Source organism: Globicephala melas, chromosome 2 (genome assembly GCF_963455315.2).
Source record: "Globicephala melas chromosome 2, mGloMel1.2, whole genome shotgun sequence".
Classification (NCBI taxonomy): domain Eukaryota; kingdom Metazoa; phylum Chordata; class Mammalia; order Artiodactyla; family Delphinidae; genus Globicephala; species Globicephala melas.
The window spans coordinates 4,897,501-5,969,000 of record NC_083315.2 but is presented as its reverse complement, the minus strand read 5'-3'; the positions used below and the strand labels follow the sequence as shown (position 1 = coordinate 5,969,000).

General features: G+C 41.4%; 7 protein-coding genes and 2 long non-coding RNA genes across 18 annotated transcripts in view; 3 read left to right on the top strand and 6 right to left on the bottom strand.

The window, feature by feature from the left end:
• The window catches only part of LOC132594501 (uncharacterized), a 204,645-nt gene extending 15,238 nt beyond the window's left edge, over positions 1 to 189,407 (bottom strand). Inside the window, exons 1-3 of the long non-coding RNA XR_009560677.1 lie at positions 189,286 to 189,407; positions 172,108 to 172,339; positions 171,697 to 171,799 (exon numbers count right to left, since the gene is read on the bottom strand). This is a non-coding gene — a long non-coding RNA (uncharacterized lncRNA). The remainder of the gene's footprint in view (positions 1 to 171,696; positions 171,800 to 172,107; positions 172,340 to 189,285) is intronic.
• Positions 189,408 to 229,658: 40,251 nt separating this feature from the next.
• On the top strand, positions 229,659 to 258,426 carry PTER (phosphotriesterase related). The gene is given in 7 exon segments (XM_030832402.2): positions 229,659 to 229,997; positions 230,000 to 230,092; positions 231,561 to 231,806; positions 231,808 to 231,827; positions 251,743 to 251,847; positions 251,849 to 251,875; positions 258,216 to 258,426. Coding segments are annotated over 7 exon segments (1,041 nt in total).
• On the bottom strand, positions 251,009 to 526,256 carry RSU1 (Ras suppressor protein 1). Of its 5 annotated transcripts, none has more exons than XM_060292257.2 (9): positions 526,096 to 526,256; positions 525,740 to 525,851; positions 503,549 to 503,599; positions 484,112 to 484,232; positions 475,336 to 475,454; positions 473,390 to 473,472; positions 473,006 to 473,120; positions 422,666 to 422,798; positions 251,009 to 251,094 (listed from the first exon to the last, which is right to left on the bottom strand). In XM_060292257.2, coding segments are annotated over exons 2-9 (732 nt in total). In that variant the 5' UTR covers positions 525,849 to 525,851; positions 526,096 to 526,256; the 3' UTR covers positions 251,009 to 251,093. The 5 variants fall into 5 exon arrangements, with proteins under 5 accessions (XP_060148240.1, XP_030688257.1, XP_030688256.1 ...); XM_030832397.2 differs by lacking the exon at positions 251,009 to 251,094 and adding an exon at positions 332,123 to 332,672 and having other exon boundaries at positions 526,092 to 526,256; XM_030832396.2 differs by lacking the exon at positions 251,009 to 251,094 and adding an exon at positions 332,123 to 332,672.
• Positions 259,165 to 268,388, bottom strand: C1QL3 (complement C1q like 3). The gene is made up of 2 exons (XM_030832401.2): positions 267,788 to 268,388; positions 259,165 to 261,832 (listed from the first exon to the last, which is right to left on the bottom strand). Exons 1-2 carry the CDS (start codon positions 268,373 to 268,375, stop codon positions 261,653 to 261,655), a joined length of 768 nt encoding a protein of 255 aa, XP_030688261.1. The 5' UTR covers positions 268,376 to 268,388; the 3' UTR covers positions 259,165 to 261,652.
• A 5,097-nt stretch (positions 526,257 to 531,353) lies between the features above and the next one.
• On the bottom strand, positions 531,354 to 803,077 carry CUBN (cubilin). Its single transcript, XM_060292217.1, has 68 exons — positions 803,000 to 803,077; positions 796,018 to 796,298; positions 795,490 to 795,619; positions 793,779 to 793,874; positions 793,191 to 793,229; positions 790,579 to 790,680; positions 789,827 to 789,930; positions 783,475 to 783,601; positions 782,358 to 782,520; positions 779,898 to 780,029; positions 778,628 to 778,723; positions 776,414 to 776,532; positions 775,793 to 775,979; positions 774,554 to 774,666; positions 771,771 to 772,005; positions 767,580 to 767,761; positions 764,584 to 764,746; positions 763,340 to 763,527; positions 750,095 to 750,239; positions 749,689 to 749,867; positions 746,283 to 746,448; positions 745,715 to 745,931; positions 742,820 to 742,950; positions 733,252 to 733,444; positions 731,567 to 731,727; positions 730,960 to 731,141; positions 730,053 to 730,209; positions 726,947 to 727,134; positions 705,880 to 706,030; positions 683,650 to 683,831; positions 678,809 to 678,983; positions 677,209 to 677,378; positions 656,772 to 656,931; positions 654,409 to 654,522; positions 652,576 to 652,686; positions 651,058 to 651,186; positions 649,934 to 650,066; positions 633,411 to 633,616; positions 631,992 to 632,176; positions 630,158 to 630,350; positions 624,536 to 624,733; positions 621,309 to 621,455; positions 618,640 to 618,830; positions 618,295 to 618,478; positions 613,789 to 613,963; positions 612,418 to 612,596; positions 611,052 to 611,261; positions 610,261 to 610,401; positions 609,406 to 609,587; positions 606,378 to 606,549; positions 605,028 to 605,234; positions 603,101 to 603,250; positions 601,155 to 601,276; positions 600,383 to 600,608; positions 598,676 to 598,863; positions 593,028 to 593,184; positions 591,466 to 591,615; positions 579,057 to 579,257; positions 576,295 to 576,424; positions 572,527 to 572,744; positions 554,421 to 554,629; positions 544,225 to 544,387; positions 543,656 to 543,861; positions 542,140 to 542,287; positions 541,046 to 541,227; positions 537,520 to 537,685; positions 535,566 to 535,801; positions 531,354 to 531,842 (listed from the first exon to the last, which is right to left on the bottom strand). Exons 2-68 carry the CDS (start codon positions 796,128 to 796,130, stop codon positions 531,735 to 531,737), a joined length of 10,863 nt encoding a protein of 3,620 aa, XP_060148200.1. The 5' UTR covers positions 796,131 to 796,298; positions 803,000 to 803,077; the 3' UTR covers positions 531,354 to 531,734.
• Positions 711,594 to 727,263, top strand: LOC115840009 (uncharacterized). The gene is made up of 4 exons (XR_004034323.2): positions 711,594 to 711,725; positions 713,000 to 713,052; positions 713,923 to 714,105; positions 726,619 to 727,263. It is a non-coding gene; the product is annotated as an uncharacterized lncRNA (long non-coding RNA).
• A 6,429-nt stretch (positions 803,078 to 809,506) lies between the features above and the next one.
• TRDMT1 (tRNA aspartic acid methyltransferase 1) lies at positions 809,507 to 873,552 on the bottom strand. Of its 6 annotated transcripts, none has more exons than XM_060292189.2 (11): positions 873,422 to 873,552; positions 840,786 to 840,895; positions 831,201 to 831,277; positions 828,743 to 828,814; positions 828,092 to 828,157; positions 827,273 to 827,342; positions 826,706 to 826,789; positions 824,947 to 825,305; positions 822,282 to 822,339; positions 821,103 to 821,232; positions 809,507 to 812,753 (listed from the first exon to the last, which is right to left on the bottom strand). In XM_060292189.2, exons 1-11 carry the CDS (start codon positions 873,483 to 873,485, stop codon positions 812,692 to 812,694), a joined length of 1,152 nt encoding a protein of 383 aa, XP_060148172.1. In that variant the 5' UTR covers positions 873,486 to 873,552; the 3' UTR covers positions 809,507 to 812,691. The 6 variants fall into 6 exon arrangements, with proteins under 6 accessions (XP_060148172.1, XP_030688249.1, XP_030688248.1 ...); XM_030832389.3 differs by lacking the exon at positions 809,507 to 812,753 and adding an exon at positions 813,653 to 820,564; XM_030832388.2 differs by lacking the exon at positions 809,507 to 812,753 and adding an exon at positions 813,653 to 814,164.
• Positions 873,553 to 899,326: 25,774 nt separating this feature from the next.
• On the top strand, positions 899,327 to 906,995 carry VIM (vimentin). The gene is made up of 9 exons (XM_030832387.3): positions 899,327 to 900,025; positions 900,662 to 900,722; positions 903,094 to 903,189; positions 903,278 to 903,439; positions 903,962 to 904,087; positions 904,454 to 904,674; positions 905,144 to 905,187; positions 905,731 to 905,816; positions 906,634 to 906,995. Exons 1-9 carry the CDS (start codon positions 899,463 to 899,465, stop codon positions 906,673 to 906,675), a joined length of 1,401 nt encoding a protein of 466 aa, XP_030688247.1. The 5' UTR covers positions 899,327 to 899,462; the 3' UTR covers positions 906,676 to 906,995.
• A 59,512-nt stretch (positions 906,996 to 966,507) lies between these two features.
• ST8SIA6 (ST8 alpha-N-acetyl-neuraminide alpha-2,8-sialyltransferase 6) overlaps positions 966,508 to 1,071,500 on the bottom strand; it is a 135,793-nt gene continuing 30,800 nt past the window's right edge. The window contains exons 3-8 of the mRNA XM_030832384.2: positions 1,025,783 to 1,025,872; positions 1,001,210 to 1,001,296; positions 974,638 to 974,782; positions 970,678 to 970,790; positions 968,183 to 968,275; positions 966,508 to 966,976 (exon numbers count right to left, since the gene is read on the bottom strand). Of these exons, the coding sequence (XP_030688244.2) occupies positions 966,508 to 966,976; positions 968,183 to 968,275; positions 970,678 to 970,790; positions 974,638 to 974,782; positions 1,001,210 to 1,001,296; positions 1,025,783 to 1,025,872 (997 nt within the window). The remainder of the gene's footprint in view (positions 966,977 to 968,182; positions 968,276 to 970,677; positions 970,791 to 974,637; positions 974,783 to 1,001,209; positions 1,001,297 to 1,025,782; positions 1,025,873 to 1,071,500) is intronic.

Here is a 1,071,500-nt window from a genome sequence, read left to right as displayed (position 1 = left end):
GCAATAAAATTAATTATTAGGGAAATAGAGTAAGGAGCAATCTAAAACCAGTAGAGAGCAGGAGATAAAAAATACAATTCCTGCATTAAAAAAATAAGGAAAAAGGCAGGAAACAGCAGATTGAATACTACTGAAACAAAGTTGTAAATTAGATAACAAGTGATAGAATTCCTTCCAAAAGTCAGCAGAAAGGGATAAAAACAGCAAATGATGAAAATATTTAAATCATCACAATAAAAGGTGATCTAAATATACCATATAGTAACCATTCTGATGAAGAGAAATGGCAAATGGAGACAAAACACTTATCAAAGAAATTACAAAATAAAGTGTAACTTCTGATCAAGATTGTGCAGTAATTTTATGCTATGTGCACTCCCCCTGCAAACACCAATGACAAAGCATTACGAGAGAAAACCAAAAAGATATAGGTGGAACTGAAAAAGCTAGATAAATATCAAAATGAACACTAAATGGAGTAGAACTATGAAGTGGTAAGTAGGTTCTAGGTGGAAGTTGAGAGCTCAGCTCCTGAAGAGTAAAGGGAAACAAACGTACTCCATTTGAGAAGGAGAACATTCATTCTTTCAATCCATATTTATTGAACTGGCACTGTTGATATAATTGGGGATACAGCAATGAACCAAACAAACCCCTCTTTACTGGAGCTTACATTCTAGTGAGAAGACAGGCTCACTACAGGAAGTCTCAGGCTGAGTGCAATTTACCAGCTGCCCAGTGCACATGGGGGATTTTATGACTAACTGATAGGACTCATAGGCAGAGGGAAGAAAAAGTGAATGGGTTGGCTCACTATGTGACACAAGCCAAAGATGGACAGTACCTGCTCTGAAGGCACTGAAGCTGTTGTCTTAAGAGAGTGATGTGTTGAGAGAACAGCAAGGTGTCATTTTGGAGACAATACGCCGTTAAGAGGGGTACCATTCTCCAGGATGCAGTATATACTCTAAATCAATGGTTACTGTATGATTCTATATCCCCAGTAGGTAGAAAACATGGGTCAAGAAACAAAGGGGGGCTTCCCTGGTGGCGCACTGGTTGAGAGTCCGCCTGCCAAAGCAGGGGACACAGGTTCGTGCCCCGGTCCGGGAAGATCCCACATGCCGCGGAGCGGCTGGGCCCGTGAGCCATGGCCGCTGAGCCTGCGCGTCTGGAGCCTGTGCTCCGCAACTGGAGGGGCCGCAACAGTGAGAGGCCCGCGAACCGCAAAAAAAAAGAAACAAAGGGATAGAAGGAGAAGTAATTTAGGGTAGCATAACTTCCAGTGACCCACTTGAGAATTTGGGCTCTCTGTCCATACAACTCTGGCCTCTGCAGATGTTGTGGAACAGATTCCCAAAGGGAAGCCCTGCTTTTCATAGGAGTGACAGCAAGAATCTCACTGAGCTTTAAACTACAGCAGCTACCTGGGAACTTTGGGATTCTCATGCCAGGACATAATGTCAAGAAGAGAATTCAAAATCTTGGCAGCTGTAACTGACTGGGATCATCAGAAGATCCCTGATAAAATAAAGAAAAGGGTCTAAACACATCAGTAACAACAGTAACATAAATGGTTCAATTAATCTGCTTAAAGACAAAGATTTTCGGGCTTCCCTGGTGGCGCAGTGGTTGAGAGTCCGCCTGCCGATGCAGGGGACACGGCTTCGTGCCCCGGTCCAGGAAGATCCCACATGCCACGGAGCGGCTGGGCCCGTGAGCCATGGCCGTTGAGCCTGTGCGTCCAGAGCCTGTGCTCCGCAACGGGAGAGGCCACAACAGTGAGAGGCCCGCGTACCACAAAAAAAAAAAAAAAAAAGACAGATATTCAGGATAGATTTAAAAGCAAAAAAGTTATCTGCTGTCCTAAAGAGACTAAAAGAAAACTACAACCAAAAGTTTAAATAAATAAAAATTGGTAAGACAGGGCAATCACTCCTGATAGTTCAATGGTTAAAATCTTCTCAAAATATATTCCACCCGGAAAACACCAAAATGTCAAAAAAAATTCTGACAATGATATTTAAAGTTGCAGTGTGGCATTCTCAACAATGTAAGAAAAAAATAACCCAAGGATTAAAAAAATGAAATCCTTGATCATTAAACCAGAATGATAAAGGAAACCAATAATACTCTAGGAGCAAACGTCAAAATACAATTTAATAAATTCAGGGATGAACGTCCAATGAAATGGGAGATGTGGCATTGAACACTTGCAGGGAAGGTACCTGAACTTGAGACTTCTACATAAAGCTAGGAACGCTGGATGAAAGGGTTTCCCCTCCTTTCATTCAAGTAAGTTGGGCTAGGGAAAAAATTCTTTATAAGGAAAACAAGAAAATCTGTCTCTGACATACCTCCAAAGGCAAGAGGGAAGTTTCTTCTGAGAAGCTATAACCATTGGCTGCTCTCACATGGAGCTGGATTCACATTTACACTTCCAACAAGTCTCCTTAACTGCATCCCAGATCAATGTACAAAACTATTTATAGGAATGCAAAATATCAACTCCTAACAAAATAAAAATCTCAATGTTTGCATCCAATTAAATATTATCAAGTATGAAAGAGTCAAGAAATTATGACCTGCCATGAGAAAAATTAATAAATAGAAACCAACCCAGAACTGATGCAGATGTTAGAATTTTCTACAAGGACATTAAAATATAATTATATTTCATATGTTCAAAGAAGAGAAGAGGCATAATAAATAACATTGGAGATACAAAAATAGACATATACATAGAGCAGAGGTGATAGAGATAAGAACATATAATGAAAAACATTATGTGAAAAATGTGAAAAGTTAGACAAATTCCTAAATAAAATATGACTTCTTAAAGTGGAATCAAGAAGAAACAGAATACTTTTTGTCCAGTGTATCACAGCGGTTAAATATGCAGACTCTGGACAAGATTACCTGAGTTCAAACCCTGGTTCTATTACTTGCATCTGTGTGACCTTGGACAAGTCACTTAAGATTACTGTGACTTGTATTTTAATCCTAAAATGTGGGTAGTGAATAGTACCTACCTCATAGAGTTATTCTGAAAGGTTAAATGAGTCTGTATCAGTTAAGTATATAGAAGAGTGTCTAGCACATAGTAAGAACTATGTAAGCACTACCTCCTTAATAATATTACTCTTGAAGGTCATCATGCCTGCTGCAAGGAACTACACTTCTTGGTACAAAACCTAGAGAAACTCTCACAGAAGACATGTGAATGAATATTCATTGCAGCATGATTTATATTTGTGGACATTTGGAAACTACCTAAATGTCCATCAACATAAAAATGGATAAATTAATTGTGATATATTTACATAACAGAATGAGGCAGCACAATAAAATGAACCAAAGAAAGCTGCAGCTACCACCATAGCAAAGTCTCGAAAGCATAACGTAGACTGCAAAATGTAAGATTTAGAAATATAGATACAATATGATTCCATAGCATTTTAAAATGAAAAGATGCAAAGTAATATGTTTTTTGAATTCATGTATATAACAGTATAGAGAAATGTGTAAGAAAGATGGACACAAAAATTAGAAAAGTGTTTACATGTAGGTTTAAAAGGAGAATTGGGGTAGTGGAAGGTTGCTCAAGAAGTTTCAACTACAGCTATAAAATTTAGTTTATTAGAAATTATTGTGGCATATGTGGCAGACTAATATGATTTACTAAAACTGAGTGGTAAATATAGGGACATGCATTATAAAGATTTTATTCACTCTTCCATGTATTTTAAATATTTCATAATAAAAAGAACTTTCTGACTGGAAGAAACACATGACTATTAAAATTGAAAGAGGTCAACAATTACTAACAAAATTTTTGAAATGAGACAAACATCTAGACATACCTTGATAAAATTTTTGAATTTCAAGGATAAAAATTATTAAAACCATTTAGGAAGGAAAAAAGATATTTACCAAGGCAAAATATTTTAGCAGACCACAAACTTCTTTGTACCACTAAACAACAAAAGTCACAGGGCAAAGTCTACATAGTTTTGAAGGGAACCGAGTACGAGAATTTCATGGTCAAGTCGGTGATTATATATGAAGGCAAAAAAGATATTCTTGGCCACTGAAGAACCTAGAAATTATACCAACCATGAACTCTTCCTGAAATACCTAGTGAACTAAATTTCAGCTGACCAAGAGCTCAATCCAAATAAAAAACTTATAAGTCATGGTATAAAAGAATTGAAGATGAAAAATGTAACCTGTAAAATGTAGAGGTACATCCAAATAATTGTGGATAAGTTTTAATACAATGTCAGTAATAAAATTTGACAACTAGATTTATATTCCAAAAATTCAATAGCATTATATATATAAACTCACAGTTTAAATCAATAAGAAGTATAAAAATGGAAAGAGAGAGAAGGAAATGTTTGGAACAGATAAGATTTACAGAAGATTTCTTATCAGAAACCATGCAAGTGAGAAGAAAGTGGAGTGAAATACTAGAAGTCTTAAAAGAGAAAAAAAGTAGAATTCTAGTGAAAGTATCCTTCAAAAGTGAAGGAGAATAAATAGTCCTAAAATTTGTGTGAAATCACAAAAGTCCCTAAATAGCCAGAACAATCTTGAGAAATAAGAGCAAAGCTGGAGACTTCATGTGCTCTGGTTTCAAACTACACTACGAAGCTACAGTAGTTAAAACAATATGGGCCATTCATACTCACAGCCGGTCGGTGCTTGGTTGTCGGGTTTTGTGCACTATTGGATCAAAAGGGTGACGGCGCCGCTAGGATGAAGCTCATGAGATTTTTGATGAAATTGGGTCACAAAATTGTAACCACTGAATTAAAGACTAGAACACAGGTCCATGGAACAATCACAGGTGTAGATGTAAGCATGACTACACATCTGAAAGCTGTGAAAATGACCCTGAAGAACAGAGAACCTGTACAGCTGGAAACACTGAGTATTTGCAGAAATAACATTCAGTATTTTATTCTGCCAGACAGCTTACCTCTAGATACACTTCTCGTGGATGTTGAACCAAAGGTGAAGTCTAAGAAAAGGGAAGCTGTTGCAGGAAGAGACCGAGGAAGAGGCCAAGGCAGAGGAAGAGGTGGTCCTAGGTGATAATATCTCTCAAGACTACCATTTCAAAGTAGTTTTGTTTGTTTATGACAGACGAAGAAGAAGAAGACGTGGCAGAGGAAGACTACATGGCTAAGTTAGAAGATGGTGGAGTCCTAAGCAAATTGTGTCTCTCAAGATTACGATTTCAAAGTGATCAATGCCCTGGCTGCTTTTTGTACAGGCTTTGTTTGTTTGTGGCAGTTTTTAATAAACATAAATGTAGGACAGAGTTGTCTATGGACTATATCATATTAAGTTTTAATAGTTCATATATATATTCATGATACAAACACAGTAAGAGCTAAGCATTACTACCAGGCAGTCCCAGAATAATTTCAGTCTTAGATCAGGCTTTTAATTTTTTGAACAAAATATTTCTTTTATGAATATATGTAGAATATACACCTTTTTACTTCACATGTACTGACTACGCGTTTTATTGTTTTACCTTGACTCCATTCTGTGGAACCTTCCTACAAGTGAAATAAGTTATTTCTGGTACTTCAGAAACTAAAGTCCTGTGGAATGAGGTGTAAAATTGATTCTCCTTTCCTGAGTTCTATTCCATGGAGACTTAGGTTCTTAGTAAAAGGGGATGATCATCTGAATTAAGGAGTCATGGATTTTGTCATCATCGTTAATGGTTCTTTTGGTTTTATTTTACTTTATTTTTTGGCCACGCCACAGGGCATGTGGGATCCTAGTTCCCCGACTAGGGATTGAACCCACACCCCCTGCATTTGAATTGAGGCATCTGCACCACTGGACTGCCAGGCAAGTCCCTGTTTTACATTTTTAATAGGTTCTTAATAGAATATAGCGGGGTTTTTTTGTTTTTTAATTTATTTTATTTTTGGCTGCGTTGGGTCTTCGTTGCTGTGCGTGGGCTTTCTCTAGTTGCAGCAAGCAGGGGCTACTCTTTGTTGTGGTGAGTGGGCTTCTCACTGCGGTGGCTTCTCTTGTTGCAGAGCACGGGCTCTAGGCGCACGGGCTTCAGTAGTTGTGGCACATGGGCTCAGTAGTTGTGGTTCACGGGCTCTAGAGCTCAGGCTCAGTAGTTGTGGCACATGGGCTTGGTTGCTCCACGGCATGTGGGATCTTCCTGGACCAGGGCTCGAACCCATGTCCCTTGCATTGGCAGGCGGATTCTTAATCAAATACTTTTACAAGTAGTCCTTTAAGAACAAAAGGAAGAAGACCTACTTCTTTGCCAAAAACTGGATTCTTTCTGATCATTAATAAGGATTGTTTTAATTGGTTAGATTTAGAGAGAAATATTTCTCAGTATATAGTTTCTTATAAAGCTTACTACTCTTTGTTTATATACTAAGGAAAAAAACCTAACTGAGGATTGAACTAGATCTGTATTTTCATTTAATCATGTATGTGGGTTTCTTTCTTTCTTTGTTTAACGAGAAGGAAATGTTCTGCAAAGATTGTTATCGAAAAAGGAAGTTTAGGCCTTGGAGGGAAGTTAATGTAAATTGAGATAGCAAGAGCATTTGTGTGTGGTGTGTGTATATGTGTATTGCATTCTTTTCCATCCTTTGTTGGAGCTCCTATTAATTGAACGCAAGCACAAGGAAAGAGAACACAGTGATGCGTCAAGGTGGAGAGGTTTGAAGGGGACAAACAGAAAAGCCTAAGTAGTGAGTAAACAAACATAAGTTGACGCCTACCCTCCTGGAGCTTATAGGCTAAAAGGGAAACAGAGTCAGATATACACTGATACTTAATTGCAAATTGTGAATACTCTGATAAAGAATACTTTGTATTATCTGGTCTGTTTTAAAAGCAGTGGAGGCTCCTATCGATTTTAAGTCAAGTGCCACTAACAAACGATGTTTAACCGTGCCTCGGGGTCTTAGTTCTCTGACCATGGGTTGAACCTGTGCCCTCTGCAGTGAGGGCATGGAGTCCTAACCACTGGACCACCAGGGAAGTCCCTTAACTGTGTCTTATTTTGTGAATTTTAATGTCTAGAAGTTTGTGTGAAACCAGTCTAGCAACACAGTTTAAGTGTAAGGCTAAACCCTAGTGGGTACTAGACTGAGTTTGTCAGCTTTAATAATAACCAGCTATTTATCAGCTAAAGTGAATTTACTTGAGAAGAGCCAGAAGAATTGCAATTTGGCAAATACAGACTATGGCAGGCCATAGGCAAATCCAGAGAACCAGGAAGGGGAGCTTGCTTTTATAGGGCATGTGGGTAGGGACCTAGGGAGGGGCAATAACAAGCAGAGTCCTTTTCAGGAAGAGGCTTCTCATTGGTTGGGTGACTACAGTTTCTGATTGGCTGGGCTGCCCTTGGGAAGAGAGACATTTTCTTTCTGCTGGATAGCAAAGTAGGCATCGCCTTCCTGTCCAGGGGTAGGGCTGTGTCTCTTCCTGTTTGAAGTAATTGGGTTTGCAGTGAAGCTGGCCTGTTGGACAGCAGAACTTTCCTTATTGTATTGTTCCCTCTGGTTTTCCAGGGGAGGCTTCACCAGGTGTGTGGTATTGTAAGAAGCAGTAATGCCTTCTGTTTTTATGTTTTTTGGTGGTTTTTCTTCTTTTTTTTTTTTTTTCTGGCTGCACCACTCAGCTTGTGAGATATTAGTTCCCCAACCAGGGATCGAACCCAGGTCCTCAGCAGTGAAAGCATGAAGTCCTAACCACTGGACCACCAGGGAATTCCCAATCTGATATATCTTTTAAAGCTTAAGATTTTATTTGTGAAATTTGGGGATTTGTTTAAAGAAATTTATTGTGAGTTTAAATAGAAAACTGTAAATGAAATAATAGAGAAATTATATTTCACGTTTTAATCTACTATAATTAGATTGGTTAAGCAAGGATGGCTTAGTATTTTGAAATGTACTAATATGCGCAGCAGTCAAAAGACACATGATCTTCTATAATAGATATCAGAATAACATTTAATAACACAACACTCATTCCTGAAAACCTAAAATGGACTTTCCTCATCATGTTAAGGAAGAATTTTCTATCTTAAACCAACAGCAGACATTTCTAGAGACATTCAAAATAAAACAACAAAAGAATATAAAAACAAACAAAAAACCCAATATGGTACTGGCATACAACCAGACACAAAGATCAACGGAACAGAATCGAGAGTCCATAAATAAACCCGATTAATTTATAACAGAGGAGCCAAGAATATACAATAAAGGAAGGACAGTCTCTTCAACATACGGTGTTGGGAAAACTACACAGTCCCATGCAAAATAATGAAATTGGACAACTATCTTACACCATACACAAAAAACTAACTCAAAGACATGAATATAAGACCAGAATCTATAAAACTCCTAGAAGAAAATATAGGCAGTAAGCTCCTTGACATAGGTTTTGGCAATGATTTTTAAAAATCTGACACCAAAAGCAACAAAAGCAAAAATCAAAAACTGGGACTACATTAAACTAAAATGCTTCTGTACGGCAAAGGAAACCATCAACAAAATGAAAAGGCAACCTAATGAATGGGAGAAAATATTTGCAAATCATATATCTGATAAGGGGTAATATCCAAAATATGCAAAATGTACAAAACATACAACTCAATAAGAAAAGGAAAAAAACAATCTGAATAAAGATTGTATAGTAGGGACTTACCTGGTGCCACAGTGGTTAAGAATCCGCCTGCCAATGCAGGGGCCACAATTTCGAGCCCTGGTCCAGGGAGATCCCACATGCCATGGGGCAACTAAGCCCATGCACCACAACTACTGAGCCTGAGCTCTAAAGCCCGCAAGTCACAACTACTGAGGCCATGTGCCACAACTACTGAAGTCTGCACGCCTAGAACCCGTGTTCCACAACAAGAGAAGCCACCACAATTAGAAGCCCGTGCACTGCAACAAAGAGTAGCCCCTGCTCACCACAATGAAGAACCACCGCAGCCATAAATAAATAAACAAATAAATAAAGATTAAAAAAAAAGATTGTATAGTAGATGTGAATAGACATTTTTCCAAAGAAAACATAGATGGCCAACAGGTACATTAAAAAAAGAAGTGTTCAACATCGTTAATCACAAGGAAAATGCAAATCAAACCACAATGAGATATCACTCCATACCTGTTAGAATGGTTATTATCAAAAAGACAAGAAATAACCAGTATTGGCAGGGATGTGGAGAAAAGGGAACCCTTGTGCATTGCTGGTGGGAATGTAAACTGGTACAACCATTATGAAAAAAGTATGGAGGTTCCCCCCCAAATTAAAAATAGAACATATGATTCAGCTATTACACTTCTGGGTATTCATCTCAAGAAAATGAAAATACCAATATGAAAAGATATATGCACTCCCATGTGTGCTGCAACATTATTGGCAATAACCAAGATAAGAAAACAACCTAAGTGTCTATCAATGGATGAATGGATAAAAATGTGATACACACACACACACACACACACACAGAACATACACACTGAAAATATTTTTCAGCCATAAAAAAGAATTGCATCTTGCCATTTGTAACAACATGGATGGAATTTGAGGACACTATGCTAAGTAAAGTAAATCACAACAAGAAAGACAAATACCATATGACCATTCTTATATGTGGAAGCAAGAAAAGAAAGAAAGAGAGGAAGAAGGGAAGGAAGGAAGGAAGGGAGGAAGGAAGGAAGGAAGGAAGGAAGGAGGGACGGAAGGGAGGGAGAAAGAAAGGAAGGAGGGATGGAAGGGAGGGAGAAAGGAAGGAAGGAAGGGAGAAAGGAAGGAGGGAGGGAAGGAAGGAAAGGAGGAAGGGAGGGAGGGAGGAAGAAAAACACCAAGCTCATAGATACAGAGAACAATTTGATGGCAGAGAGTGGGGCATAGCAGAAATGGGTGAACTTGTTTTTTTAGTTTAAATAAATTAACTTTTCAAACAATGAAAAATGGGGAATTCATCACCATCAGGCCTGCCTTGAAAGAAATCAGAAAGCATTTTCTTCACGTAGAAGGAAAATTATATATACCACAAATTTGGATATACATAAGAAATGAGCATCAGAGAAGGAATAAAGGTAAAGTAAAATTTTGACTTTTCTTACTATTAATTGATATAAAAGATAACTGTTTAAAGTAGTAATGGTAATTACGTATTGGGTTATTATAGCATAGTGATAAGTGGAACGAATGACAACCATGTCATAAGAAACAGGAGAGTGGAATTAGGAATGCTCTATTATAAGGTATCTGCACTACATTTGAAACAGAACAGTGTCATTTGAAAGTGATCTAACATTGGTTAAAATTAAATATTGATATTTTTTAAATCTAGGGAAACCATTAAAAACAAAGTATGATTGATATGCTCAAAAAGGAGATAAAATATGATCATATAAAAAGCTCCTACAGGGCTTCCCTGGTGGCGCAGTGGTTGAGAGTCCGCCTGCCGATGCAGGGGACACAGGTTCGTGCCCCAGTCCGGGAAGATCCCACATGTCGCGGAGCGGTTGGGCCCATGAGCCATGGCCGCTGAGCCTGCGCGTCCGGAGCCTGTGCTCCGCAATGGGAGAGGCCACAGCAGTGAGAGGCCTGCGTACGGCCAAAAAAAAAAAAAAAAAAAGCATCAAAATATATGAAACAAAAACTGATAGAAGTGAAAGAAGAAATAGACATACTTAGTATTACAGTTGCAGACTTCAAAATCTCCTGTCAGTAACTGAGAGATTAAATAGGGAGAAAATCAATGAGGATATAGTTGACCTGAACAACACTATCAACCAACGTGGACTAAATGAAAATTTTAGAATACTCCTTTCAAAAAAGGCAATCTGACTTATTGTGGTGACCATTCTGCTCTATATACAAATATCAAATCATTATGTTGGACACCTGAAACAAACAATGTCATATGTCAGTTATATCACAAGGTAAATAAATAAAGAGTAAGCAAACTAAAAAAAGAAAAAAGCTGAATGAACATTCTTCTCAAATTTACATGTAACTATCACAAAGACAGACTACATTCTAGGCCAGAGAACGCACTTTACCAAATTTAAAAAATAGAAATTATACAAATGATGTTCTCAGATCACAGTGGAATTAAACTAGAAATCCATAATGGAAAATAACTGGAAAATCCCCCAAATATTTGGAAATTAAAGAACACACCTCAAAATAACACATGGATCAAAGAAGTCTTGAAAGTAATTTAAGTATCTTGAACTAAATAGAAATTAAATGCAAATTACCAAATTTGTGGGATTAGCAAAAGCAGTGCTTAGAAGAAAATGTACAGCATTAAATGCATATGTTTAAAAAGAAGAACAACCTAAAATCAATAACCTAAACTTCCACCTTGGGAAACTAGAGAAAGAAAAGCAATCTGAACATAAAGCAAACTGAATAAAAGTAGTAATGAAAATTAGAGCATAAAGCAATGAAACTGAAAAAGGGAAAACAATAGATACACTCAATAAAACTAAAACCTGGTTCATTGAAATGATCAATAAAATTGATAAAATTCTAGCTAGGCTAACAGACAAAGAAAGAGAATAGGTAAATTAGAATTGAAAGAGGGGCCATGACTACTGATCCCATGGACATTAGAAGGATAACAGAGAAAAGTATGAAAAAAACTCAATGCCCACAAATTCGATAATTTAGATGAAATGGACCAATTTCTTGAGAGATGCAAACTTCCAAAACATACAAGGAGAAAGAGATAATCTGAATATCCCTATACCTATTAAAGAAATTGAATCAATAATGCATAACCTTCAAAAAAATAAAGGACCAGGCCCAAACGGATTCACTGGTGAATTCTACCAAATATTTATGTAAGAAATTATACCACTTCTCCATGATATTTTCAGGAAAAACAGAAGCAGAAGAAACAGTTCTTAACCTATTCTATGAGGCTAGCATTTCCCTAATACCAAAACCAGACAAAAACATCTGACAAGAAAGGAAAACTACAAACCAATATCTCTCATGAACATGGACACAAAAATTCTCACAAAATATTAGCAAATAGAATCCAACACTGTATAAAAAGAATTATAGACCATGGCCAAGTGTGGTTTATTCTTGGTATGCAAGGCTAGCTCAATTAAGTCAATCAATGTAACCCACCACATCAACAGACTAAACAAGAAAAATTATACGATGTCAATTGACACAGAAAAAGCATGTGACAAAATCCAATACCCATTCACAATAAAAATTCTCAGCAAACTAGGAATACAGAGGAACTTCCTCAACTTGATAGAGAACATCTAAAAAAATTGAACAGCTGACATCAAACCTAAAGGTAAGATGGCCTCCTCTCACCACTCCTATTCAGCACTGTACTAGAAGCCCTATCTAATTCAATAAAGCATAAGATATACACAGATTGGGAAGGAATAAATAAAATGATCTCTGGTCACAGATAACATAATTGTTTATACAAAAAATCCAAAGAATCAACAATGAAAAAAAAATCTCCTGGAATTAATAAGTGATTACAACGAGGGTTCAGGATACAAGGTTAATATACAAAATTCAGTGGCTTTCCTATATACCTGCAACAATTAATTGGAATTTGAAATAAAAACACAGTACCATTTATAGTAGTCCCCCAAATGAAATATTTAGGTACAAATCTAACAAAATACATACAAGATCGATAAGCAGGAAACTGTAAAACTCTGAAGAGATAAAATAATCTAAACAAATAGATGATTTTGTTTTCAGATCGAAAGAAACAGTATTGTAAACATGTCTGTTTTTCCCAACTTGATTTATAAATTCAACTTTATCCCCATTAGGAGGCTCATTTGTAGACATCAACAAATTAATTCTAAAGTACACTTGGAATGTCGAGGACTTAGAATAGCCAACGTAATACTTAAGAAGAATGAAGCTGGAAGACTCACAATACTTGATTTCAAGATTATTACAAGTTTGTAAGTCAGTCATCAATACAGTGTTGTATTGGTGAAAGAATATATATACAGATACTTACAACAGAATAAAGAGTCCATAAACAGACTCACACAAACACAGTCAGCTGAATTTTGAAAAATGATCAAAGGAATAATCTTCTCAACAAAGATACTAGAACAACTGAATGTCCATATGCAAAAAAACAAAAAAAAAAAAGAATCTTATACCTTACATATAATTAACTCAAAATGGATCATACACCTAAAGTAAAATGCCAAACTGTGAAACCTCTGGAAGAGAACATGGCAGAAAATCTACATGACATTAGAGTTGGTAATAAATGTTTAAATATAACACCAATGGCATTTGTAAAAGAAAAACAATTAATGGATACCAGATATTGGAAGCCAGGCTTCTCACTGTTGCAGTAGGAAGTTACAGATAAGCAAGGGGACTAGGCTAGAATGATCCATGTGATGATGGATTAGAGACATCAGTATGAACTCAGGTTTAACTTAATACAGACACAGATGGTTGCATACAGAAATATTTTTAGATATGTGTACAAACATAGCTTAGTACACATACACACATATTTCCTTGCTCTGTCAGCTGAGAAGTAAGAATACCCAGCAACAATGAGCACACCTAGCAGGCATTTCTTAGTTTCTAAATACCAGTCTCCAGTAAAAGGAACCAGGGCTCCTTGGGGAAATGGCTGATTCTAGGACTTACCCTGGAGCATTTTGTAGCACCAAAAAGTAACGAAATGCTTTAAAAAAAAATTGCACATACAACAATATGATGGAGGTATCCCAAGAGCTAACTGAAAGCATTCCCAATGGCCAAAGCTGGAACAATTCAGAAAAAAATATTAGTATTGGATTATAACCCAAAATATAAAATAAATATCTATGTATCCATACTGATATAAGTGATTAAATAAGTAAGTAAATAAGAGATAATAGACAAATCACCAGTGGAGAAGAGTCCAAAATAAATCATGTACCTACTTCACATCTAAGGAGGTACAACATTCCCATTCCTAAAGCGTGGCCTGTGCATAGTGCCTTCCCTCCAGAGTATAGTACAGAAAGGGGAAAATAAGAGAGTTAACTTTACAGTGGAAAAACTAGATCAACCCTATTTGAAGCCAGGTGCTCAAGGTTAACCTCAAAAGTGATAAGTCATAATGACAGTATGTATTCTTGATATGATGTGATGAGAATGGCATTCTACTTCCGGGTGACCTTCTTCCCCAAAACACATGACTCCAGCCTAATCCTGAGAAAAACATCAGACAAATCCCAACTGAAGGACCTCCTACAGAATACCAGTACTTCTAAAAACTGTGAAGGGCATCAAACACAAGGAAAGTCAGAGAAACTGTCACAGCCAAGAGAAGCCTAAAGAATTATGTCTAATAGATAGCATGCAAAACCCTAGATGGGATTCTAGAACAAAAAATGGACGTTAGGAAAAAACTGAGGAAATCTGAATAAAGTATGGGCTTTAGTTTACTTAATAATAATGTATCAATATTGATTCATTAACTGTAGCAAATGTATCATACTAATGTATGATGTTAGTAGTAGAGAAGACTTGGTACCAGATAAATGGAAAGTCTCTGCACTATCTGAAATAATTCTGTAAATCTAAAATTATTCCAAAATTAAATGTTTATTTTAAAAAATGTAAAAATACATAAATTTTCTTTCAATAATACAAGTGTGTTTTTTTTGTTTGTTGGTTGGTTGGTTTGCTTTTGGTTTTTTTTGTTGTTGTTGTTTTTTGCGGTACGTGGGCCTCTCACTGTTGTGGCCTCAGCTGTTGTGGAGCACAGGCTCCGGACGCGCAGGCTCAGCGGCCATGGCTCACGGGCCCAGCCGCTCCGCGGCATGTGGGATCTTCCCGGACCGGGGCACGAACCCGTGTCCCCTGCAACGGCAGGCGGACTCTCAACCACTGCGCCACCAAGGAAGCCCCTGTTTTTGTTTTTAACATTAGGTCCTTGTTGGTTATCTATTTTAAATATAGCTGTGTGTGTGTGTGTTGCTTTTAAAAAGACTGGTAACACCCAGTCTAGGTGAAGAACACCTTGCTGGTGGAAATGTAAAATGATACAATCACTTGACACAGTGATTCTAATGTTTGCGTCTTTTTCCAGGAATGATGAAAACATATGACTACAAAAGGGCTTATACAAGAATGTTCACAGCAGCTCTATTCATGGTAGCCAGAAGTTGAAAACAGTCAAATATCCATCAACAGGAGCATGAATAAACAGGTTGTGGTATCTTCATACAGCAGGAGGTATTTAGCATTAAAAGGGAGGGAACTATTTATATCCTCAACCACAGGGATGACTCTCAAGACACACATTGAGCAAAAGACGCAAGACACAAAAGAGGACGCAGTGTAGGATGCCATTTACGTGGAGTTCCAGAACACGCAAAAGAAGTCTATAGTGAAATGATTCAGGAAAGTTTTGTCTCCAAGTGAGAAGGAGTTGACTGGAAAAGGCCCAAGGGGAATTTCCTGGGTGATGGAAATTCTCTGTATCTTAATAGGGTTACAGGCTACCCGAGTACATACATTTGTCAAAATTCATTGACTTGAACACCTAAGATTTGTACATTTCACTGAATGTAAATTTTACCTTTGGAAGGAACTGTCAACAAAGAAAAAGCAATGTCAATATACCCATTTTTGTTCAGTCCTTTCAATAATTACCCTCAAACTACGTTTTGATTATCTCACTAATGTCATTTGCTTCCAAATATGTTGCAGGTCAAAAGAATAATTTAAAATTCAATAATTAGCATTTTTGAGTGTTTACTCTGAGTCACCACTATAGCAAAACACCTAAGAAATAAAATTTATGACCCCACTTTACAGATAAGTAAATTAGGGCTCAGTAAGAAAAGTGACTTGTTCAAAATTAGTCAGCAAGGAGAGAGCTAAATTCCCCCTTGACTACCAGTATCTTCGGAGCTTGCTCTTAACCACGTAGGGGTAGAGAAATAGAAGTCGGGGACAATAATGTACTTGAACAGTGAATTCAGCTCTTAGTTTTCAGGAATCCAGGGCAAAAGGGACATGAAGGTTAGATGTGTTGTTTTAATGACTGATATCAGGAATTATACCAGCTCAACAGAAGAAGAAGGCATTTTCCTGACACTAAAACCAAAGAAGAATGTATAACTTAGCCCCTGTGTAAGAGCCATGGAAGAATACCATGCAAAATGTATTAAGTAAATGGCAGTTGTATAGAACATGCACATGAGTTCTTAACCTGACACTTTCTCATCCTGATGTTTCAAAAAACTGAGAATCTGCTACAGGTGCCTCACTAACAACCTTAACTTTGATGTGGGCTTCCTAGGAGCTCAGTTCCAACGTGTGGATTTCACTTATTGTAGCCTGCAGGGGTCAGCCTATTAGCAGCCATGCTAACTGAACTATCTGTTGCCAGTTCAATCTGATCTGCTACTTAGGAAAATAAACATCTTGGTTTATCCATGACATGTGTTCTCAAGAAGTGCTTTGCTTAGCACCCAGCTGTATATCTGAATAAAATAGAGAAGAGAAATTTCCATAGACAAATGTTTTGGCTAACTGTCTCTTTTGGCATTTCAACTGAAACCTTCTCTTGAAAAAATATAGCTGCCATTTGAACCAAGATTTCTTTAGTTTATTCCATTTCCAATTAGTGGCTCAGTTTTGCATTGGCATTTCTGTTTTAGCAGCTGCAGTGGAATCACTGGGCCAAATGCTGCCTCTCTCTTTTGCCTACATGCCACTTTTACTGAGGTACACAGGCAGAGCACAAGTACCAGGGGGCAAATCTACCCCCAAATAGCTCCTGTCCTATTCACTAATGCCTCAGTGAGACAATGACAACAGGAGGAATCTGAAGAACATAGATAACCCTGCTTATGGCTCAAGTGGAAGGTGTCACCTACAAGCAAAAGTATTTTTTAAAGCGATCACACATTTGCAATTAGAGGAGAAAAATATTCTTTCTCCACTCCCAGCATTGGGAAATCACATTCCATAACAGTTATATTATAAGTAAATTTGAAGATTCCCTTTTAGAACCTAATGTTGAATCTATTTAGTAAGCATCTTTGAACTAGCGACTCAGCACTGTGCTGGTCCTGCAGGTATAAATCAAAAGCAGAAGTTATTCTTTCTCCTTCTGCAGTGATGCTAGAAATACTGGCAATGACTAGATTTTGAAAAAGAAATGGAGTCAAAGCCTAAAGGGTAATGGGCATGGCTCTAGCCCAAGGGCATAAGGTTTTATTCTGTCCCTCAAATGCCTTTCTCTATCATTTGAGAGTTTGAGGTTCATTTCAGAGGGTTCCGTTAATGATTCCAGAATGCCTCTCCTCTAATCTTGGGTGGGGGTGGGTGCTTGTCCCTTCCGCCCTTAGGATGTGACAGTACATAAACACCTCCAGTGTGTAACTTCAGCTCTCCACTGCCCTATCTGCTGTGGTATGCCACTAGCCATGTGTAGCTTAAGTAAAATTTAAACATTTTAAGTTTCAGTTCCTTAATCGTACTAGCCGCATTTCAAATTCTTTGATGGCAGGGGATAGAACATTTCCACCATCACTGGAAATTTTATTGGACAACTCTACTCCACCTAAGAGAAAAGGCACCTGAAGACCTACAGCAGACAATTCTGGTGTTGTTGAATTCAAGATTCTCTCATTCTAGAAGACCTAGACAGAATGGCCATCATTAAAAAGTCTACAAGTAACGAATGCTGGAGAGGGTGTGGAGAAAAAGGAACCCTCCTACACTGTTGGTGGGAATGTAAGTTGCTGCAGCCACTGTGGAACAGTGTGGAGGTTCCTCAGAAAACTAAAAATAGAATTACCATATGATCCAGCAATCCCACCCCTGGGCATATATCCAGACAAAATTACAATTCAAAAAGATACATACAGCCCTATGTTCACAGCAGCACTATTCACAATAGCCAAGACATGGAAACAAACTAAATGTCCATCAACAGATGAATGGATAAAGAAGATGTGGTGTATATATATATATATATATATATATATATATAAAATGGAATACTACTCAGTCATAAAAAGAATAAAAATTTTCCATTTGTAGCAACATGGATGCAACTAGATATTATCATGCTAAATGAAGTCAGAAAGAGAAAGACAAATACCATATTATATCACTTATGTGTGAAATTTAAAATATGACACAAATGAACCTATCTACGAAACAGAAACAGAATCACAGACATAGAGAATAGCCTGGTGGATGCCAAGGGGGAGGGGGGTGGGAGACGGATGAATTGGGAGTTTGGGATAAGCAGATGCAACCTGTATATATAGAATGGATAAACAACAAGGACCTGCTCTATAGCACAGGGAGCTATATGCAATATCCTGTGATAAACCATAGTGGAAATGAATATGAAAAAGAATGTATATATATAGATGTATAACTGAGTCACTGCTGTACAGCAATAACTAACACAACATTGTAAATCAGCTATACTTCAATTTAAAAAAATAAAAAAGAAGAAGATCTTGATACATGATAGAGATTTTTGGTCTGACTGCAAAATCACTGATGCTCAGTTGGGGTAGGTACCCCAACAGTATCAACATGATCGTATGTACCATCATGTTTAAAAGAAGAACGCTGAAAACTTGAATCTTGACCTCAGGAAGCTTACAGCTCAAGACACTTCTCTGCCTCTTGCCTGTCTTCTCCACTCTCTTTGCCCATGTATCTCTCTTTCCCACCCTCCCTCTTTCTCCAATTACCTTTTCCCCTTGCCTCTTCATCAATGAAAGAACTCCACGCTCATTTATACCCCCCGTAAGTAAATGATTCAATCTGAAAAGACTTGTTGCTAGGTTTGAAGACAAAAGTTCGGACACAGTAAGTCCGCTCCTGAATGACTTCTTTGCATATCGTTATAAAAATGTTTCTATTTCCTTTCTGGGAACTAATGGCATCCACCAAGATCCAGTGAAATCTTTGAGTCTGCTGCAACATCTTGCCAGGTTGATGAACTGGTAACTGTCCAAGCTTTTCAAAACGCTATTGTGATGTCAAGACAGCTGCAAGACTGTTTCTGGAAAGCCTAATTACAGTGGCTGGGGGATGAGCTTGAAAGGATAAAATGCTGTTCCTGAGTAAGATAAGCAAGTGGAACTTTACAAATGTACACTCCTGTCCTCCCCGTCTCCTCTGTTGCCAACAGGCAGCCAAAAAGCCAGCAGGGTTCTTTCAAAGGCTGTCTTTCCATGAGGACTTCAGTGGCATTGGCACCGAAAGGTGAGACAGAAGGGCGTGCAAAATGGGGCTGAACGCCATGTTGGAACCACGTTTATTATACTGAGAACATACTTGTTGCTATGCTAATGGGACAGGATTATATTTCTCTACTTAAAATTTTCCAGCACAAATGAGGCCGTGTAGTGGGGCTGTTACATCATGCAGCTTTCTGAAAGGGCTGGCGGCTTCTCTCCATTTACACCTCCTCCTCTTGCACATGGCCCCTTTCCTGGTGAGAAGATGCTTCTGCTTTTTACAAAGTGGTTTCATTTGCTTGGAAAACATTATGAGACTCGATCAGGATGTATAATAGCCAGATTTCTCAGGACTTCTTAAAGATAAAGATGTCTTGGCCATATTCCAAACACGTCCATCCATCCCTCTACCTCTTACTACCCCATAGCTGCTCCACCAACACCAGAAAAGGAAAGGAAAAAAAAAAAACTGCACTGTTCCACTGAAAAGAAGCATCAGAGTTGAAAGGTCTGGTTTAGGCCTTTTTTCCCCTCCAAAGTTAAGCTGCGTTCCACTGTGTGAAGAAAATGACAGCAAAGGAAGACAAAGCTGGAGAAAATAGAGAAAGAAGAGTCTTGTTTTGGGGAAGTTAATCATTTACTGAAGATAAAGTTTAAAATAAATGATGAACATTAATTGCTTGATACAAAGAACTCAAAATCAACACATATACCTTTGTGACTCTAAAATCCATCCACTTTTCTTAAGGATTACCACTATCCTAACCTAAGCTAGCATCTGCTCACAACTGGATTCTAGAGTTTTCTTCACAGTGGGTTAACTGGTCCTGGACTGGTCCAACTCTGCTTCAATTAATGAATTCATCTTCCTCTCTGCAGGCAAAGTCACATTTTAAATTTTGCTTAAATCTCTTCAATAGTCTATATTGCTTTTAAGATAAAAACCTTCCTTGACACAATTTATAGGTTCTATAAATTCCAGCCCCTCCCTACCTTTCTGAGAAGGTTCAGCTCATACCACCATCCTGGGCTTTCTCAGCCCTGGTCTCTCAGTCTCTCTTAAACATCATACTCCATCCCAGTTTCAAGATATTTGTACGTGCCTGTCTCCTCTGCCTGGAATCCCTTTTCTTTCTCTCTTCACCAGTTCAACTCTAATTCAGTATTTATATCTCAGTACAATCGATATTTCACCAGAGAGGCTTCCCTAACCTACCCAGGCAAAAACCCTCTTGTATATTGTTTTATTTGTATCCTGACCTCACCTTCCTAATTGTTATCAAGATTTTGTTTGCATATTCATTGTGTGAATATTCAATCAATGCTTTTTCCCCCAGTAGCTTCATAAGGTCAAAGAATATGTCTTTCTTGTTTACAATTATATTCTTAGGGTCCACCTAGCACCTGGCACTTTGCAGCACCTCGGAAACACTTGAGGAAGTATGAAAGATAAGGAAAGAAGGGAGGGAGGGAGGGAGGGACCTGCCCAGACATAACACAATCTATTCCCTGAATGCATAAGACCCAGCCCATGACTCTATAATAAGTCCTCCGTAAATAACTGTTGCTTTATTGAAAGCAGTCAGCAAAGATTAATTGTCAGAGTCAAGTGGTGAGCAGAGTAGGAAAAGCTTTCTTGGGTACAGCAAAGGGCATGTCTAGGAGGACTGAAGGATACCTGAGAAATTTATTCGTGGCTGGATGTGGCTTTCCTTCATCTGGTGGATTTTAGTGAGATAAGCCAGACTCAACGTGTTCTAAGACACATGGCAGTAAGACCTTTCATTTGAGGAAACAGACCCTGCTGAACTTGCTTTCATCAGACATGAGAAGTAAAAGGATGGACTACACAGCCTCCACCAAGCTCCCAGGGCTCCAAATAAATGATGCAAATGCTACCAGTGAACTTATTGAAGGACCAGTTGGAGAGTGTGAAAAAATACACCTTCCCCAAATTAGACAAAACATGATACTGACTCTACTGCTATTTTCCCAAATAGAGGAAAATTTAGCTCACCAAATAAGGTAACTGGTATATGAAAGAGCCCAACACTTTGGTATATTATTATATGGTATTTATTTCATCAGTGTTCAATCTAGTGCATGTTATGCAGTGGTATTTGCTGAACTGAAACGATGGCAGCTTCCAGAACATTAACGTAAGGTGAGCCTGGATCTCCATTTGAAACAGTGTCCACTTTGCAGCACTCAAAGTGCTGTATTTTGGGAGGCATGCTCCAGTGTATAGTCCCTCGGAGGCTGTAGTGACTCTGGGATCCTAATAAGATGGATGTTACCTTGCTCTGGCTAGATGCTGTCCTGAATGTTACATTTTTGCATTGTCAAGTTGTTTCTAAAGTGTATGAGCTCTCCAAAGATCAATAAAGTCTTAACTCACAATACTAAATCTATTATTAATCTTCCTTATTGCAGTCCGTGGCTAAGGCAAACCAAAAAAAATGGAAATTTTTATTTAACAAAATTAGTGGCTGTAGGTTCCATTTAAATTTTAGCATTGAGATAAACCACAAACATGGATTTAATGAATTATTTGGTAAGCAAACCTGTCTAAGTTACAAAGGACTCGTGTATTATATTCTCAAATTTTATTTAGCAATTTTATAAAAACATGTGAGAAAAATAAAGAGATGTTCAAATTTATTTACATCATTCTTAAGTGGTTAATTATAGTATAAACACCATGATTTCGTACACCGAAATAGAATAAAAGTCCTTAGAGACATGTTTAATCATTTGGATCTACTAGCACAGTGTCTATTCATTCATTTTTAGTCCATTAGAGTGTAAATTAGATTTGATTTGCTTGCTGTGATTGGCTTAATTGCCCCAGTTACAGCTGAAGTACAAATAAAATTGTAATAAATTGAACAGATGTTTAACCTACTCTACCAAGATCTTTAATAGTCAATTCCAATTGCAATTTACATTCAGCAATTTAACAAGACCCTTAGGAAACGTATTTGATTATTAAAACAAGCTGTTTGTTTCTGTGTGTAATGGAAACAAGACCACTGTGTCACGTGCTTAGGTCTGGGGCGATTTTTTGTGTATTTAACCTTGCTTCTCTCTTTTTAGGGAAACAAACACACACACACACACACACACACACACACACACACACACACTGAATGCATGGCTAAAGAAGTTAGCTGGCCAGCTTAAAAAAAATGGACATCATATTCAAAATGAGGATAGAAGGGAAATGTCCCAGAATTATGAAATATTTTATAAATAAACAAACAAATCCTATTACATTTTCCACAAGCATCTTCACCAAGAGCCTTTTTTATAGCCAATGGAAACTCTCATCTTAATTAAATCAATTAGAGAACAACCAGTTCCATCATTCAGATTCTAAATGTCTTTTACCCACAGCCCATTTGGAAATAAAAAATATTCTTACAAAGCATGCATGACATTGCACTGTCTTCTAGAATCTTTTCACTTTAATGGGGCTGTTAAGATACTGCATAACTTTTGTGTGATTTGTTTCTAAGAATGCTTGGCAGAAACTGGCACATTACAGCACTTATATTTCCTCAGGAAGGAATTTAAGATGGATTTTATGTCTAGTTCCATAAATTTATAATGTGAACCTCCAGATTCCCAGTTATAATATACTGAGACATGTTTAGGTAACAGGAAAGTTAGCTTACTAAAAAGATAAGCTTGTACTATGGTTGTAGAATCACAGAATTGAAAACCAGATAAACATTAAGAATCAGCTAGGGCTTCCCTGGTGGCATGGTGGTTGAGAATTCGCCTGCCAATGCAGGAGACACAGGTTCGAGCCCTGGTCCGGGGAGATCCCACATGCCGCCAAGCAACTAAGCCCGCGAGCCACAACTACTGAAACCGTGTGCCACAACTACTGAGCCCATGTGCCACAGCTACTGAAGCCTGCACACCTGGAGCCCGTGCTCCGCAACAAGAGAAGCCACCACAATGAGAAGCCCACACACCACAACCAAGAGTAGTGCCTGCTCGCCACAACTAGAGAAAGCCCGTGTGCAGCAACGAAGACCCAATACAGCCAAAAATAAATAAATAAATATATTAAAAAAAAAAGAATCAGCTAATCCTGGAGCCAAAACTCAAATGCCTACAAGGAATCAGGGACATAGCCTAAATAAGTGGGGACCATGATGAATTGGAGAGCACCCATCTGCTTTAAAGGGAGAGACCCACTTAGCTCCAGGCAATCATTGCCATTATAGAATGTAGGCCAGGAATGAGAGATTCTGAGTTTTCCTGAAAATCTCAGAATCCAGATTTTTGTATAAAAGCAAACAAACAAAAACTCTCTTGATTTAAAAAATGTTTGCACCTACTTCAAAAAAATTAGTATTTTTCATATTAAACAGCAAAAACAAATGAATCAAGTACATCTCCAGTTTATAAACTGCTGTTTACTCACTGATCTATCCAATCCCAACATTTGACAGTTGACAAGACTAAGTCGCCAATAATTCAAGTGACCATTATACCTTAGTGGTAAAACCATAAACTAAAACCCCTATCTCCAGAAAGTGAAAATCACTCACTTTGGGTTCAAGTCCCAATTATGGCCCAATGTAAGTATACAACCTTACGCAAATTAATTTCTCTAATCCTCTGTTTCCCAATTAGTAAAACATAAATAGTAATAGCATCTATATCACAAGCTTGTTGAGGGGATAATGTGTGGTAATCTGTAAACAGTCCTTAGCAGAATGCCTAGTACCTGATAAATGTTCAATAAATAGTACTTATGATCATTTTCATCAGCCTTATCATTTAGATCTTTCTGAACAAAAAGGAAATAATCTTAATAATAAATCCTAACCTTACTGATAGGACATTTTATTAAAAATATATTTCAGACCAGAAACCATAAAACTTTTAGAAGAAAACAGGAGAAAAAAGCCCCTTGACATGGGTCTTGACAATGATTTTTTGGATATTACACCCAAAGCACAAGCAACAAAATAAAAAATAAACAAGTGGGACTATATCAGACTCAAACACTTCTGCACAGCAAAGGAGATCATCAACAAAATGAAAAGGCAAGCTACCGAACAGAAGAAAATAATTGCAAATCTGACAAAGGGTTAATATCCAAAATATATAAAGATCTCATACAGCTCAATAACAAAAAAAATTAAATTAAACTTGGGCAGAGGACCTGAATAGACATTTTTCCAAAGAAGATATATGAATGGCAAAATGGTGCTCAACATCAATAACTATAAAGGAAATGCAAATCAAAACAAAAATGAGATATCACTTCATGCCTGTTAGAATGGCTATTATTAAAAAGACGCAATAAAAAAATGTCAGCAAGGATGTGAAGAAAAGGCAACACTTGTATACTGTTGGTGGGAATGTAAATTGGTGCAGCCACTATGGAAAACAGTATGGAGGTTCCTCAAAAAATGAAAAATAGACCTACCATATGATCCAGCAATTGCACCTTTGGGAATATATCTGAAGGAAATGAAAACACTATGTCAAAGAGATATCTGCACCCCCTTGTTCAGAGCAGCATTATTCACAATAGCCAAGCTACGGAAGCACCCTTAGTGTTCATCAACAGAGGAAGGGATAAAGAAGATGTAGTTTATATACACACAATAGAAGACTGTTCAGCTACTTAAGAAAAGAAGGAAATCTTGCCATTTGCGACAACATGGATGGACCTTGAGGGCATTATGGTATCATCTGTGGTTACCAGAGGTAGGGGGTAAGGCTGGGAAAGGGAAATAGATGAAGGGGGTCAAAAGGTACAAACTTCCAGTTATAAGTAACCGCTGGGGATATAATATACAACATGAAGACTATCGTTAACACTTCTCTGTGGCTTATTTGATAGTTGTTAAGAGAGTAGATCCTAAGAGTTCTCATCACAAGGACAAAAACATTTTTTTCTTTATTTTTGTATCTATAGTAAATGATGGATATAACTAAACTTATTGTGGTAATCCTTTTATAACATATGTAAGTTAAATCAGGATGCTGTACACCTTAAATGTATACAGTGCTGTATGTCAATTGTATCTCAGTGAAACTGGGAAAAAGTACATCTTAAACTGTTACGACAGGTTATACTGAGGAAATGCCTCCATGGTCTCCAGTGTAGAGTCAGAAGTTAAAGAAGAGTGATAGGAAAAGAGATAAAGGGAAAAAAGAGGCCCAGGAGTAAAGAGCACTATAGTCACAGAAGACTCTCTTAAGAACCTCACTTCCGGTAAATTAGGGGGCCTTGACTAAACAATGTCTCCCCCTCCTCTGACCCTCAACGTCTCTGGAATAGACAATAGGAAGGACTACTAATCCAAGGGGAAAATGTGTTGTTTCTTTTTTAAGTGGGTGTTTGCGTCCACCATTAGGAGGCAAAGTGAAAAATAAAACACAAATAAAAACTTTTAAGCCAACTGTTCATTTGGAAACTGCTTCATTCAATCATGTCCTTTCGTTCCATCTGAGTTCATTGTGACATAACCCTCACTCAATCTGCCTTTTTTATGCAGGACTATTTTCTACTATGTAAATATGACACACCATCTCTTGTCATGTACAACCTACATGAAACCCAGAAGTTACTTCCTAGTTATACCATTCCAGTTAAAGAAAAAACTAAGTGTTTACAACTGGAATATCAAGTATGATCCTTTATTATTTTCCAAATGGTCAAAAAATCGGGAGCTTGAGTAACTGTGAACCAAACTCGCAAAAAGAGAAAAATTAAGAGGATACTGGGGTTTTACACAGTGAAATTCTCCCTGTTAAATATTCCTCTGAGCATAAATTGTTAAATCCATAGTTAAAATGGATTAAAATTGTGTACAAAATCTGTGGGAGCTTCAAAGAGAATTTGATGTTCTCTCGTTAAAAAGGAATTATTTCTAAAAACTGCAGCACTTTTGCAAATACCATTCTAAACTTTTTAAAGAAAATATTTTCTACGAGTTTTGAAAGTAATTCTTTTTGTTGGGTTTCACAGTATAGTAAAATGAACCAACAACATCATGTGAACAATGACACTTGGGATTAGATTTGGGGCATTATGTGTGATGGGTAACATCAAAGGAAGTTCTGTTGACTTGCATTAATAAGGAAGCATACATTCTCCTGGTATTCCGTAAAGAACAGTCAAAACATAAAGCAACAGGATTAAATCACATGCTGAGCAAACAAGTCACAAATTCATGGAATTTTTCTTAGCCCCCACATAAAAACTCCGTTAGATAAAACTTGAATTATGAATACTGTAGTTATTTTCCAGTATCAGGGGGTGAAATTCTGGTGAAATAGCTGAACTGGACTCTTCTTGGAAAAATGTGTTGGGCATCTCATCATACCTAAAATTCCCTGCTAGTGAAAATATTGCCAAGTACCATCTAACTGTGCACAGTATTTTTTTTTTTGGGGGGGGGGTACGCGGGCCTCTCACTGTTGTGGCCTCTCCCGTCGCGGAGCACAGGCTCCGGACGCGCAGGCTCAGCGGCCATGGCTCACAGGCCTAGCCGCTCCGCGGCATGTGGGATCTTCCAGGACCGGGGCACGAACCCGTGTCCCCTGCATCGGCAGGCGGACTCTCAACCACTGCGCCACCAGGGAAGCCCTGTGCACGGTATTTTTTGGCACCTTTTGATGGCAGAATACCCCATGTAGGATGACAGATCCAGAAAATGTGAGTGTTTTTCTGTTAATAAAAGGACTCCACAAGGTATACTGTTGGGATTCAGGGCAAAACAGTCTAACGCCTCCATATCTTCCCTTAGTTTCCACCAAAGTAGCTGAAGAATCCATATCAAAGAAACCCACTGTTCTTCTCAGGGTTCCAGTAACCAAATATATACCGAGAAACCATTAATACGTCCTTTTTAAAGGGTTCTCAACCTTTCTGTCGCAATGGAAATCTCATTTAATCTATTTCCATTCCTCTCCTCTGGACACTTTGCTTTCTACTGCAACTCCTGGAAATCTGGGAACTCAAGAGTGACAGAAAACAGTTTGCCTTTGTGGCTAAGGAGCCCATTTGAAGAGTCCCAGGTATCCTTGACCTTGACACTGAGATACTGCATCCCTGCTACTCTGGAGGCCCATCCAGATAGTCAAGCCAAGTTGCAACCTGTGTAGTTTTTTAAGACAAAATCTTCCAAGCCTAGAGTTCAATGAAAAAGCCATCATACCTGGAGCCATCACCTATTCATCAGAAAAGCATCCTAAACGTTCAGTTCCTCACAAATGAAGCAGTTGTTTACAGACTACTCCAAACTCAGGAGAGTAACAAAAATCTGAAGGAAGTGTTGGTCAGCAAGAATTCCTGAGGCATCTTAGAATGGAAACCTGTAGAAATCCGTGCGTGTATTTGTATGTGGAAGTACATAAGCATTCACACGATAGAGCAGGCAGGGTGGCTGGGTCTAGCATTTATTCCTTAGTTAATGTGGGCATGCACTGTTACCACATTAATAATGATGAATCTGCCACACAGAAAGAGAATAGGCTTTAAGACTAATGAGAAAGTTGTATTTGTTTCCTACTGCAGCTGTAACAAGTGACCTCAAATTTAGTGGCTTAGGGTTTCCCTGGTGGCGCAGTGGTTGAGAGTCTGCCTGCCGATGCAGGAGACACGGGTTTGTGCCCCGGTCCGGGAAGATCCGCAGAGCGGCTGGGCCTGTGAGCCATGGCCGCTGAGCCTGCGCGTCCGGAGCCTGTGCTCCGCAACGGGAGAGGCCACAACAGTGAGAGGCCCGCGTACCGAAAAAAAAAAAATTTACTGGCTTAAAACAACACAAACTGGGGAGATTAGGAGAGAAAGGCGGGTGGGGCCCTCTGGGAGGAGTGGGAGAGGAGTAGGGGGCGAGTGCCCTGCCCACTCAGGCACGGGGAACCTGCTGAGCTCCCAGGCCGGTCCCCTGCCCTCCAAGTCCCCACTCCCACCACCCCCCCATTGCATTGGTCCTGGGGGCGTAGGAGGGAGGCCGGGGAGATCAGGAGAGGCAGGTGGGAGGGGCTCTCCCAGACCAGAGGAGAGGAGGGCGCTTGCCCTGCCCACTTGAGCCCAGGAAGCCTGCTGGGCTCCCAGGTGAGGTCCCCTGCCCTCTGAGACCAGGGGTGGGGGGCATGCCTGGGCCCCTCTACAGCCAAGGCCTTCCCCCCCCTTTTTTTTTCTTTTCTCTCCTCTCCTTTTTTCTACTGTGGTACTGATGTACCTTCCAGTTGTTGATTCATGTGTATTTTTATTTTTACATTCTAAAATATCTGTTAGTTTCCTACTCTAATTTTATTTTTTACTTTGTTACTGTTCTTTTTTTTTTTTTTTTTTTTTTGCCACTCCATACAGCTTGTGGGATCTTGCTCCACGAGCCCAGGGTCAGGCTGAAGCTCCAGCAGTGGGAGCTCCAAATCCAAACCACTGGACTAACAGCAAACCTCAGACCTCAGGGAATATTCATCAGAGCGAGGTCTCATGGAGTTCCTCATCTCAGCACCAAGACCCAGCTATACCCAATAGCTTACAAACTCCAGTGTCGGAGGCCTCAGGCCAAACAACCAGTAAAACAGGAACACAATCCCACTCATAAAAAATAAAAATAAAAAAGAGACGGCAAAATAATATGTCACAGGTGAAGCAGCAAGGTAAAAACCTACAATACCAAATAAATGAAGGGGAAATAGGCAATCTACCTAAAAAAGAATTCAGAGTAATGATAGTAAAGATGATCCAGAATCTCGGAAGTAGAATGGAACCACGAATTAAGAAAATACAAGAAATGTTTAACAAAGATCTAGAAGAACTAAAGAACAAACAAACAGAGATGAAAAACACAATAACTGAAATGAAAAATACACTAGAAGGAACCAATAACAATAACGGAGGCAGAAGAACGCATAGGTGAGCTGGAAGACAAAATGGTGGAAATAACTGCCAAGGATCAGAATAAAGAAAAAAGAATGAAAAGAACTGAAGACAGTCTCAGAGACCTCTGGGAAAACACTAAATGCACCAACATTTGAATTATAGGGGTCCCAGAAGAAGAAGAGAAAATGAAAGGGTCTGAGAAAATATTAGAGAGGATTATAGTGGAAAACTTCCTTAACATGGGAAAGGAAATAGTCACCCAAGTCCAGGAAGCACAGAGAGTCCCATACAGGATAAAACCTAGGAAATACACACCAAGACACATATTAATCAAACTAACAAAAATTAAATTCAAAGAAAAAATATTAAAAGCAGCAAGGGAAAAACAAAAAATAATATACAAAGGAATCCCCATAAGGTTATCAGCTGAGTTTTCAGCAGAAACTCTGCAGGCCAGAAGGGAGTGGCAGGCTATACTTAAAATGATAAAAGAGAAAACCTACAACCAAGATTACCCAGCAAAGATCTCATTCAGATTTGACAGAGAAGTCAAAAGCTTTTCAGACAAGCAAAAGCTAAGAGAATTCAGCACCACCAAACCAGCTTTACAACAAATGCTAAAGAAACTTCTCTAAGCAGGAAACACAAAAAAAGAAAAAGACCCACAAAAACAAATCCAAAACAATTAAGAAAATGGTAATAGGAACATACATATTGATAATAACCTTGAAAGTAAATGGATTAAATGCCCCAACCAAAAGACACAGACTGGCTGAATGGATACAAAAACAAGATCCATATATATGCTGTCTACAAGAGACCCACTTCAGACCTAGGGACACATACATACTGAAAGTGAAAGGATGGGAAAAGATATTCCATGCAAATGGAAACTAAAAAAAAGCTGGAGTAGCAATACTTGTATCAGATAAAATAGACTTTAAAATAAAGACTGTTACAAGAGATAAGGAGGGACACTACATAATGATCAAAGGATCAATCCAAGAAAAAGATATAACAATTATAAATGTTTATGCACCCAACATAGGAGAACTTCAATACATAAGGCAAATGCTAGCAACCATGAAAGGAGAAATCGACAGTAACACAATAAGAGTAGGGGACTTTAACACTCCACTTACACCAATGGACAGATCATCCAAACAGAAAATAAATAAGGAAACACAAGCTTTCAATGACACAGACCAGATAGATCTAACTGATATTTATAGAACATTCCACCCAAAAGTGGCAGAATACACATTCTTCTCAAGTCCACACGGAACATTCTCCAGGATGGATTGCATCTTGGGTCACAAATCAAGACTCAGAAAATTTAAGAAAATTGAAATTGTATCAAGCAACTTTTCCGACCACAATGCTATGAGATTGGAAATCAAATATAGGAAAAAAACTGTAAAAAACAAAATACGTGGAGGCTAAACAGTGCATTACTAAATAGCCAAGCGATCACTGAAGAAATCAAAGAAGAAATTTTAAAATGCATAGAAAAAAATGACAACAAAAACACAACCCAAAACCTATGGGATGCAACAAAAGCAGTTCTAAGAGGGAAGTTTATAGCAATTCAATCTAACCTCAAGAAAAATCTCAAATAAACAATCTAACCCTACACTTAAAACAACTAGAGAAAGAAGAACAAAGAAAACCCAAAGTCAGTAGAAGGAAAGAAACCATAAAGATCAGAGCAGAAATAAATGAAATAGAAACGAAGAAAACAATAGCAAAGATCAATAAAACTAAAAGCAGGTTCTTCAAGAAGATAAACAAAATTCATAAACCCTTAGCCAGACTCATCAAGAAAAAAAGGGAGAGGACACAAATCAATAAAATTAGAAATGAAAAAGGCAAAATCACAACTGACACTGCAGAAATACAAAGGATTATAAGAGACTACTATAAACAGCTACATGCCAATAAAAGGGACAACCATGAAGAAATGGACAAATTCTTGGAAAGGTATGATTTTCCAAGACTGAACCAAGAAGAATTAGAAAATATAAACAGACCTATCACAAGTAATGAAATTGAAACCGTAATTAAAAATCTTCCAACAAACAAAAGTCCAGGACCAGATGGCTTCACAGGCGAACTCGATCAAACATTTAGAGAAGAGCTAACACTGATCCTTCTCAAACTCTTCCAAAAATTTGCAGAAGGAGAAACACTCCCAAATTCATTCTATGAAGCCACCATCACCCTGATGCCCAAACCAGAAAAAGATCTCACAAAAAAAGAAAATTATAGACCAATATCACTGATGAACATAGATGCAAAAATCCTGAACAAAATACTAGCAAACAAAATCCAACAGCACATTAAAGGGATCAAACAACATGATCAAGTGGGATTTATCCCAGGATGCAAGGATTCTTCAATATATGCAAATCAATCAATGTGATACACCACATTAACAAATTAAGGAATAAAAACCATATGATCATCTCAATAGATGCAGGAAAAGCTTTCAACAAAATTCAACACCAATTTATGATAAAAAACTCTCCAGAAAATGGGCACAGAGGGAATCTACTTCAACATAATAAAGGTCATACATGACAAGCCCACAGGAAGCATCATACTCAATGGTGAAAAACTGAAAGCATTTCCACTAAGATCAGGAACAAAACAAGGATGGCCACTCTCGCCACTCTTATTCAACATAGTTTTGGGAGTCCTAGCCACAGCAATCAGAGAAGAAAAAGAAATAAAAGGAATACAAATTGAAAAAGAAGTGAAACAGTCACTGTTTGTCAATGACATGATACTATACATAGAAAATCCTAAAGATGCCACCAGAAAACTCCTAGAACTAATCAATGAATTTGGTAAAGTAGAAGGATACAAAATTAATGCACAGAAATCTCTTGCATTCCTATATACCAACAACAAAAAATCAGAAAGAGAAATTAGGGAAACACTCTCATTTACCATTGCAACAAAAAGAATAAAATATGTAGGAATAAACCTGCCTAAGGAGGCAAAAGACTTGTACTCAGAAAACTATAAAACACTGATGAAAGACATCAAAGATGGCATAAACAGATGGAGAAATATACCATGTTCTTGGGTTGGAAGAATCAATGCTGGGAAAATGACTATACTACCCAAAGCAATCTAGATTCAATGCAATCCCTATCAAACTACCACTGGCTTTTTTCACAGAATTAGAACAAAAAAATCGTACAATTCACATGGAAACACAAAAGACCCCGAATAGTCAAAATCTTGAGAAAGAAAAACGGAGTTGGAGGAATCAGGCTCCCTGACATCAAACTATACCACAAAGCTACAGTAATCAAGACAGTATGGTACTGGCACAAAAACAGAAATATAGATCAATGGCACAGGACAGAATGCCCAGAGATAAACCCATGCACATATGGGCACCTAATTTATGACAAAGGAGGCAAGAACTTACAATGGAGAAAAGACAGCCTCTTCAATAAGTAGTGCTGGGAAAACTGAACAGCTAAATGTAAAACAATGAAATTATAATACTACCTAACACCATACAAAAAAATAAATTCCAAATGGATTCAAGACTTACATGTAAGACCAGAGACTATAAAACTCTTGGAGGAAAACATAGGAAAAACACTCTTTGACATAAACCACAGCAAGATCTTTTTTGACCCACCTCCTAGAGAAAGGGAAATAAAAACAAAAATAAACAAATCAGACTTAATTAAACTTAAAAGCTTTTGCAGAGCAAAGGAAACCATTAATAAGACAAAAAGACAGCCCTCAGAATGGGAGAAAATATTTGCAAATGAAACAGAAGACAAAGGATTACTCACAAAATATACAAACAGCTCACGGTACTCAATATCAAAAAAGCAAACAATCCAGTTAAAAAATGGGCAGAAGACCTAAATAGACATTTCACTAACGAAGGCATACAGACGGCCAAGAAGCATATGAAAAGGTGCTCAACATCACTAATTATTAGAGAAATGCAAATCAAAATTACAATAATGTATCACCTTATGCCAGTCAGAATGGCCATTATCAAAAAATCTAGAAACAATAAATGCTGGAAAGGGTGTGGAGAAAAGGGAAGCCTCCTGCACTGTTGGTGGGAATGTAAACTGATACAGCCACTATGGAGAACAGTATGGAGGTTCCTTAAAAAACTAAAACTAGAACTACCATATGACCCAGCAATCCCACTAATGGGAATATACCCTTAGAAAACCATAATTCAAAAAGAGTCATGTACCACAATGTTCATTGCAGCTCTATTTACAATAGCCAGGACATGGAAGCAACCTAAGTGTCCATCGACAGATGAATGGATAAAGAAGATGGGGCACACATACACAATGGAATATTACTCAGCCGTAAAAAGAAACGAAATTGAGTTATTTGTAGTGAGGTGGATGGACCTAGAGTCTGTCATACAGAGTGAAGTAAGTCAGGAAGAGAAAAACAAATACCCTATGCTAACACATATATATGGAATCTAAAAAAAAAAAAAGGTACTGATGAACCTAGTGGCAGTTCAGGAAGAAAGATGTAGACATAGAGAGTGGAGTTGAGGACACGGGGAGGGCGAAGCTTGGATGAAGTGAGAGTAGCATCGACATATATACACTACCGAATGTAAGATAGTTGACTGGTGGGAAGCAGCCGCATAGCACAGGGAGATCAGTGCTTTGCGATGACCTAGAGGGGTGGGATAGGGAGGGTGGGAGGGAGGCTCAAGAGGGAGGGCATATGGGGACACGTGTATGTCTATGGCTGATTGGCTCTGTTGCACAACAGAAACACAGTATTGTGAAGTAATTATACTCCAATAAAGATCTATTTTTTAAAAACCCACAAATTTATTATCTTTTAGTTCTACAGGTGAAAGTCTCACTGTGTTGAAGTCAAGGTGTCAACATGGCTGAATTCCTTCTGAAGTCTGTAGGGATCTTACTGACTGAATTGTTCCCCTGAAAATTATGTTGAAGTCCCAACACCCCCATCCCCAGGTGCCCATATTCGGAGATACTGCCTCTAAGGAGGTAACTAAGGTTAAATAAGTCACCAGGGTGGGGTCCCCGTCTGATAGGTCTGGTGACCTTATAACAAGAGGAAGAGGCACCAAAGAGCTTTCCCTCCACACACATGCAATGGAAAGGCCATGTGAGGACAAAGTGAGAAAGCTGCCGCCTACTAGCCATGAAGAGAGACCTCATCAGAAACAACCCCTGCCATCGCCTTGATCTTGGTCGTGTAGGCTCCAGAACGGTGAGAAATATTCTTTTGTTTCAGCCGCCGGCCTGCAGTATTGTTATGGCAGCCTGAGCAGACTAATACAAGCAGAGAATACATTTCCTTCCATTTTCCAGCATCTAGAGGCTGCCTGCATTCTTGTCTCATGGCCTCTTCCATCATTTTCAAAGCCAACAGCACAGCATCTTCGAATCTCTCTCCCTGAATCTGACAATACTTCAAGAACCCCTTGTGATCCCATTGGATCCCACTGGGCCCCCCCAAATAATCCAGGATGATCTATCCTTTTCAGGATCCTTAACCTAATCACATCTGCAATGTCTCTTTTTCTGCAGAAAGTAAAATAGTCACATATGGAGAAGGTTAGGAGAAGGACATCTTTAAGGATTCCATGATTCTGCCTACCACTATGTGGCAATACACAAAACCATCAACTCTGCCAGTCAGAAGTCTTCGCTCTGGTACAGCTTCCTGATTAGTGAAAGCAAGAATGGCTCTGAAGCCATTTTATAGAGAAGACAATGGAATGATTGTAAATCCGAGACCAGTTCACTTCAGGCTGAACTGGAGGCGAGGATCAAGATAAACAACTTCTTCAGGATATAAACTGAAAGAGGCACGAGTGTTGCCCAGCCCTCAGAAGACTAGGTGGCGTCCACAGTGGGTTCATCCATCCACAGCCTTGCTGAAGTGAAAGGGGAGCTTCTTAAAAAACAGATCTTCTATATACATAGGACCTTCCATATTGAGAGTGAGGTAACTTAGTATGTCCTGCCCCTTTAGTACCTGGCTTGGGCTATAACCCAGTCAGTACAAAACCAGTGTCTTTTTGTTTCCAAAAAACACTGCTTCACAACGCGTTTGAAGGCACATGAGCCAGGGTGTCTGCTCCTTTGGGGGTTAAATACAATTCTTCTATAGTCTAGATAATTGTATTTCCTGTAATATTTCTCCTGAGGTCCTATATTCTAATTCAATTGTATATTTTTTATATTCTCCTTTGAGCCAGTCTATTTTTCTGCATCTCTTTTCATTATAAATAGCACAAAATAGGAACTGTAATATGCTGTCATTCTTCTAGTGAAATTATTTCACTGAATTTTTTTCACTGAGAATTTTTTCTATCAGAATGATGAACCTGTAATAATTTATCACATCCAGGCCCTCTTTTTTCCAACCTACATATCTGCTTACTCGAGACAGAGATGAACTCAATGGCCATGCAATAAAAGCGTGTAAAGTCTGAACTATGACACTGAGCCTCCTGCAAAATGCCCCGCCCTTCTGCATCATGGTTGAGTATGGTTAGCTTCCAAATAGCCAAAAACTATATAACGGTTCTTAATGAATTCCATCATTAGTACAGTCTATAGATTCAGATGGAGAGCTGAGGCTCTTTGAGAGGAAACTAGTCTTGACAGATCGGACTTTAAAAATCACGTGAAGAGGACATAGAGAACAGACCTGTGGTTGCCAAAGGGAGGGGCTTGGGGGAGGGATCGAGTGGGAGGTTGGAGTTAGCAGATGTAAGCTGTTAAACAGAGAACGGATAAACAACAAGGTCCTACTGTATAGTTCCGGGAATTATATTCACTATCCTATGATAAACCATAATGGAAAAGAATTTTTTAAAAAGAGTGAATATATTTTATATATATATATATATACATACTATATATATCTGATCACTTTGCTGTACAGCAGAAATTAACACAACATTGTAAATCAACTATACTTCAATTAAAGAAAGGATTAAGTGATTACATATGCAAAAAATCATGTGAAGAACTTTAGAAATGATATTTCTGATGATTCTATACTATGGAAAAACTTTCTAGCATACATTTAGAGAAAAACAACTCTGCACAAAATAAAATGGAGCCATGAGACAGTTAATAACAATTCAAAATAGATTTCTTTCATCTGTTTACCTAGATTTTCTTCATTTTAAATTTCATTTTATGTGTTTTGCTAGAGAAATTATGTTTCCAGAGATTTTTTCTCAAATACATCAATTCTGAATTTTAAAAAGATTTCAGACACATTTCCTCATATTTTCCTCATAGTTTATGTATCTGTTTGCTGTCTAACAACTTTATTGTGATATAAATCACAGACGTACAGTCACTCATTTAAGAGTACAATTCAATGGTCTAAGTCTATTCACAAAATTGTGCAGCCATCATCACAATTAACTTTAGAGGATTTTGCCACTCCCAGAAGAAACACCATACCATCAGCAGTCACTCCTCACTTCTCCCCAATCCCTCAAGCCCTAGGCAACCACTAACCTATTTTCTGTCTATAGATTTGACCGTTGTGTACATTTTCTATAAATGCAGTCATACAATATGTGGTCTTTTATGACTGGTTTATTTCACTTAGCATAATGTTCTTCAGTGCTGTAGGATATATTAGTACTTCATCCCTTTTTATAGCTAACTAATACAGTTGACCTTTGAGCAACACAGTGTTAATCCAAGTATAACTTATAGTCAACCCTGCACATCTACGTTTCCTCTGCATCAGTGGGTTCAACCACACATCCTGTAGTAATGTAGTATTTACTATTGAAAAATATCTGCATATAAGTGGACCCATGCAGTTCAAACCCACATTTTTCAAGGGTCAACTGTATTCCATTCTATGGATATGCCATGTTTCATTTATTTATTCATCAGTAGATGGACATTTGAGTTTATTTCTACTTTTGAGCTATTATGAATAATGCTTATATGAATGTTCATGTAGAAGTTTTCAACGTGGACATAAGCTTTCATTTCTTTTGGCTATATAACTTGGAGTGAAATTGCTGGGTTATATAGTAACTTTATGTTTAACCTTTCAATGAACTGTCAGACTGTTTTCAAAAGCGTCTGCATCATTTTACATACCCATCAGTGATGTACAGAGGTTCCACTTTCTCACAAACACTTATTATCTTTTTGACTATAGCTATCCTGGTATCTCATTGTGGCTGTGATTTACATTTGCCTAATGGCTAATGATGTGCATTTTCCCCATGTGTTTACTGACCATATCCATTCAGATTCTTTGCCTCTTTTTAAAATGAGGTTGTCTGGTTATTGTCGTGAGATTTTTTATATATTCTAGATACAAGGCCCTTATTAGATTTATAACTTACAAATATTTTCTTCCATTCCGTGCGTTGTTCTTTCAATTTTATGATGCTGTCCTTTAAAGCACAAAAGCTTTCAATTTTGACGAAGTCAAATTTATATTGTTTTCTTTTGTTCTTGTGCTTTTGGTTCACATTGAAGAAAACATTGCCTAATCCAAGGTCGTGAAGATATATGACTATTTTAATTTTTATAGTTTTAGCTATTGTACTTTAGTATCTGATCCATTTGTAATTAATTTTTGTATATGGAATGAGGTAGACCATACCAACTTCATTCTTTTACATGAAAATATCCAGTTATCCCAGCACCATTTGCTGAAAAGACTATTCTTCTTCCCATTGAATTTGTCCTGACACCCTTCTTAAAAATCAATTGATTGCAGGGACTTCCCTGGTGGCACAGTGGTTAAGAACCCACCTACCAATGCAGGGGACACGGGTTTGAGCCCTGGTCCGGGAAGATCCCACATGCCGTAGAGCAACTAAGCCCATGTGCCACAACAACTTAGCCTGAGCTCTAGAGCCCACAAGCCACAACTACTGAGCCCGCGCGCCACAACTACTGAAGCCCACGCGCCTAGGGCCCATGCTCCGCAGCAAGAGAAGCCACCGTAATGAGAAGCCCACACACCACAACGAAGAGTAGCCCCTGCACACAGCAATGAAGACCCAGTACAACCTAAAATAAATAAATAAATTTATTTTTAAAAATCGATTGATTGTAAACCTGAGAGTTTATTTCTTGACTCAATTCTATTCCATCGATCTCTATGTCTATCCTTATGCCATAGTTAGTGTTTATTAAAAAGTATCTCTTCCACAGAAATTATATTTCATGGAAAGATTAAGTATTTTAAACTAAAAACAACACCAAAACAAAACCAGCCAGAATGTTCATCACAATTCCTACGCTACTGAGAAGTAAATGGCTTGGAAATGATAAGTGACTGTATATTGAAAACAATATTGAAACTAAGGCAAGAAACAAAGCCAGTAAATGCTACATCTAGGCTATATGATCTCAAGATAGTGAGCTATTGCCTACAGGTGAGGTATTTTTAGCTGATTACCATTGCAAATTGCTCTTATTAAAATCAGGGCTTATAGTAACTTCAGTAAAAACATTAAAACAAATACAAAATCTAAATTCAAATACATAGGGAAGAGTAAAAATTCAAGGGCATATTGTACTCCAAGAATCAGTCAAAACCACTAACAGTTATTATGATCCAGCCACTTTACTTGCGTTGCTACATTTAATCCTCATGAAAACCTCATGACTCAGGTAAAGGGAATTACCCAATTTATAGGCGATAAGAGTGAAGGTAGAAGTTAAATAGTTTCTCAGCATCACCGAGGTAGTTAGTGGACAAGTTGGGATTTGAGCCTGGATTAGTGGAAACTCAGGAGAATTGATAACCAGCACTCTTGTTTCTCAAGCCTAGCTATCCAAGGGTTACAACATTTTTCAACTAAGGATTGAAAACTCCCAAACATTTAACAATGAATTCCTACTGTTATTTTAATCTAATCATCATATCACATTGTTCTTAGTCATCATAATCATTGCTTGCAGCAAATTAGCTAAGATTTCAAAACTATGAAATCTAGGTTCAATAATGATTCAAGAGCTTCTGGATTGGTAGTTATCTGACAGCCCATCTAATCCAGCCCTTGGTTTTATACATGTAGGAACTGAGACTCGGGGATTAAATGACTTGTTCAAAAGCTCAGTACGCTGCTTAGTGGTGAATTCCAGCATAGATTTCAAATATTACACTTTTTCCAACGACTGCTTCCACTGTACTTAGCATGTGTTATCAACTGCTGTTTGATACAACTCTGAGTCACATATTTTAGAATCTAAACCCTTCCAGGCTGTGCTTTCTCTTGAACTTCTTTGACCTCAGAGCAGTTACCACAGACACTGATGTGAACACTTGCTCACTGCACCCTGGCGTTGGATGACCTTCTCCAACCATCTCGGCTCCCAAGCCATTCTCTTCACCACTCAGAGAGGCAGCCTTTATCTTCTACTCTTTCTCCAAATTATCATTATTTAACCCTACCTACTTCCTGTGGCTTGTATGCTAAATAGGTCTTTGGAGTCTTCTGTTTCACTTATGTACCCCTTTGGCCAAAACACAAAAGAAACACACTATTAAAGATGATTCACTGGGTCTTCCCTGGTGGTCCAGGGGTAAGAATCCGCCTTTCAATGCAGGGGACCCGCGTTCGATCCCTGGTTGGAGAACTAAGATCCCACATGCCACAGGGCAACTAAGCCCGCGCCACAACTACTGAGCTTCCACACAAATAGAGAGCCCATATGCCACAAACTACAGAGCCCATGCCCCCTGGTGGCCCAGCGCCACAACTAGAGAGAAGCCTGCACGCCACATCAAAGAGCCCACGTACCGCAACTAAGACCCGACGCAACCAAATAAATAAAATAAATAAATAATAAAAACAAGGTGATTCACTGAGTAGCCATCATACTTCTTACATTTACAATGAAATATATAAAGTCTCTACATACATGCCTTTAGTTCTGAAGCTCAGAGCTAATTTTTTAAGGTTTATTTAATAAATGCTAAAATTGCTCCTTTAGCAACATGTTTTGTCTTTTGGAGATTCTCTATTCAGTTTTTGGTAGGCAAAAAAAAAAAATCTTGCTTAAGAGTCTAGGTTTTTATGCCTATTAATGATATAAATAAGTTTAGAACCTAACCTAAAGGCTATCAAAAAACACTTCACAGTATTGCTTTATCAATTCACAAAGACAGAAAAAAACCCTCCTAACTCCTCATTATTTCTACCTCTTGTAAACAACATAATAGTTAATTGTTTTGTAATCATCAACTTTTCTGTGCAGCAATTATTTAATTAAGTCACTTTTGTAGCAGAGTTAAAACACAGGGCATAAAGCTAGGTAGTAATTCCCATTTTCAGCTGTCTTTTCAAACTTGCTCACTTTACAATCTTCTGCACGCCAGGTGATATCACTTTAAAGGAGGCAAGCATTTTATTAAAGTGAGATTCCTACACATGGGGAGCGACACGGAAAGCTGTGATCTGAAACGGCAGTTGGTTTACCTACCATTTGATCGCAAAATTTCTATGCCATCTGTGGGAAGCCACACAGGCAAATGTGTCACCACATCTAATAATGAAAAGGAAAAACAGACAGAACGTGCTGGAGAAACAGACTGCTTTAATTACCCCCTCACAATGCTCCTCGAGAACTGGGAAGAAAATCATTGTGCACGGAAGTTATTTATATTGATACAAAGAAGGTAACCAGGGCTGAAGTTTTTTTTTTTTTAAATATCAGGGTAAATGCCCTTTTATTTCCAGCCTGTCCAGTTGAGAGCAGAAAACAGATGTATGGTACAAGTTGAGGCAGAAATCTTGTCAAAAACAGACTTGGTAGGAAAATAACTAGTATGGTTATAGTTTATAGTCCACTACTGTTATGGTGATATCTCAAAGTTAATATGCTTTCAATTAGAATATAACCTTACTGTGGTTCTACAGTGGGAACACAGGAAGAGGCTGGAGGTACGTGAACAGCTCCAAGACACAGGGACTTCACTTGACCAACATCTATTGGCAAAATAGTCATTGGTGCCTGACAATTACCTTTCTTCTTTCAAGCTAGACCAGTGACCCATGTTGTAACTGTTCACAATCTCCCTAACACAGGTGTTCTCAGAAACATATGAGTGTCAAAGTTCTTTGCTGTACACCTGAAACTAACACAACATTGTTAATCAACTATAATCCAATATAAAATAAAAATTAAAAAAAATTGTAGCTCACTTAAAAAAAAGGAAATTGGGACATTGGGATTGACATATATACACTAATATGTATCAAATAGATAACTAATAAGAACACGCTGTATAAAAAATAAATTAAATTAAACAAAAAGAAAATAAACAAAGGTAAGAAAAGAAAAAAAGAGGAATAGTACGAGTTGTGTCCTGGGCAGGTAAAAAAGATGGGAAAGACCCGGTGACTCATTTGACCCTCATCCATGTAACTACGATGACATAAGATCATTATAATCACTTTTCTCCATTCACTCTGAGATTGGTACCAGCTCTATACTTTGCCAAATCAAAAAAGAACCACTCCATTTCCGCTCACTTTGTATTCAATTTTTGTTCATTTACCATTTTATTTCTGTTCATGTTTACCCCAGCTGTCTTGGTACCTTGAGTAACTACCACTCCACCTGCCACTGGTCCAGTAACTTCTACAGTCGTCAATGGGCAAATCTTCTCACGACCACATCTCTAACTGACATTGGGACTGTAGCGTGGAAGTGAACAGGGAAGAGGAAACAGGAGATCAAAGAGTGGCTACTGAATGGTCTCTAGACACAGTGACAGATATGCTAAGACATCAGGCTTACAGCAAAGCTATTATAACATGGCCCCGTATCTGTGTGCCCTGGGAATTCATTCTCATACTAACTTGTGTTGACCTCACTCTGAAACTTTACCACTGATTCATTTGGTAAACACTTCTGAGTACCAACTATGACCTAAGTTCTAGCAGCACTAAGGAAACAAAGAAAAAAATTAATGAATAAACATCATTGACCATGAAAACTCACAACCTATTTAAAGAGACTCAAACATCACCACACCATCATTTTAATTTTAAGATTACACAACAGATTCACATCTCTCTCAGATCCTTTGAGTATTTCCATTTTGACTAAAGGTCTACATGGAGCCCAGGATGTGAAACAACTTTCTCAAAGTACCTAAACTAGCTTCAGGCTAAGTAAGACAGAGAAAGACAAATATCATATGATATCGCTTATATGTGGAATCTAAAAAACTATGATACAAATGAACTTATTTACAAAAGAGAAACACTCACAGACTTAGAGGATGAACTTATGGTTACCAGGGGGAAAGGATGAGGGGGCAAGGGATAGATTGGGACTTTGGGATTGACATGTACACACTACTGTATTTAAAATAGATAACCAACAAGGACCTACTGTAGAGCACGGGGGACTCAGCTCAATATATATTCTGTAATAACCTCAATGGGAAAAGAATTTGAAAAAGAATGGATATTGGTATGGGTATAACTGAATCACTTCACTGTACACCTGTAACTAACACATCATTGTTAATCAATTATACTCTAGTATAAAACAAAAGCTTTTAAAAAACTAAAAAAAAAACAACAGCACTTTTTTCAGCGTTTTTCTCATTTCATACACTTTGAGTAATACGTAACATGCAAACCTGCACAAAAATGACTAAATGTGAAGCATATGTAAAGATATTAAAAATGGCAAATGATATATACATGTATTTGAGTAGAAAATCTTTTCTTCTAGACTGGTACATTTTTAAAATTTTTATTATAAAGTTATAATTCTTTTTTTCAAAAATGTTTACTGAGCACCTGCCAAAGGCACTGTCTAGGCACCATAGATAGAGCAGCGTGTACGGCAGACAAGACCCTTGTCTTCTGGAGCTTACATTGTAGTGAGGGAGATGGATGAGAAACACAAAGTTTTGGAAAAGCAAAATCGATAGTATGTAAGAAAGAGAAAACTGCTAAAGAGAAACCAAACCACAGAAGAAAGGTAAAGGGAGAGATGATAAGGGATGTCTTGCAATTTGAAACTGAGTGGCCAGGAAAAGCCTTACTGCACATGTGACTTCTAAGTAAAAGCCTGAATGGTACCATGAATTATGTCGCTATCTGGAGAAAGAGCGTTAATAATATTCAAATTAAGTACAGATCAATTTTGACTTGTTTTCCATTTAATACATGCTGCAAATATTTCATTTAAACTTCATAAGCAAAAACAATCTGTCAACATATAACATGAATTATGACATGTTTGGTTCGAGAATTAAATACATATTAAAATGTAATATAAAGCCTAACTGTACGTTTAAGACTGTTTTAAAAGGCAAAAACTGTTTCCAGGATCTGATACTCAGTAATTTTGCATTTTTTGTGCTTTTAAAAAATAAATCAACAGGTTTCACTCCTAGTTGCAAGTACATTTCTGTAAATACCATATTGTGAGTGGGGAGAGTCTTAATTCCCCAAAAGTAAAAAATGAAATTGGAAATAATCATCAGTATGCCTTCTTTTTAACATTTGATTCTGAAGTATCGGTTTTATCTTGAAGTCCAGCCTAAGACATTCGATCACGTGAGTGGGATTAATGGATCTTACGAAGTTCATGTTGAAGTGAATTTGTAGACGTAGCATCATTTGTATCTTATTAATTTACTGAATTTCAAAACCAGATTTCCTTGTATCGCATAGAATTTATCATGCCTGTTATAGAGTTAAACTAAGTAACATATGACCTATAATAACAAAAACACACACTTTAGGGCTGTATAAGGGCCACTGGCACAAGATGGGTAGTAGAGTTTGGCTGAAAAATAAAACATTCGAATTACTGACTCTAGGTCATGGTTACTGTTCTTCAATAACGGCCTTGCATGATCATCGCTCCACACTTGGAAACTCTCCAACAAATCGGTCTTAAAGGGAAGAAAAGGCTTTGATCATCACTTTACTGCTTGATAGCTTAAATAATTATTTCACTGCTGAATGGACACCGTTACTCTCTTGAACAGCGTGAGCCACCTGTAGTGCTTTGGGAAAACTCAAGCTGGGAAATACCGCAATGCAGCCCCTTGATCGCAAAGCAAGAGCTATAACTTAAAAGGAGGACGGAGCTCAACGGAGGCAGAGAGGAAGGACCCATACTCAGGGGGAGGCCTTCCAAGAACACTTCATCTGAAAGACAAGTAGGAAATAGGCAGTGTAAGAGGAAAGAGCTTCCACACCAAGGTACAGAGTTTTAGGGAACGGCCAGTGGTTCAACATGATGAGTCCTGACCTGAGTCAGAGGGAGCAGCAGAAGTTGAGGGAAGAAATGGCAGCTCATGCAAATAAGTTCTGACTCTACGCTTAAGTGGTGGGGAGCCATCAAAGGCTTTTATAATGGAGATAAAGTATTTTGATTGGTGTATTTGGAAAAATCATTGGTGCTATGGGGAGGGTAAAGAACAGATACCAATAATACCTTGTTTTCATTGACACCTATGTAATATGAATTGCAAAGTTTAAGGAGATCCAGAAAAGCTTTGCACAAGTAATGCCGTCTTCCTTTTCTCCTACCCTCTTATAAATTCCACTTGGATGAAAGCACTGTCTTCATGCATTCTCGGTTAAAAAATCACTTAGCTCACCAAAATGGGATGCTAAGAGTTACCAGTCTTCAATATTTTTGTCTATTATATTATTTTTCTCCTGCACTAAAGAGAAGCAAGTGAAGTAGACAGGAGGGGCAGTTTTCAGAGGCTCGGTGGTGAGTAGCCTATCCGAGGTGAAGGATTGGTCTTTTATAATCAGGAGAGAACAAGTGGTCCAGAATTTCTGGAGGTACTAGACCTCCAGGAAAAAAAAAAAGCGGGAAAATCAGGAAGACAGGAAATGGAGGCTGGTCATGGTAAAGTGGAACGAGTAGAAGGTATGAGAGTTTAGAACTCTGAGTTCTAGTTATGACTACCATTGGTGTCAGGAACTATGAAGATTCTGAGACTTCACACGTGAGCTGAAAGTTAACCTGTCACAGCTGCAAGGATGCTGGCAGAAGACACGAGATTCCTGGGTCAGAGACAAAGGACAATGTTTTACCAACAGCAATAGCTAAAGTATCATCACTGTCTTGCCTTAGTTCTCTGACTCCCAGTTCCTGTAGGGCCACACAGAAAGGGCCAGGTGACACTTGTATATGCAGTTGGTTGAGTTGTGGGAGAGGAACGCTAAGCCTAGCAAACTCTAGTCTTTTATAATGGGCAGCAAATTGACCAACCTTTGCTCTGGAAGGAGCATCACCTCTGTCTCCTAATACAGTTCACTCTCTTTGAAACGATGGTCCAGAACAAAAAAGACTCTGCCTTCAAGACATGCAGAAATGCTAGAAATCCATGGAGAACTGTCTCCCAATAGTAGCTAACACTGGGTTCTTGGTCAGGTTATCTGTCTTTACTGTGCTTGTTTCCTTGTGGATAAAAGGGAGAGATCATTACCCAACTCCTAGGATAGTCTGAAATAAAATATTCCAAATTCAAAAAGAGCCAAAATCATGAGCGCTTAACTTTTTATATGATGTTAGAGCATTTTCTGATAGTCCTGCTGGAGATATAATTTTGTTGTTACCATATACTGCATTAATAACCCACAACTGATGAAAACACAGGTAATTCCAATCCAGTAAGATTAGAGGTTAATCTCTGAAATTAATGAGGTGTAGAAAGTTAATTAATTGTATATCTAATGTAGCAGTTGTACTTATACATTCCTTTTCTGTCTTTACTAATCCCTGTTCCTAAAACATTCTTTGCCTGCTCATTTGTTTTCTTACTGGTTGCCTCATTAGGGAATTTTAAAATTTTACAGAGGCTAACAAATTTGTTTTAAAAGTTTGTAAGTTTCTCATGGGGATTAAATGAAATAATATATATAAACTGTCTGAATGTATCCAGAGCATATGAGGTGTTCAATAAATATTAGTTCTTTCCTACCATAGGAACATTCTATGATTTGAGGCTACTGAAAATAAATTATGCCAACTTGATCATTTTGTAATTAAAACTACAAAGTCATATTGTTTCCTAATAGTTTTCAAATAATGACCATTTTCACTGGTTACCACATATTTTCAGAATCAATATAATTTTGATTGTAACTACTCATGAAAAAATGGTATTTAAATGCCCCCATTAGCTAAAACACGTTTGTAGCTAGAGCATTACTTTTACTTATCTTCCTCTTCATGTGTCCTTTTCAGCTGGTTTCTCTCTCCCCCGAGTCAGTCCATCACTTTTGTTTCAGGAATGGTGAGGGAGAAGATGTAAAAGGAACAGAGGGGTTCTTTTCCAGTTGTCTATTTAGAGGAAGCCTTGGTACAAAGGGCACTGAGCTTATTTCAGATGACCCCGAAATACTTAAGCGGGCATGTCAAAAAAGGTGAGGATGAAGTTTGCTAAGTTCTTTGTTTCCTGTGTGGGATGGGCATTAGGGTGAAAGTCTGGGAAACTCTTATGGAGCCCACCACGCTCAGGGACAGCTAACCCCCAGCAGAGGCTTTGGGGTGGGCAGGATGAGCTGGAGGCCAAATAACAGATGGGGCAGTGACTCAACGGAGTCTTCAAACCCTATGAAGGACAAGGGGAGGCTGAGTCATCAGAGAGGGTTTTCTCAAGTCCTCAGACTCTGAAATACCATATGCCTGCACTGTGAGTTCATCCACCAAAGACTTCAATAACAGATAAACGGGTTACCTAAGATCAGAACTGGACTGCAGGGGAGCTAAGTTCACACCAGCTACCACAGCTACCCAGCCCTCCCAATTCCACAGAGCCTTGTGGTCCCTGCCTCATACTCTTTTTTTTTTTTTTTTTTTTTTTTTTTTGTGGTACGCGGGCCTCTCACTGTTGTGGCCTCTCCCGTTGCGGAGCACAGGCTCCGGACGCACAGGCTCAGCGGCCATGGCTCACGGGCCCAGCCGCTCCGTGGCATGTGGGATCTTCCCGGACCGGGACACGAACCCGTGTCCCCTGCATCGGCAGGCGGACTCTCAACCACTGCGCCACCAGGGAAGCCCTGCCTTATACTCTTGACTGCCATCTTAGAAAAGAGCAAGGAGAACATAAGGGCATCTGAAACACTGAATGGCTGTCCAAAGAATCAAGTTAAACCTAAAAAAACAGATACATTTGCAACAACATAGAAGGACCAAGAGATTATCACACTAAGTGAAGTCAGACAGAGAAAGACAAATAGCATATGATATCGCTTATATGTGGAACCGAAAAAAATGGTACAAATGAACTTATTTACAAAACAGAAATAGAGTCACAGATGTAGAAAACAAACTTATGGTTACCAAAGGGAAAAGTTGGGGGGGTAGGGAAAGATTAGGAGATTAGGATTAACACATACACACTACTATATATAAAATAGATAACCAATAAGGACCTACTGTATAGCACAGGGAACTCTACTCAATATTCTGTAATACCTATATGGGAAAAGAATCTAAAAAAGAACAGATATATGTGTATGTATAACTGAATCACTTTGTACACCTGAAACTAAAACTATACTCCAATAAAAATTTTAAAAAATAAACAGATAAAATTATTTTATCTTTGTTTTATATTAGACTAGGCTGCTTTGTGGGTTTTGTTTTCTCCTCTACCCAACCAGGTAAACACTTGATGAGAAAAATCAGCGTGAGTAGGGCTTCCCTGGTGGTGCAGTGGTTGGGAGTCCACCTGCCGATGCAGGGGATACGGGTTCGTGCCCCAGTCCGGGAAGATCCCACATGCCGCGGAGCGGCTGGGCCCGTGAGCCATGGCCGCTGAGCCTGTGCGTCCGGAGCCTGTGCTCCGCAACGGTAGAGGCCACAACAGTGAGAGGCCTGCGTACCGCCAAAAAAAAAAAAAAAAAAAAATCAGTGTGAGTAAACTTGTGACCCTGCCACCTACTTTTCTGAGCTGTTCAAACACTTTCCACTATTACTGGGGGCGGAAACAGTTTGAGAAGGCTCACAGCAACTGAACAGCAATCTTGAGTTTTGCTTTTTTTAGGATTTCAAACTCTAGTATTGTGTTATTTTTTCCCCTAAAACATCAGCCATAGTAGCTTGAGAGTGCAAATTATAAAACGAAATGAAAAGGTCTATGAGTAGCTGTACAAATTGCTCATTAAAGCTGATCACTTTTTTTTTTAAATACCAGTTAAGCTTCATAGACTAAAGAAGAACCCAGCTGAAGATCTACAAGTGATGTTGTCCACAACCTGAATAATCTGGTAAGTAAAGCCTTCACCTGTCAGCTCCTAGCACCAACCTCATCCAAATCAGATAAGTAAAACCTGGGTCTGACTCATGAGTGATGCAAAGCATGGCTCTTGGGGAAATGGCAAGGTTCATAGTGATTTACCACCTGGCCATTGGAAAACTTGATTCTCAGGTAAAATAAGCAGAAGCTCTAGGAAAGGCATAAACACGTCATGTAAATAGGGGAGCAGTCGGGGAAGAGCTGAGATCAAATACAATTTTCTCATAAGGTGTGCCACTTTATTTTGGTGCACTGAGAGGCAGTCTGTTGTGACAGTCAAGGGCACAGGTTCGAAGCTAGGCTGCTTGGTCTTAAATCCTGCTCTGCCCTTTACCGACCTTCACAAAGTCATTCAACCTGACAGTACCTGTATTTTCTCATTTGTAAACGGTGATAATAATAGTATTAACTTCACTGGTTGTTGAGAATTAAGTGCTCAGGTGGGTCAGGTTCTTAGAAGAGTGCCTAGGATGCAGCACTTTGGGAGTCTTAGCTGTTATTATCACGGTTGCTAGTAATATTATTACAATGACACCACCACGAGTGTGAGACACAGGTGATAGGTTGCAGAGTGGAATGACCACGACCCCTGCCCGCTGAGAGTTTGCGGCCTAACAACTCGAGTAGATCTGACTGAACAGCCTTTGGTGTTTTCCAGTTAACAGATCAATAGGTTGTAATATGGCTATGAATTGCATTTTAAATGCAAACTGCAACATACCTTGAGAAAATTAAGAACTACTAGGTGGTTTTCAGACTGGTTTTTGAGAAGCCCTGTGTTTTTCAATTAATTAATTTGTTTGTTTTCATTTTTGGCTGCGTTGGGTCTTTGTTGCCGCGCATGGGCTTTCTCCAGTTGAGGCAAGTGGGGGGCTATTCTTTGTTGCGGTGCACAGGCCTCACATTGTCGTGGCTTCTCTTGTTGCAGAGCATGGGCTCTAGGCGCCTGGGCTTCAGTAGTTGTGGCACATGGGCTCAGTAGTTGTGCTGCACGGGCTCAGTAGTTTCTCCCCAGCATGTGGGATCCTCCCGGGCCAGGGATTGAACCCATGTTCCCTGCATTGGCAGGCGGATTCTTAACCACTGCGCCACCAAGGAAGCCCAGCCCTGGGTTTTGAGTAGTGATTCTTCTAAGTGGGGGAAGGAAGAGGGGTTAGAGAAAGAGGATACAGGAAGAAGACAGTGGAGCTTAGTATACCTTTTCAAAGCTTAGCAATCAACAAAAAAGATGTTTGAGGGCTTCCCTGGTGGCGCAGTGGTTGAGAGTCCGCCTGCCGATGCAGGGAACACGGGTTCGTGTCCCGGTCTGGGGAGATCCCACATGCCGCAGAGCGGCTGGGCCTGTGAGCCATGGCCGCTGAGCCTGTGAGTCCGGAGCCTGTGCTCCACAACGGGAGAGGCCACAACAGTGAGAGGCCCGCGTACCGCAAAAAAAAAAAAAAAAAAAAAAAAAAAAAAAAGATGTTTGAGAAAACAGCTCACATATGTAACTGCGTCCAAAGTGCTTGGAAAGCTGAGTATCTTAAACAGGTTAAGAATTTCCCTTTCACTCTTGCTGTTAACACCATTAATTAACCAACCACTTGGATCTCTAGCAAACCATTTAGATCCTAAGAGTAAAAAGTTCAAACTGACCCTTCTCCATATTATTACAAATTCCTGAGGTCTACTTTACTTATACTTGATGCAACAGCAGTGACTTCAAAATACATCTTCTCAGAGCTAGATTGTGATATTCTATCTTTCCATAAAAATCAAGTAGTGGTCATCTCCACCTGATTCACAGAAAGAAAAAGAAATGGACCAAACTTGTGGATAGAAAGTTCTCACTTGAGTTTTTCTTTCATAAACTTTCTTCAGTGGTTGGCGCTTATTACCACTACTGATGGCAGGTGGGAACAATTAAATCAATAAATAAGTAGTAAAAGAAAGTTAATGAAAACCCTGGAAAAGGACCAGGTTCAACTTGTTATTTCATAGGCACTCAAGCAACGATTTTACAGGGCACACATGTTCTGTTGTTCTATTTTTGTTCTCGGTCCTCTCAGCAGAGCTGCATGCCTCGGGATTTCTTGGAGTCCCACACCCCTTGACTTTCAGCTCAGACATCTGAACGAGTCTGAAACCACCAAAGTATAAGCTCCTCATGCTTTAATACAATCGAACAGAGAACCTGTGTTTCCACGCCCAAGAGCTCTCCTGCCAACTTCGCAGGCTATTTGAGAAGCAGCAGGGTGATACGCAACCATGAACATCAGCTGCGCTATTTGTGGCCTGTGGACACTCATCCACTGTGAACAGGGCTGAGAACACTGTATCCCAGAACACTGCATCCTTGGTCCCAAAACACAGTGGGAGCATTTGGAAAAGCATAGGATACCTCGAATTCCATGGAGCCCGTCCCCACCTTCCCGACACCCTTTCAATTATTAGGAAGGATTTACCAAAGTCATAGGAGTGATGAGCAGACCACGGCACCTCAAGCAAGAAGGCTTGCCTTCCGGCTCTGCCTTGTGACCTTGGTGAAATTATGAAATCATATTCAGTGAAACGCGAGAGGGAGTTGACACCGATGTCTTTCCCAAACGTACTGTAGAGGAATTTGGGAAAGAAAAAGGAAACTACGTTTAGACTAAAACTCTCCAGCCCAAACAGCCTGTGACAACAAAACAAGATTATACCTCCTAATTTTCAGAAATTTGCCCACCTTAGAAGGCTGCGAAGCTCTCTGGATCCTTAGCCAGGCATCGTCCTCTTGTGCACCCAGGAACCTCAAGGCTCTTCAGTTTTGCTGTCTCTTGCTGTTGGCTTGTGAGACTGTCACCCCCACCCCGGACAGCTGCTGGCCACGAGGGACGCAGCCACACAACCAAGACCAAGTTCGAGCTTTCGCCAAGACCTTGTGATAAGCAGGGAAAAACTCGAGAGTAACTTGAGAACCAGCTAGTCAAAGAGCATGCAAACCCAAACTGCCCTTGGGTGCTATATGGATGGCGCTCATTGGTTCCAGCTGTTCTGATTTTCTCTCTGTATCTTCCTAACTTCTCCTTAATTGAGAGCTAGGAGGGCCTCTTAAAGTGCCAGTGTATGACTTATGTCTCAGAAGTTCCAGAAACTGAAAACCTTGAATGTAAATACCGTGAGGACAGAATAAATGGGATACAGTATACGGAAAAAAATGCATTTTGAGTATGTTACAGAGAGAGACAGAGACAAAGAGAGAAAGAGAGAGAGAGATTGAGATTGAGGATAATGGGCCTGTACCTATTCCAAAACGTATCCTGCACGTAATATGTTTTGAACATCCGGGAAACCTGAGAGATGTCCACAGGCCTGCTCAGCCTTCTCATACATTTCTGACCTTGAGTAGTCTTTCGAAGGTCACAGCTGGGGAAATGTAGATTCTGCAGTCTGAAGGTGCCAGGATTCTCTGCTCTGGGTCTCAAACCCAAAGCCAATTTGCATTAAGCTACAAGGTCTGCGGCTTGCGCTTCAGAGAACGATATGGGAATAAGGAAAGATTTCTACTGTGTTGGTTTCATCCTCAGCACTTGTGTGTCTTATAATTTTGAACTTTTTTCTTGTTCACTGTCTGCCTCACTCCCATGGGACTATAAGTTCTGCGAGGACAGAAAACACAACTCTTTTGCTTATTAATTTATACCCAGAAATGAGGCCTAGCACATAGCTGGCACTCAAAAAAAAGTCACTAAAATGATTGACTCAAGGATCTGGGGAGTAGGAAACAGAAAGAAAAATGCATATAGCTAGTAAGTAACAGGGCAGTGAACAAAACATCTGGTGGACGGGCCAGCACAGGGCAGACCCCCATTCTGTGACAGTTGCTCCCCAGTAACGGGGTAACGCCAGATGCATGGGGGCAAGAGAACTTGGGTCTGAGGAACAATTGGGAATTAGAGAATTTTCTAGCTGAAAGGGCTAGGAGATAAGCTTAGTTATTTCGGGGTGCTCCCAAAGCCAGGTAACTACCAACTTAGAGGAGAACCCAGTCTTCCTAACTCCTGGTTTTAAGTGTCATATTCTCTGAAGTAATGGCTTCAAACAGAGAGACGTGAATGTTAAGATAATGTCCATCAACAGAGGAATGGATAAAGAAGATGTGGTACATATATACAACGGAATGTTACTCAGCCCTAAAAAAGAATGAAATCATGCCATTTGCAACCACATGGATGGACCTAGAGATGATCATACTAAGTGAAGTAAGTCAGACAGAGAAAGACAAATATCATATGATATCGCTTATATGCAGAATCTACAACAAAAGGGTACAAATAAACTTATCTATTGATACAAAACAGAAATAGAGTTACGGATGTAGAAAATAAACTTATGGTTACCAGGGGGTAAGGGAGGAAAGGGATAAATTGAAAGATTGGGGCTGACATATACACAGATACTATATAAAATAGATAGCTAATAAGGACCTACTGTATAGCACAGGGAATTCTCTTCAGTACTCTGTAGTGATCTATTTGGGAAAAAAGTCTAAAAAACAGTGGGTATGTGTATATGTATAAGAGATTCACTTTGCTGTACAGCAGAAACTAACACAACATTGTACATCAACTATACGCCAATAAAAATGATTAAAAAAATAAGAAAAAAGATGGGCTGAAGGTCCTGGCAACTGACCCACCAGCCTTCTTGTAGCTCCCTAAATACATACGGTGGCCTCCTGGTCCAAAGGCTCGATTTAAAGGATGAGAAGAGGCAAAATTCCCAGAGTTGATCTCTGAGCCGAACAAAGGCGAGAGATGGGGGAAGGTACTGTCAGGGTGGGGTGCGATGTTGGCGGGTTGGCAGGGAGGAGGGTGGGGGAAGGTTCTGGGCTTTGGGAAAAAGCATCCACAGAGAGGGAGGGCTGAGCTATGTTGCTACAGTGGCAGCTGGGGAGCGTGGGAGGTGTGGAAAGAGATCACAGAGGGGGAGCTGCAGGAACGGCAGTGAGAAGCCTGAGTGCCCCTGACCTCCAAGTCTTGACTACACAGCACAGTGGTCGTCCCTGGGAGGCCCTGGGGCCTTCAGCCAGTCCCTGGTCAAGGGTTCCTGGCACCTTGGACCCTGGACCCAGGACCCTGGGGTCCTGCGTTTACTCCTGCCTTCTCCCCAGTCCCAAGCCACTCCTCTCAGGGACCTTTCACCCCACTTCATCAGAAGAATAACTCAAGCATCTGTTCACATTATTTAATTTTTAACTGCAAAAGTTTAAAGGCTTCGCACCCACTGCTGCTTCTAATCTAACAGTTGCTGCTTAACCTAAAGTCAGAAAACTCTGCAATGAGAAGCACAGAACTTCCCTTAGGTTTTAAAAAAATAAATAAAGATCTGACACAAAGTCTGTAAAATATAAGGGTGTGCAAAGAGGACATTTCCACAGACTTTGCTTATACTTGCCCTGTGACAGAATGATCCTGTTAATCTAACCTTTAAGCTACAATTTCTACTTGCGATTCTGTGGTTATCCTTAGGTTACAGATGAGCTGTTTTTGTTCACGTGGCTGTATCCTATGGCCTTTGCTCTATTTTGTAAACTGTATCGGTACGATCTCTAATAGCATCTCGGATTTATCTGGCAATCTTCTTCAGAAGAACCTCAGGATGCTTTTCACATATGCCATTCTTTTATTCCTTTAGGACTTTCATTGAAAAGATTCTTAGAGGCGGACATAAAATAAGAAATCCATTCTTTTCCTTCAGGAGAGCGCTATTAAGAGTTGCCTATTTCAGTGAAATTCTCTTCACATTTACACATCCTCTTCTTACCTTTCACGTTTGTGATTTTTCTCTCCACCCACTGTTCTAAGCTTATTTTCTCGTGGGACAGTGTCACGTGGCCCCCTGGATTTCACTGTCACCCCTTTGCCAGGCTCTCATTCTTTTCCTTCGCCTGAGCAACAGATGGTGGAGATTTCATCAAGTATTCTTTGTTTTTTGTTTGTTTGTTTGTTTTTCTCCCTTACTTTCTAAAAACCAAAACGTGAAAATGTAATTCCAAAGTGAAATTCTGGACTAATTTTCAGCGCTATGCACTGAGAGTCAGCTGGTTCAACATCTGAAACGTCCCAACTTATTTCAGAAAAGGGAACATTGTAACTTCAGCAGGGATGGCACATAGCTGCTTAGCGTAATCTTTAAAATCAGACTTCAAACGCTTTGATGAGTCAAATGTTGTGCTACGTGGATTCTCATCTACAAATACTTAATGGGAATCCAGGCTCTGTGTAGCGAATAACCTAGTTAATAACAGGTTTTGGGGCTTTGCTTGCTGCAAAGAGTTTATCATCTAGTCATCTACATCCAACCTCTATGGGAGTCCTATCACTTTCTTCTTAATAAGTTTACTTGCATCCATCCTTTGCATTAATTTAGCAAAAAAACATTTGTTAGCGCCTACTGTATGCGATGGCAGTGCTAAAGTCTGGTAATATGGTGGTGATCAAAACCATCCAGTCTTTCTGTTTCCACATAGGGACTAATCCTCTAGTCACACTTTCAAATCTAAAACTATACACTGAGAGAAGCATTCAAACGGCAAAGAGATAGGGCTTGCTATTTGAGATCGTGAAACAAGGGGACAAGACCTGAAATAGGAGCAGCTGGGAATCAGAGAAAGTGTCACTAAAGAATAACACTGGACTGTAATCACTATGCCGTGCATTACATCTCCAGAACTTGTCTTTTAGTTGCAAGTCTGTACCCCAATTCCCCAACCCCTGAGCTCCTGGCAATCACCTTTCTATTCTCTTTTGTAGATTCCACATGTAAGAGATATCACACAATATTTCTCTGTCTGGCTTATCTCACTAAGCATAATACCCTCAAAGTCCATCTATTTTGTTGCAAATAGCAGGGTTTCTTCCTTTCTCATGGCTGAATAGTAATATTCATATATTGTGTGTATATATATAAGTATATCTCAAATATTTATGCATTATCCATTTACAGACATTTAGCTTGTTTCCATATCTTGGCTATAGTGAATAATGCTGCAATAAACATGGGAGTGAAGATATATTTTGATACCCTGTTTTCATTTCCTTTGTATATATATACATACCCTGAAGTGGGACTGTGGGATCATATTGTAGTTATATTTTATTTTTATGAAGAAACTTAGTCCTGGTTTCCACAGTGGCTTCACCAATTTACATTCCAACCGATGGTGCATGAGGATTCCCTTTTCTCCACACCCTCACCAACACTTGTTATTGCTTGTCTTTTTTTTTTTTTTTTTTTTGCGGTACGCGGGCCTCTCACTGCTGTGGCCTCTCCCATTGCGGAGCACAGGCTCTGGACGCACAGGCCCAGCGGCCATGGCTCACGAGCCCAGCCACTCCGTGGCATGTGGGATCCTCCCGGACTGGGGCACGAACCCGTGTCCCCTGCATCGGCAGGCGGACTCTCAATCACTGCGCCACCAGGGAAGCCCTGCTTGTCTTCTTAATGATAGCCATTCTGACAGACGTGAGGTGACATCTCATTGTGGTTTCGATTTGTACTTCCTGGACGATTAGTAATGTTGAGCATTTTTTTACATACCTATTGACCATTTGTATGTCTTCTTTGCAAAAATGTCTATTCAAAATTTCTAGGAGACTAGGTCTTAAATGTTCTCACTGCAAAAAAAAGAAATGGTAACTATGTGACGTGATAGAAGTGTTCGCTAAAGCTATGATGGCAATCATATTACAATAAATAAATATATCAAATCAACACATTGTAAACCTTAAACTTACATCATGTTATATGTAATTATATCTCAATTAAAAAAGAAAGAATACCTCTTGACCTGAAATCTGTAGAATGGGAAGACTTTAAATAGGAGATAGTAAGGGAGGGCAGAGGAGACCTATAGAATAGCTTACACTTAAGTCCATGGTGTTAAGAGAAGGACTATGACATTTTTGAAGATAAGGCGAAAAAGCCAGTTTGTCTAGACATGGAGAATAAGATGATCAAGTCTGAAGGGCCAATCCACAGAGGCACTGGAGAAGTTTTTTTAGTTGCTGGGAATTGGGATTCAGGTGTTTATATTGACGGTGGTAGGTTTTTTATTGGCAGGGTCAGGTTTCTATTTTGGAAACACTGGCTGCAGTGTGGAGAGGAATAGCAGGGTGGTCTAAAATAGATGAGTTGGGATCTGTTAGAAATCTATTAAAAATCTAGGAGAGTGAGAAAAGTCACATAATTAGGATGATTGAAGTTGAGATAGAAAAAAATGGATTACATTTAGAAATATGTAGGAGGTGAAATTGAGAGATTGGTAATGATTGGATTTGAGAGTAAGAGAAGGAAACGTCAAAGATAGCACTTAAGTCTTCAGCCTTCATAATTAAACAGTGGTCCCAGATTAGGGAAATGGGAATGTCCAAAATTTGTTTTTGTTTGAAGATTTTGAATGTCTGTGTTTTTGAGAGAACTAATAGTAGATATAGAACTGGAAATTGGATAAGACGGTCTACAGTTCATACAAGCCAGGATGGAGATATACATTTGGGAGTCATCAGCATATCGTCTGTTCTTGTTGCTATTCCCCAGGAGAGAGAACTTAAGAAGAAGAGAAGATAAACTAAGACATAACATTGAGAAAAAAACAAATATTTAGAAATACAAGAAAATCTTTTTTTTAAGTGCTGAAAGGGACCATGTGAAGAGTCAGGAGAAAATGAGAAGGATGTGGTTTCATGGAAGCCAGGGTAAGAGAATTTTTCAAGAATAATGGAGTCCCTTACCTCACATCACGCACAAAAACTAACTCAAAATAGATCAAAGACCCAAATGTAAAAGCTAAAACTATAAACCTCTTAGAAGAAAACATAGGAGTAAATCTTTGTTACCTTGAATTAGGCAATAATTTCTAGATATCACATCAAAAGCATAAGCAAAAAATACATAAATTGGACATCATCAAAATTTAAAACTTCTCTGCTTCAGAGGACAACATCCAGAAAGTGAAAAGACAACCCACAGATGGGAGAAATGTTTCTGCACGTCATATGTTTATAAGGAACTTATATCCAGAATATATAATTCCTATAACTCGATAATGAAAACATAAAAAACAATTAAAATGTGGACAATCTGAACATACACTTCTTCAAAGAGGTTTTACAAATGACCAATGAGCACAAAAAAGATGCTTTTACTTTAGTCATCAGGGAAATGTAAATCTAAACCAAAATGAAGTACCACTTCATATCCACTAGGATGGCTAGAATCAAGCAGTCAGATGGGGAGTTCCCTGGTGACCTAGTGCTTAGAATTCCAGGCTTTCACTGCCATGGCCTGGTTTCAGTCCTTGGTCAGGGAACTGAGATCCCACAAGCCGCACAGCAAAGCAAACAAACAAAAAACAACCCCCCTAACCCCACACACAAAAGAAGTCAGATAAGAATGCATGTGGTGGGAATGTAAAATGGTACAGCCCCTTTGGAAAACATTCTACAGGTCCTCAAATGGTTAAACCGAGTTATCATACGGGTCAACAATTTCACTCCTAGATATATACTGAAAAGAAATTAAAAATATGTCTACACAAAACTTGTCAGCAAATGTTCATAGCAGAATTAGTAATAATAGCCAAAAAGTGGAAACAACTATCCATCAACTGATGAATGGACAAATAAGATGTGGTATATCCGTGCAATGGAATATTGTTCAACAATATAAAGAAATGAAGTACTGATACATGCTGTTACATGTACGAACCTTGAAAACATTATGCTAAGTGAAAGAAGCCAGCCACAAAGGACCACATATTGTGCGATTCTATTTACATGAAATGACCATAGGCAAATCCACAGGGACAGAAAGTAGGTTGGTGATTGCCTAGGACTATAAGTTTGGGGAGAAGTGGGGAGTGATTGATAAAGGGTATGTTCTAACATTGATTGTAGTGATGTTGGCAAAACTCTGTGAAAGCCATTGAATTTTATATTTTAAATGAGCTAATTGCATAGTATGTGAATTATATATATATATATCAGTAAATCTGCTATTTAATGAAAGAATCATGGAATCATCAAGAAACTTAAAGTTTGCTGAGAAGGCCAGTAGATAAACATTGAAAACTGCCCACTGAATTTCAGGCACAGGCATCATATATGACAAGCCCACAGCTAACATCACATTTGATGGTGGAAAGCTGAAAGCGTTTCCTCTAAGGTTAGGATCAAGACAAGGATGCTCACAATTGACACTCCTATTCAACGTAGTACTGGAAGTCCTAGTCAGAGCAATTAGGGGAAAAAAAGAAATAAAAGGCATCCAAATCAGAATGGAAGAAGTTAAATTGTCTCTATTTGCAGGTGACATGAACTAATATAGAAAATCTGAAAGACTCCACCAAAAACCTGTTGGAATCAATACGCAATTTCAGTATAGTTACAGGATACAAAAATCAATACACAAAAATCAGTTGTGTTTCTATCTGCAAACAGCAAACTACCTGAAAACTAAAATAACAATTCCATTTACAAAACCATCAAAATGAATAAAATATTTAGGAGTAAATTTAACCAAGGAGATGAAAGATCTGTACATGGAAAACTGTAGGACATTCATGATAGAAATTAAAGACACAAATAAATGGAAAGATATTCCATGTTCATAGATTGGAAGAATTAATACTGTTAAAATAGCCATACAACCCAAAGCAATCTACAGATTCAATGCCATCCCTATCAAAATTCCAATGGCACTTTTCACAAAAATAGAACAAACAATCCTAAAATTTGTACAGAATTACAAAAGACCCCAAATAGCCAAAGCAACCTTGAACAAGAAGAACAAAGCTGGAGGCATCACACTTCCTGATTTCAAAATACATTGCAAACCACAGTAATCTAAACAGTATAGTTATGGCAATAAAAACAGATATGTAGGCATGTGGAATAAAATAGACAGCCCAGATATATACCCACCATCTATGGTCAACTAATCTTTGACAATGGTTCCAAAAATACACAATGTGGAAATGATAGTCTCTTCAATAAATGGTGTTTGGAAAATATCCACACGCAGAAGAATGAAATTGGACCTTTATCTCATACCATAGTTTAAAATCAACTCAAAATTGACTGAAGACTTAAACATAAGAACTAAAACTATAAAACTACTAGAAGACAACAAAGATAAACATTCTCTTGACATTGATTTTTTTGGGTAGGACCCCAAAACACAAACAATGAAAGCAAAAATAGACAATAGGACAGCACCAAACTGAAAACCTTCTGCACAGCAAAGGAAACCATCAAAAAAATGAAATACAACCTACTGAATGGGAGAAAATAATTGAAAATCATATATCTGATGAGGGGCTAATATCAAAAATATCTAAGGAACTCAACTCAGTAATAACAACAAAAATGGGAAAAAGACCTGCATATATATTTCTCTAAAGAAGACATTGAAAAGGTGTTTAATATCACTAATCATCAGGGAAATGCAAATCAAAACCACAATGAAATATCACCACACACCTTTCAGAATGGCTGAAAAGCCATTATCAAAAAGATGAAAGAATGGCTGAAAAGCCATGATCAAAAAGATAAAAGATAACAAGTATTGGTGAGGATGTGGAGAAAAGGAACACTTGCACACTGTTCATGGGAATGTAAACTGGTGCAGCATATGGAAAAGAGTATAAAGGTTCCTAAAAATATTAAAAATAGAAGTATTGGGCTTCCCTGGTGGCGCAGTGGTTGAGAGTCCGCCTGCCAATGCAGGGGACGCGGGTTCGTGCCCTGGTCCGGGAAGATCCCACATGCCGCGGAGCGGCTGCGCCCGTGACCCATGGCCGCTGGGCCTGCGCGTTCGGGGACTGTGCTCCGCAATGGGAGAGGCCACAACAGTGAGAGGCCTGCGTACCGCAAAAAAAAAAAAAAAAAAAAAAAAAAAAAATAGAAGTATCATTCCATCCAATAATCCTACTTCTGGGTATATACCCAAAGGAAATGATACCAGCATCTTGAAGAGATATCCGCACTCCCATTTCATTGCAGCACTATTCACAATAGCAAAGATGGAAACAACCTAAGTGTCCATTGACAGATGAATAAAGAAAATGTGATATATATATATATAATATATATATATATAATATATATATAGTATATAAAATTCAGCCTTAAAAAAGAAGGAAACCCTGCCATAGAAGCAGCATGGATGACCCTGGAGGATATTATGCTAAGTGTAGTAAGCCAGACACAGAAAAACAAATATTACATGATCTCATTTATTTGTGGAACCTAAAAACGTCAAAGTCATAAATGCAGAGTAAAGTGACGGTTGCCAGGGGCTGATGGGTGGGGAAATGGGGTGATGTTGGCTTAAGGATATAAAGTTTGTTATGCAGATTGAATAAATTCTGGACATCTAATGTACGGCATGGTGACTATAGTTAATAAATCTGTACTATATACTTGAAATTTGCTAAGGGAATTGTTCTTAAGTGTTCTTACCACAAAAACAGAAGTGTAACTATGTGAGGTGACACATATGTAAATTAGCTTGATTGTGGTGATCATTTCACAATGTATACATATAGCAAAACATCATGTTGTACATCTTAAACATATAAAAGTTTTAATTGTCAATTATACCTCATTATAGCTGGGGAGAAAAGGAATATAACTGGTCCTACCTTTCTAGAGCAAGGCTTTCCAAATAGCAGGCACTCAATAATTATGGCTCTAATCATTGAATGTTTATATGCCAAATATAGTTTTAAGCATATTACATGTATTAATCCATTTAATAAAAATATCAAAGATTCTTTAAACTTAGATATTAAAAAAACTAAATTCTTATTCAATGCAAATATCATTGCCACATGAATGATCAAAGAAAATGAGCATATATCTACTATTGATATAATAATTTTTCTTATCAAAATAAATTCATAAAATGTTGTTACCTCAGCATCAGAATAAAAACAAAAAAAATATTAAAATTCTATCGATCTTGAAAACCTCAATGCATACCCAGAGTTAACAGGCCTCAATTTAAAAGCACAGCAGATATACAATTCTGTTGTTTCCTTTATCTATTGCTGTGTAGCAAACACTTCAAGATCTGTGGCTTAAAATGACTACCATTCATTCGTTCACAACTCTCCAGCTCAGGTGTTTGGATTACCATCACCTGGTTGGCTTTCTTTTTTTTTAACATCTTTATTGGAGTATAATTGCTTTACAATGGTCTGTTAGTTTCTGCTGTATAACAAAGTGAATCAGCTATACATATACATATATCACCATATCTCCTCCCTCTTGCATCTCCCTCCCACCCTCCCTATCCCACGCCTCTAGGTGGTCACAAAGCACCAAGCTGATCTCCCTGTGCTATGCGGTTGCTTCCCACTAGCTATCTATTTTACCTTTGGTAGTGTATATATGTCCATGCCACTCTCTCACTTCATACCAGCTCACCCTTCCCCCTCTCCGTGTCCTCAAGTACATTCTCTACGTCTGTGTCTTTATGCCTGTCCTGCCCCGAGGTTCTTCATGACCTTTTTTTTTTTTTTTTTTTTAGTTTCCATATATATGTATTAGCATACAGTATTTGTTTTTCTCCTTCTGACTTACTTCACTCTGTATGAAAGACTCCTGGTCTATCCACCTCACTGCAAACAACTCAATTTCATTTCTTTTTATGGCTGAGTAATATTCCATTGTATATATGTGCCACATCTTTATCCATTCATTTGTCGATGGACACATAGGTTGCTTCCATGTCCTGGCTATTGTAAATAGAGCTGCAATGAACATTGTGGTACATGACTCTTTTTGAATTACGGTATTCTCAGGGCATATGCCCAGTAGTGGGATTGCTGGGTCATATGGTAGTTCTATTTGTAGTTTTTTAAGGAACCTCCATACTGTTCTCCATAGTGGCTGTATCAGTTTGCATTCCCACCAACAGTGCAAGAGGGTTCCCTTTTCTCCACACCCTCTCCAGCACTTATTGTTTGTAGAGATTCTGATGATGGCCATTCTGACCAGCGTACGGTGATAACTCATTGTAGTTTTCATTTGCATTTCTCGAACGATTAGTGATTTTGAGCACTATTTCATTCATTTTTGGCAATCTGCATATCTTCTTAGAAAAAATGTCTATTTAGGTCTTCTGCCCATTTTTGGATTGAGTTGGTTGATTTTTTGTCAGTTGCTTTGTCAGTTGCTTCATTTGCAAATATTTTCTCCCATTTTGAGGGTTGTCTTTTCATCTTGTTTATGGTTTGCTTTGCTTTGCCAAACGTTTTACGTTTCATTAGGTCCCATTAGTTTATTTTTGTTTTTATTTCCCTTTCTCGAGGAGGTGGGTCAAAAAGGATCTTACTGTGATTTATGTCATAGAGTGTTCTTCCTATGTTTTCCTTTAAGAGTTTTATAGTATCCAGTCTTACATTTAGGTCTTTAATCCATTTTGAGTTTATTTTTGTGTATGGTGTCAGGGAGTGTTCTAATTTCATTCTTTTACATGTAGCTGTCCAGTTTTCCCAGCATCACTTATTGAAGAGGCTGTCTTTTCTCCATTGTATATTCTTGCCTCCTTTATCAAAAATAAGGTGACCATAGGTGCATGGGTTTATCTCAGGGCTTTCTATCATGTTCCATTGATCTATATATCTGTTTTTGTGCCAGTACCATACTGTCTTGATTATTGTAGCTTTGTAGTATAGTCTCAAGTCAGGGTGCTTCCTTCCTCCAGCTCCATTTTTCTTTCTCAAGATGGCTTTGGCTATTCGGGGTCTTTTGTGTTTCCATACAAATTGTGAAATTTTTTGTCCTACTTGTGTGAAAAATGCCATTGGTAGTTTAATAAGGATGACATCGAATCTGTAGATTGCTTTGGGTAGTATAGTCATTTTCCCAATGTTTGATGCTTCAACTCCAAGAACACGGTATATCTCTCCATCTGTTTGTATCATCTTTAATTTCTTTCATCAGTGTCTTATAGCTTTCTGCATACAGGTCTTTTGTCTCCTTAGGTAGGTTTATTCCTAGGTATTTTATTCTTTTTGTTGCAATGGGAAATGTGAGTGTTTCCTTAATTTGTCTTTCAGATTCTTCACCATTAGTGTACAGAAATGTAAGAAATTTCTGTGCATAGATTTTGTATCCTGCTACTTTACCAAATTCATTGATTAGCTCTAGTAGTTCTCTGGTAGAGTCTTTAGGATACTCTATGTAGAGTATCATGTCATCTGCAAACAGTGACATCTTTACTTCTTCCTTTCTGATTTGGATTCCCTTTATTTCTTTTTCCTCTCTGACTGCTGTGGCTAAAACTTCCAAAACTATGTTAAATAAGAGTGTGCGAGTGGGCAACCTTGTCTGGTTCCTGATTTAAGTGGAAATGGTTTCAGTTTATCATCATTGAGAATGATATTGGCTGTGTGTTTGTCATATATGGCCTTTATTATGTTGAGGTAAGTTCCCTCTATGCCTACTTTCTGGAGGGTTTTTATCATAAATGGGTGTTGAATTTTGTCGAAAGCTTTTTCTGCATCTATTGAGATGCTCATATGTTTTTATCCTTCAATTTGTTAATATTGTTTATCACATTGATTGATTTACATATATTGAAGAATCCTTGCATTCCTGGGATAAACCCCCCTTGATCATGGTGTATGATCCTTTTAATGTGCTGTTGGATTCTGTTTGCTAGTATTTTGTTGAGCATATTTGCATGTATGGTCATAAGTGATACTGGCCTGTAGTTTTCTTTCTTTGTGACATCTTTGTCTGTTTTTGGTATCAGGGTGATGGTGGCCTTGTAGAATGAGTTTGAGAGTGTTCCTCCCTCTGCTGTATTTTGGAAGAGTTTGAGAAGGATAGGTGTTAGCTCTTCTCTAAATGTTTGATAGAATTTGCCTGTGAAGCCATCTGGTCCTTGGCTTTTGTTTGTTGGAAGACTTTTAATCAGAATATCAATTTCAGTGCTTGTGATTGGTCTGTTCATATTTTCTGTTTCTTCCTGGTTCAGTCTTGGCAGGTTGTGCTTTTCTAAGAATTTTTCCATTTCTTCCCGGTTGTCCATTTTATTGGCATATAGTTGCTTGTAGTAATCTCTCATGATCCTGTATATTTCTGCAGTGTCAGTTGTAACTTCCCATTTTTCATTTCTGATTCTATTGATTTGAGTCTTCTCCCTTTTTTTCTTTAAGAGTCTGGCTAATGGTTTATCAATTTTGTTTATCTTCTCAAAGAACCAGATTTAATTTTATTGATCTTTGCTATTGTTTCATTAATTTCTTTTTCATTTATTTCTGATCTAATCTTTATGATTTCTTTCCTTCTGCTAACTTTGGGGTTTTTTTGTTCTTCTTTCTCTAATTGCTTTAGGGCTAAGGTCAGATTGTTTATTTGAGATGTTTCTTATTTCTTGAGGTAGGATTGTATTGCTATAAACTTCCCTCTTAGAACTGCTTTTGCTGCATCCCATAGGTTTTGGGTCATCATGTTTTCATTGTCATTTTTTTCTAGGTATTTTTTGATTTCCTCTTTGATTTCTTCAGTGATCTCTTGGTTAGTAAGTACTGTATTGCTTAGCCTCCACCTGTTTTTATTTTTTACAGATTTTTTCCTGTAATTGATATCTAGTCTCATAGCGTTGTGGTCAGAGAAGATACTTGATATGATTTCAATTTTCTTAAATTTACCAAGGCTTGATTTGTGACCCAAGATATGATCTATCCTAGACAATGTTCCATAAGCACTTGAGAAGAAAGTGTATTCTTTTGTTTTTTGATGAAATATCCTATAAATATCGATTAAGTCCATCTTGTTTAATGTATCATTTAAAACTTGTGTTTCCTTATTTATTTTCATTTTGGATGATCTGTGCATTGGTGAAAGTGGGGTGTTAAAGTCCCCTACTATGATTGTGTTACTGTTGATTTCCCCTTTTATGGCTGTTAGCGTTTGCCTTATGTACTGAGCTGCTCTTATGTTGGGTGCATAAGTGTTTACAACTGTTATATCTTCTTCTTGGATTGATCCCTTGATCATTATGTAGTGTCCTTCTTTGTCTCTTGCAATAGTCTTTATTTTAAGGTCTATTTTTTTTATATGAGAATTTCTACTCCAGCTTTCTTTTGATTTCCATTTGCATGGAATATCTTTTTCAATCCCTTCACTTTCAGTCTGTATGTGTCCCTAGGTCTGAAGTGAGTCTCTTGTAGAAAGCACATATAAGGGTCTTGTTTTTGTATCCATTCAGCCAGTCTATGTCTTTTGGTTGGAGCCTTTAATCCATTTACATTTAAGGTAATTATTGATAAGTATGTTCCTATTACCATTTACTTAATTGTTTGGTTTGTTATTATAGGTCTCTTCCTTCTCTTGTGTTTCTTGCCTAGAGAAGTTCCTTTAGCCTTTGTTGCAAAGCTGGTTTGGTGGTGCTGAATTCTCACTTTTGCTTGCCTGTAAAGGTTTTAATTTCTCCGTCAAATCTGAATGAGATCCTTGCTGGGTAGAGTAATCTTGGGTGTAGGTTTTCCCATTTCATCACTTTAAATATGTCCTGCCACTCCTTTCTGGCTTACAGAGTTTCTGCTGAAAGATCAGCTGTTAACCTTATGGGGATTCCCTTGTATGTTATTTGTTGTTTTTCCCTTGTTACTTTTAATATTTTTTCTTTGTATTTAATTTTTGAGAGTTTGATTAATATGTGTCTTGGCATCTTTCTCCTTGGATTTATCCTGTATGAAACTCTGAGCTTTATGGACTTGCTTAACTCTTTCCTTTCCCATATTAGGGAAGTTTTCAACTGTAATCTCTTCAAATATTTTCTCAATCCCTTTCTTTTTCTTTTCTTGTTCTGGGACCCCTATAATTCGAATGTTGCTGCATTTAATGTTGTCCCAGAGATCTCTGAGACTGTCCTCAATTCTTTTCATTCTTTTTTGGTTGGCTTTTCTGGTAGTGTTACCTTAGGTCATTTATGAGGCCGCAGTCACCTGGTACCATGTGACTAGATAAGGCTGGACAGTCTAAGAACCTCATTTATGTTGTCTGGTCATTGGTTCTTGCTGTTGGCTAGGAGCCTGTGTTCTCTTCCACGTGGCCTTTCTTCTTCTAACAGGCCAGACCAGACTTCCTTACATGGGCATGATCAGGCAATGGTTCCAAGAGGTTGAGGATGGGAACTACAAAACCCGTTGTTCTGGAACTCTCATAATGTCACTCCTGCCACATTCTGCTGGCCACTGCAAGTCAAACATCCAGCCCAGGTTCTAGGAGAGGGGAAACAGACTGCACCCTTCATGGGAAGAATAGCGTAGGCACAGTGCAAAGAAGTCCGCATTCAGAATGGAGGGGTTATGGCACCCATCTTCACAAGCAATCTGTCAGAGCTGAGTTGGACTTCTCTATCAAGCTGTTGGATTTGATCTGCAATTACCACCCTGGGCAGTCTAGGGTTGGTCCAAGTCATGTTTTCTCAGTAACTTTCTCATATAGCCTTGTTTCTTTTCTTCAGAGCTGCTTTCTCAGTTTGAATTTATAGACTGGAAAGTATGATTATTAGGTGACTATCTGTCCTCCCTGGGAACACAGACGGGTTGTTTGTTTTTATTCACTATTGTATTACCAGCACTTCGAACCGTGCGTGTAACTTAACAGCCACTCAATAAATTTTGTTGAATTATTGAATAAATGAATGAATAGTGTCAAAGTGATGACAGAGGTAATACGTCAGCTGTATCTTGAAGGATAAATTTGATTGCACTAGGCAGAGAAGAGTCAGATGAGTATATTAATTCATATGAAAGAATCAATATGCATAACACTAAATGGCTTTCAATATAAATTCCAAAGTCCTTTAAAAATGATAATAGAGTATAATTATTTAAATACATTAATATAATATGCTAGAACTAACAGAGAGTTAAAATAGACAAAACTAAGTAACCTCTTAAAAGAGAAAATTATAAAGCATTAATGATAATTGCATACATAGGAAAAATATTAACAATATACTATAATACAATATATAATATATAAAATGAACAGCTGAAATATAAATTTTTAAATTTTGACAATATGTCAAAAGGAAATCTATCATACAAAGAAATAGGAATTAAAATTATTCTATTAAAATATGTATTACAGAAAATATCTTTAGAAAATACATAAAAATCAGCAGAAGTTATACCATCCCATTTCAAGACATCTGTAACAGCTATGTAAAAACCATCAGTGATAGCAAGTAGCCAGGCAGAAACACTGTTTCATAATTAGTTTGTATGTAAAATAGAAAATATTCCAGGATAGGATATAAAGAAATACAAATAAACAAATGCACATACTTTCTTTTAAAGAAACTCTTATGAGGATTCTACCCAAATAATTTCAAAGAGAAAATCCTAATAATATTAAGGATATCTTAAGTCACAAAATATACTGTCATGCTGGAACTCAGGAATAGAGCTACCAATATATCTATGGGGATATTTTCATCCTGAGGGGGAGATATATTAAACAAAGAAAAATACATGTGACAATTTTATTTAAATCTGGAAACCTGTATACAGCCTAATGGAAAATAAAAGTTTAGATTAATGGCACAGAAAGAAATAATACTCTTAAAGGTATGTAAAAAAATTTTTTTTCATTCCTTCCTGCTAGAATAAGAAAGATCAGAGAACTCCTGTAAGCAGCACCTTGAAAATGATGACATACACACCTGTATGTGTTCTAAGTTAATTAGAAGAGAAGAACCAGAAGCAGATCCATCTTTAACATTTGTGGGACCCAGGGAAAAATTAAATATGGAGGTCCTCATATAATATGTGGAAACACTTAAAAGTTACAAATCATGATAAACTTTTAGATACGTTATTTCTATTCATTTCCTTTACAAAGTTTCCATTTTGATTCTGGGATTCCTGAGAAGTGAACATCAGAACATGGCCTACCTGTGGTCTGTATCCCTGATTTGCCACTGCCAGCTCCATCTGGCACCATGGAGACCTCAAGTCCATGCATGAAAGTGCCTGAGCTCAAATGACCCACAGTTCCATCCACGTTCTCTCAAAGGACTCTCCCTTGGCTATCCTTTGGGCCTGGGAGCACACCAACAACAAGACGGACCTGGGAAGAAGCCTGCATAGTTTCTGGTATCAGCCATGGGGTAGATCAGACAGAGAACTTAACCCAACCCAAAAGAACGGCTGTGCAGGCTCAGAGTGAACACCTGTCCCCTTACCCCAACCCTGGCTCCATGGACTTCCTCCCCTCACTGGAAGGGTATCACCACAGGAGGGCCAGAGCAGGGTACTGTCTTACCTAAACTAAGGTAGAACTAAGCAAAAGAAAAGCTGGACCATCAATAAACACTGTGGCATCATGCAGAGAATGTTCTAGATCCTCACTACATCCATTAGGGGTGTTTTTCACTATTTAAACTTAATTTAAGGTCTTAGACATTCTGATGTTTAAAGTTTTAATATGGAAAATATCTGGTGATCTTATCCAATTGAAAAATATTTATTAAGGCCTGCTGTAGGCAGAAGATGATGCTACTTGCTGGAAGTGAGTCTAAAGGACTGGCCATGACTTCTGCTTCAAGGAGCATACAATCTGGCACAGAGACTGTCACGTATGTTCAATTAACTATAATACAGTGTGATAAGAGCAAAAGAAGGCATAATATAGGGATACTACATGATGTCCCACCACTTGAATGCAACTTCTGCTAGGTCAGAAATTATATTTCTTTTGTTTACTGCTTTATATACCAGCACCTATACTAATGTTTGTCCAAAGAAGGTCATCAATAAATATGTGTTGTGGGGTGGTGGTGCTGGAATGAACTGGGAGATTGGGATCGACATATATACACCAATATGTAACTAACAAGAACCTACTGTATAAAAAATAAAATAAAGTTCAAAAATAAATAAATATTTGTTGAATGAAGGAAGGAAGGGGAAATAGCAAATACTGGGCATTAGCTATGTATCAGGAACTTACATAAATCGCAGTGGCTATGAAAGGGCTACTATTATCTCTATTTGGCAGGTGAGGAAAAGGTGACATCAAGAAGTAACTTCCCTCTGAGAGAGAGGCATGGACATATATACACCACCAAATGTAAAACAGATAGCTAGTGAGAAGCAGTGGCATAGCACAGGGAGATCAGCTCGGGGCTTTGTGACCACCTAGAGAGGTGGGATAGGGAGGGTGGGAGGGAGACGCAAGAGGGAGGGGATATGGGGATGTATGTATACGTATAGCTGATTCACTTTGTTATACAGCAGAAACTAACACAACATTGTAAAGCAGTTATACTCCAATATAGATGTTAAAAAAAAAAAGTAACTTCTCTCATTTAAAAATGACTGATAAGTGGCAGAGATCAATCTAGAACCCAGATATGACCTCAAAGCTCATGCTCGGGCTTCCCTGGTGGCGCAGTGGTTGAGAGTCCGCCTGCCGATGCAGCAGACACGGGTTCGTGTCCCGGTCCGGGAAGATCCCACATGCCGCGGAGCGGCTGGGCCCGTGAGCCATAGCCGCTGAGCCTGCACGTCTGGAGCCTGTGCTCCGCAACGGGAGAGGCCACAGCAGTGAGAGGCCCGCGTACCGCAAAAAAAAAAAGAAAGAAAGAAAGGAAACCTCATGCTCTCCACACCTCCACATCCCCATCAGACCCAGTGCTCTCTTTCTATAATAAATATTTTTAAATATCTTCTTTACTGTCCTGCTATGAAATAGACAGTGAATATATATTTGCATAAATAAGTTCAGAAAAATCAATTCATTGTCCTCATTATAAAATAAAGAAGAAATAAATGGAATGTAAATTAGGATAAAATAATACATAAATATTTACAATTGTTCTATCTTCTTCTTGGATTGATCCCTTGATCATTATGTTGTGTCCTTCTTTGTCTCTTGTAATAGTCTTTACTTTAAAGTCTATTTTGTCTGGTATGAGAATTGCTACTCCAGCTTTCTTCTGATTTCCATTTGCATGGAATATCTTTTTCAACCCCCTCACTTTCAGTCTGCATGTGTCCCTAGGTCTGAAGTGGGTCTCTTGTAGACAGCATATATGTGGGTCTTGTTTTTGTTTCCATTCAGCCAGACTATGTCTTTTGGTTGGAGTCTTTAAAGCATTTACATTTAAGGTAATTATTGATATGTATGTTCCTATTACCATTTATTTAATTGTTTGGTTTGTTATTATAGGTCTTTTCCTTCTATTGTGTTTCCTGCCTAGAAAAGTTCCTTTAGCATTTGTTGTAAAGCTGGTTTGCTGGTGCTGAATTCTCTTAGCTTTTGCTTGTCTGTAAAGGTTTTGATTTCTCTGTCAAATCTGAATGAGATCCTTGCTGGGTAGAGTAATCTTGGTTGTAGGTTTTTCCCTTTCATCACTTTAAATATGTCCTGCCACTGCCTTCTGGCCTGCAGAGTTTCTGCTGAAAGATCAGCTGTTAACGTTATGGGGATTCCCTTGTATGTTACTTGTTTTTTTTCCCTTGCTGCTTTTAATATTTTTCCTTTGTATTTAATTTTTGAGAGTTTGATTAATATGTGTCCTGGCATCTTTCTCCTTGGATTTATCCTGTATGGGACTCTCTGCACCTCCTGGACTTGATTGACTATTTCCTTTCCCATGTTAGGGACGTTTATGATCATCTCAATAGATGCAGAAAAAGCTTTTGACAAAATTCAACGTCCATTTATGATAAAAACCCTCCAGAAAGTAGGCATAGAGGGAACTTACCTCAACATAATAAAGGCCATATATGACAAACCCACAGCCAACATCATTCTCAATGGTGAAAAACTGAAACCATTTCCACTAACATCAGGAACAAGACAAGGTTGTCCACTCTCACCACTATTATTCAACATAGTTTTGGAAGTTTTAGCCACATAATCAGAGAAGAAAAAGAAATAAAAGGAATCCAAATGGAAAAGAAGAAGTAAAGCTGTCACTGTTTGCAGATGACATGGTACTATACATAGAGGATCCTAAAGATGCTACCAGAAAACTACTAGAGCTAATCAATGAATTTGGTAAAGTAGCAGGATACAAAATTAATGCACAGAAATCTCTTGCATTCCTATACACTACTGATGAAAAATCTGAAAGAGAAATTATGGAAACACTGCCATTTACCACTGCAACAAAAAGAATAAAATACCTAGGAATAAACCTACCTAAGGAGACAAAAGACCCATATGCAGAACACTATAAGACACTGATGAAAGAATTTAAAGATGATGCAAACAGATGGAGAGATATACCATGTTCTTGAATTGGAAGAATCAATATTGTGAAAATGACTACACTACCCAAAGCAATCTACAGATTCAATGCAATCCCTATCAAACTACCACTGGCATTTTTCACAGAACTAGAACAAAAAATTTCACAATTTGTATGGAAACACAGAAGACCCTGAATAGCCAAAACAATCTTGAGAAAGAAAAATGGAGCTGGAGGCATCAGGTGCCCTGATTTCAGACTATACTACAAAGCTACAGTAAGCAAGACAGTATGGTACTGGCACAAACACAGAAATATAGATCAATGGAACATGATAGAAAGCCCTGAGATAAACCCATGCACACATGGTCACCTTATTTTTGATAAAGGAGGCAAGAATATACAATGGAGAAAAGACAGCCTCTTCAATAAGTGGTGATAGGAAAACTGGACAGCTACATGTAAAAGAATGAAATTAGAACACTCCCTAACACCATACAAAAAATAAACTCAAGGTGTATTAAAGACCTAAATGTAAGGCCAGACACTATAAAAGCCTTAGAGGAAAACGTAGGCAGAGCACTCCATGGCATAAATCACAGCAAGATCCTTTTGACCCACCTCCTAGAGAAATGGAAATAAAAACAAAAATAAACAAATGGGACCTAATGAAACTTAAAAGCTTTTTTTTTTTAAGCCTTCAGAAAACATTTTTTAATGATAAATACAACAATTTTTTGGGGGGAAAACAAGACTTGAAAAAATATGTAATGTTGAACAAAAAAACACTATATATATATATATATATATATAATGATCATTTATTGAGCACTTGTCATGTGCCATGCCATTTTGTTTTCAATTTTTGAATTTTATTTTATTTTTTTATACAGCAAGTTCTTATTAGTTATCCATTTTATACACATCAGCGTATACATGTCAATCCCAATCTCCCAGTTCATCACACCACCACCACCCCCTGCCACTTTCCCCCCTTGGTGTCCAGGAAACTTAAAAGCTTTTGCACAGCAAAGGAAAACATAAACAAGATGAAAAGACAGCCCTCAGAATGGGAGGAAATATTTGCAAATGAAGAAGCTGACAAAAGATTAATCTCCAAAATTTATAAGCAGCTCATGCAGCTCAATATCAAAGAAACAAACAACCCAATCCGAACATGGGCAGAAGACCTACATAGACATTTCTCCAAAGAAGATATACAGATTGCCAACAAACACATGAATGGATGCTCAACATCACTAATCATTAGAGAAATGCAAATCAAAACTACAATGAGGTATCACCTCACACCAGTCAGAATGGCCATCATCAAAAAATCTAGAAACAATAAATGCTGGAGAGTGTGTGGAGAAAAGGGAACCATCTTGCACTGCTGGTGAGAATGTAAACTGATACAGCCACTATGGAGAACAGTATGGCGGTTCCTTAAAAACTAAAAATAGAACTACCATACGACCCAGCAATCCCACTATTGGCATATACCCTGAGAAAACCATAATTCAAAGAGTCATGTACCACAATGTTCACTGCAGCTCTATTTACAATTGCCAGGACATGGAAGCAACCTAAGTGTCCATCGAGAGATGAATGGATAAAGAAGATGGGGCACATATACACAATGGAATATTACTCAGCCATAAAAAGAAATGAAATTGAGTTATCTGTAGTGAGGTGGATGGACCTATAGTCTGTCATACAGAGTGAAATAAGTCAGAAAGAGAAAAATTAATACCGTATGCTAACACATATATATGGAATCTAAGAAAAAAAATGGTTCTGAAGAACCTAGTGGCAGGACAGGAATAAAGACACGGATGTAAAGAATGGACTTGAGGACACGGGGAGGGGGAAGGGTAAGCTGGGACGAAATGAGAGAGTGGCATGGACATATATACACTACCAAATGTAAAATAGATAGCTAGTGGGAAGCAGCCACATAGCACAGGGAGATCAGCTCGGTGCTTTGTGACCACCCAGAGGGGTGGGATAGGGTGGGTGGGAGACACAAGTGGGAGGAGATATGGAGATATATGTATATGTATAGCTGATTCACTTTGTTATAAAGCAGAAACTAATACACCAGTTTAAAGCAATTTTACTCCAATAAAGATGTTAAAAAATAATAATAAATCAGAATCTTAAACTAAGAAAATAAAAAATACATACATAAATGCTCAAGTATGGCTACAGCAGAGACATGGTGATACAGACACTTGCCCCCATGCACAGACTCTCTATGACTGTGAAAACCATTAGCACATAAGGAGAGAGGCGACAGATATTGGGGCTCAAACATTGCAAGTGGTGCTACCATTGATTCTTGGCAACATTCCAAATAAAACAATATGCAGTCTTCTCTCAGTTAATATGGTAGCTGAACTCTTGGAAAAGTCAATTTAAAATATGTAAAGAATCTTAAAAAAAAAAAACAGAGTGGTTACATGTATACTTATAACCGATTCACTTTGCTGTACACCTGAAATTAACAAAACATTGTAAATCAACTATACTCCAATAAAGAAATTTTTTTAATGTGTAAAAATATTGGGCACAGAATACTTTATTCTATAGAACAAGCTCCCACCCACTAAATGCCAGAACTACTTGCTCTCATTCAACAAAGTCACAAATTTCCAAAATACCACACAGAGCACCACCGCCCAAGGACCCCACCTCCTTACTCGTCCTCAGTAAAGAGCTATGAAACTCCAAGGAGAAAACTGCAATTCGACCTTGCCCAGTCTGGGCTTTGGAAGTCAGCAAAGGCTTCCCAATGAAGGCAAAATGTGAGCTGGGGCTTGTCAACTGTGGACTTCTCCATACTAAGTCCCTGGGAGCACTTTTCCAAAGAAAGACTGCAGGAAAAGGCTCAGACAGACCTTCTCTGCACCCAACCCCGTTGATCAGAACTAGAATAGTGTACTAGGCTCCAGGCTACTGTCAAATTCGTGTGGAGAAAATGTAATTATTGACTTGAATAAATTTCATTGACCTCAACAGGAACTAGGGAAGTCAAATTCTTACACCAGACCTCTACCAGGTTTTTAGCAAGTTATTCCATATACACCAGGTGTGGTTTTTTTGAAGTCTCCTTATAATACCATTCAGTGATATAGTTGGTCAGTAACATGTTGAGCTCCAAGCATATTAGGCTACAGATTTAAAAGAGGAAATATGACTGATGATCCAAGTGGTTTTTCACTATGAGCTGGATTCTGTCTCTCTCATATTTCTGGAACACAATTTCATTCGTCTAATACCTTGGCATATCTTAATCATGACGCTATGCTTAATCAATGTCTCTGTTTGATCGGAAGTCTCGTCTACTGTATTGAATCAACATAGCCCTGCATTTGTGCCTGCATGTGTTGGAGATGCTGTTCAAGCATCTGTCCAAAAGCACACTTAGCTTCATTTCCTTCTTGGGGGAATCTTATAATTTTTCTTATTGTAGAGTTTTTAAGAGGCCCTAATTGTTTATATTTTTTGTTGTGAACGACTCCCTTGGAGCTGTTAACAAATGACTCATAATAAGTTGGACTAGATGATCTGTAAAATTTCCTTCCCATTCCAACACTCTATGAGGTTATAAGTGGTACATTAATTTCCCTAATTTCTAGAGAACTCCAGTATCACAGGCAGATACGGAAAACATAAAGTGGTTCTTGGTGAACCATCACATACTTGCATAATTTGAATACAAGGTGCACTGAGAAGCATTAAAGGGACAAAGGGACTGCTCCAGTGCTGAGGTTATTAGACTTGGGTGGTGTTTGAAAAGATTTCACAGAGTAGGATTATCTTTTAAAAGTCTGGAGCAGGAAGAATACCATGTATTGACAAAGAGGCTTAAGGAAGTTCTACCGAGAAAGTGGAATAATTGAAAAGAGGGAAAGACAGCACAAAACAAAGATGTGTGAGAGGTGAAGTTACAGAGTTCTGTGGTGGACATTGGCAACTAAACTCCAAAAGTAATGTGTTTTCGTCCAGGTAATTTTAAATGTAGAAAAAAAGTAAAACACTTCAGATTGTTGGCAAGGACCCCAAAATGGACCAGTTGCCACTAGACCCATCTAAGAGCCTACAGCTGTCACCTTCAGAGGATCTGGACGATGCACTATTACAAGAGGATGCTGATGATGGAGGAGAGGGACCACTGTTCACAATGTCGCCGTTTTCAATTTTCATGAAACATATATACTGAGCTGGGTTACTCTGATTTTTGTTCTTGTTACTGGAAAATAGAACTAGTTTTACCTTTTTTATCTTAATACATATATACTGCTATATATATATATATATATATATTTTTTTTTTTTTTTGCTGGTTTCATAGAACTATCTACCCTCATTCCTGAAATGTTCATTTTTACCAGATCTTTCATTCCAAAGCAAATGAATACTGAAAATTCACATCTGTTCTTTTAATTAGGGTATTCCTCTCTAGTCCATTTTGCCAGTTTTCACTGGATTTCTATATTGTCTTCATTTCTAGTGGCATTTCCAATTTCCTTTTTCCTATGTACATCTTCTGTCCTGTATATTTCTCTGAGAGTTCCTTAAATGAACATGGGCTCAATCTGTTTCTTACTTTGTCACTCACCTAAAACAGTCTCCTTTTCCACTCCTTCATTATTCTTACAAGCATTCAGTGTGGGGAGGTACATAGTGTTGCTGATCCCATTGGCTACTTCAGGATCGGTCCCACCTCTTCTCCATTCTTCTGTGTCACACTACGCTGCTCATGGATTTTTCATCTCATTTGGGTTTATTTTGTTGATTCCTTTTCAAGACCTTATTTTTTATTTTTACGCGGTACGCGGGCCTCTCACTGTTGTGGCCTCTCCCATTGCGGAGCACAGGCTCTGGACGCGCAGGCTCAGCGGCCATGGCTCACGGGCCCAGCCACTCCGCGGCATGTGGGATCTTCCCGGACCGGGGCACGAACCCGTGTCCCCTGCATCGGCAGGCAGACTCTCAACCACTGCACCACCAGAGAAGCCCTCAACACCTTTTTGCTGTTATCCTTCCACCCCCACAAATACATACACACACACACACACACACACGCGCGCGCACACATACAGAGCCACCACCACCTCTGTGTTCCCCTTTGCCATTCCCTTTGTCACTCAGCATATTTGCATCCTAGCATCAAATACGTAAGTCCTCCATGCTCACTGCAATTCTCTAACTTTCTTCTCTCCTCCTGCCCTCTAATCCAAACCCATGCCATTTTACACGTATCCATTCTCACCTCCTTCTCCTGTCAGGAAAATGTTTCAGTAATGTTCATAAGAACAGACTGTTTATTTACCACTTCAGTGAAAACAAAACCCCCCAAACCACAGTTGAAATCTGAAGACCCAGAATCGACTAGAACCTACTTCTTCATTTAACAAATGTGTGTTGAGTATAGCACTGAACTAACTCCATCTTTGAGAAAAAAAGAACTATCAGATTTGACACCTACCCTCAAGGAACTCTTGCTTCTTTAGAAATCATAAAATCACAAACTAAATGTGATCGCTCCAATGTGTCTGAAATGGGGAAGGGGGGCTTTACCAGCTGAGAGGTCTGAGATTTCTGTCTAATTTGTCCTTTGAATGTTTAAATAGGACAGAGGGGGCTTCTCTGGGCAACTGAGAATTTTCATTAAAGATGCAAACGTATCATGGATCCCTACATGAAGCTGCTGCAGACTGAAAAGGAAGGAAATAAAATATATCCAAGTAGGATGCTATGGAGAGAGAATGTAGCTTTTAGAAAAAAAAAAAAAAAACCAAAACACTAGAACCCAAAGCATACCAGAGAGCTGTAGAAGAGAGAGTAACATACCCAGAATGTACTGACTTAGGACAAAACAGAAGGCTCAGGAATTGCAGGTGAAGAGGCTTTGAATAACCCTTTTTGGTGAAATCAGAGCAGCTGGGCGAACTTCCTTGACCACGGTACATGTACACAATAGAATATTATTCAGCCATAAAAAAGAATGAGATCTTGTCCTTTGCAACAACATGAATGGACCTTGAGGGCATTATGCTAAGTGAAATAAGTCACACAGAGAAAGACAAATACCATATGATCTCTCTTACATGTGGAATCTAAAATGCAAAAACAAAATAAAACAGAACAAAAAGTCAGGCTCATACACACAGAGAAGAGATTGGTAGTTGCCACAGGCAGTGGGTGAGGGAAATGGGTGGGAAAAAAATTGTTGACATGTCCTTGACTCTTATGTTTGTACAGTAATAATTTTAACATATGTGATGTGAAAGATTATTCATGGGATAAAACTCCTCTGTGCTTCAGAAGAATTCTCAATAGGACTCATTTGTTTGAACATAGTTACTCTTCATACCTCACATGGAAACCAGGCAAAACTGAAAACTGGTATAAAAAGGGAATTTCTAGCAAAACACAGAACAAATCTTACAAAGACTAAGTTTTCTCTTCCAGAATTCCCATAGCTCTGGATCTCTCCCACTTCTTTTTTTTTTTCCTGTTACTGAAAAATTTGCCTCAATACAGAATCAGCTATAAGATCTTTCAGGAAGATTCTCACAATTAGAAACAATCTGCGAGCAGAAGTACTACTCTGTTTACAGTCTTCCACTGTAATTGAGAAAATAGAAAAAAATGGAATCAACAAACAGAATCTGTGATATCAAAAAATTAGAACATCTCACTGAGATGAAAAGAAAAAAATACATTTAAAGATTTATGATTTGGAAGCAAACAGCATTTGATGTGTCCCTTCAAGAAAAAATAAGTAATGACCATAAAATACAAGATAACATACACAATGGTAATACAATAGTAAAAGGGAGGGGGAAAGTGCTTGTGAAGCAGGAAGAAATTAAAAGGAAGCAGGATGAAATAAGGAAAGAATGTGACATGAAGGACAAGCTTGAGTTACAGAGCCAGAACTCAGCAAAAAACACTGAATTCTATGACTGAATCAATATCACACCTGAACTTATTATGACTTCAGAATAAGCTTTAATATCTGGTTGAGTTACTCATTTTTCAATATTCTTTTTTTAATTTATTTTTATCTTTTAAAATTAATTTTTATTGGAATATAGTTGCTTTACAATGTTGTGTTAGTTTCTACTGCACAGTAAAATGAATCAGACATACATATACATATATCCCCTCCTTTTTGGATTTCCTTCCCATTCAGGTCACCACAGTGCATGAAGTAGAGTTCTTTTTTTAAAACTTAAAAATATTTTTGTATTTTTTTCTTTTGATAAAATGTTTTAAGATCTGACAAATAAAAACACTGCTGTAATTTTACACATACAAAATATTATTATATTTGAAGAGAATTTATATTTTTACTTGCAACTTGGTATGTATTTCGATTTAAGCCTTATTTTTTTTTGTTCACTGACTGAATTGTGTAACTTTTTTCATGTCGGTCTGACACATTTTAATTAAATATATTCCTCTGTACTGCAGTTTTTTACCTTTTATTTAGGACCCTAAAGCAAAACTCTCTTAAAGGTGAAACACTAAAGCTATTCATGTTAATGTCAGGATGACCTTCTCATCTTTATAGTGCACTCTGTGTACTACAAAGATGCACAAAGTGCGCTATAAAGATGATGTTTAGTTGATTAACTAATAAACTAAACTATAGTTTAGTGTATTGAACTGAGTTCCATAAAGCAGTGTAAAAACATATTTAAAATAAGAAAATCAATTTATAATGATGAGCAGAGTCTTAGAATTCTACCTTCAAAAAAATCAAAATTTTATCTCAGTTTCTTCCATAAGGACTTTAGGTTTTACTATACAGCATCTCAGGATTAGAAGTGAGTAACGTGAAATTGTACCTGTGACCTGCAGCAGTTACATGGAGTGGCTTTTCTGGAAATTGCCCACCCTTGAATAATGCTTTTCTGTGCACTTTAAGCAAGCAGTGTGCTAGTCTAACAGGAGGCATGGGTGGCCAACAGGGAAGGACAGAGACTGGGAGAAATGGACCAGGAACACACAGCAGAGGTCCCCAGTTAATTAGAAATAGAGCCTGGATTCAAACCTATGTCCCCAACTTCCATCATGGAGTTTTTTCAGCTACACCTTTGAAGTCAAGTTTAGAGAATGGTTGGATATGAAGTCTGGGAAGAAAGAAGAATCAAAGATGACTCTAAGACTTGAAACTGGAAAAAGGATGGTACTGCTGTCATAATTACGAGCACCAGGAGGTAGTCCTTACTAGAGTTCCCTGGTGAGAAGGTTTAGCTTTCACTCAGATCTTAGAGAAGGGGCTTGTCTGTGCCTGGGACAAGCTATTCTCAGAAAGCCAAGCTGGCTTAAAAGCTTACATATCAGAGTGCAGGGATTGTTGGAATGCTGGGGAGCAAGCCTGTGCAGATATTAGGGAGCCCAAAGGCAAAACAATCCACAGGAATGATTAGCCTGCTCTGTAACGAGCAAAGTCTGTGAAAGAATCAGAAAGAAAGGGGCTGCTGAGAACATTATGGTATATGTATAATATATAACAAGAATGGTTCTGTGTAATTTCTGGGACATAAAGCAATAGTTTGGGAATTTTTGTACCAGTAAATAAGTGTATTGCTATTAAAATATACTTTTGGATCATCAGCAGAAATCAACGATTGTCATGGCACAAGTAACATGTCTCATCTCAATGACTGAGATGATCAACAGGCACGATGTGATCCCATAAGGGCAGGCAGATAAGAACCGAAGTGGTTTGAACACCTATGAGGCCCTTTCCCATCAATTTGTGAAGTCACTACTAAATTACTCTAAATTCTCCAGCAAAAAGTGGTTCAAAGCATAAGTGAGAAGGAAAGTTGGGTTGGGGGGGGGGACAAGGTATTTATAAGGGAGTAATTAGAAGTTAGTTTGGAGGGTAGTTATTTGAGATATATTCAAAGTATCTATATTAGATGTGTGTTCTAACCCCCCCCAAAAAAAGTCCTTGAATTTCTGAAAAGTCCTTGCATCTCTGTGCAATTCAAGGACTCAGAAAGCAGAAAAGTTCCCTAGACTCTAGGTAACCAGTAAAACTGTTAGCAGCAACTGCACAAGTAAAGTGTCTGTGGTGGGTCCAAGCTGGGCTGCCTCAGTGCCCAGAGACTTGAACAAAATGCCTCTACTGCCCGGTGGAAAGTGCTTGATCCTCTCTATGGAATTACACTGACCCCCTCTGTAAGAAGAAAAATGGCAGCAGTGAACAGAACTGTGCATCACTGAGGATATGATCAGGAATATATATGGAAACCAGTTACAAAGACTTCTGGCAACTTTCAAAATTCAGGAGAAACAATGAGGGTCAGCCTTTCTGAGTAATTAAAAATACCTATGAATCAGACAGCACAAATGTCAGCATTTTTCTATGTTGCATTGCTTTGAATCTCTTTGAATTAGTATCATTCAGATGTATTCAGGGAACAGAAAACCTTCACAGCCAATAAAATTGGTAAAAAGATTTTAGAAATCACTGTACACCTTTCTTTTGCGCCCTTCAAAAAAAAGACATATTCCAATATCTGATTCCAGTGATTGTAATCTGTGGCAAAAATAAATAAATAAAATTATGTTAAAATAAGATAGTGAAGAAACAAAAATTTCATGAAAGGTTTTTCTTACACTTTGAAACTAGCTAGTCCCCAATATGCAGGGTGTACATCATGGTCCTACAGAAAGGGTGCTTGTCACAATATTTTATAGTAGGCTTTTTAAAGATGGAAACCTACATAAGCACCTGTATTTAAGGATACAAGACAAAAACATGATTTCAACCGTGGGGGAATCTTTCTAAATTATTCTGAACAAAATTGCTCACCAACTTATACTGCCACGTGGTTTTCTTGGAGCAGTCAAGACATTTGGTCACTCATGTGCCTTTGCACATCATAGTACCACATAGAAGAATTTAGCTGATTGGGTCTTTTGAAAGTTATGGTAAAAATAAATATGATTCAAATGAAACAGTTTGGTGGACAGGGCTCTGTGGAAATAGCCATTAGGGTGGTGATCATGAGATTCAAAATTAAATCAGAGAATTCCTTGTAGTCCAGTGGTTAGGACTCTGCCCTTCCACTGCAGAGGGCCTGGGTTCAATCCCTGGTTGGGGAACTAAGATCCTGCAAGGCATGTGATATAGCCAAAAATTTTTTTTTTAATTTTTTAAATGTTTTTAAATTAAAAAATAAAAACAGGGCTTCCCTGGTGGCGCAGAGGTTGAGAGTCCGCCTGTCGATGCAGGGGACACGGGCTCTTGCCCCAGTCCGGGAAGATCCCACATGCCGCGGAGCGGCTGGGCCCGTGAGCCATGGCCACTGAGCCTGCGCGTCCAGAGCCTGTGCTCCGCAACAGGAGAGGCCATAACAGTGAGAGTCCCGCGTACCGCAAAAAAACCCAAAACAAAATAAAATAAAAACAAAAATGGCGTACTAATATCCTTGGTCTAAAAAAAAATTGAGTTCAGTTCAGGAGACATTTGCTAGTTTTATATGTAATGATTTAGAGGTGTTCTAAATTTGGGGAGATAGAATGAGACATGTTTCTTTCTGTCAAAGTCTTCACAGACTAGAGGTAAAGCCAAGACTATAACTCCGTAACAAAGGTATATGTCACAGTGCCATAGACATGAAATCCTCCAAAGAAAATTCCCAGTGACCAGGGAACCTCTGGGCAGAAGACCTCCAGAGGAGGTAGCATTTGAAGAAGTCCCTTGATGGAAAGGGATGGGAGAGAGAGCAAAGAGAACAGAAAATGTGTGTACTTGGAAAGGCAGGGAATCAAATGGGATGGACACTGACGGGCCACGTGGGAAATAAGTCTGAGAAGAGCATTTGGGGCTGATTGTGTAGGGCTATTAAGCTCTAAGCCGAGGGCCGGCCCTTTGTTCTGTGGGCAACAAGGGGACAGCACAGGCTTTCTAGAGGAAGAGCAATGTGATTAGATCTGTATTTCAGGCCAAGCATGCAGGCGGCCATATGTGGGGTGGACAGCAGCCAGGAGTGACTGCCTCAGGAGGCCAGTTCCAGAAATTGCTACAAGATTCCAGGTAAGAGGATATGAGAGCAGTGGGAACAGTAAGTGGGGTATGGCCAGAGGGAAATGAAATGAGGCAAGGGGTAGAGAGTCAGGTGACAAGCTAGAAACAACAGGACTTGGAGACCCTGTTGCTATAGGGATAAGAGGAAGGTGTGGAAGTGAAGATGCCCGAATTTATTCTCTTTACTTCTTATTTGGAAGCGATTTCAGACTTATAGAAAAGTTGTAAAAAAAAAAATAGTATAAAGAATTTCCGGGCTTCCCTGGTGGCGCAGTGGTTGGGAGTCCGCCTGCCGATGCAGGGGACACGGGTTCGTGCCCCAGTCGGGGAGGATCCCACATGCCGCGGAGCAGCTGGGCCCGTGAGCCATGGCCGCTGAGCCTGCGCGTCTGGAGCCTGTGCTCCACAACGGGAGAGGCCACAACAGTGAGAGGCCGCGTACAGCAAAAAAAAAAAAAAAAAAAAAAGAATTCCTAAGTCCCCTCACCCAGAATTCCCAAATGCTGCATTTTTATCATTCTCTCTCTCCCTCTTTATTTCCTTACACATATCATTTTTTTCTGGAAAAAAAAAAAAATTCCTGACCTCCAAATACCAAAGATGATGAAGTTCTGAGCTTTCTGGTATTGCAAAACTTGTGACAAAAAGTAATCTAGAGTGTGAATATGAAAAAGGAGAGGCAGGGTGTGTTGGGAGCCACACAATGCAAAGAGACTAGGAAGGAACACAAAAATGTCCTGCAAACCTTTTCCTAATGTTTATCTCACCAGTAGGTGTTCCTCTTCTGATTAGAAAGGTTACCCTTTTCTAGCAAGTGTACAACTCTGAAAGGGTCACAGGCAGAGCAGAGACTGGGATGAAGGAGCACTCACTTCCCCAGCTGGTTCAGCCAAATGCATACTGGTGACCAGATACTGCAGCAGATCAAACTAGACATTAACCTAGATATTACTCCCTCCCCCTACTCTGAATCTTTCATTCATTCATTCACTCAACAAGTAGTAAGGGCTTAATATGTCAGACACTTTTCTACATACTGGAAATTCAACAGTGAGCAAAACTAAGTCCCATGCTTTAATGAAACTTATGTGCGTACTGGGGAGAAAAAGACAATAAACAAACAAATATGCATCATGAGATGATAAGGTTTATGAAGAACAGCTGAGCAAGGTTAAAAGGTAAAGAGTGTCAGTCCAGGTTTAGGGAGCTACCTTAGATTAGGAGGTCAGGAAGGGCTTCTCTGATAAAGTGGTATCTGAGCAGAGACCAACTGAAAAGTGGGAGTGAGCCATGGAGATACCTGTATAAGGAGAGCGTTTCCAAGAGAAGGACAAGAGAGAATAAAGGTACTGAACTGGGAGCATGGTTAGTGGCCTGGGCAATGCCAAGGAGACTTCTATTAAATTGGATATAAACTTAAAGCAACTATCAAAACACAAAAACAAAGAATTCTAGTTAATAAGCCAACAGAGGATATTAAATGGAAACATAAAAAATGCTCAAATCCAAAGAAGGGAGAATAAGAGGAAAAGAGGAACCAAGGGACATGGCACAGATAGACAGCAAATACAGTATCCCCTGCTTTTCACAATTTCAATTTATGCCACTTCACTTTTCAAAGCCCTATGATAGTATCTGTTTTTGCTAGCCAAAAGAAATCCAAAGAGGATTTTCACTTTTATGAAAAAAGATAATCGCTTCCTTGCTTCACACTATTTTGGCTTACAAAAGTTTTCACAGGAATGCTCTACTTTTGGATTGTGGGGAAAACCTGCAGTGAGATAAAAAGCTCAAACATAATCATATCAGTAATCACATTAAATATAAATGGTCTAAACACTGGATTAAAAGGCAGAGATAGTTATAGTGGACAAACCCCAACAATGGTCTGCCTATAAAAAACACATTTTAAATAAAAAGACACAAATTGATTAAAAGCAAACGAGTGAAAAAAAACATAGTCTGAAATCTAATAAAAAGAAAGCTGAACTGGCTACATTAATATCAGACAAAGTAGGTTCCAGAAGAAAGATTATTTTGCAGGATAAAGAAGGTCATTTCATAAAGAGTAAAGAATAAGGGATCAGTACATCAAGAGGACATAGTAATCCTGACTTAAACCCCTAATAAGAGAGCTTTAAAATCCATGAAGCAAAGACTGATAGAACTGCAGGAATAAATACAGAGATCCACAGTATCATCAGATATTTTACTACCTCTCTCACAATAACTGTTGGAACAAGTATAAGTTGGACAAGAATACAGTAGAGTTGGACAAAATCAACTAAGTTCACCTAATTGACATTTAGAGAATTCTCTACACGAAAACAGTGAAAACCACATTCTTCTCAATTACACATAGAACATTTACCTACGCTGGATATACACCTCATTTGCATTACTTGCAAGAGCATTCAATGATCAACATGGTATCCTTCCCACTCTGGCCCACAATGAGCCATCTGCCTTCTAACGTCTTCTTTTCTTTTTAGTTCCATGGATAAAAACAAACATAAGCATAAAGTTTCTATTCTGCTAAGAAAAATCCATGGGCCAGACCATAAACTAAAGCTCAGTCCACCCATCTTATTCTCCTGGTCTACTTGTTTGGTTAGCCAACAAAACATGGCTCACTTTGCTTCTCCACTCTAAAGTATTCTGTTCACCCTTAAATCAACTCCAAGTCAAACTTTGAGTTTGCACCACATTGCTATGCTTGAAGAATTTTTAATATTCACTACCATGGGGTTGCAATAGACACCACTCATTTGAAATAATCATATTTAACACCATTAAGTTAATGAAAATGCCATCTAGTTGTAGGGCTCCCAGATTTAGCAAATGAAAGCACAGAACAGAAGCCCAATTAAATTTGAATTTCAGATAAACAACAAGTAATTTTTTAGTGTAGGCATGTCCCAAATTTTGCATGGGGTACATGTATTTTAGATCACCTGGAAACATCAGTTCAGGAGCACATGGTAAAATCTTGTAGTGAAGGATTAGAAGGCCATAGTGCCTATATGTAGTGGGAAGTGAATAACTATGGGATCCCAAGCAAAACAAAAACAGAAGAGAGTGACCACAAGAAGCACAGAATCTGTGCAACCAAGATCTGATACAGGAATAATCTCTCTGACTTCCCCCAAGAGGTGGCTGTTTGGGGAGCATGAACACTGGTACAATGAGCCAGAGTGCAGCCCATGAAGCCTACACGCTACTGTGCCATATCTGTCTGGAATCTTTCTTCTGCTTCTACGTGTGGTAATTAAAATAATGCAGCTACTGCTATTTTTATGGCTGTATATTGCTCTGACTTTCAAAATGAAAGCTTTAATCTATAATCGCATACCAAGGCTCTTGAGTAAAGGATACAGTCTTTATTCATAAAGCCCTTCCCTCAAGTAACCGCTCTGCATGGGTTAGATTAAGCGAGAGAGGGAAAAGGAGGGGGACGAAGGAGGAGGAAGCAAGAGAGGAAATATGAATAAAATTGCTTTTGCTAATAATGAACTTTTAGTTATACGAGGCAAGGAAAATGGATATGCTTTAAGAATTCCTCAGGGCTATGGCAATCCTTATTTCTACATTTGCAACCTCTAATTTGAGCTCTTTCTTATAAAAAGAATAAAGCCATACAGTCTTAGAATAGCAGTAGGCTAATATAGCTTTGAGCACAGTACACTGACTGCAACAACCAATCCTGTTGAAAACAGAGACATCAAAACATCAATGGGGGCTTCCCTGGTGGCGCAGTGGTTAAGAATCCACCTGCCAATGCAGGGGACGTGGGTTCAAGCCCTGGTCCGGGAAGATGCTGCGGAGCAACTAAGCCCGTGTGCCACAACTACTGAGCCTGCGCTCTTGAGTCCACAAGCCACAACTACTGAGCCCATGTGCCACAACTACTGAGCCTGCGCTCTAGAGCCCGTAAGCCACAACTACTGAGCCCGTGAGCCACAACTGCTGAGCCCACGTGCCTGGAGCCCGTGCTCCGCAACAAGAGAAGCCACTGCAACGAGAAGCCCGTGCACCACAACGAAGAGTAGCCCCCGCTAGCCGAAACTAGAGAAAGCCCACGCGCAGCAACAAAGACCCAACGCAGCCAAAAATAAAATAAATAAAATTTTAAAAACCCCAAAAGACATCAGTGGATCCCTATCTTCAGACAAGACTATTCCTATCTTGCTCAGCCCAAAGAGAATTGATTCTAATTTGGGGGGCGGGACAGGAGAAATTCTTAGGGGAATGAGACTACACATCTTCTTTGCTAAATTATTTTAGTCTTTCCTGCCAAAATAAGCAGGATGTTCTTCCCCATAACTGACCCCAATAACTCCTATTGTAGTTCAGGTTGACATCCTTTGAGATCTATTAATATGGTCCATGGAGAAAAAGAAGAGCTAGTTACTCTCTTATGGACAGTCCTCATTCGGGCACTGAAAAATCCTGACTAAATAACTCCATCAGCCTTCTCCCAGATTTAATCATTTCAGGTCTTGTAACCTTTATTAATCAGCCCTATTTTTCAAGCCTTTGTTCATTTTTCATCATTAGTTACACCGTTGCATAAAGATCAGGGCATAAACCCTTTGAAAGAGTGAAAAACTCAAATAATTCATTCCAACAAATGAAATGCTAATGCTGTTGCTATGCAGCAGCGCTGGGTTCATTAGATGCCTTTGCTAGTTGTACCATCTGCAGTTCTCCTCCTTTTATCCCACCAGCTTTGGAACATTTTAAAGGGTGGAATGTGTCATAACCCATTTATTGTGACTAAATACCACATCACATCTCTGTTTTCTATAAGACAAAACAAAGCTTGTCGCAATTGGACTAATAGCTCTTAATGAGGATTATGTTCTTTACGATTTTTTAAAACATTCTTCTAAGAGACACATTTTCAATTGAGTAACTGTTTAATTAATGACTATAAAGCAATTTGGTGATACACGAATAGCATTTAGCACACATTCTAAATAATCATGACTGCTATTCTGGGCCAAATGCACTGAATTTCCATGGTAAGAGGCATGTCAATAAAATAATTTCTGGTAAGCTTCATCAAGACTCTGGGAAAACCTGTAACATACAGCAAACAGGTAAGTTTGCCCTTTCACACTCTTATTATCCACCTATGTGTTCTCTACTCACCTCCTGAACTGTGCCCTCCAACCCATAATAGGCACTCAGAGTTTTCCTGCCCCTTCTGGGTGTCAGGACTCCTCCAACTGCACCATCCGTCTCCACCCTATCACCACCCCATGACTGATACTGTCTGCTCTGGGACAGCGACTCAGATATTTGCCAAAATCTACCTTTCCTATAATCTTTTCCCCAAAGGCTCTTCCCTGCCAGGTGTTGAATAACTAGTCCAATAAATTCACCTGCTCCAATGACTTTTAAATTCTTTAGGTGAAAATACTATAATCTGAGAGAGTAATTTTTTTGTTTTTGTTTTTTAAAGGTTTTCTATAATTATTTCAATAAAATATTTTCCTGGAAGACATCTTTCCCAGAAACATTTTAGCATTCTATCACACAACTGATGACTGTTTTGAGGGATCCAGATCAACGTTCATTCAGAGCAAAGATTCTTTATGAATAATAAGTAATATAAATAAAAAATGACCATTTCAATTTTTTCTATTTCCATTCATTTTGCCAAGCCACTTATTCAATAGCTACCTAAAGTTTATAACTAGGCATTTGCTCAAACTTCTCCACCTGATAAGGTGACTAAGTTCTGTCAAAACTTTCCCCGGTGGTATATGCCCAAAGAAATGGTACTGGTCCATCTTATCCAGTTAAATCAAAATTTCCCTTTAAACTTAGGGCTTTATAACTGATGGCTTCCAAATTGTATGTTTAGCAAATATAAAAGAATCCCTCTTCAGTGGTCTGCTGGAGCAGGCTGGCATCAACTGGTAACAGGTGATTGTAAGCACCTCTGAGAGAGTAATTTAATGGTGTGGGGGTATCCTTTGACCATTCAAAGGAATATTGGGCGCTAGGTTTTTAAAAACTCGTCTCATGAATCCACAAATTTATCCTCATTTCCATCTTTTCCATAGCTTCCTCACACACTATAGGTATTACCTTAGCACTGTCCAGAGTGACCCTACATATGGATAGGTAAATTTCCTCTTCCTTCAGTTGAATGTACTGTATTATTTATTCATTAACATTGAAGTCACAGCCAACACACTTTAACTCATGCCTTAACAAAGCTATCTAACACACCTATTTTCTTGGTAAGGTACATCACAGCCTTCTTGCACATAGGAACACGAGGCAACACTTCAGCATTATGTTTAGGGCCATTTTAAACAGCAAAACACACAACAAAAAATGCACAAAAACATGATAAAACTTGCCTCCAAACAGACCACCAAAAGGACACTTGCTTATTTTATGAGAGCTGAAACAGGAAGGTAGAGTATTGCCTTGCCCAGCCTCAGCTAAGAGGAAGAGGCACATTGGGCAACTCACATTATTTGCAGTTCTACAACCTCAAAGCCTCACAAGCGTTGATTTGGGGGGTAATATGCATCAAAAATAACAAAATGTTTAGGTATAATTTTAACTAAGTAGGTGAAAGATCTGTACACCAAAAACTATGAAACATTGATGGGATAAATTAAAGTAGACACAAATATATGGAAAGGTATTCAGTGTGCATGGAATAAAAGATTTAATATTGTTAAAACGTCCATACTGCCCAAAGTGATCTACAGAGCCAAGGTAATTCCTATCAAAATTCCAAGGGCATTTTTCACAGAAATAGAAAAATCAATCCTCAAGTAATCTTGACCAAGAAGAACAAAACTGAAGGCATTATATTTCCTGATTCAAATTATATTAGAAAGCTATAGAAATCAAAACAATATGGTACTGGCATACAAACAGACATAAAGACAGATGGAACAGAAATAGAGAGCCCAGAATTAAACCTATGCATATTTGGTCAACTAATTTTTGACAAGAGTGCCAAGAATGCACAATGAGGAAAGGATAATGTCTTCATCAAATGGTACTGGGAAAACTGGATATCCACATGAAAAGAATGAAATGGACCCTTATCTTACACTATATACAAAAATCAACCCAAAATGGATCAAAGACTTAAAACCTGAAACCATGAAACTTCTAAAATAAAACATAGGGGTAAAGCTCTTTGATACTGGTCTTGACAATGATTTTTTTGGATATGTCACAAAAAGCACAGGAGACAAAAGCAAAAAAAAAAAAAAATTGGGATTACATCAAACTAAAAAGCTTCTGTACACCAAAGGAAACAATCAACAAAATGAACAGGTAACCCATGGAATGGAAGAACTATTTGCAAACCATATATCTGATAAGAGGTTAATATCCAAACCACACAAGGAACTCATGAAACTCAACGCAAAAGACATATAAATAATCTGATTTTAAAATGGACAAAAGACCTGAATAGACATTTCTCCAAAGAATACATAAAAAGGCCAAGAAGTATACAAAAAGGTGCTCAATATCAGTAATCATCAGGGAAATGTAAATCAAAACCATAATAAGGTGTCAAGATGTTAAGATGGCCATTATTTTTTAAAAACACAAGAGATGACAAGTGTTGGCAAGGATATAGGGAAAAGGAAACTCTTAGACACTATTGGTAGAAATGTAAATTGGTACAGCCATTATGGAAAATAGTATGCAGTTGTCTCAATAATTTAAAAATAGAAATATCGTATGGTCCAGCAACCTCACTTCTGGATATATATCCAAAGGAATTGAAAGCAGGGTCTTGAAGAGATATCTACACTCCCATGTTCTTTGCAGCATTATTCACAATAGCCAAGATACGGAAACAACCTAAGGGTCCATCAGTGGATGAATAAAGAAGATGCAGTATATATATGAAATAGAATATTATTCAGTCATGAGAAAGAAAGGAATATTGCCACCTTCAAAAACATGGGTGAATGTGGAGGGCATTATTTTAAGTGAAATAAACCAGACAGAAATAATGTATGATCTCACTTATATACGGAATCTAAAACAGAGACTCATAGAAGCAGAGGGTAGAATCAGGGGTTACCAGGGGCTGGGGCAAACGAGCAATGGGGAGGTGAAGGTTGAAGGGTAGGAAGTTTCAGTTATACAAGTTCTGGAGATCTACCATACAGCACAGTGCCTATAGTTAACAATGTTGTACTGTATACTTAAAGTTGCTAAGAGGGTAGATCTTACGTTAAGTGTTCTTACAAAACAACAATACTAAAGAGGGCAGGAGGAAACTTTGGGAGGTGATAGATATGATAGATACCTTGATGGTCTCGATGGTAGTGATGATATCACAGGTGTATACTCATCTCCAAACTCATCTAGATGTATACATTAAATACGGACAGCTTTTCATATGTTAATCATACCTCAAAAATGGTTTAAAAAAGAAATACCTTTAGTGAATAAATGAGTTTGGAAATTCAGAACCCATGAATAATGAGGACTGACTGCATTATCTTCATTGAATGGATGAAGAAACAGAGGTAGACAGGGTAAGTAATTTGCTTAACTTTCTGGATCCAAATCTTATGTATAAACTATTATGTCACAGCATTTTCCATATGACTTTTGCACTTTCCTATTGAGTGATATCTTTTGTCTGGTCTTGGTAAAAAGTGAAAACAAACATTGGATATCTCCAATTTATGTACCATGGAACACTGATTTCTTCACTTAGAGATGCATTCTATGCCCATCCTTCTCTACATGACAGAGGAAATCTGTCTTCTGATGAATCTAAACTGCTAAAATTCAGAATTGGTATTGAAATGAATTAGAGGGTTTGGAGTCACAACTTTGGTTTTTAAATCAGCTCCTCTCTATACTAGCTGTGTGACCCAAACACTCTCATTATCCTCTGTAAAACAGTAATTGTAATGCTAATTTCATAGGACTATCCTCAGAATTAAATGAGATAATATAAGGAATCTAGCTCATAGCAAGTGCTTGAAAATTAGCATGTATACTCTTCAGTATTTACTTTTTTGGAAGCTCCCAGAACCTGTTCTATAAAAGGACTTTTTTTTTTTACATCTTTATTGGAGTATAATTGCTTTACAATGGTGTGTTAGTTTCTGCTTTATAACAAAGTGAATCAGTTATACATATACATATGTTCCCATATTTCTTCCCTCTTACATCTCCCTCCCTCCCACACTCCCTATCCCACCCCTCTAGGTGGTCACAAAGCACCGAGCTGATCTTCCTGTGCTATGCGGCTGCTTCCCACTAGCTATCTATTTTACGTTTGGTAGTGGATATATGTCCATGCCACTCTGACTTTGTCACAGCTTCCCCTTTCCCTTCCCCATATCCTCAAATACATTCTCTAGTAGGTCTGTGTCTTTATTTCTGTCTTCCCCCTAGGTTCTTCATGACCTTTTTTTCCCCCTTAGATTCCATATATATGTGTTAGCATATGGTATTTGTTTTTCTCTTTCTGACTTACTTCACTCTGTATGACAGACTCTAGGTCCATCCACCTCACTACAAATATCTCAATTTCGTTTCTTTTTATGGCTGAGTAATATTCCATTGTATATATGTGCCACATCTTCTTTATCTATTCATCCAATGATGGGCACTTAGGTTGCTTCCATCTCTGGGCTATTGTAAATAGAGCTGCAATGAACATTTTGGTACATGACTCTTTTTGAATTATGGTTTTCTCAGGGTATATGCCCAGTAGTGGGATTGCTGGGTCATATGGTAGTTCTATTTGTAGTTTTTTAAGGAACCTCCATACTGTTCTCCATAGTGGCTGTACCAATTCACATTCCCACCAGCAGTGCAAGAGTGTTCCCTTTCACTTGGATTCCGCACACAGGTTCTTAAAAATCAAAAGCAGAAACAACTGTCCATGACTATAAGAACAGCCACACTGCCTTGCCCTGCAAAAATCTAGAGCTCAATTCTAGCTGTCAAGGGTAATATAGATGTGATACGTATATAGTGGCTCAAAGGTGGAGATTCCAATATTCCATCATCAAACACAGCTTGAAAATGAACCCAACCCCACTTAGGATTAAAGCTAAGTCTGCCGTGAAAAGTTGTTTCCAAACTTCCACCTCTTTAAAAAACGCTTGTGTTTTGATTTTCAATTCTAGTTCAGAAATCACTCCATCTGCTCTGACCAATCAGAATGCACAAGAAGCACTGAATTTAGTTTATTTATATATATAATACCAGAGGATGTGTTAATGTAAAAATGAAATAAGGTTCGAAATAATGCAAGGGAAAAGATGGAAAGATTTCATGAATACTTCTCTAAACCCAGAGGGTTTGGGGGAGATGAGAGACTCAAGGACCTTGAAAAGAAGGGTAACAATAGCCTCTTAACGTGATGCCTAAGAAATTTTTACTTCTTGGCAGGCAAGGTTAAAAATAACAACAATTATGCTGGTTTAAAGTACGAACCAACTAGACAAGGAAAGATACCCACATTGGCTGCTTTACCCACATCTTCTGCATAATAGAAAGATCATAAGGAGTAAGACGTGGATTTGAACTGCCACTCCTTTATTTATTATGTGACATAGGCAAGTTATTTGATCTCACTGAGCCCAAGGTTTTATTTATAAAACTGGTGGGAATAATATCAGTTGCACAGCATTGTTGCAAAGGTTAAAATTAGAGGGACTTCCCTGGCAGTTCAGTGGTTAGAACTCCATGCTTCCACTGCAGGGGTCTCAGGTTCAATCCCTGGTTGGGAAACTAATATTCTGCAAGCTTCACAGCATGGCCAAAAAGAAAAAATTAGAACATACGTGTGATACTGAGTGATGTAAGTCAGAGAAGGACAAATAACGTATGACACTGCTTATATGTGGAATCTAAAAAAAATGGTACAAATGAACTTATCTACAAAACAGAAATAGAGTCACAGGTGTAGAAAACAATCTTATGTTGACTAAGGGGGGAAGGGGGGAGGGGGAAGTTGGGAGATTGGGACAGACACATATACACTACTATATATAAAACAGATAATTAATAAGGACCTCCTGTATAGCACAGGGAACTCTACTCAAAACTCTGTAATGACCTATATGGGAAAAGAATCTAAAAAAACAGTGGGTATGTGAATATGTATAACTGATTCACTTTGCTTTACTCGTGAAATTAACACAAAATTGTAAATCAACTATACGCCAAAAAATTTTTTTTAAAAACAGAAATTTACATGTGAAATTTCCCACCACAGAGGTCTTAATAAATCTTAATTGTGTTCTTTCTAAAATGAAGAATTGTTGACTGTCAATATACATTTGAAAAAGATCTACAATAACAAACCAAAAAGAATTAAGAAATGGTAATAGGAACATACATATCAATAATTACCTTAAAGGTAAATGGGTTAAGTGCTTCAACCAAAAGATATAGATTGGCTGAACAGATACAAAATCAAGACCCATATATACGCTGTCTACAAGAGACCAACTTAAGACCTAGGGACACATACTGACTGAAAGTAAGGGGAGGGAAAAAGATATTCCAAGCAAATGGAATTCAAAAGAAAGCTGGAGTAGCAATTCTCACATCAAAAAAAATAGACTTTAAAATAAACACTACTACAAGAGACAAAGAAGGACACTACATAATGATCAAGGGATCAATCTGAGAAGAAGATATAGCAATTGTAAATATTTATGCACCCAACATAGGAGCACCTCAATACATAAGGCAAATGCTGACAGCCATAAAAGGGGAAACCAACAGTAACATAATCATAGGAGGGGACTTAAACATCCCACTTTCACCAATGGACAGATCATCCAAAATGAGAATAAATAAGAAAACACAAGCTTTAAAAGATACATTAAAAAAGATGGACTCAATTGATATTTATAGGACATTCAATCCAAAAAAAAAAAACAAAATGAACTTTCTTCTCAAGTGCTCATGGAACATTCTCCAGGATAGATCATAACTTGGGTCACAAATCAAGCCTTGGTAAATGTGGAAAACTGAAACCATATCAAGTATCTTTTCCAACCACAATGCTATGAGACTAGATATCAATTACAGGGGGGAAAAAAACTGTAAAAAATACAAACACATGGAACCTAGACAATACATTACTAAAAAACCAAGAGATCACTGAAGAAATCAAAGAGGAAATTTTTTAAAAACCTAGAAACAAATGACAGTGAAAACACGACAACCCAAAACCTATGGGATGCAGCAAAAGCAGCTCTAAGAGGGAAGTTTATAGCAATATAATCCTACCTCAAGAAACAAGAAACATCTCAAATAAACAACCTAACCTTACATCTAAAGCAATTAGAGACAGGAGAACAAAAAAACCCCAAAGTTAGCAGAAGAAAAGAAATCATAAAGATCAGATCAGAAATAAATGAAAAAGAAATGAAGGAAAGAACAGCAAAGATCAATAAAACTAAAAGCTGGTTCTTTGAGAAGATAAAATTGATAAACCATTAGCCAGACTCATCAAGAAAAAAGAGAGAAGACTCAAAAGAATGGAACTAGAAATGAAAAAGGAGAAGTAACAACTGACACTGCAGAGATACAAAGGATGATGAGAGATTACTACAAGCAACTATATGACAATAAAAAGGACAACTTGGAAGAAATGGAAAACTTCTTAGAAAAGCACAACCTTCTCAGATGGAACCAGGAAGAAACAGAAAATATAAACACACCAATCACAAGCACTGAAATTGAGACTGTGATTAAATATCTTCCAACAAACAAAAGCCCAGGACCAGATGGCTTCACAGGTGAATTCTATCAAACACTTAGGGAAGAGCTAACACCTATTCTTCTCAAATTCTTCCAAAATACAGCAGAGGGAGGAACACTCCCTAACTCATTCTACGAGGCCACTATCCCCCTGATACCAAAACCAGATAAAGATGTCACAAAGAAAATGGCAGGCCAATATCAGTGAACATAGATGCAAAAATGCTCAACAAAATACTAGCAAACAGAATCCAACAGCACATTAAAAGGATAATACACTATGATAAAGGGGGGTTTAATCCCAGGAATGCAAGAATTCTTCATTATACGCAAATCAATCAATGTGATAAACCATATTAACAAATTGAAGGATAACAACCGTATGATCATCTCAATAGATGCAGAAAAAGCTATTGACAAAAGCTATCGACCCTCCAGAAAGCAGGCATAGAGGGGACTTACCTCAACATAATAGAGGCCATATATGACAAACCCACAGCCAACATCATTCTCAATGGTGAAAAACTGAAAACATTTCCTCTAAGATCAGGAGCTGCCCCAAGGCAACCTACATGCAGAGGCAGGGCCAAATCCAAAGCTGAACCCCAGGAGCTGTGCGAACAAAGAAGAGAAAGGGAAATCTCTCCAGCAGCCTCAGGAGCAGCAGATTAAATCCCCACAATCAACGTGATATACCTGCATCTGTGGAATACCTGAATAGACAACGAATCATCCCAAAATTGAGGAGGTGGACTTTGGGAACAACTGTAGACTTGGGGTTTGCTTTCTGCAAATAATTTGTTTCTGGTTTTATGTTTACCTTAGTTTAGTATTTAGAGTTTATTATCACTGGTAGATTTGTTAATTGATTTGGTTGCTCTCTTCCTTTTTTTAAATATATAGATATATATATATCTTTTTCCTTTTCCTCTTTTTGTGAGTGTGTATGTTTATGCTTCTTTGTGTGATTTTGTCTGTATAGCTTTGTTTTTACCATCTGTCCTAGGGTTCTGTCTCTCCGTTTTTTTTGGTTGTTTGTTTTCTTAGTATACTTTTTAGTGCTTCTCTTATCATTGGTGGATATGTTTTTTGGTTTGGTTGCTCTCTTCTTTCTCTCTTTTTTTATTACTTTTTAATTTTTAATAATTTTTTTTTATTTTTTATTTTAATAACTTCATTATTTTTCATTTTCTTTCTTTCTTTCTTTTTTTCTCCCTTTTCCTCTGAGCCGAGTAGCTGAGAGAGTCTTCGTGCTCCTGTGAGTGTGAGGCCTGTGCCTCTGATGTGGGAGAGCTGAGTTCAGGACATTGGTACACCAGAGATCTCATGGCTCCACATATATCACATGGCAAAAGCTCTCCCAGAGATCTCCATCTCCACACTAAGACCCAGCTCCACTCAACGACCAGCAAGCTACAGTGCTGGACACTCTATGCCAAACAACTAGCAAGACAGGAATACAACCCAACCCATTAGCAGAGAGGCTGCTTAAAATCATACTAAGTTCACAGACACCCCAAAACATACCACCACATGTGGTCCTGCCCACCAAAAAGTCAAGATCTAGACTCATCCACCAGAACACAGACACCAGTCACCTCCACCAGGAAGCCTACACAACCCACAGAACCAACCTCAGCCACTGGGGGCAGACACCAAAAACAATGGGAAATATGAACCTGCCATCTGTGATAAGGAGACCTTAGTTAAGCAAAATGAGAAGACAGAGAAACACCCAGCAGATGAGTAAGCAAGGCAAAACCCACCAGACCAAACAAATGAAGAGGATATAGGCAGTCTAGCTGAAAAAGAATTCAGAGTAATGATAGTAAAGTTGATCCAAAATCGGGAAACGGAGAAAATACGAGAAACGTTTAGCAAGGACTTAGAAGAACTAAAGAGCAAAAAAACAATGATGAACAACACAATAAATGAAATTTAAAATTCTCTAGAAGGAATCAATAGCAGAATAACTGAGGCAGAAGAACGGATAAGTGACCTGGAAGATAAAATACTGGAAATAACTACCACAGAGCAGAATAAAGAAAAAAGAATGAAAAGAATTGAGAACAGTCTCAGAGACCTCTGGGACAACATTAAACACACCAACATTTGAATTATAGGGGTTCCAGAAGATGAAGAGAAAAAGAAAGGGACTGAGAAAATATGTGAAGAGATTATAGTTGAAAACGTCCCTAATATGGGAAAGGAAATAGTCAATCAAGTCCAGGAAGCACAGAGAGTCCCATACAGGATAAATCCAGGAGAAACACACCAAGACACATATTAATCAAACTATCAAAAATTAAATACAATGAAAAAATATTAAAAGCAGCAAGGGAAAAACAACAAATAACACACAAGGGAATCCCCATTAGGTTAACAGCTGATCCTTCAGCAGAAACTCTGCAAGACAGAAGGGAGTGGCAGGACATATTTAAAGTGATGAAAGGGAAAAACCTACAACCAAGATTACTCTACCCAGCAAGGATCTCATTCAGACTCGATGGAGAAATTAAAACATTTACAGACAAGCAAAAGTTAAGAGAATTCAGCACCACCAAACCAGCTTTACAACAAATGCTAAAGGAAATTCTCTAGGCAGGAAACACAAGAGAAGCAAAAGAACTACAATAACAAACCCAAAACAATTAAGAAAATGGTAATAGGAACATACATATGGATAACCACGATAAATGTAAATGGATTAAATGCTCCAACCAAAAGACACAGACTGGCTGAATGGATATAAAAACAAGACCCAGGGCTTCCCTGGTGGCGCAGTGGTTGAGAGTCTGCCTGCTGATGCAGGGGACACGGGTTCATGCCCCAGTCCAGAAAGATCCCACATGCCGCAGAGCGGCTAGGCCCGTGAGCCATGGCCACTGAGCCTGCACACGTACCAGAAAAAAAAAATAAAAAAACACAAGACCCATATATATGGTTTCTACGAGAGACCCACTTCAGATCTAGGGACACATACAGACTGAAAGTCAGAAGATGGAAAAAGATATTCCATGCAAATGGAAATCATAAGAAAGATGGGGCTTCCTTGGTGGCACAGTGGTTGAGAGTCCACCTGCCGATGCAGGGGACACGGGTTCGTGCCCCTGTTCGGGAAGATCCCACGTGCCGCGGAGCGACTGGGCCTGTGAGCCATGGCTGCTGGGCCTGCGCGTCCGGAGCCTGTGCTCTGCAATGGGAGAGGCCACAACAGTGAGAGGCCCACGTACTGCAAAAAAAAAAAAAAAAAAAAAGAAAGATGGAGTAGGAATTCTGCTGTCAGACAAAATAGACTTTAAAATAAAGACGGTTACAAGAGACAAAGAAGGACACTACATAATGATCAAGGGATCAATCCAAGAAGAAGTTACAACAATTGTAAGTACATAAGGCAAATGTTAACAGCCATAAAAGGGGAAATCAAGAGTAACACACTCATAGTAGGGGACGTTAACACCCCACTTTCACCAATGCACAGATCACCCAAAATGAAAATAAGGAAACACAAGCTTTAAATGATACATTAAAAAAGATGGGTTTAATTGATATTTATAGGACATTCCAACAAAAAACAACAGAATACACTTTCTTCTCAAGAACTCGTGGAACATTGTCTAGGATAGATCATATCTTGGGTCACAAAGCAAGCCTTGGTAAATGTAAGAAAATTGAAATTGTATCAATTATGTTTTCTGACCACAATGCTATGAGACTAGATATCAATTACAGGAAAAAAAAACTGTAAAAACTACAAACACATGGAACCTAGACAATACACTACTAAATAAGCAACAGGTCACTGAAGATATCAAGGCGGAAATCCAAAAATACCTAGAAACAAATGACAATGAAAACACGACAACCCAAAATTTACAGGATGCAACAAAAGCAGTTCTAAGGGGGAAGTTTATAGCAATACAATCCTACCTCAAGCAACAGGAAACATCTGAAATAAACAACCTTACCTTACACCTAAAGCAATTAGAGACAGAAGAAAAAAGAAAACCCAAAGTTAGCAGAAAGAAAGAAATCATAAAGATCAGATCAAAATAAACGAAAAAAAATGAAGGAAACAATAACAAAGATCAATAAAACTAAAAGCTGGTTTCTTGAGGAGTTAAACAAAATTGATAAACCATTAGCCAGACCCGTCAAGAAAAAAAGGGAGAAGACTCAAATCAACAGAATTAGAACTGAAAAAGGAGAAGTAACAACTGATACTGCAGAAACACAAAGGATCATGAGAGATCACTACAAGCAATTATATGACAATAAAATGGACATCAGTGAAGAAATGGAACCTTCTGAGACTGAACCAGGAAGAAATAGAAAATATGAACAGACCAATCACAAGTACCGAAATTTAGATTGTGATTAAAAATCTTCCAACAAACAAAAGCCCAGGACCAGATGGCTTCACAGGCGAATCCTATCAAACATTTAGAGAAGAGCTAATACCTATCCTTCTCAAACTCTCCCAAAATATAGCAGAGGGAGGAACACTCCCAAACTCATTCTACGAGGTCACCATCACCCTAATACTAAAACCAGACAAAGAGGTCACAAAGAAAGAAAACTACAGGCCAATATCTCTGATGAGCATAGATGCAAAAATGCTCAACAAAATACTAGCAAACAGAATCCAACAGCACATTAAAAGGATCATACACCACGGTCAAAGGGGGTTTATCCCAGGAAAGCAAGGATTCTTCAATATATGCAAATCAATCAATGTGATAAACCATATTAACAAATTGAAGGAGAAAACCATATGATTACCTCAATAAACGCAGAAAAAGCTTTTGACAAAATTCAACACCCATTTATGATAAAAACCCTCCAGAAAGTAGGCATGGAGGGAACTTACCTCAACATCATGGAGGCTATATATGACAAACCCACAGCCAACACTGTTCTCAATGGTGCAAAACTGAAAACATTTCCTCTAAGATCAGGAGCAAGACAAGGTTGCTCCTCTCACCACTATTATTCAACATAGTTTTGGAAGTTTTAGCCACAGCCATCAGAGAAGAAAAAGAAATGAAAGGAATCCAAATCAGAAAAGAAGTAAAGCTGTCACTGTTTGCAATGACATGATACTATACATAGAGTATCCTAAAGACTCTACCAGTTTGAGAGTCTTCCGGCCGATGCCAGGGACACGGGTTCGTGCCCCAGTCCGGGAAGATCTCACATGCCACGGAGCAGCTAGGCCCATGAGCCGTGGCTGCTGAGCCTGCGCTTCCGGAGCCTGCGCTCCACAATGGGAGAGGCCACAACAGTGAGAGGCCCGCGATCCACAAAGAAAAAAAAAAAAAAAAAGACTCTACCAGAAAACTACTAGAGCTAATTAATGAATTTTGTAAAGTAGTAGGATACAAAATTAATGCACAGAAATCTCTTGCATTCCTATACACTACTGATGAAAAAACTGAAAGACAAATTAAGGAAACAGTCCCATTTACCACTGCAACAAAAAGAATAAAATACCTAGGAATAAACCTACCTAAGGAGACAAAAGACCTGTATGCAAAAAACTATAAGACACTGATGAAAGAAATTAAAGATGATACTAACAGATGGAGAGATATACCATGTTCTTGGAGAGATATACCATGCTCTTCGATTGGAAGAGTCAACATTGTGAAAATGACTAAAGCAATGTACAGATAATATGCAATCCCTATCAAACTACCAATAGCATTTTTCACAGAACTAGAATAAGAAATTTCACAATTTGTATGGAAACACAAAAGACCCTGAATATCCAAAGCAATCTTGAGAAAGAAAAACAGAGCTGGAGGAATCAGGCTCCCGGTCTTCAGACTATACTACAAAGCTATAGTAATCAAGACAGTATGTACTGGCACAAAAACAGAAATATAGATCAATGGAACAGGATAGAAAGCCCAGAGATAAGCCCACACACACATGGTCACCTTCTTTTGGATAGAGGAGGCAAGAATATACAATGGAGAAAAGACAGCCTCTTCAATAAGTGATGCTGGGAAAACTGGACAGCTACATGTAAAAGAATGAAATTAGAACATTCCCTGACACCATACTCAAAAATAAACACAAAATGGATTAAAGACCTAAATGTAAGGCCGGATACTCTAAAACTCATAGAGGAAAACATAGGAAGAACACTCTTTGACATAAATCACAGTAAGATCCTTTTTGACCCACCTCCTAGAGAAATGGAAATAAAAACAAAAATAAACAAATGGGACATAATGAAACTTAAAATCTTTTGCACAGCAAAGGAAAACATAAACAACATGAAAAGACAACCCTCAGAATGGGAGAAAATATTTGCCAATGAAGCAACTGACAAAGGATTAATCTCCAAATTTACAAGCAGCTCATGCAGCTCAATATCAAAAAAACAAACAACCCAATCCAAAAATGGGCAGAAGACCTAAATAGACATTTCTCCAAAGAAGATATACAGATTGCCAACAAACACATGAAAGGATGCTCAGCATCACTAATCATTAGAGAAATGCAAATCAAAACTACAGTGAGGTATCACCTCACACCAGTCAGAATGGCCATCATCAAAAAATCTACAAACATTACATGCTGGAAAGGGTGTGGAGAAAAGATAACCCTCTTGCACTGTTGGTGGGAATGTAAAGTGATACAGCCATTATGGAGAACAGTATGGAGGTTCCTTAAAAAACTAAAAATAGAACTACCATGTGACACAGCAATCCCACTACTGGGCATATACCCTGAGAAAACCATAATTCAAAAAGAGTCATGTACCACAATGTTCATTGCAGCTCTATTTACAATAGCCAGGACATGGAAGCAACCTAAGTGTCCATCGAGTGATGAATGGATAAAGAAGACATGGCACATATATACAATGGAATATTACTCAGCCATAAAAGAAAACGAAATTGATTTATTTGTAGTGAGGTGGATGGACCTAGAGACTGTCATACAGAGTGAAGTAAGTCAGAAAGAGAAAAACAAATACCGTATGCTAATACATATATATATGGAATCTGAAAAAAAATGGTTCTGAAAATCCTGGGGGCAGGACAGGCATAAAAATACAGACGTAGATAATGGACTTGAGGACACAGGGAGGGGGAAGGGTAAGCTGGGTCGAAGTGAGAGAGTGGCATGGACATATATACACTACCAAGTGTAAAACAGATAGCTATTGGGAAGCATTCGCATAGCACAGGGAGATCAGCTAGGTGCTCTGTGACCCCCTAGAGGGATGGGATAGGGAAGGCGACGCAAGAGGGAGGAGATATGGGGATATATGTATATCTGATTCAGTTTGTTATAAAGCAGAGAGTAACACACCATTGTAGAGCAATTATACTCCAATAAAGATGTTAAAAAAGAAAAAAAAAAACAACGATGTAATCAGGTAAAAAAAAAAAAAAATCTTTGGTGAAATCACCCAGGCAGTGATCATTTGACCTCAAGTTTCCAATTAGCATCGTGCAGGGGAAACATAACCTACAACTAGTACACAACACAATATTGACCTGTTCTGGGAAAATAAGTCCAGGACTAGACTGATATGAGACACTGAATGGTCCAGGTTATGAATGAATCTCATCCAGAGGTGAACCAAATTTTGCTGAAATATTTTAGTAAATATTTTAGACTTTCTGGGCCACACAGGTCTCAGCTGCAGCTACTCAACTCTGCATTTGTAGTGTGAAGGAACCCATAGACAATTCATAAATTAATAGTGTGGTAGTGTCTCAATAAACCTGTATTTACAAAAACAGGCAATGAGCCAAATTTGGCCTGTGCTGTGTAATTTGTCCATCCCTGAGTTTGGCCATTCTTCCAATACTTTTTTAACAGAAGGAGAAAAAAATAGACAATGATGGTTACTAAGTATCCTGAGCTAGGATACTTGAGATTAGTTATCTCATCTATTCCTCATGGCAGTCTGTAAAGTATATAGTATTATCCCATTTCATGGATGAATTAAGTAAACTTCGAACTCTCTTAAGTGGCTTGATAAGACCACATAAGCAGCAAGTCATAAACCTTTGATTTCAAGGTGACTTCAAAACTCATTCTTCCTTCACTAAAATGCACCATCTGCATTTTGCTGTCTACTGAACCTTTGTTGTGAGATATGTAAATTGTGCAAGTTTAAAGGTTTCTTTTATCAGTCAAGAGAGGCCTGGCTGTGCTGTGGTCATAACTCAGTCATCCCAAGTAATTGCCACTGTGGGCTATGAAAGGATGTTGAGACCTTCAGGCCAGGCAGTCATATTTTGGTGTGATTCTGAGTGTTTAGTCATTTTCCAGAAAGATCAGAGAGAGTAGGCTGGGTGAAGATAGGGTGGTTCTCACTTATTCTATATGTTCATTGCAGGTCAGCAGAGGCCCTGCTTTACATTGTCCTCACTCTGAGACCCAGATGGAGGGAGACCCCACCCACTGGAGTATCACTGGGATCTGTGCCAGGGGGATGGGAATAAAGCAGATGATGTGTACATTGTATAGGTGTCTTCCCAGACTCAGTACAATTACTTCCGCTCACTCTTCATTGGCGAAAGTAAGTCAGATGGTTTTTATCTGACTTCAAGGGGACATGTAGCCTGCTATGTCCCAGGATGAAGAAAACTATAAGTATTAATGTAAGTGAACAGCACTGATGACTACCAAGATTTTAGTAGCAAAATTAAGATTTTTGCTAAGTAGATTAAATGTCAAAAGTTTTTATATCTGAAACTATGCCAATGTGTGTGGGAGAAAGCGGAGGTCCAAACGCCTTCAGAACATATTAATGTTAATATCACCTTATGTGTTAATTACAGAAACTCTTTTCTGGCTCATTTACTCCATTGTGTATTTGGATTCCGAGTACCTTCTCCAAACATTTTGCAGTGGGAAATGAAAGCATCCTACAAAGTATCGCAATATTATTTAATATCTTGTGGATTCTCAAATCAAGGTTTACAGAAAATTTAGGAACGCTAGAAGTCACACTTAATATGACAATAAATATTGTCAATTTTTCTACATGGAAAACAGCATGAAAATAATACAGCCAATTTGGAAACTAATGACAATTAGAAAATTGGAATATGGGTAAACTTGTCTCTTTATATATATTTGATACAAATTCTGTCCTCGATGACCCTTGTACAATTTTCACCATCAGAACTGGGTCCTTTGTTACTATGTGTAAATGTACCTGATGCTATAGGACCTCAACCCCAAGGACATGAGTGACCGCTAGACAACTAGAGAGTAATTTGCAAGGACTCTAAAGCCATGACCCTTTCTGACTGGCTGCCACCCAAAGGGGACTGTTTGCATATTATGAGACATGGCTGCATCACAACCATGGCCACTGGATGGCTAAAGGCTTCCAAGGCTTCAGGGCTCAGGCTGATCTCTGCCCCTTCTCTCTGGTGTCTCTTAACACTTAGGAGGGGATGGTCGGGGATATTGAAGACAACAGGGCTTCTTGCCTCCAACCAGAAGCTGAAAAGGAAAGGGCTACATTCTGGGGTTCATGTTTTAGCATGATGGTGTTACATGCACTAATGTCACATTCCCACCTCTTGAGTTTCTCTTTGTACAGGTCAGTAATGCTGAAGGGATCCAGTGTATTCAATGGGAAAACGTCTGCAATGATTCCAAGTTGAGTCTATCCGCCTCCCCCTACTGTGGCACAGTATATACCACGGTAGATGTGGACCCAGGGTGTTGGTCAGAAATTGTGGAATCTTTTAAAATCAATGGTACTTTTGACTAAGGAGTTGTCTAGTTTTTTAGGAAGGTTAAATATCTTCTAGTCAGTTTAAGAATCCTAGTAAATGAGTTAAGCTTATGGCCTTGGACATACTCTTGATCCTTAGGCAATTTCACCATCTGTCTTTTATTTTCTGTCAATGTAGTAGAGAAAAGTCCATGGAAATCTGTCTTACTGTAACATTAAAAGCTAAATAAACAAATTTTAGTTAATTTTCTGTTGTTTCTTGGCCAAAAAAATCATAATCCCGAAAATCATAGCACCATAAGAAATGCCATGTTGGGTCAGACAGACCAGTGGTGCAGCCAGACAGCATCTTATCCTTGCCTGTGATTCTAACCAATATTTTTTTGAGGAGAGTGTAGGGTAATCACCCTTATTAAGTCAATCTCACACGTACCGACATTGGTATGCAGGCCTCTCACTGTTGTGGCCTCTCCAGCTGCGGAGCACAGGCTCCGGACGTGCAGGCTCAGAGGCCATGGCTCACGGGCCCAGCCACTCCGTGGCATGTGGGATCTTCCCGGACTGGGGCACGAACCCGTGTCCCCTGCATCGGCAGGCGGACTCCCAACCACTGCGCCACCAGGGAAGCCCCCGTACTGACATTTTTTTTAACGTAAGAAGGTTTCATTAGTATCTACTTCTGAAATCACTTTATGGATACATAAAAGTGGAAAAAGCTTTATCTGAATACTCCTGAATGGGACTTCCCTGGCGGTCCACTGGTTAAGACTCCGTGCTTCCACTGCGGGGTATGTGTGTAGGGGCACGGGTTTGATCCCTGGCTGGGGAACTAAGATCCCACATGCCGCATGGCATGGTTGAAAACTAACTAAATATAAATAAAAATATTAAATTCTCCTGAAATATTTTTTCATTTTATCATAAGTCATTATCTTTTACAAGATAAAACTTATTTGACCTCTAATACTCTTGGAAAAAGGAAGAAGGGTCTTTTGAGTTGGGAAGTCAATATTGTATTTTCTCTAGGTTCATGTCTCTCCCTTCTCCCCCTGGTCTGTGCCCTGGGGTCTGACCTTTATAAACTACATCAACTAACCTTGCTTACATTCTGACTTCTATTAGGTTTTAGCCAATGGTAGGCACTGAAAGGAAATCAGAGTGTAGGATGAGAAAAAAGTCGAGGGATTTATTTCCCTTGCTCCCTCTCTCTGTGGTCTGAGGTTGGCATAGGCTCTATTTCTCTATCAAAGACCACAGCTCCTGCTGGACAGCCCTCTCTGCAGCATCAGATCTCACTGAGTTCCAGCAGCTGCTCCCACATCTCCCCTCTTCAGTCCCCGGCTAAACTTCCCTCTGTTACTTGTCCCTTGGTGCTTCATCAACCCTGCTTTGTTACTCTTAACAATAACCTTTTTCAAACAGTCGCTTTCATTAGCTCTCTTCAACGGCCGTTTTCAAATGAGCCATCTGTTCCCTGCTAGGTTCCTGACTGATACAGGATGCTTTGTACCTTTTGTCTGGATGCTCTGTTGCTTCTGGTGGTTTCAGAGAGACTGAGTGACTCTCATGGAGCTAGAATGGCCTTATATTCTAAGGACTGATTTTGTTGAGTTCCACAAAGAATTTGCTGGTGGGAACAATTGATAGGGTTTTTTTCTCCTCTGTACCTTTAGAAGAAACATATATAGTACCTTCCTAGATGCCAAAGAGGAAGTTGAACTGAATATACCTGTGGCCAGTGTATTAGTTTCCTATGGCTGCTGTAACAAACTACCACAAACTTAAGTGACTTAAAACAACATGAATCTATCACAAAACAGAAACAGACACACTGGTGGTTGCCAAGGGGGAGTTGGGGAGGGAGAGGGATGGACTGGGAGTTTGGGGTTGGTAAAGGCAAACTATTACATTTATTTATTTGTTTGTTTTTATTTAAAATTTTTTTTAATTAAAAAAAATTTTTTTTATTGCACTTCACTTTATTGCACTTTGCAGATACTGTGGAGTTTTTAAAACATCTTTATTGGAGTATAATTGTTTACAATGGTGTGTTAGTTTCTGCTTTATAACAAAGTGAATCAGCTATACATATACACATATCCCCATATCTCCTCCCTCTTGCGTCTCCCTCCCACCCTCCCTATCCCACCCCCAGGTGGTCACAAAGCACCGAGCTGATCTCCCTGTTCTAGGCGGCTGCTTCTCACTGGCTATCTGTTCTACATTTGGCGCTGTATATATGTCCATGCAACTCTCTCACTTCACCCAGCTTACCCTTCACCCTCCCCGTGTCCTCAAGTCCATTCTCTACGTCTGTGTCTTTATGCCTGTCCTGCCCCCAGGTTCTTCAGAACCATTTTTTTTTCCAGATTCCATATATATATATATGTGTTAGCATATGGTATTTGTGTTTCTCTTTCTGACTTACTTCACTCTGTATGACAGACTCTAGGTCCACCCACCTCACTACAAACAACTCAGTTTCATTTCTTTTTATGGCTGAGTAATATTCCACTGTATATATGTGCCATATTTTCTTTATCCATTCATCTGTCGATGGACACACAGGTTGCTACCATGTCTTCGCTATTGTAAATAGAGCTGCAATGAACATTGTGGTACATGACTATTTTTGAATTCTGATTTTCTCAGGGCATATGCCCAGTAGTGGGATTGCTGGGTCATATGGTAGTTCTGTTTTTAGTTTTTTTAGTTCTATTTTTAGTTCTCCATAGTGGCTGTATCAATTTACATTCCCACCAACGGTGCAAGACGGTTATCTTTTCTCCACACCCTCTCCAGCATCTATTGTTTGTAGATTTTTTGATGATGGCCATTCTGACCAGTGTGAGGCGATACCTCATTGTAGTTTTGATTCGCATTTCTCTAATGATTAGTGATGTTGAGCATCCTTTCATGCGCTTGTTGCCAATCTGTATATCTTCTTTGAAGAAATGTCTATGTAGGTCTTCTGCCCGTTTTTGGATTGGGTTGTTTTCTGATATTGAGCGGCATGAGCTGCTTGTAAATTCTGGAGATTAATCTTTGTCAGTTGCTTCATTTGCAAATATTTTATCCCATTCTGAGGGTTGTCTTTTCATGTTGTTTATGGTTTCCTTTGCTGTGCAAAAGCTTTTAACTTTCATTAGGTCCCATTTGTTTATTTTTGTTTTTATTTCCCTTTTTCTTGAAGCTGGATCAAAAGGGATCTTACTGTAATTTATGTCAAAGAGTGTTCTTCCCATGTTTTCCTCTAGGAGTTTCATAGTGTCCGATCTTACATTTAGGTCTTTAATCCATTTTGAGTTTATTTTTGTGTATGGTGTTAGGGAGTGTCCTCATTTCATTCTTTTACATGTAGCTGTCCAGTTTCCCCAGCACCACTTATTGAAGAGGCTGTCTTTTCTCCATTCTATATTCTTGTATCCTTTACCCAAAATATGGTGACCATGTGTGCATGGGTTTATCTCTGGGCTTTCTAGCCTGTTCCATTGATCTATATTTTTGTTTCTGTGCCAGTACCATACTGTCTTGATTACTGTGGCTTTGTAGTATAGTCTGAAGTCCAGGGGCCTGATTCTTCCAGCTCTGTTTTTCTCTCTCAAGATTGCTTTGGGTATTCAGGGTCTTTTGTGTTTCCAGACAAATTGTGAAATTTTTTGTTCTAGTTCTGTGAAAAATGCCATTGGTAGTTTAATACGGATTGCATTGAAACTGCGGACTGCTTTGGGTAGTATAGTCATTTTCACAATGTTGTTTCTTACAACCAAGATAATAGTATATCTCTCCATCTGTTAGTATCATCTTTAATTTCTTTCATCAGTGTCTTATAGCTTACTGCATACAGGTCTTTTGTCTCCTAGGTAGGTTTATTCCTAGGTATTTTATTCTTTTTGTTGCAATGGTAAATGGGAGTGTTTCCTTAATTTCTCTTTCAGATTCTTCATCAGTAGTGTATAGGAATGCAAAAGATTTCTGTGCATTAATTTTGTATCCTGCTACTTTACCAAATTCATTGATTAGCTCTAGTAGTTTTCTGGTAGCATCTTTAGGATTCTCTTTGTATAGTACCATGTCATCTGCAAACAGTGACAGCTTTACTTCTTCTTTTCCAATTTGGATTCCTTTTATTTCTTTTTCTTCTCTGATTGCTGTGGCTAAAACTTCCAAAACTATGTTGAATAAGAGTGGTGAGAGGGGTCAACCTTGTCTTGTTCCTGATCTTAGAGGAAATGGTTTCAGTTTTTCACCATTGAGAACGATGTTAGCTGTGGGTTTGTCATATATGGCCTTTATTATGTTGAGGTAAGTTCCCTCCATGCCTACTTTCTGGAGGGTTTTTATCATTAATGGGTGTAGAATTTTGTCAAAAGCTTTCTCTGCATCTATTGAGATGACCATATGTTTTTATCCTTCAATTTGTTACTACGTTTTATCACATGGATTGATTTGTATATACTGAAGAATCCTTGCATTCCTGAGATAAACCCCCCTTGATCATGGTGTATGATCCTTTTAATGTGCTGTTGGATTCTGTTTGCTAGTATTTTGTTGAGCATTTTTGCATCTATGTTCATCAGTGATATTGGCCTATAGTTTTCTTTCTTTGTGACATCTTTGTATGGTTTTGATACCTGGATGATGGTGGCCTCATAGAGTGAGTTTGGGAGTGTTCCTCCCTCTGCTATATTTTGGGAGAGATTGCAAAGGATAAGTGTTAGCTCTTCTCTAAATGTTTGATAGAATTCGCCTGTGAAGCCATCTGGTCCTTGGCTTTTGTTTGTTGGAAGATTTTTAATCAGAATCTCAATTTCAGTGCTTGTGATTGGTCTGTTTATATTTTCTGTTTCTTCTTGGTTCAGTCTCAGAAGGTTGTGCTTTTCTAAGAATTTGTCCATTTCTTCCAGGTTGTCCATTTTATTGGCATAGAGTTGCTTGTAGTAATCTCTAATGATCCTTGGTATTTCTGCAGTGTCAGTTGTTATTTCTCCTTTTTCATTTCTAATTCTATTGATTTGAGTCTTCTCCTTTTCTTTCTTGAGTCTGGCTAATGGTTTATTAATTATGTTTATCATCTCAAAGAACCAGCTTTTAGTTTTATTGATCTTTGCTACTGTTTCCTTCATTTCTTTTTCATTTATTTCTGATCTGATCTTTATGATTTCTTTCCTTCTGCTAACTTTGGGGTTTTTTGTTCTCCTTTCTCTAATCGCTTTAGGTATAAGTTTAGGTTGTTTATTTGAGATGTTTCTTGTTTCTTGAGGTAGGATTGTATTGTTATAAACTTCCCTATTAGAACTGCTTTTGCTGCACCCCATATGTTTTGGGTTGTCGTGTTTTCAGTGTCATTTGTTTCTAGGTAGTTTTTTATTTCCTCCTTGATTTCTTCAGTGATCTCTTGGTTATTTAGTAGTATATTGTCTAGGTTCCATGTGTTTGTATTTTTTCCATTTTTTTTTTCTGTAATTGATATCCAGTCTCATAGCATTGTGGTCGGAAAAGATACTTGATATGATTTCAATTTTCTTAAATTTACCAAGGTTTGATTTGTGACCCAAGATATGATCTATCCTGGAGAATGTTTCATGAGCACTTGAGAAGAAAGTGTATTCTGTTGTTTTTGGATGGAATGTCCTATAAATATCAATTGAGTCCAACTTGTTTAATTTAAAGCCTGTGTTTCCTTACTTATTTTGATTTTGTTTGATCCATCCATTGGTGAAAGTGAGGTGTTAAAGTCCCCTACTATGATTATATTACTGCTGATTTCCCCTCTTATGGCTGTTAGCATTTGTCTTATGTATTGAGATGCTTCTCTGTTGGGGGCGTAAGTATTTACAATTGTTATATCTTTTTCTTGGATTGATCCCTTGATCATTACATAGTGTCCTTCTTTGTCTCTTGTGATAGTCTTCATTTTAAAGTCTAATTTGTCTGACAGGAGAATTGCTACTCCAGCTTTCTTTTGATTTCCATTTGCATGGAATATCTTTTTCCATCCCCTCACTTTCAGTCTGTATGTGTCCCTAGGTCTGAAGTGGGTCTCTTGTAGACAGCATATATATGGGTCTTGTTTTTGTATCCATTCAGCATGTCTGTGTCTTTGGGTTGGAGCATTTAATCCATTTACTTTAAGGTAATTATTGATATGTATGTTCCTATTCCCATTTTCTTAATTGTTTTGGGTTTGTTTTTGTAGGTCTTTTCCTTCTCTTGTGTTTCCTGCCTAGAAAAGTTCCTTTAGCATTTGTTGTAAAGCTGGTTTGGTGGTGCTGAATTTTCTTAGCTTTTGCTTGTCTGTAAAGGTTTTAATTTCTATGTCAAATCTGAATGAGATCCTTGCTGGGTAGAGTAACCTTGGTTGTAAATTTTTCCCCGTCATCACTTTAAATATGTCCTGCCACTCCCTTCTGGCTTGCAGAGTTTCTGCTGAAAGATCAGCTGTTAACTTTATGGAGATTCCCTTGTATGTTATTTGTTGTTTTTCCCTTGCTGCTTTTAATATTTTTTCTTTGTATTTAATTTTTGATAGTTTGATTAATGTGTGTCTTGGTGTGTTTCTCCTTGGATTTTTCCTGTATGGGACTCTCTGCGCTTCCTGGACTTGATTGACTATTTCCTTTCCCATATGAGGGAAGTTTTCAACTATAGTCTCTTCAAATATTTTCTCAGTCCCTTTCTTTTTCTCTTCTTCTTCTGGGACCCCTACAATTCGAATGTTGGTGCATTTAATGGTGTCCTAGAGGTCTCTGAAACTGTCCTTAATTCTTTTCATTCTTTTTTCTTTATTCTGCTCTGTGGTAGTTATTTCCAGTATTTTATGTTCCAGGTCACTTATGTGTTCTTGTGCCTCAGTTATTCTGCTATTAAAGCCTTCTAGAGAAATTTTAATTTCATTTACTGTGTTGTTCATCACTGTTTGTTTGCTCTTTAGTTCTTCTAGGTCCTTGTTAAACGTTTCTTGTATTTTCTCCATTCTATTTCCAAGATTTTGGATCATCTTTACTATCATTATTCTGAATTCTTTTCCAGGTAGACAGTCTAAATTTCCTCTTTATTTGTTTGGTCTGGTGGGCTTTTGCCTGGCTTCTTCATCTGCTGTGTGTTTCTCTGTCTTCTCATTTTGCTTGACTTACTGCGTTTGGGGTCTTTTTTTCACAGGCTGTAGGTTCATAATTCTCATTGTTTTTGGTGTCTGCCCCCAGTGGCTAAGGTTGGTTCAGTGGGTTGTGTAGGCTTTCTGTTGGAGGTGACTGGTGCCTGTGTTCTGGTGGATGAGGCTGGATCTTGTTTTTCTGTTCATCATGACTGCATCTGGAGGTGTGTTTTGGAGTGTCTGCAACCTTATTATCATTTTAGGCACCCTCTCTGCTAATGAGTGGGGTTTTGTTCCTGTCTTGCTAGTTGTTTTGCAGAGATCTCACGTGCCGTGGGGCTACTGAGCCCACATGCCACATGTGGCCCACATGCCACAACTATTGAGCCTGTGTGCCTCAACTAAGACCTGAGGCAGCCAAAAAATTAAACAAGTAAAGCAGATGACATGAAAAGTTGACTTTTGCACAAAGGAAAAATGAACTCCTTCTCAACCATTTCTGAGCCTTCCTCCATGTCTCCCGAATCAGGGACCTCCACGAACTAAGACCTTCCACCACAAGTGCTCTACTTTTAAGTGCTTGAGAAATCATTCCACTGCTTCCTACACTACACCGGGAAGCAATCCCTTCCACCCCCTCTGCCAGCAAATGTCTTCTGAGTGTCTATGATATTCCAGGATTTGTTCTACACTCTTTGGAAACTCCAGTAAACAAAACTGACAAAAATCCCTGGCTCCATGAGGCATGCATTCTGGGATGAGGAAATAAATAGCAAACATTATAAGTAAGTCTAATTACATAGTATATTAGAAGTTGATAAGTGCTGTGGAATAAAGTAGAGGAGGGTCAAGAGGATTTACGAGAGCAGGCTGGGGGCTGTGGTTTGACATTTTCAATGGGCTTGTTAGAATAGAGCTCATAGAGAAGACAATATCTCAGCAAGGACTCGAGAGAGGTGGAGAAGCTCACCAAGTGAGAAGCAGGGAAAAGGGTACTCCAGGCAGAGGGAACAGCAAGTGCAAAGGATGGAGGGCAGTGACTTCCCTGGCCGCCCAGTGGTTAGGACTCAGCACTTCTACTGCAGGGGGGCAGGGGTTCCATCCCCGGTCGGGGACCTAAGGCCCCACAAGACTCTCAGCCAAAAAGACATACTTCCTACCCTCCAGGAGTTCACAGCTTGGGGGAAAACATGCAAATTTAATTTTTTACAAAGAGGCCTGTTCCAGGAACAGCAGAAAGGCCAGCTGTGGCAGAACAGAATGAGCAAGGGTGAGAAAGGTCAGAGATGCATTCACAAAGGCAATGGGGAGGGGCGGACTGGGTCAATCTTTCACTCTGAGGGAAATGGGGAATTCATGGAGAGTTCTGAGCAGAGGCGTGAGGTCATCTAAGACCATAACGTGTTTGGATTCTGGATGTGTTTTGAAGGTAGAGCCAACAGAATCTCTTGTTGGGTCAGATACAGGGTGTGAGAGAAAGATGAGTTGAAGACGACACCAAGGTTTTGTCTTGAACACGGGAGGGATGGAGTTCGCATCACCTGGACAGGGCAAACTGTGGGCAAAGAGGTTCGTTGAACAATATCAGGCCTGATGCTTTTACTCTGAGGCTGTGTTTCTACACATTCGTATTTCCAGTGCCAAATACAGTGCCTACTATGTTGGGAGAAAATACACACTGAGCTGAGTGGACAAATGAGTGAATGGATGATTAAATACAAACCCCACGGGGCAGGCAACCTGAGGTCTTGCTGTTTCCTCAGGTTCTACCCAGGAAGCATTGGGCAAAATCTCTCTTCAGAGTCCCAAAAACTATCTGAATTTCTTTCATCCATGTCATACCCATCCAGGAATTTTCAGTCCAGCACAGGGATAGAGTAATGTCCTCATTCTCAGAGACACCTATCCCAACTCTCTTGCTTCTTCTCCAACTATCTTCTTCCATCCTACAGTCCAGATAATCTTGCTCTGTTTCCAGGAATAAGAAGAACTGCCTAATTGTGTATTTTTCCAAACCAAAAGATTTTATGCTTGGTTTTCAGCTTCTAAAATACTCTTATTCTCTGATCTAAATTCTCTGAGTTTAGATCAGCTGATTCAAATGTGGCAAGATGCTATTTTAATTTATTAACCAGTGGCATACCACTGGTTGAATCAGGAGATTCAACCAGTAAGAGGAGAGGTGCAAAGGAATGCCAGGAATGAAACACTCCAGTTAATATATCAAATATTATGCTGCTACTTTTTGATTGTTTTGATGAAACAGATTTGTCCCAGGAGTAGGCTCTTTTCTACATCATCATCTTATAATTATTATCAGCTTGCCAGCTGATCCAGAGTAAATTAGTCTGATGATATTTAAGTAAAACCAGATTCGGTCCATGAAATTATGCAAGCTGTAACAATGTTGACACTGGTCACACTGTGCAAGCTAATAATTAGACATTGTCTATGTCATTTTCTGAACTTTCCAAGAGAACACTAAACAGTAAGGCATTTGTTAATGGTAGAACATTTCCAGGGGAAAATGGCTCATAGGAGAATTGAGGGGGAAAGGATCAACAGTACACAGTGATGAGAATGAAATGTGAAAGGGTTTTTGAGGAAAGAGCAGAGAAATGGATATTTCAACAACAAGACAGAGCATCCTCTACCTTTGAATTATGCCAGTGTTAATACCCTAATTAATTTTTTTATAGGTTAACCTCCATCTCTTGTTTGTGAAGATGTCAACTCCCTGTGAGCTCATTAAATAACAGCAGATTCTTTAACTCAGGAGGGAGAGTTCCTGGAACCCTTAAAATTTCTCAAATTCATAAAGTCCATCATCATCTATCACCTTCCTGATACAATGTAGTTTCATATAACAGCAAAATAATATGCAAATGATCCAACTCTCACTTGATCAGCTTCTGTCCTGGCTGAAACACTTACTGAATCCATTTCACGAATCTTGCTTTTTCTAATTTTCATGACGAACATATGGCTGGCTTGTTTATATCATAGATCCTAGTCACCAATGAATTTAACATTCCACTCTTTATCCAAAAGGTCTATTTTCTGGCTAAGAACTAATACTTTTTTAGTCTCCCTCACTTACCTCATCATTCTAGAAGTTGTCTTCCGTTCAGGCATCATTTATCTATTTTCTGGCAGAAGAAAAAATTTTTCATACACACACAAGATCATAAGTTGAGCCTGCCGCACCCCCAAATGCATGCATCCTAGGCTGCACGTTGGCTTCTGACCAAATTAGTCTCTAAGAGACTGAGTCCTGTTCACCAGCCTCTAGGATTCAAAGTAATCTCTCAGCAAAATCACAAATTATTTAATGTCATGAACTGCCATGACACCTGCAAAACGACAACTACAAATGTTAAATTCACGAAGACAAAGGTTCTACTCTAGTTTCCTTAGAAAAATAGCACAACGTATTTGAAGTGAGTTTATGCAAAATCATATTAACATAGGCTGAATTTGAAGAGCTCTTTCGTTCATTGAACAAAAATGTAAGATAATCCCCTAGGTATTATGAATCACGCAGAGATGATTCTCCCATGGCCCCTGCCCCCAAAGAGCATATAGTCTGCCTCGAAATTTTACCATTCATTCGACAAGTGTTTCTTAAGCTGTGCTAACCACTCTCATAGGTCTTGGGCACAAGTGAACAGATAGGCAATGTCCTTGATCTACTGTGGGGAGACAAAAAAAATAAACAAATACGATAGTAGGTAGTGATACTGGCTACAATAAAAATGTAGCAGGGCACTGTGATTAAAAAACAACTGGAGAAGTTTATTTATTTATTTATGGCTGCATTGGGCCTTCGTTGCTGCATGCGGGCTTTCTCTAGTTGCGGCGAGTGGTGGCTACTCTTTGTTGTGGTGCACGGGCTTCTCATCGCAGTGGTTTCTCTTGTTGCAGAGCATGGGCTCTAGGCGCACGGGCTGCAGTAGTTGTGGTGCAGGGGCTCAGTAGTTGTGGCTCACGGGCTCTAGAGCGCAGGCTCAGTAGTTGTGGCGCATGGGCTTAGTTGCTCCGCGGCATGTGGGACCTTCCCGGACCAGGGCTCAAACCCGTGTTCCCTGCATTGGCAGGCAGATTCTTAACCACTGCATCATCAGGGAAGCCCCTGGAGAAGCTTCTTGAAATGAAATCAGAGATCAGGCAAACTGTGGGCTGTGCCAAGTCCTGTCTGCCGTCTTGTTTTTATATGACCCATGAGCTAAAAATGTTTTTTACAGCTTTAAATGTAAAAAAGATCATTAGCTTTCCATGAAAACAGTTGCTCAAAGTGCTCAAGATACTGCCTCTTAGCCTGCATAAGCCTAAATTCTTCACTATCTGGCTCTTTACCAGAAAAATTTGCAGACCCCTGGATTGGGTGACCAGGAGAGGACTTTCTGTGAAGGAGATGCTCAAACTGAGAAGTGAATGGCAAGAAAGAGTCAGCAGTGGAGCGATGTGGGAAGAAAAACCTGTGTATCTTATGGTAGAAATGGGATTGACGTATCCCAAGAGGAAAAGGAAAGCATGGTAGCTGGAGGGTAAACAGGAGAAGAGTTCATATTTAAAAGGGGGGGTGGGGCTTCCCTGGTGGTGCAGTGGTTGAGAATCCGCCTGCCAATGCAGGGGACACGGGTTCAAGCCCTGGTCCAGGAAGATCCCACACGGCCCGGAGCAACTAAGCCCGTGCGCCACAACTACTGAGCCGGAGCCCTAGAGCCCATGCTCCGCAACAAGAGGAGCCACCGCAATGAGAAGCCCGTGCACTGCAAAGAAGAGTAGCCCCCGCTCGCCACAACTAGAGAAAAGCCCGTGCACAGCAGTGAGGACCCAATGCAGCCATAAATAAATAAATAAATTTTAAAAATAAATAAATAACTAATAAAAGGGTGTGTTGTGGGGGGGAGCTAAACAATGCAAACCAGGCGTGGGTGAGATGAGATAATTCAATTCAAAGTACACAAGGTAGCAAATGGCTACACAGAACTTCATCATGTTGATGTTTCCTAATGTACTTCAACAGTCTTCAATGAATGGTACTTGAGCTGTCTCCAGATTTTCTAACTTACAGACAAAGCCTCTATAAAACCCCCAGCTAGGTATCTCGACAAACTTTTGGAAGTAAATCATTAGGTCAAATTCCTGATGGTGGGTCAAATACTATGGATATTTTTGATAGTAAAAGTGGGTATTACGGAAGATTGGGAGGAGGGAAAGCAGAGGACATTTGACTTAAAAATGATGCAAGTAAAGGCTAGGAGTAAGAACCTCATTGGCATGCATGGGGAAGAGTGCCAACCCTGGGTCAGCTGGAGACGAGAAAGTGTTATTTAATTCGGAATAGGAGTAAGACAGGTAACATCGGTTTATAGAAAATGAAGAAAGTCCTATCCATGGACCCAATTCAGATGGAGTAGGGTGGATGACCATGGTGTTTTCATATTCCTTGTTTCCGCCACTGATCTGAGATCAAGAGGGAAGAAGCAGTCATTGCTCGTTTGGATCATCTGGTGCTTTTCTTAAGACGTCATCAGAAGATGTAGACTATGATAGTAGTCGTTGGGGGGAGGGAATGGAAACTGTTCTGAGTAGAAGACCAAGTGGAAACTGCTAATATTGGTTATGTGAAACTTAAATGATGACCCGCCTTGACTCCTCATTCCTCTGTCAACTTCAACACTTTAACACCCATGTATGGCGTCTCTGTTGTGACACAGAACTGATAGTTCCAAAGGTAGGGGGAAAATACATAAACTGAGCTGTTGCCCTTGGGCTTACAATCTAGTCAGTTTCTCCAGGAAGAGTTAGTGACCTCCTTCTTGGTGGGGTCTCAGCCCATTTGCACCCCTCTGTTCCAGCACTTCTCACACACATTATAGAACTAATTGTTCGGAAGGTCACCCCCTCCGCGAGTATCAAGAGGGTGGTAATTCTGTCTTATACATATTGTATCCCTGGTGCCAAGCTTGGTTACTGCTATGTACAAGGTGGAAGGTACATACGGAATGAATACATGGACAAGCAAATGATCAGATATGATCCCACGATCACCGTACAGATGCCATAGAGAAGATACACACACATTCACTCATTTCCTGTCAATCTCTGGCCTTTAGGTGGCACTAAAATAACCTGTCAACTCAGTTAATCCTATGGGGGCCAGGGTGGGAGGTGGGAAAATCAGTTAATCAAACTTTTCCAAGTTGATCAGTACCTCTATTTAAACTGCTCTTCTAGTTTCTCCACTAGATAAATCTCTCTGGGCTTCAGTTTCTCAACCTGCGAAGCCACAGGAGCAGACGTTTTGGAGCCAGCCTCATTGCTTACTTCAGGCCGCTTTCTCTGCACCTCATGTATTAAGTAAAATGAGGATAAAAACAGCAGCCTCAAGAACTGTGGTCCAGATCAAAGGAGACTATAATTAACACAGAACCCAGAACAAAGGAGATGTTGAATATATATTTAGTACATATGATTTACATACCCGACATGTATGCCCTTGTCCTTTTCTTAACTAGATTAGAAGCTCCTTGAAGGCAGAGCCCACGTATTACCATTTTGTATCCTATCTCGATTCTTAGCCCATGAAAGATGGTAGGTATTTGGTAAATATTTGCTGCATGGTTAGAAGAAAGGACTTAAAAAGCTAAAGATTGCATTTGGACATTTCTTTTAGAAAATAAAATTTAGCATCGTTTAATCATAGAACTAACATATCATCATTGTACACAATTTTAAAAATACAGATAACTATACAGAAGAGAATTAAAATTACTCATGATCCCAAATCAAGAAATAGAATATCTGAAAATGTTTTAGTCTATTTACTTCCAGTCTTGTTTTTTTCCTGTACATTTTATGTATGTATATTTTTTCTTAAAAAAAAAAAGAAAGAAAAAGACTCGTATTCTCCCTATTGGCTTGTTAACTTGATTTTACTTCTCTGCTTTGCATTATACTATAAGTATTTTCAAATGGCTCTGTGTTTCAAAAACATGATTTTTAGTGGTGGAATAATATTCCCATGTACCATACATTCTTTACTGTTTTCAACTGTTGGACATTTGTGCTACTTCTAATTTTTCACTATTTTAAGTAAGGCTAAGATGACTAACCTCATACATATTTTACCACATTTCTGATTATTCTGTGACATTTATGCATTCCTGGGAGGCCATCTACCATAGTGGCAAAAAAATTCTAGATTCTGAAGATACCCGACCCTAAGTTAAAAGTTGCGCTTTACTACTAACTACAGCTATGTGTCCTTAGGCAGTTGACCGTTCTGAGCCTCAAAAACGTGTAAAAGGAGAGGACATTTCTGTGTAAGTATATTTATGAGTTTACAAATGTGTGATATAATGAAATAAATACCAGGACACCTGTTTCCTAGTACAGCTGAAATAGAAAGAAGTAAGCATTCCAGGGGCTTTAGACATTTTCTTCAATGTGACAACTGTTGATATGTTCAGGTAGATGAGGAAAAGTGAGCAACAAGTGGTGCTTCGTCGAATGCTGTTAATTGAGTGATTTTGCTAATTAACATACTACATCCTAACAGTGAATGGATAGAGACGTTAATTGTCCTCTTCATTACAAAGGTGGCGTTAATGCCAAGGATTTGAAACAAACAGCACTTAACTCCCTGAACCCTGGATGAAGAGGGAGATGGATGTTTGCTTTTGATCGTTCTGGTCTTTTCATGATCTGAATCAATAAGTATGCTTTATAACTTGGAGTCATGGTTCTAATTAGTTCTCCTGGCCCTGGATTACAAAGGACCAAAATACAAATTTTGGTCAAATCATATAAATCAAATCATATTTGCAAATTCCAACATGCTTCCTGGACTCATGCCATCTCAATAAAATAGTTTAAATGCCACCTGCTTGTTAAAAATGTTTTTCCCTATGACAAAATATTTATACCAGCAAATTCAAATTACATTTGAAAGGAAAGGAAAATGTATTTTTAAGCTATGAATATTTTACATGATGCTACTATAACTAATGGGGTATATGATAAATAAGTTCATAACGAAATAGAGAAAATATATCTGTATACGTCAAGAACTTTGAAACAAAAATTAATAGGAGAACGTGGTGATTTTGAAAGGACAGTGTAGGTGGCATGTCTAATCCAGAAAAACATTATTCAGAAGAATAATCACCCACAAAAATCCCTGCCTTGCCAAGGTACAAAAATCAAAACACAGCAAAATGAACATTGGCCCTGAGTTTTGCCCAAACATCTAACAACCACGCAAAATTAAAGAGAACTTTTTATTCCAAAATTGTAAACTCTTTTAGAGGAAACAGAGGAGTCTATACAATGGGTTGGCTTAGCTGGAAATCTTTCAATTGGTTATTTGGTGTGCTGTAGTGATTGCCCCACTAGACCCTAAACCTCATGGTTAGCTGCCTCACCTCTGTAGTTGCAGCATCTGGAATGGAATAGGTGCTCAGTACTTATATGCTGCACGAATGAAGGAGTGAATGAATGCATGCATGAATGAGTTGGTGTGTGTGTCCCCTCCCACTCCTGGGTAAGTCAGTGAGAAGATAACTTCTATTTCCTGTCTCTATTTTTTTTTTTTTTTCCCCTTTGGGCCATGCTGCATGGCTTGTGGGATCTTAGTTCCCCAACCAGGGATCGAACCAGGGCCATGGCACTGAAAGCGCCGAGTCCTAACCACTGGACCACCAGGGAATTCCCTATTTCCTGTCTCTTGAAGGCTGCAAATTTTGATTCCTTTTTTTCTGAAATGGCCTCTTGAGTTTGCCCTCATACTACCCCACTTTGTAATGAGCTTGTCATCTGCTTCTGAATTGGGAGTCATAAAGGGCATCAAAAAGACAGATCAGCATCTGGTGAACTTTCAAAAATAAATAATATTGGGTATTAGCATAGCACACTGTCGTGTAGTACTTGATAAAAATCACAATATTATATTATATGTAAATATACACATATCTAATTGAACATACATAATCTAGCCACTCAGTGATTTAGACAATTAATATCTCATGCTTGTTTGGTATCCAAAGTGAAAACTCTATGTTCCTGTGGGATCCTGAAGACTTAGGGATTACTGGATGCTGCCTCTTCCCCAGATGAGAGATTTTTTCCATAAGCAGGCGGTACCATATTACGTACGTTCTTTGCAAAAAGATTATGACCATACACTCAGACAGAAACACCAACATGGAATATTTTGGGACACTGGGGCAGGGGAGTCTGACAGGATGTAGACTGTACATACTGTTGCAACGTTGTAGGGACCACACTTAGTTAAGTGGGCTAGGGCAGTGCCATGGATAACACAGTGTGCCTGCACTTGCTGTCCCGTTCATTAAGAATAGGGAGCCATCCAGACACTTGGGTGGAACAAGAGAATAATCAAACGTTTTAAGAATTCTTCAAAATGCAGAATGGAGCAGTGGCAAAAGAGGCAGAAAGCTGGAAGATTTAGTAGCGGAGCGACAATTTTTTAACTCACATCATGACTCATGTATGAGAAAATATACTTCTAAATTTGATCTTTATTTGATTTGCCCTTTCTCCTGCACCCACAGGTTAGCAGAGAAAAGAAAACCTAAACGCCTAATCTGGTTTAAACTTATTCCTAGCCAATCATCTAAACAGTTCTTACACCTATTGCTCACTATCTCTTGGACAATGGCACTCAGTCTTTGAGATGGTCTGCCCCACCCTGCTTTTCTAAGATGATGTGCCTGTGTATGAAGAAGAAGGGTGACCTATGTGTCCCCAAGGCGTTGGGGAGGAGGGGCTTTGTGTTGGTTCTTAGGTGGGTACCGGCTGCATCCACAGGGCTGAAGTCTTCTATTTGTAGGTCACCTGCCCAGCTAAATTGCAGCTCAGGTCTGCCTTTCATGTGCCTTGTGATCTGATCTCTTTTGGTCTGCTGAAAACTCAGAAAGACACACCAGCTGACTTGGTGTCATTTCAGACGAGCTACAGATTTCTGAATGTCAGTCGCACCACCTACAAATTTATTTGCCCAGTGATCTGCCCCTAACCTCTGCTCAGCCCCTTCTTCCTGCTGTGGTGGACCAAGTAGCATGCTATGGCTTTCTCACCAGGGTTTGAACAAGGCTGAAACTGAGAATAGCTATGGAAGGACTCTAAAAATACATGAGAACACTAAACTTCACATCCTCCCTCTTTTTGATATGTCATGCCACCTAGTTTAATTTGTTGCTCTCCAGATTGGCCCAAAGCTGCCTCAGCCTGCACCTGTCAGAAACCAAACGAGAGAAGAAAGTATTTGGATCTCAATTATTTTTTTAATGGGGAAACTTATAAAGCTTGATTGAGTGACATTAAAGAAGACTGAATAAATGGCATAGCATACCATATTCATGGATTGGAAAGCATTATCGTAAAGATATTAGTTGTGGCCAAACTGGTTCAAAAACGGTTTATAAAATGAAATAAAAATCCAGATACAGCAGATTTTGTGAAACTTGACAAGCATTTTGAAAATTAAACCATCAATAAGATACTGTCACAACCACCAGATTAGCTAAAATTAAATTGTCTGACAACCTCTGAAACAACATTAAAGGCACCCACATTCGCATTTTAGGGGTCCCAGAAGGAGAAGAGAGAGAGAAAGTACCTGAGAAAATATTTGAAGAGATAATAGCTGAAAACCTCCCTAACATGGGAAAGGAAACAGTCACCCAAGTCCAGGACGAGCAGAGAGTCCCACGCAGAATAAATGCAAGGAGGAACATGCCAAGTAATCAAACTGACAAAAATTAAAGACAAACAGAAAATATTAAAAGCAACAAGGGAAAAGCAACAAATAACATACAAGGGAATTCCATAAGGTTATCAGCCCATTTTTCAGCAGAAACTCTCCAGACCAGAAGGGAGGGGCACGACATATTTAAAGTGATGAAAGGGAAGAACCTACAACCAAGAATAGCCTACCCAGCAAGGCTCTCATTCAGATTCAATGGAGAAATTAAAATGTCTGACAATAATAAGTGTTGGAGAGGGCATGGAGGAATGGGGTCTCTCATGGCCCACTGGTGGCAGTGTTAATTTGCACAACCACTTGGGAAACTGTCTTTGTGCCATCTACTAATGCTAGATAAATAAGTATTGTGGGTTGGCTGGTGTCCCTGAAAAAGATATGCCCAAGTCCTAACCCTCAGTATCTGTGAATGTGATCTTATTTGAAATTAGGGTCTTCTCAGGAGTAATCAAGTTAAAATGAGGTCAGACAGGATTAGAGGAGGCCCTAATCAAGTAACCAGTATCTTTATAAGAGGAAGAAGAATGAGATTTGGAGATAGAGATGCAGAGACACGGGCACACAGGGATGAAGGACAGCTGAAGACAGAGGCAGAGACTGGAGTTATGCTGCCTAAGTCAAGGAATGTAAACACCAGAAACAATGAAAAGGCAAGGTAGGAGTCTTCCCTAGTGCTTTCAGAAGGGGCATGGCCCTGCTGACACTTGTATTTCAGACTTTGAGCCCTCAGACTGTCAGAGATAAATTTCTGTTGTTTTAAGTCCCCCAATTTGTGGCACTTTGCTACAGCAGTCCTAAGAAGCTAGCATAATTCACATATCCTATGACCCCACAATTCCACGCTGTGTAGAATATACTGATGCATATATGCCAGGATACATTTAAAATAATATTCATTGCACATTCTTCATAATAGCAACAAACTGGAAATAACCTAAATATTCATCAACAATAAATGGATAAACTAATGTCATTCATTCATTCAACATGATGCATGGAGTGCTTACCATGTAGTAAGCACTGTTCTAAGCCCCTGCAGAATTTATATTTCAGTAGCAGGAGAGAAACCATAATTTATATGGATCGAATTATACACTATGGTACAAATTGATCAAAGTTATAGAAATATAAACGTAGAACCAGTTGATGGTGATTGGAAATGCCAGGTTAGTGCAAATTTCACTATTAGATGGTCAGCTGTTATCAACTGAATGTCATCCCTCCAAAGTTCATATGTTGAAGTCCTAACCCCCAGTACCTCAGAATGTGACAGTATTTGGAGATATGGCCTTTAAAGAGGGAGGTTAAAATGAAACTATCCTGACTGGTGCGCTTATAAGACTAGACTAGGACATACAGAGAGAGACACCAGGGACATACAACCCCAGGACGTGCACACACAGAGAAAAGACTCTAGGAGGACATAAGAAGAAGGTGGACATCCATAAGTCAAGAAGAAAGCAAACCTGCAGACACCTTGATCTTGGACTTCTAGCCTCTAGAACTGTGAGCAAATACATTTCCGTTGTTAAAGTCACCCAGTCTGTGGTATTTCATTATGGCAGCCCGAGCAAACTAATACATCAGGTTAAACTTTACTAAGAAGATGAGATTTGCATGAATACTTGAAGGAAAGTCCAGGGAAAGAACGTTTGAAGCAGAGGAAATAGTCATAACAAAGAACCATGAGTCAGGCGCTTGCCTCACATATTTGACAAACAGCAAGTAAAGCAGGTGTGTGAGGAGAGTTTGAACACGGGAATAGGAGTGGGGCGTTAGAAAGAGTTGAGGAGGGCTTCTCTGGTGTCGCAGTGGTTAAGAACCTGCCCGCCAATGCAGGGGACACGGGTTTGAGCCCTGGTCCAGGAAGATCCCATATGCCACAGAGCAACTAAGCCTGTGAGCCACAACTGCTGAGCCTACTCTCTAGAGCCCGTGAGCCACAACTACTGAGGCCGTGTGCCACAACTACTGAAGCCCGTGTGCCTAGAGCCCATGCTCTGCAACGAAAGAAGCCACCACAATGAGAAGCCCACGCACCACAACGAAGAGTGGCCCCCGCTCGCCGCAACTAGAGAAAGCCCGCGCGCAGTTACAAAGACACAACAGAGCCAAAAATAAATAAATAAATTTAAAAATAATAATAAAAATTAAAAACATTTAAAAAAAGAAAAAGAAAGAGTTGAGGAACTGGAGTAACAAGCGGCAGTCAAGTAGGGCTTAGAATACTATTATGAGGACTTTGGCTTTTGCTCTGCCTGAGATGGGTAGCCATTTCGGGAAGATACAGAGGAATGAGATACTTCATAAACCACCAACGGCTATGCAAATTGCTACAACTATTTTGATCTGATTTAGGTTTTAAAAGGATCATTCTGTTTTTTCTTCCTTCCTTTCTTCCTGAACAACTCAGTCCAAAAGCCATGAGGTAGCACAAAGCAGGGTAGACATCCATGCCAGCAGAGAAGAGGGATGGGGCCGTGGTAACCCAGGATGGGAGTCAGAGCCCAGGTGAGGTGAAGAGGGCATCCACGTAGAAAACCTGCTCAGCACAGGGTGTCCAAGACCAAGCAGGTTAAGGAGGGCTGGCCTGACTGGGGATATTGGAGCCCGAGCAGGATGAGGAAATGGAGAGGGCCACCAGCCACACGGTTGAACCAATATGAAGAATCAAAGTCTGAGGGTGGTCCACTGTGGGGAACCAGAGCCCACGCTGGGTGAGTAGAGCATCTGGGTGTGTAAGGCACATAGTACAGCCCGGAAAGTGCTATTACAGCCCAAGTTGGGAGAGGAGGGTGTCCATGCAAGGGAGTGGCTGGTGGTACAGATGGAAACGTGGTTACAAATAGTGAAATGTATTAGAGATAACTGTAGCCATGTTTCTCATGGTTACAGAAGGGAGTTATGAAAGGGAGAAAATTAGAACAAACCCTATGGTGTTGGAAGCCAGTTGGTAAAAACCCTTGGTTTCCAATATATATAGTTATAAAAATAAAGGCACACCTCATTTTACTGTGTCTTGCTATACTGTGCTTCACAGATACTCTTTTTTTTTTCTTTTTTTAATATATTGGAGGTTTGTGGCAACCGTGCATGGAACAAGCCTTCCAGCACCATTTTCCCAACAGCATTTGTTCACTTTGTGTCTCTGTGTCACATTTCGGTAAGTCTCACAATATTTCAAACTTTCCCATTATTTTTACATTTGTTACGCTGATGTGTGATCAGTGATCTCTGATGTTACTACTGCAAAAAAATTACAACTCGCTGAAGGCTCAGGGGATGGTTAGCATTTCTTAGCAATAAAGTATTTTTAATTGTTACATACATTGCTTTTTTTAGACACAATGCTATTGGACATTTAATAGGCTGCAGTATAGTGTAAACATAACTTTTAAATGTACTGGGAAACCAAAAAAATTCATGTGACTCACTTTAGTGCAATATTCACTTTACTGCAGTAGTCTGGAACTAAACCTGCAATATATCTGAGGTATGCCTATAATCTAAATGTGGATTTGCATGTGTATACACACACACACACACACACACACACAAACACACACACACACACTCCCTAACTCTGCCAACTGAGAGGTCTGGGAACAGTGACACTCCAATAGCAATGTGCACTCCTAGGTCCCAGATCATGTCTTCTAAATATTATATTTCAGCATAAGGAACTAGGGCTCTTTGGATAAATGACTGATTCCAAAGTTGGTACAGGGAATGTATAAGATGAATCTAAAATATCTTCTTCTACTAGAAAGCACAGAAGGATGAAAAGAATGACATGTTAAAAGGACACAGAAGCTAACTTGAAGGGGTTCTCACTAACCGAATATGGGCCATTTGAGCATTACAATGAGTAATAATAGGAACCAATTATAACTCAGTCATAAAATAGAAAATTATACATACAGATATAAATATGGAAAGTTTGATGATAAATGAGATACTGACACAGTTTGTATTACTCCCCCCTGCAAAATTCTTATTAATTACAAACAGAAAAAGAGTGCACACTTCCAGTGGCTGGTATCACGTATCATCTGAGAGAACACAGCACCATTTCTATGACATCCTCGACCGAGATGTATAGTCTGAATCTAATCATGAGGAACCATCAGACACTCCAAATCAGGGGACATTCTAGAAAATCACTGCCTGTAATCTTCAAGCATGTCAACACTATACGAGTCAAAGACAGAGAAATTTTTTACACTGAAGGAACCTAAAAAAGACCTGATAACTAAACACAACATTTGATTCTGCACAGAATCCTTTTGCTATAAAGAACATTATTAGGATAATTGACAAAACCTGAATGAGGTCTGAGGACTGGACGGTAGTAATACATTAACTCTAGTGGTGGTGTTACGGTCACTTAGGAGAGTGTCCTTGTTTGTAGGAAATACTTGCTAACGTACTAGGGAAAATTGGGACATAAGGACAGCAACATACTCTCAAATGCTTCAGGAAAATAAACGTTCTTTGCACGGCTCTTAAACTTTTCTGTGAGTTTGTTATTGTTTCAAAATTTAAAAATTAATAAAAATTCAAACCAAGAACTCAAACAAATACTTATACACAAATGTTCACACAGCACTACTTACAACAGCCAAAAGGTGGAAACAAACCAAATGCCAACAATAGAAAAATGGGTAAATAAAAGTGGTATATACAAAGAGTGCGATATTATTCAGCCATAAAAAGGAACGAAGTACTGACAGATGCTACACAGTGGATGAACCTTGCAAACATTAGGATAAGTGAAAGAAACAGTCACTGAAGGTCACATATCATATGATGTCACTTATATGAAATATCCAGAATAAGTAAATCCATAAAGACAGAAAGCAATTGATGGTTTCCAGGGGGTGAAGGGAAGGGGGAATAGAGAGTGACTGCCTAATGGGTATGGGGTTTTCTTTGGGGATGGTAAAAATGTTTGGGAACTTAATAGAGGTGGCAGTTACAGAATATTGTGCATGTACTAAATAGTACCGAATTATACACATAAAAATGATTATGTTAATTTCATCCCAATTAAAAATATATATACATCAGTAAGCCTCTCATTCTTGAAAGAAAAAAAGGGGGCGGACAATTCCTGCTGCTATATGGAAAGAATTCGGTAGAGTGCGTATAAGTGTAGAATTCAGTTAGAACTCTACTGCACAAAGCCAGTTCAAGCTCCTGGTTTATTGGACCAGGGTGGTAGCAACGGAGGTGGTAACAGGTAGTTGGATTCTGAATGTATTTTGATGGCAGAGCCACAGGAATTCGTTAGGGATCGCATGTGAGGTGTGAAAAAGAGAATGGAATCACTAATAACTCCAAGAATTTTGGACTTAGCAACTGCAAGAATATTGGTGCCTTCAATAGTATGGAAAGGCTGAATAATTTGTTTAGTTTGGGTCAGGTTGAGTTTAAGATGATTATAAGATAACTGAGTAGAGATTTGAATAGACATTTGGATATACAAGTCTAGAATCTGAGACAGAAATTTGGGCGGCCGATCAAAGATTTGAAAGTTGTTAGTGAAGTGAGATACAAAACTGTTATGCAGGATGAGAACATCGGGGAAGTAAATACAGATGCAGAAAAAAAGAGGGACATGGACTGAGCCCTGAGACATGTCCACATTAAGTAGCATGACAGCTGTTCCCCAAAAGGTACTGAAGAGTATTAACCAGTGAGGAGGAGTATTAACCAGTGGAAAACCATGAGCGTATCTGCCCTGGAAGCTATACGAAGAAAAGATATCCAGGAGGAATGTGTGATAATTTCTGTAAAACCCTTTTGATATCTCACATAAGAAGACAGAGTTTTGGAGCTACATTATTAAATGCAAACCCACTTAAGGTTGTTATTTTTTATGAAATTACCATTTTATCGTTTTGAAATGTCCTTTATTTTTGATAAGACTCCTTGTCTTGAAATATACTGTCTGATATAATACAGCCACAACAGCTCTTTTATAATAAGTGTTTGCAGAGCATAACTTTTTAAATCCTTTTACTTTCACTCTATCAGTGTCCTTGTATTTAGAGTGAGTCTCTTATCAACAACACATATTTGGATCTTGTTTTATTATTCAGACTAACAGAATTGGACAAAGGAGTATTTATTCCTTTTGCACTTACTGTAATTACTGATATAGTTTGTTTTAAGTCTACTTCCTTGCTATCTGTGCTCTAATTGTTCCTTTGTTCAAGAGTGTCTGCCTTCTTTTAGATTAAACAAAAATTTTATTTTTTCATTTTATTTTTTCTTCTTAGCTATATATTTCTGTATTTTGTTCAATGGTTTCTCTTGACATTACATGCATACTTAACTTTTTCAGTTTACCATGAATTATTATTTTGTTACTTCACGTACAAGAACCTTATAGACTATAAGTTCACTAAACCCTCCTGCCTTTTGTGCTACTTTTATTGTGTATTTTACTTTTAGGTACGTTATAAAGTATATAAACAGTCAATAGAAAATATTCAAAATACTATAAAATTACTGCTTATGATATTTTTCATTCATTCCTATAGGTCTATGCTTCAATTTGGGAATATTTCTCTATTAGCTTGAATTTGTTTTGTTCCTGTCTTATTTCTTATAGTATTAGATCATCTGGCAAAAAATTCTCTCAGCTTATGTTCATCTGAAAACATCTTTATGTTACCTTCATTTTGAAGTTTACTTTTGCTGGGTATAGAATTCTAGGTAGGCATATTTTTTACCAAGTAATCTGAAGATGTCATGCCATTGTGTTCTGACTTCTACTGTTTTTGACAAGTCAATCTCATTCTTGTACCTCTGAATATAATGTGTCTTTTCTCCTCCGGCTTCTTTTAAGATTTTCTCTTTTTCTTTGCTTTTCAGCAATTTGACTATGATGTGCCGGTGTGTAGCTTTCCTTGTACTTACCCAGACTGGAGTTTGATGAGCTTCTTGAATCTGTGGGTTGACATTTATCATCAATTTTAGAACATTTTCAGCCATTCTCTCTCTCTTCTCCCTCAAGTATTAGACCATCTTTTATCATCCCTCATGTCTCCAATGCTATTTTCTTCTCCATTCCTTTTTCACCCTCTGTTTCAGTTTAGATCATTTCTATTTATCTACAAGTTTATTGGTCCTTTCTTTTGCTGTGTCCAATCTGCCATTAAGCCCATTCAATGAATTTCTAACTTCAGATATTGCATTTTTCAATCCTAGGATGTCAGTTTGCTTCTTGAATAGCATTTTCATTGTTCTTTTAAAATTCTCCAGCTTTTCATTGAGTTTCCCAACTTTTCCTGTATCTTCCTTAAAATAATTAGAATTGCTGAAGTCTTTAATCTGCTCATTCCAACATCTGGGTCATCTATGGGTCAGTTTCTCTGAACTATCCTTCCTGTTGGTTATTTTCTCATGATTGCTTGCATGTTTCATACTGTGTTTACTGTATGTCAGATCTCTGATTAAAGAACTGTAGACATTGGAGTAAGTAGTATTTTCCCCCAGGGAGAGGACACACCCTTTTCTTCTGGCAACTAGGGCGGGTGACTAATTACTGTGATCCAATCAGGAATTGCACCAGGTTGAGGCTGGGTTGCCCCATCAGTTAGTTTTGGTCACTTCTTGATTTCAAAAGGCTTGAAGGCAAGATCTGCTCTGTGTATACTGTTCTCTCTGCTTTCCAGCTCCACCTTCCGCTTACCCTATCTCCTTGTATTCAGCAAAATTCTAGGGTGACTATGGAAGGATAAACAGGAATGAATTGGAGGCTGCTCCACATTCCAATTTATCACCAGATGGTTTCAAGTTCTGCTGGTATCTCTTTACCCTAGGAAATCTTTCTTCCTACGGCAGACCTAATAATTGTCCTAACCATGTCCAGACAGGACAATTTGCCCCTAGGATGAAACTGGCTACCAGTCTTTGCTCACTTAGGAAAGGCTTGCCCTTCTCTGGAATGTAGTTCCTTTATATTTCTGTTTTTCCATAGCACTATACTAGCTTTAAAATATATGTAGATTTTATGGTTATCCACTTTATTAGGGCAGGAGTGATGGTCCGTCATGAACTTTTTCGTCCCAGCTAGAAGATAAATTTTTGACCCACATCTTTTCTTTTTTTTTTAAGACACTTGTGGGGTTGTTTTTGTTTTTGTTTTTATTTTTGGCTACATCGGTCTTTGTTGCTGTGCGCAGGCTTTCTTTAGTTGCGGTGAGCGGGGGCTACTCTTCGTTGCAGTGTGCGGGCTTCTCATTGCGGTGGCTTCTCTTGTGGAGCACAGGCTCTAGGTGCGCTGGCTTCTGTAGTTGTGGCTTACGAGTTCTAGAGCGCAGGCTCAGTAATTGTGGCGCATGGGCTTACTTGCTCCGCAGCATGTGGGATCTTCCCGGACCAGGGCTTGAACCCGTGTTCCTTGCATTGGCAGGCGGGTTCTTAACCACTGCGCCACCAGAGAAGCACCCATATCTTCTTATTTAACTCTTTTCCCTATCCCTTCCAATTTCCTTCCCCAAACCCAGGAATCAAGGGGGTTTTTATACACCTCCTCCTTTCGAATTACAAATAATTAGCTAAGTATTCATCACAATTATTGGCATTTACTATATATTTTGAGGGTCCTCTATGACCTAAATCCCTGGTTTAGCAATTAATATGTCAAAATGTAGGGAGACTTGTGCCAAAAGAATTTGTTAAATTCCTTTTCAACTAAATAGATAGGCTTACAAGGGAATTATCTTGGCTGTAAAGATCTATCTTGAATGTCAAAAGCTGACATTATTTCTGTACAGGTAAAAATCCTAATTCTTCTCTCCACCGCCACCCACAAGAGGGATGTTTCTAACCAATCAGGGCCAAGTTCATGGACTTGAGAAAGCAATATAGACTAGATTACGTATTTCTAAATTATTAGCTCTGCACTAGAACTTTATCTAGGGTAGTAACAATGAGGATTATTTTAAAAAGGAGAGCAAATACAAAAGCCTGCTTTTGTGGCAGATTTTTTTAGGAGAGTGAAAACTCACTTTATTTCCTCTTTTTTAAAAAAATTAATTTTTGTTTGCAGTTGTACTTAGTTGAATCGTGTCTCCCCCCAAAATTCATGTCCATCAGGAAGCTCAGAATGTGATCGTTTTAAGAAAGAGATTCTAGATGTAACCAAGTTAAGATGAAGTCATACTGGATTAGGGTGAGCTCTAAATCCAGTGACTAGTATAGATTTGAAGATACTCAGAGATGCACAGCAGAACATAGGGAAGAAAGCTGTGTAAAGAAGGCAGAGACTGGAGTGATGCGCATACAAGCCAAGGGATGCCAACTAAGTTCAGGGAAGCCCCAGAAGCTAGAAGAGAGACACGGAACGGATTCTCCCTCAGCGGCCCCAGAAGGCACTAGCCCTTCCAACACCTTGATTTCGGTCTTCTGCCCTCTAGAACTGGAAAAGAATACATTACTGTTGTTTTAAGCCACCTAGTTTTTCATAATGTGTTCAGGTAGCCCCAGGAAACGAATACGGTATTTAGTTCTCTCCTTTAACACAACCCAATGGAAGAAAAGCAAGAAAATTGGTCTCTGTTCTTTTCTTTATCTCTCTGATATTGATAATGACTTACAGTATGGAGAAAAGATGTTTTGTTTGTGTATTTATCACATGTACCTGTAAAGAATAATTTCTAAGTGTGAACACATAAATAATAAAAAGTCAAAGGTGATACCAAAGTGCTTTGGCTGAAAGAATGGTAACGACAAGAAAATGTTCCAGGGACTTTCCTGGTGGCTCAGTGGTTAAGAATCTGCCTGCCAATGCAGGGGACACGGGTTCGAGTCCTGGTTCGAGAAGATCCCACATGCTGTGAAGCAGCTAAGCCCATGTGCCACAACTGCTGAGCCTGCGCTCTAGAGCCCACAAGCCACAACTACTGAACCCGGCATGCCACAGCTACTGAAGCCTGTGCACCTAGAGCCTGTGCTCCGCAACAATAGAAGCCACCATAATGAGAAGCCCACGCACCACAACAAAGAGTAGCCCCCGCTCGCTGCAACTAGAGAAAGCCCGCACACAGCAACGAAGACCCAATGTAGTCAAAAAAAAAAAAAAAGAGAGAGAAAAAGAAAAAAGTAAATGTTCCAAAATATTAGGTAAAGGAGATTGTTTGACAGGGAGATTAGCAGGTTGGCGAATGCATCAAACTTGAGAGAGCAACGTGAAGTGAAGAAATTATGCGTGTATTTAGAAGTAATATGAATCTAAATTACTACTAATTACAATGATACCATTTATTAAGAACTGTACAGCACTCCGCTAATTGCTTGACATCATCTGATATAAAACAACCCTATGCAATAGATATTATGATCCCAATATTCAAATGAGAAAAACTGAAGCTCTGAAAGTTTAACACGATGCATGTCACACAGGCAAGTGGCAAAACAAACATTTGAATTCCAAGTCCACAGAATCGAAAAATCTCTGCTCTAATTTCTAGTTCAAAGCTTCTATTCTCCACTATTTCATTTCAAGGGGAGAAAAAAGAAATCTAGAGCATTGGTTTAGATAGAAATTTAGGATTCCTCTAATTTTTTTTTTTTTTTTCTTTGCTGTACGCAGGCCTCTCGCTGTTGTGGCCTCTCCCGTTACGGAGCACAGGCTCCGGACGCGCAGGCTCAGCGGCCATGGCTCACGGGCCCAGCTGCCCTGCGGCATGTGGGATCTTCCCGGACCGAGGCACGAACCCATGTCCCCTGCATCGGCAGGCAGACCCTCAACCACTGCACCACCAGGGAAGCCCAGGATTCCTCTAATTTTGTTTGGAGAAAATTATAAATGACTTATATGATTCTTCCCTAATTCTTTCCTGAAGCAATATTTGACTTGATACTTGCTTTTCAACTTCTAGTTCTCTTACAGAAATAGGAAACTTTACTTATTATGAAGGATACCCAGAGTGCTTGGTGGGTACATTCTTACCGATAGAGAAGCAGAGTGAAACTTCTTTGGGCAAGTTAAGTGAGTAATGATAAAGTGACAAAATCAAACATTTATACTCATATCTTTTCATCAGAGAAAAGTTTTTGTGAGAAAAAAACTGCAATACTACAAGGCAAGGAAAGACTAATTAAAATTCTTCGTTGTGAAGCAGCAATTTCTGAAAACACATTATTTTGGAAATCAGATAGTCTCACTAGCAGATTTTCTTATTTGGCCTGAAAAGGAGAAAAAAAAAAGTGGAGCTAGAAGAAGGGCTTCTTTGGATTCCTTTAAAAACTCTTATCTTTTTTAAAGGAGAAATACCCATTAAAGTTGTACAAATTACAAAGTGCAATTATATTTCCTTCCACTGAGCGTGAGGCCTCCTTAAGTCTGCTGAGGATTTCCCCCAGATGGCCATCATCCCTGATGGTGCATCCCAAGTCCTGCCAGTTCACTGATTTAGAGCCTCAATCGACCAGACATTGAAATCTGCCACCACCCAGCTCTGACAAAGGGAGATAAATAGCCGGGTGTAGTCAGTAAGCTGACGAGTCCGTTGCCAACATCTCCTCATTTCTTGAGTGGTATCACAGCACGTTTAACAGGAGAGATGGCTGGAAACGGATCCCCAAGGCACTCACTGAGAATGAGTCCTGCAGACCAGCATTTCCACTGCCAAGTGTTATGATGTCCAATTATTTCTGGCACTTTCTCCGGAGCTGCTACTGCCATGATGCTCAGGCAATTAAGCAATGCTAGTGGCACGAAGTCCTACCATTCTTTTTGTGTTTAAATAGATGACAGAACTGATTGTCTGAGGTCACGGGTAAGGTCCGTACTCACCAATCACTCCACAAATACTCAATGGTGTTTGTGATGAAGCCAAGTAAGGAACAAATTGAAGAAGTCTGTTTGTCTAATGCTTTGCTTACACTTTGAGACAGACTTCTAATGCAACCCTTCTCCCCAGAAGCACAGAATGACAAATACAGCTCCAGACAATGAAAATGATAGTGAATCTACAGTTAGCTTAAAAATAATTAATTAAAAAAGGTAATATCAGGGGCTTCCCTGGTGGCGCAGTGGTTGAGAGTCCGCCTGCCGATGCAGGGGACACGGGTTCGTGCCCCGGTCCGGGAGGATCCCACATGCCGCGGAGCGGCTGGGCCCGTGAGCCATGGCCGCTGAGCCTGTGCGTCCGGAGCCTGTGCTCCGCAACGGGAGAGGCCGCAACAGTGAGAGGCCCGCATACCACACACACACAAAAAGATAATATCAAGGCCCCTTTTTTGTTGGTTTTTGCTATTTGCCATTTGGGTCATTGGAAGCTGCTAATCAAAACTTTACTTCATTTGTTGAATTCTTATCTGCTCATTTGACTTTTATTGCCACTGAAGTAAAAGCGGTTTCAACAACAGTCCACAATTGATCTGCTTTCCAGTTATTTATATTTCAAAGAGTTCACTTCACTGTAAGAGCAGAGAGCGGCCATGTCAAGTGATACGTCAAAATGTATGGCGGATTATTACTTCCTATTAAATGAATTTTCATGTGTCCATGAGTTAGTTAACAACTGTAAGTGAAAGGTTTCGGATTAAGAAATGCACATTTAAAAAAACAGTATCTTCCTATGACTACAGCACCACTCACTTTTGTTGGGTTTTATCTAGAATAAAATTTCCTCCATATTGGTCACTGAGGTGCTTTCAGCCACATGAGACAACGCACAAGTCAGAATGGCGTGAACAATAAGGACATTTATCACAATGATTAAAGTCCAAAGACCTTTCGCAGAGTTGGTTAACTCAGCAGCTTGACGATACTGTCAAACACCCAGTCTTTTCCTTTCTAGGGTAACCACCTTGTCCTGATGTGACTGTCACATTTCCTGGTTTGGGGATTTAAAGTCCAAAGTCATGGAAACACCCTTGGTCCGGACAACTGGGATGACTGGTTCCCTCTTAAGCCTTCCATCCTTAGAGTGTTAGCTTCAGCCCTCAGGCTGTGCTCTTGTTGCTAAAAATGATTCCATCAGCTCAGGTTCTCCTCATTCAAACACATTCAGAGACAGAACTGGTTATTACTCTTTCTGTGACTCCATATCAGAGCAAATGAACTGTCCTAGAACCTGTCAACAGACTTCCCCAACATCCCATCGGACGGGACTGTATGACACCCCCTTTCCCCAACCAGTCATTGGTGAAGGAAATGGCATTGGCATGACAGGCTTAACCTAACCTAGATTCAGCCACCCGGGGCTGGGAAGTCGTCCTCCCTAAGCACAGTCATGAGGAGAACAATGAAGAAAGGTACCGGGTGCTGATGTATGGGTAGTGTCTGTGTAGCAGACATTGTTGGATGCCTGTGGGTTTTATTTTGTAGCGTGTGCTTGCCTCCCTGTTCCTATAGATTCCTTGGGGAATAGGGGATCTCTTCCCCATTCACATTTCAGGATGTTGGGGGAGGGAAGCAGTGGGACCTTCCCAGGTGATGGCGATTCCTCCTCTCCTCTCTGCACCGTGGTTGAAAGCCACACAATACAAGATAGATTTCCATAACTTCAGACAAGTGGTGATAGTATTTCTAGAGTTTCTACCCTCCAGGAAACTCCGACTCCAGCTTTACAGACCTGAGGTTCTTTACAAATAAAAACCCGTTTGTTTCCTTACATTGCACCTACCTACCATCAAGGGCTGGAAATGTCACCCTTAACATGGTGCCTGAGGAGGGAGCAATGTGGGTGGGGGGGTGGAATAGGGACCGGTCTTTCACATGATCTAGTGTTCATCTGGGAAGCTACCTTGCTGTTTGTATCACAGAAAGCTAGTCAATAAAAGGCTGACTAGTAGAACCACCAATTTATGTATAAAATATCCCTCAATTGGAGAGAATGTTCTGCCTTGTGTTCCAGAGCCAACAAGACTCATTTCAGATTCATTTTCTATTTTTTTTTCTCAGAGTGTCAATAGCCAAAACATTGGGTTTAAGCTTCAATGCTCTTTCGCTGCAGCATTTCAAAGATAGACTGAAGTAGCTTCTAAGTTACAGGTTAAAAAAAAAAAAAATCTAACCAAAGGTGTCAAACATTAAAACTAAGCCCTTTTTTCTGCCTAAACTGGTAGGTATCTTTGTGAAACTTATAAATGACTGAAGTAACACCTTCAATATTTTCAATGAACTGAAATACGATGACCCTGTTAGGCGCTCTTTCAGAGTGTCTGTGCTGAGGACTTTTATCCGCACTCACACTCCTCCACAGAGGTCCTTCTAAGCTACGTCTGCCAGATCACATCAACCATTGTGGATGTCCTCTGCAAATACAAATATTTGTAAAATATTCTCAGAGTGGGTGGGCACACGGTTCGCTGATAGTTTCGAATAATTAAAGGGGCTCCATGTGCAAATGTCAAAATAGAAAAAATGTGGCAGAAAATGGGGCGAAGTGACAATACAAATGGCCAGGCTTCCCCATTATCACTCGCTGTACATCTCACAAGACAGCTGATTCCCCACTCTGTATGGGTTCCAGCAGCCAGTGATTTATTGGGTAATTCAGCATTTGCCAGTATGTCTTGTGCTAATTAAATGCATCGCACTCTATTCAGAAATGTCACAATTGATTTGTCTTCTGCAAGCACTGACTTTATTTCAATCTTCTGAAAAAGATTTTATGAGGCCCAGATAACTTATCCTGGCACATTCATTTCCCAGGGTGGCTTCCACATGTGAGGGCAGTAAGAGAGGAAACCCTCAGTGAACATTCGATACAAATGCCTTTGCAGACATCTTATTTATCTGTTACGTGCCATGTGTCTGAGAAACGGCCTAGGTATAGCAAAATTACAAACCGCTCCATTAGCCTATAAAAGCATTTAAACATGACAGAAGTTAATGTAAAATGATACTGGCAGATCTCATTGGATGATATTAGATCAATCCAAAAACATGTACTTTGAAAGTGTGTTATTTATTACGAGGTGTTTACTTATTCACAAACTGATTTTGACTGAATTCAGCTATTAACTAACTTGCGTACAAGAGGAAATCACATAATGTCATTTCAGGGGCAGGGAGAGGAGAGGAGAAAAATGCAGCATAGTGAAGTTTTTAGGAGACAACACATCTTACACTCCTGTAGAATAACAAAGGTCACGATAGACTACTAGCCGTTATTTAATGCCGGGTAGGTTTCCCCCATGGAACTCCCCGCTCTGAACCCACCTACACACTCCACGTTCAGTGTCTTCATAAATGTTGAGCCATAGGAAAAATATTCAACTTAGTCCAGAGGAAATAAAAGTTCAGCACCAAATAGCCACTGCTCATGAATGGATCACCCAGGTCACAGAAAGAGAAGGAAGACCATATATGTCCTATTGGAAAAGAGCAATTACTGCATCTACATGTCAGGAAAAGATGACTCAAAGAAGAAACACAATGAACTCTTCAACAGGGAAATTGAGAGGGCATTGTTTTCTGGAAATTAGTGACTCACTAGCTTGTCTTTTCCATTTTTCTCCTTGTTTATATTAACATTTGGGTCTGAGTCCCTGACAATAGTAATAATATCAGTTTTCAGAGTCTACTTGGTCTTCTAGTCAAGACGTACTTTTCCTTTCAAACTAAATGTAATGCTAATCATAAGGGCAGAGCTCTTTGTGCGGTTTAAGTTCAGGCTCTTTATGGGGTCCTATTGAAATGGCCATTGCTCTATCTACTTTAGGGCAAGTCAAAGTCTCTGAGAGTCTAATTAATTTACTCAGTGGTCTTTAGAATCAGCCATTTTACCCTGTTTCTAAAATAGTGCCATCAATGGCTTCCCTGGTGGTGCAGTGGTTAAGAATCCGCCTGCCAATGCAGGGGACACAGGTTCGAGCCCTGGTCCAGGAAGATCCCACATGCCGCGGAGCAACTAACCCCGTGTGCCACAACTACTGAGCCTGTGCTCTAGAGCCTGCAAGCCACAACTACTGAGCCCACATGCCACAATTACTGAAGCCTGCATGCCTAGAGCCTGTGCTCCACAACAAGAGAAGCCACCACAATGAGAAGCCTGCACACTGCAACAAAGAGTAGTCCCCGCTCGCCGCAACTAGAGAAAGCCTGCACACAGCAACAAAGACCCAACGTAGCCATCAATCAATCAATCAATCAATCAGTCTCCATGGCATTCAGCTTGTGAATAGCTGAAGTAAATCGGCAAATGAGTACAGAAAGTTCTTCAGCAAAAACACAAAAGGAATGTATAAGGTAACACCGTACCAACTAATTTCTTATGCCTTTAAACTTTAAGATATACTATTATTTTCTCTGAACAGGAAACTGAGATGCAAATTAGTTGTGACCCTACTTAAAAGTATACAAAGAGCTGTAAAAGGCAGAACTGAAACTCAAAAACAGCCTCTATCTGCAAGTTGAAACTGTGCTGTAGGGCACTATGTGAACAAAATCAAAACATTATCAGGAAAGATGGATCAACCCACTTCTAGATCATTTGGTTCCACAGCCTATCTTCTTAAACGCAGAAGTATACTTGCCATGGCATGCTGTCCAGATCTCCCCTTCGGGATGGAGACCTTCATTCCCTGGCTGCCTGAAATCTCAGTGACTGAGTTCTTAGCCCAGCCCCTGTCCAGGAGCCATCAGTCCAAGGTCACATGTCCTTCCAGACGGCAGCCAATACCATAAGACTGGGAGGAGTATAAAATCTTTACCCCTTGCCTCAAGGTAAGATGACTCTGAAGACCATCTCAGTTTTAGAAGTCCCTGTGGGAATCACTCAGGTCTCTGTCATAACTGCATTGTATTGATAATCTGACTTTCCCATTGTTCCAATTTGACTTCTCTCACTCCCTTACGGGTATGGCTCTGAATAAAATTTTTGCAATCTCACCTCCATCTCAGAGCCTGCTTACTAGGGAATGTGACCTCTGACAATAAACATCAGATTGATCCCAAAAGTCATGAAGAATTTCACATTTTGAGCACGTAAGAACTAACTATGGAGATATAGGTTTTCTGAAGATCATTTTTTACCAATTCTTACTCCCTATTTTGGTCACAGAGTTCACACTTATTTTATTTGTTCTAAAATTAGGTGCAATCACTACCTGAGTTGGAGGTTCACAGTAAATAAAACAACTCAGATGGATTGTAAGAGACTGACAGTTTAGACATACGTCTTAGGGCATTACCCATAAAAAAAAAAAAGCATGAAAACTGAAAGTGGTTTTAATCAGCTTATAAATGTTATAAAATGTGAATTGAATAAATATTTTTGTTTGTTTGCTTTTACTCAGGACACCATAAAAAGAGTTTTCTTGAAGTTTGGGGGAAATATGCAAATAAATGTAAGAAAGTATCAAATTAAATTATCCGGGCTTCCCTGGTGGCACAGTGGTTGAGAGTCCGCCTGCCGATGCAGGGTACACGGGTTCGTGCCCCGGTCCAGGAAGATCTCACATGCCGCGGAGCAGCTAGGCCCATGAGCCATGGCCGCTGAGCCTGCGCATCCAGAGCCTGTGCTCCGCAACAGGGGAGGCCACAACAGTGAGAGGCCCACGTACCGCATAAAAAAAAAAAAAAAATTATCCAAGACAGAAAATAAAAGTAGGTTCTTGAAACAATTAATGATCTGCAAATAACAAATCTGTAAAAAGTGACTGAAAGGTAATTACCTAAATAAGTTCTAAAAAAGCATTTGTGAAAATTCAGTACCCATTCACGACAACAAAGAAACACTTTAAAAGTAAGAATAGAAGGGACTTCTCTGATCTGATAAAGAATGTCTCCCCAAAATCCATATTTAATTGTGAAATATTCAAAGCTTTCCCCAAACTGAGAAAAAGGCAAGGTGGCCTGTTAATAATACTATTGAAAATCATATAGTTTTAGCCAGTGTAATAAGACAAGAAAAAATAAAGCCTCAGGGCTTCCCTGTTGGTGCAGTGGTTAAGAATCTGCCTGCCAATGCAGGGGACATGTGTTCGAGCCCTGGTCTGGGAAGATCTCACATGCTGCAGAGCAACTAAGCCCATGCATCACAACTACTGAGCCTGTGCTCTAGAGCCCGCGAGCCACAACTACTGAAGCCTGCGCGCCTAGAGCCCACGCTCCGCAACAAGAGAAGCCACCTCAGTGAGAAGCCCGGGCACCACAATGAAGAGTAGCACCCACTCGCCACAACTAGAGAAAGCCCGCACTCACCAATGAAGACCCAATGCAGCAATAAATAAATAACTAAATTTATAAAAAATAAAAATAAAATAAAGCCTAAGAATTAGAAAGCAAGAAATAAGTGTTTGTTATTTGAAACTGATATCTTCATATACAAAGTGCAAAAGAAGATAAAACTATTAGAATTAATAAGTTTAGCAAGATAATTGGTTCCAAGGTCAGCATATAAAAGTCAATTGTGTTTCTAAAGACCAGCAACAAATAAAATATTGAATTTAAAAAATTATACCGGGCTTCCCTGGTGGCGCAGTGGTTGAGAATCTGCCTGCTAATGCAGGGGACACGGGTTCAAGCCCTGGTCTGGGAGGATCCCACATGCCGTGGAGCAACTAGGCCCATGAGCCACAACTACTGAGCCTGCGCGTTTGGAGCCTGTGCTCCGCAACAAGAGAGGCCGCGATAGTGAGAGGCCCGCACACCGCGATGAAGAGTGGCCCCCGCTTGCCACAACTAGAGAAAGCCCTCACACAGAAATGAAGACCCAACACAGCATAAATAAATTAATAAACTCCTACCCCCAACATCTTAAAAGAAAAAAAATTATACCACTTACAATACCACTAGCAAACGTAAGTTGGAGATGAACCTAAGAAAGGCTATGCGAGATTTCTACTTGCATAGACTACAAGACATCATAGGAAGAAATTTAACAAGATTTAAATAGATGGATACATATGTTATATTTATGAATTATAAAATCAATATTATAAAGATGTCATTAATAAAGATAGACATATATCTGCCCTATGATCCAGCAATCCCACTCTTATTTCCTCAAAAGAAATGAAACCAAATATCCACAAAAAGATATCCAATAATGTTCATACCAACTTTATTCATAAGAGTCAAAAACTGGAAATAACTCAAATGCACATTAATGGACATTTAATGGCTATGGATATCCAGAATGGATTAACAAGTTGTGGCATGCTTATATATTGGAATACTGCTTAGCAATAAAAAGAGAACAGACCACCGACAGACACAACAATGTGGATGCATTTCAAAAACATTACGATAACTGGAGAAACAGACACAAGAGAGTACATATTGCATATTGCCATTTATATAAAACTCCAGAACATGCAAAACACATCTGTAGTGGTAGAAAGCAGGTCAGTTTTTGCCTGAGGCTGGGGTAGAGAAGAGACAGACTAGAAAGAGACGCTGAGAACGTTTTGGTGTGATCGAAATATTCTTTAACTTGATTGTTAGGGTGATTACACAGGTATATATATATATATATATATTTCAAAACTCAAACTGTACACTTAAAATGGGTGCAATAAATTTCAAAAGTCAAGATTTAAAAAAGAAAATCACTAGCTACAAGGATAAACAGAATGAAAACTCATTCTAAATAAACTCAGTGTATTCATAAGATACACAGCAATGTGCTATCTCCAGGAACAAAGAGATCCTGGAAATTTTAGATGGATATTTTAAACTCCTTATCAGGATTACAGCAACAAAAAGGGATGATACGCTCAAATTAGATAATTTAAGAAAAGCTTAATTTAAATTTTATTTTTTATTAAAGAAAATAATTTATTGAAAAGACATGGGCAGAGTATAGGAAAACTACAAGAGAAAGTGCAGTACCCCGGAAGGTTATCACCTTAAGACCTAAAGGGACAAGGAAGGAAGTGGTTATCAGTACATAAGAGACAATCCTATGCAGAGTTAGGCTTTGATAGGACCTTCAGGAAGGAGGTCTCCAGCTAGAAACAACCTGCAGGGAAGGGCGAGGGGGAACAAATACCCAGACTCACCATCATCCTTCCCTCTGTCTCCTGCTAGGGCCCCCTTTGCTGAACACACCTGGAAGCCGGAAGGCAAGGACGCTCAGTAATGTTGTTTGTACGGATCAGTCTCTTGGATACGAAGCAGAGTGGAAAAGACTGAAGTATAAGTGTGGAGAGGCCAGTGGAATACAGCATAACTTCCAACTCCCCCAATCCTCTCACTGCCCCCCACTTTTTATTTGGTAGGTCAACAGTGGGCCCAGGAATCTGAATTTTTAAAATCTGTACAGGTAATCCTGATGACCAGTAAGTGATTAGATCACTGCATGAAACTACCTCTCTGCGCTGATCATCAACAGGTAAAACTTTTAATATGGACACAAACACAAATTTTATGAGATGCTATTTGTAATTACTTTTTAATACTTATACATAGGTTCCATTCACCTAAGAATGTAAAAAAGCATTGAATATTTTAATACATGATTTCTGGGAGTCTAAGGAAGCCAATACCGCAGGCAAAAGGTACTTCAGTGACTATTAGAGAACTAAGTATTGCCCCTATGACACCTGGAACAGTGGAATTGGGCTTCCTCCTCTCTGGGAGTTAAGGAACTTACTACCTTAGTCTTTACCCTTGAAGATTCCCAGAGAGGAGCCCTGATGGTCACAAGAAATCAGCAAGGTCAAGGAACCCAACTGTTTAACAAATAAGATGACAGTCATCACTCATGGGCAGGGGCATCTCCCCATAAAGGGAGCGGCTGTTGGGTTGAAGCGATGGGTTAATCTCAGTGATACTTTATCTTATTTTTGCAGAAGGAAGGGGGAGAATAAACAACTCACTTCCCAGAGCTGTTCAATTGCTCCCTTCTTTATTTGGAGCCTTTTCATAGAAGGAGAGAATTGAAGGAGGAGGAGAGAAAGGTACTTGCTCTCAGGTGCTAGGCTAAAAAGCTCAACATTTTTCCCTAGTGGCAAGTCACAGGGCCTACACTAGGACTCTCCAGATTAATTTCAGTGACAAAATAGAGTAAGATGAGAAAAATTCAGCAAACTTCAACATCAACACAGACACAGTCACAGAATTTTTTTTTGTAGTACAAGAAGCTGTGTTTTTAGTTTGAAAGTACTTAAAAGAAAATTATAATATAAATTCTGTAAAGAATGCACTTTGAATGTACTTTTATCCTGAAATCACGTAATAACCGTATGATGCATACCTCATATGAGAAGACAGTTACTAATGCTTCTACAATGCTTCCTTTCTCATTTAAATACCACAGTAAGTAGGTGCATAACATTTTTGTTTAGGAAGAGTACATAAGTATGTTCATCCCCAAAATGACACAAAATGTAAGCATGATTTTGGGTAAAATGACATTTAAATGTTTCTAATTTTTCCCACAATAAGACATCAATTCCACTTTTTTTTTTTTTAGAAGAGTGGGTGTTATTAATTCCACCCTCTAATTCCTCTTTGTTCTCTAGATCAGTATTTGACACAGTTCTACTAAAAAGGATCTGTTTCTATAGTCAAGGGCTGCAAGACAGAGAGGGCAGCTATGGGAGTTTCTGAGATCAAGGAACCTAAATATGGGACCGTAATGAACTGACACAGACAGATGCATGGGTCAGCTTCTATGCGGTCAGTATAGAGAAAGCAATTTCTGTCATGTGACCATAAAGGATGTGTCCATGAAGTCATCTCTAGAACTCAGGTGGGGAATGAAAGTAATCATTTCCCTGTGGATGTTCTCCTCTGGTTCAGTGTAGACCTGCCCTTAACATTTGTAAGACAGAAGGTTAAGATGACAAATACAGACATATATTTGTTGAAACATTTACATGTGAAAAACAGGCTAAAAACTGAAAAACATATGTTCTACCGCCTTAAAAAATATACCTTCATAATGACGGAGTAGAAAAATGTACAGAAAGCTGTGGCTTTTATAACACTGCAAATCAATAAAACAGCAAATGACTAAATTTAATTATTTTCTGTATAAGTCAGGATATTTTGCTGATGCACCAGTAAGTCATAAGATAAAGACACATAACTCATAAATTAATTTCATGAAGTTTATTTTTCATACTTTCCTTTCCACAAAATCAATAATTATGTTGTCATAATGAAGATACGTTCATAATTTTTATTCAAGTGTCAGTAATCACCTAAAGAAGTATTTACAGTAGTGATTTTAAGTGACAAATTTTGACTATATTTTCATCCAAAATGTAAATTAATGTATATGTAAAAAATCCCCTAGGGCTTCCCTGGTGGCGCAGTGGCTGGGAGTCCGCCTGCCGATGCAGGGGACACGGGTTCGTGCCCCGGTCCGGGAGGATCCCACGTGCCGGGGAGCGGCTGGGCCCGTGAGCCATGGCCGCTGGGCCTGCGCACCCGGAGCCTGTGCTCCGCGACGGGAGAGGCCGCAGCAGTGAGGGGCCCGCGTACGTCAAAAAGAAAAAAAAAAATCCCCAACCATTTTATATACTTTTTAAAAGATATTTTTCTATAATAGAGTTATTAAAGGGATAATACAAATTACATTTAATGTTTATCAAAATTTTTATTTGATCAATTTCAGTTGCTTCATATAACTAAAATTTTTAAGCAAAATTAAACATGCGTTTATTTTTTGAAAATTTAATTAAATATCATCAAATATACTTATAGAAAGAAAACTATTTGTAATTCTAGGGTTCAATGTTCAGCTAATTGCCGATGTAAAGCACTGATACCATGCGTCACACACCTAGACCTACACAGTGACAAATTTAAGAGTGGTATGAACTATTTAATGTCACAAAATGTTCCTCTGACAACTCCTGCAGCTATTGTCAATACTGCAAAACTGTGAGCACTTCCGTAACCATGGATTGGAAAAGGAAGGGAAAAACTGAAACCAAGCAGGACCCTGTGGGGCTCCTGGGCACGGAAGTCTTTCAAACAGTTGCTCATCAGGGAAGGGAGGGGATGCAGGGACAAGGGAGGAGAAGCCAAGAAACAACTGTGCAGCCTTGGGGCAGGGTCCTGGTTCCGCCTCAAGGGATACACATCACAATATCTTTAAGCTTTCTGCAGAACTAAAACCTGCACCAAATGGAAGATGTTCCAGAGACCAGGTCACAGTTTGATAACCTCAAAGCTCATCAGACCACCACCTGAGGCCAGATTAAAGGAGTGCAGGCCCTGCCCACACCCTGATCCTTCAGCAACCTGCCCTTGAACCACTGTTATAAAACTCCTCACCATATCCTCCCGGGTTGGGACACAGTTTTTCAGGGCACGAGGCCTCTGTGGCCCCCTTTGTCTGGCAAAGCAATAAAGCTGTTCTTTTCTACTTCACCCCAAACTCTGTCTCCAAGATGTGATTCAGCACCGGAGCACAGAGGCCGAGTTTTCGGTATCAAAACTGGACTGTAGGTTCTACTGGGAAATTCACTTGTTATACAAAACTCTATTGGATTCAAGCCATCTTAATTGATTTTATTTATTTTTATTTTTGACTGCGTTGGGGCTTCGTTGCTGCGCACAGGCTTTCTCTAGTTGCGGCAAGCGGGGGCTACTCTTCGTTGCTGGGTGCAGGCTTCTCATTGCGGTGGCTTCTCTTGTCGCGGAGCACAGGCTCTAGGCGCGCGGGCTTCAGTAGTTGTGGCTCGCGGGCTCTAGAGTGCAGGCTCAGTAGTTGTGGCACACGGGCTTAGTTGCTCCGCCGCATGTGGGATCTTCCTGGGCCAGGGCTTGAAGCTGTGTCCCCTTCATTGGCAGGCGGATTCCTAACCACTCTTCTGCCAGGGAAGCCCTCAAGCCATCTTAGAGGAAAGGTTTGTTAATCTGTCTTCCCCTTAATTAAATGCCTCCACTATTCAAAGCCCATTCCTAGCCCCCAGCTCTTTCTCCCACCCACTCCAGAGTCCGCAAACCTTCAAGGCATTCAGGTACAATCACTTGTGCTTCAAAGGCAGAGCAGGAAACCTGGATAAAGCTTCCCTGGGACCTGAAGGGTGCTGGTCACCACCACAGAGGTTTGGGATTATGTGTGTAGCTGTGCTGGTGCCGAGCACCAGCATTTATCTGTGGCAGGTCTTTGTGATTATTTGGGGCCCCCTAAAGCTCAGGGCTGGGATTTAGACTAGAGGACCCCACCCCCATGAAAAAAGTTAAACTGATTTGTTTCACTAAATTCACAACTTTTTTTTTTTTTTGCGGTACGCGGGCCTCTCACTGTTGTGGCCTCTCCCGTTGCGGAGCACAGGCTCCGGACGCTCAGGCTCAGCGGCCATGGCTCACGGGCCCAGCCGCTCCGCGGCACGTGGGATCTCCCCGGACCGGGGCACAAACCAGTGTACCCGGCATCGGCAGGCGGACTCTCAACCACTGCGCCACCAGGGAAGCCCCACAAGTTATTTTTGTATGAATAGATCAGAGGTTGGAGAAACATGGGAGCTGGGTGAAGGCTAACCCAGCAGGAAAGGTGGAGCCTGTGAGAAACTAGAAAGGTCAGGACTACCTAAAGGCATTCAAATTCAAAAGTAATTCATAAACACTGAAGATTTATTGTAAAGTGTACTCAGTACACACACACATACACACGTATCGTAACGATGTGAGGTGACAGATGTGTAATTAACTGATTGTGGTAAGCATTTCACAATGTATACATTTTTAAATCATCACATTGTGCACCTTAAAAACATCACATTGTACATCCTAAATATATATACTTTTTATCTGTCAATCATCCCTCAATAAAGCTAGAAAAACAAAACTCCTGGCCAAATTTGGCCAGGCTTGAAACCGCTGTGACCCATCCTATGAGACTTTTACCGAATTATACAAAATAATTTGTTCTACAACAACAAATATGTATGTTCCAGACGCAGTGCTTATAGGTGCTACTCAGGAAATAACTTCCAGCCCCCACCCAGTCCCAACCGAAAAACGCAATTCAAGCAAACCCTGATGCTTGAATGTCGAGATCAGTGTTTTCTTCTCTAATTCAACAGATCTCTTATATGTATCACTCTCTCACTCACACACACACACACACACACACACACACACACACACACAGAGACACTCTCACTCTTTTCTGGAATTAATTATATATACATGTAAATTTATAACTTGTATATATATAATTAATTCCAGAGGGGGAAAAAAAAACAGTAGATGTTTTCAGTCATTTGGTATATTTGAGTTTTCAAGAGCATTACCCAGAGGCTATTACTTCTCTCAGCCACTGTCCCTAAAATTCAGGAAGGTTACTATCAGGTGGGCAATAATGCCCGGCTTATGACCCCATATTCCAAACAGCTTAACAGAGCAAATATAAGATATTTTTGAATTTCAACTACCCTACAGTTCAGCTTACATAGTAGAATGCACTATTAATATTATTTATTATTTAGGCAAAAATTTAAATTAAAAAATATGCTTTTGGACTGTTACCAAGTTCTGCTTATATTTCCAGATGTGGGGGAAAATTCCTTTTCTAATTTATTTTAAAACTTCTTTATTCAAGGCTGACCAAGATTTAGCTTAGGTTAAATTGCACTTAGAGTTGATGAAAATGGTGCTTCTCCTAGAGCTCAGGACTGAGTTGTACCTGTTGTTTTTCCTCTACCTGTGGGAAGGTCTTGAGTCACACCCTAATGAGCATTCTAAACAATCAAGTGGCTTTTATCCAGATTTTACACATCAACAAAAGCAGGGAGTGAATAATAACCGGCCCCCAAAATGAAATATTTAGTAATGCTAGGTGCCAAGCATACTGCTAAAACGCCCTCCTTATTTATTTCCCAGAACCACACTGCAGAGCCTATGAGGATTGCTATTATCATCTCTATTTCACAAATGAAGAGAAGACCAGAGTATTTAATTCAACTGCCCAAGGTCACACAGCAAGTAAGTGGCTTAACCAAGACTCCAGTCCATGTCTGCTAGATTTCACAGCTCAATCTTCCCATCTTTCCCCATACCCCATTTCTTTTTCTTTTTTTTCTTTTTTGCTTGCTGGACATACCTGAGCCTCCCATTTTCTATTCAAAGTTTCCCTCCATTAACTCCATTTCTATTTCAACTCTTTATCCATTCAAATTATTTTTTTGTAATTTTAAATTTGACTACAATGTTTAAACCTATATGTTAAAACTAATATAGCTTCATCTCTGATATAGATTGCTTTAAGGAAAAAAAAAAGATAATGAACACTTTCTACATCCTAACATTTTCAGAATACATCAATGGAAATTAACAAGGAATTTAAACAGAGGTATAAACATATTTCTCCACAGGGAAGAACTCATAACAATAGTTCATATCCTAAGAGGGCCAAGGAATGGCTTGAAAGATTAATGGAATTAACTTTAAAAAGCGATGAAATTTTCATAAAGTGGAGATTCTCATTAGGTATAAAGCAAACTTAAATATGATTTAATGAATTATTAGAAGTGAAACTTCAGGGCTATCTAAAACTGCCCTTAGTCCAAAGAATCCTTTGCAAATAAACAGAAAAATACATTGAAAGAAAAAAATCTTACTGAGGAGTAGAAGGGTCCAAGACCACAGTAAACTAATTTTACTAAATTGTTGATCCATTTTTTGACCTGTATATTACTTTCTGCAGTGTGACACAACCAGTGGTTTAACCCAGACCAAATGGTTGACCTTTACTTGAAAAGTAAATAATCATCTACGAGAGTTCTTGATTCAGAGATGACTCACTGGTGTCCGCTGTCCACGAGCACTGTCCTATATGGACGGACACCTGCTTCATGATTAACCTCTGCTATGGGCTCAGGTGACTTGGACATTGAGCAAATGATTAATGAGTGAAGAATGTTTTTTCCCCTGCTACTTAGAGTGTCTGCACCAAGACGGAACGCTATGGCAACCAGAATATAGAGAAGTGATGGAAGGATGTTGCCGAGTGATGACAAAAGCATTTTGCAGGAAGTACTGAAGCTATGGTAAAATGAATATGAAACAGAAATGAAGCCTTGGGAAGGAAAAAATAAGTAGAGAATAAAGGAGAGGGAAAACTCAAGAAAGCCAGACCTTTAGGAGGAAGACTAAAACTTTACAGACGTGAGACAAAATGGGAAAAATTTCTGGGTAACATGGAGTAAGTAATAGCAATAGAACCTACAACTCAAAGAGTTTTTAGGCCATCAACTAAAATTAGGTAATTTTTCAATCACATTCGAGCAGGTGTGATTCGTTAATCACAAATGTCTTAAACCATCACCAATCATCTTCCAGAAGCATCTAGTAAATGCCAATCGTGCAAGACTAGGGAGGTCCTGTTTGGGTTTTTTTGCAAGAAAATTTCACATTCTTAGTTTTTACCTAGTATGTCACTTTGGTGCACATTAAGTGCACAATAGTTTGCTAGTTTTTGGGTTAGGCTGGCAAACATGATCATGTATAAGAACACAGAATAGGAAAAATATTAGAAATGGTCCGAAATATGTCACTGAGTAGTTATTCAAATGAATGCATCTTGGCCACGTGAATTTAGGCCATATATAATCAAGATGGCATCAAACAGCCACTGAGTTTAAGGTGAAAGAGTGAGCTCAGTTCTCATCTCTGGGAGGCCTAAAGAGAGAAGGAGGATATTCAAGAGCATTTCTAGTGACAAATGAAAGACACAGCTCAGTGTCTGGGGGAGGGGGACCAAGGAGGGAGGAGGGGCTCTAGGCAGAGCCTCAGCCAGCTTAAGTAGGTGTGTGAATGACCGACCCCCTATGTATGCCTGTGCCTGAGATGAGTGAAAGCCACGCATGGGCCAAGGTATAGAAAGATATCAGGGAAGATGGAGGTAAGACTGAGATGACTGCAAAAATGCACACTGAGGAGAAAGAACGCTTTGCCACGGTAGGTTAGAATAGTCTGGAATGTGATACCCTTCTTCCTTGCTGGCAATCTTATTTTCTTTTGCATCGAAATCCCAGTGCGGGGGCAGGTCACGGGGGAAACATTTGAACATAAAAGTCAGCATGGTTAGAACTATGTAAGACTAGCCCAATCCACATTGCATTTGGAAAATCTGAACAGAAAAGAACAGCAACCAATGTTAACCAAGGAGGGCATTTGGTTGAAGCCAAAAGAATTTAATATTAGTTTCACCCCCTCCTCTTTTTTTTTTTTTTTTTTTGTGGTACGCAGGCCTCTCACTGTTGTGGTGTCTTCAGCTGCGGAGCACAGGCTCCGGACGCGCAGACTCAGCGGCCATGGCTCACGGGCCCAGCCGCTCCGTGGCACGTGGGATCTTCCCAGACCGGGGCACCAACCCATGTCCCCTGCATCGGCAGGCGGACTCTCAACGACCGCGCCACCAGGGAAGCCCATCCCCTCCTCTTATATGACCACTCAGGGCAAGTCACTGACAACTTCTCCTGCAGGGTCCCTATGTACAGCATAGAACAGCATGCACCTAACAGCAGAGAAATTAATCAACCAATCAAGCCTCTCAATCCACCTAAACTCTCATCAACAGCTTAAGTATCCTCCCTGATATCACTGCTTGAAGATTGTTGTAGGAGCTGACAGAGGGCCGTGGCACTCAAACCCACAGTGGTCTTTCTGGTATCAGAGCAGGGTTGATTAGGTAATGTCTGCAAAGATAAGGGCCAGATTCCTAAGGTCCGGAATGATCCTTATGAATGGTTCATTCCCTACAGCAGAATCTCAGCCAGAACTGAAGGAGGGAGGGAATAGGCTCCCCAGCTGGGCTGATGTCCAGTAATTGGTCTCTAAGAAGCAACAATTACTTTTCAGGTGTCCTCTCAATGAAGCCTAAATACATGCTGCACTCTCAAAATTTCCCAACTATTCGTTATCTGCAAATCCATTACTTGCAAAGAGCTTCTAGCTTTTGTCCTAAAACACTGAGATTCACCTCCTTCCTGCTGAATATCTCAAAAGGCAGGAAAAGGACAATGGAGCAGAATGTGACTAACCCATCCGTCAGGCCACTTCTGTGACTATTTCTGCAGACCCTTTGTCCCCTCTCAGTCAGTATTAACTATATAGTCCAATTAAACCTAGCGCTGGTGGTCCACAGGGATTCCTTTCATACAAAAATGCAATTCGCTCCCAGATTCTCAGCATTACCTAATGGCCTGCATAGAAGCAGTTGGATGGTCTCTGGCCAGTTCCCCGGGGACAAATTGATCACCATGGCAATAATCAGAAGCTCTCACCCTGTAGAGGGGCAAGGTAATATCCACAGCGCCATGGAGGAAGCATATCTGATTATCTCAGAAGGGCTGCCTCCTTGGACTAGGCTGCTACCGCCGATTAAACTGCGCGCGCACACACACACACACACACACACACACACACACACACACACACACACACACACACACACACACACACACACACACACACACACACACACACACACACACACACACACACACACACACACACGGCTAGTGCCAGAATGTGGAAGCAGGCATATGGTTGGAAACTGAGTGGGGGAAACACGAACTTCTGATGCAGCCCAGCTGCCTCTGCTCAGGTGGTCTGGGTCAGCTCTCTGTGAACAGGACCCGCTCAGCCCCAGTAAAGAGCACTGACGGATACTTGCAGAAATACAACTGGACTGAATCCGGAAACCACTTCACCAGCAATACAGTAGGAGGAGGAGAAAAATTCAGGAAACGTGATCCCATGAAAACATTTGAGAAAGTAACGTGAGCCTGCACCCAAACCCTATGATAATTATAAACTGTTTGATTTTACAATTCTTTTGGAGAGCCTACAACTATTAAAGGAGGAACTGGATCTAATTTCGATATTTTTTCCTGCTATATTGCTTTCAGCTAGATTTGCATCTTTTGTTGGAGACATCCTCTGAAAAGAATGTCATTAAAATACAGACGAGAGATGTGTAAAAGAAAATACATACTTGTATTGTGTAACCTCTATAGTAACAAATGCCCAGTGGGCCAAACAAGACCAAAAATCTAGTTTCCTACATTTGTGTGAAGTTGGCATGTTCGCACTGCACAGAGCTAGGGTGAAATTGATCCAGGGAGAAGTTAGCGTATGCATCCTCATTACTACCTATTGTAAAGGCACATACACACTTTTCCTTATTACTCTGTGCATTCGAAGGCTTTCGAAACATGCATTCACAACCCTTACCTTCCTTTAGTGTTGAGAACCATCTAGGGACAGTTCACTGTAGATGATCAAGGGAGGGAAGTATCTTCTAAGCCCTCGTGCAAATTTCCCACCTTTGTGAGGTCAGAGGCTGACATCTAGCCCCACATGACAGGAAAGATGTGGGCTAGTAGTCAGACTGCTTCTCAGGGGGGCTGCCTGCAGTCACTTCTGGGTAGAAAGCTGGGCCCTTACAGGACTTTAATGAGCTTGCTGAAAATCGCACTGAACCCAAACACAGAATGATTTCACAATTAGAAGTTGGGATTTTCTAGTCTCTTACTTTTCTGTCACATTTTTGTACTGGGTGTTAATAGGTCCTTCAAACTCTTTCTAACTAACCCCTTACATAGACTGCAATTAAGGAATTTCAATGATGCTATACCATATAGGATAAATCATATTTCAGATCTGTGAAATATCATCTTTTCATTATCAAGAAACCACTATCTTGTGTTAAACTAATTTGTGTTAAAATAAATGTGGATTTGACACGGCATTTTGTACAAAGTTTCTTTAAACTGCTGCCATTTAAAATAAATAGCAGCCTCTTCTTTGCTGATAGTAGTAAAGATTTAACCTATTAATCTCTGTCTCTTTCCTCAATCAGTGAAGAAGTTGAGATTTGTGTGTCTTATCCCATGGATTCGTGGTGACGATTATATACTTGGCATGTAATATTTTCTCAAAAAATAAGTTACCCATCTCTCCCATTTATGAACCATCTTTTTGTCAAGACTTTATGTTGTGGGACTTCCCTGGTGGTCCAGTGGTTAAGACTCTGCACTTCCAATGCAGGGGGCATGGGTTCGATCCCTGGTCAGGGAACTAAGACCCCGCATGCCATGCAGCGTGGCCGAAAAAAAAAAAAAGACCCTATGTTAAACATCCTTAAATAATAAAGTTCCGCTTTCATTCTATTTGCTATTTCATGAAAACAATATGCAAAAAAGAGTAGATTTTAAATCCTCAGACCCATAATTTAGTGAATCTTTGGGAAATTGATTAGAGGGAGTGAGGCAGAACATACCCATCTGTAAACCTCATCACAGATATCTCTCTCTTCCAAATCAACTAAATGTCCTTTCTCACTTCAAATGTCTTCATTCTCCTATTGCCCTCAAATCAGGGTGTGCAAAGACATCCTAAAACAAGATGCCACCAAAACCAAGAGCAGCTGGGAGCCACGGGTGCATTTCATTTGAAGAGGTCTGCTGTTACTTAGGGGAGTGTAAACTTTGGAGTGAGGCAGAGGTGGGTTCAAATCCCAGTTCTACCACATTTGGCTGTTTGATTGCCGGCAAGGGGTCCAAACTTGCTAAGTCTCAGTTTTCTCAATTGTGCTATGGGTGATATCCATCATCTCTAAATGTTATCAAAGACCCAGGTGGATTTGCCGCGGAGCTAGTGAAGCTTAACTTCCAGGACTGCTCGCTTGCATGGATGTCTTCAAGGCCCTCTACCTAATACTGTCTTTCTACTTTTTATTCCTTTTCTTAAACAAAGCTTCTCAACGTGTGTAAGCATCAGGTGCCACAAATCCTGGACCTACCCTTGCATGATGATTAAACAGGAAAATAAACTTAAGGTATTGGTCCACAGCAACTGTCCAACAAATGGCATTATTGTCATCAGACTCACAGGCCAAATGATTAGATCTGGTATTAAGCTGATGCACAGAAGGCTACCACCTAATTGTACTGCTTACAGATTACACAAAGTCTAACTCTAATAACCTAAAAGGGAAAAGAATTTGAAAAAGAACAGATATACGTATATGTACAACTGAATCACTTTGCTGTACATCTGAAACTAACACAGCACTGTTAATCAACTGGACTCCAGTATAAACTAAAAATCAAATAAAAAGAGTCCATCAATTTTAAAGAACATTCGCTGATTCAAGAGTCATTTACCAAACATCTACTGTGTACCAGGCTTTGGTACAAGAAAAGCAAATTAAAAATAAAACTGAAAAATAAAGTTTAACTCATCCTAAAATACACCACACCAAGCTTGGTGAGATGCTAGAACCAAGCTCTAGTGACACATTTGGATTCAGCATTAATATTAAAGGTGTACCATACTTGGGTACATTAGGAAGTAAGGCTTCAAGTTAACTCATCACAGGATAGGTCGACTTAAATGTTGAGGAAACAAACGTAAAAGCCTCGAGCAAACGATGCCCAGGGTTCTAGGGGGAGGGCTCGTGATGCAGACTGTGGGGACCTGATGTTTTGGAGGCTCGCTCATGTTGCAGCAAGCATCAGTTCTTCATCAGGCTTCTGCCTTTTTGACAAGCTACCCCACCCAGGCGATTCTGAACTCCAGTTAGTTTGACAACACCTGCTTACTGATTAAACATGAAATAAACAGCGGATCAGGTATTTTTCAGGATTCCGTATATGTTCCTGCCTCTGGCTCAGAAGAAAACCAATTTTCTACCGACAGTATGGCCCTTCCCTTCCACAGCAAGAGGCCAGTGGTTTGTACATTTTCTCTCCTGATGGTTTAGCACAATTGCCGATAAAGGGCATGGCATTCGGACATACATCACGATTCCAGCAGGATCGGGGATCTCTTTATATACTTGTGGATAAGGTGGTTTCATGTTAGCTGAAATACAGATCTACTGCCCAGAGGGACAGAATCCTCCTGAAGATGGTGGATTAAGAGCCACAAATGCCTGAAACAAAGTTTCTAGTGGAAGGACAGAATGCTTGCTCTCTGGTTTTGTCCCGTTTCAAACTTGTTATCAATAACACATGGAAACCTAAGAAGGATGCTTACAAATATACAGGTAGTGCAAAATAAGGAAGGAATAAATGCCTGGAAAAGAATAATGCTCAAGCTACAAAGCAATCCGAACAGGCTGGAATTAGAACCAAAACCAAATACGACCATGGAATGGATGCAAGCATGAGGGAAAAGAAAAGAAAACCAGGACTGTCTCAGGAGGGTATTATTGATACAAGTTTTGTCTGAGTCCACAGTAAAATGCTGTGAGTTTAATGCTGTTGATGCTACTCTTATATGTGCATATATTTCCACTTTTTGGAAGAAAATAGTTCTACTCTATTCTGTGCTGATCAAACTATGTTTTTTTTGGAACAGATTCATTTCTGGGCATAACACTTTAAGAGGAGAAATCCTCAAATTACCAGGCAGCCAAAAGGGGATTGCTCGGATGGTGAGGAGTCTAGAAACTAATGGATACTCCATATGCTAGCTTGAGGGGTAAAAAAGGCTTGTCTTTCTTCAAATAACGGATCGTCTGTAGACTTACTCTGTCACTGCTGGGCAAAATCACGGCTATGTGATGGCTGTACAAAGGCGTGTTAAGTTAACTACAGGAATATACAATGAAACGGTTAAATATCTCCCCAAAATGCAATGGAGAATCCAGTATGGAAGTGAGCTCCCCGTTGTGAAGGTAATCAAGCACAGAGTAAACAGTGACCCAGCCAGAATTACTACAACGTGCTTTCTCTCACTTGATATTGTTCAGAGAGGAGGGTGGATAAATCCGAGATGCTTTCAGCTCCACAGAGAAGTTTCTATTATTTGCTTCATCTCAGCTAGCTCAGAGTTTGGGCTGCAAGTTGAAGCTGGAGAAGGTGCAGAAAACAAGGAGCAGCAAAAAACAAAACCCAAAAAGGGCATATAGACATTCAGTAAATATGTCCGGAGCACATACCAAGTGCCATGCCCTGTTCCAGGCAATGGGGACACAGAAGGAAAAACAAAATCCCAACCCCAATCCCTGCCCCCATAGAGCTTATATTCTATTACGAGACATTTACGAGAGGTGGTTTGGTGATTCCCCCCTGCTGTGAGAACACAGAATAAAGTAAAAAGGGCTGTGGGGACTGAAAGGGAAGCATGACTGTGCACAGGGCATTACCTGAATGAATACTTCTCAGTCTAAATAAATCCCAAGATTCCTTATCAATGAAATCTATCCCATATTAAGATTTCATTGGCTTCTCTGAAGCACTGCAGTCTATTCATTCAAAAAGGGCACATGTGCTGCCCCTACTCCCCTTTTAAAGATCCCCAAATGACCATCTGACTCTATCAATATTGACTTCTTTGGAGGAGGTCACCACCTACCAGATGTTACATCCATTATGTCAAGTGAGTTCCCCCTGACATATTGACGATTTCATTCTTCTTGTCTTTTGGCCAGAACCTCCCTTCTACTGAACGTATTCTTGGTTCTATCAGTGTGTACATCTTTGATGTTCCCAACACTATACTGAATCACCAGCTGCCTAACTCCTGTAGCTGCTGTTATCTCTGGCTCAGTGATCTTCTTGAACCTTGACTCCATTTGCCTTGCTTTAGGAGGACTTTGAACACATTTGCAAATCCCAATTCCAAGACTGCTTCCGTTTACACACGTATCTTCTAAGGCAGCGTCTCTCTTCATGACCCCCAGGCATCGTTGGCAGTGAATGAATTTAGCCCTCACGGTCTCACATAACCAGGGTAAGCCTCTACTTTCTCTCTGCTTTTATGGCTGGTTTCTGCTCAATTCTGCTCACCTTCAGGAATACAGATGTTGGGATCTGGAGGTCAGCCGTGAGGGTGTTTGCGTTAACCTCAGCAAACCACGATGCGCTGATCTCCAGTCTCCTAGTGCACTCCTATTTCTCTCCCTGGAATTAGATGCTCAGCTCTCTGCCAGGGGACCTCTTCCCAGACAGTCTCTGATTTGAACTATCTGAGGGGCTGTTATGGGAGAGTAACAACCCACATAGCTCATGCTACGTGCTCCACTCCCGGGGAACAATGCTGCGTCCTTGCCAACCAATCAAACCGATACCTCAATCATAGAAGATTCATGTCTCTTTGCTTATATCCTCGAAGGGGGAAAAATAGCTAATGTGATTCTCTCCTTCCTAAAGGCTTCTATGCAGTAAGTGGCTGGGATTAAATTATATAATCACATCATCTGTCTGTTCAAAAGCCTGTCACTCTTTTGCTGCATTTGCCAACTTGTCCCTTTAGCAGAGGGGCTCGATACTGTGAGCAGTGGGAAAGGGAGCATTATGATGTCGAGTCATATCATTCTAAATACCATCAAGGCCATAAAATGGGAAGTCAGTGATAAATAATTTATATTTATCAGAATGACTGAACCTTATTACAAGTTCAGCAATATGATATCCTCCCAGACAGCACAGACGTGGATGGAGAAAGAGATCAGAATTTCAATAGTTGGCCAGGGTTGCACTGAATTCTTGTTTAAAGCCCTACGAACCTGGTGTGAACCTGATTGATCTTTTTGTTTTTGTTTTTGTTTTGCGGTACACGGGCCTCTCACTGTTGTGGCCTCTCCCGTCGCGGAGCACAGGCTCCGGACGCGCAGGCTCAGCGGTCATGGCTCACGGGCCCAGCCGCTCCGTGGCATGTGGGATCTTCCCGGACCAGGGCATGAACCCGTGTCCCATGCATCGGCAGGCGGACTCTCAACCACTGCGCCACCAGGGAAGCCCCTGATTGATCTTTTTTTCACTAGTCCCTAGAAAAGAGGGTGCTAGTCTTTTTTTTTTTTTTTAATAAGTTTATTTATTTTTGGCTGCTTTGGGTCTTCGTTGCTGCCCGCGGGCTTTCTCTAGTTGCGGCGAGCGGGGGCTACTCTTTGTTGCCGTGCGCAGGCTTCTCATTGCGGTGGCTTCTCTTGTTGCGGAGCATGGGCTCTAGGTGCGCGAGCTTCACTAGTTGTGGCTCAAGGGCTTAGTTGCTCCGTGGCATGTGTGATCTTCCTGGACCAGGGCTCGAACCCGTGTTCCCTGCCTTGGCAGGCAGATTCGGGTGCTAGTCTTATACCAAGGAAGTAAGCAAGTCGAAAAAAGAAATCCAATTCAACAAGATGATTTGGAAAAGATAAGACACTATGGCAGTAAGTAAAAAGGCTAAGATGCCATAGTTGTTTCCATTCTTTTCTTCATTCCAAGTTTACCTTTATTCTTAATTCATTTCTTTATTCATTCATTCAGTTTCTTAAATGCCCAGAGTGTGTAAGATACTGTATTAAGAATTGTGGAAGAGGCAACAATGAAGAATAGATATGCTTCTCACCTTCAAGTACTTTACACTCAAATACAACACACTGGAATAAACCTTGGAAAGCAGAACTCCACCTGTATAAAGAAGAAGTGAGCATATGTCCGAGCTCAACACTAATACATTATCTTTTTCTTCATCCTTCTATCTTGATGGTATCTGCCTAATTCAGAGCTGTTCCCCCTTGAAAAGTTTTCTCCTGGGACCAGGTCCCTGGTTTGAAAAGCAAAAGTTCAAATCCACTTTCATTTCCTAAACAGGATACTCAGAGCAAAGTCATTTCTCAAATGATCAATTAAACTTTGTTTAACACATTTTTTCTGACAGAAAAAATCACTGATCAGGAAGGCCTATCTCTCTGAAAACACTAATCTCTACACACACAACTGCAACTCAAGACTACCTTTTTCTTGGTGGGATATACCTCATGTATGAGCAGTTATTTTTAGTAAATACCTCATGGTGTGCTTGATTAAAAATACCAATCCCTGGAAATATAAATTGATATAGCCACTACGGAGAACAGTATGGAGGTTCCTCAAAAAACTAAAAACAGAGCTACCATACAACCCAGCAATCCCACTACTGGGCATATACCAAGAAAACCAGAATTCAGAAAGAGTCATGTACCACTGTGTTCACTGCAGTTCTATTTACAATAACCAGGACATGGAAGCAACCCAAGTGTCCATCGACAGATGAATGGATAAAGATGTGGCACATATATACAATGGAATATTACTCAGCCATAAAAAGAAATGAAATTGAGTTATTTGTAGCGAGGTGGATAGACCTAGAGACTGTCATACAGAGTGAAGTAAGTCAGAAAGAGAAAAACAAATACCGTATGCTAACACATATATACGGAATCTAAAAAAAAAAAGTTTCTGAAGAACCTAGGGGCAGCACAGGAATAAAGATGCAGACGTAGAAAATGGACTTGAGGACATGGGGAGGGGGAAGGGTAAGTTGTGACAAAGTGAGAGAGCGGCATGTACATATATACACTACCAAATGTAAAATCGATAGCTAGCGGGGAAGCAGCCGCATAGCACAGGGAAATCAGCTCCGTGCTCTGTGACCAACTAGAGGGGTGGGATAGGGATGGTGGGAGGGAGATGCAAGAGAGAAGAGCTATGGGGATATATGTATAGCTGATTCACTTTGTTATACAGCAGAAACTAACACACCAGTTTAAAGCAATTATACTCCAATAAACATGTTCCAAAAAAAAAAACAAAAACCAATCCCTTTTCGCCTTTTCTGCTTGGAGTAATAGTAGCAGTTCAGCTGTATGAATCTCCTCCCCACCTGGCATCTGGCTATCTTTTCTTTTAGGGAAGGCTCCCAGACTTTATTTTCTGGTCCAAAAGCGTTTATTAAATAAACTAACACTAACAATCAGAATACATTTTTTTGCAACTCTTCTCCAAATCCCTGCTGCTGCAAGCTACACTTGAGAGACGACCAAGGTGGGAAACCCAAGGGACACAGAGGCAGACTCTAGCTACCAATGAGCAGAGGTCCTGGATTAGTCCCCCGTTCCAGTCACCACAGCGGCTTACGAATGTATTGTCTTCTCCTCCGTACACGTCCCACCCCATTCTCTCCGTAGCCCTGCTTCAGCAGAACCTCCATGTTGAATTAGCAGGTGAACTGTTAAATTCTCAAAGCTGCGCAAAATGCATCCAGCTCTTTTGTGCCTCTGAGTCTGCTCCTGCGCTGCTTGGCCTTTCCTTCCCTCGCCCTCTTGTGCCTCCAGAATACGAACGTGTCCTTTAAACCCAGATGAGAAACCAGCTCCCCAGGATCCACTCTACAGCCTCTCCAACCGCAGAGGAATGAACCCTTCCCTCCTGCTGATTTTCGATTGCTGCTAACGCAAATTACCACAAACGGAGTGACTCATGACAACCCAAACTTATCATCTTACCGTTCTGAAGGTCAGAAGTCCTAAAACCCAAGCTGTCAGCGGGACTGTATTCCTTCTGGAGGCCGTCGGGGAGAATTCACTTCCTTGCTTTTTCCATCTTCTAGAGGCTGCCTGCACTTCCTGGCTCGTAGCCCCTCCCCCAAACGCTCTGCTCTCTGCTTCCCTCACAGCTCCCTCCCTTCACCAACTCTCAACACTCCTGATTCTTATTAGGACCTTTCTGATTACATGCGGCCCACCTGGATAATCCAGGCTGCTCTCCCCAGCTCAAGAGCCTTAATTTTTTTTTTTAATTGAAGTATAGTTGATTTATAATGTTGTGCCTGGGAGTGTGGCATTAGCAGATGCAAACTAGTATGTATAGGATGGATAAACGACAAGGTCCTACTGTAGAGCACAGGGAACTATATTCAATATCCTGTGATAAACCGTAATGGAAAAGATCCTTAATTTAATCATATCTACAAAGATTCTTTTGCATGTAAGTAACGTATCCACATGCTCTGGGGATTAGGACATAGATATTTTGGGGGGGCAGTTACTCTGCCTACAGCCCCTCCTTTTGAAGCCCCACTCTGCTCTTCCAAATGTCCACATTAGCTGCATTATATTCCAGTGCATTTTGTTTACAAAAGTCACCCTAACAGTCTTCTAGAAGGTACTTTGGGCCTTTACGTTGTTCCTCCAGTGCCTACAATTTTGCTTATTACTTAGCAGTCAATAAATCGAATTGAATGTTTGTGGAAAAGAAACTCAGGGGGAAAAAAAAAGTAAGGATGATTTAACTGCAAGGCTATTATTTGACAAAAAAATATAATAAATGAATTTTTGCATCAACGAGGATGACAAAGCAAATGGTTGGAAAAACACAATCAGTTCAGCTTTCTGGCATAAGGTCTCATAGATAATCACAGAACAACAAAACCCCACAGGTGTAGATCAGGGGCCGGCAAACTACAGCTCGTGGCCACCTGTTTTGTAAGTGAAGTTTTATTGGAACGCAGCTGTGTCCATTTGACATACTGGCTGACATACTGCTTTTGTGAGTCAATGGCAGCTGTTGAGAAGTTGCTACAGAGACTATATGCCCTACAAGCCTAAAATATTTAGTGTTTGGCCCTTTATATAAAATGTTTGCTGACTTCTGATCTAGATAATGAGAGAGATTGAATTAGAATTTTGTTCCAGGCAGGCTGGAGTAAGCATTTTGAAAGCCAGATTCACCTATTCAACTTCCATGGCACGTGAATACCCAACTATTTAGCTGGGCTCTCTTACCGATTAGATTAGAAGGCTGACATACTAATCCAGTCATGAAATTATAAAGCTGGTCAGTTGATATATTTTGAATGTTAACGATAGCCGAGATAAGGCAGCAGCATCTCCAATTTCTTATCCACTGATCAAACTTCAAATTTCCTAACTCCATCCTTATAAATGTGGATCAGATTGTCTTACCAATGCTTAACAATGGCACCCTCAGAAAATTATTTCAACATTTAAGATGCATCGTTTCTACCTCCTACTTGCCTCTTTTGAACGCATGTATAGGCAACAGGCAGAAATAGCCATCCAGTTCTCTTTGATAAAAATCAACCTGTTTGTAAGAGAAAACAGAATGAGGATGAGAAGAAAAGTCAGGAAGTTAAAAAATTTTTTTTTCTAAAATATTACCTTTTAACAAAGATGGCTTTGTAGTTTTAAACAAACAAGCAAACAAATCAGCAAGTCACTATTTGTGGTATTTGCATGAAGTTAGAACTTTTCATATATTTGGTCTGAGAGAAAATATTTATTGGTCATTTTTGCCGTATCACTTTAAATAATACCCCTTTAATTAAAAAAAATTAAGATTGAACGTCAGCAGCCACTATTATAAAACTACTAACATTTAACCTAGTTTCTCATTCTCAGGAATTGGAATTAAGAGCCTTGAGTCATAATTCCAGTTCTGCCATTAACCTGCCATGTGAACTACAGGTCACAAACATTTCCATGGCCTCAACTTCCCCACGTGTAAAATCATTGTAACAATATCTTCCTCACCTAATTCACGGCACTGCTGTCATAAAACGAGGTAATGTTGGTGAATTTGTGCAAACGCTATACAAATGAAAGATATTATTATTATCTGATTATTGCCTTAACATCTTCCCAAATTGTCTCTGGTATTAAAAATGTTATGGTCATAAACATCCATAACAGTGCTCCGTAGTTGACAAAGAAATATTTCTTCTTGTGAATTTCATAGTTTAGATTTTATTTTGATGTAATAAAACGAGCATAATTAACTTTTATTGTGTGCATTATTTGTGGGAACGTTTTAACACGTTAAGTATAGCCATTTATCTCAGCACCACACAAGGATTACCAAAATGAGAAGTGCTTTCTTTAAAAATGGGGTGGGGCTTCCCTGGTGGCGCAGTGGTTGGGAGTCCGCCTGCCGATGCGGGGGACACGGGTTCGTGCCCCGGTCCGGGAGGATCCCACGTGCCGCGGAGCGGCTGGGCCTGTGAGCCACGGCCGCTGGGCCTGCGCGTCCGGAGCCTGTGCTCCGCAACGGGAGAGGCCACAACAGTGAGAGGCCCGCGTACCGCAAAAAAAAAAAAAAAAAAAAAAGGGGGGGGTGATTTCATTTGGAGATTTGAGTTTGGTTTTATTGCTGAGATTAATAAGATGTTGTTGAAAATGAAACTGTTTTCTTTCCAGCACTTCATATTTTTGCTTGGTTAAAGAAACAGCAGTAATATGATTATATGTCAGTAATTAAATATCTTTGCAGAACAGTATCTTGATAGCATATATTTAGAACACAGCCATACCAAAAACATTCAATTACATAGATACAGCTTTAATATTTAACAGCTTGTTTCTTAACGACCATCCTTCTGGTGAGCTGATGTTGACTATGTATAAAGGAAAGCAAGCAGCTTAGTGTCAAATTAAGGGAAGTGGAATATATTATAATGGTGCTTTTTATGTTTTGCTATTCTCACGTTCAGCCAAGTATAATGTTTTTATTTAATAGGTTTAACTATCGATTCATCTCTCTTATTTTTAGCAACAGGGGCCTTCAGTTTTCTCTAGACACAATGAAGGTTTATCCAGGGACCAAAGTAGGGAAAAAAAGGTCATTTAACTTAAGCATCATGGGGAAATAAACATGTGTAAGACAAAGAATAGGCATTTCCAATAAAATTCCCGGAAAACAACACGCTGAAACCACTGGAAAGGCATCTCAGGAAGTAGAGAAGAAAGCTACCTCATACTCGTTCTTAGAGATGGGAATAGCAGAGAAGCCAGGCTCCTGTTAGGAGCCCCTGTGTTTCCCTTTTACCTAATGATAAACGTGAATTTGTAAATAAATGGAACTATCCCTAATTTATTTATTTATTTTTTTATATTTTTTGATACTTTTTTTTTTAATAGTGTTTATTTATTTTTACTTGTGGACAGTTTTGCTTTATTTATTTATTTATGGCTGTGTTGGGTCTTCGTTTCCATGCGAGGGCTTTCTCTAGTTGTGGCAAGCGGGGGCCACTCTTCATCGCGGTGCGCGGGCTTCTCACTATCGCGGCCTCTCTTGTTGCGGAGCACAGGCTCCAGACGCGCAGGCTCAGTAATTGTGGCTCACGGGCCCAGTTGCTCCACGGCATGTGGGATCTTCCCAGACCAGGGCTTGAACCCGTGTCCGCTGCATTGGCAGGCAGATTCTCAACCACTGCACCACCAGGGAAGCCCTCCCTAATTTATTAATGGTGTACTTTGTTTTAGAAAGGAACCCAGCGTTTTCCCTAAATTTTGACTTTGATTCCAGTTTCACGACTCCTTACTGTAAGTCAGGGCTCAGCTCTTTCTACTAAAAACTAAGGAACTAGGCACGGACTCTAAGAGGTAGAGTAGAGATGCAGACGTAGAGGATGGACTTGAGATGCAGACTCAGATGCAGATTGACCTTCAACAACCCCAGAGAGTAAGGACGTGGCTCAGACTGTTTCCAGGTCCCCATAGCGATAATGACCAGGATGGTTCGGGGCGCAAGATGTCCATCAAACACTGACTCACGTCTCTGGTTGGGCAGAAGAAGCCAGTCTGCCAGTAGACACAACTGAGTCTGAAGTTAAACCACGGGGGTTAAAGTTCGGTGCCACCACTTACTCCGTGTGTGATCCGGGGCAAGCTGCTTAACTGTCCAAATCGCAGTCTCTTAGCTGTGCAACGAGAGCTACTAATGGTACCTACTTTCTGCAAATGTCAGGATGTTTAAGCCAGGTATGCAATTAGTGCTCAGTAAATATTAGAAGAACAAGGGTGAAACACTGCTAGAGAAACATCAAGCAAAGGGGAAACAGTACATGGCAAGAGAGTGCCTGTTTGGATTAGAACAAGTCTTTGGTGGGGAAGCCAGGGAGAGGGGGATGTAGACACAGGTGACTTTTACAGTAGTTGTTAGGAAGAGCACAGGAGACACCTCACCAGCAGGCTCTGGCTCCTTCGTGTCGACGACAGTTTCCTGGGGTTACCCGGGAATCAGAAGGTTTTGACTTAAGTGTCTTGTACTTCCTCTTGACCTTAACATATTGTGCACTGCTGCAGGCCTTTTGAACTTAACTATGATGGCAATAACAACGGGTGTAAATCTGGAGCAGACCACATCCTTTGCACGTGAACCATTGGACACAGTCCTCATTCCTCTGGTTATTAGTGAGCACTTGATAACTATCTGTTGAAGAGCTGATCTTCCTGGTAGTCCTGATGCCCAAAGCTCAGCTTCTCTGTACACGGGTGCTGAACTGAATCTCGGAGACGGAGTTTTGGTGAAGTGGAAAAGGAGAGCTTTATTACTTTGCCAGGCAAAGGGGGACACAGCGGCTCCTGCCTCGAAAAACTGTATGTGTCCCAACTTGGGGAGGATAGTGAGAAGTTTTATAGTCACGGTTCAAAGAGGCCGTGATCAGCTCGTGGACATTCTTCTGACAGGTTGGTGGGGAGTTAAGTGGGAGTCGGCATCATGAACCTTCAGGTTCCAGCCGGTCTGGGGTCTACATGCTTGTGGGCAGCACACAGTTAACTTCTCCCACCTGGAGGGGGTTTCAGTCTCTGCAAAACAGCTCAAAGATATTGTTGTGTGTATCCCTTGATGGGGAACCAGGACCCTGCCCCGAGGCTGCACTATTGTTTCTCTTAACTGTTTCTCCCTGGTCTCAAATCCCCTCCCTTCCCTAATTAACAACTGCGTGAATCTGCCCCGTTGGAACCCAGGGAAGGTCACGGAGGCTGAATGAAGGCTATTTGCTATAATCAAAGAAATGGGGGACACAGAAAGGCTTTGTGCCCAGGAGCCCCACAAGGCCCTGCTCGGTATCAGTTCTGTCGCTGTTCCGCTCTGTTATCTGTAGAGCCTCAAGTACCTTGTACGGAGGTGGCGGTGGTCAGAGGGTTGGCTGGCGTTCTTTCTAGCAAATGAGGGCGCTGAGCTCCCCCCCCGACTCCGTGCGAGGTCTGCTTTGTGGAGGCAGCAGCTCGTCAGAGGGAAAATGGGCAACGCCAACGAGAACTGCTTCGCTCTGTCCTTCTGCTCTATTCTCCATGCAAGATCGTAATCAATATCCTTTACAGTGAATGGCTTATCAAGGGCTGAAATGGGGAGACAAAGATACTTTCTTTCTGATTCATCTCTCAAGTACTCCAGCAGAGGGGATTCTGATAAAGAAGAGCAGTAAACATTCTCGTCAAACACTGCTCTCCTCCAGTCTGTCAGGAAGGGAATGAAAACGCTGCCATAGAAGCAATATTTCTATGAAATCCTCCCTGATTATTTCCACCAGGGTCTGCCCAGCTTCAAAGCCACACTATTTAAAATGAAAAGAAGAGAGGGCATTGCTATGAATAATGGTAACACGTAGAGGGAAAAGCACGGGAGAATAAGGCAGAGAGATAGCATTAAAATGCCTTTTCATATTCGACACAGAAGAAACCTTATCTTCCAACAACAACAAAAAGTCGGATGAATATGTAAGCTGCTAATACTTCGCTACGTCTGAGATTCCATCTTGGAGTGAAAAGGAATGATTTCATTGTGGCGTCCTGAAAAGAAACGTACAGAGCATGAAGAGGAAGTGTCCACTTAAAGACTGGACAGTGTTGATGATATCACATTCTGAGAAACTGTCTCCTGCCACCAGCTATAATAGCATCTCAGATTTCTACAGGGTTTCACACAGATAGAAAAGGTGGGAGTGGATTGTAGCTGAAGCCCCCCCCCCTTTTTTTTTTGGTGTTCTATTACCTCTGGTTTCAAAACAATGGAAAGAGTGAGGATGTTCTCTCCATCACAGACAAAGCCGAGGGCTGTTTCTAAGTTAGAGGTTACTTCAAAGTCATTAGAGTCAAAGGACTTTGAGGGAAGAGAGATCACTAAAGAATTGCAACTATTGCATAACAGCGAATCAGCTATCAACCCAGCAGAAATGAACAAGGTGAAGAGGGCTTCATTCATTTTGAAATAACTGAAATCAGACTCACTGGAAATAATTATGTGAAAACAGTTGGCTCCACAAAGAAAAACCAGGGTACTGAAATAGGCCGGTGAAGCAATATCTTGCACTCAGACCTTCAAATCACCCTAGCCCAGGTTTCTCACTATTGACATTTGGGGCCCGACAATTCTTTGTTGTGGAGTCTGCCCTGTGCCCTGTGGGAGGTTTAGCTGCATCCCTGGCCTCTACCCAGTAAATGCCAGTAGGAACCCCCTTCCCAGGGTCTCCGGACATTCACCAAGGCAGGGGAGGGAGGCAAGGCAAATCACTCCAGTAGAGAACCACAGCCTTAAACCCAGTCTTTTTTTTCATTGACCCATAGTCTGCTGTCCACTCAGATACCCCAGAAGACTCATCTGACATCATCACCAACTTCTCAAACATCACAGGCCTCACTTAAACATGTGCCAACCCATCCTAACCTTAGTGCATCAGCCTTTATTTCCATTTAGATGGTCCTTGAGCAGACCGCTTTGCTTTCTTAGGCACTGGGCTGACAACTCCACCAAACCGTTTTAAGGCCTCTAAAGGCACTTGTTGCAAAGTTGCTGAGTCCTGGATTCAAATCCTGCCTCTGCCACGTGGAAGCTGTGAGACCTTCAGGCAAGTCATTTTCTTTTCTGGGGCTTGGCACTCTCTCTCCCCGTCTCTCTCTCCATATATATATGCATGTATACTCAGAATAAAATTATATTTACCCTATAGCAATGTTGCTGATTAAATGACATTATATGCAAAGCCCCCATCAGTATCTGGATGTACTTATTTTACGATAGCTTACAAAGTTGGAAATACATTGCTTAAACATAAAGAAACAATTTGAGGGACTTCCCTGGTGGTCCAGTGGTTAAGACTCCATGCTCCCAATGCAGCGGGCCGGGGTTCAATCCCTCGTCAGGGAACTAAGATCTCACATGCCGCAACTAAGAGCCCGCATGCCACAACTAAGAGCCCACATGCTGCAACTAAGACCCGGCACAGCCAAACAAATAAAAAATAAAAGAAACAATTTGAGGGTAACAACAGGAGGCCAGTTGGAGCTGACATAGTATTTGATCAACTAGCACAAGAATGAACATTAGCAGTCTTGGAAATGAATGAGTGGTCAGAATGATAGGCAGGAACTCAGGTGGGTAGAGGTCACCTGGGCATTTGCAAGCAGCTTAATGATTATGATGGTCAGGGCCAGGAAATATCAAATTATGGCGTACAAAGATGGAAATGAAAAGAGCTGGTGTTGAGAGAAAACTACGTGTGCCTAAAATAGACACAAGTGAACCAAGGGATAGATTGGTGATCAATCCTTTCTTTCTTTTTTTTTTTTTTTTGCTTCCTTGTGTTTCACTAACCAACTATTTTCATTTCTAGCTAATTTGGAAGCTGTCGCCTATTTGTAAAAGAATTCCCTATTTCCTTTAGATTAATTTTTACCTGCTCAATGTTTCTCTGATTGCTTCATCACATCAAAATCAAAACATATTATTAATGAAATATGACATTTCTATAGCACCTGCTTTTCAAATACATGCAAAAACAAGTGCCTGAAAATGTCTTACTTGCCTATAAATTCATTCTAAACTATATTTTTAAAGGGAAGGTAAGTTTTAAAAACCCAATGAGTTTAAAGAATTAGATTTCAAAAAAATAATACAAACTGCATTGCACTGTAAAACTCATTCATAGAGTGGATTTCTTTATGTCCTGAATAGTACACTAACAATAATTAGGTAAGTTTGAAGATAAATGCATTCACAATCTTCCCTTTAAGTCCAATATTAGTATAGAATTTCACTGTTGCTTAATTAGAAGCTGAGCTGGTAGCCAATATATCATTTTATGTAACAATAGTCATGAGAGAAATTATTGTATAGGAATAAAATAATAAAGCAGTAGCTGACAACTGCATTTTTCTATCAGATGCATTCCTAATAGCTCTATACAATCACTATTAGACCAAGCCCCAGCTAGAAGCGTCGGGAAAATTAAAACAGACAGGCACCTCTTTAAGGCACTTGGTACAATTTAGTTTGACTTAATAGGGTCTGTTTCAGGGAGTCTGAATAGAAGTATAAGCAATTCCACCAAAATTTTCAGACCTTATTTGTGTTAGAAATGTCAGCTGCTTTTGACCATGTTGATCATGGGGTCCTTTAATTTGACTTGCACATAAGATTGGGTTCCTACCAGGTATTATCTTGTTTCTCTACACACTTTAATGTTTCTCCACTTTCATTTCAGTCTAAACAAATGCACATCTGGCAATAACCCACGGAATAACAAGGTTCCTCAAGTCATTATTCTGTGGACATCTTTTCAGGCATGTATTTTCAGTCACTATGTATGTCTTTCTCTGTATCCATTTTTAGGTGTCATGTATGTTATCTCTGTTATATCCAGTTTTATCACTGTATTTTCAAACAACTGCAAAAGAAATCTTGTCTCTATAAAAATTACAAATGGAGACAACTTATTTTCCATCTTAATAGAAAAGAAATCCTATAAATTTTACTATCAAATGCTGCCTCTGTTTTATATGTTTAGAACAGAGATGAATTTCACTTTTATTGCATTGTCTATTCCATTTTTGAAAGAGTTTAGGGTGCATATCCCGACTGTGAAACTTTCCATAGCAACGAGATATAAGAAAGGAAACGGCTTTCTTTTGCATTTTCTAGGCTAAATGGCTGTGAGCTACTTTGATTTTGGCCTTTGAAACGCATTCCTGCAAACATTCACAGATAGGACAAACCCCAAAATTTATTGTGTGTGTGTCTAAATCAACTGAGTCAATTATTTTCATTTTCAAACTATATTTTAATTATGACTAGTGTTAGGGACTGAATTTCAAGGAATTAAAATTATTTTACTATGTACTCACATGAGATAAGAGACTATTTTCTTTGTATATAATCTGGGGGATAGAGAAATGAAACAGGATTAAGGAAGCTCATCTCTCTCTCCCTCTCAATCTCCCTCCCCATCCCCAGGCGCATGCACACAGGCGCGCGCGCACACACACACACACACACGCACACACCTACATGACCCCCAGGATCTGAATCATGCTGGGATTTGGTGGGTGAAGGAGGGAGTGTGGTCGAGTGTGCGTATGTCAGGGAACATAATGGTCATTGTTGATGGTGTTTAAATTTGGGGGGAAGTTCACAGTTCTAAAATCTCAGACCTCAGGACTTCCCTGGAGGTCCAGCAGTTAAGACTTTGCCTTCCAATGCAGGGAGTGCAGGTTCGATCCCTGGTCAGGGAGCTAAGATCCCACATGCCTCGTGGCCAAAAACCAGAACATAAAACAGAAGCAATATTGTAACAAATTCAATAAAGACTTTAAAAATGGTCCACATCAAAAAAAAGAAATCTTAAGAAAAAATAAATAAAATCTTAGACCTCACTGTTGTTGTGTTGTTTTCCCTCCCTCACTAGACGTTTTGTCGTCTATGAGCTGAGAAGCCTCGCCAACTGCAGTAAGGGTCTAATGACTTATTAAGCATTTTCTAAAGCCTGAAAAGTCACCCATCTACTAGCAGTAGCCTCCCGGGTCCAACAGTGCGGCCAAGAAATCCAGATTCAACATTCACACAACCTGGTGCTCTTTTGCAAAATAGTTCTCGCAAAGCAGTGCCTGGAAAATGATATTTAAAAACGAGTAATTGCATGATCAAGGAAATGGGGAAGAGTAAGCCCTAATTTTCAATATTTGTGAATAAAGGGAATTTGTGTTATTCAAATGTAAGGAGCTAATAATACCTCTAGAGGGTGATGCTTGAGAAATCTGGCACCAAAGTTCTCTGTTTGCAGAAAGGCATAACTCACGCAATCCACGTTTATACAGTCCTTGTTTAGCAAAGGTACCTATTACATATTTGTTGATGTTTTCTCACCTTGTGTTGTTGATGCTGTTTTGTTTTTATATGAAGAACTCCCAAAGCACAAGGTTCTGTTTCATGTTTCTCGTGAAATATCTATTTACTTAAACATGAAAGTCTGTTAAGAAATAAAGAACATGGAAACACACACAATAGAGAAGAAAAATTTACTCTGAATCAAAATATGCATGTTCTCAACTTAGTGTTAATTGTTCGTATTAAAAACTGAATGGATACAAAAATTTAATTAACAATATGTGCATAAGGTACAGTGAATGACAATAACATTGACCACCACGTGCCCACCACCCAAGATAAGGAATAGAATGTTTTTGGCACCTCTGAGGGCCTCTGTGCATCACTCCATGACGTCATACCGCTCCTCCCTAGAGGAAACCACTACCCTGAATTTTGGTTTATCCTTACCTTGTTTTGGCACATATGTTGATACTCTCAAACAGTGGGTGCTTTAGTCGCAAATGTTCTGAGTTGATATAAATGGAATCGCTGTCTGAATTCTTCTGCAACTTGATCTTTTTCACTCAATATTATTTTCTGAGATGCATCCAATTTGATGTGTGCAGTGATATTTTATTCTTTTTCACTGATATATAGTACAGTTACATTATTTTAAAAACCACACGAGATGGAAAATTGGCTGTAAAAAGAAAAATGCATCTTCAGTACTTGTTGTTTGAGAGAACTTCTAGCTTTATTTCCATTTCAGCCTTTGACTCAACTTTATACTTCCCCTGGAGAAAAAGAATGATATATTATTTCTTAGTGCACACAGAGAAGTTAGAGATTATTTTGCTCAATTCTCTCACTTTATGTATGAACTGCCTGAACCCTAGGTAGCTGAAGGGACCCTTGCAAGATTACAGAACACTTAGGTCTTTGGGCATCTAACCTCAGCCTATATTTCATATCTCTTCAAAAGAAAAAAGAACTTACCCTCTGCCATTCTCTTGTACCTTCTCTTTTCTTCAGGAATAATTCATCAAGATACTAAAAGAGGGGTTGTGTCTAGACTCATTTCAAAGTGACCGTAGGTCCCGATTTTCAGAAAAAATACGATGATTTTTCTACACTTGGCTAATATTCACCGTGTGGGAACTGGTAGGAGGCAAAGCCTACTTGACACCACAGGAGCCCCAAATACCAAATATTCACTTTCACCACTTCCCTTGCAGTCAGGCATTGCTACACATAGGTGTCCTTGATCTGTCAATACCTAAACTCTTGACGTTGAATTGGGAGCAAATGACTTAAATCCTTTGTTGTCAGTGGCAACAACATCTAATTTTCAGAAGTAATAATGGCAGATTAGGCCCTCCCTGGTGGCACAGTGGTTGAGAGTATGCCTGCCGATACAGGGGACACGGGCTCGTGCTCCGGTCTGGGAAGATCCCACATGTTGCAGAGAGGCTGGGCCCGTGAGCCATGGCCGCTGGGCCTGCGCGTCCAGAGCCTGTGCTCCGCAGCAGGAGAGGCCACAACAGTGAGAGGCCCGCGTACCGCAAAAAATAATAAAATAAATAAAATAATAACGGTAGATTAGAGCTACATATATACAAAGGTAAGAGAAACATGAGTTAATACTGCAAAAATTTCCTCAGCTGCCAGGTAAAACTACAGCAAGTTCCACATTAATTCATGGGTATCTTTAGGGCCACAAATTAGAACAAGAAGAGAAGCAGGAAAAAGGATGTTCAGCATTGCTGAGAAATGTTATTTCCCGATGCAACACTATATTGCCCTGATAGTATCTGAGAAGGCTTGGACATGTTAATTTCTCTCTTCTTGTACCTAAGTGCTTTGGCTGCCGGAATTGTCCCTGTGCTCTGAAGCAGTGTCTGTCTCTCATGCTGGCAGGGACGCCACCCACAAACATTTATCAGGAATGCCTGCCTTTTGTTTCAAGGATGTAGAGCAAGAGATGCGAAGTGCTTTCGCAGGGCCTGAACAGTGTTAGTGTCAAGAATGGGTGTCAAGAAAAGACACTAACAGTGTTAGTGTCTTAGCATCAAGAATGGATAGAACAGATGTGAAGAAAAGACACTCAACATCACTAATTATTAGAGAAATGAAAACCAAAACTACAATGAGGGGCTTCCCTGGCAGTGCAGTGGTTAAGATTCTGCCTGCCAATGCAGGGGACATGGGTTCGAGCCCTGGTCCGGGAAGATCCCACATGCCGTGGAGTAACTAAGCCTGTGCGCCACAACTACTGAGCCTGCGCTCTAGAGCCTGCAAGCCACAACTACTGAGCCCACGTGCCACAATTACTGAAGAGTGCGTGCGTAGAGCCCATGCTCTGCAACAAGAGAAGCCACTGCTGTGAGAAGCCCGCACACCACAACGATGTGTAGCCCCCGCTCACCGCAACTAGAGAAACCCCAAGTGCAGCAATGAAGACCCAACGCAGCCAAAAATAAATAAATAAAATAAATAAATTTATTTTTTAAAAAACTACAATGAGGCACTACCTCACACCGATTAGAATGGCCTTCATCAAAAAATCTACAGACAATAAATGCTGGGGAGAGTGTGGAGAAAAGGGAACCCTCCTACACTGTTGGTGGGAATGTAAATTGGTGTAGGCACTATGGAAACCAGTATGGAGTTTCCTTAAAAAACTAAAAATAGAGCTACCATATGATCCATCAATCCCATTCCTGGGCATATACCTGGAGAAAATCATAATTTGAAAAGATACATGCACCCCAATGTTCACTGCAGCACTATTTACAATAGCCAGGACATGGAAGCAAACTAAGTGTCCATCGACAGAGGAATGGATAAAGAAGATGTGGTACATATATACAATGGAATATTACTCAGCCATAAAAAAGAACAAAATAATGTCATTTGCAGCAACATGGCTGGACGTAGAGATTGTCATACTGAGTGAAGTGAGACAGATAAAGACAAATATCATATGATATCACTTATATGTGGAATCTTAAAAAATGGTACAAATGAACTTATTAAGAAACAGAAATAGAGTCACAGATGTAGAAAAAAAACCTTATGGTTACCAGGGTGGGGGGAAGGGAGGAGGGATAAAATGGGAGATTGGGATTGACATATACACCCTACTGTATATAAAAGAGATAACTAATAAGGACCTACTGTATAGCACAGGGAACTCTACTGAATAATATGTAATGACCTATATGGGAAAAGAATCTATAAAAGAGTGGATATATGTGTATGTATAACTGATTCACTTTGCTGTACAGCAGAAACTAACACAACATTGTAAACCAACTATACTCCAATAAAAATTATTATTATTATTTATTTATTTATTTATTTTGGCGGTACGCGGGCCTCTCACTGCTGTGGCCTCTCCCGTTGTGGAGCACAGGGTCCGGACGCACAGGCTCAGTGGCCATGGCTCACGGGCCCAGCTGCTCCGCGGCATGTGGGATCTTCCCAGACCGGGGCACGAACCCATGTCCCCTGCATCGGCAGGTGGACCCTCAACCACTGCGCCACCAGGGAAGCCCAAAAATTATTTTTAAAAAAGAACGATGTTTACAGTTATGGGTCCTGCACTGCCAGCCCTGAGCACCAGACCCCACATGTCAGGGATGCCTGGATGTTCTTTAACGTGTGTGTGTGTGCGCGCACGTGCGTGTGTGTGTGTGTGTGTGCATGCGTATGTGAGTGCAGGAAGTGGGGCCCTTTGAAGGGCAGGACCTGGTGCAGGGGCTCCTCTGGCTTGGATCGCAGGCGACACTATCCGTGACAGTGTTGAGAGCATGACGGCTGCTCTATAAAAGGCCATTTGCCTGAGGAGAAGAGTGACCATGACGTTCTTCCCAGACTGCTTCTGTGGTCCTGCTCATTGCTTAGTCTCCCTTTACTCCTTATTTACGGGCTTGTCCCCCACCTTCCTGACAATCCTTGTTGTTGGATATCCATTCATACACATGGACACTTTACTACCTAAATCCACCAGGGTTTTGCACAGGTTCTGTAACATCTCAATATTCCATTGATACGACAGGCACTTTTGAATTTGCTAGATCACAAAATCCAAGTGACTGCAGGTTAGATCAGCTAGATCAGCTAGAAAGTTTCTTTCCTTTTCCTTCCAGGTAAATAGGTGTGGAGAAAGAAAATCTCCCTGGAAGTTTTCTGTGTTTCCATAGCCTTTTAAGACTCTTCAGGGGATTTTGATACGTAGCCATTTGTCTAGTTAATTGCCCTGATTTGAAAGAGTACTCTATTTTCTTATCTTCCCAGGTGGACCAAATATAATAGTTACAGCTCTTGAGTAGGTCTCTAGGCTAAGTCAAAGGTGTCTTGAAGACAGGAGTGCTAGCTCCCTAGATATTTGCATTTCAAAGAGGAATGGCCCCCAAGAGGCACATGAAAAGATGCCCAACATCATTAATTACTAGAGAAATGCAAATCAAAACTACAATGAGGTACCATCTCACACCAGTCAGAATCGCCATATTAAAAAGTCTGCAAATAACAAATGCTGGAGAGGGAATGAAGAAAAGGGAACCTTCCTACACTGTTGATGGGAATTTAAGTTGGTGTAGCCACTGTGGAAAACAGTATGGAGGTTCCTCAAAAAACTAAAAATAGAATTACCATATGATCCAGCAATCCCACTCCTGGGCATATATCCAGACAAAGCTATAATTCAAAAAGATACACGCACCCCGATGTTCATAGCAGCATTATTCATGATAGCCACGACATGAAAACAACCTAAATGTCCATCGACAGATGAATGGATAAAGAAGATGTGGTACATATATACAACGGACTACTACTCAGCCATAAAAAAGAACGAAATAATGCCATTTGTAGCAACATGATGCAACTACTAATTATCATACTAAGTAAGTCAGAAAGAGAAAGACAAATACCATATGACATCACGTACATGTGGAATCTAAAATATGACACAAATGAACCTACCTATGAAACAGAAACAGAAGCATGGACATAGAGAACAGACTGGTGGTTGCCAAAGGGGAGGGGTATGAGGGAGGGATGGAGTGGGAGATTGGGGTCAGCAGATGTAAGCATTTATATAGAGAATGGATTAATAGCAAGGTCCTACTGTATAGCACAGAGAACTATATTCAATATCCTATGATAAACCATAATGGGAAAGAATATACAAAAAAGAATATATACATATATGTATAACTGAGTCACTTTGCTGTATGGCAGTAATTAACACAACATTGTAAATCAATTATACTTCAATAAAAAAAAAAGGAATGGCCCCTGGAACTTAGAGAGTTCTCAAGGTCACAAAAGCAGGGACACCCAGGCTATCAGGCTTCTGGAGAGATTTATGTCCATAGTGGGACGAGGGACCTGACACTCATCACATCACCTCAGGGGTAAGACTGTTCCAAGAAGAATGGATGAACTTACTATTTACTATGAGGTATTTAATATGAAATCCCTCTCTGATCCAGAACACCAGTGTGCATATTCAGGGTAAATTTGATGACAATGAATATTAACAACCATGAGATATAGGCAGGGTCGGTCAAGTGCATTTTCAGACCCCTACGTCAAAATAATAAGGAGTGGGGTTGGTGGTGAAGGGTAGGAGGAGCGGGGGTCGTGGTTTATTTATTTTGGCCGCGCCCTGCAGCTTGCGGGATCTTAGTTCCCTGACCAGGGACTGAACCCAGGTCCTCGGCAGTGAAAGCACTGAGTCCTAGCCACTGGACCGCCAGGGAATTCTGGGCATCGTGATTTTTAATCAGGAACATTCTTGAACCTTATCCCAAATCAACTGAATCAGAATCTCTCGGTATGGGACCCTAAAATCTGCATTTCAATCAATACCCACCCCCCTTCCCAGTGATTCCTTTGCCTCCAAAATGCAAAGGGAAAACATTTATATGAAGACAGTGGCTCCAACCTGAGATCTAGGACACTTGGAATTCTCTGGGTCCCTTTCTGCAAGTCCATGAGGCCAAAACTCTTCTGATAAAAATACTCTGATGCTATTTGCCTTTTTCTCTCTTATTCTCTTACAGGCCTACAGTGGAGCTTTTCAGAGACCACATGCTGTGTGATGACTTTGCTGCTCTGACAGCTCACGGAAAGTGTATTAGGCACTCTTGTGTCCTAAAAAAATTCCCAGTTTGAACTTCTAATATGATAAATGTTGAGAGAGATAACCGACATAAATAAAGGCAATTTGGAGTCCTCAATAAGGTTTAAGAATGTAAAGGAATGTAAGGAATCCAAGACAAATAAACAAATCCTACACTTGTAAGCTGTGTAGGACCTAGAGGTTCATCCCATCCAGCAGGCATTTGCACTCTGAGATTAGCTTAAACCCGTGAGCCTTTAATTCGTAAATATACTGGGGAAACACTTTGTAGATTAGAACTGTTTAATGCCAGTGGGGTACAGGCATACTGCATTTTATTGCAGTTCACAGATATTACATTTTTTACAAATTGAAAGTTTGTAGGAACGCTGAAAGTCTATCAGTGTCATTTTTCCAACAGTATTATTATTTTTAAAACATTTTTATTAGAGTATAATTGCTTTACAGTGTTGTATTAGTTTCTGTTGTACAACAAAGTGAATCAGCTATATGCATACATATATCCCCATATTCCCTCCCTCTTGTGTCCCCCTCCCCACCCTATCCCACCCCTCTAGGTGGTCACAAAGCACCGAGCTGATCTCCCTGTGCTATGTGGCTGCTTCCCACTAGCTATCTGTTTTACATTTGGTGGTGTATATATGTCCATGCCACTCTCTCACTTTGTCCCAGCTTACCCTTCCCCTCCCCGTGTCCTCAAGTCCATTCTCTATGTCTGCGTCTTTACTCCTGTCCTGCCTCTAGGTTCATCAGAACCTTTTTTTTTTTAGATTCCATATATATGAGTTAGCATACGGTATTTGTTTTTCTCTTTCTGACTTACTCCACTCTGTATAGCAGACTCTAGGTCCATCCACCTCACTACAAATAACTCAATTTCGTTTCTTTTTATGGCTGAGTAATATTCCACTGAGATTAATCTCCAAAATATACAAGCAGCTCATACAGCTCAATATCAAAAAAACAAACAACCCAATCCAAAAATGGGCAGAAGACCTAAATAGATATTTCTCCAAAGAAGATACACAGATTGCCAACAAACACATGAAAGGATGCTCAACATCACTAATCATTAGAGAAATGCAAATCAAAACTACAGTGAGGTATCACCTCACACTGGTCAGAACAGTATTATTTTTTAACTGAGGTAAGTACATTGTTTTCTTTAGACATAATGCTATTGTATACTTAATAGACAACAGTATAGTGTAAAGATAACTTTTTTATGCACTAGGAAACCAAGAAATTTGTGTGACCTGCTTATTGCAATATTGACTTTATTGTGACAGTCTGGAACCAAACCCACAATATCCCCAATGTCTGCCTGTGCTCCGTCACCCCTTCACTTTCTATCGTCGAACAAAAGGATTAAAAACTCCGTACTCCTTTTCTGAAAGGTCACTACTTGCCTGGATTAGACTGAATGTTCACCAAAACTCATTGTGGTCAGTTTCAACGTGTTTGGTAATTTTTAGCAACAAGCAACCACTAATAACTTCTGTTTAACTCCACGTTAAGCAGAAAACCTTTATATTTCAATCCTTATTAGACCACCTTTCCAAAATGCAGTCATTTCTTTCCTTAGAAGGTAAACAAAATATTGTTTAGTTTGTTCTTATTAATCCAGGGTCTGCCAGTGTTTTAGGACATGCATTTAGAATTCCAGTTCTTTTTTTTTTTTTGGCCACACTGCAAGGCTTGTGGGATCTTAGTTCCCTGACCAGGGATTGAACCCACGCCCTGGCAGTGAAAGCATCTAACCACTGGACCTAATTGGACCATCAGGGAGTTCCCAGAACTCCAATTCTTATGCTGGAACATGACTGCAGAAGGCACAGATGAGTTGGTGGTGTACCGGAATGGAGCCATGGTTTTGGTCTGCTACGTTTTTCTAAATAGAATAGCTTTGCTCTCTTACAATTTTCCCCTAAAAGCAACTTGAATTAGAATAATACCAACTTGATCTACTTTGTATTTTTCTATTATAAGATACTTTCACATCATTATAATCCAAAAAAACTTACTATATGCTCAGAATATATTCCCATCTACAGAGGGGTAAAGCGAGAATCAGTGGAGTTCATTAAAGCTTTTAGTTAGCTGAGTTCCGTGTATTTTTAAATTTAAATTTAGTTTTTAAAAACTACGTTTTAAAAAGTAAGCTCTTTCTCTAATCTACTTTTATTTGTAACACTTGAAATTTCTGAGCTATATATATATATATATATATATATATTTTTTTTTTTTTTCCCCATATGCGGGCCTCTCACTGTTGTGGCCTCTCCCGTTGCGGAGCACAGGCTCCAGACACGCAGGCTCAGCGGCCATAGCCTATGGGCCCAGCCACTCCGCGGCATGTGGGATCCTCCCGGACCGGGGCACGAACCTGTGTCCCCTGCATCGGCAGGCGGACTCTCAACCACTGCGCCACCAGGGAAGCCCTGAGCAATATTTTTTAAAAATATCATGCGAAACGCTAAGGAAATACAAACAAATATACTTTTCCATTGATTTAGGACAGATACTAAGATTCTAATGTGTATCTTTTTCTCTAATTCTGTTTTTAATTCGTATTGCTTTTGGTTTGCTTTTGAAGGACAATATCTTTCTCCCCAAATTCTCAAGTAATGTTCAAGAAAAGTACTATCTGATGGTGAATGTACCTTTCTTCAGTAAATTATTACAGGATTATTCTTTTTATAAGACAGTGCATGCTACTTACTTTTCAATAGATATTATACATCCTACAGTAGTTTAAACTGAAAAGCATTTATGCTTCTATTAATGTTCCTCTTTCCAACTCCTTTCCAAATTAACTTACAGAAGAAAGAATTTACTGACACCATCTGAAGCAAGGTTCCGATTCACCAGGTAACACTAATCCCTTAGGTAAAGAGTTCGAGGGTTCTCCAAACAGATGGGGGAATAAACATGGATCCTAAGTGAACAATGCCTCTGTTACTACAGGAGAGATACGTGACTTCCTTCACACAGCCTCTCCATCTTAACACCAAATAATGAAAGAAACCGTTCCAAACAAAAGCAAGCCATTTCACCTACATGTAGACTTGGACAGTTAAGCTTTGAAATGGCAACTTGATTCCTAGACACTACCACATTCCCCCTGTACACTACCACAGTCCCTCTATATACCAACATACCCTATGTACTACCACAGTCCCCCTATACACTACCACAGTTCCCCTATACATTACCACAGTCCCCCTATATACCGACATACTCACCCTATCTACTACCACAGTCCCCTATACACTACCACAGTCCCCCTATATACCACCATACTCACCGTATACACTACCACAGTCCCCCATACACTACCACAGTCCCCTATATACTACCACAGTCCCCTATACACTACCACAGTCCCCCTATATACCACCATACTCACCGTATACACTACCACAGTCCCCCATACACTACCACAGTCCCCTATATACTACCACAGTCCCCTGTACACTACCACAGTCCCTCTATATACCAACATACCCTATGTACTACCACAGTCCCCCTATACATTACCACAGTCCCCCTATATACCGACAGACTCACCCTATATACTACCACAGTCCCCTATACACTACCAACCACAGTCCCCTATACACTACCACAGTCCCCCTATATACCACCATACTCACCGTATACACTACCACAGTCCCCCTACACTTGCCAATGTGCAGCAAGGAAAATATATTACATACCCCAGTTTTCTAGATCACAGCAATGACTGCTGCTCCTACAGAGTCTGAGCTGGTGAGAGTTCTATGCTCAAAGGAAGAATCCTTGATATCACAGATTCCTTTATCCAAATGAACGGAAATGGTCACCGTTTGGCACAGGGAAACCAATGAAGCCTTTCTTTGTGGCTACACATTCCACCCAGTCCCATGTCTTGGATGTGCTGCTGCAGAGGGCTCTGAAAATCTGGGATGATGCAAAGGACACGTAAATGATTTGTCTGAATAGACTTAACACCAGAATGGGTCATCTATTACAGTAAACTGGATAAGAAAACCCACTACTTACAGGTAGAGAAGACAGCAATTCACACAGTGCGAGTTTAGAAGTATTGAAAGACTAATTCCAAAACACTTACCCAAGGTGCCACCATGGTATCTGAAATTTACACCATCAGAAAAATCACTACTTTGGGTTAAGGAGGTGTATCTCTAAGTGTGCTCTCCACGGAGCATTAATAGGTGTTATAGTAAGAAAAAAATATACACAAAGACTTATATGTTCATTAATATTCATAAATGTGGGTAAATTTCAGGTTTAAATAAATAGCTGCCTTTATTGTCTAACTTAACCATGCTTGGAGAAACCACATAGTGTTCTGAATCTCCAATAATGCGACATAAATAAGTAGTATTTTCCAAACTTGATTGACCATGGGACATGTTTTTTTTTTTTTTTTTTTACAGTTTATCTTATTAGACTGCTTTTTTTGTCTCAGATTAGAAAATGCAACTTTCCCAGATGACCCCTAATAGCACGCAAATGTCCTAACTAGATGGACAACTTATGAAGCCATATCGTTCATGAATATTTGAGCCTGGATTTTTTCTTCTATCAAAATAATTAGCTGCAGAGAACAGAAACTTGCAGTGACAAGAGATTTACGTCTTGGTGTGACTGAAAAAGAATGGGTGATACCTAGAGGGCGCTGGAAGCAGGGGAGGAGTACTGGTGGGCAGGTAAACTCAGGTGCAGAGCTACCCAGTAAGAACTACTCCAAATCCCAGAGAGAGCAAAGAATGCATTAAGTGGAGTTCAGAGAGCATGAGTGAGAATCACCAAACAGACTAAAATAGAAGTGAACAGGGAAAGCAGTGGGCGGCATTAAAGGCAATTTTGGTTCATGGAAATCTTTTGCCTAAGACTACCCTTACCAGGAAAGAAAAATTTCACTATTTCTTATTTCCAGAGGCAGCCAGCTATTAGAGCTCTCCCTGCCTGTAAGCCCTCCGAATGTAATCCTTTCTGCTTTCATCCATAAATGAGTATAATTACAGTGTGCAAAAGAGAGGAGACCTTCAGGAATACAAAGTTAATGCCTAACATTCAATACACTTCGACTTCTCCAAGGCTCTGAAGTTCAACACCACCCATATTTGAACTCCCCCCTTCTACGGAAAATGGGTTAAGTTACTATTTTAAAACCATTCCTCAAAACCACACAATTTTAGATTCTGTATTTAGAATTTTCTCCTATAACAAGAGTCAAAGATTCACCTCCTAGGGGAAGCACCTATCTTCATTCCCCGTGGGATATTAGTTTCTACTGTAAAGTGAAGTTCTGTTCAAGACTCTGAATTAATATGTTAGCACCATTCTAACTTTAAATTTCTCAAATATTTGAAACGATGAGGGACTCGCTTGAGCCTAAAAGCCACTTTTCTATATTGCCTCTCATTATAACTGAAGATAGTTCAAAAGGCGGTGGTGATGGAGGTTTCATTTGGGAAACGTGCCTAACACGTTAACATCATATTCAACGAACACATGATATCTGTTGGGACTGTTACTTTGAACCGGATCCTTTTCCTGCTGAAGGAAAACTGTGTTCTGACATAGCAAGCATTTATTATTTCTTCCACCTACTTAATGTCATGTTTTCCACCTTAACACTCACAGTCAATGAAATATTTTCATGTGAGCTTTCTACTGCCTGTCAAAAGGTGTCATCTGCCTTTATATGATGTGCTAAGATATTTGTACCTTATCAACTGTTAATTAGCATAACAGCCTGCAACTTTTTTTTTTTTTTTTTTTTAAATTCAGTGCAGTTCTGGGTGCCTCAGCTTAGGTTAAAAGTGCCGGCTGACAGAACTACTCTCCTTTCACACTTACTACAGGTTCTCTGGATGCTGACAGAAACATTTTTTTTTTTATGGTGATAAGTCAGGCTGTCCTGTTATCTAAAAGAGGAAAGAAGACAGGCAAAAAAGTTAGGGAAATGAACATTGCCATAACTTCACCCAGGCCAGCAGCAAAGTAATAGTCCCATCTCTGAGGGGTCTAAGTGATATCTTATTCCCACACGATTTATTTTAAAATATTCAATTCGCTTGATGTTAAAAAAAAAAAGTATGTTGTTTGCTATTACTATAATAAATGATGTGACGAAGAGTAGCTTGTCCTTTTATATAAGTCCCTGATTGATCTCAAATCCTGTCTTTTCCACTTTTATTCCTCTTCGCCTATCTCCCACTGATTAGAATAATCCAATAACGCTGGTTTAGGACCACAAGTCTCTGCAAAACCACAGGCACCGCTCAGGGCTGGTGCACCTTCAAGGTCACGTGTGATCAGTGAAGAGCCAGCCTAGGGTTTCATGCAATCTATGGGCAAGAAACAACTCCAGAACAAGGCAAAGGAGTTCTAGGCAACCTTTGAGGAATTTTACGGCACAGAGGAAATTTTTTATTCTCAGTAGCACTTGGCCGCTTTTGCACAAAGCATGACATAAACGACTGTCTTAGGGCAGGCACACAGAAACCACCAGCATCTCCATTCTGAAAGCTTTGCCAGTGGCATCACTGGAACATGGTTTCCAGAGCACACAATCAAAGGCACATAGAAATGTACCAACATGTTACAAAATAAGACAACCAACATTACTTTCAGGCCATTGATACCAAAATACTGCTCCAATCAAAATAAAGAAACAAGTTCATTAGCATCGTTGCCTTTTTCTTTTTTTTTACACAAAAAGCGAAGCCAGCACTTGCCTCCAGGGTCTTCTCTTCCCCATTCCCACTCCATTCCTGACAAAGTCACAAACTTTCTCATCTCATATCACCATTGGGTCCGAACCTCTGGTTACCAGGTTTCTTTCTGTTGAATGACCTAGATTAGGATGTTCAGTTGGGAGAGCCCAAGCAGTATGAAGATGGAACACCGACCATCTGTGCTCTTCCTCGGGTGCCGTGGCATTAACCGGGTTCCAGTGTGACCTGCAGTGGATCCGAAGTCTCTCCTGGCGCCCCTCCAGCCTCAGGCTCTCCAGAGCTACCCCTGCCCTAATTCTGGCAGGCGAGCTGATGAAGCCAGAATTGCTCTTATCAACTTCTTATTCTCTCTGCACAACTTTCTCACCCTACACCACGCCTATAAAAAGGGAGTCTTTGTGAGAAGGACTGTGTATGCACTCACCAGGAAAAGCTTGGGATCTCTGATTTAAAGAGCAGTGGAGTACATCATTACCCTCATCCCAAATCCCCCAAATACAAAACAGTCCTTCTTGCAAATACCTGTTTTGTGACTCTGTTGCGCCTCCGTACGCTCAGGCTCTGAACGTTATAGAATTTTGAGTGTTAACGTTAAAATAGTCTTCTCAATATGTAACGATTGTGGACATTATTCCTTGGGGAATTATAATTCTTGTAAGACCGAGACCAAGTCAAGCTCATTAATTGGTTATGGAATTTAGCAGACTATGTGTTTAAATCTTCTGTTGAGGGATTTTTAAAGTCACGTCTGCGTTATTTTCCTCGTCTGTGAGAAGTAAGAACCATCATTAGCTAACTTTAGAAAAACAAGGAATATTTGGGCAAAACTGTGTTAAGAAATATGGCATTTGCTGTCACTCTGTGACTCTGATTTTTTAACAGTAATATTTTTCCTACTCTTTGGAATCCTACATCCAGGAGATGGTGATGGTGGGTGTGCCTGAAATACTGGGTGTCTCTAAGGATAGACAGGGAATAATTAGCATAAATTCAGGAGCGTGGCTGCCCTGCGATGGGGGTGAGAGGTAAAGAGACCATAGAAGAGGGTGCAAGGGGCATCTACAGTATCGGTAATGCCGGGTGGTGGGTTCACAGATGTTTATTTTATTACTAGGCTTTTTACCTTCCATAATATTTATTGAATGTATTCTTCTGTGTCAATTAAAACTACCATGTGCCTGATATTCAAATAGCACTGCCTGTTAATGTTTCCACACAACAATGCACCTTATGTTAAAAAAGATAGTTCTTTATTAAAATGACCATACCATCCTCACATCCTATTACCACGTAAACACCAGAATAATGAAATGCTGTATTTTAAGGAACGTTAAGAAAAAGAATGCCAGCTTCTAAAATAGAAGTTTTCCGACTACATCTGTTACTATTAACACATATTCTAACCTTAATCTCGCACACATGCCGTGATTACGGGGTGCTTTCTGACTCACTCTGCTTCTCTCAAGTTAAAACCTTCCTCGGGGACTTCAAACTCTTGGAGTTAAAAGCCCTTTTGAGTTTGCATCTTTCTCAGCAGTCGGTGATGTTTTAAAAAATCCCAGTGAATGTCCTTTGCCTCCCTCCAGAAGGAGAGGGGTGGATACCAGGTTGTTTTTAAGATCTTCTTCTGGCTCTAAACATCTCTGATTCTGTGACAGTCAAGGAGTGTTCGCTTTCTTTTCCAGCTTCTCTGTTCTCAAAGTATCGCTTCCTTCCCCATACAATCGAAGAAAAAGAAGACTGCTTGGAATTAGGAATTACTTTACTCCCTGACTTCTCACTGCTTTACTCTCCAGTGTGACTAACCAGCAGAAGACCCCCTACGCCCTCCCACCCCCTACACTCTCCCCTACAAACACGCACACACACACACGCACACACAGTAAACTCAGAGCCTGGACTCACAGACTCTCCAGCTCACATTTAACACTGCTTCTACTGACCTGCGCCCCATACTCTTTCCCTTGTCTGAATGACAAGAACTAACATTCCTTGATCCCTCTGCTATGCCTTGTGCTAAGAAGCTGACTCGGATTACCGGGTAGTGAGTTCTTAGCCTTTGGGTTTTGGAGTCAGCGAGTCCTAGATTTGAATCTCAGCTTAGCCCTTTATTAGCTATGACACCTTGAGCAAAAAGATGTCACATCTCTGAGCCTCAGTTTCCACATCTGCAAAATGGGGATTATGCAAGTAAAAATCTTACAAATGTTTACAAAGCGCTACTAGAATAGAGACTGGCACACAGATTGTCGATAAATGACAGTTATTTCTACAACTATTATTCGCCTTACTGCCAGCGCTGCTACGCTGACCGTTATTTCTAGGTTTTTGCTCCTTGGCGTCTTGCCCAAGGCTCTGATACTGGATTTTCCTGCCTCCCGCCTGGGTTTTGAATCCCTTCTCCTGACCCTTTGCTTCCTGGGCTTCTGTCTGATGCTCCTTACATGGGTGGTCTCTTAGAGCACTGCACCCTGAGGCCCACCTACCCTCTCATCTGAAGACACACTATTTACTTCATTCTATTTCCTGTTTCTTCTTTTCCCCTTTTTCCAGTTCCACTGAGATCTAATTGACATACAGCACGGGAGACGTTTAAGGTGTACAGCGTAATGATCTGACCTACATGCATCATGAAATGATGATCACAGAAAGTTTAGTGAACACGCATCGTCTCACATAGATACAAAATTTAAAGAAATTTAAAAAATAGTTTTTCCTTGTAAATAACTCTTAGGATTTACTCTCTTGACGATGTTCACATACAACATACAGCAGCGTTAACTACGTTAATCGTGTTGTACATTGCGCCCCTAGTACTTATTTATTTTATAGCTGGAAGTCTGTGCCTCTCGACCCCCTCCATCTAATTCCTCCCCACCTCTGGGGATCCCAAGTCTGATCTCTTTTTCTGAGTTTGTTTGTTCTTGAAGTCTAACTGACCTACACCACTACTTCTCTATACTTCAACCATAATTACCTCTCCTGTCTAGCAAACCTCCCAGTCTTATTCTGAAGACTCCAGGTAAGACACCTTCATATAGGGTATCACTTAATCCACATACAAACCCTATGAAGACACAAGGTCTCTGCCATCTTCAACACATAAACTCTACCTCTGGTCCTAAGACAGCTTCTTCAACTCCCATCTTCTCCCAGTGGGATGGGGCACAAATGAAATCTGCTAATTCACATGGCCTTTCTTAACTGCAAGAGAGGCGGTGAAGTCTAACCTTTTTTATTTAAATTTTATTTAGTTAGTTTTTTGTTTATTTATTTTTGGCTGTGTGGGGTCTTTGTTGCTGCACACGGGCTTTCTCTAGTTGCAGCGAGCGGGGGCTACTCTTTGTTATGGTACGTGGGCTTCTCCTTGCGGTGGTTTCTCTTGTTGCAGAGCACGGGCTCTAGGCTCGCAGGCTTCAGTAGTTGTGGAACACGGGCTCAGTAGTTGTGGCTCGCGGGCTCTAGAGCGCAGGCTCAGTAGTTGTGGCGCACGGGCTTAGTTGTTCCTCAGCATGAGGGATCTTCCCAGACCAAGGCTCGAACCCGTGTCCCCTGCATTGGCAGGCGGATTCTTAACCACTGTGCCACCAGGGAAGTCCAGTGAAGTGTAATCTTTAATTGGGTGGCCATAAACCCTGCTAAATTATTAGCATGAAAGAAAAGGAGAACGGATCTTAAGAACAACCAGCAAGCTGCCCAAGGAAGGTAATTGTGTTTTCATTTTATATGAGGACACCGTGGCTCAGGGAAATGAAGAGGTCCCAGGAATTGCAATCAGGTTTATCAGACTCCAGAGCTACCGCTGAAGGTACTGTTTAGTTCTACCTGGTTCCCTGTGTTCACAGAGAATGGAGCTGCCTCCAGCACATTCTGTCTGGAGATTCGTTCCAACAGAAGGCCCTGATTTCCCCCCTTATTCTAGCTAGAAGATGGAAGCAAACTCTTCTCTTCAGTTATTTTAGCCACAACATGATTTTTACATACCCTAGTATATTGTTACTTCTCTTAACAATATTTACTAAGCAATACACAATTTTGCCAAGTACTCATAGGAAAGAGTTCTTTAGCGCAAGGTTGCACAGGCTGTGTTCCTTACATAGCACAAAATATTTAAAACCAGTATTTAAACAAGGTTTCTAGAAAGCAATTTTAACTAACTCTGTGGCAAAAAAACTACAGACACACAAAATTTTAAAAGATCCTGAAATAAAAACACAGAAATTATTCATATTACTTAAAGGGGAAAAAAAATGTCGAGTTATTTGAATTAAACATTCAAGTCATCCTTTTAATGTTTGCTTCAAACCCACATTGTTCTGTTTTTCAACACTGAGAAAACTACCATTTGGCGTTCTTCACAGACACACATGCCTGGACTTAGAGTTAATGAAGAGCTTCCGTGCTGAGGTTTTTTTTTTTTTTTGAGCTGGGGGAGTGGGGTTTAATATCATTCTGTTTCTCTCAAGGCTGTATTTGATATTAGAGATCAATAATCACATTATCCTGTGCTGATAGATGCCTCTAACACAAATAATTCTCTAAAGGATTTGGAAACCATCATGGAAGGCATTTCATATTAGTTATTAATGGCTGGCTAAATGAGGGTGCTTTTCAATTTGCATATGGAATCTCCTCACCCTCTTACCAGGACAAATACTACATTAATCAGGGTGGGCTATCTGCTTAAGAAATAAACCCATCTCAGTGGCTTAAGACATCAAAAGGACACTTTTCACTCACATTTCCTCATAGTTAAGGGTGGTAGGAGGGCTCTGCTTCACATGGCCATTCAGATACAGCCCCCTTCTCGCCTGGGGCTCCACTCTGCAGGTTCCAGAAATTCTCTCCATCCTGCCCATGAGTGGAGAAAGAGTGGAGGATGTTGGGTAGGTGGGAGGTTTTTGAGAGGCCAGTTCTAGAAGGCATACCATATCCTATTGGCTGGCACTCAGTGGCAGGACCACATCTAACTGCAAGGGAGCTTGGGAAATGTAGTGTAGTGACGTGTCCAGCAGGTAGAGGATTAGAAGGAAATGGGTTTAGGGAGCACCTAACCACCAAACATCACTGAGTCTCTGTCACAAATACCGAAAGAAATTGCTAGGCCAGGAAAAAGAAAAAAACCCAACCTCCCTCCCACCAAAAAAAAAAAAAAAAAACCTAAAGAAACCCCCAGGCAGTTCACTTTAAAAGTTTTATTTTTTTAATTAATGATGATACAATTAAAAATGATGACCTTTTATTTATATTAGCAAAGCTAGTGAGAGTAACAGGTGTTCTAAATTCAAGTCAACGTTTAGAAGCTATTTACAAAAGCAGCTGTCTGAAATCAAGTCTTTTTCTGTTGTGGTAAGATATTCACAACATAAAATTTACCATTTTAACCATTTTTAAGTGTACGGTTCAGCGGCATTAAGTACGCTCACATTGTTGAGCAACTATTACCACTATCCATCGCCACAATTTTTACATCTTCCCAGGTTGAAACTCCGTTCCCATCGAACACTGACTCCCCATTCCCCTTTCCTCAGCCCCTGGTAACCACTATTCTACTTCCTGTCTCTATGAATTACACTAGTCTAGGCGCCTCGTATAAGTGAAATCATACAATATTTGTCCTTTTCTGTCCAGCTTACTTCACTTAGCATAATGTCTTCAGGTTCATCCAAGTTGTAGCACTGTCAGAATTTCATTCCTTTTCAAGGCTGAATGATCTTCTATTGTACGTATAGACCATATTTTGTTTATCCACTCATCAGTGAACATGTGGATTGTTTCCACCTTTTGGCTATTGTGAATAAGGCTGCTATGAACACAGGTGTACAAATATCTGTTCGGTTTTTTGCTTTCACTTCTTCTGGATCTATACCCAGAAGTGGGTTTGCTGGATCATTTGCTAACACTATCTTTTGAGGACCTGATCTACTGTTTTCCACAGGGGCTGTAAAGTCATAATAGTTTTTGGAGACAAATTTGTGATTGGCTTCTACAAATGGTTGTAATGACTCCTTTGTAAAGGTATGGTCCCTATTAAAAAGTTCCCTGGATTGGGGGGGGGGTTACGTGTTTTCAATTTAGCTCTTTAAGAACTAGAATATTTTAATTTCACTTTTCCTTTTGCCACTAAGTAATAAAATACATTGAATAGTTAGTTGTATTCTCTGGGAGGTATAAAGAATAGGAAGTTGATGCAAAAATGTGTGATGAAAGCTCTGTCCCATCTCTAACGTGACACTGGTATCTAACAGATGTCCCAGAAATGATGGGACTAGTTTATCACACCATGACTAAAAATTAATCTGAGAAAATCTCTGTAGCACTGTAAACTTTAACTTCCAATTAACAGTTAAAACCTGACAGCAACACCATTTAAGACTTGATATCATCAGCTGTGTTCTTCCCCTGCTGCCCCTCGGACAAGCATCTGGATAACTTTATATTTTGTCTTCTCCAGATTTTTTTCTATAGTTCATTTCTGCATAAGTATTTAAAAAATTAACTAGGGTGATGAAAACCTGAGTGCCTTCCGGGAGTTTAACCCAAACAGCAAGGGGTACTGGATGTTTGGGTTTGATTTTATTCTCTCTGCCAATTTAGTGTTTCTGAGTACAGGTACTGTCAAAATTCAAAGATACTATGAAAATGAAAAGCAGGTACTGTGGAAATGAGAGTGCATTTGAACTAAACCCTTAACAGGGAGATTGATTTGGAAACCTTTGGTTCCTTAGTAATATGATTTTTAACTCAACTATTTCATCACAGAGAGATGATGGTACGGTAATATTCTAGGTTTCAAAAAATATCTGCAAGTTAAGCTCTTCCAGGAAGAAAGGCTGGAAAATGACACTGGGTACAAGGTTTGTTGGCAGATTATTATATTTGACGGCAGGACATCATAAAAGATGTCTTTTACCTCTTCGTGTCTGCCTGTCATCAGGGCTAGTAGATTTCGGGGCCAGTTCTGAAGCATGTTTATTTTAATTATTTTTATTTATTTTTTTAAGTTTTTGGCCTCACTGCCCAGCATGTGGGAATCTCAGTTCCCCGACCAGGGATCGAACCTGTGCCCCCTGCATTGGAAGTGCAGAGTCTTAACCACTGGACCGCCAGGGAAGTCCCTATTTTAATTATTTTTAAATAGGATAGCATTTGGTGCTTAACCAACAGGAGTGCTTACATCACGTATGATGTGAAATGGAATTATAGTCTATACTCAAATGCCATACACTATCAAGGTTTTTCAATGTTGTACCTTGAATTTGCATGGATTTCTCTCCCTGTGTTTGAACACACGTATTCACAATAGTTTGATAAAGTTCCTGAAATAAAACTCCTACCTATTAATTTGACGTTTCCTTGAAGCTACTTCTTTCGAAGAGAAATAAAATCTAGAGTAGCTTCTCTTTGACACTATCTTTTTAAGGTGTAAAGCCCTAGAAAGAAGAGGCTGCGTGTGAAATCCATCACAAATCTTGCACAATGGGTGTAATGTGGACAGTGGAGAATTTAGTAACTTCCATAAAGGAAAACTGAAGTCTTTTTTTTTTTTTTGCGGTACGCGGGCCTCTCACTGTTGTGGCCCCTCCCATTGCGGAGCACAGGCTCCAGACACGCAGGCTCAGCGGCCATGGCTCACGGGCCCAGCTGCTCCACAGCATGTGGGATCTTCCCGGACCGGGGCACGAACCCATGTCCCCTGCATCGGCAGGCGGACTCTCAACCACTGCACCACCAGGAAAGCCCAGAAGTCATTTTTTAACATGAATCTTGTGTATAATTTCATGTCTGGCAGCATGGACTAGTAAAATACATAACATTGTAAATAACGGACTTTTAGGCCTCACCTTAACAACCACTGTCAGGTACACATTTATATGGCTTCAGGGTTGCCGTACAGGCAATCAAAGTGGCAGGCAGCCCTGAAATCACTTTAGAAGCTTCCCTTGACCCATCCATTCATTATACAATCTCCGTATGAGCCCCAGCCACTCTTAGGAATATTCAACTGTCCCAATACTCATGCCCCTGGAGTTCTTAACCTGTACACTTATTCTTGTCTCTCCCACTCCTGGGTGCTATTTTTATCTCCTTCCCTGTTCTTAGGATTAAAGCAGCCACCATCTTTAAGGACCACTGCTTTCCCAGTATTTTCTCCCTGCCTATCCCTTACCGACCAACTTCTCATACTTTTACCCTCCTTGTAAAACAAAAACAACCCCCCCCCCCCGTTATTTCCTTTTCTCCTCTTTTTCTCACTTAAATATATTAATGTATTTCCTGGCATCCTATGGAAGTTCCCTGCTCTCTGCTAGGAGGGCAGGTGCTATGACATCACCAAACTGGGTTCTAGCCCCGGCCTTGCACAAGGCACTTCTCTGTTTTCTTATCTGTAATCAGAGGAGAAATTGATCCTAACACATATAGATTGTTCTAAACATTAAGATAACAGAGGCAGGTATCTAGAGCAGCAGAGGAGGCCTCAGGAAACATCTTCTATTATTTTTATTACTCTTCTTAAATGACTTCCTTTCAAATGACACCTGGAGGTTCTTCCCATCTGACTACTCAACTTTGTTCTCAGAATTCAGGATAACATTAATTCAATACACTTAAACACTTAAATTCTGTCCTGCGGCAACGGCTCCTAGCACCGTGTTTCCTAGGCTGACTCACGGGTATTCAAATAGGCTATTTGTCACGTGAATTGCTGGGGCCTGTGCTTATAGTATAGACTCTAATTTTAAAGATGAGAAGCCTCAGGCCCAAGAGTATGAAACAATGAGGCACTAAACTGACGCCAAATATTGTGAATTTACTAAGTGCCACCTAACTGTACACCTTAATACGTATAAAATGGTAAATGTTACGCGTATTTTACCACAATTAAAAAAAAATCATCTGGGAGGGAAAAAAAAAAGGCATAAACCGAGAGTTGCCTGTATTCAGGATGGTGACCCAAATCCTGTTCGTGCCACCGAATTGCCTGCGCACGCCCTCTGACTTGTTATCCCCGAAGGAAACTAAAATAGCTGCTAAAGCCTCCACGTTGCAGGCTTTTCCACGGAGAACTGAGATCTGGGGAAAAGGCAGCGGCTTCCGTCCTCCCTGGGGGTATCCAGCCCCTAGTCCTTTTGACTCAGCCGCACTCGAAAGAGAAGAGAAACCTCTCCTGGCAGGATATTTGGCGGCTACCTACAACAGACCTGCGCCCAGGGAGTGGGTTCTCAGCCCAGCCGCTGAGCGGATCCTGAGGCTACACGCCTTCTGCCCGCTCAAGTGTAGGGCCAGGCTGCCGGAGCCTGGAGCTCAGACAGCCCGGAGGCGGGCGGGGCGGGGCGGGGCAGGGGCAGGGGAAGGGGCCCGATGGGCGTGGCCTAGGGCCGAAGGCGGAGCCTGGCAGGAACCTTCTGGGCGTGGCCGAATCTAGAGGGATCCGACTGGCGCCTGGCTAGCGCGGCCTAAGGAAGGGGTGGGGCGTGGCCGGGGCCCGTGGGATGTGGCCCTGGGGCCCTAGGGCGCGGAGAACACTAGACCGAAAGGTGAAGTGGGCGGAGACTGGGGAGATGTCAAAGGCCCAGTTCCTGCGGAGGGTCCCCGGGGAGAAGGCGGCGCGCAACGAGTGGAGGGGAGGAGCCCGGGAGCCGGAGCGGGCGCGGGAGCTGTGGGCCCGGTAGGAAGAATGGGGTCGCTGCCGAGCTGGGCGCGTTAACTCCTGCAGGGACCCCGGCGGAGGTCCGCCCTGGGAAGGAGTCTTAAAGCAGTCCCTAAGGCTTTGGCTTGTTGCTGCCTTTCTCCTGGCGCTCGGGGGGAGTTGCAAAGACGGGGATCGTGGGGCTGCGAGGCCTGGGAGGTTGGCCTGGGCTTGCAGCTGGCTGGTTGCCCAGAGGTCTAAGTCCTGCAAAGGCTGACTTGAAGCCCGAGGCTCAGAGTCCGGCGCGGGGCGAGGCCCGAGGGCCCCGCGTGGCTCGAGCTCAGGGTTGCTCGACAGAAATGCTCCGGGGTCGTCGTTGGGCCGCTGTGCTGGGATGACGGGTCGGGGGTGGCACCTACTCCACGCTTGTTCTCCTCTAATAAGCTTTGAAATCATACCTCTAAGCCTTGGGCCTCAGCTTTCGCCTTGATTTTACCGTCATGGTCCTTCTATCGTAAAGATTCCAAATACACTTGGGTGCGGATATGATCATGGTATTTACAGCCACGATGTGACATTTGTGAAGACACCTCAGGTGCAGTGACACCTGGGGCGGGGGCTGCGTTTAGAGAACTAACTCCTTGGTTGGACATACGAGTTTATTCGTCTTTAAATCACCTCTCCAGTGGAGGAAACTGGAGATAGGAAGCATTGACTCCTATCCTAAAGGATCGTCACATTCACTGTCATACAGAATGAACGTCAGTAAGAAAAGAGCCCTAAGACTTAGGACTTGGCCGGTTACATTTTATTTTACATGGGCAGTAGGAGTGTACAGCCATTATCCTGAAGGTCTGATGTAATTCCAGAAATAACCAACCCCCTCTCAAAAAGAAACAGTGCACAGGGCAAAGAGAAAGCGATCAACTTGCTGACTGCTGATAATAAGATAGCAACTTAATTTTAAAGAGGATAATTTGAACAAAGAACTCAGAGTGCTACTTTGTGAAATTCTGTATTCATTCGTGGAGACTAGATGTTGCTTTATTGTTATAAAAGTGACTAAAATGTATGCAATGTAGATTTCTGGAATAGAATAGCAAAATACGTTTTATTTCCATTCCTTGATCTTAGAATCATAATAGAAAGCCCCAAGCCTATATTTTTTGACAGTTAGTAAAAGCTAATCGCCAGGGGTCTTCTCTGAGCTCTGTACATGATAATACTAACTTAAGACAGTTTGCAGTGTGCATAGTTAAATTTTGACCCAGACAGGAGCAAAGAGCAACAGGTCATTTAGAGTCTTGAAAGGTCTGTGCCAGTGTACTTGCTGCCTTCTCAGCCGGGGGCTTGGCCCTGAGATCCCTGGGATTATAGTAGGTAGAGGACCCCTATGTAAGGCTTGCAGAGGTTGCTCTCAGAATTAAGCCTGAAGACAAAATAATGAACTACAGAGAATGGGAGGAGCTACTGAAAATAGAATGGAAAATATCCATTCTTGCTTCCATATGCTTTAAAGTGTTACTATCTGAGGAATCTTTCATCCTTCTCAAACATCTTAAATACCCCAGTGAACCATACAGTAACATTGCTGAGAAGCCCTTAAGCTGTGTTCTGCTCTATGAACTTCATTGTTAATAGGAAAACCTGAGATGGTTGTTGAATATGTTTTTCACATGCCAAACATGACCTCGTTCTTCTGTACTCAGTGGTTCATGTTTTTCTAAAAAAAAGTTTCATTTTAAAAAGCCTTCTCATTCATAGACGTCTCTCCCTCACTTAAATAAAAAAAGGAAGAAGAAAAATAAAATATCTGCTCCCACCTAGTCACCTGGCTCCCACCTCTGTCCCCTTCCAATGAGGCATGGCCATGTGACTTTCTCTGGTCAATGAAATTTAAGTGGAGTGCCCTGTGTCACTTCCAGGTGGAAGCTTTAAAAGCCAATGAGAGGTGCACCCCACTCTCTTTCCCTCTGCCAGGGTGACCACCAATTTTCTAGGTAGTGGTGTTCTGTTGGCCTGGGTCATGGAATGAAGACGATCAGAAGAGCCCCCATCACTCTGTGTTAGACACATAGTGTAAGCCAGAAATCAGCCTCTGTTGTGTTTGGACCCCAGGATTTGGGGACTTGTTTGTTAAAGCAACATAACCTAGCCTATCCTGACTAAGACACTCAGGGTCTGAGCCACGCGTCTCCAAGAATTACTGGTCTCCTTGGGAGCCTAAAAGAGGGAGGATGCTATAAGAAGTGTGCTGTTGTGACCACTGTCCCTCTTACTGTGTGGACTTGTTTCCAGAATGCTCTGGAACATCGTGATTTTAATCAAATGTGGAAAAAATGGCATTTAGATGTTTAATTCTATTCTGTAAGGGCAGCCAGTATTAAAGTGTAAAGTACATAAAGTTTCAATGTCCATAAGGGATAGGAATTAAGGTTCTCATTTTCATTTTGAAAAACATTATCTATCTGTCTGTCTGTCTGCCTGTCTACCTATATTTAAAATTTTCCAACTTCCCTGGTGGTGCAGTGGTTAAGAATCTGCCTGCCAATGCAGGGGACACGGGCTCGAGCCCTGGTCCCAGAAGATCCCACATGCCGCGGAGCAACTAAGCTTGTGCGCCACAACTACTGAGCCTGCGCTCTAGAGCCCGTGAGCCACCAATACTGAGCCCATGTGCCACAACTACTGAAGCCCGCATGCCTAGAGCCTGTGCTCTGCAACAAGAGAAGCCACCGTGATGAGAAGCCCGTGCACCGCATCGAAGAGTAGCCCCTGCTCGTCGCAACTAGAGAAAGCCTGCGCGCAGCAATGAAGACCCAATGCAGCCAAAAATAAATAAAATTTAAAAAATAAAACAAAATTTTTAGCATCCTTCCAAGTTTTCCAATATAAAGGAATGTTTATGGATTCATTGTTAAGACACACAATTCTTTCCAGATGTAGTTATATCGGTGGATGCATTTCAGAAATTACTTTGTCATAAAGGGACACTTGAAATGAATCATCCAAACTTACCATTGACTAATATCTAATTTTTTTTGAAAGCAGCTTCGAAGGGTAATTTAAGTATGATTTCTTGGCTTCCTTATTTTGGATCTAAGAGGATCAGACCTAGGTTTTGCTCCACATCCTGGAAGCAGTGTGTTCCCTCTTTTCCTCTGACTTAAACAAAAGTGAAGCAGGAGCATTTAGCTCAGGGCAGAGCCATGCTGCATTCTTAGGGTTGTTGGCTATAAATCCACTCTCCCTAGAGGTTAACAATCAAAGTTCTCCCCCTCTCACTCAGACGAGTGATATGATGATGATAAATTGCTTGGACATGACTGCCCCGAGCTCTGGTGTGATGAATTATGTTGTTCAGGGCACGACCAAAGATTCTCCATTGTCTGTCGACAACATTGAATGTTGGCAGTTTTCATAAGTAGCTTTCTGCCAATTTTGGTCTCTGCTTTGCATATGAAATTCTCTGTTTTCACAGGTCATGGTTCTTAATTCTTAATCATCTCTGTCTTCCCCTGAATTCACTTAGCTCATCAACCTTTTGTTTTTTCCTGTTCCTCCTCACGAAAAGGCTGAGCTGTTCTCACAGTTGCGTTCAGTAAACATTGAGTCTTTCTTCACGGAAACTGTTAAAATAATAATTATTAGTCCTTTCCACTAAATCCAGAGTAATAACAGCTTATCTTGCAATGGCTTAATTGGGTAATTATTTAGTGTTTGAAAGCACTTTGAAAAGACTATTGGTAAATATTATGAATTTAATGCTCTGTTGTATAATTGAAAGTCCACTGCAACCACAAAATCCTTAGTATTATTGTGTACCAACAAAGGTGTGTTTCTTAATATTGCTTACTATTTTCAAAACTGTATATGTATTGATTTTTGAAATATTTAAAGTATTTTCATACACTCTCAAAGTTATCAGGTTTATACTGTCACATTTCTAGGTCTTATGTCCTACATTCCTTATGTCTCTGAAAGGTTAGATGTCATTAGTCTTGGACTCTAAAAGTTTGGAGGAAATATAAAGTGGATTCCCCAGTTCAGGGGTATTTCACATCATACAGCTGCCACATCTGTTGTGTGTGGTATCTGCTTACCTTTTCAGCAAGCTTTCCTATTAAGCCCTGACAAATCACTGCAATAATCATTTATTTACTCAGAGTCCATACACTGAGCTGTCACCTCATTGGCATCAACATTTGTCAAAAAGGATTAGATTATATTGCATATGCCCAGCCAGACCCTTCGACAGATTTTCTACTCGCTTTATAGACCCAGAGCCCCCTGGTTTAATTAAAGGTCACTTCCGTGGCTTGGACTACACAACCTCTATTACTGACTGTATTAGTTTGCTAGGGCCGCATAACGAAATATCACAGGCTGGGTGACTTAAACACCAGAAATTGATTTTTTTCATCATTCTGGAGGCTAGAAGTCCAAGATCAAGGTGTTGGTAGATTTTGTTTCTTTTGAAGCCTCTCTTTTTGGCTTGCTGATGACCTCCTTCTCCCTGCATCCTCATGTGGTCTTCTCTCTGTGTCCTAATCTTTTCTTATAACTACACAAAATAGTCATGTTAGATTCGGACCTGCCCTAACAAACCCATTTTAATATAATTACCTCTTTAAAGACCCTATCTCCAAATACTGTCACATTCTGAGATACTGAGGGTTAGGACATCAACATAAGAATGTTTGAAGGGGGTACAATTCAGCCCATCATACTAGCCTACAATAATAATGGCCTCTAGAAACTATCATTTTGGGAGAGTTTTTTTTTTTAATCAAATTTGAGCAATCAAGTGATAACTACAAATCTTCTGGAAGGTCTACTCAGTTCAGGAACTTCTTAACATTACTTGGAGGCGAGTTTTATGCTTATGACTTAAAAGATTGAACTAACTAGATTAAAATCAAAGCAACATTATTAAATGAATTCTATTGGGTTGGCCAAAAAGTTCATTCGGGTTTGGCCGAAAGATGTCATTGACAAGCCCGAACGAACTTTTTGGCCAACCCAAATATAAGGTTTATTAGGCTGTTAACCATAAAATGCACGTAAGCGAGTTTACCTTGCTGTCTGAACTATAATCATCCAAATATTTATGATGACAACTCACAAATGTTTCTTACCTAAAATCAAAAAAGTGCCATGACTAGTCTGCATACTTATGCCATCAAAAAGGGCAACAGGATATAAAATACACTCTGGTCCTATCGCACATCTTCTCCCGAGAGGGTGATATCTTGTGCTCCTGCTGTTCGACGTGTTCTGAATTCCTGCCTCAATATTATCAACTGAAAATGTCTATGAAAGCCAAAGAGTCTCTGAAGGAAGATGATGAGCCCAAGAGGAAGCTAGATAAGCTCTTAAATTTGCAGAAATATTGGGAACGTGAAAGCCTCAAAGACCTCAGTGTGACCTGCCCGTATCTACCATGCAGACTAGAATTGATTCTGGAAAACTTTACAATATTCAGCTTTGGAATAGAATCGTAGTCTTTTTTTTTTTTAACATCTTTATTGGAATATAGTTGCTTTACAATGATGTGTTATAGTTTCTGCTGTATAACAAAGTGAATCAGCTATATGTATACATATATCCCCATATCCCCTCCCTCTTGAGTCTCCGTCCCCATCTCCCTATCGCACCCCTCTAGGGGGTCACAAATCACTGAGCTGATCTCCCTGTGCTGTGCAGCTGCTTCCCATATCCACCTCAATACAAATAACTTAATTTTGTTTCTTTTTATGGCTGAGTAATATTCCATTGTATATATGTGCCACATCTTCTTTATCCATTCATCTGTAGATGGACACTTAGGTTTCTTCCATGTCCTGGCTATTGTAAATAGTGCTGCAATGAACACTGGGGTACATGACTTTTTTTTTTTTAATATCTTTATTGGAGTATAATTGCTCTATAATGGTGTGTTAGTTTCTGCTTTATAACAAAGTGAATCAGCTATACATATAAATATGTCCCCATATCTCCTCCCTCTTGCGTCTCCCTCCCACCCTCCCTATCCCACCCCTCTAGGTGGTCAAAAAGCACCAAGCAGATCTCCCTGTGCTATGCAGCTGCTTCCCACCAACTATCTATTTTACATTTGGTAGTGTATATATGTCCATACCACTCTCTCTCACTTCATCTCAGCTTACCCTTCCTCCCACCATGTACTCATGTCCATTCTCTACGTCTGCGTCTTTATTCCTGTCCTGCCCCTAGGTTCTTCAGAACCTTTTTTTTTTTTTTTTTAGATTCCATATACATGTGTTAGCATACGGTATTTGTTTTTCTCTTTCTGACTTACTTCACTCTGTATGACAGTCTCTAGGTCCATCCACCTCACTACAAATAACTCAGTTTTGTTTCTTTTTATGGCTGAGTAATATTCCATTGTATATATGTGCCACATCTTCTTTATCCATTCATCTGTCGATGGACACTTAGGTTGCTTCCATGTCCTGGCTATTGTAAATAGAGCTGCAATGAACATTGTGGTGCATGACTCTTTTTGAATTATGGTTTCCTCAGGGTATATGCCCAGTAGTGGGACTGCTGGGTCATATGGTAGTTCTATTTTTAGTTTTTTAAGGAACCTCCATACTGTTCTCCATAGTGGCTGTATCAATTTCCATTCCCACCAACCGTGCAAGAGGGTTCCCTTTTCTCCACACCCTCTCCAGCATTTGTTGTTTGTAGATTTTTTGATGATGGCCATTCTGACTGGTGTGAGGTGATACCTCATTATAGTTTTGATTTGCATTTCTCTAATAAATAGTGATGTTGAGCATCCTTTCATGTGTTTGTTGGCCATCTGTATATCTTCTTTGAAGAAATGTCTATTTAGGTCTTCTGCCCACTTTTGGATTGGGTTGTTTGTTTTTTTGATATTGAGCTGCACGAGCTGCTTGTAGATTAATCCGTTGTCAGTTGCTTCATTTGCAAATATTTTCTCCCATTCTGAGGGTTGTTTTTTCATCTTGTTTACAGTTTCCTTTGCTGTGCAAAAGTTTTTCAGTTTCATTCGGTCCCATTTGTTTATTTTTGTTTTTATTTTATTTTCTCTAGGAGGTGGGTCAAAAAGGATCTTGCTGTGATTTATGTCATAGAGTGTTCTGCCTATGTTTTCCTCTAAGAGTTTGATAGTGTCTGGCTTTACATTTAGGTCTTTAATCCATTTTGAGTTTATTTTTGTGTATGGCATTAAGGAGTGTTCTAATTTCATTCTTCTACATGTAGCTGTCCAGTTTTCCTAGCACCACTTATTAAAGAGGCTGTCTTTTCTCCATTGTATATTCTTGCCTCCTTTATCAAAGATAAGGTGACCATATGTGCATGGGTTTATCTCTGGGCTTTCTATCCTCTTCCATTGATCTATATTCCTATTTTTGTGCCAGTACATACTGTCTTGATTACTGTAGCTTTGAAGTACAGTCTGAAGTAGCCTTTTTTAAAAATTATTTTTTAAAATGTCTTTTTCAGTAAACTGAGAGCCAGAAATCCTTAGAGGATTGTTACGTGGGTTTATAAGAGTATGTTCATAATATATGGGATAATTGGCTGATGGCTTGGAATGAGCTGCGAAATATTTTTCCCTTCAAAAACTGTTTTTAGTTGGAATTATTGTGGAAGCTGGGTGATGGATACATAGGGGTTCAGTATACTACTCTCGACATTTGTGAACATTTTTAAAATGTCCATATTAAAAAATTTAAATAAAAGAATTGATTTTTACAAAAAGAACTGAATTATATATACAATTAGACAAATATAATTATGTAATATAATTATATAAATATATATAAAATTCATTTCTTCTTTATATATATAATTATATATATACTTCTGTGATGCAAAATTTGATACCATCAAATTTTCAGGGACAGGTTAAATGTGAATAGTAAGCAAATAAATTTGCATGCATATGTAAGAGAATTCACATGTAAGTAGGATGTGGTTTTTCACTCCCAGTCACTCCACAGAAAAGTATTGTTGAAACCTTTCTCTGGGAAAGGCTACAAGGGTGTCTTTGCTATTTTTAACCTAGGTTATTTGACATGATTTTATTTATTGCTCCCTGGTCTACGGCACATCTTATCATTTCATGAGTCAGTGCTCTTCTGCGAGTTATAGAGTTTCCCAGGCTGAGGTTTCTCCAAGTTCAGTCTTTATTTATTTATTTAATTTATTTATTTTTGGACGCTTTGGGTCTTCACTGTTGCACGTGGGCTTTCTCTAGTTGTGGCGAGCAGGGGCTACTCTTCATTGCAGTGCGTGGGCTTCTCATTGCGGTGGCTTCTCTTGTTGTGGCTCACGGGCTCTAGAGCACAGGCTCAGTAGTTGTGGCGTACGGGCTTAGTTGCTTCATGGCATGTAGCATCTTCCTGGACCGGGGCTCGAACCCATGTTCCCTGCATCGGCAGGTGGATTCTTAACCACTGTGCCACCAGGGAAGTCCCCAGTCTTTAACTTTAGAGACTTTCCATTTGTCACTGCACAAATCCATTTAACGCAGGAATTCCAGAAGAGACCACTGGCTTCCAAAGCAAATCTAAGGCCTTACATTGATTCCCCTCTGCTTCTGTTGCTTTGAACTTGCCCCCTTATCATCCAGAAAAGAACAAATTCCAAGGGTTCCTGTTTCTCCTGTGGAACTAAATATTTCGGAGCAGCTGAGTGCATAAGTAGCAAAGATTCTGCTGTTTTAAATAAGACTGAGACCTTGACCTTACAGCCATATTTGACCTGTTAGGCGTCCAGGGAGAGAGAAGGTTCCGGCAAATCCAGTTGCAGTGCTCCTTTTTGACTTTCTTCATTCCTCCCAGGCACTGTCTTTTCACTTTTTTGTCTATCAGGATATTTCAGTAGATAAATTAAAATATTTCAGGCTAAGAGATGCAAGTTTAAAATGGTCTCTGTGAAGATTCCATATAGTTCTATATATTCTTGTCCATTGAATGTCATTTGGTTGTTAGATTTAAGATATGTAAAAGAATATATATAGTTTCTAGCATTAGGGATACTTCATGGGCCTTTGCTATTACTTATTCTTGCTACAGTGAGGTCAAAAACCATTAGTTTTGAAATTCCTTTGCTTTCTAATAGACCAAGTCAGAATTGCAAAAGATTTTTTTTTAATGTGGAGTTTTCAAAATGCATTATGTAGGGATACTGTGTTTTTTTGTGAACCTGTTTCTACTTATGTTTATTTTTGTGTTAGTAATACCTTGGCTAAAATAAGTTTTCATTAGTTATTCCTATATAATGTGGTGACTTTACAACATTGGCACTAAAGGAGAGTTCATTATATTTTGTTTCTCTAAAAAGAATGATGTATTAAACTTTAGAGTTTTACTCTATAAAAATTTGAAAGCTTACTAAGTAGTTGTACTATGTCTGACCACACTGTCTCAATCCCTATTCTTTTACACCATATAATATCATATTTATATTTTTAAACCAACATCCTTTAAAATAATGTCAACAATTATAGGGTCAGTAAAAAGGTCTGAGAGTTAAAATTGGATAATAGCTTTCTTTGCCTAATTAGAAGTCAAGATTATATTTCTGATGAGTTGGGGGATGTTATCCCCAGAACAGGAGTTAGTTCCTTAATAGGCCAGAAAAAATAAATTGTTACAAGACATTGCAGAGATGTTAAATGCCTTTTAGTTTTCATAAACTCAATGTAATATTCATCAGAGTGGATGAATAAATTTATCATTCATTAGTATTCCTCAAATTTGTCAAATTTGATTCATTCTCGTATCACCTTTAAGGGTGTTTGCTATGCCTATGTACTACCTTCACTACTAATTGCTTAATATATTTTTTTAAACCAACTCACTGTTTTCCTTCAGCCTCGTCCTAAGCAAAAATATCCATGAAATCACAGGCTTGCAACGTTTACTACTTTTTTTCTAAGACACATTAAAATAAATAGTTGTTTAAAACTTTTTAAATGCCCATATATCACCTAAAATCAGTGTGAACACCAGTGGACTATATATCACACCTTCTGAAAACACTGACACAAAAAAAACCAGATCGACTTTTTCTACTTACCTCACTGACCACTAAAAAATAAAATAGTTCTTGGTTGTAAAGCTAGCACAGACTCATTTTCAGAATAGTTTCTGTACTTGTACTGTGATGATTAGAAACTGTGAAAACACTAGAAAATGTATATACATATGTATGTATGTGTATCTAAGTACACATATACACAGGTAATGTGTCATTTCAGCTTTTATTTAGGAAAGAGGCAAAAGTTTTCAGTTGCTTAGACAATCAGCATCATGTATTTGAGGGCTAATCACCACCATTATTTTATACTAGTGCCTCCACTTTGCTTTTAGTCATAAGCAGTATAAAGGTGATCACAGAAAAGTAATAATCCGGGTAGTGAAATATTTTTCATTCATCTGCTAGTAATAATTTGAAGTTAATAGTAAACACTGTAAGGGACTTCCCTGCTGGTCTAGTGGTTAAGACTCCACGCTCCCAATGCAGGAGGCCGGGGTTCGATCCCTGGTCAGGGAGCTAGATCCCACATGCACGCCGCAACTAGGAGTCTGCCTGCCGCAACAAAAGATCCTGCGTGCTGCAACTAAGACGCGGCTGCAGCCAAATAAATAAATATTTTAAAAAGATAGTAAATACTGTAATGTGGTTTGTTAAGGATGGTTTGCCTTGATGGGAGATCAGAATAGAATTAGAAAGGTATCAATAGTTTTTACATTCCTTGTATAGCAATGTTGTGCCTGATTTTCTACTACGCGTATATCCCCATTTGTTTAATGTCTAAACTCCTGGGAGTGGCTGCAAAACCAGTTTAGAGGTCATTTGACGCCTCTTCCCATAGAATCAGAGAAGTTGTATCTGGAAAGAACGTTACAAATCACCTTGCTTGTTAATTCCTTTGTTTTATTAATGAGAAAACAGGCCCACAGACTAAGTGATTTACCCAAAGACACACTCTGAGCATATCAACTTTTTTTTTTTTTTGGGTAACGTTTAAGTAGTTGGTAAACTTGTAGCTTTTCCTCCTTTTGGGGAAATAGTGATATTTTCATAAAGTAGGATGTTGTCCCATCTGTGTGCATTCTTCCATTTTTAAAACAGTAACTTAACATTAATTTTTGGCGGCACTTAAGGTATTTTATAGCTTCTAGCTTTTTTTTTTGGTACGCGGGCCTCTCACTGTTGTGGCCTCTCCCGTTGCGGAGCACAGGCTCCGGACGCGCAGGCTCAGCGGCCATGGCTCACGAGCCCAGCCGCTCCGCGGCATGTGGGATCTTCCCAGTCCGGGGCACGAACCTGCATCCCCTGCATCCGCAGGCGGACTCTCAACCACTCAAAAAGCTAGGAAGCCCTAGCTTTTTTTTAAATTGAAGTCTAGCTGATTTACAACGTCGTGTTAATTTCTGCTGTACAGCAAAGTGACTCAGTTATACAGATAGATACATTCTTTTTCATATCCTTTTCCATGATGGTGTATCCCAGGATATTGAATACAATTCCCTGTGCTCTACAGTAGGACCTTGTTGTTCATCCATCCTATAGATACTAGTTTGCATCTGCTCATCCCACACTCCCAGTCCATCACCCCGCTGCACCCCCTCCCCCTTGGCAACCACAAGTCCGTTCTCTATGTCTGTGAGTGTGTTTCTGCTTCGTAGAAATGTTCATTTTTGTCATATTTTAGATTCCACATATAAGTGATATATAGCTTCTAACTTTTGTTTCTATCAAATGAAAGATTAACCTATTGCATATTATCAGGAACGATATCTGTTGCCTTCAGTACATTGGAACAAGAGAGGGAAACTGATATATTTTTAAGCAGCGTCAAGGTCTATTTTCCGTAGTAAATAAAACTTCTGTTCTTACAGTTAGTGCTCTTGGATTCAAACCTCCCTGAGTTCTTGATTTTTAATCTATGTTTAATAACAACAAAATAATAGAAAACTCATCATCAGATGTAATAAAAGTAAGTTTTGATATGAATTCATAATGAAAAATGTATGAAGTGAGTTACTGTGAAGAATAGGGCTAAGAAGTGGAAGTTTAATTTCATGTGACGCCCAAGCAAGAACTCGCGTTAGAGTAGGGTAGCAAGGGCCATAGCATTTACTTATGAAATTAAAAATCACTTCTAAAGGAGGAACAGCTAATTTTGTTTATGTAATAAGTTTCTGTCGCTCCACAGCTTGTCGGCAAAAGCATCTTTGAGCACTTAGAAAGCACATCTGTATCCGCGCTGTGTTCCAATTAAAAAAGTGTTATTAGTTCTTTTTGGAAACTGAGCCACGGCGTAGTTCTGAGATCTCCCAGGCACACATAATTCGAGAAAGGGAAAATTAGTGACCATTACCCGCTGAATGCCGTGATTTGCCATCACCAAGAAGGCAGGCAAGTCTTAATAACACAAGAGACATTTGCCAGTTGGTAATTCCTCTGCCGTGAATGCTACCGGAGAGTCCATATTCCAGATCTGCTCCCTGTGGCTTCAGACCTACAGCAGCTCTGAAGCCTGTGCCTTCTCTCCAGTCACGTTGACTTCTCATCCATAAACGTTTCTAGAACGCCCGCCATGGGTCAGTCACGATGCTAAATGCTGGCTGTGACGCGGTTCTCACTTAACACTGAGCAGACAGGAGGCTTCCTTGAGAGTTAGGATAATCCGTTTGCAGTTCTCCTGCGGTGTCTCTAGAGAGTATCAGAGGATTAGAGGGCTCTCCAATGATCACAGCGCCTGACCAGGCTCTGCAGCGTGTGCCATTTGTCACTGACACAACATACTCACTTTACACCACGGCTTCAAACCAAGGAGAGTGTCGGGGGCTGGGCGGTGCTCTTCTGAGCCTTACTCTCACGCTTGCAGAGAGCATCTCCACTCATTCCTCTCTCAGTGATAAAGACCAAGGTGCATGGACATATATACACTGCATATGTATATGTATAACTGATACACTTTGTTATGCAGCAGAAACTAACACACCATTGTAAAGCAATTATACTCCAATAAAGATGTTAAAAGAAAAAAAAAGAGACCAAGGTGCAGCTTCCATGCTCTGCTCAGATCCGAGCAGAGGAGAGGTTTCCTGCCCACAACCTGTTTTTGCTTCGTCCCTGTGTGGGACTCTGGCTGTGTCCCCTACTAGTGTCTTTGGTGGCCTTCCTTCTTCCCAGCGTTAGTGACTACAAAGATGCCAGGCAGACTCTTATGAATGCTGTTAACCTGGACTCCATTCCTGCCATACAGTCTTTGTTTGGCCCTTTATTAACTGGCAAACATTTTCTTTTCAGGAGCACCTTGTTCGCTTGCTGTCATAGCTATGTAACGCCAGTTACTTCAAAATTTAGCATAAGAGTATCAATTGCGTTTTACTTACATGTTGCATATAATTTGCCGTAAACCTGACTAAATGATAACCTCCTTAAAGACAAGGACCACGTCTGCTTTTCCTTTCTACACCACAGAGAGGGAACTGACCTCCTTTATTACTGTTGTATGAGTCCTAAACAAACAAAAAGAAAAACAAACCACAACAAAAACCTTACATCTTGTGAAAGGACATCTCTTCCATTAAGAGTCGCAAGGCAAACCTTACTGCACGATGCACTGACCTTTTGAGAAGTGCAACGTTTTACTGCTGAGCATCACTTTTTTAAAAAAATATTTTTTAAGCTTTCCTATTACAACACCATGGCTCCATCACAATTAATCTTACATGGTAATGCAGTGACAATGAGATGATTTCTCTGGAGAATCTATGCTAATACTATTAAAATGCTCTTACAATGTCAAAATGATTGCAGTGGAAGCATGTGGGGACAGTGCTTATGTGATTATGATATTCTAGGGATGGGTGATTACCATAGGAAACTACTAATTCAACTCTGCAGGGACTTGCATGATGAAGCCATTATAACATGAGATTATAATGACACAATAACTTGGATGTACATTAATGATGTGAAAACTAAAAGCTAATTTGAAGGCAAGTAGTGTTTCCGTTAAATTGTAATTAAACACTGAAAGCAATGCTTGTTTAAATTTAAGACAGAGACGTACAATCCAGAAATGAAAATGGTGGGAAAGAAGGCATGCTTACGAGTGGTTAGAACCATTTACAACTCTGTCCTTTGGTACTTACTTGGGGTGAAAGCTCCCCTCAAAGTGGCCTCCCCAGACCTTCTCCTCCTCTGCTGGTCCCCTAAAGTAACCAAAAACTGCATCAGGACACAAGAACCCTGGACCCAACTCCCATTTCTATCACTGCCATCACTTAGCATTTTAAGTGTTCTGGTTTCATTTTTGAAGTGGGCATGATAGTACATTACCTCCCTCAAAACTAGAGACTAAAGCAATTTTTCTTCCATTAAAAGTAATCTTTTTAAATATATGACAAAATTATGTTCAAAATCCAACAAAACAGATAAGCACAGAGGAGAAAAAGAAAAAACAACTAAAAAAAAATTTTACCCCTCAAGATGGACTCTATTAGCATCCCTGGGTATTTTCCTTTTTTTTCAGACTATTTCCTATGCATAGGGTACACATTGTTTTCCATTAAAACTTTGTATTATACAGTAATAAGTACTATATTATACAGTAATAAGTAAAATCTACTTATTAATTCTCCCCCTCCCTCCAAGTTGCAAGATCTTTCTTTTTTTTTCTAACATCTTTTAGTTTTATTTTTAACAAGCTTTTAGTTTTACTGATCTTTGCTATTGTTTCCTTCATTTCTTTTTCATTTATTTCTGATCTGATCTTTATGATTTCTTTTCTTCTGCTAACTTTGGGGGTTTTTTGTTCTTCTTTCTCTAATTGCTTCAGGTGTAATGTTAGGTTGTTTATTTGAGATGTTTCTTGTTTCTTGAGGTAGAATTGTACTGCTGTAAACTTCCCTCTTAGAACTGCTTTTGCTGCATCCCATAGGTTTTGGGTCGTCATGTTTTCATTGTCATTTGTTTCTAGGTATTTTTTGATTTCCTCTTTGATTTACTCAGTGATCTCTTGGTTATTTAGTAACGTATTGTTTAGCCTCCACATGTTTGTATTTTTTACAGTTTTTTCCCTGTAATTGATATCTAGTCTCATAGTGTTGTGGTCGGAAAAGATACTTGATATGATTTCAATTTTCTTAAATTTACCAAGGCTTGATTTGTGACCCAGGATATGATCTATCCTGGAGAATGTCCGTGAGCACTTGAGAAGAAAGTGTATTCTGTTGTTTTTGGATGGAGTGTCCTATAAATATCAATTAAGTCCATCTTGTTTAATGTATCATTTAAAGCTTGGGTTTCCTTATTTATTTTCATTTTGGATGATCTGTCCATTGGTGAAAGTGGGGTGTTAAAGTCCCCTACTGTGAATGTGTTACTGTCAATTTCCCCTTTTATGGCTGTTAGCAGTTGCCTTATGTACTGAGGTGCTCCTGTGTTGGGTGCATAAATATTTACAATTGTTATATATTCTTCTTGGATTGATCCCTTGATCATTATGTAGTGTCCTTCTTTGTCTCTTCTAATAGTCTTTATTTTAAAGTCTAATTTTGTCTGATATGAGAATTGCTACTCCAGCTTTCTTTTGACTTCCATTTGCATGGAATATCGTTTTCCATCCCCTCACTTTTAGTCTGTATGTGTCCCTAGGTCTGAAGTGGGTCTCCTGTAGACAGCATATATATGGGTCTTGTTTTTGTATCCATTCAGCCAGTCTATGTCTTTTGGTTGGAGCCTTTAATCCATTTACATTTAAGGTAATTATTGATATGTATGTTCCTATTACCATTTTCTTAATTGTTTTGCATTTGTTTTTGTTAAGTCTTCTTCTCTTGTGTTTCCTGCCTAGAGAAGTTCCTTTAGCATTTGTTGTAAAGCTGGTTTGGTGGTGCTGAATTCTTAGCTTTTGCTTGTCTGTAAAGGTTTTAATTTCTCCGTCGAATTTGAATGAGATCCTTGCTGGGTAGAGTAATTTTGGTTGTAGGTTTTTCCCTTTCATCACTTTAAATATGTCCATCGAGTCCCTTCTGGCTTGCAGAATTTCTACTGAAAGATCAGCTGTTAACCTTATGGGGTTAACAGGCGGTTCTCTGAATCCCCTCTTCTCGTGCACCCCAAAACAATGGTCTCTCGCCTCTTAGGCAGTTCCAAACTTTTTCCCGGACTCCCGGGCTAGCCATGGCGCACCAACCCCCTGCAGGCTGTGTTCACGCCGCCAACCCCAGTCTTCTTCCTGCGCTCCGACCGAAGCCCGAGCCTCAGCTCCCAGCCCCGCCCGCCCCGGCGGGTGAGCAGACGAGCCTCTTGGGCTGGTGAGTGGCGGTCGGCACCGACCCTCTGTGCCGGAATCTCTCCGCTTTGCCCTCCTCACCCCTGTGGCTGCGCTCTCCTCCGCGGCTCTGAAGCTTCCCCCCTCCACCACCCACAGTCTCCGCCCGCGAAGGGGCTCCTAGTGTGTGGAAACCTTTCCTCCTTCACGGCTCCCTCCCACTGGTGCAGGTCCCGTCCCTATTCTTTTGTCTCTGTTTTTCCTTTTTTCTTTTGCCCTACCCAGGTACGTGGGGACTTTCTTGCCTTTTGGGAGGTCTGAGGTCTTCTGCCAGCATTAGGTAGGTGCTCTGTAGGAGTTGTTGCATATGTAGATGTATTTTTGATGTATCTGTGGGGAGGAAGGTGATCTCCACGTTTTACCCCTCCGCCATCTTGAAGGTGCCCCCCTGCAAGATCTATTTCTTATCCCAGAGAATCCAGTTGATAAGTTTTTGTTTTTTAAGGTCAGCTCAAGCTGGATGATTTTACATGTCACCCAGGAAACTATATTGTGTCATCAGGGAATAGTATTTGGCGGGGTTTATGCTCTGCACATGTTACAGGATGGTTCCACAGTGTTAACACTACAAAGGCTTCATTAACACTTCTGTCTGTTTAGTAACGAGTAGGGCATTTGATAAGTCATAGAGTGCTAGTTTGTTCTTGATTGATAATTACTATATGGCTTAGGTCAACATAAAGACAGATTATGGAAAACTAGGAAAGTTTAGGAGCTGCTGAACTTGTTAGATAAACCCCTGCATTAGCTTGTTCGCATGGCATAAGGACATGCAATAGCTAATATACACTCCCTCCTAATAGTGACTCAAAGTGGTTATTACTGTTTGGTTTAAATATAATTAAGATGAGTTTTTTGTTATTTAGTTCACACTTAGAGATTCTGTATGCTTTGTCATTATTTTTATTACCACTTCTTGCGACAACCAATGTAGGTAGATACATTTAAATTACTCCAGTCCTTTTTTTTTTTTTCCAGTTCTTTTTTTAATATTTAGGAAAAGGGAAGCAGAGTGCACTTAAATGGCTTGCTTCATGCCATGCAGTCTACAATGGAGTTGGGATTTGATTTTCTGGTCCTGGATAATTGTAGCTTCTTCCTTAGGCCAATGAGTGATGTTCCCTCTGAATACTGTTCCCATATAAATGGACACCAGGATAACTTAACGTGGTGTTTATAGCAAATATCTACGTGGTTAAATAAAGTGAGCACTGGACCAACAAGTTGGGAGACTGCGTTCTGGTCTAGGTTATCTGGCCTTCAAAAAGTAAGGATTCAGTTTTTGCATCTAAAAATGAAGTCTTTGTATTAAGTGAGCTCTGTAGTCCCTTCCAGCTCAAAACGCATATATGTGGAACCTAGAAAAATGGTACAGATGAACCGGTCTGCAGGGGAGAAATTGAGACACAGATGTAGAGAACAAACATATGGACACCAAGGGGGGAAAACCGTGGTGGGGTGGGGATGGTGGTGTGCTGAATTGGGCGATTGGGTTTGACGTGTATGCACTGATGTGTATAAAATTGATGACTAATAAGTACCTGCTGTATAAAAAAATAAAATAAAATTCAAAAACAATATATACATATATCCACTCTTTTTTAGATTCTTTGCCCATATAGGCCATTACAGAGTACTGAGTAGAGTTGACTGTGCTATACAGTAGGTCTTTATTTTCTTAAAAAAAAAAATCTGCAAACAAATAGTATTTAACATTAATTGAAACTTCCATATTTTAATTACAAATGTGCATTTTAATATTAATAAAAAAATTTATTTTACCTGCTTCAAAACCATTAACCTAAATTCAAAACCATTCCTTATTTAGATGTATCTAATAATTTGACATGTTCCAGCAGACTTGTAATTTGAGTTAAAATGTTTTTTTTATTTAGGAAATTGATGAAAATTATTAAAGTTGCAGATATAAATCTAATCCAAAGAAGAGATTAAAATTATAGTGCTTTGGTATACCCATACTTGTTAAAGTACAGTTAGAACTACAGTGAAAGGAAACTTCTGCTTTCATAATTGTACAAGTACATAGATAAATACTGTGTTGAATAGTATTCCAAATATACGACTTTCTGTGAATTCTTACGAAGCAAGTAACAGCAGTGACTGAAGTACCAAATTAAAATATAATGTGAGACAACCTTTCTAAATCTTTTAGGGTACCTTATTTTTATGAGGAAAATAAATAAGCATTACATTCCCTTTATATTTAAATACATATATATGACTAGGGACTGGTTAATTAAAAATTTGTTAGTTGGCTATAGGGAATTTTCCTAATTTTGTGCGGCTTTTTATCTTGAGAATTTAGAATTCCTTTAGAGTATTTTTTTTCTGCCATCTCAAAGACTGGGAGAGAGTGATTATTGCTCTATGACACATGTATTTATTACAGACTTGCCCTTGGTGCCTCTGCCGGAAATCAGTTTTCAGGAGTAGAAATAAGCTGTTTGTTACTTTATTTTTAGTACATCAAATACCTGTCTTTCCCCAAAAGAGGTTTCTGTGTCAGGTGCCACAGTCTCTTAGGACGAGGCAAAATTTGTTGCCTTGCCTTCTTTCCTAGACCCATCAGTAAAAATTATCTCTAAAGCAATTTTTCTCAAACTTGAGGAGGCACAAATTCTCAACAAAAATGTCTGATTTTGTGTTTTCATTTTTATGATAATCTAAACAATTGTAAGCATAGTCCGGATCATTATAAGCATCTTACAACCAAATATTGCCATAAAATTTCATTATTTGTATCCCCATTTGTTTTTCAGACTTCAATGATAAGAAATTATTACCTAAAACCAAGACAGCATCTATCTTTTTTTCTGATTTTTTTCTCCCCCAAACTGGGATCTCTGTTTCTCTGGGAGCCATGCCTGTATTTTGTAGGATGTCAGGAGGTGCTAAGATTGAGACAGTGGTACCACAGTCTGGTTAAAATGGTTTGGGCCCTTTAATTTCCTTCCTAAGAAGTAGATTTGGTTTATAAACTAGATCATGTATGATAACTGCATGTCTGTTTCTTTTTCAGAGTCTCACTTTAGAATCTATACCACTATCCTAAGTATAGAACCAAGAGTCAGGAGTTACCGTTTTCTAGTCTTCTTTTTTCCTAGCTCTTGCAGTTTGTACCGTGTCTTTAACACAATCAACCCCCTTAAGACTGGTACCCACTCATCTCTCTGTTGCTGTGGGAAGGACACGGATACAGGGAAGGCAGCTGTGAGACATCTCAGCCAAGCTCCTGATAAACCAGCCAATGAGAGCTAAGAGATTACATATCATGACACATTGGGATTCTCATCCTGTGTTCTTTGGCAAGAAAAGGGGGATGTCTATTTTCTTTGGTGTGCATTTAGGTGTTCATTAATAAGTGCAGGTTGACTATATGGGAAAAGCATCTAAGAAAGAGTGGATACATGTATATGTATAACCGACTCACTTTGCTGTACAGCAGAAACTATCACGACATTGTAAATCTACTCCAATACATAAATAAATAAATAAAAAAGAAAAAAAAAGTACTGGCTGAATCTCAAAGGAGAAACCTCAGAGATCTTATACTATTTTTAAAGGCCTCCCAAGGGATGCTTACAGAGCCTAGAACAGTGTATTCTGCCTTCAGTGAAAATGGAAGATCCTTGTCTGAATAAACCCTACTTCCTCATTGGTGAAATGAGAACAATAATAGTAATAGCAGATTTCATCTAAAAGTATGTCCCATGGTCCAAAGTCTAGTTGGGTACTTTTCGGTGACTCACATTCACTGGTCCCTTGCTTATCTCACCAGGACATTAGGAGATTTAATTAAAGTGTAAAGAGCGTCCTGAGCTCTTCAGAGAAACACACGATGTTATTATTGTAGATCACACTTTTGATATTCCATAATCTCTTGAAAGTAATGAAACCAGCAATATAGAGAGCTGGGGCTTCAATGCAGTTAGAGTTTTATGAAGACACATTCATACCGTGTGATGTTCATAGTGGTCATCATTGTGGGGTTTGAGAGTTCAATTACTGTGAACTTTCTAATTGTTCTAAATATTTTGATTTCATTTTTCCCCTCAATAAGTAACATGTTTGAGAGATCAACGAGTATTCAAGTCATGCTATGTTCAGTCAACATTTAAGACTTTCCAATTGTGTTTTCAAACTACGATTGGGAAAAGTACTTTACACAGCTATCATTTTAACACTTCTGTAAGTGAGAGGGGGAAAAAAAGAGAATTCCCATCCAGGATTCCTTTCCCCTGAAACGTACTCCTGCTCTTAAAATCCCTGAGGAACAATGAAAATTCGCTTTTGTTTCCTAACTCATCCTAGCCTCCAGTCTCCAGCATTCAGCCTATACTCACACTGCCCATTTAATTATCATCCTAATACAGGTCTCATCCTTTGGGGCCAGCCCATGCGTCAGTATTTTCTACTACAGACCTGCCATGCAATCCATGCATGAGCCTCTAAAGACTGCTTACAAACCCCAAAACATTGCTCATTGCTCATGCCACCCGAATGCCTCCTTGCGAAAATCCTCTTAATGTTCTGCAGCATTGCCTAAATGTCACCTCCTCCAGGAAGCCCTCACAGCCCCTCCAGTACTGATGAATGTTGTCAAGACAATACTCCCCAGAGCACTTGCTTTGTAATTCTTTTCGAACATTTACTGCACTCTGCTTTATATCATAGCTGTCCCACCAATACACAGAAAATATCAGTTTGACATTGGAAGCTCACCCTATGTCAGGCACTTGTGTTGGAACGCTTCAGCTTCCTAAGGCAGGAGTGCTCCTTTTTCATCTTTGTTTACCATAGTATCCTTCTCCAAAGGAGATCAGCAGATCCTCAGCAAACGTTTGTAACACCAAATTGAAATGTACTCAGGTGAAATCTGTGGACGCCTGGGAGGCAGCCTCCCTTATGTTGCCTTCCTATGCTCTGAGAATTCAAGGACCAAGTTATCCCCTCAAACCTACAAATCAAAGTTACTTTTCTTAGTATTTCGAAAATTATAACAGTAGCTGGTCACAAGCCTAGAACGAGGCCACAATGCCAATGAGAACATCAGATTGCTTCCGGCTGAAATTACGTTCCATCAGTGTGGAATTGAAGGGTGGATGGAACTCAAGCTGTTCATTGGTTGAACAGACACTTTTTGAGCATCTGCTTCTTGCCCATAACTAATTTAGCTCAGAGGTGGTACCTACTTCTGCGTGTGTGGGAAGTAGTGTTCAAAGCAAAAGTAGTTATATGTATAAATCCTCTTCCTCAAGCATGGGTGGCATTTCTCATATAGGCATCTGGGTAGAAAACAGATCATGTTTTGGAAGTCTCTAGAACAAGACAAGGAGGGCTACAATCAGGTGAAGAGTCCTCTGGCTCTCCTTGACCTTTTTCTGCAGGAGAACTGGCAGGCCTACCATTTTTTACACCAAACAGGCTAAATGTGACAATCTAAAAGCACATACATGGTACTGATTCTTTTTAAGCTTAGCTAATTCGGCTAAGCAGGATAGTGAAAGTCAAGACTTTTCGAAGACAGTCTACTGTGTGGTCTTCAAAATAAATAACCTGAGATGATTTTGCGGGAAATGCCTTTTAGATAGTAGCTACTCGTGCAGTAGAAAGGCTTTCTGGGATTCCAGGAAAGTTATTTTGAAATTAAACTCTCTTAAAAAGAAATTGGGGGGATGGTCTATACATTTAAAAAATTAGCTGTAAGAGTCATTATCCAGTTTTACTCCTTATAAAGGAACGGTTACTGCTGTGAATCACCTGCAGTAATTTTACTGAGTGTTTTTAGTTTCTGGATTTATATTTGGTGTCTACGAATTCAGGTAGGAACTTCCTTGAAGATGAAATCACTTGACATTGTTTCTATATGCTCAAGAGTCTTGCTCTTATTTCGTAAGGGAAAGTTTTTTTTGTTTTGTTTTGTTTTTTAAAGAGCATATGTGGGCTTCCCTGGTGGCGCAGTGGTTGAGAGTCCGCCTGCCGATGCAGGGGACATGGGTTCGTGCCCCGGTCCGGGAAGATCCCACATGCCATGGAGCGGCTGGGCCCGTGAGCCATGGCCGCGGAGCCTGCGCGTCCGGAGCCTGTGCTCCACAACGGGAGAGGCCATAACCGTGAGAGGCCTGCGTACCGCAAAAAAAAAAAAAACAAAAAACAAAAAGAGCATATGTATTCCCATGTAGTACTGTGTTGGGTGCAGAAGGATAAGCTACAATGGCCTGTTTACTATCTTCTGAGAGTTTAGAGTGCAAAGATACAGGAAAGTTGAAAAAACAAACATGGCCTCAAAATCCATAACCCCAAAACTTTTGGGAAAACAGTTTTCCATGCTTTTAAATAAGTTTTAGTGGTTTTGATTTAGGGAAATAACGTGATGTACCATAAATGGGACATGCTATGATCTTAGAATTATTTATTGTTAGATGCATATGAATAAATATTCCAGTAAAAAAATTTTTAGCCTTTTCTAACAACCATGAACCTGTTCTTCTTTTCTGGTCCTGGTTCTACTTCCGTTTACAATTTCCTTGCTTTGGCTTTAATATTTGTTTGCTTTATGTGTCTTTTGTGTAAGTTACCTCAAATCCTTCGCTGAATAGGGCTGGATTCAAACAAGCAAGCATATAGCTCTTAATTAAGGACTGCTATGTGCCAGGCACTGCCAGGGGCTGAGGACTGAGAGCCAGGACATGGGCTCTGCCCTCAAGGAGCTCAAAGTCTGATGGACAGACATTAACACAAGATGTGAGTTTCAAGGGTAAACTCAGACTATGAGAGCACCTAGAGTGGGCATCTTATCCAGAATGCTTGAGCAACAAGGAGGAACATCATGAAAACCTTCCAGTTAGAAATGATGCCAAGGAACTTCCCTGGCGATGCAGTGGTAAAGCATCCTCCTTCCAATGCGGGGGAACGCGGGTTCGACCCCTGGTCAGGGAACTAAGGTTCCACACGCCGCGGGGCAACTAAGCCTGCGCGCCACAACTACTGAGCTCGTGCGCCTCAAGTAGAGCCCGTGTGCCGCAAACTACAGAACCCACGTGCCCTGGAGCCTGCGCGCCACAACTAGAGAAGAGAACACCTGCATGGCACAACTAGAGAGAAGCCCGTGCGCCGCAACGAAAGATCCTGCATGCCTCAACAAAAGTCCTGCATGCTGCAACTAAGACCCAAGGCAGCCAAAAATAAATTTTAAAAATTTTAAGAGACTTAAAAAAAAAAGGTTGTTATTTTCAGCATTTCAAGGTCCTTTTTTTAAAAAGAAAAGAAAGAAATGATGCCAAAGCCTCATCCTGAAGGCCTAGTACAAGTTAGCCAGGACAGGAAAAGGCTTGAGGAAGTAGAGTGGGAGTAGCTGGGATTTGTCAGCTCAGAAAAAAAGAGGCAGAAACACAGTCAGAGACTTGAGACAGGTGCAAGCATGTTGAGTATCTCCCATAGGCTCTACCTGCCAAGCACAGGATCTTACACTTAAGGGATGCTCAAGAAATATTGATGGAATCTATGATAACTGGCTTTTTTTTAAAAGGATGGAGAAGCTGGATGTGAAAGGGTTAATTTGTGGAGGTTTCTGCAGAGAGGCGGATGGGGCTATGGCAGAAGGTACCTGAAGTGCATTGTGACAAGGGGGGAGGGGCGGGCAAGGAGAATGTACTTAGGACCAAGTCTCAGGTGCCCTCAGGACCACGCAAGCTTGAAAATAGAGAAAGCTTCTAAGGAAATGACACTGAGTTGAGAATTTAGCCACAAAATCAGTGGGGGAGAAAACAACACAAACTTTAGAGTCTGTAGGAAGATCGTGAGTGGAAGAGTCTGGTATTTTTGAGTAACTGAAAGGCCAGGGAGGAGAGGGGTCAGGGAGAAAGGGTAGAGTGGAGTGAAATGATTGGAGAAGGAACCAGATCACGCCATGCTTTATAGCTTATGCCAAGTATGTATCCCAAGGGCAATGGGAAACTTCCAGGGGATTTTGAAGGAGGGACAGAAATGATCAAATCTATGTTTTATCAGGATCCCTAGTCTATGGAGAACAAGTTGGAGGGGGACCCAGTGGATAGATAACTATGTTTATTTCATCTTTTTGTTTTTCTGCTAACCTGTCAAAGGCTGTTAACCTTCCTTGAAAAAAGATTATTTTATGGTTTTGTCCTTATATGGTTTATCTTTACTTAAAATTTATATTGTTTGATCCCTCTTTTTCACTTATAAATAAATGATGACCCATACTGCATCATTTCTGACGTTTCCTATGAAATGACTCATTGACTATGCCCCCATCTGCATCCCTAACCACACACAGGAGTGTATTGCATAGTGGGATTTGTGGTCCTTGAGTGGCTTGACTGTGATAACATTTATTCAGGCTGCTGAAGCTTTTCCAAAATTCTCGTTGGGCTCCAGGATTTCAACGAGAGTCAAGTTCAATCCATGAAGGGCTCGGTCAAAGAGCCTGAATGTAATCAAAGCGAACCACAGCCACTGCAACGGCATGTAATTTGATCAGAAGTATTTGCACATGAACAATATCAAATCTCAGGCTCGACTGGCAATTAGCAATTCTGTGATAATAAAGAAGAAGCTGAAATAGCTCTTGAGTTAATAAATCTTTGTGTGTCTTAGCTGAGGATTCAAAATCTATATTCTATGAAATAATGCCATTTGCAGCAACATGGATGGACCCAGAGATTATCATACTGAGTGAAGTAAGTCAGACAGAGAAAGAGAAATACCATATGATATGACTTATACGTGGAATCTAAAATATGACACAGATGAACAAATGAACTTACCTACGAAACAAACAGACTCACAGACATAGAGACTTGTGGTTGCCAAGAGGGAGGGGGAAAGGGGGAGGGATGGACTGGGAGTTTAGGATCAGCAAATGCAAACTATTATATATAGAATGGATAAACAACAAGGTCCTACTGTAGAGCACCTGGAACTATAGTCAATATCCTGTAATAAACCATAATGGAAAAAATATGAAAAAGAATATACATATATATGTATAACTGAATCACCTTGCTGTACACCAGGAACTACTACAACATTGTAAATCAACTATACTTCAATAAAAATAAATACATAAATAAACCAAAATCTATACCCTATTATTTTACAGGTGACAATAGCATAGGCATACGATAGTATAGGTTTACACTGGTAAGATTGACCTTTTCTCATTTTACTCCCTTTTAATGATATAAGTGAAACAGATATACATTTAAAAACTGGAACATAACATTACATTGTAATGAAGAAAAAAATTATCTATCTTTACTATTGCCCAAGATACACAATACACTTTAAGTTCTACTCCCATGTAGCCATATACACTCACCATAAATTTACAGTTTTGTATTTTCTTTCACATGTTATGAGAGCATTTTCTTCTATCCCTAAATAGTTTTTGAAACTCTAACTTGAATGTTTGCATAATGTTCCATCACAGAGGGAAACATTCCTGTATTACTGGATATTTTGGTCACTATTCTAAATAATGCCAAAAAGAAAACTTCGGGCATAAATATTTTTTACAGGTATCTAAATATTTCCTGAAGACAGATCCCCAGCAGCACTATAACATTTAAAAACTCTAGCTACATATTGCTAAACTGCTTTTCAGAAAAGTTGGGCAAGTTGGCACTTTGCTAGGGTTACGTATAGGAGAGCCATATGTCACCATGTTCACTATGCTATTACTCATCTCTCACAAGCCAGACAGTGAATGAGCCATCTGTGTTTTAACCATCTCCCAACTCATACTTTCTACTGGATTCCCAAAAATGTGCCCACTTCTGCTAACTTTTAGGACTCAGTTGCCATTTAGAATGGAAAGCTTTTTTTTTTTTTAATGTGAAGCTAGATTTCTATCTATGACAAATTCCAAATGGTTAGCTGTGTTTCAAGTGTAAGTTAAGTTCCTTAAATGTGGTATACATTTTAAGTACTTTTATTATTAAGCATTGTTCACACAAAATTGAAACCAAGCTCCCCTCTCTGCCACCGTGTTTTAGAGCTTACCCGGCGGCAGCAATTCCAAATAAGTATCTTATTTGATATTTGGACAGTTTTCCATTATGTTGTATCCATTGGCAATTATTTTATTTTATTTTTTTTTTTCGGTACGGGAGCCTCTCACTGTTGTGGCCTCTCCCGTTGCGGAGCACAGGCTCCGGACGCGCAGGCTCAGCGGCTATGGCTCACGGGCCCAGCCGCTCCGCGGCATGTGGGATCTTCCCGGACCGGGGCACGAACCCGCGTCCCCTGCATCGGCAGGCGGACTCTCAACCACTGCGCCACCAGGGAAGCCCCGGCAATTATTTTTAAAAAATACATCATGCTCGAGGTTTAGTCTGTAGGCTGGAGAATTTTATATGTGTAGCCACTTCTGTCTTCATTTCTCACTAAGAAGGCATAATTTAAACTAGACTGTCACATTTGTTTGTATATAAAAGAAAAAGTAACTATTTGTGGGATAATCCATTGGGATTTGGAGTACAGTTGTACATATTATGTGCCCTTTCTACTTGCAAACTTCAACAAAAAGGGGGGGATTTTAATCTTATTGGAATGATAGAGTTATAGTAAATTTTCCTTTATTCATTTTAGGATGAAACTTTTTGCTGTTTCACTCATTAGGGCATAAACAGATGACTCTATTTAGTTCAGTCCAGTTTCACAGGTGCAAACCAAATGCTAGATACTATGTAAGTATAGCGGAGAAAAGAGAGATTTCCCCATTTCCCCTCCTATACACACACACACACACACACACACACACACACACACATACACAGAGCACCTAGTCAAATGGAGACAAATCCCTTAATAGATCAATTCAGTACAATGTGACATTTGCTGGGATATACTTTTAAATTTCACTCTATGATATACTCACTATGAGTGACCGTCCCCACCATTAAGAGGTTTAGATAAACCAAATCTATGCACTAATGAAATGACCATTCAAAAACTAGTTCCCGTTTTAGCATTCCTGTTTCCTTAATCCTAATTTCTGTTCCTGCTTAGCATCTGAGTATCTTTTTCTTCAACTCTGCTGACTGCTGTAAACAGTCATCAGTATCAAGGGATATGATGCAAATAGACTGCAAAGTAAAACTGAAAATTAAAAAAAAAAAAGATGCAGTTTGTCATGATTTGAGAAAAGTGATATTGGAGAAATGCTATAATGTATACAAACCCAAAATAAGGATGTGACAGAATTAGACCTTTAACAACCCAAGAGGAGAAATTAACATGGATTAGTGCTTCAAAAGAGAATACGCAGCATAAAACTGGTTAATAGGGGACCTGGGTAAAAAAAAAACGATAAAGTCTTCAGAAATATTTTGGCAAAAATAACCTTTTTCGTAACTGGGGTGTGAAAGTCAAGTAAAGGATGTCATATCACCTAATTTCATCAGAAAAATTATACATTCAGTTAATTTTTTAAAATCCAACATTCAATTAATTTTTTGTTCCAACCATTACGGCACACTGATAATTATGACTTATTTTACAGTATTTTATTTTTCTAATTTGAAATTTTAATCAAGTCCTTTAAATATGACCCACTATTCAGCTTTGGTCAATGTACATTTTGATTACCCGCTGCTGTGTAGCAAACCATCCCCCAAACCACAGGTTTCACGTAACAGCCATTTTATTATCTCCCATAATCATAATCCTGTGGGTTGGCCAGACTCTGCTAGGTTAGCTGTAGCTAGGCCTGCAGTCATGGGGGATCTTGGCTGGGTTCAGATGTTCAAGATGACTTACTTGTCTGGTACCTTCCCAGGGACGGCCACAAGGCGGAGCTCAGTGGGGTGACTCGGGAGCCTCTCCCACTATCCACGTAGTCCTAGGGTCCCTCCTTCTCCACATGAGAGGGTAGCCAGACTTCTTACATTGCAGCTCAAGGTTCCCCAAAACACAAAAGCAGAAGCTACTTCCAAAAATTTGGTTCCCCAACTGACATAGCATCACCACTGGTTAAAGCCAGTCACAGGCTAGCTCAGTCTGGAAAGAGGCTGCTGCCCCAGGACAGGAATATTGGAAAGCACAGTTCACTGAAAGCCAGCTATGGAAAGCAGCTAATACACTGTTGGAAGTCCCTTCATTTAAAAAGGCATTTCCAGTACCAGTTCTCTGTGGATAATGAAGGCCTCCTGTAGCTGTAGTCACTTCAGTGGGTCATTTCCAAAAGTCCAGTGAGTTGCGATGTCAATTGAAACAGTCAATCTGCTTCTAAAAACCATGGGCCTCAAGTGAAGGAATTCCTTTCTAAGCAAATTAGAGCCTCAGTTTGATTCATCAACTCCAACCCCTTATTGTTCGTTTTTTTTAGAGAACAAGTTTAGGTTCATCTGCCTAAGGATACTCAGCAAATATTTGGAAAAGAATTCAAAGTTTGGCAAATAATAATAATTCAGGACATGTATCTGGGGCTTTGTAATTTAGGTAACGCTTTTAGGTACTATCTTATTTGCTTTTCGTTTCAAATCTAAAGCAGTAGATCAGGCAGATCTATTGCAGTTTTCAAGTGAGAAAATCAACTCAACTCACTGTAAGCTTTAAAAATTTCCACAATTACACAGGTAGGAAACATTGGAGCCAGAACTTCAAGTTCAGGGTTCTTTCAAACCATCCGTCCCTCCTAGCCTCTTGGAGAGTTCTCTTTTAAGCTTAGAAGTAGCTGAAAGTGAAATTCATTCATTCATTCTCTCTTTCTCTGTCTCTCTCTCCATGTATGTAAGTATTCACATGTATATAAAATGTACATTTTTTTTTTTTTTTTTTTTGGCTGCGTGGTTTGCAGGATCTTACTTCCCTGACCAGGGAGTGAACCCGGGCCCACGGCAGTGAAAGCAGCAAGTCCTAACCTCTGGACCAGCAGGGAACTCCCTAAAATATACATTTTAAAAAACATTCTTAAAGTACAGCCTTTATTCATAGTTAATAAGTGAAATTGATATTTAATGGATGAAATTCATTCTCTCTTATTATATGTATGTATGCATATCTATATAAAATACACATTTTAAAAACTGTTCTTAAAGTACAACCTTCATTGATAATGATTTCTAGAAAGTCAATAATACCCATTTCAAGTTAAAGGCTATCATAGAAGCATGGATGTCATCCAGAAGTCATCTGGTCAACCCCTTCATTTCACAGATGGGAAAATAGCCTCAGAGTGTTAAGTTATTTGCCCAAAGTCACACAGCTGTTTAGAGGAAAAGCCAAGAGCTTTGACTCTGACCGGACCATTCTTCCAACTAAACCAGGCCACCTCAAGAATAGCCTCCCAAATGAATCTGTGTGAGGAATATAGATATTTTGTGGACAAGACATTAATTTGATTTGCCAAGAATTAAAATTAGCACAAAATTTAAGATCCTTAATGACTAAATACAGTTAAGGACCAGCTGTGCAATTTGCTCAAAATATTGTTGTTTCCAGGAGACAACCTATTGCTAGGAATCCATGGAAGAAAAAAAAAACCAAAAAAAACGCCCTCTATAATAAGCTGAGAACTAACTTCACCTCAGAGAGTTCTTTACGAAGAAAAAGAAGTTTTAATTATTGTATCCAGTAACTTGGTGTATGTTTCTCTTCCAGGACTGCATGTTAGCAAAATCAAAAAGTCTCATCAAACATCCTCAAAGCACTGAGTATGGAACCTTCTCCTGAGAATAAGAAGGGCTAAGATGAGCTAAGATCTTAGCTTTTCAAATGAAGAAAAACACGAAGGTCCGTTCAGTTCTGCAGACAGCAGCATTCTGCCAACATTGCACAACGATTACTTATGTTACTATGATAAGTAGTAAGCAATATTGTATTTTGACCTCCATAGAAAGAAATGTTGTTTTTTCCCCCTCTCTTTTACCCCTACACCCACATCCTTCCTCTCTTTCTTTTATTGAGGAGAAAATATTTACCGTTTGTTGACTGAACAGGTAATGGATTCAAGAAGCCAGCAGTACAATTTACCAAAGTTACAGTGTGTATGACTTGAAGGGTTGACTAGTTAGCACATGGTTGACTAAATTAAAGAGTCAACGAAGTCACAAGCTCCATCCCTTCAGTGAAGAGCCCGGTGTAATTTCAGAGTTTAATAAACACTTGAATGACTTGACCTAGCGGTTTAGATGAACCGTTCTCATCAAGGAGCACAGGATGGGGAAGCGCCGAGCTGAGCCAGAGGAGGGGGGGGCATCTTTCCCAAGCACACCTGCCTGTGACCGCATTTTTCTAGGAATGTCACTTCCTGTGTACATCTCTGCCACCATCTTCATATTTGTTGTTTGAGATTTGGAAATATCCCGAGTTTGTCTCTCTTACTTCCTTAGTCAAATAGCAAACAAAAAACAAAAAAAAACAAAAAAACTTGGGGATGAAACCCGCCATTTTCCTCTGAATTCCAGATACAAGTTGCTCATTTGTATCTCTGAGTAGTTTTGTTTTATGTATGTCACAGTTTGAAGAGCTTGCTGGGTCCCCATATTGTTCTGTGTACTGAGGTGGCTGGATTTCTTTCTCTTTATTCAGACATGGCTATTGATCTCTGGACAGTGTTTAATATGAAAAGTTATAAATCTCCACGCAGGAGAACCACTTAGCCAGAAATATTTGGGCAAGTGGACATGTGGGGACGTGTGTGAGGAGAAATTCCTCGTGTCACTGTTGTTGGGCCACCGGATGGATGCTGTTGGAGAGAAGGCATGTCAAAGGCTTGAACCTGCACATGACGGAAGTAGTCAAACCAGCTTCCAAAAGTATTATGCGGTGTTTAAAATATTTTAGTCACAAATCGAATGTCAGCTTTAAGTGCAGCGTTTATGGAGTACTGGCTGCTCCGTATGATGTAACCCATAAAAAAATACAAGTGCCCACACATTTCCATGAGACAGCACTTTTCTCTAAGGAGCCCATTTATTTGGGGGATACTACTTTTATAGCACCAGCAAGGCCAGTGAGAAACTTCCATCTGTTGTACTTCTTTCTGCTTCTGCTGTCTCACCATCTCCACTGGCGTCAAGCTCAGACTAAGCCACCACTGGATTCTGTCCAGATTCTAGCAACACCCCGCTGGTCTCTGCAGGCACACTGGCCCCGCTTCTGTCCATTCTCCGCACAGTTGCCAGGTTATTCGGATCATATCTTCTCCTGCATAAAACTCTGAAATGCTTTCCCATTTTTTTAATCCGTCAGGGTTTGATTAGGGAAAGGAAACAACTATAAGTGAAATGGACCAAGGGATGTATTACAGAGCTTAGAACTGACACAGCTGTTGAACAAGTGAACTGAAAATCAGTTCATCCAACATCAACTTGCCAATTTCACCATTGCTTCTAAAATTATAAATTGTGTATCTCCAATCTGGTCTAGGACCTGGTACAGCGGATGTAGGGGCAGGAAGAGGGCTTATGTCTGTGAAATTGGACAGTATATTGCTGTTAAAGAAATTCCACACATTCATATGTTAAATATTCAGAGGTTCAGAAGTCCTACTCTCTGCAATATGAGATATAATTGAAATGGATCTCCACCCTAGGTAGACAGAAAAAACTCTTAAGAGTAATGGCTAGGGTGCAACAGCTGTGGCACAATTTCAGTGAAATGAAACTAAAATTGCTCCCAAACTACCTACTCACCACCCAACTCCAGTAATTTAGCCAATTTGCTAAACTTTTTTTTTTTTTTTTTTTTTTTGCGGTACACGGGCCTCTCACTGTTGTGGCCTCTCCCGTTGCGGAGCACAGGCTCCTGACGCGCAGGCCCAGCGGCCATGGCTCACGGGCCCAGCCGCTCTGCAGCATGTGGGATCCTCCCGAACTGGGACACGAACCCGCGTCCCCTGCATCAGCAGGCGGACTCTCAACCACTGCGCCACTAGGGAAGCCCTGCTATACATTTTATAAAAGTTCATTTATGCATATGTTTTCCAAAAAGACCAATCCTGCATATTGTCTCTGGTTGCCAGCCCAGTGGTATAGTAGTGCTGTTCTCTGATTCTGTTCCTCTTTTTTTTCCTTTAAATTTCTATGTTCTTTTTTTTTTTTAAATTCCATACCCATTGGAATTGGAAGAGTTGTTTCCTCTGGTCAGGCTGTCATAGTAATTGAAGATTGTCCTCAGTCTCTCTGACTGCTCAGATTTCATACCTGAAGTACAACAAAGCTTGTGGCCGATGTGTTCATAGCTCTGGCTAACCCTTTTCCCGCTACCTTCTGTGCAGGTGTATACAGTGTGGCAGCTTGCCACAGATGCTCTGTAAAATGCCTGAAGCCTCCTTTTTGCATGGGGTGGGGGGTCACTCCTGTTTGCACAGTTGTGCACTGCAGCTTTCACTGCCCACTTACCGTCTGTATTCTGTGCACTCTCTCTACGGAGGAGGGCCATTAACAGCCCCTTGCCTGCTGGCTGAGAAGAGAACAAGTTCCAGGGTGAATATAGACCCAAAAGGGCTCCCTCACTGCAGAGGAACTAGGAGATCTACCTGCATATTTTAATCCACTAAAAGATACATTCTAGCATACAGTGGTGTTGGCTATAGTTCTTTAATCGTTTATCTTTTAAGTGTGGGTTACATTGTATGTGATCACAGAAAGCACCAACTAGCTGTGCCTGAGAGTGTTAGAGGAATTTCCCAGAGGAGATGACATTTCCTAGGTGATGTTTTTTTCACGAAGACTCGCAGCTTGTGAGTTTGAAACTTACCAACATTGCTCTTTCAAATCTATATCAATTAAATACGCAGTGTGGTGCTTTTCTAGTAAAAGTGATAGTGTTTCGTCAGTTTATCCAAGTTTCTGGCCCCTGGCAATTCTCTAGGAACATATCGGTGAGGCCATCAGCCAGAAGGAGGGAAAGAACAAATGAACCCATATGGGATATTGAGTCTATTATTAACGGTACTTTGATTTCAGAACTAGCTACAGTAACAAGGAATAAGGCATCGAACAGTGAGTCCCTAGACATCATCAGTGGAAAATATTGCTGTCTGTAGTGACTGGTAGCTACAGACTGATTCTCTAAATAGATACGATCTTCTTCTGCTGTGCCCGCCACGTGAAGTATTTAGCTTTTGGAAGCCTGGCTTGCAGACGAGCACTCTCAGACAAAAATGAATGGCCATGCTAGCCACAAGTCCTAAAGTTCTCTGCCAAACAGTCTAAATCAATCATGTATGCATTGCACGCTAGTATATATCAAACACCTGCATTCCAGATCATTATAGTGGCTTGATGTAAATGGGCCCCGTAACTCAGTATTCCTCTTTCTCCACCCTTGATTTATTTTCACCTTGTCTTATGTATGCGCTACACCCATTACAGACTTGTGCTATACCCATTGCTTTTCTAGTCAACCACTTCCTCTAGAAAGAAATAACCCAGGACGTATATAATAGTTTCCAGAAGGAGCGTAACAAAGCTACTATTTTCTTGAAGGTGTGTGCTGGGTGCCAGACACTTTTACAGGTCTTTTTACCTGTGCTATGTAATTTAATTCCCATGGCAGCCTATGAAATGTGCATTGTTGTTCTAATTTACAGATGGGAAAACTGATTCTCAGAAAGTCACAGAAGGCCATCAGAGGGATGTGCCTCCCCCATCAAAGGGGGAAAATGGTCACAGAATGTCTTTTAAAGGAACAACGTGAAAGAACAAATATTTAATGAAATATCTAAAAGAGGTAAATTCATAGGGACAGAAAGTAAATTGGTAGTTACCAGAGCCTTGGGGAAAGAGAGAATGGAGAATCATTGCTTAATGTTTACAGAGTTTCTGTCTGGAGTGATGAAAAAAGTTTTGGAAACAGATACTGGTGATGGTTGCATAACATTGTGAATGTAATTAATGCCACTGAATTGTACATTTAAAAATTGTTAAAATGGCAAATTGTAAGCTATATATATCTTACCACAATTAAAAAGAGGGGAGAGGAGGAAAAAAGAAAAAGGAACAATGTGAGAGCTTCGAAGGACACTGTTTTACTCAGTTCCCAGCAGACCGTTTTCCACCGTCCGTCTGGGTGTGTCTGGTTGGTGCTCCAGTGGGACACTGTCTCTGGCTGTGGTTTTGCCCCTGACTATGTACCTTCACCACTTTCAGGATCGTCTTTTTTCTTCCCAAGCCAAATCCCTTCATTTAGGAAATGAAAAGCATTGGAATCGGGTCCTTGCTGTCACCGATAGAAACTTGGTACACACTTACCTTGTGTCACAATTGAAAGTAAACAGAGGATAAACAGAGAGGTATTTGCTCTTTTTAGAGACAACAGACTTCAGTTTCAGTAACTCAGAGTCGCTCATTACGCCTAAGAATTTTTGCTTTTCAGTATTTTTGAAGTGTATTTCTGAGGTGCCCCCTAGGCAAAATAAAACATCTAGAATGGAGAGTTTGTTTTTCTTTTTCATTATTCAACCTAGATGTAGTCCCTCCAGCTGTTTTGGGGGGAATAATCTGTGAAATCGTCGTAGTCAGAGATTTTGTCGTATTTCTCTTTATCTATCCAATTTCTACATGGCGGACCTTCAAGAGAAATTGGTTCACGTGGATAGTGAATGAGTCATGGAATGATCAGTAGCTTCAGTAAATTTAATTTAGCCGAAAAATGACAAATGAAACAGTTCTGATACGTGGCTGCTTTTGAGACAAGTTATTGATTATGAAGTTTTGTTTTTTTTTAAACGGAGATTATTTTTGAATTATCCAAGGCAGCATAGCTATGACTAATGAGGTAAAATGAAGCAAAAGAAAAATGTGAACTGAATACCAAGAGATACTTCCAGTAGATTGGGATTAAATTAGGCAGAGGAGTCCCAGTGGAAGCGGTTGGGGGACATTTAACGCCACGCATGTCACTTAGAGCCGCAGTGAACTTAAGCAATTTACAAGCAGCAGACTCTGACTTTGGCAGGATGATAAGTGAGATCGTATCTCTAGTCTCATTGATTCTCTCTCTTATACCGGTATACGTTCACAGCTTCACATCCCCTATGGACAGAATTTATGTGTGTGTTAAATTTTCTGATTACGGTTTTCTTTTTTCCGGAAAACACTCTTTTTAGAACATCTCCTGGTCCCATCAGAAATGTCTTCCTTAAGTGGGAAAGTCCAAACTGTTCTGAGCCTTGTGGGGCCAAGCAAACTGGGCTGCACCCTGACCCACGAACACTTGACAATGACTTTTGACTGCTCTTACTACCCACCTCCTCTGTGCCGTGAAGTGATCTCCAATGAACCTATTACAATGAAAAATTTATTTTGGATCCAGAAAAACCCTTATTCCCATAGAGAGAATCTGCAGTTGAATCAGGAGACAGAAGGCATCAAGGAAGAACTGTTGGATTTTAAAGCCCAAGGTGGAGGAGCTTTGGTGGAAAACACAGCCGCTGGGATCAGCTGAGATGTGCAGACCTTGAAGCGGATTTTGCAGAAGAGACTGGCGTCCACATCACATCCGGAACTGGGTTTTATGTGGATGTAACTCGCTCTTCAGAGACCAGAGCCATGTCAGTGGAGCAGGTCAAAAGCCCTAATTTCTTGGACAATATTTGCGTGTAAATTCAGAATCATCAGAACTTCAGACCGTGGGTTATCCCCACGTGTCATCTACATTTGGAAATGTCACTGGCTCAGAGGCACGCTGTAGAAGTTTGCTAGCTAGCAAAGGCATCTGTCAATGGGACCTAAATTAGGAACATTTCACTTCATAAAGAAAAAGCATCCAGGAAGGAGATCTTAATGCACTGGTCACCGGAAGACCCAATGGGTTAATACTTAGATTCATGTATATCATCGTGCGCAGTAGCGGTGGCACAGTCTGTGTGTAAACCTCAGTGTTCCATTAGAAGCTTCAGTTATGCAACCTCAATTTTCTTTCTGGATTTTATAATAACCAGCAATAAAAATTCACTGTCGGGTGAAACCTGGCAGGCAGAGACTTGGCACAGTTGCGAATATGTTTCCTTCTCCTTTTACAAACCAGGAGGGGTAGAAGAAAATCCATTTTCCTGTTTTTGTCATAATAGGATCTTAAGCAAGAATGGGCAGAAGGAAAAGTAAATCTTTCAGGGGCAAAAAGAAAGGATAAGCCATGAAGCCGTTTTGTATGTGTGTGTGCTCTCCTTCTCTATATACGTAGGATATACATTTAGATGTGTGTTTACACATATATGTATATATTTATATGTATCTTCCATTGCCTGTTTCATAGGCATAGAACGTCAGCTGCAGTCTTTGCAAAGAGTCAGTTAATCTTTAAAATACTTAATATTTCAAAATTTTATCTGCATTTTTTTTCCTCAGGCCTTTCCCTTTTACACATTTATATGATTTGAAGACTATGCTGATATCAGGGATTACACATTCTTCTAACCACTCAATATAAGTATTATTGTGTGTGCTGTGAATTTGCTTTGCTATATAGGATAAAGGACAGAATGAATAAGAGAAAATTAAAGAATTACTTGCTACAGTTGACATAGATTCAGAGGCAGTCTTTTTACATTCTGGGTGCCCCTTAGGTTAAAATACAGATTTTTATCTCAATGAACGAATGTACAATGAATGTATTACTCATTAAGTCACTTTTTCCCCTACAGCCTCCTAAAGCCATGAATTTCTTGGTAAATAATCACAGTAAGTTTTATGGACTCGTTGATTTAGAGTAACTTGTTTTTCTGATTTAAAAAATTTTTTAATTTTATATTGGAGTAGAGTTGATTAACAATATTGTGTTCGTTTCAGGTGTACAGCAAAGTGATTCAGTTATACATATACATTTATCGATTCTTTTTCAAATTCTTTTACGGTAACTTGTTGAATTTGAGATTTGGTCAGTAAAATGCCTTTCTCATTGACCAATACTAACTGAATGAATGTTGGATACATTTTTAAAAGGATGAGTGACTGAATGACTAAATTCATTCACATACTGTGGTGACTCTATGTTGATAAAATCCAATCTATCAATTTTCATTCTCTTCCTTAGCTTACTGATGTCCTTGTTAATGAAATTCTCCATGGAGCTGATGGAACCAGTATCAAGTGTGGCGTTATTGGGGAAACTGGTTGCTCCTGGCCTCTGACTGAGAGTGAAAGAAAGGTTCTACAGGCAACAGCTCACGCTCAGGCTCAGCTTGGCTGTCCTGTTATTATTCACCCGGGAAGGAATCGAAGTGCACCATTTCAGATTATCCGAGTGCTGCAAGAGGCTGGAGCAGACACCTCCAAAACAAGTTATGTCACACCTTGATAGGTAAGCAGACCATCTACCAATTAGTGCAAACCATCGCAAGATTCATGAATGATCAAATAAATAAAATCATCAGATCAATAAAGCACTAGAAAAAAACTACGAACTACTTGGAAGATAGTATTTATAAAGTTTTACCATAGACGTTAATAAAAATCACCAATGCCATTTTTGTGTCCCTACCCCGTGTCAGTATCCTAGGTATTTTGCACAAGGCATTTCTTTTAATTTACTTAATCCTTCATAATGCTTCACAGTTGGTGTCCCCACTTTGTCTCAGGGTATGATGTCACAGTTGGTGCTAATTCCACGTGCTCAGTGTTTGCCAGTAGTTAAGAGTGATAAATTTATCTGCAAATATAAAGGGAAGGGGAATTGAATGGCTTTCACCCTGAGAATAAACACACACATAGAAGTGTTGAGGTGTGTGTTGTGACTGGTGGTTTGAATCATCTTAATTTTGGAAAATGCACGGCAAAAAAAATAATAGTAATATGTATATTATTTGTTTGGCGGTATTATATCTTAGTTTCCTATGGCTTCTGTAACAAATTATAAGAACTGGGAGGCCTCAAACAATAGAAATGTACTCTCTGACAGCTCTGGAGGCCAGAAGTCTGGAATCAAGGTGTTGGCAGGGCTGCGCTTCCTCCAGGGATCTACAGGAGGAGGGTCCCTTGCCTCTTCTAGTGTCTGGTTGTTCCAGGCTTTCCTTGGCTTGTAGCCTAACTTCAATCTCTGCTGTCTTCACATGGCCGCCTTCTGCTCGTCTGTGTCTCCTCTTTTGCTTCTTATGAGGACCCTTGTCATTAGATTTAGTGCCCACCCAGATCATCCGGAATGATCTCATCTCAAGATCCTTAACGCAATTATGTCTGCAAAGACCCTTTTTCCAAATAGGGTCACTTTCAGAGATTCAGAGTGCTGAAACATGGACATGTCTTTCTGAGGTCCACCACTCAAGCCCCTCATATTGTATTAGACCCGTAGGGCTCAGCAAAATAACTGACTATATAAATAGACGTTGGCTGCAGTTATTTGTATGAAGAAGCCTAACAATGCTGCAGAGGCTAGACATCGGCCTTTACGTTGAATTGATGAAAGAATTAACACAGTACCGATGAGACTGATAATACGTTACAATTAATTCTATCTTGCAAAGTGGAATACAGCCCTGTTAGCAGACTGATCAATCCTGATCATCAGACCCGACAGTCTGTTATTTAATAAATGAATGCTCCTACAGAACGTATTGGTAAAACATATTATAATTGTGGCAGAACAGAGAAGCCAGTGTTAACGGGGAACCTGAGGGACCTCAAGGTAAAGGCAGTTGTCCTGGCAGCTGGGCTGCTGTTGAGATCAATACTTGGCTATCTTCAGGAATCTTCTGGTTGTACTGATAAAACAGAGGGATGTTTCTGGATACTGGTCACAGAGGTAGTGCATCGCAGTGTGAAGAATAGAATCTTTGGACCCAGAGACAGGTGCTTTTAATCTTGCCTCTACCATTTGCTATGCAATCTTGGGTAGCTTCATTTGAATTTAAAATAATGTATTTGATAATATACTTTGTATGATATGGAATATATGTAGCACCTGTAATCAATAAGGATGATTTTTGATTCTTTTTAAACAGTGTGAAGTATATCAGGCATACAAAAGAGTATAGATAATATATATTTAAAATTTTTTTAAATATTTATTAAGTTCTTGAAAACATTGCATTCTGCTGTTATTATATAAATCCTCTCTATATGCCCCTTAGACTACAGTTGTTAATCATGGTGTTCAAATATTCTATATTCCTACTGATTTTTTGACTGCTTGATCTATTGGTTACTATGAGAAGTATGTTAAAATCTCTCATGGTGGATTTTTAGTTTCTGATTGTACATATTTCAGTTTTTGCTTCATATATTTTGAAGCTATGTTATCACATGCATACAAATTATTATATCTTCCTGATGAATTGAAACTTATATCAACATATATGGAGCTGTTTTATCTTGCAATGTAAGTACTAGTGTTTTATTTTATTTTTTTATTTTTTAAATAAATTTATTCCATTTATTTTTGGCTGCGTTGGGTCTTCATTGCTGCACGTGAGCTTTCTCTAGTTGAGGTGAGCGGGGGCTACTCTTTGTTGAGGTGCGTGGGCTTCTCATTGTGGTGGCTTCTCTTGTTGTGGAGCACGGGCTCTAGGCACGCGGGCTTCAGTAGTTGTGGCACGTGGGCTCAGTAGTTGTGGCACACAGGCTCAGAAGTTGTGGCTCACGGGCTCTAGAGCGCAGGCTCAGTAGCTGTGGCACACAGGCTTAGTTGCTCCATGGCATGTGGGATCTTCTCGGACCAGGGCTCAAACCCGTGTCCCCTGCATTGGCAGGTGCATTCTTAACCACTGCGCCAGCAGGGAAGCCCAGTACTAGTGTTTTAAAAGCTGTTTTATCTGATGTTAATGTGACTGTACCAGTCTTTTTGTGTTTGTCTTTATAATTTACATGTGTCTTGTATAAAAAGCATATGGCTGGGTTTGGAGTTTTACCCATTCTCTTTTTTTATATGCTAAATTCAGTTTATTTGCATTGACTATGTTTACTGATATGCTTATTTCATTTTTTTTGTCATCGTTATCGTTAAAATTTCTTGATTTCTTTTTATTGGTTTTTTTTTTTTTTCCACCTCCATATTCTATTTATCCTCTTTACTTCTTTGGAAGGTATGTGTACGATTTATATCCTATTAGTAGTTATAGTAGAAAATTTAACATGTATATTTAACACATCAAATTTAAACATTTTAGAATATAGTAAACAGGGCTTCCCTGGTGGCGCAGTGGTTGAGAGTCCGCCTGCCGATGCAGGGGACACGGGTTCGTGCCCCGGTCTGGGAAGATTCCACATGCCGCGGAGCGGCTGGGCCCGTGAGCCATGGCTGCTGAGCCTGCGTGTCCAGGGCCTGTGCTCCGCAACGGGAGAGGCCACAACAGTGAGAGGCCCGTGTTACCGCAAAAAAAAAAAAAAAAAAAAAAAGTAAACAATTTTACCTTCCTTCCTTCCTAGTAATACAAGAACTTTAGAAACTTCAGTTACTCACCATCTAAGTCTTAGGCTATATTTTCCAGGATGTGGGGTCTACCTGATTTTTTTTTTTTTTTTTTTGGTCACACTGCACGGCTTGTGGGATCCTAGTTCCCCGACTGGGGACCGAACCCAGGCCCTTGGCAGTGAAAGCGTGGAGTCCTAACCACTGGACCACCAGGGAATTCCCTACTTGATTTTTTTTAATCCCAGTGATAAGAGATTATTTTATTATTAAAAAACATGGTTAATGTAGATTTAGATGAACTTTTTTGCTTTTTTTCTTGGCTTATCATTTCCTCTCACATCTCAGACCTTTATCCTTAAAGAATTACTTATTTCCTGAGGTACATCATTTGAAGTTCCTTTACTGAGGGTCTGTTTTGGTAATAAATGCTTAGATTTCATGTGTCTGCAAATGCATTTATTCCTTCATTCATAAGAGATCATTTAATATAATAGATAATTTATAATAGTGAATTAGAATAGATAATTCTATTTAAAAGTTATTCTCTCCAAGCCCTTTCCATTTTTATCTGACATGTATTATTGCTGTTATATCAGCTCAAAGTAATTGTGCTTCCTTTGAAGTAACCTGTCTTTTTTTTTTCTGATGACTTGTAGCATCTTTTTCTCTGGTATTCTGTATGTTCCCTATCTCAGTGTGAATTTCCTTTTTATTTTGTATGCTTTGGAATTTTGGAAATTTGGTATTTTTCATTGTTTCTGGAAAATCTCAGCCATTGTCTCTTCAAATATTGCTTCACCCATATTTCCAGATTATTTACATTGTAAACTATAAGTTGATATAGGTAGGATCTTAATACCTGCACTTCATACTTCCATCCGTTTGCATCTTTGAGCTGTAATTTCTTCAGTTCCATCTTCCTATTTACTCCTTCTCTCTCCAGTGGAATCAATCTGCTGCTTAGTCTATCAATTTGGTCTATAATATTAAGAACTATAGTTTTTATTTTTTCTTCTGTAAGTTCTATTTGGTTACTTTTCAAATCTCCTTGGTTAATTTTGATAATTTCTTTTTCCTTCAACACGCTTTCAGCTTCATCTTTAAAAATAACATTAAGCATACAATGTTAACCTTGCACTTAATAAATCTAATTCCCACTGTCTTTTTATTCTGAGTGTATAGTTTGTTGGTTCTTCTGGCCCTCATTCATTATTTCCTTGTAAAATATTACTGTGATCGTAGATTCCTTGGGAATTATTACAAATCCTGGGTGGGAGGGTCTTTTCCTGGCCTTTTGTTTGTTTGCTATGTTTGTTTCTTATAGGCAGTCAGGGGGCATTACCAACCTGAGACTACTTTAAATTTTTAAAAATTAAAAGACAATTTTTACTGTGGTAAAATACACATAACATAAAATTTACCATCTTAGCCATTTTGAAATGTCAAGTTTGGTTGTGTTCAGTACATTCACGTTGTTGGGCAACTGATATCTAGAACTCTCTTCATTTGCACAACTGAAACTCTATAGCCACTGAACATCAACTCCCCATCCCCCCACCCCTGGCCCACGGCAACCGCCATTCGATTGTCTGTCTCTACGAATGTGACGACAGGTACGTCATAAAAGTGGAATCATACCGTATTTATCTTTCTGTGACTGTTTAAGCATTTGAGGGTTTTAGAACCACACAGGTGCTATGAATTCTGGCCCCTAAACTCAGTCAGTGCAGGTTTGTGGTTAGAGATTCTCATGGAAGACTTTTTTCCCAACTGCCTCCCCTCCACCAGAAGACAAGACTGAGGAAGACATATAATCTCCAAAGACTCCTTCTGTGGGCCAGATTTGCACTGAGTCCACCCACATGGGTGTTGTTCTGGGTGAGAGGAGTACTCCCTTCATGTGCTGGCAGAGGCTATGTCTCTGATTTATTTCTATTCAGCCCCAGTTCTTTCTCACTTCGTCCTTTAAAACCCCCCAGGCATCAAAAAAACAAACAACCCAATTACAAAATGGGCAGAAGGCCTGAACAGACATTTTTCCAAAGAAGACATACAGATGGTCATGAAAAGATGCTCAGTATCGTTAATCATCAGGAAAATGCAAATTAAAACCACAATGAGATCTCACCTCACACCTGTCAGAATGGCCACCATCAAAAAGAACACAAATAACAAATTCTGGTGAGGGTGTGGAGAAAAGGGATCCCTTGTGCGCTGTTGGCAGGAGTGTAAGTCGGTTCAGTCATGTGGAAAACAGTACGGAGGTTTCTCAAAAAACTAAAAATAGAACTAGTATATGACCCAGCAATTTCACTCCTAGATACATATCCAAAAAAGCCAAAAACACTGATTCAAAAAGATACATGCACCGCAATGTTCACAGCAGCATCATTTACAATTGCCGAGATACGGAAGCAACCTAAGTGCCCATCAACAGGTAAATGGATAAAGAAGATGTGATGTCCAGACCTACTAGAGAATGGACTTGAGGACACAGGGAGGGGGAAGGGGAAGCCGGGACAAAGCGAGAGAGTTGCATGGACATATATACACTACCAAATGTAAAATAGATAGCTAGTGGGAAGCAGCCGCATGGCACAGGGAGATCAGCTCGGTGCTTTGTGACCACCTAGAGGGGTGGGATAGGGAGGGTGGGAGGGAGACGCAAGAGGGAGGAGATATGGGGACATATGTATATGTATAACTGATTCACTTTGTTATAAAGCAGAAAGTAACACACCATTGTAAAGCGATTATACTCCAATAAAGATGTAAAAAAAAAATTAAAAATTAGAAAAAAAGAAGGTGTGATGTCTATAAACAATGGAATACTACTCAACTGTAAAAAAGAATGAAATTTTGCCATTTGCAACAACATGAATAGATTTGGAGGGTATTATGCTAATGAAATAGACAGAGAAAGACAAATACTGTATGATATCAGTTATATGTGGAACCTAAAAAATACAGCAAACTAGTGAATATAACAAAAGAGGAAAGAGACTCACAGATACAGAGAACAAACTAGTGGTTACCAGTGAGGAGAGGGAGCGGGGAGGGGCAAGATAGCAGAAGGGGATTAAGAGGTACAAACTACTATGTATAAAATAAATAAACCACAAGGATATATTGTACAACATAGGGAATATAGTCAATATTTTATAATAACTAAAAATGGAATATAAGCTTTAAAAATTGTGAATCACTATGCTGTATACCAGAAACTTACATAATATTGTATACCAATTGTCCCTCAATAAAAAAAAAAAACCATGCAAACGGCTGCTCTAGGTCACCCCTTACTCCTTATTTTCTCTGCTCTCTCTTTTGTTTCTGCCCCCTGAACAAGTCCTTTGCTTTCCTACCAGCTTAGCCAGGCATTTAAAAATATGATATTTTGTCCCCTTTCATTTTATTCATTATTTTACATGTACTACGCTGGCAAGGTATCCTGTGAACGTTTAGCCTGCCCTACTGCTTGAACTGGCTCATACTAATTCTTAAAGAAGAATCTTTCTAACTCTATTTGTTTATACTTAGACATGTAGGTAAGTGAGAAAATGAGGGCTGGCATTAATAGAACATAACCTTTCATTGAAAATTGTGAAATAAACGTTAACTTCTACAACAGTAGGACTTCCTTGTTCATAAAATCAAACTCTATGTGTGTGTGTGTGTGTGTGTGTGTATGTTTACTCCTCGCTCATAAAATCAAACAACATGTATAGGTACATAAAATGTATATACACATATGTATATGTATTTTCTTTTAAACAATAAAGCTACAGTATCTGAGATTCGTTGGCTGCCATTTCAATGCCTCCTTTTAAAATGGCCCAGGATGGAATGGAGAGCTTGAACTGACATCAGACAAACTCAGAGCATCCTAGAAAATCCTGAGACCAATTCAGGGTTCCAGGCCTGAAATACTATACCTAGAAGTATGAACATTTCAGAGGACAGGCAACTGGGGAAAATGGCCTTAGAAAAAGGAGTGCATTTGGAAAAACAAACCAAATAAAGTAACAGAAAAAAAAAATTCAGGGAGGCAGAGGCAGGCAACTTTAGCTTTTTGATGTGAGTGTTCACAGCAAGACAGTTGCCAGGCTGGCGTTTGACTAGGTCAGCCTTTCACAGACTCTCTGAGGTCTGCTGGGCTGCATACACAATCTGACCTGTACTGAAAGGGCAAGGACTTCAGCTTCTATAATGGGGACAAATCACAAAAGAACATGTATTTCATGCAACAAAATGCACATACAACACACAAAAAGAAGAGCATGCTGAAAACAAGGCCTCCCGGAAAACAACAGGAATTTTTAGGCTTGAAAGAGAAGGTTCTGAACCCACAGGCTGCTGTGACTGTGGGTAGCAAGGTAAGATGCTGGCTCTGTCCTGCAACTCTTTTTAGGACACTGGGCTTTCTAGCCGGACTGCCGCTCAGCCTTGACTACCTGTAAAACTGTTCATTCATCCCCCTAAAGGTAGGATTTCTGTCATTTGAGAATACAAAATAAAATATCTCCAGGTGTCCACAATCCATCGATGCAATTAAATTTTTTTAAAGTTTTTCTAATCTTTTTTTTTTAATTTAATTATTTGGTTGCACCGGGTCTTAGTTGTGACAGGTGGGCTCCTTAGTTGCGCCTCCAGGGCTCCTTAGTTGCGGCACGCAGGCTCCTTAGTTGTGGCATGTGAACTCTCAGTTGCGGCGTGCATGTGGGGTCTGGTTTCCTGACCAGGGATTGAACCCAGGCCCCCTGCATTGGGAGCATGGAGTCTTATCCACTGCGCCACCAGGGAAGTACCAACAATTCAATATTTTTAAAGATATATAAATCTTCACTAGCATTCATAATAAGGCATTTTACCTTAAAATACATGCACACACACATAAAACAACAACAACAAAACTGCTATGTGCCTATCCAAAAGAAGCAGTTGAGACCCTGAGAGAGAAGAGTTAAGGAATGGCCAGCACCTTAGGACACCTCTGAACCACACTGTTGTCATGTGACCACTTGTGACCTGCTTCAGGTCATTTGCCTGGAGAGCACAGCCTGACAAGATAAATCTGCTTCTGTGTCTGGGCCCCTCCCCTAACCATCTGTTCTCTTTAAGAAATACAGGCCTGTGGAAGTGCCTGTGGACTGCGGTGGATGTAACCCTGGGGAACATTGTAGGGGGCTGCCCTTGACAGTTACAGCCGCCCAAAGTCAACATTTGTCGAAAAATAACACCAGCACTTATGTGTTCCCGTTTGGGCTTTTAATCCACAAAGGCTTTATGTGTTTTAATCACGTATTAAAACTTGACTACCTGTTAAAACTCTAGCCACATTTCCAGGTGGCATGTGATCACAGCACCGCCTCTGCCCCTGGTTTGATACAGGGTATATGGGATTGAAGAAGATAACCCATGGAGAGTCTTTTTGCCATCCGCCTCCAAGGAATTTTCTCTGCAATGTACTATAGAGTAGCTGTAGGTATTTTTATGACAGCAACATTCTGTCATCACCAAGGCAAGCTGGGTAGAGCAACATGGCTGGAAGGCATTTGGGGACTAACTATTCACTGATCAAACTCGGAGCCACTGGGACGGCCAAAGACAGGTGCTACGCCTCAATCTTTCTTCTACTTACCGATTTAACAAACCAAAGGGCTTTCATGGAAATCCAGGGCCTAGAGTTTGATTAGAGGCACAATGATAATTAAGTGCAGGAACAGAGCACATCTCTCTCTTTGAAAATTTCTCCCTGTGGAAGGGAGAGGAATTTGACCCAAGGGTTTCTGAAAGAGGAGAAGGCAGATTGCAGTGGATGGGCTCTTTACCCCTGATTATTCAGGCCAAATTCGTCCACCTCCTTAAAGGACACAATTTAGATACATTTGTTTTCATGCTCTTAATTAGATTAAGTGAGTGAGTGGAAAATCACTTCATTTATTCATTCATTCAACAAATATTTGTTAAGTGCCTAATTACCATATACCTGACACTAGGATGTAGCAGGGGACAAGACCCATTTTCTGCCTTCAGCATGCTTACTTCATTATAATAATGGTGACTTAATCTTAAGGGTGTCTTTGTAAAGGCACCAAAAAATAATCATCTGGTATCCTTTGAACTGTACAGTTTTAACTCCTGTGAATACTAGTGAATGAATGTGAAACCATCCAAAAACAATTCCAGGCAAAAGTCTGGCAAACTTAAAAGTGACCAAAATATTTTTATATATTTAAATAGCGTGGAGGTACTTTTTTTTTTTTAAAAAAAGAACAATTGGAATGTTTTGCGCATGAAATGGTTTATAACACTTAGAATCCTCTGCATACGGTGCTGTATTTCTTAATAGTTATTGTTAGGATCTTGGGTATGCATGCATTACATGCAAAATGCACAGTGTGTGGTGAGAGGAATGAGTACGTCTTGTAGAGTATATACTTTGTACATGTTATATATAGTAAAGACAGCTTACTTAGTCATATCAGTTCAGATCCAACTACGGAGCGAGAAATTAAAGACATTAATTCAGGCAACAAAGTAGGGGCCTGATAAGCACATGAGAATTGTTAAGAGAAAATATTTACTAGTAACAGTGCCCTTTTCTCATTTCCTAATATCCACTGACATTTCTTCTGTTACCCGTATGGCATGAGACAGGAAAATGTAAGAAAAACGAGATGTTTTTAAACATACAATCATGGCTACTGGCATAGAATTAGGTATGACGGTAGCTAAAGTTTACATAAAAGTCTACACTGCAACCCACAGAATGGGAGAAAATATTTGCAAATGAATCGACAGACAAGGGATTAATTTACAAAATATACAAACAGCTCATGATCAATATCAAAAACCCAACCCAATCAAATATCAAAAAAACCCAATCAAACAATGGGTGAAAGATCTAAACAGACATTTCTTCAAAGAAGACATACAGGTAGCCAAGAGGCACATGAAAAGATGCTCAACGTCACTAATTATTAGAGAAATGCAAATCAAAACTACAATGAGGTATCACCTCACAATGGTCAGAATGGCCATCATCAAAAAAGCTACAAACAACAAATGCTGGAGAGGGTGTGGAGAAAAGGGAACCCTCTTGCGCTGTTGGTGGGAATGGAAATTGATACAACCGTTATGCAGAACAGCATGGACGTTCCTTAAAAAACTAAAAATAGAGCTACCATATGATCCAGCAATCCCACTCCTGGGCATATATCCAGAGAAAATCATAATTCGAAAAGATACATGCACTCCAATGTTCAATGCAGCACTATTCACAATAGCCAGGACACAGAAGCAACCTAAATGCCCATCGACAGAAGAATGGATAAAGAAGATGTGGTACATATATACAATGGAATAGTACTCAGCCATAGAAAGAATGAAATAATGCCACTTGTCGCAACATGGATGGACCTAGAGACCGTCATACTGAGTGAAGTAAGTCAGACAGAGAAAGACAAATACCATATGATATCACTTATATGTGGAATCTAAAACAATGGTACAAATGAACTTATTTACAAAACAGAAATAGAGTCACAAATGTGAAAAACAAACTTGTGGTTATGGGGGGAAGGGGGAGAGGGATAAATTGGGGTTGACATATACACACTACTGTATATAAAACAGATAACTAATAAGGACCTACTGTATAGCACAGGGAACTCTACTCAGTGCTCTATAATGACCTATATGGGAAAAGAGTCTAAAAACGAGTGGATATATGTATATGTATAACTGATTCACTTCGCTGTATGGCAGAAACTAACACAACATTGTAAATCAATTATACTCCAATAAAAATTTTTTTTTTAAAGTCTACATTGGTTTGTAGAGAGCACTCAGTGACAAAGAAACACAAACCTTGAACACATTTCTGTGTGATGTCGTGTGGTGACATTGGCCACAGCTATTCTTTCATGAATGCAGTGCCTATTCTATGTCTGCCTGGGACAATGGAGAAAGGGAGTGCTGGGGTCACTGTGTCTGATTCTATTTCTGACACCAGCACTTACTTGCTAAGTGACCGTCAGCAAGTCATTTAAGCCTCCAGTTTTTTGCTCATCTGTCAAAAGGCATTAAGAAAAATTATTTTTTAACCCTTAATGTGTTAGGCAAATGTCCCCGATTATCGTTTATCATGGTTTTCCTTTCATTGCAAAACTTATTTTAAAAGAAATAGAAAATCCAGGCAAATACTGGACAAACTGAAATGGAGCAAAACTACTTAATATACCTAAAAGTGCCGAATAAAATACAATTAAGTTATGCTGGTAATTGGTATGTGTTGAGTATCCTAAATCGCACTCTTTAACAAACACGCTTGGGCGAATCAGCCCAATGTCAAGAGCAAACGAAGGCACTAGTCCTGTATTCTCTCTGATACATTATACCCACCAAAAGCTTCCACAAGTAATTTTTTTCTTCTAGAGACATTTTTCATGACTCTGACACCATTCCCGTGAAATGTGACATTATAACAAAAAGGATTGCCACGTCTATGAGATTTATCTTCACTCTCCTCAATACCATCATTCCTTGAACTGTGTATCGCTTACATGAAAAACGCAACCTCTTTTGTGCTCTGTGGTAGCTGGAAAGTTCATATGGTAAAAAGCTCTTCCTAGGGTGGATAAACTGTGAAATCCATTTTAAAATGAGGTTTTAATTACATTTCGCAATTCAGAGCCAACTTCTGGTTTTGGTGTAATTTAAACAAGAGTTTTTTTCTCTTGCAGCCATCTGTTCCTCTTCCTCAAGCCTACACTTATGTCATAATATTGAAAATGTGACGTCATTCCCTCCTATGACATCATTAAACATGTCTGTACGATAAAGACCCAAGAAGAGAACTGAATCACGTGGGAGGAAGACGCCTGTTCAAATATAGATGAGGAATATGTAAAATAAATACATTGCAATCGGAATTATTTTTCTATTGCTTTTCATTCCCAGTTACTCCTTACAGATGAAAAGACTGTTCCATACAAGTAATGCTTTATCACCAAAAAATCCTCTAAAAAAGACAAAAGAATCTTTAAGATACCTACATATATGGGAATAAACTAGTATATTAATGTGAATGCACCATCTGAATTGACGGCTTTGAGTGTGTTTGAAACCAGAGTTCCTGGTAAATATTTAATTGAAATAATAAATTATACTTTCTAGCCATAGACGATGTTTAGGCCGTACATTAAAAACTTACTTCGTTCTATTCAGTTTCTATTTTTGACATTAAAAAATAAATTAATTGAAATTCATCAATTAAGAATTTTTCAGATTTTGTAGGTAAGTTGCAACTGCCGTTAATGGTACAGAAATATACGTAGTGTCTTAAAATTATATTAACGTTGAATTTATTAGGTTATAGTAATTTATACATTAATTTCTTTTAAACATTGTATTACAACTATTTTAAAAGTTATTTTAGGTTGTTACATCAACAATTCTAGGTGAGTTTAATAATTCTTTTAAGTGGTTGTTGAAGAACTCTCATAAAATTATAAAGAATCCCACATGACACTATCTGTACAAATACTCATTGGTTTTAAATTAAGAAATTCAGTGAAGAGGGAGACAGGACTTTTTTGGAGTTCTTTTGTGGTAAACAATTTTTATAATAATCAGTCATTGAAATTAAACATTGTTTTAAATAAATCGGTTATATATAAGCATCTCCTTAGTATCGTATTTTTAAGTTAAAAAAATTTTTTCAATTACTTGGTCGAGTTCATAAGTTTTGGCACTGAAGATATTCTGTGCTTCTGTATGTGTCAGGCCCTGAGCTAGTCCAGTCTCAAAATACAGCGACACTCACAGCGCTTACCCTCCAGGCCCTGGAATTCACAGACTGGAGGAGCTGATGAATTCCAACAGTCACTGCACAGTATAATGGAAAGTGCACTAGCCTAGGAGTTCCTGGAATTCCTGGGTTCTTGATCACTTAAAAGACCCAAGCTTTAGTTTCTTCATTTCTGCAATCGTGTTCATATGCAGCATCAGTATTTCACCAGTTCATTATGAGTTTCAGAACCTGCCCTTTCCATGCTCGTGGTAGCATTTAATGATGCCAACATCTAATGAACTGCCCGTGGCAGGCCCTTGATTCTCCTTCTACACTTCTGTCACTATGGAGACCGTGTCCCACCGCTTACTCTTCCTTCTTGCCCTATTCTGGTCAATGACAGTATTATTCGCCCAGATGTTAGTCTAAAGTCCCCTCCCCTCTGCAGCCCCACATGTTAAAACCTGTCTACCACACTAAGATCTCCAAATATAGCCCCTCTGATCTATTCCTCTGTTGTTCACTTAATTCAGGTCCTCATTGTCGCCTGAACTACTGTAATAGTCTCCAAACAGGAACCACCCCCTTAGCTTTGCTCCCTAATCTAGCCTCCAAATTGCCATCATTTGGATCTTTGCAAACACACATCTGATTACATCCCCCACCCCGAATTACGATCCTTCAGTGGTTCTGTGTCACCTTCAGCACAAAATCCAAACATCTTGGTCATCTGGTCCCCACCCATCTCTCCACCTCATCTCCCACCCTCTCTAGTGCATAGGCAGAATCTGGGCTAAAGCCACACTGCCCGTGACTTTGAGTAACTTATTTCCAACCTAGTCCGTCTGGTGGAAATACCCTATTCTCTGCTCTACTAGGCAGAGTCTTTCTTCAATATACAACTCATCAGAGATTTTGTTCTCTATGAAGCTTTTCCTGGATGAGCCAAGCAGTGTTTGATATCTCCTACTTTGTGTCAACCCAGTTCCTAGTAGTACTTTCTTAGACTTGGTAAGGTCTGAAAAGCCATTCTGTGTTTCCATGTCTCTTTTCCCTAACAGACACTGATCTTCTTGAAGGATGAGACCCTGTATTATTTGTCTTTTTTTCCCCAGCTCATACTTCGTAGTAAGTAGATGATCAACAATTTCTTATTAGATGGATGGGTGGGTGGGTGGGTGGATGGATGGATGGATGGATGGATGGATAGAAGCGTCTCCCCTCATGCACTTTAGCTCTGATAAATTACAGCCTTATCTTCTAGAAATGACAAGCTCTTTTACCTCTCAATAGGTGTTCTCCTGGATCATCCATCCGTCACCGGACACTTAAACCCCACCAACCTACATCTAAATAGTTTTCTTCAAGACTCAACTCAAAGGAGTCACCTCTTTCATTATTCTTTCATAATACTTTGTATGTATTTGTACTATAAAAAGCTTTCAACACATTTAATTGTAATTATTAATTTAGATATCTATCTCCTTCCCTAGACTTTCAGTTCTTTGAGACAGCAGCTTAAATTTCTTATTCATAGGAGTATCCCAGCACAAAGGCTAGCACGGGGTAGGTGATAGCACAAGACAGTAAATGTTGGCTGTATTAATTCATGAAGGTGTGCTTGAATGTATGAGATGAAATCATGTATTTGTGAGTATCTTGAAACTATAAAAACCCAAGACAAATGTTAGGTAATGTCATCATCTTGATAACACCACGTGTTATATCCTTTCCTCTGCTTCTTAGTTCTCGCTTCCCAGAGAGCGCAAAGCTCCTTGTCTAAATTATCTCTTCACACAGACTTCCTTGTTCCCACTCAGAGTGCATTTTGACATTAAACTACACCCCTCAGCTCTTGGGTCAGATCTAGAATATAAAGAGGTTTGAAAAACAGAACCAACTGTCTTGCGTTTTAATACTGGCCTTAAAACATGTATGTACGTGATAACAATATTCTGAAAATGAAGATAGCCAAATGGCATCAGAGAACCATTTTCTTAGTCAATAGCAATATATTTGTCATAAATATAAGCCCGTTCCTTACATAGAGAGAATCTGTTTACTGGTTGAAGAGCAAAAGTGTCAAACATGCAACAAAAGAAATGATATAGTATGAATAACAAGAACAAATACTTGATTCGAGCACCTCATCTTCCTCTTGGGAAATCTCAGGACATTTTACAAATGACATTGCAATCAACTTCATTCACCTGGAAGAAGGGACTTTCTCCAGTGTGAAATGCAGTAGCTCTTCTGCATCTCAGAGTCACCTCATTGACTATTTAGGGCAAGAGGTGAAAGATATATACCTTAAAGGCTGGGGAAGACTGGAATAAGAGAGAATATAATTATTCATGCATATAGAATATGGAATGAGGAAAACTGGCTGCGGTTGACACCTTCGCTCTTATAAGAAGTGCTATGAGATCATGGAGGGGCAGGACCTCCGTTTAATCCTCTTCTGACAGACGTCAGGCAGAGTACATTTTCCCCTGGTACCATTTTGACATCTGGGGTCAATCCTTTCTCCAAGTGAAAAAAAATTCACATGCATAAATGCAACTTCAGTAGCACCTTGACAATCCCTGGAAGTCATCCAGCTGAATGTCACTTTAATGTAGTTAAGTCACCTTGTTAGACATTCACGGTGCAAGGTGAGATGCTTTTGTGATGGGGTGTTTTTCTCCATAGGTAAGTGCTGACGTAAGGAATGGAGCAGCTGAGGCGGGTGAATGCTGTCATCACAAAAGGGGCAGCAGGGTCTAAGAACATGGCTTCTGAAGATGAACGCAGTTTGCATTTATTCACCACCTCCTCCTTTGGGAAGTTGAGACTTACAAGCTTTTCTGAGACTTAGTTTCCTCATCTATAAAATGGGGATGATCATACTTTTCTCATGTCGTTTTTGTAAAGATTAAATGAGAAAGGGCTGTTTATTTTGCCTGAGGATTATTGTTTTATTTTCTTGCTTCACCTACTTCTCCATCCTACCGCCTCATGAATATCTAATACCAAACTCATTTTATTTTCAGGGCTGTCTTCTGAAAAGTATGTCTGATCATTGACCTACTTTTCCCCATGGATTTTATACTATGTTTCCTCCTTCAATAGGGAGAATTTAAGTGCACTCATATCTTAGTTGCCTTCACACTAATGTTCAGTTATCTAGGGTGTGTCACATCATCAAATGTCACTAATAATAATAATATGTATGTATGTATGTACATACCTGTATGTATGTGTACATATGTATGTATGTATGTATGTGTGTATATTTATCCTGGCTTTCTAATGACAGCAAATTTGTCTGCCTCCTTTTTAAACAGCATTCTCCTGATGGTCAAAATCAGCTTAGGGGCTTCCCTGGTGGCGCGGTGGCTGGGAGTCCGCTTGCCGATGCAGGGGACGGGGGTTTGTGTCCCGGTCCGGGAGGATACCACGTGCCGTGGAGCGGCTGGGCCCGTGAGCCATGGACAATGGGCCTGCGCCTCCGGAGCCTGTGCTCTGCAGCGGGAGGGGCCGCGGCGGTGAGAGGCCCGCGTACCACAAAAAAAAAAAAATCAGCTTAATTGCTTCTTTTCTGAAATTTTCTCGCCTACATATGACTGTGAAATTTTTAAGAGTGTTTTACAGAGGGACCATTTCCCTCAAAGACACACTCCTTTCTACGTGCTGTTCTACAGGGTAAGAATTCCCAGGGATTACCTTTGAAACTTCCACGTGTAGATGAATCTTACTGAACATGTTCGTCTTCCTCTAGAAAGTGATCCCTGCCTATGGTACCATTCTTCCGATAACATTTCCAATACAGGCAGGATTTATATATAATTGACATCTGGAGATCTAGATGCCTACGTTCCCCAGCCCTCTCTGAGATGAGGTTTTTGGAAGACCACATCCATGAAGATCACCTAGGGCCTCGTGGGCCACTGTTAAGGCCCTGGCTTTTTCTCGGAGGGAAATGGGGAGCTATTGGTGGGTTGTGAGCGGAGGAGAGACCTGATCTGACTTAGGTGTGTAGATAGATTTTGGTTGCTGTATTGGAATAGACTGTAACAGAGGAAAGGTAGAGAAGTAGGGAGAGTACTTGGGAATCTATTGCAGGGATCCTGCAAGAGAAGATGGTGTTTTGGACCAGGAGGGTAGCAGGGGAGGTGGTGACGTATTTGGATTCTGGTCCTATTTTGAAAGTCAAACCAAAAGTCTATCTTGATGGGCTAGATGTAGAGTGACTCAGAGGAAGAAAGAGGACAAAGCTCCAGGATTTTTGGCCTGAGCACTGGATGGATGGAGTTGCCATCAACTTAGTTGGAGCAGCTGGTTTGGGGCAGGACATGAGGGGTTTAGTTCAAGGCATGTTAAGCTTGAGTTGCCTATTAGACAACCAAGTAGAGACGGCAAGCAATTAGGCATGCAGGTCTGAACTTCAGGAGAGAGGACCTCATTATAGAAGACCCTTAATATGTGCCACTTAGTATTTGTAAGAGGCTTAGAGCAACATAAGGCTCCTAGTAAGAAAGTAAGCAATGGTCACAATGAACATAGTTCCTTTTCCTCCTCTGACCATATTATTAGAAATAACCAAAATACCTGTAATGGTCAAATCCTGTCTATTATATGTCGTTATGCTTTGAGCTACTGATTGAAGACCTCCACAAACTAAGCCTTTCTTACTTTTTCAGATAACTTCCATTTTTCAAGTGCAGTTTTTGAGGTTACTGCGGGGAGGGAACTACATTTCAAAATAAAAATTAAAACACACAGTGTGCACACAAAGTCAACGTAATTCTGGAAAATGTCCTTTGAGGATAAAATATGTAGCACTGGGACTTCCCTGGTGGCACAGTGGTTAAGAAGCACCTGCCAATGCAGGGGACACGGGTTCGATCCCTGGTCCGGGAAGATCCCACATGCCGCGGAGCAACTAAGCCCGTGCGCCACAACTACTGAGCCTGCGCTCTAGAGCCCACGAGCCACAACTACTGAAGCCCGCGCACCCTAGAGCCCGTGCTCTGCAACAAAGAGAAGCCACCGCAATAAGAAGCCCGCGCACCTCAACGAAGAGTAGCCCCCCCCTCGCCACAACTAGAGAAAGCCCGCGCGCAGCAGCGAAGACCCAACACAGACAAAAATAATAAAAAATTTTAGAAAAGGAAAAAAATACTAAACTTATCTCTTCCCCCTTATGTTATTTTAATTGTGTATATTTCATTTTTAAGCATGGTTCTTTGGGGAAAACAGAATATGTTTACTATAGTAAAACACATATTCTTTTAGCCTAGTAATTTTGGAAGCAAAAATGGTCTCCATGGTAAGAAGATAGAAAAGGAGTGGTATTAATAGAAGGTAGCACAGAGCTAATGTGCATTTTATAGCATAAAGGAAAGACGTTTTTAGCCTCCCTGCCTTAAACAACATCGTGAACTCTAAGTTACGCTAAACGGGTGAACAGAATAAAAACGAGCCAGCTACGATATGATGGCTGAGTGAAGGTCAAGACCAACTCTCCGGCAGCAGCCCAGGACAGCAGAGCCCTCTCACACTCGGACACAGAGGCTTAATTGGTCCTCCTAGGGTTTGGAAGAGAGGCTTTGAAAATACTTCTGACCCCTTAGAAGCAGATTTATAGACATACAATAGTGCTTTAATCCTTGCATCCTGGCATTGCCAAAGTAATAGGATATCAGAATGGATAAAACCCTAATAAGACAAGGATTATCTGACGTTGCAACTCTTCTCCAAGCCCATCTTGGATCCCAAACAATCACTTCCTTCCTCTAGGTCCTTAACTCCCTTCATACAATGTTTAATGAGGTGTATTTTTTCCTTCACATTTTTTCCATATTGCCTCCTGGTAGGATTTTTTCTTTCTTTCTTTCCTATTTCTCTCTGTGCTTGAATCTCTACGATGGCATTTTGGGAGTTAATTTTAGGCCTCCTTTTTACTTGTTAGAGTCTCAATTTCTTGAGATAATCTACTCGTTCCAGACTCAACTCTTCTGTCTGTAGCCTGCACTCATCCTATATTTTTCTCCTTTTCCCATTCATTTACACAGTCTTACAAAGAGTGATATTTTTACTATGATCTCTACTGAAGTGAGAAGATAGCCGTAAAATTATCATAAAATAATAAATTCTGTTTAAAAAATAAACACACCAGAACATAAATATCTGTAGGAGTATTGCCCCTCCTTTTTCTAAAAAAAATCGCAATGATATTCACATATGCTTTGGAATTAATTTTAGAACAGATCCTCACAAGAAAATCGCCCTGTTACCTTACCTTGGCTTCCTGTTTTATCCAGATCAGTATTACTCACCTAATTCTCCAATCCTGATGCCAAATTTCCTCTGATAGTTTCCACAGTTCACAGCAGTCCCACTAAGGATTTTCAAAGGAATACGGAGCATATCCTGAAGACAATTCTGAAAAAGAATTACAAAATTGTTTTGGAGATGGCAGCATAATTAAAATGTCTACAGTTCCCAAGTCCTTGAGATGGGAAAACTCCCTTTTGGATGGGAATTTTCCCTAATTTCTGATAACAAATTGAACTATTTTATAGTCACATCATAAAAGCCAACTTAAAAGTTCTTTTACTTGATTTCAACTACATTCCAGTACATGGTGTGCTTAAAACTTTGAATCTGTCTATGTGAAAAATATGCTCTTGTTTTTTTGTTTGTTTTTGGCCACACCACGTGGCATGTGGGATCTTAGCTCCCCGACCCACCAGGGATCAAATTGGCGTCCCTGCATTTGGAAGCTTGGAGTCTTAACCCCCGGGCCACCAGGGAAGTACCTGGAAAATATGCTCTTAAGAGTTACAATATGGGGCTTCCCTGGTGGCGCAGTGGTTGGGAGTCCGCCTGCCGATGCAGGGGACACGGGTTCGTGCCCCGGTCTGGGAAGATCCCACATGCCGCGGAGCGGCTGGGCCCGTGAGCCATGGCCGCTGAGCCTGCGCGTCCGGAGCCGGTGCTCCGCAACGGGAGAGGCCACAACAGTGAGGGGCCCGCGTACCGCACACAAACAAACAAAGAGTAACAATATGTCTGTCTTATTGTCTCTAGGACTCTCCTTGACAAGAGGGAACTACTGGAGTTGGCTCAACTTGGCTGTTACTTGGAATATGATCTCTTTGGTTCTGAACTTTTCCATTATCAGTTCAACCCGGATGCCCAATGATAATAAAAGAATTGAAAGGTAAACATGATGAAATCTCTCATGGTCTTTCCTTTCACCATCTCTTTTGGATTTTCTTATCTGGGTGGGTATTAGCAAAGATTCAGAAAACAGTAAGCAGGCAGAACCAGGGACTTGCAGAGAAAAATATACCAATGCTGTTTCAGGAAGGCAAATCTCTATATATTATTTTGAGGAGAAACTGAATCAGCCTAAGTAGGCAGAAGCTTCGCAAAGCCTTAGTTCAGTGCAGATGGGCAGCTGATAAGAAATACAGACAAAATCTCTGCTCTGACAATAAAAGAACAAAAGACATTTCCCTCTTTTTTACTCTTAACGAAGTAAGCTGTTTCTTTCTCAGGTTGACCACACCAGAGGTCCTAACCTCCTATAATTAATTTTTGAAATGCTTTACTTAAAATATTCACTAAAGAGGTGACTGCAACGTACAGGCTATAAGTATAATGTCTAAAGGTCAAACATTACATAAAATCCAACCTCTCAAAATTTTCCAATATTTTGGGGGTGAAAGCAAATAATTGTACAAGTCATTCTCTGCAACCGAGTGGAAAATTTCCGGAGTCAAGGCTGGATGCTACCTGGTTTGTCTTTGTTACATGGTGATATGAAGACTGAATGCACCAAGTTAGGGAATGTGGGAGGAGAAATAGATTTGGGATTGACAGGATGACTTTATCTTGGGAATATCGTGTTGCTATCTGGTGGGGCCCTGGGATAAGGGTGTGAAGCTCAGGACAGAGACTTGGACATAAATCTAGACATTGTTGGCTTGCATGTGACAGTTGGAAGCGTGGGAATGAATGAGATCACTCAGAGAAGAGAATGAGGACAGAGCTCTGGTGACCACCAACACTTAAGGGATGAACTCAGGAACAGACCCTCAGAGACAGGTTGAGAAATTTTCAAAGCGTTAAGAATATCAGAGAAATGCATTTTTATTAAAGTTGTTGGAGAAGGATACTTAAAGCAGAAGGGTTTGAACTCTTTTAATATGTGGCAGATATCAAGTGAGATAAAGACTGAAAAGTATCCATTGGATTTCACAATCAGGAAGTTGTTTGGTTTTTTTTTTAATTTTATTTTTGGCTGTGTTGGGTCTTCATTGCTGCACACGGTCTTTCTCTAGTTGCTGCAAGCGGGGGCTGCTCTTTGTTGTGGTGCGCGGGCTTCTCCTTGCGGTGGCTTCTCTTGTTGCGAAGCACAGGCTCTAGGCATGCAGGCTTCAGTAGTTGTGGCTCGTGGGCTCTAGAGCGTAGGCTCAGTAGTTGTGGCACACGGGCTTAGTTGCTTGGTGGCACGTGGGATCTTCCTGGACCAGGGCTCGAACCCGTGTCCCCTGCATTGGCAGATGGATTCTTAACCACTGCGCCACCAGGGAAGCCCAGGAAGTCTTTATTTCAGTCAATAAGTGCAGTCTTGGCAGAAAAGGCTTGAGGAACGAGTAGAAGGGGACGAAGAGGACAGAGGCTACACTTTCAAGAAGCTTGATAGTAAAGGGAAGCAGGGCTGGAGCGCTGGAGCTAGAAGTCCAGACAGGACCAAAGGAAGGTTTTGTTAGGAGACAGAGAGAATGAATCCAGGGAAGTGGTGCCTAATCTACAGGGTCATTATAGAATTTATATGAAATAAAATATGCGGTTTTTAGCTGAGTGTCTGGGGTAGACTATGGAAGTGGTCCGTCAATGTTAACCGAAAAAAAATCTGGACAGGTAAGAGATACAGAGGAAGGCTCTTAAGGAGACAAAGAGATGGAATCTGGGCAGCAAATAGGAAGTTGGTTGAAAGGAGGTATACTGTCTCCATGGAAACGAAAGCAGGTGCGGCAGGTAATGGAGTGAGTGCAGAACGGTGTTTTGGTGAGAGGAACAGGAAACTGAGGACAGATGGTCCCGTGTGATCTCTAGGGCGCCTGTGAAGGAGACATGGTCATCTCCTGAGAAGGAAGGAATGGATTCAGGGCAGGACCTTGTAGAGGAGGATAAAGGCTGGGAGTGGATGGTGAATGAATGAGAGATACTGTTGTGTGGAAGACCCAGTGGAGGCCAGAGATCATGACTGCATGACTGTCCACTGGCACCAATGTCCATGATTTGGTGATTATTTTCCTAAAAAATGTTTTGTGTTTTGGTAGTAGGACCAAAGAAATTTTGTGAATAGAAGTAGAAGATGGAGACAGAGAGCTTGAGGGTTGGGATTCTGTCTGAAAAACATGGTTGATATTGGGGGGACCACGGAGGGGTTGAGATGAGGGTCACGAGGTCCAAGCTGGAGGGAAGAAAGTGTAGAGAGAGATGGAGAGATGTCCAGGAATAACATGGCAGGGGAAAATCCCTGGATGCTTGAAGCAAATGGGTGAATACAGATAGTGGAAGAAGGTGAGCGAAAAAGTAGAAGGATGGAACTCCTGGTCAGAGTGGGGAAAGGAAGGTTGAGTGGAAGTAGTTCTCCATGGCGACACGGAGCAGAACAGGGTTCTGACTGTAGAAAACTGGTTGGAATGGGAGTAAAAGCCAAACTGGAGCAGAGAAGTGATGTCCAGAAACTGTGGGGCTCAAGCAGCAGGAGTTGAACACATGTACATTGGGTTTGATGGGGAGGTCTTGAGCCAGCGGCCACAGCTCGGACAGCCTTAGGGTCTTTCCCCCGGGAAGTCTATCTTTACATGTATGCCTTCTACTGTCCCTGTGTACTGGCAGACCTCCTTGCTGAGCTTATTAACAGTAAAATAGGCTTCAAGTTTAATATCATCAGACAGAGTTGATTGACATTACAGTAGTTTTGTATATAAATATGGAGACACTCAGCTCTACACGAGCAAACTGCTTTGACTGTTCTGACCAGAATCCCTAGGGCTTTTTTTTGTTTTTTTACTACTCAAACCAGTTCTTTGATAAACAGATTTATTGGTTTGTTTGTTTTGTTTTATGATTTTAATTTCCTTGCCCAGGAGTACCACTCAATACAGGCAAACAGGTTTCCTAAGAGTCCTACTAGCTTGGACCATACTCAGAGGTGAATATTCTCTGGAATTTAAAATGGGGTGCTGTGTAGACCTTCCTCATCTTTCATGACCTCAGAACCATGATTTCCTGATGAATGCCCTCAACACACGTTTTACAATTCATCTTGGAAATAGGAAGTTTGCTCCCAGGACCTGCTTTGTTTCTCTAAGCCCGTTTATGGCAGTGAGCTTTATCTTCTCCACCCCTATGCTTTCCATGACACTCCTAGACCTGAAATAAAAGAGGGAATCTGCAGAGGGAGGTCTATGGGGATATGAGCTTTCACTGAGCTAAATGTAAACATTCTAGATGTACGGAAATACATCAAAAAGTATATATATGTGCATGTGTGTTTGTGTATGTCTATGTATCTGTGTATGTACGCATCCTTAATCTTTGTAAATTAAAACCATGCATTAAGTGCCTGGACTCGAGTGCAGCTCACGGTAATTACTAAATGACGTTTGGGTTGTGTGTGTATCCCCTTGTCCCTACCTCCTGGGCGCCTGATTTTCATCATTCATCAGCAGTCCTTCTCTGAGCCGCAGTAATCTCAAAGCTTTGAAGTGCAAGAACAGAGAAGCATGCTTCTGCCTACCTCTGGTTTTCAGCACCAGAAATTCTGTGTCTAACACCTGTTTTCAATCTTATGTTCCATTTCTCAATCTTATTATATCTCTGCCTTTTCACACATTGTAGTCTCTCTCTAATATTTGTTTGCAAAACACTAACTCATTTGTATTGCTATAATTACTGTGATTTTTTGTCTTCTCCTCTGTATTGGTTCCTTCCTTCTGGCGGTCTCTCTCTAAATACTGTTCTTCTACACAATGGCGCAGCATATGAGACGATCTCTTATTTTAGGAGTGACCAGGCAGTTTTCCTGAGAGTCAGGATATAATTATGTGTCTAGAGCCAGAACATTCTCTTTCTCATGAGATAACTGGTCTCCAGATTCTTGACTTAATGAGTTCTAAGGGTTCCCATTTTGAAATGAGTATCTTTCCACACTACTGCGCAATTCAGTGGCTTTGTGCTTCAGGATATGACACAGGCTTCTTACAGGAATTTGTTTACACAAATGTGCCTCTGTAGTAATAAGATATCTCTTTTTCTCAGACAAGGAAAAGAGACAAAAATGTTGAGAAATGCTCAGAAAATACACCGGGGAAAGTGTACCTTAAAATTTCCTGTAAGGTGATACTCCTTTTCAGTTGCGGATCAAGGTTTGTCACACTACGTTTCAGCACTGTGCATGCATCTGTCAAATCTTTCTCTCTTTTCATAAACGATCATATAACGGCCTTAAATAATTCCCTTAAAGAGAGTTCGTTCCACAAGTAACTTCAGATCAGGACTTTTGGACATTATACAAATCTCAGAGAGGCAGGTAATGCCCTGTCCCTATAGAGGGGTAGGTAGGCATACAGGGAATTCAGAGGTAGGGGATTAAGAGGTATAAACTATTATGTATGAAATAAGCTCCAAGGATATATTGTATAACACAGGGAATATAGCCAATATTTTATAATAACTATAAATGGAGTATAACCTTTAAAACTTGTGAATCACTATACTGTACATCTGTAACATATACTATTGTACATCAACTATACTTCAATAAAAAGAAAGAAAGAAAGAAGCAAATAATGGTGGTGGCACAGCTAGCACTCTAAGTATTCTTAGGACACACATGAGGTACGTGTGATGTGAATGCAGATTTCTAGACAAAACACCCGGGTTGGCTCTTTTCTGGCATTCCTTTGGCCTGCAAACATAAGATCTAATCTTTAAGTATAATTTCTTTTAAAATGTATGTTCTCAGAGGGCAAGGCTTTGTGCTCGAGTTTTTTGATGCAGTGGCCCACATTTTGCTTGCTGTAGTAGTTATTAAATATGACTCATGCACTAGAATGCCGAGAAATGCTACTGAAACAAAAAAGATACCTTTCAAATAATTAGCCCTTGGCGGAAGGCGCTACCCATCCATCTAGATCCATTTGGAAATCTAGGGATCGACAAGACAGGACAGAAAATGCCAGAGAACAGCCATGGTCTCCAAGCTGCATCTCCTGCCATCAGAGACCCATGGAAGTCACGGCAGACACTGCCCAGGGTCCAGACCTATACAGATGGTGGCTGTCAGAGGTGACCGACTCACATTACAGATTACAGCACTTAACAAAGCCAAGAGGATTAGATGTTTAGACAATAGGCAGGAAGCCATTCTGTAGTCAACTGACTATAAATTTAAAGGAACAGCTCATTATTTATAGCAATCTTAATGAAATGGAAGGAAGAAAGAGTAAATTTTTATTGGCCAATTTAATCCAATGCTCCCAGACTACTACTAAGTCAAAATTCCCATCGGCTTCAAAAGGATTAGCGCAGAGGGACCGTAACTGACCTTTTAAAAATGACTAGCAATCTAAAATATGACACAAATGAACCTATCTACGAAACGGAAACAGACTCACAGACATAGAGAACAGACTTGTGGTTGCCAAGGGGGTGGCGGGTGGGGGAGGGATGGATTGGGAGTTTGGGTTTAGCAGATGCAAACTATTACACAGAGAATGGATAAACAACAAGGTCCTACTGTCTAGCACAGGGAACTATATTCAATACCCTGTGATAAACCATAATGGAAAAGAATATGAAAAAGAATATATATATATGTATAATGGGGTCACTTTGCTGTACAGCAGAAATTAACATAACACTGTAAACCAACTATACTTCAATAATAGTTAAAAATAATTTTTAACTTGATAGTTAAAAATAACTATCAAGCTCATCATATGCCCTTCATTTTCAAACCAACTGATTTTACTCTCAGAATGTTCTACTTGTACAAGGATTCCTTTTGTTTCCCTATTTTAATCACAAACAGTCGTTGATTTTATTTGCTAGGAGAAAAAGGAGAGACAGAGAGAATGAAATCTGAAAAATGGGTCGACTAAGCGAGGCATTTTAGAATGGAGAGCTGGGTACAAATCCAGAATAAAGTTATTTAATAAAATGCTAAAGTGGCCACTTATGCAAACTGGCGCATCCTGTTAGAAGCTGTGTCTAATGCAGGACTGCCAGGCATCGTCATAAATATCACAAGCTGGGGATTTCTGTGTGCAGGGAATAAGGATCATGTTCCTACTAGGGTGCGGTAATATCTTTGTCATCACCACACAATATTTATTAAGGGTCTCCCAGGACACGTGCCGCAAGGGAAGACGGTATCTTTATGACAACACAATAGGTTTATGAGTAAAAAGTTTAAGGCACCCTGAAAACTGTAAACGTGAGACCGATGCCATATAATGAGTTAACATTTTTCACAGGGTACGTCTTCTGGTGGATGAGGGCTATGAAGGTCGGATTCTGATGGCACATGACATACACACGAAGCATCGGCTGACGAAATACGGAGGTCACGGCCATTCTCATATACCTACCAACACTGTTCCTAAAATGTTGTTTAGAGGCATAACTGAGGCTGCACTTGATAAGATACTGATAGAGAACCCCAAGCAATGGCTAACTTTCAAATAGGACGGTTGTTCTGAATTCATACCTTGAGTATAAAGCTTGCAGGGAACAGACTGGGATTTCAAACCCACTGTGAGATATTAATCAGAGCTACATTGGACTGACAGAGCATTTCCTTTTTAGGAGAATTAGAAGACTTCCGCCTTCTCAGAAACTGGCTATTACATCTGTACGTTTAGGGAGTTACTGAGCCTAATTAAGCCCTATTGTTTTTCCTTAACAAAATAAAGACAAAAGTACCCATATCCAAACAACGATTTACAGTCTACATCCCCTTAGTGGAGTTTTGCTTCCTTTTGTTTTGTTTTCTTAATCTGTCACCAGCACTGCATGAGAAAATTTAAAGTGTTTCTAGTTAAATTACCCCTTTCTGGAGCAATCTAATGTTTCCTGTAATATTGATGATTCTACTAATTATCCTGCTGTCCTTTAATTAATGCTTAATGAATGATATGGCAGGACAAAATAGCTTCTGCAGCAAGGGGAGTTAAATTTTGAGACCGTTTTTTCAAAAGATACTGTAATATAATTACCAACTCACAATGGTAAAAATATTGTGGAAGCTTAATTATATGCTGTTCACCTATCTATATATACTGATAATACATCAGTTTTGTTGCCTGTGGCTTTCTGGTATCCAGTTTTCCTATAAATTTTGTTGTGTTTTGAAAAATTTGTACAAGGGGACATGAACACATGACATAGTACTCAATTAGAAAAATTCAATCATAAAAGTCAAAATATATTACATAATATAGTTTAATGAATCATTACATTTATGGTAACAAAGGCCACAATTTAATTAATAATATAGAATGCAAAAAAAAAAAGAGAAATGTTTGCCTTATGTATATTCTCTTTATTTCCTTTACCTTTATATTTGTCTTTCCTTGGGCCTGAACAGAGAAAATAACGCTTACTTATCTGAAGAAAATGTCAGATCTATTAGAAGTGACAGTCTGATTCTAGAGCCAACTCTTTAAAAGACACCCAGCCCTGATGTTTTGTGTAAATAAAGCCTTTTTAAAACTCTCAGTTGACCTGTTCTGCTGTTTATAAGCTAATCTTTTGGTTGAATCCTTTGCTATGATTTGTTACCTAAAAAAAAATCTCCAAACCCCTACTGCTAATTCCTCTTTGATAAATACATATTGTTAAATGGAAATAAAATCCACTGCAATTCCTTTATGAGTTATCTTACATATTAGAAAGGCCAAATAGAATTAGCCATTATTCTTGATAAACGGGCTTACATGTTTTTAATCATATAAATCATGAGAGTTACTCAGACCAAGGCATTTAAACCAAGCAAACAGCACATTCAGATGGGAACACCAGGCATAACTCTTTTGGAAAGTTGAGGTTGGCTAAATAAAAGATATTTCCATGGATCAACGATGATCAAGCTTTCTGTGTATTAGAACAGAAAGTATCCAAGAGGAATGAGCCAAACAGAACAAACTAATTCCTTTAAATGAAAAAAATGCAAATGTCCTTCGCCAGTAAAACAGGCAGATTTTTCAATCTCTGTTTTTGAAATCTACTTCTCAAAGAGTCTTCAAAGGCACCTGAGAGTGGAACAGATTTTTCATTGTAATAGTGGAAGCTGTCTGATAGTTAGGACGTATCAACATGCATTTTAAATCTTTTTCTTAGATTAAAGAGATGGCTTTTGGCAGTGTACTTTAACCGGAGAGGAAGGATTTGCACTACTCTCAAAATCTACTTTACTGTCAGCTTCGGTCCACCTGAGAAAAAAGAAAAACGTTGCTCATTCAAATGCATATATTTCATAAACACTGCAAAGGACAGCTACTTCATCTCTGCAGTCCTAACAGTAACAGTCGGCCACAGAACGCAGTGAAAGTATTGATTGGCATATGGTAATAAAGAAGCCACAGACCTAATTTACAGACACATGATTTCCGGGGCATTTTAACCTAATAAAATTTAATTTTCTGGATAATTCTTAGAAGTCATCTAAATTATTTTGCTACTTCATATATTTTTGTCTTCCAAAATATATTTCAATCCAAGATAAGTCAAATAACTTATACACGTTTGTGTGTGTGCCTACACGTACACTTCTTTAAATTAAATTTTTGGGGCTATACAGCCATTGTGCCTATGGTCTGAAGCCATACATACATTTCATCTAACATATATATATGTACACATACATATATATATGTAGCAGGTTATTTGTATAAAATATATACACTTTATTGTCGTATTGGTTATATGTGAAATTGTTCACGTTGAAATAACCTCAGGCCATGACTTGTTGTAACTATTTGAAGGCCTTACTTAGTGTCCCCTTGGTGACGCATGCACCAGCGCAAATTAAACCTATATGCGTTGGGTTACGAATAATCTTTTGTTCCAAAGAAGGCAAAAGCCTCAGTCTGATTTAACACTAAAGAATAAATTTCTCTGACTTTCCAAGTAAACCTAAATGCATTCTATTGACAAACTGGACACAGGGGGATTTTTCTAAATACCATACGTAACTACACGTTTACACACTTAGAGGGTAATCCTATGATACAAGTTCAATCTCTACTTTTAAAGACTATCACCCGAAAAGAGAGGAAAGAAGATTCCTAAGAAAAAGAATGTGAAACATGATCACAGGCTTGGGAATTCCCTCAAATCCAGAAAATTCCAGGTTAAGGCTTAAAGTTGAATCATTCCCAGGTCTAGCTCTAAAGTTAACAGGAGTACAAGGCAGACAATTTCTTTGGGGACAAAGCAGCATTATGTCAATGAGACCTCCTCCTGCAGGGTAAAAATCATTCTTCCCTACACTATGAATGGACCCCGAGTATCATAATAAGCAGGTAAACTCACAAGAACCAAAGCTGACATATGGATAAGAGCAGCAAGATCACAGTACACCAAAGTATCATATATATGGAAGAAATAATTCAGTGTCTTAGATTTTTCTATAAAAATTTGTGATCTATATAGGACTTCATTCACATCGACACGAACAATAGGAATATTTGCTTTGGCGGTAGTGATCAACATCTGCTTATCTTGCTTTTAATATTTTTTTTTACATAATGTTTCTGAGTATACAGATGTGAGTCAGGTAGCATTTGAATTCCCCACATACACACAGCTGAGGCGCCCCGCATCCGGCATCCCCTGGGGTCCTCGATTCACTGACGTTAGCCACACGAATCCAGTGTCCAAACTCAGAGTAATAAGCTTAGTTTTTGCATGATCAGTCAGCATAGATAATAAATCCCGAAAATGTGCTGTATTTGTTGTTGTTTCCTCCGTGGGCTTTCCCACCATCTAATTTGATGTAGACTTCGTCTCCTGGCTCCAAATGAAGAACCACACTATTGCTCGCATAGTCGTAATTCTGATCGGCGTCTTGGGCGATCGCGCTAGCACGCACCTGTGTGAAACAGACAAGAATTAGAATTTGTAAGAGAGAATTCTCAGGCTTTCTTTTTTTAAAAACTATCTTTATTGGAGTATAATTGCTTTACAATGGTGTGTTAGTTTCTGCTTTATAACAAAGTGAATCAGCTATACGTATACATATATCCCCATATCTCTTCCCTCTTGCGTCTCCCTCCCTCCCACCCTCCCTATCCCACCCCTCTAGGTGGTCACAAAGCTCAGGCTTTCTTTTCTTTCTTTCTTTCTTTCTTTTTTTTTTTTTTTTTGTCATTCACACAGCATCATAAGCAGACTGGCTGCCATGGCACTGAATTTAGCACAGCCAAGTCCACCTTGGCCTTGGGGCTTTATGAGGATATCTTTGTAACAGTTTCGACTATGTTATTGGAAAGGAGAAAATAGTGCTTTCGTGAAGGTGATTCTAACAGTCTTTGTTTTTCTTTTTACTATATGTGGTAAGCAATGCATACCACTCTATTCTCTTCCTAAATCATGACTTTTTCTAATTCCTTGTGACTCTGTGCCCAATCACTTCTTGAAATGGCCACTTTTTTGCATTTTAATGAAAGCCAAGCAGCGATATCCTAACCAGCTGTTTGAGCGCAGAAGTTCAATCCAAATTTCTGTTGGTCCCCATGATTATTAGAAAATTGAGATCCACAGTACGTACAGACTCAAAGAAATCCCGCTCCTGTAACTCTACTATACAGGAAGCAAAAAAGAAAAATCATTTTGATTTTGGGCTTTCGAAATCTAATTCAAGGAAAAGCCCCTGTACCCAAAGCTTAACTCAATGAAACATCTTTGGTTTCAAAGTCTTCAGAGTTCTTTTTTCTATTTGTGCCTTTTTATCACTTAATTGTGATGTGTGTACGTAAATGAGCTATTTAATTTCAACACATCTACAAGTTATAGAAGGAACTACATTTCCATAATTTGAAGTCTCTAAAATTTCTAAATTCTTTTGAATGATCTCATTGAATACCCTTTCATATTGAGGTGGTTCTAAACGTGTGGTTTGCTTTGAGGATGGAGGTTGGCTTCTAATCCACTCAGGTTGAGCCCGTGATCTCATTAGTGCGCTGACAGACATCTGCAAACAGTCCAATTGCCCACCCATCATATCAAGTAATATGGACATTCTGTCACATCCTCAACTCCAATTAGCCTTCATATCCGTTTAGCTCTATTTTGATTCTGACTTTCAATAGGCAGACGTGTACTTGATTTATTTCAGTAAAACATCTACTTTGTGGCTTGTTTCTCTTCCACTGTAATGGTATTTCTCCGAACAACACAGCAAGTGATTTAGTGGTTTTGTAAACCTGCACTACGTAATAATGCATGACTTGGGGTGCAGTATGTGAGATTTTATCACTTGGCAAAATGAGAGAAATGAGACATCAAAATTTAAATGATTGGTTTTCAAATTAAATTTTCATGTGGTACGTTCTCACATTAATGCTGAAATGTTAAAAAAGGAGAAGACTCTTTGACACTGCTGAACTTGTAAAGTAATTTGAGTAGTATTTAAAAAATTTATTCCTGGCTATCATATAGCAAAAGGAGAAAAGGGCTTAAAAGATTCAGAATTTCTTAACATTGTGCTGACACTCATAAAATGAAAGCAAAATATAATTACGCTCACAAGCACTGACTTAAATGTATACACCGACTTGGTGAGTTGATCTGTTTTGACCATTAAGTAATAATACAATTTAATGTCATAATATTTCCTAGGAATTAATCACTCGTGTATAGGAGTTGGATGCTTTGATTCATTAATTTCATCTAGTCATTAGTTCCCAGGGAAAAAAAAAATCTACAAGGAGAAAGAACCGTACTCTTAGGACCTGATTTTTTTTTTAATGTGTGGATTTTTAATGGGTGAGCAAAATTAAAATATAAAATACTAATTAGCTATATTAGTAATCTATTAACTAATTATCAATCTATGATATACTTACGCTTTAACACTGTTTTCTACATGAGGGCATTTGGGAACTGGGGTTCATTAAAATCACTTGATTTAGAGACAACAGTCTTAAATATATATATATATATATATATACACACACACACATATATATATACGTATATATATATATAAAATGCAATTTTTATCCCGCGGGATATAACCACGAGCCCACAAAATTGTTAGCATTTTTATTCCGTAGGTGTTACCACAAAACCCTGCAAATGCATTACTATGATCCCACAGACTGGAAGGTTACCCTTATGGTTTTCACTTCCTTTGTTGGATAAAGCCAGTGTGATTGCTTTTTAATGAAAGTGATTCTCTAAGATTTGAACCATAAGACTCTCCCAATTAAAATACCTGCCATACGCCAGAGTACCTTGCGTGATTTTAGCATGCCTGCTCACCTGATCCCACTCTAAAGGTACAATGGGACCTGAAATTTCAAGCTGTAGTATCCAGCCCAGTAACTTCCAACAATTCTTCCTTTAAGCCATCAGACTATTGAGGAAAGTAATGCGTCCACCCTGGAGGCTATTTTCAGGTTCCTGAATGTACACAGACTTCAGCCTTTTCTCTGACGATATGATGCATCCGTTCCTTAGCCCGATATACCCATTTCTACCTAAATGTACTCTAATACCTTTCCATCTCGTAAGTTAACTATTTAGATTCTGCTGATCTTTGGTGCACGTTTCACAGCCCCTAAAAAGATAATTCATTTGACATTTCATTAATCTTGCTAATAAATGAGTAACAGCCCGCAAACTGTCTTGTTTCCAATATATGTCATGTTCAATGGTGCCATAACTAATAAATTCTTAGAGTAAAAACTAGTCTTTAATTATTTTATAGTTCTAACCTTAAGTCAGTTTTACTTTTTATTAGACTGGCTTATTAGAGTGGTATTACAGTGATTGGATTCAAATAGCAATATTTTTTTATTCAGGTTTCCTGCTAAATGTATACAAACATTTAAAAAAATATTTCCAGTCTCTATGGAAAGCTATCTGAGTCCAACTTTTGCCTTTAATATGCACTGTCATGGGCTTTTTAGACATGGTAAGATTAAATTTAGGTTGATGGTTTTCTGGGGAATCTGAGAACCGTGGTCCTTTTAGTGCTGTGTTTGTGAGAATGTAATAGGCTATGCGGCCTTAGCGTTATCTTATTAGGGAGGGTTTGTCATTAGAGACAATCTTTATGGTAACATTTGCTAATTTAATTAATCGCTACTGATGCTCTCATAATTTCATTCTCATTGTACTTCTGTGGAATCATAAACAAAAGGTTAAGTGGCGCATCAGGTTAATTTACTGGCCTTTGATGTTTCCATCTGTGATCCTGCATTCAAACACAAAGCATAAATAAAATGGTTCTCATGTGGTTATCGTCCAGAGGCATTCCTCTATCCTAGAGTGAACTGCATTTTTAGTTTAATTTTTCTGTGCTTCCCAAATCCACTTAATCCATAGAACATTACGCTGACATGGATCTCTGAGTTTCTGTTTTATGAAAACAAATTAGGTCAGCTCAGAGGGGGGAACTGCCTGCCAACTAAGAAGTGATCAGACAAGAGCAAAATTGAAAATCAAGGAAAAACTCTTTCTTTAATATTAATTAAAAAAGGATTTGTAAAGATTTCTCATCTGCAACGCCTGCAGACCAGACTTTACGAAACAGTTCTATTCTAGATATAGAATTCCTTAACAGTAATATTGCAATAACCATTTTGCAAAACAGTCTGTGCTGAACTAGAAAATATATCGTTTTCTACTATATTTGTTTTTCTGAATAACTTGTTGCTCACCTTTTGTAGAAGTATCAGCTTAATATGCCAATGCAAAGCATGAGACATTTTAAGGTCAGCTGTTGTGCCTTTTTTTTTTTTCTTCCCCCTCCATCCTCATAGAATGTACATGCTAGGATGATACAAAGACGCATGCTACACTCCAAACAATGAAAAAATTTTTAAAAAACCAAAATGCACACAGAAAACGTATATGGAATGGTTTCCTTGGAATCTTTACCTGGGCCTCAGCATCAACATTTAAACTAATTGAAATGTACTGTTCCCTAGCTTTTCATGCAGTTGCAATTTCCACATACTTAAAGAAGTGTGCTTTTATACACTGATAAAACTTGAATCTTATTCTATTTGAATTAATACCTCTGAAAACAATCTCTCCAGCCTGACAGTATCTGCCAGACGTAACCTTTGAGTCAGAAGACAGCCAATTTGTAAATAAATGGGTGCCTCATCACTGCCTGCTGAGGGGCTGTTCACAAGTCATTTTGTTAGGGTGACACAATAGCTCTATTTTGGTACAGTGCGTCATGGCCTTTCTAGCCATTTACCTATAACCGTCCCACTGCTCTGTGAATAATTTTTATTTACCTTAATATTATTTTCGTGTATAAGAACTATAATAAACAACCCTGTCAGTGCCTCCTGGTGGCCATTTTTCCTCTTTTTGTTCTATGTGACCTTAGGGTCCCTTAAGCTACTTACTTCTGAATTCCTTTAGAAGTGAGGGGTGGTAGGTAGCGGGAGGGACAGGATATTTTGTCCTTCCTCTTATACGTTTAGGGTATTTGTCTTTCACTTTGGAAGAATTCTGACACTGTGAATTAGGACTTTGGAATAAATTCTGCTTTTAATGTTGCTAATAGAAACCTGGGTTACAGCTAGAAAGGTCTGAATTCGAGGGAGAAGTGACCTGAAGCCGGAGAGTCCTTGTAAAATCACAGCTGGCCACGGCAGGGTGGGGGGGGGCACTCCCTGGACCACCCAATAAGCAAAGTTGAAGCCCAGGCATTCAACCCAGACTGCAGGCTGCAAGGTCTCCCCCAGCGGCTGCTGATTCAGCGCCTGCAGAGGGTCTGATTACACTTTGAGGTAATTACAAATATTATTTTTCTCCCCCGATGAAGAGGTGGGACACACTTTGGTTTTGCAATGACCGCGAATTTCTCAAGCAAACGGGGAAGTGGCCCCAGCATAACGCTGCAGACCAGTGGCCCTTGTGGCAGCGCCGGTCATCTCGGCTCAGGAGAGCAGGTCCTCTGGCCGAGGGCTGATCTGAGGCTATTTCACAGCCAAGGCCAAGGCCACTGCCGCCTGTGAGCAAAAGGCTGGGTTGGAAAGACCCTCACGCAGGCGCCCTGGGGCTCGCTGGCAGTGAGGCCCAGAGCCCCGGGGCTGGGCTCTTCCGCCCGGCCTCCCGACCACCTGCCCGTGCGCCCTCCGCCTCCCGCCAGTGGAGTTTGGGTTCTGTGTCTGCGAGCGTGCTTTACGGCACAAACCCAGAGTCTCAACTTTTCCTTTTGTTAGCAGCACTCATTACATCTCCCCCTTCTTCAGCTGAAATCTAAAGCAGAGTTTTTGCATCTCGAATCTGACTATCTGTGAGTTCCCCGGGTCTGGGACGCCGCAGGGACCTTGCGACCGCCGGCGCCGTGGTTCTGCCTCGGCCTTGGACGCGCCCGGCTCGGACTCACTCCGCGCCCCTTCTTTCTCCCTTGGGCCCCGGTCTTTCTCCCCCGGGTTTGTCACCCTGACACGCCCACTCCTGGCTCCCCCAGCCCTCCCATCCCCGCCAGGGCCTGACAGTGACCCCGCACGGCTGAGAACCCCGCAGCCGGGGGTCGCGCGCTGCTCCGGGACTCCCCGCGGTGCACAAACTGTCCCGGGGACCGAACCCCGGCTTCCACCCCTCGGGGGTCGCGCGCACCAAGTGCCGGTCCCGGGCTCGGGAACCACAGTCTCCAGGCCGCCGGGCGCTCTTTGGCGTACGACCCCAGCCTTCCCGGGGTAGAACGGCGTTGCCCCTCGCTCTCGGCTCCCGGGAGCGGGGCTGCCGCGCCCTTCCTCCGCGGGCTCCCACCCCCGTGCCCGGGGTCTCCTCCCTCTCGCCTGCACCTTCCCGCGCTCCCTCCCCGCCCTCCCCGCCGCCTGCCCGCGCTCACCTGGTTGTTTTTGCAGAGATCGGCCCACATGCTGGTGCCATCCCCTCCGCGCATCAGGACGTGGTAGGTGAAGAAGTAGATGCCCGGGATGGAGCAGGTGAACTTGCCCGTGGTGGGATCGTAGTGGTTACCGAGGTTGGTGACCACGTCGTCGAACTTGAGCACCTCGTAGCCTTCGTGCTGCCGCTTGAGGCCGGCGTAGAAGGCGATCTTGGGCACCGTGCTGTAGGTGGCGGCGCTGATGGCCCCGGCCGCGTTCAGGCCGGGCGCCCCGGGAGGGCCCGGCAGGCCTTGGCGGCCGGGCTCGCCCTTCTCGCCCGGCGGGCCCGCGGGGCCCGGCGGCCCGGGCTCACCGGGGGGCCCCCGCGGGCCCGCCTTCCCGGGCCTGCCTGCCTCGCCTTTGGGGCCCTGGATGAAGGTGGGCAGGGACTGCATGAGGCCGCGGTCGGGCGTGGCGGCCGTGCTGGGCGCCTTGGTGCCCCCGTAAGGGTCGCAGACCATGCGGCAGGTGCCCAGCATCTCGTAGTGCGCCGACGTGCCGGCCGAGCTCACCAGCACCGGGATGAGAACGACCAGCAGAAGCACCATCACCACCCCCAGCGCCCCGGCGGCGATCAGGCGCCTCCTGCTGCCCACCAGCCGGCTCAGCGCGGGGCGATCCTCTTGTCTGCTTTTGGACAAAATTTTGAAGGTTGGGCGGGGACCTCCTCAGAGCCGAAAACAGCCCCCTGCGAACCCCGAGTCCCCTGGGCGGGCGCGCGCGCCGGCCGCTCCTCGCCTGCTCTCGCTCCCCCCCAGCCGAGGCTGCGGCTGGGGAGGGAGCTCGGACGCCCGGCGACTTGCGCGCAAGTCCCCGAGCAGGGGGTGGGGTGCGCGGGGCGCCCTCTCGCCGCCCGCGAGCCCCTTCGCACCTGTGGCTGCCGCCGGCGCCGGCGCGGCCCCCGGGAGGGCAGAGCCGCCGCAGCCCCTCGCGCTCGCCGGGGCCGCTCACACTTTTCCGCCGCCGCCCGCGATCGACTTTGCCGGTTTTGCCGACTGCGCCAGTTCGCACCAACTTTCCGTCTGAAGTTGCCTTTTTCTGCCTCCTCTTCTTTCGCTCGCTGGGATCGCCCTCCTCCTGCCTTTTTTGTTTTTGTTTTCTTCTTTTCCTCCTCGGCAACCACCAGAACTCTAATAGATGCGCATCCCCCAAACCCCGCGCCGGGCGTGCGAGCTCAGGCCAGGCGCCCCCCGGGGGCGCGGAGCGGCGGCGCTGGGCACCGGCGGCTCGGGGAGGCTCCGGGCTGGAGCGGAGGGGCGGGCGGGCAGCGGCGAGCGCCTCACCGCCGGGAGCGGAGCGAGAGAGAGACTGAACGCAGAATTCTGCCTGGGTACCACCTGCCAGGAGAAGAGGAGGCTGACAAACGCGCGCCGGAGCAATTTATAGGCACCCAAGGCGCAGAGGAAGGGGAGCCGCTTTGGCATCTCATTGCGGCATCTGCTCTTCTCATCCCACTCAAAGGGAGTTTGGCATTACTCTGACAATGTGGGATTTTTCCCCCCCTCGGCCTCTCTTCTCCCCCCACCCTCTGCACATGGATGAACAGTGAGATTCTGAATACTCCCTTGCTGAGCCCAGCCGATGGCGGCGCTCTCGCTGGACAGATGGGGGTGGGGAGTGAGACAGACGTGCTGTAGCCTTCAGCACTCAAGAGTCACACCTAAGTCCCCTGTTTCCCCACTGCCTGCAGCCCCAGTCGGAGGGTGCAGTTGAAGGTTGAAAGGAGGGTGGCTGGGTCGACAGCATTTCTCTAATGGCTCACCCACCATCAGCGTTTCAGGTGTTTGTTCAAAATGCCACTTTTAACATAAGGAGAGCCCTCTAGAATTTTCCAGATGGTAGATGTGATTTTTTTTTTTTTTAACCTTATGGTTTTCCTCACCAGCCTTCCAAAATGAAATAAGATGTTTCCCAGAGAACAGTAAGGTGTGTTGAAGAGACAAAGGCCGCTTCTCAATGATTTAAATGAACGTGCCCACCGCATCAAAGCGGGGAAGGGCTGCTTCTTTCTACTAACGCTGCAGATGGTGGGTGTATACATACGAACACTTATTTACAGGCTTACAATTCTAGCAGCCTTTCAGGAGATTCAGCCACTGACCTAAGCTGCATTCACTTAAAGGTGCCACAGGCGTGAGAAATAGGCACTTGTCAAGATGCCTTCAAAAGTCTTCAGATAAAGCAAGCAGCTTCCACCAAAGTACTGAGCAAGATATTTTCCTAAGGTATAGAAAGAGTCCTGTAAGTTTCGGAGCATATCTCCCGCGTGTGTCTTGGGGGAGGGGGAACAGAAGCAAAGTATGAGAGAGGAGAGCTCCCATCTGCCGTGGCAAACAGGAGAAGGAACAGGCTGGATTTATAATATTAACGGAAAGCCCCCGGAGTAGCCGTGAGGCAAGGTATCCCACCAACAAATATATAAGACACACAAGAAGGGCTTTAAATAAACAAGTAGGATTGATTCGTACATCATACTTCTGCATATTCAGGAGCAACGGATGTCACTCAAATGTGGGTGACATTTGCTTGTCAATACGGGGATGATGGCTGGGAAGATGGTGACTTATTACACACCAGGGCGAGAATTGAAATGAGAAGCAGAAACAAATAAGACTACACAGTAAGCAAACAATAACATCCCCGGCGCCGATCAGGGGCCTGTGGTCTGGTCCGTGGGCTCCACAGCACGGACGGACGTCCCCTCCGCTCAGCCTTCGGCCTACACCCCTTATCCCCAACCCACCAGTTCAGTTCTTTCTTTCCTCCTTCTCTGTTTCAGAACAAAATAAGGTCAAATGAGGAGGCAGAAGGAAACAAAGATTCATTGATTCTTCTAAGAGAAATGTCAGCAGCTCATCAGGTCTTTCCTGGGAGAATCACCACTGAGGCGTCGGGCTGTGAGGCCCAGCCCAGCCCTGGTCTCCCCCGTCTCCATTCTCCCTCTCTCTGGATGCTGACACAGGCCCTGCTCCTGCTACTGGGACACAGTCCTTCTCACTTCTCAAACCTTTAACTTTTATTTGAGGGGGGTGCTTTTATAAACATGTGTCTTTACCTTGAGCATAATGACACGTATATTTCACACTATTTTTGTTCACACGAGCTGCATCCTTTTCATGTGTTTAAGCAGCAAACACATAATAAGTTCTCTCCTGGCTACAACGCCTGTTTTCCTAAAATCTCTTCCGGGTTGCTTCTCAAAGTCACCTTTCTTTAGGGGGGTACAAAATGGTAACACATGGTGTCAGCAGTGGAGGGTAATATATTAATGAAACAGGCTCTTCCCTGATACACCAAATGATCAAATGTCATAAGACTTCCCTATTGCTAAGGAGAGTTGACTGGGGATAAAAGGAAAGGTGTTTTAAAGGTAGAATTGTATAAATAAATTCTCATCAAAACCCTCAAGATACATGGACGAAGCCTCAGCTCATAAAGGAACCCATCAAGGCTGAAAGAGTTGAGTTAGAACGGACCCTGGAAAGCAAGTCTCTACCTGCTCGCTTGGCAGATGGTGAGACTGAGACCCACAAGCCTCGAGTAGAATCAGGGTCATCCCATGCGCTTGCTGGTACACCTTCCTCTACAACACAGTATCAGTACACCGCAGCCCAGCCCAGCCCAAGACCTGCGGTACTGTTCCTAGTAATTCAGGCTTTCCTCCTTCTACTTTCTCTAATGCCAAAGCAGAGCTTGATTTTTCCAAGTGAGGGCTCTAACATCTCAAAGTTCTGCTGAGATTTGGCCTTGGTGCTCAATCATCATCCTTCACAGTGAGGACACCATCCCCCATGTCACATGGCTGACCCTCGTCTTTCCATCGAGTGCACACACCTCAACAGTGCATGGACATTTGGCTTTTTAGTGAAGGAAGTTTAAAGGATCCGTCTCCTTCCTTTCCTCTAGAAATGTCCCACCAAGTATTTGTATTCTGGGAGAAACTTCCTTTGTTCCCCCAAGATTTTCAGGGACGCCTGGGCTGTAGATGAACTCATGGCTGGTTCCTGCCACTTTTCACTGCTTGAATTTCCCAGAAGGTTCTTTGGAAAGTTACTCACGCTTCAGCCCTTACTCTGACAGTTTGAATAAACCATCTGATATGGCATATTACTCATCATCTTTATATGTATATAATAATAGAAAATGTGTCAATTAAAAAAATATTTGGTTCTTTTCAGTCCTCATCAGAGGACCAAGTTTTTTCTCACAGTCGATATTAGCTTTGGAAGCAGGCCCTGGAATCTAATTTTCACAGGACTTCCCAGTCATTTCTCAAGAAAACACCAGGCTCCATCTTCCCATTCCTTCTGCCCCTGGGCCTTTGGGACCATTAAATAATAAAGTCAAATACAGAAACCCAGGGGTTTCCCTGGGTTTCCCGCAGTGGTTAAGAATCCGCCTGCCAACACAGGGGACACGGGTTGGAGCCCTGGTCCGGGAAGATCCCACATGCTGCGGAGCAGCTAAGCCCGTGCACCACAACTACTGAGCCTGTGCTCTAGAGCCTGCGAGCCACAACTACTGAAGCCCGCGTGCTGCAACTACTGAAGCCTGTGCGCCTAGAGCCCGTGCTCCACAACAAGAGAAGCCACCGCAATGAGAAGCCCGCGCACCACAACGAAGAGTAGCCCCCACTCACTGCAACTAGAGAAAGCCCGCGCGCAGCAACAAAGACCCAACAAAGCCAAAAATAAATAAATAAAAATAAATAAATTTAATTAAAAAAAAAAAACAGAAACGCATGATCTGGGTTGAGTGATGCCCCTGTGATTTTCACCTCTCCCACATCATTTCTGTCTCTTTCGCAGAACTGAGCAGATCCTAAACACACGACTTCCACACAGACGAGCGTGGCCACCCATTAATCTTTATTGAGCACCCACTGGCAGCATAGCCCTACACCGGGCTCTTCCAAGGCAAACAAATATTTAGTCATGAGAATGATTTCCAAATCCAGCAGCACTTCAACAGAAATAGCATTTCTTATAACAGGAAAAAAAACAATGAATTCACAGACCCAAGGGCTATCTAAAGAAATAGATATTAAGAACGTAAAAAAAAAAAAAAATGGGGGCCGGATCAGCTATCTTTAATTTCTGGGTCTCAAAATTGTATTTCAGGACACACACTCGTTTGACTGAAGAATTGGAGGTTTCCAGCCATACAGGGTCTGCTTGGAGTTATGTAGGGAAGCTTTGGAATCAGAGGAGTCTTAACTTGAATCTTAGCTTCCACATTTAGTAGCTGGGGAAGTTACTTGTAAACTTCCTGAGGCTTAATTTCCTTTTCTGTGAAATACCTAAATCAGGATTGTTGCGAAGACTGAGTTAATGCATATAATTACAATGATACTCAATGCCCAAGAAAAGCCCAGTAAATGTCCGCTTTCATCTTAGTATACTGTAGGTCTACTGAGTAGTGTGTGTATGTCTATGAACTTGATGGTAGAACACAAGGCTCTCAAGGAAGTTAAAGCAAAGAGTCAGGCTTGAAACAAATGACATCTAATGGGCAGTAAGTATTACAGACTTAGACAGAACGAGAAAGCACACAGAAGTTCTCCAGGAGAGCAGCCTTCTGTGTTCTAAAACAAGGCAAGACGCAACTCAAAATAAAGATCACTTTACCCTTCTCCAAAGGAAGAAAACGTTTCATAGCCAGGTTATTTGAATTCACGGCAGTCTGCTAGACCAAGGTTTTAGACTTAGAACCTAGTAGGGAAGCATTAGAACGTGCTTTTTGTCCTCTGGAAAGTTCTCCAAATCCCAAGTGGCAAGTGTATTTAAAAATCACTGAGGTAGTTATTCAGGACCTGAGCCTCTGGGGGACGACTCTCAACAAAGCAAACATACCGGAGAGGGCGGCTTTGTACAGGCAGCCAGAAGAGCGATCACACTGCTGGGGACCTAAGTCATAAACATACTCAGGAGAGAATTCTCAACACAAAACTCTCCACTGAAGATGGTGAGCTGCACAGCTAGCTTGGCAGATCTACTGTCAGAAAATGGGAGGTAACCAGCACATGACGTAAGACTCCGTTACAATGTACGGCTTCAACTTGGTCTCCAATTCTTGCTATATCATTCCATAGAAGGATGAAATCTCTAGTATGGATATGATATTTTCGACTTGCCATGGGTCAAATATTATGGTCCCTATGACTCTACTTAATGTAGAATTGAAATGTTACAAAGAATGAGATCTAAGAGATCAGCGAGTCCTCCTAAGCTATGCTCAGGACAACTCAGTCATACAAGGTAGATGAATGAACTCAAGAAACTAATAGCACTTATTTACAAAACAGAAACAGACTTACAGATACTGAAAACAAACTTACGGTTACCAAAGGGGAAACGTGGAGGGGGGAGGGATAAATTAGGAGCTTGGGATGAACGTTCACACACTATTATATATAAGATAGATAACCAACAAGGACCTACTGTAGAGCACAGGGAACTCTACTCAGTATTCTGTGATAGCCTATATGAGAAAAGAATCTGAAACAGAATGAATCTATGTATACGTATAACTGAATCACTTTGCCGTACACCTGAAACTAACAGAACATTGTAAATCAACTAGACTCCAGTAAAATTTTTAAGAAAAAAACTAAAAGTGGCTGCAGTTAGACTGCGGGGAACTTTCCAGCAGAAGATACATCCTAGGGACACAGCTCAGAAGCTGTGCGCCAGACAGATGAACTGGTCAGGCAGTGATGAGAATTGAGGCAGTCTTGCTGTTTTGTTTTAAAAAATCTACAGTATCACGCCTTCTGAGAGGAGAGGTTACAGAGAGCTTCGGATGGAACCAGACCCTGCGGAGAGCAGCCAGTATTCCAGAAACGAGCTCTAAGAGTAATTAGGCTGCAGGGGGCGTGATCATCAAGTGAGGCTGCACTTGGGCCCACTCCCCCCTGCTACGCCTCCCAGGGCAACTGACCTTCAAATATGAACAATGTGTCCTATGAAGAAATACTGTGTCCCTTGGGTATCTGTATGTGAACGGACGGACGTATCAGCTTTTCCTTAATGCAGGCAATCTCTTGGGAATAGTTTTAAACGGTGTAAAAATAGAATTTCAAACCGTAATCCTAAAAATAAATTGTGAAGGTAGTTTAGATTTGTAATAAGCTGGAAGGAAGAAAAACCAAAATTAACCTATCGGAGGTAGCTGCGTGTTCAATATAAGTAGGTGAATACGCCAATATTTCCCATTGAAAGAACCTGTAATGATTCATAATGCAATTAATTACTTTATCTTTAGCTCTGGAAAGTGGAAAAAGTCAGCAAAAGTCGATCCTACTTAGACCAGGGTTTTGTGATTTTCTTTTTCCTGTATCCACAAAGGCTCTCTGGTTTCACTCAGGCCCTTCTGACACACACCAGCAGGCAGGCAGATTCTGAGTGTGATGTTAATCATTCTGGGTGTGTCGGCTGTTTATTGCCCACTGCTGCCTTGTTGGGACCATTCCAGAAAGCCAGCAACTTCACAGAGGTGGGAACACAGACAAGATTGTTCATTTTACTACCAATGGCTGCTTTTGTGAATTTCTGGTAAATTTTCGTGGCGGAAAATTTTAAATTAGTGGCTGAATTAGAGGGATTAACTGAAAATGTCTATTATCCAATAGATGCCATTATGTATTTATATTTCTCTCTATATAAAATCGCAATTATATATATTAAATATGGCACATTTATTATATTATCGTAATACAGGTACATATATATACATAATACATATATGTATATATATGATTTATATATCAATATATTTGTGTGTATGTAAATATATATATATACATATATATATGATTTTTTTACATTTACTCTTTTTTTTTTTGTGGTACGCGGGCCCCTCACTGCTGTGGCCTCTCTCGTTGCGGAGCACAGGCTCCGGATGCGCAGGCTCAGCGGCCACGGCTCACGGGCCCAGCCGCTCTGAGGCATGTGGGATCTTCCCGGACCGGGGCACGAACCCGTGTCCCCTGCATCGGCAGGTGGACTCTCAACCACTGCGCCACCAGGGAAGCCCTACATTTACTCTTAAGGAATTGTTTTCGTGGGTGGGCAGAAGGTCTTCATGGTCAGATAATGAGAGCTAGCTATGGACCACCCATGGTGGTTTCTCTTTGTTGAAAGCCCCAGAACGTGACCTTGACACCCCGGGACACATGACCACTGGTTGGACCTTGTATTACACAGACCACTGGCTGGACCTTGTATTACACAGACCACTGGTTGGACCTCTTTACCCATTTCCCTCAGGGTTGAAGGAGGCATCCACATGGTCCTTTTTTACAAAGGCCTTGGGCAGAAAAGAGAAGAAGAAAAAAGTAGGAGCTGATTAGAAGGAATTTTAGGACAAGTGTGGTCTTTCAGAGAAAATCATGCATTGGGTCTAAGCTACATGATTAACTTTTTCCTCAGAAATTCAGAGCAAGCTCAGAAGGGGCTGATCTAATGTTTTATCTGGCGTTTGATGGTACTAGTTAGAATGAAGTCTCTGGATAAGCCGCTTCTATTATCTTCTCATTAACGTGTTCCATTTAATTCAATTTAATCTAATTGAAAACAGGCCAGAAGAGAGCCGGACTCGGCTGTCCCCTTCCTACGCCTCCAGCCTCTCCCACCTGCAAAGTGCTTCACGCGCAGCACCTGCAGGCACCTTCCTTCAGCACCTTCCGCGGACCCCACTGCAGGGCCACCTCTGTCCTCCCAATGGCTCCACCACCCACCTCCCCTCCTGCCACGACATCATTCTCCCAAGCTCCGTGAGTTTCCTTCTTCTTACAGCACTGATCTCATCCTGCTTTGCCAAAGGCCCGTGTCCTTTCTCCTGCGACTGCGAGAAAGTCCAGGTCTTTCATCTTCGGCCTCCCACCCCTCCCCTCCCCCTACCCACATGCACCACAGACACGTTGACTAGGGGCTAAATACATGTTTGTTGATGTGAATTGCTGAATTGGGAATCAGCAGCAGGGTCTGCAAAAGAACTTTCTAAGACTGAGGAAATCTGGAGGTACCAAACACGCCTGGACTGGAAATGAGACATTTCCAAGGACTGAACATTCTTTAAACTGCCCAAAATGTTAGATTAAGAACGAGATTAGTATCCATTATTAAAAAAAAAAGAAACGACAGAACTGAGAAATAATCTGTACAAGAATTGGGATTCGAAACTCATTAGGGCCTTAGATGTCAGACCTAATATGTGTTTTCTCTGCAGGAAGTGATAATGGTGGACTCACTGATACCTAGCACCAGTCCCAATAGTTTAAAAACACTATTAGGTTTGTTTAACCGTCGTATTTTCAAAACACTTTATAACATGTGTATGGTGGGAGCAAAAATTCTCCTGTGATTACCGAAGGGGAACATGCATTCCCCAGGGATTTCTGTCTGAGAGCATGGCCATATGAATCACCTATGCTAAATCCTCCAGGGTATCTTTTTTTTTTTTTGCGGTACGCGGGCCTCTCACTGCTGTGGCCTCTCCCGTTGCGGAGCACAGGCTCCGGACGCGCAGGCTCAGCGGCCACGGCTCACGGGCCCAACCGCTCTGCGGCATGTGGGATCTTCCCAGACCGGGGCACGAACCTGCGTCCCCTGCATCGGCAGGCAGACTCTCAACCACTGCGCCACCAGGGAAGCCCCTCCAGTGTATCTTTTACGGGGTTCATCCCCTCCTTTCTTTAAGATGTGTTGAAACATTTTCTGCCTGTACCCTGTTTGCTGTCAACAAATAGAGACATACAAAAGAACAAAATAATGCCATTTGCAGCAAGCTGGATGGACCTAGAGATGGTCAATCTGAATGAAGGAAGTCAGACAGAGACAAATCATATGATATCGCTTATATGCGGCATCTAAAAAAATGGTACAAATGAACTTATTTACAAAACAGACATAGGCTCAACGGACGTAGAAAACAAACTTACAGTTACCGGGGGGGAAAAAGCAGGGGGAATAAATTGGGAGATTGGGATTGACATATACACACTACTATATATAAAATAGATAGGTAATAAGGACCCACTGTATAGCACAGTACTCAATACTCCGTAATGGCCTATCCACAGGGAAAAGAATCTAAAAACGAGTGGATATGTGGATAGGTGTACCTGATTCACTTTGCTGTACAGCAGAAACTAACACAACAATGTAAGTCCACTACACTACGATAAAATTTTTTTAAAAAGAGACAATATATTTCTTCTAAAATACAGATGATCATATCAATTCTTTTAAACTTCAACTGTTTCCAAAGAAGTATTTGAAGTTTCTGACAAGGAAAAAAAAAGACATAAAATAGTTCCTTTACAATAAAAATATGAGAACTAGAGCTATGTGATTGAAAGAAGGGCTAGGCAAGGGAGAAAAAAATTGCAGCAGAAGTATTACATCCAGGACAGTAGCTGCTCTATAGAAAATCAAATACTTCTGTGTTCCCCAATAGCCAAGGCAAAAAGGGAAACACCATGAGTTACCTTTAGCTCATCATTTGTTAAAAGAAACATCAGTCTTTCAGGAGAAAGAGAATGTTTCCTCTCACAGAATTCTAAGAAGAGTTTATCAAGAAGGGGGTATGAACTAATATGAGAGATAACAGTCAAGGTGGTTGAAGAACTATTCCCCAAACAGGAACTAAAGTAGCCCAAATCTTATTCAGCTTACTAGAACATCTTGAAATTCATTCAAAGAAAGCTGACATATTGAATAAGAGGCAAGTACTGCTCCCAGAAAACACGTCATTAGCAAGAACAGAATGAATGGGAGAAAGAGCAGAGCGTGGAGTTTCAACCAAAAGAGGTGACGACTTATTTTCAAATAAAAATCAAAAGTGCAGTAAACGTTATCCCCGGAGTGACAAAACTCAGCGAAAACAAACGCAAATAAATTCTACGTTTCTGTTTCCTTTTAGTGTGTCATTTGAAAAGATCAGTCAAATGTGATTAGCTTCAGAAAAAAAAAAAAGTTAAACCATTTGGCAGAGTTGTTCCCAAGTCATGACTACAATATTTTGACCTGTGAATTATGACAGATATAAAAGTGTTACTCGTATTATAAAAACAACGTTGAGCAGACAGGAATTTGACTGAATCACACGTAAACCTCCAATTCTGTAAATAGAAAACGATTGCATATACTATTTGATAATGATATTCATGAACACCAGGAACTACCCATATAAAAAATTAACAACTGTATGCACTCGTGAACTGCAAACACTCATCTACTTGCCGCAGATGAAAAAATCACTTTTCTCCCTTCACATTCAACTGGTCATTTATACGTAAGCGTATTTATTTCAATCCCAACAACTCCTTAATTTAGCCTAGAGTAAGCCACCGGATGTTTACTCACAATCTCTAAAATATGGACAAGTGTATGCAAGGTAAAAGCATGCCAGTACTCCTGAGACAGCCAATGAATTTTCTGAAGATTTTTGAGCATGCAGTATAGTGTGAATTTTAATGATTTTCAGCTCCTCTTAGAGCCACACACAAATATAGAAATATGTATCGGGCAATGCAAATGAACTTGAAATGGGTTCAGTGGATGGTAAAGCCAGCCCTGTGCTGAGTGCTTTAATACCCGGGGTTCAGAAACCACTCGGAAGGCAACATTCTCCCATCAAAAAAAGATAAAAGGCAAAAGGCAAACTGCTCTTACAAAGCAATAAACACTATGTAATACAAAGGGGGAGAGTAAATACTCTTCCACAACACAAAAGGGAATGGCGCCAGGGAGATAAAAATGACAGAATAAATACAGGTGGTTTAAACTAGTAAAGGAGAGTCTGAACAAGAGAGAAAAATCACTTGCTGGCTTTCTTTCTTGGAGGGCTTTACAAACCAAGCTTTCTTCAAATAACTCAAGTTTCAAATATGGCAGCACGGTTAAGTTCCGCGTTTACCTTTCGTCGTGGTCATGGAAAGCTTTGAAGCAACGGGAGCGTTTCCAAAGAACTGGGAACCCTTGGGAAAAGACAATTACGGTATTTATCAGTGCAACTGGAAATAAGGAATAGAGAGGAGTCAGGAACGGTGGCGATTCGCCATACAGGTGTCTGTTATTTCCTTTACCGAGTCAAAATTCGTTGATGCGCTTGGCACTCTGCCCTCGTGATAAACTGTGGTCCCTCACATTCATCAGGGACTTGACAGCTGGGCGTGGGGAACTCCAGATTAAAATCTCCCCTGTTTTGTTGGCCAGGAGATTCATTTTTGCTGTCATCAACTCCATATACTCCTCCCTTTGTTTGCTGATTATTAATTTTGGACTCATTAGTGATTTAATTTTTCAACTACAAACGCAATTATTGTAATGATTCATTCGTGTAACGTTTTTTAATTTCAAGTAGGAGAGAATTCAATCTCAACTGAGTTCTTCAAAATGAAGGGGCCTCTTTATGGTAGAAAGCATATTTTAAAGGGGTTTGAAATCTTTGTGTGGAATTTAGCTTCAATGATAGAGTTCAGCGTTGCAGGATGGTTGGGGGATATATATACGATGACTTAAATAAAACATACAGGATTCAAGTCGGAAAACTCTTTTGGAGTAAACTATTCATGAAAATGGAAAATTACAGGATTTTTCTCACTCACATAAAATGTTGGGCTTTGGCAAGATGTCATTACAGCTGATCTTGGCAACGTGAGCTAGTGAAAGTAGATGAGATGGTTGCTTTGGAAGGGAGAGCCTTTGCTTTGAAGGCTGTTTGTTTTGTATGATTTTTCATACTGGTGAAGCCAAAAAAGGATAAAAGTATTTCTTCAGGTTGGTGAAGTAAGAGACCAAGAATCCAGTGAAACCTGCCTCCTTTCAGTTCTCTCACATTACCCAGTTTTGTACAGACGAGTCTGTATTAAGGGACTAGATGTATTTTTAACAAAAGATATCCTATTCCCTTTTATATCTCCCATAGCATCCACACCAGCACCTGGGTACCAAGCGAGTCTTCGATAATTGTTTGTCGAAACAGGTAAAGAGAACCATCTTATTTGCTGGTTGTGACTTACTGAAAGATCAAAGCATATACAAGGCTTACTATGCAACGGAAGGTTCTGAATCAACAACTAAAGAGATACGTTTATCCAGAGGACTGGACCCTGATTGGGGTGGTGGTCCCACTCACGCTGACTCCTTGTTCCCTGAGATCAAGGGGAAGAAACCAGGGTGGACATCATGTGACCATGTTTTTCCTTAAGGAGCCCTCTCTTTACCACCCATGTCTGGCTGAGCAGAACCTTGTCTCAAAATTGGCCACGGAAATGCTTCTCTTTCCTGATTTTTGAGACGTGGAATAGAAAGACGTGGAACTTGACAGCACGACTGAAGAAAGGCCCACAAAGGCCTCTTGCAAAACTTGTTAGAGCTGCTCTTGGTTCTTTTACCTGTCCTACTAATCCTGTGGGATATTTTATATCTTCCAAGAAGGCGCACCACCACCTTCCTATCCCTCTACTCTTCTTTTTTTTTTTTTTTTTAACTTATTCTACCTCAAGTGGGATTATTTTGCTCACAATGGAGAGTCATAACACACGCAACCTGGTTGGGGCTTTAAGGGAGGGTTAAGCTCTCTTCTGTACCAGCACTGCTCCAATAGAGCTTACTGTGATGATAGGAATGTTTGATCTACGTGCTGTCACGTGCGGCTACTGAGCATCTGAAATGTGGCTGGTGCAACAAAAAAACGGAATTTTTTCATTTCATTGAATTTTAATTAAGTTGAAATAACCACAGGTGACTAGTGCCTGTGGACTGGATGGGTCGGTATGATGAGAATGTTAGGAATCCTTTTTCTCTATTTAAGGACAGAACAAGTGAAATGGATTTAATTGAAGCAAGGAGGCTACACGTGGGCTGTGAGCCAAACCTGAGAAAAAGATGATCCAAGAAGGTCCCTGGAACTCTCAGGCATACTCAGAAGTGGCCCCCAGAATAGAATGGTGGATCAGCTGGGCTACTGTAACCAAGTACCACAGACTGGGTGGCTTAAACAACAGACGTTCATTGTCTCCCAGTTCTGGAGGCTGGAAGTCCAAGACCGAGGTGTCAGCGGGGTTGGTTTTTTCTCAGGCCTCTCTCCTTGGCTTGTAGACGGCCGTCTTCTCCCTGTGTCTCCACGTGGTCTTCCCTCTGTGTGTGACTATGCCCTAATCTCCTTTATAGGATACCAGTCACACTGGATTAGGGCCCACCCATATGGTCTTATTTTATGTTATTTAGCCCTTTAAAGGCTCTATCTCCAAATATGGTCACATTCTGAGACACTAAGGATTAGGGCTTGGACATATGGATTTTGTGGGGGACGCAATTCAGTCCATAACTAATGGTCTAGTGCGGATATGCCTAAAAGACAAAGGAACATTGAGAATTCCAATTGTTAGCAAAGCTGGGGAACTGCCGTCCCTTGAGACTGGAGACCTATTCAGCATTTCCAATCCAAGCGTGGCTGCATTTTCTTCATTTTAATTGCAGCAGCAGATGAACTACAGACATGGGCATAGCTTGACTCTAGGTTACCATTTCCAGGGAGTTTAATGAGTACGACTTCTTTCAAGTAACTATGAGATTTGAATGTCAATTGTGACTCAGTTGATTCTTCTTTAGAAACCATCTCTAATTTTGATTTTTTCTTCCCCCAATTGCTATCAAAAGCAGGTCTTGATGATCACATACCAGGACCCTCCTCATAGCTTCCTGCACGATCTCCTGGCCTTCAGCTTGCTCGGTTCTTGTTCACTGTATGTACCGAGCTTAGATTTTTCTTCCCAAGAGACACCGTTCATTGTTCCTCCCATTTCTTGGAACCTTCAAAGGACTCTCTCTCAGCTTAGCTGTCTCAAGATAAATCCTAAATTCCTAACTTCATGCTAAGTCCATGCTTATGACTTTAATTCCTATTGCTACCAAACCAAACCAAACCAAACCCCTCTTGTGAATCCCCGCAGATCAATCTCCTCAGCTTTCCCCTCACGTATCTCACACACGTTTCCAAGCCCAAGTCCTTGCTTCCATTACTTCATCTGGAATATCTCCAAAGGCCCCAGGTCTCAAGAGACTTATCATTCATTAAAAGAAAACTTGTCAGACAGAGAAAGACAAACACGACATGACATCGCTTATATGCAGAATCTAAAAAAATGGTACAAATGAACTTATTTACAAAACAGAAATAGAGTCACAGATGTAGAAAACAAACTTATAGTTATGGGGGGTGGAAGGCGAAGGGGGAGGGATAAATTGGGAGATTAGGATTCACATATACACACTTCTATATACAAGACAGATAACCAACAAGGACCTACTGTATAGCACAGGGAACTCTACTCAGTACTCTGTAATGACCTATACGGGAAAAGACTTGAAAAAAGAGTCGATATATGTATATGTATAACTAACTCACTTTACTGTATACCTGAAACTAACACAACATTGTAAATCAACTATATTCCAATACAATTTTTTTTACAAAAGGAGAGAAAACTTGTATTCAAATTTTACTTCCTTAGAAATGTTTTCCCTGACCATTCCGTCTACAATGATGTTCCGTCCACTGGCATCCTATCATGCTCCTTTGTTTTTCATTACTGGCTGAATTATGTCCCCCCTCAAAAATTCCTGTGTTGAAGTCTTAACCCCCAGTACCTCCAGATGTGGCTGTATTTGGACACTGGGTCTTTACAGATGTGCTAAAGTTAAAATGAGGTCATTAATGTGGGCCCTAATCCAATGTGACAGGTGCCCTTATAGGAGGAAATCAGGACACAGACACACACAGAGGAAAGACTAAGTGAAGACACAGGGAGAAGATGGCCATTAACAAGCCAAGGGGAGAAGGCCTGAAACAAATTCTCCCCTCATGCCTCTCAGAAGAAACCACCCCTGCAGACACCTTGATTGCAGACTTCCAGCCTCCAGAGCTGTCAGAAAATTCATTTCTGTTGTTGAAGCCACCCAGTCCATAATACTTTGTAATGGCGGCACTAACAATACAGGTGTGCACATTACTACCTACTGTTTTGGATCTGTTTCCCTCTACTGGAAAGTCAAGTTCATAAGGGCAGAAGCTTAAATTTTGTTCACTGCTGTATCTTCATTATCTAGAGCCTAGGGCCTGCCATATAGTAGGTGTTCACATAAATGAAGTTTGGAACTCCATTCTATATGCCCAGCTACACCATCTCTGCCTAATTCTGGGGAAGTCCATTGGCTGGCAGATAAAAACGATATCTCCCCAAAACCTAGCCTTTATTGGTAATAAAGGTAGTACTTCAGTCTCTGTTTTCGTTATATTATTTCTCAGTTGGTCTTGAACTTGGGCAGGGAGGAGGGGGTTTAGTACCCTCACTCCCTAACATTCTGTAGCATCTTACAAGTGCAGGTACTCAATGAATATTTTACCCCTACACATGTTTAGTCCTCTTTACATGTCTCCTGACAACTTCCATACACGTATATTTTGATTCCCGGCTAGATTCCCAGCTTCTAGAGGGCAGGGATTGTTCTCAGTACCTGCAAGTCTGCCCTCTTATAGTAGCAGCTCAATAAATCTTCAATGACTGAATGACCAATATACACGTGTTGTGGAACCCTGGGGGAGTATTAGTCTGGCTCCCAACGACTCCCCTTCTCTGAGGATTTTCTCACTTCCCTACCTACCTCTCATCCCTCCCTCACAATGTACAGAGCACGGAGGTGGAAGGAGGCGAGTTTGTACCGTGAGTCTCTGCCCTGTTCCCCTCGGCCACAGATACTGGACCAGAGATGGACACTGTGCCGCTGAGATGACTTCTCTCAGGAATCTGGATTGAGACCGAGAGACTCATGCTGGTCTCTTGCAGCTGCTAGACTTATTTTTGTCCATTTAGATAACAGAAAGAGGGCAACTGGTGCCCACCTTGTGACACAGAGAAGGAAAGGCAGTTTGCAGAGAAAGCTAAGGCGTAGGCAGCCAGGCAGAGAGGAAGGGAGACAGGGAGCCTTCTGGAACCAGATTCCGTTTTCTGCCCATCATTTCCAGGAGACTCCCCTGTGTCTCTGTTACCAACTCCCCCCTCCCCTGCCCCATCTTGGCTTAAATTGTTTTGTTTCTGTTGTTTGCAAAACAAAGCAAAACACACAAGGATAAAACGAAACAAACAAAAAACAAAACCATTGACGCATTCACCCCGTGATGGTTTTTTGAGATGTAGGGGTAATTCCCTTCAGAGAATGAGGCATAAAAGTCCCTGAGCCCCTTCCTGTACCTCTTAAATCATCCATTAAAGCCCATTTACTTCCAGGTAATTGAGGAGCTGCTGCCATGCATCAGCTCATGTACAGTGTTGGACAGTATTGCTTTGCAATTCTTTCCGAATAGAAGAAGGTACACCTGTGCTCCAAAGTCTACCAGGAACACTCTATGTTTTTACATCTATCTTTTTCTAAATTGCCTCATAAATTCTTGCTGTTCTCAGGATCACCTTTCTCAACTATACCAGCTGAGATCAACTCAGGTGGTTACCCTAACAGTTCCAAGATGTTAAATCTGAAATGCTAAACAAAGATCTTTATGGGAAGAAGGGCATTTAGTTATTTATTTATTTTCTCCATGTGTTTCCAGCTACACTGTTCAAGAGAAAAAGGTTGGGGGGCGGGAAAATCCTTGTGTATGAAATTAAATCCAGATCGGACTGAAAGGACAAAATTGTTGGAATCATCTTCAAGGACTCCCACCCATCTTCATTTGTATCTTTTTTTTTTTTTTTTGCGGTACGTGGGCCTCTCACTGTTGTGGCCTCTCCCGTTGCGGAGCACGCTCCGGATGCCCAGGCTCAGCGGCCATGGCTCACAGGCCCAGCCGCTCCGCAGCATGTGGGATCTTCCCAGACCGGGGCATGAACCCGTGTCCCCTGCATCGGCAGGCGGACTCTCAACCACTGCGCCACCAGGGAAGCCCCATTTGAATCTTATTGATAACCAGTTAGGAGGCTGCTGGAATAGATCAGGTCAGATGGAGGCTTGGACCAGGAGGTCTCAGGATGATAAGGAGTCAGCGAGGGATCAGTGAGAACTGAACCCGGGGGCCAAAAGGGAAGGAACAGAGCATAGACACAAGAATAGAATGAACCGGGCAAGGATAAATTCTGTGAAGAAGATAAAAGCAGGGAGGTGGGACAGTGCCCTGTGGGCTACCTTAGACGTAGTCTCGGAGGACCTCTCTCAGGAGATGATAGATAAACTGAGACCGGGAAAATATGGGGAGAAAAAAAATTAATCCAGGCTCAGGAGACAACTAGCAAAACACCCTCCCTTGTGAACAAGACTGACAGGCTTGAGAACCGCAAGGAAGGTCAGTATGGCTGGAACAGAGGGAAAGGAGGGAAAGAAGGTGGGGGGAAGGGGCAGCACCCCAAGATCTCTGGTAATTCAAAGGGTCTTTTTCTTGGCTGATTATATAGGATTTGTCTTTTTTAAAAAAATTGATATTTTTAAGAGCAGTTTTAGGTGTACAGAAAATTAGAGTAGAAAGTACAGAGTTGCTATATACCCCATCTGTCCTCCATACATGGTTTTCCCTTTTATTAATATCCTTGCATTCGTGTGGCGCAATTGTTACAACTGATAAACCAATACCGATACATTATTATTAACTGGTCTGCAGTTTACATTAGGATTCACTGTTTCATTAAAGGGGTCTTAGCACAGGCAGGGGGATGGGACTGACATGATCTGATTTACAATTCCGAAAGACTCAGGTTCACAAAAGTGTTGTTACTGGTCCTACTGTTTCTCTCCCCAAGATTCATATGCTGAAGTCCTAACTCCCAGTGCCTCAGAATGTGACTGTATTTGGAAATCGGCTCTTCATAGAGATAATTAAAGTAAAATGAGGTCACTGGAGTGGGCTTTAATGCAATGTAACTAGTGTCCTTACAAGAGGAAGAGATGAGGACACAGACACAGAGGGAAGACCATGTGAAGACACAGGGAGAAGACGGCCGTCTACAAGCCAAGGAGAGAGGCCTCTTCCTGCCCACATCTGATCTTGGACTTCCAGCCTCCAGAACTATGAGACGATAGATTGCTGTTGTTTAAGCCCCCAGTCTGTGGTAATTCGTTATGGCAGCCCTAACAAAGCCATACAGCGGTAAAGACCTGCTATAAGAAAATCTACCTGATTTCGTTCAACCAAGTATCTTCCAACATTTAAAATCAGAGGACGCCCTTTCTACTACAGGCTACTGACCCTCCACAGACTGGCAGTTTGTATGTCACACTTTGGGATGCCCTGAACTAGAATATAAGCCCCACGAGGGAAGGGACTTTGTTCTTGTCACTGCTCTATCCCCAGCACCTGAAATAATGTCTGGAATTCAGTAAATATTTGTTGAGTAAGTGAACTACACCTGTGGCTTTTGGCTGTTCCATGTATGTCTACCTCCTGTCCATTTTCTACTCCCGGTCCCTTTACAAATCTCGGTACCACTTGTCCGCAGGTGAACAGTGAGAATCACCTCATAACTTTCCTTTATTTTTTATGAACAATTCACAGGGAATGGAGGTCAACACCAACCAAAAACAGTCCTATCTCGGTGCCTGTATCTTCCACAGTTTTGAAAAATGTCACATTCTCCCTGAGGTTTCCTTTTCATCGAAATTTTATAATTTTTCTACTTTTATTTTCTCCAATGTTATTTTTTTTAAAAAACAACAGCTAAATAAAAGGAACAGCCATAAGCAAACAGATATTCACTTTTTCTCACCATTCCAAGCATCTATAGGGGCAGCTGGTTCACTAGGTGGTATGTGCCAGGGACCTACATTCTCTGGAGAACTGTTCAATTGTCTGTAGAGGGCAGAAGGGTTCTACCTACAGAAATCAAGTCTACATAGTACCACGTGAAAGTGAAGAGCGGTCCTCTTTGTTCTATTTGGGTTTAAGCGTATATTTATGAGATATTTAAGAATAACAATAATATCTGTCCTAGGGATTAAACTAGGCTATTTATAATAGTCTGCAGTAGTAGTATCTGTCGTAGTACCTCTCATACTAGGATTATTCTGAAAGAAGGAACTAAGGCTCACTTTAGCAACGGAAGCAAAAGGGCATATATTATAAAAACATCCATGCGCGAGAGCAAAACCCATCAGGAAGTAAGACGCCTTCTAAGACTGGCTTGATTTTCTAGTGTCTATGTTGTCTCTTAAGTATCCCTTCTTGTTTTCCTTATTCTGTGTGTGTGGGCTCAGTTCTCCTCTAGGTCCTAACTGATCATTCTTTTGTGTGTTCTCAGACTCTGGAAGGACCTGGTCTTCTTTGCTTAGTTCATTACTATAGTAACTTTGGGCAGAGTCCTTTGTATGAGGCCATCTCCGGTCATCGGACCCTCTCACAGAGACTCTGGGGCTGCCGGTGGACCACGTGCACACCACTGGTCCAGTCAGAGCCCACTCTTCCATAAGGAGTCATTGGAGAGCCTGTGACCATGACAGGTATGTCGGGTTGCTTTGCTTTTGCATTCCATTCACGTGAATCTCAGTTGCCACCGAAGTTCTACTTTAAGGCTCACGGTCTGAAACGGTATAAAAGCGTTTGGCCATCGCTTAAGATAACAATGATGATCTCTTTATTGGCTATTTTCATATCTACTAACTGTATTTCATTTACTTTGCAAATTGTATATTTGCACATGAGCTAGTATATGTAAAACCCAATCTTGTGTAAAATCTTCAGATGTATCTTGAGCACAACATCTTGATAGCAATTTTTCAATATTTACCTTAACTTGTAAACTAAAGCCTGACAGCAAATATAAAACGTGACAGCAAATACATGGTTAAAACGTTGTCAGGTACACGATGTTTAAGAAACTGACATTGAAAACTGATGTCTCTATTTCCCTTGCCACCTGGGTGAGAGCGTGAAATTGGCTCATGTGATCTGAGGAAAATGGAAAGTTTCCAGCAGCAGTAAGTTTAACTCCCTGCACCTCCAAGCCCTTTTGACTGAAGAAGGATGAATTTGTCGCTACACCTCAGACAAATGTCCTCGTCCCAATTCCTTGGCTTCATCTGAAGGTAGACAAGGAGGAAAGAGTCTGTCTCCTGAAAAACAAATTCTGAAGGTTCCAAAAGTCATCTTAAAGAACCTAATTTATTTTCCAGCAACTTCTTAAAAACCCAAGGGCTACATGGATCTCAGTAAAAAAAGATGTACAAGCCAAAGCATTGGGATAAAAAAATTATCAAAATATTTAGCCATTAAGGGACTTCCCTGGTGGCGCAGCGGTTAAGAATCCGCCTGCCAATGCAGGGGACACGGGTTCGAGCCCTGGTCCAGGAAGATCCCACATGCCACGGAGCAACTAAGCCCACGCACCACAACTACTGAGCCTGTGCTCTGGAGCCCACGAGCCACAACTACTGAGCCCATGTGCCGCAACTACTGAAGCCCACGCACCGCAACGAAGAGTGGCCCCCGCTCGCCACAACTTGAGAAAGCCCACGCGCAGCAATGAAGACCCAACGCAGACAAAAATAAATAAATAAAAACAAATTACTTAAAAAAAAATTTAGCCATTAAGAAAACCCATACAGATAGTATTTTATAGATGTACAAACATCTTACATAAAATCTTCCTGCTTATTGGAAAAGAGCGAGCTGCCAAACCTGAGAAATGGCAGCTTCCACCAAATGCGTGAACAGGGAGAAAAGCTGGTTTGCTTCTCACTGTCTTTGGGAATCCTGTTTTCACTGGGAAAAGACTGCCCCGTTTTTCTTTTCACTACACACTTAGCAGCTCTGCAGCCAGATTTCTTTCAGAGGAAGGAGGAGGAAAATTGGTGAGAAGCAAAGTACGAGCTTTCCAGCCATGTGGCTGGCACCATGCTTTTTAAAATGGGTCATATCGCTTCGTATTTCCCAAGAACCCCAAAGCATTTAAAAAGGAAGATAAAGACAGAGATAAAGCTTTTTTTCCCTCCCCCAAAGGATAACAATAACAAATAGCTGTTTTACATTTTATCTTGAACTTTGACAGTTGAACTTTGATCTTGGATGTCCACCTTAAATTTTTTTAAAAAACACATGGTATACAAACTAGGAATCACGTTTTTTCCTCCTTTCTCTTCTGCTCAGCCTGGATCCCTCTGGCAAAGCATTTTTCTCTTTTCTATTGGCTTGGGTGACAGCATATGCCATCTACGAGGCTTCCTCCCTATTTCCTGGTTGTCAGAAGCCCGTGCTGGTGGACTGCATCTTCAAGCATCAGTGTTGTATTAAGGGACAGGGTTGTCGACGGCAAAAAGGAGGCTCCCTCTGCTGGCTGTTTCTCCCTCTGCAGAAACAAATGTCTGAATATCCATTTAGAGGCCGGATTCTTTCATCCCCCTGCCCAGCCAGGAAAGTCTTTCCCACAATGGAGGTAAGGTGAGCCCATGAACGTGAGACCTTGGACAGCCCAACAGGCAAATGCTGGAGTTGACTTCTCTGAGGATGCTCTCTGAGGTTTTACATGCAAAACCTGGGCTTCTGGACAGAGTTAAATTATAAGATTTATAACTCTGAAAGGGACAGATGGCAGACCTACCCTGAAATAGCTTTTCTGGAAGAGTGACACACGGTAAATTGCATTAATTGTAATAATTGCTTTTTATGCCTTGATAAAAACTGGCAAAGACCTTCAAACGTTTTCTAATCATGGCAAATTAGCACAGCTCCCCGGAGCAGTGACAGAGCGAAAGCGCTATGGCTTTGGCTTCAGCTTAGAAGCTACAGGATTAAAAAGAGCATAGGAAACACTGACTCTGGAAAGAGATGCACAGTTGAGGTCCCGGATATGCACAAGCTAGAGAAGTATCTAGTCCCAATGGGGGCCAGATTGTAGGTATTTCTTGTAGGTACATATTTGGTTAATTTCACAGTCATGGTCCACAAGGATTTAGAAAAGCTCCTCCCTTACTATACACTGTGGGTGAAGGTTATGTTGGTGTCACAACTTCCTTCCTTTCAAACCCAACAGAATAGAGGAGGGCAAGCTTTCCTACAACATTTCTATATTTTTCTTTTGTTAAAAAACTACGTAACACACGGAGAATTTCTATTATTTAACAAAAGGTTTCCAGTTGTTCCTTTTCTCTTTCTTCTGTGAAGGCTTTTATGTCTTTGCTTTATTGCCCCTCCTTTAAGTACACTGAGTTAAACTTTGGCTTTGTGCGTGGAATCAGTCTACAACTTTGGGTATTTTCTCTGATTTTAAGTCTCCAGGAATATTTATGTTTTTTTTCCCCTTCATTTACTCTTTCAACAAATGCAAGAAACCTTTACGGAGAAAGCACTAGGTTTCAGGCACTCTAACAATGAGAGGCATTTGAATGGCATGTGAGATACAAAGATGACTTATAGGTGAACGTTTTTTGTTGCAGACACTATTCAGAGCACTTTTGTAATATCTCGTTTAATCCTCATGGCAACCCTGTGAGATTATTATTATTATTATAATCCCTGTTCTACCCATGAGAAACCTGAGGATCCAGACAGACGAAGTAATTTTCTCAAGATCACACGTTTAGTGGCAGAGCTAAAACTTAAAATCAGGCAGTCCATCTCCAGAGCCCCAAGGTCTGTACCTTGAAGGACTAAGACAAAGATGACGTGGGTGAGCAAACGGGTAAATAAGCAAACAATTTCCATCCAAGATGGCAAGGACCCTGCTCTATATATGCAAATGTTTTAGGGCAGGGCCAAAGGCCAGATAATGAATATTTAAGCTTTGAATATTTATACAGTCCCTGTTAGCAATAACTCAACTCTAACACAGTAGCAAGGAAGCAGCCATTGATAATTCATAAACAAATGAGGTGGCTGTGTTCCAATAAAACTTTATTTATAAAAAAATAGGTGACAGGCTGAATTTGACCCACAGGACTGTAGTTTGCCAACCTCTGTGCTCTGTGTTAGGGGATTACAAGGAATCAGGCACCGACTCCTCTGTCTACAGGTCAGAGGTGGACATTTGAATTAAGTCTTGGCTATCGGGCAATGACAGAGAATGGCATTCGAAGAGGACAGAAACATATTTGAGCAACGGGGGCATCTGATAGAAAATGGATATTTGGGAAAGATGTGAAATTGTGAGTGTCAAGAGACGTATACGAGGATGGCAGAGAAGCAGCTTGGAAAGAAGGATTTGTGCCTATGGTAACAAAAAGTTTATTGTGAAATAACCGCTTTCTAAGTGTGTTTTATTTATTTTGTGACGGGCTTTGGCTCTCCTGGGTGAAGAACTTGCTTCTATTCCCCTGATACAACTTTGATATTTTCCATCTTAATCTGTAGCATGGAAAACGTCTTCATTTGTAATTTTATCAGCAAAACAGGAAGAAAAAATATCACGGAGGGTCTACGTAGATAAACATTGTCACACGGTGTCACAGAACACACGGTGTTCTGGAGATGCTGGACTTAAACATTCTGGGAGAATCCTCAGATAGACGATGAGGACAAATTTTTGTCTTTTGTAAAACCCCGTGGGTGTAGTTCCGCCATTAGTCGAGATGGATGTTTCAATGTTGAGACGTGAGAAATCACTGAAACACCAACGGCAGAACAAGAGAGCTGCAGGGAAACAAAGTTGATTCCGTTCCTTTTCCTGGGCTGTAAGTCAACTCAAGTTGCTTCTGACAACTTGCTGATGAACGATGACTTGTCATGTTCACAGACACTTGTCCAAGTTAATAAGTTTATTAGAATTACTCCATAGGTCTGAAAGCTGTTGAGGATGATGCTGGATTCTCAGCTCTAAAATCAAATGATCTTCCCAGGTGTGTATCTGGGACAGCTTCTCACGATAGTTGAGTCCCTCTATGGGAGAAAAAAGTGGAGGCTGGAAGATAGATCAGTTTCCCTTGAAACATGGGTATGTCCTCTCTATGCAATCTGGGCATTCCCTTGATTTTAAGATTCCCCATCTGGAAAAATAAAGTTTCAAATGAAGCACTGAGTTAATTAGATAATATTCCTAAGTCGGGTGCCAGGCCAAGATGCAAGTTTTCTCAAAAGAGAAAACCAAAAATTGTTACATGATTCTTAAGCCCCTACCCACATCTAAGGAATGAAAGGGTGGAAAAGAGAGCTATTGGGCTGCTTTAAACTCCACTTCACCACACCCCCCCAAGGGAGCAGGGGGGCGAGACTGTGCCCTGCACTTCAAGCCTAGTGGGGCTCCATCCAGAACTCCACGGTTAGAATGACATGGTGGGGCTCAGTGGACCTGAATCCGATTCCTCCCCCTGAAGGGTGGAAAGCAGGCTGGCTGGTTGAAGAAAGGGTGGCTGAGCTGAGGATCGCCCTGCCTGTGAGAATCTCTGAGAGCAAAGGATCTACCAGCGTCTCTTGTAACTGGAGAAGGGTCATGTGGGGGGGGAGCTGACAAGAGATGGTCTTAATCTAGTCTAAGATGGCCAGATAGCCGGCGAAGGGACTTCAGCACAGAGAGGCTGGAGATGAGTCCAGACTCACAGAGGTTGAGGAAAGAGCCATTAGGGACCAGTGGGAAGAGAGGTTCATCCTCCTTCATTAAGGAACCTGTAGGTGGGACAGTCCTGAAGATGTCTCCACAGAAGCATTCACAAGAGGGAGAAAGTGTTCAACCTCTGTCAGGCCCAGAAAGCATGAAGCCGACGTCTGACAGCCCCAGACACAGGAGGACATTCCTGCCCGCCTTCCACCCTCACCCTGTGGGCCTCTCTCCCCTCTGCTCCAATGGTGGCGGTCTCAGAACCTGCCCTTGGCAACACGGGGAAGAGAAGATGAGCAAAGTAAGGAAACAGAGCAAAGAATTTTCCCACCATCTTCCCCAACGGCAGCTTCCAAGCTCCACTGGGCCCAAGTTGGGAGAAGGAAGAGAAGCATCAACTTTGATCAGTTTGAAAAGTACTGACTCTCACTCACAACCGGACCTTCTCATACCCTACACTGCCTTGGTGTGTTGACTTCAGAACGATCAGGGAAGTTACCAGGTCTGCTAACATGTTCACCCAAGGTAAGCAATTCAGGAGTCTCACTAAGGAAACTGAAGTGACAGGGAAATAAAGTTGCTTTGATTTTGCATTTGTGCTGGTCCTGGGCTTGGCTTCCCCCAGATCCATTTTTTTGCCCCCTTCCCACTCTGTTTATTATCTCAGGGCTGTGGTAGCAGAATTCTAGAGTGGCCCCCAAATTTCTAACTGCCGGTATATATGCTCTGCACAAGGTCCTCCCCTTGAATGGGGGCAGGATTTGTGAAAGTAAGGGACAGTCGCCTCCCTGATTAGACCACGTGGTATAAGACTCTGCCTTAGCAGAGCGGAGAGGGAAGAAGGCTGCCATGTCGTGAGAGGGCCAGGGAGCTAGGATCTGAGTACGACCTCTAGGGGCCTCTCTAGACCCCACAGCCAGCAAGGAAATTCAGTCCTACAACCACAAGGAGATTACTTCTGTCAACAAGCTGAACAAGCATGGAAGAGAACCAGAGCTTCGCGTAAGACCACAGCCCTGGCCAACACCATGATTTCAACGTGTGAGCCCATGAGTAGAAGACCCTCCTAACCTATGCCTGTTCTGTTGCCCAGGGAAAGTATGGAATGATGAATATGTGTTGTTTGAAGCCTCTAGCTTTGTGGTAATCTGCTACACAGGGACGGAAAATTAATACAAGAGATTTGATTCTGAGAGGCCACTGTCCCAGGTTCCCACATCAGCTGAGATCTAGCTGGGTTCAGCCAGTGACAGGTGCTGCTGAGAGATGGAAGCGCCGAGGGGGAAGAAACCAGGGTGCGTTCCCTGTCCCTCTGCCATGGATGCACTCTGAGATAGTCGTTGTGTTTCCTTGGTGGCTCCAGCTGCCAACAGGTGACTTGTCGGGTAAGAACTGTCTTCCCCCACCCATTCCACCCCCTTCTTTCTTTTCCCTTCTAATGCTTAGAGATATCAGAAACTGCTACCAGAAGAGCGGTAGAAAAAACAAAGGCGGGGGAATAGAGCAAAATCTCATCACACTTTTCCCTGACTGCAGACTCCGGGAATTCCACCTCCCCTACTGTCCCTCTCGCTCCCTGAGGTTGCCAATTTCTCACTCATCTCACCCCCTACCCCGTGGTTTAGCTTCTCCGCCATTCCACACTTGGGTAACCCACTCCCTGCATTAAAGTCCCTCTTTTTAAAAAACTCAAATGGTTTGATTCCTGGTGAGACCCTGACTGATAAAACATCCCATGAGTCATGTGTGTCTGCCTACTTAGCTACCTACTCATGCATGTGTATAGGTATATATATATATATTATCTGTGTGTATACATATATATGAATACACACATATACATATGAAATTTTTTTAGTAAAAGAATGAGCCAAAGCAGATTCAATGGACCATCACCACTTCCAGAATGCTTTCACGTTGGTTAATAAACTTCCTAAAAAAGCACATTTGCTTGCATTTAGTAAAATGACATGTTGAGAGCTTTCACTGACAGCTTTTTGATCTAACTGGGAACGCGCGGTCTAGCCTTGCGGTCTAATTTGTGACATCACACATCTTTGGGTGTCCTTAGTCTTCTGTACCAGAAGCTGAGCCAGTTAAAGGGACTACGAAGAAAAAGTCTACCTCCTCTTCCTCCCCCACCAGCCTCTCATGGCTCCGATATGGACTGACATCGCTGGGCTCAATTCACAAAGCCCAGACTTAGCAAGCCCTGGAAGCAAGGTGCGGTCCCCAGGGTGTCCTGGTCATCCAACAACGTAGTTCACCCATAATCAAATAAGACATTTCAGAAACCCGCTCATTTTTGGTCATGCCGGCAAATTCTGCTATAAAGTGTAGACACTTTCTCAAAGAGGTGACTTCCTAGACTTTTACAAAATTTCAACTTTCCTGCCCCTTTTATGGCATGCTATTGATGGCTTAAATTCACACACACAAAAAAACGTTAAGAGGAAGGGACGCTCGCACAGATGTAGAAAACAAACTTATGGTTACCAAGGGGGAAAGGGCAGAAGAGGGATAAATTGGGAGATTGGGATGGACATATATACACTACTGTATATAAAATAGATAACTAATAAGACCTACTGGATAGCACAGGGAACTCTACTCAATACTCTGTAATGACCTATATGGGAATAGAATCTAAAAAAGAGTGGATACACGTACAACTGATTCACATTGCTGTACCGCAGAAACTAACACAACACTGTACATCAACTATACTCCAATAAAAAATAATTTTAAAAAAAGAGGAAGAAACACTTAGGTGCAAAGGCTCAAAAACCCAACAAAAGTGACGCTGCTGCACCATCCCTTTATTTAACATTTGTGTCTGCATTAGAGCCCGTGGGGGCTTCCCTGGTGGCGCAGTGGTTGAGAGTCCGCCTGCTGATGCAGGAGACGCGGGTTCGTGCCCCGGTCCGGGAGGATCCCACATGCCGTGGAGCGGCTGGGCCCGTGAGCCATGGCCGCTGAGCCTGCGCGTCCGGAGCCTGTGCTCCGCAACGGGAGAGGCCGCAACAGTGAGAGGCCCACGTACCGCAAAAAAAAAAAAAAAAAGAGCCAGTGGGCGGCTGGACTGTGGATTAGGGCTCCATATGGGCTCTCCATCTCTCACAGAGGTAAAGCTGTAATATAAATGCTGACTCAATCACGGGACGTAGTCAGATGTCTCACCCATCAGCAGTCAGCGTTAGCATTAGGCAGACAGAGAAGGGGAGAACGATTCACTGGGATCTAACGTATAATGGAGGATCAGTACAGCCACCCCCTGATATGCAAGCTTTATCTTTTTTTTAATTATTTTTATTTTTTAATTTTTTGGTCACGCCTCGTGGCATGTGGGACCTTAGCTCCCCAACCAGGGATCGAACCTGCACCCCCTGCAGTGGAAGCGCGGGGTCTTAACCACTGGACCGCCAGGGAAGTCCCTGCAAGCTTTGTTTTATACTGGCTGGCTACTCAGTGTTGCTGCAGAGACTCATGAACACTATTGCATCAATTGGTTTTGCCATTCCCCACCTCGGGCCACGATGATGGAGACGCCCACATGAGAAGATGGTTGGTTACAAATCAACAGGCAACACAGAGCATTCACCTTTCTGACCTTTGATTTTCACGATGCTGGGTATGGAAACAACAAGAATGGATTCAAAAGTGAGGCGACTGTTTGTAGAGAATGCTTTTGTTGACTTCTGATGAATTCTTGTACCTGTAGACAAGCTATGGCCCCAAATGACAAATGAGCAGAGTTCTGACATGAATGTTAGTTGATCTTTTCGTTTATGTTAATGAGTAAGAAAAAACTGAAATGACGAAGAAGACATACGTTGGAATTTCACTCGTTTATCAGTGACATAAGTGACTTCTTTGCTGAATCAGGTAATCATTTTTGAATATGAGAATACTACCTCCATTTTTTGTGCTATTCACAGTGTAGTAGCTGCAAATATAACAAACTCTTAAGTTCCATCTGCATGGTTAACATTTTCTCCATCACTTAATCTTAAGTGCAGAAAACCAAGAGAACAATAAGTCAAGCTCAGATTGGTTGTGCTTGCCAGTTTCTGTGGTGTAAATCTTAGCATGTGATCCTCAAATGTTAATCCCTTAACTGGAAGCTTGATGAGGGCAAGACAGAACCTTATCCGCTATGCTAAATGCTGCACCCCCAGGACTTTGTACAGTTCATGGTGCCTGGTAGATGCTCAAAAGATACTTATTGAAAGAATGAGTAAGCCCTCTCCATGTACCTTATTCTGAAATAAATAGAAAATAGAAGCTCTTCACCTTTGGGGAGCTGTCTCATAAAAAGTCCTTGCTCTACAGAGTTTCCTGTTACTTTTTATTCCCAATTTGTGACTGAGGTCTGGCAATCTCAATAGAGGCCTAAAGGTGCCTTCTAACACCTTTCCCTTCCTTGGTCAAGCACAAGGATGGTGGAAGGGAAAAAGTGATCAGAAAATCGAAACTACATTTCTGCTACTTAGTTCAGTACAAATTCCTGATTGAACAAAGACTTGTGTAACGAGGGAGAGATTAGCAATTCATTCTAAACTTGACTTCTTCCTCCTCATATTTTTATCAGTTACAGTTTTTCTTTCCCCCTTTACCATCTTCATCCTGCTCCTAAGTGAATACTGCCTCCTCCAGATCTTTTCCTAAATATCACTGTGATGATATAGTTTTCCTTGGCCAATACATTTCAGCACCCCTTATCTCAGATCACCATAAGCTCTACCTCTTTCTTTCTTTTTCTCTGCAATGCTCTACATACTATATTTTTTATATATAAATTATCTACATAAAAATTTATATATATATTTTTTTTTTTCCTCTACAATGCTCTAAATACTATATACATTGACTCCTCATTTTCTGCCTCTCCCCTCCCCCAACATAATGTAAGTTCCATGAGGGTAGGGATTTTTAAATTTTTTTAGTCTCTTTTACTTACTGCTATATTTCCAGCTCCTCAAACAATAAATATTTGTTAACTACAATAAAAGAACAAACATACTGAGCACCTATTCTGAGCCATAAAAACTGTGCTAGGAGATACGTCACCACTACCATAAGGCAGACATGAATTTTACCCTTACGATTTACATTGTCTAGGCGGACCACTAAACGAAAATCACACACTTGGTTAATTTTAATTTCATTAACTACATTGAATTTAAAGGAAAAGTACAAGGGTATTAACCTCATCTTAAAGTCATGGAAGACCTCACTTAAAAGACACTGAGTTTTAGGCTGAGAACTAAGGGAAGGCAGGCAGACACAAGCAATGACCAAGAACAGCGACGGAAAGCTATGACCAAGCACACAAGAACTCAGGGCGCACATGCCATCAGCCCTTTCAGATCAAAGTTGCTTGCTAACAGGACCCAGCCAGTAATAAATTAATAAAAGTGAAAACTTTAGGACTTAGCCATAAAAAAGAACAAAATAATGCCATGTGCAGTGACATGGATGGACCTAGAGACTGTCATACTGACTGAAGGAAGTCAGACAAAGACAAGTATCATATGAGATCACTTATACATAGAATCTAAAAAAAAGCTACAAATGAACTTATTTACAAAACAGAAATAGAGTCACAGATGTAGAAAACAAACTTATGGTTACCAAAGGGGGAACATGGGGTGAGGGAAGGGATAAATCAGAAGCTTGGGGTCTAAAAGAGAGTGGATACATGTATGTGTATAACTGAATCACTGTGGTGTACACCTGAAACTAACACAACATTGTATATCAACTAAACTCCAATAAAAATTAATAATAATAAAAAAACTAGGGAGCCATGGTGGAAGAATTAACCATGAGAATTGAATCTATTTAGATAAAGGACTAAGAATATATATAGTGGGGATTATGGCTACAGGCCAGAACAAAAATTTTATAAACCGTGACAACATAAAAAATACGAATATAACCACAAAAATAGGAAGAGGAGTGAGAAATCACAGGAGAAAGGATAAGTGCTAATTTCCTCATCTTTTGTAGGAAGGAGTCAGAAGATTCTGTTAAAATCAAAATATGTTGTTTAAATAATTATAACAAGTTGCTTGTTTTCTTGAGTTTTGAGTTGTCTTTCTAGATCCTGGACAGAAGTCCTTTATCAGATATGTGCTTTGCAAATACCTTCTCCTCATCTGTAGCTTTTCTTTTCAGTCTCTTAACATGTCTTTTGAAGAGCAGAAGTTTTACATTGTGATGAAGTCCAATTTATCTTTGTAATAGCCTCAAGTTGGAAACAACCCTACTGCCTATCACAGGCAGTGATAAACAAACTGCAGTATGTACATACGATGGAATAATAGGCAGTAATAAAAAGTAATACACTACTGATGTACACAGCAACACAGATGAATCTCAAAATAATTATGCAGAGTGAAAGAAGCCAGACAAAATCAGAATACATACTGTATGATTCCATTTATATAAAACTCTGGAAAATTCAAACCATGACAGAAAGCATACCGTTTTGACTGGGTAAGGAAGTCAGAGAGAGGCAAAAGGAAGGGGCTTGCAAAGGGGCGTGATGAAACGTTGGGGGTGAAGAACATTTTCACTATCATGAGTGTGGTCATGGTTTGATGGGTGTGCATACAGGCAAAACTTACCAAATGGTACATTTTAAGTATGTGCGGTTTCTCATCTGTCAATTATACCTCAATAGAGCTGTTTCAAAGCAGCACGATTCTATTGCTATTTTGTGCTTTTATTAACTTTAGAAAGGTTTTCTAGGAAGTAATATTCCTTATGGGGAAGAAGCCTGTATCTGAAGTTTTGCTCTTCTTTCAGCTTCCTTTTTATGTTTTTAGAAATTCAAATAAATGTAAAAGTCTCAACTTAAAATACTACGGATAATATAATCCCATTTTAATAAAGTTTTAAGACTCTATGCTGTCATTCATGTAAAAAAATACACGAAGTACATTTTATTTGTGTATATGTATGTATATGTATGATATAATATTATAGCATATATTATAATATATAATATATAGCATACATTATATAATATGCTATATATTATATATAATGTATTATGTTATATATAATACATATTATGTGTATATGATACATGTTTTATAACATAATTACATATTATAACATACCTATTATACACATGTATGTGTATATATGAACATATATAGAGACGTATAAAATATGTATTTGTATATATGTGTATATATATAAACAAGGTTTTCAATAATGTTAAAAGTGAGTAGGTTAGTGGTAGGTTAATTTTTTAAATTATATTTTGAACTTCTCTGTATTGCTTGAGTTTATTTCAAGCATGTACGCTTTTTTGTAAAGACACAGAGTTATTACGAAGATGAAGGAGGGTGAGGAGAAGGGTAGGAGGAGGGCCAACTGGATGGAGGTGGGGAGAAACTCTGACACACAGTGGAGAATTCCAGGGAACAGCCTGCAGTAGGAAGGGCTTAGCCTGGAAAGAAAGAAACAAACAAACAAAAACAATGGGACATGAGGGAGTAGCCAGAGATGAGCTGAGGACCAGAGATCGTGATTATATAGGACACTGCCGGCCGCTTTAAGGTTGAGCACTTTATCCAAGTTTGAAGCAGAGAAATACAATGAGATTTCTATAATAAAAAGACCACTCCTCGAAAAGTAAAAAAAATTAAAAATAAAAATAAAATTAAAAGGGAGGACAGAGTTTAAAAAAAGAATCACTCCTTTAAAAATTGACCCCGGTGGCTGCTGTGTTACAGAGGCTTAGTGATAGGAATATAATCATTGTGAGTAAACTTAATTTAAAACATAAGTCACAACAAAACCAAAAAGACTACTATATATAAAAGATAACTAATAAGGACCTAGTGTAGAGCACAGGCAACTCTACTCAATACTCTGTAACGGCCTGTATGGGAGAAGAATCTAAAAAAGAGTGAATATAGGTATAACTGATTCACTCTGCTGTGCAGCAGAAGCTAACACAACACTGTAAATTGACTACACTCCAATAAAAATTATTACTCCAATAAAAAAACCAAAAACCCAAAAAGAACATATCAGCGCTTTCATCTGCAACAAGGTGAATTTCTGCCCCTCCCCCTACTTGATTCATCTATGCAGTCAGCATTTCCGCCCTTTGGAAATCGGGCTTTGGTTCGTTATAAAAGATGAGTTCTTCCTTTTAGACAGGCAGAGAGAGAGAGGCAGGGAGGGAGGGAGTGGGGAAGGAAGGAAGGAGCAGAAGACAGAGAGGGAGAGAAAGAGGAAGAAAGACCTGCAAAAGTAAGCAGAACTGAAGGAAGCACATATGGAGCTGAAGCCGGAAGAAAAGAGAGAGGGAGAGGAAAAAGAAAGAAGAAAAGGGAAGAAGGAAGGGAGGGAGGGTGGGGAAAGACAAGAAACAAAACAAGATGAAAAGCATCAATACCAGCAGACAGGCGTGGATCCCTTCAGGCCTGGCCGGCTGTAATTATTTAGCTCAATGGGCTGAGGCACCAGGTGATGGCCCCCGAAGGGCTTGGATTAGACCCATCACTGTGGCCAATTAGCTTCACCCCCTTTTCTGCTCTGCCTCAGCCACTTTTCACCACCTCAGGTCATGTACTTCAGTTTTTCAGCTTTTCACACCTCAGATAATTCTTCTATAAAATGGGAGCAGCAATATTTTTTTTTTTCTGCCTTGAAGATTGCTTAAAAAATTTTGCATAACTTACTTGATGGAAGCCAGAATGTCAATATTTAAAATAGAATTCTCAATTCAGAGCTAACGTTTTTGCTTTTCCCACTTTGTCAATAAACAAAGGTTCACTAAGGGTCTACTTTTGTGTTCAAAATGCTCTATTCAAAGTTCAAAGTGGTGAAGGAGAACAAGCAGGTATTAAAAAGAGTCCCTTTTCATCAAAATTCACAACTTCTGGTCTTCAAATGACAATGTTAAGAAAATGAAAAGGCAAGCCACAGACTGGAGAAAATATCTATATCTAAAAATATAAAGTATAAAAATACAAAATATAAAAAACTTTTACAAGATGAACAACCCCATTTTAAAAAATAAGCTAAAGATATGAATAGACACTTCACAAGTGGAGATATATGCATGGCCAGTAAGCATATGAAATGATGCTCAACATCATTAGTCATCACCCACAATGAGATTTCACTACATACCCATTAGAATGACCAAAATTAAACAGACTTGACAATACCAAGTGTTGGCAAATATATAGAACAACTGGTGGTGGGAGTATAAAATTGTTCAACCCCTTTTGAAAACAGTTTGACAGTTTCTTATAAAGTTAAATATACACCTACTAGGCATGCAGCACATACTACTACTGCATATTTACCCAAGAGAAATAAAAACATATGTTCACACAAAGACTTATTCATGAACGTATAAAGCAGCTTCATTTATCATAGCCAAAAAGTGGAAACAAACCAAATGTCCATCATCAAGTGTATGGAGAATGGATACACACATATGCTAACTTCATAGACTAGAATAATAACAAGCCAAAAAAAAATGAATGGATTAATGATATATGCAACAATGTAGACGAATTTCAAGAGCATTATGCTGAAAGAAGTCAGACTCAGAATACCATACTCTATAAGATTTGATTTATATGAAATTCTAGAAAACACAAATCCAGTCTATAGTGACAGAAAATAGTTTAGCAGTTGCCTAGGGCTGAGGAGGAGTGCGGGATGACTGGAAAGAGATAACAGAGAATTTTTAGGGCGATGAAAATGTCTCAGACCTTGATGAGACTGTATACGTTTGTCAAAACTTATTGAAATGTATTCTTAAAATGGGTGCATTTTATTATATATAAAGCACACCTCTAAAAATTGATTTAACTTTCTAAAAAATAAAAAATAAAGTAAGAATCTCTATATCAAAGGGCTTGCAGTCTAAGAAGCATTGCGTCGGGCTTCCCTGGAGGCGAAGTGGTTAAGAATCTGCCTGCCAATGCAGGGGACACAGGTTCGAGCCCTGGTCCGGGAAGATCCCACATGCCACGGAGCAACTAAGCCCGCGCACCACAGCTACTGAGCCTGCGCTCTAGAGCCCGCAAGCCACAACTACTGAGCCCACGTGCCACAACTACTGAAGCCCGCATGCCTAGAGCCCGTGCTCCGCAACAAGAGAAGCCACCGCAGTGAGAAGCCCACGCACCGCAACAAAGAGGAGCCCCCACTCGCCGCAACTAGAGAAAGTCCGCACGCAGCAACGAAGACCCAAGGCAGCCAAAAATAAATAAATTTACTAAAATAAAAAAAGAAGCATTGCATCCTTAGGGTACTTTATTCCAAATTATATCAATTTGAGGAGGGGGAGAATTTTCTAGTAGGGGATCTTAAAGCCTGTTCTAATATTAACATACTTTCTATACTAATGTAACCATCAATCATATCTCAATCTATAAAGTGACAAAGATGCTAAAGTAAATCAAGCAGGATACCAACCCCTCTACTGACATCTTGACTATCCTTTATAATGTCATCTGCCTTCAAACAAATCAAATGTTGTCCTAAGAGGTACCATTCATAATATTTGCGCTATCAGTTTTACATTTACTGTGCGTACTGGTTAATAGCAAGGTTTTTGAAGCTTCAGACACTTAAGTGACATTTGAAAAATATCTGAGATGAAAAATATAGTAGATGAATAATTTCCTTAATCAGTATAATCTCCAAGAAATTGATTATCATGGTTTATAACTGGTTCATGGGAATATCTTTAAAGTCTTAGACTACTGTCAAAATAAATGTGTTACAAATGATCATTTATATTATAAAAAGAGAATTAATAATAAAAAGCTACTTTTTCATCTCCCTTCTACTCAAATTATTTCCAATTACTGTCACTCATTCTTTTGTGGAATTTCTTGCCATTACCTTTTCATGACAAGTTTGAGCTCTAGTGTATCCACAGGGAACAAGAATTGTTTCGCTACTGCAGAGTGTGTTGGTTACAGCAAAATAACAGACTTCAGTTAGCCAAGAATGACGACATTCCCTTGCTGCCTTAATCCTTGTGGAATGTTCCTGGTCTGGCTCATCCTAAACGTGCTGATTATAAATAACCCTGTCAACCAACATGTGGTGGAAAGATTCCCTTTGGACCCAAGATACAACAGGTTGCAGTCCTGAGGACCTCCTTTTCCCTGTTGTTTTTATTTGCAGCAATTAGGGAAACTCAATGATAAGGATGAATTGAAATTCTTCTAGAATTAACGATGGCCGAGACCCCACTTGATGTAGAAAGCAGGATTTCTGTTCTGGCATTTACCTCCTGGCATTTCTTCTTGGACCATATTCAGTAAAAGAATTCATTCTTACTTGATTCACATCCATCCCTTCCTTAAAAATGAACCAACATGGGGCTTCCCTGGTGCTGCAGTGGTTGAGAGTCCGCCTGCCGGTGCAGGGGACACGGGTTCGTGCCCCGGTCCGGGAAGATCCCACATGCTGTGGAGCGGCTGGGCCCGTGAGCCATGGCCACTGAGGTTGCGCGTCCGGAGCCTGTGCTCCACAACGGGAGACGCCACAACAGTGAGACGCCCGCGTATCGCAACAACAACAAAAAGAACCAACAAGTACTAGGCACTGTAGAAAGAGTTTTAACTTAATCCTCTGAACCTCTCTACAAAGTAGTCTCTATTGCTATTTTTCCATTTTGCAGAAAAGAAAACTGAGACTCAGCGCAGTTATGTAATTTCCCCAAGGGCACACAACTAACAATCAGAAGAGGTAGGAATCAAGTGTAATCTGACTGACTCCAAAGTCACCAAGGCATTCTGCTTTCTTATTGGGAAACTCAGCGCCTGCTTAATGAGACATCAATAGCTTATTGAGACATCAAGGATGGTCTCACCGCATTCAACAGGAGAGAGATTCTGTACAGAGAATAAGCAATAGGCTCTTACTAAATCTAAAAGTTATTCTGGGGGACTTCCCTGGCGGTCCAGTGGTTAAGACTGCACTCCCAATGCAGGGGACGCGGGTTCAATCCCTGGTCAGGGAACTAAGATTTCACATGCAGTGTGGCCAAAAAATAAAAAAATTAAAATAAAAAAACAAAAGTCAATCTGGTATATAATTTTGACCTTGCAATATATTGCAAAGCTATTGACATAAGAATATCGGTTATATATGTTCATCCTCTACCAAAACTCTACTAATTTTTAATAAGGTTGACCAATAAATTCATTTCTAAGAGCCAATTAGCAAATATTTTGGAGGGGAGATCGGCAGCATCTAATAAAGTTTGGATTGCGCATGGTTTGGACCCAGCATTTCCACTTTCAGGATCCGTCTTGCAGTAAACTTGCACAAGTATCAAAACACAAATAGTCAAAAACATTCTTTGCAAACATTCTTACAGGAGCAAAATTTGAAACAACCCAAGGAGCATCACTGAAGAATGGTTTAAAAAGTTTTGCTACATTTTAAAAATAACCTTACTACGTAGATTTCAAAGAAAGAGGGAGATTTACACGATATGGGAAGTTATCCAAAAAATATTTGGTGGAAACATAGGTTGCACAACAATGTGTATTATTGTTTGCAAAAAGAAAAAGATGTATGAAAAATCTGGAAGGATACATGTTAACTGTTAACAGTGGTTATCCCTGTGGTAAAATAGTGATGAGATAAGGAGGAGAGGAAACTTTCGCCATCTTAGGTACTCCTAGATGTTTGCAATGAGAATGTGTCTCTGTGTTTACATAAAAGCAAAGTATTTGAATTTCCATTGCTCTTTACTTTTTACAATATATTCATATAGATGTATACATATTCATTAAAAAATACATGTAAATACATCAAAATGTAACAATGATTATCTCTGGATGGTGGGACTAAGATTTCTTTTTAGCTTTCTGTTGCCTAGATCTTTATATTTTATAACTTTCCTTAATGAATATGTATTACTTTTATAATCATCACAAATTATGTGACTCCCTGGAGAAACATCCTTCTCTCTGGAATTTGGCTCTATTTAGCCATCCCCAAAGGGACAGACTGTAGGAATAGGATGTTCTTTTAACTCATTAGGCAAAACAACACATTCTCAACCTAAAACATTTGGCTTGACCAAGCACAATGGAGTGTTTGGTTTTCTGAATATACACAGGCATATTCTTATGTCTCAGATGACTCGGGCGTATTTGTTTGGGAACGTGCTCATCCAATCAGTCAACACAGACTTCGTGGGCTTTTGTTTTGCTCAGTAGGCAAGGTGCTGTGGGGAGAATACAAGAACGAGACACGGTCCTCTCCTTCAGGGTGAAGGTTAGGATCTAACTGAGCAGAGAAATATACATTCATGGAACATGAGACAACACCCAACGTGACATCTGAAGGGTTAAAGTATTTGTTACCAATGAAAGAGCATTATAGGCACTAAGCAGAGTCAGAAGAAAGAAGAGGGTTGGACAGAGTTCATGGCATCGTGGCCCTCTTGCCTCATCTGAAACAGGAGATGCACCAGCCTTAGGGGGATAATTGAAGTTACTCAGCAGAGTTGGGATTAACTCCTGTTTCTCGTACCCATTCTACTAGGCTAGATTTTCTTAATTTCGGCCCTACTGATACTTTGTCGTGAAAGGCTGTCCCAACCATTGCAGAACAGTTAGCAGCATCCCTGGTCCCTACCTGCTACATGCAAGTAATACTCCCCCGCCCGGCTGTAACAATCAAAAATGTCACTGCCAAGAATCACCTTCAGTTGAGAACACTGTACTACACCAGGCTGACTTTTGATAGATTATGAGAAAAGAGGGAAGAATTAAGATGGTAAAGGAGGTAAAACACACTATCCACATGGCGGCACGGGGAGGAAACCAGCCAGTCTGAGGGAACCAACGTTTATTAGTGAATGGTGGAAAATACAGTCACATAGGCAAAGTAGGACAAGACTCTAGAAATACAGATGTACTGAGACATAAAAGGAAATATGAGGCCATTGTGAGGTCTGAATAAGGAAATGTCATGGTGAAATAATGTTTTAGGGAGACTGGCTTTGTGCAACATAAGGAAAGGTTTTATGGGGGTCTGACTGGATTCAGGGAAACAAGTTGGGAAGAAATATCAATAACAGACTCATTGGCAGCTAAGAGAGTGGAAGGGGTGGTGACAATGGGAACAGAAAGAAGTGATAAGAGATTAGATATACTTTATAGGAAACATGGACTGGACGGGGCTTGATATGGGAGGGGAAGGAGAAAAATGAACGAAAGAAGAGAGTCTCAGATCCTGGGTGCCCACAAGGATGGGGTAAAAAAACTGACAGGAATGGAAATGTCAAGAAAGGAAGCCAATTTTCATTCATAGGTGATCACGGGTTTCTTCATATACACGTTGAATTTGAGGTCACAATGAGATACCCAAAGAGTAATGACCACCAGGCAATTAGAGCTAAAGACCAGAGTGGTTTAAGAGAATCATTCCACGTTTACCAGTCCCAGGAGTAGAGATATGACCTCAAAATGGTGAGGCCAAGTTTGTGGATGGCTTTTGAGTTTGCGAATCTCTCTTCCCCTTCACAAACACAGCTTGTATAAAGAATTTGACCTCACAAACTTAAAAACGAAACCAAAACACCTATGTGGTCCAGACCACAGGTACAAAGTGTCTCCAGTTCTATTAATTCCTTATTGAGCCATTCCCTCCTGAAAAGCATATAAGATACAGGTTGAGAAGATTATTTCTCTGAGGAGTTCATTTTATGTTTTCAGATATCATCACCATCCAGGGGAATTTATTTATTGCCAAATTAAACTCGAGCTCTATCAGGTACCACACAAAGATAACAGCACAGATGTAGTCCCTGACTTCTAGATTCATACTTCTACAAACAGGTAAAGCATTTACAGATAGAATAAAAAATTCTAAACAGTGCACATCATGTACAAGTTGAAAGTATGGGGGAAGAAAGTCGTACTGGGGAGACAATTCCATAATCACACAAAATGGCACTGAGGGCAAAGCAATGTGAAAATGAGGGAGGGGGTCAAGGGATCCCCCTCCCCCTCACTGAATCACTGAATGACCTTTAGCAAATCAGTTCAGTTCGTGGGGTTTGCATCTCTCCATCTGTTAAATGCCACTGATATTATCTGTTTGAGGATACACTCATCTATTTACTTATCCAACAAACACTGACTTTTACCTCCATATGCTGGTCTCTGTGGGTGGATGGAGAAATGTAAAACTGAGAGCACCATAACCCTTACCTTTGGAGGAAGTTGGCAAAAAAACAAAACAAAATACAACCTTAATCGGAGGGAACTGTATCTGCTAGGATGCTCTTGATTGTAAGTAACAAAAGATCCAACAAAATGTGGCTTACATGATAAAGATATTATGATCTCACATCAAAAAAAGTCTTAGGATAGAAGATCCTAGGGTTGATTAATTCAGTGGCCCCATGTTGCCATGAAAGACCCAGGTATTTTCTGTCTTTCTGACATCCTCAGTTTGTTGGCTTCATGGATATAGATGGCTGCCATAGCTCCAGCTATCACATCCTGAGGCAACCACAGGTTGAGACTGCGAGGATTAAGAGAAGTAATGCATATATAAAGCATAGGTCCTGGCACATAGAAATGGCTCAACGGATATTAGTTTTTATTACTTTGTGACATTATGTGATACTATTTGGCTCCAGAGAAACTGTTTGTATTAGTTTGCTAGAGCTTCTATAACAAAGTATCACACACTGGGTGGCTTACACAACAGAAATGTATTGTGTCACAGTTCTGAAGGCTAGCAGTCCAGAATCAAGGTGTCAGCAGGACTGGTTCCTTCTGAGGGCTGTGAAGTAAGGATCTGTTCTAACCTCTCTTCTTGGCTTGCAGATGGCTGTCTTCTCCTTCTGTTTCTTCACATTATCTTCTCTCTCCTTATCGTTTTCTCTTCAGTGGTGTTCTTTTTATAAGGACACCAGTCATAGTGGATCAGGGGCTCGTTCTATTCCAGTATGACCTCTTCTTAACTAATTGTATCTATAATGACCCTATTTCCAAACAAGTTCACATTCTGAGGTGGTGGAGGTTAGGACTTCAACATACAAATTTTGGGGTGGAGACAAATTTCAACCCATAACATTGCTCATAAGTGTGCTTTAGTGCGAACATCTTTATTTTAACAATGCTTTTTAAAGGACCTAACCAGAGATAGAAAATAGGCGGGGAAATAAGACCTTGGCCAAGTGTTCATGCACTAGATCTCCCTTCTAGGTTGCAAATTCCGTTTTTCTGACTGTGGGCTGATTTATGATGCACTTGGCGGTGAAAGCCTTCGTGGGGAATTTTGCATATACTGAGCTCTTTATGTAATAGTGTTGTCTTCTCCAGGCTTTATTTCCTTTACTCTTTCCACCTCCAACTTCATCTCATTAGTTTCCTTGCTCTTTTTAAGAAAAGCCAAAAGTTCCTATTGCATTCATTTGCATTTCTTCCCAATATGGGGGAGAAAACCAATGGCCAAGAGTCTACCAGAATATATTCTTATTTGCTGCCGTCCTTCTCCTCTGGTAGAGACTGTACCTGGAATTTGGCCATGATTTATGTAGACCACAGAGTAAAACAAAGCATAATACTTTTTTACCAAGTTACACGTTCTCCTGGGTGCAGGAAGAGTTTGTAAGCTACTAAAAGTTGAGTGAGCGCCCTGGGCTGCTCAAGGGAAACACCAAGACCATCTGGACAGTCTCCCTTCTTTCACCTGGGGCCACAGTCACTCTGTCCTGGGCCTGGAGGGAAGTTGGATGGAGGAGAGTGCTGGGTTTCATTTCTGGAAAGACAGGGAAGCTGAGAGGGGACCTAGTAGGGACTCTCCCTCCTGTTCCTCAGCAGGACTGCAGGCTTCTTTGTTTTGACAAGCTGAGAAGCAGTCTGCCATCAGCGCCCTCACCCAGCTCCTGTCTCCCTCCCACTTCCCTCATCTTTCCTTTCCACTGGATCTACTAGTGTTGGGGAACTAGAGCTTTTTAATTTTGCAAACCTGGACCTTCCATCCCAGAGCTGCTGCCACTCCTGCACCCTGGCACGTTCCCTGCACCCACTCGGTGAGATGGAGACATGGCATATGCCCTGCCATTCAATTAAAATGATCAGGTTTGTTCACTGTGATTACTCGCAGATGTCTTATTCAGCTGTAGGTACGATTTTTAATTTCAAGTCAAGCTTTCTGAAAAACCAAATTAAAGACTCTTCCTTTCTCTTTTTAATGCTTACCATTAATATTTTTTTAAGGAGAAATGAAAAAAGTTTTAGCATCTCCAACAGTGTGTTCCATGAGTTTCCTGGTGGGAGGTGATAAAGGCATTTTTTTAACTGACTAAAAATGGTTAGCCACAACACCATGAAAATATCTCAGAATGTTTTAAAATGAAAAAAAAATTTTCTGTGACATGGAAATAGCAATTTAGAGGGGGGTCCAGGGGTTACCAGCAGTTCTGAATGGCTGATTTTAGCTGTCTCTGGACCTCCCTCATGATTTCCACACCAATTTCCATCTACTTCAAAAAAGCAAGCCACCTGAGATACAGAGGGGGGAAAGTATGGGATCATTTGTTATTTTGGACACAGATGATTCCAACGGAGGGAGGACATTAAAATGTTTCAAGAAACACAGCCTTTGAAAGACAGCAACAGATTCACATCTATAACAGACTCTTCCGTAATATAAACACCTCCATCGAGCACAGAACCCTTTTGTGACTCTGTAGGCTTCAGATCCCACCCCCTAGGAACCTTTTTAACTCGTGGAATTTAGCTATAGCCTCTACTGATGCTTAACAACTTGCGCCATATACAGATCTAAGCATAAAATGATGATGGACAACACCACCCTAAAAACTTCCACCATTTTAAACTTTGCTGTCAAAAAGAGGATAGAAGTACACTGCAGTGCTACATACTCCTGGAGGAGGACTAATACCACGCTTATAAAGTGCCGTGTGTCCCTTAACAAGAGGATTTCAGTTGCGATGGCTGGAAACTGACACTAATTTACCCTTATTTGCATGTCCAAAATGGAGGTGTGATGAAGACCTAATTATTATTTATTGTTACTTTGAATAATACTAAATGAAAATACAAATCCCATCATTCCAGGTGTTAATGACCGCAATTATTTTACTGTTATGCAGATTTTTTCTGCATAACATCTTTCTGCTACCTTTTTTTCCCCCCTTCAATCTTATTCTAGTAGTTCTAAGGCTTTTGATGTCCAAGAACCAGCCTACTCAAGGGCCCTCACTTGAACATGTTCTAGACACTTATTTATTCTGATCACTCCTTGTTTTTTGTTTACTCGGCCTCCTTCTTACTTAGGGTGCGCTGCCTAGGGCTTGTAACCGTCTCTCAGAGGAGATGGAGGGTGCTAAGGGCTGGAAGAGAGAGCAAAGGAGGCAAAGCTATGGAAAGACGCTTCTGCGTATTTCAGCTGGGTTGGACGTTTAAGCCATCTTACCTAGAGATTGTCATACTGAGTGAAGGAAGTCAGGCAGAGAAAGACAAATACATCGCTTATACGTGGCATCTAAAAAAAGGGTACGAATGAACTTATTTACAAAACAGAAATAGAGTCACAGATGTAGAAAACAAACTTATGGTCACTGGGAGAATGAGGAGTGGGAGGGGATAAATTGGGAGATTGGGATGGACATAGACACACTATTATATGTACAATAGATAGCTAATAAGGACCTACCATATAGCACAGGGAACTCTACTCAACACTCTGTAATGACCTATATGGGAAAAGAATCTAAAAAAGAGTGGATATATGTATACGTATTTAAGTGAATCACTTTGCTGTACACCTGAAACTAACACAACATCATAAATCAACTATACTCCAGTAAAATTAAAAAAAAAAAAAATTTAAGCCATCTTGGAACAGTGAAACAGAGCAGTGAACTGACATACGCAAACCTACTATTTAACGTTATCATATTATGCTGGGATTATTTAAATGTACGTGAAACACACACCAAGATCCAGGCACATTTCCGAAGTCAGGTAAAAAGAGAGATGGTTCCTTTCCTTTACCTTTTACCTCTTTGCTACTTTGGGAGGGGAATCTAGTCCTGACACGAACATATTGGCCCAGAGAGACCTGCTGACAGTTTAGGTTTCTGTTAAATTCGGCTAGATGGATTTTTTTACTCAAATATAGTTCTTCAAAACATGGATGAAACCACCAGTTCCATTTCACTAGCACTTGATCATACTTGATCTTTCTCTAGGTTTTTCCAACGATGCTCATCTTTGGAAGTGTTTCTGCTCTGTTTTTCTCAAATAACTGGTGAAGAGTATTTGTTTTGGCTCTTTGGGGCTGTGTTTCCCCCGACTCCAAACAAAACTCTGGGATTATCCACATAAACATCCTGTTACATCTCATTACAGCTATAGGTGGGAGCTTTGCCATGTGGCCTTTGAGCCACATCTGTGACTTGATTTGGGTGGTCTGGCCCCACATGTGGTCGTGGAGCTGAGGGCTTTGAACTATGGTAGAGTCACTGTGATGCCATGTTCTCAGCCTTCTGATGAAGCCTTTGGTGACTACAAGCACCCCCTGGACATCAGATCTCCTCAACCACTCAACTCCTCCTGGAAGAGACAGAAGATACGGGTGTTGTCATTCTCATTTTTCAAAAGAGCGAAGTGAGACGCATTGACGTATGAGGATGATGCAAGTTTCAAGGACAGACCACGTTGGCCTACATTTTGTTGGTTCGTTTCTATTCTCTCCTTTAGCGTTCTATGAAAGGATCCCTGGATCGTGTCTGGACATCCGGATTCTTGTCCTGATCGTGCCACTACTTTGCTGTGAGACTTGAATTTCTGGGATCACTTGACTTCTCTGGGCTTCAGTTTTCTTATCTGCCAAATGCTGACGTTGGATGAGATGGTCTCCAAAGACCTTGCCTGAATGACCCCTCCGAGGTTCCCTGGCATCTTGCTTTCATACCTCAATCTTTAAGGGGAGGAGGAATGTGGATTAGATGGCAATATTTTATTTCCCAAAGCTTTGATTAAACAAAATTGGCTGAATAGGGAGCTTACATCTCTCTACTCCTTTCTCCGTATGTAACGGCATAAGTTGCTAACTGTATGCAAGGAAGCATTCCTTGGGAAAATGTAAATGTGGTTAGAACTCCCTTATAATGCACACATATGACCGCCACTTTATAAAGCGGATGACCTCTGCTCTCTTGCAGTCAGAAATTATCAAGAAAAAAACCAGAGAGCTGCTGGGAGGGCTGTGTTTAGTGCTTTTGAAGAGTAAAATGGCAAAATAAAAGTTATAACAGAAATATTCATTGACTTAGTGTGACGATTTGGTGCTGAGTCTTATGCTGGTGCCTTTATATAGCCCTGAGTTTATGACAGTTCGCTAAATGACGGTGCAATGGGGAACTTAATTTGTGCTCATTGCTCTTCATGGTGAAATGAAGCTTATTACCTTTTTGAAAAGTTAGTGGTCAAAACAAATAACCAGATTAAATACCACCCTCTCAGTTTTTGGTGTCCTTCAGAGACTTTTGCAGAATGGATACTCCATTGCCGCGGAAGTGAATGGCCGCCATCTTGCTACCTGAGGTAGGTAAAATAAATATTGTACTGTTATCCTGGCATCCACGCAGCCTAGTAACCTGACAAAGCTCATTACCCGGGTGCTTCTGCACCAAGGGAGTCTGGTACCTGTATTCTCCTCTCCTCCAAAGTGGTCTCCTAAATATCTACATCACATCATATACATTCTCTTCTTCAAATACTTCGGTGGAATCCCTTTGGGCTCTTGAGGAAATCCAAATTCCATAAACGGCTGAGAAAGCCCTGTTTGTTTACTGCTGTGTTTCTAGTGCTGGGACGGTACCGGGCATGAAGTAGGCACTTGATCGCTTGTTGCATGAATGAAAATCCTGCGTCATCTGGCCCCTGCTCACCCCACCTATCTCTTCATCTTCCCCGGCCACTCTGGCCGCTTCCAAGTTCAAGAAATGGCATTCCAAGCTCCTGTTCTGCTCCAGGCTTCAGCATGAGTTGTTTCCTTCTTCTTAGCTAGTGAATTCTATCTTCCTTCAGGTAAACCACCATCCCGTCAGGTGTTCAATGATGCCCCAATCTTATTTTGTCCCTCATATTATTCTTTCTTACAGTACCAAATTCTTCTCTTTCAGAGGATTACCAATTTTGTAATTATATAATTATTTGTGTGAATATTAGGTCATAGATGGTTTCTCCCTTTAGACTATTAAGTTCCACAGCGGCAGTGACTGTGTCTGCTCTGTTTAAAACTGTACGCTTCACAATTAGTACAGTGTCTGTAAGTAATGAGTGCCCAATAGATATTTTAAACATGTTTTAGAAAAACCAACGGCATGCTAAAATTAAATTTTTATTTATTTATTCCAAATACTCAATACATGTAGATAAAAAAGGTAGACGGTGAAGAGTAGGTCCCCAGTTTCCATCACCTGAAGCAACTTTTGCTGTTACTTATACGTCCTTCCAGAGAGAATCTCTGGGAATCAACACATCTTTCAGATATGGCCAATAAATGTTCTTTGATGAATGAATTAATGAATCACTTCCATCATCACGAACCCACTGTGAGACTTTTCATTCGGTGTATAAAACCATATAAAGTAAGCCTTACCTAAGCAACAAAGAAAAAGTAATATAATTTAGCCAGCTCCAAAAAAAACCTTGTCATAGTGATTCTGTCTTTGCTTATCGCTCTGGATCAGAAGATAAGCATGAGTACAGAATGTCACCCAATGCCCATAAAGAGACAAGATTTCTTTAATGAGGCAACCAAAAAGATTTCCTTTCCTCCAAAGAGAGAATTCCATTTTCAGCCTTTTCTGCAGCAACAGAAGCCACCTGATGAAACAGGAATCATTCGGGTTCTTAACTGGAGAACCTGATGCACAGCCGGAGACGGGGAAAGGCATCTCCGTAGGCAATCCTGGCACTCACAGCCCAGGCTGATATGCTGGCTCCTAAGCTGTTGGCCGCGTGTAGTTCTGGGCTCGCCAACACGGGACAAAAGCCGCAGACGGCGCTGGTCTGCTCTCTTCTGATCAGCGGGGCAATCGCTGCTGGCCGTGCATTATGTTCTCTGGTCCTCACTGGCATCGCCCAGGAAGCAGCCCGGGGTTGTTCTGAGCTGGTTATAGATGCCTGTGTTCATTTCCTAGAGCTGCTGTAACAAAGTCCTGCCAACTTAAACCAAGAGAACTATATTCTCTCACAGTTCTGGATGTGAGAAGTGTACAGTCAAGGTGTCAGCAGGGCTATGTTCCCTCTGAGGGCTCCAGGGAAGGACCCTTCCTTGCCTCTTCCAGCTTTTGATGTTGCCAGCACCCCTGGGTACCCCTTGGCTTGTAGCTGCAATACTCCAATCTTGGCCTCCGTTGTCACATACCCTCCCCCACGTGTCCCTCTGCCATCACATGGCTTTATTTTATTTATTTTTGGCTGCATTGGGTCTTCGCTTCTGTGCACGGGCTTTCTCTAGTTGCAGCGAGCGGGGGCTACTCTTGGTTGCGGTGCGCAGGTTTCTCATTGCAGTGGCTTCTCTTGTTGCAGAGCACGGGTTCTAGGCGCACGGGCTTCAGTAGTTGTGGCACGTCGGCTCAGTAGCTGTGGCTTGCGGGCTCTAGAGCACAGGCTCAGTAGTTGTGGCGCACGGGCTTAGTTGCTCCGTGGCATGTGGGGTCTTCCCGGACCAGGGCTCGAACCCGTGTCCCCTGCATTGGCAGGTGGATTCTTAACCACTGCGCCACCAGGGAAGTCCCACATGGCTTTCTTATAAGGCCACCAGTCAGTGGATTTAGGGCACACCTAATCCAGTATGACTTCATTTTAACTTAAATAATTACATCTGCAAAGACTCTCTTTCCAAATAAGGTCACATTCTGAAGTTCCAAGGTAGATGTGAATCTTGGCAGGGGGGACACTATTCAACCCAGCCTGGTACCCGAGGCAGGCAGATGACCAGTGTGCAAGAACAGCCAAAGCCTGCGCCCATGTGAACACCTGCATCAACGAGGACGGTTCCCTCCGACTGCAGTTTCTTCCTGGTTCACGGGAACTTAGGCATCTTCACGTGTGTACTCCACACACCTGCCATTTAGACCATCTCTCTCTCGTCCCGTTTGTTTTTAGGGCAGGTGTGATTTTGATTGCCTTACATCCAAATCCTTTCTGTCGTTGATCCTAACAAAACAGCAACGGCAAAGCTCCAGCCCACACTGGAGCTGCTAAATGGTGAGACAATCTCGGAGCCCGGACCTAGCGTTCAAAAGGGGGTCTCTTCCCTAACGGAAACTTTGGTTTCGTAGTTGCATTGTTTAAGAAATGGCTCTTTGTTAAAATCCTGGTTGCACAGTGACAATTACAGCAGCCCACACGAGCAGCCAGACCACCCGCCTGGAGTGGCAGGGATATTTTAGGTAGCACATCGGGGGAGTTATGAATGGATCAGGCTTCTTTCCCTGCTTTCAGCTGTCAGCCAGCAATCAGTGGAAGCTGCTTTCCTCCTGAGGCAGGAAGGAGCCAGTTTTGCTGACAACATCTGTACACAGAAAATGCCAATCTCAGAGCGGGCCGGGCAGCCAAAGCAACAAGAAGACGGTGCCTCCAGAGACCAAGTTGGTCCTGTGATTGTGGAAACTCAGATACTTTCCGGGGTGCAAGAGCAGAATACTTTTTTAAAAAATATATATATATATATTTATTTATTTTTGGCTGCGTTGGGTCTTTGTTGCTGCGTGCAGGCTTTCTCTAGTTGTGGTGAGCAGGGGCTACTCTTCGTTGCGGTGTACGGGCTTCTCAATACGGTGGCTTCTCCCGTTGCCGAGCATGGGCTCTAGGCGTGCGGGCTTCAGTAGTTGTGGCACGCGGGCTCAGTAGTTGTGGCTCGTGGGCTCTAGAGCACAGGCTCAGTAGTTGTGGCATGCAGGCTCAGTAGTTGTGGCTCGCGGGCTTAGTTGCTCCGCGGCATGTGGGATCTTCCCGGACCAGGGCTCAAACACGTGTCCCCTGCATTGGCAGGCGGATTCTTAACCACTGCGCAACCAGGGAAGCCCAAGAGCAGAATTCTTGACCTCAGGGAACTGTGTGTACTGTCACCTGTGTGACCAATGGCTTGTTTGCTTCTCACATGACACACACGTCACATGGGCTGACACACCCTGTAAGTAGCAGGTGATGGGCCATTTTCCTAAGTAAACACTAACATTTCTGATAACACTACCTTCTCACCCAATCCTGTTTACTTAGTTCACACCCAATTCCTAAGCGTGCAAACTTAGAGGTACTGCCTGATTCTTCAGAAAGTCTCCAAACATCCCATTAGGAGACCTGGGCTCTCCACTTAGAAAGTGAGTATAAATGATTAGGTAAAATAGTAACAAGACGCTAGAAATGTCCAGTGGAAACAGCATTTATTCACCCAGCAATATTCAGGGGGCGATACACTCTAGGCACTCTGCCCAGAAGGATACCAGGGTATCAGGGTGAATAAGATGGGGTTTCTCTTTGGTCTGTGATCTACTCAAACCAAAGTCACAGGTGGCCTGCATCTGCCCGGCCGGAACTGCTTGCAAATGAAACCTGAAGCCACCTGCTTCAGGAAGGCACCTGCCCTTTGTTGGGTGGGGCATGGGAGAGAATCCCCTTGGGAGTAAAATATTCCCTTGATGGGCTAGTGTGTGAAGGGCTGCATTTCTGGACAAGACAGGAAAAGGGCAGAGCTGTTCTCAGGAGTGGGGTCTACCTGCTTCGGTCAATACATCACTTGGCCATCAGAGAGATGCTGTCACCTTACCAAGCATGGGGAACAGAGACAGACAGTCGACACCAACGGCCCAGCATGTACAGAAGTGGGATGACGCTTCACTAACCTGGCTGTCATCACGCACGGACTTAAATGTGTCAATAAAAGGAGGATTTCAAGAGATCGAAAGCAGAAACTTCAATTTAAGAGACAGAGGGAAGGGAAACCGCTGCCTTTTGGAGAGACTAAGAAAGTGTTGCTTGACGGCAGAGCGGCAATCTGGGACCGAGGAAAGGACATTTGCTCTAGAACCAAGAGAACCTTCTTTTACATCCTAGCTCTGCCACTCGCTAGCTCTGGGCCCTTAGGAAAGCTCCTTAATCTGAGGTCAAATGTCCTGTACAATGAAGACAACCACAGAGTAAGAGTGAAAGAAGGCATAACTGAAGTATCTGAGATATGGACGTCCCTCAATAAGCGCTACTAGTAATATACAATGAATTAAGGACAAAGTTAGGCAATGTCAAATTACCACATTCTGTGATGTATGAAATGAGCATGTGGTGAGAGGTAATATCACAATGTATTTACATGCAGTGTTAATAGAACCCTGACTTATTTCTAAAATGCATAGGATCTCCTCAGGTTACTGATGGGAAGATCAATGACATATATATATATATATATATACACACACACACACATACACACACATATGTATATTCGTATGTGTGTATATATGTACATATATATACATACAGATATGTGATTATATGATTAATCCTGTACACATGATTAATGTGTAGTAAATGGAGGATGACCTTACGATCATATTCTAGATGGGGAGCTCTACACATGAATGATTAATGCCTGATTTGAGGTTAGAGAGTGTCCAGGTAGAACAGAGACCAGTAGTACTTTAGCTGCCGTCCTTAAACATCATTTCCCAGAGAAGTATATTTTGGTAAAGATCCTTTTCAAATTGACTCACATTGACCAGAGCATTTTGGATTTTCCTCCTGGGCCCTTCCTCTGGACTCATAACAGGTCAATGGAGGCACAGGGCCCTTCAAGTTCAAGCTGCTACAGAAGAAATCAATGCACCATTCTAAGTCCTGGAGATAGAACAGTTAATGGGAAATCAGCCGACTTTTTCTATGAAGGGCCAGATAGCAGCTATGTTTGGCTTTGTGGGCCAAACTAGGCGACAGTCTCTGTCACAACCAGCCAGCCTGGCTGTGGCAGCACGAACACAGCCAGAGACACCAAGTAAATGAACTTGAGTGGCTGTGTTCCAGGAAGACTTTATTTACGAAAAAAGGCATGGACCACACCTGGCCTATGGCCCACATTTTGCTGACTCTTTTCCTCACGGAGCCTACATTCTAGGGATGATGGAACCTACATTCTGGGGGTAGGACACAGGCAATAAACAAAATAAACTGCAGCTTAAAACAGGTTGAGCAGAGTAGGCCTTACTGTGAAAGTGATTTTTGAACAAAGACTTGAAGTTGGTGAGGGAATTATACGTGGGAGAAGAACATTCTAGGAAAAGGACGGAATGCGCAGAAGCCCTGAAGTAGGGAGAACCTGAGGGCCAGGCTGGCTGGGGTAGATCAGGTGAGAAAAGGAGGAGAGGTGGGGGGGGGAGGGCAGAGCGCACACGACCGTGGAGGCCACGGTAACTGTGACTTTTACTCGGAGTGAAAGGAGACGCCAGCAGGAGACGGCAAGCAGAAGTGGGTTCTGAGGGCTGTGTTAAAAGGATCGTCTGTTGTTTTTTTAAAGAGTTTTCTTTGAGGTGGACCATTTCTAAAGCCTTTATTGAATTTGTTACAGGACTGCTTCTGTTTTATGTTTTGGTTTTTTTGGCCATGAGGCATGTGGGATCTTAGCTCCCCGACCAGGGATCAGACCTGCACCCCCTGCATTTGAAGGCGAAGTCTTAACCACTGGACCGCCAGGGAAGTCCCAAAAGGATCACTGTTGGACACAGATTGTTAAGAGAGCAAGAGGGACAGCAGGCAGCCCGACTGGAGGCGGCTGCAGTAACCCAGGTGAGAAGCGAGGGTGGCCGGAAGATGGTATAAAGTCGGCAATTCTGATGATATTTTGAAGGTAGAGCTTAGAAGATTTTCTCAAGGTCCATGCAGGATAGTACAACTAGGAAGTTTTGTTAGAAACTTCCCTGTTAGAAACTTAACTTTGCAATGAGCAAGTATTTAGTACATAGTGTATGAGAGTAAGTAAAGTAAAAACATAGCAAGTTAGAGTCAACTTTGGCTTTATATTTCCAGCAACTGATATTTGAACCACGATTGAGACAACTCACTTGCTTCTGGATTCGTATGATTTTCGTTCTGTATCTATTTCAACTTACCACAGTGAGGATTCACTGTGCTAAATGGTTTACAAGTAGTTTCTAGCGCTACCGGACGAAACTGACGTGACTTCAGGCTAGCCGCTCGATCCTATGGAGAACGTATCCCAACGTGGGTTCCACAGACTACAAGCGTGGTACCGTGGTTAGTGGAAAAGGGATTCTGTGGGCAGATGCCCCTGCATACCACAGCACCTTCTCAGAGATTCCAAATGCACACTAAAATGGCAAAGCGTCTGTGATCTTGAAGCAAAAGAACCCCAACAAACAAACAAACACCAGGAAATTCCCTGGCGGTCCAGTGGTTAGGACTCCGTGCTTCCACTGCAGGGGGCACAGGTTCGATCCCTGGTCGGGGAACTAAGATCCAACAAGCCATGTGGCGTTGCCAAAAAAAAAAGTGTACAAGTCACTGGCATTAAAAAAAAAAAAAAAAACCCAAAAAACAACCGACCAACCAACAAAAAAACCCAAAAGAACAACAACTCTTTAACCTGAACATCCCTCCCAAGCCCAACTTTTTCCACTTGATTCCACCTTGCCTACTTGCTTCTACCTTAACTGAAAAGACAACCAATACACTCATGATTAACAGAACATTTAACTTCTAGTAAAGGAAGAGAAACATGTCTCTGCTAGGTCTAAGAACCATTAGACAACGAATTCGTACATAATCCTGGCCTGCCTAGCTCACAAGGCAATGGCAAGGACTGAACGCAACTATCTATACAGAAGTATTTTGCACATGACCTCTGAAGTATCCAGCACATGGGCGCGATCAGTCCTTTACAGAAAGTTAAGTCCAAGGAGAGATGCCTCAAACAAGGAATGAAAAAGATCACGGGGGCTTCCCTGATGGCGCAATGGTTAAGAATCCACCTGACAATGCAGGGGACATGGGTTCGAGCCCTGGTCCGGGAAGATCCCACATGCCGTGGAGCAACTAAGCCCGTGCACCACAACTACTGAGCCTGCGCTCTAGAGCCCAAGAGCCACAACTACTGAAGCCCATGTGCTTAGAGGCCGTGCTCCACAACAAGAGAAGCCACCACAGTGAGAAGCCCGCGCACCACAAGGAAGAGTAGCCCCCGCTCGCTGCAACTAGAGAAAGCCCGTGCGCAGCAACGAACACCCAACACAGCCTAAATAAATAAATAAATTTATTTATTTATTTAAAAAAAAGCTCATGGGTTCCTGCATAGGCTTAGAGCCTGGAGGGTATCCTCAGCAACAGCCAGTCTCACCATTGCGCTAAAATGTTAGGTTATCTTTGTTGTAAAGGTACCTTTTTGAAGAGGGCGATGTCACCCAGATGATGACGTAGGTTGTTCCCAACTTCATCCACCTCACGGGAGGAACTAAAAGCTATTCATGGACACGATGCCACTGAGAAAATTCTAGAAAATGGGGGTAAGGTTGAAGCACCCCCTTCATCACAGAGACCAAGACAGACTGCATGAGAAGGATAAGGGGGGCAGCTACACGCTGACCACGGTGTCCCTCCCCCAGGCCAGCACGACACCACACAAAGAGGTCTTCCCTGAGCCTACGGTTCTCCAGCGAGAAAAGAGAGTTGGGGGGACATCAGCTCTCCCTGCACTGTAGGTCACTTCCTGGGGGTTCCCACTCTGGTCTTACCTCATGGAGAACTCAGGGGAATCTGCAGGGCTCCACCACTGGGAATGTGACTGTGATCGAGCAAGGGGAGGGGCTTCCAACAACCAGCACTTGGATCTTGGCAAACGAAGCTCCTACCTGCAGAGCCCAAGCACTAGTACGAACCTGTGGTTTTGCTCATCTGCAGAACCAAGGTGGGCGCACGGCGTGACCAGGGGACTCGGCAGGGGGCCAGTCTGCCTCATTCAGGTCCTCAAATGACGAGTTTTACAGGCCGTACAGCCTGGCTGGCCCATGTGCAGGCAGGGAGCTGAATCACAGTCCCCCCGCCTTGTGGAGAGTGTCATCTGGCCCCATCTGGCCAGAAGGGCTAGGGACAACTCCTGGAAGCTGTATGACTCAGTGGCACTTGAGCCCAGAGAAGGACAGGCAGAACCAATAGTTTGCAGAATCAAGCCAGTGGCTCTGTTCGGCCAGGGAACTTGGGGTGCGGGTTGGCTTGAGTTAAGACAGCAAATGAACAGCTTTACTGGCTAAAGAGCTGCTTCTCTTGCGGTGCCCAGTCAGCGGATCTCATCTGTAGCCCCTTCTTTGCTGAATAGAGTCTTCAGCCTGTCTCACCAGGGAAGTTGACCAGAACACACAGGAAGCTGTGCAGCCCATTCAACAGCCCTGCTTCTACTGATACCTGAGCAGCGAGCGCCGCCTGTGGCTCCCTCCATCTGCGGAGCAAACCTGGTAGCCTCACCGACCAGGCTATTCAGTGTACACTCTGGCTTCATCTGGGCCCCCAAACAATGAGCCGTACAGACTCTGGGTCCCATCCTGCTGTGCAGCCAGGGCAGGGGAACTATTCATAATTCATAGCCCTGCCTACTGCTGAGTACAGGACCCAATCCAGACCAACGAGTAAGCCTGACCAGAGACTCCAGGCTCCCAGGGACCCCCTCCTATGGCTTAACGTGAGCAGGAAAACAAGTCAGCAATTCTATCCATCTGTTCTCAACCAGTGTCACACGCCCCCTGTCCCTATCTCCAGAGCTTCAGCAGCTGCCTCGTACCAAAAAAGACCGTAATAGCAGGCCCCACCTGTCCAAGGATAGTACGAGAAGACACACCCAGAAGCCCAAACTGAGCTGACGGGTGAAGATCTTCCCCTGCCAAAGCAAACCCATAAAGTCTAGAAGAGGAGCCGGATTACTCAAATGCATAGACGCCAGTGTAAGGAGTCAAGGATCACAAAAAAAGGAGGTAGATATGACACCACCAAAGGAAACTAATAAAGCTCTAATGACGGACCCTCTGTGAACAGTCAAAGAATTCAGAATAATCCGCTGAAAGAAGTTTAGTGAACTGCAAGAACACTCAGACAGCTGAACAGAACTAAGAATACAATGCATGAACAAAATGAGAAGCTCAAAAAAGAAATAGAAACCGTCAGAAAAACCTGAACAGAACTCCTAGGGTTGAAAGATACAACGCCTGAACTGAAGGAGTCAACAGAAAGTTTCAAAACCAGACTTAACCATGCGGAAGAAAGAATCAATGACCTAGAAGACAGGACATTTGAAATTATCCAGTCAGAGGAGCAAAAAGAAAAAAGAATGAAAAAGAGTGAAGAAAGCCTACAAGACTTACGGGACACAATCAAAAGAAACAATATACACATTACGGGAATTCCAAGAAGACAAGAGAAAGAGAAAGGGACAGCAAGTGTATTTAAAGCAACAGTGGCTGAAAACATGCCAAACCTGGGGAAAGAAATGAACATTCAGATCCATGAGACCTAACTCCAAACAGACTGCATCCAAGTAAGGTTACATCAAAATACATTATAGTTAAACTGTCAAAAGTCAAAAACAAATTAAATAATTCTGAAAGCAGCAAGAGAAAAGAGAAAAGTTCCATACAAGGAAACCCATATAAGACCATTGGTAGATGTCTCAATGGAAAATTTTCTGTTTCTGGAGAACAGAAGAGAATGGAATAATATAAATCAAAATAATGAAATTTAAAAAAACCTGTCAACCAAGAATTCTATACCTGGTGAAGCTGTCCTTCACAAATGAAGGAAGGATAAAGACTCCCAAACAAAAGCTGAGGGAGTTCATCACCACTAGACCTACTTCACAAGAAATGCTAAAGGGAGTCTTTGAGAGGAAGTAAAACGGTGCTAATTAATTAACATCATAAAAATTTAAGACGATAGCATAAAACTCACAGGTAACGGTAAATGTACCAAAGTTCAATTGTGTAATATGAAAGTGGTGGTGAATAGTTCACTCACAAGCCTTGTTTAAAACTTAGGAAGCAAATGCAGTAAAAATAAACATAACTACCATAATCTGTTACTGGATACACAATCCAAAAATATGTAAACTGTAACATCAATAACCTAAAATGTGAAGGAGAGGAGAAGTAAAAGTATAAAGTTTAGGAATGCTATAAAAGTTAATTTGTTATCAGTTTAAAATAGTGTTATAAGCTTAAAATATTTTATGTAAGCCTCATGGTAACCAAAAGGCGAAAAAAAAAAAACCCCTGTGGTAATTACGAAAATGAACATGATAAAGATGTCAAAGCATATTCACACCAAAAGACATCAAAACACACACACACACACACACACACACACACAACAGACAGCAGGAGAAGCAGCAAGCAGCAATGGATCTACAAAACAGCTGAAAAACAATGAACAAAACAGGAATAATGAGTCCTGACTTATCAATAATTACTTTAAAAGTAAACTGATTAAATTCTTTAATCAAAAGACATAGAATGAATAGATTAAAAAAATACACTGCACACAAGAGATTCACTTTAGCCTTAATGACACACATAGATTGAGAGTAAAGGGATAGAAAAAGATATTTCATGCAGATGGTAACACACACACAAAACCATGGGTAGCTACACTTACACAAAATAGACGTTAAACTAAAAACGGTAAAAAGAGACAAAGCAGGCTATTATATAATGATGGGGGGGGTCAATCCCTCAAGACTACATGATAATTGTAAATATTTAGGCACCCAACATCAGAGCAACTACAAATATAAAGCAAAAACAGAACTGAAAAGAGAAATAAACAGCAATACAATAATAGCTGGGGACTTTAATATGGCACTCCCAACAATGGAGAGATGAGACTCAATAAGGAAACAGTGAATTTGAACAAACTATGGACTAAATGGACCTAGAAATACAGAGACCATCCTATCCAACAACAGCAGAATACAGATTCTTCCCAAGGGTACATGGAACATTTTCTAGAATAGACCATATGTTAGGCCACAAAACAAGTGTTAACAAATTCAGAAAGACTGAATCCATACCAAGTATCTTTGATCACAATGAAACTAGAAATCAATAACAGGTGGAAAACTGGAAAACTCATTAACACATGGAAATTAAACAACACTCTCCTGAACAACTAATGGATCAAAGAAGAAATTAAAGAGAAAATTTTAAAAAGTATCTTGAGACAAATGAAAATGGAAACACCGCACGCCAAAACTTATGGAATGCAGCAAACGCAGTCTAACCAGGTGGCTCCCAGCAATAATCGTCTACATTAAGAAACAAGAAAGATCTCAAGTAAACAATCTAACCCTATGCCTCACGGAACTAGAAGAAGAAAAACAAACTGAAACCAAAGTTAGCAAAAGGAAGGAAATAATAAAGATTAGAGCAGAAATAAATGAAACAGAGAGGAGGGAAACAATAATTTACGAAACTAAGAGTTGGTTCTTTGAAAACATAAACAAAATTGACAAACCTTTAGCTAGGCTAACTTAGGAAATAAGAGAGGACCCAAATCAAAATAATTATAAATAAAAGATGAGACATTACAATGGATATCACAGAAACAGAAAATATGAACAGAATTGGTCGTCCTCGAATATCTGTGGGGAATTCATTCCAGGACCCCACACAGATACTAAATCCTCAGATGCTCTAGTCCCTTATATCAAATGGCAGAGTATTTGCATATAACTTACGCAGCCTTCCCATATACTTTAAATCATCTCAAGAGTACGTATAATACCTAATACAATGTAAATACTATGTAGATAGTTGTAAATGCAATTTAAATGCTTTGTAAACAGTTGTTGCCATGTGGCAGATTCAAGTTTTGCTTTTTGGGGCTTTCTGGAATTTAAAAAAATATAGTTTTGCTCCACGGCTGGGTGAATCCATAGATGTGGAGCTCACAGATAGGGAGGGCTGACTGTCCTAGTAAGGAGATTGAATCAGTAATCAAAAACCTCCCAACAAAGAAAAGCCCAGGACTAGATGACTTCACTGGTGAATTCTGCCAAACAATTAAACAAGAATTCACACCATGTTGTATATATATGCACAATGGAATGTTACTGAACCATGAAAATAATGAAATTCTGCCATTTGCAACAACATGGATGGGCCTGGAGGGTGTTATGCTCAGTGAAATAAGTTGGACAGAGAAAGATAAATACTGCACGTTATTACTTACATGTGGTATCTAAAAAATAAAATGAATGAATATAACAAAATAGAAACAGACTCACAGATATAGAGAACAAACTGGTGGTTACCAGTGGCAAGAGGGAAGGTGGGAGGGGCAAAGGAGGGGTAGGTGATTAAGAGATACAAGCTACTATGTATCAAATAAATAAGCAACAAGGGTATATTCTTCACAGTGAATATAGCCAATATTTTATAATAATTTTAAATGGAGTATAAGCTATAAAAATACTGAGTCACTATGTTGTAAAGTACTGTAAATCAACTATACTTACTGATAATAAAAAGAATTAACACCAATCTTCTTCAAACTCTTCCAAAAAATCCAAGAGAAGGGAACATTCCCAAACTCATTTTATGAGGCCACCATTACCCTGATACCAAAGCCTGAAAAGGACACTACAAGAAAAGGAAACTGCAGGCCAATATCCCTGCTGAATATAGATGTAAATATTCTCAATAAAATATTAGCAAACTGCATTTAGCAGCACACTGAAAGGATCATTCACCATGATCAAATGGGATTCATTTCTGACATGCAAGAATGGTTCAACATACACAAATCAATAAATGTCATATATGACACTAATAGTCTGAAAGAAAAAAATCAGATGATCCAACTCAACAGATGCAGAAAAAACATCTGACAAAATTCAACATCCATTCATGATAAAAACTCTTAAAAAGTTAGGTACAGAAGGAACAAATCTCAGCATAATAAAGACCATATATGACAAACCCACAGCTAACGTCATACTCAACCGTAAAAGGTTGAAAGATTTTTCTCAAAGATCAAATACAAGACACGGGTGCCCAGTGTCACCACATGTATTCAAAATAATACAGGAAGTCTCAGCCAGAGCAATCAGGCAAGAAAAAGAAACAAAGGCATCATAACTGTAAAGGAACAAATGGAATTGTCTCTTTGTAGATGACAGGATTTTATATAGAGAAAATCCTCAAGACTCCACAAAAACTGTTAGATCTAATCAATGAATTCTATAAAGCTGCAGGATACAAAATTAACATACAAAACTCAGTAGAGGGCTTCCCTGGTGGCGCAGTGGTTAAGAATCCACCTGCCAATGCAGGGGACACAGGTTCGAGCCCTGGTCCAGGAAGATCCCACATGCCGCGGAGCAACTAAGCCTGTGCGCCACAACTACTGAGCCTGCGCTCTAGAGCCCACAAGCCACAACTACTGGAGCCCGTGAGCCACAACTACTGAAGCCCACGCGCCTAGAGCCCATGCTCCACAAGAGAAGCCACCGTAAGGAGAAGCCCGTGCACTGCAACAAAGAGTAGCCCCCGCTTGCCACAACTAGAGAAAGCCCGTGCGCAGCAACAAAGACCTAACACAGCCAAAAATAAATAAATAAATATTTTTAAAAATCAGTAAAATTTCTATATAATAATAATGGATTATCTGAATAAGAAGTAAAGGAAATAATCCCATTTACAACAGCATCAAAAACAATAAAATACTTAGGCATAAGTTTCACTAAGGAAGTGAAAGATCTCTACACTGAAAACAAGACATTGATAAAGGTAATTGAGGAACACAAAAAAATATGGAAAGGTATCCTGTGTTAATGGGCTGGAAGAATTAATGTTAAAATGTCCATACTACTCAAAGTCATACATAGATTAAAAGCAATCTATATCAAGATTCCAATGACATTTTTTTTTTTTACAGAGGTAGAGAAACAATCATAAAGTTTACATGGAACCACGAAAGACTCCAAATAGCCAAAGCAATCCTGAGAAAGAACAAAGCAGGAGGCATCATATTTCCTGATTTCAACCTTTATTATAAAGCTACAATAATTAAACCAGTATGGTACTAGCATGAGAACAGACACATTGAACAATGGAAGTGAATCAAGAGTCCAGAAAGAAACCCATGCATATACAGTCAACTAAAATTTGACAAGGGAGCCAAGAATACTCAGTGGAGAAAAGACAGTCTCTTCAATGAATGGTGCTGGGAAAACTAACATTCATGTGTAAAATAATGAAGTGATATAAGCTCTAACTTATACCACTGACCAAATTTAACTCAAAATGTATAAACTTACATATAAGACCAGAAACTCTAAAACTTTGGGGAGAAAACACAGGAAAATAGCTCTATGACATAGGTCTTGGCAATAATTTTTTAGATATAACAACTAAAGCATCAAGCAACAAAATAAACAAGTTGCACTAAATCAAAACTAAAAAGCTTCTGCACAGCAAAGGAAACCGTCAACAAAATGAAGACAACCTATGGAACGGGCAAAAAAAATCGCAAACCATATACCTGATAAGGGCTTAACATCCAAAAGATATAAATAACTCATACAACCCAATAGCAACAAATAATCCAATTAAACAACTGGCAAAACACCTGAATAGATATTTTCCCAAGGATACATGAATGGCCAACCGTACACGAAAATATGCTCAATATCAGCAGGGAAATGCAAATCAAAACCACAATCGGTGGGCTTCCCTGGTGGCGCAGTGGTTGAGAGTCCGCCTGCCGATGCAGGGGACACGGGTTCGTGCCCCAGTCCGGGAGGATCCCACGTGCCGCAGAGCGGCTGGCCCCGTGAGCCATGGCTGCTGAGCCTGCGCGTCCGGAGCCTGTGCTCCACAACGGAGAGGCCACAACAGTGAGAGGCCCGCGTACCGCGCAAAAAAAAACAAAACAAAAAACCCCACAATCAGCACACATTGGTTAGAATGGCTATCATCAAAAAGACAAGGGAAAAACTGCTGGCGAGGATGTGGAGAAAAGGGAACCCTTGTGCACTGTCTGCGGGACTGTAAATTGGTACAGCTACTATGGAGAACACTAGGGAGGTTCCACAAAAATTAAAGCTGGAACTACCATATGATCCAGCAATTCCACTTCTGGGAATATATCCAAAAGATGAAAACACTATGTTAAAGAGATATCTGCACCCTCACATTCACAGCAGCATTAGTCATGGCAGCCAAGACATAGAAACAACGTCGAAGGATGACTGGATAAAGAAATTGTGTTATATTTATATAAATGGAATATTATTCAGCCATAAAAAGAGGGAAATCCTGCCGTTTGTGGCAACATGGACGGACCTTGAGGACATTACGCAAAGCGAGTTAAGGCAGACAGAGAAAGACAAATACTGTATGATCACTTACTTGTGGAATCTAAAAAACAAAATGATAGGAAAAGAGATCAGATTTGCAGTTACCAGAGGCACGGAGTGGGGCTGGAGGAACTGGATGATGGTGGTCAAAAGATATAACCTGCCAGTTATAACTAAGTACTGAGGATATCACGTAACACTGCTGTACTGCATATTTAAAAGTTGTTAAGAGGATGGATGCTAAGAGGTCTCATCACAAGAAAACACACTTTCTTTTTTCTTTTTTGGGGGTACTAATACGAGATGATGGATGTTAACTAAACTTACCATGGTCATCACTTCACAACATGCTTAAGTCATTTATAATGTATACCTTCAAGTTATACAGTGTTTGTCAATTATATCACAATAAGACTGGGAGAAAAAAAGTGCTACCTTTTGAAAAGTAGATATTTTGTAAATCCAGTTATCAAGTAACCAAAAAGACTGTATGAAAAGACGTGAAAACACACTTTGGTGACAAAAGAAAAGCAGAAAACCCCCTTGAGATTTTACATTACGCCTTGCACTTACATATATGATATTTTCTGGACTGCATAATATACCAATTCTGTTTTGAAAAGATATACATTTAATATTTTCTGATTATAAAAATATACATGCTGATTACAGAGAATTTAAAGTACAGAATAAGTATAAAAAGGAATTTAAAAATTTTTAACCTACCATACAGAAATAATTTATCAGCCATAAAATCCAAGTCCATTTCCATTTTTCTGTGTATACATATTATAAACACAATTTCCTTCTTCCACAATTGGGACCACTCATATAGTTTTTTAAGTGTGACTTTTTTTTACTTAACTGGATATGATTATCTCCCTTTGCCCCTAGATATCGTTCAATAATTTTTAATGTCTTCATAAAAGTTTATCATGTGGATACACCGTTAACCCTCCTTTCCCATCTTAAAGTTTTGCTAGTTATCATTAAATTCCTACCACCTTTCTGGAGAGAAATTTAATATTCCCAATAGCAGCGTATAAGAATGTTTATCTCGTATTACTCCCTCTAGCACTTAACACGAGCTTAAAAAATATATGCACATTTCTTATTGTTACAGCTGTCTTACTTTTGCTTTGATTTATATCTTTCTGGCTACTAGTAAGGCTGGACTTTTTTTTTTCCCATGGTTCTTGGGGATATTTCCTCCCGGTGAATTTTCGTGCATTGCCCATATGTCTATCTAGAGTGTTCATCTTTTAAAAAAAATTATTCAAAAGACTATATTGTGGTAGTTTTACTAAGGCTTTGTTGCTAGTTTAATTTTAGATGAAGTCTTTCCAATCACCAATAGTGGAGGTATTGTTCTTCCTCCTGTTAATTTCACAAGCTAAAAAAAATTTAACAAAAGTCAGGCTGAGGCAAAGATTGCAGCTAGAAAAATTACATCAACGAAATCCCCAAACAGGTGATGGCACCTGGGAATTCTTCTTCCCATGGTGAATGTTTTATCAGGAAGTTATCCAGAAACAAGAAGTATAGACCTTCAGTAGTGATTTCTGTGATTCGAACGCATCCATTTCCTAAGTAACTCAGGATTTTTGGCTGTGTTTTGATTCTGGTTTTTTCTCTGTTCCAGTGGTCTTGGTCTCAGGGTTTCAGCTGTGAGATGGAGAAAAGAAGATGCAGGGGTAGACACAGACGATCCACCTGAGACAATGTTACATCTTCACACACCTTTTAAGACATTCCAGGGTTGGCAGTCCCTTTAGCGCAAACATTCTGCTTGGATGTGTTTCCACTGACATACACATTACTGTAGATAAGAGCAAAGCTGCCTACCACAGAGGTAAACAATTACTTGTTTAATGATTCTGCCGCTGCAGTTTCTACACTGGGTGTGGTATAGAGTGTGCACATTTACACAACTTCTTTGGCATCATCACAGTCACTTAGGAGGATGCTCTGATATGAGCAGATTTTCTGCAGTGACAAGAAACACACTTGAGTATTTTTCTCTCTCTGTTTCACAGCTCTTGTCGACCAGCCACTGGCAGAAGTCACCATTCCTTCAGCTAAGCAATGCTGCTTTCCAAAATCTTTTGGCAAAATCTCCAAGAGATTTGTTTTTCTGCTCCTTCCTAATTTAGAAACAGTCCTCAAAGGAAAAAAAAAAAAACTGACAAATCGATGTGAGAAGAAACTAACTCTGATTTAATGCTGCATTTCTTTCATGGAAAGTTTCAGAGTTTATCATCGACAACCAATAAAAGTAGATAAGATCATTTTGGGGAGAAAAGTAAACAAAAATGGGTATACCCAAGATCAGATTTTTTTTTATTCAAGAAGCAACATGTGACACGAAGTCAAGATTTTATTAAAATCATTTGGAAGTTGACATAAAATCTCGGCGGTGAAGGAAAACTGTTAATAAAGCAAAAATAATGAGTTCTGTGAATAAACAGTGTTAACTGTAGCATTTAAATGATTACATGATTTTAATTATTCTTTTCATAATAAGCAACTCTGTGAACATCTATTCAAGGAGCTGAAAGCTGTGTCTCATATGGAATTTGCAGCTGAACTAAGCCTGCCTTTGGCAATTTCAAGGAAACAAATGGAAATGGTTTGAAGAACTTATGAAAAATCTACCACCTACCAAAAGAATTTAAAAGGTAAGGTGGTAAGCGCTAGAAAGAGAAAAAGCAAAACAAACACACACAGTATTCATTTGTGAGATAGAAAAAGAGAGAACCGAAGTAATAAGGAGAGAAGCCATCAGGAGTCCAGCCCATGCCAACCCTTATTTGTTCTTGGCTGTCAGGGGTTTCCGGCTGATCTTTTTCGATTTGTCATTATTTTTCTTCGGCGGTTCTGGGTTTGCCTGCATGTGTCTGCCGTAGAGGCTGAAAAGAGAGAGGAGGGGACACCGTGAGATCTACCTTGTGAACACAAGATATGCTTCTATGGCAGCGTTTTCATCAACAGATTCATCTCTAGGAATATTCAGGAAGCCAAAGAACACCACAAGGTCATTTCTGTTTTCTCTGGGTCATATGCTGGATTTAAGAACTATAAACTGTCTTACACACACACACACACACATTCTCTCTCTCTCTCCCCACCATGCCATGAAGTCCAATTCTGGACAAGTCTCTTGGAATCCTACACTCCCTGGGCTAGGTGTGAAATCAGCAAAGGAAGAGAGAGCCAGGACTAGGGGGACCATGACGCCTAGCCTGGCCGATCCGGACTGCAGCTCCACGGGCCACGAGTGCTGAAGTCGACAGTGACAGAAATTGGGCCGAACTGAAAAGATGGAGTGTCCACTTAGTGCAAAGGGAACAGCATTCCGGCCCGAGAACCCCAGGGCCGGGTGACGTGACAGAGAGCGATGGTGTCTGAGCCCTCGCTAGCTGCTCACCCGTGACGGATGGCGCTGGGATGGCGACCACCCATCAATGCCATGTTAATAAGTGCCGCTGATTAAATGTTGACAAAGTAGCCTACGATTACAGCCATGGCATCCCTCGCAGAGCAGAGTGAGCTCCGCGGCTGAGGGGCTGGAACCCAACAGCAGGTAGTAATTAATCAGTAATTTATGAGTACCTCTGATTAAACGAAATTAAAAGCCACCCTAAGATAAATACAGCTCAACCCTAACTCCCCTTATTGATATAACTGTGCCGCTGAGAGAGGCAGGTGGGTGTCTCAGTGCTTCCAGAGGGAAGGCAGTGTCTGACCCCACTTGGTGCAACTGCCTTATGCTAACTGAACAGGGCGGACACAAAGACTGACCTTCCTGTACAAGGTGTCCCGTGTTCTAGGATCCACGCAGGGAATCGACACCCTCTCCTGCACTGGGCATATACTGATGCTCTTGATGACACCGACGCTGTGGTTGACAGGCCGAGGGAGGGACCTGGTGCTCGGAGCTGTCCAATTGACTGGACGCTTAGGGAAAGCTGGACACTGGGTTTTGACAGGTCAGACGTAGTCTATCTTCTCCAGAGGCTTCCAAGCATCTCCTCAGAAGCAGTAACAAGCAGCATCTACCGACAGTGGTCACGAAGATGGGTTTCTGCTCCCAAGGAGTTTAGAATGCAGGACGTGGCAGCAGACAGAGCTACGAGCTGAAGAATGTTAAGTCCAGCCAGGTGCTAGGAACGTTCTCCGGGTAAAGGGGAGGGTGAAGGAGGTACCACATGTCCTAGATGGGTCATATCAGCACTTGCAAGTCAGCGTTCAAAGTCTGTAGAAGTTCCCTTAGAGGACTTCTGGCTAATTGAATGGAGACGCAGGCCCAGTCCTCCCCGGCACCCCTGAGCAGAAACATCTTCCTCCCCAGGAGAACCTGCCACCCAGGAAAACGGAGCTTCAAACCAACACAGGACCCCCTCTCCTAGACTTTAAAAAGAGCGGCTGGTTCTGTGCCCTGGACACCTGGGGTTCCTGGATCCAGGGAAAGAAACATTGGTTTAGGCAGAAAGGAAGGTTCAGCCAGTCCGGCTTCACCACTGTTGCCACTCCAACCCCCAATGATGTCCCTGTCCTAATACCCCCGGAACTCGTTATTGTCACCTTACAGGGCAAAGGGGACTCTGCAGAGGTGAGACTAAGGATCCTGAGACAGGAAGAATACCTTGCATTACGTGGGAGGCTCCAACCCGTGCACCCCTTCCCCTGCCCCTCCAGCGTGTCTCCCAGATACGCCAACAGGGAGAGGAAACCCTGAGCCAAAGTGGAGCTGGCCCTTACATTCCTCACCTTTATCAACACACCCTCTGAGACAAGCGTATCCTCTCGTGGCGTCTGCCCGTCTCCGCCTAGGATGCCGCTTTCCTCCAGAGCAGGGGCTTAGCGCTCCAGTGGGATGTGCTCCAAGCTCCGCCCGCCTGGCACGAAGCCAAGGTCTGACTACCCTGTTCTGTGCATTCACACGGGCACCTATGGTCTCAGAACCTGCTCCCATGGTACTGCTTCCTTACAGCTTCACGTGTCTCTCCTCTATTTTCCAAACTCTTATCCCCATAAAGGAAAGAAGTATACACAGTTTTACTCGCAGACAGCATCAGATGTTAAGGATTACAAAAATCTGCAGAAACACAACTCCTTCGCTCACGAATTTGGAAACCCGGCAAGACTCAGGTGCTGGGAAAGTGATATCAAAAGAAATAAAGGGGTCAGAGGAGGGAGAAGAGACGAAAGACGTGATGCAGGCCTGCTGGGGACCACATCCTGAACACGCAGGCACGGAAGCCTTCCCAGAGAGGGTGGCAGTGTCGCGGGGCCCTGACGGCGGTAATCCAGCAGTCATTTCAGAAGGCGGTGCAACAGCTGCTCGGGACTCTGCAAGGCTCCTCTTTTCAGGAAGGAACTGGAATGTTCCAACGTTTCAACGCCTGCCTTTTCGGACTCAAACCCCACTGCGTGCCCGGCCTTCCTGGGGCTACACAGCAAGCCACTCGCTACAAAGGGCCGGACGGGAGATAGCAGTCCTGAACTTGATGCTTAAAATCCTCGTTTTGCCACTTTACGAACCGTTCGTTCTGGGCAAATGATTAGCAAGCCTCACCCCACCGTGCCTCAGTTTCTTCATCTGTTAAAAAATGATGCGTTTTCTCACAGGGTGGCCATGGCGGTGAAATGAGCCTGGCACCAGGACAGGACTATCGGACGTGGCCCACGAGGGCTTGTGGAAAAACAAGACTGACGTGGGGTTATAGTCAGAGTGATTAAAAGAAGATAATTATATGATTACTTTACTTCTCTAGGGCTTTTTCCTCTGAAAAAGAATACGGTATTTTTTTATCGACGCCAAATCCCCAAGCATCTCTGGAAGAAAGGTTCGAATCCTCTTTGAAGAAGGCACCTAAGGCAGAGCTAAATGCATTGCCCCACTTCTTCTGTGAGTCACCAGCAAAGCCGGGATGACTGTGCCCTGCGCTGCGGGACGCTTTCCCTCCTCCAGCTGTGTGGCCGGCACTTGACTCTCATCTGTAGATTGGATACATGAGCGGCCATTCCTACCTGGAGACGTGGCTCTGGAAGAGCAGTAAGGACAAGCATCTCAGGGTCCCCAGTCTTGGGTTCCACCAGCTATTAGCCACGGGGCCTCCAGGCAATTAAGTAAGTGTAGCAGGCAGAATAATGGCCCCCCAAAATGTCCACATCCTAAATCCCTGAAACCTGTGACTATGTTACCTTATATTGCAAAAGGGACTTTGCAGAGCTGGTTAAGTTAAGGATCTTGCAATGGAGAGATTATTCTGGATTATCTGGGTGGGCCCAAAGTAATCCCAAGGGTCCTTTTAAGAGGGGGGCTGGAAGGCCAGAGTCAGAGATCTGAACAGGCTCAGCTGCCGGCTTTGACGTGGAGAAAGGAATGCAGGCAGACTCTAGACCCTAGGAAGGCAAGGAAACGCGTTCTCCCCTGGAGCCTCTGGAAGGGCAAAACCCTGCTGACGCCTAAATTGCAGGCTTCGACACCCGGGACTGTAACATAGTACACTGGTTATGGTTTGGGCCTCTAATATCATGGTAATTTGTTATCACAACATTGTCAATTGGCTATACCCCAATATAAAATGTTAAAAAAAAAACAAAAACCGATCACAGTCATTTGTTAACAGTAGCAATAGGGAACCGATACAGTAAGTGAGCCTCTCTGGGGCTGTCTGTGAGGAGTTTGCTTAATTTCAGCAGGGGAAAAAAAAAAAAATTCTGGGGTAATAATTCACTGAAAAGAAGGAAAAGTTAAAAACTAAGTTGCAGAGAGGGCGCAAAGGAGTGTCCCCAAGGAAAAAACGGGTGCTGTTTCCACTAGAGGGAGAGGAAATGGGCAGGCCAACTCTCCCCTCTCTGCCACAATGAGACAGGAAGGGACTGGCTCTCTCCATACTCTGAAGCTAAGAGTCATGGCCCATGCTTGAGATGTCCCCAGGATTTAATTCATAGAGGTGACAGGGAGGAGACGGAGAGGTCTGTGCCTTTGAAAGCGTTTTGTTACATGCAGCTGTGTGCAGGGCCACACGGGGAAGCACAAGGGCTGGTTAGGAGACAGAGGCGCTCAGGAGAGCAAAGCCCAGAGCCTTTATAGTGGTTTCACAAAAAGGAAGGGGTGAGGCAGGGTACGAGTGAGTTTAGAAGTGAATGATGTGATTAAAATTTCAGAGCCCAGGGCTAAAGAGGTGATCTCTAGTTATCCAGTACCTGGCTCTGGGTCATGGGGAATACTGGCTTGGTGCATGTGAGTCAGAGAAAAGAGGTAGTTAGGATAGGGGTTCGGGGTTGGTTGGCTTGGATACGAAAAGATGCGCTAACAGATGAGTTGTTTGCTCCTCTAGGGATGAGCTAGCTTGGGAGTCTCCCCAGGCAGCAAGACCCCCAAGATGCCAAAGCATCATAAGATAGAGAAAGTGGAAAACAGGACAGATCAATACAGCCCACAGCCTTTAGGAACTATTGTATGCATTTGGTTGGATAGATCAATACAGTCCACAGCCTTTAGGATGGATTTCCGTCCCTGTGATCACCCATACTCTCCTCTCATGACGTACCTTCCACCTTTTCGACCTTGGAAGAGTCCCAACTACCCTCCAGACCGTGGCACAAGGTGCTTTCTGGATGAGCACATCCCCTCAGTGCTCTGCTCAGACAGTACCCATCCCGCCCTACAGGAGCCCTGGCGTCCTGCACAGGGGATTCTGGAGAACAGACCTGGGGCTTCACTCTCCTCTGCATTCCTGCACCCTGTCTGCCCCAAAGGACATGTGACATTGAGAAGGTGACTAACTTCTGTCACAGTCTGATGTCCTCCTCTGCAAAATGATGGACACTGCTACCTTGCAGGGCTTGTGGAGGGAGAGTAATCAGACATGGACAAGGTCCTGTGTGCGCAGGCTCAGAGCAGGGGTTTCAGAGCAAGTGTTCCAGGGCAGCAGCTGCTCCTTCAGCCCCTCACGAAGGCCCGCGGCTCAGGCGATGCTGGCCAGTTCCGCCTGCTTCTCAGACCCTGGCTCTGCGCATGCACAGAGCACAGCTGGGATCGACTTTGCCCCCATGAGCCTGTGGGGAGATCCTTTCTCGGGGAGGTTTCTGGTGGGCACTGAAATCTGACCATGCCGGCTTGAGAGCACTGACAGAGGAACCCGGCTCACGGTCACTGATAGGCCACAGCCGCTGGTGGGTCAAGTGATCCACTCAGTATATGGAGGGAAGCTGTGGCACAGGGTCTTGGAAAATCTTCTGTCCCCTGAAATCTGAGGTCTATAGAGGATAACTGGGAGATGTTCGAGGAGGGCAGAAAAATGAACAGAGAACCATCTAAAGTGACAGGACAGGATCAATTACGCTCAGGTGCCTGATGAACAGGCTTCTGTTGCTGAAGGGATTCCTCCAAGGTGAGATACCTGCAGATGCTCTGTGCTGTGGGAGAGGAAAGAGGCACCATCACTCGGCTCACAAGGGCTCTCGTTCTCGTCCCTGTGGGAGCGGGCCCTGCCCTGAGCTGCCATCTGCAGAATCCCAGCCAAAGACCAGCTCTGGAGAAATCATCATGAAATGATGCCACGGACGGCAGAGGTCACCAGACTGGTCATTTGAGAGGCATCCTATCCAAGCTGCCTGTGCACTGGCCCCCTGAAACTCCACGCAACTCAACACCCTGCCTGATGACACCTGAGATGGTACAGCAAACAATTCCAGCCCACCAGAATCAGAGCGAATTTCTCAACAAACACTATATTGACTAGTATGATATGTACGCTTTTCTACTGCTGATAGGTGCATTTTATTTAATACGGCCATCTGCATTTTGGGAAAAAAAAATCCATTTGAGTCTTACTGTTTCTGTTGGATCCAAGGGTCTCTTGCAGACCTTCACACCTCTTCATGGCTGCAGTAATGAAGACCACTGGGGACCATGGCTTTCCTTCTTCAAAAACCTCCTCCCTTGGCTCCAATGCACTATCTTGGTACTTATTCTTTCTCCAAACAATTCTGCAGCCCTTGTGGGTTTTGCTTTTAGCTCTCTCTATCCTCTTCCCTAGAAAGAGCATCTGATTTTGTAGCTTCCGTGATCATCTCTGAATAGGAGCCCTCCAAGTCACCACCATCTTCAACCCCTGCTATGCCTAATTCCCACTAGGACATTTCGCTATTGTAGCCAACCAAATGCATGCAATAGTTCCCTAGCCCAGTTCCTCAGGTCTGTCCCTCTGAAGTCTCCAGACCTCCAGGATCAACAAGATGAAGTCTTTTTGGCACCTGCCTCTTTCTTCAGTCTCAGCCCGGGGCCAGGGTAGGATCTGAGCTCCAAGCAAAGCTGTATGTGCATTTTTCAGCAGGAGGCGAACACAGCTTTCATCAGCTTCTCAAAAGGTTTGTGACTCAGTGGATTAACAAGCTGCTTTACGGTACTTGCTCTTTTTTCCATCATCTTATGATTTTATTCATTCTTTTTCTTCTACCCTAAAATAGGCCTATACCACATGGCCATTAGATTATTATAACAGGTCCCTTCTTGGTCTTTTTTTTTTTTTTTTCCTCCGGCCGCACCGTGTGGCTTGGGGGATTGTGGGATCTCACTTCCCCAACCAGGGATCGAACACCGGGCCCGGCAGTGACAGTGCCAAGTGCCAACCACTGGAATGCCAGGGAATTCCCTCTTCTTGGTCTCCTTGATACCGATTCCTTCCTTCCTCCAATGCGTCCTACACGTGACTGACGGAATTCTCTCTCCTCGGTTTACGCATGGAAAACAGCGTCCGCTACCCACTGGATCAGAGAGCACCCACAGAACATGCCGTGTAACGCCTAACTAACCCACCTTCATCTCCCCCTGTTCGCTCACCATCCAAGCGCAGAAAGGCTGGTCTGGAGGAAGGCCGCGTGGACTGTAGGAAACGTGGGCAGAGTGTGAGTTTTGCCACCTATTAGCTAAGTAAACTTAGAGTCCCATAGCTTTCCAGAACCTCTGTTATCTTCACTGGAAAACGGTCATATCTGTATACCGTCTACCTTGCAGGCGATCTGCGAAATTTTTTAACACTAAATCAATCTAAGGCCTGGGATTAGTCTTTCCCGTCAGCCAGGATCCCTCCGGTCTCTGTGTTTTGCTGGTCTGTGTTGCTACTGCCTGAAACGCCTAGCCTCCACCCTCTCTGTAGCTCAGATCGCAGCCACATCTTTCGGCCTTTCACAGCTCTCTCTGCCCTGCCGCCCGCCCCGGTCCAATTTCCGCCTTCGCCAAATACTAGAGGGTTTATTGGGATTTCGTCATTAAGTTCTTCATAAGATACAAAGTGATTTCTGCTCTCGGCTGTTATTTCCAAGTACCAGTAGAGCACCTGGATCAGGGCACCTGGTGAATAGTAACCATGCAATCAGCGTTCACTGTCACAACAAGCCAAGGTAGTTGGATTTATCTTATTATCTTATTATCTTTGCAAATGAAGGAACTGAGGCTTAGCAAAAGGTCTGGATCAAACCCAGGCAACAGCTCCAAAGTTCAAACTCTTTAGGCTCGAAGTTATCTTGTCTCCCATCTTTCTGGATTTCTCAGTTCCGTCCTCTTCAACAGCCTACCATTTTCCTGAGGGCGGGGACTTGCGGACTTCACTTCTTTTGTATTCTACATACTCAAGGCAGCTGCTGGAAACACATTGTGTGCTATGTAAATATTATGTTTCAGAATGCCAGGTATATGAGAGGTGCAATATGCTGTTCTTAAGTCATTTGCTCATGTCATATGCCTCCCTCCTGTTGTTTTGGGTGTTTCCATGGAAAGTCCTTATACAGACCAAGAAAAGAACCAATTTGAAAAATCTAAGTATATGGCCGGTGACAATAACGGAGAGAAATCACTTTGTGTCTAATCTGTAATCTTATGGTAGGATGCTAAATTTAAAATCTCCTCAAATGAATCTGTGGACAAAGTGTGAAGCCTAGATTATTAGTAAGCATTTGCAGTATCTTTATTTATCCCATCTAGCAGCTTCTGAGGGGCTGGTGACAGAACCTTAGCACATAAATTGCTGAGTCTTAAAGAAAAAAAAAAAAAAAGAACAGTTACCATATTCCCATGAGCAGTCTCATTAATTCAAAAGGCAGTGATTTTTTGAGATCAGACCTCCAAGAGGTGGTTCCGTGAAATTCACTAACACCAGGATGTGTCTTTTACATTCGCCTCCATTATAACCGTCACCGTTCTCTGTCCCCAACACACAGTGTTAAGAAGAAATTATCCACATACATGTGGTAAACAGCATCTGTATAGACAGTCAAAAGGAATCTGTAGCTGGCTTAGGACAGATACTAAGCTATACAAAAATGTAAGGCAGATTTTAAAAATACCCCATACGTTCTAGACTCGCTCTCTGCCCCACGGAGGGGAGAAAGCAGGATTCTGGCAGAGCAAAACTAACAATCTCATGCACAAAAGATGCTCATTAAACTTCATCATCCTGTCTACTCTAATGATGCTTTTACTTAATAAAAATTCCCCGAGCAGGAGCAAGGATATTAGGCAAGGTCTTCGGTTATGTATCAGAGGTCTGAGCTGTCACCAGCAAGCACGCAGTTCAGGGGGTACGCTCCCTGGGGAAGGAGCAAATACAGCTTTCACAGAATACATGCAGAGAAAAATCAATGACTGCAACTCGCTTCCCTGCTTAAGCATTTAAGAGAATAGGTAATCCTTTTAAATTAAACTGCAAAGTGCTAAATGTTGCAATTTACAGAATAAACTAAAAAGCAAAGGAAACAAGAGGAAGGGCATTGGTAAGTTTTCTAAACAAGCTACTTCCTTAACAGACTTCAGACATGGAGTATTGGGGAATATTTTTTATGACAAGAATTATTTTGGGATATAGTATGTGTGGAGATTGAAAAAGAGACATCCAAACACGTATGTGTCTATGTGTTTGTAGCATACACACAGATATACAAACCTACTTATAGAGACGAGGAAGGGAGAAAATATTTCTATATGTGCATTTAATCCCTCCAAAAATTATTCCTAAGAAAACACAATGATTAAAATTCACTAACTTGAATCTGGCTCTCACAAGCTGAACAGTAATTATCTAATGGATTCGTTAACATGGACAGCTGGATGTTAATACTGCAGAAATCACAAATTATTGCTTTTGTCCATTTCATACAACCCACTTTAAATTTCATATCCTGCCAATACGGACTTGGCTGGAGAGACAGGACGGTCAGGGCGAGAGTGCAGCACCACCCGAAAACCTGAATTTAAAGACAGTAAGATCGCCCTCCAGGTGTTAAATGATAGCATCAACACAAAATGAACCAAAGCAGAAACATGGGAAGTTGCCCCAAATAACGCCAGCACAACTCAGGCCAGCCGGACTCGGCTGGAAGCCAAGCTGGAGACCCTGCCCATCAGAAGAGCGTGGTTTTGATCAGCGACTCGAACAGTGGGGTAGATGCCAGCAGTGGGCACCTATGCACTACCCAGAGAAAGGCGGTGAGGACCCAGCTGGGAGTTCTGTGGACGCCCCGATAGGACGACGTCTCTAAGTGGAAGCAGAGAAAATAAACGTGACGCCACCACAACCCTTCAAAGGCTGGCCCGCTCCGGCACGGTCCAGCCGCCGGCCAGTTCTCTCCGTTCTTCGGCCACTACCCTCCATGTTCCCAGTCCCCAGCACATAGACAAACAAATCAGGCCCCTGCCCACTTCTGAGGTTTGTACTTGCTCCTCCCTCTGCCTGAACGTTCTTCTCCAGGTCTCCCTGAGGTAGGCACTCTTCCTATCCCCATTTCACAGGTGAGGGAATGGACAGAGACAGCTTCAATATCTTGGATGTGAATGGCTATGCTGTCCCAACTTTGGTGTCGAAACAACTCAGTCTCAAACCTCTCCCTTTACTCTCGGTGCGGAAACTGGTTCATACATGAGCCTGTAGCCAACCTGCGCCAACCAGAGAAAGACCTAGGACCTCAGCGCACACTGCTGGGAAGAAAAGTCCTTTCTTTTCTGTTTCAGTTGAATTGGGAGCCCAGGTCTGCTGCCAGCCATGGTGAGCTCTGTGAAGAGAGCCTGCCTGGAACACAAACCAGCAGACGAAGCAGAACTGAAAGGTGGAGAGAAATGGAGTCCAGTGACATTGAGCCCTTGATCATGCCATGCCTGAAGTCTACTGTACTGCTGGATTATTAGAAGCATAAAATAAATCATCTCCATTCCTCTTACGCTTCCTGTTTCTTGCAATCCAAGGAATGCTGAGTCCTGACTGATGCATCACTCTGGTCTACTTCAAACGTCAGTTCCTAACAGAGGTCTTTTTTGCCCACATTCTCTCTCTTTAACCACATTCACTTCCTTCCCACCCACAGTCACATAAAATTATTTTGATTACTTGTTGTTTGCCACCTCCCTGAATGGAAGATGAACTCCGAGAGAGCAGGAACCTTGTCTGTCTTCTTGAGTATCCTCTCCGACCGGCATGCCGTGGGCACATGATGAACGTTTGTTGACTGACTGAATGAAAACATACATCACTGTACTTACTAGAATGTACTGAAATATCCAACTACGCAAGTATCCTCCCAGCTAGATCATTAGCGCCTCTGAAGCAGGGACTGTCTTAATCCTTTTGTTCCTCCAGTGCCTGCCACACACGAGTCACCTAATAAACATTTACTGGTGGACTGAAAGAGTGTCTTAGCCAAGGAACATGTCCTGATTCATTCCTCAATTCCGTACTCATCAAGCGATGACAGACATGCTTCCCATTTAGAGCTGTCCACTGGAAAAAAATGTGAAGGCCAAGGCAAGTCTTCTACTCTTTAGGGGCAGTTATCCTCTGTTACAAAATTCTGGTCCTACATCAGTTTCTTATGTGTTTTCCCCAGTTTCTGCAGGGGTTTTGAGGCTGAAAGGGTGAGCAGTAAATGCATCATGGTGCCAGCTTGGGAGCCCAGTCCGTTTGCCTCCTGGGGAGATTCTCTTTCAAAGTACTGTGTGACCAGGGGTTGCCATTAAACTCCTCTACAGTACAGTGGGTTTTACTGAATATTAACCATCGTTTGATATTAGTAATAACTAGCTGAACACAGGAACAGCCTACGAGAGAGAATTAAGTTAAAATGAACATTATAAAAACACTGGGGTTTTCTTCCTTTCCTTTGGACAAATTAAACATCAGAATGGATTTTTATTATGGAAAGATAGGTGTTTTCCTGGCCACACGTGGTTCCTTGAGGAAAGGCTCAGCGTTAACGACCTTTTAAGTTATTAAGCTAGTGATCATAATAGCCAAACTCAGGTAGCACACCCTATACAACAGCATTTCCACGGGAAGCTTCTGTGGCGTTTTCTGTATGTGCTCATTTGAGTCTGAACAAAAGACACCATGCAGGGGTGCACATCTGTCCTGTGGTTCTAGATATAAATGATGTTACAAATACAGAGCCAGTGTCACAGAACTGGAATACTAGTCTCAACAGGGAAGCCTCTTCTTTGTCTTTCTTTTGTTTTTCAGATGCGGACAGATGGTAAGAGCATATCTAGAGGTATTATTACTCGTCCTCTTCCTCTTCCTCTTTGTGGCTATTAATTTGGACTCCCTGCTCCCGGGGCCATCTTCCCCTCTCAGTTTCTCTCAGCCCAGGTGACTGGATGATGTGACCATGGCAGGTGACTCACGGTCAGGCCGATGGAAAGCGAGACGGCTCTTTAGGTGCTAGCCTACAGATTGCAGAGTGCGTGGCAGATAGCACTGAATCAGGATGCAGAGGGCTTTGGAACTAATCCGTTGACTGGGTAATCTGTGTCTCCCTGGACAGGCAATGTATGCTGCCACCCACCCCCTACCTCGCTCCCTGAATGGACACCCAATCAGAAGGCACAAGAACCTGTTTAGATCAAACACCACGAGCAATGGCTTCAACCTGGTCACAGTTGGGCATCTGAATGGAACCTGCACGCTTTACATATGAAACTTGTATAGCACTTCGCTTAAATGAACTCATTTACCCTTAAGCAAAATCATGTTAAATGAAACCTCACATCTCCAAGGTTCCTCCTACGTTTGGGTTAGATTGCAGCATGACGCCTGAGATTCTAGACAGCGCTGTACGACTTGCCTCTCGTCCCTGTCCGTGGATTTTCTGTGAGGTTAAGTTCTACTTCCACAGCAAAGAGATTTAAAAAAAAATAACCTTAGGAATCAAAACCAGAAAACATCCACCTACCTACGGGTGGACGCATCCACGCGGCGCTTCAGCCCTGAGGCTCTCGCCAGGTGGACCTCAGGAAGCAGCACCTACAAGTCAATTCTAGTCATTGCCTTTTGCTGTTTCCCCAGCAAAGCCGAATTCCCTCACCTAAGCTGGGCTCTCTCTCAAGTGCCAAACCCCACCATCCCTGGAACACGGCATATCCAGTTGATCTGTGCTTTCCCTCCATTCCTGATTGCAATATGTAAACTACTGACTAGCAGTAAGGAGAGGCTGGCAGTAGAGGAGGAGCCAGGCTTTTGCGTGCAAAGAAACAAAGTGGTACTTGGGAATAAGCCCAACAACTGTCAAGAAAATAATGGAGAAAAACATCTAGGAGAGCTCAAGAGTACAAGGGCCTACGGATCCCAATCTTCCTTTAGTTTCACTTTCATGTTTCTGAGTTTTGGGGAAAAACATATTCCAAAAAGGAATGGAGGATTAAAAAAAAATACCTTTGGGACTTCCATGGTGGCGCAGTGGTTAAGAATCCACCTGCCAATGCGGGGGACACAGGTTCAAGCCCTGGTCCGGGAAGATCCCACATGCCGCGGAGCGGCTGAGCCCATGTGCCACAACTACTGAGCCTGCGTTCTAGAGCCCGTGAGCGGCAACTACTGAGCCCGCGTGCCTAGAGCCTGTGCTCCGCAACAAGAGAAGCCACCGCAATGAGAGGTCCGCGCACCGCAGGGAAGAGCAGCCCCTGCTCGCCGCAACTAGAGAAAGCCCGCGCGCAGCAACGAAGACTCAACGCAGCCAAAAATTTAAAAAATAAAATAAAATAGATTAAAAAAAATTAGCCCTGATATACTCAGCAGATTTAATATATCTCATCTAGTTCCTCCTAGTTTTTTTTTGTTGTTGTTAAATCAGATTCTTAAGAGTGTCAGAGAAATTTATGGTTTTCAAGTGCCAAAAGGTTAAAACTTAAGATGTCTGTGGTTTCCGCTTGAATGTTAAAGACGATCTACTGGAGGATTCCGTGCATCAGCTCTGAATCTGAGTGGGCATCCCGGGAATCTGAGGGGAGGAGAGGACTCTCTCTTGGGCTCCAGCTTCAGCTTCTGATGCCCCCAACGGGTCTTGCAGACTCAGAGCAAAGCTGGGGCCGTGGGTGGAGAGAGAAGAGCTTGTCACAACAGGCCTTTTCATCCAAGAATCGCAAGCCTTCCCTTTACGAGTCTCACCCGCGCAACACTCCTGGAAGGCGTTAGCCCTAAACACAGACGGCGGAAGTGAGGCAGAAGCAGAAGCGTGAGGTAGAGATGCCAGAGGCCCGGGGTTTCTGTGCGATCCCGCCTGAGGCTGCTCTTCTGCCTCCGTTTCCGGTACAGGCAGGCCTCGTCGCATCCCACTTCGCAAAAGCTGCCTTTTTTTACAGATGGAAGGGTTGCGGCAACGCTGCATCCAGCAAGTTAATCGGGGCCAGCGGTATAACTATTTAATGAAGGAAGGGACACTATTTTAGCCATAAGGCGATTGCACACTTTATAATGTCAACGTGACTTTTATACGCACTGGGAAACCAGAAATGTCGTGGGCCTCGTTTTATCGCGATACTTGCTCTATTGCCGGGGAGTGCGGCGCGCGGTCTGGAACGGAACACACAGTATCTACATCAAGAGGCTGTGGTCACGATGTGGCCACGTGATGACACTTGGGTGAAAAATCACAAAGGGAACGTGTGCACAACCGTTATGTCCAATATTCACAAACCATGTTCTGTAACAAATGACTCAAACTGACCTGTCTTCTCATGGAAAAATATGTCCCTCCAACCCCCACCTCCACCGCCCCCCGGACAGCTATTAACCAAGAAGATTTCTGTCCAACATATTTTGCCTGGAATGGTAAAACAAGCCCCTCTTAGTCAGTCCACTGAATACCTGCAGCAGGTTCATTTCTCCTCTCATAAATATTTCAGGAAGCTTTTCTTAAAGTTTTATTTTTAAACACATATTAGTCCTTCCACTTGGTAGAGACGTATTCTCTACTTTCACATATGTATAGTTCTGTCCAAAATAGGAGATCCACCAAGTTAACTTTAAACTTTCTAGTAGCCACGTTAAAAAAGTGAAAAGAAATAGATGAAATCAATTTTAGTAATATATTTAATTTAAACCCAACAGATCCAAAATACCATTTCAATGTGTAATCCATATCAACGTGATGAATGGTCTATCTTATCCTTAATCTAAAGATAAATGATTTAATATCATAAATTTAATGATTTTTTTTTTCTACTAAGTGTCTTTGAAATCTGGTGAGTATTTGAAAACTCTGATAGCACATCCCAATCAGACAGGCTGTAATTCAAGGGCTCAAGAGTTGTTAGCCGGCTTCCCTGGTGGCGCAGTTGTTGAGAATCTGCCTGCCAGTGCAGGGGACACGGGTTTGAGCCCTGGTCTGGGAAGATCCCACATGCCGCGGAGCAACTATGCCCGTGAGCCACAACTACTGAGCCTGCGCGTCTGGAGTTTGTGCTGTGTAACAAGAGAGGCCGCGACAGTGAGAGGCCCGTGCACCGCAATGAAGAGTGGCCCCCGCTCACTGCAACTAGAGAAAGCCCTCGCACAGAAACAAAGACCTGACACAGCCAAAAATAAATAAATTAATTAATTAATTTGTAAAAATAAGAGTTGTTAGCAGTTAGCATGTTGCACAACACAGATAGAGACCATTTGAAAATGGTGAAATCGAGCGTGGTGAAGTCGAGCGATCTTGTACTTAGATGAAAGGCATTTTGAAAGCTGATGGACCCTTTCTTGGCACATGGTTACTTTTAATGCTTTAGAAAAAGGATGGATATATATTTATATATACATTTTATATATGTATATATTTTATATATGTGTAAAACATATATACTTACATATGTATATAAAATTATGTAATATTTTTAAAAAGTAATCCCACTTACCTAGAGAGTCTTCCAATATGTTTAACTGTTTGTAGTAGTTCTGAATATGAGCCTGGAAAGGTCTTCAGGCCAACACATATAACTCCTGAAGCCCATGAACTTGGTTGGAGAAAAGTATAGTCAGTCCCTCCTTCCCCAAAGCAAGGAAACCTAAAAACAACTTTTTGTTTGTTTGTTTGTTTGCGGTACGCGGGCCTCTCACTGCTGTGGCCTCTCCCGTTGCGGAGCACAGGCTCCGGACGCACAGGCTCATCGGCCATGGCTCACGGGCCCAGCCGCTCCGCGGCACGTGGGATCTTCTCGGACTGGGGCACGAACCCGTGTCCCCTGCATCGGCAGGCGGACTCCCAACCACTGCGCCACCAGGGAAGTCCCCTAAAAACAACTTTAAGAGCCAAAGAAGCTCCGCTGGCAGCCGGCCAGAGGGCACCACCCAGGCTGGGGCTCAGCAGAAGCAGCTCTAGACCACGTGCACTCACGAGTTTTGTCACATTCCAGGCAAGCCAGGCGTCCTCGCCCAGCGGTGCGCCTTTCAAAGTAGCAAACACTAAATCCAGGCTCAGGCACTTCACCCTGCTCCATCCCCGCCCCCCCCTCCATGGAGGTCTACAGAAGCTCGCTGCAGGTGGCCACGAGGGGGGAACAGCACAGTCAGGCTTTTATAAAGGAGAAGACAACGTGTGTACGAGAGACAGGGGACAAATATTAAACCTGCTGCCACATCAGGGCTGTTATTACTTTCTCCATTCCTCGTCAAGGTATTTTTCCCCCCAAACTCAGAAAAAGTCAACGGAAAACGAAAGAATGGGTGGGATCCAAAGGCTTGTCTGCTTTTGCGCTCCCACAGGTGTTGTCATGATCCTTTTGACGGCTGTTGACTTGTTCTCAAATACCAGTGCTCCGTTCCCTGCAATGACACAGCCTCTCACCTGCTACCCCTTTTGAGTTCCCTTGCTCTGCTCGTATCTCTCAGGTCACAGGGCTGCCACCTTTGCCTCTGGCTAACGCTCTAATGGGGACACTTTACAGAGCTGACTTTGAAACTGCCCACAAGGAGCAAGGCTGGTATGACTCTTGAGTACTGGCTGAATGAAAGGATTCTGGGCAGACTTCTCAGCTGTGCAGTCTGGGATACTTACGCTAAGCCTCAGTTTTTCAATCTGTAAAGTGGAAATTATAATCGGACCTACACTGCTTACAACTGTGAGCAATGAATGGGGAAAGCACGTAAGAAGCCTATCACTGCGTCTGGCCACACATTAAACATGAACTTTTTTTTTCATTACAACCACTGTTAAGAGAAGTTAGGTCACCTTTGCAGGATCTCATAACAAATGGGAAAGGAAAGGTCCAAGCCTTGATTTGTCCAATTTCAAAATCCAGCCTGGAGAGAGAGAGAGAGAGAGAGAGAGACAGACAGACAGACAGACAGACAGACAGACAGACAGATTCTCTATGCTCAGCACCTGCAAGGAAGTTAAAATGTCTGGCAGACTATTAGACCTGGTTCTGAGGTTCGTCTATGATAAGTGGCAGCTGGGTAACCTTGGAGAACTTAACCTCTCTGAGCATGCTTTCTCACCCGGAAAATGGGATGGATAGTAATAACAGTACATACCTCATAGGGTCATTAGGAGGATGAAATAAGATAAAGCGCTTAGCAGGTACCAAACACATGCTTATTCAACACGGCTTTTACACACAATGAGCTCTGAACTGGGCTTGTCCATTCCAAACTCGGCTGAAGCCACAGAGTTACAAAATGCCTTATGGCTGTGTGCCCTAAGTTTTGCACAAAACACAGTTTCTTTCCAAAGAGTTCTTCTCTTTTCCTTTTTCTTTTTTTTAAAACATCTTTGTTGGAGTATAACTGCTTTACAATGTTGCATTAGTTTCTGCTGTATAACAAGGTGAATCAGCTATACGTATACATATATCCCCATAACCCCTCCCTCTTGCGTTATTTTCTTAAATGTTATCATTTGTATAATGGAGAAAAACTGCAAATGTCAGAGAACATAAGGTGAGGACCTTGGCTATAAAACTACCAACAAGTTTAGTCACTTTCTGAGCCTGGTCTTCACTGAATTGATCATATAACCACATTCGTCAATGACAAAGATGATCATGGAGGGTCTTCCTGCAGGAAGGTTCCACCTCTTTTGCTCTGTCCAGGGTTCTGAATGGGCGGCTCACCAGCACCATTAGGAAAAATGAATGCATACTGGTACTGAATACGCCTCCGGTCCTCCTCTTGCTTCAGCCCTCCCGTTCACAGGCTAAGCTCTTCTGGAGTCTATTCAGAGGGGAACCACATTACGTAAGACTCAATAATCTTTATGGTAACTCTGCAGTGAAAGTGTCATTTGTTGTAATGAACACTGATCATAAGTTAAGCTCTGAGCTATTCTCTCCATTGTTTTTCATTATACTGTCCCTCGCTCTGTTATATTTCAGGAGTACTGAGGGAATTCATCCAACTATGTTTGCTAGTCAGCTTTTCGTTACTCAGATTAGATTCTGCTAAGATGCAATGGAGCGATTTGCAAACACACTGATACTTAAGGAAATGCATCAGACGCTGGTTATGTGCTCTCCCCCTGCTCCTGGCAACCCCCCGCTCCTCTTGGTTACGTGTCCCTTGAATTTGGCATTTTTCTCTCTATTTATTTTCCACTCAATCTACAGCACTGTTCTCCGCGCCCCAGTCTGAGAGAGTATTAACAACGTGTTTCTGGATATTTTTTTTCCTTCAGCGATGACTCTTTGTTCAATTCGACAACCAGAATTTCCACAATCATCATCACCTCTCATACAGCTCTCACTGGCAAACACCACTCTGCTTACGTCACAATCGTTCCCTCCTCCGGCTGCTTTAAAGTGCACTCACTCCAAAAGGCACACTAGTGGAGGGGAAGCTGGAATTTTTCCAATTTTGAAAAGCCCAATATGAAAAATTCATTTTGCATTTCGTATATTAAGCTTGAGAGTGGAATTTCCATACGCCTCTGTGCTCCGTGCTCTTGGAATGGCTTATAAGTAGGTTGTGAGTCCTTGGAGAGACCACGTCACTGCCGTGTCTCAGAAGTCACAGCACAAAGGCTCAGAGACCACGTGGGTTGGCCTCTGGTCATGAACGCTTGCCGGCTTTCCCACTTTTACTGAGTATGAGGCTTCAGCGCATCCCCATCTGATACTGGGCATTGTTACATTTCCTTAGACCATTAGATTTGATCCTGTTTGCCATGATGCCAGAGGATAATTAGAATACTAAATATAAGGAAATGGTACCTGCAAGCCCCGAAGATCTGGGCTTGCCACCCTGGGTGTCTTTTTAAGGGCAGATTGGCTGAGAACGCTCCCTTTTCAGGGAACTCTCTAGCTCAATGAACTGGATAGTATGCAGACAGCTGTGCCACTGTGATGCCCTATTCTCTGTTACTGTACTTTTCTCCTGACACACACCAGAGAAAAGCTGAGAAGAAACTTTTATTAAAATGTCTACAGCTATTGAAAAACAACAGTAAAAGAAATACTTTTCCAGATATGACACTGTTGTTTCTGGTAACTGCAGAAGACTTGGTGGATATGAAGATCACATATTACTATAAACATACATAAAACAGGGTCATATTTCTTGGGCATTTTGTAATTGTGGGGAGGGTGGGCATAGAATCAGGCCAGAAAATAAGAGTTCAAAATATGGGTAAGGAGGGTGATTGCTTTAAAGTTGAGATGAGCCGTAGGCACTGTAACAGTATGAACAAGAAGGACAAAATTGGTAAACAGAGCTCCCCTGTGCTTCAGGGAAATAATCATGCAGAGTAATTAACCAAACTCTCAATTTCAAATTAGGTGTAACACATGTAAAGACTAAAGAGGCAAGAGGCCTGAGAAAACGTTAGTAGATATTAAACCAAGAAACTGCTAGCATTTGACAAGAACCCAAAGCCAAACGAAAGCTCACTTAAATAGATTCACACCACGTTCCAGAGGAATCGCTAAGGAGTCCGTCACCACACAGAACCACAGAGGCGGGGACTGTTAATCTGTCTGAGACTCATCTTACTCATATATAAAATGGGCTTTTGCCCTGTCATCTAACAAAGTGGTTATGAGGATTCAATGTCAGGTACTTCACACCTGAAAATGACTCCTCTGGAACAAAGGCTCACAGTCGTTACCCAAACGCTCCACTCAAAGTGCATCTGCCTAGTATGAAGTACTAACACAACATTGTAAACCCGTTATACTTCAATTTTTAAAAATGGATTAAAAAACGAATGGAAAGACATCTATGAAGGATGTTTACATAGGAAGAGTATCATCTGAAATAACACTCATATAAAGAATGATCTGCGGCTTCCCTGGTGTTGCAGTGGTTAAGAATCCACCTGCCAATGCAGTGGAGGCGGGTTCGAGCCCTGGTCTGGGAAGATCCCACATGCCGCGGAGCAAATAAGCCCGTGCGCCACAACTACTGAGCCTGCGCTCTAGAGCCCGCGAGCCACAACTACTGAGCTCACGTGCCACAACTACTGAAGCCTGCACGCCTACAGTCCGTGCTCTGCAACAAGAGAAGCCACCGCAATGAGAAGCCCGTGCACCGCAACGAAGAGTAGCCCCCGCTCAACGCAACTAGAGAAAGCCTGTGCACAGCAACAAAGACCCAATGCAGCCAAAACTAAATAAATAAATTTTTAAAAAAAAGAATGATCTCCATGTCCTATTGGCAAGCAAGTATCTACTTAGCTTCTGTCACAGTGCACCATGTTTTCACTTCAGTCCTGTCAATCTGGTTCCAGTTATGAGTCAAGAAATTGATGGTGACGCAGTCTGCTATCAAGAATAACATGGGTAAGGCTGAATCTCATCCCAGAGGCATCTGCATTTAACAAACAAGCTATCAAAGCAACCTCCTCAAAACAGAGGAAGCAGACCCACGGCCTGCTTTCGTTAGTACCTATGATTTTGGCTGGGTGCCCCAAGGAGGTATCCTGGGCACGTCCTTCCTTCAACAAGAGGTGTTAGGCCAGCCTTCTGCCCAAAGACACAGCAAATCAACTCTGAAAGACTGCTGACGCCAGACATATGGCTACTTACTTGTACATGTGCAGAACATGGACATTTCTTAGATAGAACTGTAGAGAAAGAGGAACTCTGGCAGTAATCCAAACTATATCTTCTTTCATTTTTTAACTTCTATATTTCCTTTTGAAAAGAAATATATTACAACCCATTTGGAAATTCCGAAGTGGGTTAAAAAGAAAACTGCCGAAGTCTCCTACTTAACCATAACTTCCACGAGTATTTGGGTAAATTTCTTTCAAGTTTTCATCCAGAATATTTGTTAAACAGCAATAATCACAGTTCATAATTTTATAATTAGGTTTATAATTTTAATCAAGTTATGGCATCAGTTCACATAATTGTAAACACAATTACTGACGGGCTATCTATAAACCTGTGCTGTGGTTCATAATTAATGCGAACATTTCTTTGGGACACGAGTGTGGCTTTGGGGAAGCCATTTAACCTATCTAAGCTTCAGTTTTTCTCAATGAAAAAAAAAAGGGATAAGTAATATTAACCAGCATCATTAGACTTTTGTGAAAGTTAGGAGATAATACATTGAAAGGAAGTGGTATCTGACAGAAATGTAAGCCTCCGTTGATGTAAACGGTGGGTAACACACAACACCATTTCTCACTGGATTGTCTTGAAAAGAAGCGTATCTGCATACAACCTAGAAATCCACGAGGAGGGTAGGGAAGTTCCAGTCTTTCATTTACCAAGCAGAGTCCTTGGGGAACTGAGCATCAGTGGGGAAAGCCAACTCTCCAGTGAAGGGATTCAGTGTGCCTCAAGCAGGGCTCGGGAGCGGCCGCCGGCCACTTCCGTTTGGGAGGTAGAGGAGTTTTAGGCATAGGCATAAAAATGCTGAAACACAGTCTCAAAACCTGCAGCCTATTTTAAATAAGCACACTTGACAAAGTTAACAATTTAAGACAGTCACAATGACAGGGAAGGCAACACAATGACTTAACATATAACACAGTGGTCCTCGACCAGGCACAGTTCTGCCCTCCCCCAGGGGCCATTTGGCTATATCTAGAAACACCTTCGGTTGTCACACCTGGGGGTGTGCTACCGGCATCTAGTGGTTAGAGACCAGGACGCTACTAAACATCCTACAACACACAGGACGGGCTCCAACAACAGAAAGTCATCTGGTCCCAAAAGTATCCATCCTACTGAGGTTGAAAAACCATGGTGTAAACAGCTCACAAGTAAAATGAAACCTTACTGAATATTAAAGCCAGGGAGATATGGGTCTGTTCGCCTCACCCCACCTAAGGCTCCCGATATCACATCTCCCCCAAGGGGTGTCTCCCACAGGTGCTCTGTGAAATGACTACAGGTGCGGATGCCAACTTCAAATTGTAGCTACCATGTATTTTTTTCATTGCGAATGATGTCAATTTATCGTTTAGAATATGTTAGACGGGCTCTTTTAAAGAGAAATTTTAGAATGTGAATCGATTTAAAGAAAAATATTAAACCTTGTAACAACATAGGTGCTATCTGGATACGGCAAAATCACTCCTCCAGAGGAGTGTTTCTGTACTTATTTTGTTTTTTGTAGAGATATCACACTCCTAGGAAGCCACTGAACAGATTCAATTAGACGCTGAGGATGACATTAGGTTAGTAAAATTCTCCAAGTTACAAAATGAAAAGAAAAGCACAGATCCACTCGTTCTAAGGTTTCTTTTTCCCGGAAGGAACTCTGCTTGTAGTAATACCCAGGGATTTCACAACCACGGCATTCCAAAGATGGGAACTGATCAGAACTGTATCTAAAGCAGCAGGTAGGGCTCTAGAAAATGCTCAGCGAAAAAGCTTCTTAGTTGGGAAAAATATCAAGATTTACTGAAAAAAGTTGTTTATAAACTAAGGCTAGGGAGGGTTTACACCAATTCACGCAGGTGCAAGAAGAAGAAAACTTAGCACTCCACTGGAATCGATGTGTAAAGACAGACTTCAACGGCAGAGTCGGCAGAGAGAAAAAGCACATCAAACAGCTCCCTAGGATGAGTCTAAATCTAAGAGAATAAGTCTTTGTGCATGACCATGACTCAGCTCAAAGGTAAGGATTCTTGACCCAGAGCTCTCCCGGGATCGTTTGAAGGAAAAAGTAACTATATTTAAGAAAGTCTGATAGCCAAGACATGGAAGCAACCTAAATGTCCATCGACAGATGAATGGATAAAGAAGATGTGGTACATATAGACAATGGAATATTACTCAGCCGTTAGAAAGAATGAAATAGTGTCATTTTCAGCAACAGGGGTGGATCCAGAGATTGTCATACTAAGTGAAGTACGCCAGACAGAGAAAGACAAACATCATATGATATTGCTTATATGTGGAATCTTAAAAAAAAATTGAACAAATGAACTTATATACAAAACAGAAAGAGATCCACAGACACAGAAAACAAACATGGTTACCAAAGGGGAAAGGGGGAGGGATAAATTAGGAGTTTGGGATTAACCTATACACACAACTATATATAAAACAGGTAACCAACAAGGACCTACTGTATAGCACACGGAACTCTACTCAGTATTTTGCAATAACCTATAAGGGAAAAGAATCTGAAAAAAAATTAGCTTTGTATACATGCGTAACTGAATCACTTTGCTGTATACCTGAAACTAACACAACACTGTAAATCGACTATACTTCAATTCAAAAAAGAAAGTCCGTGAAGGACATGGTGGGCTGCAGATTTCTGCACTCAGAGCCCCTTGCACAAGAAGAACCACAGCCCTCTTCTAGGTGATTTAACACAACTGTCCACCTACAGATACAACTCAGCACTCTTGAGTTTCTGGGTGTGAAATGAAGAGAGGATTGCAAAATGAACTACAATTCGAGTTTAGGTTTAAAAAAAAAACTGCAAAAATTAAGTCTCTATCAGGCAAAGTCAAAACAAAGTACGTTAGAACTTAATCTTCACTTAATCCTTCTTCAGTTGCTAGTGATTCAAGAAACTACAATTCAATGGATATTAACACCTCAGTGTTGAGACTGAGAATGTGAAAACGCGGACAGAGTTTTTGAGGTGCTTCATACTAAGCCCCTTGTTGTAAGTGCAACTCGTGCCAGGAATACACAGCCCACTGAGCTCCTGCTTCAGCCACTCCCTGCACCTCCAGCTCAGGGAACCAGGTCCCTGCAGGAGGCCATGCTCAAGTGTGTGGGGAACCGTGAGCAATGCCAACAGAATCACTACGCAGTTGGCAGTTCCCTGGCGGTCCAGTGGTTAGGACGCGGCGCTTTCACTGCCGAGGGCCAGGGTTCAGTCCCTGGTTGGGGAACTAAGATCCTGCAAGCTGCACAGTGAAGCCAAAAAAAAAAAAAAAAATCACCATGCAGCCGCTGGTGGGAGACTGGGCACTGGAGAGCTGAAGCGGTCATGCCAGCATGATGCCCTTACTTCCTTTTCCTCCACCTCTGTGGGCCACCCATCACCCATCACCCATCAGAAACCTTGTCCCTCCTCTTCAAAGCCCAGCTGTAGTCATCCCAACTATTTCTGCCCACGATCGTCACTCCTTCCTCTGAACTCCAGCTTCCCAGTCTGCTGGGTGGTCCTCAACCTTCTATCCACCCCGCCACAGCTGGGGATACGATACCCTCCCATCACTCACGCTGGCTGGTTCCCTCGACCCTGGCAGAGGGAGGGCGCCTGTGTAGTTTCAAAAAGGTCCCTCCCCCGGCAATGCCATGCCCCCTTTATGCCGCCAGTACTCCCCAGAGCCTGCCTTTACTTCACCGTCCCGAAATGTTGGGTCTCTGGGTTGGTGTGCATGCTTCAACTAGGTAGAAGTCCTGAAGGCAAAGACAGCATCTTATAAATCTCTGTCCGCAGAGCCTGGTCCCGTACACACAGAGTATACTTAATACCTAATTGCTCATGGGCTGATTGATTAAATCGGCTCAGACTTAACTCCCTTCCCACGTTGGTAAGAAGAAATATACCAGGAAACTGAAGGATACAGCTGGCTTCCTAATTAATATTAGTCACTTGCCAGCTCTTAATTAAGAACTCTCACAGACCCACCTTTCTGCCATGCCAAGTAGGCATCACCTTCATTAGTACTGGAGAGCCGTAACCACAACTGCATTTTTCTGCTCTTTTTTCTCTGCCCTACCAGATGGGAACACTGGCTGCACACTGTTTATTAATACAAGAAACAAAGGCAAATGCAGCAGCTTGGGGGAAATTCAGGCAGAACGAGTCTGTGGTACTCCTTTTGGACCAGCTTTACATAGAAACTGGAGGAAGCCTTCTCTCGTAATCTGCTTCTGAGAGGACGTGGACCAGATGTGACGTAGGAGGTGGGCTCTCCCGCCCAGTCACCACCTATGGACAGCTTCTGTCCCCTGGGGGTCCAGTGGGTCCGCACCAAGCTCACCCGCTCTCCTGATGCCCTGAGACGCAACAGTCAAAGCTTGCCTATCTGTGCCTCCTGTACTCACGGGATGGGTGGGGTGTGAACTCTTTAAAGTGGAAAAGACCTTAAAAGAGAAGAGTTAATGTGCCCTTGAAGATGGTCACACAGTCCTTGGGGGCAGTGAAGTACTCCCGTGAGACTAGAGGCCCCTGTGTGTACTGATGGGGAAGCACGTGGTCTTTTCCAGCTCTGGGCATGAGCATCAGTGAAGCGCTGGTGAGGGGTCCCTTGTTTGAGGCCCTGAAGTGGGCATCACCGAGTGACTCACATACGCCCACGTGGTGGTAAAACAGTGTCTGCTTCACTCTCCAAAGTGTCCCCTTTTGGACTTCCCTGGTGATCCACTGGTTAAGACTCTGAGCTTCCACTGCAGGGGGCACGGGTTCAATCCCTGGTCAGGGAACTAAGATCCCACACGCCGCACAGTGCAGCCGAAAAAAATGAAGAAGTGTCTCCTCTTTTGGCCAATAAATTATTTGGTCACCTTACTTCTCAGGTAATGAGAAGGCTGAAGGCAATCAGGAAGAGGTGGGAGAATGGTCTCGATAGGTTACACATACTTCCTCGTCCTCCGGGCCCCTTCGGGCTTGTGGGAGGGGAAACAAGAGCTCGCCGCCCTTGAAGTCAACACGAATGTGAAACCCCGTCTTGTTCCTCATAGGCTGGTGACCTTGGGGCTCAGACTCAAGCCTCTTGATTTGTGACAAGGGAATAAAACCAACTACACTGCAGGGCTGTTGTGGACCTCAGATAACACGTGCAAAGCATCTGGACACAGGAGAGGGCGAGCCATGGGTTTTCAATACACTTCAACAGACCCTCCTCCTTTTGACGTCATAATTCTAAGGACCATAATCTCCACACCTGCTCTCACGTGGCGATGCTGGCCTGTCTCCATGCGCTGGGGAAGATGGAGCAGTGGGTTAAATGCAGGATTCTGGAGTCAGACCGTACAGTCTGAATCTCACCTCCGCTACTTCCTGGCCACCTGCCTTTGGGAAAACTACTGAAGCTTCAAGTTGGCCCCTGTGAGAGAGGGTGGCGGAACCACAGTCCCCTTGCCTTGTGGGGTAGCAGTGATCCCCTGTGGACTTTATGGAACTCCGTGAGGGTGTCTGTGGTTGTCCTAATGACTGGGGGGCTCTACTGGCATTGACTGGATGAAGGTTTGGGAAGCCAGGTGTCTGTCAAGAAGCAGGCTAGACCTGCAGCATTAGGAGTCGCCTCGCAGGCTACACGACCTCTTGTGTCCAGCAGACATTTGTGGAGGTGGAAAGAAACCCTTTACGTATGAACACAAAGTATTTTCTGCCCAGTATCACTGTACGCGGGTGAGTCCAGCAAGGCATTTTCTGTGCAAATCGAGGTGGGAATGTATTTTTGTGTGTGTTTTGGAGCTTTACTAAGAATTGTTCACCATCTCGGAAAATCACGTCACCAACATGGAGACCACTTATAGCATGTGAGTAGCGAGCGCATCCCCATCTCCACGGGTCTGCAGTTAGAGCTGTCAAATTCACGGAGAGAATTTCCAGGCACAGGTGCAAACATCGACTATTACTTCTTCTCGCCCAGTTTACCCAGGAGCAGGCAGTATACGGTGAATGCCCTCAATAAGAAGTCGTATTCCTTTTATTTCTCCATTTTGTTATAGTTGGGGAATTACAATGACTTCTTGAATTACCTGTGGAGGAGGTTATGTTATTGATAAAATCCATTTCAGGATTTCAGTGGCGTTGACAAGACATTGGTTCCATCAAGGATTTGAGAGGTTTGAGAAACTGTCCATTCTCACAGGTCGCTGGGAAGATAAATGAGGTAACTGGAAACAGTACAGGACTCAGAGCCCAGTGTGTAGTAGCCGCTGAAGAAATGTTAGTTATGATAAGTAGCACTGATAGCACCAGTGACCACCCTTTCCCCCCTCTCGTTGCTTGAGTAACCGCTGGTATAAAGTGCAATCCACTGTCTGGTTTTCCAGATACTTTATCCAGAGGTGAGGCAGGCAACAGTCAAGGGCATTCTTCTCTGCATCAGAGGGAGGCTAATAAGCTATGGCAGGATGCCCAGAAGGGAGAGAGATTTTTCCCGATAGCTCTGACGCTCACAGAGTACACTTCATTAGCCTGTCTATTACAAACCACTTAAGACACATATTTATTGACAGCAATCTGCCAATTGATTAAACATCTCAATATATGAAGCGGACTCTGCATTAATTAGCAGTTTGGAGAACACGATCCTCGAAGTGAAGATGGATGTTTCTGGAAATCCCTGCCGCACTTCCACTTGCTTTAACCTTCTGTGAAATATCAACACATGATCCAATCAAAGAGTCAGCCGTCGTCTTCTTTTAGTCAGAAACCATTATGTACACACACATATTAACACACTTACACCCTAACATTTCACAGCATATCCGAACAGCCTCAGAGTCCGTTTATGTTTTGCACCTAATGCTGCATTTTTTTCAAAATAAAATCCTTAAAACTTCACTGAACACACAATATAACTTCCTCTACATGAGCTAAGATTAGAATAAACTGAGGGCAAAGAAATGTTACGTTTTTTACTCTCTGTTCTATAAAATTTTGTGCATTTAAGGAACAGCTGCAGGAGACAGGCAGAAAAGGCGTTTGTTCCTGCACACTGTGTTTTTGTTCTTAACGACAATTATGAGTGATTATTTTATATGACACGTATGACTTTTCACTTTGGAGCTGTTTTATGAGAAATGTGAACTTTTAAGGTGAAAAAACAAAGGTGCCAGGAGCCCTGCAGTTACTTCAAAAGGAGAACCTTGAGAAGTTTGGTTTATAACTAAGCTTTCGTCTTCTCTCTTTTTATTAATTCTTAGTCTTTACTAATTGGACTTGATTGATGGAACTTCCAAACAATCTGGAATGATTTTTTCCAAAGGAAAAAACCCATTTCTTCCTCAACTACATAAAAAGCAAGGTCCACGGAAAGAGTTTTTCACTTTTCCAGTCTCTCTTGTGTTCAGGTCCTTTTCATTCCTCCCAACTGTCACGTTCTTCAGCACCTTATGTATATATCGGATTGGTCAAAAAGTTCGTTTGGGTTTTTCCAGAACATCCTACAGAAAAACTCGAATGAACTTTCTGGCCAACCCAATATACACACACATATATATATATGTATGTATGTCCAATATACATATATATATAGATATATAGATATAGATATATAGATATATGTATGTACGTATGTATATATATTTCTCAAATGCTTCACTCTTGCCCACGACACCATGAAGGTTGCTATCATGACTCAATATGCTAGTGTTTTTTCTCTGTTAAGCAGCCCAGGGATCATTTGGGGGCCCACTGACCATGCAGAGCTCCCAAACTTCAGTGCTCATAGGAGTCGCCCAGTAACCTGTGCATGTGCAAAATCTGCTTCAGTGGGTCCGGGGTGGGGCCCAAGATTCTGCATTTCTGACCAGTTACCAGGTGATGCCAATGCCGCTGGCCAGGAGGCAATACTTGAATATCAGGAGGCCAGAGGATCATGTCACTTTAATCAGTGAAGCGTTATAACTAGACCCACTGGCATGAAAATGATCTGGGAACATGGCAGTCTCTTTGCATAGGCAAACAAAATACTCAATAATGGGAAATAAAAAGAAGGGCTCCGTGAGTACCTGTTTTCAAAGTGATCACATGAATAGTTTCAAACCTATTCCACCCACCATGCACTCACTGACTGCTGAGCCTTCCCTGTGGGACAGGCGTTGTGGCTACAAACGTAATGAGAATATTAGTCTAGTGAGTCTTTGAATCATATAGAAGATCTAGGTTCAATTCAAATCCCATCTTAACATTCAGGCTGTGTGAACTTGAAGAGTTGCTTAATCTCTGAGTCCTGGCACCCTCATCTGCACATCAGGGACAGTATGTACATCATACACATGTACAAGGGTAATAACAGAACCTCCCTCCTAAGGTTGTGGTGAAGGTCAAATGAGATCACGTCTGTTAATCTGGACACACTGTCATTACTCAATAAATGGCGGTTGTTATTACTGAGACATGGCCTCTGACCTCAGATGATGATATTTTTGAAACGCATCTTGTCCTAACGGAAAAAAGAAGTTCGGTTGGGTTTTCTTCCCCATTTTGGTAACAAAATCATTGGGTTAAACCTTAAAACTTCTGGGTTGTTACCCATTAAAGCAAAAAAGCATAGATTTTAAAAGTTAGGATGACCTAAACTCACTTTGTTTAAGCATCCTGTTTCACAGATGAGAAACTGGGGCTTGGCTGGGGCATGTGAGTGGGCCAAGGTGACAGGGGTGACCAGTGGCAGAAGCACACTCAAAACCTACTCGAAGCCCCGGTCCAGGCTCTTTTCAGGTTGACTGCATCACTCCCTGTAACGTCACCCAGAAGGTCTCAAGCTAAATTGACAGCATCCAGAGATACCCCCCGATGAAACTGCTGATGTTAGAGTGTGGTTTTCTAATATTCAAAAACTAGGGGGTGTAAAGTTCTAATTCTTGTGTCCACTTAAAAAAGGGACACACCCGCCCAGCTGGTAAAAACAGCTCTTGGGCTGTATGAACTTGGCTCCTATGTGCTTTGCCTCCAAGGAAGCTGCTGGTGGGAGAGGTCCTAATGCCCCCCCCTCACCTCCGTTGCTGGAATGCACTGCTGGCAACTGAACCGTGAGGCTGGGGCCCAAGTTTCCTTCCTGGTGATGATGGGTCTGGTTCCCAGCATTCTCTAACGCTCAGCAAGTTTCTGTGAACCAGTTAACGAGTGAAAGAGAGTGTGAATAAAGAAACACGAAAACTCCTGAACAAATCCAGGTGTTCGTGCTATGGGCTTAGTACCTACCCTCCTCACCTCTTCCAACTGAGCTGAATGGCCAGCCTCTCCCTCTGCCAGGCGGAGTTCTGCTCTGCACAGCTCCTGGTGAGCGCAGAACTGGGACAGACTGGAGGCTCTGAGTCTCTTTAAACACTGAGGGCTTTCCTCCCTGGCTCATGAGAGGGAGAACAGAGGTCCCTGAACTGCTGCACGGTAAGAACTAAAATTATCAAGAAAACACCGGAAAAGGCAAAGAGAAATGAGACTTAGGAAGTATACTTCCCTTAAACTTCCCATTCGTCTTCGCTTGCATTTGTGCCTTAGAAGCAAGAAAATGTATCAGGAAATCCAGCCCAAAGTGCAACTAGAGAAAAACGGCAGGGACTTTAAAACTGCCTTTATAACAGAACTGGGTCCTGAACCACACCCTGTTCTTCCATGGAACGAGGCAGTTGATTTTTATGCATCTGTCTTTGCATCTGTGTCGATTTTCCCCTGAGCAAGGAAGCTGTGCTAAGAGTAGTTCATGAGTGGGGACTCACCGCACTGCTGCAAGCCCAGGTAAAACCCGAAGTTAAGTTTATGTTTCTGCCAGATAGTCTTATCTGATGACTAGTGGCTGAGGTGCAACATTAACTAGACAAAAACGTTTAAAAAACTGTATTTTATATCAGCCACCTAATTTAACAAGACATTATGAATCACTTAACTTTCCCGGAGGGAAAAAACCTATTTAAACAAGCCCTGCAATTCCCCAAAAGTATTTATGAGTGCCCACTGTTTGCTTATTTATTAAAGATTATTCTAGAACACATGCTGGAACACTGCCTGCATCAGATCGTAAGCCTTGCTAAAGAAAGCCTGCCCATGCACATACCTACGTGAAATTAGTTTCCTAGTCTTATTTTCTTTGCTTTTCTGCTTTCCCCATTAATACTGGATCCCCTTCCTACTTTTCTGATGACCTCCCAATAGATTATCACCCCTTCCAAGGATCAAGGGTCTGTTGGCCTCCTCCTTGCTTGTCCCCCATGACAGTCAGAGACAGCATCAACCTCCTTGCATCACACAGCTCCAGAAAGCACCCACCTGCCTTCCTCTCGACACCTCATTAAGGTAACCATTGATGGGAAAGTGAAATGATACCCAGAGCCAGTATGAGACAGGCTGACACCCAAGCTGTCCCTTTGTGAGCTGGGCAACTTTGTTCACAACACGACCCCACACCGCAGGGGCCTTTCATGATTCTTTCTCCAATGGTCAGATCCACTTAATTGAAAATAATTCTTCCCAGGTGGAACCCCCTAGAAAGATTTCACAAACCTAGTGCACAGCGTGAGGTCACATCGGATAATCAGACTTTGACCTTCTGGGAACACCTCCCCAAATGTCCCCTCAGATCTAATCATTGCCAGTTTTTGAAACTGATATATCCACACTCAAACCACTCTGGACCAGAAAGTAACAATTAATTAACCATTTTTCAATCTCTTTCCCCATAACCAGGTTGAGTAGCTTCAGCTCAGGTCACAGTGAACTCCATCAAAGTTTCCTGGCCTAATCTGCATTGCTTTCAGTTGTTCCAAAAAAAAAAAAAAATTTTTTTTTTCATATTTCACGGTTTTTCATTTTTACCACCCCAACACACATCAACAGATTTGGGTTTAAGGGCTGCAAAGGTACCAATCATAATTAGCATCCAGCTGTCTGCCGGCAAACCAGTTCTGATAATTAATTCGGCCATCACAGAGGAAACTGTCATGTTCCACGGGAGAAAATCAGAAGACAAGCCTTTTGCATGGAGCTGCAATGCCATCACCGGTGGGAGATGGTTCAGAGCACGTCCCCGGAGGGAAGAATTCAGAGCAATGAGATGACTGAAGCCCAGGGCACAGCAGTGCCAGGTCCCGCGAGCTCGCAGGGGGCCCGCTCACCCTTCAGAGAGACTCCTTGCCCAGTACAGCCCGCCATCAGGACCTCGGCCCTGTGTTTCCGGGAGCCTCCCAATTAAAGGAAAGTAGAGGGAGGTGATTTTTTACTGTCAATAAATAGCACTACCAAAGAAGGATCTCTAGAACACCTCCCAACTCCAAATGGTCCACCACTACTTCACCAACAGCTCACGAATTTTAGTTTGGCCATTTTCATTTGAAAGTCACGCAACGATCATGCTTACAAGCCGGAAAAGAAGAACAGAAATTCACCTGGTAGGGCATCTCCGAATCCCACAGTCCTTTGTTTACATGGCTGGGGCAAGACCGTGTATTATTTCACCGAGTTACATTCACTGTGGGCCTGGTACCCCCTCCTTGCCCCTACGTTCATGCCCCTGCAGAATGTGCGCTCCGGTACCCCCCATGCAGCACAGACAGTCCAGCCCTGAGTGGGTACCCCACCCCAGACATGTCTACTCCCTCCATTTCCAAGTGTGGACTGGCTTGAGTCGAAGGAGCGGGGGAAGTGGGAGCCTGAACTGACACCCGTGGCAGGTGTGACAGGGCGTGTGCATCTGGAAGGCGTCCAAGGAAGCACCAGAGCTAATCTAATTAGCTGTTGCCTTGACTGACAAGCGTCTCCTCTCAGCACGGGGTCCACCCCTCAAAGGGTGGGAGGGAAATTATGCAACGCTTATGTCTGTTATATGACCAGCACATATCAAAACTTGCCTCGACATGGCTTTTGCCTTCTCAAGACAATGTGAAAAAGAAAAAACACTCACCTGATTTCCTTGCAAAAATGTTTTCTTTCGTTCCCCCCTACTATACAAACCAACGAAACAAAACCCTCACCATTTCATAAATGATACACCAGACTTAGAACTCTATGTCAACTACGGAAAACAAATTGCTTCCTGAAACTCGATGAATGAACTATTGAAAGCAAAGCTTTGTAAAACTCTTTGATCCTGAGGGCTCACTCTTCTCTTTTAATTGGAGGTTAAGCTATATACCTCCTTGGTGTATTACGAATAAGTTGGACGTATCTTTAAAAGGCTGGGAGGATTTTAAAAAATAAGTCCCTACACAGGATTCCAAGACATCAACCACTCTGTGAGCAAAGTTACAGATTAAAGCAAGCGAACTGTACTGCCACCAGCATCCTGTGACAACCACACGCCCAACGAGTGATTCTCAATGAATTCTTTCTAAGGCAGACTGCTTGGTTCTACTCTAACTCGCCTGAAAGAACCCTGAAGACAAATATAAACGCGGAAGCTCTTCTGCTTTCGAAACTGCCGTTCCCGAATCTTCGTAGATACAAACAAAGCTGTGTGCCAGAACAGAGACGTGTCAACTGTGCCACCACCGGATGGTGCCACTGGTTGGTTGCAACTACTGCTTCCTTTAGACCAGAGTTTTTTCATCCCAGGGCAAAGGCAGTCAGAGCAGACAGTTCTTTGTTGTTGGGGGGGGGGGGGGTGTCCTGCAGACGGCAGGAGGTTTAGCAGCACCCCTGGCCTCCGCCCATTAGATGCCAGGGGCAGGCAGCCCCACCTCACACGTGGCGACCAAAATGTCTCACGACAGTGCCAAGTGTCCTTGGCCGATCAAGACTGCCCTACCTGAGAATCGCTGCTTTAGAACAATAAATAATGGACTTTCGGACAGCTACGAAGACTAGAAGCCCAATGTGACGAGCAAATCATCGTTACAGATCAATGCAGAGGTCCATCAGGGCCATTCAGGACACGATGGTCTCCAGCTAAGGAAAAGACTGCTTATTGGTGCTTCTTCAGATCACCCAGAAAGGACAGAAATAAAATACCTGTGGTGCCTGTAAGCCATCCCTGCCCGGGGAGAGAAAAAGAGCCGCCACCGCATGCTAGTTGTGAGTTTGCTTTTGTTTTCAGATTCTTTCCTCGAGTCCTGGAGGTTACTGGGCACTGGCTTGGTGAAGTGGTCCCTGAGGGAATGGCGTGAAAAGCACGTGTGTTTTACAGTGAACGTGCTGCGGTAGTCCCAGGTCCCTGTAGGTGCCCAGGTGGAGGGCAGGTGACCGTCAGTCAGGCCAGGGATGCTGTGAAGGGACCCCGCATGGGACAAGCGTTTGGGCTACCTGACCTCTAACGTTCAACTCCAAGATGCCATGCGCCTATGAAAGCCTTTCACTGCTCAGACCCCCCTCAGGGTCCCTTCGGAGAAAGCTGTGAGAAGCAAAGGCATTCGTCCCGCCCTACGTGGGTCAGGATCTCACAACCCCAGGACCCCTAGGGGTGACGGGCACCAACTGGACGTCTCTACCTTCCCCACCAATCACAGATGAGTCAAGGTTCCCCACCTGGTTCGGAGCTATCTCCAACTGGTTTTCCCCTCCCGACTCCTAATTCTCAGTAACCCGAAAGACAAATTACAGAAGAGTGTGATCTCACGCTGGTGTTCAATCTGTCTTTTCTAGCATCCTCTATTTATCACACGGATTCAACCCAGTGGACCGTGGCCCCTCTGTCTTTGCCCAAGTGTACCCTTCCCCATGCAGTGCTGAAGTATGGGGACAGGCAGCCAGGAAGTCAGATGGAGATTTGCACCAACATACATTTATGTCCATTTACAGACAAGATCTATTGCAAGACGGCAATGGGGCTATGGCTCCTGTGGTTGGAAGGAAACTGGGAAGTTTTCTCTGCTCTCGGCAGGGGGGAGCCCAGGTGAACAGAACACTCGCCTAGTGGTTTTGCCAAAGTAACAGAGGCTGGTGTTTCTTCACTCTAGTTTCAAAGCACGCCGCAGCAATCCAAACAGTGGATTTGTAAGCAGTTTTTTTCTTAAACCACCCAACTGCATCTCCGAGAATTTGTTCTGATTAAAACAGAAATGGGAGCGATTCATAGATATACAACTTTTTATATTAAATTTTGAGCAGAATCCTGTACCACCTTACAGCGTTTTCCTTTAAAGAGTATGTGATTTTCACACCCATCTATGTGCCTCACAAAAGCCTCATCCTTTTGCCTCTGCACCTTATGTTCTAGATTTTCTTCCCGTGTCCAGTACATTAAATACTCCTCAGCTCCCACGGAATAAAAATTTGCAGAGATGTGCCTTTCTGTCTGTTTATTACCATGTAGTTGAATTTCACCAAACCTCACAGAATGTGGGACTGGAAGGGGCCTTGTAGATTACCTAGTTCACTTCCTCCATGTAGCTTCTGGGGAAATTGGGTCCGCAGAAGTTCAATGACATTCCTGAAATTAATAACTGAGACTCTGAATTTCTATTACCTTGCACTTCCCATTAATTACAGCTTCTTTGCCGCCCAAAAGGTGAAGCCTTTGCCTGGTTACTTTAGCAGAACCACTTAGAAAACTGGCAGCTTCTTACAAAGTTAAATAGATGTATGTATCTATTCTACGACCCAGTGATTCTGCTTCTAGGAATTTACCCAGGGGAAATGAAGACGTATGTCCATAAAATGACTTGCACAGGAGTGTTCGCAGCAGCTGCATTCCTAACAGCCCCAAATTGGAAATGACATTAACGTCCAGCCATACATTTTCAAATAAATGGTGGTATATTTCTACAATTGAATAGTGGTTATTTTTGCAGATACCCTGGGCAAGCTTTCCTGATACAAAAAGAAGAAAGAGAAGAAAGTTCTGGGACTGCCCTAGCGGGCGAGTGATTAAGACTCCGCGCTTCCACTGCAGGGGGCTCGGCTTTGATCCCTGGTTGGGGAACTAAGATCCTGCACGCCGTGCGGTGCAGCCAAAAAACTTTTTAAAGTTTAAAAATTCAGGGCTTCCCTGGTGTCGCAGTGGTTGAGAGTCCGCCTGCCGATGCGGGGGACACGGGTTCGTGTCCCGGTCCGGGAGGATCCCACATGCCGCGGAGCGGCTGGGCCCGTGAGCCATGGCCGCTGAGCCTGCGCGTCCGGAGCCTGTTCTCCACAACGGGAGAGGCCGCAGCAGTGAGAGGCCTGCGTACCGCAAAAAAAAAAGAAAAAAAGAAAACAAAGAAACATCCCTCTAATACTGTAATACTTCCTTCCACCCCCTTAAATGATAACCTTGATCCCTATTTTGCTGAGAAAATTCAAACACTCCAAAGAGAAGCTCCATCCAGTCCCAACACAGGTTCAACAACCTCCCCGCTGCTCGTACCACACTCTCTGCCTTCTCTCCTGCCGCCGCTTCTGGAGGAAGTGCCCGGACCCCCAGCCAAGGCGGATCCCTCCCCTCCACTCCAGACCCCAGTCTGTTTTACCTACACCAGGACATTACTGGCAATTGCCCCTCTCTTCTACCTCATCCAATTTCCCCACCCTACTAGTCATTCACATCATCATAAAACATGCTGTACTACCGCCCATCTTAAAAACACCAGCTCTTTTTTTTTATTGAAACATAGTTGATTTACAATATTGTGCTAATTTCTGCTGTCCAGCAAACTGACTCAGTTATACAGATATACACTTTTTAAAAAAAATATTCTTTCCCATTATGGTTTATTCCAGGAGATTGGATATCGTTCCCTGTGCTCTACAGTAGGACCTTGTTGTTGACCCATTCTAAATGTAGGAGTTTGCATCTGTCAACCCCAAACTCCCAATCCATCCCTCTCCCTGCCCCCCCCTCCTTGGCAACCACAAGTCTGTCCTCCATGTCTGTGAGTTTGTCTCTGAAAAACACCAGCTCTTAACCCAACAGCCTCCTCCAGCTTTGCCCATCTCCTTGCCTTTACTTGGAGCAAACTCTCAGAAGATTTCTCTCTGGTGAACCCATTCCAGGCTAAGCTGTCAATTACAACCTCACTTCAGCACCAAGGCAAGCTCTTGGCTTTGATAAGACCTCCACCATGTTAACTCCACAGGCCAACCTCGATCTTATATTACTCCAGTTATCAACGGCAACTGGCAAAGCCGATCATGTCCACCATCTTTTTTTTTAAAATATATAAATTTATTTTATTTACTTTATTTTTGGCTGTGCTGGGTCTTCGTTGCTGCGTGCGGGCTTTCCCTAGTTGCGGTGAGCGGGGGCTACTCTTGGTAGCGGCGCGCGGGCTTCTCATTGCAGTGGCTTCTCTTGTTGCAGAGCACGGGCTCTAGGGCGTGCAGGCTCCATAGTTGTGGCACGTGGGCTCAGCAGTTGTGGCTCGCGGGCTCTAGAGCGCAGGCTCAGTAGTTGTGGCGCACGGGCTTAGTTGCTCCGCGGCATGTGGGATCTTCCCAGACCAGGGCTCGAACCCGTGTCCCCTGTATTGGCAGGCGGGTTCTTAGCCAGTGCAACACCAGGGAAGCCCACGTCCACCGTCTTGAGACAGTTAATTCAGGAGGTTTCTGAACCACCTCTCAGTTCACCCCATGACTGGCAGCTCCTTCTCAGTCTCCCGTGTTGGTTTTTCCTCCTCGTAATGACTGTTAAAACACTGGGAGCCTTGGGGCTCAGGCTCTGGACCTCTTTGCTCTTTACACTCACGCCCTGGATACACATGACTAGCAGTCATTCTATACACAGCTTGTGTCTCCAGCCAAGAGCCCCGTCCTGCCTCCTGGAGAGCCGTCTGCCCGATGAACACCCTCCTGCTGAGTGGGGAGAGAGGTGGGCTCCTGGGCCGGGCGGCTGGTGCTCGCCAAGTGGAGTGACCCTGAAGCTCTGTTCTCACCCAGACACTCCAGGGACAGAGCCAGTGGCAGGAGCTGAGCTCTGCTGGAGTCAAGAGATGAGACGACCACTCCTGGGGTCAAGGAAACCTCCCCAGCAGCACATGCACAGGAAGGCTCCTTGGGGGTCACAAAGGGAGGGGCACCACCCCATAATCAGTGTGGACACACCCCCATAGGCTTCTGCGGTGGGATCCATCTTAGCAAAAAGTTGCGCACGCATGTTGGGGAGGGCCCTAGGGCAGGGCAGGTGTGCAAAAAGAAACCAGATAATTGGCCAAAGGTAAACAAAGACCCGGAAGGACTGTCCTATGGAAGTGATTCAAATCACCTGGTTACTGAGCTCCTCATTAGGGAGGACGCCCACACCCTTTCTCTCTGGGTGTGTACTTCTGCCTTGCTTCTGACTTAAATAAAGAAACTAACTGCTTCTCTGTGTGCTCTCCCACTTAGTGTCCTGTGTCTCTAATAGTAAACTTTGTACCTGTTTTACAGTTTTTGCCTCTTTGAAACATTCTTGCTTTCAAATGGGGGAAAGAGCCAGGGCCACTCTGCTTCTAGCCTCTAGCCCCTGGTGGACCAGCGGCTAGGATTCCTGGTTTTTATCCAGGCTACCCAGGTCCAATTCCTGGGCAGGGAACTAAATCTCTCTTCAGGACCGCCCACGGCTGTCTCCCCGAGATCACCCTTGGCTGCCCGAGGGCAGCTTCCCCCTTTACCATCCCCACGCTGCCCCCTCTCTCAGGTGTTCCACCTCCAGGGGTCCCCGTTTTGCACTTGCCAACTTCATTCTTCCAGGTGCTCAGCTATGAGGCCACGTCACCTCTGACTTCTTTCCTTCTCTCCATCCCACATCCGATTCACCGGCAAGTTCTATCAGCCTTTCCCTGCCTTCAAATAAATAACCAGCGAGCTAGTACTTCTCATCATTGCTGCCGCTGCCCAGCACCGTCTCCTCCTGCTTTGGTTACTGAAAATGCCTCTGAGTTGTCTTCTGGGCTCCCCTTTCACCTCCTGGTAGCAGTGATTCTTCTAAAAGATTGACCAGATCCTGTAGCTCTTCTGCTTAAAACACACCAGTGGCTTCCAGTGTCATTGAGAATATATACTCGATATACAGTGTCATTGAGAATATATACTCGATATATACACATGATGGAGTGAGAGTAAAAAGGCAAATGATGACTTGATGTTAGCATACGATCAGTTTTGACCTTGCAAACTCCTTTAAAGGGTCTTGAGGACCCCCAGATGGGGTCCCTGGGCTACCATTTTAAGACCTGCTGCTGGTAAGTGGATGGTTTTCTAACTTTTTGGTAGCAGGAATGTGTTCTCAAATAATATCTTTTACCAAGCTCCAATGTATAGACAGATAGAGCTGTTTGGGTTAAAGTGTATCTGTGCTGGGAGCCCTGAATTCCTTTTCTCTCTCATTCCTTGAGAATAAGGACCAAACTCTTGTTCTTGTCACATTCTTTGACCTCACAGTGGCCTCCCTGCTGTGCCGAGAGCCTGCTTCTCCCTGGGCGGGTCCCCCTGTCCGGAGCCCTTTTCCCTTCAATTTCGGCCCATCCTTCAGGTCTCTGGGGCCACCTGCACACCCTCCACCCCCTCCCTCTTATCACCATCTAAATTCGTCCCCATCCTTTTGTTCACTGATGGTCTCTCCGCACCAGAATACAAACTTCACGAGGACACGGATTGTATTTTATTCCCTGTTGGACCCAGGGCAAGTAACAGACACTATAAATAGGGGTTGAGGGACTTAGTGAATAATAAAAAGAAGATCATGCTTTGTCTTGAGTGGAACATGTTCCTTTGACTTCCTGCAGCGAAGGTATTATTGATAAGTTACATTATCCGCACGTGCTGAGACCATGAGCTCAGACCACCCGGAAGAGCTCTATGCTCTCCACGTCACCCTAAGACAGTCAACAGCACCGAAGGAAACCATGAAGAAATTCAATTTGCCTCCACACAACATCAAAATCGCATTTATGGTACGCAAAGTTACTTCTTAATTCAATAAACATTGATGGATATACAACTGTGAGCATGAACTAGCTAAAGAGGAAAAATCAGGCAGCTGGCGCCAGAAGGCATCTTGTAGGGCAGGCTGTCCACGTAACTGCATAGTGGGGAACTTGCCGTGAACTTCACTCCCCTCCGCCCACTTTTTTTGTTAATTTTAATTTTATTGGAGTCTAGTTGATTTACCATGTTGTGTTAGTTTCAGGTGGACAGCACAGTGATTCAGTTATACATATATTCATTCTTTTTTAGAGTCTTTTCTCATATAGGTTATCCCAGAATACTGAGTAGAGTTCCCTGTGCTCTACAGTAGGTCCTTGTTGTTTATGTGTCTTATATACAGCAGTGTGTGTATGTTCACCCCAAGCGCCTTATTTATCCCTCCCCCATTTCCCCTTTGATAACCATAAATTTGTCCCTCCCCCCAAGTTTTTTAAAAGTTTAGACCAATCTAGAAAAGCTGAATGTGGAAAACAGAGGGACCATACAAATAATTATAGGTCTGCATTAATATAAAGAAAAGTCATTCTAGGCGTTACTCATAACCAACAGTGCACATTTGTAAGACGGCATAAACACAACTGGTGAAACCACTTAAGATGAACGCTCAGATCAGCCGTAGAGTAATGATCATTTTTTGCAATTAGTAACAGACCCTCAATCAAAGAAGAGATTTTCCCAGCATAAAGGAAAGTGGGGTAGGAAGAATAAAGGATGCAAAGAGCAGTATTCAGATCACTAGAAACTGAACAATGAAAGAATAAGCCACGTCATTTCTTTGACCCTCTATTTACAATAAGACCAAAAAAGAAAATAACCATTATCTGTTACATGTTTATGGTATTTTATGGCTTGAAAAATCACAGGAATGTACATTATTTCTTCTTCCACCCTGAGAAAATTTGTGTCATGGACAGAACAGTGTAACTACACACTTTTATAGGTTTTAGGTATGTTCATTTGTCTATTTTACAGAGAAAGAAACTGGAGGGTAAGACACTCTTCCAAAGAGGGTTCTCTGGTCAATGAAGTTTGGGAAATGCTGCACCCTGTATGGCCTGGCTCTACACCAGAGATGAACACTTGCGTATCACAGAACAGTTTTCCCAAGGTTTCTCAAGCTTGTCTGAACATAAAACACTCTTTTTTGGCTTAGAGCCTATTAATATCTTTGCATGTCACACAGATCCTTCTAGCCTGAAGCTTCTCCAACATCACTTCCTGACCTCAAAAGACTTTCCAAAACTGAAGCCCCAGTGGGTTTATGCTTTAACATGAAATCTTTATAAAAATGACAAGTATAAACTAGACCCGTGCCTGGTGTAAAGTGGATTCAATCACTGAGTGTGAGTTTCCTGGCTTCTCCGAAAGGACAGGGGCCCAGGGTGTTCTCAGGGGAGCCCTGGGCGAGATTAGTTTTGGATGGGATGAAAACGGCTTTCTCTGAAACAGCAACGGATGCCCAAGGGTGAGGATGCCCAGGAGCTTCGCAAAACCTGAGATGAAGTAGGACACACATGCCATTAAAATACACACGGCTCAATGTAGTCTGGATAACAGCTTGTGACGTGCTCCACAGCCTGGTGGGATTGTGGGTGGGGGCGTGGGTTAGATAAGAGAATGCTACAATAGAGCATGAATTCAAATCGCTGACAGTTTTCACAACTGAAAGAATAGATGTAGACACCTCGCGGGATGATTCGTGCTTATTAAATACGTGTGAAGTTATTGTGATTCATAAATGACTCTGTGAAACCCAGACGTGGCCTCCGCAGACATAACAGGATGCAGTGTAAAATGACCTCATTATTAAAAGTCTCCTTAGATGCAAAATGATCTTGGACAGATACTCGGATGCGACCCTGAAGGACTCTGTTCCTCTTGATGAGTGCTAATGTTTGGGGTAAATTATTTCTTCGGCATTACGCAAATGGAAGTTCTGAACTCATTACGTATAAATTATTAAGTTACGAACACCACTGCTAATAAAACTGTGGCTACAGTAAGAAATGTGATTAAAATCACACGTGACTGTGACCTATTAAACAATAATGTATTAATTCATAAAGCTGTATGCAGCTTATCCAGTTACTGTAATTAAAATATGCTTCATCGCTAATTGCCGTACCCACCCTTAAATTTCCCCGAAACGGTTTGCAAATGATGGCTGAACGGCGGCTCTTGCAATTATAAGTCTTCGAATGCTGGTAACTAATACAAAAACCCTTGTAATAAAAACACTTGAGAGACTTCCCTGGTGGCGCAGTGGTTAAGAATCCGCCTGCCAATGCAGGGGATGTGGGTTCAAGCCCTGGTCCGGGAAGATCCCACATGCCGCGGAGCAGCTAAGCCCGTGCGCCACAACTACTGAGCCTGTGCTCTAGAGCCCACGAGCCACAACTACTGAGCCTGCACTCTAGAGCCCATGAGCCACTACTGAGCCCGTGTGCTTAGAGCCCGTGCTCCGCAACAAGAGAAGCACTGCAATGAGAAGCCCACGCACCGCAGTGAAGAGTAGCCCCCGCTTGCCGCAACTAGAGAAAGCCCGCATGCAACAATGAAGACCCAATGCAGCCAAAAATAAATAAATAAATGTATAAAAAATAAACAGATAAAGAACACTTGATCTCTGTCCTAATGCAACCCTACTGATTAGTCATAGATTTATAGCTGGCAAATATTTTGGTAAAATTAATGTGTGTTTAAAGGCAGAAGAAAAATCCATGTGCAGAAATCGAAGGGAATAACAATGTTTCCCATATTTCTGCCAGATATTGACTGATACCGCAAAAAGATCCTTGATATGTCATTTGCTGACGGATGAGCGCAGGGTGAAGACTCAAGCATGGAATTTTATTGCTGGAGACATTTCTATCTGTAGCCAAATCACCAGGGAAACACTTTGTCCAACAACTTCATTCTGCAGGGGCATTTGGTGACAATACTGGCACCCTAAGAATTCGTTCAGGTTTTTCCTATTGCGTCTACCCGTCTGTGCCTGGAAATATTTACAGCGATACTGCAATAGATGCAGACACGCGGTTGAGTGCCTAGAAGCCACCTCGCCAGCTCACGTTTTATCTCACTGGCGAGTTCAAAATAAGCGCTCTCAAGCTGTATGCTTTTCATACAAATGAGACGCTATATTTTAGGAAGGGTTCATATCAACCTCCCGCTTCATATGAATAGGAACTGATCTAGCATAGGACACCTGCAAAATTAGGGACCCAAGTTTCTTTACGAGCGCCCAACTTTTCTGCCTGAGTTGAACCAGGAAGTTAGGAAAATCATGAGAAAGGGAGAGAGGACCGGGGGGTAAAGAGAGAGAGAGAGAGGGAAGGGGGAGAGGAAAGAGAACGAGAGGTGTGGGGGGAAGGGAGGGGAATGAGGAGCGAGGGGCGGGGGAGGGGCAAAACACACGGCTTGTTCGATTCTGGCCATCTTGAATTGTTTTATTTATCCATCTATCTACCTACCTACCTACCTGCCTATCCATCTATCCACCTACCTATTTATTTACTTTCTTACTTTATACTGGGGTATCGGTGATTAGCAATGTTGTGTTAAGTTTCAGGTGTACGGCACAGTGACTCAGTTACGCGCGCGCGCACGCGCACACACACACACACACACACACACACACACCCCTTCAATTTCAGACCTTTTGCATCTATTCCGCATCTGCGTGGGAACACAAGCCCTGAAACCACCCTTGACACGTCACTAGCCCTCGCGCCCAGTCATCCCAGCAGCACTGCCAAGTTCTCAGCCCTGAGTAACCTTCTCAACCTCGGCATCAATCCCCTGGTCCAGGCTACCATGTCTCTCACCCGGGCCCCCGACGGCCCCGCCGCGTGTCTCTCTGCTTCGACTGGCTCCTTTCCCCCGTTCTACACGTGGAACCTGAAGCAATCTTTTCCCAAAGCAATTCTGATCACACCACTGCCCTTTCACACTTGGCATTTCCCTTTGCTCTGGGATAAAAATCCTCAAGGTGGGGCTTCCCTGGTGGCGCAGTGGTTGAGAGTCAGCCTGCTGATGCAGGGGACGTGGGTTCGTGCCCCGGTCTGGGAGACCGCGGAGAGGCTGGGCCCATGAGCCATGGCCACTGAGCCTGTGCATCCACAGCCTGTGCTCCGCAGCGGGAGAGGCCACAGCAGTGAGAGGCCCGCATAAAAATCCTCAAGGTGGGCTAGCAGGTAGCACGAGGCAGCCCCCCTCCCAGCACTCTGACTTCACCCGGGACCCCTCTCCTGGCTCCAAGCACAGTCAATTTCTCCAGTGGGCTGTGCTCTCTGAGGCCACAGGGGTTTTGCACGTGTGGCTTTCTCTGCCAGGAACATCCTTCCAGGACTCCACTTACCCTTCACCCTCCTCGTCCATTCACCTGGTGGGTGCTGCTGTTCAGCTGTCACGTGTCCTGGTACAAACTCGGACAGCACAGTGTGCGCTTCCTTTTCCCACACTCACGACTGGGTGTGGTACGCCTCTGTTGACAAGCCCACGTGATCAGGGTGTGACTCCCCTACTGCACTGTGCAGGTCATGTGCACAGGGGACACGGCTAACTTCAGGCACCTCTGAATCCCTTAGCCGATGGCCCATCACGAATGTAAAACAGGTGCTCCAGCAGTGCAGAGGCAGGAACGGAGCTCAACAAGGGGTCCTCTCCCTGCGTTAATACTAGGCAGAAAGACGTCTCATGTCCTTCCCACTTCAGCACCACACAAGTCAGGGCTCTGCAGAGCTACACAAGGAGGCACTTCACAGGACAAACTTCCACCTACTGATTGTTTATCCTATCAGATAGAATTTAAAAAGGTCACACACACACACACACACACACACACACACACACACACACACAGTCCTAAACATGGCAGTGGTGGTTGCACATCTGTATTAGAATAATCAGAGTGAGGACTTGGGTGTGCCGATGAGTGGACCTGGTTCTCAAGGCAGAGACCACTAACATGCCCCCCATGGCAGAGGGCCAGGGGGTCCCCAGCCCAGCAGAGGGGCTTCCTGTAAGCTGACTGCCTCTACAAATCCCACAAGAGTCCTAGGTGATTCCTTTCAGCTCTAACGGCCTAAGACGCAGCTCTCTTATAAACTTGGCATTCTTGTTTCCCACAATGGAGCCCACACGTCCTGCTCTTGATTTTTCGTGGACAGGGAAACAGGGATGGAACTGATCTTGGACAGCAGGCTGGCTGGAGTCTAATTCTGTCTTCCTCTGTCACCTAACACATTACCTGGTGATAGAGAAGAACATTACTATATTCACTTTCTCTGATAAGGTTACTGAGAAGCAATCAGATGGGACTGGCAAAGTCCGGCAGGTAGGGGACAAGGGGAAGAAGCAAGGGACAAGGACATAGATGGTCTGGAAAACCCAGGCCTGAATAATCCAGAGGAGCTGTAAGATAGCAAAGCACTGCTCTGAGAAGATGCACAGAGGGCATCTTAAAGGTAAAACTGCCCAAAGACAGCCTTCGACTGTGGGCTCTGGTGAGCGATAGAAACCTACCACCAGCTATAGAATCTGGGTCTCTAACTTTCTTCCATCATAGATTTTTCAGACTGTCTGCTGTGTGCTGAGCCAATCTCCTCTGACTTAAATTTTCTGGCCATTAATTATATCCAGAATGGCACGTTTTCATATGGTAAATAAACAAAGAAACATCATTCTTGGCTTTGGAGGAATATCAGTGTAATGTAAGACCATTATTCTTGAAACCCAAGCTGTAACGTTCTTTTCTCTTCATGCAGATATTCTCTTAAAGGACCCTGAAATAATTTATTATGTAAAAGCACTAATCTTAAACCTATTTCCAAAAGACTGATCACCATACAGAACAAAACCCTTGCGGATTCTCCATTTTGAATTTATATATGACTCCTTGCTAGGGTTCAGATTTCAAATGTTTATGCTTTTCTGTGCTTTTGAAAAGTCAGGTTTACTGGGATATAAGTTATGCACAGTAGAATCCCATGCTTGTTCTTTAAACAATAAGCCCAAAGAAAAATGTATCGGTACTTTAAAATCAAAACACTAATTCTAAGAGATGAAATGGTAAAAAGAACTTTTTGATCAGTGCATGCGTTCAATGCTTAATTTACTCAGGAGACCAAAAAAAGTGATGAGTATTTTCATTATGAAGGGATTTATACAACGGGATGGCTATACAGAGATACAACCATGGAGGATCATTAAGAATCAAGATAGAGTGTGAGAAGTGAGTCCAATAATGCCTGACCATGTGGATCATATAGATTTGTCTGGACAATGTCAAACACATAACAGTGATTTATAGGAAAGGATAACAGGTGTGATCTGTTACTGAGAAGAGAAATACCACGATTGCCTTAAAAATGATGGCTACCTATTACTTCAGAGTAGATTTCTAGTGGACACTTGAAGTACCCTCAGGATGTGAATAAAGCTCATTCATTAAAGAATTCATTAAATAAGTTAGCTTAGTACTTTATGGACCGAAGTTGCATGTATGATAAAAAATGAATGACTAAAAAATATATTAAATGAATTCTATATTATATAAAACACTAGGCTAGAAGCAAGTATACGGTGAACCCTTGTTACCTCACTCCACCTCCTTCCAAGAATTATAACAAACTTCTGTATCAGGGTTCATTCCCACCCAAATAACATAAACGTGATCAATATGTAAAATGATCCACAGTTACTCATCTTCGGACAACCTGTATTAACCATGTGACTCTGGAAAAGTTACCTAACTTCTCTGTGCCTCAGCTTCCAAATCTAGTAACAGAGATAATAAGAGCACGTGCCTTCCACGGCTGTCCGTAGGCTAACCTAGAAAACACAAGCATAGCTCTCTCCTTCCACCCCCAGCAGTGCCTGGTACAGCCCAGCCCTCAATAAATATAAGCTACGGTGATTATTATCGACAGCTTACCACTACACACCTGGATGCAGGTGACTGACAAATTATACAGGAAGTTCATGCTTTCAGAGTGAGTTATCACCACGACCAAAATGTTTCTGGATAGTCTGAGGGATCTGAATTTAAACACTCCTTCTTCCCCCTAAGAAGATTTAACCACAAAGACAGTAATTGTAGGCACCATGATTGGTGTGTCCCATGTGCCAGGGGCTCTGCCCTGTGCTTTCCATACAGTCTCTTATTTATCCCTCACAGCAGCCTTGGGATGCAAGTAGATGTACTTTTTTTTACATGTTACAAAAGAGATGTAAGAGAAGTTAAAGGACGACTCAAGGTCATACACCTAAAAAATGGTGCTAAAATCAAAACCAGACTCTCTGTGTCTCCGAGTGGAATTAACTGTCACTCGGAGTGCAAAGTTCCAATGTGTGCGTGCTGCGTGGGTCTGCCGAAAGAAGAGAAGGAGAAGGAATATTTACTGCAGAGTGATATTCATAGCACTAGGAATGAAAGTTTTCCCAGTGCAATTAATAAAAGTGATTTTTAAAGCAAAAAATACATGTTACGATATGTTAAATCCATTCAAGAAACCACTGGTACAAATAACTGAGCTTTAATTATTTCGTGGCATTCCAGCAATTCCTCCAGCACATCAGAAAACCCTTTGCTCCTGATCTAATCTTACCTATAGAAAAATAAGATCAAAGACACTGGGGGGACAATTTTAATAGCTCTGATTTGCCAGTACCCTTTTTTTAGGAGTAAAAACAAATCAGTACTGTTGGAAAGGTTCCAGAAGTTTCAAGATACAAAGCTATTTTTCCTTAAGGCATCAAGCAAGCGTCACAACCAATGAGAAAAAATTCGTTTTATATGGCTTTGGAGAATATCACGTACAGGCTGGAAATTCAGTGCAGGCAGACCTCGTTTTAGTGCACTGTCCTGTATTGCTCGTGGCAGATACTGGATTTTTTTACAAACAGAAAGACTGTGGTCACCCCTCATTGTCAGATGATGGTTAGCGTTTTGTAGCAATAAAAAAATTTTAAATTAAGTTATGCACAGTTTTTAAGACAAAAGGTACTATACACTTAATAGACTACAGTATAGTATAAACATAACTTTTGGGCTTCCCTGGTGGCGCAGTGGCTGAGAGTCCGCCTGCCGATGCAGGGGACACGGGTTCGTGCCCCGGTCCGGGAAGATCCCACATGCCGCGGAGCGGCTGGGCCCGTGAGCCATGGCCGCTGAGCCTGCGCGTCCGGAGCCTGTGCTCCGCAACGGGAGAGGCCACAAGAGTGAGAGGCCCGCGTACCACAAACAAAACAAAACAAAACAAAAACATAACTTTTATTTTCACTGGGAGATCAAAAAACTGGTGGGACTCACTTTACTGTGATAGTCACTTTACTGTGGTGGTCTGGAACCGAACCTGCAATATCTCCAAGGTGTGCCTGTAAATATAAGTAAGGACCTGAGCCAGTCAAGGATGCTGAAAGTCACTTCTCCCGGACACCTTTTAGAGACCACCTTGGAGAGTCTTTGAGAGGCAGAATCGCTCTAGGTGAGATTTAGCACAGAAAGTGGTTTTATGTGCCTGCTTCACAGAAGCTGATCTTTTCCTCCAAAATCATCATAAAAGCTATCAGAAAAAGAAAGAATACTGAAAACAAACAAACAAAACCACCTGAAAGTCCAAATGGCACTGTGTTTTCTGAAAGAAAAAAAATGTTCACGTATGCCAAGGACCTAGGGAAGTCATTTCATATGTCCTAAATTAAAGATTACAAATCACATTTTTTTCCAAAAGGAATTTTTTTCCCCCAGGTATCAACCTGGCACTAAAAGCGATTCTCATGTGCGTTCCAAAGCAACAACAATAACAACAACAAAATATGTTAAACCCTGGCCTAAACCATCTGAACTGTCAAGAACGAAGACCCACAGTGCCCAGTGATCGCTTTTAGAACAGTCAGGAGCCAAGTCTTTCCATCCTTATATCCCCCTTCTTGGTTCAATGCCTAAGACATAATTGTTCACAGAGAAAACGATACCACCTCCGTGACTTTGTTCCCCTGATCCATCCCCTTCTCTCTAGCAATCCTGAACCCTTCCTCCCTTACAATCCCAATGTTCTTTGCCCAAAGACTGTGCTTCCTATACGTGTGATCATGTTTTTTTTTTCCTTCCTTCTACTCTGTAGGTCACTGAGGCAGGGCCCAAAGATCTTTCCAGCTTCAGGGCTCAGTATAGACACGGCACGTGTTAGTAGATACTTCTGGGTCCTAGTTTCATCAGGGTCCACGGTAGTGACCATCGATCTGTAAGATGCTGTAACTAACAATATTAAAGCAGGAGATTAAGCACACGAAAGGAGCATCACAGCCATCAGGGAAATGCAAATCCATACCACAGTGAGATGGTATTTCACACCCGCTAGGACGGCTATCATCAGACAGACAGATAACAACATGCGCTGAGCAGGACGTGGAGACGCTGAGATCCTCAGATGCTGCTGATGGGAATAAAATAGGGTGCAGGAGCTTTGGAGGACAGTCTGGCAGTTCCTCAAATGGTTAAAAGCAATTCTACTCCTAGGTATATACCCAAGAGAATGGAAACTGTGTCTGCACAAAAACGTGCACACTAGTGTTCACAGCAGCATTATTCAGAGCCCAAAAAGTGGAAACAACATAAACACCTATCAACTGATGAATGGGTAAATAAAATGGGGTTTAAGCATACAATGGGATAGTGTTTAGCCATAAAAAGAAATGAATTACTAATAACATGGTATACAACATGGACCTTGAAAACATTATGCTGAAGTGAAAGAAGTCAGCCACAAAGGACCACGTACTATATGATTCCATTTATACCAAATGTCCAGAGCAGGCAAATGTCTAGAGACATAAAGAAGATTAGTGGTTGCCTGGGCTGAGGAAAGGGGTGAGGATGATGCTAAGAGGTGTGAGTTTTCTTTTTGGGGTAGTGAAAACGTTCTACAATTGTTTGTGATGATGGATGCCATCACCATGAATATACTACAAGTCACAGACTTGTACAGTCTGAGCGGGTGGATTGTAGGGTGGGTGAATTTTATCTCAATAAAGCCATTAAAAAACCCTACCAATACATGGGATCCCTGGACTATTCTTTGACCTGCACATAAGGAGGAACTGGAATGGTCAGTCCACTATGTGCTTATATCAGAATGAAGTCTCTCTGAATCACTTTTTTCTTTAGTCCCTCGAAGACTGATCATTTTGGGGAAACTAAGGCAGTTTAAAGACCATCAAATCAATCAAGGTCAGCTACTCTGATGTCTCAGATGCTCACTAATTTGCTGACTTTCTGGCTATACTGCTTATTACTTTTCTCCCTCCTACTGCCCATGAAGATATGTCAAAGCTTGTTACGAGCCTCCAACTTAGAGACACTTATAGGAGTCGAAGATGAAATCTCCAATTAGTCAAGTTTCTAATTTGTCTGAGGAAGCAAGAAAGAAATAGTACTGCAGCAAGGCGAGTTATCCAGATGGCTAAAACAAACAAAATTTTTTTTCTTTCTTTTTTTTTTTTTGTGAAATGAAGTAGGAAATTCAATGATGTGCTCTCATACCTAAAAGTGATGGCTTACAAAGAATTACATGTATTTGGAATATACACAGAAGATTTAGAACAAGTTTCTATAATTCATAGTCTATTGCTGAGAAGCAAGATACTGTTTTTTAATTGCTAGTTTTGTTTAACTATTTAAAAATGGGAAACAGTGGGGTGAAAAATGTTAAATTTGCCCAAGTCACTAAGTATAAAAGCGGGTTGAGAGTCCGCCTGCCGACGCAGGGGACACGGGTTCGTGCCCCGGTCCGGGAAGATCCCACATGCCGCGGAGCGGCTGGGCCCGTGAGCCATGGCCGCTGAGCCTGCGGGTCCGGAGCCTGTGCTCCGCAACAGGAGAGGCCACAACAGTGAGAGGCCCGCGAACCGCAAAAAAAAAAAAAAAAAAAAAAAGAGCACTAGTTATGGCAGATGACTTTTAGCTTTATTTACAAAGAAAGACTTTTCTATTGTATATTCATTTTCCTCTTTCCACTAAATATCCTTTAAAATAAGATTCTGCTCTGAGACTTTTAAATAGTTAAGGGAAATCCCCTTAAACATTTCTTCAAAAAATACCATGAGAACCTCATGAACTTGCTTAATCAAAGATTTAAACAATCTCATCTTTATCTGAACCATCCATGTAGCTTTAACTTAAAAAGGTTTTCACTCAAATTTATTCATAAACAAGACAAATACCCTACCAAAATTACAGATTACAATTGGCCCCTGTGAATCACAAAGACAGAATATTCAGCATGTGTAAAAACTGGGAATTAAATTACGCTCCTTCTTGGAGATATCCATCTTATTTCTTCAATATCCAAACAACTGGGATAACTGATGTATCCAAATCAATTAACAAAATTAAAAAGGATGAAAAAGAAAAAGCGCATTCAAAGGAGAGAATCTTATCAGTACTTAAAAACAAATACTGTCCCTGAAAGAACCCTCGACATAGCTTTGTAAATCCTGAGAGGTACTTAAAATCAGAGCTAATAAAAGAAGAAAAACTAAACAAAACTTTTAACTTTCCTCCATGGGAGAGGCACAAAAATAAAGAAAACTAAATCAAAGGCTTTGTAAGCACTATCTTGCAAATCAGGATAGGGAAAAATGCCAAACAGAATGATCATCTCCTGTCTTCCCTATGAAGTTCTTTACAGGCAAGTGAGCTTTGCTGTGGGGCAGATGAACTGAATTCAGTATGAAAATCCTCTACAGGAAAAAATGCAACTACTCTCTTCACAAATCATTAATATTTGACTCACATCCCAAGTTCACTGAAAATCATTCCTTAATCTTGATTGAGATAACATTTTAAGAGACATAAGCACATTTCCTGGAAAAAACAAACAAACCCTTTCACACACAGTGGTAAAGTAAATTCCCAACTCAAAACCTTTTAGAGGATTTAACACTATTTTAGGTCTTCTGTTTAAAAAACCAAACAAGACACACCCTTGCAATTTTAAACTCTTCAAATTCCACTCTCTCCAAAGGATGAATCAGGACCAGGCACTTCTCATCACGGAATAACACACTTGCAGAGCGCTTTGCAAAATTACACATATGCAATTATCTCATTAATTTTAACAATAATTAATTTGCTCCTTCCCTCAGGCTCCATCCATAATAGTGGAGTAACATGAATACAAAACTAAATTAAAACGTGCAGGCATGGCCATTCTGTAAAAGCAAAGACCATCTCTTTAGCTCATTGTGGTTATTTTTCAAATTCCCTATATTTGCAGATACGTCGTAAGGCTGACAGGGATACAAGCAAGCTCATAGCTTCATTAATCGCCTTTGTGTTACAGTACAGGTTTAAATGAAGACTGCATAGTAGCACCGCTAAGCAGGATTTCTTTTTTAACATCTTTATTGGAGTATAATTGCTTTACAATGGTGTGTTAGTTTCTGCTTTATAACAAAGTGAATCAGCTATACATATACATATATCCCCATATCCCCTCCCTCTTGCATCACTAAGCAGGATTTTAACAACACTTTTCTTCCTACTCAAAACACTGCTGACCTATTGTCAATATTTATCAAACAGGGCACGTAGCTGGTGCTTGCTAAGTATTTATTACTGTTACTGATAAAGATAATGATAAGGATATCTTTTGAGAAGAGGCTCTTACAAGAAGACAGGTACATTAAAGAAAGGCACAAGGGCAAGAACAGACTTTAACAATAAGGGGTCCTGAAAAACTTATGTTTTTAATCTGAAAAGAGAGCAGTGAATTTTTCGTAACATATATTTCATTCATGCTTTTAATATTTATAACTGACACATACAATTTACTAACAAAAATGTGGACTATGGAATTTATTTAGATATGATTTACTCTGATCATCTTTATTAGATAAATTAATTTTTTACTGTCACATATCCAAGACAATCTTCTGCACATGAATTTTTACTACGAAATAGTTTAAAAATTTAAACACTATATGCATTAAAGTTTTTATACTGAGCTATCATGTTTCATGTATTTATAAAACTTTTCAAGCTTATGTCAAGCAACGCATATATGATTGAATCAGTGATCTGAAGTAATCTCTTTATTCTTTTCTTTCTAGGTTAAAGGTGTTCTGTGTTTAACGATGAAACATTCATTTATTTTGCCAACTTTTCATCTAAAATTTATTCAAGGAAGAGTCAGTTCAAATTTACATTATTTGCAGGGAAAATGCCAAACACTCACCCTTCAAGATTATGTTTTTTTACCTTCCTTTAGCATAAGCGCATAAATTCTCAGTGTCACTGCTGCTCAGTTTCCCTGCTATTTTTATTTTCTACTGACAGAATATTCAAAGCTGACGAATGTTGTAGAAGAGACACAGTTATTAAAAGCTTCAATTTACAGCAAATAGTGACAGTTTGCTTTTTCTGCTCGTAAAGTAACATCGAAGAGGTGTAAATACACAGGGAAGGTGGAACAAACATACTTCAGATACTTTTTTAAACAGTTCCACTAAGCAATGCTCCTTTGAAATATTACTCCAAAGATATTAGGTTCAGGTATCACAGAATAAAAACAATGATGGCTGGCAACTTTCAACAGTACTTTAAAAACTTTACTTATGGGTATCTTCTACCTGTAAGGAAAGCTTTTAAAAAGTCACAGAGAGTCGACTTAAAACAGAAGATGGAGAGTTGCAAAGTAACCAAGAATCACCTATTTGCAAGAGGGGAAAAAAAAAATAAGGAGAAAATGAGCAAAATATTTCCATGGCACAAGGACGGCGGGCGTGCCATTGAGCTGAATTTCCTACCGTTGACAATAACCCAGACTTTTACTACATTTGACTCAATTTTTTGAGGGGGAGAAAGCATTTATGTACATAAACACTACAGAAATTCTGAGCGATGGCTGGAGTCAGACAATGTAAGCTAAATTTCAGAGACAACAGTAAAGCGTGTCTGATACGGAACCCTTAAATAACCTTTTTTGTGAGACTGGCTCACAGTGGTGCCAAACCATAAAATATATTGCCAGTAGCACTTAGAAATGGGAAGAGAGACATGAGAAGAAGAAAAAAGAAAAACCCACAGGAGAGTTCATATAGAAAAAGCAAGCAAAGTTTCTCCAGTTCAAAAAGCATGTCGTCAGCAAAAGGATCTAATTCAGAAATGCTGCTCTGAAGCTCTGGAAGGACCCTGACAACATGAAGAGCTGATTCACACACCCTCAGGCAAGAAAACCAAATAAGAATCTGGAGAACGGAACCATATCCAAAAGTAGAGGAGCTTTTGCCAAACTTTGCCGGGTGATGGGAATGTTCTGTATCTTGACTGGGGAGCAGGTTACATGGATATATAATCATTTGTCAAAACTCAGGGAACTAAGAAGACTCAGGGTCTGTGCATTACATGTAAGTTACTACAACGGAAACAGTCATAACTGTGTGCCAAGCCTATGCTCGTTTTAAGGTATTAGATGCAAAATTGAGTCTTCTGTTAATAATTTTTAAGAAACTTTTCTTAATAGAAAAATATAAAAGGGAGAGCTAAGGAAATCTAGGGAGAAAATAGGAAAGGAGCGGAGAAACAAACCATTGAACTTTGAGTCACCACTGGAAAAAAAAATATCTTTCCAAAGCCTCAAAGAGTATTCCTGGGGGAAGTGAAAAAAAGGAAGGAATAACGCCTCATATTTGCATAGCTCTTGACATATATTATCTACATTTGATAAACAAGCTATTTGTGTTAGAGTTGGCTCTTCACAATACCCCCATTTTAAAGTTGATGAAATATACAAAGTTTCGTGATGTGCCCAAGGATACACAATTAGGAGACAGCCAGGATGCAAACAGATCTCTAAGACTCCCACACACAATTCATCTCATAAAACTATACTCCATGTGCATCTTGTGTGTGTGGTGTACGAAACATAAAAAGTAAAGCCCCTGTTAGCTTCGTACACTAGTGATGGGGCTGCCTGCCTTGCCTCCACCCTGCACGGATGAGTATCAATGTGATGGAAACTAACTAATAAGCACGTGCACTAAAACAACCAAGAATTTATTCATTCATTCATTGGTTTAAAAATCTGCAACAAGGTACACCTGGGTAGGCAAGTTTATATCGGCTAAATTCTCACGACAGGGCTCTTTGACTAGAAATAGAGTACAATTTTATTATCTTAGTACAATTTTCATTATGATTTGGTTGAAGTTAGTTGTACTTGATTTCAGAAGAGCAGGAAAAAGGTAAGGCCAGACGCAAGACTGCATTTTCTGTGCATTAATTACTGGGATGTGCTTTTTGAAAAATCTGATAAAAAGTGCAGGAGAATGGTACTCTCAAAGGGGTTTCATAGAAGTTCATGGAGGCCTAAATGTGACACCAGAGCTAATGGTTGCCTTGGGTGGTCCTGGAAGCTGTACTCTCACTTCGACCCCTGGATTCCTGAACACATAAGCAAGATTCTGTATAAAAGTGCCTTTTTTGGGCTTCCCTAGTGACGCAGTGGTTAAGAATCCACCTGCCAATGCAGGGGATACGGGTTCAAGCCCTGGTCTGGCAAGATCCCACATGCTGCGGAGCAACTAAGCCCGTGCGCCACAACTACTGAACCTGCGCTCTAGAGCCCGCGAGCCACAACTACTGAGCCCACGTGCCACAACTACTGAAGCCTGCGCGCCTAGAGCCCGTGCTCCACTCCGCAACAAGAGAAGCCACTGCAATGAGAAGCCTGCACACAGCAACAAAGACCCAATGCAGCCAAAAAAAAAAAAAAAAAAAGTGCCTTTTTTTCCAGAAACACTCCAGTAACTCCAACTGCCTAGCCTAAGAGGGTCACCGTGACCTCGAAGCACAAATGGTTTGCCATACTGGGCTCACTGGGCTTACTCCCAACTTAGACAGACAGACAGACAGACCACACACACACACAAATGAAGGAAATGAGTTAGCGTGCATGTTAAAACCATAAATCACTGAAACAACTCACGTGTACCTTTTCCTTCCTAAACAGAAAAATGCATTTTGCATTATTCAATAAGATATGCAAAGTGCAATCGAATGCCTAGTCAGTGGATATTTAAGGATTTAACAGAGGTGTGAACCATCTGTTTCAATTCAATTCTGACGATCCTTCAAATTTTCTCTCAAATGAAATTTGTATCTTCTTCCACAATGAGAAATGGAAGACCAGAAATGGGCAATAAATGCCAAACCAGAGCGAAGATATAACCGCCACCAAAAAAATACAGGACAGGAGAGTGTGGCGCTTCAGGGTGTGCGCTCAGAACCCACAGACGAGCCCACCATGTGAGAAAACTACTATTAATGATTAAGGCGTATCCTTCAAAGCGTTGTAGACCACAGGTATACAGTCTGCTTTTTAAACTTATAATATGTTGTGAAAATTCTCCAAAGTCATTAGTCTACAACTTTCAATGGCTGTTTAGCATTCGATCATATGGCTGCATGACTATTGACTCAATCATATATCTGTTATTTCCAATCGTTGCTATTATCAATGAAGTCAACTTTTTGTTTGCTTACTTGTTAAGAGGATTATTACTTCATATACGACATAAAGTGAACACTAGCTAAAGAATTCCATTTCCTTTAAGGTTTTAGCCAGTGGCTGTAGGGTGGGGTCTTTATGAAATCAATGCGTCTGAACAAGTCATTTCTTGGTAACTTCAGGCTTCCTTCCCATCATGAATCCTTGGGCAACCAAGTGCAAAGCATACGCCCAATCAGGCTTGAATTAACAGAGTTTAAAACTGGAGTGAGTTACCTGACCTCAACAACTGCTTTATCGTGTACTTACATCGACACTACATAATACAAAAAGGAAAGTAGCTTTAACCAAAGCCAGAAATTTCACTCTGGGTTTTTAAGAAAATTTTTTGGAAATATGTTGTTTAATACAAGGAAAACGTCCTTATTTCTTGTGCTATTGAATCAATGAAATGAGCAATCAGCACAAACACAATGAGACAGACATCTTAGTAGCTGTGAATAATGTTTTCCAGCACCATACAATCAGAAAAAAAAAAGCACACAGATAAATAATGTTTCAAGGAAAAAACACCCTTCACTTTACATCCTGGAAATATGCAAATACAATACAGCTTCATACACTTGGAAAACAGGTTCTTTACTCTGCAGAGATCTTTCTGTCCGTGTAACAAGCTGAAAACAAAATTTGAGTGACAAGTGCACACACTTAGCTGATGAGGAACACGGAACCCAGAAGTAACCACATTCATCTCTCATTGAGGCTATGTGACTTCCAGGCAGAAATACTGATTCAGACCTGGTCTCCTGCCACAAAGCTGGCCGTGGATTCAAATCTGAGCCGGGAAGTCTCTCCCCCGAATGGTAACTTTTAGCACTTCCTTCAGCTTATCGGGCTAATCAATGAACTATCTCAACTATCTAGTTTAATTCAAGCATTACGAATTTTTCGTAAACAGTCCGTTGGAGAATAAGAGTATGGACGTGCACCTCACTAGAGACTGAGAAAATTAGGCAACGTCATCCACATAGTTATTCTAGGTTAGGTTTTTAGCTTTGTGGGGTTTTCCCCCACATTTTAAAATAACATCATACATCTTTCATACTCAACAAAAAGAACAATCCTAGGTTAGATTTTATTCTTCTAACTTAGACTTTTGTGTTTGCTTGCATCAAAGGAGGGCTCAGGAAATTCTATTTTCCCGTTCCCACAATCTTCTTCAGCTGTCCTGAAGTCATCCCTACAGACGGCTCTCGTATCGTGGTCATCAAGTTCTGTAATCTTTCCCCACTATGACAAGGTGCGACCTGATCTTCTAAGATAAACTGGTGCTTATTAAGAAAAACAGAGTAACGTTTTTGTTAAATTTCTTTTCCCCTTATGTTTGATACAGTGCAGGAAAAGTTAGACTCTACTATTCTGCCTGGGTCTTTGAATGGAATGAGATTCTAAGAACTTGAGAATCCCCGTGGCCCTGCATCCCTACCCACAAACAGTACTGTTCCAAATTTTAATTTGGCCAACGTGGTAGATATAAAATGGTATCACTGTGCTTTTAATTTGCAGTTCCCTGATTACTAACGAAGTTTAGCATTTTTCACATTTATTAACCATTCACGTTTTCTTTTCTTTGAAATGTTTATTCATCCCTTTTACCTATTTTTACTTTATCACATAATTGCTTTGTCTGTTTTAGATACTAATCCATCAGCGATACGCGCTGCAGATAACTTCTCCCAGTTGTGACTTGTCTTCCCAGTTTGTTAATGGTATCCTTTGGATAAATCCCTCCCCATTTTTTGTTTTTTTTTTTTGCATTCTGCATTGCTTTCGTTTTATGAAAAAGCTAATTTCAAATCTACATTAAACTAAGCTGAATACAAAGTCTTAATGAAGGAGGCCTGGTGGTCTCGTTTACCAAAACACATGACCACTGTCCTCTGGCCTTAAACCTTCAGGAAGGTCCTTTCAAACAGCTTCGTGTTCTCATGTTTTGCCACCAGAGCTCAGGAACAAGACTCTTGTGTCCACATCCACGTCGTACGATGTTCTTCAGCTACCACAGCATCGAGCCTCTTCAGCATCAGGTCATTCTTTAGTGAAGACAGCACTTCCACAAATTCTCCACCCCCTGGCTTTGGCCTGGGTCTGAAATTTTCAGCCTCATCTCCATTAACAGTTACTCTCACGATGTGTGTGCCCGTTTGACAAGCCTGGATCTATCCATACAGCTGTAGAACATTCAGCAACACCATCTTTATAGCCATTTTATGCCTCCAGTTCCCAAGGAGCTTGGAGTCATAAAGATATTCTCTTATTTGTCTTTCTTTGTTTCTTCCTTTTTCTTTGGGGGGGGGGGTAGTTCATTGGACGCTTTATAGTTTTCATTTCCTTTTAAAGCTTTCTGTTTGTGATTTAAAGATCCAAATATTTAACCTATGTGGAATTAATTTTCTACATATGTCACAATCTGGTTTCATTTTTTTCTCCATATGTATAATCTTGTATCATTTATGGAATAGCTTATCCCCCCCCATTGATCTGCAACACTCCTCTTGTTATAAATGGAGTTTGCACATGTGCGTGGGACTGTGTGTGGGCTTTCTATCTTGTTGCGTTGGCCTCTTTGTCTACAGCTACACTAAGACCCTAATACCACACTGTCTTAATTACTGTAGCTTTATAGCAGACCTTGGTCTCTATAAGGCAAGACACCCCCTTCTCTCCTACTCTGATTCTTCCTCAGGAAGGACTTGGTTATTTTGGACCCTTCGCTCTTCTGAACAGCTGTAGAACTAGCTCGTCAATTTGAATTCACTTTTCCCTCTGGTTGCCTTTAATGTTTCCTCTTTGTCTTCGGTATCCTACAGTTCTACCACGATAAGTCTTAATATGTATTTATTTCTGTTGCTTGGTATACAGTGCGTTCTCTCGAGCGCAGGATTCCAATCTTTCAACACTTCTGGAAAATTCTGTCTTTATACCTTAAACAAATTGACTCTCCACTATGGGGAAATAATTCTCCACAGGACGCTCATGTTTTGTGAGCAGAGGCACTGACAGCTTTGGTTCTGGGATGACTTTTCTAAGATGTCTGCATAGTGAACAACCTTAAAAGATAAAGTCGCCCCCTAGAGCAGAGGATAGGTTTGTTTACTGGCCTGGAGAGTAAAGATGTTGTCTCTCTCCTGGGCAAAGAGCAGATGTGGTTCCAGTCTGTTTTAAAATAAAAGAGTGGGGTTCCTAAGCTCGGGTGTCTTTGGATGTGACCCTGTCTTTGGATGGGATTTGGGGAGCAGGTTCTTGACATCCCCCGTTTTCAGTGTTTTAATATTCTGGAATTCCAAATTGATATATGTGAGATCTTTCTGTCCTATCACTCCTACGTCTTACTCCCTCCACTAGTTTTCAACTCCTTTGTCTGTTTCACCTTGGGTAATTTCTTCATGATCTTCCTGTCTGCTAATTCTCTCTTCAGCTGTGTGTAATCCTCCTTTAAGCTGCGATGATTGTATTTTTTCTTTCTTCTAATTCTACTGGGCTCTTTTTCAAATCCTGCTGATCATTTCTGATGGTATCTTATTCCTTGCTCAGCTTTTTTTCTTTATATATCTCGCATGCATTTGTTTCACATGCAGTTTTCAGCGCCCTAGTGTCGTGAGGCACAGGCGGATCTAAACCTGTTTGTTTATTGTTTCCGTTGACTCTTGTGTTTTGGCTTATGCCATTTCCTGTTCGGTAATTTCTGGATTGCTTTGTTGAGGGCTGGCTATGTTTTATGATAACCTCATATAAGCTGCGTCTGTAGGAATTCTCAGGGAACCGGACTGCTAATGCTTTCCTCCAGAGACGGTTTATGCTTATCTCTACCAAGTGCCAGAGGGTTCCGCTGATCTGGAAACGTGTTACTTAAGTGTTTTAGGTTGAGGTTTCCATGACCCTGTAAGAATTATAAATTTCCACCCCAGACTCATCCAAAATTAAGTTTATAGTAGCAAATTCTTGGGGGAGATGATGATTACAATCATTACTGGTTTTCCTTAGAGTAAGAGCAGAGACAGAGAGATTTCCTCATCTGTTCCCTTTCCTGGTGAGCTAATTTTTTTTCAGCTCTGACTTTCAGCAAAGGTGTAGCCTCTGTGAGTGTTCCGGCTTTGAGAGAGTGTTTCACGTCTGGCCCTCCAGCTGTACCTAGATGCCAGGCCCAATCATCTCTTCTTTCCCATGGTACCTAAGCTGTTGAATTCCTTATACAGGCATTGGCACTGGGGCAGTCCTGGTCTCTTTTCCACACTCCTTTGGTTTCAAATTACTGTCCGGACTTTTTGCCCCTTGGAGAATCTCCCCTACTCTCTTACAAGTTCATCAGTTCATCTAAAAAATATGCTTCTCTGATTTATTTTGCACCTAGTCTTGCATGGTGAGACGGCTTTCAGAATATCTGGTTTCCTCCCATAAACTATCATTTCTACATTTTCTTTTTTGCCCACACCCCCCCAAGATGGGCATCTTTTCCCTTGTGCAAGTGCCTTTTAGAGATGGTTAAAATTAGTTGACCCTACAAGTAGTCAGAAGAGATTTTGAAATAACAGCCTTTCTGTATATTATAAAATTTACACCAAAAGCAGTCTGCGACACCCATATAGCTGGTATAATCCAATACATTTCTCAGGCTGACATTCCCATTTTTATGAGTGTAAGAAAAAGCATTTCACTGACCACTTCACCCCATGTGCCCATGGGGTCTACAGGTAGCACTTCTCTTTGTGAAACATGGGTGAATTATTTGAATGAATTTCTGGTGAAACAAAAGACTGGCAATCCTTGTGAACCAATATTTATTTAAGAGGTATCATAAAATTACTACTACATACTTGAAAGAGAAGTTTCCTTTTATTTTTGTTAAATATATAATGTAGCTTCTTACCGATCCCAAGGAGACTTCTCTCTGCACACTTTTCCGAATAAAATCACACTGCCGTTTTTGGACCATCCTTCATGTATACATTCTAGCCTGTCTTAACTCTTAATAGACTCTCAAATGTCTTACTTTTGGCAAATTTTAGTCACAGCTTTAGAAGTATATTTTTGGTGACCTGAAACACATTTCAAAAAACAAAATCTCCGAGTACAGGAAAGACGAATCCATAAGTGAAAATGCTGTTGAAATTCTGTGTCTTTAAAACCAAGAGAGCTCTCAGACTTCAGTTAGACATTCTCTGATAGTTTCAGATGCTAATGCAGAAAGACTTATTTTAACTTAAAAAAAGGGAACCGTTTTTTCCTGCCATTTTAACATTAAAAGACAAAATAATCAAAGAAATCAGGCAAAAGATGACTGTTCTGTGAAGTTAAAGATTACATTTGACTGTAATCCATGACTAAGACCTCAGCTGTAGCGAAAAGCGTATTTGCTCAGCATAAAAACCGAGTATAAAGGAGCTAGAAATAATGATGTAAAGAAAAGCGCATTCATGTTTCTCGGACTGCTGTTTTCACATCCCATGGCCTCTATACATTTAAATGGCTTCAGGCAGATCTGCATGTGCCCGGCCAGCCTGGCAGATATGTTCACTCTTGTGCTGAAAAACTGATTCAGGAAGGCCCATTCAACGTCATCCTGTTCTAAACAAGGGGCGCTCGGTGTTCATGGACACCAGGGGGAAGAATCATTTTTAAGACTCTAGCTCATTCTCCCCTTTTTTACACCCTGAGTCAGAGGAGTCCTTATCCTGGAAAGATGAAGGGATTGAAAATGAAGATGGATTACTATTTGAGGCTGTACTTTGCTTATTTGGGAATCTCTGTTCTTCAATGGAAAGAGCTGCATCCACACTCTCTGAACACTTCCTCCTAATGCTCTTGCTAATGGGGTAAAAATACTCTTCAATTAAGCCTCAGCGCTGCCCGGTGGTACCGTCTGCTCTCCCACGGTGCAGCACGGAGGCTGGTGGACAATCGCCACTCCCTGCGTCGTCCTGAGCCTAGGTCACCCATTGGTCTTTCTTAGTTTCACGTGTGGTCGCCATGAAAACACAGAAGAAGGACTGCCCTCGGCACACCCCACGAACTGGTGTGATGACAATCTTTTCACTTTAACCACAAATACGAACTGCGGCCAAGCCCTAAGGGAAGCTCCTAAGCCCACGCTGGGATGTGATGGAGGGGAAATCGCTTCTTTTCATTTTCTCCTTTGGTGAAAGGCTGGCCCCGGAGCTGGGGTAGTTAGTACCGCTGAGGAAGAGAGGGTCTGGGTGGCGGTAGGGCCGTTCTGGGGAGGTGATGGGAAATGGGGCACTTTCAAAGGAGAGCAGCCCAATTACGAGTCACTCTGGGAATCATGAGAGGGCCTGGGGTTAAATACGCCTCTGAAAACACTGTTTACAGTACAAACACGGACCTTTCCTTTATTGAGAGTTTTATGGAACTCACTGAAATCTACGGCTCAGAAGCGTTTAATGCATCCCCTTTAACTCATGACTCTGTTTTATAAGGGAGAAAGGCTTCATTTTACTATTAGAAGTTTATGAGCTCTCAAGGGAAAGTCTGGAAAACTCGGCGGACGTTCCCTTTTCTGGATCCTCCCCACGGCTACAGCCACCACCCCGCGGAGGCGCACAGAGCCGCCCATGTTCACTGAGGATGGAGCTGGCTCCGGGACAGTCAGTCATTTTCTGCATGACTCTTAGGGGCATGCAAAGATACTTCTAGAGGATTAATAATCGCGAGGATACCAAACCAAGAGGAGCAAGGAAGTGTTATATACTAGAGATCACATACTTAGTTCCTAAAACAATGACCATGTCCAGGAGGGATTCAATGAATGCTTCCTCTGCTGATAAGCCAGTGCTTTAAAACAGTTGGAGCACTAAACTGAGCTAGGCAACAAGAGTGAGAGCCAGCTGTCCTGCCTGGGTCACCCTGGGGAGTCACTTCACCTTTTGGAGGGGCATTTTCCACCCATGCACAGAGAGAGGGAATTAAACTAGATCATCTGAAGTGTCTTTGAACTATATTATAATTAACAATCTAGATTTAAAAGTTTCATCTACTCTTTCTTATCATCATCTAACTTCTACCAGTTTAGAGATACGTTACTGGAGATAAACATCTCTTTGACATATATTCTCTCTAAAACCCTAGCCCCCATTTTCTGTGGCATTCCAGGACATACTATTGTTATAACGCTTACAGCACCTGATATCTATTCAGCACTTACTATGTGCCTGATCCGGTTCTAGGCACTCTATACGCCTTATCTGATAGAACCTTCTTTAACAACCCTACAAAGTAGACATTATTATCATTCAATTTTACAGATGAGATCAGTGATGCTCAAAAAGTTAAATACAATCAATAATAAGTGGTAGACTCAGGGGATGAACTGAACTCACCTTCTCAGCCACACTGTTACCATGGCCACAGCAACATGTTAAATACTCAACAAGTAGCCCCTAACCACACACAGTTCTCCAGAAACTCCACATGACGACTGTGACCTGGGACTGTTCTACTATTCCAAAGAATTCACATCTTGTCCAAATTTTTAGGTAACTGGAATACTTTGATACCTAAATATTAATATTATAATAACTTTTCATACTGAATAAAGATTTTTGCCTAAAATTTATTCCCCAAAGGAAAAAAAATCCTGCAAATTTCTGTAGAGATGGATGATTTCTTCTAACCTACGTGAAAGATCACATCAGGCAAAATGGAAATGATGAAATACGTATTTAGGAGATGCTGATACTGAAAATATTCCATGGGTCACTCTAAAATTTAGACAAATTTCTATTATAGTTCCATGATAAAATGGACAAGATAATATATTGGATCAAGAAACAAGAACTCAACAGTTCATCTAGGCAGCGACACAGTTATGAATAATTTTAATAAATATGCAAAGCTAGTATTCGGCCACATAGAACAGCTAGTCAGCTGTGAACCTGAAATATATTTGTAGACTATAATGTGTCTGTCCTCGGAATTAAATAATTAATCGTCACTTTCATGAATACCACGATTTTTGATTCTAGGGTACCTGCCTTTCGTCTTGTGCTTTTTTTAAGATTAATTTTGATCTCTTCACCATTTTATCTGTGACTCTTTTATAGATTAATTTTATAGCTCCATTTTTATTCTGCGGCTAGGTTCTGCATAGTAGAATACATTGCTGATCACTTGCCATGGGCCTCTCTATACCCTAGAGATAACACTGCTGAACAGACTTCAAGGACATGATTGGAAATAATAAATCCTATCTGCAGCCCAGCAAATACAGACAGGAAGACACGGAATACATGCAGAAACAAAGGCATCTAAATGACCAAAGAATAGCTAATGAAGTGCATACTCAGCTGCTGTAACTGAACAGGGACATGGCAGCTACTTACTGTAGCCTCAACTAGTGGTCCGTGCTTGGGAGTCTGGTTCAGGAAGTTATGGGTTAACTACCACAGTATCCTAAAGACTCCGGATCTCTCTCGGTCTCCTGGAGGAAACCAACACTTACCAAGAATGAAACTCACATGCTAGCTGCCTACCTAGTCAGGAAATCAGCTCTGGAATGCAATATATTTTCCAAGACTTTTCTAACTACTTTCATTATAGATAGAAAAAGAAGACAAGAATAGAAGTGAAGAGCACTAAACACTTGAGTTCAGATCCTGTCTCGCGGTCTTAAGTTACCTCTAAGGCTGTTTATTTTGATTATAGCTCCGTAGTTAGAGTGCTTACCAAGTGATATGAACCAGTGAGCACTTTTGGAGCACTTTCTCACTTAGTTCTTTTAACATTGCAATTGTATTACAGCGTGGTGCAATTACAACAATTAACACTATTAAATGGATCATTATTAACTCCATTTCACATATTGAAAAAGATATGTAAAGCCTGCTCGTCGGGAGGTACTTCAGAGCTAAGCAAAAGTGGTGAATCAAAAGGTACTGATCTGAGCTCTCCTGAAGGCTACGATCTAATAGGAAAAAATGTATCACATAATCACACAAATAAATGTAACATTAACAAGAACAGTAAGTGCTCAGAGATGTACGAGGTATCCTGATAACAGATAACTGGTAGAATAATGTGGTGAGCTGTGAGCTCAGACTTTGCAGTGAGACTGCCAAGGTTTGAATTCTGAATCTACCGTGGATCAGCTGTAACCCTGGGCAAGTTATTTAATCCCCCTTGGAGCAGTTTCTCCTTCCATAAAAAATGGAGATAAACAGTACTTATTTCATAGGGTTGCTACAGTGATTCCGTAAGTGTTCAATAAACAGTTGTGGTTATTTTCTGCTATTATAATGATTTGACCTTGATGATGGGGGCAATGGTCAGGGTAGATTCCTGAGAGAAAGTGATAAATGACCTAAAATCAGGCAATAGAAGAGGACAGGTGTGGGACAGGAGCAATGTTTCAGGCAGAGGTAAAAATACGTGAAAAGATTTGATGAGCGACCTATGGTATTATGGTATTATCTAGCTAGGTTATCTTAGATCATTTAATCACTTTGGGATTCAATTTCTTCATCTGAAAACTAAGGAGGGAAATCAGATTATCTCTCTGGTTTCATGATTTTTATAAATTCCATCAAATCTGAACACAATAAAACATTTGAAATGGACTTTAATTGAACATGTGTGACTCCTTTCCCTGGTTCTAAATGCAGCCAAAAGGTCCTCAGATGTAAATTTTAAGAACATCCCCATTGTATCTCCTTTCTAGCCCCCTTGCTCTGAGCTCCCTTATTATTAATGTTCCTACATCTGTAAATAAAAGGAATCACACTGCAGTGACCTCGTTTTCTATCTTTGAAGGTGGTTTCCACTTTTCCAACGGTAACGTCAATTTCCTGCTCCAGGAGTAGCATGCATGGACATGATTCCAGGCGGCTATGTCCTATCAAAGGGTCTGCTGTGTACAAATATGGCTGGAAACACGTTTAAATTTACTAAACTGCTGATATAACATCATATCTCTTTATGGCCGTGAGAGATATCAGTTCGCTGCCAGGCAGTGGGTTTTTCCATCCACACTGCTGTGTACTGCTTTCTGCAGGAGTTCAAGCCTCACTACTTCATCCTAGTCTGTTAGACAGATTTGCAAATTTCAGCTGCTTAAGGTGAGCACTGGTACACACTTCAGAGTATGTGGTGCTCGTTCAATCAGAGCTTATTTTCAAAACCAGATGTTAGACCAGGGTTACTCCAGAGTCTGGCTCATAATCCTGTAGCCCTTAATACGTAACCAAGGCCAAAGGGGTTCAGAGCATTTATTTATTTATATATTTATTTAACATCTTTATTGGAGTGTAATTGCTTTACGATGCTGTGTTAGTTTCTGCTGTGTAACAGCGTGAATCAGTTATACATATACGTATCAGAGCATTTAAATGACGAACTCATGATAATGTGCCCACCCAGACGGCGGAGCTGTGATTCAAACCCAAGTTTACCTCACTCGAAAAAGCCCATGCAAGTTCTCTTTTTAGTGTCTTCTTAAAATTAAAGAACCTTCCTTCCTTCCTCCCTCCCCGCCTCCCTTTCTTCCTTTCTCTTTTCCTTTTCTTCTTTCCTTCCTCCCTCCCTCCCTCCCTCCCTCTCTCCCTCCCTTTCTTTCTTCCTTTTCAAATCACTACACTGCTTTCCATCCATTTGTCATTAACTAACATTCTGGAACTTCCAAGAGCTGTCGATCTTCCAAGAGCTGTCGATCTTCCAAGAGCTGTCGATCTTACAGGGTTTGACACACTGCTTTACTCACCCCAGGGAAAGCTGACGTCTACTCCTCAACTCATCAAAGCGAAGGCACCCTCCGTCTAACAGCGACACTGTATTCATAAGAGCAGCCATTTCCTCATCTTCTCTTCCTCAGTCTTGCTTGTACACCAGCAGTCAGAGCAAGGCAAAAGGGCTGGTGTTTAACAGCACCCAGTATTATTAGCTCACAGACTGACTGAGAGAGGTCCTTAGAAAGTATACCCTGATCACAAAAGGTTTCTAAATCAAAATGTTAAAATATAAACCTAAGGCCCAGATGGAGCAGCTCCTACTGAGGCCTATGTATTACACGTCAAGTCAGTGGATTGTTTTCTCAAGCTGACCAGGTGGACACTTGCTTCCCATTGCTCATGCTGGCGCCCAGTTAAGGAAGAAAATGTTGATCTATTTTAAATTATAGAGGAGAGCACAGGGACTAGCAGATTTGGCTTGGCACCTGAAAGGAGAGGAAAGAGAGCTCATTCAATGTTCCCCTTGCTCACTACACAGCTGTACACGCCAAGCACTCTTTCTTATTCCATTGTAAAATTCAAAATATAGGCACTCAACCTCTGACAGACAAATTCCTTACATCAGCTAGCAATGCACAAAAACAGACATAAATTGATAAGCTGATATCCTACCTCTTCAAAGCAAACACGTCCAGCATCTAGAATAATCTGTCGCGGCAAAGTCTTGGGCTGTGCGCCAACGTGGAGTTGACAGGCTGGTGACCGGACAGAGCAGGGGGCCCAGAGAAGACTCAGCCACAAGGAAGATGAACTTTTCCCTCCAGACTAAATTGGCCTCCTGTATTCTAGCCCATAAAACCCCTTCCTTAGTAGATATCTCTCCACTGAGGGGTATCCAGAAACCTCCAAACTCATCTTTCATGGCCTCCTGCCCTGTCTCCTCCTTTTCTTTCAGTGTTCCATTGGTCAGCACCATGGATAGCTCTGCAGGAACCGTTGGCTCCAATTAGGACCGAAATGAAAGAATCTTTTATAGCTTGGGGAAAACACGTGGCGTGGAGGGAATGGAATCTGAGCTGTTTTTATTTTCTTTTTTTTTAAGGTCAAGTAATGTGATAATGACTTTATAGGCACTATCCTCACAACACTATGATACTGGCACTCATAAGTCTTCTATTATATTTAAAATACTTTCAACTTTATTTGGGAATATTTTACCCATACACTAAGGTCAAGAGAATAATGGAAGTCCCCATACTAGGAGTATGTAGACATACTAGGAGTATGTCTTCTTCCATTCATTTTCACTTCTCTCTGCCCCCTCCCCACTGCTCGACTAGATGCTTTTGAAGCAAATCCCAGAAATTATACTAGTTCATCCATAAACATTTAAGTATATAACCACAAACTATTATCACGTAAAATATTAACGATTCCTTAATATCATCAAATATCTAGTATTTAAATTGCCTGACAATCTCAAAAAAATTTTTACACCTGTTTGTTTCAATGAGATTTTTAAAAAACATGTTGGAGATGTTTTAATACACTGTATTAATACACTGTTATTATTCTTATTGATAGTCAAACTGTTACATTTTTGGCCAATGAGTACCTCTAAGCTGGCATCCTGGGTTCTTCTGACACAGTCTTTGACAGTTTCCTTCCCTTCGGGATGGACAAGATCCTTCAGGACCTGGAATTAGCCATTTTTCTAAGGATTCCAGAGATGTTTTAGTGGGAAATGGTATTTAAAGAAAAAGATCCAGGAGCTTAAGCTACTATGTTGGTCTTTTTTTTTCTAGGCCTATTTGGGGAACTGAAAACAAAAAAACTTTTTTTTTTTTTTTAAGTAAAAAAAAAAAATTACATCATGAGGTCTCACTATATTTCCAAACTCAAATTTAGGACTCTAAGACTTAATTACCTTCTCTCATTTTGTATCTCCTTTCTCTCTGGGTGAAAATCCTAGTTCCAAATGACGTAAACATAATTAATATAATTATTTATGTAATTATAAAAAACATGAGGGAACTACACTAAGGCACATTAAAATCAAATTGCTCAAAACCAGCGATAAAGAGAAAATCTTAAAAGCAGCCAAGGTGGGGAAAGGGTTACAAACAGAAGAACGAAGATAAAGATACAGCAGATTTCTTGTCAGATACAACGCAAGGGAGAAGATAGTAGAACAAAATCTTTAAAGTATCAGACGACGTAACTAAGATTCTATACCCAGTGAAAATATCTTTCAAAAATGAAGGTGAAATAAAGTTTTGCAGATATATAAAATCTGAAAGAATTTATACATGACAGATCTAAAAGATAAGAAAAGTTAAAGGAAGCCCTTTAGGCAGAAGGAAAATTATACTAGACAGAAATATAGATTTACACAAACGAATGAAGAGCACTAAAAACAGTGAATTGTAACTAACATACCTTATTTTTTAATCATATCTGTATAACAGATATTTCACTGTTAAAAATAATAAAAATATAATGTGGAGTTTATAATATTAGAAGTAAAATGTATGACAACAAAAGCATGAAGCCTGGGAGATGAGAAATTAAAGTTCATTATTTTAAGGTTCCTATAATATATGTGAAGTGGTATAATGTCACTGTGAAACATCACAGCAGTAAACTATAAGTCCTAAAGTGTACACTAAAATTAAAGAATAAAAGATTATAGCTAATAGGGCTTCCCTGACAGCACAGTGGTTAAGAATCCGCCTGCCAATGCAGGGGACACAGTTCGAGTCCTGGTCTGGTAAGATCCCACATGCCACGGAGCAACTAAGCCCGTGCACCACAACTACTGAGCCTGCACTCTAGAGCCCGCGAGCCACAACTACTGAGCCCACATGCCACAACTACTGAGCCTACGCTCTAGAGCCTGTGAGCTACAACTACTGAGCCTGCATGCCTAAAGCCTGTGCTCCCAACAAGAGAAGCCACCACAATGAGAAGCCTGCGCACCACAACCGAGAGTAGCCCCCACTCACCGCAACTAGAGAAAGCCTGCACGCAGCAGTGAAGACCCAACACAGCCAAAAAAACCAAAAAAGATTATAGCTAATAAGCCAACAAAGGAGATAAAATAATGTAAAATATACACAGTTCAAAAGACACAAAAGAAGTGGGGTGTGGGGAATGAAACAAATAGGAAAAAAAAAAGGGAAGTGTTTCAAACTTACCTATATAACTAATCACATTAAGTCTAATTGGTCAAAATACCTGAATTAAAAGACAAGGACTGTCAAAGGAGATGAAAAAGCAAGAACTATATGCTGTCTACAAGAACTTCACTTTAAATATAGAGATAGAAACAGGTTAAAAGGCAAAGAATGTCAAATTATATACTATTCTAACACTACTCAAAATAAAGATGAGGTGGCTATAATGATATCTGACTAAGTGGATTTCTGGCCAAAGAATATAACTAGAGTTAAAGAAATTCATTACATAATGAGAAAAGGGTCAATCCATCAAGAGGACATAAACAACTCAAACATTTATAAATCTCGTTACAGAGCTTCAAGATATATGAAGTAAAAACTAACAGAATTGAAGAGAAATAAACAAAACCATAATTACAGTCTAAGATTTCAATACTCCTGTCTCAACAACTGATAGAACAATTAGACAGAAAAATCAGTAAGGATATAAAAGACTTAAACAACACAGTCAACCAACATTGTACAGAAACAACTGGGTATGCATACGCAAATATATGAACTTTGATCCACACCTCATACCATATACAAAGATTAGCTCAAAACACATTGTAGGGCTTCCCTGGTGGCGCAGTGGTTGAGAGTCTGCCTGCCGATGCAGGGGACACAGGTTCGTGCCCCGGTCTGGGAAGATCCCACATGCCGCGGAGCGGCTGGGCCCGTGAGCCATGGCCGCTGAGCCTGTGCGTCTGGAGCCTGTGCTCCGCAACGGGAGAGGGCACAACAGTGAGAGGCCCACGTACGGGAAAAAAAAAAAAAAGAAAAAAAACACATTGTAGACCTAAATGTAAAACCTAAAATTATAAAGTTTGGACTGAAGAAAAGGAGAAAACCTTGTGAATGTGCATGAGGCAAAGCATACTCAGCTGTGACACCAAAAGTACAATCCATAAAAGAACAAATCAATAAACTGAACTCAACAAAATTTAACAGCTTTATTCTTCAAAAGACACTGCCAGGAGAATGAAAAGACAAACCACAGAAAGGGAGAAAAGCTTTGCTAAGCATACATCTGGTAAAGGATTTATATCTAGAACATACAGAGAACCTCAAAACAATAATAAGAAAAACTATTCCATTTACGAAAATGGATAGATTTGAACAAAAATTTCACTACGTAAGATACAGGAATCGCAAAAGCTCAACATCATTATTCATCAGATAAATGCAATTTAAAAGCATACAGAGAACCTACTAGAAAAAATAAAATTGAAAAAACTGACCATATCAAGTGCTGACAAGGATGTGAAAGAGCTGGAACTCTCAGACACTGCTGGTTGGTATATAAAATGATGCCGCCACGCTGAAAACGGTTCGGCAGGAACTGAAGAAAGTAAGTCTACACCTACCATATGGTCCACCCATTCCACTCCTAGGGATTTACAGTGACAGAACATGTCCCGTCAAAGACCTGTACACAAAAGCTGATGGAAACTTTATTTTTAGTAACCCCAAACTGGAAACAACCCCCATGTCCATCAACAGTCCACTTGAGAAACGAATTGTGGCATATCCACTCAATGGATTCCTACTCAGAAATAAAAGAAATGAATCGCTGACACACGCAACCACCAGGATACTCAAGGTAATTACGCTGAATGAAAGGAGTTTGATGCTTTCTTCTAAAAAAGAGTACACACTATATGTTAACGCTCTACAAAATGCAAACGAATGTACAGCAAGAAGCTGGGGATTGGGGGAAAGGCGGAGAGGGGCAGGAGGGAGGGATATGGTTTACACAGGAACACAAGAAAACTTTGGGCTCACGATCTTGATCATGGTGACTATTTTACAAGTATACACATGTCAAAAAATGCATCAAACTGCATATTTTAAATATTTAGTTTACTGTATAGCAATTGATCTTCAATAAAGATGTTAAATTAAAAAGAAAAATCTGACTCAATGCCACGAAACTAGCAAAAGGGAAGAGTGGGATTCGAACCCAGGCAGCCTATGTCCAGAGCCGGTTCCCACACCTACAGGTCCACACTGTGGAGGGGAATCCCACGTGTCTCCTGGAGCTAGCTTATCCTCCTGCTTGATGTTAGGTGGCTAAGCCCCACTCTGGCTGTGCTCACTCCCAGGTAAACTCCCTGGGGCATTTCACAATTGATTTACTTTTCCTTTGAGGGTTTTCAGAAGCCCTCTGACCCCAGAGATATGCCTCTCCTGAGTCTTCAAGTTCTGCCGGCACAAGCATGCCCTCCAGGACCCGGCAAGGCTCTGAGACCAGAAGCTGGATGACACTAGCTATGGCCTGACCACCCCTGCACCCTCTGGTCTCTTTTGTAAAGGAGGAGGCTAGGCTGATTTTCAGAAGCAGAAATTTTGGCATCATGTAAACAGAGCAGCAATCATTCTCCCTCCCTCTCTCCCTCTCTCTTTCTGCACATAATTAAAACTAATCCCCACGGGCTTCCCTGGTGGCGCAGTGGTTAAGAATCCACCTGACAATGCAGGAGACACGGGTTCGAGCCTTGGTCTGGGAAGATCCCACATGCCACAGAGCAACTAAGTCCGTGCGCCACAACTGCTGAGCCTGCGCTCTAGAGCCCGCGAGCCACAACTACTGAAGCCCGCGTGCCTAGAGCCTGTGCTCCACAGCAAGAGAAGCCACCGCAATGAGAAGCGCGCACACCGCAGCGAAGAGTAGCCCCTGCTCGCCACAACTAGAGAAAGCCCGCACGCAGCAACGAAGACCCAATGCAGCCAAAAATAAATTAAAAAAAAAACACTAATCCTCACAATTTCCACATCTTAGGAAAAATACTTAAAATGTCATCTTTTGTCATTAACACTTAGTTAACAATGAACACTTCACTAGGAGGATTTTGTTAGAAATAGAGAACATTAATACAACCTGTGAGAAAATTTAATTTCACATTTGGAAGTGGTGTACTGACCACACGGGGTCCTCCTGTGTGTAGATGGGGGCCAGTATTTCCTCAAGCACATCCCACTTCTCCACATCAGTCCTCCTCACCTGTGTTGGGTGTCTCCTGAGCCCAACAGGTCCAACTGCACCTCAAAATGCCACAGGCGGGGAGATAAGTAATGACACACAACCTGCTACAGGTGAGGGTTCCTTCTCAACGCAGCTGATCAGGAGTCCTCTGGTTCCTCACGTCTGAGTGATGTCAGAGGGATTCCTTCGGGCCTTTCAGAGACCAGGTTCAGAGACCAGGTTCTGAATTGTTTTTCTGACTTGCCAACAAAACATATTTTGAAGGCTGGGCAGAGGAGCTGCTTCCTATCCTCTCCCCTCCCCCCAGCTGTTTATTTTTAAGTAATTACTAGAGTTCAAAGTCTGCCAAGTCACCTTCTATAGTCACACCATCCTGATGGAGGACAGAGCCACACCCGCATCCTAAGGTAAAGCAGTCAGTATCCAGGTCCTACACACAGAGGTGTCCGAGGATGGAGGCCTGGCTGATGGCAAAACCAACACCAAAACCAGGCTGATGGGCTAAGTCCAGGGCAAATAGCAGCTTGCAGCTTCGGTATTTTTTCGCCTATGACCTCCTACACGTCCATGTGGGAAGTTCCTTTCACAGCCTAACTAAAAAGAGCTGCTAGTGGGGTGGGGAAGAGCCGGCTGGGGAAGGCTGCAGCCTTGGCAACGTCACAGAAACTGCTTTGGTGATGCAAGAGGCTCTAATAACATCATGAAATCGAAGCACCGCAGACGCAAGAAGAAAAGGGAAAGACGGAAAATGCGTAACGGACGTGCGACACACGGTTTAAAGAAAATCCCCTCCAGCATAAGTGTCTGAACCGCAGGCTAAGATGTACAGCTGAAAGAATAGCAACTCCCAGTCACCCCGTGTTTTCAGGGCTGACCAGGTGCCAGCCACTGTCTGAGGCTCCTGGGGACACAGAGGTGCTCTCAACAAAGTCCCTGCTCTTGGGGGGGACCTCCATTCTAGAAGGAGGCAGATCAAATAAAGTTAGGGGCAGGGAGGGAGGTGAGGCTTGTTTTAGGTAGAGTGGTATGGAAAGTGCTTCACTGACAATGTGCTGAACTTAAATGACACGAAGGGGCAAGCCGAAGGCCATTGAGAAACTGCATATAAGGGCAGAGCTATTCGTGTTAAAAGACAAATGTCAGTGCCTAAGAAAATAAAGAGGGAACGGACGAAACATCAAAAGGCTGCCCAGGGAGACGTCGTTTTATTGCGCTTTGCTTTACTGCCCTTCACATATGCACTTTTTACAAATGGAAGGTCTGTGGCAGCCCTGCATCGAGCGAGTCTATTGGTACCATTTTCCCAATAGCATTTGCTCGTTTCATGTCTCTGGGTCACACTTTGCTAATTCTCACACTATTTCAAGCTTTTCCATCATTATCATACTTGTTACGGGGCTCTGTGATCAGCGATCTCTGGTGTTACCACTACAACTCGCTGAAGGCTCAGGTGATGGTTAGCATTTTTGAGCAGTAGAGTATTTTTTAATTAAGGTATGTACTTTAATTCTTTAGCAACAGCAACAATGCTATTGCACACTTAATAGACTACAGTAGAGTGTAAACATAACTTCTACGTACGCTAGGAAACCAAAAATTCGTGACTCACTTTATTGGGATATTTGCTTTACTGCAGTGGTCTGGAACTGAACCTGCAATATCTCCGAGCTGGGCCTGCATTGGTATGTTTTCCCTACTTCACTGTTATTGCCTCTTAATCGAATGAGATTCTATCTAGATATCAGGTGATCTACATCTTTATATTACTGAGTGGCCCACACACTTGGTTTCTTCAGTACAAAACCTGGAAAGAGGTTGTGATTTTTCTTTTCAGGTGCTCTAGGGACACTGACAAGATTTCCTGAACTTACACACTTAGCAGTTAATTCCAAACACTTGAGTCGAGGACACACAAATGTGGGATCACTAACCACGTAAACACATGAATGATTTTGTATGTACAGCTCGGCAACACAAACAGTGAAACAGGTAAATGGGAAACAACTACCTGGCTCTTTGAATCCAGGTAACGGTTCTGCTTCGCCGCTATAGTGGCTGTCAGACCTCACGCCACCCTACCTTACCTTTGGTGCTTATTTGGAAAACATGAATTGCTGGGCCTCAGATTTTGGACTCCAATGCTATTTTCCACTTAAAGGAACCAGGACTCCGTGGAGAAGACTCAATTCTTTGTTGGGGCAAAGAAATTAAAACCTGGGACTGGACCAAAACTAGTAAGAAACAAAGACACGAAGAGAGGACGCAGAAAGCTTGGGAGGGATTGTACCACCAATCCGATCTCAGTCACTGGTACAAGATGAGCTGAGAAAGGCCCAGAGTCCATAAGATGCCCAAAGAGATAAATAGTATAAAGTATGGTTGAGAGAGGTCACAGCCTTGAAGACGCACTAACTGAAGACCAAGTGCAAAACAACATAAACGTACAGCCTTCAGTGGATGAACACACACCCACGCAGCCAGAAGGGTGGCTGGCAGGAACGCACATTTGTATGTCATTCTGGAATCACCCACATAAGGGGACGAACTCAGAATCAGAGTTGATTCAGGAAGGCTGGCTTTCAGGGACTGAATAGCTGGTAAAAAGAGACACCACTTCAGGACCTCGAAGGGGATAACGGGATGGGGACATGGTTTTACAGGAGGCTGATTTGATTCAAGAACCAGAAAAGTTGAATGACTGCGAACATACCCTTAAGCCTCATGCACTGACTTCCCTTTGAGAACTTCAGCATAAACTCAGCATTTCCTTACCTTCTTCCTTGATGCTACCCAAGAGCAACAAGGTGAATATAAGACAGTGTTCTTCTTATTTTTCTTTAATTTGTATTTTATATTGGAGCATTGCTGATGGACAATGCTGTGCTGGTTTCGGGTGTACAGCCAAGGGATCCAGTTATACACATACATGTATCTATTCTTTTCAAATTCTTTTTTTACATTTAGGTTATTACAGTATATTGAGCAGAGTTCCCCGAGCTATACAGTAGGTCCTTGTTGGTTATCTATTGTAAATATAGCCGTGTGTACAGGTCAATGGAGTTTCATTTCTAGCTCTATGACTCAGGTAAACTATTGGCCATTTTACCTAACCTGAGGCTCTTCCTTCTCTCATCTGAAAGCAAGGCGAACACCTACATCTCATGGGATCATGAGATCACGGGAGATGAAGCCTGCAAGGAACCCACCAGGTCCTGGAACACGGCAGGAAGTCAATGAATGTCAATTCTCTCTCCTTAGCGTAACTGAGACGACTTCTGTCACTACTCACTGCTCCACCTGGATGTTAGTGCGTGCGTATAAGAAAAATGAGGGATACTGGAAGTATCTGACTCTATCGTGCATCTGAATTTTTCTAGAAAAAGCTGGCAAGATTCTTAGTATTTCAACCACAGTAAAGCCAAAACTCATCTTGTATGATACATTCTTGAAGGAGCATCTTCCCCACATGCCATCATTTCTTTTCTCACCATGTTCCACTATAAAATTTGAAAAGAATCTTTTTACTCAATCGGCTTGATGACCAGTACCTTTCTTGTTGCCCTGTCTTGTTGATTACACTTGTGAAGATGAAGCAGAGTCTGGCCTCAGAAAACTTAAAATTATGTAGTTTCGAGATTTTAAGTATTTTTCTTTTTTGGGGGGGTTGCCTCTTTGTGGGTGTCAAAAGACAGAACCACACCAAAGAACAGGAGAAGGAAGGATTTATTACTTGCAGCAAGTAAGGAGAACAGCAGCAATCTTCCCAAAGCAGTGGCTCCCGGAACAACAAAATCTGAGAGGTGTTAAGTATTTCTAAAACAAAAACTTTTAGTGACAAGATTTACATTCCTTAGGAATTATCTGGAATTTAGTACCAAAACAAATTTGCTAGTTGCAAGACATTCTATTAAAAGATCACCACTCACACAGTTTCTATTGAGAATGCATGAGAACAGATTAAAAATGCTCCTGATCTCACGTAAACAGTCTGAAACACACACGTCATCTCTGCTTACAGCCAAAAGCATTAAACAAGAGAGAAGAATTAAAACAAAAAGCCCATGTTTCATATATTATGAAAACCTGAGGCCCAGTCTCTTCCTCTAACATAATCAGTTCTTCCAACATCCATTCTTCCATATGTCAAGCCCTCAAGATCTCAAAAATATAGAAAAGCTTACCTTTCAATCACTTAAAACCTTAGGTGGGAAAATGCTCCTACCTAAAGAAACTCAATGAAGAAGTACGTCTTGTTTGTTTATTTTCCTCTTTCTCTTTTGCTACGTCTTTGCGAATGACCCCCTTTTCCCATGTCCTGTTGGGTTCTGCAGGAAGGCTGGACTGTTACCGATCCTTCCGAGGGTGCAGGACAGGCTGACATCATCCAAGAGGAGTTATACACAAGGCACGATTTCACAGTGCTTCAGCCAGGAAGAGGAAGGGTGGTTGTGTGGAGTGAGAACCCTTCTCTCGAGCTCACATTTAGAGAGTCCCTTTCCAAGACTCAGGACACATTTTGAGAGGTGATGTCACCTTGAAGGTTTTGAGGGTACCTGGTTAGAGAGAGACTGATCAGAAGGGATGATTCCACTTAATCTAAATAAACAAGTGGAAAGGGGACGTACAGTAGACAAAACCAATTACACAGCTACGTGCTTTGTGGCTTCATCCTTCTTAACTTCACGGGCTCTCTAGTTAACTTTGTTGTTGTTGTGTGTGGCGTGTGTGGGATCCTAGCTCCCTGACCAGGGATGGAACCCACGCCCCCTGCAGTGGAAGCACAGAGTCTTAACCACTGGACCGCCAGGAAGTCCCTTTTTTTTTCTATAGGTTAAATTTTTTTAAATAACCTATTCAACAGTGAATACATGTACAAAATGGAACATTTGATACATACCAAAGGGTGAAAAATGAAAAGAACGTACCCTCCCTCCTTGCTTTCCCCCCCTCAGAATAACCACATGTACCGGTTTACTCTGTCCTCCTCAGCTACATTCCAGACGTTCACAAACACAATCACATACTCCACACGCCCCGGAAAACACTCCCTTGATGGACAAAGAGAAGGCACAGACCCATGGATTCATAGAGAGGAAGGTCTCCTTTTCAAACATAATTCCTTTATCTGTGAAGTTAAGGAACTGTTTCATTTCCAACATGAGAGACGTGTGGGCAAAAGATCCCACATGCCGTGGAGCAACTAAGTCCGTGAACCACAACTACTGAGCCTGTGCTCTAGAGCCCACGTGCCACAACTACTGAAGCCCGCGCGCCACAACTACTGAGCCTGTGCTCTAGAGCCCACGTGCCACAACTACTGAAGCCCGCGCGCCTAGAACCCGTGCTCCGCAACAAGAGAAGCCACCACAACGAAAAGCCCGCGCACCGCAACGAAGGGTAGCCCCCGCTCGCCGCAACTAGAGGAAGTTCGTGCGCAGCAATGAAAACCCAATGCAGCCAAAAATAACTAACTAAATAAATAAATTTATAAACAAAAAAGAGAGAGAGAGATCAACACAAACGAAGAAAGAATCTTGCCTTAATATTACAGGCTGAGGATGCATTTTAATGTCTCCAGTCTTGTTTACCCTGTACCAGCAGAAGCTGAGAACGACAGCATGGTTTCTTCTGGACTCCAGAATGGTTTTTTCTTTCAGAAATCAGGGCAACCTGTCGGAGGCTCCTCTGCATGAGATGACGGCTCATTCATACAGGACACTGAGGGTGCCGTGTGCATAGCTCAGAAATGAGGGAATCTTCAGTATTGCTTCCCAAAAGATTAGTCTCTTAAAGGGAGAGAAAACATGCACTTTTATCCCCTCCCCCCAAATCTACGAGATATTCACTGAAATAAATACTGAGTTATAAAATGCTGAATAGCACATATAATGAGCTTAGCATAATACCTGTCACGTGGTAAACAGTCATTGCTTATTATTATTGTTGTTGTTGTTATTATTACTACTACTACTACTATTAAAATTGCTGCTAAGGTAAAAGACTCAGAAGGAAGACAGTAAAAGGGACCTAGAGTAAATGGGCAGTAGGGAAACACTTGACAAAAAGGTCTCTGAGGAAGCAATACTGAACATGATACTTGAAGAATAATTGGGCATTCAGTATGTCAATACAAGGACAGAACATTCCAGGCAGAGAAAACCACACTTATGGAGAGCTGAGGTAGGAAGCAGGCTGTATCTTTAATGGGAAGTAACCCGGCCTTGTCGTTCTGGGTTCGTTCCCAGTGGATCTCTTCCAGGGCTCCCCAGTGTCAGCTCAGCTCTGATCTGGGTCACTGCCATGATCCTCCTGTCCCAGAGCATAGTGAGATTCTGGGACACTCAGGACAGGGCTAGAGGGACAGAAAAACTCCCCTCCAAGCAGCTCATCTTACGCGACGAAGACCCAAGTCTTTCATTATATCATCAGAATCATTGTATCTTCAAAGACACTGCCAGGAACAGAGTAGACATAGCCTGTGCCTCACAGTTGCCAGGTGGGTGCACACGGAGCCCATCCCCAAGCAAGGCAATTGTCTACTGCTATTTCCGCATGCCATTTCAGTGTTCAAGTTTAGCCATTTTGTCCCAAAGGAAAGGACTGAGGCTTGATAAGTCTTAACTCTGGATGACAGCTGTGATGAAATTCGGAAGAAAACATAGACACCGTTTTAAAAGAAATGCTATGAGCTTAGCATTGGAACATGATTTTCCTACCTTCCGTACCTTGAGTGTTCTGTCTTACAGTTAGACCAAACACAGTATTCTACTGGAGCAAAACAAAGAAAAAAGGTTTTACCTCAGAAGATAAGTATCACCCTGCTGGGTCTTTGCATGAAATTATGAGTAAGCTCGCAGATACTGGCTGTAAATATTAACACACAAGCAACAAAAAGCACAGTCTTAAACGATCCTTTACATGCCACTTTCTCTACCCTATTAAGATGCTCGTTGTTTCTGTGATTTATCTGATAATAAATTTTTGATGACTGGTAGGTCTCATAAAATTGCTCTGGTGCTGGCTACACTGATTAATAAGTCTGAAGGATCGAAAGTGTCAGGAATTCATGTGTACGAATAAGTTACTGCCAAATATATATTAGGTATTCCATAAAATATAGAATAAAAAGGTGGATCTCGTAATTTTATCTTGTATCTATTTTCCTGTAACCATTTATATTCAGGGCCATCATCATCTTCCGTGGCCTTTACAAAAAAAAATCAATGAGGGAAATCCACGTGGGGGGCAAATTCAAGAACTAAACTAAATCTGAAAAAAATAATGAATTGGTATAGACAATAAAACATGTTTCCCAGAGAAACAAAGGTTTTTTCCCCCAAACCTTTAAGGTAGGTTTTTGTTTGGGGTGGATTTTTTTTTTCTCCTGCCCTCTAGACTTTTACTTTTAAATCTTAAATGATACTGCAGGCCTCAGGCACGACAGGCAATGAGCGGGTGAAGGACCAGTGGAAAAGTGTTCAAAAACTCCTGTGTTAGCTAACAGGCTTCTGAATGTATCACTCTGGTCCACAGAGAAGGCTGGAGAAGGTAGCAAGGAGATGCTGTGTCAGCTACTGCAGCCTTAAAACAAAGCTGGTGTCTCTTTGGACTTTAAAATTGTTCCTATGCAGCTTATTTTATTTTTGTTTCATCAAATAAACAAGAGGGGTTTTCCATGGAAAAAAAAAACAAAACAAAAAAACATGTTTCCCAGAAAAACAGAGGATTCAGGATTAGAAATCGGTGCTGAGACGACCCTTAGAGATGACCTAGTTTGAACCTCTTGCTTTTAAGATGGGGAAGCTGAGAGTAAGCAATGATGAGGTCCTTTGCCATTGAGAGAACTGGGGCTGGGAACCACCTCTAAGGCCGGCGCTCTAAGGACAGACTTTGTTTTCCCCGTTCCTCACGGCTCCCGGCAGAGCCCACGACTGAGTCTCTACGCCACGGTGCGTCGTGTGAAACCACTCTCCATCTCTGATGTCTGTCTGCACGCTGGGGAAGCAAACCAGCTTTAGTTACACGAGAAGAGAATTCAGTGCCCCGTTCTTGGTAGTCTCCGTCTCACCCAGTAAGACTCCAGAGATCTCCTGAGACAAGCTTGGAAAATGGAAGAAAAGTCCTAAGGGCTCCAGATGTGGTGACTGGAACCCCAAGATGGAACAGGAAATTCCTGACTCCGCACCTTACAGGGCAAGACATGGAGAGCTATGATGTAGGTCCACAAAGTCAGAGACGGAAGATTCCACACCTACTAGTGGGGGTCGCAGTGCAAGAAGCTGCCAGGTGGCACAAAGGTCCCCCATGCTGCATCTTCCGGCCATAAGACTCTTGTGAAAGAAACACGACGGGTCCAATGGTGGGTGCTCTATGGAACTCTCCCTTCTTCAATTCTCTAGCTGACTACAAAGCAGGAGATTTTGCAAGGTGCCTTTCACTCCCAGGGGATCTTCCAATTCTAACCAGCTTCTGTTTTAACATAGTCCGCTCTTAAGGGATGATTAGAAATTAAAAACACTGACGCATCTGCCGAGAAAAGAGCCTAACCTTTGTGTCCCTAAAACGGAACAATGGTGAATGTGCACTTTTTGAAGGAGCCTTTAAGTCTGAAAGCTAAACGCGCAAGAAAGACATGGTGGAGGGGCTGCGGAGAGGTGGATTAAACCTTCCAGAGTAATTTCAACACATCTACGAATAAACAGAATTTGCCCCCCAGGTTGCGGGAGGCTATGGGAGAAGAGAGGAAAGACGGGGTGATCTGAGTGCACTGGGGTAACAACAGTGCTAGGGGCTGAATTTTCCCCAAAAAAATTCATGTTGAAGTTCTCACCCTTGGTAACTCAGAATGTGACCGTATCTGAAAGGTACTAGGGTCTTAGTGGGGTAATCAAATTAAAGTGAGGTCATCAGGGTGGGCCCTAATCCAACATGACTGGTGTCCTTATAGAAAGGGGAAATTTGGACACAGAAACAGACACTTCCAGGGATGATAATGTAAAGACACAGGGAGAAGACGGCCATCTGTAATCCACGGAGAAAGTCCTGGAAGAGATGCTTCCCCGACAGCCCTCGGAAAAAACCAACCTCTCTCACACCTTGATCTTGGAGTTCTAGAACTGTCAGATAATAAATTTCTGCGGGGTGGCTTAAAAAACCTAAATTAGGTAGCAGCAAGGGAAAAAAAAAAGCAGGGCGTTTATTTAGTAACCTTGCTAAGTAAAGTAACCAAAACCTCAATAATAATTTATTTATTTTCTAAACAAACACTAATTGGATGGAGAAAAAAAAGTATGTACATTGTGAAGGTGATAAAACTGTATGGGTTCCAAATGAGACTATTTAAAAATTAACTATGATAGTGGAAAACAGTATTTTCTTGACCCCAAACTTTTTACAACGTGCGTCTTAAAAAATACATATGAGATGATATACAAACACAACGGAACAAAATCTGGAGAGTTATTTCCTTAACGGTTGACGAACAAATTGGGCATCAATAAAGGCCAGTGGACACAAAACTCACATTTACCCTTTCTATCTAATAAAGCTGACTAAAATGCTCTTCATAAGATTATGCCTTCTAAACACATTCTAAATGCATTCTAAGACATTATAGGAGAACGTTTTATTGCCAAAAATTACAAAAAACAAAAAACAAAACCTCCAACAATGCCTGACCAGAACACGAGACCAGAGCTCAATAAAATGACAGCACGTAATAGAACAAGATATTACCGTGTAGAGAACAGAAACCAGACACTTTCGTTTGATTATAAAGTACCACTTACTAATTTCTCTCTCAAATAGAAACAGCAGAGGCAGGCAATAACTCATCTTAGCTGGACAGAAAGCATCCAGCATTGAACTTGAACACTGCTGGGAGTTAACAAAGGTTATCAATATGTAGGGCGGACCATGTCTTTGAGTAGGTCAATATTCAACAGTTCGATATGATTATTTCAAGTGAGTATCAGCTAAAAATGGAACTCAAAATAGCTCTTTCGGAAGAGGAAGTAACCTGACACATTTCTTTTCCGGAGTGTAGATGGAGTCTAGACTACGTCTGTTTTCCTTCTGTCAAGAGGGACCAATTATCTATATTCCATCTACCTTAAATGGATACTGTAATGTATCGTGCATTACATGATGTACAACACAGGCTGAATGCACGCTTCAGAGTCGACATACAAGGAAAGAGGAGATAAACAGCGGGGGGAAGAGAGACATGACTGTCTTGCTCTTTAAAATCACATGTACAAACCTCTTGTAGGGAGAGGTTCAGAGTAAACAACACTCTTCTCCCTTTGACGGCGCAGCTGTGATCTTTCCCATTTGCCCATCTAAATTTATTTGCAACTCTTTAGTTTAGTACAAGGCCTACTTTTATTTTTAAATAAATTTATTTATTCATTTATTTATTTTTGGCTGTCTTGGGTCTTCGTCACTGCACACAGGCTTTCTCTAGTTGCGGTGAGCAGGGGCTACTCTTCGTTGAGGTGTGCACGCTTCTCACTGCGGTGGCTTCTCTTGTGGAGCACGGGCTCTAGGTGCGCGGGCTTCAGTAGTTGCGGCACGTAGGCTCAGCAGTTGTGGCTTGCAGGCTCTAGAGCGCAGGCTCAGTAGTTGTGGCACACGGGCTTAGCTGCTCCGTGGCATGTGGGATCTTCCCGGACCAGGGCTCGAACCTGTGTCCCCTGCATTGGCAGGTGGATTTTTAACCACTGGGCCACCAGGGAAGCCCTATTCGCAACTCTTTAATGATACCTGCCCTAGTCATGGAATAAAATGCAGAAAGACTGACAGAGTTCCAGCTCACTGGTCAAACCTGATCTCACAGAGCTCACCCAGCACAGCGTGGCTGAGGCGTGACCGCACTGGAGGACCAGAGAATGAATGTGCCTATGTGAGGTAGCCTTTCCCAAGTCTGCATTTGCATCTAAGGCACGTCAGAGTGAAAGACGTTCCAGAATACGTGTAAGATGGGGTTTCCTAGAGGCCTTCAGGAATCCCAGCTTAGCCTCCTGAAGCTGGTTTTCAATCCCTGACAGAGTTTACCTTTGACCTTTATAGGTTTAGGGGGTGCAAGTTCCCTACTGCCACCCTCCCGGACTCCAGGTACACTGGAAATGTCAAATGGGAAGCACCGCCCACTTAAAAAACTGATCTGTTTTGAATGGGCTAACAAATTATAGGAAAGTAAAGCTTTAAAAGGCATGTAAAAACTTTACGTATTGACGAAAGGATGAACACGCACTAAGAAAAAGGAAAAATACTGATGACCTCTGAAGTCCAGCTGAATAACAGTGCTAAGCAAGTAAAAAGCGGAAAAGAAAAACTCCTTTTAACTGTAAATTACATTAAGCAATCTACCAAAAAATTTGGAAGAGAGAACTGTTATGCACTCTTCCTCAAACAGTCTGCCTTCCTCTTGTTCCCTTAAGAGGGGAAGGATTAATTTACCAGGGCAGTTAATGTCTCCTGGCCACACAAAGAAAACAGGTGAGGGACCAAGTCAAAGATCAACGCTGTTATTATGTCCCATGGTGACTTACATCTATTCAGTGGAATTAACATTCGTCAACCCCTTACGCTGGTAACATACTATCTGGAGAAAAAGGAATGCTATGTAAGTTTTATCATTTAAAGTGAACATGAAATGAGGGGTATGACACAGTACTAGCTGATATACAACATATTTTATGGGTTTCCCTTTTCTCTTTGATATTTCATAGCAAGGTTCGTTAAATGCAGCACATGTGTATGCAAACAGGTGCAGAGATGTCAAAAGTGTGAATCATATTTTGTATTATGGAGGAAACGTGAGAATACATTTATTAACTTAAAGAAAGAACCGCAATATACACATGTAGCATCTATAAAGGAAATATAAATTAGCAGGAGCACAGTACACAGTCAATTTTTAAAAATAAAAGCAATCTTTATGTCAAAAGCTTTAGGAAAAATTGGTTCTTCTTTTTCATGTCTACTATAAAGAAATACTGTGTTTCTCTGGCTTACCTGGAGCTATTTTCGGATACAGTAATGAAAGAGGAAAGTCTCTGTCATCTTGCCCACCTACTGTCACTATGTAAAAAATTCACTAACTGCTAGCAAGGTCCGGGCACATTAACCTGGCTCCTCCAGCCTTCTGTGATATTTATAAAGCCATGCTCGTTCTGTGCATCCAGTTATACTTCACCAGAAAGATAAGGTTTAAGGAGTTTCGTTAGACAGGATTTCCTTCTGCAAAGGGCTGTCTTCAATAAATGGGATCACTTATGAAGTTGGAAATTCTTTAGCCTTTTGGTAGACCAGATATATCTGTTACTTAAGGATCTTCTGAGTCAGCAGCCACTAGGGGATATCGTAGTTATTTAATAAAGCCCATGTATGCCCATTCCAGCCTCTCATAGGTTTGCCCATACTGCAGAAAACAAGAAAACATCACTTCATTTTAATTCTACGAGTAAAACAGCCTGAGAAACCGTATGCAGCAGAATCAAAGCACTTTCCTCCTCACAAGCCAGCTCGACAGGATGATTTATTTTGCTAGACTTCCAGGCAGGAAAAATTGCTAGCATTTTTCCCATCAGTGCTCACCACTCACCCAACACTGCTTAGTTAAAATGTTTCTGTTAAGTAATATTAATAATAGTAGGAACATCTTCATTTAAGACTAAAACACGAGACAGAAAAGCAAGTGAGTGTGGCACCTTTCTCTGGTGTGCAAAGAAAGTCACAAGACAGGAGAAATGATGGGGGAGCCCCTTTTGAGTCATGCCAGGCTGGAGATGAGGCTTTAGGGCTGCCATGCCTTACAAATTGCAGCCTTCATGAGGAAGCCTGTTTTCCAAACGTCGCTTTCAACTGACACATTTTCAGCTTAACATTTGTCAAACCTCTTCTTTTGTTAAGAGTTAACGTGTCAGTTTTTAAAATGGCTTGCGGTTTCTATCCACCTTCCTTGATGGAAATGTGAAAAGTGCGAGTTACTCCCTTTCACAAAGCATCTTGTCAAGGATCCTGACTCCAATCCGACTTCTCCCGGGGACAAAAAAAAAAAAAATCTGCCTTCTGGAAACTTAACAAGTGGTGACTATCCCATCATAATTCTGCCTAGAAGAAGTTACTCAACAACAGCCCGAAAATGCTAACGCACCTGTAGGGTTTGATCCTCAACACCAGACGGAGCAAATTATTATTATTATTATTACTTTAAATTAATTTATTTACTTATTTATTTTTGGCTGCATGGGCTCTTCGTTTCTGTGCGAGGGCTTTCTCCGGTTGCGGCGAGCAGGGGCCACTGTTCATCGCGGTGCGCGGGCTTCTCACTATCGCAGCGTCTCTTGTTGCGGAGCACAGGCTCCGGACGCGCAGGCTCAGTGGCCATGGCTCACGGGCCCAGTTGCTCCGCGGCATGTGGGATCTTCCCAGACCGGGGCTCGAACCCGTGTCCCCTGCGTCGGCAGGCGGACTCTCAACCACTGCACCACCAGGGAAGCCCGGAGCAAATTATTTTAACAGAGGGAATAAGTGACAATGAGCGGGCAAAGCGATGACACCAGCCAATATGTTCCCTTTGCTGAAAGTACCATAAATGAACAAAGAGCAACCTCCATCTGAGGAATGATGAGGATGTGATGAATGCCCCGAATGTACTCAAAAGAACAATCTCCTGAAGAATCGCACCTTGGCATCCTCCCAGCCACACCTGCCCACATCCCCTCCTGCTTCATCCTCATCAGCTTAAATCACTGCCAAGTATTTTAATTCTTCCTGAACACCGGCTTCCCTGTTTTGTTTCAAACATCCACGTCTCCTCCTGGAGTCCGTTAGAGTCTGGAAATCAGATCATCCATCTTTCCTGCCTGTCGCTGCTCGAGACTTGGAAGGCCTCTCAGGATGTGCTTAGCACAGGAAGGTCACCTTGAACTTCAACCATGGACATGAAGGGATATAAAATGCGCTGGTGAGTTCTCAATGCTCTCATTTAGGTAATGGGTCGATTGGTTAAAAAGAAAAAAGAGGAAGGAGACTCACTGGTATTTTAAGTGCCAGAATAAAAATTTAAAATATGCTTTTATGGGCTTCCCTGGCGGCGCAGTGGTTAAGAGTCGGCCTGCCAATGCAGGGGACATGGGTTCGAGCCCTGGTCGGGGAAGATTCCACATGCTGCGGAGCAACTAAGCCCGTGTGCCACAGCTACTGGGCCTGCACTCTAGAACCCGTGAGCCATAACTACTGAGCCTGTGTGCCACAACTACTGAAGCCCGTGCGCCTGGAGCCCGTGCTCCACAACAAGAGAAGCCACTGCAATGAGAAGCCCACGCACAGCAACGAAGACCCATCGCAGCCAAAAATAAACAAATAAATAAATATCTAAAAACTAACTAAATAAAAATATGCTTTTATGACAGGCTAAAGATCAATATTAAAAAAAGCATTTTTTCATTGTTAGGGATGTATGTGACATATAAAAAGAAACAAGGAAGTGAAGATTAGAAACCACAGGTTTCAGAATAAAGGATCTAAGACTAAGGTACTGATTGAGACACTGGCCTTGTTTAAAAAAATACAGGTGTAACGAATAAATTGCCTCCTTGCAAGTCCTCACATGTACAGCTTTACAAAAGTAGCCAAATATCTGCTAATTAGAGGGTTTTATTCAGAGAGTTGAGAAGGGTACTAAAAGTCCTCTAATTATGGAGGGGCTGCTTAAAAAAATGAAAGAATTAAGTTGGGTTCTAGTTACATGAGGATATACTAACATATACCTATTCGTGTAAAAGAGGACCTTAAATTTAAAACGTCAGTGAAACATACTGGTGGCATTTTTGTACAAGCATCTTTCTAAAAGGCGAAGAGCTTGAGGCAGTGTCTTACTTAGTTCACAGTCCATGTTTCTGCTGGTATGTTTGATCAAGGAATGAAGGTAACTACTTCACTGGGAGAACAGGAGGGCAGAAAGCTGGGATACAGGAAGTGGTTCACATTCTTCTCTTTCCCAAGGAGGAGAGAAGCGGAAAACTCTAAGGGAATTCACTTTAAGGAGGTCCCTGCCCCCAGGAGTTTAATGTCAAGTGCATTCTCCCAGCAGAGGCTCACACAGACTCTTCTAAAAGCAGCGAACAGAGTACTGATTGGTCCCCCTAGAAAGGGGACAATGGCTCTCCCATGCTTGTTTAAGCTTTCTAATGTTGATTTAACTGGACAAAAGATAATTCTCCACGAGGAAAACAAACACATAAAAAATAAGCTAATAGGTAAACCGCTTACTCTGATCCTTAAATATAAGATGCTAATAAGATAGACAAGAATATATACATCAAATATGTCACAGATTAAAATGTCACAGATTCCCTTTCAAATAACTTACCAATAAACTCAACCAATGCAACACACCACTCACTCATCCAGAATCCCAACGATGTTCAAATAAACGGAACTAGTTTGTAACAGCATATAATGGTGATTAATAGCCTAATGACTCAAAGGTAAGACGAAATCCACATTCACAATGTCATCTTTTCAAATGAAATTACAATTAGAAGCACTTTCATACACAATGTATTCTAATTCTCTGTAAATTCTAAATTCGTGAATGGTAAATTAAAAAAACTGTTAACCAGAAAAAACAACAGAGTATTCCCCCCAATTCTAGAATAACAGGACCTTATTTATTTTTCTGTAGGTATCCTATACAATGGTGTTCTAAAACCATACCCTACAAACCAAGCCCTACATAATCCTCCATCTACTAACGAAAAATTAGAGCCTTAACTAAAGCCAATGCTAGCAACGATTAACAATTTAAGAGAAACCGAATGAACAATAAACGATTCATTTGCAACTATATTTTCACACATTTTTATAATTAAACAAATTTTCAAGGCTGAGCTATGTTCATTCTTTTTTAAAAAAACTATGTATCTATAATAATTGCACATATCTATGTAGTTCATGAAACAATAACACACAGCCTATACATCTCTCATTTTACTCTTAAGGTGAGTCTTATGACATGTGATAAATGTTAAGGTATCAAAAAAAAATGTTAAGGTATCATCTTCGAAGAAATCTAAACCATGCTTTACGCTGCATTCGCATATGAGGATACGCCATCATTTTGGCAATTTGAGTCTATTTCCCCTGAACACCATTCTTCTTTCACAGCTCATCTTCTCTGTGATTCTGTCAGATGGAAATATACCATAAGGAGTCCCAGATGTGTAACCAGGAGCATGGCATACGGGGACATGTGCTACCAGAGCCACAGCTGGCCATTCAGAGGCAAGGACTCTGCCCCGTCAGTTAAGTCTGACCTGCTGTCCCAACACAGATTCCGAGACAGCTGTGCTGAGTTTGTGGGGGGAGCGTATTTCTGATACCAAAAAACGGGAGACTCCAAACTGAATGTAACTTTTAATGATCTCCTAGGTCTTCTCTAAGAGTTGGGATATTAAATTCTCAAAAGTTGGTACCAGACACAGGAACAGATTAAACCTGACTACGAATTGTTTCAAGTCATTTGCATTTGCTTAAAACTAGCAGTGACGGGATTTTGGTGTTAGGGGTCACTGAAGCATTGAGAGAAATGCTCACTTCAATTTGGGGCTGGGGAGTGGATGAGGGAGAAATAATGACAGAAGATTAACAGTAACAACAGAGTAGGTGGGGGGTGGTAGAATTCCTTCCAACCCGGACAAACTAAGGAAGAAAGAGGTGGGAATAGTTTGGTTTTAAGGCTGGGTCCGCACAGGTGCCCTTGACCAGAGGGGAGGACTTGAGAGATTTTGATGCTACGACTTAAGCTAGCTGATTCCTCCTGCTTGTCTTCTGCCTTATCTCTTCTCTTAGAGAGATTATTATCTCACTAGAGTAAAAGTTTCTGAAGAATAGGATGATGTCTTCTTAGTATTCCCTACTGATTTTATAAATAAACCACTTAACAATTTTGTTCATAACATTTGTTATTCTTTACATTCAAAGGAGAAAAAAGTATGTTCTGATCTTCGTGTATTTGGTGAATCTCCTTAGTGCCATGCATAGTCAGCCAATTTAATACCTTAAGAGATTTCTAAACAAAATTGGTATAAATTCCCTTTGAAAATATCAATTAAAAATAATCTATAAATAACAGAGACAATTACATGTGGTTATTAATAAAATTTTAAAATGCTCTGAGCTCGGTGCCGCCAATGACAAGATCACACGATAGGTTTTTAAAAACGGCATAATTACTGTAAAACCAAACTATTTCAGAAAATCATAGTCTACTTACTATTTGTACGTCTCAGAGCGGATGTATTCAAAAACATGGGACACACCAAGCTGGAATTGGTCAGCAATGGGGGTAACCCAGGGGTTGTTCTCTGCTTTGAATATCTGCTTCTGACCAGTTAAATCCAAGTTTCCTAAAAAGAAGGAGGGGGGAAAAAGAAAAGGTGAAGGTCATCCAACCAACAGAAATCAAATCTAAGAAGTAATTCCTGCTCAGTAATCATAGCACAACCTTAAGCATTTTTTGAGTCATTTAATTTCTTTTAAAAAGTTTTACCAAAAGTCATCACTGATATACATGCCATGTCAGCGATTGTACACTGGCCCAAGAAATTAAGAAGGAAGGGAGGGAGGGAGGGAGGGAGGGAGGGAGGGAGGGAGGGAGGGAGGAGAGAGGGAGTAAAGATGTAAGAAGGAAGTAAACTTGGAATTCTTGCAAATGAAGCATTTGCTTCATTTTTCCAAGTATTTGCTACAGAAACGACAATGGCCCTCCAAGATCGAGAGAACCATTAATAGCAGAACCTCCCCAAATTCCATCTTGACAGTGTGCATCACCACTTGTCCAATCTGATCTAAACCTGACCCATGCGGAACCTAGAAAAACGGTACAGATGAACCGGTTTGCAGGGCAGAAATAGACAACGATGTAGAGAACAAACGTATGGACACCAAGGCGGGAAAGTGGCGGGGGGGGTGGTGGTGGTGGTGGTGTGATGAATTGGGAGATTGGGATTGACGTGTATACACTGATATGTATAAAATAGATAACTAATAAGAACCTGCTGTATAAAAAAATAAATAAAATTAAATTCAAAAGATAAAATAAAATAAACCTGAACCAATCACCACCACTTTTCATCAAAGCAGGACACGAGTGAAGAAAGATAAGAATACTGCCCAAGTAGAATGATTATCGCCTCATTCGGGTACTATAAACACACCTCGGAATCAGCACTAAATGAGTCTCATCAACATGGTGAGGGTAAAAACGCACACACCTACAGCCCTTACCAGTTGACAAATTACCTGTAAAAAGCATTTCCACCTTTGATTCTCCAACAATCCCTAAGGTCAGTAATTGACATCGCTTTATAGACAAAGAAATGGAAACTTGGGGGGAAATTAAGTAATATGTCCAAGATCAGAAAATGTCAGAGTAGGGATTGGAATCTAAGGCTTCTGACTCCAAATCTCTTATTTTTCCTACAATGCTTGGTGAAGCTATCAGGTTACATGTCAACCTAGATCAACCAAGGATGAGTTAATGGAGGCAGCCAGCATCTGGGTACCACCTGTTGATGGACGGGTCAGTCATCTCTCTCTCTGTTTTTCTGTTTGGTATATTTAAACATGGAAAAGGCAGCGTGAGAAAGAGCTTCCTAGAACCTGCTTGCCTAAGAAAGACACAGGGACAGATGTGACACAGCAGAGCCGTATGTGCTTTACTTGGCAGACTCACCGAAATCCTTTCCCTTAAAGTCCTACGGAGGAAGTCCATTTGCAGACCCCTGGTCTACAGTCCAAGGCTTTTTGAGCAAAGACACCAAGCAATTTATTCTTCCCAGGACACAACCAAAGTGCCATATCTGTCCTGTTCTCAGGCTCTACGGCCAATATTGTCATAAGTGATAACTTCAGGATAAGGAAAACATATTCTAGGATGCAAGCATCGCACAAAGCCCATCAACTTCCTAGCTAATCCGAGCTTTGGGAATGAAAAGAAAATGTTTACCAGGATGACGTAGCATTTCTTAAAACAAAAGAATCAATACCTTGAATCCGTCTTCTTTTTGTTACACAGGCGGAACTTGTTTTATCATGCTTCACTTTACTGTGGTTCGCAGATACTGCATTTTGTATAAAGCGAAGGTCTGTGGCAACCCGATGTCCAACAAGCCTGCCGGTATCATTTTTCCAACATCATTTGCTTACTTTGTGTCTCTGTGTCACATTTTCGTAATTCTTGCGATATCCATTTTATTATTATTATATATGTTATAGTGATCTGTGGTCAGTGATCTTTGATGTCACTACTACAAGTCACTGAAGGCTCAGATGATGGTTAGCATTTTTTAGCAATAAATTATTTTTTAATTAAAGTATGTACATTGTCATTTTAGATATAACGCTATTGCACATTTAACAGACTACAGTATAGTGTAAACATAATTTTTATAGGTACTGGGAAACCAACAAGCTTGCGTGAATGCCTTTATTGTGATATTTGCTTTATTGCGGTGGTCTGGAATCCAAACTACAATATCTCTGAGGTGTGCCTCTATGAACTTGCAACTATTCAGAATAATGGAGAAAGAAAAGACCAATATAAAAGTGATTACCATTTCATGAAATGCTTTTAAAGATAGCAGATATTACTAAATATTGAGAGCAAGTAATTCATCATGATCTTTCCAAAGCTACTTAGAATCTGCTGGTGTTAAGTACGAAAATAAGCAGATACATTTCTCTCCAAGATTATCAATATTGTCAGTTTCCTCATCTTAATGGTTAAACATCATTAGTCAGATATTAAATCACTTGAGAAATTAATGAGCTTTATTCTCTCAACCATGAGTCAGAAAATTGCTTGGGGTAAATGGAAATCCAAACATCGCACATATTCGGTTTAGCTGAGTATCCTACCAGGGTGTAACCTTGTTGGCAATGGGCTGCCATTTAGATATTTTGTTTTTATCTTTACTTGGAGAAAGGAAGGGGTTTTCAGCTTCCCGAGAATCAAACTGATCGCTTGGTTAAATTTCACTATAATTCTCATTTCCTCTATGTCCTGTCGTCCACATCATTCTCTCATTACTTCTTGTCCTATTTCCACATTTCCTAAAAATGAATGTAATAGAAATTCCTAGAAAAAGTCTTCTATTTAAAACAAGTCTGTATTTCTGAAGTGTCCTGTTTTAAACACAGAGTGTGTTATGATGCCCACTATTCTTAGGAAGCATGGTCATCGAGGGGAATGGCTGAGCTACCAGGTGACAGTAACCACGGGGTAAGCAATTCACTAAAAAGTTGGAGGCGGAGGCACTAGAGGTAAAAGCATGTCTCTTAAAACATTCACCTCTTAGACAACCTACGCTTACACAGTATCATCTTCCAGCCTCCAGGCCCTGCCCACTGACATCAGCATGGAATCAACTACGAAAAGAAATAATCCATGAGACCTTTGGAAAAAAGATATGTTTTCAAAAAAAAAGCCCTGGAAAGCATATCCAATTCCTAAGCAAAGGGGATCTCCCTGATAAAGGCGATTCTGCTCTAAACACCTTTCCTCTTCATCCCCCAACAAATTGGTTATTCTAATGAAAAATCCGGTCTACATTTCCAGTGGGTAGAGTTGTATCTGTTGAACACGCTTCCAGGACTCCCTGTCATTCACATATTACCACGAATTTACTCAACTGGATTGTTTTCCTTTTAACCTCTGGTTCAGATGGGTATCACAGGAATATATATATATATATATTTTTTTAACTCTGGGGAGGAAGGGTGGGAAGGGGAGGGGAGGTGGCTATCTTGGGAGCACAGAGGATTTCTCAGCACGTTGTATTTTCAGGGCTCTGGGTCAATATGAGAGCAACGTGGACCAGGGAAAGGGTCTAGGAAGGACCTCAAGGATGAGCCTCAGCTATTCCAGGGTTGCCTGGACGACCCGCTCTTCTTTCCCAGGCTGCATCGCCAGCTTCCTCCCACCCAGGTCCAAGCTTTGCCCACTACTCCAAAAGTACCGACATTATGAGCAGGTTTTAATGGACTATCCTTGAGATCTACATACAGGTGCAGAGAGGAAGAGCCTGCATGCTCTCACCAACAGCCCACAAACCCACGTTAGAATGTACACGGCCTCTTGCTCACTCAGTAACAGCCTCTGACTAAGCCGGCAGGCTTGTTAGCGGTCATCCTCTGAGAATAACGCGCTCAACTTCGATGCTCCCCGCTTGCCACACGTGCAGGACAGACCTGGGGGAATGGTGTCAAGAAAGGTCAGCTATGTTCCCTGGGCCGTCTCGTCTGAAGCCTCTAACCCCCCGGGGATCTGTCAATGCCTAGCAACGTCTCTATTTCAGCACCGTCCATGGAGACAGCAGAGGCAGAGGGGAAGGCTGGTGCCGGCTGCTAACTGGAGCACGCAGCAAACGCAGGATGGGAGCTGGACACGTTCCCTTCGGGGCAAAGGGTCTTCAACTGATGTCTGGAAGTTGGGGTACGCACAAAGGACCAGAGGCTCTTCACGAGCAATTTCATTTCTATCACTTCCCCCTCATCTGTACATCCCAGCTGAGGGAGGGGAGGGTGGAGAGAGGAGTTACCCTCCCCTCCCCCACTTATTTACTTTACTATCAAACAACCCTAAGCCAGAGTTAGTATTAGACAGACTTCAGATTCACAGCTGCTTCACAGAATACCAGAACTGGGAAGCCTAACAGAAAAGAACGATGGCGGGGGCAGGAAGCAAACAGTAGCTTTGTGGTTGATGCTGTGCAGTTTTTTTGTTTTTTTTTTTTTAACAAAGCACCATGAAACCCATGCTTAATGCCCACAGCACACCTTAACGCAGGCAACTATTACAGATGGCAGAGGTGGAAACCTCACAAGCCAAACCCAGCGCCAACTCTTCCTAGCTACAAGCAGGCTCGGGGGGACAGGATGTGCTGATTTTGTTTTCTGAGCGCATGTCACTGGTGGAGGACACAGTACCTGCTTCTGTGCAGCTGTGGCCCTGCCAGTCGGCTCTGTGTCTCTGGCTCTCTCACCTCGCTCTGAAGGCTGGCAATTTCAGAAGAGGGCTAAGATAACGCGTGGAGCTCGGCCATTATCCCGTGGGAAAAGCTGACACCTGTCCCTGCGATGGGCTGAGCAACAAGTTACTCTGGCCTCAGCTGAGCCCCTCCGTCAGCTGTCCGAGGTGGGTTCCCTTTCCGGTAATAACATGCAGGAAGCATCTCAGCCCGTCAGTCAGGCTGCAGGAGCCCTAACTTGCCGCACGCTTCGCTGGCTCTAGTTAGGAGCCCTCGCCCACCTCCTTGATTAGAAGCCTGAACGGGCGCTCTGGTGCCGTTCTAACAAGGATCAGACGGCAGGATTAAGCACTGTGACAAGGAGGATCTAATAAGCTAGAAAGCGGAGCATCCGCGGACACGCTGGCTGACTCCCCGACACAGATTCCCTCCACTCCCTCTCCACTGGGGAGGCCCGGGCCACACGGGGAGCCAGCCTGCGCCGTGATTAGTGGTGACCCTCTGGCCGGCGCTGCCCTGAAGATCATTTGTCACTCAGAGGCTGCTTCTGCAATTGCAAACTGGATTTTCCATTTTATTACCTGCAAAAGGACCATGTATGCTTCTTTCAAGAGCCTCGAGTACAGCTGCTTTGCCGTGCAACTGTTATTTTGTAAAGGCTACAATCGTGCAAAACTGTCCTTCTCCTCGCTAGTTATACATGTGATGGGATGCAACAGGCATTGTGGCCCCATTAAGAAGCAGGCACTGGTTTTCACGTATGGAAATTGGTTGTTTTCATAATCACACTGATGATAAGAATTCTTCCCGAGTACTCAAAACCCAGAACCATGTAACATCATTTATCAGATATTAAGCAATTGAGGCGATCTGGGCAAATTTTTCACGTCATCAAAGCATCGTTCCCTCCCTCCCGAATTCCAAAATACCACAGAATGCTTTTTAAATTAATTCACCCTAAAACCCAGGCTCTCTCACTCAGGAAAATCTAAGGCTATAGTCTAACAAGGTAAAACTAGCAAACCATGGTTGATGGGGTAGTCTATCATCAGTATACTGGATTTGCCCAAACCCAAGGAATTGATTCACTGTGGAAGGGGTCTAGATGGGACATTATGACAGCTGAAAGATCGCCTCTGCTCTGCAGTGAATCTGTACACAGAAGCTCACCACAAATGACTCCAACGCAAAATAAAAGCTACCTCTAGGGCCGCTCCAGATAGAAAGCGATATCCTGCACGTAAACCTCTAAGATTTTATTACTATGGAAGAGGCTACCAATTATAGAAGCGCATGATTAGAGATGACAGCTGGAGATGGAAGGTTTCCACCTTGTTCTCTTCTTTAGCAACATACTTCACTGAATGGAAAATGATCATAAAGCTTATAAAATGATGCTTATATTGTAATAATAAATGTTTGCTGTAGTAAAACACTGGAAACAACCAGAATGTTCACCAATAGGTGAGAAGCAGAATAATGGATGCTACAGCCACCCAACGAAATGTTTCCAGTTATTAAAATGAATGACATAGACTTGTATGTTTTGACCTAGAAAGAGATCTACACTCTAATTCTTAAAAATTAAGGGTGTACTAAGTTTGCTACGATTTCATTATTGAAAAATTACACAAGAAAGAAATCCCAGATTATGTATATGAGGAAATGTTTACATGAAAAAAAGAGAAGAGTAGGATACGTATCAAATTGTTAATACTGGTTTCCTCAAAGAGGGGAACGCAAGGTGGGAAAGGGATTTGAACCAGCAGAATAAAGGGTAAACCGTTAATTTTCTTTTTCGAGAATTCCATGTGATTACAAGTACGGATTCTTTTTATAATTAAATAAGAATAAGGTGCCTGGAAAGGGAATCATCAGAAACAATTCAAAATACACGATGGGCGCTAATTAGTACAAAGGCAGTGGCTTTTATCTAAAACAGCATCATCCTACTGCAGGGAGCAGCACGCTTTATAGATGATGATCTGCTAAACCCTAACTGGATGGAGAAGCGGGGGTCTGAGGCTGCTGCTTTTTCTGTGCATCATCGATGCAATCAAAGCAAGCTGGGATGTCTCCTGACAGCTCTCAAATTTATTCTGCGGGGAATTCGAGGCCACACTGTCATTCTGGCAATTGTCTGCTTAGCCTTCTGGCGACACATTTTTAAAACACGCCTTTTGTTCACTTAATACATACAAAGCGTTGCTGCTGTGTGAAACATACTAAAACTGTTACTCTTCTGATCTCGTCGAGGGAAGAGCACAATTTAAATGAAAAAGATTTTTTCTGAGAAAGCCAAACACCCTGTCAAATGGCTCCAACGGAAGTGCATCTGATTTATGTGTGTCGGTGTGAACGAGTCCAGAAGCCCTTCTAACCCACGAAGAAAAGGATCATTTTACAGTTTCCCCTTGCTGCCCTTCTTGGCCACTTGATATCTGTGTTCCAGGATAAGATGGAATAGAAGGGTCTCTCAGTCACGTGTAAACAGGATTACCCAGCAACAGAGCAGGGGGCCTCCCCAGTGCACACCACCATCGCTGCTTTACCCTGCAAGTCCCTTTCCATGGCTGCACCATAAATAATTCACGTTGTAAACCTGGCATTGGCGTAGGGTTTCCCCATCGTTCTTCTAAATGTGGGAGGTAATCTCATTTTTGCTTGCCAGATTTCCATGTTATTGTTGATGCAACGTCAGGCAGTACAGACAAAAGCCCAGTGGATCTGGCCAGAAGACCTGGCTCCAGATGCCACGTACCATTCACTGGCTGTGTGACCAAAGGACTTTAGGGAAATCCTTGTGTTTTCTGAGCTTCAGTTTTCTCATCTGCCAAGTGGGGAGAATAGGACAGATTGATAGGATTGTGGACAGGGGCCCAAACGTGGACAAAGTGGTTCTCTACATTGGAAAGCACGACATAAATATAAAATACTCTTTTCAAAAAAAAATAAATTAAAAAAATAAATAAATAAAATACTCTTTTCACGATTATGTTAAATGAAATCTGCAAAGGAGAGAAAAACGTATACTGGAAAAGAGTTTCCCTAAAACAGAGGTTCGCTCAGGGGATTCACAATCTCCTGAAATGGAATGCAAAAGCAATCTACATTTGCATGGTGGCGCTCTTCCGGAGAGAGGGCCCCCAGGTTCATAAGCGTCTCAGAGGTCTGTGATCAAAAGTAGGGCCAAGATAAAATTGAGGAGGCCTGATTTCATTTCCTAGAAGACTGAAGATTTCTAAATGGTGGCAGTCTGCAGCACCCCGCAGGGGTCGGTGCCCGGAGTGCACTGGGTCATTCAGCGTCCCCCTAAACCTCATCGTCCTTCCATTCAAGTTCCCCAGGTCAAGGACAACCTTCTGACTGCCTGGGAAGTTGGAAATGTCAGCACCCAGGGAGCCCCGGTTACCCTGGAGACTCCCCAGGAGACGTCCCTGTATAATACAACATAAACTAAAATAAACGGATGTTCAAAGAGTAAGTTCCAGCAATCACAACTTCTCATAGGATCAATAACAGTATCACATCCTTTGGTAATCCATTTCAAGTACAGATGTGGGAGAATTCCCTAGGGAAACTGTACACCAACAGGTATCCTCCAAGCTCGTACTGTGAAATCTCATTTTATGAAGAGCCACAGGATGTGAGTGGGGGGAAGAACTGATCTCAAAAGAAGTCAGAACATATGTGGAATCTAGAAAAATGGTACAGATGAACTTATTCGCAGAGCAGAAATAGAGACACAGACGTAGAGAACAAACTTATGGATACCAAGGCGGGAAGAGGGGATAGGATGAATTGGGAGATTGGGATTGACATATATACGCTACTGATACTATGTATAAAATAGATAACTCATGAGAACCTACTGTATAGCACAGGGACCTCTACTCAATGCTCTGTGGTGACCGAAATGGGAAGGAAATCTAAAAACATAGGGGATATATGTATACGTATAACTGATTCACTTTGCTGTATAGCAGAAACTAACACAACACTGTAAAGCAACTCTACTCCGATAAAAATTAATTTAAAAAAATTAAAAGAAGTCAGCACATTTGGCTTCAACTCTTAGGTCTCTCATTAACTAGTTATATACCCTTGAACAGGTCACTGAAGCACTCCTGACCTTGGCTTCCTGATCTGTGAAATAATGGTATCAGAATTGGGGCTTCCCTGGTGGCGCAGTGGTTGAGAGTCCACCTGCCGATGCAGGGGACGCGGGTTCGTGCCCCAGTCTGGGAAGATCCCACATGCCGCAGAGCGGCTGGGCCCGTGAGCCATGGCCGCTGAGCCTGCAGGTCCGGAGCCTGTGCTTCGCAACGGGAGAGGCCACAGCAGTGAGAGGCCCGCGTACCGCCAAAAAAAAAAAAAAAAAAAACTGATAAGTTCTAAGATCTCTTCCCAGTGTCAAACTCAATTAACTTTTTTCAAATAAATTTATTTATTTAATTTATTTATTTATGGCTGTGTTAGATCTTCATTGTTACACTCAGACTTTCTCTAGTTACGGCGAGCAGGGTCTACTCTTCCTTGTGATGCACGGGCTTCTCATTGCGGTGGCTTCTCTAGTTGCGGAGCACGGGCTCTAGGCGCTCAGGCTTCAGTAGTTGTGGCACGCAGGCTCAGTAGTTGTGGCTCGCGGGCTCTCGAGAGCAGGCTCAGTAGTTGTGGCGCACGGGCTTAGTTGCTCTGCGGCATGTGGGATCTTCCCGGACCAGGGCTTGAACCCATCTCCCCTGCACTGGCAGGCAGATTCTTAAACACTGCGCCACCAGGGAAGTCCCACAATTAATTTTTTTTTTAATTCTGCAAGATTCAGAAAATATTTGTATTTATATGAAATGATGGATGTTAACTAAACATATTGTGATAATTATTTATGATACATGTAAGTCAAATCATTATGCTGCACATCTCATACAGTGCTGTATGTCAGTTACATCTCAATAAAGTTAGAAAAAAAGAAAAAATAAAGGTATCACAAACCAGCCTTCACCATAGCTATTAAAGTTGAACGAATACAGGATATCCTCCGTAACGATAAAACATTATTTCCACTAATTTAGCACTTACTTCACATTCGATCTCAGGTCTCTTCCACCATTCCCTCTCTAGCAAGATTTAATATGAAGTGTTTCTGAATTGTCTTGCGATACTACAGACAAAAGCAATTCGTTGTTCTCTTCCTAGAAGGCCTTCTAGCCCTTCTCAATCCCTACAGCCCTAGGTACCCAGGATCACCATGACACCCATGTTGCCCAGAAGGCTTGTTCCACAGCACACATGAGAAGAGTTCCAATACCCTCTCAAGAAAACTTGTAGAGTCAGTGTGAGGTGAAGGGCAGGCAATATGGGAAGAGCAAAACTTTGAAATCAACCTTAGCATCTAAGAGACAAGTTCTAAGACAGCATCTACCATTGATGTTTCTGAGTACAAAAGTGTAGGCCAAGACAAAGACTAGGAGATGTCGACTGATATCTTACTGACTTACAGTTCATAAAGCATTCTTCTATCAAACTTGACACCCACTCAAAAGGACTAATTCCTTAAGTTGCTTTGGGGAATGCACACTTTCCCTAACCGGTAAGAGTACAGACTGGTACCTCTTTTCTGAAAGATGACTGGACAATATACAGTAAGAGCTAAAACAAAGCTCATACTGTATGGCCCAGTAATTCCACCCTTGCAATAAATTTATGCTAAGGATACAATCATAGATATTCATAGTGATTTACGAATACAAATTTTCACTTCTGCTGCTGTGTTCCTCCAGAACATCTGGAAACAACTCAAAGGGCTAAGGGGTTGGTTAATAAATTATGAGACACTCAGAATGGTATCATATGTAGTCATATGGTTAAAAATGTTTTCAAATAAAATTCAATGACGGGGGGTAATGGTCATGACATAATATTGAAGGTGGAAATGTAGACTATAAAACCCACATAGTACAATATGATCCTATGTTTTTTTAAAAAGTATATATACATATGCATAGGAAAAAGACTAGAAGAACATACACATTGTATATATACACACATACATAGAGAAAAGACTAGAAGGAAATAAAATTTTAACAGTGGTTATTTCCGGAAGGTAGGATCATGAAAGTCACCCTTTACTGTGTTTCCCATATATTCTAAAGCAGTGACTCTCAAACTTGAATGGGCATCAATATTTCCTGGAGGCCTTGGGAAAACCTCCAGAGTTTTTGGTTTAGGAAGACCTAGATGAGACCCGAAGTTTACACTTCTAACAAGTTCTTAGGGTATGATGATGTCTGGTCCAGGGACCACACTTAGAAAAGTCCCTGTTTATTTGTAACAATCGAAAAGCATTTAAGCAATTAAATGTTTTTAAAAGTTTAAATAAAACAGCCCCGGGACTTCCCTGGTGGTCCAGTGGTTAAGACTTGGTACTCCCAATGCAGGGGGCACGGGTTTGATCCCTGGTCGGGGAACTAAGATTCCGCATGCCACACATCACAGCCAAAAAAAAACACAAAAAAGTAAAAAAAAAAAACAAATAAAGCAGCCCCCAAATAGTAAATCTATTTAGAGTACTGACAAAGAAATCTGAATTTTCAGATACTATTACCAGTTCTATTAAGGATGTAAAAAAAAACACCTCCATAGAGTAGTGAATGCTTCCTATTATTACCATCTTCATCATCATAATGGTAACAGCTATCAACTGCTGAGCACGTATTATGCACCAGGTGTTGCTTCAAGAGCCCTGCATATATTATTTCAAGGAGTCACAACACTTGTGCATGGAAAAGTATCACTATTATCTCATTTAAAAAGGAAGAAACAACTAACATTCAGGGAGGTTGAGTCCCGCGTTCAAGGTTGCATGAGTGTAAATGGCAGAGCTGGGAGTCAAAGACCAGCTTATCTGACTCTTTCAAAGCTCTTGGTCTTCTGCGTACAGGACACTGAAAACATTTTCCTCTTCCTGCAAAAAGGCACTGAGGTATTGTTGGAAGAGTCAACCATTTGACATGGTTTAAAGAACACTGGGGAGGCATAAACAAAATACATCCCTTACCTCTCTCACAGGGCCCCTTTCATCAGAACCATGATCTAGAATCACTACTGTTACCTCTAGGAATTTTCTTTCTAAATTAAAATACCCTGGCGGAGTAACGTATTAGGGTGATACACTGTCATTAGTATGACAGAGTGAATATTTTTAACAGGCTGCATGAACATAGGGCATGCACTTCCTTATTCAAGAGTCAAAACACAAAGTCAAGGGATTCTTTTTTTTGTTGCTTCAATTGATACCTTATAGTATAGTAAAGTGATTCAGTTATACATGTATCTACTCTTTTTTATCTTTTTTTTTTTTGTGGTACGCAGGCCTTTCACTGCTGTGGCCTCTCCTGTTGCGGAGCACAGGCTCCGGACGCGCAGGCTCAGCGGCCATGGCTCACGGGCCCAGCCGCTCCGCGGCATGTGGGATCCTCCCGGACCAGGGCACGAACCCGCGTCCCCTGCATCAGCAGGCGGACTCTCAACCACCGTGCCACCAGGGAAGCCCTATCTACTCTTTTTTAGATTCTATTCCCATATAGGTCATTACAGAGTACTGAGTAGAGTTCCCTGTGCTATCCAGTAGGTCCTTATTAGTTATCTATTATATATATAGTAGTGTGTATATGTCAATCCCAATCTCCCAATTTATCCCTCCCCTCTCTCTTTCCCCCCTGGTAACCATAAGTTTATTTCCTACATCTGTGACTCTATTTCTGTTTTGTAAATAAGTTCATTTGTACCATTTTTTTAGATTCCACATATAAGCGATATCATGTATTTCTTTTTTAAAAAGAATAAAATCTCGTGTCATTATGCATTGAACAAATCATTGTTTTTAAAATAATAACATTAAGTCAGAATTGTTCAGGAAAATCACTATGTGATGATGAGAACTGAAATTATCCTGGGGAAATTTTGATCAGAGAAAAAGGCCGAATAGGTTTGAACCTGGGTGGGGCATCCCAGGCAAGGCAGCAGGAGCAGATTAAAGGTGGTGCGTGCCAGGGCCGGGGTCTGGATGTTGGTATATTTCAATTGATCTTTATTATCCGAAATGGAAACGTCTATATATTGCAGAGAAGCAGCCATGACTCATCTTCTACAACTGTCAGGGCTGATTCAAAGCACTTCTGAGTGCCTCACGTGTCTCCAATGGTTTCAAAAGGCTGCCTTCTGGGGAAGGTGGGTAGGGGTGGGAGGGAAGGAGATTTATACCCCCTTCACTCCCATCCCCCGCCACCCCCCGGACACCACCATAACTGCACCAAGTGAAGACACAGGCCGACGCGGCCAGCGGAGCTGAGACGCCTCCCTTTTCACCCAACATCTGGAACCGTACTTGGAGATTCCGTGTGTACAAATACGCTAACTAACATTCTAACACAAAGAATCTGACCTCGATCTAGACGCACATACAACTGGAGAGCCCATTAAGGGAAGTTTGCAGGGCATGAGGGGTTTGTGGAGATGAAGTCTTAAACGTATCCAGATTTGTAACAAATTTTAATTTCCAAATTATGTAAAAAGTGGAAATGACTTCTTAGATAACTTGGCAGGAGATTAAAGGTCAAATACAGGCAGATTCAATCAGTACAGATATGATCACATAGTCTTAATAATAATCACCTTAATAACCTTCCCAAATGGCAACAACTTAGCTTTTTAATGCTTAACCTCAAAAACAGTTGCTTAAAAAGCAAAGCAATTTTTCAGCCAATAGGACTAATGCTGAAGTTTAAATGTCATTGTAATACATTCCTAGGCACCTGCTCATATGGAATTATGAAACAAAATTAACTTTATTTTTTATTTATATATAAATACCCTCGAATCCAATTTTATTGAAGGTTAAGTAAGGGATCAACCTACTATACAGAACCTAAACTTAAGTTATATGTAAAAACGGCCTGTTTCGGCTTTGCTCCTCACTCTAGAGCTTATATTTTTATTGCTTTGGTGCCGTGTGTTACGCTCTCAGCGGAGGCTGGAGATGGTAAGAGTGCAGGTATTGTGCCATATAAAATATGTACTAAGATAATTAAGAATTGTGAGTGACACGAATGCTAAGTCTACATGAATAAAACTGCAACAACTGTCACTTAATTTCCAGCGAATTCAAAATTATTCATGCTGAAAAAAAAGCCGAATGTGTTTCAGGTTACGTATTAACAATCCACTTTAATGCGTTTTGGGGAAACTTACTTTCCCTTAAGTTTAACAACTATAGCTCAGAAGTAAGATGCAATGGAAGGAAAATCACAACTGTGTGAAAACAGTACTTCCATGTGTGTAAATACACGTGCATGCACATATACACACATTCATCTACTTCAGGACTTAAGAAATATGATAAAAGCAAAAACTACATATTACAGCAGAAAAGACGTAGTAGAAAATAAAGAAGAAAAAAATTGATGTTTCTACTTCTATAACTATTTACTTTTTTTCAGTATAAGTGATAAAAGGCAAATAAGTATCCCAAACTACTATAAACAAGAGTACTATCTAGTCTAGTATTAGTGCATAGTCAAGCCCAGGCCACAGACGTAACCTAGTATGTTTAAAAATTTTAACATTAAGCTCTAAGAAAAACCAAAGCAAAATAACTATATAACTCAAGGGATAGAAGTCTACCGCACCTCCCAAGGATCTACTTAGACAATTTACAAGTCTTCATGTGTGAAAAAGCATTAACTATAAATAACAGTGAGAAAACGGAGTTTTTCCACAATTTGGGATTTGGGTGAGGACGATTACATCATGAATTGGTTTCCAGTATTTTTGGAAAGCCAACTGTCTTGGGTTAAAAATATGAAATACTGTCACAGTTAAACAATAAAAAAGGAAAGGACGTACTATAATACTCTGACTCAAGGGAAAAAAACAATCCACAAATACAAAGTCGCTTTCAACATGTGAAGCTGTTTCAGAGACTCAATTTATTTACAAAAAAATAGAGCTCAAATTAGCCAACCCAGGAATTGGTACTTCTAAACAACTCCTCTGATTGTTACTGGTTTACGCAGTGTTATCGATCCCAAGATTCCAGGTGGCTGTCAAATTTCAGAGTAGCCTGATATTCCTTATCATTATCATAGTAACTTACCAGAAAAAAAGAGAAATAGAATTAATGTATTTTCAAAGGCAAGAGTTGCTTTAAAGACTAAATGACACCCTTATGGAGTAAACAAATTTATATGTGACTTTTTATACATTACTCACACTTATCATTTTATTTAATCTTCATGATCTGGAGATCTAAAGAAATGTTCACAAGGGTAAAATAGTTTTGTTTGGTCATAATTTGACGTCAGCACATAAGAACAAATGGTGTCCTATTGCTTAATCAAGAGCCAGGTCCCCCTAGCTGACAACGTAAATGTGAAACACTAAATGGTGACATACAGCATAAACATACTAGGCTCACATAACGGTCAGAACCATGGCCTCATTTTTCAAACCACTGTACTTTAGAAACAGTATCATGCAAAATCATTTACAGGACATCTAGATGCACCTCCCATCAGACAGTTTGTGACTTACTTGCAATGATCCAAACATACTATGGCCTTTCTTGCTTCTGCACCTACATAAATGCCCTCTCCCCTGTGCTTCCTGATAAAATGTAACGCATTCAATGTCACCTCTTCAGAGAAGCCTGCCCGGATTTCTCCACTGAAAGTCAATCCCTGTGACTTTTGACTAACTCAGCACGTATTTGTTTGTTTGACAGTACTTATTACATTTTATAATTATTTCCTTTGCTGTGCTTTTTTCCCTGTGGTCTGTTTCTCCAACTCCATTGTAAGCTCCATGGACACAGGGGCCATAACAGTCTTGATCTGAGTGATGCCTGGCACCAGTTCAAACGCCCATTCTTGAAGTCCTTTCCAAGCTCCTCCTGTAGACCTGACTGCTATGTCTACACTTCCATTACATAACCGAACTGGAATTAGAACCAAATTGCTTCCATCTCCGCATCCCTCATTAAATAAGATGGGAATTTCGTCTTGCTCATTTGTCTTTCTCAGGTATCTTGTACACCGTACAGGATAGGGGTGTCCTTCTCAACGAGGATGAGATTTGATCCCTTGAAGGGTGTCTATCATATGACCTAAAGGAAAAGGGCTTTAAAAACAACTGAACACTTGTTTGCCTACGTCTCATCCAGCTCCCACCACAGATACTGATATGTCTCCCTTTGCTTCCTCAGGTGACAGTAGTGACCCACACATTAAAGGTGTGAGTGAGCTGGCTGTGGAACCAGCTGCCCGGAAGGGGAGAGAGCGAAGGCTGAAAGCAGGGCAGGGTGAACTGGCAGCCTTAGTGTTTACTTTCAGGATGCACTGTTCAGAAAAAGAAAGCAAAAACGTTTGGCTTAAGTGATAAACTAATAACTTAAAATGGAGAAGATGCTTCTTTTCGCACGTATGGACCACAGACTAGCCTAGATGCTTTATGCATACGATCTCAAAGGAACCTGCAAACTGGGAAGGTGCCTGACAGTTAAGGGAAATGACGTTCAGAGAGGATTCCTCCCTTTCCCAAAGGCCACAGAGCCAGCAAACGGTAGTGCTGGGATTCAAACCAAGGTCTGCTCCTTCCTACTTGCCACAGTCAACGGTAAGAAAGGACCAGTCTGTCTGCCCATTCTCTTTCCTTCTCCCAATTCTTCCCCATTCTTCATCCCTCCCCTCCCTTCCCTTTTACAGAAAAAAGGACAGTGACAATGGCAAATGTACTCTGATGTGTGTTGGGATCAGGGCGACCGGCTGATTATGCCTAAAAGAGCACATAACCACGATAATAATACAAAACATATAGTTTATCTTATAAAATATCTTGCCCACACACCTCCAGATAGCAAACTGGCTTTTAGAAGCTATTTTATACATTACTGCATTGGTCTGCTGGGGCTGCCATAATCAACTACCACAGACTGGGCGGCCTGCACAACAGAAACTGATTTTCTCCCCGTTCTAGAAGCTGGACGTCTAAGATCAAGGCATCAGCAGATCTGTTTTTTCCTGAGGCCTCTCTCCTTGGCTTGTAGACGGCCACCTTCTCACTGCGTCCTCACATGGTCTTTCCTCCTTGGAGTGCAACCCTGGTGTCTCTCTGCGTCCAAATTTCCTCTTCTTATAAGGACACCAGTCAAATTAGATTAGGGCCCCTCCTAAGGGGCCCTAATCACCTCTTTAAAGGCCCTATCTCCAAACAAAGTCACACTCTAAGGTGCTGGGTGTTAAGGCTTCAAAACATGAATTTTTAGGGGGGACCGAATTCAGCCCAAAGCAGCCACTATCTCCATTTTCTTAATAGTCGAGTAACTGGAATAGCACAAAGTCGGCCCTACATATCTGGTTCTGATTAATCATAAATTAAACATGTACAGAAGGGCCAAACAGACAAAATTACAGACAACAGAGGTTAAAGGAAATTCAGCTCTCTCAAGAGCACATTACTTTGACGTAACTCAAACTACTGTATACTTATATAGAATATTATACGACTTATCGTATTCATTGACATAATCTGAGTTAGGGGAATAAAGGGCATGGCAGTCTGACTCTATCATTCTTCTTTGTGTTTTCCACTACGGGTACCACTTTGGTAGATCAGAAAGAGAAGGAGATAGTCAGACAGAAAGGTTAAATTTCTCTGTAGTTATACAATATCCCGTATTCTTTCATCCTTTAAATAGTTTCTCAAAAACGCTGGTGTCACTTGAAATCTTCAAACTGTGCATACTCTTTAAGGAAGGGCCTCTCCTTTGTTAGGGCTCAGTCTTCAGGGGGCTCCACGTTGGCACCAAATTACACACCGTAGAACAAAGAGCCCCTCCCTACGGTTCAAGGGTGCCGAGAAGCAGGGGTTCTGATGGCAGCTTTCAGATGCTTTTTTTTTTTTTTTTTGCGGTATGCGGGCCTCTCATTGTTGTGGCCTCTCCCGTTGCAGAGTACAGGCTCCAGACACGCAGGCTCAGCGGCCATGGCCCACGGGCCCAGCAGCTCCGCAGCATGTGGGATCCTCCTGGACCGGGGCACGAACCCATGTCCCCTTCATCGGCAGGAGGACTCCCAACCACTGCGCCACCAGGGAAGCCCTTCAGATGCTTTTTGATGACAAATGATAATATTAAGCTCCTACTCAAAGGCAGCCTACAATAATTCTCCATTCCCTGATATTAAAATCCTGTCAGGGAACATAAAGCTAGCCTCATACCATCATGTACCCCCCTCTGATTAAAGCACTCTTCTGTGACAACCAGCCTCAAAGAAGCAAAGGTGGCAGATGTCAGGGCTAAAGCAGAATGGAAGTGAGACAAACCTGAAAAAAAGATGGACACAGGAGGGTGGAGACACAGTGCTGGAGGGCGCAGGTGCACAAGGCAGAATGAGATGCACCAAAAGGAAGCAGAAATTTGATCTGCTGTTCTCCCGTCACAGTACATCTGCCCTATCGGCCTTAGATTTTATATATTTATTTATTTTTTATTTTTTATTTATTTTTGGCTGCATTGGGTCTTCATTGCTGCGTGTGGGCTTTCTCTAGTTGCGGCGAGCAGGGGTTACTCTTCGTTGCAGCGCGTGGGCTTATTGTGGTGGCTTCTCTTGTGGTGGAGCACGGGCTCTAGGTTCACAGGCTTCAGTAGTTGTGGTTCACGGGCTCCACAGCTGTGGCTCACGGGCTCTAGAGTGCAGGCTCAGAAGTTGTGGCACGCGGGCTCAGTAGTTGTGGCTCACAGGCTCAGCAGTTGTGGTTCGCGAGCTCAGCAGTTGTGGCTTGCAGGCTCTAGAACGCAGGCTCAGTAGTTGTGGCACACTGGGTTAGTTGCTCTGCGGCATGTGGGATCTTCCCGGACCAGGGCTCGAACCCGTGTCCCCTGCGTTGGCAGGCAGATTCTTGGTCACTGCACCACCAGGGAAGCCCCGGCCTCAGATTTTAAAAGTACTTACTCCTAAAGTAACTGTTGAGACATCCAGCTAAACAGGATGGAATGGAAGCATTTCCGTGTACTCCCCTTCCTTAAAATCCACTGGGAGAAGGGAGAGAATGATTTCTTAAGTGAAACATACCCCCATCTCATACCACAAACTCTGATGAAGGGCAGCTGAATTCAGGGAAATTTAATCCCAAAAGAGGGGAACACTGGTAGTTGACACAGAGGTCCTTAGAACTTAAATGTGATCACAGATGTTTTTAACAGTCCTAAAAGCCCCATCAAGCGAGCCTTCGTTGAAGCGCTAATATCTAAGTGTGAGGGTTTGCTGGGAGCAAAGGGGGAGCAGTGAGTATCCCCAGGGAAACTCGTTCCACAGCAAACGACAAGAGGAGCCGAAGAGCGAACACCTTTACTATGTGAGCGAGGACGTGAGAAGAATGAGGGAGAGGATGCACTGAGGCCACATCAGCCCCCGGAGAGCCTCTAATTCCACTGCTGGACCTGAATGGGGAAGACCTGAAAAGGGAGAGGGATCTTGCTTAAGCAAATACATAGCTCAAATGAGAAATCGAGCTGTTGCTAGATAATTCATATCATGGGAACAATAAAAATGAATGAAATACAGCTACATGCAACTATATGGATAAATCTCATAACATAACGGCAAGTGAAAGAAGCCGGAATGCATACTGAATAACTCTAATTATACAACATTCAAAATCAGTGACACTAAGTAATAACACTAGAAGTACAGACACTGGTTACCTCGGGGGCAGAAAGCCTAGGGATTGATTGGAAGGAGGGCTAAGGGGGAACTCTGACTCTGGTGGTCTTCTATTCCCTGACCTGTGAGTTTTTGCAGGGTGATAATTAACTGAGCTATAAGTCTATGTTGTATGAACTTTTTGTGTGTTATGCTTTAATAAATACATTGGGGAGAGAGAGAGAGAGAGAGAGAGAGAGGGAGGGAGGGAGGGAGGGAGGGAGGGAGGATAAATAAGCAATCCTATAGGCATCTTAGCAGAAAAAAAAAATCACCCAGTAAGTGGAAAGATCAGGCTGGCCTCTGATATCTCTCTAGCAACATTCAATGTCAACAATGTCTACAAAGTGCTCGTAAAAGGAAAGGTTATTCAAGACTTTTACACCCAAACAAATTATCTATCAAACAAGAAAGAGCAGACATTCTCAAGAAGGCAAGAACTCAGGACATAAAGGCGGCTTTTAGAAAAACAGCTACTTGACAATTAAATCCAGGTAATTAAGCAAAAACCAAGAAGCCATCAACCTACTTTGAAAAATACAGTTTAAAAATATAGTTACTGGGAGTTCCCTGGTGGCATAGTGGTTAGGATTCTGGGCTTTCACTGCCGTGGCCCGGGTTCAATCCCTGGTCAGGGAACTGAAATCCCGCAAGGTGCACAGCATGGCCAAAACACAAAACAAACAAAAAATATATATAGTTACATATATTCATATATAAAAAATATATATATATGATATATATAATGTACATCTGTGTATAAGACACCTCGCTGCTGCCCATAATTTTAATTTTTACTTAGAGTGATCTTTTAGGAATTAATACCTTAAATTTCTTTGTCTCAAATAGTAAAACTTCCATAATTTCTTCACTTGATTTTCCTTTCTTAGATTCAAATAAAATTTAACACTTTAAAAAATATTATGTTCTTTAGTTATCAATATAATTGCCTTTCTACTTCCTGACCCACTCTTCTGTCTGTATCAGAGACATATCGTGAATGATAGTCACTGAACCATAATAATTGTTATTTCAAGTTGGTGAGGTTTTGAGTGAATTTTTGATCTTTCTAAATGTTTCAGTTAAGATAACGAACATAAATTACTGTATAAAAGCAACACAGTATTTTTTTTTCCAAAGTGAATTAGTTGGGGCCAGAAAAAGTAGACCCTTCCTTTTGTTCACCAACCTCCTTACCCCGCCAAAAAAAACCCTGCAAAATTTAATGTACCTAAAGCATAGACCCCATTCTCTATGATCTGTACCCACTGGGTGAAGAGAGCCACAGGGTTCAAGGAAGATGAGGTGCCTTGCCAACAAAACAGATAAAACAGGATCCCCCAAGAGGAAAGAAACTACATGTGATATAACTGCTCTACAAACAAGATGACACACTCTGATGATTAAACTTGTTTTCCTGTTATCAAACCAACACTCTGAACTCCAGATCATTTTCCCTAACAACTTGCCTGGAGTTAACGAGGGTAGAGTTTCCAGCAACTAATTAACGCACATCCCTTCCAGCACAAGCTGTCAGCCGGTGATTTCCGCCGAGATGGCCACCAGTGAAGGAGCAGGTTGCCACCCTCTCAACTGCGGTGACACACAGCCACTGCCTTGAGACTCAGCTCACCTGGGTGGGCAGGTAAAGATGTTCTACCTGGCTGCATCTTTTGTAATAATGACACTGAATAGGTAACTGGAATGGAGACAAATGATGCAAACCCTCCCAGAGCATCCAATTCAATTTCCATGTTAAACAAAAACAAACTCTCCCTATTCTAAGTACACGTTTCCGGCAAACTCAAGATCACAACGAAGACCAATTAAAATTCAAACAGAAGCTCGTAAGAATTTGACAGCTCATTTTCCTTAGATACGGCAGAAGGCTGTTCAATGGTGGATCACGGCTACAAACATCTAAAGTATTACTGATCAGGCAGGGTGATCGTGGAGCTGGAACTCCAAAGTTTGAATCTCTCAAATACGCTAAGTGTCTAACTCAGGGCACTGTGTTGGGCACCGGTTTCAGGAGACTCTTAAGGAGAACTTTCTGCCTTTTCACTCCAGATCCATACCGTGCACGGGCCCCTGAAACTTCCAGTGGTGCGATGAGTAAACATTAACAGTAAAGTGATAAAAATAAGAAAGAAATTAAAACAGTATTCAAGACACCACTAGCCAAACGGCGTCGTGCTAATGACTTCTACTTTTAGATGACAAGTCGTGCTATTTAAACAACCAGATTTCACTGCAGACATCCTTCAGGAACAGGTACCAAGGCAACCACGCCGATGCCAGGCTGTGGGGAGCTGTGGAGGACCGGAGGAGGAAAAGCACACTTGATATACTGATAAGGATCCAGAACACCACCACAAACTTAAAAAAATCATCTGAAGAGAAGCTGAAAACTGGACTTCATTCAACATCCATCTGGCATCTCGGAAAAAGAAATAACTCAGGACTCCTTGTCTTTACAAAAGTTGATATTTCAAAACCGCAAGTAAGGAAGATTCTCATCCTCTGAATGAGATTACTTTAAGAGATTTGCGGTTGACATTTTAGTGATATTTCTGGACATGCCATCTTGGGTTGATTACTGAGGTATATGGAACATTAAACTAGTCCTTCCCCTAACGAAGTCCAGTTAGGGCAGCTAAGCTAAAAGCATGACATCGTTGCTGTCAAAGTACGTCACCAGAGAGTCCCATTTCAAAATAGTTTTTGTGTCAAAAGCTATTCATCATAATATCAATATATAGAATGAGGGAGGCAAGCCATACAAACTTCATGTCTCCCCCAAATGAATAATGAAAACGAAATCATGCAGACACCTACACCCTACATCAAATGTAGCCCCAAATCCCAGTAGAATTAGGATCCTGACCGGCCAGCTGGCACGATTCTGGAGGATGAGAGGTGAAATGAATGATTTTCACGAATGTAACTGCATGATAAAGCTCATGTGTCCGTCACTATGTGTGATAAGGATGAGTAATGGCCCCCAAATATAGTCAATGTCTCAATCCTCGGAACCTGTGAATGTCAGCTTATGTGGCAAAAAAGGACTTTGCAGAGGTGATTAAGGAACCTGAGGTGGGGGAGTATCTGGCCAGGCCTGATGTCATTACAGTGGTCCTTCTGTGAGGAGGAACCAGTGTGAGAGAAGGCAGAGATGACGGAAGCAGAGGTGGATGGGACACATTTTGAACACGGAGGACCACAGACAAGCACTAGAAACTGAAAAAAGGCAAGGAAACTGGATTCTCCCTGAAAGTGTCCTTAAGGAGCCAACTCTGCCCTCACCTTGATTTTAACACAGTGGAAGTGATTTGAGACGTCCGACCTCCAGAGAGTAAGTGAATAAACTGGTGTGTTGAGGCACTCTGCGACAGCACCGACAGGAAATCAACACACTATGCAGAGATACTCTGGCGAACTACACTGGCCCTTTGAAGCTATTCACAATGTCACCTTCTTCCACTTAGTAAACCTTTCAAGGCCTCAATGTACTTACTGTTCATAAAATGTCTATGAAAGTTGTTACCTCCTGTTACAAACTGTAATACAGCATGTGTTTAGCTTCGCACAGAAAGTCTGCAAATTAAATATGTTTATACATTCTTACAGAAGCTATAAAACATATTAGCAACAGTTCAAAAACAAATATTTACACTTCTATATCAGACCCATAAAATGGACATTCCTTTTTTTGTAACACCTTTATTGGAGTATAAATGCTTTACAACGGTGTGTTCGTTTCTGCTTTATAACAAAGTGAATCAGCTATACATATACATATATCCCCATATCTCCTCCCTCTTGCATCTCCCTCCCACCCTCCCTATCCCATCCCTCTAGGTGGTCACAAAGCACCGAGCTGATCTCGCTGTGCTATGCAGCTGCTTCCCACTAGCTATCTATTTTACGTTTGGTAGTGTATATATGTCCAGGCCACTCTCTCACTTCATCCCCGCTTCCCCTTCCCCTTCCCCATGGCCTCAAGTCCATTCTCTACGTCTGTGTCTTTATTCCTGTCCTGCCCCTAGGTTCTTCAGAACCTTTTTTTTTTTTGGATTCCACATATATGTGTTAACATACGGTATTAGTTTTTCTCTTTCTGACTTACTTCACTCTGTATGACAGACTCTAGGTCCATCCACCTCCCTACAAATAACTCAATTTCATTTCTTTTTATGGCTGAGTAATATTCCATTGTATATATGTGCCACATCTTCTTTATCCATTCATCTGTCGATGGACACTTAGGTTGCTTCCATGTCCTGGCTATTGTAAATAGTGCTGCAGTGAACATTGGGGTACATGACTCTTTTTGAATTATGGTTTTCTCAGGGTATATGCCCAGTAGTGGGACTGCTGGGTCACATGGTAGTTCTACTTTTACAAGGAACCTCTACACTGTTTTCCATAGTGGTTGCATCAATTTACATTCCGACCAACAGCACAAGAGGATTCCCTTTTCTCCGCACCCTCTCCAGCATTTATTGTTTCTAGATTTTTTGATGACGGCCATTCTGACCAGTGTGAGGTGATACCTCATTGTAGTTTTGATTTGCATTTCTCTAATGATTAGTGGTGTTGAGCATTCTTTCATGTGTTTGTTGGCAATCTGTGTATCTTCTTTGGAGAAATGTCTATTTAGGTCTTCTGCCCATTTTTGGATTGGGTCATTTGGTTTTTTTCATACTGAGCTGCTTGTCAATTCTGGAGATTAATTCTTTGTCAGATGCTTCGCTTGTAAATATTTTCTCCCATTCTAAGGGTTGTCATTTTGTCTTCTATATGGTTTCCTTTGTTGTGCAAAAACTTTTAAGTTTCATTAGGTCACACTTATTTTTGTTTTTATTTCCATTTCTCTAGGAGGTGGGTCAAAAAGGATCTTGCTGTGATTTATGTCATAGTGTTCTGCCTATGTTTTCCTCTAAGAGTTTTATAGTGTCTGGCCTTACATTGAGGTCTTTAATCCATTTTGAGTTTATTTTTGTGTATGGTGTTAGGGAGTGTTCTAATTTCATTCTTTTACATGTAGCTGTCCAGTTTTCCCAGCACCACTTACTGAAGAGGCTGTCTTTTCTCCATTGTATATTGTTGCCTCCTTTATCAAAAATAAGGTGACTACATGTGTGTGGGTTTATCTCTGGGCTTTCTATGCTGTTCCACTGATCTATATTTCTGGTTTTGTGCCAGTACCATACTGTCTTGATTACTGTAGCTTTGTAGTATAGTCTGAGGTCTGGAAGCCTGATTCCTCCAGCTCCGTTTTTCCTTCTCAAGATTGCTTTGGCTACTCAGGGTCTTTTGTGTTTCCATACAAATTAAATTTTTTGTCCTAGTTCTGTGAAATATGCCATTGGTAGTTTGATAGGGATTGCACCGAATCTGTAGATTGCTTTGGTTAGTATCGTCATTTTCACAATATTGATTCTTCCAATCCAAGAACATGGTATATCTCTCCATCTGTTTGTCTCATCTTTAATATCTTTCATCAGTGTCTTACAGTTTTCTGCATACAGGTCTTTTGTCTCCTTAGGTAGATTTATTCCTAGGTATTTTATTCCTTTTACTGCAATGGTAAATGGGAGTGTTTCCTTAATTTCTCTTTCAGATTTTTCATCATTAGTGTATAGGAAAGCAAGAGATTTCTGTGCATTAATTTTGTATCCTGCTACTTTACTAAATTCACTGATTACTTCTAGCAGTTTTCTGGTGGCATCTTTAGGATTCTCTAAGTATAGTATCATGTCATCAGCAAACAGTGACAGTTTCACTTCTTTTCTGATTTGCATTGCTTTTATTTCTTTTTTGTTCCTGATTGCTGTGGCTAAAACTTCCAGAACTATGTTGAATAACAGTGGTGAAAGTGGGTAACCTTGTATTGTTCCTGATCTTACAGGAAATGGTTTCAGTTTTTCACCATTGAGAACGATGTTGGCTGTGGGTCTGTCATATATAGCTTTTATTATGTTGAGGTAGGTTCCCTCTATGCCTACCATCTGGAGAGTTTTTATCTTAAATGGGTGTGGAATTTTGCCCAAAGCTTTTCCTGCATCTATTGAGATAATTATATGGACTTTATCCTTCAGTTTGTTAATATGGTGTATCACATGGATTTGCATATATTGAAAAATCCTTGCATTCCTGGGATAAACCCCACCTGATCATGGTGTATGATCCTTTTAATGTTCTGTTGGATTCTGTTTGCTAGTATTTTGTTGAGCATTTTTGCATCTATGTTCATCATAGATATTGGCCTGTAGTTTTCTTTTTTTTGACATATTTGTCTGGTTTTGGTATCAGGGTGATGGTGGCCTCGTAGAATGAGTTTGGGAGTGTTCCTCCCTCTGCTATATTTTGGAAGAGTTTGAGAAGGATAGGTGTTAGCTCTTCTCTAAATGTTTGATAGAATTCGCCTGTGAAGCCATCTGGTCCTGGGCTTTTGTTTGTTGGAAGATTTTAAAACACAGTTTCAATTTCAGTGCTTGTGATTCGTCTGTTTATATTTTCTATTTCTTAGTAGTTCAGTCTCGGAGGTTGTGCTTTTCTAAGAACTTGTCCATTTCTTCCAGGTTGTCCATTTTATTGGCATATACTTGCCTATAGTAATCTCTCAGGAACCTTTGTATTTCTGCAGAGTCAGCTGTTACTTCTCCTTCTGCATCTCTAATTTTGTTTGAGTCTTCTCCCTTTCTACATGATGATTCTGGCTAAGGGTTTATCAATTTTGTTTATCTTCTCAAAGAACCAGCTTTTAGTTTTATTGATGTTTGCTATTGTTTTCTTCATTTCTTTTTCATTTGTTTCTGATCTGATCTTTATGTTTCTTTCCTTCTGCTAACTTCGGTTTGGTTTTTTTTTTTTTTTGTTCTTCTTTCTCTAATTGCTTCAGGTGTAAGGTTAGGTTGTTTATTTGAGATGTTTCTTGTTTCTTGAGGTAGGATTGTATTGCTATAAACTTCCCTCTTAGAACTGCTTTTGCTGCATCCCTTAGGTTTTGGGTGGTCATGTTTTCATTGTCATTTGTTTCTAGGTATTTTCTGATTTCCTCTTTGATTTCTTCAGTGATCTCTTGGTTATTTAATAGTGTATTGTTTAGCCTCCATATGCTTGTATTTTTTACATTTTTTCCTGTAATTGATACCTAGTCTTATAGCGTTGTGGTCAGAAAAGATACTTGATACGATTTCAATTTTCCTAAATTTACCAAGGCTTGATATGTGACCCAAGCTATCATCTATCTTGGAGAATGTTCCATGAGCACTTGAGGAGAAAGTGTATTCTGTTGTTTTTGGGTGGAATGTCCTATAAATATTAAGTCCATCTTGTTTAATGTATCATTTAAAGCCTGTGTTTCCTTATTTATTTTCATTTTGGATGATCTGTCCATTGGTGAAAGTGGGGTGTTAAAGTCCCCTACTGTGAATGTGTTACTGTCGATTTCCCCTTTTATGGCTGTTAGCATTTGCCTTATGTATTGAGGTGCTCCTATGTTGGGGGGATAAATATTTACAATTGCTGTATCTTCTTCCTGGATTGATCCATTGATCATTATGTAGTGTCCTTCTTTGTCTCTTGTAATAGTCTTTATTTTAAAGTCTATTTTGTCTGATAGGAGAATTGCTACTCCAGCCTTCTTTTGATTTCCATTTGCATGGAATATCTTTTTCCATCCCCTCACTTTCAGTCTGTATGTGTCCCTAGGTCTGAAGTGGGTCTCTTGTAGACAGCAGATATACGGGTCTTGTTTTTGTATCCATGCAGCCAGTCTATGTCTTTTGGTTGGAGCATTTAATCCATTTACATTTAAGGTAATTATCGATATGTATGTTCCTATTCCCATTTTCTTAATTGTTTTGGGTTTGTTATTGTAGGTTTTTTCCTTCTCTTGTGTTTCCTGCCTAGAGAAGTTTCTTTAGCATTTGTTGTAAAGCTGGTTCGGTGGTGCTGAATTTTCTTAGCTTTTGCTTGTCTGTAAAGGTTTTAATGTCTCCAGCAAATCTGGATGAGATCCTTGCTGGGTAGAGTAATCTTGGTTGTAGGTTTTTCCCTTTCATCACTTTAAATATATCCTGCCACTCCCTTCTGGCTTGCAGAGTTTCTGCTGAAATATCAGCTGTTAACCTCATGGAGATTCCCTTGTGTGTTATTTGTTGCTTTTCCCTTGCTGCTTTCAATACTTTTTCTTTGTATTTAATTTTTGGTAGTTTGATTAATATGTCTCTTGGCGTGTTTCTCCTTAGATTTATCCTGTATGGGACTCTCTGCACTTCCTGGAGTTATTTCCTTTCCCATGTTAGGGAAGCTTTCAACTATAATCTTTTCAAATATTTTCTCGGGTCCTTTCTCTCTCTCTTCTTCTTCTGGGACCCCTATAATTCGAATGTTGGTGCGTTTAATGTTGTCCCAGATGTCTCTGAGACTGTTTTCAATTCTTTTCATGATTTTTTCTTTATTCTGCTCTGCGGTAGTTATTTCCACTATTTTATCTTCCAGGTCACTTATCCGTTCTTCTGCCTCAGTTATTCCGCTATTGATTCCTTCTAGAGAATCTTTAATTTCATTTGTTGTGTTGTTCATCATTGTTTGTTGCTCTTTAGTTCTTCTAGGTCCTTGTTAAACGTTTCTTGTACTTTCTCCATTCTATTTCCAAGATTTTGCATCATCTTTACTGTCATTACTCTGAATTCTTTTTCAGGTAGACTGCCTATTTCCTCTTCATTTGTTTGGTCTGGTGGGTTTTTACCTTGCTCCTTCAACTGCTGCGTATTTCTCTGTCTTCTCATTTTGCTTAACTTACTGTGTTTGGGGTCTCCTTTTCGCAGTCTGCAGGTTCATAGTTCCTGTTGTTTTTGGTGTCTGTCCCCAGTGGGTGAGGTTGGTTCAGTGGCTCGTGTAGGCTTCCTGATGGAGGGGACTCATACCTGCGTTCTGGTGGGTGGGGCTGGATCTTGTCTTTCTAGTGGGCAGGGCCACATCTGGTCGTGTGTTTTGGGGTGTCTGTGAACTTAGTATGATTTTAGGCAACCTCTCTGCTAATGGGTGGGGTTGTGTTCCTTCCTTGCCAGTTGTTTGGCATGGGGCGTCCAGCACTGGAGCTTGCCGGCTGTTCGGAGGAGCTGGGTCTTAGCGCTGAGATGGAAATCTCTGGGAGAGCTCTCGCTGACTGATATTACGTGGGGCTGGGAGGTCTCTGGTGGACCAATGTCCTGCACTCAGCTCTCCCACCTCAGAGGCTCAGGCCTGACAACAGGCTGGAGCACCAAGACCTTGTCAGCCACTCGGCTCAGAAGAAAAGGGAGAAAAAAAGAAAGAAAAAAAAAAGAAAGAAAGAAAAAATCTTTTAACTATTAACATAAAAAAAACTTAAAAATTATTAAAACAAAAAAAATGAAAACTTTTAAAAAAGGGAGCAACCAAACCAATAAACAAATCCACCAACGATACCAAGCTCTAAAAACTATACTAAGATAAACATAAAAATGAGAAACACGTCCATCGCAGACAGCAAACCCCAAGTCTGCGGTTGCTCCCAAAGTCCACTGCCTCAATTTTGGGATGATGTGTCGTCTATTCAGGTATTCCACAGATGCAGGGTACATCAAGTTAATTCTGGGGATTTAATCCACTGCTCCTAAGGTTGCACAGAGAAATTTCCCTTTCTCTTCTTTGTTCGCACAGCTCCTGGGGTTCAGCTTGGGTTTGGGCACCACCTCTGTGTGTAGGTCTCCCTCAGGCAATTGTTCCCCACCCAGATAGGAGGGGGTTAAAGCAGCAGCTGATTAGGGGGCTCTGGCTCACTCATGCCGGGGGGAGGGAGGGGTACAGTAGTTATAATTGGAATGAGGGGTGAGCCTGTGCAGCAGAGGCTGGCATGACGTTGCAACAGCCTGAGGCATGCCGTGTGTTGTCCCGGGGAAGTTGTCCCTGGATCACGGGACGCTGGCAGTGGCGGGCTGCACAGGCTCCCATGAGGGGAGGTGTGGATAGCGACCTGGGCTCGCACGCAGGCTTCTTGGTGGCGGCAGCAGCAGCCTCAGCGTCTCATGCCCGTCTCTGGGGTCCATGCTGATAGCCGCAGCTTGCACCCCTCTCTGGAACTCGTTTAGGTGGTGCTCTGAATCCCCTCTCCTTGCGTACCCCAAAACAATGGCCTCTTGCCTCTTAGGCAGTTCCAGACATTTTCCTGGACTCCTTCCCGGCTAGCTGTGGTGCACTAACCCCCTGCAGGCTGTGTTCACGCCGCCAACCCCAGTCCTCTCCCTGCGCTCCGACCGAAGCCCAAGCCTCAGCTCCCAGCTCCCACCCGTCCCAGCGGGCGAGCAGACAAGCCTCTCGGGCTGGTGAGTGCTGGTCGGCACCGATCCTCTGTGCGGGAATCTCCCCGTTTTGCCCTCTGCACCCCTGTTGCTGCACTCTCCTCTGTGGCTCCAAAGCTTCCCCCCACTACCCCCGTCTCCACCAGTGAAGGGGCTTCCTAGTGCGTGGGAATCTTTCCTCCTTCTCGGCTCCCTCCCAGAGGTGCAGGTCCCATCCCTATTCTTTTGTCTGTTTTTCTTTTTTCTTTTGCCCTACCCAGGTACATGGAGATTTTCTTGCCTTTTGGGAAGTCTGAGGTCTTCTGGCAGCATTCAGTAGGTGTTCTGTAGGAGTTGTTCCACGTGTAGGTGTATTTCTGATGTATCTGTGGGGAGGAAGGTGATCTCCACGTCTTACTCCTCCACCATCTTGAAGGTCCCCTTAAATCTATTCTACTGGCTGTCTTCTGTGCAGAGTATAAAGTTTCAAAGAAGAAGAAAAGTGAATGGATAAGCCCAAGCTCCTGGCTACTCAGAGTAGGGATGGGAGTGATGGGGGGGATGAAGGCTAGAAAACCAGAGAAAAACTAACTGTATGTGAGTTTACCTGCTCAAGACTCTCTTCCCTACTCTTCACAGCCACAAAAGAATGAAAAGGTCGAGACCATTAAAGTCATTAAAACCAAGATACTATGACTCTCGGAGGCTATGTCAGGACTTGAGGTTAGTTAGGGGGTTTCTTCTCATTTTGTTAATGGCATGCATTTCACTGTTCACGTCTAAGACTGCTTGCAAAAATGGCTTGAATTATCCCCCTTCCTGTAACCATGCCCTTAGGCCTTTGCAAATTGACTCTGGGCTTAGTCATATGACTTGCTTCGGCGAATGGGAGATTAACAAACATGAACCAAGTAGACACTTGGAAAGTACTTGTGCATGCAGGCCCTGCAGAGCCTTGACTTACAGCCTGCCAGCCCCAGGCCTGTGAGTGAGACCAGCCTAGATCACCAGCCATCAACCAACCCGCAGCAGACCCCAGATACCTAACGGAGCTGACTAAGTGTCAGCTGAGACAGATCTCACCAACAGAAGTATGAGTGAAGAAAACAGCTTTGTTTTAATCCACCAGGTTTTAGGGTAGTTTATTATTATGTCATTCAGTAAAAACTATAACTGTGTATAGTATAAAAGCTAACACAAATACACTGCAGAAATTTTCAAAAATTTAGAAAGAGAAAAACAAAAATGACCTAGAATCCGAAAGACATTAATCAGTAATTTTTGATTAACTCACTTTTATGTAGCTATGTAAATATTCTCTGTAATTGGACTCACCCTGTAAATTCAACCTCATACTGTGCTGTTGTAAGCATCTCTCGTAATCTACCATAGTTTATTTAACCATTCTTCCATCAATGAACTTGAAAGTGGCTTTAAATACCTCATGTAGGATTAAATATCTTATTTAGGAGAGAGAAGCACTGATAAAAGGTAGCTGTTACTATCATTATCATTACTGACACATTTTCAACTTCATTCGTTGATAAAAATTGATCAGCTTAAGACAATCAAATGAAAAGTTATAAAAATCCTATTAACACAAAAATGCAATGTTATTCAAAGTGGTGTTTGCTACAGTTTGAGTAGTCCTCCTGGGGTTATCATTTGACAGTGTAGAATACGCCAGCCTGAAGAAAAAAAAAAGGTGTGATCAACTGAGGCTCAAAGTCCTGTTATGTACGATTCAAACACAGACCAGAAGATTTTTGTTAAGGAAGTCAGTGAAGAGATAGAACTTAAAAAGTATACTAAGCAAGGACTTCCCTGGTGGCCCAGTGGTTAAGAATCTGCCTGCCAATGCAGGGGACTCAGGTTCGATCCTTAGTCCGGGAAGATCCCACATGCCGCGGAGCAACTAGGCCGGTGCGCCACAACTACTGAGCCTGTGCTTCAGAGCCCGTAAGCCACAACTACTAAGGCCCGCGCACCTAGAGCCCACGCTCCACAACAAGAGAAGCCACTGCAATGAGAAGCCCGTACACCACAACTAAGAGCAGTCCCTGCTCACCACAACTAGAGAAAGCCCGTGTGCAGCAATGAAGACCCAACACAGCCAAAACATAAATAAATAAATAAAAATTGCTTTAAAAAAAAGTATACTAAGTGAGCAAAAGCTGTGGAGTACCAATGAAAAGAATGAATGAAAAGAACAAGCTTGATCTTTTGGTCACTGCCCTAGGAACACAGTAAGCTGAGAAATAACACACTCCAAAGATGCTGTAAAGTCGGGCAACTCACTTTCCTGCATTCTTGTACAGCAAATTATAGCTAGCAAAGTCCTTTGGATAGCAATCGCTTTCACTTGGGTCAACTGAAATGACCAAACAATGAACCTTGAACACCAACCATTGATCTTGCTAATTGCATCTGCCACTATACTTCTTTTGTTTCCAGGCAGCCCTCTTTTCCAACACTATTCTGACTGTTAAATGGTCAGAACACACAAAGTGACAGATTTAGTGTTTCGCTAGCAATTTATGTAACTGACTGCAGCGCTGTCGTTGTAGTGAATCATGATTTATTTGTCTCACGTTGTAGCACATAACCTTTTAAATGCAAGGGGTAAAAAGCCAAGACCTTTTTGAAGTTTATACAGAACCATCTACCGCTATATCCTATGAACTAGATTTGAAGGAGGACCAATCAAATGAGTGATGGATTTCTTTTCTGTCCGTAGCTGTCACTTCACGCACAAGCCACTCATGTATCCTGGGCTCAGTCACTGTCTTTATTTGCACGTGATTCAGAGGAAAATCTGGGAGATATACATAAATGACATTTGTACCAGTCAGCTAACAGAACCTAGATTAGGGAGTCAGAAGGAATATTGGGGTGAGAATTCAACACTGAAGGGTCCATGGATATATTTGGATATATATTTTAAAATTCCTTGAATTATACGTAAAAGTTTGTATGTGAAAATATACATTTTGGACAGAGTTCCTCTACAGGTTTCACTGCCTTCATAAAGGACTCAGTGATTCTTTTTTATTTATTTATTTTTGTCTGCGTTGGGTCTTTGTTGCTGCACGCAGGCTTTCTCTAGTTGTGGCCAGTGGGAGCTACTCTTCATTGCGGTGTGCAGGCTTCTCATTGTGCTGGCTTCTCTTGTTGAGGAGCACGGGCTCTAGGCACGCGGGCTTCGGTAGCTGAAGCACATGGACTCAGCAGTTGCGGCATGCAGGCCCTAGAGCGCGCGGACTTCACCGCACAGGCTAAGTTGCTCCACGGCATGTGGGATCTTGCTGGACCAGGGATCGAAACTGTGTCCCCTGCACTGGCAGGCAGATTCGTAACCACTGCACCACCGGGGAAGTCCAGGAGTCACTGATTCTTGAAAAGATTAAACATGCTGGCTTATAGGAATGGGACCTTTTGTTGCAAAATAAAAGAAAGTGAAGGCAGAAATAAGCGTGTAAACAATGAAACAATATCAAGGGACATCAAGTTTTACACCAAGGTTTATAAATAAAGAGGAGAGAGAAATCGTTTGTGTTAAAGGGCTGAACTGTGTCCTCTCCCAAAAAATTCATGTAGAAGTTCTAACTCCCAGTACCTCAGAATGGGACTGTATTTGGAGACTGGGTCTTTACAGAGGCAGTTTAGTTAAAATAAGGTCATTAGTATGGTCTCTAATCCAATATGACCAGCGAACTTCTAGGAGTAGGAGAGGAAATTTGGACATACAGAGAGATACCCAACATGTATGCATACGGAGGGACGACCATAAAGACATGGGTAGAAGGAAGCCATCTACAAGCCAGGGAGAGAGGTCTGGAACAGATCTTTCCCTATAGCCCTCAGAAGGAACTGATTCTACTGATACAATGATCTGGAACATTCCAGTCCCCACAACTGTGAGAAAATGAATTTCTGTTGTTTAAGCCACCCATTTTGTTATGGCAGCCCTAGAAAACTTATATAGTTGGTCTTAGTTACAACAGTGGATTAAGAAGATAATTCAAAAGGCAATAAAGACCAAGAGATTTTTCTGGGGGGTTAAAAACTTGGTAAATACCGAGAACAAAGGAGGAAAGGGCCTTAATGAACATTTGTAGTAACATGTAAGATTATATGCATAATACTCCCTGACATTTACAGAACACTGCAGGGCACATAACCTTTTCCAAGTGCACAGGGAAAATCTGTCAACACAGACAATATGGTGAACCATAAAACAAGGCAATCAATTTTAAATGGCTAAGAGTCAAATAGATTATGATGCCTGATCATAACATAATTAAGAAATCAATAACAAAAAGATTATAAAATCTCCAAATATGTGACAATAAAACATTTCTAAATAACACACAAAGAAAAAATTACAAGAGAATTTGGAAAATACTTTGAACTGAATGATAATAAAAACAAAAAATGTGTGGGATGCAGCTAAAACAATGATTACAGAGAAATTTAGTTCTCTAAATGTTTATATTAGAAAAGAAGATTGCAATTCAACAATTCAAGTTTTCACCTAAAGAAGCTAGAAAAATCTGAGCAAACTGTACTCAAACTAAGCAAAACAAATCAACGAAATATAAAACAAAGAATAAAGGAACTCAGTGAAACAGTAACACAGGATATTTGAAGAGACTGATAAAACTGAAAGTCTAGCTAGATCATTTAAAGTGGAGAAAAAAGAGGAGAAACAAAAATTACTAGTACGACAAATAAAAATGGGGACATCATAATAGATAGTATAGAACAATTAGAAGAAACACAAAATCTCTAACATATGCAAATTACCAAATGACACCAAAAGAGAATGTAAAGGGTCTTACAGCTATGGGAAAAAAACAAAACTGAATCCATAATCTAAACTTTCCCACAAAGAAAACTTAAGACTCAGATGGCTTCTCTAGTGAACTCTTTCAAACAGTTAAGAAAGAATATCAATTTTATACCTTTTATAAGATCAGGATATTCCTGATACAAAAACCATACAAAGATACTAAAAGAAAAGAAGAAAACTATAGACCAATACCCTTCATGAAGTGAACAAGGTAGAAAATTTTAAACAAAATATTAATAAATCAAATCCAGAAATATATAAAAAGGAAAATATAGAAAACAAAAACCATATGATCATCTCAATGATGCAAAAAAGCATTTAACTAAATCCAATACCCTTTCATGATAAAATCATTCTACAAACAAGGAATAGAAACACAATTCCTAAACCTGACACAGGTCATCTACAAAAAACTCAGAAAGGGCTTCCCTGGTGGCGCAGTGGTTGAGAGTCCGCCTGCCGATGCAGGGGACACGGGTTCATGCCCTGGTCCAGGAAGATCCCACATGGCGCGGAGCGGCTGGGCCCACGAGCCATGGCCACTGAGCCTGCGCATCTGGAGCCTGTGCTCCGCAACGGGAGAAGCCACAGCAGTGAGAGGCCCATGTAACACAAAAAAAACAAAACAAACAAACAAAAAACCCTCAGAAAACATAATACTTATTGGGGAAAAACTGAATATGTTCTCCCTAAGGTCGGGAATAAAACAAGGATGTCTGCTCTTACTACTTAATTTCACTATTTTACTAGAGGTTGCAGCCAAAGCAATTAGGCAAGAAAATAAAATGCAACCAGCTCTGAATCGGGTCTTTCAGGACCCAGTCCAGCTGCCAGTTTGGGGCTGCAGTCTTCTAACAGCCTGACTGGGGCTGGATGAACCACTTTCCTGTTCAGTTCACAGGGTTGTTCGTAATACTGCATCTGGCTTTCCTCAAGAGCAAGTGATCCAAGGCAGAATGTGAGAGAGAACAAGAGAGCACACCCAAGATGGAAGCTGCAGTGCCTTTTATAACCTAACCTCAGAAGTGACATCATTTCTCTCTTGTTCTCACTTGGACACAGAGAACAACAGGAGGAGACCACAAAAGGGTGTGAATACCAGAATGCAAGGATCACTGGGGTCCACAGTGGAGTCAGGCGACCAGAGGAGAAAAATCACGTGACCACCTCAATACATGCAGAAACAGCATCTGGGAATACTTAATACTCATTCATAAAAACTAAGAGGAAACTAGGAATAGAAGGAAACTCAACGAGATACACAGTATTTTCTAAAGACATAGTTAGTAACCACTTAATGATGAACAACAATACTTTACTCTTAAAATCAAGATAAGGCAAAGATATTCCTACTCACTGCTTCTCACCCTGTATTAAAGGGCCTAGCAAGTGTAAAAAGAAAAATTAAAAAAGATAATAATTGGAAAAAAGAAATATAATTTTTATTTGCAGACAACACGACTGTGCATATAAAACATCTTATGGAAGACGCTCCCCTGCACACACACACACACACACAAAAAGCCAAACCAATAAACAACAGCAACAACAAAAAAACCCTACAGGACTGTATAAGTAAATAAGGAAAACCATACTAGCCAAGGACATTTTACAAAAAACTGCTGCCTTTCTAAATACTAAGTAAAAATGAAATTTTAAAAATTCCACTTGCAATGGCATCAAAAACATAAAATACTTAACTATAAATTTAACAAAATATAGGCAAGTAAAAACTACACTCTGGGCTTCCCTGGTGGCGCAGTGGTTGAGAGTCCACCTGCCAATGCAGGGGACACGGGTTCGTGCCCCGGTCCGGGAGGATCCCACATGCCGCGGAGCAGCTGGGCCCGTGAACCATGGCCGCTGAGCCTACGCGTCGGGAGCCTGTGCTCCGCAACGGGAGAGGCTACAACAGTGAGAGGCCCACGTTCCGAAGGAAAAAAAAAAAGAAAAAACTACACTGCTGAAATTTTAAAAACCTAAACAAATGGAGAAATATACCACGTTCACAGAGTAGAAGACTCTACTGTTAAGATGCAAACGCTCTCCAAATTGATCTATTAATTCAGTCAAATTTCAATAAAAATCCTAGCAGGCTGATTCTAAAATGTATATGCATGTAGAAAAGATCTAGAATAGCCAAAACAATTTTGAAAAAGGGGATTTACACTACATGATTTCAAAACTTCTAATGACGCTATGGTCATCAAGACAATGTGGTACTGTTATAAAAGTATGAAAACTGGAACATAATATATAGCCCAGAAATTTACCCACACTTGTACAGTAAATTGGTTTGTGACTAAGCACCAAAGCAATTCAATAGGAAAAGGAAATGGTGTTGGACCAATTCAAAAATTTCTTTCTTTCTTTCTTTTTTAGCTGTGCCGTGAGGCTTGCAGTATCTTAGTTCCCCAACCAGGGATCAAACCCACGCCCTCAGCAATGAAAGCACGGAGTCCTAACCACTGGGCCGCCAGAGAATTCCCTGGACCAATTTTTTATATGGAAAAAAATTTCTAACATACACAAAATTTAATTTGTGCTGATCATGGATCTGTATCTCCATGAAAGCACAGATTTTTCTTTTCTTGTCTCTACCATCAAACACGCTGATACCTCCCCTAAGAGACTTAAAACACATAAGTGGTGAATAAATATTTAATAAAAGAACTATGCATGAGGAAAAAACACGCCATAGTAGAAAATAACGGGAAGGAAACTCTTGGGATACAGAATGGTCAGGAAGGGCTCACTGAGAAAAAAAGCATGTGCGTTGGTACCTGAAGGCACCAGCTCTGCAAATACTCAGGAGATGAAAATTGCAGGCAGAGAGCAAAGATCATGAAGAACTGGATGAGGAAGTCCCTAGTGGTCCAGCAGCTAGGACTCTGTGTTCTCAGTGCCGAGGGCCCAGGTTCAATCCCTGGTCGGGGAACTAAGATCCCACATCTCACACGCTGAGTGGCACACCCCCCCCCAAAAAAAAGAAAAGGGACTGGATGAAAGCCATTTAGAGTAGCCTGTGAGTGAACGAGTGGGAAGAGTAGCATAAAAAACAGGAGGCCAGGGACTTCCCTGGTGGTGCAGTGGTTAAGAATCGCCTGCCAATGCAGGGGACACGGGTTCGAGCCCTGGTCCGGGAAGATCCCACATGCTGCGGAGGAACTAAGCCAGAGCGCCACAACTACTGAGCCTGCGAGCCACAACTACTGAGCCCACATGCCGCAACTACTGAAGCCCACGTGCCTAGAGCCCGTGCTCCACAACAAGAGAAGCCACCTCAGTGAGAAGCCCGCGCACCGCAACGAAGACTCAATGCAGCCAAAAATAAATAAATAAGCGAACAAACAAGCAAATAAATAAATAAAAGGGCTGTAGTAACAGTTTCCTTTAAAAAAAAAAAAAAAAAGGAGGCCAGATCATCTGGGGTCTTATAGCTCCACAGAGTACATTCAAGAATTCTAACCACAGAAATGATGTAATCCAATTTGTGATTTTATAAAATGGTCTTGACCACTGCATGAAGAATGGATTGGAAAAAGCCAGGTAGGAAGCAGGAAAGCAGAGAGGAGGCTCTTAGAGCAACTCAGGTGACAGAAGAGGATGGTGTCCTCTCTCCAGGATGGAAGCTCACAGATAACACTGGAGCTGACATTCTAGCAGATTTGGGTATTAGCTCTAATTTCTATTTTGTCACTTTCAACTCTTTGTTGACTTGTTTTTTTTTCAAAGATTCCCTTTATGAGGGCAGGGATTACGTCTATTTTGTTTACCGCTGCTCTCCAAACCCAAGAGATTACAGGAATGACTATCTATGAGACTGGAGGTCAGAACCTGGCATGATATGGTACAGGTGCTGTCCAAGGAGAGCCACCTCCTTAAAACAGCAAATAGGAAGGCAACAGGGAGAGAGCACTGCGGCCCGTGAAACCCTAAAGTATGCTAAGAATGCACATGGGCTTGTTTACCAATATGAGAAGGCAGGCTACAGCCCAAAACTTTACGAAGCACAGACGGCACCGTTAGATGCTCTCCTGCAGTAGGCAGTCAACTTATGAAAGTATTGGTTGAAAACATGAACAATTCTAGAAAGGTCTAAATAAACATAGATAAGAAAGGCTAACTGTCACACCAGTCAGAATGGCCATCATCAGAAAATCTATAAACAACAAGTGCTGGAGAGGGTGTGGAGAAAAGGGAACCCCTCCTACACTGTTGACGGGAATGTAAATTGGTACAGCCACTATGGAAAACAGTATGGAGGTTCCTTAGAAAACTAAAAATAGAGCTACCATATGATCCTGCAATCCCACTCATGGGCACATATCCAGAGAAAACCATAATTTGAAATGATACATGCACCCACCCCAATGTTCACCGGAGCACTGTTTACAATAGCCAGGACATGGAAGCAACCTAAATGTCCATCAACAAATGAATGGATAAAGAAGATGTGGCACATATATACAATGGAATATTACTCAGCCATAAAAAGAAACGAAATTGAGCTATTTGTAATGAGGTGGATAGACCTAGAGTCTGTCATACAGAGTGAAGTAAGTCAGAAAGAAAAAGACAAATACCGTATGCTAACACATATATATGGAATTTAAGAAAAAAAATGTCATGAAGAACCTAGGGGTAAAGCAGGAATAAAGACGCAGACCTCCTAGAGAACGGACTTGAGGTTATGGGGAGGGGGAAGGGTGAGCTGTGACAGGGCGAGAGAGAGTCATGGGCACATACACACTAACAAACGTAGTAAGGTAGATAGCTAGTGGGAAGCAGCCGCATGGCACAGGGATATTGGCTCGGTGCTTTGTGACAGCCTGGAGGGGTGGGATAGGGAGGGTGGGAGGGAGGGAGACGCAAGAGGGAAGACATATGGGAACATATGTTTATGTATGACTGATTCACTTTGTTATAAAGCAGAAACTAACACACCATTGTAAAGCAATTATACCCCAATAAAGATGTTAAAAAAAAAAAAAAAAGATGTGGTACATATATATAATGGAATATTACTCAGTCATAAAAAATGAAACAATGCTATTTTCAGCAACATGGATGGACCCAGAAATTGTCATATGTGTGAAGTCAGAGAAAGACAAATATCATATGATATCGCTTATATGTGGAATCTTAAAAAATGGTACAAATGAACTTATTTACAAAACAGAAACAGAGTCACAAATGTAGAAAACAAACTTATGGTTACCAGGGGGGAAAGTGGGCGATGGGGGGGGGTATAAACTGGGAGACTGGGATTGACATAGACACACTATTATATTAGAAGAGATAACTAATAAGGACCTACTGGATAGCACTCTGTAAAGACCTATATGAGAAGAGAATCTAAAAAGAGTGGACAGATGTGTATGTATAACTGATTTACTTTACAGCAGAAACTAACACAACATTGTAAATCAACTATACTCCAATACAAATTTTAAAGAAAGACAGGTGAACCCATGATGAGTTGTGACAAGGCACAATTTGGGGTCTGTCACTAAACTGCTGGCCTTGACACCATGAAGAACCTCATGCCCCACTTCACCCCTTCCCTACCTCCACCCCACCCCCAAGAGAAACTCCCACTCCCACATGTAATACCACCTGGGTCTGGCTCAGTAGAACATGACTTATTTTTTTATGTGGGCTAATATTATAGGAGAAGCTTTACGGGACATGCTACATCAATGTAAGGTATTATATATGTATTCAGGTGATAGGAACTGTATTTACAGATATGCCTCTGGAATTAAAAAAAAAAAATTAAATCTGGAAGCTCAGCACTGCCGGCATTTCTCCCAGGGCAAGAATACATTTAGTGTCCTATTAAATCAAAGGACGGTCCACTGGAAACAGTGGCACGCTTTACCAGCTGGTGTTAACAAAGATTGATGCACACGTTCAATCACACCCAACCTGACATTGGGCTTCCAGAAATTTATAATACAGAATGGAAACGTTTTATGTGTTGCAACTTCCCACCCCCTTTAAAGCAGTAACTCACCAGGCAGAAATATAATTCATTTAGCATTTTTAAAATCCACACTTAAAGCATTTTCCGGGGCTAAAGATGCACTGGAACAGAATATATAAAACGAAACTTGTTAAAAAATAACATGTAGGAAGACCTCGTGGGAGCCATTTTTGATGATCAACTAAGGCCATGGGAATCCAAGATCAGGATATGTTATTTTGCGTGAAGTATGGCGAAAGGAATATTAACACAGAAATAAAATGTGAGCGCACGTAATATAATTCAAGGTAAAACTCCAAAGTCGGGGAAAGATTTCTCTATCCCTCACATTTTCTTTATTTTCCAAAGAATGAAATTAAGGCATATGTTTGGAACCACTGCTGTCATCTAGTGATAAATGATGCCTTTTCACGGGCTCAGTATTGATACATTTATGGATATACTATTAGAGGAATATTTATTTTTGAAGTCAAAATATCGGAACTGAAAATCGGATGCTGTCAATTACAAGTCATGTCCATAAGGCAGCTCTGGGCAAGTCACCATCTCCCTATACACCTTGGTTTCTCCATCTTTAAGAAGTGGCCAAAAAGCCCTCCTTGTCTATAATATAGAACTGAGATGAAGTCCACGACACCATTTTATAAATCATGGTATTTTGTGTAAAAAACCAAAGTATTTCTGGAAATCTATCTAGCTTAAAAGTAACTTCAAAAACGTTCATGATCAACTGACAAAATCAATTTTGTACACGAAACACAGTTTCTAGTTCTGTAGGAAAGTGCTCGTTAAGCTAACATATCACGGGCCGTGGCAACCACTTCATAGACTACCAATTTTGTCTTCTGAGGTGTGTATCTTTGTTACTATCTAATCTATAGTGCTTTTTTTCCCATAAAAGTGCTATTTCTTTATGTAGACTATATTTTGCTTTGTCCTAGAATGGGGCACGGAACAAAAGCGGCAAATGGTCCCACCCCTATAGTGAACCTGGAAGAGTTACCCCAGACTGTGGCAGTTCTACGTCTGGTTCCTCATCTAATTGGCCGTGTGACCTCAGCAGGTTACTCTACACCTCTCAGAGCTTCATGTGTCCGTCGGTAAAATGGGGAGAAAGCCTCCAACCTCGCACACCTGTTGCGAGATTTACCTGAGGAACTATGTAGAGAATGCCTAATGGAACAGTTTACGTGCTCAGTAAATCTTAGCCTTCTCCTCCTACATGCTTTTCGCTTCTGTGGACCAACACAGAAACGCCACAATATTAAAAACAAAATAATAAGATACGTAATCCTAAGGGACGTTAAACACGCAAATAGATGCTCCGGCACCTGTGACCCTCCTGGCTCCTCTCAGCAGACCTGCATCCACTTCTCCCGGCTGCACACGGCCCTGCGCCAGACTCCACAATCACACTTGGGCCTTGGAGGACACTCTCCCGAAGGCTCTGGCGGGGGTGACTAAGAGGCAGGATCAGGATCACCTCTTCCAAGGGACAGAGAGAGAGGCCAAGAGCTTTACTGACAACCATGGTAAGGTGAGTTACAAGTTACACCAAGTACCCCCGGCGTGCCTCTCGCCGGACTACTGTGCGTGGTCAGCATTTTCCACGTTACAAGTTTGGGTCCGTCCAGAAGTAACCTGGGCTTTGCAAACACAAGTGTCTACAGGGGCCAGTGAAATCAATGTAGTGAGAAAAGCAAAAGAAACAGTAACGTGAGTGAGGGGACTGGCGCTTCCAAAAGTCTCAAACTCTTGATATTTTCTACATAAATTGAGTTTGAAATGAGAGTATGTTTATCATGTCATTTGAAACTTGTGCACTGCTCTCCAGACCACGCCGCGGGCAGCATTCCAAACTAAATCTTACAAAGCCTGCAATTGTTCTGACTCACAGGATACCGACGTTGTGTTTTATTTTTGTATCTTACAAATTAATTTTAAAAGGAAAGCAAAACATACAAAATACTGTATAACCCTGTTACATAATTTCTCCGTTTCTGTTTAATGAGGAATATTCAGAGGCTCAGGTGAGGATCTTGGTGAACTAGAAAGTGCTCCCCAGTTGGAAGAAAGCCAGCTGCTATCACTACGGCCAGTGATTAACATGGGGGTAAGTGACTGGCTCAAGGTCATCTGTCTTGGGATGCATGGAGACAGGACGGTGACCCAGGCCACTGGACGCCACCCACCACCCTCTCAACTATGCTGTCCCATGTCTTGATTTCATTCAGACGTCTTAAGACGGACACGTGAACAAAACCAAGAAGAGAAGTAGAAAAGAGGGCCAATTCAGCAGTACTACTTCTTACTTAACCTAATCAGACAGACCATGACCTATTTCTACCTTTCACAAACAGGATTTAGGCAGAGTAAACCAATTCTGATAACAATATAAGGTTGCTAATCCAGAAGAGAGAATCTGGACTAAAAAAAAATTTGTTGAATTTATCATGCTCTTGGTATCTGATTTTTCTGGAGATGGTTTTGTAACTGCCATGACATCTTTTCTCAAGAAAAGAGTTAAAAGACTTCACATGATAGCTAAACTAGTTTGCCCAGGTCCACAACAGTCTCCCTTTGTTCTAGATCTTTAATGTGTTTAATGTATAACAAAATAAGAAAGATTTAGAAAGATGGATTTATTTAAGGGGCTTCAAACATGAATCACTAATACGTAGACAAGTGACAAAAGGATTACGGTGTATGCACACATCAGTAATGTTAAAAAATGAAAACAATTAGAACGGTGGTTATCAAGAGTTCTGGGAGAAGGAAAAAATCGTCAATGAAACGAGCAGTGTCACAAAAGGTCACATAAGACAGTGAGAAATTAAACCACTGGAAAACCAAGTTATCCCCAGCAGGGAGGCAGTTTAAGATCTTACCATGGGATGAAGAAGGGAGCCAGAGCAAGCATGCCTAAGTGTTCAATACTTCGGACAAGTTCACAGTCTTACAAAGGACATCCAAAGTCAAGAAGTGAATGAACGAATGAGTGAATGAAGCAACCAAGCAACAAGCTAACCACAGAGATTTCTAAGTAGAAGAACCCGGTGACCTGCTCCCAGCCTCAATTCTAAAACTCACAAAAAGGGCAGAGCTTGGAAAATCATCTGTGAAATCAAACGTGTATCAGGAAAATGATGACGATGGGACTGAAAGGATGGCAGTGAGACCCTTCTTGCCAGACCTCCTGTCTGCCAAGCGTGTTGCTCGCGTGGAGTCCTCACCCTCTCCTCCCCACTTCTCTTCCCTTGCAAGTCCCTTCTGTGACACCCCTTTGCTTTTTCTCACCTTTCCCACTGCAGGCTACATCTCAGCCTTTCTTTTATCCAACTCATCACAGTGTGTTGGAGACGGGCGTTTGGACTTTCTCAGCCATTGCCTCTCACCAAGTACTCAGCCTCTAAATAGTCAACGTTTAATAGTATAAAACTCCACTGTGTGTGTGTGTGTGTGTGTGTGTGTGTGTGTATTATTCTTTTAATCCTCACATCAATACTATGAGAAGGGACTACTACTCTTACCCTCATTCTACAGGAGGCATGGAGGGTAAAATAACTTGTCCACAATCGCAGAGCAAGGAACTGGGAGAGTGAGATTTGAACCGAAGCCTAGTGATGAGATGAGCTATAACCTACTACATAAATTAAAACATGTTTTAACCCTCTGGGTAAGATAACTGGCAACCGACAGAGTGGCAATAACATGAAGCCATAAGACATGTATCATCAGAGACTTAATTGACCAAAAAGAGCATACTGTATTTCCTTCTCTCCTGCCACAGGAGAGGAAGTATTTTTCTTTAGCTTCTCAACATTATTAAGAAAAGGATTAACAGGTGTAACGAGAAGGACTTGAGATGGGTGCCCCCCCTCTTTCTTAAGTCTGTTCACCCTGAAGAACACAATTAGAAGGAAACTCACAACTCATGACACCACTTACTCTCTGAATGGGATTAATATTTGCTCCTACTCTTCACAAATATGCTAGAAACAATACCATAAGCTTCTCGTATTTCTGTAATACAAACTGCTTTTGATTAGTGGTGCAGAGTAGGAGACTAAGCTAGCAAGGCCCAGGTATGGGTAGCAACGCCCGCATCCCTTCTGTACGCTGTGAAAATTGCTGCAGGTAAGGTTCTGACATCTAGAAACACTGCTTTGTTGCACGCCTGGCTGACCAACACGACTTCCTTCTCCAAAGGCAATTAATTATCTGGTTGACACATGCAGGAGGAGAGGTCCCAGGACTGTCTAGAAGCCAAGAAACTAGAAATGACTCTACCATGTGCAAGGAACAGAATCCTGGAAAACTTAGCAAGGAGAGACCAGGTAAAGACATACACTGCACATCTTCAGCTCGTAAGACTCAGAAGTCTCACATGTGAGTGAGAAAATACAAGATCGGAACAGAATCTACTGCTCGCGGAGCCGCCGGCTCTGAGATCACCGTTAGGCTGTCTACCTGGGGGCTTTATCTGCTGCTCTGAGGACCGGTCAGGCTGTCTGTCCCCCCTCGTCCCCCACCAACGCAGGCCTTGTCTCCACTGCACCGATGGCTTCTTCTGCTCATTAAAAGGGGCTGACACTTCACTTAGTCACCGTGCTGCTCTTTACTGATAGAAAGAGAGACGGGCTGGTCCGAAAGACTTCAGGATTCAGGCAGGCTCAGCAGAAGATGCCAATCCTGTCTGTTTCACCCCTTCACTGGCAGAGTTAGCTGCACGTGTCAGGAAAAAATTTCTCCTACGAAGCCAAAACGTTCTCACTGCATTTACAGTGGGGAGGCCACAGTCCCTGACTTGGCCACAGAGACTGGCCTAAGAGCCAGCCCGACCCTTGAAGGTCCCTGATCCTTCCTTCTGGCTTTGGGGTTTAGGAACCAGGGTGCTTCACGGCTCTATCTTCTGCCCTCTACGGTCACGTTCCAGGGACCCCATCCAACCTGTGGCATTGTGTTTACGTTGACGATGCTCACAACTGTGCCGCCAGACCTCTCTTCTGAAATGCAGATTCTAACATCCAGTTGCCTTCTTGATTCGATATCCAAAAAGCGTCTCAAACTGAAGGTGCCCAGAGCTCAGCTCACGACCAGCTCCCGTCCTCCAACTCCCTAAGCCACCCTTCCCACCATCGTCCCCGTCCTTCCCGTTCCCTCAAACCTCAGTCACTCCGCGCTCTATCCCCCTCATGCAAATCGACAGTTCCCACTAGATTTGCCTCTGAAACACACCCAGACCCTAACCATTGCCGCCACCTGGATGAAAGCGGAAGGGCTGCCTTCCTTCTGGAGGCTTCAGGGGCTCCTGCAGCTTCCGGAGGCTGCCCACAGCCCTCAGCTCACGGCCCCTTCCACACCCGACTCCAGCCTCGTGATTCCGTCATCACACCCGCTGCTGTCCCTGGCCCTCTCGCCTCCCTCTTCCGAGGGCCCCTCACCATTACGCCGGGCTCACCTGGGGAACCCAGGATAATCTCCCCACCTCAAGATGCGACCTTGCGTTGGCAAAGTCCCTTTACCATGCAAACTAGCCTGTTCCCAGATTCCAGTGATGGAGGGGGGAGGGCATCATTCGGCCTTTACCAGAGCGTCTCACTCGGTGCCCTTACAGTCCCAGGTCGTCGGGTCCCCACTTCCTGCCTAAGCCCCCCTCTTCCAACTCTCCCCGTCACTCACTCAGCTCCAGCCACACTAGTCTTGGCGCTGTTCCTCAACACACAAGCCCATCTCAGGACTTCTGCACCGGCCTTTCCCTCTACCCGGAAAGGTCCCTCCCTGCCTTAGGTCTCTGGCTAAATGACACCAACTTACGACGGGGCTTTCTTTACCGACACCCAGTAATAGAGTAACGCCCCCCCCTCCCATTTAAACACTCTCTTCCATTCTTATTTTTTCCCCAGGGCATTTAACATTATCTCTTATGCTTTCTATGTATCCATCCATCCGTCCGTCCATCCTCCCTCCCCCACTAAAATGTCATAAGGGGTGTTTTGTCTCTTGTTGTATAACCCCCCGAAATAAAACATGAAGTAGGGACTCAGTAAACAGCGGCTGGATAAGTGAATTCTACATTACTGGAAAAGTTTGTTTCCTTGGAAACAAAACCTGGCCTAAAGTAGGAACTTAATTACATTTGAACGAATGAGGAAATGGATGGGTAAATGACAGACCCACATTATATCTAATTTTCTACAGGTATACCGATTAACATAAAATCAAGTGATTTACTGTTTAGGAACCAGATGTAACAGTTAAAGTAAGTTATTCAAGGATGTACAACGAAAAAAAGTAATACAATTACGTATTAGAACTCCAACCCAGCCTCTGACTTTATTTTGCAGTGTCCCTGAATGTTCTTAGATCTGACAAGTCAGAATTCATCCAGATTCCCTTGCTTGCTTCAAACCTTACCAACAAGGTTTCAAGTTAATAAACTCCAAATTTACTTTCAGAGGAAATTCCACAGAAGTCTCAAAAGCATTTACCTTGTTTATTCAGATATATAAAAAGTGAACATACAGGGGAGAGAGCGTCATCCACCCTTTAAAACACATCCAGAAGCGACCCTGCTGTAGGGACAGATTATAAGAAGCTTCAAGTCCACAGTCCCTAGCACTGCTCGGCCGCCAGCCAGGGCAGCTCCAAACGACCACCTTGGGTACCAGGTACACAGACAAACGAAGACATTCCTACGGCAGCTGGGTGGTTACCAGGGGGACAGAACCAGAGCAACAATGCAGCTGGCTTGGAACGGAAGAGCAGAACAGCAATTCCTTCCGCAGAGGTCACCTCCTCTGCACTGGGCCAAGGGTTATTCTGGCCTTGCTGCCCACAAACCTGCACAGCCAGCCATACAAGCTGTCACACTGAATCTCCTCTCCTTCTGCCAGCATCTGGGGAAGCGAGCAGGTGTTGTGCTCCGTTCACACTTGGAATCTGCTTTCTAGGAATCCTCTCACTGGCACACAGATGGGAAGGAGTGAGCCACAGTGGTTAGGAACACGGACCTGCAAAAGGGGCTGTCAGGATTCAAGTCTTGCCTCCGTGACTCACTGTGTCCCTATGGACACGTCACCAACCCTTTCTAAGCCTTAGTTTCCTCACCTCTAAAAAGCCCACTTACTGTTCTTAGGACACTTACTGGAGACAATGCAGGAAAAGCACTTAACACAGTGCCCTGGCACACGAGGCCTTAGTACATATTCCTATAATAGCTATTATTATAGTACTATCTATCATAGTATTCTTGACTTAAACAAAAGATCACTGTTCAAAAATAATACACCCGTCTTCATCTTAGATAGGGGTTTACCGTTTATTCCCAGCTAAGTGTTTGCCTGCGGTTTGGGAAGAGCGCCACCAGGCAGACGCTGAGACGAAGCTGTTCCAGGTAAGGCTAGCAAAAATAAACTCATTTAAAGACTTTCTCCTCAATTCTAGTCCTGAATTAAAAATATATATAATTTGGCCTTGGAGAGCATAACAGAAATGTTAGAGAAATGTGACTACGTGCAGTACGTAAATAGGAAGACCAATGTGAAATTTAAAAATAGAAAGGTACACAGGTATGTGGAGGTTCAACTAGGTATTTTTCTACCAAATTATTAGCGGATAGAAATCACTGATTAATCCAATGCCCTACACCGCCTCACTGTTTGAAAAATGAAATAAAACAAAACGCACATTTTTTTTTCATTTCTCCTCGTCACACTAATCAAGGACGCATGTCAGAAGCGCTAAGTGAATTTTATCAAATTACACAAGAATTGGTCTCACGCGTGGAGATCTGACTCAGTACATTGGGGAGGGAGCAGGTATCTATATTCTGCAAAAGCTCCCCAGGAATTACTAGTGCCAACACCTATGGCTGGCCAATCACTGCCTAGAATCTCTCTTTTGGCAAGAAGGTTTTTTGCCATCGTAAACCTCTTCTCTTGATCCCGTACCCTGCTCCTTAAGCAGGACTGGATGACCCATAACTCAGTGAAGAGACGGACGGTGCCGAGTTACTCTGCAGCCCTTAAAATCAGTACAAATTCAAGACCTTTTACAGCAACAAAGGAGCTACAGAAGATGGGGATGCAGGGATGAAACTCTGTGTTTGTTCCGTGGAACCGGGTGAATGCTTTCCCTTTTAGACTAATGCAGCTCAGCAGAGCTTTCTGTCCCACGGAAATGTTCTATATCTGCATGTTCCTGTAAGGAAGCCACACGCCACGTGTGGCTACTGAACCCTTGACGTGTGACTCACAGCTTCCAAACCGGACAGCCCAGCTCTGGACAGAAGCCCAACTCAGCCCACTTGTAGCCTTCCCAGCACCTTGCTATCTGAGGTCCCTGTTTCATGAACTCACTCAGTACTTACCCCTTGAGAAGTTACCTCATTCCTAGCACGTGGGAGGTGCTGGGGACATAGCAGGGAACACAGATAAACCCCCTCTCTCATGGAGCTCACAACCTGGTTTATAATAACTGCCCTCTTTAAGAGCACCAGACTCATTTGAGGTACTTCCTCAAAGAAGGTTGGGTCAAATGTGTTCTGAAAAATTGTGTTATTCTGCAGATATAGAGAATAGACCTGTGGTTACCAAGGGGAGGGCGGGGAAGGAATGGGAGTGTGGGATTAGTAGCTGCAAACTAGTACCTATAGGACGGATAAACAACAAGGTCCTACCGTAGAGCACAGGGAACTATATTCACTATTCTGTGACAAACCATAATGGAAAAGAATATGAAAAAGAAGATGCCTGTCTATCTATTTATCTATCTCTATATATATGTGTGTATAACTGAGTCACTTTGCTGTATAGCAGAAATTAACACAATATTGTAAATCAACTCTACTTCAATAAAAGTTAATAAATAAATAAATAAAATTGTTTTATTTTGGAGCAAAAAAGCAAACAGTCATAGTCTGAGAAGCAATACAGTTCCATGTACTGAAGAAATGGGAGGATACCCAGAGTCTCCACGAGAAAAGAGAGGAGAACTCGTGAAACTTTTCCAGAAGGGCGGCATAACCTCAGTAACAGAATAACTGGTTTGGACGTTACTTCCAAGGAAGGCCACAAGGTCACCCAGAGCCATGTGAAGGACCAGAGTACGAAGATTCAGGGGCCGTGGCGGTAGGCCCGAGGAGCTCCCAGCTAGAACGTCATTTAGCCAATCCCACTGGAGATGGCGTCAGGAGAGAACCCAATTCATGACTGCAAATGGTATCTTTAAGCAGCTGCCATAAACACTTTTACTATTTGGTAAAAGTTTTCGAGGGATTAAAATAAAAAATTAACAGATCCCCCCCCCAAAAATAAGAGTGATGGTTAGATTTTTTTTAAAAAAAGCCTGGTAAAGGAGGAGCCCTGGGTAAGACCATTACTACTCATCCCAGGCTCCTTCCACGGCACCAGGCAGGCAGCCGAGCTGGGTCATCTTCCATCAGCAGTTTCAAGACACTGGGAGCTACAGCCGCTCAACAGAGCATCGGGGCAGGACAAACGCGGAACAGCTGAACTCTGGTCAATGACAAATGCGACTAGAAAGGAGCAGAATCGGGTGCCTCGGTGGAGGGTTCGTGCTGAGAAGAGGAGAGAGGGGTTTTCAGGGCTGCTGCACTGGGATCATTATTATTAATTAAAGCCGGAACTCAGACCATTCATCAGCCACCTTACCTAGTTCCGGGGGCAGAACAGTCAGACGGTTCCCCTGAATGTGGAGCTCCTTAAGCTGAGCAAGCTCCCCGATTTCCTTAGGCAGCGAGATCAGGTCATTATCCCTAAGGCTGAGCTAAACAGAAGAGAAACAAGCGGTCGTCAAGACAACTTTCGCGTGAAGAGGCGCTCGGCAGACACTCTCCTCGCCCCTGCCCTCTCCTCTTCGAAGGCTCAGTCCTTTCAATTTATTTACAGGTGTCTGCAGGCATGCAAGAAAACGGTCTCGGGGGTAGTGGTTTTATTCCAAAATAAACCGCACTCTGGCTCAAACTGCCTTGATTCCACCCCTACAAGGGCTGCAGGAGTGAAGTGATTTTCTAAGAATTCAGATAAATTACTTACTATCTGCAACTTTGTGAGTTTCCCAATATCAGGCGGCAGGATTTCAAAATCGTTGTCACTTAGATAGAGTGCGCGCAGGGTGGCTGCAAGTTAAACAGCGATATATAAACAGGGTGGCACGGAACCCGACCGTTTGAGGTCTGATCGATACAAGGGAGTCAGCTTTGATTAATAACCCTGGCGTGGTGAAAAGCCTGTGACACACCTAGGGCTCGGGATAATAACAAGCGGGTCAAACTTAGATTTACGGCCTTATTGTGCAGCTGGTGCGTTCAGGAAAACATCTATATCCAGGAGGACTGAAGAAATTAACGATGTATGGGCACCAGCGGTTTCTGGCACAGGGTTTCAATATGCTTTCGGAAAAGGTAACTATTTTTCTTCGATTACTTCCGATTCACGTGTATGCCTCGATCTGCATCCACAGTGAAACCACTGTGTCGCTTCTATCAATGCTTGGGGCCAGAGGGCTCGTTCGTGTGAACAGAGCTAGGTCAAAACATAAATAACCAAAAGGCTGTCTGGTGATGGAGGCCAAAACCACCGTACACTGTTTCTATCATCAGACTAATTATTACTACTTGTTTCTACAGCCTTAACCACAAAAATAAATGAAGACGAAGGCGTTAAAATAATGAAGTGGAGGGCTTCCCTGGTGGCACAGTGGTTGAGAGTCCGCCTGCCGATGCAGGGGACACGGGTTCGTGCCCCAGTCCGGGAGGATCCCACGTGCCACGGAGCGGCTGGGCCCGTGAGCCATGGCCGCTGAGCCTGCGCGTCCGGAGCCTGTGCTCCGCAACGGGAGAGGCCACAGCAGTGAGAGGCCCGCGTACCGCAAAAACAAAAAAACAAAAACAAAAAAATAATGAAGTGGAGTTTAAAAATAGAGAAAACCCTAACGTAGGCATCATATCGGTAATCAGAGTTTTGTTCACGATATTATACACTGATACCAGTCCCCAAACTACTGAAGGCAAAAATCCTAAGGCACGTTTTTATCCTTAACCAAAAGGGAAAAGTACAATCAGATGTATGTTGAATTTGTTTACAGGTATTCAATTACATTCTAATGTCTTAAAATTCGACAGAACTGTATGTTAATATACATAAGAAAAACAATTTCTTCCATGGCCCAAGAAAACATGTTAAAGTTGGTTTCACGTGCTTGACAAAGTCTGGGATAAAGGATATACATAAGGTAAAAAATGAAACATTAAAGACTAACTCAGCAAAGTCAGAATTTCTCGAGGCCAGCTTGTCACTATTTGGAGAGGCAGAACATTTACCTAAAGACAGCAACTCTTTCCTAAAGAGTTCACGAGTCCTCGGGAAAACCAGTTTTTCCTATTTTTCACAAGCATCTGCAGCAAGAAATGCGTTTGCGTATAAAAGGATAAAGTGTGTTCATATGTGACTAACAATTTCTTAATGTCTGATGGTATGCTATAGACAAAATAGACTACGTCAATAAAAACACTTTTTAAAAGGCTTAAACAAGAATCCTGGCTAGAAATGTTTAAGATTCTGTTAGTGGTTTATTAATAGATATTTTTATAAATAACTGATTGGAATATCTTTGGGCAAAAAGCCTACAAAGAGTTAACAGCAATACAGGAAGAAGACACACATTACGTCTTTTACATGCTCTTTAAAAAGAAAGTCAAGTTCTCTTAGCTAAATGTGAGACTTGATCTCATTTAGGTAAAAATCTCTCTCAGAAAGTTAATATGACATTACCAAGTCCACTTGAGTGCAATGGTGTCGGGTCACGATATATCAAGTATACATACTGCTGAGCTATGAGGGAATATTCAAAGGAATCTGAAGGGGAAAAAAATGTATCTGTCCAATAATTTCTCTTGGAGTTTGGGCCCTGGCAAATAAATTTCCCATTTAGAACGCAAAGGACCATTTTAAGGAGATTTATAGAATTAAAAGTTTCTTACTCAGGTAGAAGAAGTTTCCGGGGAGAGAATTTTCATTCAAGTTGTTATAAGTCAAATCAAGGACCTCCAGAGCTGGGAGCGATCCAAATCCTCGAGGCAGAGTGTTGAGTCTATTCATGCTGTTGTTAGGGGGGAAAAATGCAAGACGTCACACACAAAACGTGTATTGATACAGACTACTCCAATCACGTCTGTGTCACGGGCCTAAGAGCCGCACGTGAGAGGCTCAAAGCTCAGAAGACTGCCATAATTCCATCCACTTTACGTGATTTTAACCAGCCTAGTAATTCTAGTCAGAGAATCCACACGTTCAGGAAACATGTGAAAATGTCCTAGTTGTCACTTTCTCCAAAGGTGATGCTCAATCATAGTTTTACACAGAAAATGAGAACATCACAACATATCCATCCTTCTAGAGGAAAACTTCCTTATGAATGAAGCAATAATAGGACCTCAAAAGGTGCATATGATTAGTTCTAGCAGTTTTCTGGTGGCATCTTTAGGATTCTCTATGTATAGTATCATGTCATCTGCAAACAGTGACAGTTTTACTTCTTCTTTTCCAATTTGTATTATTTTTATTTCTTTTTCTTCTCTGACTGCCATGGCTAGGACTTCCAAAACTATGTTGAATAATAGTGGTGAGGGTGGACATCCTTGTCTTATTCCTGATCTTAGTGGAAATGCTTTCAGTTTTTCACCATTGAGCATGATGTTTGCTGTGGGTTTGTCATATGTGGCCTCTATTATGTTGAGGTAGGCTCCCTCTATGCCCATTTTCTGGAGAGTTTTTATCATAAATGGGCGTTGAATTTTTTCAAAAGCTTTTTCTGCATCTATTGAGATGATCATATGGTCTGTATTCCTTAATTTGTTAATATGGTGTATCACGTTGATTTGCATATACTGAAGAATCCTTGCATCCCTGGGATAAATCCTACCTGATCATTGTGTATGATCCTTTTAATGTGCTATTGGATTCTATTTGCTAGTATTTTGTTCAGGATTTTTACATCTATGTTCATCAGTGATATTGGTGGATAAAGAAGATGTGGCACATGTATACAGTGGAATATTACTCAGCCATAAAAAGAAATGAAATTGAGTTATTTGTAGTGAGGTGGAGGGACCTAGAGTCTGTCATACAGAGCGAAGTCAGAAAGAGAAAAACAAATACTGTATGCTAACACATACATATGGAATCTAAAACGAAAATGTTACTGATGAACCTAGTTGCAGGGCAGGAATAAAGAGGTAGACATAGGAAATGGACTTGAGGACATGGGGTGGGAGGGCGAAGCTGGGGCGAAGTGAGAGTAGCATCGACATATATACACTACCGAACGTAAAACAGTTGGCTGGTGGGAAGCAGCCGCATAGCACAGGGAGATCAGCTCAGTGCTTTGCGATGACCTAGAGGGGTGGGATAGGGAGGGTGGGAGGGAGGCTCAAGAGGGAGGGGATACGGGGACATGTGTATGCATATGGCTGATTCGCTTTGCTGTGCAACAGAAACTAACACAGTATTGTGAAGCAATTATACTCCAGTAAAGATCTATTTTAAAAAAAAAAAGGGGCTTCCCTGGTGGCACAGTGGTTAAGAATCCGCCTGCCAATGCACAGGACACGAGTTCGAGCCCTGGTCCGGGAAGATCCCACATGCCAGGGAGCAACTAAGCCCGTGCGCCCCAACTACTGAGCCTGTGCTCTGGAGTCCGCGAGCCACAACTACTGAAGCCCATGTGCCACAACTACTGAAGCCAGCGCGCCTAGAGCCTGTGCTCCGCAACAAGAGAAGCCACCGCACCGCAACGAAGAGCAGCCCCCACTCGCCACAACTAGAGAAAGCCCATGTGCAGCAACGGAGACCCAATGCAGCCAAAAATAAATAAATTTATATACATATAAAAAAGATACATGTGAAGCCTCATAGTTTTCACACTTCTGCTTCATTTGCTTTCATGTATTCCTCTCAAAGGGAGACACACCCCCCCGCAAAAAATCACTTTTTTTTTGTTTGTTTTGCAACTACTAATAGTAGTTCAAAATCATCTCTAATTAGAATCAAGGTTGCCAGGGACTGGGGGAGGGGGGTGGGGAGCTGTTTAATGGGTACAGAGCTTCAGTTTGGCAAGATGAGAAACTTCCAGAGATTGGCTGCACAGCAATGTGAATATATTTAATGCTTCTGAATCATACACTTAAAATAGTTAAAATGGTGTATTTTATGTTATGTGCATTTTATCACAATGGAAAGTTTTTAAATATATGTATACACTCCAATGAAAGCGAAGGAAAGCTAAGGAAAATATTTTCCTATTAATGTTGTATTTTCTTCAAGACTCTTATTTTTCTTAATGTGGTTCTCTTTGAACACACTGAAAACCCAATTTTAAAAAAAACCTTTTTTTAAATCTAATAAGGCTGACAAATATTGAAAGGTGGGAGGGACTGTGACACTAAAAATAATTCTAGACACCAACGCTTCTCACGTGAGGTACAACCCTGCTCACACCCACCAACCAGGCCTCCGAAGCAGCAGCTGATGGCGGAGAAAGAAACCTAGAAAAAAGCGATGCCCACCTCTTGATGGGTGTAAAACCTTAGGCCAGCTTTACAGCTAGCAAAATAACCTCCACCACAGTCTACTATACTGCTAACCACTGATATTTTCTATGAATTCACAATCTGTGAAGCACACGTATGTCAAGTGCTTCACCTGGGTCTTCAGAACTATCGTGGAATGTCGGCAGGACAGTACTTATAATGATCTTGGAATTCTGCGATTAAGTCACAGGTTAAGACAGGTTAAGTACCAAGGAGCCCTGACTCTACTGATGAGAATGACAGGTATCTGAGAGCACCCAGCACTCGTGGAGGCCAAGGCACCCCTAATCCCTGGACCCCGATGTGAGGATGCTGAGTAAACGGAAGGAGAAGAATCAGAGACAGTGAGAAAGGCACAGAAGTACACATCGGGCGCTTCTTTCTTTAAGCCTTGCTCTAAGTTACCCACTTTTGAAAACGACCAATAAAGTTTTTCTTTCCAAACACAGAAATACACTTCTGAAACATAAGGTGCAGGAAATCCACGCTTAGACTTTCTTAGCGGGAAGAGGCATCTCACCAAAAAGAGAGAGCTCTTGCCCAATCTCCAGCCTAGAGCGAGCCTGAGCCTGTCCCCCTCTCTGGGTGGCAAGAATCGACTAAACAGCAGGTTCTCTTTCTCCTTGAGCGAGAAACCAATCCCCCCAACCTGTCAGGAACTCAGCAGAGCCCCTGTGCAGTTGGCAGCAGTGACAGCAGTGGGCCCGCTAACCCGGAGGGCAGAAAGGAAGCCCTAACTTAAATGCCTCAGAAGGCCTGGAAGCAGAGTCGGTTCCACTGCCAGCAATGCCAGGAGCGCAGGACCTGTTCCTCTAGACACCAGCACACACACAGCGACCGGACAGCCCGGTCCCTGGCACTGTCAGGGGAGGCACTGTCATGCACTGCCTACCCCGAAGGGGGCGCTCACGTCCATCTCCAGCTACACAGGGGAGCTGCCTTTTTCTTTTTCAATTTTTATTGGAGTCTAGTTGATTTATAATGTTGTGTCAGTTTCTGCTATACAGCAAAGTGCATCAGTCATGCATCTACATATGTCCCCTCTTTTTTAGATCCTTTTCCCATATCGGTCACTACAGAGTACTGAGTAGAGTTCCCTGTGCTCTACAGTAAGTAGGTCCTTATTAGTTATCGATTTTATATAGAGTAGTGTGTCTATGTCCATCCCAGTCTCCCAAATGTATCGCTCCCCCTGGGAGCTGCCTCTTTTCAGGGCATCCCTCTGAGAGCTCTAGCACTCAAGGTTGCCCTGAGAGGTGACAGCAAGGGGAGAGGAAAAACACAGCTGGGATGGAGGTCCAGCTCCAGCTCTTGCGGGCTGGGTGGCCTTGGGGAACTTATTCGGCTTCTCTGAGACCCAATTTGCTCAACTCTGAGAGGAGGGGAGCGATGCCCTCCCAGCAGGACTTCCAGGAGAGGAGAGAGAAGACATGGGAAGCCCCTGATGCAATTCCTGGCTCCCAAGTAGGTTCTCAAGAAACGATGGCTATAACTACAACTAGTTCTCAGGAAGTTTGAGAGAAATTTTGATCCCGCCTCCAAGAGGCGAGCTCACCTGAGGAGACCGTGGAGTGCCTGAACCATCAAGGATGGTTTCCCCATCTGCTTAATTTCCAATCGATTCAGGTGTTAAAGATAAAGCTGCTTAGGACTCAACCACGCCCAATGGTTTAAGTTCTCCTGTTTGCAGGTGAGCATCTTCCAAATGCTTATGGAAATGGGAAGACACCCACGTACAGTGGAGAACTTTATAAAACCGGAGAGTCAGAGGCTGTTTGGCATCCTTTCTCTTTCCTCCTCAAAAGCTACAGGAAGACCTATACGAGCACTCCCCTTTTGGAACACTCTGATCTCCAGAGGTCCTCTGGGGCTTCTCCTGATTCAATAAAACCTTCTTGCCTGAAAGGCAAGTATTTTTCTCTCCTCCACAGATGACGTGCTCACATACTTAGCCAAAGAAACAAACAAACAGAAAAAACAAACGCACGAACACTGAACACTGTGCTTAGTGAAAACTGTTACGTCTTCACGAGATAAGCTTCACCATCTCACTAGGTCAAAAGTTATTCCAGAATAGCTGGCACGATGCTCCTGCCGTGAGGTCATCCCCGAAATGATGATCAACTTGGACCCTATGCAGCTTTACACTGTTTGTCAAATAACTCAGCACAATGAATGACACTGCAAGAATGAAGAGCATAATTCAACTTTCCGCTCTTTATTCAGATGGCCTAAAAATCCTTTCCAGTTTTTTGCGGTATGCGGGCCTCTCACTGTTGTGGCCTCTCCCGTTGCGGAGCACAGGCTCCGGACGCGCAGGCTCAGCGGCCATGGCTCACAGGTCCAGCCGCTCCGCGGCATGTGGGATCCTCCTGGACCGGGGCACGAACCCGTGTCCTCTGCTTCGGCAGGCGGACTCTCAACCACTGCGCCACCAGGGAAGCCCCCCTTTCCAGTTTCGAGATCATCAGAATAAATAGCAAATAGGATATAAAACTTTAAAATCAACTTCTGGTTGAACGCACAGTTTGGATCATGCCTATACGTGGCCTAACTGCTCTGCTGTAGTAGGGCCACCTGTGTGTAGGTTTTTTAAATTATTATTCTGGTTGTTTATTCTAAGGAGTCCTCTGTGCCTTGCCTTAACCAGGGGTATGTAGGTATAATTGTTCATGCCATTCGAGGACAGAAGTATCATTTGTGGAAACTCATCTTAATTCCTTTCCCAGAGAACTAAGAGTTGCGTTCAAACTCTGACAACCCCATCTGCGTAGCTACGTACTTAAACACAGAAAGTGCTACACAATCAGCAAATCACCAGGAGCCAAAAATGCAAACAGCTCCAAAGACGACAAGGAGGCAACTCAGATGTGATTGATAAAAAAGGGAAAGTTCGGGCTTCCCTGGTGGCGCAGTGGTTGAGGGTCCGCCTGCGGATGCAGGGGACGCGGGTTCGTGCCCCGGTCAGGGAAGATCCCACATGCCGCGGAGCGGCTGGGCCCGTGAGCCATGGCCGCTGAGCCTGCGCGTCCAGAGCCTGTGCTCCGCAACGGGAGAGGCCACAACAGTGAGAGGCTCGCGTACCGCAAAAAAAAAAGGAAAGTTTACAACTCTGTCCTGAGGCGTCCTGAACCCAGCCAATCAAAACCTGTGCTCATTATCTCCCCCTCAAAGCTGTCTCCACCCATCCCTCTATATCAGCTATCCCATCCCATCCCATCCCATCCCATCCCATCCGTACAGCCTCATCGATTTTACCACTGCTATCTATTTTTCATATAAAATCCCTCCCCCGCCTTCACTGTCCCTGCCCTAGTTCACCAGGAACGCTAACCTGGCAGCCTCACAGGTCTCCTCTAACCTCTCCTCCGCGTGACCTTCATACGAAAATCATCTCACCTCGTCTCACGCCCGCCGCTTCCCTGTGCACACTCCCCAACGGCAGGGCGAGACCAGAACTCCTTCATCTGACACACACGCCCTCCACTAGCACTCAACCCCCTGCCACTACAGACATTTATTTCTCTACAGGCTGTTTCCCCAACTGTGACATACGCTCCCTGAGGGCTGGACAGCCAGCACCTGAACGGCTCCTGGTACAGAGCAGAGAGCTCAAGACGCGCTCATGGAACACACAGCAGACCCGTGTGCTTCTCTGCCTGGCCTCACCTCCCACCTCACCTCCCCCCGCCTCACCCTTCACACTCAGCGACCCCACGCAACTCGCAGCTCCTGGAGCGGAAGTCCTGCTTGCAGTCGGAGACATCGTCCCCTCCTTGTGAGTCTTCTCAGCCTTGAGTCTCGGCTCCAACACGACCCCCTGCAGGAACCCTTCCGAGAATCTCACCTGAAGGCTAACGTGCCCCCTGTCGCTCTCTCCGACTGCCACACTCAGCGAGCCAGCTGCACCCCGGCCCTGCTCATCGACAGCCGCTCTGCCTCCATCCTGAAGGCCAGGGACTGTGACTTTCACCGCCGATACCCAAACAAACAAGGCTCCTGATGCAGAAAAGGCAATGACAGGGCTTCCCTGGTGGCACAGTGGTTAAGAACCCGCCTGCCAGTGCAGGGGACACGGGTTCGAGCCCTGGTCCGGGAAGATCTCACGTGCCAGGGAGCAACTACGCCCGTGCACCACAACTGCTGAAGCCCACGCACCGCAACTACTGAAGCCTGTGCACCGCAACTACTGAAGCCTGTGCACCGCAGCTACTAAAGCCCACGTGCCTAGAGCCCGTGCTCTGCCAATGAGAAGCCCACGCGCAGCAACGAAGACCCAACGCAGCCAGAAATAAATTTAAAAAAAAAAAAGGCAATTACATAGTCCTGAGATAAATGAACCCATAAATAAAACAATGATGATGATAAAAGTGAACATTCAGGTATGGCTTACTATGTGCCAGGTACTATTCCTAGCATTTTTTTTTTTTTTAGTGAAAGAAGGTTTTATTCAGGGAGATACACACTCCACAGACAGAGTGTGGGTCATCTCAGAAGGCAAGAGACGCCAGGGTACGGGGTTGTCAGTTTTTTTAGGGGTGGGTAATTTCAGAGGCTAATGAGTGGGAGAGTATCCCACCTATTTGGGGGAAGGGGCGGGGATTTCCAGGAATTGGGCCCCCGCCCACTTTTCGGCCTTTTATGGTCCGCCTCAGAACTATCATGATGCCTGTAGGTGTGTCATTTAGCTGATGTGTTACAATGATGTTTACGGAGGCTCAAGGTCTAGTGGAAGTTGACTCTCCGCCATTTTGGACCTTACCCATAACTATTAACTCACTCAGTAAATGATAAGGAGATTAACAGTAAGAATACATGTCTAGTACATACATCTTGTCTTAGCTTCTTTCTTATATGCAAATGAAATATTAGGACTTCATAATTTTCAAATCAGAGATGTAAACGGAGGGTCCTTTCTTTTCTGCTCTGCCAGATGGGTATACAGTCTCTCTATTTGTAGGAGGAAGAAGCTATCTGATATCCAGCTCTAAACCCTACTTCCCCTCAGACCTTGGGAGAAAAGAATGCTCGCGGAGCTTACAAAGGGCGTCCCTCCACCAGAGTGAACCGCAAATTAAGGGTGTCTAACCAGAGCCCTGGTGGAAAAACATAAACTAAAAATCAGTCCATGGATGATTTTTTTTTCATGACTGCTTCCTCGTAAACGGATAAACACCTGGCCCGCGTCTACAGCCGCGCCATGTAAATCACGAATGGAATCACAGCGCTTAGTGGCCATAATTTAATGAACATATTATTCTACACGGAGGATGAGGCAAGAGTGGGCAGTTTCCTTGAACAGCTACAACAATGAAGCTGAAATCCAGTAGGTCCGAGTTCTGGGGACCATCTAGGTGTCTGACGGACAAGGCATGGCCCCCCCAACAATGGGGTTCTCTGCCGAGCTCAGCCACTAACCTCAGGGGCAATCAGCAGTAAGTCACTTAACCTCTTGGAAAGGGCTTGGCTTCCTTCCACAAAATGAAGGCGGTAATGCCTGCCCTTCCTCCCTCCCAATTGTTAAGAGGGTCAAATACCAGTATGAGGACTCTGAAAACTGTAAAGCATTATAAGAACACAAGGTATTATTATTATTCACTGCACCCTGATTCTGCAACCTCAGCTGAGTAAAACTCCTCTCTTCACCTTTGTATAAAGAGAAACACAGGATTATAACATCTCGACTGTAAAAAAGAAAAATTGTAAGAATCAATGAAGCAGTGTTGGGAAATGTATCCTCCCGTCCGTAGATAAGGAAGGTGCTTTGGACACTATTTCTACACTACACAGAGAGAAAGAAATAAAGCATATTACAATTGGTCTGCACAGTTCCTGCTAGCTATGCAAATAGGTCCCTTCCCAGTCAACATAACAGAAATAAAATTTTGTTGGAAACAAAATACAGTAAAAAAAAAAAAAAAAAAAAAGACTCCCTTATTGCAACAATCAGCTTCTCAATTAGTGCGCGAATAGATATGCGCTAATGTAGGCCACTGGAAGGATGTATTAAAACAATAAAACTTTTTTAAAAACCTACAGTACAGAAAGAAATTAGAAATCAGCTTCTCCTATGTAATCCTATAAATGGCAAACCCTGCCCTCGCCCTTGGCCACACCCCTTTTTAAGCCCCTCCTCTTCTCAGTTTCCCTTCCCCTTCAGGAGACTCACCCCAGGTTCAGGTGTTTGAGTTTCTGAAGGCTGCTGATCTGCGTAGGCAGCTCCTCAATCTGGTTATTAAAAAAGTTAAGCACTTCCAAATTCTTCAGTTCTGCTATGTTTGGCGGCACAGCTACGGAGACAGAAACGCTGAGTGTGAATGCAGGAACATTTGTTTTCCTTTCAAATAAGAGAAAGATGAAACTCCAGCATGACCATCTTGTTCACGTATATACATCTTACTTAATTTCTGTAGGTGTTTCTTAGGTAGTAGCTCACCACCCGGTAGATGTAGAAATGTTTCTTTAAAGGGCAGAAGAGAATTTCTGTGCCATAAACAGTCTATAAGTGAACATTACAGAGCATTACATACTTCTATTTTTTTAATTTAATTTTTTTCCTTCCAGTTTTATTGAGATACAACTGACATACAGCCCTGTATGTTTCAGGTGGACAGCATAATGATTTGACTTACACACAACATGATCATCGCAATAAGGTTAGTGAACATCTATCATCTCACAAAGGTACAAAAGGAAAAAAATGTTTTTCCTTGTGATGAGAACTCTTTAAGATTTACTCTCTTAGATGTAAAATTATACTTTTATTGTTGTCATGTAATGACTACTAATTGTCTTCTTCCTTTTGGTTTCCTCACATCTCCACCAAATGAAAGTCAGCAAACTCCAAATCCCTTCCCGAGTAATGTGGCATCAGCTGTTTCAATAATCTGTTATCTGAAGAGCTGTTCTCTTAACACTGGACTCAACCACAATGATTTTTAAACTCAACCGTGAATGATGAAACAGTCCACCTACTTAGTTTCTGATTTTGGCCTCTGGCCTTCGCACGTTGATCAATACACACACACACCCTTATATCAGGTTGGCAACATATCACGGCACTGTTATACAGCCGTATGAAAAATGAACTCAGTAGCACTATATGAATATGAGTCGAGGTCAAGAGTGGTTTATTTTATAAACCATGGGGGAGCTGAAAGGTTCTTCCCTCCCTAGAGTATACACCTGCCAATACAAACGTAAAAGCCAAAGGCATCTTTACCTCAAAAGTACTCTCAGCGGAAAGCCTTGCAACAGACTGTACTTCATCTACTCCATTCGCTGCTTCAGTCTTTCTACAAACACTGGTTACGGGCCACCAGCTCATCCACGGTTCATGTAAACTCTTAATACCAAGACTATTCAGGTAACTGAAACCATGGACAAAGGCCTTGGGTACAAGAGAAGAAAGTGTTATGTCTTATGTCAGTGCATCTTCTTCCCATCCCAACACCCCCCTCCAGGGGTGCCCCAGAAGACTGGGGAAACCTGGGGGCACTTTGCTTAGAACCACGACCAAGGTGTGCGTAACATTTCCAGACAGACACCTGAGATATTTACGGCGTCATGAATGTGGGTGAGCCCTATCTGTACGATACGGCTGCAAAAGCATATGTCCTTAGCTGTGTCATCAATAACACACTTTTGCGGGAATGAATGGTATTCACTTTGTGCAAACGACCGCGAACAAGTTCATCAGGCTGTACCTACTAGGTTTCTAGGTGTTCGTTTACCTGTTCTCTCTACCTGGACCCTGAAGTGTGTAAAGTGCAAATCTACAGATGGTTACAGCCCTGCTCAGAAGCTTCACCCTTTCCCCGTTCACCCGCCAGCTACCATTAAGCTTCTCTCCCCGTGCATTCATCTAATTAGTCTGAAGAGCAATAAAGAAAGTTAGTGCGACTAGGAGAAAATGATGGTCTCAATTTAACCACAAACCAAGAATAATGCAGCCAGAATTACTGCCACCTTCCTGAAGTTACTTTGCCAATGCAATTAAATGCTGGTCCGAAGGTATCGCCTTTTTTGACAGGATGAGAGATTATTTCACTCTCCTTGCTAAATCAGTCCAATTTAAAACCACAAATTATGCTAAATGCGATTTAGGGCTTTGTTTTGTGGACACAAACAATAACCCCACATTCGATTTACTCAACCTCTCCCAGATTTCTGGTGCGCATGTGAATTTTTTGCTAAAGACTCCATTCAAATGAGAAGGGGAAAAACTTACACAGCTAAGTCTTCCTAAACTACAGAAACCAGTCCCCTCCCCTGCCATAGTTATATCCAAAAGAAATTAACCTTCAGACCTACCTGGATGGGATAACCTTTGCTCTTTCAACAAATATTTAGAGAAGGCTATTTTGTGCACAGAAGCATAAACTTTTAGCGCCTAGCGTTTCAGTGCTTTTGGGATAAAGTAACAGAGGTATGCTATTTAAAGAAAGTAAGTTACAAAAGAAGGGGTATCAGAGTCATCAATGGAGACAGGTCTAGTGCTTGGAAAGCAAACCAATCCCAACAAAACTGTCCACAAAAAAATAACCAGTTAACAATATGAGTAACAGCTGTGCAGTAACTAAACCATATACACAGATCCACGAACACTTTACGAGAAGCTATGATAAAAAGGGAGCAGCAACGTGCCACCAGTCAGAATATCCTGGTGGAATTTTCAAAACTGCTACGTGACATGCTAGCAAGAAGCGGCATTTTAAAATATAACCAAGCAGGGACTTCCCTGGTGGCACAATGGTTAAGAATCCGCCTGCCAGTGCAGGGGACACGGGTTCGAGCCCTGGTCCAGGAAGATCCCACATGCCGCGGAGCAACTAAGCCCGTGCGCCACAACTACTGAGCCTGCGCTCTAGAGCCCGCGAGCCACAGCTACTGAAGCCTGTGCACCTAGAGCCTGTGCTCCACAACAAGAGAAGTCACCGCCATGAGAAGCCCGCGCACCGCAACAGAGAGTAGCCCCCGCCTGCTGCAACTAGAGAAAGCCAGTGTAACAACGAAGACCCGATGCAGCCAAAAATAAAAAATAAATAAAAATAAATACCATACACCTAAGTAGTGAGCATCAATATATTTCTTATCATGCATCTGAAATGTTCCTTTTCCATCCATCTGTCCAGCTTCTCACCATGACCCCCCAGCAGTACACACGCAGCCTACAGACAACAAGGAGCTGAGTCCACAAAAGAAACAGAGGGACCGTGTAATGGAAGAACCCAGGAGGCCTGGCCTGCTCATCCCGGGCTGGCTCTGTACTTCCCGATCAGCCCTGAACTTGCTGTGTGTCCTTAACTCAACTCACAACCTCTCTGGGCATCCGTTTCCTCCAATAAAAAAAAGAAGACTGGATGGTGACCATGTCTACATTCCCTTCTGCCTGGCTGTAGCATTCTAGGATTCTAAGAGCTGGATTGTGAAAATCAATGATATGGGTTTAAATAATGCAACAAACGGGGCCCTCAGTTAGGAAGCTCCGCCATGCAGAACTTTGCTTATGACAGAGAATTCGGTATCATTTTCTGTCTAACCAACGACGGCTGCTTCAATTTTGAGAATTCAGTTGCTAGAGGAGGTTGCAGAAATGCCCCTAAGGACTCTCAGGTGTGCCCTGTCTCCTACATGCCACTCTCTGCTTTGGTCAGAGGATTGGTGACCGCTAGGGATGCTCTAGGCCCAGAGCGCCTGCCGTGCTTTGCAAAAGGGGACAAAGATGACGTCACGTCCCCCAGGAACTACGTATGCCCAGAGACTGATCTCGGCGTATCTTCTGGCATTTGTAATTATTCAGACTAACAAGCCCAGGAAGACCCTCTCTTCCTTCAAGTCCTTCTCAATCTAACAACCTGAAAATTATTCTAGAGTTTCTTCTAGAGAACCATGTACCGGCCCAGACTCAGCAATCAGCGACTGCACGGTTTCTGAGTGGTTCCACGACAGGAAACCTGAAGTGCCTGGGGGGGCTCGGGGACGGCGGGCAAAACGGAGCTCACCTGATCTCCATGAACATCTCTTTACAAAGCTCCCTGGGGCAGGAGGCACTGGATGGACACAGCAGACAGACCAGAGGTCCAACCCTAAGAACCACTGACCCAGCGTTACTCGTGAACAGCGCGTAACTCCTCCTAAAAGGACATGTATCTGTCCTCTTCGGTTACATGCAGGAGAGGTACGGCCACCGGACGCTGCACAGATGAAGCGTATTCACAAAATCAATGTCACCTTCAGGAACATGCTTCCCCCACTAGCTAACAGCAGCCAACCATTTCTTCAACGTAAGAACCTAAATCAACTATTGTTGTAGCAACTGGAGCTTCGCTCTAAGAGCATTTTGTTCTAGAATATACAATTAACCATCGCACAATCAGTAACACATTTTCTTAAAGGCTTTTAGGAGTTAATTCACACAATGATAAACAGCAGAAGATGCTCTGGGGCTGGGCGGACCAGGATGCAGCCACTAGTTATGTGTGGCTATTTCAACTTAAGGCTACAGTGGGGGGACCTCCCTGGCGGTCCAGTGGTTAAGACTCCACGCTTCCACTGCAGGGGGCATGGGTCTGATCCCTGGTCAGGGAACTAAGATTCCGCATGCCGAGAGGCTCAGCATGAATGAATGCGTAAATCAATGAATGAATCAATCAATCTAGAATGGGTATGTCAGTTGGCGTAGCCTCTAGGGAAAAAGAGGATGGAGGTTCCTCAAAAAATTAAAGATACAACTATCATATGATCCAGCAATTCCACTTCCGGGTATTTAACCCAAGAAAACAAAATCACTATGTCAAAGTGGTACCTGCATCCCATGTTCCCTGCAGCATTATTCCCAACAGCCAAGATATGGAAACAACCTAGTTGTCTGCTGACAGATGAAGAAAATGTGATACATAGACATTCATTCTCTCTCTCTCCCTCTCTCCCTCTCTCTCTCTCTCTCTCTCTCTCTCTCTCTCTCTCTCTCTCTCTCTCTCACACACACACACACACACACACACAGAATACTATTTAGCCATAAAAAAGGAAACCCTACCATGTGCAACAACATGGATGGACCTTGAGGGCATTATGCTAAGTGAAGTAAGTCACACAGGGAGAGACAAATGCTGTATGATCTCACTTACATGTGGAATCTGTAAAAACAAAACAACAACAACAACAAAAACACACCAGAAAACCTCAAAGCAAAAGAGATCAGAATTGTGGTCACCAGCAGTCCTGAGGTGGTGGGGTAGGAGCTGAGGAAACTGGATAGAGGTATTTAAAAAAAAAGAAGAAGAAGAAGAAGAAATACATTTAAACCTAGATTAGTTGACATGAAATACAATCAGTCATTCAGTTGCTTGGTCACAGTAGCCACATTTAAAGACCTTGACAGCCACATGTAGCTCGTGCCTACCATACTGGATAGCACAAATACAGCACATTCCAATCACTGCAAACTTCTGCTGGACAGCACTGCTCTAACACAGGGGGCCTCTGGAAACTAATAAGAAAGGAAGGGAGGGAGGGAGGGAGGGAAGAAGGAAGGAAGGAGGGAAAGAAACAAATGAACTTATCTGCAAGACAAAAACAGACTTAGAGATATTGAAAACAAACTTATGGCTACCAGAGGGGGGATGTGTGTGTGTGTGTGTGTGTGTGTGTGGCGGGGATAAACCAGACGCTTGGGATGACCACACGTACCCACCACTATATGTAAGACAGATAACCAACAAGGACCTACCGTAGAGCACAGGGAACTCTGCTCAATATTCTGCAACTAGCTCCATGGGAAAAGAATCTAAAAAAGAATGAATATGTGTATATGTATAACTGAACCACCTTGCTGTACACGTGAAACAACACTGTAAATCAACTGTTCTCCAATAAAGTTTTTAAAATAAATAAATAAAGCAGTGGGCCTCAAACCCTCACGTACATCAGAATTACTGGTGGGCTTGTTAAAACACATATTGGGCGGGTACCCCAGAGTTGCCGACTCAGTAGTCTGGGGTGAGGTCCAACAATCTGCATTTCCAACAAGTTCCCAGGGGATGGCGACGATGCTGGTCTGGGAACCCTATTTTGGATCAGAAAACTTTAAAGTCAGTGGTGACATGAAAATCATGAATCCAATACGTACGTCCCTTACGGCACACACTCGTGAGAAAAAAAGTTATAATAACCAATTGGATCCCAGTGAGGACTCCTCTGCCACCCCAGTGAGCTACTGAGACTAGGGGCTGATAAAATGGGAGAAAAACAAAAACGAAAGACACTTCAGGTGGCGAAAGCACCCAACCTGGGGGCTGCAATGAAACCACTTCCCATCACCGTCTGCTTTCCCACACAGCTCATTCCCGCGAAATCAGTGCGGGGTAGTACGGATGACGCTCAAGGGGGAAAAAGCACCGCATCCCCTAATCCACGAAACCAAGTCCCCCGGCAGCAGCTCACCACACCCGCGTGTGCTCCCACGGCGAGGTACCACTCGCTGTACCTCTGGCCTCGGAAACCCTGTGGGTCACTGCACAACAGTGGGCACCAGCGATGGCAGAGGCAACCCAGCTGGGCTGCAGCCCATCCGGCAAGAGCATCTTGCGGCCCCCGAGGCAAAGAAACTAAACCGTGAAGGGTGACAGGCACCATGCGACCCAGAAGGACAGGCGCTCGCCTGAGCGCAGCCCACGGAAGGGCCGGGGGGCCACGCGTTGGTCTTTAGAACCATCTGGTCGGCGCTGAAAACAGGGTCCCCTTCAGCTACAAGAGGGGAGGAAGAGAGCAGGCCCCAGCTGCCGGGAGCCCGGAAGCTGCTGGAACACATGGAGGTTCTTGTGAAGTCTCCCCACAGTCTCCACTGAACTCCCCTGACAGCTCTTCCTACAGCGTCACCTAGACTGGTTTCGGCTCTGACGATTCCTGCAAAGGAGCAGAACTAGACCAGAGTGTGGAAACCAGGGGTCCCTGCCCGCGTGCCTCTTTGAAACCCCAAATTAGTGGCTCAGCCGTTGCCTCCTTCATGGGAAAGCAGTGGGATGCCGGCCGCCCCATGTGCAAGAAGAGGGAGCCTCAGAGCAGGGACCTGATGGGAGCCACGGCCCACAGCGAGACGGAGACTAGGACACAACCCGGTGATGGGCACGCGCCCTGCACTGCCAGGGGCGAAATGCTACCATCTCGGGCTCACTTCCAGGAACACCAAAGTGCCCCTGACCCACGGGCCAAACAATGCCCAAAGATCCCACATGGGATAAGGTAAAGCAAAATAAATTCAATAGCACTGCTTCCCCAAACCTGACATATTTATACTAAAAATAGGAGATCTGCGGGAATTCCCTGGCGGTCCAGTGGTTAGGGCTCAGCGCCTTCACAGCCGAGGGTGCGGGTTCAATCCCTGGTTGGGGAACTAAGAACCTACAAGCCATGCGATGTAGCCAAAAAAAAATTGGAGATTTTTGTCTGTCGTCGTAACAAATAAAAATGCCCAGTCAGATTGTTACATGCTTCTGCTGCTGTATGAAATTTCTTTAACAAAGGAGGAAGGGAGGGTAGAAGAAAATTCAAACGGGGCCCGTTACGCTGATCCTTGAGTTACACTGCTGCAGTGAAGTTATTAGAAAAATGACCGAAAACATCAGCATACGTGAAAATGAGTGAGATTATGTGTTAGGCAGTCAGTGGGGGAAGAACACCATTTGAGAAGCAATGGTGAGAGCAAACACTGCTTTGCCCCAATATTTGATGAATATGATATTGGCCAACAACCATCCCCCCTCACCCTGGTGGGAAGACACCAAAGTACCAGAAACTATATGAAATGTCAAACTATGTGAAACCTGAATTGGGCCATTCTTGGTCAGAGTAAAAGGAAAGCCCTCTTCATCCTTGGCTACACTAGCTGGAAGGCATTAGTCTACTCACACCACAGAGGTAATGTCTAGGCTAATTATATAGATGCCAATTCTCTCAGCAAATTAGGAATCACCGTCCTGAATGCCATTTTAACGACTGCACGTAAAGAAGAATCTCCTCACTCTTGCAAATAATTACGCTCTTCAGAATTTTATATGCAAAAAAAAAGGTCATTTGTACCTATCGTGATTAATGACTTTTGTTTTCTGGCCAAAGACGCGAGGTGGATAATGAACTAATTATATCTTAGTATAAGAATCTGAAGTTCAAAGGTATACTGATGATAACCAGCTTTATAGGTTTTACGGGATCTCCCCCAGAGCAGCTATTAAAACACTGAATCAGGGGAGTTACAGGTTATTTAAAAACATAAAGATTATGGAACAGTAAAGCAAATTCTCATTTAACAGGATCTACATGTTCCTCAAGGTAAAAATGAAATAGCTAAATAGCCACCCAACAATGGCCAAGATGCCCCAAATATTATTAGCATAATAAGTGACAAAAATGATGCTTTCCGTTAATCAACGGTACTTCCCGAGCACCCACACCCAGAAGGACATACTTAGTGTATCCTATCACGGGCTTCCGTAAGATTCTGCAGCTCAAGTAGTTTTAGTAACCAAAACTATCCCTGACTTAATTTACTGCAAAAAAAAAAAAAAAAAAAAATGGTCCCACTTTTTCAGCAACAATGAGAATAATCAAGTATACAAAAATTACGGGGAAAAGTTACAAGCAAGCAGTAAGGCAGATTTTATAGTATAAAGTCTAACATGCAAAAATATCTATCCCTGGGGTCTAAAAAGTGTGTACGCATAGCCAAACAAATCCTCTAAAAAGCTGACAAGCATGGATTTCTGCTCCTCTGAGGATGCAAAAGTTAGCTGATGTCTGAATCTTGCATTAAAGTTCCCAGAAGGAACCAAGGAATGGTCCACGCAGTTTTCAGGTGTCCTCCCAGACCATGAATTCTTTTAGGAACACACCTGCGAAATCACACTCCAGCGCAGAGGGGCTACAGCAGCAACCAGGCAGGACATCAAGAAATAGCTTTAATTTGGGAGCTGGGTTGAAGCAGCAGCACCAAGCGGAAAGGCAGTGACCTTCAAGGGCCTGGCAGGAGGTGACACCCAGTGAAGGACCAGAAAAGGGTGGAGGTTCCGTCCTCTAGCAAAGATGCCTAAGAAGTCTGGAAACACGGAAAAGAGCGAGAAAGAAAAGACCACTGAATACATTTCAATCCATCAATGCAGAAAGCAGGCTCAGGGACACAGAAAGAGCTATCTAGGCTCTTAAACTTTAAAAATTATTACAATGTAGTATTCTACACACACTCTCTCAATCCTCAATTATTAAGAGGGAGACTGGACAAATCCAATTCCCTCTCTCTCACACACACACAGCGCTTTGCCAACAGTTCACGTCTTCTTTCACAATTAAGAATTACTTCAACAAATGGATATGTAACAAGGTCCTACCGTAGAGCACAGGGACCTACATTCAATATCCTGGGATAAACCACAATGGAAAAGAATATGAAAAAGAATGCATATCTATGCATACCCGAATCACTTTGCTGTACAGCAGAAATTAACACAAGATTGTAAATCAACTAGACCTCAATAAAAAATAAAAAAATAAAAAAAGAATGACTTCAGCAAGAGGGCAGCCACACAGGGCTGCTTCTCTTCCTTCCTTGCCTTACGTTCCGGTGGTGATGAAGGGGTACACGAGGCAGAAGGAAAGGGGGTGGAGGAAGATTCCCGGGGCTGGAAAACCCACACTGTACCTCTGTCAACTCCCCTTCTGATCATGACTATACCTTTAACGCTGGGGAGGCTCCCTGCTCTTCTGTTTGAACAAGTGATGGTCCAGGGCCAACGTCTGGTCCACAGAGCTCCGAGATTCCCTGCAGCGGGGCGTTACTGCACACGGACATCATCAGGGGGAGGCAGCAGGGGAAGGAAGGGGGAGCACAGAGGCTCAAAGCCAGAGTGAGGCCCCCAACCTCCAGCTCAGGTTCCTCAACCATGTGAAGCCTGACGCCCCCCCAGATACAGAGCAAGCCCTCCAAACCCAACCCTTCCTTTCACACTCAGGTCACGGTCTCTGGGGGATGTGGTCTTTCGAAGCGAAAAAGCTGTCGACACCTTATCCTTTAGTCCCCGCACAGTTGGCCGGAAAGAAGGGCTTTACGGAGAAAGATGAGAATGCGTCTCAACTTCTGGAAGGATGAGCACGACTGGGAGAGAAGGGCAGGCACTTCTGCTAGGAATCAGGCGACTGCAACAGAGGCTACACAGGCGGGAAAAGCCTAAAGGCACAGCAGAAGGTTAGACAAGAAAGTTCAGATCCAAAGCAGGAGAAAACGGGTCGACGAGTTTGTTAACTCGTGGTCCATTGTATCAGAGCGGTGTTCTGTCCTGTTAAGCTGACTGACAATGGGAAAGAAAAACTGAGAACAGAAAGGCTTTCTCAATGTTCTACTGGAGTTGAAGAAAACATATATATATATATATATATATATATATATATATACATACACACACTACTGTCATACTTCGGAGATACTGCGGGTTCGGTTCCAGACCACCACAATAAAGTGAGTTTCCCAGTGCGTACAAATGTTTACACTATACTGTAGTCTATTAAGTGTGCAACAGCATTATTGCTAAAAAAAAAAAAAAAACTTAACTTAGTGAAAAAATACTTTATTGCTAAAAAGAGCCAACCATCATCTGCGCCTTCGACGAGTTACAGCAGTGATAGCAAATATCACTGATCATAGACCACCTAACAGATTTAATAAGAAAGAAAAAGTTTGAAATATTGTGAAAATTGCCGACATGTGACACAGAGACACGAAGTGAGCAAACCCTGTTGGAAAAATGGTGCTAACAGAGTTGCTCAGTGCAGGGCTGCCACAAACCTTCAATTTGTAAAAACACGAAGTATCAGTGAAGCTCAATAAGGCAAAGTACAATAAAAGGAGGTCTGCCTGCATGTGTGTGTCACTCAAGATGACAAATTCTAGGGGCTTCCCTGGTGGCGCAGTGGTTGAGAGTCCGCCTGCCGATGCAGGGGACACGGGTTCGTGCCCCGGTCCGGGAAGATCCCACATGGCGCGGAGCGGCTGGACCCGTGAGCCATGGCCGCTGAGCCTGCGCGTCCGGAGCCTGTGCTCCGCAACGGGAGAGGCCACAACAGTGAGAGGCCCGCGTAGATTACAAATTCTTATTTCATAAAATTTAAGTTGAAGCATGTAAATCAGATGTAGCTTATGAGCACTTTCTAGAAGCTATCATAAAAAGGAGGAGTTTCACATGCCTTAAAATCACCTTTCTGAAGTTTTGCACATATTTCCAGGAAACATCCCCTCTAAGATACAGGATTGGTGTATCCACACTGCAAATATACTAACGTCATCCCTCCCCTACTCAAGGTTTCTATATCTGAGCTCCACGCGCACCTAAAAAACTCATGGATGGTTTGAACAGGATCTACAAACCTGCTGAAATTATAAGGATTATGTGCGATTTTCTAGGAATCATGCACGAGGCTTTCACCCTACTCTTAAAAACGGTGAGTTATGAAATGTCAAGAACTGCTCTAAAAGAACGTATATCACCAAGTACTGCACCTTTTAGAATATCCGCTCCCCCCGCCACCATGATACACACACATTACCTAGAAGACAGAGTCAGATGATTTACATAGAAACTTCTGCTGGTAGAGAAATTCCGTTTGAGGGTTCTATTATAAATAGTAAAAGATAGCCAGGACATGGACGCAACCCTAATGTCCACTGATGGAGGAATGGATACAGAAGATATGGTACGTATATACAATGGAATACTACTCAGCCATTAAAAAGAATGAAATAATGCCATTTGCAGCACCATGGATGGACCTAGAGATTGTCATAATGAGTGAAGTAAGTCGGACAGAGAAGGACAAATATCGTATGATATCACTTATATGTAGAATCTAAAACAAACGGTACAAATGAACTTATTTACAAAATAGAATCACAGCTGTAGAAAACAATCTTATGGTGACCCGAAGGGGACGGGGGGAGGGATAAATTGGGAGATTGGGATTGACGTATACACACTACTACATATAAAATAGATAACTAATAAGGACCTACTGTATCACACAGGGAACTGTACTCAATTCTCTGTAATGGCCTATATGGGAAAAGAATCTAAAAGAGAAAGGATATATGTGCATGCGTAACTGACTCACTTTGCTGCACAGCAGAAACTAAAACAATGCTGTAAATCAACTAGACTCCAAAAAAAATTTTTTTTTAATTTTTTAAATTTTAAAGAAATAGTAAAAGAAACCCTTTCCAAGATCAGCTCCCCACGGTGGGTGAGCTAGGGTTTGGAAAGTGACAGGTTCCATCAGCTCGCACATAATGATCTCCACAGCCTGCCACCTTTCTGAAATTCCCATAAGTGAAGTCGTTCCATTTAAAGATCTGTTGTGGAAGAATTAACACACTACCCTTAGCTTGCTTCCTCTTAGCACAGGGCAGGACTCCAAGAAGAGGAATTCTAGAGTAGGTACATTTGGGATGGTGGGGCTGACATGAAAGGGATCAGAGGATGACAAGTGTCTGAGCGGAGGATACAACTGCATCGAAACCCACCTTCTCCAACTTCACCCGCTGGTCTTGGACTGTGCTGGTTCTGGACCATGGGGCCAAAAGATGCTTCCATGTGACGGCCCTGCATGCTTCCTTACTAAAACCCAAAATAACAAACTCCCAACTACAGGCGATTTTTTAAATGGTACCTAGCCAGTGGCACCATCGGAAAGATACTGTTCGATTAATGGCTGTCTGGCTCAAAACTATGTATACATTTTTTCGAATCCAATCTTTCAAATGATGGCACAGGAACAAATTGATGAATGTGCACTAATGAAAAAAATAAGCTATTGATCAAAGCCTCTGTATTATAAATACATTTGTACTCTGTTAAAATGCAAACAGCAAGTTGTTTTGATACTGTCACAAGGTAAATTCATGACAGAGAGGCGATTTATTTTGCATATTCTCCCTCATAGTTTAATTTCATACAAGCCATGCACAAGAACTTTTGCATAAGGCATGACAAATAATCTGTGGAAGAGGAAATAACTAGACATTTGGCAATAGGAAGGTGCTGGAAGACTGGTGAAGGTCATTCTTACAAGTTGGGACAGTTAATTTTTCTCATTCATCTCAACAATCTATTATGTCTGTCGAAAAGGGTTTCAGTTTATTATGCTTTTTAAAAACTGCTCACTTTTCTTCGTTATAATTGGACCTGCATATTTTGAGACTGCAATATTTCCATGCAAAACATGTTCCTTAATTCCTTTATAATGAGACGTACAGTAGAGATACTATCAATATATATATCTGCATAAAATCTTAAAACATTATATTAGCTTCCATGTGTTTAGAATATTATCTTTATAAAGAAGTTACTGAAATCACTAAAGAAAATACCCTAGTATTTTCTTGTTCATTATAATTTTGAATTCATAGATAAGCTATAACTAATAAGAAATAGCCTGTTAAAAAAAAGACATAAGTTTTGCCATCACACTTAGGTTTACTGCCTGCCTAGCCATTTCCGACACATTAAATGACAAGACAGGGTCACAGTTATGGCTGGCAAAGCTGCTAATATCTCAAGAGAATGTTTTACATGACAGTTAGAAGTTCAAAGTATAAAACTAAACAATTACATTCAGAGACCCACACTCATGAAAGGTTTACATAGAGCTGGTTGTTCAGCGTTTGCACAAAGCAAAAAGACCTCCTTTGCATCTTGCAGAAAATGATGAGGGTTTAGTCCTTAACATGCATGGGTCACAAAATGAAAATAAATACTGTTGTCACATTTAAGGTGCTGGCAACATTTGTACATAGGTTTGGCTGTAAGAATAAAATGCTTTTTCAAATTAAGAAAAGCATCACATTGAAAAATTGATGCTCAGAGACTGTTTTATCAGTGACGCAGAATGTAATTCATTTCATAACGCATAGTATTCTTCCCTACACAGTGGCATTCAGTAGAAGAAACAGTTTAAATATCACAAAATGCACGGTTATTTTTAAATTTAAATCTCGTCACATACATACGTATTTTAAACTTCTTTCTTCCACAGGAGAAAAAAAATCTCATATATACTCAATACGAAAATTACTATAAAGGGCAATAAAATCCTCTCACTTTAAACAGACTGGAAGAAAAGTTTCTAACATGAGAAAGTAGCCGTAATAAACACTAAAAATGACACGTGACACTGAATGTATACTTAAATTTGGGGAGCCAAACAGAAAAATAACATACCTCCTTATCTACATTAATTATGGCAAAACTGCATTATGTAAATGGAAGTAGTAACATCCCTGTTGGACGGAGCCGAGAAACTTGCAAAAAAATTTCGTCTGACAACACAAATTTGATTTCTAATCTTTTAGTACAAAATGAGGAGGAAAAAAAAAAAAAGTAACGTATCCCAACAGTGACCTCTAGTGGACAAGGCTTAAAATGGTTGTCTCAGAAAGAAATTCCTCTTTAAGACTGCAAACAAGCAGAAAAACATTTACAAAGCTAAAACTCCCAAATACCATAAAAACCAGGGATCAGATAAGGCGCAGACTGAAAAAGACTCATCTAACCCCGGCTTATTTACAAGGGAGGGTCATCACCAAGGCAGGAGAGCAGGGACACAGGAAGATCACCTTTGAAATAATGCTGTGTCCCCATCTTAGACACACTGAGAGCAAGCAAGCCCTTGAGTCTATCATCTCGGACTGCTGGGACTTAGCAAAACGTACCACCTACCAAGCCACTAATCAACCGGCATTAACTGAGTGTCTGTTTCATGTTCTGCACACTTCTGGCACTGCTGTGGGTGGTACAATATATATAAGCATATGACAGGGCTCCTAATTTCAAGAAACTTAACCTACAATTCACTGTATGAAAATATTAGTAAATCATTTGGGACCTTAAATATATAAAACTAAGTGAAAGAGCAGCAGGTTCCAAACCCAAAGACACAGGATAGTATAGGTCTTCACTTCCCTTTGGAGAAGTGAAACTCAGCTGAGCCCACAAGGGTCGCTGGGTGGAAAAAAGCACCCATGGGTGGTCATGATGCCCGCTTTCCCCACCGTGGGTCCTTAGGTGTCCCCGAGGAGCACAGGCACACCTTGGGGACAATGCAGGTTTGGTTCCAGACCACCCACCACAATAAAGAGATTACTGCTGTAAACTGAGTCACACCAATTTTCGGCTTCCTGGTGCCTGTAACAGTTATGTTTATACTATCCTGTCATCTATTAAGTGTGCAAAGCATTATGTCTAGAAAACAATGTACATACCTTAAAAAGTACTTTATTGCTAAAAAAAAAAAAGTGCAAACCATCATCATCTGAGCCTTCAACGAGCTGTCATCTTTTTGCTGGTGAAGGGTTTGAAATACTGTGAGAGTTACCAAAGTGTGATGCAGAGACACGAGGTAAGCAAATGCTGTAGGAAAAAAGCGTGCCAACAGCCTTGCTCGACGCAGGGTTGCCACAGACCTTCAATTTCCCCCACAAAAACGCAATGTCTGCCAGGTGCAATAAAGCGAGGTCTGCCCGTACCCTGTCAGCACATCAGCCCTTACCTATGAAAGGGCCCCTATAAAGGGGGCACAGACAGCAACTTCTAGGACCTGAGGTTCTGTTTCTTTAGAGCACTCACGGTTCAGCACATTTGAAGTGAGCCTATAAGTAGTTAAGAAACAGAAGTGTGTAGTGGTCACAGCTAACCAAGCCCGTTAACCAGCTGATCCTGAGGAAACTATCAGCTTCCTACACTGACCACTTCACGGAAGCCAGCTATCCCCCCGGCCCTGCTGGTCCTCTGTCTGCCCCCTCCCAGCAACCACTATTGCTTTCTATGAGGACTGACTGGGAAGCTGCTGTGCACTCAGCATCAGGCCTTAAAGAAGAATAAGAGGGACTTCCCTGGTGGTCCAGTGGCTAAGACTCCGTGCTCCCAATGCAGGGGGCCCAGGTTCGATCCCTGGTCGGGGAACTAAGATCCCGCATGCCACAACTAAGGAGCCCACATGCCACAAATAAGAGCCCACATGCCACAACTAAGACCCCACATGCCACAACTAAGACCCCACATGCCACAACTAAGGAGCCCACATGCCACAACTAAGAAGTGCACACGCTGCAACTAAGAGCCCGCAGGTGGCCACAAAGACCCGGCGCAGCCAAATAAATAAATAAATATGAAGAAAAAAAAAGAACAAGACATGGTCCCTGCCTTCAACAAAGCTTAAGATATATCTGGAGAGGAAGGAACAGGAAGCAACAGGAGGACGAGGAAGGGCCACGCTGGTGTCAAGAGTCTACAAACAATAGGCATTAGGGGAAGAGAGTTCCGGTTGGCCCTGGAGGGCAGGGGTGCGGGAGGAGGGTGGGCGGAGGGTGGAGGCGGAGGGCGGAGGTGGGGGGGCAGGCAAGGGAGGAAGGGAGGGGCGGGGCGGCCTGGCGTCAGAACCTCAGCTTTCCTCTGAAACCAGAAAAGCACCTCCTTCCGGTGCCCACAGAGCTACCTGTCCAGTCACAGCAGAAACGCAGAAGGAAAAGATTCACTCGCAACTCGGCCTCCCACTCGTTCCGTGCATCGCGGGAACGTGTACCTGGGCAAGTTGCTGCCGGCAGGGTCACCCCACAATCACTGCACCAAAATCCATCAGCAGGGCCCCAAGCCCCAGGTTTAATCGTCAATCGTGTCGCTGTCATAATGAGGAACCTCTAACAGCGATCACACTGACAATTTTGAAAGACGTTTACGAACTCTTGTGTCGAAAACGTCAAGAATTTCCACTCACAAAATCTTGGGGAATTTAGGGGTCATCAGCCCGCTTCCCCCTTCCACGTGGCCTCAGTCGTACTGTGTTGAGTGGACCCATTGATGTCAAAACCACCAGCATGAAAAGGTGCGAGCGCTACACTGTTCCAACGGCCCTACAGATACCGACTCAGGTCAGTGGAGTCGAGAGCTGTCCCCAGATCAAGGTCCCAGTGTGACGAAGCTGGTGATTCAGTCCCTAAGTACACAAGAGGAGATATCACGACAGTGGAACTGGCACACGAAGAGAAAAACACACATACTTTTTCAAGATGAAAGCAGTGCTGAGGGGTTTATCTTTTGAGTCTGAGTTTGAATGCGGTGCTGTCAGCCAGTCCCCGTTAAAGACCACGGAAAGTGAAAGACACTGATTACAATAAAAAGTGACAGGAGGGTGGGCACACCCACCTCCGTGTAATGCATATTTATATTTCCATCAAATGGACATATTTACTATAAACACTGGAAAAACCATAGCAAAGCCATTCATTTAAATGCCAGAAAAACAGTAAAAGATGCTAATTTGACCTTAGTGGATGGAACAGATCGGGTGTCACTGACACCACTCACAGTGGCTTGAAACAGAATTTACCAAGACAATTAATTAGAGCTTACTGGATTAGGTCAAGAGTGTCTCAAATGGGAGAAAGGGGAAGAAAAAAAAAAAAAAAGGAAGAAATAAATAAAAAGTTTGCATCCATTCACAGCGAACCTCTTCAGCAGCAGACACAATTTAACTGTATTTATGCCTACCCAAATTAATCTCATGTTGCATGTCCGGAAAGACAAATTGATCCCCTGATCCCTGAGATTTCTCTCTTTGGGGACATTTAAAAAGAAATAAACTACAACCACCTGAAAGACTTTTTAAGGACCAGATCAATTAGTGGTATAATAGGCATAAAACATGTTTGGCTTTCTTGTTTAAATGGAAACTTTTGCTCTGATGATGATGCAAGATCTGACAACAGTAGTAAGCTTGGCAATTAAGAAATATGTTCATGAGCTAAACGACAGACAGCTTCTGGGATCTCTGCTCACAAAATCTGGGGTCATTTAGGGATCATGCAGTCCCCCCTCCAAAACAAACTGCAAATCCCCTCTGAACTGGGATTAGGGTCTCAGTGAAGAGCAGAACCGTTTATTACAAAAGCAATGAAAGTGGCAGCATATTACCTGTTACAATAACGATCACACGTGACCTGTCAGCCTCACTTTCAGCTGCTGGAGCCCCCGATACGCAAACATGACAATTGTGCCCCTCTGCCCTTGCCATACAAACATGTGCTTTTTGCTAAAAATGAACTCATATGCCTGTCTGCTGCACACGAGGGGCCCTAACTGCCACTCAATGCTCAGTAATCAACAGCTCTGTGACATTGCTTCAAGCTGTATGTAACGCACACACACACATAAATTCGCGACACAAATCCCTCAACATGACATTCTGCTTCGTTTCACTGGACGTGGAAAGCTCCCTAACAAATTCCGGCCACATGATTAGAAAAATCATTCAAGTCTGCAGGAAACACAGCAAGCACAAAGAAGTGACCGTCAATTAGAAATCAGAGGGCAGAGTGGGTCCCTGTCATTAAAAACTTTAAAGCCACAGCTCTAAAAATAAAATGGCGGGCTTCCCTGGTGGCGCAGTGGTTGAGAGTCCGCCTGCCGATGCAGGGGACGCGGGTTCGTGCCCCGGTCCGGGAAGATCCCACATGCCGCGGAGCGGCTGGGCCCATGAGCCATGGCCGCTGAGCCTGCGTGTCTGGAGCCTGTGCTCCGCAACGGGAGAGGCCACAACAGTGAGAGGCCCGCGTACCGCAAAAGAATTAAGAAATAAATAAAAATAAAGAAATAAAATGGCCCACAATTATTCACAGAAGATACGTTACAAAGAGGTATGAAATCGACTATATGTTAACCGTATCACTGCCAACGCCCAGGACAATTTTCCTTGGAAACCAGACTCAAGAACTTGAAAAACGCAGATGCAAGTTTATATAATTTTTACAACTTTGGGCTTTTCTTCTCCCCCCATCAAGCAGGGAAGAAAAGTATAGCAACAGTTACATCTTCCCCTTTTGAGGAGAAAGTATAAATGAAAGCAAAGAACTCTTATTCTAACTTTTTTTTTAATTAATTAATTAATTAATTTTTGGCTGCGTTGGGTCTTCGTTGCTGTGCGCGGGCTTTCTCTAGTTGTGGTGAGCGAGGGCTACTCTTCGTTGCGGTGCGCGGGCTTTAGGCGCGTGGGCTTCAGGAGTTGTGGCACGTGGGCTCAGGAGTTGTGGCTCACGGGCTCTAGAGTGCAGGCTCAGTAGTTGTGGTGCACGGGCTTAGCTTCTCCGTGGCATGTGGGATCTTCCCGGACCAGGGCTCAAACCCATGTCCCCTGCACTGGCAGGCGGATTCTTAACCACTGTGCCACCAGGGAAGCCCTCCTCTTTTTGATAAGTTTTTTTTTTTTTAAATAATAATGAAAGTCTCAGCATTTCAGGTCACTGCAGTAATTACCATGCCCTAAGGGGACCATTTCCAGACAATGTCACTGTCTTTCTGCAGTTTACACACATGATAGGGAAGACTCCTCAAAATAGAGCAAACTACAAAATACAGGACCACCATCTGCTCAGGTGCCTTAGTGTCACCCAAGTAACCTCTCGGTTTGCCTAAATAATCACTTGTCATTAGTGTCTGTAAAGGAAGACAGAAGAATCAGCAGTACCGCCACAGTCCCTAGAAGTCAGAAGTTGTGTAACAGGACGGCGCTGACTTACTCGTTAGCTTGTTGTGGCTGAGGACCAGCTGTGTGATGTGGGACAGGGTGACTGTAAAAGAAAAAAAGAGAAATCACACAGTCAGTTAATGTACCCAAAGTACACCTACACTCCTACAAGGTGAAGTGCTAAGTTATTTTCCCAGGTTGGAGTGTTATCGCTCGAAAAAAGAGAAGCAGGGGTTCACAGAAGGCTGTCTGCTCAATGTTAAACCAAATCAGGAAAAGCTATGCAATTAGCAGAGCAGAGCGAGTCAGCACTGATGGCATTAATGTCGCAGGGCCAAACGCGACAAGGCCCCGTTAGTGCCGCTCGGCGGCCTGGCCCAGTGGTCCAGCCTCAAGAGCCCATCTCACTAAGGGGACCGGTCAGGAGATCCGGCCCAGAGCCCGGGGAGGGACAGCTCCTCCCTGACTTCCCCACACGCTTAAACAAACCACCGCGTCGAGACAGGGACCACGTCACCCTACCGCCCCTGAGCCCACGGTCAACCCCGAAACGCTGCTACAGGCTCTCAGCTGATCCCAGTAAGAACCTTCCACAAGCTCCTCTACAAGTTTTGGTTGACATTTCAAAGCAGCAGCAGATTGCTCACTAATTTCGAACATTATCATGGAGGCTTAATCTGCTGAAAAAGATTAGGTCTGCTTTAAAAGAAAAACAGGTTTTTCCAACTACCAAGAAAGAAAATATACATACAGATCCATTTAAAAAAGAAAAAGAAGAAGAAGAAAAGGAAAAAAAGAAAAGCCAGACGGAAAAAAGTGACCTGCCTTCTACTTTGGGTTCTAAAACTTCACTGCGTGGTCAGCAAGCTATATGTATATTTTATTTTTGTGAGTATATATATAAATTATATATATACACACACCTATTTATATAAATTAAATATTTATATATAAATTAAAATCTAAATGATTTTACACAATATACTAAATATACTAATTAAATACAGTATACTTTATACAGTATACTTTATATTACAATTTTAAACGCAGATGTATTAGTGAAGAAACACATTTAAAATTTTTAAAAAATTTTTCCAATATTTTTTCTATAAGAACGTTACTTTAATGCAACAGAGTTGCATTAATGCATTATTATTATTATTAATGCATTATTTTAATGCAACAGAGTTTTTTCCATAAAGGAATAATAAGACAAATATTTTTTCTCAAGAAGGGTCTCAGGTGGCTTCCCTGGTGGCGCGGTGGTTGGGAGTCCGCCTGCCGATGCAGGGGACGCGGGTTCGTGCGCCGGTCCGGGAGGGTCCCGCGTGCCGCGGAGCGGCTGGGCCCGTGAGCCACGGCCGCTGGGCCTGCGCGTCCGGAGCCTGTGCTCCGCGGCGGGAGGGGCCGCGGCGGTGAGAGGCCCGCGTACCGCAAAAAAAAAAAAAAGAAAAAAAAAAAAAAAAGAAGGGTCTCAGGGTTGGACCCCAGCATCCTTGAAAAAAATAGGTATCATCGTTGACCACAATTTTTGAGTGTTTTTCTTTTGTTCAACCTCCCACAAAGTTAGAGAAAATACAATGCAAAGACCTGCTTTTCTGCCCTGACCCATTTGAGATTAAGCTGTTGGCTTGATGTCCCATAAACTTTAGGGTATTCCTACAAAGACATTTTCCTGCAAAACCACAACAAAATCACCAAATTCAAAAACTGAGCACGATACACCATTACCATCTAATCCTCAGCCCCCAACCAAGTTTCAGCAAATGTCCCGGTGTCCTTTTGACGCGTCCCCATCACTGAGGACTTCCCTGCTTTCTGGCAAGAGACAGTCAAGCTCATCTTGTACTTTTGCTGCCACAGGCTTGGAATCAATCAGCCATTTCTCCAATGAGCTGATTCTGTGGAAAATAGTACTTACAAGCCAAAATCTGGGCACTAGATGTGCTCATTGTTACTTGGGGGCTCAGTATTCTCAGTGCACAGAATTAGAGAATACACACACTCACCCCCCACACACATCTGTACGGATCTGTACACACACATCTGAACTTGAATCCCAAGTTCACACCAATAGATGGATTCCAATACAACACTGCATGGTTCATTCTCATTTTCTCCATCTATTTGTTAACTCTCTTCTCTAACAGCGAGAACTCCGGCGTCCATTATTTTTAACCTACTTACGTACGCCATCGATACCCCTACATATAACTGCGTGAAGCAGGGTTATCTCACAGCCGTGTTGGGATGGCTCTATGCTGACCTGCAGGGACACCTGGAAGTCTGACACTGATTCTGGGTCAAGATCCAGATGAGTAGATGAGCTCGAGATGTGTCATGTCCTGTTCAAAGTTGCAAACACCTTGGAGGCTCCAGGACCAGCATGTTCACATGTCCAGGGATGTGTGGTCGCTGGCTTATACCTGGTTAGAGGCACCTGACCAGCCGGGCACAGAAGACAGCGCTAGACATTTCTGCCCACGCACTCCCAACACCCAGACTCGTTGAATATGTCTTGAAAGTTCTTACCTGGAGATAAAGTATGCCCTGAGCAACCAAGAAACGAGCCTGGGGGGCTGCGAGCCTGGGGGCTGCGCCCTGGGAACCCTGGCGTTCGCCTGTGCTTTGTAACCCCTGCTAAGCTATGTCCTGTGCCCTCATTAACTCCCTGGGTGAGTGGGCTCTGAGGAACCTTCTGGGTTCTTTCAACTATGCACCCGTGTATTAATGCAGGAACCCATCTCCCCATGCTCTTTCTTCCTACCTGGACACCTGCCCAGTTCACCCTCCTCACCTGCACCTCCAACCTCCTGGCCCTGGTCCTGCTTTGGGGCTTGGACCCCCCAAGCCAGGCTCCCCATCCTGCTCTGGGCCACCACGCCCACCCCCCAACACCTGAATGCCTCTTTTTCTGTTGCACTTACTGGCTTCGGGATTGAAACCTTAGGGGAGGAGGAAGAGAAAGGCAAAGCACAGGGGAAGAGCATTTTTGTGATTTTAAAAGCATCACCATGATGGCTTCTCACATGACAAGTTAGATTCTAGACACTGCAGAACATCTCACACATTTGTATTTTTAAGAGTTAAGACTGTTCTTGTCCCAGATAAAGCATTCCTTTACCTCTGAGGCATAGAGTCTGATATGAAAACAAAAAATCTCCAAGAGCTGTCCTCATACAAAACCAGATGAAACAGATTCAGAGACATACGAGTTAAGACAGTGGTCAGTATCATAGGAGAACAAACCACAGATAACAGGTGTTACACAAGAGTTTCTCTCTCACTTACACACGGGCAGTCCAGAGGTTCCTGGTATCTTGTTGCTCAGCCATTCATGGATCCCACCTCATGCTCCAAAAAGGCTGCCTGAGCTTAGCCATCATGCCTGCATTCCCCTTAGGAAGACGGAAAGGGGAAAAAGCCTTCCTCCTTCACAATTCTTCCAAGAAATTGCACACGGCACTTCCATTTACAAGCAATTAATCAACATTTTGTAATACAGTGATGCCTAGATGCAAAAGAGGTGGGGAAACACAGCCTGGATTCCAAGTGACCACATGCCAGATACAAGTAGGGGTTTTATAACCCACAAAGACGGGGCAAACCAAAACAGACAACTAGCAGCCTCTCACACTAGCAAACCACTCCATTTGAGAGTCACAGAAATCAATTCTGATGACAAAAGCAAAAAACCCCTGATAATCTGATCGCCTCCTGCCGTAATTTTTCCTAAAATATCACAACTACCATAATTAAAGAGAAAAAAACTTTGCTCTTCTCCCAGCTAACATTCACAATGAAAGATTTAATTAGGAAAAGTTGGGCCTTTTCAATCTTTTCATTCTGTCTTCTCTACAAGCATTTAGCCGGGGAGAAAATCAGTAAGTTTGAAAGTCCTTTTTTTTTTTTTTTAAATAGAGAAGAGAAGTGCATTTGTTGCTTCACCTGATCACACCACTAGAGATGTATTTTTCTTTCTCATTATTGTTACAGGGCTACATGCTAAAGTAGGTAAGAGGGAGAAAAATTAGAGCAGAAAAGAAAAAGTTAATAAAAGATCTGTGAGGAAATGTTTAGGGCAACAAAGGACTCCAGGCTGGGTCTGCGGGGAGAGCAGTTAGGTTGGACAGAATTGAAATCACAGAATCAATCACAAAGCCTGTGACAGGCAAAGACCAAGGACCAACGGACATATTCATGCAACCTGCCACTCCCCTCCACTTGGCCATGGTGAGTCCATTGTGGGTTTCCTATGGAAACTGCAGTGTTAAAAAAGGAGAAAAGGTCTAGCAGAATAGAATGGCTTATTTAAAAGTACAATAGCCACCCTAGTCAATCATGTGGGTGAAATGGAATGAGGCTGTCCCCACTGACCTGCCCTGCTAACCCTAACCGCACACTGGGAAATCTCCCGCTGCAGGAATATCATACCTTACGGTCCTGCCAGCCAGGAACTGTCAGGTTGCAGGGGCACCAGAACAGTGACAACAAACTGTTACTAAAATTCCTAAAGCGATATTAAACCATGCACTGCCGGGCGTTTTCTCAGTCGAATGCACTTCCAAGAGTCAGCTAAATAACTGAGAAAACGCGTTGGCATACTCAGTTGACTGCTGCCATGCCTCGGATACCATTCTGTCTTCAGCCTTTAGAAACGGCATGTGGGGGCTTCCCTGGTGGCGCAGTGGTGAGGAATCCACCTGCCAGTGCAGGGGACACGGGTTCGATCCCTGGTCGGGGAGCTAAGCCCTGTGGTGCAGTCCAAAAAAAAAAAAAAAAAAGGAGACCTCATTTACTGTGGGATGACACGTCCAAAAATGCTTTAAGGCACTGAAACTGGACTTGGAGGATATATGGAAATTGGGGGTTATGGAAGCAAGTCTAGGCTTATCTGAGTGAAGAGATGGAAAACAGAGAAGACACAGGCCTGGACTGAGCAGGCGGTATTGCAATGGAATATATTCAGAGAAATCAAAGGACTAGCTAACACTCCTAGAAAAAGAATCGTGGTTTCTAGATAAAACGTGGAAGCAGATGTTATTTTTTTAAAACAGACACAGTCTTTTTTTTTCTTTCCTTCTTCTTCAGCATCAAGTAGACAGTGTGAGGAAAGGAAGCAGGATAAATCCGCAGCACCAGATGATGGCGTGGCGGACCTCCTTTCAGAAGAGCCCACCATGCCACAGCGGTGCGCCTGTCTCTCCAGTCTCCAGCCTGGCAATCAGAAGCCAGTTACTCCTCTGGAGGCACGTTAGAAAGGATAAAAGCTCTAGCTTCACGGAGTGACGTGGCTATCCAGAGGAAAAGACACAGCCAGGATGAGACAAGGGGAGCGAGTCTTGGAAACACACACAGTGGTAACGGGACTTGAAAGTTTCTGCCGCCTCGTCGCAGGTCAGAACTGGGCATCTTTGGGTTCCCGATGAAAGATTCTAGAACACTGGCCACCAAAACCTGGATTGTAACCGTCAGTTCATTTCACAGGCTGCGCTCCCATGGAAGCAATCGGAAAGACACCACTACCTTCAGAAGACAAACGGTTTACTATTTTGTTTGGTCTCGCCACACGGCATGCGGGATTTTAGTTCCCCCACCAGGGATCGAATCCACGGCCCCTTGCATTGGAAGTGCAGCGTCTTAACCACTGGACTGCCAGGGAAGTCCCCAGTTTACCCTTTTTTGACAGCTCTTGAGCTATCAAATATTGCAGTGGGAGAACAGCCATACCCTCTGGGATGTTCAAAGAGGGTCACCTTTGACTTGTGTTACAATTCCAGGGTGGGCAGCCTTCAAACTCGGGGCAAGTCTGCAGATTACGCTGCAAACGGTACCCTCTGTGAATTCAATTCCTCCCAAAGTTGTTGACTACAAAGAAGAATTCATTTGAACTGAAAATACAGGATGATCCCAAAGGCTTTTCCATTTGGGCTCCCGGTAGGCTAGAAACAGCGACAGCCCTAAGTAACCCAGATTCAGAGACTCGGCGGGGCTGCAGGAGAGGCCGCACGTGAGCACCACGCAGCCACGCTGACCACTCTGAGTCCCGTGTCTCCAAGATGCATGACTGAAATGCCTGCCCGCGTCACACGCTGAAGTTACTGCACCCCTGCTAGAAGGATGCAGATTCAGATGTTAAGCATGCAGCTTCTGACAGTATATTTAAGTGAAGGCAGACAATAAAACGTTTGATACCAAGGTGTAATACAAATATCGTATTCATCAACACACCCAGAATCATAAAAGAACATTTCTTTTGAATTTTGTTCATAATTTAAAACTTCAGGGGGAAAAAAAAAAATCACCAGGGTATGAAAGCGTTCCTTTCCTCCCCAACCAACTACTGTGGTGAGGTGGAAACTCTTTGGTAGCAAGTTTTCAAAACTGGTTACTTGACTGAGTCCTATTTGCACATAAATGGTCACTCAAGCATGATTAATTGCTTTTTCATTCAACAGAAAGCAATTTATCATATGTGATGATTTTTAACAATGTGATACGTCTTCCTTTACGTAAATAAGAGCAGAGAATTCACACGTGCTGAGAACCGCCATGAGCTGGTCACTGACTGAGGCTTCTGTGTCTACTGGGACATTAAGTCAAAAGACGCTGGACCCAAGGCACCGTGTTACTGACAACATGGAGCCCACATGCTTCCCATCCAAACACATCGCTTTACAGTCTCTCCTTTAGGAAAAAGGACAAAGAAAAATTTTTAATTTTGAAGATGTCTGGGAGAATTAAAGAGGAAAATACAGTGAGCTGCCTAAGGTTCACGGTTGTTCACTGCTCTTGGGGATTGAGGAAGATGACATGAATGAAGGCTCAGGGAGTTACAAACTGTTTGCAGCGCACTGTACTTAGTTATGTTGACAAAGACAGAATACGCGTGAGACACAGGCACTACCGTCAAGGAGCTTACTCTGTAATGAGGGGAGGCGATAAAAAACCACAAAACAAGGCAGAATGTCAGCACCACAAGGAGGTAAGCGGATTCAAAACTCCCGTTAAAAGGGAAATGCTGCAGGGCTTCCCTGGTGGCGCAGTGGTTGAGAGTCCGCCTGCCGATGCAGGGGACGCGGGTTCATGCCCCGGTCCGGGAAGATCCCACGTGCCGCAGAGCGGCTGGGCCCGTGAGCCATGGCCGCTGAGCCTGCGCGTCCGGAGCCTATGCTCTGCAACGGGAGAGGCCACAACAGTGAGAGGCCTGCAAACCGCAAAAAAAAAAAAAAAAAAAGGCAAATGCTGCAAAGTTTTTTCAGGGTGAGTAGGATCTTCCAGATCCAGAGTCAGTTTTATTCTATATCTACATACCTACCTTCTCCCCCTAACCCAGCTTTTTTTTTTTTTTTACTTGTCTGTATTGAATAAGTTTTCTAGCATAAACTGTTTTAACTGTGTAACCTAAAATAGGTGTACTTTTAGAAATCAGTTATAGGAAAAAGCTTCAACTCCTCAATTTACAGATAAGGAAACTGTGGCCCAGAGGTAAAGTGATTTTCCTAGGGTTCCCCACAAACTCCCCACTCCCCCAGAATCAGAACTGGGACTCTAACCAAGGCTTCCAGATTCTACCTCTTGAGCTTATTCTTCCTAAACTGGAAAAACAATATTCACACCTCGGGGGAGTGTTCTTTTCAAGATGGTGGAAATGCCTATCATTAAAGAGAATAAACCAGAGTGCAAAGTCCTTTCTATCCTGAAGAGACATGACAGTTACATAGAGGGCCTCAAGCACAGCTAGAATACCAAGTTTAAAGCAGTGTGAGACCCAGACTGTAATTCCATGAGAATACTGAGGAAAATAAAAAAATCGCTGGATTTCTCTAGAGCGCAGTTCCTCATACTTAAAATGAAAAGCTGAATTCGATTCTGTAAGAAACACAGAAGAGAGAAGAAAAGAAAGAACTAATATACATGTAATGCCTCCTACATCAATATGCAACACTGGGGACTTTATAACCACTCATTAGAATAAAAAATGTTAAAATATAACAACTGACACTGCAGAAACACAAAGGATCATGAGAGACTACTAGAAGCAACTCTATGCCAATAAAATGGACAGCCTGGAAGAAACGGACAAATTCTTAGAAAAGCACAACCTTCTGAGACTGAACCAGGAAGAAAGAGAAAATGTAAACAGACCAATCACAAGCATTGAAATTGAAACTGTGATTAAAAACCTTCCAACAAACAAAAGCCCAGGACCGGATGGCTTCACAGACAAATTTTATCAAACACTTAGAGAAGAGCTAACACCTATCCTTCTCAAACTCTTCCAAAATACAGCAGAGGAAGGAACACTCCCAAACTCATTCTACGAGGCCACCATCACCCTGATACCAAAACCATACAAGGATGTCACAAAGAAAGAAAACTACAGGCCAATATCACTGATGAACATAGATGCAAAAATCCTCAACAAAATACTAGCAAACAGAATCCAACAGCACATTAAACGGATCATACACCATGATCAAGTGGGGTTTATTCCAGGAATGCAAAGACTCTTCAATATATGCAAATCAATCAACGTGATACACCGTATTAACAAACTGAAGAAGAAAAACCATATGATCATCTCAATAGATGCAGAAAAAGCTATCGACAAAATTCAACACCCATTTATGATAAAAACTCTCCAGAAAGTAGGCATAGAAGGAACCTACCTCAAGATAATAAAAGCTATATATGACAGACCCACAGACAACATCATTCTCAATGGTGAAAAACTGAAACCATTTCCTGTAAGATCAGGAACAAGACAAGGCTGCCCACTCTCACCACTGTGATTCGACAGAGTTTTGGAAGTTTTAGCCACAGCAATCGGAGACGAAAAATAAATAAAACGAATGCAAATTGGAAAGAAGTAAAACTGTCACTGTTTGCAGATGAAATGGTGCTATACATAGAGAATCCTAAAGATGCCACCAGAAAACTACTACAGCTAATCAATGAATTTGGTAGAGTAGCAGGATACAAAATTAATGCACAGAAATCTCTTGCATTCCTATACACTAATGATGAAAAATCTGAAAGAGAAATTAAGGACACACTCCCATTTACCACTGCAACAAAAAGAATAAAATACCTAGGAATAAACCTACCTAAGGAGACAAAAAACCTGTATGCAGAAAACTATAAGACAGTGATGAAAGAAATTAAAGATGATACAAACAGATGGGAAGATATACTATGTTCTTGGATTGGAAGAATCAACACTGTGAAAATGACTATACTACCCAAAGCGATCTAAAGATTCAATGCAATCCCTCTCAAACTACCAAGGGCATTCTTCACAGAACTAGAACAAAAAATTTCACAATTTGTATGGAAACACAAAAGACCCCAAATAACCAAAGCAATCTTGAGAAAGAAAAACAGAGCTGGAGGAATCAGGCTCCCTGACTTCAGACTATACTACAAAGATACAGTAATCAAGGCAGTATGGTACTGGCACAAAAACAGAAATATAGATCAACGGAACAGGATAGAAAGACCAGAGATAAACCCACGCACATATGGTCACCTTATCTTTGATAAAGGAAGCAAGAATATACAATGGAGAAAAGACAGCCTCTTCAATAAGTGGTGCTGGGAAAACTGGACAGCTACATGTAAAAGAATGAAATTAGAACACTCCCTAACACCATACACAAAAATAAACTCAAAATGGATTAAAGACCTAAATGTAAGGCCAGACACTATAAAACTCTTAGAGGAAAACATATGCAGAACACTCTATGACATAAATCACAGCAGGATCCTTTTTGACCCACCTCCTAGAGAAATGGAAATAAAACCAAAAATAAACAAATGGGACCTAATGAAACTTAAAAGCTTTTGCACAGCAAAGGAGACCATAAAAAACACAAAATGACAACCCTCAGAATGGGAGAAAATATTTGCAAATGAAGCAACTGACAAAGGATTAATCTCCAAATTTACAAGCAGCTCATGCAGCTCAATATCAAAAAAACAAACAACCCAATCCAAAAATGGGCAGAAGATCTAAATAGACATTTCTCCAAAGAAGATACACAGATTGCCAACAAACACATGAAAGGATGCTCAACATCACTAATCATTAGAGAAATGCAAATCAAAACTACAATGAGGTATCACCTCACACCAGTCAGAATGGCCATCATCAAAACATCTACAAACAATAAATGCTGGAGAGGGTGTGGAGAAAAGATAACCCTCTTGCACTGTTGGTGGGAATGTAAAGTGATACAGCCACTATGGAGAACAGTACGGAGGTTCCCTAGAAAACTAAAAACAGAACTACCATATGACCCAGCAATCCCACTACTGGGCATATACCCAGAGAAAACCATAATTCAAAAAGAGCCAGGTACCACAATGTTCACTGCAGCTCTGTTTACAATAGCCAGGATATGGAAGCAACCTAAGTGTCCATCGACAGATGAACGGATAAAGAAGATGTGGCACATATATACAATGGAATATTACTCAGCCATATAAAGAAACGAAATTGAGTTATTTGTAGAGACGTGGATGGACCTAGAGTCTGTCATACAGAGTGAAGTAAGTCAGAAAGAGAAAAACAAATACTGTATGCTAACACATATACCTGGACTCTAAATTAAAAAATGGTTCTGAAGAACCTAGGGGCAGGACAGGAATAAAGACACAGACATGGAGAATGGATTTGAGGACACGGGGAGGGGGAAGGGTAAGCTGGGACAAAGTGAGAGAGTGGCATGGACATATACACACTACCAAATGTAAAATAGATAGCTAGTGGGAAGCCGCCGCATAGCACAGGGAGATCAGCTTGGTGCTTTGTGACCACCTAGAGGCGTGGGATAGGGAGGGTGGGAGGGAGACGCAAGAGGGAGGAAATATGGGGACATATGTATACATATAGCTGATGCACTTTGTTACAAAGCAGAAACTAACACACCACTGTAAATCAATTATACTCCAATAAAGATGTTAAAAAAATGTTAAAATAAAAGAGTAACCACAACAGCTAATGTTTACCAAACACTTAAAATGTGGCGGCCACGGTTCTAAGAACTTTATTACCTCATGTATTCCTCCCAATAATGCTAACAGACAGCACTATTACTCTCTGCCTCCCTCCTAATTTTAGTTTTCTTCTTTGCATTTATTTTAAATTCATTTTTGGCTGTGTTGGGTCTTTGTTGCTGCGTGCGGGCTTTCTCTAGTTGGGGCGAGTGGGGGCTACTCTTCGTTGCGGTGCACGGGCTTCTCATTGCAGTGGCTTCTCTTGTTGCAGAGCATGGGCTCTAGGCGTGTGGGCTTCAGTAGTTGTGGCACGCGGGCTCAGTAGTTGTGGCTCACAGGCTCTAGAGCGCAGGCTCAGTAATTGTGGCACACGGGCTTAGTTGCTCCGCGGCATGTGTGATCTTCCCGGACCAGGGCTTGAAGCCTTGTCCCCTGCATTGGCAGGTGGATTCTTAACCACTGTGCCACCAGGGAAGCCCGCCCTCCCTCCCAATTTTAGGTGAGAAAAATGAGGCCCAGAGAGGTTAGGTAACCTGCCTGAGGTTTCAGCACTAGTAAGTAGACAGGACCCTTTAAAAGCTGTTTCCCAACAAGAACCTGATTAGTTCTGACCGTATTTTTCTACTAGGCAAATACAAATAAGATAAAAAGGAGCCTTAGTCCATTGGTTCATTTTTCCCCCAAAATGAAGATGGGCAACGTCATACTTGCACACCTTCCACTTCAGACCAACCCCTCTGTTCTCACCTTCCCTGTGTTCCGGCCAACAGAGAGGGCCGCTGCGTGGGAGCTGAGGGTGGGCTCTCTCCTTATATCAACTCTAGAGGTATTAAACAACACCCAAACAGGAGGCTTTACCACAATGAATCTAAACAAAGGTGTCTTTGTTATGTTAATGAGGTGACTTTCAGAAGTTTCTAAAGGATGGGGGCTGATGGTGGGAACGTTCAGTCCCACCCCTGGCTACCCCGTTCTTCCTAACTTGATCTAGAGATTCCGTGCAATCCCAATGAAAACCACAGCAAGTTTATTTTGTGAATGGCGACAAACCGATTCTAGAATTTATATGGGAAGACCCAAAATAGCAATAAAATATTGAAAAAGAAAAACAAACTCAGAAAATTGACACGTCCCAACTCAGAACTTACTATATAAATCCACAGCCACTAATTGAAAAACACAAAGACATCACTGGCACAGAAGAGTGCGCAGAAACAGACCCACACAAATAGAGGCAACTGGTCTCTGACAAAGGAGCAAAGGCAATTCAATGGAAAAAGGATCATCTTCTCAACAAATGGTGCTGGAATCTGACATCTACATAAGAAAAAAAAAAGAATCTAGACACAGAACTTACACCTTTGACAAATATTGACTCAAAGTGGTTCATAGTGTAAAATGCAAAAGCGTAAGGTCCTAGAATACAACACAGGAGAAAACCTAGGCAGCCCTTGATCTGGTAATGACTTCTTAGATACAACACCAAAAGCAAAAAAAAAAAAAAAAAAAAAAAAAAAGGTGTTAACTGGCTGGGACTTCATTAAAATTAAAAACTTCTCCTCTATGAAAGACAATGTTAATAAAAGGGAAACAAGAGCTACAGACTAAGACAACATTTTTGCAAAACACACATCTGATATAGGACTTCTTTCCAAAATACACAAAGAACTTTTTAAATCCAACAATAAGAAAACAAACATCCCAATTAAAAAGTGGGCCAAAGAACTTAACAGACACCTCATCAAAGCAGATATACAGAGGGCAAACAAGCCTATGAAAAGATTTTCCACATGACACGCCATTAAGGAACTGCCCACTGAAAACAACGAGATACCACTACACACCTATCGGAATGGGCAAAATCCAGAACACTGACAGCACCAAACGTTGACAAGGGGTGGAGCCACAGGAACTCTCATTCACTGCCGGGGAACGCACGAAATGGTGCAGCCACTTCGGAAGACAGTGGTTTCTTATTACACCGAAAATACTCTTACCACACGATCCAGCAATTCTGTTCCTTTGCATTTACCCAAAAGAGTCAAAAAACGATGTTCACACAAAAATCTGCACATGGATGTTCATAGCGGCAAACTGACAAAATGTGACAGCAACCAAAGATGTCCTTCAATATGTGAAAGGACAAAAAAACTGTGGTGCATTCAGACAATGGAATTTTAACCAATAACAAAAAAGTACGAGCTCCGGAGCCAAGACAAGACACAGAAGAAACTTAAACTCATATTGCTAAGTCAAAGAAGGCTTTCTGTAAAGATTACGTACTCTACGATTTCAACTATATCACATTCTGGGAAAGGCAAAACTATAGAGACATAAAATTTCAGTGGTTGCCTGGGGTTCAACAGGAGGTGATGAGGAAGAGAGGGAAAAATAAGTAGAACACAGAGGGTATTGAGGACAGTGAAACTACTCTGTAGGATGTTATGCATCTGTTAAAAGCCATAGTGTGTTACAGCACAACCAGCGGACAACAATGCAAACTGTGGATTTTAGTGAATAATAATGTATCGATGCTGCTTCATCAACTGCAACCAAAGTATCACTCGAATGAATGCCAGATGTTAACAATAGGGGAAACTGCTGTAAAAAACAGTGAAGTATAATAAAACAAACAAAAAAAGGAGGAGAATGGGGATAGAATACGCACAAAACGACTCTTTTCAGCAATACCGGCGCTGGTAACAGTAGCATTGCTATTTGTGTGTAATGTACCAAATAAGTAACTGTGAGATAGTCTAACATCACGTGTATCCCTGACAATCAGGATCCTCAGAGTGGAAGAAAAGTAGAGACTAGTGTGAAGGAAGTTAAGGAAGAGCCTTACAGTCCCATATTTAAATTGGACCTTCCAGTATGAGCTCGTTAGATATTTTAATCCTCATATATGTGTATATATGTATCTGTATACATCTACAGATACATATATTGCGACACGTGTGTGTGTGTGTGTGTGTGTGTGTGTGTGTGTATACGGTTTTTTTTTTAGCTGTGTCTGCTAAAAATGCCTAAAGACCATGAACGACCCAGGAATCATGAGCACCCCTGGAGCCCAGATTGTGGTCCCAAAATATTGCCCACTAAGACAGACAAACAAAAACAGGATTTCTATGAGGACAGCTGATTCCAGGTCCGGGACAGGAATTCACAGACACACCGGGCACAGCTTGTTACACTTTGCTCACGTCCACTGGATGTGAGAGCCAACAAGAGTTCCACAGGCCAAAAATGAACAGTTTGCACTTGAACAAGGACCATGGCTGCAAGGCTGTGGTGTGCATGGATGAAAACATTTTTTTTTTTTTTCGGTACGCGGGCCTCTCACTGTTGCGGCCTCTCCCGTTGCGCGGCACAGGCTCCGGATGCGCAGGCTCAGCGGCCATGGCCCACGGGCCCAGCCGCTCCGTGGCATGTGGGATCTTCCCGGACCGGGACTCGAACCCGCGTCCCCTGCATCGGCAGGCGGACTCTCAACCACTGCGCCACCAGGGAAGTCCGAAAACATATTATTTTAAAGAGCAAAATTTCTGACACCTGTCTCCACATTCAGAGTTTCCCCCTGAAGTGGTCTGGGGTGCAGCCTGAGCACTGCAATGTTTAAACATTCCCTAGGTGAGTCTAAAAACCAGACAAGTTTGCCAGCAGCTGGTATAGATGATACCAACCTGTGAGCAAGCTAATTCTCAGAGAAAAGCTTGAGGTGTGAGTGATTTCTCTCGGAAGAGGGCAATGCACTGAGTGAACACCTCGGGAGGCCTGACCAGCACCTCTGCGAGAGCTCATTCTGCATCAGGAACGTTAAGCCTTTGCCTGACATCTAAGTGTCAAATGTCTTCCCCATTTCGGTGATTCCCGCTTCCATTTTAAAGCGTACACAAGAGCACACCCCATGACTCAATAATTCCACCCCTAGTCTGTAACCAACAGAAAGGAATATGTGTGTTCACGTGGTCACAGCAGCACTACGGGTGGCAGCCCTAGCCTAGGAGCGACACGAACATCCATCCACAGCAGAACGGACGCCTGAACTTGGCAGTCACACTCTGGATCTGTCACCAGTGTCACGACACGAATGAAGCTCGTGAACAAGATGCTGAGCGTTAAGAACCAGAGAGTAAAGAGTGTGCACTGTAAACCCTCTTTCCTTTGAACAATGCACACTAACAGGCAAAGGGAATCTATGCTGTCAGTCAGGACCCTGTCCTGAGGGGCTAGTGCCTGGGACATGCCCACTGTGTTCTGTTTCTTGCTTTGAAAATCTGTCACACTGTACAGTTATACGTGCGCTTATCTATAGGATAGCCTTCAGTAAAGGCTTCTTGAAATGGATTTTTTTAAGAGTGTGTTAAGTGTTTGGGGAAGAAGAAGGTTCCTGTTTCCTCGGCCCCATGGGCAAGAGCAGAGGAGGGTCGGCATCCCTGAACGCATTCCTCAACGGATACAGACTCAGCAGCCCATACAGGGCAGGGACGCGGCTTTCGGGACCAGACCACCAGGAGGCCCTCAGTGGAAGCTTGCTGAGTTAGCGGCTGTACCTTCGTACGTGCACCTGACTGTCAAAAACGTTAGTGACATGAGTAAGGCAAGAAAGCATGAGCAGGGGCTCGCCTGGTGGCGCAGTGGTTGTGAGTCCGCCTGCCGATGCAGGGGATGCGGGTTCGTGCCCCGGTCTGGGAAGATCCCACGTGCCGCGGAGCGGCTGGGCCCGTGAGCCATGGCCGCTAAGCCTGCGCGTCCGGAGCCTGTGCTCCGCAACGGGAGAGGCCACAATGGTGAGAGGCCCGTGTACGGTGGGGGGGGGGGGGGGCTAACAACATAGCTTCTGGAGTCTGAGTGCCTGGGTGCAAATCCTGACTCTGCTACTTACTAGTGTGTGACCTAGAGCAAAAGGTACTTAAGTTCTCAACGTCTCTGTGCTATAAACTGGGTGACAAGGATGACGACGATGATGGTAACAATCCTAATGAAACTGAGGTTTAAAGGAAATAATCCACATGAAGGGCCACGTACAGTGCCCGCCACACGTGTGCGTGTGCATTAATGCGCTCCATATAGAGAGTTTAAAATTATCTATTATTTTTATCCTCTTCTAATAAAGAGTACACAATTTGTAGAGTACCAACAGGTTAAATAGGCATCTTTCACAAGGCCTGAAGACTGAAATACTTACAGCTCTGAAAAACCAACTGTGTACGTAAACATCTGCAGAACAGCCACTTGTACACTGAGGGTGTACACCATGTCACCAATCTCTGCTCTGTGCTGTGCTCTGAGAAACCAAGAGGCCAAGACCCCCTCCAGTTCACTACCTGGTCTGAGGTGTGCCTTTCATTGGGCCCACTTTACCCTTAAGAACTATTCTGAGTCCGGAGGAATCGTTAACAGGTACACAGAGAAACGCATTAAATGCAAAGGCTCTTTATGACGTACCGGTAAACTACAACCACAGTTACCATTTCATTCAACTCAGGTTTATTCTGTTGTGATACATGAACCAATACTGCCCCAAGAGAACCTTCTCCGGCACCATACTTCATAGAAGGTTTTAAGCTAATGTTCTAAGTTTGAAGATAGAAAAAAATGAATTAATGTACAGTATAAAAAATCTCACACCTGCCGTTAAACCCAGTTAAAATTAATAGTTTTTCAGAAAAGCCTAAGGAAACGGGGAGGGTTCAGAGTTAACTCTGACCAGATAGAGACCAAGTTGCCTCTACTGTTTTCTTTGACAGTTAAAGCCCTGCAACAATGTGATAAACCCAAGCTTCCAAGCTGGCAGACTGGAAGAATGATGCCTTTTCTTAGCCTAGCACAGTGTTGTTTTTTTTGGGTTTTTTTAATGCCACGATTTATTTCTGGACTCTCTATTCTATTCCACTGGTCTATATGTCTGTTTTTATACCAATACCACATCTTTTTTTTTGGCCACACTGCACGGCATGCGGGATCTTAGTTCCCTGACCAGGGATCGATCCCACGCCCCCTGCAGTGGAAGCGTGGAGCCTTAACCACTGGACCGCCAGGGAAGCCCCCAGCACAGTGTTTTTAAAGAATTCTGAAACTGACTGGCATGAGGTGAGGCCCGCCAGCCCCGCTTAGCCCTGGAAAGCATCACTCCTTAAGGCCTGAGCCAGGGGTGGGAAACCACACTGCACAGGGTTACAGAACAAAGCTGTCGGTGTGTCTAACGTGTGATGCTGGGGCTTTCTCGACCTTCTGTTTGCTCATCTGTAAAACACTGATGATTATTATCTGCACCAAAGGCTAACGCGAGAAGCACTTAACACCATGTAAGCACGCACATGTGTACCATTCAGAATCTCTGATGCAGACGCGATGGGCTGATCTGTGGCCCCCTCAAGTCCTGTGTTGAAGCCCTCAGAGTGACACTGTGTTTGGAGACAGGACCTTCAAAGAGGTGATGAAGTTACAATGAAGCCAGAGGGTGTGCCCTCTCTCTCCTGTGCTACGCTTTCTACCCCAGTGCACCTGAATTCTTAACTGAGAAGGACAGCAACCTTCTTCAATAAATTTTTCCCAAACACCAAGTACAAAAATAACAGAGGTGCACACGCAGAGCCCAGAAAAGGCGTTTAAGCCAGGCTGGAGGGGATGGTGGGTTAAAATTTAGTCCTGGGGAGCTTCCCGGAGGAGGTGACACATGTGAATGGAGTCACATGGACAGGAAGTCATCTCCTCCCTCAACAAGCATTAATTCATAAGGCTGAGAGGAGGGTGGCTGGAGAGAGAAAGGGTAAGGACTGCCCAGGCCAAGATGTTTAAAAACACAAAGGTGGGCTTAAACACACAAGTCAGGAGAGCAAAAAAAGAAAAGGTCTTAATAAAGATCACAGTGAAAGGGACATGGTCTTCCCGGCTCTTCTATCATTCCCCCAAAGAAGTCCTATCATGATGAAAATTCCCAGCAGGCACCACCACTTCCTGGGTTAACAGCCCCTCCAGATAACCAACCCGGGATTACGTCTGTTGATTCTTTTGCAGGGTCCTTCAGAAAGACAACTACCTCAGAGGCAGCTGACTTTTCTCTTTTAAAATATTCTGTAATAACCTCAATGGGAAAAGAATTTGGAAAAGAATGGATACTTGTATGGGTATAACTGAATCACTTTGTGGTACATCTGTAATGAACACATCATTGTTAATCAACTATACTCCAATATAAAATAAAAATTAAAATAATAATAAAATAAAATTTATCTGAGAGATACTTTAGTCTAACCTGAAGAAAAACAACAACAACAACAAAAAAAAAACCGATTAAGGTTTGACACCCAGAGCGCAGTAAATTGAAGAGATTAAGAAGTCAGAGAGATTTAAATAAAAGAAATGAAAAAAAGTCTCTCTGGCTGCTGATGGGAGTCTCTGCTCCCAGGAAGCTGATGACAGGACCCTTCAAGAGCAACTTTATCATCTGGGTGAAGAGCTGCTGCATGAGAGAGAGTTTCTGCTGGGAAGTCTCTTTAATAAAAAGTACAAAATTGGTACCATTCCTCCCAGAAGTTTTCAGCAGATTACATGCTGTGCAGGAAAAAAAAAAATGAAGGAAAAGAAATAAAATGAGCGATCATTTTAAAGAAAGCAATCGAAATCTATGGGAACCCTAGGCAAGAGGGCCAAACACACCAGGTTCTGTTAAGCCACACAGAAAACGTCAACACATAACACACACAGATGCCTTTCCCAGTTCAACTAAGCAGGCTATTCCCCGTTGAGGCCATCGACTGCATTGGGACTGGTTCCGTATGAGGCTTACGCACTCTCTGGACATTCACATGAGCAGTTAACAGTCACTGTGCGCTGAGTACTGGCTCGGCGCTAAGCCCTCGACAGGAAGCAGTGCACTGGGCGGCACACCCATGCCCCCAAGCGGGTACTTAGGTTTCCATCTAACGATGAGGCACTTGAGGCCCAGAACGGTTTCGTAGCTTCTCTAAAGTAACACAGCGCTAAGTAAACCTGGACAATCTAAACCCAGTCTACTCAACTCCAGGTCCCACTTGTAAGCGCTGGACTACGTCTGCCTCTCAGGGTTGGATCTGAGCATCTCCAGAACCTGGCTGGACTGACAGAAAACTTTGAGACTGCTGGATGTCTGGCTCCAGCCTATGAAGTTTTCCCCGTCAGAAAGCTTTTGGTACCTCAACTCCTGAAAGCACTTTTTAAAGGCAACTTACTGTCTCAGAGGAATGAAAGGGCTACGTTTGTAAGACGCAACTCTCCCAAGCAGAAGTGGAGCCTGTTTCCTATGCTTAGAATAGGCACACAACTACCACTCTTAGCTTCAAAGCTTAATTCTTTCTCATCGTTGGAGAAACGAAACAAAGTAACGATCATGAAGGGAAGGCTTGATACAATACCATTCTCTGTCCATGCGGATAAGCTGCTCCCTGGGTTCCATCTTGATACTAGTACATAAAACCTCAGGGAATTCCCTGGCGGTCCAGGGCTTAGGACTCAGTGCTTTCACTGCCGAGGCCCGGGTTCCATTCCTGGTTGGGGAACTAAGATCCCACAAGCCACACAGCCAAAAAAAAACAAAAACAAATAAATAAAACCTGAGGATTACAGTTAAAAGTTTATAAGTAAAAGACTACGGGAATCCTTATACTACAGCTAAGGTGATCATGCCAAATACTTTAATATATATTAAAACACATAACGTTATGTACACTACTGATAAATGAGCCCCAGTGGAGGATGGGATTCTGAAGGCATCCTGGGACCCTCAGAGTCCAGAAGTCGGGGAGTTTTACTCCTTCCCTGGGTCTACCACACTCCAGAGGCCTGCGGAGGTGGGATTTCCAAATTCACTTCCACCAAACTCCCCAAGAAGCACTCTTGCTCTTCCTGAAGCGACTTCTTTGGGAAAACATTAAGAATGACCTTGCTTTTCCAGCACCTAATATTACACCGGAAAGAGCTTTTTCAGGAAGCAAGTGGCTATCTTTTCTTCTTCAATAAAAGCCAAGGCTTCAAAGAGATAAAGCAACTGAACTGAAATAGCTACACCACTCTCCCTACTTATAAATATTACAAAGAGAATCCTCTTCAAAGCTGAGAAGTACAAAGTTCCTCTAGTGAAAGCAACCTTTTTTCAAGCCCATGAGAAAGAGCCCTGAGGGGCAGAAACCCGTGGGCACAGCCGAGCCAGGCCTCCTGCTTCCATCCTCTTCCCCCCATCCCCTTCCTCTGACGCAGCTGTGCCCCCAGTGACCATAATGATCCCAGCAGGGCAGGGGCGGTACAGGGACACATCCAGATCTGCAACTGCCAGTCCCTCACCTGAGACACCTGCTGCCACCACGAAGCCACTACTACCGAGAGAGGCCAGCAGAGACCAGGGAACTGAAATGCTAATTCGTACAAAAGCTAAACTTAAGGGCAGGTGTCTTCCTAAGGATTACCAAATGCAAATCACCTACAGCTTTTCATCCCCCTGCCTTTTGCAGAGATGTATCAATGGCACCAACACCAATCTCTGTCCCAGGTGCAAACCACGGATTCACGCTAACGTTGCTCTCTCCAGGCCTAACAAGCAATCCGTCATCTTTTAGGGTGTCCGGGACATCCCCCCTTCTTCTCCAGTGTCACATCCTGGTCTGGATCTCATCAGCTCACAGGCCTAATCCATCATTCTTTCCTTCATCCGTCAAACATTTCGGAGCACCTACTGTGTTCCAGGCACTAGAATAAATAAGGCACACAGGAATACTGCACTGCTTTCGTTCCCCCTCGGCCTCCCAGTGCGGAAGAAAGACATCTGGATTAAGAACACATCACAATCCTGTGTAACAAGTGTCATGAAGCGGGACTTCCCTGGCGGTCCAGTGGTTAAGACTCCGAGCTTCCACTGCAGGGGACACGGGTTCGATCCCTGGTCGGGGAACTAAGATGCCGCAGGCCCCACACAGTGCGACCAAAAAAAAAGAAGGGTCATGAAGCAAAGTGTGTCCAAACTTCACTGAGAAGGCTTCACACAGGCTGTGGCGTCTGAGCTGACTCTTGACAGGTAAGTAAAAGGATCTGGGGTGAAGCGGGTGGAAACGATACTTCTAAAGGCACAAAGACGAGAAGGAATGCCCTGGCTCAGAAAGGACCATCAGTTCATTATGGTTGGGATGCCAGATGCATGGAAGGAACAGGCGCTAAGGTAGGCTGCAGTCAGATTCAGAAAGGAGCAGGTCACCGCAAGGAACACGGAGCATTACCATTGGTAATGGACAACCAGAAGGTCCAAACTTCAGCCACAATCAACCTGAACAAGAGCTTGATTTCACCTCTAATGTGTTGGAATTAACTGTCAATATCTAAAAATAAGAAAATTTTATATAAAAACCTGGATTCTTGGCTTCATAGAGAAAAAAAAATCTGGCAACACTGGGCCAACGTTCCCAAGTGGTGACAACTGTTTGGATCTAAGCAGCAGGTGTATCTCATCATTCAGATGCGATACCTATTACGGAATTCATGACCATCCTCACCTGGCCCCTGAAGACAGCTGAATTTGCAATCCCCGGTTTAAAGGAGAGAGTTGCAGTAAGATGCACGTTACAGGAAGCAACAGGGGCAGTAAAACTGGAGGCAAGAGGCAAAGTTAGGAAGACATTACAAGAGCACAGGCGGGAAGTAACAAAAGCCCGAACTAAGTGAGGACAATAAACCCAGAAAAAGGGTTGATGGTAATGAGTAATGAGAAAAGGGTAATGAGTCAAGAAACGTTTAACTTGCTCCAGGTGCAAAAACACTTAATCAGGTAATTTCCGTGGGGCATTTGTTCAAGGCTGCATAGGAGACTATATTAAGAGAAAGGAAAAATGATTCAGAACTAATTTTCCATTAAAACACCAAGTGAAAAAAAATTAAAAATAAATTAAAAAAATAAAACAAACACCAAGTGGCTCTTTAGTAAACTGTGTGGTAAGTCCACCCGAAGGCCATCAATCAGCCTGGAGAACTGATGAGGTCCAACAACCACGGTCCGGGGATTCTTAACCTGGCTCTCGTGTCCGTTTTCCAGCTGGGACAGAACAAACTCTGACTGCAAGCTTTCCGAGCTGAGCCCTCGACAAGTGCTGTTTACAAGCAGCCAAGCAGCGGGTGGGATGTAAACCACTACAACGTCTCGCACCGCCACCAGCAACTACTTCTTAAACTCATAAACCCGTCCAGCTCCTCCGAGGAGAAGGCCCTTCGCAGAACTTACACAAGCCGTTGACGTCCAGCATGTTGGAGATGCCCCGGTCACTCATGTCCACTTCCGGCTGGTTCTTCTCCCGGCTCTCCTCCACCAACTTTTTCAGAGACTTGGACATGACCTGTACCAAACGACAACAACACAGCACGTGGGCGACGGCCAGGAGGTTGCAGAGAGAGAAATGAGGAAACCCCCGGCTGGCACTCTCCAGTTTTCGCCTGGCCTTGGAAAGTGGGCACCCGCAAGCAGGGTCCGGGGGCAGGGAGGGGGATGGGGAGGGCGGGACAGGGAGTGGGAAGGGTCCAGCACCGTTCCCGCCGCGGAGAGAGAAGCAAACACAAGGGCAACGCCACACACATACTCACTGCGGAGGGCTGCACCTAACAGGCTGCGCGTGGGAACAACAGGCTTCTGCAGGGCTCACTCCCGCGGCGAGAGATGCACTCCACTCGGTCTGTGCAAAACGAGCACCCGAACGAGGAACACGCCCTGTCCCGGCACTCGGCGCAGGCGCACACCGGGCCACTCTTAGCTCCTCGCCCCGCCCGCGCCAGACCGTTCCCTAATTAGGAGAACAGCTTACTAGACGTGGCTTAGCGCGAGCCCTCGCCCACAAAAGAATGCGTGCCCCGAGGCCGACCAATCACGTTTGCTGTTCTGCCTCGGGACTCCGCCCCACCCGAGGTTAGCTCCCTCCCGTTGGAGATTCCGATTGGACTGGAGTCGGCGCGTGCGCACTAGTTCGGCGCAGGCTCAGTTTGTAGGTGGAAGCCAGAGTGTTGTGGGCGGAAGCCGGGAAGTTTGGGCAGCGCCTGCGAAGGGCTGGTTGTACACCAGGATGGGTCCCGGGGAAACTACAAGTAAATTTTCTCTCAGTGTGCTGCTTCTTTAATTGCGGTTCCACTTACTGGAAGTTGCTGCCCTGAGTCCCTTCCCCACAGGTTGTACCTCCCGCTATATTGTGAGCTTCTCAAAGCAAGAACTCCTTGGTGGTCTGTGTGTCCCCGACGCCCAGGTCGCAGTCACGGACCCCTGGCTCACAGGAGGGGGAATATACCAGATAAATACGTGACTTCTCTGTTCTTATGATGTGACATAGCTTAGTTAGCTTTCTATTGAATGATGATTTTCTTATACAGTTTTCATTGTTCTTTTTACTAGAATTTCTGTTTTCCTTTCCTTCTTGTAACCTTTAAGCTTTTCATTACTCGCTACTGCTTGAAATCCAATGACTTCTTGAAGACTTTAGGAACCTTCTCATTTACTGCTCTAACTTAGACTGATTCGTTCTGTCCTTCCAGCTGAGAAGTTATCTATAATTCCTTTTCATTTGGTCCCTGGGTTGAGACAGACGCTTCTTGCAGGCATCTTGCTGGAGTAACTACCCTCAAGTAACTTGCTCTAGAAGGATGTATAGGAGGCACAAATTTTGAGTAGTTGCATGTTTTTAAATGTCCTTATTCTGCCCGCACCTTTGGTAATTTGCCTGACATGGAATTCTAGGTTCAAAAGAAGTTTCTCCCAAATCTCGATGGCATAATTCCACTGACTTCTTTCAGTATTGATGCCCAGAAACATATTGGTCTCCTCATCTTTGCAGGGAACTATTGTTTTCCCTTGGGAAGCATTTGTGATCTTTTTATCATTCGTCATGTTCTGAAATGTCACCATAATATCTCCGATGGGGTGTCTTTTCTCACTTAATCTGTTTAGGGCTCATTGGGTCCTTTTCAGAGGACGATTCTTTTCTCTCTTCCTCTCGGGAAATTGTTTTCTGTTTATCCTTTGAAATTTCTTTCCTGCCATTTTCTCTGATTTATCACCCTTTCTGGAAATCTTATTGGGTGGCAGCCTCCTGGGCTGGTTTTCAATAGCTGGGCATTTTTGTCCCCTCATATATTTCCTTTCCTTTTTTTTTTTTTTTTTTTTTGTTTGTTTTTTAACTTCATGTTCTGGGAGATTTTCTCTATTTTATCTTCCAAAGCTCTATTAAATTTTAAAAAATTATTTTGGCTATTAATGAAATATACTTCTTAAGAGCTCCTTCTTGTTTAATAGCGCCCTGCTTTTGCTTCATGAATGCACACGCTTCTCAAATATCTCTGAGGATAACAATTTTTAAACCTCTTGTGTTTACTAAGTTGTTTTCTCATGTCCCTTTCTTGTTAGTTTATCTCGTTCTTTCCCGTTCAGGCTGCTGTAACTCTCCCTCTGTCTGGTTGTCCTTTTGTATTTAAGCATGAAGTCTGAGCTGATTTTTCTAGATAGCTGGTGTGGTTTCTTTCTTCCTCTGTTGTTGATGTGTATTTGTTTCCCTCCTAGGTCAGCATTAAGTTTCCCTCGGCTGTTTGTTAAGTTTCTACAGAGGTTAGAACCCAGTTTTATAATCACAAGGCTGCCTTCCCATGCTTGCAGTCACTTCTGGTTTTCCAGAAATTTGTTTTCACTCCCTTATAATCTTTCATTCTCTTCACTTTTAGCCATACATTCTTAATGAAATGTGTCCCTAAGTTCCAGATTTTTATAACCTGGAAACAGGACCAGCTTCCTGGGTATGCAAACTCTGTGCAGTGACACAAAGCTCCAGCCTTAGATGGGCCCCACGGTTAGTTTATTGTTCTGCTATCACCAGCTTGAAATGGTTAATAATTTTTGAACCAGAGGCCCTGCAAATTATGTAGCCATTCCTGCAAGGAAAAGTCGATATTTATCAGAGCTAAGATCCCCTCTGCAGTGTCACGGCCAAGTGCACCATGCTTACACACAGCGTGTGCTTCAATACCTCCCTCTGGCACAATATGTACTATTCCCTGTCTTTGAGCCCAGAGGGGGCCAAGCAGAGCACGGAAAATGCCTGGTCCCCATGAGGCACTAAAGCCGAATCCTGCGTCTGTACCCTGACACCGAATTAATTCTCGGAGACAGAGTTTCGGGTGAAGTAGAAAAGAATAGCTTTAATACTGTGCCAGGCAAAGAGGGCCGCAGTGGGCTAGTGCCCTCAAAACTGTGTGTCCAACCTGGAGTGGATATCGAGGAGTTTTATAGTAATGGTTCAAAGAGGGTGCGGTCAGCTCGTGGGCATTCTTCTGATTGGTTGGTGGGGAAGTAAGTGGGAGTCGGCATCATCAACCTTCTGGTTCCAAGCGGTCTGGGGCCTCAGTGCTTGTGGGCAGCACACAGTTAACTTCTCCCACCTGGAAGGGATTTCAGTATCTGCCGAACAGCCCAGAGATAGTGTGATGTGCATCCCTTGGGGGGTGGGGGAGGGGGAGGCCAGGACCCCGCCCCAAGGCCGCACTATTGTTTCTTTTGACTCTTCCTCCCTTCCCTAATTAGCAACTGTTTGAACCTGCCCATTGGAGCTCAGGGAAGGTCTTGGAGGCTGAATGAAGCCTATTTCCTGTGATGAAGAAATGGGGGCCACAGGAAGGTCTTCATGCCCAGGAGTCTCATAGGGTCCTGCTGTGTATCAGCACTCCAGACTACGACAACAGTGGGTAAATTCACGTAAATTATTACATAAATCATTCATTTAAAAAATGCCTTTGTCTCCAATAAACTACTTATGAAGAAACATGTAAAGTTACCAAGTTAAAATGTGAAAAGCAGGGAGTTCCCTGGCGGCCTAGTGGTTAGGATTCCACTAGGGGAATATCCTGCTGACCAAGTGGCATGGCCAAAAAAAACAGAAATTAAAAAAAAATTTTTTGAAAAGCAAATTTCTCATTAAATATCCAAAAATTATCATATCATTTTTCTTCCAATAACTTCCCCATTAAATTGATAGCCATAGAGTGACTTGAGGTCTCAATAAATTAAACATTTTCTTCCATTAATGGTATTTTTGACTCTGTCTAATCTCTAAGTTTTTACTAAAATAACAAGAATTGCATCAGCCTTTTTTCTAGGTCATATAACAGTGACAGTCTTTTTTAATAATGTCACTAGATCTATGAAGATAGTTGGGCTGTCATATTACTAAGTTCACACTTAATCCCTCTGGCAGGAAGGGAGGCACCCTCTTCAGCGGTTGCTGAGGTTAAAATCACATTCTGTCACTCAAGTTTTACAAGCTTTTCTGCACCTCATTTTCCTCGACTGTAACATGGAGGTGGCGGCTCTGAGTATCCCATTTCCACGAGTGATGCCTGGCAGAGAGCAAATGTTATATAGATGTTAGTTCTCCTTTCTCTTAACAAAATTAACCATGTTACTACTCCCTAGGGGAGTGTGGGGTGGATTTTTAACAAATTCCTATTAATTAAATGGAGTTGAAATTTAATAGGAAATTAGGACAAGTAGAACCCAGAACCCGGGCATCTCCTAGCCCCAAACTGTCATTGGCCCCATGCACCCCCTGGGGCGTTCTTCACAAATGTCTGAAGTGCCCGGAGATTCCTGGCCTGTGGTGGCCTCTGGCTGAGTTATCCCAGGCAGTTCCCTGAAGGTCAGACGAGAGCAGCTCTGGCCAGCAATGGCTAACTTAACCGTAGCCGGTGCTGGCCAGGCTGTGCCCTGTTCTTCCTGCCGAGGCCCAGTTCTTCAGGCAGACAGAAAAGGAGAGGGGTAGAAAGAGCACGTGCTGAGTGGAAGCCCAGCTCCCCGACTCCCGGGCTCCGTTGGCTTCCAGGTAAGACCTCCCCTCACCCCCACCTCGAGACCATTCATTTTATATCATGGCTTTTCAGATTCTACTTATGGCCTACAGAATGTGAGAAAATATTCTTATTTTCCGTTTTCAGTTTTTAGTGTAAAAATGACATACTAATATTGACTATGCTGTCTTCATCTTGGTAGGTACACTTTCCAGATATTCTCATGGGCCTCCTAGGAATCATGTGTCTCTGAAAAGGACTCTTGTAGACGCTGTTACTCTAATGACGCAACCACAGGTCAAATCATCTCTTACTGGTTGACGGCTGCATGTGTTACTCTTGCTTTCAGATAAAACAACTATTTCATAGGTTATTGTTCAACTTTCTCCATATTCTGTAACTTTGTGATTCATTTTTAGCTAAAAGAGCTAGGTCTTATATCTACTCCTATCAAACTTCATCTTGAGGGCTTTAGTCCATTGTTCCAGCTTTGTCAAGACGCTTGGGTTTGATGGTCTCTTCATTGCGTTCACTGTTCTTTCCAATAGAGTGTCCTCCATGAAGCTGATGCATCCATCCATGGTAGAGAGAAGGTGAGAATATCTCATTGATGTGGCTTGTAGTCTGTGCAGAGATCGTTTCCCTGGCATTTGAGTAGTACAGGAGGATGCAGTTACACATTCGATAGCGTCTTTCATTCAGTCGGCCCCATGTTCTTAGTAAGATTTAACTTTGCATATTTAACCTAACGTCTCTTGGTTAAAGGCAGCAGAAAACATGGTCAAAGCATTGCTTAACTATGTATAACTTCGCATCTCGTGTTGTTAAACTGCGAACAGACGACAGTGGTACGTAGGGAAACTGCAGCACAGAGAGTTAAGGAAGTTAGCTAGAAAGGCTAAAATTCAAACGCAGGCAGCTTGGCTCCGGAGTTCCTATGCTGAAGGACTCATGTACTTTTTTTAAATGGAAATATTCAACTCGAAATTTGACACGTACCCCACAGTGAAAGACAAATTTTAATGAGTTTAAGAGATAACGCAGCGTCACTGTTTGCATTTCAGTAGTGTGTATCATCCACAATTGGACATTCACAGTGAAAACGGTACTTCTATTTTATTAACTTTTGAAAATGTACGGCACATAAGCCGTAATCATTTCCACCCCTTTAAGGGATTCTAGAAAATTTCAGCTCAAAATATTAAAGAAGCTGCATTCTACGTGCAAAAAATGTATACAAATATTGATTCCACATGTGCTTCGATGAAAAACAAAGAAGTTCAGATTATTCTCAGTGGCACAGGCAGGGGGGACAGGTATCAGGATGGCAGAATCCCGTCCAGCGTGAGGTCTGAGGGTCCAGGCCCTGCAGAAAAACCAAAGTGCTGAGCAGACCCGGCCTCCTGCGGTTAGCTGGCCCAGGTTAACCGGACTGCTGACGGTCGGGCTGCATACTCCGCATGAAATTTTATGAAGACACGATGCGACGAGGCCACAAAGGGAGCTATGTCAGTGTCCTAAAATTGAAAAAAGAAAGAGAGAGAGAGAAGTAACAAATCATATATTTCACAGATTTGAAGGTTTCTCCAGAAGGTCAGGTGTAGTAAAGAAGTATGACATGGAGCTTCTAGAGTCGACAGCAACCTGCATACAGTTCTACAGGTAACCTTGCTAAGAAGTGACGCAGAAACTTTACAAAAGAATGTTGCTGGGTCTGGTGGAGGTGACGAGGAGAAATGGGGGGCGACTAAGTGGGCACAGGGTTTCCTCCTGGGCTAACGAGAAGGTTCTAGAGCTGACTGTGGTGACGGCAGCTACACAGCTCCGGGAACTGACTAAATACTCTTGAATCTTACCCTTTAAGTAGATGATTTCTATGGTATGTGAGTTATGTCTCAATAAAACCATCACTAAAAGTTCAATTTCCAATTCAAGGTCTTACTGAAATTTTCGTTTTTCTGAAGGGACACACAACTTATATCTGCAACTAAAACGAGCATATGAGTAAAATATACTATTTTCCCCCCTTAACATCTGTACTTTCCTTTTGGGGTTGATTTTCATATCTTTTGGGGGAACAGGGTGTGTGGGGGGGGCAGAAGGGGTGGGAGGTAGATGGGTCTCTGTTTTCTCTCATTTCTAAATCATTCATTTAATATTGATTGAGAGATTTCCATGCTGTGGGTATTATTATTAGCACTAGGAATATAAAAAACGAACCAAACATGCAAACAGCCCTGTTCTCACGCATCTTACATCCTAATGGGAGGAGGTGAAGCAGGAAGCAAATAAGTCAGTAACATGCACAGTAGGTTGGATTGTCCTGGAGACAGAGCACATCACGCAGGGTCAAGGTTGCAGTCTGGGGACATGCTCCTCTGTTCTGCTCGGGTCCCCTGCCTTGGTCCTACCCAAGAGTCATCAAAAAACAGACTTATTTCCAAGACAGTAAATTATTCAGGTGAGTGCAGCAGAGGGATTTTTTTCCGAAGAGAGATATCAAGGGATACACAATATTGTACGTTCCTGTGCACGTGCACTTTTTCCTTCCATTTCAACCTGCTCCCAAATTTCTACTTGGTATTCTATGCTGACAAACTAGTATGAGCAGATAACAGAAGTTTTAAACTCCCGTTTGATTCTCCTAATTTTCCTGCCATTCTTTCATGTTTCTAGATGTTCGGATTCTGTAACTGAGAGCAATGCCTGTGAACAATGACAATTATCATAAAAGAAAACATCTTCAAATCACCGTATGATTCGACATCTAAGGAGTAGCTCCCACCATCATTCTGTAAATAAACTTCCTTCACTAGACTGGAAATGCTAAAGAAGTCAGTGGTATCTTTAAAAAGTAAAACAATCGCACTCGAAACTATGTCTACATTTATAAAATAAAAGTTAAAACTGGGAAAATATTGTAAACACCAATAGTGAAGAAAAACTGACATATCTAGTTATAGACTTGAATTTATGTGACATTGGTTTCAATGGCAGTAAGGTCTCTCAGTGCCTCAGTTTCTCTTATCTGCAAAGTCCAGGGGATCAAATGGGGTTGTATGTTTGAAAGTCACTGAAAAGCAAAAAAAAAAAAAAAAAAAAAAAGTCATACGGACATACAGTAATGGTATTGTGAAAATGTCTCTTTTTGAAATTGTTACAAATTTCAACTGAATGTCTAAGACTTAATCAGCTTCTAAATCTGGCATGTGATACATTTACTGGGGTCTCTTTTCTGTGGGCCCCTGTGAACAACTGCAAGACAGTATCTGCTGATCAGGTGATGCAAATTCCTCCCCCCAAAATTAGCTCTGTGTATAAGGACAGAGCTACCAGAGAGTTTATTGAAGGGTTGTCTATAAACCAGAGGAGCTTCGTTCAGTAAATTAGGCTGCACCCAGAACACAAAACAACCCAATGATTAAATACGATATACCAGTTTGTTTAATGGTATGGTAAGATGTTAATGATGTATCAGTCAGTGGACAAAAACACACCACAAAACAATATGAAGTACCTGTGCATAGGCAAACATATGGAAAAGAAAGTGTTTAGAAGAATATATGGGAGGATTCTCAGGGTTTTAGAAAAATGTTATCTATTTTTTGATATTTCTGAAAATAACATTTATCAATTTTACGAACTGTAAGTTATACTCTAAAAGCTCCCTCGATTTCCAGCAGGTGTAATTCTCTGTCAGTTTGATTAGAAAGCACAAATGAGTAAAGAGCAAAATGGTAAGAAACAGGTAACTTCTCATCAGTAGTCACATTTCCCTTACATGAAAGCTCTGTAAACATCTACTTGCACATAAAAATGGGAGGGCACTGAGGGCAGATGTAAGCAGCACTGAGTCAACATCAGAATTCTAACTTGATGTTTAGGGAAGATCTATTATGTGGAGATCTACAAAAACAAACTGTTAGTCCCCAGGCTAATTGTTAATATCCCTGTGCATTTCTTCAAAGAATTCCTACAATGTTCAGCAAAAAGTGAACGAAATGGAGCGGGGCATCCAAAGTTTCTATACAGTCAGCCCTCCGTAAGAGTAGGTTCCACATCGCGGATTCAGCCAACCACAGAATCCAGCAGATACACAACCCACGAATACGGAACCCGCAGATACGGAGGACTGACTGTATTCACCGCACTAGGGCAGGTTTTGGTTTTTTTAATTTACTTATTTTTATTTTTGGCTGCGTTGGGTCTTCGTTGCTGCACGTGGGCTTTCTCTAGCTGCGGGGAGCGGGGACTACTCTTCATCGCTGTGCATGGGCTTCTCACTGTGGTGGCTTCTCTTGTTGCGGAGCACGGACTCTAGGCGTGCAGGCTTCAGTAGTTGTGGCACGTGGGCTCAGCAGTTGTGGCTTGCGGCCTCTAGAGCACGGCCTCAGTAGTTGTGGCGCACGGGCTTAGTTGCTCCGCAGCATATGGGATCTTCCCGGACCAGGGCTCGAACCCGGGTCCCCTGCACTGGCAGGCGGATTCTTAACCACAGCGCCACCAGGGAAGTCCATAGGCCAGTTTTTGTTTGTTTGTTTGTTTGTGGTACGCGGGCCTCTCACTGTTGTGGCCTCTCCCGTTGAGGAGCACAGGCTCCGGACGGCAGGCTCAGCGGCCATAGCTCACGGGCCCAGCCGCTCCGCGGCATGTGGGATCTTCCCGGACCGGGGCACGAACCCGGGTCCCCTGCACTGGCAGGCGGATTCTTAACCACTGCGCCACCAGGGAAGTCCCTAGGCCAGTTTTTATAAGAGACTTGAGCATCGAGGATTTGGTATCCGTGGGGGCTCAACAGAACCAATCCCCTGCAGATGCGGAGGGAACACTGTAGTTCTATTCATGCAGAAATAACATGGATAAGTCAACCCTGGGCGGTGCATTAAAATCACATACGGAGCTTTCAAAAAACAGCATGCCACAGATACTCCCCCAGAAATTTTGATTCTGTAGGTTGAGTGGGGACTGGAAGTCTGTGATGCTAAACAACTGCATAGGTGATTCTGATGCACAAGTTTGATTAACTGGTCAAGTTTGGTTAACTATTACTATTAATTTAACTCAATGCCCACTAGGTGGCACTCGTGCTCCCAAAATAAAAAGGAAAGTCAGAAACCTGAATTTGAGAAAGTACCGTGTACTCTCTAACTGCGTGAGTCTGCCTTTAAAGGTGCCTTTTTAAGCTCCTTTCATTATTTAAAAATAACAATTGGGAGTTTTTAAAAGTTTGTTTTACTCACTGCGCCGCAATACGGTCCAGACGATGGAGAGTCAGCATCCGGGCCGTCGTAGAGCAGGAGATAGTTCTGGACGCATTCTCCGGGATCGTCAATGCTGATAAAGTAGAAGCTGACGGTGACGGGTCTTCCCGCAGGAGCAATGATGGTCCATTCGCAGTGAGTGCTGTTTGGGTAAGTGCCGGGATAGCCAGGGCTGGTGACCGCGCCGCTGTCTCCGTAAAGCGTCCCGCCGCAGTCTGCGAGGAAACAGGTGCGCGAAGCTTCAGTCAACGAAGTAGAAGCCATCAGCGCGCTTTAGCGCACTTAAGGCAACGAGACAGTTCTCTCAAGGTGCTGAGGCCCTCTGCAAGAAAAGCGGGGGCAGGAACCCTTCTCCTGTCCCTCCTGCGGGCTGTACCCCCAGCCCCTCACTACCTGCCCCGCTCCCACCTCCACCAAATATCCCTCCCCGCCTCTCACGGCTTACGAAGGGCTTCCTCCAGATCTTTGCTTTGAAAATAGTGGGTTGAGAGCACAACGGGAAAACCAGGACTTGGGAAAGTAACTGCAGGAGAGAGTGAGGTTGATCTCGGGTGCTTTCGATGGTGTGGCGCTCCCCAGAGGCAGTGAGCGAGATGATGAGGATATGGGTGAAGTAAAATTCAAAGGGAAATTCCGGGGAAGAACCAAAGAAAGAGGTGTGTTATTTAAGGTTCTGGCAGTAATGATTCTCCAAGTGACTTTACCAGGCTGATAACTGACAGTTCCAAGACTGAGATGCTTAACAAGCCGAAGCCCTTTAAGCATTGGTGCTAATTTGTTCGATGCGTTCATGTGCACAGGAAAGCTATCGTTATTTAGACCAGACAGCCATGGGCATCCAGATATCCTGCGCATAGGAAGAAACTGCGTAGCATAATTAAGAAGCACTGGGGTGGGTTTCTGACCACTGGAGGTTTAGTCCTGCCTCTGCCACGATCTAGCTGTGCGTTTTAGGCAACGCATCGGTTTGGTGTTTTATTTCCTTGTCTGTAAAATTAGGGCATAGAGATCATCTTTTACTTGGGGCAGTACCAAGAAATCGTTATCTACAATTGTCTTAATAGAATCCTCTTCTAGTCCTCTAGTACATTTAAAATGAGTCCTGGGCTTCCCTGGTGGCACAGTGGTTGAGAGTCCGCCTGCCGATGCAGGGGACGCGGGTTCGTGCCCCGGTCCGGGAAGATCCCACATGCCGCGGAGCGGCTGGACCCATGAGCCATGGCCACTGAGCCTGCGCGTCCGGAGCCTGTGCTCCGTGACGGGAGAGGCCACAACAGTGAGAGGCCCGCCTACCGCAAAAAAAATAAATAAATAAAATAAAATAAATGAGTCCTTTTTATCATTCTTATTTTGAAAGATTTTAGATATTTGGGGGGACATTTCATAAAGAGGTCCCTTCTCTCTTGAGTTAAGTGCATTGACATGACAAATTTCCTTCACTTATTGGTAAACAGCCAACCAAAACTGCAGGAAGGTGCTGCTCACTGCCCTGTAAAAGCCATTAACCTCCAGGACTGCCAAGAAATGAGACGCGGCCTCCGAGGAGCACAGCTGCTCATACGTACGCAAGTATGCGTTCATAACTTGGCTTTCTGGCAAACTTTAAAAAAAGTCCTCAGAGGACTACCTCGATGATCAAACCAAAAGTTAAAAACAATGACAAAATCAGAATTTATAAAGGAACTTAAAAATCTTTGTACCTTATTTGTGCTTTATATGTAAATATATATCCTTTAATATATAGAAATAATGAATAAAAGTAGCATTTTTTAAATCTCTATACTTTCAGTGTTAAAAAAAAATCTCTATTTTTAATGGAAAATAATCAAGTACACAGACTGGGGAAAAGGTCACTTTAACTGTCTTCTTCTATTAGACGCTGTATGTTTTTCTCAGCTGCATTACTTTCCCTTACAAAGCGCCAGGGTCTTACCAGAGGGTGATGAGGTCCAGATAATTTCATATCCACGACCGGAAGTTGCACTATCACTCTTAAATCGTAGGTATAGTTCACGGCTTTGGGAGAAAATGGGATTCGGCAAGAGAGTCCCACAGAACGTGCCCAGCAATGGCGAAGTGCTCTCGCTTCCATTTCTTACCTTTAAAAACGAGTCATGAATGATCACACTTAGACCTGTTGTACCTTCTTCTCTGATTTATCATCACTATACGTTAAGACGTGAGACAATTGGAATGACCACTTCTTTGGGGAAAACTTTGTCTTTTTATGTACTCAATGGAGGGTTAATACACACAGAAGTCCCCTTCACTTGCAAAGGAGAGAAACCAATTTGTAGATCAAAAACCATTTACAGTTGGATTCAGAAATATCTGTTAATCTCCAGTAATTAAAACACGACAGCATGTTTCTATAACCAGCTAGTTGACTGGTGTATAACAAACTAGTTTTATCTTTCTTCTTGGGGAGACACTTTGAAGAAGGTAGTTAAAGTGAATTTTAAAAAGGTGGGTCGGGGGAGAAAAATATTATCTGCTTTGTTTCCAGTCAACTCCGTTCCACTTTATTCATCATACTGCATTTATGTTTTTATCTCCCGTTGAAAATTGCTTGGCCATAAAGGGATCATGAAACAACAACGTCCAAAGTATGACAAAGTTCAAAACGAAAGGAATTTCTACATGGGAAAAGGACATAATTCAAACAGTCTTTAAAATTTCTGACTCTTGGATTTATTTTAAAAACTATTTGTGAAGCTGAATAGATTTTTTTTTTAAGTCACTGCATGGAGTAGACACGTGTGAAAACAGGAAACGTGTTGGTGTGTGAATGCAGGTAAGCGTACTGTGAATTCAGCCACGGTTTGTCCTCAAGCCCTGCTCCTGCTGCACATTCCCAAACAGCCCCACTCGGAGGAGGACTCTCGTAGGGCACTGCAGACACGTGATCCAGGCAGCGTAGGGTTGGAACCAGCTCCGCATGGATGGAGGCTGACTCTATGTTGACACATGTATTTAAAATCTTGGAAGTCCCTCCAGTCCCTTTTTAATCCCATAGTTTAACATGTGGTTAACTGCCGGTTGTCTTAAGTCACCTGGTGTCTTCCGAGGTGTGGTGGGTCGTCTTGTTGGGTTGTGCTGATCTGCAGAGAGCCCTTTTCTTTTCGGCCGTGCCCCGCAGCTTGTGGGATCTTAGTTCCCTCATCGGGGATCAAACCCAGGCCCTGGCAGTGAAGGTGCAGAGTCCTAACCATCGGACCGCCGGGGAATTCCCTGGAGAGTTTCCTTTTAGGTCTATGGAGTAGCCAGTGGGAGAGGAAAATGCCTTTCTGGTGCTTTTTGGGTCATTCTGCTAAGTGTTTACACAAAGTAGCCTTGCCGTGGATGGAAGAGCCAGTTAGCCGTCGGCAGACAGCGAGCGCTGCCGTAGTCGAGAACGCCCAGCTGCCCCACGACAGCCTTGGCCTTGGGTCTTCTTCCTCTGGTCCTCTTTAGAAAGCTGGTGCTCTGAGAGGAGAAGCGAGACATTAATCCCCACTGATGGGCTAATGGCTGGTCCTTCTCCTTTCTCTCTGCACAGGAGGAATGCGACAAGGAGAGCAGAGGGCACCTCTGGGACTTCAGGTGACTCTGGAAGGGGAAGTGAAGGCAAATGCAAATCCCAAATGGGGTCCAGAGCTTGGTGTTCGCGTGGTATGATACGGTCAGAGTCCTCAGTGAGAAATTTCCGTTCCCATCGCCGTGTACATGAATGGAATGCTGACGCTGCAATGAGCCGTGCCGGAATCTTCCCGCCGAAAACCAGACACAGCGGTGCTTCACAGGCCTGAGTCGCAGTCTCCTGTCCTTGCTTATCGCACAGGAAGTTTCAGACCCGTTTCTATGAGATAAGGAGGGGCAGCGGGGTGGAGGGGGGCAGTTGTCACCCCTCGGGGCTGGAGAGTCAGCCCTTGCTCCCCAGCATCCAGCGGCAAATGGCAAAGTTAACTCCAGTCAGGCTTCCCCGGTGGCGCAGTGGTTGGGAGTCCGCCTGCCGATGCAGGGGACGCGGGTTCGTGCCCTGGTCCGGGAAGATCCCACATGCCGCGGAGCCGCTGGGCCCGTGAGCCATGGCCACTGGGCCTGCGCGTCCGGAGCCTGTGCTCCGCAACGGGAGAGGCCACAGCAGTGAGAGGCCCGCGTACCGCAAAAAAAAAAAAGTTAACTCCAGTTATTCAGGGTCAACTCAGGCTTGAGGCGAACCACGGGTAGCTGCGCTGTGACTAGGGGCCGTCAGGCTGATTCTTCCGTATCCCACCCCTCCCCTCGTGTCCGCTTTATGCTCCACGCCACTGTTCAGACTCCATGGTGGGTGAGGTGCGTAGGTGTGAGTCTAATGACCTGACTGACGGAAACACTCCTGTCTCTCCCTCATTTCCTCTCTGGTACATCTGTGTCCTCCCCAGTCTCCTACTGTGGCTGAGGTCCCCCATGAAAAGGCACGAGCTTCCTGAGTACTTACTGCACTAGAGGTTGCAAATAGTCATTAACAAAGGACTTCGATGAATTTTATAGGGGGAGCTTTCCAGGATAACAAAACTCTGTAACAGGCATAAAGGAGAAAACAAGCTGTTTGGAAACCTTACGGGAAGCTTCGCATGTACACGAAACAAAGCCGACTTCGGGTGTCTTGGGTTAAGGTTTCGATGTGAATTCAGTTCAGAGGGATTCAGCATCTTTGGACATACAAGCCTGACAGGGCACCTCCGTTTATTTCCTAAGAGTGAACACATTTCCAGCAGAGTCTGCAAAGGACGCTGGAGGGAGCTGGAGGGTTTTTATGGCAAAATATGGGCAGTGAGTTCCAGACACAGGAGGGTTCTCTCTCGGTGGGGCGGGGGACAGGCAAACGGCAAAGGTGCTTCTTCATCCAGATGGGGAGGAAGGAACAGACCACTCTACCTTCCTCTGCCCAACACGCGTCAAGGAAAGACTCTCATTAGAGAACACTGAAGTTGCTCCAGACTTACTGTGGCCAGCAGGGAAATCAACTATTCAGTCTCACGTAGTTTCATTTTTACCTCGACACCAGGCACACTTAAAGTCAGGGTTCTCATCTGTGTCCAAAACTAGCACGTTGCACTTGGACCTCCCTCACTTCCGGTCTCAGCTCACACATTAGCTCCTTTAAGAAAACTTCTCTGTTCCCAGACTAATTAGGTGCCCCTCACCGTGCTGGCTCTGATAGTCAACAGGATGGACAACTTCCTGTCTGTCTTTCCCACGGAAGTGTGAGCCTCCGGGGGACCCTGAATATGTCTTGTTCCCTCCTGGATTTCTGGTGTCTGGACCTAGGAGATGGTTGGCAATTGCCTAAGTATTTAGGCAATGAAAGGATAATGAATAATTTAATGAAATGAGGAAGGGATATGATTAGCAGTAGCAGAGAAAAACGAGAAAAATCTTAAGGGATCCATTATCTTCTAAATAATTTATTTACATGATATTCAAACGTATGTTACCTCCAAGAAATCACATGTGCAGTCGCTTGAGTCCTCGATGTCAAAGGAGTGAAAGAAGAGGGAGATGGTGTGGTTATGAGGGGCTGTGAGCACAACTGTGCAGTCCACGTTACTGCTGTAGCCGCCCGGCCAGCCGGGACTCCTCAGGTTGCCAAATGCCTTCTTATATTCTCGGTTGCAGTCTTAGAGGAAAGACAACAGTCCTAATTAACGTATGCCGCTCAGTATTTAGTGCTCCTTCAACTTGACAGGAATAATTCAAAGAGCTTATTAAATGGGAACAAACTTCAGAAGAGAAGCTAACCTAGCCCCTTCATTCACCTTTGAGATTACTGAGATCCCAAGACTTACAGCGAACGGCACACTGGGCAAATGCAGTGCAGTGTCTTCACACAAAACACCCCCGTGTGAGATAGTAAATGAGTACATGTGCACCCTCTCCTGTGAGGACAAACATTCTAGCATTCTCCATGCCTTTCTGATGACATTTAGACTCTTCGGGCATAAAGGCTCTACCTCCAAGACAGTTCTGCGTGAAGATTTCTCTTCAAATCCTTTGATGAATTATTTGTTCTGATAGAACTGGCAACTTAACAGTTCTTGACCATGTTTGGTAAAAAAAATACCCACAGCGTTTTCATTTGTTTGTTTTAATCAAAGGCAGCTTTGGTTTTAATCAAGCTTGAAATGAACATTACATAAAGTGTTCTCTGGAAATAAACTTCTCAGTGACAGAAGCAAGTAATTCTTTCAAGGCTCCTTGGTTTTTCCAAAGTAATTTTCTAAGGTATAGTGATTCTTCTCCATGGTTAAGTGAAGAATTAATACAATAACTGGTATACTTTTTAATTAATGACATGAACTTTGAAGGATATGCTGCCATTCTCGACACTTTAATTAATATTTTATTCGCTTCACCTCTTCAGAAGTCAACCTTAGTAATTTGCTAAATTGGGCCTGGCTTCTAGTAAACCACACCTCATGTGGGTGTGGTTTATGTCAACAAACCTTAATTTACTCCAGGGGGGTCAATTCTAGCTGTAATTGTAATAATGGCAGTTTTTCTGAATAAAAGATGAAACCCCAGAGCTCACCTGCAATCTGATAGGTAAAACCCACTCTAGAGTTTATGTTAAAAACTTCCGATTTAAAAGTGACGACTGCGGTGCTCATGGAAGAATAAAATGTGGGTACAGCTGAAGCATTCCTGCCGCAGAACCGAATTCCTGGACTTCCATTACTCTGAAATGAAACGGAAGCCAAAGGCTGGTGGATTTAGTAACAGAAGAGAACAGGCCGCAGCAGAGATTAAATTGCACACAAAAATATGGCTTAAATATTCAGCCGTGGAGACCAGTTACAGAGCTTAATGCACTCTGCAGTGAGACTTCACCTTGGCCTTGGAATCTACAGGTGTCTCGCAGTCTTCGAGGGGTGTGGGTGGGAGGTAGGGGGGCCACATTTCCGCTGAAACCATGGGATGGACGCCTGCCTACTGAAAATAGGACCTTCCCGGGGCTTCCCTGGTGGCGCAGTGGTTGAGAGTCCGCCTGCCGATGCAGGAGACACGGGTTCGTGCCCCGGTCCGGGAGGATCCCACATGCCGCGGAGCGGGTGGGCCCGTGAGCCATGGCCGCTGAGCCTGCGCGTCCGGAGCCTGTGCTCCGCAACGGGAGAGGCCACAACGGTGAGAGGCCCACGTACCACAAAAAAGAAAAAAAAAAGACCTTCCCCCTCACTCCGCTTCCTATCCAAGGCCTGTGCCGTTGCTCAGAGCGCATCCAGGCTGTCGGAGGAGCTCAGCACAGTTCTACTGGGGCTTCTCCATTGTTCTGAACTCTGTAAGTCTAACCAGCACCGCTCCTGGCCCTGCCTCACCGCCGCTCAGCAAACCTGGAGTGGATGACCTCCTCGATCCGGAGAGAGACAACTCGGGTGTTCCCAGGAGCCCCCGCTAGGCGTCACCCTCAGTTCAGGAGCCCTCCCTCTACACACGTTCCCGGAATAATCTGATTGCTCACGTACAGCGACTACCTACTCACATGATGATGACGCCCTGATCTTCAGGCATTCTGTCGACATCACACTGCTATGGTCAACAGTCTCCTCAACATCTAACCCCATGGGCAATTCAGACTCATCATTTTTTTTTTTAAACAAACAGAGCTTTGCTCTATGTTTTTAACCATGAATATAGTCCCACTAGACTGGTACCAAATGCCTTCTTAACTGTTCCTTTCAATTCATTCCACACACAGATCCCATTGACTGCAGAAGTGCTTCTCCATGGAGCACTGCTGTCAGAACACCAGAGAAGTTCATCAGAAATGCAGGTTAATGGGCGTAAGGAGGGGAACCGGTCTCTGAGGGTGGGCCCAGCCACAGGCACTTTTACCAAGACACCCAGATGTTTCTTAGGCACATGACCTACAGACCAAGTTCAGGTTTCTTAATGCCTATAAATAGAGGGTTTTGTAAATGGCTGAAAACCACATTAGGCTGGAAGTAACTCTGAGATCTTATTTAGTCATGCCCTCATTACTTCAAGTGTTTTGCAAATACTGGTGAAAAGGTCATACATGTGACGGTCATTCATCCTATAATTGTTACCTCTGGTGGGTCCTGAAACTCTAAGTAGTTCTGGTCACAGTCTTGTGAGTGCAGCTCAAGTGCCCACACAGTAATCATGACCTGCTGATGTAGAGGAGCTTCAAGGACCCAAGTACAGGCGGAAAATGGGACAGCTGGGTCTGATGAATTGGGTGACGAAATACTCTGTGGGGTCCAAGTTGCATTATATGTTCCGCCACAAGGCACTGAGATGGGAAGAAAGAAACAACTTAGAAGACATTTTACTTGTAACTCATCACACATATTTAAAATTCTGCTTTCCTTACTCTTCCAGCCCAAAGGAGCTATACTTACATCATTCTATGAAGGATTTACAGTCTGTATTCTTGACTAAGAATTGTACCAAATTTGTACCATGGATTAAACACGGAGTAATTAACGTGGTGTTTAGTAACTGACATTGAACTTGGACAGTCATTAACATTGAGCACAGTAATTAACGTTGAGTTTAGTCATTAACACTGAGTATAGATATAAGCATGGCAGTACTTTTAGTGCATAAATACACATGTCTTTCACACTATGTAAAAATGTCTCAGTTTACTCACTGTCCACGATGGCATATGTAGCATTAAATCCTTCCCTTTCTAAAGTTAAGTCACTGACAAATTGAACTGTAAGGAAGTTCCCAGAAGAAATAAATGGAGCAGGTACGGTGGAACCACAAAATGTTCCAGCCAAGTTGGCATTTTCACTGTCCCCATCATATAACTGAAAAGAAAAACAGCTCATTAATTATCCATTATTCACAAAGAAGCTGCATATTTTACACTAAAATGGACATGAAGTTACGACAGGTCATGGTTAAGAATTTTACACTAATGTTCTTTTTTAAAAAAAAATATTTATTTGGTTGCACTGGGTCTTAACTGCAGCTCAAGGGCTCCCTAGTTGCGGCTCGCTGGCTTCTTTAGTTGTGGCACGTGTGCTCCTTAGTTGCAGCATGTGAACTCTTAGTTGCGTCATGCATGTGGGATCTAGTTCCCTGACGAGGGATTGAACCCAGGCCCCCAGCATTGGGAGCACGGAGTCTTAACCACTGCACCACCAGGGAAGTCCCTACACTAATGTTCTTAAAGCTAGTTTTAATTTAGGAACAGAATTGCTATTGAATCAATTATACTATAATGATTTTTACTAAAAACCTGGTATATTGCCTGAAGTTTTTTTTTCCTCATTGGGAAAGTAAAATTCGATTTAAAAAATGATGTGTCGTTAGAGCCAGCAAACCCATCGTACCGTCACCTCTGCCCTCCCTGCCGCGCTGCTCCAAACCATCACGATCTCTCGCCTGATTCTCACTGCAGCCTCCCCCTGGGTCCCCCTGATCTGCTCTTGACCCTCTAGAAGCTGTCTTCAGCACATCAGCCAGAAGCTACAGTTTAAATGTAAGTCAGAGCAGGTCACTGCTCTGCCGAGAACCCTCCTCACTCCTTCTCATCCACTCAAAGCCGTTACAACGGCCTTCGAGGCCTCATAGGATCTGCTCCCAGCCCCATTCCCGGCCTTTCCCATATGACCTCTCATTGCCACGTTCTTTGCTCTGCTCCCTGCGCGATCCCGGCACTCCTGCATCCCAGCTGTTGCGTCTGCAGTTCCCTTTGCCTGGAATGCCCTCCTATGTATCCTCCTGGTTTCATTCCCCTCTGTTGCTTTAGGCCTTTGCTCAGATACCACTAACTCACTGAAGCCTTCCCTGAACGCCCCTATTTAACATGCAAGCTCTCCCAATATCCCCTTTCTCCTTCCCAGCTTCACTTTTTCTCCAGAGCACGTATTCCCTTCTACCTCATACTTATGTATATATTCATATATAATTTAATTGACTGTCTTCCCCTCTGAAGAGAATACAAGTTCCATGAAAGCACAGGCTGCTGCCTGTTCTATTCACTGCTAGGTCCCCAGTGTTCAGAAGAGTGGCACACAAAAGGCACTCAATAAATACCTAAGGAGTGAAAAAGTGATTCCTCTCTCCCGCTACCCACCCTGCCAAGCCTGCTCTCCCCAAGTCGTCTTTATGTCAGTAAAGGGCTCAAGCCTAACACCTCAGCCACCCTGATTCCTCCCTGTGTCTTCCTGACCCCGCATCTACTTTGCTCCACCTTCAACATCTATCCCAAGGGTTCCATGTCCACTGCTCCCACGGTGCTCCTTCACCTGCATTGTTGTAACATTTCCTGACAGCTCTGGTTCCACAGAGCATTCTCCACCGAGCTGCCTGAACATTTGCAAGCTTAGAGTAGAATATGCTCCTGCCTGGCCTACAATATCCCCGTGGATCCCCACTGCATCTGAAGTAAAACTCCACCCTCTTTACCGTGGCCTACAAGCCCCTCTCTGGTCTGGCCTGGGCCGCTCTGGGCCGTCGCCCCCTCCCCACATTCCTGTAACTCCCCCAGGCCCTGAAAAGTCTCTCTGAGCTGCCCCTCCTGCCAGGAGCTCTCTGCTCAGCCCTTGGACAGCATCATGGGGTCTCAGCTCAGACATCTCCTCCTCAGAGAGCCCAACCCTATCTAATGGGCGCTTCCCCAATATCTTCCTGTTCTTTTTCCCTATGATGATAAAAACGTACCTTTTTTTTTTTTTTTTGCGGTACGCGGGCCTCTCACCGCTGTGGCCTCTCCCACCGCAGAGCACAGGCTCCGGATGCGCAGGCTCAGCGGCCATGGCTCACGGGCCCAGCCACTCCGCGGCATGTGGGATCTTCCCGGACCGGGGCACGAACCCGTGTCCCCTGCATCGGCAGGTGGACTCTCAACCACTGCGCCAGCAGGGAAGCCCAAAAACGTACCTTATTTATTGCTTATTGCTTATTTACCTCTTCTGGTCTCTCACCCATCAAGCATGTAATTCCCACGGGCAGGGGACTTTGATTATTCACTGTGTGTCGCCAGCACCCAGGGCAATTCCCAGGCACAAGAACCTTCAGCAAATGTCCATTGAAGTAGCGAGTGCTTGGATTTCTCTCAAACACATTACTAGAAAATAAAGTGTTGGGACTTCCCTAGTGGTGCATTGGCTAAGGATCTGCCTGCCCATGCAGGGGACATGGGTTCGAGCCCTGGTCCAGGAAGATCCCACATGCCGCGGAGCAACTAAGCCCATGCTCCACAACAAGAGAAGCCACCACAATGAGAAGCCCGCGCACCGCAACGAAGAGTAGCCTCTGCTCACTGCAGCTAGAGAAGGCCCGCACACAGCAATGAAGACCCAACGCAGCCAAAAATAAATAAATTAATAAATTAATAAATAAATAAAGACTTGACCTTTAAAAAAAAAAAACTCTAACATCAAATTTTCAAAACAAACAAAAAAAAGTGTTCTTCACCTGAGTAATCTCTATTGCATTTCTAAAACAAGTATCTGTTTGCCTATCCAAATATTGAATTTATAACAGGACCATGGTGGGTTATAAACCTCAGCATAGCCATTACCGCTGACATTATTTTAAAATGCTGGGAATACATAAAATAGAAATGGTTAAAAACAGTCAAGTCAAAATAAACACAAAACAAATTTACCACTAGATGGCACTGTTTCTCCTGCTTAAACGATTTTAGTAAAATTTAGTAAAATTTTAAAGCCAAAAGAAACCAGAGAGTTGAGTGATCTAATCCCCTCATTTTATAGAAGAGCAGATTTGCCAAGTTTTAGGTAATGTACCTTTTCTGGTAAACAAGTTAAAATTTTATAACCATTGCTGCCTCTATAATCACGTTATATTGGCAAGCATTTTTATTCTATGTACTGTGTGCCAGGCCTCCAACCAAGGTTCTGTGTATACAGGGATGCATAAAGCACTTTCCAGACACTAATTTGACTCACGAATAATGAGAGGGAGAGATTCATAAATTAAATATATGTGTGTGTGAATTATACATAAAATAGAGAAACGTAAGTGCTACAGGAGAAAAATTCAATGTATCAGGGTAACCCAGATGATCGAGCCACGACAAACCTCACACGGACATTTGAACTGGTATTTGAAAGTAAGTAGAGACCTTCCAGACCTAGAAGAGAGGAAGGGCATCCCACCCTGATGGACAAGGTATGGAAGGCCACGGAAATAAAAACGGCCTGGCATGTGTCAACACCTGCCCACACGGTGACCAACCTGGAGATCAGGGTGAGAGAACAGAGATGGGACTGGGAAAGTTCACTGGGACAAGACTGACGTTTCCCACACTTCACGTGAAGGACTTTGTATCTTCTCCTACGTGAGCTGTAAGATCTGATGTGGGTTTTAAATAGGTGACTGGTCAGGACGATGGAAGGAAATGTCCTACATGCCCGGCCTCGAGCTGGCGTTTGCATTAGTTCACTCACTGCTACCATAAAACTTCTCCTAATGGAGCTGAAATAGGACAGCTGACGGAGGCTCCTGGCCTTCTGTGTAACCGAGGCCAGGATTTTCTTCCCCTGCTCTCCCATCCCTGACGCCTCCACCATGACCTTGAGCAGGGTGGCTTTATAGAGAATGGCAGGAGGAACCCTAAGCAACGCTGCTGATGCGAAACCCTACGCGCACTAGGAGGTAAATGGTGCCGGGACCGGCACCGTCACCAGCAGCTGCGTAGTGCCTTCCGGGAGCACACACTGCTGCCATGACGGCTTTGGGCCCGGGGCTTGAATTATGTCCTAAGTCTTAAGTCTTGTGGACGCAGATTAAGTGCTGAGAGGAATTTTGTGTTTTCTCGGCTTGTAAACCTCTTTAACAGTGGCCCATATTAGAATCTAGTTAAGGCCCGGAAGGAATTGCACAAATAATCTAGTGGAAGAGAGCCTCTGACTCCACCTTTGCTCAGCCATCGACTGGAGCAGCTAAAGGAAGGACATTTTGGGATTTTAATTTCTATGAACTTTTAATGCATGAAGGCAATAGGCTTTGATATTGGGCTTTAATTCTTTTTAAATTTAACTCCAGGGCTTCCCTGGTGGCACAGTGGTTGGGAGTCTGCCTGCCAATGCAGGGGACATGGGTTCGATCCCTGGTCTGGGAAGATCCCGCGTGCCGCGGAGCAACTGCGCCCATGAGCCACAACTAGTGAGCCTGCGCGTCTGGAGCCTATGCTCCGCAACGAGAGGCCACGACAGTGAGAGGCCCGCGCACCGCGATCAAGAGTGGCCCCCGCTCGCCGCAACTAGAGAAAGCCCTTGCACAGAAACAAAGACCCAACACAGCCAAAAATAAATAAATTAATAAATAAATTGAAAAAAAAATTTAACTCCGTAATTTTAGACATTAGTTTCCTTAGGACTTTATCGTTTAACATTTCCCTGGGAATGTGATAACGGGAGAATTCTGATAGTCTTATTTGAAGCATCTCTACATTGCATCTCAGAGTGTCTTCATGAATTCTTTGATTGTACTGTGGGACTTCTGACAGGGTCCGCTGGACAACAGGCCTGGGCATAATTTGGGATGAGAATGAGAGTAGAGAGTGATTTTTTAGGTTTGGGGTTGAACTCTGACCCTTTACAGAAACTTTTTGGGAAAATGTTTTATTGGTGCCAGTGACCTCAGGAAGGTCCACTAAGGGGCAATGACGAGAATCACCTCTAACTGCAGGAATTTTTACATAACAACAAAAAGTAGTATTATCGTATGAAATCATTAATATTATTAATATGACTATTATGTAATCTCAATGCTCTTTTCCAGTGTCTGGCATATAGTAGGTGCTCAAATTAACGTTTATGGAATGAATGAACAGAAGGTACTACCACATAAGGATAAGGATCTGATGCCTCCGTAACTGCTGACGCCTCCCCAGAGATGGACAGCCCTCCTCCCACGGCCGATCACAGACTGAATGGTTAAGCCCAGTGGGTTAAGACAGAAGTTTTCCACGGGAACAGTACCATCCCCTAGGGAGTGCTTTGCACAAGGGTGGTGTTTTGGGCTCATCACAATAGTTTGAGGCTATAGCTGGCGTTTAGCACCTAGAAGCCACGCTGCAGAATCCCATCAAAATTCAGGACACGTCTGCAAAGTGAAGATTTATTCTAGGTCCTACGTACCTATGAATGTCCCACCAGACATGTGTGTAATGAAACTGTTTAAAATTCTTTATCCCAGGACCTAAGCCCATTCTGTATATAAACACAAACATATTTTGCACAGTTTTAATATATACCAAATTTCCAAGAAGGCAACTATTGCGTAAGTTGAGGGAAGTCTGTAGTTTGTTCTGTTTAGAACCATTTGGTTGGAGTCTTCCACCATTCTGGAAATTCATATTGTGGACGGGCGCTGCTATTGGCATTTCAGTTGCAAACAGAGCTACCCCGTAGCACTTTAAATGTATGCCTGTGCATTGCCACAAGTCCACATATTAGAAGAATCTGACTGCTTTATCTAGTGACTTAGCATAGCTGTATCACAGCATTTACATATTGAAATACACACTATTCTACGGGCTTTCCTTTTATTTCTCCTTTTCATTGTATTTAGCATAATTATAAATTGAAATTATGTATATGGCTAGGCTATGGCATAGATGACCTTTCACTTCAGATGGTCAAAGAATCATTAGAAAATACTGGCTATTCCAAGGGGCACTGATTGCATTGAGAAGAAGCTGGGCAGTGCTAGGCAGGAGGCGCCTCCTTTATGCCAGTTCCCACGTTCGCTGGCAGAGCAACGTCGGCTACGGTCCTGGTCGGGAGCCCCCGCTGCTGTCTCACTCACTGTGCTCCACAGAGCAACGATTGAACTGCTGGGCATACGGCAGGCAGCTCCCGCCCCTCCTTACCCCCCTCCCCATGGTGGCCAGTCTTCCGCACCCCACGGGAAGCACACTTTTGTGCTGTTCCTCTGAAACCCAGCTCAGCCATCCATCCAGTAAGCCCTTCTGAACCCCGGAGTAACGTCACTCATACCCTCTTCTGCTCTACTTTTCGGTGTCGTTCATGTTCATTGGCTTTGTCATGTTGTCAGTCTCGTCCACTTACAGCTCCGTGAGGAAACTTATCTCACAATGCCTGGCATACAATCATGTCACGTGACTCTTCATGGAATGCATGTGATGTCCATTTCAACAGCAGTTGCTCCGTGAAATACACAATTCCCTATTTACCGCGTTTATCTTTTTGTTGTTGTTTTTTGTTTTTGTTTTTCACTTTGTTTTTTTGGCCACACTGCACGGCTTGCAGGATCTTAGTTCCCTGACCAAGGATTGAACCCAGGCCCTCAGCAGTGAGAGCATTGAGTCCTAACCACTGGACCACCAGGGAATTTCCCCACTGCAGTTATCTTAACGGCTTTCCAAGTCAACCCTTTCGAAAACAATAATGAATAATGGACTTGGCATGTTTTCACCTGTATATCTACCTACAGAATTAAATTAACTTTTCTAAAAAAGTGATTTGATTATAATCTCTAAGAAACAGTCTCAAATGAGTCAACTGTCCCATTTATCACAGAGAATCTCTTTAATAAAGGTACCTCCCGGCCTCACATTCCAAGAACTGCTCGGTGATCTGCCAGTTTAGTATAAGCTGGAGAAGTTGCCAACTGAGGGAAACTGCTTTCCCAAAAAGGAAAACAAAAGCAGATTTGAACAGAATTTCTTTTTTAAAAAAGGACATTTTACATTGAAGCTAGAGGCTAACTCCTTGTTTTCAATATTGCTATGTCTATCCTAAATAGCTTGAGGACATTCAGAAAATTAATGGTGCTTTTACTTATTTTTGTAATGTTTTTTTGGCCACCCGACGCGGCTTGTGGGATTTTAGTTAGTTTCCCCCATCAGGGATCGAACCCGGGCCCTCAGCAGTGAGAACGTAGAGCCTGAACCACTGCACTGCCAGGGAACTCCCAATAGCTCTTTTGATGATATTATCAAATCACACATAGAAATGAATCTTGCAAATAAATCCAATCAGCCCTCCCCCTGGCAGGACCATATTCTAAACATCCCACATGAATTTGTATTTATAATAATGTATATCTAACTTAATTATTCATCATATTTTTTAAAAAGGAGATGCTATAGCCCTCATATTACCCAAAGGGGGGAAAAAGGAAAGAAATTTATTTACAAATTATATGTCAGGCACAGTGCTGAATACTCTCTATGCTCAAAACAGCCTTGCAAGATTGGTACGGTTACGCTGGGTTTGAGTCCATATTACCTGCCTCAAAAGCCTGTTACTCTTCTGTAAAATCAAGGCAGTGCTCAAATAGTCTTGAACCTCAGCTCACTGCTGCTCTGGCCCCTTTGGTCTCATTTCAGACAAGAAGAATTCAACCCGAACGGACCTTCCTTGTTATCTGCAGTCCTTCCTGAACTCCCTCTGATCTGGCTTCTGTGCCAACACTTTATTTAAATGGTTGTCATCCGATCTAATGAACTTTTTCTTTATCTTCACCTTTCTTGGCTTCTAATTTACAACTTAATAGCACTGACCGTGCATCCTTGGTAAAGAGTTTTCTCCCTCGCCTTCCATGGTAACTGCATTATTCCTGGTTTGTCCATGTCTTCCAATGACGCGTCTGTTTCTCCTCCTGCCTCTGCTTTGTCCTCTCTGGCTGCCTCACGCTGTACCTTTCCTGGAGTTGAGTGGGAGCCAGGCCTTCTAGCGCCATGCAGCCTCTCTCAAAGACAGCATCTCTCTCCTGATGTACGAAATGCTCTTTTGGGGCTTCCCTGGTGGCGCAGTGGTTGAGAGTCCGCCTGCCGATGCAGGGGACACGGGTTCGTGCCCCGGTCCGGGAGGATCCCACATGCCGCGGAGCGGCTGGGCCCGTGAGCCATGGCCGCTGAGCCTGCGCGTCCGGAGCCTGTGCTCCGCAACGGGAGAGGCCACAACAGTGAGAGGCCTGCATACCGCAAAAAAAAAAGAAAAAAGAAAAAAAAAGAAATGCTCTTTTGCTGCCTCCTGTCTGGGCTGCTGTCTTCTTGCTCAGGCTCCTCCCATTCTCTGCCCCGGGGAAATTTCACTTGTCTGCTCTGCTGTCACCCAGACTGAACCAATACTTACAAACCCATGGCCTCCTCCTAAGAGTACTAACATTCTCAGGCCCAGACCAGGGATGGAACCCATGCCCCCTGCAGTGGAAGGGTGGAATCCTAACCACTGGACCACCCGCCAGTAAGTCCCAGTACTGACATTCTTTTGGTCTTCCCAGCTTGGTTCTTTTCACAGTGAAAACGTAAGGCAGTCTATATGTAATGAAGTGCTCAAATGTGTATTTTTGCTATGACTTTTCCTTCTCTTACTTTTTTTTTAAATTTTTTTTATTATTATTTTTTTTCCTTCTCTTACTTTTAAAACCCATTTCTGTAAAATTTAAGTAATTTTTGAACTTAAAAGTTTCTCTCACACCAAGGTTGTCATCTGCACCGTCTCTGTACCCTTCTTACCTAACGGTAACTTCTTTCTGGGGTCTTAACTCCAGAGTCTCCCCTGACCATCCACCCAGAATGCTGATTCCAGAGTCATCTTTCTTACCTACTGCTCTCAACTTACCACTCATTGGAAAACCCGCAATCACTCCTTATTTCCAGCTGCCTAAAATCTAAATGCCATTAGCCTGACTTTCAAGAGCCTGTGCAATCTGGATACTTCTCCACTTAGCCAGTCTTATTTCTTGTTCCGCTTTAACAATATTCTGCTCTGATAAAGCCTGCCTCTTCACTCTTTCCACTTCAATGCCTTTTTGTATGTTCGCCTTGCTTAGAATGCCCTCCCTCCCGACTTGAATAAGTGTCCCCTCATTCTATGAAGTCTTTCTTGTTCACAGCAGATGATCATGAATCATCCTCCCTTTTAAACTTGCACATGGCTTCAAGCCTGTGCCCCATGCACTTGCACATTGACTCTCCTGAACTACCTAGTGCTGACTTGCATGTGTCATCCCTTAATTCTGCAATCAGATTTAAGCTCCTTGTGAGCGGAAATGCTGCTTCACTTGAGGTCTTCCCCCAGGAGGGTAGTGGTCTACACTGGTTGATGCTACTTAGCACTTTTAACCTGAGTGCATATAGCCTGAGAGATGCAATGATTTAATATCAAAGAGTCATTTAAAAATGGAAACGTTTCTTGATTTACTTCTAATGGGACTTCAGAACTCAGATATTTTTCACATCTAAAAGTAATATAAGTAAATATACAAACTTTGAAAATAAAGTAAGGAGTGATGATTTGCATACAGACAATGTCATTTATTTTAAACTTTGCCAAAGATCCTTTGAGTATCTCTTTCCACACAACCTATCTCCCTATAGATCATCTCTTGACAAGGCTTGGAGGAACAGTAAATCTTAAAGCTAATGTTAGAAGCTGCACAAACATTTTGAGTCATTTGTATTAAAGATTATTTTGATGTGAAGATAGAGCATCTGCAATATTATACATTATATCACTGAAGAAAAGGTCATTTTAAAAATTATCAGCGGGGCTTCCCTGGTGGCGCAGTGGTTGAGAGTCTGCCTGCCGATGCAGGGGACACGGGTTCGTGCCCCGGTCCGGGAAGATCCCACATGCCGCGGAGCAGCTGGGCCCGTGAGCCATGGCCGCTGAGCCTGCGCGTCCGGAGCCTGTGCTCCACAACGGGAGAGGCCACAGCAGTGAGAGGCCCACATCCAGCAAAAAAAAAAAAAAAAAAAAAAAAGAGAGAGCTCTTCTGTAAAAATTATCAGCACTCACAACTTTCAGGACTTCCTGTGTGGTACAAACTGGAATACACTATGAAAAAGTCTGTATTAGAAGACTCTGTTAAGAAACATAATAGCCTTACCTTGACGTAATCATAAATGCATCTTTGCAAACTAGTTGCTGCCTCCAGAGCAAATGTGTTGAAGGTGAGTCTAATTAGTTTGTTTACAGGGGCAGTCATGAACCATATGCAGTTTAAATTCTTGTCATATCTTCCATTCGAATCAGAATCAGGAGAGGCAAAGGTACCATCTGAACGTGTCAGATAACCACCACATCCTTGCTGAGGCCCTGTGTTCAAAAAAAAAAGACACATCACGATGCAGAGCAAAGAGAAGGGAACTGAAATTTTATGAGGAGGGTTTTTAAAAATCATATCGTTTCTTTTTTCTGATGAACATTATCAGACTGCTGCCCCTCATCTTAGTTTCTTTGCTGTTATTTCCTCTTCAACCACCAATCCACCAATCTCTACCAGCTCACATCTAGCTGCCTAGAAAAGTGGGTAAACAGATAGGGTTCTATATGCATTTTTGGAACTCTTGATGGGATTTATTGGAGCTTTTTTCTATTCTTGAAAAATCCAATTTTATACAAAGTATTTTGCATAACAAAACTGATGGAAACTGTGAACCCGTTTTACTTTTATGTTCTGCTTTTATGAACGCTATCAGACTGAAAACTGAATTTAAGAAGATTTTACCCAACATCCCAAGAAAACTGGCTCTCAACAAATCTTGTATTTAAATAATCTGGTAGAAGGAGGATGAGAGGCATATAACACTACAATCCACTTTATATTGAACTGTACTCTATATTTGAATTTTTTCTTTTCCAAAAATAAGGGGAAGCTGAAGAAGAGGAACTTTAGTGGAGAAAAATATCTACTTTGAAATGAAAACTCTGAAATTCAGAATAAAAATACAAAAGAGAGATAAAGAATACTCTCAGTACTCAACTATGAAAAAAAATATGGCACAAACTCCTCAGAGCACGGGATTTAGTTTCTTCCACTCCACAGCCTAAGGTGATGCCTTGGTAAGGAAGAAAAACTTTACTGACAATTTCGAAAGATATACGTGAGGATGAATTAAGCTCAGAACAGCCCTGGTAGGAATAGAGATGAAAATAGGCGTTCAAAAGAGTATTCATAAAGCTTGCATTCTACACAAACGTGCGTCATTACAAGTTCCGCAGTTAAATTCACAGTCTCATTCCATTTACTTGATCTGTTAAAAGTGAAAGGGTTGATTTCAACATTAGGAGGCGCTATGATTCAGGAAACGCTCTTGGCAGGAAAGGCAAACAATGGCTGCCGACCTCGGATGCAAAGGATATCAAAGGCGCGGAGCGTTTTCCAGGATAGGTGCCTTACTTAGGAGGTCAGGCTACCCTGTCATAGCTTCTAAGGCAAGGAAAAATACAGAGTATTTGCACAGTCCGATGTTTCCTGGAGTTGAAATGCTTCCGAAGGCCCAGTCCCTGACATATCCATAGGTGGCATCTAGAACAAAATTATTCTGAAACCAAAGCAATGCTCATGACTCTGCTCCTATGAAACAGGCCTGCAAGATGAAGAAGTGGGGTTTGCACGGTTTTCACTCCAGTGCGGACTGACTGTTACCTAAGGCAACCACTTAAGCTTACTGACACGCCTAGCAGGGAAGAACAATTACTCAGGGTATTAATGAATTGAGAAAAGTATTTATCTATTAAATATTGCCAAGGAAATATATTTAGTATTTTTAAAAATAATTTTTATTGGAGTATAGTTGATTTACAATGCTGTGTTAGTTTCTGCTGTACAGCAAAGTGAATCAGTTATACATATCCACATGTCCACTCTTTTTTAGGTTCTGTTCCAATATAGGTCATTACCAAGTACTGAGTAGAGTTCCCTGTGCTATACAGTAGCTTCTTGCTAGTTATCTATTTTTTTATTTAGTACTGAGATGGGAGAAGATGAATGGTAGTCTAATAGCAGTGATAAGTCGTAAATCAACAATAATGATACAATTTAGAAAATGATAGGTGCCATGAAAGAGGCAGGAAAAGTCTTGTGAGTTTTGCAAGAAAGGGAGATTATTACTTCAGGCTAAGAGGACCTAGAATGTTCAAGGCGGAGGTGACAGTTGATCTGCATCTTAAAGGATAAATAGGACGAGACCATGTAGACTTGCCTGGTATTGGCAAGTCCAGGTTGAAAGACCTCGTAACCAAAGGTTACGTGGACAAGAATTTACATGTATAGAATTTGACCTTTAGACTTTATTCTCGGGGTAATAGGGATCCACTAGAAAGGTTTTTGATCAGAGGAGTGGTAGGGTCAGAATGAATGCACTTTCTCGTCAAGTCTGACCTAGAGATGCATCTGGTGGTCACGTTTGCACATAAGGGAGGGCCTGGAGGAGATGAAGCCAGGCCCAAGGACACCGCTGTGGTCCAGGCTGGCGGAGGCAAGGGGCAGTGCAGAGCTGGAGGTCTGCATGTAGGAAAACCAGACCACTGGGCTTTATTCTACTAACGCATCAGCTGCAAAAACTAAATGCTATTTTTAAAAATTCAAGCTATATGTTTTATCACCCCTTGCTTATTAATTGTTGCTAATAAGTTAATAAGGGCAGAATGACAATTGTACTGGGCACCAAGAGTGCCATTATACACACTTAGTAGACAAGACTACTGCTGCAGCTATCGCTGCTACTTCTGCTACTAATGCCCTAAGACAGAGATACCCTCCCTTCAGGAAACCCAGAGCAAGGATCTGCAGATCGCTGGTGTGCACTGGCACAGACTGAGTGGGAGACTGCATGATTCCTAACTTTTCAGAATCTCTCTTTGCAGGGCCCCAGAATGGACAGAGTACAGTAAGTCCTCTACATACGAACCTTCAAGTTGCAAACTTTCAAAGATGCGAACGTGCATTGCATCAACGTCAGGTGTGAGCGAAATGGCAGCTTGCCCTCCACCTCCTATTGCTGTGATCCTTCAGCTCTACCATCTCCCACCTCCCCTCCCTCCTCCAGTCAGTAACTCTTCTTGCCTGTTCACTCAATGCCAGCCTCTGGACGCCAGCTGTTGTGCTGTACTACTGTGCTTTTCAAGGTACTGTGCTGTAAGATTAAAGATGTTTCGTTTTTTGTGTTTTTTTAATGTATTATTTGTGTGAAAAGTATTATAAACCTATTACAGTACAGTACTATATAGCTGATTGTGTTAGTTGGGTACCTAGGCTAACTTTGTTGGACTTACAAACAAATTGGACTTACGAATGCATTCTCGGAACAGAGTTTACTCATAGGTAGGGGACTTAGCTGTATGTTTTCTGTCACTTGATGTTAGGTTTCACCATATGACTTGCTTGAGACAATGGAATATTAATGGTCATGGAGTAGGAAGAGGCCTTAAATGTGCTTATGTTTTTTGGCTTGGAGTTTTGTCCTCCTGTGATCCACCAAGAGCTCACACCCTGGGTACCTGCGTGGAGAGCAGACCTGACTCCAGGCTGTACTGTAGGCCAAGCACAGTCAACCTGCATCCTGGAACAGGCAGGCAAACTGGCCTGCTGACCCGTAAGTGACAAAAATAATATTCTAGGTATAAGCCACCGCATTTTGGATCATTTGTTATACAGCATTATTGTGGCAATAGCTGACAAATAACAAAAATAGCTTTTTTGAATTATCAAACTATAATAGAGCACATTGATGAACTCATAAAATATACATACAAGTAAAAAAATAAAGGAGAACTAAAATTATCATCAGATAGTCCTGGCTAAAATAGTCAAATAACTGAAGTATAACATTATATGAGTGAATTATACAACTCATATTCTATATGAATAATATTATATGAATAAATAGTCAAATAAAAGATGTCCATGTCCATCCCTGGACAACCGCTACTTGGACAGATGGTGGCTGGCTAGCTGTACTTTCAGATAACAATCGGCCTGACTTCAGGCATTTTCCTGTTCCCCAGTGAGCCAGCTAGGGCTTCAGGCTGTAGTTGAATGTAGTTGAAGGACGCAGCACTGAAGCACAGGAAACAGAACACAAATGCCTTTAAGGCTGGTTCCTTAGGGAAATGGGAGTTCCATAATCCTTTCTTTGAGTAAATCTTGCTGTGATTTTCAAAGCTACAGTAGACAGCTGCCCTAAAGCAGTGAATTCATTTAAAAAGTTCAACTAAGCTTCAGATGAACATGTCTTGTCTTTTTTGCTAAAAGTGAATTGGAGTTATTATTCTCTACTCCCTAACCTTAAACATGCACCACCTTTTAAGTATCATATTTATATCTGCAAGGAAAACATTTCTTAATGGCTTTTGTAACCTGAGTTATGTTTTTCTGTTTGTTTTCAGTAATGTCACTCAATTTGCCTCACTTTAAACATCCTAATTTGAGACCCAGCCTAATTTAACTTAGAATGTGTACTTAGTCTGGTAATATTTGGGAAGCATAAAACTGAAATACTCAAAGAAAGGTAATCTCAGCAGTTAATCAGGAGCTATAGTCACAAGTAAAAGAGCAATGCAATGTATAAGGAACTCGGGAAAATTATATAATTAACTTTTAATTTATTCTGCATTATTTTGGTATTACTGAAAACACCCTATGTATGCATTAATAGTCTTATGGCGTTTCATGAAAATCATTCTCACCAACTTTGAGATTTTAAAAATGACTTATTAAGCAATATATAATGATATAATCATGTCAACTGATGCAAGAAGAGGATGTGACAAAATCCAACACACATCATGACATAAACTCTCAGCAAACTAGGAATAGAAGGGACTTTTCTCAACTTCATTAAGAGCATCTACAAAAACCATATAGCTTACATGATACTTAATGGTGAAAAACTAAATGCCTTCTTCCTAAGGTTAGGAACAAGGCAAGGACATTTTTCTCACCACTATTCAACAAAGTATTGGAAACTCTTGCCATTGTAATAGACAAGAAAAAAAATACAGACTGGAGAGGAAGGAATAAAATTGCCACTATCTGCAGATGCAGAAAATCCCAAGGAATCTACATAAAAATTCCTAGATTAACAAATGAGTTCAGCAAGAACCCAGGCTGGAAGAACAAGGCACAAAAGCAATCACATTTCTATAAACTCACAATGCATGTGTGGAAACCAGAGTTAAAAATACAATCGCTCTAAAGAAAATAAAATACTTAGGTATACACTTACTGAAATGTATACAGAACTTGTGTGCTGAAAGTTACCAAGTGATGAAAGAAATTCAAGACCTAAATAAACGGTGAGACGTGTGTATTCATGGACTGGAAGAGACTCAGCCTAGTAAAGGTGCCAGTTACTTCCCAAATGATGCACAGCTTTCATTGTAATTCCTACCAAAGCCCCAGCAAGATTTTTCTGTTGCCTTAAAAAAGCTTATTTTAAAACTGTGGTACGTCAAGACAATAGAATATTATTCAGGGCTAGAAAATGAACTATCAAGCCATGAAAAGACATGGGAGCAACTCAGTGCATATTACTAAGTGAAAGGAGCCAATGTGAAAAGGCTACATACGGTACAGTTCCAACTAGATGACATTCTGGAAAAGGCAAAACTAATGAGACAGTAAAAGAATCAGTGGTCGCCAGGGGTTGGGGGGAGGGAGGGAGGGAGGGAGGCATGAACAGCCAGAGCACGGAGGATTTTTAGGGCAGTGAAAATACTCTGTAAGATACCATAACGTTGGATACACGTCATTACACATTTGTCCAAATCCATTGGATGTACAACACCAGGAGTGAACTGTGACTCAAACTATGGCTGTTGGGTGGTTATGATGCTTCACTGAATATCATCAGTTGTAACAAATGTCTCACTCTGGTGGGGATGTGGTCAATGGTGGAGGCTGTGCACGTGAGGGGCGAGGGCATAAAGGGAATCTCTGTACCTTCCCCTCAATTTTGCTATAAATCTAAAACTGCTGTAAAAAATAAAGTCTTAATAAAAACCAACCAACCAACCAAAACAAAACAAACAACTTATTTTAAAATTTACATAGAAAGTCACAGGCTCTTGAATAGTTAAAACAATCTTGACAAAGAAGAATAAACTGGAAAGGATCGGGCTTCCCTGGTGGCGCAGTGGTTGAGAGTCCGCCTGCCGATGCAGGGGACACGGGTTTGTGCCTCGGTCCGGGAAGATCCCACGTGCCGCGGAGTGGCTGGGCCCGTGAGCCATGGCCGCTGAGCCTGCGCGTCTGGAGCCTGTGCTCCGCAACGGGAGAGGCCACGGCAGTGAGAGGCCCGCGTACTGAAAACAAAAACAAAAACAAAAAAAAAAACTGGAAAGGATCAATCTACCTATTACTATACAGCTATAGTAATCCAGATAGTATGATATTCGTGGAGTGTTAGACAAACAGATCAATGGAAAAGAATAAAGAACCCAGAAATATGTCCACACAAATATGTCCAAGTGATTATTTACAAAGATGCAAAAGCAATTCAGTGGAGGAAGGATAGTCTTTCAACAAATGGTGATAGAGAAATTGGACATCCAGGGGCAAAAATTAGGTCCAATCTAAACCTCAGACCTTGAACAAAAATTAGTTCAAAATGGATCGTAAACATAAATGAAAAATGTAAAACCATAAAACTTTTAGAAGAAATCGAAGTAGAAAATCTTTGCGACCTCAGGATAGGTAGAGTTCTTAGCCTTGTTATCCAAACACTATACATAAAAGGAGAAACTGATATGCTGGACTTCTTCAAAATTAAAAACTTTTGTTCTAAGAAAGGCCCTGTAAAGAGGACAAAAAGACAAGCTATGGACTGGGAGAAAATATTTGCAGACCATGTACCTGAGGAAGGACTACTACTGAGAATATATGAAGAACTCTCAAAACCCAATAGTGGAAAAACAAGTAATCCAATTAAAAAATGGGAAAAAATTATGAACATCTATTTCGCCAAAGAGGATATACATATGACCAAAAAAACACATGAAAATTGTTCACTATTAGGGATATGTAAATTAAAACCATAATGATATGAATACATTTCTATCAGAATGGCTAAAATACACGCACACGCGCACACACACACACACACACACACACACACACACACACACACGAGTGATAGCTCATTGTAGAATACCGCACACCACAATGGAATGACCAGGGTGAGGGTGTCCCAAGTGTGGATAGCACAGAAAGTACTCCATAAGGACTCTCTCACCAAGATGACAGAACACAGATGACAATGAAATAGCATCTTAAAGTGCTGAATGGAAATAATTGCCAAACTAGAATTCTGTATTCAGAGAAAAAATCCCACAAAATTTAAGACAGAATAAAGCCATTTTCAGAAAAACAAAAACCAAAAGACATTTTTACTAGAAGATTTGCAATAAATAAATTAAAAAAAAAACACTAAAGGGAGTTCTTCAAAAAGAAATAAACTGATCTCAGATGGAAGCACAGAAATTCAGGAAGAAAGAACAAAAGCAATGGTAAGTACACATAATTACTAACTGAAACAATAAAAACATTTTATATGCTTAAAACATATGTAGAATTTAAATAATTGATATTAACAGCACGGAAGACAGGAAGTAGACTAATGGAGTTAAAATGTTGCATTTATCATGATATGGTAAAAGGACTAGTTTTAGGGCTTCCCTGGTGGCGCAGTGGTTGGGAGTCCACCTGCCGATGTAGGGGACACGGGTTTGTGCCCCGGTCTGGAAGATCCCACATGCCGCAGAGCGGCTGGGCCCGTGAGCCATGCCGCTGAGCCTGCGCGTCCGGAGCCTGTGCTCTGCAACGGGAGAGGCCACAACAGTGAGAGGCCCGCGTACTCAGCCCCCCAAAACAGGACTAGTTTTAAATTAGATTCTAATGAGTCAAAGATGAATGTTATAATCCCTAAGAGTAACTGACTATATAAGTAATGATTTTTATTTATTTATTTTTGTTTTCTTTATTCAAGACCCATTTATTCTCTAGTTCTGCCCACATGGAGACACCCTCCTTGAAAAGGCATTAAATCCTTCCCTTAACACCTTGTGCTGAAAACACGTGTTCCAAGGTTTCAGCTGCGAGATCCATTCTTAAAGCACTGATTCTTAAACCTCTTCTAGATTTCTCCCCTTGGATGGAGGGAGATGACTCAAACACAGCGAAGAACAGCTCGGGACTGGGGGCTCTGCTCGCCCAGAAGACTTTGCAGCTCCCCTCAGCCCCCGGGCTGGAGCCAGGATTAGGGCCCTGAGGCGAGGGCCCTCTTCCCTAGGCTGGTTGTCCCCTCTAGTTTCCCCAGAGTCTCGGGATTCCAGACGGTCTCTGCTCACGCTCCTGCATCACACCTGCTGCCTCAGCACTGCTGATACACGCCAAGGGGGGAAAAGCACACAGAACTGCCTTTCAATGCAGCGACGTTCTACACCAAAGTTATCTGAGAAGCCTGCAGGTTCTTTGCCATCGGAGGACACTCCCAAGGCCACCACTACCCCAGGCTCCCCACTGCCCTTGCCGGTGGCCTGGACGTGCGTGGCCGCAGTGCTGAGTCGCGCACACCCCGGTCTCCACTCCACTCTCCCGGGGAACTGAGGACGGCGCCCCGGGCTCAGCGGCAGGATCTGTCCCGAAGCCAGTCCTAGAGTGACAAGAGCCACACCTGCGGGTCTGGATTGTTCCACCGACCGGCCGCCCAGGACCGAGCTGGGCCCACGGACCCGGGTCTGGATTGTGTCGGCTGCTGCTTCTTGCCTGGGTTCACAGGCCGACAGCCAGTGTCCTCCCTTCCCTCCTCGTCACCACACCAGCGGCTCACTCCTACCTGCTGTCGTCCCCGGCCTGGCCACCGCGGGCTCCCGGGCCCACCAAGAACTGAGACGCCAGCAGGCGCCTAGCTCCCATTAGGCCAGCTCCCCGTTGAACTACGGCTGCCTAGCCGTGTTCTCAAGGCTTCAGGGCCGGCGCCGCCCCTCCCTGGACCCGCGATGCTCCCCGGACCCGCGATGCTCCCCGGATCCGCGATGCTCTGCGGAGGCGCCGGAGCCTCGCCGCACGCAGCCCAGCACAGGCGACCTCCGCGCCCGCCTGTCCCGCCGCCCGGACAGTAATGATTTTTAAAAGAGAGTGACAATTGATTAATTCAGAAAAGGCAAAAACACAAAGATGGCTAAAGAAACATAAGAACATATGGAACAAACAGAAAACAATACGGTGGTCTATTTAAATCCAATAATGTTAGTAATTTTATTAGTAACATGGTCCAATCTCCAACTGAAAGACAAAGTAAAACAAAACCCAAATACATTCTTTGGGGTAGAGAAATGTTGAAAGTGGAGAGATTGAAAAATATACCATGAACTGGAAGAAAGCTAGGGAAGCTGTATACTGAATCAGAAAAAGTAGACATTAAAGCAAAAAAATCCAAAAAACCAAAAAAAGACCTTGCAGAATAACATGAGTCAATTCACCAAATTCACCAGGAAGATATAATCATTTCAAACGTATATGTGCTACACACTACACTGTCTCTAAGCAAAATAAGACCAGAGTTCTAGCCCTGATCTCTCTACTGAGCTTCTCATTCTCGTATCTGACTACCTGCTGAACATTAGCTGGATGCCTTAAAGGCACCAAACATTCCGCACCAAAACCAAACATTATTACTTTCTCCTATGAAACCTGGCCCTCCTGTAAACTTACATTTAGATAGCGGTATCGCGGGATATTGTCCAGAAACCTTAGGGTCATCATGTTTTCCTTTTCCCTCAATTCATTGTTTAAAGACTACTGTGTCCTCTTGATCCTGTATCTTAAGTGCTTCTCCTTTCAAGTTCCTTCTTTATTTTCACACTGTCACTGCTCTCATCCCCTGCCTACATGATGGCAATACTTTCCCAATTTTTCTCTGTCTAAAATGCTGCCCCTGCTTCAAAACATCACCCTCACAGGTGCTAGCATGTGCTTCCTACACCACATCTGATTAGATCATAGTACTCTCCAGCCTCCAAACGATGAACGGTTCCATCCGCAACCGATGCAGAGCCCACCTTGTCCACCTCCTCCTGTCTCTCCTGTTTCAGCCCCTACTGCTCTCTACCTGACAACCCAAAGCGGTAGTAACAACATGCAAGCCAGTGTGTGGCCTCTGAAATGGGATAGGACTTTGCAACTTTGCACATAAAATGCCTGCTTTCCCAACGAAGGCCTTCTCAGCCTTCCGAGTGAGTATGATTTATAGCTAAAATTTAGTGCGTGCTAAAAGGGTGTCAGGGAATGTTCTAGTTTAATCTTCCCCACAACCCTATGAGGTAGTTACTATTAGTGGGCCCCTTTTACAGATGAGAAAATCAAGAGGATAAGTAATTGTCCGAGGTCAAACTTGCTGGGATGTGTCAGGGCTGAGTCTGAACCTAGACAGTCTATCCCCACAGCGTGCGATACATGTACAAACCACTAACGACAGTTCACGGTTCACACTCCCTGCAGTGATTTCGCGAACTTTTTTTCCTGTGTCCTTTTTATTTTACTCAGTGCCGAAGTACTTCAGATCGCTTCTGCCTCTGCTGTCCTCTGCACATACTTCTGACAAAAGCATTTATCAGAATTTACAATTATTTGCTGACTGTTGAGTAAGCTTCTCAGAAATAGAGATCTTGTTGAATTCGTCTTCGTATCCCCAGAGAAAAGATCACTGCCTGCATAGTAAGTAGCTGGTGAATACTGTTGAATAAGCAATTCAGGAAAGCACAGAAAATATATAGATAGCTCTTACTGGAGGGATCTTTGCTTTCTAGTCTAAGTTTATAAGGGAATTCTTGGGATTAAATATATTTCTTGATTTATAACGTTGTTACTATGCAATAAACATATTATGTACATGTGCATGTGTGTCTATATATATGTCTGTATATGTGTATATATATATGTGTATGTGTGTATATATGTGTATATACATATATACACACACAGGCACAGGACCAAGTTTTTGGTCCTATGTATTAACCTGTTTCAAAGGTAAGTTAGTTGACTTTTATGGCATATTTGATTGTGAAGAAACAACCAGCAGAACAACACCAAAAATATCACCAAAAGATTGAAAACACTGCCGAAGGGGTAGTTTTGTTTTTTTGTTTTTGTAGGAAAATGCTTGTTTAGCTAAAAATTTGCAATTATAAATGATGTTAGTTCTGTTACTTAAGAAAATCTGATCTCTGAGTGTTGGATTTCCGAAGGCAGAGCAAATCTAAAAATTTGTAAAATTCCAGACGCTCTAATGTGCAGCACACTATATAGAAGAATGACTTTCTCTCATCATTGACAATTACAAAGTCAAAAGTTAGCAAAAATTAGAAACTGTTCTATTTAGAGAGCAGGATTAATAGCAATGTGCTATTCAATTGTCATAAAATAGGTTGCGTTAGAAAAGATATGAAATTCATCAAACCAGAGTATACAATAGTTTTTAATAATTGTAAACAAGGGCATGGAATTGTTTTGTTGTTCTCGTTAATATATTAGGTTGCACACTGTGCTATTGATATTTAAATTTTATGACTCTGGTGGCAGTGTGATTTAGTGGAGACGGATTATTTTCCCAGTTCTGCTCAAGATTTGCTAAGAGGCCCTGGCAAGTCACTTAATTTCTGTGTGACTCAGTTCCCCAATTTGTAAAGTAAAATATATGAGAATGCCAATTAGGATTACAACATAAAAATAAATGCCCAAGTTCCTTAATTTTGATAGAATTTTAAGAAATTTTACTAAATTGGAGGCCATCATTTGGGGTTAGAGATTTTTGTTATACAGAAATTTATTACCCTTATATTCCAATGGAATTATACTCCACATAATTGTGCTAATTCTTTACCATTATATCATGCAAAGCTGTGAAGATAGATGTGACATTTGTCTGTCAATAGCGGAAAGAAAATGGGCTTTTACTGTATGTGTATATGTATGCATATATATATAAATTATTTGTAAATATAAATGTTACTTAAAATATAAATACTAAACATATATATTTTATGTATATTATATTTATAATATATAAAATATATTTGTATCATAAATATAAGTATACTATAAATATATAATTATGCTATATTATTTATAAATAGTATATTTTACTCAAAAATATTTTTTTCCTTTCCTTATGGGAAGGAGGAAATAGTGACTGCTGCAGTTATGTGCAATATTTATATAGTAACAGTAAATTAAATGCACTATTTAGGACTAGGTACAAATTGGAAAGCAGGCAGTGTCAAAGGAGAAGATGAGAATGGAGAAAAGTAGCTCTATCTCCCCAAAGAGTTAGAAAAGAAATGACTTGCCTTTGAGAAAAGTCACCCCCAGAATCCCTCATCGTCCTGAGTGTGTTCACTGATCTCTACAAAAGCGATGTGGGCATTTTAGGAAAAGGGTGAATTTGGGAGATGGTCCTACCTGATTCCAAGCTTGGTTTTACCTCTTATAAACCCTTTGACTGCAAGCAAATTACCTAATCTCCTAACTTCTTTGTTCCTCCATTGTAAAATGGGATAATCCCTGTCTCAGGGGTAGTTGTGAGGATTAGATGAGAAAATCCATGCAAAGCCCCTCCCATAGAAGCTCAGTGACAGGCAGTCCTTATCTGTATGCCTTGGGCATCCCTGACATCTTCTCCTGGGGGTGAACTGAAATTAAAGCTACCACACAAAGGCAGCAGATTTTTCACATCTCAGAACAAAGAGAAGAATATAGTCCCTGACAATGTTTTATCTCTAAACAACTGTTTACAAGTAAAGAATTTTTTTCAGTGTTTAATGCTGACCAGTCTGCTTTTATGCTGCTGGAAACACTACATTAAAGCCAGGCCCAATGAATAAGGATAATGATTATTACAGGGAATCTATGCTTATAAATAATTTAATCCTAAGCATCCAGTTGCTGGATGAGTTGCATTTTTAGGAGGGCTGGTGTTGTTTAGGTTATGCAGAATAATTGCTTGTCAGCTTCTTGTTTATTTCAATGTTTTTCAAAGTGTTATCTTATAATTTACCACTAACTCAATTTTATCACTTAGCTTGGTCTTCACAGTACCATCTGGTTTCATTTTCCCAATGACAACCCTATCCTTCAAGACCAGGAGCAGCAATTTGGTCATTTAAGGAGGGGGTGAGTGGGTTAGAGCACAGACTGATATTGGAATATATTTTCATAAAAACCTTTTCTTTTTCTTTTGGCTGATCTGGAATTTTACTCCTGCCTGCTGCTTTTGTAAGGTTTTGGTGAACTAAGCATTTGTTAGTTTCTTTATCACATTCCCACATTCTCAGCTCAGCAAAAAACCCTTGTCAGTAAAACCCACAAAGGAGAAACTGCAGATAACCTTGTCTTTGGCATCATCTCCCAAGGGATGCCTAATCAGCAGTGAACGTTACAAGACTTAAAAAGAGCGGAAATAAGCTTAGTCTAGTTTTCTGCAAATGGGTTTACAATTTCAGCTCATCTCATTGTCAGACTTCATCAGAGGGAGCAAATGACATTAAGAGAACAGACAAACAACACTGCTTTCAAGTAATATCCCCATATTCGCTAAACTGAGGGTTATTTGAGCAGTGACTTAGGAAATTATTCACTTTATAATTCAACTACCTTACTGCAATTGTACTTTTAAAAGTAATGTCGTCTGGCAGCTAACACCAGGCTGCTAGGAAGCACAACGTAGACGCATCGATATTTAGTGTCACTGAATGTTTTTGAGTTTATTTTTTTAATGTTTAGCTATAGAACTTTAGAACGCCCCTCCCAAAGTCCAAACTTAACACCAAAACTGTGAAATTTAAAAATAACTAGAACCAGAAGTCTGAATTTGATATGTTGTTACATTTTCCTCCGTGTGCTGTGGTTATATTTTCCATCTTTGGGGCCCCAAACTGGCATCAGCTTTCTGTGTACTTTTCCTTCTTCTCCATCCCCTCTTACAAGTAAACTCCTGTTGAGCCACCTCAACTTCTTCCCACCACTGCCAACTGTCTTCCTGTAGCATGTCTGAGAGTCAGTTTCCAGATGTTAAGGCAGCACGTAAAAATCCAGAGACCAGACACACCACCTGAATGTTGAGTCTGACCCTGTATTCCTAATTCTCTAAGGATAAAAGTCATCCAATTTACCACCCCGAGTAATAGCTGAATTATATGAACCACGACTGCATATTGAGAATGAGGCGAATCTAGATACGATGTATAACATATACACATTATACATAATATAATGTGATTATAAAGTAAGGATCATTTATCCATTTATTCTTTAATTCATTCACACAGCCAATAACGATGGATTGATGGAGTAACAGTTACGTGCTAGGTGTCTGCGAGGCCTTGGAATTTTATTGGAATTTAGCTTTTGATTTTGGCTTTAACTTATAAAATGTACTTTAGGGTCTGCTGGTTAGATTTCAGCGCACCCTGGAGCCGTCCTGTTGATAATAATGACCCCTCTCTCCCGCTCCTCTGCCTTACAGAGAGGGTGGGGTGGGTCATGGAGCCCTGCAGAAATCCAGGTCTTCAATATTACTTTCTGATCCGTATCAGTCTTTCTGTTTGGCGTCTAAGGTACCACAACTACTGAGCCCACGTGCCTCGAGCCCGTGCTCTGCAACAAGAGAAGCCACTGCAGTGAGAAGCCTGTGCACCGCAACAAAGACCCAACGCAGCCAAAAAAATAAAATAAAATAAATAAAAATTTTAAAATAATAAATAAATAAATAAAAACAGAAAAACAGACTGACTGAGAGGCACTCTGGCGTGAGACCAGTACAGTAAGAAGAAATGGGGGCTTTGATGGCTTAAAAACACGTTTGCAGGTCTGAAATGCTCTGTGAGTGACACAGATGAGCACAGCCAGAGCTGAAGCAGACTCTGGTGGTAAAGGAGGGGCAGGAACTCAGCAAGCAGAAGTGGGTAGAATAAACGGTACTCATCAGTGTTAGTTCTGCACCGTGGGGCTTGCCCACTTGGGCCAAATCCATAGGACTGAAGGCTTTTTAAGCTTCACAGGATCATGGACACCACTGACAATCGGGTGAAAGTTGCATACTCTCCAGAAAAACGCTGAGATCTGCAGATAATTTCAGAGTTTCACAGACCCCAGGATGAGTACTCCACTGGTTATCAGTTATCGGGGATCAATTATTCATGGAGGGGAGGAGAGATGGGGAAAGCGGGAAGGCAGGTATACTTCACAGGTAGGTATCAGCTCCCGGGAAGTGCTGGCTTTTGCTTTCTCCTTACCTTCCATCCTGTGCAGGTGGCCCTTCATAGCAGAAGTTCCATAAAAGAGGAGACCTGATTTCACCACATAATTCATTAGCGACAAACTAGGGGGATATTTTCCCCAAATTTGTTCTGAGCCTTTAGCAATACAAATATAACAAATGCCCAAGGAGAAGTTATCTAATAATTATATTATTGTATGAGCCGGCTCTTCACTGACTTCGGAAAAATTAAAGCAGACGTGCATAAAGTATTGTCAAGTGTGGAATCAAAATAGCGAATCTGTAAAACTCCAGTGTTCAGGTCAAGATAAGCTAAACAGATGTCACAGACTAAAATGGTCTCCTCTTCACATCAATTATTTATTCAGGGAAGATACTGTCTTCCAGGCTAAAGTGACAGTTTTGGAATCTAAAATTCACTGTCCCACCCATAAAGTTGTTTCTTCTCTCTTTACAGGACGCCCAGGGCAGTTTAAAATGGACAAGACTGAGGGGAAAAGTGCATCTTATGAGCCAAGTTTAAGTGCTTTGTATAGATCTGTAAGAAAAAGATTCTATAAACACTAGAGTTCAACGTACTCTTTATTGTTTCTTCCCTTTTCCTCACCATAAACAACAAAAAACAAACCAAATTGAAAAGCTATGCAGAATGATCAGTGAATTTATATGAGTGGTCTTGAAAGGTTTGTAAGACCAAAACAGTACAAAATTATAACAATCGGTTGTTCAGGAAAAAAAAATACCACTAACGATCACTTAAAATTACTTCTTAAATATTCCCAAGTGGCCAATAGCATTTATACGTGAAGAAGAGGTGAGAGGCATGCAGGGGTAGCACACTGGGAGGCAAGGAATGAGACCCTATTTCTGCTCTCTGCATGTGACCAGAGGAAAATAGTTATTCACTGAAAGTCGCCAATGCTTATGGATGAGCGGGGCCTTTGACGGTGTAAGGTTATTCCTTCTGTGCTACTTCAGTTGGAGAATGTCTTTTTGTAGCTCAGAAAAATGTAACATTAATGAGGTTAGGGAACACTGGCTAATGTGGAAGCTTTCACGTAGGTGACAGCCGTGTGGAGTACTTTAGGATGATTTCAATGATCATGTGAGAATACATTAGGAAAAAGAAAAACAACTTGAAAGCAGGTAGCAAGAGCTATGCGATTATGTGTCATTTGATTCTAAAGTCTGTGCTAAAGGCACGAATAAACAAGTTCTCTTGTGCAAAAAGTCTCCAAAGGAAAATTAATTTTTCTTTCAAAATAGCCCTCTGTGTTTTATACGCCACTTCACTTGGGCAATTCCATTAAGGCAATGCTCTCTGTCTGCCCATGAGACTTGCTTTCAAGTCACTGTTGATACAGCTAAGTAGGGTAGGTGGCAAAGTGATTTTCTGATACAATTTGCACCATGTCTGCGTTTTACTGGGAAGCCGTCAAAACACAAATGTCTAATTGTTCCCCTCATGAAAAGAATCACACACCAAATGTAAAGAAGGTGAAGGTGAGCTCTGCTCTCTATCAGAGGGCTGAAGGTCAGCCACAGCATGGGGTAAAGAGGAAGAAAGAGTTTGAACAGTGAGTCGGGATTCTTATTGTAGAAAACCTCCCAGGTTTCTCTGAGTCTTCACAGTAAGCGATTCGTTTTGTGAGCGGTTTGTTTTCAGAACATTATTCACTTCTATATTCAAATGGAAGACTCGAAACACTTCCCAGAGTCAAATACAAATTATCTTAGACTGTGCCACTGATGCTACGAGTACGGATAAACAGAGAACAGACCAGCTAACTCATACGGCAGGGCTCCCCAACCCCCAGGCCGTGGATTGGTACCGGTCCATGGCCTGTTAGGAACCGGACCACACGGCAGGAGGTGAGCGGCGGGTGAGGGGGCGAAGCTTCATCTGTTGCTCCCCCGTCGCTCGCATTACCACCTGACCCATCCCCCCATCCCCGTCTGTGGAAAAATCGTCTTCCACGAAACCGGTCCCTGGTGCCAGAAAGGTTGGGGACTGCTGTTTTAAAGGATTCAAAGTTCCAAGTTAATTCTATATAGATAATTATTTCTCAGAAGCAGTGGGAATAAACGGGGGTGCTATTTTTGATTGATCCTCTCACCCAGCTTTTCCTTTTACCTCTAGATGACTCCCAGATCACCTCCTCCGCCCAAGTTGCTTCTCAAGCTTCAGTTTCCTCCTCTATTTCTCCATTTAGATATCTCATAGGCCCTCCAACCCAAAATGACCCAAACCAAATACAATATTTCTTCCCTGAATCTTAGCCTCCTAAGGCATGAGTATCCAACAAGTCGCCCATAGAAGTCATCCTCAACTCCTGTCCTCATGTAATAAGCATGAAGTTCCCAACACTGTACTTCCAAGGTATTCTACCTTCTGAATATCTCTGAGATTTCCGCCCTTCTTCTGTTTTTATTCCCACTCTGTTAGTTTGAGCCTTCAACCTTTCTCATCTGGAATTCTGTGATAAGCTTCTTCCTTCCACCTTCCTCCACCCTGCTACCACTATGATCTTTCCAGAAGTCCAGTCGGGCTGTGCACTCTTTACTTAAAAGTCTCCCAGGCTCTTCACCATTTTAAGGATAAAGTCAACAGAGGCTACAGGGCCTTCTTTCTTGATCTGGACTTTGCTACCTATAGGCTTAACTTCCACCATTTCCATGGGTGATAAAATGAGACTCAGGTCTCATTTGAGATGGTGGTGTAGACAGACTTTGTCTTTAAATACTAGAGAGACACATATGTTGAGTGATTTTTTGTTTTTACTCAAAATACACCATATGTAATTTTTAAAACCAAAATTTTATGTGACATATTTCTCTAAACTTAAATGATGAGCAACTTTAGACCGGTGAAAAAAATTAAACAAAGCAGAAAACTAACAGTCATGAAAAATAGATTTACACACGCAAAATTCTTACCCAGTGTCTGCCAGAAAGATATCCTCCAACCTCTTGCTGTTTGAAACGAATCTGTCTTGAACACCAGGAACATACTACTACTGCTGCTCTTAACACCTGGTGGAAGACTGGAACCACAGAATTTGCCAAGAAGGGGATCACTGATGTTAGAACCATCGTAAACTGCCAGGTAGTCTTGGGAGCAGAAGGTGGAGGAAACCACATCAAAATCATTGAACCTGTGAAATGAACCTTGTTAATAATAATGTTCTCCATTCGGGTTTCCATTAAATTATAGATTTAGTTCTTATTAAAAAAAAAAAAGACAAGACAAACGCCAACAGCATCCAAGTTTCACTTGATAGGAAACGTAGAAACAGTATACTATTTTACTGATCAGTTCAAAAGTTTAGAGGAAAGTTTTTGAGAGACTAGAATATGTCAAGGAGTGTCATAAGCTCTGGGGATATAAAGATGAGTAAGATATAGTCCTGGATTTCCAGGGGTTTACAGTCAAGGATATATTAAATCTACTTGACATAAAAGTTTTGATAAGTTGAACTGATATTTATTTATCATTTCAGCAACACTTTAGTTTTTCAGTCTCATTAAAAATAGGGTGTTTACTCTGTTCCCTTGTTATTTTTGTGAGATCAAGATCAATCTAATTTTTATTAATGGGAAGAATGCTAATATAATAGAGTGGAAGAAATGCTGGTTTTAGAATCAGAGCTTTATTCTCATTCTCACAGTCTGTTTCCCTCTTTTTAAATGGAGTTTATTCTAAGGTTAAGTGAAACAATGTGTAAAATCCAAATTATGGTAACTGGCATACAGTAGATGCTCAAAAAAAATGGACAGACCCAACAAATGATCGTTATTATTATGATTTTGAAAACTAGGAATAAGAAATAGTTATTCCTCATAAAAGAAATAACAAATATTAAAAAACCAATGGTAGGAAAGAATGAACTAAATTCTCTTGAGTCTTATTTAACTGCTATAACCAGAAATTCACATTTCAGATCACTGTGGTCGTCACGGGCATGTCACCACTCATCCCAGCGCTCAGCCTTCCTGACATTTGTTAGGATTGTCTTTCTGTGCACACTTTGAGGTGTGATGTGGCCCTGAGACATGCTCTGGCCACAGAAATGCAAGCAGGAGTCATGCGTATTACTTTTGGAAGAAGTTTTAAGAACTACTACTCAGTTTGCCACACTGCCTTCTACTGCAGTGATGATCACGGAAGCAAATGTAGAAATGAGTTTCCATCAACCTGGGCAGCTAAGTGACCATGATGAGAGGAGACTCCTTGCCAGGCCACGTTGGACACACTCATACGAGTGAGAAATAAACTTGTTGAGTTAAGCTACTGTGCCTTGAGGTTGTTTGTTACCACTTATAACCTATCCTGACAGACACATCCCTGACTTTTCTTTCATTGTCTAACATAGTATTTCTTTTCTTTCCTTTCCTTTTTTTAAATTGAAGTATAGTTGATTTACAATGTTGTGTTAGTTTCTAGTGTACAGAAAAGTGATCCAATTACACATATATATTCTTTTTCATATTCTTTTCCATTATGGTTTATTGCAAGATATTGAATATAGCTCCTTAACACCATATTTCAATCCAGGTCTTATGCTTTGTCATTTCAAGTAACTATTCCCAGAGTTCCCAAACAAGCAAGGCTTCCTACCTGGATTTTCTTAAGGATTTTTATGGTGGGTTTATTATAGCTTATTTTTTAAAAACCTGTTTAAGTTATTTGATGTCCTGTCATCATTTTTCTAGGTTCTTCTTTCTCAGGTGTTTTTGTTTTCTGGGTTTTGGTATTTTTGCTAGCCTCTGTAATATATAACATATAATATGGAATAATTTGAAAATATCTCGTGATTAAAATATTTCCTTTAAGAGGCTTAAGAAAAAAATGATACAATATTTTGAAACAGGTTTTGATTGGCTGAATGTTTTCAAACTGATGATAAAGGTTAAGATGAAAAATTTCTTAATTTTCTTTAACCACATGTAACATTTAATGTTCCTATAATAAAAGAAGGCAAAACAATAGCTAGATAATTTCCAAAAACACTACTTTCATTTTTATTTTCTATAGACAACACATTTATTTTCCACAACGTGAATCCATGAAGATAAAAATCTGAGTTTCCAAGAGGACTCAGAGCTGTTTTGGCTTTGCGTCATTTTCCCATGACAGCACAGAAAATATTTGCAAAAGCCCATTAACAGAAAACGTCATGAGGCCGGCCTATTTGGAGAGCCTAGAAGGATTTATGTGTTACTAATGTCTACAACTTCTTCAGTACCTAGAATAGTATCTGTTTCACAGAATGTAGGTTCTTAGAAAGAATGTAATCATTTTCCAAGCATGCGGATGTGAACTTTGACTATGGTGAGCCCCAGGGCCCAGGCAAGGGCAAAAAATATACACATATCATAGCGTATGCTCTAATCCTACACGTGTAAGAACCAAGTATTGTGCCACGACAGCAAATGACAAGAACCGCTCCTTATGTGTCCATTCGGAGCAGGTGATCCCTTCCCAGGTCTCCTGCTCCTGGCCATTGGGCACTTTTTGTTTATTCTTTTGTTCCTGGGCCTTAAAGGACTTTCTGGCTTTGGGGCACAGCCTCTTTACAAACAGTCTCAGGTGGGACCTGCAGAGCTCTCCAGGGTCCATCCTGTAGACCACTCACTGTCTGATACAGGAAGCAAACCAGGCTTGATGAGATGTGTCTTACAGTCCAAGGACCCATTTGACATATGAGGTCCCTGGAGGTAAATTATGGAGAGTTTATGATTGGGGGAGAGAATGTGATCACTGACATACAGGAGGAAGGGAGGTAGGAGGGGTCCTAGCCCATTAAGCTTCTATAAAAAATTCTATATTGCCATAAATTACACCATATGCTGAGTTTCAGAGCTTTCCACCATATGCTGTACATCACTGAAACACAGGAGTTAGAAATACATCATCTCAGATGACAGCAATAGTGAACTCTGTCACTCAGAGAACTGGAGGTTGCTTTCCCTTCATCAGTCTTATTGGAAGTATGCAGGATCGGGAAGAATTTTCCTGATGATATAAGATATCTCATATAGCACCAGTTTAGAGGTGTTCTGATATGGGAATAAAAAGGAATTTAAGTACTTAGAAAATTCACCCTTGGAGAGAGAGCATAGGGAATATGAAGGACCTGGTTTGGGGAGGAGATCAGTCTGATCCGGATTCTGATTTTGACTCTTCATTTAATACAATATCACTTTGGGGAAGTTATGTGACACTTCTGAGACTCAGTCTTCTCATCAGTAGAGTGAGATTAATAATACATACCTCATCTGACTGTTTCAAGAACTAAATAAGAGAATGGTGGAAGTGTTCATTAAAGTTCTTTGTGTATAATACGTGCCCCCCAAATGGAAACTGCTTTCTCTTGCCTTCCCCATGCCCTTTGATTTAAAGATAGGCTTATAACTTTACACCCCAGTATACGAAGCTACTCTAAAACTGTCGGAAAACGACAACAATTGTTTGAACCGGTGGAGTGAGCGCCTGTTTTTCCCCTGAATGACCACTGGCTTGCGTGGAGGGTAGGGGGCCCATTTCCCAGGTGAACAGGATCACACCACATGCTTACTTCCCCTTCCTCCGGATTCCTGTATGTGCCTCTGATGAGAATCAGTGCTCTGCATCATTAAATGAACATCTTTTCTGTAAACAGAGCTGGGAGGATTTTCTTAAGAAGGTAAATGGGTCTTACGTACTTGAGCTGGATTACTCTGTCGTCCCTGATGGTGATGGTGTACAAACAGTGCATGTTGTTAGGGTACGCAGAGTAGGAATAGAAGGGGCTCTTGATGACCCCGGTGGAGAGGTTGAACGCGCCACCACAGGCTGCAACAGAAGGCAGGGAACAGGCAGAGAATGGTTATGACTCATGGCAGAGGAAAGTCATTTCCAGACATTCTTTACTATGGTACCTTTTTCCCCAAGAGAGATGATAATTCTTTGTCTTAAAGCAATGTAAACCTCTCTTTACTGTGCTTACAAATGCTTCAGATTCTTCCACCGAGGTAGAGGGAAAAGACAGTAAGGGGTAGAAGCAGGGAAGAATGTTTCAAGGCACCTCTTGGAATGGAATAAGTCTGAGCCAAAATAATGGCCACAGTGAAAATGATGAGCGAAAACGTTTCCCATGTTGGAATATAACTGTCCTTTCTCTATAAAGCAGTGACAGATTCAGGGGGATAACAGTGATTGCTGGAAGTTTAGAAAAGGTGTGCTGAATCCAATTGTGGGCTTATGAACCCAGGAAGGGCTGTGATCTAAAGATCTTAAATAATATGGATTGGAGTCTCCTGTGTCCATGACAGACGACCGTAAGGTGAAACTTTAGAAATCACTTTTGAAATAATGGAGTTTAGTCCCCTCTTTGGGCTCAAATGCATAGCTCTTGAGTCTCGCGTATTTCTATTTGGTCGTGAGACTGGTAAGGGCCATACTTGACCAAGTTTTATTACCAATCCTCAACAAGCATGAGGAAGGTAGGCCCACCCCGAGTCCAGCAAGCAACAGCCCACAGCCCTTAGTCACTACGACTAGTCAATAAAACAACAGCCGTAAAAAGAGAATGAAATCCCATTATACAAAATATAGAATTTTTATTTTTTCGCTTGGCTTTGCATATCAGGAGGATTACTTTGTGCCGTGCAATGATGGAAAGTGCCCTATTCTCACAGCAGTGAGAAAGGTTTATATTTATTTTACTTTATGATTCTAAAATTATAGTAACATGAGTATATTTTGATGATATTTTTATGGTTTTCATACTATCAATGGATATATTCCATTTACATATCTTAGAAATGATAACCAGAGAGTGGCTGCCATTTAAGGTCATTAAGGTAATTTTTTATTTGTCTGTTTGTTTATTTTGTCTCAATTGAGCCCACATTGCAGGGAAAGCTATTCTCTCTATGCCCACAATCATTCCTGTGCTCAGGCCCCTGGGTACATCTGCAGTGAATTAAATGTTAGATTTGTGTAGCCATTATTCTATTTCATCTTGTTCACAATAATGTGGTCTCTGAAAGCTTGTCAATGCCTAAAATAAGTCCCAAGTTTGTACATTGTCAGGAGTTGAAATTTCGATATCAACCCTCTTTAAAAGAGACTCTCATAGTAGATAATGTGGACCCTTGTATACAGTGTTTTAGGAAAATGAGGGATTAAAGAGTAAAATAATATAAAGTGGGGAGGAAACTCTCCATAACACTAGTTGTACCAAAAGAATAAAACAAGTCACCCCTTCTCTTTATCCAACAGACAACTGGGGGAAGGAATGTTCTGTCTGTGCTAACAGAATCCCTGGGCCACACAGAATCATGCGTTACAAACGGGGCCAGGCCTCGGGGGCAGTTAACGTCCACAAACCACGAAGGCCTGTTTCATGAGTCAATAAACATTTTCAGGCTCTTCTGGGGATGGGAACAATAATTTATTTGAAAGAAAACAATTTGACTTTCTACCTTCAGCAATGGGTTATGTCAAGTAAAGATCAAACAAACATTTTGCAAGATCTTTTTTTGCCCGTGTTACTGAAGTTGGGATGATGTGAAAAAAAATGCTGTCAGCAAACCAGCCAAGTTTATTGCAGGAGAGGAAAAGACCATTCAAAGTAGGGAAATAGAATCTTATGATTTTCAAACAAACATGGATCAAACTGTCCACAAAAAAATGAAAAGATGTCGGTAGCTACAAAGGTCTTTGTCCATTCGGTGGCTTGTCTGACCCTGATTTTGATACAGAGAAGCTGCAAATTATCATGTAGTTGAATACGTCCATCTTTTCTTTTACGACTTGTGCTTTTTGCATATTGCTAAAAAATTCTTTCCTACCAGAACATCATAAAGATAGTCTCTTACATTTTTTCTAAATGTATAAAGGATTGGTTTTCAACAGAGTGACTTGGGAAAATGAAACAGGCATCTGGACAGTCCATGCCGAAAAGTCACTTTATGCAATGTACGAACAACTGAAGGTAGCAGTTCGTTCTAACTTAAATTATCAAAAATAAATCTCAGGGCTTCCCTGGTGGTGCAGTGGTTGAGAGTCCGCATGCCGATGCAGGGGACACAGGTTTGTGCCTCGGTACAGGAAGATCCCACATGCTGCGGAGCGGCTGGGCCCGTGAGCCATGGCCGCTGAGCCTGTGCGTCCGGAGCCTGTGCTCCGCAACGGAAGCCACACAGTGAGAGGCCCGCGTACCACAAAAAATAAAAAATAAAAAATTAAAATAAAAAAATAAATCCCAATCTTCCATTTGATTTTCAAAGAGTAGTTCTGCCAAAGTTCATGAAAAAGGGCCTCCCTTTTTTTTTTTTATGACCATGCACCTAATTAATAATTTTCTCCCTTAAGGTCTCTGAGTCTTCAACTTGGTGATGTGTGAATACAATTAACTCTCCTTATGGAAATTGCTCGAGGGAAAAAGAAAATTCCAAACTACATCATTATGGCTACTCACGGGTTATCCTATAGGAAAACTTGAATCCCAAGTCCGTGGTATGTGCATTTGAGTAGAAGTTAAGCAGCATGGGACCAGAGGTGGTGACAGGGGACAGGCTCTCATCCCCACACAGCGTCGCCAAAGGCGTGGAAGATAAGCTGTAACCCCTGACTATGTGCACGCCGTCGTTGACACAGCTTCCCGTTACAGTGGAGCGAGCTGAACAGGGCACGGAACAACCAGAAGCAACATAAGTAATAATCAGAAGCAACATAAATGATTACACGAAAATGTGAGGACGATTCACGCAATTTGGTTTCCTGAGGAACGACCCTCACCCTAGTTACAAAACAAGCACAGGGGTGAGGAAACAGGGAGAACTTCACAACAGTTGAATCCTACTTTGAAACAATCCAGAATTTTCTTCCCTATAAAATGACTCCTTTAATTCAGTGATTATAAACTGGGGACAATTTTGCCTCCCAGGGACATTTGGCAGTACCTGAAGACATTGTTTTGCTGTCATGCTGGGGTGTGCCACTGCCACGGAGTGGGCAGAGCCCAGGGATGCAGCTAAACGTGCTATAATGCTCAGGGCTGCCCCAGGTCCCCTGCCCTCCACCACAACAAGAATGACCCAGCCCCAAACGCCAACGTGCTGCTCGTGAGAAACCTTGCATTTAACAGTGACGCTTACCCACAGATAAAGGACTCCTACCACGGAGACGTCATTAGAATCTCAATGTTAATTAAACAAATGTTACAAATGTTCACACAAACAATATTAGCTTAAGAGTTTAGTGATTGTAAAATATATATCATTGTTTTGTTTTCTAATTATAAAACAGATATATACTCCAACCCATTCTAAAGAGAAATACAAAACAGAAAAATAAAAAATTTAAAAAACTTTTTTTTTTGGTGATGGGATGTTTTCTATTTGCATATTTTGGGTTTTTTTTTTTTTTTGATTTACAATATTGTGTTAGTTTCAGGTGTACAGCAAAGTGATTCATATATCTATGCTTTTTCAGATTCTTTTCCCATATAGGTTATTACAGAATGCTGAGCAGAGTTTCCTGTGCTATACAGTAGGTCTTTGTTGGTTATCTATTTTAAATATAGTTAAGAAGACTTTTATTACTACAATGTATCCAATCATTTTTATGGGTGAATCATATAGTTAAAAAATTAATTGGAGACTTCTCTGGTGGCACAGTGGTTAAGAATCCGCCTGCCAATGCAGGAGACACAGGTTCGATCCTTGGTCTGGGAAGATCCCACATGAGCCAAGCAACTAAGCCCATGTGCCACAACTACTGAGCCTGCATTCTAGAGCCCCCAAGCCACAACTACTGAAACCTGCATGCTCTAGGGCCCATGCTCTGCAACAAGAGAAGCGACCGCAATGAGAAGCCCGTGCACCGCAACGAAGAGTAGCCCCAGCTCGCCACAACTAGAGAAAGCCCGCACGCAGCAATGAAGACCCAACGTAGTCAAAACAAAACAAAACAAAAACATTGATTGGAATCATCCTGCGTAGGATCTTTTGTAACCTAATTTTTATTAACATGAAATAACATAACATCATGCATTTAATGTGATTAAATATCTTTTAAAACACTGAATTTAATGCATCTATCGAACTCTAATATATAGATGTGCCATGCTATGTTCAATTCATCCCCTACAGCTTAATAATTCTACCTTTTCTAGCTTTTGTGATAAAAATACTGTTGAAACAAACATTTTTATATATAAATATTTGCAGAACTTTCTCATTATTTCATCAGAACAAATTTTTAGAAGTTGAGTTACTGGTACTAAGGTAAAATTCTTTTTCAGATTTATCAAACAGTCCTTTGGAAAAGTGTTACCAATTCACAGTTCCACAAAACTTTAGGTATCTGACATTTCCCCCATTTCTACATTTTCATCCCCACGTAGAGAAACCTTGTACCCATTCACAGTCACGCCCCATCCTCCCCCTTTACTGTTCTCCCAATCCTAGGCAACCACTAACCTACTTTCAGTCTTTGTGGATTTGTCTTCTCTGGACATCTCACATAAACAGAATCATATATATATATATATATATATAATATATAATATTCAGCCCCTTGTGACTGGCTGCTTTTACTTAATGTTTTTCAGGGTCATCCATGTTGTAGCATGTGTCAGTACTTCATTCCTTCCAAGCTCAATAGTATTCCATTGTATGGAGAGACCACATTTTTGTTTATCCATTTTGTAGTTGATGGACGTTAGTTTTGCTTGTACCTTTTGGCTATTATAAATAACACTGCTACAGATATTCATGTACAAGGTTTTGTGTGGATACGTGTTTTCAATCTCTTGGGTAAATAATAGGAGCAGAATTGCAGACTCATAGAGTAACCCTATGTTTAATGTTTTGAGGACCTATCAGCCTGTTTTCCAAAGAGGCTGCACCATCCTGCCACCACAACAGCAATTAGAACCAGCATGAGAGTTCTAATTTCCCACATCCTCACCAACACTTGTTATTGTCTAACTTAGCCACACTATTGAGTATGAAATGGTAGTACATTGTGGTTTTGATTTGCATGTCTCTATGAGTAACGGTGTTGAGCATCTTTTCATGTGCTTATTGGTCATTTGTATATCTTGGAAGAAATAGCTGTTCAGATCCTTTGCCATTTTAAAAATATTTAGTTAGGCCACACTGTGTGGCTTGCTCAATCTTAGTTCCCCAACAAGGGACTGAATCCAGACCCTCGGCAGTGAAAGCGAGGAGTCCTAACCACTGGACCACCAGGGAATTCCCTCCTTTGCCATTTTTAAACTGGGATATATGTTTCTTAATGTTCTGTTCTAAGAGTTCTTTTCTATTCTAGATACTAGAATGGTCATAAATTTTTATTTCTCTTGGGTAAATACCTGGGAGTAGAATTGCTGGGTCATAAATAAGGTATGTATTTAATTCTATAAGAAACTGCCAGTCAAATTCTTCCAAGTGGTTATATCATGAGGAATGTATGAAACTTCCAGTTGCTCTGCATGCTTGCCAACATTTGATATTGTCAGTCTTTTTCATTTTAGCCATTCTGTTGTGTGTGAAATGGTACCTCATTGTGATCTTTAATTTATTGTTCTGATAGCTAATGATATAGAATATTTTTCATGTTCTCATTTACAAAAACAAAAGAAAACACTTTTATCTCATCTAGATGATAACTTGAACATGTACCTAACACCTACACACACACACACACACACACGCACTTTACCTACTTAAAATTCCCCATTGGAACTGCCCAAAACTACATTACAATCTCTTATACAAGCACATACTATGACATAATGGACTTTACAATCAGACTGCCTGTTTGCTGTTAGAAATTCTTATAAATTAAAGAAACTATGGTATACATTTACTTTATAATTTCAAATCCCCTGGCCATAGATCTTGGTTCAAGGGTGGGCATGTGACCTAGGCCAATCCACTGAGAGTAAATTTCAGGTAAACTGTTTGGAATCTGGAATAGACAGTAGTGTGCTGGTAAATAGGACAACCAGCTCTCCGAGGGAAAGAGGCACACCCTCATTTATACCATTTTCCAATTTCTGTGGTAGAAATACTCCCACTATAGCCAATGTCAAGTTACCAATGCAAGGTCATTAGATGCAGAATTTGGACCAGAGGATCATGACTGACTCTTGCAAGATGGTACAAGCCACCTCCAGCATGCCACTGGATAGACATCCTCTCTCTTCCTAGACATGCATGAGGGATATGCAAGCCCCACTGTGAGGGCAGCTACCCTACAGCCAAGACAGAAGCCAGCTTTAGGGTGAGACTCTCACTGGAGTAGCACACAGTGAGAACAGAAAAAGTAAAACGTTTGATGACAAAATGAAAATGCTAGATTAAGCGGATATGAGGGACCACCAACTTTGAGGTTGTCTAGAAGGAAAGCCGATAAATTGCCCTTTTATGTTTAAACCAGGTTGAATTAAGTTTCCTGTTAATAGTGTCATAAAAATTCCTAATTGATATAGTAAGGATTATTCTAATCATAATCATGGTTGCAATTATTCTTTTTGGAACCCCACCGTCCTGAGCACTGTTGATAGATTGACTGATTACTCCAAGGTAGGATCTCAGACTCCATCTAGGCCAATCAGATGTGTTCAAACTGTAACTGAGTAAGAAGGAGTCAACAGTGGGAGCCAAACATGTTCAACTTGGAAATCAGCAGCAGCGGTCTCCTGACTGCGGTAGGAAGCCAGGCTGTAACAGGAGGAAATGAAGCTGTCGTGCAGAAAGAGAGGGGGAAAGACAGTACATTTTGAAGGATTCATGTTCTGGAAGCCTATTAGTCCCCTTCTTATTTTTAAACCTTCCTTTGACGAGATGAGATAACCCAGTATCCTTTCTATAAACTCTACATCTAAGCAAACTTGAAGATAACCTACTGCTTTTAACTGAAAGAATCCTGATGTGTGCATTTTTAATATATTTGTACATTAAAAGCCCCTTCCTCTTTTAATTGTATTACCTTAAAGAAAATTGATATTTTTTATCAGAAAATATCTATGCAATTTAAATTTTAAGTCATTTTAGGAACACTTTTGGCATTTTAGCTATGTTTTTATACAACTGAAGAAATTTTGAGGTATCAATTCAAGATATGTTTATTAAAGTAAGCCCAAAGGATTCCTTCATTTTGAAAATCCTGGAATAGAAATGCTTCTAATTGGGAATAAATCTACAAGTTAAAAATGTTAAAGACTTCACTTTAATGACCTTACCATGTAATAAGAAACAATATGATGTTGGAAAAACAGGACAAAAAAGAAATACATTAAACTCAGATTCACAGTTTGAATACTGCCAAATTGTGTACCTTAATTATAGCCTTAGAATTTTTCTTGTTCCAAGAGCTCCATTGGAATTTAAAACATTCAGAGGAGGTGAACGTGAGAATCAAAAAATAGTATGAATTAGCTATAAAAATATCTTTAGCCAGCAACAATACATTAAGTTGTAAAAGCAAAATCACAGAATGAAAGGAAATATTGCTGACGCTAGATTAAAATCTCTGTTCTACTTCGGTCAAATGACCTGCTATGCAGACTATCCTTTAAGTACTAAAGAGTTAGTTTTTTAACTCTTTGATGATATAGACTATCACAGTGGTGGTTGTCTTAGAAAATTATGGAAAGGCTGTGAAACGTAAGGTAAAGTATGTCATATACTTACTAAGGTTTCAAAAAAATTAAAGGAACTAATTTAATTGCAGAAAAATCAGTCATGAAATAGCAGTTGTATATCTATACTGAGACATAGCCAAAATGCACTAGTTGTTTATAAAAGGTCTGTATCAACAATAAGGGGAAGAGAGGAAGCTGAGAGGGTATTTTAATTTTTTTGTAGACGGCAATATATTATCAGTTAACTAAGTAAACCGTTCAAGACAATCTGCTCATTTTCAAACCCTGACTCAATATATCATGAAAGTTGTGATATTTGGCAAGTTGCTTAATGATTAAAACATTCTCGTGTCATTTCCAGTAGTAATTTCTTTAAGGTGGGATGCTCTTCCAAATGTTATCCATAAGAAATCAAACATTACATAATATCAGAATTTGTGAAGTTACCTAAAGTCTAAGAACATATCAAGGATTAGCATAAACAAGGTAATACACAAGAAAATGAGATATAAATATGTCAGCAGGCATCAAATAATTCACACACATACATCTTTTTCTCAAGCTGTACACATCACCTCACTGCATTAGATCAAAGATATCAGTCTGATTCTTCAGTGAGAAGACACTTGGTGACAAAATCACAGGCGTAAGAAAATAATGATAGGAAACACCTTTCCATAATCATAGGGGAACCAATTGTGATATCTTATATTGCAATCAAAATATACACGAAATTCTCAAGTAGAATATAATTAAATGCAACTAGGATGATTGTCTTCTAGGGAGAGAAAAGAACTTAGTCAAGGTTTAAAAAAAGTTCTTCAAGAAGCAAGATGTGTATCATAGCTGAGTTTATGGCTGGGAGGTAGCATTCAATCAGACACATGAGAACTCGTCAGGAAGAGCGGTACCCTGAAATTGAATGATACTTTCTCCACGGACGTCATGGGACAAGTGGCTACAGTCATTCTTAATCCTATCTTCAGTAACTGATTTGATGAATATTTACTGTTGAAATCTCAGAGGTGTAAAATAATCCTCCATGATTTGTTTTTATGACTATTTTCCATCCTTCTGAAAAACTGTAAGACACATTTATTATTTTAAATGGGTAAGGTTGTATCCAACATAGTGAAAAATAATTTTTATCACATTATTCACATATCTTCATTACAGAGAGCAATGTTCGATTCTGGGTTTCATCATGATTCCAAGAACTTGGAGAGAATTGAAAGGGAAGCCAAGGATGAGCAATTCAGCAAATAATGTAAACTTGTGGAATTTAGATTCCGACTGCACTTTTCCTTCAGAGTCATAGATGGAGAGGCAAAGATGCCAGAGGACTAGAAATAGTGGGAAGTCCTTTTGGTTGAAATATTTTAATATTGCAGATACAATAAAGTCCTTTCAGTAAAATAGCAAAGGGTTCTAGGGAGAGGGATGTGAATTGGGGGGCAGCTCTGAGTAGCCTGGAGACTGGCCTCCCCAGTAGAGGATGATTCCCTGAGAGGGAGAAGCAGGTGCTCGTATAGAACTAAGCTCCACAGAGTGTGAAAGCCAAGGTCTTGTATTATAACACAGGCAAGCAAGGAATCTCACACAACTAAATCGTCTCCTCTGGGGCTTGGCCAATTTGAATAAAATATCAATAAGAACTATTTCAAAAGAACCATTGCCCAGTGCTTTCTAAAATAATGGATTGCAAAATGGGCCTACCTTCTGATTTCTTGAGAAACAACTGAGGAAGTAAAGAAAAGAAATAGTAAGTAGCTGCATGATGCTACTTAAAAAAAAAAAAACAGATAATATAGAGAGGAAATGTGAACTAAGACCGCCAAAACTCAGTTATCATGTTTCTTGGTGGGAAAAAAGGGCAAAAGGAAAAAAAAATCTAAAAGTAAATTTTCTTCCTTTTTTCTGTTTAGCTTTATATCAGGCGTACCCTGTAAACCAGGACTTCTAAGTTAACGAAGGAGAATTCAGGCAAATATTACCTAGGACTTGCCACGCGGCTGCTCTGGAAATCTAGCCCTATTCCTCTCGGGGCCTTTGAGGCCATCCCTAGAGGACAGTAAACAAAATGCATTTGCATTGGTTCTCGCCCATTTTCTGTGCCAAGGGACTACTCTCTATCCAGTTCTTATCAAGAGATACTCTGGATCTGAGAAAAACTGAGTTTAGAATTTGCCTAGATGTAGGATTTTTTAGTTAAGAATTCTAAACCCCTCATTATCACCAGGGGGAATCAATGTTATTACCCAATTTTTAAAAATAAATTTATTTAATTAATTAATTTATTTTTGGCTGTATTGGGTTTTTGTTGCTGGATGCGGGCTTGCTCTAGTTGCAGCGAGCGGGGGCTACTCTTCGTTGCGGTGCGTGGACTTCTCATTGCGGTGGCTTCTCTCGTTGCGGAGCACGGGCTCTAGCTGCGCAGGCTCAGTAGTTGTGGCACACAGGCTCAGTAGCTACAGCACGCAGGCTCTACAGCACAGGCTCAGTAGTTGTGGCACACGGGCTTAGTTGCTCCGCGGCATGCGGGATCTTCCCGGACCAGGGGTCGAACCCGTGTCGCCTGCATTGGCAGGCGGATGCTTAACTCCTGTGCCACCAGGGAAGCCCCATTACCCAATTTTAGTGATAGCAAAATCAAGGCACAGAAGGCACTGGCTTGTCTTAGGTTACCTCATCTGTTAAGTGTTTTCTTTATCTATAAAGTAAAAAAAAAAAAAAAAAAAAAAAAGACCTATAATCCTCCCAGTAACTTGGAGGCATCTACTTGGCCACATGAATAATGAAAACAGAAAAATATACTTTTAGATTGTTCAATATTGGGGAAAATAAAATGAGTATTTATTTGATGAAATCTGATTCCAGAATAAGTACTTTGGAGACAGTGATGGTTTCTCCCTCATGTTTTCTCCTTATATTTTGTCCATTTTTGCCATTTTGTTTTTGACCAAAGTAACATTTTGAATTTGTCAAATCTCTATTTTATTTCACAACTTTGGAAGACGCTGTTAAGAATACCAAGAGCCACTTTAGTCTTGAGGTAACTTAAAAAAGTCTTGTAGACGCTCAAATGGAATTTCCTTCTATGACTTTTGATTTCCCTGAAATTTGTATAGTTCAGTAGGGATTATATAGGAAACATACGTCTGTATTTCATAGAATGACTAGCATTGGAAATGTAATAATAAAGAGAAAGAGAAACTTAGGCCAACATAAAATACCATAACATAATTTCAGAGCAACTTATTTAGTGGAAGGTAGGTCACTGAACATTTGTAACTTCCCTGCAGGAAGAGCACCAGTGTGTAGGTCAATAACCAATAAACTGGCCTGAATAGTAAAACCTTTCCTAACCCGTTGTCAGTGTTTAGTAAACACGGTGTATGGACAAGTGTGTTTCCCTCTAGTATTCTGTAGCCTGGATCAGTCCATCTTCTTCTTGATAAATCCACCTTTTGTGCCAATGGCCCATCACAAAAAGCAGATCCAGAACTTTCATCTCCACCCAGGTCCACGCAGGGTCTGCTGGCCGCTTGGGCTCAGAAATACTTAGTCATTTGGACAGAATCTCTCAGAAAGAGGTCTATGGCCTCTGGCAGCGAGGAAGACCAACGCTCCTGCAGACAGGCTGTGATTTTTCTTGAGCGCTACTCTCACTCGGTTTTATCACAGTGCACCGCACAGGAATTCCTCAGGTTCACTTAAGGGGTGGAAGGTGATTTTTCCTGTAGCTAGTGGATCTCTAACTTGCTGATGGTATTCCATGAACGTCGGCACTGATATGATTAGTGATAAGAATCTAACCACAAAATAAATCTGATTAATGTTGCCCTTTTTAGGAATCATCATGATTCATTTAATCTAAGCCAGAAAATACTCACTTAGCAGTTTGAAAACGCTGAGTACATGTAATTTCCAGTACATGTAACACTGGAAATTTCACAAGATATTATCATAAGGATATTATCTTATAAAAAGATCAGTCTCTTCAACTGGGTGAGAACGAGCAAATCCATTAGTAAAAAGAAATCACTTAAGGGCTTCCCTGGTGGCGCAGTGGTTGAGAGTCCGCCTGCCAATTCAGGGGACGCGGGTTCGTGCCCCGGTCCGGGAAGATCCCACATGCCGCAGAGCGGCTGGGCCCGTGAGCCATGGCGCTGAGCCTGCGCGTCTGGAGCCTGTGCTCCGCAACGGGAGAGGCCACAGCAGTGAGAGGCCCGCTTACCGCAAAAAAAAAAAAAAAAAAAAAAGAAATCACTTAATCTGGCAAAACCAAATATCTGTTCGCAGCCGACTTGTGCTAAAGGGCGTGTCTGGAGATCCTGACTGGTGGCAGCAAAAATAACAAAACAATGGTTCACAAGGTATGTTTCTACGGGAATGATCTGACTTTCACAGCTACTATTTTATATCAATATTTTTGTAAAAATTATAGTGATTACCAGAAAGATTAAGTAATTTGTACAAAGTCATGTGACTAGTAAGTGGCCAATCTGGAATTGAGACTGGTCCTAAAATACCGCGCCTGCCCTACCCCACCCCGGTCAGGTAGTGTAGAGTATGCTCGCCCCTTTACCCCACCTGTCAACTAAACTCAAGGAGCTACTGTGCGGTGTCAGTATAGGTTCCCTTCTAATAATACATGTACCATTGGTATAGGCAGTGCTTTCTGTGGCTGTATTATATAGTACATTTACCAGCATCTCCTTTTTCAGTCTAAATAATATTGGCATATGACATTCTTGTGTCTATGTAATGTAGTGAGGACAAATGCACATATAAAGGCACAATCCAAGCCACATGTTTTTCCCGTTACTAAGATAACTTTTTCACTCAATATCAAAAAGCAAACACCCCAATCAAAAAATGGGAAGAAGATCTAAACAGAGATTTCCCCAATGAAGACATACAAATGGCCAACAGGCACTTGAAAAAATGCTCAACATCGATAATTATTAGAGAAATGTGATTCAAAACCACCATGAGGTATCACCTCACATTGGTCAGAATGGCCATCATCAAAAAGTCTACAAGTAATAATGTTTGAGAGGGTGTCGAGAACAGGGAACCCTCCTACACTGTTGGTGGGAATGTAAATTGGTGCAGCCATTATGGAGAACAGCATGGCGGTTCCTTAAAAAACTGAAAATAGAGTTACCATATGATCCACGGACCCCACTCCTGGGCATATAGTTCCTGGAGAAAACTATAATTTGAAAAGATACATGCACCCCAATGTTCATTGCAGCACTATTTACAACAATCAAGACATGGAAGCACCCTATATGTCCATTGACAGATGAATGGGTAAAGAAGATGTGAGATATACAGACACACACAGACACACACACACACAGACACACAGACACACAGACACACACACACACACACATACTGGAATATTACTCAGCCATAAAGAAAGAATGAAATAATGCCATTTGCAGCAATATGGATGGACCTAGAGACTATCATACTAAATGAAGTAAGTCAGACAGAGAAAGATAAATATCATATGACAGTGCTTATATGTGGAATCTTAAAATTAACACAAATGAACTTATTTACAAAACAGAAACAGACTCAGAGACAGAGAAAACAAACTTAGGGTTACCAAAAGGGAAAAGTGGGGGGAGGGATAAATTAGGAGTTTGGGAGTAACATATACACACTACTGTATATAAAACAGGTAACCAACAGGGCCTACCATATAGCACAGGGAACTATACTCAATATTTTGTAATAACCTAAAAGGGAAAAGAATCTGAAAAAGAATATATATATGTATGTATAACTGAATCACTTTGTTGCACACCTGAAACAAACACAGCATTGTAACCCAACTATACTTCAATAAAAATTAAAATAAAAAAATAAAATAAAATAGCATTCCCTTAATTATAAGATAATAGAAAAGATATAAAGAAGAAAATAAATATCACCTATAAATCTATGACACGGTAGTAACAAGTCTTTAAGTACCAGTTAATAGTCTTACAGATTTTATTCACACAGCTTATTTTAAATAAAAAAATAGGATCTCTTATATAAACTGTTTTACCTTCCCTTAATACTTTATAACTCATGAACATCTTCTTATATTGCTGGAAGTTTGTGTTAGCAAATGCTGAGATTATACTTGACCTCATAGTGCATTCGTACAGTGACAAACATCAGTCCATACCTGGCATTTTCCAGCAAACACATTCCAAAACCTACAGTATGTAGAGATGTAGGAAAAGGAGGTCCCAGAAAGTGCTCCCAGGGAGAGCCTTTGTATAATTCATCACCCTATGAGAACTGATGTGTCATTTTTATTTTTATGAAACATAAATTTCCTGCATGCTGAATACTGCAGAACACTTTGCTAAGTTTAACTTTTCACCGCCATGGGAGACCAGCCCAAATAGAAAGAAATTTTGGTTGGGCAGATGAAGCTTGGCAAACGTACAGGTTAATTGTAATTTAGAAATGAAAAGTGAATTTGTGAAAAATATTAAAATGACTGAGTGGTTGGAGATGCCCATCCACTTGAAGGGAACTTTTCTCTGCCGTATGATACCACCTGGGTAAACATCGAGCTGTGTCCAGTGTAGTCAGAACCCAGCCCAGACCAGCAGCTCCACTGTCCCCTTCGCCAACAGGCAGGGAATGAACCCAGAGGGGCACTGTGGTTAGGGATTTCCCAGTCCCTGTGGTACTGATGAAGATGAAAATGAAAAAGAAGATGAGAGAGTATCCCACAGTCAGATTTAATGAAAGTAGAACACAAATATTTATTAATTTTATTAATTCATTCATTCAACATTTATGAAGCACCTACTTTGACTCAGAAGGAAGTTTCTCTTGCTAGTTTATAGTGTGTGTGTGTGTGAGACTGTGTGAAGGCACCTGTACATGTGTAGAATAAACACAAATGAATAAATTAGAAACTATGATTAACATGTAATAGATTTCAGACTTATTTTCTTTAGGCCGTTTACGTGATGCTCATGTCCTTAAAGCTCTTGCATTATTTTTTAACCTCTGGATGGAATGTGTAGGATGATACTTGTGTTCTTAAAATATTGGATGGAGTTTTAATCAAGTTTACATCAACTCCACTCTGCAACATTTTTAATATTTTCCTCAAATGGTGATTTTAGACAATCTCTGCCTCTGCTTATCTATCACTCATTCATTTATTAAGAACCAATTGTAATTTAGATAAGAATAAACTTACCTTCCAGATGGAAAGACACAAAAGTCAAGAGGACCAGAGACAGAGGACTGGCCTCTATGATGTAGGTGCAGTTCATGTTGTTGTCATATTGCTTTGGGTAGTTTGGAGAAACAATGTAACCTGAAGGATTAGTGAAGTTCCTTCCACATCCTTAGTGGGAAGAAAAAGCCATTATTAGAACATTTGTTCTCCCAGACAACATCTCTTTATCAGTGAGGGAAAGCCTCAACTTTCCTAAGCGCTCTAGAAACATATTCTCTGAGCTACTCCAAATGGAAGTAACAATAACTAAAAGAATGGAGCTCTGATTTAAAAATAAATATGCAAAATCAGAATATTATATAGTTTTTAGAAAAATGATGCAGAGTTTTGGGCTAAGTAGAAATTTTACCACAAATCCATTGCAAATCACTTAATTTTAAGATATTAAAGGAAGAATAACTTAGCAAAGATTGAAGAGGATTCATGTAGCTAAAGAAATAAAACTAATGAAAAGTGATCTGTACCAGATCAATACGCTTAACAGTTTTAAAATATCTTATTATATTATAGAAAAATATGTTCTTTTCATTACCATTGTAATATGGCTATAAAAATAATACCTGCTTTATAAAAATGGTTGAATTTACTAATCCCAACTCAAAAAAGTCTCACATGATTCCCAGGTGTCAGAAATGAAGAGAACTACCTTTTTACCACTAAAATGACATCTGTTTTATCTAACCACTAACTAGTTAATCCACACACTCCCTATCTATCACATCGATACAAAATATAAGTATCCTTTTAAACTGATATTAAAACACACACATACACAGACACAACGAACCAAGTGAAGGCCTAAAATTAGGTCTGCGGTGGTCCTTTGTTACTGCCTTTACACCACCCTCTTATTCATGTCTGAAATACCTGTTCACTGCATTATTTCCTCTGATGCCTTTCGTCAAACTTTTCCCTAAACAGTGGCTTGGGTGCTACTTGATTTAATTCAGCCAACAAGCACACACACCACTGTGTCTCAGACTTGAAAACTACACGTCCCACTCTTCTACCTGGTGAGTAGTCGTCAGAGAAGGAAGGAGAAAACCCGAAGAAAGCGGCCCCCAAGGTTGACTGAGCGTGAGAATCCCCCGGGTGAGAGCTCACACGTGCAAGTCCTGCATTTCCATAGGCCTGGGGGGAAGACCGTGTATTTACAGCCCCAGGTGGGTTCCATGCAGGCAGGCAATGCGCTTCAGGCCCGGCCTGCTGATGGTCTACTAATTACGGCCTCCTGGGCTTCTGCCCAATTCCTGCCCCATGCGGATTTTAGGGTTAATTTCAGACATTAGCGACGGGCACTCAGGCCTTCTACATCATTTCTCTACTGACCTACGGTTGGATTCAGTTCCATTCTTGCTGATTTGGAAGGAAGGGTGCACTCAGGATTAGGTGGCCCACCCAGACTTTCCCCATGGACCTCCAAACCAGCCAACCCTGGAGCAGAACCCTTCTCCCCAAGCCTGCCTGTGGCAGCCACGCCCTTCCAAGGGCCCCTGGGTTTGGTTTTCGGCGCTACTTACGGCTAACGAAGGATGCAGAGAAGCCCTGAGCTGGGACCTCCTGCGACTGGAACACAGCAGTGAAGGCGTTTCTGGGCGTGATGACGGGACCCGGGGCCACGCTCCCGCAGCTCGAGGCTAACAGGGCCTGGTCGGCCTCCTGAGTGCCTGCCCACACCTGGCAAAGCCAGAAACATGACTTAGCGCTCCAGGTTTTCCCTCGTCAATGTTTAATTTGTGCTCAGGCTGGAAAATAATAGCACTCAGGTGTATATAGACTAAACGTAATAGTAAATAAAGCAATATTTTCTTTTGAGAACCACTTCTTTAGGCTGCTTTTTTATAGTATAGCCCGTTCGTGACTCTTGCAAGGAGACTGTTCATTTTTGTGTATCTAGGCAGTGATTTAAAAAAAACAACAACCCTCAATCACTACCCAGTTTCCTCTTGCTGTTTCCTAGTTGACCTGATCTAGCTCAACTTGCTACATGCCGGGGGAAACAGAGCGGCATGTGTGCCACTGTGGGGTTGACCATTTGTCCTGGACGGCTGGCAAAGCGTGGGTTGCAAGTAGAGAAGATTTACCAAGCACGAAGCCCCTGGGAAGAAACTGGATATGAACTCCAGGTCTACATGTAATTGGCATGAATTGGGATAAATCATGGAAGACTTCCTGGCACTGTTGAATTTTAAGGTTCATTTTGAAGAAAGGATGAGATTCAGTCTCTCTGCAATTCACTAAAGACTGCGTCACCAACTCCCAGGTAGACCCTGGCCACTTTACAAGAAGCAAATGATGATATGCTCATTTGAGAAATAGTTGCTGGGGAACAGATTGTGAGGATCAAAATTCCAACTTTGATCAAACCAATCCTAGACCAACCTAGGGAAGGATATTCATCATAGAATCACGTTTAAATGCAAATTCCAACTGCGAAAGGAGCTGCTGCGGAGCTGCTGAGTGTGTAGGAGGGGCTTTGCCTGACTTCAAGAGAGGCCTGAAGAAGCCCCAGGGGCAGGAAGGGGCAGGGCTAGTTCAAACAGAGCGAAAACTGAGTCAGGAATGAGGCGGGGCTGCAGTCAGTGCAAGCCCTGTGGCAGGTCAGGGGTCCGGGCCACATCCTGAACGTGGCAAGGGGCCTCCAGGAGGCTTGAAGCTCACAGTGGAGACGAGAAGGAAAAGAGAGGACACTGGGAGATCAGCCAGGAGTCTGTGCAGTAGTTCAGGCAAGAGATCACGGTTCTACAGTGTTGAGTCACTCAAGGAAAGTACTGATATTAGGTGATAAATGCACATTATTGGGGGAAAAGGACGGTTAAACTTGTTTAACCAGCGAGTCTCAACCGGGAGCAATTTTGCCCTTCCTGGGGGCATTTGGTGATGTCTGCCAGTGTTTTCAATGGTCACATTTGGTGTGGGCATGGCATGTAGTGGGCAGGAGCCAGGGGAGCTGCTGATCGCCCTGTGATGCCCCTCCCCAAACCCCCAACTAAGAATTATCTAGCCCAGGAAGGCAAGAAGGTAATTGGGTTTGGATTAGTCTTACTTAACTGTTCAACATTCCCTTCACATCAAATTACTCATTCTGAACATATCACTCTCAGGACTATTCCTCAAACAAAGCAATCACACACCAAGCTGTTACAAACGTTTCTATTAGCAAATAGCGCAGGGGAAGAGGTGTGAGGTAACGCCAGTTCAGGGCACCATCAGCTCTTTAAAGTCGTATCATTTCAATTGATTCTCAAACACTGCGAATCCTGCTGTTAATCATCTTACTGAGGTCCAATTATATTTGCCATTTATGAGATATGGGAGGTGCCTGGGACTGGAACAAAAGCAAAGATATTCTGCCAAATCAAAAAATTAAAAAAAGGTCAGGGGGGCTTCCCTGGTGGCGCAGTGGTTGAGAGTCCGCCTGCCGATGCAGGGGACACGGGTTCGTGCCCCGGTCCGGGAAGATCCCACGTGCCGCGGAGCGGCTGGGCCCGTGAGCCATGGCCACTGAGCCTGCGTGTCCGGAGCCTGTGCTCCGCGGCAGGAGAGGCCACAGCAGTGAGAGTCCCGCGTACCGCAAAAAACCAAACAAACAAACGAAAAGGTCAGGAAAGAAGTGCACATCCCCTAATTTCCCTAATATCCCCTTTATGTCCCCTGACCCCCTGCCTTTAACTATCCCAGGAAAGAGTATACAGAAGTTTTCTAACCACATTCTGTTAAACTGTAAACATGACTTACTGACAGATCTGCATATGCTACTTTTACAAACATCACTCAAGAGGTGAAGTGATAAGAGCTAAAACTTTTAGGAAAGAATCTCCAGTTCTTTAACAAAGAACTTCAAGAATCCTCACGGGCTTATACTTTTCCGAAGCCATTAATTATGGATCTGACATCTCTACCTTGTGGCTCAAGAACACGGGTGTTATAATGATAATAATGGTAAAGACTTGTTAAATATTCATCAATACCTGTCAGTCAAGATCTCATTTCATTGGTTCTATGACCTAGAACTCATTTAAATGATATTGGACCTACAAAACGTTACAAAACTGTCAAAAACTTTCTGACGTTTCTTAAGGTTTGTACAATTCAGCCTGGCTTTAGGTGATATTTTATCACTCAAGCAATTTAAAAAAAACGTTTCCTGAGTATCTGCAGATTCACACGCAGTTGTAAGATACAGAGAAATCCCCTGTACCCATTTCCCAGATTCCTCCAACAACGACAGCTTGTAAAACTGTAATGTAATATCATAACCAGGACGCTGACTCGACACAGTCCACCCGTCTTAGTTCCTCAGGCTCACGCACGTGTGTGTGTATTCGGTTACATACAAGCTTATACCACCACATTCAAGACACCAAGCAGGTCCAACACCGAGGTTCCCTGGAGTTGCCCTTTTATAGCCACACACGACTCATGCCCACACTCACATCTTGCTAACCTCTGGTAGTCTGTCCTCCGTTTCTAAGCATTGTCATTTCAAAACTATTATGTAAATGGAACAATAGAGTATGTAACCTTTGGGGATTGGCTTTTTTCACTTGGTTTAATTCCCTGGTGATTTGTTCAGATCGTTAGCCTGTCAAAATTTATTTCTACCGAGGAGTTGTACTCCACGGTATGGAGGTACCAGAGTTCACTGAACTATTCACCCGTTGAAGGACATGTGGACTGATTCCAGTCTTTGTCTACTGCCTATACAGCTGCTCTGAACACGTGTGCACAGGTTTTTGTGCAGACACAGTTTACAGTACTCTGGGAGAAGTGCTGGATCTTACGGTAAGTGCACGTTTAGTTTTATCAGAAGGTGCCAAGCTGTTTTTCAGAGTGGCGTGCCATTTACGTTCCCACTGGCAACGAATAAGGGATGCAGCTTCACTGCAGGCTTGGCAGGATTTGGTGCTGTCGCTGTTTTTATTCTGGGCAGCCTGACAGGTGTGTGGCAATCATTGTGGTTTTAAGTCTCATTCTTCCTAATGGCTATGTAGTGATGTTGAACATCTTTTCGTACGTTCATTCACCACCCGAATATCCTCTTCGGTGAAATATCTGTTCATATCTTTTGCCCATATTCTAATTGGACTCTGTATTTTTACTGTTGGGTGTGAGAGTTCTGTCTATACTTTAGATAGTAGTCTGTTGTCAGGTAAGTGCTTTGGAAATCTCTTCTCCCGGTTTGTAGCTTGTCTTTTCATCTCTTTACAGAGGAACATATTTTTAATTTTGATATGGTAAAATGTATTAATTTTTCCTTTTACGGATTATTCTTTTGAGGTTTAGTCTAAGAACTTTTCATCTATCTCTAGGTCCCAAAGATTTTCTGTTCTTTTTCTCCTCAAAGTTTATACCTGTATATTTACATTTAGGTTCATGGTCTATTTTGACTTTTTTGTTGTTGTTGTTGTTGTTTTGCGGTACGCGGGCCTCTCACTATTGTGGCCTCTCCCGTTGCGGAGCACAGGCTCCAGACGCGCAGGCTCAGCGGCCATGGCTCACGGGCCCAGCCACTCCGCGGCACGTGGGATCTTCCCAGATCGGGGCACAAACCCGCGTCCCCTGCATCGGCAGGTGGACTCTCAACAACTGCGCCACCAGGGAAGCCCTATTTTGAGTGAATTTTTGTATAAGGTTTGAGGTTAAGGGCTGCTTGCTGGAGCTGAGCCCCTCTTGCCTGTCTTGTTTACCCACCTCAGTATCTCTTGGCAAAAACTGGAGTCTCAGGCCCAGCAGAGAAAGAGTGTGTTTCCCAGGCCACTGAGTTTTGTCAGAGTTCCAGATGGATCCCACCCGCCAGTGGTTCAGCCTTGCCTGCTGTCAGAGGGATTCCCATTCCATCCAGAGGAGAAACGGGACTGAATAACTTTTCACATTCCATTTTTCCAATGAAGAACTTGAAAGACTTTACTTTGTCTATATATTTGATGTTGACTCAATTCCTGAGAGAGTTCGTTTGTTTCATGAAAAAAGCAATTAGGAAAAGTGTATACGATGTTTTGTTTTACATGTATTACATACAAGTCTAGGATTTTTATTGAAACAGCATGCATGGATCAGTTAGATATAAAACATAATTTGAGAGATCATGTAAAATAATAACTACATCGACAATACAATCCACTTCTACTCATTAGGTGGTTTTATATTCCAAGTACTGAGCACTATTTATGTTATTATATCATATTACATCTAATGCTTAAAACAGTCCTACTAAAGTAGGAATTATTCTCTTCATTTTACAGCTGAGTAATTTAAAGCCCAGATGTGTAATTGGCTCATAGAGGAACATTCAGGTGGTAAATGCAAGAGATGCGGAGCCCAGGTGAACGTTCTTTCCCCTAAAAGGTGTATGTCCCCTTAGCGATAGAACACATGATATAAAATAGCACAGATGGAATAAACTTGTAATACAGTTATCACGGTCATAAGTCAATGAATAGTGATGTCAGTGCCACAGGAGCAGTATTTACAACTGGAGAGGAAGAGAGCCTTACTGACTGACCCATGGTCATGATTTTACACGGATGGGTCCCTCACGGTCTGGTCAGCTTGTGGGCGCTTAAGGCTCAGGTGAAGGCTGGCACTAGTGCATGTCTAGCCTTCTGTAATTTTTATAGGATCCTCTAAATGTGGCCTGTCATGGTGACTTTGATTCATTTTGTCCTTGAGGGTCTATTAGAAAGAAAGAAAAAAGAAAAGAAAGAGAAAACGAGAAAGAAAGAGAGAGAGAGAGAGGGAGGGAGGGAGGAAGGAGGAAAGAAAGAAAGAAAAAGAAAGAAAGAAAGAAAGAAAGAAAGAAAGAAAGAAAGAAAGAGAAAGAAAGAAAGAAAGAAAGAGAGAGAGAGGAAGAAAGAAATCTGCCCTTCTCTCTTTAGTTTCTGTAGAAAGGAAGAACCGTAAATGCTCATGAGAATTTAATAAGGTGAGACAATCTCCTAAATTAAGTGTCTTTGCTTATGTATTAGTGAATGAAAGTCACAGGGCAATGTGTGTTGTGGTCCAAATTTTAACTCCTAGTGGTTGAGGTTTCTCACTTTTTCATTCAAGAAATCCAAGCAGCAAAATTGTCCTTCTCCTCCTCTGAGAGGCAGTGAGTCATTTCTAGTCTAAACGTTTACGTTCCTGCAACCAGCTTGGCTCCAATTAAATATACAAGTGCACTGACCTTCACAAAACTGGTCCGACACTGTCCGTCCCCGCTGGGGATGAGGAAGTTGTTGTCAAAGCTGAGTTCCAAGTGTTTACTTTGGTGAGTAATGACTGTCCAGGAACATCTGACGTTCTCGGGAAAATTCTGAGGCCAGTGGGGGGATCTGATTGTACCATTGTCTAAATGAAGTATTCCACCACAACCTGAAAAATTGTCATGGAAAAAGTCATTATTTTGTGATGAAAATAACAATTTTGGTAACTGAAGACTTCTGGAGAGGACGCATTTCTAAATGTGAGATATCAGTGTGTCTTTCCTTACATATGAGTCTCTGACCTTCGGGGCAGGTCCACAGCAAGGACTCTCAGCAAATGGAAGGTCACTGAAGCCACAGGAGGCTACAGCTGTTACTGTTCCGTTACACCTATACTGAACTCACCTGAGACCATTAATCCTTGCCATGAAGAGGACAGACTTCTATCCTGTCTTCAAACAAGAGCAATAATTTTTACTCCCCTTGAGGCTAGGTAGTATTTGTGGCCCAACAATCTCAAGCTTTGTATTTTATTGCCACTAACACCTGAGAATACAAGTCTATACTCATCTGCAATTTTACGCTAACATCCTGGACGGGAGAAAATGATTTTGATCATTTAATCTTAAGATTAAATCTTAAGATTAAGATCACGTAATCTTCCATTAAGTAACCTGGTTCGTTCATATTGAAATGCTGATGGATGAACAATAAATTACAGGGATTGAAAGAAAGAAAAATCTAGAACTATTTTGTAATATTAAAGTATGTTCTTAAGAGATGGCAAAAGAAAAAAAAATATGAACTCAAAACAAAATGAAGTTAAAGAGTATTCCCTGTATCTTTTGCTTTTAAACCCTTGGAAAACCAGTGGTTCACCTCAGCTCCCCTCTGCTTCAGCAGCGCTCAGAGAGCTCCCCAAACACCTGACTCTTCTAGAAATAGCTGCCCTGTGTGATGCTGCAAGACTACATGAGATCCTGACAAAAGTGTCCAATGCAAGGCTTATATTTTCTGGGAGTTTCCATGAAATGAAATTTCCATGAAATGTCATAGTTTGCAGGTACCACAAGTAATCTTTTGAAATAGAATCTATCATGTTTTGCCCCATACAGAGCATTCATTCTAAGTCACAAATCTTATCTTGTCACTTTGCTGCTCAGAACTCTTCAGATAGCTCTCCACTGCTCGAGGGATAATATAGAAGCCAAGGCTCTCCAGGATGTGGACTACTTATTTTCCTGCCCTCAGCTCACCACTCAGCATTCTGCCTCCATGGTCCAAATATGTTCAACTACTTGTGATTCCAACACATATTTGCTTTTACTTGTGATTCCCTAGTTGTACCATGGCCCTTTGCCTGTGGAGACAGCACGGTGAAGTATTAAGATCAAAGTTTCTGGGCTCTGCTGTCTTCATTCAAATCTTGACTCTGCTGATCGTCAGCTCCACGAGCTGGGCAAATTATCCACCCATTTCTCCTGTTTCCACCCATGCAAGTGGAGAAAATGTGCACTGATACTGTGTCTTCCTTACAAGGTTGCTTCATGAGATGTCATGTGTAAACATTTAGAATTGAGTCTGACAGAGAGTAGGTACAAAAGGTATACTTGTTGGGCTAGTTAATAAATTTTAAAAATACATCGATGATAAAAGACAGTAAGCGCAGAGAATGTTCTTTCTTTTACCCAAAGTCTCTGTGTTCCATGTAGCATAAAAGCCACCATTTTGCACCGAACGGTCCGTGTTAAAAATCACCACCAGCTGGTTGGAACCTGACTGGATTGTCCTGGGGTTTGAATTTCCACAGTAGTGTCCTATGATGGGGGATCCGGGGGAACCACCGTTTCTGACTGTGACAGCGTCCCAAGCACAGGTTGAATGGGCTTCAATGTCAAAATCACTGAATGTCAGCTGCAGGAGAAAAGGGAAGAAATGAGGAAACACTCTGAGCTGTAAGTGAGCCTATCTACGTAGAGTTCGACTGAAGTCCTTACACACCCTTTTATTTTGTTTTAATTTATATAATTTGGTATTTATGTCTCTTATTTCATTCTCCCTTGTCCTCCTCTATTTTTTTCTCATTGAAGTTTCTCTTGGAAATTTTGAGAAGGGGTATTTCTCCCAGAACGGGAGTCATTGGGGTCATCCTCAGTCCCCTGGGCTGGGATGGCAACTCATATCAAGAATGTAAATACATCTCTTTTCTGAATGGGGAACTGTCTTCTATAGAGAGCTTCTCCTGTGCTTGAAAAAGAATGAAAGATATTTCATTCTTCATTAGTTGTAAACTTGTAGATGCCAATGTATATACGCTAAGCAGAGAATTTTAGGGAGAAGATGACCTGGATCAAAGCCTATTCTAATCACTTGCTTATTGAAAGAACTCTGTTTCCACACAGGACATGGTACTTCTGTTGTATAATTTCAGAATTATTTTACCCACTAATCAAAACTCACAGTGATGGTGTGGCCTTGTGGGGCTTCCAACAACCAAGAACAGTGGGTCAACCTGTCGTAAGAGGCTGGATAGTTGGGGCTTGAGATCACTCCACTCTCACCTATCTGTACTCCACCACAGTCTGAAATTAGATTGTAAACTTCTAAATAAGAAAGGAAAAAACACACCAAATTCTGTAAAGCCAAAGTAAATACTACTTATAGCCATCGTACTTTATGATTTAAAAAAAGGACAATAAATGAACAAATAGATGTAACTGTATGAAAGCAAAGTAAAACTAGATGGAAGATTAGAAATAAACAGAATCCCATATAGTGTTAATCAAATGGAATCACACAGTGAAGGCAGGCTCAAGTTTGATACAAAGGAGAAGGAAGATTATCTGAACCATAAATGGAGAATAATTAGATGAGCATAGAACTGACAGTAAATGCACTAGGGACAAAGGAAAGAACATTGCCTTTCTTCAAAACACTAGGCCTGTGAAAATAAATGTAAGCTTGAAGAATATGATGAGGACCATAACTAAAGACTTTGTCGTTTGACAACAGCACATATATTGTAATCAGCTACCAAAGTGTATATTAGTATAGCAAGTTGAAACATGGATACATTTCCAAAGCATGGTATGGTCTGATGTTCCACACAAATAATACTGCTTCCTGAAATCTGACTCTTTTCTTTCAATCTGAGAAAGAAAAACCAGCTGGCAACATGGTTGACTGAATAGATCATCAATCTCACTCTTTTCTCCAACCAACCATTTGGTTATAACACAAAGAAATGTTAAATAAAATTATAACCAAAATATATTTGATTCACAGCCCAACTTAATGGAAAGAAAGGAGATCTCTAAGAACTATAAACAATAAATGTACTCAAATTCCAAGGGGTATCTTAAACTGAGAGTGTGTCGGTCTAAGAGGATATAGAATCAAGATGTGGGCCCCAGGAGTTGTGGTTTGAGGTTTGATGATCAGGCAAAAAGAGAACATATGGCCTTGGACCTCCACAAAAGCAAGGGCTTTTACATAAAGTTTGGAATCTAAAAGGACTGCCATATTAGTGAAATGGACTAGGAAGACTCTAATGGCCCAGAGAAGCAGCAAGGAGGAGTACTGTCTGTCTTGGGCTGAATTTTCAGGTACAAACTGAATGTCACAGATACAAATCTAGCACAAAACAACATTGGCAAATGTTGTTTAGTAATATGTCCAAAATACACATGATGGCCAAGTAGGGTCTATCCCAGAAATGAAAAGATGGTTTAACAAGAGAAAAATCTTTTAATACAATTTTTCACATTAACACATTAAAGTAGGAAAAAAATAGGATCATCTCAATAGATGCAGAAAAACCATTTGCTAAAATCTGACAGTAAAAAAAAAAAACAAAAAAAATTTTTGTACACCATGAATTGAAGAGACTTCCTTTAATGTGATAAGGAGTATTTATTGAAAACCTATGAGAAGCCAGTTTATTTAACAATGAAATGTTACAGTCATTCACATTAAGGTCAGAAACAAGATGCTGTCATCCCTTGCATTTGACATTATGATGGTGGCCTTAGCTAGTGAAATAAGACAAGAAAAAGAAATCAAGAATTGGGATTGAAAGAGAAAAATTGCTATCAATTTGCAGAAGATATGATTGTTTACACAGAAAAACCAGAGGTAATTTATAGACAAAATACTAAAACTAACAAGAGTCTAGCAAGATCTGTGGGCTAAAGATTGATGTATTAAAATTTAAAAATTCCTAGATATAGGCCACAACCAGCTAGAAAGTATAATTAAAAATGTCTCATTGACACTACCAACAAAACCAATAAATAAACCTAGAAATACATCTAACAAAATATATGCGAGATCTTTATGGAAAATGTCATTAAAAAATTTATGTATTATGTTATTGCCAGAGTTGGAGAGCTTATCATAAGTCTTACCTGTAAAGGAATACTGTGCATGGAATCCAACATGTTCTACACGTTCGTTGGTGACAAAGTGTATCCATACCTGAGGATAAGGTATAACCAGTGGCATGCTAGGTTCTGAAGCCCCACAAAGTCTCCATATCAGAAGCCCATCAGCATTACCTGAGCAGAATAACACACCAGTGTCACCATATATATATCTTTTGAAAAATATATCCAATGAATTCAGTGGGAACAAATAATAAAAAAATTTTAAGCTATTACATTGATGCACATTTAAATTCTGGTTTAATAGCAGACATTTCACAAATCTCCTTTCTATCTTTCTCAACTACAAAGGAAAGAGTGCCTCCAATGGGTAAAAAAGAATGCTTTTTTTGGTATGGGCCTCTTTCTCTATCATAGGTGTCATTTTGTTCCAATTCATGTTTTCATAATTATTGTTTAGCATATCTAAACAGAGACACAACTGTTAAAAAACTTAAAAAAAACTTTTGGCTGTGCTTTTTTCTTTTTTTAAGGAGTAAAAAACACAATACCAATAGTGACAAAATACATCAGCAAGATAAAAGTGATAATTACCTAAAATTTTAATAATTTCTTCACTGTATTTAATCAACTAAAATGAATGGGATATTCCATACTCAAGCTAAGAACTATCAGATTTGGAGGTATTTTTGTGAATATTATTTTCACAGTAATTTGATGATCATTTACTGCTCACACTTATCTCCTCATGGTTTAGTCTGTCAGACAACATCACTGACCTTAAAAGTCAACAAAATATAGTATTCTGCCTCTAAAATGAGGGAATCGAGAGAAGATTGCATTTAACTGAATGAAATTTGATAGATAGCTGCTCTGTTTGATTCTATAAGCCAGTGGTTTTGAACCAAGCAGAGGGGCTGAGGATTTATCAGAATCCCGTGCAGAACATTCTCAAACTACAACTTCCATTTCCCTCATAAGCCTTTTCTAGGTTCATCTACCTCCAAGAGGCCAGATGATTCTTCTGCTGAGGCAGTTGGTCTGTGACCATAAACTTTATCAAATTCTCTTTCTGCCCTCCATGTTCCCAAAGCCAGCATCAATTTCTACAGTTGTCCCAGTACATTGTCACCAGCAAACTGCATTAGCGTTCAGCCTCCTTTTCTTTAAATTTTGCAATAACATGGAACCCAGTGAGCCTTAGACAGCATAGCTGATATACTGATATACTGTTACTTTTCTCCCTCTTTTTTTTTTTTCTTTAGGGGGAAAAGAGTGCCAATGTAACACTGGGGACAATTCAATGGATAACCTGTGCTTCCACTATAGGAAAGAACTAAAATGGATTTATCAGCCATGAATGCAGATTTTAAAAAAATTCTTAAGATGATTATAGTTTACCAGATATAAATCCATTTCTATTATGAAAACAAAGACAAACTTGGCTGCTTCGGGGATAATTTCCTAACCAGCTTCTATGTGCTTCTCCGTTTAATGCATTGCGAAGTTTCTTTAGACTTCTAAGGCCTAAGGAGAATTCCACGGCCTCTTCTGTGAATCCTGTAAATTCAGGAAACCACCAGCACACATTCTGACCATGTTACGTTCTAGTCTCTGAAGAAAGAAGTCTTGAGTAGATGAGAGTTGAAGGGACCACTTGAACGCATTAACAGAGCAAAGACAAACCGGAATCTCTCCTGGGTAAATGTCACATCAACTGAGACACAGGGTCTAGTCGAAAACACTGATCCATCTCATTCCTTGTTTATAAGGCATGTTGTCCCCAGCCGGGCACGTGCAGAATGATGGCTTGGTCTGAACAGTGCTCTTCTGGATCTTATATATAATACATACATTTACAGCCCTATGTCTCCCTGCATTGCTGGTGGCCTCCAGCCATAAGAAGAAGGCTGCAGGTGAATGGGAGAACGTGCTCCTTGATGGGACTCACCCGCTCGGAACTCAAGGACATCAAACTGACAGTCCTGGTGACTTTCTAGGTAAAAATCCTCAAAATGAATGTAAATGGAGGAGTTTCCCTGGTGTGGATTGCTGAGCGTCCATTCGCAGTTTAGGTTTCTTGAGTAATTACTGACTCCATCGTAGCCAGGAGAAGTAAAGTTTCCCACAACGGAATTTGTAAGGGACCCACCACACACTGAGAAAACAGAAGGCAACAGAGAAAGTAGTTGTCAGATCCATGCCATAGCAGAAGATACAAAGAAGACAGAAAAAAATAACTACAGCAACCACAGCAGCTTCTTATTGCTTTGATTTGTTTCTCTAGATGAAGTCAGGTCAGGGCTGTGGGTGAGGGGCTGCCTCCTCATGACGCCTACAGAAGTGGTTTCTGTGGATTTAGAAAGAAAGATGTACAAAAATAAGCAGCTTCTTTATTTTCCTGAAGATGTAGATTAGGTGGGTGGGGTTTGGCTTTGTGTCAGTATTTCCTCACGTGAGCCTGTTGTTCATTAACATTTAATTTAGAGCAACATCTAAATATAATGGTGGTCCTGATGGCTATGGCTTAGAATTTAGTTTAGAATTTAATTGGATAAAATTAAATTTAATTTTTAAATTAAAAATTAGAGAATTTAATTGGATAAAACAGATAATATAACATGGGCATTCCAGTGAATTGGCTCCTTTTTGATAGGGAACGAATGCTCCTTGTATCAATGAAATAACTTAAAGGTCTTAAAAAAATATTCAGTTCCACTCTTCCTAAATTTTAAAGCTCTTAGATAATAACAACAATCCAGAAAGTAGGAGGATATTTACAACAGAAAGGCCACATCTTGCTAATTTTAAACGCTCTGTATCGTCTGTGAACCCCCTCAGTCACGTACACTGGAAATCTGTATAAGGATGGATGGATGCCTAAGAAACAATAAAATCCGTGTGTCTTCAATTACTTTACTTACTATCCGGGAGTAAGCTGCCCCTCAAGAGGTAGTTATCCTCTTCCAGGATAAAAGAGCTGACCAAGGGCTGCGGGACTGGCAACCAACTATTATGGTGACACTGCATGGAACTGAGCTAGAAGCTCTTCTAACAGCATTTTCTAAATTTTCTAATTCACAACAGCAGTTTTCTTCCCAAAACTAGAGGTTTCTGTCTTCTGTTTTGGGGGTTTTGTGGTTGGGTTTTCTATCTGGTTATGTCTGTCTTTTGTGGAAGATCCGAGGTGTGACTTTGATCTCTAAAGGGGACATGCATGGCTCCACTGCTGTCGGCAGTAGCTGTGGGACACCTGCAGCGCAGACGATAACACAGGTGTATTTGTAACATCCTCTATTACCTGCGTCTTCACTGGACGTATAGGAGGCAGAGAAGCCTCCATATGGCCTGGATCCATCAGTGAAATAAACAACCTTCATTGTATTTCCCGAAGATTTGATCTCATTGGTACCATTCACGCTGCTACACAGTTTCTCTAGCTGGGGTGAGTTACTTCTAATTCCATTAAATACCTGTTGGAAAAAATAGTTTAACCTTTAGACCCAGTCCATCTGACTGAGTATTTCCTAGGAGGTTACGTTCCCAGACCAGACACAATTCCTTCTAAGAAAACTCTGTGCTAAAATGCATTACTTAACAACATGGGCACTTAGCCCAGTGCCACAAGCCACCACGTTACCTGGAGCACATTTTGTGGCCTCAGGGTCACTGCACTAAAATGGAAGTATTGCAGTCATGCCCTCCTGCCATGTGGTGACAAGTGAAAAACTGCTGTGCTCTTTGCAACTGGAAACTGTGATCAAAACGTAAAGAAGCTATGCCAACACGCTCACATCTTAGTTCACAGAGTTCACTGGGGAACAGTTTTGTTTAACAATCCCTCAGGACCTTTGATATTTGGAAAGAAGGCTTAAATGTTAATCTCTGATGATCTGAAGTATAGAAGAGCTCAAATTTTTTTTTTTTTTTTTTTTTTTTTTTTTTGCGGTACACGGGCCTCTCACTGTTGGGGCCCCTCCCGCTGCGGAGCACAGGCTCCGGACATGCAGGCTCAGCGGCCATGGCTCACGGGCCCAGCCACTCCGCGGCATGTGGGATCTTCCCGGACCGGGGCACGAACCCGTGTCCCCTGCATCGGCAGGCGGACTCTCAACCACTGCACCACCAGGGAAGCCCAAGAACTCAAATATTTTTAAATGCCATTTTTTTATTGGAGTATAACTGTTTTACAATGTGTTAGTTTCTGCTGTACAACGAAGTGAATCAGCTATATGTATACATATATCCCCTCCCTCTTGGACTTCCCTCCCACCCAAGTAATTTTAAAAATCAATCTCAATATAATAGTTCTTTCCTACTTAGTCATGCATTCAAAGCTTCAATTTTCTTTCCGGTTTGAATTTTTAAAAATGGACTAGAGTATTGTGGACTCCAAAATATTCAACAACTCCAGTTATGCACACAGTTATGACAATTGGCAAAATGTTATTCCACTTCTTTACACATCCAAGGGAATATTTCAGCACAGCTCAAGAAAGATCCAGAAGTAACTAAACGATAATAGATTGAGCGAGTGATAGTCCTGTTTCTAAAAAGGACTTGAATGGCTTACGATTAGAAATAATGAGGCAGAGTGGGACACTAAGAGCTATGGAGAAGGATAATGTATTCCATAACAAAAGCTGTACGCTTTTTTGTTTACTGTAATTGATCATTAAATTTTGTTCTTCGGGAGCTTCTGGTTTAAAAAGTGACTTCCGGCTCATAGGACAGGACACAGAGCTTCCTATCATTTACTGAGCATGGACAAAATGCCAGGCTCTGCTAATAACCCACTGGGATTACCTTATCCAATTAGCAAAACAACCTCTCAGACATATAATATTACCCCTGTTTTCCAGATTAAGACACTAGAATTCAGAAAGATTATGCAATTTGCCAAAGTTCAAAGAGCCAGTAGTAATAAAATTGGGATTCAAATTATCCCTCTGATTCCAAACCATGAAGTAATGCATAAGGAAACAGAAAGTGACAAGTATTTCAATAATTCTAAAAACAGGAATGGGCAACACACTGCCAGAATCAAAACGGATTATTCACAACTAAAAGGCTGGAATATGTGCAAAACCATGATCAACGGCCTTTATCCCATGGACAGAGGCAGCCGGACGTGGGAAGTGCTTGTGGGTGCATCTTAGGGTGTCAGTCAAGGAACAGAAAAGAGGTCAGTGCGGTTGGGTCCTAGTGAGCAAAAGAGGAGGGGGGTTTGAGATAAGACACATGGGTAGAAGAAGGAAGGGGCAGCAGATAACATAAGTCCAGTTGGGCCATTATGAAGATGTGGGACTTCCCTCTGAGTGAGAAAAGAAGCCATTAGAGGATTTTCAAGGAAAGCCTTATGGTCTGATTTAGGTTTAAACCCATCACACTGGCTGCTGTGTTGAGATGCAGAGAGACAAGGGTGGAAGCAGAGACCAGTTGGAAGTTATTAAAATAAATCTAAGTGAGTGGCGATGGCGGCCGCAGTGGAGGTAGTGAGAAGGAGTTAGACTCTGGATCTCTTGTAACGGTCCAGCCGAGTGAGCTTGCTTATGGGTACAGTTTAAGGATGTGAAAGAAAGAACTCCAAAACGGACATCAAGGCTTTGGACCTGAGCAACCAGAAGTTTGGAACAGTTATTTACTGAGATAACAAAGACTGGAGAAAGGGCAAGTTGGGTGGAAAATATACTAATATTCATCTACAGTTAATACAGTATAAACGTATATATATCTGTCGTTCACAGTTAACACTCACGGATTTCATTAGCTTTCTTTTGCTAAGGGAAGCTAAGAATACTAAGGGTATTATACTTATACTTAAATATAATATTATACTCAAATATAATATTTGAGATTATACTAAGGATATAATCTCAAAGCATGAGCTTGGCAACCTGGAAGACAGTCGACCTTGGTCTTCCAGAGGAGTCACTCGGCACAACCAGCAGAGAACAGTAATGATGCAGGACCACCCATCTGCTTCAGACTTTTGGTGCTGGCTTGCCCTGTGACTCTGGTCCCAATCATAGGCTTAACTTTTCGGTTTACACAGGTTTTTCCATGTGTAATGATCATTTGCTTGAACATTTATCCTGCCTATGACCCTGATATAGGTTGAGACAACTAATAGTCTCTTAAAACAGCTTTTATAAAAATTATGGCAAACATTTATTGTGACGTTGTTCTATCTAAAATACTTAGAATTTGTGTGAGATACAGTTGCACGGAGGGGAATATTCCTGACCTAGTTTTCTGACTGTGATTTATGGGTCAATAAACTCCTTAAACAATGGACTATCATATCCCTGACGGCAGGGGACACTTACTGTCACATGCTCACTGCTGCAGAATGGATGGTCTTCTAGCCTCAGGTTGTCAAAAGTGAGGGTCACCCGCTGTCCCTCCTGCACAGTGATTCTCCATTCACACATCCAGCCATGAGGGTTTGGGTTCAGGTAGTTGGGAGAAGTGAAGGTCCCAGCAGGGCCCTGGAGATCCCCACCACATGCTGAAGGGGGGGGAAAAAAAAGAGAGAGAAGAAAACAAAACCCCAAAACCTAAGAAAACTTCCAATCCAATCCTATAAGGAATGTTCTCAAAAGTAAAGCATTTTTTTTATTGTCCCACTAGACAAAATCAGTGCTCTTATTTATCACTGTATGTACACAAGGACTATCTCTGATATTTAATATTTAATCTCTGCTTCCATAGATGGTAGTTCACTGGCAGCCTTCTGTCATCATGGCCCAAGAAACATGAGAGTCCAGTAAGCGCAGTAATCATCGGAGTCAGGAAAATCAGAGGGCTAAAGTCATCATCCAGTTTTTTCAAGACAAGATCTTTATTTCACATGAGCTTGTCAGGGAGTTTGGAATGCATATTCTGAGTGACTCGAGCGCTAACAGACTGGCTTTCTAAGATGAGGAACGTGGCTCTCACCTCCTGACACCCCTCACAGCATTAGATCCGTTCCCTTGTAGCACTGATTGCAGTTGTGATTTTTCATCTATTGGTGTGACTATTTGATTAATGTCTGCCTCTCCGCTAAACTAGTAAGGCCCAGGAAGACAAGGGTCACGGTGTCTTTGTTTAGTTATTGTCACACCAGTGCCTAAGAGGAGTGTCTATCCAATGTAGGGCTCAGCTATATATATATATATAAAATGAATCAAAGAACATACCTTCCACGCTGGAGTCAAACCGTAGTCTGAATCCCGAGGCAGAGAGAGAGCCGTCTGTGACAAACCTGACCAAAGCAACATTGCCAGAAGTATCTATGCTGTCAGGAATGGTGTTTCCACAGTATCTGCCCAATAGATTACCTGTGAGAGTCAAATAATTAAGTATTTATATGTCCAGGTGATTGATTTCATTTCACCTCTACTTGAGAAATTCTGCATGTACGAATTAAAAAACAATAATAGATAAGACCCTGGCCAGAAAGAAATGGTGACCTCTGGCAAGAGAAGCAGGTCAAACATGAATAAAAATCAATATATTCAAGTATATGAGGAAGTGTAACAAAAACAGCAACGAATCAGAGCCGAGGGCAGCAGCACAACGAGGAAGGCTGCTCATGTGGTCAGTGAAGTGGTCCAAGGCGACAGAGTGACAAGCATCCGCCTCATGATATTTCCAGGGTATGTTACCGTTTCCCTCCTTACCTTACAGGATGCCCCTCAAACATCTGAGCGTAGCCCTGGAAGGTCTCCCTGGAAGAGGATGCCTTCCGGACACAGTGCTCTCAGGATAAGCTATATAATGACATCAGGGTTTTGGGCACCACTGTTTCATGGGTAAGAAATGAGGGAGAGAAAAGCTGGCACTGTCCAGAGCTGACTGATCTGCACTTCTCCACAAAAAAAAAAAAAAAAAAGTCTTGCCTTACTTGGAAGTGAGGAAATTTCAGAGGCTGAGTGAGTAACCTGTGAAAATAGATAACCCCAAAAGACAGCAGACATATCTCACTGACCAGACGTATGGTTTTCCCAGATCTCCACGAAGTCTCGTTCACAGCCAGATGAATCCTGAAGGCTAAAGCCTTCAAAGCGGATGGTGAGATAATGTCCCGAGGGTCCCTGGAGATGCCACTCACAGAACAAGTCGTCTGCATACGGAAGCGTTGGGTACCCGCTGCTTTCAATGACTCCACTTTGCCCTGTCACCCTTCCTCCACACTCGGCTGCAGAAAAAGAGCAATATTCTATCAGAGGTTTTCTTTTTTTTAATTCAACCAGCACATTTAAAAGCTTTTAGGTGCCAAGTGAACATGAACTGAAGCTTTAAAAATACTGAAAAGGTATGAAATGAAATCTGCTATTGGTGTACAGAGAAATGATACCACAAGTCCAATCTAATAATGGGAAAGGGAAGACGGAAAGATGTTGAATGGCATATTCTGTAACGTCTCATGAATTCTCTTGGGACACTATGTAAGAGCTATTAGCTGCAAGTAGGTTTCATTCCAGAACTAACTGAGAGATTGATAAGGGCCTGCCTAGTACCCTGTGTTAGTGATTCTGTAGACTAAGTCCTAGCTCAGGTAAAAACAATGCTGTGGTCGATTAGTCATGCCTGCCATTTCTGGTTTATCAAATAAACGTGTTACTGTAGTAATGGGTATCTCAGGGCCTTGAAAATTACTATCCAATTATTTCTTATCAGCTGGATGTGGGAGATTGAATTATATACAATTTGCCTCAGGCTATAAAATGACCCATGGTGTAGGTTAAATATTGTTACAACTAGGCTTTTCAAGTTTTGAACGCATTAAATATGTTTGGTTAGTGTTCAGACCCAACAGATACTAAATTCTATGTAATTGTGACCATATTGTAGTGAATCTTCAGAATGTATTATTTATGACTCCTTTTTTAAAGGAAGGAAATCAAAACATTGAATGAATGACCTGGCGCTAGACACTTAGGGGAAAAAACATCTCGATTATCTATTGATGTTGAGGAGGTCAAAGTCACTGTTCTAAAAATAGTTATTTGATTACTAAAGAGTTTTACATTTTAATATTGTACGTATTTCACGACAAGAGGAAGAAACGAGAATTTAACTGGATATGTTTTTCACTAACAAGTTAGGGAAAAATACAAAATATTCAAGTTTACTAAAAAGAGTATTTTTAAATGGAAATTAAAGTAAAAATTAAAATTGATAAATGACTTTGTGGTTTTAAACATTCACATTCCTAACTTACTTCTTTCATTAAAGTAACTGCGAAAATTAGGCAGCTAGAAAGGCTTCTTTAAAAATGGCATGATCATTTCAAAAGTTTTAAAGCAATTATTCTGTCACTACTTTCTTATTGAATATAAAAATGTTGTTACCTATGGAATACTTGGCCTTGAATCCCACATGAGTGGGGCTGCTGTCAGACCGGAATCTCAGATACATCAGCTCTCCTGAGGACAACTGGCTGGCGGGCAGATGAGCTCCACAGAACTTGGAAAGCACTGGTGCATTTGAATCAGCACCGTCTCGCAACTCAAGGTAACTGGACGCACAGCTGCAGTGGAAAGAAAATTCTGTTTAGTTTGCAAAGTCCATGGCTTTGACATATTTTGATAATAAACACTTCACTTTCTCCAAGGGCATTATTAAATCGTCATTTCTGTAGTGCTCTGTACACAACACAGCGTAGACACTATGACAGGGTCAGTGTAGGTGGTGTGTCACTTCAAAAGGCCATATGATATTTTTCTGAATCATACACTCCAGTTTGTAGCTGAAAAAGACAGGTTTTACATGCACCACAATGAAGAATATGTACTCGCCTTCCATATTCTGTTGGTCTTAGAAATGTAAAGATCATTCTCGAATCAGCCCCTAGGAGTGTCGAAACACAAGGATTTTGTTTCACGTGATGTTATGACACGTTTCACATGACAAAGATGAACTCTCTCTTGATAGCTATGTAACCGGGGCTAAGGGAGAATCTCAGCTGGAATTTTCTGTGTCCCTAAAAGAGGACAAGTATTTACCCAGTATTTCTTGAGAAGGTCAACCAGCCAATTAATGCTCAGTGAGGGGAGAGTGGCATTATATCAGGAGTCCAGAACTGGAACGCAAAAGCTCTCATACCTAAGCTTTGCACCTGCATGTATTCATGCAGATGTAGACACACGTTTGTTAAATGAAGAGAAAGGTAACAGATTTTTTTCAATCTACGTAGTTATTCCATCCGTGTTCAACGTAGTCAGACAAACGCTCTGGTTTGTAATCTTTAAAGATTCTTACTAAACAGAGATTGGGAAATCGTACTGTCCTTGCTTTCGTCCTGTTTCTGACACTGGTGACCCCGGGTGTCACAAATTTCATTTGTTAAACAGATACTTTATCATTTACGACACTGAGTATGGGGCTGGCCGAATAGATATTCGTCTACCAGAGACACTCTCTTTTTCCTGTGGGAGGAAGAGCGGGTAATATAAATCTCAGACAGCCACCCTCCGTGTCTCTCGGAGGATGTGCACAGGGTCAGGAGGGACAGTGTCTGTTTACATCATCTGCTCAGCTGATGGGTGAGTGTCCGGCAGGCAAGGTTTTCAAGCTCCAGGTGTTAAGCATTTCCCTTCCCCGTCCCTAGATTTCCTTTGCTGTATATGCTGCTGAGCGAAGAAGAAGGAAATTGTTCTGAGATGTGACAGCTGAAAAATACTAACTCTGGGTAGGAGGAAAATTAAACGGAGGTGACCTACTTGGGTGTTGCTTCGACATTGAATTGATCTTCAAACTGCAGCCTTATGAGCTTCCCGGGAGGAGCAGCTATGAGCCAGCTGCAGTCAGCGTGCTGCGGATAATTGCTGGGGTGGTTGGGGGAGGTTACGTATCCAGCAGAATCCGCATCGTGGATGTAGATATTGCCCCCGCAGGCTGTCAGGAAACACACTTAAATCAACCTACCGTCTGGAGAAAGAGGATGCAGGCGACTGTCACCTCCATTTTTAAAGGTCTCTTTATCTGTACCTCCAATATTAATTTCCTTTCATCTGGAATTAGCCTCCTTTTCTTTTGTAAGCAAATATATTCTGAATTTGCTATCAAGGGAGCTACCACATGTATCACTTTTTAACTTGCCAAACGATATGTTCTCACTGGAAATTTCACTCCTTCCTAAAGCCAACCAAAGATTACAGTGCATGGTGCGTGCAATAGCACGTCATGGAAGCATAACGATATGCCCACCACTTCGATAAGCATGTAAAGGCACCAGCACTTTAACTGCCCCCTGACCATTCAGGTCAATAGACTGATGTTTAAAAGACTAAACAGATATACACTTTGTACAACTCTCTGGACATTCACTCCTTATGTTTCTTTGGGATTTAGGTGCATTTGAAGAGCAAGAGATGAATGGTATAAGAAATTTTATGAGCCAGTTTTTTTGAGAAGATAATGAGCTTTTAATACTTTTTGAAAAAGCCCAAAGTGTTAAGTAAAAATACTTTCCTTTTATCAATAAACATTTATTTTTTGGCAATCTCAGCAAACAAACCAAGTAAGAACAATCTGGGTACTTACAATGCCAATGGAGTTAATCTGTTCAATAACTTAGCCTCACAGATACTGAATCTGCTAAATTCTATTGACATTTGTTTCCAACATCATTCAGCCGCTTATGGGCACATCCTGAGTTGTGCCATTGCCTAGAACTCCTTCATCTCTGAAACCCTAGACGTTGAGCTCCTTTGACTGCCTTTAACTCCCTTGCTCCTGGTCTTTCCTTCAGATGCTCCTTGCAAAACCCCAATTTGGTGGTTGTGTTCCATTCAAACCATTCATGGAAATTGATGCCACAACACATGCATGTTCTCCACTCTCGACACTGCTAAGCCATCCTCCCGTTTCATCAGATAGATGACAACAGCTATATAAAACCAACTCGACTCCCCAAACCCTTCGTCCTCCCCATTCCCTCTCTCATCTCAGCACGCTACTCTGAGTCCTCTTTTAGAAAGGAGAAGTCAGATGAGAAGTCCCTCAATTTTTTACCCCTTATTTGTTACCATCCTTAAAAATTCACCTACATCTCTACCCTCCTTTATTTTCCCCTGTACGCTGCCTTCATGTATCTTGGGGTTGGTGTCCCAATCCATTCTGTCTCTTTAGGGACCCTGCTCTATTTAATCCCTCCATTTATCCTGTGCTTTTCATCTCATTCTCTCTCTCTCTCCCTTCCCTCCCCACTCTCTCCTCCGTGATACTTTGACCTTTCCACATATCACGAGCTCAAGGAATTTACAGCCACTTTCTTTACGTCCTCCTTCCCCTTCACTCGTCAACCCTCTGAAAGGACTCCTTTCCTGGTCCCCATCACCCCACAGTCACTTTACCCAAAGACGTTTGAAATCATTGTTCTGTATCCACAGCAGTTAACGTGTTGACCACAGCTTCCTTCTCTACACTGTTGCCCCTGAGCTTCCTGGACATCAGCTCTTCTCCTCCTCCTTTCATCCATTCTCCTCTGAGAATGGACCATTTCTCCTGTCCTTGGGTGCCTCTTTCCAGGTCTTTCCTGGCATTGCTGGAGGTCCCCAGGAATCCCCCTGCAGGCCCTTCATCTTCTCAGTAGAAATTTCCTGGCTAAAGTCAGCCACCCTCGTGACTTAAACTGCAACCAGTCTCCTAACAGTTCCCGTATTTCTAGATTCAGCCCAGATCCCTGTTCTGACCTCCAGACTCCTGGTCCAGTGCAGGGTCTACTGGACATCCCGAGGGGACATCATTCAGAGATTTCAAACCGAACGTGTCCCAGACTGCCCTTACTACCTACCCGCCGCCCAGAAGTCCGTATACAACTGCATGATCTTCTTACTGACCACCTCGTTTTCTCCTTAATACTTGTTGCCATGTGACATGCTGCATCTCTTATTTATTATCTGCATTTTAACACTGTAATTAAGCTCCATGGGGACATGGATTTTATTCGTTTATTGCTATATCCCCGGGGCCTAGCATAGTGTCTGTCACACGGCAAGTTCTTAATAAATGTTTGTGGGATAAATGGATCCACCAGCCAGAAACCTGGGGGCCATCTACGGCACCCTCCTGTCCCACATCCAAATCCACTCAATTCCGTATTTATAATCTCTCTCAACATCCCTTGTCTTCTGCATGCTTATTGCCATTGCCTTAGCCCAGGACCTAATAATTCCTCCCTGAATTACTCTTTCACCTGCTCTCTCCACCTTAGTCTCTCCCCCTCCATGTGTTTTCAGTGCCGCGGCCACACGGGTGTTTCTAATCTGATAATACCATTCGTGCTTTGGATTAAAACCTTCCAAGGGCCCCCACTGCCTTCCAGTGAACATCTTAACTCCTTTTGGTGCCGCCCTCATGATTCCTGCCTGCTCACCACCATGACGTTTAGCTCCTTTTGACTCTCTTCTCCAGCAGTTGTGAACTCTTTCAAATTCACGGAAATGCCTTGTTATTGCACAGCCATCGAGAATTGATATGTTGTCACCTCCTCTCTTCACTGACTGGCAAATCTCTGTCAGTTTCCTTCCTCTGGGAGCCTTCTCCCACCCATAGCTCCCGACAGCCCCTCCTTCTAGCCTCATCGTACCGTGTCCTACCTGTGCCTTTGCTTGTATGTCTCCCCCTCTGCACTGAACTCCTCAACAGACTTGGTAGTTTGCACAGTGTGAAGCACTTTGTAAATGTTCAATTAATTAATTAGAATGTCAATCAATCCAGTGAGAATAAAAGCATGGAGCACAGGGACACAGAACTCTCATTCAACCGTACTGAAGGAGTGTCCTTGGAGAACGACGGTGTAGGACAAGGCTAATTCGATGCCACAAGTTGTTCACTGAATAACATGTGTTAAGAGCTGAGAAACTGAAGTGGCAAAGAAGTTGGTGTGCTGGAAAGATAGATGGGAAGTAGAACTGACTGTAGTTATAGGAAATGGTTGAATCAGAAAGTTGAGAGAAACAAAGAGTGATCATATCGCAACAGGTTTTGAAATCAAAAGACTTTTAAGTCTAATATTGAGGCAGAAAGATGGGGAGATGGTAACGGCCATACCATTCTTGCATGAACAGAGGGTCAAAAAAGCAACAAGTTACAGTGTTTGCAAATCTATAAGGCTCTCTAAAGGCTCAGGACCAGGTGAAATCCTGCCCATTCACAGCTCAGCAGCAAAGCTCAGAATGGAGATGGGGAAGGATGAGAAACTCACTACCTATAAGGCAGCGGTACTGGGGTCACAAAGCTGTGCTGGTGAAGGCTCCTTCTAAGCGCCAGACCTATGTGGTCTGGGAAGTGGTGAAAGGACGTTCCCTGTAGTCAGGGAATCTACACGAGGCATTAGATGATTTTCTGTGTCAGTTGGTGGAGACGTACTTCCTCTCCTCTCTTCAAATGAAGACATTCTGCTGACATTTTAAATTCTCATATCATATTTTGGAGAATGTGCGATAAAACATATGGCTCATTTGGATTGATACAGATTTTGAAATATGTCCAGGAATCTGTCATTGAGGTCATAGGGTTATCCTGAAATCCAAATTATCTAATTTTAAGGGGACGAAGACTTACTCTTTACAGACACCACTCCTTCCCTTTTTTGAGGCTATGCTTGTTTACTTATTTATGCAATTAAACATTATCTAAAAATAAATGTCACAAAAACCAAATCATTACAGCAGAATTAAATATAATTACAATCAAGTATGATTAAGACAAGGTAATTAAGTAAAGATCATTACTGTAATATATAATTAAATGGGTAATAATAGAATCAGAGGATTATATGTTCATTTAAAAAGAAGCATACAGATGATTACAAAACAATGTAATTGTCATTCTTATAATGTTTCTATAACTGTATGTAACATAATTAGACATTGCATAATGGAAAAGTCTAAGGAATTTCAGGGGAATCATTAAGATCAGCTCAATTTATACTCATGGAGAAGTTCACTTTGTTCATTCTCTTGATATATGGCCTTGGAACAACCTAAGCCTCATCTTACTTATCTGAAGAATGGGCACAATGAAGAAAATGTAGTCGTGATGAGATATCAAATGTATCAAGCATAAAGTAAGTGCTTGATAATAGGTAGCTACTCTTATTAACATTATTATTGTTAGTTCAGAAAAAAACTTTACATATTTTTTTCTCAAATCTATTTAAACAAAAAAGGCCAAGCAATTGCAGGAAAAGTACAGACATTATTCTCAGTGAAAATACTTACCTAAACTCTTTGCCTCATATGTGATTTTAAATCCTCGTCCTTCATTACTATTATCAGAAATGAACTGAACAAACATTTGATTATCTGAGGTGAACAGAGTGGACGAAGGTCGACTGCCACAAAAACGCCCATTTCCTCCATGGGGTCCCAAGGGTGGAGAAGAGATATCAGGTCCATTTTTTAGCTGGAAAGACAAATTAAAATTGCACAATTTCCTTCATACTGATAAAGATGAGGTATACAAGTTCTATCAGTTTATAGCCCAGGAGGGGAAACATCATCATTTTGTTTTCTGAATGAAGTATGTAGAGAAAGTAGTTAGAGAAAGCAGCAAACAACACCTACCGCCAAGTAATCCCCCTGGCTGCAAGAAGAGTCTCTATTTGGAATCTGGAAGGGCTGCTCAAAGTGTACAGCGATGGTCAGACCACTCTGAACCTGGACATGCCAAGAGCAGTTGAGGTTGGGAGTGTAGGTCTCTGCATACCCGGGTGACGTGATAATCCCTCTGTCTGCATGCAAGTATCCACCACAACCTTCCCAGGAAGAAACAAAGACAACAGCACATTTAAATAACACTCGCAACTGGACTTTGATGCTTTTTCTGTTTGTCTTGAGAATTTTCAAAGTATAGGCGATAGAAATGTGGTTTGAAACTCACTCGGGACCAAAAAATGTTGGAAACAATTAGCGCAACAAGCTTGGATGGAGCACAGGCTCCTCGGTACTCATTTTGTTTTTGCTTCTAAGATACGGATGTAGAAGTAAGCAGTGGAGACAAATCCCTTAACTTTCATGAAGCTTACTTTGTAGAGGAGTCAGACGTACAACAAACACCTACATAATTAATATGTGAGGTGGTGATAAGTTCTACAAAGAAAGATGAACGGGGAGAGGGAAAATGAACTAGACTGCCTGAGGCAGTTAGCGAAGGCCACGTTACTGCAGTCATATCCGAGCACAGACCTGATTGAAATGGGGGATCGCATCCTAAGTGAAGTAAGTCAGACAGAGAAAGACAAATCCCATTTATCATGTTTATGTGGAATCTCAAATACGTCACAAATGAACGTGCCTATGAAACAGAAACAGACTCACAAAGAGAACAAACCTACGGTTACCAAAGGGGAAAAGGGGGGGGTGGGTAGGGATAAATTTGGAGTTTGGGGTTAGCAGATACAAACTACTATATATAAAACAGATAAACAACAAGGTCCTTCTGTATAACACTGGGAACTATAGTCAATGTCCTGTGATAAACCATAATGGAAAAGAATATGAAAAAGAATGTATGTCTATGTATAACTGAGTCACTTTGCTGTACAGCAGAAATTAACACAATATTGTAAATCAACTATACTTCCATAAAATAAATTAAAAAAAGAAAAAGAGAGACGGGGAATCAAGACATAAGACTGTTTGAGAGAAGAGCACTGCAGTCCAGAAACAGCTGGCGTGAAGGCTGCTGTGTTAGTGGTGCATCACAGAAGTCAGAATGCATGAGGCCAAATGAGAGATCTAAACGGTTAGCCCGGTAGGTCGCGCAGGACACTGCAAGGGCTTATTCTGAGTAAGAGGAACACATTGAAGCATTTTGAGCATCAGAATGGCATGATCTGACTTAACATTTTAAAGACTCACTCTGTCTGCAATACTTAAACTCTAAGGAAGGGCAGGGCAAAGCAGAAGCAAGAGGTCCAGTGACTTCTTGAGTCCAAGGAGGGTTGACAGATGCCTGGACTAGGGTGGCAGCAGTAGAAATGGGGAGAAGTGGTTGGACTCTGGATATACTGCGAGGGTGGGACCATTGTGGTTTGCTGATGAATGGGATTGATGGAGCCAGAAAAGAAGAATCAACGGTGATGCAAGCTTCCTGGCTTAAATAGCTGGAAGAATGTACTTTCCACTTCCTAAGATCGAGAAGAATGTGGAATGAACAAGTCTGGGGCTGGGGGAGGTAATAAACGGTGGGAGGCAAGAGTTAGTTTCCCACATGTTAACTCATACAGCGCGAGCTGTCACGCACATGTCCACGAGCCACGTGACAGAGAGGGAGAAGCTCGAGCTGAGAAGACAGCGATGCAGTAGACGCTTATTTGCCAGCTGTCAGGGACGGACCAGAGCATCAGTGACTGAGGGCAGGGAGCTCACACAGCTCGTTAAAACGCAGAGGTGAAAATTTACCTTAGGTCTAATTCCCAAGCCCATTCTCCTAAACCACTCTGCAGCTGCCCCCTCCTTGACTGTGAGGACGACCGTTTATCTTCAATTGGTCCCTACTCTATAAAAGGCATACATAATCCTGGAGAAAACATTCGTTTTTCATGTCTAGATTGATAATCTACTTTAAAATTAGGTTTTTCAGTTAAAAATATGAGAGCCTTTAGAAATGTCACATTCTGTGGGCTACTTTTTAACTTTAATCCAGTGTGGGTTGAAAATGATTGTGTGGACTTCACATATTGTCAAGTTTTGAAAGTCGCAATCATACTCCACACGATAGCCTGCCATATATGATGCACATTGTCAGACTCACCAAGTTCATATTTCAAGAGCAAACAAACTCTTCCTGCCAACCTTTAAATGAATCATTTCAACCAAGGGATTTATGACAATATCTCCTACATTACCTTGGTTATTTCTTAGGTTGAAGATAACTCTGACTTACTGCTTCTTTGATGTGTTATGGACATGTACTGTCTTCTGGTTCCAGCCATCCGCTAGGCTGAAATTTTGTTTTAAACATCTTACTCTTGTGCCTACCGTGGAGGGAAGATGCCCTGCCCAAAGAACTGAAGATGGGGGACCATTCACAAATGTGGCCAGTTTCTTTCTTTCTTTTTTTTTTTTAAGACTTAATACCTGACATCAGGATAACCCCCAGAGGCCGGGCAGAGGCCTGTGTGCTCTGACTTAGAACCTGTGTCCTGGCATTGAAACATGAGCAGAGTGTGTTAGGGAGACAGCAAGAGGAAGATGAGATGAAATGAATTAGAACCATGAGAACACATTACTCTTGTGAAACGATGCATTAAAGCCCGCCCTGGTTACACTGAAGTCCGAGGTGAAGTGGATCACCATGTGCTCTCCAGTAGACCGGATGGGCCCAGGGATCTCTCTGCCACAGAGAACTGCTAGCTCCTGGGCCATGCTGTTGTCTCCTACGACCAAAGAGAGGAAATGTCAGTGTGAAAATATGACGTCTTAAGAGTCTCCTCCACAACTTATTTACAAAACAGAAATAGAGTCACAGATATAGAAAACAAACTTATGGTTACCAGGGAGGAAGGGGGTTGCGGAGGGATAAACTGGGAGATTGGGCTGGACATATACACAGTACTCTATATAAAGTACATACCTAATAAGGACCTACTGGATAGCACAGGGAACTCTGCTCAACACTCTGTAATGACCTACATGGGAAAAGAATCTAAAAAAGAGTGGATACAGGCAGACGTATAACTGATGCACTTTGCTGCACACCTCAAACTAACACAACACTGTAAATCAACTAAACTCCAATACAAATTTTTAAAAAGGAGTATCCTCCACCATCATTGCAACCCAGCCAAAGCGCCTCACACATTATTCTCAAAACACCCCCGTTCCTAGGAGGCAGCAGGATTACCAAATAAGGGACATTCCAGGGGTTACATCATTGTGGCTCCAGTTTGTAACGGTGCCGCCTGTCTTTTTCTTTAACCTTTTCAATAACAACTTGTTTGCCAGTTCCCACTGCCTTTCCAAAAACTGGCTGACAGTTCTTCCTGGAACGAAAACTCAAAATGAGAGGACGTGAGATTGGGAAGTAACTGAGGACCAGTGCTGATATGTGCAGTAGATTCTGATCTAAACTATTCTGACTGCTGAAGGTCAAGTATCTAAAAAAAAAAAAAAAAAAAGGTTTGATTCTTCAGCCCCAGATCCGATGCTAATGTTATAAGGTCATTTGCCCCGAAATCTGCCTTCACCTTCAGAGGGGTTTTCTTTTTTCTCTTCATTATTTTGTTGTTCATTGTTTGTTTTGCCATTATAAGAACACACTTCTCTCCATGTGTGGAGGATGAAAAAAGATAGTGTCAGCAAATGTGCACCTCCAGAGACATCAATGAGAGCTGGGTAACCCCCAAGGCCCTTTTTCCTCTGGCTTTTCTCTTGATTATAAATTTTGATCAGAACAACTGTCTCAGTCAAAGCCTGAATGGAGCAAGGACTTAGATTCCTTGGCTGGGAAAATATGTTGTTTTATTCCCTAAGGCAGAGAATTAATTAATTTGAAACTTAAAAAAAGACAAAAATAGAATACGAGACATGAGGAAATTTGTCCTTTCACTCAACTAGCAAAATGATTCTTTTTTGACATTGACCGCAACCTAAAACGTACTCATTATTGACTAGTTTAGAAAACAAGTTATCAAATGTAGTAGCACAGCTATAAATACACGCTGCTTGGAAAGGCGTTCTTTACAGGGGTTCTGACCGCTGGAAACGTTTGCATTTTTTATCATTCAAAAATTTATCTGTGACTCCTTTTGCATCTTATCTTCATTATGCTATTTTGCTACACATCTCACCCCAAATCTGTTGACTTATTCTCTGATTAACTGCATCACAAAGCTTTGAAGCTTATTATATGTTGTTACTTATTTCACATGTGTATGTTTTATCTCTCAATGAGACTGAGTTGGGTCTACTGATTTTCGTTTCCTTCCTAAAGAAAGAAAAACAAGAGGAAAGATGATCATTCTTCTGGGCAATGTGCTGATAGCAGATAGTTGATAGGAAAAAGGGGGAAGTTACGGTTTACCATCTGATCACGTTTGTGTGACTGACTTGAGTCTTCACTTACTGCCCAGCTCCTACAGAAGGAAAGTAAAGCCCCTCTGCCATTTGATTTTTCTCACTATACTTAGTGGGGGGTCTAGGGTTAAGGGGATAAGGCGGACATGAAAATGCCCATGAGCCACCAGTGGGCCAAAATCAAACACATGCTTTGGTCCAAAAAAAAAAAAAAAAAATGCTCTGAAGCTTTTTTCATTAATCGCCAAAATGTAACAAACTGAGAAGTTCACAGAAAACTCTATGCTCCTCATATCTCTTGGAAAATAAGATCCACAACAACGAACCCGCACTCCTAGTAGCTGCCCCTTTGATTCTGTCCTCCAGGTGAACACCTTACTAGATGTCACCTGCTGTCTAGGCAGGCACTGGGGTTGCAACATGTATCATGCAGGGCAGTGGGTCCCCAGCTTCAGAGACTCTACCACCGCGAGGCAGGGACCCGGGTCAGGCGAGGGGAGCACGTCACATCGGGGGCAAAACTTAAGGAGGTGCCCGAGACCTCAGAAATCAAGATAAAAATATTTCAGTACAATATTTCAAAAATGGAAATTTAATGTAGAATGAACAAAATATTAAAATTTTAAATAAAGACAGGATCTGACTCTGTACTTTGTCCAATCCTGCCTTACTCTCCTCACCCTGATCTTAACCTTAACCGGAGACAGATGTAGGACCCATCCAAGTTTCTAGTTTAGTTGGTCTGGGGTGGGGCATAGAATTTGCCTTTCTAACAAGTTCCCAGGTGATGCTCATGCTGTCGGTCTGGGGACCTCACTGTAAGAGACACTGACTAGAGGATATGGCCTCCCTATCCTCCTCTGTTCCATGCAAATCATGAACCACAAGTCTGTGCATCTTGCATTGAAGCATTATTTATATCCCTCGCTCATCACATAGCAATACCACACCTGGCTACAGAGGAAAAGATGAAAAAATATTAGCCCTTAATTCTACCCATTCTACCCAGAGATTCAGTATACAATAGAAACTTGAATACATTGCAATTTTAAATACTTTTCACACTTGGATCTTAAAACCATAGGTATAAAATATCAAGATTTATTTCCATAGCCTTTCAACGAGAAAGCAGCACAACCCGGAAACTCAGATTATAATTTCCTACTTAAACCACAGGGAGTGTTTCCTCTTGGGAATGTAATGCTCTCCCTAACATAGTGTGCGGATTATTTTGCTCCAGGCAATTTAATGCTTTCCTTATGTTCTGCAGAAATGGTGGCCAGTTCTAGTATCTCATGCTTTCACTGACCATAATACCTGTGCATTTCCATGCAAATGGATGGAAGCAGTAAACGAGTATGATTACAATTGAATGTAACTGTGTGTCAGGGTTGAAACTTGGTAGTTTTTTGTTTTATCTTGTTTTTTAAACGTTTCTCACCGTCTCTTATCACAAGTTTATCATAGCTGCATGTACTATGAGATTCAATGTCCAGGGAAAGGATGTTGAGTTCCACAGTAGAATCAGGAGCCTGGATAAGCCACATGCAGTCAGCGCCATTACTGTAGCTTTCAGGCCAGCCTGGGGAGTAAAGAAAGACTGGAGCATCTCCTGTCTGCAGGAACCCACCACAAGCACCTGCAGAATGAAAAGCCACATCGTTGAAATACCTCTGGCAGAAAAGAAGGTAGCATTTCACTTGAAAGCCACAGTTCTACACTGAAACAACCAATTAAAACAATTTTCTCAAAGAAATTTATACATATTTTATTAAATCCACTGATTCAGACAGCTGTGATTTCCATAATTTTTTGAAGAAAAACACACTGTATTCTACTTTTTTCACCATAATTTTACCACTTAACCCAATTATTAATGGGTGCCTATTATCTGTCAAGCATGAAGGAAGTCCATATGGAAGATCCTATTATTATCGTAACCAAGGTAGAACTTTGTTCATGTTTCCAGTGTGCTTTAGTCTTCACCTTCTTTTAGCACAGCTATTCATCATGTAATTTATATTAGGCAATTTTGAAAAAAATTTTCAATTTGGTGAAATGAAGCATTCAAAAAAGTTTGTGAGCTTATAATAACAACAGCCTTTTTTTGGTTGTTGTTGTTGTTTGCTTTTTAAATAACAGTTTTGTTGAGTTATTATTCACTCACCATAAAATCTACCCTTTTAAATAGTTCAGTGGTTTTTAGTATATTCACAAAGTTCTGCAATCGTCACTGCTACCTAATCTTAGAACACATTTTCACCACCCTGAAAGAAACTGGATACTCTTTACCACTGATTCTCTGTTCTCTACTCCACAAGTCTATGGAAACCACTAGCCTCTTTTCTGTCTCTATGGAGTTGCCTATTTAAGACATCTTATATAAATATAATCATACTATGTGTGGCCTCTTGTGACTGGCTTCATTCACTTAGCATAATATTCTAAGGTTCATCTGTATTCTAGCATGTATCAATACTTCTTTCATTTTGAGGCAGAATAGTATTCCACTATACGGATATACCACGTTTAGTTTTTCCATTCATCAGCTGTTCGACATTTGGGTTCCTTCCTCTTTTTCACTATTTATGAATAATGTTTCTATGAACATTCCTGTATAAATTTTTGTGTGGACATATGTTTTCAATGTTCTTAGGTATATAACTAGGAGTGGAATTGCTGGATTGTATGGTAACCCTGTGTTTCAATATTTGAGGAACTGCTAAACTGTCTTCCAAAGTGGCTGTAGGATTTTACATTTCCACTAGCAATGTACAATGGTCCCAGATTCTCCACATCTTTGTCAATAATTGTTATTGTCTGTCTTACTGATTATAGCCGTCCTAGTGTTAAATACATATTTTCTAGTATATCACTTTAATTCATTTGTTATTTATTTAACTGTATATTTTCGAGTTTTTTCTGTGTGGTTGTTCAGAGGATTACAATTAACATCTTAAGACATTGTAGTTTGGATTAATATTAACTTAATTTTAATAGTATACAAAACTTGGTTATAATATAACTCCATTCCCACCCACCCCCATCTTTTATGCTATTATTGTCATAAAATTATATACTTAAACATTATCAGCATAGTTTATTATTATTGCCTTATGCAGCTGTCTTTAAATCAGATAGCGGAAGAAAAGAGCTACAGACGAAAATACATTTATACTGCCTTTATATTTACATATGTAGCTGTCTTCACTACCTACTGTCTAGCAGTAAAGACATGCTAGGGTCATTTCATTTCATTCTGAAAGCCCCCCTTTAGCATTTCCTGTAGCATAGGTCTGCTTGCAATGAATTCTCTCAGCTTTCATTTATCTGGGAATGTTTTAATTTCTACTTAGTTTGGAGGATACATTTTCTGGGTATAGAATTCTTGATCAACAGACTTTTTACTTCAGCACATTGACTATGTCATCCCACTGCTCTGACCTTCATGGTTTCTGATGAGAAATGAGATGTTAACCTTGGTGAGTATTGTTTTTACAAGATAAGTGAGTTTCTCTTCGTGCTTTCAAGATAACCCCTTTTCTTTAGCTTTGACAGTTTGACAGCAGTATGTCTAGGTACAGATCTCATTGAGTTTATCCTACCTGGAATTTTGGGGATTCTTGGATGTGTAGATGACATTTTGGCTTTCTCCAAGACAGTTTCTATGGATTGCTTATATTCCTCTGCATAGGCCATACTTTCCTATTTCTTCATGTGTCTCATAATTTTTTGTTGAAAACCAGACATTTTAAACAATGTAATGTGGCAACTCTGGAAATCAACCCCTCCCCCAAAGTTTGCTGTCACTGCTCTTTGTTCAGTGGCTTTTGTGTACTAATTCTGTAATGTCTGTGTTAATTGTTGTGTGTAACCATTGAAAGTCTGTGTTCAGGCTAGTGATCAACAACTGATTAAATAGAGATTCCTTTTAAATGTCTTGAACCAATAATTCTCTCACTTTTCTGAGTGACTGTGTGTGTGCACGTGTGTGTGTGTGTGTGTGTGTGTGTGTGTGTGTGTGTGTGTGTGTATTGGGATATGCCTATATGACTCTAGAAGACAGTTTATAACTCTGCCCTAGAATTCACTTTCTACTTTCACAGAGCCTCAAGATCCTACAGAGGTGAGAGACTGGGGCCTTCTCGAGTCTCATGTTGGACATGTTTATAGCCCTGCACATGAGTGGAGCCTTCTATGTTCCCAGAAATATGTCAAAACTTTTCAAAGTCCCCTATGGATATATCACTCCCCAGTTTTTCTTTTTACATTTTTGGTCAGCCTCTTATTAGCTGTAACTGGAATCACTGCCACATGCAGTTGTGATATTAAATAACTTGCCACTGATGATTTCTAAAAAACACCCCAGAGACAGGGCTTTTGCGCAGAGCACACTGAGTCAGGTCAGATGAAGACAAGTCCTGAGAATGGAGCTTTTCTAGGAAGCTGCCAGACAGGTTAAATAATAGCAATTCCTTAGGGATAGGATGCTTTCTGGAGTTCCAGATCTACTCCACCCCTTCCAGTGGCTGTTAGGCTGCTGGTTTTCATGGCTAACGTGGTTGTGAGGCTATTGTGAGGTTACTGCAAAGCTAGGACAGGGAGAGAGATGGGAATAGGGAAAATTAAGACGCCAGAAAGTTGTCTATTGTCACTCAGACTGAACCATTTTCCTTGAATAAACACTCTACAGATTATTGCAATTTTTCATTAATTTCCAGAGTTCTCAAAAGTTGATTTAAAATTTTTTTGGCAGTGTTCTCATTGTTTTTCTGCGAGAATAGATTTTCAGAGGCCTTTACTCCACCATTCCAGAAGTTTATGACTCTTATACAATACATGTTTGAATCTTGCTAGGGCCACCAAGAAATGAATGTAAAATTTATAGGACTAGGTCCTAATTACTTTATCCTATTACTATATAGGCTGTACAAGTTTAAAAATAAAATAAAGTAAAAATAATTTCAAAGTATAAGATCCGAATATTATCCAGTATCTTCAAATGTTAAGATTTTCCTTTACATAAAATACTTCTTATCTTGAATTTATAAAAAGCAGTTATCATACTAACTATAAGCTGTTAGTGCTGTTTGTCAAATATTCCATTTTTCCTCACTTCCAAACATATGGTGAAATTGCATTTCCTAATACTTCTGCGGTTGGGTGAGGCCATTTGACCAGTTCTGGTTTATGAATCATAAGCAAAATGACATGTGTCACTTTTAAGCTGAACACTTTTAGACTGAGGCATGCCAGGGCTCTCTTTCCTCTTGCCATGATCACAGGTAATGTCCCAAACAATGTCAGATCCAATACCCAGTTAACCCAAGAGGGTAACATGAACAAGTAAGAAGTCTTGTGTTTCTCAGCTATTCGGAGTTTGGAATTATTTGTTACTGCAGCATAATCAAATATGTCCTGACTGATTAGCTAATATTTTCCAACTTGACATGTTTAATTTCCTTCACATGACCCTAGTCCACATTAGGCTTATTTTCCTTTGACTGCTTTTTGCTTTGTCATTTAATCATTTAGTTACTATATCATTATTCAACTGAATGCTTTATCTTTGCCAATTACTTTTGAACTCTTGGAGAGTAGAGATTATATCTTGGTTTCCTTTCTTAGTTGGTATACACTTACCTCAGCATGTCTATAATAAACCCTCTATAAATATTGGTTGAATTAAATTTAATGTATGTTCGCATAAGGAATGCTAATGTCAGTGTTCAATATATTAATACAATTTAAAACAGTAAGCTTTTTTTTCACTTTAATGAAAGTGTCAGAATGTGCTATGATCATGAGATAATCATTTGCACCAACCAGGTAACTAGTAAACTATAAAATTTTCTTATCCTTTTATTTTTTCCTTTGCTCGTTTTTCATTAAGAGAAATGAGATTTATGATACTATACTATACTCACTCATCCACTTCAATCACGTAATTATGGAATATATGTATGAGAAGAGAACTTTTTTTTGAGTACTACAATATACTTATTGATATAATGTTTTGCATGAGTGATTTCTTCTGTAACTTGAGATTTGTGGACATAAAAGAAGCTTAACTCAAGTTTACTTATAAGAGCTATCCAGTCTTAAATGGATAGCTCTAAATTACATTTGGCAATCTTGCTGATGGCTCTTTGCTCTTAGATAAATAGATTAATATTTTAAGGAAGAGTTTCATAGTCAATGTTTTGAAAGCACCTTGCAAGAGAGGTGAAAATAACATCTTAGGACAGAATTCCCAAGAAGCTAGAAGCAAACAGACTCTAATCTTTTAGGGTCTGTTTAGTCTTAGAACAAGTTCAAAGTCTGAATATTCTTCAATGAGATCCAATGATAATATGTCCTAATCAAATATTTCAAGGAGTGAGAATATGCCATGAGAAGTATCTGCTGAATTTATTCTATGTCAACCCTCAAATTCACAAGAGCCATTCAAAAGTGTTTAAACAAATTTTCAAAAGAAAAGCGCGGTCTCCCAAAACACAGCTTACTGGGGGAATTTAAAATGTCTTAAAAATAGTAAAATGAAAGATTGAAATTTAGGCCAACTTTACCTTGAAACATGAGAGTTTACAACCAGCTAAGGACACACTGAAGCATTTCTGAAGGCACACTTAAAAGGTAACATAGAGGAAAAACAGTTACTTGCATTTGTTGATCCTAGGGTGTGTGTGTGTGTGTGTGTGTGTGTGTGTGTGTGTGTGTGTGTGTGTGTGTGTGTGTGTGTGTGTGTGTGGTATTTACAAACCAAACTTTCAGAGATCTCTAAAGCGATTTCTAGAAATTGTAAGTAGAATATCTTATGGACATCAAACCCTTAACTATTATGGAAAATATAATGGGAAACCAGCATTTTTTTGAAATAAACATCTAATCTCTAAGTATTTATGAAATTCAAAGGACACCTGAACATATGGAGGAAGGGTTTTGAGACTGTAATTACTCTTTTTATTCACTTGTGTATTTGGCCCTTATTAGTAGGAACCTTTGAAATATTAGTCTGCACATATCAGCCCCTAAAAAGAATTTCATTTATTACCAAACACACCTGTAGCAATGGTAGGTAAAGGTCCAACAGAGGCATTCATTGCAAACCACTCCAAAAGGAATCCTTTCCCTGAGACTGAAGAGTCAGAAGAAAACTGAAATGTCAAAGAACTTCTAGTGGAGCTCAAAGAGCCAGTCTGGGTACCACAATAGGTTCCAATCAGGCGGGAATGAATGCCAGCCCCATCATAAACCTGCATGGAAGGGACAGATAATAGAGCACTGAACTCAGGCAATCACCTCCATTTTTCCTCATAAATAGAAAACCACGAAGTATAAACTACGATTGCAAGTAATTAAATGTTTTAAAATTATCTATATCTTCCCTGCAGAATTATATTAGTAACTATGCTCCATGTGATATAGCTCATTATTCGATTTACAGTAAAACTTATGGGTGGAAAAGTAGGAACCAGGATAGTGGCACAACAACAGTGTCTATGAAATGTGCTTTGGGGCCACAAAAGGGAGGAATTAGGAAGAAAGGGGGAAAGTCACAAGAAAAAGGAAAAGTCACAAGAAAAAGGAAAAGTCTAATGAGAGAAAGTGGCCAGGTATCCTGAAGGAGTTCACATTTCCAAAGAAGAAAAGAAGCAGAATTAATAACAGCAATAGAATCACAGCTTGTGAGGGCTTAGCATACTCAAAGCATGCAAGAAATCTCTTTCATTTGGTTGAAAATGTTAGATTACATAGTTAGAGACATATTTTCTGATAGTTTCCAAATACGTAATCTTGAGCATGTTTATCTTTTTCTTCACATGTGGATGGATCTCTCCAATTACATTTCATATCCTTCCCTCCATCTTGTAAATAATCTGAACAAGTTCGTTATAAGTGTTATTACATATTTCTCTATTGAGGCTACTATATAAGCTCAGATTTCAAATTAGCTAATAAGTTTTTCCAACTTACTGAGCATCTATCAAGGACTAGGTTCTATGTGAAGCGCTGTGGACCTAAAATGAATAAGACAGAATCTTGGCCCTCAAGAATCTGATAGTAAAATAGTGAAACCCATAGAAGCAGAAAGTAGAATGGTGTTTACCAGGAGATGGGGGGAGCGGGGAACAGGGAGATGGTCAAAGGGTACAAAGTTTCAGTTATGCAAGATTAATAATTCTGAAGATCTAATGTAGAACAATGTGACTATAGCTAATATTACCATGTATATACTTGAAATTTGCTAAGAGGGTAAATCTTAAGTATTCTCACCACACCAGAAACAAAGAAAGAAGATGGTAACCATTTGAGGTGATGGATATGTTAATTAGCTTGATTGTGATTATTATTTTACAATGTAAAATTGTAAAATATCATATATCAAAAGACCTAGTTGTACATCTTAAATATATATAATATTTATTTGTCAAATATACCTCAATAAAACTGGATAAAAAATAATCTGATAGTGTTTCTGGAATTGATGCAGTTGCCAATGTCTGGATGGCAATGATCGCCACAATTTTTATATACTTATATTTACTTACTTTAAAATGATTGTTCAAATTTTTAACACTCTAACAGGAGAATAAACAGGGTAATGGGATATAAGATAGAATAAATTCTTAATTAAGACACATACACATGCTTAGATAAAGCCCAACAGAAAGATTACAATAATGTGGAAAAAAATTCTGTTAGTTACAGAATCAAAGATAATAATTATACTACCAGAATCACCATTGTTCAGGTAACCTGGAAGGGGTATTCGTGATGTAGGGTAGACCATCCCCTATGACTTGTAAATGCTTGAATAGACATTAACTTGGATCTATGGTTGCCAATAGCAAGTCACCAAAATGTATAAACATCAGTTGCTCTTGGAAACTCACCTTTAGTTTGTCATAATAGCAGTTGAGTGTTGCCTCCATGTCCATCTCCAAGATTCTACCATGGATAACCTGAGATTCATTCACATTCACTATCCAATGGTAATTGGAGTTGTGGGGGTAATTTCCGGGCCATAAGGGAGAGGCAATTTTCCCCTGAGTTCCCACAATATTGTCATTGCCAAATACTAGGAAGGAAAACAGAGTAGTAAATCAGACCTACTTAGAACAGCTCCTTAGTCAAATGAAAGAAACAAAAGCCAAGGGGTGTTAAAAAGGACGGACTTCTAATTGACTGCAATTTCTTTTCTGAACACTGAAAGAAATACTGCTTCCCTTTTGGTTTCTCTGCTATCTATTAATTCTTTGGAGAAGGGTGATATTGTGAATGGAATTCCATCTCCTTAGAAGACCACATGGTGTGAAAACAAGCAATCGCGTCCCATGTAAAATTGGGTTCCCAGACCCCAGGGAACTTGGTGACTTGGGAAGGGGTATCACCAGCCCTGTTCTATAATTTTGGTTTACCTATTTTACTTCATGTTAAAAAAGAACGAAACATGTTTTTTTTTTTCTTTAACTATGTAAGAGAAACTGACATTTTCAAACAACATATAGAGTAGCTATTAATATTTAACATTTTATCCTATTAGAAGAATATCCTGTTATCACAATATCTGAGCACTTAGGAATATCCTAAAGTAATAGTAAATGTTTCTTGTGTTTTTTTAAATTAATTTTTATTGGAGTCTAGTTAATTTAAAATTTGTGTTAGTTTCTGCTGTACAGCAAAGTGAATCAGTTATACATATACATATATCCACTCTTTTTTAGATTCTTTTCCCATATAGGTCACCAAGGAGTCTGGAGTAGAGTTCCCTGTGCTATACAGTAGGTCCTGATTAGTGATCTATTTTATGTATAGTAGTGCGTATATGTCAATCCCAATCTTCCAGTTTATCCCTCCCCCCTTCCCCTTTCCTCCTGGTAACCGTAAGTTTGCTTTCTACATCTGTGACTCTATTTCTGTTTCGTAAATGGGTTCATTTGTACCAGAGTAAACATTTTTAACTTGAGGAATATAGAGATTATGGGATCAAATGAAACACATTTGATATAAGTATACCAAACTGAAACGATGATACATTAGAAAACTCTCTATTGCAATATCATGAAAAATGTTTCACTTAAAATTAGGTAGACACTAGAGCTTTAAAAGAATGTTAGAACCACTGAGCATGCTCTCCCTGGCTCTTAATGAGTCATTCATATATAATTTAATTTTTCTAGTATATAATAAAGTAATTCCACAGAGACATTCAATATAGGGGAATTGTTCTTAATGCATTACTGAAAACATCGCTATCCTTCTAGTTTGTAGGACACATTCTGGAAGCCATCACTAAAAGAGAACCAACTCACTGTTGGTAAATGCAGCCTGGAAGCCCACGCCACTGCCCGAGCCATCGGAGACAAATCTGACCCACAGGATGTGCCCAAGGATGGATGAGTAATTGAGAGGGAGGACGTTTCCACAGTACCGTCCCACCAAGCGACCAGTGGCGTTTCCTTCCCGGATCTCCACAAAATCTCTGCTACAGTCTTGAGACTCCTCCACCTGGAAAGTTCTGATTGGAAAAAACAAAATTAGGGATTTAACTGATAAAATAAATTTGGGGATTATCCTGAATCACTTGCTGGGTTGACCTGTTTGGTTTTTAAATTTTTTTCTTTAACTTTAATCACAGTGTCTTTTGGCTAACTCAAAACATTTCTTACACTCAAATTTGTTGAAATGGTGATTCAAGAGATAAAAGACAATTAATACACTGCCTTCAGGGAGTTTTCTTTCTGGGGGAAAATTGGGCAACAAGATAGAAAAAAACAGAATATAGAAGACAGAATATCATGCCATCAGAGTTATTTTGAGGCAGAGGTATCACATGCAATTGTGAGGTTCAGTAATAGCTTGATGGAGAGATTTTTTTTTAAGATGGAAATGTAAACATAAGCTGGATTTAAGGTGCAAAAATGGTGGGCAGGGAATGCGTGCTAACCAAAGCACATATGCAGAAAGAGTGGGACATATTTAGAAATCTGTGAGAGGTCTCGTTTGGTTAGAATACTGAGTACCTTTAAGAAAACATTAGAAGACATAGCTGGAGCAGTATGATGGGTTAATTTTGGGAGAGCTTAAATGCCAATCAAAGGCATCTGTACTTAATTTCTGTAAAGGTAGAAAAAACATGGCATTTGCACTAAAACAGGCTAGCGTTCAAGCATGGCATATTCAACTTCTTTATATTCTGCAATTATGATGACATGGGGGAATGGAGGGTGGGAAATAAGATCTACCTCATGTAATTGGCATTAGTCACATATATAAAGAGTCTGGAACACGTAGATGCTCAATGAATGCCTTTAAAAATTGGCCTCAATGCTTAAAAAAATTGGATATAATCAAGGTAATATGGTGTTGGTGGGAGGGTAGACAAATAGATAAATATAATAGAAGAGATGGTCCAGAGGAGGATCCACAAGTATAAAGCCAATTCAACCCAATTCATGGTGCCAAATTTGGGCTTCAGAAGAGACTCTGAGGCTGTATTTGGAAATCACCTGTACGCACATGAAAATAGCTGAAAACATGGCTAGATTGGGGGTTTAGAAATGAAAAAGTGGGGAGTGATACATAGAGAGAGAGAGAAGAGATAAGAGCAGAAGCTTAGGGAACACCCATATTCTGAGTTCAGTGAAAGGAAGAGGAAGCAATAAACCCAAGAATAGTCTGGAAAGTAGGATAAAAACAAGATCAGTGTCATGTCACAGAAGCCAAGAGAAAATTAAGGAGAGAGTGATGAAGAGTGTCATATGACAGAAAGATCCAGGATTAAGAACAGGCTATAGCAGGGGTCCCCAACCCCCGAGCAGGCGAGCAAATGAAGCTTCATCTGCTGCTCTGCATCTCTCCCCATCACTCACAGTACCGCCTGAACCATCCCCCCCACCCCCCACACACCAAGTCCATGGAAAAACTGTCTTCCACGAAACCGGTCCCTGGTGCCAAAAAGGTTGGGGACTGTTGGGCTATAGGATTTGGTTACTCAAAGTAAATTAGTAACTTTTAAAGGAGCAGTTTTAGAGGGTCCACTATAGGATTATTTTTCACACATATTAAGGAGTAAATTAGATGATTTTTGGTGATTTCCATAAGACGATGAATTACAATAACAACAAGACAATAACAAGCTTTTTATAACACCCAACAATTAGAATTTATAAATTCTCTATATTTATATTTTTCATGTGCCCATTAACATGCATAAAAATGTATCAATATATAGTTGACAACACACCAAGTCTCAGAAAATATTAAAACTATTAAAAAATATGTTCTCTGACCACTATAGAATAAAATTAGAACAGGGTAATAAAGAGATAACAAAGAGATCCCGCAATTTGTATATGTAAAACAACTTTCTATATAAACCAGGTGTTAAACAAGAAATCATAATGGCAATTTAGAATATATCTAGGACTGAATGAGAGTGAACACATTATGTATTAAAACAGGCAGAGTTGAGCGGTAGAAGTGTGCTGGGCCCATAAAACTTAGGGAGTGTAGTCAAAGCATTATTTAGAGGGAAATTTATAGCCTTAAATGTTTATGGTAAAAAAGAACTAATACTAAGAAAAGTGGACTAGATGTCTAATCCCAGAAGTTAGTAAAACAAAAAACAAACATACAAACCGCATAAAGGAAGTAGAAGAAATAACACGACAACATCTGAAATTAGTGAAACAGAAATGTAGAAAATACTAGAAAAGATTAAGGAACCAAAAGCTATTCTTTTGATAAGACTAACAAAGTATAAACCTCCAATAAGACTGACCAATAACAGAAGAAAGCTTAAGTGAGCAATATTACTAATAAGAAAAGGACAAAACAACAGATATACTAGAAATTTTTTGAATTATAATGAAATTTACTAAAAACCTATGCCACTAAATTTGAACTTAGACAATTTTTATAAAAATACAATACTATAACTAGTTGAAGAAAAAAATGGAAAAACCTAAAAATACCATTAAATCAAAAAATGTCAGTATTAAAAATTGCCTGCAGACAAAAGGAAACAAATACCTGAGCCCAGATTATTTTATAGAGGAACTCTACCAAAGCTTCAATAAGTCAACATCCCAATCCTAATCTTGTGTATATCGTAAAAAAAAAAAAAAATAGGAAAGAGGGGACAGAGTCCAACTTATTTAATGAATTTAATATAATCTTGGAAGCAAAATCAGTCAAGGGAGGTCAAAGAAAGAAAAAGTTTAAGTCAATCTCACTTAATGCAGATGAAAAATCTTACATAAAATATTAGCTAAATCAATCCATCAATCTGTAAAATATGTAAATCTTAATAAGGTTGGACTCACAATGGTTTAAGATGAAAAGATCTATTACAACAATTCAACACACACACGTACACACAAAGATTTAAAGAGAAAAAAAGATGGAAAAATATATGAAGGGAGAATCAGTGACAATTGCAGTAAAGCATTCGCTAAAACTGAACACCCATTCATCACAAAAACTCTTAGAAAATTAGGAATAGAGGGAAATTTTCTCAGCTGGATGAGAACTGCCCATCAAACACCTACAGCAAATATACTTAGAGGTAAAAGTTTTTAAACATTTAATTTAAATAAGAAACAACACAAGAAAGCTTGCTCATCACTTTGTTGCACAGTATACTGAAGGGTTCTCCAGGGCAATAAGATAGGGAAAGGGGGAATGGTTGTAAGAATTGGAAAGGAAGTGCTATAAATCAATATTCAAGAGCACTCATTCATTCATAAATATCTTCCAAGCACCTTAACATGTCAGGTCCTTTTCTAGGCACTGAAGATACAGTAGCAGACAAGAGACAAAATTTTGGGCGATTCTAGAGACTGGAACAGTGGCAGGATAAGATAATATGCAAATTTACAATGCTTGGTGTCAGTCTATTTATCTCTTGCAAAAATAAAATATAGTGTGTGTGTGTGAAAAAACAAAACAAACAAAAAAAGATAATATGCAAAAATTAATAGGGTTTCCTTATACCAGCAAATGAAAATTTACAAGACGTAACTTAGTCAACACTCATTCAACAATATTTGTCTCTCTACTATATTGCCAAACACTGGGACAGGACAATGAAGAAAACAGACAATGTTCCTTCCTTCGGGGAGCTTACATTCTAGAAGGAGAGATAGATAATAAACAAATAAATAGAAATATAATGAGGTAGTGATATGCTCCAGGAGGAAAAAACCAAGTGATTAAGGAGGGTTATTTTAGGTAAGGTGGACAGGGTACATCCATGATTTTTAAATGGGCACCATTTTTAATAGCAACAAAAAATAAGATGCCTAGGAATAAATGTAACATGATATCTATAAGACTTTTAAGGAAAAAACACGAAATTTTAGTGAAGGACATAAAAGAAGACTGAATAAATGGAAAGATACTCCAAGTTCAGTATGAAGAGTCAATAAAGATTCTCCCCAAATTAATCTATAAATTCAATGTATTTCCAGTAAAATCAGTAAGTATGATTGCATTTATGTAAAATGTAAAACAGAAAGCAATATTAGGTAGTGTGTATGGAGACATGTATATATATATATTATTGATATATATATAATAAAAGGATATAAACATGCATAGACGTGATAGACATAAAATTCAGAATATGGGTCATCTCTGTAATGAGAAGGTAAGGGGATGTGATGCTGCCCTGTAATATTTTATTTATTTAAAATTAATTTTTAAATATAAAAGCAATTTAATTTTTTTTAAAGTAAATGAAGTGAGTGCAAACAATTCTTTTTTTCAGAAGTAACTGAAAGAAATTTTTGCTGAGAAGAAGAAGGACAAGACAAAGAGAAGAAGAAAGAATGGTCTAGTAGGACTATAGAAAAAAAACATTGGGAAGGGAAAAAAATGTCTCGAGAATAGAAAACTTACTTCCTCGCTATGTATCTTTCAGTCACTGCTCAACATTACGTGAGCAAGACTTCACATGATGGTAAGTACAGCGCCCTCCCTGGGCTCTATCTCAGCTAACAGGTTAGGATGCTTAAGGCACAGCTGACCAGCCTGGAGGTTCTGGGACCTCACTGCTCACTTTGGGATCAATGTATCAGGCACACCTCTGAGCCTTCACTGCCGACCAGAGCCCTGGAGCCAACCGGTCAGCTCTGCTCTACCACTGGCTTCTCAAGCCATATACTAGCACCGGTAGGTCTCTAGCCAGACGGTGAGTCTGTGGCTCTCACGATCCCACCAAGGTGGGTTATTACAGTGTAGATCCTCTGGATCTATAGTTCAGACTTAGTCTTAGCAGAAAGCTGTGACTGATAACCGAGCACAGAAGAGATCAGGGAAGACCCACATCAGGCTAAACAAGCCACACAGTTGTCTTACCTCCACTGTCCTCCTTGACAAATTAATGCTTCATGAGACAAAGTTCAGAACTACCATCACTTCTGGCAAATAATTGTTCTGAATCCGCCCTTAGAATAGCTGTCAAGTTGGGCTCTTAAACTCAGGCTCAGCTTTGTTATGATATCAGAACGTTATCAACAAGGTACCATATGCTAAAACTGTGTTCTTCTGATTTTCAGAAGAAGGAAGAAGGGGTGATCATTCTCCTCAGCAGGCGACTTACATGAAATTGCCCCGAAATCTTTACTCAAAACGCTGCACGTGGTTTACCAGCATCAGCGTCACCCCAGTGCTTGTTTGAAACGAAGCATCAGGCCCCACCAACCAACTGAATCGGAATATGAATTTTAACAAGATCCCAGTTGATCAACATGCACAAGAAAGTTTGGTCCAATGGTCGAGAAGATCACTAAGTGCAAGTTTTTTCTGTTTTTTGTACCAGACTGGTATAATCCAATGCTAAATGTCACAAAAGACATTTCATCAGAAAGGATGGTAGGATGATACCTGTAAGAATCAAATTAGACTTTTTAAAACGTTTTGTTGTTCTTGGAAGTCTTTCGTTTAGTCCGGTTCATTTTATAAGCAAATCCATCCTCTTGCCAAACACTTTGGCTCAGATCTGCTGGTAAAAATATGATGTGGAACAAAAATAGTACAGTCACTGTTTCTCATTATCTCATTTTGATTCTTGAACCTAGATCAATCGCATTTGAAAAGGACTCTGCCAGCAGAAAATACATTTTCTGTTCATTCCTTTAAATATCTGTTTTATAAAAAAATGTCTTTGGGGGTTTTATTTCTCCCCCCTCCTTTTGTGTTATAGATGCAACCATAATTTCTCCAGCTTTTCTCCCTACTCGATTTCACCGCCGTGTCCACAATCCAAACCCCATATTTTAGAACTTGACATAGTCCATATGTTTTTCATATGCTTCTCACCCACCCCAGGGGAAGTTTCCAAGCACCCATCTGGATATAGTTTAGACCAGGGCAGAAATAACTCAGAGGCCTGGCCATAAAGCCCTTCTCGGTATCATCTGCATAGAGGGGAGCATCTTGCATTCCACAGATTTATACTTTAAAAATAAAACTCAAGCAAGGAACACAAAATAATCAAAATTAACTTCTTATGGATGAGACAGGAAAAAGATGAAGCATTAAGATTTGCTTATGCAATAATCAGGACTTACTGTCCACTGAAGAGTAAAATGAATGACACTGGCTTTTTGTGTTTACCTTCCACTCTCTAGGAGGAAAGCCCAGTGTTGTTCATTTGGATTTGACTCTGAACTGCCACACAAGATACTTTGGAAATGGCAGAGTGAGAGAATCTAACATTCACTGAACATCAGGTGTGCATCAGCTTTGTGGTACACATTTAAAATTTAACATCTTTGATCACACCTATGGCCCTATATGGATATGATTATCCCCTATAGATGAAATGAATCTCTTTAGGTTTTAAACAAATAGCTTCTTGACATTAACTTATTAGTAACTTAACAAGAAATGGGATGTTGTCTGTCTTAAACATTCCCAGTACCTGGCCCAGTTCCTGAGAACCACTGAACATCAGATTGTTCAAGAATGTGACTGTGGTAAAGACCAAGAGGAAAAAGACCAGAAAAGGCCCTTTGGTCTAGCAATTATGAGGCCTATTAAGCCGTGTGAAGGACTTTGAACTTTATCATAAGAACGATGTTCATGGTTTATTCATCACTGGATATAAAACGTCAGTTATGGGAGTAACATGTGCTTTATATATGAAGCATCTAGCAAGGGTGCAACAGTGCTTATGTGTATAAAGTAGGGGCTTAATAAATATTTGTTGAACAAAGAAGTATATATATATATATATAGTTATATAGTTATATATATATATAGTTATATATATATGGTCACATATATATATTTTTTTCCCATACAAAACTTTGTGCTTTTAGTAAAGACAAAAGCAAACAAAACCTCTTTCCCACGTGGCAACTTAAACTTGTATTGCCTTTCAGGTGTTCAGAGGGTGTCTTTGTTTTGACACAATGCCAGCTGGACCCTGAAGAGGCACTGTCTGATCGATGGGCTAAAACAAAGTAACTTGAGATGTTTGAATGTGGTCCACAAATGGGACTTCTCTTTCATGTTTAAAAATCCATTCTTGATGCACAGAATGGCATGCCTAGAAGAGGAGCAAGACTTTTTTGAATAAACAGAGCAGTGTCTCCAAAACAATCTTCTCTCCAAGCAAGTTACTTCTTATATTCTTTTCAAGACAGAATTATCAACCCCAACCAAAGCCCAATAATCTATGACACAGTAAAACAAATAACTTTTAATTTAAAATGGCAATTTAAATACCAATGTCTTGGGACTTCCCTGGTGGCGCAGTGGTTGAGAATCTGCCTGCCAAGACAGGGGACATGGGTTTGATCCCTGGTCCGGGAAGATCCCACAGGCCGCGGAGCAACTAAGCCCGTGAGCCACAACTACTGAGCCTGCGCTCTAGAGCCCATGAGCTACAACTACTGAAGTCCGCACGCGTAGAGCCTGTGCTCCACAACAAGAGAAGCCACTGCAATGAGAAGCCCACACACCACAATGAAGACCCAATGCAGCCAATAAATAAATAAATAAATAAATACCAATGTCTTATCATCCAATGTTTATGAAGCACTCATTACCAGTGTGGCATGTCACAAGTATCTCTCTACTGATGGGATTAAAAGGTCCCATTTCACTTACCATGTGCTTTTCACTAACAACTTCCAGAAAATATATTATTGTTGTTTAATTTAACCTAAGACCACTCAGAATGTGGCAGGATCCTACTGTTGATTGCATGTCCATAGTCCATATTCAAAAAGGCTTACAGTTCAACGAGGAACATGAGAGTGATTTTACAAATCAACCACTAAATTCTGTAAAAAATTAATAAAGAGATACCTCAGTTATACAAAGCTGAGAAACCAGAAGAAGGAGCTCTCACACCCTGTGAAGGTAGCAGAGCCCAAGAGGAAGAAGAAAGACTCCTCCTCTTTCTTGGCATGGACTTAGCCAATGAGAAGCCATGGACTCTGTTTACTGAAGCCCTCCCAGCTTCCTTTTCCCTGTATAAAAGCATCCTCCTCCTTCTTCTGCTGTGCAGGGACTTGCAGGGGCTCACCATAGGTGCACACCCTGAATTGCAATTCTCTGCCAATCCTGAATAAACCCATCTTCGATGGAGAAGTATCTGGCATTCTATTTATTTCAGATCAACATTTCATTGGTTTGATAAGCAAACAGGTATGGTACCCACAAATCCAGCCCACTGTCACTCACTGTTTTTCTTGCCAACCCTGGAGTTTTATGGTATGTCCTTCTCCTGGATCCAAGCTCACACTCTCTTAGCGTTTGAAGCTCTCCAGGTTTTATTCGGAATCTGTTTCAAAGCTTCATCTTTCTGGTCAATGCTTTGTTCTGTACATGAGTATTCACTTGGCACTTCTATCTGATTTGAGATCAGGCGGTTTCAACTGAAACTGGCTAGACTTCGACCCATTCCTTCAGGAGCAGGGGCTGTTTCACTGAAACTGTGCCAGTTTTTGTCCAGCCTTCAGCATATTCCTTTGCAAAGGGCTATTCTCTGGACACTGGCTGAAAAAACCTTTGGCCTGGCTCCTCTAGGACCAAGACGTTTCCTTAGAATTGGCTGTTATTCAGGCTTCCGAGCTGTTTGAATTGAGCTGTTTGTGTTGTAAAATGTTTGAAAATTGTTCTTTTACTTTAGAGAAAAACCTCTGAGAAATGGAAGCCCAGTTTTAGAGAGTACCCACACCCCCAACAGGGACTCTGGCAGATCTGATGTTTAAGACTGAAGTCCTTCCTCATGCACATTCCTAACTAAATGGACCAACCCGATAAAAGTCTGTCATACAGAGTGAAGTAAGTCAGAAAGAAAAAGACAAATACCGTATGCTAACACATATATATGGAATTTAAGAAAAAAAAATGTCATGAAGAACCTAGGGGTAAGACAGCAATAAAGACACAGACCTACTGGAGAATGGACTTGAGGATATGGGGAGGGGGAAGGGTGAGCTGTGACAGGGCGAGAGAGTCATGGACATATACACACTAACAAACGTAAGGTAGATAGCTAGTGGGAAGCAGCCGCATGGCACAGGGATATCGGCTCGGTGCTTTGTGACCACCTGGAGGGGTGGGATAGGGAGGGTGGGAGGGAGGGAGATGCAAGAGGGAAGAGATATGGGAACATATGTATATGTACAACTGATTCACTTTGTTATAAAGCAGAAACTAACACACCATTGTAAAGCAATTATACCCCAATAAAGATGTTAAAAAAAAAAAAAAGGCAATTTAGAATATCAATGGTCATTGTGGGGAACTTTTGAAATCCCCAAACTTAACTTTCTTAGAACCAAAGTAGACTACAATAGCTCAAAAATTTCCAGAAATGTGTGGAATACTTACTTTGGTATTTTGAGGCTTCCCAACATTATCTGGAGCCTAGAATTGCCTCTCTACAAAATAAGATTTTAAGGCTAACTGAGGCAAACATAATTAATGAGATAAAATGGCCCCCAACGCCTCAGGCTCTTCTTCCAGCACCATCTGGTCTCTCCATTGGCTCCTCATGGTCAGACCTCATCTCCGGGGCCATCTTCCTCCTTCCTTGCTACACCACCTGTGCCTCCTTTGTACTGCCAATTCCCCCATACTAATTCTCTTAATGAGCTTCCCCATTTGAAACTCTTCCCATTCCTGTTTCCTCTGCATTTGTCAGAATATGTCTGTTTACAGCCACTATGGAGAACAGTATGGAGGTTCCATAAAAAACTAAAAATAGAAATACCATATGACCCAGCAATCCCACCACTAGGCATATACTCTGAGAAAACCATAATTCAAAAAGAGTCATGTGTCATAATGTTTACTGCAGCTCTATTTACAATAGCCAGGACATGGAAGCAACCTAAGTGTCCATCAACAGATGAATGGATAAAGAAGATGTGGCGCATGTATGCAATGGAATATTACTCAGCCACAAAAAGAAACGAAATTGAGTTATTTGTAGTGAGGTGGATGGACCTAGAGTCTGTCATACAGAGTGAAGCAAGTCAGGAGGAGAAAAACACATACCGTATGCTAACACATATATAGGGAATCTTAAAAAAAAAAAAAGGTTCTAATGAACCTAGTTGCAGGGCAGGAATAAATTTGTAGACATAGAAAATGGACTTGAGGACATGGAGTGGGAGGGTGAAGCTGGGGTGAAGTGAGAGTAGCATTGACACACATACACTACAGAATGTAAAATAGTTAGCTGGTGGGAAGCAGTAGCATAGCACAGGGAGATCAGCTCAGTGCTTTGCGATGACCTAGAGGGGTGGGATAGGGAGGGTGGGAGGGAGGCTCCTCCCACCCTCCCTATCCCAGGAGGGGATATGCGGACATGTGTATGCATACGGCTGTTTCGCTTTGTTGTGCAACAGAAACTAACACAGTATTGTGAAGCGATTATACTCCAATAAAGATCTATTAAAAAAAATAAACATAAGTCTTCTGAGAATCCAGAGGCTAAGCCCTTAGTTTTTTGTACTCCCTGGACTAAGGCTGAACTGCAATCCATAAGCAAAGGCTTTCCCAAAGTCACTGGAGATGCTCACAAATTGCTGGACAATTTAATATAGTCATTCAAACTTGTCAACCTGGTTTCTCTGACTTATATCAGCTAGTTCATATGCTGGTGAGTGAGGGCCAGGCTCAGCATTGGATGAAAACCACTAATTGGGGGAAATCCTAAAAGGTCTCTAGAATTACAGCTGGGAGACCAGCCAGCTATCTTTTTTTTAAAGATTTAATTTTAATTTAATTTATTTTTTTGGCTGTGTTGGGTCTTAGTTGCTGTGCGTAGGCTTTCTCTAGTTGTGGCGAGCGGGGGTCACTCTTGGTTGCGGTGCGCGGGCTCCTTATTGCGGTGGTTTCTCTTGTTGCAGAGCAGCATGGGCTCCAGGCGCTCAGGCTTCAGTAGGTGCAGCACGTGGGCTCAGTAGTTGTGGCACGTGGGCTCTCGTATGCCCAGTAGCTGTGGCGTACGAGCTTAGCTGCTCCACAGCATGTGGGATCTTCCCAGACCAGGGATCGAACCTGTGTCCCCTGCATGGGCAGGCAGATTCTTATCCACTGCACCAGCCTGCTATCTTATTATATGAAAGTCCTCAGCCTGCTATCTTATTATATGATCAGGCTTGGCCAATCCCTAGGCAGCTTCATCAAGCAGTTCCTAGGGTTTCTCCAAAACCTGTTGATTGGAACAAAATCCAGGCATACACACAAAAATCTGATGAAACTGTTCATGATTATTACAATCAACTTCAGGTTATTTTTAAAGAAAATTCTCGTCTTCCTTTAGATGTTGATTCTACCCAGGTAGTTTTTAACTCTATGTTTATTAATGGGCTGAACTGAGACATTTCCCTTCTAGGAAAAAGGACCAGGATGGAATGGGAAACTCTATCTATTCCAGATTTAGTTAATGTGGCAAACCAGCTCTCTCAAACTCTAGATAAGGCACCTCAGAGGAAGACTGCCAGAATTCTTAATCTTCAGCCCCAGCAAATGAAGGCTCCTAAATGAAACCAAAACCCTACTAATTTCTATTATTGCAAAGAGCCAGGACATTGGAAGAGATTGTCACAAATTTAAGTGCTTCAGGTGCCTTCAGCCCTCTAACCAGCCTTTCAACATCCTCCCAATTCTCATTGATGGGGCTCTACAGGGATTTTCCCCAATTCTCCCTCTTAGTCAGCATGGAGGAACATTTCTCTAGATCGGGGATGACGCTCTTCCAGTCCTAACTGACACCAGAGCCACACTCTCGGTGCTCAACCCCATTACTATAAAGCAGCCTCTGCCTCTGATAGTACTAGAGCTGATTCTGGAAATACTTATCATTTGTCTCCACTGAATCAGCTACCACCTTCCTTATGGGCAAAATCTCCAACTTATGCTGGAGATTCACAGCAACAAAATTCACAACAAACCTCCCGTCAAGATTTAAGTAGACCTCTCAAAACCTCTTCCCAGAATTAATCAAAAACCTTTTAAAAAAAGATCTTCAAGGCATAAAACCCCTAATAGAAAATTATAAGGCTCAAGGCCTCATAATCCCTTGTACTGTGCTCTGAAACACTACCATTTTACTGGTGAGAAAACCTACAGGTCAAAGGTGAAGGTTTATCTAGGATCTCAAAACAATCAACAGCATTGTTATCTCTTGACATTCTGTTGTCCCTAACCCTTATATGATACTGACATCATTCCAACTGGAAGCAAATTCTTTCCTGTAATTGATTCATGTAGTACATGCTCTAGTATTCCAGTTTAGGAAGCTAGCCAATACCTTTTTGCCTTTACTTGGGAAGAAAACCAATTAACCTGGACAGTAATGCCTCAGGGTTCTACTCAGAGTCCTTATTTCTCAGGAACCCTGAAGGCTGACCTGGATGATACAAAATTCTCTGGAGATTCAACTACTTTGTTGCAATAGGTGGATGAGCTGCTTCTTTGAGCTCCTTCTCAAGCCTCCTCACAGGAAGACTCCATCCACTTGCTAAAGCTTTTAGCCTTAAAGGGACCCAAGGTAGCCAAAGGAAAATTGCAGTTTGCCCAAACCCAGGTTTGATATTTAGGGTATCTGCTATCAGAACAAAAGCTATATCTAGATCCAGATAGACTTCATGGTGACCTAAGTTTCCCAAAACCCCAAACGAAGCACAACTGCAACGTCTTCTCCAGCTAGTTGATTATTGTTGAAATTGGATTCCAAATTTCTCTCCTACGGCTAAACCTCTGTACGTTGTACTCAACAATAAAAACCTCAATGCAATTTTAAGAGAAGAAACAGATGACATAGTCTTTGAGGCCCTAAAGGAGAGTTTGGTGAATCCACCTGCCCTTGGGCGTCCCAATGTTCAGATTCTCTTTTTCCTTTTTGTACGTGAAAAGAATGGGAATGCCTTTGGGGTACTAATCCCAAAACACAGGGACCACCATTGACCCATAGGGTATTATGGCCAGCAACTGGACCCTGTAGCATGGGGATATCCCCCTTGTCTTAAAGCCATTACAACCACTCCCCTTTTGGTTAAGATCACCGAGAAAACTATTGTGAGATCCCTTTTAACCATCTTTGTACCTCATACAGTAGAAGTTCTGACTTCTCATCACACTCAACATTTCCCAGCCAGCCACCTCACCTCCTGTGAAGTCCTTTGGTTAACTGCTCCTTACATAACTCTCTTCCATTGTAATAACCTTAACTCGGCTACTCCTCTTCCCTCCATCACCAGCAAAGTCCCTCGTGGCGCTTAACACTGATGCACCACCTCCTGACTCCTCAGGATGACCTACAGGGAATTCCACTGGGTCATGCTGACTTCCCATGGTTCACTGATGGTTCTCATTTAAAAGGTGATAATGGCAACTACAGTCCTAGGTATGCTATTAAGACTCCTTTTGATGTTGCTGACGCAGCATCTTTACCTATGGTTACTTCAGCCCAGACTGAATTACATGCTTTTACATGGGCTTATATTTAGCCAAGGACAAAACTGCCAATATTTATACTGATAGTAGATATGTTTTTAGAGTAGCTCATAATTTTGGAATATTGTGGAAGCAATGTGGCTTCCTTACGTCCAGTGGGAAAAAAAATTTAAGATGGCCCCTGTGTTTAGGAATTATTGGATGCAATAATTTCACCTGCCACTTCAGCTATTATTAAGATTCTGGGGTATTCTGAACTTGACTCTCTGGAAGCGAAGGGAAATCACCTTGCTGATATTTCTGTAAGGAATGCTGCCCTTAAAGGGACCAATAGCAGCCAAACTTCTGTCGTGGTCCAAAGGGAAATTTAGAAAAACTGGCTAGAGAAGCCCAGCAATCAGCCTCAGAAAAAGGAAAACAAGATTGGAAATTCTGGGCTTCCCTGGTGGCACAGTGGTTGAGAGTCCGCCTGCCGATGCAGGGGACACGGGTTCGTGCCCCGGTCCGGGAGGATCCCACATGCCGCGGCGCGGCTGGGCCCGTGAGCCATGGCCGCTGGGCCTGCGCGTCCGGAGCCTGTGCTCCGCAATGGGAGAGGCCACAGCAGTGAGAGGCCCGTGTACCAAAAAAAAAAAAAAAAAAAAAAGATTGGAATTCAATAATTGTTGGTTTGATAAAAAGAGAAAGCTCTGGTTTGCATCAAATAACAACCTATTCCCACCCAACACTCTAAAACTCCCACTCCTCACTGCTGTACGTGCATTAAACCATTGTTCTACTGACGAGATGATAGCCTTCATGAATCAATATTAGAGGAGAAACATTAACAAGGCTGAAAAAAGTGCCAACCCTCACTTGTCCCACTTGTCCAAAGTAGAACCAGGGAAGCCCGTTCGTACTGCTCCCAGACACTGTATATTGCCTAATGGACAATTCAAGCTCTGGTAAGTGGACTTCATACAATTTCTTCCTCTAATGGATATAAATATGTTTTAGTCATGGTCCATATGTTTTCACACTGGACTGAAGCCTTCCCTTGCAGACAGCCTACTGTCCCTTCTGTGGCAAAAGTCCTTTTGGAAAAGATGATCCCTACCTGGGGAACTCATCTCAAACTTCATAGCGATCAAGGAATCCATTTTACTGGCCAGGTACTTTGACAAGTCTGCTCTGTTTGGCTCGTTTTACAACACTTTCACTGTGCTCACCACCCTTATTCCTCTGGTTCAGTCGAACACACTAACAGCACCATTAAGACTCAGTTGGCAACATTTATAGAGGCCCTCCCAACATCTTGGTCAAAAGCACTGCCATCTGTCCTTCTAAATCTTGGATCTTCCGCTTTTGGAACTCATAAACTCTTACCATTTGAGATAGTCACATAATTTCCAATGCACTTGGTTCCCACTTCTTTTGACACACGACTGATAAAAGGAGAGATATTCCAACATTGCAAAGGATTAATTGCCTCTATTAAAAATAACCATGTTTTAATAGAGCGATCTTTTCACAGTGTACCCTTGGGAGATGAAGACATTAAGCATCACATCTTGCAACCTAGAGATTTTGTCTATTGCAAAAGAGTCCTCCAGAAGAACTCACTTCAACCTCATTGGAAAGGTCCCTATCAGGGACTGCTAGCCAACCCTTGTGACACCAAGCTCTGAGAAGCAGACTCTTGGATTTATGTAGCACACCTAAAGAAATCACTGAACCCTGACTGTACCTGTACATCACCTGGTGACCTGAAAGTAAACATTTTCTGGAATTGAAGCAGACGACATCTGACGAGACAGCTTTCCCAAGATATACTTTTGAGGATGACAGAAGGCTTCAGATGATCTCCAATGTCTATGATCTTGATATCATATGGACTTTAGATAAAAAGCACCTGAGAGTTCTCCCTCCTACCCCTCCTAATTACTCAGACGTGACCTTAATAGATTTTCAATCTGTTCACTTTCCCTCTGACATGAAATACTATACCAGGAAAGGTCCTTCCTGACATTGACACACAAAAATCCACTGAAACTAGAAACCCTGACTCTAGATCAGCAATGATTTCAGAGAAAGATTATGATAAAAAGGGGGAAATATAAAAAATTAATAAACAGAAACCTCAATTAAATAGAGTCAGGATACCAAAAGGGGGAGCTCTCATGCCCTGCAGAAATAGCAGAGTCCAACAGGAAGAAGAAAGGCCTCTCTTCTTTCCTGAAGGGCTCAACCAATGAGAAGCCTTGGATTCTCTGTTTATTATAACCCTCTAAACTTCCTTTTCTTCTTTATAGAAGTGTTCTCCTTCTCTCGCAATACAGGGACTTGCACGTGTCTTGCCATGGTTGCAGACCCCAAACTGCAATTCTCTGCTGATCCCAAATAAACTCATCTTTGCAATTTCCTGTTGATCTTAAATAAACTCATCTTTGCAATTCTCTGCTGATACCAAATAAACCCGTCTTTTCTGACAATGGTGGATTAGCATGGGGATAAGACATAAGGGTGAAGAAGGCTTAACTGAGATGGGGATTTCTCCTGGAAGAAAGAATGTTAGTGATGCTCTGAAAGAATCTAAATGTTCCTAATTTTTAAAAAAACGATAAAATTAATGTTCTCTGAAAATGAGAATTCCAAAAAGTAATGTACCAAGAGCTCAGGCATGTACTCTTGGTAATGTTAGGCAGGACTCTAAAACCACTGCAAGAGAATTTTAATGCTATTTATAACCTAAACTATGACTAAAACAGAGGAAATATGGAAACAGACTTCCTGAAGTTCCCACCACATTCTCTAACAGTTGTTTGGACAAATATGCTATTAGTTGTCCATCCTATTAGTAACACTGCTTCCTTCCTGCAGATCCATTCTCCCTGAAACAATATACTATAAAAAAAGGACTTACATAAAAGACAGCTGGAGCTGGTTGCCAGGGGAACTGACAATGTTCCAGACACATTCCACATTAGAGGGATAAATTTCTGGGTAGCCAGGGCTGTTGAAGATGCCTTCAGCCATGTGGAAGATGCCACCACAAGCTAGAAGAAAAGAGAAACAAAGTGAGTGGCAGATTAAATATTGAATACAAGACACCATAAGATAAAGGAGAAAGAACACTAGAACAGCTGTTAGCATCGTCAAAGGATATGCCATTTTCATTTCATAGTAAAAAAAATCCATATCATATATAATAAGGAAAAGATTCTGAAAACTAAAAGCCACAGGGTATGGTGGATTAGAAGGAATCTCAGTAGTTTCTTTTCTAAAAGCCTTTTCTCCCTGTGAACTCTAACTTTACGTAATAAAAGACTCATTTTAATTCTGTAGTCCCTCGGTATTGCTGACCAGGATGACTTTCACCCCTGGCCTAGAACAGAAGGCAGTATTTCAGCTTTTCCTTCTCAGGAGAGCACAGAAACATGCACACATCTCCTTGGTGTTCTAAGGCTTTTAGCTGCTAATAACCAGGAAGCCAGCAGCACTCTCCTGGCTAAGAGCCCCAGCACTGGGTGCCCCTCTTTCCCCTCCTCCCCATAAGCCACCATCCATCCTGCATCAGTGCCAACACCCAGCCCTGCCTGAGCGCAGCTGTGAGGCCAGGGAGACTAAAGAACAGCAGTTGTCCACCCATAAGAGATGCCATCAGACACTGTCCATCAGGGGCTCCCTTAACAAACGTATCATGAAGGAGAACAAGGAGACACCGACAAGATAGTCTCCCAAGATCATTCCAGCCAGTTCTCCCCGCTTCCAGAGCTCATCCGCGTAGCGTCAGCCACAATTGCCAAGGTATGGGAACAACCTAAGTGTCTGTCGATGGACGAATGGATAAAGAAGATGTGGTATAGAGTTCACTACTGCTAGACTTTACAAGCGTGTTGACCTAATATGAAAGATAGTGAGGTTAGTCATAGAGGGGATCTAGGAAACTAGCTCCGAATGCTGAATGTAGAAGAATCCCAAATAATAAACCAAGGACTTTCTACAGATTTCTCTTAACTTAGTAGCGCCATTTGCTACCATTCTTACCTGATGTTGATGCAGCATACGTGGCGTGGAAACCACCAAAATTCGCTATAGCATCGGAGACGAACCTCAGTGTCAGAGCATTGCTGAAGGAAGTGATGGGGTGGGGCATGGAGGGGCCACAGTATCGGCCTAAATAATGAAGACGGTGACAAGGAGAATGAATGATGACAAGTAAACACGTATTTTACTAGCATCACAAGAGACCAAAGCAAACAGAAGAAAACACTATTAGGAGAAACATTTAAATTAGGGTCAGTGTTGGGGATGATGCCTGATAATTCAGAATGAGCTATGAATGCAAGCATAGGGGAGGTGATTCATAAGCATGGTAAAGATTGTTAGGGGGAGGCAGAGTAATACAGATGACCGCCAAATGTAACGAATGCTAAACTCTCCCGTGCGGTAGGGACCTGCGCAAATACACGTGCTAATTCTTAAAAGCAACATATAAGAGCAGAGAAGCACGTGGATGTTGGAACCAAAACACCTGGATTCAACTCAACTCCCGGCTCTGCCACATACCAGCTACGTGACCTGAGTCAAGTTACTTAAGTGCTCTGTGCCTCAGTTTCCCCACTTGAGAGAGGGGACCTTTGATAACAGTGAAATCCTGTATCATAAGGGTATGAGGATTAATTGAGTTACTGTTTATAAAGTTCTTAGGATAGCACTCAGCACAAGGTGTTATATAAGTGTCCATTAAATAATATAGCCTCAACCTCAGTTAAATGCTTACAGACAAAAATCTCAAGGAATACAATCGGAAGTCTGCAGAGAGCAGAGAGTATTCCTCAATTGCCTGTTATCATCTCAGGCACTGTTCTGGGCACTGGGAATAAAGCAATGGGCAAAACAAAGTCCCTTCTCTGATGGAGCTTGTCTTCTAGCGCAGGATGAGAACCTTGGATGACAAAGCTCAAATACTCCCAACTCAGGCACTGACACTGTCCCTAACTAAGGCCCTGACACTACTCCTAACTCAGGAGTGACTCATGGAGAATGTTTAAATAACCTGAGATTATTTTGCTTGAGAACATTTCAGAAACTATTTAGCAGCAATCCCTAATTTCTACTGGGATGTTTTACAAACAGAACTCTAGATTACCTATCTACTATCTATCTATCTATCTGTTCTTTTGTTTCCACTGAGGACAAAACCAAAAGAAACATGCTCAATTTGAGTACCAGCACTGTGGTCAAATGTTAATAAGAAATTTCTCAGAGAATGCTACTTAATGCTGGAATGCACTGCATTTCACTACTGTCTAAAGCAATCACAACTTTCAATTAAAAAAATACATATATAAACTATTCATGTCCTTGAATATGAACAAGCTGAGTTTCTTGAACACCATATTACATCCTGCTTTCTTAGCCTCTGGTTATCTTTACATGGCTTATGACGCTCTTCATAGTTATTGGAAACATTCTAACCTGGAATGACAGCATATACACACGTAAGCCCAGAAACTGTAAAAAGCCAAGGCCACAGATGTGAGCGAGTGAGCGCGGCAGTACCTCGGAGGGGCGCATCATCACGACTGCCGTCCAAAATCTCTAAGAAGTCTCGAGTACACGTTGTGCTGCTTTCAAGTCCAAAGTGGCTAAAGGAGAGGGTGATATGATTGACTGAAAGGGAAAAAGAGAAGACTCTTTAATAACGTTCTGGCAAACAAAACACACAGGGAATGCTATTTCACCTCTGATCCTTTCTCCTGCTGTTTCTCCAGCAGGGGAGCCATGAATCTGGCAGATGTGCACAGGGGGACGGATGGGGGAGGGGGGTGAAGAGGAGAAGTATCAACCGCTCTGCTAAAAGCTTTCCTTTGAAGAGTAATTGAATCCATGCTTTCGAAAATGTCTGTAGATTCTGAAACGCTGGTACTGGGAAGAGAACCCTTGGAGAAGGGCCCTTGGGTGGGTTTATTTCACGGACGATGGGGAATGCATCCACTGTTGCTGTGTTCCTCGCAGAAGTATTTTTCTTAATAGAATAGTTTCCTTAAATTCTAATTCTTTACCTGTGCTTGTATATAAGACATTTTCCTCTCCGGCACACGTATCCTAGCATTCTCGGTGTTACTTTAAGGCCAGAACCCGGGAAACGGAAGTTCATTCATTTATAAAGAGAGCTTTGAATTACTTGCAGAAAGGTATGTGCCTGGGTACATTTTCCTTTTGTTTTCTTCCAGGGTCCCAAATCTTCCGAATAGGATCTTTCCCTATTGCTGTCTTTATACCAGTGACCTCTTTCATCTAAATGCTTTAGAATGGTTTAGAAATTATCCTTAGGTGCCAGACTGTGGAACTCGAGGCAGGGGACTTCTTTACTCAAGGCTAAGTTCCTGGCTACTTTCTTTGCCTAAGGATTACATCACTGACCCCCAAATGACATGCAGGGCAATCAAGATACCCTTCTGTTAATGCTTAACATGCCTAGGAAAAATGTTAGAGAATATTTAAGCCAAACTCTTCTTTTTTCAGATTAGCTAATGGGGCCTCATCAGCGTAAGTGACTTTCTTATTACCACACAGGTCATTAATCAGAGAGCGGAGTAAAGAACTTAATGCCATTCCCACAGGACGTCTGAAATCATCCGTTTTTCCTGAAAACCTCAAGGAAGGGCAGGGCTCCTTTGGAACGGGATTCCTAACGGCCCTGCGATCACCCTCTTCGCGGTCATTCTGCTTGAGTCTTTAGGAAACTCTTCACTTTCTCTGTAAAATGTGGACAGTAATCCTTACTACCAGAGCAGAAAACAAGCTTCTAGGATTCTAAAAAGAACACAGTGTAAGCACGTATTCCATGTTTCTTAAGGCCTATGCTGGGATTTTTTTTTAAATACGTGCATCACAGGAGAGACCAGGTTTTGTAATTAACTTCCACGTTGGTTGAAGACCAATATGCTCATAGCACTGCATCTCCAAACTAGGAGTTATTAATTTTCCAGTCTACGGTTCTTATTGTTCATTTATTCACTCAGCAACTGCCTTGAGCATCTACTGCACTCAAGGCACAGGTGTCAAAAACTATTTATTTATCCACTATTTTTGCTCACCCCCAGTCTCACACGCCTGTCATTTCAACTAGGTTACAGCTTTTTGCTTTGTTTCGTTTCCTTTGCTAGGCCTTGAAATTTAAAAAATAATTAAATGAAGAATAAACAGTAAAAGTTACTTCCTACCAGATTAGGAAACCCTTGTTCTTGTGCACATCAGGAAATGGGGCTCCCAAAAACAGGAGAGGAAGGCCATCAATTGTTACCACCGAGGAGATAAGAACATGAGTCATAGCTGGACTTTCCCACAGCCACCAAGCGTCCTGGATTCTTTTTTATTTTTGTTACTTACACGGAGGCCGGGCTTGAATTATCCAGCTGCAGTTCTGATTGTATGGATAGTTGGCAGGGAACAGGGGAGAGGATATCGTATCAGCGGAGTCGGTGAGGATGTAGCCGCCGCAGGCTGAGGGACACACAAGCGCACACATAATGTCACACACTTTTGATTTTTGCTGACTCTCCAACACAATTATTTGAAGAATGAAAGCATAAATGATGTTTCCTTATTTCTGAAAGGCATGTCAAGGAAGTTCTCTGCCAAGAAAGCTGCACATAAACCCTGAGAAAGTGGCAACATACTCTACATCTGTAACAGTATTCTTCAGTTACGGGGAGTGGGGAGTGGCAAAGAACAACAGAGTAAACGGCTACGAATTGCCTGAATCATTCAACAAAACGCTGGCATTGATTCACTTACTCTGCCCGCTTGCAAATTACAGACATAGGGATAATCTCTTTTACGACTGACTTTTTTTTTTTTTTTTTTTTTGCGGTACGCAGGCCTCTCACTGTTGTGGCCCCTCCCGCTGCGGAGCACAGGCTCCAGATGCGCAGGCTCAGCGGCCATGGCTCACGGGCCCAGCCGCTCCGCGGCACGTGGGATCTTCCCGGACCCAGGCACGAACCCGTGTCCCCTGCATCGGCAGGCGGACTCCCAACCACTGCGCCACCAGGGAAGCCCCACGACTGACTTCTTTTTTAGGAAAATAAATATTCAGTTGAAAGAGACTTCATAAGGGCGGCTGTGTGTCATCAGGGATGTGCAGAGCCCTGTGGGAGTAGAAGACGGGGGGGTGTACAAGGCATCTCATGGCGCAGACAGCGCTGAAGGAGGATTCGGGGGTGAGGGAGAGTGGCCCAGGGCAGCCCGAGCAAAGACAGAGGAGGGCACGGGCTGCACCACACACGCTTGGCCGAAGCATGGGGCGCGTGAGGAGGGTCGAGCGATGCTGGAAAAAGAGCAGGGCAGATTCTGTGCCTGTGTGGAGAAGCTTGGGCTCCACGCCCTGGTCGGTGTGGAGTCAGGACAGACAATGGAGCACTGAAGGTCAGAATCAGAACTCGCTACTGCACGTTGACTTTGGAGGAATATGGGAGAAGGGCAGGTGAGGCCGGGAGGCTACTATAGCAGCCCAGAGAAGACCCGCTGGGGACTTCTTTGCTATGAAGCAAAACGTAAGTGATTAATTAAATGAAAAGAAAGAGTGTTAAGAAGCTGTTCTTGGGCTTCCCTGGTGGCGTAGTGGTTGGGAGTCCACCTGCCGATGCAGGGGATGCAGGTTCGTGCCCTGGTCCGGGAAGATCCCACATGCCGCGGAGCGGCTGGGCCCGTGAGCCATGGCCGCTGACCCTGCGTGTCTGGAGCCTGTGCTCCGCAACGGGAGAGGCCATAAGAGTGAGAGGCCTGCATACCGAAAAAAAAAAAAAAAAAAAAAAAAGAAGCTGTTCTTTCTTTGAAAGAACTTCGCAGTCTTCTTGCTCCAAAGCCTACAGTGCACCTTGGGCAGACCTCAACCCAGAAACTCTTCCTAGCCAGGGCTCTTTACTGCAGAATCCGGGCAAGCCAAGTCCACTGAAACAGATGAAATGACTAAATAGACCACACTTGTTTGAAATGACAAGGATCCTCCCAATAAAAATCAAAGGCGTATTAAGGGGACAACAACCCACCCAGCTCTGGGTTCCGTCTCTGACAGTGGAATAAAGGGTTAATCTCTAAAATTCCCAGATGAAAGGCAATGGGTGAAAAGGTCTAGTAGGAAGTGGTGCTTTAAGAAAAAAAAATGGGGAATTTCCTTGCGGTCCAGTGGTTAGGACTCAGCGCTTTCACTACTGTGGCCTGGGTTCCATGCAGGCCGCATAGTGCGGCCAAAAAAAAAAAAAAGAAAAGAAAAGAGAAAAGAAGAAATCAATGGAAAACAATACTGATTCTTCAGGTGGAGGGCAACCACTATCTTGAGGGTTAGAACCTGACTTTATATTACAAGAAAGTCTTGTAATTTATAGTAGCGTATCTCTTAGCATAAAACTTTGGATAAATACTAGATAATATATCTGTGAATAAATGAACCTGGATAAACACTTCTTTAATAGTGTCTCTAATATTAAAGGCACTTTTAAGTGTTATTCTGAAAATGTGCTTGAGAGATACAGCGATCCCAAGGAAGTTCGCGTCACCTTAGTTGGACAAAGGAAAAGTTAAAAGTATCAACAGTTGGAATCATTGCAAACCATGGTTCCTTTGTTCTACTGAAATTGTCGCATGTTAAGTAGAAAGCTGGGACCGATTTCGGTCTCATTTTACTGCAGCACCAAGAGGGGCACTTAAGAACAGATGGTTTGTGCTTCCGGGAGACCCGGCGCGGAACTTGCCTTGTCTGAAGTGAGCGCGGAACCCCCGGCTCTGTCTGGAAGGGCCAGACTGAAATCGCAGGAAGAGGCTGTTTCCTGAAGAGGTGAAGGGGTTCCTCAGCTGCTGTCTTCCACACACACCGGCAAGGCGAGGGGCTGCAGAGCTTAAACCATCAAATGCCTACAAAGAAACACAACAGGGAACACAGCGGTTCAGAACTTCAGATCTGCCTGTACAAGGCGCCTGTTCCGTGGAGTACCTGCACGTCGGTGACCTAGTAGAAAACACATTTGCTGGAATCCAGTGCTTCATTTTATTGTCTTGTCACTCGGGTCCATTGGGGTGTCTGAGTCTTTGGTCATTTCTAGGAAAACTAGGGATTTCAGTAGGAGTTTCTGTGCCCAAGAAACTCGCCATTAGATCCCTGGATGTCTTTATAAATGGCAGGCCTTTCCCTGCTTTCTAACTCTCCTGACTCCAGGGCAGTTACATCATGGGCCATGCTCACATGTGCTGACACAAGAATGAACATGGAGCAAATACATAAGAAATAATGAGGAGGAATCATTCATTTTCAGAAACCCAGCCTTTGCTGGAACTTTATGCTCTTCATGGGGTCATGGTCAAGAGGAAGAGAAATGGTAGAATTCTTTCAAATGACGTAGTGATGTGAGGCTGATTTAGAAAATTACCTCATTAGTTTAAAAAAGATATTGGGCTCTGTGCTGCCCAGTTCTGCACTGGGACTTAGCTGACCTTCCATATGTGCCAGTGGAACAGAGTTTACATTACAGACCCCCAAAATTGCTGTACTGGTGTGTGAAATTGAAGCTTGCGCATTTTCTTGGGATTCTGTGTGTCTGGTGTGAATCTTAGAATGCTCTTATGTGTAAACTGGGGGGAAATGAGTTCTTTGTCTCTGGATGATAATAATAATGACAGCAACCGTTCATTAAATGTTTACTATGAGCCAGGAACTGGATTCAGCCTTTCACATATACTCTCCAGTTTCCTCCTCCCCAGATTCCCTCCATTTTCAAGAAGAGGATAACGGATGCACAGAGAGCTCACTGATGTGACCAAGACACACAGTTCCTAAGAGGGAGCAGGACACGGTGAACCAGACAGCTAGGTTCTGGAGTCCAGAATTAAACCTTTCGTTTTGTCCAATGCAAGATTTCAATTAAGCAAGACAGATGCATCAGCTGGCCAACCGCCAGGGTGGGAGTAAAAGTATGAGGTTAAAATATGACTGTTTCATGCAACATAAATTGCTATTTACATTTCATAAGAAAGCCCTGGGAGAAAACAGAAAGTCGGGAACTTAATACAAGGAAGGTACACACAAGTGACTTTAGAATACCTAGTGATTACAATCAGCGTTCTCCTTAGCACGTAAGTGTGACTGGGAGGCTATTCTCAGCTTAATTTGTATGAGCACATGAGTCAAACATCAATAGGACCTTTAACTCTAATGAGGGGCGAAAACTTTTACGATGACGGATTTCACATAAATGCTCTGGAGCATCACTTCTTTTTTCTTTGTTTCCCTCAATGTCCTAATCTTTAAATCTATATATCCAATAAAACGTTAAAACTGATTTTCACTCAACATTTAAAGGTTGATTAAAAACTAAATGATATATTCTCAACCAATTCAAAATATAGTTTGCAATCTAGTGTGACTGCCTCTTCTGAATACCTTGAATAGGAGCCAAACCCACACACACGCCATCATTACACAACCTCTTATACTGCATTTACACTGCAACCTACTCACAAGTATTACCACCATGGGTTTAATCCAAGACTTGTTTATCTCTGTACTTGGTTTTAAACTTTCCTAAGGTCATAGCTATAACAACGTAGGATTTCAGTAATGTTATATTAATACTATCTTGCTTTAAAGAATACCCTCTTAGAACATCTGGGGTCCAGGGGTCTGGGGAATATGGCCACCGACCCTTGGTCAAGACTCCTTGTACAAGACCACTTGCTTCTCTCAAGGTGACTGGTTTGTTTGCTTAAAAGAGCATTTCTTAAACTTCAGTGGAACATGGGTTCTATGAGGTTTATAGACGTCCCCCAAAAAGCAACAAACAACACCCAACGATACACACACATGCAGAGGATTTTTACAAGTCCATGAACTCACAAAGCCAAGACTCCTCTAGTTCCCTTTCTCTCTCTCCAAATTCAGAGGGCTAGGGAGTAAGTAGATATTGTTCCTTCCCTTTCTAAGTTGTCTTCCTCTCTCTGAATGGTTGAAATCCTCTTAAGGCAAAATAAGGAAGGTAGAAAGTGAAGGCGAAAGTCATTCAGAAAGTCCCATGAATGAACCATTTCCCTGGAGGTTCTTTAAAAGAACACATCTTCTAGGAGGTCTACATGTTTCCAGCCCCTCCTACCCCCGAGATCCTGGAATCACAGGACTCTGGCTGAAATCCATACACCTGGGGCATTACTTCACAAGGAACAGATCCAAGATAGAAGGTTTCCAATGTCCCTAAATCAAAATTATATACCAATGTCACCCTACATTTGGTTAGCATGTTGTAATTTTACAAGCACCAGTGCAAACATCTCTAAAACTAGTCCTCAACAGCATGTGATGTTTTTCGTTTTTTTAGTGAAGAAAGTGAGACTTCACAAGTGTGCTAGCTATTAAACTATTGTCTCATCCAATGGGAGCTAGTGACCCAAGATCACGGAGCTACTGAGTAGCAGAACCAGGAACTTAATTCTTCTCTCTCCAAATTCTATATTATATCATGTTACTTCTCTTTACAATGTGTATGATAGTTATTAAGTTATATGTTCCCAATTACCATTTTATGAAAGTGTAAGACCTCACGTTATCAAGGAGACAGCTGGGGTCTTCTTTTTTTTTAACAGTTTGGAATAGCAGTCCTTTTATTTGAGAGTAATATCAAATCAATTTAAGCTTTAATTTATAAAATTATAAGGAATCCAACCTCCACTGAGTTATCAAGCTCCGAGCCCAATATGATTCCCTTTTGCCATAATCCCATATTGGAATGCTGATTTTACCAACAGGTCCTTGAAAAGATGCTCAAGACAATTAATCACCAGGAAAATGCAAATCAAAACCAGAATGAGGTATCATCCCACACCTGGCAGAATGAAGATCAGCATCAAAAAGACTGCAAGTAAGTGTTGGTGATACTGTGGAGAAAAGGGAACCCTGGTGCACTGTGGGTGGGAATGTAAATTGCTACAGCCACTATGGAGGTTCCTTAAAAAACTAAAAATAGAACTACCATATGACCCAGCAATCCCACTACTGGGCAGATACCCTGAGAAAACCATAATTAAAAAAGAGTCATGTACCACAGTGTTCATTGCAGCTCTATTTACAATAGGCAGGACATGGAAGCAACCTAAGTGTCCATCGACAGAAGAATGGATAAAGAAGATGTGGCATATATATACAATGGAATATTACTCGGTCACAAAAAAGAATGAAATCTTGCCATTTGTGACAACATGAACGGATCTAAAGGGTATGGTGCTAAGTAAAATAAGTCAGACAGAGAAAGACTACTACTATATGATCTCACTTACATATGGAATCTAAAAAATAAAACAAATGAACAAATATAACAAAACAGAAACAGAGCTATGGATACAGAGAACAAACAGGTGGTTGTCAGAGGGGAGTGGGTGAGGGGAGGAGAGAAATAGGTGAAGGAGATTAAGAGGGACAGACTGCCAGTTACAAGATAAATGAGTCATGGGGGTGAAACATACAGTGTGAGGAACACAGTCAGTAATAATGTGGTATTTTTGCATGGTGAGGAAGGGGGTCAAAACGTACAAACCTCCTGTTACGAGATGACTAAGAACCAGGGATGTGACGTACAACGTGATAAACAGAATCAACACTGCTGTATGTTATACAGGAAAGTTGTTAAGAAAGTTGTCAATCCCAAGAGCTCTCAGCACAAGGACAAATACTTTCCCTATTTCTTCTCTTTTGTGTCTATATCGGATGATGGGTGTTCACTAAACTTACTGGGGTCATCACTTCACGCTGTACGTAGGTCACATCATTATGCTGTACACCTCACCTTACACAGTGCTGTGTGTTAATTATATCTCAATAAACCTGGAAGAAAATAAACTTGATGTAAAATTTGCAAAAAAAAATTATAAGGAAAAAACTGCAGGGAAGAAAATAGGAGAAATCTTGTTGCTATTTTTTTAAATTCTAAAGTCATAAAAATTATCAGTATGCATTTCCTTTACTTCCATTTAGTTCCTAAGGCAGAGCTAGCAAATTATATTATTACTGGCTATACACATAACATATTCACATAGCTTATAGATATATAAGCCTCATGTAAGTCTACTGCCAAGAGTTTCCTGGGCCTGGGAATTGATTTTCTGATCTGTTGCTTAGGTGGTAAAAAGAGAAAAATATACAAAACAAACAAACAAACAAAAAACTGCACATTGCGACTGACTCATTTCTAGATAACTCCAGTAAAATAAAATGTTGAAGTTGAATCCACAAAAGAAAAAGCAGCCACCATCCGTGGGAGTTCCAACTACAGGGGCTCTAAAGACAGGCAGATGGAGTTAAGCAGTAATCTAATTTCTTCGCTAAAGTTAATCAGTGTCTTTACAAAGTATTCAGAGTCTGTCACATTTCCAGATACCAGCACATACGTTAAAAATACCTGAACTTACCTCTATCATACAAAAATAGGAGACTTTTTAAAAGAACAGAACCAGGCACATAACAGAAAATAAATGTCTGATGTACAAATGAGTAAGTAAATATCGTGTATAAAGAGCATATGACCCCTGAGAACAACGGACTAAGGTCGAGGAAAACCCAGAGTTAAGAAAGAAAGCTGCTTCTTGTCTCGTGGACTGGGCAGCACAAACGCACAGCAGGCACGACGGCGGGGAAGAGGTTATTCACCGTGGGAAAGAGGTCAAGTGGAGCTGCCTTCCGGACCCAGAGGGCAGTGGAGGAGGCTCCGATCAAGGTCAGGGGCCAGGCCACACACGCAGCAGCCAGGTGCCCTCTCACGGGCTGTGCCAGCCCCTCACCAGGACCACGAGAGGAGGAGGATGGCGGAAGGTGGGTGCAGGACACCGGACCGACCCCCAAGGCCCAGAGTATCCAGGACACATGACATTACGGTACCACCGGGGACCCTCTATATACCCTGAGCTGTAGCCAGAGGGTAGAACTGAGCCAAACATTTATGAACTTTAATACTTGATGCTTTATAATGTTAAGGAGATCTGAGTAAATATCAACCCCTTTTCAAAGCTGACACGTGTCAACTGCAGCACCAAGTGACGGGGAGGCAAACCATTCAAACGAGAGACCAGCACCCCTTCCGGATGATGTTTAGAGAGGCCAGTGGTCAGAGTCCAGGGACCGGCAATTTGAGAAAATAAAGGAGCCAAGCAAAGGGAACCTTTCGCCTTTCCATATACTTACTGATGATGGAAATATGTATTATATAACAACATGTATTCTTTAAAAGCAGGTGGCAGAATTCCTTTCAAAGAGAAAAAAACAGAAGGTGTTTATTTAGCAAAACACCCTCGCAGGCTCTCAGAGAACGACTGCCAGGGGAGAGATGCTACGTGACTTACTGTGGACGGGTCTCTCTCCTCTCTGTCCTTCAGCTGCCTAATCTGTAAAACTGGACTGACATGAGAATATCGTTCATACTGTTCGTCAGAATTAAATAAGTTAAAAGGCATAAAGGTACGTCGGGTCGTTTCTGGCACACAGTAAGTACTTAATAGATATTAGCCTCTGCTATTAAAGTGGGATGAAGAGATCACTAAATTGCTGTTTAAGAAATGGATAAAACATCGTAGGGAGGGAATGGGAAAGCTACGGAGGCAAAGACAAAAAGAGGTCCAAAGGTGGGGGTTCATCCGGCACGACGGGACCCTGAGTTGGAGACATAATCCATGAAAACTGTCCAGCTGGGGTGGTGGGGTGAGCACAGGGTGGCAACTTCTGACCTGGCCCCCAGTGCTTCATGCCCTGTGCAGCCTCTTCCCCGGAGGGTGGCATGGACCTAACGACCTGCTTCTGATAAACAGGACAAGGTCAGAGTGAGGGGTGTCACTGCCATGGCTCGGTTGGGACAGATGGACCCTTGCATCTTGCTGGCAGCCTCTCTTGTTGGCACTGTCCCCTGCGCCCTGTACTGCTCGCCCTGAGGAAGCAGCTGCTGTGCTGTGAGATGCTCTGCAGAGAGGCCGCGTGGCGAGGGGCTGAGGGAGGCCTCTAGCCACAGCCTGCAAAGAACCGAATCCTGCCAACGGCCACGTGGTTAAGTCACACCAGGGTTCCTGACCCACAGAAACTAGAATTATTGTTGTTTTGAGCTATTACGTTTGGGGATACGTTTGTAGGCAGCAACAAATAACCAATCCAGGGGGTGTGAAATGAGGCACTGAGCAAGGAATGCACACTGGAGTTTTTAGGGCAAGGATGTCTAATATCACATTTTAGCTCACCTGCAATATTTAGGCAGTCTACCATATAATAGAGCCTCACGTGTGTAGTATTTTGGAGAAATAAAGCAGAGAGGTCTAAATCCTAACTTTTTCTTAAAAAGGGGTAGAGAGAAAGGGAACGGCCATAAGAAGCAAGAGACAGAGGCCTTGAAATGTAAACAGTGACAAGAAATGGACATCTGGGTGACCACTCCCCCCCGCCTCACTTCTCCACACAAGAGTCCCTGGAAATATTATGGGACGATGGGTTTCCCAGGCCTCTGAGTCTCCTTTCCCTCACGTGGAGCGACCCCCTGTGTCACCTTCCACTGAAGGGACCAAAAGTCATTCATGGAACTTAGTGACTTGGAAATTACTTGAGGTCTAAGGGGTGACTGGCTGTAGTGACGGGGCAGCCGGGGGGTGGGCTGAGTTGTGTACACAAAGGGAAGAAATGGAGAGAGAGCGGCATCTCCACTGTCCTTGGAACCGCTGGCCCTCCCCGAGGAGCTGCCGTGGTGACGGTGACCTGCCTGGCGTGAGATGCGCATTCAGCGAATGTGTTACCCTGATGGCGAACGCCCTTGTTTTCTTTCCTTGTTTCTTCCTTAGTTCTTTGGAAAGTAAAGCTATCACAGCTTGTTCAAGAATTCATAAGATCGTTAATGCAGCAGGTTGAGTTGGGGATGACAAAGTATCCGGTCTAGTTCAGGAAGAACAGTGATTTCCTTAAAAATCTCTGTGCTCCTCTCCAATCATTTTCCCTACAACACCAAACCTGGCTTCACAACACAGCTTCAAAAATGTCCAAAAAGTGGAGCCTAAGTGGATGTCAACACTCACACTCGTCTCAAACCACCCTGTTCATGGCCTCTCAGTGCTCAGCCTTCACTGACAGGCTACATACGGGATTCGGCCCATCTGACATGTTCCATCTGACCGACTAAGGCCCAGAGGAGAGCACAGTGACCTTAGGTTCAGAACACCTGGGAAGCACAGGGATCTCGTGATCAGAACACCTGGAAGCACTCTGAGAGTCAGAACACCTAGACTCCAGTCCTGGGTCCATCTGGGATACTTGTTTGTTCCTGCACTTCAGAAGCTTCTGGTTATGAGTTTCATCGTCTTAAAAATGGGGGTAGATAATATGAAGGTAAGTTTCTCCTGTTTCTTGATAGGAATGCTCACGCACGCATTTTTTAGTGGAATTTGGCAACACAGGAAATGTAAAAGTTAGCTCTTTCACTTCCGGGTGTCTACCCGAGACAAACTCTTGCATGACTGCATTCAGAAATGCGGACAAGAATGTTCCTTGCTGAGGGTTGCCATAGTACAACATCAGAAGCAACTGAAATGTGCACTAACAGTACGTGGGTACGTGACTCATGGGATGTTGATAGAGTGGAATCTTGTATGGTGGCAAAAAGAATGCATTAGATCTGAATGCACCACAGTGCAGAAAAACGTTCAAAACAGATTGTTGGATGAAAAGAGTGGATGGAAGAATATGTGTTATGTTGTATTGTGTTCATCAGATAAATAAATTGTACATAATAATTTATTTACTTGAACATAATACATTTACTTGATGTACATAATACAACATAACACATATTTGTAAAACACGCAAAATAACATTACATACTGTATACAGATGCACACATACCATGAAAAAGTACCAAAATAGCCATGGGAATTGTAAACACAACTTCTCATAAATTGGTTTCCTCTGGGCCAGGGGCTGGGAATGGAACAGTGTGGGCTACACATGGGGCCTCAAAAGGAATGCATTTCTTTTGGGGGAAAAAAAAACAAAACAAAGAACTTGAAGCAAATACGGCCAAATATTGAGATTTAGCAAGGAGGATGTTTTTGTTCATGCTATACTTTACATGCGTTGTGTAGCTGATACTTTTCTGTAGATTTAAAATATTTCATAATAGAGTTTTCAATTAGAAAAAGAGAATCTATATAAAGGAAATAATGGGAAATGTAGACTAAGATTTACATATAAATATGCTCTTCAGAGCATTATTATAATAAGAAAAGAATAGAAGTAACCTAAGTGATCAATGATAAGCTAGTGCTTAACTCAATTCTACGGTGTCCATGTAACTGATTATATGGCCAAAGAAACTCTTCTTAAGAAGCAGCATATTAAATAAGCTAAGTGAAAAAAGGCAGGATACAAAACTATATGCAGTTTTATATGAACTCTCTTCGTGTCTGTGTGTGTAAGTGTGCATGTGTGTGTTTCTGTAGGAAATGAGCCAAGATGTTAATAGTTTGTATTGCAATATTATGGATGCCATCAATTTCTTATTTTTTCTTTTCTGTATTTTAGAAACTTAGTATGAGGAGCATATAAAAATGTAAAATAACATATATATTTAAAGTGCTCAAGTGTTTAGCCAGACGGACATGTAAATGACCCCATACAGAGACAGGAAAATATGCTACTCATATAACTGTACTGCAGTATCTAAGCCAGGTGGCTATTCACGCCATTTAATCTAGCCTTCTGCTGCCTGACGGAATGTATCAAGGATATGGCTTCTGTTTTAAGATTTCCAAGACACGTGCTAGTTGGCTACTACGTACAACCGTAGTCCAGCCCTCTCTCCAAGCTCCAGGCTCAGCTATCTGACTGCATTCCAGACACCATTGCTGGTATGTTCCATCAACCTTGGAAGTCAACGTCTCAAACTGAAATCATCGCCCCCTCCCCCTAATTCCTCCTGCACCTTCATTTCTTTCTTTTTTTTTTTTTTTCTGGTACTCGGGCCTCTCACTGTTGTGGCCTCTCCCATTGTGGAGCACAGGCTCCGGACCCGCAGGCTCAGCGGCCATGGCTCACGGGCCCAACCGCTCCGCGACATGTGGGATCTTCCCGGACCGGGGCACGAACCCGTGTCCCCTGCATCGGCAGGCGGACTCTCAACCACTGCGCCACCAGGGAAGCCCCAGCTTCATTTCTTGCCTCAGTAAATGCCAGAGTATGTACCCAATTGCCAAGCCTTTTTAGATCCCTCCCTTATCCCCCAGTGGAATGGATCCTTATGTTCTGTTAACTCTTCCTCCGACGTGTCTCTTGCACCCCTTGCCTCCACCTGCCCGGCAGTGTCTTGCTGTGGGACTTCATGCTGTCTTGCCTAGGTCACCAAAGGAGCCTAAAACTTCCCCTGCCTGAATTTGTGTCCCCCTTTAATTCAGTCTCCAAACAACTACCCCTGAGCAAGGAGCTTTCTAAAATGTAAAATCCAATACAAAAGGAAGGCAGAGTGTCCCGATCCATTTTAAAACTGTACTGAATAAAGACGAGCCATCACGGATGCCTTGCTCAGAACCAAGAAGAGTGGCTGATAGGGGTGCGGCGAGTAGCCCCTCCCCCAGGGTCAAAGCCCTGGTGATGGAGTGACTCATGGTCCCCTCGCTGAAACACTCATCACTCACAGGCCAAAGCACATGATGAAGGGGGAAAACGGATATTAGCTTCCTCAGTAATGTTTGTATTTTCATTTCTAGAAACTGGAATATATTCCCTCAGATCGTTGGAGAGTAGGAGGTGGGAAAATATTCCTACTGTCTTCTTCTTTTACTAAGTTTCATCTTGCTCAGGGAGAAAATAAACCAACTATATGTGTGGGTTAAAATGAGTATAAACTGGAGTAAGAAGAAAGCATTTCAATTCAAAAACAAAACACACAGCATGTTTTACATTCCCCAAAGTATGCCAATGCTTCACCTTAACTTCAGAGCTAAGCTTTCCATGCAAACAAATTATAAACGTATATGAACTTGCTTTTCTTTTCATTTTCTGCACTATCACTTTTTTCCTTCTTAACTCACTTGTGAATCTTCTAGAAGGTATCAAAATAAGCCACTTCTGAAGTGAAAAGAATTTAATGAGATGATATAGCGAAGAGTGTGTGAAAATTTTTATAATATATTATTTAAGATTAAAAAAAATGCTTTAAGATAAAATAAGCCTGTTCACAAACTAATCATGATAGCAATGAACTAAGGATTATGGATCCAGGTCTGTGTACCTAAGGTTCACAATTTTCAAAAAGATAAGTTTAGACCTTTAACATAGTATAGTAGTAATAGAAACAGTAATAGTAGTAATAGAAACACCAGGAGCAGCAGCTAACACTTATCTGTACCAGACACTGTGATTAATGCTTTAAGCATATTTTTTAAAATTCCACCTTTCTTTCTTTTTTTTTAACATCTTTATTGAAGTATAATTGCTTTACAATGGTGTGTTAGTTTCTGCCGTATAACAAAGTGAATCAGCTATACATATACATATATCCCCATATCCCTTCCCTCTTGCGTCTCCCTCCCACCCTCCCTATCCCACCCCTCTAGGTGGTCACAAAGTACCGAGCTGAACCCCTGTGCTATGCGGCTGCTTCCCACTAGCTATCTATTTTACGTTTGGTAGTGTATATATATGTCCATGCCACTCTCTCACTTCGTCCCAGTTTACCCTTCCCCCTCCCCGTGTCCTCAAGTCCATTCTCTAGTAGGTCTGCGTCTTTATTCCTGTCCTGCCCCTAGGTTCTTCAGAACCATTTTCTTTTAAGATTCCATATATATGTGTTAGATATGGTATTTGTTTTTCTCTTTCTGACTTACTTCACTCTGTATGACAGACTCTAGGTCCATCCACCTCACTACAAATAACTCAATTTCGTTTCCTTTTATGGCTGAGTAATATTCCATTGTATATATGTGCCACATCTTCTTTATCCATTCATCTGTCGATGGACACTTAGGTTGCTTCCATGTCCTGGCTATTGTAAATAGAGCTGCAATGAACATTGTGGTACATGTGTCTTTTTGAATTACGGTTTTCTCAGGGTATATGCCCAGTAGTGGGATTGCTGGGTTGTATGGTAGTTCTATTTTGAGTTTTCTAAGGAACCTCCATACTGTTCTCCATAGTGGCTGTTATCAATTTCCATTCCCACCAACAGTGCAAGAGGGTTCCCTTTTCTCCACACCCTCTCCAGCATTTATTCTTTGTAGATTTTTTGATGATGGCCATTCCGACTGGTGTGAGGTGACACCTCACTGTGCTTTTGATTTACATTTCTCTAATGATTAGTGATGTTGAGCATCCTTTCATGTGTTTGTTGGCCACCTGTATATCTTCTTTGGAGAAATGTCTATTTAGGTTTTCTGCCCATTTTTGGATTGGGTTGTTTGTTTTTTTGTTATTGAGCTGCATGAGCTGCTTATAAATTTTGGAGATTAATCCTTTGTCAGTTGTTTCATTTGCAAATATTTTCTCCCATTCTGAGGGTTGTCTTTTCATCTCGTTTAGGGTTTCCTTTGCTGTGCAAAAGCTTTGAAGTTTCATTAGGTGTTTATTTTTGGTTTTATTTCCATTTCTCTAGGAGGTGGGTCAGAAAGGATCTTGCTGTGATTGATGTCATAGAGTGTTCTGCCTATGTTTTCCTCTAAGAGTTTGATAGTGTCTGGCCTTACATTTAGGTCTTTAAAAAAGTTCCATCTTTCTTACAATTCCTTTTTGCAGCTGGTAGAAGTGAGGCACAGAAGACATAAGTCACTGTTCACAGTCACACACTGGGTAGTGTGGAGCCAGCATGTGAACCCCATCCGTCTGGCCTCTGATCAATTATCATTAAAACAACCAAAAAGATAAAATCAAGTTTTCTTCACTGACAATAGAATACTGGGAGATCATGATTCCAGGAAGCTAGTGACATGTCCGTCGTCATCTGGAAAGAAAATCCGGGGAAACAGAGTGGAAGTCACCTCTCTCTTCTTCAGACTTGCAAGCAAGCATCCTCAGTGGCCTTTCAGAAAGTCTTATTTGGGGCCCTTGTGGATTTTGGAGTGGCTGGCACCTGTCATGCATTCCACCCCACTGTACACGCACGGGATTCCCAGCGTGCTAACTGAGCCGGCTGGAACAAAGCGGGCACAGTGCCCAGGACCAATCACTAACCCTAACACCCAACTCCCCGATTCCTAACTCGGCTCTAGTCTTGGATCCAGATGTACGTCCACTCCTTGTCCTTTCCTGGTCTAACCACAGTCTCATTAGACCAGCATGGCGTCTTTGCTCACCTCGCCCCTGGCCTTATTGGCTTTCAACCTGGTCTTTCCCCTTTACTTCATTTTTAATTCATTCTCGCAACACGTGTCTACTGCTTGGATTGCCTTGAAGTGTATCGGGGTCAAGACATGTGGTGGATAAGATCTCAGGGCAGAGAAGACATCATTCACGTCAGGCTGCCAAGTCCGTCTGGAGCATGAGAGTCCGTGAAATGCATTCACGTGTGGCAAACGGGAGGAGGGCAGCATAGCTGCTAATGGAGCCCCCGTGTTGGAACGGTAATTGCAGGCGGAGGAAATACTAAGTGACAGGGAGCGCACCCCACCAGGAAATTATCCAAGCTGTTAAAGTCATAAATTTAGGTAAGGAAGGAAAGGGAAGTACTGCTCATTAGAGCAGCTTTTCTTGGGGGTGGAGGGCGGAGGGTGGAGGACGCATCGGTTTCCTCCGTCAGTGATATTTTCCAGCAACGGGCCTCTGAAATTAAATCCCCAGTTCACAGCACACATCTCGTGTCGGGACTCTTGTCACTCCTGTTTCTTTGTTCTACAGGGTGGCACTCCAGTTCCAAATTTTACAGGAGACAAGAAACTCTCATAATTTGCAGTTGTTGCAAGCAGGGACCCAAAAATTACTGGAAACGTTGGTATGAAAAGAAATCCAAGAAGTTCATTTTATTTTCATGAATAAACATACATTTAAGGAGATTCTGAGCTGAAAGAGAAACAAAGCTTGTGTCCGCAGATTACGGACAGCGGCTCCAAGTCAATGATTCTTTGCTCTGGGGATGGAAAGTATCAGCGTGGCTTTTGGTAACTAACTTGGCACCGGAAGGCCAAATGGCTAGGGGTTACCAAAAGCAAGCCACAAAATAAAACATTTAGAAGAGATTACCGGAGATCTTCCTCAAGTATCAAACGGAAGGTAAACTTTCTGTGGTGAGAAGTAAAGGAAAAAGGGAAGATATGAGAGGGAGAGAGAAAGAGAGGGAAAGAGACTGGTTTCTGTCATGGATCTATTTGTAAAACAGTACATATTTAAAGAAGAACTGTTTAACAATTGTTTCTTTGAAGTACTGACTTCTATTATTCCTGGGTCTATTTGCTCAGGTTTGGAAATGATCAATGTTTTAAAAGGAAACACATCATAGGTAGTGTCTTAAAAAAATAAAACGAAATACGGATACTGTGTTTTACGTTTGCCCTGTCCCACCCTGTGCCTTGCTGACAGATAGTGTGAACAACGGGCACTGCAGCTCTGGCGTGGGGGGAATCTGGTTTTCTTCCGTTCAAATCCAACACTTTGCTTTCCTTCTCCTAGAGCAGCACGAAGAGCTTCAGAAAGAAGACCGTGACTCACGATGTGCCTGTTTTTTTGTAGCAGGGCCTGTAGCCCTAGTGGATACTTTCTCCAGATGAGAGGCTGGACCAGGACTGTGGTCTGCTTCCTTTTATCTGTTTCTCACTGATTCTCACCAGGCAGACATTCCATTGTGCTGAGCAAAGAGGATGTGGAAATCAGAGGCCCGGGGTCTCTGGGGGCCAGTCGTGCCGCTGATCTGATTTCTCTCTTCCCCTCTCACACTGGGCTACAACCCGCATTTCTAGATCAATAAGAGCTCGCAGAGCTATGTGAATTTAAGGCTCAGGAAAGAGCCTGTAATTAAGCAATTAGGCTGTCAGTTGGAGGTCACTTTAATACTAGGCCTTCGTGAAATGAAACCTAATGGAGCCGTTTTCATGCTGACCATACAAGTTCTGTGCAGCCCGTGGGTCCCGCTGCTGCCGTAGCAAGCAGCAGTCACAGTGTGTCCTTCAGGAGAGCCAGAGGTTAACGACGCTAGCCACTCACAGGGACTGAGCAAAAAGTGCACACGTATTACCAAATTAGTTGAAACCTGAGTGTAAATTGAGCTTTCTGATGAGTTCCAGATGATGCCATCACCACTTCAAAAGCAGTCAGAAAAATCTAGTTTCTCTCTTTTTTTATTACAGCAGCATGAAATTCTAGAAAACATGCTTCTGCGATGTTATCTAAGTTCTCATGTGGCTCAAAATACTGAGATCGAATATCAATAATCATGCCAGGGAGTAAAGTCCACTCAACCCACTCCCCAATGAGCCGTCTGCAGTTCTCCACTGAAGGCTGGGATGGCTTTCTCTGGCATATGCACACATATCTTCCTAACACTATTCCCTGCATCCTGTCCTACTCCTTACAAATAATTCTGAGAGATGGCTGGGTCTCTAATGGGACTCTGCAATCTAAACTGATAGAGGAGGTTTAAAACCCTGATGGCTGGTCCTATCCAAGCACAATTTACCTTGGTATTGAATAATACACTTGAGCTCTATTAAAAATCCCATGAACACAAACATTACCTGGCAGCAGCATTGGCAGCTGAATGTTTTTCTCTTTGCTACTGACTCTGTCTAAGTAGCAGGACCGAGAAATTAACTTGAATGTCTCCAAAATGAATGACTGGCTTTGTATGAACTTAAACTGCAGAGATCTTATGTAAGATACTAGATTTTCGGGGGCATTTCGCATCCAGTGTCCATCCAGCTATAAAGATAGATGGCTGGTGCCTCAACGCCTGCCTTCATGAACCCCTGGACAGCGAACTCTAAATTGGAGCCAAGCTCCCAGCCTCGCCAGTGCATTGCCTGCCTGTTTCTAAACCTCTGCAGACCTCCATCCCCATGACTGGGTCCACTTGGCAACCGTACACAGCAGATCTCCACCCCAACTTATGCGAACAGTCCTTTTTCACATTTCTTTATCTTTTAGTAAAGGTGAGTTACAAATTGTACAAACAAAAACGACTTAGCTTGTATATGACTTATGCAACTTTCAATATAAAGACATTTGCAAATCAGAAAAGGAAACTTATGGTTGGCCATGGGTTCAAATTTCTCATTCTGAAAATATGAAATTTATAAAACCAATCTGGCCCTTCCTCAGGTCTCTGCCCTGATAACATGGCTTCATCATTTACTCCATTGATCTCTTACACTCAGCTGCTCTTCTGTCACCAGCACCCTGCTCTCCTGGCATGCTTAAGCTTCTTCACCACTAAAACAAATAATAATAACAACTTCCCTTCGATCTTGACTTATCACAGGTTATGGCCCTTTATCCCTCTATACCATCCACTTTCATAATTCTGGGGAAAAGCTGAGAAGCTCCTGTATGTCCTAACCCATCGTGATCTGGAGTCTTCCAGTACTACCCACACCAGTCCTGCTTCTTACAAGGTCATCAAAGACTGAATCTGGTGGCTTCATTTCAGCTTCATCTGCTGGATTTGACACCTTTGCCCACCCACTCTTAAAACTGACTTCTCTGTTGGTTTCTATGCTACCATTCTCTTCTGCTTCTCCACCCATCTCCTTGAGTACCCTGCAGTCTCCTTGTCCTTTGTTTCTCCATCTTCCGCCTAAATGGTGATTTAGGGCCAAGAGTTTACTTGGCCCTTTTCTCTTTACAAAATACTCATATATAGGATTCCAACTACTTCTGTGGTTTTAACTACCAACCAAGTATACAGAAATTATCCTCAAGTGGATTTGTCCAGCTCAGACCCCATCCTGAGCACTGAACCCGTCTGTTGAACTCTATAAGGGACGCAGTGTAGACCTTCAAACTCAAGTTTCCAAGTCAATCTGAGTACTCTGTCCCTTTAGTACTCTCTTAGTCAATGGCATTATTATTTACCCATTCTTCAAGCAAATCATCTTAACCCCTGCATCTCTATCACCCCTCCCCCTGACCCTCCACGGTGTAATTAGCCCCTAGGTTTCGGTGGCTACACCAACATGAGCTTGCCAGTACATCCTTTCTCTCCACTCCGAAGGCCACTGCCCAGGGTTTTTCCATAGCTCTCCAATCAGCCTTTATACCATCCTTCTCTTTCTCTGACGAACCTAGCCTCACAGGGCTGCTGTTATTATCATAAAACACAGTTTTGAGTACATTACAGAAAACGTTCATCAACTCCCCAACTGGCTATAGGATAATTTCAAATTCTTCACAGAGCACAAGAGTTTGTCCAGTTCAGATGTTTTCTATAGACCCTGGGTCTCCACACGCTCCCCAGCACAGAGCTACAGCCCAAATGTCTGCGCACGCTCGCGCTTCTGTACACAATCTACCCTGTTCTCTCCCCAGAGCTTCCTCCCCTGGCTTCTGTGCCACATGTCTACTAGTGAAATTCTGCCACGTAAATGTCATCTTTGGTGTGAAACCTGCTCTGGCTTCCAGGCCCAAATGAATCACTCCTGTTTCCTCGTGATCATTATTGCAGTTTATTGAGTCCTGGGTCCACGAAGTGCTTGGCGCTGTGCTAGCAGAAAGGTTCATAAACAGGGTCTTCTTTTACTGAAGACCCGGAGGCCCAGCACCCTAAGCTGGTTGTTCGTCCTCGTATTCCACAGCACCTCCTCCACCACTGCCCCTGGAACAGGCCTCTCTGGGGACGCTCACCGTCAGTGTCATTGTGACTAGGGGCTGGTACGAATGGGGGGCTTCCTATGTGACAAGCACGTCACCGACATGACCTCCAGTAACCCAACAACAAATCTGACACAGATACTCTTACTGTCCCCATTTCACAATTAAGGAAACCAAAGCTGAAAGATTCGCTTTCTCCCAGGCGACTCAACCAGCAAATGGCAGAATTCAGGCTCGGCCCCAGGGCCACCCGACCACAGAGTGGATTTCTTAACCACGGCACTGTGGTGACCCACACTGCTGGTGCAGTTCGCTTTTTGAATCCATGTGTTGCTCAAGGGCCTGGCAGCATCTGCTTCTGATACTCGCATCTCCCCGCAGGCGGGGTTACCCCGACTACTTCACACAGGATCCCCTGATCCTGGCAACTTGTTTGGACTGTTACATTTTGTATTTTACCATACTGGGCTCCTCCCGGCACCTGTATGTGGGTTTATGTTCTTATCTCCATGCCTAATGACCAGATTATATTTGAGGTTTTACTTCCTCCTGTCTGTTTCCTCTGGCTACAGTTTGTGAAGTCAAGCCCAGCTGTGTGCTGAGATATGGCACTGGTTACTAGAAAACCCAGTCTGTGTATTTACATCTCATGCAGGTGGAAAATCCTACTCATGACCACAGGAGGGAAATAATGCAGCCATGCTGGGTGTGGCTTTGACCTAGGCTTTGTTTGGTTCACACACCTTTGCATGTTGAATCTTATGGATTAGGGACTTTACCAAAGAGAAGAAACTATACCTGGAACCATACAGACTGGGAGAAAGTGATGGAGAATTGCCCACCAGAGGCAAAACTGTAAGGCAGACAAGCTGTCTCTGGCCCATTCGACCTCCTCTTGAAGTTACCTCTACTGCTTCAATGCTTTATTTCACCTTCATGTTTAAAGGTTATTTTAGGAGAGTACAGAGTTCATGACTGATAGTTATTTTCTTCCTTCAAATTTAAGATACCAACTCTTGTCTTTTCTCCTTCCAGTTTTCACTGTTGAAAAGTCAGCATTCAGCCTGCCACTTCCTAAAAGATAATTTGTTCACCCGCTCACCTACTCTCCTGGATGACTGTAACATTTTTTTCTTTATCTTTTAGATAAAGATTAAAATCTTTAAGTTTTTTCAGATAAGTATGTCTTTCCATTTACCTTGCTTGGCTGTATACAGGGTCCCTTGGGATTCTTGTGTTTGTAAATTGATGTCTCTCATCAGTTTGGGAAAAGTCTTAGTCATCAGCTCTTCGAATATTGTTCCTGCTCCATTTATACATGTATGTTACATCTTTTATACGTGTCCTATATTTGTCTTAATCTCCCTTCTGTATTTTTCATCCTTTTGTTTTGTTTTGTTTTGTTTTTTTCTGGATAGATTCTTCTGATATCTTCCAATTCATTTGTTCTCTCATCTCTGTCTAATTTGCCTAATATACAAAAAACAAACAAGCAAAACACCCCAAATCCTTCCACTGAGATATTAATTTCAGCTTCTGTGTTTATCCACTTTAAATTTTTCAGCTTTAAAAAAATATATATTTGCAATGTCACTTTTTATGATTTGCAGTCCTTGCTGAAAGTTTTAATTTTGACTTTTATCTCCATAAGCTTAGTAACCATAGTTGTTTACTAACCCGTGCCTATCAGTGTTTATTTCCATTGTCTGTTATTCATGCTATAGCTCATTTATGTTGCACTTCTCCTCCTATATATAAATATCTTTCATAGTGTGCTTGCTGTTGCATATGAAAATTATTGGTAGAAGTGAGATCTGGGATGATTTCATCTCCCTTTGAAGAAGAGTTTAAATTGCTTTGGCCAGATGTCCAAGGCCTAGATGCATTAGCAAGGCAAGGTTCCTCTCATTATTCCATGGCTGGAGATTTAGGGAGGCCACTCAGATGAATCGACGCTTGGATGCGGTCTTCCTGAAAGCTGCTACTTTCACTTTACCTAGGATTCAGGAGAGTTTACCAGGACCCACACCCTACTCAGGTCCTGGACTCAAACTTTGCTCCTCTTTGCCCTGAAAGGCTCTGAGAAGCGCCACTCCTTCTGGATCGGCAAATGCCCCACGGGCAAAAGCAATTCCAAGTACCAAGCTCACATCTCTCTTGGATATTAACTCAGAAATTTCACACTACCTTGTGAGTTCCTTGTTGCATTTAGGAAAGTGTTGTAAAATATCATCCGAAGTTTTAAAATCGTCTTTGTCAGGAGAGTTACCGTCATGGAAAGTGGATGCCCCACAACTTAAGTTTGGTGTAGGACATATTGCTCTGCCAATTTAGACTCCGAAGACTCATGTTAAAAGGTTAATACAGAACCATAAATCAACTGAACTTTTAAGTAGATTAATGATTTAATCTTGTAAAACAATACTTGAAATCATACTGTTAGCCTGGACTACTTTGAAAATTATGAAACAACTTTTGAATTTTCCTGAGTTAAGTTTGAAAGCTAGCCAGTTGGAATTTGTATAAGAAACGGTCAGGAAACTAAAAGAGAAAGATCCATTAGCCAAGAGGATCTGGTTTATATTTCAATGAAATATCTCTAAATACAAATGAAAGATGGAAAACCTTGTGTTAAAAAAAAAATCAAGTAACCAAAAAAATTAAAGACAAAAAGAAAATTTTGCAATACAACCTCATTCACTCTTACATTAAACATATAGCATTAGTTTCAGGTGAAAATGTATTAAAGCTGTTGGTAGTGATGGAAACTTTTTGTCATTGAACCAACTCACAGTCATATCCCTTTTCCTCCACCCCTTGTCTCCCCATCTAGTCTGTTCTATCAGACACTGATCTGTTCAAGTAGCAGATCAAGATATCCTGATCTCAAGAAAAGTAGAACCCTGTGAGAACCCCTAGAGAGTTAACAATAATTGATTTAAAGTGGTTATGATAAATCCATTATCATAATCCACTAAACTTTCCTAATCTCTTTTGCAACCACTTCTGGCCAATGATCTGTAAGGGGGCTTCTGTAAAAATTTTGCATTCTTGATTTTAAAAAAATACAAAATAGAAACAACTAACACTATTCCTTCCCGTCTTCTTCAGATCTGAACTTAGGATGTTCCGAACTGCTGCAGCCATATTTGGACCATGAGGTAACAACCACAAAATGAAAAGCCAATTCACTAAGAATGGTAGAGCAGAGACTGAGTTGCTAAACAAACCTCCTGGTTTATATTTAGGTAAAAAATAAATGTCCTTATATTTTAAGTTGCTAATACTTGAGTTTCCCATGATTTGACACAGAAAACATTCATGACTAATACATCCACTAAACATGCTCTTATGGCAGTGTTTTGACCCAGGTTTGACTGGAGACAATGCTTGAGATTTGTGTCACTTACCATAATACAAGAGTCCTGAGGTTCAAGGTCAAAGTCAGTGAAGTTCAAGAGAACACGGTGATGTTTTTCCACCTGAATGACCCACGTACACTCAGTGTTGCTCCTATAAGGACTGGGGTAATTTGGAGAATGAATCTCTCCACTGGGAGCTTGGAAAATGCCACCACAACCTGTAGATGGGAGACCCAATTCAATAATGAGAGGAATCCCTGATGCACAAAACTTGACACCGTTACCCGGGAGCACAGAACGATATGCTATTTTGTTTGACCACCATTTTTATGTAGTCTGTGCTAAACATCCTGAAGAACCGAATTTTCGCCATTAATTCAGGCATCCCAACAAAATGAAGAAGTATGCCTAGGAAAAGGCTTCAAATACTTCAAATACTGATGTCAAAGGTTATTTTAAAAATACTGAAAAATAATGCAAATAAAATCATATTTTCACAAAGCCATGAAATGCCTCTTCATTGTTCTCTAAAAATATAACATACTGTAAGAATAACACATCTCCTTCTAAGAATTTTGATAATTCAGTAGTGTACGCTTCTATAAATTATTTAACATCTGTCTTTTAAAATTTAATATTCTGGACATTGTACAGTCATTCAGTTTTTTTAATTCCTATGATGTAATCAAATATCTATCAATGTCTAACTCTATGACTCATCATTTCTTGGGTTTATGATAATATAAACTAATAATGGGAAAATTCAGTATTATTTTCTGATAATTGAGAATCATTTTTAGGTAATCTAAACACCATGTAAATATAATTTTCATTAAATTCATGCACCATTAACTTTAGGAAAGCTCTAGTATACTTACTATATCACCTTTGGCCTACAGAAGTGGGGCCGTAAGGCAGCCTGGAGTCATGTCTTCACTTTGGCATTTTTTAGCTGTGTGACTTTGGACAGGCCACTAACTACTCTAAGCTTCCATTTCTTCATCAGTAAGATAAGGACAAGAAATAACCTTCCCTCAGAGGGTGGTTGTGAGGATTAAATGAGAGAGTCTTTGTAGACTAGTTAGAAAAATGCCTGACACACAGTAAGCGTTCAATAAACATTGCTATTATTAGTAGCTGTATAGATTAACATCTGCTGAAAGATTTTGTGCATTAATACTTTATTTTTAAAACTCTGCAACAGGTAATTTATTTAGACAGCCTAAGATCTTGGGCAGAAAGTCAGTATATGACAAAAGGTAATAATTGCTTGAAATTCACAAATTTAACATTTGCAGTTTGGGTATTTGCCAAGCATCCACATGTGTGGCATAAAGTAATTTAGCGCTTTGTTGATGCCCAAATTGAGGCTGGTGAACAGGCAGAAGTCCCTTGGACAGAAAGCGAGTCTGACCAACCACCCTGCTCCTGCTTTCAGCATGGATGTGCACACTTGCATGGGCTGGTTTTCACATACGAGGTGACTCTTTGCAAGTTAAACTCTCCTTCTCAGGGAAGCATATGTGCCATTAGAGAAGTCACAGAGCTGTGACGGAGGATGTAGCCATCACATCGCTCTCTAAACACTTCATGAAGTTTAACGAGGGCCCAGCTTAAGGATTTTGAGACAGCTCGTAGGTTCACCCACCTCCAGGGACCGCTCTCCATGAGATGTTGAAGCCTCTCCCATTTATGGACCAGTCAGTCTTGAATCGGATTGCCAGCTCACTTCCAGTGCTGGAGACCTGCATGGGATTCTCAGACGATCTTTGCACACACAGCTGGGCTATCCTGGGAGAGTGGAAATCAGGGCCTCCATAGATCTATGATGGGACGGAGAAAAAAAGAACTTGAGAGAGAGATTTAAGCAATTACAAGCCTTCCGCTGATTCCCCTTTAGCACCAGCGTTTGGATCCTATTATCAGCAGAGATTGAAATCTCAGCCTCCCCATGTGGGGGCACACTGTAAACTTGAGCTGGATTTTCCAAGGCACTCCCTCTGCCCTCGTAACACACAAGTTCAACTGCCCATGAAATGCCTGCGTGTCCCCTCAGCCGGAGCTGCAGAGCTGAACTGAGTAGATTACCCCAGACTCTCCCCTATCTCCCCTTCCCCTCTTCCAAGTCCACATAGGATCCCCTGCTTTCGTTGGCAGAGGCCTGTGGCAGATAATCCAGTATCAGGGCTGATTTTCTAACTCTTCTAGGCGCATAGGAATACCCTTAGCATAAAGCTATTTTGTTGGTTCACTGAAGGCTACTGATCACTGCTACATTTTTAGGATTTTCCACTTTGCAACCCGAATGCTTTACAAGGTTAGGCATTTAATATGATATTTTTGCCCCTTCAGGGGGAGTGAAAATGTAACCTCTATCAGTGTGTTCTGCGGCATCCTCAGGGAGGGAGTCCTACAGGCCCCTCTGTACCTTCTCCTGGCACAGACGCTCACAGGAGCAAGATGGAGAGCGTTCACCTTCTGCTCAGGAATCGCCCTGGACTCTGCCCCGCTAGGTCCATCTCACTTGTCCCGAGATCTCCTAGGCTGCTGCAATTTGCAACTATCTGGCTGGATGCAATACCCCGGCGACACATTCCTCGTGGCAACTGTCCCCTGGATCTCACGTCCAGCATCTTGCAGGAGGTCTGGCCCAGCCCACGGGGGCCTCCAGGATGCCTCACACACAGGCTTCTCAAGGGCCCCTTGGATAACCCGTGTGCGGGGGTGTGGGGGGAAGATAAGAATCCCACAGAAGGTGTAGACCCCCGACCGTCAATCTCGCCACACTTGCGTCAGTGCAAGAACGACCAGTTTGGTGACAGTTCTCAGGCACACTGGCATCTGTGCCCTTCCCCGCTCCCGGCTGGAACCGGACCCGGGAAAGGTGGCCCAGTGGGTGCGAGTGGTGCCCTCTCCACCCTGACCTGCGCCCTCTCCCACCCGAGCATCTCCCTAGCCTGAGGCCCTGAGCCCCTGCCCCCCACCCCCCCCCCCCACCCCAGGGCGGCTGCCGACTGATGACTGATGTGGACCTCACTCAAGTGTCCTCCGGGGAGGGAGAGCAAGAACAAGCAGCCTACTTTCGGTGAGGAGTGTGTGATTTGAATCCATAATGATTTCTTTGTCTGATTAATTCCCCCAGCCATGCGGGAAAGGCCGAAATGAATGAAACCACTGTTCCGGGAGGGCCGAGTGCAAGGGCTGTAATTGCAAAGGAATGAAGCGAGCCAACCGCTTCGAGCTGATTTTCACCTGGAAGAGCTCTGTTTGTGTGAGGCCCCCAAGTCCCATCAGAGGCAGGACTGGAGGAAGAGCCCTGTGTGGCCCTTCCCATGTACACATATGCAAATGGCACAAACCAGGCTGCTTCTGGTTTAGCACCCTTGAGATTCCCCTGCCCCCGGGCCTGGGGTGGAGCTCAGAGCCTGAAACCCACAGCCTGGGGCCCCAGTCGCCCACCCCGCGAGCAGCACGTATTTGGACAGAACGCTGAGCGCAAGCGTTTAGTTCTAACAAAGAAAACTTGCACGTCAGCAAAATATTCTGGTCTCCCTGCTCAGGGTCCCCTTGAGATCGCAAACAAAGCGGGTATGAGTCGGCGGGCCTAGAGCCTCCAGAAGAGTAAACACTGCCGCTTTTGACGTTCTTTGCTTTCCCTCCACAAAGACAGCGGGGGAGAGACCAGGGGAGGCTGACTGCCCGCACCAGGCAACCGTCTGGGTCTCCTGCGTCGAGGACTGGCTTCCCTTTTCTGCTCTGTGCTGTTCAGGCTCCTTTCTCAAGGACTGAAGTGAAATCAGCCAGCGTTTCTCTCACTCAAACAATAGAATGGTACTTTCCGCTTCCACAAATTAAAACCAATAGTTAGCACATGACTCTTCAAAAGAGGAAAAAGATGGAAAGAATTTCAGGGTGTGCTTCGTTGGATTACAGCATATGACTCAACTTTGTGGGGAAAAGAATTGGTCTGATGATCAGAGATTAAAAAATGTGTTTTTAGCCAATGCTCAGGATATAGAACATTTCAAAGCCTATGGTTTTAATCTGTTTTGAACAGTTCTTTCTGCTCTGTTAGCTCCATTTACTGTTACAATCAAGTCAGCATTCCAGGGTTATGAGTAACCAAACGGCTGTTGCCTGATGCAGCTGGCCACCCTCCGGACACCTGCTTTTTGAGAGAAAAATAGATGGGCTCTTGGTTAGATCAGGTGAAACTCAGGTAAACTGGATATCTGGAGACAGTGAGGCCCTACTGGGCTCAGAGCAGGACGGGCTGATGAACAAACAGGACGGGGACAGATGGGTAGAGAAAGTCAGCGATGTTTCCAGGCCACACACCCACCTGGGGTAAAATATTGTGAAACCTGTTGTTAACATGTTATCGGCGTCCACGTGATAGGGATGGAAAAAAATCATTTTATTGTCATTAACCCAAATTGATGAAAGCACCTTCTTGAGTATTTGCAGAGACGTCCAACAAGGTTTGGAGGGAAAAAGTCAGGGGGTTAACTCACTTCAGCCTTAAGAAAAAAACTTGCCCAAATATTTAAGGGCTTCAATATATTCCCTCAAACCCTGGTTGGATGGGACACGGGAGCCCACCTTGTCCTGACACAGATAAGCCCCAAGCAGACCGCAGCCTCTTCTCACGGTCCTTTCTGTGCAGGACCCTGTCTGAACGCTGCTGCCCAGAGGCCTTGAGCTGCCCCTCTGTCCCCAAGGCTGCTCACAGGGAACAGGCCTGCTCTTTGCTCTCTCACGTAATGGGTGGGACAAAACCAAAGCACAATGAACCCTATTTACATGTTGCCAAGTAGGCAACGATCACACGAGCTTTGCAATATGAAAACGAAGGGTGACGAACGTGTCACGTTACCGTGGAACACTCTGCTGCCAGCCCTCTGTACGGGTTAAGGGTTTTCATGTGACGGAGGAATCTCGCCCGCGGGAGGGAGCATCTCGACATTCCCCACGTGAGCGATATTACTGCTTCACAGTCTGAGCTGCGCGTGAGTTTCGTGAATTTCGGGAGCCACCTTATTCTCTCCTCGGAAGAAACTGGTCCTCTTCTGAGCTGGAGTCACGTCTGGGCAGCCGGACTTACGTGAAGACAGGGTTTGGGTTGAACCCAAGGACTCACCGGCTCTGTCTCCAGTCCCACTTACTGCAGCATCGTCCTTCTTTGCAGACTCGAGCTGCTCAATGTGACTCCTAGTGACGCTGCGTCTACTCAGTGAGGACAGGATTTGAGAACCCCATTTCTTTTCAAGGAGACAACTTGGTTTGTAATTAAATAAGGCTTTTAGTTTTAAAGTTTCCTATACAGGCCTGTCAACAAGGCGCTCCTTTCAGTATCTTGCACGCTGCCCACATCTGTCCTTCTACACTGGCTGACGTGGCGTGTGCGGCGGGGATGGATTCAGTTCTCAGCTTCTCCACTCACTATCCTTATGGTTGTGGAAAAACCCAGCAATCTTTTTGAGCCTCCGTTCTGACAACAGTGAAGTGGGGAGCGGTAAAATCCCCCTCTCACCTCACAGGACTCGTTAACATTCAAATGGGAAAATGGATGCTGAAATCCCTTTGCCAATCACCATAAACGTACATTATCACTGCACAATTGGAGATGTGACACTTTCATTTATCCCACAAATATATATCAAGTGTTTACTATTTGCCAAGTGCTCTATGGCTCTGGGGGTATAGCAGTGAAACAAAACAAAACAGAACAAAAACACACCAATACCCAGCCTTCGTGGACTTTAAGCTCTACTAGATACAGAACCTTGTCATGAGGCAGTCCCTATCGCTGTGGCGATAGGAATTTCATGTGTACTTGGAAATCATCTGATGACTAGATTCCTGCAACAAACAGCTGATTATAACCGATTCTCAAGGGCCATCTTAATTACCCAAGATAAAGCCATTGCAGCAGTGTTGGAAAAGTTGCAGCCCTTTCCTCAGCTCCCTGCCCTGTCCTACCCCGAGTACCCACGTCTTCTTTACACTCTGCCGCCCACTGCCTTTCCCAAGGGAGCTTTCTGGAAGTGTGGGGCACTGATGATACCAGGTTCCATCAGTGGGGACGGGAGTTGGGGGACCAATGCCTTGTGTCCTTAAAGGGATGGTTCTGAGAAGCAGACCTCATAGGACCTCGGGGGTTGCAGCAGGATTAAGCCCACGTCGCCCACAGGGGCTCCCTTCCTTGGCTCTCTCTCCTCAGCCTCCCCCCATGGTTCCCTCCCTTCTGCCGCCTGGTACCACCTTCTAATTACACCCAGCCATTCGGGCACTGCTTTTAGGGAAAGCCAAACTGAGATATTAACCCCATTTGTCTGCAAGCATCATTCACCAAGGGCGGATACTCATCGAAACGTCTAAGAATAGAACCCTGCTGGCTCCTGGAAAGAATTCAGGGTTTTCTGCAGAGTGATGTCCAGTTCTAGCCCCCAAATCCTGTAACGTGCGGAAAACCATCTAATTTCCTACCTCCAGGACGTCGAAGGTGCAGCTTGCGTGATACTCCACATCAAAGTCATGGATGGTGAGCTGAACGCTGCTCCCAGGGGCGGTGTGAATGTACCAGATACACTCCTTGTTGGCAGGGTACCTGTTAGGGTAGCCAGGGCTACTGAAGGAGCCCGTGTCCCCAGACAACTCTCCACCACAACCTGTGAAAAGAGCAAGGTTCAGTCAGTTCCAAGAGGGCATCGGCCACTGGGAAAAAGTCAAAAAGCCAGCTACGCAAAACATAACTCAAAATGCACAATGCCTAGCTTAGGAGAGAAATTATAAAGTCATAATAAAGTTATAATGATCAGTTATAAAACAATGAGAAAAAACCATGGCTACAGCTTATTAAATTCACTCTTTAAAAAAATTCATTATATCATTTGGGGCGATAATTCTCAGCTCTTATGCTCACCACATCAAACCTTTGGTAATATTTTCAAGACGTCAACCTAATTTTTAGATCTTCTTCGTTACATACAGGTAAGAATTTCCTGGCAGGAAGTACAATAGACTGCATGCGCAGTCGACACCAGGTCGCTTGGTCTTCAGTTTCCTTGTATCTAATGCGTTATTTCTAAGTCCTTTCAGACCTCAGATGTGGAATTCTATGTGCTAAAAATCCTTACCTTTGTATGAGAGACTGTAGAAAATTAAAAAATATATATATATGATATGTCTACAAAAAACCTTCACAGAGATGTTTATAGTAGCCTTATTCTTAACTGCTAGAACTTGGAAGCAACCAAGATGTCCTTCAGGAGCTGAATTAGATAAATAAACTGTGGTCCATTCAGACATGGGATATTATTCAACACTAACAACAAATGGACTATCAAGCCGCAAAAAGACATGGAGGAGGGCTTCCCTGGTGGCGCAGTGGTCGAGAGTCCGCCTGCCGATGCAGGGGACACGGGTTTGTGCCCCGGTCCGGGAAGATCCCACATGCTGTGGAGCGGCTGGGCCCGTGAGCCATGGCCGGTGAGCCTGCGCGTCCGGAGCCTGTGCTCCGCAACAGGAGAGGCCGCCAACAGTGAGAGGCCCGCGTACCGCAAAAAAAAAATAAATAAATAAAAAAAATAAAGTGAATGATAAATAAAAACAACAACAAAAATGATATAGGTCCTGGCCCTGGGAAACGTACATCTAAAAACCAAACAAACAAACAAAAAACTGACGTATCAAACCCAAGCATGGAAAAAGACTCTAGCATGTGTTTTATGAATGTATACATCATGCCTTAGAAAGTAATTAAGGCAAGTCATTATAACAAATAATCAAATGCTACAACACGTGGTACACAGTAAAACACTGCCACTGCCTACTGAGTGCATAGATGCACTTTACCGATAGTTCCTATTTTAACGCTCATAACAACCACACGGATCATTATTATCTGCATTTCTCAAATGAGCAAATCAATGCAAACATAGGTCAAGTGGTTTGTCCAAGGTACCTAAGTCGTGAGGGGTGGAGCCACCCATGCGCAGAATCTCCCGCTATCAACCGATCCGTGCAATCCGGCAATGTGGGGTTCTTAACTACTACACTCCACAGACTCACATAGTTGGTAAGAATTCAGAGATTTCAGAATGGAAAGGGAGAGAAAAATTTCTGGAAGAAGTAAAACTTGAGGAAGGCTCAAATTTTAAAGACAAAATTAGAAAAAAATAAAGATAAAATTAGAAAAAACGATAAATTTTTTTTCTAAAAATTCTAAATTTTTTTCTTTTGTTTTCCAAAAGCAATTTTTGGTGATTAAAAAAAATTGTTTGGGGGCTTCCCTGGTGGTGCAGTGGTTGCGAGTCCACCTGCCGATGCAGGGGACACGGGTTCGTGCCCCGGTCCGGGAGGATCCCACATGCCGCAGAGCGGCTGGGCCCGTGAGCCATGGTCACTGAGCCTGCGCGTCCGGAGCCTGTACTCTGCAACGGGAGAGGCCACAACAGTGAGAGGCCCGTGTACCGCAAAAAAAAAAAAAATTAAAAATTGTTTGCTCTGTTAACCTATCTCCCTTTTCTATTTTCCAGAATATTCTTATCAGTTGGTAAATTCTTCCAAGCACCTTCCCTTACTGAGCGTCAAGTCAGGGCTTCTCATGTTTAAAAATGACAATGCCTCCTCACTCCATTGTGAACGTATGTGCATTTTCACATTAAGACACTAAAGCTGAGGTCATGTCTACTATCCACCTTTGCAAATTTATTTGTCTGTACAGGGAATTAGAAAAAAGTGTTATAAAAGTTCAAAAGAAAGAGTTTTCATACAGAATCTCCACTTAACTGAAAAGAGCTGAGAATTCCAAGAAGAATCCTGATTGTGTAAAGAAATCGGATTCCAGCTCAACACGCTACCATCTTCTTGACTGGCCAGTTTCCTGCTTCCATTTGAAAAACCTCTGTGTTTTCAGACTTTAAATTTGTTGCACAGGACAGCATCTTTCCTATCAAGTTTCTACTCTTATTTCTGGTTAAAGTCCTGCGAAAAAGCTATTTAAAATTAGACGTGTTGACATTGTTTGTAGCCTGTGGTGAATGTTTAAAAAAACGTAAGTGCGTGAAGATTCAAAAATATTTTTCCTACTACAACCATCCATGGAAAACATTCCTGAAGCCAAAATCAGCACAGATTGTATATGTGCTCAGCACCACTGCACAACCCCAGGGGGCACCAGTCACAGTGTATTCCATCAGACGATGCTCCCTGGAGTTGTGCGCCACAGTGGCCCATGGAAAGCATCTCTTACTAAAATACATTATAGGTAAGCAAAGCCAGTCTGTTACCCCCATTTTTTTCAACCTACATTTTCAGCTCCTATGGTTCTTAGTATCAGTTGTATCAAATAAGCAAGCCAATGAAAAAAAAACCTTCGGCAGAAAATAACTTTGTGGTCACATAATATAAAAGAGAACAAGGAAATGGAAGCTTGGATACCTCACCTGCATTTTTATTTAGATTCAGCTCATCAGATAATCTAATTCTTGTTTTAAAATCATAGTCGATTCATCTAAAAGTCTGTATAATATTTTTCCATTGTCTTTTCCAATTGTTTTAGGTTTCCTTGTAAATTCCTTTGCAAATAGCAGGATACTAATACCCTTAACTGAGTTGCTGTAAGCTGGAATGATAATATCAGATTCTTGGCAGTCAATGACGCTTTGAAAAATTACAGTACTTTTTTATTTACCCACTTACAGCTCTGGAGACCCATAGAGTACTTTCCCCTAAGGTTTAAAATAAACATACACAAGGTTTATAAAAAAACAAAGCACAATTTTATTTTTAGGTATGCCATGCTCTTTCCTCATGAATAGCACTTATGTGTGTGTCTCCTAAAGAGAAATTCCAATATTATTAAAAGTGATACCATACTGGGGAAAAATACTGTGTGCTTCTGAGGAGGAGACAAAGAAACTGCTGGAGCTTGAAGACTCTTTGCAGCTTTCTTTTTCTCCTTCATAATCTCACTATCTCTGAAGTTTAATTTACCAAAAGGTAACAACTTTGATTTAACAGTTCACATCAAACGCAAAATAGAACAAATTAATTCAGTGGTATTTTATGGTAAAAACTATAAAGTACTGAAATATAAAGTTAATTCTGATAATTATGGTAGAAATTTAACTCCCTCTATTTCTAAATTTTGAACGACATAAAATAACTTTCCAATTCCCATTCATCCATCCATCCATTCAATCAATATTTACTGAGCATATGCCATAGTACAGGCAGTGCTAGAGAAGCCAGGTATATTTAATGTCCCTGGGGGAAAAAAAATCCATCTGTAGACATAAAAAAAGTGCTATTACCACATGCCCTCCTGCAAATCATTAAATTCTTTTTGCTTTTCCTTCAGTTTGCAAAGAGTAATTTTAATAAGTTTTGATTTGAAAAAAAATAGTGAATTCTATTTTATCTTTCACGTGCTAATTGATGGTAAGTTATAAATAAAAATAAATAAATCATTATGTCGAGTTGCCAAAAGATATTTTAGAATTTGCTAGTTTCAATAGTACAGCGTTGGCATAATTCTCTTTCGATACTAATTTCATTCCACAGATGAGAGACTTTTATCAGCATTTAGGCAGTTATGCTTCACTCTCCTGGGTATCATTTCTTTTTCCTAGATTTGGAAATTCTTTAATAAATGTGTACTTGGTATCAAGCAAAACAAAAATTTATGTCAAAATATATCTTTAAAAAACTGAAAAAATGGGGGGAAGTGTAAGCTGGAACGAAGTGAGAGAGTGGCATGGACATATATACACTACTAAATGTAAAATAGAGAGCTAGTGGGAAGCAGCCACATAGCACAGGGAGATCAGCTCGGTGCTTTGTGACCACCTAGAGGGGTGGGATAGGGAGGATGGGAGGGAGATGCAAGAGGGAGGAGATATGGGGATATATGTATACGTGTAGCAGATTCACTTTGTTATAAAGCAGAAACTAACACACCATTGTAAAGCAATTATACTCCAATAAAGATGTTTAAAAAAACCCAAAAACTGAAAAAATGAATGTCTATTTTTTCTATGCTCTCCTTAAGGGACAAGGGACAACATATTCATAACAAAATTGAGAACATTTCTATTAACCAAAAAAAATGAAATATGTAATGATTTATTTGATAATTTGCTTCATAAATTCAAACTATCTTTTTTTTTTTTTGCGGTACGCGGGCCTCTCACTGCTGTGGCCTCTCCCGTTGCGGAGCACAGGCTCTGGACGCGCAGGCCCAGCGGCCATGGCTCATGGGCCCAGCCGCTCCGCGGCATGTGGGATCCTCCCGGACTGGAGCGTGAACCCGTGTCCCCTACATCGGCAGGCGGACTCCCAACCACTGCGCCACCAGGGAAGCCCAATTCAAGCTATCTTTAGGTTAACAGTGAAACATTAGAATATGAATTTGGAATTGGATAATTATAGATAAAAATGAAAAATAATAAATTCACACCAACAGTTGAGTTTTTAAAATTATAAATGAAAAACAAAAACTATAATTCACAGTAAATAGTAGAGATTTTTAAAGAGTATACAATGTGAATCTTTTGAATTGTATTTATACATCGTTTTCCACTTAATTAGCTGTGAAAAAGAGACTGGTTACAACACAGGAAATGTGACTTGGAACCTATATCAACACATACTGTCCCACTGCCAGTTAAAGGAAATAGCAAGACAGTCCAAAAACTCCTATTGTGTTTAATTCTAGAGGAGAGAAAACATGTTCCAAACGCTGAAATGAATCAAAAGCAAAATAATTTAATTCTGCCTCATCAACAATATCTTGTTTACATTGAATAGCAAAGCTGTTCATTTTCTCTGATTTACTATTTCTGCACCTTGTGTGGTAGAAACAAGTTTTGGTTTTGCTTTATTTTTAATAAACAGTGTGGAATTCAGGGACTTCCCTGGTGGCGCAGTGGTTAAGAATCCACGTGCCAATGCAGGGGACAAGGGTTTGAGCCCTGGTCCGGGAAGATCCCACATGCCGTGGAGTAACTAAGCTCCCGTGCGCCACAGCTATTGAGCCTGCGCTCTAGAGCCCGCGAGCCACAATTACTGACCCCGTGTGCCACAACTACTGAAGCCGGCGCGCCTAGAGCCCGTGCTCCACAACCTCAGTGAGAAGCCCGCGCACCACAACAAAGAGTAGCCCCCACTTGCTGCAACTAGAGAAAGCCCGCACGCAGCAACGAAGACTCAGTGCAGCCAAAAATAAATAAATTTATAAACAAATTTATTATAAATGTATAAATAAATAAATTTATTTTGTGGAATTCAAAAGTCTACTTATTTGGTAAAAGCTGCTTTACCTATGAAGCGGTCCCCAGTGTTTCTGATGTCTAATACTAAAAACCTTTCCACATAAACAAACATCCTAATTTTAATTTCCTAGTAAATTTAAGCTTACTTGGGGCCAGGAAAGAGAAAAACTGTTTGTTTGCTGCACTGTCTCCCTTGGTGTGAGATTCAGGACTTGATGGTCCCTTGTTAAAATACACTTTCTCCTGGGTGAGTCACAGAAGAAAATCTCTTTCTAAATCCAACCGGCTACTTTGGAGATGGAAACAAGGCTTCCAGAAAATCTCAGGTGCCGACATTTTATTTAGAGTAGAAATAATGGTATAGACACACCTGCAAATGAAACAAATGAAACTGTGGAGAAAACACAGTTTAGCAGGCTGTGCAATAAGTTTAAAAAAATCATGTCATTGTCAGTCATGTCTGTGACCTTGGATGAGTGACCAGGGGGTCACAAGAAGGGTAGAAAAGGGAGGACAGACAAGGCTGGAGATGAAAGAAGTTGTATCGACCAAGAGCCAATGGGAAATGACACAGGAGGTGATGGGTAGACTCCCAAGATCCTCGTCATCATCACGTTAACTGTCTGGTTGAATGAATAATCAAATGTAGGAAAACAGAGAAGTTTTCTGCAACTGGGCTTCAGTCACCTAAACAGAGACAATGATTTGGGAAGGCACTTCAGAAGTCTACATGGAGAAAATAATTAAATGATGAAAATACTAACCAAGGAGTAGCATGGAGTGATGAATAAAGAGCTCTGAGGGATACATATTCAGAAGAAATAGAGATAGGGGCTCTTTGCACCAACTGGTAAGAAAAGATTTTCATGGAGGAGACATGATTTCAGAGTTGCAAAACTTTTGGAAATATAATAATATACCAAGTAAAGCATAGGCCATGGCATAAGACAAAACATTCCAGCCCTGGCTATGCTACTCTTTGGATAACTAATTTAACCTTTCTAATCCCCAATGTCTTCATCTGTAACAGTGTTAGTACTCAACCTCATAGGGTTGTGATATAGATTAAATGAAAAGTCCAAAGTAAGGTTTTTAGCTAAGTGTCTTGCATATGACAATCACTCCATATATACTGTGTATTACAACTCAACAGGAGTTTATCCAGATCTGGGATAACACAAGAGAAAGACCTGGAGCTGGAAGAGGAATTACCACACCAGCTAAAGAGCCATCATGACCACCCGATAAGACATAAGAAATCAATTGTTCACGAAGCTACAATAAAGATAGTTCATATCTGTATGGCAGTGCACAGTTGTTCAATGTGCTTCCAATGAGCACATTAATCTTATTTGAAATTCATAACAACTCTGCGAGGTAGGCAAGAGTGATCACATCAGGCCCATTTAGAGATGAGCAGAGTGAGGCTCAAGAAGGCTGCTGGACTTGTAACTCATACAGTGAACGGCGGATCTGGGGCCAACCTCCCCCCGCCAACCCCTCCTGCCCCCAAGCCCCTACTCGCAGTTCTGCCTTCTCTCCGCTATGCCTCGTTGGGCGTTTCAGCCCTAAGGCCCTGGAATGGCAGTGTTGAACACCGCCCTCATTACCGTGCTGTCCATCTACTGAGGAAAAAAGTCACCATAGCAACCAGAAAAAAATAAAGCAAAATGCTTTTCCATTTAATGTGAGACAAATCTGACAAATCTAATATGCTAACATCGTCAGATATCAGCTGAACTGGAATAAAATAATGTCCTGAAGAGAATCATATGTTTTTCAGTTTTAATTAGTTAATCTTTAAACCTTTAGTGCTGGTGACTGACAATCTGATTCTACTTTCCTCCAAGCTCGCAGCCATCAACTGAAAGGAAGCGCTTACGTTATCAGCAGGAAGCACATTGATCTAGGGAACTCACAACAAGAAAGAGTTAAAAGTTGTTGCTTGGTGCTTTGTGACCGCCTGGAGGGGTGGGATAGGGAGGGTGGGAGGGAGGGAGACCCAAGAGGGAAGAGATATGGGAACATATGTATATGTATAACTGATTCACTTTGTTGTAAAGCAGAAACTAACACACCATTGTAAAGCAATTATACCCCAATAAAGATGTTAAAAAAAAAAAGTTACTAAACCTGCTTACTTGTGAAGATAACTTAAATCTTTTCCATATATAAGCAAATAAATAAAATTAATTAAAAAAACAATAAATAAAATTAAATTAAATTAAAAAAAGAACTTTGCTAACACTTTTTCTGGTTTTTTTTTTGTTTGATCTAAAACAAGCAACGAGTTATAAAATTCCAGAACAACAACAACAAAAAGCATAGTCTACGTATGTTCTATCCTCAAGGTTTAGGGTGGCTGTTGATTTTTTGTTTTGTTTTTTGGTTTTAATAAAAGCAAATTAGCAATGAAACAGCTAGATGGAATTAGAAGCTCAAAGTTTTAAAAGCACATTCTGTGTTTCCTGCAATTACAATTGCTCAAACCTCTTGACACTTGGCATTTTCCTGAAACTATGTTCCATAAACCAACAGCACTGGGAGGGCCTGCCCGCTTGGAAGTGACTCTGGGCCAAAGCCCCCTGAGGCTGGAGGAAAAGGAACAGAGAACGGACCCAAACAGGACATCCTCACAGCCTTATCCTCTAATTTTGGAGGGAAATGTCTGAGAGATCAGGGTAAATGTGAAAAAGAAGCTGAAAAGCCAAAGTATAGTAAAAGAATAAATTTTAAATAATAAATGATGATGCCTCATCAAAATGAATGATGTATATTTTAATAGTTTTTCTATAATGTAAAAATAAAAACCTTCTCTTCTGCAGGACCTTGAGAGGAGACTCACTGGTCTGTCCAATTCCCCTCTGACATGCAAAAGGGCAGCAGGCGAAGGGGGCAGGGTCGCAAGGAGGAGTTACCAGTAAGGACTCTTTTCATGGGAGTCAGGCATGGGGTGCTATAATGAGAAACGGTAACTAGGAGCTCAGAATTTGGGAAAGCCCGACCCAAAACAAGGTTCAACTATTTCCTGCAGTACACAGGCCTCACTTTTTTTTTTTTTTAAATGGAATATAGTTGATTTACCATGTTGTATTAGTTTCAGGTGTGCAGCAAAGTGATTCAGTTATATATACATTTTTTTCTTCAGATTCTTTTCCCTTATAGGTCATTACTAAGTATCGAGTAGAGTTCCCTGTGCTATACAGTAGGTCCTTGTTGGTTATCTATTTTATATATAGTGGTGTGTCTATATTAATCCCAAACTCCTGATTTATCCCCCCCCCTTTCCCCTTTGGTAACCATAAGTTTGCTTTCTATGTCTGTGGGTCTATTTCTGTTTTGTATATAAGTTCATTTGTATCATTTTTTTTAGATTCCACATATAAGCAATATCATATGGTATTTGTCTTTGTCTGGCCTACTTCACTGCGTATGATCATCTCTAGGTCCATCCATGTTGCTGCAAATGGCATTATTTCGTTCTTTTTTATGGCTGAGTAGTATTCCATTGCATATATGTACTACATCTTCTTTATACGTTCATCTGTTGGTGGACATTTAGGTTGCTTCCATGCCTTGGCTATTGTAAATAGTGTTGCTATGAACATAGGGGTGCGTGTATCTTTTCAAATAATGTTTTTGTCTGAATATATGCCCAGGGGTCGGATTGCCTGATTTACCTATGAGACATGCAAATAATGTAATTAAAGCAATTTTGAACAGAAACTTTCAGGTTAGGTTGGAATGGAGGTGGAGACAGATACGAGCTCCTTAAAACGGACAAAGTTGTCTTATGGTGACCATGGCACGTATAAGAACCACAAAAAGTCAGCAATTCCTGGTTTGGTTTTACCAGTTAATCCCCCAACAGTCTAAAAGTGCGTGGCACAGTCCCAAGGTATAGGAGAAAGGCAAGTGATAGGTATCCATCCTAAGAGAGAAGACTAAAGTCAGGTCAACACCCTCTCCGAAGACAAAGCCATGAGTGGGGCGCCCAAATTCACCTGATCTTAAGGATTTGCAGATTCATATTCTGGGGGATTTTGTGGGTTAGACTGATTCTGTGAGGACAGAGAGGGCACCAGCTGGAGCAATCAGGAGATTAAATCAGAGACCAAAACCAGGTAATGTAAAGGCCAAGGAATGGGAAATTCTCCAGAGGAAAAAGAAAGAAGACAAAGCAGGTAACTCCAGGAGAGGGGAAAGTTGTCAAAGCTGCAGAACCTCCTGTATTGGCTTGAATAATGTCCCCCAGAAATCATGTCCGCCTGGAACCTGTGAACATGACCTTATTTGGAAATAGGGTCTTTGCAGATGTTATGAAGTTAAGATGAGGTCATACTGGATTAGAGGGGGGCTGAAATTCAATATAATTGATGCCCTTCTAAGAAGTGAGAGATTTGGGCACAGACACACAAAAGGAAGAGGGGCCATATGAAGACTGAGAAAGAGACTGAAGTTACACATGGACAAACCAAGGAAAGCCAAGGATGGCCAGCAACCAACAGAAGCTGGACGTGGCAAGGAAGGATTCTTCTCTAGAGCCTTCGAAGGGATGGCTCTGCTGATACCTTGATTTTCGACTTTGAGACTCCAGAACTGTGAAAAAATAAATTTCTGTTGTTTTAAGCTACCCAGTTGTGGTATTTTGTTACAGTAGGCCTAGGAAGTGAGGCGGGTCCTCTCCTGGGTTATAGACCTCACATGGCAGAAGGGGTGAGGGGTCCCTCTGGGGCTTCCTTTATAAGGGCACTAATCCCAACCATGAGGTCTTTACACTCATGACCTGATCACCTCCCAGATGCCCCATTCCTAATACTATCATTTTAGGGGTTAGGTTTCAACACATGAATTTTGAGGGGACATAAACGTTCAGACTCAGCACAAAGTCTATTGTTGAGAAAGCTAGAGACAAACTTAAGCTCAGTATCACATTAGGAGAAGCCAACTCAAGGGTTTAGGGTGAGGGTTCAGAAAGTTTCATCTTCCATAGGGATTTCATCCCAGACCCAGACTTTGTGATAATCATTTTGTCTAAATGTATTCCATACAGTAATGGATACGGAGTAGAGCTATCTACTTTCAGTGGTAGGGACAAAAAAAAAAAAAAAAGAGTGAAAGAATAAGGTCATAACATGCAGTTAATGACTTGGAAAATAGATATAAGGATGCAAGGAGCTCAAAACTCAATGCCAACCACAGTTATAAAATGACTTTTAAATTACCATGTAAGATGTCACATTAATATTCAAAATTAATATTTTCATAGCCATCAGACTCTCTGAGATGTTCTGAATCTGAATATTGAAGTGTTTCACCTTAGTATACCATTAAAAAGACATGAACCCAATGTACCCATATTTTAGGACTCTTTACATAATATAAATTTTAATTTCCTTTATATGAAAGTTTAAAAATCTTTCCTTTTGACCCAAACAAGTATAGTTGATCTTGGCATCTTTTCATTTTGATTAACTATATCCTTTTTCATCTAATCTACTCATTCCAACCAAGTTGAAAAATGGTTTCCCAGTAGAAATTCTTTGCTTACAATTCAGGAGAAATCAATCAATCATTCTCTCTCTCTTATACATTTTTGTAATTATTGAAGGTTTCTGAACAAAATATATAAAAACACCTTCCAAGGAAATGAAATGAGACCAAGGCAGCTGGACTAATTTCCCCTAAAGTAAGTAGTCATGCATAAGACTACCAAGAGCTACTTCATGAAATCCCCCAAACAGGCAAAGACAGAGGAAACATGTTCTCTTTATGTGATTTCCAAGTTCAACACTCATACTAAGTATTCATTCAAATCCGGCTTTGTTTCTATTTATTTCATTTATTTTTTTGGGCATGCTGCACAGCTTGTAGGATCTTAGTTCCCCGACCAGGGATTGAACCCGGGCCTTTGGCAGTAAAAGGGCCGAGTTCTAACCACTGGACTGCCAGGGAAGTCCCTCTTTCCATTTAATTATTTTGGTACACAGTGTGTTTGCAGGGAGAGAAGCTCACTGCCTCCCCACAGGGCTCTGCGTCACCCACCCTCACCCACCCCCATTCCTCCTCTCACCCCCCCCAACCCCCAGCCTTTCTTCCACAGCAAGGTTGCCCCTGATGGACCAATGGACAAGTGTAGGCAGCACCATGCCAACGGTCGTGGTGTCCCCTGACCCTCCAAGCTCTGTCCAAGCCTGAGCCATGAGACGATGTTCTGTGATGACAATAGGAAGGGTGCTGGTCCCTCACAGGACACATGCCTCGGGCGTCCAGTCAGCCCACGTCCCCTCTGACTGGGATCCTGAATTAACCAAACCCTCAAGCGCTCCACCCTCGTCCAACCAATCTATTATGGGGTAGCTATCCTTCGCTTTAATAGCAGTTCTCTTGTAAGCTCTTTTGCATAACTAAGCCATGGTAACAGATTAGATGATCTCTGTGGTCTATCCCAGCTCAAACTGTATGATTACAGCAACCATATGTAGCCACTCCAGAGAAAGAACACTTTACGAATGAGGAATAAAGCAGATACTGTGTTGAAGGACAGACAAGCAAACTCAGCTATTTTGAACTAGTTGTTGGCTAAGTACTGCGCTTCACCCCCATCATTGCTATGGATGAAGGAGCTGTGCAATTCAGTGGGGAGACCTTGGAACTGGAACATTATTTACTTGGGAAAGACAGCACACGTTCTTTCAAAAACAGCCATTATCCTCAGTGGGAATTTAGCTGCAAAATTACCTGCTATAAGCTCTGACCTTCTCTGCGTTGCAATATCATCTCATCTTTTTTGCAATGAAAAATTGTGGGGAAAAATCATTTGCTTGTAGGCAGAGTGCAGCTGTGTAAACACTTGGGAGTTCGACACCACACACTTGGTTGTGTGTCCTCATTCCCTCTTTGAGTTTGGGGAAGTTACTTGACTTCTCTGACTCCTCCCTCAGTTTTCTTACCCATAATATGTGGACGACGATGCTGATTTCAGAGTATTATTAGGAGAAGACAAGAGATCGTATATTTAAAATGCTGGCCAAAGGCCCAGCACATGGCAGAAAGATAACACCAACTTTTCCAAAATTATAATATCAACATTTTAAATAATTACTTGGTCCAGTAGTAATAAATGAGGTGTCAATTAAGTCAGTGCACCAAGCATTTAAATCATATTTTCGTTCGCTCTTAACATGGTCACGAGGTTTTATTTTTATCACCATTAACGTCTTAAAATAAATGTAAAATGACATTTAGGTAGTATTGATAAATCTGTATTATTTAGCCTATGAGTAGTCTGAAAGTATAACTAGAAGGAGAAAAAAATCAGGGATAAGGTATATCAATGTCATCACTTATACAGAGAACACAGAATTAGGTTAAATTAGGTTAGGTTAAATTAGGTTAAATTACTAGAATGTAATTACTATCTTATACCAGAGATTCATTCTTAGTTTTGTGAGTCAAGGCCACGGAAGGCTGGCTTCAGTTTCTCTGAATATCCAGCGGCATATCCAAAAAAACAAGTCCTCGGATACATAATGTCAGAGATAAGTACGGCATTATTTAAGTAAACGCTCAAAAAGAGAAATCTCTGGGGACAAAAATTATGTTCTACACTGAACACCGTGTTTATTCTGTGTTGGTTTAGTCATTTGGGGCTAAATTTGAAACTGTGGAAAAAAATGCGTGGTTTCTTTTTGCACTTTGTACAGAAAAGTGTGGAATCCCCTGGAAAGTATGTGCAGTATCTATCAGGGGTGTTGTTGCTAAGGAACCAGAACACAAACAGAAGGTTCGAGAAAGCCCTTCTTTTTGGCCCAAGTCTCAAGGACTATTACAAATTGTGCAATATATGATTTGGGAAGGTCATGGTTGTTTGAGGGTTACTTTTTTCTTTTCATAACTGTTTGAAAGAGGAGCAATGGAAATAGAGCTCAACCTCTGCAAACGGTAGTGACGTGGGAATTGGGATGCCAGACTCCTAAAAGGTTGCCACTGGATACGAGACTCAGAGCCAACATTACATGAAGGTCAACTCTGTGTGTCTGTATTTTCCTTTGTCGTCAAGGAGGCAAATAATGTCAGAACTTAGCTTTTCCGCTCATAGTGAAATGTCTGCCTAGGTTTAATGCTGCCTCTGGTTACTAGGACCTTGCTGGAAAAATTGTGAAACCAAGGCAAAAAGAACTGCAGGATTTTCTTAGTACGTGATCATCCCACTTTTACAAATTTATAAACAGATTTTTTTTTACATTAGCATCATCCATTAAGAACTTTTTTCCAATAAAGATGTTAAGTGAGAACTCGCCATAAATAAAAATCAGACACAGTATCATAATACAGCAATCTGTGCTTTGGTTCTCCACGAAGACTGTACTCGCTTTCAGTCTCCAGGCTTAAACGTTCTCTAAGAGTAACACAAAGGTGAAAGTCCAAAATATCAAATAGGCTGAAGTGGCCAGAATAAATAGGACGGGATAGAGCATGTATAAGTGTGAGAGAAAGCCTAATTAGCAGTTAGGGAAATAACTTTTAAATTAGACAGAACTAATGTTTCTTAAAAGCTTCTCTTTTACTGAAATTTTGACCCACACTGAACAAGATTTCTTTATCTCATATCACACAACATCATAAAACAATCACAGGAGTCTATGTTTTCCCCCATCTGTCTTTACCAAGAGCCTGCTTACAGATTTACTGAACAAAGGGCACATTCTCGATCGCAGCTGAAGTTACCTTAGAGGCAGAGTGGGAGAGGTGTTTTACTACTTCTTTCTCTGTGACCTTCTATCACTGCCCAGCAGGAAGTGACACTAGGAGAGAGAAAGGTCTCTGCCTGAGACTGAGGACCAGACTGCGTGATTCACACCCTGGCCTCATGAGCCTGCCGCAGAGTCTCTGCTGACCACAATTCAAAAGCCACTTTCCTGGGGCTTCCCTGGTGGCGCAGTGGTTGAGAGTCCGCCTGCCGATGCAGGGGACGCGGGTTCGTGCCCCGGTCCGGGAAGATCCCACATGCCGCGGAGCGGCTGGGCCCGTGAGCCATGGCCGCTGAGCCTGCGCGTCCGGAGCCTGTGCTCCGCAACGGGAGAGGCCACAGCAGTGAGAGGCCCGCGTACCGCAAGAAAAAAAAAAAAAAAAATCACTTTCCTGCCGAGCGCCTCCAGGTTCCCGTGAATGTTTGCATGGTGAGGAGCAGGGCTCGGGACAGACACGGGAAATAAAAGCCAAGTTCTCGCGATGGCTCCCATCAACTGGTCTTCGACAACTTGTCCTGCCTCACCTTCTATCCTCCTTTTAGCTCCGTATTTCTCAATCGTGTTCATTATTGCCCTTCTAAGGAGGCTTTTTGGATATTTTTTCCCGATTGCTCAAATAATTTAATATCACAGATATAATATATATCTGCCGTGTACTCTCTGTATGAGTGCTTTATACATGAAGCATAAAATATTTTCACCCTCCCAAGAAGCAATTCTCACCCCCTTGGTGTGGGCGCTGGGAGCGTGTGCTTTAGCCGAAATACTTACGGTTGAAAGCCTTTGCCATAATCAACCCAAGCCTCCCTGCTTCTACTTAGAAATGCCTCCCTCTCCCAGAGATTTGACTGATTCTTATTTATTCTTTAAAACTCGGCTCAAGTATCAAATCGGCCTGGAGGGCCTCTCAAAGTCCCTGCGGCCAGCCTAGGTCTCCTCCCCGGCCCCCCAGCATCATGGATCATGGATTCTGCCCTTGCTTTGTCTGTCTCCGCTACTACTGACCAACTCCCTGAAGTCAAGGATGCTGTCTCCTTCTTCTCTGTTATGGGCTGAATTGTGTCTCCCCCAAAATTAACACACTGAAGCCCTAACCTCCAGTACCTCAGAATGTGACTGCGTTCGGACATTGGGCTACTACGGCAGGGATGAAGCCAGTATAAGGCTCCTAGAATGGACCCTAGTCCAATCCAACTGGCCTCCTTATATGAATAGCAAATTTGGACACACAGAGCCATCAGTAGATTCACACAGACAAAGCCACGTAAGGACACAGCGAGAAGGCTGCAGTCTGCAAGCCAAACAGAGGGGCCTCAGGAGAAACCAAACCTGCTGACACCTGATCTTGGACTTCCAGCCTCCAGAACTGTGAGAAATAAACTTCTGATGTTTAAGCTACTCAAGCTGGTATTCTGTTATGGCAGCCTGAGAAAACAAATACACTCTCTACATTTTATAAACGCCAAGCCCAGAACCCGGTCATGAATAAATATATTCTGGTTGGTTGGTTGAATGAATGACTGAATGAAAACATGTCCTCAATACATATCACAGAGGCCCCAAGTAATCACTAACACAAGATGCAGAACCACAAACTGTTCTTTGAATTACAAAAGATAAAACCTTTGTCCTCAAAGGGTGAGCCTCCCAGAAACCCCAGCACAGATACTCTAAATCACAAAAGGAATAAAAAACGACAAATTAGATGGAATTCCCCTGAAAGACCAACAATAGCAAAGACTACTGAAATGCCCATGTGAGGAGGGAAAGAACTGAGGGAAGGTTTACGAGAAATGTTGCTGACCTCAAGGAGGTTCTTTGCCAGGGCTCTCAAAATGCATCTTTTAGAAGCGCTTTGATACCGTGCTGCGTCTCCACAGGTGGTCAAGAAAGCGCTGGCTCATGTTCAAACCAAGCCAGCCATGCAGGATCCGGATACAGTTTTTATAAACCCCGAGCTGATCTCTGAAAAACCCTCAAGGCTTGAGAAATCTCGTTAATAGATGAAAAGATGAGAAAATGGAACCAGCCCCCATTCAAGAGGCTGATGTCATCTATCTCCCCAGAGAAAAGGCCACTCTCTCCTTTGTGAAAGCCCAGGGTGACATCACCCCCTGATCCATGCACTTCGCCCTTCCTCTGCTGTTCCCAGTTCAGGGGTTTTCTCCCTTTGCAAATGTCACCCTTTCACTCACAAAGCTCCTTGACCTTGCATTTTGCCGGATTCCACTGCCAAGTGAAAGAGGGCCCCTGGGAGGCGTGATCAGAAGAGGCGAGGGCTTTGTGCAGCTGGCCGGGAGGCCCTATTCACGCAGCTCGCAGAAAGTTCTATATTCCCTTCAGCAACCCAGATGCAGGTCCCCGAGGCCAGGCCAAATGCAGCCCCCAGACAATGCTGTCAGCGCTGAATACCGCACACCGTTTAGCCAGACAGGGCAACTGTGGCCATTTCTTCCTTTGCAGAGTGGGATTCTCTTTGATGCTTTGCATAAAGGCGACGCAGTGTGGTTAATCTCACACCCGCAACACAACTCTAAAGAAGTACCCACAAAGAAAGCCCGACTGTAGGTCCATTTTCTCAAAGCAAATAGAAGATCTGTGTGGGTGACAGAGAGGCACGTTTTGTGAGCGGGTTTATTTATTAATTGGCCTCACGAACGAAGCACATGGGGAGCCTCCTCGGCAGCAACGGTCAGGAAATGATGCCACTGCAGACTCTGAACTTGCAACGAAGAGGCTTTTGGACTTCTCACTGCATAGTTTGGAAGAGACTGGGAGGGGAAAGAGGGTCTGAAAGGAGATTTGATTCTAGTGAAAAGAGGCTCAGAGTTTAAAGGCACTTTCTCTGGCCCGTGCGGAAGAGCAGCTTCCCGGCCAGTGTCAGCCTGGGTGTCCCGGCCCAGCGCTGGAGCCTGACTCTGAGATGTGGATCTGAAGAGGCTGTGCTCAGACGACGTTTCTGAATTACCTACACAGACACACTTGCGTGTGCACGCAGGCACATTCAGGAATATTTCTCTTTAATTTAAAATTGAGACTAATTTTTAAGTGTATTCTGGACCTTGTATCTTTAATATTTAGTTATGAATATTATTATGAATATTACTTATTGAATATTTTGTATTCAGATCCCACAACATGCCACGTTGCTTCAGTGCTTCCAGATGCTACTCAAAACTCATTTCTCTGTAAGTCAAAGACAAATGTTGTGTAATATTGCTTACACGTGGAATCTAAAAAACACAACAAATTAGTGACTATAACCAAAAAAGAACAGATTCACAGATAGAGAGAACTAACTACCGGTTACCAGTGGGGGGGGGAGGGGCAGTATAGGGGTGGGAGTGGAAGGTACAAACTATTGGGTGTAGCACAGGCTCAAGGATGTGTTGTACAACACGGGGAAGACAGCCAATATTTTGTAATAACTGTACATGGAAAGTAACCTTTAAAATTGTATAAAAATAAATTTTTAAATGACAAGAAAAAAAAAGGAACTGAAAACCAACATTTTATTTCAAGTAAACATGTTTTTTTGGTATGCACATGTGATACTTCAAGGTCATAAATGCTTCAAAGCTCAACGTCCAGATAATCTCCCAAATAAAGATGCATAAAAAGAAGAAAAAACTTATATTCTCTGAAATCTGAAGGGTTTACGGAAAAGAGAGGGTACGAGCCCGTCCCTGCCCGAGCCCCTAACAGCGAGGGACCCAAAGGCCACTGCTTCACTCTCCGGACCCTCCTGCTGGATCTGTGACACTGGACTCCAGCCGCCCTGGCCGTGTGGATCCCCACGCGCACCATGCCCCCTCCCACCACAGGGTCTTTCTTCTACTAGGAACCCTTTTCCTTCTCCTATTTGCCTCCTTAGCTCCTGCTTATTCTTCGATTTTAGTTCCGAAGTTGCACCCTCATGCAGGACTGCCCTGGCCTCCTGTGCAGGTTGAATCCCCTTTTGTATGCTCCTGTGGCGTCATCACAAGGGGCACTATTTATGTGCCCCTTGGCTGGATGGCTCCTTCCCCCAGTCGCCTGTGAGCTCCCAGAGTGTAGGAACCAGGCCTGGGGCAGGAGTCACACACTAACAGTTCCTTAGTATCTCTGGAAGGAACACAGGGATGACTAGAAATCGGATTTATGTCTTCAGGTTACCAACAACAGGTGAGAAATGAGGGAACCTCTTCCATTGGAGGCCTCCTCCCTGACCCTTCTCTTTTCTGTCGGCCCCTCTTCTCGGCTGTCTCGAGTTACAGACGTAGTTCAAACGCTGAGTATAAACTCAGCATTGCGTGGCTATAGTATATGACAGTTAATTTTGCACAGATCTAGACAACTAACAGTCTCCTTCCAGAAGGTTCTTCCCAAGCATAATTTACATCTAGTGGCACAGAGTTAAAAAAAAAAAAATTATTCAGTTCTGGTCCTATCTGGCAAAATTTTGTTGCACAACTCTGGTTCCAAGCTTAGCAAGTTTTCAGCAATTGGGAGTAAGTTTTGAAATAGTAAACAGGTTACGAGAATAGACAGAGGATGTCTTTGACTCTCCCAAATGAAGACAGATTCCAAATGGGACTGGAAGAAAAAAATTTTCCCAACCAAAACTCAAAGCCGTGCCTAGTGTGTTGGCTGGAGAAACCCAGTCGTCCAGGGTAGCCAATAATGACTATGAAGTCCTTAGTGTGGCCTTGGACTAGTACGGCTACAACGGCCTGGAGGGGAGAGGAAGCAGCGCACTGAGGAGAAAGATATCACCAGCAAAATAAATTGCTTCTCCTAAAATGCTCCGTCCTAGCGGCATGGCAGAATTACTTAGGGAGATTTTCAAAATTAGCAGTAGTCAAGGTCCCACCGCAGACCAATGGAATCCTATCTCCTGGGTTGGAACCCAGGCACCGGTACTTGTGAAAACTCCCAGGCAATTCCTGCGTGTATCTCGGGCTGAGGACGGTGCCCCTAGGCCCCGAGCCTCGGTCTCCTGGTTGGCATTTCTTACTTCCCACTCTCTGACTCAGTGTCAGTAGGATAAGGGCTGGGGCCCCCGTGAGAAAAAACCTCACCGCTTCAGAGTTTAGAGAAGAGAAAGCTCTCCGAGTGTGGTCTACAGAGACATGCCAATGGCATCACCTGGGAGCTTTTCAGAAATGCAGATCCATGGGCCTTACCTCAGCCCCCACATCAGGATCTGCATCCTAACAAGATCCCCAGTGACGCATATCCACGTGGAAGCTTGAGAAACACCGTTCTGGAAAATACCCTTTGCCCTTCAGAATCTGGGCCATGTCCCAAGATTTTCCTGTTTCTTCTAGGTCTTTCCACACTGTCTCCAGTTCCCTCAGAGCCAGGCTATTTCTGAATCACACAATACCAGAGACGGGCTGTATTACAGAGACGACTCAGTCCAGCTCCTTCATTTCATAGATCAATAAATTGACATTCCAAGGTTAACTCTACCTATTTGATGAAAAGGACAACCCCGAACTTCCACAAGCTTAATTATCAAAGCTCATACACTTTGGGAATTTATAATCTGTATTTCAAGTTATAAGTAGCTGTGGATTACCACTGAATATTTTTAAATACTGAAAAACCCTATACGTATATTTTAACGAAATATACTCAGGCTCCAGTTCATAATAATAGAATGTCGTACACTCTCAAGTATATGATAGGGTTCTCCAGTTGTGTAAAGTGCTGCAATGCATATAATACCTGTACTATGACGTTAAAAACCCTCAACACACATTCACATATGCTCACCCTGGGCTCACCCCTGATTGTGACAGCAGGACCACCGTTCAGAATGTCTGTGTGTGATTCCAGGTGAAACACGGCAACTCCACTCCTCCTTCAAGCTGACTGAATCATAGTAGTGAGCCCTAAGGTCTTGGCCTAGAACTGCTTGTGCAATATTCACGAGGACTATATTTTTCAGGTCTAGATCACTCTAGGAGAGTGGTCCTCAACTGTACTCGCCAGGGGGACTAGTTAGGACACAGATTATTGGGCTTCCCTTCAGAGTTTGCCATTCCATAGTTCTGGGATGGGGCCTGAGAATTTGCATTTCTCACAAATTCTACTGCTGCTTTGGGGGACCAGGGTTTGAGAAGCACTGCCTGCGGTCCTCTGCCTTTCGACTGGCCCACATGAGGTCAGTCTAGAAGTTTCAGAACTTGCGCTTAAAACGAATTTTCATCTTCAGAGGAGTGGTGATCCCTACCTGTTTCTGGAACCACCAGTGCGTAGGCAGGCTTTCACCTGCCCCTACTCGTTTGGCAGATGTGACCCCTGTCTTTGGCTTAGTGCATCACTGGCTCAAGCTTTCTGCTCGGGTCCCCCTCACAGCCCAGTCCTCTCCCTCCCCCTTCTCTCTCTGATCGACCCTCCTTCCTTCCCTTCTATCCCCGTCACTCCTTCTCTGCTCAGTGTCAGGGTGAGTCTTAAATCTCATTCTGTTCCACTCCCCCGAGAGACTCCATCGCACCCTGTGACCTGCTTGCCACACCCAGGCACAGGCCTTCACCCCTAGAAACTTCCTTCTGCTTCCTCCTTTCTCGTAAGCAATTTACGGCTGCACCTCCTGAAGCAGTTACCCAAATCCTGTCCACGTGGACTTCACTTCTGGTCTTAACTCCAACAGGATTCAACTCTCCAAGGGCCACCAACGTCTGAGAAAACTTTCTGAGGCTGGGCACTAGATTACCACGCAGGTTCTGCGGCAGGAGATAGATGGGCCCCAGGCTGAGCAGCTGGAAGCTGTCCCTTGTGGACAGACGCTCCATGATAAAGAGAATGGAAGGAGCAAGGAGGAGCTGAGCCCTGCTTGGAGAGAAGATAGAGAGACCATATATTCCCCATTCTTTCTTTTTGCGGTACGCGGGCCTCTCACTGCTGTGGCCTCTCCCGTTGCGGAGCACAGGCTCCGGACGCGCAGGCTCAGCGGCCATGGCTCACGGGCCCAGCCGCTCCGCGGCATGTGGGATCTTCCCGGACCGGGTCACGAACCCGTGTCCCCTGCACCGGCAGGCGGACTCTCAACCACTGCGCCTAGGGAAGCCCTATTTCCCATTCTTGAGGTCAAGGAGACCTCGCAAACTACACATGCACAGAAAGGGTCCTCAGGACTCGGAGAAGGGAGGGGGCACCAGACCATAATATGTTCAGACCATAATATGTCAACTTCCCAGAGACCCTTGAGCTGAAATCCACCTTTGCTAAGCAGTGCAGGCGCACACAGGGGAGGGCCCCGAGTCAGACCAAATACGGACTCAGAGCCAGACAGAGCAAGATGATTGGCCAGAGGAGACCCGGAAGAACTGCCCCATATAAGTGATTTAAACGACCCCAGAGGCACAGCTCTCTCTCTCAACCTAAGCCCACCCGTGCTTTCTCCACACGTATTCCTCTCCTAATAAACACTTTACCTGCTTCACTGTTTTCCACCTCTTTCTTAAAATTCTTTTTACAAAGCAGACGAGAGCCGGGGCAGCACCGCGGCCTGGGTTCAATCCCTAGTTGAGGAACTGAGATCCCGCTTCAAGTTGCCACAGCCATGGGCACCCCACAGCCACCGAAGATCAGTTCTACTATTCGTGAATGGTACTGTTTCCAAATATAGAATTGCAAAGGGAACGGTTCTTGGTCAAATAGCAACTACCAAATACAACTGAGATCAGCAGAGGGCTTACCTTGGATGAACCACTGCATCTGGAATCCTTTCTCATGGTAACCGACCCCGTCGGTATAAAACAGCACTTGAAGCTTGGAGCCCGTGGTGCTCCCTGAAGGTGGAATGTCTGCTCCACAATAGCGCCCCATGCGCCGTGGGCCATCATACAGCTGCAATCAGAGAGAGACCTCCCAGTGTGAAAACCTACAAGGCTTGTCAGATGGAAAAAGCAAAGTCCACTCGTGCAGCAAAAGCTGTTCCTTGCTTCAAAAGTTACGGGTAAATATCCTGAGGTGGGTTGAGTGCAAATTAAAAATAGATAATTATATACAGAGAGGTCCCTCCAAATTATTGGTTGGCCAAAAAGTTCACTTTGGCCAACCCAATATAATCCAGGCACAGAAGAAGGAAATGCTGGGCCAGGGGAGATGGGTTCACATATGAATCACACGTGAGAGATGTTCAGTGAATAACAGTATTGTAACTGTAAGCTATAAATTTTTAAAATAAATACTATCTATAAACAATTAGACATTTTGGAAAACTCTGAAAGGAAGATACAAAAATTAATCCCACTGAAGAGAACCACAGTTAATATTTTGTTAATACCAGAAGCTTCTCTTACCAACATTTTTTTCATTTGTTTGTATACGTACATACACACATACGTGTGCAGGGGAATATGTGCGTGTATCAAGTTGGGCTACACATTAAATGGTGTTCCCTGCTTTTCACTAAATAGTCTATGCAAACATTTTTAATAGTGGCACAAAATACTACGAATATGCTGTATTTTTTTTTTTATAAATTTATTTATTTATTTTTATTTTTGGCTGTGTTGGGTGTTCGTTTCTGTGTGAGGGCTTTCTCTGGTTGTGGCGAGTGGGGGCCACTCTTCATTGCAGTGTGCAGGCCTCTCACTGTCGTAGCCTCTCTTGTTGTGGAGCACAGGCTGCAGACGCGCAGGCTCAGTAGTTGTGGCCCACGGGCCCAGTTGCTCTATGTGGGATCTTCCCAGACCAGGGCTCGAACCCATGTCCCCTGCATTGGCAGGCAGATTCTCAACCGCTGCGCCACCAGGGAAGCCCTCTGTTCCGAATATGCTGTATTTACATTATAATTCTACTGTTGTTCACTTAGGATATTTCCAGTCTGGGGGCCAATAAATATAAGTCTTTGCCTGATAGTTTAAATTTCTCTTAGGAAAGATACCTATAAAGGGAATGAATTAAAGACCATGATCTTTCATGGCTCTGGATATATATTTTTAAACTTCTTACCAGAAAGTTTATACCAATTTATTCTCTCACCAGCAGTTTATGGAAATATTTTATGACTGCCATTATTTTAAAAACTGGGGCTAATAGTGAAAATTTGTTTTCTTTTTGTAATTGTCTTAAGTTGTTACTTTGGGGTTGAAGTTTCTTTCATGTTTACTGGGCATTTCTTTTTCTTTTCTTGCAACTTTTCTGCTGAGGTCTTTGCCCATTTCCCGACTGAGGTACTTATACATCCTGTTGGGTACCTTTTATCTGCCTAATTTCATCAGATACATATCTCCAAACTAAAAAAATAAACACCTTTGCCATATCTCTTCAATTGGTAAAAATAATGATAATCCAAAAAGATTGGCTTCCTCATGACTCAGGCCACTACATTTTCTTTTAATCTCCAAATGTCCACATGAAATGCTTTGTTCCAGTTACCCTTGGGATGAGCTGCCCATTATAAAAAAAATGGAAAATGTCTGATCATGCACTTCCTTTATTATTCTCTTGGCGAGTACACACGTGTGAGTGTATGTGCTTGTGTGTGTCTGTATGTAAATGTATCATCTGGATTCAGTAAATTCCACACTGACCAAATTATTTTTATTTATTGAAATGTTATCATAGAAAATACTGTTTGAAGCATGCTGATTTGAGCATGGAAAGCTTCTTAATCAGATTCTACAAAGCCCCTCCACGGAGCCTTCCCTAATCCCTGTAGCTGGTCATAAATTAGTTTTCCTTTGAAACCCCTCAGCTTTTCATTTGTGCTTCTTTGTGGAAATGGGCACATTCTGGTGATGGGCATGTGTGTCTCTCTCCCCTACTGATTACGAGTTTCCTTAGAGCCCAGACTACCTCTTACATCCCCTCACAGCCTAGCACAGGGCTTTGTCCAGGGCAGGTTCCCAATACAACAGCTTCAGAGAAGGAACAGAGCCATCTCCCCGACAGCTGCATTGATTTTAATGGCACTTAATCTGCATTGTTACTTTAACGCTGCACAGTTAGATACATGTTAGGGTCTTACAGTCCTAAACTTCAGCATGCTCCTTTCAGGCAGCAAAAGGTCTGCGTCCTTTGTGGCCACTCTGCAGAAGGGCCTTGTTCAAGGTCATAATAAAAATCGCAGATTTCTAAATTTGGGTCGTCTCACTGAGTTCTCAAAACGGGCAGCAGATCGGCCGTACATTTCTGTGCGACGCGGGGAAGGTCAGTTGAGATTTAAAAAGAGAAACTCAGAAGTCCATTATATCACTCACTCTTAAGTACTAAACTTAAGCATTTTATGCAAATGATAAAGATGAGGTTTAGTTTTCAGACCTGTCCCTGCAGCTTCCTTTTAATTTTTTAAATACTGCTGCTTTGGATATATGTATTTATTATCAAACTTCTAATACTGTAGGTGGTTGACAGAAGACATGAAGGGGGAGCAAAAATGAGAGAAAGAATAAAGCCACATAAAAAGAAAAGGAAACAAAAACAGCCCTCCACGCCCCGTCTCCAGACCCACCACCCACTGCAGGAGGTAGAGGGGGAAGAAGGTCTGTATGGTAACCTGTTTATTCCTAAGCTATTGCTTCACTGCAGGGTATTTATTTCAGCCACAGAGTTTCTATTAAACCTAGGGTATGAATTCCAATTCAAGACTAATTAGTACAAAAATAAACATACTGTTCTCACTGCCAAAGCATAATAAACAAGAAAACGCTCTACTGGTTTCCACTCCAAAAGGCTCATTCTAAACTTTGGATTGTACTGCAGTGACCAAAACTTTAATTACTTCATCTTTATCCAACAAAACATGAGGTAAGATCTCTCTAGAGCTATAATTGCCTTAAGCTTCGTGGATCTTCTGAAAAACTAGGTGGCAACACTTTGAGGAGCCCTAGTTTAGATGCTGTGCACGGTCATAAAGAGTATAGTGCTTTTGCCTCCCAGCTCAGTAAGGTTAAGAAACGTGACACTTTCACATGACTTGCAGGGGATGTTTTTTTCTTCCTTCCGGATGGAATTACTTCATTGAAGGAGAGTCCCTGATCCCAGTGGCTCTTAAATAACACACTGTGAATGGAATGGGGGTTGGGGGCAAAGGGAGTGGGTCTGGGGGGAACAGTGGTGAATAACAAGTAGTTTCTTTTTGCCTTTGGAGGGAAGAGAATGATACGTTGAAATAAACATCAAATAGACGTTGATGAAAATACTTACATATAATGTCAAATAAATTAATGACTTAATTAGTGTAGAAAAATACCTCTCTAGAAGAAAAAATCCCACACCCCTAATTTTATGTCTTTCTAACACTTACACTTAATTAAATCACAGGTTTTTGTTTATACTCACACAGATGGCTAAGGTCACCTCAACAATTCATTCCCTCCTTAAATTTACCACCCAAAAAGGAACAGTCATTTTTCAAAGTACACAAATACCGGTTACCGTGGAAACCAGTGGGTGCCTGCTGTTCCTGATTCTGTTTTCAGAGCAGAATGTTAACCACAGGCCATCCCAGCTGTGACTCACTGGGACTCCTGGCCAGCATGTGGCTTGGTTCCGGTAAGGGTACCATTCCCGGCTTTTAGAAAGCCCCAAGATTTACCCCATCTGAACAGTATTTGGGGCCTTGAGTCCATAGGAAGGGGACTAGCAGAAATTAAGAAGTGAAAGACTGAGATTCTTACTTTGAATATGAAGATTGAATTTGTATAACTGTGTCTAGAGGTTTGGTTTTTTTTTTAATAATTGAAATGCTGTTTACATTTTCAAGTTGCCATTTAATGTATCTTCAGATGTGGATATGTATATGTACAAAACCTGCTGTGTAGAATCTTTTCAGTTATCCTCTTCAGGAGAAGATTCGTTTAGGGTTTTTGTGTTTTAGATCTTCCACCCCCGCGCCACCCTGAAACAGCTCAACCACTCTTACAACACTCGGAGAGGAAGGAAATCTCTTGCAGAAGTCTTGCTTGCCAATTTCTATCTACTTCCTTTGCATGGGTTTGATAATTCGGTGCATGCAGAGTTGATGAGACCATTAGAGATTTCTGACTACGGTTGCAATGTGAAATGATCCGTGGACTCCTAAATAGTACAGACCCATGCATACAAAATGGAAGACAGAAAACCAAAGACATATCACTGACAGAGTGAGATTTTTTTAAGATTAAGGTTTTTGTAGGTACTTTACGAATCACTGGAACTCAAGTCTGGAGAAACCCAGGGTCAGCTAATGTGTAACCTGTTCCCTCAGCAAGAATCAACTTTATGAACTGCAAGAACTCTCAGAATAGAAGTGTGCTTTTCAAGGGCCTCTTTGTTGCTAAATGGTTTTATGATTTTGAAAATTTGTGATCCTAATGAATGAAATTATAACTAATTGTCTCCTATCTCAGTTTGGGATGTATAGATAGACTTCTTTTCTAAACCCACTTTAAAATCACAGTGAGTAACAACTAAAACTTAGCCCTTTCTATTTTAGATCAGCATCGAATTCACACTTTTTCTAACTACTGTTTTTCCTATTTACTTGAAATTTTTCTGGAAGAAAAACATTTTTATAGTGGAGGTTTAATCGTAAGAATTAAATATAGTCCATATAAAGAAATTAAATCAAGAGTTTCTTTGAGATGATATCATTAAAATATGGAGAAACTTCCAGAAAAAAATTTTGGTCCAGTTCCTATAACAAATCTTTAAAAACCCCAAAAGAACTTTATCCTTTAGAGTTTAATATGTAATTGAAATAATTCATCTGCCGTGAGGGAGAATTCTAGGTATAGTAGAGAATCCCTGATAGTTTTACAGAGCAAAAATTCTGGTCAATGTAAAGAAGATAGTTACATTTCTGAGAACTATACTCAGTGAGTTCACAGAGTGGCTTTTTGAAGTCAATGTCACTAGTAGAAGATTATATTTCAACTGAGAGCCGGACAGTAATTTTACTGTAGGAACACACTAGAGTATATTCAATGTGGTCAGTGTCAGGCTCTAGATTCAAAGTCCAGTCTAGCACTAAAATTTGCTTAGAATATAATCTTGTGAAAATTACTTAACCTCCGTAAGCTAAGATTTCTTTGTAAACTTGGCATCTTAATGGTACTTATCTCACAGGGTTGTTGTGCTTAGCAAATGAGACAAACCAGGTAATAGGTTGAGGATGAGTCCTGGCATATGGAAAGTACCCCAAATGTTATTCTAACTCTTGGTCAGAGGCAAAGGGAACCAACCTTGTTTCTAAAGAAACCATAACAGAAATAGTTTTGAGAGAAAAAATATGATGGGTAGGTAGAAAGAACTTGAACTGACTCACATAAAATATTTCTCAGAAATCATCCCTGGCAGACCAGACGGGGAAGTAACAAATCAATGAATCACTTGCGAGGAGATGGATGGCCGTCAGGGGCAGCGTGTTGCTATGACGACCTGGTTTTGTGTGTGGGGTGCAGAGCCCAGTGCAGATCATACAGTGGGGCAGATGGACCATGGAGTGTGTGTCTGAGTGGAGGGAGATGGTGGATCACGGCAGGGCTGGTGGCGAAGAGGACACTGGGAAATCTGTCAAGGCTGCCCTGGTGAGCGGATCAGGGAGAGACCACCGGTAAGCAAAGTGGCTCTACCTGTGTTTTTTCCTGTTGCAGCCTCCTCTCCCCTTTCCGTCCGGCCAGCTGCAGCTCTGGCTGCTTGGCCCCTGGAACTCCAGAGGAGTGGGAACTGGTGAATTCTTGGAGCACCTCTTCCTATTTTCCCCACCCAAAAAACAAGTGTACCAGGAACTATGGGAACCGCTTTATTAGAACAGCTGTTGAGATCATTGTTATTCAATGTTTACAAACAAATCTCCTGGATAAACTTGGAGCTTTCAGAGTTTACCTTAAATTTGAAGGGCTTTGAAATGTTCCTGTAACAATAGGAGAAATTGCCAAGCAAGATTCATCCAGTAGGGTAAAAGGCTCCCACTGTGGGTGAGAAGAGCCTCGGGGTAAAAAAGGAATCCAATTGTGGAGGTAAACTAGGCAAAGGTTTAAAGGAAAGCACATCAGCAGAGCGCGGTAGGCTCTAGAGGGCGCCGTGATGGCCCTGGAGGTAAAGCCTCCCCGTGAGACACCGGGCGCTCTCACAGTGCCCTCGGATACAGAGGCACACGTCTCCCCCGGCCCGGGAAACGCACTGCCATGTGCTGCAGGCTGCAGCCGGAAGCATGAGGTACCATCTAAAAGGAAACAATGACTCAGTGCTGGGCTTTGTAGGAGACAAAGAAACACCACTGAAAGACCACATGCTGAGTTATTTTGTGTCACTCTGAATTACAGGTCTGTCTCAAACACAGACCATATAGTCTCCTTTCCCTGGGGTGGCTGGTTGCTGTCCCCTCTTAATAGCGCATTGATATTTATTTTTGCTTTCTACATATTACTTATTTTAGAAGCCACAAAGGCCGATTTGGGTTTGTTTGTTTGGTTAATCATTGTTTAATCATGGATGTATGCAAAGATGTTTTATCTCAGCATTGTTTATAATAGTAGAAATGTGCAAAGATTCTATGTGTTTTACAACAAGAATGGGTGGCTGTATTGTGATGGTGGAACATTCGATGTTGCAAATGCTGTGGTGTAACAAGGAGATGTGTAACAAGGAGATAAGTAACAAGGAGAAACATTCCTTGTTACTGTGGTGTAACAAGGAGATAAGTAACAAGGAGAAACATTCGCAAGCTACTGTTACATGTAAAAAAGTCATTATAGGACAGTATGTACAAAATGATCCCCTTCAAATATTAAAATAAAATAAATATATAGGATGGAACTACAGGAAATAAGTACCACCAAATATTATCAGTAATGATGTAATTTAGGTTATTTTTATTTTATCTAGGTTTTTCTATATCTTCTAAAATGTCTGCAATGACTGTATGCCTGTGTAATCAGGTAAGTTTATTTTTAAAGCACTGTCTCTGGGGACCTACTGACATAGCAAAGTAGATGTGCACTGGTAATGTTTTTCCAGTGTCAGAATTCCATACGCTTTTAGGTTCTCAGATACCCAGCTGGTCTACTAAAAATATTATATTGTCTGTCTCCATAATCATTTTTATGTGTCTCAAGATTATCCATGAAAATTAGCCCATTAAAATGTTATTATATAAAGTAATCTCCTCCAGCATTAATTTAAAACCATATTTTGTCCCCAATGCTTCCTTTTTTAATCATAACTAGGTTTTTATTATTAATTAGACTAATTCGTTATTAAAAAATCATTCTTTCAGATGTTCAGGGACTAAAAAGCTCTCACAAACATAAGTTTTGATAGTCACTGATGGACCAATAAGTGCCTAATTCCCTCCCTAGTGGGAAGTGAAATGCTTTGAAAGCCAAGCATATTCTCCCTCGTATATACATGAACATTTAATTCCATGAACCGCAGCCTTCCCTCTGCCAACTCTACCGCTAATGTGAAGCACTCAACATTTAAAAAAGATTATTCTGCCTCTTAAAAGCCTAACCATCTGCTACAGATGGACTCAGAAACAGGGAGGGACCTATAGCACAGCATGAAATCTTAGAACCTGGAGCTGGAAGGACCGAAAGCCCTGCCATGCAGACTCTTCCCCAATTGAGGGAGGGCGGGAGAAGAAAGCCTGTTCAGTACATAAGTACATGTAAGAACTGAAGGGTAAAGATGGCATTTTTGAAAAAATTCTGAAATGTTGCAGGTGGAAATTGTTCCCATTGTAAAACATAGTCAATCAGTGTAATTAGCTGAAATCCACAACAATGACCACCAATTTCTGAATTTAGCCTTCTGCTTCGTGCCATGTGTCTGTTGGATGATGGAAGAGACCTTGCACGCACCCGATGCCTGTGGTCTGAGAAGCAGAGCTCGGTGAGGACCACCAGGAAAGGAAGTGTGGATAGAGCAATTTCAAGTTTTGAGCATCAAATGGAATTTTCACTGGCTTGCGGGTAGTGTGGAAATTATTGGTAGGTCTGATTATTATTTAACCTGATCCTGTCCTTCATGTTTGAGAGGATACTGAGAGGGGAAACACACAGTTTCTTTTGAATCTGAGAGCAAAGGCTCTCTTTTGAAGGCTGCTGTATTTGCCTCAACTGCAGCAAATTAATGCAATCCCATGAAAATTCTTCATTGTGAGGGATGGTGACAAGTGATCAGCATTTGCCTTTGAGGAAAGGGATTTTGATCACACTGAAATAAACATCTCTCCCTTAAATTTTCTGTAATTAAAAAAACTCGCATGTTACTTGGGCATTTTACTTGGGAGTCTTAAAATTCTTCTAAAATGCTTCTTGTTGCACTTAGTGACACTACAAAGTATCTGGCTTAATTAACCAATGGATACGCTTCATTCTAAACTCCTTGTGAATCATGATCCTGCTTCGTCCAAGGCTAGATTCACATCCGGTAGGGAGTCTTCAACTGAATCGTTTGGCACACTGTTTTCGCTTTTTACGTGTGGTTTTGAACAGCGGTTGTCCTTAGAATTGAAATAGCTTATCTGAATTCTAAGCAAAATGCCAGGCGTCCTAGAAGCGAACTTCCTCTGACAGACAGTTCCAGGAAACATGACTCATCTGCCCAGGAAGTGTGCCGTGGAAGTGCTATGATAACAGAGTCAGTGCAGATCAATCGCTGCTAAGACACCAGATCTCCTCTGCTTCTCTGCATTTCTCCAGCCAGCAAACAGGATTTTAACTACTGCACTCTTCGATTCAGATACCCAGGCCCTGTGGCTTTTGGAGGAAATCTGTGAGGCCAGGGAAAGGGAGCCCTGCTTTCAACAGGTGGGGCCAATCTACGCTAATCACGCTGGGAAGGCTGTTTTGGAAATCAAATAACCCATGAAATTGTGTTTATGTTGAAGAAAATGATAAATAATATTTATTAGCACTTACTCTGTACTATCACTCTAAGTCCTTTCCATGTTATTACCTAATAAAATTAAAATTCCTAGAGGCTTCCCTGGTGGCACAGTGGTTAAGAATTCTCCTGCCAATTCAGGGGACACGGGTTCGAGCCCTGGTCCGGGAAGATCCCACATGCGGCGGAGCAACTAAGCCCGTGCGCCACAACTACTGAGCCTGTGCTCTAGAGCCCGCGAGCCACAGCTACTGAGCCCGTGCGCCACAACTACTGAGCCTGCACTCTAGAGCCTGTGCTCCGCAACAAGAGAAGCCACGGCAATGAGAAGCCCGCGCACCGCAACAAAGAGTAGCCCCCGATCGCCGCAACTAGAGAAAAGCCCATGTGCTGAAACAAAGACCCAATGCAGCCAAAAATAAAAATATATAAATAAATTTATTTTTTTAAATAATAAAATAAAATTCCTAGCAGCTCTATGATGCAGATAACATTTTTATCCCCATTTTAGAATTCTGGAAACAGGTATAGAGAGGTAATTCAGCATTTTGAAAGGCATCAACAACTCGAGAAGAATTGTTCTTGTTTCCTTCCTTGGTAATTATTTTTTTAAAAAAAGAATTGTTAAATTCAAAAATACAGCAAAGTCCTTATTCTCTGTGATAACAGAGAGTAACACAAATAATTTTTTAAGTAACAGTGATAATACCCAAAACTCCTGTTATTCAGTGGAATCAACATTTTCTTCACTATATTTCTTAATAGAGCTTGGAATAAAATAAGTGGACCAAAATGTTGGCTTTCTCATTTATCATTTACCCTTTGTGAGAATTGTCAAATGCATTAGTGAAGCAGGCTGTAGACAGAAAGCAAGAGGAAAATTAAATGTCTTGAGAAATGAACCGTTATTTATATCTCAGCCTAAAGAACTGAACGCTCTCTATTTAGGAATTTCTTTATACCTAACTAAGGTGCTGGGGCAAATAATGACATTATGTGGGCTTCCCTGGTGGCGCAGTGGTTGAGAGTCCGCCTGCCGATGCAGGGGACACGGGTTCATGCCCCGGTCCGGGAAGATCCCACATGCCGCGGAGCGGCTGGGCCCGTGAGCCATGGCCGCTGAGCCTGTGCGTCCGGAGCCTGTGCTCTGCAATGGGAGAGGCCACAACGGTGAGAGGCCCGCGTACCGCAAAAAAGGAAAAAAGGAAAAAAAAAATAAATGACATTATGTAAGTGTTTACTATGTGCCAGTCTCTTTATATATAAAAACTCTTTTGTGCCGACTATCCCATTTTACAGATGGGGAAAGTGGGCCACTTAGAAGCTAAATAACTTGCTCAACATTTCCTGGCTAGTTAGTGGCAAGTCTGGGTTTAAACCCAGGCTACCTGGCTCAGAGTCTATACTATACCAAACTAAACAGGTGCCGAGACTACTGAGCAAGATTTCATGTTCTATTATGGAGACTGAGTGCCTGCGAGACATCCTCCAGTGAGTGAGCAAGGTGAGGTGCTAAATCTTCGTTTCTTATTAACATCCACAATAGCCTGCAGATAGAAGAGAGCTGGCCTGAGCAGTTCAAATTCCAGGGAACGCCCCAAGAACAACAGAAGGATCAGCGTCTGGAGCCGCTTCCAACTGTGGTTTACCTTTAAACCAACGTTGGGAAACTGAGGTCATTGTGTGTGAGATCTGTACAGAATCAGCTGTGTCTTCATGAGACCAGCAGTGATGAAATCACAGACATCTGTGGACACTTTGCTCATTAGAGAGGATGCAAAGTCTTTAAAAGGATAAAAGAAGTCAAAGTCCTCCCAAGAGCTGAATGGTGGAGGAAGGACACTTGGAAGAGAAAGAGAACAGACTCTGAACTTTTGGAGCCAAACAGACCCAGGCTGTGCCTGGGAGTGGAAGTCAGACCTCAGGAGGGAGGAACGGCCACTCATAACCGACGAGTCACGAGGAAGGGAGACGACTCGTCCAAGAGATGGAGAGACAGCGTCCTGAAAGGTAGGAGGAAGAATCTGAATGGCCAAGAGGGAGTTATCCTCTCTGTGGGGTGAGCGTGGGGGAGGAATAATAAACATTTCTGGAGTGCTCATACTTGCCAGCTGTGCAGATCGCTTCATTTGATCTTATAACAACTTCGTGAGTAGTTGTAAGTATGTTTGCCATTTAATACATGAGGAAGCCGAGGAAGCCAGAGGTTAACTTCTGTGCCCAAGGTCACAGCCAGTGAGAAAGAGCAAAGCTTTGAACCCAAGTGGACTTCAGAGCCTGCCGGTTATTACGACCTGGGTCCATCACCTCCTGGCAGCGTGATCGTAGAGTGAGTATTGTCGCTTACCTGCGGCCCAGTCCTCCTGTCTGTAAATGACCACAAAACCACCCAATTGCTAAATTATCCTGAAGATAAGCAATAATTATCAAGGTGTCTATAAGAGTGGCTGGCACATAGTAGACATTGATTACTGTGATTCTTTTATTTTAAATTTTTACTGGAGTACAGCTGATTTAAAATGTGTTATGATTACTGTAATTCTCAAAAGAGACGTTTGAGATGTGAAGGAGAATTTTATAATCTCTCATGAACTTGAACATTTTGCTTCTTTGTATGAGAATAAAAATGGGAAAAAAAATTTGGAAAACATCTCTAGAATAATGTTTCCCTAAGAATGTTCTGTGGATTACAATGTCCAATAGGTGTTAGAATTCTGGGCCAAGATGGAATCCATCTGGAATTTTGCCTTTCGTGTCCCCGAGTGTCTCCACCCTGAGGGAGGCCCCTCTGCCTCTCCTGGTTGTTGCTCTGCACGCAGTTCTATTAGGCTGTATCCTGATGTCTTTCTTTTCGTTGTGTTACCACGCCCACTCCATCCAGTGTTCGTCCAGTTCGGTTGATTCTACCCCCCAGGTGCTCTCACATCCCCTGTCGTTGACACATTCTCCCTCCACAGCCGTGTGAAGGGCTGGCCATCTCGCACCCGAGCTGCAGCAATCCTCTTTCTGAATCTCCAAAGTTCCTCTTACCCTCCCACTTATCCTCGAATCCAGAGTGTGGCAAAGTGCCAATCCAGCACACTGTCTCTGCTCACTCTTGGAAGATCTCTCGCTGCCCCAAGCGGTCACTGGAACTGTGCACCTGCGCACAGGGCTCTAGCCTGCAGGTCCCTGCCCGGCTGGGAGCCGCAGCCTTGGCCTCAGACACGCTGTGTCCTTTCGGTTCTGACAGATGTTCTTCTCGACCCGACTCGAGCCAAGCCCCTCTGAGCCTTCCTCCCAACTAAGCCTCAACCTTGGCCCATAAAGAATGCAGAGTCTCAGCGCAGATGATCTCATCCACTTATTCTCCCCAAATTAAAGGACCGAAACAAACACGAGCGTAGTTTCTAACAGCTCAAGGCCACATCCCCAGGATGACCCCAGGCCCCCTCCAAGTGCCCGCCTGAGAAAGCACAAGGCCACCTAAAGGATTTACTGTTTGTTCCAGCAACACCTGAGGATAGGCCCCGGACCACCCTTTCTTGGAGCACATACTAAAAAGGGCTTAAAATTGTGACTCCTTCTCCTGTCCTTTTGAGATGTATTATGTATGTATCTCCTACAACTCACAGTGTCTTTCTCAAGGATCTAAACTCCATTCCTTTGAAATGAAACCATTAGGAAGGACAGGCCCCTTGCCTCCCAGTCTCTGTGAGAGGATTGAATCCTTACCTCCATCACTGCCAGATACAGACACAGAGGCCTAACCACGCTCATAGTGACCAACGCTCGCTAGTTTTTCACATCCCTGACTCTGCTCGAGGCCCCGCTGGTCCCCTCCCAGCTCCCTGATTCTCCCTTTAAAACACCCGATCATCTCTGTACAAATTGAAGTTAAGTTCAGTTCATGCTGGACCTGCTTCCCTATTGCAGGAGCATAACGTTGATTAAAATATGTTCTTTCCGGGCTTCCCTGGTGGCGCAGTGGTTGAGAGTCCGCCTGCCGATGCAGGGGACACGGGTACGTGCCCCAGTCTGGGAGGATCCCACATGCCGCGGAGCGGCTGGGCCCGTGAGCCATGGCCGCTGAGCCTGCGCGTCCAGAGCCTGTGCTCCGCAACGGGAGAGGCCACAACAGTGAGAGGCCCGCGTACCGCAAAAAAAAAAAAAAAAAAAAAATGTTCTTTCCACTTTAACTAGTGTCTGGTTCTGTTTACCTTTGACAGTTCCTCAAACACAACTTGCCTTAGTGAAACCTACAGCTCCCTGACACCTTGCTCAGTTACCCTTCCCCAGGGATGCCTCCTCTGGCCCACGGCGAGCCGGGTCCTCCTGCTTCATGTCTCTAGAGCTTCCGATAATATTCCCCGATAGCACTTCACAGGGCTTGTGACTAACTTTGTATTGTGTGATAAATTAAGATCTGCCTCCTCCATGAAAACAAGAAAAACTGATGCTAGAACGGTTTTATTTCCACAGCCTATGTCTCTAAATTATACTTGAATGACTGAATGAGTGGATAAATGAATGAATGATGCATATGTAGGATGGTAATAGCCTGAGGAAGTACTACAGCAAAAACAGAACAAAACAACTGACCCTGTTACATTGTGTTTGATTCAGCATTTCCCAAATTTATTAGAATTTAGGTCTCTTTGTTTGTAAAACATCTGTCAACACGTGTGGCAGAGAAAGCTAAGTGGTTTCCCCAAATCAACTTCCCCTTTGTCTGGCTTCCTGAATCACTATGTGGAAAGCAAAGGAATACCTACATTGGTCTCTAACATGATTGAGAAATAAACTTGTATTGTACTAAGCATCTAAGAATTTCCAAGTTCTCCATAAAACAGCTAGTATTCCTTAACTAATTACAATAGCTTGTGGGTCTGATGTTGCACAGTTGCAGTTATGGAAAATGCTGCCCAGGCTGCAGACTTAGACAACATGGATATAGCACTGGAAGACTGAGGGACATTAGTAATGTTTTCATGCATTTTTTTCATTAGCAGCGGCTTATTTTGTCACTGAAAGGAGGACATGGAAGTGCAATAAGCAATGATATAAACATCTGGTGAACAGGATGACATCAGAAAGAGGAGTTGGCAAGACATGAAGTGAATCTTATAAAGACTAGAGGGAAATGCATTTGACAGAAGTCACTGACATAACTGAGGGGACTTGAAACGGACATAAGTGGAAAGGGGAAGGCATCAGAAAGATATGAAAGGATGTCATGCAAGATGATAGTGGCAAAGATGCCAAGTAAAGAAAGTGGAGGAGAAAGTTTAGAATCAGAATTCACACATGGTAAAATGAATCTGACATTTTTATGTAATGAGATAAACATAACAGTATCACCAGGCCTTGGTGAGTCAAAGCATATCATTCAGCTGTAGCAATGGAAAAGTAAGACCTACTGAAAAAGAAACATGTAATAGCACTCGAAGTTGTATGTTAAGAAGATACCTATTAAAATACTTACAGCTTCCCAGGAGAGAGCTTTGCAGTGAGGATAAACTGTGCTGTCACGATGGAAGTGAATGACGGACAGTGGCCTCAGCTCCTGGCCTAAGGCTTAGGTGGGGTTTGCTCTGTTGGGATTCCCAGGGGTTTTGATCGAGTGGGTCTGGGGTGGGGTCTGTGAGTACATTTTTCTAACAAGATCCCCAGGTGATTCTCGAAGGCAGCCAGATTTAGCAGCCAGTTATGGGGGCTTTATCCTCCACCATCAGCTTCTCCCTCAGCAGAATTTTTTTTTTTTTTTTTTTGCAAAGGAAGCATATCAACACTAGTGGAGCAAAAAGACACACAGGAATGGCAACGGGCAGATGTCTTTCCAGACACCTCTCGTGTCTTGTTCTTAAAAAAAGCATAGCATTTGCTGAATTCTTTATATGCTGTCCTCTGTCAGAAAGTAAAGAGTGAGAGAGGTGCTCTCAGGGACTAATCCTGACCAGCAGAGAAGTGGTTGTTACTGTAGAAGTGACCAAAATGTTAGGCGAGAACGATCAATTTCCCTAGAGCCTGTGATGATGGGACACATCAGTCATGAGCTTGAGGTTTGAGAGACTGAGACTTTGCAAGGAGATATGAGCCCAGGGACCAAAAACAATTTAAAAATTAGGGACTTCCCTGGTGGCGCAGTGGTTGAGAATCCGCCTGCCAATGCAATCCCTGGGCCGGGAAGATCCCACATGCTGTAGAGCAACTAAGCCTGTGTGCCACAACTACTGAGCCTGTGCTCTAGAGCCAGTGAGCCACAAATACTGAGCCCGTGTGCCACAACTAGTGAAGCCTGCACACTCTAGGGCCCATGTGTCGCAACTACTGAACCCACGTGCTGCAGCTACTGAAGCCTGCATGCCTAGAGCCTGTGCTCCGCAACAAGAGAAGCCACCGCAGTGAGAAGCCTGCACACCGCAACGAAGAGTAGCCCCTGCTCGCCGCAACTAGTGAAAGTCCCCATGCATCAATGAAGACCCAACACAGCCAAAATCTTTTAAAATTTTTTTTAAAAGAACAAAGAAAAACAATAGATAAAGGAAAGGAAATTCAAGAAAAATGACAAATTCTTAAAAAATTAAACTCTGTCCACAAAGTCAGGAAAAATTTGGGGAGCAGTAAAAGGGAAAACCTCAGAAGAACTCAATCTAAGAAAAAAAACTATGGGGCTACCCAGGACCCTTCTGACCATTTTATGAGCACACATACAAATTAGCTAAACTTCGGGATATGGTACAATTAGAAAAAAAATGTCTATTTTTTAAAGCTATGACTGGGGCAAAAGAAAGATGAAAATGTGAGTTGGACCAGTGCTTACAGAAGATAGCGTAATGTGGTGAAGATGAAGTAGAAAGATTCCTTGTATGATTTTGAAACTGGAAGAAGAAACACTGAAATCCAATTTAGAATATAAGACAGTCAATTCCTTTACTTGAATTTTTCCAGGTTCAAGTGCATTACATCCTATTGAACTGAGAGGTGCAGTCATTGCAGAACTGATTTTGTAATCTTGCTTGCTTTATGGGTAATTCAAAACAACACTTTAGGGGAGTTCCCCGGTGGTCCAGTGGTTAGGACTCCACACTTTCACTGCCAAGAGCCCGGGTTCAATCCCTAGTTAGAGAACTAAGATCCCACAAGCCGCAGGGCATGGCCAAAAGAAAAGAAAAAAGAACAAAACAATGCTTTAGCATGCTGGCGGAATCCTCCTCCCTGCTGGAAGGTTCTGCCTCTTCCCACAGACGTGAACTCTGAGCAATGCAGGCCAGAGGGCCGGACCTCACCGCTCCTGGGCAGAGCTGGCCATGCCGCCTAGAGGGGCGCCCATCCACAGGCAGCCTAGATCCATGCCTTGCTCTCAGACTGAAGAAGATGAACCACCCGTCCTTGTAATTTGTCAAGGGCAAGTCTAGGTGGTTGTGAGCACTTGAGGTCCACGGTCACGTAGTGTCATGGCTGGGGTGGCCTTATTTAAGCTAAAACTGAGAGGCTGCAGAAACTCAGAGGAAGCTGTGGGGACGAAAGGTAGAAACGGACTATACGTACGCAGGGAGAAGCAACAAAGCCGGAAGAAAGGAGAAAGAAAGGAGACGCTACTGAGCGCCCTTGGTTCCCGCCCCGTCCCGGCTTTTCAGTTGCTGCCGTGTGTCATGAGGAGTCTCCCTTTCTTAGAGGAACAGCCCTTTCCCAAACACTCATCTTTCCTCCATGGGTTAGTTTGAGCATGTACCTGCAACCAAGAGTATAAGGCAGAACAGGAGGACTGCCAGAGGCCTGAAGGGAAAATGTGTCAACTTCCAAAATGTGGGAAAGATTTATTCTGGAATCTCACAGATGAGTAAGATTGATGGTAATTTCGGGAAAAATTCTAAATTGGACACTGAACGTAAGTTGTCAGTATGTAGCAAAGATATAGCAAATGACCACTGCTTCCCTATGAAAATGTCATGCTAAATAACATGAATTCCTCTTGGTGACAGTGTCACTAGAGGGGTCAACCTGAGGGTTCCATGGAAACCCCCTCTTGTCACCTCTGAGAGTGACAATTACGGAAGAGAACACACATGGAGTATGTGTGGTGTCACGGCTCAGAGCATCAGTCCAGAGCCACAGAGCCTGGTGGAAGGCCTGGCTTTGCTACTATAACCTTTGTGACTACAGACAACCTGGCTTTGTCTCAATTTCCTCACCTGTCAAATGGGAAAATGCTATTTCCTACATCACACGGTTGCTGCGAGAATTACCTAGCAAATTATGTGTTCAATAAATACCAGCTATTATTATTACCAAGTTGTTTGAATAGTGCTATCCCGAAAATGTTCAATAACAGATGCATTTTAATCCGAGAAACCTATCATTTTAGAGTATTTGAAACAGGTAGCATCTTTCTGATATTTTTATCAATTATTTTTGGAGAAGTCATAGGCCAATGGCCAATGAGTTTATATGCAAATGAATAATGCTCTAAAGACCAGAGAATCAGGATTTAGAGGAATCATGATGAGATGGAGTTCTAAGGCAAAATAGTGAAATATAACTTAATAGAAATAATATCCTATGTCTGGCTATGAAGCCATTGCCATTCATGTAAAAGTGACCTGGAGATTACAGGTGTTTAATATCATCCAACATTATGACTTGGCTAACAAAAAACCTACAATACCAGAGCACAAGAACCAGATAATACGGTCCAATGCCAGGTTAGTCGGAGCGTTGAATCCAATCCAGTGCCACATTTTAAGAGACACTGACATACAAGAGAACACGAAGAGGAAGGTATCCCACGAGAGCTGATCTTTCTGGACGTCTTGGCAGCATCTCTCCTTGTCACCTTGTGTCACAGTCTCTCCCCTCAGCTTCCATGCTCGTAGTTTTCCTCCTTCCTCTTCTCCCCACCCACATGCTCCCAGTTGACCTAACACTGGCTCTGGATTTCCTGTACCTCTCTGTGCTGATTTCTCCCAAATCCATCACTTTTGTTTGTATATTCAATACCTAAGAAAAATCTCTTCTTCCACATAGAGTCTCAGACTCAAAATAAAAATGAAAAAGTGAAATCAACTTATAAAATACAAAAGAAATCCTTCAGGTTGACTTTCCCAAATTGCATGGGCAATATGGTCTTACTCCTTTAAGCAAATGACCCTTCCTCCCACTGAGTGTTTTATTTCCAAATATGAATCATTTCATTTTGCCCAGAGGACAAAGTAATAAAGGATGGAATCGCTTCCCAGTGGGATCTTTACCAACCCACACCTCTCAGCAAGGCTGGGCACAGTGTCCAACCAGCACCTAATCAAGTCCTTTTATAGTTTCAATTCTGTTAATTCAAAATAACTCAATTCTGGCTGCAGTAATAGCTACTCACTTTGGTCTTGGCTAAGTCTCTTGAAAAAACCATTGAACTAGAAGTGATTAAAATAATGGAAACTAGATTTTGTGTTTGTGGCTTTTTCTCTCCTTAAGGGGTTATTTGTGCTTTTAAAATTTCCATCATAAACCAGCCATTATAGCGATTGCTCTGGTCTTACCCCTTGGCTTACAGAAATGGAAAACCTCTCCTCTCTCTGGCAACAGTGTGATTCTTTGGAAGCCTTTGCTGAACTTCTGGTTCTCATTCTGTGTTTTTGCTGCTTTCACCATCAATGTTGCATAAGATACACATCATCTGTGGACGCCCTCTGATTAGTGGCTCGGCCATTGTTGGAACAAGTATTTTTCATTTGACAGTTTTCGAGCACTTCCAAAGATTATCTGATGGGCCTTTTTGTTACCATTCCACCCTCAAGTAAGTCCAAAGAACTGGAGTCCGGTCCCTGGAAAGGTTTCAGCTCAGTTCCTCCCCACTCCTTCTGCCAAAGCCTCCTTTAAAATCCAGTTCAAAAGCTTCCTCCCCTCCCTGCTCTCTCCAGTGTGCTTTATCAAGTAAGGCACCCAGCAGATTGTTAAATGTGCAACACTCTTCACGCCCACGAACTGTATTTTGGGTTGTGCTTGAAGTGGCTGAACTGCAGTGACTGTGTAGAGATTATACAAAAAGGCCAGTTTGGAATTCAGTTCTTTCTCATCAATTAATAGCTCTCCTTAAGCTGATGCTAAAATATGACTGCGATATTCAGTTCAACCTGAACTTACTGAACCCCTGTAAGATCCCAACTCTGTAATCAGTGCCTGGGTTACAAAGTTAATCAGAGACAGCTCACACCTTCAGAAAGCTCATGGTCCAGTAGGGCATGTGGACACAGTCACAGAAGTACAAACATGATATGACAGACTGCTGGGTTTGTGGTATGAACACGTAGCTTTGAAAGCAACCTGTGCCTTTTTTTCCCTAAAGAATGAACAGTGTCTCACCATGTGAAGAAAAGAAAAAGGTGATCACTCCAGGTAAAGGAATGAGACAAACATGCCATTGTTATGCTTGTGAAGACCACCTGAGCACTAGATCAAGGAAGGGAGACTTTAAAACCACTGTCAGTTTCATGCTTGTTTTATGTTTGTTTTACGTTGTCTCATATTTTCTTTGAATACTAGTAAATATAACTTTCTGATGGGTAAACGCTATGCTTACTGTTTCTATGATACTGAGCTTTTCTAAATATAAAGCAAGATTTTTTTTTTTACCCAAAGAAAGTATCCTTCAAAAACAAGGGAATCCATGTATTCGGCACCTCACAAAGTCTCTCAAAGTATGGGAAGCTTTCTCTTCTTTGTTTTGAACAAAAGTACAATTTGAAAAAAATATGTTAAACTCAAATGACCTCGATCAACGCTAGTTTGTTTTAAAGAATTGGTAAAAAAGAGGGTTAAGGAACTTTTACAAAGATAATGGTTTTTTCCCTGGGAATATGTCCTCAAAGTTACATGTGCTGACCGTTGGAGGCCTTTGCAAGCAAGACTTCCAAAAATCACCGACCATCTTAAAGAGAAAGACACTAAACAATTGTGTTTGGATAGATGGGATGAGGGGAAATGTCCTAACATTATCAGAGTGGGTACTGGTCTCTTCAGAAAAGATTTCTAGTGAAAACATCATACGTAGATTCAGAAGTATTATATATTAGCAATGTAGACGGAGATAAAAGATGATGTGTTAGAGGACTCAAAAAGTGATTTTATTAATGATGAAAACTAGATGGCAAAATATATGTAAATAGCCTGAGTAAAATTGTTTCATGAAGTGTGAAAGTGGAAAATAATATTCTAAACTAATAGTTTATAAAATATATAATTTTATATATGAATGTATAACTAAATTTGTAAAGTAAAGTAAGTAGCTGCCTACCTGTTCAATCTATATCTCTACAAAGTTCCATATGCAAATTAGCAAAAAAGCTTTGGTAAATAAAATATTTTATCATAAAAGTAGCAGATTACCTCATATTTTGGGTTACCTAATTCTCAAGCAACTTTTATCACATAGCATGGTATATGGAAAGTTCAATAAATGTTATTGGTGGTCATTATTGTAACACATAGAAACTTCCATTTTACAAAAAGAAAAATTAACTGAAATGAACTTAAGTTTAAAAATGAAAAACAAGAATCAAAATCATGATTCCCAGTATCAGGTAAATTAAGTGTTAAATAAAGCCATGATACTTAAATACTTTCTGATTTCTTGTTTACAGAGAACATAAAAACAACCAACAAAAACCAGAAGCTATCCTTCTACTTCTGCATTATTTAAGTAATATGAGATTACTCAGTCCAGAAGTTATACTGAAACCTAAAAACATAGTTATTTGTGAATATAATTTAGTAGATTAAATATCCTTACTATCAAGATGATACAGTGAAAGAGACATGAAATATACCTGTTCAAATACCATGGGTAGTTGGCATACTATAGACATGTAGGGCAGAGTGAGAGATTCGGTTCTACAAAGCATGACTTTTATCTTGGCTTGCTAACTTGAGCTGAAAATGCAGTGATTTATTTAGCTTCAGAACACATACCTCTAAGTAGTCGGTGGAGCAGTTTGTGTGATGTTCCAATTCAAAGGCTAAAAACGTATAATTCACAGTGTTTCCAGTTGTTGCTCGGATGGTCCAGTTGCAACGCTGATTGACAGAATAGGGATTTGGATAATTTATACTCTCTAAGATGCCATATGTCTGATTCACAATCACCACGTTCTCACACGCTGGAAAAAATAATAATGATTGTTAAGAACCACCGTCATATATATCATAATTGCTCCAAGATGTGTGTGAGATTTTCCTTTAGGAAAACAGCTAGGTTAAAAAGAAACCTATGGGGCTTCCCTGGTGGTGCAGTGGTTAAGAATCCACCTGCCAATGCAGGGGACACAGGTTCGAACCCTAGCCCGGGAAGATCCCACATGCTACGGAGCAACTAAGCCCGTGCACCACAACTACTGAGCCTGCGCTCTAGAGCCTGCGAGCCACAACTACTGAGCCGACGTGCCACAACTACTGAGCCCGCACTCCTAGGGCCCGTGCTCTGCAATGAGAGAAGCCACTGCAATGAGAAGCCCGTGCACCACAATGAAGAGTAGCCCCCGCTCACCGCAACTAGAGAAAGCCCGCGCACAGCAACAGAGACTCAATGCAGCCAAAAATGAAAATTAAAAAAAAATAAATTTATAAAAAAAAGAAACCTCTATGTGTGTGAGTGTGAGAAACCTATATGTATGTGAGTATACAGACACACACACACATACATGCATATATATACATGTAGTTGGTACAGCATCTTTGTAGGGAAACGGTTGCCATTTAGAACAAATGTGAAATAATACTTAAGTGAATTCATAAACCTTAAAGTGTCATGAAAATTGCCTGCGTTAAAACAGGCATCAAATTCCTGTGAATTGGTGCAGAGCAGAATAGCTTAGCACGACTCAGACATCAGTCTAATTTGCTTGTTTAGAAAAGTGTATTAAACATTCCATGCTTCTGTTTTTCTAACTTTAGCATTTGGAAGGGACAGAAATCTTGGCCTTTAAATTCGACAGTTTAAAAACACAAAGTCCTGTGTGAGGGCTAAAAATGAATAACAACATGGCTTTGTTGAACATTCAAAAGTCAGCATGAAATTCATAATAAAGACTCTGTTATTCCTCCAGTTAGTCATCAGGAAGTATCAAACGAACAGAAGCAATGTAAAGGATTTGAAGAAGAAATAAAAACATTAAGTTCTGAATAAAGTCTTCAAGCCAGTGGTGGCATTTCCGTCAGCTGAATTTTCAACAAAACCATGCTAGGGACTTCTAGGTACGGGGTAGTCCTGGGAGTCAGCGCCAAATTCCGCCAGACTTAATGGCTTGAATAAGGCCTGTGCAGGCCTCTTCTCGAGTCTTTTTCACATTGTATGATGTGCAATAAAAGAGAATGGGAAAATAAATACTACATCAAAAACGTTGTCTCTGAAAAATGTGGTTCATAGATGCATTTCTACTACACTGCTTCTCCACTGGTGGCTGGGACACCATTTGTAAGCTTTGGTATGGACAAGCCTACATTTGTGGGTCTTCAAAATCTTCCTTTGCTGGAACAAGGGAATAAAACTCTTTCTTCTTAAAAACATTTAGGTCACATTTTTGCCCACCAAGGATTTCTAAAGAAGAATTTTGTTGTTTTGGGTGCCTGCGAGAAGTTACATCTATTAGGCAGGTAGGTACCATGGGCCTCAATGACTACACAACAGGGCAGGGGAAAATATATTCCATTAAACCCTATGGGCTGTCTCCCAGTTCTCAGGCATCATACTATCTGCAAACCTCCAATTTCAAATGGCAGATTGCACAGAAAATCTCACCGGTTAGCTCCGATTCTACCGTTAAGGACCTATATCCATGTGCACTACGTTACTCCTTCAGTGTTCTGACATTATTAGAGAAAAACAAAATATCACAGGAATACAAAGAAAAGGAAGGGACCTTTAATAATCAATGTGACTATAATCAAGAAACAAATGATCACAGCAATAATAATATTAGAGAATGATTTTATGCTCAACCAAACAGATACATCCCTTGATAAAACTGAGGAGAGATTTTCATACACTAACAATGAATTTCTGAAGAACAAAGCCATGTATCATTAAAACTCAATATTCAAAACTACCTAGAATGTAGCCTAACTCTCAGAAGTAAGTGAATGTGAGCCTTCAAATTCACACATTTCAAGGTTAAATATTAATACTCTTTCAACTAATCCAAAGGGTATAATCTGTGTGTTCAGATTATGATCTTGTAATTTTCATTCCATTTTTAGGTAATTGTGCCAAAATTATTGATAAACTTAGCTTTGGTGGGGCAACGAACTACTTTTTAAAACACAAATAAATTGTTTATTAAATAACATAAATTAAAGGAAAACTTATTTTCTTGAATTTTCATTTTGAAACTAAATTTAGGAAGTATTTAATTCTAGTGCTAGAAGGGAGATTTGCTGATCAACTAATGTAATCTTTTTTTTATGAGAAAGTCATGTAACCCCAGAGAAAACAAGTGAACTTCTGAGGGACTTGGGCGTCAGGACAGACACCCGGGACCCTTGACTCTTTGTTCAATACTCCTTTAGTTCCACCATCTTGCCTCAAGGGAAAGCAGATTTTAAAACGGCATCTCTACAATGACCAGATTTTTCCACAGCAAAGAATGTGCCTACTTCACATATGATTCATAAGCATAGTCTCCCTTAATAAAATTTAAGTACCTTTTGAGATAGAAGCCAAAAACAATCGTGTTCGATACACTTCGGTACAATGGAATAATGTCTTATTAGAAGTTTGTAATGTTTAATCCAAATGAAAACCCATTAGCTGCTAACCTGTTACACTGATCTTTAGCTGAATTGCAACTGTCTGAGCATATTCCGCTTCCAAGTTTCTGTAGCTTACCACGTGCTTTAGTTGCATGACATTAAATTCAAGGCGTAAGCGTTTCTCCCTCAGATAGAGTTAAATTTTTTTCATAAGGAGGTAAGATTTCTTTCAGTTGCTCAAACCAATGGGTTACACTTATTTCAATTTGCTTCATTCATCCAGAGATTGAAGACCCACTATAGGCACCAAGCAACCGGCATACACACTTACTCTGGTGGTATTTAAGCAGGAAGCCACGTCCTTGCTGACCTTCATCTGTCCTCAGTTTTAAAGACACGCTGTCTCCACTAGAACGGATGACAGGCGGTTCCTCATTCCCACAAAGCTGGGTTAGCAGATGAGAGCTGGTACTTGGCCCATCATATACCTTTAAGAAAATGTTTTAAATGTCAGATGATTATGGCTATAAACACTATCTAAAGGACACTGTATTTCTTAAGAAGTGGGGAAGAAATACAAAATGATATGACAAAAGAAAAGTCCTGAATCAAAATATCTTTTAAAATTATATTTAAATGTCTATAAACTTGAGCCATGAACTCAGAACCCAGGTTGAAATGTAAAGATTGAAAATGAAGGATTATTACATGTTTTGGAGACCATAGCTATTATCAGTAGCCTTCCTTGCTTTTTTAGTTCATAGTTTATAATTTATTGCACTTTAATACATTTTTTATTTAGATGGTTTTTCAATGGACGAGGGTGACTTGCTGATACTGTAAAAAGTTCTGTTTCGATGACTTCAATTATCTTCTCTAATTCACCCTCTAATACATCCTCTAGATGGTTAGTTTTCCGTGTATATATAGAAATTATGTAGATAAATAATTATGATAAATCTCACAACCCCTTTCAGGAGATTTTAACCATATCTTAACAGTGCATATTCAATATATTTTAAGTACTTAGTGTACCAAGACATTCATTAATATATGCTGTACTTAAAAGGCTATTCTCATCAAATTTTCTTTTAATTTTTTATTCTGTTTCAGTTTTTAATATGGATCTTTTGTTTAAATGTTCCCCTTTCCCGAATCTCAAAAATAAAAAATGATGCATTAAGGTGTGTTGGGCAAGGTGGAAGCAGTGGAGGCTACAAGTTAAACTTTATACATACGGCCAGATAATCTGAAGTGCAGTTTGGATGGTACTCCAAATGGAAGTCTTCAAATTCCAGTTCAAACGGACTGCCGTGGCTGGATTTCAACCACCAGTGGCACTGGGAGCCGTGGTGGTAGGGCATCGGGTAGTTGGGAGATGTGAACATGCCAGTGGGAGTGGTGAGGTTGCCTCCACAACCTACGGGAGAGAGACATGGGATGACACACATCCTTTTCTTTCTGGTAAAACTGCACCTTCTTGTCTATATCAAACTGGTGCTACGGTCACTCCCCTCTAAACCAAGTTGCAAAACAAAACTGCACCACCAGAGAGTAGCTAGCCTGTAACCCTAATTCACGTCAATGTACTTTCCTTTTCCTAACCAAGATGAACAGCTTGATGAACTATACCAGGGAACTAGAACATTTTCCCTTACTTTGTCCTTCAAAAATAAAAACAAAACGGCTACTGTTAATTCAGAAATATTCACAATGTTGAAGTTTATTATAAATAATACTGACAAAATACAGCTGGAAAAAAAACAGATAAGAGCACAGCAATCCAACAATCAAGATGCCAGTTAGACTGGACTCTCCAATAAAAGACAAGTCTTGGCCATTTACCTGTTAAGGACCCATCCCAGTAAGCTGAGAATCCAGGCCCTGAGCCCAAGAAGTCACTCTTAAATTTTAACCATAGTTTGTTACTGTGGGAGATGATTCTTGGAGGTGGATTTGAGCCACAGTATTGCCCCAGGGGTGGTGAAGTTTCATAGCCTCCATTCCTGTGACAAAATACAGATGTGATCATTTGTTAGGGTATTGATAATATACGATATAAACATTTAACGTTAATTGAATTTTGAGATCAAAAACAGATCAGTTTGTCAGTCAACCTCTCTCTCAAATATTCTAAAAACAATTTCAAGTTTTCACTTCATTAAATAATATATGAATAATAACATAGAATAACCATCATGTATGGTTGGCATGACATTTTATACAACCAGTTGCAAATGGAGAAAAAGTGTTTAATCTTCTCCCTCTCAAATAAAGCATCTGGCAAATGGGTCAGAGAACAAAGGATAAAGAAACCATAATTATTAACAGTAGAAACGAATTTTGCTTAATTTTATAGAGAAAACTTAAATTTTTTTCTTCTCATTTGAAAATTTTCAAAATTTAATATATTTGACATAGTTAAGCAAAATTTTGAAAATAATTCTTTCCCCAAGAACTGTTAGGGTCTTAAATCTAGTTTATAATCTATAGCTTTTTCAAGCCTAGAAAAAAAATATTCACTCAACATTAAAGTCCAATGATTGCTGAAAATTATTTTAAATTATTATTTAAAATTATTTTAAATTATTATTTAAAATTGTTTTAGCATTACATGGTATGATAATGCTTTATTGTTTTAGTACCTTACTTTACATCATAGAACAAAATTTACTGTAAAATAGTATAAGATTCTAGGCTTTTGAAATGCCAAATAAAAAATTTAACACAAATGCACACCAAATTGATTAGTCTAATTTAACTCAATGTAATGATTTGGGGAGATATTAATGTATAACTTAACTCACCTTTACTGCAAATATAACTTTTTAAAACCCATTCTTTCAAAGCACTAAAGAATTAAAGAATAAAGCCTTGCACTGAAATTCACAAGCCTAGAATTTATTATCTGAACACAAAAAAACTTTGTGAAAACTTTATCTTACCATCGCTTTTATGACAAATTAAACTAAATGGACAGTAAACAGCCTAAAACTTAAATTGATTTTACATAAAGTAGGTATTCAGTACCTGAATTGCAAGTGTCTAATTTCAGACCAGTAGTATATCTGTTTACTCTGCCCAAATAAAATTCAGAGTTTATTTTTAAATATTCCCAATAAAATAATCACTTCTAAATAACCACTGAATCTTATGCAATTTTCTCTTTTCCTACTGTTAAGCCAGGTTCCAAATGACAAACTTTATTCTTTATTTATTTATTTTTATTCAAACAGAAAGTCACAAAAATTATAATCGCCCTCATCGGTTCACTCAGTCCCATGTAATTCATTTTTTTTAATCTTGATCTTTTGTTAGCACTTTTATGAGTTCATCAGTTTTCCATTAGAGTTCTGAAAATGCTTATTCATTCAGTTCAGCAAGATAGAATGACAAACTTTCTATCTTGCAAGAAAGAGCACAAAAGGGAGCTTTACAGAAAATTTCTATATTTTTTCCTTAACCTTTCCAAGAAAGATTATGAATGAAAATAAATAACGAACAAATTATGACGAAATAAAGGTGCTCACCTGATTTCCACATAATCTGCTACACAAGTTCCCCCGATGGCCTCCTCCAGGGAGAAGTTTGTGAAGTGCAATGCAATCTGTTGGCTGGTCTTCACCGTGATCCTATAAATGCATTCTAAGTTGTTGGGATAATTACTGGGGAAGTTTGGAGAAGTGAAAGTCCCAGATTCACCTGTATAGTCTTCCAAGCATGCTGTGAAAAGAAACAGATCACAAGAGAGGAAATAAAAAATATTATACTACATTTACCAGACATTCAGTAATATACACTTCATTAATTTTTGCCAAAATACTTGATTTTCAATAGGCCATTCGGGGATGTTCAAAGAATGATTTCCTTTCAGAACAAAGTTTTTGGTCTCAAAGACAGAAACAATTACTAATAGTAAACCTAAGCTGTGTAGTGGAATTTGTTACATATAATCGCGACTTTTTGGTTCTTGGAAGTGCTATAATTTTTTTAATCCATGCAAATTATCATAAACATTAAAAATTAGGCTCAACTGCAGAAATCACAGGGGGAGGCCTAGCAATAATTTTGCACCCTTCTTTCAAAATGGTTTTTGTCGAAGCATGAATTTATGAGAAATGACAAAGCTGGTACTCAGCCACAGGGTGATAAACAGGAGATGAGACCCAGGGATCAGAGTGACCTTGAATCAACGCCCAGCTCAAACAATGACCAACTGTACAACCTTAGGCGAGTTGCTTCACCTCTCTGACCCTCATCTCTAAGATGGAGTTGTAACTATCTTTGAGTGCACACCCAAGCGTCAGAGATATAATGCAATTAAAGGACTTGGACATGCTACGTGCTCAGTGAATGGTAGTGACCACCATTATGCTTCGAAATACAACAGAAAAGTGTAAGAAAAGCAGAGCATAAAGGTGAGGAACAAATTAGATCGTTCATATGAAACGTTTAGATAGTACCTGGGTACGTTTATGTCCTAGATGACGACTAACTGTTCTACTTTAACAGTTGACCTATTCAGTCCTTCAGACTCTCTAGTCACTAACCAACCCACTCCAAATGCCTCCAAATCTGAGATATTTTCCAAAGAAAGTCTGGTTTCAATGCATTCTTAATGTATCTTCAATTGGATCCGGTAATAACATAAATCTAGGATCCAGGAGTAGACACAGGTCTTTGACTGACAGGTTTTGGAGGAGAATAAACTATTATACTTTATGATGAATAAAAAAAAGAAAATGAGGATGTTCAGGTGTGCTATTTCCCCCAGTTGCAGCTGTATAATCATACTCAGAAAAGAAAAGAGGAACCACTGGCATTGAGAGCACAGAGATGCACAGGAAATACTACAGGTTCTCCTACCTATGTACGGCCTTCAGAGAACTGGCATTCACCATGCATTTGGTTTACTCGATTTTAAACAGCAAGTAATCAAGGCTTAATTTATTGAAGGAGTTGACAGTGATATTTAACTTGAGGGATGAATGTTGTATATACTTCTATACTTTTCTACAGTCTGCCAAGATATTTCTTCAAGGGTCAAGGAAGAAAAGAAGGAAGAGAGGGAGAGAGGAAGGAAGGGAGAAAACAAGGAAGGGAAAAGGCAGAGAAAAAGCAGGGGAGAGCAGGAGAGGGGCAGGAATGTGTGTGAAGAGATGGTATATTAAGTATTTCAGATCCACTAATGAGTATTACTAAGATAAAAATTTATGGATCAAATGGACAGTAAGTGAAGGCTGTGACCCAGTCACCCTGAGCTGACGAACTTACAGACTAATTGACCACCCCTGCAGTCAAATAGCTTTAGCCAATAAATCAAATATCGAGAGCGAATTCTCTGCCCGTTTCACTTGTTCTTAAAATGATACTGCTCCTTGCTTTCCCACTCTACCCCCAGAGGGGAGATACAATTGCACTGAGTATTTTCAATGCAACTTGGAATAAGTCTGCAGGAGAATGGCCTGTATAATCAGGTTCCCAAGTAAAGGAAATTTTAATGAAAAATTTTGAGAGGTAATGCTGAGTAATTTCCCTGTACCTTGTCCATATGCAAGTGATTATTGTAGTACTTGTAACGGGTAGGTGGGTGTGAATCCCTACTGAAATTCTGATTTACACATCACGCTTCTTTTCCATTGTTGGCACAAAGGTAAAAAACGGTCCCTGAGGTATTCAAATGATCTTCACGCTGTTCACTTTGTTTAACACGCTGTATCTGACAACCTGCCCTCCTTCCCCAACACACCTATAACAAATAAACTCTTACCCATCATTCAAAGTCAAATTCAAATATCACTTCCTCTGTGAAACGTTTCCTGATCAAACAGAATTAATGTCCTTGTGCTCAATAAAACTTTATGCAAATTGCAATCTGAACCCCCAATATATATTTTATTGTGACTGTGTTTATGTGAGTATATTTCCTCTACTAAGCCTTTCCTCTCATTCATTGAGATATGAATGGGACCTTGTTAACCTTTATTAATTGTCACCACAGTACCCGGCCCAGATCACATCTAATAAATATTTGTTAAAATTATATTACTTAATGTGCTGAAAACTAAGAAGTGGGGGACAAGTATCTAACTTCCTACCCTTGTCTCTACGCCATCCCTACTCCTTCCACTTTTCTCACCTCATTTTCCCCTGTCCTCTCTCCTGGGTATATTGTGATTCTTTAATATTTTATAATGTTTACTAAATTTAAGTTATAGGAATCTGTTTCCAGCCATGGCAAGTAACTAATACTAGACTAGCCCCTCTCCATAACAGCTATAAAACTGGACAAAATATAGGAGGCACTGGACCACAGGCAGTCCAAGACTGCAATCCTTGACAGAAAGAAAATTCATGAGGTAGGAGTCTTGATTTCCTTGGCTTTTTATCTGGGCCAAGAATTTTCTGACCACAGCTGAAGCCAAAGTAGTGAATGACAGTCCTGTTGAGCTGAGGAAGCAGGGATCAGAGCATAGGGCTTCCAAAGGCACTGGCGCTGCTCCAGTGAGGAAGACACTTACAGAGAGGGGAACCAGGCATGTGCGGAAAGTTCCCTGTGAACTCCTGCCAGAGCCTGGACTGGGCAAGCATGGGGTGAGACTTCGAAAGTCATGCCAGAGGAGGGTAGCTCCTGCTAGGCTGGAGCAGGTACACCTGCTACAAATATTAAATGATAGAATATTTAATGTGAAAATTTGACTGTAGTTTTATGAGCTTCACATATCTAATTTGTATTACAGAGAGAAAAACAATGGTTCTCTAAACTTAATGTACTTGTTTCTTGAAAGGTTAGTAAGTCCTCTTATCTAACTCTGAAATCTGTACAATGTTCACGTGTTCTTCCCTTGACAGTATAAACTGCTGTTTATAGAATAATATTGATACTGGGAAGTATCAGTAGGCTTATGCTGAGGCAGTATACTGAGAATACGCTAGACTTTGGCTTCCTCTTATGCTTTGCAATAAACCACAAATAATTAAAGTTGAATATATTCCCATAAAAGGATATTCACGTGTTGCCATGATGCTTCTTACATCGACACAAGATACAAACATGAAAAATGCCTTTTGTTTATATCTTATGTAGCCAAAGGAAAACTCACATCCAATGGCAGTTTGCCCTTTATTATGGTCTAACAACATTTACAAAGAGACGAAGAAGAAAAGTAGATTTCTTCCATCCACTAAATTCAACTGAACTAGCAGTGGAAAAACACATCTCCGAAGATCAAAGACAGCTATTAGTAGGCCTCTCACATCTTTCTTTCTGACCAACTTCAAAAGAAAAAAAAAAGAAAAGAGGAAGTACACAAACATCTGCTGCGGACCACTACAAAATCACAAAACCGTATTTTTCTAAAAATCACAAGGTGTGTCTGCCTCTACTAAGCACCTTTAAATAAGTGTTAGTAACATAGCATTCAGCTCATTACCCAAGGGAAAATTCAAAACACAGATAATCCTCCAACTCAAAAAGCAATGATGGTATCGCCCCCTGTGATCTGGGTGACGGGAGTAGGATAAACTGACCCTGTAGATAGAAGAATGTGTCTCCTAGGGAGACCCTAGATGATGGGTAGCTGCTCCACCACCTCCCTGCTTTGGCTTGTGAGGTAACTTTTGTGATTAGCCAATCACACTAGGGATCCACCTATAGGTGGTGCTTTCTGAAATCATTTAGGAAACTTCTTGTGTTTACGTGAATACCTATGACCTCAGATTTTCTAATGAACCCCGGAACCGCCATCTGCTTTTATTGGCATATTTGGTTTAACAACCTTCAAAGTGAAAACTGGAGAGAATATAAAATTACAGGTTCAATTTCTTCACGAGGAAAGAAGAAGCCTCCCTAACCCAAATTTAACATTTGCCTACAATTTTCTGCTAGGTGGTCACGGTCATGGCTTTTTCTTTTCCCATATCGATGACCAATTTTAATGAACATGAATACAAGCTAAATCACTAGAGCAGCTATTGTAAAACTGTACTTGGATAGCAGTAATTCTATTGTAAATCTGGCACAATCATGGCGGTTTACACCTATTACATAATTTTCACAGAAAATGTCTCATTTTATCTTCCCCAACTATGTGAAACAGCCAGGCATTATAACCTCCACTTCTTACAGATGAAGGTACAGGTGAAGGATATGAGACTCCTGGAGGTTAAGCTCTGAAAATCACTTAGTTCAGACACGACAAAGATAAAATTCAACCCCAAGTGCTTCCTTTCCAAATCCTGTGGTCTTTATGAATCCCTGGTTTCTCTAAGCATGAAATGTCAATTTAGAAATGAAGGTGAGTAGAAAACTAAGAATATCACAATGTTCTGTTTAGCATTTTTATTCTAAGAACTGAGAAATGTGATAAATTAAATAAGATAAATCTACTGAGCTGGGAAGTGCTGGGAAACCCATATCTACAAAAACATGAGAAACTACTGACCAGTGAGAAAGTGAATCTTTAAGAGATCAATAGACGTACTTAAAAATCCTTAAAAATATCTGAATATCTCAGAGCAGAAAATACAGAATTCAAGTTGGACAGAAAGAATCGGAGAGGCTTGTGACTTGCCCAAAGCTTTCCAAGTTAGCAGCGAGGCTGGGACTAGAACCGAGGCTCTGACTTCACCTTCAGCCTTTCTTTCACCGAATAATAGAAAGTACTTTCCCCCATGAGCAGTTACAGCCCAATCCACCATTACACCTCAGTTGTAATTCTACAGCAATTTATATGCTAGGACTTGACTTTCAGCGTCTCTGATGAAACGCGAAGTTTCATTAGAACCACTTGAATTGCTTGGTGAAAACCTACCCTAGCCCTACGTGAATCAGAATACCTGGGTGGGGTTCTGATACCTGAATCTGTAACAAGAAAACCCCACCTCGAGCATCCAGTGAACACTAGAGTTTGAGAACACTGCTCTGCCGGATTGAAGTTTTAAAATAGAAACAGACTCTCTCTATGCATTTCTTCTAAAGAAACCCTCGTTTTCCCTTCTGGTAATCATTTCTTGACTTCTCACTCTTAGATGCCTCTTTTGGGCTCAGATCCAGGGTGATGGATGAAAAACAGCACTAAACACCCACTGCCGGCTAGGTGGGAACTCTGAGCGGGGAATGAGAAGGACGCGAAAGCCCACGCAGGCTCAGCGGCCATGGCTCACGGGCCCAGCCGCTCCGCGGCATGTGGGATCTTCCCAGACCGGGGCACGAACCCTAGTTCCCTGCATCGGCAGGCGGACTCTCAACCACTGCGCCACCAGGGAAGCACAAGGCCGACTTTTAACCTAATGTTGATGTGCTTCTGATACTTCCTGGACATTTCCCTAAACAATTGTAAAGCTCTTCCCCTAGCAAAAAATAGGAAAAGCCCACTGCCGTTCTACTGTAGCTCTGAATGGAATGTTACCAGCCACCCCCATGTGCAGGGCATCGAGAGCTTTTCTAAGAACTAGTCTAGATTTGGTAAAACAGATGAATTCCATGTTTGAACTGGACTGCTTGTGTGTGGCTTCTAAACCAACTTAGCTGTGTATTCTTGGGAGGATAAATTCAATTCTGGACTTCAATTTTCCTCATTTGAAAAATAAGGTAATTGGACTAGATAAGGTAATGAGACTAGATTAGTGTTTTGAGTTTTCTGGCACACCATAAAAATACATTTACATCAATCATGCACATACACAGATAATGCAAAGAGGTTTCATGGAGTAACACCAAACCCTTCATGATAAGTTCTGATATTTTCTAGTCTATTCTTTTCTATTCTATTCCATACTTTTCGCAAATGTAGGTAGCAATCTGATAAGATAATATCATGACCCACTGAGGAGTCATGAATGCTTCAACGTTTGAAAAACACTAGACTAGAGGTTATACAGGTTTTCTTCTAATATTAAAGTGGAAAGTGTGTCAGGTACATTTCTCTATTCTTTCTTATCCTTTTAAAGTCCCCTCTTGGTAGAAGTATACTGACGTATATGCAGTAGATGTTGATAGAAAATAAAATTACAGTTTAAATTAAAGTTAACTAATCAAGTATATTGTCTCTGAATTCAAATATTTTGTACGTTAAATGAGCAAACATTTAAACCCCGGGTTCATAAATCAGTTACTAAGAAATTCTTAAGGGGTTCTAGCCGCCAGCATTTTCTAGTTAGGTCTTTGTCTCTATTGCCCCAGGCACATCTGGATGAAAGCAGAAACGCTGATGGGGGAGGGAGTCAAGCAAGGAGCAGAAGTCAATCTCTTTCCTCCCACACACATATTTAGGGGCTGACATCACAGCCCCATGGGACAACTACAGATGGAAAAGTAACTGGATTCAAGTCAGGAAATTTAACCTTTACCAGATGAAGGCAGGAAACAGCAGAGAAACTCACACCTGTGGTGCCAATGGACTAAAAGCCAACAACCCAGGACTGTCATTAGTGCCTAAAGATAACTTTTGCTAAAGCAGTAAGATAGGATGAGGGCCAGTGACTGAGCGTCCGTTGACACTTTTCCCTAACACTGCAGAAAATGTCAAAAATAAGATGACAGCTGAACAGAAAGCATCCCACCACCCCCCTCTTTCCAGGTGGGCAGCGAACTCAGACTCGGGCTGCCCGCCTGGCTGTGACCAGCCCGACCTGCACATCAGTCTCCTGAGCCGTCCTCCCCTGAGCAGTCCTTCAGGGGCGCCCTCAGCAGTTCATGAGAGCCCATCCCTCGTGTCCTCCTCTATGGGAAACTGAGACAGGCTCCTAAATGATAAGATGAGGGTGCCATACGGCCTCCCGGATCCAGTGATTAGACTGCTGTTTAGAATATCTGACTGTGGCGGTTAGGCGATGAAATCATCCAGCAAAGGGCAGGCGCACAGAGACCAGCCAGGCTCAGCCAAGGGGTGGAAAGCAAACGCTTCCCTGTCTGTGATTTCAGCCCTGTCTGGACCAAACACGGCCAGAGTAGCGATGACCTCACGGGGAGGCGGATTCTTTAGGGTTTGCCACCTCAGGATGCCCTTCTCTCTCATCACCTGTCTTTTCTTTGTCAGTTTTCTTTTCTGTCCCGCTTGCTGCTTTCCTTTCTCAGAACTTACTTTTATTTTACCTGTATCTTATCTTTCTGAATTAAAATTTATCATCCTCCCTGCCAGATTACTCCTATTGCACTAGCAAGGCTGCGTGAGTCATTGCAGAGATACTGCATATTGTTACAAAGATTTCCATAATATTTTAGGAGGTCCCACCTGTATCGTTTGTTATCTGAGTTACAGCTAGTTTATTCATGCAGCAAATTAAACTTGTGTTCATAGTTGATTAAAGGCAGAAGACATCCCAAAGATCATCAGATCCAATCCCTTAATTTTACAGATGAGAAAACTATGGCCCAGACAGTTCAAGTGACTTGCTCCAAATCCTAATCTAATATTCAGCTGTGGTTTGGGCCAAAAATATGAGGCATATAAAACCACAAAAGTATGGAAAATTGTGTGCAACTAGAATTTCTTGAGAAGCCGGTTTTGGTCATTGGATGTGAAAAATCTGAACGAAGTCCAGTAAACATGTCAATCACATAACATAACCAACTGTAACTGCTGGGGATCCAATTTCCCAGGTGCTGGAGCTGGATAATGAACTGTCTCGAGAGTGGAGCCCACAGGAGAGAAAGGTGTATGATCTTCTCACACTCAGGATCCTGGAGAAATCTAAAGCCACGCTTCCAAAACAGAACTTGAACGATTACGGAGAACAGCCTGAAATGAACAATAGTGGCCAGCTGCTCTGAGAGGAAGTAAGTGAGAAATTGGTGGAAACTCCAAGGGGAAGATTAAGTTACCTTTTTTTTTTTTTTTTTAAGGGAGTGCGGGCTTTAAAAGATGAGAGGCTGGGGAGTTCTGGATGCAGGACGGTGTCAGAGGGAGCACATCTGGTACAGGGATACGCTCTCAGTACTTTCTTAAGCTTCCGAGAATTACATGTTTCTGGGACAATCAAAGGTGTGAAATGCTTGGGAAGCTCAGTCACACCCCCCACCCCCTGTATGTCTACACTGCATAGTATTTTGGTCCATGAACTATCTTTCTAAATATTATGCAAAAGGAAAACCCAGACTCCCTAAAAAGGTACACATCCCAGGTGGGAACAGGAGCCTAAGAAAACATGGCACCCTCCTAAATCCCATAGGTTCTGGGGCTGGGAGCATCTCTGGTTTATGCATGAGCTCAAAGACCCTGCTGGCAAAGGGTGTTTGTTTCTCACACTGCATTTGCAAAGAGCAGAGTAATGATGAGAATTAAGTAATAGGAAAAATACACTAAAAGGAAAGAAGCTGAAAAGATTCAATTTCATTAAGTCAAATTTAGAAATGCACATTTTGACAAAAAATCTTTCATTTTCTGCCATAGAATTACATGTAGTAGTTTCTTATTCTGTTGTCCTTTTTCTAAGTTCTTTCTTTTTTTTTTTATTGGAGTAAAATAAAATTGCTTTACAATGTTGTGTTAGTTTCTGCTGTACAATGAAGTGAATCAGCTATATGTATACCTATATCCCCTCCCTCCTGGACCTCCCTCCCCTCCTTTCCCCCATCTAGGTCATCACAGAGCACCGAGCTGAGCTCCCTGTGCGCTACAGCAGGTTCCCACCAGCTATCTATTTTACATGCGGTAGTGTATTTATGTCAAACCTAATCTCCCAATTCGTCCCACCCTCCCCTTCTCTAATTTCTTAAAATAAGTGTTTGGTCTCTTTTGTAACACTTAATTTTGACAGAATTTTAAACTCACAGAAAAGTTGTAAGAAAAAGCTCCCAAATTCCTTTTACTCAGATTTACTACCTACGTATATTTTGCTCCCATCGCTTTATTAGTCCTAAGAACATAAACATTCTCTTACAAAATCAGAGTACAATTACCAAAATTAGAAAATTTAACATTGATAAAATACTCTTACCTTCTCATTACTCTATATTTAATATGGAAGGCACTTAAGTCACTACACTTTATTCTAAAAGCATCTTTCATTATGTCACAGATTTTGGCATGAAGTATTCTCACAGTACTATCCTTTAATGCAGTAAGAGAAACCAAGCATACAATGCTATTTTATTACCTGCTGATGCATCAATTGCTTCATAGTTTACTAAAAAGCCTTCATAAGCAAGGTCAGAGTCAGCCACAAATGTAAGCATTAATGAGTTGTCACTACTGGTAAGAGAGGGTGGGATGGATTTTCCACAATATCTATTTGAAACCAAGAAAGAACATAGGTTTAAAAACTTTCAGTATGCTTGAAATGATGTACCCCAAATTAGGACATATAAAAAAAATAACAACAATAATATCCCCTATTAACCTTAAAAAACAAGTATATTTCAAGCACAAACCATTTACACAGTTGCTAAAGATCATCCAATTCATGATTACTTCCTTTAGATGGTTTTATGTATGTGCTTAGCTGTGTGACTTGTAACAGAAGTTCAATGAAATTAGAAACTACGAGCTATAGGAGTCACCATACCGCACATTACTGAACTTATTCACAGAAATGTAATCAACACACTTATGCAACAAAGGAAAACCATGTATTATAAACTCAGAGAGCACAGACTCTAGAGTCAGGTCTATCTCTTAGAGGCGTTATGACTTTGGGCAGAGGACTCAACATCTATGCCTCAGTTTTCCCATCTGTAAGATGGGGGTGATGACACCACCTACTTCATAGAGTTGTTTTGAGAATTGTATGAGTTAATACACTGTATATAAAGAACTTAGAACAGTGCCTGGAATAGTAAGCCTTAGACAGTTGGAATCTATTGTCTCTACCCAGCTGGCCTAAGCAGAGGTAAGAGTTTGCTTACTAAACCATGTCAAGTTTTTGTTGAAGAAAACAATTTTACTCAGAAGAACTCTTGTAGTAAAGCTAAAAGACATTATGTCGTGAGCTTTTATCTAGAGAAACATTTATAAGAAGGAGTGGCTAGAAAATAGAAATCTCAATTCAGAGAACACTTGGTAAAAGTACCTTAATGGAATGACGGGGGAAAAAAATAGAAACCAAAATAAGACAAAGTATTAAATATGGGAAATAGATGAGTTAATTTCTGTAAAAGAAAAAGGAGAAGAAAAGGTGTATAATACCATTTCAGTGTTAAAAATGACAATATCTTGATCAAAACAAAGGTAGATGAATTAATTAATATTCTAAATGTCTCTCTATATGCCCATGTCTGCCAAATTTGGACTAGATCATTGTAGCTTATGTCATTCAGCAAAAATTATGTATTTTTCAGTGATTACAAGTCAAGTATAAAAAAGAAATAGAAAAAAAGAAGGAATTTTAAAAACTTAAAGATTAAGACAAGAAAGATCAAAAAATGAAGAGGGAGAATAAAACTGGGGGAAAAAATAAGTTCAAGGAAATAATGGATAAAGAAAAATGTTTAAAAAATGGATGAGGAGGGCTTTCCTGGTGGCGCACTGGTTGAGAGTCCGCCTGCCGATGCATGGGACACGGGTTCGTGCCCCGGTCCGGGAACATCCCACATGCCGCGGAGCGGCTGGGCCCGTGAGCCATGGCCACTGAGCCTGCGCGTCCGGAGCCTGTGCTCCACAGCAGGAGAGGCCACAGCAATGAGAGACCCACATACTGCAAAAACAAACAAACAAAACAACAACAACAACAAAAAATGGATGAGGAAAAAGAAAATGAAATACAAAAAGAAGGGGAAAAAGGAATCAGGAGATATCTATTTCCAACAAAGAGGTAATAACAGGGGCTGGATTTACATAATCTTGTATCTGAAACAACTGAAAATCTGGACAAAAATAGATAGAACAATGGCTCTCAAGACACTGGCTATCAAGCAGTGAAGGACAATGACTCTTCAGAGACAGGAGACAAGTGAGTTTAAAAGCAAAACTGGAAATGATCAAACTGTTTCAAAGTAACTTAACTGCATCCCAAAACAAAGCCCAAGAATACAGTAGTGTCCAGTGCACAAACACAAAATTGAAAATGTGTGTCATCCTATCAAATATTACCAAGCATGAAAAGAAGAAGGAAAGTATGACCCATAATGAGAAGAAAAACTGATCAATCTAAACGTAGCAAGAAATGACACGGAGGACTGAATTAGCAGACAAAGACATAAAAATTGTTATAACTGTATCCCACCAATTTAAGAAGCTAGAGGCAAAAAATTAATGTGTAAAGTAGAGATGTGGAAGATATAAAAGATGGCCCCAGATGAATTTCCAGAAGTGAAAACTACCATGTCTGAGATGAAAAGATGCATTTGGTAGGATTAATAGCAGATAGACACTGTAGGAAAGAAGATTAGTGCACTTGAATACAGAGTAATAGAAACTTTCCAAAATGAAATGCACAGAGAACAAAGACACAAAATCAAATGAAGAGAATATCAATGAGTTCTGGGACAACATCAAATGGCCTAAGATACATGTAATCAGAGTCCCAAGGGGAGGGGAGACAGAAAAAGCGTTTTAAGAACTAATGGTCCAAAATGTTTCATATTTCATAAAACTGTAAAGCCTCAGGTCAAAGGAGCTCAACAAAATATTAGCCTGACTGAGAAAACTCAGATGAAAAATGAGCACATACAGAATGATGCCACTTTTATATAATTCCAGAATATGCAAACTAAGTTACAGTGATAGAAAGCATTTTCATGGTTTCCTGGGGCTGGGGATGAGGAACAAAGTGAGGAATCATAATGGGCAGGAAGAAGGTGTGAGGGTAAAGGATATGTGCATTATCTTGATTTTGGTGATGGCTTCGTGGGTATATCCACATGCCGAAAGGTAATTACTAATGGCCAGGGCTACAGAGTAGTGAGTAGTGATGTAGAAATGGTCACTGAGAAGTGTGTTGATCTCACCTGGTTTTTATAACACAACATGATGGACTTTAAATCCATCACTGAAGCAGGAGTGCAAGAAAGCAGGAAGTTTTTGTGTTAAAAATCGAAAAACAAAATCATCTCACCTCCCAAGAGATGTCCGAGAACCAGTGTCATAAACTTCTAGATAGTCCTTTGTGCAATTGTAATGAAACTCCAGATGAAATTCCCTGAATCTCAGATGAATCAGGTGACCAGGTTGCACTATTACGTGCCAGGTACAGTTGACACCATGGGGGTAGATATTTGGATGGCCAGGACTTTGAATGCTTCCTGTTGACGCTGTAAGAACTTTTCCACATGCTGTTGAAATAAAAATAATAATAATTATCAGAACAAGTAACCAACAAATAAATAATTTCAAATAAAATAATCTGATCATAATCCCTTAAAAGGTCAAAAAGAAAAAGGTTCCTTCTATGTCACTGAAGATAACCTAGTTTTTCTCTTATTAATAGACATCAATTAATTACTGACATGTGCTGATTAGGAAATATATATTTTTTCTTTGCCTTTGTGTGTACTGTAAATTTTTTTACAGTGTAGATGACTACACATCTGTAGTGTAGATTAAATTTCTATAATAATTTATTTCCATTGTTCACTTATTCTGATACAAGCCCAAGAGGCAAAGTAGGAGAATCAATCTCTTACCCAAAGCCGCAGTACTAAATTTAGCCATGAAACCATAATTTTCAGCAGAAGAACTTTTCACGAATATGACATGAAGAAAATTGTACACGGATGTTATAAACGAAGGTATGTCTGTGCCACAATACTTTTTATTTTCAGGAGAACCCAAAATGGAACTGCTACCAATCTAAGTAAAAAAGATATGTTCAAATTTATTTTGTTAGATATTTATTTTGGAAAACTGCTTCAAAAATAATTTTTTCTAAAATGTTTATTAGTATAGTAAAAATCAATTTTAGAATATTTTAGTCTCCCGGAAAGAAACTCTATCCCCCTTAGCAGCCGCTCTCCATCCCCCTCAAACCCCAGCCCCAGGATGCCACTAATTTACTTTCTATTTCCATAAGATTGCCTCTTCTGGACATTTCAAATAAATGAAATCATACAATATGTGGCCTTTTGTAACTAGCTACTTTCACTGAGCATAATGTTTTCAAAGTTCATCCATTTTGTATCATGTGTCATTACTTCATTTCTTTTTAATGCCATATAATAGTCCACTGTATGGATATATCACATTTTATTAATACACATCAACTGATGGACGTTTAGGTTGTTTTTACATTTTGGCTACTATGAATAACGACTGAAGTCATTCATGTACAAATTTTTGTGTGGATGTGTATTTTCGTTTCCCTTCGGTGTATACCTAGAAGTGGAATTGCTGGATCAAATGATAACTCTGCGTTTAACTTTTTGAGGAACTACCAATTGTTTTCCAAAGCAGCTGTACCATTTAAATGCTCACCAGCAGTGTGTAAGTGTAAAAGGGCTCCAATTTCAACACTTGTTATTATCTGACTTCTTGATGATAGTATCCTAGCGGGTGTGAAGCAGTATCTCATTGTGGTTCGATTTGTATTTCCCTGATGATTAGTGATGTTGAGCATCTTTTTCATGTGTTTACTGACTATTTGTATATCTTCTTTAAAGAAATATATATTCATATTCTTTGCCCATTTAAAAAATTAGATTGTTTTTAATTTCGATGAAGTCCAATTTTTCTTTTGTTGCGTTTTTTTGTGTCAGATCTAAGAAGGCTTTGCCTAACCCAAGGTCACAGATATTTACTCCTATGTTTTCTTCAAGAGTTTCATAGTTTTAGCTACGAAATCTAGGTCTATGGTCCATTCTGAGGTAATTTTTGTGTATAGTGTAAGGAAGGAGTCCAGTTCCGTGATTTTGTGTGTGCACATTCAGCACCACTTGAAAAAACTACTTTTTCCCATTGAATTGCCTTGGCACCCTTTTCAAAAATCAATTGGTCATAAAGGTATGAATTTATTTCTGGATTTTCTATTCTGTTCCATTGCTCCATATTTGTATCCTCACCTGAATAACACACTGTCTTGATTATTATAGTTTTGTTCTAAGTTTTAAAATCATAAGTGTGACTCCACCAATGTTGTTCTTTTTCAACAATGCTTCTGGTTATTCTGCTTCCCTTGCATTTCCAATTGAAGTTTACAATCAGCTTGTGAATTTCTGCAAAAGTGCCCGCTGGGATTTTGGTAGAGATTGAATTAAATCTTTAGATAAATTTAAGGAGTACTGCCATCTTAACATTATTATGTCTTCTAATCCATTAACATGAGATGTCTTTCTATTTATTTAGATCTTCAATTTCCTTCAATGACATCTTGTAGTTTTCAGAGTACAAATTTTACATGTCTTTTTAAAGCTATATTCCTCAATATTTATTCTTTTTTGCTATTGTAATTGGAATTGTTTCCTTGATTTCATTTTCAAATTGTTCATTGCTAGTATATAAAAAAGAAGTGACTTTCATATTTTGATCTTATATCCCACAACCTGCTGAATTTGTTTATTAGTTCTAATAGTTTAAGTGTGTGTGTGTCTGTGTATAGATTCCTTATGATTTTTTATATACAACATCATGTTATCTGTGAATTGAGATAATTGTATTCCTTCCTTTTCATTCTGGATGCATTTTGTTTCCTTTCCTTGCTTAATTGTCCTAACTAGAATTTCTAGGTTTTTGTTTGTTTGTTTTTTTTTTTTCTTGTAGCAGAAAGGCATTTATTTATTCATTCAACAAAAGGGGCTTGAGCTCCTTCTATTTGCCGGGCTCCCCCTCCTCCCCTCAAAAACAAAAACAATCTCGCTTCCAAGACTCAGGTCGTCTCATCGATTCGAAACCTTTGCAGCAGATATTGATACTCCAGTACTGACTGTTAAAATTTTATCCTCACAAATTCAATCTCATGAATCTATTAACTATCATGGTTCCAGCTGAAAAAGCCCACTTTTCTTTTTTTAACGTTGCCTTCTCGCTTTATGATGTGATAACCTCATAAAAGGACTTTGTGTGTTTAGATCACACACTCAAGTATCCCCAAACTTGTTTCCCCCGCCCCTGTCCCCGTCCTCCCATCTCTGCTGGCTTCCTCACTGCCCCTTTTGGCCCTTCGGGAGGGACTCTGCCTGTACGAGCTCGTGGACATCTCTACCCTCGTGGGTCTTTTAAAAAAAACACCCAAAACCTGCCAGCAATGCACATCCTCACACGTTTTTCCACTCTTCGCTTTCTTTCACTTAGTGTCTCCTGGGGTTGGGTCCACATCAGCGTAGGAACCGTCCTGCGGTTTCTAGCAATGGCAGGTTACTCCTCTGAAAGGAGGGACTAACTCATGTCACCTGGTTATTCCTGGTTTCGTGGTCAAGACAAGAAAGGTCAGCCTTCGTGTCCAGGTGAGGCAGCTGAGGGCACCGGCGGCCCTCCCTAAACGGCCGAGAGGGAACCCCTAACGTGGCCGCGGGGCACTGTCAGCCCAGAGCCGAGTCCGGGAAGGGCCGGGACACCCCGAGGCCGCCCCACTGCTCCGCTCCAGTATAATGTTGAATACAAGTGGTGAGAACAGACATCTTTGTCTTTTTACTGACCATAGAGGCAAAGCATTTAGTGTTTCATCACTAAATATGATGTTAGCTGTGGGGTTTTTTTTTTACAGATGCCCTTTATCAGATTAAGGAAGTTCCCTTCTATTCTTGGTTTGTTGAGTGTTTTTATCATGAAAAGGTATGGAACCTCATCAAATGCTTTTCTTTTTTTTCTTGCATCTATTGAGGTAATTATGTGGGTGTTTTTGTGTTTTTTTCCTTTATTTTATTTTACACTGACTGATTTTTGGACAGATACCAACCTTGCATTCCTGGGATAAATCCCATTCGGTCATGGTACATAATCCTCGTTATATGCTGCTGGATTCAGTTAGCTAGAATTTTGTTGAGAATTTTGCACCTATAAACTAGTTTTGTTTCATGTAACTGATTTGAGGAAAACGTGACATAATATTTTTAATAATATCCAATCAAGTGCAAATATTCAAAAGTGTTTTACTCTCACCTCAATATAATCTGTATCACAGTGGGCAGAACTTCCCGTGTCAAAGGCAGTTAAGTTGAGAAGAACCACTTGGCTTTGGGGTTGGTGGACGGTCCACCTGCAGATCCTTTCTCCTGGATACACATTAGGATAAAAGGGCGAGCGGATGACCCCTTCTCCAGTTAATTCACCTCCACACGCTGTAAGTATGAAAAAGACAGTAGTGTTTGTCCAGAGATAAATGACTGTTGCCCTCCATTTTACTGCAAAGCTTCACTCCGCAGAAGGACATAATGGAATGTAACACTACTATTAGAATTTTCCCCGTACCACTGGAGGACATAAAATTACTCAATTATTTCAAGAAATGAAAATGTCATAATCAGGCAAATGAGACATTTAAAAATTAAGGCATGAGTTTTCTTACCGACTTGATAAACAGCACTGAAACTAGCTCTTACAACAGAAGCGTCTATTTTAAGCCTGATCCAGATACTATTAGTAATGGATTTAATGTGAGAGAGGGTTTCACTGCCACAGACTTTTCCAAGTAAGGTTTGATCATCTCGAACCTAAACAGAAGAAGAAAATTGATCTGTAATCCTAATCAAGAATCCTAATCAATAAAGAAAAGGAAAGAAAGAAAAGAAGCACAAATACAAAAAATTAAAAATGACAAACATGATACAAATACACAGATACTGAAACACTTGTTTAATATGATAATTCTATGTACAGCACTATGTTAATATAGTTGAATGTTTGAAATGGTTATTTCCAGAAAAATATAAATTACTAAAATTATCTCAAGGAGAAGAAAAATAAAATCTGAATAGGCAATAAGCCATGGATAAAATTGAATATAATACAAACAATTAGTTCCCCCCAAAAAAACTCCTAGAAGATGCTCTACCTGGTAAGTTATATTAAACTTCTAAGGAAAAGATAATTCCCATATATAATTTGTTCTAAGGAACCCTCAAACATGGAACAATTCCCAAATAATTTGTCTCAGAACCATCTCACCAAATCCCAACATAGATAATACAAAGGAAAACTATGGGTAGATCTCACCTATTAATATAGATATAAAAATCCTACACACAGTTCTAGAAAAATGAATTCTCTCCATTGTTAGGCTTATATATCAAATAAAACATGAGGTTAAGAGTAATGCAAGGATTGTTTCAAATTATATATATATATATTTTAACATCTTTATTGAAGTATAATTGCTTTACAGCGGTGTGTTAGTTTCTGCTGTATAACAAAGTGAATCAGCTATACATCTACATATATCCCCATATCTCCTCCCTCTTGCATCTCCCTCCCACCCTTCCTATCCCACCCCTCTAGGAGGTCACAAAGTACCGAGCTGATTTCCCTGTGCTATGCGGCTGCTTCCCACTAGCTAGCTATTTTACATTTGGTAGTGTATATATGTCCATGCCACCCTCTCACTTCTTCCCAGCTTACTCTTCCCCGTCCCTGTGTCCTCAAGTCCATTCTCTACATCTGCGTCTTTATTCCTGTCCTGCCCCTAGGTTCTTCATAACCACTTTTTTTTCTTTAGATTCCATATATATGTGTTAGCATACAGTATTTGTTTTTCCCTTTCTGACTTACTTTACTCTGTATGACAGACTCTAGATCCATCCACCTCACTACAAATAACTCTCAAATTATAAATTAAGCTCACTAATAGATCCAATAAGCTAAACTATTTATCTCTATAGATGTCAAAAAGTTTGTTAGCATTCCTATTATTAGAAACAAAACTCTTAGAAAGTCAGGAGCAAAAGAAAATTTCCTTCATATTATAAAGACCACCTATTTTAAATCAATAGTCAGTATCTCATAGTGTGGTGGCCATGAGCATGGTCTACAGAGTCATGTCAACTGGATTCAATTCCCGCCTCTGTCACTTACAAACCTCCAAACTTAGTAACTTTGAACAAGTCACTAAATCTAAGCCAAGCTCAAGCAGTTGGAGCAAACAGGTGAAACGAACGTGTGAATTCCTTAGCGAATGCCTAGTGCTAGAAAAGGTGGACTGAAGAACAGCTGTCGTTATTCTTGACCTTTCTGAAGTTCCTCACTCAAATCAGGAATTCTTCCATGGATATTCATACTACCTTTGTTCTACAGAATTCTTTTGGAAGAGCTAGCCATCCACCTACTAATCCATTCCCTCGACTAACATCTTCAAGGCATCAACAAACACCAGGGCCTGTACTGGCGATATTGCTGTGAAAGACAGTCACCACTCACGGGAACTCCCAAGAAGCAAGGACTTTTTTCTCAAAAGCGTGAGCGTCACGTTCAGGGAAGTAGAGAACATGCTCTTTTACTACTTAACACAATGGGGCTCCACGGGTACCTCTGTTAGGCATTTTGGAAATCCGTGAAGGCATATTTGGCTTTGTTTTCATTATTCACAGGATGGGGGTGGGGCGCTACTGGCATTTAGTGGCTGGGGACCCAAGATACTAAACACCCTGAAATGTGAGAGACAGTCACCCACAACGAGGATTCTCCTCTCTCCTATGTGACCTTCAATGCAGTGACAGTTACAAGTATAAAATCTAGCTCTGGTTTATATACCAAGTGCAAAATATTTTTGCTCAATTCTAACACACACCGGATTTTCCAGGATTACAAGTAGAGTGTGAATCAAAAGAAGTTCTTTTTTTCCTCCTGGAAATCTGCCAAGAATTGGTCGCCATTTCAGAAAATTCACCAACCTACGTAGCCACGTCGGCCTGCGTTTTTAGTGTGGCGTTGAGAGGGTTTAGGGGGCAAACAAGTTACAACTTCATTCTGTCTTCACGTGCAGCTTGCCTAGGCTTTTAACATACTGTCATAACTTTTTAAATTTCATTTAATTAATTTATTTATTTGGTTGCGCCCTGTCAGTTGTGGCAGACGGGCTCCTTAGTTGTGCCATGCATGTGGGATCTAGCTCCCTGACCAGGGATCAAACCCAGGCCCCCTGCATTGGGAGCATGGAGTCTTAACCACTGTGCCACTAGGGAAGTCCCCATAATTTTTTTTTTTTTTACTTTGCTTTATTTCTCCTAAATCTTACACTTACAATTTTATTTTTATTTATATAATGTATGTATACAATATGAGCTGATATTATCTATGAATTTCATTTCAGAATAGCATAAGGTTGATATAAGAAGGTCTTAAAGTGTAGAGAACCATTAACTTAACCAAATACTCTGAACTCCTACAGAGAATGAGGGAATATTTCTCAGCAGAAGTAACTTTTAAGTTGAAACTTGGAAGAATATCCAGGTCAAAGGGAATGGGCAGTAAAGGGAAGAGCTTAAAAGTATAATCCTCAAAGCTGGTAGGGATATGGTAACATGTTACTCCCATGCATAACTGGTTGGAAGTATAAATTTCTGGAAAATAATTGGACAATATGTATCAGGAGTCTTGGAAGTGTTCATAGTTTTGGACCCGGTAACTTCACTTCTCACACTCTGTCATAAGGAAATCATTCAAGATGCAGACAAAGACACACAAGGTTCCACATCAGCGTATGCTCTATAGACCCAAGAATTGAAAATATCCCACACGTCTAATAATAGGAGGGTGATTAAATAAATCATGGTACAGCCATATGACAGAGTCTTACACAGACACTGGCAATCGCATGCCTCTCCACTGACTCATCCCAAACCAGTTCCTTTCTACGGGCTGAACGCAAATTTCACACACAGCCGTAAAGTTATGCTACACAGCTCTCCAACCAAACAGCAAATCTCTGAAGGAAGAGAAAATTTCCATATCACCTTCAGCATCTAACAACTTTGCAAATAGGTGTCGGACAGACACTTGTTGATTCATTAATTTTAAGGCGTGGTATGACGGTTCAATTTTTGCTAGAGACGCAGGCATGCTACAGTTCTTGGAAACCGGAAAGCATGAAACACGGAGTAAGATGTCCTCCTGTTCTTGAACCCTCTGGGGTGCCCTTCGCTTCTGCTAAGACCGTAGCAAGCATCTCTCTTTTCTATTTTGCCCATTAGCAGATGACAAGGAGGAAGAAACACAGTCCAAAAGCAGCAGAGCAAACGCTAAAGCAGGCCGTTCCCCTGGGCCTCACTAATGAAATTCAAGGACTCCAGCAAGGAGAAAGGCAGCTGCAGTCCAAATGTTTTAAGAGGAACTTATAGGGCTCGAGGGCTTTAAACCTAGAAGGTACAATTGATTTTGGCTATGTTTCTCTCTCCCGGTGGAAATGAAACCTTATTAATTCTGAAAGTCTATATTCTCCCTGGAACCCAGGCATGGCAATACTATAACCACAATCCCTCAGTGCTCTAAAGTGACCCCAAATCATGCGGCAGCGCATCCTGTATTCACCATCTTAGGGCTTGTGAATTTGCATGCCTCCCTCCGCCCCCTCAGCGGCAACAAAAACCTCTTTCGTTTTTCCTATTCAACTTCCTCCTGTAAGAGACTGCATATCTCACAAGCTCATGGCCTTGTGACTTGTGCTGTCTCCCTATGGAGATTTAATATTTATCCTTCCCGTTGACTCTGGGCTTGGCCACAGGTCTCGCTTTGCCCTAAAGAATGTGAGCAGAGGTTATGTGCAGTTTCCAAGTAGAAGCTTTGGGGGTCACTGCACGATTCAACCGTCTTTTCCTTTCTGCTCTCACAAGACCAAGGGCTGGGGCCCCAGGGACAGATGGGACAGGGGCCAGATCAGCAGAACTGCCACCGATACCAGACTAGCATGTTAACACCAGTGGAGAATAAACATATGTCACTGTAAGCCACAGAAATTTTCTGTTATTGCTTTTGATTTGTTTTCTTGTTATTGACTGTTTGTTACTGCGGTGTAATCGAGAAAGATGACTCATATTTCAGCCTGGTCTGTACTGTTTCTTAAGAAGTCAGCTGAACTCATGCCATGGTCACTTGCATCACCACGCCAAATTCATTCTTTACTGTGGATCACATTTGCAAAGAAATGACAAGGACCATTCCAAATTCTAGTGTTCTGGGGACCAGGCCCAGATTTTTCATTGTTTGCTTTATTCATTCAGCAAACACTGATGGTTTCAGGCTCAGAGATCCAATTGATAATCTGTGACCCATGGTTTTTAACCCTACGGAATAGCCCAAATGCTTCTGATCTTTAACATCGGCAGATGGATCTGGTTCCTGAAGACAAACTACTCATACAGAAGGTTTTTTTTAAATGAAAAATAGTTCTTATAAAGGAGCCTGTAGAAAGAGCTAAAATTAACTGGGCTGTAAAACACAGTTTATCTGAAATTTTAGGTGGATCTGAAGCCCAGTCAGAAGTAAGCTTTAACATCTGTAATGGATCAGGTCCTAAAGCCAGGACTTAATATATGTGCTCATTTGTTCACATCTGCTACATACACAGATTTGTTTTTATATAACCATGTCAAAAATTTGATTAAGTATTAAATCATAATTCAAAGCAAACGAAATACTTTGGCACTTAGGCTTGGTCCAACCAAGAGCTGAAAACAGAACCTTACCATACAGTAATGTTTAACACGTGGCTTCTTGTGAAGTGAGTGTTGGGTTGAAATGCCCCTTAGCTAAACAAAGACTTGATCCTGGAGACCAGCCTTGGGTTCATCTGGGTACACAGGAGCCGGGGTGGGGGAAAGGGGGGTGGCGATGTGGCCCCATTCCAAATGAGAGACTAAAGGGTGAGGGGTAAGAGGTGAGAGAAGCCACACAGGGACTAAAAATTATCTTCTTAGATATCTTGTTATCCTTCTTTATTCATTATTATGTTTCATGATTTCATAGTCAAAATTTTAAAGCTTTTTATGCCTCTGGAAACAGTGGTGCTTCTAATATCTCTATCAATAGAGTAAATTTATCCTTTGTCTGCTTTTTTTAAAAAAATCTGCTTTTCTCAAATCAGGACTACAGGTGTAGTTTTACCTAGAAGTGTGTTCCTACATGACTGCCAACTCCAGTATGTCACCTGCTTCCACCTCTCTTCTCCTCCCCCCCCATCATCATCATCATCATCGGAATCATCGTCATGTTAACTTTTACCAACCATTCCTGGTGATCCAGGCACTGTGCTAAGAACGTTCTAATTGTTTCTCTTTTCATTTAGCAAAGCTAGCTTCTTTACCCCCATGTACAGAGCCCTACAAGATCTAGTTCCTGCCTAACTCTTGTTTCTCTCCTCTCCTTTGTGATTCCAGCCACACTACTCTATTTTCACTTCTTCATGTTTGCCATGTTTTTTCTCAGTTCAGTGTCTAAGGCTACGTTGGTACCTCTAGCGGGAATTCTCCTTCTCTTAGCTCTTTGCATTGCTAACCCCTCTCATCTTCAGACTCAAAATGTGACATCCTTAGGGAAGATACCCCTAACCATTCAACCAAAGTCATCAGCACTGTTATTTTCTTTCACGTACTTTCCTTCCTTCACAATACTCTTCCCACCTTGAAACTATGTAGTTGTGTGCTTACTTGTTTAATATCTCTTGTGTTTTACGTACCCATCCCCAACACAGTGCCTGGCATCCAAGTTGTCTGATAAATATTCAGAGAATGAATAGATAAATGAGTGAATGACCTCTTCTAATCCTTCTGTAAACAGTAGTCGTATTACTATTCCCATTATGGATGAGGAAACCGAGGCTTACTGATGTCAAACATCATGCCTTCAGTGAAACAGAGAGCTGAAGTCCTCTGTCATGTTTTCATGCAATATTGTTCTCATTTATACCAGAGAGCATGGGTCATCCTCTCGATCTGCCCCAGAAGTCTGGAGCATTCTTGGTTACCCCGATTTCCATAGCTTCCTCTTCTCACTCACTGCTCTCCGTCTCACTTGTTCCGTGGGGTTTGTGATGTCCATGTAAACATGCAAATCCTTTACACACAGGAAGGATCTATGCTATATGGTCCCTCACGACTCCAAAGCTAGGCGGTTCTGCCACCCCAGTCTATCTCCTGGCGCCACCACGCCAATCTGTAGAATGATTTCACCTGAGCAATAGCACATTTTATCACTTCATTAAAGAGCATCAGGATGGCAGAGCAATTTTGGAAAAACTGTGTTGACAACAAGTGCTAAGAAACTAACCAAATGTTTCTAGTCTCTGCCCAGACTCCAAATCCAATATGCTAAGAATGAAAACTACTGAACATCTCACCATGTCCCCTTTTTTCCTGCCATCTCTAGAAAGACATTTCTTTGAACTAAAGTTACTTCCAACGTGTGCTTAACTGGAAAACAATGCTCCTCAGGCTACTCTGGTGAGCGTGCTTCCTGCAGCCACATTCCAGCTTCAGTTGTCAGAGGGCTTATTCTTTCTCTGCCATTTGGGTTTATATCCTTAAGAATTTTTCTGTGAATCACAGTCATGAGACTCTGACCAACACGTCCCCTTGAGGGTACCAAGTGTGCTCAGGCAGGCCGGAAGTCACAGCCCTCTCTCCCCCAATCCCAAGGCTGGAGCTGAACAGCTTTACTGCCTAACAAAGAGCAAAAGGAAGTACTGTGTGAATTTGAATTCATCTAAAGACCTGTGGGGACGTGGGAGAGCTGTGCAGCACCCTGCCTCCCCCGCCACCCCAGATTCCAAGGGAAGACAGATCTTCAGTGTTCCAGTTTACTGTGCTCTCCGACTTTCCCATTTTTTTGGTTCTTTCTTTAAAATCTTAGAGCTTTTACCTGGTTTTGATATATAGCATTTTCCTACATTGTCTTTCATTTCATTTTCTAGTTCCTTCCTTAACCCAGTAATTATTTAGGAGAAAGTTTACAGATTTCCAAGAAGTTGGAAATTAAATTAAAAAATTTTTAATTTTTTATAATTTCTACTTGCATCGCATTGTAAAGAGATGTGCGTACAATTTCTGTTGTGAATTTACTGGGATTGGCAAGAGGTCTAAAATATGATTAATCTGTCATTCAATGAGACTTGTAGAATGGGTACACATTCCCTAGATTTCAGAAGCCATATTTAGTGTAATGTATTCTCCCTATCTTATTAATTATAGTTATCAATCTTTCTCTGCTGTTTATTTCTCTTTCCTCTTCTAAGAGGGAACAACTTCCCCAGAAGCTCTCCTGTTTCCCCACAAGGTCCCTCTCCTCCCCCTTCCCTTACTAGTCTCTCTTCTGTGCTCCCTTTTGACTTCCGCAGTTTTGGTGGGGTGCAACAGATGATGTGGGATGGGTCGAGGAGATCTGGTGGGGTGAACAATTCTGTTCATTTCCTTCCACATCCTATTTCAAGCCCTGGCCTTAGTATCACATAAGCTTCTGAAATTATTATTCAGTCTAGTACTCACATTCTCTGGGATTAAAAATTAAACTTTCATTACTACCTTATGTGTCCTTCACTCAGAGTTCTGATGGCTTAAATCACTTATGAAATATTAATGAGAGGGGCTGCTTTTTATTCTGGAAAGATAGTTCTGTCACATTCATTGAACGATTCTCTACAGTTTAAAAGCTCTCTTAGACAAAAACAGATGGATGAACAGTGGATCTATTCTTCCTATACTTATTCTTTTGTTACCAGCCACATCATATCACCCATGGGTGACAAATCTTTTTAGAAGTAGAAACTTTGAGAGAGCTGTATAAATCCAAGAATGAATACATAAATGTGTGTTTCTTGTTTTTAAAAAAAGAGAAAGAAAGATATGCTACACTGAGTATGGGTAATACCACAGTTATTATCCTGTGTAGTTAAATCACACCCACCAGAAGGCCAGCATCAGCCCCAGGACCCCCCCAGGCCATGTGGCCAACCATTCCAGGACCAGTCCTGCCTACCAGCAGGCTCATCACCGGCCCTGAGACACCCCCCCCAGACCATGCAACCAGCCATGCCAGGTCCTAGCCCCACCCACCAGTGGGCCCAGCACCCGCCCCAGGATGCCCCAGGCCATGTGACCAGCCACACTGGGGCTTAGCAGTGGGCCACCAGTGGGCTGGCAGTATCTCAAGAGGCAGGCCTCACAGCCAACAGGACCAGGAGCCAGTCCCACCTGTCAGTGTGCCCACAGCAGTTGGCTCTGTCACAACAGAAGGGGCCACTCAGCCCACATGGGGGCACCCACAGAGCATAAAGCTCTGGTGACCAGAGGCGAGTACGCAGCAGGGCCCCATAGGATGTCTTCTACATAAGGCTGCTTCTCCAAGACTGGGAAATGTAACCTACCTACCTAATACAGAAAAATAAACACAGAGAATTAGGCAAAATGAGGAGACAGAGGAATGTGCTCCAAAGGAAGGAATAAGACAAATCCTCAGAAAAAGAACTAAATGTAGTGGAGACGAGCCATCTACTTGATAAAGAGTTCAGGGTAATGATCTTAAAAATATTCAATGAACTTTGAAAAAGAATGATGAACACAGTGAGAAGTTTAACAGAGAGTTAGAAAATACAGAGAAGATACCAAAAAGAACTGAAGAATACAATAACTGAAATAAAAGATACACTCAAAGGAATCAATGAATTAGCAAACTTGGAAATCAGCCAAGCTGAACAGAAAAGAGAAAAAAGAATTTTTAAGAATCAGGATAGTTTAAGTGACCTCTGGGACAACATCAAGTGTACTAACATTCACATTAAAGGGGTCCCAGAAGGAAAAGAGAGAGAGAAAGGGGCAGAGAACTTATTTAAAGAAATAATATCTGAAATATTCCCTAAACCAGGAAAGGAAACAGATAGCCAGGTCCAGGAAGCACAGAGAGTATCAAACAAGATGAAACCAAAGAGGTATAAACCAAGACATACTGTAATTAAAACAGAAAAAAAAATAGAGAATATTGAAAGCAGCAAGAAAAAAGCAACTAGTTATATAGATAGGAACTCCCATGAGACTATAAGCTGACTTTTCAGCAGAAATTTTTCAAGCCAGAAGGGAGAGTAACAATATCTTCAAAGCGATGAAAGGAAAATACATACAACCAAGAATACTCTATCTGGCAAGACTATTATTCAGATATGAAGGAGAGATAGAGTTTTACAACCAAGCAAAAGCTAAAAGTGTTCAGCACCACTAAACCAGCTTTATAAGAAATGTTAAAGGGTGTTCCATGTAAATGGAAATGAAAAGAAATCTGGGGTAGTAATACTTAGATAAGACAAAATAGACTTTAAAACAAAGCCTGTAACAAGAGACAAAGAAGAGCATTACACGATAAAGGAATCAACCTGACAAGAAGATATAACAATTACAAGTATATATGCACCCAAAATAGGCACACCTAATACATAAAGCAAATATTAGCAAACATAAAGGGAGAAGTTGACAGTAACAATAAAAGTAGGGGACTTTAACACCCACTTATGTCAAAGGACAGATTATCCAGATAAAAGATCAATGAGAAAACATTGGCCTTGAATGACACATTAGACCAGATAGATTATATAAAACATTCCACCCAAAAGCTGCAGATACGCATTTTTCCAAGTGTACATGGAACATTCTCTAGGATAGATCACGTGCTAGGCCACAAAAAAAGTCTCAGTAAATTGAATAAGATTGAAATCATATCAAGTAACTTTTCTGACCACAAGAGTATGAGATTAGAAATCAACTACAGGGAAAAAAAAAAAAAAAACCTTGCAAAGAGAAATACAAACATCCACATCTTTGAGGCTAAAAAATATGCTACTAAGCAACCAATGGGTCACTAAACAAATCAAGAGGAAATAAGGAAATACCTGGAGACAAATGAAAACAGAAACACAATGATCCAAAATGTAGGACACAAAGCAAAAGCAGTTCTAAGAGAGTAGTTAATAGCGATTCAAGCTTACCTCAGGAAATAAGAAAAATTTCAAATAAACAATCTAACTTTACACCTAAGGGAACTAGAAAAAGAAGAACAAACAAATCCCAAAGTTAGTAGAAGGAAGAAATAAGTCATAAAGATCAGGACGTAAATAAATGAAATTAAGACTAAAAAGAATAGATCTCCTGGGGCTTCCCTGGTGGTGCAGTGGTTGAGAGTCCGCCTGCCAATGCAGGGGACATGGGTTCATGCCCCGGTCCGGGAAGATCCTACATGCCATGGAGCGGCTAGGCCCGTGAGCCATGGCCACTGAGCCTGCACGTCCGGAGCCTGTGCTCCACAACGGGAGAGGCCACAACAGTGAGAGGCCCACGTACCACCAAAAAAAAAAAAAAAAAAGATCTCCTGAAGACAATATTAGCAAACCAAATTCAACAATACATTAAAAGGATCATACACCATGATCAATTGGGATTTATCCCAGGGTTGCAATGATGGTCCAATATTTGCAAAGTAATTGATGTGATATACCACATTAACAAATTTAAGAATAAAAACTATATGATCATCTCTATAGATGCAGAAAAGGTTTTAACAAAATTCAACACCCATTTATGATAAAACTTTCAACAAAGTGGCTATAGAGGGAATATTCCTCAACATAATAAAAGTTATATATGACAAACCTACAGTCAACATCATACTCAACAGTGAAAAGCTGAGGTCACTTCCTCTAAGATCAGAAGTGAGACAAGGATGCTCACTCTCTCCACTTTTATGCCACCTAATATTGGAAGTCCTAGCCACAGCAATCAGATAAGAAAAAGAAATAAAAGGAATCCAAATTGGAAAGGAAGCAGTAAAACTGCTACTGTTTGCAGATGACATGATACTACATATAGAAAATACTAAAGACACCACCAAAAAACTCTAGAACTAATAACTGAATTCAGTAAAATTGCAGGATACAAATTAATATACAGAAATCAGTTGCATTTCTATACACTAACAATGAACTATCAGAAAGAGAAATTAAGGAAACAATCCCATTTACAATTGCATCAAGAAGAATAAAATACCTAGGAATAAATCTAAGTAAAGAAGTAAAAGACATACTCTGAAAACTATAAGATATTGATGAAAGAAACTGAAGATGACAAAAACAAATGGAAAGATATCTGTGCTCATGAATTGGAAGAATTAGTATTGTTAAGATGACCATACTACCCAAGACAATCTACAGATTCAATACAATCCCTATCAAAATACCAATGGCATTTTTTTACAGAATTAGAACAAATAATTCTAAAATTTGTATGGAAATACAAAAGACTATGAATAGCCAAAATAATCTTGAAAGAACAAAACTAGGTGTATCACACTCCATGGATTCAAATTATACTACAAAGCTACAGCAATCAAAACAGTATGGTACTGGCACAAAAACAGACAAGGGAGTCCAGAAATAAAGCCATACTTATATTGGCCAACTAATCTATGACAAAGGAGCCAAGACAATGGAGAAAAGACAGTGTCTTCAATAAGTGGTGCTGGAAAAACTGGCCAGCTACATGTAAAACAATGAAATTAGAACACTCCCTAACACCATACACAAAAATAGACTCAAAATCCTGGTGCATAGTAAGTACTCTCTAAGTGTGAGCTATTTTTATTATTCTCAAAGTAGAAAAACAGATGTTGGAAATTTAGTTTTTATTTATATAAAAATATCTAAAATTGCTTCATAATGAAAAACTTTAATGTACCTTATGAGGGACTTTAGAAAACATAAACTGAATGAATATACACATTTACTTTATCATCTGAGTTTAAAACTTCTGGATTAAAAAAATATATTATTGTGGTACCATGGTCAATACACTGCTCCATTATTGAGCTAGGTTCAGACCTTATGCTAAAATTCTATGCTTCCTCTCTCTACATGTGAAAGAGGGAAGAGGGTAAGAGGTTACATGGGTTTTTCCTGGAAAAATGAACTGGTCTAACTTAACATGAGCAAACAAAATTGTCAATGCCTCCCTGAGTTTATACAAAATGATTGCATCCAACAAAAAGTATTTTGTTTCTCTTGCTCAACACTTTAATTTGTGGCTTGACCAATAGTTAAACAAATGAAATACCAGGGGAGGCAGATAAAAACTGCCTTTTTGTCTCAGATATTCTTCTTATTACAACCATTACACACATTTAAATTAAAGTTTTCTGTGGGAGAGCAAGCAGAACTGATGAAGGGAAAAAATCCCTAAACTCTAAAACAAGGGTTATTCAATGCTTTAACTGAACTCCCTGCCACTGACTAGCTAGCTCACCCCGGGCAAATCCTTTTACTTCTCTGGGGTGAGGTCCCTCACATATATAACTGTCCTGGACAATCTCTGAAATCTGTATCCTATTAGTAAATGCTATTAGTCTTACTCATTTGTATTCACCTTAGTTATTAGGGCCTATTATTGGGACTCAGTTTAATAGCTTGTAATTTAGCATTATTATGAGCTTCTAGCCTCAGCTTTCATTTTTGTCCTCTGTTATTCTATTACCAATCTCCTGTTTCACCATCTGTAGATCTATTTTTGGCAAATTCTTTCATATTCTCTAGGACAGGTGTTCTTAGACTCTAGCCTGCATCAGAATCAGCGGGGTGGGAGGAGGAGGGGACCTGTTAAAACACAGATTGCTGAGACTGTGCCCTAGAGGTTCTGATGCGGTAGGTCTGGGAGAGGACCCAGAACTACACTACCCGCATCCAGGTCATCCAGGAGATCTGGATGCTGCAGACCCAGCAATCATGTGAAGACCTCTGCTCTACAGAATATGAAAAATGTTGATAAACATCATCTGAGGGCCACTAAGTAGCAAAAGTTACCTCAATGTAACTCTGAGAACAGCCACTCTGGCCTTCCAGCTCCACGTGGGTGAAGTTGACTTGGACTTGCTCTCCCAGCGGCTGCCTTATGGTATAGATGCACTGTCTGTTGTGTGTGAAAGGTCCGGACAAGTCAGCAGAGAGGAGACCCTCTGGGTCTGTGTAGTTCCCTCCACACTGCAGATCCACTGAAGAGAACACAGAAGCGAAGGGAAAGGTCACGTGGATGGCCGTTCCTCCAGCTCCCAGGCAATGAGATACAATTTTTAAAAACTATACACACACACCCCATCACACACCCACTCTATTCACCCTCTACGGGCTTATGCCTTTCGTGACAAGAGTTTTCAGCTTGACACGTATTTGTGGGACGTCCACGTAGTGCCTAAGGAAATAGCTGTAGAAATGTGTGATCTAACTACCAATCTGACATCCTTTTCGACAAATTGCTTTTTAAATGCATTTATGCTCTCCTTCATTCCAAAGAGATCTGAGGCAGTTTATAAAATACATGTAACAGAATAAAATATATGACTAGAAAAATGAATCAGATTAAAGGAATAATGAATACAGAATAGCAAGACGCAGTCAGGGGAAATTTGCCATGCAGAGAGAACAGGTGTGACTACACAAATTACAGAAGGTCGGCGGCAGATTCACCCTGAAGCCGAAATAAATGGAGAAAGAAGACTAGTGAAAAGATGTTATTGTTATTTTTCCTGATATTGAGACTTAAAAAGTGTTTTTCCTGTGAATTCTCATCAGGGCACAATGATGTATGTTGAGAACAAAATCCGCTACAGCCCTAAAATAAAAGTCACAGAGCATTTCATTGTTTTTTGTTCGTTTGTTGGTTTATTTTAAGGTGTCAGTGCAAGTTAAAGGCATGATAGCTATAAAATCTGACACATCTCAAGATAGATTGCGTTTCTCTCCTATCTCTCCCAACAAAACACGGAATAACCCCTAGGGAACTGATGTCTGAATTATTTAATTTTAGGGACCTGACACATATCTACCATAATGTGGACCCCAGAATTTAGGGACCAAGGGATATTATAGCATTAATAATAGAACTCTGGGAAGAAAAAGAAAAAAATTTGGAACAATGAGAGAAATATTTATAAATACACATTATCAGTGTAAGTCAGTCATCTGCAGCCTCACATTAAAGTACAAGGCAACTATAAGCATAGCACTGTCCTTCATATTTATATTAAGCTCCCAGTTACCAAGTTACTTACAAGGTGATGTTAAGTAGGTGATATGAAACCCTTGGTCATTAATCTGGTTGTCGGAATGGAAATGAATTCTGGCAAAGGGACCCGTAGTCTGGAGTGGTGGGACAGACAGAGTGGTGCAGAATTTCCCAAGAACCGGGTCCTGATGCAAAGGACCATCTCGAATCTAAAACAAGAGAAGGGATCATTAAGTTCAAAGTGGTCAGATTTTAACAAACCCAGTCGTTTTGTACAGTAACGTCAGAAAACCCATCTTTACAAGTGACGACTCTGGGAGGCTCTCCTGTCACCTATGTATCTATCACATGCTTGGGGTTCAGGAAAGGGTAATCTCCTCCCACCCATCGCTGATGCCTTCCGTTCTCTCTGAATTTTAACTCTGAGGCTGGGTGTACACTTTGAATTTTTCTCAATATTTCCTTTCCTAGGTTTCCCCTGCCCCAGATGTTTGTTTTGGAATGATACATTCCTAATGATCTAGATGAAGAAATGGATATATGCAAAGAAAACAGAAAAGGAATGACAGCAATGTCACTGATGCACAGCTTGGTCTAAATACTCAGGAGGATCAGAAGTGGAAAAGGAAGTAAAGTTAGATTAGATACAAGAAAACAGTTTTATGAACTTAAAAAGCGAAACTTTGATAGTAATTAAGTACTGCAATAATGACGATGTGACCTTAGAAAACCATTTTAATTGTTGGGTTTTAATCTCTTAAATAATTGTGCCAACGACTCTATGATTCTATTGTAACTGCAAATTCTGTACTGCATAGAACACCAAGGTACCAATGAACTAGTAATATTTTAATATGGCCAATCTGTCCACTCAAGTTAATGGTTCTATTGGAAGCCAAGTTATAGGGCAGCATGACTTTGTTCCTGTAATTTAACTAGCTCCTTGAAATATTCTTGAGAGATGAGAGGCATTTCAGTATTATTGGAATGATTGGTTCTTTCCATTATACATATCCAGGAATTAATATGTAGGAATGAAAAAAATGCCTCTAATTTTAATTTGATAGAATATACTGAAATTAATTTCAAGAAAATTCACTTTAATGTGAACATTTAAAGGATTATCTTCCTGATATTTTCCAGAGAGGAAGATTTTCCAGTCATTCCCAAAGGTTTCAAATCCATTACACGTGTTAAATTACTAAGGACTGTAACTTGTGAAGATTTCTGTTTGACAGCAATACCCTTCCATCCTTTACGAATAATTCCGTAGCACTCCCAATGCCCTTCCATCCTTTACGAATAATTCCGTAGCACTCCCAATGCCCTTCCATCCTTTACGAATAATTCCGTAGCACTCCCAATGCCCTTCCATCCTTTACGAATAATTCCGTAGCACTCCCAATGCCCTTCCATCCTTTACGAATAATTCCGTAGCACTCCCAATGCCCTTCCATCCTTTACGAATAATTCCGTAGCACTCCCAATGCCCTTCCATCCTTTACGAATAATTCCGTAGCACTCCCAATGCCCTTCCATCCTTTACGAATAATTCCGTAGCACTCCCAATGCCCTTCCATCCTTTACGAATAATTCCGTAGCACTCCCAATGCCCTTCCATCCTTTACGAATAATTCCGTAGCACTCCCAATGCCCTTCCATCCTTTACGAATAATTCCGTAGCACTCCCAATGCCCTTCCATCCTTTACGAATAATTCCGTAGCACTCCCAATGCCCTTCCATCCTTTACGAATAATTCCGTAGCACTCCCAATGCCCTTCCATCCTTTACGAATAATTCCGTAGCACTCCCAATGCCCTTCCATCCTTTACGAATAATTCCGTAGCACTCCCAATGCCCTTCCATCCTTTACGAATAATTCCGTAGCACTCCCAATGCCCTTCCATCCTTTACGAATAATTCCGTAGCACTCCCAATGCCCTTCCATCCTTTACGAATAATTCCGTAGCACTCCCAATGCCCTTCCATCCTTTACGAATAATTCCGTAGCACTCCCAATGCCCTTCCATCCTTTACGAATAATTCCGTAGCACTCCCAATGCCCTTCCATCCTTTACGAATAATTCCGTAGCACTCCCAATGCCCTTCCATCCTTTACGAATAATTCCGTAGCACTCCCAATGCCCTTCCATCCTTTACGAATAATTCCGTAGCACTCCCAATGCCCTTCCATCCTTTACGAATAATTCCGTAGCACTCCCAATGCCCTTCCATCCTTTACGAATAATTCCGTAGCACTCCATTCTCCTCTAATAGACTTGGGAGCGCATATTGTCTTTTATCACTACTGCAAGGGGTAGTGAGATTTATGATGATAAACAAGACAGGAACAACATACGAACTCCATCTTCTCAATGATATTTTCAGTCTGCAAATGGAGAGCAGCATCTTTGATAGACCTACATGCTTATGGCATTTGAATATAACAGTCTTTTTTCCTCTTCCACATTTTAATCTTTTACTAATGATAAACTGGGGGGGCAGAGGGTGACTCCTCTCTTTCCAGTGACGATTATCAATACATCCCGCGAGCCACACCCTTTGGCAATCCATTTCAACACAATTGCTATTAAGTTGTCTTTCTTCATGGAACACTAGAGGCAACTTGTGAAACACCCTGTCAGTTTACAACAGACAACTGAAGATCTGAGTCTGCTTTGGAGAAGACAGCCATTCCTGGGTGTTGATTTCGTAAATTCTGCTGTTCCCACGGTAGGAGACTGGGCTTCCAGGAAATGACAGGGGAAGGCAGGGCAGTCTGCTTCCCAGATTTAAATGGAACCCACAAGAAGCAACAAGCTGGAACAGTTAAGAATAGGGAGTTAGCGGATATCCCCGGCAGTCCAGCGGTTAGAGCTCCGCGCTTTCACTGCTGAGGGAATAGGGAGTTGGCATCCTGCCTCTTGAAGAATACATCTAACTACTGCTAATAAACTGTGGTCATCCAAGGGCAGCACCAATCATAGTTCCTGGAGTTCTAATCACATCATGATAAATTTTATCTAAATACAATTGTTTACCTCCAGATAATCTTTGCTGCAATCATCGCAGTGCTCCAGGCTCAAGGTCCCAAAGGTAAATGTTATCAGGAGACCAGGACTAGTTATCACTTTCCAGACACAATCTCTTCCTGGGGGATACTTCCCAGGATATCCCGGAGACTTAATAGAACCATAAGTTCCAGTCAGTATACCTCCACACTCTGAAATAAGAGGAAAAAATAACTTTACATGGGCATACAAGTTATAATTCACATAGAATTATCACAGCCTTTACTGTAAGAAGAAAAGCTGTGTTTAAATAACTGTGTGCAGTTTTGGACACGCACATAAGTTAAGCAAGACTTTCTACTTTCCAGTTTGATAAAGTTATAAATCCAGGAGTACCGACTGATAAATAAATGAATCACCCATGCGTGGGGCTCTGTGCTTATTAGCCATCTCATGGTGACATGGCTCAACAGGCAGTGTTGAACTGTCTGAAAGATGAATAATGGATGACAGATTTATTTTTTCGCTTTGAAGGAGATTAATTTCTGTACATTAACTCTTTTTTTTTATATTGAAGTATAGCTGATTTACAATGTTGTGTTAGTTTCAGGTAGACAGCAAAGTGATTCAGAATATATGAATATATATTCTCTTTCAGATTCCTTTCCATTGTAAGTTATTACAAGATACTGCGTATAGTTCCCAGTGCTCTACAGTAAATCCTTGTTTATCGGTTTTATGTTCAGTGGTGTGTACCTGTTAAACCGAAACTCCTAATTTATCCCTCCCCTACCCCGTTGTACATTAACTCTTAAGAAGTTCTGGAACTTCTATCACCCACTATGCCTTTCAACAAACCAGATAATTTTATACATTAGAAGAGTTAAGTGTGACGTAATGTTCATTTGAGAAGGTTTCTTAACACTGTGATATAGTTATACCGTTCATTTTATAAATGAAGAAATTCAAATGTCTATGGGTGGTTGAGCCACTTTCCCAGGAATGGGGTGAGGGGAGGATAGGGCCAGGCTTTCTGACACCCACTGCACCACCACCCGCCAGCCCCCTGAAGTTGCATATCATCTGGGGCGGCTACTGTAAAATAGGAAAACAGAAATCTAGATATAAGAGACTGCAGTAAATATACATTAGAAAAAAAATAAAACGAAGTGACATTTTAGATGTGCAGGTTATGATATTTACATAGCTATGCAGGTTATTTAAAACAAGTTTTGCTACCGAGGCGAAAAGTAAAACACATTTAGCTACATGAGTCTCACTATTCCTAATGAGAAAACATCTCAGCTGCTCAGAGGAAGAAAAGGGTTTTAAAACTTAGTACTTAAAAAAATTATCATATGGGTCAAAAAATTAAAATACCATAAGCAAAGTAAAGTGTTAACGGCAAACTGGGAAAAATGTAGTATATAATACAAAGAGTTAGTATCTCTAAAATACGAAGAGCTTCTAAAAAGAAGAGATATAAACAAAGAGTTCACTGCAAAGTGAAAAGTACCTCCTGATGTAATTATTTTTGCAAAAACAAAACAAAACAAAACTGAATATGATCAAACTCTCTCTGTGTGCATTTCTCAAATTGCAGTGCAGGGCAGCGGGGCCCAAACAAGAGTAGCAATACTCTTGTATATCAGCTGGGTGAAAGAAACAGAACTCAGAATTTGGGGCTACTAAAGTGGCTGGGATTTTGGAGCAGGGTATTATAGAGAAATCAGCTGCATGAAAATAGCACCAAAAAAAATTTACACAAGTGTCCTTGGGTCCTTAGCTGAATGCTAAGCTGTGCACACACAGGGGAAGACTGCAGACTAACAGAAACTAGGAGACAAAGCCAAAACCTTTGTGTGTAATTTGAGTCCCAGGAGAGGAGGGAGGAAGAAATGACAGAAGCAGAGAAGAAAACCACATGATCATCTCAAAAGACTTAGAAAAAGTATTTAATGTTTCAATATCCATTCATAATAAAAATTCTCGGCAAGCTAGGAATAAAAGGTGTGATGGTTTAAAAATGTTCATAAGTTCTTTGGCACTTTTCCCATTGAGAGATGGGATCTACGTCTCTTCCTCTTGAATCTGGGTTGGCTTGTGACTGCTTCAACAAATTTTTTTCTTTTTGTTTTTTGGCCGCACTGCACAGCTTGCGGGATCTTAGGTCCCCGACCAGGAATTGAAACAACGCCCCCAGCAGTGAAAGCGTGGACTCTTAGCCACTGGACCGCCAGGTAATTCCCGTGACTGCTTCAACCAATTAAAAATATGGCAGAAAAAACACAATATGACCGCTAAGGATAGGTCAATAAAAGCTATGCAGCCCCTGCCTGGTTCTGTTGTAATGCTTGCTCTGAGAAGCCAATTGCCGTGAAAGAAGTTGCACTACTCTAAGGCCACCATAGGAAAGGGGCTCCACGTAGGCACTCAAGTCAGCAGCCTGGCTGACTTCTCACCCAGAGGCCAGCCTCAGCTGTTAGCCCTATGAGTGAGTCATCTTGGGTTTCCAGCCTCACTGAGCCTTTAGATGACTACAGTCCCAGCCAATATCTCATTGTAACTGCTTAAGAGATCAAGTGATAATTGTCGTGCTGGGACCCTTCCAAATTCCTGGTCCACAAAATCAGAAACATAAGAAAATGATGAATGCTCTACAACACTAAATTTGTGGGTAATTTGTTATCCAGCAATAATAATTCAGAGTGAACTTCCTTAATGTCATAAAAGTTCTTTACAAAAACTTCCGGCTAAAACATTACATTTAAAGGTGAAATATTGAACATTTCCCCATGAGGTTGGGAACAAGACAATGATACCCACTCCATCACTTTTATTCAGCATTATATGAGATGTCCTAGCCAAGAAGATAAATTAGTCAAGGAAGAGGAATAACAGTTAACAAAGATTGGCAAGGAAGTTGGAAAACAGATGACATATGCGCAGGTAACATCACTGTGTACGTAGAGAATTCTAAAAGACTCTACCAAAGAAAATGATTAGAATTGACGAATGAATTTAGCAATGCAGCTGGATTCAAAACAAAATATTTTAAAATATTTATACATAGAATACTTCTATATATTAACAAAAAATGAAAAATAAAATTTTAGAAAAATAATATCACTGAACATAGCATAAAACATCAAATAGCTAGAGAAAATATTAATAAAAGCAGCGGAATGCTTAAGCACTGAGATCTATAAACCGTTGCTAAATTAGAAGAGAACTAAGTAAATACAGACAGTCTATGTTTATGGATTGTCAGGGTCAACATTTGTAAGAGGTCATTTCTTCCCAAATTGATTATAGATTCAATACAATGCCAACAAAATCCCTGTAGATTGTTGGGGGAATTTAACAGGTTGATTCTAAAATTTATATGGAAATGTAAAGGATCTAGCTTATTTTAAAAGAACAAAGTTAGAGGTTTTACACTACCAGATTTCAAGCGTCGGTACGAAGCCAATGTGGCACAGGATAGATAAATAAGCCAACAGAAAAGATGAGAAATTCCAGAAATAGATCCACGGATTTACTGATGGGCGAACCGGAGGTTCAGTGTGTGGTTCTATTTTTTTATATGCTTAAAAAATTCATAGTAAAAAAGTTTAAAAAAGAGTACCCAAACCCAAATAACAACAGAAGGAACAAATCATCATGTGACATTAAGATAAAAAATACTAAGTGAAGGAGGAGACAATGTCCCCAACGCCCCACAGTATGTACTAGCAGGGGCTATAAAGATGCTGTTCAGTAGTTTCACAGGGGATGCTTAAAGACGCATGTTTTTTAAACTCTTTCAATTCATCTGAATTGTATTATCTCTGAACACAAAATGAAAGTCCAGTTCAGTTTAGATTTACTTGATTTTAAAATAATTATAAAAATCATATATCATTAGATCTCAAAACAGCTAACGTGGGCTTCCCTGGTGGCGCAGTGCTTGAGAGTCCGCCTGCCGATGCAGGGGACGTGGGTTCGTGCCCCATCCGGGAAGATCCCACGTGCCGCGGAGCGGCTGGGCCCGTGAGCCATGGCTGCTGAGCCTGCGCCTCCGGAGCCTGTGCTCCGCAACGGGAGAGGCCACAACAGTGAGAGGCCCGCGTACCGGAAAAAAAACAAACAAACAGTTAACGTATCCAAAAATCTAATACTGATCAAGAAAATTTAATAACCTCAAGAATTTGCTTTATTTCTCTCCATGTTTACACTTACCTGGTGGCTGTGTTTCCCATCTTACTGTAAAGCCTCTCTCATTTCTTAAATGTTCAGAATAGAAATGAAAATAGAGGGCGTTGTCACTACTGAGGAGTTCGTGATGGGGGATGGAGCCACAGAACCTTCCAAGCTGAAATGCCGCAGAGGAATCCCCATCATGAATCTGAAGAAACTCGTGTGGACAATTGTTCACTGATTCTAATCGGAAAAGAGTGAAAGTGATCCGCAGCACCTAAAAATATAAAGGTCGCAAGAGACTATTTTTCATTTCTATGTTAGTTCTAAGGTGTTTCTCCTACTAGTTGGAAGCATTTATATAGAGCCCCTTTCAAGAGATGGATCTATAATGTCCTAAGTATTCACAAATACATATGACAATTCTATATATTAAAATGACTTGTGCTAAAAATTGCTTAGACCTAACTTGAGCTAATGTCAAAAATATTAATATTAATGAAATAGATTTTTAACAGCTTTATTGAGGTATAACTGATATAGAAAGAACTGTACATATTTAATGTGTACAGTTTGAGAAGTCTAGACATATGTAAACACCTGTGACACCATCACCACAGTCAATGTGATAGACATAACCAACACCTTCCAGTTTCCTTCTCTCTCTCTCTCTCTCTCTCTCTCTCTCTCTCTCTCTCTCTCTCTCTCTCTCTCTCGGTGGTAAGAACACGACATGAGATCTATCCTCTTAAATCTTGAAGTGCACAATGCTGTATTGTTATCTCGAGGCACTATGTTGTACAGCAGATCTCTAAAACTTATTCACTTACTGTAACTGAAACTTCATACCTGTTGAGTTGTTATTCAATGGGTTAATGAAATAGATTTCAGTAAACTGTCAACCTCATTAAACAAAGGCACTCCAAATGTCTAGCTAACAGTGCTTTCCAAATCAGTAAAATACAACATTTAAACATCTACCTTGAATTAAATTTAACTGACTAATAACCTGTAGCGTGTAGCATACCCACAGTTCATCAGTGACCCCCAGAGATGCTGATTCCTCAGGGGTCTCTGAACCTCTCAACTGATGCCCAGCCTGGATGGACGACCTCGGGTGTAGACAGTAGACACGGTGTAGGCAAGTGTAAAGTGTGCTAGTCTTTGGCGGTTGGATGTCATTGAGAGATGAGTAATGCCAACAGCAGACATCATGGGAAAGGTACCATGAAAAGTTTTGAGTATGCAAGTAGGTAAGAATAAACATACAAATGTATCTTCAAGTTAAAATATTAGAATGTGCAGACTTAAATATAGTAATATAATTAATGAACCATAAAAGATTTTGTGCTGACAACCTCATTTAAAACAGCCAAACTACCAAAAGGAGACTGTTGGATCTAATTTATGATCTAAAACCACAACAGCATTCAGCTCATGGAAAAGGGTATCAGGATATTTTTGAAATTCTGTGCTAGGGTATTTTTAAGATTTGTTACTCAACATTACATCATTTTTGTCCTTGAAGCAATTTCAATGAAAATCAAATAAATGTTTATGAATTGAACTACCCTTATTTCAATATTATGTAAACTGTATTATGTAAACTTTGATGGGGATAAGAAGATATAAAAAACACAATAATCAAGAAAAACAGCATGAAGTGTTTTACAGATTCACAATAAATGCATTAAAATTTTTTCACAAAGTGATTTTTTCTTGAAAGAAAGATGTTTTCAATGTCAGGAAACAGAATTCATGAAAACTAAATGGAAGGAAGGAAATTCACATAACATACCCACTGGGAGACTGATTTTGGAGTTTATTCTATTGTGGGGTCACCAGGCCCCAAAGAATCCTTGCTCCTCAAGGGAAAAAATATTTCTGACCTTGTACAATGACCTCTGTAACATTAGCTTGCTGGGAAAAATTAATAGGATTTCAAGGGAAAGCCTTAGCTATTCAGACATACAACTTTATTTTAACGAGTCCACGTGTTGGTTGAGAAATAAGTATTTGGAAAAGTCTGAGTAATTAATATTGGGGATAAAAGCACTAAAATCCTTGGGCTCGGATCTTAATCTGAAGAGTGTTTGCACGGCAGTTCCACCACTGGAGTCGAATGGCCTGGGTTCAAGTCCCTGCAGGCCACTTACAGACTGCGCGCCCCTGGACAGATTTCTCAGCTGCTCAAGGGTAAAATGAGGATAAGAATTCTTATCTTTCAGGGTTATGAGAGTTACACTGCGATGATTAAGTGTATGTGAAGCAATTAGCATAGCACATCGGCACAAGCAACGCCACAGAGAAAACCTGGATAAGGAAAACACCTTAATAATAATCAACATAACACTGAGTGATTGCTACCATCTCGGTAGCAACATGACTGTACAAATTACTGGCTTGCTGTCGGCCAACCCATGTAGCATCCGTAGTGGACAAAGCATGGACTTTGAAAGACAAACTTGGCTTTGAAATCCAACTAGTCCAATTACCAGCTAAGGAATGTTTTTAAAAAATTACTTATCTTCTCATAGTTTCCATTATTTCATCTATAAAATGAGGATACTAGTACTTTAATTCAAAGAATTAGTATAAAGTTTTGAGAAAGGTTTACAAAATACTCAGCCCAATGCCTGATACTTAGAAAGTCCTCAATATAAGGTATGATGATAGTTGTAGATAATTAGTATATATATAGTACAGATAATTCAACTATCATATAGTTGAATTATCATTATGTGTATTTTATGTAATATATACACATACTACATGTTCATACATATGAATGAAGTGTACATTTGGATGGGAGATACCGTATTTACCTTTCCCTCTTCGGTTCGGATAACCCAGAAGCAGTTCACGTCATGGACATAACCAACATTAGGGCTCATGTAGCTGAAGCTTCCATTCATCCCTGAGAGGGACCCTCCACAAACTGCAAAGGAAAAGAAGATGAACTGTGCTTTTCAGACGCTCTGGAAAGGCTCGCCCTGCTGCCGAAGCTTTCAGAGAACTCTGAGTAATTCTCGTTGGAGACAAAAGCCCTGCCATTCTTTCTTCTCCCCCGTCTCCCTTCAACATCCACCCAAATCCCACCTCGTGTTCAAAGCCCAGCTGATGTCTCCTCCTCTCCGCCTGAATTTCCCTGCCTCTTGGGGTTTTCTCCGGCACCCATTCCCTCTGTCTCTGTGACACCTGACACACTTTAATTCTTATCTTTAGCTCCCGTCTCTCCTCGGCCGTTGTGTATTGTCTTGTCTCCTCAACTGGAAGGTAAGCTGATAATAGGTGGAGACTGTTTTATTTTCTGCTTGCTTATTTCTCCACAGGCTCTACTAGAGTTGTAAACACACAGCAGTCTCAATAAATGTCCCGATTCAGAATCAGGAGGAATGAGGGAGGGGTGGAGGTTTTATGGAGGAGGCTGAATAAGAAGTACTCCTGAGGGACAGATACATTTGGATGGGAAGCAAAGAAGAATCTGGAGAGGTTTGGGGAGAGAAATTTCCCAGATAAAGGAATACAGCCGAAATGCGGTGGCATATGGAATCAAGAGAGAAGGAAATCTGTCTGGCTCGAAAGGCGTATTTTTAGGGAACCAGTGAAAAATAAGGTTAGATGGATAGGGTGAGGCCTGGTTATAGAGGATGATTGAAAAACAGTCCCAAACTTTATTTAACAGACAAGAGGGAGCCACTGTGTATTTGAGAGCAGGAGCGTGACATGATTACGTGTAATATTCCCGGGAAATGAAACGTCTGCTATAGAGAAAACTCTCTCTTAGAGAACTACAATACCTTTAGCATATTTTGTTTTCAAAGTGGACATAATGAAAGTGGCAAATATGGATTTAATTTTTCCTTTGATGAAAAGGTTTTTATGGCTTAAATTGAAATATATATTTACCTTGTGAATTTCATACCATTTCTGCAAGGGAAGACTTAGTTCTAAGCCTTTGAGCAACAGAACAAGAAAGCAGGTTCAAAATCTGCAGCAGGACACACTCAAGGATGATACTTCTAACCTGTGAGCATCTGTCGTACAAGAAATGCTGAGCGTACCTTGCTGGGGAATCTGACACAGAGCTCCAGTCCAGAAACGTGTGCATTCACAACTGAAAGCATTAACGCCATCAACACAGGTTCCCCCATTCAGACAGGGGTTGCTCAGACATTCATTGATGTTTTCTGTGCAGTTGATACCTGCCCAACCCGATTCACAATTACAAAGATAACCAGAGACTGTTTCCTAAGGGCAGAAGAAACATAATGTCATAGAACAAAGGGATAGACAATAAACTTAAACCAAGCCAAATGATAAAGAACAGCAGTGCTGTGTATTCTGTGTAGAAGGTGTCGAACCATAAGCATCTTCCAGTAGCCTAACTTGTACTGATTCATTTAAACGGTAATTGCAAAGTATAAGAAATCAGATGTATTTGGGTCAAACTGCAGGCTTTGTTTTACCACTTTGTAAATCACTGAGAGAAAAAATGAACTCATTGGTTTTTCCTGGGAACTAAAGTTATTACCTACCTTTTACCTGAAAGTTATTGACAGTTCTTTATCTTAAGTTTGAATCATTACCTTAAAATCTATGAATCATAGAAAACATATTTCTCAGAAGTGAAACTAAAATTACTCTCCAGTACGCAGTCTCCCCAGGAAGAGCAAAGGACTCACTTGGCACTGTCCATTTAAACAGGGGTGACTCAGGCAAATGTTACTGAGCTGCACACATCCATTTGGCCCATAACCGCTTCCAGTATATCCCGGGAGACAGGTGCAGACAGGTAAGGAACCTGTTTAGAAATACAAATGGACGCGTAAATACAGGTCCCCTCCATTCTGACCCAGTAACAAAGCTCAGGCTCTGTCCTCTAAACAAGGAGTCATCCAAGTCTACACGTCCCCAGGGGCAGACAAGGCGAGGTGTGAAGAGAAAATACGAGAATCTTTTTTTTTCTAGTTTTTATCTTAAGAATAAGAAAGACATGACACATTTTCAATATTTATTTGCAGGTTGACACTGGTGCTGTCAGCCTGTATGTCATGGTCCTGAGTTGTGTACCAATGGGAGGCATGCCAAGGAAAAGGGGAGTTTCTTATCATGGAGGGCTTGACAGCAGGAAAGAGCATTCCTCTGAGGACAGTGTCTGTTGCAAGCACTGTACACATACTGACTAACTTGATCCTCTCAAGAACCCTATAAATAGGTACTGTTATAATTTCCATTTACAGATGAAGACAAAGCACAGAGAGATCAAGTGCCTTTCATCAGGGACACACAGCTAGAACATGGTGGAGCCACGGGAAAAGTAAAATCCAGTCTTCTAGAATTCACGCTCCTAACCACTTCAGTGGGCTGTTAGTCATTTAATAAACACTTAAAGAGTTATACACATATATACATGCATATATACACACATATATTCTTGCATATATGTGATATGACAAGTTAGCAAAAGTAAAAGTGGTATTTTGAAATAACGAGAGATATGATACGTTATTCAATAAATGGAGTTGGGGTCACCTATTTGGACAAAAATATCAAATTAGACCTCTATTTGACACTATAGATAAAAACAAATCTTAAAAAGATCAAAGATTTTAATATTAAAAATAAATGAGAGTACATGTACTTGACTATTTTTAAAGAGTTTGGTAGGGAAGACCAAATTCTCCCCAAATTTAAAGATAAAAACAAATCTTAAAAAGATCAAAGATTTTAATATTAAAAATAAATGAGAGTACATGTACTTGACTATTTTTAAAGAGTTTGGTAAGGAAGACCAAATTCTCCCCAAATTTAAAGATAAAAACAAATCTTAAAAAGATCAAAGATTTTAATATTAAAAATAAATGAGAGTACATGTACTTGACTATTTTTAAAGAGTTTGGTAGGGAAGACCAAATTCTCCCCAAATTCTTGGGGTCTTTAGGGAAGACCCCAAAAGAAAACATTTACCTTTTTGACTACATAAAAATTTTAAACTTCTAAATAGAAAATACAACCAAAAAATTAAAATAAAAACAACATCCAGGAAAAGTACATGTAAAACATAAGATAATGAGATAATATCCTCATAGTACCTAATGAAATGTTACAAATCAATAAGAAAGCAGATGAACAAAGGACATGAAAGAAAAGTTTTAAAGGGCCAGTAAATATCTAAAAAGTATTCATTATGAATTATTAGTAATCAGAAAGTTTTTTGATTTAATCAAAATTAAAATAATGAGAAGGCAATTTTTGCCTATAAAATTGACCAAAACGAAAACTAGCAATAGTACCCCTTATTGTCAAGGGTGGGGTAAATGTATATTTTCACACACTGTTAATGAGCATATAAACTGATACATTTTCTGGGAGGAAATTTAGTAATATGTATGTATTTTTTAAATTGTAGGAGGTGAAGCTTCTTTTATGCAGCACAGCAGACCCTGTTGGTTTTCACCCTAGATCCATTTGCCCCTCCTTAGTAGTGAACTCCTTATTTTAACTGGGGGCATGGGCACCTGAAATAAAGATTACATTTCCCAGCTTCCCTTGCAGCCAGGCTCAGTGGAGCCAAAGGCCCAGAAAGGGGAGTCCTTAAAGAGAGTGGACAGGTCCTCCTTCCTCCTTTTCTCCTTCCTGCTGGAATACAGTCATGCATCTATCAGCTGGCTTAATTATCTTGGGAAATAATTGCAAAAATTAGACCAGATAATAAAAGAGCATAGCCTATTGCATTTTTTAAAATCCAAATGTATAGTTTTAGAACATGGATTAATTTTTGGTTTGAAGACCAAAGTAAGAATTTTGAAAATAGAGGATTTTGATTTTAAAATGTTGATTTGCTTTAGAAGGTCATATTAAAATACCCCAAACCAGAGGGAGAGATGAGTCATTACCCAGAACCAAGGAGCACGACGCGAGTGGGTGGCAGCCTCCGTTATTGACCGAGCAGAGGTCTATGAGGGCGCAGACTCTTCCATCGCCCTGGTACCCTGATCACAGCAAGAGCAGGGGCATGAAAAGCAACGTCAGGAATATGCAAGAAGAATCCCAATCTGAGAATCAAGTATCACAGGAACCAGACCAACCACAGATCTTCTACCATCAAAACAGAAAATGTAAATGTAATATGTCATAAATAAAATTCCATAGTTAAGAAAATGGACAGGGACTTCCCTGGTGGCGCAATGGATAAGACTCCACACTACCAATACAAGGGGCCTGGGTTCAATCCTTGGTCAGGGAACTAGATGCCACATACATGTCGCAACTAAGAGTTTGCATGCCATGACTAAGGAGCTGGCGAGCCGCAACTAAGGAGCCCACCTGCCACAACTAAGGAGCCTACATGCCACAACTAAGGAGGCCTGAAGCCACAACTAAGGAGCCCACGAGCCACAACTAAGACCCAGTGCAACCAAATAAATAAATAAAATAATAAATATTAAAAAAATAAAATGGACAACAAGAATTAGGAAACTGATTTCAGAAACAACATTCAGGGTTGTTTCTAATGACACAAATAAAACTAAGAAGACAAATGAAACTACTGGGAGACTTAGAAAGTGCTGACACTAAGGAAGTTGACATTTTTTAATTACAGTGACTTTGAAGATCTTGGAGCTGAATTATTCTAAAAGTCCAAAGTACTGTTATTTCATGTTAATAAAACATACAGGGTTTCAGTTTACCCCTTAGAACTCCCTGAACTTCTTGGATAGTAACTCAGTTTAGATTAGAGAATAGGAGTCATGACTTCTTTCTGGAAGAGAAGGGAAACTCACATGTATGGTATGCCTACTATTATGTCTGTTATTAAGTAAACTTTATATGGAAAACATCTCATGAGTTCATTATATTAATAAATTATTTGTGGTAACAATAGTCTGTGATCCATAGAGAAAATCTGTCAAGTTCTGCATTATCTCAAGAGGCTATTTCACAGTTTGTAAAGGCTTATTGTTTTCCACTGATATTCAAAATATGTTTTCTTTCTTTCTTATAACATAGCTGAACTAATGTGCCCTGGATCCATAAGTTAAGTAAAACTTTTTGCCCTATTCAGTTTGTCTCCTTAGACGTAAGTCATATTTACAACGGAACACAAGAGCCTGTTTTCAAATGCATGTTTTGCCTGTAAGGGTATCAGGAAATTTGGTGTAGCACCTGGTGGACAGGGACGACAGTGGTAAGAGCCAGGTGTGTTTATACACGCAACAGGTGGAGCCACAGAACAACCGCCATTGCTTATCTCACATTCATTGATATCTTCACAAATGTATCCATTTCCTTGCCAGCCTAGAAAAACAGGTTTGAAAAGTTAGCTCTTCAATAGTTAAAAACACATGAAAACCTGCTTAACTGTGTAAGGAACCACTGATTAAAATGAGATATACTCTACCTATCAGATTGGCAAAACTTGTTTTAAATACTTACGATCAAATTCCGGCAAAGAGGTGGGCATATGGGGTAGTCTTATATGCTGTTAGTCAGAAGTTAAATTAATAAAACCTATCGGGAAAGAGATCTAGGAGTATTCATTTAAAATTTTAAAATACATACCTTTTGACTAACAATTCCACTTCTTAAAACTTATTCTGCAATGATAAAACTATCAGTACATAAAGATGTAGGTAAGCTGGTATCTACTGCAGCATTGTTTAATGGGAAAAAAAACTCTCAATGGTCTATAGGAGCATAGCTGAAAATATTATGACTCATCTATACCACTGGATGCTAAAAGCTATTTTAATAACATGTGCACACACATTGAAAGAATTTTCCCTTATGTATTTTAATTGAAAATACCAAATTTTAAAAATATATGCAGAGCTGTGATCCCAGTTTGGGGAAAGAATTGTTTTTAAACCTGCATATAGGTCTGTGTGTTTGTATGAGTGAAGGAAAAGGCAGAAGAGGAGAAAACCAGTTGCTAAGAGTGGTCTCATCAGGAGAAGGGGCTTGAAGAAGGAAGGGATTATCATGTTACTTGAGACACAGCTGTTTTATTCAACTGTTGAGTTTTATTACTCAATTGAAATGATTTAAAATTATAAGAATTTTTAAAACATTTTAAATCCTTTAAAATATTTATTTTCTTTGATCTAAGTAGGGAGCCCTTCTAAAAATCTACCTAAGAAAATTATCGTATTTGTGGGTGAATAATTGAATGCATAGAAAAAAGCTGGAAGGAAATACGTTCAAACATTAGTGGTGGTTCTGAGTGATGACTATATTTTTTTTCTGTTGTTTTTTTCATAATTTTATAGTTTCTTTATATTTTTTAAGAGCATATATTGCTTTGATATTCAGGGAAAACTAAGGTGACTGACAGGAAAACAAAAAGTTTGTGTTTCTCTTTTTCCTCTCCAACAGTGAAAAGAAAAATGTAAGAACACCTTTGCCCAGGTTATACTTTAAATGATTTACTTTTCTGATTTCTAGTTTTAAAGACTGTCATTGGCAAATTACCTTCAAGAACATGATTATTTGCACATTTTGCTTGCCCCTGAGAACTAAGAAGGAAAAGGTCTTGTGTTTTCTTCGGTGTCTTTCTAGTTGTACAAGATCTAAACATGTAAGATGAAGAAAGTCACTAAACCAGACATTGCTAAGTGAACCAACAGGCACGTGAGGTTCCCTGGCAAGAGAGGATAAGGGAGAACCCAGCAGCTCAGCTCTCACCCAGAGCCAAGCAGACCTGGGTTTGGATCCTGACTGAGGCTAAGCTCTTAGATCTTGGGCAAGTTATTTACCTTCTCTGAGGTTCAAGTTTTTACACTTCGAAATGGGAATAATACTAATTCCTACCGTTTCTTGTTTCTGTTGTAGCTGCATGAATTAGAAATTGCCTAGCACAGTGCCTTAATGACATTCTCATAAGGAATAGCTGCCGTTATTATATTCTCCTTGGGTTCCGCTTTCTAAGAACACCCAGGGAGTGCAGACGGGTCTTGTAAACTCTCTGGGGTCTGGTCGATCGCTTACCAGTGCACCCAGAGCAGTGCTCAGCTCACAGTAGGTGCTCTGCAAGCATGCCTTGAAGGGAGGATGGTGATCTCACAGTAAGAAATGAAGCTTTGACTCAAACCCAGGCAGTCTCTGAGCCCTGAGTCCACATTCTCAGGGACCTACCCTGGAGGTTCGGTCTCTCTGGGTCTGTGATGGAGCTGGACGACCCTATTTACAGCCAGGCCCCAGGGTCTTCTAACGACACACCCAGGTGAGGACTACTGCACTCCAGTGAACACAGTCAGAGCTCAGTTTGCCCAAGTCTACAATCATCTGGTTCATACGAAACGTAGGACCAGAGCACATGTCTTTTGATCTCAAGTCTAATCGGTTCACAGCCATAGCAACCAAACGTTTGACCTCCTGAACTCTATGGCTAACCCTGGCCCCGAGATCTGACTCTGGCACACTTTGGGACAAACCCCCCATTTCTTCTGTTGAATTGCTGCAGCAGTAAGATGGCCTGGAGCGGGATTTAGTGCATCAGGACATGAAACTGGATCGGAAGCTGTCCTGAAAATGGCATTCTTATCCCTCGGCAGTGGAAGGAACTTGGTTCTGGCGTTTTGCCTGGCTGCCAGGCATCTGTGGCCGGGTGGGGACACGTCCATATACCTGCGGGACAGGCGCCACAATAGAAGGAGCCCGGCGTGTTGAAACACTGCACAAGCGCTGAGCAGGGCGGAGGCCAGAGGCTGCACTCGTCTCTGTCCAGCGTGCAGGCCGTGCTGTTCGACGGGGCCGTCCACCCGGCATCGCAGAGGCAGCTGTACTTGGGCTGGCAGGACGACAAGGGTGTGAGAAAAAGCAATCGAGGAAAATGAGCATGAAAAGCCTTTGAAAATCTCTCCGAGCCCACAGCTGATCTTTCCTCTAACGTTCATTTCCACGAGACCAATCGAGTGGCTTCTCTTTTTCTTCCCATATGATTAAGCATTTAGACCAGACCATGAAAAAAAGAGAAACGGCTTTATTTTAGAATAAGGGAAACCTGTCATTTGCCCCCAGAGATGCCTGGGAAAGAGTAACAACAATCAAGAGCTATAAGTCAATATAATTAAAGTCAATCAACTCAGCCTGCTCTGGTTTTAGAGGGAAAAACACCCATGTAGGCACAGACCTTGGAAAGTCAATTCTGTTTGTTTCCTTTTTGAAGGTTCCACCCACCACCACCCCTCTCACCACGGCTGGAAGGGAACCATTTTCCATCACACGGGCAGAAAAATAGAACTAAAAATAAAGACCGGAAGGTCTCCAGCAAGGCCAAGTGGGCCAGGGCTGGGTGACCTTGAAGGCCAGGAATCAAGGTCGCCAGGACCCAGAGCACAGGGGACGCTCAGGGAAGTGGAGTCTGCAGCAGTCACAGGGGCTCAGGGGCCAGAAAAATCCAGATTCCTTAAAATGGTTGCAAACAAGGGCAGGCCTTTTGTGTTGCCATGTCTTGTCAACGTTAAAACTCACAAGGCCAAGAGAAGGTCATGCCTCACAGGGAGATTCATGGACGAATCATAAAAAAAGAAAGCTCGGATTTATATAATGAAATCAACCTCTGCGTCCCGTTTTCTGTTTATTTATAGACAACGGTCACAACCTTCCTCATCTGAGGCCAGCTTAAGGGCAGGACGTGGCTCCCCTCTGCAGGCCCACAGGGTCCAGCTTGTACACAGTTACGCAGAGCGAGGAACTAATATCCAGGCCTCTCCCGAGGGGTCCCGCTCCGGAAGACACCCACCTCTCCAGCCTGCACTCGGACCAGATCCTCGCAGATGCCGTGGACACAGCGCACCTGGGAACCCCCCTCACAGTCATCGTATTTGGATGCACACTGGGGGCCGTGGGTGTCAGGCGAGCAGAGACAACTGTTGGTCACACAGAGCACAACGTCAGGACCTGTTTCTTAGCGTCAATAAAAAAAATAGCAGTAATTCCGATTGCGGGTCAGTGATCTTCACGTGGAATCATAAACCAGCAAACCAGACTTCCTGGCTGGCGTCTTGGGAGAAAATCACCGTGTGCTTCTTTAAGTGGCAGATTGAGTAAACGTGTTATCATCTCAAATATGGGGTGAGAGGGCACGACTACCACTATAAATTCTTCTGCTATCAGGTCATCAAACAGTGCTTTCAAAGGTCAGCCATCTATAAACTAAGGGGGACGGAGTTCATCAGGACGGTAAAGGGAGAGATCATCGCAGCCGTTCATAGGCCAACCAGCTGGACACGCCAGTAAGCACAGGTGACCTTGACTGAACGGATAAATTCCCGAATATTCTCTAGGCTTGCATAACCTCACGGACAGTGGTATATCCACATCTCAGAGTCTATGATGATGATGATTATACTACAAGGGCAACACTTCTATCCATAAGACAGGAGTTAACATAGTAACATTTCTTTCATTGTCACATTGTAACTCACAAGATGTAATTATCACATATTACCTAAACTAGCTGTGGGTGTTTTGTCATGAGATTTCAGTTCAGTAATAATCAAATAAGCGAAGTTGTTTTAAGCTATCGTAATCTTAAAGTTGCTGAGTTAGTTTTATATCTGTCCTGCAGCTTCAGAGGGAACGTGGATGGTGTGAGATGGCTGGGGGAAGTGGGTGGGGGAGGTAGAGGAATCACTGAGCTACACTTCTTTACACAGGTCTGAGCACAGCTGATGGAGTGAGAGCCAGGCCCGCAGGGCACTGTTTGCCTGACTTGAGCCATGCTGGCCATTGGGGCCGAGGGCAGAGTCAAGGTACAAGGAGGACCTGTGTGGCCATGGACCGTGAACTAGTTTCTGAGTGTTCTGGAAAAGGGGCCAGTCTACCTGGTAAAGAAGCTCTTTTTTTTTTTTTTTTTTGCGGTACGCGGGCCTCTCACTGTTGTGGCCTCTCCCATTGTGGAGCAGCACAGGCTCCGGACGCGCAGGCTCAGCGGCCATAGCTCACGCGCCCAGCCGCTCCGCGGCATGTGGGATCTTCCCGGACCGGGACACGAACCCGTGTCCCCTGCATCGGCAGGCGGACTCTCAGCCACTGCGCCACCAGGGAAGCCCTAAGGAAGCTCTTTTAACGATACGTGCTGAGGCACAAAGAGCTCAGCTGATGTCCATGGATAAAAACAAATGTGTGACTGGCAGTGAGGGAAAGGGGAGCTTGGCTGTTGGAGAAGCTCTAGGAGCCACACTCTGGGCACAGAACTCTGTGCAGCCGTGGAGGCCCCAGAAACAACTGCTGCGGTGGCACCTTCGAGTGGGTTCTAAGGAAGAAAGAGACCAACGAATGTGGCCAGAGATGGAGAGTCAGAGTATGGTGAATACCATTCAGGCACTCACATGTGGGGTTGCCAGGCCTAGCAAATAAAGATACAGGATGCCCGGTTTAAAATTTGCATTTCAGATAAATACTTTTTTGGTATAAGTGTGTCCCATGCAATTTGCAACATCAATAACTAATTCTGTAAAACCTGTTCCATTAATAAATCACATTTCTGAGCATTCCAAGGTTGCCTTTCTCATTAAGGTCATAGATTGATAGCAACACATGATTAAACTTCAAACGAAATTCCATTATTCATTCCTTACCCACAGCTGTTTAGCGTCTTCGCATCTCCTTTTCCACACCCCCCCTCTCATGTTCTCCTCCCTCTCCTCCCGCTCTCCCAGCCTTGCACAGGATGCTCTTTCAGGCAATTTAATTAGACTCTTGGAGGCGGCAGGGCTTTGGACCAGCTCTTGCACACATCTGAGGATCTGATCCAGGTGGCTTCCTGGCTAAAAGTTTATTTCACCGGCACCTCCACCCACCAAAAGAAAATTTTTTTAATCTTTAAACCAACGATTACTAGCTTTCTGAGTCTGTGATGTATGAGAAGCCTGAGTATTCAGGAACCCATGGGACAAGACTGCCTAGGTCTTGACCCTTCCTGTTAACTCTTCACCTTAGACCATGTAATAATAACTCCCTCTGCCTCTGTTTCTTGTAAAATATAAGTGCCAATCTATGAACACTATTTTCACCTTGGGGTCTAAAGGCATTTTCCTGTAGGAAGTGCTCAGGAAAGTGTGCATTTATCTTATCACTAAGTGCTTTACTATTGGAAAAGGACTTGAAATTTGAGAAGAGCTGCAGTTAAATCCTCTCTCTTCCTTCTCCCTTGCTATTGTCATTTGGAGAAGAATATATTTTAATCCTACAGCACTTCCCTAATGAGCTACAAAGTATACTTCTTTCATTAAGTTTAGATAACACGAGGAGAAGAAGAAAGCCTAAGGGGAGGAAGGAAGCCAAATACAAGAGCAATTTCCTTACTATGATCCTCAAAGACAAATATTTTTAATCCCATTTTATTGGCAAGGTTCAAATTGCCCAAGCCACAGAATTAGCAATTGGCAGAAGATGAATTAAAACGTCGGTCAGTGTTATCCCTGTACTATTGTTTTTCCACATCGCATTCCCATGTTCTGAAAGGGACAGTTAGTTGAAGACTTTCCATTTTTACATGTCGTTTTAACGTAACAGTGTTTGCATGCAAAATGTATATTCTCAAGGTGTCTGGATACACCCTTAAGGAAAAAGAGTAGTGAATTATATGCCTCCCTGAAGAAGTCACTTTTGTAACGACCTTCTATGGCTGATTTGGTCCCAGCAGAAGAAAAACTAGGCTTTTCCATCTTCAAAAACGCTGCAAGTGCATTTGGCAGGTGAGACGAGGTCACATATATTTTCATGGTCATAGTTTAACTTGTGTTGGTTCCGTGGTTCAATATTAATATAACTGACTAACTAAAAGATGTAATACGTTTAATACTTAACTACAATCTGAGCTAAAACCAGATGATCCTCCATCATAAGCTCTGCCTGTTTTAAAATCTACCAGTGATAAGAATGGAAATAAGTAAAATAAAATATGATAAACACCATTGTGTTCTTGGAGAAAAAACAAAAAACTCAACTTTTTTTTTTTTTTTTTGCCCTAGAAAGCCTTCTAGATCTGAGCCTGAGGTATATAACATGCACCGTCCATGCATGGCAAATGTGGGTCCCACGGACTGTCTTACACCCATAGTCAGCAGGAAACAATAGGAATCACTTCTTCAGAATAAAGAGGCAATAACAGTATCGAGAACTGGCAAAACATTACCTGTGAGCTGTCTGAGCGCTTGGGACAAGACCACGAGCCACAGGAGTCGGGAAACAGACAATGGTCTTTCCTGCTCTACTTTCGTTACTCCAAGAAAGAATTTTTACCAGAAATTTTTCTGTGAAATGGGGCTTCCAATGAATTAGTATTTGCATAGCGCTTTGTCTTTCAAAGGTCTTTATAACTAAAAGTTATTAATCCCCGTAAATAAAGACTCCTTTGTCTCCCTCAAGTGAGTGGGCTCTAAGAGTCAGAGAATGGAGAAGCCTGCAAATCCAGAGCAAACCCTGCTCGCCACAGACACATGTCTGCACACCCAGATTACCCGACAGGGTCTCAAGCTTGCCTTCATCCACTGCCCACAGAAGTTTCCAGAAGGGGCTTCTAGTCTCAGGGAAGCTACTGATTAACAAGGATTTCACCTCACGTAATCAGTAGAACTCGAGAAAATATCTAAAGGATCTTTGTTTCATTCCACATAGATTCCACAGAGCAAGCGTTTAATCTTATGCTCATGTACATTTTTCGATATATGCTCTTTTATTCCTTCAGAAAGACTTCATCATATGCCTGAATGAAATTATTTAGGTCACAGATAATCAGCTGGAATTTGTGAGGCTTCATAAAGCATCCCCACAGCAAGAAGAAACCAGAGTGAAGTGCTGTGCTCCCTAGCGTACTCCAGCAACGCTATGAAGGGCAGAAACTAGAAACCAAAACCATTCCCAGGGTCAGCACAATCAGGCCCCGGGCTTTCTTTGATAGGACGGTGCAAGAGGAAATAATTCAGTGCTGCCCTATCCAGTTGAATCTGCCATTTAGGCAGCTCTCAACAAATACAATGGCCTCCCTCCCTTCTCTCTCTCTCTCTCTCTCTCTCTCCCCCTCCCTCCCTCCCTCCCTCCTTCTCGTTTGTATCTGGAAAAATTAACCTCTGACATGCAGCAAATACTTGTGTTAAAATTTTTCTTTTCTTTTCCATTTTGCAGGGGTAAAAATACAAGTTTGTCCTGGGGGGAAAAAAACGATTTTGGCTTCGTCTATGGGTCTCCACTCCCTGCTGCACACATCTGTTATTGTGTTGACTTGCAAGACTCCAGAAGACAGTGATGATAACACAAGATCAAGAGTGAGAACTAATCTCCAGGACATTCCTCAGTAACGGGAAGGCGGGATGATTCGTGCTAGGAGTGATTTGCCACTGATATCTGCAAGCAGCAATTCTCATTGATAAATGCCCATAAACAGAAATGAGGAGATAATGCTTTCAAGGCAATGAAAGATTAGACCTGCATTCTGGATCTGGCCCAAGCTTGAATGTTTATAAAAGCAGGGATCGGGGGTTCCTTTAAATGAGAAACAAAATCCAGAGAGCAAAAGGCTCTTTAATAATGTAATAGTTCATTTACATCACAGGCGGTACAATGTGCGTGACACTTAAACTCACAGACACATCCACCAGAAGCCTGAATGAGTTAAGTTTGTAACTTGCAATGAGCAAACATTTTTAACATCAGGTCAAAAGAACAAAAGGATCAACTAAATGAAAAAGAGGAAGATTGCGGTTGCTCTTTGAGAAAATCATGTGTTAACAGATGACAAGGCCAAAACCAAAATTACTGTGCTCATTTTTGCTGGAAAGGTCAGAATGGATTGTTACAAGGGACTTGAAGAACAAGACATCAGGGACACTAGCGAGAGAGTAAATAATTGCTCTTTACTCCAGTGAGGTCACACCCAGAGATTTTGTCATAACAGAACCAATTTCTTTATCTTTTAATAATCACAGAATATAGGAGATCCACCAAACTATAGGGAAAGATAATGTCTAGAGGTTTGAGGGTTTTTTAAAGTGATTTTTAAGAAACTACAGAAACAGTCTGACATTGACCTGCCATACATGTTTGGACTTGATTATTTAACAAGATAGTGCATCAGCCAGTGTAGCTTTAAAGACCAACATTCCTAGAGTTTGAAGGGAACATGGACGCATCGGGATACCTGAGTCGGCTTCGTAAGGGAAGGGGAGTTTTCCTGCAGAGGGCGATGCCTGAGTGGAGCTCGACAGTGCTGCGGACGAGCCATGTGACAGAGGCAATCAGAAGAGAAGATGGGGGAGGCCTGACGACTGTGGTGAGGGCCTGATGGCCAACTGAAGAAAGACAGTGAGCGCTAACCGCGTGAAGAAAACCTCGGTTCAATCTCTGCTCTGGTTACGGCTAACACTGCACTTAGCGCTTGAATGGAGATGTCCTGATGTGATCTGTCAGCTCTCCGCTCTGTGGAGTGAGGGCAGCAGGGGCTCGCTGGTATGCGGGGGGTGTGGGGGGGGGTCCCTCCCTCTTCTATGTAAGGCTCCTCAGTGGCTGCCGCTTTGATGCTGTGACTCCTACTAACCCTTCAGCCTCATCTTGCCCCGGGCCATCCTCACTCTACCCCAGCCATGGTGGCCTCCTTCCTGTTCCTCAGAGATTCCAGAGAAAGAATTTCTTCATGGGGTGAGAGCTGAGGTCACACAAGCTTTCTTCCATCTAAGTCAATAGCTATGTGTATGTCCAATGAGCACCACGTGACTTCCCCAGGGAGCACCTAATTTTGCTGGTAATACAGATACTTAATCTTGGACACTTTTAACCAGGGGATGTCTTAGTCCTTAAAAAACACACCCTAATATTTTTTTAAAAAAACAAAAAAACAGGCAAAAGTGACAGTTTTGAGCTAAAGCTTTAAGAGACGTTACATATTTCTGTTTAACTCTCTGGGGGCTTTTGACCTTGGCCATGAGAAGGACATTTCTCAGGCAGCTGGGACACCTCCAGCCCACACCTAAGAACGAGACCTGCAGACCAAACCGAAATGAGGCAGAGCCACCGTGGCTAATATGCAGACCTGTGAGTATGAAAAATAAATACTTACTGGTTTAAGAAAAAAAAAAGGAAAGAAAAAAAGTTACCTGTAACTTCCTTCTGTATTTATACACGTGGCTCCATTCTGGCAGCCCAAGGGTGTTCCTGAGTAAATCTCACATTCGTTAACGTCAACGGAGCACAGAGGACCCTGCGTTCAGACAAAGAACAAAGTCAAGTGTCGCAGGTCACAGAGGCATCCGGGGCCAGTCTTCACAGGATACGATGAAGGATTTAAACACGGACAGGAAAGAAATCCTTGGTCGAGCCAAATACATTAAAATTGAGACTGGTCTCCAGTCATCCTTCCTCTGGAACTCAGGTATGGCCCAACAGAGACAAAGAGCTCTTCGCGGATCACACCAGTCACAAGAGAAGAATCCTTATACAGGCTAACCCTCATTTCACTATGGAGCTCTGCCTGGGAATAGTCACATAATTTCTTTTTAATGCACATGTCAGGAACATGTTCACCATTAATAGAAAAGGGCAGGAAAATGTACAGGCTATATCAAGATCTGTTCAGTACTTTCAAGGCTGAACAATTTAAATTCATGCTAGCCCGAATAACATGTAGTATCCAATCCAGTGAACCCTCCTTAAGATGGTTTAGGATTCAGTGGGGGATAGAATCATGCCTGCCGCTGTTTGGATGCTGGCGTACATGGTGTCATTCATTCTGATTCAGGAGACCACAGAATCCTAGAAACCTTGGATGGAGAATTAAATATGTCTGAAGGACTCCAAGGAAACCACCGATGCTGACTCACCATCCTTAACCAAAGCCCGAGTGACTCACCTTCCACTGTGAGGGACAGATACAGAAGAAGGAATCCTGGAGATTGAGGCAGGTTCCCCCGTGCTGACACGGATTGCTGCTGCAGACCTTTCTGTCATGTGTCTGAAACAAAGACAGGAGGGTCAGCGAGACAATCCTGCTTTCCGTGTTCCAGAGCGGGTATGTGTATAAAACTACATTTTACTCCTGATCAATGGAGGGTCTTCCTCCAGACTTTCAATCCATTACTTAAATTCTTCTTCATATCAACTCTCTTATGAAAAAACAAAGCATTTGATATCATCAGGCCTATTCACATTCCTTCACTATTAACGTGCATTTAACCAGGGATGGGATGAGGCATGAGTGGCAGGCGAGGATTCTCACTCTACTCTTTGGAAAAGCATTGTTCACCTGACAAACGTACGTTGGTGGACACGGGTCCAGATTTCAGCTGTGGGAATCACATGGACGTTTCTCTTGTTCCGGTTCTGTTGCTGTTGTTCTTATCTTTGGTGCCTCCAGATAAGCATTTGAAATAGGATCATCTTTTGCTGCCAACCCTCCTCCCCTGGGTTAAGATAACTGAACTCTTTTCACTCCAGGACCCTTTATTGGAAATGTGGCCTGTTAGATACACCCTCCAGTCTCGTGCTCACATGACTGCTTTCAGACCAGAGTCACAGACAGATCTGCCTTTGTCTATAGAACCTGGGGAATCTTACCCTATGTCAGCTACCAGTTCCAGTCTTGTAAGATATGTAATGCCTTTGGGGGCAGAGGAAACTTCTTTAGAGAGGACAAGTGATTATGCAAGGAAAGCTATCCCGTTAATTTCACCTAATCTTTGTCTAATTCTGTTTTAAAAATTAAAATAGGGGCAAATTATTCTTCACATTAAAAAAAAATATTTGGTGACTCAGAGAGAAAATGAAGTCTGTTCCCTCCGTTTGCAGATGAAACTGAGAGCAGAGGATGGCAGGCTGACTCAGCACCATTTAGTGCAAAGCCCATTCTCTCTCCACCTTTGTAATAAGTCAGGTGCCCATACCTTTGGGGGTCTCTTTCTGGCCTCTGTTTTCTTGCATTATTCTGTCTATCTTTGTGCCAGTACCACAATTAGCTCTGTTCATCACAGGATACTATTAAAAATTAACCACAAACTCACTTAGAGTTTTTTCTGGCATACAAGACAACGCTGAGGATGAAAAACTCAAAAGCCCACGGGGGCCCAGCAGGAAGTGGGATCCGCAAGCAGTCAGGAGGAAGACAATAGGGAACTCGGGGGACTGTGGTGCCCAGAGCGCACTTGCCCCATCCAAAGGCAGGCAGGCACTTCCATTCCTAAATCATTAAAAACTCTTCCCAGGGGGATGGGCAGAGGGAGGACAGTCTGAGCTAATTGGACCATGGCCTCCAGTTCTTGACCTTTGGTGGGAATGAAGAAGCACTCTAGGAGACTGAAAACTCTCGTGCTGTGCCCTGCTCATTTCTAATTCCTCAGCTACTCCATAAAAAGATAAAAGGCTGAGAGGGCAATTTATTACCAAAGCCAGCAAAAAGAATACATGAACTTGTTCACCAAATGTAAAACACCGAAGTAGAGGACAACATGTGAAGCATAATCAAAAACAGACCAAGAATATTAGAGCAGGGATTCTTAACCTGGAATTCCCTTGCTTCTTTTCAAAATTTAAAATATGGAGACCTTCTATGCATTTCTCTGCGTGGAAGCTTACAGCTCCCATGAAAGTCTCAAAAATGTCAGCTCCCTACAAAAGGGATAAGAAGTCTAAAATCACAAGGACTAGTTTACAAGCATGTAGTAAAGTTATGGAAGGTTTATTCTAATCAATTGTTCAGATTTAATTACCAGCAAATATACTTTTAAGATTTGGAATATTTTGAGATACATCCTAGACTTCTAAGTTTAACGTTAGAGAAAATGTAAGGCCTTGGAAAGCCGAGGCCTGGATGCCTGAATCGGCAAGTTGGGTGGTCGCTAGCTGGCCAGCTTCAGCCTAAAGTTGCACGGTTAAAAAGCACCAGCAGAAGAGGCAGAGCACATGGACGGCTAAACTCAGAGTCAGAGGACTTCACATGCCCAGCGACCTTCATCTCTCTGAGGCTCACTTTGCTTCATCTGTGTCCTGGGAAGCATGACTTGTGATGAGAATTAAATGAACTGATTTACAAAACAGAGAGTCACAGATGTAGAAAACAATCTTATGGTTACCAGGAGGAAAAGGTGGGGGGAGGGATAAATTGGGAGATTGGGATTGACATAGACACACTACTATATAGAAAACAGGTAACTAATAAGGACCTACCGTAGAGCACGAGGAACTCTACTCAATACTCTGTAATGACCTATATGGGAAAAGAATCTGAAAAAGAGTGGATATATGTAGATGCATAACTGAGTCACTTTGCTGTACAGCAGAGACTAACACAGCATTGTACATCAACTATACTCCAAAAAAATTTTTTTTAATTGTGATAAGAATTAAATCATGGAAAAAGCAAAGTCCTTGATATTGATTCTCCATCCACCTTAAGAATACCAGCTCCATCAATGATTCTAGTGTATTTTCAATGAAAGATGTTGGCTCTCTAGTAGGTACGGGACTCACCTGCTGTAAGCTTTGAAATTTTCTCTCAAGATCCACGAGCTAGCAGTGGGGAGGAGAAAACATCCGTTAGCTGGTTCAAAGGCACGTCACATATAATGTTAGCCTGTGACATATTTTCCTAATACCTTCTGCTGCGGACTTACTTTATCTGTTTGTTCCTTTTCTTATTGCCTTTTCCCTCCTCCTTTCTCTCCCCTCCAGGCTTCCCTTCCTTCCTACTCTCTTCCACGGCATACATTTTTTTTTTTTTTTAAGAAGTACAACCCAATGATAAGTTGCTTCGTTGATTCTCTGTGCATGGTGACTCTGGGAATTTTCCTAAGTGACAGTGATCCAACCACCTTGTGCTATCAGCACGTGAGCAAAGCCAACTTACTCCACAAGCTCTGGTCACAGAATTTCCAACCGCGGTCCATCACCACCTCTACACCCTCTACTAGAGCTGGGTCATTTAACCAAAAAGCCCACGATCACAGCACTACATTTCTAAAGAGGATACACGTTTGGTATATCTTCTGAAAAAGAATTATTTACAAGGTTGAATTAAGGAGAACCCATTTGCTCTGAGGGTGGGGAGGTCAGACTCACCTTGGAATCGAGCTGGTGGATTTGACTGGAAATATTCTGAGGCAGACCAATTGCACCTCTTTTTAAGTTCGTTATATCATCTTTGTTTTCCTGGATCTAATTTTAAAAAGGAGAAGAAAAAGGAGGAGGAAGAGAACGCTAGTGAAAGAATCATGTATATAAGAATAACATTTTTAAAATTTGAGTAGTATATTCTATTTTAAGCCCCGAGGTCTTGCCCATTATTAGAAAAACCAGAACAATGCCACGTATAATAAACATTGGACTAAAATGGCCGTGGCATAATTCCATTTACCCTTTCAGTGACAATATATCAAGGAATTTTCCATCTGCATATTTTCCCTTTAGAATGCACGTAAAGAGGCCTGGCTTGGAATGAGACTGTTCAGGTTTTAAATCTTGGCTCAGCCATTTAATGTATGTCTTTGGACATGTGGCTGCAGAGTTCCTCTACCTCCCTTACTGAAGGGGTAATCGTAACGCCAACCTCATGGGGCAGCTGTGAGGGTTAGAGGAGACAATGCACACAAAGTGCTGAGCACAGTGAATAGCCCATAATAAGCTCTAAATACCAACTTCTAACATTATGACGGATAGGCCTGCGTGATGCAGAAAATAATGAGCACTGAAAGCATTCAATAAGACAGGAGAATAACTGGCCAAGTCTGTTGTGTGGCAAAAGTAAACTGGTCACATCTACCACTTTCTATGGTCCCCCTCCATCCTCGGTCCCCTTGTAAAGAGGCCCCACTATCACCCTCTGCACCTTCTGTGGATTACAGTAAATAAGCCTACACAGTGAGCCACTTCCTGCTAGAAATACTACCTGTACCCCTCATTAACCCTAGGGCATTGTTCTTTCCAAGGACTTGTTTCACCTCCGATATGTTCCCTGTGCTAAAGATTCAAAGTACAGATTAACACAGGCCTCTTTCTCACACCAGTTAGAATGGGCATCATCAGAAAATCTACAAACAATTAACGCTGGAGAGGGTGTGGAGAAAAGGGAACCCTCTTGCACTGTTGGTGGGAATGTAAATTGATACAGCTCTATGGAGAACAGTATGGAGGTTCCTTAAAAAACTAAAAATAGAATTACCATATGACCCAGCAATCCCACTACTGGGCATATACCCTGAGAAAACCATAATTCAAAAAGACACATGCACCCCAATGTTCATTGCAGCACTATTTACAATAGCCAGGTCATGGAAGCAACCTAAATGCCCATTGACAGACGAATGGATAAAGAAGATGTGGTACATATCTACAATGGAATATTACTCAGCCATAAGAAGGAACGAAATTGGGTCATTTGTAGAGACGTGGATGGAGCTAGAGACTGTCATACAGAGTGGAGTATGTCAGAAAGAGAAAAACAAATATATATTAACTCATATATGTGGAATCTAGAAAAATGGTACAGATGAACTGGTTTGCAAGGCAGATATAGAGACACAGATGTAGAGAACAAACGTATGGACACCAAGGGGGGAAAGCGGCGGGGGTGGTGGTGGTGGTGTGACGAATTGGGAGATTGGGATTGACGTGTATACACTGATGTGTATAAAATAGATAACTAGTAAGAACCTGCTGTATAAAAAATAATAATAAAATAAATTTTAAAAACCAAAAAAACCCCACAGGCCTGTTCGATCAAGTAACCATATACAATATACAAAACTACGTCAACGCATTTCCAGTGTATTACCTGATGTAAACATTCGCCAAGGTCTTCATCATTTAATTTAATTTTTCCCCGGGATCCAGTTCTAAATTCAATGTTTTGAGCTGATCCAGTAAGAAACACTAAATTCCCTCTCTCTGCAGTCATTCGAGGTCTGCATAATCCAAGCCAGAGAATGTATCGGTGATTATGGCACATAGCTTTGAAGTCTAAAGAACAGAGTTTCTCAGCGACTAACGACAGACTGCATACACCTTTGCTTTGTGGTCAACTCAACCAAATTCTCCCTGCCCATCTGCCATTTCTTTCTTTGCAAATTTCCTGGAGATATCTCCTAGGAATTGTATGCTTGCCTAATTTGCAAAATGATAAATGGAAAGTTTGTGTATAAAAAGATACTTCCATACAACCATACAACTGTTTTCCCCTATCTGTTTTTAACATCATTGTTTTCCTCAAGAAAAATTACACCTTTGCTTACCTGGTTATTTGTGAAAACTGATGAGGACCCACCCTAGTCCATCAGCAGAAATAATCCATGTGTCTACTTACTGTTGGAGGTCAGTATTTCTTTTTTGTCTCTGCAGCGCAAGTCCTCCAGCTTCACCATGTGATTCAGCAAATGTCAATAAAATAACCAAACTCCAAAGAAAAAGTGAGGACATCTTCCTCACCAATCTCCAAGGTTGTCAGGTAGGAGGGAGGCCGCTCTACCCAACTGAGTGTGGCCGTTTGGAAAAAGCAAACCAGGCAGACGTACTTTGACCAGTGGGATGTCCTGCAGTTTTCATATCTTCCTTCTTTGCCCTAGAAGGCTACGTTATTTCTTCTTCCTGAGGGATGTAAATGATCTTAGATCTTCAGGACTCTTCAACTCGTGAGAGGTCAAAATCTACTTCTAAGTGATGCACAACTTAATCATTATCTGTTCGACCTTTGAAATGGTAAGAAATTGCTTTGGAAACATCCACTAAAACAATTCTTGCTTAAGAAGTAGCCACCTTTCAGCAAATGCTTCTGGGAAAATGGGATATCCACATGCAAAAGGATAAATTTGGACCCTGACCTTATATTATATAGAAAAATTAACTCAAAATGAACCAAATACCTAAATATAGGAGATAAAACCATAACATTCTTAGGAAAAAACATAGGGGGAAGCTTCATCACATTGGATTCTGCAATGATTTCTCTGATGTGACTCCAACAGCACAGCAACAAAAGAGAAAAAGAATAGATGAATTGGACTGCTTCAAAATGAAAAACTTCTATATATTAAAGGACACTATCAACAGAGTGAAAAGGCAACTCAAAGAATGGGAAAAAATTTGCAAATCATATACATGAGAAGAGGTTAAATATGCAGAATATGTAAAGAACTCCTACAACTCAACAGCAAAAAACAAATAAAGCAATTAAGAAATGGGCAAAGAGGGCTTCCCTGGTGGCGCAGTGGTTGGGAGTCCACCTGCCGATGCAGGGGACGTGGGTTCGTGTCCCGGTCCGGGAGGATCCCGCATGCCGCGGAGCGGCTGGGCCCGTGAGCCGTGGCCGCTGAGCCTGCGCGTCCGGAGCCAACGGGAGGGGCCCCAACGGTGAGGGGCCCGCGTACCGCAAAATAAATAAATAAATAAATAAAATAAAATAAAATAAAAAAAAAGAAATGGGCAAAGAAAATCGACATTTCTTCAGAGGAGATATTCAAATAGCCAAACAACACACGAAAAGATACCCAACATCACTCATCACCAGGGAAATACAAATCAGAACCACAATGAGACACCACTTCACACTCATAGGATGGCTACTATCAAACAAAAGCCGAACATAGTAAGTACTGGGTGAGGATGTGAAAAAATCGGAATGCTTGTACACTGTTGGTGAGCATGTAAAATGGTACAGTTACTGTACAACAGTGGCCGTGGCTCAGAAAATTCAACAGAGAATTGCCATATGATCCAGGAATTCTACTTCTGGGTATATACACGAAAGAATGGAAAACAGGAACTCAGAGAGATATTTGGACAACTATGTTCATAGCAGCATCACGCGGAAGCAAGCCAAGTGTTCACTGACCGACACGAATGGAAAAACAAAACGTGTTGCACGCATATCACGGAATGTTATTCAGCCTTAAGAAGGAAGGAAACTCTGACATACGCTACAGCGTGGAGGGACCCTGAAGACATTATGCTAAGTGAAATAAGCCAATCACAAAAGGGCGCATACTGCATGATTCCACTCATATGAAGACCCTAAAGACGGAAAGTAGAATGGTGGTCTCCAGAGAGGCAGGGTAGGGAGAATGGTAAGTTATTGTTTAATGGGTACAGAGTTTCACTTTGGAAAGATGAAAAAAAGTTCTGGAGATAGATAGTAGTGATGGTTGCACAACAATGTGAAGGTATGTAATACCATCGAACTTAAAAATTACTCCCTTAAGTAGGCTCTGCAACTTGATATTATGGAGAGATGTAACACTGTTTTACACCTGTTCTATTCAACCACAAGAACAAAACTAGCAAAACTAGCGGGCAAGCTGCTATTTTCTTGAGGTGATACTGAAGTCAACTGATGAGTTTTTTGTTATTCTGTTATTCGTTTTAAGAAACAGGTGTCATACCACAACGCATTTCAAGTTGAATACATTTTTTTAAAGTTTCATTAGTTCAAGCTTTGTTTAAAAGCTTAACAGTTTGGTATGGGGGGGCGGTGGAGGGAAATCTTGTCTTCGTGAAATATTTGTCAACTTTAAGAATAGGATAAAATAGGATGGGTTAGAATCCTCCAACACAAAAGACAATTCTAACTCTGAGCTTTGAACATAACTATTTTCATGATTCTATTTTCTTAAAGGTTACTTGCACTCAGCAAATTTGTTAAGTGCAATAACAGATGTCTCCAGCATGATTTCAGTAAGAACTTACTTTTTTTTAACAGAATTTTCCTGTGTTACTAATGTGTTTATTATTAAACAAAGTAAAGATAATTCCTCTGCTCCCAATCTAGCCATCCAATTCCTAATTGTCCCTCATGCTAGAAGGAAAAGAAAGAAATATGCTTTCAAGGTCTGACTGACTTTGGAATGACGAGTTAGGGAATTTTACATCCAGCCCACCTGCTCAACTCTAGCTGAGATCAATAGACAAGTCTGACAGTCTGCATGTGATTCGGTGGAAGCAATATAAAAATCAGTCGCTGTTTCCACACCATTATCACTCATCCTGTTTACCTGCCTTATTCGGAATTTCTTCAGCAAAGACAAATTAAGATAGTTTTAGAATCCATGACCTCAGACTTAGAAGGTGAATATTCTCCTCTCTCCTTTTCCCAGAGTAAATCTTCTATTAACCTGAAACCCTGTCTTTCATTGGCTGGCAAAGCTCCCATTTCCTCCCTAATTCAGAATGCATTCCACAAAGATTCTTCATGTGCCCTTTACATAGTAGCCATTCTACAAAATGGTAGGAATACAAAGTGAAATACGTTGCAGATTTTCCCCTCCAAAGTCAGGTCTAGGGAAGATCATTCATGTGGGTTCAAAATCCAACTCCATCACTTTCTGACCATGTGGCCCTGTTTCTTCATCAGCAGAAAGATAATGATAACAGCACTGAAAGTATACAAAATGTTTAACACATCCGGTCTTTGGCATTTGATAAGTGTCCACTAAATGTAAACTGTGGTTATCATGTAAATAAGTATAACCCTCCTTCTTCTTCTACACTTGAACTTGGGTTTCTTAAAGTAAGAAATGATAGAAGAATCCACAGTTGACTTAAAAACCATGGGCACCAGGAATATCAGGGGTGTCTAATCTCCCCTTTTATGGAAGAGGATTCCAGAACAGAGACATGCATTGAGGACTTTGAGTGAGGAAGGGGACATCTGACCTGCAGCTGGGGATGTGAGGCAAAAGCAAACTGATGTCTGAGAACCAGGCAAGGTCGTGCCAGGAAGCAGGGAAGAGCTCCCCACGGATGGGTGGGAAGCAAGATTCGATCTAAATCCTAGAGTCTCCAAGCGCAGGCAAGCCAAAGGGAACAAACTCCTCCTCGAGGTGGAGCTGAGAAAACAGAGAAAGGGAGGGTTTGCTCTAGGAGCTGCTCCATGGGAGGGGACCGAGTGTGAGAGTACACCTAAGAAAGCCGTAATACACGGGTTTTTTTGCATTCATTAAAATAAAATTATTAATTCAGAACACTAATAATATGCATGACACTTACACATCTTAAGTTTGTCAAGAGGTCTGTTGCACTCTTGGTTTCCAGTCTTTGGCATCTACAACAAGGTGCATGCCAATGTGTTTTGCTTTGTTGCAGATGTTACACATGGTACGTGGAGTTGGGGTTTTTTCTGCTTCTCCATCTGCATGGGCAGTGTGTTACTAATCAATAATGCATGCATGGCCTGCTGACCTGTGCTCCCAACCCTGCCCCCTGGTGTCACCTTCCTCCCTCCTCTTCCTCCCAGCTTCTTAGCTCTTCTTACAGAACTATCAGCTCCCTTCTCTTCCTCCTTCCCTCCTTACAGAAAAGAATCAGAATTATCTTCTCCTTTCTTCTTCCTTTAACTTTTCTAAGACATCTTTGTACACCCTTTGCTTCTTCTGTACCATTCACTGCACCTCCTTTTTCTATTTGAATCCTCAGCCCCCACCATTTCTAATAATCCTCAACACAATGCACAAACGAAATTCATGAGTGACTCAGTTCACAAAGGAAAATTTTGTGGTCATCAAAAGTATATACGAAAGTAAATTCCAGTATACTAGAAGTTCACATGAGGGGAATTGCTGGGTAAGAAGGCGTCACTGTAATCAGAACATTGATAAGGACCAAAACAAAAACACAACAACAAAAGCAATAGAGAACAGAATTACCTCTGCCTGGGAAGGGCAATGCAGGCTTCCCAAGAGCCAGCTGAGTCTTACAGAATGTATAGGAGTTCTCCAGGCAAAGTAGGGGGATTGGGAGTCTCAGAGAAAATGGTACATCCAAAGCTTTCCAATTACAAGAGAGCTAAACATGGCTGCAACAGTGTGTGTTTGTGGGAGATGAAATTTTTTAAAGGGAAAGGAAGTCAGGTCCAGAAGGACCAGGAAATGTTATTTTAATGAGTTTAGATCTTATTTTATTTTTAAATAATGGAGAATTATGAGGGTATTTTACATAGGAGGTCATGTTTGCATTCTACAAGCATCCCTGCAGAGCCAAGTCTCAGACCCAGAGGTAGTGAGGAAGTTGTGGTACAGCTAAGGTGTGACCTGGGGAGGCCTTGTTTGAAGGCAGTGGCAGAGAGAGCAGGAGACAGTGAGAGAGGTATTTAGGAAACAGGATCTACAGAAAAATAGATTAGGGCAGTTAAGAGAGAGGAGGGAAGTGATGCACAGGTTCCCTGCTTGAGAAATTGGAAGGATAGAGGTGTCAATAATTGAATAAGACAGAATAATTAAGGGAAGGAGGTTCTGGAGAAAAGGTAAAGAGTTCAGATTTGGGTGCACAGAGATCTGAGGAATATGCACCTCCTCCCCACCCCACCCCGCCCCTGTCCTGCCCCGCTGCCTCAAGGCCCCACTCTGCAAATGGTTTAGATATCAGTGGTGGGTGTAGGGAAGATCCAGAGATGGCCTAGACCACAGCCTTGCTACTCAAAGTGTGGTCCATGGACCCAGCACAGACTTTACCCGGGAGCTTGTCAGACATGCAAAAATCTCAGGTTCAACCTCAGACCTACAGAATCCACATCCACATTTTACAAAGACCCTCTCTTTCTGACCCAGGGGGTGAAGGCACCTTCACTCCAGAAAAGAGTCACATGGTCTCCACAAGTGCATCTGTATTTCTATTTTTTCTTAGATTGGTCTTCTAATTTTCCATAACTTCCTTTTCTATTTCCTATTTCTTTATCTTCTTTTGTTCTACTAAGAAATCTTTGTTATTTATCTTTTAAAATGTATATTGATTTTTTTAATTTTTGACATATTTTTAATTTCAAAAACTCATTCTTATTTTGTATTGTAACATCTCCTCCTATTACTCTAAAAATATTATAGCTGCTTTTTGAAGTTTACTGCATGGTCTCTGATTTCTCTAAGTTCTTCTTCTTCTGTTTGCTTGTTTAGATCTTTCTATTTCATATCAGAGGCTCTCCTCAAATACCTATTTATCCTTATGTGTTCATTTAAATTTAAGAATAAAACACTAAAGAGTGGATGATAAGCTCTGTGTGATGGACGGTGATGGACGGTGTTCGTAACTAGCAAACTTTATCATGGGTGGTTGAATGGCAAGCTGACAGTTCCATTGGGCGAACACCAACTATCAATTTTTGAAGATATTTTTTCCCCTGGGGACATATAATTTCTTCAGAAAAAAAAATACACCAGTTTTCTACCTGGATAAGGAAAGTTTGCTGGAAATTTTAATGCTAAGTGTGTAGACTTTATTTAGCCCCTTGTCTTCCATCTTTTTTTCCAAATTCTTGGAGAGTACCTCAATTCTGTATTAATATAATCCCTGTAACTTATTTCATATACCAAAGTTTACTTTTCATTCCTACTAGTTTCATCTAAATCCCATGGTTTTACAGTCTTAATAAGCATTTACTGCAGACATATGACATCCTCAACAATGAGGGAAATTCAAAGAAGTAAACGTCATGACTTTCTCTGGCTTGCAATAAAGGCATATGTACAAATCTAGAGCACTGTGATAAGGCAACATTATAAAGATGGGTAAGACACACGAGACAAAGTGCATACTAAAATGCTTTTAGGAAAACAGCACGAACCAAACTGAAAAAGAGGTCCTGAACCCCGTCTGGGCATACTGTAGTGGTTCTGCAAATCCAGGAGGGTCATTTTGGAGAGAGGTGGTTGGGTAAAGGTGGCAGCATTGATGAAGGGCCTTAAGTGGCCGGTTGAAGAATTTTGATTTAATTTTTTTACTTAATGGGGAGCTGCTCTTGTATTTTGAGTTAAATAATCCTTACGTGAAATTTCCAGAAGGCCAGCTGAACTTATCTGGAGGGCTGGATCAGTGGAGGAGTCATGAGAACAGGGAGAGAGGGTTGACATGAAGAGGTGCCTTGGAGGAAGAATGGCAAGGTTCTCATACCCTATATTCTAGCTCCCATCTCATTTTATAGCTTCAATGTGGCTTTGGTGCTTTCTTTGGTCCCTTTTCATTTTTACATCAGTTTAAAACAGAATATTGTGGGATTCATCGTGTTTTAGTCATTACTGGAAACATCTGTGAATACAATGGTCTCTCTCAACCTTTATGACCTTAACTCGCTCTTTTTCAGGGATCACATTGCTTGAAAGGTACATTTACATGCGCCAATTTTTGTGATTTTCTACAAAATGTCTGAACAATACAATATTGTTCCAATTGTCTATTCATTTCCCATGAAGGATCACATAAAATAATTATGGAAATTGATGTAAGTTTAAAACTATTCATTTGCTCATTTCATGGAAAATGCATTACCTCCTAGTAAATTACCAAATCCACTCCTGCGATAAACTGACCTTTTTGAATGCAGTGTGGTCTTGACTCAGGGAACACAATCCAGACGTTTGTTCTCCATGCTCATTACTACAATGATTGCAATTATCCTAGAGCAGAATGAAAAAGCATTATGGGTTAATCATTACCATCTGAATAATTCAGGTTTGGCAGAGATTTTCCTGAGGAGGTAGATCTTGTTATTCATTATTGAGAGTTTGGAGGACTTTTTTGCTTTTCTTTTTCAGAATTTTTTTTAAGTGCAATAATCCTTGCATAAACAAAGAGGATATAATCAGAAAATTCATAGCCAGAGGGAGGAATGTAATAGAGGAACAAAGCTTCACATAAGGAACAGAGGTTGCTAATGGCATATATACAAACACACACACAGCGTCTGTGTACTGGGGAGTCTTGTGTCATTGTGAGACAGAGACTGGTTAAGGACAGACAGAGCACACAGCAGAGGGCATACATTGCTAGAATTCATGGCTCCAAAAGCCAGGGGGGACACAATACAGCTTTCCCTACCTCCCACAGCTCAAGACCCCAGGACTGCAGCACCTCTGCTGGATGAATTCAAGCTTGATTTCCATGAAGGTGTGAAGCCATAAAGCGGAGGTTATCTTTGATGTGCACCACGGGTAAACCCACCTGACATCCCTTTCCAAGGTAACCTACAAAGAACAAAATAAGTTTTCTACTCTGTGACTCCTAAAATTCCCTGAACAAGGCAATGAAGTGAAAGATTTAGACACCTTTCATACTATAATCAAAGAAAATGCCAGGCTGTATTAACACAATCATGTAAGTGACTGTAGCCATGTAGGGGCAAATAGTTGCTACTCTAACCTTTTGAAAAGGGGGAAATGCATTTTTGTAACAGTATTTTGTATTTGATGAGAGGAAGAGAGCAACTGAAAATTCACCACTGCGGGGATGCGGGGGAGGGAAGGAAGACGAGTTTAGGGATACCCTGAGAAAACCATAATTCAAAAAGGGACATGCACCCCAATGTTCACTGCAGCTCTATTCACAACAGCCAGGACACGGAACCAACCCAAGTGTCCATCAACAGACGAATGGCTAAAGAAGATGTGGCACATATATACAATGGAATATTACTCAGCCATAAAAAGAAACAAAACTGAGTTGTTTGCAGTGAGGTGGATGGACCTAAAGACTGTCATACAGAGTGAAGTCAGAAAAACAAATACTGTATGCTAACACATATATATGGAACCTAAAAAAAAAAAAAGGTACTGATGAAGCTAGTTGCAGGCCAGGAATAGAGACGCAGACATAGAGAATGGACTTGAGGATACTGGGAGGGGGAAGGGTAAGCTGGGACGAAGTGAGAGAGTAGCATGGACATATATACACTACCAAATGTAAAATAGATAGCTAGTGGGAAGCAGCCGCATAGCACAGGGAGATCAGCTCGGTGCTTTGTGACCACCTAGAGGGGTGGGATAGGGAGGGTGGGAGGGAGGCTCGAGAGGGAGGGGATACGGGGTTATATGTATGCATATGGCTGATTCACTTTGGTATACAACAGAAACTAACGCGGTATTGTAAAGCAATTATACCCCAATAAAGATCTATTAAAAAAAATAAAGAGAATGGTAAAATGAGGGGAAACAAAAGAGTCTAGGGATACTTGGCAGCTACAGAACTGCCTCTTGTGGTGAACTTCTAATTGGAGAGATACAAACAGAAGCAGTTCACAGAGGCATCTTTATCTGCTGGTGGGAGGCTTTGCTCCACTGACGTGATCGATGACAGGAGGAGTGTTTTAACAAGGCTGATGCCTTACAAAGGGCCATCATTCCCAGGGGATGCATTAATTGGAGTGCCACGCAGACTGTGGGAACATGTAAGGTGTTGTCATCAAGGGCGGGAAGAAGGCTGGGATGACCGCACTTCTCACTCCTACTCAGTGCCATTATTCTAAGATCTGTAAAAACCAAAGCCTTTGTCCCTTTGTATTTTTCTTTCTTAAAATAGCGGCTTGGGCTGTATTTATTACAGAAGTACTACTAAATCAGGCTTTGCCAACAATTCCTAAACTGTGTTTAGAGAAGGCATAAACAATCCCCTAGGAGTTACACACAATTGTGGTATTAAATACTTTCCTTATAACATCTAATGTGCTATTCTTGTTTAGGTTGACAGATAGAATTATTCCAGCAATTCCCCAAGTCATGAAAGACATAATGATTCTGCTACAATACTCAGCATATTCATATTCAAGTCAGATTAATTGGACAATTATTTGTTAGGTACCCCCTGATTGTCAGCATCTGAGAGAGGCACTGAGGAGACAGAACTGGGTAAGATACAGCCTTTGTCCTGGAGGGAAAAAAGTCTGGGGAGGAGATGGTATTATATGCCATCAGGCTGCAAATGAAGTAGTGACTTGAAAGCTAGATTACCCATGGTAGAGGTGGAATAGAGTATTGGTTTTGATAGAAAGAATACTTTTAATTATAAAAGTAATATAACTATATTACATTGAATGGAATATTCAAAGACTGGCTTCTTTCACTTAGCATGATGTTTTCAAGGTTCATCTGTGTTGTAGCATGTATCAGTACTGCATCCTTTTTTATGACTGAATCTATTGTACGGATGTACACATTTTGTTTATTCATTCATCAACTGATGAACACAATAGTCATTTCCCTTTTTGGCTATTATGAATAATGTTGCTATGAACATTCATGTACAAGTTTGTGTGTGGATATGTTTTCAGTTCTCTTTGGAATATGCCTACGAGCATTCTTGTTGGGTCACATAGTAACACAATGTTTTGAGGAACTACCAAACTGTTTGTCAAAGGAGCTGCTCGTTGCGTATTTTATTGATTGGTTTCACCATCTTGTATTTCAGCATTGTCTTATTGTAACACATTTAATCTTCCAGTTTCACTATGTTTAATATCTTCATCCCTATAAACTGCCGTCCTTTTGAATTACATTATTAAGGCAGATTCCCATGGTGGGTCTGTTTTTACCATCTTTTACTTTCAACCTACTTAAATCATTTCATTTGAAGCAGGTTTCTTATCAAAGTATATAATTAAATGATGTTTTTTAATCCACTCTACCAATCTCTGTATTTTAAATACTGTATTTTGACCAACTATATTTAAGACATTTATCGATCTGGGAGAGCTTTTGTGCCATTTAATCATTTTTGTTTGTTTCCTCTGCTTCACATTCCTCTCTCTTTTCTTGCCTTCCTGTGGGTTACTTAAATATTTCTTAGGATTCCATCTTGATTTACTTGTAGTGGTTTTGAGTGCATTTCTTTGCACAGTTTTCGCAGTGGCTGCTGCTCTGGGCATAACGATATACTGTACGTACATGACATCACAGTTGATTGCTATCAGCAATTCACCACTTTAAGTGAAATGAAATCTCAGTTCCATTTAGGTTCCTTGAATTTCTCCACTTTTAAATATTGTCTTGAGCATTAGATGGTATTATCATTTTTGTTTCAATCATCAAATGTGATTTATAAAATTCATGAGGAGAAGCAGAGTCTATTGTAAGTATCCATACTTCTGCTCTTTCCATTACTCTTTCTTCCTTCCTGATGCTCCAAGATGCCTTTTTTTTTTATCATTTCATTTCTGTTTGCAGAACGTCCAATAGCCATTGTTTATGGGTAGGTTTCCTAGCAACAAACGCTTTTAGTTTTGCTTCATTTGAGAATACCATTATCTCCCCTTCATTCCTGTGGGACGGTCTGGACACAGAACTTTCAGTTAACAGTTTCTTTCTTTCGGCACAGTTGTGCCACCTCTTTCTAGCCCCCATGGTTTCTGATGAGAAATCTGCTGTTATTCAAACTGTGTTCTGCTATAGTAATGTGTCCCTTCTCTCTGGTTGCTTTCATTTTTTCTTTGTTTTTAGTTTTCACATGTTTAATTATAAAGTGTCTTTGCATGGATTTCTTTCAGCCTATCCTGTTTGGGGTACACTCAGCTTCCGGAACCTGCATATTTATTCTTTGCTAAATTTGAGATGTTTCCATCCATTATTTCTTTGCACATTCATCCAGCTCTATTCTTTTTTCTCCTCTACTTCTTGGACTCCAAATATATGAATGTTGGCTCTTTATTACTGTCTCAGAGGTCACTGAGTCTCATTTTTCCCCAGTCTTCTCTTTGTTGTTCAGATTTACTAATTCTATTGCTTATTTTCAAGTTCACTGATTCTATCATCTGTCATTTTCATTCTATTATAGAACCCATCCAATGAGTTTTCTATTTTGGCTATTGTATTTTTCAGTTATATAATTGCCTTTATTTCTTTTTTAAAAAAAACTGGGACAAAAATGCACATCATAGTGGTTTTTTTATCGACGTTAAAAAAAAGTCTTTGTTAACTATTTCCTTGGGGAGCCTTTCTATTTTTTGCTTCAAAAGAGTTTGTAACTACTTGTTAAGGCATTTTTATGATGGCTGCTTTAAAATCTTTGTCAGATAAATCCAACACCTGGCTCATCCTGGAGATACCATCAGTTGGCTGTCTTTTCTTATTTGTTGTGATTTGCTTGGTTCTTGGTATGACAGGTGATTTTAGATTATATCCTGGATACTTCGTCTATTATGTTAGAAGAGTCTGGGTTCTATTTTAATCTTTTATTTAAGCAGGCAGTCACTATGTTTATGTTTAGCATGCAGGCCTTGGCCTACCTTTTGGTCTATGATTCCAGTGGCAGTTTAAATTTCAGAGCCTTTGCAGTGTTAACTTGGTCCATCTGGTGCTGCTGGAGCTCAAAGTGGTCCTTGATGGTGTTACTTTAGGGGAAAGAAGTTTTCCCCAAGACGAGTCACCTGGTACCTCTAGGTTGGGGAAAGACAGCCCCCTGCCCATGGTGATGAAAACTTCTAGGTCAGACACTCCTGTAGCAGAATGCCCCTTGTCAGGGCTCCATGGTTGCTCGGTGTCTCTCAACAAGTGAGAGGAGCCTGGACCTGCCAGGGGAGTAATGCTTCCCCTGGACACTTGCCAGTGGGGATCCCTATACAACGCCCTTGAGGGTTGTATCAGACCCACCTGGTGTTGTCAGCAGGACCCCTGTTCCATCCTGGGCTCCCTTATGTTGCTAGCTTGGTGGTCAGGAAACACCAAGCCTGGGCTACCTTCTTCTGTTGGGTGGGAGGTGATAAGACATCCTGTAACTATGTTCCCCCTCCAGTTGTGGGAGTACTTAGCTGGTTTGTTTTCTTCCTTACACCTTTCAGAGTTTTCTTTCTGATGTCTCTTGCATTATTTTATAATCATACTTATCCAGAATTGATAATTGTACTTATCAGGAAGGAGCAGGAAAAATGAGTCTTCCCTCTTGTCTGGACAAGTCAGAATACAGTATTTTAAAAAATTTATACCTTCACAGCTTCCCTCAAAGCCAAAACCCCAAGTTCTATTCTAGAATTATTTTTTAAATCATATCTTCCAAACTTGAGTAAATTTGGCTATTCCTCTGTTAATAGAGGAAGTGGCGATAACACCAATTAAAGTGACTTAAAGACACTTTAAATTCCACAGTATGACAGCCTTTGGAATTTTCTATATCGATCCAGTATAGTGACTATATTCACTCATTTAACAAATATTTATTGAGTGCTTACTTTGCACCAGGTACTGTTGCAGTCACTGGGAAGGTAGCAGTAAAAAAAAAAAAAAAAAAAAAAAATTAAATCCCTGCCCTCCTGGAAGTTTACATTCTCTAAACCATGGAATATTTTTCATTTTAAACCAATTCAAAGTATAGTAACTATCAAGCTTATTGTCTATTCATCGATAGGATGAGTTCTCAAATAGCAAACTCAACCTGTATCTACTATACAAGGAGTATCACATTCCAGTAGGTATTTTCAATCTTTTTTTGTGTGTAAAATTTAACTGTACTTGTGTAAGGAACTAGCTAAGTTCCTAAGTAGCTAAGTAAGCAAAATAACAACTATTTGAGTCAAAATTATATTTTCTGGGTGTTGTGGGCAAAAAAGTAGTTACAGAAAAGGGTGAGATCTCTGAGAAAAATGGCTTGGTCACTGAAGGGTAGAGAAATCTGAGGACTGCATCTTCAGGAACGGATAAAGTTCAGCTCCAAACCACTCTCTGTTCTCTCTTTAGACTCTTCTTTAGGTGATCTCATCTGATTATAGAGCCAGCTTGGCTAAATAAACATGTTCCATATTTACACTCATAATTTAAATCTGCCCTGATATGAATAAAGATACAAACAAAATAAAATACAGAGCAAATACTTGAAGTAAACAGTGAAACCATAGTATGTATAAGAAGATAAATGAGAACACCCTAGGGCTATAAAGAAGAGTTCTATCAGAAAAGTAACTTCCTATCTCCTAGTTTTTGTGAAAATTTCTATCTAAATTCAGATTTGTAGAAAAAACAAGATTTTGGAAGCTTTAGGAATCAAGTATGGTATACTTGAGGGAGAGTTATAAGTGTTGGATGTAATTGAAAATAACACTCAGAACCTACGGTAAATATATGACAAATTTATTTGAGAACTTGGGGAATAAGAAGCCAAAAAAGTTCTTTGCACATGCTCGTATTTGTTGAACAAATAAATTTTAAAAGGAATAAACTCAAAAATCAAGACAAAAATAGTAATGTAGTTTGGGTCGTGGTTGTGTAAGATTTTGAAGAGCATGAGTATTTTAGTGTAAAATGTTCTTAGAAGTCAAGGAGAGAGGTCAGGAAAATGGATTTAAAAAAAAAAACAACGAAGTTTAAAATTTTAGCAGCAAAGTGAACGAATGACAGGAGAGGAAAAATGGTAAAGAAAGACTGACCAGTATGATCTGAAGTTGAAGAACATATGTGGGATTCTTACTGCTCTTTAATAAAATATGCAAAGGAACTTTGCCAAGTGAGGTATTATAGGCATAACTAGACATCCTGGTGAGTATGATGAATGGAGAAAGAATAGGTTGGATTGGAGGTGGGTCAAAAAAGATGCATGTTAAGAAGGTGGTATGACAGCTGTATGTAGCACATTTTGACAGTAGAATCTGAGAAGAAGAGAATTCCAGTACAGGGAAGTTCCAAGGCTGTCTTGAAAAATTATATAACCAGGTCAATCACAGTCTATAAGAAACTGCTGAAACCTACAACACTCACTCAATTTCAAAGCCCAACGCTATTAGCAAGTCAGTTTACAACTGGTGGCCTCAAACAGGCATAGTTCCAAGACGAAAACCAAATTATGAAAAGTTAACCTTTTCAACAACATAACCAACTCAGAAAAACATCCTTTAACTACTTTACCTATATGGGCTTATTGTGTTATCTTGGCTTATTTGGGAAGTTGTTGATTCTAACTTTTGATTTTAAATTATAAAGTTATCAAAACAAAACGAGCAGGTCTTCCCTGGTGGCGCAGTGGTTGAGAGTCCGCCTGCCGATGCAGGGGACGCGGGTTCGTGCCCCGGTCCGGGAAGATCCCACATGCCGCGGAGCGGCTGGGCCCGTGAGCCATGGCCGCTGAGCCTGCGCGTCCGGAGCCTGTGCTCCGCAACCGGAGAGGCCACAACAGTGAGAGCCCCGCGTACCTCAAAAAAAAAAAAAAAACAACAACGAGCAACCAGAGCCATTCTAGTTTGGGTGCAGACACGGCAGCTGGCCCACAGAACGCATCCTTCAGCACGTGCTTGAGGCTGGCTCATATGGCGGATGCTTCTTTACTGTGTACTGCTAGAGCTAGAATCAAACCAGTTTCATTTGTGCTTAGCTTCACTCATCTATCCTCAAGAGCCTCCTACAATTTAACAACTTCTGACCCAAATTAGGTTGAGGTTAGAACAAAAGACAAACTGTGATTTTTGTTAAAGAATCTTGCCCAATACCTCAAAAAAATAACTTTAGTGCTAGGTGGCCCATCAACTTTCACAATCTCAACTACTGGTTTCGTCTCCTTAAAAGGCTCTGTCTTGTGAGGGGGAGCAAGTTGGCTGATAGTCAGTGGTATTTTCTCACTTTTCAAGGCACAGGGCAGTGCCTACTGTGCAGGTCTGATTTACTAGCCAGAACACAATGTTCAGGGGACTCTGAACTTGCAGAGGGTCAGCTGATCCCTCAGTAACAGGGTGACTCACCGCCCTCATCATTTGGCTCTACTGCCTGCCACTAAGGATTAAGATGATCAAGCACTGGCTCGCTCTCCTATGACTACATAACTCCTCTTCAAAATCATTTTCCAATATGATTCATTCGGTTTAAATTGATTTGTCTCATGCATTATATTTAGGTATGGAAAACTTACTAAAAATATGAAGCAGGGTAATAGATAATTTATGATTATTTGGCAAACCATTTCGAAGAGCACAAGTGGGGGCTTCCCTGGTGGCGCAGGGGTTAAGAATCCGCCTGCCAATGCAGGTTGCACGGGTTCGAGCCCTGGTCCGGGAGGATCCCACATGCTGTGGAGCAACAAGCCTGTGCGCCACAACTACTGAGCCTGTGCTCTAGAGCCCGCGAGCCACAACTACTGAGCCCACGTGCCACAACTACTGAAGCCCACGCGCCTAGAGCCCATGCTCCGCAACAAGAGAAGCCACAGCAGTGAGAAGCCCACGCACCGCAACGAAGAGTAGCCCCTGCTCGATGCAACTAGACAAAGCCCATGCGCAAAATAAATAAATAAATATTTTTAAAAAATTAAAAAAAGAAATAAAAGAGCACAAGCGACACAAAGGGGAGAACAAAAAATCAGTTTCCTGTTAGAAATGGCAAAGATTTAATTATTGTTTTTTTAAAAGGAGAGCCTATATTTTCCAAAATGTTGAATAAGCTTACAGTAAGTCCAAATATCAGAATTTCCAAGATGTGTATATATGCTAATTAAGGGATGCTCCGGTAAATATATCTTCATTAATGTATGAATTTTGTGCTTGCTATTATACATAATTAATTAAGGGCAAGAATCACGATCTGCCCATGGATGTACTTCAATAATTTAAGATTTTTCACAAAGCTGTATTTTATCTCCTAGTTTGTACGCACGTGTCGCCACAGAGCCTTCGTGTGTTTCTGCCTGGTGCACTGCAACTCAACACATTTTGTTGTATCATTGCGCAGTGGGGCACAGGACACTATAATTATAGCATAATCATAGTAAAACTCTGAACCTTCTTATTGGGAAGAATCTTTTCATCAGTGAGGAAAACAGAGAAAGTGTGCCAAAGTGATTTCAGATAGCTGTATACTATCATTTACGAGACTTGTACTAAGGTTTATCTTTAAGCACATACACAAAATGTAGACAGTGACAGTTATACATATATGCATTGGTCTACAGCTTCCCTATTCCCATATTTATCTATGAGTTCTTCTGAAAAACTGGTGGTGGGGAATGTTTTTTTTTTTAATTGTGATAAAACGCACATAACATAAAATTTGCCATTTAAACAATTTTCAAGCATGCAATTCAGTGCCATTAAGTACGTTCACACTGTTGGGCAACCATCACCTCCAGAAGTTTTGCACCTCCCCCAGAGACTCTACACCCATTAAACATGAACGCCCATTTCCCTGGTCTCCTGAGCCCTGGTAACCACTAGTCTACTTTCTATCTCTATGAATTTGACTCTTGTACATACCTCATATAAATGGAATTATACAGACTTTGTCCTTTTGTGTCTGGTTTATTTCACTGAATATAATGTCTTCAAGGTTCATCCATGTTGTAACGTGTCAGAATTTCCTTCCTTTTTACAGCTGAATATCGTCAATAACGCTGCAATGAACATTGGTATACAAATATCTTAGTCCCTCTTTTCAATTCTTTTGGGTATATACCTAGAAGTGGAATTGCTTTATCATATGGTAATTCTGTGTTTAATTTTTTTAAAGGGATTATCATCTATCTTCTATAGAGGCTGCACTATTTTACATTCCCATCAGTAATGCATAGGGTTCCAATTTTTCCATATCAGGATGATTGTTTTTTAAGAATAAAAATATGAATTAAAATTTGTGACAAAATTTCTCATCTTATTTCTTTTCATTTCTCTTCTATTTGTCACTTGATCTTATCACCAAAATCAAAACCACAGGATTTATGATGCAAGATTTAGTCTGATTAGAGTCCTAATTCCAAGAAGTCTATGGAGAGGGAGAGTCAGAGAAAGTTAAAGTTATAAAAGTTAATTCACAGAATAGGTATGTGGAATGGGGTCAGAGGGCAGAGTTCCCTCCCTAAAATCTTAATGCTGTGCTACATTCCTTAGATCATGATGGCAAATTCAACTTACAACAAGAAGCTGAAAAGGAAGACAAAAGCAAGCTCTGAAGATAGCAAACTACAGGTAGGTACGTATAAATGAAAAAGGGACAGTGAGTTTTGTCTTTCAGAAGGAAGTAGAATTAAAGATAATTAAATAATGTGCACCTACACTTTCTATGGCATACCGATAGAGAGGTAATCAAGAATTAGCATTACTATTTCTGAGATTTTCTTCAGACTGTTGTATAAGGTAAATGATGATAATTTGGTCTAAAATATTATACACATTTGTTTAGATAAACTAAAGGAATGTTTAAAAAATTGAAATTAAGTAAAACACTCAATATTTTAAACAGGGCAGAATTAGAATCATCATTTTAGAAACAGGAAGAATTATTTTAAAAAAGTAATAGATTCATAAAGCAACTTCTTTAATTAACATACACAATATACAGTTTCTCAAGTTCATATAGTACACCTGTTATGACACTTTACAAAATATTCATGTAGACATTAAAATTCTAATGTTCCCAAATTTGTCTATACCGTAATATTATAAAGGGAATATTTTACATATATATTTAACAATTTCATATAAAAAGATATTCTCCTAAAGAATAACAATAATTTTCACCTTACAAAACACAGTAATATAAACTTAAGGAAACAAAACGGCATTTTCCTGATAAATCCAAATTCTTATTAATGAGAGAATAAGATAATTTAGTTGAATTTTGTCAAAATTAATTCAAAAAAGAATTTCAGAGTTATTATCTGGATATAATGGAATACTGCCACCATCTTTCAGAGTTACTTAAAAATTATTCACATAGGATTTTGATTAGTTGAGCTACTACATGCACATTGAGACTATTTCCAAGTAGACGATAACGCTGTTTGACTGTTGTCTTCTCAGGAAATCCTAGAAAAGAAAGGTAACAATTTATAATACAATCACTTGCAATATTAACTTCCAGAGATAAAAGGATGTATTCTTTAGTAAAAGCAGCGTGGTTATTTACATAAATAAGTCCCTAAGGTATCCATGAAGTTCAAGTAACAAATGAGAATTTGGAGCCAAAAATATTATATAACATTTCATTGCTTACACAACGTGATATTATCATATCACTTACCATATTTGCTCAGTACACACATGTACACACATAACATCCACAGAACTAATAGAAATCTGAGCACTAGTACACTTTAGGAAAAGCAGTGGCTACGATTATTTCAGTTATTTAATAACAGCCTTCAGGAGACAGAATTCACATACTATAAAATGCAGTTTTTCTTTTAAAGGGAGACTTATTTATTTATTTATTTATCCATTCATTCATTTATGACTATGCCACATGGCTTGTGGGATCTTAGTTCCCCAGCCAGGGATTGAACCTGGGCCCTCGGCAGTGAGAGCGAGGAGTCCTAACTGCTGGACCACTGGGGAATTCCCTAAAGTGCACCTTTTTAAAGGGTACAATTCAGTGGTTTTTAGAATAGTTGCAGAGTTTTGCATACATCCCTACTATTTAATGTCAGAACAGTTTCATCACCTCAGAAAGAAAGCTGGCCCACAGTTAACATCATACTCAATAATGAAAGCTAAAAATTTTCCTCTAAGATCAGGAACGAGACAAAGATACCCACTCTTGCCACTTTTATTCAACATGGTATAGAAGTCCTAGCCAGAACAATTAGGCAAGAAAAAGAAATAAAAGGAATCTAAATTGGAAAGGAAGAAGTAGAACTATCACCATCTGCAAATTACATGATATTATACATAGAAAACTCTAAAGACTTCATCAAAACGTGGTTAGAATAAATGAATTAAGTTGCAGTATACAAAATAAATATACAGAAATCTGCTGATTTCTGTACATTAACAACAAACTATCAGAAAGAGAAAATAAGACAACAATCCCATTTACAGTCGCATCAAAAAGAATAAAATACTGAGGAATAAATTTAACCATTGATGAAAAAATTGAAGACACAAATATAGGTACTCCATGCTCATGAACTGGAAGAATTAATATTGTTAAAATGTCTATATTATCCAAAGCAACCTACAGATTTAATGCAATCCCTATCAAAATTCCAATGGCATTTTTCACAGAAATAGAAACCACATCCTAAAATTCCTATGGCATCACAAAAGATCCCAAGTAGCCAAAGTAACCTTGAGGGAGAAGAACCAAGCTGGAGGCATCACGATGCTCCCTGACTTCAGACTACATTACAAAGCTAAAGTAATCAAAACAGTATGACATTAGCATAAAAAGACACAGAAATCAAAGGAACAGAATAGACAGCCCAGAAATAAACCCACACATATGTGGTTAATTAATTTATGACAGGGAGCTGAGAATATACAATGGGGAAAGGAAAGTCTCTTAAATAAATGGTGTTGGGAAAATTGGACAGATACATGCAAAAGAATGAAACTGTACCACTATTTTACACCATACACAAAAATTAACTCCAAATGAATTAAACACCTGAACATAAGACCTCAAACCATAAAACTCCTAGAAGAAAACGTAGGTGGTAAATTCCTTGACATCAGTCTTGTCCATGGTTTTTTGGATCTGACTGTAAAAGCAAAGGCAACAAAAGCAAAAATAAACAACTTAGACTACATCAAACTAAAAAACTTCTGTACAGCAAATGAAATAATGAGCAAAATGAAATGGCAATCTACTGAACAGGAGAAAATATTTCCAAATCATAAATCTGATAAGGGTTTAGTACCCAAATTATATAATGAAGTCATAAAATTCAACAGCAAAACAATAAATAATCAGATTAAAAAATGGGCAGAGTACTTGAATAAAAATTTTTCCAAAGAAGACATACAGAGGGCCAATAGGCACATGAAAAGATATTCAACATCACTAATCATCAGGGAAATGCAAATAAAAACCACAATGAGATATTACTTCACATCTGTTATAATGGCTATTATCCAAAAGACAAGAAATAACAAGAGCTGGAAGGAACATGGAGAAAAGGGAACTCTTATGCACTGATGGTGAGAATTTAAATTGGTGCAGCCATTATGGAAAACAGTATGGAGGTTCCTCAAAAAATTAAAAATAGAACAATCATATAATCCACCAATTCCACCCTGGGTATTTATCCAATGAAAACAAAAATACTAAGTAGAAAAGATATGTGCACCCCCATGTTCATTGCAGCATCATTTACAACAGACAAGATATGGAAACAACCTAAGTGTCCATCGATGGGTAAATGAAAAAAGAAAATGCACACACACATACACACACCATGGAATACTACCCAGCCATAAAAAAGAATGAAAAGGACCTTGAGGGCATTATACCAAGCGAAGTCAGAGAGACAAATACTGTATGATCTCACTTATATGTGGAATCTAAAAACCAAAGCAAGCAAACAAACAAATTTAAAAAACCAAGGTCATAGATACAGAAAACAGATTGGTGGTTGCACGGGTGGGGGAAAAAAGGGTGAAATGGGTCAAAAGGTACAAACTACGAGTTATAAAAATAAATAAGTCCTGGGGATATATAATGTAGAGCATGGTGACTATAGTTAGCAATACTGTGTTGCATATCTGAAAATTGCTAGGAGAGGTCTTAACAGTCCTCATCACAAGAAAAAAGAATTTTGTAACGATGTATGGTAATGGATATTAACTAGATTTATTATGGTGGGTGATCATTTTGCAATGTATACAAATGTTGAATCATTATGTTGTAATGTTGTACATCTGAAACTAATACAATGCTATATGTTAATTATATACTTCAATACAAATTTTTTTTAAAAAGAATGCTGCCACCCATTAGCAGTCACTCTCCATGTCCCCTCCCTGCCCCTCAACTACTGATCTACTTTCCGTTCTAGAGATTGCCTATTCTGAACACTTCATACAAATGGAACCATACAATATGTTGTCTTTTGTCTCCGGCTGCTTTCGCGTAGTGCTTTCAAGGTTCATGCGTGTTGATTCTGGAATGTTTTTTAAAAGCAAAGTATTCTATGTTTAATATCTTAGTCCTTATAATAACATTATGTATTAACAATATTATGTATGTTGTATAATACGACTATAAAATATAGTGTAACTCAAACATCAAGCACATCAGTAAAAATTATCTGATCCGAGGGAAAAAATGGCTCATAACATGCACCAATAGTTCATTCCTCTCTCTGTCTGAATAGTATTCTATCTTATGGATATACCACATTTTATTCATTCATTCATTAATAGACATCTGGGCTTTTTCCCTACTTCTTGATTATTATAAACATTGATGTTATGAACATGTACGTACATATATATGTATGTGTTAAGCTTTTTTCAGTTCTCTTGGATATACACCTAGGGGTGAAATTGTGGGGTCATATAGTAACTCTGTGTCTAACATTTGAGGAACTGCCAGAATGCTTTCTAAGGCAGCTGCACCATTTTATCTTCCCACCAACAGTGTACAAGGGACCTGATTTCTCCACAATTTGTTAACACTGTTATTGTCTGTCTTTTTGTGAAGTGGTATCTTACTGTGGTTTTGATTTACCTTTCCCTAATATCTAATAATGTTTAACATCTTTTCATGTGCTTATTGGTCATTTATCTATTTTCTTTGGAGAAATGTCTATTGAAATCCTTTGCCCACTTTTAAACTGGATTATTTTTCTTTTTATTGTTGAGTCATAAGAGTTCTTTATATATTCTGGATACAAGTCCCTCAGAGTTGCTTTTTTACATTCTGCTTCCACAAACTGACATTCTCATACTGAAGTTCAATTTGCTACATTCTTTTGCAAAACAAAAGGGCCCACAGATACTACATTTGCTGGAACAAAACCTTGCACATACCACAGTAAAAGACTGTCCATGCGTAAGAGTGGATGCCAGAATCTTAGTTACAATTCCAGAATTTCACATTCAGAATCCTTTGGCATAGCAATTAAATATAGGAAAAGCAAATCAGGTAATAAAGGAAATACTTAAAGAGCATTAAAAATAGCAAAATTTCAAAACCTGATAAAGTTGCTTCATCAACACTAGACATTATACTTACTGCAATAAAATAACAGTGATTACCATAATAAAATGATATTTGCAATTGAGCATGATCATAAAATTGCTATTATAAAGATAATATGTCTTAGGCAAGCACATTAGTCATCTCAAATTATTTACTTCAAAGTAGCCAGAGGTAGAAATACCTACAAACTTTTAGACTACCCCTAGGACGATGCCTTGAGATACCAAGATTATATCAGAGGGGAAGAGATGTCTGAAAACAAACAAGTCAGATTTGTAAAAATTATATATATATACAAACACATATATACACATGCATGTGTGTATTTTATACATAGATATTAAAATCTAAACTCACTTGTGGAAAGAATTACATAATTTTGTAAAGTTAAAAGGTGACTTTTTAAAAACTTAGGTACATTAAAAATAATAATCCTCAAAAGCAAAGAAACCTAGAATTAACAAGGTCAAGAGAGCAGCTTTTATTCAGTAAGTGTCGGTTAGTGTCTGTCTCTTCCAAAGCCTGCTGTCTCATGAATGCGTGCCACTGGCCACAAAGAGAACCAGGGCAAAATGTGTGGGAGAGTCAATGCGAATCCGTCATGGCCGGTGGACAAGCAACTCAAAGAACGCCCATTTTGGACCCAGGGTCCGTGACGTCAGAGGCACACGTGCAGGACAGTTCTGTCACAGGGCTGCTCAGTGGTGACAGCAGGGCACTGACTATACACATATGTCACATATTAAAATAAGGTAGGGCTTCCCTGGTGGCGCAGTGGTTGAGAGTCCGCCTGCTCATGCAGGGGACAGGGGTTCGTGCCCCGGTTCGGAAAGATCCCACATGCCGCGGAGCGGCTGGGCCCGTGAGCCTGCGCGTCCGGAGCCCGTGCTCCGCAACGGGAGAGGCCACAATGGTGAGAGGCCGGCGTACCGAAAAAAAATAAAAATAAAATAAAATACGTAAAGCAATGAAAAAGGCTTTCTCCCATGTATTATACATATATTTTCAGAGAACTTCGAAAAATCCTATTTTACCCCTTAGATATTTTTAAATACTGAGAAAAAATATTTATGAAGTAAAGGCTATAACATCTACCATTTAAAATATAAAAGCACGAATTTTATATTATGTGTCAGATAGGTTGTAAGCATGTGACATACGTTAACTCACTTAACTGTTACAACAGCTCTATGAAGTCGGTGCTATAATTATCCCCATTTTACAGATGCATAAACTACGGCAGAGAGTGGCTTCAGTAGGGCTAAGATTCACACTCAGTCAGTCTGACTCTGGGGTCTGTGCTACATTTCACTATTACCAAAGTGATTGCTACTGCTTGAAAAAATAAGCACTCAAATAAAACTTAGAAATGAGTTGCTGTTCGACAGTAAATCTCTTTTCTCTCTGTAGTAGTACAGAAAATACCTTTGATTGCTCATCCTAAAATATGAAGGAAAAAAAAAAGTAACCACAACAGTAGACTGGGAATTAAATTCCTGAGTCCAATTCTCAGTTCTTTGTTTCACTGATGTTCTCACTCACTTTGTGACATAAACTAAGACACGGAAAGTCTATGTTTTCTTAAAACACACTCCCCGGGATGTTTCAGACTGAATGAGATCACCAAGAAAAAGGCAGAGAGTACAAAATAAACCTGGTTGCTGTGACTATGCTTGGAGAATCAATTACCAAGAGGGTAGTCAAATTCTGTTGGCAGTTTGTTCCCAATGTACAAAAAGATGCTTTCCAAACCTCAACTGTAAATCCATTATTTAGATTTTAAAACATGGTCTATGTTTTAGGACTGTATTAATATTACAACAACATTAGGTTTAGCGAAGTTTGGCTTTTCTGCATTCAAGTTCCCAATCAGTTATCAAAAGCACATTTCCTCCTTGTGCAGCCCTGGAAGCATGTGAGGGAGGTCTGTGTCTCTCCCTTCCCATGAGCCAGGTACTAGGAGCACACCCACCGCAGCCCAGGAAACCGATGGCATCCACACAGCAAGAGCAGCAGCGCCAAGGAAGAGGGACCAGGGAGGGGCGGGGTGCTCTAAGAAGCAAAGGCGCTGTGTCCAGTCTCTTAATAGCAACAATCCCTGGCTTTCCTCATTACTTGTCTTTCTCCCTTGGCAGTGGTATCTTCATTTTTCTTGAGAGTCCATCTTCAGATTCCCTAATTTCGTGTCAATTCTGGCATCTGTGCTCCTGAGTCACCCTTACTTTCCATTAGGAAAGTTCCTTTCTAGACCACCTCTCCACTTTTTCTTTTCTCCACTGAAACCTTGTAGGGAAGGAATCAATTATATCAATTATATAATTGATAAGAGTGTTATCTCCGAGGAGTAGAAGTACAAATACATACCTCCCCACCACACAAAAATAAATTCCTCAATTGCCTGTTAATTTCTTCATTAAAACAAAGACAATTCTAGGCATTCTTTCATAAGATCTAGTGTGAGGTTATTCGAATAGTACTCCTAGAAGCAAAAAACTAAATTCGAGAAAGAGATGCTACTAACAACCATCTGTAGGGAGAAGTGAGGAATTGCTGATTTGGCCCTTCTGTTCCTGCAAAGCACCTGGAACCATTACTGGAGTGAAAGGAGAAGGGGAACTGAGTCTGAAGGGAATGAACTGGGGCAGGTTATGAAGAAAGCAGACACAGGAGGGAAGGAAGATGTCAAAGATGGCACCATCAGGAAAGGAAGCGCTCTCACATCCGTCTGGGCAAGGGTTTATTCATAAACTATGCACGAGTCCCTAATGAATTTTGAGACCTTTAATCAGTGAAAGCTGGGGTCTGCATGTATCCCACATACCGAACTCTGGAGGAAATCCAAGGAGATTTGCTATTTCTTTAGGAGTGAAAAATCGAAGTTGAAGCATTAACAATCTTGTTATCTTTTCTTCTTGTGACAAATTGGTAAGGGATTTGTAGATATTCTCAATCTGTAGGAAAACATCCAAAATAACTAATAAAGTAGAGTGCAATTAGACTTGTTAAGATAATATCGTCTATTGTGAGACAGTTTAAAAATGATGGACATAGTCTTCTGTAACACATGGCAGCACAGGGTAAAAACATCTCTGTGCAATGAACTGTGTAACTGGCTCATCAAGGGCCAGGTAAACTCAGAAAACAAACAAAACCTTAATGCTGAATAGATCAGGATACTCTCAGTGTATCTGTCATTTTTGGTCCCTCAAAAATTAACTCATAAGAATAGAAATAATAAATGACAATATAACATAAAAGAAATGTAGTGAAAGATACAAAAAAGAAACTTGGTCAACCAATAAGTCGATTTTACAAAGCAAATAAGCAGCCATTAAAATGTTTACTATTTATGACCAATTTTATCAAATTAAGATATTTTCTTAAAATGATAAAATATATTTAATAAATATGACTTCTCAAATCCAGACATTCGTTTGTCTCTGATAGGGTTTTTAGCAAGGGTAAATTTTATTAACAGTAAGAGTTTAAATCAGCATAAAAGAAGATAATGTGATTTCACTTCAAAATTATTCAGAAGTATATAAAACTTTCAATATATCAAGCTTGTATTCAACCATGATACCGTAAAGAATTAGCAATTGAAGTATTAATAAAAAGCCTTCCTAAAATATAGATTTTTTTCCCTAACAGGCATTTTTATAGTATGTGCTCCAAAGGAAGGCTCCAATACTAAGATATTTATGCATAATTTTAGAGAACATTAAGTACTGTACTCTGCATTTCAAATTACTCTTTATGGAATAGAAAGAAAAACAAAAGGTAAGAAGAAAAAAAAGAAAGTAAAAACATAAAACACTTTTTGTACATATACTATATCTAGCAACAAGAAGATTTATTCTATAGTAAATAATTATTATATACACATATTCATCCCAGTTGAACATGTAAACTTATTTTAACATTCTCAAATTTTAAGTATTAAAGATAATTTTATTTAAAATAATTTTCAAATATTTTAGTTCTGCAGCATGCATAGTACCTGCACATCCTCTGTAGTCTGCAACACAGATCCTGTCCCTTCTATGTAGCGTCCATAACTAAAAAATTAACACAAATATTTTGTAGCATCTAATATATTTGCTAACGCTAAATTTCTTAAATATTTCTTGAATCAATCTTACATAGTTGTTAATACATCCTTCTGAAATATTCTAAATAATATCACATAAATATGCTTTGTAATTAAAAAACTTACCAGGTGAAAGACATAAGATCAGTCTGTTGAAAATTCTCAGACACTAAACTTGGCATAGTTTTTGTTGTATAAATACTAGTCTGCATATACATTATTGTCATTTTTTAAATGTTCATCACATTTAAATGCATAGAAAGTATGCATTTGTTATGACTTTATATCTAAATGCTATTCAATACTGACATCCCTGCCACATTAGACCAAATGTTATGTAGGTGAAAATAAATTGCTGCTCTTTTCTTATAATGCCTGAACCATCATTTCTTCTCATGAACCCAAAACCGTACTCTCCAGTCTCATGACAAACTCAGGCCCACCAAACGTGCATCTGCCTCTTACTGTAACACTGTATGTTTTTACTCTTTATCATAAAACAATCAGACTATTGTTAAAAATGTATTAAAAATACCAAACACCATAGAAATGCAAGGTATTAGTAATATTTCTTTCCCTAAGATCATTGCCAAGCTGGCTGTTTGACATTTTTTCCTAATAGATGAATTTAAAATAGAAATTAGAGAAAGTCACCATCAAAGAAAAGCTGTTTTCTTATATATCACGTGTGTGTGTGTGTGTGTTATATTATCTACACTAAAGTAGACTTCTACAATAAGGCTTCTTTTATACCATTTTTATAATTATAAAAGAATTTCAAATTTGTTTTTTATTACAAAATTGATAACCCCTGTTTTATGAGAGTCCTAAACAGAACCTAGCAGACTTGGAAATACACAACAGCTGAGTGAAGTCTTTTAAGGTAATGGAAAGGAATAAACCCATTCCCCTGAAAGTACAAGGGCAGGGTATGATAAAGTCAGGGTGAGCCTGGTATGATTACGTCGGGGGCATAGTGTCTTGTGCAAGACAACTAGCTAGTAGGTAAAGAGAGAAGGCTTGAATTTTTTTTTTTTTTTTAAAGAAGATGTTGTGGGTAGGAGTTTATTAATTAATTTATTTATTTTTGCTGTGCTGGGTCTTCGTTTCTGTGCGAGGGCTTTCTCTAGTTGTGGCAAGCAGGGGCCACTCTTCATCGCGGTGCGCGGGCCTCTCACTATCGCGACCTCTCTTGCTGCGGAGCACAAGCTCCAGACACACAGGCTCAGTAGTTGTGGCTCACGGGCCTAGTTGCTCCGCGGCGTGTGGGATCCTCCCAGACCAGGGCTCGAACCCGTGTCCCTGCATTAGCAGGCAGATTCTCAACCACTGTGCCACCAGGGAAGCCCGAAGGCTTGAATTTTTAAATCATACAACTACTTATCAAAAGAGCTTCAGTGAAATTAACAAACAGGGGTAGGGATGGACCTTTTACAAATTTTTCTTGAAGGGTCTAATTTCCCCCCTTCTTCCTAGGTTTAAAAAAAAAAGTTGAGGGGCTTCCCTGGTGGCGCAGTGGTTGAGAGTCCGCCTGCCGATGCAGGGGACGCGGGTTCCTGCCCCCGGTCCGGGAGGATCCCACATGCCACGGAGCGGCTGGGCCCGTGAGCCATGGCCGCTGAGCCTGCGCGTCCGGAGCCTGTGCTCCGCAACGGGAGAGGCCACAGCAGTAAGAGGCCCGCATACCGCAAAAAAAAAAAAAAAAAAAAAAAAAAAGTTGAAAAACACTATTTCTTGAGAATAATCCAAAGGATGTCCCCTAAATGTCCATCAACAGGTAACCAGTAAAAGAAATTATGATATACCTATACTATGAACATATGAAAGTTCTTTAAGCACCCATAGGTAATAATATCCAAATTATACTGCACAATGAAAAAAAGTGCACATAATAATGAATATAGTATGCTACCATTTACTTAAAGGAGGGGGTAAAAATATACATGTATATTTAAACACACCTCACATGCCATACCTCTGGAAGACTAGAGAGTAACCTGAAATCATCGGTTGCACGTAGGGAGGGAAACTGGATGAACAAGAGGCAGAATTGGAAGGGAGTCTTACAATCTTAGTTCCTTTTGAATTTTGAACTATAAGAATATACTACTAATTCAAAAAACTAAATAAAAGTTAAATATGCTATAATGTGCTCCAGGACATTCAATGTTATTTCTTCATATTAAAATTTAATTTCTTCTTGTACATTGATCATGAAAGTGGACAGAAATTTTTGAGGTACCATAAAAAGAAAGGTGCTAAACGATTAGCAATTCACCATCTATAGAAACCATGTCTCCACTGTGGGTAATTAAGCTCCTATGAAGGTCACCAAACGATGGCAGTGTCTCCTATGAGCACTTTTGTGGGCTGTGCACATCATGTTCTGCCAGAAGGAATTTTCACTTGTGCATTCTACTGGAACACGGAAGCAGGCGATTAAGGGTGAAAAAAATCATTCTAGCAGAAACATTTTATAAAATGCTCCTTGTTTTGAGAAGAACTAAGAGAAACAATAGTTATGAAAACCTGGTTATTTTGGATATGCCACGAACAGAGACTCTTTAAAACCTACCCTTTCGTAAAGCATGTGGACCTTCTGGATGTGGGCTTAACAATGTCTAACAAAAGAGCATATCGCAGCAATGACTTTGGCGGTAAAAAGTATGAATTTATGTCAACGTCATCTTCAAGAAAATCTCTTAGCATTCGCACAGAGAGATCACTGTCCTGTTGACGTTTCCTGTCAATTTCTCCTGCAGTTTCAAGCTTAAAAAGAATGGCTTCTTTTCCAGAACATTGTGTGCTGCTATCAAAGCAAATATTTGGCTCAATTTTCTTTTCTTCAATTTTCTTTTCTTCAGTTTCCTTTTCTGCATCTATCGCATGTTTTTGTGGATGTTCAGATTCAGTTTGGGGGAACTCCATCAGTACCTGGCATTAAGTAAAAATACACAAACTCTCAAAAGCTTTCTTAAAAATAAAAGACATATTAATAACATCCATTCAACATTATGTAAAAAAATTCTTTAACTTTTACTGAGTTGTCATTAAAAAGATAGAAATTGAGGTTTACTAGTATTTATACAAGTTATTACAAGTTTTTCATCATATAGTGTTAGGCATCAGGCTATAGATGATTTATTTCATGAAATTACTGCTTTCTGAATTAACAAACCATTCAACAAAGTAATAGGAAGTATGTTGAATACAGAGACAGCATTATATTTGGAAAAGAAGTTGAAAAAGCAACAGGAACATTTCCAGAAAATGTGTTTTTGATCAAAGTTTGCCATTCCCCTTCAATTAAAAAAAAAAAAAAACTAGAACATACCCATGATCTAAAGGAAAATTAGTAATTAAAAATGAAAAGCACTCTTCACCCTGAAAGGTTATTTCTATCCCTGAGTCCCACAGGAAAAACTTGTTCCTGCAAAACAGGTAACCATTTATAAAGTCCTATTTTGGGAAAGAAAAAACAGTTCCAGGAATTTTTAATGATGACGTCTTTGTTCACATACTTTATATACCGTTTTTGGAACTGCCCACTATTAAAGGGAGATATATTGCTATTTTATTATATAACACAGTATTGTATAATACTGATATTGTATTACGGGGGATTCAAATGATACTACTGAAGCCCTGTTAGTAGGACATGACTTTTGAGTTCTTACCTGTGAGGGTTATAGAGAGCTTCACTGGACCACTGAAACTCTGTTATCCACACCAATTTTCAGCAGAAGCATATAAAATTGCTAGCATAATGAGAGATCCTATATATAGCAATTGAGCATTTTATTCTAGCTTGTGCTAATCATTACCATTTTTTAATCAATTAAGGCTAAATAGCATAGATTTCAAATAAAATGCAACTGATGTGTGAAAATACTCAAGCCATTTTTAAGATAGTATACATTTTATCAAAAGTAGTCAATGGCTTCTACTGAGGGAGAAAAATAATAGATGCAAAAGAGTCAATGGTCAGAAGAGAAATTATAGGAGGAAAAGAAGGATAACAACACTAATGGTAATTTTTTTTACTTTTAACTTATTTTCTTTTCTAATGATGAAAGAAAAGTTTCTGGTTTTGTTTCAAGCAATTAAAGTGGCATCAGGAGGGTGAAAAGGCCTACAAGACAGACCTCAGGCATAATCTAAATTACAGGCACAAGAGGACACACATAAACCTCTGTAAACATACTCCAATAAAGATGTTAAAAAAAAAAAAAAACCTCTGCAAAGTAGTTCCTGAAAATAAATTAGCAGACTGAGATATATTTACAACAGATAAATAATGATGATGATGATAACAGCAATAATAATAATAATACCTGACCAGGGGCTTGAAAAGGGAACGGCACTGACTGAAGCTTTGCAATAAGGAAATACCGTAGCCTTGAATTTGGAATGCCAAGCTGCAAGTGAAACAGGGCAGTTAGCTGCTATAGGATATTAAAGAGATCTGTGTCAACTTTTAGCACCTAGTAAAAAAACTCATACAGTTATACATTAGTTTCTGCCAGACAAAATTCTATTATCAATTTGTGGAAGACTTCTCTGTAGCAAGTTCTTAAACCTTTTAAACTGTCACTCTGTACCTTTATTTGAATGAAATAAAGATAGAATCAGATGAATCATATGTCTATGAGTCACTTTCATTTTATATTTCCCAGGTAAAAAGTCAAATAGACATTCTTACATTCATTATGAATAGTATAGTAATCATAAAAAAATAAAATTCACATATAGCTATAAAATTCAGATAGAGAAAGTAATAACCATGTCAGAACTAACTGCAAGATTTACCTATAATATTATCCAAAATGGAGCCATTCTTTTTACTGAATCAAATTCCCTTTGGGAAAATTTGTATAAGAATTTACAATTGCAGTACTTACAGAGGTTGGAGACAACAGAAATTCTTGGTACTGAAAGCCACAATTTCCTATTGTTTGTATTAACAGGTCTCTGAAAAGGCAAAGGGAAAGAAAAAAGCTTTCACTCTACAGTTCAAAATAGGGTTCTTATATAAAATATTATACCTAAAACTTCATTTTACATGAAAACTGTACCTCCACTTAAGTTGTTTAGAAAAAGGATAATCCTAGGTCTTATTTTAAGTCCAGTACTTGAAAAATTACATTTCTCAAAAAAGAGATAATCCCTATTATAAATAAATAAAGCTACCAGATAATTTATAAAACTGGTGAGTTAGAATCGCCAATCCTCTCATGATAAGCTTACTATAGGAATGGAACTATATCTGTAGCCAATCAGACGGGGGAACACTGTCATAGACAGCAGGTCAGTCAAGGACTTGGATGCATTCTCTCCAGCTGGGCTACTGTCTGAAAGGGGCCTGACACAGGGCTTGCTTCTTCAACCCAACTGTAGGACAGAAAACGCCTGTCAATAGGACAAATTTTTACCGAAAACATTCCTACTTCTAAAGAAACAGGCACCAATGTAAGCAGCTAAAATTGAGAAATCATTCCGGAAAAATTCAAACATATCAAAATGGGAAAGAATCAGTTGAACCTAACTTTGTGATACTTCACGTTACTAACTATTCAAAATCAGTATTAACGCGTAAACTTCATAACATATATAAAATGTCGGAATATACACATTTATTTTTAAGATCTTCATTTCATAACAGCTCCTATTATAAAATATACCAAGTCTAAGATGAACACAGGACAAATACATTTTTTTACCTTGTAGAAGATACTTCAAAACCTTTAACATTTTCTAAAAGAATATACTTTGGTAATTTTTGTAACCTAAAAAAAAACAAAAACAAATGGAATTCTAAACATCTCATTACTAAGAAGTAAGAAGTAAAGAAAATCCTTACTTGTGGGAAATATGAGGTAAGTAATTGTCCAAACTCTTTTTATGAAAGGATTTTATAAGGGATGGAGACAACTCATACTTTATTCCTTTCCCCCATAAACAAGGCACACCTGATAAAGTTAACATTTGAAATGTTAATTTCCATGGAAGTTTAATGAAAACATGGGTTTGCACAGCTCAAAGGGCTGACATTTCCACAGAATGGAGGCTTCTAGGGTTGGCAGCACAAGTTTCCAGGCCATGGGCAACAGCAATAGCATCATTTGCACAAATACCGAGCAGAGGCAACAGAATTCAGCTATTAGGCTGTTAACGCCCTGTCACTCACTTTTAGTGGCAACTGTGGAACCGACAAACATTTGCAGTTTTACTCTATCAGTCACGACAGAAGATAAATGACTCGCACAGAACCTGCATAAGATGCTGATCTCTATAAAATGACAAACATCACGTTCTTCCAGATGTAAAGTTTTACATTTAAGGTAAGCTTGTACCGGAATTTAAGTTTTTACCTTGGGAGAATGTCTAGAATATGTAAGAAGCTATTTGTCCTTGGATCAGTCACATCACCTTGCAGGCCGATTCTAAAGGGTAAGGAAAGTAAATAAGTTCAGCAAGAATCTTACATAAAGGTATCAAATCACTTTTAAAAAGTCAAAACAGAGAACTAAAATTAGTTGGTCCTCACAAAAAATATGATCATCTCTGTTGCTACAGAGAACAAAAATATATGTTTTCATTTAATTTAAAAAAGCCTTGCCTGTCTAATAAATACACTTATTATCAATACAAGATAATATGTCCAGATGACTTGCATGAGGCAAAGAAGAACAAGAAGTCCACAAAGAATAAAATCAATTACCCTCTTAAAATCACTTTGTTCAGGAAAGACACACACACACACACACACACACAATTAGCTAATGTCTCACCTGCCCAGGTGAGACAACAAAAGTTCAGAAGAATGAGCTGGTTGGGCAGGGTGGCAGTGTAGAGTTGATGGCATTGGTAACTAATCACCAGCTAAGCAGATGAAGGTAGCAGGTAAAACTAGAACTATCTTGTCCAATGTAAACAGGAGAGACTGAAGCTGAACGCTTGATTCTACACGAAGGAGTTGCAACTTGGCTAGACTAAGTAAGTCAAAACAGGTCACGTGAACAGGCAGAATTTGGACTAGCAGTTAAATCTTGCAAGTAACATTCGATATGATCAAGAAGCAAGCAGAAAAGACTTATATTGGGCATGAGTCGTAGCAACAGAGGACTAGGGTTTAAGGCCTTGCTACTTACTAGCTTCGTGGTCTAAAATAAGTTACTTGACATCAGTTATCAGTTTCCTCACACCTGACAGCAGGACCAAAATCATCAGTGGATCTGAGGCTCAGATGGGAGATTAGAGTGGACTTGAATAGATTCCTCAGAAATCTTGGTTTCCTCTCATTTTGTCCCTTTCCTCTCAGAGTTCCAAAGATGATCGCACTACAGGATCAGACACTGCAGCCGTCAGCAGCTGGAGTTGGGCTAATACAGAGTGGGAGCAGCAGTAGGGAAGACACAGGGGCCCCACTGCAGTGATATCTGAGGCATTACAGCACTGGGGCTGCATTCTGTCCTGAACCTCCCACTTACTGTGGTTAAAAAGGCCATAATACACTTGCACAGGCTAGGAGCCATCTTTACGTGGAACGTCCTCCTTCACTGATAAATTCCCAACCTGCTTTCAGACACAATACAGATATCACCTCTAAAAGAATTCGTCCCTCCTGGTATATGCAGCAACATAACACCTCTCTCCTCCATGCTCTCATGGCAGTTTCAGCATTCATTTATTATATTCCTTAAATCACATTATAAGATAATTATTTGTCAGTCATTCCCCATGGACTATAAGTTCTATAAGGATGGGAACTACAGCATCAAAAGCAATACCTCATGTGTAGGTGCACAATAAATCCCTGGGGAATTAATTTCCTAGAAAACTTGAAATAAATCAAAACTTGGATGGAAATTAAGCATGAGAATATTTATTTAAATTAGAATTTTTACTACATGTTATATCCCATTTAAAATCACATTATGTGTTTAAATAGGACTATATATTAATAGGACTATAAAATAATCAAAAAGTCCTGGCTCTGACATTTTCTAATGGTATGGCCTTGGGAAAGTTACTTAACCTTTCTATGCCTCAGTTGCTCACCTGTAAAATGATGATGATACTAATGCCCATCCCATAAGCTTGTTATATTAAATGACATACTCCAGTAAGACACTCAGAGGGTTACCACTATTATCATTATTACTTAAAATAATTGAAATATTATTATTTAGAGTATCTAAATGAAGAGGGATTAGTCAAGATTTTCTCTAAAATATAATTCCCTGAAATACACAGCCAAATAAACACCATATAATAAAAAGCTGTCATTTTTAAAAAGTCATTTTATTAATTGTATGTATTATTAAATGTACCTATCAATTCGAGAAATTTTAAATTCACAAATGCATTCTTTTTTTTTTTTATTTTTTACAAATGCATTCTTGACTAGCCTTAAAATTTTACAGGTAAGTAATTTAGGATTTGAATATTAACTATGGAAATTTACTTTGATTAATCAGTGTTCGGAAGATATTCCTGAATGCTCATTAGTTTAAATAATTAAAGGTAATTTGGGTCAGAAATAAATACTGTTTCTTTGGTAGGTATTAAGGAGGTACCATATAGTCTCCGCATACCTACTATTGACCAAATTACTGTGTTCATCTGGCAGTAATTGCTATTTTCTTTATGATTAATGCTGAATTATAAACGTGTGTAGAGAAAAGGAATTATTGATGAAAAGTTTCAAGACTAGGGAAATGCAGCTGATGGACTTCAAAGTGTCTGTGCTTGAAATTACAGTGTGATTTGATTGAATGAGTCCTTCAAAAGTACTCTTCCTAACAGAGAAATATTTATTATACATACCTTGTGAATGGCTGACAGGGAGGGCTCATTAAAATCATATTGAAAGATAATCTGTCAAACTCTTCTAGTGTAATACCCTAAGGAACGAACATGTGGGGGGAAAGAAAAAATATAAAAACATGCGTAGAAGGGGGCAGAGGAAAAATGCTAAGTAATTACCAGTAAATACATCAGAAATTGTGACACTTAACTTCATTTATAACACTTAAAAGTTAATAAAACACCTACTACTTTTTAAATAAACTTTAGTTAAACTAATTTTCCAAAGCAATTTTGTGAAGAAAGTCGAGCAGTAAGCTGAAGCTATGAAAAATTAAGTGACTTCCCCCAAACTCGAGAGCCAGCCAAAGCAGAGCTGGAAAGCTAGTTTCCTAGATGCTAAGTATTTTGTGCCTCTATGACACCTCAAGTCCAAGACTGCCGTGATTTCTGGAATCAAACATGGAAAACTTTATTTTATAATTAATGATTTGCAAAGGATCTAGGGAATTTTTAATACCTCTCTATTAATATTATTTATTTAGAAAACGTGATGTATTGACCAGTCACCATCCCTTTCATGTATGTCTCTGTCAATATATCACCAAATGGAAAAAGGTCCCATTTTCAGATATCCACAATTACTATACTGTTTTACAGTTGTGGGTAGTCAAAGGACCTCAAAAGATTGTAGATAAGATTAATCAAAATAATCCCTATTGGGCTAAATAGTTTTAAAATGTACTGTTTTGCTCCTATTTTATATACACTATCAGAAGACAAACATAGAAAAATACAAGTCATGGGTTTGCCAATTCTCATTAAGCTCTCTTAGTGTACACTCTTACCCAGGAATTTAAAGCCATAAGCCCAGAATCACAACATTCCTAATTACAACACATTTCTAAGAAGTTTGAGTTCGTGAATAAAGCAGGAAAAGCTTTATTCTGAGTTCTGAAAAGAGTGACTTAACCTGGGGAGCACATCAGTTTTCTCTACTGTATTAAAAGTTCGAATGTACATGTCTATCGTTTTTAAATCACAGGGTTTTAAGTAGTTTAAGGCATATATGTAAAAAGAAATAAAAATTAAATACTGAAAAGTTCCTGAAGCACCTCTGGATCCCAGAGTTCTAAAGAAAACAATCTGAAAATCATACACTCAACAGTCTGTCAGGAACCCTGGGGCAGGGCAGTAAGATTAGCACACATACTCCAGTTACAGAGCTGGTCAGCACAGGGCTATTACGAAAAGCAACTTATTTATCTCACAACTGATTGTGAACAGATTAAAGCTGAATTCCTAAAATGAAAATAAAAATCAAACAACAATCTTTTACGTAAGGAGAATCCTTAAGTCTAGAATCTAAAGGAAGTAAACAGAGTTAATGCCTCCAATACTGTTAGACATAAAAAAATTTACAATTTTAAAGGATTCTTGGAAAGAGTGATTTTCTTTTTTTTACAGTACAACGCAAATGACAGAACAGTTATGCAAAACATAATCGCTCAATTAAACCATTCACAACTCTTTAACCTAGCATTCTAGGTCAATGAATATGTTAGGATTCAAGAAAGTAGTTAGAGATGCATGGATTAACGTTAATAATTTGATATTTTAACACTAATGGAAATCAAATTCTGTTTCCATAAACAGGCCATTCAAGCTAATAAAAACATCGTTGCTTTCAGAGAACATTAGATCCACTCGATGTGGTAACACTGTTTATTGCATGTTGATGAGCAACTTTGTTTGTCCCCCTACTTGTTTTATTACTTCTTTTCTCAAAAAGCTTCCTGGTTATTCTTATACTTAATTTTCATTTAAACTTTAGGGAGACCTTGGTAGATTAGAAAACAACAACTTTTGACTATTTTAGTGAATTTATTGTTAATCTAAAGAAAAATAAAATTTTGTGGCACAAGGTAAGTCTTCAGTAAAAAGTTAGTGATATTTCCTACCATTTCCTGCCCTATGAACTCTGATGTTATTTCGTTCATGAATACTCATGACAGTTAGATCTTTCCTGATCACTGTACGAATCATCATTATAAAGTAATTTTCTGACTCGTAAATGCTTTTTGCTTTCAGACAGATCTTACCTAATACATATCAGTTCTGAAACCCCTGTTATACTTTGTTATGATTTGCCTGACATTTTTTCATTTTTTAGGCACAATGTGTTATTCATTAAACAAGGTTCATAATTAATCCACCGATATTTCAGAGCATCTACGACACACCAGGCATTGTGCTAGTCTGGGAATACAACAATGAACAAACCAGACAAGGTTTCTGCTCACATATTTATACTGCAGTGTCTAGTAATTTTCCATTTTCTTCAGAGATAAATTACAGATTTTAGTTTTATTACTATTTATCTTTGTAACTGGTGAATCCTGCTCCTGGTTAAAAACCTACATGAGGGACTTCCCTGGCGGTCCAGTGGTTAAGACTTTGCCTTCCAATGTAGGCGATGCGGGTTCAATCCCTGATCAGGGAGCTAAGATCCCATATGCCTTGGGGCCAAAAATCCAAAACAAAACAGAAGAAATATTGTAACAAATTCAACAAAGACAATTTTCAGGCCTGACTGTAGGCAACGAGGAGGGCTTCACCCAGCGGGTGTCAGGGGAAAGCGCCCTCCCGGCTCCAGACTTGGTGCAAGGCCAGCACCTTGCAGTCTCCGAGGGCAGGGCGGGTGCGAGCTCTCAGGCCCCCAGCAGCTCGGGCCCTTCGTGTATCTGCATTCCTGGGTCTCTTTGCCTGAGGCCTTTGCACAAAGCCCTCTTCAGGCGCCGTCTATTTCTGCCAAGGCCTCCGTCTAGCGGGAAGAGGGGAACCCTTGAAGACACTTCTCCCGCTACGACTAACGCTTGGCCCTTCTCACTCCCAGCCTTCTCACCACTGCCCGCGCTCTCTCCCCCAATGCCAGGGGCTCCTCAACAGAGAGCTGACCCCCACGTCTGTGCTGATCACCCCACCTTCCAGCAGGATGCTGTCCCCTGGGGAAACGGAACAGGGGGCGTTGGCGTTTTCTTGTTTTTTAGAGACTTGCTTTTCCCACCACAGCAAGTAATTAAGGCTTCACTCTTTCATTTTTGCCCTGTTGCTTCAATCAGCTACTCTGATCCCTGACAGCTCAGCTGAGCTCCTGGCAACATTAAATAATGTCCTAAAAATCTATAGCTTCATTTATCTTTCAAAGAACAGACATATTTTTTGAGTCTCACTTTTCCTTCCTACTCCAATTATATTATTATTCTTACACTGCAAAGATTTATAACATTCTCACCCTGCTTCCCGACCATTATTTCTTTCCTAACATGGCAGCTTTATTCCTGGGTTCTCCACTTTGATTCATCTCCTGCTTAGTTAGATTAAGTGACTGAGTCATTTTTTCAGTAAGGGTTCATGGGTACTACAGTTCATGAGTTGTTGGAGGTTTTATTTTAGGAATTTTTTTCATCTACTTCTGTTAATATTTTTGTCCTGTTTGTTTTATTTTCTGTTTGCTATTCTGACAGGACTTTCATTTCTATAATGGTTTTATTTTTCTCATCTGTTTTTTTTCCCCAGACCACTGACACTCTTCAAATCTATTGTCTTATTATTGTTTTTTGATCTCATGTATACATTTATTTGAGTTCTTGTTTTAAAGATATTGAGCTTTATTTAAGGTTTCAAGCACATGGAGACATGTTTTTGTAATTTTCTTCTGCTTCTTAATATGATTTTTCTGTGTATATTCTGCTTTTTTGTTTATGTTACTTCCTTTTAAAAGTACTATACTAGGAGAGTCTCAAACTGGCTCCTTTCTAATTATTAATTTTTTAATGGAGATCACTTGAATCTAGAAGTTTGCTAAAAAGGCGAAAGAAAGAGCAGTAGCTCTATTCAGGTATTTGTCACCACACTTTCTGGGAAGAACCCACAGAGGCCTTTAACTTAAGACCATGCCTCTGTCCCTAACCCATGCTCTTGCGTTTAGGATGAGCAGGAAGTCTGCAGAGGTTGTAATGATGCTTTCAGCCCAGTGAGTTGGAATTCTTTACTGTCTCTTCTTAACTTTGAACAAGCAATTGCTGGGTCTGCTTTGCCTGCTCCCTTGTCCTTCTTCCCTTCTCAATTCTGCACAGGACACAGAGAGGTCTGCATGAAATTCTACCACCCTCATTCACCTGTGTCTCATCACCACTGCATTTGACACTACTCTTCCCAGTTTTCTTTTCTGCTTTGGTTTATGGCTAAATCCTATTTTCATTCATAATGGTTTCCCACCCCCTCTTTTCTTTTCTTATTTCTATTAGGAAAAGAAATAGAGTTTTAGAAAAGAAATATCTTTTTTATGCCACAGTCAATCAGAGGTCCCAAAGAAAACTGTTTACAAGTCCAACTTATGCACTAAATAGTAAGTTCCTGAAGGTAAAGACTATCTCTCAGTCATATCTGTGCTCCCTCTAAGGGCTCAATAACTTGCATGAAGTAAATGTTCAAATGATCAGAATATGTTGCTTCATGAAACTTAAAATCCCTGAAGTCTCTCATTACTCCTAAGTTCTCCATTAACCTTCCACCCCCTTTTTAAACATGACCCCCAAGGTAGTTCTGATATATTTGACCTGGACATGGTACACTCTTTCCACGTCAGAACAGGGTTGAAGAGAACATCCTAGAAGAGACTAAAAGCCGTGGGAAGGTAGACTGTCTTTTGTCTCATAGACACCATTTTAATGAACTGATTCTCTCCTTTCAAATGACCTGGAGGTACCTCCATTCTTCCCTCTCCCTAGTGTTCTTATATCATATGCAGATAATACAATTTATTATCACCTATTAAAACTGGTACTGAAATAGAATTACCACTAGAAAAATGGACACAGATGTATTATTCTAAATGCCCCCAAATTTCTATTGGCATGTAGCTGGGAATGCCAATCAGTCCCCAGATATGTCAAGTATTTCAGTTTCTCTTAGAAGGTAAAACAGAAAGGAAGGTTAAGTTGGTGAACATAATGGGTGCTTTACTGAGATTCTGTTGTTTTTTTATACTTTGTTTAGTGGGAGAAAACTCTTGCTGAATTGGACATTTGGCTGCATCAACTTTTAAATATTTACATTAAATTTAAATTTAGATTAATTTTTTCTAATAAAATAACTTTTGCTATCATACTGTATGTCAGAGAAATTCTGGAACCTAAATGCATATCATCTGCCTATTAGAGTCAATTCAAAGTTACTTTTTTGTAGGTATCTTTCTTCTGACCCCGGATTTATTTTTGCCCTACGTCCATGATGAGACAGGTAGACTGACTGTACGTTGCCATGAAGTTTATGAAATGCATTGCTACCAGTGACTGGAAAGATGATGATGTCCCCATAGTCCTCCTCTCTATGATGCCCAGGGGGAAAGATATTCTGTTCTCAATACGAGGGATAGACGTTCTTCAACACATAAGTAGATTATTTCTACCTTTTGGATACCCAATCATAGAGCTAGGAATGTTCCCATTTCATACTGGCTGAAAGAAAACTTAAAACAAACCTGTTGGGTAAACAAAATGTGGTATACCTATATAATGGAATATTACTCAGCCAGTAAAAGAAATGAAGCACTGATTCATGCTAGAACATGGATGTATGGAAACATTATGCTAATCGTAAGAATCCAGACCAAAAAAAGCCACATATTATATGATCCCATTTATATGAAATGTCTAGAATAGTCAAATCCATAGAGACAGAAAGTAGATTAGTGGTTGCCAGGGGTTGGGGGGAAGGAGAAATGGGGAGTGACTGCTAATGGCTACAGGATTACCTTTTGGGGGATGAAGACATTCTAGAATTAGAAAGTGGTAATGGTTACACAACTTTGTAAGTAAATGAAAAAAACAAGAAAACACTGAATTGTAGACTTTAAAACAGTGAACTTCACGGGATATGAAATTGTATCTCACTGAAAAAAGCATTTGTGAGACTTTTGCTTCTGCCTGTGAGTTGTGTAAATAAACTAGAAAATTGGGAGAAATGTAATAACTGTTTTCAGATATTGGAATTGGACCACAGACAGAGCAGGACTGCCATTCCTTAGAAAAGGAAAAAAAAAAAAAAACTTGAAGATAATTCAACTTTCTGCCTAGAGATAATTTCCATACGGCAGTGAAGGGAAAGGAGATCCAAACTGTACCTGGTAATGTAGATGAGCTGAAGACAGAGGTTGGAGCTCAAGATCAAAGTGACTAGAATTTGCAGAGCAGAGTGCCAGACAAAAAGAAGCTGCACAGGGAAAGAGATGCAGAAATCTGCATAACATTCCCCTTGAGTGTCTTGCTGAGTATCAACCTGTGCATGCATCAGGCAAAACGCCTTGAGGGAGGGCAAAGAAAAACTGCTGGAAAAGGAACAATTACTGGGAAGTTGTAAGCCAAAAAAATTCCCAGATCTCTGGGCTAGCAATCATTTGAGTTAACATCCAGAGTAGCGAGACCTAGTTGAGAACATGGGGCATTTAATAGCAATCTAAGAAGGGTCATATATTAACAGTAAGATTAGACTAGCCTTACAGTAAAAGCTACTCCAGATCCAGTTTGAAATGCTTAACAATAAGCCTCAAAAGAATCAAGATGATCTGAAATTAATTGCCTCTGAGGACAATATCCAACAGTCCTTAAAAGATTACAGTAAACTCCAACACTCAAAAATGTAAAACCTACAATGTTAGGCTCCTCATAAAAAATTACTACAATGCTAAGAAACATGATAATGTCTTATAGCAATTAAATAAATTAAATTCATAATTAAGAACCTTCCCACAAAGAAAACTCCAGGCCCAGGTGGCTCCACTGATGAAATTCTATCATTTATAGAAGAACTGATACTTGTTCTTCACAAACTCTTACAGAAAATATAAGGCTATGTATAAATATAAAAACCATACAAATATGTTATGAGGAAACTATAAAAGTCACCTACAAAGATAAATGCAAAAATAATTAACAATATTTTAACAAGTGGGATGTAGCATAACATAAAACTGATGGTATATCATGACAAGTAGGATTTATCCCAGGAATGCAATACTGACTTAACATTCAAAAAAGGAATTGATATGATCACCATATTATCAGAATACAAGGGAAATGATATAATCATGTCAAAAGATGCAAAAAAAAAAAAAGCATTTGACAAAACTCAAAACCTGTTCATAATACAAATTCTCAGAAAACGAAATAAAAGGAAATTTCCTCAACTTGATACAAGGCATCTATGAAAAATATACGACTAACATCTACAAAATGATAAATGACTGAATGTTCTCCCCTAAGATCTGGAAGAAGGCAAGGATGTCCACTGTCACATGTTTTATTCAACATTATAAAGAACGTCCTAGACAATGCAATAAGGCAAGAAAAAAAGTCACACTGGTTGGAAGGGAAAAGTAAAACTCTTTTTTTCTCAGGGAATATAACTGTACATGTTAAAAAATCCTAAAAAATCAATATTAAAGTTACCAGAACTAATAAGTAAATACAGCAAAGTCACAGGATACTAGGTTAATAAATAAAAATAAGTGTAAGACTAGTATACTAAATATTATAAAATATAGCTGATACAAATTAAAGAAGACCTAAATAAGTGAAGAGTGATACCATGTTCATGGATTGGAAGACTCTCTTTTATGAAGATATCAGTTCTTCCAAAACCAATCAGTGAAACTCCAATCAAAATATCTTTTTTTTTGTAGAAATTGGCAAGCTGATTCTGAAATTTACACAGAAATGTAAATGAGAGTGTAGCCAAAATAATCTTGAAAAAGAAAATCAGAAGTTTGAGAACTTACGTTGCCTGAATTCAATACATATTATAAAGCTATAATAACCAGTTTTATATGCACTTAGGAAAAAAAATGACCTCTACCTCAGACTACGCACAAAAAGTAACTTTAACTGGGTCATAAACCTAAATGTAAAAGCTCAAACTATAAAACTTCTAGAAGAAAACAGGAAAAAAATGGGGTAAACAAAGATTTCTTAGGACACAAAAAAAAGTGTCCCATAAAAAAAAAAAGATAAGTAACTTCTGCACTTTGATGAACACAGTTAAGGAAATGAAGACAAGTTACAGATTTGGAGAAAATATTTGTCATACATATTTCTGACAAACAACTTCAATCCAGAAAACTTAAACAACTCTTAAAACTAAATGATAACAGCACAAACATACCAAATAAAAACTGGGAAAGAAATTTCATCACGAAAAACATAGAATGGATAATAAGCACATGAAAAAAATACTCAACATTATTAGTCACCAGGGAAATGCAAATTAAAATCACAATACCACTGTATGCTCGCAAGAGCGGCTAATATTTAAAATACTGACAACAGCAATTGTTGGTAGGGATGTGAAACAACTGAAACACTTAAACATTGATTGTGTGACTGTAAAATGGTATGAACATTATGGAAAACAGTTGGCATTTTCTCATAAAGTTAAAGAAATTTGCCATATGATACGGCAATTCTACTCCCAGGTATATATCCACAAGAAGTAAAAACAAAGTCCACACAAAAACTTGTACATGAATATTCATAGCAACTTTTTTATAACAGTCAAAAACTGGAAACAATCTAAATGTCAAACATTGTGTGAATGGATATACATTTTGTAGTATGAAATATTCCACTGTACAGAATATCACTGAACAATAATGAAGAGCCAACTACTGATAGATAACAACAATGTGGGTAAATGCAAAAAAACATTACACTAAACAAGAGAAGTCATACTCAAAAAAATTACACTCAAGATTCTATTTAGGATATGACTAGAACTGGAAAATTTAATCTGTAATGACTGAAAGCAGATCAATGGTTGCCTGGGGTTGGGGTCAGAGACTGAGTAAAACGAGGCATTAAGGAACATTTTAGGGTGTTCCTTAATGGATGGATGTTTTAAGTCTCGATTGTGGTTACACAGTATGTATTGGTCAAAACTCAAACTACACACTTACAATGAGGGCAGTTTATTGTATGTAAATTATGGCTTCATGAGAAATTTGTGTGTAAAATTTTTTACGACGTGAAATTGGGAGAAAAACATAATTTCATATTATTTTAAAAATAACAAAAGTGTTAAAACACTTCTGCTGAGTTCATCACAGGCAAAACGGTATCTTTAACTTTGATGGGCTTCAACAAGAAGCATTCAACAAGTAATATCCAATCACTTTTTTTACTCTCTTTTTTCACTCCTGCTATATACATATTACACATGAGTAATGCTTAAAAATAAAGAATTAAGTAAAGTTTAATATCATTACAGAACCAAGAATTTAGAAGTCAAGCATATTCTTACATTTCAATTCTTTCTCAGAGACCAAAACATTGATCCTCTTTTTCTAAAGCTAGAAATTTAAAAAAAGGCAAAAAGTAACATGCTATCTTCTGACAGAATAAAAAATGTTAATTTAATTCCCTTCTCCTAAACTTTTTCATTTATATATGACTTATCTTCAAATGAAGACACCAGAAACCAGTATCTTACAGTATTCAATTATATTTTCCTTGCTATATATAGACTTATTAAAACAATATTGTTACTCACTTCAATTGTCTTGGCCAGTAACTGTGTGTGAGGAAAATTATACTTGTATACTTCATTAGCGACAGTGTTTATATCAACGGCAGCCACCACTTGTGCAGGTATACAGCTTTCTGTAATGATAAGTGGAATAACTTAAAAGGTAAAGTCCTTAACAACAATTTGTTCATCATAGAGAGAAGCCAAAAAAACAGAATTTTGTAGTACATTTCCTCACTTCCTCAATTATCTGGCCAGATCTCAGGTTGTCAGTGGACAACAAAGCCAGGAGGAGCTAGGCGCGAAGTAGAATATTTATATGCCTCTGGTTCATCTCTCTCAACAGCATTCTCATGCTAAAAATAAGATTTAAATATTTTAGTCATTATCTCATATTTTCTTTCCTTCCTCCATAAGATACACATTTATGAGTCGAATGGAAAGTTTTCCTAAATTAAAACAAACCAAAAACAGAAAAGTGAAGTACAGTAAGTCCCCTACATACCAACGAGTTCCGTTCTGAGAGCACATTCATAAGTCCAATTTGTTCGCAAGTCCAGCAAAGTTAGCCTAAGTACCCAACTAACACAATCGGCTATATAGTACTGTACTGTAATAGGTACTGTACTATAATACTTTTCACACAAATAATACATAACAAACAAACAAATGCAAAACCTAAACAAAACATTTTTAATCTTACAGTACAGGTTCCATTATTGTCGCTTGGTGCTTCTTGGCAGTACCAGCTACATCACTGCTGCTTTTACACTTGCTTCAGGACATCCTCAGCTTGAAATAAAGATACTGTACTACTGTACTCTATACAGTACTGTATAGTAAAGTACACATAAGCAGAACCACTTGTAGAGGATGCACACATGTGACAATGTACGCCAGACACGTGAACTAACTTACGGGATTCGACATGAGAACACACGTTCACATCTTTGAAAGTTCGCAACTTGAAGGTTCGTATGTAGGGGACTTACTATATATTCTTAAAAGCCACATCACTGGGCTTCCCTGGTGGCGCAGTGGTTGAGAGTCCGCCTGCCGATGCAGGGGACACAGGCTCGTGCCCCGGTCTGGGAAGATCCCACGTGCCGCGGAGCGGCTGGGCCCATGAGCCATGGCCGCTGAGCCTGCGCGTCCTGAGCCTGTGCTCCGCAACGGGAGAGGCCACAACACTGAGAGGCCCGCGTACCGCAAAAAAAAAAAAAAAAAGCCACATCACTTGGAAATTTATAAATAAATTAACTAACATTTGTTCTTCAACTTCTAACATTAATACAATGCTGCTTCCCAATACCACTGAAAATGCTTTTAGGTAAGTTTTGCTAAGTTTCACGTAAATTTGTTTTGTTTTGTTTTCAAATAGCTTTATTGACATGCAACTCACATATCACAAAATTCACCTGTTGAAAGTTTAGGTAAGTTTTTAAAGGAGATGAAAAATTAATTGGTGTCCAAATCTAGAAAGCTCACAGACTAAAAATTAAAAATTTTGACAGCGAGAAGGTGAGAAGAGCAAGAGAAATAATTACAAGGGCATGTCTGCCTTCACTGCCCATCTGCCTTGCTGCTAAAGAAAGGTATTTTTTCATAATGCTTTCAGATTCAGAAAATTTTGTCATAGTCTTTAAATGGCAGTCAAAATTTCAACCATGTAAACGTAGATGCTGTTATATTTGGCAATTATCACCCTCTTTGCACTTCTTCCCCAAACACATACAAACCCAATTATGTGTAAACCCTGTCCCAAATCGGTAGAAAATGTGAAGAGTTTTTAAAATAAATGTATTTCAGAAATCTTAGGAAAATCATCAGAGAAAATGTTACAAAATTACATAGTAACTCCAAATAGCTATTTCTTTAATAACCATTTCTGTTCATAGTTAAATTAGGCAGCCCAAATATCAAAAAATGAAAAAGAAAAATATTAGGATGTGAGGAGCTAGGCTTCATGCAGCAGGCACCTGGAAATAAAACCCAGATCTCAGAAGATGGGGCAAGGAGGGAAGCTCACACACATTCAGGAAACAATCACAACCCTACACTGAGGCCTACAAAAGATAATGCCAGAGAGAAAACAGGGGATGAATGTGTCTAAGTAAATATTTACTTCATGTATACTACTAGCTAGGCTCAAGACCCTGGGCTAGGATCAGTTATCTTCTAGGTACCCTGCTGCCTTGTATGTAGGTCACTGGAACTTCAAGGTCCAGTTAGTAATATCATAGGCAGCTGCCTCTAAGTGAGTTTAAATTCAATAACTAGTTTACTTGCCTTTGTATGAAGTCAATTTAAGTTCTAAATTATATCTCTGTCAAAGGCATCAGAGAGATCTTGAAACATAAATCAAGGTTTTTAAACAAACTAAAAAAAATTAGTATATAAGGATCAATTTGCAAAATCACAAACCTTATAATCCAGGTCAAGAACTATACAACTACTAATCATTTTAAGAGAGCTCAGAATTAAATAACTTCACTGAACTATTCTACTGTTCTGCTAAATAAGATATGTTGTAATTAGCATGATGCTTGTCTTTCTGTTATATATACAGCAAGCTGGGATTGCCTGGAGTTAGTTGATGTGATTTTTCTCCTTTTTCAGGATGACTGAAAATCCACAGTGATGTGCCAAATCTCTACTATAATCAATAATTAATTTTATGTTCTTGTATTAAGTGCCTGGAAGACATAAAAACTGATAAAACTCAACTGCCAAATGAGTGCTTTGTGTGGTGATGAAAGAACTGATGAACCGAAAATTCTTTCTCAGGAAACAATAGATTTTTAAAGTCAATAAACAAGTGCACTGTTTGCACATATTTTAGACTGTTATAAAATAGGATCTACCACATGACCTAAAAAGTTATTTCCATGATGAAAAATAAACATACTAAGCCCTTACTGACACGAATTCAACCTGCCTTTTCAAAACAGATTGTTTTGGGGTATGAGTGTGTAACCAAGGAAAAAGTTGAACTTATAAATAACACTCTTAAAATCAAGCCTTTCAATTCTATCAAAATCTTAAATTGAGCTCCAAAGACAAGTTGTTTTGATATTTCTTACTGTACACTTTAAATCTATAGCCTCCAAAAATCTTTGTTAAGCTGTACACACAGATTTTGAAAATGTTTAACTAAAAATAACCAAAAAAATATAATTCAACAGATTTTTGCCTAAGTGAGCTCCATCACTTAACCTATCCAGGAGTAGTAATTCTCAAAGGGGAGAGAGAATTGGGGAAATGGGATCCACAGGATCTTCTGGGGAAGGAGAAGGAGAGGATGGGTTTTCAACACTTTGATCTATTGCTTTACCTGGATTTTATTCATGGTATTTCAGTTATTATTCTGGACTGCATATTTATCAACAAGAAGCATAGATACTAAGACATTCCAGTTAGAGAAATGCAACATTGGGGGCTTCCCTGGCGGTGCAGCGGTTGAGAATCTGCCTACCAATGCAGGGGGCAGGGGTTCGAGCCGTGGTCTGGGAAGATCCCACATGCTGCTGAGCAACTAGGCCCGTGAGCCACAACTACTGAGCCTGCACGTCTGGAGCCTGTGCTCCGCAACAGTAGAGGACACGATAGTGAAAGGCCCACACACCGCAATGAAGAGTGGCCCCTGCTTGCTGCAACTAGAGAAAGCCCTCGCACAGAAACGAAGACCCAACACAGTCAAAAATAAATAAATAAATAAATAAAAATTTTAAAAAGTAGAAAAAAGAAATGCAACATAAATGATTTTAAAGGATTGTCAGATTAGATCTACAAGGAAAGTTTAAGGGGTATCATACTCCCATTTATATGCGATCTAAACTAAAACCCAGCAGATTTCATTATGTCAAGAGAGACTTCTAGGTGAAATGGTAGAAATGCCATGGAAAATGAAGATTGGCTCAAGATGGCGGAGTAGAAGGACGTGCGCTCACCCCCTCTTGCAAGAGCACTGGAATCACAACTAACAGCTGAGCAATCATCGACAGGAAGACACTGGAACTCACAACAAAGATACCCCACATCCAAAGACAAAGGAGAAACTGCAGTGAGACGGTAGGAGGGGCGCAATCACGATAAAATAAAATTGCATAACCGCTGGGTGGACGACTTACAAACTGGAGAACAATTATACCACAGAAGTCCACCCACTGGAATGAAGGTTCTGAGCCCCACATCAGGCTTCCCAACCTGGGGGTCCGGCAACGGGAGGAGCAATTCCCAGAGAATCAGACTTTGAAGGCTAGCGGGATTTGACTGCAGGACTTCAACAGGACTGGGGGAAACAGAGACTCCACTCTTGGAGGGCACACACAAAGTAATGTGTGCATCAGGACACAGGGGGAAGAAGTAGTGACCCCATAGGAAACTAAACCAGACCTACCTGCTAGTGTTGGAGGGTCTCCTGCAGAGGCGGGGGTGCCTGTGGCTCACCGTGGGGACAAGTACTACTCTGGGAAGTACTCCTTGGTGTGAGCCCCCCCAGAGTCCACCATTTGCCCCACCAAAGAGCCAGGTAGGCTCCAGTGCTGGGCCGCCTCAGGCCAAAGAACCAACAGGTAGGGAACCCAGCCCCACCCAGCCCCACCCATCAACAGACAAGCATATTAAAGTTTTACTGAGCTCTGCCCACCAGAACAACACCCAGCTCTACCCACCACCAGTCCCTCCCATCAGGAAGCTTTCACAAGCCTCTTAGATAGCCTCATCCACCGGAAGGCAGAGAGCAGAAACAAGAAGAACTACAATTCTTCAGCCTGCGGAATGAAAAGCACAGTCACAGAAAGATAGACAAAATGAAAAGGCACAGGGCTATGTACCAGATGAATGAACAAGATAAAACCCCAGAAAAACAACTAAATGAAGTGGAGATAGGCAGCCTTCCAGAAAAAGAATTGAGAATAATGATAGTGACGATGATCCAGGACCTCAGAAAAAGAATAGAGGTAAAGATTGAGAAGATGCAAGAAATGTTTAACAAAGACCTAGAAGAATTAAAGAACAAACAAACAGAGATGAACAATACAATAACTGAAATGAAAAATACACTAGAAGGGATCAATAGCAGAATAATTGAGGCAGGGACCTCCCTGGTGGCACAGTGGTTAAGAATCCACCTGCCAATGCAGGGGACACAGGTTCAAGTCCTGGTCCGGGAAGATCCCACATGCCACAGAGCAACGAAGCTCATGCGCCACAACTACTGAGCCCTTGTGCCATGACTACTGAAGCCCGTGCACTTAGAGCCAATACTCCACAACAAGAGAAGCCACCTCAATGAGAAGCCTGTGCACCACAATGAAGAGTAGGTAGCCCCCGTTCGCTGCAACTAGAGAAAGCCCACACACAGCAACAAAGACCCAACATACCCAAAAATAAATAAATAAATGTTAAAAATTTAAAAAAAGAATAACTGAGGCAGAAGAATGGATAAGTGACCTGTAAGACAGAATGGTGGAATTCACTGCTACAGAACAGAATAAAGAAAAAAGAATGAAAAGAATTGAAGACAGCCTAAGAGACCTCTGGGACAACATTAAGCTCACCAACATTTGCATTATAGGGGTCCCAGAAGAAGAGAGAGAAAAAGGACCCGAGAAAATATTTGAAAAGATTATAGTCAAAAACTTCCATAACATGGGAAAGGAAATAGCCACCCAAGTCCAGGAAGTGCAGAGAGTCCCAGGCAGGATAAACCCAAGGAGAAACACCAAGACACGTAGCAATCAAATTGACAAAAATTAAAGACAAAGAAAAATTATTGAAAGCAACAAAGGAAAAATGACAAATAACACACAGGGGAACTCCCATAAGGTTAACAGCTGATTTCTCAGCAGAAACTCTACAAGCCAGAAGGGAGTGGCATGATATATTTAAAGTGATGGAAGGGAAGAACCTACAACCAAGATTACTCTACCTGGCAAGGATCTCATTCAGATTCCATGGAGAAATCAAAAGCTTTACAGACAAGCAAAAGCTAAGAGAATTCAGCACCACCAAACCAGCTTTACAGCAAATGCTAAGGGAACTTCTGTAAGTGGGGAAACACAAGGGAAGAAAAGGACCTACAAAAACAAACCCAAAACAATTAATAAAATGGTAATAGGAACATATATATTGATAATTACCTGAAATGTGAATGGATTAAATGTTCCAACCAAAAGACACAGGTTCGCTGAGTGGATACAAAAACAAAACCCGTATATATGTTGTCTACAAGGACCCACTTCAGACCTAGGGACACATACAGACTGAAAGTGAGGGGATGGAAAAAGATATTCCATGCAAATGGAAATTAAAAGAAAGCTGGAGTAGCAATCCTCATATCAGATAAAATAGACTTTAAAATAAAGAATGTTACAAGAGACAACGAAGGACACTACATAACGATCAAGAGATCAATCCAAGAAGAAGATATAACAATTATAAATATATATGCACCCAACATAGAAGCGCCTCAATACATAAGGCAAATGCTAATAGCCATAAAAGAGGAAATCAACAGTAACACAATAATAGTGGGGGACTTTAACACCTCACTTACACCAATGGACAGATCATCCAGACAAAAAATTAATAAGGAAACACAAGCTTTAAATGACACAATAGACCAAACAGATTTAATTGATATTTATAGGACATTCTATCTAAAAACAGCAATATTACACTTTCTTCTCAAGTGCACACGGAACATTCTCCAGGATAGATCACATCTTGGGTCACAAATCAAGCCTTGGTAAATTTAAGAAAATTGAAATCATATCATGCATCTTTTCCAATGACAGTGCTATCAGATTAGAAATAAACTACAGGTGAAAAACGTAAAAAACACGAACACATGGAGGCTAAACAATATGTTACTAAATAACCAAGAGATCACTGAAGATATCAAAGAGGAAATCAAAAAATACCTAGAGACAAATGACAATGAAAACACGACAATCCAAAACCTATGGGATGCAACAAAAGCAGTTCTTTGAGGGAAGTTTATAGCAATACAATCCTACCTTAGCAAACAAGAAAAATCTCAAATAAAAAATCTAACCTTACACCTAAAGGAACTAGAGAAAGAACAAACAAAACCCAAAGTTAGCAGAAGGAAAGAAATCATAAAGATCAGAGCAGAAATAAATGAAATAGAAACAAAGAAAACAATAGCAAAGATCAATAAAACTAAAAGCTGTTTATTTGAGAAGGTAAACAAAATTGATAAACCTTTAGCCAGACTGATCAAGAAAAAGAGGGAGAGGACTCAAATCAATAAAATTAGAAATGAAAAAGGAGAAGTTACAACAGACACCACAGACATACAAAGCATCGTAAGAGACTACTACAAGTGACTCTATGCCAATAAAATGGACAACCTGGAAGAAATGAACACATTTTTAGAAAGGTATAACCTTCCAACACTGAACCAGGAAGAAACAGAAAACATGAACAGGCCAATCACAAGTAATGACATTGAAACTGTGATTAAAAATCTTCCAACAAACAAAAGTCCAGGAACAGATGGCTTCACAGGTGAATTCTATCAAACATTTAGAGAAGAGCTAACACCCGTCCTTCTCAAACTCTTCCAAAAAACTGCAGAGGAAGGAACACTCCCAAACTCATTCTATGAGGCCACCATCACCCTAATACCAAAACCAGACAAAGGTACTACAAAAAAAAGAAAATTAGAGACCAATATCACTGATGAATATAGATGCAAAAATTCTCAACAAAATACTAGCAAACAGAATCCAACAACACATTAAAAGGATCATACCTCATGATCAAGTGGGATTTATCCCAGGGATGCAAGGATTCTTCCATATATGCAAGTCAATCAATATGATACATCATATTAACAAATTGAAGAATAAAAGCCATATGATCATCTCAATAGATGCAGAAAAAGCTTTTGACAAAATTCAACACCCATTTATGACAAAAACACTCCAGAAAGTTGGCATAGAGGGAACCTACCTCAACATAATAAAGACCATATATGACAAACCTACAGCAAACATCATTCTCAATGGTGAAAAACTGAAAGCATTTCCTCTAAGATCGGGAACAAGACAAGGACGTCCACTCTCGCCACTACTATTCAACATAGTTTTGGAAGTCCTAGCCATGGCAATCAGAGAAGAAAAAGAAATAAAAGGAATCTAAATTGGAAATGAAGAAGTAAAACTGTCACTGTTTGCAGATGACATGATACTATACATAGAGAATCCTAAAGATGCTACCAGAAAACTACTAAAGCTAATCAATGAATTTGGTAAAGTTGCAGTATACAAAATTAATGCACAGAAATCTCTTGCATTCCTATACACTAACAACGAAAGATCAGAAAGAGAAATGAAGGAAACAATCCCATTCACCATTGCAACGAAAAGAATAAATTACCTAGGAATAAACTTACCTAAGGAGGTAAAAGACCTGTACTCAGAATACTGTAAGACACTGATGAAAGAAATCAAAGATGATATAAACAGATGGAGAGATACACCATGTTCTTCGACTGGAAAAATCAATAATGTGGCAAATGACTTTCCTACCCAAAGCAATCTACAGATTCAATGCAATCCCTATCAAATTACCAATAGCATTTTTTTACAGAACTGGAACAAAAAAAGTCTTAAAATTTGTATGGAGACACAAAAGACCCTGAATAGCCAAAGCAATCTTAAGGAAAAAAAAACAGAGCTGGAGGAATCAGACTCCCTGACTTCAGACTATACTACAAAGCTACAGTAATCAAGACAGTATAGTACTGGCACAAAAACAGAAATATAGATCAACGGAACAGGATAGAAAGCCCAGAGATAACTCACACACCTATGGTCAACTAATCTATGAGAAAGGAGGCAAGGATATACAATGGAGAAAAGACAGTCTCTTCATTAAGCGGTTCTGTGAAAACTGGACAGCTACATGTCAAAGAATGAAATTAGAACACTCCCTAACACTATACACAAAAATAAACTCAAAATGGATTAAAGACCTAAATGTAAGACCAGACACTATAAACTCTTAGAGGAAAACATAGGAAGAACACTCTTTGACATAAATCACAGCAAGATCTTTTTTGACCCACCTCCTAGAGCAATGGAAGTAAAAACAAAAATAAACAAATGGGACCTAATGAAACTTAAAAGCTTTTGCACAGCAAAGGAAACTATAAACAAGACGAAAAGACAACCTCAGAATGGGAAAAAAATATTTGCAAACGAATCAATGGACAAAGGATTAACCTCCAAAATATATAAATAGTTCATGCAGCTCAATATTAAAAAAAACAACCCAATCAAAAAATGGGCAGAAGACCTAAATAGACATTTCTCCAAAGAAGACATACAGATGGCCAAGAGGCACATGAAAAGCTGCTCAACATCACTAATTATTAGAGAAATGAAAATCAAAAGTACAATGAGGTATCAGCTCACACCAGTTAGAATGGGCATCATCAGAAAATCTACAAACAGCAAATGCTGGAGAGGGTGTGGAGAAAAGGGAACCCTCTTGTACTATTGGTGGGAATGTAAATTGATACAGTCACTGTGGAGAACAGTATGGAGGTTCCTTAAAAAACTAAAATAGAATTACCATATGACCCAGCAATCCCACTACTGGGCATATACCCAGAGAAAACCATAATTCAAAAAGACAGATGCACCCCAATGTTCACTGCAGCTCTATTTACAATAGCCAGGTCATAGAAGCAACCTAAATGCCCATCATCAGACAAATGGATAAAGAAGATGTCATACATATATACAATATTACTCAGCCATATAAAGGAACGAAATTGGATCATTTGTAGAGATGTGGATGGACCTAGAGACTGTCAAACAGAGTGAAGTCAGAAAGAGAAAAACAAATATCATATATTAACACATATATGTGGAATCTAGAAAAATGGTACAGATGAACGGGTTTGCAAGGCAGAAATAGAGACAGATTTAGAGAACAAACATATGGACACCAAGGGGGAAAAGTGGGGGGGGGGATGAATTTGGAGATTGGGATTGACATGTATACACTAATATGCATAAAATAGATAACTAATAAGAACCTGCTGTATAAAAAATAATTTTTTAAAAAAATAATAAAAGTGATAGAGAAAATACAAAAAAAAACCCAAAAAACAAAAAAGAAATGTCACTGAAAATACATGCGTAATTCTTGCTCTTAAATATGTTTCTTATTAAAGTGAGCAAGAAACACACACACACACACACACACACACACACCCCACCTTTGAATAATGGTTATTTTCCTTCTTTTTCTGATCACACTTTCTGGAAAAGTTGAAGGGGAGAACATCTGGTTGGTAGTAGTAAAAAGGTACAAGTTCACACGCTACCTGCCTTTCCTAACCAAATGCATCAAACAGTTTAATTGTTCATGGATAGCTAAGGTGGGGAAGAAAATCAATATTTTTAAATGTAAATATAAAATTAACTGGCCTACTTTGAAATAAGTAGCTTTTTTTCTTCTTTTCCTTATTTTTTTTTTGTGAACTGTATCTCATATAGGTGAGTAATTCTTGAATTACCTCATTATAATCACATCTGAAACATCTAATCAGATATGTTAACACTGACATCTAGTTGTGAAATGGAAGATCAGTTGAATACGTCTAATGTCTATTTCTTTTCATTCAAAGTGATAGTTTAATTAAGAATAAAAGTATTAAGCAAAAACAGACATGCAAGGATTCTGAGTTTAAAATAATTACCAAAGTATATTACTTGTTTCTTTTTAAAGATTCTTGCATTTCAAAAATCACAAAATTGGTTACATTTCTTTACACTAACAATGAAATATCAGAAAGGGAATGTAAAAAAAAAGTCCCTTTTAAAATCACACACACACACACACACACACACACACACACACACACCAAAAAAGAAACAAAAACAAAAGACTTAGGAATAAACCTGACCAAGGAGGTAAAAGACTTATATGCTGAAAACTATAAAACATTAACAAAGGAGACTGAAGATGATACAAAGAAATGGAAAGATATCCCATGCTCTTGGATTGGAAGAATTCATATTGTTGAAATGGCCATACTACCCAAAGCAATCTACAGATTTAAGGCAATCCCTATCAAATTACCCATAACATTTTTCACATAAGTAGAACAAACAACCCTAAAATTTATATGGAACCAGAACTGCCAAAGCAATCCTGAAGAAAAAGAACAAAGCAAGAGGTATAACCCTCCCAGACTTCAGACAATACTATAAAGCTATGGTAATCAAAATGGCATGGTACTGGCACAAAAACAGACATATGGATCAACGGAACAGAATAGAGAGCCCAGAAATAAACCCACACACATACGGACAATTAATCTTCAACAAAGGAGTCAAGAATATAATACAATGGGGAAGTCTCTTCAATAAACAGTATTGGGAAAGTTGGACAGCCTCATGTAAATCAATAAAGTTAGAACACACCCTCACACTATACACAAAACTAAACTCAAAATGGCTTAAAGGCTTAAATGTTAAGACATGACACCATAAAACTCCTAGAAGAGAACATAGGGAAAACATTCTCTGACATAAATCGTATCAATGTTTTCTTAGGTCAGTCTCCCAATGCAACAGAAATAAAAACAAAAATAAACAAATGGGACCTAATGAAACTTAGAAGCTTTTGCACAGCAAAGTAAACCATAAACAAAATGAACCTAAAACAACCTACAGAATGGGAGAAAATACGTGCAAATGATGCGACTGACAAGGGCTTAATTTCCAAAATATACAAACAGCTCATACAACTCAACAACAGCAACGAAAAAAAAACCAATCAAAAATGGGCAGAACTAAATAGACATTTCTCTAAAGAAGACATACAGATGGCCAACAGGCACATGAAAAGATGCTCAACATCACTAATTATTAGAGAAATGCACATCAAAACTACAATGAGGTATCACCTCACACCAGTCAGAATGGCCATCATTAAAAAGTCTACAAATAATAAATGCTGGAGAGGGAGTGGAGAAAAGGGAACCCTCCTACAATGTTGGTGGGAATGTAAGTTGGTGCAGCCATTATGGAAAACAGTGTGGAGGGTCCTCAAAAAACTAAAAATAGAGTTGCCATATGATCCAGCAATCCCCCTCCTGGGCATATATCTAGACGAAACTATAACTTAAAAAGATACATGCACCCCTATGTTCACAGCAGCACTATTCAGAACAGCCAAGATATGGAAACAATGTAAATGTCCATCGACAGATGATTGGATAAAGATGTGATACATATATACAATGGAATACTACTGAGCCATAAAAAAAGAACAATTGAGCTATTTGTAATGAGGTGGATAGACCTAGAGTCTGTCATACAGAGTGAAGTCAGTCAGAAAGAGAAAGACAAATACCGTATGCTAACACATATATATATGGAATTTAAGAAAAAAAAATGTCATGAAGAACCTAGGGGTAAGACAGGAATAAAGACATAGACCTACTGGAGAACGGACTTGAGGATATGGGGAGGGGGAAGGGTGAGCTGTGACAGGGCGAGAGAGAGGCATGGACATATATACACTAACAAACGTAAGGTAGATAGCTAGTGGGAAGCAGCCACATGGCACAGGGATATCAGCTCGGTGCTTTGTGACCGCCTGGAGGGGTGGGATGGGGGGGTGGGAGGGAGGGAGACGCAAGAGGGAAGAGATATGGGAACATATGCATATGTATAACTGATTCACTTTGTTATAAAGCAGAAACTAACACATCATTGTAAAGCAATTATACCCCAATAAAGATGTTAAAAAAAAAAGAACAAAATAATGCCATTTGCAGCAACATGGATGGACATAGATATTATCATACTAAGCGAAGTAAGTATAAAGTATATGTATATGTATGCACGTTAAGAAAAACAGCAAATGTTGACAGGAGCTGTATCTTGATGGTAGAGGTATGCGCCAGCAAACAGTTGTAACTCAATGCATTATTTTGTCCCATCAACACAATAGTCAAAAGAATAGAAAACAATAAGAATTAAACTACATTGACATAGTTTTTTTAGAGATCAACAAGAATTAGTACATGGCCCAAAATATGAGTTGAAAGCTACCTATTTAAATACGTAATAGAATTCAAGGGATAGAAAACTGTCTTCTCCATTTTTCTCATGACATTTAAGACCTTCACCTTAAGCTCTTAAATTAAGGGCACAACCATGTTTAAAAGCACATTAATCTAAATAAACACATGTAATCCAGCCTATTACAGGTTTAAACAACGAAGACTATTTTACATAAATTTGCTGTGAGTAAATGAACATCTATGAATGGTTCATCCTATAAAATGTTGAAACGTTTTTGGTAATGCTTTCTCCTAATTTAAAAGATGACAATTTCTGACATAGTCATTCTGACAAAGTCAATGAAAAAATGACAAGTGATATAAGCATCAGTACCCTGTACCTAGTTAGTTGTGAATGAAAAAAAAAGACTTGTAAAAATATAATTATGTTATCGATCATAAAGATCCCTAAGATTAAACTAGAAATGTCTCTCCTGCCATTGAGCTCCTCTTTACTTTATAATAAACCCTCCTTGAAAGCTTATACTGTATTTTTCATCATTATAAACTTTATGAAGTTTTAAACCCTACCCTGAATTTCTGCTATAGGCACTTCTAAATGAAGAATTAAGTTTCAGAATTCTGCACTAGCCCAGAAAGTACAGGCTGGTCCTAAGACCTCAAAGGAAAATGTACTTCAATTACTTCATTCCTCATTTTCTTCCTCCGTACTCCTCCTAGCTAGTATATGCAAACCTTTTTCCACTAAGCCACATAGTAGTCGACAAATATTATCTATCATTGTTTTTTCTAAATCAAGGCTGTCACAGGCACACCCTACAGAGATCTTTTATTCAAAGTGTCTGTGTGTGTGCACACATGTGTGTGTCTGTTCACGTGTCCCGAGAAAGAACGATTTAGAATATGGATATCTAACTAGTTAGCTCTTTCTCTGCCTGTGTTTGAATTTTAGCTCCACCATTTCCAACTGTGTGACTTAGACAAGTTCCTTGACCTCCTTTTGCCTCAGTGTCTTTACCTGTAAAACAGAGATAATAAAGTAGCTACGTCATAGTCTTCTGAGGATTAAATTAATTAATACCCATGAAGCTCTTACATTTGTGCTGGCCATATAGTAATCACTCAATAAACATTTGCTATTATTATTATAAAAAGTAAGAATATCAAATGCTAAGAAAAACCAGGTGTGATAGGAATTCTCACTACAGATATGAACATCAAATGAGAATTCAGTGTTTTAGGAGTAGTTTGACAGTATGTATCCAAAGTGTTAAAAATTGCTTTGGACTTACCAATTTTATCTTTGGGCACATAGCCTAAGATATGGCAGGCAGAATACTGACCCCTCAAAGATGTCCACATCCTAACCCCTGAAGCCTGTGAAATGTTACCTTACATGGCAATGGGGACTTTGCAGATATGACTAAGGATTGTATTGAAAAGAGGAGATTATCCTGGCTTAAGACGATAGGCCTGATGTAATCACAAGAAGGATGGAGGAGGGTTAGAGTCAGAGAAGGAGATGCGATGAGGGAAGCAGAGGTCAGAGAGAAAGATTCGAAGATGCTACACTTCTGGCTTTGAAGATGCAGGAAGGTGTCATAAGCCACCTGTAGGGTGACCTAAAGACACTGGAGAAGGCCAGGAAACAGATTCTCTCCTATGGCCTTCAGAAGGAACCAGCCCCAGCGACACCTTGATTTTAAGACAGCTGACCTCCAGCACTGTAAGATAATATATTTGTGTTGCTTTAAGCCACTAAGTTTATGGTAAATTGTTATAGCAGCAATAGAAAACTAATATATAAGGCAATACAGAGATGTAGAGAAAAGATTCACATAAAGTATAAATGTTATTTTATTTATAATAGTGAAAATTACAAGCAACCTATTTGTGGAAATTCCATAAAATGGAATGTCACACAACCGTTAAAAACCAAGTTTACGGGCTTCCCTGGTGGCGCAGTGGTTGAGGGTCCACCTGCCGATGCAAGGGACATGGGTTCGTGCCCCGGTCCGGGAAGATCCCACATGCCGCGGAGCAGCTGGGCCCGTGAGCCATGGCCGCTGAGCCTGTGCATCCGGAGCCTGTGCTCCGCAACGGGAGAGGCCACAACCGTGAGAGGCCTGCGTACCGCAAAAAAAAAAAAAAAAAAAACCAAGTTTACAAAAATACATTTAATGGCAAGGAAAAATTCAAGATATTCTAAGTGAAAAAAGAAAGCTATAATTTAATGTTCATGGACACATGCAGAATGCAGACTGAAAACATATCATCTAAATCCTCAGCAGGGTTTATCCCTGCATGAACATCACATATGATTTTTATTTTTAAATTTTCTTCTTCATTTGTGTAGCATCAGTACTTGCGCAGACCATAATCTCTGGAGGAAAGAATACGGCATGTCTATATGTAGCCCCATCACACAGCACGGTAACCGACACAGAAACCAGTCAATAATTATGTCCTGAATGAATAAATGAGTATGTTTTCAGTACTTCCCAATTTTTAATAAATGTATTATAGATACAGTTAAAAATAAAAAGAGCACTAAATGTAAAAATGATTTATTTTTTGGGCCACACCATGTGGCATGTGGGATCTTAGTTCCCCGACCAGGGGTCGAACCCATGCCCCCTCCATTGGGAGCCCAGAGTCTTAACCACCAGACCACCAGGGAAGTCCTTCAAAATGATATTTTTAAAATATTCAACTTCACTAGTAATCAAAAAATTAAAATAACCATTTCACCTAGTAAATTCTATAGTCTTAAATACTATATTGGCATATCTGTGGTCACACAAACACTATGAGATTTAACTGGTATGTCCTTTTAAAAAGGAACTTGACAGTATCATCAATCTTTAAAATGCTCATACCGTATAACTTATTCATTCATTCAACAAATATTAATTGAGCATCTGCTCTGTGCAAGCACTATTCTTGATGCCAGGGATACAATAGTGAACAAAATAGAACAAAACAAACAAATCCTTACACACACAAAACAAAATTCCGACACAAAACATCCCAACCTTATAGAGCTTATGTTTTAGAAAGAGAGGCAATTAAAAACACAAACAAGTAAAACAGATAGTACGATGGGCAGTAATTAGTGCTGAGGGTAAAAATCAAACAGAAAGGGGTACGGGGAGGCAGGGCAGAGGGTGCAGTTTTGGATACTGGCCAGGGAAGCCCTGAGAAGATGCCGTTAGAGTAAACACGAAGGACTAGGCGTGTGTCTGTGTGGGGAGCAGCATACCAGGCAAGGGAGCAGCAAGGGCAACCGCACTGAAACAGGAACGTTCTTGGTGCTCGTAGGACAGCAAGACCACCATCCCCACTCCACTCCCGGGAGCTCATGCTGACAGCAGGACGATGTGCATCCTCCCCGACCTATTTCTGTGTCCACATTCATCCACATTACACACACACACATACTGTACGTACGTGCCTGAATATAAGACAACTAGCATAAAAGCCAGTTGCCCATTTTCCACATGAGAATATCCAAAATTAGATGTACAGCCATTTCCATTATATAGACAATGAAAGGAAATGACTTCATATTATATAATTTATTAATTTCGTTATATAAACATATTTTAAGTAACAGTCTTATTATGTTCATTTGGAACTATTACTTTTTCCACTCAAATTTCATGAAACAATTTTATTCTATATGCATCTTTGAAATCATGGTCTTTATCATCCATAAAGCCACTTTTCAAGTTATCTAACACAGTTTTCAAAAGCACATCAACTTCTGTTCAGAGTTACTTAAGATCCAGCATTTTTTGAATTCATGCATGATAATGTCCCTGGAAATTTTATGCCAAACACAAACACCCATTAGCTATGTGTGATCTCCACAAAGTAATCCTGTACTGTATTGCTTTACAATGTCATTTCTAGAAGGTCTGTTTACAATGGTATCTAATACCTGTAATGGTAAGGTCATCCTCCCAAAAATTATCTCTAAATTCAGCTGTATGATTTTTCATCAATTCCATCAAGTGACCTCAACAAGCATCCTAAACTGGTATTACGTTTTTTCAGGCTAATGTAACTTATCCAAGCAGCATTTTATTACTTTGCTGTTCGAAATACAGTAGTTGAGGAATATGAAGATCCTTCATGAGAAACTAAAATATAAGGTCACATCCTCTTTTTGGAGTACTGTAACTTTTGGGGGAAAAATGAATATATTGCATTGAAGACAAATATGTCTTATGTCATAAGACAAATGTGTCTTATGACAAATATGTCTTTAAGGGCATATGTATATATGTTTGGGTTTTGGTTTTGTTTTTATTTTAAATAATGAAATCACAAGCCCTTTGTTGTTACCATCATGGGAGAAATGCAAAAGAATCTCGTATTAGAAACAGACCTCTGGATTTTAAGTATGTTTCCCTAGCCAGATACTGAAATACCAACCCACAAAAAAATCTGTAAAATTATAGATGCACATCTTTTTCCCTCAAGCATGGTCACCAACATTCTGACAGTTCAAAATTAACTGGAGGAAATCTCACTGGATGGAGAGTAAAGCAGAGATAAATGATCAGTAGTAAGCAAAAATCCACAAACATTTTTTTTTAAACAATCAACTCAGCAAATAATAACCACAAAAGTAAAATGAGGCCACAAAAATAAAATGCCTTCTGAAGAAACAGAGAAATTACTCTGGAACTTTATTACCATCTGAATCTCAGGGATTTTAGGAAAAAAATTGAAGTAAGGTAAAATTACTTATTTAGTATCTCTTATTTGATCTATTAAAGTTTGAAGTACTTCTAACTAGAAATGGGTAACTGTAAAGTCTTTGAATTATGGATTCTTTTTGGACCAAAATTCACCTATAATTAAGGAACATGCCAGAGTCTATGACGGTCGTGTTCGTGTTAAAAGGCTCTGGCATTTGTTGCTTAAATTCTCATTCACTGAGTACAAAGGGATTATTAATTCGCTATGAAGTTTGAACAAAAATCACTAAGAGATGCTTAAGAACTATTATGATTAACTCTCTAATAGAGTTGTTTTACTTTTTTTTTTTTTTTTTTTTTTTTGCGGTACGCGGGCCTCTCACTGTTGTGGCCTCTCCCGTTGCGGAGCACAGGCTCCAGACGCGCAGGCTCAGCGGCCATGGCTCACGGGCCCAGCCGCCCCGCGGCATGTGGGATCTTCCCAGACCGGGGCACGAACCCGTGTCCCCTGCATCGGCAGGCGGACTCTCAACCACTGCGCCACCAGGGAAGCCCTAGAGTTGTTTTCCTTAGTCCAAGGTTTTTTGCTAGGTTTGTGGTGATTAAAAGTCCCAGAATGGGGGCTTCCCGTGAGCCATGGCCGCTGAGCCTGCGCGTCCGGAGCCTGTGCTCCGCAACGGGAGAGGCCACAACAGTGAGAGGCCCGCGTACCGCAAAAAAAAAAAAAAAAAAAGTCCCAGAATGAAAATAACTAGTGGATAAAAGTAAAAGCAACTATTGAACCAGGTAAACTAATGGTATTTATAGTATTTTTTTAATCTCAACATACAATCTACCTATTTTCCAAAGCTGAGATGTATGGTTTTTTTTTTTTTTTTTAGTTTTTAGGCAGGATGAAAGCTGATTGGCACTATTTCTGAAGAGCACGTTTTAGAAATATTCCTGATAATTTTCCAAGGGCAAAGCAAAAAGCCAACAGCAATCCTAAGAAGGCTCTAGATACCAACAAATACCAAATTCTACATGTAACATTAAACACATACACCTTTATGATAATAATCGTTCTGTAATCACTTATAGATTTGCTGTCATACAAATCAACTCTTCCTTTCAACTTTCCATACAAAGAGGTAACATTTCTTGACAGGAATAAAAGGATAAAAATAAAACACTTGAACTTCATTATTTTCACCATATCTCATTATTAACACACGATTAAAATTCTACATTGAGTTAAAACCAACTTATTCTCAATAGATTTGATTATTTTGAGAAATGTTTTATCATGTGGTACAGAAAAAAATCTCTATTATCTATTAAAATTTCACATATAATTATGCATACAAAAAACTTTCATGATTCTACTTGTTTGGCCACTCTCCAACACACAAACATACACACACACATACATACATTTGTTCTGTGTCCTGCATAACACCTATTATCCCTCAAAACACTACCCATGGACCAACTTTGGGAAATGCTGACTTAGCTCATCCAAAAAAAAAAAAGAGAGAGAGAGACCTTTACGATTCAGACTTAATACCTAAGCTTAAGCTTGTCACAGTATAATGGTGTCTACTTCAAGCTGTACATACTTCATAGCAAACATGACCCCTGTTCATTTATTCATTCATTCAACAAATATGCGTAAGTGATGTTCTAGACAAAATCTATCCTATTGTGGAACTTATATTCTAGTGTGGGGGCAAAACAACAAATAAATAAGTATGTAAGTATATAATATGCCTAACAATGAAAAGTACTATGGGAAAAATTAAGCAGAGTTAAGCCAGACAGTGTGGGAGAAGGAACTGGTTCAATTTTTATATATGTTGGTTAGAGAATGTCTCACTAGCAGCAACTTGAAGAAAACGAGGGAGCAGGTTTGGCAGATATGAGAGAACTTTCTAGAACAGAAGGAAGAGATACTGCAAAGGTCCAGAGATGGGAGCATGCTTGTATTGTAGGAGAAACAGCAAGAGACTGGTATTAGGGACTGAATGTTTATGTCCCCTGAAAATCCATGTGTTGAAACTTTACCTCCCAATGTGATGGTATTAGGAGGTGGGGCCTTTGGGACGTCATTAGAATTAGGAGGTGAATGAGGGTGGAGCCCTCATGAACAGGATTAGTGCCCTTAAAAAGTCATGAGACAGCTTGCTTCCCCTCTGCTCCCCGCCAAGTGAGGACATGATGAGAAGGCAGCACTCCGCAACCTGGAAGAGGGCCCTCACCAGAATTCAACCATGCTGCCACCAGGATCTTGAACTTCCCAGCCTTCAGAACTGTGAGAAATTAATTTCTGTTGTTTATGAACCACCCAGTCTCTGGTACTCTGTTAGAGCTGCTCAGACTGACTCAGCTGGTGGGCAAGCCTGGAATGGAGTGAGCAGGGAGAGGTGCAGGGGATGCGGGCAAAGAGAACGGGGCTGGCTCCAGATCAAGGAGGGCTGTGGGTTAAGGACTCTGGCTTTTACTGAGTGAAATGAGACACCTCTCAGAAGTTTTAATCAGAGAAGTGACTTCTGTGACTTTTTTTTTTTTTTGGCGGTACGCGGGCCTCTCACTGCTGTGGCCTCTCCCGTTGCGGAGCACAGGCTCCAGACGCACAGGCTCAGCGGCCATGGCTCACGGGCCCAGCTGCTCTGCGGCATGTGGGATCTTCCCGGACCAGGGCACGAACCCGTGTCCCCTGCATCAGCAGGCAGACTCTCAACCACTGCGCCACCAGGGAAGCCCTCTGGGACATATTTCTGAAGGATCACGCTGACCACTGTGTTGAAAATAAACTAGAGGTGATAGAGCAGAAGCAAGGAGACCAGTAAAAAGGCGACTGCAATAATTGTCAGGTTTCCTGAAAAAGAACCCAAGGCAAAGTTTGGCTTCAAATGCTTTTTCTGGGAGGTAAAACCTCAAAGTAGCAAAAGTGAAGGTAGTGAGGAAGCGAAGGAGGGAAAGCAAACAAAAGGCAGCGTTTTACTAAATGTCACAGCTTCACAAGAAAGCCCAGCCAACCGCACTCTCAGAAGGCCTGGGTAAGACAGGCTGTCTTGGGGGAGGGACGCATCACAGGGAACAGAAGCCCTGCAGCGAAGACGCAACGTGGCCCAAGCAGCACGTCCCACGCGCCCATCTGCACTTGGGTGGGGACACGGGTGGGGAAGGAAGGCGAGGCGATGCCTCTGCTGAGCCCTCCCTCAGCCTCTCTCTTTGTGGTCTAGTCACCCCATGAGGGTGTCCAGGAACAGTACTCCTGTGTCCCCTCTAGTCGCAGACTACGACCACACTCACAACACTTCTGACACAAGATGTGTTTTTTCCCTACACGAAGCAGTTCTCTGTGACACCAGCTGGATGCCCACAGCTCAACTCAATTCTGACAGTATCTGCCTGAAGACAGCTTCAGACTCCACCAGTTCCAGGCTCAGCCCCACAGGACTGCCTCACTTCAGACACCAGTTTCAAATAGGAAATCCCCAGGTTAACCACAACTTCTATCCAACTTAACTGCAAATCAGAGGTCCCCATGACCCCCCTCCTTGGATTTGATCATTTCTAGAACATCTCATAAAACCCAGGGAAACACTTACTTAACGTTTACCAGTTTATTATATAATAAAGGATATTTTAAAGGATACGGATGATAGACAGCCAGATGAAGAGATACGTAGGGCAAGTTCTGGAAGGGTCCCGAGTGCCGGAGCTTCTGTTCTCATGGATTGGGGTGCACAGGCCTCCCAGCACGTGGATACCTTCACCAACCCAGAAGTCTACAAACCCTATACGTTTAGGATTTTATGGAAGCTTTATCATGGAAACATGATCAGTCAGTGATAATCTCCAGCCCCTTTCTCTTTCCCAGAGGATGGGAGTGGGACTGAAAGTTCCAAGCTTCTAATTATCACTTGATCTTTCTGGTGGCCAGTTCCCATTCTGAAGCCACCCAGGAGCCCAACAAGAGCCATCTCATTAGTACAAAAGACATTCCTGTCACCCAGGGAATTCTAAGAGATTTAGGAGCTCTGTGTCAGGAACCAGAGTCAAAGACCAAATATTAGAACAAAAGATGCCCCCCAGTGCTCTTATCACTGAGGAAATTACAAGGATTTTAGGAACTAGGGTGTGTGTGTGTGTGTGTGTGTGTGTGTGTGTGTGTGTGTGTGTGTGTGTATTTTTCCCCCCTACTGTTTCACACATATGACTCTCCCTTCCTCTCCACTTAGAGTCATGGTATCCAACCCCTCCAGACAGCTGCTGTAGCACCTAGATCCCAGGTGCTTCATCTGAGTGCAGAGAAACTGAGCATCCTGAGGATGAGAGCCAAGCCCCGACCCCCTGGCAGTGTTTCGGGATGAAGCAAGAGCAGGAGAATCGGGGGCGACACTGAACACACAGCTCAGGGCCCAGGAGACTGATGAAACAGGACAGAGATGGGGTGGTACAGGTGAAGACGGAGAGGAAGGATGGAATTATAAATACGGCTTGAAGGTAAAGCCTATGGAATTTGCTGATGTGAGTGAAAGAGAAGACACAGAGATGACTCCAAGACCTAGGGCTGGGCCCCTGGAAGAAGGGGGATGCCTGTCACTGGGATGAGGAAGGCCGCAAGAGGGGCACGTTTGGGAGGAGTAAGGAGAACAGGAGCTCAGTTTTGCACGTCTTTAGAACAAAACAGGGATAACGGGAACACTAACACATCCCGCCATGTAGAAAAACTACAGAGAAGCTTACTTTAGACTTAGTCAAAGCTGTCGATATAATCAGACAGCCCTAGCCCTTTTCATTCACCGGCATCTCCCCCCATCGGTGCCCTCTTGTTGCCCATCAGGCATTTCCCAAGACAGCTGAGGAACGCTATTACACAGGGTGCTAACGGTGCTCCCCTTTCTCGCTAAAAAAAAAAGCACACCCTGCTCATATGCATGAGGAAGTGCTGTTTTAAGCCAAACAGCGTCTTTTTTGCAGGGCTTCTCAACATCTGGGATACATTAATGCGTCCTGAGAATGATTCAAGGGCCAAAGTCATGAGAAGTTTTCTGAACTTACTTAACCATCAAGCCACACCGATTAATTCCTCAGAAGACTGGTGCATAGGATATCAGCCAGGAAGTGGCAACTAATCCAAGAACTCATTTTAATCCTTATGTCACTTGGCTGGTATTATCTGATCAGTCCTTAGATCCCCTCCTCTCTCTATTTTCATGGCACAATGTTCTCTTGGTTCTACTTCTTGCTCTCTAATTTTCCTGCTCAGTTTCTCTCCTTGACTATTACAGTAAGTCCCCTACATACAAATCCTCAAGTTGCGAACCTTCAAACACGTGAATGTGCATTCGCATGTCCGATCACATAAGTTAGCTCACGTGTCTGGCGTACACTGTCATGTACGTGCATCTTCTATAAGTGGTTGTGCTCTTGTGTACTTTACTGTACAGTACTGTATAGAGTACAGTAGTGCAGTATCTTTATTTCAAGCCCAGGATGTCCGGAAGCAAGCGTAAAAGCAGAGGTGATGTAGCTGATACTGCTAGGAAGCGCCAAGTGATAACAATGGAAACTGTACTGTAAGATTAAAAATGTTTTCTTTATCTTTTGCATTTGTTCTTTAGGTATTATTTGTGTGAAAAGTGTTATAAACCTATTATAGTACTATATAGCCGATTGTGTTAGTTGGGTACTAGGCTAACTTTGTTGGACTTAACGAACATGCTCTAGGAACCGAACTCGTTCCTATGTAGGGGACTTCCTGTACTTATCTACCTAGCCACAAAAAACAGCACCCTCGGTGTTCCATCTTGTTGGTCCTCTTCTCTGTACACTCGCATATACAGAGAAATAAATCCCCGTCTCCAGCCCTCTCTCCCTCAGCCCAAATGCACAATTTCCATGGGTCCCAAGGAAAACTCAAACTCTGCAACTCTGAAACGGGACCTACTATTTCTCCCCACCGTGGCTGTACCATCTGTTAGATCCTCCAAGTCAGAAATCTGGGCACCTAACATCCCAATAACCACCAGGTTGTGCTGCCTTTCAGATCTTGTGTATCTTGTGAGTAAACGTCTTCTCCATTTATTGGCTCTGCCTACATTCGTCACCTCTCAACAATCACCTCCTAACTGACCACCTTGCCTCTAATCGCCTCACCCCTCCTGTGGTCATAGGGTAAAATTTCTAGAACATAACCCCAACAGGTTCATTAATCTTCCTTCACTAATCAGACTTAGAAGATAAAAATCCAAGCACCTTTTCAGGTTATACATGGCATTTCATGATTTGGTAGCCTGTAAACACCTTCTACTGTCTTGGAGCATTTATATTGCAATAATATCTTAATACTTGTATGTATCCACATAGACCATGCTATTTCATGCCTGTGTGTCTGTACAGAATTCTCCTTTTGTCTGGTACATACTTCCCCTTTTTTACTCTCTGGAAAACTCCCAATCATCCTTCAAAATCCTGCTTGGTAAAAATATCATAACAAAATTGAACCACAAACGCCAATTATAAAAAAGAATATACCAATGGAAACATACACAAGCCACAAAATTAACGCAAATAACAAGCATATGAAAATGTTCAACTTCCTAAGTAACATCATCAGTACTATTTATATATTATGTACCAGGAACTATACTAGCTCTATGTATACATTGTTTCATTAAATCCTAACAAGCCTATAAAGTTAGTATTGTTATCCCAATTTTATCAATAAGGGAATCCGACACAACTACGAGAAAAAGACTAGTTACAATTAATGTGGGAATAAGAAAAGGAACTAAGATTTACTGAGTACCCACATTATTTTTCATTCATCAACTGTTTCATTTTACATTCATAACACCCTATGAGGAGGTATTATATCCATCTCACATACAGGGTACCTGGGCCCAGAAAGTTGAATAATTTTCCAATATTTAGACAGCTAGTATGTGGCAGACCTGTCTTATTCCTAAATAATGGCATTAATTTTATCACTCAGAGAAACACACGGAGTATTTCAGAAAACACTGGGACAGGTGCCACGAAAACGAACATGAAGTGGATCCAGGCTAGGAAATCTGTTCTCTAGTAGAGAAGGTAAGCTTCCTAGGGAGTCAACAGGGCAAAACGGAATACTCCACTCTCTTCAATGCCCTTCTCTTTTACTCTTCATTTTCATTCCGTATCATCTATAGTAGCTGTAAATGATTCTTTCCTTCACCAACTTATTCCTGTATAATTCAAATCTAGTCTGAAAGCTCTTTGACAACTTCAAACATTTAATAATCAGGTTCTTCTAAAGGCCATTTTTAACAACATATAATAACGTTATGACTTCTGAGAATAGTGGCCCACGTTGACTGAGCACTTCCTGTGTTCCAAGCCCTATTTACTGCTTCATTTTTATTCATTCACAATCCTCACAATTCCCCTTCGAGGTAGGTGTTATTATTATCCTCTTAAAGAAGAGGACACTGAGGCACCGAAAGCTTCATTCTTCCCCAAGGCCACACAGCTAGCAAGCCCTTCTGACGACAGAACTGCGCCCCTAATGAGAGGCCCCTCCTTGAGCCGCTCCTACGTAAACACTGTCCACTGTTACTCTCCCATGGAGCCAAATAACAATGCCTTAAGACCAAGCTGCTGTAAAAACAAGCTATCCAATTTCAAATGACTGGACACTACCAAATGACTGCCAGAAAGAGTTGAAGTACCAAATATTAAAAAGAATGATTTGCAAAATTTTAAAAAACTATAATACCTGAAGGATTCCTAAAAGCAGTCGGCAATGTTAATGTAAAATGGGAGGCATTTACTGCTGTTTCCTCCAAGTGAGTGGTTTCTATTCACTCTAAACTCCTCCCCTATCCTATCCTTTTGCTCTCTTCAGTGGACTTCTTAGTTGACTTCTCTAACTGGCTAATTTGGGAAGAATAAACTGGCCAGGGCTGCTCAGAACCCCCCTCCTCTTGGGAATGCGCTACCCACGGGGAACACACATTCTGCTTGCTTCTCCAGCTGTGCCCGGAAGGTAAGCTGCCGACTTCTCTGGCTGAACATGAGCTGACCCCCCTTGGCCTTCTCACTTAGCTACATGCTCCAACTCAGCCTTTATTCGTAATAAAATCATATAGATTTTGATTTCCTATTTGCCTTATTCTTCTGTTTTGTTTCTGTTTTTGTTCAGAATTAAGAAGAGGGGTACTATTTATTGAGCTCCCTAAAAAAACCCAATAGATAGGTCCTAACACAGAGTAAACTGGTCATCTATTCATTAACATGGGAGAAGTAATTTGATGTGTAGAATATAGTACCGTAAGTCTGCTACATATGAACGAGTTCCATTCCGAGAGCACATTTGTAAGTCTAATTTGTTAATAAGTCCAGCAAAGTTAGCCTACGTACCCCCCTAACACAATCGGCCATATGGTACCATACTGTAATAGGTTTATAATACTTTTCACACAAATAATACATAACAAACAAACACAAAAAATAAAGACAACATTTTTAATCTTACAGTACAGTTTCCATTGTTATCGCTCGGCGCTTCTTAGCAGTACCAGCTACAACACCGCTGCTTCCACACTTGCTTCCAGACATCCTGGGCCCGAAGTAAAGATACTGCACTACTGTACTCTATACAGCACTGTACAGTAAAGTACACAAAAGCACAACCACTTGTAGAGGATGCACGCACGTGACAGTGTACGCCAGGGACGTGAACTTACTTACCTGATTGGACATGTGAATGCAAGCTTGCACCTTTGAAGGTCTGTAGGTAGACGACTTACTGAAATAAATACTCTGCAGTGAAGTACGCATTCATTTTTCATCACATAAAAGAAAGGTAATTCTGTCATCCAGTGGAAAGTTGGGACGCTCCTCTCTGAGTACAAAAAATTCATTCTACCTATTTCTTCCTTGTATTTCAAGTTCAGAGAAAAAACAATCTAATAACTCCCATAGATACCAAACAACAAATGATACATATTTTTAAATGGGACACATTTTTGCCTTGCTTTACTTTAAACCTGACAGTAAGTCATACAAGAATAACTGTGGGAAAATAGGCATAAAGAGGACATTTTTACAACCTCAAAGGATAAATATAAAAGAAAAAAAGTTAAGCAGTTCAAATTTCAACCCCTTACAACTGGTGTTTCAAAACTACCCCTGGTGACATTCAGCTCTACATTTCATCATAATGTACTTATCCCATTCAGTTATAAGCACACCAAATCACAAAGTAGTTTGGTAGAATCCCAAGCTGGAATATAAGTCATTGAGGAATAAAGACAAAAGAGATTCAGAAAATGAATAACTATGATAGGCCTATCCTTTTAACAGAAAATATTAAGGCTGGGTAACTCTTACTATATATGAATAAGTATTATGTGGCTAAAACTCAAAACCAACACCTTGAAAGACCTTTCAAAATTATTTGGGAGGGCAAGACGTTTTGCTTTTAAGGCTGTCCCAATAGTTGACTAGATATATAATAGTAATCAGCTAGAGCTTTCCTTTATTCACCACCTTTTATTTTTTATATTTATATATATATAAAATATATATATTTTATATATATATAATATATATTATATATATATTTTATATATATAAATATATATTATATATATTTATATATATATTATATATATAAATATATATATTTGTATTTTATATATATAAAAATCTCATTATATTTTATGAGAAAAGCAGATTCTTATTTGGTAACCATTCATATCTGCAGGTGTCTTTGCAGGTTCCACTGCTATTTAACTCATGAAACTACTATTTCCACTACTTTCTGAAAAATGTTTTCACTTGGAAGACTCTCTAGCCAAAACTCTACAGGCTATGCAGGCATAAATAATACAAAGTGGTAAGAAGTGGTTCCTGTACAGGGGCAAATATGTATTAAAGAATGCAATGACATTTACTATGCTTGTGGCCATCTAGAATCTTTGCCTATGTTTCCTGTTGTTCAAAATTTTGCCACTTTACGAGTCTCTTCTTCCCAAAACTGAAGTCAGAACTCACTCTCCCAGCTTTCTTAGTCTGGCAATGGGATCTAATGGCCACCAACCAACTGCATTCTCACCTAACTTCAATTCAGAAATAGCAATGTAAGAAAGCAAATGAGAAAACTCATCTTTTTTGGTAAGAGAGGTGGTAAAGATGCCCCTTTCAGGGCAAAAGTGTGACAGCACTTCTCACCTCCAGTCCCCAGCATTACTGGTGGAAGCTGTGATGTCAGTATGAGGACTCGTGGGGCCGGTGCCCGGAATGTGGATCGAGTGGTGCTCCCATTCTCTTGACCTGTTTGTTGGGTGTCCTGTAAATTCTGTGGGCTTCCAAATGCCCTTTAAAAATTTTTTTTCTGCTGATGTTAGCTAGAGAGTGGATTCTGTGGTTTGCAACTACGAATTTTGTATCATACAAAAATTTGGACTAAGCAAACTATGGTTTTACCAACGTGACGGTAGAGTGAATACCAATTCAATAATAAACTCAATAGTCCACTACAGAGAAACCCATCACAAGTGTGCTTCTGTGCTACAGGTGGTACAGGAACAAAGAAAAATACCACAGAATTTTACTTAGAGGACTAAGTTAACACATGGACATGCAGATATAAAATAAAGTTAAAAGAAACTTAGAAGATACAGAAGCATCTATGTAGTTACTGCAACAATACAATAGCATATACAGCTAAGGATGAAAAATGTTTATTGATATTAAAAGGTCTATTGGGTTTGAAGAAAATCTGTCATGCTGCCAAAGAAATTAAATATACCTTTGATAACTACTAGAATTCAGTTATGTGAGAGAAAATATTTATAAATCATATACCTCATAAAAGATCAACATCCAGAATACATACAGAACTCACACAACAGAACAACAAAAAAGACCCAATTCCAAAATGAGTAGAGGACTTAGACATTTCTCCAAAGAAAATACACAAATGGCGAATAAGCACATGAAAACATGTTCAACTTCCTTAGTTATTAGGGAAAATGGAAATCAAAGCACAATGGGATATTTTTTCACACCCATTAGGATGACTATTATCAAAAAAAAAACAGAAAAAGGGAATAACAAGTCAAGAATGTGGAAATAAAGAAACTGGAACCTTCATGCATTGCCCTTGGGAATATAAAATTATGCAGCCCCTAAAGAAGACAATTTACTGGTTCTTCAAAAAGTTAAACACAGAGCTACCATATGATCCAGCAATTCTACTCCTCGGTATATATTCAAAAGAACTAAAAACAGGGACTCAGACACATACATATAAACCAATGTTCACAGCAGTATTATTCACAATAGCCAACGGGTGGAAACAACCCACGGGTCCATCAACAGATGAATGGATAAGCAAAATATGGTATATGCATATAATGGACAATTATTCAACCATAAAAAGGAATGAAGTACTGATACATACTACAACATGCATGAACCTTGAAAACATCACACTAAGTGAAATAAGCCAGACACAAAAGGACAAATATTGTATATTGCAGTTATATAAGGTACCCAGTAAAGACAAATTGGTAGAGACAAAGCAGAATGGTGGTTACCGGGGGCTGGGGGAGAGGAGATGGGGAGTTGTTATTTAGAGAATAGAGTTCCTGTTTTGGGGATGATGAAAAAGTTCTGGAAACAGACAATAGTGATGACTGTACAACACTGTGAACGTAGTACTTAAGCTACCGAATACGCTGGAAAATGGTTAAAATGGCACATTTTGTTATGCATATTTTACTGCAGAAAAAATTCAGTCATAAACCGTATCTGGAAATTTGCCAAAGTTTAAATTCAGTATTATTCCTGTTGGCTGCTTCTTATTATTTAAGATATAGATTCAATTAGTGGATCTAACTAGAAAAATGGCAACATAGATAGCATGGTTAAGAGGTCGGGTTAAGAGACCTAGGTTACAGGGACTTCCCTGGTGGTCCAGTGGTTAAGACTCTGGCTTCAACTAAGATCCCACATGCCACGTGGGCAAAAAATTTAAAAACTTTTTTTAATTAAAAAAAAAAGAGAGACCTAGGTTATAATACTGGCTCTACCATTAACTAGCTTATGACATACTTAAAACGGGGCCTGACGTAATTGTTGCAGTTAATCGGCATTGTTATTAGTTTGTATTATTATATAAAAAACCCCATGGAAAACAGCAATGCATTTTATTACAGAAAAATTTTAAACTTTGGCACATCAAATAAATGAACATTGGGGCTTCCCTGGTGGCGCAGTGGTTGAGAGTCTGCCTGCCGATGCAGGGGACACGGGTTCGTGCCCCGGTCCGGGAAGATCCCACATGCCGCGGAGCGGCTGGGCCCGTGGGCCATGGCCACCGAGCCTGCGCATCCGGAGCCTGTGCTCCGCAACGGGAGAGGCCACAACAGTGAGAGGCCCGCGTAACCCAAAAATAATAATAATAATAATAAAATAAATGAACATTGGAAGAGAAGCGTGCAGGGTGATTAAGACGCAACATCCCTAGTACGTACGTCGACCTCAAACCAAAAGATGAGAGTCCAGGTAGAGAGGCAGCAGGAAGCCTACTCTGGATCACAGGGTCAGTCAAGGCAGGCTCCTCTGAACTAAGCCATGGAAGATGAAATGCAGCTGCAGTGGAAAAGTCTACAGTTAAAGCACTCTGGGTGGAGACAACAGCACAAGCAAAGGCCAGAACATAACAGGAACTTTGAGAGTTTGAGAAACACAGAGAAAGGAGACCTGCAAGCCTGGAAAAGAGAAGCAGGGGAGAGATAAGGTTGAAGAGGTGGACAGAAGCCAGATCTCACAGGCCTACTAAGAAGAGGGGGCTGTGATTCTAACCTCAGAGGGAAACCACTGAAGCAGAGTGACACGATCCAGTTTACTGGGTAAGAGATCACTTTGTTGCTATGTGGAGAAAGGATGGAGTAGGAAAGCAGAGTGGAAGCAGTTGGGAAGGAAGCAGGGGAGCAGTTGGGAAACTAGTTTTAATAATTTAAGTGAAAGATGATATAGCTTAGATTCAAGATGGTAGCAATAGTAATAGAAATATGTGTACAAATTCAGGTTGCATTGGCTAGTACGAGGGAAAATATCTAACTAATTAACCCCCCAAAAGATGCAGATTAAAATTATACAATTTCCCCTATCAAATTCACAAAGGTTAAAAATGGATAATACAAACCCTGAGGAATATGTAGTTTGAGGAGGCACTCAGAAACCTCTGAGAAGCAATTTGCTACGTTATCAAAAGTCTTTAAAAATTCTCATAATTTTTGACTTAGTACCTAGCACACAGTCTTTTATTAATTAATTTGACTTCTAGAAAACACACTAAAGAGAAAAATCAAGGTTTATGCTGAATAATTAATTGCAGCACATTTATACTTGCAAAAAACTGGGGGGAAATATCGAACATTCAACACTTAAGGAGTAGCTGAATTATAGCTTGTGATAAAGCACTACATAACCATTAAAATCGTGTTCATTAAGGGGTTTCAAGATATGGAGAAAATGCTGACATTATACAATCCTAGAAAATTAACTAAGAGAGCAAATAATGTTAAAGTTTTGTTTTGTTTTCCTGCTGGTAAATTTTGGTATGCGAACTGAACATAGAGAGCCATCAAATAATTGGTAGGCAAGAAAAATTTAATAATCACTAACCTCTTCTAGAATCAAAACTCAATATATATGCTCAGAAAATGTATGTGCTCAACTCATTACATACCGTCCGTATCTTACGGTATTGGTCTCTTGTTATCTTTGGTACTAAAAAAAAGGAAGCAGGGAAGTTTCAGTTTTGCGGTTGTCATAGTAATTTAAGAATAAACATGTGCGTTCCAAATCTATTTGTCACTCTATACCTCCAGTGCCTAGCACAGTACCTGGAACATAAGAGGAGCTCAATAAATATTTTTGAGTGAATGTCACTGAAAATAAACCTTGCAGTTCCAACTTAGGACCAAAGAAATTTTAAAACCTCAACATGGAAAAGATACATAAAATCGTGACAATACTTTATAATATTGTGAGTGGCTACAAGGTACCAGGCATTATTAAAGGTTTTACCCACTTTTTCTTTAATCCTCATAATTCTCCATCTCTGAATTACTTTTCACGTTGTGAAACTAGGAAACAGGCTCAAAAATGTTAAGGTCACACTGCAACTAAGTTTGAACTCAGGGCTTCTGGCGCCTAAATGTACCCAGACATGAAGTAACAAGACAAGATGTTTCTTTTCAATGATCAGAACTGACCGGGATTTTCCTCCAGGCTTCCCCTACAGTTCTGCTGAGTGTTCACTAACTTCTATGTGGCACTGTAGTTATCCCGTTGAAGATTCGTCCCTCACCTGCAGAACCCAGCCCAGTGACCTCCCCTCCCCCGCTGTGACCTCCTCGAGGGTGAAGGACCTAGTTTCCACGCCGCTGGTGACAGCCATACCGAATTGGGGATTGGCACAGGGCAGGGGGCTCACCCCTCCCCCTTTGGCGGTACCGTTTTGGTTTGACTTTACATCCAAGCCTTGTGGATCTGGACTCACAAACTGGGTCCTGGCAGGTGCCCCGCCCGCCCTTCGGACCAGGCTCGCGGCGGGAGGGAGGGAGTGAGTCTCCGCCCGCAGGGGCGGCTGGGGCGCCGAGCCGACGGTTTCTATGACAACCGAGCAACTCCCCCGCGCGCGCGCGCACACACACACACACGCGCGCACACACACACACACACACTCACACACTCACACACACATACACAGTTTCCCCTGCAGTCTCCGCCCCTAGTGTCTCGCCGCTCCGCCCCTCCCAGGAGCCCGAGCTCTGACCACCAACAACGCGCGAGGGAGGAGACGCCCTGTGCCCTCTTACCTCTCAGCGCCTGGTGCATACCCCCAATGCCGCTGTACAGCTCCAGGACCCGCAGGGGCTCCATCCCCACGCCGCCGCCGCCGCCGCCGCCGCCGCCGTCGCCTCGGAACTAGGCCTGCCGGTCCCGTGGCTCCTCCTTCCCCCCGGCAGCGCCGCTCCCTCGCCTTTGGTTCCGCCGCTTTTCAGTACCACCCCCCCCCCCGCCCCCTCCTCTTAAAAGCTCAGGCTCACGGCTTCGGAGGACAGCGCGGGGCCCGGGGCTGGCAGAGATTAGCAGGTGGAGAAAGGGCCGAAAGCACCAAGGCCTCCCAAGTGAATGGCAGCCACTCCTTGGCCTGATTTACGCTCCATCTTCCTTTTAAGGTGTATTCAGGAGCCTTGGGGGGGAAAAAGAAAATCTGGGGCTCAGTAGAGGGGCGAAATCTGCCTTTGCCTCAAAGTGAATTAACACGGGTTAGAATCCAGAAAAACTTATTTTTCAGGCATGGTGCTCTTCTGTCCCTTGGAAGCCTAAAGCGTCCAAACCTTTCTTCCATTAGCCTTGAGCACGTACCGCCTGGTGTTGGGCCTTAGCTTGAGTGATGGAGATAAATCAGCCTCTCGCCCAGAGAAGGTGCCAGAGTTACAAGTGCAGAAGTCAGCACACGTGCCCCAGAGATCCGGTGTGAACTAACACAGAGGACGCCTGCTTAATTGTTAGCGAGGTTCATTCTGTTTTAGCTTGGAAAATACCCCCAAGATTGGATATGCTGTTCATAAAACTATTTAAGTTACCAAATGCAAGTACATGTGCCTGACACACAGTGAGGCCAAATGATATTGAAACGTCTGAGTTGGGAGCAGAGAAAGGTTTATTGCAGGGTGAATCAAGAATAGGTAGCTCGTGCTCAAAAACCCAGAACTCTCCAAAGGATTGTAGCAAAGCCTTTGTAAGGGCCAGGTGAGGGAGGGGTGTCCCAGGGTATGTGATCAGCTCGTGCACAGTTCTCTGATTGGTTGATGGTGATCAATCCTTAGGTGCCAGAAGGTCTGGAGCTAATGCTCTTGATCATCAAGTAGTTAATTTCTTCCATTTGGTAGTGGTTTTAGCATCTGAAAGACTCAGGAAATATGCATCAGATACAAATTATCCGGGTACTTCAGAGAGGAACTAAAGCAGAAGCTATGGGGGAGGGGGTCTGTCCCAGGAAGGCCCCATAGTGTCCTGCTCGGTTACAATTATGGCCTTCCAAGTGCTGGGGCCTTGCTTCTCCAAGATGATCCACTGACCAAATTGTTAGAAGCTGGATTACAAACTAAGAAAACGTGGTCATACCCAGGAGAAGAAATGGTCTCATTGTGAACTGGTTTTCTATTGTTCCGGTTACCACCACACGTCCACTTTTTTTTTTGGCCTCTTGGCATGTGGGACCTTAGTTCCCCAACCAGGGTTTAAACCCAGGCCCCCTGCCTTGGAAGCGCAGAGTCTTAACCACTGGACCACCGGGGAAGTCCCACACGTGTTCACTTTTGTTAGGAGAAATTGTGGAGTACCACTTGTAATAATAACTGATAGAAACATTCACATGTGCTAATGTAATGCTGTTAACAAATAAAAGTATGCCTACTGTGTCTCCATTATGGAACTGACTGATCCATTTTGATGTGTCCTGTGAGATTTTTTAACAGTAAATGTGTATTGGCCTTTGAATGTTTTTTTTGTTTTTTTGTTTTGGGGGGTTTCTTTTGGCTGCATTGGGTCTTTGTTGCTGCGCACGGCTTTCTCTAGTTGTGGTGAGCGGGGGCTACTCTTTGTTGCGGTGCATGGGCTTCAGCAGTTGTGGCATGTGGGCTCAGCAGTTGTGGGGCACAGACTTAGTTGCTCCGGGCATGTGGGATCTTCCCAGACCAGGGCTTGAACCCGTGTCTCCTGCATAGACAGACGGATTCTTAACCACTGTGCCACCGGGGAAGTCCCTGAATGTTTTTTTATTGGTCACTTATTTCAGATAAGAGGGGTGGTGTGTAGAAAGATACCAGAGAAGGGAGTCTTAACCCTGGCATTGCCAGTAACCAGTTGTGTGCCTTGGCGGTGAGCCTGGTTTCCTCATCTGTAAAAGAAAGCACGAGAAAGAAGGGGAAATGATTGCTGAGGGCCCTGTGGCTCTAAGATTCTGAGGCTGAATTAGTATTTGAAAACATGAGTCCTGATTGGGCCACATGTTAATTACCAGCTCAAATTGAAATGATCTTGAAAGAAGACATTTTAAAAATCTGCTTTAAGCAAATATGCTTTTAAACCAATTAAGCCTATAGAAATCATACACACGCTAACATCATGTGTATAATGCATGAAACAAAATTTTTTAATATTTATTGCATAATATTAGTACCATAAATATATATCAGGACATACAATATAAAAGGAGCTATGTAGTCACAGTGATTTATATATAGTCAAGAACCAATACATTAAATAAATCTAGCATCTGTTTAGCATTAGTGCTATAAATCAAAATAAATATGACCGAGGATCTTACCTTGTAGGAGACAAGACAAATATACGGAAGAGTTCATGAAAAATACCAGCTTCCTGAGAGGAAGAGAAGTAGAGCCCCATCCCCACACAGGATGATTACAAACGGTTCACTCTGATACTTAAGGGTCTTCACAATGTAACCCCAGACTCATTTTTCTGCCTTAACTTTGCTTTCTCCCCTCTTTAATGCTGCTACAAACTAGAGTACTCGGAATCCCCCAAACATCCTTCATTTCTGAGGTTCCCTTTCTGTTCTTTACCCTGCCTAGAAATCCTAACCTTCTTCAAGACCCACACTTCGAGCAGAAGTTTCCTTCTAGACTCCCAGGCTGGAAACCCACGACTTGTTTCAATTCCCCAATCCACTTGCCTCCCAGTCTTCGGAAATACAAATCCCACCTGTTCCTATCACTAAATCCTTTCAGTTCGCTCTAGCCCAGTTGTCACCTCATATACGCCACTTCTTCTCTTCACCTGGTATTTCCTCTCTAACGCTGACCATGCGTGATAATCATTTCAAGAACAGAAACTTGCTCCACAATCATAATTTACAGCTCTCTCCATGGAAGCATCTGTAAGACACTAAGCCCCCTTGCATCAGATTATGTATACGTTCTCTTCCAAACCCCGGCACAAGCTGTTGAGCTGGGGGTGCCCCAATCGGGAGTAGCCAAGGAGGAATGTGGGCAGGGCAGATAAAGAAAAAAAAGAGATATATATTGATTATTCCTTCTTAAATGTTCATGCAGGAGGAAAAGGGCTTTCTAATCCTATAGTTTCCCATAAAGTTATCCTCAATGATATGTCCAATAGAGCTGATATCCTAATCAGAGAAGCTCAACACACTTTTTGAAAATACAAACATCAAGAGTTGAACTTTAGGATGTTCACTGCATATTCCTTCAAAACATAAAATACACTTTGTTAAAAAACCAAAATGCTAGTTAACACTTTGCACATATGAAGTATATCAGAAATAATTAAGGGGTACAATATAATACCAAGGGCTATATTAAAAGAATAGCCTTGGGCTTCCCTGGTGGCGCGGTGGTTGGGGGTCCGCCTGCCGGTGCAGGTGACACGGGTTCGTGCCCCGGTCCGGGGGGATCCCACGTGCCGCCGAGCGGCTGTGCCCGTGGGCCATGGCCGCTGAGCCTGCGCGTCCGGAGCCTGTTGCTCCGCAACGGGAGAGGCCACAGCAGTGAGAGGCCCGCGTACCGCAAAAAAATAATAATAATAATAATAGCCTACTCTGAATTATTTAAGGGCTCATTGTATAAGTTGAAATCTAATGATGTTTTATTCTTCCTCTCCTGCCTGTCACTTATCATTAATATTTAACAAAATTAAACATAGCCTGCCAAATGCTTAAAATACTTATTGCAACCATCTTTGAGTTTCCATGATGGCCATTCTTTTTTTTTTTTTTTAACTTATTTATTTTTGGTTGCGTTGGGTCCTCGTTGCTGTGCACGGGCTTTCTCTAGTAGTGGCGAGCGGGAGCTACTCTTTGTTGAGGTGCGCGGGCTTCTCATTGCTGTGGCTTCTCTTGTTGCAGAGCCCGGACTCTAGAAGTGCAGGCTTCAGTAGTTGTGGCACGTGGGCTCAGTAGTTGTGGCTCACGGGCCTAGTTGCTCTGCGGCATGTGGGATCCTCCCAGACCAGGGCTCGAACCCGTGTCCCCTGCGTTAGCAGGCAGATTCTCAACCACTGCGCCACCAGGGAAGCCCCATGATAGATTTTCTTTGCTGAAAAGCATAGAAACCACGCAGTGTGCCTTATAGCTTTGCCATTTCCAAGGACTCAGTCATGGATTTTGACCCGGATTTTTCTCTTTGAGGCTCTTTCTGAAATTTCAAATCAAACAATGTTTTGCAGCAAATTTTAAAGATTACATTTTAATTAAATTAAAAACAGTGAGATTCTCTATCTTTAAAACTGCTTTCATATGCTCATGGAAAGTTAGAGCAGGAAGGAACCTTAAGGACTATTTGGTCCAGTGTTTTTCCAACTAGTTTTGATGTAGAATATTTTGTTCAAACAAAATCTCATTTAGAATCAGGGCAGGGACTTCCCTTGCAGTCCAGTAGGTAAGACTCTGTGCTTCCACTGCAGGGAGTTCGGGGTTCGATCTCTGGTCAGGGAAGTAAGATCCCACATGCCACGTGGCACAGGCAAAAAGTTTAAAAAAGAAAAAAGTATAGAATCAGGGCAGAGAGGGAGACGTAGAGTGAGGGTGTGCGCGCACACACACACACACACACATACACATACACACACACACACAGCTGTCCTCTTGTCGAAGCATGGATGGTAAGCAGCCCAGAAGCACCTCTCCTACTACCATTGGTCTCCGTAGCTGCGTCTAAGTGACCTGGTGGGACATGGATTGTAAACGACTGATTTCATCCAACCTCAGTTTGAGAGATGAAGACACAGAGATCCAGAGGGATTAGGTAACTTGCCCAGGCCCACAGGTAGGTGGAGAACAGGGAATTCCAACTCACTGCAAAGTCCATAACTTAGTACAAAAGATACTTCATCGGCTCTGCTGTCCCATGCCTGCTAGGCCCCTAACCCCAGATGAAAAGCCCAGGGGTCCAAACAAAAGCAGCCCTAGTCACCAGAATATGGTGCTTCCTGAGAACAGGTTGGCCTGAGGAATAAAGGCAACTTTGGAGAATTGTGAAGCGAACCAGAACCCATACAGCAATGCATGTTCTAAAGGTCAGGCAAAAGGGTTAATGTTGCTTCACCAAAGAGGATCAATCTCAAAGACTGATTACTAACCTTTGTAATAGATTCCCTGCCCAGTCACTCCTGCAAAGGCAGCTTGATACAGGGTAAGGAACACGGTCCTTAAAATAACTTGGTTAAAATTGGAAACAAACCGAATGTGCCTCAAGTAACAAATGAATAAACAAATGGTATAGCTATACAAAGGAATACTACTCAGCCATACAAAGAAATACTGATATACTTGAAGCATAGATGATTCTTAAATGAATAATGCAAGAGAAAGAAGCCAGACACACAGAACTACGTGCTATATGACAAAGACAAAACTAATGTCATGGAAACATCAGGAGTTTCCTGAGGCCAGCGCAAAGGAGAGACTGAATGCAAAGGGTCATAGGAGGATTTTTGGGGGTGATACAAAGAGCTGTATTTTTTTTTGCGATGTGGACCATTTTTAAAAGTCTTTATTGAATTTGTTACAATATTGCTTCTGTTATATGTTTTGGTTTTTTGGCCGCGAGGCATGTGGGATCTTAGCTCCCCAACGAGAGATCAAACCACGCCCACTACAATGGAAGGTGAAGTTGTAACCACTGAACCACCAGGGAGGTCCCCAAGCTTTATGTTTTGATTGTGATAATGCTTACTTAGCCGTATACAGTTGTCAAAATTATACATTAGAATTGATTAATTTTATTGCACAATTATACATAAATAAATCTTATTCTTTTTATTAATTTTTATTTTTGGCTGTGTTGGGTCTTCATTGCTGCACGGCTTTCTCTAGTTGCGGCGAGTGGTGGCTACTCTTCGTTGCGGTGCGCGGGCTTCTCATCGCGGTGGCTTCTCTTGTTGCGGAGCATGGGCTCTAGGCGTGAGGGCTTCAGTAGTTGTGGCACTCGGGCTCAGTAGTTGTGGCACACGGGCTTAGTTGCTCCGCGGCATGTGGGATCTTCCCGGACAGGGCTCGAACCCGTGTCCCCTGCATTGACAGGTGGATTCTTAACCACTGAGTCACCAGGGAGGTCCCAAAGCTTATTTTAGAAAAATAAATAAATTGGTTAATATGAATCCTGACTCTAATACTCACTTTATCTATGAAAGAAGGGTAATATTTGCTAGCAAGGTAGTCGTCTGTATCCAATCGATTATTAATTTGTACATATATACATATCTGTATATGTGAGTGTATATATATGTATATATATAAAGAGGGAGAGAGAGAGAAACTCAGTAATATGCCTAGAACAATAGACACTGATTTCCTTCCACTTTGTTCCGTTTGAGCTTTGTTCAGTTAACAGCTGAACTACAAATTATAATGTAAGGTATAAGCCATTCTTTTCTAACAATTACATAGAGAGAATTATTTTCCTAGTGTGTTTTCAAAAAAGTTATATTACCAGGAGACTAGTTTGCCTATTATCCAACAAGATGTCTTCATTGTTTTCTATTACAGCCCTCAATGAATAGAGGAGATGAAAATGTAATGCCTTTGAGAGCTGTTATTACTTTGCTCCTTTTCCCTAGTAATTTACCTGAATATCTAGAACTGTCTGAGGCACAACCAAATCACACAAACCAGAAGTATCAGGAAGAGGAAAAGGGGAAAGACATACACAGGCACACCTGCATGCACACACACACTCCATAAAAGCCCTTATTATTCTTCATAGTCTTTTTTTCAAAAGTTGCTACAATTATCAATACTGACAAACTAAAAGCCAGAGAAGAATCATATACAAGGATTTTTCATTTTACCCTTGCTAGTTAGGTAGTGGTTTAGATGCATGACAGAACTTAGAATCATTCTCATATGATCCAATAGTGATAAAAATAAATGAAATGTAACAGTCCCATAATACTGCACTTACTACATTTATTCACTGTATAAGGAAAAAAATCAACTTCGTATTTATTTAAAATGGTTAAAATTGACTTTACTAGCTTTCAAAGTCACTTCCATAAATATTATACAACACAAGCCCAACTTATCCCCCAAACTTTCTATTCACACTTGGGATGCACCAGAGGCCATTAACCCTTGCATTCTAGAGTTAAACTGATTCCTGCAGATCAAGACTATTAGTGTTTCATTTCCATTTAAGGTAATTACTGCTAAGTTAAAATACAGTACAAGTCCCAAAGGGATTTGTTCTATGTTTAGTCATTCAGAGAATAGGAATGACTGAAATAGACTATATTTCAGTAGATGGCAAAAGTATGTTTTAATAATAGGATAACATCAATAATACATGATAATATAGGCTTATAAGTTTCAAAGAACTTTATGAATGTTTAAAATGCTTACTAATCTATTTTAGACCTATCAGATTTTCTTTTTTTATTTATTTATTTTTTTTTGCGGTTCGCGGGCCTCCCACTGCCGTGGCCTCTCCCGTTGCGGAGCACAGGCTCCGGACGCGCAGGCTCAGCGGCCATGGCTCACGGGCCCAGCCGCTCCGCGGTATGTGGGATCTTCCCGGACCGGGGCACGAACCCGCGTCCCCTGCATCGGCAGGCGGACTCCCAACCACTGCGCCACCAGGGAAGCCCCAGATTTTCTTTTTTAATATTCTGCTTTATTACAAAGAATAAAAAGGAGAAAACTTCACATGACTTGCTCAGTGTCACATAAAACAATATTCTCTGGGTTAACAGATTAATTTACAAATCACAGAAGCACATTTTTAAAGGAAGAGAAATTAGAAGATAGTATGAGTATTTAAAAAAAAAAGTCTGGAAGGCATCAAGTAATAAATAAGAGAGTTGGCATATTTTGAGGAAAAATTCACATTAGCAGTTAAAAATCATTCTAGTTAGGAAAGAATGTCTGGAATCTACATGTCATATCTTTTTTTTACTCCATTCATTTTAGGTTTAAATCCTAGAATAGGGTGGGAAAAGAATGCAACAAAGAGCAGTCTTTATATATCCTTGTAGAGTTTACAGCTTTAAAATCCAAAAGCTTCAAATTGCAGTTTCATCAAAATACTAGCTCCCTAGAGATGAGACCTTATTATTTGGAAAATAAATTTTTGTTTATCACCAAAAGTGAAAGAGACCTGATAAACATACATTAGAAATACCCAGAGAGGGACTTCCCTGGTGGCACAGAGGTTAAGAATCCGCCTGCCAATGCAGGGGACATGGGTTTGAGCCCAGGTCTGGGAAGATCCCACATGGCGCGGAGCAACTAAGCCCGTGCGCCACAACTACTAAGCCTGTGCTCTAGAGCCCGCGAGCCCAACTACTGAGCCCATGTGCCACAACTACTGAAGCCCACATGCCTAGAGCGCGTGCTCCACAACAAGAGAAGCCACTGCAATGAGAAGCACGGGCACCATAACGAAGAGTAGCCCCTGCTCGCCCCAACTAGAGAGAGGCCGCGTGCAGCAATGAAGACCCAATGCAGCCAAAAATAAATAAATAAATAAAATAAAATATTTAAAGCATAATTGGGAAAATAGGCAAATATACATAAAAAGAAGAAAAGAACTATGGCTGATGTTTTGATGTTTATCCTGCTAGTCTTTGCACAAATTATATTTTACCAAAATCATAATTTTATTGCATATGTATTTTTTTAATTTATTTATTTATTTTGGCTGCATTAGGTCTTCATTGCTGCACACGTGCTTTCTCTAGTTGAGGCGAGCAGGGGCTACTCTTTGTTGCGGTGCGAGGGCTTCTCGTTGTGGTGGCTTCTCGTGTTGCAGAGCATGGGCTCTAGGCGCACAGGCTTCAGTAATTGTAGCACGCGGGCTCAGTAGTTGTGGCGCACGGGCTTAGTTGCTCCGCGGCATGTGGGATCTTCCCAGACCAGGGCTCGAACCCGTGTGCCCTGCATTGGCAGGCAGATTCTTAACCACCGCACCACCAGGGAAGCCCCTCGCATATGTATTTTATACCCTGATTTTTTTCACCTAACGTTTTATCATTACCAATTCTGCACTTCATTATATATATAAAAAGATATACATTTTTATGAATTTTAGAAATTTTAGAAATAATACACACTAATTTTGAGAGGTAAAACAAATTACAAAAGTATAAAAAGGAAAAAAGATACATCCTTCTATAAAACTTGATTCCATCCTTACCCCTAAAACACAACCAGTTTTAACACTTTACTGAACATCTTTCCTGCCTTAACAATACATAAGTACATAAACAATAATTTATTTTTCTGTTCTCTCAGTATTGAACACTTAAGAGGTTTTAGTTTTTCACATCAATAGTGAGTGTAATGTATATTCTTGCATATTAATATTCAAATATTCTCTTATTATGTTTACCAGATCGAGTCTAATATGGGGTTACTGGGTAAAAAGTTCATAATTATGACCTAAGTCCTTTATGCAGATGGTCAAAAGTCATCTCCAAAAAAGACTGCAGAGCCCATATTCCCATCAGCGGTGGCTGGAATGCTCTCCTGCTGTATCCTTACGAAGTGTTGCCATTTGTAACCTTTGTCAATCTCGTAGGTCACAAATGAGTAGGGCCTTTTTATTTTCCCTTTTTTTGATTAACATAAAAACCTAAATTTTTATACGTTTAGGGTTAAGTATATGTTTATTAGTCACCTGTAATTTTTTCTTTTGTCAATTATTTGTGACATTTGTCCTTTTTCTACTGGGTTAATATGTGTTTCTTATTGAATTATCACAAATGTGATTTTTGTTGTTAGTTCTAAAGCTATCAGCCACATGTATTGCAAAAACACTTCCCAGTTCCACATTTTCCATTTAATTTGGTTGATAATATCTTATGACACAGAAGTACTTAATTTTCTGCAGCCAAATACACATATTTTTCCTTTGTGACTTACCCTGTATCTTTTTAGGCTTAGAGAGTCCTTTACTTAGAAAAAAATAAGCTAAATTCACCTCCATGTTCTTCTTTCCCTTATGTTTCAGCTTTAAAATGTATTTTGATATAGTATGCAAGGTGAGGTTTTTAACCCAACTTTCCTCTAAAAATCTAGTTTCCCCTTTCACATTGGTTTTTAATACTTCCGGTTCTACACACTATGTTCTAATTTAGTGTGATCTGCATTGGGGCGGCGTATCCCTTCTTGGAAAAGTCTGCTGGGGAACCACACTTTTAATTACTCAAGCTTCATAATACATTCTCACATCTGGTAGGAAGTATCACAATTCCTCTTCTTTGGCAAACATTTCTTAGCTATGCCTTCCCATTCTTAGCTCCTTTCAATATTTTCCCAAGATCTGGTACCAGTTATCCTCTGAGTTCCTTTCCGTGAGAAGAGCAGAAGACATCAAAACCCAGCGCCTAGAGGACATATTAGATTTTCCCACATACCTTGTGGCTGTAGGTAGTGTGATACCAGGGACCGCTTCTACTCTTTCAGCTTTAGAGGGGGGCTTTTTAAAGTCATAAGTCCATTTTGATGCTTCCAATTCAGTAACACCCCTTTAAACCTTGCTTCATCTAATGTAGCACTTATTACACACTTCCCCCATTTTCAGACCTACCGGTACACCGTCTTTTCACCAACCTTGGTGCACCATGCTATGTGTTTAAATGCTAGCTCCTATTTACATGGGTGTTGCACAAAATTTAGAAGAATCCATCTCTCTCTCTCTCTCTCTTTTCCTTTTGGACTCTTGCCTCCATATCCTCAAGTTGGCTCAGAGTTGACTGGTCCACAAAATCTTTCCAGGTATTTTCATCTCTTTGGAGCACATCACCCGCTATCAGGAAAGAAAAGGAAAGGAGAAGCGTGGAGGGGAGGGACGACAAAATGAGAGGAGAGAAAAGAAAAAAAAATCACTAAGGTGTAAGGCCCCTGGCCTCACTAATATTGCCCTCATATACTTATAATAAAAATGTAGGGGCTTCCCTGGTGGCGCAGTGGTTGGGAGTCCGCCTGCCGATGCAGGGGACACGGGTTCGTGCCCCGGTCCGGGAAGATCCCACGTGCCGCAGAGCGGCTGGGCCCGTGAGCAATGGCCGCTGAGCCTGTGCGTCCGGAGCCTGTGCTCCGCAACAGGAGAGGCCACAGCAGTGAGAGGCCCACGTACCGCAAAAAAAAAAAAAAAAAAAGTAATAAAACAGAAAAAATTTCAAGACAAAATCTTTCTCTCCTTTTTCCTAATTAGGAACCAAAATACAGACTTTGCTTTATTTTTCAATTCAAATTAATGCCACGGTTTTTATTATTGTTATTATTTATTTTTAATTAAGGGCAATTTTAGTACTAACTTCTAATATTTCAGGAGTCCCCTGGGTGGATGGATGCATAGATAGGTATTTTATTATCTCACGATTTGACTACCCTAAATCTGCCATGCCAATCAAGCATAGTTTAAAAAACAACCAAACTGACATCAAGAATCATTAGAGAAATGGATAATATATCAAGTTTTCAAATTCTCAGCAAGTTTTGATAGGTCTGTACAATTTTCACAATAGTATCTAGGATCTACAAAAGCAAGCACAGGAGGCTTCCATGGCATTCCAATGACAAGCCCATATTCAGATCATACTCAGATACCCACCTCCAAAGCTATCACAAGGCAGTCACACACATTTTTGGCATGAGCTCAGAGTTGTATATATCTGTACACATTTATGTGTGTTTTCACATTTTAAAAAGTTATACCTGAAATGCAAAAAAAAAAAACATTTAAACACAATACATAATATATTTTGTTTAATTTGTCTTGAGACAAGTTTCACACACACGGTAGTCTAGGATCATCCTACAACTGATGAAAGTTAACCGGTTTTTAATTTCATGGGAACACTATTTTTAAACACATTTTATCTCCCAAAGTCATAACATAAATCAGTCCCAAGTGCTATGTCAGTTGCTTTAACAAAAAAACAACCACCACAACCAAAACAACTGCCTATGAGGAAAAACCACTGCTCACATTTCCATCTTTACTTTGTGATTAGGGTGGGCATTCATGAGGCTCCCAATAACACCTGCATGCGTAAACCATCTTTTCCTCTGCAGCACCACCAACTTTGGGGTGATGGTCTGTGAAATCAAAGCATCCCCAAAGCGGTCCTCTCCCCCTTTTACCTTGAATTAAAGTGCAAGTTTTGACTCAAGTACTGAACACTAGACACCACATTCCAAAGGGAAATACAATGGTATAAAGCAACATTTTCAAAGGAAGCATGCCAGGCAGGTTATGCAGGTTAAGATATAACCATTTATCCATGTCAGAGGCAAAAAGAGTTGGAGATTTTTGAAGATGAAAGTTTTTGGAGCAAGTTGCCAGCATGCTGTGTGAATCTGACCAGAAGATCTATGGGGTTGTTTGCTTACCGCAAGTGTAAGGCAAAGAGCTTCAAAGGGCTACCCAGGGATTGAAAATTGTATCCTCATTACCCTCTGAGCTTTTGAAGGTAAAGTATTTCCCTTGGACCAGATCTGAGCCATGCAAGATAGCGCTAGCTGTCTTAGATCCTGTTCAGGATCATCCGCTGGAAAGTAGGTATCAGAGCAAAAAGCAGCAAGGGGTGTACTTCAGAATGGCTCCTTGAGACTGTGGATGACCAAATACAAATGCACTTCTGCAGGTCAAGGGAGCTCTGGGAAACAAAGAAGCACCTGCTAGAAGAAGGGCCAGTTTTAAACACAGACCAAATGGAGAGGGCCAGTTTTAAGTACTGGATCATCAACAGTCCTTGTCAAGTAAGAACTTTCTTATCTCCCCAACCTTTTCTCTGCTATGAGCTCTAACCCTAGAGCAGCAAGAAACTTCAGTTACCAAGATAGAGAAGAAGTAGGAGCACTTCAGAGAGAGAGGGGTGGGGGGAGAAGGAGAGGGAAAGGGAAGGAGGGAGAGGGAGAGAGAGAGAGAGAGAGAGGCGAGGACTCCCATTTCCTACAGCTCTTTGCCTTCTGCGTGCTCATGCTGGGAAAGGGAGACATGTAACTTTCAAGCAAGACTGTGATTTTGATTGTTACAGGAACATGGACATTACAAATGACTATGGTTCATTTTCTCATTGGAAGCAACAGGGAGGTCTTTGATTTTCAAAAGTCGTGGGAATTGCTTGGATTGTCATTTGCAGGATGATCAGACCATTTTCAAAGCTGTCCCCCTTGTCTTTTTATTCCCTCCTGCCCTTGACTTTCACACACAACCTTTTTTCCTCTTCTTCATGCTACAGTTTAATAATGATAGTCACAACAACAGCCCACATTACTGAATGCTTACTCTGCGCCAGGCACTCTGCTATGTATTCTATACATACATTTCCCATTTCATCTTCATACGAATCTGTATTATTACCACCCCTATTTTACATATGAGGAGACTGAGGTTTATCCATGGTTGCAAGTAGGTAGAGGACTGGGAATTTACCCAGGTAGCCTGACTCGAAAACAATGAATAACATGTATCCTCTCAGTTCAAAGGATAAAAAATACGAGGCTTGCTTTCTTTAATAAACACATGTGGATCTCCCCCCACTTCACGAGAAAATGGGAACATTCCACTGAAGGAGAATTAGTAGAAAAGTAAACATAGCTATTTTTTGTAATCATAAAATCCGCTGACGTACACACTTATTCCAAACTCCTGGATGATATCATTATGTCAACAATCACAAAGCTTTCTCAATCTGGACATGAAATAACTGCAATCAAAACAACAATACCTAAAACTTGTAATGTTTCAGCTTTAAAACTGCCTTTTCCTATTTTAATCTAATTTTCTTCTCACAACAATCCTGGGAGTAGGTATCATGAATACTAAGTTTTCCATGAGGAAATGAAGATTAAAGCTTTTAAAAACTGTGATTTGTTTAACACCAAAAATGAATACATGAGAGTCAAGACGAAAGGGAGCACAGAACAGGGACCTCCCTGGTGGTCCAGTGGGGAAGACTCGAGCTCACAATGCAGGGGGCCTGGGTTCGATCCCTGATCGGGGAACTAGATCCCGCACACCGCAACTAAGACCCGGTGCAGCCAAAATAAATAAATTAATTAAAAGGGGGAGCACATATCAAAGGGAAGTTGACATATCAACTCATAGTTGCATCAAGATTTATATGAATCACTCTTGATCCTTATGGTTTGCATTTTTCAGTAATCAAGATGCCTCACAAATCCTCTTCCATATAATGAATCCCTCACTTCATTCCAATGAGATAATTCATGGCAACTAACGAAGCATATGGTTTTCAGATGTAGAAAGTAGGGCCTCAAGAAGTAAAGGAGCTGGCTAAGTCACTGGGATACAAGAATCTTATAGGATTCTACCAAACTGAGTTGAATTTATGTCCTAATATGGAAAGGCATGCCTTTTCTCACTAGAGAGATTCTTCTAGAACTTCAAAACCATGCCACTATATTTCACAGTAACCTAGTCATCTGGATTGCTGTTCTCTGAGAGAGCAAAGTTTCATGCAAGCAATTAGTCCTGCTAATTACATTCTAGGCTTTCTTTTTCTTTTTTGAATTCCAAAAGTTAAAGCGTTCTTTTCTATGATTCATCTCCTCACAAGCAAAGACTCATAAACATGCCCACCTTCCAACCACTATATTTTTCACACTCTCAATAGCCAAAACTACTAACAATTCACTAACACAGTGGTTCTCGGACTTGAGCGTTGCTCAGAACCATCTAGATGTCTGGTTAAAACACAGACTTCCTTCCCCAGAGTCTCTGATTCAATCACATCTGGAGTGGTGCCTGACAGTGGGCACTGCTAACAGATTTCCAGGGGATGCTGCCACTGCTGGTCTGGGTACCACACTTTGGGAGAACCCCCGGATACGTATTTCTCCCAAACGTTCCCTTAAAGGGTCCCCACTGAAAACCGCTCAGCTGCTAAGGCTTCTATTTGGAGGAAAAGGAAACAGTTGTCATGACTCATGGCCTTTTTCAAGTTTTTCCAGGCACAAAATTAAAAACAGAAAACGACTAGATTGAAAGCAAAATGAAAACAGCTAAACTGTCTAAATTTTGACTTACGGCATGGTTTCTGGGGTTAAGAAAAAAAACCTAATAACGACTCACGTGATCCTGAGGCTGACCACACTGAAAGCTGTCACCACTGAGGCTACCAGAAAAACCTGGAGACCAAGCCAGGCTGCTCCTGTCCTAACCCAGAATCATCTCAGACACTTGGCTTCCAAGTTGGTTTGGTTTTGTTTTTCTCTGTCAGCAGTAAGTTCTTGCATACAATTCTCCAAACACATCATCAACCTATAACACTTTTCATTACTCATTTTTTTCTACACCGTCTCTACTATTCTTTTAACAGAAAAAAAATGTTAACTGTCCACAAACAGATACTGTTGGAACATCCATCAGGTAGATCAAAAATCTGCAGAGAGAAGCTGGCAAAGGAGGTTTCTTCAGCTTCCTTTATTTTTGTGATCATCATCTCTAGACAGCTCTCAGGGAGATTTTCATTCCATTTTGCATCTCTTTGGGGAAAATGAAGGCATTTTATGTTATGGTATAAAATACTTCAGTATTTTAGTTTATTTTTCAAAAGTGTGGCTAGTATTTTAAACAGCACTGTTCCATAAATAAAAACTGACAAGAAACGTTGTTATTACAAGATACAACATTTCTGCTTAGAAAAGAAGCTGTTAGTTCTACCTTTAATATAGGAATATATTGCAGGAACTACTGCCCTTTCACTCTGATCACCATGAGTCCATTAAATTTCAAACTACGGGCCAGCCAGTGAAGGATAACACTAATAAGTGATGAACCAAAGCCATCCAAATGTAGTCTTTATGTCCCAGTGCTAAGAGAAGGAAAAACATAAGGATGATGGTAAGGTCACTGAATACACAGATTTGGAAAGAAATTATCCTGTTTGAGCATGAGTCACCAAAACTACTTCCTTAGTGATAAAAGTTGCCTAAGTAACCTAGATGCCTGATTCTGCTAAGAAGTACATGGGCAGTGGGTTGGGTTTCAAACCCACTAATCATTTCCTTTACTTAATTGCTAACTGCTCTTCCCGGCTGCCGTTTGGGGCCTGAGTTTTCTGTAGTAACCCAGCAACTAGTTATTATGCTCTATTTTATCAAGGAGAACAAAACAGCAAACTCAACGTTTCCATGGATTTCAGAGGAAGAGTCGCTCTTATTTCACTCTGACTTGAGGGGCACATCATGAAACTACTGAACTAGATCTCAGTGTGACAGCATGATTATGCAAGACTTAGAGACAAAAGGATTTAACAGAGAAGAGATGAGTCAGTTAAGGGGCCCTCTGAGGGCCAGGAAGGTGCTTTATTCAATTCTGGGTCCTCAGAGCCCAGAAGAGAGCCTGGCCCCCAGGAGGACTCAAAATTCATTGACTGAACAGGGTCACTGCTTCTCTTAAGAATATTCCAATCTATTAAGTAATAGCACTGCTGCTGAGTTGGGATTTCATCAGGCTGTTATGTCTTCATGCATCCTTTTCCCCATCTATCTACAACGGGGCTGTGATATTGGTTGCTCTTGCCCTTGTACTCATATGAAGCACTTTACCAATGCTCTTTTTTAACAGAGAGCTGGGACAAGGGAGCATTTCTTGGAAAAATCTGAGATGAAACGGCAATGAGATTAGTATTGGGCAAGAAATGTTTAAACCTGGGTAGTAAGGTCAAATGTGTTATCAGTAACATTGCCTGAGTTTGGCTTCAAGAATCTTGGTGGTCGGATAGCTCACTAAACCTCTCATTTCTAAACCACACTCACTCACTCACACATTCACTAAACCACACGTCTCTCATTATTCTTGGACTATGTAATATCAGTATTCCAGATGTTAACAAATCTCTCTAAAATTCAAACTCATAGAGAGTAAGTACGGGGAGAAGTTGTTCTTACTTATAGAGGCAATGTGTTCCAAAAATGTGGTCAGTTTCTTTCTTTTCCACTAGCAAGTGTGGGTAAAGGATTGTTATTCATTTAATTGCATGCAGGGATGATATGTCATAACCATCAAATCATTCTGATGGGCTGAGTCAGAATTAAGAAATGAGATCTCCACAGAAAAGCCCCAAAATGCCCATGGACGTCTTGATGATTCATGAAGGGCACCATATTCTCTGAATCATAAGGGGTCTTGTGGCTGTATCAGAACAGGGGGGGAAAAAAGTCCAAAGAGATAGACAAGACACCATGGTTAGAATTCCAGAGAGCTGGGGATGTCACCAGCAGCAGTACAAAAAATACCACAGCATGGGAAATACCGCACTACAGTGGAGTTTGGAGTGTGAGACCTACAGCCAGAAGTCCTGGGTTCAAATCCCAGGTCTGCCACTTCCTGGCTGTGTGAGCCTGAGCAAGTTACTTACCTGTTCTGTGCCTCAGTTTCTTCATATGTCTAGTAGGGTTGTTGTGAGGACTAAATAAGTTAACACATGGCAGACAGCAGGCAGTCAATATACATAGGCTATCATTACGATTACCATGAGCTTTCCTATCTGGGCCACACGCTAACTTAAGGAACAACATCAAAGTTATGCCTGGTTATCATTACCATTGTTTAGAGTTCACTAATCAAGGACTGTGAAAACCAACCCAAAGTCAGCACAAGGAAAACCCTGATTAGACATGCAAATAGCACTGCACTGTATTCTGTGCACACATGTCCAACCCCCCGAAGCTCTCGAGATGACCGATAAATAAATTACCATCTTGTTTAGAACAGTTTTTCATAATTTATGATATGAAAAGTATATTTAATCTATTTTAAGCTCAAACCCCATATTTTTGCGGTTATTCCATATAGCCATACGAGTCCCATTAGAAGGCATATTTCTAGTACTTAGCTAATTAGAATCACAAAGCCTTACTCAATATTTTAGGAACCATTGCAGCAGAATTACGGAGAGGGCTGCCAATCCCTTTATTCTGCTACAGTTGACTCAGAATGGTCTTTCTTAACTTACTTCCCATTCCAATGAAATTTCTTAATCCTTTTGCCTTGCTTAGTTTTATCCTCATGCCATTTTATAGGTCCTTTCATTGGCCACATAGCTCCATTTAGGGTTACTCTGATTTATAAGTTCACTTTTTTTCCTAACACTTTGCCTTTTTTTTTGTAATTAGGAGAACATAGTTTCACATCTTTTGTATTGGACTTTTTTTCCCTCAGCATGTTTTTGATTTCCATCTCTAACCCCTACAAATCACCTTGATCTTTGTCAGCATAAACACAAAGACCAAAGTTTGATGGGGTATATTTTCAACTCTGAGTTTATCAAATACAGTCAAAATTAAATTTAATATTCAAGATTCTGAAGAACATCATTTAACTGGCTAAATGAATGTGATACAGCAGAGCTAAAGCTTCTCCAGACTTTTGGAAAGATTGGTCGATTCATTCGTCAGTTTTGAGGTAAGTGGGATGGGGTTCCTTTATTTTTCCCAAATATAAAGAAAAGAGATTATGGCTATAAGATAATCAATATCCCTTTCCCAACTTCACAGGTTACCATAAAGAAACCAAATATTATTTTTTAAAAATTCTTCAGTTCTTTCAAAGAAAAGTATGCTATTAAACAAAGTTATTATAATTAGACCCATTACCAAAATATCTTCTGGAAAAAAAAAAGTCTGCCCCTTGGGAACTTGATGACCTCCTCAAAATAAGCTGAATAGATTCCCAGGATGCCAAAGCACTTGGCAAATTTTCTGGCACTGGCATGACTTTCTTCTCTATCCTGAAAATGGTAAAAAAAACATTATAGGACACAGGGCAAAACCTGCTTGTTTTCTTAAGGTCTCACTAGGCTAGTAACTGAACGGTGACGGTATCACTTAGCTCTCTTTCAAATAAGGTCTGGTTTTTATAACTGGACTGCTTTTGTCTTGCTTTTTGGATCTAGTGAACCAGTAATGACAATGTAGCTTCACGTCTTTGTCTAACATGGACTCGAACTGGTTTTTTTTTGCACTAGGTTTTTCCCTCAGTATATTAATTAATATTCCCTGTTCCTCCTACATCTTCACCACCTTCTCTTTCCTTAGTCAGAGACAGTACCTTAGACTTTGATGAAAAGATAAATTATATATGCGCTAATCTAAAGTTCTAGCGATGACAGATGAATACATTACAATATTGTTTCAGAACAAATTTTCATAACTTGTGATATGAAAAAAGTACATTTAATCTATATTAAGCTCAAATTCCATAATATTGTTGAAGCAGATGTAGTTTTATGGGAAACTATCATCTGCTTTCCCCACAAAAGTATCAAAGAAAATTCTAGAAGTTTGTCTTTAAGCTTCTTTTTCTCTGAATTTTTTTTTTTTTGAGACACAAAAATGATGGGCATGTAAGTGTTCCGTGTCTCTGAACTTTTCAAAACTGTTTTAGAGGATACTGAAAAAGCCCCTGATTTTGCACCAACTGGGGAAAACCAGACCAACACCTGCAAATCGCATATGGAACAATCTAAAGCAATCCATATTAATTTATGTGAACAGACTAGAATGCTGTAGGGAGTAAAACTGCATGACCCCTTGGGTTTATACCCCACCTTCTTCATGAGGTTTTGCTCTATATAGACTAGAGGAGGGAAGATACTTCCAGGGAAATGGATCTGAGTGAATTATCTTTCATCTCAGATTAATTTTCCACCAAGAAACAATTGTTTTCCACCTGTGAGGATTCCATTCTCTTAGTCTGTCCGGGAAGCTCAGAGCCCTCTTGTTCCTCCTCTCCAACTTCAGGCTTGGCTTACGCCCACCAGTGTGTCTGACTTTGAATCAAAACCTCTTTCTCTTAATAACTGCATGCTTAAGACTCCCGAAAGATCAGGCTTTTACCGTTCACGTGATCTACTGCAAACAGCTCTCAGATGGGTCTCCCCAATTCATCCTCCACAACAGGCCAAAACAATCTTCCTGAAACACGGCCACAAGCACCTCTTTCTCCTAGTCAAAAATCACAGTGAATTCCCACTGCCCACCACATTAATTATAAACTCCTCTCCTTGGCATTTAGTCCTCCAACGCATGATCCCATATTAGCTTTCCATTCCCTTTCTCCCCTACAACTGCTCCATAATCAGCCACACTGGGATTCTTACTATTACCTACATGTCCCTAGAAGTCGGACACACGCAATTTTTGCTTATACTGTTTCATCAACTTTGAGCATCGTTTCTCTAGGATAAGCTGTAGAAATCATACTCATTGCTCAAATACCACCTTCTCTGCATACATTTTCTGATCTCCCCCAAATGCACATGATCATTTCTCCATCTAAACCCTTCAGCGCACTCACTCACCAGACTCTGCTATGTATCACAGCTCTTTTATGTGGTTCCTAATTTTTTCAAGGCTGTGAGCTCCCCAGAGGCATGAAAAGTTTCTTAACTTACCTGAGTATACTAAGAAGTGCTGCAGGCAGTGCAGAAAACGAGTTCCCCTGCCTGATGAACGGAATGTGAGGAAAGATGTGAGGGCGGGGGAAATGTGGCGTATTCATGGAATAGAAAAGAACTTAGGGCCCCACTGAAATTGCTGTCTTGGTGGGAGCAGTGGGAACTCAGGATGGATGGGAACATCCTTAGCCTAGCTTTCAAAGGCCACTGTCAAACTATGAGCCTCAACTTCCGCTGAAGCAAAATTTCTACTTGTAATTGTACTAACTGCAATTCTTTGGTTTGTTCCTTTACTTAAGTATTGTCTCTCTGTACCACACATACGTACACATGGACTCAGCTCTACGTCCCAAGAGCACATGGATTATACCTGCCTTGTTCACGTTCCCTGCTGTCTAGCAGGATGCCTGGAACATGGTAAATATTCAATACATGTGTTTTGAGTCAGTTACTAAAAGCTGTGGATCATAATACCCTTTAAAGATTAGAGGACGTCATGTTTAAAATGACTAGCACACTGCTTGAACATAATAGACACTAGTAAATATTAGTCTCCTCTTTCTTCCCTCCCTCCCTTTATGAACTGCAAACGCACTAATTCATACATTCAACAAATGCACCAGGCTTCTCTGCAGGCACTGGAGATAGGCCAGTGAACAAAAGAGAGAAAAGTCTCTACCCTCCTGGAACTTAACCTTCTCACAAGGGAATGAGTGATTCACTTTGGATCTTTAGGGAGTCTCAAGCATGCAGTTGTTAAGAAAAAGAGGTTTTGGTTCAAAGTCAGACACACTGGTGGGGGTAAGCAGAGCCTGGAAGAAGGGAAGCCAATTGCAGTACTGCTGGGATGAGGTAAAAAAATGGCTTGGATGTGAGTCACAGCAACATAACAGGAGTGTGTGCAGAAAGCAACGGACAGGACACACACGGGATCTGAGCCATCGAAGGGTAAGGAGGTGGCAAGGATGATGAAAGTTTCCAATCTTGTTAGTTTGCTATGTTGCCTTAAATAGACAGGGGAGTTCTGAAGGGGAAGCTCCTGTGGGTGGTGGGGTTTAGGGTGTGAGATGAGCTAAGTCCAACCTTGGATATAACGCCTTTCAAGAGACTGAAAGGAGTCCAGGTGAAAATATTTCACTCTCGAAGTAAGGATTTAGAGTCAGGTAAAAACCAAACTCCCTTCTTATCTATTATGAATGACACTGTTTGAATAACATAAAACATGATATTCTATCCCCAAATTCCTTTAGGAATCTGCTCCTTCACAACACCATCAGGCAGTTATCCTCCCTCTGCAGCTCCTGAAACACAGTATGCCCCTAAATGATATTTGTGAATTAAACTGCTTAATAGCAAGCAAAATTTTATCAAGACAAAGAGAAAAGAAACGTGCATTTGGAATCAGAAAGGGCTCCATTCAAATGCTTCCACCTTTCCTGCCTCCACTGCTACTTATATGACCATGGGCAGGTTTTTGGCCTGCTTCTTAGTTGCCTAGTGTTTAAAATGGATGATCTCATCCATCCCGCAGGATGCTAGGAGAGCATTAGGTTAAACTAAACACATACAAGTTTCCTGTCCTCCAGCAGACACAGAAGTTAAAGCACTTCTATTATTGATTATTATTATTACCTTTAATACTATGCCCTTTAGATTTTGCCATGATTTCCACCCTCTCACTTTATCCACCTTCTCATTGCTGACATTCCGTCCAGGCGATCCAGCTAGAAGCTGTCCTCTTGGCATGACCTCCCGCCAACCAGCTCTCCTAAAGCCTCCACAGGCCACTAAGCTCCTCTCCGCATGGCTGGCTGGTCCGTCAGTTCAAATCGCCTGATTCAACTGACATCACCACAGCTTGCAAATTCCAAAATCCCTGTTAGTACTTTAGATTTGGTAATGTTTACGCCTGGCCTACACACTGTACCACTGTGTCCTTATTTATATACAACTTGCAGCAGGCAGTGTTTGAAGATGCTTCAGGGTCCAGCATTCGAAAACACTCTGGAAATAGGTTTTCACATCAATCAAAAAATAAATATGAAAACCGAGAAATCTATGTCTACGTACTGTTTACTTCCAAAAGGTAGCTAAGAACATGGGGGCACAGAGAGAGAAGGATTAGTTATCATGCTCAAGGATGTTAGTTCAGACATATTGATTTCCTTCATCGATGACTAGCCCTCCTTGGTTGAGGCACTGTCCTGGTTGGTGTATACTTTACCTCAGAATCAAATGAATTCTTTCCAAAATCTCATGCATTCTATATGAATGAGTAATAGTGTTTTTGTAACCTTCGCTTTTCTACACTCTACAGTCCACCCCAAGCTACGGCAATTTCTAATAGGAAGGACACATCGGATACTGTGTCTGTGTGTGCGTGTGTGTGTGCGTGTGCGTGTGTGTGTGTGTGTGTGCACGTGGTGTATAGCAAGTATTACGGATTGAATGTTTGTGACCCCTAAAATTTATATGTTGTAGCCCTAATCTGCGGCTGTTCAGAGGTGGGGTCTTAGGAAGGTAATTAGATTTAGATGAGGTCATGAGGGTGGGGCCCCTAAGATGGGATTAGTGTCCTCATAAGAAAAGGAAGAGACCAGAACATGCACTCCTTCTGCCACGTGCGGACACAGCAAGAAGGTGGCCATCTGCAAACCAGGAAGCAGACCCTCATCAGACACCAAATCAGCTGGCACCTTGATCTTGGACTTCCTGCCTCAAGAGCTGGGAGAAATAAACATTTGTTGCTTAAGCCCTCCAGTTATGGTATTTTGTTATAGCAGCCTAGGCTGACTAGGAAGGACAGCAAGTGAACATATCACAGTCCTGAGAATACAGATCGGGGACAGGTTAGAAAGGAGGAGGGATACCCCCAGATGATGATGAGGGCCAGCATCCATCCCAGAGGAAGTCGCCACAGGCCTGAGGAATTTGCTGTGGTCACCAACAGGGCACCCTGCCACACCGCACCAGAGCCTTGCCCTCATTTTCCGTAGTGAGTCAGTCAGCAAGAGTCCTCTGACAGCACCAGCTTGTTGCCCTGGGATCAGCATTTTAGGTGGGCGTAAGGTCCACCCTCCCTTCCCCCCAGAGGGAGATGGCTTTTTCTCCTCCTAAGGGTTCCAGGCAAACTCACAATGGTGACATTTGTTGAGCAGTGGCTTGAATAAAGGGCGCTCTGAGAGCAAGACGGTAACATGGAGCATAAGCTGGTCTGCCAGGGCACCACGCCCCAGGAATGATCGGGAGGGACCCGCAGCCTCCCAGGGAAGGAGAGAATTAAGGAAGTCCACAGCAGGGGAGTTGTACCGCAAGGGGTCCTGCAGTTTTCGACCTTGGCAGCCCCATTTGCCAGAACTAACTGAAATGCACTAAACAAAATATTGCCTAAAAGAGGCTTGTACAAAGAAGCTGGAATAAACCCTTCATTTGGTTCTAAACTACTTTTCTTAAATGCCAGGTAACTTCCAGCACCCCCCTTCCAAAACACAAAACAAAAGCGGAAGAATTTTTACTTCCCCCTTACCCTCCCACCCCCATTCACTATAGAATCAAGATGCTTTTATTTTTACAGTGGTTTTGGGGCTAATCCTCTCAATACTCCTTCGGTCTTGTAAATACAAAAGAAAACACAAACCTCTGATTTTTACATTGCTACAGATATCACTAAAAGACTGGCTTGGATTGGCTCTCTTCGTCTCCCTTTGGGGGTAACCACACTGCTCTGCATGTTACTAATATCGCAACAAAAACCCTGTTGAGTGATTTACCTGGAAGGTTTTGGTGTGAGAATCTGAACACTCTTTTGGTGCCCTAGACCAAAAGTTTTTTGCTCTGTAGACAAGTTTTATCTCCCTCACTCCGAGACCAATTGCAAGAATTCTTCTGGAAAACAGGCCAAGGGACCAGTGACATTTCCCAGACAAGTCACCAGAATCCTGCAGTGAGCACCATCGCTGAGACAAAACGAACACATAAATCTACTTCCCTCAAACATTATCATTTGAGGTATAAAATTGCCTTTCATTCATCGCATTCAGCATTTAAAGTAATACCTAATTAATTCTATAACTGATGCAGATTATACCTTTAATGACTTCCGCTACAGCAGAAAAACCATTGAACAATTTGATTTTGCCACTGCAGACGCTGAGTTTCCTCTTTCACCCCAAACTTCCACATCACGTTAAAAGCCGGGTGTGGTTATATGGGGGCTGGGGTAGGCCGAGAGGAGACCGGAGGGAAGGGTGGGAGGGAACTTTGCAAGAAGAACCTTCCCGGAGTGCGTTTGTGATGCCGCAGACCCGCGTTTGGCGGTTATAGAGGCCAGGCCGAAGTTTCTTACTAAAGAGAAGTCTGAACATTGGAGCAAAATCAACAGACTTTGGCGAGTTCTTAAGAATTTACGGGCGTCCTAGTCTCCACGCAGGCGAACTGCACACAAGAAAGCGCAGGCCCAGCTCGAAGTTGCGTAAAACTTCCAACAAATGCGCGCGCGCGCGCGCGCCCGGGGAGACTTGGGTCAATCTCGTCTAACGGTTTCCCTGAACCGCTAGCAGCCCTCGACCTCGGCGGGACGGCTCGGCGCAATGACTCGCCGCCAGTGACTCAGCGACCCCACCCATCTCCCCCGGGCTTTCCTCGCAGTTCCCGCCGCCCAAAGCCGGACCCAGCCCGTCAGGTCCCCGGAGAGGGCTCTCCAAGACTAGAGGGCGAAGAGAGATGGGGCCCGACCGACGCCCCTTCCGCAGCAAGCGGTGCGCAAGGCTGCGCGGGGGGCTCGAGCCCTGCGTCCCGGGCTGTGCGCGCTCCCACCTCGCGCTCCAATCCCAGACCCTCTTTGTTTCTTTGTCCACGCCTTCCGATCTGCTGGAACCCGCACTCCCCCTCTTCCCGCGGGTCTCCCCACCCACCCGCTCCCTGCGGACCGCAGCCCCGTTGCTGCGCGCCCCTCCCGCGCCGCTCTGGCTCGGTGCCCGGGACCCCTCCGGTCCAGTCCCCGGCGGGTCCCCCCACCACTGAGCGACACCGCCTTTTTCAGCACCCAGAGGTGAGCAGAGCCCGGGCCACCATCAGGAAAGCCCCCGAAATCCCCAGCCCAGCCATGAAGTAACCGAGACTGTACCCAGTCCCCAGGGCGGAGGACGGGGGAGGAGCAAGGCTCCAGGGCGCCCCCGCCCTAACCCCCCGCCCAGCCTTCCCCATTGGTTGGCGCACTCTGCCTCCGGGATGGCAGTGGGAGGGGACCCTGCTTCCTAACCGGCTTATAAAATCTGCGCCCTCGGCGGGGTCCCGTCCTCTGCCACTCTCGCTCCGGGCTCTCCGCTCCAGAGACTCAGCAGCGCTCCCTTTGCCCACACCCACCGCGCCCTCGCGCGCCTCTCCTCCCGGAGCTAGCCCGCGCCACCGCAGCCGCCCAGCCCACCGCCGCCCTCTGCAGTCATGTCCAGCAGGTCCGTGTCCTCGTCCTCCTACCGCAGGATGTTCGGCAGCTCTGGCACCGCGAGCCGGCCGAGCTCCAGCCGGAGCTACGTGACCACGGCCACCCGCACCTACAGCCTGGGCAGCGCGCTGCGCCCCAGCACCAGCCGCAGCCTCTACGCCTCGTCCCCGGGCGGCGTGTACGCCACGCGCTCCGCGGCCATGCGCCTGCGGAGCAGCGTGCCCGGCGTGCGCCTGCTGCAGGACTCGGTGGACTTCTCGCTGGCCGACGCCATCAACACCGAGTTCAAGAACACCCGCACCAACGAGAAGGTGGAGCTGCAGGAGCTGAACGACCGCTTCGCCAACTACATCGACAAGGTGCGCTTCCTGGAGCAGCAGAACAAGATCCTGCTGGCCGAGCTCGAGCAGCTCAAGGGCCAGGGCAAGTCGCGCCTGGGGGACCTCTACGAGGAGGAGATGCGAGAGCTGCGCCGGCAGGTGGACCAACTCACCAACGACAAAGCCCGCGTCGAGGTGGAGCGCGACAACCTGTCCGAGGACATCATGCGTCTCCGGGAGAAGTAAGGAGGCGCCCACGCGGGGCCGCGGGAGGGAAGGAGAGGGGAAGCGGAGCCGCCACGCCCTTGGGGATGTGGCCCGGGCGGCGGCTGCCCGGGGGACAGCGGGGGAGCAGGGCTGTGACTGCTGCGCCGCGGCCCCGCCCTGAACCCAGATCTTGCAAGTTAGCGTTTCCTCTCTAGCCCCACTCATTTGCCCAAGAACGCCTGTCTCAGAAAGTTTCAGATTTCTTAAAACTACCGCTCTGTCTGTCCTCGAAGCCCCTTGCAAACGATGCGTGCGACTTCCCCAAACTTTGAGAAAGTTTCCTGCCCCCCCTTCCCACACCTCCCACGGCGGGCTGCCAGCCACGGGGCCGTGCAGGGAGCGAGACAAAGAGACTGCAGAGTCTCCTCCGGGGTGGGGTGGTGGCGGTCGTCTCGCAGGTCGTGGTGGCAACCGTGATTGCCTTTCCACGCGGTGGCCAAGGCCCCGCTCAAACTAGCCGAGGGCAGCAGCCCCAAAAGCCGCGGTCGCTGGCTGCCCGCGGAGGTGGCGCAGCAGCGCTGGTCTGGCGGCCACGGCCGGGTGTTTGGGTGTGGTCGCCCCGCCCCTGGCGGTTTCCCCGTGCCCCTGTGGTTAACGCGCGCCTGTTTCAGGTTGCAGGAGGAGATGCTTCAGAGGGAGGAAGCCGAGAGCACCCTGCAGTCTTTCAGACAGGTTTGTAGATTCTGTTCCCACTCGCAGCCACCGGACGCCACCCACCCACGCGCCCCACGAGCAGTTCTAAAAGTTGCTTTAACCCAAGTATAAATCGTGCCAAACTTCACGTCTGCGCTCCAAGCCCCCTAGTGGCAGAAAGACCGCAGTTCGGAGCTGCTCCGGACAAAAACCCTTGAATGATCAAACCGTTCTCTAGGACATAAAGGGAAGTCTTTAACTTTTTACTTTGTTTCAAGATTTTTTTTCCAAACAAATCATTTTTTCCGTTTCATTTTTGCAACACGTTGATATTCTGATCTCGAACAGTTACAGTTTGATTTAGATGGCGGTTTGCCAAAGTCAAGTTGGCTGCCTTTTACAAGGCCCCCAAAAGCGCAGTTCTGCCCTGTAGTTTCAAATGTAAAATGTATTGGAGGATAAGAAACTTAGTTTAACTGGACTTAAGCCAGCAAGTTTCTTTTCTTCGCTTCGCTGCAAGTTCTACTGTGGCCCTAAGCTTAGATAGCAGTATCCCTATGCACAACTATTGGCTGAAAGGTATTAATGGTTTCTACAGGCTTCACTGTGGAATGTAGATACAGACATCCTGGCAAGTGGGGCCGTTCTGGCTGGAAAGAATAGGAGTCTTTGTGTTCCCAGAGACGCTTTGCAACAGGCTGCATTCTTACTGACTATGTAATGATGCAAGCACCGTTCTAATTGGACACAAGTATTTGCTAACATCCGTTATCTAATATCTGGCCCAGACTCCCAAGTATGTGATGTGAAGACTTCTTAAAGCTACAGTCATACCTCACATGTGGAAAGGCCTTTCTTCTTTGAACCTTTGTATTCTTTAGCATGTCCTCTCCATAAAGCATAAACCTGAAAATGAAGAATGGGGTTTTAAGTAAAAGGTTTTCTTGCTCCAAAGATAGATGGCCTTAAATGATTTTTAACTTAAAATTGGAATCCCAAAGCAGGAAGAGTCGCCAGCATAGTTGCATTCTCCTGAACACTTACTGGGACGACTATAAAAGCTCCTTCAGACGAACAGTCTAGAATAACATTTTGAGGCAGAAATACATTTACCAAATTAAACACAGCAATGAGTAGTTTATTTTAGTCGTGGGGCATTTCTGATCATCATGTCTGTAGTGTTTTCTACCCCCAGTAGCAACCTCATGTAAAACAATATTAGTATAAATTGTCCCTATTTAGGGATGAGGTAAAACCCCTCACATTCTCTTCGAAGAAGCAGAATGTGACACACTGAACTTTTCTATAGAGTAAATCATCTTGTATATCTTTTGTAGGGTTTAACAGCAAGCAAAAATGAAATTTTTTCTCCAAGGCTGATCTTTTTTTATCACTTACTCCTCACTCATTTTTCCATGAAGGTGATAGAAGCATGTCAATATTTTAAGACTGTAAAGCTATAAACTGTACTCCAAATATAATTGCTTACAAGATAAGAGGTATAAAAATCCTCACGACATTCCCTTCAGGGGAAATTAAATCTTTGGGTTGTAGCAGTTTACAGATTGTGGAAACAGAGAAGGAGACCAGAGCAGCACAAATTTTACACAGTTAACACCGTATGCATTTTGATCAGTCATTCTGAAACAAGCTGAGGAACCAAACTGACACAGAGCTAAGTGAAAAAGATGTGGCCACACCCTTGTGGGATGAGATAGGGGAGTTCCAGGAGAAAAATCTACCAGAGGAAGCAAAGCAAATACAGTTCAGGGTTACACTTCTTGTTCCTTATTTGCCTGAGCTACGCTTGTGCCGGGGCGCATCCTGAATTGGAGTATAAATCTAGCCTTGTAGCTTGAGTGCCAGATGACTTGCTTGGGACCCCAAGGATAAATTTCAAAAGGTTTGAGTAGAGGGGGGGATAAAAGAGCTTACGTACTATCTGCTGACACTTCTGGAGCACTAATTTCTGTTCTGCACGTTCTCACGTACACACGAAGTTGTGAAACCTGACGGACTCCCATCATCCTACTGTTCCATGATGTGAACCCCCCAAAATGCTGTGGCATTGATTTCCTAGATTTAAAAAAGTAATAGAAACTTCACTGATATAATGTGGATTCAATAATAATGGATTGACCGCAGCCTACCATGTTGGCATACACTTATTTATTTATTTTAAAATTGTCTACTGGTCACCTTGAGTACAACTCAGCAGACCGCAATTCAAATTTGTTACTGTAGCATGGGGGTGATTTACAAACTTCTTCGAAGGTTATAAAATTCGTCAGTGCCCTTCTTTATAATAAAGAGACCTAAGGTCATATAGTTCATTTGAAATGAATACATGGGATAGGCCACAGACGTTAGCATCCTCCTTCATGCCCTGTCTTTTCTCTTTTGGAAACAGGATGTTGACAATGCTTCGCTGGCACGTCTGGACCTGGAGCGTAAAGTGGAATCCTTGCAAGAAGAGATTGCCTTTTTGAAGAAACTACATGATGAGGTAAGAGGAGTCACAGTGTGTGAACCATTGTGGGTGAAGCTGCCCCCCGTACTTGGCATGGCTGACCTTCTCCCTTTTCTTTCCTCAGGAAATCCAGGAGCTGCAGGCCCAGATTCAAGAACAGCACGTCCAGATCGATATGGATGTTTCCAAGCCCGACCTCACGGCTGCCCTGCGTGACGTCCGCCAGCAGTACGAGAGCGTGGCCGCCAAGAACCTCCAGGAGGCTGAGGAATGGTACAAGTCCAAGGTGCGAAACGAGCAAGTGTGGCCGGATCGGAAGAAAAGCATTCTTTTCTGAAAACGCTGTACCTGTCTGCGATTCCCAAGCACCTTTTCACTGCCAAGTTTAGCTGGCTTTTCCTCCTGCGCGAGTTTTCTCTCTTGCCACATCCTCCCCGCAACTCACACCCCCTCCGTTAGAATAGCAGACGCCCTTGCCACTGCCCCGCTGTCACCGTACTTCCAGGTGACCCTCTTGCCCTTGACCTCCACCCTTTGAAAACGAGGGAAACAGAGGGAATTTCTACTTGGAAATCTCAACATTGGCCTTCCACCTCATTTCCTTTGGTTTTCAAAACAAATTAGGCGTATCCTGGAACACGTCGCAATTTGAGCTTTGAGTGTAAACGTTGGTTGGTATCATGCCTTGTTTACGTATTTGTCTGTCTGCCATCTTTAAGCCGTCTCCATTATCCGGGCCAGGTAGAACCTCAGAGGACTTGTGGACGAGGCACGTGGGTGACCCAGGTTTCTGCTTCCTCCCTGACAGTTTGCTGACCTCTCCGAGGCTGCTAACCGCAACAACGATGCCCTGCGCCAGGCCAAGCAGGAGTCGAACGAGTACCGTCGGCAGGTGCAGTCCCTCACCTGCGAGGTGGATGCCCTCAAAGGCACCGTGAGTATCACAGCGCAAGAGAGGGCCGGTCACCAGCTTGGACCCGTTTCAGGTGGCCAAGCTCAGGGTGCTATCGGAAGAAAACTTTGCTCAAAGGGAGAGAAATTTACATTTTAGTCCAAAGACTAAAATTAGTTGTCAAGACATTTTCAAAAAGAACTTGGAGATCCCAAGGTTTTAGTTTACCTACATTATTGCTTCCACTAGGAAGGGGACTCGGTACTTGTATTTTCCACTGAAAATGGGAGCGTTCCCCATTTGCTGCTAGGGAAAGGGATTGCAAATGGTCTGGAAATGGTTGGGGGGATAGCTCTGTTTGTTCGTTTGTTTCTGGGAAATAAACAGCCTTTCTCATCTCTCCTGCAGAACGAGTCTCTGGAACGCCAGATGCGTGAAATGGAAGAGAACTTTTCCGTGGAAGCTGCTAACTACCAAGACACTATTGGCCGCCTGCAGGACGAGATTCAGAACATGAAGGAAGAGATGGCTCGTCACCTGCGTGAATACCAAGATCTGCTGAATGTTAAGATGGCTCTCGACATCGAGATTGCCACCTACAGGAAGCTGCTGGAAGGAGAGGAGAGCAGGTGGGGAACGGGGGGGGGGGGGGGGGGGCTCGTGGGAGTGAATGCCAAGCTGCCCTGTGTGAGGTATTATGCCCCTTGCTTTCCATGCATCATCTCATTTCATCTTCAGAGCCTTGCTTCAAGGTAGCTATTTACCACTTTTTACAGATGAGGACCCTTCAGTTCAGATCTGGAGATCTGAGTTCTTTTGTCCTAGTCAGTTAATCAATATCTGAGCTGGGATTTCAACCTACGATTGATTCTGTGAAAACCGAGAGTCACTCTGTCACACCTCCAGCCCCTTGGAGAAAATGCTTGGAGTAAAATATTTAAATGTACTAATGAGACCGATCATAGGTAGATGCTTCTGAAGCAAATCCCTCACCTGTGGATTGTGAATCTTCTTATTTGATGAAAATACGAAGTGTATAAATGTATTCCTTGTTGTTTTCCGAAAAGGTTACTGTTTTTCTTCATAAACTCTTTCTAGGATTGCTCTGCCTCTTCCAAACTTTTCTTCCCTGAACCTGAGGGGTAAGCATTTGATTCTCCTTTATGAAATGAAATATTTTATTTTTTCGGCTGCACTGTGCGGCATGTGGGATCTTAGTTCCCCCACCAGGGATCAGACCCGGGCCCCCTGCAGTGGAAGTACGGAGTCCTAACCACTGGACCGCCAGGGAAGTCCCTACGAAAAATGTTAGCAGCTTGTAACCATTCTGTTTATAAAGCACTCATTTTTAAAATGATACTTGAAAAATGCCATACAAGAGAAAATTCTCTAAGATAGGCATAATTTTCAAACAAGTACTGTCTTACATTTCCTACGTCCAGTTAAAGTGAAATCCCATTTTTTTTCCCTCCTGTGGGAGTATACACTGAAGTACTCCGTCTCATCCTGATGGTACAGTGTTGTTAGCCTCTGGGTTTTAAAACAGGTGATAGTCTTTGGAATTATTTTGGGAATAGTGCTTTAAACAATCATGAACAAAAAATCATAATTCTTTGGACAAAATCATCTCTTGCCTTTTAAAAAGTTTCATTTTTACTCATTTTGGACCTGTTTTCTTTATTCAGAAACCAATCTGGATTCACTCCCTCTGGTTGACACCCATTCAAAAAGGACACTTCTGATTAAGACGGTTGAAACCAGAGATGGACAGGTTGGTATCTTTAAATCAAAATGGGAGTAATTTCAGACAGGCATTGATGCACTTTTAGATCACTAAGTCTATCTCAGATACAGCTAGCTAGTTTGGGAGGTTTCAGTTTCACTCGTGCCTCCTAAAAAGAGAACAGGTCGACCTCTTCCAGCACTACACACAGCCATCTAATTATTTGGCTCCTAGATGTGAAGGTGGGACAGTAGTCTGCCTTTGTCTAAAATTAGTGATTTCCTTTGGTGCCTGATTTGAAACAGGAGTACCGCTTCCGTAAGTTACTTCCTAAACTAGTTTCATTAGACTGCCTCAATAGCAGGAATGTTTTGATCCTGGACATAATGGCCTTCCCTGGACACTCCTAGACCCTGTCATGATGTAATACAAGGACATGCCATACGATCGAGTAGTTTCTCATTACCTCTCTGTGCCAGGAAAGAAACGGTCAAAATGTATCATAATCTTCCCTTGCACATAAAATGTACTTGCTGTACATTTTAATATGTGTTAATTGCTTTTAAACTTTGTTGCCTATGATTGTTACAGCATTCTTCTTCATAAACACAGTATTTTTCAAGTTTACTTTTTTAAGTCATAACATTCTATCAGATACATATTTTGCCTACAGGTGAAGCACGTCTTACACATGTATCTGTCCCTGCTCGCTGTGACCCCTGGTCACGCAGAACCAACGTGATCTTCCAACTTTCACAATAAGTGATATGCCTTTGCTAGGATTTTTCTTTGACATGCTTTATGGGGTAACTTAACCATTGGTATGTAGTATTACATTTGATCCGAGTTCTGTTTTTCTCAACAGGTCATCAACGAAACTTCCCAGCATCACGATGACCTGGAATAAAAACTGCACGTACTCCATGCGGCAAAATACTACCAGTGAGAATAAAAAAGAAATCTGTATCTTAAAGAAACAGCTTTCAAGTGCCTTTCTGCAGTTTTTTCAGGAGTGCAAGATAGATTTGAAATAGGAATAAGCTCTAGTTCTTGAGAACCAACACTCGTAAAAGATTTAGAAAAAAGTTTACAACATAATCTAGTTTACCGAAGACGCCTTGTGCTAGAATACTTTTTAAGAAGTATTTTTGAATACCATTAAAACTGCTTTTTTCCATCACGTATCTGACCAACTTGTTTCTGCTTCAATAAATCTTTGGAAAACTCTTTTGGTGTCTTGCTTATTTGATATCTAAACAATTCTCTAAATTTTATGACAATATATGTTTGGGTTAAATATTTTTTGGTCTTATTGGTCAAATTCCCACAAAATCAAGGTTAGGTTAACTTGAGAAATTCAACTTTATGCTTGAAGCGTAGCTCTTAATTTGGTCATTGTAGATAGACCTCGCTTCTTTTCAATTAAGTTATTTTTAAAATTCATAAATAGATGTTATATAATATAATTTGTAGACAAAATGATGATAGGTCTTTTCATAAAATGAATCCAGCTGGGTCCATGTCCATGTGTGATTTCAGTTCTAACAAACAGACCTCCTAAAATTAAAAAAACTGACGAAAATGAAAACTGCATTTTGGTATGTGCAGCAGATACGTGGCACAAACTCCACTACGGGGGTTAAGGTGTAGGGCAACATCCAGGATATAACGGCTGCATCTTCCATTAGCAAGATGCAGAGAAATGGGACAAGTTCATTTAGTTCCAACATGGGAAACTACCCTGCTTTTCTGTGTGTATATCTATACCTATATGTGATATCTAAATCTATATATCCACCTACAGATATTTTTAAAGAATTGTGCTTTGGGGGAGTGATGTTAGACACAAAATAAAGGAAAATCCTTACCTGTTCATTGGGAGGTGAAATTAACACATGTGAGTCGTGGTAAAATGATGCTAGTCTCTGATCAACTTTCAAAACCTGGAGCAATGAGAATGAAGTGCTGTGGTCATGAAAACCTTCCTATAGGTCACACAATGTGAGCAGAGTTTAGGAAGAGAGAGAAAGTCAAATAAATGAAAGAGGGAGGGTATGGCCTGGAAGCAATAGAGTTGTAATGGCCCAATGCATGTTCTGGAGGGAAATTTCCTTTGAGTAAGAAGTTCCTAGACTTAAGTCCCAATTTCCTGTATTACTAGGATTCCCTCTCCTCCAGGAATGATGTGGTAGGCATTCCTTGTTTTTTGTGTTTTTTTGCGGGGGGGAGCCACGCAGCACCTGGGATCTTAGTTCCCCGACCAGGGATCGAACCTGAGCCCCCTGCAGTGGAAGCATGGAGTCTTAACCACTGGACCGCCAGGGAAGTCCCTCCTTGTAATTTGTAAGTGTGTTTGCATCTACCTCTCGGTAGAGTTGCTCAGGGGAAAGTAAGATGGTTTACACTTCGTTTAACTAAATGCCAGACACTGTGCTAAGTAATATTAGTTGTGATTTGCATCATTTTTGATACTGTGGGTACCACATGAGTAAAGAAAGAACTGGCCCAGGGAAATGACCCCTAGTCAGGGTGATTTACATCCCAGTTTGCGTAGGATGGTATTGGTTTATGCTTACTTATTAATAATGCCCCCTTTCAGACTCACAAGTGTACGAATTTGAACAACAGCTTCTATCTGGTCATCTTACCCTTAGCATAATCTTTTTTTTTTAATTAATTGGAGTCTAGTTGCTTTACAATGTTGTGTTAGTTTCTGCTGCACAGCAAAGTGAATCAGCTCTATGTATACATATATCCCCTTTTTTGGATTTCCTTCCCATTTAGTTCACCACAGAGCACTGAGTACCTACCCTTAGCATAATCTTATAGGAAAGGACATTCCTGCTGAGACTCCTTGAGTGGTCCTGCACCCCACCCTCACTCCACCCCCATATCTGAACACGGATGTGTTAAGTTACATAATCAGTATTGCCAGAGCAAACATCCATCCCGAGGCTTGGGCCCTGAAGAAACTTCTTCTATTTGATTTTCGGGTTTGTTTTTTGTTCTTTGGCCATTTTCACCACATTCCTCTCAGCCTCCCAGTCCTACGACTCCTGTCTCTTCACCTCTACCCTACCTTTGGCTTCGAAGGATCAAGACACTGGCCCCATATTAGTTTTCTTCAAGCACATAACCCTTCATTATTTATTTATTTTTTTTGCATTACTCGGGCCTCTCACTGTTGTGGCCTCTCCCGTTGCGGAGCACAGGCTCCGGACGCACAGGCTCAGCGGCCATGGCTCACGGGCCCAGCCACTCCGTGGCATGTGGGATCTTCCCGGACCGGGGCACGAACCCGTGTCCCCTGCATCGGCAGGCGGACTCTCAACCACTGCGCCACCAGGGAAGCCCAAATGCTTGGTTCTTTTATGTACAACATTAATCCCAGATTAAAAGAGATTAAAAAAAAAAGTAGGGGATGGGGAGAAGAAAACAATGGCATAGAGTGTGAAGTCTCAGAAAAGTTACCAAGGGGACGGTGCAGTCTGTGGAAATAATGTGAAAATTAAGTCCTGCTAAGGTCTCTCACCGTCGTGATATATGGACTAGGTGGCTGGTGACAGAGACAGAGTCTGACTGAGTTACAGCGTGTCTATCGTGAGGTCCGCCTTCCCATGACCAGCCTCTTCTGACAAAGGTGCTGGGAAAGGAACTCTCCTTTCCAAGGCTGTGGGACTAAAGGAGGAGCTGTGTGTGGTGATGGGGGACGGGTGGGAGGACATCAGCTTCTCCTGGTCTTTTCCTGAAGAAAACAAGGTTGAAGCAGACCCTATGCCCCAAAGAAGGCTCTCTCCCCAACCTACCAGGCTTCAGCTAAACAAAGGGTCTCTATAAATCCGTTGGGGCTGCCATAACAAAGTACCGCAGACTGGGTGGTTTAAGTAGCAGAAGTTAATCTTCTCATAGCTCTGGAGGCTGGAAGTCCAAAATCAAGGTGCTGACAGGGTTGGTTTCTCCTGAGGCCTCTCCCCTTAGGTAACCTCTTCTTGTAAGGAAACCAGTCATATTGGATTAGGTCAAATGACCTCATTGTACCTTAATCACCTCTTTAAAGACCCCATGTATTTCCAAATACAGTCACATTCTGAGTTAAGACTCAACACACGGGTGTGGGAAGGGGGTATGGGGGGCATGGGGGCAAGGGACACAAATTCAGCCCACAACAGTAGTCATAGTTAAACATTTGGAGAACATTCTCCTTGTCTGTACTTGAACTAGGTCTGTGATGGAGATTTTCAAAAGGCCGTAAGTTTGCAAAGTCACTGAAGGTTAATACGCTGCTTAAAGGTTTGTGGCCATTCGTGACTGGTCAACTTCTCCGTTTTCTTAAATCCCCTCTCAAGGTAGAGAACAGTTTTGAGACAAATGCTCTGGAGACTTTCTCTACACAGCTACCCTGTAAGGCAAGTATTTCTTTTAGGGCACGGTAGGAGGTGAGGAGACAGCCATGGAAGGTTCTGGGAGGGTCACAGGCTGCTCTCAGATGAAGATTTTCTGCGGTCCAAGAAGACTAGTCTAAACATTCGAGTTCCCTGTATGTATCAGGCACTGTGCTGGGTGTTGGCAGGACAACCACAGTCTGCTCCTTTACTGAGTTTATAATCTACCAGTCTCGTTGGGGAAGAACAGTGCTATGGACTGAACGTTTGTGTCCCCCTCCAATTCATATGTTGAAACCCTAACCCCCAATGTGATGGCATTAGGAGGTGCAGCCCTCATGAATGGGATTAGTGCCCTTTAAAAAGACACAGAGAACCTGCTTTCCCTCTGCTCTGCTCTCTGCCCTGGGAGGATACCACGAGAAGCCTACAAAGAGAAGCAGGCTCTCAGCGGACACCGGATCTGCTGGCGCCTTGATCTTGGACTTCCAGCCTCCAGAACTGTGAGAAGTAAATTTCTGTTGTTAAAGCCCCCCAGTCCACGGTATTCTGTTACAGCAGCCTGGACTAAGGCAAACAGGGGATGTTGTGTATGAGGTGTTGGAGGCATCTTACTTCCCAAATGTTGCAAAGAGGCTACACAGGTCACTCCAGGTCAATTCAGCTCTACTCAGGCTGACCTAAGGTGGAGAAAGTTCCTGTTCTGTCCTTGGCATTCAGACCGTGGCTTCTAGTCCTGACGATGATCAGAATTCAATAATGGGCCTCTGTCTCTCCAGAATATGAAATTCTCTCTATATTTTCCTGTATTTTATCACATTAATTGTAATTATTTCTTTTAAAAAATATTTATTTTATTTTTAATTTTTTAAAATTAATTAATTTATTATTTTTTTGGCTGTGTCGGTTCTTAGTTGAGGTACACGGGATCTTTGTTGCAGCATGCAAGATCTTTCGTTGCAGTGCGCAGGCTTCTCTCTAGCTGTGGTGTGTGGGTTTTTCTCTCTCTAGTTGTGGTGCGCGGGCTCCAGAGCGCATGGGCTCTGTAGTCTGCGGCCCGCAGGCTTTCATCTGAGGCATGTGGGCTCAGTAGTTGTGGTGCACGGGCTTAGTTGCCTGGTGGCATGTGGGATTTTAGTTCCCAGGCCCAGGATCAAACCCAAGTCCCCTGCGTTGGAAGGCAGATTCTTTACTTCTGGACCACCAGGGAAGTCCCTATTATTTCTTAATGTTTGTTTAAAGGTCTTTGTCTGCTCACGTCAATATGTGAATCACGTGTGAATTTGTTTAAAGTGTCTGTTTTCTCTTTTGGTTTTTGATTATTGGGTCCTTTTTTTTTTTTTAGCACACTTCATAGTTTTTTCCTGCATGCTGAACATTTTAAATGAATGCTTGTTTAGGCTCTGGGCAATGTCTTCATTCTCTAAAAAGGAAGAAAAGTTTTCTTTTTACAGGCAAATTGAGTACCAGTGGGTCACCTTGATCCTGGTAAGGGTTAGTTACAGTTCTTGTTAGGTCTTGTCTATTTTAACTCCATTATCTTAGTACTGGTCTTCACCTTTCAAATGTGTTCCTTAGCCCCAGGATAGGACATTTCTGGATCTCAGCTATGGCCTGGATGCATTTGTCGAAGCCCTTCCACTTCGGCAGACACTCTAGCCTGCTCAGCTTTTAGTCTGCTTGCTACTATTTTCTGCTGGCTTTCCTGGAGTCTCACACTGAACATATACAGCATAGGAGATGGCCAACAATTTGGATGTTTCTCTGTCAACTTAGCCTAGGAAGACACCATTTTATGTTGAGCTCTCTCCCCCATTTAGAAACTGCCCTCATGGGAAAAACCAAGCGAATGTGGATTTCACCTTGGAGTCTTTGCTTCTCTGAAGGAATATAGCCCTTAATCTCCATTCTTGACTGTACTGGTTGCTCTCAAAATAATTGCACAGTTGTGTGCATGTTTGTGTCTGCTCGCGCGTGTGTGTGTGTGCTCCAGCTATTATAGTTATTTTCATGGAGTACACAGGTATTCAGTTATCAATTATCACTATGAACCATACAATTATAAAACTCAGCAGCTTAGAACAACAATTTATGATTCTGTGGGTTGACCAGACTCAGCTGGGGAGCCTTTACTTGGGATCATTCATGCAGTTGCTGTCAGGCGGTAGCTCAGGCTGGGGTCCTCTGAAGCCTTCACTGGACTTGACAAAGAAGATGACTTCTTCATTCTTAAGTCTCTTGCCTCAGTGTTCTTTGCCTTCTTTCACGTTCCAGATATTGTCTCATAATCCATGGCTTAGGTTTCTCGCAGCGTGGTCTGAGGATAGTTATACTTCTTACAGTGTGACCCATGGCTAAGAGGCAGGAAGCAGAATATCCAGGTTTGATAAGGGCTATGTCTGTAAATAACACAGCGTAATTTCCACTGCATTCCATCCGTCAAATCGGCCACAGAGACCACCCAAATTCAAGGGTGGAGAATTAGACTCTACCTCTCCACGTGGAAGTGGCAAGGTCACATTACAGAAGAGCATGTGGGAATGAGAGTGAACGTTGTGGCCATCTTTGGAAAATACACATTGCCACAGAGGCTGAGATCAAAAGTCCCAATCAAAACTGACTTAAGACTATAAAAAAAACCTGAATAGTCTTTCTTAAAAGAAAATATCAAGAACAGGGGACTCCCCCGGCAGTCCAGTGGTTAAGACTTTGCCTTCCAATACAGGGGGTGCGGGTTCGATCCCTGGTCAGGAAGCTAAGATGCCACATGCTTCGCAGCCAGAAAACCAAAACATAAAACGGAAGGAATATTGTAACAAATTCAGTAAAGTCTTTAAAAATGTTCCACGTCGGATAGACCTAGAGTCTGTCATACAGAGTGAAGTAAGTCAGAAAGAAAAAGACAAATACCGTATGCTAACACATATATATGGAATTTAAGAAAAAAAAATGTCATGAAGAACCTAGGGGTAAGACAGCAATAAAGACACAGACCTACTGGAGAACGGACTTGAGGATATGGGGAGGGGGAAGGGTGAGCTGGGACAGGGCGAGAGAGAGGCATGGACATATACACACTAACAAACGTAAGGTAGATAGCTAGTGGGAAGCAGCCACATGGCACAGGGATATCGGCTCGGTGCTTTGTGACCACCTAGAGGGGTGGGATAGGAAGGGTGGGAGGGAGGGAGACGCAAGAGGGAAGAGATATGGGAACATACGTATATGTGTAACTGATTCACTTTGTTATAAAGCAGAAACTAACACACCATTGTAAAGCAATTATACCCCAATAAAGATGTTAAAAAAAAAAATGGTCCACGTCCAAAAAAAAAAAGAAAATATCAAGAACAGATATCCCAACAGTTGAATTCCACCAAATATGTAATGTACACATTCCAAATCATCACAAACATTTTCAAATCATAAAAATGAGAGAACCTTTTCTAACTCATTATATGAAGAAAGCATAACCTTACTCCCCAAACGAGACAAGGACCCAGCAGGAGATGAACACGGCAGGTCAATGCTCTTCACGGATAGAGATGCAAATACCCTCACAAAACATTAGCACACCAACTTGTGTGGCTGAGGTTCTCTGAACAGCAAAAGATGGAGTTAGATGCACAAGAGATTTATTTTGATGTATGAACGGGAAGACATAGGAAGAGACAGGTGAGCCTTTAGGCTGCAGTATAGGTCTGACACCAGTGAAAGGAGAGAGGGAAGGACGGAATTGTAGGAGTAGCCTCAGACTGCAGTGTTGATTTAAGAAAGTTTCAGCAAAGCCTATGGAAGTTCCTCATGTCAGTGGCTGGTTAGAAGAGTCCCATGTCCCACAGGAATGGGTCAGTACTACAATCTTTACCGCGTTCAGTCATTGGTTTGGGAGCATCCCAGAGGAAGTGTGTCCTTGACCCAAATGTGGTGGTGAATCCAGAGGGATGACAGTAGGGCCATGAGTCAATTATGTTTCCTGAAACAGGAGATGTAAGTGATGTATCTTCCTTATCACGACACAAATCAAGCAATATATTTAAAAACAATACTTATGTATTCTAAACATATAAGAATAATAAATGTTGCATATAGCTCAGGGATACAAGAGTATTTTAATATTAAAACTGATTAACATAATTTCACATTCTGACATATGAAAGGAGAAAACCATATGATTCACTTAATAGACACAGAAAAAAGTTTCATAAAAGTCAACACCTAATTAATATAAAAACTTTTAGAAGAATCAGAATATAGAGGGACTTCCCTGGTGGCACCGTGGTGAAGAATCTGCCTGCCAATGCAGGGAACATGGGTTCAATCCCTGGTCTGGGAAGATCCCACATGCCACGGAGCAACCACTGAGCCTGTGCTCTAGAGCCTGCGAGCCACAACTACTGAAGCCTGCACACCTAGAGGCTGCGTTCCACAACAGGAGAAGCCACCGCAATGAGAAGCCCGTGCACTGCAACCAAGAGTAGTCCCTGCTCGCCGTAACTAGAGAAAGCCCACGTGCAGTAATGAAGACCCAACGTAGCCAAAAATAAATAAATAAAATAAATAAATTTAAGAATATAGAGAATATTTCTTAACTCAATATGAGGTAGCTATAAGAAAGCAAAAGTAAACATAAAAAACGATGGCAAAATAATATAATTATTCCCTTTAAGATCAAGAAAAACAGGGATACCCACTATCCCTGCTCCTATTCAATACTGTACTACAGGGAAAAAGAATTTAAAACATAGCAATAGAAAGAAAAGATAAAACTGTCATTAATTGCAAATAATATAATTGCTTATTTGGAAAACCCAAAACTATCTACAGATAAATTATGTGCAAAGAAAAGCAAAGGGTTGAAAAGAAATAAGATACTCTTTTAGATAAAATAAACACCACATTAGAAAGACATGTCTTACCAGATAGGGCTATAGTAAAATACAATAGTGTAGTATTGGTGTAGAGATAGACATCAAGAGAATACACAGTAAGTCCCCTACATACGAACGAGCTCTGTTCCGAGAATGCATTCTTAAGTCCAATTTGTTTGTAAGTCCAACAAACTCAGCCTAGGTACCAAACTAACACAATCAGCTATATAGTCCTGTACTGTAATAGGTTTATAATACTTTTCACACAAATAATACATAAAAAACAAACACAAAAAATAAAGAAAACATTTTTAATCTTACAGTACAGTACCTTGAAAGGTACAATAGTACAGTACAAGAGCTTGGCATCCAGGGGCTGGTATTGAGTGAACAGGCAGACACATGAACTAACTTATGTGATTGGACATGTGAACACAGCACGTTTGCAACTGAAAGTTCGCAACTTGAAGGTTAGTATGTAGGGAACTTATTTATAGAGTACCCCCAAATAAACCCATGGATCTTAGTTTGGGCTGCTATAACAAAATATCATAGACTGAGTGTCTTAAACAACGAACGTTTACATCTCACAGTTTGGGAGGCTGAGAAGTCCAAGATCAAGGTGCTGGTAGATTTGGTGTCTGGTAAGAGCCCACTTCCTGGTTTGCAGATGGCCGTCTTCTTCCTTTGTCCTCATATGGCAGAGACAGAGAGAGAGATTGAAAGCTAGCTCTCTGGTTGCTTCTTATAAGCACTAGTCCCACTGTGAGGACCCCATCCTTATCACCTCATCTAACCCTAATTACCTCCAAAGGCCCCTCCAAATACCTTCACATTGGGGTTTAGGGCTTTCAACCTATGAATTTTGAGGGGACACAAACATTCAGTTCATAACACCAAGTATATGGAAATTTGCTTTATGATAGAGTGAGCACTGTTCTAACATACATTAATTGGAAAATCATCTTGAGAAGGACCCTTGAAGGGGAGATGCACCATTGTATATCCAAAACTTTTTCTGAAGCCTTTCTGTAATAGAGACCCAATCTTCTCTTTCAGCTATTGCCTTCCTGAACTTGAAGCAATGAATATCTCCTTGAGGAAAAGAGATGATAACTGGATGGTTTTAATGTCCGTTTATGAGTTGTCGAAGATTTCTTTGACACTTCACAAATTCCATACCTAATAGTTCACTGTCTATGAACAAAATTAATTTTTTAAATTTAATTTTTATTTTATATTGGACTATAGTTGATTTACAGTGTTGTGTTAGTTTCAGGTGTACAGCAAAGTGGTTCAGTTATACATATACATATATCCATTCTTTTTTCAGATTCTTTTCCCATTTAGATTATTACAGAATATGGAATAGAGTTCCCTGGGCTATACAGTAGGTCCTTGTTTTTAGATTTTTTTAGATTCCACATATAAGTGATATCACATGATATTCGTCTTTCTCTGTCTGACTTCATTTAGCATGATAATCTCTAGGTCCATCCATGTTGCTGCAGAGGGCATTATTTCATTCCTTTTTATGGCTGAGTGATATTCCATTGTATATATAGACCACATCTTCTTTCTCCATTCATCTGTTGATGGACACTTAGGTTGCCTCCATGTCTTGGCTATCGTAAATAATGCTGCTATGAACATAGGGATGCATGTATCTTTTTGAATGATAGTTTTGTCTGGATATATGCCCAGGAGTGGGATTGCTGGCTCATATGGAAACTCTATTTTTAGTTTTTTAAGGCACCTCCATATTGTCCTCCATAGTAGCTGCACCGAGAAGCACGCATTTTAAGGGCAGAGGACCCGCAAAGCTATAACATGGCCCGGATGTACTAACCAGAATCCGCAGTAGCTAGATTACCTTTGGCAAATGGGTGTCCACACCATTGGTCACGTGTGTAGCCTCTGAGTCTGCCACTGTGGCCACTCCACAGCCACTCCACACTCCACAGCCACAATGACTATTGTTCCAGTTCTAAGACAGAGGTTAACGATGGCTGGTTAATGTCAGTTGCAGAGTCATTCTGTCTACTTGGTATGTTTGGTGTCTCTCCTGTACTGGGATGTGTTCTGGTTGGCGTTAATTGATACAAAAATCTTCACACCGTGCATCTCCCACATTCCTGTCCATATGCTTCTACCCCAGCCCTCCTTGTGTCTAACAGTCCCGTCCTTTTCTTTCCAGGGACTTGGCCAGCCTGCCGCGCTGGGGGTCTCAGCCCAGGAATCTCTACACAGTCTCATCTCGGGCTGCTTCACCTTCTATGCCGGGTGCATCACTTGCACCCCTGCTCATTAGGAAGATCTTTGCCCTCCCCACTAGCTTTCAAGGCCACGCCTGAACGTGGCTGCAGTAGAGCACCAAGGAGTTCAGCGCCTGCCCACGCACTGAGCCAACCCGTCTGCACACCAAGTGCAAGTTTTTGCTGGTTGTGTGGCACCTCGCCCCCAGATGGCCACAGGTGAGCAGGGGAAGGCCTACTAATACAAGCACAGACGGCGACGTGGGTGTGCGGGCTGCCAGCTCCTGCAGCTTGCCTGTGCTCTCCTGTTCCTGCTCGACTCTGGATGTACCACCTCCAGCTCTTCTAGGGTCCATGATGAGAAGACACAATTCTCCATTGCACATGCAACGGCCTTCCTTTAGAACACAGGGGTCTGTGTAGTAGTTCTCCCACCAGGGCTCTCCATAAACTACAGCCTCCTCCAACACGAGAGAGTCGGCTGGATTTCAGGGCCAGAGCTTCAAGGCTCTTGTACCACGGTCTGGTGGTACCTGCTGCGGAGCCTCTTCCTGCTGTGGGCTCCACAAAGCCGGCAGCCTTGTGTGTTACCTGGTGTTTGGACCACAGCAGCATTCCCATGTGGAATATGTCTCAATGATCCAAGGAAATCTAACAGGTAATGCGCCCTCTTCTTCCGGAAAAAAGATGCAAGATGCAGTAACAGCTCTTCACTTTGGAGGGAATATCCAGGCTTGTCCCTGACCACTGGAGCCCACCGCTTTACTGAAACGGCAGGTCCCTGACTCTGACAGGGTTTACCCCCCGCCCTCCGGAGCGTACATTTCTCACCAAGGTCTCCAGTGTACCGGCCACGCCTTCCTTTCCTGGCATGGCGGCACTGATGTAGGGGGTCCATGCGATGGTCCTAGGGATCTCCAGGTCTCTTTGGATTACATCATGACTGAGGGTGGGAGACTGCATAGAAGCATACCGGCCACGCCTTCCTTTCCTGGCATGGCGGCACTGATGTAGGGGGTCCATGCGATGGTCCTAGGGATCTCCAGGTCTCTTTGGATTACATCATGACTGAGGGTGGGAGACTGCATAGAAGCATACCGGCCACGTCTTCCTTTCCTGGCATGGCGGCACTGATGTAGGGGGTCCATGCGATGGTCCTAGGGATCTCCAGGTCTCTTTGGATTACATCATGACTGAGGGTGGGAGACTGCATAGAAGCCTGGAGCCAAACTGTAAATGACTGCTCCTGTCCATTCCATATGAATGCAAATTGTTTCTGATAAGAATAGAAAATAGCCCCACCACGCTTGGGTCAAATCAAAGGCTGCATGCCATTTCCCTGAGGCATTTATTAACCTGCTCTAGCAACAATGCAGCATCCAGTACAGTAGATGAAACTGGGGGTGCTACTTAGCTGAGCAAGCGGTAGTCTTTAGTCATCTTCCCGGATCCAGCGAGTTTCTGCAGGGCTCATACTGGTAAATTAAATGGAGATATGCTAGAAACCACCAGCACTGTATTCTTTTGGTTTTAAATGGTTGCATTTACGTTTGCCAGCCCCCTGGGATACGACATCGTTTGTGCTTTAATATCTTGACTGAGAGGGTGGAGAGGGGTAGTTTCCGTCTGGCCTTTCCTAACCATGACAGCTGTCACCTCGTACACCACAGTCCCAAGGTGACTACTCTAACTGTCATGTATGTCCATTTCCATTACACACTCAGGGGCTGGGAGAACGACCAGTGGGTGATTCTTGTAGACACAGTGGACCCACTGTGAGCTGGACTTTATCCAGGACTTTATGTATCTCCTGGACCCCATAATCCTCCATTCCAGCAAGGAGGCCATGGAATTGTCAATGCACGCCGTGTCCAAAAGCCCTCAAGAAGTCTGGTTAGTCCTCTTCCCCCGGAGTACAGTCACTCAAGTAAACGACTGCACGTCCTTTTAGAGGAAGGACTTGCGGACAATTGCACGAATTTCCGCTGAAGCATCTCAGGGTTCTTTCTCTAGGGGCATGGCCACCTCTAGAGTCAAAGTGTTCTAGATCTGAACGTTGGCTCCGTCCTTACGTCTGTTAACAAACCCAGCTCTGTGTCTGTCTCACAGAGCCCTGGCCGGCAGATTCATCTTACCACCTGTTTTCTCTGACCACTCCTGGTCCCAACTGTGTCTGTTCAGGTCTTCTAAGAAGTAGAAGCCAAAAAGGAATCGCTATACAAAAGATTTGTTGGATGAGGGACTTCCCTGGTGTTCCAGTGGTTAAGACTCAGCACTTTCATCGCAGGGGGCGTGGGTTCAGTCCCTGGTCGGGAAACTAAGATAGCACATGCCACACAGCGTGGAACACAACGTTATTAAATAAATAAATAAAATAAGACATTGTAAAAAAAAAGATTTGTTGGATGAAATACCTATGAAGGACAAAGGGAGCTAGAGAAGTAGGGAGGGAGAAGCTTCAGACCACAGGGCAGGTCTGACATCTGTGAAAGGAGAGCGGGAAGGAAGAATTGGATAGGAAGAGGCTCAGATTACAGTTCTGCTCTAAGAAAATTCCTGGCCAGACCAATGGGGAGTCTTGAACAAAAGGCATCCTTTCGAGAAATCTTGCATCCAACAAATGGTCCTATTCTAGCATACACGCTATGCTCAGTCGTTGGCTGGGAATGGTCTCATGGCAGCACTGATTGAGAATGAATGGAGAGGTAGACCCCAAAAAGTGCCAGTTGGAGACAGTCAACGAGCTACATTCCACAGTGGCTTCTCTCGAAGGGAGTTTTGAACCATTGCGGTCACCCCACCCAGGACCACACAGCAATTCTTGTTAAAGAATATTTCCTTAGAGGCAACATAACCTGCAAAGATTCCTCTCACCCTCCAATGAGGAGAAACGATTACAGTATTAGACAGAGCAGTGTCTGCCCCTCTTTCATTCTCTTGTTTTTCAGACGGTGTCCTGGCTCTGTGTGCATTTGAGAAAAGAAACCCATCACTTACTCATCCATCTCCTGATGGCCTCTCTTTAGCTACATGAAGGCCCTGCTCAAGTTTTTAAATGATTATTCTCCTTTAAGATCACCTCCTCAAAGAGACTTAACTTTCTTTCCTTAACTTCACTTTCCGTTCCTTTACCATATTTTTCTCCACAACACTTATTATTGTCTATAATGTTATTCTGTATTTGTGTGTTTGTTGTTCAGTTTTCTGTGTCCCCTGTTTGAATGTAAACTCCATGACAGATGGGACCCCCTCTGTCTTGTTCACTGTCATATCTTTAGTACTCAGCACACACATGCCTGACACACAGTACATGCTTAATATATGACGATTAAATGAGTACGTCAGATCTTAGGCAGACCAACCTCCCCAGACACATCTAAAACTAGTCCCTGGAGTAGGGGATGGGGACAGAGAAAAGATGGTTTTTTCCAGTTGTATTATGGAGATCTCACAATAATGTCATAATAAATCAAGGATTATCATACCCATTTTGCAGATGAGTAAACTGAGGTTATACAGACGTTAAGTAATACAAAGTCATCCAGCCAGTAAATTATGAAGGTGGGATTTGAATCCAAATCCAAAGTGTGCGCTCTCAGCCGCTATAGAATACTAAGAACAACAACAAAAGCCCAAAACCTAGCTTGTAAATAGGTGAGTTCTGAGAAACACTAGACTAGCTCCACTTCCAAACTTCTTGAACAGAATGACTCTCACCATCAATTTGATACATAATAGCTAAATCACAAAAGAGGAGTCATGAAATAACCCTAAAGCACTTCGAAATTTGCCAACGAACAGCTGATTACGTCCTCTTTTGCAAAGTGAACTAAAACTGTTTACTTATCAGGCCTCAGAAGGGCTTAAATGTTCCACACAGAATATCGAAAATCCAGAGAATCACTGAGTCATTACCTGGTGCCAGACTGAATGCTTCAGCGTATTTTCCTGGTATTCTAACCTGTCTAGCACCTAATGACTCAGTTACTCTTATTTAATCTCTCTCAGGATTTTTTCCTTACCAAGAAGCTACAAATAACCTCCATGGTCAGTGAAGTTAGTCTCTTCAGATACCTGTCAAATGATTTTTTTGTGGTTAATCTAAAGCAAAGGTTAGAAAAAAGGATCCATCTCATTCTGGAAAGCAAACAAGAAAAAGCCCTCAGCTGGGAAGAGTCTAATTGTTCTTAGCACACCCCCTGCTGGCAGGACCATGAAAAAGCCACACAAATCAAACAGCAGCTTCTAAAATCAAACGCGCGTCAACCTAAATTTTCAGTCTTCTGTTAACCTGATAAATTATTCAGCCTTCTTACACATTTAATAAAGCTCTGAAAACAGGTCCCAGAAAACATTTGCAAATAAAATATAATTTGAGAAATAAATAAAGCCTTGGTAGGAGGCTATGCTCTTACCCGAGGTGACTCTGATGAAGTACACAAAGTGGGCCACCTGTCCTGCTGATTTCTGAGTTGTTTTCTTCAAGGGGCAGTTCTTTTTGGCTTGGCAGTGAACATGGCGGTAGTTGCTTAATTCGTGGAGAGTGGGGTGTGTTTGATTCACAAGCCAGAGGCCTGATGAAATCTGGCTTTGGTAACCTCCAACGTCTTTTCCCAACTTCTTCACAGAAAGATCTCCTTGGGAGAAAATCCTTTATTTGAATCTTTTTCCATAAAAAAGGTGTGTGTGTGTGTGTGTGTGTGTGTGTGTGAGAGAGAGAGAGAGAGAGAGAGAGAGAGAGAGAGAGGGAAAGAGAGAGAGAGAGAGAGGAATAGAGAAAATTGCTTCTGGCTCATTAACGCCTTTGAAGACACTAGGCTAAGAAGACTGCTCCAACTACGTGAAAATGTAAAAACAAGCTAGCAAACAAGCAACAACAACAACAAAACCCATCTATTCTTCAAGACAATTGATTGCTGACAGAGAACAGCAGGGCAAATACCTAAATGGCCATCGTGGTGCCCAAAGACATACTGACATCTACTGGTAGGTCTAGAAATCACAGGGCTTTCCCAAGGGCCACACTGAGCTGTATGGAATTGGATGGATTAATATCTACTGGACACAGCTCAGAACTATTCTAAGTAAAAGATGAATTTATTATGACCATCAAGACTATTTCTGAATTTTTCTATTATTTATTAAAGTCCTTTTATCTACCAGCTAGATAGAAACCCCTATACTTGAAACATTAAGCTAAAGAGAAGCCCAGCCAGGAGTCAAATGAACCAAACCCCTTTCCATCTTTTCATGATCCCAAAACATACCTCTTCAAAAACTGTGCTTCAAAGAGCACCAAGAACAGCGGGAATATTGCTCAGTTGGAAGATACATCTGCGTTCAAACCCAGGCACCTCCATTTGGCTTTGTCATTTCTACCAGTTTACCTAATCTCTCCGAATCTCAATCTTCCCAGCTGAAAAAGAGGATTAAGAACACCTACCTGGAATGACAACTAGAGGCAATTAACACGAAGTGCCTCGCTCGCATTAAATACTCAATAATGGAGATGTTATCATATTTTAAGAACAGGAAACTTTCTGGGGCCATTTGGCTCCTGATTGACCAAGCTGCAATTTGGGAGAGCGCTTCTCATACTTTAACTTGCACACGAATCGTCAGGAATTCTTGCTGAAACGAAGGTTCTGATTCAATCCGTCAGGAGCAGGGCCTGAGATACCGAATTTCTAGCGCGCTCCCAGGTGATGGTGCAGCTGGTCCAGGACGCTACAGAGTAGCAAGGATCTATGGGGTCTACCGCCCTCTGGTGGTCAGGAGTTTTGAGACCGCCTCTATTGATTGCCTTCTTCTCTGAAGGAATTTCTTTTTTTTTAATTGAAGCATCGTTGATTTGCAATATTGTGTTAGTTTTAGGTGTACAGCAAACTGATTCAGTATTTTTGCAGATTTTACTCCATTACATGTAATTACAAAATAATGGGTATAATTCTCTGTGCTATACACTATATCCTTGTTGCTTATCTATTTTATCTGTCCTAGTAGTTCATATCTGTTAATCCCATACCCCTAATTTGTCCCTCTGCCTTTCCCTCTTCCCTTTGGTAAACCTAGGTTTGTCTTCTATGTCTGTGAGCCTGTTTTGTATATACATTCAGTTGTATTATTTTTAGATTTCACATATGTGATATCATATATTTGTCTATCTCTGACTCATTACACTAAGCATAATGTTCCCTAAGTCCATCCACACTGCTGCAAATGGCATTATTTCACTTTTTTATGGCAGAGTAATATTCCACTGTGTAAATATACCACATCTTCTTAATCCACCAATCGTCTGTTGATGGGCACTTGCATTGCTTCCATGTCTTGGCTATTGTAAATAATGCTGCTCTGAACACTGGGGTGCATGTATCTTTTTGAATTCGTGTTTTCATTTTTTCTAGATGTATATTCAGGAGTGAAATTGCTGGGTCTTATGGTAGCTCTGTTTTCAGTTTTTTGAGGCACCTCCATACTGTTCTCCATAGTGGCTGCACCAACTTACATTCCCACCAACAGTATATGAGGGTTCCCTTTTCTCCACACCTTCTCCAGCATTTATCTGTGTTCTTCTTGACGATGGCCATTCTGACCAGTGTGAGGTGATACATCATTGTAGTTTTGATTTGCATTTCTCTAACAATTAGCAATGTTGAGTATCTTTTCACATGCCTGTTAGCCATCTGTATGTCTTCTTTGGAAAAATGTCTATTCAAGTCTTCTGCCTGTTTTTTTGATTGGGTTTTTTTGATACTGAGTTGTATGAGCTGTTTGTATATTTTGGATATTATCGCCTTGTCAACTGCATCGCTTGCAAATATTTTCTCCCATTTTGTAGGCTGTCTTTTTGTTTTGTTGATGGTTTCCTTTGCTGTGCAAAAGCTCTTTAGTTTAATTAGGTCCCGTTTGTTTATTTTTGCTTTTATTTCTTTTGCCTTAGGAGACGGAGCCAAGAAAATATTACTATGATTTATGTCAGAGAGTGTTCTGCCTATATTCTCTTCTCGGAGTTTTATGGTTTCGGGTCTTACATTTAGGTCTTTAAACCATTTGGAGTTTATTTTCATATATGGTGGGAGGGAATTCCAATACACGGACAGAGTGCCTTGAAGTACTCTGGATGGAGATGCAGTTGGCTGATGTAGAAAAACTCAACACTTCATCCTCACGCCTTTCCAGTTTATGGATTTCACTTCTCGTAAGAGAGACAAGGCATTTGCTTCTGATCAAATTACCCCCATAAGAGGGGTTTGGCAAATCAAAGCCCAGCAGTTAATTTGTTATGTTGCAATTCTGGGCTTTCTGCAGAATCTGGCCTCAGTGAGTCATTCAGGTCATGGGCCTTGGAGTCACAAAGGAGTTTGCATCCTGGCTTTGCCATCTGCAAGGTCTCGGTCAAGTTCCTAAACTTGTCTAAGCTGTAGTTTTCTCAGAGTGTACTGTGAAAGTTAAACGAGATAATACGGATACGACTGTAGCACATACACCGCTCAATAAATGATAGTGTTATTATTGTTTTCATGACAAAATTGCACAGCTGACATTTCCTCTTGTTTCTTAAATATAGTGCTGCCACTATGGGGAAGTGGATGTTAGAAAAGTCAGTGGGACATCACAGAATGAGGTTTTGGAGAAAGTAAGACGCTGGTTTAAATCCCAGTTCCACCACCAGCTGGGATAAGTTCCAGCAACGTAATATAACATCTCTGGGCCTCAGGGTCCAACTGCACAATAGGCAATTATAGTTTACTTGGGTGGTCTGAGAATTAGAGATGTTAGTTGAGTTAGTTTATTATACATAATAAAATGCCCTTAAAACCAACTGTTACTAATATCAACGAGAAAAACACCGTATTCTGAATCAGAAGACTTGGGTTCTAGAATTCCTCATTTTTCTGACCTTCCTACCTCAATACACAGCATTTTAGTCAAAGCAATGAATATCCCTGGGCTAGTAAACTACAGATGCAGACAGGAATTGTGGCCCTACCTGTTGGTTACAAGGTAACTGTGTGAATCAGGTTTTTTTAAATTATTTTTATTTTAACCAGTTAATTAATGTAACCCATTAAATTGTATTTTAAAATATTTTTAGTCCCGTGCCATTTTTTAAAGTACACAGAATACCTTCCTTATGTATTATCACAATTATTTTGTACAACAATGTCATAAGGATGGGTGTATTTGCATTTTCTACAGATAGAAGAACAGAGGTTCAGAAAGATAAAGTAGCTTGTTTGAGACCGTGGAGTTGGCAAATAAACAAATAAATAAATAAACTCAGGTGTCCTTACTCTCTCCGAAATGATACTAGAGATTTTGGGAAGCAGAAAGTACTATTTAAGTGAGCTCATGAAAATGCTTCATGTTTTCGCCACCAAAATTGCAACCTAACATTGGATGGTTGTGACTTTTGATCACCACGACCAACTGATGAAGGTACTGTTGGTGGCCTCGAAGGACATGGGTTTAAATCCCGGCACTGCTACTTTCTGAGGGTGACGCTGGGCAAGTCACCCTCTCTCAGAGCCTCACATGAGCTGTAAAAGGGAGACTTGGAGCTGGATAATAGCTGATTCTTTTTTTTTTTCTTTCTAACTGGTCATAAGGGTGGTAGCCATTGGCAGAGGAAAAGAGATAAGATGGAATGTAAGCATACATTATAGTCTCCATTTTATTATTTTATTTTTTTTAATATATTTATTTATTTTTGGCTGCTTTGGGTCTTCGTTGCTGCATGCGGGCTTTCTCTAGTTGTGGCGAGCAGGGTCTACTCTTTGTTGCGGTGTGCGGGCTTCTCACTGCGGTGGCTTCTCTTGTTGCGGAGCATGGGCTCTAGGTGCACGGGCTTCAGTAGTTGTGGCACGTGGGCTCAGTAGTTTTGGTCCGCGGGCTCTAGAGTGCAGGCTCAGTAGTTGTGGTGCACGGGCTTAGTTGCTCCGCAGCATGTGGGATCTTCCCAGACCAGGGCTCAAACCCGTGTCCACTGCATTGGCAGGCGGAATCTTAACCACTGTGCCACCAGGGAAGCCCTATAGTCTCCATTTTAGATCGGCTTGTCCTTGAATGTTGGGGACTCATGCCATCCAAACGGTTGTCCAACATTCACATGACCCTTCTTCTACCACCTGATCCTCCCTTTTTTCAAAATTTTTCATTTTATTTTTTGGCCGTGCCACTTGGCATGCGGGATCTTAGTTCCCCGACAAGGGATTGAACCCTCGCCCCCTGCAGGGAAAGCGTGCAGTCTTAACCACTGGACCGCCAGGGAGGCCCCTATTCTCCCTTTAGGAAATCTCCCATAGTACGGAAATCTTTCTCCTGAAGTCTACACGAGCAGGTCTTTCCTCTTTCTACCGCAAAGCAGTCAGGGAACCAAGACTCTCCTTGGCCTTCAGGGTCTCGGTGAGGGTTAGGAAAGCAGAGGGATGGCTGGAGTTCACAGGCACAGCCTCATTACTGATGATGGTGGACGGGACTCCAGTGTGAGCTCTTGTATGGTTCCTGCTGTCTAGTTTCCTCACGCTTCCGTGCTTCTTGGCTTTCTTCCCAAGCTTGGTCCTCCAGCTCCGCTGTCATCCCAATAAGTTCCCTTTATGTTGAAGGAAGCCAGAATTAAACTCTGCTGCTTGCCACTAACACCCAGACTAACTACAGGAGAAATTAACATCCATCTAACATTTTCTTCTTTGCTAAAGCTACTGCCAAGATTCTTGTGATGAGCTGAGCAAACACCATTCACACCATCGTTCACAATCGTGCAATATACAAGAGGCACAAAGAAGAGCTGGCTAAAGAATTAAAATGTAGCTCCCCTTCCTATAAACATTTTAATCTGAATGCTACGTCACCCTCTGTGAGTCAGGCGTCCATGTCCCTCTCTAAAAATGTACCACCACGCTGATAAATGAAAATCTGTTCGATGAGGCATATTTATGGCCGTGACTTACAATACAGCGAGTGTAGTTGAGAAGTGCTATGTGCTTCGTAAATTTAGAACGGCATTTCCTAAATGTCAAGTGTTTATTACCTGGAAAAAAAGAACGGGAAAACAACCCTACGTTTGAAACATGTTGTGCAGCCTCCTTGATGAGACATCCTAAGGACCATTAGTTGTCTAAATAGAAATTGTATTTCAGAGAGGGGAAGAATATGAAAGATTGTTCTCTAGTTTAAGATTACACCCTGTACCTTGCAATAAAGCCGTAAACTCAAGCAGACATGTTGCATCCTGGTTATTTTTCCTTATTCTGCCCCTTCAAGCCTCATTCTTCACCTTAAAAACAAAGGCGTATGAAAGCATTCAGCACACGGCCAGCCTCACTGAGGCCTTACTTCATAGATGGGATTCCTCACTGTTCTTCTTTCCCTTAAAGGGAAGGGTAAATCCTGTGACTGCAATCTGAGGGTTAAAAAAAAAAAAGTTCATCTCTGAATTTCATGGAAATTTTAGGGACTCTTGAATTTCATGATCTTGATGTATCGTATATTGTGGTTCCTGGAAATGGATTTTGTCAGAAGGGAATGATCATTTTGAAAAGAAATTCTGCTCAAGATTTTCAAAAATGATAATCAGATAAAAAAGGTTGGTTTTCTACCTCTGGTGAGCTAGCCAGAGTTTCATCTTCATCTGGTTTCTTTTCCATTCTTTCTGCTTGAATAGAGGACTCCAGGGGGTAGAAATATCTAATTGTGTAGAGGTCAGCTTCAGAGCTTTCAGGTCTCGAAGTTCAGCTGGTGTCTCGCAGGATGATTTATGACATGGGTTATTCAAGGAACTCTCTCCTCAATTGCTTCTTTCATTTTTACTCATCTTTTGTTGTGCAGAGTCTGGGGTGCACCCAGGCTCAGAGCTGATATTTCCTAGAAATTAATGTCAAGACATTAATTCTGCAAGAGGTGCTCCCCCAAGTTAAAAGTATCAAGGACAGTCATCTCTGATGGATGGATCCTTTGTGAGAACACTCATGAATGAGTCAACAAATGATTCTTGTAGAAGAAGGAGGCTGTTTGAACTGGATTCTCCTGACCTCACTTTCACTGACTGCAGAGTTGATGTCAGAATGATTATTTCCCTCTCAATCTCTAAAACTTTTCTTATGTCTGTGCCTGACACTAGGAGCTGGAAAAATCTTAGATGAATCACCAGTCAGCTGACAGTTATTACCCATATTACATGTGAGGAACAACAGAGCAGGGCAGGGAGTGTACAATGGTGACACGTCTTTTTTGAAAAATGCAGAGTTCGTCATTGGCAAAGTGCGCATGTATCACAACAATTAAGGTATTAGCTGCCTCTAAAGAAAAGAGACAACCTAGTGGTAGGAAACAGGGAGTCCCTTTAATGGGACTATATAGCACAAACGGGCAAGGCATGATGGCAGACGCTGGCTGGCTTCCCAAAGAGGAAACGGTCCACCCCTGCATTGGGAGAAATGCAGACTCAGAAGGATAGAAATCAGACAACTGGTCAAGAGCCCCAATTTCCAAAAGTAAACCATGGTGCTAGTGGCTTTCTTAGCTTTGTACCTGCTTTGCTAATGTGGTCGTTTCAATACAGCAAATCACGCTGTTATTTTTCGACATCAGACTCATCTCTCAGGTGGCTTGGTGGCTCTCTCCGGACAGCTTTCCTGTGATTTAAAGAATTTAGGATCTTCTGGAGGATCTCTAGGATGAAGACTTCTGGTTCTTGGATTACAACTGAGAGATGAAATAGAACCCTCTTGTACGAGACAGCAGTGCTCCTTTGGAGGCAAGGCTACTAGAAAGTTAAAGAAAGATTCAGACCAGCATCTATACTGATTAATATCAACGATCGTTGCAGGCTTTTTTTAGTGGACATCTTAAAAACTCAGCACGGGTCCTGGCTCTGCCATCCATCACCTCTGGCATTGACATGGAGGTCACTGAACCTCAACAAGGGGCAGCTTCCCCTTCTGCAAAATGGAGAAGGGCACACCAGTGGGCTCACTGAGGTGACAATATACAGAAAATCACCAAAATGACAATGTTCCACACCCCATAATATCTTATTATTATTGATGATTAGTAAATCAGAAAGAAAAGACTCTGATTTATGATGCCCTGAAGAGTGAAAACTCACAGAAGGAAATTAATGAGGAAGAGAGACTTAAATACCCAAGGACAGAGAGACTTGCCAGTGCAGGCAAACTTTTATGTCCCTTTCAAGTTCCATGTGATTGTGGTATGTAACGCATCCCAGAAATGAGATAAAATCCATTTAGCTGAGGTGATGGGGAGGGTCTGCAACTCTTTCCTATCAAACGCACGTGAGAAAGCTGGGCAGCCTCATTTCCAGTCAGAACCCACTGCTGCTCTATTACTTGGATAATTAAAGGCATGTTATAGCAAAACATTCCTGATATTAAAAAATGAAGCAGGCATGTCTTACTATGATGGTGCAGGGCTTAAGGCAGGAGTAAAAAAGAATCAACAGGATGAATTTTTCTTTCTTCAAGAAGAAGAGTTTCATTTTAACCTAAGAAATAAAAACCATGTTACCATGATATACAATCTATAGTTAGCATATGAAGAACTCCATAAAAATATCCAATATTTTGAGAAAGCCTTAAAGCCTACTGCATAATAAACTACATTGCCAGAAGATTAAATCCAGAGGATGGCATTATTCAGAAAGCATCTGGCTCAGTCACAACAGCTATTTCCTGCCTCTCCTCCAGACCCTCTAATCGCTCCCTTAAACTTGAGATCCATTTGATTTGCAAATGAAATGAATCTCAAAGGTTGAATGAGATGATCTTTACAATTCTTTTGAACTCTTTATTTTGCAAATGGAGAAAGCCCAGTATCTTGGGCTTATCTAGGACTCAAATTCCCGCTTTACTTTGATACCCCAAAAAGAGTTCAGTTGGGGATGATCAATCAGAAAAACTCCAAGTAAAATAACAATGTAACCTTTTATTTAGAAATGTAAGCATTTTACAACTTATTAAAGGAAATGAGAATTTTTACTCTGTTCTTTAAAATTCATCCTATGTTCTCCAATTTAGCATTTAAATCTTAGTAGTCTTAGAAGATGAAAATTATTATACATAGGATGGATAAACAACAAAGTCCTATTGTAGAGCACAGGGAACTATATTCAATATCCTGTAATAAACCATCATGGAAAAGAAGAAATAAATAAATCCTATTAGCCTTAGTGAAACAGAGCTGGACCCTATGGTGCTTGCCCCCTAGGTCCTCTGCCTGCCTTTTGTCTGTGGAAAAACTTTGGCCAAAGAATAAGTTTAATCGGAGAGTGAGAAAATGCAGAAACAAAGGAAAACAGTCAAAGGAGACCAAATAATAACAGTTTAGTCATCAAGCATAGTCAAGGCCTTTTAGTTCCTTCTCAAGGGCTATAGATACTAATCTGAGCCATACCCTGTGAGCTGTCGTACAGATACCGAAACCCTCACCAGGTGGAAGAAGTGAACTCCACGGTGACCAGACTGTAGCGATGATCTAAGCTGCCACAATTCTGAGAACTGGTTGCAAAGAAATGGAAACAAACTGACCCTGGAACTGAAGATTAACTGTACCTAAGACAATCAAGATGACGCTGGTCAGACCACCGATGACCAATGTCAAGATGACTGGCAGAGCTGACCGTGCTGTTTCTGCACACAGCCCCCTCCCTCCGCCTATAGAAGCTCTTGCCCCCTAATTGTCGGGGTGGGGGGATCAGGGTGGGGAGTCGGCTGGCCGGCATCCAGAATAAAGCAACCTCTCCTCCCCACCTTTTGAGGGGGGGCAGCCAGACCCCACTTTCGGTTACATTAGGTTTGGTTACTTTCAAATCTGAGGTCTTAACCACTCATTGGTCTAAACATAAGACAGTCATTCCATATTTATCTCCATCTTTTTGTTGATTCTTGTTCCTTAGCTATCTTGAACAGTAAACAGGTTGATGGGTATCTCCGATTTGGAGGTAAGCTAGCACTATATATGACTGTGAAAGAATGTTTTTGCTTCCGCACGCTTGGCCCTGGAACACGTCATTCCTCTTACAGAACCCTAAAATGTCTATTACTTGTAGTAGATCAAAGTTACGAAGTCCATTAACGTTCTTGCACTTACTTCAAGTCCTTTCAAAAGGACTTTTAAAATGTGAAAGGTGGTCCTATTCCCCTCTAACCAAACAGATGGGATCACAATACTTCTAAAATACTAACCTTATGATAGATTCCACTCTTATATACTTTTTCCTGTTAAAGAGAAAAAAATGAGGTATAGTGATGATTCCTTGGAAGCCTGAGAAAATTATTTTTTAGGACCTCACCCCCAAGAGTTATATAAATGCCCTCAGATATGTTACTTACTTTCTCTTTACACCAGATTTTTGTGTAAATTAAGGAATATGTTGTAGTTGTTGTTGATTGTTGTTCCCTAAATGAGCAATAACTACCCAAACCCCATGGGCTCTCCTATGAAAATAAACACTGGAAAAGGTATATTAGAATTGACACAAGAAAACAAATAAAAATAAGATGAAACATAAAGTGAGCAAATGAAAGCTTCATTGAGACATCAAATATATAGAGTCCCTTTTGACCCAACTCCTAGAGTAATGGAAATAAAAACAAAACTAAACAAATGGGACCTAATGAAACTTAAAAGCTTTTGCACAGCAAAGGAAAGCATAAACAAGAAAAGACAACCCCAATTTCCACTCCCACCAACAGTGCAAGAGGGCTCCCTTTTCTCCACACCCTCTCCAGCATTTATTGTTTGTAGATTTTTTGATGATGGCCATTCCGACCGGTGTGAGGTGATACCTCATGGTGGTTTTGATTTGCATTTCTCTAATGATTAGTGATGTTGAGCATCCTTTCGTGTGTTTGTTGGCAATCTGTATATCTTCTTTGAAGAAATGTTTAGGTCGTCCACCCATTTTTGGATTGGGTTGTTTGTGTTTTTGATATTGAGCTGCATGAGCTGCTTGTATATTTTGGAGATTAATCCTTTGCCAGTTGCTTCAGTTGTCTTTTCTAACACAACATTGTGAAGCAATTATATTCCAATAAAGATGTAAAAAAAGAAAAAAAAGAATAAATGCTCTATTTAGTAATCCCCCCTCAAAATATATAAAGTCTACTCCAATCTTGTTTCATTAGTATCTGAAATTTGATATGCATATTAATATCCAGTAAACAGTTCTCTATGGTTGTAAGAAGATGTTCATAGGAAGATGTTCGAAAATCAAAATATTTGACTCAAAAATTTAAAGCTATAGAAAGATGATCACAAGAAAAAAATCCATGAGTAAAATTCAAAAAATACTTAGTCCCTACTGTGTGCTAGGCAATATTTTAAGTGCAGGGGGGATACCCAGTGAACAAGACAAAGACCCTGCCCTCCAAGGTCACTTAAAATACTGTTAACATGAACTCAAAATATATATATACACTGAATTCTTACTTTTTGCTTTCTTAGGCTATAAATTCAAGGGAAAATTTGGAACAATACCTTTACGGAGGCAGACACCAAAAAATACTCCAGTTCTTACAAATGAAATAGTAATCTCCCCCTTGCTCAAGGAATAAAAAGTTTTCTCTATAGTAACCACCTGGACAAGCATTACTGGCTCTGCTTAAAGGATCGTTTGTGAGGCTCCTGTGATTAACGGCAATTAACGAATTCACGGAGTGCTATGCAAACACCAGAAGAGATGCACTGAATGCGAGAAAAGGTGGCATCCCTAGCCTTCAAGGCACTTAGAATACACTTTCACGAAAAACAAACAGTGCTGAAGTAGATGAAGATACGTACCCAAGTATCTTTCTAAGTCATGTAAAGCAGAGGGTCTGCTTTGTAGATAAATGACATATTTCGACATAAAGTTTCTCTTTGCCCTGGGCCAATAAACAGGCCAGCACTTTATACTATTATTATAGACTGTATAATATATAATATTATTGTACAAAGCGCTCCAAATCTCTCTCCCTGGTCTCTGCCCTCAGCACCTACCCCCGGCGCCTTGGGAAACGCCGTGATATTCTACTTTTCAGGCATCTGATGTACTGTTTTTCTTATCTTTTTCTCCCTACCGCCCAAACTGGGAAGGTTCCACCATGAAGTCACACAGAGACTCTGGCTGAAAGCAATCCACTCGAAAATGTTTGCTCCACTCAACACTACGTTTTCTTTAAATCTCTTACCCTATGCTTCCCCCCACCCCTAACCTCCCTACCGTCCTCCCCACCCAAAACTTCCAACAGAAAGGGTAGAACAGGGCTTCCCTGGTGGCGCGGTGGTTCAGAGTCCACCTGCCGATGCAGGGGACACGGGTTCGTGCCGTCCGGGAAGATCCCACATGCCGCGGGGCGGCTGGGCCCGTGAGCCATGGCCGCTGAGCCTGCGCGTCCGGAGCCTGTGCTCCGCAACGGAAAAGGCCACAACAGTGAGAGGCCTGCAAACCGCAAAAAAAAAAAAAAAAAAAAAAAGGGGGGGCGGGTAGAACATTTTCAGCATCCAAGGGACTCCTGAAATCACATGAGGCATTTTCTACTGGCTTAAAGGAAAACCTGATGCTGAACTTTGGATGGACCACTAGGGAAGGAGACTGTCAAAAAGGCAATTTCAGGACGTACTCCCCCCCCTCGCCCCCTCGCCCCCTCCCCCCCCCCCCCCCCCCCCCGTAAGAGCTGAAGGAGGCTGGATGGGGATGGGGCTGGGGCTGGGTGCTGGTAGAGTCTTATTCCAGGCTGCGTTGCTGAAGGAGACAGATGCAGGGTCTCTTCATCACTGACATCTTTAAAACATTTTTTAAAATCTCTAATCTCTTAACACAGGCTTCTCTAGGCCAGCAGTGTTCAAGTTCATCTTTCCAACTGATGTTTGTGATAGATGTGAGTCTTGTCTCTCATGCCACTCACTCGCAGGGTTACCCGGGAAACATGAAATCTGCTTGGTGACCATAACTCTCTCTTTCCCACAGACAGCACACCAGAGCTGTTCATGGGATGACGTTGAATACACTCCACTTTATTTTTTAAAAAGTAAATCCTTTGCCAAGTTGGGCTATTTAACTGTTACGAGTTACAACTCAGAATGCACCTCACGGCCATTTCCATTATGTCCATTGACAGCTTCCTCTAACCAAGGGATCAGCAAACTTCTTCTGTAAAGGGCCAAATTATATTTCACATTTCTGGGCCGTACAGTCTTTGTGGCAACTATTCAACTGTCACTGTAGCACAAAAGCACCCACAGACGATACCTAAATGGATGAACGTGCTGTGTTCCAATAAAACCTTATTTATAACCACAAGCAGGCTGGATCAGGCCCAGGGGCTCTAACTAGCCCTTAACCCTTTCTCAGACTCAGACAGGACCCCTCCCCAGCTCAGCCAGTCTTGGCCCATCTCTGGTGGCTCCTCTCCTTTTATGCAATACACCATCCTCTCTCCTCCAAACAAAACTTCCCCAATACGTATTTCATTCTTTCCTGAACATCTGATGTTACATTACGCACATGTCTTAAATGGCTGTTTTCCTCCAGTCTGATATCATGGAACATATTCCTCTGTCTTCTATCTTATTTCTCCCCGTGGTGATACACACTTTCACTAGAGAAGTGCATTTCCTAAGTGACAGCCCATTTCCTCCATTAAATGAGTACTGCTGTACCTGTAAATTTTCCAGTCATGAGTAATTACTGCCAAATAGAGCAAGGCTTCTAATTAGCAAGCAAAGCCTAAATTCTAAATGGTGTGACGGATTACCTAATTTGATCTGTTGCCTTTTAATTCCCCGACTGGAAGTCTCAGGCTTGGCTTTATCCCTATCCAGTCAGTTCTTTTCTTGAGTCTCATCTCAGTTGTACTATAGGTCAGGTTAATTATTCTCACTAACTTATGCATTTATTGCAGGTAGAGGACCTCTTAGTCTGTAGAGTTCAGGGAACGTCACACTCTCTGACCCATAGTTCTACTAGTGTTATACCTCCCAGACAAGGAAAGCTATCCCTGACCATGGCTTTGTTTGTTTCTCAGATCTAGTTCTTTTTTCTCTCTCTCTCTCTGTCTGCAACCTCTACATTTATAACCTAATAGAACATTCAAATTCAAACAAAGGACACAAAAGAACAGTAAGTAGCCCAGCTCTACTAGAGAAATGAAGCCTAAGGGGAAGGTACTGTGCTTGAGGTGGCAGGACACAAGGTTGAAAGGGTAAATGGTGAGAAGTTTAGCAAGCTGGAACTTGAGTGCTTTCCTGGTCTCCTCCCCTCCTAACTGCAGTTTCCAGCTGTTTCTCCAGAGCCTGTTATCCATGAGCAGTCCTGGAGGATATAAACAAAACCTCTGACCAGCCCAACAGGAAAAAGCTTAGGCAGGATTTTTTTCCTCTTGATGAGAGGTCAACTGTATTAGTTTCCTGTTGCTGCTGAAACAAATGATCACAAGTTTAGTGGCTAAAGGCAACATGAATATGTTACAGTTCTGTAAATCAGAAGTCCAAAATGTGTCACACTGGGCTAAAATCAAGGAGTCGCAGGCCCGAAAACCGTTGGGGGGCATTTGGGGAAAATCCGCCGTGCCCTTGCCTTTTCCAGCGTCTAGGGGCTGCCTACGTTCCCTGGCTCACGGCCCCCTTTCTCCATTTTCAAAGCAGTGTACTAATGTCTTCAGTCTTTGTGTGACTCTGACCCTCTTGCCGCCCTCATTCACTTAAGAGAGCTGCTGCAGTTACAGTGGGACTGCCCAGACAGTCCAGGATAATCTACCCAATTCAAGGTCAACTGATTAGCAACCTTAACTCCATCTACCACTTTCATTCTGATGTGATAACATCGTCACAGGTTCTGGGGATTAAGACATCTTTGAGAGGCCTTTTTTCTACCTACCACATTATCTGAGTCTAGAATTCAACAGCTGAGCATTCTGGAGGCAACCCTATGCATATCTTGTCAAAATTCCTGAAGTCTAAAACTAAAAACAAATTTTTACAAGATTTTAGACAGGAAATATAGTAATTCTCTCTCTCTCAGACAGACAGACAGACACACACACACCCCCCCCCAGACTTGCATTAGTTTGTCCGTAGAATGAACATGGGAGATGACCATAGACTTTTGGGAAAAAGAAAACCCCTGAAATCCAAGACACATGTCCATTTAAGATACCATTCACCTATCAAGGAAAATAAATTATTTATGAATATGCAAGGATTCTAAAAATATATTCCATGCACCTCATCCAAGGACAATATTCGAGAAACAACTTTTAGCCACACAACCAAATGTTCAGAATAGAGATCAGAAAGATAAAAAAAGAAAACGGTGATCAGTAATGAGCCTTGAAATTTATAAATCATTCAATCTAAACGAAGAGTGGTAGAATATGAAGATTAGAAATTAGAGGCTTCATTTATTTGACTGACCTTAATTATAGAAATCTGATTTATAATTTTCATTGTTAAGAATCCTTGAGAGGAAAGTGGTCTTTGATGACACAAGTCTTCATGGGCTGTGTTGATATTGCTTTTCTTAGGAAGACAAGAAGGAGAATGATGAAAACTATTTACATCCTGGTGACTACCAGAGGCTCTAAACAAACAAATAAACAAACCAACAGTGCTGGAAACTACCTAGAAGGGTCCATGGTCTTTGAGATTAAACTAACTCAGGAAGACATGCTGTCCCGAAATTTACTGATAATTAAGAGAAAAAACAAGACTCCTTGAGAAATACAAGTATTTGACAAGCAGGCTTGTGAATACAATGGTTTAACCACAAAGCCTGAAAACACTGTTATAGGAAATTGATTTCGTTCACTTTGGCTGTAAGTTAACTCATCAGACTTGGGAAAAACCACCTACCACTCAGGAGGTGAACTTTCCGGCCTTGCGATAATGAATCCATCACACTGCCTGTTCGCCTGTTATTCAGAAAGCTAGCCTCACCCACCCCGCAACCAGTTCTTTTCTCAACAGCTACAGAGATCATTCAAGCTGCCTCTGATAGAGCTGATCCACATACAGCAGAGTTTCTTTCTTCCACAAACTGTGAGTAACATGCGAATGACAACCTGATACTGAAAAGTTAGAAATTCAACAAAAGCTAGGAGTTGAGGACAGGAGAGGGTTAAGTAAAATTAAAAGTATTCAAAAATTATCGTCTTTCTGGTGCATGGGGCAAAACAGTGGCAAAAGAGAGCATCCAAAGTATAGAGGAATAATATCCTATTTTCATATAAGAGTAAAGAAATGATGTTTGATTACGAATATACTTTTTACAAAGAGAAAAAAACCTAACATTTTCCAAAGCTGAAATTTGAAAGACCACGCTGACTGGTCACCATCCAGTAAAATGGGATAAAAGATTGAAATATGCCTCTGTGACTCAGAAAATAGGAAACTTACTTCTAAATGTATCTTGGACAGAAGAAAACAATCAAAACAAAATCATGAATGATAGGGAAAGCAATGAAAGCAAGGTCACTGCATTCTAAACCCTCCGGAACACAGTGAAAACTGTATTCGGTGGAACCATAAGACCACTCTCAGGCTTGATGATTCACTAGAAAGACTCAGGAAAACTATCATACTCACAGTTATTGCAGGAAAAAAATAGGGATTAATATCAGCAAAGGGGGGACTTCCCTGGTGGCACAGTGGTTAAGAACCAGCCTGCCGATGCAGGGGACACGGGTTCGAGCCCTGGTCCGGGAAGATCCCACATGCTGCGGAGCTACTAAGCCTGTGCACCACAACTATGGAGCCTGCGCTCTAGAGCCCGCGAGCCACAACTACTGAAGCCCTCATGCCTAGAGACCGTGCTCCGCAACAAAGAGAAGTGCGCCGCAATGAAGAGTAGCCCCCGCTCGCCGCAACTAGAGGAAGCCTATGTGCAGCAACAAAGACCCAACGCAGGCAAAAATAAATAAATAAATTTATTTATTTATTTAAAAAATATATATCAGCAAAGGGAAAAGGTGCATGGGATGATATCCAGGAGAAACCAGGTGCAAGCTTTCAGGTGTCCTCTCCCTGTAGACACAGATGCGCTTAATTCTCCCAGCACTGACATGTGACAACACATGCAAAGTGCTGTCAACCAGGGACGCTCACTTGAACTTTGGTGTCCAGGGTTTTATTCAAGGTCAGAAACAAAGGCACATAGTGTCTGCATGACTGACCTCAGCTATTCAGACTCCAACTTCCCAGAGCAAAGACTGGCATTCACAAAAAAATCACAGTTAGAATAAACTGATTGAACTGTATTGCATGGCCTAAGGCTCCAGATATGCGAAAACATTCTGGTTAGGTAGAATATTCTAAAAGGCTCAGAGCTCATCTCCCAGCAGCCAGCCAAGGGCCAGTCCTGAAGACAGATCTTTCTTGGGAATGTGCAGAGCTTAAGCGGCCAGACCTGCTGAGTTACCACTTTCCTACACAAATACCTCCACAATTATAGAAAAAATTAAATTAAGGAAATGTAATGCTAGTTTTAAGAAATTGGAAACAAAATCAAAGACAAAAGAGCATAAAAAGGAATTAAGATAGCAAAATGATATAGAAAAAAAATACGTGATAATAGGTTGAATGTATCCCAAAGCCAGTTCTTCCAAAAGACCAATAAAATAGATACTCTCATGAGCTTAATCAAGAAAGAAAGAGAACAGACATTATAACTGATGTCACAGAAATAAAAAGGATTCTAAGAGATTATTACAAACAATTATACACCAATAAATTGAATAACATAGAAGAAATAAATTTCTAGAAACATACAACCTTCCAAGGCTGAATCATGAAGAAATAGAAACCTTGAATAGACTTGAGTATTGAAACCTTGAATAATTGATAAAGGTAATCAAAAACTTCCCAACAAAGAAAAGCCCACAACCAGATGGCTTCACTGGTGTATTCCACCAGTTAAAGAATAATTAACACCAACCCTTCTCAAGCGCTTCCAAAAACTGAAGAAGTGGGAACACTTCCCAATCCATTTTATAAGGCCATTATTACTCTGAAACCAGAGCCAGACAAAGACACTCCAAGAAAAGAAGACTATAGGCCAAGATCCCTGATGATGAACACAGATGCAAAAATCCTCAACAAAATACTAGCAAACTGAATTCAGTAGTACGTTAAAAGGATCACATACTATGATTAAGCGGGTTTTATCCCTCAGAGGCAAGGATAGTTCAATATATGCAAACCCATTCATGTGATACACTTTATTAACAAACTGAAAGATAAAAATCATACGATCATCTAATTAGCTGCAGAAAAAAGCTGACAAAATTCAACATCTTTTCACCAAAAAAACTCTCAGCACACTAGGAAGAGAAGATATGTACCTCAACACGATAAACTCGGTTGAGTTCAAGTTAGATGTGTATATAGTTGATGCAGACTACAGAAGGTACTTGATAAATATTTCTAGTTTGAATAAACCAAATTCAACTTTTTCTTGTACAGGCGGACCTCAGAGACATCGAGGGCTCGGTTCCAGACCACTCAATAAAGCAAATATCACAAGAAAGTGAGTAACAGGAATCGTTTGCTTTCCCAGCTCATAGAAAAGCTACGTTTATACTCTCCTGTAGTCTATTAAGTGTGTAACAGCATTATGTCTTTAAAAAAAGTACATACCTTAATTTAAAAACACAGTATTGCTAAAAAATGCTAACCACCCCCTGAGCCTTCAGTGAGTAGTAATCTTTTTGCAACAGTGACATCAAAGATCATTGGTCACAGATCACCATCGCAAATAAAATAATAATGGAAAAGTTTGAAATATTTTGAGAATTACCCAAATGTGACACAGAGACTCAAAGCGAGCAAGTGCTGTTGGAAAAATGGCGCTGACAGAATTTCTCAATGGAGGGTTGCCACAAACCTTCAATTTGTAGAAAATGCAAATCTATTAGGCGAAGCATAATAAAGTGAAGCGCAATTGAACGAGGCATGCCCATACTTCCGTGGTAGGCGCAAAATACAGTCTGCAAGAACGGATTGCTGCTGCATACACTGGGCAAGTCTAAATGATCTGCCCTGTCAACAGTCCTTTCAAATAATATTGGGTCAGTATTGCTGTGGTGTAGAGTTAGTTTTTCCTTTTTAATCCGAAATATAAAAGTTGTTCTTTTAACTACTAAGAGCTGCCACCCTGAAGGCTTCCTAGAAAGAATTAAAGGATAAGAAGTGATTATTCTTTTTTATAATCTTGTGTCAAAGGGCTCTTTGCAGCATGTACTATTACCGATTTGCCAGTAACATTCAGAATCAGTTAAAAACAAAGATGGTGGCTTACATAGATTCAAACACACATATATGCACGGAAAGAAAGATTTATTTTGAACGACTGTATTTCAGAATGACAGGAGCATCATAGAATTAATGTCCAGCCTGAGAAAGGAGGGAAGAAAAACTAACTGTTTACTGAGGGCTCTTTTATTTAAAAAGAAACACGTATTCTTTCGTTTTCCCCCATCACTTGCATCCCATCATGAAATTATGAATCAATAAATATTTTTTAGTTCCCAGTAAATCATTTATAACACAGAATACCCATTTCATAAGAGAGATCCAGGCTAGAATTTTCTTAATTGTCTACAGTAAAAATCACATGAGCTGAAATTTATGAATCCTGGAGGCTTACAAGCAAAAGCCAAAGAACTAGTGCACGTTTATCTGTGGGTGTACAACCGTCCCCACTTCTCGGAGGGGAGAATGTCATTTTCCTGTGAACCACAAAGGAGCACTGAGCCCAGAGCAAAGCAAAACATCTTTGGAAATCTTTGAAAATCAGAAGCTGCAAATTCCTCCTACCCCAGATCACCAGTTTGCAATCTGGAGAGCATGGCTTAATTCTTAATGAGTCCCAATATGGCAATCTAAGAAGTAGCTGTGCCAATCGTTAGACAATCTGAGTTTGGAGCTTGTTAGTAGCATTCTGTGTACAAGAAAGAATCATCTATTAGAGCAGATCCGTTTCCAGACAGCTGTCAGCATTCTGCATTTGACTGGACACCTTGTGTTCTGTAGAGTGCCAACTACTCTCACCCCCACTTTTTTTTTAAGTACATGGCCCTTAATTGTTTTCAAATCTATTTTATTTTATTTATTTTTGGCTATGTTGGGTCTTCGTTGCTGCACGCAGGTTCTCTGTAGCTGCGACGAGCAGGGGCTACTCTTCGTTGTGGTGCGCGGGTTTCTCACTGCGGTGGCTTCTCTTGTTGTGGAGCACGGGCTCTAGGCACGCAGGCTTCAGTAGTTGGGGCTTAGCTGCTCCGCGGCATGTGGGATCTTCCTGGACCAGGGCTCGAACCCGTGTCCTCTGCATTGGCAGGCGGATTCTCAACCACTGTGCCACCAGGGAAGCCCTACTCTCACCTCTTTTAAACTGCAGAAAATTGAAGCTGACATCAAATTGCTATTTCAGCACCTGCAGTTCTGCTAATCCTTTATTTCAGGAGAGCAAATCTGATTTAGCCACAGTGCATGAGGAGATGGTGGTGATTATGAAAGTCTGTCCCCTGATAGCTATTCTCAGCTAAAAAATAATCATCCTTTAAGAAGATATGACTGTGCTCCCTTCCTTCACCCCTCAAATATTTGTTATGCACTTAGTGAATGAAGTCAAATAACATATCGAAGAAAATCTCTCGATGGCAAGATTGAGGTGAAGACCTGCGTGGCCTGAAACATTGTTTCACCTCTCCTTCGTGGGTCTGATTGAATCGGGCTTTGGAGATGACAGTGCAGTCCCTAGAGGGCCCTACAGGCTAGTAAATCCATATCAAAAAGCCACTGTATATATGAATTCCTGCTGATTTTATAGGACAGCCTGTTTCCATTTAGACAGGTTTAAGCACCACAGAGCAGAATCACTTCTCTCCTCGTTAGATGAAAAGTGCAAACGTTTTTGAACCCAATCCTTTACCTGGTATTCCCCTTCTTACTTTTGTGTTCCCAGAATCATAAAATCTTTGTTTGCTGATGACAGCAAATATGTCACCCTCTGTTCACCTTGACTTTCCCTTGCAGAACAGAAGTATCCTAACTAGGAAACCAGATGGTTCTAAGTGCATTCCTTCACGTTGGTGGTAAAAGAGAATTACAAGGCTCCAACAATAATCAACCACCAGCCTCCAGAATAAAAGTGTCATCTCATGGGGAACCACATCATCTACTCGAGGGGTCTCAGATTTCTGCCTACGGATGAATTAAACATTGTCGGCACTGAATTTCTGGGAAATAAACTGAACTTAATGGGAAAATAAATGACTAGAAAGACTTGAAGGTGTTACTTTATATCTTCAGCATGTATTAGTGTTGGAGACATCCTAAAGGAAAAGACCAGGTCATTGAAAAATGATTAAGATCTCTAATAGTTATTATGATGACCATAATGAACTATCTATTCATTAAGGATTTATATACACCCGAACAAAGACAGTGGAAGCAGAGACAGTGATTCAAAGAACTGCTGATTCATCCTCTACACAGTAAGCTGGTAGCAAAATGTAACAATATGAGATCTGGATGTACAAGGACCTGAGTTGAAATCCTGCTGGCTTCTCTTATTAGCAGCTCTGGCTAAATCATTACCTTCTCGGTGTCTCAGTTTCCGTATTTTAAGAATGTTATTGAAGCGCACATCTTTTACGGTGTCTGCTAGCCGCGGACAGCACTCTTCCCCAGAGCACACCCCTCCCCACTTCAAGGCCCCTCCTCAAACTGGGGCATCAGTGGTCATACTTGGGGCTAATGCCTGGAGTGGATACTTGACCGAAACCCGGACCATCCGATTTCCACTCTAGAAGTTATCATTCAGATGGAGTAACAGTCAACAAGTCTCTGCTTGAGGCTGGACCCAGAGAATGGTGGGGTAGCACATGCAAGGGGAAGCGGAGAAAGACAGCAAAGAGAAAGGAAACTAGGAGCCAGGGAGAGGAATATCAAGTCAATGTCATTCAGAACCAGGGAGCAAAGACTGAAGAAATGGCTGTCTGGGTACCCAACGGCTTTCCACTTCCTACTTTAAATCTCACACACGTCCAAATTACTCTTGAGGGAGATGGTACATTGCAGTCATTTTCCTTCTTCTGTTTTAGATTTAATGTGAATTTCCTGCCAATAAACTCCAAATAACCACGTCCACTATAGAGATAACAGTAGCTATATATGAGGGAACTGTGAGCATTGTGATTTAAGTAAAACGTCAGCTCAATTACATCCAATAAATCATGGCCATTGTTACTGTCACTTTCCCTATGAGTAAAATGGGAATACACCTGCAGTAAAGACAAACACTGGAGAGAGGTTTTAAAGTAGTTACTAGAGGAAAACAGTAGTAAATTGGTAGAAAACACAGTTGTTTTAATTTATGCTAACATACTTTCCTAGTAACCCAGAATATGCTTCCTCAGTGGTCCGGCTAATGGGCCACTGGGATCTTGTGTGTGTGTGTGTGCGTGTGTGTGTGTGCGTAGATGAAGATAATACACTTTCATCACTTATCGAATTTAGATTACTAATAAGGGCAGCTGAATATCATCTAATGAAGATTACATTAGATTTCGTCATACGTTTATGCTATTTATACAATCTCTGAATAAATTGGGGATTACAAGTTATATTTATGAATGTGACAAGTTTCACCTAAAACTGAGAAGCTAGCAGCTGCATTCAATACTTTAAAATCATGATGTTTGGCTAGCGGCAACTGTAGAAAAAATGTTTGGGCCTTATCACTGCTTGCACAGGGTCCCAAAGCAGGGGCTTTCCCATCTTTCGAGTCACCAGATGTATGATCTCACTCTATTCCCTGCCGTCTGTGTCTCAAACCAGCCAGTTCTCACGGGAGCGCCTCTCTTTCTCGTGATCCTTTGCTAAATATAAGTGACAACAACCAACACTCCTGACACTGTTTTCCTAATTCTTGCCTTGGAGCCAGGCCTTCAGCAGGTACTTGGTCTGCTTTCCCAGCTGACGCAGTATCAGCTTTGCCAGATATCTGGTTCAGCCTAACAAGTCTTTCCAGCCTGCTACATCTGCTTCTCATGGCCTTCAGGGAACCCCAAAAAGGTGAGAGAAAGAGGCCACAGAGGAAGCGAAAAGAATTAGTCTTGATGATTACATCGAGGAAAGAACGTGCGTTTGGTTCCTAACACAAAAAACGGACTGGAAGTAAAAAAAATCAGAGGCTTCTTAAGTTTTGGAAGGAATCACAGTGCCAGAGGAATATTATGAGCCCAGAATAAAAGAATGCCCTTGATTGCTCGTTCCTTAACATTGTCCTTCATCTCCTCAATTTACACAAGTAGGAAGTGGACTACAGAAGCAATACAACTGGGACTTCCCTGGTGGCGCAGCGGATAAGACTCCATGCTCCCAATGCAGGGGGACCGGGTTCGATCCCTGGTGAGGGAACTAGATCCCACATGTATGCCACAACTAAGAGTTTGCATGCCACAACTAGGGAGACCAGGTGCCACAATTCAGGAGCTGGCGAGCTGCAACTAAGGAGCCCGCCTGCTGCAACTAAGACCCGGTGCAACCATATAAATAAGTAAATTAATTAATTTTTTTAAAAAAGCAATACAACCACCAAAGAGGAATTCCACAGTACCCACTATACATATGATGCTTTGGGTTGTCCTCTTTGGGGAGACAGTGTGTTCCACGTGTGGAAAAAAAGTGTGCCCAAAAGATGTCTGATTTTTAAGGACTTTCTGCTGCTCACCTCAACCTCTCTCCTTCCTAAAAACAAGGATGACATTTCTTATCCTTCTGTGCAGTTAGGTATGACCAGGTCACCATCGGATGATACGTGAGCAAAAGTGCTGGGCACCATATTTATATCTGGCCCATAAAAAATACTCAAACCTGTACTTCTCCATGTTTGTTTCTTTTTTGCTGAATATATGTAGATGGACAAATTTAGATATCATGTGTTGAAGACAGCAAAACACAAAACGCAGTGAGTCAGGGTCTTAGAATTACCACTTGGAGGTGAGTTTCCTACCAATCAGGAACACCTGCTATATTTGTAGAATTTATTTTATTGAAGTATAGATGATTTACAAGGTTGTGTTAATTTCTGCTGTACAGCAAAGTGATTCGGTTATATACATATATACATTCACTTTCACATTCTTTTCCATTGTGGTTTATCACAGGATATTGAATATGGTTTCCTGTGCTGTACAGTAGGAGCTTGTTGTTTATCCATCCTATATATAACAGTTGGCATCTGCTCATCCCAAACTCCCACTCCATCCCTCCCCCACCCCACCTTGGAGACCACCAGTCTGTTCTCTATGTCTGTGAGTCTGCTTCTGTTTCACAGATAAGTTCATCTGTGTCATATTTTAGATTCCACCTATAAGTGATATCATATGACATTTGTCTTTCTCCTTCTGACTTACTTCACTTAGTATGATCATCTCTAGGTCCATCCATGTTGCTGCAAATGGCATTATTTCATTCTTTTTTATGGCTGAGTAGTATTCCATTGTATATATGTACCACATCTTCTTTATCCATATTTATCCAGTCATCTGTTGATGGACATTTAGGTTGTTTCCACGGCTTGGCTACTGTGAATAGTGCTGCTATGAACATAGGGTGCATGTCTTTCTGAATTATGGTTTTCTCAGTGTATATGCCCAGGAGTGGGATTGAAGGATCATATGGCAACTCTAGTTTTAGCTTTCTGAAGAACCTCCATACTGTTTCCGTAGGGGCTATACCAATTTATATTCCTACCAACAGCGTAGGAAGGAACACCTACTATTGACTTTACAAAAAATTAGAAATGAACTTCAGTATTTCTTAAACCATTACACATCTTGAGGTTTGTTGATTGTACTTGCTTATCTTTACCCCATATCAGTATTTAATAGTCCCAATTCATTTAACTTTTTCTTATAATTTTCTGATAAAAGCGAATGTGCTTCACGTCAGAAATTTCCTGAAATGTAAATTCTACCTAGCAACAGTCCCTGAAATTAAATACCTGGAGAAATTCATTAGACAAATATGCTGTTTTAGAATTTACATCAAAAAATGAAAGCACGAAAATGTGTTCAGCATATCTTTATTATTATGAAACACAGATACTAAAATATCAATAATGGGTACAGAGTTGTAAGGAAATGATCAATAATGAAGCAAATGCATTTTCATAGCTCTTCAAGGATTTACGCACAAAGCATAGTTACTGAAATATTTTAACAATATCAGATTTATATTCTAAAAGCAAGCGCCGATGCATTTTGTCTCTTACAAAACATTAATGTTTTAAAAACCCAGTCATCCTAATATGTCTTTGAGGCGAGTTACTATTCATTTATTTTGAAAAATAACTTAATTCAAGTATAGATTTCTAAAACCTATGAGAAGCAGCTATTATAGGGTCGATTATACCATAACAAAAATAGTGTAGGAGCAGCTCAGGGTACCTACTAAAATTCCTCCACTTGGAAATAAAGAATAGAAGACAATCATTTATGTACCACAAAAAAGGTATAAGACACTTTACAATGTTGTCATGATTAACTGCACTGAAAATATAATTGCAGTGACATCTCTTTAAATACATAATATTGGCTTTATCTCATTAGAAATTATGTTTGCATATCATCAGCTTTCAGGATTTCTTCACTGACAGATCTCCGTTTCACATTTTTAAAGGATATAAAAAGAATGTATGTGAAATAATAATATAATAATGATAGCAGCAATGGCTACACATATTGAATCTTTATGTGCTCTCCACTTTGCTTACCACTTTACATAGATCATTTAATCTTTGACATAAATCGCAGTGATATTTTTGGATACGTCTCCTAAGGCAAAATAAGTAAAAGCAAAAATAAACAAATGGGATCCAATTTAACTTAAAAGCTTCTGCACAGCAAAGGAAACCATCAACAAAACAAACAGACAACCTCTGGAATGGGAGAAAATATCTGCAAATGATATGACCGACAAGGGGTTAATATCCAAAATATATAAAGCGCTCATACAACTCATTATCAAAAAAACCCCACAAATAACCCAAACAAAAGATGGGCAGAAGACCTGAATAGACATTTTTCCAAAGAAGACATACAGATGGCCAACAGGCACATGAGAAGATACTCAATGTCACTAGAGAAATGCAAATCAAAACCACAATGAGATATCACCTCATACCTGTCAGCATGGCTATCATCAAAAAGACCACAAATAACAAATGCTGGAGAGGGTGTGGAGAAAAAGGATCCTCTGTGCACTGTTGGTGGGAATGTAAACTGGTGCAGCCACCATGAAACAGTGTGGAGGCTCCTCAGAAAACTGAAAACAGAGCTACCCTATGATCCAGCAATCCCACTTCTGGGTAGGTATCAGGAAAACATCAAAACACTAATCTTCAAAAAGATACATGCACCCCAACGTTTACAGCATCACTATTTACAAGATTCAAGATATGGAAGCAACCCAAGTGTCCATCAGCAGATGAATGGATAAGGAAGATGTGTTGTATAGATACAATAGAATATTACTCAGCCGTAAAAAAGAATGAAATTCTGCGATTTGCAGCAACATGGATGGACCTGGAGAGTATTATACCTAGTGAAATAAGTCAGACAGAGAATGACAAATACTGTATGATATCACTTATACGTGAAATCTAAAAAATAAAACAAATATATATATAGTAAAACAGAAACAGACCCACAGATATAGAAAACAAACTAGTGGTTACCAGTGGGGAGAGGGAAGAGGAGAGGGAAAAGATAGGGATAGGGGATTAAGCAAGCTATTTAAAAAAAGATTTATACAAACTACTATGTATTAAATAGATAAGCAATAAGGATATATTGTACAGCACAGAGAATTATAGCCATTATCTTGTGATAACTTAATGGAGTATAATTTGTAAAAATACTGAATCACTGCTATACACCTGAAACTAATATTGTAAATCAACAATACTTCAATTTTAAAAAGTTGGATTCCACCTTGGTATAAAAAAAAAAAAAAATCCTCCCCACAGCGCTGTGAGTACTATTAATAACAGCTGCAAACTCCAGGGGGCGCACTCACACATTGGTCCATGTAAATGGTGCCCAAAGCCATACGTGGTGGTCCTGACTTTTATTTTTCTCACATTAGAGATAAGGAAACTGAGGGTCATAAAGGGAGAGGAGAAAAAATAATTTAAGAAAGTGAAACCTATACCAGAGACTCTCTTTAAGGGGTAGGATTAAAATCAATTCATTTTGAAAAGACACATAACACCTGTGCCGCTAATAAGTATTAAAGAAGTAAAATTAAGGTTGCCAAGAGTCTATAACCTCTGCCTATACCTGGGCATGTGCCTTTCCATGGATTTTAGACCTTCAGCTACTAACCAGCAACCAGGCATAGTTAGGGCACCTCTCCTGCGTTTCTAGAGCTCTCTGAGTGTTTCACTGCATTATGTTGTAATTCTTTAACACGCTAGTCCTTCTGCTAGAATCTGAATTTTTAAAGAACAAACTGTCCCATATTTCTATCCCTATAAGCAGCCCATAATGGACATTCTACTAGTTTCTGGCAAATTAATGAAAGGGACACTAATTCTCTTATAAAACAATGCTACGTTTAAAAAACTTGTTTTCAGGCTTCCCTGGTGGCACAGTGGTTGGGAGTCCTCCTGCTGATGCAGGGGACACGGGTTCGTGCCCCGGTCTGGGAAGATCCCACATGCCACGAAGCGGCTGAGCCTGCGCGTCCGGAGCCTGTGCTCCGCAGCGGGAGAAGCCGCGGCAGTGAGAGGCCCGCGTACCGCCAAAAAAAACCACAAAAAACTTGTTTTCTATCAATCACATTTGAGAACCAAAACCTCACCACATTTCAGAAGTCAGCTGATAGGAAATGGAGGAAAATGGACCATCAAAGACAGCTTTCTAAAAGAGTGTCCTTATCATGAAGTCCCAGGAGTTGAACTACGTATGGTTTTTTGGCATGAAACAGTATCACATGTCTCATCTTAAGACAAAGTTAACAGTAAAAAAACAATATGCTCTCTTATTTTAGTTCGAATTCTTCATTTCCTCAAGTTCGGACTAATTTTAGCTCTTAGATCATTTAATATTGAAGAAAAATATATATATTTACAGCTTAGAGCCAATTACTTCCAAAAGTTTTAAAGGCAACTTGAAGAAATAATTAACTGTATCTAAAATTATTCCAAGTGCTATCTTGCTTCTAAAATGTCCCTTTTTTGGGGTTGGTGTCTTTCTTCTTGTCTTGGACAGAATACTCTTCCCTGGTTTGCTGATTTTGGGGGGAATAAAGTAAAGAACTTTAGAGTGAGGACAGCAAACCCCTACAAGCATGCATCCCTGGGACCTCTGCTGAGACCTGGCAGATTGCCAGTTAGGGGAGGGCGTCATATCCATACCTTCAGTGGATCTGATACAGAATAGAAACACTGGAAACTCAAAGAAGGCGACAGTTTTAAGCTTTGCGATCTTACATATGTGAAAAATATGTCAGATCACTGTCTCCTCAGGAATCTACCTTGTATGAAGTGTCTGAGGAAAGACTGATGCTACGTTTAGTGTCAGAAATGCCACTTCATGCAGCAACATAGATAGACCTAAAGATGATCATACTAAGCAAAGTCAGTCACAAAGAGAAAGACAAATACCACATGATATCACTTATATGTGGACCCTAAAATACAACACAACTGAACTTATCTATAAAACAGAAACAGACTCACAGACGTAGAGAACAGGCTTGTGGTTGCCAAGGGGAGGGGTGTGGGAGGGATGGATTGGGAGGGTGGGATTAGCAGATGCAAACTAGTATATATAGGGTGGATGAACAGCAGGTCCTACTGTATAGCACAGGGAACTATAGTCAGTATCCTGTAATAAAGTGTAATGGAAAAGAATAGGAAAAAGTATATATATATATATATATAAAAAACTGAATCACTTTGCTGACAGCAGAAATTAACACAACATTGTAAATCAACTATACTTCCGTAAAATATTTTTAAAAATGCCGTTTCATGCTATGCACTATTAAACAAAAGGTGCTTTGCAATCCCATGTGTCTCAGAGACTGACAGCTCACACTTCCAAGCATCTGGTATCATACAGGCACTTTTACTGTGTATCAACTGAGGATCTTGAAATAAAAGCCAAATTTGTCACTTGTGATGAATTCTGTGGGGAGCTGCCTTTGCCATGGTGCCAATGTCAAGACATCACAAAATGCAGTAAGTGTGTGGCTGACTCAGGACATTGTATGAAGTCACAAGGGTCGCAATTCACTAGTTCCAACATATGCTACGGAGCAGAAGGAAAACATCCCAGAACGCATGCCTTAAGAGTTTTCAGAGTTCCCTGCTCAAGGAAATATTTAAAGGAGGCACACCTTTCTGGAAGGGGAGTGAAGATGGGGGAAACATAAAACCTTCCAGTCTTTCGTCATCACCCTCAGAAAGCCTGTGACAGAATGAACGACGATAACCTTTTCTGAAGGCACAGAGGAGGTGGAGATGTTTGAAGACTCAGGGATTCTGTCTGGATCCACAGCAGTAACTTTACTGGATAAAACTGTGGGAGAGGAAAGCTGAGGACTCCCCTCTCTTACTCTGTCTCCCCATTTGCATCCAAAGGCCATACAGGCTGTTAAAAAACCACTCAAAATGAATGATAATAATAAGAACTTTGTGATCGGTTTTTAGACTGCGTTTACTGACAACTCACTGTTTGACTATAACTATGCCAAAGGACAGCAAAAACTAGAAAACAAGACTAGAAAACGTTATTCTCAGGAACAAAATCTGTGCACAGACTCAGTGGTTGTATATGTAAATAACAGTCTTATTCTTCATCTAGACTGGGGAGACAATCTAGCATATTAGTCAAGAAGGAAATTTGTTTCCTGAAGTCCATTACTAATTAAATTGTGCTGGTTCTTAGAAAATACATGCTGACTCGGGACAAAGGATCATGAGATCTTCGCTTTACCCTTAGATCAACAGTTGATTCCACGTGAAGGGTCACTGGGGTACTCATTATACTATTTCTGCTAATTCTCTGTAAATTGAAATATTTCAAAATAAAAAGTTTTTTACAAGTAGTTTCTCTAGTCTTCTGCTTCTCAGCTGTATAATCTAGTTCAAGTTACTTGCTGTTTTGAAACCTCAGTGTTCTCATCCGTAAAATGAGAATGATACTGGTAACAACGTCAAAGAACTCAATGGAATGATAACTCAAAAAAGGCAGTAATGACACAAATCTTAAAAGTTATTTTCTGCTCATGCTCGATCACGCATTTTGGTTTTGGCCAGCTGGAAGTAGCTGAGTACATGCCATCCACTATGATAATGAAGTATGCTGATGCTATCCTTATTAAAAAATCATCAGTGCTCAACGACATCCAACTTTTGTAACTGCAAACATTATAAAGCAGGCTATCATTGAAGTGCTCTGTTTAATTATAAAACAACTACATACATCCAAAGATACTTACGAAATGGGACTGAATGCATTGGAAATTTAACAGACGTTAAAATTTACTTCGAAACTGTGGAATTTTTAGCAGTTTCTCAAAAACAAAAACAGAAGACACAGACACACACAGGAAGCAAAGAAATGTTTCCTTAAGTTTTCCTAGATACAGTCGAAATGTTAATAATCGTTTTTGGCATTTACTGTCAATGAAGCCATTTACTGCTATCACTGTGTCAAAAGGTAGTGGGGAAAATAGTATCAACACCTCCTCTTGAGTAAGCTGGTACAAGCATTATATTTAACACCGGTGCTTTTTTCATACAATGGATCATTTTCCTTACCCTCAGGAGAGCAACTTCAATGTCTACCTTTAATCCCACCTAGAAATATTTTGACAAACTGACGAGAGTTAAGTATGTTAAAAAGTTAAAAGCATAGGTTCTCTGCCTTTAAAACATTGAGCAAATTAATCTATGATGGTATTCCATTAACAGTATTCCATTAATCTATGATGGGACAGGTACCTCTATCCACATTTCTTAGCACAGGAAAAGGAGATTAAATATATTCACAGCGCCAAAAGAAAGCTGGTAATAGAATGGACTCAGGGACTATTGCAAATGACGGCATAACCTTCTAATTATGTCCTCGTCTAGAGAGCAAGCTACGCATTCAGAAGGCAAAATCCATTCTCCGTGGAGACAACAAGCACTCAGAAGCCAAGCACTTCCTGTGAACTTTACGCTCCAGTGGGACCAGGTGCCACGGCTCTCTTGAATCTCAGGTGATGAGCTGCCCCAGTGCCAGCAGCAGCCCTGGAGAATTCCTTCCCTCCTCTCCAAGTCCATTTTTAATATGTGTTTTTTTATATATACTAAATTGCTTATGATATAATGTTCATTTAAAATTTAACTCTTTGATTATTTTAAATTGTACCATGTAAGTGGCACTAAGTACATTCACAATGTTACATAACCCCCTCTAATGTCTGCTCCGGAACATGTGCGCCATCCTTTTTGTCACTGGAATAATATTCCAGAGAGGTTGAAACATTACATCTCTAAGATTTTAAAACCCGAACTTTAAACTTTGGACTCAAGTATATGGTTTACAGCCCCACCGAATCCTGTGTAAGAAATTCTAATTTCCAAGAACCTGGTACTATGTTACCATTCAAACTGGACACTTCTGAGAATACAGGGGGATAAACTGGGACCATCTGGGCGAACCAGGACATACTATTATTAAGAATAAACTTTCAATGAACTATTGCCTTAGTTCATTGCCTCAGATGCTAAATGCAAGAAATCTTTCTCTTCAGAGATGTTTATAACTAGACTCTGTGAACATAACTACCATACAGGGAATTTCATGATTCTTAGAAGAGCAACTTGGGTAAATAATTAATGGGTAAATATCCTTCTGGGAAACCATCAGGTTTGGGCTCTTTAGACAAAATTGTTAAAATATCACCCTATTTACCCAAAGATCAGGAAGCACAGAAAGTCTACTCTAAGGTAAAAAGTCTTCATAGCTATTTCTAAGACTTCACACACGAAACATTTCATTTCACGTATTTGATGAAAATGAATCAAGTCATTGTCTCACGAGTAAAACAAAGAAGAGTACGGGAGCCTCCGTATTACTTTTTGACGAACAGAGAAGAGGGATCAGTGCCCAAAACGAAAATGGAAAAGGAGTCATTAACGTAAGAGTTGCTTCTGAAGTGAATGCATTCAATCCCTAGTAACTGATTATACAAAAAAAAATTTTTTTTTAATGTCACACAGTGTATTTTCTCTATGATCAACAGAATGGCATACTAAAAGTCTCTAGGGCTTGAGAGAAAGATCATAGAATTTGGAGTCACAACTACTTGGGTTCATACTCTAGTTCAATCATTTAGTAGGTGAAAATTGCTTGTAGTGAAAATTGCAGAGAAAATTGCTTGTAGCAAATACGGTTAGACGCCCATCCAAAATCTTTTCTTCCTCCTTCCCAACAAAACCCTGAATTTGCTCAGGTACACACCTGTCCCCCTTGAAGCCCATGCTTCTCAGGGATAGGACTAATTATAAAGGTTAACCCCGAATCCCGTTTATTCCCTCTGCCAATGATACAGCTGAGGTAAGGATTCTGAATCTCCTTGAGGTCCCAAAAGACAAGGAATAGAATAATAATGCCATTGGCACTTTATTGGATTTCACAACACAGGTACATATGCATATCTCAACACAAAGAAAACAGAATCAGGCTGATAAAAGACATTAATTTATCACATTAAATGCTCATTTCAAAAAGAACTCAGGGGAATTTAACATGGTGGATACTTCTCAATAAACTTTAAAATGAATATAATAGAATATATAAAAATTTATAATGTAAGCTTGAATCATAATTCCTTAATTTAGAAAAGTTAAAATTTAGAATTCATTGAGAAGGATAAGACAGTTAAAAATGACCCAATGTAATGAAGGTAAAATTCTAAAATCTAAAAATTTTAGATAATCTTATTTCCCCTAACAAAACAACCTCAACGATAATAAAGCTAAAGAGAGGTTAAAATATTGATTAAACATACAAGCTTTGGGTATACAACCTAAATCTGAAAACTGGCTCTGACACCTGTATACTATATAACATTGGGCAAGATTCTTAGCCTCTCTTAGCCCGTTTTCTTATATATCAAATGGAGATAATATAATCTACCTCACAGACTTAGGTTTTAATAAGATAACGTAAGCCAGTTTCTTGTATAGGTGCCCAGTGTATAGTAAGCCCTAAATTAAATATGTTAATTGCATTCACATAATAAAATTAGTTCCAAGGGATCTCACTGACATCTGGTAGTCTATTGTAGAATACTGGGTTTTAAAAAGCAGCCCAATTTTCAGATGGGCAAAGGGAAATCCTCAAAGACATTTCCAGCAACTCCAAGAAAAGACATGTGGCAAACATTATAGAAATAAAATCATATCGAATTACTCCTCCTGGATAAGATAGAGGAACAGGTACTGGATTTAGCTTCCTACCTGAAACAACTTAAAAAAAAAAAAAAAGCAGACGACACGAATGAAACAATGGTTTTCAGACACCTGGACATTAGGCAACTCAGGATGGTGATCCCTGAGAAAAGCGGATGCAAATGAGTTGAGTCCTACAATTGCCCTAACTTACTGCCAAATGGTTTCCAGGCCACAGCACAGGGAGGGGAAACTCAGGCAGAGTCCAGTGGTCTCTGAGAATAGAGGTTATAGATCTAGGAGTCTGGGGATGCCAAGGTACATATTGAGTGGAGAAGGCTTCATGGAGAGAAATCTCTGCAGGGTGTTTTCTGGTCTTCAGCTGAGGAATGACAAGCACATTTAAGTGAGGAAACTACCTGAATCGGGGAAAAGAATCACCAGAAAAGAGAAGGAAAAATTCCTGAAACTTAAAAAGGCCAGGGATAATTCGTGTCCCCACCAAACATCAAGGAAAATCTTGTAATTCATAGGACACTGAGTAGGGTGTTCATAAGGGTATTGCCTCAGTGTGAGAAAAAATTTGCTCTAGGATAGCGCTGCTATGATTCCAACTAACAAAGACTAAAAGTAAGCCTCTAAAAGGAACAAACTGTTTACAGGTAACTCAATTTCTTCCCAGAACAAATCTTAAGATATTTACAGGATCGCAAAATATTTAACACACACCAAAGTAAAATTTACAATATCTGGCATTCAATTAAAAAATCACCAGATGTTTGAAGAAGCAGAAAAATACAACTCATACTGAGGAGAAAAATCTATCAGTAGAAACAGATTCAAGAATTACACAGATGACAGAATTAGTACAAAAAGACACAAACAGTTATAAGTATATCTGACATGTTCAAGAAGATAAATATATATGCATACTAAATATAGACATGGAAGGTATAAAAAGACACAAACAGAACTTCTACAATGTTTAAAATGAAAAACATCCTGGATGGGATTAATACCAGTTTAGACACTGTAAAACAAAAAAATTAGTGACTTTGAAGATGCAGGAATAGAAACTACAGAAAATGAAAAACAGACCAGAAAAATAAAGGAGGAGGTAAGACAGAAAAAATATTTGAAAATAATTGCCTGAACTTTCCAAATCTGATGAAAGCTATAAGTCCACAGATGCAAGATACTCAAAGAAACTCAAGTACAAAAAACTTAAAGAAAATTATACCAAGTCACATACTAATAAAAGTGCTTAAGACTAGTGCTAGAAAAAAAAATTAAAAGGAACCAGAGGGAAAAAAGATACTTTATGGGAGAAAAGACAGCCTCTTCAATAAGTGGTGCTGGGAAAATTGGACAGCTACATGTAAAAGAATGAAATTAGAACACTCTCTAACACCATACACAAAAATAAACTCAAAATGTTAAAATTATTAAAAAAAAAATAAAATAAACTCAAAATGGATTAAAGATCTAAATGTAAGGCCAGACACTCTAAAACTCTTAGAGGAAAACATAGGCAGAACACTCTATGACATAAATCACAGCAAGATCCTTTTTGACCCACCTCCTAGAGAAATGTAAATAAAAACAAAAATGAACAAATGGGACCTAATGAAACTTAAAAGCTTTTGCACAGCAAAGGAAATCATAAATAAGAAGAAAAGACGACCCTCAGAATGGGAGAAAATATTTGCAAATGAAGCAACTGACAAAGGATTAATCTCCAAAATATACAAGCAGCTCATGCAGCTCAATATCAAAAAAACAAACAACCCACTCTAAAAATGGGCAGAAGACCTAAATAGACATTTCTCCAAAGAAGATATACAGATTTCCAACAAACACATGAAAGGGTGCTCAACATCACTAATCATTAGAGAAATATAAATCAAAAGTACAGTGAGGTATCACCTCACACTGGTCGGAATGGCCATCATCAAAAAATCTACAAAGAATAAATGCTGGAGAGGGTGTGGAGAAAAGGGAACCCTCTTGCACTGTTGGTGGGAATGTAAATTGATACAGCCACTACGGAGAACAGTATGGAGGTTCCTTAGAAAACTAAAAATAGCACTACCATATGACCCAGCAATCCCATTACTGGGCATATACCCTGAGAAAAACATAATTAAAAAGAGTCATGTACCACAATGTTCACTGCAGCTCTATTTACAATAGCCAAGACATGGAAGCAACCTAAGTGTCCATCGACAGATGAATGGATAAAGGAGATGTGGCACGTATGTACAATGCAATATTACTCAGCCATAAAAAAAAGTGAAATTGAGTTATTCGTAGTAAGGTGGATGGACCTAGAGACTGTCATACAGAGTGAAGTAAGTCAGAAAGAAAAACAAATACTGTATGCTAACACATATATATGGAATCTAAAAAAAAAAAAAAAAGGTTCTAAAGAACCTAGGGACAGGACAGGAATAAAGACACAGATGTAGAGAATGGACCTGAGGACACGGGGAGGGGGAAGTGTAAGCTGGGATGAAGTGAGAGAGTGGCATGGGCATATATATACTACCAAATGTAAAATAGATAGCTAGTGGGAAGCAGCTGCATAGCACAGGGAGATCAGCTCGGTGCTTTGTGAGCCCCTAGAGGGGTGGGATAGGGAGGGTGGGAGGGAGACGCAAGAGGGAGGGGATATGGGGATACATGTATACATATAGCTGATTCACTTTGTTATACAGCAGAAGCTAACATAACACACCATTGTAAAGCAATTATACGCCAATAAAGACGTTTAAAAAAATTGTGTTTAACTGAATGAATGTGCAATTTATAGATACTTTGTTAACTTTAAGACCATGGCACTTTTTTTTTTTTTTGCGGTACGCGGGCCTCTCACTGTTGTGGCCTCTCCCGCTGCGGAGCACAGGCTCCGGACGCGCAGGCTCAGCGGCCATGGCTCACGGGCCCAGCCGCTCCACGACATGTGGGATCCTCCCGGACCGGGGCACGAACCCGCGTCCCCTGCATCGGCAGGCGGACTCCCAACCACTGCGCCACCAGGGAAGCCCGACCATGGCACTTTAAAATTTTTAAATTTAACTTTTTAAAATTTTTAAATTAAACTTTTCAATTTAATAAATTAATAAAGAATATTTGGATAATATTTTTGATATAAAACTTTGGTCACTAAAATTAGCTCTTATACATTTTTAAATGGCTACGGATCATCAGGTGTGTAAATGAGTTCAGATAATGTTGATTATGGAGGAGTTTTTGCCAGCTCTACTCAATACTCTGTAGTGACCAATATGGGAAAGAATCTAAAAAAGAGTGGATACATGTATATGTATAACTGAGTCACTTTGCTGTACAGCAGAGACTAACACAACATTGTAAATCAACTATACTCCAATAAAAATTAATTAAAAAAATTAATTTGTGAAGGTGATATGAAATGTGTTTATGAATAAAACTAGCTACATAGCTCTTAGTCAAAAAAAAAGATACATTACAAACATGGGAACAAAGGTAAGAATGACAACAAACTTCTCATTGGAAACAATGTTAAGTCACAAGAGAGTGGAGCAACATCTTCAAAGTAATGAAAGAACATGTACTGTCAATCCAGCAAAAAACATTTTTTTAAAGATGGTGAAATAAAAACTTTTGCCAACGTATAAAAACAGAAAGAATTTATCACCAGCAGTCCAGGCCTACAAGAAATATTAAAGGAAATCCTTCAGAGAAATAATACCCAATGAAAATGCAGATCTACATATAAAGAGTACTGAAAATGGTAAATATGTGGGTAAATATAAAAAATTTTCCTTAAGAAATTTCAGAAAGGTAACTGACAGTTTAAAACCAAAAATATAATATGTGCAGTTTATAATATATGTAGAAGTAAAATGTGTGACATTAAATCTAAATGATATAAACACATCAATAAAAGGCACATGTTCAGATTACATAAAGAAGCAAGACCCAACTATTTGCTACCTATAAGAAAACTACTTTAAGTATAAAGAAACAAATAAGTTCAAGGTAAAATGATATGCTAAAAAAGATATGCTAATTATATAATTAAAAATAGCTGGAGTGGCTATAATATCAAAGTAGATTTCAGAGAAAATAGTATTACTAGGGGGCTTCCCTGGTGGCGCAGTGGTTGAGAGTCCGCCTGCCGATGCAGGGGACACGGGTTCGTGTCCCGGTCCGGGAAGATCCCACATGCCGTGGAGCGGCTGGGCCCGTGAGCCATGGCCGCTGAGCCTGCGGGTCGGGAGCCTGTGCTCTGCAACGGGAGAGGTCACAACAGTGAGAGGCCCGCATACCGCAAAAAAAAAAAATAAAAATAAATAATAATAATAATATTACTAGGGATAAAGAGGATAATTTCAGAATGATAATGAGGTCATTTATCAAGAGAACCAAAGCAAAAATGAATAAAACTGCAGGAAGAAATAGTTAAATCCACAGTTATAGTCAAGGATTTAACACTCTTCTCTCATTAATTGACAGAACAAGCACACAGGAAATCACAAGATACAGAAGACTTAAATAACAATATCAACCAACCTGACCTAATTGACATTAGTAGAACACTGCACCCAGCGACATCAGAATACACATGCTTTTCAAGTGCACACAGAAAACTTACCAAGAAAGACCATGGTCTAGTCCATAAAAATAAAAGTCTCAATAAAGTTAAATGGATTAAAATCATACAAAGTATGTTCACTGACCACACTGAAATTAATTTAAAATAATCTACAGTAATATATCTGGAACAATTCAGAAATATTTGAAAGTACATAATATACTTCTAAATAACTTTTGGTACAAACAAGAAACAAAAGCAAAGTATTCTGAACTGCATGAAGAACAACATATAACATATCAAAATTTGTGGAAAGCAGCTTTGGGAGGAAAACCTACAGCATTAAACTCCCATGTTAAAAACACAAGTAAGTCTCGGGGCTTCCCTGGTGGCGCAGTGGTTGAGAATCTGCCTGCTAATGCAGGGGACACGGGTTCAAGCCCTGGTCTGGGATGATCCCACATGCCGCGGAGCAACTAGGCCTGTGAGCCACAACTACTGAGCCTGCGCGTCTGGAGCCTGTGCTCCGCAACAAGAGAGGCTGCGATAATCAGAGGCCCGCGCACTGCAATGAAGAGTGGCCCCCACTTGCCACAACTAGAGAAAGCCCTCACACAGAAACGAAGACGCAACACAGCAAAAATAAATAAATTAATAAACTCCTACCCACAACATCTTCAAAAAAAAAAAAAAGTCTCATATTAATTACCTTAAGCAACTATGAAAGTGAAATCCAATGACCCTTACTTCACACCATAAACACATACACAAAATTAACTCAAAGTGGCTCATAAGACTAAATGTAAAACCTTCTAAGAAAGCACAGGAGAGGATCTTAGTGACCTTGGGTTTGTCAAAGATTTCTTAAATTTGAAACAAGAGGTACAAACTATAAAATTAAAAGATCCATAAATTAGACTTTAGTGAAATTAAAAACTTTTGTTGTTCAAAAGACACTATTAAGAAAATGAAAAGGCAAATCTCAAACTGAGAGAAAATAGTTGCAAAACATATATCTAACAAAAGATCTGTATCGGTAATTTATAAAAATTCTCTTATAACTCCATAATAAAGCAATCCAATCAAAAATAGTCAGAATATTTGAATAGACACTTCACCAAAGAAGACACATGGAAGGCAAATAAACATCTGAGAAGATAATCAAAGGGGAATTCAAATTAAAATCATGAGAAACAACTATACACCCAACATAATGTCTCAAATTAATAAAGATTGACCATACAAAATTTTACCAAAGATGTGGGGTAACTACAACTGGTATAGACCGCTGATAGAAACATGAAACGTTACAACAACTTTGGAAAATAGTTTGGTAGTTTTAAAAAGGATTAGACAGGCACAGACCATGTGACCCAGCGGTTCCAACCCTAGATATTGGCCCCAAAGAAATGAAAATATACGTCCACACAAAGACTTGTGCATGAATGTCCATGATAGCTGTATTTGTAACAGCCAAAAACTGGAGACAACTAAAATGTATCTCAATGGGTGAATGGATAAACCAATCATGGTACATCCATATAATAGATTTCTACTCAGTAATTAGGGGAATAAACTATTGACGCACAAACAACAGGAGTGAGTCTCCTTTTCTTGAATTATTTATTCATTTTATCCCTTTACTTATTCGTTTATCTCTAAACCCACTCCCATTACGCCCTCCTAAATTGGCACTCTTCTAGTATTTAATATATGCCCTTTAATATGTACGTACACATGTATGCATGTGTATATGTAAGTATATATATATATGCTTTAACGTATATTTCAATGGCATTATGCTATAGCTCTTATTTTCCCCTTCTGCTGTATTTTAAGGACTTATCCTAGCTCTATACAAATCCAGTAAGTTGCTTCTAACTGATATATTCCATACTATGTGTTTACCAATGTTACCTCATTGACTCCCTTAGAGATGGGTACCTGTGTAACCAACTTCCTGCTACCGCAAACAATAATGAAATAAATATCTTAAATCTTGTCTCCTTGTGGACCTACAAAGAACGTTCTCTGGGACATAGGTATGAAGGTGGGATTGCTGGGCCATAGGCCAAATAATTAACATTGCTAACTCAGTACTGCGAGACTGCTTTCCAAAATGGCTCAATCAGTTTATACTTCTACTGGCATTTGGAATTAACAATCTTATGAATTCTTAGCAATATATCTCATTTTAATTTTCATTTCTCAGCTATTAGTAAGTTTGAGCATCACTTTCTATTCTTATTAGCTACTCAGCTTTTCTCTTTGTAGATCACATTCTTATTCTTTGCTCATTTTTATATTGAGTTTCCTGTCTTTCATTTGTTGATTTGTAGTTCCCGGGAATGTTTCTATAGTAACGTCATGAATTTTATGCTTTGCTAAAAGCTATTCTAGTCTGTTACTCTCTATTAGCTTTAAGGTGTTGTTCACTGACTAGAAAATTCTACATGTTAATGTAGCCATAGCCATCACTTCTCAACCTGATTAAGACATTATTTGGGGGTTATGTTTAAGGGGTACAGCCCCTTACCTACATTTTGTTCTATTAGCTTTGCAGTCATCTTTTAATCCCTCTTTAATCTACCTGGAGTCCAACTTGTTCTATGGTGCAATGTAGGAATTTGGTTTTCTCCCTATTATGAGCCAGTGTTGCAATACCATCTGCTAAAGAGTTGATCTTTTCTCCATTATATAAAATGAAGTGATGCATCTCTATCATATACCACACTTTTCTTGGTAAAAAGAAGAATGCTCTTGGAAGGCTGATGACCCAGATGAGATGGGCAAGAAAAATATCCCTGGCCCTCCATCCCCAGGAGGGCAATGGTGACTGCCCACTATGGATTCAGCCTTCTGAAGCCACATGCAAGTAGGAAACCTTGAACTCACCCAGGGGCTCTAAAGGGATTTTTAAAAAACAAGAATAAAGAAAGAAATAGTCTTATTAGGTCAAGTGCTTCAGATATTTCCTGTGAATTCCTGCAATTCCTGCAATGTTTAGTAGCAAAACAATGTGTTTCCGGGTCATGTTACATACATAAAATGCTTTTAGTGTCATAACTGTACTACATATTGCATGATACTTAGCTGTTTAGAATGTGAGCAGACCTGTTATCCACAAAGCTTTCCAATTTTCCCAAAGCTTTTGGAAATTCATGGAATGATTTAGGGTGCTTGACATGATATAGTATTTAACTGGTACATTTTTTGTAAGCAAGGAAAAATCTTGTCCCAAACGGGTCTGATTTATGGCTTACTTCAGTGTTCTATACATAGTAAGTCCTCAAAACAATGTCCTTGGCTGACTACCTGGCTGAGTGCCCACATATTCCCTGGGTTGGAATTTACAAGCAGAAGGAAATCCTCCTTCGTGAAAGTCACGATCTATTTGCATTTGCCTTTCCTTAGGAGGAAAAGGCACCAGAGACTTCAAGGACTATTATAGTGTATAAAACTTAACTCCATGCAATTATTCATGGAGCCCCTCCCGGGGCCATACAGCATTATTATATGCTTCAATAAATGTTTCTGCCTTACCCTTGGATTTCAATAGAAACTATTTTGCACTCTTGTTATTCACTTACATTGCCCCATTGATTCTAAGCAACAAGTAGAAAATGGAATCAAGCAAGCCAGTATTTCCCTTAGAAACTGGTGGCGGGTGGTATTACGAGCTGGAGTCCTAACTAAGAGCTTAGTACTGGCTAGCACCAGTACTCAAACATTCCGTTTTCCATGCCTATAGATGTACTTGAAGTTAAAGAGCAGAAGATCAAATCCATCCATGTAACAAGATTTACCCAGTGCTCATTACACCCAGGGATTTCATGAGTGTCATGCCTAGACTTGGTTAATCTCTAAATCTACAGGATGGAGTTCAGAGTTTCTCTTTTTGTTTGGATCTAAAGAACTGTGACTTACTATTTCCAGTTCACATAGCTGATAGGTTACATTATAACATTTCCTCTCTGCTGGAGGATGACCTTCCACGTGTTCCATTGTGATGCACCAGTAATGTTCTTCTGTTCCAAAACAGATTTTGTTTCTTACTTTCTAAAATATAATAGAACATGAATTTTGATAATGTCACATGAACACCATCCTCCCACTCCTTTTATTTCTCCACAATAAAGAAACCCTGGGGACACTACAGATGGTGAAGGGGAGTTTCACGCAATGGCAGGTAACTGCAAGCTCTTGTGATTTCAACTCAGGAAAGAGACAGAAAGAGCGCACGTGTTCTCTGTGACCTAGGCTTTTTGGTTAATGTGAACCTAGCTGGGATGGCTGTATAAACGTCAACATGCTTTGAGGCTGGTAACACAAACATTAATACAAATGTTAAACAAGAAACCAACTTTGGTTGTGTCCATGGGAAAAGATCTACAAATGTTCTCCACAACTTAAAAGTTTTTCTACTGACATTTAACCGGAACATGGGTATCATTAGGACAATGTTCCTTGCTCTCCCACCATTTTGAATATTTCCCAAATCCTTATCAGTGACACTGAAAATTTTACTGATGTTTTGATACTCTAGACAAAATACCCAAGGTTAAAATGGGAAGTTATATGGGAAAACCTTAAGTAGGCTCTAAATGTCCTAATCATATGTAATTTTTATTAAATAACTTATAAAGTCTCCATATTGTATATCTAATGATTTAGTTCACTATATTCTATTATTTCTACTCATCAATCATATATTTCCCATGTCATCAAAAAGCAAAGTTTATGTCTCTACCCAGCAGAAAACATTTTTAGGGAAACGTTTTACTAAACTATAAAATATTAGAGTGTTCCGATCTATTTTTCATAATCATTGCTAGTAACATGATAGAAACATTACCAATCCTGATAGCAGATTTTCAGAAATTAATTAAACCCATTAGAATCAGTAGAAAGCAGTCATTTATTCATCACTACAGAAAGAAAGAAAAATGAATTCGACTTTATGTAACTAAAAGCACATTCCTTTTAGAAAATATCCACATATGAATTTTGAAATCAATTTATGGCGGTAATAGGTTTCATTTGCTAAAGAAGAACAAATGAAAATGTAAATTAAGAATGGCATCACAAACGGCAACTACGATTGAATCAAAGATGTACTTTATCAAAATAAGCAATTTACGGCAGAGTGTTCTTACAAGTGAACCCTGAATAAAACAATAATCTGGCTAAGGTAAGAACTCAGAATTACATTTGTAATTAATTTGCCATGCTCAGTCTGCTCTGTTCCTATTTCTGCTCTTCTCGTGCTGATACAAAGACGAGCACGAAAGTGTGCACGTGATTACTTATTTAAGTCAAATACCTTATGAATGGATGCACTTATGACCTGTATTAACATGTATCATCAGGATGTAAGGGAGTTTTGCAAAATGCTAACGTTCAATGTCTCCTTAAGCTTTATTTTATATTGATGTCTTATTTCTCATGTAAATGTACACTTTTCCTTATGAGAATTAAGTTTCTCTGTGCTTTAGTTCTTACAACTTTCCTATGAAATCAACCAGCTTGGTTTTATTCCCATTTCACAGATGTGGGCCTAAGCCACCACCGCCATGTGCTATATCCTACCCTCACGGGGCAGACTGTGGGGCAAAGACCATGATTTACCTTCAAACAGCTTCGTTTTCATGAATCAGAATCAAGTGGACAGGGCTTCCCTGGCAGCACAGTGGTTAAGAATCCGCCGGCCAATGCAGGAGACACGGGTTCCATCCCTGGTCCGAGAAGATCCCGCATGCCGCGGAGCAACTAAGCCCGTGTGCCACAACTACTGAGCCTGACCTCTAGAGCCCGTGAGCCACAACTACTGAGCCCAGGTGCCACAACTACTGAAGCCCTCACGCCTGGAGCCCGTGCTCCGCAACGAGAAGCCCACGCACCGCAATGAAGAGCAGCCCCCGTTCGCCGTAACTAGAGAAAGCCCGTGCACAGCAATGAAGACCCAACGCAGCCAAAAAAAAGAATCAAGGGGACAGCCTTCTCCCCATCATATTCCCTCTACCTAGAATCTTCTTCATTTGGTAAAGCCTTACTCCCTTTCTAGGCTTAATTCAGAAACCAGCTCTTCTCTGAAACAGACTCCACTGAAATCGACTGAATGATTCCTGCCTCTGTTCCCCATAGCTTTTGTGAGAATACTGAGCACACCCTTTCATTGTTCACAGCACGCACATCTGTTTATTCCTGCACGAGTTAGTCTTTTTTTTTTTTCTTTTTGTCTGCGCCGCACGGTTTGTGGGATCTTAGGTCCCCGAGCAGGGATCGAACCCGTGGCCCACTGCAGTGGCAGCACGGAGTCTTAACCACTGGACCGCCAGGGAAGTCCCCAGGACTTAGTCATTTTTATATCCCTCTCGCAGAGCCTGGGAAAGGGTCTAGCATGAAGCAGCTGTTCAACAACCTTAGCAAAGTAAATTGTATGAGTGACCGCCACAGACAACAGGTAAGTAGAATTGTAACTATTCCTGCCCTTGAAGTAAATCCTGTCAGTGGGAGAGGAAAAGGCTTAAGAGTGAGACAGGAAGTTAATACGTATATTAAAGAGTGATTTTTAAGTGTAGATAAAGGAGGAAAAGGATTGGCCTAAATCCAACCACGACACCAGCACAGCTCAAGACACAAGTGAATGTAATTAGAGGCGTAAGGCGTTCATTCCTGCATAACCACGGGTTTCTTGTTCAATTACACAGTTTTCTTATATGTCCTCTTTAAGACAGGAAGCAAGGTGGGAACGATATTACGGATAATAGAGGCTCCTGACAGAGAAAGAATTCCAGTGGATACTGGCAGTTCAGCTGTTCTCTTCAGAAAGAGGCTTCAAGACAGCCTGCCTTTTTATTATGTCTGGTGAAGGTGAAAACGGCTGTTAAAAATATCAGCGAGGAGACATTTATGGAGTCCCTACCTCAGGCTAAATACTTGCGGAAAGTTTTCACAGATTATCAGATTCTCCTAATATGAGTTAGAGATCATGGTCCCCATTTTACAGGAAGAGGACTGAAGATCAGAACAATGAAATGAGTTGCTGAGATTGCAAACCTAGTGCCAGAGCTTTGATCCAACCAAATTCCGGGACCCTTCCTACGACTCCCTACAACCCCCTCTTTCGGTGTTTGGAACACTGACACTCACCTACTGCACTGTGTGAACATGATTCCTGTTTAAAGACATCTGGTTTAGGCTATTTCACATCTGCTAAATTGTAATCTGAGGATTCCTTTCACGTGAAGCTGGAGAATTTGTCTATACTCCTTGGGCATCTCATGGAAACCGCGCTTAGGTAACCTGTTGTCGTAGTAGTGATGGCTGACAGGTGTGTTCTCTCCAGTTTTAGAGAAGGGCCAGAATCCATAGAGTTTCACGTTCTCGCACAGTTCAACTGCCACGCTTGTGATCATCAAGCCGGAGGACAGGCGATACTCGGTCACACCCTTAGTCCTCCAGAAGAGGGCAAGGTTTTTCAGGTACTTGGGATGGAAAAATAAGACTCTTTGTCTTGCTTTAGACTCCTTCAGTGTGTAGTACACCTTAAAAGAGGCCGCCGTGTTGGCCCTGAAGGAAAATGCTGGCAGAAGGACGAATGCATCTCCATAGGTTGCAACGTCCTCCAGAAATATTGCTTTCTTTTCCTTTAAGTTCCCATATCTGCCAAAGTTTTAAAACATCATGATTTTAACAGTAATCATCAAAGGAGCAGTTTTGGTAACATGAGGCTGAATTCACCACTGGCCAAAAAATAGAACCATTTATATCACTGTATATAAAAGAGACAAACTGCAGACTCAGAACAAACTCATGTTAAGGAAGCATCTTGTAAACATCAGGGGTGAGGTCTTCATTTCTCTTTCTTGGCATATCTAGGCTCTCATTCCTACCTTCTTATGGGGCAATACCCTTACTGGACATACATTTTTTATATTATCTTCCAACTCAGTCCTTTTTTCCTAAGGTTGCTTTTTAATGACGAATTACCTTCCAAATGTATAATGCTGAAATGTTTTCTCAAACATAACACACTCTTAAAATATCTGTACATTAAAAAAATGCATTCAGCTGTACATTTGTATATACATGTTATTATAAAATAAGTTTCCTTTAGAAAGTCTAAAGTATCTATATGCATAAACACACACACACACACACACACACACACACATCTTAAATTTCCTCCATGGATTGTGAGAGCTCTATGTGTTTAATTTAAATAATACCTCAGTAAATATACTGGTGTGCATGACTGCGTGTGTTTAGAAAATAAGCCTTGGGGAGACAGGTACAATATTTTATATTCTCTTAAGCCATACTAGAACTATTTGAGGGGTGTATTCTACTAATAACAATTATTAGTCACTTCGGATGAAAATAGTTGAATAAACCTATATGTAGGATTTTTATTAAACAGCCAACATTTTGTAGTAGTTACATTGTGGAAAATAAAATACACGAATTATTTTTTAGTAATAAACTGCCCGAAATGAAAACTGGATTTTGCCAGGTTCTCCTAAGGGTTATTACTCTCTGAAGCTTCTAAATAGACTACGTTTTTTCAAGAAAGCGCTATCGAGACAAGAGTAACACTAAAATTCTGAAAGGAAATCTAAAAAAGGAACTTCACTATTAAAAAGTTCTCATTGGATTAGCAACATTCAGCTTATGACATTAGAAGTACAACTGGACATACCTCTTCTGAGCCACAACCTAAATTACCAAATATTCTTATATATTTTCCTAAAAAGCCATTCCAGCTGTATCAGAAGTCAGTCTCAGCAACAAGATTAGTGCTCAGACTAAGAAACAGGTTAAATAATGAGAAAAATGTTCTTGAACAGTTATGTAATTTGAGGTACTTACCTTAGTCTTATGATACTGGGATTTAGAGTCACCAGGTTGGTTTTAGTGCCAACATCATTGGTAACATTTCCTGTGGTTGGGGGGAGGTTACACCTGAAATTTGGAAGGAAAACTATTCTCAAAATATAACTTGTGAAAAAAAAATGTACATCCACATACATCCACACATATACATGTGATCATTCTCATTTTATTGGAGAAAATTATTGTTGTTAAGAGGACCCTCAGAATTCATCTGATTTCCATCGAAAAACAATAAGTACTGAACTCTTAGCTGGCATTTCAACACTGGATAAAATAAATGAATTTGATAAATGCTTTCAGTACTATGTAAGACCTTTATAAGTAACAAAACTAGAAATGACAATTACACCTTGCCTAGCTTTTGAAGAGTTCATGATCCTTTTATTAAAATTATTATTTATATTAATTAGATTCCCACAGAGGCATATCACCAATTTACAGATTTTAAAAAATTGAGGCACTGCGACTAAGGTTATAATGTCTGCCAGAAGCAAAGACTATATAAAAAAAATCAAAATTTCCTGATTCCCATATGGACTGTTTTTCCACCAAATTAAGCTGTTAATAAACAAAGCCTTAACGTTCTTACAATGATGTTTTCATATTGATGTTCTCATCCTCTTTTGAGCACTATTTTGTTTTTAAATTGGAAAACAAATTAAGAATTGTAATTCTGAGTAAGTGTATTCTTGTCACACAGAAAAGAGAAAGTATCATTTCAGAATTTCAAGTAGACCATTTCTTTAAAGCTATACATACAAAGGGAGCATCTCTGAGGAAGGCTGTTTAAACTTGATGTGTTCTGTAAGATGAGGTTGAAATGTTCTATTCCATGCTCTATGAAATATATGGATAAATGAAACATGTACTTCTCTCACTGATAAAAAAAGATACATCAGAAAACAAATAGGGCACCTTGGGAAAAATAAATATTAATTTAGATAAGAGGCCACAGAAATGTCTTCATTAGTGGGCCTCCTGTAACAAATCTACTTTCTAGAACAGTCTCATATTCTTTTGAAGACTCAGAGATGCTTTCCAACATGGTATCACTGGAGACCCCTAGAGGAAATATTGGGTATTGCATACACAGTACAGTAAAGCCACTCAGCCCCTATTTTTGCTCCTTACACACTTAACTGACAGCTCCCAATCTTCTGAAAGGAAAAAAAAAAAAGAGAATCAGCTTCCAGATGGTTTTATAAACTATGAAACATGTACAACCAAAACAGACATAGGCTTAAAAATTAAATAAATTTTAATGACACCAACTATGTACAGCCCCAATTTGACCTTTCAGTTTGGAAGGCTAACTTCAAAAGGAACTCTATATTCAGAAAAATGGCTGCATCAACAAATGCAGAATCTAGAAATATACGCATTTATTTTAGAGTTATAAATTAAGTAGCTGTTGAGTTTTTTGGGTTTTTTCCCCTGCTTGTTAAACTTAAACTTGTATTTCTTATATCTGCTATAAAGTAAAATGGATGTTTAGGAATAATATTCACCCCAGATGTTTTGGGAATTTTCAGTCTATAAAAATGTCTATTACGAGAAGAATTATTTATCTTCCTTATGGTTTTTCCATACTGAGTACTTTAACAAAATGGCTAAATCATGCAGGTATTGGCCATTTTCACATTCACCATGACGAACACATTCAATAATGGTTGGACTGCCAGGTCTGTTGTTCTGTTATTATCTTCAGCATAAAATTCTAAATGAGATTAAAGTGAGGGGGAGCTACTGATTCAGAAACATGTTTCTTTTTCATGGGCAGCATTAAATCAATAAAGCTCAAAGGATCTCCTCTGATGTATGCAATTTGTGCTCCTGAAATAGGAAGAAACGGATTTCAACTGACTTTATAAAAAGGTGCATTTCAATTGAAATCCACCCTCACAGGGATGAATCCTCTTTCCATCATATTCTGAAAGTGGAGATGCTCTGTGGCTTGTGTTATTAGTTCAGACACACAGAGAAACTACTTTTGTTTCTGTTTTGGCAAGCTAGCTTGTATTGAGATATAAACATTTTAAAAGATCAGAATTTAGAAGCTGCACATTTTTTAAAAATTTCAGGCCAGAAACCTAAATAAACATCAATGTTGTGTGGCTATACAATATCTAAGTCAGCATTTTCACAAGTATTACCTGAGAACAAAGTGTTCTTGAAATGCTCTGTTTAAGAAAAAAAAAAGTATCCTTAATATACTGAAGGCTCTGACAAGTCCTGCAGTGAAGACCCTCTTTGACTATGATCTCATGCAGGGTTTCTGGAAAGTTAAGTGACCATAGCGACATTCAGAGGAACTCATGATCCATTTAACACTTTTGGAAACACACTAGATAAATTGCAGGCTTAAGCAACAGAGTTCAAAGGTCAAAATTTACACAGAGTATCTTTAGCTTATTCATTTAAAATATCCAGCTGATCTTGGATGTCAAAGAAACCAATTCGACAGAGCTTACCTAAAAACAAAGTCGGATTTATCGATTTCGGCTCCGCAGAGAGACTGATTCAGAATCCCCCCATTTCCAACCACCGCACACTGATTGTAAGGGTACCCCACAAAAGGCTGAGTCTATCAGGAGAAAGGGAAAAACTGTCATAAAATAGCTTTAGTTTTAGAACCATAAACATCATCAGCTTAATTCAAGTAGCTTAATCTTTACACATGCTAAGGAAAGAAAAAGAACAAGAAGCAATACCACAGCATGTTAATCAACTTACGACATCATAAAAAAATCCTGTAAACCTGTTTCATTTCTCGAGAGGAATATATAGCATATCATAGATAAACATAATGTAATAATACAAAATATAATACACTTGTTCTTAAAATGTACTTTAACGTATTTTACATCACATAATTAAGTAAATAAATTGAGGATGAGAAAATCCCACATGGGCCTTTCGGACTAACAGGACCATTTCCAGCCAAAAATAGAAAAGAAAGCAATTCCAAGGTAGCATTCAATTCTCTATTCTTGGCCATAAAATTAATAGATAATTTAGTGAAAGTTCTCTGTGCTTCTTAAGTAGGTGGACCTTCAGGCTCAGTGAGGACAGATTTGTGCCTGCGGCCTCTGTACATGGTCAGCCACGGTGCTCCAGGGAGGCCCAGCAACTCTGTGCTGATTTGTTTCAAATTCATTTCTAAGGCCGGAATCATTTTTGTTTCCTCCAAGGACCCAACTGGCCGATCCCAAAAGACTTCCCACTTTTACCAAATCCTCCGCGGTCTGAAACATAACTTTTCAATTTGATAGTGTACTTTGCCTTTGCTGGTCACTTTTCCGGAAGTAAGGATGTGACCTTCACCAGCAGCAAGGGTGTCAGCTCAGAGTTCCGCGATGATGAGGTCCTGATTCACCTGCTTTGTCTCCAGAACGTGAGTGTAGGTCCTCAGGGGCAGAGAGCATGTTTACTACTTTTCATTTCCCCTGTCTTCTACTGCAGACCTCGCCTAGAGGACCACTGCTTTTTGATGGGTGACGACTGGCCCAATGGCCACCTGGGTGCAACCCCCAGCACCACGTTGGAACCCAGCTGTACCAGCTTATGGGCACCAACTGGTAAATATTCAGGAATTTCGTGAGCCGATTGTGAAACCACTGGTAAATTACAATCGCCACGATGGGGATATTTACACTGTTACGAATCAGGGAACCCTCCTGCCCAGTGTACCAGCCCCACTGGCAACGCCCCAGGACCAGCGTGGTTCTGAGCTGCGCAACAGATCCTGAATCACCCTGACTCCCGCGTGCTCCTGAATCTGCACTGGGAGATGCCAAACGAGTGACGAGAACTCTTCCAGCACGTCTGCGTTTGTCCATGAAAATGAAAACTCATGTTGCGCTGCTGGTGCGAGAAGCACTTTCCCGAGTCGTAACTTGTTAACACATGGAATCCATCCAACAACTTTGCGAGCATTTTACAGATGGGAAAACGGAGGCATGAGTTTAAGGAAGGGCTAGAAAGCAGCAGAGCTGGGATTCAAACCCAGGCAGTCTGGTTCAGAGTCCATGGTCTTAACCACAACACATTATACAGGTGCTGTCTGTCATTCAAGGGGTGAAAGGTTAACTGAAGGATGTGCCTTATTTCCCTGCACAGATGTGACCCCAGCAGAGTGTCTGGCTCTTTAATGAATGGTTCCCACAGACCCTGGGCTACTTCAAATCACTGAACTCCTAGCGCAAGATATTTTCAGACCGTGTTTACTAACCGATACGACAGTAAATTCTGAATTTTACAAACAGGGCAGAATGCAAATAGGCTCTTTATGGTACAGTAGAAAAGATTACTGAGGGGAACGTATCTCCAATTAAGCACTCAAAATAACGAACGTTTTTCTCTGGTTTCTTGGTCAACTAAAGGAAAAAGTCCATATGCTTTGCTATCTTACGTTCAGTAAGAGTTCAAATAAATGACAATTTCAACGTTCCTTAAAATAAGGCTCCTAAGAAAACGCAAATCTGGGCCACTTAACTGCCTGCTTGTTGCTAACTCGGGTTGAAAACCAGCTTCGTTGTTTTCCTTTCAAGTAACTAAGCAAACCTTCGGAGTAAGTGACTTCACACCATTTCACCCAAAGCATCTATTGCGATCTGCTCGCTGTGTGCCCCACAGAACAAAGCAGGGTTGGGGTGTGGGAAGCAACCTCGGATGCTGTGTCTGTGGAAGGGGATGTTGAAGAAACACAGAAAAGTGACCTCGCTTTGCAGCTGTTACTGTATTAACTTCGGAATTTCCTCCCCCTAGTTTTAAAAAGTCAGTATTAATTTGGAAAGTGGATGCTGTTGCTAATTGCATCCAGAATTAACAAGCCTATGCTGCTAAGTTATTCTTTTCAAGGGGCCAAATCAGAAGCAAAAAAATACCTGCAGCTCCTCTGTTCTGACCAGCCTAAGGCAAGGACAACACTAGCAACAATGGCAAGAGTGAAAGAGTCGCTCTCTGTGGAAGGTCTTCCCTGATAAGGGACAGAAATATTCTTTAGTTGTTATCTTTTCAGCTATTGGTAATTTCGGTGCATCACGAGGGGATTTTCAGAATGCCGTAGGAGTTATTTTTTTGGTCCCCGTTCCCTTCCGGAAAATCTGCAATATTTTTTCTCTAACATTGTGTATTGATTTTTCGTTCATTCCCAGAAAATTATACTTCCTTTGAATTGTAATATTAAAAAAAAAATTGGAACAACGTACATGACAATAAAATAGTTGAAACAAGTCAAAGGTCCAGCAAAATGGAAATAATTGTAAGAACTGAATAGTCTACAGTTGGTAAACAGCATATATAAAGCGATCCCGTTTTGACCACTGACTTGGCCTAACTGCTTTTCATCAAATCATAAAAAGATGCCTGAGGGCTTCCCTGGTGGCGCAGTGGTTGAGAGTCCGCCTGCCGATGCAGGGGACGTGGGTTCGTGCCCCGGTCCGGGAAGATCCCACATGCCGCGGAGCGGCTGGGCCCGTGAGCCATGGCCGCTGAGCCTGCGCGTCCGGAGCCTGTGCTCCGCAACGGGAGAGGCCACAGCAGTGAGAGGCCCACGTACCACCAAAAAAAAAAAAAAAAAAAGATGCCTGAGAGTGTAGTTCATCAGCAGTGGGATATTTTCAGGAGAAAAATTCCCCCCAAGTTTGGATTTATAGTGTAATGATACAGTATCATTACTCATTAGTTTAAATAACGAATATGTAATGAATGCATCTGTGCACTGGGGAACGCCCTAGGAGCCTGGGATACATAAGAACACAGTAGATAAAAATCCCTGTCTTGTGGAGGTTATGTTTACGGACCGCAAATTCTTATGTATTTACTTCCCAAAGACTAGTCACATAAACCTACAGTTCTTTGTGAAGGAATTGATTTAGTCATGGAAACTGACAACTGGAGGAGTCTTATTGCAGGTGAAAAATGGGCATCTTCCCAAGCCCTGGTAATTACTATGCAGAAAGCCCAAGTACCTCATCTCATTCAAGAATGAGTCATGAAGACTCATGGGCTGGAAGAGCTTATCATTTAAGATATAAATACCATTCCCCGCAGAGCCACAAGTATTCAAAACTGCCTTGGACTGCCATACGTATCTTACACAACGCAACAGAGTGTGGCATTTTAATGAATTAACTGCTCCATTCTTATATCTTTTTTTTTTTTTTTTGCGGTACGCGGGCCTCTTACTGTTGTGGCCTCTCCCGTTGCGGAGCACAGGCTCCGGACGCGCAGGCTCAACGGCCATGGCTCACGGGCCCAGCCGCTCCGCGGCATGTGGGATCTTCCCGTACGGCACGAACCCGTGTCCCCTGCATCGGCAGGCGGATTCTCAACCACTGCGCCACCAGGGAAGCCCCCATTCTTATATCTTAATCTGAGCCAACATTCACCTTAAATGTTGACACAAACCACAAGAAATTCTCACTCACCACTGGCAACATATCAAAAATGTTCTCTCTGATTTGGATTTTGCTTTTACTTTCCACCTCGTAACTCACGTTAGTCCCGACGGGAGTGTTATTTTGAGAAACAATGAAGTTTTGAACGGCATCACAACACGAAGCAAGTTCCACTCTGCAAAGCATAAGGATAAAAGTGAGTCAAGGAATAAGATTAAGAAACCCAAAATAGAGACGACGATGGAAAACGCAGAAGAGGATTTTGCCATACTGACTTTCAGAGAGAAGATACCTCATTCGCAAAGATGACATTTTTATCTCATTCCATTCTAACTGTCCCTGGATGGTGCAAGAGTGCTGTGGTAGGACTAAATAGCAAAGAACATTAACGTACTTACACTCAGGTAGGGACCGAGTCACCCATAGGAAATACTGATTATATAATGGTTTAAATACAAAGACTTCTTTCTCATGATAATGTTGTAACAACAGAGAAAATGGCAGAATACCTTCTAATTATTTTATTAAACAGTACAGAAGCTAAATTAAGACCAGTGTCACAAATCATCACCAAAATATGTAATCATTTATTATGAGACAAGTTCAATGAAAAGAAGCATCATTCAATACAGTGATTTTTTTTGAGCTTCACTGAGGTATAATTCACAAATACGTATGGGGAATTCCCTGGCGGTCCAGTGGTTAGGACTCTGCGCTTCCTAACAGGGGGTCTGGGGTTCTATCCCTGGTCGGGGAACTAAGATCCCATAAGCCTCGTGGTGCGGGCAAAAAAAAAATTCACAAATTGTTTATGTTCATGGTTTAATATGCATACATCCTGTGCAATCATCACCATAACCACGCTAATCAACATGTCCATCACCTCGCATAGTTATCTTTTTCCTTTTTCTTCTTCTTTTTATAGTAAGAATTGAGATTTACCCTCTTAGCAAATTTCAAGTATGCAATACAGTACTGCTAACGACAACTACACTGCTGTACTTTAAGGACCGAATTTTTAAATGACGTGAATTTCAAGTTGCCATTCTTTACAGAAAGCCCAGAAAAATGTAATTTAGTACTGAACTCTATTTCCAAACTATTCCTATGGAGTGAAACCTTATTGTCAGAATGCAGACCCAGAAAGGTCCTGCCAGGGGTTGTTGGAATTTGCCCCCAACCTCTGGCAGGTGAATTCAGAACCACTCAGAATTTATATTTTGCTTATGTAATTCTCCGGGGGTGTAGACTCCATAGCGTCTCTTGATAATTATTCCACAGTTTAATCAACCTGGAAGTCAAGAGACTCTTTGATTTGCACAACTGAACTCTCTTCAGTTAAATCCACCTCCCTGGTTAGTTTTTCATAGAATCTCTCCATAAAAAACACTTCATGTAATTGAAAGCGGTAATCATCAAGCACAACTTGAACCTTTTCAATTTTGAAGCATTTAGAGAATTTCCTCTTCTCTCAGATTTTCTCCATGAGACCAGTTTTTTCATTAAGATCACCTTGTTCATCTTTAAACCTTTACTAATTTCTCCATTTTACTTAAAAATATATATTAAAGTTGGATCCTACCATAGCACAAGGAACAGTGACTTTTCAGCAGACAGAGCTGACTGTGGTCAGTACTGATACCCTGAATTCCTAACTGGTCCTTTCCCATCGCATATTTTTTTTTATTGGTTTTTGGTCCTGAAGGGTGTACTTTTATACATGTTCCTACTGAATTTGGTTCTTTTGAAAGAATACAATGCTCTAGGCTGTCATAGTCATTTTGAATTATATTCCAGTCTCCGTGAATGCCAGTAATTCTCAGGGTATGAAAAGTCAGTGCTGTGATATTTGTACCCTAAAAATCAAGATTTTCAAATTACTTCATATCAGTTAGCTGATATTATTAAAATAGTACATTCTTACTTGAATTCTATCACCTGCTTATTATTTCTCTTTGTATTTCAGAACCTACCATTTCTAATAGCTCATGGAGACCAGACCAACAAAAGAACAAATTGAAAATGAAATGATGTGTAGTCAAAAACATGATACTAAGTATTTGAAATTATAAATTTAACTTCATAACAATTCATGTGACATATTGCAAACTCAGAAATCCTTATGTGTTTATAATTTTAAATGTCTCTTTTATGCAGCATGTTGAGAAAGGCAATGGAATAGATTCTCATTTACCTTTTACAAGTAACTTAATTTCTCTAAGGATATTTGGTGCTTGAAAGAATATTGCATCACACAAAAAAACCACTAAGCAGGGCTTCCCTGGTGGTGCAGGGGTTTAGAATCTGGCTGCCAATGCAGGGGACACAGGTTCAAGCCCTGGTCCAGGAAGATGCCACATGCCACGGAGCAACTAAGCCTGTGCACCACAACTACTGAGCCTGCGCTCTAGAGCCCGTGAGCCACAGCTACTGAGCCCGTGCACCACAACTACTGAAGCCCGTGCACCTAGAGATCGTGCTCCTCAACAAGAGAAGCCACCGCAATGAGAAGCCCGCGCACCGCAATGAAGAGCAGCCCCCGCTCGCCGCAACTAGAGAAAGCCCGTGCGAGCAACGAAGACCCAACGCAGCCAAAAATAAATAAATAAAAATTTAAAAATGCAATTATTAAAAAAAAAAAACCACTAAGCAAAGTACCGTTTGTGGGTTTTTAAACAGTTTTCTTTCTGGGAGTTCCCTGGTGGTCTAGTGGGTCGGATTCGGCGCTTTCACTGCTGTGGCCCCGGCTTCAGTCCCTGGGGAGGGAACTGAGATGCTGCAAGCTGTGCAGCGTGGCCAAAATTTTTTTTAAAAATTGTTTTTTTCTGAAATTATTTTCAATTATTATATTATAAAATTTTCAAACCCTCAGGAAAGTTGAAAGAATTGGACAAGAGCATTTGAATAATGACCAGCTAGACTCTACAAGTAAGTTTTTACTATATTTGCCTTGTTGTGTATTAATCCATCAATCCATTTTTGTTGTTATAGTTATTGCAATTCAACATAAACGACAGGTGTCAGTACACCTCACCCCTAAATACTTCAGCATGTTTATCACTATTTTGTATTTTGCGGTAGAATTTACATACAATAAAACCCCAAGTGCATTCAATGAGTTTTGAGAAGTGCATATACCCCTGTAACCCAATCCCCTGTGAAGATACAGAATATTACCAACCCCACCAGATAATTCCCTCAAATTCTTTCCCAGTCCACCTCCAGCCAACCCCCTCCTCAAGGCAACCACTTTTGTGATTATTTTTTACCAAACATTAGTATTGCCTGTTCCAGAATCTATATAAACATATACATAAATCTATATAAATATAAATCTATATAAATCATATTAATGCAACATTGTAAATCAGCTATACTCCAATAAAAATGTTTTTAAAAATTTAATTAATTTTTTAAAAAAGAATCATATTGTATATACGCTTTTGTGTAAGGCTTCTTGCACTTGGCATAAATGTTTTTGCAATTCATGTATGTTGCCATGTGTGTCAGTAATTTATCCCTTTTTATTGCTAGAGTAGTGTTGCACTGTCTGAATGTACCAGAATTGATTTAGCCATCCCCCCTGCACTTTTTTTTTTTTTCAGTACGCGGGCCTCTCACTGTTGTGGCCTCTCCCGTTGCGGAGCACAGGCTCTGGACACGCAGGCTCAGAGGCCATGGCTCACGGGCCCAGCCGCTCCGCGGCATGTGGGATCTTCCTGGACCGGGGTACGAACCCGTGTCCCCTGCATCGGCAGGCGGACTCTCAACCACTGCGCCACCAGGGAAGCCCCCCCACCCTGCACTTTTAAAGAAATCACTATCAAAAATCAATGTTAAATACCTAATCACTCCTAATAACATCCCAGGAAAAACATCGGAATAATTATCCAAAATGTCATTTCTGCAGCCTATGTTGGGTCACTGACTAATGGGACATTTTAAGCCTTTATAGTTAGTGGCAGAATTATAAATTTACGCTCTTTGTCATTTCCCAGTTCATCTGCAGTAAAGATCCCCATAATAGCCAGTGTTAGTATAGAGCTGAGATGCTTAGAACAAAACAAAATGGAATTTTATTTCTATTATTCCATTTCCCATCATCCCTAAAAACAGAGTCAGTTCTAACCCTTGGTGACTCCAAAGTCAACCAGATGTGCTCACAATCATGGGCATGGCAATTTCCCCCTTCTTGTGTAAAAAGAGCAAGAGACATTAAGAAATGAAGGACACTTGGTATTCACCAGATGTGATAGTGAATTTCACCTGTCAAGTGAGCCAAGTCAATGCCCAGAGAGCTGGTAAAACTATTTTTGGGGGTGTCTGTGAGGATGTTTCAGGAAGGATTAGCATTTGGATCGGTAGATGGAGTCAAAAACCTCACCCTTTCCATTGCATAGCAAATATCCAACCAGACCAGCATTCACAAACCTCACCCCGGTAAAGCACTGTACGCTCTCCAGAGCATTTTCACACCTATTATGACATCTGATGCCCACAACAACCAGGGAGAGAGAAAATACAATTATTCCCATTTTACTTATTTACTTTTTAAAGTAGTAAGTAGTCTTATTTATTTATTTTTGGCTGCGTTGGGTTTTTGTTGCTGTGCGAGGGCTTTCTCTAGTTGTGGTGAGCGGGGGGGCTACTCTACATTGCGGTGCTCAGGCTTCTCGTCGCGGTGGCTTCTCTTGTTGCGGAGCACGGGCTCTAGGTGCACAGGCTTCAGTAGTTGTGGCTCGCGTGCTCTAGAGCACAGGCTCAGCAGTTGTGGCGCACGGGCTCAGTTGCTCCGCGGCATGTGGGATCTTCCCGGACCAGGGCTCGAACCCGTTTTCCCCTGCATTGGCAGGTGGATTCTTAGCCACTGTGTCACCAGGGAAGCCCCCATTCCCGTTTTAGAGATGAGAAAACTGGAGTTGAGAAAGTGTATGGGTTAGAACCAAGGCGCCCAGGTTGTTCGTGACTCCAGCTTATGTCTTTTGACATTCACTTCTTTGCAGTTTACACTAGAGTATCCTGGGTGGGTAATGCTGTCACTTGAGCTTCTTCCTTTGGGATGCTTTCCATAATGGCACCAAACAACATAGCAGTTCCCAAAATTATGCTGGTAGCACCCCACTGACAGCTTGTCCAGACATATCTCAAAGGCTGCAAAAAATTTTACATGTGAATATTCCAAACCCTCTATATAACTGAGACATTCAAGGCTCTTATTTTACATGGAGGGTTACACGATTCCCGATGGATGGGATCAAGGTTGTCAAGTGGTCCAGGCAATGTGTCCTAGGATTTAATGGAAAAGAAACCCCTGGTTTACTGATGATCTAACCCTTGCTGTGTCACACCTTCAGCAACTTCCTCTATGCAATCCAGTTCCAAAAGGAAATCTAGTCCCTTCCACCCCCCCCCCAGAAATGAATGGGGACTCTCTGTACTGCATTGATTTCCAGAGCCGGAAAGAGTTCACATTCTTTCAAAAGTGCTTAACTCTCAAGAAGTAGGTGGGAGTGAAGTGAGAGTGGCATGGACATATATACACTACCGAACGTAAAATACCTGGCTGGTGGGAAGCAGCCGCATAGCACAGGGAGATCGGCTCGGTGCTTTGCGATGACCTAGAGGGGTGGGATAGGGAGGGTGGGAGGGAGGCTCAAGAGGGAGGGGATATGGGGACATGTGTATGCATATGGCTGATTCATTTTGCTGTGCAACAGAAACTAACACAGTATTGTGAAGCAATTATACTCCAATAAAGATCTATTAAAAAAAAAAAAGTAGGTTGGTCCTGGGAGAATCTGGCTTAATACTTTTAGCCCTGATCTATAAAGACAGAATCTGAAGATGTCCAAAGTCATCTTTGCATCACAGTTGGTCTAATGAAGTACTTTTGAGAGAGATTTTTGTTCACACTGTAGAAATTCATTTTTCTTTGCCACCCTAGGTGCTGAGTGCTTCCTTGGTTTTTATCTTTGCTTTTTTGTTTTTGTTTTGTTTCTTTTCTTTCTGATTCATTTCAAGTCCCAGGTCAAAATTCTTCTTCAGTTCTGAGCGGGATGCTTCCTGGATTTCCATGAAATGTTAAGGACGGCTTAAGGCTTGCAGTGCACAAGACACCACAGGACACTCTGAATACTAACCACCTAAGTGTCCCAGCCTAGGGCTCACAGGTCTCTCTCCTGTTTATCAAACTCCGGAGACTCCCCAGTGAGTCTGGGGCAGTCAGGGTGCGGCAGAGGCTAAAGGCACTTTCCAAGTATTACTAAAGAGCTGCCTTGTTTCTGGCATCCATTCCCTAAGGTTCTAATGAGGGTCCTAGGAAAAGGGGTTTTAAAACCTAAGCACCTGGGCTTCCCTGGTGGCGCAGTGGTTGAGAGTCCGCCTGCCGATGCAGGGGATACGGGTTCGTGCCCCGGTCCGGGAAGATCCCACATGCCGTGGAGCAGCTGGGCCCGTGAGCCATTGCCGCTGGGCCTGCGCGTCCGGAGCCTGTGCTCCGCAACGGGAGAGGCCACAACAGTGAGAGGCCTGCATAGTGCAAAAAAAACCTAAGCACCTTCACGAATTCGAAGGACTTACTTTACCCTCCTGTGTTTTCTAACGTGGCCACATTTCTCTTCTGTCACCAAAATCACAACATACCTGGGCCAAGCAATACACCCATCGCCTCTCTTCTGTGGACGCTCCCTTTTCTGCCCTTCTTCTGTCCCTACCCCACATTATATAATTTATTGATGGACCAATTGTAACAATATCAAATATTTAGTGCCTTCTCGCTATGTGCTAAATATTTTACATATATTATCTCAGGCGATACAATAATCCTACAAAATAGGTTCCATTGATACTCACCTTCCAACTGAGGACAGCTCAGGCTTGTAAAAGGTAAGCCGGTCACATATCACACATGTATTCGCTCACCCATTCATTCATTCATTCATTCGTTCGTTCATATTTATTTAGCATGTAGGCAGGCATTGAGCACTGTGCCATCTACACACTGGTGAATAAAATAAGCGCTGCCTCTGCTTTGTGCTGTTTATGATCTTAACGAGAAAAATGTCCTCGTTTGAGCCACCCTATCTCACTACCCAAAAGATTTTTACAGAATCTACAAGTTCAAAATTGAAAGCACACTTACAAAACACAAGAGGGTGCAATGGACTCAAAGGGCCCTTTCTATCGTGTAGGTGTTGATGTCACGTCATGTACAAGACCCCAGCCCAGCCTCCGTACACAGTCATCACGCCCCAGCGACCGTACTGGACTCTGTGTGAGTCCGTGTGTTTGCACGTGGGCCTGTGTGTGCAGCTCTGTGGTGTAGGGGCCGGGGGAAGGGAGGAGAGGAAGAATAATTTGGTGGTGGAAGTTGAGAATAAGTCATCCCTGGACATAAGTCATTTAAGGAGTAAGATTCCCAGGTTTTAAATTGACTTGGTATAACTCAGCAGTGAACACTGGCTCACTAAAAAAGCCCACTGTGAACTGAACAATATAATAAAAGAATAGTGACCTGGGAGGAGAGGGGAGAGATGCCTTCTACTCTTTGATGCTCAAAGCCACACTCACTGTGCTTGGGTCTGGTGTAGAAACTCTGCTTCCAAAGGCACCTTGAGAAACCAGGGCCTGTCCGGAACTAATACTGTCCAGATGGGAGAAGAAGGGACTCAGTAGCTTTCTTCAAATACTGTACGGAGTTGGGAGGAATTAGATTCGTGTAACTTCGAGATACCGAACCAGGACCAAAGCATAGAACGATTCAGCCCGTAGTTACCCAACACCCACTGAGAAATGGCCATAGTTCAAGGTCATGAGCACTAAAACTTATAAATTCTTAAACGCAAATACGAGGAAAGCATGGATGGACCCTGCCCTCTGGGAGTTTACTTACGTCAGGAGAGACAGACACTAAATGTGACTGGTACTTCAATATAATTTCAACAGGATACAGATAGACATCAGAAGAGGCTGTGCTAAGCGCACAGAGGAAGGGCGCTTGAACCAGCCTGGGGGCAAGGGGAAGGTTCCAAGAAGGTGTTAGTACATGCCCAGCACATAGGGGTCACAGGATAAGTATGTGTTCAGTGAGTGACGAAACCCACGTTTGGGGCAAGTCACTGGACAGTAAGGGAAGGAGGCCAGAGGGAGGAAAGCCAACTGCTGTTAGAGTTCACCTAGTTAAAGACCGAGGGCTTCCCTGGTGGCGCAGTGGTTGAGAGTCCGCCTGCCGATGCAGGGGACACGGGTTCGTGCCCCGGTCCGGGAAGATCCCACATGCCACGGAGCGGCTGGGCCCGTGAGCCGTGGCCGCTGAGCCTGCGCGTCCGGAGCCTGTGCTCCGCAACGGGAGAGGCCACAGCAGTGAGAGGCCCGTGTACCGCAGAAAAAAAAAAAAGAAAGACTGAAAGGGCCCACAGAAAGCAAGTGATGTGAGGGTGCAAAGGGTGGGGTGGGGGAGATGTGAGACCTACTGAGATCTACTGAGTAGGTGAAAGAACAAAGCGAAGAGATTAAAGTAAGGCTGCCGGGAGACAGAACCATGACTCTGTCACACGATGCTCTTGTCGGTCTCCCCCTAACCCTCAACATTCCCCAGTGGAATTCACTCATTTCACAACTATTCATCGAGAGCATCCTGTGTTTCAGGCACCGTGCTAGACCCTGGGAACACCTCAAGGAATAAAAGAGACTCTGTCCCTGCTGTCATCTGGAACTTGGAGCAGCACAGAAGTAGAACCTGGAAGAAGCCTTCCGGGCAAAGCAATGAAGGTGATGAACAGTTGCTTACCTCTGTTCAAGAGGGGGGTCTTTTTTGTATTAAGTGTCACTGAATTGCAAGGAAAGTCTGTCCTCAGAAGGTTGTATAAGCAAAGGACAATGTAATGCCCCCTCTGGAGAGCAAGGAAAATATCGTATTCCTAAGCTTCTAAATTCCTGAAAAAGAATGGAAAGCTATTTAATCAATGCAGACAATATTTTTCAATTTTCAGTTCTCCTGTGACAGGTGACTGCAGAAGAGAGGGAGCCAGGTTAATGAGAAAGAGGAAACTAAAGCCAAGGGAAAAAGAGAAAGACATGGACAGAGCACGAGACCAAGAAGGAAAAGAAAAGAGACAGACACATACACATGAAATCCAGGGAAAGCAGAGGAGAGGAAGACAGAAAGTGAGAGACAGTCACGTGCCAACAACCAGAACATCAAGACCCGTAAGGATCCAGAGAGCAACGTGCTCACGTGATCACGCAGAAACCCGGGTTCACAGACAGCACATTCGGCAGAAGAGGGGTCAGAAGGAGCCACAAGATAGAGGCCCCGACAGGAACATAAAAAGCGAAACGTGAGTTTGTGGCTCAAGAATATTCCTGCGTAAATGATAGCAAACACGCGCATGGTGCCCACTGTGTCCCAGACATTCTTTTTTTTGGGGGGGGGGTTTCTATTGTTTTATTGATTTACAATGTTGTGTTAGTTTCAGGTGTACAGCAAAGTGAATCAGTTACACATATACCTGTGTCCCATCTTTTTTAGATCTCTTCCCATATAGGCCATTACAGACTATTGAGTAGAGTTCCCTGTGCTATACTGTAGGTCCTTGTTGCTTATCTATTTTATGTATAGTAGCGTGTATACGTCAATCCCAATCTCCCAATTTATCCCTTCCCCCATCCTCCCCTGGTAACCATAAAATTCTTTTCTACATCTGTGACTCTATTTCTGTCCCAGACATTCTTTGAAGCACTTTACATAGTAACTTATAAAATCCTCATCAAGGTGCCATGAGGTGAACACTATGATCATCACTACTTTTTATTCTTATTTTTCAGATGTGGAAACTGAGACACAGAGAGGCTAAGCTACTTGCCTGAGGTCACACAGCTGGTAACTGGTGACTGAGATTTGAACCTAAGTCTTAATGTCTGTGTGCCTTATTCTCTCGCTAAATGTCACCTTATTATACACAAATAAACCATAAAAGAGACACACAGAGGGAATAAAGCCACTGACACAGCCCACACAGCCACTGTCACAAGACATGTAGATAAATTCCATGACCTTCATGGGAATATACAACTCAAGATGTTTTGTAAACTGTGATTAAATATTTTTAAACCGTGCTGAATTTCCACAACTATGCAAAAAAGAATGAAACAGCATCCAATTCCCTTCCTCAGGGGCAAACCCAGCTGGATACATGTTAAAGCACTGAGGGTTGGGAACTGGGGTCCATGGAGTCAAGGCCAAGGTCAAAATTTCTGCCCAGGCAACAGACTGCTTAGGGCTGGGAACCAAAACAGAACTGCTAAGACAATGGCAGGGTCTGACACTAAAGAGGACAGATATGAACAGCCAATACCAAGAGGGTAGAGTCAGGAATCAAGTTTAGTGACATGGAACAGTGTTTAGGGTAAACTGAAGATTTCATTCATTCACAGGTATATTTATTTAGCAAATCAAGCTCTTAGTACTGTTCTCAGTACCAGGGATGTAACAGAAAAGAGTAAATGCCCACGAAGAGCTTGTAATCTAGTGGGACAGAGATGATAGCAAACAATGACAGCATCGTGACATTAGTCCTGTGACGAGGGCAGCAGAGGGTCAGGAGCTGGGATAGGCCAAGCCAGGCCTGCCGCGTACCACTGATGCCAGGCCTGCCACGTACCACTGATGCGTAAGAAAAGGAACCCGGAAGGGTGAGACTGTAGGCCAATGGAACCTCCATTTGTGACAACAGCGTGAACCTTTGAGACTGGCACGCTGTCAGTGTAAGGTAGGGAGCCCACAGTTTGTGGTGTGAGCTTACTCACCGCCCAAGGGTTGTATAAACTACAAGAACTTTAGGGGCTGCTCTGAGTGGGACAATCCGCTCACCTGAATCCCCTAACCTGGTGTTTACATTTTGCTGATTCAGTAATAAAGCAAAGTGAAAGCAAGTCTAACTGAGTCCAAGTCCACATTCAGGCAAAACCAAGATCTGGGCCGACCCTGCGGACGGGAGCCCAGGGGAAGGTGTTCCATTTGAACCTGGGGCGTCAGGACTCAGCGCCCCTAGAAGAAGCAGTTTAAGCTGAGAACCAAAAGGTGAATAAAGGGAGCCAGGTAAGGCAAGAGAAAGAGAGGGAGGAAGACACTGAGAAACAGAAAACAAGGAGTGTGCAAGCTGGGAGAAGAGAGAACGTGGGACGCGCAAAATGTTGAAAGGAACTCTGTCTGGCCTGGTGGGTGGTGTACTAGGCGGGCAACGCTGCAGAACTGCACCATGACAAGTCTTAGAAGCAAAACGGGGCGAACAACTCAGCTTCCTCCTGTGGGAAAGGACGAGTCAGGGAAGGTCAAGTTACGGCAGCGTTACAATGAGATTTTAGGGTGTGTGCCCTGGCTTCAGTGGGGAGGACAGATGGGGGGGTTTGAATAAGCCGGTACCATCAGTTGGGAGGATACAGCAGTGACCCAGGATCGGAGATGGTCTCCAAAGATGCCCGCTACCTCCTCCTTCTCTCCCCACGCACGCGAGGTGTTCCTCACGTCAAGTAAAATCTAAAGCTCCTTCCCTTGAATCTGGGCTGAACTTTGTGACCCGTTACCGAGACAACGCAGCACAGGTGGCATCCTGGGTCATAAAAGTCCTGGGGCTTCTGCTTGAGTCTCTTGGAACATTCACTCTCTGGACAGGGAATCCAGCCACCACGCTGTAAGACGCGTAAGTCACACGCAGAGGCTCCCTTGCAGGTGCTGTAGCTGGCCGCCCGACCTGAGCTCCTACAAAAGCCAATGTCAACTGCCGGCCGTGGGAGGGAGCCATCCTGGAGGTCCAGTCCAACCCCCCACTGGACTACAAACCATATGAAAGCCCCTGATGAAGAGTCCCCCGGTTCAGCCCAGTCAGCCAGTGGAACTGTGAGAGAATATGAAATCATTGCGTTTGTCATCAAGGTGTTTTTTTTTTTTTTTTTTTTTTGGACGTGCTGTGGGATCTTAGTTCCCTGACCAGGGATCGAACCCGTGCCCCCCTGCAGTGGAAGCGCAGAGTCTTACCCACTGGACTGCCAGGGAAGTCCCAAATCATCAGGTTTGGGGGCAGTTTATTAGGCAGCAACAGATAACCAGAACACCAGTTAATAACTAGGTAACAGTTAAGAGATAATTAGAGCAGCTCTATCAGTTAGGGCTCTCCAGAGAAACAGAACCAGGAGTCTATCAATACTGATGTCTGTCTGTCTACCTATCTAGATTTATTTTAGCAAATTGGCCCACACAGTCAGGGGAGTTGGCAGGTCTAAAATCTGCAGGGCAGGCGGGCAGGATGGCAACTCGGCAGGAGGTGATGCTGCAGTCTTGAAGCAGAATCTCTTCTTTTCTGGGAAACCGCACTTTTTGCCCTGAAGGACCTCAGCTGATTGGAGGAGGCCCACGCACATCGTCAAGGGTCATCGCCTTTACTTCAAGTCAACTGAGGGTAGATGTAAGCCACATGCTCACGGCAATGCCTAGACTCACATGTGATTACATAACTGGGCACTACAGCCTAGTCAAGGGGACACAGGAAATTAACCAGCCCGGTAATTCAGCCCCAAGTTTTGGTGGAGGAGAGAGAGGAGGAGACAGCTTCGCGACATGCTTAGGATGTGAAACCGTGGAAGTCTGGTGATGAACGGCAAATGGGCACTGAAGGGAAGATGTCAAGGGTGATGGGGGCCACTGGGAGGGGGCGATGCCTTCCCCGACACAGGGAGCAGCTTAAACAAAAGCAAGATGGGGGGATGGCCTTTGCATCATGCGGTATTGTAGTAACCTGTCGTTGTTTTCACTCATCCCAGGTCTCATAAGGAGAGAATGAGATCACATGGCAGGCAGCAGTGGAATGAGAAGTTAGATTGTGAAGAAGGAGGGTTGCGAAGCCTTTGAAAACAGAAGAGAGACTCAGTCGTCTGGCTGGTCCAGAGGCCGTTCTGAATGAGCACAAAGCTATGACCAAATGAACTTGCCCAAGTCTCTCCCAGGGCCCCATCGCGGGACTGGCTCCTGACTTTCAAACATTGTTCCATTAACGTCAACAGCCAATTACGTAAGTGTGGAAAACACAAGTTCTAAAAATACAGAATCAGCTGTTAAGGTGAATGTTAAGATTCTGGAATATATTTTACTTTGCAGACCAAAAAAGAAAAAACAAAAAAAACTCCAGGTCAGAGTCATTATTACTCAATGAGTGAAGAACACGCAAAGAAGTCTTTTGTTTCTACTTCTATTTAGTTAGATATTTGGGAGGGGAAATAAAAAGGAGTAAGAAACTTTTTTTTCCTTTTTGCAGACACCGTCTGGCAATGTATTTAAGATCCTGGAGTAACACTCTGAACCCTACGAAGACAGAGTTCTATCATTACAAGGCTGAATCGATCTCACGCGTAATTGCACCAGCGTGCTGGTCTGCGAAGCATTTCCTCAGGAAACTGTTGCCCGTATATTTTGTGTTGACACTACTTTGTTTTATAAAGGGTCCCATTATTTCATGACCTTTAAACTGACCAAGTCCTAATTGTGTGCTTCAGTGACAAGCGATGCGTGTGTCTGACAAAGGGCTCCTTCTGTGCTAGGGATGGGAGTCGCCGTCCTGCACACATGGAGGGACAGGTAGGAGGCCGGTTCTGACCATGATCATTTCTGAGCCTGACTCACATGGACAAATGGGCCACAAGCGCTCCCAGCAGCCACCACAGCGGCTCACCTCTCAGGCACTCTTCCAGGTCAGCCCCCACGGCTCACTGAGGAATTCACCATCTTCTGCTTTTTTGGCTACAGCCCCAAGCTCAGCTTCTGTGTCTGCCTGGCCTCCGGGACCTGGGCACTTATTTTCTTGCTTTTGGCCTCTGGTTTCCCTCCACATCCTGACTTTTCATCTCTGCCCTCAGGCTTTGCCCAATAGATAAGGCATCCTACCCTGAACTTGCCAGGGTAGGATTAGGGTTAGCGTTACGGTTAGGGTTTTGTCCCCATTGAGGGGCTAAGTCATCTGGGGAAAGAACGGGATGCAGAACTCTGTGCACTGCCTAGAATTAGGCTGGTTAATTTTCAGGCAACTCAAAGTCATTCCTTGTTGGACCTCTGAAGCGTGTTGCCAAACATGATTTGACCGGCTGTCCTGAAAGGGAGGGACAAGCCACAGACAGCTCCTATAAAGGTAAGTCCTTTTCTACTGCAGACGATGCACAGGAAGACTGCAACCTACTATTTTTAGTAAAATATTCATTGTAAGCTAGGAAAATGATATTAAACTGACAATAATAATAATAGTGATCAAGTATTGAGACTTTAACATATAACGGACTCTGTACTGAACATTCTATGTATTGAAAATTCATAAAAACTCATGAAAGAAGGTATTACTCATCTTTATCATACTGATAAAGAGACTGGCCGGGAGAAGTGACTTAACCTAATAAGAACGATAATGATGCTACAAATGACCGACTGCCCAGGTGCCTCTTGTCCAAGGTAAAATGGTCCCTAGTGGGAACTCAGCATTCACAGGGAGATCAACTATAACATAAAATCAATGACTATGGAAAACAAACAAAAGGTCAATCAAATAAGACACATGAAGCCAATGGGAAGCTCAGTCCCAGAAACCTGAGTATACTTTCCAACTCCTGGTTCCTATACTGAGCCCTGACTCATTTTAGAACCATCTAGAAAGATTCGTGGTTCTTCCTAATGAAAGTGTTTTCCCATCAATATTTTGCACTCTCTAGAATACGTGGATCACAGGTAACCAGGGCTGTAAATTAATCCCACACACAAAATTCCAATCCATACTTGTGATCAGTGTTCTGAAGGAGAATCTCTTCACAGGACAGCAGCAATGACTTCATCAGGGTGTTCAGGGAAGGCCTTCCTGAACAAGAGATGATGGATGTGGGATCTGAAAGGTTGGTGCACATGAACAGGGGCATGGGGGGCAGAAGGGACAGAGCTGTCAAGCCTCCGGGGCTGAAGTAAGTGTCAGACATTTGATGAGACAGAAGAGCAACGCAATGGAGCAAGAAGAGCCAGGCGGGGTGTGTGGTGCGAGGTGAGGCCGGAAAAGTAGGCAGTGGCCAGGAAATACAGGGCCTTAAGGGAGTTTAAGTCTCAGTTTTGAATGCATCCCCCCCCCCGGCCCCGCAAAACAACAACAACACTCAGCGGATTCCAAACAGGTTGGGGCAGGGGTAGGCTTGGTGGAAGTGAGTTGTGACCCCCCGTCATCACCCAATTTCCATTAAAAAAAAACCATCCAAAGAAGACGTGGTACATATATACAATGGAATACTACTCGGCCATAAAAAAGAACGAAATCATGCCATTTGCAGCCACGTGGATGGACCAAGAGACTATCATACTAAGTGAAGTAAGTCAGACAGAGAAAGACAAATACCATATGATATCACTCACATGTGGAATCTAATTTTTAAAAAATGATACAAATGAACTTATTTATAAAACAGACCCACAGATTTCAAAAACAAACATACGGTTACCAAAGGGGAAAGGTGGTGGGGAGGGATAAATTAGGAGCTTGGGACTAACATACACACACCACCATATATAAGATATATAACCAACAAGGACCTACTGTAGAGCACAGGGAACTCTACTCAATATTCTGTAATAACCTATGTGGGTAAAGAATCTGAAAAAGAATGAATATATGTATAACTGAATCATTTTGCTGTACATCCAGACCTAACACAACATTTTAAATCAACCACACTCCAATAAAACTTTGTGAAAAAGCCATCCAGCTATTGTATGGAGAACGGAGGAGAAGGGTACCAGCACGATGGACGATGACCCTTGTGAAGGTCACTGCAGTAATCCAAAGGAGAAATAGCGAAGAAGCAGAGTCCCCCCGACCATAGTCAGCCATGGAGTGTCTCCTATGCACCAGCAAAGATTCCCATATTCTAGAGAGACATTTCTAAAATACAAACAGGACTCGAGGATGGATTGATATGGGGATGAGGGGGAAGGAGCCAAAAGAACAAATGGAGCAACACAGAAACCCAGGGTGAGAATCTTTCAAGGAGCGAGGAATGGTTTCTCATTTCCAGATCCTGGTAAGAGGTGAGAGCTCAAACAAAACGGGAAGGGAAAATGCCTTTTGGATTTAGCATGTGGGGTCACTGCTGACATAGGTGAAATGTTGTCGTTAAGGATGTGGGTGGAAGACAGAGTGAGTACAGACAACTCTTTCCAGGGTTCGGTTATGCAGTGGAGAAGGGTCTTTGGGTAAGAAGTGAAATGAAAACTCAAATCAAGATGGCGGGTCAAAATACCGTGATTTTAGAATCAACTGGCTCACGATGAATATACGTTTCATACTAAAAACATAGATTGGTTTTGCTGTTGTTTTTTTTTTTCCTTTTTTTATTTCTTGGCTGCCTGCAGCATGTGGGATCTTAGTTCCCCGACCAGGGATCCAACCCACGCCCCCTGCACTGGAAGCATGGAGTCAACCACTGGACCGCCAGGGAAGTCCAAAAAGTAGACTGCTTTTAAAGAATACAGTGATCTAAGAATTCCAGTGCTTCGCAGGGATTCAAAAGGCACGAAAGCATTGTTTCAGCCCCAACAGATCAGAAGAATTAAGGGCTTCAAATAGACACTACCTCTTTTAGCAATATGCTTATACCTAAATTAAAACAGAACCACCCGTGAGATTGAACTAGCCTCCCAGACCACTGGGAGAAATTCCAGCAACCCAGCGTGGATCTGTTATTAGTTTGTGGGATTATCAGGTTGGCATCACACTGAAAGATAGGATGGGAGAATTGACAGTCATCCCTGATTCAGGTTAATTCATGGTACTAATCACACAGAGTGTTACTTTCCAATTCTTGGCTCTCTCACAAAAGTAGGACGGCAGAACGGCCTAGACATTTGGAATTAGAAAGTCAGACATTGGTGACTGTCCTTAACGAATCCAGTTAGATACAGAATGGGAGGCATGGCGTTCAAAAAATCCACCCATTCATCATTCACATCGTAACATGAATTAGTACGTCCCATGGCAGGGGTGGTCTGGCACAGAGAAAGTGGAGTTTTGAGGAAGGATGAGGGAGAAAACATTTGGGAACGTGGAAACCTGACATGCCTTTGTGTCTCCGGACCCTGAGGCATTGCATTGAGAAGCAAGAGAGAAATGAGGAAGGAACTGGGATAATTTACAGAAGATCAAAAAGGCGGGCTGGAAGGAAGCCCAGGCACCCAACCCAGAGCTGGGTGTTCAATACGTTTTGAAATATACAATAAATGGACAGTTTCACACACGTCACAATTTTAGCTTTACCTCAACCCACTCAAGGTTCTGCTTCATAACCCGGCAGCCATAGGAAGATCCAAGAGGGTGTGTGATTCCCTGTTCAATGTGGGATTCACACAAGTTTCAGGTTAAGAAAGAGAACAAATAAAGACCAAATTCCATTCGCATCTCAGATGACTGAGTTTTCCCCTTATATGTGTACACTGATATTTTGACGTTTATGAAAGATCAGCTCATCTATTTGAGTAGAATATAAGTAAACCAAGGTAACTAGAATATGAAAGACTATGACTGTCAAAGCAAAGGACAGGAACTCCACTGAAATGTTAACTCAGAAGTGAAGGAGATAATGTTGAAACACTGGAAAAAGACCTCTACGTACACAGGGACACTGCACCAGTGTTTAAACAACGTAATGTACCAATGAAGATACCCCAAGCAACGTAACAGGGAGCCGAGGGCTTGAAAGGCAGGGCGGTCTAGAAGAAGACTTCTCCGACCTAGGAGCATAAAGCAATATGGTTAATACCGAGTACAACTTGGGAGAGACGTTTTTGAAATAAAATTTAGAAGATCAGTGAATCCCATGTGGTTTGATACATTTTTATGGCGACGTTTATATTCTGTAGACTAAGACAGGAACTAGTCCCTAAATGTACAGAGACAGTTTCTATTATTAAATACAGCAGGTGCAATGACATGGTGTGGTTTTGTTGCTTTTCTATATGCACAGGCAGGCTGTATGGCATGACAAATAGAAAATGATATGACAGAATATTAACACTGAAAAATGGTCTCGAGGCAGAGGAAACGAGGGAAAGAAGCTTTTTCAATCTGACAGCTGACCCAAAACACCTATCACAAAGTGCAAACATCTTGTTAAATTTTTAAAAAAATATGTATTGCTTTGAGCTGTCATCAGAGTCACCCTGCATGAATCGTAAGCAGCAGACAATTTAAAGGGTACGAGGAGGTTCAGAAAAATGAACACGGTTTTGTATAATCAAAAGAAGCCCCTGATAGAGATGACTTTTGCTTTTCTCCAAGAAATCTATGCTACAAGACAAAATGTCTGGGACTTAATAATGTGTTGACTGAATGGAAAAAAAAAAAAAAAAAGGGAGTAAGCTCACCACATGCTATCCGAAATCAAACCATAGCTATTGCTTCTGGAGACATATTTTAGAAAATAGTTGAAAACTTTGTTGGTCAAACTAAGTTTGGTTGCTCAGTTTTACGATTTCTTGAAAAATATTGATTAAGTTATCCATCTATTTATTTGCAGAATTTATAGGCTTTCACATAGCTAAATCATCAAACATGTAAGTGTCACACAGTAAAAAAATTAACGTATGTGATATGTAGTCTGTAAGTTTCTTTTGTTTAACACTGTATTTTGTCCAAGGAGCTCAAATAAAAATGAAAGCAACACATCGGCTGTTATTTTAGAAATATCAAAGAATCTACTAAGACAGCAATGGAATCTTTTATATCCAACACAAAGAAAGACAAAGTTACTTTCAAGAAATTTTAATCGAACCAAACCTGAGGGGATAATTTGAGATTTATTAAAATTGCTACCATGTAATAGTTATCTGTAACAAAGTAATCAGGTACAAAATACCTGTTTCACAAGTAATTTGAAACGCATCTCATTTGCATAAGCCTTAAAATAAACATGTGCCTTTATACAATAGCACCATTTTCTGCCGCTATGTTTTCAGTAAATACCGATAATGTTCAGTCATTTTTGTATTCAAACTCACGTCCGTGAAACACAGGGATGTCTCAAGAAATCAAATGGTATTAGAGGTTCCAAAAGAAACCCCAAACAAAATAATTGTGCGACTATTTCTGGAAAAAAAAAAAGTGAAAGTAAAATAAAAATTAAGCTCTGTTGCTTGTATACCTGTTAGCTTTCTATAATCGATTACACAAATGAACACAGTTCTTTTAAGTTAGAAAACAATTCATGAAAGCTAATGCAGTAATAACCATGCAAGTTACCGAGGGAATCCAAGACTGATTATTGAAGCTCAAAGATCTTCTGCCGATGCAGGGGACACGGGTTCGTGCCCCGGTCCGGGAAGATCCCACATGCCGCGGAGCGGCTGGGCCCGTGAGCCATGGCCGCTGAGCCTGCGCGTCTGGAGCCTGTGCTCCGCAACGGGAGAGGCCACAGCAGTGAGAGGCCCGCGTACCGCAAAAAAAAAAAAGATCTTCTGCTGGGATAAAACCTGCTTATCAAAAGTTTCCAGAGCTTCACAAAAGAGTTTTCAAGGGTGAAGTAGAGGAAGACAAGGAAGAGGAGTCAGGAGCTTTTCATAACACGTTTAATTTAAATTTAAGTTATTTCGATTTTATTGTAATAGGGAAAAGCACATCTGATTCCATACTGGATCTGTTTCTTTTACTTCAACCTTTGTATTCCATTGCTCTATTGCTTTTGCTAGAGCATCACTAAAGGGATGTAAAAGTATGGCCCATCTCTAGGAACCCTGCCTCGCATGCCTGCGGCTTAAGCTAAAATACCTTTGTTTCACTCACAGGAAACATCCTGACCAGGCCCACCTGTGAGTGGCTGCAGGAAAAAATGAATTAACGCATCCCCTCCCGAGTCTGGCAGGAACCAGAAAATATTTGCAGCAATAACAGGAACTATCATCCAAACCCGGGCAAGATGGTTCTTTGGGACACCAGTCCAGCATCCTCTCAGCCTGCTGGCTTTCCAAATAAAGGCGATCGTCCTCGCTGCAACAACTCATCTCTCACTTTACTGGCCTGTTGCATGGCGAGAAGTACAAGCTTGGACTAGGTAACATTATTCTCAAACATCCAAGTGTCCTGCTCAAGCAAATGATTACCTATCCATCTCTAAACGTGACAGGGAGACAGTGTGGAAACCAATACAGACCTTCCTCCACTTACCATGAGATTACACCAGTAAACCCAACAGAAGTGTACAATACCCTAAGTCGAAAATGCACTTAATACACCTGAACTACCGAACATCCCAGCTTAGCCTCGCCTACCTCACATGTGCTCAGAACACTTATTAGATCAGCCTACAGCTGGGCAAAATCATCTACCACAAAGCCTCATTTATAATAAAGTGTTGAATATCTCCTGTAATGTATTGAATACTGTACTGAAGATGAAGAGCAGAATGGTTGTCAGCGCGTGGGTTATTCACACTCGTGACCACCAGGCTGCCTGGGAGCTGCCCAGCATCACGAAATAATATCAGGTATGTATTGCTATCCTGGTGCATGGCTGTTAGCATACTGATGCCATCCAGGCCTGTTCGGTTCCTCCTGTCCTTCCAATGACCTTACCTAGGACTGCACTGGGGGTAAATCTCTTCTTTGTTGTCAAGGGCTCTGTAGTTCATAGATGTTGTTTAATCATCATTAGGTCCAGGTGGTTTCTGTGCTGTGTTAGTCTCCAAACAGTGGTAAAGACCTTTGTCCGCGGACATATTCCTGGCACCCGTGAGACTAGCTCCCCATCATAAATCTTGACTTAGGAATGCACTTGCTGTCTGCAAACACATACCCCCATGCCCTAGGTTAACTATAAAATTGTCCCAACTGCCCCCCGGAGATGCAGAGTACAGCTGCATATGCTCTGGATCAACGTCTGCCTGATCCTACCCTGTATGTAAGTTACCATATAAGAAACGGATCCACCGATTATACGGCGCTGCCTGCCTCATTCTTCAATCTCAAGATACCTTCTCAGTTCGGTGGACACTTTCTGTTCCCTCTGTCCTCAGACACTACAGAAAAGATCAAAATTCAAAATGTGAAGTACAGTCTCGAATGAATGCATGTTGTTTCTTCACCATTATAAAATTAAAAAATTGTTAAGCCCAACGATCGTAAATGGGGGACCATCTATAAATTCTTAAACTGAAATGCAGGTTAGATTTTCCACAAATTAGTATACGTGTACCAACTCGTGCTTGGGGAAAATAATGGTAATAGGAAAATTAATTAATGATTTTGAAAGCAGAAGGCAGACAGCTTGACATTCTTAACTTTGTACAGTTATACGTAAATGAAATTATACGCCAAGGGAGAAAAAAAGGCGGTAGGACATTTTCAGCTCTTACTCAAATCCCTCTTGAGGATCTCACAGAAATAACAATTCATAACCGAAGTCTAGAATTAATTTAATTAATTAATTTAGAATTACAAGTACGGATAAATCTGAGCTATAGCCACACCTAAACTTAACGATAATCATGCTTAGCATGGAAGGTGAAACAAACAATCAAACCCCAAAGCAAACAGAGCCTCAGGTCTGGAAGAGTTCTTAAGAAATATTTTAGTCCACTCTGGGGCTCCCAGGCTCTTTGAGAGTCTGATGAAAGTTAGGGATCTTTTCCCCAGAAACATGTGCAAAGTGTCACATACAATTTCAAGGGCTTCATGGAACCACCAATATAGATCTCAGATGTTTCCAGGTAAAGGTTGAGGGAAGTTAGGGACTCAGACCCCAGGTACAAGTTCTCAGACTCACAATTAAATTACTGAATGACATTAAGAATCTATGAAAAGAGGACAAACATTGTTAAATGGAAAAAAAATTAAGACTGCTGAGAAGATAGGCTTCTCCAGGGCCATATTTCTTACGTAACGTAGCTTTCAAACTTTCTTTTCTGGGAGAGCCCGTTTTCTCTCAACACTTTCCGTGTTTATCCCAGACCAAGGAAACATCTTCTGCATCTGGTTGTCCCAAAGTCATCTCAAACACAGCCTGCCCCAAATAGGCTTATCTTCTCAAAAGCAATTGGCCCTTGAAATCTTTCTACTTGTCACTGGCACCACTATTACCACAATCGACCAGACCCACATTTTCTCATGGGTCTCTGACTCTATTTTTCTTTCTCCTTCAATTAGAAAACTAGGAATCAATAAGCCACCAAGTCCTGCCCCTTTTTCACTCATGTTTACTACAGCTGTTTATTGGGTACCATCTAAGTGATGGTCACAGGAGATACAAAGATTAAAAACAATAAAACATGTCCTCAAGGAGCTCACAGCCAAGTGTCCTTGCCTTGTTATTTCTATAGCTACCAGTGATGTTTTAGATCTTCGTCATATTGCAGAGTCATCTTTCTCCCACCAGCCCCTGACTGCTCTGGCTTCCTTCAGTCTACTCCCTCCCTCCTAAGGCTCTGCTGACTGAATGCATTCCCTAAAATAATAGATTCATCACGTAATTCCCTTGCTGGCAATATCCCTCCTGGGTTCCTGGTATCTACAGAAAGCCTGTGGAAGGATTTTACTCTGATAATCAGAGTCTTGTGCACCATCAGGCCGACCCCATCTACCTATGTCTCCCCTGCACCCCAAGCACCCTCTAGTACAAGTTCACTGCAACGGTGAAGCTGGTCTTGAAACTCACTCATGTTTATTCCTGGTCCCATCGCTCCTGGTCTCTCCCTCCCTTTCCGCTTGTCCTCAGAGCTACAGCTCAAGCCCTGCCTCTTTCCACAAAACGTTTCAAGAAATTACATCCCACAGCGACCGAGCATTGATATACTACGGTATTTGTATACATCACTCACTTTTACATTAAATCATAAATAGTCACACTTTTATTTCTTGTCTCTCCAAACTGTTTCAATTCCTTTGAAATCAGTAAGAAAACCCTCCATTCCCTTGTGGGTTTCCATGCATCCATTTATTTAATACATATTTACGGAGGTTCTGCTTTGTGCCTGAGGTTTGTGTTTGAGGTTCTACTTTAAGCCTGTGTAACAGGCTCAAGCCTACTGTGCTTTGATAGAGGAATCCCGAAACAAATATTTATTGATAAATAAAATGCGTGCCCTATGCTAGCAAGTAGCTTATTTATCTAAGGAAAGCTTTTAAAAGCTCTCTGATTTTGAGATCCTGTGACCACGAAGTCCCATAATCTTCAAATAGCCCCTAGGTGTCAACTTTTGGGACTTTCAACAATCAGGCTGCAGCTGCATTTAGAATATATTCACTTGCTCACATTTTTTCAGAATTTAATGTAACTTTTGTTATTCCTGCTAAAAGAATATTACCACCTTCCACTTTTCTTCAATTTGGTATAAATTGCTATAAATAAATCAAATAAAATAGAATACTATTTAGTTACTTGACATCTATAAGAATAGGGGACATTTCTATAATGCCAGCTTTATAAATAAGCCAGAAACTCCCCAGATTTGGCCAGCTATATCGGTAAAAACTGACGAAAGTGAATGGCTTACTGTGATTTAATTGGACAGAGTTCTGATGAGGGTTTATATAATTTAGTTCACAAATACGTCCATAAAAAGAATGTACCAATATAATACATATTCAAGTAAATAAATAAATGTCCCCATGACTGTTCTCTTGAAAGACAGCAAACAATAAGTGTTACGGTCCCAGATGTTTACTTAAATTGGCCCTGAAGGGATAGATGATTACCATGGGGTAATCATCACAGTTACAGATGCACTTTTTATACTGAGATGGTTCTAAGGGAAAAGTGGCCAATCTGCATACCAGCCATCTATACAGCATCTATCCATTATCACTTGCACCAGTGACTTTCATACGGCTTTGGATTCAAAGAGACTCCTGATTTTTAGTGCGTGCACGTGCACACACACACACACACACACACACGCAAGAGGGAAAGAAGGAAAAAAACCTTTAAAAAGAATTCTCTTTTTAACTGAGCTAGATGTTGTGCGTAAAAACTTGCAGAGATCATTCGAGGCTCAGAAGGAGGTTACCTTCTTCCAGAGAGGATTATTCCTTTTAATTTAGATATGTAGCAAGAACGTTGATTATGAGGGATTGGCTCACATGATTACGGAGGCTGACAAGTCCCACGATAGACAGTCTGCAAGCTGGAGGCTCAGGAAACCAGTGGCGTGGTTCTAGCCCAAATCCGAAGCCTGGGAACCAAGGAAGCCAATGGTGTAAGTCCCAGGAGGAGTCCAAAGGCTGATGGCCAAGGAGAAGATGAATGTCCCAGCTCAAGAAGAGGAAGCACGTTTGCCCTTCGTCTACCTTTTTGTTCTATTCGGGACCCTCAATGGATTCAATGATGCCCCAGGATTATTTTGTTTTTATCAGGCATCTAGGCTGAGGGCAGACCTAAATCCAAGGGAGGACGGAAATGACTTCGATTGGGCTTCAGTCTTTTAGAGAACGGGTCTCTTCTAGGGTATGCTGGAAGCCCTGCTCTATGTCTCTACCTGTCCTCCATGCTTCTGCTTTTGCATCCAGCAAGTTCCTTGTGAGGGAACGCAGCTCCAAAGGCGTCTCTTCTTCACATTCTCTCTTCTTCTGGACCTTAGTCCTGGAAATTCCCCCTGCCTTGGTAGCTCTCCACTGCCCTCCAAAGAAGTGTTTCATATACTTCGTTTTGTTTGTATTATTCTCAGGAGGTTTGCCCTGAATCAGCTTTACCGCCAGAAGTGGAAGCTCCTTTATCCCGACTTTAATTGTTGGTGTCACTACTCATCTAGTCCTTCCAGCTAATTATCTGGGATTAATCCTCAATAGTTCAATACCTCCATAGGTCTCTCTTTTTTTTGCCTACTCTGCACTTGTAGAAAGGTCTCTCAAAACCAGACTCTTCTGCTACTCATTGACCCTGTGATCGCTTAGGTTACAATTGCCCTTGCAACTTTCTATCAGGTCTTCCTGTCACGAGAATCTCTCAAAACTAGTCTTCGGTAGGATTGTGTCTAAGTCCATCTGAGCTGCTATCACAGAATGCTATAAACCAGGTGGCTTATAGACAACAATTTATTTTCACAGTTCTGAAGGCTGGGAGTCTAAGACCAAGGTGCTGGCAGATTCGGTGTCTGGTGAGAATCCACCTCTGGGTTCTTAGACAGCTGTCTCCTTGCTGTGTCCTCACTTGATGGAAGAGGCGAGACAGCAGTACGTGGTCTCTTTTATAAGGTCGTGAATCCCATTCATGAGGGCTCCACCCTCATAACCCAATCACCTCCTACGTCCCAAAGGCCCCACCTTCGAATACCATCCTGTTGGCGATTAGATTTTTAACTTATGACTTTGGAGGGGACAAGTTCAGTCTATAGTGGACAATCTAGCATAAAATGTCCTGGAGATGAAATAGTTACACAGGAATCCCACACTCTTAACTGCCAGTTAGGAAAGACAGTGGAATCCTACAGGAGGTCATGACAACCATATGTCTACCCAGTGGAGGAAAGATGTTCATTTTCACCTTTAACCCAATCAGGAAGTTTCTCTCTCAATGGGAGCTGCCCACAACCCATCTCCAGTGGCACCAGGATCAAAGACAGCTGGTCCAATGACTCCAGCATGTACTGACCGAAGGACCCTGCATGCAGAAGAACTGGCTTCCTACAGCGAACAGAACCGAGCAGCGTTAAGAGAATCTCAGGTGAAGGCCAAGCCTCTTTAATAAGGTTTTTAGAAGAGTCGATGCTTTACGTAAATTTTGAAAACAGGAACCAGTAAAGATAAAAACATATTACCGAATTGTAATAACCTGGCACAAGACAAAACCTGTGTTGATGCAAAGCAAAGGATCAGAATGTGGCAAAGAAAAGCAGAGCAAGGTAGCCCAGGCAGGCACAGAGACACCTGGCCTGGCTGCACCCTATGCGCAGATAATAGGAGGAAGCAGTACCAGAGAACGACCCATGCATCCCCCGCAGGCCACTGTTTTGACACAATTTATTCCCGTCTGGGTGGGCTCCCAGGTATTCAAGCACAAGACCGCTCTGTAACCATCCACTGATAACCTGGTCTTGTCAGGTTGACGGCACCCCCCCTGGGTTATGACCTGCAGCATCTCATGCTCCTGAATGGTGCTGAGATTAAAAAGCTAATGAGAAAAACGGGAAGGGAATATGCAGAAAGGAACATAGTTTTTGTTCTAGAGCGTTGGGACCACAGGTGATTTCTTTTTCTTTCTATGTTTTCCAAAATTCCTTTACACTGCTACATGTTAGTTACAAATACACGTCAAATACAAATGGTACGAAGAAGCAGCAGCATCCTCTAAAATATGATAAAAAGTACAACAAAAACCTTCCTTTTGAAGTTGGGATTTCTGTAATTAATTTCAGCAACATAATCGCAAATTTCTAGCTAAGAGCTGGGGATACAGGGCCGTGTGTCTCGTGAGAGGATCTCAGAACGAAAAGTCCCTCATGGTCGCCTGGCCCCTTCTACGCTTCTTTTTAACAGCGCATTGCTTACTTTAGCGACAAAGTGAATGTACAAAACATTTTCGAATCTCATATTATTTATGAAGAAACTTTTTACCTAAACTTCTCATGCTCTTCTGCTTGTCGCTTCCATGGACAGCTCTGGATACTAGTGACGACCTGAAGATAGTCATCCTCTGAATACCTACAAGCCAAATGTCAAGGAAATTAGAAAAGAAAGATCTCACTTATTGCTAAATGAATATGTAAGTCTTCTGAAGGACACTTATGATCTACTCATGTTAGCCTCTAAATCTTTTCTGAAATAAGGGTGATGTAGAAGGAAGTAAACATCACAGCCATTTCCAAACTTCTAGGAGCATGTGATTCACAAAGAATCATGTTGATTTAGGAACACGTAATTTTCACATTCGTAAGTCCAGTGGAGCATTACGAACCAACCACGACAGCACACTAATTCACATGCGTATCTTACGGCTAGTTAACAAATAAATTTATTTTTATAGACACTTACCATAAATATATAGTTTACCATCTTTTTCAGACTCTAAGTTGATAGATTTACCTTGGGATATATGGATAACATTTCCACAAAATAATCATCTTAAATTTTAATTCTGAACAGTACATTAAAAAAGCAGATTGGACCAGGTTAAAAGAGATGTATACTGGCATAAAAATCTACAGGCATAGTGGTACAGTTTGGCCAGATCCCAGTCCCTGGTAGATCTCCCTCTACCTGAAATTTCATCATTAAGTAACAACTCCCTTAAATCACAAAACAGCCTCTAGTCTTTAACGGTTATCAATTAAAATGCATATATCCTTTTGAGTGAAAAAACCCTTAAATTTCCTTTCAGTTAATAGCATAGTCATTAGTTGCCAGCTACTTGAGATCAAGGCTTTGCAATAAAAAGATAGAGTATATGTTGATGAGTGTCTGGGGAAGGGAGTAAAGAATCTTGTCAGAAAAGGACCTTCTCCACCCCCATGCAGTATAATGCAGATGCTCCAAAGTCTGTCTCTAAAAGGAGGTATTCCTTATAGGTGGGGAAGGTGGTCAACCAATCAACTCCTTTGCCCTTGAAATTTACCTACCTTTTGGGTATCTCGCCTGTCAATGTTGCCACCAAGATTAATCGAAAATATTTTCTCTTGGTTCCCGTTGGACCAGCTAAGAAAAGCTGAAAATCTTGAAAGACTTTGCAAAATACTAAAGGAGAACAAAGCAAAGAGCTACCACAGGAGAGATTAAAAATAGTTTGACTTGCACACAGGTTTCCAACCTCAACCATTTAACCTCACTCTCATGGGCCCCAAGTCTTGTCACCAAGGGACTCGAGAGATCTATACTCTAGCCCCAAAGCTTTGACTAGACGTGGCACTTCCCAGCTGGAGTGAGGATCACCTGCCTCCACATGCTGAGAGTTAATCTAAAGACCTTCTGCAAAACAGCATTAAGCTAAAAAAAAGAAAACAAAAGAAGACATGCACATTCAGCAGCCTACTCAAGGCTCTCTCAATTTCTGGCTCTTCAAGAGAGAGATGTGACATTGTGACTATCCTCTCCTGTCTGGAGAAGTCTTATCTACCACCAAGGTGTGGTTTTTAGTCATTTGATCACCCTGGAAACAGGACAACCATCAGAGCAATGTGTGTACCAGGGTCCATCATGCAAAGTAACAAAAGAATTGTCATCTCACATTTTTCACAGAACTAGAACCAATAATCCTAAAATTTATATGGAATCATAAAAGATCCAGAATTACCAAAGCAACCCTGAGGAAAAAGAACAAAGCAAGAGGCATAACCCTCCCAGACTTCAGACAATACTACAAAGCTACAGTAATCAAAACAGCATGGTATTGGCACAAAAACAGACATATGGCTCAATGGAACAGAATAGAGAGCCGAGAAATAAACCCACACACCTACAGTCAATTAATCTTCAACAAAGGAGGCAAGAATATACAATGGGAAAAAGAGAGTCTCTTCAGCAAGGGGTGTTGGGAAAGTTGGACAGCCTCATGTAAATCAATGAAGTTAGAACACACCCATTCGCCATACACAAAAGTAAACTTAAAATGGCTTAAAGACTTAAACATAGTACGTGACACTGTAAAACCCCTAGAAGAGAACATAGGGAAAACATTTTCTGACATAAATCATACCAAGGTTTTCTTAGGTCTGTCTCCCAAGGCAAGAGAAATAAAAGCAAAAATAAACAAACGGGACCTAATCAAACTTACAAGCTTTTGCACAGCAAAGGAAACCATAAACAAAATGAACCTAAGACAACCTATGGAATGGTAAAAAATATTTGCAAATGATGCAACTGACAAGGGCTTAATTTCCAAAATATACAAACAGCTCATACAACTCAACAACAAAAACCCAAATAACCCAATCGAAAAAATGGGCAGAACTAAATAGACATTTCTCCCAAGAAGACATAGAGATGGCCAATAGGCGCATGAAAAGATACTCAACATCACTAATTATTAGAGAAATGCAAATCAAGACTACAATGAGGTATCCCCTCACACCAGTCAGAATGGCCATGATTAAAAAGTCTACAAATAACAAATGCTGGACAGGGTGTGGAGAAAAAGGAACCCTCCTACACTGTTAGTGGGGATGTAAGTTGGTGCAGCCACTATGGAAAACAGTATGGAGGTTCCTCAAAAAACTAAAAATAGAGTTACCATATGATCCAGCAATCCCACTCCTGGGCATATATCCAGAAAAGACAAAAATGCTAATCTGAAAACATACATGCACCCCAATGTTCATTGCAGCACTATTCACAATAGCCAAGACATGGAAGCAACCTAAGTGTCCATCAACAGATGAATGGATAAGAAAGATGTGATTGATATATATGTATACACACACACACACACACACACACACACAGACACACTGGAATATTACTCAGCCACAAAAGAGAATGCGATAATGCCATTTGCAGCAACATGGATGGACCTAGAGATTATCAGACTAAGTGAAGTAAGTCAGATAAAGACGAACATCATATGATATCACTTATATGTGAAATCTAAAAGAATGATACAAATCAACTTACAAGACAGAAACAGACTCACAGACATAGAAAACAAATTTATGGTTACCAAAGGGTGGGGGGGAGAGATAAATTAGGAGTTTGTGATTAACAGATACGCACTACTTTATATAAAATAGATAAAACACAGGGAACTATATTCAACATCTTGTAATATCTATAATGTAAAAGAATCTGAAAAAGTATATGTATGTTGTATATGTATATATGTATATACCTGAATCACTTTGCTGTAAACCTGAAACTAACACAACATTGTAAATCAACTACATTTCAATTAAAAAATTTTAAAAGTTATAAAAGAGTTATTGTCTCACAAAGCTCAACTAAAGAGAAATGGAAAGGGAAGGGCCAAATACAAATATCTAATTAAACCAATGAGAACTGCAACTGTATCTTAAGTCATCAAAATAAAACATATCATGAAAAGTACAGTAAATGAGAAATTATTATCCTATCATAAAAACCAAATGTGTCAGAGTCTAAAGTTTTGTTTAAATTTCATTTATTAAATTAAAAAGAAATTAAATTTCTCATGATGTATAATAAAATAAGATTAGTGAATTTGAAGACACAGCAATAGAAACTTAAAAATGAAACATAAAGGGGAAAAAAGGTTGAATGAAAAAGCTGTAGAGAATCATTCAGCTGTGAGCCAACCTCAAGGGGCCTAAATGAGAAATTATGGTCCTAGAAAGAGAGAAGAAACCAAAAAAAATTTGAAAAAATTATGGTGGCAAATTTTCCAAATTCAAGGAAAACTGTAAACCGACAGATCCAAGAGGCTCAACAAACCCAAAGCACAGGAAACATGAAGAAAACTACACCAAGGCACATAATAAAAAAAATTCTTTAAACCAGTGATAAAGAGAAAATCTTAAAAGAGGAAAAAGACACATTATGTACACAGAGATAAAGATAAGAATTACAGCACACTTGCCAGAAACAATGCAAGTCAGAGGCAGTGGAACAATGTCATTAAAATACAGTACAGGATTTGGCAGGACTGTCGATCTAGGATTCGAGAGTGAGCAAACCTTTTAAACAATGAAGGTAAAATAAGGACTTTTTCAGGTATAAAAAGGCTAAAGGAATTCATACCAGCAAATCTGCAGTACCAGGAATGCTATCCAGAATATGTAAAGAACTCAAAGTTCAATAAGGCAAACAGCCCAGTTAAAAGCTGGGCCAAAGATTTGAACAGACACTTCACCACAGATGATAAACAGGTCGCAAATCAACCCATGAAAAGATGCTCAACAACATCAGCTACTAGGGAACTGCAAACTAAAATCACAATTATATACTACTATGCATCCACTAGAGTGGCTAAAACTGAAAAGCCAGACCACACTAAGTTCGGCAAGGAGCAGAGTAAGTGGAACTCTCCTACACTACTGGTGAGAACGAAAATCTACAACTCCTTCTGAAAACCACTGGGTAATTTCTTCAAAGGGTAAACCTACATATACCCCATGCAACCCAGCCGTTCCATGGCTAGGTATTCCAAGAGAAATGCAAACGTACAGCCGCAAAAAGACTTGTATGGCAGCTTTATTTGTAACAGCCCCAAATAACTATCATGCGAACCTCCATAAGAGGTGAATGGATGAACAGATCGTGGCATCTACTTACAAAGGATGGAAAAATATAGACAAAAGAAGAGTACACAACATAGATTCCATTCCAGAAAATGAAAACTAGCCTACAGTGACAGAGAGCCCGTGAGGAGCTGCCTGGAAACGGGGGCTGGCACAAGAGGGGCAGCAGTGGTAGAGAGGAACGGATGACAAAAAAGCATGAGAAACCTTTGGTGGGTGATGGACGTCTTCCTAATCCTGACTGGAGTAATGGTACACACATATGCCAAGACTCCTCACACTGCACACTTAAGTTACAGTATATTGTACTTCATTTACCCCTTAAAAAACTTTTAAAATGTTCATATTGAGCTAAAAAGTTGTATTTTCCATGGTGATATAAATACGATAATGAGCATTATACATCAGCCATTGTTGAGGACCAAATATCTAAAATTCAAAATTCTAGTCACGCTGAACCTACAGTATATTTAAATGAATATGCTTTTTTTTTTTTTTTTTTGCGGTACGCGGGCCTCTCACTGCTGTGGCCTCTCCCGTTGTGGAGCACAGGCTCCGGACACGCAGGCTCAGCGGCCATGGTTCACAGGCCTAGCCGCTCTGCGGCATGTGGGATCTTCCCGGACCGGGGCACGAACCCATGTCCCCTGCATTGGCAGGCGGACTCTCAACCACTGCGCCACCAGAGAAGCCCTGATAAAGAACTGAGAAGTTGCTACTTCCTATGTGTTCTCAGAGTCCTTAGACCAATACTTCTATAATAGCCTTTCTCACATCGAATTTCATTCCGTGTTTACACATTGGCTGCCTTTCTAGACTATGCCTTTCCCCACAGGACCTCGATGGCTAAGCATTTCTAGACTAACACAATCCCAGATCAAGCTGATTATTCTTGTTAACCCAGGAAATACGTGTGTAATTTAATTATAAATACAAAATGTAATGAGGTCATACACTACTGTAAGTTCAAAGCAATATTTCCTTACTCCACAGATTATGGCTTCTACGCAGTAACATTCCCCAGTGCTGACGTGCACTCCCTTGACCTGTTCACAACTCACCTACCCCTATATTAAAGCCTACCCCGTCCTCAGCATATTGCCTGAAGAGCCTCAGATTAGAGCTCAGTAGCTAGTCAGTCACTTCAGCCAGTCCATTAACCCAACTCATCCTTCCTACTTTCCCAGTTTCTTTTCTTTTCTTCTTGTTTTTTTAATAAATTTATTTATTTATTTATTTTTGGCTGCACTGGGTCTTTGTTGCTGTGTGCGGGCTTCCTCTACCTGCGGCGAGCGGGGGCTACTCTTCGCTGTGGTGCGCGGGCTTCTCATTGCGGTGGCTTCTCCTGTTGAGGAGCATGGGCTTTTGGCGTGTGGGCTTCACTAGTTGTGGCACGCAGGCTCAGTAGTTGTGGCACACGGGCTCAGTAGTTGTGGCACACGGTCTTAGTTGCTCCGTGGCATGTGGGATCTTCCTGGACCAGGGCTCAAACCCGTGTCCTCTGCATTGGCAGGAGGATTCTTAACCACTGTGCCACCAGGGAAGCCCCCCAATTTCTTAGCATGAAATAAAATGAGTGTGCACGTGTGCGTATCTGGTTACACTTTTACCCTTTTTGCAATGATTAACCCATGACTGCCTCCATCTTCGACTTTGAACTCCCTCAATCGTGATCAATGCAGAATTTGCTGAGATTTCACACAGGAAATAGAGGAAAGGGGTTATGTTGTGAGAGATCTAACCTGTGCAACTTTTAAAAGCAAAAAACACAGTAAATCCTTATCTCATTTTGGCCAACTCTTGGACTTGAGAGTAAGCTCTTTTCTCAACTCTCTTTGCTGCCGCAGGATGGGTGTGGGGAACCTCTCTTCCTAGCTCCATACTTTCTTTCTCATTATTGTGCTGGAGCTGGCTCACACAAGCTTGGAAGAACTTCCTGGTACGTGTCCAGCAACGTTGTGAGCAGGTTGTTGAACCACTGGTAGCTTGAAATTAGGCAAGGTGGGACAATTTACATCACTGGAAGCAGCAAATGTGACAAGTCAGGGCATTCTCCACAAGCTAGTTGTTAAACGTGAGCACACCACTGCCCCTATCCTTCTCCACCCGTTCCACAACCTGTGAGACTGGCTCAGAACTTTCCAGTCTTCCCCCCAGTCTGAGCCTTATGGAGGCTGGCCAAGAAGGCCAGGTAAGAGTTTGCTGCCACACCTGACTCATCAAGAAAACTGATTCAGAGGGGTCCTAAGCCTCAGTGAAACAAAACTATCATATTAGATGCAAGAAGCAACTACAAGCTTGGGAAATTACAGATGACTTTATTTCTCCAAAGGTTTTAAGCACTCTTATGTATATTATACTTTAACTTTGGCGTACTTGAAAAGCAGAGTTCGTGTCATTTTGACAATCATCCTTCCCATTATATCAAGCTTAGTCTAGAACATTAAAATTATCACCCACTTCCAGTTAGAATAAAAGTTCATTGTAAAGTATGTCTAGTCTTAAAAACGTTTTGTTTTCAGGACGTATGTCTCCCAATAAATTGTAGCTGGCTCCAATGTAACTTAATATTGAAAGACGCCAATCATAATGTATCTGATTTTACTAGTAAGTTAGCTGCATAGAAGGGCTTTTGACTTTAGAGTCCCTGATACTTAAAACCAAGTCAAACACATTACAGCAGACATATGTATCAATATTTTAAAAGGAGAAATACTCCTGGCCATTTTATAATCAGAAGACAGTACTCAAGCTACTTACTTCCTGGAGTTGCTATGTTCAAAGAATCTTTTTTTATGTCTAGAAATGAAGCATTATCCTCTGGTATTACAAAGGGGAAGACTAAAGAATAAGGAAAGTTAATGAGAGTTTTTTTCCCTATATGCTGGTCCTTTTCTACTGAACAATAAATCACCAACCAGCTTTTTGAGATAATTAAGACTACCACAGCACCATCATGATTTGTAAGGTGGAAGCATGGCTAGAGGAGGAAAAATCCCATGGATGCTACGAGTGTGGGCCAATTTGTGAAACAAACGTGCCTCTATAGAATTTTCCTGTTGAGTAAAATGCTCTGAATCACATCATACATTCTGCAAATTTACAGTTACAGTTGGTTTTCAATTGCAAAGTATGGTCTTCACCCCAAAATTGTGAGAGGCAGCCACCCCTATGATATCACCCCCATTTTTATGGATGACAAAACTAAAAGTTCTGAGAAGATAAACAGCTTGCTCAATGTTGTACTGTAAGCAGATGAACTAAGAATTCAACTCACATCCTTTAATTCACACTCTGGCTCTCTTTCCAATATATCATGCTGCATCTCATCTATTTTCAGAATGAAACTGAAAATCAGTCCCATCAGAAGTATTTTCTGGTACTAAGACATATAATAAATCATACTAAATAATGCAACAAGTTATTTTCAAAAGAATAAATAATATCTATTTCAGTCATTATTAGTAATACTCAAAATGAGGTACAGATTATAAATAACATATAAAAATGATACTAGGTAAATATAATATTAAAATTTAAAATATTTTTCTAAGACAAATACTGTATGATATCACTTACAGGTGGAATCTAAAAAAAACAAAAAAGAAACAAAAAAGAAACAGATTCACAGCTATAGAGAACACACTAGTAGCTACCAGTGAGGAGAGGGAAGGGGGAAAAGACAAGACAGGGGTAGAGAATTAAGAGGTACAAACTACTGTGTATAAAATAAATAAGCTATGAAAATATATTGTACAGCACAGGGAATATAGCCACTCTTTTATAATAACTATAACTGGAGCATAACCTTTAAAAATTGTGAACCACTACGTTGTACACCTGAAACTAACATAATATTTTAAATCAACTATACCTCAATAAAGAATAATAATAAAATGTTTTGCTAGAGACGTCTCTTTGGAGATGAAGACCCACATGCTATGACCAGTTTTATTTCAATTAAGATATAAACAGGACTTTTCAAAAGGCACAATTTATGGTTAGTTAACTTAACCATTAAGTATTTATTGGGTACTTATTAGATGCCTAGACCTTATCTTGAAGATATTCATTTATCAGTCCTATGTAAACAGCTGAGGTACTGATTTAGTTTCCTATAACATCTCTTCATGGTGAAAGCCAAACCTTGTCTACTGAAATGGGTGGAGACACCCCAATAATATTAAGTCAGTAGGCTTCTAAGTGGTATCCTGTGTAGATCAAACAGTTTTTTGTAATTAGTTTCTATAAAACCCCTGAAGAGCTCAGGTCTACATGGAAATAAATTCTGCAAGTCAATACAGCGGTATAAGATTTTCAGTCAGTACAGCCAATCATTTCCAGTGGGCAATACTTTTTAAAGGAATGGCTGATCTGAGAAAATATTTGAAGAGATTATAGTTGAAAACTTCCCTAATATGTGAAAGGAAATAGTCACTCAAGTCAGGAAGTGCAGAGAATCCCATACAGGATAAATCCAAGGAGAAACACGCCAAGACACATATTAATCAAACTATCAAAAATTAAATACAAAGAAAAAATATTAAAAACAGCAAGGGAAAAGTAACAAATAACATACAAGAGAATCCCCATCAGGTTAACAGCTGATCTTTCAGTAGAAACTCTGCAAGCCAGAAGGGAGTGGCAGGACATATTTAAAGTGATGAAAGGGAAAAACCTACAACCAAGATTACTCTACCCAGCAAGGATCTCATTCAGATTCAATGGAGAAATTAAAACCTTTACAGGCAAGCAAAAGCTAACAGAGTTCAGCATCACCAAACCAGCTTTACAACAAATGCTAAAGGAACTTCTCTAGGCAGGAAACATAAGAGAAAGGAAAAGACCTACAAAAATAAAACCAAAACAATTAAGAAAATGGTAATAGGAACATACATATTGACAATTACCTTAAATGTAAATGGATTAAATGCTTCAACCAAATGACATAGACTGGCTGAATGGATCCCAAACCAAGACCTGTATATCTGCTGTCTACAAGAGACCCACTTCAGACCTAGGGACACATACAGACTGAAAGTGAGGGGATGGAAAAAGATATTCCATGCAAATGGAAATCAAAAGAAAGGTGGAGTAGCAATTCTCATATCAGAGAAAACAGACTTTAAAATAAAGACTATTACAAGAGACAAAGAAGGACACTACATAATGATCAAGGGATCAATCCAAGAAGAAGATATAACAACTGTTAACATTTATGCACCCAACATAGGAGCACCTCAATAGGTAAGGCAAATGCTAAAGGAATGGCTGATGAACGTGTGACAGCCAAAAAAGAGAAATATGTAGCAAGCAGGCTGAACTGAGATACACATGGTACTGACTTACTGACATTTCAACCACTAGAAGCAGGAGAATTCTATTTACATCGTTTTTAACTCTGTGTGATGGTAACTTCTAATTAGAATGCTGTGATTATTGTCACTTGGCATAGGAGAAAGGGATTCAAACTTTTATTCTCTGCATATCTTTTAGCGTCCCTCAGACAAGTTAAGTATTCCAAAACAGCTTTAGGAATGAATTCCTAAAGATGCCAATGTTCTTCTTCACAGCGCCACTGAAATCTCCAAATTGCCACATTTGAAAAAGTCAGATATTGATTGTTTTTTTTAAAGAACACTTTCTCTGTCCTGGATCATTAACTTTTGGGGTTTGGACAGTAATTGTATGTTTAAGACACGTGCTAGGAAATACTGCAAGCAGTGACTAACTTTAGCCAACCAAGAGGGAAAGGGGTATCTATTTACAAAGGGGGGGGACGTGGTAAAGGAAAGGCTACATGGATTGGTGAAGCACACTAAGGCTACAATAGGGGTAGAGGAGGAAAGCTCTTACCACCCTAAGTCCATACACTAGCCAGAAAGAGCTATGGCTAGAGGTGTAGAAGAAGGTCACAGGACTGCAGAGGTGGCCTTTGGTAGAAGATGAAGTCATCCCTAAACCACTCCCACAGAGAGGGATCCAGGGGAATAAATACCCCAAACTTTCTCTCTTCCCATTTTTTACTCTCATACCAATGACTTCCAGAAAGTGACCCTGACCAGAAGCCAAAAGTTATGAGACTCCAACTAAGGTAGCACAAGGAAATCAGCCTCCTGGAGCACGCAGCAAGAATGAAAAAGGTAGAGAGTAGATCTGGAAGGTGAAATAGGAATACATAGCATAAGTGGAAAGCTATTCATGGTGCTATTCATCAGAATTATTTGGGGGTAACAATTTACTTCACTGGACTAATCTGATAGAATGCCAAAGTCAAGCAGTACCTCACAGTCCAACAAAAAATATCATTTTAAGAAGCAACCTAAATGTCCATCAACAGATGAATGGATAAAGAAGATGTGGCACATATATACAATGGAATACTACTCAGCCATAAAAAGGAAGGAAATTGAGTTATGTGTAATGAGGTCGATGGACCTAGAGTCTGTCATACAGAGTGAAGTAAGTCAGAAAGAGAAAAACAAATACTGTATGCTAATGCACATATATGGAATCTAAAAAAAACCCCAAAAAACAGTACTGATGAACCTAGTGGCAGGGCAGGAATAAAGACGCAGATGTAGAGAATGGACTTGAGGACACAGGGAGGGGGTAAGGGTAAGCTGGGATGAAGTGAGAGAGTGGCGTGGACATATACACACTACCAAATGTAAATAGACAGCTAGTGGGAAGCAGCTGCATAGCACAGGGAGATCAGCTCGGTGCTTTGTGACCACCTAGAGGGGTGGGATAAGGGAGGGTGGGAGGGGACGCAAGAGGGAGGGGATATGGGGATATATTTGTACATATAGCTGATTCACACTGCTGTACAGCAGAAACTAACACAACATTGTAAAGCAATTATACTCCAATAAAGATATTTTTTTTAAAAAGTATCCCCTTCACAAATATCTGCAACATGCAAATACATCACCAGGATGGAAAGAATGAATAAACAAGGACTGAGGCTGCTATTGAAGATTCCCGCGTTTTCCCTCACAACACTACTGCTGTATAATTTCTGAAGATGAAAGAAAGATGACCCACTTTTCAAGTTTATGGAAAGAAATCTCCACATATGATATCCAGAGTTGAAAATAACCGTTTAGTGATCTTATACTATCAATTTTTAGAACTAGGATCCTATATGTTGCAAGGAATCAGAAAGAACCAATAAATTGAGTGTTCTCCATCTCTTAAAGAGTAACATTATATAGTTAGAGTGAGTTACAAGAGTGAAGGAGCTAGCATGGATATTACACCTGGTAAGATTTTTAAACCATATATGAATGGCTATGAACCTTTTGCCTTTTAAATTCTTCTGACTCACATAAGCAGAGTTGATCTCTTTCTCCCATGTCCTTTGCACCACCCTAAATCCACTAAATATCTCTATAGCACTTACCTTTTGTTTTCATGTATTTACTCAATAAGTACTTCCTGGGCATCTGTTACGTGCAAGATATTGTTCTAGAGACCAATAATAAAAATAGTGAACAAAATAAATTTTCTTAAAAAAATCCACATTCTCATGAAATTTATATTGTAATAGGGGATTATGGACAATAAACCCAATGTATGGGTTGAACTGTGTTCCCCCGAACTCATACGTTGAAACCCTAATCCCCAGTACCTCAGAATATGACTATATTTGGAAATAAGGCCTTTAAATAGGGGATTAAATTGAAATGAGACCATTAGGGTGGGCCGAGTCCAATCTACTGGGATTCTTATAAGAAAAGGAAGTTTTTATTTACAGAGAGATACCAGGAGGCTGGCCTACATACAGAAAAGACCATACATACGGAAAAGACCATGTATGTACGCTTCATACATACAGCAAGAAGGCAAGGAGAGAGACTTGGTTTTGGTTTCAGAGAAATCAAACCTGCTGACACCTCGGTCTTAGACTTCTAGAACTGTGAGTAAATAAATTTTTGTTGTTTAAGCCACCTAGTCTACGGTAATTTGTTATGGCAGCCCTAAGAAACTGTACATCAAATAATACATAAATTAAAATCATGTTGAAGTATAATGTACTTATAGTACTGTGAAGAAAAATAAAGCAGGAATAGAGGGAAAGAAAGTATGTGAAATAGGGCTGCAATCTAAGTGGGGTGGTCAGGGAAGATCTCCCTGGGAGGTAAGAGTTGGGCAGAGACTTGAAGAAAGGGATTAAGTAAGCAATACACATATGGGGGTTTGGGAATGCGAAGAACATTCTATGCAAAGGGAAGGACAAGTGTGAAGGCCAGAGGTAGAGGCAGGCACGGTATGCTTGAGGAACAGCAAGATGGTCAGGTTGGTTGGAAATCACACACGAGTCACTCAGGAATCCACTCATGAAGGTGGCAGGAGATGAGGCCAGAAAGGTCGCAGGAAATCTGATGGTAGAGGCCTTGCTATTCAAAGTGTGGACCTCAGACTGGCAGTATTGGCATCACATAGAAAGATTATTAGAAATGCAGATTCTCGGGCCCTGCCTCACACCTACAGAATCAGACTCTGTCTTAAAATAAAATCCTCAAAAGATTTGCAGACCTGTTAAAGTTTTTAACAGCTTCACTGAGGTATAATTAGTATGCCATACAGCTCACCCATTTAAAGCAGAGAAGTCAGTGGGTTTTAGAGTATTCGCAGATATGTGCAACCATCACTACAGTCAATTTTGGAACGTTTTTACCATCTCAAAAAGACGTCTTGTACACTTTAGCTATCACCTCCTGCATATCCCATAAACGCTGGCCTACTGTGTCTTCATTTTCATCCATCTCGAAGTATTTTCTGGTTTCCCTTTCTATTGCTTCTTCGACCCACTGCACAGTTAAGAGTATGTTGTTTAATTTCTACAGATTTGTGAGTTTCTCAGTTATTTTTCCTGAATATTCATCTTAAATTTCATTAAAATGCGGTCACACAACATACTTGGTGTTAGTTCTATTCTTTAAATGTATTGAGGTTTGTTTTATAACCTAGCATATGATTTACCCTGGACAATGTTTTGTGTGCACTTGAGAAGAATGTACATTCTGTTGATGGGTGGTGTACTCTATAGATGTCTGTTAAGTCTAGCTGGTTTATAGTGTTGTTCAATTCTACTATTTCCTTGTTGATCTTCTGTCTGGTGGTGTATCCACTACTGAAAATAGAGTATTTAAAATCTCCAATTATTGCTGAATTATTTATTCCCTTTGTCAGTTTTTCCTTTGTGTACTTTGGTGCTCTGTTATTAGATGTATATGTGTTTATAACTGTTATATCTTCCTGCTGGATTGACCCTTTCATGATGATAGGATCTGCTTTATTTCTACTAACACTTTTTGTTTTAAAAGTTTATTTATTTTAATATCAATATATCCACTCAAGCTTTCTTGTGGTTGCTGTTTGCAAGATATACATTTAAAAATCCTTTTACTTGCAATCTGTGTGTGTATTTGAATCCAAAAATGTATCTTCTGTAGATAGCATAGTTTGATCATGCTTTTTAATCCAGTCTGACAGTCTCTGCCATTTGATTGAATGGTTTAGTCCACTCATATTTAATGTTATTACTGATACAGTTACATTTACCTCTGCCATTTTACTTTTGTTTTTTTACGTCTCGTGTATTTTTTTTGTTCCCCTATTCCTCCTTTACAGCTTTCCTATGCCTTAAGTGAATTTTTCTTATGTACCATTTTGACATCTTTAATAATTTTAACTATATTTTTAGTGGTTGCTCTAGGGTTTACCACACACATCTTATCAGAATCAGCTTTCAGTTTATACTAGCTTAATTGCTCTAATATATAAAAATATTACTCTTATATCAGTCTCTCCCCTTTTTCTTCTTTTTGTGGAATTTTTGTTATACAATATTACATCTATTAATGTTATAAACCCAATTACACATTGTTACAATTATTACTTTACCATTTGTAGTCATTTCCTTAGCCTGATGCAACTCTGCTCCCACCCATAACAGCTCCTTTGTGCTGGCAAATATATTACATGTATATTTGAGAAGTGCTCTAAGGACCTTGTAGTAGGCTGCTTTAGGAATTTTGTCTTTTATTTTGAGTGAAATGCGAAAACATTAGAACAGAAAAGTGACCTGGTCTGACTTACATTTAGAAAGGTTCCCACTGTCTACTTCATTGAGAAGAGTCTCTAGGAGAGCAGGGGTGAAAGCCGGAAGAGCAATTTAGAGAAGTTGGCCACAACCCAGGAGTGGAATAAAGATGGCGCGGTCCAGGCTGGAAGTGATAGAGTGAGTAAGAAATGATCAGCTTCTGGGTATGACTTCAAGGTGGCCAGTGAGATTTAATGACAGACAATGGGATGGATAAAAAGAAAGGCGTCAAGGATAACTCCAAGCATTTAGATCTGAGCACTGGAAAAATAGACTTGCCATTAACTGAAATGGAGAACAGTGCTGAAGTACAAAGTTCGGGGGGTGGATCCAGGAGATCCTGTGAGGCTTATAAGGATCACAAGATTCCTTATGAGTACCCCAGGGAGGTGATCACTGGGCAGAGGTCATAGAAACCTGGAAAGAGGTCTAGGCCGGAAATACAAACTTGGGAATCATCAGTATGTAGACGGTATTTAAATCCATGAGACTAAATGAGGCCCCTGAGGTCTGAGGATGAAAAGAAATGAGGTCTGAAGACTGAGCGCTGGAACACTCCAGTGTCAAAAGTGAGGGGAGATGCGGAGGAATCTACAAAGACTGAGAAGGAGAAACTAAAGTATTGTAACTATCTGACTTGTTTTTTTGTTGCGTTGGTTTTGTTTTCTTTTCTATTTTTCGGCCGCGCTGCGTGGCATGCAGGATCTTAGTTCCCCGATCCATCTGGGATCAGACCCGCGGCCGCTGCAGTAGAAGTGCTGCGTCTTAACCACTGGACCGCCAGGGAAGTCCCTGACTTTCTTAATATACTGCAAGCTGTTAAAAGAGTAGAAATAATTTCTTTATCATTGTGTTCCTTAAGCAAGAGTTCTCAACCCGTTCTCAACCACGCATCCTTTGAAAAAGCTCCCAGGGAGTATGATACACACCTCCAGGTTGAGAATAACTGTCTCTGTGCCTTTCATAGTGCTGGACACAGAGAAGTTGCTGTGTGTTTCTGAAACTGAAAATTAATATATGATCAGAACGTAAAAACACCCAAAGGTTTCAGATATTGGTTTTGAACTATGACAATAATTAGCCATCTTCCGTGATCTTACCAAGAAAAGCCATCCTGGTCCCCGAGTTACAATCAGGGTGCAGCGGTTGCTGTACACGATAAAGCTACCTGTGTATATTTACATTACGGATGTTTAAGTAAAATAAGGAACAAAAAGTGAGGAAAGTATATGGTATGTTGGAGGAAGATTGCTTTTAAGTAGCTTCGCATTTTAAAGTCAAATGCCTTTCTCTTCCTGTACTTGTGACTTGTAATTCTGTTCTCATTAAGGTTGGAACCATACACTAGTGAGAAAAAAACAGTCAGAATGTCATCCAAGCCCTGGCTCTGCCTTTTCTAACTGTCTGATGTTCTGCAAGCCATTTAACCCTCCGACTTCATCTCTTTCACTCGTGGAGTTAGAATAACAAAAGCTATTCTGAAGAAATACTGCAAAGACTGTAGATATACTTAAATTATCTTGCATACAGTAGGTCCACAAAAATGGTAGTTGTTATTACCACTATTGATAATTTTGGTAATCATAATAATTGTCATTATGATAAAAATATAATATCATAAAGATTGTGAATTGAGTAGTCAATTAGTTATCCGTGGTTATGTGAAAAATTATGAAAAAAATTAGTGGCTTAGTTGTTTTACAACAATAAACTATTACTGCACAGTTTCTGTAGGTCAGGAATTCATGAGTAGCTTAGCAGGATAGTTCTGGCCCAGCAGCTCATTAGGATGTAAAGTCAAGATGTTGGTCGGGGCTGGAGTATCTACTTCCAAGGAGCTTCACTGACATAGGCGGTGCTGCTGTTGGTGGGAGATCTTAGTTCCTTGCCACGTGGACCTCTCAGTGTCCCCATGACACGACAGCTGGCTTCCCCCACAGCGAGCAATCCAACAGCAGGCAAGGCAGAACTATCAAATCCTTTTATGACCTGGCCTTGAAATCCCACATCGTTATTTCTGCGATATCGTATTGTTTACACAGGGCAGCCCTATTCAGTGAGGCAGGGGAGAAACAAGTAAATACCAGGAGGAAATGATCACTGGGTGCCACCTTGGAAGTCTGGTTATCACAGACAGTAAAGAAACGATACCTTTAACGCATTTGAAAGTGGTGGGCAAAAGTATCAATGACAGATTTGCTTTCCTTCTCCATCCCACTTCTAAAATTGGAAAGAATGCCTAATGTGAATACATAATCAAGACTGCAGTATAGGGGCTTCCCTGGTGGCGCAGTGGTTGAGAGTCTGCCTGCCGATGCAGGGGACGCGGGTTCGTGCCCCGGTCCGGGAAGATCCCACATGCCGCGGAGCGGCTGGGCCCGTGAGCCATGGCCGCTGAGCCTGCGCGTCCGGAGCCTGTGCTCCGCAATGGGAGAAGCCACAGCAGTGAGAGGCCCGCGTACCGCAAAAAAAAAAAAAAAAAAAAGACTGCAGTATAACGAGAAAGTCAGTGTTTCAGTTTTCCTCTGAGGGAAAAGTCGGTTTTGTTTCCACCAACAAACACTTATAATCAAGTAATTCACGATTCCAATCTTCAGCATGGTAACAAACGATACTAAGCAACTCTTGCCACGTATTAACTAAGCAATTCAGACTAGAATTCCTCCAGTTCCCTTCTAGCATCAACAACCACACACAAAATATTTTATTTCCCACCTTGTCTTTAACTGGTTGCCTGACTCTGAACAAGGCATGATCCCACGTTTATCTTTAAACTGAGGAAATTAGATTTTTTATAAAAACAAAACTTACACATAAAAAAGTATACAGATTAGAAGAATTTAAGAGACTATTCCTTCACGCTCTTAAATTGTATGATGGTTTATTTCTTATGTATTCTTTGAGGCACAGAATGATGGCTAAACCACCTTTTGACAGACTTGACACAACTGCAAAAAAAAAAAACTTTTCAGAGACTTCTATCATAGCCTCGATGTTAGCTCACCTGCCCCACCTTAAAAGTTTATACGAGCAAACACAGCCACTCCTTTGGTTACCAAGAGATACATCACAAGATACTAAGAACACACCAAGTTGGTATGAAGGGCTGTTTTGTGTTAACTTCTTCTTTCTGACCTCAATACCAAGGAAAGGAAGTAGGGCTAGATTTTAAGGGCTAGTCCTTAAAAGCTGACCACAAAAGGCAAGTTAAAGGGTCAGAGATGAAAAGACAGACAAAACTGTGGGTATCTCTTTAAGAAGCAAAGAAAGCACCATAGATTTAAAGCTAGGTGAACAAGTCATACATCACTCTATGCCGAGAAAATCTTGTAAATGACCACAAGCTGTTTTTCCTGACAGACAAGTGAAAACTTAGGAATACTTGCTTTGTTAACAGGCTATCAAGTGGTATGTTCAGAGTCAGGTTTTTTGAAGCCTGATCTGCCATAATTTATACTTCTTCTTTTCAAGCTGCAATTCAGGTCATGCTGTGCTCTCTGAGATAATAAACAGGAAGAACGCTTGGGGCCAGCCTTCAATTCACTTTGCCTTTCATCCTGCAAAACAGAGCCTTCGACCAGACATCTTTAGGATGCCCCATTAAGATGATCCTTTCAGAAAATTCTCTTGTTCTCAGTAATTTTAAATGGTACGGCATGAAGTAGCTCATCAGACATACACACTCACCAAGCAGTGTATGGTTCAAGCCACACCCAGCCTATGCAAGCCTGGCTTCCAAACCTTAATTCTGAGAATCTGAATCTTACCAAGAAAAGCTATTTGAACACAAGCAACTTTTTCATGCCCCGGTGATTGCGCAGGAAGTTACAGGGCAGTGGCTTACACTCTGTCCCTAAGAAGAGCTCTAAATAGCTCCTTTCCCTAGAAGTACTATTTAAACTACTCAAGTGTTCAGAAGATATAAGAGATTGCGGTTGTTTAAGAAAAATGTTTCCTTCCATCTTTAAGGAAGACTGAAGGGCCTAGGGTCAACAGAATGATGGGAACGGCAGAGCTATTTAATACATATGGCGCAGAAATATCTGGTTGACGTCACTGATGGGCGCTCCGTTTCCATAGCATAGCTGTTGCTGTAAGCGGCATCCCAGCCAGAAACTACCTCCCCCACGCCAAGCATGTGCCAGCTCCACTCACGTTCTATTGGCCAAGCCCAGTCACATGACCCGAAACATCTAGGTAGGCTAGTTCCAGCCAGTGGAACGTGAATGGAAGTGATGTGTGTCCACTCCAAGCTGGGTGTGCTTTCTCCATAGCATCCTCTCCTTCAGCAGCAACCCTGGGGTCACCTGTTGAAGATGCCTGCATCATAGGATGGAAAGAGCCAGAATCCCTGAGTCAGTACTCAGAGGACAGTTGCCTGACCAGGAAGGAACATCTATACTGAATGCTGCATGAGAGAGAATACAAGATTGTGTTATGACACTGCGTTAGGGGAGATTTTGTTGGAGTAGCTCATCTACCCTGACCAGGTGGTGGAAACTGAAGAAATGTAGATGGACATTTTCTTGGGATCCAGGATCATCTGGGAAAATGGAAGAGGAACACAGGAAGAAAAAGGCACAGGAACAGAGGCAGCAAAACCTAAGATGGGGAGGAATGAGTTCATTTCCTGGATCAGCCCCTCTGAAGTATCTCCTCTTGAAAAACCAGCTCATTGGTCTGAAACAATGTGAATTAAGATGGACAACTTGGATATTCATACGGTCAACACTTGACAATCATATACACATAGCACAAAATATTACAAATAATCTTTGCCATACTGAAAAATGCAAACTAGCAGTGATAAGATGGCTAGGTAGTATGTTACAGATTTTTAGAAAATAAATTTATTTATTTATTTATTTATGTGTGTCGGCATTGGGTCTTCGTTACTGCACGCAGGCTTTCTCTAGTTGCGGTGAACGGGGGCTACTCTACATTGCAGTGCACGGGCTTCTCATTGCGGTGGCTTCTTTTGTTGCAGAGCACAGGCTCCAGGCGTGTGGGCTTCAGTAGTTGTGGCATGTGGGCTCAGTAGTTGTGGCTTGTAGGCTTCAGTAGTTGTGGCACGTGAGCTCAGTAGTTGTGGTACACGGGCTTAGTTGCTCCGCGGCATGTGGGATCTTCCTGGACCAAGAATCCGTGTCCCCTGCATTGGCAGGCCGATTCTTAACCATTGCGCTACCAGGGAAGCCCCGGCTAGGTAGCATTTTAGTTCATGATAATATTTTATCTGGGAGACACCTGGTAGAAAAAGGTTTGGGATGGAGAAACCCAGAGAAACATTCAGGGAGAAAGAACGAGATAGGAAAAACCAGAAAACTTCAGATTCAAAGTAAGAGACAGAGCCAGAGAAGTGAAAGATAGGTTTCAAAAATGAGTTGAAGTTTATGGATAATTTTTTAAGAGCTACAAATTAGAGATGGTAGAGAAAATGCTTTGAGGATCTAAGAGGTATATTTATTTATTCATTAGTTTAATCCCACAAATACTTACTGAGCAAGTACTATGTGCTGAGCCCTGTGACAGGCACCATGGACAGAACCACAAACTCATGGTCTTGGAGCTCAGAGTCTTAAACAGAAAATAAAGACTTGTGATACAAGGTACCCCATCTCGATGGTCTTCCCAATGGCAACTGTTTAACTTCCTTTTATTGAAAAATGAAGTCAAGACCAGTGGGAGACAGAGCACCATTTCCCTCCCACTGTAGTGCCCTCTTCCTAAATTCCATTTTAGCATCTGAAATGGACAAATTGGCTGGGGAAAGAGAAAATTCTAACTCTTTAACAGACCATGAAAAAAACAGAGCTAGGGACTTCCCTGGCGGTCCAGTGGTTAAGACTCCATGCTTCCACTGCAGGGGGCGCCCGTTTGATCCCTGGTCAGGGAACTAAGATCCCACGTGCCACACAGAGGCAAAAAAAAAAAAAACAGAGCTAAATCATTATTTCTAAGAAAATGAAATTGCCTTTTATCACCACGCACCGAATAGCTTTCCTGATTGTCCCCTGTACGTCTGTAACAACAGTGGTCGCAGAACGCGCAGTTCCGGACAATAGACAATACAACTGAACAAATTAGTCTCCTGAGTGCAAAATAACACTTTCATAACAATGGGTAATTCATGCCTACTTTCTCTAGACCTCTGCGGAACAGAATAACAGTGCAGGCTAATTGCACGAGCTGGCTGAAAACGGTGCAGGTCATGAAAAGGCATCTCTCTAAAAAACAGCCGAGAAAAGGTCTTAGCGCCAAATCCAAACCAATAGGAACAAAGTGAGAGCAAACATGAGACCATATGCCCAGGCCATCTCATTCGCGTGCTGCAGTTAACCACGTTTGCGGACGCCCATAAAGGGGGTGTAAGATTCTCTGCCTTGAAACACAACGTCACCTTCCGTGATGAAAGAACCTTCCGCCACGCTGACTCAAGCGCTTTGCTCCCAAGTACAGCTACGGGTCATGGTTACGTTAAGCACTTTTGTCACTCTGCGGAACAAAGACATCTCGTATCAGAGAGAGAGAGGTGAAGAGAGTCAGTTGAAGCTTTCACACACTGACTCACATGTCGGGCAAGGGATACAACAGGCTTGTCGCAGGGAACGGGGAGCAAGGACCAATTTTTCCAAGTTCTACTCTCGAGGCGTGGTGCTGCAAGACATGTGGAATTTGAGTCCCTCAGGAAAACTTCCAGCAAACAACAAGCAAAACAATGGCTCGAATATGATCAACACAGACGTGCAGTGCCGTCTATAATGCGTGAGCTGCTTTACGTCCACCTCAAAATTCAACGTATTTATTGTGCAAGAAAAGAAGCGTTTGCAACTGCTAGTTCTGGCCCATCTACCATAAGCCAGGGTCCCGGCAAAAACAGTGGCCTGCTCAAACCGAGTCATTTGAGAAAAGCTTAAAGAAGGCACTTTTCCCAAAGTCCTGGGCTGGATGTAGGAAAATCCAAATACAGTATCAGGGAACCATTAGGAGCTCACCCCTAGGCTGAAGAGTCCAGTGGAGGGAATGAAGTGAAAAAGGAGAGTGAGAGACACTTAACAAAAGTCATGACCTTCGGGCTTCCCTGGTGGCGCAGTGGTTGAGGGTCCGCCTGCCGATGCAGGGGGCGCGGGTTCGTGCCCCGGTCTGGGAGGATCCCACGTGCCGCGGAGCGGCTGGGCCCGTGAGCCATGGCCGCTGAGCCTGCGCGTCCGGGGCCTGTGCTCCGCAGCGGGAGGGGCCGCGGCGGTGAGAGGCCCGCGTACCGCAAAAAAAAAAAAAAAAAAAAAGTCATGACCTTCATTAAGAATGTAACACCTTCCTTCGGTCAAGGATGTAATTCGCCTGCAGCAACATCACAAGAGAAAAGCTTCTTTTCATTCCTCCCCCTTCCTGATCCATTTCTAGGGCTCTCCTCTGAGTCAAATGCAAAGAAAAGCAGGTGACAAAGGAGCCAGGAGCCTATGGATGAAGTCCCTGTAGGTCGGCCTCCCGGGGCAAAGCGGCACACAGACCAAACTGTGGTGAAGGGAGAGAAGTGGGTCACGTGCAGCAAATGCAAGTACGCAGCACAGTGGATTTCTCTAGGACGCTTAGGCCCATCAGCTGGAATTGAAGGAAAAGAAAACAAACATTTCCAGAGGACTATCCATTGTAATAAACTGAGCTAACATACAGGAGCATACAGGGCTGGACTGCCAAACCAGATTCACTCAAATCAGAAATCTTACTGGGTAGTAGGCTTTCCCACTAACTTCAAGGATCCAGGCTGTCGGGAGGCTCAGACAAAGCAGAGGCACCTGGGACGCCCAAGGAGGCCTCCTCGGTCCTGGCTTCCTGCACTGGACGTGCACCTCCGGCCCAGAAGAGTAGGTGAGGTCTCTAAGTGAGGTCCCTGGGTTCCTTACACAGCAGGAATATTTAAACTAGGAAACATTTCCCTGTACACCTAGAGAGCTGGACAGCCCATGTGATGCTCTCCAGGGAGACCTGCCTCACGGATCCTGGGTTCCATTTAATATAAGTAATTCCTCAGGCAGGGAGCAGATGCTAGGACATTCAGTTGACAACGGTCCCTTCCTCTCGGCGAGTATTATTGGTCTATTACCCAAGGTCTAGTTGAAAGGAGATTAGACCAGTCTGCCTACCGCAGTTTCCCTCCCCCGCCCCGCCCCGCCCCCCCCCGCCGCCCCGGGGATGGAAGTACATGGATTACAGGCAGCATTAACTGCTTCCTCACATAAACTGTTTTTAACATTAAAAGAGGAAGAGATGTGTGTGTGTGTGTGTGTGTGTGTGTGTGTGTGTGTGTGTGTGTGTATGAGAGAGAGAGAGAGAGAGAGAGGAGAGGAAGACAGAGGAGAGAGAAAGACTGATCGCCAGACTGACTATTAGGAAGAAAAAGAGAAGGAAAGGCTGCTGGGTCTCCCTTGCACAAGACTGCCATGAGGACCCTGCTCTCCTTCTCACCCCGCACAACTTTCCAACTCGGTCAGGCAAGCGCGCAGCGACCTGCAACTCTGATGAGTCCCTTCCAGGGAGATTTACAGGTGCCAGCCCTGGCCCCGCCCGAACGCGCATCCCCCGCCCCCCCGCACCGCCAGACTCCGCCCCTTCCCGGGACAGCCAAGGCAGCGCCTCTACCATCGGACTCTCAGGCCACGAGTAGCTCTTCCTTGCACGCAGCTCGGAGCTTTTCGAGCTCCCTTTCCCCAGTTCGGAGAAGATGGTGCTGGAGACTCTCTGAAATACAGGATCGTCAGCAGGTGTGGGAAGCTGCAAGTGAACCACAGCTGGGGCGGGAGCGGGGGTGGGCGTGGGGTCAACCTGTTAACCTTCATGGGACTGCAAGCAGCTCGATACAGGTGCGCGTTTCTCTAGACTAGGGTCCGGAATGCCATGGGGTTCTCAAAAAGAGCCAGGGCCTAGAAAAGCTGAGCTGGTAAGACTACACGGAGTGTCTAGTGAATGTGGATTCAGGGACAGATACGCAGAGTCCCCAGTGCCAGGGTCGGACCCTGGTCTGCACTGTTCAGCCCCTCACCATCCCCCTGACCCGACGGAGCTTCTCCAAGCCCAAGGTCATGCCTCCATGTGAAGTCTTTTTTCAAATTTTTTATTGGAGTATGGTTGCTTTACACTGTTGGGTTGGCCTCCACTGCACAACAAAATGAAGCAGCCAGACACATACAGATGTCCCCTCCCGTTTGGACTTCCCTCCCATTTAGGTCACCACAGTGCATTAGGTAGCGTTCCCTGTGCTCTACAGTATGTTCCCATCAGTTGTGTACTTGATACACAGTATCAATAGTGTATATGTGTCAATCCCCGTCTCCCAGTTCCTCCCACCCACCCCCCTTCCCCCTTGGTATCCATACATTTGTTCTCTACATCTGTGTCTCTATTTCTGCTTTGCAAATAAGATCATCTACACCATTTTCCTAGATTCCACATATATGCGTTATTGTCTGATATTTCCTTTTCTCGTGAACAGTCTTATTTTCCAAATGATTTCAAAGATGCCGTGAAACATTTTTTGACACTTACAAAACACCTATTTTAAAAGTAAATGAGGGCTTCCCTGGTGGCGCAGTGGTTAAGAATCCGCCTGCCAATGCAGGGGACACAGGTTCGAGCCCTGGTCCGGGAAGATCCCACATGCCGCAGAGCAGCTAAGCCCGTGCGCCACAACTACTGAGCCTGTGCTCTAGAGCCCGTGAGCCACAACTACTGAAGCCCGCACGCCTAGAGCCCGTAGCCCCCGCTCACCACAGCTAAAGAAAGCCCACACAGCAAGGAAGACCCAGTGCAGCCATAAATAAATAAATAAAGTTCCATTTTTTTAAAGAAATTACATTCAAGGCAAAGAGTAGAACTTACTTTCTCGTCTTGTTAGATAAAGTCTCCAAGCCGGCTTGAAGATTTTGGCATCTCTCTGTCGGCGGGAGGAACTTCTCGTTCAGATACGTGCTGTTTTGTGAAAGAGATTCAAAAAGAGATTGATTTAAAAGGAGAGCTTATGAGATACGGTTAACAAAAAGCAGATTGAATTGATAATGGGGGCCCAATTGAGGTCTGATTTTCATCCCTTTATTGGATTTCTCTGTGGAAAAGGAAATTGATATTTTCACCTGCAACAATGGGTCTAAATGAAAAAAGAAAAAAGAAAGTTTTTTTTGACATAAAGTCAAACAGAAAAGAACACTCCATGGGGGACTGTATTTTCATGTTCTCATACTTTGAGGTTAGTATGCACAATGAACAAGTTATTGAATAGTTTTAATCATCGTGTGTGTAAGCAGGCTTTATTTCTAAAAGATGTCTCCGGCTAGGAAGCATGCAGACACAGGACATCTGTAATGCTCTCCCAAAAGAAGGCAAGATAAATCTGGCCTTTGATTATTACAGTAGCTGTGATATAAGGGTCTGTTACTATTGTTTTATGAACTTGGAAGAACTGGAGTTGGAACAAAACCAAATCAAGCGAGTTAAGGAAATGGGTCATGGAGTCGGGCTGCCTAACGAGCCTTGCGGACACACATGTGCTACTGAACTGATTGAGGCCTCTGTTTCTGCATCTCTAGTCCTTACCCCATAGTGCTATTGTCATGATATATACACGATAGAGGGAACAATGAAAAACACCTGGTACCACGCCTACCACAGTAAATGCTCAAAAATATATCAACCACCACTTTCCCTACACTTCAAAAACATGCACACAACTCCAACTTCCTGGTAGTGCATCTATTTAATCATCCTGAAGGTATCTGCTGAGGATCTCACATGTGCTGGGAGCCAGGCACAGGAGACAGGATACCGAGCTGGATAACACAGCACACAGTCCCTTTCCCTAGTGGAGCCTGCAGTCTGGTTAAAGAGAACGATGTATATCAACCAACCAACCACAGGAATGAATACCGAATTCTGATCTGTGGTTATTAGGATCCTGAAGACAGCAGTGGGTACTATGGGGAGCTGCCTGCACCCTGGGGGCGGGGGGCCTCTGAGAAAGTGTCATTTGGGTGCAGATCCCCAGGGTAATCCAAGGGCGTTACTTTGGGAAGAGGGGGGAACATTCCAGATAGAGGGGAAAGCATGTGCAAAGGCCCCAGAATGTGTGAGGAGCTGAACGGAGGCCGGTGGGGCTCAAGGCTGAAAGGCTACAGGGTGTCTGGAGCAGTAAGTAAGGGCCAGAGCACACAGGCCTGGTGAACCAGGTTTAGAATGGACCCTAAGGACCCAGGGAGCAATAGGTTAGGGGCAGGGAGTGATGGATGGGCCTGGCCTCAGGTGCGTTTTAAGTAGTTGACTGAGAAATGAAACGAGAGGAAGCAGGACTACAGAAAAGGTGGGACAGTTAGGAGGCTTCTGCAGGGCTCCAGGAGAGAGAGGACGGCAACTTGCTTTGCCAGCCAGGATGGAACAGACTATGATGCGCTCACAGACATCCCCCAATGGCAGTTGCTTTGCATCACAAAGGTCTGTTTCTTACTCATGAAATGCCCACTAGACACTGGGTAGCTCTCTAGGGCGGCCGTGCTCCCTGCGATCTAGGAATACTGCGTACTGCGCTCTTGGGGCACCTTCCTTTCAACAACCCACTTCCATAATCGCTGTGGCAGGAGAAGAAAGTGCTGGAAGGTCTTCCTCTGTATCCGGATGCTTCAGCCTGGCCAGAACTAGCTGCATGCCCGACCTGACTGCACAGTGGTTGTCAGAAAAGGGCAATCATCCTCTGTGGCCAGAGAAAGAGGCGATCAGGATCCAAGAGTGGATCAGAAGCCCACATCCACTTGCCCGTTGGCAGGAAGAGAGGCTGACAGATTTGAGATCTATTCTGGAGGTAAAACTGCCAGGACTTCATAGTAAGTTGGATATGGGAGGTGAGGTGGCAGGAGGTATCAAGATAAAGATATAAACAAGAGAGATTCATAATTAATCCTCCAGAAGTGCTGTCTAAAAAGACAGTGCACAAAATACATATGGGCTCACAAAATCCCTCTTTATCTTTTTTTTTTGGCTGCATTGAGTCTTCGTTGCTGCGCGCGGGTTTTCTCTAGTTGCGGCGAGCGGGGGCTACTCTTTGTTGCAGTGAGTGGGCTTCTCATTGCGGTGGCTTCTCTTGCTGCGGAGCACGGGCTCTAGGCACGCAGGCTTCAGTAGCTGTGGCACGTAGGCTCAGTAGTTATGGCTCGCGGGCTCTAGAGCGCAGGCTCGGTAGTTGTGGCGAACAGGCTTAGCTGCTCCGTGGCATGTGGGATCTTCCCGGACCATGGCTCGAACCCGTCTTCCCTGCATTGGCAGGCGGATTCTTAACCTCTGCGCCACCAGGGAAGTCCCCCCCTCCCCACTTCCGTCCTCCTTCTGTCTATGTGCCTCACCTTCTGTGCTTTCTGAATGTATTACCGTACTTTCCAAGGATTTGTTTATTTCTAATTTGCTGTGTATTTTTTTCAGGCAGCACCGTTAATGAAGTGAATTACTGAGCCAGCAGTGCTTTGAATTCTGATGGCTTCGCAAGACTGAATTTGTGAAACTGTGACAAACAGGTACCCAGGGTTTGGTGTCAGAGCACTTTCCTTAAATCGGAGAGTATCCTTGTTAATAAAAAGTCCAAACAGCTTTGCCCAACTGAAATCACAGAAGGCCCATGGAAAGCACATGAGGGTACCTGCGGGGAAGTGGAGGTGAGAGAGTGAAGAATGAAGCCGGAGGGACAAAAGGGGCCTTAGGTGTCAGCCAGCAGGGCCAGCCTTGAATCTGGGCTCCACTCTCTGACCTTGGCCTTTAAATCCAAGAGTTTCCTTTCTAAATCTTTACTCAATAAGGTAGTTTATAGGGATGCTACAGATGAAATGTTTGTGTCCCCCCAAAATTCGTATGTTGAAACCCTCGCCCCCAAGGTGATGGTATTAGGAGGTGGGGCTTTGGGAGGTGATGAAGTCATGAGGAGGGGGCGATCATGAATGGGATTAGTGCCCTTATAAAATTGGCCGAAGAGGGCTTCCTGGTCCCCTACCGCCTTGTGAGGTTACAATGAGAGGATGGCTGTCTATGGGGAAGTGGGCTCTCCAGACACCAGACCTGCACATGCTATGATCTTGGACCTCTAGCCTCCAGAACTGTGAGAGATTAATTTCTGGTATTTATACGCCACCCGGTCCAGGTCCAGCAGCCTGAATGGACCAAGACAAGGGATAACACGGGATGGGTATAAAAACAGCTGATACACAAAAGTTACTGAATAAATGTTGTGTTCTTGTTCTCCTAAATGCATTCTATGTTGTTTCCTCAGTTGTTGTTATTACAATAGGGGATGGTATGGTAATACTTCTCCCACCCACAGAAGTCATTTCACAGCAAAAGGAACAGAAAGGGGAGCCCCTTGAGTTCTCTCTTTCTCTCCTGCCCCCTTTTCATTCAAAGGATCTTCCTAGTTTTCTTCCTTTTCATCTAATGTCATTAAAGTCTTCCTAGGAAAATGCTAAAACACTGACCTGTGGAACCCATAAACTTCAAATGTTTGTCTACATTAGGCATCTGGCCAATATAGCCCCTTTCACTGCCTCTTAGACAAGCCTCCTAGTTCATGCTGTTTTCAACAATGTTTGTTATTCAAAGTGACAGAAATACAAATTAACAATATAACCGCCATGTTTTAAGATGTCTGAAGACCTGACACCGTAAGAGATGCCAGGACCCGTGGAGAAGTGGAAGGCATTAGACCTTCCAGGGAGAGGGCTAGACCATCAGTCCTCTCCGTTGTGGGAATAAGTGAGAATTAGACGTTCCTTAGATCTGAGCTCATGAGGAAAACCACAAGGGAGTTACTTGCTCTTGAGAGAGGAAAAGAAGAAACCTTCCCAGGTTTGAGTTGAGAGAGGTCATGATCCTATTTGAGAAGATGGCATCCACCACAGACGAAGACATTAGAATAAATCCTCCTCAACTTCTGATTTGGGGACATCTCTCAGACAAGGCAAAGGGGACAGAGAGAAATACAAGGAGATGAAAGTAGGAAACCAAAGACCTGGGGTCACAGTAACCTGGCAGAAGATGAGATGGCTACAAGTCGTGTGGGCTGATTTATAACCTGAGGAAGGATGACTGGGGATCACGTTGGAATGGCCCATCCAAAAGGACTGGATGTTCAGGGAGAACTTGAAATGGTAAAGAAAGCAGCAGAGAAAGCACATCAGAGCTGCTGTAGGTAGAAGTCTAGGATATGAACGGAGAGGGACCCCTGCCCCCCACAAACTAACTCAATTTGGCGGTCTGAGCAGTTGGGTCTGGGAGACAAAAAAAAACCTCTCAGAACCAAAATCTCTGGGGCCAGACTCTCATGGGTTCAAAATAAGATAATAGATAATTATCTATTATAAAGATAATAATTATCTTTCCATCAACTCTGATAGCTCTTTTTTTTTTTTTAATTTCAATTTGCTGGTGAAAGCCCTTTTAAAGAACTTCTTACCAGAATTAGCCAAAGAAAAGAAAAGAATCACCCCACATACCATCTGCCAAATACACAGTGGAGATAGCCTCCCAGGACAAGTCACGGAGGGACGGTGGCCATCCTCCTGGAGATCTGCTAGAACCTGATGAACCAAGTTAGTGCTTGAGGCGTCCCAGACCAGAGAACTGAGACGGCTCTAACAACTGCCCTGCCAACGTCTCTTTAATTGCTCCATTACAAGATCACAATCTCTGCTTGCACGTCACTAGACAAGATTGCTTGTCTGCTCATTAGCAGCATGGGTAGCATCTCACCAGCATGCCCAAGTTCCTGCTCCTTCAACATTCTGTCACATCCACCTTGCAAATCTGCCATAATGGAGCAATACAGCATCTGGCCTAATGCATTCCTATACCTGCCCCCAAGGACTGCTGGGAACAAAATCACCCAGGTAGGTGGGTTGGTGCCTTGATAAATTCATGGTGTCCAGTACGCTAGGCCCTTTCCCTTCTGATCCATCCTCATGGTCCCCAGGTGGGTGGTCCTGCTAACACATTTGATCGTGTCATTTCCCTTCCGTGTCCCCCCTCAGCCTCAGAGGGACACACGGAGCCATCCAGGACCTGGCCCTTGACCGTAATTCCAGTCTCATCTTTTACTGACTGTTTGCTAACCATTAAGTGGTACAAATTCCTCTTTTTCCATTCCTTGCGAGTCTTAGATTATGGATTTTGATTGCTTTTATTATTTAATTATAGGATTTATTTTTTTGGTACCGGCAACCAAGCCTTCAGGCACGTTTTCATCACTTCAGTATGCCACGGGGGAAAAAATCTTTAATAAGATTAGGGGAAAGATACACAAAAACAAGCATTTCTGCTATCATTGTTATCTATGTGGCTGATCTGAAATTCTATCTTCATAAGTCAGACTTGAGTTGAAAACCAACTGGCAAGATTTTACAACATAGCAAGAAGCTTAGAGACTACAATGGGTACTGAAAACTAATAATAATTAAGGCTCTGAAAATGCAAAGAATATCTCTTAACCAGAACAAGTGATTCAGTCCCTACAAAGTAATGTCATCATTATCTTTTATTTTTTTTGCGGTACGCGGGCCTCTCACTGCTGTGGCCTCTCCTGTTGCGGAGCACAGGCTCCGGACGCGCAGGCTCAGCGGCCATGGCTCACGGGCCCAGCCGCTCCGCGGCATGTGGGATCCTCCCAGACCGGGGCACGAACCCGCCTCCCCTGCATCGGCAGGTGGACTCTCAACCACTGCGCTACCAGGGAAGCCCTGTCATCATTATTTAGTCGGTATCCACAAGGACCACTAAAACACAGAGTTAAAGACTTTTAATTAATGCAATATGCATTCAGTCCCCAGACAAATAAAACATCCCAAAGAATAACTTGCTTGTAAGTTACTGAAGAGTGCCAAGAACATCCAAATTATTATTTTTTAAATTAATTAATTTAGTTTTGGCTGTGTTGGGTCTTAGTTGTGGCACGCGGGCTCTTTGTTGTGGCGCATGGGCTTCCCTCTAGTTGTGGCTCACGGGCTCAGTAGCCCTGTGGCATGTGGTATCTCAGTTCCCCGACCAGGGATTGAACCCATGTCCGCTGCATCGGAAGGCGGATTCTTAACCACTGGACCACCAGGGAAGTCCCAAGTTCTTGAGACATCCAAATTCTATTTACAGTGGCCAGAAAGGGGGCACAAACTGAGTTGTGAATCTAAATGAAAAGCTTAAAACCGAATCAACTTTCTCTCTCTGAAGAAAGAATTTCTTAACACATGGGGAACACAGCCTAAAAATGGGAAGTCCAAAGAATAGGAATCGTTCTATCTACGTACCTTGCACACTCCTTCCCCGTTCCTGGGAAGAGACGCTGATGAGACAGGAGTGCGTCCTGACCATCAGCAGACACCCCCCGGTCCACTGGTGTGACAACTGGCCTGCCAGCTCTAGGACAGAGGGGGCAGGGGCCAGCTGTGCTCACTTCAAGGTCATCAAGCAAACACCTGATTGTCATGTGCACCCCGTGCCACGCAAGCTCCCCGAGGGAGAAAGGCAAGCATCCCAGCCTACCGGGAGAGCCTGATTACTCTTTCCAACTGACAAATTAATATTCTGGCTTATGCGTGTGGTGAACACAAGTCTGCCTTTGAAATCAGACCCAAGAACTGATGAAATCAAGTCTTGGTGTCTACAGAGATGAGGGGAAGACCCTGGCCAACCTCTTTGTTCAGTCGCTCACCAGGCATCTGTGCCACAGAGAACTATGGCTACTGGAGAAAGGACGGGGACAAGACCGTGTCCCTGTCGCCTTGGAGCAAAGAGTCTGGTGCAGAGGACAGACAAGCACACGCTTACCATGCTGAGTCTGCAGAATGGATGCTGGCTTGGTGGATTCCCACCATCACGTTACTTTCAAGAAACCATGAATCTGTGTTTTGGTGGACATCACTTAATTCAAAATATTAAGAACTGCTATGAAAATGGCTACATTAGAATTTCACTTCCTTATACATGAACACTGCAGCCACCTTAACTTGCAGAAATTTCTACAAGTAATCCCTGCTAACTTGGTTTTTCACTTTGACTTTTACCTGTCTTTGGTTACCCTTGACAACGATTAATTAACTAACTCTCTTACTAAATCAGTTACCCTAAGGTATTCTGGTCCCTCCACCACTGTGGAAAGATAGTTTTCAAAAATGGACAATCATCAATATCATACAGATGTGACATGAACATGCATTAAAGATTTTCTTTTATTCCCCATGAGGGAACCAGTTCAAAGCAGAAGCCACAGAACACACAGACTTATAGATCAGAAGTACTGAAACGAATGTGCAAATAGAAGGAAGTCCATTGGACTGCTACCAGATAGGATGTAATTTGCATATTTCGAGATAAGAATTAGTTTGTGTGGCTCTGAGCTAACTACAGCTTGCAGAGCTGTAAAGTTGTTCCCAGGCGATCGGCATCAGCTAACGCAGAGGTGTGTGATCTGAACGATGCCAGTGTATCCACTGAGGCACACAATTTCCCCTAAACCATTAACAGTATCACTGCCTCCCACTATAGAGTTAAAGGAAGGATCAAGAGTACTGAACCTAAAAGACTTTCACTCCGTGTAACTTGCAGTCTCCTCCACTCCACAGCTTGCCCAAGGGGAACAGGTGGACCTGGTTTAGGTAGAAGTCCTCCGAGGCACACAGAGAGCACCGCCTTACCTAAGCAGGTTGAAGTAAGGGTTACCAGAAGGACAAGTCTGATATGGAGGCTAACTGAAACTTCAAGTCCAGATGGGCAAGAGGAGGGTCAAAGGAGAGGCAAAATAAAATAGGAGCAGACTGAGAACAAACGGAAGAAAACAAGTGACCAGCACTGGACCATCCGTGCCTCTTTTCACTGGTCCTGAAGTGTGAGATCCTCGGGGCCTTGAGATCAACTCAAAAGTGTAGACAGGATGGAACTGCTCTCAGTACAGTGCTTCCAAGTCTTTTAAAACCCACCTCCAACAATATTTTCTTACTTGATACAGCCAAGATTATTCTGACCTTTCTTTAACGTGCTTTGAATTTGCAAACCCTGGATAAACTGAGTATATTTTTGATACTAATATCCACATTCCTTGATGCAAAAATTCTGATATGCTTTCCTGGTTAGACATGAAGATGATAACAGCAACTCTATGTATTGTCAACTTTATTCACGTGTCATCTACTCCTCACAATGAATATACAAGGTAGGGACTGTGCCCATTTTACAGATGAGAGCAATAAGACACTGGAAGATTAAAGAACATACGTAAAGGCACTCTGTTAGAACTGGAGTAGAGTTTTGAACCCAGACCACTACATGTCTGTGTTCCTGGGCACTGTGCTCTTCTACCTCCCCTTATAGGGAAAAATTTGTTCTTCAGTGGAGAGCTATTCATTGTCTACAGCACTCGCCACTCCGGGTTACCTGATTCTGAGTCTACAGGAACTGACAAATGGTCTCTCCTTGACCAAACTCTAGTCAAGTTCCTCTGAGGTCTTTTTCAACTAGGACCCATTTGTGGGCATGTCATTAAGCGACCAGTTTTAACAAGAACCCTGCTAAGTCAGCTCATCCGGAATCCCCCATCCTCCAGGTGTGATCACCCTTGCTATCTGACCAAATTCCTCAACCTCCACCATCCTCCAGGCGATATCCAATCACCCTGGTCTGCCTTTGGCAAGATTCCTAGCAGGTTGGTTTGGCGAGAATCATCCCTTACCCCTTGACGTTCCCTCCACTGACCCCCACCTGCTCCTTGGCTATAAATTCCCACATTTCCTTGTTGGATTCAGAGTTGAGTCCCATCTCTCTCCCCTACAGCAAAACTCCACTGCAGGGGTCCCTACACCCATTTCAGTAGTACTGAATAAAATCTGCCTTGCTGCCTGTCCTTTAACAGAGCTATTTTGCAATTCTATGTATTGAAGTTAAGTGATAGCAACATAAAACGATTCTTGTCTACGGGCATGCAAATGCGTTATGTCCAGTGGAGAGACAACCCTTCCCCACAGTGGGAAAACCTGTTTTGCCTCCCTTGCCCTGTTCATCTCAATATTGCTGACCTACAAATGCGTCTGTTCCTTTGAACTGGCTGTCACCCCATACCAGCTTCATCACTGATGAGTTAAATAAAATTTTAAAAAGTGTTCATTTTCATATCTGTATGAGAGCCACGATTTTACCTTTTTATTAAAATTATCTTTTAACACTCTGAATGAGCGTGCTGGAAGCATCTGCAAATTGAATAAACACTACCTGATAGAGAGGACAAACTTTGGTGGCAAACATCACAGTTCAGATGCCTACTCTGCTACACACTCGATGCTTAGCCCCTTAAAAATTATTTAGCCCCTCTGTGCTTTCAGCTCTGTGTGCAGAACGGGGGTGATACTATCTCTTTGATGGATCTGATGCAAAGTTTGTAACTGAGAATGCATAAAGAACGCTCAGCAGTGACTGGAACAGAGAGCCACCTAAGCAGTGCTCAGCAGGAGTGCTCAAGGCGGCCGTCAAGATCACGGGATGCCTCTTGAAGCAGGGCTTCTCAAACTGCAACGTGCCCATGAATCACCCGGGAAATTTACTAAAATGCAGCTCTGGGATGGGGCCTGAGAGTCTGCATTTCTAACCGGCTCCCAGGTGACGCCAATCCTGCCGGACTGAGGATCACGCTTTGACAAAGCATTATAAGCCTCCTGGATCACGTTCATCCGCTCTGATAGATTTTTCATAATAGTCTAGAGTAAGACTTTCAAGAAATGTGGGCCTGTCCTATGGCCAGAAGCATGAGTGGGGAGAAACCAATGAAACACTTGACAGAATTACAAGAATAAAATGAGCTAAGTTACCATGTCACTAAAGAAGAGGTTTTTTTTTTCTTTTTCAGATGAAGAGCTCAACCAAGGAAATATTGTAAGAGGAGATGTACGGTACTGAGAATATTTAACATAATTGCTTTCCTGAGTCAGACCCAGTGTTCATCCTCCTGGGAGCTCTGCAACAGAGAACACACACCCACCATCCCTAACACCTTCACTCAGGTTTAACCAGCCCGTCAAACACACCGCTCCAACGGGCATTATTCAAGCAAACTGGATGTAGTTGGAGGATGCAATGTCTTCTGAAAAAAGGCCAATGGACATGTGTTGGAAACATCTCTAAAATGTCCGTAAAATCCACACTTAAGTGTCCCTATCAGCTATGCAACCCCGGTCATGAAGTTCTTTGTCCCAACCAAAAAACAAATGAGGAAATTCCTCTGGCAACTAAATACCTCTTCAATAAAACTTGGAGAAGTGAATTCTGAGATAAGACCTTTAATGAGAAAATAACTTTTATTTACATTCCGTACTGACTCTCTGGTGCTGTGTGAGACAGCACTTGATAATTTAAAAATACTTAAATATTAGAACCATAACCACTGTTATACGTTTAGTCATCAAAGAGCAAAGACCCTCTAATAACCTGTAAGTTCATAGCTCATTTTAATATATTCATATTTCATACTCATTTTCAGGAAAGCATTAGTGAAACCGAGCAGGACCCTGCAGGGCCCTCCTGGGTACAAAAGCCCTTCCTTGCCCCTCCTCCCCATTACTAGTTTGTAGAAAAAGGCTTTAGTCTCCTAGGTCTTCCCTGAGTTCCAAAGAGCAGGCACAAGCAGTTACTAATTAGGAAAGTGAGCGAACGCAGAAACAAAGGAAGAACAGTTTAACAAGAAAAGTCATGACCAGAGTTCAGTGATAAAACAGAGTCCTAATTCCTCCTCAAGGGATATGCATATCTGATGCATATCTCTGTGGGCTTCTTCAGGAACCTCTCCCCCACCCAGGTGGAGGATGGTGACTACATACTGACCACAAACACCAGACCCCAGACTGGCTAGAGCCAGAAGGTCGATGACTGAGATTTTGGAAGCATCACCCTGTTACCTCACCACCAACCAATCAGAAGAGAGTCATGCACCCTGCAGCCCTCCCCCAAATGTTGCCTTTAAAAACTATTCCCTGAAAGCCATCAGGGAGTTCAGGTCTTTTGAGCATTATCTGTCCGTTCTCCTTGCTGGGCCCTGCAATAAACGCCGTATTTTCCTCCACCACAACCTGGTCTCAGCGGATTGGCTTTGCTGCGTGGCGGGCGAGGAGACCCAAGTTTGGTTTGATAACATCAGGGTCAAACGCTGGGGACCTCGTGTAGAAAACTGAATGGAATCTTCTTTAAAATAACAAAATGAACAAAGTTTAATAGGGTGGTACGATGGTTTCCGATCAGCAGAGCAACGGAAATCTGAAGCAATGAAAACTGATGCCAAGACTGGACTCCAGTATGGAGAAGCTGCCCAGTCAGTGCGGAGGCTCCAGGGAAATATATGCTGTCAAGACAGAAATACCCCAAAGGCTGGTTGCTGAACACATCTGATCGGCGAGCAAAATCTTAATTTACTGATCTAATCAAAACTGGTGGATCTTACAAAGGCTGTTTGGGCTTAGTTGTGGAATTCAGGTTAGTGTCATCAGAATGAAAATCAGTGCAGAAAATCTTTCAGAAATCATGTCCAAACATTTCGCCGCACCTGAAATACGAAATAAAATTATGAGAAGAGTGTGTCATAATAAAATAAAATAGCAAGTGGAATGTCATCTCACTGCGGCAATTTTATAAATGTGAAACGAGGCAGAAGGCCCTATCGCAGAATAATGATGATATTTGAAATTCTGAAATGTAAAGAGGGGAACTACTTCATTCAGTCAACAGAAAGCTCACCGGAATCTGGCTGTCAATAAAGATTGTTTTCTGTGACCCATGTTGTGTAAGGCAATGATGAAAAAACTGTAAACTAAGGGACCCTCCTGCACTGTTGGTGGGAATGTAAATTGGCGCAGCCACTATGGAGAACAGTGTGGAGGTTCCTTAAAAAACTAAAAATAGAGCTACCATATGACCCAGCAATCCCACTACTGGGCATACACCCAGAGAAAACCATAATTCAAAAAGATACATGCACCCCAATGTTCACTGCAACACTATTTACCATAGCCAGGACATGGAAGCAACCGAAGTGTCCATCAGCAGAGGAATGGATAAAGAAGATGTAGTACATAGATACAATGGAATATTATTTAGCCATAAAAAGGAACAAAATAGTTCCATTTGCAGAGATGTGGATAGACCTAGAGACTGTCATACAGAGTGAAGTAAGTCAGAAAGAGAAAAATATTGTACATTAATGCTTATATGTGAAACATAGTACAGATGAACTTATTCGCAAAGCAGAAATAGAGACACAGATGTAGAGAACAAACTTATGGATACCAAGGGGGGAAGGAGGGGGTGGGATGAATTGGGAGATTGGTATTGACATTTATACACTACTATGTATAAAACAGATAACTAATGAGAACCTACTGTATAGCACAGGGAACTCTACTCAATGCTCTGTGACCTAAATGGGAAGCAAATCCAAAAAAGACGGGATATATGTATACATTTAGCTGATTCACTTTGCTGTACAGCAGAAACTAACACAACACTGTAAAGCAACAACACTCCAATAAAAATTAATTAAAAAATAAAAAAATTAAAGTACCCATTTTGCTGGTTAGGATTTGAGGTAAACAGACATGAAAAGTGCAATAAAGACACATCTTGTTGAGAAGTGAAGTTTTGGGTGAAGAGATGAATAGTTAGAATCTTCAAATATAGATTATCAAGCTTTACAAGGGTTACTGTGTTGAATTCTATTTGACCTTTAATCTCAAATGCCATTAAAAGCAACATAAGCAAAAAACAAATGTTGGAATCTCCACTTCATGTGCTGTCTGACTCACTATTTATACTTTTTATTTGATCTTCTAAAGCTCCCTTTGTTCTCATAAAAAAAACGATAAACTAGAATTTGTTCAAAAAGCAACCTCCAGAATTTTCCCTTGATTCCCTGTGACACATTTCTATGTCTGCCTTTGACGTGATTTTTGTCTTCCTTACCTATTAGTAGCTCCCTAATAAATTTGAGCAAACAGATGAATGAATAAATGATCAAGGAACCTGAGATACTTGAAGATGATAACTTATCCAGGGAAAAAGAGATTCTAGAGCTGATCAGACTGAAAAGTAAAATAAAATTCTAGGAAAATAAAAGTCAACAGGAGGAATTAGAACCAAAAGGATCTTCTGATTAACCCCCAGATAATTATAAGATTTAATTAACCAGAAGAACCCAGTCTCTGTTCATTCTCTTTGAGATTTTACTGCAGTTAAAATGATGTCAAAATGCTCTCATTAATAATGAATGAAAGTGTCAGAGAGCTGGCTCACCAAATGTACTGTGCTTAGGGAAATCATGATTAGGAAGGGTTATGAGAGTGTCCTTGGAGACCGATCCACCTCAAACTGGAGCAATGTAATCACAGACGAAATTCAACAAGGAAACAGCACAATGTAACAATCCTTGAAAAGAGGAAATACAATTACTCCAATGAGGTGTTGGGTTCTGAGCGGTGTAGTCAATCAAGTCTCATTTCACGAAACTCAGGAGCAATACTCAACAGCACTGAACTCTTGATTACATTATGGTGTATTAATCTCATATCTGCATATCCACAATTTCCCAGCTGATAAAATGTCCTGATGTTATTTTACGGAGATTTGGAATAATCCGAACCCTGTTAAGTCAGAGCTACTGGGTCTGGTTCTGGATTTTCTGCCACTTAGCAGGGCTCACGCTCTGTGCCTCTGTTCGTCACAGGACCTCTTTCCTGCATCATCTCATGTCCCCCTTACACACCTTCCCCTGGAGGATGGTCCTTCTCGCTCTTTGGCTAATTCCTAGTCCCATCTGCTACGCATCTGGAAAACTAGAGTTTGTGAGTAGGATCATACGTGGTAATGAGTTCTAATGAGTTTTTAATGGACCACACTTCACAATGAACATACCTGTGTTAAAAAAAAAAACCTTTAATCGGGGAGGGATGGAGTGGGAGGATGGGGTCAGCAGATGTAAGCGAGTATCTATAGGATGGATAAACAACAAGGTCCTACTGTAGAGCACAGAGAACTACATTCAGTATCCTGTGATAAACCATAAGGCAAAAGAGTATTTTAAAAAAAAAGAATGTATATATGTGTATAATTGAACCACTTCGCTGTACAGGAGTAATTAACGCAACATTGTAAATCAACTTCAATTAAAAAAAAAATTTAAGAAGTCTTTAAGGAATGTTTTTCTGCCCTCATCACCCAACCCAGGTGGCAAAGACAGCCCCCTTCTGGTCTAGATTGAGGACTGAATCACTGAGCCTCTGGAGGTGCTCTGGCCCCTCTTACTCCCCTGGGGGTACATACAGCTACCCAATTCTCAACTTCCCAGCCGATTCCCACTGGATAGATTTGCCTTTCCCTGTTTTCACCCTGGGGATGTCTCCTGGACGTGGTGCGCAATCACTGTGAGCGCCCTCACATCACCGAGATTTGGCTTCTGTTGCCCTGGACAACACTTGCCCTCTCCCAGCCCCCGCTCCGGCTGCTCAGAGCCTCACCCACACCCCACGGACTGACCACTGGCCAAGCCAGCCCCAGGCACTCAAAACTGGGATTCAGAGAGGGTGAGTCACCCAAGCAGAGGCCCTGAGATAGGGATTCAGCATCTGAAGCAGGCCCCAAGTTTTGGAGAGAAATGGGCTCTTCAAGCCACACCATGCAACCCCCCGTTCTTGCATAGCTGTCAGGCCACGTGGGGGGCTAAGGTGTGACCTAAGAAAATTATGCACAGGGATGACCCTGAGTGAAGACCAATTTGCTGTGAATCCTTAATTTAAGCCTAGGAAATCCAAGCACTGTGACATCAAAACAGCTGCGTCGAGGTATCCTCCTTTGGTCTGAACCTGCATTTTTCTGATATACAGACCTTTTGGGAACGTTATCTACAAGAATTTTACAGGAATTAAGTGCATATGAATACAGGCACACGTCGGAGACATTGTGGGTTTGGTTTCAGACCACCGAATAAAGTGAATATCACAATAAAGCAAGTCACACGAATTTTTTGGCTTCCCAGTGCATATAAAAGTTATGCTGACACTATACCGTAGTCCGTTAAGTGTGCAACAGCATTATGTCTAAAAAGGCAATGTACACACCTTAACTAAAAAACACTTTATTGCGAAAAACTGCTAACCATCATCTGAGCCTTTAGCGAGTCACAGTAGTAACAGCAAAGATCACTGACCACAGATCACCATAACAGATATAACATTAGGGAAAAAAGTTTGAAATATTGCTAGAATTACCAAAATGTGACACAGAGACATGAAGTGATCAGTGGAGGCTGTTGGGAAAATGGCGCTAACAGACTTGCTGGACGCAGAGTTGCCACAAACCTTTAATTTGTAATAAATGCAGTATCTGTGAAGTGCAATAAAATGAGGTCTGCCTGATTAAGAGAATCCAGGAAAAGCTGAGATACATGCACACACAGTGCTAGCATTTTATTTTCTCACATTCTTTTTTCAATTCTATCCAGACATGAGTGCATTTGTTAATTCAAGAAATACAATATTCAGAATGATTATTTTTCTTAAAGCTGTGGGTTTTTCCTTAGGCAATGAATGCGTCCATCTGATTCAACTACTTATTATCATTTTCTTTCAACTCTTCTATTTCTTTCCCAGTAATAATACATATTTTCTCAACTTCTTAAATCTCTTTATTACCTACAACTGAATGTAATTTGGAATTTACAAGTCTTATCACATTCTCATTCTGCCTGAGCAATTCTAAGTATAAAAGGTACTGTCTGCATGTATTCCTTCGGAGTTCCTGCACCTTTTCGCTTAAGATTCCTGAAATTAATATTATGATTCTTTGATATCTTTTCCATCTAGTCATTTCTGGCTTCTGGAAAACACCAAAAAGTCTTACTTATCCAATGTCCCACCTGAAACTTCTTACTTAAGGGTTGTCTGAGATGGAAGTACTGACCATTTTGCCAAGGGAGTTGGCCCAGAGCTAAAAACAAGCAGAATCAAAAATGTTTTTGCAACAATGCAATTAGTCACTCATCAATCCAGCTTGTGAGTGACAGCTACAGTGGAGTACCTTAAGGAAATCAAGATATATCTGTGATATTACTTTACCAGCCTAATAATTCACTTTACAGCTTACCAAGTATTTGCATTTAATCCTTGGAATAGTGCTGTGAAGGATCCTTTTTTTTTTTGAATTTTATTTTATTTTTTTATACAGCAGGTTCTTATTAGTCATCCTTTTTTTTTTTTTTTGGTGGTACGCGGGCCTCTCACTGCTGTGGCCTCTCCCGTTGCGGAGCACAGGCTCCGGACGCGCAGGCTCAGCGGCCATGGCTCACGGGCCCAGCCGCTCCACGGCATGTGGGATCTTCCCAGACTGGGAACCCGTGTTCCCTGCAACAGCAGGCGGACTCTCAACCACTGCGCCACCAGGGAAGCCCTAGTCATCCATTTTATACACATCAGTGTATACATGTCAATCCCAACCTTCCAGTTCATCACACCACCACCACCACCCCCCCCGCCGCTTTCCTCCCTTGGTGTCCATACGTTTGTTCTCTACATCTGTGTCTCTATTTCTGCCCTGCAAACCGGTCCATCTGTATCATTTTCTAGGTTCCACATATATGTGTTAATATACGGTATTTGTTTTTCTCTTTCTGACTTACTTCACTCTGTATGACAGTCTCTAGGTCCACGCACGTCTGTACAAATGACCCAATTTCGTTCCTTTTTATGGCTGAGTAATATTCCATTGTATATATGTAGCACATCTTCTTTAACCATTCCTCTGTCGATGGGCATTTACGTTGCTCCCATGACCTTGCTACTGTAATGCTATGAAGGGTCTCAACCACCAGTTTCACATAATAAATCAAATTGACCGCTGTTAACTTAATACATTCTACTTGTCCAGCTCACTTCCTCCAGTATTTCTCTCTGCAGTGACTCATCTCATTGTGATCTCCCTCCAACACAAACTCCTGTCTTCATTTCCCTCCTTCCCCAGCTCCCACCCTCAAAAACACTCTCTCTCTCTGTCGCCTTTGCCCAGCAAATGTGGGGCCCTGGATGCACCCAACTCTCTGCCATCTGGGCCAACCCTGGACCAGCCAAATACTGGAGAAAAATCACCGAACTCTGCTGAATGACTTCGCTTGGAACTCTGCTCATTACTATGCAATAACCTAAATGGGAAAAAGAATTTGAAAAAGAATACATATATGTATATGAACTGTACAGGGATACTCTGCTGGACACCTGAAACTAAGGCAACAATGTTAATCAACTATACTCCAATACAAAATTTAAAAAATAAAAAAAAAAGAAAGAGGAAAACACTTTGCTAAATTAAAAAAAGTCAGGCACAAAAGGCTACATGTTATATGATTTCAAGGACAGGGCATCTCCAGAACAGGTAATCCACTGAACCAAAATGCAAATTAGCTGCTGGCAAGGACTGGAGGAATGGGGACTGATGAATGGCTACAGATTTTTCTTCTGAGGCAGATGGAAACGTCCTGAAATTATACAGTGCCGATGGTTGCACAACGTTTTGAATGTACTAGAAGGCCCTCAATTGTACATTTTAAGTGTTTTACGTGATTATTTTACGGCATGTGAATTTCATCTCAATAAAAAAATGATAAAGTGAAAATAAATTCAGCTCTGCCAACTTCAAGTGGGCATTGAAGTTTGGCAAGTCTACTATGTTTCCCTAATAATCTTCACTCTCCTCTCTCAAAAGCATTACTTCCTTTTTTCCCTCTGTACCAACCTCCCACACTCCCTAACCCCTACGCTCCCACCTCATAGCCTTACCTCATACTCCACTGCAGAAACAGAAACCCACAAAGGGCAACACCTTCGTACATCTTCCACTATATCTAAAACCTCTCGCCTTCTGGGCTTCCATTAGTCTACTCAGCAGCACAGGCTGGGTGGCTTAAACAACAGGCATTTCTTTTCTCACGGTCCGGGAGGCTAAAAATCAAGGGGCCACCGGGATTGGTCTCTGATGAGACCTCTCTTCCTGGCTTGCAGATGGTCACCTTCTCACTGTGCCCTCAGGTGGACTTTTTCCTGCGTGCACACGTGCAGAGAGAGCTCTCTGGCATCTCTTCCACCTTTTATAAGGGCATCTGTCCGACTGGATGAGGGCCCCAAGCTTATGACCTCATTTAATCTTAACTACCCCACTAGAGACCCTGTCTCCAAACACAGTCAAATTGAGGGGTTAGGGCTTCAGCATATGAATTTTGGTGAAGACACAGATCAGTCCTTAACACTGCCCATCTTCTTCAGGTTACCATGAGTCACAACAGAAACAAAGTCTCTGCTCCCATCAAAAGCCAGTAGCCCCCCATGTCTCTGGGTCCCCAGCCCTTAGCACCTTCTTAAGGAAATCACTGGCCCACCATCTCTTCCTTCTGTGTAACCAGAGCCTCCTGCGGATTCTTCTTCCAAGAATTCAGAGGTCCTCCTCCCTTGACTCCACGGTCTTTCTCCACCTCCCAACTCATTTTTCTACCTCCCTTGGAGGCAAGAATTCTCGAAAGAATTCTCTAAAATCACTGCTTCCCCTTCCTCAACGATTTGTTCACTCATCAGACCACTCAAATCTGGCTAAAACTGCTTGCCTCACGCTTTTAAACATCTTCCATACTCCAAATTCAATGGACACGTCTCTCTTTCCATCTTACTTGATTTTTCAGCAACACGTGACCCAACTGAACACCCTCTGTCCTGAAAACCCTCCTCTTATCGGATTCATGACATCATACTCTCCCGGTCTCCTTACGCTTGCTTCGACTCTCTTGCAAACCTCCAAAGACCGGCGTGCCCTAGAACTGTCTGCTGCCGGTTCATCTCCTCTTCTCCAGCTATTTCTAATGCTAAGTGAGCTCATCCCGATTCTTGGCTTTGAATCCCGTCTCTCTGGTGATGACACCCAAATTTATACGCGCAGCTCTGACCCCCCCCTTGAGCTCCAGACTCGTTTATGTGCTCCAAATGCCTGGCTGACAGCTCCTCCTGGACGTCTAATAGTCTTGTCAAATGTAGCCTATCCAAAACATAACCCTTGACTTCCTTTCCCTTGCCAGGCTTCCCCATCTCAGTGGATGCCCCAAATGGAACATCCTTGCTTTCTCCCCTTTGCTCATTTCCCCCATCCAGGCTTTTAGCAGCTCTGCCCCAAATCTATCGACTTCTCTTTATCTCGACTCCTATCACTCAGGTTCCAGGCACACCTTCTCTTGTCTGGACTGGAGCCAGGGCCTCCCTGAATGGTCCTTGGGCTTCCACCTCGCCCCACGGCCATCCACTCCCTATGCAGCCGCCAGAGGAAGCTTTCAAAGGTGTAAATCATATTTTGTCATTCTCTCGCTCGAGCCCTTCAGTGATTTCACTTATTAGAATAAAACTCAAAACTGTCACCACAGCCTGTGTCCTACAATGTGACCTGACTTGCCAGATCGCTCCGAGAAATCTCCCCCTCCCTCCCCATGCTCCACTCTTTCTGCTTCTCAAACACGCCAAGCTCAGGGTCCGGTCACTTGCTGTCCCCTCTGCCTGGAACATTATTTCTTGTCCTTCAGGTCTTAACTCAAATGTCAGCCCCTCCAAGTGACTTCTCCTACTCTCATTTCTAGCATCGACCTTCTGTTTTTGCAAACTACTTATCACTACGTATCTGCCCAAGAGGGCAGAGCTTTCGTCTGTCGCCCCCCTGCTATATCGCCAGCACCAAGCACCTGCCTGGTATATACTAAAAACTCACTGAAAGAGTGAAATTGATCACTGACCCTCTCCCTCCGCCAGGCTGCCCTAATGGCTTTCCCCAATCCCCCATGTGTCCCCTACCCCATCTGTCTCCTAAGGAGGGCTGTCTCAGCCAGACCGGTCCTGGGCTCTTCGTACATCAGAGTCAGAGAGTGACAGAGAATTAACAGAGGGAGATAGATCTGAAAGGCTTCAGAAGGGAAAGACTTGGAGAAATTGGTTGTCAGCCAGAAATAATAAAGAATAGAGGTCTGAGTGAGTAGGTGAGGAGAGGCAGCGTTGAAAAGGGGGAGAAAATCCACGTGGTCTAGGTGTAAGGGAGAGAGCTCTCTCAGCACCTGTCAAGTCTGAGTCTCTGGAGCGGCTGAGGGACAAAACGCTGAGCAGAGTAAACGGGATATGAACAGCATGGCTGAGGGTTCTGAATTGGATCCCCTTTTATGTATTTTAAGAAAAAAGGAAAATAAGAATGCAGTTTTTATTTCTTTTTTGCATTCTGAGCTGTGCTTCCTTTCGGACCAGCCTAAGGTTGACCTCTATGGGCCCATATGATTCCAAGAGAGTTATAATGTACATAGGAAGAAACTGAAGTTCTGAGAGATTATGTGACATAACCACACTCATTCAGTTAACTGTGACAAAATGATGATTCAGAGCCAGGACTTCGGCCTGCAGGGCCTGGGCTTATATTCCTACACATCTGCTTTCCTCCAAAACAAGAAAGGAGGTTAACTGTCCATGTCTTGTTTCCAGTAAACATGCACCTTCTATTACCGTTTCCCTTTTTTTTTTTTTTTTGCCGCACCTCATGGCCTGTGGGATCTTAGTTCCTGGAACACGAATTGAATCTGGGCCCCCTGCAGTGAGAGCACTGAGTCCTAACCACTGGACCGCCGGGAGATTTCCTACCATTTCCCTTCTAATTGCTTGGGGTAATGTGAGTCAAACTCACCAATTGATGGTTTCCAAAATACATCTGTATGCTCTCTTCAAATATCAAAATAACATCTGTTCCTTTCTTAGTTTTCTATCACCTCTTCTCTGAAATCCCTTAAAGATGACCAGTAGTGGGTATACAATTACATGGATAAGGAACACATAGTTCCTGGCGGATAAATTGTCTTCATCTGGACAACAGAATTTACTTGCAGTGACAAGGTGATCTCTGACTCGCTCTTTACCTGTCTTGGGTTTCCATTCTCTTTATTTTGCCAGATGTTTCCTTTTCAGAGATCACTGTTCTTGAAAGGGAAGTTAGAAACAAAACAGAAATGGAGCAGTTCGATTTCCCCAACTTCAAGGAACAATACCCAATTTGCAACAAGCATATCTGTTTTTTTGTTTGTTTTTTGCTGAAAAACATCAGAGGTTCATTCTACTTTTCAGCCTCTTCCACAACATTCTTACAGGCCACTCTCTTGCACACATCTTTGTTACACACCCTGGCATTAACTTTCCACGCCCCTTCTCTGCACCTGAGATCAGCACTCACACTATGTTACAAGACGCCGCCCAATTTTTCTCATTTGCATCTATATCATCAGCATTTTATTTTTAAAGGGTTTTTCCACCTGGCAAGCCTTAAATAGACACATATGTTTTCCAAACAGATAAAGATGAGGTTATAAAATGATAACCGTGAGATAGATCATTCTTTAAGAATTATCATCTCAAAGACAGAGGACCCTGAAATGCTTTGTAAAGAGGCAGCATGTGACTACTTGAATGAACTCATGCGACTACTTGAATCACTTGGGATCATCCCCCCAAACCCTCTATTGTTGATTGGGGATCAACAATATTAATAGAATATTGTTGCCAACAGATACGGATGAATACTTCTTGGAACCAATTTAAATGCTTACATATTCAGGGAAAGGGAGGGTGGGAGGGAGACGCAAGATGGAGGAGATATGGGGACATGTGTATACGTGTAGCTGATTCACTTTGTTATAAAGCAGAAACTAACACACCATCGTAAAGCAATTATACTCCAATAAAGATGTTACAAAAAATAAATGCTTAAATATTCAGATGCTATGAAATTAGTGCTCACACGTCTAGAGGATGTGGTGACATCCAGACCCCTCCAGAACTGGCACATGCATCCCTCCAGCTGCTGGGACTCTGCTGACGCCCACATGGATCCTTCCCTAGGAACCATCCTCGGGGGAAGAAGCTGCCTTCTCAAAGGTGTGGGCTGCATCCAATGACTGATCAATGTCTGACCCCTTACCTCACCTCAGTTCAGCCCAACTCAGAGGAGACACTCCAGCTTCCCATTCCCTGTGGCCAAGACCTTCGTTGTAGGAGCATTAAAGTGTAAGTTCTGCCGCTGCTTCCCTCACACCCTCACTGGCATCGTTCCTGGGAGCACTTCCTAATAAATTTGCTATACACAAAGCCCCATCCCAGAGTCTATTTCCCAGGGAACCCAACTTCCAACGATCCCTAATAGGATAAAAATTATGTAGCATATAGCTTAATTCATCTGTGCTTCTAATTGGTATGCACAAAAAATCATGTATATAAACTGTCCAATTAACTAGACCTGAATAAGCAAGATTCGAGAATTTAAAGGATGCATACAAAGTTAGAACAAGTCTTAAATTGAATCTTATTTCCTTTTTTGGGTAGCCAGCCCCTAAAGTAAAAAGGAAACAAGTGGAGAAATTTAAAGACGCGGAGAATGCTTGGTTTATACATTCTTTTTCAGAATCTATTAGATATTTTATTAATTTTAATATTTCAGAATCTATAATTTCATGCACATCGATAATTTCCATCTTAAATATATTTACAGAAAGTAAGAGCACCTAACAATGATATTAATCAAGAGACCAAGAGTCTTTAAGCCAACAGAAAGTCTCAAATCATGCCACAAGAGAAGAAGTTTGGTATTAAAAATAAAATGAATGGGGGAAAAAAAAAAAACTTTGGGAGAAAGCTCGTATTTGAAAGGGTCAACCACTCTAAACTTTTAGGAAATATCATTTTTAATCTCCAAAATATTGCAAGTATGCTCTGGGTTATCATTTTCCCTAAAGAAACTCCTCACAAGTAGTAATTAAGAGTTGTTTTATGGGACAGAATTTAGCCAGTCAGAGGCAATTACTGTGAATCACAAAGGCAAAATGTATATATCGCCTTCTGTCTTCCCACGATACTGATCTTCTCATTACCAAAGGGTAGCCAACAGCTACCCTCCTGATTCACAGAAGATAACTTACGGCTCCATGGCAAACAGAGCCTTAAATAATACTGTTCCGGGCTTCCCTGGTGGCACAGTGGTTGAGAGTCCGCCTGCCGATGCAGGGGACACAGGTTCGTGCCCCGGTCCGGGAAGATCCCACATGCCGCGGAGCGGCTGGGCCCGTGAGCCGTGGCCGCTGAGCCTGCGCGTCCGGAGCCTGTGCTCCGCAACGGGAGAGGCCACAACAGTGAAAGGCCTGCGTACAGAGAAAAATAAAATAAAATAAAATAGTAATAATACCGCTCCTCCTTCCTGCCGGCCCCACCCCCCGCCCCCGGCGGAACAGGGAAATACATCGAGGCCCTGACATCTTGCAACACATTGATAATCAGCTAATACACATTCTAAACACTTAGCGAAACGGACTGTAAAAAAAACTATTTCACTGACTCTCAGGGACAACAGTTTATCTTCTCCTACTTTAATGGCAGTGCTGTATCTTTACAGCCAAGGGGACTTGAAAATGATCAGAAATGCCTGGGTTTCAGGGATTCAACACCACTTAAATCCACTAAATTTGGCTATAAGTTTCCCCCCCAAAAATAAACAAATATGGGACAAGATTAAGCATGCTAAGAGACAGAGAAGGGAATGAGAGAAAATATAGAAATTGTTTAACAATATGGACCAGACAGGATGATAGACAATTGTAATTTCACATTGAATAGAGCCAACTGGAAAGTGATGAAAATCCCTTTCAACCCAACAGAAAATAAATGTGCATGGGAGCAACTGTTAATAGAATATTGTTGCCATTCACTTGGCAGCATCAACGCCAACGAGACACTCAGAGGGTGTTTGATAACAAAAAGTATGTGCCTGACATATTATGCAGGCAAATTAGCAGGTAATGAGAAATACTGAAACCACACCAGAAGCAGAAGCCATCCCACAAAGTCCAACCATGTAAAACAGGTAAGTGGAAGCTTGTGAAATTTACTATATTTACAAATGCTCCTTCCTGTTCTCCAAATCCCAATCACCTCCTCAAGGAAATCTTCTGGAATCCTCCACAGTGCGTCCCCTTGTTACGTCTTCACAGCCTCCTATTTTCTTCTCCTTCTTATAACTTAATAGTGCTGGGGTTCTGTGATTAATGTTTCCCTCCCCCAAGCAGACTGTCAGCTCCACGAGGCCAGAGACCCCATCACTGTTTGGTTCCCTGCATGCCTAGCGGGGTGTGTGATACCGTATGGGTGCTCCAAAAGTACTTTTCATGTATTTTTATTTTTTAGCAATAAAGTATTTTTAAATTAAGGCAGGTACATTGCTTTTTTAGACAATGCTATTGCACATGTAATAAACTACAGTATAGTGTAAATAGAGTTTTTTTGGGCTTAAACAACAAAAGTTTATTTCTTCATGGTTCTGGAGGCTAGAAGTCCAAGACCAAGTTGTGGGCAGGGCTGGTTTCATTCAGGGACCTCTCTCCTTGGCTTGTAGAAGGCCATCTTCTCTCTCTCTCTCTTCGCATGGTCCCTTCTCTGAGTACCCAAATGTGTGTGTCCTAATCTCTCCTCTTATAAGGGTCTTATTGGGTTAGGATCCACCCACCTGACCTCATTGTACCTTAATTTCCTCCTTTTTCTTAATTGAAGTACTACTGGCTCATAACGTGACATGTTTCACTTGTACAACACTATATTTCTACTTCTGTATGCTATGCTGTGCTCACTACCAAAAAAACCTTTTTTTATCATTAAATCTTGAATATATTCCCTGTGCTGTACAACACAACACTGTGATTTATTTATTTAGTAACTGGTAGTTTGTACCTCTCCAAATACACTTTTTTCTTCTTAAATAAATTATTTATTTATCTAGTTTTGGCTGCGTTGGGTCTTTGTTGCTGTGCGCGGGCTTTCTCTAGTTGTGGCGATCGGGGGGCTACTCTTCGTTGTGGTGCGTGGGCTTCTCATTGCGGTGGCTTCTCTTGCTGCGGAGCACAGGCTCTAGGCGCGCGGGCTTCAGTAGTTGTGGCACGCGGGCTCGGTAGTTGTGGCTCGCATGCTCAGCTGCTCCACGGCATGTGGGATCTTCCCGGACCAGGGCTCAAACCCATGTCCCCTGCATTGGCAGGCGGATTCCTAACCACTGTGCCACCAGGGAAGCCCCCCAAATACACTTTTTAAATGAGTGTATAATCTTCTCGACACATCAGTGGTTTATTTTCTTGTCTCTTTTTGGTTGTTGCTAGCTTTGTCAACACTCTCACTTTCTCTTCTGCTACCACTGTGATAAGAACACAACAGCAGACAGCATCCCGAAAACAAGATGACATGTCCAGGAATGGGGCCCACTTCTCCCACCTCTTTGCACACTGAAAACAGACCACTGTTCCACACGCATTCAGGCACCCATGATGGGTCCTGATTTCCATAAGCAATACTCTTACTACATCTTTGCTTGAAGTTATCTTCAGAGCAACACCATATAGATTCTACTAGGCCTCTACAGTTAAGTGATGCCAAAATCACAGGTATTAACTGAGTACCTGCTATGTGCCAATTATTACAAAATTATCCAAAATCACAAACAGGGATCTAACAAATTGTTAGTGGATTCTTTGGTCCAGTGACGGTCATTCTCACACTTTCCACCTTTCTGCTTTGAAGCAACATCCTCTCCATCCCCTCACGCTTTACGCTGATATCTTACCCTTAACAACCTTCACAGCATCATTTGCGAGCTCTGCTTTTGCCTGACTGTCATTCTAACACTCTATTTCAGTCTTGCCTGTACCCCCGAAATGTGTGTGTATCTGTCATCTATTGATTTATTCACTTTAAGACTTTGCCTTATTGTCAATTACAGAAAAAGGAAAAATGGATTTTCATTCTGCAAACATTTCAACAGGTCTAACCTGAGAGTAACTCTCATTCCATTTACTCACAGTTATTTCAGTATCTTCCTTTTTACCCCCAGCTTGTGTCTATCAAACTAATTTTTACTGTTTTTCTTTTAGAAAGAAAGAAATATAACATCCCCAGTGTTACCATAAATGTGCCGCGCTCTACAGAACTAGCTTCCTTGCAGCAGTTATTTGAGACTCAAAACTGGGGTAATGACCTAGGAATGTTTGCTAAAACAAGATGACTTGCAGAAATTCTGGAAACCGCTGATCAGTATTTAATGCTCTGGTAGCAGGACATGCCTGATGTCCACACATGGTTGTCTTAGCTCAGGTTCTCCCCAGAGCAGACCCTGAGATAAAGATTCAAATGTAAGCGAGTGCGCTGGGGAGATGACCCCAGGGAAGATGGGAGGGGAGTGAGATACTGTGCTTTATCACCCCAGACGGAGCCCAGCATTCTGTGCGCCTCAACGTGTGGGGGGCAACTGGGGACCTTGAATGGCCTGAGCGTACGTTCTCCTCCCGACTCTGTGCCCACACGTAAGGTCCCTTAGCCAAAGAGCCCTCGTCGTCACGGGATCAGGGTCCGTTCCTGTTTATCCCTTATCAGCGGGCTTCAGTCCCCTGCCAGCCCGCAGAATTATTCAAACAGACCTCATCATCCCATGAGAGCCAGCAGGCACCCTACCCGCTTGATGCTACAGAGCCTGCCTCAGAGCCCCTGCTTGGTCACAGTGCTCCACAGTGCAGCCTCCATGCCACCCTGTGTGGCATGCAGCGTCCCCCCCGGGCTGGGAGTCCAGGTGGCTCATAAACGCGGGTGACCTCATCTGTATGGCGCTGGGTGATGTGTGTCTGGTCATCTCCATAACCCTAGGGCAGGCATCCCTGCCTCACCAGCGAAGACAATAGGAGAAAATTAAAACGGAGACAGAAGGGAACGCATCTAATAAAGTGTGCATTGTCAAGCGAACTACTACCGTGACTACTGGGTAACTGCGGGAAAAACCCTCTGGAGATTTCTAGGAGCCAGTGCGGAGCCGGCTTCAGAGATACCCGCCCCGTGTGTACAGGAACTGGGTGTTTTCAAGCCACCTGTCCGTCACCAGTTGAGAGCTGGCATGTTACGAATGGGTGAAGTAGACGAAGCCGCCAGAGACAGCCCTCAGCCAGAGAGACCGAGGCCTGCAGATGGAAGTGGGTCCGCAGGTACCACAGCTGTAAGGCCTGAGGGCATACAGTGTGAAAGCCAGATGGTCCGTCATGCCAAAATCCTGTCAAGTTCCCAATTCTTCCCACAAAATTTATTAATTTGCACACAAAAGACTCCATCTTTTAGTACAAAGTTCTATGCAAGAAAGGAGGAGTTTTAAAGGACAAAAAGGAAAGTGTTGAATGCCATGGTTTGATAAAGTATGATGCCAATTCATTTCACCTCGAGCATTTAGAAAGGAGGCATCCCGGGTGGGTGGGGCTCAGGGTTTAGCATGTATCCACACCACGTGGAGGGTTTGGGTCTCAACTCCAGAGTCTCTCATTACGTGGTGAGCCCTTCTAACGAGCTCCCCGGTGATGCTGACACTGCAGGTCCAGAGACCACACCGGGCTCGAGACCAAGGCTCTGCCACCACAGGTCTTCAGGTGTGGAGCTATGGAGACCTGTGCTGAGCGATAAGGATGTGACATAGTCAAAATAATGCCAGAACAGACCTCTTCAGAAATAGGATGGACCATCAAAGCATGAGGTTAAATAACAGAAAAAGAATCAACAGCTTTGTCTTTGCTGTATTGTTGTTAGAGGAGCTGATGATTTCCCTTATATAGATCGAGGTCAAGGAGACAGTCCAGTAAAAGCACATAGGACAGCAGCTGAACCTGCATTCACCCAAGGTCCCAGTGTACGTGGACCTTCTCTCCATGAACAAAGTGACAAGGGGTTTCCAAAGGAGACAACACTGACAACTGGAACCACTTTCCCAGGCAACCGGTGGGAATTTATCTGTTGATAAGGGGATACATTGCACTTGCCTTTATCCCTTTAGTCCAACAAGAGTCTGTTTTTGCCTTTGGAATTAGCCTAGTGTCTTGGTCTCATGGAAACCCACTTGCTCGTGAAAGAAGATAACCCTGGTTAGCGCTTCGTCTTTTTGCCTCTGGACTCCAGTGTTCAAGAAGCTATTCCCAAATCAGGTAAATTGGTGCAGCCACTATGGAAAACAGTATGGAGGTTCCTCAAAAAACTAAAAGAAGAGTTGCCATATGATCCAGCAACCCCACTCCTGGGCATATATCCAGACAACACTCTAATTCGGAAGGATACAGGCACCCCTATGTTCATAGCAGCACTGTTCACAATAGTCAAGACATGGAAACAACCTAAATGTCCACTGACAGATGAATGGATAAAGATGTGAGATACATACACACACACACACACACACACACACACACACACACTGGAATACTACTCAGCCATGAAAAAAGAATGAAATAATGCCATTTGCAGCAACATGGATGGACCTAGAGGTTATCATACTAAGTGAAGTAAGTCAGAAAAAGACAAAGATCGTATGACATCACTTACATGTAGAATCTAAAATACGACACCAATGAACTTATCTGCAAAACAGAAACAGACTCACAGGCATAGAGACTTGTGGTTGCCAAGGGGGTGCCAGGTGGGGAAGGGATAGATTGGGAGTTTGGGATGAGCAGATGCCAACGAGTATATAAAGGATGGATAAACAACAAGGTCCTACTGCAGAGCACAGGGAACTATATTCAGTATCCTGTGATAAACCATAATGGAAAAAGAATATGGAAAAGAATATATATATGTATAACTGAGTCACTTTGCTGTACAGCAGAAATTAACACAACATTGTAAATCAACTATACTTCAATAAAATTTTTTTTTTTAAAAAAAGAAGCTATTATTCCCAGATCAACTACTGTTTGGAAAAGAAAGAACAACAAAACCCTGAAATCTCACCATCAGGCGACAAAAGCCCATCACAAAGCTCTCAGGGAGGTGAGAAAAGGAAGTCGTTCCTCCCCAAAAATCTCTACTGAAACTCAGAATTCAGTCCCCAAAGAATTGAAAGCTCTAACTTCTAATACCATGGGCCACAGAGGCCAGTCTCATCATACCTACAATTTTCATTTTTCAAATGCTTACTGAGAGCCTCTAGTGGGAGAGAAAACATGCCTTCTTCAAACACTCTTTGCCATAAGTCACCGCAAGATCTTTTTTGACCCACCTCCTAGAGTAATGGAAATAAAAACAAAAATAAACAAATGGGACCTAATGAAACTTCAAAGCTTTTGCACAGTAAAGGAAACCATAAACAAGACGAAAAGATAACCCTCAGAATGGGAGAAAATATTTGCAAATGAATCAATGGACAAAGGATTAATCTCCAAAATATATAAACAGCTCATGCAGCTCAATATTAAAAAAACAAACAAACCAATCCAAAAATGGGCAGAAGACCTAAATAGAAATTTCTCCAAAGAAGACATACGGACTGCCAATACACACATGAAAGAATGCCCAACATCACTAATCATTAGAGAAATGAAAATCAAAACTACAATGAGATATTATCTCACACCAGTTAGAATGGGCATCATCGAAAAATCTACAAACGAATGGATAAAGAAGATGTGGTACATACACACAATGGAATATTACTCAGCCATAAAAGGGAATGAAATAGGGTCATTTGCAGAGACGTGGATGGACCTAGAGACTGTCATACAGAGTGAAGTCAAAAAGAGAAAAACAAATATCGTATGTTAACGCATATATGTGAAATCTAGAAAAATGGTACAGATGAACCGGTTTACAGGGCAGAAATAGAGACACTGATGTAGAGAACAAACTATGGACACCAAGGGGGGAGAGCAGCGGGGGGGTGGGGTGGGATGAATTGGGCGATTGGGATTGACATGTATACACTGATGTGTATAAAATAGATAACCAATAAGAACCTGCTGTATAAAAAATAAATAAATAAAACAAAATTTGAAAAAAAAAATCAGGCCTTCTTCAAGAGTGTATTCAGAATACACAGCCTGTTAGGGTTGAGAAACTCTTGCAAGCGCCCTATATATCCAAGCAGATCCGCGCCAACCCTTTTGAAATTCTACAGTTTCAGAGTCACTCCTTCCCAGTGAGGCACTGGGTCCTGAAGAGATTCCCAGTGACTGTAATACGGCTGGCAAGTATGCCCAACACCGAGCTAGAATCCTGCAGGAACCCCTCGGTGGAAATTAACATATGATACAGTTTGCCACGTGATGGATGGCTCAGCACAGAGCCATAAGGGTCTGATACGGAAAAAGAAATTTGATGGTGGGGAACATGGGGTACAACACACAAGGAGAAGCAGTGAGAACTCAGGATTAGGTGAGGTACTTTAGCGCAGAACCTGAAAAACCAGTTGGAAACAGTACCACCTAGGGGTGGTAGGTAGGCCACGGAGCACAGGGCGCTTGCAGCTAGGAAGGAAGTCTCTGAATGGTCTGTTTCACAACCTTGCCTCTAAATCGAGGGTGCATCTTCCTGCTGCCTGGCCCCGGAGAGGCAAAGCCAGACACCTTCTAGGAGGTCAGTCTGAACAAAAGGCACAGCACAGGGAACTCTACTCAATACTCCGTAATGCCCTATATGGGAAAGAATCTAAAAAAGAGTGGATATAGGTAGATGTATAACTGAGTCACTCTGTGGTACAGCAGAAACACAACACTGTAAATCAACTGTACTCCAATAAAAATTAATTTAAAATAAATAAAATAAAAAAGAATGGCACGCAATTTACAACTTTAAAAAAATAATAACAAAATAAACAAAAGGCAGACCCAACTAGGGATGGAATCAGTGGGGCGTGTTTTCTCTATGCCTGTGAAACACCCTTCTCCTTGTACAAAGAAAAGAAGCAAGATCATTTTGCTTATTGTCAGTGTTTCGAGGCATTGTTGTGACTTCATTTTAAGCTCTATTAACTTTTAGTATTATCCCTACAAGTTTGCCTTCACTTACTACCTGAGTGAGTCAATCTTTCTGAATGTCCATTTCTTTAAATACCATAACACAAACGCTCTAACATGCGTTCTATAGGCTGTTGTAGTGATAAAGGTAACAATACGTAAAAAGTATCTAGCTGGGCCTGTCTCCTTGGAGCTGAGTGTGACCTGCCATCATTCCCTTCCCTCCCCTCTCACATCCTGTCCCCCTCATTAGCTGTCCTGATGATTGTTTGCTCTCTGTAGAGTTATAGTGCTTATAGATCCTAATACTTTCATTCATTCATTCAACAAACATTTGTGAGATGACACTCAGTAAATGCTAGAGATACAAACACGATGGCCAGCCCCTGCTTTCACACAGCTCTCAGTCTACCCAGGAGATGGACAAATGGACAAATAGAGTCAATTTCCCCCAGTGATAACGAGTTATGCCAAAGAAACACAGAGGGAGGAAGTCAGACAGAGGGAGGAAAGGCAGTCTGGAGGACTTTCCAGGGGAAGCGGCAGCTGAGCTAGGTCTCCCGGGAAAAGCTGAGGAATCAGCCAGGCAGATGAGGGAGCGGAACGAAACGCAAAAGCGAGGCACAGAGGGCAGAGCTCGGATGCCTCTGAAGGCTCGATAAAGGGGCTGGGAGGCAACACTGAACGACAGACACTCACTGAATGACGGAAGGACAGTCACCACGCTGGCATCATGGGAGTCAAAGGCAAAAACCATCCAGAGGAGAAAGGAATGGGCAAACTGACAGAGCAAGTAAGCCAGGGATGGAGAAGTGCTCGTTGGCTACGTTGTTGCTGATCATCTCGGCGAAAAGAGAGCCGCAGGGGCCAAAGTGAGTCTGGGGTAACTTGGCAAGTGAACTGGAGCGGAGCCCAAATGTGCTCTGTGGCTTCTGTCACCCGAGCTGCCCTGCCACCCCACCACCTGGTGTCCTGTGGGGAAGTCATGGTTTCACAAGCATCTCAAATAGTAAGCCCAGAGGTGCACCGCTGTTGGCTTAGAGACTTGCAGACAGGTCCCTTGGCATCCATATTCCATATTTTGAGTACATCTCCTGCCACTGCAATTTATGACCCCTTACACGTTTATTCAACCAGTTTTCCCCTTTAGAGTTATACCACTACCACCGCTAACCCCACTATCCACACCTCCACATACTCCTGTGTATTTGTTCCACTTTCATCTGAACCTCACGTCTTACTGAGGCTTCATTTAGCATCTTATCCTTTGCTCCTGTAGCAAAGTATCTATGAATGTACTCCCTTCCTCCCCCAAGCACCTGTACTCTTTGTAGATACTTTGTATCAATAGGGTTACACAAAATACTTGCTCCAACCACTGGGAGCTCCCCCTTGTGGCAGGAAGCAGACTGACAGCTCCCCGGCCAGTCACCAAGCCCCTTCCTTTGTCTTCTGCTAGTACTCAGGGTGGCAAAGCCAGAACGTGTATCTTTCTAGACTTCCTTACGGCCAGGCTGGGCATGTGACAATTATGGGCAGGGATTTCCTTTCCAAGTATAAAGGCAAAGCCTCATTAGGAAAGGAGAGGCTTCTCTGCCCTCAGCCCTTCTGTCTTCATCCCAACTGCAAATGCAGACCGTCCAGGGGCAGCCACGATTTGCAGACGTGAGGATGAGAAACACATGCTGAGGATGGTGGAAAGGAGGGGCTGAAGGACCCTGGGCCTCTGCGAGCTTGGGGAGCTGTGACACCAGTCTGGTCTGCTCCCCCAGGACTTCTTGCTAAGCGAGGGGCATAAAGCCCTGTCGCTGCCTCGAGTGCGCCCACAGCTTCTGCTGAGAAGCCCTCCGATCCCACAACCCTGGAGTCCGATTGGACGGCTTCTGGATACTCTTGACTTCCCGGTGAAAACCAGAGAAGGACCCAGACACTCCCCTGGGTGAGAAAGTATACAGCTGCATGGGTCACACCTGCCAAAGTGGGCTTATCCCCTCCCCCTATTAATATAAAATTACCGAAGGAGGGGCCGGTAGGGGAGGGGCAAGGGGAGGGGAGGGAAATCAAGGTCTAACAGTGGCCAGTGCAGAGCAGGCAGGGTCCTGGGGCCCTGATAACAAGGAAGCAGCCTGAGGCTGTGCTGAGGGGGGGCGTATGTTGAGAGAAAGCCCCAGGACAAACATGGGCAGTTGGCTTGTTTAGAAATGCAGATTCCTGGGACCCGGGATTCTGATGCCCTAGATTCGAAGTGGGGTCCAGGACTTTTGATCTTCAGTGAGCGCCTCAGGTGAAAATTATGCATGTGGTTCCCAGTTTTAAAACTGCTGAAGGGCATAAAAGCTGTGAGCTGGTGAAGGAGAGCCGGGACTGAGCGCTGGGGAAGCTTGTTGCATGCGGGGCCTCTCTGGACCTCAGCTGTAAAATGGCTAACCACCTGGTTCTCAAACTCTTTTGCTGTGAAACATCTTTTTTCTTTTTCTTTTTTTGCTAATAAGATTGAATACAAATGCTTAATACATGAAATGATGAAAGAAACACATCTCCGGCGGAAACAGAGTGGAGACCCCGCAGTATCACCGGATCCCCTCACCCCATCACCTTCCTCTGAGACCGCCTGAGGGTCCTGGCATCACAGGCCAAGTGGCCTCTTAATTCCAGCCCAGTGAAGACATGTGACTTTCACAGAATGACACATAAATGAGGGGAAACCTTTGTGGTCCTTGTTCTGAAGGTCAGGTAGATTCCACCTGGAGATGGAGGATAAAGAAAAGCAAGTCGGGGCATCTATTTTAAAGCACATCTACAACCTTTCCATAAAAGGGATTTCTTCCCAGTGCCCTTGCAAAGGTATTTGAAGCACATCCCTTCAAGGCGGTCGTCTTAGTAAACAATGACAGTTTTAAAGGGGGGGAGGGGCTTGTAATTTAGATTTCTTTGGATTTTTGACAGCAAGAGGCTATCCAGGCTACCAGGAAGCGAGGAGAATCTATAACAGCAAAGCCCATTGTAAAAACAAAGGAAGAATTCAGAAAACCAGTGCTGTGCCCCTTTCAGCCTTAAGTACATCCCTGGAGGCAGGGGTTCCGACTCAGATCTCCAGGCTTATCCCCCCCACCCCCCCCACCCCCCACCCCCCCCCCCCCCCCCCCCCCCGCTCCCTGTGTCATGGTGGGAAAGTCATTTCCACCAGCCTCGTTTTCTTCAGCTGTAAAACAGGAATGAACTAGCAAATGTTGAGTCAGCCTCTATTATTCCAGGCCTGGCTGGAAAGGAAAAGAGGCACACAGCCCTGCCCACGGAGAGCTGACTTCTGAGCGAGAGAAGACAGACAAAACCTGAAGGAAAACGTACCTCAGGCCATTGGTGAAAAGCGGCACAGAGACCAACACGGCTGGGAAAGAGCGACAGGAGAGTGAGGTCAGCAAGTGGAGGCTTCGGTGGCCAACAGGGTGGACAGGGCTGGCTCTGCCAGCAGACAACTTGGAAGAAGGTCTAAGTGAGGGGAAGGCACAGGACAGGTGGATATTTGCGGGTGAGGGTCGGGAAGCAGTGGTCCAGCCAGAGGATGCAGTCGGGAGAAGGCATCAGATCACAGCGTGTTCTGTAGAAATAGCCGGGGCTTCTGTGTGGCTGGAGCCCAGTGAGCTGGGAGGAGACTTGAAACGGATGAGGTCATGGAGGCCATGGGGCCAGGTTTTATGATGCCTCACGAACAACTGCAAGAACTTTGCCTCTTGTTCTGAGCGGGATGCGGAGAGGGTTTACAGGGAAAAGGACCCCTCAGCTCATTGTTTTAAGACTCCGCTCTAGAAGGGCACTGGGTACAGCAGGGGCAATTACACCCATCCAGACAGGTGGGTGGATGTGGGCCTCTTCTACCCCACCAATTTGCTATGATGCAACGCATGTAAGCCTCGGTTTCAAAACCCCGCATGCATTTCCGGCTTATTACTGTTGTCCGTTTATGACCTGTATGCTAAAAACATGCCAGCAGAAAAAAATACAGCCAACAAATACAGTTTCGTATTATGAGCTCATAAACAATGATGGAGATGCACTTTTCAGCTTGTCAAGGAATGGACACCAGGCTTACTGGCCCAAGGGAGCAGATGTCTGAGACCATGGTCACATCCCAACCTTTCTGGCTTCTTCGTATGACTCAAGAAACTAATGAAATTTTGCCCTTTGCAACAACATGGATGGACTCGGAGAGCATTATGCTAAGTGAAATAAGTCAGACAGAGAAAGACAAATTCTGTATGATCTCAGTTATATGTGGAATCTAAAAAATACAACAAACTGTGAATGTAACAAAAAAGAAGCCGACTCACAGATATAAAGAACAAACTAGTGGTTACCAGTGGGGAAGGGGGAGGGGCAGCACAGGGGTGGGGAAGTAAGAGATACAAAGTATTATGTATAAAATAAGCTACAAGGATATATTGTATAACATGGGAAATACAGAAAATATTTTATAAGAACTAGAAATGGAGTATAACCTTTAAAAATTGTGAATCACTATACGGTACACCTGTAACATATTATACATCGACTACGCTTCAATAAAAAATTTAAAGAATAAGAAGAAACTAATGAACATTCTACATCTAGAAAAAATAATAATAACCTCTGCCTTTTCTCTATGATGTAGAAAGAACCACATTTCTACATCAATTTGTTAAACATACACACAGAGAAAAACTTGCTTAATTTAATAATTGTTGAACACCAATGACCAAAAAAAAAGAAAAAATCACAGGGCATCATCAATTTGTTCATAAGGTTGAAGCTTTAAGATATAGATTTAATATTCAACTATTAATAATCAAAGAAATTGGGCTTCCCTGGTGGCACAGTGGTTGAGAGTCTGCCTGCCGATGCAGGGGACACGGGTTCGTGCCCCGGTCTGGGAAGATCCCACATGCCGCGGAGCGGCTGGGCCCGTGAGCCATGGCCGCTGAGCCTGCACGTCCACAGCCTGTGTTCCACAACGGGAGAGGCCACACCAGTGAGAGGCCCACGTACCGCAAAATAATAATAATCATCATCATCATCATCAAAGAAATTCAAACTAAACAAAGAGATACCATTTTCATCCACCAAACTAACAAAAATAAAAACATAATAATAGTTAGGGTACGAAAGGTCTGATGAAACAAGAATTCTTATAGGAGTAGGAGTCTAAGTTGGCATAATCTTTCCAGACTTGACAAAATATCAATAGGTATCAAAGCATTAAAATTGTTAGTATCTGCTGACAGGAAAATCAACCCCAGAGAAAAGAATCCGTAAAGTGAAAAAAGTATGGGCATAAATATGTTCACTGCATTGTTCATTCACTCATTATTCATTCAACAAACACTTATGGAGTATCTGCTCTGTTCCAGATACTGTTCTGGGTACTGAGTATAGGGGTGGAAGTTTAAGTGATTAAACTTCAAACCCTTCCCCTTTGGAGCTTACATTTTGCAGGGTGAAATAGACAGTCAATCATCAAATAGAATATATAACATATCGTACATTGGGAAGTATTATGAAAGTGAAAAGATGGAGGTCAGGATTATAATAGTGAAAAATAGAAATTAAAGAGAATGACTCAATTATGGAAGTCTTAGCCAAGGGAAGAGCAGTCACTTAAAACATCTAATTACGGGAATTCCCCGGCGGTCCAGTGGTTAGGACGCCGCTCTTTCACTGCTGAGGGCCAGGGTTCGATCCCTGGTTGGGGAACTAAGATCCCACGTGCCACACAGTGCAGCTAAAAACAAACAAACAAACAAAATAAAAACACTAAACATCTTTTTTTTTTTTTTTTTTTTCTGTACGCGGGCCTCTCACTGCTGTGGCCTCTCCCGTTGCGGAGCACAGGCTCCGGACGTGCAGGCCCAGCGGCCATGGCTCACGGGCCCAGCCGCTCCGCGGCATGTGGGATCTTCCCAGACCGGGGCACGAACCTGCGTCCCCCCCATCCACAGGCGGACTCCCAACCACTGCGCCACCAGGGAAGCCCTAAACATCTATTTATAAAGAATTTTCAGATTCCTAATAACATTAAATGAAAAAAAGAAAGGTACAAAATGGCTTTTTTTTTTTCTGTAAGAAAATACACCCATGTGATAAAGGTAGCAAGTAGGCTTTCAATGGTGAGGGAGTAGTCATTTTCAGTTTAGTTTTTACAATTTTTGTTATTTTCTAAGTTTCCCACAATGAAGTTATAATACATTTATAATCACAAAACCACAATTTTTAAAAAGATACAAGTTTAAAATCACTTTAAAGTGGTTTACTTTAAAGTGATGTTAAACATGTTAAAGAGGGGAAAAATGCCAGGTAAAGAAACTGCTTTGCTCAAGGAAGCTAAGTGTGTCTCATAGCTCTGAGATGTCCAAACGCTCAGCTGAACGTATCTGGGCCACGTGAAAGCCATGCTGTCTCAGGCCTCATGGATCCTCCAGACCCGGGGTTTTCAAAGGGTCGTCTAAGGATCATCTGATCAGAATTATCCGGTGCACTTGCTTCAGGCAGATGACTGAGCCCCACCCACTAAGTCCAGCCTCTGGGCGGGGCCCAGGGACCTGCATGCCTAATTAGCTTCCCCAAGATTCCCCAGCACTTTTTTTTTTTTTTTTTTTTTGCGGTACGCGGGCCTCTCACTGTTGTGGCCTCTCCCGTTGCGGAGCACAGGCTCCGGACGCGCAGGCTCAGCGGCCATGGCTCACGGGCCCAGCATCTCCGCGGCGTGTGGGATCTTCCCAGACCGAGGCACGAACCCGTGTCCCCTGCATCGGCAGGCGGACTCCCAACCACTGCGCCACCAGGGAAGCCCCCCCAGCACTTTGAAGTTGCTGCTCCCTGCTCCAGACCCCAGGGCAAGCCCTTCTTGATGTCACAGGGAGGAAATTCCAGACAAGAGAATGGTTTACTCTGTTTCTATGTTTGGTTTTCTTTTTAACTATGAAGCCCCCAGTTTGTCCTGTGTGGGCACCACCCTTTGTCTGAAATGACACATAAAATAAGAAGACAAATTTGACTGGAGCAGCTAGTACTACTTTTGACATTTTCTGTGGCAACAAAAGAGACTAGTAGTGACACATCATCCAACAGAGTGAAAAAGTCATTTGAGTCTTAGATGTTAAATGAATATACAACATCTATGTTAAAATTAATATAAGAACATAGAATGCAATAAAAGAAAAGGGATCAACCTTGAGTATAAGTTCTATCATACTATTTCTCTGTATTTTGGACAGTCTCCTTGGAGTGGGTAAAGTAAGCCTTCAGTTGCAAACACATACCTCCTTGTATACCTCCCCATCAGGAAAACTAAAATAATGAAATGAGGGTTGCTGTTCTGAGATGATTTCAGATATATACACACCAGGTAATTTGAAATTTAATGTGTAAAAGGTTACACTTTTTAAAAACTTGGAATGGCCCAACAATCCCTTCTGAAATTAAAACAGCATACATGTATTAACATGAAAATTCATTTACTTTAAAATTTTGGAAAGATATGGTACAATTTCTTATCAAACATGGTGGAATAAATGCATTATATTTAATCTCCACTTCCTTCTAACTTCCCATTTATTTTTTTCAAAAGAAATAACAAAGTAACAAAGGAATAAATCCATAAGCACAAAGAGATTCAAAGACAGAAAATGAGATTTAAACAATTTCTTGGAAGATGAAAAGTTGATGGGTGAATCATAACTGACTTCGCGAAGCAAAGGAACCTCCAACCCCTATGCCTACAGAGGGGAATACGAATAAGAAACATGCTGGTTTGAAGCACAGAACCTCAGAAAGGCACAGGAATTACGAGCATGAGGAACCCCAGAAAGCAGAGAGGGGCACTGTATACCGGAGGGTCAGGTGACACCGGAGGACCCCAGCTCCTCTCTACCCATCCGTCCTGCACACCAGCAAGATACGTGACTGATGGTCTCTGGAGAAACGGAGCCAGAGAATCTACAAACTTGAAGACATCCATGACAAAGGAGGGTGCGGTCAGGCACTATAGTGGAAATAGGGATGATGAAGTGAAAGTCCAAGTATATATACCAAATGGGAGACCCCTAAACCCTCCCTCCACTGGACTCTCAGAATGCTGATCGCCAAGCTTATACCCCCCGAGTGGGGGATTGGAGTATCCTCAGGTGAGGGAAAAAAAAAATAGAAAAGATCAGAATGTAAGCTCTGGAATAAAGTCAGAAACTTTTATCTGTTTTGTTCTGGTTGCCCATAACCTAGAAGAGAGCCTGGCACATAGTAGGTGTAGAAACAGTCCCAGAGATACTTGTTGAATGAAAAAAAATAAACGAACGTATGAATAAATGTATGATTCAGCAATCAGAATGACACCAGATTTTCCAATGACACACTGTAAGCTAGAAGACAATTGAGCAATGCCTTTGAAAGGCTGAGTGAAAGTGGTTTCCAGGGCTTCCCTGGTGGCGCAGTGGTTGAGAGTCCGCCTGCTGATGCAGGGGACGCGGCTTCGTGCCTCGGTCCGGGAAGATCCCACATGCTGCGGAGCGGCTGGGCCCGTGAGCCATGGCCGCTGAGACTGCGCTTCCGGAGCCTGTGCTCCGCAACGGGAGAGGCCACAACAGTGAGAGGTCCGCGTACCGCAAAAAAAAAAAAAAAAAAAAACAAAAAGAAAGCGGTTTCCAACCTAGATTCTAGTCTTAGATTAACTTTCATGAAATGGTAAGGAAGGATCAAAATGTTTTCAGACCTGCGAAGTCTCAAAGAGTTTATCTTTCGTGAACCCTTTCTGAGGAATCTATCGGAGGATGTATCTACCAAAATGAGGGAGTATATTAAAAAAGAGTTTGAGATTCAGGAAACAGGGACCCCCGTTTAAGGCAGCAACTAGGAGAATTCACAGAATGATCCTGAAATGAAATTCTAGCATGACAACGGGGCAGCAGGCCTGGAGGGATAAGTCCTGACTGGAGTAGGACAGCAGGCAGCTCCAAGAGGTAAATTTTCTGGAAAAAGAAATCAATGTGATAGATTAGCTGATGGTTGGACTATATTGAGTGAGATTTTACAGCTTCTTTGGAGAATGTGGAGTAAAATTTATGAAAGCTCTTCACAAAACTAAGCAAACAGAAATTAAGCAGGAACAGAAAAAACAAGACGACACACAAAACCTTACACGTGGATGTTAACAGTGGTTTTTTCCATAACTGCTGCAACTTGGAAGCAACAAAGATCTCCTTCAGTAAGTGAATGAATAATAAACTGTGGTACATTCAACAGTGGAATATTATTCAGCATTAAAAAGAAATGAGCTATCAAGCCATGAAAAGACAAAGAGGAAGCTTAAATGCATATTTCTAGTGAAAGAAGCCAATGTGAAAAGACTACATACTGTATGATTCCAACTACATATATGACATTCTGGAAAAGGCAAAAATAATGAGGCAGTAAAAGGATCAGTGGTCGCCATGGGTTGAGGGGAGGGAGGGAGAGATGAACAGCCACAGCACAGAGGATCTTTAGGGCAGTGAAAATGCTCTGTAAGACACCATAACGTTGGATACATGTCATTATATGCTTGTCCAAACCCACTGAGCGTACACCACCAAGCACGAACCCTAATGTGAACTGTGGACTTTCAGTAATTATGTGTCAGCGTAGGTTCATTGACTGTAACAAATGTACCACCTGGTGGGGAATGTTGACAATGAGGGAAGCTGCGTGTGTGTGCACGTGTGTGTGCGTGTGTGGTTGCATGTGTGCGCGTGTGATTGTGTGTGTGCACGCGTGTGTGTGCGTGCATGTGTGTGCGTGTGTGTGTGTGTGTGTGTTGGGGGGAGGGCAGGCAAGGGGTATATGGGAAATCTCTGTACCTTCCTCTCAACTTTGCTGTGAATCTAAAACTCCTCTTAAAAAATGAAGACTTAAAACACGCACAAGGGGAACAAAAAGGAAATGGAATCACAGTCCAGAATAAAGCTCAGCTTTATATTTACAAACTCATGATAATGTAAACTGAATACAGAATTAACTTAAAAACGGATTCAACTCTACTACGGAAGTGGGGGAATGAGGTGTGAAGAGGTGTGTGTGGCGACTGGCCTGGTGGTCCAGCAGTGAAGAATCCACCTTACAACGCAGGGGACACGAGTTCCATACCTGGTCGGGGAACTAAGATCCCACATACTGCGGGGCAACTAAGCCCACGCGCCACAACTCCTGAACTTGCGCGCCTCAACTAGAGAGTTTGCCTGCCACGAACTACAGAGCCCACACGCTCTGGAGCCTGTGCGCCACAACTAGATAGAGACCCACGCGTCGCAACGAAAGATCCTTCAAGCCTCAACGAAGATCCCACATGCCGCAACTAAGACCTGACACAGCCAAAAAATAAAATAATAAATAAATCTTAAAAAAAAGAGGTGCGTGTGTCCATCTGTCTGTCTTTTGGTGAGGCACATGGAGAATAAGAGGATTAAATCTATTTCTGCCATGAATAGACTTCAAAGAAATAATTAAATGTAAAAGTTCAATTATGAAATGCCGCTTTAAAAATTCATTAAACTTTAAAAATCAGGAAGCAGAAGTTGAAGCACTTTATGAAGAAATATGGAGGTAAATATAAGAAAAATAGCTAATAGATTGGAAGTTATTGCCACAGGGCGTGGGGAAAATAGGGCCGAGAATTGCTAATTTTCATTGTGTCTTTTAGTGTTGATAGATAATACTTACATAAATAGCACTTAATAGGTACCAGACACTAACAGTAGTCTAAACCACACATATACTTTTTTCTAGGAAAAATTATTTAATAGAACCCCTTTGGTTTTCTAACTATTTAATACCCAACTTAGAAAACAATAAAAACTGACTTAAAAATAGGGCACAGAGGCTCTCAAACTATATAATTTAATTACACACAGGATTTAGGTGTTTCTAAATTATAAGGTAAAGTTCAATTCTTATTAGAGCACATGGCATTAATAATCTGGAACACCACACACAAATAATAGTGGGGAAGAACTGGCTTTGTGAGTTCTACCGTGATACAAACTGAGACTCACTGGTGGAATATTTCCTCTATGCCAGGCTCTGATGAAATGTGGTAGAATAAATGCATTATCTGAGTGCATCGCGTTATCTCATTTAACCTTCCAGCCACCTTGAGAGATAGATGTAGGGCGTCAGTGACAAGGCAGGTGAAAGTCTAAAGTCACACATTTAGGTTGTGTTACGTACTGAATGTTTGTGTTCCCTCCCCCAATTCATATGCTGAGACCCAAACCCCCAGTGCAATGTTCTTTGGAGATGGGGCCTTTGGGAAGCGATGAAGTCATGAGCGTGGAGCCCTTGGGAAACAGATCAGTGCCTTTATACGAGAGGCTCCAGAGAGACCATTAGCCCCTTTCCCATGTGAAGGTTACGTGAGTTCACGCAGGTGGGACCCTCTGATGAGATTAGTACCCTTATAAGAAGAGACACCAGAGAGCTCTCTGACTCTGTCTACCTCTGTCTCTGACTCTGTCTCTGACTCTGTCTCTCTCTCTGTCTCTGACTCCGTCTTTCTCTCTGTCTCTCTCTCTGTCTCGGTCTCTGTCTCTCTCTCTCTGTCTCAGGCTCTGTCTCTCTCTCTGTCTCAGACTCTGTCTCTGTTTCTCTCTCTCTGTCTCAGACTGTGTCTCTCTCTCTGTCTCTGTCTCTCTGTCTCAGACTCTGTCTCTCTCTCTGTCTCGGACTCTGTCTCTGTCTCGGACTCTGTCTCTCTCTCTCTCTGTCTCGGACTCTGTCTCTATCTCTATCTCCCTATCATGTGAGGACACAGTGAGAAGGGCTGCCGTTTGCAAGCTAGGAAGAGAGCCCTCATCAGAACCCGACCATGTTGGCCCCTGATCTTGGACTTCAGCCTCCAGAACTCTGAGAAATAAATTTCTGTCATTTACGCCATCCAGTCCATGGTACTTTGTTACGGAAGCCTGAGCTGACTAAGAGAGATGGGCTGAGGAGAGATGAAAATTTGGGTTCGTCTGACTCCACCCTGCCTCTTAAGCAGTTTTATTCCTTTTGGCTCAAAATAATCTATCACACACACACCCCATCCAGAGCTCCAACCACTAGACCATGACCACTCCTGAAATATCCTGCTGAAACCCACTGACCCTCAGCTAGTCTCTCCCAGACATCAGCTATGAGAAGCCAGAGGAATTGCACTCACCTTGAGAAAATCTAAATTTCCAGAACTACGTTAAGGCCTGCTGCCTCTATGATCCGGCAATCCCACTCCTGGGCATACATCCAGACAAAGTATAATTCAAAAAGATACACGCACCCCTATGTTCATAGCAGTACTGTTCACAATAGCCAAGACATGGAAACAACCTAAATGTCCATCAATAGATTAACGGATAAAGAAGATGTGGTACATATATACAATGGAATACTACTCAGACATAAAAAAGAGTGAAATAACGCCATTTGCAGCAACATGGATGCAACTAGAGATTATCATACTAAGTGAAATACATCAGAAAGAGGAAGACAAATACCATATGATATCACTTACATGTGGAATCTAAAATATGACCCAAATGAACTTATCTATGAAACAGAAATAGACTCACAGACATAGAGCACAGACTGGTGGTTGCCAAAAGGGAGGGGGTTGAGGGAGGGATGGAGTGGGAGGATGGGATTAGCAGATGTAATCATTTATATAGAGAATGGATAAACAACAAGGTCCTACTGGAAATTATATTCAATATCCTATGATAAATCATAATAGGAAAGAATATTGTTTAAAAAGAACATATATATATATGTATAACTGAATCATCTTGCTCTACAGCAGTAATTAACAACATTGTAAATCAACTGTACTTCAATTTAAAAAAATATTGGGAAAAAAAAAAAGGCCTCCTGCCTCCATTCAGGTCAGGGGATTCTTTCCCTGGAAGAGGCCCTTCCACCTCACAGATAACACACACCCGTTCAGGTCACTGCAAGTACAGGCAAACCTCGTTACATGATTCCTCAGAATGAACAACTTCACACTTCACACCGCTCACAGCTTTGTCTACGTCTTCGTGTTATGGGCTGAATTGTGTCCCCACACCCCCAAATTCATACGCTGAAGTCCTGCCCAGCACCTCAGAATGTTACCTTACTTGGAGATGGGCCTTTGAAGCAGTAATTAAGTGAAACTGAGGCCAGTCAGGTGGACCCTAATCCAGCAATGACCAGTGTCTCTCCAAGAAGAGGAAACTGGCACACAGGGAAGATGGGCACCTAAAGCCAAGGACAGAGACCTGGAACAGACCCTTCCCCTCACCACCCTCAGAGCAAAACAACTCTGCCAAGTCTGATCTCAGGTTTCTAGCCTCCAGAACTAAATTCAATTAAAAAAAGAATGAGAAAATAAATGTCTGTTGTTTAAGCCACTCAGTCTGTGGTACTTTGTTACCTCAGCCGCAGCAGACTGATACCGTCCATAACTGCACACACCCGTGACCTTGCCCAGGTTCCTTTCACCCCCCAGTTCTACTCAATCACCAACACCGAGGATCCAAACTTACCATGTTTCTCCTTAAATTCCCATCCACTCCCATCACGTGGGTTTTAGGTCAGGCCCTGATGGTCTCCTGCCTGTTTCTCAGTTCCTTCCCCTTTCACTCCATCATGTGCACGGTGCTGGGGGGATGTTCACAATAGACCCCAACCACACAGATGCTGGGCCCCTGGTGCCAGGCAAGGTCCCCACAGTGCAGGCACCTGCTCAACCAGGTAACCCGCCTCTGGTGTCCCTGGGAGACAGGGCAGGGGGCCGGCACTGTGGTCCTCCTGATACCGAGCAGGACCCTGTGGGGTTCCTGCGCACGAAAGCCTTTCTGTGTCCCCCATTTCTTTGATTACAGAAAATAGGCTTCATTCTGTCTCCATGACCTTCCCTGAGCTCCAAGGAGCAGGTTCAAACAGTTGCTCATCAGGGAAGGGAGGGGACGCAGGGACAAGGGAGGAGAAGCCAAGAAACAACTGTGCAGCCTTGGGGTAGGGTCCTGGTTCCCCGTCAAGGGATACACTTAACAGTATCTCCGAGCTGTTCTGCAGAGACTGAAAGCCCCACCAGGAGGGAGAAGTTAACGGTTAAGGACGGACGGTATGCTGCCCACAGGCAAGCACACACCAGCTTTCTAGCATCTGCCCACCACTCCTCAGCTCAAACCCCCGGTCCAGCCTCCCTAAAAGAGTTTCAGATTCACAAAGACACCTTGTTCGTACACCCCCAAGCCAGCCTTCACACATCATGAATGTCTTCTTCCCCTTTGGCCTGCTCGTGGGATTTCTACTTAGGCTTCAAGACTCCACGCTGACACCCTCACCTGTGCAACCGTCCCTGGGCTGCCAGGCTGCCCCCGACGTGTTTCCATGACGGCACTTACACTGGATGGGCATCACAGGTGGCTGCCGCTCCCCCTGGGCTGAGGACTCCTTGAGAGCAGTGACTGATGCTTATACAGGGCTGTCACAGATCCGGGACCCCTGGTTGACCAAAGTGGAGCCTCAGAAAACACCTGCAATTAGAGGATTGATGTGCTTTGCCACAAACGCTGAGCTGGACTTAGCCACTGCTCCCTAAGGAAAGCAGGCTGTTTTCATCCAAGTCAAATTAGGTACCACCTGCATAGCCATCCAGCTCTC

Excerpts from the sequence above, each read along its gene's own strand:
- C1QL3 (XM_030832401.2), bottom strand. The coding sequence starts at position 268,375 with ATGGTGCTTCTGCTGGTCGTTCTCATCCCGGTGCTGGTGAGCTCGGCC. Across the intron at positions 261,833-267,787 it reads ATCTCTGCAAAAACAACCAG|GTGCGTGCTAGCGCGATCGC; the intron begins GTGAGCGCGGGC and ends TGTTTCACACAG.
- RSU1 (XM_030832397.2), bottom strand. The coding sequence starts at position 525,848 with ATGTCCAAGTCTCTGAAAAAGTTGGTGGAGGAGAGCCGGGAGAAGAAC. Across the intron at positions 484,233-503,548 it reads CAGCCACAACAAGCTAACGA|CTGTGCCGCCAAACATAGCA; the intron begins GTAAGTCAGCGC and ends CTGTCTCCGTAG. Across the intron at positions 473,473-475,335 it reads CGGAAACTTCTTCTACCTGA|CCACCCTGCGCGCACTCTAT; the intron begins GTAAGAAACTTT and ends TTTAACTTGCAG.
- CUBN (XM_060292217.1), bottom strand. The coding sequence starts at position 796,130 with ATGTCCTCACTTTTTCTTTGGAGTTTGGTTATTTTATTGACATTTGCT. Across the intron at positions 731,142-731,566 it reads CTGGGATGGGTCCTTAACAG|GTTGTGGAGGCAACCTCACC; the intron begins GTAAATGGCCAA and ends TCTCTCCCGTAG. Across the intron at positions 593,185-598,675 it reads GTCGGACCAGTTTTGTGAAG|GTGTGGGCAGGCACTCAGGA; the intron begins GTCAGTGCACTT and ends TGGCTTTGCCAG.
- TRDMT1 (XM_030832388.2), bottom strand. The coding sequence starts at position 873,485 with ATGGAGCCCCTGCGGGTCCTGGAGCTGTACAGCGGCATTGGGGGTATG. Across the intron at positions 828,158-828,742 it reads ATTCTAGACATTCTCCCAAG|GTTACAAAAATTACCAAAGT; the intron begins GTAAAAACTTAA and ends GTTTTTTTTTAG. Across the intron at positions 827,343-828,091 it reads TTTGAAGTATCTTCTACAAG|AGACCTGTTAATACAAACAA; the intron begins GTAAAAAAATGT and ends TTGCCTTTTCAG.
- VIM (XM_030832387.3), top strand. The coding sequence starts at position 899,463 with ATGTCCAGCAGGTCCGTGTCCTCGTCCTCCTACCGCAGGATGTTCGGC. Across the intron at positions 900,026-900,661 it reads ATCATGCGTCTCCGGGAGAA|GTTGCAGGAGGAGATGCTTC; the intron begins GTAAGGAGGCGC and ends CGCCTGTTTCAG. Across the intron at positions 903,190-903,277 it reads TGAAGAAACTACATGATGAG|GAAATCCAGGAGCTGCAGGC; the intron begins GTAAGAGGAGTC and ends TTCTTTCCTCAG.